The sequence below is a fragment of the Lynx rufus genome, unplaced genomic scaffold, assembly GCF_022079265.1.
Source record: "Lynx rufus isolate CCGP_SWC_20201006 ecotype Redwood Valley unplaced genomic scaffold, mLynRuf1.p SCAF_2, whole genome shotgun sequence".
NCBI lineage: Eukaryota > Metazoa > Chordata > Mammalia > Carnivora > Felidae > Lynx > Lynx rufus.
In genome coordinates, this window is record NW_025814834.1 from 217376412 (window position 1) to 218492507 (window position 1116096).

Here is a 1116096-nt window from a genome sequence, read left to right on the forward strand (position 1 = left end):
ACAACGCGGCTCCTCTCAGGTGCTCCTGCTGTGGAAGGGCCCCTAAGCACCCGCGGCTGGTGGCAGAGCTGCAGGAACTTGGCAGGCTTCTGGACTTCGTGCAGCCTCCCTTCCAGCATCTGAAAAGCAGGGATGTTGCCCTAGCTCCGTCCCTCCCCCTGGACACTCCGGTACGTGTGCCCACAACATGCCGAGCCTGGGACACCTGCATGGACATCATCGTTATTATTCCACTGATAGAGGAAGCGCCCGGCCTCGTAGGCTTTCCTCCATTCTTTCTAGAGCTCATTCTAATCAGCCTCTCAACCCTCGATGCCCCCAAACCGCTCTTGCCAAAGACTCCGTGGGCCTCCTGGGCCCTCATCTCCTCTGCTCTCCTTTCCTGTCCATCCCCAAGTCCTTGGTGACCCACGCAGCCCTATGCCTTTGCACACCATCTGCTGACTTCAGGTTTAATCGATAGCCCAGGTCTTCTGCCTGATCTCGAGTGCCTCCAGCTCCTTCTTGACCTCTGCCTGGCAGGTCTCCAACCAACATGTCCAAACCACTCTCGACAATCCCCCTGCAAACCTGCTCTACCCACGGATATCCGCATTTTCTTACAGGTGATGGAGCCCTTCCAGGTTCTCAGGTCAGGAACGTTGGGCAATTCTCTTGAATGCCATTCTCTTGAGGCAATTCACCAGAAAATCCTAGTGGTTTGTCCTTCAAGATAGCTGCAGGGGTGCCTGGGTGGCTCAGTCAGTTGAGCATCCGACTCTTGATTTCAGCTCAGGTCATGAACTGTGAGATCGAGCCCCACATTGGGCTCTGCGCTGACAGTGTGGAGCCTGCTTGGGATCCTCTCTCTCTGCCCCTCCCCGCCCATGCTCACTCCCTTTCTTTCACTCTCTCAAAATAAATAAACTTCAAAAAACCCACAATAAGCGCAATATGCAGCCATTATCACCACCCCCAGTTCCAGCCTTTAGAGGGCGGTCTCTCCTCTTCTGCCTTGTCCACGCCCCACCCCTTGCAGTCTCCTCCCCACAAAGTGGCCAGAGTGAGCCTTTAAAAACACCATTCACATTCTGCCATGCCTGTGCTCCACACAGGCTTCCTAACCTACTCACTTTAAAACTCCAGGTCCCTAAAATAGCCATCAAGAACCTAGATCTGTCCCTCTACCGTCTCTCTGTCTGCAACCTGCACTGTCCTCCCCCTTGATCAACTCTCCTGGAGCCATGCTGACCCCCAGGGTGTTGCTGAAAGCAGGCAAGACCCAGTCCTACCCCAGGGGCTTGGCAGTTCTATCCCCTTTGCCTGGAATGCTTTTTTTCACAGAGAGCCACACAACACTCTCCTCCTTTCCTTCTATACTGATCTCCTACCTAAAAGAGCCTCTCCATCCCATCACCCTCCTAAGTCTAGTTCTTCATGGCATTTATCGCCACCTGATACCCAGATGTGAATGACACATTAAAAACCCTTGTTTAAACCCCTTCATTGCCTCTCCTCTTTGCCATTAAAGGACACAAATCCAAATTCCTTACCTTGGTGATATGATCTAGTCCCACATACCTCTCTGGTCTTAGCAAGCTGTGCCCAGCCTCTCGCAAACACACTGAGCGCATCCTCTGGGCTTTGGTTCAGGCTGTTTTCTCACCTGGTCCCCATTCACCTCTCCCGAGAAGCCCCCCGATTCTCCTGGGGGGCGAGGTGGGGCTACGATGCCCAAGAGTTATTGCCATCGTGCAGTTGACAAGGACGGCATTCACTGGCCATTTACACGAAATGGTTATCTGAGATATAAATTAATCTAAACTAAACCTATAACAAATACAGATTAAGTTTTTCATTAATCTACATTAACTCTATATCTGAGAGTCTATAACCTGTGATTTTACACTAATAGAAATAAGAGTGGACCCCTATGATGTCTGAGATGTCATCTGAATGTGAGCTGTGCTGGTTTCAGGGACCCGGGTCTGTCTCAGAAATGGTGTAGACACTGCATTTCTGAGACAGTGTCTGAGGAGCACAAACGCACTCCTGATAGGTCGTCCTGGATTATAACAATTAGTCCTCAGAAAGTCCTAAACAGGCTTGAGACACTGGGCAAAGTCACCCCTATCAACTTCTCCTTAGGGAGCCCTCCCAACTGAGGACTCTGCCCATATGACACAAGAGTAGAGACGACAGTTGTTTCAGAACAGACCAAAAAGAGATTTGTGACTTTTCTATTTAGCCAATGGATGCTGGTGCTCCATGGGCACGAGTCACCCCAAATACGTCATATTAACTCTTTGCTTCTTCAAGACACACAAAAAACGCCCCTCTGGTTTAAGAAGGTAATTTGCAACTAACGAAAGGGACCCCCACCTCTTAGGAAAGGTGGTCCTCATTCACACCTGTTCTGCCATAGACACGAAGCTGCTCTGCTTACCAAGGACCGTGAGGATTGAATGATGTGTCAGTACATTTCTGGGACAAGGTGACATTGTCATTGAGGGTCTGTTGAAGGAAAGAAGCTAATTTTCTTTTAAGCTTAAGCCTGTAGTAGTAACTTAATTAGGCCATGCTGTAAAATCATCACTAATAACTGTCAGAAGTGCCCCTGAGTCACCAGAGGATGACAAAGCTTGGCAGACAGCCTCTTCCATAGAGAGGAGCATCTAAAGTTCACCCCACCTCTCAGAAATGTCCTCAAGGGGCACCAACAGTCCCCCAATCTCAGCCTGCCTGCTTCCGGACCTCACGGCAGGACTTTCCTTCAGGAGTGCTTTACATATACACGTGTAATATATATATGTAGCACATAGGTATGCGATATATAATAAAATAAGGGCACCCGGGTGTATCAGTTGGTTAAGCATCCGACTTTGGCTCAGGTCATGATCTTGTGGTTTGTGAGTTCCAGCCCCGCGTGAGGCTCTATGCTGACAGCTCAGAGCCTGGAGCCTGCTTCGGATTCTGTGTCTCCCTCTCTCTCTGCCCCTCCCCTACTTGTGCTCTGTCTCTCAAAACTGAATGTTTAAAATATTTTTAAATAAAATAGCACTTAAAAACAACCCTTCACCTTACACAGTATTTTCAATTTCGCAGTATTACATACCAGTTCTTGTCCACGTACTCCCCTTTTATTACATGGTGTCAATCACCTTGTATCCTAATTCCTTAACGTTATTTTATTTTCCAAGTTTCTGTAATCTTTTAGTTATCATTTGAATGATTACTAAAATTATGTGTTGCTACGCTCTATGATCTTCTAACTTACACACTTATTTTGGGCATTTAGGTCAGAACCTGGTGCCTATAGGTTGAATTACAGCTCTTTGTGGGTGTATACTATTTGACAAAGAGTGGTCTTACAGTGCATTTTTTGTCATTCTTGTTTTTTATTTATTTTTTTTTAGAGAGAGAGAGCATGTGCGTGCACATGAGCAGGAAAGGGGCAGAGGGAGAGAGAGAATCTTAAGCAGATTCTATGCTCAGCTCGGAGCCCGGCTCGGGGCTCAATCCCAGGATCCTGGGATCATGACCTGAGCAGAAATCAAGAGCTGGATTGACTCTGACTGAGCTACTCAGGCTCCCCAATCATTCTTGGTTTCTAATTTGAATTAGTTGCCAAATCGTGGATAGCCCTTAAAATTCAGATTTCTAACATTGAGAGTTGGCAACTAGCAGCAGGAGTCTACCTCTAGAAAGAACATAAGCTCTCCACTTTGCCACAGTCCCCACCACTCCCTATCGCCTTCGCCAAGCCAGCCTCGCTCATTTACACGATCACTCCTTGATTTCTGTAGGCAGTGCAGTCTGCAACCTTTGATTTAATGCCTTTGCCTCCACAGACAAGGATGCAGATGACTGCAGGCAATGTTTTGCTTCTGTTGTTTTATTTCTGTAGGGTAGATTTCTGAAAGCAGGTTTATCGGGTGTAAGTATATTTTGGCTCCTGCCATACTGCATTCCATTTGGGATGTCCTCTCTCGCGCAATAGCTGCCCCAGGCACCCTCACGCGGGGCTGTTCAGCAAAAGCCCTGCTGCACTGGGCCAAACCCTCTCTCCTAGGAATTTGCAAATTGGATGTAAAGATAATGTGTCTGAGCTGATCTTTTTTTTTTTTTTTTTAATGTTTATTTATTTTTGAGAGAGTGTAAGTGGGAGAGGGGTAGAGAGAGGGGAACTGAGGATCCCAACAGGCTCTTTAATGACACCCCCTTTTGGGGCTTGAACTCATGAACTGTGAGATCATGGCCCGAGCTGAACCCGGAGGCTCAACAGACTGAGCCACCCAGGTGCCCCTGGGTTGATCTTAAACTGAAGAAAGGCATGTTTTGGGCAGTGGGCTTTATGTTTGGTCAAACACATGTGGAAAGGAAAAGAAACCAGTTCTGCAAAGAGAAAGAAGGAGATAAAATGGACAGAAAGATGTCAAAGCAAGGAAATGTAGAACCAGAGAGAGAGAGAGAGCAGAGAGAGAGACAGACAGACAGAGACAGAGAGACAGAGAGAAGGAAGAAGGGACTAAGTGTGAGTCAAGTCAGTAAAGGGCAGAGGTCAAGGGAGCAGGAATTCCTGTCACTCTAGGTCCTGGTGGGTTTCTGGTTCTGCTACTTACTGCACAGCCCCTTGTATTCTAGAAGCTATCCTGTGTCGTTCCAATACACTTGTTTTCTTAAGCTGGAGCTCAGTGGTTTCTGTGGGCGCCAACTTGGCCATCAGGTTCTTGGGAGCTGCTTTCTGTCTTCTCGGTCCACGGCTGTGTCCCCCACCTGGCAGTGCAGGCACATTGTAGGTGCTGAGATGTCTGAATACGTAGATGAATCTGTAGTAAGATGACCACCCTCCACTCTACCAGACCTGGGAGCGTGTGAAATTGCCCCAACTGTCCCTGTCCCTGTTGAGGCACTGATGACCCCCATGCTCCCCTACCTGGCCGGTGCTGGGCCTCTTCTGTTAGTGCCCCACCCCCTTCCCCAGGTGCTCCTCTGCGTCCGCTGGGAGGTCCTCCAAATGTATGGCTCCCTGATGCCGTCTGGGTCTCTGCTCAAATGTCCCCTTCCCGGAGGCCACCCGACTGTCCTGTCTGAACTAACATCCTCCCTGACTGCCTGTCTCACTGCATGGTCTCCCTGCTATGGCTTATTCTTTTTTTTTTTTTTTTAAGTTTTTATTTATTTTCAGAGAGACAGAGACAGCATGAGCTGGAAAGGGGCAGAGAGAGAGGGAGGGAGAGAGGGAGGGAGGGAGAGACAGAATCCCAAGCAGGCTCTACACTGCCAGCACAGAGCCCAATGTGGGGCTTGAACTCACGAACCGTGTGATCATGACCTGAACCGAAATCAAGAGTCAGACGCTTAACCAACTGAGCCACCCAGGTGCCACCACTATGCTTTACTCCTCATCATAGCAACAAAAAACTATCATGGCAAATATTCATTTTGTTGTCTGTTGCCTCCAGTTAGAAAGTTCACAAGAGTAGAAACTTACCATCCTTCCCCTGAAACAAGGCCTGACACTTTGGCGCCCCACACGTTGATTTCACAGGTATTTACTGAGTGCCTACCACGTACAAATAACGACCTAAAAAATGGAAGGCGCTTAGTGCAATGGGACAAATAGAGCAAGGCGGGAGACGGTTAAGGTTGTGGGCAGCTTTGTTGCAATTTTTAAGCAGCAGGGTCAGGGAGGGACTCACGTAGGAGGTAGCGTTCTAGCAAACACGTGAAGGAGGTGAGGAAGAGAACCAGGCACATGTCGGAACAAAGACCGTTTCAGGTCGGCAGCAGTCATTGCAAAGGTCCTGTGGCAGGAATGTGTTCAGGAAGCAGTAGAGTTTAGCTGTAGGGGAGAGTGGTATTGGAAGACGTGAAACATGAACCCGGAGCCAAGGGAGATTTCAAACGCAGTCACCCTTATTCAGGTATCATTTACATACAATCAGATGCACCCATGTTAAGTATATAGTCTGAGTTTTGGTCAATGTATATATTACTATGTAACTGTTGCCTTGGTCAAGATACAGAACGTTTTCATTACCCCAGTGGGTGCCCTAGTCTCTGCACAGTCAACCCTCCGCCTCCCACTGGAGTGTGCTGCAAGTTCTAGAACTTCATTTACGTGGAATCATGCCGCACGTGCTCTCCGAGGTCTGGCTTAGTTTGCTCAGCATAAAATTTTTGTCATTTTATCATCACGTCGTGTTTATCAGCACTTCCCTTGTGTTGTTAAGCAGAATCCTCCTCATAGGATTCAGCACGGTTTATTCGTCCATGCGTCTGTGGATGGACACTGCGTTGTTTGCAGTTTTCTGCTATCATGAACAAAGCTGCTGTGAGTGTTTGCATACAAGCGTTCCTCGGGTCTATGTATTCATTTCACTTGAGCATCTGTGGACCTAGCATAGTCTAGCGGCGGGCTTTCTGGGTTGCACACGTTAATGTATGTTTAACTTTACAAGAAAGTTACAAACAGGGAGGTTGTGCCGTTTTTTTTTTTTTAAGTTTATTTATTTTGAGAGGGAGAGAGCGAGCACTAGCAGGGGAGGAACAGAAAGAGAGAGAGAGAGAGAGAGAGAGAGAGAGAGAGAGAAAGAGAAATAATCCCACGCAAGTTCCACACTTCCAGTGCAGAGCCCAGCACGGGGCTGGAACTCACAAGCTGGGAGATCGTGACCTGAGCCAAAATCAAGAGCCGGATGGATGCTCAACTGACTGAACCACCCAAGCCTGCCGGTTGTGCTGTTTTGTTTCCCCACGGGCCCTGCGCCTTCGCCAACACCTGGGATTGTCGGTCTTCTCGGCTGCAGCTGCTGCGGTGGGTGCATGGTAGCCCCTCACTGTGATCTTCATTTGCATTTCTCTGATGGAATCAATGCTGGGCATTTCCTCATGTCCTTATACACCTTCTTATACTACTTACAGCTGTGGAGTACGTGTTCACTCCTTTACTTGGGTTATTGGCTTATTGAGTTGCAATTCTTTACACACATTTTGTATCTACAGAGAAGTCTTGCATCAGGGACCCGTTTTGTGACTATTTTCTTGTAGCAGTGGCTGGTCGTTTCATTTTCTTACCAGCATCTGGCAAAGAGCAGATGTTTCTAATCCCGGTGCAGTCGGATCTATCCATTTCTTGCTTATGCGGTTGGTGTCTCGGCTAAGAAATGTCTGTCTACCCCAAGGTTGTGGAGGGGCTCATAGGTTGTTTTTTGTTTTTGTTTTTTTTTTTCCCCCTACTCATTCTGTAGTTTTAGCTTTTATTTCAGGTCCATCGAGGGTTTTGAGCAAGGACCTGACATGATCACACTTGTGTGTCAGAGGCACCCCTGTGCTGTGTGGATGCCGGTGGGGCAGAGTGGGAGTGCAAGGCAACAGTCAGACGCGGGGAATATTGATCAGAGAGGGTTTCAGGTTTGTGCTCTATCCCTCCTTGATGGATAATATTGTAATTTAAGGCTGCTTTGGGCCCAAATGTTTGCTGTGCATTTTAACTTATCTTCACTAAAGTAAAGAACTGATTTTAAGTTTCAATCTGGACATTGTCATTCTTTGGGCATGGAAGCCCCCAACACAACAAGACAGTTCATCTATCCTTCTTGAGAGGGAGGTTACAAAAAGGGAGAGCAACATACTCCAGGTCACGCCTGCATCATGCCTGCTGGGACTCACCAACCCATGTCTTCACCTTGGCCACTTCAACCCCGGTGCTACCCTTCCTTGAATTTATGATTTATTGCTCTCAGTTACTCTTTTGGCCAGATTTATAAACCTAACTGTTCTGTCTTTATATAATGCCTACTTTGTACACTAGGCAATGACAGCAAATTTATTGTCTATGAGTTGTTAACCTTGAAAAATTACATCAATGCAAAGTGATTGCCTTTTAGCCTCCATAGCCAATAAATTTAATTTTTTGGAGGGGGGGTGATATGAGTCATAGGATCATATATATAATCGCCGATCACAGAATGAGGAGCAAGTTGAAAGTTCTGAGCAACAGAAGCCAAGAAGGAAGACTTCTGTCTCTTGCCAAGCATGCACAAGCTGGTTTCTTGTCTGCTTTTCATAGGATGCTTACAACCTCTCTTCTCTCTGCCCGTCCCTGACTCCAGGGAAGAGGCTCTGAAGCTCTCAGGTAAGATGGATTTGTCCCCTTTATGTTAGTCTTGGAAGAGTCTTTGAGGGTCTCATATGCAAAGTTGGAGATAAGGACGGGAATTCTTTCTTGAAGGAGTCTTGCTAAATTAAGTCTTAGCTATGGATAGAATACTAGAGGATCCTTATGGCACATTGTAGGTTTTTTACTTTCTTTCTAAAACATAGGGGTCGAAAGGGTGGCTTTGCTTAATTCATGTCACTTCTGTAACCCGAAAATGTTGTTTTGGTTGTTTTTTTTTCCAATTTTAAAAACTGTACTACATTGAAAACATCATTACTCTTAGTTTCTATTTTAAACGAACTGGTTGGATGTAGAATTTGGTTGTTCCAATTGTAGATGAAAACTATTTTATATTAAGTTAAAAAGTAATCACCTGACATGTGTTATATGAAGCAAAAATATTTATTAAAAAATACAAAAATGACAATCTAGAGCTCGGGATGACACCGATTTCCAGGTACAAGTATCTTGTCTTTTGATTTATGTTCCATTCAGATCGAGTGTAAGTCGAATTTTTTAAAAAAATCAGTCAAGCAGATACTTATTTTGCTATTTCCTCTTAATTTAGTTTCAGAAATGAAAAGGCTGATGCTTGGTTATTAGTTGCCACTAAAACTTTAACTGGATTTTATCTTGCCTTTCATTTGGGGTACTTTTAGACTTAAAATTTTAAGTGAAGAGGAAAACCCTTCTGGACCATTGATTTTATAATTTCTTGTCTCTAAGGTTTCTCCCAAGAGGCTTTTTGACAATCAGCAAAAGCCTTGTTGGTCAGTCATCTGTGTCCATGATTTGGCGCAGCCCATGACCTCCTGTCAGTCACATCGATGGTCAAAAACAGGCATTGAGAGGCACCTGGGAGGCTTAGTTGGTTGAGGGTCTGACTCTTGATTTCGGCTCAGGTCTTGATCTCAGGGTCGTGGGATCAGGCCCCGTGTTGGGCTCAGTGCTGAGTGTGGAGCCTGCCTAGAGATTCTCTCTCTCCTTCCGTCCCTCTGCCCTGCTCACGTTCTAAAAAAAATAAATAAAAATAAAAATAAAAAACAGGCGTTGACTTTACTGAATCTCTGCTATTTAAAAAGAACAGTGGAAAGCAAGCACAGGATGAAATCACGATTGACTATTCAGAGAGTTCTGTCCCCTTCAAAAATGTACTATGTATTAAGATTTTTTAAAATCATACATTTAAAAAATGTATTATGATTTTTTAAAAACAAGTTTAACATTTATTTTTGAGAGACAGAGAGAGACACAGTATGGGGAGGGGCAGGGACAGAGAGGGAAACACAGTATCTGACAGAGGCTCCAGGCTCTGAGCTGTCCGCACAGAGCCCGATGCGGGGCTCGAACCCATGAAATGTGAGATCATGACCTGAGTCAAAGTCAGACGCTTAACCGACTGAGCCATCCAGGAGCCCCTATTCTGATTTTTTAAAATGTAGATCAGTGTAGCATCGTATTCAAATTCTAAACAGGTGGCAGCCTGCCTTCAAGTTCTTGCCTAAACTCTTCTGATGTATTTGTTTTGACATAAATGAGCCTTCCTTACACACACAGCTACACGTGGTCAAATTTTATAGATTTTCATGAATAATCTTCAGAAATGCTGTGAATGTGCTCAGATGCCATCATAATGGTTTCAGTGCATTGTCTTCCAGTCAAGGTTGTAGCTGAGCATCTGGAAGTGGCCAGCAGGCGGGTATTCCAGGACTCCTGGAGCCTCTGATCTCAGAGTGCGGCTGCCGGCCAAGAGAGCCTTCCGGGAGCCAAGTGCCCGCTTAGTACACCTCCCACCTTCCACGCTCATTCCACATGCCGTGCACGCACATTCCTACACATCTTATACACACATACCGCACCTCTTACATGCCATTAAACTGACCACATTTCACATTAAAAATGTTATTACTATCCAAGTATTTAAAGAGTATTTTAAGGTTCTTTCTTCTTATTATATTCAATAATAATAATAATTCAATAATTGCGGCAATAGGCAGTAGATAAATAGGAACAAAAAAGAACTACTTTTTCAAGTGGAAACTCTTTTTTAACAAATTCTTCAAATTAAAAAAATTTTTCTTAATGTTTATTTACTTTTAAGATAGAGCACAAGTGGGGGGTGGGGGCAGAGAGGGAGACACAAAATCCAAAGCAGGCTCCAGGCTCTGAGCTGTCAGCACAATGCCCAACGCAGGGCTTGATCCCATGAACTGCAAGATCATGACCTGAGCCCAAGTCGGACGCTTAACCAACTGAGCCACCCTGGCACCCCGGTGGAAATGTTAACTGGTCCTGTGGCTCAGCTCCACTCTCCTACTCAAGGCAGCCGAGCGGCTTGGCAAAGTCACACAAGGCAGAAGAGAGTCGGAATTAGATCCACTCCTCTTGATTGTCTGGCCTGCCAGCTTGCGAATCGGATCACATCATTTCCACCTCTTTGTTAAAACACCACTGACAAATCACGAACTTAGCATTTGGGGAATTTCTAGTGTTCTCTCTCTGTCCTCGAGCCCCCAAAAGACAACAGGAAACAGAAATAATTGATGAACCAAGCTACTAACCTCTTCTATTACTCTGTGTAGCACCTGATGGAGACGCAAGATCGACCTTGGATGAACTGGAAAGAGTGTACCTCCTGCAAATGCTGGAGATGTTAGGGGCAGAGAGAGGCGACAGTCTTAGGAAAGCAGGTAAAATAATTCATGCGTGTACAGGCTGTCTGATTTTATTGCCACTGAATTACTCCCTATTCTCATCCACTATGTGAGGTAAAAACCTGTTTTGGAATAGAAAGGTGTTCTATAAAACATGCTAATAAACTGCCCAACACTCTCTTCTGGTGTAAAGACTCCTCTGCAATTTGGTGTTTTCTCTTTCTCACCAACTCCTTGCAAGCATCATGCTCTCCTTGGTACCTCAGCATATCTACATTTTTTTTCTGTACACATTTATTTTGGAGAGGAAGGAGGGTGTTATCCATTCCCAATAAGTGCAGTTTTATTTTTAATTTTTTTAATGTTTATTTATTTTTGAGACAGAGCATGAGCAGGGGAGGGGCAGAGAGAGAGGGAGACACAGAATCTGAAACAGGCTCCAGGCTCTGAGCTGTCAGCACAGAGCCCAACGTGGGGCTCGAACTCACAGACTGTGACATCATGACCTGAGCCGAAGTCGGATGCTTAACTGACTGAGCCACCCAGGTGCCCCTATTTATTTTGTTAAAAATGTTTATTTATTTTGAGAGAGAGAGAGAGAGAGAGAGAACGCATGTGCACACAAGGGAGGGACAGAGCGAAGGGGAGGACAAGAGAATCCTAACCAGACTCCGTGCTGTCGGCGCAGAGCCAATGTGGGGCCCAATAAGTGCAAATTTAAATTCTGGGTTCCTACTTGTTAAAATCTTATGCAAATTACTTAATCTTCTGGTACCTCAGTTTCATCAGCAGTAAACAAGATTCATACAAATATCCACCTCATGGGGTTCTTGTGAAGTCAATGAGAAAATGCAAGTGGCTCACCACAATCACACGCAGTTATCGACAAAATGTTAGCTCTTACTAGTTTCTCCGACTGTATTCCACTAAACAATGACACCAAGGCTCAAAACATTTTGGAAACAAAATGGAGACTTTAATAGACACTGTTTAATAGAAGTTCATTCATGTAAAATGTTTTGAGTGGACTACTGGGGAGAACACAGTGCCCTCTGTGAACTCCATCAGAGACAAGGACAAGGATACTTGCCCAGCAGCCTTCAGGTAAATATTGCTGCAGAGTGAAAACAGGGAGATCAGAAACTAGGCACGACTCAGTAATACTCTATTTTGTGTGTTTTATTTTTTTTTTTAATTTTTTTTTTCAACGTTTATTTATTTTTGGGACAGAGAGAGACAGAGCATGAACGGGGGAGGGGCAGAGAGAGAGGGAGACACAGAATCGGAAACAGGCTCCAGGCTCTGAGCCATCAGCCCAGAGCCCGACGCGGGGCTCGAACTCAGGGACTGCGAGATCGTGACCTGGCTGAAGTCGGACGCTTAGCCGACTGCGCCACCCAGGCGCCCCTATTTTGTGTGTTTTAAATAAAACAAGCATAAAATAGAAACCACAGATTTGATGATGAATGGCTTTCAAATACTGTTTTCCAGGTCTCGGTACTGGCACTGCTAACCCGCAAGGAGGTATGAGACAGGTAAGTGACCATATTTATGAGAGCTGGGTGAGGCATTTTACACCTTGACTTTAGAGGATCCTACATTCTTGAACTGGGTAGTGTTCGGGGTAGAAATCATGCCTTCAAGTAACTGGCCAATCAATGTTATCTTGGAGCATGTTTTTCTAAATTTTGATGTGTATAAAATGTGCCTACCAGACCTTATCCAGTGCTCAACTTTAACCAAGCTCTCCCCAAACATTTGACCAGAGACCATTTTTGTTGTTGTTGTTGTTGTTTTGTTTTGTTTTTTGGCTTAGTGCCCAGTAACATCCTTATAAAAATACACTGGAAACACTCGATCCTGGAGATGGTGTTCACCACCCGAGGTCCCAACAGGGATGAACCCCCCCAGAAGGGGCTGGTGTAGCTTCTGCATGTGACTAACTAAAAGTTGTCATTCAGATGTTTATGACTGGAAGGACTATGATTAAAGACTCTAAAACCACAAAGGTAATTAGGAGGATTTGCTCATGAAATTCTACAATAAAAACAAACCGAAGGGTCCATGCTTAAATAGGTAAATCTCAGGGGCAATACAAGCCCTATTTTACACAGAAGATGGTAACTGTACAGAACATGTTACTGACATTATTTAAACAGAAAGAGGTCAGTGAGGGCTTAGGAAGCTTCATGGCCATCAGAGGGCTACACAGACTTGGTGGACCCCTGGCTGGGCACAGGGAGACCTTCCAGAGCCATACTCTGGGTTCATACTGCAATTACAACGGCAAACAATTTCAAAGGTCCTATGTCTTAACTACAGTTCCTTTTTCTTGCAGCGGTCTTAATTCATTGATAACCTATGTTTTTTGTTTGTTTTTGTGTATTGTTTTAGTTTCAAGCTTTCTTTGGACAAGATCCTAACATTTTCCTGAGTCAGCTTTTGGCCAGAATCAGGAAACAATATAAGAAACGTGGATCTCCCTCTGAATGCTTCTGGAAATACTGTGTCTGAAGTAAAACGAACATCTATTAGTCAACTCAAAAACAACCACCTTAGAAAGTTAAAAATAAAAATGTATGACTTGAAAACAGCATAGAAAAAAACTAAGCAAACTATACCCCGTTCATTACTATTTGGAAAAATAAATCCTCTATGTTTTGCAAATATCATGGGTGGTCATTTTATTTATAAACAGGCCCTGAACATTTATAATTTTTCTTTCCATCGATTTATTTTTTATTTTTTTATTTTATTTTTTTTTTTTTTAATTTTTTTTTCAACGTTTTTATTTATTTTTGGGACAGAGAGAGACAGAGCATGAACGGGGGAGGGGCAGAGAGAGAAGGAGACACAGAATCGGAAACAGGCTCCAGGCTCTGAGCCATCAGCCCAGAGCCTGACGCGGGGCTCGAACTCACGGACCGCGAGATCGTGACCTGGCTGAAGTTGGACGCTTAACCGACTGTGCCACCCAGGCGCCCCCCATCGATTTATTTTTTAAAAATATTTATTCATTTTTGAGAAAGAGAGTGTGCATGAATAGTGGAGGGGCAGAGAAAGAAGGAGAGAGAGAAAGCAGGCTCCACACTGTCAGCCCAGAGTCCAACATGGGGCTCAATCCCACAAACTGTGAGATCATAACTGGAGTCGAAATCAAGAGTTAGACGCTTAACCAACTAAGCCACCCCAGCACCCCTTCGTGAATTTATAAAGAACTCTCTGAAAATTGAAAAGTAAAGCTAATAAAATTAACAGAAGCAAATACTAAGCAGAAAAGTCCCAAAAATGCAATTTAGTTGAAACAGTTAAACTACAACTCACTTAAACATTACCTTTCCTGTGTGTCCCCTCAACCCTTAAAAATGACATTTGGTATCATCACTTAAAAAAAATCAGCATCTTGTTGTGGAAAAGTCTCTACAGTGAAGGATGTGTAGATGCGGGCTGGGAGCGGTCTGAATTCTCCTCAGTTTCTGATGGGGTAGGTTCACGTGCTCAAATCCCCTGTCCCTGAGCTTTAAACTCTTAACAGAGACACATGCTTGCTCTCGGTTCCTGTGAGCTGCAGATGTGCAGCTCGCTGACTCGGGGATCGTCTCCTATACAGGGAAGAAGGCTGAGGAGGGTTTAGGATCACAGAATGGAAGGAAGAGCCCATTTGTTAATTTTTAAAACCCGCTAATGTGTGTGTGCCCACACCAACTTACACTCTGTGAATGCGTGTGTACAAAGGTTTATTGACACAGTGCAAAAAAATGTCTCCAGTTCTGCATGTACAGTTTATGTTTTTCCTTAAAAAAAGATACCTGATTGAAATATTAATAACCATTAAAAACAAGTAAATTCACACAATTAATTGTAAGTTCACTTGAAACAAAATTTCAATTTGGATTAAATTTACCTTGTGAGTTATAACGAAGTTTTTACTTAATTGCAAAATGACTCCATTCCCACAGCATTGTGTTTTTCAAAAATCTTGACCTCATATCCAAGAAAATAATCACCTTCTGGGTAACATTTATGTAAACATCGAAGCCTACAGTATAGACGTGTATTACCAATTTCTGTAGTCATTCATACAAAAAGTTAATAAACCCGAACAATGAAGTATAAAGGTTGGCAGAGCCCCCCTGGGGGGCAGCAGTGTCACTGCTGAGCGTCCCCTCTCCCCTCCAGCAGTGCGAGCATCGCGGTGCAATCTCTGAATACGCCAACTAGTCTACTTGTCAACATATGAAAATTATAAACACAGCGCTACTACAGATCTGCCTACAACAAGCACCGGTTTCATATCAAATCTGGCATAATATTTGTGCTGTAAGATGTGTACGAAGGTAAAGAAATCAGCAAACTCAGGTAAAACGAACATCCAGACAAAGGCGCTTCCATTATTAGAGAACGCAAGGTTTCAAACGGGCTGCATGAAGCAGAGTGGCCCCTGAGAGCCACACGTCAGTTTTGATTTGTACAAATTAAAACTTTTATCCCTACAGAAGGTCGCAATGACTACACTGATGGACAGTATCCAGGCTGGTTAGTTTTTCTAAAGTTGATTTTTCACCAAGGGTAAAAATGCCACACAACTTGACCAAGATGACGAGGACTTCAGAAATCACTGAATGATCAGGATGGAGTAGAAAATGACAGTTCCATATTTGCATGGAACTGCTTAGCATTTGAAAATGGTTCTGACACCTTAAGATGGACTCACCCTCCAGAAAACTCTACTTTAGAAAGGACACGTGAGCTACAGGAATTGAGAATCAGGGCTCCGCAGTCCTCATGGATGAAGAGGTCGAGTCTCCTAATTATTATCAGTTATATGTACTTTACAAAAGGTATCAAACTTGGAGGGAGGAAGAGAGTTTGCTTGAAACAAAACAACAAAACACGAAAGATCAGTCAGTCTGTTATATAGAAGATAGAAGGTCCTGCTCCTTTGCTTCTATTCCTTTCTGATCTGTGTGGGTGTGAACCGCATGAGTCCCCCCAAGTCTGGGCAGGAATCACGGATTTCTCTCAAGAACAGGGAGCTGACTTAGCAAGTAAACAACCCACTCACTTCTTCACAAACACAATCAGGGCCGGAGTAGGAAGCACTGATCCATGGCCACGCTGCACCCCCGTGAGGACCACGGAGCTCCCGCGAACCGCAGCTGTCACGGGGAAGCCACCACGGCACTTACAGACCTCTGGCAAAGACGGACAGACCTCTTGTGTGTAAATTGGTTGGAAAGAAAGAGTTAAGTGTTAGTTTTGGTGAGACAACGTTCAAACACATAGGCATAAAGGAAGAGTATTATTTCTTACGTGACTTCTGAAACTCTTTACAATCGTTATTTTAAAAACCAGAACCTTAAAAAGGAGAATGCCACTGGTTGAGTGAAGAGCTCTTTCTGTTTTGTTTTTTTTTTTAATTTTTTTTTTTTACGTTTATTTATTTTTGAAAGAGAGAGAGACAGAGCATGAACGGGGGAGGGGCAGAGAGAGAGGGAGACACAGAATCAGAAGCAGGCTCCAGGCTCTGAGCCATCAGCCCAGAGCCCAACGCGGGGCTCGAACTCACGGACCGCAAGATCGTGACCGGAGCTGAAGTCGGACGCTCAACCGACTGAGCCACCCAGGCGCCCCAGAACTCTTTCTGTTTTAATGTTACAGATGCAAAAGCTAACTTAACTCCAAGGAATAAGCTCATTGTAAGTAGACTGGTTTTTAAGATAAGACTTTGGGAATTTCAGTGGAAGGTGGAAAATTAAAAGGAAAGGCATCTATAGGAATAAAGCTCAGAATCCAAACCTAAAAGCCAGCTATTCCCAGTGTACCGATGGGCGATATTTTCTAACACTGGTAAATACTGAAGTGACTTGGCGTCGTGAGGAAGCAGAACGTCTCCTCTTAATCTCGGGGGGAAGCACCAAGTTGTGCACAGGCCGCATGAAAGTACGCAACTTATGGAAACCATTCCGAACAGTATATGGCCTGCAGGTGGGACGTCCTACGTCCTCCCACAGGAAAATGATCCACGTAACAACAGAACGAAATAAACGAGCTAACATTCGGGGCTACTTCTAGCCATACTTCTAACTACCATCCATTTTGGGTGACACCCAAAGTCAAGTTTCGCTGTGCACACACCTCTCTAGAGGCCATCCAACCTGCTCAGAGGACGGCCAACCAGAAAGAGAAGCTGACTGACAGCTTTAATACACCAGGAACACAGGAATGAAAGACGGTATATACAATGTCTGTTTCAGAAAAATGATGCCTGTTAAAAAGTCCAGAAGGGAAAACCTTCACATTCACTGATAGCTTCATGGCCATGTAGGAGTCAGGGGTTAAAGAGACACACCAAGAGGTCTGCTTGTCCGGCAGGTGCCATCTCTGTGGCCACTCAACTGCCGTTTGCTGCTGGAGCTTGACCACAGGACTCTGCGGCGTCACCAAGGGAATCTTTGCTTTCGCAGGTGACACAGCCCTCCAAGAGAGAACAAGAGCAGGCAAGAGGACATGATGTCGTCTGGAAAGTCTAACAATCAGTAAAATGCTGGCCAAGCACCCTACATCTCATTCCCCAATTTATTCAATTCATGCCTAAGAATCGTCTGTATTACAGGTCGTTCCTTATTATTAAAAGGTAAATGACAATTGTTTACCTACTTTTGCTTATTTTGAAGCTCATTCGTATACTCTACTCAAAAGCACACAAATAGTATTTTAGTTTTTAAAGTTTATTTGAGAGAGAGAGAGAGAGAGCGCATGCACACATGAGCAGGGGAGGGGCAGAGAGAAAGAGAAAGAGAAAGAGGTTGAGAGAGAGAGAGAGAGAGAGAGAGAGAGAGAGAGAAAGTCTCAAGCAGGCTTCCACACTGTCAGCGCAGAGCTCAACACGGGGCTCGAACCCACAAATTGTCTTACGAACAAAGACACGTGGAGTGCCCAGCTCAGCTCCTGCTGTTGGCACTACTGTATCTAACCTTTCTTACTTTGTGGGCACTCATTCCTTTCTTTAAAAACGGGCGGGGGGGGGAGGTTCCGGCACTTGTTTACTTCAGAAGCCCTAATACCACAGTGTTTTGAGTGCTTAGCTTTCTCCTCTTATCATAGTTTTTAAATTAAGTTTTTCTGATGTTTATTTATTTTGAGAGAGAGAGAAAGAGAGAAAATGAATGAGTGGGGGAAGGGCAGAGAGAGAGAGAGAGACAGAGAAAATCCCAAGTAGGATCCACGCTATTAGTGCAGAGCCCTTTAAAAAAAATTTTTTTTTTTATCTTACCGTAATTTTTAACTTCACACATTATCATCTCCTGCATCTCAACACTTGTGGGAATACAGAGCTCATTACAACTGTCACAATCATTCCACGGAGCCACCATCAGGACCACGAGCAAGTCAAAACTCCACTGTCTAGGCCGCTCACATATGATCTCACTGAGAAGATCTCACAACAACAAAAGAGCACCTGGGGCTCACGGAAATTCCTGCCAGCTATGAATACTACCTCTGGTGTGAATCTTACAAATTGAGTTTTAGCTCTGTTCAAACACACCTGCATATGTGAAGTGCATGTCCCTTGGTCCTCTCCTCCCTTGCCAATCATGTATCAAAGCAGAACATTCCAACTGGTAAAAACACTTGCAGTCAAAGAGACCTGTATTCAAAATCAGAGGGACTGTCCAGCCATATATAAAGTGTCCAACATCTGTATACATGACTGTGTTGTTTGTCGGTAAAGCAGGGATAGTAAAGCTACTGCAAAAGTAGCTGTGAGGGTTGTAATTTTTGGTGGGATCGTGCAATAAGTATTAAGTGCCTCGAGCACTACCTGGCACATCCAGGAATGACAGCTGTTGTCACTGTGCTTACCTGGATGTCTATCTCGAGGGACAGCCTGACTCTGAATCCAAGAGTGCACCTTGGCCAGCTCCTCCCTCTGCGTGCATGAAAACTGGGGTTGCTGCGGCCGCATGCCCACCAGCCTCTCCAGGTCCCCTTTCAGCACGGTCTCTTTCACCATGTGGACAGACAAGCGACCTCAGTCCTGAATAAGGCACAGGGTTCTCGTGTGATCCATGAACAGCTCTGTTCGGGTCTGTGATACACTTTCTATCTCTTGCTAATATACAACGTGCCCATTAAACAAAGAACTGAATCAGCTCTTTGTCAAGCTGGTGAAGCGAGAGCTCTTTCTCTCTTTCTTTCTCTCTTTCTCTCTTTTCTCTCTTTTTCTCTTTTATCTCTCTTTTTTTCTCTCTTTTTCTCTCTTTCTCTCTTTCTGTACCAGCACCTGAATGGGGCAGATGCAAGACACAGCTTTCCCTCAGCTCCTCTCTTCTCTCAGAATGCGAAAAATTCAGCGTCTAAAGAGAAAAGTTCTTGTCTGTGTGTGCCATCTGGGGAAGCGATGCTGTCTTTGTTTTCTGGTCTCATGATGCACACGTTGGTGCGGTCTGGATCTGAGTGTGCACGGCATTGCCACTACAGCCACTGTTCCGGGATCATTCATCATTTAACTTCAAATGAATGAATGTGAAAATACATTTCTGTAGGAACATCTATAAAAACAGAAGTTAAAAATCACTTGGTATTAAACAATACACTTAAAAAACCATAAAAGTTTCTTTAAAAAACCCCATTTAAAAGGGGGGTCCTTGAGGGCACCTGGGGGGCTCAGTCGGTTAAGCGTCCGACTGTTGGCTCTGGTTCAGGTCATAATCTCACAGATCGTGAGACTGAGTTCCTGTAAGCGCAGAGCCTGCTTGGGATTCTCTGTGCCCCTCTGTCTGCCCCTCCCCTGCTCATGTTCTGTCTCTCTCTCTCTCTCTAAATAAAACTTTAAATAAAAGTGGGTCTTTTAAAGTGCTTTCTTACCTCTCAGGTACCTGATATGTCATTAGAATGCACTCAGGTGTCTGTTTTATCATTCTCCACATGGACTCTTTAGCAAAATCGGGAAATGTTTCTTTCTTCTGTACATCCTGAGACTGCTGTCCCTCTGAGGTGATTTCAGAAGAATAATCACCACTAGTGGAGTATATACTGTGGTCACTGCTTCCTATCAAAGACCAACAACAATTACAGATTAGGAGACACTGTTAGGGGCAGATTTGCCAAACTCATTCTTCCCACTGTGGCAACCAGCGGACAGTCTTCGCCCTCACCCAGCAGTGGTCCCAGGTGACCCCCTTGGTTCCTCCGCCTTCCCTAGATGTCCCTCTCACTCCTCCTGAGCTGTCCACGCTCAAGGCCACACCTCACTCCTTCTCATCACCTGGAAATGCTCCAGGTCAGCTCCTAAATCACTAACATCTCAGCTTTGCTTGCTCGTCTGCTTGTTCAAGTGCGCCAACTACAAAGTGCCCCGGCCCTTCAGCCCACAGTCCATCATTCAGTCACACTCTTTATAACACCTGAGATTTCTTTTTCCCTCTCATTTTTCACACTATCAAAATGTCAATTCTCATAAAGCCAACAGTCAGTTCTGTTCTTATGTAAACCCAAGTAACCAAAGATAGGGATAAAGTCATTTATCATTGGGTACACCGATCCATTATCACCAAAAGGATCTTACAAAGCTGGGTAATCCTGCTACAGTCTCTGGCCAGCCCATCCTGGCAATGACTGTTCTCCATGTCTCTGTTCCCTGACTCTCACCTATTGAAAATGTCATTACTGACACTAAACACAAGCTTACTCATATCTGCACTCTCTCCTCACCTCCTCCTGCTACAACAGAGAGGTATCCACCCATCCCAAGGCCCATTCCTTTATGGCTGCTATGGAGCCTTGCAAATCATTCCTTTCCTAACTCGCATCGACTCTTCTAGATCCTTCTCGTCAACTTTGAAACAAAAACCCAGAAGACCCCCCAAAAAACAAAAACAAAGCAAACAAAAGTACCTCTCTAATTTTTTAAAGAGTAAGTACATGGGCAAAGATGGTGGAGAAGTGGGAGGACCGGGATTTTCCTCATCCCTCAAACACAACTGTATTGAGGTCAGAGCACTTGGAACACCCAGGAAATCGAGCTGCAGAGTGGCAGAAGGATCTCCACAGTTGGAGGGGGACAGTTTGGCAGGACTGAGGTGTGTGTATGTGAATTGGGGGAGGCAAAACGGCATAGGCACAGAGGGGAGGGAACCCCTTCTGTGCAGAGACAAAAGGGAGAGAAAGAGGAGTTGTAAAAGTCGGCCTCAAGTTACCACAAGAGGAAAAAGTCTCTGGATCATGGAATGGGGAACGAGAAATACGGAGAGTGCCAATTTCTGTTTTGCAAACAGCCTTAGGCGCTGAAACTCGGAGGTTTGGAAGTATGTGACTTTCTCTGGAGCAAAGCTGGAGCAAAGCTGGGAGCCATGGACCATGCTCCCAGGAGGTAGGAAGCCGGCCGAGTGCAGAGTGTGGTGTAGCGATCTCAGGGGCGCACTGGGAGAGAACAGTCCCCTTCCTGGAATACTTGGAGAAAAGGGATTATTGCCTCCCCAAGGACAAAAGACCCCGAAGGTACCAGCCAAAGGCCTTTTATCAACAGGGCGGAGTGGCGCTATTCCAGAACAGGGTCTGGGCAGCGCAGGATCCTTGAAGACATTAGAGAGCCTAGAAGGCACGGGAGACTGTGGAGCAGGACAAGCCTGCCGCCCACGCTACTCTGTGAGGGCCGCTTGAATAGCATGGTTTGAGACACCTGGTCCGGGGAGCAGAGACTGGGGTGTTGCCATTTTTTTCTCCATCATCAACAGGGTGGGGGTTCAGGAAGCAGCACAGTGGCCCCCAGTAGAAGTGGGACCTGCTTACACCAAACCCCACCCCTCCATGACTGGTAACTGCTTATCTACAGGAGTGGGACTGACACTGAGCAAACCAGACGGCCCCTCCCCCAAACCAGCACAGCCGCTGGTCCCAGGCACCAACAGGCAACTTTTTTTTCTTTTCTTTTTTTTTCTTTCTACCCTCTTCTTTTTTTCTTTTGGAATTGGGCTCATAGTTTCTGATTTGTATATATATGTGTGTGTGTGTGTGTGTGTATATATATTTATGTTTGATTAGGCATTTTCATTCTATTCTTTTTATACCTTTTCTGTTTCTTCTTCTTTATCTTCCTTCCTCTTTCTCTGGATTTAGCCTTATAGTTTTTGATTCTCTGGTCTTCTCTTCTTTCATTTTTCTCTTTTATGGGACCAGGCTTCCCCACCCCCCTTTCCTTTTTTTTCCCCCAGGGTCACTTCAGTAAACAAATCAAAGCACACCTGGTTGAAGGTCCAAACACTCCACCACTACGAGCAAGAAGGAGCTCTGCAGAGGGCTGACCAGTGGGACACAGCGGCCAAAACACAAGAACAGCATGCACACAGCAGACACCAGAAATACTTCCTGAAGTGCCAGGCTCTGGACAGTGCATGACCCCTTTTTACTATAGTAGCTCTTGCAGATGCAGGACCTATAACAAGCTTTTAAAACACGCAAAAGACAGAAACTTAGCCAAAATGACAAAACGGAGGAATTATCCCCAAAAGAAAGTTCAGGAAGAAATCACAGCCAGATTAATTGCTCACAACAGGTACAAACAGTATGTCTGAAGAAGAATTTAGAGTAACAGTCATAAGACTAATGGCTGGGCTTGAGAAAAGCACATAAGACACCAGAGAATCTCTTGCTGCAGAGATCAAAGACCTAAGAACTAGTCACAATGAATTAAAAAATGCTATAACTCAGATACAAAATAAACCAGATACAGTGACAGCAAGGATGGAAGAAGCAGAGAAGAGAATAGCTGAAATAGAAGATAAAATTATGATTATGTAAAATGATGAAGTGGAAAAAAAGAGGGAAAGGAAATTACTAGACCACGAGGGAAGAACGAGAGACCTAAGTGATTCAATGAAACAAAATATCCGTACCATAGGAGTTCCAGGAGAAGAAGACAGAAAGGGGCAGAGGACTTACTTGAACAAATTATAGCTGAGAACTTCCCTAATCTGGGGAAAGAAACAGGCATCCAAGTCCAAGAGGCACAGAGATCTCCCTTCTAAATCAACAAAAACAGGTCAACACCATCACGTATTATAGCAAAACCGGCAAAATACAAAGATAAAGATAGAGTTTTGAAAGCAGCTAGGGACAAAAGGTCCTTAACCTACAAGGGTAGACACATAAGGTTAGTAGCAGACCTGAAACTTGGCAGGCCAGAAGGGAGTGGCAGGAAATATTCAATGTGATGAATAGGAAAAATACGCAGCCAAGAATACTTTATCCAGTAATGCTGTCATTCAGAATAGGAGAGATAAAGACTTTCCCAGACAAACAAAAACTAAAGGAGTCTGTAACCACTAAACCAGCCCTGCAAGAGATCCTAAGTGGGATTCTGTGAGTGGAAAGCAGCAAAAACTACAAAGGACCAGAGACATCACAACAAACATGAAATCTACAGATAACACAATGACACATTTTAAATTCGTATCGGGGCGCCTGGGTGGTGCAGTCGGTTAAGCGTCCGACTTCAGCCAGGTCACGTTCTCGCGGTCTGTGAGTTCGAGCCCCGCGTCGGGCTCTGGGCTGATGGCTCAGAGCCTGGAGCCTGTTTCCGATTCTGTGTCTCCCTCTCTCTCTGCCCCTCCCCCGTTCATGCTCTATCTCTCTCTGTCCCAAAAATAAAAATAAACGTTGAAAAAAAATTAAAAAAAAAAAATAAAATAAAATAAATTCGTATCTTTCAATAATCACTCTGAATATAAATGGGCTAAATGCCCCAATCAAAAGACATAGGGTATCAGAATGGATAAAAAAACAAGATCCATCTATATGCTGCCTACAAGAGACTCATTTTAGACCAGATGCTACCTGCAGACTGTAAGTGAGGGGATGGAGAACCATCTATCATGCTAATGGACATCAAAAGAAAGCTGGAGTAGCCACACTTATATATAAGACAAATTAGATTTTAAAACAAATACTGAAACAAGAGATGAAGAAGGGCATTATATCATAATTAAGGGGTCTATCCATCAAGAAGAGCCAACACTTATAAATACTGATGCCCCCAACATGAAAGCACCCAAATATATAAATCAATTCATCACAAACATAAGCAAACTTATTGATAATTATACCATAACTGTAGTAGTCTTTAATAAAATACTCCACTTACAGCATGGACAGATCATCCAAGGAGAAAATCAATAAGGAAACAACAGTTCGGAATGACACTCTGGACCAGATGGACTTAACAGATATACTCAGAACATTTCATCCTAAAGCAGCAGAATACACATTCTTCTCGGGTGCACATGGAACATTCTCCAAAACAGATCACATTTTGGGTCACAAAACAGTACTCAACAGGTACAAAAAGACTGATATACCATGCATATTTTCACATCACAACACTATGAAACTTGAAACCAACTCCAAGAAAAAATGTGGAAAGCCCCCAAATACATGGAGGTTAAAGAACATCCTACGAAAGAATGAATGGGTTAACCAGGAAATTAAAGAAAAAATTTAAAAATATATGGAAGCAAATGAAAATGAAAGCACGACAGTCCAAACCCTTTGGGATGCAGCAAAGGCAGTCCTAAGAGGAAAATACATTGCAATTCAGGGCTATCTCAAGAAGCGAGAAAGTTCCCAAATACACAACCATACCTTACACATAAAGGAGCTGGAAAAGCAGCAGCAAATAAAGCCCAAAGCCAGCAGAAGGGAAATAATAAAGATGAGAACAGAAATAAACAATATAGAATTAAAAAAAAAAACAACAACCCAGAACAGATCAATGAAATTAAGAGCTGGTTTTTTGAAAGAATAAACAAATTAATAACCCCCTAGCCAGACTTCCCAAAAAGAGGACCCAAATAGATAAAATAAAAAACCAAAGAGGAGAGATCATAACTAACACCACAAAAATACAAACAATTATAAGAGAATATACTATGAGAAATAATATGCCAACAAACTGGACAATCTGAAAGAAATGGACAAATTCCTAGACACTCACAGACTACCAAAACTCAAATGGAAGAAACAGAAAATTTGAACAGACTCACAACCAGCAAAAAAATTGAATGGGTTATCAAAAATCTCCCAAAAAAATAAGAGTCCTGGGCCAATGGCTTCCCAGGGGAATTCTACCAGACATTTAAAGCAACGTTAATACCTATTCTTCTCAAACAGTTCCAAAAAATAGAAATGGAAGGAAAGCTTCCAAATTCATTCTATGAAGCCAGCATTACCTTGATTCAAAACCAGACAAAGAACCCACTAAGAAGGAGAATTACCGGCCAATATCCCTAATGAACACAGATGCCAAAATTCTCAACAAACCACAAGCAAATTGAATTCAACAGTACCTTAAAAGAATTACCCATCACGATCAAGTGGGATTCATTCCTTGGCTGCAGGGCTGGTTCAATATTCACAAATCAATCAACATTATATACCACATTAGTAGAAGGAAGGATAAGGACCATATGATCCTGTCAATAGATGCAGAAAAAGCATTTGACAAAATACAGCATCTTTTGATAAAAACCCTCAAGAAAGTTGGGACAGATGGAACATGCCTTAACACCATAAAAGCCATATATGAAAGGCCCACAGCTAATATCATCCTCAATGGGGAAAAACCGAGAGCTCTCCCACTATGATCAGAATGCCACAGGACGTCCATTCTCACCACTGTTATTCAACATAGTGCTTGAAGTCCTAGCCTCAGCAATCAGACAACAAAATGAAATAAAAGGCATCCAAATTGGCAAAGAAGTCAAACTTTCACTCTTTGCAGATTACATGATACTCTACATGGAAAACCGGAAAGACTCCACCAAAAAAACTGCTAAAGCAGATACATGAATTCAGCAAAGTTGCAGGATATAAAATCAATGTACAGAAGTCAGTTGCATTTCTATACACCAATGATGAAGCAACAGAAAAAGATATCAAGGAATCGATCCCACTTAAAATGGCACCAAAACCCACAAAATACCTAGGAATAAACCCAACCAAAGAGGTAAAAGATGTCTACACTGAAAACTATAGAAAGCTTATGGAAGAAATTGAAGAAGACACAAAGAAATGGAAAAATATTCCATGTTCATGGATTAGAAAAACAAATATTTTTACAAGGTTGATACTACCCAAATCAATCTACACATCCAATGCAATCCCTATCTAAATAACACCAGCACTCTTCACAGAGCTAGAACAAACAATCCTAAAATTTGTATGGAACCACAAAAGATCCCCAATAGCCAAAGTAATGTTGAAGAAGAAAACCAAAGCTGGAGGCATCACAATCCCAGACTTCAACCTGTATTACAAGCTGTAATCATCAAGACAGTATGGTACTGGCACAAAAACAGACACACAGATCAATGGAAAGAATAGAAAACCCAGAAATGGACCCACAAATATATGGCCGACTAATCTTTGACAAAGCAGGAAAGAGTATCCAATGGAAAAAATACAGTCTCTTTAGCAAATGGTGCTGAGAGAACTGGACAGCAACATCCAGAATGAACCTGGACCACTTTCTAATACCATTCACAAAAATAAATTCAAAATGGATAAAAGATCTAAATGTGAGACAGGAAACCATCAAAATCTTACAGAGGAAAACACAAAGCAACCTCTTTGACCTCGGCTACAACAACTTATTAGTAGACATGTCTCCAGGGCAAGGGAAGTGAAAGCAAAAAATGAACTATTAGGACTTCATCAAGATAAAAGCTTCTGCACAGCAAAAGAAACAACAAAACTAAAAGGCAACCGACAGAATGGCAGAAGATATTTGCAAATGACATACCGGATAAAGGGCTAGTATCCAAAATCAATAAGGAACTTACCAAACTAACATCGAAAAAGCAAGTAACGCAGTGAAGAAATGGGCAGAAGACATGAATAGACACTTTCCATAGAAGACAACCAGGTGGCAAACAGATACATGAAAAGATGCTCAATGTCACTCATCATCAGGGAAATACAAATCAAGACCACAACGAAATACTACCTCACACCGGTCAGAATGGCTAAAATTAACAACTCAGGAAACAATAGATGTTGGTGAGGATGTGGAGGAAAGGGAACACTTTTGCACTGTCGGTGGGAATGCAAACTAGTGCAGCCACTCTGGAAAACAGTTTGGAGGTTCCTCAAAAAATTAAAAATAGAACTACCCTACGACCCAGAAATTGCACTACTAGGAATTTATCCGAAGGATACAGGAGTGCTGATTTGAAGGGGCATATGTACCCTGATGTTTACAGTAGCACTATCAACAATAGCCAAATTATGAAAAGAGCCCAAATGTCCACTGACTGATGAATGGATAAAGAAGATGTGGTATATATACAATGGAACGCTACTCGGTGATGAAAAAGAACGAAATCTTGCCATTTGCAACAACGTGGATGAAACTAGAGTGTGTTATGCTAAGCGAAATAAGTCATACAGAGAAAGACAGATATCATATGATTTCACTCATATATAGAATTTGAGAAACTCAACTGATGAACACAGGGGAAGGGAAGGGAAAATAAGATAAAACAGGGAGGTAAACCATAAGAGACTCTTAAATACAGAGAACAAACTGAGGGTTGCTGGAGGGGAGGTGGTGGGGGGATGGGCTAAATGGGTGCTAGGCATTAAGGAGGGCACTTGTTGGGATGAGCACTGGGTGTCATATGTAAGAGATGAATCACTGGGTTCTGCTCCTGAAGCCAAGATTACGCTATATGTTAACTAACTTGAATATTAAAAAAAAAAAAAAGTTAAACAATGAATGTTAGTCATGTTACTTCTCACTGTCTTGTCTATAGTCAAAATTATGATCTATAATTTCATTTTGTCACCCAAACTCCATATATTTTTCTAAGTGTTATCAGCACATATTAATAAATAATTTTGATGAGGGAAAAAAAGTACTTAGGAATAAACTTAACCGAAGGGATAAAAGACCTATATTCCGAAAACTGTAGGACACTGATGAAAAAAACTGAAGATACAAACAAATAGAAAGATATTTAGTGCTCATGAATGGGAAGAATTAATCATTAAAATGTCCATACTACCCAATGCAATCTAAAGATTCAATGTAATACCTAGCAAAATACCAAAAGTATTTTTCACAGGAGTGGAACAAATAATCCTAAAATCTGTATGAACTACAAAAGACTCTGAATACCCAAAGCAAATTGGAAAATGAAGAACAAAGCTGGAGGTATCATAATCCCAGATTTTAATATATACTACAAGGCTACAGTAATCCAAATGGTATGGTACTGGTACAAAAACCAACACATAGATCAATGGAACAGAACAGAGTCCAGAAAGAAACCCATGCTCGTATAGTCAATTAATCTATGATGAAGAATGTAAAAGGAGGAAAAGACAGGATCCTCAATAAATGGGATTAGAAAAATTGGACAGCAACATGCAAAAGGATGAAAAACTGGACCACTTTCTGATGCCACTAAAATAAACTCAAAATGGATTAAAGACCTAAATTTGAGATGTGAATTCATAAAACTTCTAGAAGAAAAGGTAGTCATCTTTTTTGACATTGGCCTTAACAACATATTTAAGGATATGTCCACTCAAGCAAGAGAAACAAAAGCAAAAACAAACTACTGGGACTACACCAAAATAAAAAGTTTGTGTACAATAATGGAAGCCATCAAAAAAAGAAAAGGCAGGGGTGCCTGGATGACTCAATCGGTTAAGTGTCCAACTTGATTTCGGCGCAGGTCATGATCCTGCAGTTTGTGAGATGGAGCCCTATGTCAGGCTTTACACTGACAGTGCGGAGCCCGCTTGGGATTCTCTCTCTTTCAAAAATAAACATTAAAAAAAATAAAAGACAAATTACTGAACGTGAGAAAATATTTGCAAAGGATGTATCTGATAAAGGGCTAGTACACAAAATACATACAGAACTCATACAACTCAACACCAAAAAAACCAATCTGATGAAAAAAATGGGCAGAGCACCTGAACAGACATTTTTCCACGGAAGACACAGAGATGACCAACAGACACATGAGAAGATGCTCAACATCACTCATCATCAGGGAAATTAAAATCAAAACCACAATGAGATACCACCTAACACCTGTCAGAATGGCTAAAATCAATGACACAAGAAACAACAGGTATTGGCGAGGATGTGGAGAAAAGGGAATCCTTGTGCACTGTTGGTGGAAACGTAAACTAGTGCAACCACTGTGAAAAAAAATATGCACCTCCCTAAAAAAAATTAAAAATAAAATTCCATGTGATCCAATAATTCTACTACTGGATATTTATACAAAGAAAACAAAAATACAAATACGAAAAGATATATGCATCCCTATGGTTACAGCACAATTATTTACAATAGCCAAAACATGGAAGTAACCTGTGTCCATAAATAGACGGATGGATGGATAAAGAAAATGTGGTATGTATATATACATATACAGATATATATACACACATATATATATATTTACATATATACGTATATATGTGCGTGTATACACACACACACACACACACACACACACACACACACTGGAATATTACTCAGCCATAAAAAGGAATGAAATCTCGCCATTTGTGATAGCATGGCTGGAGTTAGAGTGCATGCTAAGTGAAACAGTGAAAGACAAACACCGTATGATTTCACACATATGTGGAATTTAAGAAACAAAACAAATGAACAAAGGGGAGAAAAAAGAGAGAAAGACAAACCAAGAAACAGACCCTTAACTCTAGAGAACTAATGGTTACCAGAGGGGAGGAGGATAGGAGGATAGGGGAAATAGGGGGTGGGGATTAAAGAGTACACTTATAATGAGTACTGAACGATGTACAGAATTGCTGAATCACCGTATTGTACAGGAAACAAATATAAAACTGTCTGTTAACTACACTAGAATTAAGATAAAAAACCTAAAAAAAAGATGTGATACACACACACACACACACACAGACACACACCGGACTACTACTCAGTCTTAAAAAAGAATGAGACCTTGTCATTTGCAACAACATGGATAAACCTAGAGGGTATTTTGTTAAGTGAAATACGTCAGACAGAAAAAGACAAATACCATATGATTTTGCTTACAAGGAGAATCTAAAAAACAAAAGAACAAACGAACCAGAAACAGACTCATAAATATGAAGAACATGCTGATGGTTGGTTGCCAGAGGGGAGGGGATGGGTTTAGGCAAAATGGGTGAAGGGCTTAAGAGGTACAAACTTCCAGGTATAGACAAATAAGTTAATGGAGATGAAAAGCACCACACAGGGAATACAATCAATAATACTGTCATAACATACGGTGAGAGATGGTAACTACACTTCATGGTGAGCAGCACATAATGTATAATTGCTGAATCACTATGTTGTACACTGGAAACTAATATAACATTGTATATCAATAATACTTTAATAATAAAAATAAATAAATAAAGCTAATCATTCATTTACCGCATGACCTAGCAATTTCATTCCTATGTATTTACCAAAGAGAAATGAAAACACATGTGTACAAAGACTCACACTCAATGTTCATAGCAGCATTATTCATAATGCAACTGAATAACCATCAACTGGTGAACGGATGTCCGCACAATTTAATTGTACTTGGTAACGGGAAGGAACACCAGTAAGGATCAATCTCAGCAGCACTGGCTTACCTGAAAGAATCCCTACACAAAAGACTGTATAGTGGATGATTCAATTCACATAAAATGATAAAAAATCAGAACTACAGTGACAGAGAACAGATCAGCGGTTGCCAGGAGCTGGAATATCAGGGCAGAGACTGACTATAAAGGGTCACAGAAGAACTTTTCCAGGCGATGGAAATGCTCTGTACGGTCACTGTGGTGCCGGTTACACAAATGCATACATTTGTCAGAACCGGTGAATTCTATCGTATGTAAACGCACCCCAATAAACCTTATAAACAAAGACAAATTACTCCCGCACCAGGGCCCAAACCAGATGGCCCATTACACAGTGATCTCCTGGCAACAGAGTGTGGGGAATTCATCATTTTGCTCCACTACCCGATGCTGCAGAACCTGTACTGGAAGGAGACTCCTCGTGAAGTAATGCCGTGTAACTGTTCTTATTCCCGCTGTTGCCTATGACACGCTGCAGAAGGGAAGGCCACAAGAAGAGATTTTTAACATCTCAGGCATCATACTACAAAATAACTGGCAGATCTTGAAGTTCGCACGTTAAACAGAATGAAGCACATACATAACTGGCAAGCAAACAGTTCAGCCTGTCCCCAACACTGGTCGAAGTCCCTTTGCACGGAACATTACACATATGGCTGGGTTTGCACCTGCTGCACGGGAGGCGCCATACGGTCGTACACTTTAATTCTGCTGTTTTGTCATCCTGGATGTCCCGACCGTTTTGTCAGTTCTTAGCGCTATTCCCAAAACGAGTATTACAGCGAATGAAACAAAGTTGCAGCTACCCTGAGCTTATATGGCATGGGAAGAAGGACTACGTAAATATTACTTCACTTAATCCTCAGAATAAGCTATCAAGGTTCCGTCTCTTCGTTTCTCAAGTCAGGAACAAAGGCAAAGGAAGGCTGACTGACTTGGTTCAGCAAACCGGCTGATCAAGTGACAGAGGGTCTGACTCCGCGTCTTATTCCACAGCCCGGCTCTGCTCACTAGGATACACTGCCTTGCATGAGATTCTAGCAAGTGCACTAATATCAGGCTTTCAAAGTTGAGCATATTTTCTCTATCTGGATCATTATATTTTGAGCATTTGTCCAACAATGGTATCATATCTTGAAGGGAAGACCAAAGAAAATTGTAAATATTGACACTTGATTCCTACACCTAAGTATAGGAACATCAGATTCCAAAGTTTAGCCAGATAAATATATCTGAGAACGGTTTTTTAGGTAAAGAGATAAAAAAGTTAAGGGAAAATGACCCACACAGTTTTTGGTTTTGAAAACGATGTGTGTAAGTATCCAACTAGAAACTGCCTACTCTAGTGATAAGTCAATGACAAACAGCGGCCCCTCCCTTCTCCATACACACCTCACCTTGGTCCCTCAACCACGCCTGCAAGGGCACACTCACTCAGTTCAGGTCTTGTCAGTATGGTTTACTCCCAACTTACCAGAACACAACCCCAGTTGTAAAGAAGAAAATACATTTTGTAGGCAATGACTATGTCAAATTAAATGACTGGATATCACATTTTAAAGGCGGGGGAGGGGCGCCTGGGTGGCTCAGTCGGTTGAGCATCTGACGTCAGCTCACATCATGATCTCACGGTTCATGGGTTAAAGCCCCGCATCGGGCTCTGTCTGACAGCTCGGAGCCTGGAGCCTGCTTTGGATTCTGTGTACCCACCTCTCCGCCCCTCTCTCACTCATGCTCTGTCTCGCTCTGTCTCTCAAAAATAAACAGATGTTAAAAAAAAAAAATTTAAAGGTGGGGAGCCCGGTTCACATAGAAAATGTGAAAGACAGCACTTTGGGAAATACTACCAAGTATCTAAGGAACCAGGACTCAGCAGGCTCTTTAGTTCTTGCTTGTTACATGGAGTCAGGGGGATACAGTGCAAATCATAGCGCACAGTCTCAGCCACAGCTATGATGCTGATTACCTGCTCGGCCTTCAGTGTCGGCCCCGGTGCGAGTGCCTTAATTTTAATAAGAGGACGCACATTTATGTTCTCACTCACATGCTAGAAGTTAGTGTCACTTACATCCTCGGCTTCTGGGCAAATACCCCTTCTCATCTGATCTGAAGATTCGCGGGATCTGAGCGTGTCTTCCTGCAGTAAGTTGAGCCACAGTGGTGAGCTGCTCCTCGAGGTAGTGAGTGCGTGCTCTTCACGCGGCGTCTCCCATTTCCCCTCAGCTCGCCTTCGGCTGAGGACCGATCACGGGGGTTCCAGGCTGGCAGCCACTGCTGATGCTGAGGGTGGAATTTTGGAAGAGTCTGGTGCTCCCAAGAACGGATATGGAGGGAAGGATGGTGACAAAAGGGGACAGACAGGGGGTTCGTGCAGGAAAATGGTCATCAAAGTATCTAAGTGGGGGGGGGGCAGGAAAAGACTGCAAGCAGTTGGGCAAACGTGGCTCAGACAGACATTCGAACGGAGCCACTGCTGCCACGTGGCCTCCTCCCCCACGGGGCAGGGCCGGGACGGGGGAAGGAGCCGGGAACGACAGGCCGGAGGCCCACGGAGAGGAGGCGGGGGAGGGGCCCCAGGGCTGTGTGTCCTGGACGTCCCCTCGCAAGTGGGGACGGAAGGCGTCCTTAGTGCCACTGCTGCCCGGCAGCTGTGGCAGCTTCTTCCCCCTGTGCTTCCCCTTCTTGCCGCCGGCCGCGCTGCTCTGCTTGGAAGCGGAGCCTCCTGAAAGGATGAAGGGGGGGCATATTATGGAGACTAGAACCAAAAAAGAGAAGAACGCCATTCATTCACAGGTAATTGTAAGCAGATGAAGAAGACACGACACCTGCCAACAGGAACCGCGTCCACTACCACGGCTACTAAAAAGAGGAGCAAGAGCCCAGATAAAAGCCGCTGCCAGAAAATAAACCTACTTCAGAATCTCTCAATCACTTTCTTATCAAATCAGCTTCTCAGATCCAGCATCTAAGAAATCGTTATCCCAGACAACAAACTGTCGGCAGGAATTTAGTTCAGCATCTCTCCCATCTGTTTCTTAAAAACAACCCTCCAATTCTTCACTTCCTCTCTCCCAGTACTCACACATATTTATGGAATTGATAAACGAGGCACGGTTTTTAAAACGTAACTACCTTGAACGTACAAATGTTTAGGTTTGCTTCTGCTTTCTTGCGGAAGACAGGCTCTGTAGGGCAATGACAGGATCTTTTCTCGGAATTTATCAATATAATTCTGTTCCTCCTTCTGTGCGTGGGCTGACAGCACGGCTTTTGTGAGCCCTACATGTTGAAATTCTTCTGAGGTCCGCGGACCTGGGTGTGAGCACAGGGTCCAGGGCTCACACGCTGGGACAGCATCCTCTGCCAGAGTCACTTCTGCTGAGGTGGAAGGGGACAGATTTAATTTTAATTGCTATCAATCATTTGCATTTATTTTCACTTATCTAATTGCTTTTCAATAAATTTTTACAACCATTACTACAATAGCTGGAATATAAGAAACTTCATTAACCTAGCAAATAAGTTGTTTTATTTTTTTCTACCTTTCTTTAAACTCTTTGTACACTCACATATACATTTTGCAGAGTTGTAACACTCAATGTGCATATACACATTTACTAATGTCTTCTTATTGTAAGTATTTTATCTTCTTAAATTCTTCAAATATGTTTTATCTTTGAATTAATTTTAAAAATCTGTAGTATATTCATGTGGTTCAAAAATCAAGAAGCATTAAACAGGAAGTTAGTAAATGCTCCCCATTCCTGTCTACTATGTATCTAGTTCTCATTTATTTCCCCCACAGAAACTCCATTTCTTTTATTTCCTTCTATATTAGTCCAGATTCTTCATGCACCTATAAATAAGCATGAATACAGATTCATATTCCCCACCCCAATTTTTACTCAAAAGGCATATAATATGTACACTCTCTACAGTTTTTTTCACTTAACAACATCCCCTCCCCACTTTTTTTTTTTTTTTGAGAGAAAGAGAGAATGTGTACACACAGGGGAAAGGCAGAGGCAGAGGGAGAGAAAGAATCCCAAGCAGGCTCCGTGCCTAGCACAGAGCCCGATGCACGGCTTGAAATCATGACCGTGAGATCATGGCCTGAGCTGAAATCAAGAGTCGGACACTTAACTGACTGAGCCACCCAGGCGCCCCAGGAGCATCCCTTTTACCAGCACGAAGACAGCCATTGTACATTGTCTACATATCACAGTCTTCCATTTTACGTGTATACCACGACTTATTATAGTAAACACCTGTAGACAGACTTGGAGTTGTCTTTTTAGATTTAAAATTGATAGTACTGGGGCACCTGGCTGGCTCAGGCAGAGGAGCATGTGACTCTTGATCTTGGAGTTATGAGTTTGAGCCCCACGAGCACTGGAAGAGGTAACCACATGGGTAAATAGTTGAAGAGATAACCAGTACCTACACGTGAGCAACAGCAGCGTGGGGTGGGATTTATAACATATGTGGAAGTAAGACATATGCCAACAGACAAAGGCCAGAAGGGGGAAGCAGAAGTACACTATTCTTGGATTTTTATGCTATACCTGAAGTGATACAGTATTTCCAGAAGGTAGACAGTGAACAATTGAACATGTATACCCTAAGTCCCTAAGCAGCCATGAAAGTAAAGCTCACTCCGAACATAAACATACCTGGGTTAAAAGCAAAAAGGCAGAAAAGATAGAACATGCTAATACTGATTTAAAAAAATGCTACAGTGAATATATTAATATGAGACAGAGTGTATTTTAGAGTCAAGACTATACAAGGGATAAAGAAGGTCATTTCACAATGAAAAAAGGGCCAATTCAGAAGAAGGCTAAACATTTATGCACAAAATAAAAAGTTCTTTCAAAACACGTGAAGCAAAAACCAGTTTTACCACAAGGAGAAATGGACAAATGCATAATTACAGTCAGAGATTTCAGGACTCCTTGCGAAGCAGAACAAATACTGAGAGGACTAGTTAGGACAGACAAGACCTGAACAACAGTATCAACCAACCTGACCTGGTTTCCACTGAGAAAATATTCAACCAACAGCAGCAGAATAAACCTTCTTTCCCAGTGCACAAAGAACAGCCATCAAGGTAGAACACATCACAGACCATAAAACAAGCCTCAACAAATACAGAAGAATTTGAGTTTCGTATTTTCTTGGACCACAAGGGGATTAAATTAAAAATCAGTAACAGAAAGAACTGTGGAAAGCCCCCAAATATGTGGTACTGAAGTAATATATGATAGCAAATATAGATACATGATGACATAAGTGATTTCAAAGGAGATGGTTAGGGGATAGTAGTCGGTATTTGAACACAACGAAAATGACATAATACAGCCAAATGTGTGTAACGCAGCTAGAGGTAAAAAAGAAAATTTGTATTAAAATCCATTAGGAGGGGCACCTGGGTGGCTCAGCTGGTTAAGCATCCGACTCTTGGTTTTGGCTCAGGTCATGGTCTCACGATTCATGAGTTTGGGCTCCAACATCAGGTTCTGCTCTGATAGTGTGGAGCCTACTTGAGATTCTCTCTCTCTCTCCCTCTCTCTCTGCCCCTCCCCTCCTCGTTCTCTTTCTCAAGATAAATAAACTTTAAAAAAACTTTTTTTAATCAATTAGGAAAGAAATATGTCCAAAATCAATTCAGCTTCCACGTTGAGAGACTGGAAAGAGAAGAGCAAGATAAAACGAAAGTGGAAGAAAGGAAACAGTAAAAATCAGAGGAGAAATCAGTGACATAGAAAATATGAAAACAATGAACCAAGCCAGTGCAACTGTAAGCTGGTGCTTTGAGAAGGCCAATCTAATCGATCAACTCCAGCCAGACTGATCAGAGAAAAAGGAGAAGACATGAAGGTGACAACCTCCGAAATGACAGATGGAACATCATTAGAGATCTTACTGGTGTCAAAAGAAGAATAAGAGAACATTATGCACATGTTTATTCCAATATATTTGACAATGTAGACAAAACAGACCAAGTCTTTGAAAGGCAGGCAATAACAAAGTTCACTCAACAAGTAGAAAACCTGAACAGCCCTGAATCTGTAGTTAAAAATTTTGCCAAGAAAACTCTAACCCCAGATGGCTTCACTCATTTCTAACTGAATTAGCTCTAGCCAGAGAGCATAGTATGTACAACATTATTTTAACTTTGAGACGTAGTACAGCCCAACATATTTTATACCTCAATGAATGCATGGTGTAGGCTTGAAAAGAACTCGTATTGTGCACATACTGGGTGCTATGTTCTCTGAATGTAAATGACAGCATTGCTCAGATCATCTACTGCTTTACTCGTTTTTTTTTTTAACTAGATGTTTTATTAACTGCACAGAAGCAGTGTTACATTCTTCAATGGTTATGGAAAGTCTATTTTTTTCTAACTCTTTCCATTTTTGCTTCCTACCTTGGGAACTCTGCTATTAGCGAATATACATAATGTATTATGATTGTTGTGTCTCCCTGGTGAACTGCTCACCACTATGAACCATCTCTAGGAAGACTCTGTCTTCAACTCTAGTTTATCACCACTGGCACGCCAGTCCTCCTGTGCTCGTCATCTACATTGGGCCTCTTTTCTCATTCATTTATCCTCAATCCCTTGGTGGATTATATTTAAACTGTACTTTCCAGCCAGTATATAGCTGGGTCTTGATTTTTTTTTTAATCTGTTCTGACAATTTCTGCCTTTTAAGTGGAGGGGATACAGTTAGATTTAGAGCTATTATTATGGGTTTGACATGTTCCCTCTGGTGATGGTGGTTGTTGCTCTATTCCTCCTTTCTGCCCTTCTTTTGGATCATTTGTGTGTTTCTTAAAATTACACTGTAACTTATCTCCTGGCTTTATTTCACAGGCCATCTTGACCCTGTTATGGATTAAAAAGTATGTTAACGGCAATGGTTTCTGGAGACTGCTTATTAATGTCTGATTCCCTTCTCTGCCACTCATTTGCTACATAACTTTGCCCAAGTCACTCAACTCCTTTGTGCCTTAACTGTTGTGTATACGAAATGGAGGCCATAGCTTGCAGGGAAATGCATTTGGAGTCATGGTCCTCAGACCCGATCGTTTAATAATTAGAGTCAGGGTGTAAACTGCACGAATCAGGCTTTTCAGAGAGCAAAAGACATACAGATACTTTACAGAGACCGTGCTTCTGTTTCTTCTCCTTGGAAGAAAGATGTGGTCCCACAGATGCTGAGATTGGTTTAAGATCAGAACAATTATCAATAAATTCCCTTCAGTGAGAGCTTACAGGCTTTACTATCAATCTTTCAAAATGGTAATACACACCAGATTATAAAAAGTATAGTGGCACGACCACAAAATCTTTCCCCATTGGATGAGACCCCACCTTGTATGGGCTGAGTCACCGGCAGCTATTATGTCCACACTGGAATCCAAAGTATTAAGAAAAGGTATACTAAAAAATTGTGCGGCTGCTCTTTCCCGGGGGACTGGCTCAGCTCCAATAAAACTCTATTTTCAGTTCATTAGAAACATAATCTAAGCTCCAACGGTTGTGTCTCTGGTCTCTTCCCACCGACCCCCAGCCCGCCTGTCAATACTGTACTCTCCGTCCCCAAGGGTCAGTGTGTCAAGATTAGATGAGTTAATTCCTGTGAAAGACTAAGGACAGATGGCTGCACACCGTAAGAGCTCAACACGTTTCCTGAGGGGCCCCTGAAGACCAGCAACAAGAAGTCAGATAACCCAAAAACCTGATTTAACACCTCTGTCACCACTACTTCATCCACCAAATTGTTGTAAGGACAAAGTCAAAGGGCAGGAGACAGTAAAAAGGAACAAAAAGTAGACATCAGAAGAATTTGCCAAGTCATTATGTTGTTAAAAGGAAGAGATATTTTTTTCCTTTGTTTTCTTAAAAACCCTTTTTAACACCCCACAGGCCCTCAGGGGTTTCCCACCTGCCCCGCCCCCCACTGAGAACGTGGGGCACACTCATATGCACACATGCACACCTCGCCCGATGGCCGCTGGGTAGCCCCCTTCCAATGTCCACAAGAACTGTGGCATGGCGTGGCATCCAGCCTGGGGGGTGGGCAGTGGAGTCTGAAGGAGAAGGGACAGGCATCCCCAGCTCCTCACAGGCGCCCAAAAGGAAGAGAGTTTTGAACACACTCTCCTCATTGTTATCAGGCCAATATAAAAATCTGGATGTGTATACGGTCCATCTGGTCACGGCCAATGTCAGTCTGACAAGGACACCTTCTCTCAAGGGCAACAACAAAGTGACCTAAGGCAGCCTCATAAACAACCTCATTAGTGATAGTTAACACTTGCTGAGGACTTACTACTATGTCACTGGGTTCTGTTAGTTCTAAGTGCCTTCCACGTGTCAGCTGATGTGATCAACAAATGACAATGATTTAGAAATACAGTCCAAACTATGTAACCGATACAAAGGTGGTATTTCCAAAACTACAGACTGATTTAAAGGACGACGTTGGGGCGCCTGGGTGGCGAAGTCGGTTACGTGTCCGACTTCAGCCAGGTCACGATCTCGCGGTCCAGGAGTTCGAGCCCCGCGTCAGGCTCTGGGCTGACGGCTCAGAGCCTGGAGCCTGTTTCCGATTCTGTGTCTCCCTCTCTCTCTGCCCCTCCCCCGTTCATGCTCTGTCTCTCTCTGTCCCAAAAATAAATAAACGTTGAAAAAAAAAAAATAAAGAAAGGACGACGTAATTATAATCCAGAAGTCATTCTTAAGTAACTGGTATTAATGACGTGTTTTCTCACGACCCCGAATTTCATAGGAGTGTTCTTTAGAGCAGGAGGTAAAGGTGGCACCTGACTCTGGCGGCGGGGCGTGGACAACGGTGCTGCCGTAGCTACACTGGCTCGTGCCAGAGCCCAGGCTCAGCGCCGCCGGGGACAGGCTCCGGGGGGCGCGTCCTGTAGCGTCTGCAGACCCCCTGGCAGTAGACATCTCCAAGTGAGCTGTGGCTGGGGTCTGAGGCGCAGCTGGGGGCATGAGAGAAACCGACAGTGAAAAGAAAAATCCTCAAAGGAAATTTATGTTAAAGACCAAGTTTGCAGGTGTTTATAACTGGCCATTAAGGAGCAATAGGAAACCAGGATTGTTGGTGATTCACGAAATAAGTAGAGACCAAACCTTGAAGGAAAACCAGAAAGGGATGGCTCTGTACCCATCCTCTGGCTGGCTAGGAGGGCACTCGCGTTACCGTGCAAGGTCTGGGCATCATTTGCCTTGTGGTTCTGTCTGTCTTCCGAGGATGAAGAGGACGCGCTCTTCCTTTTCAAAGCCGGAACGTCGCAGCTCCTCCTGTATCTGTATCTGCAACAACGTAACTAGGTCACGTGTGCTTCCCTGGCCCCTAATTTTGCCACTTCCCACATTTCTGCTCTTCTCACGGCACTTTTGTGTGGGTATGCCCTACACTTTCCTTTGATGAGGTCTTCCCTGACTGTCCCAGCCTGAATCACTGGAGTGTCACATCTCTTTTACTGTGGCCTGGAATTGATCTCCAAACCTTGGCTCATTTAATTTTTATCATCAAGGTCTTGTCTTCTCAACTGTGCCATGGCTCCCTCAAAGAAGGGACCAATCTTCCTGTTTGGCATCCCTTGAAATGTTCAATTTATTATAAACTGTAGGTAGGTACTCCATAAATACTTACTGACTTATAGTGAACAATCAAGACAATAGATATTAAGTACGATGGAAGGTGTGTGCTTACAGAGACAACGTATGCTTTTGGAAAAACTGGCATGTTCTCAAAACTTGTGTCTCACACCTGATAACACTGTCAATGCAGTTTATTTGCTGATAAGATGGGCTCTGCTGGTCTTTTCTCCAATCTTCACTAGACTCCACATGCATGCTATCGTCTTTCAACGACTGGAAGGCAGAAGAGACCTTCTGCTCATCTGAAACGGAAAGGATGTGTAATTAAAAATATTATATACCTATGAACTTACCCCACAAAATTAGATCAGGTCCTTTAGCATGTGTACATTCAGTAGAACATTCTGTAGCTATTAAAAACAAGGTCAGGGGCGCCTGAGTGGCGCAGTCGGTTAAGCGTCCGACTTCAGCCAGGTCACGATCTCGCGGTCCGCGAGTTCGAGCCCCGCGTCGGGCTCTGGGCTGATGGCTCAGAGCCTGGAGCCTGTTTCCGATTCTGTGTCTCCCTCTCTCTCTGCCCCTCCCCCGTTCATGCTCTGTCTCTCTCTGTCCCAAAAATAAATAAACGTTGAAAATTAAAAAAAAAAAAACAAAAACAAGGTCAGATCTAAAAAAAAAAATGCACTGATACAGAAAGGCATCCACACAAAATGATCACATTTGTCTTTTGTTTTTTACAAAAAAGGGGTGAAACAAATGTTTCAGCAAAGACTATCGAGGAATAAGACTATTAGATAAAAGGCTGATGGAGACTCTACAATACTGAGCTGACACTACCTGCCAACTGGTTGATCCTGGCCTCACCGGGACGGGGGCAACCAGACACAACGTGAAGTGTAAGGGGCTGCCAGGCAGATGCTGTGTCCAACAGAACTTCCTGCAATGACAGAACTGTTCCTCATCTGTACTGTCCAATATGGTAGCCACTAACACCTCATGCGACAATTAAGCACTTGAAATGCGGCCACAGCAACTGAGGAACTAAATTTTAAGTTTTATTTATTTGTAAAGAATTTGAATTTAGATTGCCAATGTGGCTAGTAGCTGCCGTACTGGATAGCAGAGGTACACAGGGAAGACACACGGCCTCAGGCTGGAGCACTGAAGAACTTCAACCTTGTGTAGAGAGCAATGAGCTAATAATGGAGATGGAGAAGAGCATGGAGACAGGTAAGAGAGAGCCCGCCAAATATGGCGTCACAGAGACCCAGAAGGTAAACTGGTTCAAGGAACGAGTAACTATGTTCAGTACTGCTGAGGGGCTGGGTTAGCCACGGTTGTTGTTGTTATTAATGAAGGTCATCTGAGCTGCGTTGGAAGAGACCACTCAATTTCTAGAGGGAATAACTGAAAGATGACTCGTTAACTTTCATTTATGAACCTTTATACTTTTAATTCTTTAATAATTTTAAACTCGAAGAGGGCTACAAAAAAGTAGAGTTCCCAAATACCCTCTACCCAGCACCCACTAATGTAACATGTTGCAGAACTGTAACAGGATGAACAAAACTAAGGAATTCACAGTGGCACACTGCCAATCAACCACAGCCTATTTGGATTTCACCTGCTGTGCCATGAACTGTCATTTTCTGCTCCAGGATCCAACCTGAGATTCACAGTGATATCAAGTGTCAATGTCTCAGTCTCTCCTGGTCTCTCCTGATCTGCCCCTTGATGTGAGTTTCCCTGATGTTCTCTATGATGAGGCTGAGGTTATGCATCTTGGGGAGGGTTCCTGCAAAGGTGCTGTGCCCTTCCCCGTGCCCCACACCACAGGGGTACATGACCTTGACATATTTTGTTGTGGGTGTTGTCAGCCTTCATCACTGGTTAAGCTGCTGACTGCCAGAGTTCTCCCTGGAAAAGTCCTTGAATGGACTTACTGCCACCAAACTGCACATTTAAAAATGGTTAAGGGGCACCTGGGTGGCTCAGGTGGTTAAGCTTCCAACTCTTGATTTTGGTTCAGGTCATGATCTCATGGTTCATGAGTTTGAGCCCCACATCGGGCTCTGTGCTGATGGCGCAGAGCCTGCTTGGGATTCTCTCTCTCTCCATCGCTGCCCCTTACCTGCTCTCTCTTTCTCTCTCCCCCTCAAATCACTTAAAAAATAAATAAATAAAAATGTTAAAAAATTTTTTTTAACATTTTTATTTATTTTTGAGAGACAGAGGGAGCCCGTGAGCAGGAGAGGGGCAGAGAGAGAGGGAGACACAGAATCCAAAGCAGGCTCCAAGCTCTAAGCTGTCAGCACAGAGCCCGATGCGGGGCTCAAACCCACGAACTGTGAGATCACAACCTGAGCTGAAGTCGGATGCTTAACCGACTGAGCCACCCAGGACCCCGCCCAAAAATTTTAAAATGGTGAAAAAATATATACATACATGTGTATATGTGTATACATGTACACACATATATATATACCACAATTAAAAAATATTTCAATTAATTTCAGCTTTCACTGGAGGATATTCCCCACAGCAGTTATTACTGTGAATGTTTTTTCCCCTTTCAGATTTATTGAGATATAGCTGACATACAGCAATGTGTAAGTTTAAGGTGTACAGCATAATGACCACTGATAGCAATTTCCTATTTCTACAAGGACTTCCTTGTAAATCCTTTCAATGGGGAAAACCAGTAAATATAATTCATGTATGCTAACCCTTGTCTATCCATCTGTCCATGCATCCATTAAATAGAAAGGCACGAGTTCATGCTGACACCTTCAACTGCAACCCAGCACCAAGAGTCAATTCTAACATTCCCTCTTTGCTGATCTGTAAGTTCCTTCTCTCATAGTGAGGAATCTATTGTTATCTATAACATACACACCTGTTTGTTCAACCTACCCTACATCTAAATTACCTTTGGAATTGCTAAGCCATACTCGGATAAGAAACAAGTTTATCAACTTGATTACAGTGTTCATGTCCATTTGCATTTTGTATTTAGTCCTTGGGTATCCAGTTAACACACTGATTTCCAAAGTTACTTAGCTCCTTTCTTCCTTACACCCTCAGTATTTTAATGCCATTTATTTGTGATGCAGTTAGATTCATTTGTCACAGGCTTCCTATCACTTTGGGTTTCCTCTACATTCTGGGTGGGATGAGGTATGCAGATCCATGACTTTTAGCAAATGCACACAAAGTTGTGTTTCTACCACCAGAGTAACAAACAGAATGTTTCCATCACTCAGAAATTTCCCTTCAGCTGTCCCTTTGTGGTCAATGCAGAAAGAATGCTTTTCTAGAATGGAATTGTAGAATATGTAACCTTTTGATTTTGACTTCTTCCACTTGGTAAAATGCATTTTAGATCCATAAATGTTGCTGTAGGAATCAAGTCCCTTCCCTTTTACTGCTGAGCAATACTCCATTGTGTGGATGGACCGGTTTAACCATTTACCTAAATGGTGAATGACATCTTATGTTGTTTCCAATTTTTGATGAGCGTGAATGAAGTGTGATAAACACATAGACAAGTTTACGTGTGAACTCGAGTTTTTCTTTTGTTTGAGTAAATAAGAATGGAATTGTTGGGTCATATAGCAAAAGAGAGAATGTTTAGTTTGTAAGAAACTGCCAAACTTCTCAAAAGTGCTGTACAATTTGACATTACCTTCAGCACTGAGAGCTCCAGTGCTCACAGTTCTTGCCACAACTCGGTATAGTCAGTACTTTGTCTTTTACTTTTTAGTCATTCTAATTGGTGTGTGATGGTATCTCATGTGGTTTTCATTTCCTTATGACTGAGATTGAGCATGGTTTCCTATGCTATTTGCCATCTGGGTGTACTTCACTGCGGAAGTGTCAGATCTCTTGACCACTAAAAAAAAAGTTTATTTATTTTGAGAGAGAGTGAGAGTGTGCGTGCCATGTGCACAGGTGAAGGACAGAGAGAGAGGGAGAGAGAATCCCAAGCAGGCTCTGTGCCATCAGTGCAGAGCCCAACACAGGGTTCAATCTCACGAACCATGAAATCATGACCTGAGCCGAAATCAAGAGTCAGAGGCTCAACCAACTGAGCCACCCAGGCACCCACTGACCATTTTCTGATTGGATTGTTTATCTTCCTATTGTCGAATTTTGACAGTTTTTTATGTGTTGTGGATAGGAATTTTTTTATTGTACCTATAATTTGCAAATATTGTCTTTTCATTGTCTTACTAATGTCCTTCAAGGAGAAGTTTTTAATTTTGATACAGCCTGTCTCATCCATTTTTTCTTTCATGGGTCATGCTTTTGATATTGTATCTAAAACCTCTTTGCCAAACCCAAGATCACAAAGATTTTCTCCTAAGATTTCTTCTAGAAGTTTATAGTTTTAAGTTTTACATTTAGGTCTATAATCAAGTTTGAATTAGCTTTTGTATAGCATGTGAGCTATGTGTTGAGGTTCAGTTTTTTAATACATGTGGATGTCTAATCATTCAGTACCATCTGTTGGAAAGACTATCCTTTGTCCACTGACTTGACCTTGCACCTCTGTCAAAAACTGCATTTGTGTAAGTCTGTTTTGTCTCTAATCTGTCCCACTGATCTTTTCACCAATATCACACTGTCTTAATTAGTAAGTTTTTTTTAAATTTTTTTTTTAACATTTATTCATTTTTGAGACAGAGAGACACAGAGCATGAACGGGGGAAGGTCAGAGAGAGAGGGAGACACAGAATCTGAAACAGGCTCCAGGGTCTGAGCTCTCAGCACAGAGCCCGACGTGGGGCTCGAACTCACAGACCGCGAGATCATGACCTGAGCCGAAGTCGGACGCCCAACCGACTGAGCCACCCAGGGACTCCTTAATTAGTAAGTTTTGAAATCACGTAGAGTAAGTCCTCCAACATTGCTTTTCTTTTTCAAAATTGTTTCAGCTATTTTAGTTTATTTTTTCATATAAGTTTGGGGATCCTCTTGATGATATCTATAAAAAAAAATCCTGCTGAGAGTTTAATTGGAATTACATTGAATGTACAGACCAACCTGGAGAGAACTGACATCTTAACAATATTGAGTATTCTAAATCATGAATTTGACATATCTTTTCATTCACCTAGTACTTTTAAGTTTTTCTTTCATCAATGTTTTACAGTTTTCTGTATATGGATTATTTCATATCTTCTGTTAGATTTTGTATTTAAGTATTTCAGTTTTGCATAGTTTTTAAAAATTTGTTTCCAATTTAACTGATCTTCCACATGGACTGTGTATCTTGTAACCTTGCTAAAATCAGTAGTTTTTTTTTTTTTTGTAGATCCTTTAGAATTTTTCTATGTAGATAGTCATGTCATCTGTGAATGGAAAGTGTTTTATTTCTTCCTTTCCAATCTGTATGTCTTTTATTTCTTTCTCTTGCCTACTACATTGGACAGGACTTCCAGTCTAATATTAAGACATGGTAAGTGGATACTCTTGGCTTGTTCTCTAGGTTAGGGTAAAAGCATTCTCTTCCCATCAAGCATAACATTAGCTGTAGGTGTTTGTAGATGCCTTTTTGTCAGGTTAATGAAATTCTTTTTCTATTTCTCATTTTTGAATATTTATCATATGTAGATGTTGAATTTTGTCACATGCTTTTTCTCCATTTACTAAAATAATCTGATGGTTTGTCTTTTTTATTGTTAACATGAAGAATTAAAGTGCTTGACTTTCACATATTGAACCAACCTTGCATTCCTAGAATAAGTCATATTTGATTGTGATGTATTTGCCTTTTTTATACTTTGCTGAGTTTGATTTGATGATTTTGCAAATATGTTAATGAGGGATCCTGGTCTATAATCTTCTTTTCTTGAATTGTCTTTATCTTGTTTCAGTATTACGGTACTAATGGGCTCATAAAATGAGTTTGGGAGTTTCCTTTCCAAACTTCCTTCTTCTATTTTTTTTCTGTCTTCAATTTTGTGACAAAAAGATTATGTAGAGACTGGAATTATTATTTCCTTGAATGTTTGACAGAACTCTCCAGTGAAAGCATCTGGGCCTAGTTTTCTTTTTGTAAGGTTTTCGATTTCAAATTCAGTACCTGTAGTAGACAGAAATCTATTCTAGTTACCTATTACTTTTACACTGAGTTCTTTTTTTTTTTTTAATGTTTATTTATTTTTGAGAGAGAGCCAGAGAGCATGAGTCAGGGAGGGAGGAGAGAGACACACACAGAATCCAAAGCAGGCTCCAGGCTCTGAGCTGTCTGCACAGAGCAGATGCGGAGCTCAAACCCATGAACCGTGAGATCATGACTTGAGCTGAAGTCGAATGCTTAACCAACTGAGCCACCGAGGTGCCCCATTTTCACTGAGTTCTGATAGCTTGTTTCTTTCAAATAACAGACCAAAGTTGGGGGGATACAGTTGTTTGTAGTCACTTTAACATCTGTGTGATCTTTCATTCCCAATATTGGCCATTTCTGTCTTCTTTTCTGATTAAGTATGGCCAAAAGATTGTTAATTTTATTTTTATCAGCTTTTGATTTCATTTTCTCTTATTTCTATTTTCAATTCCATCGATACCTGGTTTTAAAGATTTCCTTCTTTCTGCCTACCTTGGATTTAATTTGCTCTTCTTGCTCTCGTTTCTTAGGAGAAAGCTTAGATTACTGATGGAGACCTTTCTTCTTTTTCTTATACAATCAATGCTATATCAATTTCCCTTTAAGCACTGCTTTAGCTTCATTCCACAATTTTTTTTGTTGTCTTTTCAATTCATTCCTTTCAAAATGATTTTACTTCCCTTTAAGACCTTGACCTGTAGGTTACTCAGATATGTGTTCTCTAATTTTCAAACATTTGGGAATTTTCTAGACAAACCTTTCAGTTACTGATTTCTAGTTTAATCAAGTCAGAGAATATACTTGGTATGATTTATATATTTTTTAAATTGTTAAGGTTTGTATTATGGCCTAGAATAAGGTCTATCTTGATGAATGGTCCATGTGCCCTTCAGAAAAATAAGTATGTTGTTGTTGGTTGGAATGTTCCATACATGTTCAAGCCAATCTTGTTGATGGTGTTGTTCAGATCTTCTATACTTTTGCTAAATTTCTGTCCACTTGTTTTATCAATTAGAGAGAGGTTTGTTACAGTCTCTACCACTGAGGATTTGTTTATTTCTCAAAGTTTTTATCAGTTTTTGCTTCGTGTATTTTGAAGCTCTGATGTTAGGTGCATAACCTTTTAGGACTGTTACATGCTCTCAGAGAATCAACCACTTTGTTGTCATGCAATATCCCTCTGAAACCCTCCCTGATAAAGTTCATGATCCTAAAGTCTACATTAGTTGATATTAATACAGCTTTCCGGCTTTCTTTTTATTCCTGTTAGCATGTGAAGCTTTTGTAACCTTTTGCTCGTAACCTATATTTTTATTTGCAAAATGAGTTCTTGTAGATACTACGCAGATGCCTCTTGTTTTTTCACCCACTGACAATGTCAGTCTTCTAGCTGGTATATTGAGACCATTCACATTTCATGTGATTATGGATATAGCTGAATTAAAGTGTACCACTTTGCTAGCTGTTTTCCACTTGTTCCATCTGGGTTTTTGTTTCTTTTCTGCCTCGTTTTGCTTTAAATGTTTTAAGTTCCACTTTATCTCGTCAAATGACATTTATTGCTTCTTTAGAAACTAGTTCTGATAGCTGTTCTAAATTTCACAACATACATCTTTTACAAATCAGTTTCTACCTCCAAATAATATATTGCTTCTGATGTAAGGCCTCCACAGCAGCACATTTCCAGTGCCTCCCCCAATCCTTTGCAGTATTTTAACATAGACCACAAAAGCAGAAGAGTATTTTTGCGTTAGTTGGTTACCTTCCAGGGCAATTAAAAATATGTAAGAAATAAAACTTCTTCATTAACTCCATTTCCAGTGCTTGTCATTTCTTTGTGTAGATCCAAGTTTTATGTCCGGTACCATATTCCTTCCCCCTTTAGAAATTCCCTTAGCGTTTCTTATAGACTAGATCTGCTGGCAATACACTCCCCGCCTAGTTTTTGTTTAAGAAATCTTTCAATTTCCTTCATTTCTGAAAGATACTTTCCACCACGTAGGGAATTCTGCACTAACAATTTTTTTGTCTTAAGACATTTTGTTTTCTAGTGTCCCCAGCATCTAAAAAAAATGCCTATTGTAATTCTTATCCTTGTTTTTCTGTATGTAGTCTATGTTCCTCTGGCTACCTTCAAGATATCCTCTTTGCTTTTGTTTCTGGCAATTGGAATATGGTATTTCCAAGTACGTGGTGTATTTTTTTCCCAAGTATGTGGTGTTTTTATCTTGTGATTGGTTTTTATTTGGTTATTTTTTATATCTATGCTACTTGGTGTTCTTCTTATCTGTGGAAAATTCTTGGTCGTTATTTCCAGTATTTCTTCTGGGATTCCATTACTCTTATGTTAGATCATTTGATAGTGCCTCAAGGTTCTTAGAGGCTCTATTCTACATGTTTCTTTCTCTTTGTGTTTCAGTTGACATAACCTGTATGTATCGATCTTCAAGTTTATGAATTCCTTTTGTGGGTGTGTTGAGTGCCCATCCAAGACATATTTACAACTCTAGTATTTCTTTTTGATCCTTTATTTTATGTCCCATCTCTATGCTATGATACCCATGTGGTTTTGCATGCTGCTCACTGTCCCATAGATTTTAATGTATTAAATTCCCTGTCGGGTAGTTCCAACATCTGTGTCATATCCGTCTCTTGTTCAGATGGCTGCTTTATCTCTTGGGAGTTTTTTTCCTTGCCTTTTCATATGTTGAAAACTGAGTATCTTGTGTAGGACAGTGGAGACTAGCATGCCTTTCCTTCTGCTGGGTCTGTGTTCGAGTTAACCTAATTTGTTGGCCAGGCCTAAGGTCTGCCGTTGCTATGGGTCCATTCAACGTCGTTATAGCTTTCCAATTCCTCTAGTGACATTTTGTACTTATGTGGTGGCTGGTGCGCAAGAGAGCTTTGGGTTTTTTCCTATATCTGCTCCACTTGCAGCCTGTGGTCTTCCCCTGGTACTATGCCTTGGAGGCCTGTCTCTTGCGAGTTACCAGTTCCAACAGCTAGTGCATCAGTATCCAGGGCTTGATCTCACTTCTCCCTGCAAGCACATTTCTCCCTTAGATTTTAGGCCTGTTGGTTGCCACGTAGCCTCAGTACTCTGACATGTTCAAGAAAGCTCATGAATTTGCTGCCACATGGCTTTTTTCCTTCTTAGTTTGGAATGATGCTCTTTCCATCTCTCCCTGAGCAGAAACCAAAGCACGCTCACCCTGAATGAGTTCAGTTCATCGATCAATATCTCTCCCTCAAGCACTACCACCCCAGAACCGGAACATTTTCCCCAATTTCTCTAGTTGCTTCTAGCAACTGGCATCAGTATATAAAGCTGATGAAAGGGCTTTATATCTTTGCTAGTCCTTGGCTTTCCATATTAACTTTTGAAAATTTCCCATCTTCCTCTATTTCAAAGCCTAATCTGCCCTCATAAGAAAAATAAAAATATAAACTTAAAACCTTATCTTCTTGTTGGCTCTGGCACCCTGTACATAAGCTATGTACACAATGACTACTTACTATTTTCCTTTTGACTGGACTTATTTCTACTCAATTTCTAATATTTAAATTATAAGATTATCTTGAAGCTGCATACTTGTTTCTTTTAAGTTGTAATAAAGATTTTTTACTAGCTCTTTAAACTTGTAGGTCTTGAGATGTTAATAAAATCAAGATGCCCAAGTAACATTAGTTCTCCGAAGCTCTATCAAATGGCAGATCTTCCCTCTCACCCAAAAGACACGTCCTATGTGTGTTAGAGTCAGATACAGCATATAGCTAAGTAGTAGGATAACGTCAGTTTCTAGAATAGCATCATAAATGCACAGAATTAGCTACAACTTGAATACAGCCTTTAAACCATGATAGTGATGGCACTTCCAGGCCAATGGTGGGTGATACAAAACTGAACAAAGCAGAAGGTAAGAAAGGATTTCCACTCTGACAAGAAATATAGAGGTCAGGACAAAAAACTGTGGCCCTAACATGAGGTCCTAGGCCTAAGCAGCAGTGAGCAGCACAAAGTGGACCACTTTCTTTAAATAAAGAAAAAATGTACAAATTTTAGCCATCAAATCTCCCTAAAGAAGTCCCAATGCTATGACATGGGATAATAACATACAGCAAGTCAGATACTTAAGGTAGGAAATCTGATGGTTTCAAGGGACAAAAAAAGTTGTTTCTGTCTCGTGCCTTTACAGCTACAGCAAAAGAAACAAGCAGAGTGCTAAACCTCCTACCAAGGCAACAAGAAAAACCCACGGACTGGGCATGCTGTATCGGGAGGGCAGCCTCAGGGCTCCCTGTGATACCACCTGAAAGAGCAGTGGTTGGATGTTTTTGTTGTGTAAATCATGGCAAGTACTGAACGATATAGCTATGATTATTTTTTATTCTTACTGACTTTAGAGAAGAAATTTCACCCCTACTGCGTAAATACCCACATCTGACAAGGATAGAGACCATTAATAATATTCTGGTGACCAAACCTATGACGACTTCCAAAGTTATATTAACATTCAGGAAGACAAGTGAAGGGAAAGCTAACTAAACTAAAAAAGTTAATAAAACTTGGTCTCTACGTTATATCACAGATCCTTCCTCTGCTATGTAATGCCGGTAGGTTAACTTTTCTAAACAATGTCAATCATCATGATTGATCCAATTCCTTAGGAACATTTCTTACCTCATAAACATGTATTTAAAAAAAAATCCCCAATTTTACATTCAGTTGAGGTCATAAATATTCTTCATTTGTTCTAAATGACAGAATTATTATGTTAATGTACTTTCTAAAATCTGAAACATACTCTAAAATTAACTCTTTGGGGGCATCAGGGTGGCTCAGTCTGTTAAGGTGGGACTTCAGCTCAGGTCATGATCTCACAGTTCGTGAGTTGGAGCCCTGCTTCCGGCTCTGTGCTGACAGCTCAGATCCCAAAGCTTGCTTCCCAGATTCTTGGTCTCCCTTTCTCTGCCCCTCCTCCACTTGCGCTGTTTCTCTCTCCCCCCATCAAAAAAAAATTTTTTTTAATTTTAATTAACTTTTTTGATTTATAGATACCTTATTCGGAAGAATCTATGAATCTGCTGGTGTTACCAAAAACATTAATTCTTTAGTGGAAATACACGGAAATACACTCTAATACCATTTAGCTTCCCGAGCAGTATTTGCTGCTGCCATTATCATTATTGCTCTCGTCACCCGGGCAAGGAAAGGTGAAAGGTGACAGCACCGGCCTGTGGCTTTCTGCTCACACGCCCACGTCACCCCAGGAGAGGGCAGAGCCGTGGGAGGAGGTCTGGGCGCTGCCCCGCTGACTCACCGCCAAGCCGTCCTGTGCGCATCGCTGTCACTTGCTTATCTGGTGACTTGGCCATTGACTTAATGTAGAGCTGCTGACCGAGATTCTTAATTTTGTTTAGACTGGCGGAGACCTGCTGCAAAGTCAGCTGAGGGAAAAGAATGAGAGAAGGTGCTTCAGAAATTATAAACATGTACATTAAAAGATACACGAACAAAACACACGTAACTTCCAGTTCTCTGAGGACATGGCGGCTGAGAACACAGTGACCACGTTAACTCACTTTCCTCCCCGAGCCTCGGCACGTCCAGTACAAATGAGACTTTACACACGTCTATTCGCAAAACGGTAATCTTAAGAAATCGTACAATAAACCCAAATATCACCTTCCAAAGCTGGTATTTTCTTTTAACAGCCATTGTTTCAAACCAAAATGGGGTAAGCAGGGCGTCTGCGATCGAGTAAGGTCCAGAATCTCTAACAGGAAGTCACAGGCGCTGAGGTGCAGGAGCGGCGCGCACGCGGGTCGGAGGACGCAGAGGGTGGAGGGCGCGCCTGCGCAGACGCGACGTGGCTCACGTACCAGCTCCCCGTGCGTGTGCGCGGCGCGGGGCCCGCCGGCCTCACTAGACGACGCGTTCCTGACGCGCTGCTCCCGCGAGGCGCTGCCGCCCGGGCTCCCGTAGCTGCCGGAGGCGCTCGTGTGAACCGGCTGAAGGGAAAAGGGGGCCGGGTGTCAGCGTTACGGGGTGCGGGGCCGCCAGGAGACAGGCACAGCGGCTGGCACCCGAGAGTGTGTCTGAGATCACCGAACGCGAAGGTGAACGCTTCCGAAATCCTACGTGCGGTGTGTGAAGCTCCATGCTTCCGGCCCGAGGCTGACAAAGAAGACATTCCTCTCTCGTTCGGTAATTCTCAAGGGCAAAGTCTAGTTCTCTAGCCCGGTGGACATTTCTAGAACAACAGGTCTTTACAAAGCCACATGGTTATAAGAGAGGTCACAAAATAGGACAGTGAACTCTAGTAGTTCTTTATGCTGAGTTTTGAACAGATGGAACAAATTAAATACCATACTTTTTTTCCATGAACTTCCTTCACGAACCCTAGAGACTTTACAAAAGACGGTTTGGAAGCTACGGGGCGCACGGTTTTCTGTGTGATACCATCAGTAAACGCTTCACAAGCTTATTAGTTGGGTCTCCAGTAGAAATCATTTTTGGCATCTGCTTTCAAGAAGTAATTTTTGCCACGTTTGTTTTGGAGTAACCAGAGATGCTGAGACCTGCCATCCCTCTGCCCCCATCCTTTACAATTAGAATTATTGTTTAAAAAAATACGGCAGATCCCAGAAGTTGAGCACATGGCTAGTGTTGGAAATACAAGAAGGATGTTCCCATTTAGAAATAGCTTCCTTGTCTTACCTGCCTACTATGACTCGATTTGCTTAGAATGGGATCTTAAAAGAATGTTCTGTGCGTTTCAGTCAGGAACAAGATTAATAAAACTGAATTTAAAAAACAACCAGGAAAACAAAAACTCCTGGAACGCAGACAGTAAAGATTTTTCTCTCCTTGCGGTGTACCTTTGTGAAGTGACTTCACTATGAGCAAATGTTAAAATAAAACACGACTATGGAAATTTTGTGTTTGCTTTTTAAAATCTCACTTTACCTGTAAGAGAAGTTTGTGAATTTGTTCTTGCAATTCTGTTACATCTTTGTCATTATGGTTCGTCTTTTTTATTCAGGTCGCAAAAACATCCTCATTCAGCGGACTCCTATAAGGTGCCAAGTGAAAGATGGAGTCAAGCAATTCAAAATGAATTTACAATAAAGTCTAAGGTGATTTTTTTTTAATTTTTAAAATTAAGAAAAAATTTTTAACGTTTTCAGGGGCAGAGAGAGAGGGAGACAGAATGGAAGCAGGCTCCAGGCTCCGAGCTGTCAGCACAGAGCCCGATGTGGGGCTCGAACCCATGAACCGTGAGATCATGACCTGAGCAGAAGCTGGATAGTCAACCAACTAAGCTACCCAGGCACCCCATGTCTAAGGTGACCTTTAAACAGAATGTTCAAATAATAAATCTGTACTTACACAAAGCAACTCTCTGACTTCAAACAGAAAATATAAAGCTAAAATTCCATTTATGGAGGCAGAGAAAATACTAAGAAACAAATGAGACATTAAGAGGCTTCTCTGGCTTGTCTAGAGCTCTAATCTTTCTTTCCACAATTGTGTCAGCACTGAATTTGTAGAAACCTAAAATCAGTGACGAGTAACCTCTCTTACCTACCAAAGTATCTTCACCAGCTACTAGTTTCAAAATTCAACATTAACTGAATAACCTATGCTAGGAATTTTAAGACCCTAGGTCTGCCAAACAACATTTAATGTTTAACGTACCCAAGCACTTCAGTTATGTTATAAAGGTGGTTCTGCCACCCACCTATTGGTGAAAACGTGGCTGTCATGGTACCCTTAGTCTTGTTTATACTAGAGCCTTTTAAAACTACTACCTTAACACAGCCAGGGACAGAAATGCCAGCAGAAATCATCGCGAAGAAGGGAAGGAACTGACTTCTATGCAGGAACTGACTTCTATGTATCTTTTATAACACACAGCAAGAATAACATTTTCTAAGCCCTTCTGACGCACCAGGCACCGTTCCAGATGCTCTAGCAAGTATTACGTCCTTCACCAGAGTTGAAAACTTGCCCGAGGTCACCTAGCTGGTGAAGTCTAAGCAGGTATTCACAAAGGGACCAGAGCTTGGGCTCCATAGTGCACATTTGCTACGGTGGCGTACTGCCTCTTGGTACCTGAGTAACTAAGGTACCACTGATACGATCTACTGAGTCAGGCATGTATCTCCTGAGTCCTCCAAACCCTACAAAGCAGGAATCATCATGACGCCAGAGAGGTCTGGACCCTTGCCGAGTCACCTGACGCAGAAGCAGTAGTCAGGGTTCCAGTCGGCATGCCTGACTCCAAAGTCAACGCGTTCCTTTTTCCATTCTGCCATAGCCACTGTTTCTCGCAACTTAAACACACAGCCCAATTCCCTAAAAACTGAGACGCTGTCCCAAAGACAGAAGTAATTATCCACAAACCACAGGATGTCGGCAGCGTCAGTCAGGAAGAGCTCTGCCTCCGGAGACCACCTCCCTCTTTGTCCAGACCCCCCCCCGCCCCGGCAACGTTGACTCCCTCGGTGCACAGACCGTGGATGGTGCCAACCAATGCCTATCAGCACAGCATCACGCATGTGGTACGTAAATGGCAAACCGTACTGGAACGCACAGCCTGGCGCACTGTATGTGACACTCCATTGGTCTGTTGCCTGTGCCTCCCACTGCCACACGAGCACTGTGGGGTGAGGCTCTCTGGTCGATTTTGTTCACCTCTCCAGTGCCTCCAACAGTGCCTGGCACGTACAAGCAGGAATATGTCAGTGAAGGGGCAGGCTGGTTGAATAAAGTACATCTGATTTGTGATCAACGCATCCGTCCACTATGAGCTTGAATACCTTCCAAAAATGTTTGGGTTTTATTTTTCAAGTGAAATTCCAAAATGGAAATAGGGCAGACTGCTTTGTATTATGAGATTTACGTATTCCTGTTGGTGAAACTTCCTACAAAGGGAAGTTGTATGTTCAATCACTAATCATATAACTCAAGACGATTAATGTGGAGGCTGCAGAGACAGGGCCTTTGTGGGCAGTGGCAAATGCCGGGCAGCACCAGGGACGGAAGGAAGGTGCACGAGGAGTCAGGGAGAAAACCTGGTTCTCGTCTGTACTTTGCAACTTCCTCCCCTCAGTGACCTCTGCCAGGGTTACTCTTTTGCCGAACACGGATTTTAAGTGTAGAATGAGAGGAAACAGCACATAACCTGCCTGCCCACAGACAGTTAGGGTCCCTGCTAACTATCTACTTCCTGCTTCAACTGCCACACTCTCCAAAGCTCTGCTCACAGGTGACCGTGCCACCTCCATATCCTGGCTCTCCTGCTACGCTAGGGGCCCTGTGATGGTAGAGGGGACGTCTGTCTGGTTTACCATCTCGTTCTCAGGGTCTAGCATGATGTCTGACACAGCCAGGGATCCCTAAGCACTTGTTAAAATCATTTTATAAACACTATGGACAATTACCTTACAATTATATTACAAGATTAATACGAGACTCTGAATACTTCCCTTACATAATTCTGAAAACTGAGATGCAGACACAGGTATAATTTTTTTTTTAATCTGCAGACATGGGGAGCACTTGGGTATCAGTTAATGATAAAAAAACTGAAAGGACACTTGGGGCATCTGGGACGTGGCTCTGGCACTGACAGGGAGGGTACGCAGACCAGTAGACAGACAGATGTCTCATGAAAGCAATCATACCTGCCCTGGGGTATCTCACAGTCATACTAAACAACCACCTGCTTATTTTCATTTCCCCACAGGTTTTCCTACCGGAAAAAAAATGTCCTTTCTGACCAACGTGAATAACACTTACTGGGCAGTCATATTTCTTATCCTAATTATTACACTAGCTCCCTAGCACAAATTTGGTCTCATGAGTTAGGGCGGCATGGAGCCCACTTCTCTGCTTAGGGTTCCAGATCTGCTCCGCTGAGGGCCAAACCCAGACATACACCGATGCAGGAGGACCTTGGGACCTCTTCCTGCCACGGCTAGGTGCCCTCTATTACAGTATGAAGACATGCCAAAGTAAGTCTTACCGGCAGACCTACTGCTCCCAGTTTTGCGCTCATGTGCACAAAGCTGTACAACAAAACACAGAAGACAGAATTAATTTCTCAATCTCAGCAGGATCCTGAAGAGTTAAGTATAATTTCCATGCTTCAAAAACAAAGACTTCACAGTCTTTGTGAAGAGCCTACGGCCCAGCTGAGAAACTCGCAGGTCAGTTTTAAATTTTAAACCAAAAAGTCAAGAGGCTCGGAGTATTTTAGGGGACAGGAATGGCGGGCCAGGTTGTTTCAGGTCCATTTCACAAGGTCCTGTCACACGGACGAGCGGCAGCCATCAAAGAGGCTTGAGTCAGCCATGCTGGGCAGGAAAATAAAAACTAAAAAGCATCGAATTTTTAAAAAAATAAAGATTTGAGGGGCGCCAGGGTGGCTCAGTGGGTTAAGCGTCTGACTCTTGATTTAGGCTCAAGTCATGATCTCGCGGTTCGTGAGTTCAAGCCCCACATCAGGCTCTGTGCTGACAGTGCAGAGTCTGCTTGGGATCCTCTGTCTCCCTCTCTCTCTCTGCCCCTCCCACACACACACTCTCTCTCTTAAAACAAATAAACTTAAAAAAAAAAAAGATTTGATAAAATGGACACAAATAAGTGGAATTTGACAGCAGAAGCTGATACAAAAAGTTTTACACACTCAGTAAAGAGAACTTTAAAATTCAGAAGAGGAAAAAAAAAAAAACCCTTATCTCCCCATTACCTTACACATAGCCAAAATCTGTATTTTAATGTATTACCTTTCTTCTTCTTTTTCCTGTTTTACAATGTTTGTGTGTCTTTTGAACATGTTATGACCATATGGCATCAGCAATTTTGTATGCTGCTTTTTAAGTCTAATCTATTATCAATTTCTCATGTTATATAATCTTTGCAAAAATTTGTATTGACCAATAATACAACATGTCAAATATTCCAGAACTTTCTTAATGATGGGCATATAAGCTGCTCTAAGTCTGTCATTATGATTGAACAATGGTGCAAAAGATGTCTTTTCTTTGTAAAGCTTTTCTGTATTTAGGCATGTTCCCTTAGACTGTTCCCATAAGGGAATCATGAGGTCAAAGTGGTAGAAATCTTTTAAGGCTCTTGACGCGTACTGCCACACTGTATTCCAAAAGCACTTTAAAAACATTCTGTGCTTTATTCGGTTTACGTGTCAATTGATTCAAAGGGTGTCAGTGGGTGGAAGAATATTATTTGGTAAAAAAAAGTCCTTCTATAAAACACCAGCACTGATGGACTTACGTTCAAACTTTATGCCGACCGATGATGAAAGAAACCTTCTGGCTCCACTGGTTCACGAAGCTGGACCAGCTGGAGTCCAATATGACGTAATCTCCATTTTGGGTACGGAATCGAATGGGTGAGTGTTCAAAGGGAGGGTGGCCTGCATACTTCAAGACTAAATAAGAGAATACGATGAGATTAGAATTTATTTAATGCAGGTATTTATTGCAAATGGCTGTTCCCAGGCATTTAGTAAGGTTTTCAGAAATGTCCAAATAGAGAAGAAACTGTTTTGGGAGCTTCAACACACTGCTTACCTGTTGAAGGGTGAGCTGTAGTGATTAGACCTTAAGAGAAGCTCTAACATGAAATGAAATGGAGAGTCGGAGCAGATGAGCGGTTGCTCCTGTAAAGAAGCAGGCCCTCACCTTTTTGGTGTATGGCAACCATGAGAGAATGGTCTTCGGGGTGCACGTACGCCAAGATGGATGTCCCCAGCAGATCCTGAGGTAGGTAACCCAGCAGAGACACCGCTCTGGAGACACACACAGCACGGGCAGCATGTTACACACAGCAAGCAATTTTCATACTTTATACACTTTTAAAAATACTTTTTTACTTAATTCTAAATACGAAAGAAAAAACAGGTACGCGGAAGATGTCATTACCGCATTTATAAGAGCAAACCACCCGAGTGCCCACATTGGGGAAATGGTTACACAATCTAAGAAATGCTGGTCATCGGACAGAGTGCATCAAAATCACCCGCGGAACTTGCTACAAGACGATTCACAGGCTCACCACAGGCTAAGTCAGGGCTGCTGGGGTAAGACCAGGAATCCGCATTTTTAGCAAGTTCCTCGGGGGTCTCTGATGCCCCCTTACTTAAAAAAAGCTTACAAAGATCACACCATAATGCAGAAAAATGTTTATGATGTCAAATGAATGGGGGGGCTACAAATTTACACAGCATGGTTAAGACTGTACATAAGCAATGTCGCCTAGAAGGTGATGACAGACAGACAACCGGCACGCAGAAACGTGGGCGGGATGCAGGTTCATGGGAAAACTGTGAATTCAAAGTCTTCAGGATGACTTAGGAAGACCCGACCCCATAAATGTTTTCTGTGTGTACAAATGCACAAATACTTTCTCATGCAATAAATGTAAACCGTTAAATATCTCCAGCTAAATGTTCTTACTTTCTATAGATGACATTATATGGAGTATTTCACTGTTATTGTTTAGTTTCAGGCTGTCTACTATTAAATAAGCCTATTTTCAGATGTTAAGATTTTTTAAAAATCAAAATGAATAACTATCATAACCGTGCCAGCTTTTCTGACTCTTTTGCTCTACACTTACGTGTGCCGTGGTGCACCGATCCCCAGATTTTCACATTTCATGAATAAGTAAAATTTAAAAATAAATGTGGGGGAAAACAGAGGGTACTCATCAGGGGATAACAATGTTTCTTTTTCCAAATCAATTTATTTAAAAAACAATAATAAGGAACAACTACTATCTACTATCACTCTTCTTTAAGACTCTTTTAATACCAAAAAAGTAGAAAGGACGTAAGTTCAAAATAAGTAATAATGTTTTAAATTAAATAAACTTACCTTTACCAAAAAAAAAACAAAAAAAACCAAAACCTGTTCTTATTTTTCCTTTGTTTCCCCCCTCACTTCAGACTAATAAACATTTCATCAAAGCCTGGTTGGGGAAGCCCTTGTCTGGTAGAAATCACTTTGGCACAGGAAGTAGGAGGCCAGAGTTTTGGTCCCATTTCAAACACATCACATACTATGTGGCCAGGTTCATTGTCCTCTTGTGTGAAATAGAACAATAATTAAGTCCTGACTTACCTAAAGCAGACTATTGTGAAATCAAACATAAATCTGAAATCAAATTTAAATCTGAGAAGTAGAATATGCAAACTACTTATATTAAAAATAAACTGCAAACTAACAGAAATCAAATGGGCAAATGGATAGATGTCTGTTACATAATGTAGAAGTATGTAAACATAATGTAAACGTTCTCACATTTTTCTCTATTTTCCGAAACAAATGTCTTTCAGGCTTAAAGAGGTACTTACCTTTCGTCTATTTCAAGAAAAACACACCCTGGGGTGTGTGTTGTGGTAAAAATTCTTTTATCCATCAGGATTCGAGGAGCTATGAAAAACAGAAAGACTCACCTAAAGGCAAATATCTAATTAGTCATTTACTTAACTAATCACTTACGTTAAAAAGGAAACAATATCTCTATAGAAATGATAGAAATGTCACTTAGGGTGCCTGGCTTTCAAGTAGCCAAAGCTATGGTTAAATTATAATTTTCATTAACTCCATTTTAATTAAGTCAAAATGCAATGCCTAATAAAGTTAATTTCATTTTCTTTCTTTCTTTTTTTAAGGCTTCCCACCCAGTGCAGAGCCCAATGCAGGGCTCAAACTCACGACCCTGAGATCAAAACCTGAGCTGAGATCAAGAATCAGAAGCTTAACTGACTGAGCCACTCAGGTGCCCCTAAAGTTAATTTAATTTTTTATTTTTTTTTAATGTTTATTCATTTTTGAGAGACAGAGCATGAGTGGGGGAGGGGCAGAGAGCGAGGGAGACACAGAATCCGAAGCAGGCTCCAGGCTCTGAGCTGTCAGCCCAGAGCCCGACGCGGGGCTTAAACGCACAAACCGTGAGATCAGGATCTGAGCCCAAGTTGAATGCTCAACTGACTGAGCCACCCAGGCGCCCTCCTAAAGTTAATTCCAAGTAATTTGTGTACAAGAAAAGCTTACTCACCACAAAGAATCCAACAGTCAAAGCAAGGGGAAATTAAAGGTCAGGACTAGAAAGCGTGGCTGTATTTGGTGGTTGTGTGTGTAACTGAGCACCCTGGATTCGGTGTCGGCGTGATTCGGAGATTTCAAATCTGTGTGATATAATTGGTGTGGCCAATTCTGCTGTAATTCATTTTGCAAGTGGAGTGATTTGAAATCACGCACAATTTCATTTGCAAGACACGAGAGGTGAACGGAGTCACCCACGAATACACAAACACACGCACACCCCTCAAACAGCTATGGCTACCTCTGTGCGCTGCGTGTTACGAGCCATGCCCGTCCACGTCTGACTTCAGACAACATTCCTTCCACCCCCCTCCTTCCACAGTAACTCAGGAGCCGCGGCAGGTGCCAACACCCACAGCCACAAGCCACCGCAGGGCTTTTTCAAGGTGAGGTGCCGTATTTACTGCAGCGACTGTGTATTTCTTAACCATTTAATGTGTAAAACCGTTACTGTTTTTATTAGATTCGTGTCTTATTGTTAATGTGCAGTTTAGTGTTTTGAGTGTTGTGCCCCTAAAACCCATTTTTCCCATAAGCCCTGTGGTTTTGTGCGTGTGTGTTTGGGGTTTATTTTGCACAGGACAGTAATTTTTTTTTTTTTAATTTTTTTTTTTCCAACGTTTATTTATTTTTTTTGGGACAGAGAGAGACACACAGCATGAACGGGGGAGGGGCAGAGAGAGAGGGAGACACAGAATCGGAAACAGGCTCCAGGCTCTGAGCCATCAGCCCAGAGCCTGACGCGGGGCTCGAACTCACGGACCGCGAGATCGTGACCTGGCTGAAGTCGGATGCTCAACCTACTGCGCCACCCAGGCGCCCCTTCACAGGACAGTAATTTTTAAGGAAGCAGATGTCAGGTTACAGCAGAACGGACTGTAATTGCAAATAATAAATGTAAGCTACTTCCGTACTAATGCATGAATTTAGAAATGTAGTTCTGCCATCAGAAGATATAAACTATAGTTTTTACTCAAGGGATTTCAAAACACTTAAAAAACACAAATTCGTTTTTGTGATGTTTCTGTGCCACACTTTCTATGCTATTTCACACAGGGCAGAAGCAAAGGCCATAGGACAGTCCCCAGTACAGAAAGGGTCAGAGGATCACATATCTGTGGCCAAGTCTGTGCTTAGACCCTTGGGCCGTGCTGCTGCCTTGAAGGAGACAAGCACGCAAGAAGTCAAGGGTAGTAAATACACATCAGGGAAGATCTGCTATATGCTACAGATGCCCACAGAGTTCGGGGCCAAGCTGAAGCCTTGAGAGCTCTTTTCTCTTGTCAGTAAACAGGCTTTCACGTGTTCCCACCTGATGTGCTGACAGGTTAGGTCTGATCTAAAAGCAGACACTCCGGACTCACCTTCATAACCAGAGCGAACTTTCTCCACCAGGGTGAGACAGCACGACTCAGGTTCCCGCTGGGTAGAGACATGTACGCGCATCAAATGGGGAATAATCCAGAATGGGTAGTAACGCTTCTCTTGCTCTCTGACTTCGCCTCCACTGAAAAGAATAAAAATGATGAGTGCCTGTCCTCATGCATTCAATTAGCCCAACGTGAAACCAGGCAGGAGAAATGTCTTATTGGTAATTTCTGAGACAGACAGATCAAGTCTAAAATGTTTAAACGTGTTTATTTGAAAGAGAAGAGAAACATTAGTTTATATTTTCAATACCCAAAGGCAATTATACTTATTCATTATTCAGAGATAAAGAGGTCTTATGGAAAGCTGCCCGCCTGGGTGGCTCAGTGGGTTAAGCATCTGACTTTTGGTTTTAGCTCAGGTCATGATCTCGTGGTTTGTTGAGTTTGAGCCCCACATCAGGTTCTGCGCTGACAGTGTGGCACCTCTGTCTCTCTCTTCTCTCTCTGCCCCTCCCCAGCTCTCTTTCTCTCAAAATAAAATAAACTTATAAAAAAAAAAAGAGGCTTTATGGAGAACCAGCTTAGTGAGTTAAAACTGGAACCAGCCATCCTGCGACTTTCCTTCTGACCGCCAAACCCTAACTTCCCAATGTGACTTCCCGCTTCTTCCAAGAGGGACAGGTGTAACTACCTATCTTACCTCATGTGTCTAAACCAAGTACCACATGACAGAAAACGGGGCTCCTTGTGATCGTGCCCCCAAAGCCAGTTCTTCACCGTCCCTTCCTCTATCTCTCAGGAGACTCAGTCTTACTGCTTCAGCCACACCTGATGGGCGCAGGGCCCTGTGTGCGGTTGAACACTCCTTACGTGCCTGCCTGAGCCGGAAAGCAGGGCTGCAACCTGCTGGCCAAGCCCCAACCCCCGCTGCGGGGCACCTCCCTGGGTCGGGGCGGCTCGACTCCAACACTGTCACCCTGTTTCACAGCTCCAGCTGCCCAGAGGACATTTCTCCTTGGATACGACGGTCCCCTTACTGTCCACGTGCCCACAACTGAATTCATACTCCCTTGTTTCTACCAGTCACATCCCCTCTCCCACCGTCGTTTACATAGGTGTCAAACAGTCTGTAGTGGCCTAGAAGCTCCACGTCCGTCCGTGGCCACGTGCACACGCACTCCCACCCCCACCTTGCTCATTCGCCTCTCTGCAGACTCCGGCACCTCCACCAGTGCCCCCACTCTCCACCACGAACCCGCTTCCGCCACTGAGAAGAGGGTGGCCTTCCCCGGACCCTGAGCCATGAGCTAAGCCTGTGTCTCCCGCTCCCTCCGACTTCTGTGGGTGCATCTCCCAGGCCCACCCCGCCATGGGGTTTGCGATGCCCTGTGTGCGCAGGCGACCCGAGTCCCTGTCTCTAGCCCGGAATTCTCCCGCAACTCCAGACTCACGGACCCACGCCTGCTCAACACCATGGGTAGATTCCCAACAGGTAAGGCGAACCTAACTTGTACTCTTGCCCTCTGCTCCAGGAAGCTGCCTTCCTAGTCTCCTTTGCCCCTGCACACGGTGACTGGAGCCAAAGACTCTTGCGCCACCTCGACTCAGCCTCTATTTCACACCCCAACCTCGTCCGTGGATAAACTCCAGTAACTCTCCCATACAAATCTATCCATGATATCCAAGACACTTCCGCATCCCCTCCCCCCGTGCACCTGCTGCCTGTCGCGCCCACGCCATCCCCACCACAGCGCCCAACGCGGTCCTTTTTTAACACCAATTAGTAACAATTACCATCCTTCTGGAAGATGAAACTGAGAATACCTAGAAGCCATGATAAGCTTAGCAACCTCCCCGCCCCCCACCATGCAGAGTTGATCTCCGGATGGTGATGCCACTTCCCAGCACGAGGAGTGAAGGATCCTTGGAGAAACAACTGACTCCGTGTCTGAGGCAGGAAATGTCTGGGAAGAGGCTGGGTGGGACATCATCCCTGAAGCCAAGGAGGCTGTCACCGACCACAGGGGCGCCCTCACACGGCCCCAGAGCTAACCCGAAGGGGCTCCGGCTGGCCACAGACGGGACAATTTGAGCACCACAGACATTAATGGGAACCTTATCTTTTAGATCCCATTCTGAGATGCCAATGGAGGAAATGATGCACGACCTGAGATTCTGCTACAGAATCATGGGGAGGGCGGGCTGAGGAGCAGGTGGTGGCAGAGATGACAGACCACTGGCCGTGGGTTAAAGTTATCGAGGCGAATGGTAAGTGCGTACCAGTCCACTGTCCTTTCTCCTCTACTTCCCTTTATTTTGCAAATTCCAAAACTAAAGTTTTCAAATAAATGATAGACCTGAACAAAACGTTTCCTTCAGAAGTCAAAGCTCCCTGTTTCTTCCTGTCCTTCCTGTTCACCCCCTCCTGTGCTCCAGCAGCATTAGCTTCCTTGTCACTCCGCCCACAGGCCAAGCATGCTCCACCCCAGGGCCTTTGCACTTATCTGGAACACTCTTCTCTCAGAGAGGTGTGGCTCACTCTCTCACCTCCTTCAGGCTCTGGCTCCAATCAGGCTTCTTGTTAGAGAAGGTTCCTTGACCCCCCTGAGAACACTAGTAATCTCTGCACTGCCCAGAATTCCCTTACTCTCTTGCACTGTTCTACACGGAACTTACCGCCAACTGACACATACACAGGCACCTGTTCATTATTGGTCCCCCTACACACAGAATGTAAGGTCCATGAGGGCAAGAACTTTGTACCTGTAGCCTCGCCTGGCTCAGAGAAGGCACACGGGTATGTTTACTAACAAAACAAACACAAACAGCACTTACTACGTGGTAAGCACTGTTCTAAGCTCTTCATAAGAACTCCTGTAAAGGACTGAATGAACCAACACAGCCCTCCCGCCTGCACACCTTCCCCAGGGTATCGCTCCCCCAAGCACCGGAATACCATTAGCTCAAGTTCCCCCAACCCCACGGAGCGGCCGACTAATCCATTACAAGGCGTGTTCTCTTTAGTTTTCCACACGTCTGGAGCATTTAGGAACTTTAGTACTAATACTGGGAATCATAACATTTTGAAACACGTTTTCTTTTTATTGACAAAGTAACAGGAACAAATTATAGTAAAAGTCACCAATGACTCCTACCAGAAATCAACTACTATTAAAATTTTGGTCTGTTTTCTTCTGGTTCACTATGTCTGGACCTTTTAAATCCTTCCCTTGAACAGATCTATCTTACTTCCTTTAAAGTTATTGAAAATTTCAAAAATTCGGGGCGCTGACTGGCTCAGTCGGTAGAGCATGTGACTCCCGATCCCAGGGTTGTGAGTTCAAGCCCCACATGAGGCACAGAAATTTCAAAAATTAATTTTAAATGTGACCAAAGGACAAAAAGCAAAAAAAAAAAAAAAAAAAAAAAAAAACAAAACCAAAAAACAAAAGAACCTAAAACAATGGCCATTTGACAGTTAACTTACCATCCAGTGGTTGAGAGAGAGAGAGTGAGAGAGAGAGAGAGAGAGAGAGAGACAATGCCCCTCCCTGCATTACTGGCTAACAAGAATCTCTTTGCCCTTTTTCCTGATTGCATTTTTATGTAGGTAGGCATTTTGTGAATGTATGTCTCTTCCCAATCAAAATACAAACTTCTTGGGGTGCCTGGATAGCTCAGCTGGTTAAGCATCTGACTCTTGATTTTGGCTCCGGTCATGATCTCAGGGTTGTGAGATCGAGCCCCGTGTTGAGTTCTGTGCTCGGCATGGAGCCTGCTGCGTTAGGATTCTCTCTCTCCCTCTCCTCCACTTGCTCTCTCTCTCTCACACTAAAAAAATAAACAATATACAAACTTCTGATGGCAAGATCGGAGTCCTAGATGAATCCGGAAGAATCTAAAAAGTACCAAATAAAATCAGAACATAGCCCACCATTCCCGGCCCCCACAAGCCCCAAGACTTACCGGATCCTGCAGAAAAAGGATTTCACCAGAGCGAACTCGTACTGAGATGCTGCGGGAAATAAAGACAAAGTGTTACTCACCCCCTCCCAGAGCAACAGGGTAGAGCAGCCCCTCCTCGGTGAGACAAACTTGAACTATCCCCAGACAATAAACAATTCTTTCAAAGGAGATACTCTTGGGGCTCCTGGTGGCTCGGTTGATTGAGTGTCCGACTTCGGCTGAGGTTGTGATTTCAGAGTTTGTGAGTTCGAGCCCCGCATCCGGCTCACTGCTCTCAGTGCAGAGCCTGCTTTGGATCCTCTGTCCCCCTCTCCCTCTGCCCCTCCCATGTTCACGCACGCTCTTTCCCTCTCTCAAAAATAAATAAACATTATAAAAAAAAACAAAGGAGGAGATACTCTTGAGATGTAGTCACATCCAGGATCTTCCAGGGGCTTTCCTATTCTAGCAGTGGCTCTCAGACTGAGGGCACTGGACTGAGGTCTGTCCCTTACTGCTTCCCGTGGTGCATCCTCTATCGCTGAAACTGCCCGTGCTCATCTCTCCGATATCACTGCAATAATCCGGTGACACATTTACTTTGGTGATAAAACTCTATTTCACTGTAATAGTCTGGACACACCTCACGGATTGTCGACGTCGACAACTTACAGCAATTAGGTGTATGACACATACATGTCTTTCACTTGTTTCTTGCCTGGAATAAAGTCCCCAAAGTCGGGGCCCTGGGCCAAGTGGTACGATCATCTGCCTCTCACTGTGTACTGTCCCACTGATCTACACAAGTTGGTCCAGTGTCTCTAAGGGCATTTTCTCACAATCCTCACGCCTGCCAATGATCACACCAATTTTATTGCTCTCTGCATGAATTTTATTGGTTTGTGAAGTGGTAGTGCAGCAGCGTCTAAGTTTGCCTCGATCGAGGGGCTGAACCTTCTCCCCGGTGTTTGCTGACTACGTCTCCTCTGCTTACAGCTCCTTGAATTTATCTTTTGGACATTCGCTCACTGGGGTGAAAAGTCCTTACTCAGAGGAACAGAGGAAATGCTTAAAACCAAGATGTTTTAAAAAGATACACTGAAGGAGCACACACAGTGAGAGCTCTAAAGAACCAAAATACTGGGACTCCTGGGTGGCTCTGTCGGTTGAGCATTCGACTCTTGATTTAGGCTCAGGTTGTGATCCCGGGGTCACGGGTTCGAGCCCTGCGCTGGGCTCCGTGCTGAGTGTAGAGCCTGCTTAGGATTCTCTCTCTTTCCCTCTTCCTCTTCTCCCCTTGTGCTCCTTCTCTCTTCTCTAAAAAAGAGAGGGAGAGGAAACCAAAATACTGAAAATGGTCCAGATCTTTGCACTTCCGAGCAGAAGAATATAGGAAGAGTCAGAAAATGGGCTTTTGAATGATCAATGAAAATGTACTTGATTAAAAATACACACACACACACACACACACACACAAACTCCTTTTAAAAAGGCACAGATGAGGGGCGCCTGGGTGGCGCAGTCGGTTAAGCGTCTGACTTCAGCCAGGTCACGATCTCGCGGTCCGTGAGTTCGAGCCCCGCATCGGGCTGTGGGCTGATGGCTCGGAGCCGGAGCCTGTTTCCGATTCTGTGTCTCCCTCTCTCTCTGCCCCTCCCCCGTTCATGCTCTGTCTCTCTCTGTCTCAAAAATAAATAAAAAACGTTGAAAAAAAAATTAAAAAAAATAAATAAAAAGGCACAGATGAGGGGCGCCTGGGTGGCTCAGTCAAGCGTCCGACTTCAGCTCAGGTCATGATCTTACACTCTGTGCGTTCAAGCCCCGTGTCGGGCTCTGTGCTGACAGCTCGGAGCCTGGAGCCTGCTTCGGATTCTGTGACTCCTCTCTCTGCCCCTCTGCCTCTCACTCTGTCTCTCTTTCAAAAATAAATAAACATTAAAAAAAATTAAAAAATAAAAAAATAAAAAGGCACGGATGATCAAAGTATTAGAATTCAGAAAACTATGAAAGTTCCAGTCCCGGAATTCTGAAACCAGAACACTGTTCTCACAGCACATCTGTGAGAAAGAACGAGAGCGGGGGCTGACCGGGTAGGCTTACTGAATTAATTCCTCTGAGACATGTTAACGGTCCTACCACAGAAACTACCTCAGCAAAGGCTCGGGTGAATTAATGGAGAAATTACAGCAAGATAAGCATGTTTCAAAAGTATCCTCAATTTTTTTGAGATGATTTCTATGAACAGGACTCATTCCTTAATGCCACTTTCGAATGCCCATTTTTGTGTGATTACAGATCTCATTTTATTTTTAATGTTTTATTTATTTGACAGAGATGGAGTGCAAGCGGGTGGGGGGGCAGGGGGGGTGGATAGAGAGGGAGAGAGAGAGAGAGAGAGAGAGAGAGAGAGAGAGAGAATCCCAAGCAGACTCCACACTGTCAGCCTGGAGCCTGATGTGGGGGCTCAATCTTACGACCATGACCTGGACCAAAATCAGGAGTTGGGACACTTGACTGAGCCACCTAGGCACACCCCCAGAACTCCTGTTTTAAAGTTACATGGGGCGCCTGGGTGGCTCAGTCGGTTAAGCGTCCGACTTCAGCTCAGGTCACGATCTCACGGTCCGTGAGTTCGAGCCACGCGTCGGGCTCTGGGTTGATGGCTCAGAGCCTGGAGCCTGCTTCTGATTCTGTGTCTCCCTCTCTCTCTGCCCCTCCCTGGTTCATGCTCTGTCTCTGTCTCAAAAATAAATAAACGTTAAAAAAAATTTTTTTTAAATAAATAAATAAATAAAGTTACAGCCACAGGGACTCGGCAGTCAGGAGGGGCAGTGGTTCAGAGCACGGACTCTGGATTCACACCGCCAAGGAGAAACGTGGCCCCATGCTTACTGGCAGGGTGACCTCAGGTGAGTCACTTAGCTCTGTGCCTCAGTGACCATAGTGGCCAAGAAGGGGAACAGCTCCCGGCGTCAGGGGATAGAACTGACCACAGGCCACAGCTGCTGTCCCCGGGGTCCTGTATCCAATGTCCGCTCCCAGCCAGCACCTGCACACAGAGCGAGACCGAGGCAGGACCAGTCCACGGAGACGCACGGCTCCTCCGGCGTGTGCCTGTGGCCTGGACTTGCCTTTGACTGCCTGGCCAAGCCTCCTCCTCCCCAGTCCTTGTTCCCGCTCTTTCCATGGGTGTCAGAGGAGCGCTGTGGGCTGAGGGCAGCGCTCCCCTCCTCCCACGCCCTCCCCCAGCGAGTCTCTTACACAGCTGACCCTGCCCTGACGTTTGCTTTCCAGCAGACCCAAACTAACACAGTTAGCTTACCTGTCAATGAGGACAATGACCGTGTCTACACCTCATAAGGTTTTTGTGGAGATTAGTTAACCCACTGAAACATGAAGAAGAGTCCCTTTCCATAGATGGTAGCAATGAGGATGATCCCCTCATGCTGGGGAACATTCCAAATACCTGCTGCCTTCCCCACCATGGGCGAGCTCGTGTCTCCCGGCAGCCCTGTGTCAGTTAACAGGCTGCCAGGAAACTAGCATTTCACGGGGAGAAGCTAGCCGGCCACCACAGTTCACGAAGGGACAGGACTCAATTTAAAGCTCAGACCTCTAATTCTTTGCTTAAAATTCTTTACACACGGGAAATACTGGAACTCTACCAGAGGGCAGATTTGTTTGCACTACGTATATGGAACACCAGGCACCTGAACGTAACTGCATTCTCTAGGGGTCACGTAGGACACAGAGCTCCACTGTAGGATCTCAGGTAGTAGATGTGAGCCCGTTATCACTTCCACACCTCGGCTGTCACAGTGAATTCTTGCTCTTGGAAGCGTGCGCTGAAGGGACAGCGGTCAGAGCCTTCTGTGAGGGCCGCGCGACAAACCAAAGTGGGTATGTGCTCAGAGGCCAGGCCAAAAGCGGACGACGGCTGAGTTGATAGCTTCCTCTGTCCCCTTAACGTTCCAGGAGATCAGAGGGGACAGGAGGCGGCAACACAGGCCCAGCCCAGAAATGGCTCAAGAAGGGTTGGAATCGCTTGGGCGTATGAGGCAAAGCACCGTGTGGCTAGTCACTGAGATGGGCACCGTCTCTCCATGGAGGAAGCCAACTTTTAGATCCAAAAGACGATTTCAGGGCATATTTACGTTTTCACACGGAGGGGAAATATCACAGCAGCAAGTATTATGCAAAGATAACATGGCTGAAAAGAACAGAGACTGGAGAGGCCAGTTGGAGGAGCGGCATCGGGTAAGCGGGAGGACTGGCACACAGTGCCCTACACCTGCTCTGTTCACAGCTGTGTGTCAACACCCTGCATCCTCCAGGCCCACAGTGTTTGTTGAATACATGTTCGCGGAGTGGGTGAATGACCACTAAAAGCAGAGAAACAAAGGTGGACAATTAAAGGTTGAAAATACGTGTTCACGAAAGAGGAACAGAAATGAAGTCCACATTTTCGAGTGACAGGAAATGAGGAAGACAGGTGTGCATCCTGAAGCTTATACAAACTGTACACAAAAGATGGGGCAAAGGTCTGTCACTGGAAAAAGGAGCCTGTAAGTGCAAGACTGTTCTCCACTAGACCACGTATGCACTAAAAAATCGGAATGGGCACAGAGTCCTAGATTTGCAAGATGAGAACGTTCTGGACGTGTGTTTCACAACCATGCCAACGTACCTAATGCTATGAAACTGCACACTTAAAAATGGTAAGATGATAAATTTTGCTATTTTTTTTTACCATGATAAATCAGATTTAAATAAAAAAAAATGGAGAAAAAGGCTTGGAATCAAGAGGAAAAAGTTGATCTATATACCACGCTCTTTGAGATACACTAACAAAGGATATGAAATAAGTAATAACGGGTGGCTGTAAAAAGAAGTAACGACTTATTTTAAAAAGCACACAGGACTGAATGCCACAGAGGAAACTGTGAACAGCCATCCCAGGTTCAGGCAAATAAGCATTTCAGAAGGAAAACAAAGCAATGAGATTTGTGAACTTTTAGGGGGAAGCAAAACTAGAATGGGAGCCGACCATGAGAAGTTTATCTCCAAACAAAGCAAAGAAATAATGAAGTCAATTTAAGAGAAAAAAACATTTAATTTTATTAACTTAGAGGGAACAGAGTCTTCATAACAATTAACCTGCTATTGAGTTACGCAGGCTATCACACCATGTGTATGATATATAACCTACGTAGTTAATCAACTTGACTAAATGACAGCGTATTGATTGGAACTTTTTGTCATGAGAAGCATTTAAAGTGCTGTTTTCGTCACATTGGCTTTTTATTTACTTTTTAATTTTTTTTTAAGTTTTACTTATGTTTAGTAATCCCTATGCTTAACGTGGGCCTTGAACTCACGACCCTGAGATTAAGAGTTGTGTGCTCCTCTGACAGAGTCAGCCAGGCACTCCACATTCTGACTTTTTAAAATAAAGAGGTAAGAAAAACCATACAGTTTGCAGATTCAAAATAATGTGTCAATTTTGGTCCTATCTCTCAAAGAATGAAACTGATCTTTACGAGGCAAGATAAATATCTGAGCATCGGTCCCGTTACCTCTTTGGGTCCAGCTGTTCCAGAAGGGAAGCTGAGCGTGGACAGTGTGTGCACAGAACACCCTCACATCTTGAGGGGCGAGCAGTTCAACAAAGTGCGAGGACTCCAAGAAATCCTTCTTACAGTTCAGGATCGAAGTGGCCTGTTCAGAAACGTGCACTAACCTTCCAGACAGAAACGAAAACACCGCCACAAAGGTATCCTATAAAAAACATTGGAGATGAATGCCAACACTGAGATCCTTACAGCAATATTCCCTGAAAGCTAAACTTCTAGACTTCTAACGTGATCCAAAGCTTAAAACACGCACACATGTCCCACAATGGCCGTGTAATTCTCCAATATACAGCTTAGCCATCACCGTAGAACCTGCATTTTACCTCCTGAAGGTCTGATTTCTATACCAAAGGATACACCAGCTCCTCCTATATCTACTAAGCGTGCATGTGGCGCGTCTGCTTCTGACTCCTTCTCGTTTGCAAACCAGGGGGACTGTCCTCTCTTCACCAACGGAGAACTCTAGGCTTTAGGACCAGGCTCGAGATTCCCCTCCCTCGAGACACCGTCAGTAGAGAAGAATAACTTCTCTGATTTGTCCCATCGGACAACTGGAACGTTTATAACGGGCCACGGTTTGTGTCTGCAATTCTAGCACCGGCATGCCTTCCTGTCTGGCTTTATTTTGGAGATCTTAAAGGGGAAATGTTTTCTTAAACTTTTCAGTGTGTCTCACATCTCGGCCACACCCGCAGCACTACCATAAACACCTCGGTCAGTGAAACAAAAGCTACTGTGGTTTTAGCACAGCTCATGTTCTGACAGGACAAAATCGTTACGTTACAATCGCGCTGAAGTCTAAACATGACTTGAATTAAAAATTAAGTAATCTCCATTGCGTCAGTAAAGGATGCGGTTGAATTACTCAGTCAACATGAAGAGATTCAAAACAGATACACTAAATGTCTCTTCCAAACGTTACCCAAAAAATGACAGCATCTCAACTGACCTGTTCTATAAAATCCAGCTGTTACAACTTAACGTAGTAGGTATTGGAACTAAGAATGTTATAAATACAAATTAACAATTCGGGGCTTAGAATAAAATGAGGGCAACCGCTCTGCAGTTTATTTTTTTCCTCTTAATTCCAGAAAACTCAGGGAAGCTCAGGATGTTGGGGCACCTGAGAACCAAAGCACAGAGAACCACCGCTCGCGTGCTGCCTCCTGGTTTTAGGTCCATGCTCTGGCGAGGGCCGTATACTACACAACACCTCCATGGTAATCTGCTTTCTAGCCTCAAATTGTGGTTTCTGCAACTCCAAATTATTAGGTTTAAAAATCTACATCTAGATAAAGTCGTTAGGAAAAATCACCCTGGTTGATACGGCAAAACTTGAGAATCCTTACTGTGTTTTTGGAAGCGTGTTCTGAAGCAACCGTGCTCAGTTCCTCAAGACTGTACGTGGTCACATCTGCTCGAGGTGCTCCATCTGGACGGAGAATCTGGAAGAACTCACTGTTTGCTAAGAAACACAAGAAAATAAAGAGGCAGTCCAGTGCCAACAGTATCTTCAGGAAGGAAGTTTCACTACCGTTCAAGTTGGCTCGTTTTTCAGGATGAGGACACCTCAGCGTGTTTTCCTCAAAACCACAGCATCATCTGCACCTAAAATACTGACAGTTGTACAAACCTAAGCCTTGGAGTTTCAGGATTTTTTGATGTTCCACATTGCGAGGAGCAGGACCCATTGAAGGTACTAAAACCAAAAATTTCGAACACATACATGTGACATGTTTATGGCAGAAACATTACTTCAGTACTCAAGAACTGTGTGTCCTACACAAAGTCGCAGAGATTTATGCTAATGAAAATGTGTACTTTATGAAATCCCTGCAAACGAAAAGTCAGATAAAAAGGAAAAGGTGTTTGTGATTGTTCATTTTTAATTTGGTAGATTCCTGATATATCATGAAGGCACCGGAACAGTATGTGGATGACAGCGAATGGCGAATTGCATTTTCTCAAATGTATTTTTTCCCCAATAACTTTAGAAGACAATGATTTTTTTTTTAATGTTTCACAGAAACTAGTTTTAACTTTTATTTATTATTGAGAGACAGAGACAGAGCATGAGCATGGGAGGGGCAGAAAGGGGAGGAGACACAGAATCTGAAGCAGGCTCCAGGCTCCGAGCTATCAGCACAGACAGAGCCTGATGCGGGGCTCAAACCCACAAACCGCGAGAGCATGATCTGAGCCGAAGTCAGATGCTGGACCGACTGAGCCACCCAGACACCCCAGAAGACAATGATTCTTTAAAAAGTGAGTCTTCAGGGGCGCCTGGGTGGCTCAGTCAGTTCAGCGTCCGACTTCGGCTCAAGTCATGGTTTCACGGTTTGAGGGTTCGAGCCCCACATCAGGCTCTGTGCTGACAGCTCGGAGGCTGGAGCTGGCTTCCGATTCTGTGTGTCTCCCTCTCTGCCCCTCCCCTGCTCATGCTCTGTCTCTCTCATTCTCTCAAAAATAAATTAACATTAAAAAACATCTTTTTTAAAGTGAATCTTTAAAATGTGCCCAAGTGTACTCTCCTGCAGCAAATCACAAAATATGGCACGGGCACTAAACAGCAGTTCCTAAACCATTACACAAAAAAGGTTCCTTCTCCTGATGTTCCTAATTTGCACACCTACCACGCTACTAGAATCAGTGTAGACTTCCTCCTCACCCATCCAGCACCATAAAAAGCTCAAAACGTTTCAGGGACTAGAACCACACTGACAACTCTTCCTGCTCGGCTGAGGTTTACGAGCAAAATGATGTACTTGCACCACTGGACTTTCCCTCCGGCTCGTTTTACCTTGCACACTGTGTACACAACGAAGGGCATAGTTGAGGGCGTCTAGAGTGCTCGGCTTATTGGGTCTCTCTGATGGGAAATATTTTTTCGTTTCTTGGACAACCATTATAAGCTCTTTGGAAACTCTGCTTCGATCTTGCCGTTCACTGGAAGATTAAAAAACAAAACTCAACTCACGCTTTGGATGACAAGAACAGCCAAGGTTAGTCCACTGCAGGGCATGCGAGGTGCCCAGCAACTTTCTAAGTGCTCACCACGGATCAACTCATTTAGCTCATGGGTCTGTTTCTGGTTTGACAGGTGTGGGATCCCAGCCCAAGAAACAAGGGGTGGTCATCAAACATTCTCTGTTCTTTCTCATTCCCACTTGAGCCCCCACTCCAGCTAAATCCTTAACCACTCCTTCCGTACGTGTGGTTCTCTTCGGGAATTCTTCAGTTTCCCAACGTATTTCATCCGGAGTCGTCCAGTATCCCCCTAAACCTTCTCCTAGACTCACAAACAAAGGAATACAAGGGTTTCAGCCCTCCTTCCCCGAGGAACAACGACGCAAGAATCACGGTGTGTCACCTGTTGCTGCTCTTCGCGCGTGGGCTCTGCAGGTGGTACTTCTGGCTCCACATCTCCTCGTGTCCTTTCCCCAGGGCCTCAGGGTCGCAGGCCCGTGGTCCTTCAAGTTCCGGAGGCCCGGGCTCCCTGGAGTCCAGAGACTTATGGCTGGACCCTTCCAGATCTTCACAGGGGTCCATCTTTTGCGGGGCAGCCCTCAGTCCGTTGCCTGCCGCTCACTCTGCGGGCAGCGGCAGACCTGGATTCCCCATCTCGGCGCGTGCGGTCGCCGCAGGGAAAGCTCCAAGTCACCGGGAGCCGGCGGCCACCGACCCCCCCGCTCACCTGGAGGAAGTCTTCTCTGCGGGGTCTCCATGCAGTCTCCGACGGCCCCGCTCCAGGAGGCAGCCTGGGGGCGACACAGGGCACGAGTGTCTAGGGAAACGGGCGGCCTGCTGCGGGAGCCGGACTGCGAGCCGGCCCCTCGGCGCCGACGGCTCCGCAGAAACCGGACCCGGGCAGGGAAACTTCCCGCGCAAAGTTGCGGACCCCCAGGTTCCCGGCCCGGCACCGCCCGGCCGCCGGCCCAACGGCACAGGGCGGCCTCGGGGGAGACCTCCCGGCCCCGGCAGAGCACTCACCTGCTGCCGCAGCCACTGCCGCCACCGCTCCCCGGCGCGGGGCCGGGCCGCGAACCGTCCCGAGGCCCGCCGCGTGCCGGGTGGCCGCCGGCGCCGCGCCCCCTGCGCGCCACGTGACGAGGCCCCGCCCCCCAGCCGCGCGATTGGCCGCCGCGGCCAGCTGTGCGGGCCTCCATTGGCCCGGGGGCGGGGCCTCGGCCGGGGCGCCCCGGTTACATAACCCGAAGCGAGTGGGCGGGGAAAAGGCGCCGACGCCCTTTACGTAACGCCGGTGTTCGGGTGGTGGGCGGTGCGCGGCCAATCCGGAAGGCGGGCGCGTAGGCAGCGGGGGAGGGGCCCTCAGAGGGTGGAGCCCGGGCCGGGAGAGTCGAGCGCTCCGCCCCTTTCACAGCACCGGGGCGGGGAGGTGGGGTGGGAGGGAAAGAACAGCGGGGCGGCTGGAGCCAGCGCGGCAGGGATAGGGCGCTCGAGCCGCCAATCACGAGAGGGCGGGACCCGGGCGGGGTGGGCCGGCCTCCACGTGAGGGGCGGGTGTTCAGGCAGGCGGTCGGGCGCGCAGGTGGCCGAGGCGGCGCGCTCCCGGGTCGGGGACAGTCCTGGGGGACGGGGCGGGACGGGGCGGGCCCCACCCCACCCCCGGGCCCCACCCCCACCCTCACCCCCACCCCCACCCGGGCGCGGGTAGAAGGCTCTCGTCGTCCGAGCCTTTTTCGCGCCTTCTCGGGTTCCCTTATTTGCGTTTTGCTCAGCCTTCCTGCTTTCTCGCCCTTCAGCTCTTGAGGCTTGGAGGACCCGGGCGGTAAAGCAGCCCTCCGGAAGATCAAAGCCGTTTTTCAGAAACGGAATTTTGACGACGGACTTCACACGTTGCCCCGGTCTTCTTTAGGTGACAGGTTGATTTGGCAACTGGGGGAGGACAAGTATATGTAAAAAACACTGTCAGAAAAGGAAGGTGCAGAGAAACCCTTTTTACAAATACCAGTCTGATGGTTTTTTTAGAATGTGTGTTAACTCAGCCCAAGGGCAGAGCTCCGCCCCTCTCCAGTGCCTGGCACATCAAAAATCTTCAGTGTTTATTGGATGAATGAAAGGAATTGTATAGAAACGGGGGCGGGGAGTGAAGTGTGGCAATTGTTTATATCATGTATTGGATAATCCACCTCATTTTCCCAGATGATGGCAGATCTCACTGTCCTCTTGTGTTTTTGTCAAACTGCTTTCGAAAGCACATTTATTGAGTGGATTATTTAGGCGGGGATGATTCCGGTCCCTGAGAACGCCTGGTGGCACAAGTCCCTGCCATTCAGGGTGCCTACATTTTATGAAGGCGTAAAACAGGAGCAAGTCCATGGAGGTCAGAAAGTGGAAAGTACTGTGTAGAACAGGAAACAAGCTAAGGGATGAAGTATGGCTGGGACAGGGATGGAGGGTGAAGGAGGCAAGAGACACATTATCCTGGTGACTAGGGAAGCCTCTCTGCGAAGGTGAACTGAAACCTGAGTTTGTGTATGGGGGAGGGGAGGGAGCAGAATGCACCTGCTGAAGCCCTGACAGCAGGCCTGCTGTTAAGGAACAGAAAGGCAATGTAGTTTGCCTGGAGAATAGACGGAGGAGGAGTGGTGTGAGGGGAGGTCAGCAAGTTAGGAAGAGCCGGATTATAGTTCGGGAACACAACTTGGATTTTCTTCTAATGGTAGTGGGAAGGGGAGGATTTTAAGCAAAACAGTGATCTGTATCAACCAGAATGCCACACAGGAAGCAGGTAACAGGAAGCTGTTAATTACGAGAAGCGGCTGAGGACGGCTCAGACTAGGGTGGCACCAGGAGGGATGGTGACAGGAGCCATTGGACGTGGGGTGCGTTTAGGGCACGGAAACTTGCCAAGGAGTTGAATGTATGTTGTGAGAAGAGAGCGTGATCCAGGGTGACTCCTGGGTCTTTGGTTTAAGCAGTGCTGTGTTTTCGTGGGTCATCAAATTAGATGGACAAGTCTGGGGATGGCAAGTTTTGATGAAGGGAGAATGGAGACCCGTTTCCCACATGTTATGTCTGAGATGTACATGACACAGGCAGGTGGGATTGTCAGATGGACGAGTGGATCTCCCAGCCTGGAACTTAAGGGAAAAGCGAGGATGGAGATTTGGGAGAGGCAAGAGCCCTATGGTGTTTACAGTCATGTGGGAAATGGTGTTGACATTAGAGTGCAGACAGAAAGAAAAGGGCCAATGGCCAAGACCGGGGGCACATGGAGATTCAGAGGCCGAGCAGAACACCAAGTGAAGGGACATCTGGGTGGCTCAGTCGGTTGAGCGTCTGGCTCCTGACTCTTGATTTCGGCTCAGGTCACGATCTCATGGTTTGTGAGTTGGAGCCCCGTATCAGGCTCTGCGCTGACAGTGCAAAGCCTGCTTGGGATTCTCTCTGTGTGTCTCTCTCTCGAAAATAAACAAAGTTAGGGGCGCCTGGGTGGCGCAGTCGGTTAGGCGTCCGACTTCAGCCAGGTCACGATCTCGCGGTCCACGAGTTCGAGCCCCGCGTCTGGCTCTGGGCTGATGGCTCAGAGCCTGGAGCCTGTTTCCGACTCTGTGTCCCCTCTCTCTCTCTGCCCCTCCCCCGTTCATGCTCTGTCTCTCTCTGTCCCAAAAATGAATAAACGTTGAAAAAAAAAATTAAAAAAAAAAAAAGAAAATAAACAAAGTTAAAAAAAAAAAGAGAGAGAGAGAGAGAGCCAAGCGAAGAACAAGGAGCCATAGATGGGGTTGGAAGAAAAGCAGAAGAATGTTGGGTCGCGGAGACTAGATAAACTATTTCAGGGAGAGAGCTATCAACTGTATCAAATGCTCGTGACTCAGTAAGACAAGGGCTGAGGATTTCCTGTTGTGTTTCACCAAGTCGGTGACCTTGGTTAAAGATGTCTCAGTAGTGTTGGCTGGAGGAAAAGGACAGCGTGAGGCAGTGACAACAGGGAGCCGTGGGGAGGGATTTTGCTGTGTGGGGCTATAGACAAGTGTTGTTCGGAGGGAGGGATGTGGGGGTCACGATTAGGGGCTGACGGGGCTATTCGGTTAGGAGCGAGAAGGGAAGAAGCGGGAGAAAGCTGCAGACAACAGGGAGTTGCTGGAGGGGAGGCTTCCTTTAGGCTCGGAATCCACAAGCAGGCACCTGCGTTAACGGGATTGTCCATGGTCTTGAGGGCATAAAGACAAGTAGATTCTGGGGCGCCTGGGTGGCTCAGTCAGTTAAGCGTCCGACTTTGGCTCAGGTCATGATCTCGCGGTCCGTGAGTTCGAGCCCCGCGTCGGGCTCTGTGCTGACAGCTCAGAGCCTGGAGCCTGTTTCCGATTCTGTGTGTCCCTCTCTCTGACCCTCCCCCATTCATGCTCTGTCTCTCTCTGTCTCAAAAATAAATAAACTTTAAAAAAATTAAAAAAAAAAAAGACAAGTAGATTTTGAAATGCACTTAGCTTGCTATTTAAAGGATGAGAACAAACTGAGGGTTGAGGGAGGGTGGTGGAGAGGGGAAAGTGGGCGATGGGCACTGAGGAGGGCACCTGTTGGGATGAGCACTGGGTATTGTGTGGAAACCAATTTGTCAATAAATTATATTTTAAAAAAAGGATGAGAAAAAAATCAGTTATTTTCCAATAACTATGCCATAATTGGTTTATCTAGTGCATTGTAGTTTAGCAGATTGAATTTTCTGCTTGCCTGAAAAGCAGCTCAGTTGCAAATAAGGAGGCTATTTTTTCATTTTTAATTTTTTTTTAAAGTAATCTCTACACCCATTGTGGGGCTTGACTTCACAACCCCGAGATCAAGTCACACGCTCCACCGAATGAGCCAGCCAGGCGCCCCAAGGATGCTATTTTTAAATGCACAAAAACAGTTTGGTTAATTTTAAAGCAACAATCCTCACTCAAAACCAATTAAAAAAAAAATCACCATACTTTAAGAAACATTTTGTTAGTGATGCAAATACCGACTTTATCATGTAGGATTCATCACTCATTAGAAAATAGTTATGAGACAAGAGGAGTTTGCTCCATTCTTTGAAATCAATTGCCACCAGGAAGGCGAATGTTCATAAACAGGTTGCATTTATCCTTCCGGCGACACGTGTTCTCTGCCCCCTCTGAGGTTAGGCATGGTCATGTGACCTGCTCCGGCCAGTAAAATGTGAGCAGAGCTGTCAGCCCCACTTCCAGACAGAGCCTTGGAGAGCCAGTGCGCAATCCCTGATGTTCCCTTCCTGCCACAGCGATACACAGTGAACCAGAAACGAATGTTTACAGGAAGCCCCTCCCCGAGCCACTGATGATAGGGGCTTCCTGCTGCCTGGCATTGGATGTGTACCCTGAGTGAGGAAAGAACTCTAAGCCGTTGAAATTTTTATCTGTAGTGTTTGTTATACAGCACACCTGCAGCACATTCTGAGTGACCTGTGTGGTGATCGAAAATATCAGCAAGTCCAGGGGCACCTGGGTGGCTCAGTCAGTTGAGCGCCTGACTTCGGCTCACGTCATGATCTCCCAGTTCGTGAGTTCGAGGCCCCGCGTTGGGCTTTAAGCTGTCAGCACGGAGCTTGCTTGGGATCCTCTGTCCCCCATTCTCTCTGCTCTTCCCCTGCTCACGCTCTCTCTCTCAAATATATGGACTTGTCTAGTGTGGACCCTGGAAGGACGGTGGTGCCATTCTCTGGAACAGACACTGTTAATGGCAAGAAGAGAGGCGTGAGGCAGGGGAATGCTTGATTCTGTCTGGTCCACCTTGAGTTTGAGAGGCCTGTGTGTACCAGGCCAGGAATCATCAGGACACTAATGGATAAGAGATGTGGGAATAGGTAAGATTGCCCAGGGAGAGAGGTAGGATGGAGAGAGAAGTTGGCTGAGGGGTATCCAGCTGGCTAAGGAATCCTGACATTAAGGGAGGGGTAGAGAAGGGCCCATTGATGGTAGGTTTTCCTTCAAAATCTTGAAAATGGCACCCAAATTCATACAGATTTCATCATATAAAGGTCCTGAGCAAACAGCACAATTCTATTGTTAGTGCTTTCCTGGGACATAATAGTAGGTCAGACAAGAAAAGCAGTGACCATCTATCCAAGGCATTGGGAAGAAGTCAATGTCTTCTCTCTCAATAGGACTTCATCGGAAACTGGCATTTTATTGTAAACATAAGCAAAGGCTACTTCCACCCATTTTATATTGTTCCCTAGGGATTGTAGATTAAGAGTGAAAGTGTTTTCAAGGGGAAGGATATGCAGAGTCAAAACGAGCCGTGTGTTTGGAGAAGCCTGTCACCCATCTGTGTACTAGCTACCCCTGTGCCCTATAGGTGGCTATCTATCCTCCCATATACACGGCCAGCCTGGATATCACTATTTTTTTTTAAGTTTATTTATTTATTTTTGAAAGAGAGAGAGCATGCATGCAGGAAGGATAGAGAGAGTGGGAGAGACAGAATCCCAAGCAGGCTCTGAGCTGCCAGTGTGGAGGCTGACTCGGGGCTCAAACTCACGAACCGTGAGATCGTGACCTGAGCTGAAATCAAGAGTCAGATGCTTAACCGACCGAGCCACCCAGGTGCCCTGCACATCACTCTTTAAAGATGACAGATTTAAGAAACTCTAAAGCCGGATCCTGACCATTTCGGTAACCGTGGAAAAGTCAGTTCCTCACTCACGTCCTATACTGCTCACGAGGGGAGGGGTTCGCTTCTGTGCACTAGGGGACGGGGAAGGGCTGGGGACCAGGAGGTGAGAGGTGGGGGCGGCAGCAAGGAACGCCGCTGGGAAGACCTGGACCAGGGCGCAGCTATCTTACAAGCACACAGGTACCAGACTCAAGTTTATAAACGGTTTATTCAGCTCATAATAGTGGGCAAGTTCCCAGCCAAATGCACAGATACAAGCGAGGCGCCCCTGGGTTAATGCAGGAGCTGGCGGGTTACATGGGACTGGGCATCAGGCAAGGAGGGAGCACCAAGGTTTCAGAGTCAGACACGGCCAGGGACCCTGAGCCGAGGGCGAGCCAATGTCCCGACGCTGACCGCTGCTTCCTTCTCCCAGCCGGGGTGTCCTCAACACTGCATCACTTCAGTGATGTCAGGGGAACAGATCTTAAAGAAACGGAGCCCGTGTTCCTGCACACCTCAACTGTTGTTGCTTTGTAAGTCACACGCTAGCACGTGAACAGGAATTTTAGAATCCTCCGTAACAGCGGGCCAGAGTGTTGATCCCTCTGTATTTCTCCCTCAGCGCCTCCTTGCCTGTTGTCATTCCTACCTAAATTCCCATCCTTAAGCCACACACCCTGATGACGAGAGTCTCACATACACAAGGCTCTCAGATGACAACGCTATTTCCAAAGCAGCATCTTGTGCAGTCTATGACATCGAAAAAAGAAAGTGTCTCTGGTTAGCTATTCTCTGTGAGAAGAGTCATCCACCCTTGACCGATGCCTCACTGAAAGCATAATTTAGAAGACAGATTTAGGAAGTGGAATAGGGATAAAAACAGGAAACAAACTCCAAAAAGCCATCGTCTATGGGGACGGGGCCACCTAATGACCAGTTCACAGATGGGTCTCACTCGAAGGCTATAAAGTTGCTGCTCACGTAATTATTAGAAACCTACTGGAGTCCAGAGCCGACAATCTGCAAACCTCTGGGTAGACAGAGATCGGCGTCTGGGTAGGAGATGGTTGGAGTCTAGCTTAGACCTTCTCTAACCCCTGGGAGAAATGCTCAATCAGGGTGGGGGCGTGGGGTGCAGGCGGGAGCTGCACCACAAACAGCATCTCAAAGGCAAGAAAGGCCTGATAGGATGTAGAAGGTTCACTGTAATGTTATCATTTTAATTCTGAAAGGCACCTTGAGTTCCATTTGTCACTTTTCTGAATTTATCTGTCGGGAACCGACTTGAGGACGCTGTACTGGCATTTAACTTTTTGGCAAAATAGAAACTTTGGTCATGGCCTCAGCTCCGTAAAAATGTTTTCGAGAGGCGATTATTTCTGATGAAAATAACATTTTTAGCAAGTGATACAAAACAGTAACAGGAAAGTAAACATCTTCGTATCTACGGTAAGAGCAAAAACTCTTGGTCAGAATCTTATTTTTAAATACAGCGCAAGGGTCAGTAGTGCTTATAAACAGTACAGAGTTCTCTTACAGGGGATCAGAAAAATAGCAAAGTAAGGCACAACCTGTTACGGTTACAGATTTGTGTTAGGCAGTAGTGTTCTTTCTGGAAGGCACAAACTGGAATTCTGATTACCTAAAGGTTTAAAATGTGGTTCTGAAGATGCCGTGTGACAGGGGGAGCCTCTGGGAACGAATCCCCTTAACTGAAATTAATGGCAATTAATCACACAGCGGGACTTCCAGGTTACGACACTCTGGAACTCAAGTCCGCTTCCTCAGCCACGCGGCAGTCTGAAGGCGCCGGGCCAAGTGTGGGCCGGGTGGCCGCACTTCAAGTTTGGAGTGCTTACGATAACAAAGGCACGTTTCCCAGAAATTAAACTTGACAGTAACAAACAGAAAATATTCACTTTAGACAGAACAGTAGGCGAGCTCGAGAGTATAGCAGGTTCTAAGTCAAACGTCTTGAAGAGGTTTCTCGAACAGCAGGCCGGAGCTTCACTGTTTCTTCACGGGGACACGTTCCACACTAACAAGCAGGGGAGACGGAAAAAGAGCAGAGGAAACAGCAGTTTAGTGTTTCGGGGCGAACCCAGAACTGACCCTGCATGTCGCGGTCTAAACGCAAAAATCAATCTGGCCGATTTCGCACTGGGGGCTCCTCCACAACTGTGCCGAGGGCCCGAGGCCACTGTGAAAAGAAAGGAGGGGAGGGATTGCTTTTGCAAATGGTTCCCACGGATGGGGCTAAAAACCCCGACGGCTTGTTCCGGGATGAGATACAACAGTAGCAACAGCAATGCCAGTTAGTAATACTTCTGTGGGCGCGTGGGTGCGTCTACGGATTTATTTACTTACACAGCTGGCACCACTAAACGCCAGACGCCATGCTATTCGCTTGTTACGGATCAGCCAGTTGTGTCCTCGTAACAGACATATGGGGTAGGTACTGTGATCGTCCCCACTCTACAAATGAGGAGACGGCGGTTCAGAGACGTTCAGCGATTTGTCTAAGGCCGCACAGCTGATGGTGGTGGAGCCATGGCGGGGAACAGGCAGTCATGCTTTTCATCAGCAGACCACACCGTTTCTTGTAAAAGGAGGGATCAGACGAAAAGGTGCTCGGTGAGGGCCCCTCGGGGGGCTCAGGCGGCCGAGCGTTCGACTTCAGCTCAGGTCACCATCTCAGCTCGCTGCTGTCAGCGCGGGACCCGCTTGGGATCCTGTCCCCTCTCTCTCGGTCCCTCCCCTGCTCATGCGTGCGCGTGCGCGCTCTCTCTCAAAAATAAAAAAAAATTAAAAAAAGAAAATGTACTCAGAGGTACAGGATACCACTGACCTACAGGGTGGGTCAGTGACAATGAATGCATTTTCCCTAACTTCAAAGGATCAATGTTTATATAAAAAATCTTGGACTTTGACGAAACAACACTCAAGTATTTAAAACGTTTACTGAAGAAAACGAAAATCTCTGGAGTAAACTACCAGCTCTGAGGGAACTTTTACTCTGAGTTCTTGTACGTGAGGTCAGCAGTGAACATACAGAGAAGACCCGAACGAGGAGTTGAGGCCAGAGAACTCACCTATGATGATGATGATGATGACGACCACGACGACAATCCCTATCGCCCACATCTGTGAAACAGACCATTTCACATTTCAAACACAGAGGTCAACGTGCTCACTGAGGAGCATCGCATTCTAGTCACTGGCAGAGGAATTAAGGTGCACTACAATTTGAAATAATTCACAATTTTTGAAGCCTAAACTTCCTGTTCTCACTCGGGGCATGAAGGTATTTATTTATCTGCTTTTTGTAAGACGGTCAGATGGCCTGCGGTCCCCAGAAAGGCATCTATTTTGTGCACACAAGTTCTTCACGTAAGGAAGGGCTGCTAACTTGTCCTGCGTGTCCGGAAGCGTCGCTTTTGTCCCAGGAAGGGGGCGGGGTCCACCCGGGCCCTGGTAGCTGCAGAACATCTGCTCTGGGCTAGGCTCCTTGCAGGGCTGCTCTCCGCGCTCCTGCGGGGCACACTGGCTCGCCAGCTGCCCTTTCTCGTCACGCTGGAGCCATGCACTCAACCACATGACAAGTGACCACCGACCCCAGCCCTCTCTGGCCAGTCTGTGTTCAGGGCGATGCGGGGGTGGGGGGTTGAAAGCGGCTTCTGTTTATGATTGGTTTTGGACATTCCTGTTCTGTGTGCTTCTTAAGGTCAGCCACAGAACCTGAAGAATTCCTAGCTGAGGGGCTAGGGAAAGGGCAGGCAGTCAGTGCCTTAGACTCAGAGTCAATCCAAATTTCCACGTACGGGACGTCCAACTCACCTCCAACATTCACAGAAGTCCCATACTTGGGGCCTTAGTTGCCCCTCTGAGACTGCAGAGGGTGACTTAATGCAAAAACCAGTGAAAAGAAAGTTACCTTGCAATTCTTCCACCAGTATTTTCTCTTCAGCTTGGCGGCACTTGTTTCAAATTGGGAAGCTCCAGCCTGCAGTGCGTCTGCACGATCATCTAATTCCGAGAGCTTCTGATCTCTTTCCAACACCTTATCCACGTTGACTCTCATGATGTCCACCACCTGAACGAACGTGATCACACCGAGTTACACACAGAGGAAGGGAAGAACAAACACAAGGCTCAGTGAAGTAAACAGCACGTTTTCTTTCAGGTCAGCACTTTATTACTTTGGGCCAAACTTCCATTTATAAATGGGAGGGGGGCGGTGCTCACTCTTTCATGACAAAAACACTCAGCAAACTAGGAATAGAAGGGAACTTCCCTAACAAGAGAAAGGGCATTTATGGAAAAACCCACAACGAATATCCATGCTTAACGTGAAAGTGAAAGACAGAGTCTGTCCCTAAGATCGAAACACGATAAGGATGCCCACTTCCACTAATGCTGTTCAACACTGTACTGGAAGTTCTGGCCAGAGTAATTAGGCAAGAAAAGGAAAAAAAGACATCCAAATTGGAAAGAAATAAATAAAATCTGTATTTGCAGACGACTCCACATACAGAAAATCCCAAAGCGTCCACACACTGCTAGAGTTAATAAACACATTCGGTAAGTGTTCAGGTTACAAGATCAACACCCAGAAATCAGAATGTGTCCATATACTAGAAAGAAAAAGGAAATTAAAAAAAATAATTCCATAAACAACAGCATCCAAAAGAATAAAATACCTAGGGGATAAATCAAACCGAGGAGGCAAAAGATCTGCACAATGAAAACTATGACGCTGCTGAAAGAAATTAAAGACCTAATTATAAGGGAAGACATTCCGTGTTCGTAGACGGGAACATTTAATATTGTTAAGATGGCAAGATGCCTCAAAGCAATGTACAGGCATACAGATTCAACACAATCTGTATGAAAATTCCACTGTCCTTCTCCCCCCTACAACCTCCTCCCAGAAATGGAAAAGCCGATCCTTAAATTTTGATGGAATTGCAAGGGACCGAAATAGCTGAAAACAATACTGAAAAAGAAAATGTCGGAGGACTCCGACTTCCCAATTTCAAAACCTTACAACAAAGTTACAGTAATCAAAGTGTGTGCCTCTGGCAAAAAGACAGACATGCACACCAATGGGACAGAACTGAGAATCCAGAAATCAACCCAAACATCTACAGCTGACTGATTTTTGACAAGGCTGTCAAGAGCATTCAGTGAGGAAAAGGACAGTCTCTTCAGCAAATGGTACTAGGACAATGGGACAGCCACAGGCAAAACAATGAGGTTGGACCCCTATACCTCACCCTATATGTAAAAATTAACTCAAAATGGATGAATGACCTACATATGAGAGCTAAAAACTATAAAACTTTTAGAAGAAAACCTAAGAGCAAATCGTCATAACTTTATTATTTTTTAAAAATGTTTATTTATTTTTGAGAGAGAGAGACAGAGACAAAGAGTGGAGGGGTGGGGGCAGACAGAGAAGGAGATACACCTGAAGGAGGCTCCAGGCTCTGAGCTGTCAGCAGAGCCCGATGCGGGGCTCGAACTCACAGACCGCGAGATCATGACCTGAGACGAAGTCAGACGCTCAACCGACTGAGCCACCCAGGCGCCCCCGTCATAACCTTAGATTTAGCTATAGATTTTACACCCAGTCAAGAACGACAACAAAAATAAATAAATTGAACTTAATAAAAATTAAAACCTTTTATGTATCAAAAGACATTATCAAGGCTGTGAAAAGACAATCTACAGAATGGAAAAAAATATTTGCGAATCATTTAACCCTAAAATGATTTTTAACCTAAAGAGGGTATAATATCCAGAATATATGAAGAGCGCTTACCACCCAGCAACAAAACGAGAAACTACCCAATCAAAAAACAGGCCAATAGACTTGAATAGACATTTCTACAAAGAATGTGTACAAATGGCCAACGAGCACATAAAAAGATATTCAACATCATTGGTCATTAAGGAAATGAAAACCAAAATCACAATGCAATACTTCCATATTCACTAACTAGCACAGCTACACTCCAAGAAAACAGAAAACAACAAGTGTTGGTGAGGATGTGGAGAAGCAGGAACCCCTGGACGTCACTGTTGAGAATGCAAAATGGTACAGCCACTGTGGAAAGTTTGGTAGTTCCTCAAAAAGCTAAATACAGGGGCGCCTGGGTGGCTCAGTCAGTAAAGTGTCCGACTTCGGCTCAGGTCATGATCTCGTGGTCCGTGAGTTCAAGCCCCGCGTCGGGCTCTGTGCTGACAGCTCAGAGCCTGGAGCCTGTTTCAGATTCTGTGTCTCCCTCTCTCTGACCCTCCCCCGTTCATGCTCTGTCTCTCTCTGTCTCAAAAATAAATAAACGTTAAAACAAATTTTTTTTAAAAAAAGCTAAATACAGAATTGCCACATAAATACTAGTCTGAATCTCACACAGTCTTCCATTGTGGGTCTGCAAACGCAGAGCAGAACAAAAGACGCTCTGAGGGTCCTCTGACTTGAGAAGCCCACAAATACAGATTTGTCGGGCTAGAGCAGGTTGCTAGCACCTGCCTTCTGTACACGAATGGGTGACAACCAGAACTGAATTTGAGGCTTGCTCAAGCTTGGGGACGAGTTAGTCAGGCTACCGAAAGAAGCATTTTGATGAAAAATCTGCTAAGAGGGATTGGTCTTGGCTTGAACAATCTAAAACTCTATTACCCTATTTTATAAAGTAGTTCTTTTTTTTCCTTTTTTTTTTTTTTTTAATTGCAGCAAAATATATCTTTAAGGTGGTTCCTGGAGGAATGTTCTCAGGAGGAGTGTTTGTGGTTTAGATATGTGGTTCAGTCACAGGGAAACCAGCATGACATCTGGAGACTAACTTCTCAGAAGCTTAGCTCAGAGCTTTCAGAATAGGAGGGGACAACATTTTTGTTACATTTATGAAACGGTCGAAGTTTCCTTTCCATTCATGCTTTTCTGATACTTTTTCTAAACAGAATTATTTCCAGTGTTCCCATGCTGGTTTAAAAGTCACTGTGGGCAACATTTTAGAACAATACCTCATCCACTTGATTTTGTGTCTGCTGAAGTCTTCGGTTACTGCCAGAGGCAGCACTCGAACCTGCAGGTGCACCTGTAGACCTGAAATGTGTAAAGGCACAAGCGTGAGTAAATTATTATTCCAAATATTACATCGTTGTACGTATGAAGACATTACTCCAAGACCCTCACTGGCAGAACTAAAGCACAAAGAGAAATCCTTCCTACAGTAATAAACAAAGGTTTCAATGACATATCTTCTGATTCCCCTATAAACTTCAAGATTCATCCATATATTAAAAGTGACCGGGGTCTAAAGTGCAGGTTTAATAAGATCTACTCTGCATCACTGAAGCACCTGATCTTAAGATCAGGGATCCTACAATAGGGAAACTCAACCTTCCAATTTTTTTTTTTTTTTATAATTGTTTAAAGGCACACATCCACTTAAATGCAGCCAGTACTCGTCTGCTCTCTCACTGTGGTAAGAATGGTTTTCAAAGTTATAAACAGTTACAGAATGCCACTTTTCCAGTACAGAGAAATGTATTTACACAAACAGGGTCAGGAACAGCGAGGTGCAGGTAGGAGGGGTGGTGCGAGTGGGAAAGATGAAGTGAAATGATGCTTCCTCTCTTAAAAGGTACTCCTCTCTTAAAATCCTTGCTGAATGCCTTACTTCTCCCCAGCCAGATCTTTCTTGACCACTGTGGCTTTGAAGTTCCTCATTGCTTCCGTTATTAGGTTGGTCACACTTTGATTTCTCTCTCTCTCTCTCACACACACACACACGCACACACACACGGTTGACCCTTGAACAAGGTGGGGGTAAGGGACGCCGACCTCTTCTGCCCCCTCCACAGTTGAAAATCTGCATGCAACTTTTGACTCCTCCAAACGTTTAACTACTAACAGCCTGCTGTTGACCAGGGGCCTTACCAAAAACATAAACGGTTGATTAATACATATTTTGTTTGTTAGGTGTCTCATATACTGTATTCTTATAATAAAGTCAGCTAGAGAAAAAATGTTAAGAAACTCATAAGAGAAAATACATTTACAGCCCGTACTGTATTTATCAGAGAAAAATCTACCCGTAAGTGGACCTGTGTAGTTCAAACCCATGTTGTTCAAAGGTGATCAGTAATGTCTTGCTCTCCTAATAGATCACGGACTCCTGTGCCTTAGAGGTCTCGTCCCTGTGTCCAAGACAGCACCTGGCACATGTCTCGCATACAAGAGCTACTGATGCATCCATTGATTCAAGTTATTTATACCTACCAGGTGTCAAAGACCAGGGATGCAGTAGATGACGTGCCTGCCCTTACAGTTTATTTATTTATCGTTTCGTCTGATAGATAATCGCAAAGGGCCATGTACTGGTACATTTTCTCCAAGAGTTTTCTCATTTAATTCTCACGACTCTTTGAGGGAGGTACTACCTACTATTAACCCCATTTTACAGATGCATAAAGCGGGGTTACGAAAGTCAACGCAGCTGGCTGCGGTGGAGTCTGTCTTTAGACCAGGTTCCACAGAATTCTATGGATCTAGATCTTCACCACTGTAATTTACTGGCCCAGCAGCCTCAGCCAGGTACACTCCTGTGGCGATCCTCAGTTCCTACAAGGAACCCAGGGAAAGCACCCATTCCTTGCTCCTCTGTAGGTGAGCAATGTACAGGTTGGAGGGGGACAGAGGGTCCTCGTGACTCTTGACGGTTTTCTCTCAATGTTACCACGGTAAACTCCACGTTTTCAAGGGCCACTACAACAAGACAGCTTCTGCTTAAACAGAGAAGGTCCACAGGTCTGCCCCTGAGTCCATTCTGATCATAGGTGCCTCTAGACAGGGCCGAGGTCTCTTCCCTTGCAACTTCCGGAGCCCAGCCCAGCACCAGGCAGCGAGCAGGCGCTCCAGGTGTAAGGCAGTGGCCACCGATCCCCTCTGGGACCTCGGGCCGGGGGGTGAGGCAAGAGGAGAAGGGGTGGGGTTGCGGTAGGGGCGGGGGTGGGGGCGTTTCCTAGCTCCGGGAAGCCCCTGGCTTCCCCACCCCGCCCTGTCCCTTCCGCGATCGCCCGACGGCCGCGAGGCTGTCGGCCCGCCTGCAGCCAGCACCCCAGGGGCCGCCGCCCACCCCTAGGCCTCGGGAGCTTCCGCGCGAGCTCACGCCCGAGCGGCGGCCGGCGGGAACCGTGCCGGGGGAGGGTCCCAGCCGCGGGCCGCCGCCCTCCGGGACCCGAGGCCGCCCCGCGTCCCGCCGCGTCACTCACATTTTGGCGGCGGCGGGCGACGGTCGGCAGAGCGGCGCAGCGGGACGGGAGGCCGGGGAGCCGGGCGGGGCGGAGGCGCGGGGCCGATGACGTCACCGGCCGCGGCCGCGAAGGGGCGCGCCGGAAGGGGGCGGGGCGTCACGGGGGCGGGGCCACCCGAAAGGGCTGGGCGGCCGGCGCGCGGTGACCGCGCGGCGTGATGCGCTGGGCTCTGTCGCGCTGCAAGCTCTCTGCCCGCCGCCAACCTTGTGACGCCGCAGGACGCTGAAAGGGACTGTGTAGGTGAATAAGAGCCGTGGCGTGGTACGTTATTTTGGGCCCGGGTACGTTATTCTTCGGCCTTGACAGTCCTGCGTGACGTCTCACGTTAACCCAGTGGTCCTGGAGACACCACGCTTCCCCCCGAAGATTTGTTAACATGAGACAGGGAGTCCGTTTGGGGTATTTATCATGAGCGTTGATTGGGTTAGACTCCTTTCTCCGTGTTCATTTGTGACTCAAATATTTGTCACCGCACAGACCATGACGGGAGCCTGGGCATCAGGCACTGTTTAGTGTCTACGTTTCTGCATTCCCCGGGCCCTGGCAGAGAAGGTCCTCAGCTTTTGATAGGCTGCAGGTGGAGAGTTACTCTGCAATGAACTTAAAGCGGTTATTGAAAATATTCCTACCAACGTAGACGACGCCTCCCTTAAACAAACAAAAGTCTGAAAAACACTGCCAGGTCGCCTGGAGATCAGATGAGAAAGGAAAAATAAAACACTGAAATACTGAACTGTCTTTTCTGTCAGTGTAATAATTTGAAAAGGGAAATGCTAGTGTGTATTAGGATAAAGAAGAGTGTGTCCCAGAGGAGGTGCGATTTGAGTTGGGTAAGTAGCTAAGAAGAGAATTCCCAGGCAAGGGATGAACAAACATGAACAAAGACAACGTGGAAATGGAAATGGTTTGCACAGGTTTGCACCGACCAACCAGAAGGGGCAGGTTGGGTCACAGGTGAAATAAGACAATAAAAGAGGATAAACAAGAAAGGAAAATGTTTAAATGCAGTTGGCTCTAGAAACCACCGGGGCCTGGGGGAGCTGGGAGATAACCCTGCAGACGTGGTCTGGCAGGGGCACCGCAATGGACTCCGTGGGAGAGGGACTACCAGGGAGACGAGGTGACACTCTGCACTGAAAGGGAAGGAGAGGATGACAGAATTCTCAGAAAAGAAGACAGATAGTAGTAGGCAGTTGGAAAATGCCTTTTGAAAACCGCAGAGGATTTTGGCTGCAGAGGTGAATTTAAATTGGTGTCTTTATGTTTCAGGTAACCGGTATGCCAGTTGAGAGGCACCTGAGAAAACAGTTGGAAAGCAAGGGTTCTAGGGACGGTGGCTTACAGTGAAATTTTTCTTTCAGGGACACCTGGGTGGCTCAGTCGGTTAAACGTCCTACTCGAGTTCAGCTCAGGTCAGGATCTCATGGCTCGGGAGTTCGAGCCCCACATCGGGCTCTATGCTGACAGTGCGGAGCCTGCTTGGGATTCTTTGTCTCCCTCTCTCTGCCCTTACCCCACTCGTGCTCTCCCTCTCTAAATAAATAAATAAATAAATAAATATTAATTTTTGTTTTCTTTTTCACGGACATGTCCCAAACTATGTAATAGTCGATGCCACAACACTGTCTCTGGATCTAAGGACACACGTGAAACGTATGGTTTGAAACATCCTGGGTCACCCTGGATCTCAATAGCAGGTAAAGTTAAAGCAAAGCACACACATAGTATGGGGAAATTTTCTTCATTTTTAATTTACAGCAGAAAGAATATAAAGCATTCAGAAAACATTTTCCATATTTTAAGGGCAATTCAAAACATTTTGCATGGTTTCCAGCAGCTGAGTTCTTCAACAGATCCATTGATTCAATGATGCTTTACATGCACAATTACAAAAATAAAACTTACAAAAAAGAAGACATCTAGACTAGTTTTACATGCAAGTCTCAGGGACCCCCCATTGGGCGCCAACTACTGTGTGGAACTGCCATAAGCGACCCGTGCAGCCAGAGAGGGGTTCGAGTTATTGTCTTTATTTCGTTCACACAGTACAGCTGATTTCAAATGGGTAACGAGAATAGCAATTAAATCTTCAGGAGACAGAATAAGATTAGCTATTAATTTTATAATGAAATCCTACTCCTGGCACTTGGGAATTCAGATTATCCAAGAAAGCTGCGCTTACCTATCATCTTAGAGTCAAAATTAAGATTCACAACCAAGAAAAAGCGGTCAGAAATGCTTCGTTTCAGTGGAAGTGCATTTGTACCTCACCCAGGATTCACAGTTGTACTGGTAGGCTACACTGGTAGGCTTTGAACCTACTTCCTATCCCCTCCAGAAGAACCCTCCTAATTCTATGTAAGTCCTTATCTTCCAGAAGTTTCTAACTTACTCAGCTAATAATGTAGCATGGGAGACATTAAAAAAAATAAATAAATGAATACATAAATGTGAGGATTAAAGCAAATCCACTGAGGTCATTACTCTTGTCAAAAGATCACTTATTTGTACCATAAGAAATGGAAGAAACCGATCTCAATTCAGTACTAACATACGATATTCTGAAAGAGCCGGCTTTCACCTTCTGTTCCCATTTATGAATACAATTGTGTTTGTAAATTACTCAGTGTCCTCCTGTAGATCAAATCGTGTAAAATAATAGGTATCTGGGGGTTGGGGGGGGGGCGTGTGTGCAACAGCTGCAACATAACCCACACATTTAAAAACAAAATGGAGCCAGGCCAGTTTACAAATGTACAGGTGGCTACTAGTTGTGGGGCTGAAACTGTTGTCAAAGCTGATCACAAGCGGTAAGACATATACTTTACAGTAATCCGAGGTTGGCAGTGAAAGGAAGTAATTAAAAAACAAGTACAATTATAGAAAAGGCACCAAGAGCACTGACCCCAGTTTTTACCACAATCTGTTTGTATCTATCTTCCTTCTAGAGACGCCAGTTTAAAAGCTTATTTGTGAATATTTTTAGGCTTCACAACAAGCCTTGAGTTTTAACGTACAGTTGGCAGCCAGAACCAAGAAGAAGAAGAAAACAAACAAAACTAGTTAATCTCAGCTTTACACCAACTGATCCTGAAACTTAACCTGGGAGTTTTAAACTGGCATCAGCAAATGCGAACTTTATTCTCTCGATTTAACGTTAGTAGTTTAATTTTTAAAAGCATCAGATTTCTTTGGCTCCTCATTATGTAGAAAGAGTAATAGACCATGACAACCTTGCAAGACCAGTTTGCCTCTTTTAAATTTTTAGTCATTTTTTTGTGCAATTTTTGTTACATTTTCTGATTTCCAGCAGGAGATATGAAAACGTGAGACATTTTTCAACCTTTCATACTATTTCTTTTGTCAGGTTTTGATCGTTCTAAGTGTTCTTTGTTGGAGTGAGTGGATGGTGTTAAGCTATATACGGATTCATCTTATGATTATCTGTTTAGCGAAAGTAACTTAATTTTCTTAAGCAATATTAGCATTCACATTACTTGGCACCATTGGCAAAAGAATTTTAAATTAAATAAAATAAACTCCTGGTAGCCAAAATTAAATGTAAACATATCCTTTTTTTTTTTTTAAGTAATGTTACTCTGCCTTTTATCCTAAGTCTAAATACAGTAGCTCTTTTTTTTTTCCAGTTTAGTCATGCTTTAGCAAAATGTTCTTCTAAAGAACATTTAAAATAAAGTACTCTTATAGTGAAATAAAGTTTTTTTTTGTTTCATTTTACAGACCATAGCCACTAATGCTTTGCTTTTGTTCATTTCTTTTTTCTTGATTTCATGCACATATCTCTTTGTTTTAATATATACAATATATACAAACAATACATCCACATTTTTCTCGCTCATTCAGACAAAACTATACAAATAATTTTATCTCGCCATGTTATCGACCTTTGTGAATAAAATATTTAGCAATTAATATAATCCCTTTCAAATATTTTCTCGCTTTCCGTTTCTACCTTCTATATATACACAGAAACTGCTCAGTTTGGATGAGATTATAGCCAAAAATATGGAATTTACTGGCCAGAACGCAGCACCACACTGATCTTTTAGGTGGCAAATGTCCAGGCAAGGTTTATGATTCCTTAGAATGACTACAGTTTCCAAGGTTACTAAGAAAAGCTACATGCTGTACCAATTCTCTAAGTAAATCTCATTGCACATGAAAGTAAGGCCCACAAATGAAAGTGCTGAGCATGACAAAAGGGACGAGATGGTCACTACACTCGCAGGTTCCTGGGAGGTGGTGGGGACAAGAAAATAAAGTTAAACTCTGTGAGCTGTTTCTCATTAATTCCCATGCATTCCCCGTTTACCACACACCCGCCCCTCTGCAAATTTCCACAAGACATTAAAAACCTGCAGATTTTAAAAGTTGCATTAAGTGTGCTGTAGAGATTGAAACAAACACGAATTCAAAGAAAATAAAACCAGTGAAGGAAATGCGAACACACGGACCCAATGAAGATTTGTATGGTCTAAGCCCTCCACTGAGAGTCAATCCCAAAGATTCAGCTTCTTGGAAGTAACTGACAGGTGCAGGAGCAGCATTCTCTTTTGTTGCTAGCGCATCCCCACCTTTGCTTATCTATATTTTTGGTATAAATATTTGTACAGTTCCACACGATGTTTGAATACAGCCCTATATGAGAAGGAAACCGGCTGCTTCCTAAGGAAAGGAAGCCTCTTTCGATTCCTCGTGGTGTCTTGTTTTTCCCATGATCCAACAGAAGATTGAGTTCCAAGATGTCTTGCTGATCAAATTAAAAGTTGTCCATGAAAGTGCAAATGCAATGACCAACACATTCCTGTTAAAATCCTGCAGCTGATCTCCCCAAAACTGCAGAGGGATTGTGTGCGTGTGTGTGCGTGTGTGCGTGCGTGTGTGTGTCGTAGTTTTGCATGTCTCTGCTAAAAACAGAAATGAAAACAGTCTGAAAAGCAATGTCACATTGCTAAGGGATGCTGCTGTATGTCTTCAAGTTCCTTGGCCTTTCTCAACTCTTTCACTCTGGAAGAGAAACAGAACAGAACACCAGGTGATAGCTGTTTAGTGAAACTGTGGCCAAACGGAGGGAAGGGCATTACCGATCCCTCTGAAGCAAAAACAAAAAAACAAAAAAACAAAAACAAAAACAAAAAACCCCAAAAAACAAAACAAAAAACAACAACAACAAAAAACCAAGACAAAAACCCTTTGGAGGACTGATGGCAAAAGAAACTCCTGCTAAACTGCTGGGGGAGATATTCAAGGAGGAAGACACAGCCCTTCCTGAAACTGCTCAGTATCAAGTGCTCTCAACACAAAGCAAAACCGAAGTCGGCTGCATTCAGTCCCGTGTGACAGGAACGTGCTCAATCTTAGAAAGGGTTGGCTCTTCACATAGCTTTCTTCGAAGCCTGTTGGGACCATCAGTGACGCCCTGCAATTAATTCCACATGAGGCAAGTTAGGGAAACTGCACACGCCTCTACTTAGCTTCGGATACACCCAGGGACTGAACTGCTTTGCTCACAGACTCCAGATTGTTGGATATCTTGAAGCCGCCCTTGCACCTGCACAGCCGGGCTACTGCGCTCACGTATCGTGGAGTCTTTCTGATTTTCGTTAATTCCTTACCTTCCTCCCATTCCACACTGTAACTTTAAAAGATGCTCAGGTCACTTCCCCCAGTGCTCCCAGATGGACAGCAACAGCTCCCAGACGCATACCAGTAAGGTACTCTGTTCTATTTATCAAACGTGTTGCAGTCAACAAATTTCAATGAAATGGTTATCAACAGTCATGGAAAGTCCGCATCGGATTGTTTGTTTGCCGTGGGGTTTGAATACGACCCCCCGATGTGGATGGGGTGCCGGGGAGCAGGTTGTAAGTTGGAAGGTTATTTGTTTTATTGAAAAAGAATTCAGATCTTGCCTTAAGAGCAAAAAGATTCAACGCCAAGTGTGACTTCAGGGTCTACCAGTAAAGTCAGCATGTGCTGTATATGGCACCCAGTTTGCAGCTCTACGTACCACATCATGACCTGTGTTTCCCAAAAATGGGGGCGGGAGAAGGAGTTTAGCCGAACAGAAGCGGCCGTTTCTCAGGAGCAGTATGCCCTACGTCTCAGCAGCACGACAAGGAAAAGTCTGATTGGCTTTTTCTCACATGGGCCTCTATCTACAGAGGGAATTCCCAAACGCACTTTTCTGATTCTCTAAGAATAAAGCGTCTCCTATTAAGTGATACCAGTGTGTTTATGTTCTATTTTAAAACGAATGCCAGTTTACTTTCTAAATAGATTCTTGTTAACACTCAGGGGGAAGAAAACATTTTGAAAACCAGTAGCGAGTTACTGCTGTATCACACAGGCCAGGATTCAGTGGCCTGCACGCACGCTCTTACAGCAATTTAAGAAAACAGGATATTTACCACCTCCAAGCAGAATCATTTCTGAATATTCTGCCAAGTTGATGCAATCTCTTCAGAGAGAAGTTGCTCTCTCTCAGAAGAAAAAGCTTTATTACCATCATCATTAATACTAAAAAGAATTACCATGTTCGGAAACCTGCTGATTTGTCTGATATATTTACTAACTATGCCAGGTCCAGCTTGATCAAACGGTCTCTTCAGAACGGTTAACTTTCTTTCTTAACAGGCACATTTAGAACGCATTGCTGTGTTCCTAACTGGATCTCGGTATCAGTTTTCAATTTTATAATGAAATATACCATGGATTATTAAATTTTAGGGTAATTTGGATCATATCACAGTACAGAATTGTGCATCATCATAGGTCCCTAATTTTGGACATGCATACTTGATAAAGAAATGGCTTTTTAAAAATTGAAACATGCCGTATCGTGTGTTCAATTTTTAAACATGCAGTATCTATACTAACAGCCCTTTGGCTGGAAAAATGCCAGGCATGCACTGATGCCCCCTTTGCTCCGGGCATGCAAAGTGTCTGTACTTGTGCAGACCTAGTGGCTGAGTCACCGCAAAGTGTGCGTGCTGCTTCACATGCGACATCTTGTTTCTGCACTAGTACAGAACTCATTCACAAATATGCAACAGTGACTCCATCACTGATGAGCTTTCTAGAATCTGAAGAATTCCGAACTCAAAATCTGACAGCATAAACACAGATATCCATCCACAGTTCTTCTAGAGTGAAGAGGAATGCTATAAAAATATCACGTTCATCACTGAGAGAAAAAGGAGGGTGAACTATAAACCAGAAACGTTTTCTACAGTCTCATACCGAAGAAGCTGTAATCAGCTGGTCATGGGGCCTGTACCTTAAACGTTTTTCTTTTCATTATAACGGTCACGCTTGTTTTTGTAGGATTTTTTTTTTTTTTTTTGCAATTTCTCTTGAAATTAATGAAAGAGTCTACTAAATTCCCATAAGGTTTTAAGGTCACCATGTAAATGCTCTGCTATGAAGTGGCGGTAGCCTCGCGCGGCTCTGGGTGAAGGAGAGATACACGTCCATACACACAGAGGTGACGATGATCATCTGTACTGGAAAAATGAGACGCCCCAATCTCAAGATACGTCTTCTAGGCTTGCATCGCTTCTGAGCTACAGTGGAGAGCTTAGTTCTTAGTTCCGTGATGAAGGTTTTACAGAACGTTAACATTATAAATGATACCAGAATGGCTTCAACGGCATAGGCTTTTTTTTTTTTTTTTTTTTACAGAAAGTTGCTCAAGGAGGATTTAGGGAAAGAGGAAGAGAGGCCTTCTGTTTCAACAGCTGTACAGGCTACTTAGTATTTGTTACCTTGTTTAGGCCTCCAGACACTTCACCATCATCTCCAGTTTGTAAATGCAGAACCTGAGATTTACATCAATGAAGCGACCTGCCCCAAACAATACAGGTAACAAGCGGGGATTTAGGCCCAGGCCTGTCTGCCTTTCACCTCTCCACCCTGCTGCCTCCGATATACCTCAGGACAACAGAACAAAAAAACAATTAAAAAAACAATTATTGGGGGCGCCTGGGTGGCTCAGTCGGTTAAGCGTCCGACTCGGTTTTGGCTCAGGTCATGATCTCAAGGTTCGGTTCATGGGATCGAGCTTCTTGCCGGGTTCCATGCCGACAGTGTAGAGCCTGCTTGGGATTCTCTCTCTGTCTCTCTGTCTCTCTCTCTCTCTTTCCTCCTCCTCCCCTGCTGGTGCTCTCTCTCAAAATAAATAAATCAACAAAAAAAACAACAAATACTGTATTGGTTTCTCCAAAGGCCTCTGGAAACATCTCCATGGTGTGAGACGAGTGTATTGTTGAAACCTGGTAACAATTAACAACTGTATTTCTAACAACTGTATTTCCTCAGCTCTGAGACGCTGTCCCTTATAAGACCTTGTGTTGCTTTCGTTACAGTGTTCTGCAGAAAATTTCCTCCGTATAAAATGTACCAACTTTATAAAATAGATCTGAGAAGTGAAAGAATCAAGGAAGTGGAAGATTTTTAGCCTCCTCCAATTTCCAACTGGCAGAATGTGTGGATGTTAATTAACCTCTCAAAGTTGAGATGAAATTGAGAGACTTTCACAATCTGCCCTACTGAAGCCGTAAATCGAGTTCTAAGTCACTTGAGGGCAGATTATTAGGATGGGCTAGGGGTACCTAATTTTCTTTTTGTTTTACGCCAAACGTCAATTGGACAAAAAGTAACGTTTGAATGTTATACTGCCTCTAGAGAAACGCAAAACAATTCACTGTATCACCAAAGTAGCTTTCGAGCATTTGACACTAGAATTTTTGTTAGCCAATTCTAAAAAACCAGACGTTTCAGATCAGAGTTTCAACAGTTACAGAAATTTGTTGTTGCCTTGTCTTAGGACATGAACAGCCACTAACAGGCACATGTCAACACACATCTAGCACGAGAGGGGTCACAATGAAAGTTTAGTCGTTATTACCTCTGGGTTTTTCTCCTTGCTTATTTGTATTTCCAAAATGTGCTACAAGGAGTGTACTTCTTTCATAATAATATTTCTGCTCATCATTCTCCAGGTTGAAAAAAAAGTTTATGTTTTCCTATCCATCCGTTATGACTACATCCCACCATCCGTTATGGCTAGCAATATTGTATTCGCATGACACAAAAAAACCAAGTGAAAACTTCAGTGGAGAAAGAAAGAAACTGATTCTATAGTCCAAAACCAACATCAACTGTTTGAACTGGTGTCACTGGCATTACCTGTGTTTTAAGCCTATTTTTTCGGCACACGAACTTGGTAAATGTGGGCCGGGTTTGTTTGAAGTTGGAATTACGTTGGAAAATCCAGTGGTGGTATTTGCGGAACTTAGAATACAGACAGGCGTTCCATCAACTCTTGTTGCGTTGTACGTGCTGTCCCAACTCAGCTACTGGTTACTGAGGCTTTGGTTCTCTAAAGGGATTACACCTGCTGGATTCATTCAGGGCCAAGAAACAGCCTAACCTGAGGATGTCCTGGTCACCTAAAAACAAACCCCGTATACAGTGTGTATGCTTGCTTCTGAATTCCACTGCACAGAAGACAGGCAAAGCAGTCTTCCTTGGGGCTCTGAAGACCATTGACCCGGGGCAGAAACCACAGTTTCTGTGGCTACGAGGCTGTCGCGGCCGCAAGGAGAGCCGCCGGGAGCACGTTTCCGAGCTGCGCGCGTCAGTCCAGTCGGTACCTCGGGAAAGGGCCCTCCAGGGACTGGCTGGGAGGGGAGGCAATCAGGGCAGCACGACTTTCCCCTGCAGCCATTCTGCTATGAAAATGGAAGACAACCCCGGGATTTGCCCAAGCGTTCTAGGCTGAAGATAATCCCCACTTTGGGGTATTGCTGCGGTCTCAACGACAACAACAACAAAAAAAAAAAAAAAAAAAAAAAAAAAAAGAAAAAAAAAAAGAAAGAAAGAAGGAAAGAAAAAAAGAAACGAGGAAACATAAAAACGAATGTTGCATTCTAATGTACTGAAGTGATGTAGGAAAGCAACAGCACTGAAAGCCAGCAGAAGCCCACACAGGGTTTATTTCCATCAGACGTCCAATGAGAATTCACGAATAAATGAGGTAGGCCTGCTTCCGAAACTTGTAGCAAACAATGGCTCCATGGGTAAAGCATAAGGCAAAGCCGCTTCATTACATCTACTTGGTAACGCTCAGCCAGAGAAATGTTTCATGAGTCAGTGGATTTCAGCAGATATATTCTTGCAATGCTGGACGTCAAAAATATACAGGGCAGCCAGATGCGGCTTTCTGATTAGTTACCTGTTGCTCTGAGAGCTGCAATAGCTTGTGGGGAATTTAGGAAAAGAGAGATCTTGCCATTTTCCAGAAATCTCATTTGGATTGCAAAACAAAAAAGACAGAGAGGCCCAATAAGAATGACACAGAGCATGTTGTCTGCAATTTAACACACACCACTGTGTGCCAAAAATATTCATTTCCTAAAAGAGGCAAGTAAGACAAAATTACTTTGGATATTTGAATTACAGCCATGATGACACATCCCACACATTCATTTCCTACTCCTCACCAAGTGTATCAGGCCACCTGGGAATTACACCTCGTGTCAAATTTAACTAAAGTGTGATGGCACCGTTGTTGACCTAGAGCACCGTCCACTCTTCTCAATCAAGCAACATACTTTCGGGCATCGTTAGAGAACTGTCCCTCGGATTAAAGTATATACAACAGAACACAAAGTATGAACGGAACCCGCAGAACTTGACAACGACCCCCTGAAGGTGTCTCACAGGACTGCTGTCCAGAGTCAGTGCTGAAATCGCTACTTACCAAGAAAACTGGCAGCATCTGGTAAAGTTCAGTGTTTAGAAACCCAGTTGTCAGTCAGAGAGAAAATCTGTTGCTTAAACATTTGTCACCAGAAAGAGTTACCTCTTCTTTCCCCCCCAGTTAGGGTTCTTTTATGCCAGGAGGATAGCTTCACCCACCTTTACTGAACACGGGGACTAGGCCAACAACTTCCAAAAATAGGTTATTTGAAAACCAGAATTCCCACTGTTTCTGATAATACCTGTAGTGACTGTTACAGGTCATAATGCCCCGTCACAGAAATAACATCTCAGGGGAAAAAAGGATTTGTCCAGGAATCACTCTTCAGAGAATAGTCTCTCCAATCTATGAGAACGCTTCCTGATACCCACAAAACCCCAAATATCTTGAAGAGGGAAATGGAAAAACCATTTTCTAACTGGAGAAAGAGGCATTGTCCTCTTTAGTCTCAATACCCGGAGGATGAATCTGTCACGTAATTCAGTTGTTATTTCTTTACGTATGAGGTATCTTGGGTTTCTGCTAGGACACTACGTTACATCCTGGTCCATTTAATCGGAACCCAGCCGGAGAGTCATGTTTTCAGTACGTGCCCTTCAAAAACCTCTTCAACCTCAGCAATCCTCACTGTTTGGAAAGTAGTATAACACCTAAGTTAACTCAGAGAAATAATTAAGATTGCCGATTTAAATATCTCTCTGTGCACGACAAAAGCTTTCTCCTAAAAGGGCAGTAGTTGTGCCCAAGACAAATCAAATCCCTAGGAGAAGCTGGAGGATTTGGAAACTCCACGTTAAGAGCCTGGATGAATTAGGGGCTAAGCCTGGAGGGAAGGCTGCATGAAGACACGAGGACTCTCGGCCGAGAGCACCGGGGGGCTTTTTCTTAGCCAACCCCAAGTGAAGACTGGCGTACTGTGCCTTAATTCCGATGACTGACCTCGTCTGCCTTTCTCCATACCCTTCCGCTTCACCCATCGAGGACGTGCGGCTGAATGGTGTTTGACAAACTGCGCCACAAAACTGAGTTCCTTAAGTTATCAAATATCATCTTTTGATGCAGAAAGCTTAAATGTCTTAAGTATGGTATGTACATTAATAAAAAAAAAAGTATGCTAAGTCGTTTGACACAAATTCCACCAGTAAGAACTCTCCTCAGAGAATGCCCTCCCTCCCCACGAGTCATTTCAGCTTGGGGACTGTTGGAGGAAGTGCCACTGTGACTGACGTCTCTGCTCTGGTCTCTTGACCGAACCAAGAGGGGGTGAGATCTTACCGGTAACTAGACGAAGCCACAGATAAGCTAGCCCTCCATCCACACAGGGAGAGAGACAGGACCATACTAGAAGGAATCTGAGCTTCTCAGCTGCTCTCTCTCCAAGTCCCTGAAGCCCGGGAGGCCCAGGGGTGTCAGGAAATTCCAACTTTCCGTGCCCGAGGAGGAGTTTTAGGAGCCTGTGATGATGGATGCAGCAGGTGCTAAAGAAGTTATGGTAGGGACTCTCACATGGAAAAGCACCTTTGGAAAATGTTCTCTTAAAAACGATCACTGACGTACCAGAAGCTAGCAAGCTTCCGAAGTGCGTAGGCAACCACTTTTACTAAATGTTGGCTCCTCGCAGGGATCGTGTTAATTGCACGTCACATGCAAGATACTACAACTGTTTTGTTAAACTGAGTCTTGGGGCCTGCATTTGCTCTTTTGCAGGTTTTTTTTTTTTTTAAGTGGAAACAAATATTGTTTATGTATGCAGAGAGTGAAAGGGAATGGAAAGAGAAAGAAGTGGAGATTTTTGTCCCCTTTTTTGAATGTCAAACACAGACATCTCTGAGCCAGTTCCACCACATGGGACAACTGTGAACAACTGCTTAATTCTCAAGAGGACTAGCTACTAAATGTACAGACCAGCGGAACTGCTTTATTCTGTTTTACATACGTTTTCTTTCAGTGACCACCCATGGTTTTAACCACGTGAGACTTTAAATCTTATACAGGGGCTGGGTCTTATTTTAGGAAGAACTCATAAAAACTCAATTCTCCTATCATCGTAAGTCAGCAAACTGCAGTCCAGGGGCCACATCTAGCCCAATGAATATCTGTGTAAATAAAGTTTTATTGGAACACAGCCATAACCATTCATTTACATATCACCTACTGTTGTTCGCAGGCTGCAATGGCAGAGCTGAATGGGTGTGACAGACACTGTGTGGCCCACAAAGCCTAAGATATTTACTTTCTTTGGAAAGCCTTTTAAGAAGAAGTTAGACGATCTCTGACTTAAAATACAATGAATAAATACCAGCATCGACATAAAGGCACTTAGATGAAAAATACTAGCTTCAGAAACATTAGAAGTTTCAGAATTTTTGAATTACAATCTCTTCTCAGAAATCTTACAAATGACTCAAGTCGGGGTTAAGAAGGGAGGGTGTCGAATGGAGTGGAGTTGACGGGTGGGGGCTCCCCTGCTCCCCTGTTACTTGCTTAAGGGCATCTTAAGTCCGGACAAAAGGTGTCAAATTAATCTACATTCGGATCTGCTTTGGGTGAATTCTATCCCTGTCTTTTAAATCAATTTCCTGACACTAAATCCTTTCCTCTACCTTCACGCATGTGGCAGTCGCCTCTGGCAGAGACTTCTGCCCCTTGTGTATACCTACAAACCAGCATCATAGTCTAAAACCTCAAGGACACCAACAGTGTCCATCGGCTACCCTACCTCTTCATCATCATTTCTTTAAAATACAAATTCTATTGGAATGTCCACTCTTAACTGCTATATAGAATATGCAGATTTAACACACCTTCCACCCCACCGTCTTTATTCAGCATTGCCATTAAATTCTGGAAGTCGGGTTTGCTCGCTCTTTAATAATGAATGCGCTGCATTGGTTCTGAAAGGGCAGCTTCATGTGCTGACTTACCTCATGGCACCAGGGAAAAGGAGATTTACAAAACGAAACTACAGGAACAGGGTGATGGGGGAAATAGTAACTCTAAACAAGAAATCGATTCGTTAAAAAAAAAAAAAAAAAAAGCCAGTATCACCTGGGGAGCTTTTTTGCTTTAGAAATTTGGACACAGCGGTAGTTGAGAGAATTGCATTGTGGCCAATGATCTGAGTCACAAATAGCCACCTGCTTGACGTTTTCTTCCAGTGCAGCCTTGTTCCAACTCCACCGAGTTCTAAGCATGCCCTGTGGCGGCTTCAGAAGGGCCTCCCTTTCGCTTACTCATGCATTTGTACATCTGCTGTATGTGACTGTGTTTCATGTTGTATAAAGTAGCAGTGTTAGTAATTAGGGTTAGTTTTCATTTTGTCTTATTTCATTCAAAATGGATGTGAAACTTACTGGCATACCTAGGCTGCAGCCCCATGCAAGCAAGCAAAAAGCAAAATATTGAAAATGGAAGATAAAGGTAAACACTGGCTAGCAGGCAGCTAAACTCACCCTTTTGTACAGCCTATGGTCCACCAGGGGGCTTTAGACAGTAAAACAACACCAAAGAGCTATTAGCACGTGAGGGTCACAACAGAAACCTTATACACAGCTTTATTTCAACAACAAAAAAAGAGTAAAAAGTGGTTCCCCCCCCCTTTTTTTTTTTTTGGAAAGAAAGAAAAGGAGAGTGGTGATGGGGTATGTGAAATGAGCAGGTAGAAAATTCACCAATTCATCGTGAGGTCTAAAAATGTTGGCGTCACATGACTTGGCAAAATTCTTAAGAGACAGGACCCTTATTGATTCCTGAAGCCATTACCTACCTACCTTTTCTGAGAGGGTGTTATATGAAGTTTTCTATTTTAATACTTCGCAGGGACAAGACACATGACAGTTTCTCTTAAAATAAGACTCAATACCCCAGCGTGGAAAGAGGGTTACGTTCATCCGAGGGAAAACATGAGCTTTCAGTTCTACCGATTTTCAGGATACAGGGATGGGAAGAGAATACAGTCGGTATGCAAAAGTTATTAAAATTTGCCTGCTCATTTTTTTCTAACGTCTAAACCATTATGGGGCAAGTCAGGAAAAGAGCCACTAGGAGTCTTTATTTTATCCCAAAGAATGAATAGGAATTCCAAGTCCATAATCCGATGTTCTCCTCACAACAAACCTTCTTGCCACCCTCAGGAGGTTATTACTTGTTAAAACACGAACTTAAGAAAGGTGAAATCCTCATGAAATTCTTCTCAACTAGCTTATAAAGAGAGAGTTTTGAAAACAAGAATGAGAGTGTTCCTTTGTTCAGCTTACTCTGGGAGCCGGCCTTTTAGGCACGGATGTTTTGCCTAACTGTCTTCATAACCTCTCAACTCCCCCAACGCAGACGTAGGGCATGGCTTTGGACGAGAAAAACAAAGAAGGAGCATGGGACTTGATGTGAGTTTGCTCATAATGACCAAGGTCGCATTACCCGCACGTATTTTCAAAGTTTGAGGTGAAGACTAGGAGAAACAAGGAAAATTCAACTTCCAAACATTCTGGCTCCAAAGAAGAGCCCCGTAAAGCTAATTTCCTTGAAAAGAAAATCTGTTGTGAGAGTGTTAACCACAGTCTCAGCTGGGAGACAAACTGGGAGACAAACTGGAGGGGAGAAAGGAAGGAGGGAGTGCGAGCACAGGTGAGCACGTCCAGAAAAGGGCGGAGGGAAGTCCCTGATCATGTCGACCGAACAAAGAGAATCTCACGTTGCCAAAGGTACGGCCCGGGGGGAGAGAAGAGAGACCGACCTCAGCAGGGATTCTAGAACTAACGTAATTATGTCACAGGCGCTTCATGTTTTGATACGCATTTCCTAACAAGACTTCCCATTTGAGTATCGATACGGGTATCTCATTGGCCAGCTGGTCACGGGGAAGGAGACCCCAGTTGCTGCAGGGTAGAGGGCAGATGGGCTGCGGAGGTCTAGTAAGTGTGCACCAGCCTCTTTCCAATAGCATCGCAGCTAGAGAATGCCAAATACAGCCTAAAGGATGTTCTCTTTAAAATTTTTATTACGATGAACGTGCGGCTCTGAGCACACTTCCTCTCAACATGCTAGAAAAGAATTCTTTTGTTAGCAGAAGGAAAAGTGCAGATGGCCGTTGACCCCTATCAAGTCTCCAAGTCACAAACATTCTTGAAGTTGGCAAGTTTTAGGAGTAAGAAAAACTGAAGTGAAAGGAACCGTCTGAGGAATCGAACTGAACCTAGACGCTTGGGGTTTTGGTGCAGTGAAAGAAGAAGAGGCAAGAAGACACTAGAGAGCTAGTTTCTGGCTGGAGATCACAGCTCCCGATGCACAGGGAAGCAACAAAACCACACAGGGTCACCGAAACGCAGCCCCGAAGGCCACCGTCACAGATGTCAGCCCAGAACCCTAACCTCATCAGGAAAACAAAACAATCTCCCCGGCTGTCCCCAAATCTAAGGAAAGAGCCTGCTGTCCACAAAGGAACCTCAGATTTGAAGGAACAAAGAGGAACGCCTCTAGCTGGCCTGGTGGGAAGCTGCCCTTGTCTCCTGGGGCCCGTTTTCTCCCGATGGAAAACGCACGTCTCCGCGCAGATGGCTTCCCTCGGCTGCACACGTCCAGCAGGGGGCGCCCGCGACGTGGCAGAAAGTCTCCTTGGGAAACCCTGCCCGGAGTCGGTGGTTTTCTACCTCTTCCCTGAGAACAGGAACTCTGTTCGTTCTCTGGACACAAGCTGGCACAGGAGGGGCTCGGAGTGGAAAGCACGCTGCAGGGTGGCGTGCAAGTAAGAGGTTGAAGAGAAAACAGGCAGCAACAGCCAGTCCCACTAGGCTGTCCTCACACCCAAACTGAGACAGGAGACCCGGCAGGAATCTCTGCTGCTCAACATTACAACGTGCCGTGAGGCAGTTCCCGGTGCTCCCAGTGCAGCAACTCGGTCCCTAGTTAGAGATCGGCTCTCCTACTGCAACTTGGGACGTTTGCTCTGATGAATTTCAGGGAACTGGCTTTACGCAGGAGTTCATGAGTGGTTAGGAGGGTCAGGGTCGTTTCATCGCTCTCGATGAGTAAACCGTCTAGATGAGGCTTAATGTTACCTGTGGCGGCAGCGGCGTAGAAACCTCATTATTTTTCGAGCAGCTTGGTCCTGCTTTTTGGTTAGCAAACTGCTCCTGAAAAAGCCGGAACATCACTGTCACGGGAAGGGTACCGCCACGCTTAAGGCGCAAAAGCTGAAAACGGGTGAGCGGGGACAGAGGACGTGGCGAACCCGACCGCACCCGCAGTACGGCCTTCGGCACACGGGGTGTGGGCGTCGCCGGCAGAGAAGGGGGGAGGCCACGGATGGCGCTCCGGCCGGCCGCAAAGGGTGGGGGTGGGGGGGGCGGGGAGCAGGGCCGAGATGGAAAATACGGTGACAGCGGGCTGTTCTTTCACGAGTCTTCATGAGCTCATTTTGCGGAAGAAGACCTTCCGGCACTAGACAGGCTTAGTTTAGAGGCTGGTTTGCCCGAGTCTGCTACTCTTCTGGGCTGTTGGGTTCTGAACTTCCATCGGCAGATTTTACTGTGCTCCGTCTTCATTACTCTAAGACGGACTATAGCTCACCTCTAGCTAGCCTCCCCAGGTCTCCCCTACAGCGACGCCACACTTTGGGTGGGGGGCGCCCCTCTCCTGAGTAGGAAACTTCGGTCCTGCCAAATTCTCACCCAAGCATCACGATAACTGGGTGGGGGTGGGGGTGGGGGCGGGGTGGAGAGAGGGGCTAAAGAGATATAAAGGTCGGTGAACGGCTCCGGTATCGCTACATAGAGTCACAGCATCTAGAATGGCCCCTAAAGAAAGTCACTGCAACGCGCGCGTTCGGCCCCGACGTCCAGGCAGGGCCGTTCTTTGGGCGACGCCGGAAGCTTCTCTTCCCCAGACAGCTTCGCCTCCACGAAATCTCAACCCACCTGAGTTTCTGTTGTACAATTACAGCTGTTCGGCGAGCCTGCCGTCTTTTGCCACATTTCTTATAACTCCGGTAATACTTCTGGATCAGCACAGCGGCACGCCGGCTCTGCTGAAACTTTTTTTGTTCGTAGTAACTTCGGAATTTACTCTGGATTAGGATGGCAGCCTGTGTCATCTTTTTATAAAGTGCATACTGCAGGGAGACAAGAATAAGCAGAAGAGTAACAGTAGCCACCAGGCCTATGTGTCCTTTGGGTGTGCTGGGGAAGGGAGAGCAGGAAAAGGCTTTGACCCTTTATTATGACTATTAGTATTACTATTATTGTTGTTATTATTGTTGTTGTTGTTGTTGTTGTTATTACTATTCTCTGGTTTGGGTTCAATTATGAAGGACGCAAACTAGGAACCTCTTCACCTACCTTTCCCAAATGCAAAATATTAGTTTAAGGGTTGCCTTCAGACAACGTATTGCTTCAAATGTGCTTTTCCCCCCCAGTATCAAATATTTTGCCCTACTTTACTTGGAAACACATTTGATAGCAATACACTTAGACATTTAGGAATAATGAGAACACATTTAGAAGGTATAATTTACATGCTTAAGATTAATATTTACTGTCCCATTTTAAAAGAACCTTTTTTACGCATCCCAATCACCACCATACACACGCCCACTTGGAGCGGTCAGCCTCCGATTCCTGACTATCGTTCCATACGACACATGTCTGAGTTGCAAGGTCCCAAATACAAGGCTTATCATGAAACGCTGACACCTTTAAGACATTTAACCTGCAAGAGATTAACACTCATAGGACCGACACAGGGGTAATGCCATGGAACCTGGAAAAGTGTCACGGAACCAGGGACTTCCCCAGAAGCCAGGAGCGGTGACCCTCCGCCCAGCCGGCTGCAGAACTACACACAGGAGAAGGAGTTCTCTTCCATTTCGGTCTCTAGGCACTAAAAACCCAGAGCTCTCCATACTTCAAAAATGCGATGTTCGAGCTTCTAATGAGACATAGAAGAGGAGGGCTCTGGGGTCAAGAAGTCACAAGGAAGCGCTTTGCTTACAAGAAGGCAACTTACCATCCTGGGGGAAAATACTCCTGAGAAAAATCCCTGTGCCTGAGGACATCCCTGCCTGTATGAGCTGGACTGAGGGCAGGGAACGGACTGACCTCTCAAGAATGTTCAAGACACAGGACCCTTGTGCAAGAATCCTCTCAGGTCTTGTCTGACCCGCCTTCCGTTTTCATTTGCCCCAAAATCTCCTAAGACAAGAACGCTGCAGTGCTCCTGTGGCTTTCGTCCACTCGGCCTGTGCATACCGCACATGCAGAAATTACTGGAACCCAGGGAAGCACGCTGGGCAGCAGGGTGGTGCATTTCGGGGCTCGCGGGGCTCACGGTAATTGGCTCGGATGGATTCTCTAGACGGACATGGCCAAGAAAGTGTCCAGTGACTGTTAATGCCAAAACCCACTGCAACGGAATAGCCACATGGTCCCCAGAGATGCACCGTACTTCGGCGGCCTGGCAAGGGGAGTATGCCTATTTCAAGACCCTGCCGTCTTAATGGCCCCTTCTTATCGCTGGTGATGGGTGTGGCGTTTGTGACTCTGGTGAAATGGTTTGTGAGAGGGACTTGGGTGTCATTACCTTCAAGGCTATCCATGTCAGCTTGGGGAGAAACAGAAAATACAAGATTAATGTTAGACTGCTGAATAGAATGAAATTAAAAACCAGAACCAATAAAACTCCCAACCGGAAAAAAAAAAAAAAGAAAAAAGAAAAAGGCAATCTGGCTATCTTAATGCCTTCTGTCTTCCAAAATATTTGTCTTCTACTTGCCAGTATTTCAAAAAATATTGCCTTCTGTCTTCCTGGTTGTAGACAATACTTCTTTGGGAGGGTTTTTTGTTTGTTTGGTTTGGTTTTTGTTTTGTTTTTAACTTATTTTTGAAAAAGAGAGGGCGTGAGCAGGGGAGGGGCAGAGAGAGAGGAAGACACAGAATCCGAAGCGGGCTCCAGGCTCCGAGCTGTCAGCACAGAGCCCGACGCAGGGCTCGAGCCCACGAACCGTGAGATCGTGACCTGAGCCGAAGTCGGATGCTCAACCGACTGAGCCACCCAGGCGCCCCTGGGACGGCGTTTTAAAAAACAAAAACAGAACTCATGTTTTGGAATAAACGCCTGTTTTAATCACAGACCTGACACGTGGATTCTGTGTGGCATCTGTTCTAATGTGAGCGTGGCTCCCTGCTGCAGAGCTCCAGGGACTGTGGTGTCAGCGTTTGCACAATAAACCTTCATTTTCTGGGATCATGAACTCAATTGGCTATAAGTCGAGGACTCCTCCCAGCCCACCCCCTTTCACTAATCCTAGAGAAACTCAAGAAAATGGCAACCCATATCAGAAATCAAAGTGAACCCTGGATCGGAGCAAGAGAACATAGTACCACACTTCCACTTCTCAGCATTCACTATTCCTTACGTAAGCATTTAAAACCTCCGTATGGCCTAGTCTCATAGAAGGTTCTAGAATCTCCTGACAGGCCTGAACTTTATCCTCTGGACCAGTCAAAACTGAATTAGGCAAGTTTGTATGGTTTCCAACCACCCAGGTGGTTAGGGAAGTCTGATGTTTACTTCGTTTCTCTGAGCCTCAGCTTGTTTGTTGAGAAACAGAAATAAAGTTATTTACTTCCAATCATTGTAGAGAGCACACGTGATGGGATGATGTGCCCAAAAGATCTCGTATATCCTAGGGGCCCCATACACATTAGTTAGTTCCCTTTCCCAAGGGATGGCAGTTAGATAAGCTTACAGGTTGTTCTGGAAACAGCAACCCTGTGTAAAGAACACTTAGAAATTCTTCCTGCACGTCTTAACTGAGGAATGCGAAAGCAGTTTAAAGATGTTCTGAGCTTCTTCAGAATTTTACAAGTCTTCGTGTGAAAACGGATGGGAGGAAGTGGAAAAGCAAAGTGGCTGGACAGTATATAATTTATGCAACTCAAGGTCAGAGATAACTGCCACCGTTCACCTTCTCTGACCACCACATCAAACTCCCTAGTGGAGTTAATGGCTACGGAGGCTGTAGGCAAAATTACTAGAACACAGATCCTCCCCTCAGACGCAGATAACTTCCTTTGTGCCAGATCAACGTCTCAGCTGGGTGACCATACCGGAAGGCCAACCATCTGAACAAAAATTACCCTGTGGGATAAGTTTAACTGCAAATGTTTTCTTGGGGTAGTTTTTTCCTTCCCCCTCTGGAATATTGTCCTTTGTTTTTTGTTTTGTTTTGTTTTTTTGGTCAACGTAATTCAAAGTTGGTCTTTGAAGCGGGCACTGGACATAGTACTCTCAGGCCAAACCACATGCTAACATCCTCAGGGGCCTGTTGTTTGGACAAGGTGCACTTCCTACTGTGACCCAGAGCCGTGGTTTACCTGTTTGTATTTCCTGTAACAACGCTGAATGACGGCAGCAGCCACTTCTTGCTGTTCTCGCAAGGGTCGGCCCTTAAGGGTAAAGTGAAGCAAAACCACGATTTAGCGTAAGAAGTTTCAACTTTTTTAAGACTTACACAGAACTGTTACTCACACATAACTTCCTCCGAGACCCCAGGTTTACCAAAATACAGCGATAATCAGTTATAAGCAGAAATCAGGAAAAAAAATGAATTTACAGAATAGATCCCCCCTTCCTGCTTCTAAATAGAACTGTAATAGTTGGATGTTAGGAGGCCTAGAAGTCTTCATTTGCCAGGCATTTCACGAGTCAGGTATTGCACTATTTGTCCTTACGCGCTCTGTCAGATCTCCACCGTCGTTCCTAACCTGACCCCGGCTGCTCTGCTGTGGGATCAATGATGATTGGCTTTTAACACCTATTCAGGGTGCTCAAAGGCTCCTTTGAGAATATGGAAGGCCACGGACCCTGTCCCACCAAAAATGCACGCACACAAGCTTCACCACAAAATTTTAGGAGTTCACGGGCCACCTACGGTCAGTCCCAGGCCTCCATCCAGTTAGAAATCCCTGCTTTGGGTCACAGATTCCTTGCGGTGGAGGTGTCAACTTACTCAATGTTAACTAAAGGATAAATATCCATTATCGCTGCCAAGAATAAACTGAGATGCTGACATCGCACTACTGATCGGTTTTATTTCACTGAGGCTTCTGAAAATTACTAATAATTTCCTGTGGGGGCGCCTGGGTGGCGCAGTCGGTTAAGCGTCCGACTTCAGCCAGGTCACGATCTCACGGTCTGTGAGTTCGAGCCCCGCGTCGGGCTCTGGCCGGATGGCTCGGAGCCTGGAGCCTGTTTCCCATTCTGTGTCTCCCTCTCTCTCTGCCCCTCCCCCGTTCATGCTCTGTCTCTCTCTGTCCCAAAAATAAATAAAAATGTTAAAAAAAAAAAAAATAATTTCCTGTGACATAATAAGTCCAAATAACGATTCTATAGAATATACAGTGGGAGAACAAAATGGCATCAGGTTTTAGTTTGGATGATTCTGACTTGCGTCTATTCTCCCCCATCTTACGAAACGTCACGACATCAGAGCTCTCTTCTACTCTACCTTGTATTTCCGGAAAGCGGTCTGGACGAGCCTGGCGGCTTCATAGAGTTCTCTCTGCTCGTGATCAGACAGAGTCAGCTGAGCAAATTCGTTCTCCACCTTCTCACTGGTAGACGCGCTCAGGAATTCAGACCAATCTGCTGCTGAGGGAAGGCTGGGTTTCTCGAAAGCTATTTCACCGACTGGGGAGCCGACGGGGCTCAAGCTGGTATTAGAAGAAGGGGTCAGAGGCTCGTTATATGCACTTCTGAAACAAGAGGAGACACAAGGGAGAGAGACTGGTGACTGATCTGCACGACCCATTACATACTGGGTAAAGAGACAAGAGCCACTGCGCACCAGCAAGAATATGCCTTCCTTCAGTGCAGTGAGTTGCTAAACAACCTCTGTACTGGTAACTGTCCTTCAGTGAGTGAGTTCCTACTGAGTACCTGCTACGAGTTTAGCACGATGCTAAATACTAAGCCCACTAAAGACATTTTCCTGCCCTTGACGAAACTTCAATTGAACTGGGGGGAGAGAAACATCGTGGGACACGATCTGACACGCACGAGGGGAGAGAAGTCATGGAAGAGGTGGGGAAGAGGGACCTGAAAGTTTCCTTCCTTCCATCGGGAGGTCTCGTATCACACAGCATTCATCAGACTGAATGAGCCTCCCGTGCCCTTCTCTGAGCCCGCGAGTTCACGCTGGTCAGTGGCCCACGGACTTCCACGGACCTGATCTGGGCAGCGCTTGGCAGACGATCGACATCGGCCAGGTAACTGGCCAGCCAGCTCATGGTACTGCTGATGGTGGCAGTGTCTGTTCTTTCCAAAGCCGAGGGCTCCGTGGGCACAAAACTCTCCTGCTTGATTCGATCAGGCGTGGCTTCGATGATGTGCTCTGCCAAGGTCATCATGTTCACCTGGAAGCCGGAAGTCACAGAAACACTCATGTTAAAAGGGAACCGCAGATGTTATCCAGCCCCCCCGCCCCGACCCTGCCCACCCACGGGAAGAGAAACGAAGGGAGGGCGGCCCTCCACCTCCATCCGCTGGACCCCGGTATCACTGTAAGGTTTTACACAACTCACCCGAGTGTGCGGACGCCTGATTCTCTCCAAATCATAGTCTGGCCTGAAACCTTTAGTCAAATCTTAGGGGACTTCTGCCTTGTGCCTACTCTCGGCTCGCGTCTAGGATCAACCACTTAATGGAACTGTCCCTGGGTACGTGTTATCTGGTGACTCTATGGGTAACCTAAGGGATGCCCCCCCGCCCCCCCCACCTCCCAGCAAGGCATTGCCTAGAGACCCCCAGTCCTCTAGAGGGCAGCGCCGAGCCAACCCGAGGGGACAGTTCATGGTTGACCTAAGCCAGTTAGATGATCCTCTTCTTGATTTCCCACCTTCCTGTGAACGGAAGGGAGGACACGGGACCCGCTTCTGGACAACGAGCCTCTCCAGACATCTGCTGCGGGGTTTGGGGCAAAGCTTCTGCTTTCCTGATGAACAGTATCAACGCCCTGGGCGTCCCCTCCTCTTCCTGCCTTGACTACAGACAAGCTCCAGCACCCACGTCGTAACCGTGAAACAACACGCGCCAGGGGGAATTTCGCCAAAAAGGACAGAGCGCTCAGGGGAAAATCTCGGTCCCTGATGGCGTCACCGAGCAAATGAACCTGTGCATTTCTTGTCATGTGAGAAGAATAAATCATTAGGCTGCTGATACTCGCACCCCAAATACATTCCTAATAGATACAATTAGGCCTCCTCAGTGAGAGTCTGCGCTGCCACGTATCTGATCAGACTCGGAGATATGGCCTTGTTTTTAAAAATTTCCTTGCATGTCTCTTGAAAATGGAAATTGAAGACAGCCGTTTAAGGTTTTAAGCGATTTTAAGGTGTTCTCCAGGGACCCATACAAAGGTGATAAAATGCTTATCTGACAACCTGAATGAACCTCAAAATCAGTACGCTAAGTGCAAGAAGCCACACACAGAAGCCTGCATATTTTATGATGCCATTGACATGAGATTTCCAGAAAAAGCAAAGCTCTGGGGATAGAAATCAGATCAGTGGTTGCTTGGGGCTGGGAGGGGAGCAGAGGTGACCGCCAATGGGCACGGCAAACTTTCTGGGTGTGACGGAGGTACTCTACATGGGGCCGGATTCGCCACACGGGGCACTTGGAGGGGGCGGATTTTATGGGATGTTGAGTTAAAGACATGTGGGTAATTTCCCAAGTTTTCAATAAACAAGAATAATTCTTGTGATAGGAATAAAAATGAAAAACTATCACTGCCTTTCCTTTCCTTCCATGTTGGCCTTTCATTTGTGACTTGAGCAGCAGAAGTCCTACCTTGATTCGTTTTCCATGAAAGTATTCGAGTATTTTATTACGAGCAAAGTGGAATTTCTGGAGACTGAAAGTTATAACTTTACATGTAGTCACCGCCCCCAACAATCCTTCATTTTATAAACACATATCAGTGTAAGAACATCTTAGCATCACCACGACTGCCACGCTCTGGGATGCCACATGACACGTTTTTTTTTTTTTTTTTTTTATCGTGAGGGCTGCAAAAAGCAAGGAAACTTAAATAACTTTAAGCAAAATAATAACGTTCTAAGCAGCGGGACCCAAAAAGTCATGTCATCCAATTCCACATTTCTTGTACTGTGGTCAAAGATAGCCTTTAAATGTGCAGCTTTGGGTTTTTGCTCAAATTCTCGCTGTGGTCTAGCGTATGAGCCATTTTCACAAATGTGTCCGGGATATGTAAAAAGAACAATTATATATATATATGTATATGTTTGCTATGTTTATTAATTACATACATCTGCATAATTACATGCAAGCATATCCTGCATGAAATCTATCATATATATTAAATCTATATATGAAAGCCAGCTTTCTAATTGTGTAGTTCCGTGTTTTTACATCATTTCTCTATCTACTTAATCTGACACATTCTGAGGCAAAGGTCAGTGGCACCTTATGATTACGGCTAGGCTTCCACATTTCTTTGTATTTATTGGTTTTTGCTTTAACATCTAGAAGCTGTGTGCTTAGTTACACAGCAGTCCACTACCATCAGGGTTTTATCTTCTCCAACAAAAGGTACCTCCATACTCTGGACCTTGAATTGTGCTTTGTGTCTTTTTTCCTTTTATACTCATTTGTCTTTTATATCTTTGTCAGTGGCTTCTGGGCTTTATGGCTTTGTTTTCATGATCTTCCGGTGTGATTTCATTGTAGTTCTGTCTTTTACAAACAGCATACAGTAGAGTATATTCTGCCGCCTTCTTCTTTTTTTTTTAACCCAAACTGAGAATCTTTTAATAGAATTGTCAGTTGGCAAAGTGAGGAATGAATCGCATTTGAAAATACTACTGTAATTTTATGTTTTCTGCTTATTTCTGTTGTTGCAGTTTTTCCTGAACTTTTCCCCAAGTGGGTCACAATTTCCTTTTTTCCCCCTTCAATAACTTAGAAATTCTGTCACTTGTTTTTATGCAGTCTAGTAAGCTGACGTTCCTAACAAGCGTATTTCAGCCTCCACTTACCTATCAATAACACGAGTGGAACGAAATCTGTGATCCTCCCTAAACAAGACAGCTGCTACAACACCCTTCACCCCACCTCTCTGGTGTTGTTAAAATAATCAGAGTATTAGTTATAGGTTAGTTTTAAAATATGACTCCTCCTCTATGTAAAGAATCCCTTCTTAACAAGTACCTTGTACACACAGTCACGTTATCGCTAAGTACTCAGACGGATCAGTTTTAACTGGGTTTATTTTTCAGTCCTCCGTGAACTCCGCCTTGCCACTTCTTGAATTACTTCATTCTTTTTCAATGGCATTTTTTCATTTGGTCGGAATACTTCTTGAGGCTGTTGCTTTTTCGTAGATACATGCTCTTGATTTAGCAGAATATTATTCTCTCAAGACTCAGTGAAAATGTAAAGTAGAATTTCTCGGGTTATTTTGTATTTCCTGCATCAATTCTGCTTTAGCAAAGGCCAGCTGCCACAAGGAGCTCTGGTACCCAAAGGCTATTAAACTTAAGTTCATTAAAATGATGTGAAATCAGAAATCCAGTTCCTGAGTCACACCAGCTACATTTTCAGCACTAGATACCAAACCGGCCAGGGGCTACCGTAACGGGGCATACAGACACAGAACGTTTCAGTACCGCAGAAAGTTCCAGTGAACAGCACTGTTCTAGATGCTCAACACGGTTGAGCTGCCAATTTTCACTGTCTGCTGATTTATTATTATGTTTACATTTATGTTTATAAATACTATCCTAGACTGCTTAGTACTGATACGCGGTATAGCCAAAGCCAGCAGCTGGTTGTGTAAATAAAGTTTTATTGGCACATAGCCACACTGACTCTTATTTATTTATTTAAAGTTTATTTATTTACTTTGAGGGGGTGGAGGAAAGGGGGCAGAACCAGAGGGAGAGAGCGAGAGAATCCCAAGCAGGCTCTGCACCGTCAGCACAGAGCCCAAGGCGGGCCTAGAACTCAGGAGCCGTGAGATCGTGACCTGAGCAGAAGAGTCGGACGCTCAACTGACTGAGCCACCCAGGTGCCCAACACTCTGATATTATCTAAGGCTGCCTTTGTGCTCTAAAAGCAGATTAAATAGTCACGACAGTCTAGAGGGTCCACGAAGCCTAGAATATTTACCATTTGGCCCCTTACGGGAAAACTCTGCCAACCCCTTACCTAAAAAATTCTTTGATTTCTCAGGCAGCCTCCCACGCCTGCAGGGGTCAGCAGGTTGGTGGTGGAACCCCCGGCCCACCCATGAGAACGGGAACACACGGGCTCTTCACTGTGCTCACAGCGGGACAGAGGGGAGCTGCTCAGCAGCCGGACGTCTCCCCAGGAACGCTGGCCAGGACGGGGGACCTCCAGGCCCCTCCCTCCTGTGGCATTTCAACAGGCCTGGTGCCCTATTGAATTTCTCGTGGGGGTTTTTCCCTGTGACATTTGTTTCGGGTTCTAGAGGAACTTGGAAAGAGAGGGAAGCCAAACTCCCACTCAGGCTGCTCATTTGGTCCTCCCCTAAAATACAGAAGCAATACTTTATTTAGGGGCATTAGCTTGCTTAATAGCTTAACCTCAAGTTTATTTCACTAAATATTCTCTTAATCTATTGCAAGCTTAATGCCCCAAGAGGATTCTGGAGGTGTTGGGTTTTTTTTTGTTTGTTTGTTTGTTTATTTTTGAGGGGGCGGTGGGCAGAGAGAGAGGGAAACAGAGGATCCGAAGCGGGCTCTGTGCTGATGGCAGAGAGCCCGACGTGGGGCTTGAACTCACGAACCGTGAGATCACGACAGGAGCCGAAGTCGGGCGCTTAACCGACTGAGCCGCCCAGGCGCCCCAGGGATCCTGGCGTTTCTAGGCTTATCACAAGGACGGCCAATTATCGGCTCTCGGGCTATTTTGCTGCACCTCACGCCACATATGCTTTTACCACAGCCAGATGACAACTGTGCTCATGTCACTTAGGTCATTTAAAAATCCTATCCACAGGCCTCCTGTTCTAGACGTTCCTGGGCTGTGACTCTATTAAACCGGTACTTAAATAGGAAACCAGTCTCCCCGGATGCAGAGGGAAGCGGAAGATGACCGGAGGGCCCCGGGTGAGCTCTGAGGAACCGGTGGGAGGAGGGGAGGGCTCTGCTGAGAGCCAGGTCCCTGGCGTTCAGGCCCCATTTACGACGTTGGATCCTCTGAATGAAAACGTGGCCCGAGCAGAGGAGACACCCCAACACTCTCACGAGTCAGAACACGCTTCCAAACGTCTGCTGGTGAGCAAATCACACGACCTGTGGGAACCGGCTGTAAAGACGTGGGGGGCGCTCTGACGGCCACCCCGGCCTCTGCGGGCTTACCTGGTCCGTGCTTACCTGGATGTCATCCATGGGCTGTGTGCACTCCTCGCTCTCTGCACTATCACGGTAGGGCCCCATGTCTGTATTCACCACCTCTCTGTTAGCCATCATCAGGACACTCATTGGTTCCCGTGGACGCACCTGTGAAGGTGCGGCATCCTTTCCTACACTGGTCCCCTTCGGATTTCCAGTCACCTGTACTGTAGACACACCAATGTAAAGATCTTTGGGACTCCACTTTACTACGGGCTGAGGTCCAGAGGCTTGGAGTCGTGCAGTCTCTGGAACGGGAGGGGAGGTTTCCCGGACGCGGTCCCTCACTCCTTCACTGGGGCTGATTGTCTCAGGGACACACTGCTTAGAACTAGGGCTCTGCTTCCTGATATTTGGCTGTTCCAGACTCAGTGCAGTGGAGAGCAGTTTCTGCTGCCTTGCCTGGAAGGACTCAGGGTTCAATTTATGCTTTTTGGGAGCTGGATAATCTTTGTGGCTCTCACTGCTGTAGTAATTAGAGGGTTCAGAACGAGGTCTTCTCAGCTCTGAAAAGTACAGTAGAAAGGACAGTCAGGACAGGCGATAAAGTTAGGAACCCTAAAGAATTAACACTTTCTCTATTGCCTGAGAGACACAAAGTGCAAAGCGGGAACTCAAGATGCGTCCCTAACATTTAAATATTCCCCAGCAGCATATACTGTATTCAGTCAGTCCTCCAAAATCTGTGTTTCTTTCTTAAATGGACACAGATTTTTTTTTCTACTTTCTGCATTTATTTCTGGGAGGGGTAGGGGGGAAGCAGTAGGCATTCTTACAGCTAAAAGAAAAATCGGAAACATAAAAAAAAAAAACAACCAAAAAACCCCAAAAACCAAACCCTTAAACGTATGTGAATATCCTGTGGACTTTTCTGAGGGTTGCTGCACGAAAGCAAATGGGAAATGTGCCAAGTTCCGAGATGTAATCATTTTGCATTTTTACCTGGATTGGTACTTGCAATGACGGTGACTCCTTTGGGTACTTCCGGTGAGTGGATGGCTTCACTGTGCCACTGGGTCATCCAGCTATCTGTATTGGGCTCTTCGCTCGGAGGACAGTGGATTCTGGGGTTCTGTCCAAGCTGAGCCTGCTCATCTCTCTGCAAGTGCTCCAGACACTCTGCTAATTTCACATGACCCCTCGACCTGGCGATCCCCAAAGGCAGCCTTCCTAGAGAGTCCGGAATGGAGATGGCCCGACGGTCCCACTTGTACAGCACGACAGCAGCCTCTAAGTGCCCGAGAGCACACGCCCACATCTAAAACAAGGAAAACAGCAAGCTTTCTCAGTACAAGTTAAAAAAACATCCTCCGCTTTTGCTATTCCCGCCAATGGACAAGTTGGTCCTTGCTGACGATCTCCGTGGGGCCATAAGACCTTACCACATCCCCATGCCAGTTTAGAAAAACGGCTCAGGGATTAAATGAACCCATGCCTTACCAGAGGAGTACAGGAGAAGTGGTCCACATTCAAGGGGTCAACTTCCAGCTCCAAATCGATGCTATCTGCGTGCTTTGTGCTGTAAGGGATGGCACCAGAAATTACCGCACAATTAATCAACGTCCAAGAAATACGAGAATGTTATCAAACCCACAAAGATGAAACCAAAGTGGGCATCCAACATCCCTGATGTGAAGAAGATAGAGTCCCTAATTTCACAGGGCGGTTCGGATTATGAGCCCTGAGGAAAGCAGAGAGTGCAACGTCTCGCTCGCCATTCCTTGGGCAGAAGTTCGTGTAAGATTCCCTTGGGAACTGTCCTCCGAGAAAGCCCTTTGCTCATAGGCTGTCAAGCTCACTGAATGGCCAGATTCCTCTCCACCAGTGGAATCGCCCAAGAGGAAGGTGCGAGCTGACGGGCAAGGGTGCCCACCAGCCGTCCGCACCCCGGCCTTACCGCCATTTGATGAGGGTCTGGATGAGGGTGGCGTAGCCCTGGGCAGCAGCCAGGTGCAAGAGGGTCATTCCCCGGAAAGTCTTTGAGTGGATCAAGTGCTTGGACTTGGCCCAGCAGGCGCGGCTCATCATCTTCTCACACACGACAACCACACGGCTCTCGAAGCAGCTGCCCAGCGTCCCGGGGCCAGAGGCACACTAGGAGGAGGAAGTGTGTGTTACCACCGCGGACCCAGGGCCCTCCGCCAAGTCAACCTTTTCATGTAGGAGAAACAAAATGCTTTACGATTAGCCGCTCAGAACAGGAAACACAGAACTGTGCACAAAGGGGCATCGCGAAACAGACTAGAATGCACGAGGTTCAGCTCGGCGGCACGCATCCATGCGTGTGGCACGGGGTGACCTTCCGTAATGCTGAGAACACTGGAGTCCACTACAGCTGACACGCGGATTATGAACATCACGCTGATCCGTTTCGGGGAAAGCATACACCGCTAAAGAAGTGCCACTAGCCTCCAGCGGAAGTACATGTTGTGGACTGTAGACTACTAGGAGAGAAAAGCAGGGTGGCTGTCCCAATTCTTGCATCTGGGGACACACCCAGACCTCTGCCTCCCTGCTCCTCCCAAAGGAGAATTAAGTCACTTAGATGGGGATCTTTTCTCCCCCCCCCCCCCGCAAAGAAGCACTTTAAAAAGTCTAGTGACGATCCCATCCTTTGGGGAAAGCTTTAGGGATCTTCAAATCTAAGTGATATTAATAACGATAGAGGCACACGGGGAAGAGAAATTCACTAATTTTAACTATGGCTTTCTTCTCTCGATTCAGTTGTAAGGCAAGAAACATAAAATCGAATGTAGTAACCTCAACAGTTATCTGAGTCTCTGTGACAGCAGTTCTATGTTTAACATCCTCCCCAAATAAAGGATACTTCTAGCCTGATTCTTATTTCTGGTATTATTTAAAAAGTCTTTTTTTCCAGCAATAAAGTCCACAAAATTCAATTACTATGGAAGTACTATTGTTCCTTCTTTCAAGTCTGGAAAAACACCTTGCTAAAATAAAAAGGTGGGTGACCGATACAATGTCATCCTCGCTAGAACTGTCAAAACATCTTAAAGGTGGGTGATCCCAACGTGCGGAAGGACGACCTTGACTTGAGAAGGACAGGCAAGAGCTGCTCCCGACGCATCAGACAGACACATTCATGAGCACGTGAAAGTTACGGGTTAGTGAGCAGGGAGGGAAATTTTTTTGCATTCACAAAAAGAGCTGCATTTTTATCACGAAAGGTGGACCCAGATATGTATCGAGGCCACCTTAAATTGACAGAAGAGTCTTCAATAGCAGTTAACATGGGATCAGGTTGTAGTAGGCCAGTTACCGAATGGTTGAGCTGTAAAATGACAGTATATTCCATTCCCTTGATGCAAACTCTGTCTGGTGACAGAAGGTTTTCGTGGGAATCCCTGATTTGAGCCATGAGATACAACAAACAACGATTACTTCTTTTCTAAAATGTAGGAGTCTAGGTGAAAAAGAAGCCTGTTGTGGCCTTAATAATATTTTACTGTGCACCAAGTCTTCCCTTGGACTTCTGAAGGCAGGTAAGAAATAAGAACATTCGGGGAAGAAGGGGTTGTTTAGTTTTGGGGTGTGGTCCATAAAATGCTTCGGTTTCAAAATATTAAAATTTGGTATTAAAACATTATTAACACTTGATATTTACAAGGAACATAAAACTCAAACGTTTCACTTAAAAATGTAATTGTTCACAGGAAATCATCATTAATCTTGAAGAAAGAGGGGAAAGTGCTCGGGGTTTGCAGGGAATAATAACTCAGTGGGAGAGAGAGAGAGGGGAATGCTATCCATCCTTTGAAAATTTGTCTCTAGGGTCTCCTGAAAAATAATTTCTGCCCAGGCCATTTCTCAAAATGAGACCTGTAAATAAAACTTATGTAAAGCCTTCAAGACTAATGGGACTCTAAAAAAATATTTAGTGACGTCCCTGCATTTGGCCAATTCTTCCTGGAATTTATGAGAAAGCAGATGTGAAACAGGATAGCAGGGCTAATGTTGTCCGACACCAAGTAATTCCAGAAACAGCTTCTCTGGGAGCTTCTGATATTGATCTTCTTGACTTTATAAAAGGCTTTATGAATGGCCGAGTTGGATCATGCTTTATATTTATATTTAAAATAGATATGGAATCCACAATACAAAATAGAGTCCAACTGAACTCTGAGTCGCCACTGGGCCTGTTTTCTAAGTGGATGTCCTTGAGCCACACCGCCAGGCAGCGGCACTGAATTCTGGGATCGGCAGCAATGATTTAATAAGGCTCAGGGAGGTCAACAACCGAGAAGCCCCACCGTTCAAGGCTTCTGTAATTACACAGATTTCAAAATTCAGGGGCACGGGATTATAAAGCACTCCCCGGGACTAATCCAGGAATGACACCAGCACCAGACAAGGCACTTGTGATCAATAAAGCACAGAGTGAAAGGTGATGGTCAGTGCACGCCCGTACCTGAGCCTGGCTTCCTCCGTTCCCGCTCCCGTTTCCCCCTCCGCTGCTGCCTCCTCCGCTCCCCTGTTTGTGCTGCTGGGACCCCGTCATCTCCGCCATCCTCCTCTCCATCTGCTCCAGACGTTCTAGGATGGACATCCTGAACTGGTTATCTAGGGCAGAACAGGTGATAGTGAGGTCGTGTTCCAGAAGAGCAGTTAACACGTGGCCTCGTCAAGCTGCAGGACCGGCATCCGAAACACCATCATCAGCCTAACCAAACCACACAGGTCCGTCCAGGCCAGATTTCTCCAACCTGGCAGTGAATCTCACACCTCACCCAAGACCTGTGGCATCTACGGTAGCCCAAAGCTCTCAGCTAAAGGAACAGAAAATCCCTTTTTTGTCAAAGTCCTGGTTTCCGGTTCCTGGCACCCCATCTCTTTGCCAAATTCCCCAACGGAAGCCTTGGAGAGATCTGATAGGGAGGCCCCTAGAACAAATAAATGAAATGAATACGATTTAAATCAGTGGAAGAGAGGGAGATGTGTGTGTATAAAAGATACATGTACGTAAAAATATATGCTTTTTAGAGTAGTATCTGTTTTACCCAAATTAAAAAAAAAAAAAAGATTTCATCTGTTGATCACTTGCTGGCTGAGACCCTTACACATGTCCTTTAACACGTGACAGTTTTCAGAGCCCAGCACAACTAGGTGCTTCACCCCTAAGAAAAACATCAGGCCGTCACCGTCGGAGCTAGGACTGTAACTCAGAGAGGCCTGTGATTCTGTACCACAGTACTGAGAGTCGAATCTCTCTCTCCCTCCCCATTCACGCATTTATACCCACCTGTGTGCACACACGCAGACACACGATTTGGGCTGCATGCAAACACGCGAGAAGGAGCTAAGACCATTATGAAAGTCATTAGCACCGAAATTTATTCAACAAATTTTAAATAATGCTGTGCCAGATAGTAGTAAACCGGTCAGAAAAAGGCCTCTTCCTGCTCTAGCAGGGGAAGCAAACAGGATAACGTGAAGAGGAACCATAGGGCGGGACTACAATTTATATGAGTCGGGAAAGGGGACACTTGAGTTTCACCAGAATAGAAGGAGCCAGGTCCGCAAGAATTGGAGTGAGTTACCAGCAAATGCAAAGGCCCCGAGGCAGGGCATTCAAGGAACCGAAGCCAGTGGCTGGACCACCACAGAGAGGAGAGCAGAAGGTGAAGTCAAAGAGGGGGGCCAGGACCAGACAGTATGTACTCAAGAACCCTGACAGAGGAAGTGTACAACTTTGAGCAAGACCTTAAGTGCCTCAGTTTCCTCACCTCTCAACTGGGGATGGTGACTGTACTTACCTGAAGGCTTGTCGTGAGGATGAAATGAATATTTGCCAATGCTCAGAACATGTAAGTTCCAGATACATGTGTTAGCCATCATCATCATCATCTTCGGGCAAATGAATTCTCTAGGAATTGACTGAGCATCTGTGACAACCTATTTGTCCCCCAAATTGTTAAAGGCATAACCGTTTTCCAAAATACAACCATCCGAATCGTGAAAAGGAAGAATCCAGAAGTGTTCGGTCAGCGTGCCTGGCCGTCCTCACTATACAACCCGACGCCAGTGAATGATGCTTACTGATCCTACAAGAAATAAAACAGCGGGCGGGCTAACACTTACAGAGTGCCAGCCTCCGTTTCCATCACTCTACAACTATTAACCCATTTACTCTCCACAGTAATCGTGAGGTCGGTACTGTTCTTACCCTCTTTTCACAGAGGGGAAAACTGAGGCGGCGGGGAGGGGGGTCTCCGGCTCAGGGGCCTGGAGCTTAACCGCTGTATGACGCGAGTATGAGACCTTGTGGGAAGAGAAGATACACAGGAGTCAGGTTCACCCCTGGGAAGAGAACATTTTCTTGCAGTAACAAGGCAGTAAATACGTGTTTCACAGGAAAATTTCCAGGACCGGGTGTCAACCTGGTTCCACTTTACTAAACCACAAAGCTAGAAGGGGAAGACCGCTTTTCAAAAAATCGTGACATTATTTTTTAATAAAGCTATTTCCAGGAACAACACTAAAGGAAAAATCCTTCCCCTTTAAAAGTGACAGACGTCTTTGTGCCAAGTGTGCACACACACACACACACACACGATCCACAAACACCCAGGCCCCTGCTGCTGAGCATCTCGGTGGCCCAGTCACCAACAGGCAGGGACCCCAAGTGGGCACGGCATGCGCTTGCACAGTCGTTGCCATCCTGTGACCCTAACGGAAGACACGAGATGCCTTCGGGGTGGGACTGAGTCCTAACAGCCTGCCCTCTCCGTTAGAAGAGGGACACTTTGCAGAATGAGGGACTCTCTTATTTGGAGCCCTTCCAAATGAAGGGGATGAGGCATCTTCCCCTTCAATTAGCTGGACTCCAAGGAGAACAGCGCATTTTCCTTGGGGAGCTCGCATCAACTCTCCCTGCACGTTCCCCGCCGTGCCGTCCATTCAACCACCTGCAGATCCTTCGGCGTCCCGCCGAAACGGGGGAAGCATCTACAGCCGCCTCCCGACAGTTTCTTCTGCAAGCCCACATAACTTGCACCTGTTAAAGGCGTGTTCAGAATCCACTTCACTTGTTTCGAGCACTTGTTTGGAGCATGGTGGCCAACAACAACGTGCCATGTCACGCAGAGGGGCAGAAGGGCACAGGGAGCAGCGCCCAGCTGTGGGCCGCCCTGGCGGGGTGCTCGCCCGGCCACCTGGCCCCATGGAGGCGGCTCTGTTGTGGTGGCCGCAGTGAGGTCAGCCTCTCATGCCTGCCCGTCTCCTGCCCAGCACGGAGCCTGCAGAGACAGACCCTCCCTGAGGTCACGGAACACAGACCATGGCGTCTCCAGATCAAAACACTAATAGTCACCGTGACTCTGTGACCGCCACCAAGGTTCCCGTGTGCTTTTGTCCTGGGCTGCGTTCAGCGCCATCCCCGTGCAGTTAGCTTGTTCACGTTATTAAGCTGCTCCAAGAAGCACTTGGTGAAGATACTCAGAAGCAATTATTTGCCTCTTAACAAAATTATATCATACATAATGGCATCTCTGAGCCTCTCAACTCCAAAGGGGGAAGGTAGTGATAATTAATAATAAGAAACAGCCTCGAATGGAAATGACTGATTGAGCCGGCAGCCCGCAGAGCACAGACGTGATTGTACTGTGTTGACCGAGACTCAGAAGAGACCTTCTGATCACACTTCCTTTCCTCTGAGCAGGGCCAGCGCCCAGCTCCATCCACAGAGCTTACCCGGTGGATGAAGTGATGGCCTTCGCGGGTCCATTACTGGCAAGTCAAAAGCAACGACTTTGTGCTTGCTTTGGTGTCACAGTTTTGGGGTGGTGTGGAAACCGTATTGTAAGATACTTGGCAAATGCAGAGCTATACGTATGGCCTGGAGTGTATATTATGATTGATCACAGCAGAAGGGGAATAGAATTCCTTAGAGGCCAAACAAAAAAAAAAGTTCTGATTATGTTAGAGTAAAAAAGTAGATTTGGGATTCACTTACACGCACGAACATTTACTGAGCACCTACCACGTACCAAGCACTGGGGGTGACGTGAACATTAGTGAACACATCCCTGCCCTCGTTTGTTGGCTAACGAGTAATTTCCGCAATCTGAATAGACTGGATTTTTAAACGAATGTGTGGGAGGGAGGGGTGAGAAGAGAGAAAACAAAAAATGTGTAGCTCTAGCGGGCTGATGAAGCCGGCCTCAGCTCTCTCCCATGAAGTTTCGAACAAAGCCAGCAGTGACTCAGCTTTGAGGGATTCCAAGCCCCTCGTCCTTGGGACAGTTTGAGCGAAGCGACCCCACTAGTCCTCTGTGAGCCCAAGGCTGCGGGGACAGCACGCCAAGAGCACCTGTTTCCCGAGCACCGTGGACTCTGGGGGTCCCGGTGAGGAAAGCCGGCTGTTCCGCGAGCTCCCGCCTGGTCGGCCCCCCGGCTGAGTTCTTGTCTAGAAGTGTCAGGGCTCTGTCTGCCTCGCCCAAAGAACAAGCTGCTGCTTACACAGAAGGCTCTCCCACTCTTCCCCCTACCCCTTGGAGACGTGTGGACAAGTCACGTTACAACCCGTGGCTCTGAAGACTGGGGCAAGGCGAGGTCCGCACAGCAGCTCCCTCCTCCCCGGGGGGAGAAGCTCCGGGTGGCGCGGGCGTCCCCTCCGTGGGGGAGGGCGTGTGCGCTGCCCACGGTGCTCGTCCCTCGCTGCGGATGCCGCCCCACAGGAGGCTTCCGCCCATCCAGCGGTTCCCACACCCGAGGTGCCATCAGAATCCCCAGGAGGGCTTCTTCAAACAGAAGGGTGGGCCCTGTTCCCAGAGTCTGTTTTACTTCGAAGGCCGGGCTGTGCGTCTAGCATGTTCCCAGGTGACGCTGAGGCTTCTGGTCCAGGGCCACCCTCGGGAGCCGCCGCTCTGAGCCCCCACCTCCTTCCTCGAGAACGAGCCCTCCGTGCACCCGCGTGCCCGGCCACACGAGACATTAGCTCCTGCGAACGACGCCAGGCCTGGCCACACGAGCTGTGTCGGCAACCCCGGGCCGCACGCTCCCTTCTCACGCGCACAGCCGAGTCCGACCCGGCTGAACTTGAAAACTATTCAAAATCTGCCCACCTGCGCCGCTCTCTGCAACGAATCAGACACCACTTTGTCGCGCCTGTCGAATCTTACCTCCTCGCTGCTTTCTTCTTCTCCCGGCTGACAAGCTGGGGTGTCTTCCCACGGGTCTGCCTCTGCGCCCTGCGGGTCTCTAAAGCGGCCTGTTTACCTGCACGGTTTCGGGGAACGAGGACTCTGCGGCGCCACGCGGGTCCTTCCCACGACATTCAAGACACACGCACACGCATGCCTGCACTCCAGACAGGAAGTAAAGAGTTCCGATGGCTGTGCAGCGACAGTCTGGCTCGTGATTCATTCAGCCTCTTCACGAGCCCGTCCCGCACCCCTTTTAGCAGAAGCGGCATTTTTAGACCGGGCAGCTGTGACAGGCTGCAAGGAACACGGGACAGAGCCGAGAGCTGCAGGGTTAGTCCTGTGGCCGCGTGACTTTCAAATAATGACCACTCTGCACCTCAATTTTCTCTCGTGGAAAGAGGAGATATCACCATCCCTTTGTTCCTCGTGGGGATGGGATAAACTACTATAGGACATTTTTTAAAGTGGTAAGGCTTTCTTTACCCAGTTATACCAACGGGACCCCCCCTTTTTTTTAAAGGCATCTTAAAGATTAAAAAAAATTTTTTTTTTAACGTTTATTTATTTTTGAGACAGAGAGAGACAGAGCATGAACGGGGGAGGGGCAGAGAGAGAGGGAGACACAGAATCGGAAGCAGGCTCCAGGCTCGGAGCAGTCAGCACAGAGCCTGACGCGGGGCTCGAACTCACATACCGCGAGATCGTGACCTGAGCCGAAGTCGGACGCTTAACCGACTGAGCCGCCCAGGCGCCCCAAGATTTTTAAGTAACCTCCACACCCAACGTGGGACTTGAAATCACACCCCCAAGATCAAGAGTTGCCTGCTCCACTGGCCAAGCCTGCCGGGAGCCCCTAAAAAATGCATTTTTGAAAATTTTGGCTACTTTCAGATTCACAGACGAGTTGCAGTCGTAGGCCTCCCATAAACCCTTTGTCTGGTTTCCCTTAACACCGACATCTCACGGATCCACAGCGCACCCGTCAAAACTCAGACGCTCGCTGGTACGTCACGACTAACTCAGCTACAGACTCGAAACAGACTCGCCGCGACAGTTAACGTCCCTTTTCAGCTCTGGGATCCAGCTGCAGGCGCCACGCCACCTCTGGCTGTTCCACGCCCTTCCTCTCCTCGGGTGTGGCGATCTTCTCCACGGCCCTTATTTTCACAGCGTCCGTGGTTTTGAGGAACACCGGACACGTGCTTTGTAGGTGTCCCTCTTTTCAGGTAGTCTGATGTGTTTTCTACTGATCGGACGGGAGTCATGAGTTTTCAGGAAGAATATCACAGAGGCAAGGGCTCATCATATGACACGGGTAGTGTCTGACGTCCTGCTGATGCGGACCCTGATCTTTGGGGAAGGTAGGGTCTGCCAGGTTTGCTCTGATAAAGTCACAATTCTTCTGTTTCCATACTCTCTCGTTTGGAAGTACGTCAGTGAGTCCAGCCCACACTCAAGGAAAAGGGAATAAAGCTCTACCTTGTGGATGTGGGCGTATCCACATACATTATTTGGAGTGCTCCTATAAGGAAGATCTGTCTTTCTGAGTTTGTTTGTATCCATATAAGCCATTTATTTATATCCACAAACACTTTACACTTTGGTCACAATCCAATACTAGGTTAGCTTATTGCTCAAACTGTCCCGGCTTTGGCCGCTGGGAGATCTTTCAGGCTGGCTTCTGTGTCCCTCTGACACACCCCCAGCCTCTTCCCTTCTTTCTCGAGCACTTCCTTACTTTCTGGCATTATGAGATGCCCGGACTCCTCTTTTATTGTCCCTGTCCCAGCCCTAGAATCAGCAATCTCTCTAAGGAGCCCTGGTTTCTTTTATTGGAGGATGGCATTTAGAGGCCAAGGTCTGGCTGCTGGGTGTGCTCGCTGCTCCTGGGGCGTCTCACCGCTGCTAGGCCCTCCCAGCGGAAAGAGCAAGGAAACACACGTAAGTACAACCCACGTATGCATACACATCTACAATTGTTCTGAATCTATCTATCATACGCTGGAATAAAATAAATGTGAGTCCATACGGACATCCCTACCTCTAACGGAGCACTGCGGTGCCCATTCTAGCCTTCTGGGGGGTACTTTAAACGTAGGTAAGATAACTAGGGGTTACTTAGATATAATAAACCCGTGTATTAAATACTGAAATCTTTACGGATGTATTAAACTACAAAAAAGAAACCTGTAGGCCTGATTTCTGCAACTCAAAAATACAGGTTCAGAACCTATCACAGTAGTTTATTCAATGACTGCTGTTATACTGCAGTTCTTAGAGCTTCCCAACAATATTACAAAACATACAGAAAAAATACTCATAATCCCAGAACAGCTCTGAGTATTACAAAGGTCAAGATGAAGGAACATTTCCAGCCAGTCACTGGCCCGAGGGTCACTGAATGGTTTGCTGAGGCTTCATATCCCCTTTTCCTATGCTGGGTTCACCGTGTCCCAGCCTCCCCTTAGGGGCAGTTAAGCAATGTGTCACACGGCACAGCAGCAGTCACGGGTCATCTTTTCATCTTTCTTTGACAGGGATTCCCAATCCTCAAAGGGACCCGTTTTAAAATGTCCCAAATTAATATTTCCCTAAGAATGAAACGTTCCGAAACAATACCGAAATTTTAAAGACAGAGAAACTTTGATGAAGTCAGACTTCCCACAGTGTGTTCTAAGTTTAGAAAGTTTGGCACTTGCTTCTGTAAAAGTGGAGGATCCCAAGTATTTGAGGATCTGATGTAAGAAAGTGTCTACTTCAGGAAAGCAGCTACTGGCCAGACTTCCCAGGCTCTTAGCACTCAGCTGTACCTACTGTTTCCTCTAGATGACCTCTCTGTAAGTCTTGGAAGCTAACAAATTTTCTGGGCCGCATTGAGCAATACGCCCTAGGGCAAGTTTCTGACATGATGTCGATAATCTAGTTTTAAAAACTTAAATCCCGCCCCTTCGGCCTACAGAATAAGATTGGAGATCTTTGGTATGGCAAAGAATACTCTTTACCGACTGTCTCGGGTTACTTTTGAGGGACTCTCTCATCACTCACTCTTCTTCAGTCCACCGTGAGTTTGATGTACCTTTGGACCTTTGGGCATGCCGACTTCTTCCCGTGTCCACCTGGTGAGTTGTCTGTTCTTCAGAGTGTGGCTTACACATCACTTCAGTATTATTACTGAATATCCACAGTGGGCCGTTGCACATGTATTGTTTCTAGTCCTCAAAAAAAAAAAAATGAAAGAAATCTTTTCCTCTTCATTCTACAGACGAAGAAGCTGAAGCTCGGCCATGTGTTGCTTGCCCAAGGTCATGTTGCTTGTAAGTATCAGGGCAGGGATTTGAACATAGGCAGGACTCCAGATCCATGCTCTTTCCACTGTGCCCGGTGAACCTTCCTCTCTTGCCCTGGGTCCTAATGGTACTTAGCAAACGAATGCCGAGTTGTTTTCCTGTATGGGCCATTTCTACCAGAGGGAGCTTTCTGAAAGCAGGGAGCTTGCTTGGGTCCCTGGCACCAGATATAGAGTGGGTGCTCCGTCAGTGGAAAAGAACTGTTATTTTCTAACGCAAGCTTCTTCTGGAAGCTGACTTACTGACGACGTCATCCAAACTCTGGGGCAAGGGCTCTGAGCCACCTGTGTCAGCCCCAGCGGACTCCAGGTGGCTGTGGACCCATCAGTAGTCTACCACTTGGTCCGGTGGACAGACTGGTCAGAATGGTCACAACCCAACGGAACCGACTTGAAGGCACGCGAGAAAGTTCTAGGAGTCTCCTTGGCTGGCTGCCGCTCCCTTTCGGCGCAGGTGAGGAAGTGACGTCACTGCAGCGTGTTGGTGCGAGACTCTGGCAGAAGAGCTGAGACACAGCTGACTTCTTTACAGACACAAACTGGGATTTCATAGCAACGTCACTCGTTATCCACTGAGCTTCACGTTAAAAATACAGACCCTCCCCCCCCTTCTTTCATATGTGCCTACCTTCCCCTGGCCAAATGGGATCTCGGGGACACAAAGGGCTGGGCGTGCATCTTGTGGAAGGAGTGCCTGTAGTTTGTTACAAAAGCGCTTCCCAAGTTTGTCAGGTTGGGTTGTTGTATAAACAGGACATTTTTAGCGTCTTAAAAAAAAAAAAAAAACACTTTCTAGAACAGCCTCGTGAGGTATGCGTGGACCCGAACACCTGAAAATCAGCTAACAAATAATACCTGCAAACGCGAGAACCTGTTGCCACAACTGCTCGATCGGAGTCACCCAGGGCCTTGTTGTCAGAGTACAAGAGAAAGTTTTGCCTTGGCAGGTAAATGAATGAAGGAGCAATCATCAAATACCACCTGCTATTTTAAAACGCGTTATTTGTAGCTCAAGTGCACATGTGCCCTCCTGTTGCTATTTGGATTGGGAACGAGAGACTGTCTCTCATTCCATTTGCAGCTCTTGGCCACGCTGGCAGGAGAAGCTCATGAAGCAAAAGGAGGTATGACTTGAACTATTTCTGTAGGGACTGCTGCTTAGGAAGTCTCCTAAATTTTTCAGGAAGCTCGGAAAGGCAGGGAAAATGAAGTCACTTAATTCCTTCCCAGAATAAATGGGGCCACCAGAGCACATTAAGCTGTCCTCTCCAGCAAGCCATTTAAGATGTCCAAGTGCAGAGGGAAGGGTAAGGGCCGGACAGAGATAAGGCACAGGCTGTACCACTCTGATTTTCCAAAGCAATGGCTAAATTTAGCCTTAGGGGAAAAAAAACACCACCCTGCGTACTCCACTTTTTAAAAACTCCCCAACTCTATATGCCAAGACAAAGGGAAATTAGCAATTCTTCTTAGACTTTCTTCATTTGCACTGACTTTGGATTCGTCGTTCCTCTCCACGGTCTGTGTTTCACGCTATTCAGTCGTGGAAGCACCAAAGAAAATGGTTTAGGATGCTGCTAAAACAACAGCGATTAGGAAACGGAATGTTACAAGGGGGGCATAGCAAACCCATCATGATTTCTCCCTTGAACTCTTTCGATGCCAGAGCTTGAGGCGCAGGAGGGCAGAGATGTCAAACCTATTCTCCAAGGACGCTAAGGCTGAGCGGAATCCCCTAGGAGCTCAGCTATATCACAACACGCGGGAAGCACGCAAGAGCACCCCAAATCATGCAGGAGCCGACTGTGTGGTCAGTAAAGCAGCAAATCTAGCTAGAGTCCGAGCCGACTGTGTGGTCAGTAAAGCAGCAAATCTAGCTAGAGTCCGACGTAGTAAAATTGTAGCTGATCGGTGCCAGAGCAAAGGAAATCAGGACCTCTGACACAGATTCTATACCTACCTTCACAGCCTCCGAAAGAGAAGAACATTTTAGGCTTGCGGACTTCAAAAAGCCACAAATTTGGAGGACACCGCCTCAACAGTTTCAGCACACAGTGGAAAGAAGAAATCTCGCAAGCACAGACGGAGATGTTCTAAAGCAGTAAGAGGAGAGTGGATGGAGACCTGGGGAGCATATCACCACTAAGACTAAGGAGGTTTTTAAAGAAAAAGTGCCGTAATGAGACTCGGGGACAAGCGACAATGTCCCTCACCTGGACGTGAAAAAGGTGCGACAGTGGAATGGCATTTAAGTGCATACGGGAAAATGGGAAATGACAACCCTAACACCTAAGGGCTGACAGCGCAGAAAATGCACAGGAAGCGTCAGGAGGCAAGATTACTTTAATTAGCCACCAGCAGGTTGATCTGTGGTGCTCGGCTTTAGCGACAAAAACTCCCCAACACCTAAAATCCTTTGGGAAGAGCTACGGAACAGCAGAGTCGTTTGCAAAGGTCTACTCGCCAAGGCTCCACTATGGCACTGGTCTGCTACGGTTCTGCAGAGGTAACAGCGAACAAGAAAACTCAAGACGTTGTGGCGGCCGCCGGGGACACAAAAACCAGTAAGGTGTGAGCCTCTACCTCCAGAAGCTCAGTCGGATAGAAAAGGAGAAATCGTGTGAGCTCTATGAAGCTACACTCGTTCTGTTCACTGCGATACTCCCGAGGCCTAGCGGGATGGCCGGCACACAGGAGGTTCTCAACGTGGATTTACCGAATAAGTGACTTAATTTCATCTGTTAGAAATATGGAAAGTGAGTTTTAAGAAGGACAAGGCGAAGGGCAGCATGCAAAACAAAATATGTTTCCATTAGTCATTTCTATGATGCACTTTTCTCCAGCCAAGTTATTGAAAGTGCTCCTTTCCCTTCTCACGGGGCTACCTTTTACCTAATCAATCCCATCAAATGTATCAGGGACCAGGCAATCGAAAACAGGCAAAATATCTAATTGAGACCGGTATACAGCAGTAACTCTTACATTTGGCGGTTTTCACCTCAGAAGTAGCATCCCAGAACGAGGTCAGGTGGAGACACTGTTGGCGGCGGGGGTGGGATGCAGGGCGGGGGAGGGGGGGAGAAGGGAGAAAGGAGGGGAATTGAAAACTCCATAAAAAAGAAAACTTTGGGGGGCACACCTGGCTGGCTCAGTTGGTAGAGCATGTAACTCTTGATCTTGGGATCATGAGTTCGAGCCCCACACTGGGGGTGTAGAGATGACTTAAAAAAAATTAAAATCCTAAAAAAAAAAAAAAAAGAAAAAGAAAAGAAAAATTTTGCTAGTAAGATGTGCTACCTGGTACCTAGAGAAAAGAAGAAACAATCCTGGCTGTTTCTAGCTAATACTACTAATCATAATAGATGTTATTTGCCCTGAGTTCCTGGTGGTTTTCAATATCTGAAAAGCCATGAATTTGGGATTCTAGCTGGAAGAGTCCTTCTCTGTTTCCAACTCCTCCATACATTATTTAGACGTCTGCTGCTGGCGATGCTTTGCGCTCAGAACTGCAGGAATGCCATCTGCACAGACGTTCCCAACTGTCTTGCCTACTCGTGAGAGTTCAAGCCCAAGATGTTCCAAACATACGTATTTTTTTTGTAAACACTGGATTCCCCATAGAGACTTCAGTTCTAGAAGTTGAAAGTTTATTAACTCCGATAACACTTTTTCATAATGCCGTGAGATTTTGTAAAAATCTGGAACAAATACAGGTGAAGACATCCTTTCCAGATTACTAGACGGAAATGTATATATTTTAAAGGAAGTGTATTTATTTTATGCATATGTTTTAAGTATGTATGTATTTTAAAATTTAAAGGAAATGTATATATTTTAAAGGAAATAGCTGTATTACTTTAAAATCCTGGACACATTACAAAGTAGGTCTTGATAGACAAAATGATTTAAGAATACTGTTTTGCAATTTATCATAGGCCTGACAATAGAGAATAAAACATTTAAAAAAATTCAAGTTACAATATTTCAAACATCTTATTCAGAAATAAAAGTATTTCTCTGAGGGAGGAAACCTAAGGGTTGGAAAAATTTTAACCAGTAAGCTCCTCTTTGGAAGCGTCACGATCCCTGCAGGGTCGTCTGGCTACACGTCACACGAGGATGTGCCACCGTCTGCTCTCCCGTGTCTGTATTATGTCACTCACTCGTGACGTTTTGAGTTTGGGAGGTGGTGACCTGTGCGCTACACCTCCTGTTAACACTCTACCCCTGGACCAGAGGAACCTTCAAATTTCTGCAAATTCCCAATCAGTGAGGCCTAAATGAATGTATTATTGAGGCCAGTATCCAAACACCCCTTGGATTAGGTGGGAAGGCTAACGAGGTATGGTGCTTTCCACGAAATGGGGATGCAACATGATTTCACAGAGCTGAGGGGGTTGCCTTGCCCGACTGTCCTCACGGAAGCCCCAAAGCAGGCTTCTTCAATCACCCCACTCGGAGCATAGTTGGTCGAAAGATTCAGGGAGCAGTTAAATAATGGAAGAGAGGTTAATAACCAACCCGAAGGACAGCAGGTGCTAAACGTGGGGAGCATCCCTCACAAACCCCTAACACATCCCTACAATCTCCTGGTCTCCCCTCTTCCTTATTTTCCCCATCTCCCTTCCGTCTCAGTCCATCCTCCTCAACGTCTTTATTTCCTCCCCTGTTCTCCCCTAACTGCTATCAATCCTGGATCCGGGTATGCCTGTTTGAGGTGGCTGACAAAAATACTTACGATTAAGAACAGATTAAGACCAAGGTTCACAAAAAGTAAAACTCACACAAAGCTATTGTACAGAAAACACATATGAGATTCTCCAAAATGCTTAATTGTGAGCCCCAAATTTGGCTGAATGCGGCAAATGAAACAAGACAGGAGGCAGTTTCGAGATCCCCGTCAGTCGTTTTGGATAGCAGGTCATGGGACAGACTTCAACATCCTTGTAATAAAGTCAACTGGGTTTGACAGGATTGTTTATTGCCATTTAGTATTAACAGACACCGAAACACTATTTCACAGAAGCACTTCTGCAAAGATCCAATGTGGTCTGACTGCACAGCTCTCTGATGATTTAAGTCAAGGGGAAATTCCATCAACTATTCCGTGCATGTCTCTTACTTACTGCTCACTCTTCCCTGAACAGTATTTTATGATCCCGATTTTTACATCTAAAAGTAGGTGAGTTGATGGTTTTCAATTTCCTGAAGGAAAAGCTTTCTGCATTTATTTGCTTTTTAGTAGTTTATCATTAAGGAGCTCTAAACGGATTTCTCTTCTACAGGTCAGTGGCTCTTAACTTAAAAAACAAAACAAAACAAAAAACCTTTTTACTCTAATGAAATAATACGTCGTCTCGTTTGGGAATAATCCGGAGTGTAACGATAAGGCTGTGCTCTGCAAAAGTAATTTCTTTCCACAATTCCCGTTGGAAAGGGAGTAGCTGCCAGTGTTTAAACCTACTCGACAATAAGCCTAATAATCGACTAGTCAGCCGCCTGCTTACCAGTCGACACCCTCGGCGTCCCTGAGCCACCTCTGAGTGCCCACCGTGCCTGCTGAGTAACGTCCCTAGGCTGACATGAAATGTACAGAAGCTGGACCTCCCTTGTTAGAAAAGAACCCGAAACAATGGTTCCTACCCTTCTTGTTCACGGGCTCTCAGTGATGAAAGCTACAAACCCTTTCCTAGAAAAGTACACATGCACAAAAGTGTACATTCAGTATCAGGGGACTCCCAGACCCACGGGGCGGGGGCGTGGGTTCCAGGCTCAGGACGGTGCTGGGGAGATGGTCCACTGAAGCGTTTCCCAAACTGCGTGCTGTGGAACGTTTTCCACGAGAGGTCACTCAGGAGACCACAGCGACAAAATGCCGTGTCGGGATGTTTTGGGATTCCTAGGTTCAACACAACTAAATACATGTGCATTTCGTTAATGTAGGACTTTTTCTGAACCCTAACATGCTTACAGGAGCTAGAAATTGCTGGCGGAGAGCCAGTAGGCATGCTTCCTAAACGTATCTGAACCTTCCGGCATGGGGCGAGGAGAGCTTGTTATAAGCATTTCCTGTAACTCATGTTCCCACAGAAGAGGTTAGGGACTGACACTAGTCCTAAAGAGCACCCCGATACAGTCGGTCCCTGGTGAGGAAGTCCCTGGACCACACTCTTCATCTTCCTTCTTCACTCACCAGGCAGGGCACAGGCGCCACGCCAACCGGCCACGGACCTGGATAAAGTTATGTGGGTCAAGGGTGAGCGTCATCCAGGAACTGGTCTGATGGTTCCTCTGACGGTTCGTTCTGTCACACACAACCACCTCCCCAACCCACACCGTCCGTCCCTCCCGCTGTTCCAGCCTTCAAGATACCTCAGAAGGGCTTCTCTCAACTCTCTCTTCTCTTTGTGCCATTTGAGAGTAAAAATAAGATTTCAATTACAATTGATAATAAGAATAACGTTAGGGTTATGTTATCAAGAAACTTACATTTCTTTCTTCCAAAAAGTTGGAGACCTAGTCTTTGTAATTTCAGAGGACCACTCTGAGTCCTACCCTATGAATTAAGAATCTTCATTGGGGCGCCTGGGTGGCTGAGTCAGCTGGGCGGCCGACTTCGGCTCAGGTCATGATCTCGCAGTCTGTGGGTTCGAGCCCTGCATCGGGCTCTGTGCTGGCAGCTCGGAGCCTGGAGCCTGCTTCGGATTCTGTGTCTCCCTCCCTCTCACTCCTTCCCTGCTTGCTCTCTGTCTCTTTCTCAAATAATAAATATTTTTAAAAAATTAAGAATCTTCACCAAAGGGGAGCCTGGGTGGCTCAGTCGGTTAAGCATCGATTCTTGATTTCGGCTCAGGTCATGATCTCACGGTTTGTGAGTTCAAGCCCTATGTCAGGCTCTGTGCTGACAGAGTGGAGCCTGCTTGGGATTCCCTCTCTCCCTCTCTCTCTGCCCCCTCCCTGTTCACACGCTCTCTCAAAACACGTACATAAACTTGAAAAATTAAGAAAAAAAACTTCGCAAAAAAGTTCTATTTACTGAAGTTATTTTACATGTATATTTGAGTGACATCATTTAATATGAAAATATCAAGTTCACTCATCTATTTTGGAACATGTAAGTGTAGGCTATATATTATGTAGATTATACAGTTCAGTGTTTTACAGTATATAATGTGATACATACATGCATGTGTATTATTTTAATATTTTTCTCCTATAAATGCTGAGTATCTATCATGGGTTCAAAAGGTTTCCCTTCTCAGGCAAGCCTGGGAATATACTTACCATTTGTTGTACTGTTTATCCGGGAAATATTATTCAATTGACTTGTAAGTTTTTTTTTTTAATTTTTTTTTTCAACGTTTTTATTTATTTTTGGGACAGAGAGAGACAGAGCATGAACGGGAGAGGGGCAGAGAGAGAGGGAGACACAGAATCGGAAACAGGCTCCAGGCTCCGAGCCATCAGCCCAGAGCCTGACGCGGGGCTCGAACTCACAGACCGTGAGATCGTGACCTGGCTGAAGTCGGACGCTTAACCGACTGCGCCACCCAGGCGCCCCTGACTTGTAAGTTTTTAGAACACCATCAGTTTCAGGCTGGGCACTTCCTATTTTTTTACACTATTAGATAAAACATCTTTTACACACATACACACACACGCGTGCGCGCGCGCACACACACACACACACACACACACACACACGCCAGGGGATGGATTCTGGCTGGAGTAGAATGAATGGTTTCTTTCATTAGAAAAAACAAAAGGATATTTAAATGAATTCTTTGTGGATTAATGCACACCACAGTGTATAGTATATTAAGGACTTGAATCACATTTTCTGAAAATGGTCCTAGGAACTGTTAGTCAGCACCTAATAAAAGGTGAGGGTTCTGGTGTCTTCTCCTTTAAGAGGAGACCATGAGGATAAAATCACGGACTCCACCTGATGACGAGTTTCTGTGGTTTCAGGATGAATGGGGCTTTCTTTAGGAACGTGACCATCAAGGCTGAACATCAGAAAGCACGGCTTCCTCCCAGATGCCTGGCTAGCCTCCCTTGTTTCTCCTTTGGGAGATGCTCCTGTCCTCTGCAGAGTTCAGGTGGTGCTGACCCCAACGCTTGTTCCCAGGGAGGGAGAGTCAGGCCTTGCTAACGAGAGTACGGCCTCCTCTTATTCCGGTGATTGGACACATGAGTCCAGCTGAGCCGAGAACAGAACATTTCCTGGAACAACTGACAGAGATGCGCTGTTTTCCCGGATACATTTGCTAAATTGGCAAAATATAAACCTGGAGCTTTGAGGAGTCCATCCCGCTACGCTGTGGCAATGAGAGTCAAATCAACATAGAAGAGAGTAGAGTCAACAGAGGGGGAGATGGGTCCCTGATGATATCACTTGAGCATCTGGAACCAGTTGTACCTGAAGATAACTCCAAAACCAGATCTCATAAAAGTCAATCAATTCCCTTTTATACTTTAGCCCGTCTGAGCTGGAGTTCTGTTACTTGCAGCTAACAGAGGACTGTAAGGTGACTCTACTAACTGAAATGTGGATCCTTTCACTAAATGAATACTGGGAAAGTCTGCTCCCATTTACAAACAAAAAATAGTCCAATATTAATCACCTGGACCTCAGTAGTGCAAAAGTATCATTGGAATCTCTCTGTAAAACATGGGGAAAGTTGTGATGGAAATAAGCTGTCATGCTTATTTGAAACATTTTGATTACCTGAAGAAATCAGAAAAAGACAATTCTGCACTCCAGTCTCGCTGGAGACCATCTGCCGTTGAATTCTGTACCCACGGCGGTTATCTGCGCTCGTGCAGCCCTAGGTTACTGCCAAATCAACTGTTGTAACAGACACATCCCGTGGAAGAGAATCGCTGTAGAACACTAAGATTTAGAGAGAACTCAGGAATTCTCTGGTCCAGGGGCTTTCAGCAGTTTTTGACTGTGTCCCAGAGAAAGAATCAGAACCCAGTACACACACACACACACACACACACACACACACACACACACCCATACACGCATGTGTGCATGTGCCCCTGAAACAAAAACTTCCCAAATCCCATACCAGGTACTCTGATTTTAAAAAGTGAGGATGCTGACCACTACATTGATTTCCTGAATCACTCCTCATACGTTTAGAAAACAGGTAAGGCCCTGATGCAGAGATCCAAGGTGACTTCCCTGAGATTTCTCACTTACTGAGTGGTAGAGCTGGAAAAAACAAAACAAAACAAAACACCCTGGTACTCATCCTACTGTATTATATTAAAGCAAACAGCTGTAACCGGTACCCATTCCTAGATGGCAAGCTTCTGGCCAATCGTAAGAAAGCCGGAAAGATGATGCAGGTGTCAGACCTAGCTATTCTACACGGGTACAGGCCAGGACTCTCCAAGACCCCTTACATGAAAACCCCAATCCCCTAGGGACTCTGAACGGCTCTGCACGGGAGATCCCGTGGCACCTGTGTCCAAATGACTAGTAGCAGACAAGACTAAACTGGTGCGAGAAGCAGGGTGACAGTCAGGTTTGCTCTCGGCCTGAGGAAACACACCCTCATCACATCCCCCCTGCCGTATCCAATAAGTCACACTACACGTGTCAGCTTGTCAGCGGGCAGTGGTTACGAAACTCCAGCTCCCAGGCTTCGTTATGCTAGGTGGAGCAGGGAAGGGAAGAGTTGACGTGCCTCCCTGCCCCCACAAGGAGGCGATAATCTGGGCTGGGAGGTGAGGGAAAAGGCGTCTGATGAGATAAGACTTGAGTTAGGCTCAGAGAATTTAGAATATTTAGTTGTTGTCAGGGCACACGGGAAGGCTGGCTAAGAGAGTGGGACCAGATTCGGAGGCTGGTCAATGGCAGGCAGAAGAAAGGGGACAGATATGGAGAGGCCAGTTAGTCCTGGCAGCTGATGAATGTTAATTTAATGTATTTGGAAGAACTTAGGTTATTTCCCATTACTTTCAATATTACAAAAATGTTACAGAAGTTTAGCATCACTAGCTTAACTCCTATGAACATTTACTCTGATTAAATTCCTTCCATACTTTACCTTCTTCAAAGTAACGATAATGGTATAATTTGCTTAACAGTTGACATACAACTGGTACTTTAAAAAAATGTGTTCACTGATCGATCTTCCTATATGTCATACGTCTAAAGCTATGTTCTACGTTCGGGGCTTGACAAGACAATGTAAAATTAAGCCATTTATAGGAACCATGGTATTTTCAAAAGTAAAACGTGTTAGCACACGAAAGGCGCTTTCCTGAAATAAAGCATCAAGGAAAATCATATAGGCATTGTTAACGCACTCACTCCCAATGGTTTAAAAAAAAAAAAAAGGGCAAAGTCACTATTTACAAAGTATGGTGCCATGGTTATAACAAGCCTCTGTGCTACACTGCTTGGGGCGGGGGGGGGGGGGGGGGAGCGTAACTATTTCCTGACGGTAAAGGCATCTCCTTGCCTGCCTGCTGTGCATTAACCCCTGCCCAGACAGTGTCAGAGAAAAGCAAAGGAAGATCGTCATTTGACTTTGACTTCAGGGCAATCCACGCAGGATGGGGACAAGACCGTCCGTGATGGTCTTCACGATCATGAGCTATCTCCAATCTTCATGCTATTAGGTGCTGACGCCCACAGCAGGCTCCCCGGCACTTGTTAAATGTGACTAAGAGGGACACGCGGCCTTCAATGTCATTCAGTGCATCCCGTCTGGGCTTCTCCCGTCACCACAGAAAAGTCTTGGTGGGCTGTCAGATCTTACATGGAATTTAAGAAAACCCATGGCAGGTGTGAGAAAGACAAAGTGAGCCCTACATCATGTCTGTGCTTGCCAGAAAGCCCAGAATGCACTTTACGGCCTGCCTCCAGAAAGTACATGAGATTTGATGCGATGAATGTTACTAACCTCATTAGAACCCCCATTTCACATTTCGCTTTCCTGAAGCCTCGCTTTCTTTTTGCCTCATCCTTCTTTATTTCATCCATTTTTATCTTGCTTCACTGTGTAATATAGACAGCCATACCTTGGAGGTATTGTGGGTCTGGTTCTAGACCATCACAATAAAGTGAATATCGCCATCAAACGAGTCAGATAAACTCACTGCACATAGAAGTTATTTTCACACTATAGTCTATTAAGTGTGCAATAGCATTACGTCTAAAAAAACTACACACCTTAATTAAAAATCGCTGCTAAAAAATGGTAACCATCAGTTAAGCGTTCAGCCAGTCATAATCACTGATCACAGGCCACCATTAACAAATAGAATAATGATAAAAAAAAAAGTTTTAATTGCAGGAATTACCAAAACGTGACAGAGACATGAAGGGACCAAATGCTGTCGGGAAAATGGTGCTGACGACTCCCTCCTTCCTGAGCAGGGTGGCCGCAAACCTTCACTTTGTAAAACGTGCCTGATCAGTGACGTGTAACACAGAGCAGCACAACAGAGCGAGGTATGCCTGCGTCTCTGTAAGCTCCCTTAAATCACTTAAAAGAAAAAAAAAAAACAAACAGGTGAGGTTTACACAAACTGCATCACATGTTGGCAAAGCGATATATAACTGAAATAAGTTCCCAAATCGTCGGCTTATATACCGCGACAGGATACCGTGGTTGGTATTTAACAATGAAAACTTGGCACCACTAAGAGAGTCTTTTTGAAAAGATCGATGGTATACAAATATTAAGCCACTGGAAGCCAGAGAAAGCAATGCTCTTTAAATGTGAGAAGACATGACAGATACACAATGAACAGTTGGAAGAGGGGCGGGAAATAAGAATAAAGGACTTCCAGAAACCACCGCACCAGCTAGAGCACTGTGCCAAGTTTAACAAAATGGTCTTTACTGACCTTTCTGGGTGATTCCTAAAATTGTGTTTTAAATAAATGTACTAACCGTTCTGCCTTAAACGTTTAAAAACGGCGGCCTACAAGCACATTTCTGCAGCTTCAGAAGTTCCCAACAGCAATGATTAAGACAGCAGCAAAATTATGATGGTGCCCAGAGTTAACTCTAGATCCCCCAAAGGCACATTCCCTGCACTGCCAGATGAGGGCTTTCAGAGAGCACCCGAACCCTAGCCATCACTATGGGCTTCACATCTTTCACTGGGGTGGAGGGCAGGAGGAGGTGCTCAACGTCAACGGATTCTTTAACATCACTATCTGACACGAAGTAAAAAAAATCCTCAGTTCCACCTGCTCTCTATGCCTATGCTCTCTAAAACAGTCCAACATGAATACACTGCAGAAGCGACAGCTGCTAATATGGACAAGATGGCCCAGCAGAGTCCTAGAGAAAACAACCATGTATCTATGCGTGTGCCTGGCAGAAACAGAAAAGTTGATTTAAACAACTCTTTAAATAGTACACTGTTGTTATTCACCACTGCATTAAATACTGTGTTTCCACTTTGATTGTTTGCAAGGGAATTAGTAATTAATCAGGATGACCGGACAGAGGCCCCTTAGATATTCACACCAGTGCTCCTTCCCTTTTTCACTCCTCGGCTAAATTTATTTGGGAAACCCATATCCTGTAAATGAGTGTTATTTTCTGGAACATTAAACATTATTACTCCCTAAATCTATACAAGGAAAAGAATACACATAAGCTTATTTGCTATTGTCTAATGTTGGTGTTAAAATAATATTTTCCCATAAACACACACCATGAAAAATGCTACCGCTTAATGTATTTCTATCACGTTCCCAGGCAGTAGTTTCTCCATACAACACAGTTTCTCTAGGAAAACTCTGTAAAATTCCTTCATGCAGAAAGAAAAAAGAACTCCTTTACACACAGCGAGCCACCCGACCACATATGACAAAATTTGGGGGGGAGCACAATTTTAAAACTTCAGGGTTTGGCTTCACTGGTGAAAGAAACAGAATGCACACGACCAAACAAATACGTGAGGCTCTTCTGTGATATTTAAGAGCACTTCTCACGTTCACTGAATCTGCTTTGCTAATTAGACACTTCAGGTTAATCAGCAGAAATCATACCAGGCAATAGTGGACAAAATATAAAATAGACTAAAATTGTCATCATTCCCTGGTGAACGAGTTGATTTCAGAAGACGCTTTGCAAGAGCACTGCAGTTTCGGAAATTTGTTTTGATGCCTACAGAGACCTATGGAGATTGGAAAAGTCTCAACATTTGAATGCCATCACAGCCACCTCTTAAAGTTGTGCACTACCTAAATCAAACCACGGGAGATCCTCTAAGTGCAAGAAGGCCACACGGGGTCTGTATTCCAGCCCATCTGAGAGTGGCTGGTGGAAGCAAGGGTCACTGTGCCTCTCCTGTCCTGGTCTGCAGGTTAAGCCAAACTCGCGAGTTCTTCCAAACCTCTTAGTCTCTGAACTCAACCAACTTTCCCCGCCGGTTCTACGCACAGATTAATAAAACGTTCATTCACTCCATTGGCTTGCTTAGGAAAGGCAGCCTCCAACCGCCTAGTCCCGCAGAGGCGCCTGGGGCCGAGCTCGGTGCTGTCCCGGCCGCTTTCCCAGCGCCCCGCGGAGGGGGCACACGTCCCGACCCTTCTCTCCTCTCCCCGCGAAAGGGGCTCCTTTCCGATCTTCTCTTCCCACGGAGGGGACACCAGTCTTGGGCCCTCTCCCTTCCCACCCCCCCACCCCCCGCAGAAACGGAACCTATCCCGTCCCCTTTCCCCGTCTCTCTCCCTGCGGAGGGGGCACCTGCCCCAACTCTCCCCGCCGAGGGGTACCAGTGCCCCACAGTCCCCGCCAAGGAGCACCTGTTCTCCGCCTTCTCCCCGCGCCCCGCTGAGTGGGCACCTGTCTCCCCCTCCTCCCCGCCGAGGGGCAGAGCACCTGTCCCCGCTACTCGCAGGGGGGGCACCTGCCCTCCCCCGCCGCCAAGGGGCACCTGTCCCCCGCCCTCTCCCCGCCGAGGGGCACCTGTCTGCCCCCCCCAACTTCCCGCCGAGGGGCCCCTATCCCCCGCCCTCTCCCCGCGCCGGGCCGCGGGAGAGGGCTCTGGATCCGAAAAGCCCGCCGCCGAGCTGCGCCTCGCAGACAAAAACCAGTCGGCGGCCCCGTGGGCGCCCGCGCGGCTCGCGCCCCGCCGCCCCCGCCCTCCGCGGCCACTCCCCGCACGCGCGCCCCCAGACCGCCACTCACCCAAACACTCCACTCCCTCGCGCACACACGCGTGTCCTCACACCCGCTCCCGCCCTCGCTGCCTCGCATCGACACGCGCGCGCTCGGCCTCGCTCCTCACGTTCCCCCACACCCCCACGCGCCCCAGGAACACGCGTGATCTCACGCCCACTCCCCAACCCACCTCCTCACGGACACGCTCGCTCCCACGCCGGCCCCGCGCACTCACGCGTCCAAACACGCCCGGTCCCCTCGCGCTCTCCATCCCCACGAGCGCTTCCTCCCCACTCGCTCCGCAGACGCGCGTGTTCGCACACCCGCTCCATCAACACGCGCCGCTCACGCTCCGCCAAACACCCCCGCCCTCGCACCCGCGCCGTAAACACACGCGGGACCCACGCACACTCACGCGCCAAAACACTGCCCGCTCGCGTGAGCTCGCGCGCCCCTCGCGCTCCCTCCCCCTCCGCCGCCGCGCGTGTCCTCGCACCCGCTGCCCGCACACGCCCCGCGCCCCCTCACGCGAACACGCGCGCCCCCCACGCCCCGGCCGCCGCGCGCGCCCGCCCCCGGCCCCGCCCCCGCGCGCCCCCCGCCGCCCCGCGCGCCCCCGCCGGCCGCCGCCCTCGCCCCGCACGCGCCCGGCCGACTCTCCCCTCGGCCGCACGCACACTCACTCGGACTTGGAGAGCACGGCCACCGCTCGGTCGCGCTGGCGCCGAGCCGCCTCTGCGTTCCTCCTCCTCTCCCGCGCGGCCCCGCCCGGCCCGGCCCCGACAGCCTAGCCCGGCCCCGACCCGCTCAGCTCCACACGCCGCAGCTGGAACGACTCGGGCTCCGGGTACCGCTGTCTCCCCGCCACAGCCCGAGTGCGCCGCCCGGGCCAATGGCGGGGCGCGGCGGTGAGCTCACCGGCCGCGGCCCCGCCCTCCAGGCCGCGCGCGCCAATCGGAGGGCGCCACGTCACCCGGAGCCGGGCAGAGGCAGGTGTGGGGCGCGGAGCCGCTCGGCGCGGGGACTGCGCCGGAACTGCGCCGGAGCCGCGCGGCGCCGCGCTGGACGGCGGGCGGCCGGGCCCGGAGGGTGCGGGCGGAGCGCGGCCCCGCGGCCCCGGGCGCCCGCACTCGGGGCCCTGGCGGGCCACGGCCCCTCGCGACGCCGCCGCCTGCCCCGCGCCCTGAGTCGGGGAGGTCCGCCAGGGGGTGGGCCGCGGTCCCCTCGAAGGCAGGGACGGCCCCGAGCCCGACGGCCGCGCCCGCTCCCCCGGGCCCACGGCCCCGAGAGGCTTCCTCCGGGACCCGCGCGGCGGGGGCGATCGGGCCGCGCTTGCAAGGCCCGGCGGAGCCGCCGCGCGGCCGGCCCGCCGACTCCGGGCCGCGCGGCGCCGTCGGGTCCGCGCGCGGGACCCGCGCCCAGGGGCCCAGCTTACCCGGGCTCGGCTCCCGGCGCGGCCCCGGCGCGCCCTGCGGCGGCGGCGGCGGCGTCTGCAATGCAGCCGCGGGAGGAGCCGGCGCTGCGCTGAGCGGCGAGCGGGGGAGCGCGGAAGGATGGGCGGGAAGGAGGGGCGCGGGGCGCGGGGCGCGGCGAGCCCGCCCAGGCCGCGAGGGCGCGGGGCAAGTCCTCGGGCGGCAGTGCAGAGGTGCACGGGCGTCGGCCAGGGCGCGGCCGAGGATGTCTGCTAGGGACGGTGGATGGCGGGTCCCCTGGGAGTTCGGGAGCGTCCGGGACTCCCTTGCCGGCGGCGCAGGGCCCCACCTCCTTAGCTGGAGTTCCAGGGCCTCCGCCCACTCCTCGGGGTCTAACCCTGGTGTCCAAAAGTTCTGGCTGCGGCTTGGCTTTCTCACTTGGATACTTCTGCCTGACGACCTCTCGCCTCGCCTCCTGCCCCATGTCCGAGTCACACCTCTCCATCAAGGCTCACCGTCTCCTAGCAGCCTTCCTAGGCATCCCAAGTGGACACCACCACCCCTTCTCCTTTCCCTACATTCGTCGCCCTGCTGCTGCTATTCGAGTGCTGCCGCCCCCGCACCCACCTACGGTCTTGCACATAGAAAGCGCTTGACCCACGCAGACTTTCCGTGAGGCTATCTTCTCTTTTCATCCTCCATGTTGTCAATTATCTTTGAGATTGATTATTTCCCTTTCCTGACATCTGGGTTAAAAAGAATCTCAAAACGTGGGAACGGACTTTTTTCTTTTTTTTTAATCCTATCCAAACACGCGCGAAAACACCCACAATATTATGCATAGCCCTTAAGCTTCTACAATCAAAAATGCATAACTGGCTAGAGGCCAAGCCCAGGACGCTCCTGGTGAGTCTGGGTCCTATTCTGCGCCACGCTTCTGAGCCAGGGAAGCAAGCAGGTCGTGTGCAGCCTGACTCCTGGGGGCTGACCCTGTCTGCAGCAAGCCCCTCCCTGCCCTGGCAAAGTCACAACACCCGATGCTGCTCAGAATCCTGCTCCAACAAGCCTTTCGTGTGCCCGCCCTCACCTGCCTCCATTCACCCTGCTTTCACCGCACAGGACCCCTGCACTTCCTGACTCTGCTTCCCTACTCCCTTTATCTGCTAGGGGCACCCCTATGCATTCCTTAAGGCCTGGCTCCAGCCCCCTCATCCCCAGCATTGCTATCGCAGCGCTTCCTGGGTGGGATCTACTTGCTTCCAGGAGAGGCAACGTCAGGGCCAGTAGTCAAGGAAGAGGGCTCTGGAGACAAACCATCTGGGTTCAAAGTTAGACTCTCCCAACTGCTAGCTGTGTGCTCCACTTGTGGTCCCTTCGTATCTATGGGTGAGAGTTAAATGAGCCAGTCGATGTGCTTATGCCAGCGCCTGGTGTGTAAGGCACACTCAATACTATTTGGCTGCTACTAGAAGTCAGGTTATCTTAGGGTGGTGAGTAGTGAGTGACTGGAAAGGGGAGGGGAGGGCTTCTGGGCTTCTGATAACGTTCTATTCTTGACGTGGGCACTAGTTTTGGTTTGAAAACTGGATGAGCTGAGTTTCACATACTTAGGATAATGTGCACTTTTCCATATGTATATTATACATGAATAAGCTTATTTATTTTTGAGAGAGAGAGAGAGACGGAGAATACGAGCAGGGGAGGGGCAGAGAGAGGGAGAGAGACTCTCCGGCTGTCAGTACTGTCGGCAAGGAGCCCGACGCGGGGCTCCAGACCACGAGCCGTGAAATCATGACCTGAGCTGAAACCAAAAGTCCTCCACCTAACAGACTGAGCCACCCAGGCACCCCATATATTATACGTTAATAAGAAGTGCTTTAAAAAGCTGGTTGTTACTAGCTGAGACCGAGACAGTTCTAATCTCCTGGAGACCAGGAACAAAGTCTTAAGCTTATCCTGGCACCTTATGCAATGCCGGGCACACTGTAAGTAGTCAGGTGATAGTCGCTGAATTGCTCTGAATCGACTGTGAGCAAGAGAATAGGGAGGTGGGACCACGAGGGGCAATGCCTGCCCTTCAACTCTACACTGCCCGGTGACCCCAGGGTAATCAGGATCCAGGCTCAGGCACTTGGACCCTGCTAAAGAGAAGATGCCTCCAGTCTTCTCTGTCTTTCAGGCAGGGGTATTTTTTTCTTGGGTTTGTTTCCAAAAGGCAGAGGTTCGACCCTAGACATCCCAGTTGCCTGAGGAGGGGCCTCGGTGGAACCCATGACCCTTCACCCTTCCTCCAGGAGCCCCGAGTCCTGACTACCTGCCGTAGTCATCGATGCTTCAGCACATTGGCTGTGCCCTGGTGATACAGCTGGGGTCAGCAGCCTGGAGCTCTCCTTTCAGGAGAGCTCCCGAAGTGACATTTCTGCAGTAGCAAAGTCCCTTCCCTGTTCCTCTGCTGGGCCCATTACTCTCCTGGAAGATCTGTCACTCTGACTCCTCACAGCACTTCTGTCTCAGGATGGAGGCCACAAGAGCAAGTGCCCTCTTTGGACCCATTCGTGGAAAGTCAGACGGCGCTGGGTGGGGTATGCTTCTGAAACAAGTCCAGACCTCTGATAGCATGCTAGAACCAAGTACCCACAGGCTGTCTTCCCTTGTGGGTATTCATGTTCCTTTCTAGCAGGTTAGGAAATGACAGGGTAAGGCATGCGTGTGCTTAAGGCAAAATATTACACTACATTTTTATGGGGCTTTGAGTACATCTGGGTTGTCTTTGAAAATAGGGAAAAAGAAAACTTTTCTCAGTGATGTGGTCCCTTGGCAGAGACCAAATGCAATCATTGCCCCTTGAAGCAGGGATCTCAGCCCTAACCTCTGCGGAGGATCTCATGATGCACCAAGGGGGTGCATCCGGGTGCAGATGAGGAAGAAAGGAACTACAGTTTGTTGGATCCCTGTTATCAGCCTGCCATTATGCTGGCCACTCACATGCACTGCCATTTTTTCTCCTGCAAGTTGGCTATTGTATAGAGGTAAAAATAAAGGCCTTAAGAAGTCCAATAAGTTGCTTAAAGGCATACAGATGGTAAGCGGCAGATCAGGGTTTTAGGTTCTGAGCCTGTATTCATTTTGCTTCTCTCTGATAGTTCTCCACATCCCTAAAATCTCTTGCTGCCATTTAGGTACCATTTGTTTAAGAAGCAGCCTGAGAGATTTCTAAGAACCACCACATTCTTCTCCCCAGCCCTGGCAACTGTGAAAGCCTGTTTATGTAGAGATGTAGACTCTACCCAGCCAGGTCCCTGAGTATCTGTGATGACGAGACCTTGCCCTACCAACTGACATTGGACTTGGGCACAAGTGAGAAATAAAGCACTAAGATTGAGTAGTTTGTTAGTGCAGCATAACTGTGTCTCGACTATCTCATAAGACATAAAATCTGTTTCTAAATATAGCAGATGTATTTATTTCCAATAAAAAATAGCCAAATGGGAGTCTTCTCAAACTAGATGACAATTTAAAAATAAGTGTAAGACGCATATTCAGTGTATCTTTAAGGCACTAAGACATGATGGAGAAAGAAGAGTCTTTTCAACAAATAAGGCTAGGACAACTGGATATCCCCATGCAAAAGAATGAAGTTGGACCCCTACCTCACACCATATATAAACATTAACTCGAAATGGATCGAAGATCTAAATGTAAGAGCTAAAACTACAAAATGCATAGAAGAAAACATAGAGGTGAATCTTCATGTCCTTGGATTTGGCAATGGTTTCTTAGATCTGACATCAGAAGCAGAAGCAACCAAGGTGTGTGTGTGTGTGTGTGTGTGTGTGACACAAGGTGGGTGGTGACAGATAAATTGGGCTTCATCAGATTTAAAATTTCTGTGCTTCAAAGGACACCATCAAGAAAGTGAAAAATATAGTTCACTGAATGCAACTCGTGTATGTCATAAGGGACTTGTATCTAGAGCATAAAAAGAATAATTACAAATATATATTTTTTAATAGCCTACTTTTGTGGTGCCTGGGTGGCTCAGTTAAGCATCCAACTTTGGCTCAGTTCATGATCTTGCGGTTTGTGGGTTTAAGCCCCGCGTTGGGCTTTCTGCTGTCAGTGCAGAGCCCGCCTTGGATCCTCCGTCTCCTTCTCCCTCTGCCTCTGCTCCTCTCATGCTCTCTCAAAAATAAATAAATGTTAAAAGAATAATAAAAAAAACAGCCTACTTTTTAAGAAGTGGGCAAAGGATCTGAATAGATAGTTCTCCCAAGAAGATAAACAAATAGCCAATAGCATATGAAAGGACGCTCAACATCATTAGGCATTGGGCAAATGAAAATCAAAACCCCAGTGAAACACTACCTCACACCCACTGGGACGGATGTAATAAGCAGGATGGATAATAACAAGTGCTGGTGAAGATGTGAATGAAGCACTTGAAACCCTCATCCCCTGTTGACGGGCATGGAACATACAGCTGCTTTAGTAAACAGTCTGGCAATTCTTCAAAAGGTTAATCATAGAGTTACTACATGACCCCACAGTTCCAGTCCTAGGTATGTCCATGAGAAATGAAAGCATGTCTGTACACATGGACATTCATTTGGCAATAAGAACAGAATGGAGCACTGACACATGTTATACCATGGATGGATCTTGAAGACATGCTAAATGAAAGAAGCCAGCCCCGAAAGACCACATATTATATGATTCCATTTATATGAAACGTCCAGAATAGGCAAAATGATAGAGATTGGAAGGAGATGAAGAGTTGCCTTGAGCTTGGTGGAGAGAATGGGGCATGACTGCTAATGGGTATGGGCTTTCTTTTTTGGAGGAATGAACATGTTCAAAAATTAGACTGTAGTGATGTCTGCACAACGCTGTGAGTCTACTAAGACACTTTTGAATTGTACACTTCAAATAGATGAATTGTATGGTGTGTTAATCATAGTTGTAAAACACCCGCAATAAGAGGAGAAAAAGAATGAAATATAGAAAAGGATCAGTGGATTCGCTTTGGAAAAGAAGTTAACAGATACGAAGGGGAAGACCAAGGTCAGGGGGCCTGATGGCCTATCCTCAGAGACAGTCCGTCCACCCTTGCTCACCAAGCCTTCTGTGTCCAGCCCAGTGTGGGACACGTGTAGGTAGGGAATCCACACAGAGAGGCCCTGCCAGGTGACTGCTCAGTGAGGAGACAAGACAGACAAAGGGGAGGCACTGAATCAGTGATGGTGACATCCAGGAGCAAAAGGAGGTCCGAAGAGGGACCGTTTCTAATTGTGCTTCTGAAGGGCTGTAAAAGAGCCAGGGCTGAGTCTGTCAAATTCTTGCCTGCTGTGGTTGCCTCCTTACCAGCTCAGGATCCTGGAGAGAATAGTGTCCTGAACTTGGGGCTCCCTTTGAAGAACTCCCTGGTGTGTTGGGGTTCTCCATCACAATGGTTGGCTGATTCAGGGGTGAAGGTAAGCTTTGCAGAGAGCCTCAAACATCTCCAGCTGAACTATAAGTGTCCTTGTCAGGGCCCCTGAGCCTTCCATATGAGGGAAATGCTGAGGGTAGGGGGAAGGGCTCAGGCCTGGGGTCAGCAGCCTGGGCTCTGGTTCCACCTGCACCACTAACTTCTTGTGTGGCAAACTCTTTTCTCTTCCTGTGCCTTGATTTCCTGTTTTGCAAAATGAGGTCAAAGACCATGTAGATGTGGTGCTGGTGTATGCCCAGCTTGACCTGACCCCACACAGCAATCTCCCGTGCTCCAGCTGGAGGGATTCTGGATTTGAAACCACCAGTCCTATGAATGCGGCTGCACGCATGAGCCCAGGCAACCCACAGCATCATGAGAACTAATTCACGCCGGTTGTTTTCAGCCACTAAGCTTTGGGGTGGTTTGCTATGCAGTAGTAGATAACTGTAGGGGACGTGGGGAGAAAAGGTGTTTTCTGCTAGGGTAAACCATGCTACCACGATTTAAATCAGCCTGGGAAGTCTGTCAGATCTAATCCGGAAAGTGGAGGAGACGCATTAACCATCAGCCTGAGAACTTGGGGATTTCTCTTAAAGGACATAATCCAGAAAGAGAATCCAAAGAATCTGGGTGAAAACACCAGCTCCTTCTCCCTAGAGGCTTATACAGGCCCATCTGTTCCCTCCCTTCCCCCCTGTATACTATACGCATGCCAGATAATGAAATACATGGCTAGTCTCTCCGTGAGGGTGGGGCACAGCAGAGACATGCTTTGCTCTAAGGGGCACAGAGTGTCAAAAAGGTGGATAATCCAACATGCATTCAGGAAGTGGGAGTGTGTGGTGATAAAGCACTCAACATGCTTTAGTGTCTGACAGCCCAGAGTCTGAATCCCTAGCTGTGTGCCATCGGAGAAGTCACCTGACCCCTCTGAGATTCAGGTTCCTCTTCAGTACAGTGGGGATAGGAACACCTCCTGAAAGCACGGAGAGGATGAAATTGGATAATTAATGGAAAGTGGGTAACCTGGAGCCTGGTGGGCACCCAAGGAGAGCTCGGGGACTAGGACTGTCTTCGTGATACATTGTAGGATCTTTTGAAATGGTGGGTTCTTTCCCACTGTGATTTACTCCCTCTGCTGTTAAAATGAGCTTGCCTTCCTAAGCACACGGTAGCTGGGTGAGGGAGCTGGCCTGGATGCCTTAGGCATGGCCAGTAGTCACACACAGAGGGAGAAGAGACATTCTCGCCCAGTCCTATTTCATAGTCATTCAGGAGGAACTAAGACAAGATGATCCAGACCCCTCAGCACATGCCAGCGTAGCTGGAGTGTCCTTCCCAGGCCATCCTGAGTATGCACCTCCTCTCGCTTCAGCAGAGTCCCATCTGTTCTAGGTCTCTGGGCAACATGGTCCTTATGGAAAAGCGGCACAGCGCTGTGAGTCTGAAGGGTGATGGGAGCCCAGTGAGCAGATGCCACCCGGGGGGTGGAGAGGCTTACTCTTCCTCTTGGGGCGGAAGCTGCCATCGTCACCATCACCATCATCGTCATAGTCATCATCATGGTCTTCGTGGTCACAGTCATTGTCGTTGTCATCATCGACATCATCATCAACATCATCATGATCATCATTGTTATTATTGTCACCATCATCATTGTCATGGTCATCATCGTCATCGTCTTCATCATCCTCTTCATCATCTTCGTCATCGTTATCGTCTTCATCAGTGTCACCGTCATCGTCTTCATCATCATCATCGTCTTCGTCATCATCGTCATCATTGTCACCGTCATCGTCTTCATCATCGTCGTCGTCTTCATCATCGTCATCGTCTTCATCATCATCATTGTCGTCGTCATCATCAGGATGACAGTCACTGACCCCAACTGCACTCCTTACCCACATTCATTCTTCCCATGTTTATACCAAGCCTGGGAAGTAGGTGCTACTATTATCACAGCTTACACAGGAGGAAACTGAGGCACAGCAGGGTTATATAAACTGCCCCAGACTGTGCACTAGTGAGGAGCAGAGCCCCCTGAAATCCCACACTCTGGAGCTGGAGCTCTTAGCTGCTTCTCTGTTGGGCCTCACAGGGAGCCAGAGGGACAGCAATAGGGACAGGTACAACCAGGTGGAACAAGGAGGCAAGGACAGGGAGTGACGGCCCCTCCTTGATCAAAAGACAGCCTTGGGCGCTTGGCTGACAGAGCTGCTGCACCCCCAACCCCCGAGCACCCTTCCTGAAGCCATGCCAGTCAACTCAACGGCCACCTTTTGGTGCTGGTGGTGGGGTGGGATGCTCAGAGAGGCAGGGTCACATCTGAGCTGTGAGCCCTCTAAGCTGGGCCAGTCAGGCCAGCCTGGGCCTGGGCTTTATTTGAACCAGAAGCCTAAAACCCCTAGAAGGCAGAGCTTCCAAGCAGTGAGTGCTTCGTTCAGGAGTCAGAAGGGCCTGGGCACGCCTATTTGCCAGCTCTGACACCTTGGAAAGGGTCTGTTCTCTAGGCCTCAGTGTGCTCATCTATAAAATGGGGATGAGGGGCGCCTGGGTGGCGCAGTCGGTTAAGCGTCCGACTTCAGCCAGGTCACGATCTCGCGGTCCGGGAGTTCGAGCCCCGCGTCAGGCTCTGGGCTGATGGCTCGGAGCCTGGAGCCTGTTTCCGATTCTGTGTCTCCCTCTCTCTCTGCCCCTCCCCCGTTCATGCCCTGTCTCTCTCTGTCCCAAAAATAAATAAAAACGTTGAAAAAAAATTAAAAAAAAAAAAATAAATAAATAAAATAAAATAAAATGGGGATGATAATAGTGGGTCACAGGGTCATCGTAAGGACTCAGTGAGATATTTGTGAAGCTCATAGCCTGGTGCCCAAAAGGTGTTGTCATTTTGTCTTAGCTAAACAATAGAGCAAGGTAACCAGTCCATGCTCTGGCCAACATAGAAAACTCCAGCATGAGCCCTGGGGTCTGAGTCACTGGCCCCCTGTGAGGTCTCAGAGGGTGGGTCTGGGGCCTTAGAAGAGCCCTCATGGCAGTGATGAAATCCCCTTCAGGCAGAACTTCCCATTTTGGAGAATAACTCTGTAAGGGGCTGAATCGTGTCACCCTCAAATTCACTTGTTGACGCCCTGACCCCCGATGCCTCAGAACGTGACTGCATTTGGAGACAGAGCCTTTAAAGAGGTGGTTAAGTTAAGATGAGGCTGTTAGGGTAGGCTCTCATCTAATCCATCCGGAGTCCTTTCCTTAACAGGGGAAATTAGGATACAGAAAGATACCAGGGATGCAAACATGTACAGGAAAGAGCCTGTGAGGACGCAGCCAGAAGGCGGCCATCCGCAAGCCAAGGAGAGAGCCCTCAGCAGAGACCAAACCCGCCGACAGCCTGAGCTCAGACTTCCAGCCTCCAGAACTGTGAGAAAATACATTTCTGTGCTTTAAGCCGCCCAGTCTGTGGTATTATGTTATGGCTGCCTGAGCTGATACAAGCTCTCTCTTCTCGCACAGTCCTCCGCCCCTCCCTGTATCTCTTTGCCTGCCTGAGGGCTTACAGACCCTCATGTGCAGAGTTCGTGGTCCCCTTCAAGGCCGCTCTTGCCAAATCGGGGCCCAAGCCCCCAGGATCCTTGTGGAGAGGAGCTCAGGAAGCTCGGGTCCTCAGAGTCTGAGACAGCTCCACAGGTGCCCCCCTGGGCTGCTGCCGCTGGCCTCTCCTCGAGGCAGGAGAACTAGAGACCCTCCGGGAGAGGCTTCCGGGTACCCACCGTCCAGTGGCGTCATGTGTGTGAAAGGCACTGTTTCCCCTAAAGCTACACTCAGAATGCACTTATTAAAACTGCCACAGTGTGCTTTCTCCCGAAGTCAACACTGTGCTTTTTGAACGTGGAAATCTGATTAAAGAGAAAAGAATATTCTCTTACAGGCAGCAATTGAGTCAGAAGACCCATACAGTGTATTTATGGTGAAAACCACTTTGACATCGGCATCCTGACGGTTGCTGCCTACCCAAACCCGAAGCTCATGCACCAGTGAAGACAAGAGCTAGAAAGTTCTCCTTTTAAGGAAGCAACTAGTTACTGCCTGGGAATACTAATTACTGAGGTCAGGATGGCACAGGTGATGCTGTCGCGTCACGTCGTGTTCTGAGTTACCAAAAGAAGAAAAAAGGCAGTCAAAAGGGAAGGCACGATTAGAGGCAAGTGCGTTTTAAATCTGGTGCATCTCAGGGAAGTGGAACTGACACATTGACTCGGGGAGAGTTTTAGATCCCTTAGGTGTTAAAGCGAGAGAAACAAAAACAAAAAGGTGACCGGGGACAAGCACAGAGGCGTACCCCCACGCACACATGTGTACCCCCACCCCTAGCCCATCTCTCTTTGACACCCCGGGTCACGTTTCTGCTGTGGCTCCTCGTGGTGCGGCCACCACCCCACACAGTCCGGCCGCTCACCAGCTCCTTCAGGATCAGCAAGTTGGGTCAGTCCCTCGCTTGGCCCTGCTACCCACGGGCCTGAGGAGCACCGTCTACCCGTTTCCGAAGAGAAATGCCCTGAATGCCTGCAGCCCCACTCAGTGATCGTCCTGGCTTTAACTCACTTTTAAGTAATGTAGGAAATGTACAACGTGCACCCACTCACTTTCTTACTGGGTGTCAAACACAGGAATGTCAGGGGGAGGAATGATGTCTTTAGGTGCAGTCAGGCCCTGGAGTCAGACTTCCTGCCGCACATCTGCTTTCTGCTCACAGCTTGTTCTCTCCTGCTGCTTTTCAAGGGAGGAGCCCAAAGACTCGTGATGAATGCGTTAGCCATTTCCACGTTCCAGAGAACAGGGGGCTTCGAATGCATGGGGCCCAGCCTCATGGGGCTGTGCTTGCAATGGTTCTGGGTTGGCCCCATAGCGCCTCCGTGCGGGACCTCCCGTGTTGGGACTACTTGAGGGAGCTCCACGGGCATTTACTGCTCCCCAATGACCCAGGCCAGGCCTTCCCGTGTCATAATCACTGAGCTTATAAAATTAGAGCATCGATGCATTTCTTATGCCCCAAGAATCACACTGAATTGTTAATATCCTAGCGGGTGGCCGAAGGCTGAACCTGTGTCTTCCCTTTCTCTCAGAGGTGTATTACTGAACAGGAATGCTCTTGCCTAGGTCCCCACCCTGGCTCTGGAGTCCCCATCTGCACCCACGGGTCCCCATGTGCAAGGTCAGATCTATTCCCATCAGTGTTGGCAGAAGGAAAAGGAGCAGTGTGGGAAGAGGGGTGCTGGTTCTGTGGCTCCCAGGTCCCATCAAGGCAGCGGTGGGGGGGGGGGAGGGGAGGTCAGGCGGCTCCAAATGGAGCTGCTCATAACCCTGCAGCAACAAATGGAGCCATCTGGAGAACACTTGAGCGAGAAGAGAACACGGCTAGGGCCGGGCTGCCGTCTGCAGGATGGAAATGGGCTGCGGGTTCATTTACAGAGCAGCACAGGTTGTGGCACAAGTGAGTAATTTAAAGAGGTAACTGAAATAATATGTTAGAATAATAAGCTTAGCCATCAGAGGCTCCTAGAATTTCTCACTTAATCCACAAGTAGGTGGACTGATCTGCGATCTACTTACTTCCGCATCTTCTGCCCAGGCAACCTGGAACCTTGGGCAACCCTCTCTGCAGAAGACAAAGTCTCCACCCAAACCATTTTGTCCTAATAAAATGCGTTCTTCAGTCCCAAAGGATGGCTGAGGACTCCCCAGGATCTGTGTGGGGGCACCGCTTTACAAACAACAGCAGCAGAAACTACCGAAAACACACTGGACGCTCACCGTTTCCTCTCTCAGCAAAGACACAAAGAAACTGGGGGGAGGCGCAGGGGAGGCAGGGGAGGGCAGGTGGGAACAGAGGAGGAGGAGGTGTTGTTCTGCTCAGTAACATAATCTAACCTTGGTCAAAAAGAAGTCTGGCCTTCATCCTCGCCTTTGAAAGGTGGTCTGTAAGCCCTTGGGATGTTATGCCTCGTGGGAGTGTCTTTGTCATTGGATAGACTAAAAATATGCTTTAAGGCGAGTGTGGGTCATGGGACGTTTGTAGGGTGGGGTTGGCCACACTGAACACTAAAGGGACCAACGGTGTGATTTAGGATGGAGGCTTGTGGTCACACAGTATCAGCCAACTCTAGAGAGGCAGGGGACAGGTCAGCTGGGTGGGCAACTGCTCATGTCCACGTGATGGAGCCCGAATAAAAGCTCTGGGCACCAACGCTCCAGTGAGCATCCCTGGTTGGTGATACTCCAGGAGTACGGTCACACATTGATGCCGGGCGAGTAGCACTGTCCACAAGTCTACAGGGAGAGGACAACAGAAGCCGGTTGTTTGGTGGCCTCCTCGTCTCTGTCCTTTGCATTTCTTCTCTTGGCTGGTTTTAACACGTATCCTTTTTTTCTTTTTTTTAAGTGGGCTCCGTGCTGGTGTGGACCCATGACCCCGAGATCAAGACCTGAGCTGAGATCAAGAGTCAGATGCTTAACATGCTGAGCCACCCAGGAGCCCCATTCATCTGTATCCTTTTGACGTAATAAGCTGTAGCTGAGTATAACGGCTTTTGTGGGTTCTGTGAATCCTTTCAGTGCAGTAGCGAACCTGAGCATGGACTTGGGAACCCCCGAACTTGCAGTTAGCATCAGAGCTGAGGGTGGTCTTGTATGGATTGTGCGCCCTCTGACCTCATGGTTGGTTAATGCTCTCCCATTCTTTCTGCGTATGAAGAAGACTGCTGCAGACAAATATTACGGTTTTCATACAGGATCAGCCTCTGTCAAACACATTCCCTTCCTGATGGGGGCACAGAGGGATACCCCTGGCTCTGTCGTATGCTCCCATAACACTCAGAACCTGCCTCTATGGAGCACTCATCACACCGACTGTGTTCTCTGGTTTGCCTTGTCTTGGGCCATGAGCCCCCAGAGGCAGGCGCATGCACAATTGACTTGTAAAACCCTGCGTCCAGCAGAGTGCCTCTCAGGAGGCGATGGCGCCTGGTCAGTCCTGTACCCCCTCCCCAGCCCGGCTCTGACATCAGGGAGGACATCAGGGACGCTACAGCCTAGAGCTGAGGTTAATCAGCAGTGAGGATGATGCCCACAAAACACCACTGGCTGTCCATCTGTCCATGTATCTGCTCATCCAACCATGCACCCGTCCATCTGTCCGTTCCTTCGAAGAAACATTTATTGAGCACCTACTGTGTTCCCAGCCTCTTGGGGCATGATGATAATTAAGACAAAAAGCCCTTGGCTATTCTCACCTTTGTCAATGTCATCCAAACCCCTTGGCCCACCTCCATGCAGACATGTCACAGACTCCTCTCTCCTGCCCATCTGCTTCTTTGAGCTCTGGAGCCAACATCCACTCACTCGCGATTGATTTTTCACACGATGTCCCAAAGGCCCTTCAAACTCAGCCCAACTTGTGACTGGTCCTCACCAGGCTAAATGACACAGAGTCCTCATATCCAAGCCACCTGCAGTTCATACTGATGCCACCTCCCGAATGTCTCTTGACTGTATCCCTTCTCTCCAGAACCACCAAGTCCAGCATGGTCTCCAGACTGGAGGAGTAACTAGTCTACCCTCACCAGCTCTGACCTTCCTTCCATCGTACTCCAAACAGCAGCCAAGAGCCCTTCTTGAAATGCACACCTGCTCATGTCACTGCCTCTCAAACCCTCAGTGCCTGCCCTCTCCTTGGGGATAAAGTAAGCTCTCCTCAGCCTGGCCCACACAGCCCTGTACTTGAGTACCTCGCTGGCCTTTCTGGCCTGATCCTTGCTTCCCTTTCCACCTCATCAGCCTTCACATGCTCCCTTACACCACCTCACTGCACAGCTCTCTATACATGCTGTCCCCTCTGCCTGGAATATTCTTGCCTCCCCTCTTCGTGGAGTTAACCTCTCCTTCTTCCAATCTCAACTCAAGGCTCGTTTCTTGGAGCAGAAATCCCTCCCAGACCTCATGAGGAGGTGTCCCCCACCCCTCTTACAAGTTCCCCAAGCTCTTGTTTGTGGGAAGGCATGGTGGTCGGGTCTGATTTTTCCTGCACTCGATGGTAAGCTGAGTGAGCGCAGGAACCTCATCTGGTTTTGTCCAGTTGTTTGGATTCCAGCACTCGGCCCAGTGCCTGGCGCCGAACAGTTAGTGAATAAATGATTCCAAAGAGTGGCCAATGGAGGAATTTGTAAGTGCGACGGGAAGGTGAAGTAAAAAGGCGTCCGGCATGGGGGGGGGTAAAGGGACGGGGTGCGGAATTGGCTTTTATAGCAGAAGGGGGTTAGAATAGAAGTTTTCGATAGAGCGGGCATTCTCCACGCTGACCGCAGGGAAAGACCCGCGAGATCAGACAGAGAGCACGCGGGAAGATCCAGAGGCGGGAAATAGCACACCATGTGTGTGGAAATCTGAGCGCTGCAGTAGAGCCGTGCAGGGGTGAAGCCTGACGCAGGGGAGAGGGAGGGCTGATGAGCTGAGAAGCCAGGCTGGGGTCAGCCCACAAAGGGTTTGTGTCCCGCGCTGGAGAGTGAGTTTATCCAGACCTTCCCAAGGAGCAGATGACCACACCCTCCCAACAGGCGCCCCCCGCCCCCAGCCCCGTGCCTGTCTCCCTAACAGATCTCACTACACGGGGTTATGTTTGCCGGTTTTCTTGTCTGTCTCCCAGGGGCCAGCACCTCGCACGGTGCCAGGCGCACAGCGGGTCCCTTCTGAATGTAATGGTGGCACGTGGCATGGATGGGAAGGGAAAGAAGTGGAGGGCTGCTGGGAGGCCCTGCCCTACGTATGGGACGGGAAAAACCTAAGATAGGAGAGTGATAGATCCAGGGGGAGGAAGCCCTGTGGGTTTGAAGGTCCTAAGTTGTCAACGGCTTGGCTGGCGGGGGAGAGGATTGTGGGAAGGGAGGAGCAGGGACAAGGGATACTTCTAGCTCTGGACGCCAGGTCAGAAGCAGCAGGACTGGAGTAGGAAGAGACCCAGAGGAAGGCTGTCGCTGTAGGGAAGTCAAGAGCGGGTGGGTGGAGTCAGATCACCTGTGGGTGATTCTCTCTGCATCACTGGCCTGCTGCTGTGTCTGTGTCTCCGAGGCTGCGCGCAAGTTCGGTGAGTAACATGTAAGCCCCTCCTGGGCAGGCCTGGCAGGTGGTGGCCACTCAGATGTCACTGCTGTAACCCCTGGGTGGGCAGCTCTGTGCCGAAAGGCAGGTTTTGCAGAAAGAGCCGGCTCTCCCAGGTGTGTCCGGACCAATGGATGCAGCTTAATGTCATTGAAGTGACACAAGTTGTCACCAGCTCTTCTAAACACGGGTGCTGCTGAATGGGGCGGCAGGGGTGGGGGCGAGTTCTCTGCTCCCATCTCCAGCGCATCTCGGACTTGGGCGGGAGAAAGGACACTTGGGGGACCCCCCTCGCGTGCTGATGTCAGAAGCAGTCCCTCAGCAGGAGGGGCTTGGAGCAGACGGTGGGTGCAGGGGGCTAGTCCCTCTCTCTTGTCGGTGCGAATCATGGGAAAGAGCACCAGCCCGTTCAGCCGGGACACCTGAGCAAACACCGACCAAGGCAAAGATACCGCAATCCGCCACGCCACCCATGGCTTCGGGCCAGCTCATTTCCCCTCCGACCTCGCGTCCTGGCTCCCAGAGCCTGGGTGGGTCTGGCTGTGCAGGGTCTGGTCCTGCTTCAGCAAGGGTTTGGGGCAAATCACAGCTCTTCTCTGGGCCCAGATTCCTTCCAGAAAGACGAGCAGGTTGGACCACATGGTTGGCCGGGCTTCCTTCAGGTTCTAACTCCCGAAGATTCTAAGTTTGTTTCTCCGCTCTGCCACTGATTTTTAAAACGTCTCCTGTGATTCTTATTAAGGATAGAACATCAGACACATCCTTGCCTGTCACTTTTTGTTCTCAAACAAAGGACTTCGGGTTCACAAGTGTGGAGCGTCAGCAGGTTACTGCAGGGGAGGAAGCTGGTCTTCGGCCTGTCAGACTGTTCTCAATGGCTTGTTGTCACAGGCGGGGGACAAGGTCGGCCGGGCTGCTCAGACGGATCAGAAGTGTGTGTATTTTTAGGAGCTTTTCAAAGGAGAGGCCTTGCTCTCAGCCCCAGCCAGAGGCTGTTTTGCCTTCTCAGTCTTGTGCGGGGGACTGGAGTGGAGGGAGGTGTCTCCCCTCACCCTGCTCTGGGACCTGCAGGACTCAGTTCCTCCAGGAGGCCACAGCAGCTCCTGTGCTGCCCTTGCCCTCTTTCTCCTTGCCGATGACGCTCTGAGTGTCAAAGTCTTAGGATCACTGCTCCCCACTGCTGGCTAAATAGATCCACATCTTCGTTCTTTTCCAGGGAGATGGATTCTGGAAGCCAGTTGCTAGGAAAGGCCGAGGAAGCCGCAAAATGCTGCCTTGACCATCTGTATCCCCAGGCTTGCCGGTCTCTTTGGGGTCCCAGGTTTGCCAAGGGGGCTTTCTTTGAGGCTACGGCTTCTGGAGCACAGCTGACCCACACTCTAATGATGTGGTAGGATAATGGGAGCCCAATACAATCAACTGAGGAGCTGGGGGTACAGTTGCCCGAGCGGGCCTGCCAGGCAGTCTTTGGAATCTAGAGGATTCCTGCATTCTGGCAACAACCAGGGGTCAGGGCTGAGAAACCCACTTCCACGCGCCTTTTGATGGTAAGTCACAGTTCGTGCATTGAGGCTTGCCCCCAGCCCCTGCATCCCAATGGGGAACAAGCGGGAGAGAGTTTGTCCCAGGGACTCAGAGCGGGTTCAGGATGTCTCCCTGGGCCCAGGGTCAGTGAAGCTGAGTTCCTGAGGGCCCGTAGGCCTGTGGGTGGAGGTGTGGGAGCTGTGGGAGGTATGGAAAGCGCAAGATCTCCTAGGCCAGGTAGGAGTCTGAGAGGCTCCTGGGCCTTCCTCTTTTGCCCTGGACTGGGGAAGGCCATGGCTCTGAGCTCAGAGACAGGTTTGACAGCATCTTATCCAGAACTTTCAGCCCCTTGTCTGGGTTCTTTAAACTCACGCTGTTCCCCCTCGCCTGAGGGTCTTCGTACCTGAGGCTTCCTCTGCCCGGAATGCTCTGCCCCACCTTTCACCTGGCAGGTGACACGGCGGCCCGTGTCCTTTTCCTTGAGAGGATCACCTCCTCTCAACTTCTTCCTGACTCCCTGGCTGCTTCCTCCCAGCCTCTTTGCCAGCTCCTTTCTGTTTGACATCCGGATGTCTGGGGGAGCCTATGGTGGACCCTGCGCCCCCCCCTCCCTTATCTACACTTTTTCATGGAACAGTGGCATTTAGACCCATGACTTTCAATTCCATCTATGAGCCCATGATGCCTAAATGTTACCTCCGTTCTGGGTCTCTCCTTGGCCTGCAGACTTTCAAGTGCACACTGGGCAACTCTAACAAGGCAGTAACAAGTCATAACGTGACCGAGGCCAAACTCTCACTCCCCATCTCCCACACCTGCTGCTTCTTCTTCAAACCCTTCCATCTCCGGGAACGATGCACGGTACCCCGGTTGTTCAAGCCCCAAGCCTGGGGACGACCCGTCATTCTCTCTCATCCTCACGTTCAAATCATCCGCAGAAGCCTTGACTCTACTCCAAACCCCAACCTGTGTCTCCTGGGCTGCATCGTTACCAGCCCTGTCTGGGCCCCCATCATCTCTTGACTGCACTGATGCAAGTGTCAGGTGGTGTCCTTGCAAGTGGAGACACGGTCCAGTCTCCACGCGGCAGCTGGGAGCGTCTCAAAACATAGACCCGAGGGCGTCGACTCACCTGCATAAAACCCTCCCGTGGCCCCCACTGTCCTCAGGATAAAACTCCAGCTCTCTGCCTTGGCTGACGGGCTGCACGTGGCCTGGCCCCTCCTGACCTCCCTGGACCCATCTCGTTCCCTTGCACCTTCCCTTACTCTGCTCAACCACAGAAATCTCCTCGGCTCCCCCGACACGCCAGGCTCGTTTGTTCTTTCTCTGAGGATCTTGTTCTTGATATTCCCTCAGTGTGGAAGGTTCTTCCCCTGCGCTTACTGTGGCTGGCTCCTTTCCTGTCACACTGTCTTCCCATAGAGGCCTCCTCTGACCCCCCAGCCTACAGTAGCCACCCTGGCACCCTCTACCAGGCCACCCCTTTTAAGTGCCCTGATGTGTCCCTTTGTGATCTGTTCGTTGTCTTTCTCTCCCACTGGAATATAAACTCCACGAGCCTAGAGCAGTATCTGGTGCCCAGCAGATGAAGAACCAACGGTCCTGGGGGAAGGAGGCAAGAGGAGAGGCGGGAAGACTGCTTTCCACGTGTGAGGTCATGCTGGGCCGCATGAAGGTGGCGGACAGGGGATGTGGGGAAGCGAGAGAAACCAGGGGGAGAAAAGCACTAGGTTTTTGGTGATGGGGTGCGGGGAGGGGTGAGTGGGAGGTCTCGGGGTGACTCCTGGCTTCCTGTGGTTGGACTGCCCACTAGGATGGGGATGTTATAGGAGACGGAGGTGCGGGTGGGGCAACAAAAGAACAGTAGTGAGTAACTTTTGCGACGTGTTGACTTTGCCCAAGAGAAATCTGAGCAGAGCTGTCCAGGGGTGGGGGTGGGGCAGTTAATGGATGGTTCTGGATCTGAGAAGGGGCACAAAGGAGGAGACACTGCACCTTTACCTTTATATACCATAAAGGGCGCCCTGGGTAAGGACAAACCCTCAGGGAGAAGAGAGTGGCCCAGGAAAGAGCACCCCATCGTCTGCTCACTGTCATTCAACTTGTGGGCCCTTGGCAACTCTGACCCCATTGACTGCCCCACCCCTCCTGTGAAGCCCTCTAGACTCTAGGCTCTAAGACTCCATCCTCTCCTGGTTCCGCCAGCTCCCCTGACTGCTCCTTCTCAGTCTCTATCATGGGCTCCTTCTGGAACCTTCTGTTAAGGTCCGTGTAGCCTGCTTTATCCTGGGGCACTCTCTTCTCCCTCTGTCTCAGAATATGACCTTATTTGGAAATAAAGTCTTTGTAATTCGTTAATTAAAGAGATAAGCAGTTATAACGAATTTATACTGGATGAGCGGGCCCTAATCCAATGAATAGCACCCTTCTAAGAAGAGAAAATGGGGACACAGAGATACACACAGAGACAAAGTGCCACGTGACAACGGAGGCAGAGATTGGAGTCACGTTACCACTAGCCAAGGAACGTCAAGGGTTGTCAGCAGCCACTAGAAGTTAAAAGAGGCAAAAAGGATGCTCCTCTATTGCTTTCAAAGAACGGCCCTGCTGACACTTTGATTTTGAACTTCCCGCCTCTAGAACTGCAAGAGAATACATTTCTGTTTTTTAAAGAAAGTTTTTGAATATCCATTTATTTTTGAGAGAGAGAGACAAAGACAGAGAGGGAGACACAGAATCGGAAGCAGGCTCCAGGCTCTGAGCCGTCAGCACAGAGCCCGACGTGGGGCTCGAATTCACGAAACCCAAGATCATGACCTGAGCTGAAGTCAGACGCCTAACCGACTGAGCCACCCAGACATGCCAAGAATACATTTCTGTTCTAAGCCTCTGCGTCTACGTCATTTGTTACGTTGGGCCAAGGAAACTAATGCAATGGTCAAGGACGACCGGGTTGATACTGACCACTGGACGGCCTGGGAAGCTGATGCTTCAAAAACACCCATGTCTGCCCAAGCCCTGGAGCCTCCCCACCCCCACCATGGATTTAACTTTGTTTCCTACCCCAACAGCCAGGATGAACTTGCCGAGGCTGCCTCCTTGGCCTCGGCAGAGGCTGGGCTCCTCAGAGCCATTTCTCTGCAGGGCCCCATTTGTCACTGCCGCACGGAGGTGGTGAGGCCCAGCTCCAAGGTGACCCATTCCCTGCCACACAGAGGAGCTCTACACTCATCTATATGGTGACACGGTGTGGCCCCAGCTGCTAACGCCAGGAGATCACTTCTCCAGGAGGCATCTGAGGACCAGGCCCCTTGGCCCCTGAATAAGGAGGGCTAAGGACCGACACCCATCCCCAGTCTGTAATGACACGGACCCCGCAAAGACCGATTATGGGAAGGGCCCTCATGCTTTGATGCAAGGCACTGGCTGGGCAGGCTGCAGCTCAGAGAAGGGGGTATCCCTGCCACTCAGCTTCAAGTCCCAAGTAGAAGACTGGGTCAAACCAGCTTTGTCTACAGTCACCTTGTCTCTGGAGTGGAGCCTGGGGCACACGAAGCAGGTTAGCTCCGGCAAAGAAGCACCAGAGAACCATGAGCTAACCCATGCCAGAGGAATGCCGGAGTCTCCTGGTAGCACCCACTGTTACTTGTGGGGGGGGACCCCTATGTCCGAGCTCCTCAAGCTTCTCCTCCCAGGTCCTCCCAGAGGCAGGTGCGGGTGGGCCCTCGGGCGCTGGCTATGGATGGAATTCAGGGCAGCTCTCCCAGCTTAAGACAATTCACTCTCGCTCTATGTCATAGCTTAAAAACGCACGTGAGTTTTGTATCCTACTCCATAAAATTTTTAGTAAAACTTACTTTTAGTAAAACTGTGACATTTTCAATTATTTACACCCAAATTACTTATTTAAATAATGGTTTGGCTCTGGGCATGTTCTCTCATGTGGACAGTTCAGCGTCACACAATAGGCACAGGAGAGGGTGACTGGGAGGTGGGCTGTGAGTCTCCAGGAGGGAGGGAGTGGGGCCAGGAGCAGCTGACACCCTGGAGTATCACTAGGGGAGGGAAAAAAACATCCAGAGGCTTGGGGGGGGGCAGTCTCACAGCTGGAATGGCCGGCCTGTTGCCACTGGGCTACCCACCCCCCCCCGCCCGTGGTCTCTAGGTCAGTGTATGGCCTCTGGCTCCTGGTGGGGGAGGCTGCCTTTAGAAACCGGCTCTCAGGGGAAAGGCTGGCAGGACCACGGCCACAGGCAGCCTAGAGGTGGGAGGCGGGGCTTGGGACCACCCCAGCCACGAGTCTTCTGTTAGCATAGAGGGTTTGGTCAGAGCAGAAAGCCAAACCCCGAGATCAAATCTCACTTTTCCTTCTCTCCACCTCCTCAGTAGGGAGGACCTCTCCCTACTGCTCTCAGTCGTCCCAGACATCTGACCCGAGGCAGGCTGCCCTGGGGGTCGGCCTCCTGGATGGCCCCCTGGGCCCTGGGGAGTGTCCACCTTGCCCCGAGTCTTCCTATGCAGGAAGATGATAAAGACAGCTGTAGCCCCTGCTCCCCACCCTGCTGGAGAGGACAGGGTCCCTCTCCTGCCCCCGAGGGTCAGCGGGAGGCCTGCCCAGATGGCCAGCTGATGAGCCCCAAAAAGCTGCATCCGGGCCTCCCCCCAATCCTCTTGCCCGGGCAGAGGCTCAACTGCCTGAGGAGCAACTGAAAATAGAGTCTACGTATAAGCGGCTTAGTGGGCTTCCAAGAAGGGGGCTGCTGGGGTTGCCGTGGGGCCGGAGGGACCGCGGGGGCTTCTCGACCTGGCCTTGGGGAGGAAGAACAGGGCAAGAGAAAGAACAGGGCACCCAGAAGTTCTCATTTCCTCTTCCAGGGACAGGAGTCACTTAGAGGTGTCCCAGTGCCCTTGGTTAGATGTGAGCCCCACCCCCCCCCCCCCCCCAGCTCCAGAGCCGCAGTGTCAAGTGGCCTGGGTTTATTCTCTTCGCAAACACAGGCACAGGCCAGACCATCTAAACGGACTGCACATCCTCCCCGTGCACGGCAGAGCCCTGGCTGTGTGTATCTCCAGGACCCGCAGCGGGCAGGAGAGACATTTCCCAGAGCCCCTCCCAAAATATCTCCAGGGTATTCTCACTGCCTCACTGTCTCTAGCCTGGAAGAGATGCCATTGTCTTCCCAAATACACAGCTAGCGGCTTGCCCCAGACCATTCTGGGGTCTCCTGGCAAACGGCCTGGGGTCAGGCATGGGGAAACCTGTTCTGGATTTGCACCTTTGGCGTGAAATGGTGAAAATGGTAGCTCCCAGAGTAGCCTGGCCGGAGGCAGCCACGGTGTCATTCATCCCCTCAGCGCTCGCTGCGCCCCGCCCCAAGATACTCCTTTTCATCCCTCTCGGCTTAGCGGATGCCTGCTCAGATTTGATGTCTTAGGTCTGGGAAGACTTCCTGACCACTGGGCTGGATTAAACTCTTGATGTGTCCGGTGGGCACTCATTTACTCACACATGAATTTATAGCACAATTACATACTGCGGCCTGCAATCTGCCAGCCCGCGCTAGGCAGTGCGGGTCCAGGCAGACCCGGCTGGGGGGGTGGGTAAGGGAGGAGAACCCCCTAGATCTGGGGGAGGAGCTGCAGCTCCTGGGACCCACGTGATGCGCTTCCTAAAGTCTGCCCCGAGCCAGCTAAGTGGCGGCGACAGCGCGCACCCCCCCCCCCGCCCTTCTCCCTCCTTCCGCGATCTCCGCGTCGGGTGAGGGCTGCGCTCAGCTGGGATTTTGGGGACTAGGTGCCCAAGCACCTCGTCGGAGACGATCGCCCCCGACCCGGGCCGGGCGGCTCAGACAAAGGCTGCGCCACCGCCGCCGCCCGCGCGTGCGGGTTCGCTGCGCTCCACGCTCGGGCCCCCACGCGGCCTTTCGTCTGGCAAAACAAATCCATTTTAAAAATGAAATGAAGGCACAAATCCTCTTCCCAAACATTTCTCCCCCACTGGGATGGGGGAGGGGGCAAAGCGCGCCCCCACGATCGGGAGCAGGGCGACGGGTGCGGGGAAAACAACCGCGCGCGGGCGCAGCCGCCGGGCTCCCCGCACCTCGCGGGTCCCGCAGGGCTGGGGAGAGGCGCGGGGCCTTGCCGCAGTCCCGGCGGGCGCGAGGGGAGGCGAGGGCGGCCGGCCGGCGAAGCGCCCCTGCATTGCGGAGGGCCGGCGGGGCGGGCGGGCGGACAGGCGTGCGCGCGTGTGCGTGCGTGCGCGCGTGTGTGTGCACGCGCGCCGCCCGGCCGCCGCGCCCCAGTTTGCTCGGCGCTGCGGTCCTTCGCCCCCTCCCCTTTGCACCGCCTCTCCTCCCCCTCGCCGCCGCGGCGCGCGCGTCCCCACCTCCCAGCAGCTCCCGGGGCAAATCTGCCCGGTAACCGCGGGGGCGGGAGGGGAGGGGCGCGGAGGGGAAGGCTTCCGCCAGCCTGGCCCCTGCAGCATCTTCCCCCACACCAAGTTCTCTGCCAGGCCGCGGGGTCGGCCAGAGGCCCCGCAGACCGCTACCCTCGGGGCTGTCCCAGCTGTCCCCTTTGCACTGGGCAGATTAAGCCCTCGCGCTGCGGCTGCGGTTCTGCTCCCCCCTCCCCCCCAACCTCCCCGCACGGTTATTATTTATCAGGCTGGCGAAATGCTGGGAAATTTTTCCTTCCGTGGATAAGGCACTTGTACTCGCTTAGGGAAGGGGTCTTACGGTTCCTCTGCGGTGGCCACCCCTCCCTTCCTATTACTTGAAAGGACACCTGGTCGAGACCAAAGGGAGAGGGATTCCTGAGGTCTTGCGGGGGCCCTGATCTGTTCTCTGGGCCGGGGTGGGCCTGCCACGTCCTTCCCCCAACTCCTGTCATCTCTCCAGGGCCTGAAGGATGCTTAGCTCAACTGGAGGCCTGTGGAGGTCAGAGCTCCAGGTCCCCTCTGGAGGGGGCTGCTGGGGAGCAGGTGTCCAGCTTGGTAGCAGGCTCATCGCCCAAGGGACCTGGTGTGGCGGAGGGCTCAGAAGTGTGTCTGTAATGAGATAAAGATGATTCTCCTTGCCCATGGTCTGCCTCGCAGCCTCCCTGCTACAGCTTGCTCTCTGGCTTCCGGGGGGCTGGCTGATGTTTCCTGCGGTCCGAGGTACCGCCTGGCTGAGACTTGGCTCTCTGAAGGGCTCCAGCTCCCAGGCAGGTCCTGTGCTGGTCCCAGTATCCTTCGGCCTGTCCTGGCGAGGTGACCTGGTCACTCAGGGAGAGCCAGTACTCTGCAGACTGGCCTGTTCCATTTCCCATTTGTTCTGCAAGGCTGAAACCGGATTTCCTGAACGGGAGCCCCTGGTCACCCTGCCCTTCTCTGTTACATCCTGCAGGACATCGTCACAGCTCTGGCTGGCTCCAGTCTTGCCCAGGGTGGCTGCCAAGGCCAGCCCGGTGCTCCCACACGGCTACTGCCAGGGTGCAGATGCCTGCTGACCCAAGGCCACCTCTGGGAACAGCTCAGAGGGTTCGGCGGCCAGGGTGGCCACCAGGCACCCTGTCATTGCTGGAGCCGGGCTGGGATGAGGCTGATATTTGCACACTGGGTTCAGGAAAGCTGCCCAGGGCACGTGCCCAAGCCCAGAAATCCCCCGGCAGCCAGCAGCAAGGGGAAGTCTGGGAGGTGAGAAGGCCAAGGGCTGCTGTGCACAGGAGAGAGGTGCTTACAGAGGGCCCAGGATCAGCTTGGGCAAGGCCCACACCGCAGGCTGATGGAGGTCTTTGGCCAGCACCCCACGGACAGGTCCTTCCGCCAGCCGCCCTGATACTGATGCGTGTGCAGCCATTCCTCCCACTCCGTCTGGGGGCAGAGAGCAGACTGCCGGTTCGGCTCCCCACGCCACTTCCGGGGCTTCTGCTGGGCATGCCCAGGCTGGGAAGGGCAGCCTCTGACCTTAGCACCCCCCACCTGTCTTTGGCAGCTCTTCTCTGCAGAGGCTCTGGTACCAACACTCACTCATGTTCAAGGCCGGTGGCTCTCAGAGAGCCGTGCTTGGACAGCAGGTCCTGTCTCCTCCATTTGAGCCTTTTGGGGCTCTCTGGCCCTCCACCCTCAGCCATGAGGATGATCCTGGGCTTGTTTCAGATGCTCTACAGGGCACAGGCTAAAGTAAAAACAGCCTAGAAGCAGGGGGTGACAGGTGTTTGAGGGCTTTCCATGAGGTTTGGTTTGTTACCCATAAAAAGCAAAAGCACTTAATACACAGCACCCTCTCCCGCCCCCTCCCCCGCCCCCGCCCCCGCAAAGCCGTCCTGTCCAGGCCTTAGATCATGAAAGGAGCCAAGCCAGAGCTCCCTCCACCCAGCTTCCCACATTGCTTTCATCTCTTAGAGGCTCGGGGCTTGGTGACGGCCTCTGGGGGCTCTCTCTTCAAGGACATCCTAGAAATTGGCTTGGCGGGGGGCAGTGGCAGAGGATGGACAGACCCCGCTGCTCGAGGTCTGTCCAGAGAGGAACCTCTTAGCAACTCGGGGGCTTGTCTGGCCACTCAGATCCCCTGGCAGGAGTGACAGCCGAAGGCCCAAACTCACAAACTTCATTCTGTGCCAGGGGAGAGATCAAGGTTAAGGGCAGGGACTCAGTGGGTCCTTCCGTGGTGGAGACTTTCACTCCAAGCAAAAGTAAGGGAATCCAAATGTTTCCTTCTTTTTCACACCCTGTGCACAGGGTCCCCAAGTGCCCCTCTTCCTCACACCTGGCAAGGTGACCCGAGCGCTGTTCTTACCGTCCAATGACAGCCAGTCATGCTGGGAGGAAGGGAGCGTGGGCAGGGCCCGGGCTTTGTACTCAAACACCACTGAGTTGGAGATGATCTGGTTGTTGAAGGCAACTTGTAGGGTCACAAGACCAGTGTCATGGGCTGAAAGCAAAAGAAAGAGAGGTCAGGGCGAGGGGCGGGGATGGGCGCCCTTCAACTTGACGTACCACACAAGAACCTGGAGTGCCCCCTCCCCACTCCCCTTCACGGGGTAACCCCAGCCTCCGCCTGCTCATTCCTCAAGGCCTAGATGTAGTGCTTCTTCTTCCGGGAACCTTCTCTAGACCCCAGACTCAGCCAGGAGCCCCGCGATCACTCCTGCACCCGGCGAGGGCAGGTACCGGGAACTCAGTGCAGATTTGCTGAGTGAATGGATGAATGGTCCCCAACCCCGTCCCATGGCTGCCTGACTTCTCCCCCATCTCATCCATCCTAGATGGGATCCTGGGAAAGCATTTGCTTTGGAGTCTTTGTGTTTTTATTTCCCCCTTTCATCTTATTCTACAAGCTTGTCCTGAGGCACTTATCATGGCCTTCCAAGTATTTTCAGAACTTCCTCTGCCTCCCTGATGAGAGCAGGAGGTTCATCTGTGCCTGTGACTTTTGGGCCCACGGGTGCCAAGCTGGGAGTGCCAGCCTGAAGCCTGCACCTCCCCTCCAATGCCTAGACAGTGGCCTCTGGGAAGACAGGCCCCTGTGGGGCTCATTCACTGCCCTGTCCCCAACACAGGGCTCAATGTATTTATTGGATGTATAACGACTGGGACATTTGTACCGTCAGCAAGAAGAGAGCCCACCCCCGGCAGAAACCTGCTTCATGTCTGGGGTTAAGGCTTTGTGTGGCTCTTGTTGAAATATGGGGGGCTGTGGCCCACCGAGATGGCCCCGGGGGTCACAGTAGGTATGCAGTCTGCTCTACCCCACCAGGTCTCGTCCCCCGGTAGACATCAGGGTTGTGTGCTCCCTGCCCTGCTTTTTTGGAACACCAGATACCAGTGCCCAGGGCCTCCCCGGGACAGATTTCCAGGGAGGACGCACATAGGGATCGTGTTACTGTTTGGGCTCTTGGCTTTCAGAAGCTTACAGACTCGAGAAAGCTGTCCAAGTCAGCTGCTCCCCAGGGCAGAGTAAATGCAGACCTTACTTCCCAGGGGAAAAGCAAGTCATTGACCTGTGGCCTCTGTTCATCCCAGGTTTGTATTATGCCACTGTCCCCAGAGCGAGGGTCTTCAGGAAGTCACTGCCCAAGGGTGACAAGTGGGTTTTTCCCCTCTGCTTACACCCTGGGGTGGTCTCTCAGCTCCAGACTACAAGCTGAGCCAACTGGCTCCATGGAGGGTGGGGGTTCCAGGGGACCTCCTGTGGTGTCTCTCTGGACAAGGGGTTCCCAGCCAAGTCCAGAACCTCCTGAGGCCTTGATAGTGTCCCCAGGCCGACTTCCAAGTTCATGGTCACTCATCTTCCCTAGAGATTTGCCTGGTTTACCAACAGGAAGAAAGGACAGCACACACCCCATCTGAGCCCGCTCAGCTCTGCGCTCGGTAGCAAGCCACCTGGCCTCGGCTGGCGCTGGGGAGCCCAAGGCTGCTCTGTGACACGTGTTCTGGGCCGAGGGTGCCCCTCTTGTCCAGCACCTCCCAGCACTTGTACAGCCTGAAGTGATGCTGGAATGTGGCTGATTGAAAGCATCCCATCCTTCCCCAGAGAGACAGACAGAGAGGACCTTGCATAGTCTCCTGGGTCCCAGACCAGCAGCGTGGTGCACACAGGGACACTTCCTTGGCCTTCTCCCTCCCCCTCCTTGAGTCCATCGGCGAGTCCCGGTCCCTCCACTTCTCTGTCTCCACTGCCACCACTGTGGTCCAAGCTGCCATCATCTCTCGCCTAGACTCCTGCATTAGCCACCTGCTGAGGGCAAGCACAGTATACTGGAGACCTACCTGTTTCCTGCTGGGATGGGGTTGGGGGGCCACATTCCAGAGCTCCCACGTGAAACTGACGGGAATATGTTGCCCAGGGAGCTCTCCTCCTTAAGTCAGGAAAGATCACCCCTCTGCCCGCTTCCTCCGGTTTCCCTGTTTCTGTTCTTCCTTCCTACAATCTGTTCTCCCACACCCAGAATCATCTTTGAAAGACATAATTTAGATCACTTCGCTTCCCTCCTTAAAACTAATGGCTTCCTATTGCAAATAAAACCAAATCAAACTCCTTCCCATGACTCAGAAGGACGGACCATGGTTGGTCCCTGCCATCTTCTCCAACCCTGCCGTGTTCAATTCTCCCACCCCCACCCATATCCCCCCCAACTTGCCCCGCTATTTCTTTGCCTCCTTGTTTCTTTCTGTCTCCGGCAGTAAAATGTAAGCTCCGTGAGAGTGGGGCACAGGTCTGTCCTGATCACGTCTTCATGCCCGGGGCCAAGGTCAGTACCTGGCATGCATGGGGTGGCCACTCAACCGTCTGTTGAATGAATTGCTTCAAATCTCAGTGCCCTTGCCCACCTCATTTTGAATTTCACCCTTTGCCTTTGGTGACTGCCCAGGAACCCGGGCAAGTCTTCTGGTTGGTGGCTACTGCTGTCTCCTCCTGAGCCCAAGGTGGGGGGGGGGGAGGAGCTTTCCTGAAGTCCCCTTCACCACCCCTTCACCCTGGGCTCAGTGCCCTGACTTGGTTGTCTCTCTCCTGCTCTTGGAGCACGACTGCCATCTTGTAGGAGACAGACTCCGTGCTGTGTGTCATCTGTGGCCAGTGACAGTGGGGGACCGTGCTCCTGGCCAGGGTCCAGTCTCCTCGTCGGGTGTCAGGCTGGTGACTAGTGGCCACATGCACTCCCTGTGTCCCTTCTTCCCATGTCATTCCCAGCTCCTGAGGTAATGCTTGGCTTGTGCTCACAGGCCTCTGGGCCCTTGTTTTGGGCGAGGCCAGCTTGGCTCTGCCTTTAGGTGTCCCTTCTTCCAGATCAGCTCATTTCCCTGCTCCCTTGAAGACGCAGGGAAGAGGTCTCCGAGCAGCCAGTATCACCCCCCAGGGCAGTGGCTTGTTTGTGTGACTGACTCCTCCCTGGACTGATTGTCCCTTGGGGACGGAGTTGGGCCAAGGGGCTGAGTCTTGAGTTTTGCTCCATTCTAGATGTGTACCAGCGCCTGGTGAACGATTCGGTGCGTGAAGGAATGCATGCGTACATCCAGCACCGTCTTACAGGTGACGGGTTTTAATTTGGGCCTTAAAGCAGACATGTCCAAAGGGGACCCTCTCTTTGCGGTCAGCTGCAGAACAAGTCGGTGCTCTAGCAGCGAGGCCTTGGCTCCCAGTCTCTGCCTGAACCTGTGGCTTCTCACCCCTGGGTCCAAGATGTGCTATGTTAGAGGATCCTGAACCACTGGGAGACACGGTGGCTGCCAGCTTTCGGGACCCAGGAATGCTCAGGGACCAGGACAGCCGCCTGCTGAGAGATGGAACAGAGTGGATCCCCTCTTCCCCTCGAAGCAGAAAGAGCTAAGGCTTCGCTAGTGGAGCCCCTTCACGAATTGAGCCTGCGAACCAAGTGCTTTATGGACCGTCCTTCAACTCTGCTCTTACCCATCTGGCAGCTGGTTTTTCAGATGTAGAAGCCGAGGCCCAGAGAGGTCAAGGACTGAGAGCTAAAGTCACCAAGTGGTAACTGGCTGATCCGGGATGTGCTGTGGTGTGACGGATCCAGCACCCGGGATTCGCCAGGTCGTGGCCTGGGACAGTAGCCAGAGGGCGTGCAAAGGCCAGCCTTTTCCGTGGAGGGGTCAGATAACCTAGGACAGGCAAGGTCTGGGTACTCAGCCAGGCAAGAGCCAGGTACAGGAAGTGGCTTCTATTTAGAGGCCGGGCAAGTCCTGTTCCAGCAGCACGTGGTAAGTGGACAGTGTAATAACACGCTGCCCTGTCCCCCTACCCACCCCCACCCCGGGGTAGAGGTTGGGGGGGGGGTGGGGAGTGATGGCTGCATTAGCCGTGCGGCACTGAGCTGTGATAGGCTGACCCAGTCTGGGCTGGCATCCTGATGGCCGTGCTCCAGAACAAGCGAGGCTGCTGGGAGCAAAGGGGGCTGAATGGGTCCCCTGGAGCAGGGCCAACAGGGGGAGGCCAACTTGGGCAGCATCCCTGACTCCCTGGGATATTTGTGGTGAAGGCGGTGCTGGGTTCAGGGAGTGGGGTAGGGGAGGGCCGAGCATGTGAACCCAGTCCTGGAGCATTCTGGCCTGGCTGGCTGCACAGGGAATGGAGAGAGAGAAGAAAGAATGTTCCATGTGGACTCAGAAGCTCCAGGCTGGGGGGATGGTGTGGGGGGAGACAGACAGCTGGGGTGGCCCAAGGCCCCTGTCCTCACTTCTCTCTCTAACCTTGGGCCTCCACAGGGAGCACTCTGTCCTTCTGTAGATCCCTTGGCTTCAGATAACATGGTCTCTCTCTCCATTCACTGCCTGGGCAACCTGGACAGGCCATCCCCGAGCTCATGTCAGCCAACGGGTCTTCCCAGAACCAGCACAGAGGTCAGAAAACAGGAGCTCTAGAAACGGATTCCTTCACAAATACTGATCTCCTTCTTGTGACATGTCAGACACTTGTAGGCCCTGGGGCCACAAGGTGACCAGGAAAGACACAGACCCTGACAAATGGAGCTGGCGGGCCAGCGGGGAGACAGCAATGGCCAGAGGTCAAGAAGTTGACCAGACAGGGACGTCAAGCCCAGTAGATGACGATGAAGCCCTGAGTGAGGACGGAGAAGGTCAGAGCCACAGGGAGGGCAGAGGCGCTCCTGCCCCTGAAACCGGAAGAAAATTCTGTGCCTGCACCTTTTTCCGGGGGCAGGGCAGATGGCTTCACTTTCTCAAGGGAGTCCGTGCAGATTATTATCAGTTTGACAGGTCCTCCCCTGCTGCCCGCCAGGCCTTCTCCATCCCTCTCTGATCTGCTCAGTGCCCTGCGAGACTGGCCGTGTGGACCACACAGCTTGGGCTCTCTCATTCTTGTGGCTTCTGGTTGGCGGGAGCTGCGAGAGGCACGGGCCAGAGGAGAGAGAGCTGCCTGGCTGCTCTGACCTCGGGTGTGGCCCCCGTCAGGCCCCTCCACCTGCCCGGCTCTTACCACCAGCTCCTGGAAACTTTCAGGCTGAGGGTGGCTCTGGTCTCCTGCTGTGCCCAGTCCTGGGTGTGTCAACCCAGTCATTGGTTGTCCCAACAACCCCCATCATGTTCATGAACTTCAAAATCCCAGCTGAGCAGGCTTCATACCCCTTTGATCCTCAACCGATGACATTAGACTAGCGGATCCGGGACCCCTTCATCACGGCAGAGGAAAGCGAGGCCCAGAGTAGTGACGTGACTTGTCCAGCGTCGCTCCCAGGCTGCCCCTGCACCCGGCACTCGGGGCGGGGCGGGGGGGCCCACCCCCTCGGTAGGGGCACCGCCTCCTCACCTGGGCAGTAGCAGCGTAGGACCCCGGGCTGAATCAAGGACGCAGGCACTGAGATCTGGTCAAACAGGCAGCTGTAGTTATTGCTGGCTTCTTGCCATGGGCCTGTGATGAGAACCTTCACTCCTCCCTGAGGGAACAGAGAGGAGCAGAAAGGAACGTCAGCCGGAGGAAGGGACGGGGACGGGACGGGACGCAGGCCTTCCAGGCTGCACTGCTCCTGGGGGCAGAGGGTGGTCTGCGCCCCTGCCCCACGTGTTTGGTGAACATGCAGATTCTGGATTCCGGCATGCCCGGCTTTTGGGAACCACTGTGTCAGGATGGCAGCGGGAGGAGGAAGCCTCTCGGGGCGGGGGCGGAGGGGACCCCCGGATGCTCCTTGCCTTCCTCAGCTGGCATCCAGCATGGGGGCCAGCAGTTCTGACCCCTGACCCTCTCCCATGTGACTTTCTGTTCTGGGCAGAAGGGAGCACAGAGTTTTTCAAACATTTTCAGTGTGGGATGCATCTGAGAAGTGGCCAGGCAGGCCGGGAGCCCCGGAGGGCAGCAGAGGGGAGGGCTTTTTCTGTCATTTACTTGTGGACAGGTTTCTGGAGCCCCGAGTTTCGAAACCAGGCCTGAGCATGTTAGTGTCACCCCAGGGACAGGGAGTTCTGGTGGGGAAACAAGGAAATCTCAGGATCCCCAGGGATGGGGCGGTGGGGCAGGGATGGGAGGTCGGGGACATGAATGAGAATGGCTGCAGAGATAGAAAAATGGGGGAGGAGGGCTCAGAGTTGGAGGAGCTCAGAGACTGTCCTGAGCCAGAGAGGGGCTTAGCGCTGGAGGCTGGGGATGCTGGCCTCTCTGGCTCTCCCTGGGCGGGCCGCCCCAGGCTTTGGCCACTTTTCCCAGCAGGGGGCCGGGAACGTGGCAGGACAGGGTTGAGAGCGCCACCTGGTGTCCAGGCTGCAGAAGACCGAGCAGCATACCTACTTGAGACTGGCAGTGGAGGGGCTGCTGGGTGCAGGCCTGAGGCCCCCATTTCCCCCACCTCTCCAGGTCAAAGAGGCCAGATCCCAGCTCTCCCACTTCTGGCCCCTGCCAATGAGACACTCTGCCACGCAGTCACCAATTCTTGCGTGGACTCTCCTGGGCACTGGCCCATCCCTGCCCCGGAGGGACCCCCAGCATCAACACAAGGCTTCCCCGTGGGCTACCCACAATGCTCCTGGAACCCAGACCTGGCCCAGGGCTGGCCTTGGGCATCAGCAGCAGGAGGGGGTGTTTCCAGGGATGAGGTGAGGGTGTCTCTCCCTCAGCCCAGCACGGAAGGGGCTGTCCTGGATGGGCAGGCATTCCACCTGTGCTCTGGGATGGGCTGGGATGGTTTTGGAGAAGTCACATTAATGCTGGGCCACCAAAGGCTGGGGGCAGTGGAGATAGCTCAGGCCCGGAGCCCAAAAGCAGGAGGCCTGCCCCTGCCCCTCAGTAGCTGTGTGTCCTCAGCCAAGTGGCCCAACCTCTCTGGTGGCCCTTCTGGCCTTAACATTCCCCGGTTCTGATATATGGCTCCATAGGGAGATCTGGAGCTGTCAGGTGGCATTCTCGGGCTCACGGGCTGGGGGCTGGGTGCCGGCTGGGAGGTGTGCCACACGGCACAGGCAGAACCGCGGGCCAGCCCAGGGCAGGATCCTCCTTGGATCCTAGGAAGCGGAAGAGCAGTGGCTTCAAAAAGCCACAGACAGTTACCATGTGAGAAAAAAGGGAAAAAAAAAATAACCCCAATCAATAGCTCCTGGCGTGAAGCTAGGGCCGCTGTGAGGAACAAAGAACTGTCGAAATTACTGGAGAACATCGGGACCTTCTCCATGGAAACCGCTGTAGGATGGGCTCTGCGTCCATCAGTTCAGGGGGTGGTTCCCATGGCAACGCTCGCCTGGCTGCGCTTGATCTGCCGTGACGCAGGCACCTGACGGCTCTAATTGCAGCTTCCTCTGCTGGTGCAGCCAATGGAGGAACGTGACGCAGAGGGCTTGGGGGAGGGGCGGGCAGCAAATGCCATCTGAGGTCTCTGTGCCCTGGGAGTCCTGAGATAAAGGACCCAGACTTCAGATGCACCCAGGGCAGATCCTGGGGCCGAGGGGCACCTCCAGTCTGTGTGTGTGTGTGTGTGTGTGTGTGTGTGTGTGTGTGTGTGTGTTGGTGACCAGCTGTGGCTGCAGGGGAAGAGGTGGATCTGGGAGGTGGGAGGGAGGAGCACTCCCGGAAGAGACGGCAAGGTGGCCTGGCCTTAGCCTTCCTGCAGAGTGGATTTTAGAGCTGGGCCAGGGTGCCCAGAGGCTGGTGAGCTCAAGCTCACACAGCCTAGGAAGCGCGCCCGAGCCGACAGCCACTGGGGCCTCTGCAGAGGCCTCGCCGTGCGGCCACTGGGTTCCAAAGGGACCAGCTGGGGGGCATCTGTGCATTTTCCAAATCAAATTGAATTTGAGTTGCTTTTGTTTCCTGGAAGCCTCGAGGGCTTCTGGAAAACCAGGGCTGGACGCTCCTTCTCGGAGGTGACCGGACCCACATTCTTTCCCGCTCCCGTGCTGCCCTCGCGTGGCAGGCTGCTGAACTGATTTTCCCTGAGGTACAATGTGGGCACCTGCCGGTACTGGGGTGCAGAACAGGGGACCAGGTCTGCTAATAGCCCCTCACTAGTGCCCCCAGGTCCATGGAGGCCGGACTGCGGGCCTGCACACATGCTGGGGGCCGGCGTGCACAGGTCGAGGCTGGGCAAAGAGGGTTCCTCTCCCCTCCCGACAGGTCCCTGTAGGACTCGGGCTCCAGGCAGCCTTTCAGGGTCCTGAGGGCCAAACCTCCCAGGCCTAAGACTGACCTGCAGGGCCTCCAGGCTACCCCTCTCGGCCGTTTGCAGAAGAGGAAACTGAGGCCCAGGCAGCCAGGTCGCCCAGCTGACCCCTTGTGACATCCCCTCCCTGTCCCCCGAGTCGCTTTCTTAAGCCCTGTGGGGGGCAGGCTGCTGGGCAGAGCTGATCTGTCACCCGGGGTGGGGGTGACACATGGTGCCACTGAGCTCAGCATCGCTGACAGGGTCAAACTGAGCCAAACCAAGAGGAGGCCTGGTCAGAATCTTCCGGATTCTCCTTCTTGGGGGAGGGGCAAATGGAGGTGGACGGAAGAGGCAGGTGCTGCCTGAGTCTTTTACTCGGTCCTTAACAACAACCCAGTGAGGTAAGAGCCGCCATGGCCCGGTTTAGAGACAAGAAAGGCAGCCACCTTGCCCAAGGCCACTGGCTAGCAAGCGTGGGGCACATGCCATCTGGACCCGGACCCAGGAACCCCTTAGTCTGGTCCTGACTCAGGCATCACCCCGGGGAGCCCCTCAAGCACGTGAGTCTGTAACGTGCACAGGTTCTGGCCAGCGTCCCTGCACCGCTCAAACCTGGAGAACCTTCTGTGGCATCTGCATTCCTGCCTTGACGCCCCCATGAGAGTCACAGTCTTTCAGGAGCGCCCTTCTCTCGGTGTAGTGGACAGCAGCCCCTGACCCTGGTGCCCAGGGGATGTGGCAGTGGGACCAAGGAGCTGTGGGCAGCCACCTTCCTGGGAGAAAGTGCCAACCTGGGCCCCGTGGTGACTGGGCTGCTCCCCAAGCACCTGTCAGGCGGGCTGGGAGGAGTCAGGGAGTGTGCCCCAGTGTGCAACAGGGCATTCGGGAAAGCTCAGGCCACTCTCTGTCCCCTTCCTATGCCATTCTATCTCAGAGAGAAAGCCAAGGTTTCTTCCTTAAACACTGTGCCACTGTGGCAGACCTGGGTTTTCTGGGGGGGGGGCGGGTTTCCGGCGGTCCTGGGCTTTGGAGCAGTGATGCTCAATGTCAGAGGTCAGCCTGAAGGAACTGAGGTGGGGGGGGGGGCAGTAGGCTGGGGCTGGGAGGGGGAGGCCACAGGTGGTGGGAGGTCCCGGGTCACGTAACATGCCTTTGATGTCGTAGAGGCCCGATTTACCCGAGAACGTTTCACGGCTGGCTTTACGGGACTATACCCTTCTCCTCAATTTGATGGGGATTTGTTTATGTTTTGTTTTGTTTAGCGAAGCAAATCGGGAGTAATGGACATGGATGATCTATGGTGGTGCTTTCTGAATTTGCTTTGTTTTGTTTTTGCAGCCCTAGGACGTTTTTTCAAAACAGGCATAAAGCAAAGCAAAGCTGTCCGTGGAATCCTAATCCGCAAGCCAGGTTCACAGCAGACTCTCATTCTGGCGGGAGCGGGAGGGCCACCTGGCCCCCAGGAGACCCTTGGCCTTCAAGTGGAGTCTGAGAGCCGGTGCTGGACAAAGGCCACGGGGACAGAGGAAGGGGACAGCTTTGTATGGTCCACAGCTTCCTCCAAAGGGCAGCCGCATGCAAATGAGCCTCCCTGAGCCGAGCGAGGGCGCCGGTGGGCGGGTGGGGGAGGCCACGGGCGGCCCCAGCTTACCTCTGGGTAAGACCACTCCGGGGAGTAGTCGGTCACCATGAACACCCGTCCGCTGTGCTGCAGCATCCCCAGGGTGCCCTGCGCTGGGGTGGTGGAGACCACCTCAGCCACGTGCATGTAGGCCATGGTGCCAGCCCCGCCCTCGGCACTGGTCAGCTGCAGGCTCCCCTGCTGGGGGCTACAGCAGGGCATGCACATCTCCGCCTGGGCGAAGGGGGCGCGGGCCCCGTCTTCCGACTGGGAGAGCGCCGCGCCGTCCCCCGACACCAGCTGGTGCCCATAGATGGTGCCGCCGCCCCCCTCCACGGAGATGAAGTCGTTGATCAGGTCGGAGAACTGGCCGCTGAAGGAGATGTCAAAGTGGTCCAGGCTGAGCTCCATGCTGGAGGCGTTGGCGAGGCCCGGCTGCGCCACCGGGTAGAGTCCCTGCACCACGCCGCCCGGGAGCATGGGGACCCCGCCGGCGCTGCGGATCACCCCGGTGGTCTCGGGCTGCAGGTAGTGTTCGGAGCTACAGGCCTGCAGCTCCCCAGACTTGATGAGGCCCTCGCCCCCTTCGGCCACCTGCGAGGTCTCCATGGTGACCTCCCCTTCCGCAGCCATGGCCTGGAAGTTGGCCTGGAACTGCATGAGGTGGAGGGAGGAAGCAGACTCTATCCGTGTCTCCACGTGGCCGCTGCAGGAGCTGGTTTGTGACGAGGCCTCCGTTTTCACCGTGGGCATCACAAAAGTGCCCCCGGACTCGCTCAGGCTGCTGTGGGCGTTCTGCTCGATGGGGAGGGGCTTGCTGGCGTCCTGCAGGAAGAAGCTCGGGGAAGGGGTCTGGTGGACGTGGGGGCTGCGGCCCGTCTGGCTGAAGCCGGACGCGTAGTCCTTGTTGGAGTCTATTGCACTGAAATCCATCTGCTCCAGGGTGGTGCTGGGACTCAGGCCGCCGCCCGACGGCAGGAGGCTGGAGCCGGCGCTCAGGGTGAGGGAGCTGGAGGCCGCGGCTGCCGCCGAGGAGGAGTACGCTTCTTTGGCCATCTGCTGCTCGAAGGACGTGTCCTCGGTCTTAATCTCCTTGGCGAGGACGGTGGTGAAGCTGAAGCCCCTCTCCACTGGTGGCGAGTGCCGCACGTTGGTGCTGACCATCTCCGCTTTCAGGCCTCCGCCCCCGTACGTCTGGCCCTGCTTTGGGTTATTGAGGAAGCAGTCAGGGTCGAAGTTCATGGTGGTTTCTGGGATCTTCCGGCCACCGTCGAGGGTGGTGGAGAGGACCAGCTCTTCGGACACGTTGGTGGGCAGCATCGACAGGCTTTCCGAGCCGCCCGTGGTGGGGAAGGCGAACTTGTGGCCGTCGGAGCTCACGGCCAGGACGAGGCCCTGAGAGGCGTCGGGCGAGAGGAGGTGGTGGTTGGGGCCGGTGGTGGGGGACATGGTGTACACGGCCTCGTTGGTGACCTCGGACATGAACACCGTGGCGCTCTGGGACAAGCTCCCCATCACGGAGGCCACGGCCATGCTGGACACGCCCGTGACCGCAGGGCTGTCCACCATGTCCGGGTCGCTGTTGAGCCCACTGCTGATGGACACGGGGGAGCTCTGGGTGGTGTCGGGGACCTCCACCTGGTTGGTGGACGAGACCTCCGTGCTGTTTTGGTGCAGCAGCACGGGCTTGGCCACCTTGCCGTTCCTCTTCTCGCGGCTCGGGCCCTTGCTGTGGCTGTGCTCGTGCTTGCCCTCGGACACGTCATTGTGCTGCACCTCCGAGTGGCTCCCGTACCCCCCTGTCCGCGGCTCTACCTTCGGCGAGATGATCCGGTGTTTGGCACTGTTGCACTTGTGGTGAGCGCTGCTGCCCGCTCCTGCGGAACGAGAGGCACACGACACACGCATGCGCGCGCACACGCACACACACGTCCACGCACGCACGTGCAAACAGAGAGTCAGAGCCGGGGCCCCCCGTCGATCGTGCCCCTGAGCGGCCGGGGGCCCAGGCAGGCCACTGACCCCTGGGGCTGGCGCGTCACCCACGCGCAGGGTCGCGGGGTCTCGCACGCGCCCTATGGAACCGCCCTCCAGATGGGGGGGGCGGGGCGGGGGGGCAGGGCTTTTTCCTTGATGCGCTTTTCCAATGCTAGTGATAGCGCCTCAGGACATAGGCGGTTGGGAAGGACAAGGGGGAGAGTCTGTCATCCTCCAGGAAAACCCTTGCCGCCTTCAGAGACAGACACCATTTACCGAAACAGCTCTTGCCGGCCAGGGTGGGCGGTTCAGCCCAGAACGGAGGCCGCGTCCCTCTCCCCTGCCCCAAACCGGGCATGCCTGTTCAGGCTGCGCAGTGTTTCTTTGCAGAGAGCAAATGCACTCTCTCTGCATTCGCTCTCGGGCCCCAGGACCAAAGAGGGTTCTAGCCTTTGCTCCAGAGGCAGAAAGGTATCTGCCCCCCTGCCCCATTTGGCCAGCCTGGGTTGTGTCCTCAGCTCTTCGTGGGTCAAAATCCCTCTAAGACCCAAGCAAAGGCAATGCCTTAACCCCTCCCCCCCACCCCAGCTCAGTGGCAGAGAGGGAGAAGCTCTAGGCCGAGGGTCTCTGGACTCTGGCCAGTCTCCCCAGGGCTCTGCACGCAGTGGCCAGGTCGGCTCTTCTCTCTTCTCTCCCCTCTGCCATTATTTTCATTCCAGCTGGTAAGGGTCACCTCGCTTTTGATAAAAGGGTGACTTCTCCCCTGCGCCTATTACAGCCTCACCACCATTATTCCTAAGTGCGCAAAGACTTCTCAGGGAAGTGACATGACCCTCTAATGGAAATATCTAATTAAGGCAGAGAAGGAAATGGAGAATGCACATTCCTAAGAGCAAATATCATTATCAGAAAAACAGGCACATTAGGACAGGGAGTGCGGGACGCTTTATATCCTTGGAGGGGACAGAGGTTAAGGAAAGAGGTTCAGCTCGAGTGGTCCCATTGACTCAGGGCTGACCTCCCGGAAAAGCCCGTCTCAGCCCTGTGCCCGGGCCCCTGGGCTTCCTGACGACGATACCCAAGATGGTGGGGCCCGGAGGGTACCTGCTGTGTGTCCATGAGGCCTGGAGCCCCAAAGCCTTGCACTCCCCAACTCTGCTGCCCCCATTCCTAGAGGGACCTGCCTCTCTGGAAACTGCTCTCTCCTGCCCCAAGTGGGCAGGACGAGGGTGAGTCAGTCCTGGGTGCCGTCCTGCGCTGTCCCCTGGCTCCGGGCTGACCCTGCCCCACCCACTGGACATCCAGGCCACCCCTGAGGAGGAGAGCCTCACCCTCTGCCTGCAGAGCCCCCCCGCCCAGCTGCCCCCCCCGCCCCTGGGAGCCCCGCTCACCCAAGCTGCCGGTGCAGAGGCAGTTGTGGGTCCGAGGCTGCGGCTTGGTCTGGTGACTGTCGAGAATCTGCTGCACCAGCTGCTCCACGGAGAAGCCTGAGCTGCTGTTTCCGTTGCTGCAGGTCCACTTGATGCCGTGGACTGTGGACAGAGAGGGGCAGGGGGGCGGTCAGAGGTCACGGGGTGCAGGGGCAGGGCCTGGGAGGGGTGGGACCTGGGCCCTCCCAGAGCATAGCCCCCTCTCTGCTGGGAGGCTGGCTCTAGGGGTGAAGTGATACACATGGGGGGGGGAGGAGGGAGGACGGAGGAGGGAGGGCCAGGCTGTCCCATGAGACCCCTACTCCCACTGGGAGCTCTGTGCTCTTCCTCTGCCTCCCCTCCTCCCTTCCCTACGGTGCACCCTGGGGAGCGGACGACCTAGAGATTTGCTTCTGTTTTCCCGAAGTCCAAGTGCACCAAAGCGTTTCTTCAAGGGAGGGAGGGCTGGGCCTCTGAGGGCCCTCCCCCACCCCCAGCTGCAGGTAGTGGAGATTTGCGGAGGATATGGAGGCTATGTGCTGGGCTGGATACCCCCCCCCCCGGAGGGGTGCTTCTGATTCTTCTCACAGGACTTCTCGGCCTCAGGGCTGCAGGCCAGGCTGTGGGGGCACAGGGGGCAGGACTGAAGGGCCCCCATGACCCGGACAGTGGATGCCCACCGACGACCAGCCACCTGGATGGCCAGCCCTGGAACTCTGTTGTGCCTGCCATCGGGGTGGGTCCACAGAATGACTGAGGGTAGAGCCCACCCTGAGCACGCCTGCCTGGCAGGATAGGGGCTGACAGTCTAAAATAAACTGACTTGCCAGCTGGGCCTGCGGACTGATGGATTTCACACCCACTGCTCCGTGGTCTCAGCGGGAGCAGACCCGGCCGAGAGGTGGTGTGTCGGGTACAGGGCACAGCCCGGCTCTCTCTGGTGGCTGCTGGTGGGCCAGGTTCCAGAGGCAGGGAATCCATAGCCCTGGGGTTGGAGCCAGTGCCCAGGGCTCTCAGAGGGACCCGGCTCGCTGTGAAATGGGGCGAGTGGGAGCGGGTGGTCCGGGAAGAGGAGCAGGGCAGGGTCGTGCTAGGCAGAGGCCAGTGGCTTTGCCAACGCAAAGACAACTTCCTTTCTCCCCTGGCGGAGCTCCTCTCACACGGAGTCCAGGGGAAGAACGGTCACAATGCCCAGTGTCTGCCCTGGCTCTGTGAGGCTCCAGGAGGCAGAGGGTCTACACAGAGAGTAGGAGCTGGGTCAGATTCAGATCCGGATTTGGGTCCAGGTTGCAGTCTTGCTGTGTGAATTGGGGCAAGTCTCTAAACCTCTCTGATCCTCAGTTTCCTCACCTGTGAAATGGGAATAGGCTAGCGTGTGCCTCATGGGGCGGCCAGGAGGAAAGTGCATCCACCTGCCCGGTACTGTTGTGCTGACCGTTAATGGCGACGATAATGCCGGCCTCGTTCCACGGCCTGGCTGATGCCCGTGGGAACTGGGCTTGGGGGAGGAAGCTGCTTGCTGTGACAGCCGCCGGTGGCTCTGCCTTGGAACACCCTGCAGAGAGCTCCATGGCTGCCGTTCCTTGTCGGCACCTGTATGTGGGGCTCCAGTCGTTTTTCAGAGAAAACCCCTCGTGTGTGGGTTCTGACGTGCTGGGAATCCCGCCAGGTGCTGCTTTCCTTGTCCGTGCACCTGCCCCAGGTATTTGGTTCTGATGAGGCCCGTGGCCCTGCTCCCAGAGGGCCCTGGATTCTGGTGGGTCATCACGAGGGGATGGGGGCTTGCTGAGTGGCTTCTGTCCCTGAGTCAGCTGAGCTGCCTGGAGTTGCGGTCCTGGGTGCCTGTTCAGAGTGCTGCGTGATGGGCATGTGCAGCCGGGGGCAGTGCTGGGGTTTCCGGCCTACTTTTCGCTGACTTGGGATCCCTTGGGGAGCTCTTCGGCAGCCCCAGGAGGTCTGTGATCCTGCTGGCTCAGGCCCCAGCTTGTCCCCCGGCAGCCGAAAGGGAAGGCCCAGGCCAGGGCTTTGCAGACCTCATTACAGCTGTGGGACCCTTTTCTCAAATAAACCTCTGCCTGGAAATCCAATATGGAAGACAGACAACAGCAGAAGGAGCCTGGTCAAGGCAGGAGTGAGGGCCAGGGTCCACTGGCCTGGCCTCGTGCCCGGGGCCTCTTGGCTGAGGATCTTTTCTAGACTCCTCATTTTATAGAGAGGAAAGCAGAGGCTGGGGTGGGGGGTGGGCAGAGCATGTCCCGACCCCTGCCCCAGCCCAGAGATTATGACATCCTTGGTCTGGGGTGGTGCCAGGCTTTTTTTTTTTTAATTAGAAAATTTTTTTTAACATTTTAAAATTTATTTTTGAGAGAGAGAGAGAGACAGAGAGACAGAGTGCAAGCAGGGGAGGGGCAGAGGAAGGGAGACACAGCATCCGAAGCAAGCTCCAGGCTCCGAGCTGTCAGCATAGAGCCCGACGCAGAACTCGAACCCACGGACCTTGAGGTCATGATCTGAGCCAAAGTTGGACCCTTAACTAATTGAGCCACCCAGGTGCCCTGCCAGGTTTTTGTTTTGTTTTGTTTTGTTTTTTTAAAGCTCCCAGGAGTTCCTCACGGGCAGTCAGGGTGGTGAACACACAGCTCTGTCCTCAGCCTGAATTTTTACCTGCAAGTCTGGGAGAGAGCAGAAGACCTTCCAGAAACAGCATGGCCTCTCCTACCTCTGGGAAGGACTCAGAGCAGATGCTCACTGCAAAGGCAGACCAAGGTGTTCTCAGGAAAAACCCCACCTGGGTCTGAGCTTGGCTCTCTGGAGAGAGGAACTGTAGGGCATCCTACAGGCAGCCCAGTTGTGGGTCTGGGGGTGGGGGGTGGGGTGGGCTGTTTTGTCCCTCGAGTGAGTGAGCCCCGCTCTGCGCTGACAGCGGCCGGCTTGTCCCAGGCTTCCTCTCCAGCCCTGCCATGCGGGCGCACTTACAGCGTTCTTTCTGCCTCTTGCTCTCCTCCTTCTGTTGTTAAGGTTATAAAATGAAAACCCAGTGAAGGGTGACAGATTGCAAGCGGAGAATTTCTGGATGCTTAATGCAAATTGCCTACTGTCTTGGCACATTCAATATGCAGATTGCGTCCCTCCCCCTCCAGTGGGGGCTGGGAGAGAAGCCCCCTCCTCGGAGCTGGTGAGTTGTTAGTACTGAATATCAAATACTATCAAGGCGGCTTTTAACATGTCATATGCTCTGCTTCCCGACACGTAATGAATCAGTGGGAAAGGAGATTTCTATGGGAAAAGAGCGTTTTATGGAGGGAAGGTTAATGAACACGTGCGCTGGCCTTCTGTCTCCAGCCCTTCCCTCTTTGCAAAAGCAGCAAAATGGAAACTGCATTAAAAATACACTTGATTAAATGTAAGGTCATGACCTGGGGGGGTGGGGAGGGAGGCGGGCAGGGGAGAAAAGGGAATTCCCAGCAAAATAACCTCCTGGTGGCTCTGGGTCACGTTTGTCCCCTCTGTTTGCTAAGTCTTGGTGGAGGGCACCGGGCTCCCAGTTCCCCAGCCATCAGCCCCCCATCCATCTGCGGCCACCTCAAGTGGGAGGAGTGCAGCTTGTACAGAATCCCAGGGAGGGGGGTCTCCCATGCACAACCCTGGGGGGTGGCCCCTGGAAGGCTGGGCAGGGGAGGGTACCCCTGGGGGAGAAGGCAGGTATGACTGGGCCAAGCCTGGAGTGGCCAGGAGGGCCCCACTTTCCACTGGAAACTGGGGTATTCGGGGTACTCCTGTGCCACCCCCCTCCCCCCGCAGGGGTCCCGCTGCTGCCCTGGGACCAGCCATGGCTCTGGCCGGGCTGCCCGCAGCATATCCTGCACGAAGACTGGCCTGCAGAACAGGGGCCGGGGTGGCTGTCACAGGAACCCCCAGCCCACTCTGGTGCCGACCTGGCCTGTATTCAACACTTACCCTAATTACCACCCATGGCTAGGCAGCTACAATCCCACTAATATGAATAATCAAAATGAAATCAATGACAGCAGCATGTGGCCATGCTTTGGAGAGTATCTTCTGATGAACAATTTACCCAAGAGGCGGCCAACCACTGGGAAGAGAGTCATTGGGATCTAGGAGAGGGGGCTGGGGACGGGGAGGGGGCTCACGGCTACGTGGTGCTGGCGGCTAGCCATGGCCTCGTGGGTTACGGTTGCTCCGGTCCAGCCTTGGGGGTGGGGGGTGGGGCGGAGCTTTGGCGAGGCAGGCTAGGCCTGTCACGCCCTGTAAGGACAGAATCGCGTGCCCCCAAATTCTTAAGTTGAAGCCCTAACCACAATCCGACTGTGTTTGGAGATAGGGCCTTTCAGGAGGTCACTGAGGTGAAATGAGGTCATAAGGGTGGGGACCTGAACTGATAGGACTCATGTCCTTGTAAGAAGAAGAGAGACGCCAGGAATGTGTGTGCACACCGCGGAGGCCATGTGAGGGCACGGTGAGGGACAGCCGTCTGCAAGCCAGGAAGAGAGGCCTCACCACAAATCAACCCCACTGACACCTTGATCTTGGACTTTAGCTTCCAAACTGCGAGGAAATTAATTTCCATGGCCCAAATTCCCCAGTCTGTGGTGTTCTGTTGTGGAAGCCCCAAGAGCTTACTGGCGGGAGCCTTAGAAGCCCCAGGAGAGACCCAATCCTGCCTTGTGCACACTGCACACTTAGTGTGTGTATATGTGTGTGCACGCTCAAGAGGCCCTGAGATCAGGGACTTTCCAGAACCCGGCACTGCGCTAGGCTCTTTATATGTTGACTACGTTGCAAAAGGACACGAGTAACAATATTATCCGTCCCCTCCGGGGCATTAATGTGGACAGGGCATTGGGCAGCGGGTCTCAGGCTGTGGTCCCAGAAGCAGTCTGACCACCTGGGATCCTGTTAGAAATGCTCATCCCCAGGCCCTACCCAGACCTATCGAATAAGAAATTCTGCTGATGGGACTTAGGTCTGGGTCTTAACGAGCCCCCCAGGGATTCGACGGTGGCTCAAGTTTGAGACCCACTGGTCTAGAGGTTATGTCTCTAATCCCTCAACAATCCTTTGAGGCAGAATTCTCGTCCCATTTCATTAACATGAAGACCAAGACAGGAAAGTCACATGACTTGTCCAAGGTCACACAGCAGATAAGTGGGGGTGGGGAGCGGCTGCAGTGTCTAGCTCTTCCCATTAAGCCACCTGCCTCCCAGGGCCTCCCGAGCCCGCAACCCTCTGGGGACCAAAGAACGGCAGGAAGGTTAATTAGTGGCTGGAGGAGAGAGAGCTACTCCTTAGGAAACTGAACTTCCCTTCCAGTCACAGCTGGACTCATTTCTGAGGGACAGGGTGTCCAATTCCCCAGGTGGTGACCATGCAGGAGACCCTGGGACCTGTGGCTGGGCCAGGTGTGGTCCCCCAGCCCGCTGCCCACCCTGACCGTGGAGGGGGCCAGGTGGGCACCCGGGCAGGGCCATCAACCCGGGGCAGGAAGTGGGAGGTGGGACTTGCCATGGACCTGCTCTTGGAATGGATGTCAGCAAGAGAGGGAGGGGGTCCTGTGTGAGGAGCCCATCCCTGCATCTACACCTGGGCTGCCAGGGTCCCCAGAAGCTTGCTTGGCCTGGGTTCTCTTGGCACACTGGGGTGCGCTTAGGGGACGTTTCTACAAAAGACAGGAATTCAAAGAAACACTCCTCCCGGAGAATGAGGTATTTGTGAGGACAGTGATTGGGTCTGAGACAGAGGTTCCTCACCTGGATTTCCAGTCACTGGGGGTGGGGTGGGAGGGGACTCACTGACCGGGGGTCCCGGGGGTACCTGCAGAAACCACAAACGTCCATTCCTGACATGGCTACCCTAAGCAGCCGTGAAACTTCGGGAAGGGCAGAGCGAACCACTGAGCTCAATGTCCCAGCTAGCTGTATAGAAAGACGAGCCTGTGGGGACAGGCTGGGACATGCTGGCCTGGGGACAGGGGCTCCAGCTGCTTTCCTTACATACGTGTGGCCTTGGGAGGATCTTTGATTTCTCATGGCCTCAGTTTCCTCACGTGTAAGAGGTATGCTTTACCTGACTGCCCGTCGCTGTCCCCAAGGGACTTCAGAGACAGATATGTGAGACCCACACCCAGGATTCTGATTCGACGGTGTCATTAGAAGCTCTGAGGCGGGCCAGGGCCGAGGGCTCTGAGACCTCCTTTCTGCTCTGAAACATCAAGCCTGGAACACTTCGGAGAAGAGCTGGACAGAGTCAGAAACGAGAACGTGGAAAGCCCCGCCCCCCCTTCCCCCCTTAATCCCATAGTGACTCCGGGAGCTGGTGAGAGCTAGCCGCCTGTCCCTGTTTGCTCTGTGGGGCAGAAACTTCTACAGGGGTGACAGGGCACTCTGGCTGGAGCTTGGGTCACTACAGCAACTCCACAGACAGTGCCTGCTGGAGCCAACATTTGGCCTTCTCTGCACGGGAGGAGATTTCTTGGTGTATGGCATACAGGTGACAAATGGAATGTTGGTGACAAAGATAACCACACCTGCCCCCCCCTCACCAAACAGAGGCCTGGTGGTGGTGTTGGGGGGGCTTGTTCCTTCCTCCTTCCCCATCAGCCTGGGCTCATCCCCTACTCCTGCCCAGGTACTCAACACTCAGTAAAGACCCATAAATAGGGTGGCCATTTAGCCTGCTGTCCAGACCCGTCACCTTGGAGGCTTGACGGGGTGCTGGGATCATCTGGCTGCACAATGGTATAAACCGGCCTGTTCCCAGGCAACCCTGGACGTATGGTCACCATACTTAGGAACCACGTGATCGAGGCCGGGGCGGGAGGGAGCTGGCCACGGCCACGTGCCTCTTGCGTGAATGAGCCCGTTTGGATTCCTGCGAGTTGTTGACACTAAGGCTGTTTCCATGGCAACAAGGTCAATGGGAACTAGCAGGCTCTGAGAGTTTCGTCTTGACTGTGTTCTTATTGACGGGAATAAAGGCCCTCCTTCTGATTCCCGGGTTCAACTGGATAAAATCTTCATTAGATTTGACGTCTCATGTCCAGACACACACATGCTGTTCCCTTGCCCCATTTCACCCTCAACTGTCTTCTCCTACTGGGCCTGAGGACATTTCCAGAATCTCACTGGGAGGAGTGCAGGGGCTGCGCAGGGGCAGGACGGCGTGCACACGCAGGGACGCAAGTGCTGAGTCCCCAGGGAGCTTGTAATTCCTGGTTCTGGAAGTCTGGGGACGTGGGGCTTCAAGACCCCTCCCCTTTCATCTTCTATGGCGGGGGGCACCTTGTTCCGACCGTAGACATGCCGTGGAGAAGGGCAGGGGGCCTGAGAACGTACCGCTTCTTCTGGGTGGGAGGGACCGGGAGCCGGTCTGAGCTGTCCAGGCCACATAGGGACGGGCTCCTGAGCCCTTAGCCTCCCGGGTGACCTCTGATCTCCTGGGGTCCCCCCGTGTCCCAAAAAGCAGCCCGGGCCGAGTGTTTCCTTGCTAAGCGGGTCCAGGAGGTGGCATTGAGGAGCTGGCGGGAGGCTCTCAGACTCCCGATTTGCTAAGTGCCATTGTTGCCGAGGCAGGGAAGTCTGCGCCCCGCTAAGAGGTGAACGTGCCCGCTGCCCTGGTTGTGTAGCGATGTCGAAGCCCAGCTGGCCAGGAGAGAAGCTCCAACTGTTGTCCCACATCCAGGGAGCCAAGTGGGCTCTGGAACCTTCTCTCCCCCCGTTCAGGGGTAACAGCAGACCATCTCCCAAGGCCCCGCTCAGTGGCAGAGATGGTAGGAGTGACCGCCCCCGCGGCGCCTCCTCCAGGCCACTGGCGGCGGGGGCGGGGACCACGTGGGATTCCAGACAGCTTCCGTCTCGAGGCTTTCGAGACTCTGGGCTTGTAGGAATCCTGGAATCACATGCCTCCTCCTCACGTCCGGAGGTGGTACCTGCTCGCAGGACGGCAGGTGCCGCTAAAAGGGTAGCTGCCTCTTGGCTCCTGACTGGGTGGACCAGAACCTTCGAGATTCAAAGAGAAGCTGAAAATCTGGAGATTTTAATATTGGCAGTGAATTCTAAGTTTCACAAAACCAGCCCCCGGCCCTGAGCAAGGCTCTGTCAGCGCAGGGTGGCAGCCAGGCGCGGGATGTGGGTGGGGCTGCCGTGTCCTCAACACGGGCACAGGATACACTCCATCCGCGCTCACGGAATTAGGGGCTGGTGAGGACAGAGCCAGGATTCTGCAGCAGCAGGGGGTGTGAGGCGCCCAAGCAGCCAGGGAGAGACAGGAAATCAAAAGAAGTATTTCTCTTTCAGTTTTCCTACTTGGGGGCCAGATCAGCTAAACACAATTTAGCCTGAGGGAGAGAGGCACATTTGCAAAACAAGCCCGGATCCTCTGAGCAGAGCAAGGAAGGGAAGCAAACCCAAACCCGCTTGCCTTTGATGCCCCCTGTCTGCTCTCCTCTGCCTCGGGGTGGGAGGTGCCAGGAAGGCGCGCTGGCAGGAGCTGGGGACATAAGGGGACCCGCTCTGCCCACTCCCCGTGCCAGTGGCTGCTAACCAAAGGGATAGCAAAATGGGCAGGAAAATCTTTTCCAGGCCTTTCTGTACTGTCTTCACCTCCCCCAGTGACTCCAAATCCTGTGGACACAGGCAGGGAGCAGGGCAGAACCTTCCAGATCTCACAGTTCCATCCACCGATGAGTGTCCCTGCTCTTAGGGACAGAACTGCCGTCCTAGGCCCTGGGCCTGCCATGGGGACACAGATGTGCTTCCATTCATGGCATCCCCACGTGTCTCATGAGTTCAAGTCCACGGACGTCTGGCAAGACCCCATTATGTACCTGGCTCCAACATGAAATTCAACCCAAGGAAACTTCTAGGGTAGCATATCTCAACCAAGAGTCTATGGGAAGACTCCACAGGACTACTTATACACCCAATCCTTTGTGCAAGTTCAAGACAGGCACTGTCTCCAGCGCCCGCTTCCCTCCCACAAGGACTGGAGAACCAACTAATGCTCAAAGAGGGTCTGACCCTGATCTCCACGACAAGGATCCTCGGTGGGCCTCTCGCTGGAGCCTGCTTTAGGATCTCTCAAAAAGCATGAGAATCTTATCCAGACCTGTGGAGTCAGAAAGTCCGAGGGGCTGGGGTGGGGGGTAGGACAGGAGCCTGCCTTTGATCAATCTGCCCAGGTAGTCTCGATGTTGACCACTGCTCCCGGCACCGAGCCAACATCTCTGCTCAGGCTTTGCGGGCCTTGGAGCATCGTGTGGGGAGCCATGGGAGAGTGGGGAGCCATGGGAGAGTGGGGAGCCAGGGAGCTCTGGCTCCCCTGAGCCCCAGCGGCGGTCAGCCTGGCCGTGCCCAAGCTCATTCCGGACTCCTGGTCCCTCGCTCCTATCCTGAGAGCGTAACTTTAGAGCAGGGACAAAAGTGCTTCCAAGTGAACATTTCTCACCAGAAAGAAATCCTCCAACCCTTTCTTGCAACAGACCCCCCTTCCCCTGGCTGTTCCCCTGCCCCCCTCCCATCTCGGTGCCCCTGCCTGCAGCTACCTGGGGGCAGCACCTATGTGACTTACTTTGCTAACTGACTCAACACCCACAGACTCTGGCCAAGACTCGGGGGATGCTTCCCTTGTCAGGGAGAAGCTTCCAGTCCTTTGGTCTTGCTCCAGCTGGTGATGTCTCATCAGGATAGACTGAGTCAGAGAGGAAAGGCAGTCGATGTGCTTCTCCCTGGGGCCCCTTCTGCTCGCTCCAGCCTCATCCAGAGCCCAGCGCTCCTGGATCCCGGAGCAGGCCCCAGATGGCCTCCCGTCACATCCCAGACACGGGGTCCAGAGGCAGGGCGGCACAGTGCCCCCACGTCCCCAGGCGCCTGACACCTGCTGCGCGAGGGGAGGGGGGTGGGTGGGTCTGGCTACTGCAGAGGACTCACGTCTCTGAGCCGCTCTGCTACCATGGGCCACCAGGTGGCGCTAATCGACCAGGAAAGGGGATCCGTGCAGGGCCAGGAAAGGAAAGCCTTTGTTGATTTTACTTCTTGATATTCTATAATCACCAGGATTACAATCTAAGCAAAAAAGCAAAACAAATAAACACCGCCCCTCTTACTGGATCTTTGGTCTTTGTCTGGAAAATTATGAGAAAACAACAGATGCACTGATTCTAGAACCAAGGCTTGGGTGTTGAAACAGCAGAGCCACTCGGACAGGTGGGGAAAGGGGTGGTGGGGGGGGGTCTGGACATTGAGGGTTCTGTCGGCTTCAAGTGGGGGTGGGGGTGAGGAGTCCCTGGGAGAGGTGGGTGCCTGCTGATGAGCCCACTGTCCTCCAGCCTCTCTTCCGGATCAGCTACTCCTCAGTGGTATGGGGTTCCCTGTCTCCAGCCACTCTTGCCTTCGCTGGGTCCTGGGGACTTGCCGCACACGTCGTGTGGGTGCAGGCCCTGGGGCTATGCAGGCTCCCCAGCTAGCCCTCCTCTTGCCCACCCAGAGGTCTTGGGACCCTGGGAAGGCAGTCCGAGTAGAGCCAGACCCAGAGGTGGCTGGTGGAGCCGCCTGGTGATCCCTGAGGCCATGGAGGTCTGCGGGAAGGCCCGAGCCTTGCTTGGTGATGCAGGGCCACCTGGCCGGCCAGGGTGCTCGCCTGAACGGGACAGCTGGGGCACGATCCCTCTTAGGGTAGGGCTGTGAGTGTGGCTTAAAACTCATGCCCTCATCCCTCACTCTGGATGGCATAACCTCATCTACTGCTAGCTGGGAAGTGGCCGGCGGGCCTGTCCCCTCCCAGGCTGCCAAGGAGTGGGACCAGGCAGAGAGCCACCGATGCTCCGAGGAGAGGATCCCTCCAAGGGCCCCATCTGACTCCCTGCAGCTCAAGTGGAGCCGAGAGTGGAAGGTCCAGGGCACAGCGGTTCAGAACCACTGTGGTTCTGGGCGGCCAAGGATCACCGAGCAGGCTCCCCACTGGGTTGGCGGGACTGTGGCACAGAGTGCCCGTTCTTCTCCACTCCAAGTTGATCCGGGAGGACAGACTTCCACCTGCCCGGCCCTTTGCTCACACTGTGGCAGATTGCCGGTCCCAAGCTGGTGCTCCCTCAGACCAGCTGCACTGGAACAGACCCCAGAATTTCCAGGAGGAGGCATGCTGGGCTTTAGGTCATGTTCACTAGACTTCTATAAACGCCAACCCTCAGACGGGACCCGAGGCAATCACTCCCAGGCCTTGACCTAAGATGAGCGATTCTCGGTTGAGGCCCTGCAGGGACACCTCAGGCTGAGCTCAGCTCCACTCAGCTCCGAATGACTCACACGCAGAACCCTGTTCCCCAAAGTATGTTGGGATGGTAGCGCTTAGCAAGAGACTACACTTCCCAGACTCCTTTGCAACCAAGGGTAACCGTATGACCGAATTCTGACCCATGACATATGAGTGGGAGTATTGTGTGCAACCTCTGGGCCCTGTTCTTGAAAGGAAGAAGCTTGCCCTCGACTTTGTCTTCTCTGCTTCCCACTGGTCGGGACGCAGTTGCAATGGCAGGAGCTGGAGCAGCCATCTTGGACCATGAAAAAGAGGGCAACACCTGGTTGGCAGAGCAACCGGCCATAGGGAGCCCAGGCGGCTGATCCCCAACGCTGCATCGTTGCCATACCTACCTTGAACTGCTATGTGCACGTGAAATAGCCTTCTCTTTTGTTTACGCCACCGTTCTTTTGGTCTTTGTCATGGCGGCACCCATATTCTACTTGCCACAGGAGGGATTGCAAACGATGGGAAACATACTGGGAATTCCTATCGGGTACCTTAATTTTCGCCCCCACCCCTGTCTTCTTCTTCTTCTTTTTTTTTCCTTTTTCTTTAATTCTGTAAGAGGCATCCCTCATCTGGCAGATGGATGGGAAAAGCCCCCATGAGACCAAACGGCACAATTGCGAGAATCCAGGTAGGGTTCCCAGCATCAGTCTGGCTTAGAGGCCAGCATTTGTGAGGTTCCCGGGGTCCGGGAACAATGAGCCCCCCGTCTCGCAACAGGTGGGGCGAAGGCTGCGGATCAGAGTTTCCCTTCAGCACCGAGAAGCACAACATTTTGATTAAACCACTGACAGTTCTGCCGCAGGGCAGAGAAATTTGGAAACATCAGGAAATCAAACTGTGAAGTCTTTGAAGGAATGTGATTTATGTGAAAATGTGATGAAGCTAATGTGTTTGGCTCCAGCGTCGGGTGGCACGCCTGATTTTGGAGCCGAATCTGATGCCTTCTTGGCTCCCCACGCACCACTGCTCCCCCCGAACGCCGTGCCCTACGTGTGTTCCAAGACTCATCGCGTGCAAGGCTTCGGCTGGAGCCTGACTTCCAGGGCTGTGTTTCCAGGCCGTGTGCATCTGTAACCACAGCCACGCACACACACGCACGCTTGGTAATTGCGCGCGGCTCTGCTCCCCGCCCCCAGACACACCAGCGAGCCAAGTGTTATTAGATTTATGGGGAGTTTGTTGTAGTTGTACATAATTTTCTCGATGCACTGCAGACTTCCAAGCAGGCATCCATGGTTCCCTCCAGTTAAGCATCAGAGGCTGACTCGGGTCTGCTTCGCACCCCCTGGAGTTCATGGAGCTTAATCCCTTTGCCCCTAGGGACGTGGTGTTCCTGTCTGACACGGGCAGGCTCCTGTATGGGGGGTGTTGCCGGGCAGGTCGAGGCAATGAGGAGAGAAAAAGGGAGCAGATGGAATAGGAGAAGGGGGACAGTGGCAGTGGGGTGGCTTCCAGGAGAAGGACCGTCTGCGTGTGCTAAGAGGCATTTGGGAGAACCCAGGCCAGAGGTTCTGACTGTGCTGGCCACCTTGAATGGCATCTGTTTCCCCGGGAATGTGCCCTTGGCTGCCCTCTGGCTAAGGTGGTCTCCGGAACCTCCCGGGAACCGGTAGGAAACAGTGGCCCCAGCCTGCAGAGGCCCGGGAGCTGAGCTGGGCCCGGCGGAGCGGGCTGGGTACTGTGGATCTTGGTGCAGAGACTCTGGATTTTTTCTCCCACTTTATAGAAGGGACTGGGGTGCGGAGGGTGACGGGCCTGAGGTCCCATAGTGAAGCCGTCACAGAACCAGGACGTGTCCACCTCCCGGTTCCCCGGCTAGGACCGCACTGCCCTGCCCAGGTGGCACTGGTGCCCACTGTTACCGGAGCCTTTGCTCAGGCCCCGCTGATTCTCTGTCAAAGAGGAGGCGTGAATGGGCCCTGGGAGAGGAAACCCAATGTCAAGTACAAACACATGTAGACATCGCCTCAGTATTGAATTGGAAGGGGTGGACAGGCCGGTCTGAGGCGAGGACCCCTGGTGCCGTTACCCTGACTCCCCGGACCCCCAGGCTGGCCTTGGAGGGCATCTGGGAACAGCTCTGGCTCCCCAGGCCTGGACACTGGGGGGCTTCTGTCCATTGCTCAGGTCCCTGTGGGGAGTGGCCCAAAGCTGGGCCCAGACGCTTTCCACTCTACCATCCCACAAATATTTACAGGGGGCCTTTCACGTGCCCGGTGCTGTGCAGGGCCCCGAGGGATGGTGAGAACAGGAACGATTCCTGGGGATTAGCTGCTGCGTCCTTCAAGTTTCTGGGTGTTGTGCAGAATACTGAAGGGGCTAGAGCGGCCCCTTCTGGTTAAGCGTGGGAGGCTGACTTCAGTCTGATGTCTTCTGGGAGGTCCCGAGGAAGCTGGGTGGTGGGGGTGGGGAGTGAGGCCGGGCCAGTAGTGGGGGGCAGGGCCTGCGGAAGAGGCGACGTGTATGCTGACTGCATGTGGATAAGGTGGGGTGAGCAGAGGAAGGTGGGGAGAGCCCCCCACCCTGGGGACACCGGGAGGTTTAAACAAGACGGGTGTGTTACACCTGCGGTTCCGGAGGGTTCCATGGGATGCAGCCTGAGCCCTGGAAGCCCCTGGGCCTCCTAGTTCTAGATTCCTGGCAGCAGGGAGCAGGGCCTGGGCGGCTGGGCCGTCGGCTTGTTGGGGGTCTCCCTTCCCTTTACCTCCTGTCTCCGGCCCACTTTGAGAATGGGGGGTGACCCTCCAATCTGAGCGCTGAGGGACTCTCAGGGTTAGCTGGTCACTGCGGACGCTATCGTGCCTCGGCTCGGATACTCCTAGTGATGGGACACTCACGGCCCCCCAGCAAAGGACACCTCAGTTGCTCTCTGTCCATCAGCTTCTTCCCTGCAGCCCCCCTTCCAAGGGTAGCACAGTTTCTGAGGGACCCGGTGACCCCTTCTCTGAGGTCCCATATGATGACACATCTTTGCGTTGAGCCTCAGAGGTTGGTGTCCCAGAGCCCTGGGCCCTGTGCTCTGGACGGGCCTTCACGGGTCTGGCAGACCTGTGTCTGTGCTTCCTGAGTCCAGGCGGCAGGAGAGGCCAGCGAGAGCCCCCAGCGGCTGCCCATGGAAACGAGACAGCAGCCACTGCCCAGCTCTCCAGACTCACTTGGTGTTCCGCATTCAGTGATCTGCACCTGACAGATGCTTCAGAGAACATCACTTTGCTGACAAAATGAAACCCAGCTAATTCCGGTCATCTGCATGCCATCGAGTCTGGGAGCTGGGGCCGGAGCCTCGCCGTGTCCAGGAGCAGATGCGCTGGGGGCTGGAGGCAGGCCAGCTCTGGCCAGCCCCTCCTCTGTCTGTCCCCGGACAGCCACTGCTCCCCCGTCTGTGGCCCAGGAGGCCGCAGTGCAGGGCTCTCGTGGCCCTGTTCCTTGCTTACGGGGCCTTGTGCCTCTGAACCTCGCTTTTGTCATCTGCAACGTGGGGCTGACCTTCTGTGCCCTGGCCACCGTGTAGGGGGCTTAGAGGATCAAGGGAGAGTAGGGTGGGGGTGACGCTTATGAAAAGCTACATTCGCTGTCGCCCGAGCAGGACGGCCCCCGGGGACCTCTGCCCCACCTGCTGGGTGCTGGCCTGGCCTCCAGCGCAGGGCCCTGGGCCAGATGGGCCACAGCTACTCACACATGGGTTTCAGCTGCCCAATGAGCTCCTCTTTCGTCCATTTCGCCCACTCCTTCTTGTCGGTGTTGATGGAGCAGAGGATGGGGCCACACGGCTTCCCGCAGTCCTCGATGGCTGGGACGTTCAGATAGTGCACCAGGACGATGTCGGGGTTCTGCGGGGAGAGCACAGAGACTGGCAGCATGAAGGAGGCATGGAGCCCATCCAAGGGTGCCCCCCAGCAGGTGCAGACAGGCTGAGCGTCCCGACACCAGGCTTTCTCAACCTGGGCACTGCTGACATTTGGAACCGGATCATTCTCTGGGGTGGGGCTGTCCTATGCACTGGCTTCCACCCACTGGATGCTTTTAAACCCTGCCCCCTCTCCAGTTGTGACAACTACAAGTGCCTCCAGACATGACCCATTGCCCCCTGAGGGACAAAATCACCCCCAACCGAGAACCACATGGGCTGATTTGTGTGTAACCAAGGACCACACACAAGGCCACACATATCTCTCGTCTGACATCTGGGACTTTATGCCAACAGCTGCCCAGGAGCACTGACCCCTGTTCTGTGCTTTACACGCATCTCCTCATCACAGTGTGCTGGACGTCCACCCCAGCAGGCATCATTACCCCCTTCCTCCCCGGGGGAAACAGAGCTCCCAGACGCCCCTGTGCCCTTCAGCCTGTGGGCTTCTCCCTGGACGAGAAGCCCCCTCAGCACATTACTTCTGGGCACCAGGAGAGCCTCTGGAAACTCCTCCTGCGAAGCCTTAAGAACAGAAAGAACTCTGCGTGTGAAGGGCTCACTTCGTCCCCAGATGGTTCTATGGAAATGGGTCAGCCTCTTCCCATGAGAGTCTATTCAAAACGCCCTCGGTCCCTTTCTGCCCACCACCGGCTCTGATAGTGACACACTGAGGAGACTTGGTGGGGACAGCAACTTCTCTGCAAAGAGCATGTGCCTTCCATGGCTTTCTGTGGCCTTCCAGAAGGCAAGGCCATTTATTTGGGCACATCAGGCCTGACAGGTTTGTTGAAAAGAAGCGAAAAGAAAAGAAAAGAAAGAAAAGAAAAGAAAAGAGAAGAAAAGAAAAGAACAACCCAATCATATCACTTGGTAATGCATCTGGATAAATCCAGAAACTCCTTCTACCCCAATCAGAAAGTATCGCTTAAACTGTAAGGAAATCTATGACAATATATTAAGATGCCCCAGGGAACCAGGGAAAAAGCCACGTGGAAGGTTCCATCCCATGCTTTTCCCCAGACCTGTCTCCTCTGCTCTTTTCCGAGGGACACCCGACCACAAGTCCTGGGACCCCAGGCACGGAGGAGGCTGGGTCTGTGGCTGCCTTTTTGGATATGGTCAGAGAGAGTAATAAATGTGTGACTCAATCAATGCATTCATAAATAAAGACCCAAGACTGCACCATGACCAGGGCAACAGAATAGACTGGCATAATTTAAAAAGATTTTCAATAAGGGTTGAAACATAGAGTTTTTTTCTTGCCAACGCTCAGTTAACCAGGAAATTAAATCAACACGAACAGGAGCCTTCTCGTTAATGGCAGCTTTTCTGGATTGCGGTCATCATGCTCCTTAATAATAATGATAATCCCTGACATCGGCACGGCACTTTATTCTTTTCAGAGCACTTTCCAGCCATTATCTCATTTGGTGCCCGTGCTAGCCGGGGAGGCTGGCCCGCCGGGCTGGGCTGGGCAAGGCTGGGCAGGGCGCCCTCCGTCTACAATGAGCAGACTGGAGCAAAGTTGTGACTTGCCCAAAGCCCTGTGCTTGGCGAGGGACAGAGCCCGGGCTGGAAGCCAGGGCTCTGACTCCAAAATCAGGTCCTGCCGAGACATCTGGTGGCCTCTTTTTTGCCTGGGCTAAGTGCTTTCCCATTTCATATTTCACTTTCTGCTTGCCATACGCCCACGAGGTGGGTGGGTTGGGTAGATGTGTTATGCTTATCACCGGAATGGGGTAGCCAAGGAGAAATGGGGTGATACACTCAAGTCCCTGCCCTGTGTTCTTCCTATCGACACACTGGCTCCCCACGGTCGTGTCTGGACGAGGGGCTGCTGCCTGAGCCTGTGCCTGGCCAGGTGGCAGCTCCCGCCACTGAGCAAAAGGGGAAGGATCAAAAGTCTGCAGGGGTCGGCGGGCCACCCGGGGCCTCCTCTGATCCCAGCCCTGGAACAGGAGCTGGTCCCCGCGGGAGGGAGCCAGGATGTCAGCCACCTGCGAGATGAAAGGGCCGCGGCTTCCCGCCCCACAGCCCCGCCGAGCTCGGCCCGGGTGCCTGGGGGAGGCTGTGGCGGGGGCAAGGCGGCGGGAGGGCAGGCAGGCAGGGGCTTGGGGAACAAAGGGCGGCTCTCTCCCTGCATCCAAAGCCCCAGCTTGGGTGCTAGACTGCCTGGGACTCTCCACTTTCAGGAATCTCTGTCTCTTCTTCAGGCCCCAGCTGCCTTTCTGCAAAACCAGCTTCCATCTGTTCTCTGAGGACAGGCACGAGGATCACCTCCTCCTCCAGGAAGCACCCCCTGATACCTTGCCCTCTGTACCTCTACAGATAGAGGTTTGTGCCTTCATGGTCTGTGTGCCCCTGCCCCCTCCTTCATCTCCCCAACCGCACAGATAATATCCGGCAATGACTGGTGTTCATTTATCATTTGTAGAATTGAATCAGGCTGTCTTGGGACAGTCTTCCCAGACTTGTGTCCCATCGACATCTGGCTCCAGTTTTCTGGGTCTACAAAGGGCAGAGAAGTCTTTCCCAAAATGCATTCCGAGGAGGCTAAGAGGCAAGACTGGTCCTTCCCTGTTCCTGGGTCTGAGGCCTCTTTGAGAATTACAAAAAAGAAAAATTGTTTTCCCCAAAGTTTATTTTTGAGAGAGAGAGAGAGGCAGAGCGCTGGCAGGGGAGGGGCAGGGAGAGAAGGAGATACAGAATATGAAGCGGGCTTCAGACTCCGAGCTGTCAGCACAGAGCCCGACGCGCGGCTCAAACCCATGAACCGTGAGATCATGACCTGAGCCGAAGTCGGACTCTCGGCCGACTGAGCCCCCAGGCGCCCCGACCTCTTTGAGAATTTGATGAAGGCTGTGGACATTCCACTTCCAGCTTCAGACACTGCCCAAGGCACATCAGCCCTGCATCTCAGGGGTTCGCAGATCCAGTGGTCCTTGCACCCCACATCTGTAACTACCGGCTTAGGGATTCTAGATCCACCATGGCTCCCGTTGGACCAAGGAATATGCCCAATGTGTAGGTCCCCTTCCTGGGAGCCTTTGCTCTGGGCCTGTGCTTCTCAGTGGCCCTGATACAGCTGGGGAGAAAGTACCAGCCCCTGAAGGTTCAAGGCGTCTGGGTTTGGGAGTAGGGGACGGGAAGCAGGCAGCATTACCGTCTGTGTCTTCAGCACAGATTCTATCCTAGGGCCTGGGGTTCCTGCTGCTGAATCTGCTGCCCTGAATTCTAAGTGACGACTTCCTGGCGTGGGCTGGTTTTAAGACAGAGAGTGATTGAAGTATTTTTGGAAATTTGGGGCACACATCGCTTCTTGGCAACATTGCGATTTTATTCATTAGTTGTACATTTTATTGGGCGGTTTTGGCAGAAAAATATATTAGCCATAGAGTCCCAATGCATCAGCTTCATGGAGTGCTCATAACAGTGTCACATCCTGGCCGAGAGCGGCTCGCTGGCCACGCAGGGTAGGCTGGAGAAGCGCTCGGCCATGCCCGGCTCGGGGTGGGGGGCCCACCGAGGACACACCCTGGCTCTGGGACCCCCCCCCCTCCCCGCAGGACTCTGGGTTCTGGACCGACGTGGAGCCAGCCTTCCTTCGTCTTACTGGGCTGCATGCATGTTTCCTTGGGGTTTACCACCCAGGTCAGGTCGTGTGGGTCGGGGGTCCTGTCCAGAGGCTCCTCCCTGGGCTACAGAACTCCCATGAGGGTGCTTGAGGCCGGTCCCCCCCAGAGAGAGCATGACCCTGAAGATGACTTCCCTTCCCAAATGTCAGAGGCCTGGGGAAGGCAGCCCTATGGGTGTGGTCTGTGGCTGTGGAGGGGAAAGCTGAGGATAAGAGTCTCAGAGAAGTTCCAGAAGCTTTCGGAAAGCGCAGTGGGCTAGGTGAGCCCATCCCTTCCTGGGGATGCCTCGAGCTCCTCACCTGCACGTGGAAACAGTGCCCCTGCCCTGCCCCCACAGGGGCCTCGGAGAGGTTTGAAGTCCCATTTGGACGGACGGAAGTCCTGCCCTGCTAGCTACCAAGGGCCGCCGGAGCAGACCCCGCACCGAACCAAACTGTGACATCTCCCGGCAGAGTTGACCAGAGTGCCGCTGCAGGCATCTGTCCACTTAAAACGCACGTCTCCTCTGTGGCAGCCCCCTCTGTCCTCATTTTCCTCTTGGTGCCTGGGGACTCCCCCTCCTCCACGGGCCTTGTCCCCTCCCTTCTTAGTGACCTCTTCCTGCTTCACGGCCCCACAAGCGTCGTATTGCGAGGATTCTGGATTTCTCTCCCCAGCCCCGCCTCTCTGCTTGGTTCCGGGCCCACCTGTCCGACTGCCCTGTCGGGGCTTCCAAAACACCCCCGGCTCACGTGGCAGAGCCCCACGTCCACCGACCACACCTGGCCCACTCGGGCCCTGCCCTCCCGCAGTGGTGCAGGTGGAAACCCCGGGGGATCATTCTTTCTCCTTACCTCCTCCCCCCTCCACAGCTGGCGGGTCAGTGAGCTCTGTCACTTCTCCCACCCACCCTGCTCCCCCGGCCACGTGGGCCCTCCCAGGCCTCCTCACTCCCCCTCTGGCCTCCCTCCCCACCCGCTCTCTGACGCCAGCGGCCGTGCTCCTGTAATCCAGGCAGCTCCCTGGCCCAGTGAAGGAAGCCCATGTCCCTGACATGGTTACAGCATGAGTCCCGGCCGCACACTCCCCAGATGGCCTGTTCTCGCCCCAGCTCTTCTCCCTCCGGTCCGTGCCTCACGTCCTGGAAGTCTCAACGCCACCTCCTCGCGGACACCTTACTCTGCGACCCCATCAAACGAGTGCCCCACCCCCACTGTCTCGGCACGCCTCACCACTTCCACTTCTTGCTCAGTGCCCACCCCCATGTCTCATCTCTGAGCAACGATGGCTTGGCCTGATGGGTGAGCTCTGCTGGCCGGGCTCCCTCGTTCGTGGCTGGCATGAACGAGCCCGGAGTGGGGCTGGCAATCAGCAGGTGCTCTGGCACTACCTGCCGTGTGCGGAGGGTGCGGGGCAGCTGAACTGCCCCCGGGGCTCAGAGGGCAGCTGTCTCTTCCTTGGTGACTCAGCATTTGGGACCTACCCAGGAGACCCCCATGCGTGCCTTCCTGAGGGACACACAGATGGAGGGGGAGGAGGGGGAGGAGGAGGAGGAGGAGGAGTTTGGGGATGAGGAGGAGGAGGAGTCCGCCCTCTTGGAAGTGGGATGGCAGCACCTGAGGGGGCCCAGGAGCCCTTGGCCTCTGGACCCAGTGCCACTCCTGTTTTTATCTGAACGTGTTCTGGAAAGGGAAAGCTTTGCCAAAGTCACACAGGTTTCTTTACTGCAGGACTTGTCAGAGTCTTTACGGCACCCTGAGTAGAAGAGCCTCATAGGTGTTGCAGTAAACAGGCTTTCCAAGCTCATTTGAGCATCGGCCTGGGCCCCTCTCGGGATCCTAGTGCTCTCAGGAACGCAGCTGGGGAGCCACTGATAGAGTTCAAACCCAGAGGAAATGACTGTCAGCAGCTACTGAAGACAGTCCCCCAGCCCCCAGTTGCTTGAGTCTCCGGGGCACTGGGGCTTCAGATGGCCAAGAACTGCCCCCTTCCCCCTGGGTGCCATCCCTGGCCTGGCCCTAGGCCCATCTGGTATTTGAACTGCTTTCACCTGACCACCGAGTTACTGACGAATCCCTGCCCCGATTTGGCACCCTGTGTGTGTGGCTCTCCCCACGCCCAGTCACCATGGCCAAAGTTCTTCTCTCAACCCGGGGTGGGGCCTCCTTTTGGAAAGACTGGGGCAGAAGGGGGGCCAGGGTGGGAGATTGTGTGTCCCCTTCAAACGTGGGCTCGATCCCTCCTGACCTGGGTCACTGGGCCACTGGCGTCCTGGGGGGAGAGGCAGGCGGGGGAGATGCTGGACGGGCAGTGGGGAGAAAGCATGACCGCCCGTTTAATCTCCTTAATGCCTGGTGATGGGATTTGAGAGAGGGAGACCGCTTTGGACAAGAAAGCGTCCCCGCTCCCCCTGTGCGGGTGGCCGCTATTCAGCAGGGTGCCAGCAGTGACCCTTGTGACCCAGATTAATCTGCAGCAGCCCCTGCGGCAACTACAGCTTTCTGGACCCTCATTCCCCGGGGCGAGCAGGTGGAGGTGGGCCATGCCGCATTGATGACACCCACAGGCTTCCCTAGTGGAGACTCTGCCAGGGAGAAGCCGACTTCCCCGCCGTGGAGGACTGGACCTCAGGCCAGGGCTGGAGGCAGGAGGGAGAGGCAGAGGAGGGGAGGAAGAGGGAAAGAGAAAAACAGACCAGGAGGCACAGCAGACACGTGGGAGGCCCAAGCTGGTGGCAGCCACGGGTGGGTGGGTGGTGCAGCGACTGGGGCGGGGTGCCAAACTTTCTCCCAGTCCTCAGAGAGCTCCCACACCCACCACGGCTGCGTGGCTTCTGGCTTCTGAGAGGTACAAGGTAGGGTACAGGGATGGGTGTCCAGCATGGGCCAGCACTTGACCTGGCTCAGCCTCTGTGTCTCCCCTTTAGGATGGGGGAGGAGTGTGACCGGACTTGACCTTGTTGGTCAAGAGAGGTGAGGCCCTAAGGAGCTCAGGATGGGCCTGACCCACAGCCAGTGTTCACATGCAAGGACACCGACATGGCCGATTTGAAGGGGGCGGGTGGTGAGGGGGTTCGGTAATCTGCTCCGGGCTCAGGATGGAGGTGGGGTCCCGTCTGCAGGGGGAAGCCGGGCTGCCTCTGCTGCACACGGAGCCCCCCGTTTGTATGACAGGCCCTGGAGTGGGCTGAAGGGGCAGCGATGAGCTTTCCGCCAGAGGCCCACCTCGGGGCCCCACGCTGCCCAGAGCCAGAGCCCCAGGGGCGTCTCCTGTCCTCCTCTCGGCCACCGCTGGACTCTATCCACTGTCGGGTGCCAGGAGGCACGCCCCCCCCCAGCTCCCGCCCGGGCTCCTCCACCTCCATGGGAAGGGGGAGGCCCGGAGCCAGCACCCCCTTCTGTGGAGTAAGCAGGACAGCAGCGCAAGAAGTGGTTAAAAATGCAAAAAGCTGTTGGTTTTGATAAGGAAAAATGCAGCCGCAACATCTGTTTGACTCTTGTTTGCAGCTTCATCAACGCTAAGTGGTCGATAAATCAGAGTGGCATGGCATTCCGTTTCTTCTGTGGCTCAGTCATTAATCTCGTGCCAGTTCTCATGAAAAATGAAGGAGAGAGGCTGTGTGATAGTGAAAATGTGTACATTACCCAGAAAGTCATAATAGCATGTAATAGTGCCACACACCTCCCCACTTGCCGCTGGTGCTCGGGGGGTGGACCCGCGCGCTGCCAGCCCCGGGGCGGGGGCAGAGAGTAAATCAGCACCGTGCGCGCCACAAGCCCATTCTAGGGCTGCGTCTGTCCTGTTAGCACCGTTTAGGCGGGTCCGGAGAGCCCCACGAGTCTGCTCTTAGGAGGCAGAGCCTTCCCTGTACCTGGGTGCTTAGTGAACGAGGGTAGATGCCCATAAAACAGGAGTGCAAAGCCGGCAGAAAGAAGGGCAGGATTTATCAGGGAATGAATAAATGATGACGCCAGGCAGCTCAGGGCTGGGGGTGTCACCACACCGCAAGGCAGAGAAAAATCCTCTCTCGCCCGTGCTCCGGCGGCCCTGGGCAGCCTGGCACCTGTCCTCTGCTCTGGATAAAGCCGAGTCCCCATCAGAAGGGAGGCCAGTCATGGGGCCCTGGGCGGGCTCCCGTCCTACCCTCTCCGTTCCCCGCTGAGGGCTGCCAGCATGCGGGGTGAGGGCCATGCCGTCTGGAAGACGTGCACTAAGTGTGCTCCCCAAGAAAGGGCCAGGGTGGGCGGGCCCTGGCTGCCCGGGTCTCCTGCCGGCTGCTCCCTCCCTTCCGGTTCTCTCCTCCCTGCTGCAGAGAACCCTCGTGTGCAGAACTGCTACACTTTACATCATCTCTGCTCCTCGGGAGGCGGGAACGTGCCCGTACCCCCAAGCACACACCGCCCAGTGGGCACCTCTGTTTGTAAACATGGCTTTCGGAGCGTCAGCTGTGTGTGGGACCCCACCTTCACGCCCCACGGTTGGGTTGATCCTTCAACAACCCACGGGTGCAGCCCTGAGTCCTACGCCTCCTCTCAGCCTGGCCCCTGGGCTCCAAGGGGACTGGCCAGAGGCGGGGTGTGTGTGTGTGTGTGTGTGTGTGTGTGTGTGTGTGGGGAGGGCTGTGCATACAGCCTCAGTGCCCCGGGCGGGAGCTGCCCACTTATTGTCCACGACAGAGCACACACGTGTCCAGGGAGCCTGACTGGGTCATGCAGGGCGCCGGGAGCTGGTGGGAACAGGGGTGAGGCTGGAAGTCCTAGCTCCTGAGCTGGTCTGTGAGCTCCTCAGGGCAGGGCCAAGGCAGCAGAGTCCCTGTCTGCACATCAAGAGCCTCCGCAGCACACGCACTGTATTCAGGCAGAGGTGAGAGGTGGGGCAGGGGGACGGTAAGGAGCTGAGCACTTGGTGACTGGGGGAAGACGCAGGTCCCCAAAGTTGGGGGTGGCTGAAGACACAAAAACAGAGAAAGGTGGGGGCGTAGGAACAGAAAGAGGGGCCTTGGTGCCCAGGAACAGGTGAAACCAACTGTCGGCTGCACTTCCGGAGGGGCCAGGCCCCGCATCAGCGCTGCGTCGGCGGGGGAGGGGGGGGTGGTGGACACAGCCGAGCTCTCTGCTTCCTTGCTAGGGCTCGGCAGGGCGGGGGGACCTGGGGTGATGCCCAGCGAGGAGGGCCCACGTGGGGCCTCCGATCCTGCTCCAAGTGGGGGCAGAGGCCGGCGGCCCTGGGGGAGCCCCGCGCCCCTTCAGCTAGGCTGCCCTCATTAAGCCAGCGCGCGCACCGGGGGGAGTCTGCGGCCGCAGCCCTTCCCTGCTTCGGAGGGAGGCTGGGAGACTTAATTAGTTAATGTGGGTAAAGTGATCTGAAGATGAAAAACCCTGGGTAATTGCTGAGTGCTGCTGCTGCTGCTGTTGTTATTACACAATTACCAGAATTTTCCAGTCGTGGGAATAGACTTAAACAATTTCCACCTGGTGCACAGTTCCTGGAACCGCGCTGGCTGAGGGGCCGGCCTGTGCTGCCCCCTTCAGTCTGCAGGTGACGTAGAGGAAACACACCGTGGGTGGGAACTCGGGCCTGGCACGGTCCTGGCCACATCCTGAACACCTGGGGGACTCGGACAGGGAGACGACTTCCCATTCTCCCCGGGGGCAGATCAAGATGTGTGTGTGTGTGTGTGTGTGTGTGTGTGTGTGTGTGCTTCGAGAGGCGCCAGGGATGCCACCTGCCCTGACTTTCCGGAAGCTTCTGAGAAGGTTCGCCCCACAGGCCCCTTAGAAGGTCCAGCCATCCTGGCTGGCTGCTGCCGTGGAGAACATTCTATTGTGCAGCAAGACCTGGCTGCTGACTGTACCCGTGCGGTGGGGTGTGTGGGCAGGTTTCTGGACGCGTAGAAGCCACGAGATTCACACTAGCTCGGGGCCCGGCCTTGCCTTATTTAAAGTCGTTACAAATGACTTGAGGGAAGGAGCGCTCAACAAAATCTCATCGGCAGATGACACTAAGCTTTTATGGGTGACCGAGTGCCCACAAAGTACCCCAAGTTTGTGATCGGTCCTGAGAGGATCTTGCGAGGTTGTATCAGTGGGTGCAGAGTGACAGATGGAGCCCACTGTGGGTGAAGTGCAAAGCCATGAGCTCGGGAAGAGTAAAACAAATCGGCCGTGGCGGCTGGCGGGCCCGAGTGCCCTCGGCAAACCCAGGGAGACCCCTGGGGCTCGCGGACGCCAATGTCCAAAGTCATTGCTGGGACAAAATGACCAAGCCTGGTGAGCTGGACGCACCGCGGAGCAGGAGCAGGGACAGCAAAGGCTCTTCATGATCTGGAACAGTGGGTGCAGGGGCGAGGGAGGAAGAGCAGTGGCCACAGGAAAACAAAGGTGAGGATTTTTCTGGCCAGAAAGACGAGAGCCAAGAGGAAATGCGGTTTCAATCTTTTAGGTCAGAAAGGGGAGAAGGTAAATGTGTGGATTGTGTGTTTTTTTTCACCAGATCCCCAAATGCTAAGAATAAGGGTTCCCCCTGGAGCTCAGGAAGGTAATTTTAGCACAAACTCCGCACAGCGGGCAGTTAACGGATGAGACTCATTATCCCAAGGGGGACACGGGCTGAAAAGTAGAAATAGATTTTTTTTAAACGGGCGATATTAGCTCCTGGGTGGGTTATGGCCGGAGACCCGAACGTTGGGGGTCATCTCTCTGGGACCCAGACCCAGGGGGCACCCACCAGGTGTGTCCGGGGCTGAGCGTGTCAGTGGAGTGCTCAATGTGCCGGTCAGTTCACACTTGCCAGGGATGCAGGCAGCTGTCACACTGCCGTTGGCAAGGCCCGAGCTTGAATGAGATCGCTGGTTTTTCTCTTGCTCTCACCTTGAACTCCTTTTTGATTTATTGAAAGTCACAGCGAGAATCCCTCTAGCCGGCCCTGAGGTAAGATGCCTGGGACCTTTTGCTGGGACACAGAACTCTAGGGCAGGGGTCCTGCTCGGGGTTTGTGGCCCTGGTTCCATGGGGCCCGCAGGGGAAGCAGGGGGGCTGGTGGCATGGATGCCTGGTGCTCAGGTCTCGAGGGCTGCCGTCCCCACCCCTCACACTTCTCCCCTCCCAGAAGCCGTATCCACGGGCCACACAGCTTCCTGCTCACTGGAGCCACACGATCCCCTTCTCACCAGCCTCTGGCTGAGACTTGGCCATGAGCTCCTGGAAGACTTGGAAGCCAAACCCGCTGCCCTCCCCTCTCTGTCCCTTCCTCTCCAAGGACACGTGCCTCAGTCTTGCTCCCAGCGCTGGTGTGTCCGCTCGGAACCATGCCCCATTAGGCAGTGAGTCAACCCCATCAGATGACAATGGCACCAAACAATCATCCAGGCATGTGACGTGCTCTGGAGCCTTTCCTGTCCATCTGCTCTCCACAATGGCTCTGGAGGACGCTGGGCATGTGACACCATCCCCACTGGCCACATGAGCCCCTTCTGAGGTGCCACATGATCTGATCAGAGCTACACGGCTAATGGGAGGCAGAGCCGAATAGAACTCTACTGCCTTGGTGTTCTTGCGATAAAAGTATCCAAATGTTCTTTAGGGAACAAACCACCTCGCTCTCAGTCCAGGGATGGAACATGTGACGGGGGCTGGCCAGCTGGAGCCCTGCACTCTCTGGGTCATGAGGACTGTCCAGGAGTCCCAACAAGAGGCGATCAAGCTGATCCCTGGACTTGGCTGGAGCCTCTAGGGGGCAGGGCTGTTCTTTCCTGCTGGACCCGAGCCTGGGATAATGAAGCCTCGCGCTCCTGGAAGCCATCGCTTGCTGCCAGCGCGTGGAGGCCAAGAAGAAAGCTGATGTGGAGGCAGAGCTGAGGGAAGGAGGCACCAAACCTCCATGTTATTGATTGGGCTCCTTGATCAAGTCATGCCTGAAGCCAGCACACCTCAAGACTTTTCAGTAACTCAAACCCCCAAATTTTCTTTCATCCTGAAGCCAGTTCAAACTGAATTTTCCATTGCATCAACCAAGAACCTTAACTCCTAGACAGATACGCCTTCCTTTTGCTAAGCCACGCCTCTCTGCATTATACAGTTCAGACTGTCCTCTGGTTACTATAGCAACAGCCATCACTATGATTGCCAAGAGCTACCATTTATTCAGCACTATGTATGTTCAGGCGCCGGGTGCTAAGTGCTTCAAAACTTAGCCTTAACTCACTTGATCCTCCCCACAACCCCCCGAGGCAAGGACTAGTTGTCACCATCTCTACACACAAGGAACATGAACTGAAAATAATTAGGTTTCCCGCCAAAGCGCCGCCTTGAACCCAGGTCCATCTGATGCTGAAGGCGATGGTGAGGCAGGGCGACCCAGAGGTGTGCTCTGATCGTGCCTGCCTGGGTTTAAGTCTGGGCTCAGCTACTTCCTAGCTGTGGACCTTGGGCAAGCCCATCTCTGTGCCTCAGTTTTCTCACCCATAAAAGGGGGGAAGGCGGTAATGCACCCGCCCCATGAGGTTGCTGCACAGAGTGAAAGAGATAAGGCATTTGAATAACAGCTGGCTGGTCCAAACTGCCAGGTATGGTCATGATGACCTCTTAAGCCAGCATGACTTGGTCTCTCGGTATGGCTACAGACAAACTTTCCCCAAGATCTCACAGAACTTGCAGGGGGAGCAGGACCAAATGGACTCTGACGTTTCTTATTTGGGAGGTGTAATCCTCTAAGATAGGAGCCCATCGAGGCAAAGTTAGGAAATTCTTCTCAGACCCTGAGGAGGCATCAGTAAGCTCCAGGGGGCACTCAAGCCTCTGGAGGGGTTTTGATGAGCTAAACCCGGGTCATTCTTGTCCAGTCATGACTATCTTCCAAGTGCTGGAAGAAAATAAATCTACATTTCTCAAAAAACATCCTGTGATTTAAGTGCCCGTGAATTCAAAGAGATACCCACCCCACCCACATCCTGTCACACGGTCGGAATCTATGGGATTCTCCTTGGCCACGGGGGTCATCTCTAGACCTCAGCCGGATAAAACCCATGCCAGATGACCTCAGGTCTTTCAAACTCTTCTCTGATAATTATTGCTCAACTCTTCATCTGGATGCTTTATACACTTTCGTTTGTGCACGAAAGATCCTTAAGGGCCTCCTGGACTCTTCTGTGTATTTCTCTTGGAACAGAGATGCTTGAGGTGGGAAGAAACTTAGGGGTTGTCCAGGCCAACTTATCCATCGCCTTCCACTTCCAGGTGGGAACACTGAACCAAGAGAGGCTGTGACTTCTAATGTCACCCAGCGGACAGGGAGAGAGCGAGGTCAGGGAGCCAAACCCAACTTCCCACCCCCTGCTGGCTTCCTAGTCTTGCCCCCTCCTGGGGTTCAGAACCACCCCAAAGCAGTGATTACATTTCCCTTGCTTTGCAGGGAGAAGCTGCCGAAGGGCAGAGCTGGGTGACGTTCACCCGGTGTGGCATTCACCGTGAGGCCGGCTTCCAGGCCAATGCTCTACGTTGCAACCTTGACTGTGAATAGGCTCCCAAGATCCCCAGTGGGCCGGACGGGGGGCGCTGTGCTTCGCTCTCAGAGATCATGTTTTCCGTTCAGCCTCTTCCTGGTGGGGCAGGTGTTCTGAGCAGGGAAGTCTGGGTGGCTGGAGCCTGGGCCACCCTCCCTCTGCTCTGGGGGAGCATCTGGGGAGCCCCGCGACTCAATCCTGTGAAAGACATAAACCCCGAGGCTCTCCCCTGACTGACAAACGGGCCGACGGTGGAGGCGGCGGAGGATGAATTGTGCCCGGCCCACGAAGCATCTATAGGATTTTTATGCTCTGGCAACTGTAACGGTGAGATTCTAGCAATTGTTTTAGAGGGAATCATGATTAAATTGGGCTGTATGTTTTTTTAATGTGTTCCCCAGTTCCTCTTTAATACCTTGGTAGGACAAGATAAAGCGTAATCACTGAAGTAATTGTGGCACTCAACAGTTTATGTCTTGAAAGAGTGACTGGGGGTTAACAAAGCCACTGCAGGGCGAGGTTTGGATTAGAAATTACAGTTTTTCTTTTTGTTATTTTCTTTTTAAATCCCTCTTTATCTTCCTCCTTTCTCCAGTGGCTCCTGGAGCCAGCTGATAACCTGTAAGCCTCCTCGGGTAATAAGGGAACCGGCCGTACTAATGACACAGGCAAATCCGGGGGCCGCCTCCTCTGCAGAGCTGCTGCGGCAGGCCCACCCCTTCCCCAGAGCCCGTGCCCTTGCAGGCAGTGCCGACTTGTCCCCAAAACCGGCGCTTGACATCCTGAATACCAACACCGGTCAAGGCCTGGTCTCTGCCGCTTCGTACTGAACCACGGCCTGGAGCTGAGCGCCGGGCGCGTGCAAATGGCAGAGGAGGGTGAGCTCACCGACCCTGATGCCTCCTGGAAAGGTGCCCCTCTCCTGGCAGATGCCAAAGGCCCCAGTGGGGGTGCGTGGGGGTGCTGTGGCCGCCAGGAACGGATGACCCCACTCCTCTTCGGGTGGTGTGACAGAGAGACGGGGCCTCCTCCAGGGCCCCCCCCCGCCCCGGGGCGGAATCTCCAAGCTTCATGCTTGGACAGCAAGACCCACACCTGCCAGTGGGGGCAGAACTGAGCCACAGGCCTGGGAAATTCCAGAGGGCTCGTGTGGCCGCGGCTCTCGTGGCACTCAAATCTAAGGCATGGCTAGTGCCACAGAGCGGAAGGAGGGTCGAAACGTGGCATCCGTGAGGCTTTCTCTCTGTCCTCGAGGCCACTGCCCCAGTCTGGTCCCCACCGTCTCACACATGCAACCTGGCATCGGCCTTCTGACGGGTCCCATCTGACTCTCAGGCCCATACTCCCAGGTCCCAGCACCCAATGCGCCACCTGCTGCCGACCTTCCACAAGTCCTCACTTCCCATGAATGCAACCTGCTCCTGATACCAAAGTCTTCCACGATGGGCCAGATCCCTGCCGACGACACCTCCACGTACCCTCCTCACATCCCTGGGCAGCCTCCTGAACTCCCTTGCACCACTTGGCTGGTCCTGTCTTCTTTCACTGATCTTTGGGCTCAGGTCTACATTCCTCCTTTAGACCCCAGGCTTCCCGACAGCAGAGTCTACATCAGAAGGAAATTCATTCCCCGGTAGGCGGCCAACAAGTACTGGTCGAATCAACGGCTGGTTGACCACATCTGCTTTTGGGGTGGTGGTGAAGTGGGACACCCAGCCTGGACTGGTCGCTGGGGGCTGGGCTATGCCTTCGGAGGAAAGCGAGCTTGTCGGCCAGTTGGTGGCTCATGTAACCTCCATCTGCCCGGCACCCTCTCCTTTCCTCTCTCCTGCCATCGCCAAGGTAGAATGAATGAAGTTGCATGGGCCTTTCTGGGTGCTTCTGCATCTGAGCTGATTGGACTTTCCGTGCGCGTGAGCTTGTGCGCACGCACATGCACACACACACACACACACACACCCCTCAGCTGTGAGGCTCGAAGCTCTCTCTCTCCTTGTTTGTTTTCAGGTCCCACCACGGCTGCCTTCAAACTGAGAAGACAGACGCTGGGCCGAGGGCCTTGGCACCAGCCCAGGGTAACTGGGACGCCCATGTTTGCAAAGAAAGCATTTGTGAAGTGTGAAGAAATCAGAACAGCGCCGTTCAAAAACTGTGTTTAAATTTCGCTCAAAATGTTCTATTTTGTGTAAGGGGCAGAGTCCCTTCAGAAAGACACTTGCTGGCATTTGCGAACCACTGTTGCCATGGAGCTGTTAAGAGAAGTTAGCTACCCAGGGTCGGCAATTAATTCTAGTGGCTGCTGGTAAAATGAGCAGGTAGCTCCTTTTGGACAAAGCCGATGGGAACGGGGACGCTGAAAGGTAAAAGTTGAAAAAATACCTCTTCTGATTGAGGGTTTTAGACACACGGGAGCAAGGTGACTTTCTTAGCTCTATCCTTATGCTTCCCTCGCTGTCTAGGAGAAAGGCTGGATGTGCTCAAGGCTTTCTTTTCTCTTAGTTGACCTGAGAGAGGGGTGTGGGGGGGTCCCAGCTCACCTGCTGGCTGTTCCTCGGTAAAATGCCCAGCCTCTTGGAGGAACAGTTTCCCCTCTACAACGTGGGGATAACTGTAGTACTCACTTCACAGGGTGCTCATTCATTCACTCACTCACTCATTCATTCACCAGCTATCTACCCATAGCCATGACGTGCCAGGGACTGGTCTGGGTTCAGAGTCCACAGTGAGCAAGACGAAGTTGTTCTCAAAGAGCACAGAAAAGACAAATGGGGCATATTTGCAGCAAGTAAAAGGTGATTTTGGAAGGGCTAGGTGTTATGAGCATAGAGAGATAGGTGACAGGTGACCGAGGGTGGGGTGAGAGGGAGTTTAGCCAGGGAAGCCGGGGAAAATCCCTGAGGAGGGGACCTTCGGGTGAGTCTGAAGTAAGAATCCAGGCCGGGGAAGATCTGGGGGAAGGAAGGGTTCAGGCACAGGCAGATGTGAAGGAAGCGCTTAGGGCAGCCTTGGGCCCCCCAGGGAACTTTCCGGAAAAAAGCTATGAGCTGAAGGAATGGAGGTTCCGCCTGAGAGAATACCGGGGCTGATGAGGGCCAACTTCCATGGCAGGGGTTCTGCATCCATCTGTTGGTCCAGCATCAGCCCAGTGCCTGGCCCAGAGCCGGGCTGGGTCAGTATCTGATAAACACGCAAAACGGCCCAGGAATGCGTCCGTGTTAAACGAACCTCCGCCTTGAACCCAAGACTCAATCTCTCCGTGGAAGGAAACCCGCCCTTCCTTTGTAAGACGAGATCACTGGGGAAGGCTCTACTGGCAGCCAAGATACAGCACAAGATGAAATACACAGTTTTACCCATCCGTGAGAAAGTTAGCAAAGTTTAACTTGTTTAAGGTTTGTTCTGAAAAAACAATCTGTTTTGTTGGCCATTTGTTGAACGAAGGCATGAAAGATGGGTTATAATTACGTCAGCTGTGTTCAGTAGCGGGTACTAACTTTGGAACTAAAAGGAGACAGAAAAAGTGCACCAATCTGTCATCGTGCCTGCAGCCAGATGATGGAAGAACTTGGACGTGGAATCGCACCTTGGCTCAGGCCCCACCTGGGCCGCTTCAAAGGCTGCGTGATCTTGGCCAAGGTACTTAACCCCTCTTGGCCTCTTATCCCCTCACCTCTAAAACGAGGGTCATCACGCCCACCTGACAGGGCTACTGTGGGGGTCAAGTGAGAAAACAGCAACGGGCCCCCAATGCAGTTCCCGGCAAGTAGGCACGCAGCCATTGGTTAGTGAACTCACAAACAAATCCAAATCTCTGTGCCCTCTGCCCTTCATGCCTCCAGGGTCATGAACGGAAACAGGTCAGTTCTTGCCTTTGGAGGCAAGTAACTCCCGATTTGACTGTTGTTTCTCCAAAACCAAAAGTTTGACTTCAATGTCAAGGTCACCCCTAAGAAGTTGCCTCGCTTTGTTTGCAGCAGTCTCTCAAGAGGCGTAGGGGAGCCAAGATGTGGTGGACCTGAGCCTGTGCCTGGAATTTTGCAACAAGCCAAGGCCAGGTGAAAAATCAATGTGACCTTCCCGGAAGCGACGGTCCCACAGGCCAGGCTGTGTTGCAGGGCTCCCCTGCCCTGCTCAGGATTGCACAGACTTTTCCATCCCTGACCCAGTAAACTTCCAGAAGGGCCAGCATAGCACTCAGCAACCCCCCATCCCACTCTCCTTGCTACTTAAATACGCCCCAGATGATGGAGAGCGTTGAGCTGCCACTGCCGGGCGGAGGCACCTGACAGGAAATTAATTTCTTAGCTTCTTATTAACTTTGCGCGGAGTATCTCTATTGAGCAACGCCGCCAGGACAGGCTTGACCAGGGCTCCCAGCAATTTTAATATTGGAGATTGGCAGCAAAGCATGACGCACAGCCTCTCTTGCCACCTTCTCATGCTGGTCCCCGGCTTAGCAAATGTCTCAGGAGGGAACAGAAAATCTCGGCATCTGAGACCATGGCCCCCAGTGACAATTCTGCTGGTGCTGGCAGGTGGCAGTGACAAGACATTCCTGCTGTGTTCTGATGCCATGAAATGGAGGGGTCCTGGGGCTCTCCTGCACCTGTCATGGTGGGCTCTGCCCTCAGACCTGCGGCCCCTCTCCTTGTGGCCACCTCCCTCTGGCTGCCCCCATGAGAGGCCCGCTTTCCTCCAGCCGGTCCTTGCCCTGCTCCCTCCATTCTCCAGCCTCCAGTCAGGGCTCTGTTGCCTCCCCTGGGCTTCTGCCTCTCTCCACTCCTGGCCCTGTTCCTTCCATCGCGAGATGAAACTTTGACAGGCCCCATTTCTGACTCTGTGACCTTCTTTGGTTCTTTCCCTCTCCCCCTCACTCCAACTGCTCCAGCCCCGTTCATCTTGCCCCTGTCCTTGGAGCCGCCTCCTCTGACCTTCTCACCTGCTCATCTCTCCTTCCCACCTTCTCTCGTCAGGGGACCCTTTGGCTTAGTCAGAACAGTCAGGTTCAATTTCTCCAGCAAAACCTTTGAATCTCTCTGACCAGCTCTCGAATGTCTTTGTACCCTAGTGAAGAACCGGCTGATCTCGGCACCAGCCAAGGTTTGCCTCGAGGACCTTGGCTTCTAAATCCTCTCCTCTCTACTCAGTCCCAGACATTCCCTCCCACCTGTCTCTCCTTTTCCTCCCTCCTTCCAGCCCATGTTTGTGGAGTACCTACTATGTGAGTGCTGGCATGGAGACAGGGACAGATATACAGGAGTCTGCTCCCTAAATGCTTACAGTCTCCTGGGAGCACACATGTGGAACATGGCAGAGTGAAATATTTATTCTTCCACAAAGACAGAGGAAGGTTCTGTGGGAGAAGGGAAGAAGAGGCAATGCCTGGTCCTGTGTTTTCCAGCTTCCAGTCACATCTAGTTGGGAAGCCATCCTCCTCTCTCCCCTCCCCCCTGGGAGCAAAGCACCATGGGAATATCCTGGATTCAAGCCAAGCTTAAACAAAGCTTCTCAACCTCACAACTGCAAACATTTGGGGTTGGGTATTTCTTTGTTATGGAGGCTGCCCTGTGCATTGTGGAATATTTAGAAGCATCCGTGGTCTCTAATATTAAATGCCAGTAGCATCTTAGAATGATGACAACCAAAAATGTCTCTAGACATTGTCAAATGTCCCCTGGGAAGCCAAATATGGCTCAGTTGAGAACCACTGGGCTACACAATGACCCCAGGTTCCACTTACTCTCCAGGTACCATGCTGTTCAACTTTTGAGATTTCAAAAGGGATGAGGAGAGTAAGACTGTTCTTGGAGGGAGCTTAAAGGTGCCGAGGCTAGCTCTGGTCGATTCTGGGGTTCATTTTATCATTACTTCGGTTTCTTACATATACATTCCTTTGGGTTCACCGTTTACTGAGAATGTTACATAGCTTTATGGTGGATGTTGTTGGATTTTCTACTAGCATTTGATCCCCATCATAATCCCTCCCCCCACCCCCATGCAGCCAGGAGCTTGGGTGGGGATGGGTGGGTAAGGCGGGCCCCGACTGGCCAAGTGTTCTCCCATCCCCTTCTATGAGGATTACTCAAGAATGAATCTATGATCCAGTTCTGGCTAATGAGGCAAGAGAAGTGTGAGCTTCCACAAGAGGGTTTCCCATTGGTAAGACCTTCATCTTCCTCCTAACATGGTTTGTGTGGGTGTGACCTTGGACTTGCTGCTGCCATCTTACTCTCAGCAAGAACATGAAGCCACTGTTGAAGATGGCTGAGCAAAGAGTTGGAAAGAACCTAGGTCCTTGGTGACATGGCCAAGCCTCTGAACTCTCTAGCCTCAGCCTGCGCTCCCTTCAACTTTCCTCATAGTTCCCTGGGACAGGAATATCTGGCCATGGAATCATTTGTTAAAGATGGAAAAGGTTTTTGTGGGGGAGAGAAGCTAGATTGTGACTTTCCTCCTAAAAAACCAGATCTCTTGGTCCACCTCTTCATGCTCTCTCCTGTTGGCCAAGCTGTGAGGTCTGCTGTGTTGAGGGGAGGCTGCATAGCTTCAGTGTCTCCCTCCACCCCAGCCTCCCTAAAATCTGCAGCCAAGATATGCATCAGTTTGAGATGCAAATTTCCTAACTACATTTGAATAAGTCCCTTATTTCCCTTCCTGATGTCTAATCCAAGATCAGGTGAAGAGAGGGGGGGAGAGAGAGAGAGAGGAAAAAAAAGCCCTTTCTGGAAGAAACGGATGGCTCTAAATTGAAACCCAAATAACATAACAGCTTTCAAACTGGCATTTGCAATTGGGCTGAGCGAACCTAATTCAATATCAAAGGAACAGGGAAGTATTTTAATTATCTCGTTCTCATAATGGAAGAAGAAACTGGTTCTGTGGGAGGTAAACACCCTGAGCCACAAGGTTTCCCTGTAAATTACAACGCTCAACTTGAGTTGACAAGGAGAGGAGACGCTCCTTCCTGTTTGATGGCGTTCCCTGACGTGTGGCCTTTTACTATAGTCATAAAAGGGCAGTAAATTAGGAAGGCGCTGTAAAATGTCATCAAAACCGACTGGGATCAACCACAAGAAGCCAAATTTCTAGCCAAAAGCCTTGAAAATGAGGGAGACATAAACAGCATTAAGCCAGTTCCAGGGGTGGAGGCTCCCTGGCCAGGGGAGAAAGCAGGATATTGCTTCTAAAGGTGCAGAGCAGCAATTCTGGAGCCACACACAAAGCAAGATGGCAGGAGGCTGCAGAATGGGGAGGGCTGCCCCCCTCCTAGAAAGTGTTCCTCTCCTGTGGGGATGTGCTCAGGCTTGGTACTGACTTAAGAGGCAACTTGGGCAGAGACGCACTCTTTCCATTTACCACTCAGTGAACACTTTCTTGAGTTCCTATGTGCCAGGCACTGGAGGTATGGCGATGGGAGAGCAAGTCCCCGTCCACGGCATCCCAGTGGGACAGACAGGCGATGTGTTAACCATACAGTCTGATGGAATCAAGGTCAGCCGAGATGACAATAAGGAATGATAGTGGTGATGGCCACAATGGAGTAATACCTGGGCTGCTAGGGGAGCACCACATCTCAGAAGCAGACTTAAGTCCATCTGAGCAATTTGGGAGCACCTACTCTGTGCTTGCAGCAGGGCTGAGTTCCTGCCCAGTCAATGGTAAATGAAAGCTAGTGTTTATCTGTGCTAGATGGTCCCTGGCTGCAGGCTTTATGTGACTTCCTGCATTGAATCTTCCCAAGAATCTTATCAGGCACTATTATTAGGATTAATTCCACTTTAGAGCTGAGGAAATGGGCTCCGAGCAGTGAGAGAACCTGTTTCTGGTCACAGTTTCCTGTTAGAGTTTCCTGCACTAGAACGCTGAGCAATCTCATTTCATTCTGACTAGCCTGGCTCCAACACTGGCTGTATGAACGGTTGAGATTCTTGGTTCTTTATTTGTTGGATTGTTTCACCATTGAAAAAATTGACATATGAGAACAAATTTCTTTGAGGAAATAAATCCTCGTCCTGGGGAAATAGTACCTTAGACATTAATTGTGTGTGTGTGTGTGTGTGTGTGTGTGTGTGTATGTGTGCGTGTGTATGCTGACCAACATCTTCAAGGTGAATTCTCCAAGTGGGACATTCACCATTCCTGCCTGTGTCTTTCTGGGTATCTGGGTGTCTGATTAGCAGAGCAAGAGGCCACTCCAAGATCTGAGTACCAATCAGCTTGGAGCCCATATTTGCTCTGCTGATATGCTGGCCTGACAACCTGAGGGTAGAGGACTCAGGTCCTGCTGGGAATTTCCCCAAGGTCCCAAAGTCTTCCAATCCTCCCCTTGGTCCTAGGCAGGATTGACATGAGTCACTTCAGGCAGACGAATGTTCACAGTTTCAAAAGTCTGTACGGGGAGGAGGGGGTGGTTGATAAGCCCCTGAAGTTTTCCTCATGTCTCGCCTGATTGCTGCTATGTTTTTGTGCTCTGGTACCTTCTCCCCCACTGGAGGTGGGGAGAGGCCCAGCAGGCATGTTCTCCTGATATTTAAAGACAGAACCGAGTGACTCCCAGCCAAGGGTGGACCTTCCATGACCCAGGTATCTCAGTCACCTGGATGCAGGCCAAAGAGCCCCAGTAGTCTGTTGGCTGGAGACGAAGCTCAAGGCCACAACAGCAGCCCATAGCTGAGACCAGAGGAGGCCCTGGCCTCATGCCCAGCTCCTTCTCTTGACTCCTAGCAGCCACACTTCCCCTGTGGGAAGGGCTATTTATAAAACAGAAGGAGCAGTTTTGGCCATACTTCACCCCAAGAGCTCAACCCTCCATGTCTGAGAGAGAAAATTCCACTGCAGGGGACACCTGTGGGATGGCAAGACTTATTCAGGCGACAGATTTATAATAAACAGCCTTATTTTATAGAGCCCCAAATATTTGCACAAAAATGAGCCCTTCATATAACTTGTGCCATTTATCTCCCCGCTGTCACCTGGTATATCTCTCTATTTTATTACTTTATTTTCCAGTTCCTCTCGCTTCTGTGCTCACCTCTCTCTTCTCATTTCCACTGCAGCTGTCACTCTGGTGGGCCCAGTCTCCCCTCCCTTTCATGCTTTTCCTTCTGCCTTCTAGTGCCCCACCCCCACTAGCTAAGGGGCTTGGTCTCCCCAGGGTCCTCCTCCTTTCTTCTAGGATTCTAGGGAGCAACAGGAATGTGCCAGTGGGGAAGGACCCCTCAACCAAACACCCTCCAGTCACTTCCCAGGGCCTGGCTCTCTTTTTCAGCACCCCGGACAGCACCCGGCATTGTCCCCTTGACAGGCTTGGGCTGGGCTGACTTCTATGGAGCCGCCTTAGCTGCCTCCGTGCCTCATCTCTTAGCATTTCAACACTACAAAGTAAACCCCAAGTGGTTTCTGACCTTCTGCAACCCCAAGACACAGGCTCCATTACAGACTGGCAAGTGCATGAAGAAAGAAGCCATTTTAATTTCAAAGTTCTGCTGACATTCGAGGGCTCTCCAGGTTTATATAAACAGAACACCCCGCTTGAAATATCACTTTGAATTCTGTTTGTGCAGTCGCGCCTCTAATGTGCTCCTGTTTTGGTTTCCCTCGGCGATGGGAGTCTTTGTGTTTTAATATTCAGAGGCACAAGGAAGCAGGAAAATTATAGCTGGGGACTCCCGGGCTTGGTTCTTCATCATCCAAGTTAAATTTGGCTGAATTGAGGGAAAACATCCTTTTAAAAGGGTGGTAAATGGGAATAATAATCTCTTACATTTACAAAACACTGGGTATTTTCAAAGCCCGCTCACATTCATTATCTTGTTAGATTTTCACAGCAATCCTGCACAGAATGTTCCACAAATAGCTATTGTAGGTGCTGGATATGAATGGCGAGGCTGAGGAAGCCTGCTTGACCCATGGAGAAACTGAGGCTGAGGGTGTGTAAGTGACTGGCCCAAGGTCACTCCAAGGTGGCAGAGCTGTGCAAGGTGGGCCAAGGCCGGGAGGTAGCCACTCCAGCCACGTTTTCTAGCAGGCTGCGTCCTGACTTGTGCCCCTTCCATGTCTGCCAGCAACCACCAGAGGGTTTCTGTACATGGAGGTGCCACTTGAACTCCTCACTGGGGCTTCTGCCTGTTTAGGGGAATTGCAACCCAAAGCAAAGGGAGAAAATCCTTAAAATTAGCAAGTCTTCATCTATGGAACATTTACTTTGTGCCAAGAAGTGTGCTAGATCCCTGATGTGCACTGTTTCGTCTGACCTTCTTAACAACTCTGAGAATGGTTTTAGTTCCCTTTTATAGCTAAGAAAACTGATGTTCACAAGATTATAGCTAGTCAGTGTTAAGGCAATATCCACACTTGGGCAGCCTGCTCCAAAGCCTGAGCTCCCCCATCGCCACGCCACGCACTTCCTGTTTCTCTTTGAGGGCAGTTTTTAGCATCAGTCGTGGTGGGGGGACTTGGGTGGCTTAGGCAGCCTGCTTTGCCCTTCCTGTGACCGGCCAGGCTCTTTCCCTCCCTTGGGCAGCTCCTGGAGTGGGACCAGGTCCTGAGGCTGCCCCCCTGCCTGGCATGATGCCCTTCAGGATGGGAAGTCACCGTGCTGTACCCCACACATGGCCCAGTCATTGACGCAACATGCTGTTGCATGAATGGATGCATAAATGAATGGATGAGGAAGAGTCCTGACTCTGCAGGTGTGCAGAGGGGGGCAATGCAGCAGAAGGACAGCAGCGGCCCTGAAATGTAACACCTGCCCTGGCTCACCCCCCTTGCAGCATCCCTTCTGCAGTGCTGACAGCCCCTGATGGCCAAGGTGAAGCTCAGGCAGCTGGGCCCAGAGCTTCCAGGGTTCAAGGTGAGTGAGGGCAGTGGAAAACTCGGGGGGAAGGTGGCACGGGGGTCCGTCAGATAAGCCTGATTTTACGTGCACAGTCTAGCTGGGGCCGGGCAAACTGACGGCGGGTTGTTCCAGGCTCTGTCTCTGGGGGTGGTGTCATTTATAGGTTCTTGAAATTTGTTACTGTTGATAACAGTGACGAGCCATAAATATCTCCAAGTGAGGAATGTTAATAACACAGGAGGCATTTTTTAAATGGTGGCTTTGGGGAGCCTTCAGCGTGTCAGTGCCAATGGGGCTGCTGTTGTCGCTGTCATATATCTGGGAAGTTATTCTGGGAAGGTCGCCCGGTGACTCGATTGTCATTATGTACAAAATATTTCAATTTTCCAGAATGGAGTCGGTTCTGGCGTCAATGAATCTTCATCTTCTCTCCGTTTTATGTCTCCCTGTTTGTCTCTGGGGTCTGGTTTTGTGTGAGCAGAAGATGGACGTAAATAGGGGGCTCAGGCTGGAACGGGACATTCCACGTCAGAGCTACAAAGGCAGAGAGGGATGTGGGATGAGCCCTCATGGAGGGAAGGGGGATAGATGGGCCACTCAGGACCAGAGAGGCACCCCTTCACACACCTTTGACCCCAATTCATCTGCTCAGACTGTTCCCTGGATGCAGTTTGCAGCTTTGGGCCCCAGGCTTTTGCTCACACAGCCATTTCTCCTGCTAAAGTCCCCTCTCTGCCTGTCCACCCCTCAGAGCCCAGCCTGCCACCGCCACCCATCACTCTGCTCTGACCCAGAGCCAGTGAGGTGGGTGTGATTCATCTGGCACTTAATCACGTGCTTTCCCCTGCCACCGCTCTCCCATCCCCACTTGGCAACGGGGCTTAAATCTTGTTCTATTTAGCTTGTCCCCAATTTGTCACCACCTCCTCGTGGGCAAGGACCATATCATATTTGCTTCTGCAGTTCCCCAAAAGGCTGGCCGCTGCTGTTCCTTTTCCCCCATGCATCCTCTCCCGTCCTTCCAGCAGGGCAAACCACTGCCTGTTCCCCACGCCTCAGCAACGGCTGACCGCCTCCCAGGAACCACCCTGGCCAGGCTGGGGCCCCTCCCATGTGCTCTGGGACCAGCCTGGGCCGAACATCGTTGCACCCACTTCTCAGGACCCTCCTCCCTCCTTGTCCGCTCGTCCTGGCACAGCATGGGGCGCACAGTGGGTCCTGAAGAAATGAGCAGATGCATGGTAGCACTTGGCGGGGGATCTGCTGGGACTTGGGGCTTGGCTCTGCCTCACACTTCTAAGGTGAAAATGACTATGTGGCCAGACCCCCATTTCGTGTCCAGCCCCGGGTTGCCCATGGATCGGACATAACTGCCCAATGCGCATGCTCCCTCTTAATAAATGCCTTATTAACTTGCAAAGGGCAGGCACGTCCTCCACGGGCCCCTGCAGGGCAGCTCCAGCCCTTTGAGCACTGGCCGTGCTTCGAGTCTGGCCTCCGCACAGTCCACGGTCTCCCAAAATGTCAGAATGGCTCTGCCTGGCAGGCATCCCTCCATACGCCCCCGGCGAGCTCTGAGCAGGTGGGGCTATCACGGTCACAGGCCCAGGCAGGGCCCAGGCAAGGCACAGGGTCGCGAGGACCAGTGGCCATACCAGGGCAGGCCACAGGGGCGAGGCAGGGGCGGGGGGAAGCCTGAGGCAACAGCAGTCCTCGCCCTGCCCCTGAACACCAGTGCAGCTGGGAAAGGGCATCTGGCAAGTGGGGACGGGAGGAGCCTTCAGCCACATGCAGCTCTTGTCAGACTCTCATTAGTGAATTGGGCTCTGCTGCGGCCAGGCCACTCCGGGGCCTTCTGTCTTGTTCCAATGTGGGGCACAGCTGGCCTCATGCTCTATTATAGCACCGTCCCCGGGCTGAAGGCCCTGGGCTGGGGAACCTTCCTCTTCTCCTGGAGACTCGGGTCAGCAGTGAGACTATGCACCTTTCTGGCAGTCTGCTCGTAGGCATTGACGCTGCAGGCTTTCCCAGCCGGGACTGAATCTTGCTTCTGAGGAGGGGCAGAGATCAGCTCTGGTTCATGCAGGGTCTAGGTGTGGCTCCAGTACCTTCCTTCCTCCAGGTCAGAGTGATGCATGGGCTCTTTGCGGGAGGGGTCACTCTCCATCGCTTCGAATGACAGAAAACAGACCACTTGGAGTGTCGGAGATATAACTCTCTGGTCTGCTGCCTTCGTTCTACAGGAGAAACTAGGGCTGGGTGGAAGGTCATGGCTAATTGTACCAAATCGATCTTGTTCACCGCTGGGTCCCCAGTACTCAATATACATCTATAAATTCCCTTCATTTGACCAATATTTATTAACCATAAATTTGGTGTGTGGCACTGTGTGTACATGAGTAGGACGTGGAGGGAGTGGTGATCGAGGCGGACCCTGCTCTTCCCACAGAGAGCTGACTGTGGGGAAGGGAAGATGGGCCGAGTGGGGAAGGAACAGAACCCAGATACGTCCTCTCCTCCCTTGGAGTCACTGTGCTGAACTAGCTATGTGGGTATTCAAGAAGTGCTCATGCCTGTCTGTTGCTGCTGTTTGTGTATGTGTGCGTGCGTGCATGTGCATGTGCCTCCGTGTGTGTGCATGTGCGTGCATCTGTGAGCGTGTGCCTCTGTGTGCGCATGTGTGTATGTGTGCATGTGCACATATGTGTGCATGTACATGTGCATGTGCCTCTGTGTGCATATGCACATGTGTGTGCCTGTGTGCACATGCACACATATGTGCATGCCCACGTGTGTATGTGTGCATGTGCCTCTGTGTATGTCCATGTGCATGCATGTATATGTGCGTGTGCATGTGTGTACGTGTGCATGTGCCTCTGTGTGTGCATATGCACGTGTGTGTATTTGCCTGTGTGCATGTGCACATGTGTATGTGTACAGTGCACATGTGTGTGATGTGCCTCTGTGTGTGTGCATGTGCCTCTGTGTGTGCATGTGCATGTGTGTATGTGCCTGTGTATGTATGCATGTGCACACGTGTGTGCATATGCTTCTGTGTATGTGCATGCCCACATGTGTATGTGTGCATGTGCCCCTGTGTGTGCACGTGCATGTGCACGTGTATGTGTGCATGTGAGCATGTCTGTGTGTGCGTATACAATCCCTTGCTGGACTGTGCACTCTGGGAAGGTGGGGCTGGGTCAGTGTCCCTGAGGTTCCCCATCCCAGTGTTTTGTTAAGAAATGCCCCCCAAGAAAAAAAAATTAAAAAAAAAAAAAAGAAAGGGGCGCCTGGGTGGCTCAGTCAGTTAAGCGTCCGACTTCGGCTCAGGTCACGATCTCGCGGTCCGTGAGTTCGAGCCCCGCATCGGGCTCTGGGCTGATGGCTCAGAGCCTGGAGCCTGCTTCCGATTCTGTGTCTCCCTCTCTTTCTGCCCCTCCCCTGTTCATGCTCTGTCTCTGTCTCAAAAATAAATAAAAACGTTAAGAAAAAAATTAAAAAAAAAAAAAAAAGAAATGCCCCCCAAGAACCTGCTTGCCAGGCAGAGGGCACTCGGCTCCTTCCTGCAGCTCACTCTCAGAACTGTAGAGAGCCGTGCTGTGCTCCGGGTGAGGAGGCTTGGGGGCACCGAGCTCAACCCTCTCGTTTTACAGATGGGAAGATGACAAAGGAAAGGCTGGGGGAGGCAAGGCCGAAGTAGTGAATAATCACAGTTACCGTGGTTTTGACTGTTCCCACACGCTGGGAACAGCACCCAGGAGCTCACTCCTGTTCCCTGCTGCCCTGTGGGAGAGACAGCCCTCCCCTGGCTTCACAGGCAGGAATGGGAAGCTTGGAGAAGCCAAGTGACCTGCTCAAGGTCACATGGCCTATCCGTGGTAGCTATCCAGCTGGGCCTTGAGCTCTGACATTCTCAGCAGGGTTATGGGGCCACCAGGTGACCATGGGGACCCACCCCGTGCTCTGCTCCTAGAACCCTACTCCTCTCCCCATTTGCACGTGGCCTTCTGCAGGGCTGGGCTGGGGCTGGGGGAAAGGAGGTTTGAGGGTGGGCCGGGGACCCCTGGGGATCCTGTGGGGGCTGGAGGCCAGGGTCAGGGCTCCCTTCCTGCTGCTGCCAGGCTCTCACTCAGAGGGGCTTTGATTTGCTGTTAACACCCAAAGTTGAGCGGAGTCTCATGAATCATTCATGAAGGTACTCCAACTAGATCATTATTTTGAGTGTTGGGTGTCAGGGAAACAGTGTCTGACGGGTAAACATGATGTCTGATGGCACCACAGCCGATGGGGTGACCCAGCAGCCGGGCACCTGCCAAGCTGCTGGGAATTTTTAAACATTAGAAAAAAAAAAAAACCAACCCAGGCTCAGGGAGAGCAGCAGACTCATCGCAAACCCTCATCGGGCGGCGGGGCCGGGAGGCGGGGAAGCAGGACAGTTCTCTGGCAGGAAGTGACTCAGCATTGCCCCCAGCCCCGCACGGGCCCACGCTGCACCGTGAACCTCCTCTCAGCCAAAGAGCTCCTGCCCTTGTTTTCTCATAGAATTTCCCAAAAGATCGGCCTTCTGGAAAAGGCCACGGAGGCCTCCAGCTCCTGTCTGTCCACCCTGGACCATGCCTCCCTCCCGCTCCCCTGGCTGGACCTGTGGCTGGCCAAGGCCCCGGGCCCCCCACACGCCTGGCCATGTCGCAGCCGCTTTCTAGCCGATGACAGGTTGTCAATAGCCTCACTACCTGCATTATTTAAGCAGAACAAGGTGAACCTCGGCTGCACCCTTGAGTGCAGATCAAACTGACGGCCAGAGTGGAAGCTACAAGCAATTAGATTTTCTAAAGAGAAAGGGAGGCTGAGGGGATGGACACAGGCCAAAGGGGATGTGCTGCTGGGGGTGGGGTGCTGGCCCTCTTCCCTGCCACCAGCCTCTCATGGAGCCCTGCTGCCCATCCCTGAAGGGACGAGTCCTCATTCGTGGGTCCCACTAGGTCTTCTCCCACTGATTCTTATTAACGAGGTGATAGAGACACATGCCTGCCCCCAGAAGAGGGACCTCCAGACACTAAGACTTGCCTTGGTCCTGGGTCCGTTTCCCCCATCCCTGCGGGGACCTTTCCAGCAGCTCCCCCCTGTCTCCCATACCCCTGTCTATCAGAGGCCAGCCTGCATGGTCACCACATGCTTTCTGTTCTCTCTGCAGATCACTTTCAACCAGACCTGCTGGGGCAAGCTCCAGTGCAGTGTCTGAGGCATGGGAGGGTCTGCAGCCAGGAGACAGTGCCCAGCCATGGGCCAGCAGCAGCAAAGGCAGAGTACAGGGCCACCACAGAGGCCAAGGCCTGACCCAGAGAAATTAGGTCCCTGACCCAGCTGAGGGCATGGGCTCAAGAGGACTCACACAGCTCAGAGCTGGAAAGACCCTCTGAGGTCATCCAGCCCTGTCTCCCACTGGCACAAGAACACCTTCTACTATACTGACCAGTCCCTCCTCTTAAACAGTTCCAAGGATGGGAGCTTGCTCCCTCCCCAACCCTCTATGCCACCAAAAGCAATTTGAGTCTTTCTTTCTTAACCTGAAGCCAAATCTGCTACCCTAAAGAATCTGCTATGATTTTATCTTCTGGATCCATAGAAAACAGGACTCTACTCTTCAGGACTGTGATAGTCCTTCAAAGATGTGAAGACAGATTCATGCCATCCATCCATCCATCCATCCACCCACCCATTCACTCATCCATCTGCCCATCCATCCATCCATCCATCCTTCCATCCACCCACCCATCTGCCCATCCATCCATCCATCCATCCTTCCATCCTTCCATCCTTCTATCCTTCCTTCCTTCTACCCACCCATTCACTCATCCATCCATCCATCCATCCATCCTTCCTTCCTTCCATCCATCCATTCACTCATCCATCCATCCATCCATCCACTCAACTATCCATTCACAACCAGCTACTAATCTACCCATCTTCCGTCCATCTAGTCACCGATTCATCTAACCATCTACCCATCCACCCTTCTATTTAACATGTACTGAGGACCTGTTAAATACTGACACCACTCTGGGTATTGAGAGAGACAGTTTCTGGCCTCCTGGAGCTTATTCTCCTGGTGCTGAGGCAGACATGTAACCAGAATCACACTATGACATGAGTGCTAGATGAGAGCAATGAAACTAGCATGGAAGATGTCTGTAGCCCAGCATGCCCACTTTCCTCCTCTGATAATCCTGAGGACTCCAGAGCCCTCCTCATCCTTATCAACCTTCTCTAGATGACTCCCAGCCTAGACACCATCCTGTTCAAGCTCAGTGCCTACAACTGTGCTGGGAGCTGTCTGCTCTAGACTCTGTGTGAACAGACTAGGCCTGAGCCTGTGGGTGGTCCTTCAGTGCAGAGGGTCTGTCAGGGCAGTCTCTCCTGGAACTGGGGGTGGGAATGTCTTCCCACGTTTCATCCCCTGGAGAGGAGGAAATGTTTGTGCCATTAACCTGAAACACTCTTCCAAGCTCCTTCATAGATCATTGTCTGGTCGCTTTTCGATGCACCAAAGAACATTTCAAATGAGTCCCTGGCGGGCTCAGTTGGGAAGTTCTTTTGGCCACTTAAAATTTCAGCCTCTGAATGTAAGGCACGCTAGTGGTAATTGTTCAAGAAAATCAAATGAAAGCAGATACAGCAAGTTTCTAGTTATTTATCAGCCATAGATATAGGCCACTTTTCATCATGCTGAGCCTCCAGAAAAGATAAAAGAGAATTGATCTGAGTCTCTATTGTGGAAGTGCCGTGTTTTGCTGGCATCCAAGTTCGGTCTTAAAGGAGCCATTTCCTGGCCTGGATTGTGTTCTGGAAGGCAGCTGTTGGGTCTCAGGCTCTTCCCCCAACACTCCTCTGGAGAGGTTGTGGTTGCCTGGCATCCTTTTTCTGCTTCCTAAGGGTCTCACAGAGGAACTGGTCAGCCTCAGCCTGGTTGCAGGGGCCTGGGGCTCTGGACCTGAGTGAGATCTTAATTTAGAACCACCACTCGGGGGCCTGTCCCATTGCCAACTGGCTTCTCTCCTCCCAAACCAACCAGGGCAACCTCCTTATTCTCTGCCAAGGGACCTTGCCTGGGCCACATGATTCAGAGGGCACTGGCCTTCTGGTGTGGAACCTGTCCTTTGCTGAAGCCCTCCCACAAGCTACCTCCCAAAAGTGTGAGGTCAGGGGTGGGAGAGATGCAGACCAGGCAGGGGTAGGGCCACCACGTCCAAGGGACCAATGGTGTTGGCAGAGGATGGCCGAGGGCATTGGTTGTTCCTCCCTGTGATGGTGAATCTCATGTGTCAACTTGACCAGGTTAATCTCATGTGTACCCAGATATGAGGACAAAGACCAGTCTAGATGTGGCTGTGAAGGTATTTTTTTAAGATAAAGTTAACATTTAAGTCAGTAGATTTTGGGTAAACAGAGTACCCTGCATAATGTTAATGGGCCTCATCCAACCAGTTGAAGGTCTTAAGAGGAAAACCCAGGTTACCCAAGGAAAGGAAGAAGAAATTCTGCCTAGAGACTGACTTTGGACTCAGGACTGCAACATCAACTCTTCCCTGATCTCCAGGCTGCTAGTCTGCCCTGTAGAATTTGGACTTGCCAGCTCCACAATTGTGAGCCAATTCCTTAAAATCAATCTCTGTGTGTGTGTCTCTCTCTCTTTGGATGTATGTACACACACACACACACACACACACACTCCTATTGGTAATGTTTCTCTGGAACCCCCCCCCCCCCCCACCTAGGAAGCTCATGCTCTACTCCATCAACCCCATCAGATTCTCAGAGGCTGCCCAGCTCAGGCCAGTCTAGCTCTTCCTTCCTGTGCAGGTCTTGGGGCCAGAGTTAACAATCGATCAACCAGTCCACGATAAGAGAAAATCACAGTGCTTCCTGCTCCTTATTGAGCATTTGTTCTATGCCAAACATTAACCTGCATCTGTACCCCAACCCTGGGAGGTAAGTACTATCATCACTCCCATCTGGAAGCAGAGGAAATGGATGGTCAGAGAGGTCCAGCATCTTGCCCAAGGTCAAGTGCAGCCAGTAGTTGGTGGAGCCCAGACTCGAATCTAGCTTCGTCTAAGGCCCTTGCCCGTGAGATGGGTTCTGGTCCTGGTATTTATTGGGGAGCCCGGGGAGCATTACTTTGGCTCATGTCGGGAGTTCTGAGTGCCATCACCTTGTCACTCTCTCCCACAGATGGAGACATGGGTGGGGGCGGGCAGCGGGGAAATGAAATCTAAAAAGCTATGTCATCCTGAATGATTCTTTAGCAGCTGGCTGCCCCTCGCTGCTCCAAGAAAGGCAATAAAGCCAGGAGAGCCTATAAAAGCAAGTGGTGTGGGGCTTGACAGATCTGGCTGTCCCTGGCAGGTGACGGCCAATTCAACCACAGAGTAAAATAGAAGTTGCAGTCAAGTGGCCAGGAAGAGAGTGACCCTGAGAAACCTGGCCTCACTGCTCATCTGAAGAATGGGCCCTTGTAGGTCTGTGCGGGAGCGGGCCCCAGCCATGGCCCCAGGGGAGGATAGGCCATGGCATATAGCTACAGGTGGACACGAATCTTATGGATGAGAGGTGGGTGCGTGTGGTCAGCTCATGACACACGTGTGGGTATGTATGACCAGGCATGGGGCTTGGGGAGAGGTGAGGAAAATTCTGGGCTGAGGACCCAAGAGCCCTGATGAGGTTTGTTCTAAGACAGCAGGCCACCAGCCTTCGTGGACCCAGAGAGCCCTCCTGCTTCCCCGCCCAGGTGGCTCCTAAATGCTGTCAGCCCACCTGCACAGACCACTGAGCTCTGTCCCCTTCACCCCACCTCCAGGCCTCCAGGTCTTGTCACTTCTTCAGTGGCCCACAGTGGCCCACAAGGATACAGGGAGGTGCTGGGAGAGTTCAGGTGAAACTGCTGGGCTGGGGACCTGGGAAGACAGGGAGAACACCACCAGAGGGCAGCCAGGCCTTCAGCCACGGTTCACCAGGACACCAATCTCCTCTTTTTCTCTGCAAACGACACCTTTTTGGGGCAGTTTGCCTCTCTGGAAGGCCGACTGGAGGCTGGCCAGGGCCAGGGAGGGGTGTCTGTGAGGAGAAGACCCTGCCAGGGGAGTTCAGGAGCCTGGGTTCTGCAGAACTGTGAGTGGGGAAGTTCCTCCTCTCGGTGTCAGATTCCTCATCTGCGGAGAGACGGGTGATGGCTTCCCCCAGATTCTTTGGACATGGGATGGCACATTTTGGGGGGCAGGAGAGCTAGGGGCAGGGTGCCTCAAACTTTGCTGAGTGTCAGAATCACCCTGGAAGCACCATGAACCCCCAATAACTTGGGGAGCTCTCGCACTTACTGGGCACTCCGGGGGGGGGGCTGATGGGGAGAATCACTGTAGCCAGGCTCTTGCGGTGGCTCCAACCCAGGCTGCACCCCCTCCCACCGACCTGGGGAGGCGCCAGGTGCCTGTGGTGCCCAGCAGGTGGGGAAGCTCCAAGGAGATGACCAGCCGAGCTTTCAGCGTGCAGCCCATTAGGGCCTCGCCTGGTGCCCCTGAGCCCTGACATCTTGGGCAAGCTTCCTTCATTGCCTCACCTCTAAAACAAGGCCAAACCTCCTCAGCTTATTAGCCAGTTTGGGCCTCGGCCTCCCCACTTCTAAAATGGGAGAATTCATCTCACCGGTCTCCCCTCACAACACTGTTGTGAAGAATTAGTGATAAAGGCACAGGCTGGGCCTGCCTCTGCCAGGGTGGCTGGGGAAGTGTCCGGGCTCAGAGACAGTGAGAACCAGCCTCCAGATTCAGTAGAACCGGGGGAGGAAACAGCTTCCCACCTCTTTTGTTTAAAGAAGAGCCAAATTAAAGCGCTAAGTTTATACATTAGCTTTGCTGCAGACAGGAGAATTTAAATAGCTTTCTGAAAGGTATTTTTAAAAACTGCGTTTCAATGCTCCATTGAAAGGTTCTCTGCCATGCCTTGGAGTTTCTGCGGCTGCCAAAAATACTATGAAAATTATGAACATGTAGTCTACATTGGCTCCGAAAGGGTTTGCCAACTTGCCTCCAATCATCTAAAAACGGATCACATTGGATCTGAAACACAGGCGCTCATTTTGCCCAGTGAGATGATCTAGAACCTCATGGAAGGGCGTCTTTGTTTGCAGACCTGCCTTGGCCCCCATGGGCTCCTTCCTGAAAGACTCTCTTCTTAGAGGATGGGACCCACCCAGGACAGTTCTCTCCCGGCACCCTCTGCTCTGCCCCCTCCCATGACCTGTAAGTGTTGGGTGTCTCTGGGCTCGACCTCCAGCCTCCCACTCTGGTTCCTAATTCCTGACTAGGGTCATGACTTCTCCACCCAGTTCCAAACTAACGGCACCTGCTGCCGATTGGCACGTGCTTTGGACTGAATGTCTGTCTCCCCCAGAATCCACGTGGGGAAGCTCTGACCCCAGTGTGATGGTATTAGGAGGTGGGGCCTTTGGGAGGTAATTAGGGTTCGATGAGGTCATGAGGGTGGGGCCTCCACGATGGGATTGGTGTCCTTCTATGAACATGATGAAACCAGAGGTCTCTCTCTCTCTGCCGTGTGAAGACACAAGCAGGGGACAGCTTTCTATGAACCGGGATGCAGGGCCTCACCAGACACCAGATCTGCCAGCACCTTGATCAGGGACGTCCAGCCTCCAGAGCTGTGAGAAACATATGTCCCTTGTTCAAGTCCCCCGGTCTGTGGTACCTTGTGATGGCAGCCCCGGCTGACCAAGACAACAAACCTATTGGGGCGTCCATAGGCACCTTGATCGCAAAATGGTCAGAGAAGCATAGTGCTCCCAGAGGGGTCTTCTCTTCTGAGTACATGGCACGGCCACCCATACAGGTTTTCCAGCTCTGAATCCATCCATCACCCTGCTTCCTGTCTGTGCCTCGACCTCACATCCGAACCATTAGCCAGTGTTGTCAGCCTCACCTCAAGGTGGATCCCAGACCTCTGTCCTTCTCTCCCTCCTCACCCTTCCGCTTTGGTTTATGCCACCTTCCCCTCATGGGGCCCCCGCCAGAGCCTTCTGGCTGGTCTGGAAGCTCGCCTCTTTACAAACATCCATTTTGCCTTTAGCAACCACAGGAAGCTCTTAAAACGCATCAATCAGATCATGTCAGTGCCCTGCCTAAAATGCCCCAAACCTGCCCCTGCCCCTGTCCTGAGTGAGATCCACACTCTACCCTTTGTCCAGGGCCTGGAGGTCGTCCTGGCCACTGTGGCAGCCCTCCTGTTCCGTCCTCCTCACTACCGCCCATGCTTTCTGTCTTTCTCTGTCTTCTCAGCCTTAGTGCCTTTGCACTGGCAGGTCCCTCTGCCCGGAACATTCTTCTGTATTACTCTGTCAGAGCTCAAGTGTCCCTTCCTTGCTGACTCCAGATCAGTAAGACCCTAGACCTTCTACACATTCAACATTCTCTTGTTCATTTGCTCGCTGTCTCTTCCTCCCATAGGACCCCCCGCCCCCTCTGTGGGAGCGGGGACCCCAGGACTCCGAGTACCTGGGCCCAACGCACACCCTTGAATAAATATATCCTGATCAATGAAAAAATAGAAAGTAGGAAGGGTCCCAGGCTATCCCCCACCTGCCTGCAGTGGACCAGGCAGTGAGCGGCTGGTCACCGCCTGGTCCACCTAGTGGGATCCTGACAGGACCTGCCTGGCGGCTCGCTCATGATAGTGGGCCTGGCTGAGGAGTCGCTGGCCCTACAGGGAGAGTGGCATTAAGCATCGTGACAAGGCACGGATGGATTTTAGAACACAGGCATCTGAAGTCCAGGTTCCTTAACTTCCAAGCATTGGTCTGGCCCTCGGCAGGGCAATCCCTACCTCACGGCCTTGTTTCTCTGGTGGGCGGAGCCTCTTCCTGCCCACATGCTTCACAAATAGCTGCAGCTGTCATTCTTACTGCTCCCATTGACAAGAGCCCAGGCAGGGGCTTGGGGGTCGGGAAGAAGTCATGGAGAATCCTCATTTTCCAAGGACAAGGCCATAGGAGATCCATGCTGGCCTCTAGGGATCTGGGCACAGACAAGCATGCTTCTTTTTTTTTTTTAATTTTTTTTTTTTTACATTTATTTATCTTTGAGAGATGAAGTGAGACAGCGTGTGAGTGGGGTAGGGGCAGAGAGAGAAGGAGACACAGAGTCCAAAGCAGGCTCCAGGCTCCGAGCTGTTGGCACAGAGCCTGATGTGGGGCTTGAACCCACCAACTGTGAGATCATGACCTGAGACAAAGTCGGATGCTCAGATATCTGACTGAGCCACGCAGGCGCCCCTGAGCGTCCTTCTGACCTGATCCAAAGCCCCCAGAGGCAGTCTGCACGGCGATGCCTGGACACCCACCACCTCGTCCTGCACTGGCGGGCAGCTCAAAGGACCGCCAGGCCTTCCACATAACCCTGTGCCCTTGAGTCCCTGCTCTGGACATCCCTTTCATTCCAGGGGGGACACAACCCACATCACATGCCTGGAGTGGTCACAGCGCAATCACACATATTCCCATTAGAAGCAGGGCCCTCTGCTGCAAGGTGCTGGTGAATACAGACGCTGAGCCCGGGGGCTGTGCTGGCCGGGGGTTATGCAAGAGAGGTCAACTCAGGAGACCACAGCTGCAGCTACGGCTGGGGCGGACTGAAGGCAGAGAAGAAGGAGACGTGGCTGGAGGGGCAGGTGGAAACACCACAGTGCAGGGCGTATCTTGGGCAGACTGGGAATTTGGATTTATCTCTGAGAGCAGGCGTCACTGAAGGGACTCTAGTGGTGGGGTCGGGGGGCCCTTGGATGTCGTGGTGGGGACTGGGTTTCCCACCTGTTATCAGGAGCTCTTTCTTGCCGTTTGACTTGCTTAAACAGTGAAGAACTGATTAGAAGTTTTAATTGTTTCTGGAAACTTTAAGGCCTTGGAGCGGTGTGAAAGGCCTACTTTCAATGTTTTACAATAATGGTCTGTTAACAAATTCCAGACTTAATTTATCCAAGAACTTGTTAAAATTCCCTCTGTGCAGCCACCAAAGGAATGTGCTTTTGAAGTCATTTACTTACCAATAAATTACAATGGTCTGAAATCATTAGCAGCAAAGTAAATTGTTTTAATTGATCTGAACTTCCTTACGACCCAGGGACTCCGTTTCTGCGCAAGTGCACTTTCTAAAAGTCTAAAATAACAAATTAATCTCTCTTGAATCCTGTCATCTTTGGAGCAGCCCTTTCTCTCGGGGGCCAGGCAGGGGACAGAATCCATGGTGAGCACAAGGTTTGCTGCATGGCCCCAGAAGAGCCCGGAAACATTGCATTTTGGGGGGGGGGGTCCTGGTTCCAGGTTACTCTCTCCGTTACGGGGAAGGGGAAGCCTCAGAGAACCAACCTACGTGAATAGTGTTCTTTTTCTTGTCCCGCCTTGTGGTCACATGCCTTACGATGATTTTTCCAGCTCCTCATATGTACGTTTTCCTGTATCTCCAGTACGTATGACAAGAAAAAAGAAAAATAAAACTATGTAAAAAGCTTAGAGAGTCTGCGTCTCGTGACCTTGATTCTCAGACTGCTTCCTGAGGGAGCCCCAGAATGTGTGCTAAGTGGTCTGGATAGAGGCAGCCCTCCTCCCTGATGCCTCCAGAACCTGACACCCAATGTGACATTGGGTCATGCCCTGGGGGGTGGGCAGAAGTGCTGGTCACTTTGAAAGCAGGACCATCAAGTAACTGGAGCCGTGCTTGGGACTCCTTTGGGTCCCCTCCAAAATTAGTCCTGACTGGTAGAGGGGGAGAGAGTGTGGGGGCTGTTGGGGGAGCTGTGGGAGGACACCTCCTCATGAAGCCCTCATGAGCCACCTCCAAGATGTGAGTGTCGAGGCCAGACTGCCCCAAATCATGGGCCTGCGTGCAGAGAAGCCAGAGTAGGGGGGCTCCTGCAGGGTCCTGGCCACCCTTGACCTTAGTTCTCGAGAACCAGACTTCTCTGGCAATACTGAGGGTGGGAGGTGGGAGCCCCAGCATCCATCCAAGTGGCCTCAGCTTGTGCCTAAACCCCTGCTCTGCCCCTGTGGAATGTGCTGCTCTGGGTGCCTGGAACTTTCCTTCTCAGCTCAGCACTCCCACGTGAGTGGCCCAAGGCAGCCCCGGCCTGGCACCCAGCAAGGCTGTGTGACCCTGGGACGTGTGCAAATCCTGCCAGCAGCGTTTTAGTTTTCAGGGCGGTGATGGTGGCTTCTGTTCCAGTGACCCCCCCCACCCCCCACCCCTTGCTCACACCCCTGGGAGGTGGATGGTCTGCAAGGGGCCACTAGGGACCTCAGGGTTCAGGGTGGAGACGTCCAGGACCAGCGTCTAACTCAGGGCTTGGCCTACAAGTTCCTGTTTCCAGAGCGCGCTCAGCGTGATCGTGCCAAGCCCGAGGTGTGCACAGGGCTGGCAAATCCCATTTGCACACAGCCGGGCTTATGCAGCCAGCAACCGGGGAGGCTGATCAAACAAGACGAGGCCGGGGCTGAAGCCACACAGCCAGGAGGGCAGCTGGGGTTTGAGACTATCACAATAGTTTGTCTTGCCACATTGATGGAGGGGCCTCGGGAGGTAACTTAAATTTACAAGCAGGGAGCCATTTACATCTCAACAAAAGCCCCTCTTATTATCCCTGGAATAAAAGAAGGCAGGCAAGGGCTTTGGGGGGTCCGTCCCAAGGCCTTGCTCTGCCGTCCCATTGTCAACACCACCAGAGCAAGGTTTCTTTCCTGGAATTTTGAGCAAAGCCTCCAAGGACTCTCCCTGCAGAAGCTGTGTGGCAGAGGCCCTGGGGTGAGGGGAGGGGGTAGGGAGTGGGCGGGAAGGGCTTGGGAGCTGGGTGCAGAGACCCATCACCAGCCAGGAGTCAGCGGCCTGCACGTGGCCTGCACAAGGACACACAAACAGCTGTCACCGCTGTCACCGCTGTCACAGACAGCTCTCCACCGTCAACGCCTCAAGCCCGGACTCTGCACTCACCAAGGGGCTCTGCCTTCTCATAGGCCACACGTCCCAAAGTCAACCTCTGTTCCTCAGTTGGGAAGGAGACATAAATACCCTAGGAGGTTGGCTTGAGAACACCTGTGCCTGAAAGCCTGAACGAATGTGGGGGGAGGAACGCAGGGAGCCCGGCCTGGAGGGCAGAGGGGTGCAGAGCCCCCAGGAAGAGGGCCCGGCCCTCCCCTGTGTGGGCACCCTCTCTCTGCCACACCTGAGGGCTTCACCTCTGCAGGCACACACGTGCTCTGCCCAGTGCCCGGCTGAGTGAGCGACCCGGTGACGCGAGGACGGGCAGAATTAACGCAGAAGACAGCCTTGCCAGGAGGGAGGGAGGTGACCCCAACACCCTTAACCCAAAAAGAGGCGCCCGAAGGCAATCTCCTGGAGGAGGCAGGAGGGAGATGCCACCCCCTCCCCCCACCAAACCCAATCTCAGGGAGGAAACAAATGTTAATGGCAAACACTTAAAATGGAAAGGGAGTCTATTTCTCCTTAACTGTCTCTGGCTGCACAAAATTCTGAGAAGCGATTGAAGGTAAATTGCTTGGTTTTCAATTTTAAGCTGCACTTCCCCAAGCACGATCAGTCTTCCCTGATAGTGGCAGAAAATAATAAGCGTCTGATGCGGACTTGCCCTGGTGCCCAATAACATGTTGGGATCGCATCCCCATTTCATTATGGGAAGACAGAGAGCGCCTTAAGCAAGTTTATTGATATGATAAATGGTCCCGACACTTCCCTTTGGGTGAATCTCCTGCCCGGAGGCTGTTGGCCTGGCTCTGGGGGCTGGGGTGGGGGGCACCCAGTGGCCCATCTGAGCCCTGGGTTCAGGCCCTGGGTTACCTCGCAGGGAACGAACTACAGGGTCGTTTTGGCCAGGGTGTGCTCAGATCTCCCCGTCTGTGCTGCGTGGGGTTTGAGAGTCCACGGCCTGGGTCTCCCGGGGCCTGGGTTCAAACGCCTGCCCCACCCCTCGCTCTCCTAGGCGATCGTGGACACGCCAGGTAGTGAAGGTGGTCGTGAGGGTTACATAAAACGACCCTGCAGAGCCGTTAGTGTGGCTGAAGCACTCAATCCCCGGAAAGCCATGAAGACTACAGAGGCTTCAGCTCCCCCTGGCCCCGGGGAACCATCTCCCCCTTCCAGTCCTCAGCCCAGACCTTCTGTGCAGAGAGCTGCGTGCTCCAGACGGCGGAGGCCCCTGCCCCCGAGCCTGGCAGGGCCTGAGTCCCACCGCAGGCTGGTGGCAGCTATGTGTGTTAGGGGTTGGCAGGACTGGGATGGGGGCTGCCCTCCCTGCCCGGCCTCCTGGCCTGTGGCTGATTTGGGGCTGGTCCTAGGAATAGGGTTTCTCCTGGCTGGGAGGACAAGAAGGTCTCTTGCCAGCAGACCCCTGAATGGGCTGAGGCTGTGCCTTTCCACTGGGCCCCAGCCTCAAGGGGCCTCCCAATACCCGGGGGACCCAGGGTAGTGACCCGTAGCCCAGTGCCTACTCAGCACGGCGGAGGCTGCCACAGCTACTTGAACACATGCACGTGTGCATGAATGAATGAATGAATGAATGAATGAATCGAGAGACAGGCATGAACAGAGGATTGAGGGTCTGTCCCCCCAGAAGCTGCAGGTGCCTGGGACAAGGGAGGAGCCTAGAGGTGCTGGTGCCTATTAAGTTCCCTGGTGGCCCTTCCCTTCCAGGACAACCTCTGAGCCTCACTCCCATCACTGCTCCCTCTGGGGGCTTCTCTGCCCCCTGGGACCCTTCCCTGGGGAGGGGGCGCCTCCAGGTCCCGGCCTGCCTGGCAACGGGACCCTGGCCCCAGCACGCTGAAGCTGGAGAGGTTTGCGCGGAAGCCAAGCGCCTGGGGAGCCAGGTGTCTCGAACCTGTCTGAGGTTCTCATCTCTAAACACTTAATGTGAAGATAAATGGATCCGAAAGGAGCATTTCCCCCTCAACCATGTAAACACGGAGCGGCAGACGAGTAAGTAACATTAGGCCTGACACGGGGAAGCTGTGAGGTATTACTCACCCTGATAAGTTTAATGTATAATTTAGAAACATATCATCAAAATGGGAAAAAAGGGAAGAACCTCTTAAATAACTCTGAAAGATATTCAGCTCTGAGATCACAGGCGGTTAGAGCTCAGGGTGTTCGGCAAAGCCCCCTGCAGACGCACACTCCCGTGTAGTAATCGGATTCAGATGCATCCTCGGGGGGGGGGGCGCTCCAGGGAGGAGAGGCTCACCCGTGCCAGAAGGGGGACCCGGAGGGGCCTCCTCCTGACCAGAGCCCGCCCGGGGCCTCTGCAGGAGGCAGGCTAGGTGCTGGACAGGCTTGGCCTGTGCCGGCTGCAGGCTCTGAACCCCCCTCCCGGCCCCGCCCCGGGCTCCTCTCCCCTGGTCCTGCTGCGGAAGCCTCTTCTTTCTCACCTGGATCTGGGGGGCTGGGAGGAGGGAGGCGTGCAGGCAGAGTGGCCCGGGGACAGCTCCCCTCTCCCGGGAGCTGGTGGTGGCTGCGTGGGGCTCTTCGCGGAGCCGGGTGTGTGGGTAGCGACACAAGGTGAACTACAATGGGGGTATTATCTCAGGGACATCACAGGTCCCTACCTGAAATATCTGGGCCACCTCCTGGAGCGATGCGTCCCCCTCCCCCAACGGCAGGATGGGAGGAAACCCCAGCCTGCATCAGTCTTGTTCTTCTCCACCCACCAGGGAGCCCGGGCGGCAGAATACTTATTCCTGGCTCAGCCACCTGCTGGCCACAGCACTGAGCCCCTCTGAGCGGGTGCGGCCTTCTCTGTAACGCTGGGGGCGCTGAGATCCCTCAGTGATGTGAGGATTGAGTGGGACGTTCCCCCAAGGAGACAGTGCCGGCCAGCGTGACCGGGAGGGGGCAGCCTTCTCTCCTTCTCGGGTGTTTCGGCCTGAGAAGCCCAGGGCAGAGCGGCGACGTGGGAGGCAGGCTTCGGGGCCAACAGGTACTGGCGAGGGGCCAGTTAGGGCCGGGGCTTGGGGCAGGGGTTCGGAGCCGCTGATCTGTCTGGGGCTTTCAGAAATACTCAGTCTGTGCCCGGGCCTCTCCTGGGTTCTCAGGTGGTGCTGGTAACGTTTGAAAGCTCCCAGGTGGCTTTAACATGGACCCAGGGTTTAGAACTGCAGCCTGGAGGCTACACAGGGCCCTGGGTGGCCCTCGGGGCTGCACGGGCTCTGTCTCGGGCCCAGGGGAGTCCAGATAAAGATCTTTTTCCAATAAAGGGGAGGACTTGGGTTTGAACCAAGGACACTTCGCTAATTTCTGGGGGCTCATCTTCAGAGTGTGTCCACCGTCATCACGTGCCCTACTGCAAGCCGCTGGAACCCATGACCTGGCCCTGAGGTGCAGCTGCAGGAAGGCACTGTCCACGCTGCTGGGGTCCGGGGTCTGAGGGAAGGACACAACACATGCCTATGGCAGAAGAGGGCCCAGGCTGGAGATAGGAGACCCTTCCTAAACTTCCCCTTTACTTTTGCAAACATCTTCTGTCCTCGTTCTGGCTCCTTCTCCCTGGTCCCCACTGCCTTTTCCTGGAACTCCTCTGACCACCTTGCCTTTTCTAAATGTCTTTAGGGATATCTGGTGTGAACTCTGTTCCCTGTCTCCGTGAGCTCTTCCGGGAGCTCTGTGCCTAGAGTACTGGGAGACACAGACGTTGAAGGCTCGGCCTGGCCCTCCAGGCCGTGGGGCCCGGCTGCAGAACCGGACACACGTATATCCCCAGATGGGACACATGGGCTGGGCTGGCTGTAAGGCTGAGCTGACAGGGTGGGCTAGTCGGGGGCTGACTTGAGCAAAGTCCCGGTGGGTTCGGGACTGATGAGCTGTGTCTGCTGGCCTGTCTCAGGTCCAGAGTATCGATCTGAAGCGTGCTCCCCACCCAGGATGCACGAGCTGGGGTGCTCCGGGTCCTGGCCATCCTGTTTGTCCCGTGAGGTCTGCTCCCATCCTCCTGCAGCCCATCATCCACCCTGCAGCCTGCATGGCCCCACATTCACTCTCTCCCAGGCTTCCCTCCTCACTTACAGCGAAACCCCGACTCCTTCCAAGGCAGCGAGCTGAGCTCGCTCTGTGGTCACCCCTGCAGCCTCGCTGCCCACTCGTCTCCTCCCTGCTCATCCACTGGGGGTGCGCTGGCCTCCTGGCTGGTCCTCAGACCGTCCAAGCTCCCCAACACGTGAGAGCCTCTCTGCTGGGAGCGCGTTTCCCCCGGACGCACTCACGGTCCATTTCCTCAAGCCTCTGCTCAAATGTCACCTCCACAGAGTCTCTTCTCGGCTGCTCTATCTAAAGCCCTGCGTTACCCTTTCCCTTGCTTCTCCTTTGTTTTTGTTATAGCATTTATCACGATCTGAAATTATATTACAGGCCCACAATCCAATTCCAAAATCCATAAAGCTCTGAAAACCAAAAGCTTGTTCATAACTCATTTGGTGGCAAAACGTGATCCGAACTGACGTGAGGCTATTTATAGTCTTGGTTCATCCCTCTTAGTGTGAATATTCATACATTTTGCTGCAGAAATATTAATGCGTTTGATTACGGGGTGTTACTCCACACCCCGCTGGGGACATTACATAATATACGGTCTGTGCACCGTATTACGTTTCGAAAATGCAAAGTCTGAATGCCAAGACCAGGTTCCTAAACCTCAGCACTGCTGGCTGTGGGGGCTTGGTAATTCTTCGCTCCAGAGGATGGTCCTGTACACTGGAGGGTTCTGGGCAGCAACGCTGGCCTCTACCCTCTGCGTGCCAGTAGCTGTCCCTCCAGCTGTGACAAACAGAAATCTCTCTGGACATTGCCGAACTGCCCCAGTTGAGGACTGTCGGCTGCAGTATGTCTGGCCTTAGGGCTTTCGGGTGAGGGGTGGACCCCTGTCCTATGTGCTTACTTTCATGGGATGTGAATACCATGGGGACAGAAATTAGATTCGTTCTGTGCTCTGAAGTATTCCCAGTACCTAGAGGGGTGTCTGTTGCAGGGTTGGCACTTAATAAATAATTGTCGCATAAAGGAAGAAAGGATTCTATGGTCCTTCTGGGGTCCATCTCACGGGTTTATCAGAATGCCTTTCAGATGTGCACCCCCACCCCCACCCCCCAGCAGGTGCAGTGGACAACCCACCTTCCACCCTGGCTCGTCACCAGGGGTGCAGTAGTACCCCTAAGGGCTGGGCCCCCCGGGGGGTGCCCAGCTCCTGCACTTGACCCCACCGCCCCTGAGAAGTCTGGACATTGCTGGCCTCAAGCCATTGATCTCTAGAGTGGGGACAATGACCCTTGCCCACATCTTGAGAGACAGTGCCTTTAAAGAGCTATATACCCATTTACTGTACAGAGTCGACTTCCCTTTATCTTCTTGTGTACCTGGAACAGGTTTGGGCTATGCAAAGGCCTTGTGGATCAGGCCTTGCTGACTTGTGAGGAGCCAGAGCCTGCAGGTCACCAGTGTGATCACGGACAGGTTGAGGAGGGAGTGAGGGTCAGGGATAGGGGTCCTTGGCAAGCTGTGGTCTCTGGGTTTTGTCCCGATAAAAAGTGCTCAGGTGCGAAAGGTTACTGAGTCCTACCGGCATCTCTGTCCAGTGATAGTTCAGCCTCTGCTGACTTACCCCCGGTGATGGGGAGCTCATCCCCTCCTGGGGCACCCAGACCAATGCTCCCTGCCCACAACAATGTTTCTGGCGTTCTCAGGCTCCCTCATTTCACATCCATATGGGGCCACCGATATTTTTGCTTTTCCCAGGAGGGTCCCAGTTTTAGTCTCTGCATTAACAGGACTCCTTTCACTCTCCAGGGGAGGTTACCTTTCTTTCATCTGAGGCTTCTATTTAGCCCCCACACTCCCCCCACAATACGGAGTTGATCCCTGTTCCCCCAGGGCCTTGGGTGGGTGTGGGAGGAGACCCACTTCAGAAGAGACCAGACCTCTTGCTAAAGACAAAGCCCAGCCACTCTCCACCAAGTAGGTGCTCGATCCTTGGCCTCACCTTCAGATTCCTTCTTAGCTGATTTCCACTGGAAGGTTCTGGAGAGTGTGAGCTCAAAGCCTGGGTGGGGCTTTTTAACATCCAGCAGATGGGGGCCCACAAGCAGATGATACTGGGTGCATAGGGGTGGGTGGGGGTAAAGGTGGCTCTGTCTGGGACATAGATGAGGAGTCCATGACAGAGGCCATGGTTGTCCCCAGTGTCCATTTCCTACTTCCTCTCAGTGCACAGCCTCCTGGACTCAAATGACTTTTCCCAGCTTCCTGTGCAGCTAGGCATGATCACGTGACTAAGCTCTAGCCGAGGGGGTGTAAGTGAAAGGGGTGTGTGCAAGTCCCAGGAAGTATTCTTCCTGACGGCTGGGATACAGACACGGTGGCTGGAGTTAGAGCAGCCTTGTTGGACCAGAAGCCTCTGGAATGGAGAGCAGAGCAACAAGATAGAAGGAGCCTGGGTCGCTTGGAAATTGTGGCTACCATACGAGACCTTGACTGACTCTTGTTTAAAGAGAAATGAACCTTTAGCATCTGAGCCTCTGTTAGCCTACATTTTCTGCCACTCAGCAGCTGAATGGAACCCAACAAATCCAGAGCCTGAACAGAACTTTCTGCTGGAGATAATCAATCGCCCAAGGGTGCCAGGCAGGAGGCTGGTGAAGGTCAGGGAGGTGAGGCCCTTAGGGGCTCCAGGGGGAGGGGAATTAAGAACTCACACCAGTTCAAACTCTGCATTATCGGAAGGACAGAGAGCCCACGGCAAACAGACGGGAGCGTGGTCGGTCCTTTATGGGACTGGCCACTTCCTAGCAGAGTTCTCTGCTTTCCCCAGTGCAGACCCCTACTTTTGGGGACCAGAGCCAGCTCCACCCTGTTGCTGAGAGTCACAGAAGCAACAAATGTAGCCTTCGGCCCTCCGGGAGAGAGCATCCCCAGAAAGCCAGCCGTAACACAAAGTCCAAGACTGGCAGGAAGCTCGCTGGACCGTTCTACGTGCCAAACTGCCGTCCTGGGCTCTGTGGCTTTGCCCAGGCCCGGCAACACTGTGAGAAGCTCAGGGGGGCAGGGGGCGGGGATTCCTGTCCTCTTGCGGCAGATGAGGAAACCGAGGCACGGCTTAAAGGAGCTGCTCCAAACCCCAGTACTGAGTTGGGAATCAGGCCTGAGACAAAAGCAGCAAGAGGATGCCGATATGCTCCTAGTGGCGGAGCCGCGACGGAGGCAGAGGCCCACAGACGGGGCGTGGCCCGCGGGGGGCTCGTCCAGAGGAGGCCCTGGCTGCTCTCAGACTGTCCCCTCTCCCCGGGGGCTGGCAGAGGGCGAGTGGCCCTTTCCGCGTCTCTCCCGGGCACCCGCCTCGGGTCGGCCCTGCCTCCTGTTTTCTGGCGCCTGGCCCAGCCATTGTTCCTGTACTTTCTCCAAATTAAAAACCCATTGCTGCCCCTTCCTAGGTAAAAAGAGTTAATTTTCAATTCGAGTGTGTGGGAGGGTGTCCCCGGGGAACGGAGTAATGAAGCTGCTAGTGCTAGTTGCAAAACAAATAGATAAATCAATGTTTCAATTTTCTCCATGTGAGAGAAAGGGCTGCGTTGCTTAGCAATTCAAAGAACATTACTGCAGGCTCTTGGAGGCAGCCATAAAGGCTACAAAAGTTGCCGCGGTTTGAGCCATATTAGAATGACAACCCAACTTACATTCTCCCGGCCCAACAACCGGAGCCAAGGAAGGAGGGCTGTTTCCAGGAGAAATCCCTGCAGACCCATCACCTTGCCTCACGGCACCCAGCAAGGTGGGAGCGGGAGCCCCCTTGGACAGACAGGCAGGGCAGTGCTGAGTCCCCACATCGGCACCGATGACGCTCAGGGGAGGCCCCTGTGACCTTCTTGGGCTGCCTGATGCCCTTATAGAAAAAGCGGGTGCCTGCTTTCCATGGGCCTAGAAACCCCAGCCCCGCCCTGCCCTGCCAGGGTGCCCGCACCCTCAGTCCCGCGTATGGAAACACAGTGAACCGCTTCAGGCCCCTGACTTCTGCTCTCACACCTCCCATGTCTCCCTAGCACCCTGGGCACTGAGGCATCGAGAATTACATTCTGTATCACTGCATTTTATAAGCGTCGCACATCCCCTTTCCTCAATAACCTTTTGAGGTAGTTTCTATTATTATCCCCATTTTATGGATGAGGAGACTGAGGCCTGGCAAGGATTTGTGGCTTTCCAAGGTCACATGGTCAGAACATGGTATTTTAGGGTCTCTGTGTAGAAGTCTTGCCGGAAGCACAGGGTTGGGGTGGATCTTGGTTGGGGAGGGGTTGTCCAGACTGTCCCAAGGCAAAGAACCAAATCCCACATTTACCTCCAACCGGCAGCCTAACTGAGGGAGACGAAGCGTGTGAGGGGTTCTGTGCCTGGTCCAGAGTCAGTCCTCAGGCCGAGGTGCTGGGGATATTTGACCCGTAGGCGTGGTAGCCTTTGGCGTCACCAAGAATAAGTGATATCATGGATCTCTGACAAGACCACCCTAGAGCTGGCGTGAGCCTGTGTCCTGCCCTGCCTGGACAAAGTGCCTGTAAGGAAGGCACTTTGGAGGCTGTTGGGTCCATGATGAATGAGGCCCAAAGCAGGGTCAAGACACAAATCCCAGCTCCCTCGCCTGGCACTCCGGGGCCCCCCACCTCCGCCCTGCCGCCTCCTTCCCCCGAACCCTTCCTCTCCTTGTTCCCACTTTTGGTCACGCTGTCTGCTCCCCGCATATCTCCGCACCCGGGGATTTCTGCAGTCCAAGGGGAGCCCGTGTGATTCCCAAAGGTGTCCCTCGCCGGCCACCTGTGTGACCCACACGGGGTCCGCACTTGTCAGCGGTGGCTCCATGTGTGGGTGTCCCCCTGGCCCCTGTGTCTCTGTGGCCCCCATGGTGTCTGCTGCCTCTGTGACCTCACCATGGCCCCCCTCGCCTGGAGTTCAGCCCCTGCGAGCCCCTTTGCTGCCTTGCCGCACCTCCTTTCCCCAGACTCCCCCACCTCCACAAGGCTCCCTGTCTGGAAGGCTCTTCCCTCTTCTCCACTCGCCCCCCGTAAAGCTCCCAAAGCCCAGATGTCGCCTCCAGGTGACACCACTCGGGCAGCCCATCCGGTCGGAACAGACATCCTTCTTCCAGAAACTTCTGCTGCCTGAGCTTGCACCCCTGTCTCCTCTCTTGGATTTCCAGCCCCACCCCCATCCCACTCCCCAGGGCAGGGACAGACTCTTCTGGCCCAGGAAGCCCCAGTTCCCGGCCAGTGCCTGGCTCAGAGGTCAGCCTGCGAGCTAGCCGGGCACGGGGAGAGGTGGCCAAGCAGCCCAGAATCTATGGTGTCGCCGCCTCTCACAGTAAATGGCACTGCCTGGGTGCCACGTCCCAGGCCCCAACAACTGCACCAAGGCCAGTGATGACAAAGAAGTCTGTATTTTTCCAGGGCTCTGTCCAGAACTTGTTCAAAAAAAGGGCTCTGGAGTCAAACCGACCAAAGTGGGGATCTTTCTCTGCTGCCTCTGAGTGCCGGGAGCTTGGAAGATTCCTGAGACTCCACCCTGGCTTTCCTGGTATACAATGGCAGGAAATAATTGCACCTCCTCCAGGGCTGTTGAGAGGCTGTGCCAGCGCACTCTGTGAAGTCCAGGCCCCATTGACCCCACCGCCTGAAGACTTTTGTGTTGGGGTGGCCTGGCTCCGCTTTCTTTCTGGAAGCTGTTAGGGTTTCTCCAGGCCAGGTGAGGGATTATCAGCCATGTACCGGTCGGGTCTGAGGGTCCGCATTCAGGGCCGGCTGCCCTTTCCCTGTCCTGTGCCAGCTCAGGTGCCCCCAGAATAGGTCCAGTTACCCCTGGGCAAGGGCCTTCACGATTCCCACCTCAGCCACCGCGGTCCCCTCCCTCCCTTTTCCTGCCATGCTTCGTTGAGCTGAGGCTCTGTGCTCACCGTAGTCAGAAGCTTGGGCAAAACCTGCTGGCTGCACTCCTGGGGGGCAGGGTGGGTGGTGGAAAAGCCCCTACCACGGGGGCCCTCCTTCGTGGGGGCATGGCCATCTGTTGCCATGGAAACGGGAGCAACTGGTGTCCACGCGTCTGCGTGCTGGGCACCTTGTCAGCGATGGATGAGGGCGGGTGGGCCGGCCTTTCCCCAGCAGTGGCTGGGAGACCCAGGTTGCGGGGCGAGGAGCCTTCCTGACACAGCTCACTGGGAGAGCTTGGGGCTGGGGACACGGGGCGGGACAGGCACACTCAGTTCAGTCCTTGGTGCTCCCGGGGTCCTTGGAGGACCCAGGGCCTTAGCTTTCTCCTTGTGAGAAAGAGCTCTGCAGCAGGTCACGTTCCCTCGTCCCCAGAGCCGGGCGTGTCGGGTGTGATGGGACCTTCCACTCCTGTACCCATCTTCCCTAAACTGTGTCAAGACAGATGTTACCAGATGTGTGTCAGAAAAGAAGAAACAAAGATCCACTGTCAGATGAGTGTGGGGAGCATGTCTCTTACCCCACTTGGGGATTCTCAGTGTGATGTTAACAGATTTCTGGGAAAACCTGACAAACTTGGTTCTAGCCAATGTTTCCCAAAGTTACCTGATCAGGGAGCCCTGTCTGTATGGAACAGCAAATAAGAGTGACCTTGCAGTACAGCTTTGGAAATGATGCTCTAGCCCAGGGGCTGGCAAACGGTAGCCCAGAGGCCAAATCCAGCCCAGCACCTGCTTTGGTATATAAAGTTTTATCGCAACACAGCCAGCCCATTCATTCCCGCTTGTACGGTTTGCAGCAGCTTTCCTGATACAAAGCAGAGCAGGGTAGTGGTGATAGAGATCGTGAAGCAGAAGAGACTGACTGTTTCACCTTTTAAGAAGTTTGCTGACCTTTGCTTTAGACCAAGGCCTTAGGAGACCGTTTTAAAGAAATGCAGGCTGTGTGGGTATAAAGACTATCAATCCACTTTTATACCGCCAGAAGCATTTCCAGCGAGGAAGGAAATCTGATGCTAAAAACAATGCATCTTGTATTCCCAAGCTTGTGTCTGGGCTCAGGTGTCCAGTGGGCCGATAGAATGGCCAGAGCCGGCGAAATCCCTGCCTTGTCACAGCCAGGCATTAGGGGGCGCCCTGGCTTGTGTTGGTGACAAGGAGCTGTGGTGCCAAGGCCCTGTTTCCCTCTGGGTGAGGCAGGCTGGTGAAGCATAAGCCCCAGCTGGGAGAGGCTGGGGTTTCTCCTCCAAGCTCGTTAATCTTAAAATAAATAATAAACACCACCGGGGGTGGGGGACTTCTGAGCCCTTGGACACGCCACGCTCTCCGCACCAGATGTGCTTCTGGAGCACCTGGGGAGGCCACGGTCCTAGACGGCGGGAGGTGACAGGGCTCTGAGGACCATCCCCACCAGGCCTCTAATCTCCCAGTAGAGGGCACCGGGTGCTGGCCTCGTTGAGTCTTCACGTTGGTCAGTGCCGGGACTGGTACATTCTTACTACCCTTACATTTGGCCCCACTCTCTGCTTTCAGGGCTCTGAGTCAGACCCTTGTCAGCATGTGCCCAATATTCGCAGCTGACGGTCCCTCATCCTCCCACCTCCCTGCTCTGGTGGTCTCTATACACCCCTGCTAGACTAATCTCTAAAATATGACTTTTAGTGTCACGCCCCTTCTCAGGGATTGTCGCTGGCTCTCCAGGGCTGCTTCTCTAAACCGCTCTCCATAAATAACACGGCCCCATTCTGCACATTAAGGTGCTTCATATTGCCCCGTCCCCCAGTGCGGAGCCTCCCTGCAGTCAGGCCCATCTACCTGCTCCACCGCCGCCTTGATCACTCTCCTCTGTCACCTCCCTCCCTGACGCACCCGGGGAGGCAGGAACCAGCAGGGCCCTTAGCAACCGTGGAGAATGGTCATGACAATTATGCGGTAAGTACGCTCGTCTTCCCCTGCCTATGCCTGTGCCAGACATTGCTAGTTGATCACAGCACTCTTTCTGCCTGAGCCAGAACTCAGACTCTCTTGGACAAATGTTATTAAAAGTGATATTAAAACCCGATTTGCCGTTGTTTCGCTGGGGTGCAAACTGAGGCCTGGGGAGGGGAAGTGACTGGCCCAAGATCACATGGCCACTTGAGGCAGAGCCAGGCTTAGATCTCTCTTTTCCCTCCTCCTGGCCCAGTGCTCTGCACACCACAGGCCGTCTGCAAACTCTGGATCTATGTTCTGTCAATAGGATCCTGCCTCAAACAAGTGGGAGGGACTTAGCCCTGTAAGGAGTCCGTGCTCGTGGGATGAGGCCCAACCCACCTACTTGTCTGCTTGGTGGGTATGATTCTAATGCACTAAAAATAAGGAGGCATCTCTGTGGAGGGGCTCACTGGGGCAGCATGGGATGGAGGAGTGAAGTGCAGACAGAACCACAGCCCGGCTACTGAGTCAGGCTTACATCCCACCTTGGGCTTGAAGCCCAGCTCCCGGGGTCGTAAGGCTTAGCAACGAATACTCAAAAGATGTCAGCTGACATTTATTAAGCGCCCACCACCGGCCAGGAACAGAGAGCCGAACCCTCCACGTGAGGTATTTCATGTGCTTCCCCCTGCCCTCTGAGGCGATAGTATGAACCCATTTTACAGACGAGACCGCAGAGGCACAGAATTTGATGGGTCAGAGAATACGTGCATGGAGAAGCAGGGAATGTGCATGAAGCAGCAGCAGCCCAGAGAGCAAACATGTGAGTGCTGCTGAGATCAGTACTAAGAGTTGGGTCTGTTCTTAGGTCCTTCCCAGGGGCCCCTAAGCACTGGCCTCAGAGTAAGCCAAGAGCTGGGGATCTGGAGACAGAAATGACGCTGGCAGCTGGACACCAAGTTGACTGTACTTGGCAAAGCAGAGCTGGGGAAGCTGGAAACCATGCCCCATCTCTGCCAGTCTCATCCCTGGCCCCTTTCTGCTGAGCCCTGAAATCCAGCAACCTTTCCCAGGAAGGTGGAGAGGGTCGAGGCAGGGGGGTGGCTGGGGTGAGGGCCAGAGCTGGCCAGGGAGCCTCCGTCGCATGGACAGGGAGCTGAGTAAACAGCCCTCCCTCTCTGGAAAATGACCCTGCTGATCCCAGAGTTAAAAATAGAGGCGTTATCGATCGGGGGCCGTGTCCAGCGCGACTTATCAGAGCTTCATTGGCAAAATGACTGGCTTGAGTCAGCCCCTCAGGTAATTTATTTTTCCACTCAGCTGGCCGGGGAGCATCCCCGGCACATCCAGGGCTGTGCAAATGAGGCCTGCGTGTCCCCAACACTGTGGCTCACTCACCAGGTGCCTGAACCCTGGGAGTGGGTGGGGGCTGCCGTTCTGTCCTGTTCAGATACCGCACCGGGTCCCCTGGTAATTACTAACTCTGGGAAAAGCCTGCTTTGAAGGCCTGTTTCATAGGTTTACGAGACCAGCTCGCAGGCCCCACCCCAAGGCTCAGAGCTCAGCATGCGACATTGTGTCCCCTCCCGTCATTACCTAGGTGGCCCTGCTCCTGGTGTTGGGTGGGCACCTGCCTGTGTGCCCTGAGTCCTCTCTGGGTCCTGACAGTGGTCAGACCCGGCCTCTGGCCCCGGGTGGGCTCCCAGGCCGTGGGGATAGGGGTGAAGACCACACCAGTGGCTCATCTCCTGAGGACACTGGGCACAACCCGGGTTCCCGTGTTCGTGCAGCACCTCCCTGGCAGGTGCAGAAAATCCAAGCCGAGTTCCTTCAGCTTTCGTCTTCCCTTGGGGCCCTCACCGACAGCGATGCAGATGGTGTGTGGGGTTGAACAGCGTCCCCACAAAATTCACGTCTACCCGGAACCTCAGAATGTGACCTCATTTGGGAGTAGGGTCTTTGCTGATGTAATTAGTTAAGGTGAAGTCATACTCGATTAGGGTGAGGCTTAGATCCAGTGGCCGGTGTCCTCAGAAGAGCAGAGACAGACAAGGAGAAGGCCTTTTGAAGACAGAGGCAAGGCGTAGAGGTGCAGTGAGAAGCCAGGGGGCGCCAGGGATTGCCAGAGCCACCGGAAGACGGAGCGGGGCTGGGAAGCATTCTCTCTCAGAGCCTCCAGAAGGAAACCACCTGCCAATACCTTGACTCCACACCTCTGGCCTCCTCCCCTGGGAGGCAATACGTTTCTGCTGTTTTCAATCCCCACCCTCTGCCCCATCCGTGGTACTTTGTTATGGCAGCTGGGGGTCAAAGTCCCCCTCCTGGAAACTCCCCAAAGCCCATGCCAGGATGGCAGGGAAGCCATCATGGCCCTGGAGCAAAGGCAGAACCGCCCCCCGCCCCGGCCCCGTCCCAAGCTGCAGCTGATGAGACGCTTTACTCTCAAAGCCTCGGTTTCCCTGACCCTAAAATGGGAACAATAATCTGTTCTCCTGGAGGGCCTTGCCTGTCCCAGTGAAAGTGCTTGGTCAAGTCTGCTGTGCAGCCCAACTTGAAGGGCACTGGCAGTGGGAAGGGGGGGTGGGGGGGTGGGCCCAAACTCTGAGGGGTCAGCGGGGTGCCCGGCCGACTTTCCTGTTCAGTTTCCATCTGCCTGCAGGGCACCAACCCCCGTTCCTACACGCTACTCCACTAGGCTCTTCTCTGATGCCAGGACTTGAGGCCTGGCCCAGGGAGGGACCCTCAGAAACAGAAACACGAATACGCCTTAAAATGAAGACGTTGCTTCCTAGCAGAACATGGGCCAGGAGTCAGGCAGTGATGAGTTCAGGCACCAGCTGCCTTGTTCGCCGGAAGAGCTGGGGCTGGGAGGGAGGCATCTGCACAGATAGCTGGAGCACAGACTTGCTTTCTCATCAGACTGAGCCCTTGGCCCCCCATGGCCCTTGATTTTGTCTTTCCTTTCCCTTCTGTCTTTGGTAAACTCCCTTCCCTTTGGAGATGGTGGAAGGGGTGAGGCGGGGAGATGGTGGAGGGGGTGAGCCACAGGCCTGGCTCTGGGAGGGACACTGCACGTCTTCCATCTCACTGAGTTCTCACGACACGCCGTGAGCTGGACGTTTGTGTCCCCCACCTCCCCCGACTCCAGAGCCGGAAGAAATACATATCTGTGGCTGAAGTCCCCCAGTCGATGGTATTTGGTTACGGCACCCCGAGCGGATTAAGGCACACCACTAGTGAGGCCAGGAAGACCACCCCTGTTCTGCAGGTGAGGCAACTGAGGCTCAGACAGGTAAAGGGGTCTCCTGACCTCACCCACCCACTTCATGGGGGAGCTGGGTTGAATCCTCCCTTGGGACTCCCAGGCTCTCTCCACTCTGTGGACCCCGACAACGTTATTTTCTCTCTCAGACTGGGAGGGGTGGAAAGCAGCGGCATGGCCCATCAAACCTGCCAGGGCCTGGGCCTGGGGAAGTGGGCTTCCCGGGCAGGGGCTGTGCTGACCCAGCAGACGCCACCCGTACTTGGCCTTGGTGAATAGGGCAGAGCCAGGCTCAGAGCACAGACCTGATCAGCCGATCATCAAGGTGCCTCCCTACTCCCACTCTCAGGACAAAGCTTAATGGTGCTAAACAAATCTCCTTAATTAAACACTAATATCAGAACGGTGTCCAGGTCCCTGGCGGAGGTCACGTGCAGCCAAACTCCCACCCTGCCGTTGACGGCTGATGTCTCAGGCTAGCCCTGGACACTTGGCACAGATGGGCAAGAGTGAGCCCCCAGCTTTCCCCACCCCCACCCCCGTGCTTCCTCTCTCCACCTCCACATTCCCTAAATACTAAGCTCTCCCAGATCTCTGCAAAAGGGCCCTAACTGATACCACAGTGCAAATGATCCACAGTAGAAAGTGGGAGTCCTGTCAAGGAGGGTTATATCTCATCTAAAACCACAGCCAGAAGCTGGGGCAAAGAAGCTCTCCTGGATGAATTTCAGAACTGGGTCAGAGGAAGGAGGTAGAGTGAGGGGCACTGGGTCCTGCAGAGAGCCTCAGAATCCACACCGTGCTCACCTGGAGAGCTCTGTTCTTCCATCAGAGTTCTCAGTGGGATTAAACAACGTGGCTCTGGTGTCTCCCAGGATGCCCAATTATCAAAGTAAAAGTCATTTTTAATCAATATATTGCCTTTAATCAAAGTAGAGCAACGGACACATGATTTTAGAAACTTTTCCACTGAGTTAAAAGGATGAAGCAGGGTAGTTAGCTGAGTGGCAAGCTCATCCTGGGAGTGTTTCCTGACTGAGGGGACCTGGGCATTATGGCTCCGGGGTCTGGGATCTGGGGCACGTTGTCTGCACCTAGATGGTGCCATGATGACGATGGTGATGGTGATGGTGATGATGGTGGCAGTGCGAATCATCAACATTTACTGACCACTTTAGATCTGTCAGGCGATATTTGAAGAAGGTTTCATATATTAACTCACTTCATCCTTGCAACAACCCTATTAGGAAGCTAATAGTATTATCTCCAATTTAGTTGAGAGGTTAGGCACCATACCCGAGGCCACCTAGGTAACGGTGGCAGAGTTCAGCTGTGATCCTAGACACTTTGTGTGGGACCGGATTGCTCCTTTTCACCTTTCGGTGGATGACGATGGAGGCCAGGGTAAATGCATACACAGTCTCGAGGCTCACAGACCCAGATGCCCATGGTAATCCCCCAAGTAGCTGGTGAGAATACAGACTCCAGAGCTCCTGCCAGTCTCTCTGCACTGGAACCTGGGGATGTGCATTCTTCAGAAGCTCCTTAGGTGATTCCGATGCAGCCAACCCAGGACCTTGGTGGGGAAGCACCAGTGCCAACGACTGCCAGGAAGTCATGTTCGCACGGAGGACTGGGAGCCTATTGGTCTATCTCCAAGGCATACCTCCCGTCCATCCATGCTTTCCCCTCTCGCCAGTCACCATCTGTGTTGACCCTATCCTTTTGTCCCGCTGCAGTAGCTTTGCCGGGAGCTCCTGAATCCTAGGATCTGGTCCCCTGTCACAGCCTCTGCCTGCCACTCAGTAGCCAGAGTGAGTTTCTGAACCTGCACGTCTGGTTAAGTAATCCTTCTGTAGGTGACCTCTACCCCCAGCCTCTTGCTGTCCACAAGCCTGCAGGCTCCCCATCACTGGCCCTGCCCACCCTCCATCCACACCACAGCCACTTTCCATGTGGCTGTGACTGTCTGGTTTCTGGAAAGCCGTCAGCCTTCCTGACCTCACAGTGTGGCCCTGATGCTTCCAGTGTGAATGCCCTTCCCCAGTTGACACTGGCTCGTTCCTTCTCCATCAGGCCACCTGAAATGTCACAAGGGGCCTTCCTGGACCACCCTATTGCGAGCAAGCTCCTGTCCCCTAACTTATTCTTTCCCCTCGTGGTCCCCATCACACATGGCCACTAGGCTGGCCTCATTTACCTATAAGCAGCTCTGTGCTCAATGCGTCCTCCATCACAGGTGCTGGGACATGCAGGGAGCCACACGGAGCCCGTTTGCATGGGTCTGCTATCACTTGCTTGTTTTTGGTCTTTCCCACTCATGTAAGGCTCATGAAGACACGGCCACTTTTGTATCTGCAGCGGAAGCCTTGTGTGGCCTCAGAGGGGCCCTGGGGAAGTCTGTCTGGGGAATGACAGAGCATATGAAGCCCTCCCTGTACCAACTGTGCAGATTTGAGGCTTGGACTGGTCTCACCCGTCCCTGTTCCCACCCAGAACAGGGCCTCCTGGACATGGAAGGGCAGGTGAGCATTAACAACCCTTCCCTCCTGTCTGCGAGGGACCGAGGCTGAGAGGGAAGAGACCAAGTGTGACTCGGTCCAAGAGGAGGCAGGTCTCTGGCCCCGTGGAAGGCTCCATGGCCTGGCTGGGCTGAGGTCTGGGTGGCACATCTGTTCCAACCAGGTGTGCAGAGCCGTGGCCATGGGATCTTGGAGCTGTGCCTGCCTGTTTGTTGCTGAGGCCCTGGTCTCAGCTACAGGGAGGCAGGGAGGCAAGAAGGGGGCAGACGGGAAATTTGGCAGGAGCTGGGCCAGCGTTTCTTTGCTATATTGTGCCATGCCTGGAACTTGGTGGGTGCTTAACAAATGTTTACTGTTGACAAAACCAACCTTGTTTATACCAGGCCTGTCTCTAAAGACCAGTTTACATACTTAGAGAGAAACTTAATTATCTCTTGCAGTATCCTCTGGAGGTAGGGTGGACTCCTTGTGGTTTATAAATGGAGGGGAAGGCCCAGAGAGGGGCAGAGAGTGCCCACGGTCACACAGGGGCCCAGACCAGCTTGGCCCAGAGCCCCTGTCTCCAGTCTTGAGGGAATGCAGAAAGCCTCCATCTTTCTTTAAAAGTGGCCTCAAGGGCAAAACAGCCCACAGAAAACACCCAGGAATTCTTTTACTGGAGGAGCTTCACAGAATGGCTAAGGTCCCGGCAGCCTCCGGGGCCGCTGGGGTCTCTGCCAGGTGCATCCAAACAGTGACAGAGGGAGAAGGTGGGTCCCAGGCTCTGCCGGCCTGCCCTGTCCCTGGCAGGATGGCATTTCTGTGCCCAGCTGGGCATCCGCTGGGGCAGATCCGGCTCCTGATGTGGATGCCCAGCCCAGCCCTCTGCTCTGGCCTCTTGACTCTGTAAGGTGGTCTGGGGGCCAGGTTGTCTAAGACAGGGCCCCCTTGTGCGTCCCCAGACCTGCACCCTGGCCCAGGGCCTCACTCTGGGTTCTGTGGGGGAACCAAGACAAATAACAAGATGTCCCCACCTTTTGCCCCAGGGTCTCCCTATAAGTGAAGGGTCAGGGGCGGGCCCAGGAAGCACAGGGTCACCTGACTGGAGCAGCGGCTGCTTCCTGCTTCGGGGACTCACGCTACCTGGGGGCCTTGGCTCCCTGTCTTCCTGCTGGTGCCCACCAGCCCCTCCTTCCCCTGCTTCCTTTCCTCTCCTCCCTTCCCTCTGCCTCCCCCCTCTCTGCCACTTCTGATCATCACTCTATCTCCAGCTCGGCTCCTTTCTCTCTCTCCCCCACCTCTGTGTTTCGTTCACACCGGTTTTCTTTGTGCACTGTTCCCCTTCACCCCCCCCACCCCCTGCAGACCCGCCAAGATTTGTCCTTGAGCTCTTCTCCCCACATGAGACATGGGGGGCGGAGGGTCGGGAGGGCATTCTGGCCTGGGGAGACCACACGCACACGTGCATGCACGCATACCCACGACTCGCGAATCTGTTCCACCTTGTACTTGGTGCACCGGCCATCCTGGGAAACGGAAGGCGAGGGGGGATGCTCTCGCGCAGAGCCTGCCGTAAGCCCAGCCTGGGGCGGCTGTCCCGCCACGGCCTCCGCTGTCCTCGCACATCAGCGGCCATAGTCCTCGCAGGGTGCCATCTCCGGGACGGGCCCATTAGAGCTGAGCCAGCCTCTCCTTCCAGGGAGGGCCTTTGCCTCAGAGGCAGGCCCGCCCCATAGGGAGTGACAAGGGCTAGTCCCCCCCCCCCCCCCCGGCCTCAAGCAGCGGTTCCTCGCCAGGAAGGCCCGGGATGACCCAAGGGCAGGCTGGGGTGCCCATGGGGCAGTGGGTCCTGGCCACCCTGACAAGCTGCGGGATCCAGCCGCCCCACAGGCCCATCAGACAGAACGGCATTTCTGTAGGGCAGGATTAACTTAGGTTTGGTTCTCCTCATCTGAATTCTCAGAATGGAAAATTATGTAGCCCACCTCCTCCATCTGAAAGCCCAGCCTCCACCCTCAGACACTGCCGACCTGTCCTCCACCTTACTTTACGGGCTCTCACTATTATCGGGCACTTTCTGCCCACTTCTCTGCTTCCTCAAGCATCTTTCTCTAGGACGTCAGCTCTGTGGGGCAGGGTCTGCTTTGCTCTAACTGCCGGCACACAGTAGGCACAAAATAACTGTTTGTCGAGCGAGTGAATGAGGCCTCTTCTTGCTCAGCAAGTCCCTGAATCTCCCAAGGTCTTGGTTTCCCTGACGGGCATAATAAAAATAGATTTGGTCCCAGGATGCTGTGGTCACTCCAAATGTATGAGCATCGCGGCCAGCCCTTCAACTTGGACCTTGTGAACCACGTGTGGCTCACTATCTGCCGTCCAGTCTCAGGATGGCGTTTTGACCCAAACCCAAACCAAGGGCTTCCGATACCCTGACCCACTTTGCTGAAGACAAAACTCGCTACGGGCACAGGAGCAAAGCTCCTCCCCACGTGGGGGGACTGAGCGTGGGCCTGGACATGACACTGTAGCTGGGTCTGGGTGGGGGCGGGGGGCCCAAGGAGAGTCAGGTCGGCCACCGTGCAGGCCTCAGTCTTGCCTGTCCCCTGAAACAGCCACCTGTAAATGCAGCCTGGTTCCAAGACGTAGCCTCTGACCCCTGTGCCTTGGTAGAGAGTTGGGCCGGGCTGAGAACGGGTTCACTGGGCAGCGGGGCCCTGCAAGAGACCCTCACGTGGACTTAGGAGCTGCTGGTTTGGCTGGGTCGAGGGTCCATGCTGATTCTGGCCACCGTCCAGGAGGGAATGGGGACGGTGGCCTGGGGTGACGATGTCCTTGGAGAGGTGATCGGGACACACCAGTTTGGGGCTGAGGTCACACTGGAGTGTGGGGGTGGGACAGGATGTTTTCAGGGGCCTCAGCAGGACAGTCGAGAGAGGTCTTTCTGGAAGGCAGGGAGGGGGCACCGAAAACGTTTCTGTAGTGGGCCTGGTAACCCCAGACCTTATCAGGATTTAAAGCCCAGCTGATGCAACTATAAATGGGATCAGTTTCTTTATTTCTCTTTTTGTTGCTTCGTTATTGGTGTATAACAATGCAACTGATTTCTGCACATTAATTTTGTATCTTGCAACTTTGCTGAATTCTTGCGTTAGTTCTAGGAGACTTTTGGTGGAGTTTGTTGGGTGATCCCATTCACAATTGCACCAAGAATCATAAAATACCTAGGAATAAACCTAACCAAAGATGTAAAAGATCTGTATGCTGAAAACTATAGACAGCTTATGAAGGAAATGGAAGAAGATACAAAGAAATGGAAAAACATTCCATGTTCATGGATTGGAAGAATAAATATTGTTAAAATGTCAATACTACCCAAAGCAATCTACACATTCAATGCAATCCCAATCAAAATCGCACCAGCGTTCTTCTTGAAGCCAGAACAAGCAATCCTAAAATTTGTATGGAACCACAAAAGACCCCGAATAGCCAAAGTAATACTGAAGAAGAAAATCAAAGCAGGAGGCATCACAATCCCAGACTTTAGCCTCTACTACAAAGTTGTAATCATCAAGACAGTATGGTCTTGGCACAAAAACAGACACAGACCAATGGAATAGGTTAGAGACTCCAGAATTAGACCCACAAATGTATGGCCAACTAATCTTTGACAAAGCAGGCAAGAATATCCAATGGAAAGAAGACAGTCTCTTCAGCAAATGGTGCTGGGAGAACTGGACAGCAACATGCAAAAGAATGAAACTAGACCACTTTCTTACACCATTCACAAAAATAAACTCAAAATGGATGAAGGACCTGAATGTGAGACAGGAAACCATCAAAACCCTGGAGGAGAAAGCAGGAAAAAAACTCTCTGACCTCAGCCTCAGAAATTTCTTATTTAACACATCCCCAAAGGCAAGGGAATTAAAAGCAAAAATGAACTATTGGGACCTCATCAAGATAAAAAGCTTCTGCACTGCAAAGGAAACAATCAACAAAACTAAAAGGCAGCCGATGGAATGGGAAAAGATATTTGCAAATGACATATCGGATGAAGGGTTAGTATCCAAAATCTATAAAGAACTCACCGAACTCCACACCCGAAAAACAAATAATCCAGTGAAGAAATGGGCAGAAGACATGAATAGACACTTTTCCAAAGAAGACATCCAGATGGCCAACAGGCACATGAAAAGATGCTCAACGTCACTCCTCATCAGGGAAATAAAAATCAAAACCACACTGAGATACCACCTCACGCCAGTCAGAGTGGCTAAAAGGAACAAATCAGGAGACGATAGATGTTGGAGAGGATGTGGAGAAACGGGAACCCTCTTGCACTGTTGGTGGGAATGCAAACTGGTGCAGCCGCTCTGGAAAACAGTGTGGAGTTTCCTCAAAAAATTAAAAATAGATCTACCCTATGACCCAGCAATAGCACTGCTAGGAATTTACCCAAAGGATACAGGAGTGTTGATGCATAGGGGCACTTGTACCCCAATGTTTATAGCAGCACTCTCAACAATAGCCAAATTATGGAAAGAGCCTAAACGTCCATCAACTGATGAATGGATAAAGAAGTTGTGGTTTATCTATACAATGGAATACTACTTGGCAATGAGAAAGAATGACATCTGGCCTTTTGTAGCAACATGGTTGGAACTGGAGAGTGTTATGCTAAGTGAAATAAGTCCTACAGAGAAAGATACCATATGTTTTCACTCCTATGTGGATCCTGAGAAACTTCACAGAAGACCATGGGGGAGGGGAAGGGGGAAAAAAAGTTACAGAGAGGGAAGGAGGCAAACCATAAGAGACTCTTAAATACTGAGAACAAACTGAGGGTTGATGGGGGGTGGGGGGGAGGGGAGAGTGGATGATGAATATTGAGGAGGGCACCTGTTGGGATGAGCGCTGGGTGTTGTATGGAACCCAATTTGATAATAAATTATATATATATAGAATAAAGCCCAGCTGAGTGGGTGGCCCCTGAGACCTGGCTAAATCTGGAGCATAGGTGTGCCGGGGCTTAAAGGGCCGGCCGTGGCCTCCCTTGGACGTGGTCACAGGGAGCAGAAAACAGGGCCGGGCGGCCAACTGGCCGGCTTTGCGAGGGTTAACACGAGATGCAGGAAACCAGACCTTCTACAGGAGCCAGCCTGAGTTGGGTGAACCATCAGAGCAACATACTGCAACAACTCAGGCGTCTTTTCAAACGGCAGTGGGTGACATCTCCGAAAAAGAGGAGATAACATCTCTGGGAAGTGCAGGTAGCGTGACAGCAGAGTTACGACAACCTGTCAGGGGGTCCAGGCAGCTGTGAGGGGGCGCGGGAGGGGCTCCCCGCACAGCGGTTCGGCCAACTGGGAAGGACGCAGAGGGGGAGCAGAAGTTCCAGCGCCGGAGCAAACAAAGCTTAAATTACCCGAAGTGCCTGGCCTTCCCCGTCTGCGGCTCCAAGCCGCTGACATCAAACTGAGTTATGCCTCTAAACTCTGCAGGAAAATGCTGAATTAAACAGCTTAGTGCCTTTACATATTCAAGCCGAGGCAAACACCATAAAATATGCTGAGTAACAGTTGTCTAACGCACATTCCTGAAAGTTTATTTCTGTGGTTACAGTAGCAGGTTCTGGAGGGGCCAAAGCCCTGGGTGTGTGGGGACAGCTGCGGCCCGGCCTCTCGGCACAAACAGGGGCCGGCAGGGGGGCCTCGGGCACCCACTCCTCGGGCACGAGAGCTTCATCTGAGTCCCATCTCTGAGCCACCATCCGGGACGCAGGCTTGGATGGGGGAAAATCTGAATAACCCTCCCCTAGCGCTCTCTCCAGAGACTTGGCCTGCCCTTCTGAGCCAGGACACAGCCCCAGGCAGACCACAGAAGCGATGGAACCTCAGAAGCTGGGTGGCTGGTGACCCATGCTTGTGACGGCCGCACTGATGCCGGCTTCCCTTGTCAGGCCAGGGCGCGAGCAGGGCTTAGGCTCAGTCTCCCCGATCCACAAGCCATTTCTGCCTCTGGGAACTAGGGAGGAGTCATTCTAGGACTGCGGCCTCGGGGTCCTGGGAAGGGGGTGGGTGGTCTCTGATGGGCAGCGGCATATGAGGGGTCCCATGCAGGCAGCCAGCTCTGCCTTCCAGTGCTCTGTGCGGGGGAGGGAGCCCCCCCCCCCCCACTGTCTCCTCTCCTCTCCACAATCCCTCCCTCCCCGGGCCTGGGGTGACCTCTCAGGGAAGGTTCTGCTCATCTTGCAAGATGCAGTGGGTTCCTGCAGGCGGTGTGTGCCCCGTGGGGTCTGGGAGCCGTAAGAGGAGCGCCCCCCCCTCCCCCCCGCCAACGCCTGTCCCTCTGTTCGCCCATCACCTCCACGGCCTCTGGAGCCTCCTCTAGGAGGGCTGACCCCAGCCCCAGTGGCTGCGTAGATGGCCGAGGGGCCTGAGGAGGGCAACCTTCAGGTGCTGCTGGGGGTGGTGGGGAGGGGAGCCCTTTGCCCGCCCACCTGTCCCCCTCAGCCGGCACCTGGCTGCGCCTGGGATGTGCACAAAGAAGAGGAACCTTAGCAGGTAGGAAATGCCTTGCTCGGCCCCGAGAGCGGAGGGTAGGGATTTTCGGTGCACACCCTGTCCTTCACGGCTTGCATTGGCCATAGTTGCTACTCCTGACCTGGGGCCTCTTGGGTGGCTGTAGTGAGGTCAGCACCCCACCTCTCCTTCCGGCAACCTCCGGCCCTGCCCGCCCCCACCCAGCCCGGGCCCCAGGCTCCGGCCGCTCTCTGCCGAGGGACCTGCCGGGCCGGCCGGCCGGAGCAACCCCAGCGGTTCCATTAGCGAGCTGATGGTGGGTGACACTGTCTTAAACCAGCTGAAATGCATATCCGCTTGGTGACCTTAAAACTAATCATCGGATCACGCTCTGGCTCACGCCGCTCGACCAGCCGGCCCCATCCGACCTTAATGGCTGCTCTTGGGAGTCCGGCCTCTCTTGTAGCCCAGATGGCAGGGTCTCCTTGGGGCCTGATGGAGACACGGCCAACTCCGTCTCGCGCACCGGCTCATTCACAGAAGAGGGGGCTGAAAGTCAGAGGGGACAAGGATACCTCGTGTCCTGGACCCTGGCTCCCTGCCACACCACGTGGGTGAGCCGCAGGTCACTGTAAGTCTCTGCCGGGCCTCTCACCCCTGTGGGCTCAGCGCTGGGGGCCCGGGCTGCAGGGTGTCTGCACACGTGTCCCCAGTGCCCCTCTGTCAGGGGACGTGAAGGGACATAAGGGGCAGTGGGGGTGCAAGGGCATGGTGGCAGGTCCCCATGCAGGGACCCAGGCCCTGCTCCCTACCCTCTCCCTGGGGCTCAGGGACCAGGGTGTGAACGATAGCCCCACAGAAGGCAGAAGAGAGAAAGTACCCGGTGCAGCTGGACGTCAGGTCCCATTGCGATCCACTGTCAGCCTGGGCCTCGGCTCCCACAGTCACGGATGATTTCGGAGGGAATGTGCATTTATTTTACAAAAAATCCTCCGAATGACAGAAAAACTGCATTTTCCTATGAAGAGCAGAGAACTAAGCTCTCATCCAAGAACCCAGACATGTTCTGAAACTCACTGGAGTCTGACCTGTGCTTCCTTCTGGAACTCTCTTCCGAGTCTCTGTGTCCTCCCAAAGGCTGGATGTTCAGCCTAGACCCATGTGCAGGTGCTCGTGCTTCAGGGAGGGTGCCAAGCTCATGGGGCTCTGCCCCTGGACCCCCAGGGGGCCGGGGGCGCCCCCCACACCTCCCGTGTGCCAGAGACGGCTCAGGAACCCTCCAACGCAGAGCCCCCGCCTGCTGGACCGGCCTGTGGCTTTAACAGGCCCTCTGCTCAGCTCTAGGCTCTGCTCAGAAGATAGGAATGCCGCACGCAGCCAGGCTCCCTGCTCCCTGATCCTTTAATCTGAGACTATTAAAACTTCATTCCACTCCTATTGGTAAACCATCAATCACCGTCACCAAGCAGCCTCTGGCTTTGGCAGCCCAGCGGCGGAGGGTAGCAGGGAGGGCAGGGGGCCAGGGCTACAAGCCCCCTCCCCAGGGCAGAGCCCTGGGCTCCTGGTGGCTGGTATGACCTTGAGAAGGACAGAGCTGCTGGGGGACAGATGGAAGGCAGAAAGCCCTTGTCTGGGGGCGGAGGATGGCCCACGGCTCCCGAGAGCCACCTCTCAGGGCCCGTGTCAGCAGGGTGACGGCAATGCTCGTGTCCGGCCTCGCAGGCGAAAGTGCCATCAACGTCAGCTACCGCCTCTTTTCTGAGCTGCACACATCGGAGTAAACGCCAGCCTTTGTCTCTGAGCCACCTCTCGCTTCCTTCCTGGCCCAGACCCTCAGGCCCTGGTCCCTCTCCCCAAAGTGACCCTGGCCTCAGCCAGGAGGGACGGAGGTTCTGGGGCCCAGCCCCCAAGGTTAACTTGTGAAAAGGCAGCACCAGCCCGGTGCTGGCAGGATTATGGGTCTTTTTCTTAATTAAAAAAATCCAATTAAATTAAGATATCAGAACTGAATAACACTCGAGTCATTAGCGCGACTTTTATCTTAATGACTACAGCTGCCGAAATCCTTCTCTAATTCGGGTGGCCTCCTGCCACAGCCGTAGGATGGGGCCTCTCTGGAGAGGGGGCCGAATGGCCTGCAGACACAGGGCGGGCGGGGGGCTAACCCGGGAGCCCCTGCTTTCCCCTGCCCTCCAGCCTCCACACAGGAGCTGAGCCCCGCGTGTCCTGGAGCTGGGGCGCCCCTTCCCCTTCCATCTCGGGGACCATAGTCATTGCCTGTCAGCCCTGCTGGCTGTGAGGCAACTTTGGAAGGGACAACGGTGGGTACCTAAATGTGTTTACATAATTTTCCACCGAGGGAAAGAGTTCCCTCCTCTCTGCTCCGGGCCAGGGGTGCGGAGGCCTAGACCCTGCAGGCTCTCCTGCTCTGGGTGGACAGAGGGGGCTTGAGTGCTCCCTCCTGGGCCCCCAGGGCCTCCATGTGGAGAGCCCTGTACAGAGGGGCTCCTGCCGGTCCCCCTCTTCAACCCCTGGGGCTTTGATCCCACTCTTCCTGCCGAGGCCAGTCGGAAGTGCCAGCCGTTCCCGGAACAGAGGCTGCAGGCCTGGGCCGAGGCAGAGGGAGAGGCAGGTTGGTGGGGGTGGGGGTGGGGGTGGGGGGAGCGGGGCTCTGGGAAGCAGGAGATAAGAGGCAGCTGTGGGCCTGGAGATCTGAGTCTCGGGAGGGCGGCCGGGGGAGCCAAGCATGCAGGAGTCCCGGTTATCACTTAGCCTCAGGACTCCCCAGAAAGACAGGCAGAGAGTATCTGAGGCCTGGAGGCCCCCAGTGACGCGGTGACTCCAGGGGAGAAACACTCACAGAGCAGCTCTTCAGGCTCATGCACCCCCTCCTCCCAGCCGCCCACCCCTGCGCCCCGGGCAGCTCTCCTGGCCTGTTCCCCCTCCAGATGCTCACAGAGGAGGCCCTCCCGGAGCCGGCAGTGCCTTGCTATGGCTTCCGCCCACAAGAACGTGAGGAGCTGTGGCTGCAAGCGCCCTGAGGGCAGGGACAGCATCTGTCTCATTCACCCCTCCTCCTGTGTCTAGGCCAGAAGCCGGCACGCAGGTGCTCGAGAAATACGTGGCGACCGAATAACTGATCGGAAGGAGCCATGGTGAGAAATGGGCCTTCCCACTTGGCTCCTACCATCTTGACCCTGAATGTGTATCACTGCACTGGGGATTTGTTAAAAAAAAAAAAATTATTTTAGACAGACAGAGAGGGAGAGAGAGAGAATCTCAAGCAGGCTCCACACTCAGAGCCTGACGCGGGGCTCCATCCCACAACCCTGGGATCATGACCTGAGCCAAAATCGAGTCAGATGCTCAACCTACTGAGCCACCCAGGCACCTAGGGATTTTTAAAAGCAATGGCAACTCTATCTTTCATTTGCTTTTCTAAAAAGACTTATGAAGAAAGAGGCTATGGATCATTCTGGACCCTAGAACATCACAGCTGGGGACGATGCCTGGTTCAATCTTCACTGTCTGCCAGGGGGGCGGTGGGGGTGGGTGGGGCTGGTTCTGCTGCTTGGCAGGGCCCCAGACCCCCAGCGAAGGCCTTTATGTGCTATTACCTGCCCGTTTGGGGCATGGCGGGATCTGATGGGGCTTAGGTCAAGGCCATTTGCTCCCCCAGGTCCTGGGGGCGCATTCAGAAGACAGGACAGGAAAAAAAGAAAATCCCCAAATTCATGTCCACTCAGAACCTCAGAACATGAACTGACTTGGTTATAGGGTCTTCGCGGATCTAATCAGCAAATTAAGATGAGGCGATACCGGACTAGGGTGGGCCCTGAGACACACAGGGAAAAGGCCTGATGAGGGAGGCAGAGACGTGTCTACAAAGCAAGGACCTCCTACAGCCACCAGGAGCTGGAAGAAGGAAGGAAGGACCTTCCCTAGAGCCTTCAGAGGGAGCGTGGCCACTGCTGGGGCCTCGAGCTCGAACTTGCAGCCCCCAGAACTGTGAGGAGATGTTTCCATTGTTTTAAGCCTCCTAGTTTGTGGAACTTCACTACAGCAGCCTAAGGTCACTAATATACTTGCTACCAACATTTGGCAGGGAAAAAGCCAGTCCGTCAGATCCTGCCATCCCCACCTGCCGATGCTGGTTTTTCCATTGCCCAAAACAGAATACAGGAGCCTAGCAGGTGGGTTCAGGGCACCGCCTGGTCTCCCCGGGGGGATGGGCCTTGATTGTCCCCCAAAAGGATAACTCCTGGGGGTGAGAGCAGTGAGGGGGCACATAGAAAGGTCAGGGGCTTTGAAGTACCAGCAGCCTCACCTGGAACCCAGACTCTATCCCTTTCTAACCACATGACCTGGAAACCATTAAATCTTCCAGGACTCAACTGCTCATCTGAAGAATGGGGAGAAGCAGGAAACCCTATCTCTTAGGGTTGACAACAGGTTTAGAAAGCCCTTTTGCACGTATCTGCTGTGAGCCGTGCCCTGTGATAGATGCTGGGGGGTGCTCTGGGGGTGCACAGTCTGGTGAGGACCTGGGATGTAGGCCCACCCCAAGGCACAGGGAGCCTGGGTCTCTAAGCATCATTGTGCAGGGATCAGAAGGCCGAGCAGGTGTGAGCAGGCTGGCGGGTGGGGGCGAGGCCCGGGCCGATGGAGCATTTGTCCAGGGAGCACGTGCATGCGCACATCCCCACGGAGCACACTGGAGACCCTGTGAGAGGCTGGGCTGTTTGGGGAGTGGGGAGGGGGTGCATGGCCGGAGACGAGGCTAGAGAGCAGGAAGAGTTACGATGGTCTTTAACCTTAGAACAAAGGGAAGGTTCTTAATCAGCAAGGGGGTATGTGCACGTGTATGTGTGTGTGTGCCCGAAATGCTTGGGTTAGTGTTTCTTCCGTTGTTGGTTATTGTGCAGAGAAGTTTGGAAGGGTCAGATCTTGGCGAGGGCCCAGGTGAAGGTGTTCCTGTCAGGCCTGTTTACTTTCTGTGTTTCTGATGCTCTGACATCGGGGGCCTTGCCGACCCTGGAGAGACCATTCCTCCCAGGGTCAGCCAATCCTACAGGTGGCAGATGACTAACTTGGGGCCCATGTGTCATATGAAACCAGCCAGTGGAGAGCCCACACCCCCAGCACCTCCTCTATCAGCTCTCACACTCTGGGCCCCCATTCCCCTGTCCTAGTTAGGGCCAGCGACCTTGCCAGCTGCCAGATATGGTCCAGCACCAGATACAGACAACAAAGGAGCCTCTATGCCCCAGAACCCACTGACAATTTTCAAATCAGCCAATTCCTACCCTGCCTCGCCTGTTCTTCCCACAAAAACCACACTAAAGACTGGCCCACATTCCCCTCACTCCCTCTGCGTCCTGACCCACCCCGGTACATCCTCCCTCGGCCCCCGCGTGTCCTGACCCCCTTGGGAACTGTGGGTAACAAACTCTTTTCAATGGCAAGCGTCTCCACATGCCTCACCACACCCGAATATCAATAAAATCTACATTGGAAAACAGAAGGGTCATGGCAGCTTGGATTGGGGCTGGCAGGGCGCTGCCGAAAGCGGCTCGATTGGAGCTTAAGGGGGGGGTGGCGGCGGTAGATGGACCGACCTGGTGGTGAGCTGGTGCAGAGAGTGAAAGGGGAATGGCAGACTTCGGGGGTTCAGGCCAGGTTTGGGGGGACATGTCCGGGGGCTTGGCCAACATGTCGGGGGGGGGGGAAATGGCAGCGTCCGCCTGCAGGGGGTCACAGCTGGGTGGTGGTCTGAGAGACTGCGCTGGCCCCCCGGGGAAGGAGGAGGGACAGAGAGGCCCGGAGAGGCTCTGGTCCCAGCTGCCCTCCAGGGTCCTGCCCACGTGCACTCCCCGAAAAGCGTCACTGCTTTAAAAATGGAAACAAACGCTTCCTTGCTTTTTGTGGTGCTTTCTGTCAGTCGAAGCTGTCAGTTTTCTGCGGTTCTAAATAAGGGAGAGCTTTGCGGGGCCCATAAATAGATTTCCAAAGCTGCGGTCCCATCCCGCTCTCGGAGCAGCCCCGCCCCGCTGCAGGGCTCTCGGGGCGCGGCCGGGGCTCGGCCCCCTTCGCCGGAGGGCGACCCGGCTGCACGTGCTTGGGAATATCTGGAGGTTCACAGTTTACTGTGGGGTGCCAGCTTTCGCACATCATTACCCAATGTTGACAGAGGCATCTGAGGACTCTGCGAGCCTTGTTCTCGCCTCCATTAGCAGATTGCTTGAACAAAAAAATCTGAAAAATTCAGCTCTCAGATGTGAGTCCCCACCATCTGCCTTGGGAAATCAGCTGGGTTCTGTTTCTGTCCCAAAAGAGGTGTGGCTCCTGTTCTTGGGGTGGGAGCGAGACAAGGAAAGGGGTCCTGGGAGCTGGGGTGAGTCCAGAGGTCATGGAAGCTGAAGTCCCAGGGAAGGAGGAGGACACACACACACACACTCTCTCTCTCTCTCTCTCTCTCTCTCTCTCTCTCTCTCTCTCCCCCACCCCCCACTGCCCCCAGCCCCAAGTGGTGGTGAAAGGGGGCTGCCAGGGAGACTTGGGAGGGACAGCTCCAGTGAGGCTGGAGGCGGGAGACAGAGCAAGGGGCCAGAGACCAGAGGGCTGGTGACAGTGACAGGAGGGCGTGGGAGCAGGGAAAGCCAATGGCTTCCATCTCATTCCCATCTTCTAGCAACCGCCGCAGGGCCAGGTTGAGAGGGATTCTGAGACTGCACTCAGGCTGAGCGGGGAAACAGTGCTGGGATCCATTAGTAATGTCTGCCCAGGGCACGGGAGGGGAAGGCGACGGCCGGCAGATTTGTTGTCTCTGGCTTTAAGGCAAGTGGTTCAGAATGGGGACAGGAGGCAGTGGTGCTGCCTTCCAGCATGTCCTTTTAGGTGGCCCATGGAATGTGGGGCTCAAGTGGCAGAAGCTACCCGAAGGAAATGCTGGGCTCGCTGGAAGCTCACTGGGGCAGACCTGTCTGCCTTACAGCTAGAGCAGCGCTGGCGAATTGCAGGTCTCTGCAGACATCCACCAATGACCGACTGAGTGCCACAGGGCAGAGCCCGAGGGGACAGACCACATCTGGGGGGTTCCTAAGCTCCAGGCCAGCATGGGGGACACGGTCCTGTCAGAGCGAAGGGCACCCAGGAAGGCCTCCTGGCCCTTCCTTTTTGTTGAGTGTTTTTGGGGTACCACCACCCAGGGCACGCATCCTCGAAGCTCACGTCCCTCTCTCTCCTTGCAGACTCCCGAAACAGAGGACACGTCCCAGGGATTCAGAGCACAGAACTGGTCACCGTGTGCCAGACTGGAGGACCCGAGGACACGCTCCCCAGTCCCAGAGCTCGGCAGGCACAGGCCTACTTCTGTCCTTTGTCACTTCTGCCCCCACTGCTGAGGCGCTGGCTCAGACCTACTCCCACTCACTGCAGAAAGGGCCTTCCCTTCTCCTCGGAACTCACACCAAGCTCCTTATTGCAGAATCTCTTTCTCTCCAGGGTCCTGGCACTTTCCCTGGATTCTCCTGGGAGCTGCCTTTCCTTTTCCTGAGGCTTAAACCAGGGAAGAAGTTTCTCCCAGCTTCTGGGCTTCCAAGAAGCTCCTGGAGAGCCAGCCCTGAGCCAGGCTTTTTGCAGGGATGGGGGACACGAAGGGGCTCAGAGGGCAGCGGACAGAGCCGGGGCATAGAGCTTTGGCTCTCTCCCACCCTCACCCTTCTGTGGACCAGCTGCAAGGCCCTGCTGGTGCGAGAGCCCCTGGGTGGTCAGCGCTGGGCACAGCGGCACTCAGGATGGACTCCCGTGTGCTGGCCCTGCTCCTGAGCAGCTCGCCGCTCTGATAAGGGCTAGACTGGCCGGTCCCCCCCAGCCCACGTGGCCCCTCTGTCCTATGATGGCCCAGAGGCCCTGGCGCCCTCTGCATTCACTGGACCGCCACCTCCTGGCTCCTCTTTGGCTGTCTGGTTCCACGTTGGAGGCCTATCATGGGGGCCTCGCCAGTCCTTCCTCGGTCACCCCACTCCCGTTTTGTGCATTGCATCATTGGGGAGCCAACAGCCTTTTCCAGAACCCAGAGACTTTGAACAGAAGCAGGAGGGCCAGACCTGACCTGCTCTGTTTAAATGAGAAACCCACTGGACTGTGTGGATGATAACCCAGGGCGGATGGGACTCAGAGGACTGGGCCAGGGGGGTGGCCGGCTATTGAACCTCCTCCCGTGGCCCCTCCTGCAGGCCAATGCTCGGCTGCGGCCCTGTCCCAGGTGTCCAGTGCACATAGGATGGTCATCCAACACCGCTTCCCTCCTGGGGTCTGGCCAGGGCTTGTGTGGCCACTGTTCCAAGTACACAACACTAGTAACTGAACTTCAGAGGATCGAGATATGGAGCTGCCGTTTGCCTGGCCCTTTGCCCGGTGCTCTGCATGTTTGGCCAAACTTCGAAGAAGGTTGAGTGAGGTCAGGGGTCAGGAGTCCAGAGATGTTGTCTCAGGTGGCAAAAGCATCATTCCCTCGGCTCCGAAGCTAGGCTGGAGGCCCCAGGGCCCCGTGATAGCCTTGGGAAGGCTCCGTGCTAAGAGTCAGGGCCGTGCTTCTGGCCATCAGCCCTGCTCTGTGGAAGGGCATGCGCTGGGGTCAGGGTTTAAATCTAAGCTGCATCATCTCCTGGCTGGGTGACCCCTGGCTAGTCTTCGAACCTCTCTGAGCTATTCCTACCCCACGCATGGAAGACGGTCCTACTTCCAGGATTGGGATGAGGACTGCCAGGGTCTACACCGGAGTCCCAGGCCTGTGTGACTCTCCTTCCTCAGGGTTTTTCCCGAGCTCGGTTCCATGCATGGGCTGCCGGGCCTACCCAGAAGCCTAAGAGGTGGTCCCACCCCCTGAGAAGAGACCAGCTGGCTGCAGTCAGCCGGTCTGGGAGCTGGGCTGGAAGCAGGGCCTGTGCTGGGGATGTGGCCGAGGCTGTGAGGGAGGAGGCCCTGGGACGCTGTTCGGGCTGCTGTAACTCCCCCTCAGGAGGGTCAGGAGGCTTCCAGAGCTTGAGGCCTCCAAGTAGGGGAGGGGCCACTGGGAGCCTGGGCTGAGGGCCCACCCAACAGTTACGGGGAAGGTGCTGGGCACTGCTTCAGCACGTCCTGTGGTGAGCGGAGGGCTACTCAGGGCCTGGGCGCCTGTCCCTCCCCCACCAACACACGTGCACGTGCACATGGGTACACACCCACACATGCACACATGCACACCCCACACATACCACATAGGCAGACACATGCACATACTCACATACACACACACACCACACACAAACACAACACATGCACACGTACACACTCACACACACGGGTGCACATGCCCTGCAGCCTCTGTCCCAGCTTGGCTTCAGAATGTGATGACCACCTTTTCCCCTTCCGCCTTTTCCCCTTCTGTCGGGGTGGGGGTATCCGGCGAGGGAGGCAGGACGGCCTGGGTAGAGAGAAGGGGAGGGAACCCAGACGTGTCTCTCTGTGAGAGGGTGAAAGTCACATCTGGCCTTGCCAGGTCAGTCTGCTCTTGTCCAGAATGTTCAGTGAAACACCCAGGCACAGACAGGGCTTGCACCTGTTCCAATCAGTAATTTGACAAGAACCCACTAAATGAACTGACAGTGCTCCGCCCTGTGGGCTCCTTTAGCGGGAAGATGTTTTCCTTCCTTCAGACTCTGTGAAGGAAGCCAAAGAAGATTCGTCACAGGGAGGGGAGCAGAAAGGGTCCGGTTCCTTCTGGGTGAGACAAGAGCTCCACCTGCAGTTGATGGGCCTGGGAAGGAAGGGTCCGGATGAGAGAGGGTAGAAGATACAGCAACCTGGCAGGGTCACCTTCGCTCTTAACAAGCCTTGTTAGGGACCTTCTCAGTCTACACAAGAGGGGCAGAGAGCTGGAAAGAAACCAGTGAGGGCGCCATAGTGTGACCTATAGAGTTTAAGTGTGACCCTGACAAAGAAGGTCAAAGATCACAAGAGCAGAGTCAGAACTGTGCTTTCCTAGTACATCCAATACATAGGAATGACCGGACGACCTGGCTGATGCCTGCTGCCCAGTGTCATTATCAATTTTTATTAACTGCGATTATTATTACTTCTCTCTCAAAATCATATGATGACCTGATCAATATCATCAATGACATCACTCTTTCCCCTGAGCCTACAAACTTCCCTGGAAGCTTCAGAATCCTTCTTACAACAGCATTAAGGGCATATCGATGGGAGAGGAGAGTGTCCATGTTGGGGAGGAGATGGTGGCAGAGATGTGAGACTGGTTGTATTCAGGGAGATGGACCAAATGTGCAAGCATATTTAAGGATAATAGGAGACAGGTATCTTACTATTGGAGGAGATAGCTAAATATGTCAAAAGGGAGAAAGTAAGAATGAATTCCCTGGTGGTATACTGGAATTGCTATGCCAGAGTAAACTAATAGTTTTCAAACTATCTACCTCCCTATGTAGAAATACAGATGTAAATGTGTGCATATATTCACATGATAACATATATTCCCCGGCACTATCCACTTAGAGGGCTTGGGAGCAGTGACATCCCAATAACAATGAGCACACTTAGACCCAGATCGTGGCTTCTAAATACCATCTCCCACTAGAAGGAACCAGCCTTCTTTGGAGAGATGCTGATTCCAGGAGATATCAAGATGTGCCTGAAACGTCTTGTTCAGAACGCAAGGAAGTGCTCAGAGGATGCCATCCTTATGTGAAATGACACCAAAGCCAGCCTGACTGGGCATCCACCAACCATCGAAATAAATAATGATAGAACCCATGGAATAATGAAATTATGAGTCTATGAAATTGTAGATAAATAAACGAATAAACTAAAAGTTTGAAGAGGAATAGTGTATCTATGGTAGGCTTGATGTACCTCCCCACAAAATACTTATTAATTACAAAGGGGAAAAAAGTAGCTTTGCAGTGGGGAAGCCTTGCAGAAACCACTTTACTCAAGTGATCTGAGTGAGCACGAGGACTAGGCAAACAGAAATCCTGGACCACCTGACAGATCGCAGTATCCCTTCCGGGAGATTCCTGCCAAAGACGCACAACCTGAATCTACTCACGAGGAAACATCAGACAAACCCAGACTGAGAGTCGGTCTACAAAGAACTGGTCTGTATTCTCCCATAGTGGCAAGATCATGGAAGTCAGGGACAGAAGGAAGGACTGCTCCGGACTGCAGGACATGACCACTAATGTGCTAAGACCTGTGATGCTGACATCGTCGGGACAACTGGTAAGATTACTGAGGATTAGGCAGTAGTGTGATATATGTTCATTTCTGATTTTGAGAGCTTTGCTATGGTTATGTAGGAGAATGTTCTTATTTGGGCAGGGGAGGAACATACACAGGAGTGTTCTCAGGTGACGGGGCATCCGGTTGACAACCTTCAACTAGCTCAGAAAAAAATTCTTTGAACGGTCCTTTCAACTTTTTAGTCGGTTTGTGATGGTTTCGAGACAATTTAAGAAAGGACAAGTAGAAATCTCGAAGAGCACAAACAAAATACCGCATGGGCAACTTACGGTTCAAATAAAAAGCAAGATACAACGAGACACAAACGACCACAGTGACATGTACATTTTGGTGTTTGAAGGGTAAATGTCGGCTCTATGGAAAGTTCTGATGCAGCAGTTGTCAGTCTCGGGTAAAGCTGGGCCCACGAGGAGATCGCACACTGACCTTTGGCTTTCACTGAAACGAAAGGCGAGACTGCACAAAGGCCCTGGATGGTTAGAGATGGCCCTGACTCCTCGACCTCAGCGGGAAACAATGTTCCATAACCAGGATTGGCTCCATCATTTGTGGAGCCCGGTGCAAAATGAAAACGTGGGGTCCCTTGCTGAAAAATTGTTAAGAATTTCAAAGATGTGACAGCAGAGCATTCAACAAACCAAGTGTGGGGCACACGTCCCAACTGGCTCTTTCAGGAACATTCACCACTGGCTGTTGCATTAAGAGCTTGACCTTTTGTAAAACTCAGGCATGAGATGAAAGATATAAATTTCTTATTTATATTATATTTCTTATTTATATTATGTTTCTTATTTATATATAAAATTCTTATAAATAAGAATGTGCATCAGAGTATTATTTATAACGCTCAACACTGGAAGCATCATGAATGTCCAGCCAAAGACAATGACTAACAGATTACAGTATGTCCGTAAGATGGAATATTACGCAACCATTAAAAACATTGTTTTAAGGGGGCGCCTGGGTGACTCAGTTGGTTAAGCGTCCAACTTCGGCTCGGGTCGTGATCTCGCGGTTCGTGGGTTCAAGCCCCGCGGCGGGCTCTGTGCTGACAGCTCAGAGCCTGGAGCCTGCTTCGGATTTTGTGTCTCCCACTCTCTCTCTGCCCCTCCCCCACTGGTACCCTGTCTCTCTCTCTCAAAAATAAATGAGCATTAAAAAAATTAGAAAAAAGAAAACAATGTTTTAAGGAATATTGCATGACGGGAAGATCCTGTTGATATAATCACAAATGGGAAAGTATAAAATGTGAAACTGCACATATATCATATTACAAATTTTATAACAATTGATATATGTGAGTATATACAGACTATACATATAAAGTATATAAAGACTGACAAGAATGCTACCGACATGTGGACAAAGGTTATCTCTAGGTGACGGGATTATAGGTGATGTTTATTATCTTTTTAATACCTTTCCATATCTTATAAATGTTCTACCAGGAGCCTATCTAATTTTTATAATTAGAAAAATATTTGTAAATATTTAAAAATAATTTATTCATTTGTTATAGCGAGCCTGTTTGCTTTTGTAATTAAAAAAACTTAATAAAGAGTAAAGTTTAAAACAAGGCCATTCATTCCCATCCAACCGGTATTAATGGAATGCGAACTCTGTCCCGGCGTGATGCTTGGTTCTGGAAGAACGCAGAGGAAGCGTTTAGAAGGACAGACGATATCTGACTCCATGGGATTATCATCTCACTGGTGAGGCAAAATGCACTCTGAGGCTTTCCACGGACCTCTGCCCGGGGTCCAGGGAGATCCCAGAGTGGAGAGGAGCCCTGGCAGGCAGGCGTAGGTGCTGGCACACTGAGCCTGGAGGGGCGAGCCTGCGGTCACCGGCGGGCTAGGGGACAAGGAGCCCATGGGACTCCTGTGTGCTTCAAGAGTACACGCTGGGGAAGTTATTTGTTAGGCATATCGCCCTTTAATAAGCTATAACTTAAAAAGCAATGGCAGGCTCTAGGTAATCAATACCACATTGTAATAATTTCAAGCACACAGATTTATATTCTGTGCACCTTGGACAGTAATTACTTTATTCTTTTAATACACTTGCGCACGCTGCTTTATTTTCACCTAAACCAATTTGCTTTATTGACCAAAGCAAGTCCTGTGCCCATAATACCAACCTTTCTCCCATCCTCTAACTCAGCGAATCCAGTCCACATCAATAATCATGACAAAGGTGGTGATTCTTTCCCCTGAGCCCGACGGCACCGATGATGAGATCTATCTGGGGGGTATCAGTTTCCCTTCTCCCTTCGGGGAGCTGGGGAGGGGGAGGCAGGGGGTCGGGAAGCAGGTTCCGAACAGAGCTGCACAGGGAAGAGGCAAGAAAGGGAGGGAGGGAGGAGGCAAGTGACGGGACAAGCAGAAGGAGGGAAGAAGGGGGGAGGAAGAAGAGCAGGAAATCTGGGCCGCAAACAACTAGGGCAGCAAAGGCAGGTCACCTTGTCCTGCGCGGCACAGCCCCTGCATCTTTGCTGGTGAGCAGCGGAGTGCGGGAGGGCCCGGCACCTGCAGGTCTCCGGGTCAATGCTGCAGGGCGGTTGGGAGCAACTCAATGGGGCATGCCATTAGCCGAAGACCAGTGACCTAGTCCCTCCTCCGGGCGGCGAAGCAACTTTGTGCAACTCATCAACTAATTCATTAAACTTCAGAGAGGTAGGTCAAAGCCTCTATGATTTAGTCAATTAATCAAGGACCAGAGTTTCACTTGGTGTTTGGATCTTAGCAATAGTTTTCTTGACCTTTCTTTGACTGTGTAACTATCCCTCAGAAGCCTTTAACTTCCTGCATTTTTTTTTCATCTTCAGCTGGCCTGCGAGTTCCCACCTGCACACTAGGAAGGCCCCGCAATTAGACCCGAGTGTCTAGGTTGGCGTGTGTGAGAAACAGAGGCGGGAGGGAATGGCCTAATGCAGCTGTCTTGCAAAGATGAAGCCACATCGTACTGCCCGCACCAATTATACGTGTCCCTGAGAATAGAAATCATCTGAACACATGGCCAGAGAGCAGAGCAGATGTCTGGGAAGCAGGACCGCTACCTTCCAGCCCTGCTCCTCCAAGCTGGCGCCACTGTTTTGGGTGGGTGGGTGGGGGGTTAGCATACAAGAACTCTCGGCTAAGAACTCATAGAGTTAGTGGCAAGACTCAGAGTTAGTCACCCTTCTGGTAAAATCTTGTTCCAGAAATGAACCTACCCTAAGCCCCGCTTATACTCCAGTTCCAATGCCAGGCCCTGGCCTGAGCCTCCAGGCCTGGAGTTCCTATGTGTTCTCTCTCCATCCATCCCATCCATCCTTCCTTCCATCCATCCACCCATCCATCCATCCACTCACCCATCCATCCGATTCACAATTATTCACTGAATCCCAACTATGTACCAGCCTATGTCCTAGGCACTGGGGACATAATCCTGGACCAGGCACATGAACAACCCAGTGAGCCAGATCATGTCAACGGAATCGAAGCACACAGAGGAGCATGCAGTGTTTGTTGGGCATGTACAGGATTCAGAGGCAGCCCCAAGGAGGGCATGATTGGAAGGTCATGCTTCCCAGAGAAGGCAACATCCTCGCTGGCTTCCACAGGAGGCACAGAAGATTGCTGGGCAAGGATGCACCTTGCGGAGGGGGCTGCTTGGCCCCCTTCCTGGAACCTTGGCTCTCTCTTGCCTTCCAGGCCCTTCTCAGGTCGCTGGGGCAGGGAACTTCCACACTGGGGCTACCGGTCTCTGGTCCCTGCTCTCCCATGCCTGCTCTCACTGTGCCTTGCCAGAATTTCCATGAGAACTCGGAGGGCCCGCTCTGCCATGAAGACACACGCATGAGTGAAGTAGGCCAACTACGTGCAAGAACAACGGCATCAGAAGCAGAATAATTTCAACACCATTCCACTTTGCACGTTAATTACAGGCTGTGTAGGCTGCGTGGTGCACAACCAGGGGGCGCCATTCCCCCAAGTTTCGACGTGACTGTGTCCCCTGGATGGTGCAGTGCAAAGGCCCCAAGAGGAATATTCTTCTCTCCCACAAAGAAATATGCCATACACATTTCTCTTGAAATGCAAGGACAGTTTGTTCTATCTTTCATTTCCCACTTTTGAAAGAAACCTGGGTAGAGGGAAATATTTCTCTAAGGAAAACCACAGGGCGGGTGCCCTGAGAAATGGCAGCTGCTTGTCGGCCCAGGTGTGGGGGGCTGGGAAGGGGACAGCGTGGAGGGTGTGGCCTGTCCCCATCCTGTCTCTCAGGCTGCTCAGCCCTTAGGGAATCTGGGCCAACAAGGCTAGGTCTTCTGGGGGGTTCAAGAAAAGTCAGAAAGTTTTTGTGTGAAATCCCCAGATTTGCAAATGCTGGCTCAAACCTTTATAAAACATCGGGTAAGCCAAACAGTGGGAGGCCTGAGGGCTCCAGGTTTGCAACCCCGGCCCTGGAGGATACAGGCTTATGCATGAGCAGTGAGGAGGCTGGCAGGGTATAAAGCAGGCTGGGGACCCAGGGTTCAGACCCTTCTAAGTGGGACTTGCTAAGAAGTGTGGCTTTTCAGGGCTTCAGTCGGTACATCTTCGGGAGGCTCAAAAGACTGGCGGACTGGGAACCCCGTCGTCCCCAGCGTCAGAGTAGAACCCTCACCTGCCAGCTCCGTGATGTGTGGTGTGAGCACAGCCTGGCACACACCCATCCCTGGGGGACCCTCTGGGCTCTCGCACTACCTTTTCGAGAGACCGCTCCTCTCCATCATCATGAGGGGCAGACTCCGAGCATTGGGGTCTGAGGTTTACACAACCTGGGAGGCCTTTGTTAGGACAGAGAGCACATGATGCAGGCGAGAGAGAGAGTCCGTACGGTGGTGCTGGACGTGGCTTGTACCTACTCACGAGAGCCAATTATACGTACTTCTTCCTAACTGCACTCAGAGACATGAGGTTGCTGGCTTGAAATGGGCCATGGTGGGAGTATTTACTCCATGAAAACCAGCCAGTGGTACAAGGCAGGCCTCCCCCCACAGCGAGCCATAGTGGTCAACATTTGCCAGCCCACCAAGTCCAAATGAGGGGCTTAAGGCTGGTACGCATGATGGTAAATCTGCCCCTGACCATAGATATTTATTAGGCAGGAATCCACTGAAGGATGAAGGGGGGAAAAAAAAACACCAGGGCGATGCTATCAAAAAAAGAGGAAGATTTTTTTCCCCCCTACAATAGAAGAAAATAGGAAAAGATCCTTCTGAGAAGAAAAGGTTTTCCCTTCTCTGTTTGAGCTGGGGGGGGGGGGGTGGGGGCGGGAGACAGAGTGAGAGAGAAAAGTCCTTCTTTGATTCCCAAAAGGCTCCATGGAACCCGGAGTTTCCCTTTGAAAAGCGCATGGTTTGGGGGCATTTGCTGAATAAAATCATCCCAAATTAAAATCTCATTTCTTTCAAGGGGCTGGAGAGTGTGTCTATTTGTCTGGGACTAAAGGAGTGAAATTCATCTTCAGGGAAGAGATTCATCTGCTGGGACAGGCTGAGAAGCTCCTGGGGAAAGCGTTGCTGGGGCTCCCCGTGTCCCGATGGCTTTCAGCGGAGCGGGGCGGGGGGGGGGGGGGCACCGCCCGGGAAGCTGGGCCGGGTGCCAGCGCACCCGGATGTGTCCCTGGGCTTGGCGACAGCCTCCCGGGCTCAGCCCTGACCCATTCGGGATGGCGGAAGCCGAGCTTGGGACGGAGAGCAGAAATGCCACCCTGGCGCACGCAGGCGCCTTTAGGAAAAGGGCTGTCGGGATTTCTGTCCTTAGCCAGGGCTGTGCTGTGCGCCGCCGGGGCGGGGCCTCTCTGTGCTCGCCGGGGCCCCTCGGAAGCCGGGCTCCACGTGTCTGCTGGCTACTCTCTGAGGTGGTGGGAGCCCAGGGGTTTAGGGCTCAAAGCATCCTTCAGGGGAGGGTGGACGGCGCTCTGCTCACCGCTGGCGCTGGGGCTCAGCTGGTTGGGACCTGCTACCCAACAGGCAAAGGGTCACGGGAAGAGCGTGCTCTTCAAAGACAGCCCTGACGTCCCATCCACTTAATCACGCTTCGCCCCATAAACCGTGGGGCAACGCGTCCCTCCTGGTCAGGCCATATGCCTCGGCTCTGCGGTGGCTGCGTTTGTTGGCGGAGGGGGAAGGGGGGAGGGGGGAGGGGAGGAGGCGTGCAGCCTGCCGCTGCTGCGGAATGTCACCCCTGCGTGTTCCCGGGCCCCAGCTACGCCACCGCGAGCGGCTGGACCAGGAGCTGGCGCCCACGCTGTGAGGCCGCAGGGAGGGAGGCTGGGGCTGAGGGCCACCGGCTGGATGCCAAGGAGCAGGGGGCAGTGTGTCCAAGAGGGACCGGGAGGGACTCAACAGAGGAGGGGGGAGGAGAGCATTGAGGAGCTGAGACCTAGGAGTGAGCGAGGCTCTGACCTGAGCTCAGGGCCCTTTAGGGGTTAGGCTTTCAAGCTGTGGGTTGACGGGCAGCCCCTGGGGGACTAGTCTAGGCCTTGAGCAGACCTGCTATTTAGAAAGAGCATTCAGCCGATGCCCAGAAATCTGTGCCCCTGTGAGCATGTGCCCGGAGATCCAGACACGAACCTGCCCTCGTGTCCCACAGAGACAGCCCTTTAAATGCTTGGCCGCAGAAGAGCGAGGCTGGAGGGGCCAGGAGCTACATCCCAGCACTGGCCCTGCCCCTAACAACCCTGCCCTCCGGGAAGGCTGGGATCCCCCTCCCAAGGACTGCCCAGCTCCAGTAAAACCAGATCCTAATTCTGTGACCTCCAGCTGCCTCTCTCAGGACACCCGATGGCCTCTGACAGAGTGTGAGCTATAGAGCCCGGGAGCCAGGGCCGGAGCAGAGGCCAGGAGCCAGCCAGCTGTGTGTGTGTGTGTGGGGGGGGGGGGTCAGAGTGCACGCAGGGGCCTTGACGCCTCCTCTTGTCCTTGGATCCTGCCGCAAAGCCCCTCCTCACTGTCCACCCCCGAAGTGCTGAGTCAGGTGCAGTTGTTTTTTAATGAAAATGCAGTGCAATTTATTTTGCATGAGAATCTCCAACTATCTGCCCCCTGGGAGCCAGACAGCGGTGGGGAGGGAGCCATGGGGTTTTATGAGCCCTGTCACTTAATACACAGAGTCGTTGGGGGCTGGAATCTGAGCTCTGGGGCCGCCAGGGATGTTCAGCCCACCTCTCCCTTAGTCAGCGTTCAGTTTAAAGCCAGGCGGAGGTTGTTATAGGCCAAGTCTATAAATAAAGGATTTACAATTAAGGTTATTAGCATCAGGTGTAACCTACACTCGGGAACCTTGCCCCGCATGCACAGAAATGAGCGTCAAGCGCTCTTTGTTCTGATTAAAAAAACTGGCGCCCAGAGCACAGGAGAACCGCCTTGCCGAGACCTGGCATTTCCACACCTGCCAGTGACTGGGTTCTCTCGTGGGGTAGCGCCTCTTTGCATGATGCTCCTGGGTCTCAAAGAACCAGTGGCTGGCTGGCTGGGGCGTCACCTCCTGGGCTCCGGGGCTGTGGCCAGAGGGAGGTGGCTGTTTGTCTAACCTGCAGGGTCGGCTTCCCCAGGCACTGAGTTTGTTCACATCAGGAATACATCCCGAGGACTTCTTCAACTTGCACATGGTGAGTCCTCTCCAGTCCTGTACCTTGGAGGCTTTGCTCACCTCTACTGGGTGACTGAGCCATCCCCGACTCAAAAGTCAGCTGCTGTTGCAAAGCAGCAAGCTTCTGTGGAGACAAGACTGGCCTGTGAGAACCAGGGGCACCCTTCCTGTGACCCCAGCCCTCAGAGGGACCCCTCAGCAGGCGTCATCTTACAAGGCGCTGGGGTGCCTTGTGCCAGCCAACCAGAGCCCAGTGTACCACACTCATTAGTTAATTGATGCATTAAAATTCACGGAGCGCCCCCTTTGGCCCCAGCCCCAGTCGCTGGCATGGACTGGCGGCTTTGGTTGTGTCAAAGGCCTGTGGGTAGTTGGCCCTTAGAGGGGGCGGGGGGCTGGCCTGTAGCTCCAGCAGCCACCTCCACTTCCTTCCCTTTCTCTCTCTCTCTCTCTCTGTCTCTCTCCTCCTTGCTTTTCTTTCTTTATCTCTTCCGAAACGAAGGCAGAGTAGTCTGTAACGGGCAAAGTCAGGCCTGCTTTATATGTCCCTGAGGCAACCCCCAGGATGAGCCATAAATAATGCTTTCTGCTGACCTCTCTCCAAAGCTGAGGGCTGCTGGAGCCCCAGATAGGCCTCCCAGGCCCTGGCTCAGCCACCTGTGGCATTCTGGGGTCTGGGAGGGGGGTGGGGGGAGGAAGGGAGGGAGGGAGGAAGGGAGGAGGCCCCGCTGGGGCTGTGGCCACTGGGCCGCCCAGAAAGAAGATGGCGGGCGTGGGTGGTGGGGGCGGGGCGGGCAGCACCCCACAGGGTCTTGCCTCAGGTCTGTTCAGTGCTTGGGAGGCTGGTGACTGGAACTTGTTTAAGGGGAAATGGATTTTGCATGAAACGTGACAAAAATTTATTTGGACAAATAACACACCATTTTAAGCTGCTGCTCTTGCTTGCCGGCCTCCCCCTCTTGGGTGGGTAGCGAGCTCTCCTGGTGTGGGCAGAGAGGCACTGGGGTGTCAGGGAAGATTTAATTCCTCCCTCTCTAGAATGAATGTTGGAGTAGGATGTCGGTGCAAACCAAAAATAGCCCCGCGGCCCCCAGCCTCGGCCTCCAGCCAGCAGGGCTTTGCCCAATATTATGATGACTCTCACGTAAAGGAAAGACTAATGGGTTTCTTCCTTGAGGCAATTAAAAAGTGATTTGTCACACACCAAGATGTATGGCTTTGTATTGGCAGATATGAGGCCGTGGAGGGCGGGGTGAGGCGGGGGACGGTCAGTGGGGCGGGGTCCTCAGGGCCTCTGTGTGGCTGAGGGGTCCAGGGGGCTCCTGGGGCTCCAGCCAAGGGAGGGCAGGGAGGGGGTGAGAGGGGCGGGGGCACCAGGTCAGCACGAAGCTGGAGGCCCAGTGCAGTTAGGCTCCCCTAGGCTTGGCCACCAGGCCTCTGGAAAGGCCCTCCCGCTTCAGGGGAGTGTGGTGTGGACGTTCCCTAACGCCTCAGACAGCTGGTAAGGTCCAGGGACCCTCTGTCCCCGTCTGTTCACACACACCCCAACCTGGCCTCACCGACTGGGACAGGGCTGGACTCAGGGGTTCCTGCCACCTGTGCATGCCTTTTGGGGGCCCTGGCTCCCCTTCTGCTCTCCTTCCTTGAGCAGGAAGCTATAGGGGATGAGAGAGGCCTCTAGCCCCCCTCGAGGTCCTTGGCTCACTCACAGCCTAGGAGGGAGTCTCCGGACTCAGGCGTGTGAGGGCAGTGCAGGTGCATGAAGGGTACCCCCACCCGCCTACTGCTGCCCCACACCTGGGCACAACAGCTCTGTCAGGAATAAAGCCAGGTGGGCATCACTACCTGCCTTATTTTTTTGTTTCAACCAAGGGGTTCAGAGGGGAGAACGGGGGCTGGTTATCCCCAGCCTCCCATGGGAGTTCCCTCCTGTCCTAAAGAGCCGCCCGTCCTGGCCCCGTAGGATTCCTGGGGTCTGAGTCAGCTTTACCCTGTTCCCTCCATGCTGCAGGCTACTTTTTCTTTCCGTCATTCTGTCCTTTCTTCTCCAACATGTATCACACGTCTGTTCATTCCTCACTCACTCTCCAGGTGTCGATGGCGCCCACTATCCCCAGTCCGTGCTAGGCTAGCTGGGCAGCTGGGGAGGGGAGGGGGAGGTGCTGCCTTCCAGAACCCCAGCAAGAAGGTGAAGTTACCGAGCCTCATGCGAGTTGGCAGTTTTTGGCACTGGCTGAGCCGTGCCAACTGAGCAATGGTCTGAGAAAGACGCTGAGAAGGTGGGCCGGAATGGGGTGTCTCGGGCAGTCTCGTTGGGGGGCGACACGAGTGTGCAAGCAGGCCTCCCCACTGAGATTCTGGAGCGGCACGAAAAGGAGGGAGCCGCCCTTGCTGGCCCCTCGGGACGCTGCCTAGGGCTGAAGGCTCCCCACCAGCCAGCTCCCCAGAGCCTCAGAGGGGCCCCCCCTCAGAGCTTCCATTTCTGGTGGGCACCTGACCCCTCTTCCTCTGCTCCCTTCATGCCCCTTCTTCCTTTCCAGTGCTCCCATGTCTCCACTGACATCAGACACCAAAGACACTAGCGTCATTAGAAGCCACAGAAGTGCCAGGAGTTTGGGGGCATTTTGTAGGTGGACCACAAAAACCTTTGCGTCCACTCTGAAGTCAGCGTCCTGCTCAAAGTTTCTGTGGCTCCAGATAGACGCTCAGCTCACAGGGTGACCCACCCGTCAGAGTCCCCTGAATCTTGGGGCCCCGCTGCCTGCAGGAACAGCACGGAAGTCCTTGCTTGTCCTGGGGTGCTGTTCTAAGAAATCCTTTGCTCTGAGGCAGCTCAGCCTCAAAACTGTCAGGAGCAAAGAGGCAGACAAGCCCTGATCAGTCTGCGTCCTGGGGCCAGGCCAGAGGGAGCCCCTCTTCTCCCTTCCCCCTAGCTCAGGGGACCTGGGCACACCTCTCCCGGGCCTGCTTCTGGTCTGGAGCTCTGGCGGGCCAGGGTTCACCTCCTGCTAGACCTGTGGTTCCTCTCCTGGGGCCCCCGGAACCTCAAACCTCTGTGTGGACTTGCGGCATAATACCAATGGCCATTCTGTGGCTGCACTAGGTGTATCTTACATGCATTAGCTCATTTAGTCTTTCCAGAGACCCTATGAGGTGAGTGCTATGATTTCTCACCCCATTTTATAGATAATTTATAGATAACTTGATGCTACTATGCATCAGAACTACCACTCTGCTGGGTACTTTGACCAGGACCTCCTTTCCTTCCTTCCTTCCGTCCTTCCTTCCTTCCTTCTTTCCTTCTGTCCTTCCTTCCTTCCATCCTTCCTTCTTTCCTTCCTTCCTTCCTTCCTTCCTTCCTTCCTTCCTTCCTTCCTTCCCTCCTTCCTTCCGTCCTTCCTTCCTTCCATCCTTCTGTCCTTCCATCCTTCCTTTCTTCCTTCCACCCACCCATCCATCCACCCACCCACTCACCCATCCTTCCTTCCTTCCTTCCTTCCTTCCTTCCTTCCTTCCTTCTTTCCTTCTTTCCTTCCTTCTGTCCTTCTTTCCTTCCTTCCTTCTGTCCTTCCTTCCTTCCATCCTTCTGTCCTTCCATCCTTCCACCCACCCATCCATCCACCCACCCACTCACCCTTCCTTCCTTCCTTCCTTCCTTCCACTCACCCATCCTTTCATCTCAGCATTTATTGAACGTGTTAAGAATTCAGACTCTGCTGGAGATACTTTAGGGAATAATAATAATAATAAAAAAAATCCATGTCCTGGGGCACCTCGATGGGTGCCCCATCGATGGTTCAGTCATTCAAGTAGCTGACTCTTGATTTTGGGCTCTATGCTAACTAACAATGTGGAGCCTGCTTGGGATTCTGTTTCCCTCTCTCTCTGCCCCTCCCCTGCTCGTGATCTCTCTCTCAAAAATAAACATTTTAAAAAAAATCCATGTCGTGTTCTCATGGATACACAGCTTACATGTGGGAGGAAATAGTAATGCACATTTAATCAGTCCCTACCGTGCGCCTGATACTCAGCTTCGAAGTGGCAGACACTAGACTCAGACGCAAGTTTAAATTCTGGTTTTCCCACCTACTAGCCGTGTGGCGTTGGGCAAGTTTCTTAATTTCTCCAACTCCACATCCTCATCTGCCTAATGGCACCCACACAGGGAATCCATCTGGAACGCACCTCCGAGTGCTGCTGGGAGGGGACTTAGGTTGGTACCATTTGTGAGACTGCAGAGCTCCCTGGAGGGGGCTTGGTTTCCATAAATCACGGAAACAAACGCATGTCCCTGGCTGCTAGGGACCAACCAGAGCGCCCCTCCGCACCGAATCAATAGACTTAATATTTAATAATAATCCGCTGAAAGGCACTTCGGTCAGCTCAATCCATCAGTGCCACGCTAATAACAAATTACTTCTTAAATTATTAGCCCCGGTTCCTTTCATGAAGCTATGGTTCAGTGTGGAACAGGGAGGGAGAGGGATGAGCTGAGCCCCGAGAGGCCAGGGCATCGGCATGCCCAGGCTGTGCATGGGCAGAGCAGGGCAAGCCAGGACCGTTCCATGGGCAGTGGCCGCAGGCAGGAGGGTTCACCCTGGCGGATGCCCTCTGTGCTTCAGACTTCACGCCCAGCCCGTTCTGGACACATTCCCAGCACGTGGCCCCAGGACAGCTCACTTCCGGGGTCCATCCTAACCAAGGCTGCCATTTATTGAACGTCTACCGCATGCTGGGCATTATGCTTTGCCGTTCCATTAAAAAAACCCAACAGCGTCTTTATGAAGGGACTGTTTTCCCCAATTTACAGATACAGAAATTGAGGTAGCTTATGCAAGGCTAACAGGTCATATCTAGAGATCTGGGGCTTACATCCAGGCCAGTAGGACCCATAAGTGAACATCTGTTTACACAGAGGAAGTATCTCAGAGCAGTGAGCAGCACGGACTCCAGGCCTGACTGCACCGTTCAAATCCCAGCCTTTTTACGTACTCGCCGTGTGACCTCAGGTGAGTTATTAAAGCACTCTGTGCCCCAAGTCCCTCATCTGTAAAACGGGAGCGGCAATAATGGCATCTGCCTCGAAGGGTGCTATGTGGACTAGGTTGACAGTGTCTAAACAAGGTTGGCATGAGGTCAAGGTGAGCCATTACAGTCCTGCCCAGAGTCCCATCTGTCTGCACACTTTCTCTACCTTATCACTCCACATCTCCACACGGGGGGGGGGGGTGGCTGTTGGGCCCCAGCTCACGTAGAAGGAGGAAGAGGGATCCAGATGGAGCCCACCTCACACTGGGAGGCAGGTGTAGGCACATCCAAAGTCATGGTGACCTGGGGCAAACCTGTCTCTGCCTGTCTCTGCCCCAGTGCCTCCCCAGCATGGGGCAATACCCACCGGCCCACCGATTCATGCTGCCCCTGGTCCTCTGCACCCCAAGAATTACCCGGGATCCCTGTAACGTGTTCCACTTCGACCTAGAAGGGGTATGGCACCACCCCTTCCAGGACCTCTGTGAGGGCACAGGCCATGCCCCATACAGGCACTTGATGGCAAGATGTCAAATACAAATCTGACTCAGAGGAGAGTGACCTGAGCTCTTGGAAAGGAGGCTAGCTCGCTGGGGCCATAAAGGAGATCCCTAGTTATACTTTTCTTTACAAGGAAACAACTTTTACAAAGATATAACTGCGTTTATCTTTGAGCGTCAGGCTTTGAAGCTAGTTTAAAATTAGTCCTGTCTGGTTTAAAAAAAAATTTTTTTTTTTAATGTTTATTTAGTTTTGAAAGACAGAGACAGAGACAGCACAAGCAGGGGAGGGGCAGAGAGAGGGAGACACAGAATTGGAAGCAGGTTCCAGGCTGTCAGCACAGAGCCCGACGCGGGGCTCGAACTCACAAGCTGAGATCATAACCTGAGCCGAACTTGGACGCTTAACAAAGTGAGTCCCCCCAGGCACCCCCAGTCCTGTCTGTCTATCTGTAGTTGCTAAAATTTCATCAAGGAACAAGGATTTCCAGTGTCATTAAAAAAAAAAAAAAAAAAAAGATAATCAAGGGACTGAAACTGAACCCCCCCAGGCCATTTTCCTTGAGGGCTAAGTCTCGAGTCCTGACTTGGTTTTTTTTCCCCCTCCTGTTGCTGAAAAAGGAAGAGGGAGCAGGTGGAAATGCTAATGACCCAGATAGTCTCCAGCAGGAAATCCCGGGAGGGCTGGTCTTCCAGCTCTCCTGCCTGGCCAGGATCTGCAGCTGGGAGGTTTGGGCGCTGCCCATAGCCGTTAAGTTCCACACCTTCCATGGTGAGGCCTAGGGAGGGCGTGGAGAGACTCAGGTCAGGTTTTCCTGGAGCAGGTGGGGAGTCCTTGGCTCCAGGAAGGTGAGCAGACTTGCTTTCTGCCCTGCAGTGGGCAGGGTGCACAGTCCCCGGGGAAGCTCCGTGGTGGTGTTGCTGAAGGAGGGTGCAGGTGTGGGCTGTTTGTCCAGGGTGTGGGATGCATGGGCCCGTGCGGCAGGGGGCAGGGGATGTGGGCACCCTTCCCTCCAGGGCCCCTGCTGTCTGTGCCCTGCAAAGCTTCCCCATCCTGTGCGAGCCATATCTACAGTACTGGTGTTGCTGTTTGCCCTAATCTCTGGCCATTTTCAGAAAGAGAGGGGTTTGGAGGAGAGGGATCTGCGTGGGACAGTCAAGCAGATTGGGGCCAAGCTTCATGCCCCTTAACTGATTGGGGCATGAAGCTCAGGGCTGGACAGTCAGAGCTCTGGTTCTGGGTGCAGCACCTTCTAGTGACTTCCAAAAGGAAGTGCCTGGGCTGTCCCAGATCAGAGTTTTGGCCTTTTTTCATACCCCAAAAGAGGGCCTCACCACAAAATGGTGTTATTTTTCCCTGCTACCTCCTTTCACCTTCTCTGTCCAGAACACCTCTTCAAGGTCAGGCCCCAGGCTCTGTGCCATGCCCTTGGCTCTGGTCCCAGCAGGCTGTAAAGCTCTCCTATTCTAGGAGTGAGTTCAGGTGTCTCAGTGTTCCAGTGAACTAACTCAGGAAGCTTCTCTGTGTTTTGAGGCCAGATGTTGACCCAGGGTCACCCATCTTCCTGCTTGAGGAAGAGTCTCGTGCACCGACAGGGGATGATGGCTCATGGCTTGAGAGCATGACTCCATTCAGATCCTGACCCCTCCCTAACAGGCAAGTTAGGCCAATGACGTTCTGAGCCTCAGTTTCCCCCTCTGAAAACAGTCACATCTCCTTCAGGGGGACATCGTGAGACTCACAAAGATCATCATCTGCCAGGCTGACGCGGGGGCCGGGGCCGGTGATGTGGAGTCGGCAGGCCTGGGACATTGCTCCTAGCAGGGGTGACAGCCAGCTGGCCGGAGGCAGGAGAAGGCAGGCCTGCCAGAGCCTGATGACAGCCCCGGGGGTGGGCAGACATTCCTGGCACTCGAAGCCCCTTTTTGAAAGGCTGGTTTCTGGGAAACACAGGCCCCAGCAGCTGAGCAAGGAGGAAAGTGGTTTGATGCCCAGTGATGCAAACAGGGTTGATTATCCAGAGCTCCTGGAGGTGGCCAGGCTCGGCAGGGGCTAGGGTCCAGCTCCATCATGCGGCTGGAGCTCGAGGATGGGACGGACATGCCCCCCGCCCCCGTTTCAGCTGGGCCTTCTGGGCAGCCCTGGCCCGGCCCTGGGAGGCCCTGAAGATGGCCAGATGGCTTACTTCCAGAACCAGGCTGGAAGTCTCCAAGCGAGGGGCAGATCCTATCCTGCCTTGCCGGGAGGTACGGGGGTCCTCGCTGCTGCGAATCGTGCCCGGACAGCCAGCCCAGGTGGAAACTGCCTCCCCACCCCCCCCCGACCCCACACCCCAGTGGTTACTTGCCGGCTTGTCCCACCTCATCTTATCTCGTCTGGTACACTTCCTCTTAGAAGTCACTAGAAGAAGGCGTCTTTCCCCGGAGCCAGGCTGCTGAGGCTCCAGCTGTAGCTTTATGCCCCAATCAATTAAAGGGAGAAGGCTCTTTATTTCAGAGCACCCTCCCCTCCCTGCCTCAACTAGCTGGGGCTCCCAGAGCACCCGGCCCGGGAGCTGGAGGTGTCAGGGAGGTGACCACGTGGAAGGTGGGGTAGAGTGATGGACCGTATAATGCTCCCGCTCCAGAAGTCCCCGTCCTAATCTCTCGTATCTCTGACTGTGACCTCACATGGTAAAAGAGACATCACAGATGTGGTTAAGGACCTTGAGATGGGGAGGTTATTCTGGATTATCCTGGGGGCTCAATGGAACCACAGGGGTCCCTGTAAGAGGGAGGCCGGAGGGTCAGAGTTGGAGAAGGTGATTTGGCAGTGAGGCCGGAATGATGTCAGGCCCCAAGACAAGGAATGAAAGCAGTTTCTAGAAGCTGGAAAGGCGAGGGAACAGATTCTTCCCTAGAGCCTCCAGAAGGACTGAGGCCCTGCTCACACCTTGATTTTAGCTTGCAGAGACCCGTTTTGGACGTCTGACCTCCAGAGCTGCAAGATAATAAATCTGTGTTGTTCTAAGCCACACAACTTGTGGTGATGTGTTAGAGCAGCCGCGGGAAGCTCACGCAGGCTGTTTCCCGATAGGCATCGCCTCGTCGGAGCCGAGGGACCTAGCGGCATTAGCCACTTTGACCCTGGGCTGTTCCGATGGCGGTATTGGCCACTACCAATGAGCCAGTGACTTTGTCACAGCAACGCTGGTGGCATCGGAGGCTAACACCCCATCTCGGGTGACCCAGGGATGGAGCTGGGACAGGGAAGGCGGCTCACAGTGTGTCAGAATATCATCCTCACGCTCATTACTGTTGGCTAAACACGCCTACTGTGTGCCAGGCCCTCTGCTGGGCCCCATCGTGTGCAGAATCTCATGTCACTGAGAGAGGGCCACTGGGTGGCTCAGTCGGTTAAGCCTCGGACTCCCGATTTCGGCTCAGGTCATGATCACACAGTTTGTGGGATCCAGCCCCGCACTGGGATTCGCACTGACAGCTCAGAACCTGCTTAGGATTCTCTCTCTTTCCCTCTCTCTCTGCACACCCCCTCCCTCCCCCCCCCCACACTCGTGCTCTCACTCTCTCTCTCTAAATAAATAAACACTGAAAAAAAAGAATCTCATGTCACCTCTCTATGACCTTGGGAAGCAGATGTTGTTCACCCCATTGAACAGAGGAGGAAGCCCAGGCTGAGGGAGGTTCGTGTATGGACAGCTCGTGAGTGGACACGGCGGAAGTGGGCGGGGGGCTCCTGAGCAGGACGGGCTCAGGGCACATGGCGGGGGTCAGCTCTGGTCATGCCAGCGTGGGGTGCGGGTGGCCGGCCCCGGGCTCCTCCCACTGCTCCCTTTCCCCGTGTTTCTCCTGTCCTGTTTGTATTTCTTCCGCATGCAGTGAAGACATCCCCTCTCTGGAGAGCCTTCCGGTGGGTTTTCTGTCTTTAGTTTACAATTTTGATATTTTGTCTATCGTGGATTTTTTGCATTCATTTTGATTTTTAGAACTATTGAATTTTGTGCCCAAGGGGAGCGCCTCCCTCTCTCACCATTGTCCTGGCCTTGCCGGGCCTCCCAAGTCTGGGTTGGGGGGCTCCCACAGGCGCTGGGCGTGTGGGGCTGTGGGACTGTCCCGCCAGCCTCCCCTTTCAGACTGTGAGCTGCCGTCATCCCCACCTCTGCCCACCTGGCCTGGGCAGCAATTGGCTTATGGTTAGTGGGTGCTCAGTAAATGCTCAGGGAGGGAGGGCCAGGCTCTGGGCTGCCCTAACCTTGGCCATGGCCTGAGGCAGAGGAGGGGCAGTGTGGAGAGCAGGGAAGGGCGATTTCTCAGATATTCAAATGAGAACGTAATAGCCAGGTATCTCTTGATACTTGATATCTTCCTGGCTGGGACTGTTCAAGGGGAAATGAGCCTCCTTCTGCTCCCAGGAGCCAGCATGATAATGCTAAAAACCATAAACTCAGCTACTCTCCAATTCAGCCAGACTCTGCCTGAGGCCACACTGATAATAACATTATTATTATTATTGAAGAGATTTGCATATAGAGAAATTGTTCCCTTGATTAAAAAAAAAAAAAAAACAACCAACAGCATCAATTGTACATCATCCACTGACTATGGGGAGTAAGGCAGCCCATGTCTCTGCAGAAGTTTCCAGTGTCAGCAGCTGGGAGGGCACCAGAAGGCTGGTCTGTCTTCGGCCTGCTGGGGTCTGGAGGCTCTGGTTGTGCAGGAGTGGGTGGCAAAGCGGGGGGGGGGGCGGAGGGGCAATGGCCAGCTGCTGCTCCCAGTCAGGGGCAGGGCAGCTGGGGAGTCAGGCTTCGCGGGGCTGCTTGGGTTATGTGCTTCCCGGAAAAAGAAAATGGCAGAGGGAAACCAGTGGAGCCACAGCCTTGGCCAACCCCAGGGGAGAGTGTTAGGAGCCAAGTGGAGGAAATGGACGTCATGTATTAGACTGAGTTTCTCAAGGGCCCAGTATGCACCCCTTCATTCCTGTACCCCAGGGTCTGGGGTCTGGGGGGTCGGGGCTTGCTGAATGAATGAGGGGTGAGGAGATGAAGTGAGTGGGTGGCCCCCCTCTGGCTGGGAACACGGCACCGGAAGAGGGGCCTTGGCAGAGGAGACAGGAACAGATGGGGTAAAACATAGGATTTAGAGTCAAAAGCTGAGCGAGAGCCCTGGACCCTCACCTGCCACTGTGAGCCCCTGAAGTGGAAGGAGAGACCGGCTGGGAGGTACAGCACGTGCTTGGTACAGACTGGGGGTTCCCAAGGTTTCCGATTTGAAGGACAGCAGAGTTTAACAAGCGGAGGAACGCTCTTGGTGAACTGGGAATACAAGGAAATGATCTCAGCTTGGTAAAATGCATCTACAGAGAGCCCACAGCCTGCATGATATTTAATGGTTAGACTGAACGCTTTGCCCCTAGATTATGAACAATCCTGAAGAGGAACTTCCCTAACATAGTACAGGAGATTCTATGGCAATAAGGCCAGAAAGAGAAATAAAAGGCATATAGATTGGCCAGAAGGAAATAAAATGGTCTCTGTTTGCAGATGACATGAGTGTCTGTAAAGAAAATATAATTCCTATATAGGAATCTTTAAAATCTACCAAAGGAAAAAAAAAAGCTCCTAGAACTAATAAGTGAGTGCACTAAAGTCATGGGATACAAGATCAATGCAGAAAAAGCAATCACATTTCTACAAACTAATAATGAACCTGTGGAAACCGAAATTAAAAACACAATACCATTTACAATAGCTCCAAGAAAAATTCTTAAGCATGTGTTTCACAAAACATGTACAAGATCAGATGTTGAAAATTACAAAACGCTGAGAAACAAAATCAAAGATCTAAGGAATGAAGACGCACACCTTGCTCACAGGTTGGAAGACTCACCATCGTGAACATGCCTATTCTCTCAAAATTTATCTATAGGTTTAATACAATCCCTACTAAAATTGTAGCAATATTTTAGTGTTGTTTATTTGTTTTGAGAGAGCGAGCGCACACAGGGGAGGGGCAGAGAGAGAGGGAGAGGGAGAATCCCAAGCAGGCTCCTTGCTGTTGGCACAGAGCCCAGTGCAGGGCTCGATCCCATGAACTGTGAGATCATGACCCGAGCGGAAATCAGGAGTTGGATGCTGAACTGACTGAGCCACCCAGTGCCCTGCAATATTTTTATTGTCATAGACAAATGTATTCTATGATTTATATGGAAAGGCATGGGTCCTAGAATAGCTAACACAATCTTGACAAAGAATAAAGTAGGAGGAATCACTCTACCTGATACTGAGGGTCAACTATATATATGTAGACACACCCACACCCACACATATATACTATACATATACTATAAATACACTTAAAAAATCAAGACAGTATAATGTTGAAGGAAGGATAGACACGCAGGTCAATAGAACATAACACAGAACCCAGAAAAAGCCCCATGCAAATATATGTAATTGTTCTTTGACAATGGCATAAAAGCGATCAAACAGAGGAAGGATAATCTTTCCAACACATGATGCTGGAGCAGTCGGACATCCCATAGGCCACAACAAACAAACAAAAACCTTGAATGAAGTCTCACACTTTATACAGACATTCACCAATAGTGGAACATGGGCTTCACCGTAAAATGTACAACTATAAAACTTTTAGAAAAAAACACACACACATACACAAGAGAAAATATTTGGGATTGACAGCTAGGCAAACAGTTCTTCAAGTTGATACTAAAAGCATGGCTCAAAAAAGGAAAAATGAATGAAGCGGACCTCCTCTAAATTAAAAACTTTTATTCTGCAAAAGCCTACTTGAAGAGGCTTGAAAAGCCTACTTGAAAAGACACTCCGGGCTGGGAGACGGTATTTGCAAACCACACGTCCCACATGGGAGTACTATCCGGAACGTGTAAAGACACTCTCAAAATTCAGCAGTAAAAGCCATCGAGTAATCTAGATAGAAAACAGGCAAAAGACGTGAGTCGACATTTCACTGACGATGATATACAGACGGCAAGTACGCCCATAAAAAGATGTGCACCATCATTAGTTCCAAAGAAATGTAAATTAAAACTGTAATGAGACATTACTACATACCCATCCGAGTGGCTCACATAAAAAGTATCGACAACATCGAAAGCTGGTGAGGAAGTGGAGACAGAGGATCTCTCGGACGCTGCCGGTGGAAACTCGCAAGAGTCAACAGCCCCTCTGGAAAAGTTTGGCAGTTGCTTGTGAAGCTGACCACGAGTTACCACGTGGACCAGCAATCACACTCTTGGGCATTCATCCCAAAGAAATACTTACATTCACATAAACACCTGCACGTGATGTTCACAGCAACACTTGTATGTAGCCCCAAGCTGGAAACACCCAGATGCCCTTCAGTGGTGCATGGTTGAGCAAGCCGTGTTTGTTACCTGGGTACCAGAGAATGCTACTCGGCAATGAACAGGAGTGAACTGTTGCTATTACCACAACGTGGATGAATTTCCAGTCAATATCCTGATTGTGGTGGTAGGTCTACTAATGTACACACGTGATGAAATTGTACAGAACTATATACATGCGCGCGCGCACACACACGCATGCAAATAAGAAAAAGTAAAACTGCAGAAAACTAAGATTGGTGGATTGTAACAATGTCACTATTCTCCCATGGTACTGTACCAGCACTTTGCAAAATGTTACCATCGGAGGAAACTAGGTAAAGGGTATGAGACCTCTCTGTGTCATTTCTTGACAAACGCATATGAATCTATAATCATCTTTGTAAAAATTTTAAAGATGGGGGAACCCACAGGGATGTTGCCAGATAAGTCCTTAAAAAACAATCACCTCTTTTACTGTCACCATCCTAAGAGAAAGGACGTTTTAAGCATAAAAAAAAAAGCAGGAAGGCCACAGCCTCAGAATAAAAGATAGTCCTTTCCGAATGAACATTTAGCTTATGAGAAGCTCGCCACATTTTTCGTATTTGTCTCATTCTTATGGACCGATAAGAACTTCATCCTAAGCTACAAAATACTGAAGACTAGCATTGGGGAACCACTGATACTAAGTATCGGCTCGTCAGATACTATTTGGAAGGTGGTGCGAGTGTGTGCGCCCACCTGCGGCAGCGCGGTCTTGCCACGGTCTGCAGAAAGATGCAGAAGGTTATGTGGCTCTTTGGGTTCCCAGCCTGGGAGCCCGGATGGCAGGGGTGGAGTGCTGCCCAGCATGGTGCCCGGTGACATGCCCTGTAGTCCTCTTGAGTGCTGGCCCCAGCAAGGCCGGCAGGCAGGACACCTGTCCCCATGTGCTTCTCTCTAGCTGCGGGGAGCGGGATCCCTTCCAGCTGGCCCTTCCCTGTCACGTCTGCCCTGTGACACCAGTGACTGATGACTCCTGAGACTGGAACCCGTGCTGTGCCCGGCTTGCCCCACCTCCCTGCCAGGAAGCTTGCACTCAGCACTTCCCAGTGCCTGGCCACTGACTGACTAACTTTCAGCTCTAGGTTATCCCCTTTGGCCAGGAATCAGATGACGCCCAGCCAGCTCCAGGAACTATGTTAGCAGAGCTTTATAGAGGAGGGTCCCTGGTGAAGGCCACCGTCAGCCTGTGTCTGCTGGAGGTATGCTGACAGACTCCAGCCCACCCTGAATACAGGGCATGCCTTCACCGGGACTTTCCTTGAGGGGACTGTTGTGTGGCCAAGGCCCCGCACTCACTGTCCTCAGGTGGATTGATGGACAGGCACGATGACGGTGAATGGGACCGAGGTGTCCTCGGCCAGCAAGGTGCCTGCTGCCCAGGTTCCCAAACAAAGCAGCCATCTTGCAGGGGTGACCGCACTTTGGCTCAGAAGCTAGAGCTGAGCGCATTTCCTAAGCACAGTGCTCCTTCATCCGGGCAAGTGGCCCCCTGTGAATTCACCCCTCCACCCCTCAGCATCCACTACGTCCCAGGCACCGGAAGGGAATCCCTCAGAGTGGCGAACAGCACTGGGTTGGAATCCCAGATCCACACTGGATTCCTGGCTGTGAATTGAGGAAGTCACTCAACCTCTCAGGGCCTTGTTTCCTTATCTGTGAAATCAAGATGCCAACAGCACTGCCTCCTAGGGTCTTGAAAATGACATGATTTCATTGGGTCAAAGAGGTTAACAGGATGTAGGAGACCGTAAGCCCTTAAAGAAGGTTAAACACAATGAACGCAACCTGCATTCAATGCTAAGACACCGAGGACAAAGACCACCTTCCTGGCCCTGAATAAACTTATAGTTCATTAACACCCAATGATTGCATAGGATGGGGATTTCTGAACCCAGTAGGGATAGCTATAGGAAGGGCTGATTCTGGCCACTCCCTGCAGAGGCTCTGATCCCATATGACCTTAGTGGGCCCGGGGCTCAGTCTTTTTAATGAGTCCCCAAGTGCTTCTGATACAGTGGTGCGTGGACCCCACAGGAGCCCGGGGGGAGCAGGTTCAGGGTGCCTGCCCACAGTGGGCTGTGTTTTGGTTTTGAGGTGTTTCTTGACAAAGGAGGAATGGGAAAAGGAGAAGGAGCAAAGTCCATTGCTCCTAGAGACAGAGCCGGGTGCTGGAGTCCACGAAGGGCAGAGGGAGCTCTGTGTGTGGGGTGTGTTTTATCCTCCCGAACAAGGGCCTTTGAAGACTTCTGGATGGGGGATGAGATTACCACCCATGGTGCTGTGGCCCACGGAGTAGCAAATGACAGCTGATGTCCCCAAGATGAGCAAAGATGGTGCCAAAGTCAAGGGCGGAGGTGAAAAAGCTGGGGAGGGCCTGGCCCTGCAGGTAGAGAGGCAGGGACAGACTGGGGAAAGGTTTGGGATAGAACTGACAGATCTGAGGTGTCCGTGGTGGGGTGAGAGAGGGGGCCGACGGGGAGCAAGGTGGGACCAGAGGGCTGGCCAAGGTCTGTGGGTGCCCTAGCGAATGTCTGCAGATACGTAGTTCTGCAGCCCAGGGGTGGCTCGAGGCTGGAGACAAAGGCCCGGGCATCAGGGGTCCAGGTTCCGGAAGCGGTAGAGCAGGCTCAGACTGATGCATGGGGGCAGGGTGGGGGGGGGGACGGGGAAGATCCTGGCTGAGGAATGTGGGAGGGGGACTCACGAAGCAGGCAGAAACCCTGTCTCTGGCTCCAAGGATTCTGGAAGGGGAGGTTCTGGGCTGCCACCTACACACGAGGGCTCCAGGTGTGGAGAGATTTCTCTGCCAAGAAGCCCCGGGCGGTGGCTGTGCAGGAGAGCCACCTGTGGAGCGCCATGAGCAGGGGCTGCCCTCCCTGAGGATGGCTCCCACCCCTCCCGCCTCTCCTGCCCCCTGCCCACCTGCCAACGTCACCAGATGACAGGTGAGGAACCCCTGCAGACGCCTCACCAGCACGGAGCTCCACCCTGGCACCAGAATCCCTCTGCCATCTCCCCTTGTAAATGAGCTTTTGATGATTTGAGAAGACTTCTAATTAGAGCATCTGTTTATTATCTTAGCTTCAACTGCATATTAACATTTCTTCTTCGGTCTTTCCCTTCTTCTGCAACAGGCTGTCTGCAGTGGTGGGTGGGAGGAAAGCCGAGAGATCTCCTCGGGGACCTCCTTCCTCTCTGGGGTGGGGGGGGCACTTCATTCCTGGCACCGGGCCAGGGCCCCTCCCCCCAGCACCTGGGCATCCCCACGCACACAGGCTGGCAGGCATGCGGGCATCACGGGCTGTTATGTTGGAGTACTTAATCGGGGTATTCAACCTCAGAAGGGAGATTAGTATTCACCAGGCTCCCTGTGCCCATGGAGGTCCTCTCCATTTCCGGAAGAGTCAACTAAAGGGAGCTGTCAGGCAGGCCGTCCTCACTAAGCTCCGTCAGCCTGGCCCCTTCTGCAGAATCAGCTCTCGCTGGGCGAAGGCCCGTCTCCCTGAGGGCGGGTGAGAGGGACCCGGCTCCCTACCCACCAGGATGCCCGACCTCATGCTCCATTTATTGGGCTGACTTCTACGGGGTGGGCCAGGGGTGCCTCTCTCATAGGCAGCTGCCCTGAGGGGACTTTACCTACGTGGATCTCTCCGTCCTTGTACCTCATCACCGACACTGGGGCGGTCATTTGGGCTACTAATCCAGGCTGACACGGGCGAAGTTCAGGCCCAGAATAGAGAGGCCCATGGAAAAGAGGGACGAAGCATTTGAGGCAGGGGGATGACTCAGCCTCTAGGCGGTCCAGCCACACCTCTGGAGGGGGCTCCTGGAGGCCTGGGGTGGGGGGGGGGTCTTACTGCCAGCTTCATTTTGCCACGTATTTTTTTTTTCAAATTGCATAAGAGTCTACACCCGGCCCTGGGAATTGCTGATGGTCCCCCATGGCTGACACGATCTTTCTAAGTATCGCCTGACTCCCTGTGGCCGCCCGATGCCTTCTCCTGCCCCCAGAGAAGCTTCTCTGCACCCCAGCCCTCTGCTCTGGGCCAGACATCGAGAGTATCTCGAAGGGGCTCAACCACAGAATGGCCCCGGTGTCAGACCAGAGCCACGGGGGCACTCAGAGCGGGGTGCAGGAAGGTCTTCCAGGCCACCTTGGGGGACCACAACCTTCCACGGCCGATGTCTTTTCATAGGATCTTGGCTCAAGCCTCTGCTTGGACTCTCCTATCCATTTCATGATGGGTCTCATCAATACAAAGCGGGACTCAGGAGCGAATGGATACCGTATCCCTCTCTGACTGGGGGCGGGATAGATCTGGCAGATGGGAACATGCACCGGTCCCCCTAGGCACCTCTGACCTTGCAAGCTTAAGGGCAAACCCCAGACATCACCTGTTCTCCCTACCAGCCCAAACTTAGCCAAGCCCGCCTTATTCTTCCCTTCAGATAATTCGATTCGAAGAGGTAATATACACTTCGGTGTTTTGTAAACCGAGAGTCGGTGCATTAAGGACTGCAGAATAGAAGCTAATCTTCAGCAGCACCTAGTAAGCACCAGGCCCTGTGCTGGGTCCTTCACCACAACTCAGAAGAACAGTACTATTGTACCCATTCTACAGGTGGGAGAACAGCTTCGGGGAAATGAAAACACTTGGTCAGGTCATAGGAAGACAGGAACTCAAAGCTTTTCCTACCATCTAGAAGTACCAGTGGGACCCATTGATTTTACCTCTAGCAATCCGTCCCGAGGGTACAGCCAGACCAACAGAGAAAGCATTCTCGTAGGAGCCCTGGTAGTTAAATTTGAAAAATTACAAATGATTGCATATAATGAAATGGCCCACTACCAGAGACCCGTTAAAGAAATCATGGCGTATTTGTGGATTGGTATATAACATGGCCACTAAAAAGTTTCATGCAGATCTGTATCCATTATTAGCCTGACAAGATGCTCACGAGATGTTGTTTAGTGGGGGGACAGAGCAGATGACAAGACAGCACGATATAATACGTGTATATTTCTTGTAAAAGTCCACACGGTTATGTGCCTGAAAAGAGCTTGCAAGTTCATGTGCGAAAAATATTATGCGTTATGATACCACCATCCCACATGGTGGGATTTCATATGATTTCTATTAGTTTTTTACTTTAACTTTGTTGGATTTTTTTTTTAATTTTTTTTTTCAACGTTTATTTATTTTTGGGACAGAGAGAGACAGAGCATGAACGGGGGAGGGGCAGAGAGAGAGGGAGACACAGAGTCGGAAACAGGCTCCAGGCTCTGAGCCATCAGCCCAGAGCCCGACGCGGGGCTCGAACTCACGGACCGCGAGATCGTGACCTGGCTGAAGTCGGACGCTCAACCGACTGCGCCACCCAGGCGCCCCTAACTTTGTTGGATTTTTAAAAAGTAATTAATTTACTTTTTCTTTTAGAGAGAGAGAGCGCGCATGTGTGGGGGGTGTTGTGCAAAGGGAGAGAGAGAATCTTAAGCAGTTCCATGCTCAGTATGGAGCCTGACATGGGGCTCGATCCCACAACCCTGGGATCACGACCTGAGCCAAAATCAAAAGTCAAAGACTCGGGGCACCTGGGTGGCTCAGCCGGTTAAGTGGCCGGCTTCGGCTCAGGTCATGATCTCAGGGCCGTGAGTTTGAGCCCCGCGTCGGGCTCTGTGCTGACAGCTCAGAGCCTGGAGCCTGTTTCAGATTCTGTGTCTCCCTCTCTCTGACCCTCCCCTGTTCATGCTCTGTCTCTCCCTGTCTCAAAAATAAATAAAATGTTAAAAAATTAAAAAAAAAAAAAGTCAGAGACTCAACTGACTGAGCCACCCAGGCGGCCCTCCCATTGTTGGGTTTTAAAGCACGGGCACAGATAATTTTCGTAATTAAAAGCTAATAGTAGAGCCGTGTCCCCGCTACCGAGAAGAGACCACTGAGTGTCCCGCACAGGGACGCCCTTCAGCGGCAGAGAGGGCCTCTTTTAATTTGTCTGAAACACACAACATCTCCTTCAAGTGGGCCCCATTCTCTGGACCGTGGAGGATGGCAGCAGGTCTGTGACCGACTGAGGACCGACGGGTCCTCTGCTGCCCCTGGGGGTGAGACAGCCTTGGTCCCTTTCCCTCTCCCTGGATCCCCTTCTGTCTCAGGGTGACGGCAGGAGGAACACAGGCTCTGGAAACATGTGAGCAGGAAGGAGCATTGGGGAGCCATCTGGTTTACCCTTTCTCCCCATTCCAGCAGCTTCCACTGTCAGCCCGACCGTCAGAAGGATCCAGCTCTGGAGAGGCTGCGCTGCAGACCGGAGGAAGCTTCTCCAAGGCCCGAAGAGGTGTATGCGGGCTCTGGATGCCGCCCAGGGCACCACTGGCCACCACTGGCTGCCCTCACGGCCCCTACCGCCTCCCCGCCCCCAATTCCAGGGTGACGCTAACAGGAGGTTTCAGGACAGCAGAACAATTTAAATCCTATTACAGTATAAAAATTAATAACATTAAAATGTCATGATCATCCCACACTAATTAAGCATCTAATGAATAATTAGCTGTGGACACATCTGACATTTTTGGTCATTAATTTGAGCAAGTGTTTTAAGATCCAAACAAAACCCCTCTGTGGGGACGACGGCAACTCTGTGTTAAGTGGCAGACACACTCCCCGTGTACCGGGAGGCAGAGCGAGGGGGTTTTCCAGGCCTCTAGAGGCAGGGGCTCCCATGGGGAGGCTGAGCCCCTGGGTCTGAGCCTCCGGGCCTCGCCATCTCTCCACGTGGGCTGTTCCCGAGACAGTGAGCTGGGGCCTGTGCTCCTCCGACCTGCTGCTCTCTGGGCCCGTTAAGTCTCAAGGAATAGAGCCTGGGGTCACTTAGCAGACCTGCAGATCCCGGGCAAAAGTGAAGCGAGGCCTGTCTGAGGTTCCCACGAGGGGCAGCTGGGCAGGGGGCGAAGGAGGAGTCACTTGGCAGTTCCTTGTCACCCACTCGTGCCTCTCACTTCAGAATGAGCTGGCTGAGGGGCGGGGCGTGCCTGGGTGGCTCAAGTCGGTTAAGTGTCTGACTCTTGGTTTTGGCTCAGGTCACGTCATGATCTCACGGTTCGTGAGATCAAGTCCCGCATCGGGCTCTGTGAGAGCAGCATGGAGCCTTCTTGGGATTCTCTCTCCCTCTCTCTCTGCCCCTCCCCGACTTGTGCACTCTCTCAAGATAAAGAAAAAAGAAAAAAAAGATGAGTTGGTTGGGGTGGAACTGGGCACACAGAAGTCACCCTTGCTAAGGGGCAGTATGACCTGCCGGCAAGGGCCCTGGAGCGCAGAGCCCCGTCGGAGCCCTGGAGATGGGTGCCCGGTTCTGTGCTCTGTGCTCACATATGTAACCCAGGAGGACACGGCGGCACAGAGAGGTTAAGTGTCTCGCCCAAAGTCACGCAGCAGGAAAGCAGCAGTGCCCAGCTGAAGCTTGGGCCTCCTGGTGTCACAGTCTGTGCTTTAGATGCTGCTCCTTCTCATGGCCTGCTTTCTCTAATGTCGTAAGGAATCCCTCCTCACAAGAGCAAGGAACCGCAGAGCTAGATACAAAACACCCGTGAGTGATGCCATAGGAGACGCGGTCTCTGGCGCAGGGACCCCGAGAGGACCCGTCTGGGCTCTCCAAGTCAAGCAGAAAGCAACAGACGTCATGTCTTTTGGCGTTTCCTCCAAGATTGTCTTGGATCTCAGTCATGCACCTCAACTGGTGAACCCCAGAGTCCCGCGTGGAACAGCTCCAGAAGCCCCAGGACTCGGCCCCAGACCCTGTTGGATCTGCACGTGGGTGCCCCTGTGGGACAACGGCTGCCTTCTACCTAGTGTCCCTTTGCAGCCCCGTCTCTGGTGACAGCTCTTTGCCCCCTGGGGGCTGCACCATGCAGCTTGTGCACCAGGGCTCTGCCCACTTGTGCTCCCCAAACCCTTGTTTCTAAGCAAAGGGCCCTTTTTTACCCCCATCCTCTTTTCCCCTTTGCCCTGCCCCACAATCCGTCTGTCCTTCAAAGTCTTTCCAGCGGCCACCCTCCAGCCTTTTCCTAGACCCTAGGGCTCTCTCTGATGCACCCTCAAATTCTCCGGGGTGCAAGGCACACGGCAGGTGTTCAGTGCCGAACGAAACAACAGGAGAATAGCGGCCTCTACCCGGTGCACGTCCTTTCCAGAGCCGCCCGCCTGCCTGTGGTGCTCCTTCCGGGGGCTGGGGGCTGGGGGCTGGCTTGAAGAGTGAGCGTCCAGTCCAAGGAGATTCCCAAGCCCCCTCCCTTGCCCAGGGAGCTGGGAAGAGGGCCCCCAGGCCTGGGGAGGGGAGCCAGATGTGACTCATTTGGATGTGCCCCACCCCCCAAACCATACGTCAAAGTCACCAGCATTTCAGGATGGGACTCACTTGGTAGCTCAGGCTGCTGTAACAACATACCGCAGGCTGGGGGCCTAAGGAGCAGACGTGCATTTCTCACAGTTCTGGAAGCTGGGTGTCCGAGATGGGGGCTGGCAAAATCGGGTTCCTGGTGAGGACCCCACACGGTGGAGAGAGATCTTGTGGCTCTTCCTCTTCTTCTAAGGGCACTAATCCCATCATGGGGGCCCACCCTCCTGACATCATCGAACCCTAATTACCCCCCCCTGCCGGCGGCCCCACCTCCAAATACCATCACATTAGGGCTTCAATATAGGAATTTGGGGGAGACCCCATCATTCAATCCATGGCATGACTTTATTAGGAAATAGGGTCACTGCAGAGGTCACCGATTGAGTGAAGATGAAGTCATACTAGACTAGGATGGGCCCCTGACCCGATGTGTCTTCATAAAAGGAGAAATCTGGGCACGGATGCACACAAGGAGAAGGCCAGGGAAGATGGGGACGGAGGTCGAGGTGATCTTTCACAAGCCGAGGGACACCAGAGATGGTCAGCGAAGCACCAGAAGCTGGGGAGACGCCCGGAGCAGTCTCTCCCTCACAGCCCGCAGGTGGAACCAGCCCCACGGTCACCTCCATCTTGGTGGCCAGCTTCCAGCACTGTGAGGGCACAACTCCCCATTGCTCCGGCCGACCAGTCTGTGGTTCTGTGACAGCAGGCCCAGGGAGCTAATACACACGACTACGGGCTTCTGCACCTTGCGTCCTAGCGGCACCCCTGGCCCTCACAGCCTCCATCGTGGCTGGCAAGACCCCGACACGCAGCTGGAAGCTTCTCCATCTCTAACCCCACGTCTGGCTGGCCAGTGGGCCCCACGGCTCCGCCTCGGAATCCGTCTGGAATCTGGCCCCTTCTCTCTACCCCACAGCTCCACCTCAGACCCGTCATTTTCTCACGCTTGGGTCATTGAAAGTGCCCCTGACCTGGCCTCCTGCGTCCACATCCTTGTCCCCCAGTCTCCCTCTGATGAAGAGACCAGTGGGTGGTGTTAGAGTGTAAGTCACTCAAAGCCCACAGTAGTCCCATCTCTCTCAGCAATGGGGCTCACGGGGCTGCCACCATCTTCCCTTCTAGAACCTTCCTCCCACCCTGGGGTGCTGCTCACTGCCATGAAGAGGCCAGGCACCCTTGAGGCCTTGGCACAGTCTGTTCCCTTTTCCTGCGTGCTCTTCCCGTGTCCGCTGGCCCCTCCCTCCTGGCCTCCCAGGCTTTGTTCACGTGGAGAAGCCTCCCCTGAGTGGCTCGTTGTCATGTTGCGATGGGGAGATTGCACTTTTGTTCAGCAAAAATCCCCCTCTCCCCTCTCCACTTCCCCCTCCACTGCTGCCGTCCCCGCCGTGGGACTTGTTCTGGCCAGCGCAGCAGGGGCAGACGTGACTCCCCAGTAAGCCACCACTTGGGCCAGGGCCCAGAGGAAGGGCCACAGAACATGCCCCTCAGCCCGGGCGGAGCCACCACAGCCACTCTGATCGAAGTGAGGAATGAGCATCTGTTCCTGCCAGCCCCCGAGACTCCCGGGATGTTTGTCACACAGTAGCACTTCAGCAAAGCTGACTGACTCTCTGTCCTTGCCACCCACAGGACCTCACAACGTGCCTTCTTTCCGGACACCCCTCATCGCTTCCTTATTCCACGTTGCTGTTTCTTTCCCACAGCACTGGCTATCTACATAATTTAATTCACTTATCATGTCTATTGTTTTGTGTCCTCTCCCTTGCTTGGAGGTTAAGCCCAGGAGGGCAGGGCCCTTGGTCTGCTGTGGTCTCCAGCACATTCCAGATGCCCCAGGACAGCAATCACAGGCAACAGGTGCTCAGTGAGCATTTTTGAGTGAATGAATGAATGAATGAAAAGCGTGCTTATGGGTTGACAGCTGGCATTCCACCAAGGAAAGACCTTGGCTCTTTGCAGGCAGGAGTCTCTGCGTAGCAGCTGGGCCCAGAGCTGGGCAACCCTGGGATGTGGTTCTGCTTACCCAGGCAAGCCTGTGACTCCCAAGTCTGGGCCAGAAATCCCAGAGCCTCAGAAGAAATTGGAGAAAACAAGAGGGGCTCCCTGCAGCCTGGGCTCTGTCCCTGTGGCTCTGGGGAGAAGGTTTAGAAGGGGCTCCCTCTGTGAAGCTGTGCTCTGGGACTGGGACAGCCGCCGGGCTCCTAGTCTCAGTATACGTCCCAGGTGCCCAGGGCCCCAGTGACAAGAAGGGGCCTGGCCAGGTTCTGGGGATAGAGGCTTGTGGAAACATCATCAGACTTTCGGGGTCTGACTCCAGGGCTGGGCCTTTCCCTGACACCAGCCTGGGACTTGGCCTGAGGACTGTTGACTGTTTGGGCAGCCCCATACCCAGCCAATCAATTCCTGGGGTGGGGAGCAGGCGCTGGCATTCTTTCACAAGCTCCCTGGGCCTAAGAACTGCCGGTCTTTATTCCTCCGCTCTCCAAAACGGGCGACCCGATCACCAGCGCTTTATTGAAAACGGGAGCGTCACATCAAGCCCTAAGGTACGGAGCGTGGAGACGCTTCCTAGTGTGGAAATTGGTCGGAAAGGTTATGTATCAGGTCTCTGGGTCAGTGGGCTTGCAGAAAGGGAAGCCAATGGCCCCAGAGGGGCAGAGCGACCTAAGAAGGACAGTCAGAGACTGTAAGAGAGACTCACCGGCAGACACACGTTTTTCCCCATCGGTGGCCCTCCTGCCCTCAGGACTGGACTTGCTAGCTTGTGACATTCCTTTCTGTGAGGCTGTTTGGATGGAGCTCACAGCCTGTGGGCCAGCAGGAGGGAGGCCCCGTCTTCACATCCCTTCATGCTGCGGGTGGGGTGCGGGTGTGGAGCCCTCCCACCCCAGCCTTTGTTCTGTGGCCCACCTGCTGGATGTCCCTGCTGGGGACCTGGGAGGGACTCAGGCAGCGGCATCAGCCTCCGGCCTCTGTGCATTTTTATGGCCAAGTTGTAAACCTCTGAGAAATGGGGTTTATAATAGAAACTCTGACACCACCTAAAATATATCAGCACTACTGGGTGCTCCCAGGATACGGCCCTAATTTATAAACCACTCTGGGATCCTGGGCCATTTTGAAACTTACAGACAATAATCCAGAAACAGAGTAAACCAGGAGGAGAAAAAATGGTACAAGTGTCCGCAGACTATAAAGTCAGTTGAGGCCAGCGGTTCAGAAATCAAATCGCTGTCACAATGTTTGGTCTCTACCCTGAATCCTGGTGCCCCCCCCACCCCCACCCCGAGTGACACCCAGCCCCGGAGGAGGCGTGTGGCCCTGTCCTCTGGCCGGATGCCACTCTGTTTGTCTCCCGGCCGAGTTTTAGCGTGAGGCCTGGATAGAGCGGAACGGGGGGAAGAAAGTGCCCCCCATTTGGTTTGATGGAACAGACGTGTGTGTAAGAAGGTTCCAACGCACTCCCATGTAAACTGAAATAGTGCCACGGGGAGTAAACTGCTTGCTCACCAGAGGCACGAGTTTATCACTAAATGGTTGTGGGGTCACCCGTTCAGCTGGGCTCAGCAGCCCCTGGACAAGCCTCACTCGCAGGCCTCTCCCCTCTGTCCTGCCTGGGAGGGCCCCGCAGCAGGGCATCCAGGAGCCCGTGATGTGGCCGAGTAAAGGACAGTCCTGCTTGCTCCCCGCCCCCCCCCATCCCAGCCAGCACTTGGCTCCTGTCTCAGGCCAAGGCCGTCTATCCACATGTTTTCCAGGACTCTGCTGATCCTTTGGAAGGGCCCTCGCTTTCTTACTCATTGGCTGAGCGCGGTGCAGAGATCAGGATAGAGACAGGGGCCCTGGGGATCACCTGGGGCAGCCTCCTCCCTTCCTCAAGGGCTGGGGATGGATGTTCTCTGACATTCCTACTCCCTCGGGTCCTGGGACTCTCCCTCCCAACCTCCCAACCTTCCTTCCTTCCTTCCTCATTCATTAATTCCATTCGGCAAGCATCTGCCACGAGCTGGGCTCAGTGCTGGCTGCCGGGGACACGCGGATGACTCAGGGAGTGTAGGTTTTGTGGGGAGTCATGCTTGTGGATGAACAGAGGCATTGAAGCAGCATTTCCCACCCATGTTAAGCCCCTTTGGCCTATTCTTCTTAAATGCCACGTGCAATTTTGAAGTCACCGTAACGACGAACAGCAAGTCAAAGTCACGGACACCTTGAGGACGTTTTTTCAGACCACAGCAGCCCCCATCCCCGCTTCCAGAGGACTCACAGAGAAGGAGGGCCCTCTCCCCGCTGCTGGCACCCACCAGGGTCTACCACGGCCAGGACAGGGGTCCGCGGGGGTCCAGGGGGCCACTCGGTCAACAAACTCTTGCCAAATGGCCGCTGGGTGCCATCGGGTGACCTGCAGGGAGATCACGAGGCCCCTTCCCAGGGTGAGGCTTGTTTGGAGGCCGGTGCAGGCGGCAGGCGTGTCTGCCCTCCCAGAGCTTGGATCCCATTTGTGGGGTGCACTCTGGCCTGGTGTGGGGGTGGCGGCCCGGGGGAGGCCTTTGGGGCCCCGGGCGCAGAACTCCGTGCCCGCTCGGTGCCAGCCTTCCAAGCAGCCCACCACCCCCACCTCCCTCCCTCCCGCATGCCTGTCTCTCACGGCTCCTCAGAAAATGCAATTTGAGTCAAGCCACTTTCAATTACTGCGATGCGGTGTTCTGAGCCCGCGAGGTAATAAAGCGCCTGTTTTCCCTCGTGGGAATGTTTGGGGTTTTCCAGGTGCCAAAGGAGAGAGAAAAAGGAAGTAGAGCTAAGTGCTGCTTAGAGGAGCCACTGGCTTCCCCAGACCCAGAGCTGGGCCCTCGGGCACTGTGCAGGAGCTGCTCAGGAGAGCAGGGGCCTGAGGGCTTGGGGGCGCGTGTGAGCGTGTGCACGGGCATGTGGAAGGCAATGGGTGTGTGGATGTGAGTGCGAAGGCAACTAAAACGGGCGCGTGTAAGTGTGAGACTGTGTGTGCACACACAAGAGCGAGTGTGAAAGGCAATGCGTGCAGGTGTGGGAGTAGCACGTGACCGCGGGGGTGGGCGTGCGCGTGTCTGTGCGCGTGTGCGTGCGTAGGGTGAGCCGGTGTGAGTGTGTGTCTCGGGGACCCCAGTGGGGAGCCGGGCACTCAGGGCAGGCTGACGCTGGCTCAGGACCCTACTCACCAGGGACTCGGCCCCCACCCCCACCCTCCCTCAAAGCCCTGGGAGTATTGTCTTTGGTTTCGGGAACGTTCATTCCATTCCTGCCCCAGATCCTGACCATGAAGGCCAGGGAGGCCACAGGCGTCTAATGGAGTTTTCTCTTCTGTGGTTTTCCTCCTTCCCCCCTCCCCCGACATGACCCGACCTGGCCCTGCCCGCCCGCCCCTCCTCTACTCTGGAGCATGGAGGCTAGGCAAGCGGCTGGCAGATCCTGTCACCTGAGAATCCTCACCGGGTGGGGAGGGTCAGAGGGGGTCATGCAGGGGAAGTGCCCACAGGGCCTGGTGTGCCTGGCAGGGCCTCAGCCAGCACTCACTGCTGCCCTTCACATGCCCGTCACCACCTTACACGTACCCTGCCTCCTGCCGACCCAGGGGACCCTGAGCACCATGGCAGAGGGACTGGGACGTGCCTCCGGTCTATTTGGACCCCCAGGAATGGACGTAGGCAGGGGCCTGGTGGACGGAACTGGCCCCAGGCTGGGAAGGGCAGGGAGCAGCTTGGCAAGCTGTGGGATCCCCCCTCTGTGGCCCCAAGGACATTCCCAGGTTGTCTTGCCAACACTTCTGGGAGCCCGAGGGTCTGGAGGCTGGAGTTAGTTAGCAGAGAGACCAGGTAAATTTCGGAAGGAAACTGCACGCAGGGGCCTGTGGGGCCCGTACTGTCTGACGGAGGCTGAGCGGTCCGATCTGGGTCCCCTTCCTCCCTGACCCAGGTCTGCCCGGCTCATCTCGTTACCTGGACGCCAGAGGGAAGCCAGAGCCCCGTGCAGCAGTGAAGGTGGAGGTCAAGCCCGGGTAACAGGGGGCGGGAGGGCTGGAAGCGGTGCACCCCTGCACTTGGGTGTCCAGGAGCTACACCTGGGGGTTCCTCGGGCCAGAGAAGCTGTGGCCACAGGATCCTACTTCAGCTGAGGCCTCCTGGGCAGCAGAGCCCTGCGGACCCCGGGAAGCGGACCCCCTCACTCCACCCGCGCTGGTGTCCCCGTGCGTGGGGCCCCGACAGCAGTGCATGTTGCTACCCGAAGTCTGGGTGGGGACACGGGCTCCTTCCTCCGGGTTCAGGTTAAACGGTCATGACTGACGTGGGCAGTGGGGACAGTCCTCTTCTGCCCAGGAGACCCCCTCTGGCTGTGCCTGGAAATCCTCAAGCCCTCTGGGGTCAGGCAGCTCCCTCCCATGTCACCGTCACGTCACCTGGTGTTTTCCTTCATAGGCCCCCGGGCTCCGGCCTCCTCTCAGCCCTTCCTGCCACAGCTAACACGACTGCCCCCTGCACGGCTCTGCGCCCCAGATACAAAGAGGAGCAGACGGAGGCGGCTTTGGGGATGGAGCCTGAAAAGGCCTGGATGTGTCACATCTGCAGGGCACGAGGACGAAGGTGTTGCCGGGGTGATTCAAACTGCAGACGGGAGGGCGAGCCTCCCCCGCCTTCTGATGGCTGCATGCCTAAGTGACCGGGAGCCACATGGGACCCTGGGAGAGAGGGGAAACCACCACGAGAAGAAAAGCTGGCATGGCTCCCCAGAACCAGAAGGAAAGCCAGGGACGGCCTATGGATTTGGGTTCTGCTTACCACCCAGTATGGCTTAAAAACAGGTCTCCGAGCTAAGTCTTGGCAAATGTGGTCCCCCGGGATGTGCACAGATGTGTAGATGGGCTAAGGGGAGTCAAGTTCTTTGCCGGGAGCTGCCCTATAAATGCCGGATCTGAGATTAGACCCTACTTCTGGGTCCTTGCCACGAGCTGCCCCCAGGGTCCGCCCTCTGGGAGCCGTGGGTGAGGGCGGCGGCCGGGGCTGGGCCAAGGGCACACGAAGGCCAACCCTCCTGGCCGCTACCTGGGCTGGTTGTATTCTCCAGGACGCGACGCTGGGCACTGCAGGGGAATCACTCTGCACCGAGGCCTGAGAGCCACTTTGCAAGCACACTCTCTGGCTTGCTATTTCCCCGTCTCCAGCTACATTTTCTGCAGCAGAGGCCCAGGCAGGAAGGCCCTCCGCGCCGTGGGCGTTTGCTCTGGTCCCTGCAGTGGCTGCTGAGCCTGGGGGCACTTTTCCAGTGACCCGGCCCCGTTTCGCCTGGACGAAGGTGTACGGGGTTGTGGCTGGAGTTTTCTAGAGGGTGACCAGCAGGCTCCCCCATCTCTGAGGGCCCACGGTGCGACCGACCTCTCTCCAACGCCACCTGGCACTCGCTGGCCTCACCCTCTGTGCCAGGCCCTGGGCTAAGAGCCGAGAATACAGAGGTGGGTCGAACCCCATGTCGCCCTCAGCAAGCTTGGCTTCCAGCACACATTTCCCACGGGACACCCGGGCAGGGACCACACGCACCTGTCTTCAGCCCTTTAGCCTTCAGCTGAGCCATGAGAAGTGTCAGAAGACAATAAATGAACAGTTACTACACTCCCCCAACTATTCGCAGCAATTCATTTCTATTCCTTAACCGACTTGAGGCTCCCATCTGCATCAGGCCCCCAGCGAGTGTCCAAGGCCCTCATCTCCTGGTGAGCAATTCCCTGAGCTCCCAGAGCCCTGGAGGCTTAGCTCCTTCTCCGAGAGGCTCCCCACTCTCCAACCTGAGGAAGCAAGGCACTGGGGGCATGTCCTGCTCCAAGGGCCCCCATCTAAAGAGGCCATTTGCAGGCCGTAGCGGGGCTCTTGCCTAAGCCAGGGACCAAACAAACACTTGGAATTCGTAAGGAGATTCTGCTGAGCTGCCGGAGCCCATCAAATTTTTATTGAATGCATTTCCTCTGGAGAACTTGTGTACTAAATCCTGCCCAGGCTGTATTAGAGGAATAAAAATTCCATGCACAGACTTGACTGCAAATGTTCCTTCCCAGGGCAGAGGACACACTTTCTCAAAGGCCACTTCTCTGCACAGAGGCGGGCTTGGGCTTGTCCTTGGCTGGGGGCCAGAGGGAAGCCAAGAGCTAGGGCTCTAGGGGGCCAGGCTTTTTCCTTCCATCTGGCAATGGGGAGGATGGAGACTGCTGTGTGAATCCTAGCAGCCTCCCTCTGAGGCTTCTATTGACCTTGGACTTGTCCTAGTAACCTGCAGTCTCTGCAGTGTGGCTCCCCGTGTCCTCACTCAGAGCTGAAACCCACCGGGCCGCCTCGCTGGCAGTCTCCTCCCCAGGGGCTTGGGATCGCTTGGCTTCCTCCCAGCCCCCTCTGCAGCCTCCAGAGGCACAGGCTGGCTGCCAGCATAGGAGGCCCTGAGCTGGAGGCCCGAGGGGCTCGGGGAAGATTCTGCAGGACACGGGGACCCCCACGGAGCTACGGGCAGCTGAGGCATTTGGGTCCTACTGGGTGTTCACCCATCACATAATCGCCAAACTCGTACTCAGGGCCGAAACAGATGGAAAGGCAAGAAGAGGTACAAAAGCAGAGCCCACAGCAGAGAGCTTCCCAGACAAGACCATGACACCAGCGAAGGCGGAGTCTCAGATAGAAATTCCACGTTCAGTGTAAGTATACCCCCAATAATGAGCGGAGCATATTTCCCTTCTGGGCTCTGACTTTGCGTGGTTGGATCCCCCCCCAGAGAGATAAGCCCCTTGAGATAAGGCGCAGTGAGAAAACGCACGTGATGATGTTCACGAAATAGAAGTGTGAATGGCAGGCCCGCACGAGGTGGGAGGTGACGGCTCCAGCATCATACCAGCAACGTGCCGGGGTGAACCCGCAGAAGGTTATCGGTGGGCACGGCACCGTGGACGGTCGTGGAGGGACAGGGCTGTCCTTCTCACTCTGAGGGATGGGCTATGACCGTCTGAGCTTCCCCGATGAGTGAGGGGCAGAGTAATGGTTCAGAATCGGGGCGGACGGGGCTGGGCTCTTGTCCCTGGGCGCACTGTCGACAAGCAGCGGGGTGGTGGCCCCCAGCCCCAGACGTCGCTCAACGACAGGACAGCGCCCATGGCCAGCATCAGGGCTGATGGGGTGGGGAGTGCAGCCTGAAGGGGCTCCATCCTCCAGGGGGCAGGGGCCCTAGCAGCTACTGCGGCCAGATAAGCCCTACGGGGAGCCCTTCAGGTGAGTTGCCTCGGGCAAGCCTGCCGCACTCTTCTTTATGAATATCTTAGGCAACGCATTTACTGTTCAGTGCAATGAAGGAGAGTGGCCTTGGTGGGCTTGGCTATGTGTCCTGGCCCTAGATGCCCCGGGGGTGGTGCCCAGTATGACTTCTCTCCTCAGGCCGTACCCAGGAAGAGACTGTTTCTGCAGATCCCCAGCATGGAGAGTCCTGGACTGCATCCACATCGAGGGCACCAACCTGGCCATGTAGGCGACCAGCAGCCTTGGGAGGTGGGGCCGGGGTCAGCAAGCTCGTGGGAAAGCTGGACCACAGGCTCTGGGAGGCCGAAGGATGGATGGCATGACCACCGCCCCGCCTCCCGCCCCCAGCATCTTCCTCTAAAGGAGACGACAGGTTGGGGAGAGGATGCCACTCTCTCTCTCCACCTTTATTTTCGGAGCCACCTACTTTTTTTTTTTTAGTGTTTATTTCTTTATTTTGACGGAGAGCGAGATAGAGCGAGTAGGGGAGGGGCGGAGAGAGAGAATCCCAAGCAGGTCTGTGCTTAGCGTGGAGCCTGACGCGGGGCTCGATCCCACGAACCGTGAGATCATGACCTGAACTGTAACCAAGAGTCGGACGCGTAATCGACCGAGCCAGCCAGGCGCCCCGAGCCACTGTTTTTTAATTACGGCTGATACTAGACGAATGAGACGCTGGTGGCCGGTCTCCAGGGAAATGTCGCGGCGGCTGTGACACTCAGCCGGGTGGCCATCACTGCGGTATCAAGTGGGTGTTGCATCACTGCGCCCACGTCCGCCCTGTCTGCTGCAGGGAGACCGGACACGTGTGTCAACACACGTGGAACCAAATGCAGCAGCCGGTGCAGGCTGTGCTGGGCTCACGGTCCCAGTTGACGTACGCCACACCTTCCTTCCGTGCACTCTTTGGGGCTGACACACTCACACCCGTGCCCTCACACTCAGAGCTCCTGTCTGCAGGCTGCTCCACACCCAGAAAGTCACGCACACAAGCTCTCGTGTCCCGCATACGGCCCTGTTCTACAGGGAGCCCGATACCGGCTCACACACACCTCTTCCTCTCTCCGGTGGACCTTTCCATACGTGGGGCTGCTTTTCAAGTACAAAGACGCCCCAGACTATTCAGGCAAGCTGTCTGAGGCCGACCTTGAACAAAGACGAGGACCACGCGTTTGCTGTGAGTCGTCCCCGCGGGTCCGGATGGCCAGCTCTGCTCGGGCCACGCCCCGCTGGCTCCTGGGGAGTCTCAGAGAGCTGGCCCCGGCCCACAAGAGAGGGAGGAAGTCGCTCCTCGTTTGGAGGGAGAGGAAAAGAGCTTTCATCTACCTGAGATTAAATTATAGCCAGGAGGCACCTCTGAACAGGACCAAACTAGATAACTGAAAACATGCAGCCCTACTGTAAATTCCCAGGATTTGCAGTCTTTCCTGGACTGCTTTATCCTTGAGAAGCTCTGGGAGTAATTCTGTTTGAAAGAGATCTAGGGGCTCCGTGTGAAAGGGTATGGGCTTCTGGTTAACAGAACGCTTGTTAGCAGAAACCCCCCAGCGCAGATCCTCGAGTCTTTACTCCCCGCCTGGCCAGGGGCCCCTGGAGACCAGAGAGGATCCTTCTCTGCCTGGAAGGAGCCAACGATCCACCCCTGCCCTGCCGCCAGACCTTGCCGGCCCTCGGAGTGACAGGCCACGTGTCCAGGGCCCTACAGCCTTGGACTCAAGCCCTGCTCTGCTCAAGCAGGGTGGATACTGGCTGGTGGTCAGGGCAAATCACTTCTAGGAATGGAAAACGGGGTCCCAAACACCAAAGATCTTAGAAGGGACTCTGACATCACAGGGAATTTGTTGCTCCTCCCTGCCCCCACACCCTGAACTTGACCCTCCCCTCAAAGAACCCAGAGCACAGCTGCAGGAGTCAAATGAATCCTAATCATAAAGACCAACGAGCGAGAGAGCCAGAGGTGAAAACTTGCTAACTGACAGTCTGTGGGCGCACTTCTGTCCCCCGTCTCTCACCAGGAGGCTTGCCGTCTGGGTGGAAATAATGATTTGATTTTTTATCATTGATGAGCTCATGTCTCTCACTCTTCCGCAGCAACCAAAGAAGAATCTGGGAAGTTTAGAAGACTTTGAAGGATGGGGGCTTTCCTTTTTGGGGAGACAGCACGGAGCTCAACAGAAGCTGGGGTTCCTTCTCTCTTGTCAAGAAGCAAGAGTGGGATTGGCCCAAGTCACCTACCAACCTCGGCCCCCAACCCCCCTCCAAGAACATACAAAGCAGGGCAGGCTCAACGCCCTCTGTCCCAGGACGAAGCAAGCTGGCCAGTCAAGGCTGCCAGGCTCTGGGATCCTCACCGCTGTCCTTCTAGCTGAGTCCCCCACCTCTCATCTGGGACTGGGGCCTCTTGACCCTTGACCTCACCCCTCCCCCAGCCCAGCAGCTTTGCTCGACCCCTCTCATGGCTTCAACTTCCCACAGACTGCCTGTTCCCCCTGCACACCCCTGCTCAGTGACTGGCCTTTCTGGAGGATGCCCACAGCTCAGGAGATTGAATTCATTCATATTTCCAGGTGCTATACATTCAGATGAAGTTCTTCTTCGGATCTCCTGCCCAGAAAAGGATAAATATTTCTGATCTATAGCAAATGTGTTTTCCTTTAGCTAACATCTTGGCAGGCAAGTACACTAATCTCCCAGGAAAATCTAGGGCCTGAATAGCAAGCAGGTTTTTTTTTTTTTTCCCTGAGTAAATAGAAATTCTGAGTTGCTTTTTTAATGCTGCCTTTTTTTTTTTTTAAACAGCAGATCTGGAGAAAAATCACAGTCCATTAAATCTGCATCTCTTGAAAGAAAAACCCAGAAGGCCACCTCCCCATCAAAGGCAAAATGAACAGAGTTTGGAAGTGTGTTTAAAATGCACCAAGGGAGCAGCGGCCGTCCTAAATTACCCCACTCAGCCTCAGGATGCTAGAGGCTGCCAGGACCCCTATGAGACAGAGAAGGAGAGGCCGGTAGGTGCTGTGCAAAGCCACAGGGGCGAAGCCACATGTCTCCACTGGCCCACCTGCCACGGCCGTGGCCTCAGCAGCAACCCTGCCCCCATTCAGGTGCCACGTGACGCCAAAGCCGAGCAAAGAGCACACACAGCAAGACCGCAGACTCCCCACAACATCCTCACATCACATTCCTACATTTTACGGGCTCCTTCTGTAGCCAGACTTAGATCAGGAAGTGGCCAAGAGGATAAACTCTTCCCCAGCCATTCCTTGGAGAATGGAGGCTACGCTTTCCAGTAATAAAACAAAGGTCAGAGAATGACTTCGAACAATAGATCCGCTGTCGTGTGCCAGGCGCTGGGCAACACCGAGGAGCAGGTGTTTTCCTCCCCATTTTACTGCCGTGGAAAATTCTTTCCATCCCATTTCCTGCCTCCCGAGCTGCCTTAGGCTTCTGTGAGCCAGAGGCAGGCGGGCAGACTGCACTTGGTCATGTGCACACCTGAGCAGAGAATCCTGGGACTTCAGAAGCCACACTACCCACTTAAGCCCTGCCCAGCCCAGCCCAGGGCAGAGCGGGTCTACTGGAACATCTCCTTCCCTTTACCCAAGCTCATGGCGAAGTCAGCTTATCTGTGCCTATGCTCCAGCTGTACCCAATCCAGTGATACACAGGAAATACCCCTACCCAAGAAGACTTGCTTAGCACCTTTCAATGGGGGTGACCCACCATGTTCTCTTTGGGGAGGGAGCCCCATAGCCAAATGGGAGAGTGCTCCATCCAGACAGAGCCCTCCACTCAATCCCTGGAACCAGCTAGTGGCCATGAGCCTCTAGCTCGCAGGCTCAAACCAAGCTGGGGGGAAGTCCCACAGCAACAATGTAGGAAAGAGACTTCAGCGGAAGACACGGATTCAACCACAGCATCGGTCTCTGTTTTGTCGGAACACCGAGGGCTCTCCAGAAGGAAGCCCATTAAGTTTGCATTTTCCATCATGGAGCAAGTAAACAAACCCGAGGAAGAGCTGCCCATCACTGAGCTGGCTTCCCGACAGGAAATGGTATGAGTGACTTCGTTTTTAAACATTATTATCCTCTTGAAAGCAAAAGATAAAGGACGCCTCGGAGCAGCCAAATTGCTTTGGCTCAAAAATCATTTTAAATACCATTTCCTTTAACAAGCCTACTGCCTGGGCAACGGATCAACACTATTCATTTTAACCTTCGTCAGTGGGAAAAAAAAAAAAAAACACATCTCTGAAGTGTTTGTAATTATTTAGCTCTCTCGCTTTCTCCACACCCAGATACGTTAACTAATGACCAAAACAACGCACATGCAGGTCCTATTTCAAACAGTGGAATGGAACGTTCAGTAGAGCACACGCCAGGGGCCGTTTTCTCCCCGCGTCCACTCCAAGCCCAAACATGGGAGATCGAGGCCTATTTTCGGCAGTTCCCAGCAAGGGCTGGAGACGTCCTTCACCTCTATTGCTTTGTGTCTGTGAAAGTCCCGAGCTCGCTTGGGAGCTCACCTTTGCCCTTAAGATGAACCGGCACTGGGAGACCCTCCTCGAAATGTCTTTATGAACAGGAAAGATGGCGGACAGAGTCAGTCTGCCTCTTCCTGGGGCCGGTCAAGTGCAGAGCGGTGCAGGCAAAGGCGGGGGTGGCCAGGGCAATCTCTCAGGGTGCCGTGCAGACAGAAGCGCTGTATGTAAAAGAAATGCTTGGAGGATTTCAGATGTGTAGGTGGGACATGTGTTACAGTCTCCTTTTTTGTTTCGGAAAGAAAAAAAAAAGGAGTTTTCATTAGGTTATTTGCAAACAAACAAAAAACCCCAAAATAAATGACTTGCCAGAAGGGAAGCCTGGGTTGGTTGAATGAGGCTGAATGGATGGGTTCTTGCTCGGTCAGGTCAGAGGCACGTGTGCAGAGGGAACAAAGTGTCTTTGCTACTAAAACCAAGAAGGCCTGACTTGCTCTCGGGTCACGGCGCTGCCCAGAGGGCTCAGGGTCTCCCCGGGGTGAGCGTCTCACCCAGGGAGGGCGGCTTGTCCAGCCTGCAGTGTCCAAGGAGGCCACCTCCACGTCTGAGGACCCGGCTCGGGAAGCGGGTACTTGGTGCTCAGGACTAGATCGGCAGCACCTAAGGGCAGTGGCTTCCTGTACGACCCCAGCAGGAAATGGATCCACTTTGGCACGGAACCTTCGGTCCTGGTGTCACTGGGGGCTAACTGATGTGCTTCCTGGAGGACCACCCGAGACAGTGACTGCCCACTCTTAGCACGCACAAAACCAAGCCCCGAAAACTGCCCCAAGAGTGGATATGAGGCGAGGAAATGCGGTGAGGGAAGCGTGGCCTCAGATCTTCTATGAGGACAGTGTGTTTCGGGGTCTGGGGGGAAGAGCGATGTGCTTCCGGCACACTCTGACATTTCCCAGAAAGCCCGGGGCACCTCTAGATGCGAACAGTCACCTGGGGCGGGCGTCACCTTCAGATGCACAGCGGGGCTGGCCTGTGAGGCTTGGCACCCGCCGGTGTGGACTTTTCACGGGGACCCGCGTGCCCTCCTGTACCCACTGACAGTCCCCCCGTGTGCTGAGCAGCCGGGAGCAAGCTGATGACGCCAGTGCCTGACGTCCCTCCCACTCAGGGGATCAGGCTTGGGCTGTGTGCGGGGATGGGTCCCCACCTCTTCTAGGTCACCGGATGTCAGCTGAGGGGCACAGGCTTGGGAGCCGCCCTGCCCGGCAGGGGCTCCAGCCCCGTGGGATGTGCACGGCTGGACTGGCAGGGCGGGGGGTCGCCCTCTGCCACAATAGCCTTCGGAAGCCGTGTGCTGATTCAGAGTCTCTCTACACGACAGTCTACATGCGTAAAATGGAAAACTCCAGGGCAATTGTTTCTGCAAAGCGCTCCGTTCTGGGCCCCCATGAGTGTGTGTGCTGTAAGCACCCCCCAGGGCAGGGCCACCACCTGCCTGGTCCCTCTCCGCATCCCCAGCACCTGGCCCAGGGCCTGACCCCTTGTATTTGCACCAATGCTGATGCCAAAGGTGGGGTTCTCTAGCACATTTCACACAGGATCTCAGAGCCCCCGGGGCGCCTCACCACCATGCGAGGGACTGGCCTGTGCATCCTCTAGCTGCAGCTTTGTGCTGGAGAGCTGCCTCAAACCAGTCCCACCAGGCCCACCGGCTCTTTCCTTCCCTACAAAGCCCCCATGAAAGACCTGTGAGTCTATCTGAATCCTTCTGGAAAGCGCTGTATAACATGCCATCTGAAGAGCTGAACAGAACAAACAGGAGCATGCCTTGGGGACAGCAGGGTGTCACCACCCACCCCCAGGCCGGCCCCATCACTGAGGGGGCCTAGCCAATAGGCTTCTCCTGTGTGCATGGGAGCCCATGGGCTGTTCCTGCAAGGACAGAGACGGCAGATTTGGCAGCTTGGGGAGGTGGGGGCAGAACTTGGCACAGAAGAGGAAGAGGAGGGAGGCAGGCCTTCAGACTTCAGAACTGAGGGGGTGTCAGGCTTACGCTGCTTTTAATGTTTATTTATTTTTGAAGGAGAGAGAGACAGAGTGTGAGCAGGGAGGGGAAGACAGAGACAAGGAGCAGGCTCCTTGAATCTGAAGATTCTGAATCTGAAGCAGGCTCCAGGCTCTGAGCTGTCAGCACAGAGCCCGACGTGGGGCTCGAACTCACGAAATGTGAGATCATGACCTGAGCCCAAGTGGACGCTCAACCGACTGAGCCACCCAGGTGCCCCAGGCTTACACTGCTTTGGATCCATATCTTTTTTTCTCAGGTGAGGAAACTGAGGCCCAGAGAAGGGGAGAGGCTTCCCCAAGGTCAGGCAGACAGAGGAAAAAGGAACCCAACATTCACTATTCACTGTGTGCCGAGCTCTACGGGAGCGAGTTCATGAATTCTAAGGTCCCTGCGTCACGCATTTGTAGACAGTGAAGCCAAAGATCCAAGAGATTAAGAAACATGCCCAAAGCCACATGGCTTGGGTGACAAAGGAAGGAGGTCGATGGTGGAAAACGGTCAGGAAGCAGCCGGTGGTCCAAACTGCACACTGCCGCACCCTCCCTTCCCGGCCCCCAGGAGATGGACAGCAGCTCCTTCACTCGATCCCCCAGCCCGCACACAGTGGGGAGGCCAGCACCGTGTGCACCCCCCGGGGCCCGCGCGGAACACATCTACAGCGTGGGCGGCCAGAACGCAGGCAGGCGCACGGTGAGCTGACTGCAGGAACGCAAGATAACAGGTACTCCCGATGAACGAGCGAATGAACAGACGAATGAATGAGCGAGGACAGAAGACCACCAGCACGGAGCCTCAGGAAAGCTGGAGCTCGTTCTGGCCCTTCTGCTGGCGTGACTTTATTCCTCAAGCCCAGAGCTTTGAATACAGGGAATCCCCACACCCACTAAGAGGTCTCCAGGGTCCACCTGGGCCTGATTTCCAGCAACGGTCAGACAGGAGAGCTGGTCACGTGCGTGATCAACTCTCCAGGACCAAGCCTTCCCGGGGTCCCTTTAGTCACCTGGACACATTCCTTCTGAGGCTGGGTGAGTGTCACGGAGGGGACAGCAGTATCATATGGCCACCGGGGAGGCCCCCACCCCGGGCTGTAAACGTGGCGGTTGAGAGCCACTACTCAGGGGAAACTAGCCCTGACGTGCACACGGGAGCTCTCGGGTTTGCGGACTGGGAACTCGTGTTCGACTGGGAACCATTTTCTGGTTTCTGTAAAGGCCTCGGCAGGAGCAGGTTGGGAGCCGTTCGTGGCAGGATGGAGAGGAGGAGGCTGCCTAGGAAAACAAAGGCAATCAGGGAGGCCCAGGCCAGGCCGAGGGCAGAGTCCTGGCAGCCTTTCCGTTTCCCTGCTTCTTCTGGAGAGGAGGCCGAGGACTTCACAGGACGCTGGGGAGCAAACAGGACCCGGCAAAGGTGGCTGGCCTTCAGGATGGGGCGCTGCACGGGGAAGCAGGCACGCGGCCCAGGCTCTGCCCGGCCGTGGAGGAGAGGCTGTGCGCTCCCGGCGGGCCCAGCCCCTCGGGGCTCCATCGTCCACCACAGAAGGGCATCCCTGTGCTCCGGGGGCCGCAGGAGGAGAGGGGTTTTCTTGCGTCTTCCCGGTCGCCTCTCACCACCTCTGCAAAGCTTGTGACTCCTGCCGGAGATTTCCACGGGTGCTCCTGGGGGCGAGCAAGCCGGAGGCTTCCCTGCAGGCCCCACACCTCCCGTTGACCTCGTCCTTCGTGCCAGCCACGGAGCCCGAGAGCTGAGTGGGGACCTCGGCGCTCTCAGATGGGACCAGCTTCCTCTCTGGGGCTGCCCGGCCCCCAGTCCCCCGTGAATGTTGTCTGCTCTAGATACTCAAACCTTCCGCTTGACTTTGCGGAGCCGGGCCTGATTTTGAGCCTTCAGAAGCGTGTTTTCCGCCCTAGGAGGGATTGTGTCTTGCTGGTGGTCAGAGTACCGAAGCAGCAGCCCGTTCGCTCTGTCCGGTTCGCTCGTGTTCACGGCCGGCCTCCTCCCCGCAGCAGGCGGTGGGTTGTCGGTCGGTCGGGACCAAAAACCCGGGCGTGGGTGGTGTGGAACCGGGGAGAGCCGGCGGAGGGGGGGCGGGGATGGAGCCGGGCTTTCGGGAACCACTTAGCGGCAGCTCTCCCTTCAGAACCGGCAACCTCTCCACTCGTGTTGGCCTTTCTTGCTAGTTTCTGAGAAACGCGCAGCCTAGGTGTTGATAAATAATGCATGCAAATCTCAGAGAGGAGGCACTCGTTCCGTGGGGTGTTTTCGTCTCTGAGGCGGGACTTCCCTGGGCCTCTTCCCCTCCCCTCATCTCCGTGGAGATGAGACGCAGTGTCCTGTGGCTGGGGCCTTCTGCAGGGGTGTCAGGCTCCGCTGGGGGGCAGGGTGTGTCTGTATGTGTCTGTGTTTGTGTCTCTGTATGTGCATGTGTCTGTACCTGTATGTGACTGTCTGTATATGTGCGTGTCTGTCTATGTGTCCATATATGCATGTGTGTCTGTGTGTGTGTCTGTATACGTCTGTGTGTGTGTGTGTGTGATGAAATGGGCAGAAGGAAAAGGCTGAGTGGACAAGGCCAAGGTGCAGGCCCTGGTTCAAACCTCGCCTCACGTCCCTTTGGTCCTGGAGGCTTGAGGAAGGAAGCGTAGGGTGATGTAGGTTCTTTGGAGGGTGAAGAGCTGGACCAGGTCCCCCCTCGGCCTCTGCAGGCCCCCCGCCCCATCCTGCCAGGTCACAGCCAGCACGTGGGCCCCGCCTGCTGGGAGCGGCTGACCTCCAGATCTGACTGTGGGAAGCCCCTGGTCACCTGAGTGGGCCCCCGGGCTGAACAATGAGTATCGAGAGTCAGATGGTGGATGGGGGAGTCCCAGAGAAAAGGGAAAACTCTCTTTTCATAGGCTGTCGGGGTCTTCTTTCCCTGGGGGAGGTGTGGGAGGTAACGGGAAGTGATCACAGCTCGAGGAAATGGCTTTGAGACCCCTGAGCCGGGTCTGGGTGTGGAATGGGACGTGCAGGCCACTGCGAAGATTCTGGCTGAGACGGAGCAGAGAGCAGGGACGGGCGGCACGCAGGAGGCCAGCGTCAGGACCAGGGACAGGCCAGGGCCTGGGCCCCTCCTCTGGGGCGTAGCTAGGAGCGCCCCAGAGCTCCTTACTCACGGGGTGGAGACCCACTCTGGGCCGGGCCCTGTGCCTGGAAGATCCCGTCCTCATGCGTCCTCCGGGCCACTCGAGCTCCAGTATCTGAATTCGGTTTCTTCTCCTGAGTTTTCTTGAATCATCCTGTTAGGGATGCTTGTGAGCACAGGCTGGCCCTCAGTGCACGTCCCAGACAGGACTGGGACGAAGGTGAGACCACGGGCACTCACCTCGGGTGGCAATGGAAAGGGGCACCCAGACTCTCCGCCAACAAGACAAACGCTATTGTAATGCCAACTTTGAAAAAAAGCCACAATTAAGGCAAAAACCCATGATGAACCAAATATCAGAATTTTAAAGAAAGACAAGAGCGGTATCACCGATTTCTCCTTTTGCCTGAAGGCTCTGCTGTGGCTTGGCGTGGCCTGGAGCTGACGAACAGCCAATAATCGCTGAGGAGCCTCGGGGCACACGCACACGCTACAGGAAGTGAGGAACACCGGAGGTACAGTGGCTGTGGGTCGCGATACAGCCTTTTCTACGAGCTCCCGTTTATTGAGCACTTACTAGGTGCCACACAATGTGCTGAGTGTCTCCCAAGTCTTAGGGTCTTTGTTCCTCTCAACAATGCCCTGAGGGAGAGGTTAAGTTACTCCCCAAGGGCGTGAGGACAGAGCTGGGATCCACAGCCCCAGCTTGGGTGTGCTGGGAAGGCGGGCCTGGAAGGCCCAGCTCCCCCCTCAGGTGAGACCAGTGATAGGATTTTCAGAGGCAGGACCTTGCCTTGGGAAGGTGCTGCCCTGGGCGGGGGGGAGACGGCGGGGAGGACTGGGTTCATTTGGCATGACCCTGAAAAGTCTGGGGGTGCTGAGCTCATCAGCTGCTGTAGGACAGCTGGGTGACAGACTCATAAAGGGGACAGAGACCGCCTTGGAGGTCAGGTCTCAGATGCCCAAAGCAGGCCCCAGTTGGTCTTAGAAAGCTCCATGGTGGCAGCTTACTCCCTGCAGGAGCCTCAGTCTTGGGCAAGGAGTGGAAAGGCCCAGACAAGTCCTGCAACTTCAGCTACCATGTCTGTGCTCCGCCGAAACTATAAAGCAGGGGTGCGCGGGAGCCGGCTTGTCCTGGCTCGTGAGGGCTGCTGGTTAACTATTCGGGAATGCGGCAGAGCCAACCGACGTCAAATCAGCCTCTTGAAACCAGCTAAGGTGGGAATTATTTACACCACGGAAACTGGCGGCCGCTACCCACCAGGTGGTTTGGCTTTTCCTAGATGCTAAGCATTTACCAGCACGCCGCCCTGTCGCAGACAACGTCTTCACACCTACAAAAGCCTGGCCACGTCTCAAGCGGCCACAGCAGCGGACGGGCGATGGCGTGGCCCTTCCACAAAGAGGCAATCGGCACCCCGGCAGCGGCTAAATTCCAGCGATGTTTCTGGGGCTGAACACACGCTCTGTCTCTGGCGGCAGAGTCGTCTTTGATCTAATTAAGCCCGACCCGGGCCGATGTGAGCCTGCACTCTGATCGCACACCAAGGCTGTGCTGAGCTGCGCGCTGGGAGGCCGGGGAGGCTCCACCGCCCACGGGTTCCACCGCCAAGGGGGTCCCGCAAGGCCGCCTGGCCGTCAGGAAGAAGGATTCAAGCCAGCTCTTCCTGTAACTCAGGGACCCCAGGAAAGCCACTCAACTCCCTGGGTGACAGCTTCCCTGTGCAAACAGGGGGTTGGGCCAGGGTCCCTTCGGGCTCTGTTGCCAATGAAGCTGAATCTGCCCAATGAAGCAGGGCTGGGGCTGGGGCTGGTCGGGGTGGGGGGGGGATCCCGGACTCAGCAGGCGGACTCCTTTGGACCTCTCTCAACCCAGAGCCTCGGAGGGTCCCAGCAACGAGGAGCCTGCCAGTGACACGGACCAGAGACAGCAGAACCTGGCCAGCCCCACAGCCCCCGGGGACCCTCCCTCGACGGCAGCTCTCTGCCCGAACAACTGAACCTTATAGGCTTAGGGGTCTGAAGAGGAGCCGTGCCATTCGTGGGCCCGGCTCGCCCATCTCCTCCCCAGCTGCTCCCGGGAAGCAGAGAACAGCCGTGCGTCAGGGAGCATCACGGCGGCTGTCAGCACGGTGATGCCTGCCAGGAGGGCTGGCGGAGACAGGCCTCCTTCCCCCTCTCCCCTGGGGCAGTGGAGCTGACTGCTCGACACCCTGGAGGGAGGGGTGTGACGGAGACACGGGTGACACACAGGCTGCAGTTGCCTGACGCGTGCCCACAGGGGTGGCGCTTTTGGTGAGAGGTCAGCAGTGCAGAAGGGCACGGGTCAGGAGAGGGTGGGGCCGTGGGGTGGCCTTGAGCTCAGGGAACAGGTGGGTGAGAACTTGGGGCAGAATTTCTAAACGCTAGCTTGTTGGAGGCAACAGAAAGAGCCTGTTCGAGTCTGGGTAGCCCTGGGGACTTTGCTGGGGTCAGCGGGGCCAGGCGTGTCCTCCGGTAGGCATGCACCCAGGCCTGGCCAGCCTCTTCGGCTGTGACTGTCAGAAGCAGAGGCTTGGCCGAGGCACAGCAGGAGACTCTGGGGACGGCTGGGGGCTGGGGGCTGGGGGGAAGGACCCATGACCGGGGCTCTGCAGGGCCCAGCTGGGAGTGGGTGGTGCTGTTGGGGTCTGAGTGGTTCTACTGATCTGGGTTCTAATCCTGTTTCCCTTTTTTTTTTTTTTTAAATTTTTTAATGTTTATTTATTTTTGAGACAGAGAGAGACAGAGCATGAGCGGAGGAGGGGGAGAGAGCGAGAGGGAGACACAGAATCCGAAGCAGGCTCCAGGCTCTGAGCTGTCAGCACAGAGCCCGACGTGGGGCTCGAACTCATGAGCCATGAGATCATGACCTGAGCTGAAGTCGGATGCTTAACAGACTGAGCCACCCAGGCGCCCCTAGTCTGGGTTCTAATTTCTAAAGCAGCTTGTCACCCTGGGCTAATGGACCCATACCCGGGGCTCAGTTTCCTCAGTCATAAAGTGGTGCAGTGCTGTCGCAAGCATTCAAGGAGATTTTAAAGTGTTTTGCATCGGGTCTGACCCAGGCACGCGCTCAGGGAATTGTGTCATGACAATCGTTATCATGACTGCCGTGCTGTCACAAACCCAGGGCTGGGCCCCACAGGCCCTGGTCCTGGGTCCTTCCCACCTGGGACCATCCCCAGAGTCTCCTGCACAGCCTGGGCCTAGCCTCTGCTTCTGGCTCCCCCAGCTGAGGACGCTGGCAGAACCCGGGCTCATGCTCACCGTGGGATGTTCCCGGCCCTTTCCAGGCCTCCCTGGGGCAGAGGCTCTCTGCCTCTCTGCCTCCTGGGACTGTGGGCCGGTTTGAGCGAGCCTGGTGACCCTTTCCTGAGTGAAGGGCCTCTCCAGGTCCTCTTGACGGGGCAGAGGGATGGGCCCTGAGGCCGGCACCCACGATGCCTGGTGCTCACCCACACGACCTGGCCCAGGACTGGGGACGTGGGGGCAGCATGGACAGGGGAGCTGGCGATGGCCCTGGTACACTGAGGCCAGGGTCCGCGAGTGACTGGGCTTTATTGTCTCTTCCGCTCGGTCACACTGCAGAAAGGGCTGGGGTCTGGGATTTCAGCCCCCAACTGAATACTCACTACATACGAGGTGCCAGACCACACCGAGTGGAGCCTAGCTCTTGCATCAGAGTGACTGTGTGCGATGGCCGCCTGTAGCTGCCATGGGCACGGTTCTGTCTCCTGTCTCAGAGCGATGAGGCCCCGTCAGGCTGTCAGGTGGGCCCCCCAAGGCCAGTGAGGGCTCCATCCGTGCCCAAAGTTGCCCCCGGGTGACTGCAGGTGCCCATTTATAGTGTAGATCTCCCCACGTGACAGGGGGACGTGGGCTCCCGGAGCACCTGTGTCCTGCTACCTGTCCTTGGATTTGAACCTGGGCTGGGGACTTTGCACAGGAGCTTCCTGAGCCCCCTCCCCTTCCAGCAGAGAAACGGGAGAGCGGAGAGAAAGAGAGCAAGCTGAGACCCACGGGGCCCCACATCTTTGGAACTGACAGCGTCTTTCTGAGAACTTTGTCTCCAAATTAAGAAATCTTTTAGCAGGTCGGGATCACCAAACCTTTCTACTCTGGATTTCCTTCTCAATCCTCCAAGCTAACCTCACGGAGAAGTCTCAAGCCTCACGTCCCCATCGAGCCTCACGTCCCCAGAATCACCTCTCCTGGGTGAGTCAGGGGCTCACATCCTCTCCCCATATCATGGCCAGTTGAATTGCATCTCTGAGGAGCAAACGTGCTCCCTCTTCGGCGGGGAGGACGGAGGAAGGCGGGAAGGGAGGAGGGGCGGCCGTTGAAGAGCGAGTCCATCCCGCTGTCTTTACCCAGTGCTGATGCCTGTTCCTGCGGGGCGCAGCTGGGCCCCAGCACGGCTGCGGGAGAGCGGGGGAGCATCCCCAGGAAGCCTGCCTTCTGGCTGGGGATCCCACACCCTTCACACCCACCCAACAGACACAGACCCACGTGCCAGGCACGGTTCTAGATGCCGAAGAGTTAGCGACAGACACAATTCGGCGTCCCTGCTCTTACGGCGCTCGCTTCCGAAGGATGGGGCCGGGGGGTGGGGGGGCGGGGGCGGAGGAGACACAAGAAAGGACTAACGCTGGGGTTGTAGCAACGTGCGTGAATGACCAGAGATTTTGCGGGGTGAAAGAAACCTCGCCTAAGAGGACGTGCGGTAGGAGTCCATTTATATGAAGTTCTCGAGCAGGAAAGACGAGTCCCTGGGAGACGGTCGTCGGGACAGTGGTGACCCTAGCCCACGTTGTGGGAGCCGGCTGGGAAGGCACATGGGGGGAGTTCCTGGGGTGACGGTAACATTCTAAAGCTTGCTGCGGGCTTGGGTTCTGTTCACGCATCGATCACAACTCCTCAACTAGGACTTCGACATTTGTGCATTCAGTTGTTTCGTTGTGTGTGAATTTTACCTCAAAAATAAGAGGAGAACTGTAGGTACACTGAACTCGGGCGAATGATAACGATACCTGTGCTGACATGCTTGTGTTACCGTTGTCTGCAGCTTAGTTTGAAATGCATGGAAAATGCATCAGATGGATGGAAGGACTTGAACTGATAAAACAACATAACATGTTAACGGTAGAATCTGGGTGGTAGGTCTAGGGTGCTTGTAAAATTCCCTCAACTTTTCTGTATATCTTAATATTTCATGATATGATGCTGGTGATGGGAACAGAGCGGTTTGCCAGAGAGCCAGGGAAAGTTAGATGATGTGTCAGGAGGACCCCACTCGGGAGCTGACGGTTGAGCGGAGACCTGAATCTTAGAGTCAACTGTGGAAGCCCAGGGTGGCCTCCAGGCAGCAGGAAGAGCAGGTGCAAAGGTCCTGGGGCCAGCAAGCTTGGCTCAGGTGAGGGGCAGGAAGAAGTCGGCAAGGCCGGAGAGCGCTGTGGGAGAGGAGGGTAAAGGTCAGGGGTGCAGGCCCTCGGTGGCCTGGTAAGGGTTTGGCCGTTACTTTAAGTGCCATGCGGCTTACTAAGCTGGTTGAAAGCATGAGCCTTGGTGAGGTTTGGGATGGGAGTGGCCCTTTGTGTTCCTTTGTGGAGAATGGACCACAAGTGCAGGAGTGATTCACACTGGTGCAGAATAAAGTTGTGGCTCTAACTCGGTAGCAGCAGCAGAGAGGGAGGCGGGGATACAGCTGAGACATATTTTTGACGGGAGGAGGGCAGCGGGGAAAAGTGGGGTCGAGAACGGTGGGCTCGAGTCCCGGGGAGCAGCGCTGCGGCAGGAAGGTGAGCGCAAGAGATCAGATTCCGCTTTGGCTGCGGGAAGGCTGAGATGCCGATTCCGCATTTGGGCGGGATGCCGAGCGGACGGCTGGATGTGAAAGTCCGGTGCTTCGCGGTGAGGCCAGGGTGCAGGTGCGAGTGTGGGCGTCTTCAGCCTGGAGCTGGCGTGTGAGGCCGTGAGAGTGGGTGAGAAGACTCAGGCAGGCAGTGTGGATGGATCGGGGGCCTGCTAACATCGAGGGGTGGAAGCGGAGGGGAGGAGTCTGCGGAGAACAGGCAGGGGGGGAGACGGCCAGGGAGGGCCTCTGCGGCAGGAGGGGGGAACATTCCGGAAGGAGTGAGCGGCCAACGTGGTAGTTGCCGTTGGGGGGGTCAGGAAAGAGGATGCGGCGACACGACCTTTGGATTTCACGTTTCGGAGGCCGTGGGTGAGCCCCAGCTGGCCTCGGTGTGGCACGTGGCACGGGCGGGAGGAAGAGCAGGAGGGGCAGGGCGAGGGGAGAGCGGGCGGGGCGCGTATCTGAGGACTCCCGCAGCATCTTGTGCCAGCAGTCGACGGGGATGACCCAATGGGGCAGACAGGGGCGAGGGAGAAGCAAGGGGGCAAGGCCGCAGGACGAGCAAAGAAAGACACAGACGGGACTGCTGAGGACAAGGACTGCGTGAGGCCAGCCGGTGCCAGAGACTTCCACAGGGGCCGCCCTGCCACGCTGTGCCCCTCGCTTCGGGCCCGACGAGGACCTGCGTTAGGCAGGAGCAGGCGCACGGCCGTCATCCCCCGGTAGCCACGTGGCCGGGAAGGTACGGTCCGCGCTAATACTCCCCGTCACCAGGGAGGACTCTGGAACAGGGGAGCGGAAAGCCCCCAGGATGGCCTGCCCAGTGTGGGAGTGGCGGTGGGGATGGCGAGAAGTCTCCTTCGGGCTTCCCAGAGCCCTTTACAGGGAGGAGAGCAGGAGAGCCGGGAAGGGAGGAGTGAGGAGCAGGGAGGCGTGTGTTCGCCTGTGCACCCCCCTGAGCCTGGAGTGTGTACTGTCTTGTGTGGGAATTGCTCTCTCCTGAGGGCCACTGCACTCTTAACGGTGATAAAAGCAGCCACGATGGCCTGTCGTGGACCAGAGTGTGTCCCATGCCGGGGCTGGCCAGCTTCGCCAGCTGGGGTCCCGCCTGGGGCCCCGAGCGAGCCCCTGACCTTCACACATGGAGCTCGTCACCGAAGACTTGCCCATCGACTCTATCAAATGACGTCTGCGTTTCACTCTTGGCCCTTTGAGTCTTCTTCAGAAGCAAGATGGAAAAGTGTTGCCTTCAGGCAAACTTTTGTCTTTCGCTTTGGAAACCCCCTTTTCCCCTTTGCTCCAGAGGAGATTAGGATATTGAGGACAGAGTGTCCACTGAAGATTACATGAGAAGGCTAATTAAACAGAGGCCCCGCATTAGAAGCCATCTAGAGGGGAAATTAAGCAGCTTTTGCCTCCTTCCCGTCTTTGAAGGATGTTCTGTGGAAGGGGAGCAGGGATTGTTTGGCTCGATAAATAAAGATAGTAACCAAACTGTATCGTCCATTGTTCTGCCTTTCTATTAAAAGCAATTGCTTAGCCAAGCTGACAACACACACCGCGGAGGCATAAACCCTCTGCAGACGGAAGGATTAAGAGACTGACAAGTCCTGGATAATAAGGCTAATTAATAATTTCCATCTCCAAGGAGCGGCAGCCTCCTTCCTGCTCTGCCTTCCAGTCTGGTCCATGCAGTTCAGCCCTCTGAGGGCGGAAGGACACAGGAGGCTTTGCAGGACAGGCCAGGGTAGGCGCTGGCCGGTCGCAGCAGGGCAGGGGGCCGAGGGGACACGGCGGCGGGGGGAGCGAGCAGCCTACCGGTGGCTGGGATGTGAAAGTTCCATCTCACGAAGCGAGGGCCACGCTTCAGGTGAATTAGCAAACGGGGCCCGTTGCCACACAGGCACGTGGGAGGGACAGCATTTTGCCACATGAAAGGTGGTCCGGACGAGACCCTCTCAGAGGCCCCCTCCCCGACGACAGCCACACACACAATCCCGTAGAGCAGGAGCTGCCGCACGTTGTCATGGGAGGTGATGAACAGAGCCACCATGGCCAAGCAGGACACGAACACCTTTGTGGGCCTTAGCTCAGTTCTTCCTCCCAGTGACCTCGTGAGAGACGTCCCGCGTGCCTATTTCGCAGAGGAAGGGATGAGATTCAAAGAGGGTCATTCACTTGGCCAGAGTCCGTGGCTCGGAAAGTGCGGAGCCGAATTTAAACCGTGGGCCCGGGGAGGGGGTCTCCCCACTCAGCTCAACACCCTCCTCGTCCACAAGGTGGGGGCAGAGGGTCCCGCCTCCCCCGAGGACTCCGACTGCCCTGGCCGCTGAAATTGGCAAGGTGAAGGTCCAGCAGCGGAGACCCGATTACAGGTTGCTCCCCGCTGCCCCCAGAGAAGGAGATCAGGATGAGGGAATCTTCTGGAAAATACCCAGTGACTTTCCTCAGAGGGAATAATGGCTGCGTTGGGGGGATGGCTGTATTTTTCTGGAGGCTTTAGGTGCGTGCAGCAGGGGCCTCGGCATCATAAATTGCAATCAAGCAAAGATGTCTAAGAAGGAAATAATACCGGGGCTGCTGTGCAGCCTGGCAAAGATCCTGAAATCTTAATGGAATTGAGCAATTTTTTGCATAGCACCGTAAATTCCTAGTGTCTACCTTATCTTCGCATCATGTTATTCAAGGCACATTAATGGAGGACGAAGTGGAAGCTGCTGGTCGGGACAGAACCGGCACGAGGAGGCGGCTCGGGAGTGATCCCTCTGATCCCGCGGTTCAGCCTTAGCTGCCTTCTCTGCACCTGCTCCTTCCCCGGCTCGCTGGTCTCTGCTGTGCTCCCGCAGAGGAAACGCCCGCCCGCCCACCCGGGTAGCTTGTAAGACGGGGCTTTGTTCTATTACCCTGACCCGCAGCCTCTCCCCCCCACCCCCTGGGCGCCCGGGAGGCCGCTGCCCTCTCCTCTCCTCCCCTACGCCACCCCTGCTTCGTGCGGCTCCCTCCACTCACTTCTCCTTCAGCGCCGACACCTTCCGCAGCCCTGTCCTATTCCCCACAGACCTGGTGCTTCTTTCCAGACTCTGTTGGCCGCTGCAATGAGCTACCAACAGGGCCATTTGCCGGGAGCTCCTCTTTCCTGACGGGCCTCCCTGAAGCATGTTCCCCGGGTGCCCCAGCCGCATTTCTACCTGGGGGTGACAAAGTACCGGCCTCACGGGCACGCACGGGGCTTCGTAGCACCTGGGGCACGGGAGCCCACAACCTACGATGGCTACTGTTACTCTTACCGATACCGATGACGATAACCACCTTTGACAGCCTGGAGGAGACCCCACGGCGGCATCGAACCTTTAACCTCTGGTGGGCAGGCCCCGTCTCTCCTGCTCTCCTCTCCCGGCCCCAAGCCCACATGGGGGGGGGGGAGCCTCCCACACACTCCCTCCAAGTCACTTGACTGACACCAGGGCCTGGGACACTTGTCCTGAGGGCTCCCCAGACTGTGGGTGCCTGGTCTGTGAGACTGAAGTCGGTGGAGCTCGGACCCCACGTGGCCTTGTTGGTCCTTCCTGTCTCTGTGCTCCGTGGCCCACGCCTGCCACATGTCAGAAAGGGCAGGGAAGAACATCCTACTGCCTTCCATCCTGAGCTCGCCTCCTCCTCCAGGAAGCTCCCCCTGACCACCCAGCCCACTCTATGGCCCCTTCTCTGGATTTATCTCATCGACTGGCTTCAGGTGCACCCACTAGGCCAGCAAGGTGCCCTGGGCGTGGAAATTCAGGGTTGGAAAAGTGACTGTGATGCCGTGGGGTCCTTCACCTGTCTCTTCACACGGGAGCCCTCTCCGAACACTTGGGGCCCAGCTGTTCTTGTCCCCGTGTTGCTCCTGGCCTCAGGAGCCTGGACTCATCCCTGTCTGCTCGGTCTCTGGGGCCCCCTTATTCCCCTGGACCTTCGGTTTCTTTGTCTGTGAAAATCAGGGAGAATTCACCCAGCCCTGGCTCCCTGCAAGGACAGCTGTGAGAGCCAAAGACACTGGTCCCCGCCAAGTGCTGGGGGCCACCTGGCACTGGGGCTGTGGCATCTGTGAGCCACGTGCACTGTCAGAGGTCCCTCTGCCCCACTCCGCCCGTACCTGGTACCTGGCCCGTCCTCCACTCCCTGTGGCTGAGGGTGGGACACCAGGGCTGGGCTGAGCTCCTGGCTTTCACGGCCTAGTGCCCGTGGGATGTGCCCAGAGGGTCCGGCTTCCCTGAGGCACCCTCGGCTCCCCGCCAACCCAGGCCTGGGGGAACAGGGATCCTGAGGCACCAACTCATTTCTCTTCCTTGAAGCATGTGGGTCAAAATGTCCCTTTTGGGGGACGCCTGCGTGGCTCAGTTGGTTATAAGCATCTGACCCTTGACTTGGGCTCAAGTCATAATCTCAGTTTGTGGGTTCAAGCCCCATGTCAGGCTCTGTGCTGACATCACGAAGCTGCTTGGGATTCTCTCTCTCTCTCTCTCTCTCTCTCTCTCTGCTCCTCCCCACCCCCCCCCTTCTCTCAAAATAAATAAACTTTAAAAAATGCCCCCTTTGGGAGAGAGTCAGCCTGATGACAATGCCTCCTGTTGCTCTAAGCCCCATCAAAGCCTCCTTTCACGGCAAGCCCCATGACATCTCCGTCTGAGTAATGCAGGACACTGTTCAAGGGCCCACATACAGAGCAGGCTCCTCAACGCTTTATTTCCCAGCCGCTTCTATTTCACCCCAGTGAAACATAAAAACGGTTACTGAGCAAGAAGCCTGGAGTATTTTTTATGAAGCTATAATATCTTCCACTTAAAAAAGATGAAAGAGAGAGGAGGTGGAAAGAGGGAAGGAAGGAAGGAAGGAAGGAAGGAAGGAAGGAAGGAAGGGAGAGGGGAAGGAAGGAAAAAGGAAGGAGGGAGGGAAAGAAGGAAAGAGGGAAGGAGAAAAGGAAGGAAGAGGGAGGGAAGAAAGGGAGGAAAGAGGGGAGGAAGGGAGGGAGGAAAGGAGGAAGGAGGGAAAGAGGGAAGGAAAGGGGGAAGGAAGGGAGGGAGGGAACGATGGAAGGGAGGGAGGGAGGAAGGAAGGGAGGAAGGAAAAAGGAAGGAGGGAAGGAAAGAAGGAAAGGGGAGGAGAGAAGGAAGGAAGAGGGAGGGAAGAAAGGGAGGAAAGAGGGAAGGAAAGGGGGAAGGGAGGGAGGGAGAGAGGGAGGGAGGAAGGAAGGAAGGAAAAAGGAAGGAGGGAGGGAAAGAAGGAAAGAAGGAAGGAGAGAAGGAAGGAGGGAAGACAGGGAGGAAAGGGAAGGAAGGAAAGAGGGAAGGAAAGGGGGGAGGGAGGGAGGGAGGGAGGGAGGCCTGGCAGTGGTGGACTGTCTCCTGCCTCTTGGGATCTGGGGGGATCCGGCTCACTCCGAGTAGAGATGTCCCCACCACTAGGACGAGCCTGAGGACGGAGGGGTGAGTGTGGAGGTGCTCCTGTAGCCACGCTGGGGCTTCTGGTCCCTTCTGTGACCTAGCTCACCTACAGGGCGACCCTGAGGGCTGGAGGCATGGTCCCAGGTGGGTCCTTGCTTCCAGAAAGAGTGAGTGGATGTCAGGTAGGGGGGCACTTGGGTCGCAAATTGCAAAAGAAGTGATCATTTCAAGTCTCTTGTGGGGGGAGGGCGGGGAGGGTGTCTATAGTGAAGACAGTGCCACCGCTGTGTCCCGCTGCAGAGGAGGGTGGCGTGAAGGAGGAGAGACGCTCTGGCCAGCCTGTCCTGACCAGCTCACACGTTGAGGGGCCGCCCCAGCCCCCTGCAGCCTTGCGGTGCAGGAAAAAGGGGCGATGCGGCCCGGGGGCTCACCGGAGCTTTCTCAGGGGCAGCGGGAGACGAGCTTGCGGGTCCAACCTGATGCTCGCGGCAGTGAGCGCTTGCCGTGTGCCAGGAGCACATCTGCCGTTTGTGCACGCACTATGTCGCGTTTAGATTCATTCCCAAAGGCAGCCCTGTGCAGTGACCCTATTATTGTCACCATTTACTGATGAAGACACCGAGGCTCCGAGAAATTCGGTAAACTGCCCAGAGGCGAACCGCTAAAAGGTGCTCCCCTGGGTGACCCAACCTTACTATTTTAAGGGGTTGAAATAAACACCATCCCAGAGGGCCCGCGGTGCTCACTCACCCACTCTGGGCCAAGTGGGTGCCCCAAAGGGCAGCCTTCTGGGCGATATGCCGGGAACAAGCGGTCCACGAGCCCGCAGGATGCCTCCACCTGACCCAACCGTGCCCGACTTTGCCACTTCAGGGTAGCGGTGAGCTCCGAGGACCCTTCCTGGAGAGCCAGAGGCAGCCCCCAGGGGTGCCACAGTCTGAGTGCCGGGTGAGGAGGCCTGTCCCCCCCCCCCCCCACGGCCTGCTCCCTCCCTGGCTGGCGGGGGAGGCCTGGGACTCTGTACAGCCCCCTCCCTCCCCCCCCCCCCCCGCTTGCTCTGAGTAAAGAGGCCCCGGAGGAAGGAGGCCGGGCTCCCTCAGGACACACTGGGGTCGAGGCCTGTGTCTGGTGTAGAAGCTGAAATGGAGTTGTTCACTGGGATGTCCCCAGAATGTGAGCACAGGTGCCTCTCTGGGGCCCCGTCTGCAAGGCTGCAGAGCCCTGGGTCAGCGTGGGGACGCTGGCTGCTGGCTCCCCCTCTCCTCGGCGGCTCCTCCTGGCAGGAGAGACACTCTCTTGAGGATGTGACGCCAGCTGTGAGCCCACAACCCGACGGAGGGATGTAAGGCTTCAGCTCCACCCCAGGCCTTACCAACCGGGTGGGCAAACATGGTTCCCAGGAGCACTTGCGAGGGGAGACTGGAGCTCTGCCCAAGCAAAGACGGGGGTCTCCCTCCTTTCCTACAAGGCAGGGAGACGTGTGGTTGAGGCCTCCCTCTGCTCCTGGGCTGGGGGCTTTAGTCGGGCCGGGGCAGCCTAGAACTAGCCCCCGACGCCCTGCCCTCCTCTGGGCTGGCTCTGTGAAGGTCTCTTTGCCGTGGTACTTGGTGCAGAAAACACCCTACTTCTGGGGGGGGGGGCGGGACCAGCTGAGCTCAGGGGCAGGCAGGAAGGAGAGAGTGTGGGGTGAAAGGCCCGGAGTGCCCCCTCTGTGCCCTAAGATCTGGGACCAGGTAGCCCCTCCCTATAAGAGCAGGTGACACTGGTGCCTCCGGGAGGCAGATGGGGCCGCAAGGGGTGCCCTCCACTGGCCGGGTGACCACGGGCCTCCTGAGAGCCTGGCCTTCTCTTGGGGGACACGGGGCCCGTGGTGAGGGTCCGGGGCACCGTGTGGCCAAGACTCACTGCCCGTGGTGCCTGGCTGTATGGTCACAGCTTCCGATGCTCAGGGTTGCCAGGGAAGGGCTAGAACCTGCCTCCTCCGTGGAGCCCAAACACCTGCCATCCTCCGGCCGTCAGGAGCCCCCAGCCCCGGGAACCCCCAAAGCCGCGGGGTCCCCGTGTCTGCTCGGCAGCGCTTGCGAGCCCACGGGCCTCTGTGGGTCGGGAAGGAGCTCCTGGCTGTCTCCGCCCCAGCAGCCTAACAGCCCCCCGCATGGCGGTGGCAGACACACAGGGACACACCCCCCCGCTTCGCTCGAGCACAGAAAACATTCATTAAGCATTTTAGAGGACAAGGGCACAAAGAAAAACACTCATTAGAAGCAGAAATAGTTTCCAAATGAGCCATACAGAAGCTGCTGGAAAGTCTGGCCTGAAATGGGGGCCTGTTCTCTTTGGGCTTATTGGGAGAAGGGCCCCACAGGATGGAATGTGGGGGCCCGGGACGGGGATGCAGAGGGCAGCAGGGAGGCCCTGAGCCTGAGCACCAGAAAATCCCAAGCAGCAGAGGCCGTGGCCGCAGGACGGAGGGTGAGGCCCCTGGGGTCTGGCTCACCCGTGGAGCATCCCAGCGGCAGGACTGGCCACACCCCCTCCCGCCCCCGGCAAGGCTCAGGGCCAAGGTGGCTGCAGTGACAACCACGCTCGGGCCCTGGGAGGCAGAGGCAAGGGTGCCATCGCTGACTGGCTGGGTGACCCTGGGTCTGGCCCTGTCCCCTCTGGGCTCCAGCGTCTATCTAGGAAATGCAGCAGCTGAGTTCTGTGGAGCCTAAGGGCCCTGCCAGCTGTGACACGTGGAGGCCCCGACGTACAGATGATGTGACGGAGGAGTACGTGTGCCAGCCGGTGGTGGTGGCTTCTCAAGTCCCAGGACAGATCCCCCGAAGGCCCTGACCCAGCTGGGCAGATGGCTTCATGGGGTGCACACCGGTCATGACAATGCCCTTATGCACTTGGGGCTTCAGTCCCCTCCACTCCCGGGAAAGGCTCTGGTTCCTCACTTATCTCGCTGCTCACATCCTAATAAAACATTTAGTAGCAACAGACAGGGGGCAGGGTCGCTCCCTCCCCTGAAAATCAGGTCACTAGGGGACTTTTAAGTGCTGTGTCAGTTCCGGTCCCCCTCCTCTCCCTGATCCTCTGCTTCTGGAAGGGGTGCTGACCTCCTCCCCCAGGTCTGACACCCTCTCTCCCTCCCTGTTCTGGGGCGGCAGGCCCTCTGAGCAGAGCTGAGGACTTCAGGGCAGGCCGGCCCCTCCCTGTCCGGCTGAGGCTCTGTGCTGGGAGAGACAGAGGGGCGCAGCTCCCCCCCACCTCAGGGACCTTACAGTCTGGGCGCTTGGGAAAATCAGGCCTGTGCGGGCAGAGGTTCCTGCTGTGCTAAGTGGCCTTGGGGCAAGTGGCATCAGTTTGGGACCCCAGTGGCCACCACGGCCGGCCACGCTCTGCAGTGGGTGGGGGCGGTGGGGCCACTGCTGGAATGAACTCTCCTGTATCCAGAAGCCCTCCTTTCCTCCCTGCCCCTTGCCTTTCAGCAAGGCTCCCCTTGTCCCCCAGCCCCTGGCACCTCTCTGCTGTAAGGGGCGTGGCCAACAGCCACTGCGGACTTCCAGGGACCACCAGGCTGGCTTCCCCGGGGAGCCGGTGGTGACTGGTGGCCGTGGGAGCTTCCTCCTTCCTCGGCTCTTGCCTCGGTCACCACCCTGACACCTTCTCTCCCACCCAATCCTTTTTCCTGATAATTGGTGTCAGAGACAGACCTGGGCCAATTTCCATCTGGGCCGGTGTCTCATGGCTTCTTTCCTATTTAATATCAGAGAAATTAAGCCTGGCCACACCGTCATTATCCTGGTGTTGTAATTAGCACCGGAACAAATTGCCCTGAGCGGTGCCGGCTGCCGCGGTGGCTCTCGGGCTCGTGCGGGACGTGCACCGCACTAATTGCTTTGGCCTTGGCTCCTTAACCTGCCCCTGCCCAGCACACACTGGGGAGCGGGAACCCCTGCCCCTGCATGCGTCCCCCCCTGTCACCTGCTCACGGAAAAAACGGTGATGCTCCAGGATGCAGTGGATAGCGGGTGGAGGGAAGACTGTGGGGCTGGGAGGAGAAGATAAAGGGGCCCAGATCTGCCCTTAAGAAACCAGTTCCTGTGACACTGGACCTTGGGGGGGGGGGATGGGCTCCCCCGCCAGCTAGAAGTGACCATCCCAGGCAGACACGAATCACTCCACGTATGTTTCCGGCCCACCGTGGCCAGGACAGAAGCTGGGGGGTGGGGAGGGCTGGGACAGCGGAGCCCTCCCACTTCTCGCCTGGAACAAGGCAGGAGGAGCCAAATCTGAGCGAGCAGAATCCAGTCTGGGGGGCCGATAAGCTCCCCCCTCCCCCCCCTCCCCCCCCCCCGCCGTGGCTGCCCGATGGTGTCTGAGTCTAGGAAAGTAAACTTAGTGGAATCAAAGAGCCGCAAGCACGTGATGGGACAAGAGGAGACGGGCGATGGCGTGGGTGCAGGAGCGCCTGGCTGGCAGGAAGCCGACTTCCGGGGCGCTGCTCCAACAGGCCAGTGGTCAGGCCTGGAATCGGGACAGCGTGCTCAAGAGGCGTTTGGATGGGGCATGAAACTGAAAAGGAAAAAAGCCAAAACAGGCCCCGGGGCCTTCAGAGGCCAGAGTTCACAGGGCCACGGGCTGCTCAAGGTGAAAATACTTCTCAGCAGCCAGAGCGTGACCCTGGGGCACAAGGACACGGCCCCCGCTGTACCAGATCCCTGCTCTCGAGGTGGGGGTCCCACACTCCGCTCCTCCGCCAGGCGGAAAAGAGGACCTTTTGCGTTAACAAGACGAGAAGTATCATCCCATGACCACGCTGGAGGCCCCTTTCACAAGGAAGCAGGGCCGAGCAGTTAGAAACCCCCGCTGCCACCAGCCCAGCCTCCCAGGGAGAGGAACCCGAAAAATGACAACAGGGCAAGATGTCAGGGAAGCCGTGTCTTTGCAAATCAGCACATCCTTGGACAGTCTCAGGCGTCATCTGCTAATGAACTTGCTGAACCGCAGACAATTATTTCTGGAACTGAGGGAGAAGGGCAAGGAGGCAGGGGCTGGGCAGAGCCGACAGACCGAGAGCCTTGTCCAGGCAGAGCCTCGGCGTCCACACCAAGATGGCTCTGGGCCCCGCAGATGCTTTCCAGGCCACCTTCCCTGGGACCAGTGGCCCCTCTGCGCTCTGGCACGTGAGGCCTCAGCTCTCTGAACACACACCATGGTGTCAGGGGCTTGCTTTCTAATCTGCCAGACCCCTCCTGACCGTACTCCTCAAGCCAGGGAGCTCCTCCAGCCGCCGGGGCCAGGGGCGGGCTCACTTGAACTGCTGTGGGTGCAGATGGTTAGAACCACAGTGGGAAAGGTCAGAGGCAGCAATGCCTGGGCCCACAGAGAGCGGCTGCCGATCGGGGACAAGCTTTGCAAAGGACCAGGTCGAGCCTCGCTGATGGGTCCCTCGGACCCTCCCACTCACACGGCGGCACTCTCTGCCGGGCTCTCTGACCGCCACTGACCACCAACAGGCAAGAGGCTGGGCGGCCGCGGCCCCGAGCCAGGCCCGACTCCGTGAGGCTGTGCACGGGCACCATGGACACAGAGCTGGGAGCCAGGTCACGCTTGTGGAGCGAGGGTGGCCGGGGGGCTCCTCCGCCCCTTTCTCCGTCCCCCTGCATGGCAGACATCACAGATCGATTCCTGGGCTCCTTCCCGCTGAGCCGTGGGCCCCCGCTCTCCCAACAACCCTTCCGATCAATCCGGCTGCCGCTGGCATGCCTCTGAGAGCCGATTTTCCACGAGTGCCAACGACTGACTAACCCACAAGAGAATGTGAACGCACAGCTTTCGGCCAACGGGCATTCTGCAGTCGGGCAGACGCTCAGCCTTCTCTCCGTCCTCATCAAGAGGAAACCGAGCCACCCTGGAAGCACCCGGTGGGGCTTTACTCTCATGGGGCGGAAGGACGGCCCCCCCCACCCCCCACCCCAGGCCTCTCCCCTTCCTGGCATCGCACAGCACACCAGGCCGGCCACACACCTGGCCTCAGCACCACGCGCCAACGCCCCTAGGAGCTCTGGCCGGGGCACCCCCGCCCGAAGCCGCCGCACGCCGGACCCCACGCCCACGCAGCTCCCTCCACAGACCTTCCGCAGCACCCGAGACGGAAGAAGAATCCAGTCCCAGCCACCTACCTGAAGGAGCCAGTAGCACCTCCGGTGGAAGGTGGGGATGATGGAGGAATGGACATAGCAGCCGTACAAGCACTAGGGAGAGAGGAAAAACGAGAATTCAGTTGGAAAGAGGGAAGGAAGGGAGAGAGAGAGACGGCGCAACAGAGAAGGAGCGAGAAAGGGCCGCGGACGCCACCGGCACCCTGGGAGGCCGAGGGCCGGTGCCCGTGCGCCTGGCTCCGGGGCCGGGACCGAGGTCCGGGTCGGAATCTAAGAAGCACAGTGGGCAAGGCAGCAGGCAAACCCGGGCGGACAGCTGGGTGCTTTCCCTTTTAGGGGCCGTGGAGGCACGTGAGAACCCAGAAGACGTGGGGATGCGGGAATGCACATTCGTGTGCATTTTACCCATAATTGTAGGGGCTGGGGGTTACCCTAAAGTTCATTCACAGAGCCTAGGTTAAGACCCCTTGGTGTACGGGGAGGGGCTGAACATGTGTGGGATTGATTCAGACACACACACACACACACACACACACACACACACACACTCCAGACCTTTCCTGGTCAAGGGTATCACACCAGGTGAGCGGGGCAGCCCTGGATGGCAGGACCTCTGAGGCTGGGGGTGGCACTTTGTAGGACTGACCTCCAGAAACTGAGAGGCCCCTCGTGCATACCCCACTTGCTGGCTTCTATTTAGTCTGTTCAATCACATATGTGTTTGTTCTAAGGTGAAGCCTGCATCTTTCGCAGACGGATTTGGTTTGGGGGGCGGACAGTGAGGAGGGACGCTAGGACCCGGAGACAGGGGACAGTCACGGCCAGCAGTGGGGACGGGCTTGCAGGCGGAGGGGGAGAGCGGGGCTTGGTGAGGAGGACAGTCCTCTAGGGTCCTCTCAGAACCCAATTATGCGAGTCTTGGGGTGGCCAGGGTTTTGCCTTCAAACCAGGACTCTCTCCTTCCCTCTCCTGCCGTGTTTCCCTGGCTTCCCAAACACCTGCTCCACAATTGGTGGGGCAGAAAGAGAAGGCAGGGCACCAGAGCCTTGCAGGCCGGGGATGGGCAAGGTCTTCCCTGGGCCCCTCGTTGCTCATCCGAGCCACGGCCATTGCCACCCCCCGCCCCCCACTGCCCCTCACACCACACTGCAGTGACAACTGGCCAGCAGCTCTCTCTGCATTTAAAGCTTATACCAGAAATTTTTTAATATGCCCCCAAAAGACCAAGTGCGATTCGGTTCTACCAGGAATCCATTTGAGCCCTGTCTGATTAGCAGAGTTGAAAGAGAAATCAGTTTGGACTACGGGACTCTGGCTGTAAGAAAATCAGATTTCCAATATGTTAGAACTTTTACAGATTGCTGTCAGCTGGGACCAAACCCTGTATAAACCAACCAAACAAAGCGGAAATTAATTTAAACGATTCCCTTGCAATTCTTGCCCACGAAACGTATTTATTATTAAGAAGGCAATATACTTTCCTGACTCTTCTGTTTTTTAATACGCCGTGTTTCTTTTTTTACTGTTATTTTTGATAACTCACTCCTTCTTGCCGAGAGAGGCGCCTGTTTGGACATTTCCTGTGAGCTCTCGTTTGCCACGAACGAGCAGCCCACCCTGCGACTTTTATCAGTTCTTTTCCTTTGGAGTTTGCATATTCTCGTGGGGAGTTTCATTACTTTGGCTCACGTAATGAGCCAAATGGAGAGAGACATAAATTGTTGAGAGAAGAACTCTCTCCTGTCTCTTTGAAATAAAAGGCCACGCATCCGCTTTTTCTCACTGTTCATTCCTCTTGAGGGTTTGCAGACTTCCCCCCTTCACCTGTCTCCTTCTCCTTCCACTGCTTTCTCTCGAACTTGAAAAGAATGTGGTTGATTTGCACCTCCATTCCCCGCCCCCCCTCAAGTTCACTGCTGATCTGTGTGGGCCGGGCTGCAGCATCTTTGAACTACACACGAGGACTCCCTGGGACTCCAACACCTACTGTGTGTCCCTTCTGAGAGTCCACAGGAAGTAGAAAGCACGCCCCCCCCTCCCCTGGGCCTCCCTAGCACCTGTGGGCAACCTCACCTGCCCAGAAGTGTCCAGAACCATCCAATGAGCAGGATGGTGTTAAAAAGAAAAATCGCCGTTTCTACATCAAGGCTCATGCATTTTAATCAGAGGAACCCTCAGGGCCTCACTCAGAACCTAGTTACTCTATTTTTAGATATTACTCTAACCACCCTGGTGATCTGATGTCTCTGGTCTCCACAGATGAGAGGCATCATCGATGAAGGCTGGAGAGAGGGACAGCGGACCCCTGACGAGAGCGAACCATGTCAAGTAGCATCGAGGGAGGAAGGGAAGCCCCCTCTAGAACCCCAAGGACTCAAGGAGCCCAAGGGCATGCCCCCTTCCCCGTGTTGCCTTGCCCAGCACGCTGGGTCCCTCCCATGGCTCACTGCCCATCTGTACTCCCGGGACTGGAAGCTCCAGGGTGAGGCAGGGAGCCTCAGACCCTCTGAATGACGGTGGCCAACAAGTGTCCCACCGGTCTCCACAGCCCAGTACAGGGTACAGGACCTGAAGGCAATAAATGGTTCATTTTTGCTTGTGGTATTCCAAAGGCTCGGGACTTTAAACTACATACTAGAAAACCATCCTGGAAAATGGCTCCACATTGAATGCTTAAAGCGTTCAGCTTCAGTTTCAGGGAAATCTGACTCATGTTGAGTAGCTGGTTTACTGTCCCTGTGGGGGAAGAGGCTTCCCAGAATCCACCCTTGGTGAGCTGGAGTCAGCAAAGAGGGGCTTCTGGAGAGACGGGTCCCGCTTGGGGTACGAGACCTGCTAGGAGGGTCCTTGTCCTTCTAGGCTGTGATGTGGGCACCTTCCTCCTCCTGTCTCCTGGGTGGCTGTGAGGGTCAAGAGCTGATGCCCAGAACAGTCCCAGAGGACAGTGGGAGAGGGCATTGGAGGGACTGCGCGGCTGAGGGAAGAGTGGGGGGAGGGGCGGATCATCATCCCAGCAGCAGGAAAAGCAGGTGGGGACAGGAGGTGAGGCAGAGGCTGGCTTGAGGAACCATAGGACCCTGGATGCAAGGCCAAGCATGACGAGGGTCCAGGTGGGGGAGACGAAGTAGGTCAGGTGACAACAAGCCATGGGGGCCACAGCCAGGAGCTTGACTCTGCCCTCGGATGTCATGACCAGGTCTGCCTTTTGGAAGCTCGCCGCGGCACAGCGTGGCCAGGGAAGACAGCCGAGGGAGGTGAGGGCACTGGGGCCAGCCCTGTGAGTCGGGAGCCGCCCTGGCACTGGATGGCGGCGGCCGTGCAGGTGTGGAGAAGTGGCCACGCTCGCCAGGTGCGAGGACGACGCCCGTGCACCTGTTCAGACAAGCGTGGGGGGACAAGGGGTCCCAGGCACCGGGACAGAAAACCCTGGGGGTGCAGCGGCCTGCTGGGGGAGAGGCTGGTTTCAGATTCCTACCTGGCGAGTTCAAGGAGTTTGGAAGGCAAGCCAGTAGAGACACAGAATGCACAGAATGGTGCTCAGTCTGGGCTGGAAACCGCAATCTGGGCACAGGGACGGCGCGGGAAGGAAACAGAGATGCCCGGGAGCGAGTGTCCCCTCAGGCTGGCTTTTGCAACACGCAGCCCAGCCTGCAGGCGGATGGAGCAGGGGAGGCGTGAACCTGACGAGGCTCAGCATGTGACCGGCCTGCCTCGCCACGCGCTCCACGCCCCGGTCCTCTCCCCTTCCGTTCACAGGGCACCCCCAGCCAGCCCACAGCCCCGGTGCCACCCCCTCCTCCCGGGTGCCTTTGTCGCCACGTCATCACCTGGCAGCTCTTGGCCCACTTCTAGCCCACATGACAACTGGGGATTAACTGCACGTCATCGGACGAGGCAGTGTATCAAGTCCATTCTTTCACTAATCAAAAAAGCAATCAAGTCTGTCGGTGGCGATCTGTGTTTTACAAACTCCTGGTGCTTTTTGATCAGGCTTGGGGCTCCCCTGGGGGCTCCGTGGGTTGAGTTTTTCGTCTAGGAGCCATCATGCGGTTGGGGGAAGAGTCGTCTTCCAGAGCTGGTGGACGCAGCTGTGGGCGTGTGCACGTAAGCGTGAGGTGCACGTGCACACGCGTGTGGGGGTGTGTGGGGGAAAGCGTGCCGTGAGTCCCTGGTTGATGTGTGTGTACACAGAAGGAAAAAGAGAAAGCAACTAGCTATTTATAGGAAATTCGGGAGAACCTCACCCCTAGCTGGAAGCAACTTTCAAAATCGTTATATTTGCGGAATTAAGGCCTGACTGCTTCCTGTGAACATGACAGCTGAGCAGGGAAGGAGTTTTTCTTAAATACTCAAAATTGCTTATGTGACACTATGGGGCTTTTCTCCCCCTTCTTAAATAAAAAGGAAAGATAAATTTACAGGGAAACCAATAGTAAACGGGAGCTGCCTTCAAGTCAAGATAAACTCTTCCTACAAAGAGAGGGCACCTTGGCTGCAAATCTCCTCCAGTGGATTTCTCCCCACAGACCCAGCCGCCGGGGGAGAGAGGTCCCCCACCTGCCAGACCGTCTGCCAAGGCTCAACACCCGATGGCTTCAGTGGATGAAAGAGGGGGACATCTCTGTGTGATGAGCCAAGTTTACTGGTTGTGATATTGGGACATCACCAGGTGCCTCTCCCTTCTGTCCAGCCCTCGATGGCTTCTGTGACCGGCTGATTCTCCACCTCTCTCTCCACCTCTCCCTCCCTACCTCCCTCGTCTCTTTCCCCCTCTTCCTCCCTTCCTCCCTCCTTCCCTGCCTCTGTGTCCCTTCCCCACTTTCCTTCCCTTCCCTGCCCCCCACCAAAAGCCCAGCCCTCTGTTTTCCCCTTTCAGCTAGGGCTACAGAACACGGCCGGCTCACTGTCCCCAGGCAGGCCTTGTGGCTCCTGTTTCTACAATTCCCCTCGCGGGGTCCCACTGCCAGCGCAAACCCCACTCAGCCCGAGTCCATCCAGGGCCTCCGTCTCCCAGGAAGCCCTTCCTGACCTGGCCAGTGGAAGCGGTCCCCGGAAAGGGCCTCCCAGGGTCAAGGGCAGCCACGAGGGTGTGGATTCTGCCTCAGGCATGCTATTCACCACCACCATCATGTAGGCTTCGCACATCTGCACTCCTGCCTCCTGTCTCACAGGGGCTGGCACTTTCTGTAAAGGGCCAGAGAGTAAATATTCTCAGCCTGTGGGTCAGACGGTCACTGTTACAACTGCTCAACCCTGACTTTATAGGGCAGAAGTAGCTTTGGACCATAGGTAAACAAATGGGTGTGGCCGTGTCCCAACAAAACCTCATTCGTGGATTTTGTCGCTTGAATTGGGCAGAATTTCACGTGTCATGAACATTCTTCTTCTATTGATTTTTTTCCCCCCAACCAACCATTAAAAAATGTAAACACCATCCGAGCTCAGCTTGTGCAAAACTAGGTGGTGGGCCACATCCAGCCTGTGGGCATAGTTTGCCCACAGTCCTGGCTAATCGAGTGTCTCCCCTGTGCTTGGTGCCACAGGTGACCCAGGAGATGGGGAAGAGACCGGGGTCCTCTCCGTTATCCCGGAAGAGGATGCCCTCTCTGCAGATGTGGGAGCTGCGGCTCAGAGAGAGTAGTGTCTAACCCAAGGTCACAGGGACGCGTTAAAGCTGGAATCCGAGCTCTGGGAATTCACCCCCAGCTTATGGGCACAAGTCTCATCAGATTGGCAAGAACGCGAATTGTATTGTCCTTTGTAAAATTCCCCACGGTGCTTTCCACAGAGCAGGTGCTCAGGAAACTGTGCTTGACTTCCACGTGATGTGAGTATCTAAGCAGGCCAAAGCGGGAGCAGCGCAGGCCTAAACGCGTGGGAGCGACAGTTTGCTCATTTAACAAATGCGCGTGACACAGGACAGTATCGAACAGATCACAGCCTCCATCCTGTCCATGGAAGCTTTCACAGGGCTCTGACGTCTTTCCAACTGGACCTAATTCCGGGTGTTTGTTTCCTGGGCCTGTGTACGTTGCACGTCACCCTCGATGCCTCTCGCGAGATTCGCCAACACTCAAGCCCGGTACTTGGACCAGAGGGCTTCTTGGCATGCAGTAGGTACTCAGTGAACACATGGCTTCCTCTACCGGTCAAGCACCTTATTTATTAACTGAGCAGCATTCAGTGATGTAAGGCACAGAAAGCTGAAAGTAGCCAGTGTGCTATTGGGGATGTATAGGTGCTTTGGCCCTTTCCTTTAGAGGAACAAAACACCTCTACGGCCTCGGCTGCCAGCGAAATCGCTTCTCTGGAGCAAACATTTCATTCTGTTTCCTGGGGCCACCTCCCACAACCTGCAAAGCCAAGGTTTGCTGTTGACCTTCATCTCTGGGAAAGCGTGAGCCCGGCCTCTTACTCCACGGATTGCTGGAAGGTGCATTGCCCGGGCCTCTCCAGAGTGGCGGTTTCCAACATGGCAGCTACCAGCCACGTGTGGCTGTTCAAATTCAAATTTAGTAGAATGAAATCAAATCGAAACTTGGTTCCCCAGTCTACTAGCCTCACTTCCAGCGTTCAACAGCTGGTAGTTGGTGGCTCCTGGGTTTGATGGGATGGAACATTCCATCATCACAGAAAGCTCCAATTGGACACTGTGGCTCTAGACGACGAGAGTGGACACCCAGGGTAGAGATGTTTGGCTGAGACTCTTGGAGCCTAAAACCCCAATAGCTGGGATTTGGGGGAACCAGGGTTTGGGGCAAGACAGAACACGGAGGTTGGACTTTTGGACGTTGGCTCCACTCTGGGAAGCTGGTATGCCTGCAGGTTGGTAAGTGTCATTCCACATCTTGAATCAGTCAGCCAGTGTCTCCCAGAGCCCCCTGTGCTGTGACAGAAAGCCCGCTCCCTGCCTCTCCCCACGCCCAAAGCCTTCTCCAATGCAGGGACGATACCTGCTGTGTCCTCAGACTAGGGTGTTTATGGCACACTCCGCTTAGGACCCTGAGAGCTGGGTTAGGCCTCTGGCGGCGGCCCCTGTGCTCCCCCTGTGGCCCGGCCTCCCATCGGGAAAGTGACCGTCCGCACAGCGGCAATCAGAGTGAAAGCAGATTTTTAGGGGCCTAGTTTCTCTCACACACTTGAATCTGATGTTTACATGACAAAGATGAATAGTTTAAAAAATGCGTTCTGGTATAAAGGAGACAGAAGACAAAGAGATAATAGAAGGGAAGGGAGAATCCACCCAGAAGATAACAATTTAATCCTGCCCTGAAGTGATGAAGGGGTAAGGGGCCACTTGTTCAGAAGATCCTGGGCAGGGGCAGGTGAGAGGCACTTCCCCTAGTGGATGGAGTGACAGCCACCCCCTCTGAAAAAGGGCACCTGGGCCGGGCTGGGCCCTGACTCTGTTGTAAACAAGTTCTCACTGTTGTCGACTCCGTGCCTGTCCCTAGCCCCAGTCCTCTGTGATCCCCCAGTCTCCCCTGTGGGAGAAAGAGACAAGCAAACCAACAAAACCAGATCGAAACAGGGCTGATGCTAAGTGCAAGGTGCCCCAGGACAGGGTGTGATGGATTCCGGGGGGAGGGAAGAGTATGCCATGCTGAAGAGGAAGTGACAGTTGTGATGAGGAGCAGCGGGCCAGGGGACAACAGGTGGAAAAGACCAGGTCAGGTGGACGAGAGAAGTTTCTAGGCAGAAGGATGGGCGTGGGCAAGGATGTCGCCTTCTTCCCAGCTTTCCCATCTGAATCCTCTGCAAGGGACCACAGAGGATTGGTCCTGATGTTGGGTGGCCGAGTCTGTGAACCCACAGACCGTTCTGCTGAACCCCCATGAGACCAGTGATGAGCGGTCGGCGGACGGCCTTGCATGGAAGCAAAGGCCCTGTGGTTCTTATGGCTCTGCCCTGCGGCACTGGTCCAGACCCTGCTTGTTGAAACAGGTTTCCTGGAAGGACTGGGGGGCTCTGGGGATTTGAGGAACAAGTGCAGGTGCAGAATCAGAACTTTGGATCTGATCCTCCCAACTTTCCCTCCCAGCCGCTGTCTCCGCCTCTCGTTGCCGTATGTCTTCCTGGTGCTTTCTTCTCTCCCATGGAGCCCCATCCTTCCAGGGTGACCCCAGAGGCACCAAAGTGTCTCGCCTGCCTGAGCTGTGAGCCGGCCCTGGGACTCCTGGGGGGGCAGGAAGACACCTGGGCAGACAGAGCTGCAGGGCTTGCGGAAGGGGGTAAACACGGTTCCTTTGCTGCCAAAGCTTTGACACCCTGGGAGAAGCAGGTGCTCTCCAAGGAGCAAGTGAAGGGAAAACCCACAAGCACCTTCCAGATCTCCCCAGACCAGCAGCTGCTGCCGCATGGTACACAGCCTGATGCTCCCTGGGGCCCCCCGGAAGCCGGAGCACATCCCCAGAGGCACTAGAAGGTCTCGTGTAGGGGCACTGGTGGGGTGACGTGGACTTTCTCTTGTCTCTAGCTCTATGTTGCCCCGCACAGAGACATCCTGGGGAAGGCTGAGGCTGGACAGGCTAGCAGTTTGTCCAAGGCCACCTGGGCTAGGAAGAGGCAGAGGGGAACTCAGACCCACCCCGTCTGACCCTGCCCAGCGGGCCAGCCCCTGGCAGCATCACTCAGGCGTCCAGGCCAGTGGCTGAGGGTCAGGCTTTCTGCAGGGACTGCCTGCGGCAAAGACAAAGGGGTGAAGTCCCAGGCTGCTCCCAGGACCGTCCTCACTGAAGGATTTGGTTCGTATTAATCTAAGATTAGACCAAATGATTCAATTCGCATGCTGCCTGCAAAAGCACTGGGCCTCAGAACTTGTTAAATAGTGAATTGCTTTAAAATTAGTTTGAGCTAAATGGATTGCAGTCTGATCTGGCCTCTGGGTTGGGTGACAGGAGAGATCTGGAATATTAGATCATCATTGACCGGGTCTCCATCCTGGCCTGTCTCCTAAGACAATCAGCAAAGGCATCTCCCAGCGCAGCCCAGGCTTGCCACAGTGGGGGACTGAGGCTAGAGGGCAAGGGGGCTGGCCTGGGCCTGTATTTTCTTGGGGGGGGGGCCTCTCTGGGCTGGGGTGGGCAGGCTCCCAAAGATTCATTCTCCAGAACCTCAAGGAACTCGCCCTCCCTGAGACTGGCTACCTCCAGGCCTGGCATCCTGGTGGCCTGCTTTTCCAGGACATTAAAATAACTGGTCTTTCTGCCAATTAATCGAGTGTCTCCCCTGTGCTTGGTGCCACAGGTGACCCAGGAGATGGGGAAGAGACCGGGGTCCTCTCCGTTATCCCGGCAGAGGGTGGTATGATGCCCTCTCTGCAGATGTGGGAGCTGGGGCTCAGAGAGAGTAGTGTCTAACCCAAGGTCACAGGGACGTGTTAAAGCTGGAATCTGAGCGCTGGGAATTCACCCCCAGCTTATGGGCAGAAGTTGTGGTGCACACACCAAAGGGACACTGGGGACCAGGTGGCCTAGCTTGGCTGTGGAGGTCAGGTCCCCAGAGCCGGAGGAATTGAGGGGCAGAGAGAAACGGATGGGGCAGCAAACTATGGAAGGCTGGCAGCTCTCTGCCCCGTCCCCACAGACCAGCGGTGTGCAAGGGACAGAGCCAGAATGGGGCAGAGCCCGGCAGGCCTAGGACCCATGTGCACCCCACCCCACTGCCCTGCAGACAGTCCTGTGCACCCCCAGACCCTGGGGACCGGCATCGGCAGGAGCTTGGGGGAGGGGGTGCGCAGGGGTAGCGGCACCTTGGGCAAGCAGAGAGAGCCAAAGAGACTCTCCAGGAGGGGTTTCTGGTGTCCCTGGGAGGCCTTCAGTGCCTCTGGGTCTGGATGAGGAGGGGGGAGAAGCGCTAAGAGGTGCTATGGGTGGGTCAAGAGAGGGGGCCTCATGCTGGAGGCTCCCCAACATCTCCATAGAAAATTCTAGACCATCTTTATAGCACATGGGCCCTTTAGGTCTCTGGAAAAAGGACCCGAAGGGGAACTAAAGGGCAGAGATCAGGGGACAGCATGAGCAACGAGATGCCTCTCACCGCCAGCCTTTTCCAGGGACCAGGGAGGTGACGTCCTGCCCCAGGGCCACTGTAGAACATCAGGCCCCGCCAGGTATGGCCTCGCGCTGGCCCCCCTGTGCCCCTCCCCCCGCCTCTGCTCACCTGCCCCCCCCCCCCCCCGCCAAGGGACAGCGTCCCCAGGACAGCACATCCGAGCAGAGCTGCCTCAGCCTAACCGTGACATGAGTGAGGACAGCAATAAAGATTAAATGAATTTCTAGATAAAAAGGCATAAAAATCATGTTTAAAGATATAAATAAAATTCCTGGAGCTTCAGTTTTATTGTTTTTGGGGGGTTCCAGGATTAATAAATTAGTGGGTATAAAATGGAGTAATAGCTAAAAATTGATAATGAGGTAAATTTAGATTTAGGGAAGGAGGGGACCCGAGCCCTGGCTCTCCCGCAGAGCAGGCGGGGCAGGAGTGGGGGCCTCGGGCTCAACTCTGCAGGCATCCTGGTTGGCCTGAGGGCCCTGTTCTGGGCTCCTGCCAGGGGTCCAGTCCAGGCACCTGGTGGCCCATACCTGCCCGCCTTCCCACCCTTGCCACCCTCAGCCAGGCGGGTGTGGGCTCCTGCCCACCCCCCACGCTTGCCAAACAGCTGCAGAAGCCAGGCCTCCGGGGGCATTTCCACATCTCGGAAATCCCTTGGGGCACTTGGTCCCCCAGGGCCCTCGGAGGGGGTCCATCCCACCCTGCCCCTCCTCTCCGGGTGTGCTGGGCAGGGAAACTATCCTCTCTCCTTCTGTCTCTCCCTCCCTCCGTCTCTCTATCTCTGTCCCTCTATGTACATACCCACGTCCCCTGACTCAGCTCTCTCCCCACACTCGCATTCTTGTTCTTTGAGCCTACTGCAACATATCTGGGCTGTTTCTATCTCAAATACTTCCTAAAAGTACCGGGCACAAATAATAAACAAGTAAAGTGAAATTTCCTTTCTCTCTTCAAAGTGTATTGCTGAGACCTGTTTCTTGGTGCCCTGCCAAGGGGCTGGAACTGATCTAGAAAGTGGCTTCTGCCGGTCATGGCCTCCCCTCCTCCCCTCCTCCCCTCCTCCCCTCCTCCCCTCCTTCCACCAACAGCCGCTCAGCCCTCTGCTGTGTACCAGACAGCCCTGTCCTGTGGACTCTGAGGGGGAAAGTGGACTCCCACGAGTAGCTCTTGCTCTGGTGCTCCCCTTGCCAGGTGGCCTGTTGAGGCTGACACGCCTTAGCAACGCTTTGCACATTTTAGCCACAGTGACTGCTAGTGGGGAACATGGAGTCTCTATAGGAGGCCAGCGGCCGTGTCTTTTGGCGCTGAGGGTTTTCAGTGTATGTGTATGTTCCAGGTAGCTGGCCCTTGTCTTCACTCATGACCCATCCCTTGGTCCCTGTTCCCAGAAGGTGCAGGGGCTTGGGAGATGTGCAAACAGTGGCACTCGGGCTCCTAAAGTCCCCAGAGGCCATTGTAGGCGGCACCGAAGGCAGGGGGCTGCCCAGAAAGGAGCCCCTGCTCTGATGCCTGCCCCCAGCTCTCAGCGCCGCCCCTCCCGGGCACCTGTGACACCACCCAGGTGCCCACGGGGCTCTGCAAGGCACACACACAGCTTCGTGCAGCAAGGGAGTCCGGGAAAGGAATTCTCGCTTCAAACAGGCAACGGGGTTTTGTGTATTAAGAAGGTGGAGGGAAATGCCAGGACCCGAGTCTGTGGCCGTGTTAATGTGAGGCTGGGCTCCCTGCCAAGACATTAAGTGGAATCGAATTCCTGAAACCAGCTTTAATCAGCAGATTTTTAAGGTTAGAATTACTCTCTCCTCTCGAAGCCTTGCCAAGGTTAATTTGGGCCTGAGCATGCAGAATTAATGGGCTGGACAGAGGGAATCGGCCTTTTCCTGATTTTTTCTCAAGTTCACAAAAACATCACCACAAAGAGAGAGGGCGGCAGGGAAGAGCCCTCCGGTGAAGGGAGCGTCCCCGGCGGCAGGCGATCGATCTGGGGGCCTGTGTCAGAAACACACCCAAACGGGATCACGCCGCTGGCCGGCTCCGGCCACAGAGAGATGCCGGTGGGTGGCAAGTCTGGCTGTCTTGGGAACCTCAGGAAGTACTGAGCTGCACCCCTTCCCCTAGAAACAAATGTGCTGGAAACACGTGGGGACGTCCCACCCTCACCAGGCCCTGCTCTCGGTGCCTCCAAGTGCCTGAGCACATCGGACGCCCCCGTGAGCCTGCTGACACTTAGGGACATGAACCGAAGTCACTCAGGGCCCTGAGCTTCGATGTCTTACGTCTTCATCTGTAGAATGGAAATAGTGATGATAGTAACAGGAGTGAGGCTTGAACAGTAATGGCCACCCAAGGAGGCACCAGGGGTTTGCAGGAGGAAGGGCTGGCACTCGGAGGTCTCCATGACCTTGAACGAGAGGCCTCCCTTCCTTTGAATATAGGGCGTGAGGGATGCTGGCCCCGTGGGAGAGCAGGGGGAGGCGAGAATGTCCCCAAGGAGCCAGGCCCTCAGACAGAGCGTTTGTGTCCAGGCCCGGGCACCTCTGGAAGAGAACTGAGTTGGGGGGCAGAGCCCCTCCCTGCCCTTCCTGATCTGCCCCTGCGGCCAGCATGTGGGCACTGGAGCCAGGCCTGAGCTGGAAACTCACGGGCACTTTAAAGCACTAAGGACTAGGAAGGTCATGTATGCGGGGGAGCTTGGTCTCCTTGAACCTCAATGTCCTTATTAGCAGAGGGCGGGGAGCTGATGCCCTAGACCTTGCAGGTTTGTTAGATCGAAGGAAGATGAAACGCCCACATGTTTTCTATGACCAGAGCACAGGCGGTCTTCCATTAACACGTGCTTCCTCAGTTTCCCCAGATACACCCTGCTCCCAGCGTAGGAAGATGGTGCTCCCCACCCTCCAGTGAGGACACCCCTTCTCTACCATGGATCCCGTCCCCAGGGCTGGGGTGCGAGCTCTCTGCCCCACTCCCTCTCCTGCTCCCCAACACATGCAGTGCCCCCTCCAACCTCCCTCCCCTGAATGGTGGGGGCCTCTGCTTCCTCAGAGCCTGGAAGCCTATTCAAAAATCTCTTTTGAACCTTTGGAGAAGCTGTTGGCCCATCCCTCCGAAAGTTAAACACAGAATTACCATATGACCTAGCAACTCCCAAAGAATGAAAAACAGCCCCTCAAAGCGGCTCGCACACCCGCACGCGCTCAGCTCTTCACAAAAGACAGAAGCGGCCCACACGGCCGTCAACGGCCGGATGGGTAAACAGAATGAGCCACAGCCACACAATGGGACATTGTTGGGCCAGAAGAAGGAATGAGACACGACACACACTCCAACGTGTGTGAACCTTGAAAACACTCCACGGAGTGAAAGAAGCCGGACCCGAAAGGCCACGTATTGTGTGATTCCTGTATATGAAGTGTCCAGAGTAAGCAAGTGCACAGAGTCAGAAAGCAGATTTACTCGGGGCGGGGGCGCGGGGGGGGGGGGGAAGGGAGGAGCTGTGTAGTAGAACAGGGTTTCTTTTGTGGGGGACGGAAAGGTTTTGGAAGGAGATAAAGTGATGGTTGCACAACCTTGTGAATGTTCCAGAAACCGCTGAATTGCTTGCTTTAAAAGGGTTAATTTTATGTTATGTGAACTTCACCTCAACTAAAAACAAAACAAAACTGTGGCCCAGGCACAAACCAGGGACAGGGGTCCCGCTGCCCCCTGTCCCTGGAGAAGCTACCTCAGCTCCACGAACTCGAAAGGACCCAGGAGACAGACGCCCATCTACAAGCCCACCTATTCAGCTGAGGTACGCCTGCTGAGCACCTATCATGCGGTAGGCCCTTTCAAGATGCTGGCACTTTGATAGGGAACAGACAAAGCTGACCCTGGCCTCGGGGGCTCACATCTCAGGGCAGGGCTGACCCACCCTCCTTGCCGGGCTTCCCGCCTAGTGCACCTGCTGTCTAAATCTCAGCCCTTAAGGAGGAGCTGCCCTGACTCTTGGCAACCCCGCTCCGTGCACTTTTCTGAGGGTCTTATCTTCTCAGTGAGCCTGTCCACTCCCCATGGGCATGGGCTTGACCCTTTCCCTCTGCTGACATCCCCCCCTCAACCCCAGGTCTGCACAAGGCCCAGCCCAGAGGAGGTACTTGGGAATGGCATGGTGTTGGGACCCAGCAGAAGAAGGCGGGATTGCCAAGGGCAGCGGGCCGAAGGGCCATCTGAGTGAGCTGGCAATGACTTGTGCTGTTAGAGCTTCGTGGGCAGATGCTCTGCCCACACTCAATGGTCTACCCCGGGCCTTGCAAGGAGCCTACACTGAGGAGGAAGAAAGGAAAGAGGGCCTCCCTCCCCATTGAAAAGCTTCTCAAGGAGGTTTGGACCCATGTTCCTCTGTGTCTCCCCTGGCACTGAACGTTCTGGAAAAGCTAGTTGGGCCAAAGGAGGAAAGTTAGCACAGGAGAGACGGAGCCTGAGTTTCCAGTTTACTGGGCTCTGTATCCCCAGAGCAGGCAGGAAGGGAGGCCCTGTGCAGGGCGGGGACCAGAGCCTGAGCCGCTCACTGCCATCTAGGCAACTGTAGCCGCTCTGCATTCTGAGATCTGAAGTTCTGGAAACCCACTTTCCAAAACCCACCCCCATAGGTCCTGAGACGTGCCATCTGCAAAGGAGATCATAACACAAATGGCTCTCAACTGGCGAAGGGGCTGGTTCCACACTAACAGGGCCAGGTTGGGGGGGGGGGCAGGTGGGGGAGGCAGGTTGGGGGGGACGAGGTGGGGGGCGGTCTCCCCGGACCAGGAGCTTGGGCACAGTGACAGTGCAGGGCGCAGTCTCGGGGCTCAGCAAGGTGTACTTAAGTCAAGCAGCGGACCCTACGTGCATTAAAGCAGTGCCCTGCCTGGGCCTCTGTAATTACACCCGCTTCTCCCCCGCGAGCACGTTCCCCAGCCTCCCTGGGGAAATAACAGATTGTCCTGCAGCCGCCGGGAGATGCGCCTCCCCGGGGGTGGAGGCGGTGGGCTGGATTCTTAATGCCAAGAGGCAGGCACCCTCCACTTAGCTGCTTTCTCGGGCCCCGGCGGAAGGGCCCTCACCCTCAGCCCCGCATTCTCTCCGCCTCGCGGTAGATCCGCAGGTTCTGGAAAGAGAGAATGCAGCATTGTGAAGCGTGTAATGACACGCCGGCTGCATGTGGTACAAATCTCCTGGATGTATAAAAGGGGAAAGAAACAGGTTTTCTGTCGCCTGCAACTATTCGGCAGCCTTAAAACACGAGTCGTCGGAATCCAATACGCTGCTAACCTGCAAGACGCGGTATCGGATCTTGCAGGCGGCGCGGCGAAGTGGCAGCTCACGGCCCCGGGCGGCTGTGGAAAACTCGGTCCCACCCGTCTCGGGGTCTGCGTCTGTGCCGCTTACGAGGCCAGCGCGCCGCGGTTCCATCCCTCCCCCCCTTGCACCTGCTCACCAGAGGTGGGCCGCGGCCTTGAGGGCCCTGCTTTGCCCCTGGCCGCGGCTGCTAACAGAGACCTCCTGTGTGACGCCACACGTCCCGTGTTCTGCAGGAAGCTCGGCTACCTGGGTCACCTCCCCGGGCTTTTCCGTGCGTCTGGCCAAAGTTGTCTACGGACGTGGGGCCGCACCCTGGCTGCTTGGCACGCATCCTCCCTCTGTCCTCAGGACCTCACCCTTTGTCCCACCTCCCCACACGGGACACTGAGCCGTCAGGGTAATGTGATGGCAGGGTCAGAACTCGAACCCGGACCCACTGTTCCGTTGAGCCAAGGCTTTCTCGCTGGGATGCTGCTTTGAGAAGAGAGAAGAGCCAGCATTTACGTTGGCCTGTCTTCTAGGAGAAGACGCTGAGGCCGTGGCCATGAAGGTGGGCTCAGGACCTCAGACTGGGGGGGTGGGGGGAGGGGGTGGCCACGCCTGTCCTCGGGGGCCTCATCTCAGGAAAATGCCAGGGGGTCCCTGCGTCCTACCCCGGGGACAGCTGCGGGTTAGGAAACCCCGGACCCACCCTGCAGAGGGGTCCAGGCCGGTGTCCCACTGCAGCTCTGTGGCCCGTCCAGGGCATGCCCCATACTCCCGGGGTCGGCCTCTGCTGTCTTCATTAAAGATGTGTCAGCCGGCCACCTTTCCTACTCAGCAGTGGCTCCTAGCCGCTCTGAGCCTCTGGCTCACTCTCCCTGCCACCTCTCACCCCAAAGTGCCCAGACAGGCCATGTTGGGATCACTACTCACAGGAGATTACTGATCATTGTGGGAAATGTTCCACTTCTCCACCTTGGAACGCCCTTCTATCTTTGTGTGCAAAACAGCCTGAGCCTCTGCGGCAGACCAAATGGGGTGGGGAGGTGCCCGTCCAACGGGACAGCAGACTCTCTCCTGGCACACAGTCCTCCCTCCAAGAACATTCCAGATGCACTGAAGCGTGGGGTTTCACACCCTCCTGTCTGCCAACCCAGGGAGCTAGCGCTGACAGTCAGTCATCGGAACTCTGCCCAGGAGAGCCCTCGCCCCCATGCCCATGCCGGCTGCTGGTGGGGGGAGCCCCTCAACACTTGTGGCCTCCTCCCCACCCCGGGACCTGCCCAGGGAAGGAGGATGGAGGTGGGGGAGGCTGTGGCACCGGACTTTCTGCTCTGCCAACACCCAGGACTGGCGCGAGGGGGGCAAGGGGAGCTGGTGGCAGAGGTGGGGGTCTGCTCACCTACCGGCGACAGTGATCCGGGCAATCGGTGGGCTGGTCACCTCATTGCCCCTCGAGTGTGGGAAGGCAGCCGAGGGGGCCCGGAGGGGGCAGGGCTGGGAAGGGGCTACAGGAGGCCGGGGAGCCTGGGTGCAGAAGGAGGCCCAGGGTGGGCCTCGAGGGAGGAGGCTGTCTTGCGGCTGGATGCGGGAGGGGCTCTGTGGCGATGAGGTTGGGGCCCCAGTGGGGGAGGTCCGGAATGGGGCAGCAGATGGATGGAGGCCACCAGCTCTGAGGCCTTCGGGGAAGGTGCCACGTGGGAACCGCGAGCTGGCCCCGTGGCCGCTCGTGGCCGGGGCTCAGCAGTCCCCAGCCGCCGCACCCACGCCCGTGCGAAACTGGTCCCGTACTACGCCTGGCTTGACTTCCCCTCCCTCCAGCCAGCACCCGGCAGGTATTTACTGCCTTTCCTGAGAGCGGAGTTCTCAACAGGGGGTGGTTTTGCACCCAGAGGACACTGCGCGGCGTCGGGGGCCATGTCACACGGGCGTGGCCGCTGCAGTGGAGGCTGGGCGGTGCACCTGCAGTGCCAGAAATGGTGATCCAGTCAACAACACTGAGGTGGGGGAGTGCTGCTATGTAGGGCCTCTGCCGACTGAACCCCTACACCTGGGAGGCTGCAGTGGGGGGCCCTCTACCGGTGCTGCCCGCAGACGGCTGGTTATACTGGTCTTCGGTAGACCAGATGCCCACACAAGGAAGGGCAGAGCCATGTGCACGGTCTGGGGTGGGGGGGACCCTGGAGAAACACCCCTCACCCGGCCCTAGGTGGGAGGCAGCCCTGGAGGGGAGCCCCGCCAGCGGGCTCAGGTCTCAGCGGCACCTCCGCAGCCCTGAGGCTCTCCTCCGTCCTGCCCTCCCGGCCTCCCCACCCCGAGCGGGATTCCCCGCGCCCGTGGGAACCCAGCCGCAGACAGATTCTCACCCTCTCTGAGCCTGTCAGGCTGTGCAGCTTTTGTGATCAAATATTGTTATATTTACCTAAGGATCGGTTAGGAAGCAATTTTTGAGATGATGAATATTTAATGCAATATTTAAATATTTAATAGGAACTTTTTCAAACCTGACTTAATAATCCATGTCGTAGGGAGAGGGAAATGGGGGTTGTGTTTTAACATTTTCACTTCCTCTAGTACTCTCCGTGTTTGCTGGACTTTTTTTTTTTTTTTAATTTTTAATTTTTTTTTTTTCACAGCAGAGTTTTAATTATACTCAATATTCCGGAGAGAAATTCTTTTCTCATTAAAACTTAACTCTTGCCGACAGCAAGGTGAGCGGGTGGGTGGGAGACGCATCGAGTTGGAAACTGTTTGGAGCTGAAAGGGATCATCTGCACACCAGCCCCAGTCCCTCATTTTCTAGGAAATGGAAATGAAGAAAGTCAGGTCGCTCCTAGGTGGGGCCGGGCGTCGGCAGCCCAGGTCCATCCATGACACCATCTGGACTCCTGAATGCCCAAGTCAAGGTCCAGCCTCCACCCAGTGGGACTCACATCAGGTGACACTTCCAAGCCTGGGTCCTGTCACCTCCAGCCATTACTAATTGCAGCAAATTGAGATTTTCACCACTTAGGAGGTGACCACAGATCTTCTCAGAAGAAAAATTCCAACCAAGTGCCAAGACGCTACTAACGTGAGGGTAGATATGATGAATGTGGAGCCCCCGATGGAGGTCAAGTCCTTGTCCTGTCCCCGGATTCCTCCGGCATCAGGTAGCCTGGGCCTTCCAATTCTGAGGTCAACAGAGTCCTTCCAGCTTGTGAGGGGTCTTGAGACAACCCCCGGGGGAGACTCGCCCGGGTCCAGGATCACCCCGGGAAGGCACTTCTGCTGTGGCTGGGCGCTCACACCTTGCAGGACCCCCAGCCCCGCTTCCCAGCTCCTTGCGGGCCACTCTGCTGACCATCCGTTTAGACTCTGCTCAAACCACGGCTCCGGTGGGCTCGCCGCTCTTTCCGACTCTGCCACCACCTCCTTTCTGTGAGGTTTTCTGCAATCTCTCCTCCTCCCCCTTCCCAGCACTCCGGATCTCCCACACGGGAGACCCCCGCCTCTCCCCTCTGCTCCTCAGTCCTTCCTTGGTCTCATCCGTCGACACCTCCCTCCGTGCCCCATCTGTTCAGGCCACCTACATCTGAGCGAATTCTGAGTCTCCCTCCCAACCTGCCTGGACACACCTCCTCCTGGAAGCCATCGAGGTAATCACTCCTTCCTTGGTGCTACAGAGGTGGCTGGAGGATGCTTTCATTGGAGCACATTTCACGAAGCATCAGAGGCTGCTTCTAGCCCGCCCCCCCTGCCAGCCTGCAAACCGTATGTGGGGTGGGTTCCTGTCACACTCACTTCTGTATTCTCAGCACCTGGCGTCGTTTCTGGCAGACAGTAGGCGCTCGTTTGTTTGTGGAATGAATCCCTGAGCGTGCCACACACTTTCAGACCTCTCTCTGTCTTTCATCTGCCGTGCTTTGTTTTTGAAGTGTTGGGGAAAGCCCCGTTTCCAGGCTCCGTGAACTTGCATTTGTCCCTCAGGGTGCCGTGCGAACACTCACTGCTCCTCTGATCCAGGCTCTGACTCTCCCCGGCAGCGCTGGGTGGTCCTTCCTCTGCTTCCCAGCCCCCTCCCTCCCCCGGTGGGCACACCTCAATGGCAGAAACGGGGCCCTCCGTAGCTTGCCTGCCCCCGCCAGCCTGGTGCCCGGGGAGGAGGGAAGCAGCACGTAGGCGTGGGCTGCACAAAGGGAGTCCGTCACGGAAGATGGACGGGAGCCCACCCTGCCGTCGCCCCCTTGTATTCTGAGACCCGTTAAGGCCTGTGCCAGCCCTAAGTTATACTGTAGAAGCCACTGTGGCAGGAGAGGCCCAGGCTGAGCTGACAGACGTCTACGCACCTCACGGTGCCAGGCACACAGTGGGTCTTCAAAAGCTACTTGAGATGCTCTTGGGTTCCGGGGCAAAGGTTATCCTTGGCAGGGGTGCTTGCACACGGCCCCGAGGCCACACTCCAGAGGCGGGACATGAGAGATGAAGGGCTGACATCTTTAAGACGGTAACTCTTTTAATAAGGAGTCTTTAATTATTTAGTGAAACAGTGGAAGGGGCCAATTCAGCCAGGAGTGATAGTTTTCATCTCACTGAGCACCAGAGGGTTTCCTACAAGCGAGGGAGTTCTGCTTCTCCCGTCTCCCCACCCCTTCAAACTCTCGCGGATTCTTCCCAGGGGCCCCAGGGAGGGCTCACAGGGCTTGCTGGTTGATCGCAGTGCGTGAGCCCAGCAGCCTGAGAATGACCTTTCCGGGTCCTTGTGTCGGGGCAGAGGAGCAGGTGAGGCCGGGGCCCCTGGGGCCTGAGGAGCCAGGGCCCCTGCAGAGGCTGCCTGGAGACTCTGACCGGGAGGTCAGGAGGCAAAAACAGACAGAAAAGGGTGCCGGGAGTGTCCGCCCCTCTGCCTCGAACCCCCATTTGCACTTCTTCTCCCACCTCCTACATCTCTGACGAATCCCAGCCCTGGCATCCGCCCATCCTAGAAAGTCCCCTTCCCCTGTCCTGGGCTTCCCTCTGTGGGACCCTAACCTCAGTGCATGGCGGTTATCTCTTCACTGGCCCACCTCCCCTGTCCTACTCAATGTTCCTGGAAGGCAAGAACGGGTTCCCAGTGCCTCAGCAGGGCCATACCCCAAGCAGGAGCTCAGTAAATGTCATTGTGCTGACGTGGTCCGGGCCCCGATACCCAGAAGATGCTGATGTGCATGTCAGGGCTGGGCGGTTCTCTACCCTGCCTGCTCTCCCTGGCACGGCCACCACCGTCTCTGTGATGCTTCCAAGGCCACCCCGACTCAGCATCTGTGAACTCCACGCGCATATGCTGATGCGGCAGGCCCCCACACGTTCTGATGATGCGCTGGGGACCAGAGCCGCTGTGGTCCTTGCGTCCTGGTGCCGACTGATGGCGTGAGCTGGGCCATAGGCGTCAGGCACATATGAGGGGTGGGTCAAATCTGAGACTGGGTCACCAACAAGAGGCCTCAACGCTCGGGGTGGGAGCGCTGTCCCTGGGGCTTTGACCTCTTGGGAAAGCCACATACTTGAGCTGGGAACTGAAGTTCCATTAGCATCAGTGTGGCCATGAGTCAGGGACAGTGTCCCCGGGGGGCAGGAACCACACGTGGGTAGACCAGGGGACGTGTGTGTCCACGAGGTCGACCGAGAACGCGGCACCTGGGGAGTCCAGGGTGGTGGCTGGCCGCTCCCTTCTGCACCTTGGTGGGGAGACCCCGCCGCCTCCCCCAAGCCCCTCACAAAGCCTCCACCTGGGGTTACTGATGCTAAAACCCAAATCCTCAACACGGCCCGAAGCTCTGGGTACTGGTTGCCCGTGTCCAGCCTTACCCGCGGCTGCCGCCCTCCTGGCTTGCTGTGCGTCTGCCCCCCCTGGGCCCTGGACGGCGCCCCTCTGGGCCTGCCCCTTCCTGTTGCCAGGGCCCCCTCTCACACTCTTCTCTCCCCGTGGAGCGGTTCTGTGGCCTCTCTCCACGCCCCACCTCTTCACACCGCAGCCCTAGGCCCTGCTCAGAGCTCAGCCCTGTTGCTCCTTCCTCAAGGTGGTCGCCGTGCCCCGAGAGAGGTCAGGCTCCCCCGTTACTACCCGCCCTCCCCGACCCTGCGCTCCTCCGTGGCCCTCGCCGCCACCGGAATGGAGCCGTGAAGCGGGGCCGGTGTGTCATATCTGTTCTCTGCAGGAACGCCAGCCCTAAGAGGGGCGGGGACCATGTCCATCCTTTTCCTTGTACATCTCTAAATGGCGGCACGGTACGGGCATCCAGTCGGCGCTCAATCAATATTTGTGGTATGCGTAAACAGTGCCTCACAGACACCGCCTCATCTAATCCTAACGACGCCCTGAGGAGGGTACATGTCACCTGCATCTCACCAGCGGGGGACAGAGGCTCAAGAGAGAGTAAGAACCTCAGCCGAGTGACGCGGCGACTGAGCCGTGGAGGCGGGATTTGAACCCGGCCTGGTCTGACTCCAAAACCCATGTTCTCAACTGGCGTGCAAGGCTGTGGGGTCCGCTCCGGGCCGAGCCGCGTCCCTCCAGCAGCCCTGTCACCGCGTCCCTGAACACGGTCTGGCCATTGGTATGCAAACCTGCACCCTCCCCTCCCCGGCCGCCCGCTCATCTATGCATATTTCTTTATTAAAATGGGGATACTTTAATCTCGGTCTAATTTTGTCTTTAGGGAAGCTCTGTCCCCGGGCTGCCTGCAGCTCGAGCCCTCGGGAAGCAGGCGCCTGCTTGTGATTCAGGCCGTCGCCTCCATCTGTCAACACGTTCGTCTCCTGTATCTGCCATCTCTTATTTATAATCCCGCTCAGATTAATGAATGACAGTACTTCTCATCACAGGAAATTTGATTAATCAATTTAAGTGCTTAATCACCACAGCCTTGTTGAGCGCTGAGCATAAGGGATCTCGCTTTGATGTAGATGAATTCCAGAAAGAAATGAGAGGGGAAACCAAGCAGTCAGCACTACTCCCCGGAAACGCGAGGGATGAGGGCCGTGCTGGGAAAGTCCTGGGGGGTCCCCGGAAGCCGGCGGCGGGGGCTCTTGAGAGAGGGCTGCTGGCTGGCGCAGTCACGGAGCGGTCCTCTGAAACTTCCGGAATCAAGGCCTCCTGGCCCCGGTTCTGCACAGAGGCCAGGGCTACCCCGAAGGGAGCAGGCGGGCTCAGGCGGAGCCCGCCTTGGCCCAGGAGCAGGGAGAAGCAGGGGTGACCGGCCGCCGCGCCTCAGCCAGGGGGGTCCCGCCAGCCACACCGCAGCACCCCAGGGACTTAATGCCTGATTCCCGAACCAGGCAAGCAAAGGCTCGGAGCCGTTTGCCGCTGGCTGCCCAGCTCAGCCCCATCTGGAGGCCTCGCTTCAGGTGCTGACTCCTGTCCCTTCCTCTCAGCCAGTCCCAACTCTGTCATCTTTTGAGGCTCAGCTCGGGACCCTGTCTTCCAGAGAGCCGACACTAACTACGTCTTTCCTTTCCCAAGCTCCTACGGCCCCTGCCCGCAGCCCGCCCCACACCAGCGGCCATTGCACTATGGCCTGTGTTTTCCCCTCACTCCCTTCCTCCTCCAGAGAGGGGCTCTTGGGGCAGGTGGCGGGGGACCGGGGCCGCCCTGACACTGTTCTCGCCCAGCCCAGCACGGGGCAGGGCACGCAGCAGGCACTTAGTGTAACACCAGCAGCTTTTACACGCGAGCCATCGAGACACGGGCGCTCACTGGCAGTCTTCCAGTAGGGGTCAAGGATACGTGCCCTTGGAGGAGCAGATCAAGGCGAGCGTATCGGCCCCGACACCGTTTCTATCCAGGGAACGCAGGGAGAAGCTACTGTTTTGAATTAAGAAAAGCGGAAACGGAACACCCAGCAGCGGAACACCCTGACTGGTAGAGAGAGCCGGGAGCTCCCCGAAGAAGGCACCAGCAAGAGCAGAAGGGGGCCCACTGGTCACCTGCATCCAAAGGGGGCCTGAGTTAAAAATGAGCATTTACAATCTGGCACCAGCAGGGCCTGTAAAACCACGACGGAATCAGTGCTCCAAAGCCACCAGGAGGACAAAGATGGGGGGATGAAGCTAGTGTTCCCTGAATGTTTAACGAGCATCTACTATGTTTAACTCCACATTTATTTTAACCCCACATAAAAAACCCACAACCACCGCCATCTCGTGGCCAAGGACACCAAGGTGCAGAGAGCTGATGGCAGACGGGGGAGAGGGAGGGAGGAGCCCTGAGTCAGGTGGGCGTGGCCTCCCTGCATCTCCTCTGGTTCATGAGCTCTGGACTCGAGGGGGGCCAGGCGCTCCCCAGCCCGCAGGCTGCGGGGGTCCGGGGACCAGCAGCTTCATCTGCTTCTCTCTTGAAGGCGAGCAAATATCTACCACGGACAGGTTAAAAAAAAAAATGCGTCTCATGCTGTTTGTGATCGCTGCTATACAGAGGAAGGCTAATTTTGGAAACAGATTATTAAAAAATATATCCACTCTGAGCGGCACAATCAATCAGGCCCTCCAGATGCAGATGCGCCCCGCGCTCTGGGCTCTCCTGGCAACATGCCGGCTCCTTCCCGGGTCGCAGTCCAGCCCTGCCCAGGCCTCCTTTCCCCTGGGGCTGTCGTGGCTCTGCCCCCTGGAGACTTGTGCCTTGGCCTCTCCAGGCGCCCCTGAGGACTGGGAGGCTGCTTCCCGTTTGCTTACTCATCGGGAGCGGCTGCAAAGTCAGAATTGCAGCCACGTTGGCTCCCTGCTCCCCACTCCTTAGAGCACTCAGGGCTGCGCGTGCCTCGGGCCTTGAACTGGAAACCTCTCCCCGCCAGGTGGTGGGCACAGAGAGCCTGAGTGCCGTGTGAGGGGTCCGGAGCCCCTGTTTCCTTCGGTGCAATGGGAACAATGACGTCTATGCCATGGGCTGAGGCACCGGGTACGTGGGGCAGGTGTGATGTCTGGGGCAGGTGTCTGTGGGGTCTGCCCGTTTTCCCAGGAGCAGCCTCCCTCCTGTGCCACCGAGACGGGCCCACTGGGCCTCCCTCCACACAGCCTCACGGAATTCCAGAGGTTTCCCACGAAGGGAACTCAGGCCTCCTTGTTTCGCAAATGGGGAAGCCAAGGCCAAAGGGCCAAGCAGCTTTGCCCATGTGTATCACAGAGTGCGCGTGGGCCAGGTGCTCCACGCCCTGTGGCCTGAAAGCCCCGGCCCCCAGGGTTCCCTCCTGTCAGGGTGGCACTCAGCCCTCTCCCTTCCTCTCCCACCCACACCTGCACCCCCGGGGGCCTCCCCTCTCTAGACGTCCAGGAATGGGCTCTGGAGTCGGGAGGCTCTGCGGGACGGCTGGCCAAGCTCTGCAGATCCCAGCACCAAGGCCTCCTCGCCAGCACCCGATAGACTGAACAGCCCCGGTGAGGCAGAGGGGCTTCTCAGACACTTGTCACCTGCAGGCCCTGAGCTAAGTGTCCCCGTCCGGCCCTTATGGAAACCGAGGCGGCTGTGCGGCTCACAGATCAGAAAGCTGAGGCGGAGGACAGGCCGTCAGTTGTCTCGCATCAGACCCTGGTCTGTCATACTCGGCCAGGCCTTCCTGCCTCCAAAGTCCATGTTCCTTCCGCCCGCCAGGACATCTGCAGCCCTCTCCATTCTAAAGTCCATCTGATTCAGGGTGGCATCATGTGCCAGGACGGAGCCCTCTCCCCCGCCTCTGCCTGTCTCTGGCCCCTTTGCAGGTGGGGCTGTGGTTGCAGCTGAAGCGCCCAGTGAGAAGACAGGTCCTGTGTGAGGGGGCCCTGGCCGCCTCCCCTGCCCCCCCCCCACCCCCGGGACCCAGGGGCCAGGCTTCAGTCCTTGGAGTGAGGTTGGGGACTCATAACTGAGCCCGTGCCCTGGGGGGGAGCCTTCTGCCTCCGCAAAGATGGTTGCCAAGAGTGACTGAGACAATCTCCCTGTCACATCCCTCCCAGCTCCTTATTCCCTGGCCACCTGGCTTATTCATTGCTTCCGCTTCTTTCCAGAAGGTTCTGAAAGACTGCACATAAAGCTCTAGCAGGGCTTTCCCTGGAACAAAGTCTTTCTCCACCGAGATTCCATCATGCAAACATGCCCCTTGGAAAGTGCCTCACTGCCATGAAGTGTCCAGCTGCCCCTTACACAAGGCCAGAGGCCTCTGGCCCGGACCCTGCCCGCCTGCCTGGGGTGATGAGCCACGAGGGCCATGACCCACGAGAGCTGGCACCTGTTCCCCCAGTCCTCATCCTCCCTTCTGCCTCTGGCCTTTGAATCTATCGGTCCGAAACCTGTGACTTTTCCCATGGTTCTTTAAATCTTCATTCAGATTTCAGCTCAAACACCGGTATCTCAGCAAGTCCCTCTGTTCTTTTGTTATCTTCTCTCATGTTACCATTTTATTTCATGCCTAGTAGCTCTTATGCCCACTTGGGATGATTTTTTTATATTTGTTGACTTTTTCTTTTTTTGGTCTAACTCCACCTAGAAAGTAAGGCCCAGGTGGCAGAATCTTGCCCATTTTTCTCCCTATTATACCCCAAGTCTAAGGACAGTTCCCCCAAGGAGCAGGTGCCAGTAAATGCTTGTTGAATGAACGAATGAATGAATAAATCCTGCTGGCCCCAGACTTACCTACAGGGGCCCTCTGGGGATGCAGAGAGCCCTGTCAGGGCCCTCCAGCCAGCCCACAGCCATAGTCCTCTCTTGAGATGCAGAGACTGAGGTCTCTTAGGGAAAGGGAAAATTAGACACAGACGCACACAGGGAGAATACCGTGTGAAGACAAAGGCAGGGGTTGGGGTGGTGCACCTGTAAGCCAAGGAACGCCAACGACCGCCAGCAAAATACCAGAAGCTGGGGCGAAGCAACAACAGATTCTCCCTCACGGCCTCAGGAGGAACCAGGCCTGCCAACACCTTGATCTTGGACTTCCAGCCTCCAGAGCTGGGAGAGGTCCCTTGAGAACGGTGGTTGAAGCCCCCAGTCCACGGTGCTCTGTCAGGCGGCCTGAGCGAATGCATCCTTACGGGGATGCCATGATATCCAGAGGCTGCAGGCCAAGGAGGGGCCGGGCCAGTGGCTGACCTGCCAGAGATGGGCCTCAGACCGGGGGCCTGTGAGGGGGTGGACTGGGGTGTGGACGGGCCTCTGCTGGGAAGCCCCCTCTGCCTACAACTGCCTGCTTCCCTTTTCTCTTCTTGACTCCACCTGCCAAGCCTTCCACCTGTGCCCAGACAGGCTGAGACTGGGGATTGGACAGATGGTTCTAGAATGACATCTGTCCTATCACTTCCCTGACAGGGACCAGGTTTGCACACATCCTTCCCCTGTGCCTGGCACGGAGGCCTCCAGCCTCTCTAGGTCCCCCGTGGGACAGCAGGTTCCTCAGCTGCCTGCCACATTCCACACCCCACCCCCACTGTCTGCCCACAGGGACCCCAGCCCCAAAGCTTTCGAGGGTCTAAAGTCGGGGCTTGCAAGTTCATAAGAATCAACTGCCCTGGAGTCAACTCTGATACTGCAGGCCTGTGGGCAGAAAGGACAGGTTCCAGGAATCCCATCAACTGCCTGGCCGTCCAGGGTGGGAAGCAGGAGATAAAGGGCCAGGCCTGGCCAGGAAGGCCCTGTGATCTGCAGGCGAGGGAGGCCAGGAGCATGCCAGCCTGTGGCTTGACAAGAAGTGTCTGCAGCCCAACCCTTTGCTGGGCCCGTGAGACACAACTTCAGAACTCATCAAAGGCACTGAGGAATCCTGGGGGATTCCTCCCGGTGGGCCCCGGGGTGGGGGGGGGCGCCTCACCAATGCACACAGGAAACCAGTCTCCAGGCCAGCGTGCCATCTGGTCCTGAGGACAGCAGTGCGGGGAGACTTGCCGGCTTCAAGCGCTCTCCTGCTGGGGCATCGTCTCCCCCTGCCTGGCTCCTCTCTTGCCTTCCCTGCTCAGAGAGCCCCCTGGCAGCCCCAGGCCTCAGGGACAAGGGGAGGGCACATCTCCAATCAGTATTCACGCCAGACTGAGGGCTGAGCTGCTGGGAAGCTGAGAATCTACTCAATAAATATTGGGCGAAGAAGGCCAGGGCTTCCCTCTCCTGCTTGCAAATCCGCAGGTCTCCTGTGGTGGGGGGCGGTGGGGTGCTTCCCAGCTCCCTCTCCTGCTCCCTGGGAGCCTCTGCTGGCTGAAGAAGAAGCTTCTGCTGGGTGCAGCATGGCGGGGACCCCGGGTTGAATGCTGTTAGCCCTGTTCCTTCCAGGCCCCATCGGAAGCCAAGAGTGAAGGAGGAGGGGTGCTATCCCCCTGGGAGACGTCATCTGGGAGGGTCTCCTGCCCGGACCACCCCCACGCCACACAGGTCAGCCTTCGCACCAGTGTGACGGTGCACCCCCAGGGCACAGGGTGCACTCTGTGGCCTCCACACTCTGCCAGGCAGGGCATGCTGCAGGCCTAGGGTCTATTGTTGGCTGCTTTCCCTGGGCACAAGGACTGCCTTCCTGGAAAACGGTAAGGTTCTGCTTTAAAATATGAATGGCAGCAGGGCCAGGATCCCGTATGAAACACACTGTGGTCCCAAATAGGGACCATGTCTTAGCATTATAGAATCTTGGCCTCGGCTAGCCCCTGCCAGTGGGGTCCTGGGGCCTGCTGTCTGCACAAGGCTGAGCTTATGGGGCAGGCAAGCTGATGTCAGACTCATTTCAGAACACTTGGTACCCAAGGAAGGTCCTAGAACATATTGGGAATCTGGGGATATTTGCCGAATGAATGAATGAATGAATGAATGGTTCATTCCTCCCAACTCTGCCCCTGGCTGAGGTGGAGAAGGCCGATGTCCCTGCCGTGCGTCTGGGCTTAGCCCTGCTCCTGTGGCTTCTGCACTCCCACAGACCTTGAAGGGGACAAGGTCATGGCTGGCACAGGGAGCTGATCCCTTGAGAAAGAGCAGAACGCACTGTAGGTGCTCAGAGCTGTGGAGGACGGGCCTCCTCTTTTCTGAGAGCGAGCTCGGAAAGGAAAGGAGAGAGAGAGAGCTGAGGGCAAGGGCACCCGGGGACCCTAAAGGGAAGAGATCACACGAGGCGTGGAGCTCAAGGCTGGCCCACAGCTGCCCCGCTTCCCTTCCACCAGGGCCCGTGTTCCCTGCAGGAGGAGGGCTGAGCCCACACCCCTATCTTTGGGGCTGAGAGCAGGGCCGCCGCTGTCCTGGGACCAGCATGTCTCCCTTCCTTCACAACCGAGTGTTGACATGGACACAGTCAAGACAGAACTTTTCTGTGCCCACAGGGGCCCCTACTGCTGCCCTTTCAGGCCACACCTCCCTGCCTCCTGCCCTACCCCCTTCCTACCTACTGGAAACCACTCATTTGTTCTCCATTTCTATAATTGTGTCATTTCAACAGTGTTATGGAAATGGAATCGTAGAGCATGCAGCCCTTGGAGCTGGCCTTTTGCACTCAGCGACTTCCTCTGTAGATGCTGGTGTTTGTCCCTTTTCCCCCCCCCATCAGTGAGTTACCTACCACTGGCCCCTGCTTGCCACTGGCTGTGCTGGGACTGCCCTTCCCTGCGAAGGAGGCACCTGGAGGGACCCTACATCAGGAAGCTGCTGCGTGGTCCTTTCGGAGACCTCACAGGTGCAGGGGTGGACCTGGGCTCTCGAGTAGGCAACTGCACAGGCCGAGTAGCTTTCAGAAAGCCCTGGATGCAAATGTCCCCTCTGAAGAGCCTCCAGGAAAAGGGAATGAGGTGTCACAGAGCCCACCCAGGAGGAAAGAGGATCTGGCCCCGGTTGCTGGGAGGGAGGCTTAGACAGAGGTGGATGGTGGAGGTGGGCAGAACAGCCTTTCCTCCACCCCCCCCCCCCGCTTCCTTTTGTGATAGCCACCACCAGCCTGTTAGGGCCTGAGGCTGGCCCATGGCCCAGAAGCCAGGAGGCAGGCAGCCTGTGGTCTAAGGGACCATGGGGCCTGGGGGCCAGCACATGGCCCAACCACTGGAGAAAGGTTCCTGTTTCCTTTTAGGGGGCTATTGGGTCTGGAGACCCTCCTGGGCCTGGCCCCCGTTTGGGTCACCAGACTCACTGCTACCTGTCTCCCGGTGGGGCTCGGCCCAGGCATTTCCAGCTGAGAGAGAAGTAAACAAGGCCATAAATACTTCCCTCCTGGTGAAGCTGGAAGACAGAGAGGCCCTGGACAGAGATAACAGGAGGTGCAGGGCCACAAGGGGGACAGCAAATTTTGCTCGACTGTGTGGAACTCAGACAACAGAAGTCGGCTACTAACGGGAAGGAGCCAGCTGCCTTTTCCAGGACCGTGTTTGGTGGGGGCTATCACTGTGCCCAAGGCCTAGCCCTGTTCTTGGCCCGGCATCCTTGCCCAGATGGAGGCAGAATGATGCCACCAGGTCCCGCCATCCTAGCCCAGCCACGGACCCTGCCAGGAGGCCTCCTCCCCCAGGTGAGAGCCTTTGCTCGTCCTCCGCATTACACACAGAACACCCCCAGACCTGGACCCTAATTTGCAGTCGGGTCCAAATCGTGGCTTCCACACTTGCTGGCTGTGTGACCTTGGGGAGGTCACTCTCCCTCTCTGGACCTACGTCTCCTCTGTTCAACGGGGATGTTATGCCTAGTCCACAAGGTAGACATGAGGCTAAAGACAGATAACCTAGCCCATGCTCAACAAACGATGGTTCTGGTGGCCCCAGCTCTGTCTGGAGTCCTCTCAGCGCACCCACTGCTCAGCCTCGCTCTAGGCTGCTTTATAAGGACTGTTCCGTCACTTCCCCCACGTTTAGGCCCTGTTCTCCAGAACTGACTGCAGGCTTCACGAAGACCCGGGCTACCTTTGCCCGGTTGAGGGCTCAGGTGTTCCCCTAGCACCAAAATCCACAGATTGCCTGAGTGCCTGCTACACGCTGGGCGCCCTCCACCATCTCGCCATTGGAGGGAGGTGGGCAACCAGCATACACACAGAGTGGCTGCCCTCTGGAGTCCCAGAGTCTGGGGGGTGAACCGCATCTGAGGCTGCATGTGAGGAGAGCCCCCGGACAGAAGGGCTCTGGGGAGTCATCATGGGGGGTCGGGGAGGAGAGGGTGTCTCCAGGAGCTCAGGTGTCAGAAAAGACTTTACAGAGCTGGGTCTCAAAGATCAGGAGGGACGGGCGCAGTCTGAACGAGAGGGATGGGCATTCTGGGCACGGGGGAGCCCCGAACAAGGGTGCAGGGGCAGGAATTCACCCAAGGGGTCCCAGTCTGCAGATGGGCTGGGGCCACTCGAGAGATACGGAGGCAGGCTGAAGTAAAGCCTTCACCCCAACGTGGCTGTCTGTCCAGCTGTCCAAGTAACTCTTCCTCCATCTACCCAGCGGGCTGCCCAGCGTGGCACTGAGTCCACTTCAGGGACAGGCGGGATCGAGGCCCACCAGGTGTCTGAGACTGAAGGTACAGTAGGAGGTTTGCTCTAGGTGGAAACTGGAAATCTGCATGCCCAAGTGACTATCCTCCGGGGCAGGCCGTGACGGCCACCTGGAGGTAGCCAGGCTCAGTCAGAGGCCATGGTCAAGGGCTCCCCGTGTCCCTACTCCAGACCAAGCTTCCCAGCCGGGCTCCTAAGGTGCCTGGCTGCTGATCGGTCCCGAAGGAGACGTCTCTGAGTTCTCAGAAATGGCCCAGGGGAAGGAGACCTCGGGTGCAGGGAGGTGTATTCTCACGAGGCTGAGACGGTACCTCTGAGTCGGCAGAAAGCTGCTCTCCCTGAGTCCCCGTAAAGTGTCCTGAGCTCCCACTAACTCATTGATCCACGTGTTTTCCCAGGCCTGAAGATTTCTTAACTGTCATCACAAGGTTAGGAGAACTGTGAGTTGGAAAACCATGCAGCATATTAAAGTCAGGCTGAAATATTGCCACAATACAGAGAAATATTTTATATTTATTCTCTTTTAGAAATTGTTATAAAGGGAATATAATGAGAATGTTGCAAACAAGTGGAATATTTTCTTCTAACCTGACAATAAAAATATGTCAAAGGGATGCATGAAACTCTAATAGGAAACAGCTCATGGGCCCGGGAAGAGCAGGGATTTAGCAAAGGCTTGACTTGGTGCCTTTACTAGCCCACAGGACAGAAAGAGAGGCCTCGAAAGCAGCCTTTCCTGTGGGTAAACACACAGAGGAGGGGAGGGGTGAGGGCAGGGCGGTCTGCGTGCCTGATCGGGGCCTGGCATGTCACGTATCAGACAGGTTTACAAAGCCCTGAAGGCCATGGAGGTTCGCTGAGCCCCAAACCAGCAGAAACATCACCACCATCCCCAGCGTCATCTTCATTACGCCCGTCACCGCTGTCTCCATGCCCGTCGTTTCCATTATTCCCATTATCACCTTCCCCATCCCCACCCTCCTCCTCCTCATCTTCAGCCCCATCCTCGTCATTATCATCTTCACCACCACTGTCATCGTCACCGTCATCATCTGTCATTGTCGCCACCTCCGCCATCCCTGTCGTCACCATTGACATCAACACAATCATCACCATCATCATCATCATCACTATCACCGTCACCACCATCATCACCGTCACCACCATCATCACCACGCCAACAGTTTCCATTTGTTGAGCACTTACAATGTGCCATGCACTACGTTATGGGATTTGCATAAATTGCTACATTTCAACCTCACGATAGTCATGTGAACTACTCTTGTTTTTTAAATTTTTTTAACGTTTATTTACTTTTGGCACAGAGAGAGAGACAGAGCATGAGCGGGGGAGAGGCAGAGCGAGAGGGAGACACAGAATCGGAAGCAGGATCCAGGCTCCGCGCTGTCAGCACGGAGCCCGACGCGGGGCTCGAACTCACAGGCCGCGAGATCATGACCTGAGCCGAAGTCGGACGCTCAACCTACGGAGCCACCCAGGCGCCCCTCGTGTGAGCTACTCTTAAATTTACCACATATGGACACTGATGTTCAAAGAGATTTAGAGCTCACTCAAGGACACACCCTGTGTGGAGCTTAAAATGGAACCCGGATCCTTCTGGCTCTAAGTTCTGACAACACTTGTCTCAAATGGAAATGTTTTCATGAAACCTGAAAGCACTCCAAATAATCTAAGGATGGCGAGGAATCTTCTTTGAGCTGAGTGTATATAAACTCAGGGCAGAGATGACTTATGCCATCACCGTTACCTGACCAGAGGAAAGTCCACTTGATAAACACCCACTCAGTCTCTGCAGTGTGCCAGGCACTGGGGCTAGCCAAAGGAATCAGGTGTAGAGACAACCAGCATCTAAATCCAGTATGCAAAGGCCATGCAACACAAGACACGGGATGAAGGGGATCCTTCTAATTTGGCGTAGAGGTGGAGAGGGAGGCAGTGTTTATGAAAAAGGAGGCACTTGAACTTGACTTTGAAGGACAGATACAATTTCCCCAGGTGGATATGCGCCAGGAAGAAGTCATCTCAGTGGAGAAGGCAGTGTGGGAAAGTAGAGGAATAGCCAAGAGTTCCGGATGACTTCAGAATAGGATTCTCAGGAGGATGTGTGGGGAGGTCCTGGTGGCTCCACAGCAGAGCCCTGACCTGTGCTACATGGTAGGGGTGCGAGGGGGAGGGGCTGGGGACCTGACTCTTTCAAGGAATGTAAAAACAACCAAGGCAACTAAGCAGGGCAAGGTGATGAGGGTCCCAGTCCTTGAATTGTGACAGGCCCTTGGCAAAGTCCTAGAGGCAGCTAACTATGCCTCAAACGGGCTTCTGTCTCCTCCCCTCTTCCTGAACTCCACCTTAAAGCACCCATTAACATGTCCTCCCTAATCCACCCTGGACACTGCTCCAGGCGCTGGGGTTGAAGGGTGAAGAAGCCATTCAAGGTCTGCTCTCTAGCGATCCACCTTGCCACGTACAGACCACCTGACCAAGGCCCTGCTCCAGTCCATCCTTCCCAGCAGCACGGATGTCGCCACAACTGCCCAGGGTCTGACAGGTGCCTAGTGGCCTCACTGTCCTCACCTTTTCCCCAGACAGCACACCTGTGTGCTAGACGTAACCTTTTACAGACGTCATGTTTTCCATAGACACCAACTCCAATGTTGACTTGTTTCAGGTCCATGCGAGTTGGAAGGGGAGGCCGTGCTGAGTGAGCGGGGGGTGGGCTATGACAAGTCACGGCGCCCTCCCTCCCTCTGCCTTGGGTCCTTTCTCTAGCTCCTAGCTCATCTCTGTAGCACCCGAGGAGAGTAGCCTTCAAAGAAAGGAGGAGTGGCAAGACCCTGGAGAACACACTGGAACCCAGAGCTAGTTCTACCTCTGGGCTGATCCTGGAGCATGCCGGGGAGGACCACCGGCCAGCAGTACCCAGCTCCCTCCCAGAGGAACTTCTGGGATTAGAACCCTTCTCGAGGCCGAGGGATGTGTGCAGAGGGCTGAGGGGCCATCCTGGGGAAGTCTTTCTCAAATTGACATTCAATTTCCCATCGCTAAAAATATATCTGAAGCCAAGCCACTCAGGATTATAAAAGAGACCAGAGATTGAACATTAAATACACATGCACTCAATGCAGGGAAGGGTTTGACCTTCAAAACTTCCTTTCGATGAATTCCCAAATAAAATACTATTTATACAGCTTAAAGCAAATTATTGTGTAGGCCAGTACTAAATCTTCACATGCTGATTTAGACTCTGCAGACCTTCCTGGAGGTTGGCCAAGCCACTGGCAAGCATGCCAATCGGCCAGTGCTTGAGAAGGCCTTTCTAGATCCACTGCTGTAGAAATACCGAGGGGGAATCGCCCACAGTCAACCTATAAATATTGCATCATTGGTGTTCCCCACACCCAAACAGCTGAGCATTAATCCCTTCAGACTGATGACTCGGTGTGCTGGAATTCAGAATGCAGACAGGAACGGAGTTTTTCTGACATTCACGGGCCACTCAGGAAGCAGTCAAAAGGTTGACGTTGTCTCGGTATGAATTTTTTACCAAAGATGGCCCAGCTCATTTTCAGGACAGCAATAAGCAGCCCTTCTTGACTCGGACACCTCCTGTCCCCCACCTGCCGGCATCCTCACTGTTGCCCGGGGACGGGGACACCACCTCTTCAAACCTCTGAGTCGCTGCTCTGGACACTCATCCGGGACAGCTTAAGAGGGACGACGCCCGGGGATGTTGAGTAAGGAAAATGTGATTCTAAAGGCCATCATCGCTAAGGAAAAAGGCCTTAGTGGTGCCCTGACAAAGTACCAAAAACACAGGCCAGATTTAAGGACCAAATTTAATCTCACCCTGTCTCCCAGGAGGACAACTGTGCAGGTCTTTCTAACTCTGGCTTTGCAACTTTTACGATGGCCCTTATTTATAAGTCACAGGCAGGGAATATGCTGAATGGAAGCACAAAATGATCCAATTCAGAACCCGCACTTCCCCACCCCTCAGGCTCCTCCTCCCCGAATGTGGCCAGCGAAGGAGTTTTCTCTACCCATTTTTCCAGCCCTGCTCTTTTTTTGCAGAGTTGTCTCCAGCCCCCAATTACAGAAGCTCTGAGCCATGCTGATTAATTATGGATTTGCCAAACCTTGAGGCTTTCACTAAAGTTAATCTTTTAAATGATCTCCATGCAGATCGGGCCTTCCTGGCCCCATCCAGGACCCTCTGCTTTATCTAACAAATAGTATCAATCGAATCGATGCAGTTATTTAGCAGATAATGGGCTGCAAGCTGGAAACCCCAGGTCGGCAGTTCTTGGGGGAGATGGCTTTTGCCGGCCTTCTATTAGCATCAAGACGGGAGTCGACGCTGCCCCCAGCCTACCTGCCCCTTCCTGGCCCCAGCCCCCGCCAAAGGCAGGTACCCAGGGAAACTGAGGAATGGAGAGATGCTACGGAGGATGCCGGAGCTCCGTGCTGGGTGCCTGGCTATGTAGCTAAAATGCAAGGCCTGTAGGAGGTGCCCTTTACCTCATTCAGCTTAAAAATTTTTTTTTCTTAAGGTTTATTCATTTTTCAGAGACAGAAAGACAGAGCATGAGTGGGGGAGGGGCAGAGAGAGAGGGAGACCCAGAATCCGAAGCAGGTTCCAGGCTCTGAGCTGTCAGCACAGAGTCCAATGCGGGGCTTGAACTCACAAACCTCGAGATCATGACCTGAGCCGAAGTCGGACGCTCAACCGACTGAGCCATCCGGGCGCCCCAGTTTTTAGATGTCACGCTAGAAAGGTAACCCCCTCATGAGTGCTTGCGGTGGGTGTGGATGCTGGGGCCGGGGGAAGGTGGGAGGCACCGCACAGATGCTGAGAGCCCCCTGACCTTGCCATGTTTTCCCAGGCCCAGAGCTCACCCGTTCTTGAGGTTAGGAAGGGCTTAATAGTCACTGTGGCCTCCTCCCGGGCATCAGGCCCGGCCAGAATAGGCACTCAGTAAATAAATGGCATATTCAATGAACGGAAGCCTGAACTGTGGCCACCAACAGCTGCCTGGGGCAGAGATGGGGAGGCTGGAGCCGCACTGTGTGCCTCTCACTCTGCGGCGAGGCCCGAGTCCAGAGTGCAAGGGGGGACCCGGAGGCCAGGTGGGCCCTCGTGTCCTCACCTGGGACGTGGGCCAGTTACATGAGCCCTGCCTGCTGCTTGTGCTCCCAGCTGAGCGAAGTGTGCAGGGCCCTGCCCCACGGGAGGTCCCCGGCCCCCCGGGGGGGGGGTTCCCAAGCCTAGAGGAGAGTGTGGGGGGACCTGCCCTCTTGTGCTTTCAAGCCTCAGCTGTTTCAACGCCCCGACACAGCGCCCCCACTCCCGCAGCCCCACTCCGCTAAGAGTGTGGAGGTGAGGAGGGCGGGGTGCTCAGCCCAAAAAGTCACCGCCTGGTGCTGGGGGGGGACAGTGAGTGTTACCAAACACGGTGCTCCCTGAAGCCTTGAGGAGGAGGTGGTTTGGGGCAAAATCTTGAAGGATGAATAAAAAAGTTCGCCTGGTGGATAAAGACGAAAAGTGTTCAGAGTCCCTTCCCTTCCTACCCCTGTGACTCTCTCCTCCCATACCCGACTCTATTTTTTTCTCCAGAGCACTGCCTCTCCCTGATGTGTTAGAGCGATTTGCCCAATGAATAAATGAATGAATTTGAAGAAGCCCCCACAAAATTCTGGAAGCATACAACACCTGGCTTCATAAAGCCTTCACCCCTATTATCACAACTGACTCAAATAATAGCCCTTAGAGGCCGGCAAGGAGGGCAGCAGCCCATTTCATTGATAAGGAAACTAAGGCAGGCAGAGTAAACGGTTTGACCACCACGGAATTCATGGTCATCGGCAAACACAGGGAAGAAAGTGCAATGGGCAGTGTCCTATTGTCTAAGAACCACAGAAACGGGCTGAGGGGATCCCCCAGGGTGTTCATGGCCGGGGTGCTCCGCGAGGGGGTGTGTGGCTTGCTCCCACTCCTGTAGCCACACTTCCAGGTGGTTTTCAGCAAAGTGAGCCCAGCCAGGAGAGGGTGCAGCGGGCGCTGTCGGTGCCCGGCTTCTGAACTGCTCGGGTCAGGCCCCGGCTGGGGCTGAGACTCCGGGACGCTGCCTCCCTCGTGCTGTATCTTCATTAGCCTTATTGGTAGTAATCGGCTTCCCATCGAGATGGAGAGCGAAAATATTTTCAAGGCACTTAAACATGCACTTCCATTAATCTGTGTTCTGGAAATGAGTCTTGGAGGGCAACCTGCGAAAAGTGCTTATTGCCCTTCGGGCACCGTCCATGGAAGGCTTGCAGAGGGGCGCCCATGCCTGCCCGCCGGCCCCCGAGAACCAGAGGGAACGTCTGTCTTCAGCTTGGTGCTTTGGGCTGAGGCAGGCCCCGGGCCCGGCCCGGCTGTGGTCTTACCCTCTCCAGCCCCCACTTTCCTTATCCGTAAAAGAGGGACGTTAAAACACTTGTTTTTCTCACTCTTATATTTTTAGTCCATCGTCTAAAAGGTGCATCTTCTCTGTGGTGCCCTGTGCCCTGCCGGGCTGCTGGGACAGCGGCACGGCCCGGGGGCAGAGGAGGTCGGCTGGCTGGTCCTCCTTCCGTCCCAGCTCAGAGGCCATTATGGACTAAACGCCTGCATCCCTCCAGAATTCCTGTATTTCAGAGGTGGGGAGTTGTTGTGTTAGGAGAACCCACGTTGGCACCAGAAAGAACCGCACGAAGCTGTCGGCAAATTCCGAAGTCGCTATTTCAGCAGCTACTATTAGACTCAACTGCACGCGACAGAAGATTCCCCAAGTGAGAGTTCATTTGAGCTGCTGCCGTGATGTCTGCATCCCCGAGAGCTGGAAGGAGGGACTGGAGGGGCCCCTTCTCCCCGCCCCCCAGCTTTATTGCTGAAGTATAATTAGTGGGCACAATTTGGTGACGTTGGACACTTTGTACATCTCCTTTTACCATCACCACAGTCAAGGTGACAAACATTTCCAGCAGTATTTAAAAAATTCAAAGCAAAAAATTTGTATGTCGAAGCTCTAAGCCTCAATGCATGGTGCTTGGAGGCGTGGCCTTCAGGAGAGAGTTAGGTTTAGAAGAGGTCACGAGGTGGGGTCCCCAGGTTGGGGTCAGTGCCCTGACAGAAGAGACCCTGGAGAGCATGCGCATTCTCTCTCCCTGTCTCTCAGTCTCTCTGTCTCCCTCTCCCTATCTCTCCCTCTCCCTCTCCCTCTTTCAATCTCCCTCTCTCTCTCCCCTCTCAATCTCTCTCTCAACCACCTCTCTCTATATCTCTCTCTCCCTATCTCTCTCAACCTCCCTCTCTCTCTCTGTCTCTCTGTCTCTCTCCCTGCCCCCTGTGCCGCAACGTGAGGACCCAGTGAGAAGGCAGATGTCTGCGAGGAGAGCCCTCACCGGAACCCCTGCCGGCACCCTGATCTTGGACTTCCAGTCTCCAGAACTATGAGAAAATAAGTGCGTGTTAAGCCGCCCAGTTGGTGGCATCTGTCGTGCAGCCTGAGCAGAGACAGAGGCCCAGATGCAATGTTTCCTCTAGGGCAGCAGTCCTGAGACCCTCTTGCCTGTCACCACCAGGAGCAAAGATCGGGCGCTCTTTGGAACCCCTGACCCTCCCTTGACCCTCTCTTCCTGTGTGGCTCTCTGTCCCCCTTGAACCCCAATTATGTGCCCGCCTATCTGTGGCTGCCCTTTGGAACTGAGTGTGTTGAAGGCGGGGCCCCCACCTGCGTGTAGGACCCACGGCTGTCTGCCCCGCCCCGTACTTCACTCCCCCGCCAGCTGGCACCTGGATTTTGGCAACTTTGTGCCGCCGTGGCTTGTGACACACAATATGCGTCTCCCCTAGGCTGACTGCACATATCTGGGGGCCTTGAGGAGGGTGCCGGGAACGCTCTGGAGACCCGGGCGCCCGTCCGCTGACGTAGTCGTCCCTCACTGAGGGAGCGCCGTGACTCGCCATCTCTAAGCGCGGAGGTGGGATGGTAAACAAAGTCACAGGAGGAGGCGTCTTGTGCTGAGCGAGGCCTGTTCGGTCATGAGCGTAGGGCCCACTGTGCCAGGTGACCATGGCCGCCCAGCCCTGCGAGGGCAGCCTCCTGCCTCGTCGGTCCTCACCTTCCCATCCTCCACCCCAAGACGCCACTTCCTGGTGCCACCAGCACAGTGACAACAAAAGGCTCCGGCGCCTGGGGCCCTGCCGTGTTCCATCACCGCAGACCAGGGGGTGCTATTATCTCCAGTTCATGATGGGGAAACCGAGGCCCAGAGACACCAAGTCACTTGCCCAGTGACCCTACCTGTGAGGCACAGCCCTAGCGCTCCTGCTCAGCCACTCTGCCGCACGCCCTCTGCCGCAACACACTCAGCCAACACGCACACGACATCTGGGCACCCGGCCCCGATCCCAAGGGAGAGATACTGAGAGTCCCTTGGACGAAGGCCAGAAAGCAGGGACGAACAAGAACAAGCTGGTTTTCGCAGGTGAGGGCACAAGGCAGTTGCGACTTGGTCCCCGGGGAGGCACATTTGAACGCGTGTCCTGACTTCCCCTGCGAAGTGCTCCCGGGGGCCCTGGAGAACTTTTGGCCCAGGCCAGGGGGATGCTTGGACCTGTGGCCAGGACGGCCGCCCTCGGGAGCTGACTGCCCGTCTGGCCGGGTGCTCTTCTCAGAGGCCCTGCAGATAGATTTGTACTTGAATGTTCTGACCGCTTCGCCACCGACTCGGAGGCTCAAAGAATACGCTGATCTGGCTCAGGGCACTGCTAATATTTGATCTGTGAGGTCATGTGCATGGGTTTCCAGGAGACTGAGCATGGAGAGGAGACTTGTTGACAGAGCAAACGCGGCGTCCATGGAGAAGCAGGCCGGGCTGGGGGCTCTGGGGTCCATGCAAGCCAGGCACAAGTGCGGGGGAAGCCCTCCCTGGCCCATGTCCTCGCTCGTTGGCTCGCGAGACGTTGTTTCCTAAGTGCCAGGTGCCGCTGTAGCCCTGGGGTTACAGTGACAAACGTATCTACGCCCCACGAAGCTCCGATCTTGTGGACAGGCAGACACAGACAAACGACTAGACTGGGTATTCCAGAGACGCGTAAGATGGGCAAGGGGGTGGGACGTGCCGGGTGGCTGGGCCGCAACGGTCGCTCATTTGGTGCAGAAGCAGGGAAAGCCTCTCCGCCGGGGACGTCCGAGCAGACACAGGAAGGAAGGGAAAGGGGAAGAACGGGACGGGTGTTCCAGGTAGACAGGGCGGCCAGTGTGAAGGCCCTAAGGGCGGGTGTGCCGGGAGAGGTCATGGAGAAGACGGTGGAGTCCCCCACCGTGGGGAGGGCCCTTGTCCTGAGCTGCCATCTGGTGACTTCTGAGCAGAGAAGTGACATGAGCTAATGGCTGCCGGGTCACAAATAGGCGAGGGGCGCCAGAGCCGGGAGGGTAGTCCAGAGAAACATGGCAGCACGGTGACCCAGAGTGACACAGGTCACATGGCAGAGGGAAGGGTGAAGCCCCGTGAAACAGGGCCGGCAGGTGCACTGAGGGCCTGGAGGTGATGGGAGGGGTCAGGGCCGATGCCCACATTTCTGGCCCAGTGACCGAATGGCTAGAGTCCCCATTTCCCGACTCTACTCTGTAGGCTGTGAGGGAGAGAACATAATAGGTGGGGGGGGGGGGGCAGGGCGGAGGCCGGGACTCAGTGTTCGCCCTGTGAGCCAGATTCGTAAACGTCCAGTGGGGAGACTGAGCACCCACGTAGGTTTCTGAGTCTAGATTTCAGGGGTGAAGTCCAGGCCCTCAGTGTGGGCTTGGGGGTCCCCAGCTTACATATGATGTTTAGAACCACAAAACAGAGTGAGCTCACCGAGGAAGCGTGCATAGACAGAGAGGAGGTCCAGGAAGGGAGCCTCGGGGACTCGAATATTTACAAGGCAGGAATAGTTTGGTGAAACAAGTCAAGGAGACTGGGAAGGGGCGGCCAGCAAGGCAGGAGGACAGACAAGAGATCGTGGAGTCTCAGGAACCAGATGAAGGAGGCGTTTGAAGCGTGAGGACCGTGCGAGCTGGGTGGAGGCCTGCAGACAGTGAGAGATCAGAAGGAGTCGGAGCTCTGAGTTCGGAGATACAGAGGCCGCCGGTGACCCACAGATGGGAGCCGCTGCAGGGCTTCGAGCGGAGCCGTGACCCCATCTGACCCGTCGGAAGATCAGTCTGGCTGCGGGCTGAGAACTGATGTGAGGTGCAAGGGTGGGGGCGCCTGTACCAGCTGGGGGGCTGCCGCGGGGGTCCAAGAAAGGAAAATGGCGGCTCAGAGCCAGGCACCGATGGAAGTGAGAAGCCGACAGGACCTACTGACTTGGGGGGCAGAGGGGAGCACAAGGGGGGGGGCGCCAGGGATGGCTCCAAGGTGCTTGGGCTGGTTCCCGGAATGATGGGCTGCCACCGAGTGAGCTGGGAAGGCGAAGGCTGAGCAGGTTGGTTTGGGGAGGGGGAAGTCAGGACGTACAACGTGCGAGACATTTATTACACAGCCAAGGGCAGACGTGAGGCGAACAGCTGGATGACCGTATGTGACATGTGGGAGACAGGTCCGAGTGGGGCATAAAAGTCTGGGAGGCAGAGAGACGGCATTCTGGGTCGTGGGGCAGAAGACAAGCAGGAAGTAAGTGTCAACGGAGCAGGAAGAAGACCAGGGGAACACACGGTTCAGACTGGGGAGGGGGGATCTTGAGAAAGAGCAGCCCGCGGGGTGGGGGGAAGGTCAGGAAGATGGTGTCCTGAAGACCACGTCTCAACAGAGGGTCAAGAGAAGTCCGTGGGCCAAGGCTCCCAGGACTGGCCGAGGAACCACAAAAGGGACGAGGGGGTTGGGGGTTGGGACAGGAGGAAGGGCCTAGGTCTTGCATGGCAAAAAGCTGGCTTGACTCTGTGCCAATTGTTCACTCATTCAACGACACTCGTTGAGTCCCCAAATGGGCCAAGACGCTCTTAACTAATCAAAGACCAGTGAGATCAGCTACTGTCAAGGATGGCCTCAGCCTTCCGAATCACCATCCAAAGAAAGGTCCCCTTCCAGGTGGTGTTGCTTCAGGTCTTTAATTTAATCTGATTCTAATTCTTTAAAGGTCAGTGATTCCCACAGAGTCGGTGAGCTGCCTGGGTTGGCCAGGGCACGGACGACAACACAGTGGAGACGTGTCGCCCAAGGAACGGAGCTCGAGTGGACCTCCTGAGTGCAGAACAGATGGGGTCAGGGCTGAGAAGGCCCAGACCCATCCCTGCACCAATTCTCAGACCCACTCAAGCCCCTGTGTCATGGAGGAAACCCACATTTGTGTGCCAGAGCAATGAGGGCCAGGGTGGCTTTGAAGTGGCTGAAACTGCTGTCCCAGGACCCAACACAGCCCCTCCCCAACACTGATTGGTCACAAGGAGCAAGGTGTGGACAGCTGTGTTCCAAACCAGCTGGGCCCTCGTCCTGAGGAAGAGGACGAGCTTTGCCTCCTGGGGAACTAGGCTTGCAGTGGTGGGAATATGACAATCTGCTTGATTTTCCCGAAAGTCACCAAGACACACACACGCACGCACGCACACGCCAACCCTCCGTACCCACTGCGATCTGAAACTCCTGCGGGGCCCTAGAGAAATCCTCGTTTGAACCAAGCGTGTGACACAGCCAGCAAGTATCTCTCAGCAGATCACTTTGTCTGGGTCTGGAACACCCCAGGTTTGACACGGCATCTATTTTCTGACACGTTGTGTAGCCTGCAATCTGAGGGCTGGGTGTCCCAGCCCTGCCGTGTGGGCAGTGGGGATGTCCTCAAGTGGTCCCCATGGCAGGATGCTCAGGTGGTCAGTCAATTCCTCAACCTGAGCCAAAGCAAGCACGTTCAGAAGCCCGTGGTCCCTGATTAAACATATTTGCTAGGACTTCCTCGTCCTCCGTGGGTGACGTTGTTGTTGCCACTGTTGTTGTTTTCCTAGGGAGTTACGGTTTTGAGGGTTAGCAGATCTCTGAAGATGTTGTGGAGTCAGGGTCCGTGGCTTAGTCTGCTCTAACACCAAGCCATCTGCCTGACTCTGAGTGTCACTTTGCAGCCTCCGTGGGCTCCTGACCATCCAGAGGCTGGAGCCAGGGGGCTGTGGTGGTAGAGACCCTCACTGAGCCGCTGTCGGTGACCACATCTGCTGCAGCCCTGTTCAGCCACACGGGCAAGAGGTTTTCCAGGGGCCGCATCTGGGGACCTCAGCTCTTCCTTCTCCACGCTGTCTCTGCTGCCTTGGTCCGGTCTGTATGGAACGAAACCCCAGTCCTGGCCTTATCCAGTCCTGCCAGGCAGAGGAAGTTTACTGTGTTTCCTGTTTCCTGAAAATCATCAACGGTAACGGATGCTTTCTGCTCTCCTTCGAGGACAGAGCAGAGAGATGCTGAGCTCCAGCCAGATCTTCCGCGTCCTCCGCCCTTTGCTGACGCACAAAGCTTCTAGTCACCGTCCCTTCAAAGCTCCTTGTCCCAAGGCAGCGGCTGAGCCCACAATCACAGGGCAGGGGCTCCTTCCTGCTTGGTGGCTCACCTGACCCCTCATTCATGGCCAGGGCCAGGCCTGGGTCCTTGGACTGACGGGGAAATTTCTCTGAGCTCAAAACGCTGTGTGCAGATTTCTCTGACACTAAAAGAGCTTGGGTGTCACTCCCCCTTCCCGAGGCACCCTGGAGAGAAAGAGGGGTGGGGGAACTTGGGTGTTTCCCCTCTTAAAACAAAAACAGCTTATTTTCATTTGAAAGCTAAATGAGGTATTTGTCTCTGGTCCTGGTCAAAAGGCTTAACTTCCAACCTCATGCACTAGCACATGAACTTGGGTGCTGAGGTGGCCTCCCTGAGCCTGTTTCTTCCCAAGGAGACGGCCATCACCCTCCCTAGTGGGCTTGCTGGGAGGGGTCGGTGTCCTTGTGCAGAAGTGCCAAGCACAGTGCCTGGCATGAGGCACGGTCACCAGGTGTCAGCCCTTAGCGTTGCTATGGCCGGGGAGGCGCCTGGACCTCAGCAGGTGAGGCCCTCTTGCTCCTTTCTTTCACTCAAGGGCAGCCTGGCTGGGTCCTCTACCAGCCTGTGGGGCGAAGGGACTAGTGGTTGGTGGCCGCGAGGCTGGGGCTGGCAGCCTTTCCCAGAGAAGCACAGCGAGGCCAGGCATCTCCAGATGTCTCGGATCGATGGCAGGCCCCAGACAGAAGGAAGCCTCCAGACAACAAGCTGCCGTGTCTTTCCCTCCGAGCTCTCCGTGGTCCCCTCTGTCATCTGTCTCTCCGCCAGGGGATGCTCAGCGCGTGCAGAGCCGAACCCAGGCTGCGGCCCATCAGTAGACGGGCCCGTCTTCCTTCCGGGTAGCAGATCCGCTGCTCCAGGCGGCTCATCGCTGCGAGGGCCAGCTCACTGGGCTCAGGCCGCCGTCATAATGCCTTGGAGCAAAGGCCACGGGCAAGTCCTTAAAGGAGTTCCTAATTACTCTCTGCTGAGAGCCAGGGAAATAGCCAGACGGATGATCCCAGGGCAGGCTCTGGCCCGCGTTGCCTCCGTGGGCTGGGAGGAGCAAGGAGGCAGCTGGACTCCAGGCACTGGGGCTAGGAGCTGCGGCAGAGGCGCTGCTGGGGAGGGGCGGGCAGCTCCGGGCCTCAGTTTCCCCATCTGCCAGCCCCCAGAGGCAGACTAGACGGTCACTAAGTGCTCCCGGCTCTGACACGGGGCAGTCATAGAGGGCTGGGAGCCAGGAAGGCCGCCGGTCCCCTAGGACGCTCTTCAGACATTAACGCCCAGAAGGCTGTGGCTGCACATACGCGCCCGGGTCCGTCACTGAAGGGGAAAGCTGACCGTGGGGCTGTCTCACGGGGGAGATGCCAGCTGGGTGCTGCCTAGGCAGCTTCCTCCTCCTCTACCCCCGTGTGCCCTCCTGTGAGGCTCCCATGCGGGGCCCTGGGGTGCACACAGCATGAGGACTGCCGATGTGGGCAGCGGCCAGGGCAAGAGAGAACTAAAGCAGGATGGTGGGCGGCTGGCTACGGCCTGGTTTAATGGGACCCGAGATGGGCCAGAGGAGAGTGTGAGCTGTACCCCTCACTCAGCTGGCCTCCTGGACAGGGCAGCACCCCTCGGAGCAGGCTGTGGGGTGGTCTCTATGAGGAGCTGCCCCACAGCCTGGGCACCAGGCCTGCTGACCTTCGTTAAGGGCCAGGGGCTTTGGCCGGCTCCTTGCGGGCGTCACTGTGTCAGGAAGTCCAGGGTTCTCTACAGATGAAGGTAAGTCCTTCCTTGCGAGGTACGACCATCTGTCCCGAATGCAGGGGTGACCCAAGGCAAAAATGGGACTTTGATCAAGACGGTCTTGGCTCCCTCCCTTTCCCTGGCCCCAGTGTCCTGTCCAGATACGCACCTGGGCCTCAGCCCGCGTATCAGACCCCCATGGCCAAGCCCAGCTCTGACAGCATCCGTTCACCTCTCCCCAGGTTACTACTTGGCAGCCCAAAGCCCCCCGAGTCAGCCTCTCCAGCAACCCTACCCGCTGACAGGTGTTCATAAGGTAATTAGGTAGGGGCGAGTATTGAAAACCCATGCATGGGACTGTGCAGAAGTGTCACCAAAACCCACTTTAGCAGGTTTGCTCAGCCAACCATATAGTAGCCGTCTCGCCAAGTGCAAAGGCTTGCCCAGCTGGGCTGGGGGCACTGGGTTTAAAGTGTTACTGAAGCCGGGCTAGTCGGGGGCAGATATGGAGCTGACAAGGGCCCCCCTCTGATTTAATCCAGCCCAAACTTCCCCATCTCGGTGGGGCGCACCTGCCAAGGGAGCAGTTTCTGCACAAGTAAGAACTAAAATGGATAGAAACTCAGCGAGGTTTCCTGAAAAGCCCACATAACTACGTCCAGTGCTTGGGCAGTAGGGCTGCCGGGGGCACGAGGGCACGGTCCCTTCAGGGCAGAGCCGCCACTGCCCCAGGCACAGGAGGCCAGGATGTGTCCCCTGTGTGTGCGTGCCTCTGCATGCGTGTGACCGTGTGCACGTGCACGTGAGCACTAAGATGGAGGGAAAAGGCCAAGCCAAGGGCACTTCTGGCAAGTCAAGGACGTCCTCCCGGCGCCCATTGTAGAAAGAGCCTTTTCAAAACTCTCCCCGTTCCTGGCTGCGTGTCTGACTTTGAGAATCGCCCTGCATCATGGCACCTGGCCTCATGTACCGTCTTTCAGGAACCCTCACTGCCAGTTAGCAGACTGCCTCCTCCTTCCTTGCCTGAGTCTGGGGCTTGGGGCCTCTAACGCTCAGGTGCTGCAGATGCTGGTCCATGCTCCCTGGGTCACCTTACCCCTCTCCCCGCCACACCCAGGGGCTCTGTGTGGACCCCTCCTGGGGTTCCCCTTCCGTTCTCCTGGTCCAAAGGAACCTGGAGATTGGACGGGATTTATTTCTCACGGGAAGAACAGACCCCACCAAGCCTGTGCAGCTGCAGAAGCCCCAGTTCCGCACTCAGGCAGGACCCTCCGTCCTTACAGGGGAGCACCTGCCCGACGGCTCTCCTAACCACCCACCGCAGGTCTGGACCAGGAGTGGAACGAGAGAGATCACCGTCAAGGGCAAAACCTCCCAAGAGCAACAACAGGGCGGCCATGTGCGAATGGAGCTCCCTCTGGCCCCCCACAGTGGGGCGGGCTGTCCCAGTCAGCACCGCTTCTCATTCAAGAATGAGCCACACGCGTTAGGCTCCACGGCCCTCCCCGGGCTACTAGGTATCGTCCTACTGTTCACGGAAGCCACGCATGCAGAGTGTGGTGTTGTCCCCATTTATAGATCAGGAAACTGAGGCTCCACAAAAATCACTCACATGTGCAGCATCAAAGCTTATTGTAAGTGAGGCACCAGGCTTTGAGACCCGTCCGTGGGCCCCAAGTCTGGGACCCTTCCAGGGACACCCGAGTCCACCGTCGGGTCAGGAGGTGGTGCCAGCTGACGTAGAAGCTTCCTGGAGGGCACATTGTACTGACCTGCGGCGGGTGAGTGAGAAGGAGGACCCCAGAACTCCTTCTCCCCTGGAGACCAGCCCCCAGGAGCAACCATCACCTCTCACGATAGGTGTAAAGTTTCACGTGGCCCCCACATTCGTGACATTTTCACCTCCGCTCAACTGTAAAATTAACGGTGAACTTATTGTTATACTAAAAAGACCTTTATTTTATGCTGATCATTAACTAGGGAGGCTTCATACTCCAGTTTGGTTATAGAGAGACCTGAAATTGCTTATATCAATCTCCTTGTTCTGCAGGGGCTGACTTTTTCAAAATGTGTTTTAAATTGTTTTTCAGTCAAAGGAAGGGAGGCCTGCTCTCTCTTGTGGGAGGGGTCTGGCAGCTGAGGGCTCCCTACGTGTCTCTGAACCTACCTTTTGGCAGCCCCCCCCCCCTTAATAAGACTCCTGGGAGAGCCCGTGGGGAGCCAGGGCCCAGGGGGTGACATCGAGCCTGCAGCTCAAGCTAAGGTTGGGATCCCTGAGAGTCCTGGGGCACAGAGGTCTCCACTGACCAGACCACACTGAGAACACGGGTCTCCGACCCAGGAGCCTATGTTTTTCATCAGCCTCGTGCTTGGCAACAGGCTAACCTCACAGGTCAGCGGTGCAGAAGGGCAGCCTCCACCTTAGGGCACCCACCATTTTCCCAGGGAAACCAGAGAGTGATCAACACCAGGGCATATCAAGAGCCGGTCTCTAAATACAGGTGGAAACTGTTCAAAGTACAGTGGGAGCCATTGCAGGGGAGTTGGGAGAGGCACATGTAGAAGAGTGAGACCCACATGGGAAAACCGAGGGTGGAAGGGATTTCTGGGAGTAGGGAACCGCACGAGGGTGGGCTCGGAAATGGGGCCAGGGATGCCGTAGGTAGGACAAGAGCACTGGGGGCATTGGGGATGGGGTCATAACTGCAACATCAGATAAGGTAGACTTGGGGTCAATAAGCAAAGCAATGAGTCCAAAAGGACACTTTATGATGCTAAAGTGTGCAGGAAACTGTCAGGGACCGGATAACTAACAGCAGCCTTCATAAAGCAGAAGTTAAAAGAGGATGGATGGAAAAATAGAAGCGGGCCAACGATCGGCGCTTTTCATTCCCTTTCTCTGTCCCAGATAAAGTGGACAGAATTACGGAAGGATGCAGAAGACCTAACCGAGATAAGTCGTCATCATTGAGTAGAGAAATGACAAATGCCTAATTACCCTCTGCCCCAGCGAGCTCACTGCTGGAATTTATCCCGCAGACACACTTTCACAGGCACTAAATGACGACACAGAATTATCTCCCACGAGAATGGACATCAGAGCAAAATACTGGAAACCATAATAAATTACGGTACGACTACCCAGCGGAATATCACGCCTATTAGAAGGAATGAAAGGGAAAAGAAGCACAAGGAAATTCTTGAGATACCATGGTAAACACTTTCTGGGACACATCCCTGAATGACAAGGGCAAAAGTTCATAATCATGAGTAAAGAAGTAGATAAGAAGTATGAAAAGTGGGGAAAGTGTGAACGTGTACGGGCATTTGAACCAACACTGGAAAAATGCAAAAGAACTTAATGTGAGTATACCTCTTAAAAATTTCACCTTGTTCTTTGAACCGTGTTCAAAGAACATATTAGTGTGTTAGGCAGAATCGTGGCCTGTGACTATGTGGTCTTTCCCAGCAAAGAGGTTTTGCAGACGTGATTAGGCCACATGCCTTGAGGTGGGAAGGTTGTTCTGGACAGTCCGGGCGGGCCCAATGTAAGCACATGCATCTCTAGAAGCAGAAGCCCTTCCCTGACCGTGGTCAGAGGGAGATATGACGGTAGAAGGAAGGTCAGAGATGCCACATTGCTGGCTTTGAAGATGGGAGACGGGCCACAAGCCAAGGAACACAGGCGCCTCTAGAAGCTGGGGAACGTAAGGCAGTGGATTCTCCCCTAGAGCCTGCAGAGGGGACGCGACCCTACCCACACCTCGATTTCAGCGCAGTGAGACCCATGTCAGATGTCTGTAAGGTAACAAATGTGTGTTGTATTAAGCCACTAGGTTTTGGGTAATCTGTTAGGGCAGCAGTAAGAAACTAATACGATTACTAATTTTAAAAAATTGCACTGAAAACATCAGGAAGACATTTTTTGGCTAGTCCCACTGGTCTGACTTGGGACATCACTGACGGTGAGAGGTCCTGGGGTCAAAGTTGACCAGGTACCCAGCTTGCTGGCATGCCCTAGCCTCACCATCCAGGTCAAGAGCAAGGAATCTGGATACCCTAGCTAAGAGCTCCCCTGGGTGGAGACTGGTCCTCAGAAACAATCTTGTCCTATTAACAGCTCTCAAACCCCAAGGCCACTTGGCACGTGGGGCCAGAGTTAATCCAGAAGTGAGTTTGTGGACCGCAGTTATAAATGGCACTTCATTCAGCCATACAGCTTTTGAAAGGCTGCCTGGAGGGCCTGCTGACAGCTAGGGACAATACCGAGTGACTCACAGTCTGGCCCAGCCTGGAAGGTGCCCATGGGGTGGTCCTTCCCAGACCCTCTTTAGAAACGCCAGTATGGCTCACGGAACTGCAGTGGGAGGGGCCGCTGAATGTGGCCAGCTCTCTGGGGAGGTTGGGAGCCCAGTGGGCGTGGCTGGAGGGAGCCCTGGTGAAAGCAGCGTCTAGAGTCGGGTCTGGGCTGCTCAGGTCTGTGGATGGAGCAGGGCGGCCACGGCCCAGGCGAAGGGGTCAGTGGTGGAATGGCCCAGGGCTGAGGAGGGACCCAGAGGGCCCGGGCCATCATGAATGGGGAAGGAAGAGCGTCGTGGATGTGGGTGCGACGTTTCAGTTACCGTGAGAGCTGAGGCACAGCCCGGGCAGCAGCCCTGGTGGAAGCCCCTGGACGGTGCGGACCCCTGGCCCTGCTGTCGCCACAAGGCCACGTGTGACCACAGGCAGTCACCGGCCCCCAGAGGCCTTTCTCTCTGATAGCATAAAGGGCTGGCCAGATGACGTGAGGACGGGAGCTCTGGGGTCACGGCCCAGAGGACAAATCCCGCCTTGCGACCTTGAGGACAGCAGGTAACCTTTTGAGCTTCAGTGTTTTCATCTGTGCAATGCAGATGCACCAGCCACCAGCAGGTTTGGGAGGACGAATGAGATCAGAGATCCCACACAACACAATGCACAGCCAGTAAACAGGACCCCACAGTGGGTCAGCGCTGAGAAGCCAGAGACCTTGGGGAAGTCACCCCACCTCTGTACGGTGGAATAACGCCAGTGTCTGCCCCAGGGGGTGTGGGGAGGATTCAGTGAGGAGCACCCCAGGCACCCCACAAAGAGGCTGGACACGGTGACTCTTGATAGCCCCTTCCGTGGACAACCAAGGAGGTCCCACTGACCGCCCCAGTCTGCAGTGCCGACCCGCAGTCACGTGGCTGGTGGGTGGCCTTGGCCACCGAGGGGACGGGCACCGACAGACCTCGCCCACCTGCCTGTAGCTCGGCCAAAGCTCCACGCCGCTCCCGTGCCCGGGCTGGAGCTCTACCCTTCCCTCCTCCCCTCCCCCTCCCCCAACACCTGACCAGCTCCTACGCGTCACTGATGGCCTGGTGCCCCCTCCTCCAGAAAGCCACCTGGGAGCTTCCTCTCTCTGCTCCCTACATACACCTGGAGAGATCTCTGTCATTCGACTTACCCACACTGACTGCTTCCCTCATGAGGCCGTGCGCTTGTTGAGGGTCAACGCTCTTTCCCACCCATCAGTATGCCAGATACCTAGCCTGCTACATAAACGTGGTCATTCATTCATTCATTCATTCACTCATTCATCATATATTCTGCGAGCACTGACTCGGGACCGGCACTGTTCTGTGAATGAAAGAATAATGAATGGGTGGCAGTGGGCCTGTTGCGTCCCCACGGTGGACGAGGACACTTCCAGCCGGCAGGGTCCGGGCGAGAGTGCTGTCTGAGTGGGGGCCACGCCTGAGGCTGATGTGCTGAGCTCCGGACTTCCCTTCCGCACCTCCCCCAGTTTCTGCTGGCCACCTCCTCCTGCCAGGGTCCCTGCTAGCTTTGCTTGCTGGTGCTTGCTGCCAACCCAACGGAAGTGTCCCCCAAGGCGACTGCAAAGCACGACAAGAAGAGAGGAAGAAGCTGGAACCCCCGAGAGAGGCCGGGCATCGCTCAGTATCACTGAGCCCCCACCGTGACTGGGGCAGCGATGGGCCACAGAAATGAATTTGATGCCCACGGCATGGGGCATGGGTCGGAAAACCAACCCCAGGGAGGACAAGGTACCATCGGTCACTGCCTTGGGGGTAACGGCAGGTGCACAGCAATGGCGTGCTACAGCAGAGGGCGAGGATGGGAGCCTCACCTGGGTCTCCCCGAGGGGTGGGAGGAAAAGGTGAGAGGAGAAGGTGCTCTCGGGTCAGGGGTGGGCTCACGCAAGGGAAGCCCCCCGGGTCTGCTGAGCCAGCGCGAGAAAGTGGTGGGCGGCAGCTGAGACCTGCGGAGCGCGAGCACCTGTCTCCTGAGTCATCCATCCTCCCACGTCCACTTTCCCCGAGATGCCAATGAGAACCCCTGGATTGGAAAAAAAAAAAGACTGGAGCTCAACCATGTCAAACTACTCATGTCAGAGCGCTGAGGCCCTTGCTGCCCCCGTTGCCCATCTTTAACATTCCTGGGAGCCACGGAGGAGAGGTGGCTCAATCCTTGTGTTAGAGAGAAAATCTACAGCCAGAGGCTGGCGACTCAGAGTCAGGTGCTGGGGCCATAACCCGGTAACCCAGTTCCAAGACCCTGCTCCTGGTGCCAGAGAGACAGCCCGGGGGCAGGGCGGGACAGGGGGTGCTGGATGTGGAGCGCGAAAGACCCGGAACTCCACTCAATACACAAGAGAAATCAATCGTATCTCTCCGTAACTGCAGTGCACAATGGGAAATGGAAAAAAAAAAAGTGTCATTTGTGATAGCAGCAAAAAACTACAAAAAATGTTAGGAATAAATCTAACAAAATACGTGTAAGATCTGTATGCTAGAAACTATAAAACACTGATGAAAGAAATCAAGGAAGACCTAAATACAGGCATGTGCCACGTCGATGAGCTCAGGAGTGGTAAGCTGTTAATTCTCCCGAACTGAGCTATAGATTCAATGCAATTCCAATCAAAATCCCGGCGGGATTTTTATTTTGGAGAAATCAACAAACTAATTCTAAAATTGATATGGAAGGGAGCCTGGGGGGCTCAGTCCGTTAAGCCTCTGACTTTTGATGTCGGCTTAGGTCACGGTCTCATGGTTCGCAGGATCAAGCCCCACATCTGGCTGCTTGGGATTCTTTTTCTGTCTCTCACACACACAATAAGTAAATAAACTTAAAAAAAAAATTGAGAAGGAAGGGCAAAGAAGTAGAATTGCCCAAACAATTTTGAAAGAGAAAGACAAAGTTGGAAGACTTGCACTAACAGATTTTGAGACTTAGCACCAAACTGAAGCAATCGAGACAGCATGGAGCTGGCAAAGGAGGGGATGTCAATAAAACAGAGTCCAGAAATGGAACCATATGTACATGGCCAATCGATATTCAACAAGAGAGCAACGGCAAATCAACGGGGAAAGGATAGTCGTTCCAATAAACGGTGCCGGAAAAATTGGACATCCACATGTAAAAAAAAAGAGCTTCGATCCATGCCTCATGCCACATACAAATATTCACACAAAACAGGTCACAGGCATAAATGTAAAATCTAAATCTAGAAAAAGCATAGCAAGTCTTTGTGATCTTGAGTCAGGCAAAGACTGCTTAGAGACAACGTCAAAAGCATGTTCGTGAAAGAACAAATGAGAAATCCGATTTCATCAAAATCAGAACATCTGTTCTCTGAAAGAGGCTATTAAGGGAATAAAACGAGAGGCTACACATTTGGAGAAAATATTTGGAAGTCACAGGTATGATCAAGGGCTTGTAGCTAGAATATATAAAGAACTCTCAAAACTCAACAATAGGAAATAACAAGAAAACAAACAGCCAATGGAAAAGGGGCAATACCAATTTGAACAGACATTCCCCCGAAGCAGATATACAGATGGTATATAAGCACATAAAAAAGATGCTCAACAGCCTTAGTCAGTAGGGAAATGCAAATGAAAAATGCCATGAACGCTGCTGAACACCTATTAGGATGACCTAACAGTGACGATATCAAACGCTGGCAATGATGTGGAGCAATCGGAACTCCCGCACGTTGTCGATGGAAGTGGAAAATGGCGCCGTCTCTTCGGAAACCGCTTTGGCTGTTTCTTACAAACAAATTTACCAGGTAACCCAGCAATTTCGCTCCTAGGAACTTCTTCCAGAGAAATAAAAACTCACACGTACACAAAAACCTGCACGTGAATGTTTATAGTCCTTCACTCGTGGCAGCCCCAAACTGGTAACGGCCCAGATGTCCTCCAGCAGGTGGATGGTTATACAAGCTGCACTATATCTCCACAGCAGAATACTATTCACCGATACAAAGGAAGGCATGTTCGCTGTATGGGACAATGTGGGTGAACCTCGCTATCACTGTGCTCAGTGAAAGAAGGCAGACTCAAAAGGTTCCATACCGTATGACCCACTTCTATGACATTCGGGAAAGGGCAAAGCTATAAGGACTGGAAGCAGATCAGGGTTGCCAGGGATTGGGGTGTGGGGAGGACCTGACGACAAAGGAATACAGGGAAATGTTTTGAGCTGATGGAAATGTTCTTTAGCTTTTTTTAAGCCCTAGTTAACATCTGTCACCGTACAGAGTTACAAAAAAAACCTTTTTTTTTTCCTGTGATGAGGACATTTAGGATCTACTCTCCTAGCAACTTTCACATATGCAATAGAGTATTATTAAGTACAGTCACCATGGTGCACATGACACCCCCATGACTCATTTATTTTATAACTGAAAGATTGTACCTTTTGACCCCCAAAATGTTCTGTATCTTGAGTCTGGTGGTGATCACATGACTCCATGCTTTTGCCAAGGCTCTCAGAACCAGACGCACAAGGGGGCGTTTTACTGTGTGTTAATTGCACCTCGAGTAGTGCTGGAGACCAAGAAGCTACTAGCCATGTGACCTGGGGCAGGTGACTCAAGTCTCTCTGAGTCTCTCTGAGCAGCAGTTCCTTGATCTGTACAAAGGGGATAACAAAAACTGTACAGACTACAGAGAATCAGCTGAAGGCATGCCTCTGGGCTCTACGTAAAGGGTCACACGAGGCACCCAGATATTTGGACACAGGAAACTGTCCCAGTACCAGGGTCCCGGCTGGACACGCCACCCAGCCCCTTTGACAGAGAGGTGACCTCCTTCCCAGGAGTGAGTGCAAAAATGACCAGCTCGAGAGACACGTCGGGCAGCGTGGAGATGGCTGCCCCAAGCCCAGGCAGACGCTCTCAGAGGTGGCGTGTTGACGTCAGGGGCATATCCCTTGTTCCTCCTGTGGAATGGAGTGCTTACCATAGGGGCCAGGAGCTTCTCATACATGGGGTGTCTGTATTAAGTGTATTTTGTTATCTTTGGTATTTTTGATGCCCTGGCATCTGAGGTCTTGCTGACCTGCCCTGGGAGCCTCTGCCCCCTCCTCTAGCTAGCTAGTTCCTAGAGATGGCGAACGACTCACCGGAGAGCATCCCTTTCGTACGCAAACCAACCAATCCAGAGCCCGCACACAGAAGCACTACTCCATCTCTCTTATACCCCAGGAAGCAATACTCCCCTGGCCCTAATCATCCCAGGGCCCGGCACTAGACAGCATAAACAGCATGGAACAGTCCCTACCCCCCAGAGTCCAATGAAATTATTGAAACTGCCCAGTCCTAAGCCCATTTACCCTGCCTTGCCCACTCCTCTGACGGAAACCACAATAAAGGCTCTTGCCCACATTTTCGTCTGGATCTCTCTACCTCCTGCATGACTCCTGCTTCCTTCCCCATGTGGCCCTGCGTGGCATCCTGATTCTAGGGATCCACACGCATAAGCTTCTCTATGACAGTCATTGGCAGGTCTGGTGACTTACCATACCCGGTTGAAAGAGGTCCTGGGTACATTTTATGTTTTTATTTTATTTTTTAAAGTTTATTTATTTTTGAGAGAGAACGAGGAGACAGAGAACACGAATCGGGGAGGGGTAGAGAGAGAGGAGACAGAGAATCCCAAGCAGGCTCCACGCTGGCAGTGCAGAGCCTGACGCAGGGCTTGAACTCACGAACCGCGCGATCATGACCTGAGCCGAAGTCAAGAATCAGACACTTGAGTGACTGAGCCACCCAGGCGCCCTGAAAGAAAGGTCCTGGGCACATTTTAATATGGTGTCTGCATGGAGACTCTTATCATCCCCACTTTATGCAGGTGAAACAGGCCCAGAGAGGAGAAATCAGATGCAGGCTCCCAGGGCTAGTAAGTCACGGGGACATTCTTGGAGCAGCGGTCTGTCTGCCTCCCAAAGCTGGTATTGGTGCTTGCAGCCGGCCCCATGGACAGATGTGGGGTGTCACACAGGCAATGGCCCCCACCACCCAGGTCCAGGTGGAGCTCCGGGGAAGGCTCGCCTAGAGCACGGAGCTAGGGTGCCCCCCTGGAATGAGCCCCAGCACAGAAGGTCCCTGCATCGTGCTGGATGCTTGGAGAAAGCAGGCACCTGGATTAGCCTATGTCACCCTCCTGCCCTACCCAGTGAACCCTGACTTTAGACGTGGGAGTCCAGTAGCTCCCAGAGGCTCAGACCTCAGCTGGGTTTCTCCGGGGTTCTCAGGGTGCCAGGACAGGAGTGGAGCGGGTCAGCCCTCAACCTGCTCGGGCTCCTGGCTGTGCTCAGCCTCCTCTCCTGCACCCAGATCTGCACCGCAGGAACCAATGGGTAGAGGTTAGTCACTGATTCAGGACCGCAGGCTGGGCAGCAGGTAAGTTTACAGAAGTTCCTGCGCAGGGGCGCCTGTGGGACTCCGTCAGTTAAGGGTCCATTCAACTCTTGATTTCAGCTCAGGTCATGATCCCAGGGTCATGGGATCAAGCCCCACATCAGGCTCCATGCTGAGCATGGGGCCTGCTTAGGCTTCTCTCTCCCTCTCCCTCTGCCCCTCCCCTGCTCGTGCACCCTCTCTCTCTCTCTCTCTCTCAAAATAAATGAATAAACTTAAAATAAAAAGTTACACTGCAGATGCTAAACTAGTGGCTAGTGATAAAAGTGCCCATGTGCTAACTTAGTTCCTGGACTTGGAGAGCAAGCCTCCCTGCAGCCCTTAGACCCCCAACTGCAGCCTCGACTGAGCCCGTCCCGACCACCCCCACCGCCATCCGGGCTGACTCTGTCTTCGCCAATGCTTCAGAGGCCCACGAGGTTCCCCCGCCTGTGTCTCCCCCTCCCCCGGCCTCACCTGCCCCCCTGGAGACTCCATCCTTTCCCACCTAGAGCAGCACGAGGGGCTCTTGTCCCAGAGACAGGGCTTTCCCACCCCGGCTCTCACACCCCCAGCGCTAAGATCAACTACCCACCCCCAGTCCGCTCACCAGCATCACACTGGAGGCTCATTTGGCCTCGTGGCTGCCAGGATCTTTTTAAGGAGCGGGTCAAGGCAAATGAGCAGAGAAGCTGGGCCTGCTGGGCCAGAGGCCCTTTGATGGAACCTGCCTTCCTGCTCAGCCTGGGACAGGGCGGGTCTGGAGGCCCCTCCTTTCAGCTTGTATCCGGGTCTGCTGAGGGAACCCGCTGGGCATGTGTGAGAGGTCTGGCGCTCAAAGAGCCCTGGCAGGGGCTGCAGGAGCGAGCAGTGGCAGAGCCCAGGACCAGTGAACAGTCCCAGTGGGACGCGCTAGAAAGGATAGAGCTGGGAGCCACAGGCCAAGGGGAGAGGGCGTGGGGCTGGGGGCCAGCACATCTCAGAGAAGACCAGAGAAACTTCCTGCCAGGTACAGCCGAGGACCAAGGGCGAGCAGCCACTCGGAGCCCTTCCCCTCCTTCGGTCCTTCCTGCCTTCCTCTCTCCTTCCCCTCCTTTCGCTTCACACCTCCTTAGCCCTGCCAGGCCCTGTGCATGATCCTGGGGATACAGTAGGAGACAGTCGGGGCCCTGCCCTGGTGGCGCCCATCTAGCAGGGAGACAGGCCCAGGCAGAAAGAGCGGCCGGCACAGGCAGAGGGCCACCCCGACCCAGGGAGAGGCGGCCAAAGCCCTGCTCTGGTTGGAGGGTGGTGCTGAGGCCCGAGGCCCCCAGCCTGGGTCTCACATCTGGGCCGACTAAAGCACAGGGCTCTGTGGGTTGGCAATGGCAGCTACAGGCTCACCTGACTCCCAGCCTCGGAAGGGAAAGATGTTCCCAGGAGGCACATCCTCAGTGGGAGCGGCTCCCCCAGCGCTGGGCAGGGAGAGGCAGGGAGAGGCAGGCTGTTGGCCCAAACCCCTTGATTCAGAAGCCCACGGCCCGAGAACAGTGTCCCCAGCCACGGCCGGGCTCCAAGGCCGGGCCGCCTCCCCTTCCGCCTTCTGACGGCAGCCCTCCGGCTGCCCCCTCCAGGAAGAGAGGGTGTTAAGCACTCCCCATGTGATTGCAGGGAGGCTCAAAATTAGCGAGGAAGGCGACTTGGAGGTGTGCACCTAGCCACGCCTTCCGGGCGCATCCGACAGCACCCGACGGCTGGTGGTCAGAAGGCAGCTCGGACCAACGCAAGGGGACACTCCCTTTGACTGGCTCCCCAGGGACAGGATGTCTCTGCCTCCTCTCCCTGCAGCAGCCTAGTGACGGGGCCAGTGGGCGGAGGCGGCAGAGGCATGTACTGGCTCTGCCCTCGGTCGTGGCCATGGTGGTGGGGGCGACAGGACCAACAGGAGAGCCAGTGCCCACGGAAGTGCCCACGGAAGAGCCCACGGAAGCGCCCCCTGATGCTGAGTGTTTTCCAAGCAGCCCTGTGAGAGCAGCACTACGGCCCCATTTCCGGTGAGTTAATGATCCTTAGAATGGCAGTTTGCCCGAGGCTGGGGTTGAACCCCGAGTCAGCAGGTCACAGACTGACAGGCTCCTCTCCCGAGCCCAGGGGGTTGGAGGAGGCAGCACCAGGCGAGGGGACAGGGGACGCCTGGGGAGTGGTTCCAACAACAGAAAGGGCTCTCTGTGCATCATCTGCACCAAAAAAAAAAAAAAAGAAAAAAAAAAAAGAAAAAAAAAGAAAAGCCAAGAGAGGGGAAGGGAGGAGAAAAGCAATAAAAGCAAAGATCAATTGTGTTGAAGACAATGTGGCAGGAAGACAGATCTTGCTGGAAATTCCTTCTGACTGGACTCTGCCAGGATCAGAGTATTTTTCATTCCAAGATTAAGCAAAATTCTTTTCCATCATAACCTCCTACCCATCTGTGTCCAATCTCCCGCTATCATTTTTATACCATGCACAATTTAAAATCTATTTTGCAGCTTTCTCTCTACATGCATTAGTTGAGGATGCCACCTCTAGCTTTAAGACGAGCAGAGATGCACGTGAGGCCTCAGGCTCGCAGGGAAGGAGGAAGCCCCCGGGCTGGGCCAGAGGAGTGGGGACCCTGACTGCCGCAAAGGTGGCTGCAGCCGCGGGGCTCAGAGACCCCGTGGCCTGACTCGGGCAGAAACAGAGCAGCTGGGAGAAGAGAATGGAGCTTAGTAGGGGGTGGGCCTGGGGATGCGGAGGGCAAGCAGAAATTCGGATTGTGGGGCCTCCCGATGCGGGGACTGTGTGGACGCCGATGTCGCTGTGACTGCAGGAGGGAGAGAAGCTGGACGTTTGGCAGTGCTGGTGGGGCTGGTGGCAGGGAGGCTCTGGCCTGAGCAAGTTCGATGAGCGAGGCCAAAGGCACGCACGGGGGAGGCGTGGGTGCGGGGAGGGGAGGCTGCACTCGTAAGAAGGGATGAGGTCCACCCAGGGTAGAAAGCTGGCACTCTGGGAAGCAAGGAGGCCGAGGGCGGGATTCTGGGGGGTTGTGACCTGCAGCAGAAGCCAGCTAAGGAGCCTGGGAACCAAAAGTTTAGTAAGATCAGAGGGGCCTGAGACATAGCATCACAGAAACCATGGCAACGAGAGCAGGTGGCATCACCGGGCATCACAGGAAAGAGACACCAGCAGGACTGAGAAGCCAGCAGACCTGGCATCGGGGCTTTCTCAGAGCCCTTTCGGTGGCCCGTGTGAGTGTCCGAGCGGCAGGAAGGGGCCACAGGAGTGAGCACGGTGTTTTCCACGAATTATCTCGACCCCTGAACGCTGTGCCGCAGGGAACGTGGCTGTTCCCTTCCCGTGAGGCAGGGGTGAGGTCAGCTAGCATTAAGCTACTTACTGCAGGTTGCATGGGTGTCCTGTGTCAAAGAGCGTGTTCCTGTCAGGCAGAAGGGGAGGAGGGGGTGTCACTGAGCAGGAGGGGGCCTCTCGGGTCTTCAGGAGAGGCGAGGCGGCTGGGAACTGGATGCAGCCATCGGAGAGGAGGAGAGGCTCCGGGAGCAGAGCTGAGGATCCGGCCACAGCTGGAAACCACACATCGGGGCTGTGGGACCCTCGGCACTATTGGAATGGCCACTGCCTCGTCATCGGGGGTGACTCAGAGCCTGCAGCCTCCCAGGAGGCAGGGCTCGCACTGGGGCCTTCAGACACCGGGTCCCTCTCCGTGCTGAGCAGCTCAGCTGCATGACGGCCATGATTGGTGAGGCTGAGGGCATCAGTGGGACACACGCACAGGACACCTGTGGGTGTGATCCAGCACCAACCACCTCTCCCGGGACCAAGCGAGCAGCCGGTGTCCAGGGGCTGCCCGGTCCTGACAGTCTCGTAATAGCCTTCTGGGTGGCCTGCCTCACACCCAGGCGCCCGGGGTCCCATGGGGCCTCAAGTTGGAAATTAAGGCTGCAGCCTCCAAGGGAAGAGTCAGGCAGGGGTACTGTTAAGTATGGCCCCCACTGGGAAGGAAGCCCCCCCCCCCCAACACAAAGGCAGCTTGGCCTCAGGTCTGCTCAAGTCTTCAGAATGGCCTTGAGAAGGGGGCATCCCCCCACTAAGCAGTAGGGGGCGCTAGACCTCCCTGCGGCAAACAGCTCTAAGGGACGCTGCAGTCTGGGGAGGGAGGTGGGTGTCTGGGGCCGGGGGGTGCCTCCCGGAACCGGAGAACAAGCCAACTGAACTGGAGGACAAGCCGACGTGCGGTCCCTACCAGAACAGTCACCGCCCCGCCCCTGCTGATTAACAAGCACACCCAGTGACAGGCTGAAGTGATTTACAGACTTTTACGGTCTGTGATTTAGCACACCTAGACTTGACCATCTCTATCCTAATTAAATTAACAAAAAATTAAGAGCGACAAAATGGCAAAGATTTACTGATTTATCTAACGTGTGCCCTTGCTGCTTAGATGGGCACAAACTCCCTTTAACTCTGAGTGAAATAAAAGGAAATATCGGGCATTGGAGCTACTCCTTTGCCCAAAATTTAGCAGTGGATTCAGAGGAGGCTCTCGGAGGCCAGAACGTCCATGTGTGGGTCATCACATACGGTGCTGGTGTCTGCGGGGGCTGGGCGGCACCGTAGGGGGGTGGGGAACTGGCCCCGGGCATGTGGGATTAGCCCCAGGGGAGGTTCGTGGCCCTCGAGGGCCCCGGGCCACTTCCAAAGCCCCGTGAGAAGCAATGAGTGCAAACTGCGTTGCAGGTGGCATTTCCAGCCGGCCGAACGGAGCTGTGGCCTCCGTTCTATCTATTGTCCCGAGTGCCCACACCCTGCGTCGAAGCCTCCCCATGGAGCTTTCCTGAAAGGGAAGCTACTGCCTCCCCCACGACTCCTCTGCCTTCCCAGAGTGGCCTCGAGTGGGAGTGGGGGGCAGCTCTGGAGAGAGTGCCGTGCCTTCCTCTGCCCCGCAGGCTCTGCTGCACTCGTGCTGCCCGGCGGCCGGCTCTGGGCCTGCGCGACCCCTGCTCTGGAGGCAGAGGCTCTCCGCGCTCCTCTCTGCACACCCAGAACCAGGGGAGTGGCCGGCACAGCGCGGGGACTTACCGATCCCCTGCAGTGGCCAGCATCACCAACGTCCTCCTCCTCCTCCTCCTGATGACCAGCCTCCTCATCATTCAAGTCGCCGTCCTCTTCCTCTTCATCACTGTCCTCCCCACCATCACTGTCATCGTCATCACCATCCTCCTCATTATCAATGTCATCATCTTCATCATCACCACTATCCTCCCCTCCTCCTCCTCCTCCACGCCATCGGCAGCAGCATCACTAACACCCCCGTCCCCCTGAGCCAGCGTTTACATAGGGCTCGCCCTGTGCCATAGGTTGTTCTAAGTGCTTGGGATGTAATAACTTGCTCCCAACAACCCCATGAAGTAGGCCTACGATCATTTACCCTCATTTCACAGATTAGGAGACTGAGGCACATAGAGGTTAGTTACTAGGCTAGTAAGAGACACAGCCAGGATTTTAACCGGTTTGAATCGATCTCCAGAGTCCATGTTCTAGATCACGATACCACACTGTGTTTGTTGAATGCGCACACGGGTGAATGTTCAGTGACCGTCAAGGAGCCCCAGGGAATAAAGGAGGCTTTTCCCCACTATTTACATTAGGCAACAATACCCATCTTGGCCCTCCGCCTTCGTTTACTGTGGCAAAGATCTCGGTTGGTCGATGAATTGGGGTTGGGACCCACACTCTCCGGGCACCACGCTGTTTCTGCCGTGCCATTTATAAGTAAGCATGTCCTTGGTTTGGGATGATATGATCATCTCGTTTCTGACCCGCACAGAACCCTGAGCTCCACAAAGCACAGACGTGGTCTGTTCGTTCATCACAATATTCCCAGTGCTTAGCACAGTAGCTGGCATGGAGAAGCTGCTTAGGAAATAGCTACCGGTTGTGCAAATAAATGAACTAACAGCAGAAAGGGACGCAGTTCCCCTCCGATTTCTTAGACGCCACCATTACATAACATATATAATGTATATTCCTATCTGAGCCATTTATGTATATATTTATTTATATTTATGTGTATAAATTCCTATGCCTGTGTGTCCTGTCTGTTTACCCATAGGTGTGTGTGTGTGTGTGTGTGTGTGTGTGTGCACGCGCCCGTGTGTGTTTTAGCTAATAAACCGCTGCAACAAAGTGGCATGCCCTTAATGCTTTATGTCAAATGTCTCCTGTTATTTTTCCCACGTGCAGAAAGGTGCATAAATGTATGCAGAAATGAAAAGAGCACTGGATTTGACATCTTGAGCGATGGGTCTGAGTTCTTGGACCGGCCTCACTACCGTGGGGGTGAGAACACCTACACACTGGGATAATACGGAATGCGCATGTGGCAAAGTGTAAAGACGTGTTGTGTAACCTACACGGTGTAAAACAAATGATCTAGTTTATCAGTTCCCCACAGGAACTTTCCAATTCCCCTAGCGATGGAGCCTGGCCTCAGACTGAGGAACCAAGGGTTGTGCCTGTCCTGGGGAGTGTTGGTAACTCTCACTGTCTTCCAGGCCCCGCTGTTTTCCAGGCACTACACTACACATTGTAGAGTGACTGTCTCGTGTAGTCTCTACAACAGTCCTGTCGAGTACCTGGTTTTATAGATTTTACAGAAAAAGACACGATATTCTGAAGGCAGATCCTAATTCAGCTGAGGCAAACAAGTAGCTTATACCTAGGTGTCCATGGCAGAGATAGCTTCTGAACCCCTTAACCCAATCTCTTCTTCTTTGAGTACTAGTTGGGTATGTGGCCACCCAAAAGAAAGACTATGTTTCCCAGCATCTTCTGCAGTTAGATGTGGCTATAGCTGATGTGGCCAATGGGATATGGGATATGGGATATAGGCAGAAATGTTGTCCGCCCCTCCCCCCTTCTTCTTGCTAGAATGCAGGCACTATGGTTTGAGCGCAAGCAGCCATCTTGTGCCATGAGGTAGAAGCTATAAATTGAGAATAGTGATCCTGCGTGATGGCAAGCTGGGACTCTGATCAGCCGCCAGCTGCCATGCTGGCTCTGGATCCCCTAAGCAATCTTTTCTACGGCAGAGAAATCAAACTATCCTATTTAAGCCCCTGCTGTTTTGGGGTTTTGGTCACTTGCATTCTATTCGAACTGATACAGTCTATCTATCTCCAGAGCACACTTTCTTAACCGCTTTCTTCAGAAAGCAGCTTATCTTCATCAACCTTCCAAGACCTTAGGACATTACGATAGAGCCCTTGGCACGGTGCCTGGTCCAGATGAATGCTCAATAAATGCTAACTAGCCACTGTTTTCATCGCTCTGTGGCTACTGCCACTGCTATTTGCAAACATGTGCCACCCTGACAGCTTTGCTTAGAATTCAAAATGACCTGATCAACTAGGTGGGCGGGCAGGGCTGTTTTCATAAAGCCCAGAGTGCCCACCCCTGCCTGGCAGGAAGGGAGGACTGTTATTTCGTCTCCAGAAAGAGTCTTCAAACTATTTGCACCAATCACCTATTTATGCCAGAGTCTGACGTCGGCATGATGGAATGATGCTACAAAGAGGGAGACATTTTTCAGCTCAGCAGCCCCAGCAGAAGAGTGGCCAGAAGCGGTGAGATCTGATCTAACCAGACAACCGTTTTGAGGACACCCAAGGAGAGGGACACTCCAGGCTGATGGACAGTTGCTTTCTGAGCCTTGCAGGAAAACTAACCCGACGGGTCTCTTGGGAAATCCTTTTGCAAGAGCCATATTTGCATATAAATAATAGACATGTCGAAACATATGATGTCTGGATTTTGGTATTCATCCTAAGAGTTGAATGCACAATTGGTAATAATTTCCTCAAATTCTAGAGAAGCTCTTGCAGACTGTCCTGAGCACTGGCATTGGGCAATTAATTAAATTGCCATCACATTTCCCAAAGTGGTGACTGCTGATTACGAATTGCCTTTCCCACCCCGTCACTGTGGCAGTCCTATTTCAGCCTGGCCTCACCGAGTCTGTGCTAGAGAATGCAGGCGCACAGGTGCGGACGGGCTTTGTCCCGCCCCCGAAGGTGTAGGGCTTGAAAAATGAAAACACAAGGAAACGTTTCCTTAGGAAGACGGAGGTGTGGAGAGGCAGTTGGGCAGACCGAAAGATCAAAGTGAGGAGTCAGATGCAGAGAAAGAAGTTCAATCCCCTTTCAATCCTGCCTGCTGCTTCCAGGCGGCCACTGCCCTTGCCTTCTGGAGAATTCTGCCAGTGGAAGAGCACAGAAGCGTCCCGGAATGCCCTGAAGAGACCCCAACCAGAAGACCCACAGAGATGGTGCTTTGTTTTATGTTTCCTGGGCACCCACACCAGCAGCCTTTTCTGTCACCAGCAGCCTTTTCTGACATCGGTGTTTGTTCCTGGCTCCCCGGATTTAAATTACACCACCAAGGACGAGACATCCCAAAGGAAACGAATCCCTGCAGATAACGGTCCCTCACAACAGATTTCAAATCGTAATAAAAATATAACTTGAATGTGAAAGGTGAATTTCAACGAAGGGTTCCATCACGCATTTTGCTCCAGACCACAATAAAAAAAAACCAAAACCAAAACAAAAACCCACAAAACTTACTTCACTCTGCCAAGAGCAAGTCTCCGGTGACACCTCTTTGAAAACCAACTATTTTTGAAAGCCAAGTTAGAAAAACACATGTGCTCTAGGGTATAAAGAAAGCGGCATTGTGTATAAAATGTAATAATACCGAGAGGTAGATCTTAGTATACTGACATTATAAAAACCGGGTAGCAATGGGAAATAATATTTTTACAAAGGTGGCAAACATAAATGCCAAACCTGCAGGCAAATTTATAAACCCTGTCATGAGATGTGGCACGTCACCTTCAGGGTGCTAAAGAGAGCCGGGCGAGGGGGGCGCCCGTGGTGCCCCCCCAGGCATGCAGGCCTCTCTCGGGGCGCCTCTGCAGGTCTGAGAGCAGGGGCTGCGTGGGCACACGGGGTGCCGGCGGGGAGCCTGTGTGAGACACGAGCTCAGGAAAAGCGAGAATAAAGTTGTGCCAGGAAACCAGGCCTTGGCCCTGCGGGTCCCCCTCTGAACACCTACGGAGCCCACAAGCCTTCCCGTGCAGTTTAAATGCTGACTCAGGCTCTGATCTTTTTAAATCGAGATACAATTCATGTCACCTAAAACCCACCGTTTTAAAGGGTACAGTTCCGTGGCATCAGCACACCGTCACCACTAGGCACGTCCGTCCGTCGCCCCAAGAGGAAACCCCGAGCCTAGGTATGAAGAGGTTGGTCCCCGTGTCCCCTTCCCGCCAGCCCCTGGCAGCCTCCGGTCTGCATTCTGTCTCCGGGGATTTGTCTGTTCCGGATATTTCGTGGATACGGGATCACGCAGCATGACCTTAGTGCCCGGCCTCTTTCACTCAGGCTCTTGAGGCTCATCTCCGCTGTAGCGCACGTCAGTAGCTCGTTTCCTTTTACGAATGAGTAACGTTCCGCTCTCTGGATACACCACTTCTGTTTATCCATTCTTCAGTGGAGGGACATTTGACTGGCTTCCTCCTTTTGGCTGTTCTAATTATGTAACGTGGCTTTGCTCTCTTCCTCTGAATTGGGCTCTTCCTGCAGGGCAAAGGGGGTTAGTCCCACCTGAGCTGGCCACGCTTCATCTGCAGAATGAATAAATGAACAGGAGGCACGAACGTGGATGCCTCCCCGCATTTGTTCCCCCCCCCAACCCCATTACGTCACACTCGCAGAAGTGGAGGGAATTTACTGTACCACCAACTTCCAGCACGGACTCAGCTGTGTTTAAGCCAAAGGTTGGCAAACCTTTTCCGCAAAAGCTCAGACAGCACATGTGTTTTGGCTTTGTAGGCAGTAAAGTCTGTCTGTTTGCCTTCTTGATCCTGCAGTCGTGCACGATACGTAAACACATGGGTAAGGCCGTGTTTCGATAAAACTTTATTTACAAAAGCAGAAGCAGGCTGGGTTTGGTCCATAGGCCAGGGTTTGTCCACCCTTAGTCAAAACTACCTGCATCCTCCCAGCCACGGTGTTTAGTTCCACGTGGTCAGATGACCCACACTGAGCCAATCAGAGCGCGGCCCACGGCGTTTTGCTCAATGGTCGGGAAATGAGAGGTTCTCTCTTCTTTTGGCAAGCGGACTCTGTGTCTGTAAGGTCTGAAACACCTACGCTCATTTTGTTAACACGAGGGAAGCCAGCTGAGGATAAGAAAGCCCCAAGGAGGAGGGAAGCATGAAAAGCATCACAGAGCGAGGGCCAGAATCTTGATCAGGCCATGCCTGAAGTCCCTCTTTATCTGGGGTTTCACTGCCTAACCTATGTATTGCCCTTACACATTTATTACTTGTCTGTCTCCCCATCACGAGGGTTGTGTTAACTGCCGTATTCCTAATGCCTAGCACTTGTTAGGTGCTTAAAAATTTGCCAAAGGAATGAACTCTTGAGTTTTTCAGCTCTCTCCTGGGGTAGCGGGTACAGAAAGGACAGATGAAGGAGACAGAACAGCTCAGGCTCCCTTGTGAACCCGCCAGCCTGGTGCTCTCCATGTGCTGGGATTGGGGTTGGGGGCTTGCTGGAAGTGCTGCTCTGTCACAGCAGTCCTCTTCAGAATGGCCGTGCGGCGGGGGCCAGCACCCCCAGATCGATCCAGATCTGTGATCCAGTCTGCGATCTCATTCACGAGAGCCTTCCGACATGGGCTCGGGGCAAAGCAGCCCTGGGGGGGGGGCGGGCAGCACCCGTCTGAGAGGTGGTTTTGCACACGTGGGCAGGGGAAGGGACAAATGGTAACTGGTGTTGGGCACACAGGGTATCGGCCCCCGCGTCCAGGACAAAACCAGTCCCAGGTCGAGGCTGCCGGGGGTGTTTACAGTCAGGGGGACCTGGAGTCGAGCCCTACTCCCACGGTCCCCCAGGTACCTGCCCTGGGGCTACAACTTTGTCCTCCTCTGGCCTGGACTACAAAACAGGTATACTAACTCCTACGTTGTAGGAGGGCAGCGGCATCTAGGAGGAAGGGCCCCGCGAGCTCCCTGCTGCAGAAGGACCGGGTCACTCGGGCATGCTGCCTGCCCCTATTGGGCACTGTTTTTGTGGACTAGTCCCAGGTTCTGGGCCAGGGTCACCCAGACAACAGCGCAGCTTGGCTCATGCTCAGGTATGGCGGTAGTGCGTCGTCCTCCCGAGTCCCCTGGACCGAGCTGGCTTCCTTCTCCACGTCCAGCACTGAAAGCAATGCACGGTTTCCACTTAGCTGCTCCCCAAGCAGGCGGGCAGCTGTCGACACCAGACAAGCACAGGACCAGCCAGAGCGGAGCCTCTCGCTGCCCACTTACGCCCAGACCCGGCCAGGTGGCGGAGGCCGCAAAAATATGTACGTTCATAATCAAATAAATTAATAAAGAGTTGCGTTCTTACTATGCATACTTCTGCAATCTGACGCATTTCTAGACTGAGGTGGCCGGGATGCTGGAAGTAAACAAGACCCGAGGGACACCTTGGGTGACCTTGAAATATCTACTCGACCTCCTCATTAGCGCTCTCAAAGCTGAGGACTCACACGGGCTGCTAGTCCAAGGCCGGCAAGGGGGTGAGGCAGCCGGGAGGCCCCTTGGTAGGGCTGCTCCCCACAGGGAGGGCCCACATGGGATGGCAGAAGGTGGTTCCTGTCTTTGCTGGCACTCCCCTGTCTTTGCCCACAAAGGGGCACGTGGAGCCGACTCCATAAAGCTTTTATATTTGCCTTAATCAAGGGACAGGCCGTTACGGTGGGAAACACCTGATTCTCAAATTCACACACAAACCTGATTTCGTGTCTCTGGCCTGGACCGGGTCCCCAGTGTTTAGGAGGGTGACACAAAGCCAGGCCCGCAGAGGGGAAAGACCCTGCCCACCGCCGCCCAGGGGGAAGATGTGGCATGGGGCTCAACACCTCGCCTGTCCCCGCGGGCCCGCTTCCTTCCTTCGCCAACATGCCGATTACGTGCGTCTGCCTCAGACCCCCAGCAGGAACGGGCAAGTCAGAGTCAGGCTGCCCCAGCAGCAAGTACTCTTGGAAACAGGATTTTGCTTCCTCCTCTGGGCAAGGTGGCCCGAGTGTCCGGCTGAGGTCCACATGGTGTGGTCGATGGCGGGGGGAGGCCGCGGGGCTGCCCGGGACCAGGCTGAGTGACCCCTTCGTAGTCTATTGGAGACTGAGGATCATGGCCATGCCAGCACTGGTGTCTCCTCTAAATGGGCCCCAAGGTGTCCTTTCTCACAGAAGGTCATCTTGGCTTTCTCAGTGCCCAGTGAAAAGGACTCAGGCCACAGACTCCTTAGTTGTCTGCTTCCAGAACCTTCCACTAATACACAGTTCTGCCAAGCATTGTTCCATCTCTAGCCCACTGGCTGGGCTACAGCTACCTGCCAGGTACTTCAAAAAATTTTTTTTAATGTTTGTTTATTTTTGAGAGGGAGAGAGACAGAGCGTGAGCAGGGGAGGGGCGCAGAGCCAGGGAGACCTGGAATCCAAAGCAGGCTCCAGGCTCAGAGCTGTCAGCACAGAGCCCGACTCGGGGCTCAAACCCACGAACCGTGAGATCATGACCTGAGCTGAAGTCGGATGCTTAACCGACTGAGCCACCCAGGTGCCCCGACCTGCCAGCTATTTTAGCATGAACAGTGGCCGAGTGCCTGGGGCCAGAGCCCTCCCCTTCCCTCCTAGGACCCTCGATCGCCCTGGCGTCTGGTGAGCATGGGAACCCACCACCCCCTCCCCTGCCATCCAGCTACTTCTAAAGCTGGCCTGCCAGTAATTGGCGTGGTGTTCTAGAGCTATTCTGCGTCCCAGGGATTGCCGAGAGACTCCTCGGAACTTCTTCCCCTCCACCCAAGCGACGCTGAGATACAGCAAATTGCATCATCTGTGTTCAGGAGAAGTGGCTCTTCAGGACTGTTTTGTCGTCGTCCGTGTCCGCGGCCCCCCAACTTCTCTCTCCACACCTTCACCCCTGCTGAGCAGCCAGCTTTCTCCCTGCGGGTCCTAGCATTGCAACCGTCCCCTTTGTGTGCAGTATGAATGTTCCTCCATTTCCGGTTTGAGGCCATTACTCTGATCTCCCCTCTCAGCAGTCCGTGACTTTTCTAACACGGAGAAGACAACGCACAGGCAAATGCACACGTATTCACAACTTTGCGTGTCCCTGGGTTGTGGGATTGCATCAAGGCTCTAGGAGACGTTCGTTCGTCTCTGCGGAGGAAGGAGAGGTTCGGGCAGGGCGCTCGCCCGCTGTCTGTGCTGAGATGGGCGGTTTTCCATCAGGGACCCGGCTGCTTCCTAGCAATTTGTCAATGACACGCGCTAACTCTGGGCTTCTTCCAGAGGCTGCCGTGGCCGGCGCGGGCCTGGAGGCGGGCGCTGGGGACTTCTCCCTCCACAGTGTCACCGGTCAGGACCCCTTCCAGCTCCTCTTGACTTTGCTCAGCTCAGAGCAGCCGGCTGTCCCCGTTCATCCCATCCGTGGGAGCGTTCTTTATTACCCAAGGAAATTGAGGATGTCCAATAGTGAGGGAGGAATAAATCATTGTTCTCAGTTAAATGGAGTAGTGCAGATCTGCTGAAAATGCTGCCTTTTATCAACAGTGCAAATAATGAAGATTCCATGCGCTGAGGACAATGAAATGAGCCACTGCACTATTGATGGGGTATTTGTACAACTCTGTGAGTTATGTTTCAAAACCAGGCTCTATTAAAGATGCAGAACCTTTTCCAGAAGCAAAAAGACTAATATTGCTCTCCAAATAATTTATAAGTTTCCCCACAAGGCAAAAAAGCAAAGTTGTCTGGAAGCAGGTGATCGTTTTTTGGGGTTTCCTGCCATCTCTTGGCTCCTCTGTTCTCCTGGGCTCTGGTGGGATCTGGATGCAACACTCTCCTCCCTGTACAGGGGCGGGTTACAGCCCAGGGGAGGGGCGGTGGCTGGAGGCTGAGCGTTCCTACCTGCCCGCCTGTGTGCAGCCTCCATGCCTGGGCCTCACTGCAGCCAGCAGCAGTCAACTCAGGGTCATGGAGTAGTGAGGGGAACGGACACCCCCAGATCATCAAATCTGGCACTTGGGCAAATGTCTTCCTTATGCTGCAGGCCTCCCCAACCCCAGCGGTTTTGTACCCCCGGGGCCATTCAGCAAGGCCCGGAGAGATGTTCTCGGTGGTCATAGTTTGGGGTGGGCGAGTTGCCACTGGGTAGAGGTACTCTGGTGCGTGCATCCAGGGATGCTCCCAAGGAGCCCATGATGCGCAGGACAGCCCCACAGCACAGGACGATCCGGTCCAAAACGCTAGGGCCAAGGTTGAGAAAGGCTGGATTAGCGCGTCCCTCTTGCTTTTCCCCTGCCGGCTAAGCGTGGCCTGCAAGAAGCCGGCAAGGGCCTGAGGAGTGTCCGCCTGGGTCCCTGGGCTGGTTACGAAACTCTGGAGCCTTAACAGCAGACAGAAGAACCACCACGCAGCCCGGGGCCATTTCAGCAGGGCCCGTACGGCAGGGTGAGGGCACGGCCTCTGAGAAGCCTTGGAGGGTAGGGGCGGAGAAGACGGGCTCTGGGCAGCATCTCTGGGCACAGATTCCGGCCCTGCTGCTGATCGGCTCTGTGACCTGAAGCTGCGTGTTTAATCTCCCTGAGCTTCATTCCCACACGGTGGGGGGGATCCGCACGCATCTGCCGCAGAGGGCTGCTGGTGGGCCCCGAATTGGCTTACGTGCAAGCACTTACAACAGCGCTCAATAACCGTAGGCTGTTATAATTATTAACACTGACGATGATGCCGTTGACTGAGAGACACAGAGACGTGCTCGTGTTTAAGGCTAAGTAAGAAAATGAGGCACCAAATCGTGGGTCTGTTACATCTCTAACTCCTCAGGAATGAGCCTGTGACAGACCCCGACCAGGAAAGATAGGCACCTGCTGTTACTAGATGGTGGGCTAGGAGGCAGGGTCCTGGATATTTGCTGTCTTTTGAAGAAGAAATCACATGCTAATAACATAAAAAAAAAAAAAAGTACGTAAACACACCAGCAGGAATGTTCATAAAAAGTCATCAACATTTTTAGAGTGAGAACGAGTGTTTGGTCTCATCCAGATTTTTTTGCCTGCGATCAAGCAGGTCCTGCTGCCCAGGAAGGAGTCTGCAGTGGCCTCACCAGGATGGCACTGGGAGGCAGCACCAGGGGTGGAGCAGGGGAGAGGCCAGCCCAGGGCATCAATTGGCCCTGGCAGTGGTTAGAGATGCAGGGAGACTGGGAGGGACTTAAGAGAGGACGGTGGCGCCCCCCCACCCCAGGCTTGGCCCTGGCGGACCCGGGCCCTTCTTGATCCCATGGGAACAAACCACACCACCACCAGCAGGCATTCTGGGGACAGACGAGAGCAGGGCCCCCCCCCCCTCCCGCCCCAACGAAGGAGACAGGGACTTCCCCAGATTGGCAGCTGAGGTCTGGTCAAAGATGTGGAAAGGACCAGGTGGACTCCAGGGTGTTCTTGCCAGTCTCGACCACTAGCTAGTTGTGTGATCGAAGAAGACACAAAAGCTTCCCACCCCTCGGATGTCACCAGGTGCCAGGAGCCACCCCACCCCCCCCACCCCCGCCCTCACTCCAGACGTGACAGCCAAAAATGTCTCCGACATCGCCAGATGTCCCTAGGGGCAAAATCACTCCCCTGGGGGGAACCGCTGAGTCAGAGGATGTCCAGGGTTTCTTCAGCCCCCAGATTTGAAGACCATGGAAACAGATTCCTATTTCAGATGCGAACAGATTTCTGCAGGTAACAGCTTTACTGACAACAGAGGCAGGGCCTATTCCTGGAGATTTCCCCGGGTCCTTTTAGAGCGGGTTTGGTGAGGGTGACCAGGAGACGTGACAAGATGGGGTGGTGAAACACACAGAGCACCCAGAGCAAGGAAAACCGAGCCGGGGTGTGGACCACACGCGTTGAAGATCCACGCGGGAATCGGAATAAATTTTTGATGAAACGTGAGAATGGAAAATTGGCATAATTTCTCGACTGATACATTAATTTATGTGGCATGTGATTTTAAACATATATGAGCAAACACATTAATACACAGCAAGCCCAACGACGTGGGGTGTGAAAGCCCCTCCCCGGCATCGCTTTTGCTTCTCGCTCGGCAATAGGTTAATCCCCGCCCAGTAACACGTGTCAATAAATAACAGTCTGCGGGACATGAAATGTTAAAAGCGTTTCCAGTAATGTGTGTCTTCCCTCGAATCCGACCTGGATCATAATGGATTATTTTACTCCATTTCTGGGTACGCGTGTTTCTTACGTATATTTTAAAACCCTCGGGTTCAAATGTACCTTATTACATTTTAAAGTCTTTGGATTGTAGCAGAAAAATGTTCTGCGCTATAAAACATGGAGCATAGTTGAGGTTTGATGGGTTTGCTTCTATTTTCTACCCCACAAAACGCTTTCTAAATGCCATTAAAATTTAGCATACACCATAATAACCAAGCTGCCTTTGTTCCATGTTTAAGTCAATTGGCTTCTGAGTTTTATTTCTTTCATATACATCAAATCAAATAAAGTTGTTGCCGCAGCCAGAGGTGAGGATCATGATGTGGTTCCTGTGTGGACCAATCCCTGCTGCCCCCCACCCCCAGCCGAGGACTAGGTGGGGGCTGTCGCTGCTGGGAGCCCCGAGGGAGAGGGGTGACGACATATGAGTGAGGAGAACTTGCGGGTGGTGTCAGAGTCAGGGTGGTCTTGGGCTGTCCCCCTACTTCTCACACGTGGGTGTTGGGGTGCAGTGGAAAGAGCACCAATCAGGAGTCCCAAGTTCGAGCTCTGTCTTTCTGACCCTCGCTAGCCAGGCAGCCTTACATGTGGTGCGGGTCAGCTGCACTTAGACACCATCCTGGCTTCACCCAGCATGACAAATGGGGGTCTTCCCTCTGCTCCTGGGCCCCAGGCTGCTAACCAAGGACACCACCCAACGTCCTCTAGGTCCCCGTGATGGGGCGGAGGAGGGGCAGGAAGCAGCTCGCCCAACCCGGGACTGGTGGAGCCCCTTTGGGCACCTGTAGTCTTGAGCAACGTGTCAGCTTTGACTGAACCTCCAAAACAGAGGCAAGTTGAGAGGAGGCAGAGGGGTGGCGTGTCCGGGTGCAGCGTGACTGCTGTGGTGTGATGGGAAACCAAGAAAAAGGAGTGGTTGTGGCATGGGCTCGACAGTGTGACAGCTCAGGCCAAACCGAGGCCTGTGTTTCACCAGCTGGGCCCCTCTGAGCCAGAAGTCGTCTTACTTCACGTTCAACCAATCGCTCAACAGAAGTGCACGGAGCGCCTGTGTGGGCTGGGTGCGGTGTCGGGCGCCAAGGTGAAGGCTTCACGTGACAAATGCTGCCCCGGGGTAGGTGGCGCGAGAGCACACAGCAGGAGGCCCCGTCCTCGTGGGAGCTGGGGGGCTGCCAGGCTTTGCCAGCTGTCACCTCACGTTGCCGTCCACAGAACGGGCTTGGAAGGCTGCTTCACGGGCCGGTGGTCTGGACCCAAGGTGACAGTGAGTGCGGAGGGCTGGGTCGGAGCGCTCAGTGAATGGGGTCCACTTTGGTGCTGGCGCCCGAGGCCCTAGACTTGGTCCGCCTATTCTCCCCGCACTGGCCGGGGATCGGGGAGACAGCAGCAGAGCACAGCACGAGACGGGCCTCCCAGCATCCCCCCGAAGTGCCATCTCGGCACCTGCCCACTGCCATGCGGCCTGAGGAGCCCGTGCCAGCGGCCAGGTTGGCCTCACCAAAGGACGGTGCGGCTGCCCTAATGTGCTACGACGGGAAGGAAGTACAAATAAACATAATAAATCTGGCCGAATGGTCATTCTGATGTAGGGTCTGAAGCGGGTCTGGGACGGGGGCAGTCGGGTCCCTTTATGTCAAGGGAGCCTAGAGCAAGCTCTTCCGTTTTACCGGGGGCTCTGTTCTTTACAGCAAATTGGACCTTTCGCTCTGAAAGAAATAATTACTCTCCGAGGAGAAGAGCGCTGGCCATGAATGCTGATATGACACGCAATGTCACCTTGCCAGTCAGGAGAGTGCCAGCTCCTCGGCTTGGGTCCCGTCCAACTCCCCGATTCTTTCTCATAATGGAGGTCACCTCTCTATAGAATTTGTTGATGATCTCCAAAATGACAAGTAAGAAAGCTCCTGTCAGCAGGATTTTTTTTCAGAGGGAAGAATGGCCCAGAGATGAAGCAGGCAGCGTGGGGGGTGAGGAGAAGGGAAGGGACCCAGACATGAGGACAGAGGTCAGGTTCTGCATAGCCAGAAGCGAGATGACTGTGGGGCTCCGTGGAAAACTAGCTTCTGGAACCAGTGACCCAGACGGATGGGTCATATCAGAAATAGGGTGCCGCCCCTAGTCCGATGCAGGGAGGGAGGCTGCGAGGGCACGCGGGCAGCCGGGCTGGTGGGCCTCAGTCAGCACAAGAGGCCGGTGCCTCTGCCTCTGCCTCTCGTGGTCTGAGCGCGTTCGCTGCAATGCTCGGATGCCAACCTGCCCGGGAAATAAGTGTCCACGGCCACACCCCCGAGGACGAGGGGTGGGGGTGGGGGTGGGGGTGGGGGGCGGGAGCGTCGCCTTAGCCCTCTGCAGGGAGACAGCATTGACTTCCCCGCCGCAGCTCATCTGCGGAGCAGGGAAATCTTGGCCCTGGTGGCTGTAAATAATTCCATCTGCCGAGAGTCCAGAAAAGAATTCCAGCCGCATGTGCATCCGAGCAGTGCCTACGTGGGGGCCACGGGGCTATTCTGAGCTTTCCAGCAGCCCCTGAAGGGGAGAGGGAGGCTTTCCCACCAGGCTCGGACGAGCCACGGACAGGCATTTCCTTCCCCCACCCGTAACCCTCCAGGCCGACTTGGCCACGAGGTCTCTACCACAGGCTGCATCCCTAGGATTTGTACCCGCTGGGAAGCACACCTCCAGGTCTGGACCGGGGGATCAGGGGAGCCAGCCAAGAACAAAAGGAGACAACAGAGCATAGCAGGTATGCTGGAATTTACCAAGCTGGATGTGTTTGGCCTGGGAGACCCACGTGTGCCAGAAACATCGCCTCTGCCCCAAAGAGGTCCTAAGGCCACCCCTCGGAAGAATCCCTCCCCAAACCCACTCTGCTTCCTGGGTGCTGATGCTGATTCTGCAAGAAAGAAGATGAGCATTTTCCAAGGCTCCCCCTTGCCCTAGGGCCTGACTTCCCTCGAGGGGGCTGAGCCAGCTGCCCTGGGTTCATCAGTCATCGGAAAGGCCAAATACCAGAGTCTACGGCTAGCTTTCCCAGAATTGTCTTCCTGGCAAATCACTCCAGAGCTGGCTCAAACCAGTGACAAGGGGTTGGGGTGGGGGGGGGGGCTGCCATTTGGGCCAGAACTGCAATGAGAATCTTATGCCCAATTGCCGGACAGGATTACAGTCTTGCGAAGCCAGCAAGGCAGAGGGAGAACAGGGCACCGTCGTCACCAGGCAGGGGCATCAGCAGCAGGCCTGGCATCCCAGCCCCTGTAGAGCTTCCCCTGCCCACCCAACCCAGACGAGGCCGTACCCAGGCATCAGGCCCTGGGAGAGAAGCTTCTCTGCACATTTAGACTTCTAGAAGCATAAAAAAAAAAAAGAAAGGCCTGAAATTATTTTTTAAATATGAACGGGAGGTTTTAATCAGAACAGGAGAGAGGAATTCCTTTCAAGTAATAGCCTCGTAATAGCACTTCCGAAAGTAATGAGATTTCAGTATTCAACAATAAAATGTGATCTATTCAGGATTCGAAGAAATAAAACTCTAGAGATAATTTTTAGGGTGATTTTCAGATGCCTGAATTGGTGTTACAGGTTCAGGCCATTAAACTCCCCCACAGGAGGGGGCAGCCAAGTGCTCGAAGCCAAGCCTCCTGAGAGTGGGGAAGGTGGCGTCCACCAAGGGCCTCCTTCCCTGAGGTCTCTGGGGACCACGGCCCCCTCCCCTGGGCCAGCCCTTGTGGGGCTCTGCCTCAAAGCCAGTGTGGGCTAGCTGGATGTCACCACTGCCCCCTCAGCTTGGAGCCCTGGAGAAGGTCACCCTCTGGCACAACTCAGTCCTGCATCCTCTACGCCCAGACCAGAGGTGGTCCAAATAGACACCCCCACCACCAGCGCCCCGCGCCCGCCTGATCAGAGAAATCACTGTTTGGTAGGAGGCTCATTCGCTCATTCATACATTCCGCAGATCCCTACAGAGCCTCTGCTTGGTGCCAGGGACTCTGGCAGATGTTGGAAGTGATGTTTCCACTGGGCAATCCAAGAACCACAGATGGGTGAGCTCATCTCTGCAGCCTGGGTGCACAAGCCAGCAGGAGGCCCTTCTCCCACAGCCCACAGAATGTCCTACTCACGTCTCAGGTCTCACCTTCAATATCCCATGCTCAGGGAACCCCTCCGTCACGCCCTTTCCCCAATGTGTGCTGTCAGACCAGCCTCCGCTCCTCTTAACAGCACACACCAGAGCTATGATGCTCACCGTTTGCTCCCGGTTTAATAGTTATCTTCCAGGAGAGCAGGAGGGCAGCACCCCCCCCCCGTCTGGCTTCCACTCTCCGAGGTTGCCGGGATGCCACATAGGAGGCAACTACATCGAGTCGGCACTTGAAAACCATTCACGAACGAGTGAAATAAATCTATAGCCATCTCGTCACGGAGCCAGAGTTCAAGATTCAGGTGGAAAATCAGTTAGACCCACGTACGACCTTGGGAAAGGCCCTCAGCTGTTTTGAACTACAGCTCCACTCTAAGCTGATGGGGCTGCACTACATGAACATTTTGGATTTTTCTGGCTTTAAACTTCAGTGACTTTACAGTTCTGCAACTCTCCCCTGGGCTCTATCCCCAGGTGTCCTGGTCCTTGTGATGTTCTGGCTTGTTGTGCCTTTGAGAAAGGCTAGCAAGGCATAAGAGATTGAGCAGAGCACCTGTTCACGGAAGCTCATTCGAGAGACACTCACCTCTGGCTGGCTGACTGTGGGGCCACCATACTCCACACAGAGAGCCCCTGTTGGGGTCAGTGGGACTTTGTCCCCACCTTGAGTAGGCAGACACGAGACTGCCTCCCTCTCACACTAGTTGGCCCCAAATAGACCTGCTGTCACAGAGCCTGAACTGCGTTCTGGTCCCAGGGACAAGGCAACTGTCCAGTGTTGCATCACCCACCCTGTGGGAATACCATTCACCAGCAGGAACCGAACCACCTAACCTACAAACTGCCATACCCTGAAAGCCAGAAGATAGCGTGAAAGAAAGGAAGGATTAAGTGAAGTTCGGCTGACAGATGATGTTCTACAAAAGGTCACCCCCCAGATCATTCCTCCATTCATTACTTACTAACAACCTCCCGGACATGAGCATTACATCAAATGTCCGGCACAGGAGAATGATGAAGTAATATTTTATAGCCACAGACCTCTTAAAGGTGTTAACAAAAAGCTTACAAAGTGATTTCAATGTGTTACAAAATAATTTATTAAGAATTCATTGCAGCTGAACATTAAAAAAGATATTAATCACCAAGTGAAACGGACATAAGAAATGTAAGGAAAACAGCCCAGCCCAAGTCCACGAGGAGAACGATGAGTGAGCCACATCCCTGTTGATTTAGCCCTTGGGTCAGACAACGTGTGGCACGCCACACACATCCCACAAGTTTCCAACTTGGCATATGTCTGCACTAAAAGATTTCCTAAAAACGCTCCACCTTCTTTTTTAAAATTAATTTATTTAAATTCAAGTTAGTTAACATACAGTGTAGTTAGTGTCAGGAGTAGAACCCAGTGACTCGTTAATTACATACAACACCCAGTGCTCATCCCAACAGGTGCCCTCCTTAATGCCCATCGCCCATTTAGCCCCTCCCCCCTCCCCCCCTCCAGCAACCCTCAGTTTGTTCTCTGTATTTAAGAGTCTCTAATGGTTTGCCTCCCTCTCTGTTTTTATCTTATTTTTCCTATGTTCATCTGTTGTGTTTCTTCAATTCTACAGAGGAGTGAAATCATGTGATATTTGTTTTTCTCCCACTGACTTATTTAGCTTAGCATAATATACTCTGGCTCCCTCCATGTTGTTGCAAGCGGCAAGATTTCATTCTTTTTGATTGCCGAGTAATACTCCATTGTATATGTATATACTATATCTTTATTCATCATTTGATGGAAATTTGGGCTCTTTCTATAATTGGGCTGTTGTTGATAGCACTGCTATAAATATTGGGGTGTATGTGCCCCTTCAAATCAGCATTTTTTATATTCTTCGGATAAAATCATAGTAGGGCAATTGCTGGGTCATAGGGTAGCTCTATTTTTAATTTTTTGAGGAACCTCCATACCGTTTTCCAGAGCGGCTGCACCAGTTTGCATTCCCACCAGCAGTGAAAGAGGGCTCCCCTTTCTCCACATCCTCACCAACATCTGTTGTTTCCTGAGTTGTTAATTTTAGCCATTCTGACAGGTGTGAGGTGGTATCTCATCGTGGTTTTGATTTGTACTTCCCTGATGATGAGTGATGCTGAGCATCTTTTCACGTGTCTGTTGGCCATCTGGATGTCTTCTTTGGAAAAATGTCTATTCATGTCGTCTGTCCATTTCTTCACTGGATTATTTGTCTTTTGGGTGTTGAGTTTGTTAAGTTCTTTACAGAGTTTGGATACTAACCCTTTATCCAATATGTCATTTGCAAATATCTTCTCCCATTCCGTCTTTTAGTTGCCTTTTAGTTTTGTTGATTGTTTCCTTCACTGTGCGGAAGCTTTTTATCTTGATGAGGTCCCAGTAGTTCATTTTTGCTTTTGTTTCCCCGGCCTCCAGAGACATGTCTAGTAAGAAATTGCTGCAGCCAAGGCCAAAGAGGTTGCTGCCCGTGTTCTCCTCTAGGAGAGCCTTCCTCGTCTAGGTAGGCTGGCAAAAACAGTCACGTTCCTCGTGTCATGTTCCACCAACCACCTGCCCCAAGTACCCATGCCCACCAACTCCACTCATGCCCACCAACCATCAGAGGAAGGCTAATGAGACAGAGTGAGTGGAAGCTACAACATTATGTGACTGGGGCATGAAGCAGATAGGGGACAGGTATATGACCCTGTGAGGAAACTGGGCCATTTGGAAATAGATGTGACTATTTGCAAAGGGCCACGGAGCCCTGCCCAAATATGGAGAAAAGTTTTGTGGTTGATCTTCTGAGACAGGTGGATCATGGCCTATGTGTTTCAGGAATATTAAACTCCTAGTTAGTGGATACTGGGGACTCTTCCTCAAAGAACAGCCAAGGTACAAGGGAGCCCCAGGGCATTGGGAATCAGGTCAGAACCACAGAAAGCAAGGAAAGGGAATGGAGTATCAGAGACGGAGGAGAGGGGTGGGATGACTCCTACCAGGGGAATTTGCACCCCAGGTTCTTTTAACTAGTAGCAAGTTCTCTCTTGCATAAGAAATTGATCGTGATGTATAAAAGTTTAATGTACCCCCAACCTTCCAGGTTAATATTTATTGCATGAAATGAGATTCACCTTGACTTTTTAAAGAGGCGCGCCGTGGAAAAGTCACTTGGGTGACTGGGTACATAGGACCTGTATGTTCCAGTTCCTTCTGTGAAGTAAACAGTGAGAATCACAGAAGTCCTTGAAGGAAGAGAACACCATTCCTCAGGGGTCTCGGGTCCTGCAGCCTTCCATCTCGGACTGGCCAGTTCTGGTTCACCCATCAGGCATCAGCCAAAAGGCACTTCGTCACAGAAGCTTTTCCTCCCCTGGGGAGGCAACCGCCACCCCACCCCCTGGAGGTTCTCTGCTTTGTTCTAGTCCCGCGGAGCTGGAGTCCACATCTATCCTGTTCACCTTTGTATCCCGAGCACTGGGGACAGGCCTGGCCCAAGCTAGGAGCTCAGAGGAGTTTTGTTGAACAAACGAATGAGTGAATGTTCAGAGAGGCCTATGCGACCACCCCTTCTGTTCAACCCAATGGTGGTGGCAATTTCTTACCACGGGGGGGCCACGAATTTTAACAAACACAGTGTCCCTCCTTTTTCCTGATAAAGGCAACCCCTTGGCCCAGTGGTAGGCAGCAGCCAAGGGGTCAAACTGAGCTCCTATTGCTAAATCTCCCCATTAGCTATAACCCCTCCCGAGAAGGAAACCTCCAGGGTGATGCGCTAACACCCACAGCCCCGTTTTCCAGGGTAAGTCCCATTAACAATGGCTGGGCACCAGCCGCCAGGGAACTTCAGCCGAGCACAGACAGATTTATGTGCTGCAGAAAACGACCCTATTAAGTTCAGCAGTAAACTCCCTTCAACCAAGCCGTGGTGTGCCCTGACTGCCAAGTGGCTGTGGACAGATCTGGCGGAGAGAAGGTGGCTGGCGTGGCAGGAGGGGGTGGCCTCTTGGCTTTCGCTCACACGTCCTCCCTCGCTGCAGATCTCTGAACCTGCGCCGGCCAGCACTGCCTGACCACGTCGCCAGGCCCGGGGAGGACGAGGCTAAGGGGGAATGGGAGGGAGAGAAGGAAGCCCCTCCAGGCCCATTCGCTCAGGGTCGGGGGAGGGAAACATGCACAAAATCTGTGAGCATCTGCCGTGCCCCCGGCTGAGTGGGTGCACAAAGATGTTTTATCTGTTATGTCGGCTGGCCCCCAGGTCAGCCCTGCAAGGGGGTTGTTATCCCCAATTTACAAACAAGAAACAGCTTTGGAGGAGTTATGTCACCTGACGGAGGTCACAGGCTGGTAAACAGTAGACCTGAGGCTTGAAGTGTGGTTTACACGAGCCTGTCTCCTTCACCCCACATATTCCACTGACTGAGCACAGGGGGCCTGTTGGGCTCATCCTTAGTGGAATCACCTTCTGAGCCTGCGTCTTCGGTGAATTCCAGCCTCCGTGTCAACAGGGTGCATTTTCTCTTTTTCGGCTGTTACGGATTCGATTATATCCCCTCCCAAATTCTTATGTTAGATCCCTAACCCCCAGCTTCTTGGAATCTCGCCTAATTGGAGACAGGGTCTTTACAGAAGTAATCAAGGTAAGATGAGGTCATTAGGATGGGCCTGAATCCCGTATGACTGGTGTCCTTATAAAAATGGGAAATTTGGACACAGACATGCCCGCTGGGACAATGCCGTGTGAAGAGGAAGGCAGAGATCAGGACGATGCTTCTATGAGCCAAAATGCCAGGAAACTACCAGAAGCTGAGGCAAAGCCTGGGACAGAGTCTCCCTCATGGCCTTAGAAGGACCCAGTCCTGCCAACACCTTGATCTTGGACTTGTAGCCTCCCGAGCTGGGAGAGGGTAAATGTGTGGGGTCTAAGCCCCTCCATCTGTGCTGCTTTGTCACAGCACCCCTGGCCAGCTGAGACACCTGCTCTGAGAAAACCCACCCACACCCCACCTCTGAAAGTGGGTGTTTTCTCTTCCCTGCTTGTCACGCACACACCCTGCTCTCTTCCCTTCCGGGGCTTACGTTCCAAGAACAGGCCACGTCCCCTGAAGCCCTAAAGAAAATACTACCTTTGGGCATGGCCCACTGGTCCATCTGCAACATGCCTTGCCTCTGCAAATGACAACGGTCAAGAACGTTTCTTGCCACAGAAGAGAGCTGGAAGCCGACTGCAGAAGGAGAGCAGGAGAGGGAAGGAGTGAATGGACTTGACCAAGGCTGCAAGGAGGGGGGAGCCGCGTGCAGACGGATGAAGACGGTTCTGAGACTCAGTCTTCAAGGCTGGGCTGCCTGCGTCCGGCTCATCCTGGTTGGCTGGGTCCCCATGAGGAAGACCGAGGGGGCACCAGAAACGCAGGGCTCTCCAGTCTCTTCCAGAACGCAGTTCGGTGAGGCCAGCAACTACCTCCTCCTCCTGGGAATGGGGCTATGTAGCTGCCGGCAACTCCCCAAAGCCTGGCACTCACCGTGGTCCCTACTGTGTGTGCCTTCCATGCCCCCGCACACGGCACAGGGATGAGGCAAGGCTGGCCACCTCCCGACCCCAGAGTCTCACCAGAAAGGGATCGCCTGGCCCCACCACCGGGAACGGGGCTGTAGAGGTGGAGTAGGAGCAGAGAAGCCCAGAAACACCACCCCTCTGGCATACAAGTGAGCATGCCCACCCGGGCTCCGAGGGCAGGGCATGCCTCCCAGAACATTCCAGGCAGGTCCCCGCTCCCCTCTGTGCCTTTCAGGTTGCTGAAGGGTGAGATCTCACGGCCAAAGCCGCCAGGCTACAGGTCCCCGGGGCTCACAGCAACTCTATCCCCTTCCCAGCTGTTAACTCCAGCCAGAGACACGCTCTCGCCACGGGGCTGGAGAGACACAGCCAGGGTGACCCGCGTGCCCGTAACCAGCACATTCCGCGGCAAGGCCTCGTGTGGTCTGGCGACGGAAGTATTTCCCCTGACCATGTGCCGACCATGCCGCAGGAGGGTGGCCAGCTATGCCAACAGGAAGGAGAATGTATTTCTATCCAGCGCCTAGGATCTCTCTCTCTGCAAGCTCACAGAGGTAGCCAAGCCTGAAGAGGCGAGTCTGAGCGCGGCGAAGAAGAAGCAGACGAGGGAAAGTGGGGAAGGGTGGCTCTGGGTGCGGAGGGACCACCGGGTACCCTGGGGGGAAATAAAACTCTGCACCGTAAGCAGCCCCATCACAGCCTGCCATAAGTGATGGCCACCTGAGCGTGACTACATCAATAAAAAACACAAACAGTGTAAAAAGTCATCAAGCAGAGATGAGTTTATTACTAATTATGAGAGGCTTGACATGCTCCAACTCCTCGTAAAATAAATGGAGTCCATTTTTAATATCTGCTTCCATGACTTCTAGATAATAGGCAAATTTACTTCAAGGTCACATCTCATTTATCAAGTCAAAGTTTTTAGCTACAGATTCAGAAAAGCAACCGGAGATCCTACCTCCTCCGCCAGAGAACAGAAACACCAGGACGAGGGCTGTCTTGTTCCCCGTGACCACCGACCAGAGCCCGGTCGGTGTTACCGACACCTTTAGTGGCAAACAGAGGGTTGCAGAGAAGCCTGGAAAGAGGGATGTTTTCTGTGTCCATCAGCCCCCCAAAGATCTGGGCTTGGACCTTCACTCTGAAGACGAGCCCCCAAACTCCTTCATCACCCCCAGCACGCAAACAGCCTCAGCACAGCCCAGAAAATAGTGGATCCTGTTTGCGGTCATCCAAAGAGGCACCAAGATGAGAACAGCATTCCAGGGAAGATGATGGATGATCTCCCAGCTGGTGTCAGGGTGGGGACGGGAGCCTGAGGGGCAGGCACCCAGCTTAGACACTGAATGAAAACCTACCCAGGGATTTCTCCAAATAAAAGGGAGCATGTCCATAGAAAGGTCCAGAAGCATAACTCCCAAGACCCTGGGAGGTGACACGTGAATTTCAAGTAAGAGCCACTCTTGAGGGGAGGGAGGGAAGGTGAGGTGTCCTGTGGCCAGAAAAAGGCTCTCTGCACGGCTTCACCAGTATCCCTGTCTCCTGGCCGGGACGTCCTGCCCAATCTACTGTCATCCAAAACGAAGTGTAACTCTCGGTTTGACCACCAAGAGCGGTCACAAATGGAGGTGGTGCACAGAGGCCTCATGAAGCTACTTCTGAACAATAACATTTCTATTTACTGAGCAAGCAATGGCACCAGATGTTTTCCACTCAGTCTTCTTGCTGAGTCCAGCAGGCAAGAATTCTGACACTTGCTCCCATTTGTGGGCTGTGGGAGCCCAGGGGTGGAGGGGTTTGGTCATCGGCCCAAGGTCACCCAGCCCAGCCAATAGGCTGCAGAGTTGGTACTCAAGTTCGCATCTCCTTGGCTCGAACCTGTGCTTAACCCCTGCCAGCGAGGGAGCAGGGGGCGAGAAGGGGAGAGGAAGGGAGACACAGATCAGAGGGAGAGTCAAAGAAGGGAAAGGAGAAAGAAGGAAGGAAAGAGCAATTAAAAAGAGAAGAAGGAAAAGAAAGAAACAGAAGACCCAGGTCGGTGGTGTGGCCGATAACTATGGCCACAGAGGCGGGCAGGTGTCCCAGCCACGCTTCCTGCCGGAAGGAGCCGGAAGGACAAGAAGTGTGAGTGGAGGACAGACAGGAGGCAACAGGAGACGCCGAAGAAGAATGGTGGCCTCAAACTAAAAACGACTTTGTTAAAAATCCAACAGCAGAGCTAAGGAATAAATAAAATTTCAATTCCCTTCCTTGGAGCGCCAACTGCTCTCAGGTTGATTACATGAAACTGGTAACCTGGCCACATTGAGACGCAGTGACTGTGCAAAGGACCGGTCGTGTTTTCTGAGCCCAGAGATGGGTCCCCGCACTGGGGCAGGCCCAGGCCGTGGTGCAGCACGTGAGCCTGAGTCACCCTGGGACCCTCGTGCCCTCCATCCACCAGGCACGCCGGACCCCCCCAGCCCCGGAGAAGCCCCCACACTCTCTCTGACCCAACTGAACGCTATTCAAGGCACCTCCTCGGACCTCAGTTCCCTGGGCAGAGGTGGCCCAAGGGCCTGCCCCCAGAGACACAGACATCACCTCTGAAGCAGAGTTGCTGAGCTGGGGCCCGCGGCTCCAGTCACGAAGACCGGCCGCTCGTGCCACCACAAGCACTACCATGAGCACGATGGTCGGAGTTAGGACCATCCAGCACTTCCCGCGTGTGGAGGACCCCTGTGCTAAATGCTGTGCATGTGTCTCATTCTGCCTCTCAGAAGCACAGACTGACGCTATTCATAAAAACAGTGAAAACAAACAAACCAACCAAAACAGCTCCTCCGGCTTTCCTGAGGCCTCAGGATAAGGGGTGAAAGCTTCAGGACGGTGGAGATGGCCCTTAGACCCCCTCATCTGGGCCTCACCACCACCCTCTCACGTGTGTGAAACCAAAGGACTGAACATCCCCCGGGTGGGAATCATTATCCCCCCTTTACAAACAAGGGAACTGGGGCCCAGAGAGGTTAAGTGACTTGCCCGAGGTCACCGAGCAGCGAGGGGCAATGCCAAGCCTGAGCATCTAGGCAACTGAGTTCCTCTCTCTCGTGCTGCTCCCCTCCACCAGACCACCCCCTCCTTCTCACCAGGAGCCCTGGATGGCCCCTCATGAACCAAAGGGACAAAGCTTGGGAAAGGAGGTGGGGTCTCGGGCTCCTGGGAGCTGCTGCCCCCTGCAGCATTCGGGGTGGAAAGAAAGGGAGGCAGGAGAATCCACAGATGTGTTCTCTCCTCCGTGACCCTGGACAACATCACGGGACTTTCATTTTATCTCCAAATGCCCCACGAGCCAAGAAACCCGCCAAAGCACACAGGGTCTGTGTACAGCCACATCCTTCACCCGGGCCCGGAAGATGCCAGAACAGATGGACTCCAGGGAGGCTGCATCAACCGTCAGCTGGCTGGAGGCCGAGGTGGGGATGTTGGCGGGCATTGCCATCACAAAGATGGAGACGGGCAGAGCGTGGAAGACCACGGCAGCGGGTGATGTGAACTTGGGGCCCGTCCTACCCCAGGAGGCAGGCACTGCTTCAACCCCGTCACGGAGGAGGAGACTAAGGCTCAGAGAGGTTAACTTGTCCTTGATCTTGTGAGCGAAAGGGCGGGATCTGAACCTGGGGCTATATGACTCCCAAGGCCCTGTTCCTAGCCAATGTTTTGCCATTTCCCCATAAAAGCAGCCACCAGGGACGGGGCAGCCTGGGGACCTGCAGGGCTGAGCCCTGGCATGCTGGAGGGACCCCTGTGGACAGGCAGCCTGCCTGGTGGCCCAGAGGTTTGGGGCTCGCCCTCACTTTGGGGCTTTGAGGAGGAGATGGTAGAAGGTGTTCATGCACATTTGCAGGCTCCCTCAAACCATCTGTAGGTTTCACACGTATCTTGAGGAGGAAGAGGCCCTGAGGCTCTAGGAGAACTTGCTTCCAGAAGCGGGTCTCACTCGAGATCAACTCAGCATGGAGCCAAAATGACACCAGAAAATTCCACAGTGGGTGCGCAGGTGTGGTGCGCTATAGTGCCTGGCCCCGAAGGGCACATGGGCCCTGGCCCACAGAGCTCCACGGAGGCCCCAGGAACTGCCTGGAAGGTGCATCCACTTCTTCTAGGCATGACTCTTAGTCATGCAGGAAACCCAACTAAAAGGAAGAAGCCTGCTGGAGTCAGGCACCCTCGGACCTTCACATCCATCGCTTCCAAACGGGGCCAACCATCCCTCCCACAGCAGCCCTGACATGGAACCTCCATTATTTCGCGGTCTCTGCTTGAGCTCTCTCCGGCCTTCTGGACGGTGAGGGAACCTTTCTGTCCTGGGCCCTGCACAGTGAGGCCACCTCAGATCCTCCCGGAGTGGGGGGAAGGACGGAGACATTCATACCTCACCCTGGATGAGTGCAGCCAATTGCACAAAATCCGGAGTAAGAGTGTTCCAGGCAGAGGGAAAGGCCCTGGGGGGCGGCTAAGCGTGTCAACCCTGAGGACCAGCAAGGCTGGGGCCAAGGGAGCAAGAGGCAGCCTGGTGGGAGATGAGCCTGAAGTGCAGGGCTGACCGGCGAAGGGAGGAAGGTCACGGGAAGGGGTCTGGATTTCATTCTAGCCACATGAGCCACCGGAGCATTTTGAGAGGGAAGCGTCATGAGCTGATCTCTCGGAGTAGAGAATGGATGGCAGAAGACACGGCAGCCACGGTGGGAAGAAGGGGGTGGCTGGGGACCGAGTTTTCAGGGAAGAGGAGGGAAGGTCGAAATCCAGGATGCCTCCTTGGTTTTTGGAGAAAATGGATGGGCGGATGGATGGGGGAAGGTCCAGAAGAAATGAGTTTGGTGGAAATTTCGAAAGAGTTCTGTTTGGTTGGATTAAGTCTGAGGGGCCTGATAGATGCCCAGGAGGAAACGCACCGGGTGTTGGAGCCTGGGGTTCAGGAGAGGTCAGAGCTGGAGAAGTAAACTGGGGGGTAGCAGCACACAGGTGACATTGGGTGCAAATTGGGCCAGACACAGTGCTAGCAACGGTGAACGGGTAACAAACCGTAGCTTCAAAAGGACTAAGGTCATATCATGACCCAGGCTGACCCCTAGTTCATGGCCACTGAGTTTCCTGTGCCCATTCCTTTCCCCAGGTGGGCAAGGTGGTGGCCCTGAGTGTCTCAACGGTGCCTAGAACCTACTGAGGCTCCACAAACACCTGTGGCCAGCTTGACATACTGTGCTAACCCGGGGTGGGGGGTGGGGCAGGGTCGCCCTGGACGCCCCTCTCTCTTCCTCGGACAGGCCGGCTGGCTCAGAGGGGAAAGAGACCTTTACACCAGCTTCCTGGCTTTCTCTCTCAAGATCGGGGCCTTGCCGCAGGTCGTGGTTCCACCAGAAAGGAAGTACAGTCCCCCGAGGATCCATGAGTGAGGCGTTTGGAAAAGTGTCCCCCCACCCCTGAGCTGGACTTCAGGGCAAGCCCACGCTGAGACCCCATACCGCGTCCCTCCAACCAGAAGGTCTACCTGCCCGCAAAGGGCCTGCCCAGGAGCAATCCTGCTGGACCAAGGCCAAGAGCCCCTGAAGATATGTGTCATCATGCCTGATTTAAAAATTCCTTTCATGGGAAGGGGACCACTGGCCAATGACCAAGGAATCTTCTCGGAGAGGGAGTCAGCAAGGACGGCTTCTGAAACAAACACCACCTCCCTGGAGCTGGGAATGGCCATCGCCTTGGCTACTCTGCCCCCGGTAATGTCCCAACAGAGGTCAGCATCCAGGGGGGTGTGCAGGCAGAGGTCAAGCACACTTGGTGATGTTCACAGTGCACCTGGTTCTGCAAGCCCACAGCCTGAGGAATCATTTCAATGGTCCTTTATAGGAGGTGTCAGGACACGTACATGGTCAAGCCTCCTAGGTGACAAAAGGGATGTCCCCTTCCCCTGGAAGGAACTAGTAAGCCAGGTGGGTAGTGACCACAGAAAAAACATCAATGCAGTGACCACATGAAACCCTTTCCTCTCCTCCCTCCGCGGTGATCCCTCTGCCTCCTGCCTCTTCTGACTTTCTCCATCCTTCTCTTTCCCCTTCCCCGCTTTTCTTCTTCCCCTCCCCTCCTCTTCTCTTCCTTCTCTGCTCCATCCTTCCTCCTTTCCCCTCTCCTGGCACCCAGCAACCCCTCGGAAGCCGAACCAGCTCACTAATTTCATCAGCGTCGCAGACTTCTGTCTTGGCTGCCCCGGACCTGACACTTTCCTGATGGTTTCAATTTTCTGTTCTTCGCTTCCCTGTTTTATAGCAGTAGTATTAAAAGCGGGAGCACGTCACTTTGTTCTCTTTTGTATAAAAACTTCCCTCTCGCTTGCGTGCGCTCTCAGCTCACTGCCTTCCCCTTGGTCGGAGGCTCATGATTTGGTAGTAATAACGCTCTGTTTATACTTGCCATAAATGTCAAGCCCAAATAATATACCGCAATCGAGTCTTATCCCGCAACTCTGGGATTTACGCACAGCTCCAAATGCAGAGTTACAAGACTTCCCAAATGACTACTGCCCCTTCAAAGCCCCCTGGCAGACCCACCCTGAGCGGGCAGGTGGGCAGAAGGGCGTGACGCGCTGACCGGATGGATCGCTCCCCCAGTCAGTTTCCAGCCCCACGACCCGATCAGCCTGCGTGCCCTGGGAGGTGGGTTCAGGGCACAGCCACGGGGCATCCCCATCCACCGCAGACTAAGCAGAGGCCACCCGGGCTGTCTCTGCAGGAGGAAACTTTCCTGGATGGCAGGACTCGCTCCCTCTCTGCTGAGGGACCTCTGAGTTCGAAGGTGCTACGGCCCTTTTGAACAGAGCAGCCTCGTCCACGCAGCCTGCACTTCAGCTGGGTCGGGAGCCTGGAGGCACGTCTGGCCTTCGTTCTGCTAGAAGTTCCTACCTGGCTGTTTCCAGCTCCCCGAGCGCCTGGCGCGGCGCTAAGATTAGAAGGCAGAACGCTTCACCAGCTCTGCACATTCCCCAAATGAAAGCAATCCTTCAGACATCAGGACGGTGCCCGGGAAAAGCACCGGGCCACTTGGACTCTCTCCCTGAGAAAATGCTCCCTTTGGCAGGTGGCCCCATCTGCGTCGAGTCCCGGAGGACACGCTGCCCGGCCCCCCAGTCCCTGGGGGTCCTAGGACGGTCCGCGGGGCTGCGGGGGCCCTTCCCACACGGGCCCGGAGGACCCAGCCGGGTGTCTTTACACGGCAGCAGCTCCCACCTCCGCCCAAGGGAGAGAACGGGCTCTGGCAGAACCTGGTGGGACAGAGACGCGATTCCAACAAGTTCTCTGCCTTGTGCAACGCTCGCGTGGGCTGTGCTTACACCCACGCCCACACGTTCGCACGCGTGCACACACATCAATGGGATTTCCTTTGTAGGGCCCCACCCCCACCCCCAATTCCATATCAGTGGTTTGCTACGAAGGCTGGCATCCTGGGAAATGGATTTTTAGCCCCGTATAAAGAGGAGAAAGGACATTTTCCGACAGCTGGGGCTGCCCAGCGCGGGAACAGGCTGCAGCGAACAGTAACGAGCAGCAATCACAGGAGGTTTTCAGACAAAGGCCGGACGCCAGCGTCCTATTGGTGACGTCACAGAGCCGATTAGAGTACACTTTTCCCACCTTAGATCTTTCCTGGCACAAGGGAGGGTACCACGAATCAAATAAAAGGCGAGATTCCAGGTCTCTCCCAGGTCAGCGATCGCGTGACTGCGTTCATAGGGACTCAGAGAAGCGCGGGGGCTCAGGGTCTGGGGAACGGGCGGTCGGGGGACTGTGTGCAAAGCAGCACCAGCATTTAACACCCAGCACAGGCACCCTCTCTGGGCTCCAGGCCGAGTGTGCAACGCACAGCTCCTGGCGCTGAGTTGCACGCCGTGTGGGGAGACAGGTAGGGGGAGGGAGGGTGCTAGGGCAGCGGGCAGTGGGGGCTCAGGGAGCACGTGGGAGAGAACACCCATCCTCCCCAGAAGGCTGCACTGGGGCCTTGCCAAGGGTCACGGGACCAGCCGAAGGGGAGGGCAAGCTTCTGAAGGATTTGCTTGGAAAGGTGTCCCCCACCCCCGAGGCAGACTCCAGGGCAAGCCCACACTGAAATGCCACACCGCTTCCCTCTGAGCCGAAGCATCATACAGAGGGGTTGTACAGAAGGGTCAACGCATACAGACACTGGCATCCAAAGGTCCTGCCCAGGAGCGGGCCTGCCGGACCACGGCTGAGAGGCCCAGAAGGCACACAGCTCACCGTTGCCGACTTGAAAGTGGAGGTGAATGTGCCTCTCGTTCCAGTGCTACTCTGGGATCCACCGTGCTCCCCAAAAGATGCGGAATTTGTAGCCCCCGGTACCTGTGATCGTGACCTTACTTAGAAACAGAGTCTGCAGATGATCTAGTTAAGATCAGATCATTAGGCCGTATTCCAATACGATCGATGTCCTTATAAAAAGGGGAAATCCAGACACAGAGGAAGACACATACAGAAAAAAGATGATGTGAAGACACAGACAGAAGCCCATCTACTAGCCCAGAAGAGCCCGTGGCCACCGGGAGCTGAGAGAAGCCTAGGACAGATTCACCCCTGCAGCCTCCAGAGGAACCGTCCTAATGACCTTGATTTCAGACTCTGGCCTGCACAACGGTGAGACGAGAGAGTCCCATCATTTAAGCCACCGAGTTTGTGGTGCTTTGTTATGGCAGCCACAGGAAACTAAAGCAAGAGCCAACAGACAAACAAGCAAAGGCAGAGAGAGAGAGAGAGAGAGAGAGAGAGAGAGAGAGACAAACCAAGAACCAGACTCTTAACTATGGAGAACAAACACCACCCAGAAGAAGAGGGACCATGTGATGTCCTGCCTAAATAAAATACTTTTGAGATGAACGGGGGCGTGATCAGCCATTAGGTGGGGGTCTGCAGACTCCGCTGGAGAGTTCAGAGCCCCCAGAACAAAGCAGCTCACAGACAGTCACACTTGCTCAGCAAAGGCTGCCACCAGGCCCTTGGGAACTTGGTGTGTGCGATGGGCTGAATTGTGTTCTCCCAAATTCCTCTGTTGAAGTCGTAAAGCCCAGTGCCACATGGCGTGACTGGATTTGGAGACAGAGTGTTTAAACGTTTATTTATTTTTGAGACAGAGAGAGACACAGCATGAACGGGGGAGGGTCAGAGAGAGAGGTAGACACAGAATCTGAAGCAGGTTCCAGGCTCTGAGCTGTCAGCACAGAGCCCGACGTGGGGCTTGAACTCACGGACCGCGAAATCATGACCTGAGCCAAAGTCGGCCGCTTAACCGACTGAGCCACCCAGGCGCCCCTGGAGACAGTGTTTAAAGGGGTGATTGGGGTAAAACGAGGTCCTGTGGGTGAGTCCTGACCCAATAGGGCTGGTGTGCTTTTAGAAGAGGAGATCAGGACACAAGCACACACAGAGGGACGACTGTGTGAAGGCACTGGGAGAGGACGGCCATCTGCAATGCCAGGGACAGAGATCCCAGAAGGCCCCACCCCCCACCTGACACACACACCTTGATCTCAGACATCCGGCTTCCAGAACGGTGGGAAAACCCATCTCCGCTGTTTAAGCCCCACGGTCTGTGGTGCTGTGCCCTGGCAGCCGGAGCAGGCTGCTACAGCCACTCTCAGCGGCTGTTCCGAGGGCACACGCCAATGTCGCATGGGTCCTGGGATGGGAAGGGACGGAGGAGACAGGCAGGACGGTGAGTTTTCCTTAGATCCCCAGGAAGGCTGGAGGTGAATGTCAGGAATGATGGGCTCATAAGGCAGTAATTAACAGTCGCAGGAATCTCCTCTCGTCGGATGCTTTGGGATACTGTGCCAGCCTCCATTTTGCTGACTTTGGAGAAAGAAATGGTGATAAATAAATGTAAAGCACGCTGGTGATGGTGTGAAATGATGCTTCATCTAATTATCACTATTCCGTGGTGTCATTAACATACACTCGAGGAGAATGGTAATGACTTTTACGTTTATATCGGTGCGGATTCGCCGTCTTAAGCCCACAGCACAGGGACACGATAGTCCCCGGGACGGCGTCTCTTGCAGACAACGGTAGGACTGGAGGTAAGAAGAATGACTCACTGCCACCCAGCTGCACGTGGCACCGAGACGGCACAGGGGGCTCCGGGAAAGCCCAAAGAGGACCCGAGAGGCAGGAAATGAGTGGGCGACTGATGGGTGCCCCAGGGATGTCGCTGGAGAGTCTGTCCTCAATCACGGACACCCCTTCCTGCCCTCGGGGAATGCGGCTCCACCTTTCTTGGATGCTTAGAGGACCATGGAATCCTGGAAATCACGGTTCTGAATCTAAGGAATGAACGACACCCTGGCTGGTGCTAGAACATTCCCTGTGCTTGCTTTTTTCAGGTTCCTGTTACCTACTTCTCTCTCCCTCGGATGGGAGTAAAACTGAAAATGTGTCAGGTAACAGACGGTTTGACAGTCCCACCTTGCGGATCCCAGTACCCCGGGGGTTCTCCTGCACGAACGTGCGGCCACTCTGCACCCTGTGGGCATCCCGCCCTCTACCCCTTCTGAGGGCAGCCCGCGGTGGCCTTGCTCGGGACCCCAGCCCCTCCTGCCGCTGGCCCGAGAGTGGGAACATGGGCTGGGACACATAGCCAGCAGGCCGGCCTGGCCCGTGCCCTGTGCTGATGTGAAAGACAGGCACACCCAGCAGGATTTCCTCCCTCAGGGTCAGACTGGGAAAAGGCACAAGAGGAAGCAATTAGGAGGAGAAACTGGGGCAGAGAAGTTGCTCAGCCTGAGGCCAGGACACGCGAGGAGCAGGAAGCGGGAGCCAGGAGAAGTACTGGGAGGGAACGCAGAGGCTGGTGGCAGTGAGAGGACAGAGAAGCGGGCCTGCCCCGTGGACGCAGGGACCCTGAGAGGCCGCCCCTGCCAATGCTGCCCCCGTCCCGCTGTCTGGCTGCGAGATCCTCCTAAGGTGGCCGTGTCCTAACTCTCAGACTCTGTGGCTGTGACCTTGCTTGGGACGAGGGTCTCTGCAGACGTAGGCAGGGACTGAGATGACAGGCTGGATTAGGATGGCTCCTCAACACAAGGAGCATGTCCTTATAAGGGACAGAAAAGGACACTTAGAGACACAGAGAAGTCAGGGGAAGACGGAGGCAGAGACCGGGTGACATCAGGTCACCAGATGTTGCTGGCAGGTGCGAAGAGAGAGGCCAGAAGACAGGCAGGGAACAGATTCTCCTCAGAGCTTCTGGAAGGAACCAACCCCTCCCGCACCCTGATTGCGGACTTCCGGCCCCTTAAACTGAGAGAGAAAAAATTTCTGTTGTTTTAAATCACCCAGTTTGTGGTAATTTTCTGGAGAAATGAATACAAGCGGTCTGAGCACGTTGTGGCTCCTCGTAACAAAAAGGACGCTTTTTTTAAAACATAAGTTTCTGGCCAACACCCAGAGGGTGGGTGTGACAGCAGAGACCGGGGCGACCGGGCCCCAGATCTGCCTGCGTGCTATGCCCCCTGCGGTCTTGCCCTCAGTGCGGCTCAGCTCCCGCCTTAGAAAATGGGGGATGAGCCTTGAAGCCCCTTCCTGGCAGAACAGTCCAGCCCTCACCGTAGATTTCTACGGAAAAGGCTGAATGGGGACAGGCCAATGCTGCAGGGGACAAAAATTCCCAGCTATTTTTTAGCACCAATTGCCACTCTCCTCTTGGAGGAGCGTCACTCAGACTCAGCAGGGGGATGAAGTGACTATTTCCTGCTAGAAGTAGCTCCGAATCTCCTCACCCAGATCGCTCCAAGTTGGAGAGGGGTGCGTGCGGCCACTCAGGGGCTGTCCCCGTGCGGCTGATCTGCACAGGCCAGGTCACCCCGCGGAGGTGGAGGGCGAACACGCCCGCGCCACCTGCCCCATCCACTCTGTGCTTCCGTGAGTGACAGCTCGGGAGTGGAACCAGGACGCCGCTCCCAGCGGCACCCAGGAAAACCCCCGGGTCCCTAAGAGGCGTGGGTCTGGGCGTCCTCAGAGGGAAGTCGGAGCTCTGAGAGAGCCGCCACCCACCGGCAGGGAGTGGGCAGGAGGAGCTGTCTCCCCGGAGTGAGCCCGCCTCCATCTCACAGGCCCCCGCCTCACTGGCCACTGTCTTCCTCCACCATCCCATTCAAAAAAGATTTCAGGGTTGGGGCCCCTGGGTGGCTCACTCACTGGTTAAGCATCTGGCTCTTGATCTCGGCTCAGGTCACGGTCTCACGGTTCGTGAGTCTGAACCCCGAGTCGGGCTCTGTGCTGACAGTGTAGAGCCTGCTTGGGATTCTCCCCCTCCCTCTTTTTGCCCCTCCCCACCTTTCAGAATAAATAAATAAATAAATACCAAAAAAAGAAAAAAAGAAAAGAAGAAGAAGGAGGAGAAGAAGAAGAAAAGCTTTGAGCTGCTAACATGTCAAGCCCACTTTTGGGCTTTTCTTGCTCTGGTTCCATGTCCTCAGCGGGATGCAGGACAGCATCAGCAAACACCAGCTTCTGGCAAAGATCTGGAGACTGGCGGCAAGAGGAGGGCCCGGGAGACCGTCCAGGCCATGGACGGCCCCCTCCATTCTAAAGGGAAGTAACTTGCAGATCAGAGAGGGAGAATGGCCTAAGGTCACACAGCAAGGAGAGGTGGACCTGGGACCAGAATCCAGGGCTTCAGTGCTCTTTTCTCAATTCCCGGCTCCCAGGGAAACAGTTCTGATGCTTGGAGAAGACAGACTGACTCACCACAGAGGCTTTCAATCCCTAAGACCGCTAAACTCTCTAAAAGCCAGCCCCACATTCGCCGTGGCTGACCACGAGGGGAAGACTCCAGCAGGGAACCTCCTGCACGCCCGACAAGCCTGCTCAGGACCCCGCAGTCCTAATGATTCTCTCTCCCCCGACTTTCCACACACGCAGTGGGCTTGTCTGCATGTGCTTGGGCGCAGAAGACAGGGGCGTCCGTTACAACGGCACAGCCAGAGCGCCTGCTGCCAATGCTTGAAGGTCAGCATACAGATGGCGGCGGCCAGGAATTAACTGTCAACGTCCAAACTTCAAAAGTACAAGGAAAATTGTGGCGAACGTCTTTCTGACTTTGAGATAGGAAAGGATTTCTTTCTTAAGGAAGATTAAAAAGTGTTAACTAGAAAATAAAATATTGGTAAATGTGCCTGTATCAAAAGCCAGGACTTCTGTTTATCAAAAGATACCTTAACGAAACCAAAAAGCTACAAACCGGAAAACAAAAGGTATTTGCGACACGTAAGGAAACAGAATTCATATCAAGAAAATATAATTAATGCTCATAATAAAAAGGGGCAACTGAATAGAAAAAAAGAGAAGAAGATTTGAAAAGGAAAGAGGAGAAACACATGGCCAATAATTGCATGAGGAGATGACCCACTTTGCTCACGATCAGGGAAATGCAGATAAGGTCATGGCCAGGTCCCATCTTATAACCACTCAACTGACACCAACTAAGAATCTGACAAGGTCTGCAGAGGGTGGAGACCCTGGGAATCACTTGTGCATTGCTAGGGGGGCTGTGGATGATACAGTCACTTTCCGAAAACAACCTGGGTTAATTTGCAAAGATGAGTATCCCAGCTGACCCAGTGCCTTGCTCCCCCAATACAACATGGTGGGATTCCCATCAGAGACTCTGGGGCTGACCATAAGCAGCACCTGGGGAAAACCTTTGCCGGGAGACGGCAAGGTGAGAAGCCCATGAGGAGAGGTCCTGGACTCCAGGGAGACAGAGGTGCAGGCCAGCCCCAACCACTCAAGCCACCCCCTCTGACCCCTGCGAGCAGCATGCACAGCGTGGCTGTGTGGGACAGTGGGGTGGTTTGTGCCTCAGCAGTAGAGAGGGGTCCCCCAGCCCAGAACTCCTGTCCAAGCATACCAGGAGACACACAGACACATACATGGCCACTCTGGGCAGTGCTGAACTAGAACAACTAATGCCCATGGGCAGGGGAAGAGTGAAGCGAATTGAGGCAGAGACTCCAGGTAGAACATTATACAGCTACGAAAATGTATGAGCCATAGCTATGCACCAACATAAGCGGGTCTTGGGTGACACCAAGTTCAAAAACGGGCAAAACTAAAAAAAATACGAACAGGCAAAGCTATCGCACATGTTATGAAGGGATACACATAGTGATAAGACTAAAACAACAGGTAAGGAAAGAGAAGCACAATTCAGGAACATGATTATCTGTGGGAGATGGAGAGGTGGGGGAGAGACGGTGTGTCCCCCACCGAGCACAAAAGCAGACGCATCCGTTGTCATAGCGGTTAAACAAATGCTCTAAAGTAAACAATAACAATGTCGTGAAATAAGATAATAACCCAGTTACTCGAATTCACTTCTGCTTTAAAAGCAAATCCTCCACTAAGACAGACAACCAAGGCTCCAGTCCTACATGACCACAGGGGGATGGCCAAGATGGCCCAGGCAGGGATCTAGCCTTGGGTGACAGAGCATAAGTTACCAATCACCCCCAGGTGCCATGCACCCCAATCCAGGAAGGCTGGCTCACTGGAAACTCACCACCGCGAAAGGCAGCCCTTCGGCATGCACCCCGGAGCCACCTGGAGTCACCGAGCCTTGTGTTTTATTTCACAATTGTGTGCCTACACTTAACGTGGAAAGATATTACTTATAAAAGATGATTCCTGAAAGGAAAGTTTGGGGTTTTATGATACCTCTGGGCTAGATTGGGCGATCATTGAAGAAATAAGGTTGTACCCTTTTCATTTCCTATCCACAGGACAGTATTTTAGCGGCGCGCGGGGTCAGGGAGAAGGAACTGAGGACCCGAGCCGTGTGAGGTGCGGCCGTGGAGCCGGTGCCCACAGAGCGTGGAGGGCACTCGCTCCGGACCCTCACCCGAGAGAGGGGACCGGCGTCTGACAGATGGTCCCAGCGAATGTGGGAGATGCCTCTTGAAAGACAGGCACGGGCTTGTGGAAACAGCCAGGGAGGTGGACGGTCTGCCCACTGGCCAAGCAGGGCTAGGAGTGCTCGGGCCCGGGACGGCTCTGTCTTCAAGTGACCTGAGTGTCTAGTCCCTCCAGTGACCTGCTGGGTGAGTCGGACAGCGTCTTCCGTCCTCTCCAGGTCCTTCTTCCCCGATATCCTCCTATTTCCAACACAGAGGCTGAATTAGCTGCTTCCTAATGTGGCTCCAGCCCTATGTTGTGGGATTCTAAGTGTTGTGGGTGTGTAAGAAATGAGGAACATTCTTCCAGGGTCACCAGGAGCACCCGGGCCATGAGCGTGGTGAGTCATTTCTTCCCATCCCGGCCCTCAGAGCTCTCGAGCCCCACCTCTTCCCCGTGGCCCAAGCCTCACTCCTCCAAGCACACACTGAGCAGGTTACAAGGCAGGGCCATGCAGGTCACAGTTCTGCAGGGACAGAACTCTAATTCTGTTGTCCTGACACTGGGATGACTCACCAGGGCGAGTCCAGAGCCTGCAGGGGGGTAGCTGGCTGGGTCGGTGCTGGGAAGGTAGACTGCCCCCCACCCCAAGAAGCCCAGAGGACCCCCCGGCTTTGCATCCACCTCGCTGCCTCTGGACAGGTCACGGGGCCTAGAGGTCCTCTGAGGTCACCCGGCTGCAGCACCCTGCTCCCCACACCAGGCCGTGTGAGGCCTGTGGCCACTTCAGAGAGGCCCCCAATGTGGCTCCAATAGCACCTGGGAGCAGACTTGGAGCCCAGGGCCATTTTCCTGAGGGAGGAACTGCCGTATGCCTCAGTTTCCTCATTTTAAAACAGAGCTGCCCATGGCACCTTGCTCACAGGGTTAGGGTGAAGAAGAAACGAGGACTGTGCGTGAAACAGCTCCTGGGACAGCGCAAACACGCCATCACGGATGTGCTTCCGGCAATATCTACAACGGTTGTACCTGTTACCCTCTCTCCAGCATGGTGGGCGCTGGGGTTGCCAGAAGCAGAGGACACGGGGGCTGGCCTGCCCTGCTCGCCCTCACAACCCCCAGGAGGCCAGCCCAGTGCTCCTTCCCAAATTCCCCCTTTAATTCTGCTTCCCGCCCGGGGTGTAGACACCACATCTCATTTATCCCACGGGGACGAGACAGTCACGAATCTGAGTTCTGTGGAGAGAAAGCACTGGACCCTGGCCAGCCTGCCGAGCCCAGCCTGTCTGTAGATAACGCACACACAGATGATGTTTACAGCAGAACAATCACGCAGACATTAGGCTGGTGGCAGCCGCGGGAAAGCCAGGCTGGCAAATGCCAGCCGGGGCCGCTTTCAGCGTCCTTTGTGGGGAGCCAGCGCCACACTGGGCGACAGCTCAATTCAGAGGGAGAAATGGACTCCCCTGACAAGAGAGCTCGGCCTATTCTTTGTTCCCAAAAACAATCTCCAGCCTACTTTGTTTGCTCCTAGATAACAAAGAGAAAGGGAATATTTTCATTTCACTGGACACGACGACAGCTGCTCCCCACCTCCTAGAGGGTGTCCCATTCTGCTCAGCAGACATTTGCTGGTCACCTGTTTCCATGGGTGAGAGGACAGAGGTGACTTTGCTTCTCTTCCTCATGACCACCCCCCCCAACTGCCAGACACTCCTCGGCACAGTCTGTGTGTCCTTGGGAACTAGCTCTCCTTCCCACTCCAAGTCTCAGGGCAGCCGAGGACCCGCAGAGCCGAAAGGCAGGCCTCTGCATGATCCAGAGCTCAGGGTGCAGGCTGGCCCAGAGCCCTGGAGCAAAAGTTTGACCTCAGAGATCCTTTGGGGTCAAAGAGCTGGTGTCCTGAGAAAGTGTGACAGGCTACAGACAAGAGTGAGTCTTGGCTTGGCCTGAGAAGGAAGGGCTTCCAGGGTGATAAGGGCTCTGGCCAACCCCCCAGGCTACTGCCTGCCATATCTTTATGATGGCATTCACTTGACTGGTTTACAGACTATGCAAGTTTGTTTATGTAGTGAGCTCCTTGAGAGCAGAAACTGTGTCCTGTTCCCCATGGAAGCCCTGTGGCCTAATTCATGGCCTGGTGCAAAGTAGGATCTGAGGACATGTTTGTGAATGAAGCGCTGCATGGATATGATGGATGGATGGATGGATGGATGGATGGATGGAAGGAAGAATGTATGTATGTATGTATGTATGTATGTATGTATATATGTAGAGGGAGGAGTGAATGGGTGGATGGATAGACAGAAGGAATAATGTAGATATGTATGTGTGTGTGTGTGTGTGTGTCTGTGTGTGTGTGTATGGTTAGATGGATGGAGGCAGAGATGGATGGATGGATGGATGGATGGATATAGATAGATGAGTGGATGGATGGATGGATGGATGGATGGATAGGTGGGTGGATGGATGGATATATGAGTGGATGGATGCATGGATGGATGAATGGATACAGATAGATGAGTGGATGGATGGATGGATAGATGGGTGGGTAGATCAGTAGATAGATGGATGGATGGATGGATGGATGGATGGATGGATGGATATATGCATGGGTGGGTAGATGAGTGGATGGAAGCATGGATGGATGGATGGATGGATGAGTGAATGGATGAGTGGATGGATGGGTGGATAGATGAGTGGGTGGATGGATGGATGGATGGATGGATGGAAGAATGCATGTATGTATGTATGTATGTATGTATGTATGTATATATGTTGAGGGAGGAGTGAATGGGTGGATGGATAGACAGAAGGAATAATGTAGATATGTATATATGTGTGTGTGTGTGTGTATGGTTAGATGGATGGAAGCAGAGATGGATGGATGGATGGATGGATGGATGGATATAGATAGATGAGTGGATGGATGGATGGATAGATGGGTGGGTAGATCAGTGGATGGATGGATGGATGGATGGATGGATGGATGGATGGATATATGCATGGGTGGGTAGATGAGTGGATGGAAGCATGGATGGATGGATGGATGAGTGAATGGATGAGTGGATGGATGGGTGGATAGATGAGTGGATGGATGGATGGATGGATGGATGGATGGATGGATGGATATATGCATGGGTGGGTAGATGAGTGGATGGAAGCATGGATGGATGGATGGATGGATGGATGGATGGATGGATGGATGGATGAGTGAATGGATGAGTGGATGGATGGGTGGATAGATGAGTGGATGGATGGATGGATGGATGGATGGATGGATGGATGGATAGATGGATGGATGGATAGATGGTTGGGTGGGTGGGTAGATGAGTGGATGGATGGATGGATGGACGGACAGATAGAAGGAAGAATGTATGCAGATACAGGCAGAGAGACCAATGAAAGGATGACACCTCATGAGTGGCCCATGGGAGGAAGCAACTATCCAGAGAGGACAGTTTCCTGGGCCTCTCCACAGAGACGTGTCTGTGTGTTGGACAGGGCTCCTGCTTCATCTTGTTGCTCTGGGGGAATGCAGCTGGGTGAAACACCTCACATACCTTTTCCTGGACACAAATGGAAGAGAGAGACAGAGAACACCAGGCCTCCCTCCAATCTCATCTTCTTCAGGAAGTCCTTCCAGAGAAGAGGAAATGACAGCCAGAGCCAGAGCTGGCAAACGATGCTCCCTGGGCCAGATCCAGCCTGCTGCCTGTTTCTGTAAAGCTTTATTGGAACACAGCCATATCCACTTGTTTACGCATCTATGGCTGCTTTTGTGCTATCGCAGCAAAGTTGAGGCGTTGCGACAGAGACCATATGGTCCGCAGAGTCTGTAGTATTTACTGACTGGCCCCTTACAAGTCTGCTGACTCCCAGGACGGGGTATTGGAGCCTTATCGTTGGCTGTGAGACCCTCGGTGAGACCCTGAACATCTGCTTCTGTCTTCTGGGGAAAAAAAGAGAATAAGGACGCCTAGAAGAGGGGAGAGTTACCTGGGGAGTAAGCAAGTGGTCTGAGAAGGGGAAAAGCAGGCCGAACCCCAAAGGACACGCAGAGCAGGACAGGATCTGGAGGCAGGCAGGCCCGTGATTGCCACATAGACCTGCCACTCTGGGCAAGTCACTAGGCCTCCTTCAGACCCCTCTGAAAAATGATGACAGAAGTTCCCACCAGATGTCACCTTTTCAGCGAGGTCTTCCCTGACCTCTATATCTGAAATGATCTGCCCTCACCTGGCTCTACCTTTCTTTTTTAAAAAAATAGCTTTACTGAGATACAGTTCATATGCCATACAATTCACCCACTTAAAGCATACAATTCAGAGCTTTGTAGTTTATTCATATACTTGTGCAATCATCAGCACAAGAAATTTTAGAACACTTTAAAACTATTTTTTAAATTGAGGGAAATTACACCTAACCTCAAATGTACCATCTTGCCCATTTTTAAGTATTCAGCTCAGTGGCATTAAGTACATTCCCACTGTTTTCTTTTTTTTTTTCAACACTTATTTATTTTTGAGAGACAGACAGAGAGAGAGAGCGTGAGTGGGGAATGGTCAGAGAGAGAGAGGGAGACACAGAATCCAAAGCAGGCTCCAGGCTCTGAGCTGTCAGCACACAGCCCAACGCGGGGCTCAAACTCACAAACCGTAAGATCATGACCTGAGCCAAAGTTGGATGCCTAACCACCTGAGCCACCAGCCTCCCTGTCATTCCCACTGTTTCTAATTATTGCAACATGGATCTGTCTGTTTCTCATGCTTCATTTTGTTTCTCGTGGCCTTATGTCCACCTGAAAATACATCATTGCTTATGTTTTATTATTTATTAGATGTCTTTCCCTTGTAAGCTCCATGAGGGCAGGACTCAGTCTTGTTCACTGCTTGTCCCCAACACTTGAAAGAACATTAGGGACACAGCAGGTGCTCAATAAATATTCAAATCAATGACTGAGTGCTGGTCAATCTGCTGAGTCCATTACTGTGTACAGGGCATCCTTTCTGTAAAGACTCAGGGATGTTCCAGGAGCAGAGTCCGTATCCACATAAAGGCGGCCAGTTCCAAACCAACCAGAATTGCACCAATGCCTTTGTGCGGCATCCCTGGCCCCTGTGAGCGTCCTTCACCCCTCATCACCTGGCACAAATCTATAAGCAGAGTGGTCATTTGCATACACTTGTTTCCACAGCAGGTGGTGTGCCCTTGTAATTGCTCCTGGTCCTTCCTTGTGGGACCTAACAGAGGGCTGGGGGCTGGGTGGGCAGCCAGGCAGGAGGGTGAGTGGCAGAATCAAGAGCAGAACCTCCAAAATTCTGGAGGAAGAGTGGCACTGCCATCCTTGTATTGGTGAGGATTCTCCAGAGAAACAGAACCACATACAGGGAGAGAGAGCTTTCTTTTAAGGAATTGCCTCACTTGATTATGGAGGCTGGCAATTCAGGTGAAAGTTGCAGCCTTGCATCTGAATTCCACAGGGCAGCAGGACAGAAACTCTGGCAGGCAGAATTCCTTCTTCTTCGGGGAAACCTCCATCTTTTTCTCTGAAGGCCTTCAGCTGACTGGACGAGGCCCACCCACATGATGGAGGCTAACCTACTTCACTCAAAGTCTACAAAATGCCTTCACAGCAACCAGTGTTTGACCAAAAATTGGGCACCACAGCCCAGTCAAGTTGACATATAAAATTCACCATCACAATTCCCAACTACACATGTCCTTCCCTACTTTTCAAGTCCTTTTCACCCCCTTCCAAAGGAAGAGGGCAAAGGGCCAGACAGAGCAGACACCTGGTAAGGGCTGTAGAGAGGACATAGGCCCCCAGTGCCCACCCTGTCATGAGGCAACAGACACTGATCAACTAGCTGCAGGCCAGGCCTCCCAGAACAGCTGGGTGACTGTGGACTCACCAGCTTTGTGCTCAGTGATCTGCCTCCATCTGCATAAGACGCTCCCCAGAGAGGTCAAATCCTTAGTCATTCATTGGTTGTTGCCTCTGTGGCCTCAGGAGCATAAGCCAAACAGAAAACTGGCTTCTGAGCCCTGTTACCAACATCGTCTTTCTTCCTGGATGGAAGCTATCACTTGGAGCAAGATGTGAATAGAGGCCTCAGGTTCTTTGGGGCACACATGGGGACTCAGGAGGTTGGGAAGAGAGAAGGATCTGCCTTAGGCCCGGGGCTGGCTCTGGGAGCTTCGTGAACCAGGCCCGGCACCAAGCCTTAGAAGGGATATTCTCAGCCATCCTGCATTCCTTAGGATGTGAAGCATAGAAATGTGATAAACCGGGGCGCCTGGGTGGCTCAGTCAGTTAAGTATCCGACTTCAGCTCAGGTCATGATCTCACAGTCTGTGAGTTTGAGCCCTGTGTCAGGCTCTGTGCTGACAGCTCCGAGCCTGAAGCCTGCTTCGGATTCTGTATCTCCCTCTCTCTCTGCCCCTCCCCTGCTCATGTTCTGTCTCTCTCTGTCTCAAAAATAAATAAAAACATTTAAAAAAAGAAATGTGATAAACCAAGGCCACGTATGTGGTATGTCGCCCTAGCCTCGTCGACCTTACTCTCTCTGCCTTTCATTTTTCAACAAGAGCTTTCTGAACCTCTTTGACATTCCCAAGTAGTTTAATAGACAAGCCTGTGCCTGAGAGTCAGTTAGCTTTTCTTGGGTCCACGTGCCCCTCCTAACAAGGCTGGCTTCCCAAGCCAGGTGCCCAACTGTGGGCTGTGTGAATGGCCTCAACCTCCAGCCCAGACAACCACATGTGCACTCTTCCATACCCACCCCTGGGCTGCAAGCCAGCAAGGCAACTCAACTCAACTCAACTCAACTCAACTCAACGCAGTTTCATTGGAGGCCAACTGGCCCCCACACCTTCCCCAGTCCCCGATTTGATGGCCATTCCAAGTATTCCAGTCCAGAACCCAGTCCAGGGAGGTAATAGCCATGCAGATGGTGGGAGTGGCCACTCCAGATGACCAGTCTGGGCTTTTGTTGTGTGTCCCTGTGGGCTAATGAACGGGAAAAAAATTGTAGGTGCTCACCAAAGGGCTACTTCTTGGGCAAGACAGCCCAGTTGTTGGGGTTGGGGAGCCAGTGGTTACATTTTAATTAGCTGATAAATATAATTATGCCTTTGAAGCCCCCAGTCTGCCTTACAGGCTCTCTTCTCTGCCACCCACAGGTTATTTAATCACACTTTACTTATTACATAAACTGGAGTCTGTGTCTGAACCACCAAGGTTGCAGAGGTCTTGTTTTCGACACTATCTATGAACACATCTGCTTCTGCTGACTGGCAACATTCCTGCCCTGGGCTCAATCTGGCACGCTCAGCCAGGAGGGCAGGCACGTGGGTGCTCTTTGCCTGTCCTGAATCCAAATCCTGGCCTCCGTGTGAAGGCCTGACCTTGGTTTTCTCCCCAGAGTGAGATGGATATGACTCTCAGGTGCAAGATCATCTTTTCTTTTTATCCCAAGCACCAGGAAGCCTCTAGCTGGAGCCCCAGCTCAAGGGCATCAGGCTGGGAAGCTGCCGATGATCGGAGCTGAGAGCGTTTGGCTGTTCGGATGGGCGTCTCGGGGACTGAAGGTGTCCCAAGGAACCGACAGGTGGCTGCTGGGTAAACTGTAATTTAACCTATATGTTTACTCTGATAAATGTGCCGATAGGAGCATGCTGCCTATAAATTTCAGTCCTCCGGGAAAGAGTCTCTTCGTTCCCACGATATCGATTCCCGAATACCGCATTCCTCAACCCTTGGCTTTGCAGGGCAAACCAGGACCACTAAGAGTCTGAGACCTAACTCACTTACAACGTAATAGGAACTTTCATGGAAAAATCAAAGCATAGCCCGAGAAGGGTGGCCACTGGGTCCGACCTGCCCAGGCCTCCATGTTGGTCTCTGGTGTTGTGGGCACCTGACGAGCCTTCTCCTCCATGGCGTTTGTGTACAGGCAAACCAAGGCAGGCGCCTCTCGGAGCCTGGATTCGGTTTTTAGAAAAAAATTGGTCCGTCCTAAAGGGAACGGCATGGGCTTCGGCAAGCAGATCCATCAGTCTAAACTGTCTGCGGAGTGCAAAACCCGAGCTTCCTCCTAAGTCACACTATGACATGTTCTACTTAGGAACTGAGCGCTCCTGCACTCCAGATGCCAGGTGATAAGAATTACTGATGCATTGCTTTCAAAGCAGTTGGTTTTATGGCTTGGCAAGGCTGGCTTTGAGATTCTGCTGGGCTTCATTTGCATACCGAATGACAGTGGAGGAAAAGACACCGGAAGGCCTCAGACACGGTTAGCCTCTCCTATGTCTGCTGCCAGTTATAGGTCATTTTAAACTAACATCTGGTGAGTGTACTTTTAAACCATATCTGTAGCTTTAATTAGGGATCTCCCGGGAATGTCAGGGGAGGAAAGAGAGAGACATTCCCCAGAGGAAGATTATTAAGACATTGGCAGTTCCACTGAATCAAAGTCCCGGAAGCTGTCCTGGCCCAATTTTATTGTACTGTAGGATCCACGGTGATAAGGGAGCTCTTTGCATAAGAGGGTCTTAACATCAGCTATATGCTGGCATAAGCAGAAATTTGTTTCCACGCTCTGAAGAACCTACTGCCTTCAGAAAGTAGCTTTTGTGCATCAAGACCCCTAGTGGGGTTCCCCTTACACAGCCACAGAAACCAAATCTGTCCCTGAAATCCCCCCAAGGACTTGAGGTCACCTCAGGCCTCCTTTGCCAAGAGCATCTGCGACAAGGAACCAGTCAATGGCTTCTCTGCCCTGCCAGGGAGGTTGATTTTTTTTCCCCTCCTTCTCTTTTCCGGCAAGGACAATTCTTGAATGGTACCTCTCTTAAATAAAACAGATTTTACTTTCCACATAGGTCAATGAGATTTAATATTCTCCTTACACATGTTCATTTCTTTCAGTGATGTTTGAGATCTAAAGCACTATTTTAAAATTCTACAAACTCTCAGGGATAGATATTTTAAACCCACATAAAAATAGCCTTTCCTCTCCTTGCTGCTTGCCCGGCTAAATTGCACGCTTAGCCTACATCAGACTGTAGCCCACTGACGAAGAGAGAAGCCAGCGGTCTAAAGGGAGGCAGCCCCACCATTTGGCTGCTTCTGTCCCTACCTCCTCCCCTGATAAATGTAAAAGCAATAAAGAAATTCCTCCATTTCACTGGAATGCCCATTAAAATGTAAACACAGAGAGAGGATTTTGAGTAGGCTACAAAAATGCTTTATTCAAGGGACTGCGAAAGGCAAACCAAATCTAAAGTTGACTTTTAAACCTAGTACATAGCATGTAAATATGCCTGGCTCCCTGTTTCTAAGGGGTTTGTGGAGAATCTACGTATTTACTGGAAAATCTGCAACGTGGTGTCGGGGGGCCCACCCTGCAGAGATGCAGGCGCGGCCTTTCCCTTTGTGAGCCGTCTGAATCAGACACAAAGATCCTGATGCCCATGGCTGTGCGCGGCAGGAGCCCCAGGACGTTTCTCACTGACAAGATATGGGACCTCTGCCCGGAAATCTCCCGATGAAAAGGGAGTTTCAGAGCAGAAAGAATGGCGTGTTCTATCCGCACCCATTCAGGATGCTTTTTTCCAGGTGTGACCTTGGATGAAGGTGCCCCGATTTGGTTGCTCTCCCTCGGCTGGGGGTCCAGTGTTGGATCAGAGGGCCGTCCACAGGTCTCTTCCTCCGGCTCAAGAGTGACAGGTAGATCCCACCGGTGCCAATTCCCATGACTCGGTAGTAACTGCCAAGAGTCCAGCCTCGCGGGGGGAAGCCCATCACCGCCAGGGTCAAAATCTGGCATGCGTCTGCCAGCCCTGTCTGAAAACCACGAGGGGGGGGCATCTTCAAGTTTCTTACAGGTTCAAGTTCAGCTCCTCCATGCCAGCTAGTAACCCCACTGCTAGAGCAAGGGGGACCCTGCTGCCAGAGTCCCTCAAAGCGGTGCGGGAAGAAGCGGTTGAGAAATGAGAGGGAACAGAGAGTCAAGGTCAGCATGCTGGCCCCGGTCCCTCCTGCCCTCCAGAAGCTCACAGTCCCTGAAGGGGCTGGCCAAAGAGTCTGTCGGAAACTTACAAAGCACAGCGCTCCCCATTCATCATGGGAGGCTAAGTCCACGTTTTGTGCAACCAACGGGGCCACAAGCCAACTAATAGGTATTGTGTGCGTGAATCTGTGGATTTGCGCATATTTATATAATCTGTGAGTGTATTCTTTATTTTTACTGCCTGCTTTGCTCAGACTGCAGACAGCACAAAGATCATCAGCCGCCTCCTAAATTATAGATTGGCTCACCAAGTACACTGTGTCACTCATTAGCCACATCATCTCGCAGCTACGCACAACAATAAATTAAGTAACACAATCGCTGCAGGGAAATTAGGTGAATAATTCTCACATTAAACTAAAAAGTTTGGGATGCCTTTGGTTTCTTCCAGGCGGCTCCTAGGACAATGCAGTACCATGAATAGACAACAGACAGGACTCTAAATTCCAAGGGTACAATTCTTCAGAGCAAGTTAGGTGTGGTTTACATTAAAAATAGAACAGGCTCCTGCAAACAGACTTGTATTTATATAGAATGTTGCGACAACTGTCATTTTACATTAGTCAGAGAAATCCCATAGGACCGGTGTAAGTATTAAATGTGGCAATTTTTTTTGTTTACCGACAAAACATAATAAAAAGAACACAGCCTCCTGGATGACATCCTGGATGATGTTTTTTCCTCTTTCCCTGAAGTCATTCATAAAATAAACATGTGTTCTCAGTCCTTGGAAGGCTTCTTTATGAGAGTCTCCTGACAGTGAACGAGGGATGACAGAGCGGGGCCCCCCACTCCAAGACCCCAACCCAGCAGCCCCCGTTCCAGGCCCTCACGCTGCACTGCCATTTGCTCCCCGAACAGCAACCGCAGAACACAATTCCAGAGTCTTTCTTGAACCGTGTAATCAGGACGGAGTTACAGCATTTCAGGAGGGACATTTCCAATGTGGGGAAAGCCAATCTTTCTGCACAAATGAGTCAGGGAGAGGCCTGTAAGTCGCGAATCCCAAAGAGCTTGCAACGTGCTCCTTGCTGCCAAGCTATGGAGGTCACAGAGAGTTCCGCAAAACTGCCCGAACAAGAGAAGACTGGGGACAGGTAAGCTGTTCAGATAAAGCTGGCAGCCATCGATGGCCGACCTTCTCCTTGTCCCAATTTACTGCCGATAAGACAGCCAAAGGGGCAGAAGACCCAGAGAGACTGCCGACCACAGCGTGAGGTGGCCTCTGGTCGTGCCGGGCTTGTGGTGTGGACCAGAGCTCCCTCTGGTTAGCTCTCCAGGGTGTGCCTTGGGCTGAGGTTCTCCAAGTGTGGTCTGAGCACCCACCCTGCCCTCGTAATGACCCTAAGACATGATTTGCCTCTGGGGGATAGCGGTGTTTTCCAGAGGCTCCGTGACGTGATGATGACAGCTCGTGGAATGTGCAATGCTTGTGTATTTTAGGTTTCAAAAGTCCTTCAGTTTTTTTTAATTAAGTTTTAATTTAATTCCAGTATAGTTAACATACAGTGTTGTATTCGTTTCAGGTGCACAGGGAGTGATTCAACACTCCCACACATCGCCTGGTCCTCATCAAGACAAGTGCCCTCCAAAATTCCTTCAGTTTTAACTCAAATACGTTGACTATCAAGAGATGTGACCCCACAACCTAAAGCGCCTTGAGATCCTCATTGAATTTTAAGAGTGTCGAGAAGTCCCAAGACCTGTGCCCATGTGCTCACGCTTCCCCGGAACCCCACGTGGGGGACCTCACTGAGTTTTAACTTTAGCCTGATGAGCCAAACACAACCCTACCTCCAAAATCCCTGTGACAAGCTCAGCCGGCCCCCGGGGGGTGTTCGTGGGCACCAGAGGCGCCGCCCCCCACCGTCTTCCCCCAGCATCAGGCAGAGGGATGAACGCAGCTCCTGTGCAACCAGCCTTGTCTGTACAGCCAGCACATCCAAGAGGGAACAAGGGCAGGGGAGCCTCTTGGCATTTACTCTTTCCTCTTACAGCTCAACAGCCAATTGGTACCAGTAAGTGTGATTGGATCATATTTATATTTATATTTACATTTACATTTATATTTATATTTATATTTACATTTACATTTACATTTGTATTTACATTTACATTTGTATTTATATTTTCTACTGCATACCCACTGTCCTGGGTTAAGGTGTTCCCCTAGAATTCAGGCACATCAGACTGGGTATGCAGTGAAAGGCCTATCTAATGGGGCCAAACGCCCAGATCCTGCTGGGGTCACCCGTGGCTCATGCAGGCACTGCGGGTTTCACTTCTGGTCCCAGCTCACTTCTGGGCCTGAAGGATCCTCAGAAGAGCTCACGCTGTCTCCCAGCCACGGTGGAGGGGCTAAGCGACTGAGGGAGCATGGGGCAGGGAAGGGACCCACCTCTCTGCACCTCGAGGCCCCTCCTCCTGGAGTGGTCGTGACACGGAGCCTGAGGCTCTTCTGATGACCGCCTGCCACGTGGCTGTGCCTGACCATTTGCTGTCTTGGATCCTCAGTCCCTTCTCTGTCAAACAGAGATAATAGATCTCCCTCTCTGAGGAGCTCCGAGAAGAGGAGATTTGAGCAGAGTCTCAGCCTCGTGCCTGGGAAACAGTCGGTGCTCAGTTCGTGTGAATTCTCCCTTCCCTCCGGCAGAAATGGCCCAACACTGAACCTCACGACCACCAGTCCTGTCTCCGTGTCTGCTGCCTGCCTAGACGCCAGCAGAGAAAGCGTGGGGAGGGAGGGAGGGAGGACTCCCCGCCACCGGCCTGAAAGCCATTTGTGACCATCGTTCCCTCTGAGCACGGGTCTGGAGGAGGCGCCGGGAGAGAGACTTTTTATTGCATATCCTTCTGTACTGCATGTATTTGTACCAGCTGTATGAGCGTTTTCATAATAATAAAAGAGGGAAAACCTGTCTTCCTATTGGGATAATCATCATTAAGTGGGAATATGTTTCATTGTCTATTAAAGTGACATTTCTGCAACACTGGGCATTATATAACCTCAGTAGCAGTGAATTTGGGCTCACACATAGAAGCACAGTGCATCGCTTCTGTTGTCAAAGGAAGGGACTCTTTCCCCGTCCCATTACCACCACAAACATACAGGGTATTTGTTGGAAAATACTTTTTCTGGATGCTTCGGCTTTAGGTAGGGATGGACCCCCAAAGCCCCTCCAGCTCTCAGGTCTGCAATTCCAGAGAGAATAGACACAGGACCAAATCAAAGGAGTTTCCCAAGTCAGAAAATGAAAGTCTGGGGAACCAAACGTGTTGGTCAAAGGCAGGACGACTGGGCATCAGGAAGTGGCAACATTTTACAAAGGTAATCTAAGCATTGCTTGGCTCTAAGTTTCGTTTAAAATTCTGCAATCTCTTTCCATTAATGAAAAAGGTCTCACATGAAGGGAAAAAATGATTAATTATGAATTCAACTGCAATGTCCTAATTATTAAAAATATTAAATTTAATTATTTAGAAAATATTTAGTCACAGCTTATGTTCATCTAGGGAAGGAGATTTTAAGACCCCAACATAATTAGAAATTACATTACATTATTAATTTAGCACTCCGGGTTTTGTTGTGAGTTTTTTTTTTTTCTTTTTTCTTTTTTTTCAAAACGTTACTTTAACTTCTTTGATTTGATGTCCCTGCAGCCCAGAGTGTAGGGAAGATCATCACATTGCTAGGGGTCGTAAGGGCACAGGCAGGAAGGATGGGGACACGGTAAGTGGTGTCACTGCCTTTCGATGTTATTGCTGGTGCCACTCCGGGAGCATGAGGTTTTAAGAAAAGAAAACCACCGAACACAACAAGAAACAACCCTCTGCAAGCGAGAACCCAGCGCGGACAAAATCAAGTTAAAAATCCAAACTGCAAAGCCTCAGACACAGGGATGATCAGAAGCAGAATACAAAACTATCTTTGTTTAGTCCGCTCACAGAAAGAGACGGGGGGGGGGGGGGAATAAATATAAGCACGAGGAGGGAAGGAGAGAAACTCAAAACTGACGAGGCAGATCTGAAGAAAAAGGGAAACGGAACGTCTCGAAACAAAAAACACAATAATCAACATTTACAAGTCAATGTAAAGGAAATATCAGACAGTCACAGAGAGAAGTGGCGAACTGAAACATAAATGAGAAGATGTCACAAAGATACCGGGAAAGGGGATACAGAGGCAGAGGTGTGGGGAGGGGACCGTGACTCTGGGTCTGAGTTCAGGAGGGAGAAGGGGAAGGAGGCAGCAGGGGCCCAGCTCGCCCCAGGACGTTTGCACACTCAGAAGGACCGCAGAAAGGGAGGGCCTCAGCAGCAGTGGCAGAAGAGGAGAAACTACAGTTACCCCGACGGCTGATCTCTCAACCGCAACAGTAAGTCCCAGGAGACACGGGCCCAATATTTTCAAGTGCTGAGAGAGAATAGCTGTCAACGTAAAATCGTGCATCCAGCAAAAAAAGCCTTTCAAGGAGGAGGATGAAATGAAGACATTTTCGGCAGCAAAACAAACACCAAACCAAACCCGAGTCGGTTCACTCCCGGCAAGACTCTATTAAGGAGGCTCCTCGAGGACGGGCTTCAGGCCGAGGGGTAACGAGCCCAGAAGGAAGGGCCCAGAGGTGCCACGGAGAGGGGAGGAAGGCTCCTTCGCTCCTCACCTCCTCAAGGAGGCCTTGGCCTTCCCCGACGAGCCTCAGGGCGGATCCTGGGGTTCTTCTTTCACACCTCCCCACCCCCGCCCTGTCCCTCACTGAACTGGGTTCCTGGGTTTGCCGTAACAAAGCACCACACAGTGGGACGACTTATGCCAACAGACAGGTATCCTCTCTCGACTCCGGGGGCCGGACGGCTGAGCTGAGGTGCTGGCGGGCCCGGGTTCTCTGTGAAGGCTCCTGGGAAGGGTCCTTCCTGGTTCTTCCCCGTGCCCGGTGTTTGCTGGGAAAGCCTGGCTCCCTGGCCTGACGGCATCTCTCCAATCTTCCCTCTCATCACCCCACACCCTTCTTTGCATGTGTGTCCATCCTTCCTCTTCTTAGAAAGGACACCAGTCATATTGGCTCCAGGGCCCATCTTACTTCACCACGACCTCATCTTAACTCGACGACATCGGACAAGGCCTTATTTCCATATTAGGTCATGTTCACAGGTACTAGGGGTTAGGACTTGAACACTTCACAACTAGAAATACCACCTCTGTGCTGATGACATACACATTTAAAACTCCAGCATGGACTTGCCCCCCCCCCCCAGCCCCCAAAAAGGCAGTCCTCTGTAGACTTAATTAGAGCGGAAGTTTCTGGGCCTGTCTTGTATCTGCTTTTGATATACTTTTGCATTTTCTTCTTAAAGAAGGCCCTTAAAATTGTATAAGCTTCAGGCCAACAACAAATGCCTGGATTTTGCCTTTGAAACCCCAGACTTGGGTATCCAACTGCCTAGCTGAATTTCAAGATGTCTCGAGTTCAGTATGTATAAAATGAAACTCCCATTCTTGCCCCCACACCTGCCCCTGCTCCTCCTATAGCTTACCCATCTCAGTGGATGGGTATTCCATCTTCTAACTGCTCAGGACGAAACCCTCTGAGACATACCTGACTCCCCTCACACGTGATCCTTGAAGAAACCTATTTATGCCATCTGCAGATTGAACCCAGTATTGGACCCCTTCTTGCCATCTCCCTGGCTACACCCTGGCCCTGGTCACTGCCGTCTCTTGCCTGGATTATTACACTCACCTCCTAAGTGCCCCCGCTCCCATGCAGTGGAGTGAATGTTTGTACCCTCCGTTCATATGTTGGGGATCCTCACCCCTGATCTGATGGTAGTCAGAGATGGGGCCTCTGGGGGATGATTAGGTCATAACAGCCAAGCCCTCACAAACGGGACAAGTGTCCTTACAAGGGGGCCTCAGAGAGCCCCCTCACCATTCCCACCATGTGAGGATACGTTAAAAAGTCAGCAGTCTGCAACCTGCAAGAATGACCGTGGTCTCACCAGACCATGATGATAATACTGATCACGGACTTCCAGCCGCCACAGCTGAGAGGAATTTAAAATTTAGAATCCATCCCATCTATGGTCCTTTGCTATAGCAGCCCAAACTAACACACCCTGTTCCCATCCTTCTTTCTCCCCGCACAGTCTGTGGTCAACATAGCGGCAAATATAAGGCAGACCCCACTGTCAGTAGGCTCAGACCCGTCCAGTGGCTCCGCACTCAGGGTAGAAGCCAAAGCCCCTGCCCTGCACAGCCCACAAGGCCTGCTGGGACCTGGCCCTCCACCTCTCTCTCTGCTCTGCTTTCCTCACTCACTCTGCCCAGCTCCAGTGGTCTCCCTGCTGACAATGAACATGCCACGGGTGCTCCCACCTCACCACTTCCGTGTTCCTCCTCCGGTGGGCACGTCTCCCTCCCTCGGCCCTGCAGCCTTCACTCAGATCTCTCGGCCTCCCAGAGGCCAACGCTGACCACCCCAACCCTAGACACCTGTGCTTTGCCCTTCTCTCTCCCGTGTCCTGTTCTTCCATTTTCCCAGGGTAGTTATTCCTTTCTAACCTCTCACATAATTAAATCACATGGATTATGTTCCCGGTTTACAACCTGCCATCCCTCCGGCTGGAATGCAAAGCCCACAGGGTGGGAACCTTCCTCTGCTCCAGCCACTGTGTATCCCAAGTGCCTAGAACAGTGCCTGGCACACAGTGTTCAATACGCATCTGTCAAAGCAAAGAATGAAAATGTTAGCTGTGTAAATGATAATGATAATAATGTCTATCTAGCAGGGTATAAAATAATCGAGATATGCTCACCACCTTCACAGCAAGAATATATCAGGTGGATGAGGAGGGTGTGGGTAGGGGTTGGTCATGGCCAAGTTCCTTGCATTTCTTGTGTTGTCTGAGAGGATGGTCAAACTCTTGATTACCTTCAGACTCAGGTAGGTCAAATAGCTCTGTGAAATTTGTAAGGTAACCATTACAGAAATAGAGGATATGACTTCCAAACCATGAAAAATTTTTAAGGATGGAAAAGGGAAAAACACAAAGCTCAATCAATTGAAAACACGGCAAAAAGAATAAAAAGAAGCGTGCGCGCGCGCACACACACACACACACACACACACACACACACAAACCCCCAGAACAAATGGAATGTACTAGATGGTAAATATGAGTTCAAACTGATCAATAATTACAGCCAATATAAATAGACTCAATTTTCAAGTTAAAAGAAGAGACTGCCAGCCTGGATTAAAAATAAAATCTTGCGAAATGCTATTTAAACCTGGCATAGCTAAAACATAAGGGAGTGAACTGTTCAAAGTAAAAAGACAGAAAGATATCCACCAAATACTAATCAACAAAATGGATAAAATAGACTTTAAGGCCAAAATCATTACTAGCAATAAAGAGAATCACTACATATTGATGAAGGATTCAATTCAAGGGGATATACACCAATTCCTGAGAAGAGGAATGTGGAGCAAAGCTCTGAAGGGGATGGGGAGCAAACCATGTGGATCTCTGGAGGAAGAGCTTTCCAGGTAGAATATCACAGGAATCTTCACCCTCCCCATGTATCTGGGGACTTTAAAATACTCCAAACAAGCCATGAGTCTTACGGAAGAAATAAAAGTGAAAATTATAAAATACACTGAACTAAATGCCAGCAGACAGGTTACTTACTAATCAAAACATGTGGGTACACCTAAAATAGCACTTGGAGGAAAAAGTCCAGATACATTAAGGGTTATTTTCTTAAAAAGGAAGAATGGGTGAAAATAATGTATTAAGTAATAGGAGAGAAAAGAGTGAACACAAAGGGAAAAAAATCAACACAAAGAAAGCAGAAAGAAGAAAACACTACAAAGCAGAGCCAGGATTTATGATGTGGAAATGAATATACAATAGAGGGGATCGATGAAATCAAAAGGTGATTCTTTGACAAACCTCTGGCAATTGTCAAGAGGAAAAGAGGGAAAGTACATTTAAACAATATTAGGAACTAAACAGGCACACCAGAGAATGCCGCAAACACCTTTATGCCAGCGAGTTTGAAAACTGGGGTGAAATGGATGAATTGGCTAGAAAAATGCAAATAACTGAGTGTGACTCAGAAAGAAACACAAAGTGGCTGTACCATGTGACATGTCCCCCAGCAGGGTCAAAGCGTTCTAGTCGGGACCAAGGGATTGCATGGCTATTGCCACAGGTGCTCCGCAATAGAGGTGGGCAGACAAGTGCCTGTAGGCAGCCACTTGTTTTTGTAAATAAAGTTTTATTGGCACACAGCCATGCCCATTCATTTATGGCTGCTTTCACAAAAGTGGAATTGAGTAGCTGCAGCAGAGACCCACTGTGTGGCCCAGAAGCCTAAAATATTTAATGAATATTTTTTACTAAAAAATTTACTAGAGGCCTAAAATTTACTAAAATTTTTAAGAAAAAATTTGCTGACCCCTGATTTAGAGGAAGACAACGAAAAGCTGAGGGCAAGTAATAGGCAACTGAAAGCTAAGTATGAAGGCCAGACAGTCTTCTGGCTGCAGGGCAGATCAAGCTTAGGATCTAATAAGTAAGTAACTGAACCACAGAGCCGATTAGATGCCCAGCCAACGCGTGTTTGTTATGCCAGGGTCAGGGGCCAAGCCGAGAAAATTGGGAATTCTGACACATGGGAAGGAGGCATCTGGAGAAATGCCCCCAAAGATTTTGACTCTCCAAGACAACTCGGAATCTCCCAAGCCTGTAGGAGTGCCCACCCTTCCCTAGGTAGAGCCAGTGCCCCCATGTTGCTGGAAAAACAATGCAAATCCCACAACTCAGGATATGTTCCCTACTACTGGGCCTACGACTAGGGTTAGGACTGGCATAAGCCAAGGGGAATAAGGAAGGACAGGGATTATACCGCAAATTTACTCCAAGTCCTGGCCAAGAAGTACTGGAGGGAAGGAGGAAAGACATGGTGGGTGGATTCTGATGAGGGTGCTTGCTCAAAGAGGCCTGACCATAAAGTTGAATAATGAAGAGCATGCAGACCTAGGGGCTCTCTTCTGAGATCTAACACACTGGCAAAGACCCTCAGAGATGGTGTAAACTCTCTACTGGAGTGGCTTCTAAAAATATGCAAAAAGAAAGAAAAGTCTAAACGCCAGGAATGCCCCGGTCAATGGCAGAGGAAGGAATAAAAGGGCCCAGGAAGCAGGCATACTAGAATGGACCCACCACCTGTGGCCAGAACATATGCTGATGAGGCTGCTCCATGGGAAGGACCAGAGGACACACTGTCCTCTAAGGTCGTAAGGAATGTGCCAGTGAAGGGTGTCCAGCATCACTACAAAGTTCAGTAGTGGCCATGTCTCCTTTGCAGACCAGGACTGGAGCGCTGAAAGAAGGACAGGCTGATAGAGAATTTGGCGTGCTGACAGCAATGGGGTGATAGGATGTCAAAGCAGTAGAGGTGGCAACAACCAACCACCAGAAGCCAGGGGTCACAATTATTGAAGATCAGAGGAACAGCCGAAGATGTGCAGAGCGTTACAGAGAAGGTCACTAAAACACAGAGCAAGAAAGATGGGAGGCTGGCAAGGCTATTCAACAGAAGAACTCAGTGATGGATGCCTGGGGAGCTGAAGGCAGGGCAATTACCCCTATAAAAAGTCATAATCCCTTACCCAGTCTGTAGATCTAAGCTAGTTTTTATACCTGGAACCCCCTAGAAGAAGAGATGGCCAGGTATCCAAGAAAACAGACTCTGCCATTCCACAGCAAGAATATACACTGGGATGATCCTCCTCAGTCCTTCCTCCTGCCATTTTTAAGGTTATCTGTGCACCCACTGTGTATAATCAGAAGTTTGAGGACTGTTGCTGGAAACAGAGTCTGAGTTAATGTCGAGACTCAGAGGCCCCAAGTGTCATTATGTTCCCCCCTCATTAGACTCCTGCTCAAAGTCCACCCAAAGTGGGTCTGCTGGGTCTGTGATCTATCTGATGGTCGTTTCCCCCATCCTCAAATGTGTAATCAGGATTAACCTACTTGGAAGTTGGTGTAGCCCCACAGTGGGCTCTTGGTCTATGAGGTACAATGGGGGGAGGCCAAGTGGAAGTCTCTGAAACTATCTCCCTCCTCGTGCTAACTAAGACAGCAAACTAAGAGCAGTATTACATCCTAGGGGGATGGCGGAGACAAGTATCATCCTTAAGGATCTAAAGGAAGCAGGGGTGGTTGTCTCCTTTATGTCGTTACTTTTTTTTAAATATATTTTTAATGTTTATTCTTGAGAGAGAGAGAGAGAGAGAGAGAGAGAGAGAGACAAATACAGAGCATGAGCAGGGGAGGGGCAGAGGGAGAGGGAGACACAGAATCTGAAGCAGGCTCCAGACCCTGAGCCCGACGCAGGGCTCAAACTCAAGAACCACAAGATCATGACCTGAACCGAAGTTGAACACTTAGCTGACTGAACCACCCAGGCACCCCACCTTTATATCGTTACTTAATTCAGTAGCGTACCTCCTGCAGAAACCAGATGGATCCTGAACTATGACCATAGGCTACTGCAAACTCAACTGAGTGGCAGCCCCAGCTGATCCACAGCTATCATTTCAGATGCCTTTCCTAGAACAGATTATTGTGGCCTCAGAGACATGGCATAGGGTGACTGAATTTGTGACTGTGTTCTTTTCTATCTCAATCAGAAAAGACCAGAAAAGGTTTTCATTCACATGGAATAGATAACAGTATTCATTTACAACAAACAAAATCTCTCAGCAAACTGGGGAACTTCCTTAATCTGATAAAGAATGTATTTCAAAACTTTATAGCAAATATTATAATTAAAGATGAATTATTGAAAAATTTCCCTCTGATATCAGCAAGACAAGGATGTCTGCAATCACCATTTCTCTTTGATATTAAACTGGAGGTCCTAGCCAGCATAATAAGGCAGGGGAAAAAAAATCAAAGGTATAAAGATCAGAAAGGAAGGGATAAAACGTTTATTATTTGCAGATGACATGATTATGTACACATATGAAAGAATGCAAAAGATTCTACATTTTAGCTATTAGATTGAATGAAAGAGTTTAGCCGGATATAAATAAAGTCAATATACAAAAATGAATTGCATTTGTCTGTGTCAGCAGCCACAGAATCACACAAAACAAAATTCTGAAAGATAAGATTCAGGGCAGCATCAAAAATATCACCTGCCTGACAAAAGATACCCAAAACTTTGCAGTTTGTTTTAATCTCATTTAAGACAAGGATCTGATTTTGCTCACTGGTGAATGTCCCCAGCACTTGGAACATGCCTAAGACACAATGGGTGCTCGATAATTATGCGCTGAATGAATATGTGTATGTGACGCCCATTATATTTTCCCTCTTTACTGTCTAATAGATCTTCATGTCACTTCCTTGGATAAACCTTCCCTCAACCTGCACCACATTAGGTTGTCATGTGTTTGTAACTTCTCTTTCCAAGTGCCCCCCACAATGGTACTTAAGTAATGAACTGTTAACTACTCAACATCGGCCTTCCCCACTGGAGTGTAGATCCCAAGAGTACAGGAAATGTACTGGGTACAAGGAGCCCCCCACCATATTCTTTGACTGACTAATTTAATGAATCAAACTTGTCTGAGATTCAATAGCGCCCTTGAGTCTCTTCAGCCCCCATTTCCACCCATCCAACAACACACATGACTTTGTGTTGTCTCATCTCTCCCAGTTTTCCTCCCAGTCTTCACCAGTCACCATTCATTCACTCACTCACTCAGCCAATGTATTCCGGGACACCTGCCTATGCCAGGTGCTTGCTGGGACCCAGGGATGCAGCAGTAAGGCACTCTGCACCCAAGGGCTGGTCTTCATCGGTAGCAGGCGGGGTCACAGCAGAACAGCAGGGAAGAGAAGGGTTCTCCCTTTTTACACTTCATGTAACCCCCAAAATAGCTGAGGAAAAACATTCCTCCTCTCCTATTTGTCACGTCCAATAATCCTCTCCCACGGAATTCCAATTTGGTAGCTCTCTCGGGTGAGCAGTCATCGAAGGAAACCCCATTAATACAGTCAGAGCTCACACTAGCTGTGATTCATTTAATACCAAAATGGAGGAGAGAAATCAATAATACTTAGCTCTGGTCACATTACATTTTTCTTTAACCAAAGTAAGTGTCTCTCATAAATATCCCCCTAAAATTGTCATGAAACTCACTGCCCTCCTCCCAATACGTTTGCTCAGTGTTGCGTTTCATTCAGGGTATACCAATGACCCCCCATGGGAGGCTCCTGGCCAGGATGTCACTGAAAAAGTTCACATCCCCCAGTGAAGCCTCTACCAACCCACTCAGTGTGAGGAAGGTGTTGTGCTTCCCTGAATCACTGCCATGTAATTTCTGCCTTGTTGGGAGGAACATGGCCTGTTCTTTGAACAGCGGTATGTTCCAAGCCAGGGAAGGGGCCCCTTGGCACTTCCCGGGAGCACTGGGCTCTGACATTGCCGTGCACATGCTTCCTTTCCCTTTCAAGCATGCGAGCTCCACACACCTGCCCATCTGCCAGAGCTTCCTCCCACCCTATGCCAGGCAGGTGGTGCAGCAGCCAGCAGGGCCTCCTGAAGAAAAGGCCTCCATGAGGAAAAGCATTTGCCTCTACCCAGGGCTTTAAAACAGATCTGTCCAAGGTTGGGCAGAAACAGAGAAAAACCAATAAAACTTAGCTCTGGTCACAAGACATTCTTCTTTAACCTATGTTCAGGGTCTCTCATAAATATTCCCTGAAAGAGTTGTGAACCTGCTGCCCTCTGCCTCATGGTTAAGTTGTGCAATGGTGTGCTCCATTCGGGATATACTGGTTGACCACCCAGGAGAGGTTCCCAGCTAACTTGTCATCGAGCAAGAGAGCAGGCTCAGATGTGACACCTGCCACATGGATGCCATTCACCTCCACTGCTTTCAGCCCTTTGAGGTCTCCTCCACCTCCTGGGTTTGAAATCACAATTAAGAGACACCGGCAAACTGCTCTTTCAACTCACTTAAAGGCCCCTTTGACTGGGCGGTCTACCAGAGGCAATGTGAGCAAAGCTGTGGACAGGTTCAGTGTGTGCCAGGCACTGTCCTAAGTGGCGTACCTGTTTTCATGTATATGACCCTCACGCTGATACTCACGTCATTCCCGTGTGCAGATGTGGACAGGTTCCTACAGAGAGGGTAACTAACCTCTGAAAGGTCACACAGATCCATCAGAGATCATGCATCCTTCCAAGCTGACCTAGGCAGCTCCAAGGTTCTGGGCTCCAGGCTGAGGCAGGGTGAGCAGGGTAAACAGACGCTCTGAGCTCAGCTTCCTTGGGCCAAGCACCACCTCAGGAGCCCACCTGGACCTCCTTTCCACTCCTGCATGCCTGTTCCTATCCCTTCCCAATCTGAGGCCTCCCTGCCCCTGTGCCCCCAGCAAGGGGCTGCTTCCCTTCCCACAGGCTCGGTCCCAGGTGGAAGGAGAAGAAGGACCACGCTCCCCATGGAAGGTGCAGGTTCTCCCAGGACCGGGGTCCACATATCTGTCATGTGTTTCTCTTCCACCCCTTGTACTCCCAGCGACAGGACAGAATCTGCGGGGCTTGGAGCCCCATGCTGCAGCCAAATGAACAAACGACTCTTTCCCTTCTCCCAGCTTTCACATACTACTGCTCCCTCAGTTGTTTTGGGACAATCCCTTCCGCCCCAAGTCTCATCTCAAAAGCCACCGCCTCTGAGAATTTCCCCAATTCCCCGAGGGGGCCTGAGAGCGGCTTCTCCCCTGCCCTCCAGGTGCGCAAACCCTTATCCATTGCGGTTCTTGCTATAGGCATGTGTGCACCTCTTCTGGAAATGGGAGCTTCCTGCCTTGTTGGGAGGAACATGGCCTGTTCTTTGAACAGCCAGAAGGCCACGTCTTTCATTTCTGCATCCTTCAGCCAAACAAGCAAATGTCTGCTATATAAAGATCTGCGACTAAATGAATGAACAGAGTTGTTACTGATACATGAGGTAATAGTAAAGCCATTCAGTAAGTGCTCTATAAATGGTATAAGCAACATTAATAGATACCATTTATGAAGCACTTATTGTGTGTCGGACATTATGCTAAAAACTTCACATGTGTTATATCATTTAATCCCTAAAGTGTGTGTACTGGGTTGAACAGCATCTCCCCCAAATTTACGTCCACCCTGAACTTCTAATGTGACCTTATTTGGAAATAGGGTACGTGTAGATGTAATTAGTTGAGGTCTCGTCAGTGCAGGGTGGGCCTAGAGTCCAATGACCAGTGTCATTAGAAGGCCATGTGAGGACACAGAGGAGGAGACAATGTAATGAGAGAAATACACAGGGAAAAGCCAAAGGCAGAGAGTAGAGTGATGTGTCTATAAGCCAACCTGGAAAAGGCAAGAAAGGGTCCTGAACTAGAACCTTCAAAGAGCATGGTCCTGTTGAACCTTGATTTGGACTTCTGGCCTCCGGAACTGCAAGAGAATAAGTTTCTGTTGTTTTAAAACCCTCAGTTCATGGTAATTTGTTATGGCAGTCCTCGGAAATAAATACTACATCCTAAGGGGTAGAATGCCCACATCTGGCAGGGAAGGCATTCAAAGTTCAGAAAGGTTTTCCCTAGTTTTCCAAGTTTGCCCAGCTAGTAAGTGACAAACCAGGGTCAAAGCCAGATCTGGCCGCTCCCCAAGAACCACTCTGAACTGTTGAACTTATCTACACTGGCAGGAAGAAGTGAAAAGGCAACCGTCCTCCTCCTTGGTTTGTACGTCTCAAGTGCTTTACACAGAAAAGAAAAACAGACCCAAATTCTGCCTCCCCAACACACGGGCCCAGGCCAAACCCTACACTTCATACACAGAGAAATGTCTTGAACTGACAACAGTGATAATGTGTCTGCGGCTCCAAGCCCTGAATGTCCCCCTCTTGGGAAGCTCAGAGTCCTAAGGTGTGTGGGTAGACATCCGACATGAACCTCAGCCCCAGCGCTGCTCTGAAAGTCAACAGCTGACAATTGCTTTCCAGGAGAAGGAGCAATGAAATTGAACCTTCGAGCATGTTCTCATTCACTCTCTGGGCTTGCTGACACCCATCAGTGACCTGCAGGTCCAAAACCCCTTCAACATCCTCACCCCTGGCCTCTCTTTCTCTGAATCTAATCATACATCTTGTGGATGTCTCAGGGTTGTGTCTGCCCTTCAGCCAGAGAGTTTCAGGATGATTAAAACTTGGGGATTCTCTCTGAGACTTGGAAGGAGGGCAGGTTCCCTGGGGGTCAGAGGCTGTTACTATTAGATCTCAGATGTACAGCAAAGTACTTTAGGCTTTCTGCCTGAAGCTCAGCCACATAAATATAGAATTGGGGGCAGGGGACTTATATTCCAGAGGCAGAAATCTATAACTGTCAGAAACATGAAAGATTCATCAATGGCACATGGAATCAGTTGCCTAAATTGTGAAATCTAAGTCACAATTCCATTTGTTATATGATGATGTAACAGTACAGCTCTCTTCCTCTGCTTTCCTTTTCTCCCCCTATCACAGCCTACTAACACATTCATTTGAGAATTATTGGGATCCAATACTTAAAAGACACTGAGGTTCCATAATTAAAAGAAGCAACAAAGCCTCATCTGGAGATAGTGGTTGAGGACCACGGACAGCACCACAGACACACTTCTGCTGGGCACAGACCAGCTCCCCAGGACTCCATCCCTGTCTGGCAGAGGGAGCTACAGTTTTTGACCCAGGCAGGGTTGTGTACAAACAGCCCCAGAGACTGCTGTCCTCTCCAGAACTGGCACACAAGGAGCTGCTGTTGGGAAAACCTTCTGTTGAAGGATACACCTCCTGGTAGTGGAACAGCTGCCACACCTGGGGGAAGGAAGATTCATGGGGCTCCCAGCTAAAGAATAGCACCAAGGGATACAAGTAGCTGGAAGGCTGACTTCAGGTCTCTGTAAGAACTTGCCAGGAACTGAGCTGTTCAGCCCTTGAGTGGATCTTCTCAGTGGAATGGGCTTCCACTCACTGCAAACAACCACCTCTTGGGAAAAATGGGGTGGGCTGCTCGGCTTGCCCTGAGTGGGAGTTCAGATTCCTGACATCAAAAATGCCTTCATAACATGGAACTCTTTTTTTTTTATATTTTTTATGATTTTATTTTATTTTTGAAAGAGAGACAGAGTGTGAGAGGAAGAGTGGCAGAGAGAGAGAGGGAGACACAGAATCTGAAGCAGGCTCCAGGCTCTGAGTCATCAGCACAGAGCCCGACACGGGGCTCGAACTCACGAACCGCAAGATCATAACCTGAGCCAAAGTCAGACGCTTAATTGACTGAGCCCCCCGGGAGCTCCCAAAACATGGAATTCTTTAATTAAGTGGCCCTGTAGTGCCTCTGACAGCTCCTTCTGCCCTCACATGACCCTCTGCCCTGCTTTCTAACTGCCTACCCAAAGATGATGAATGGCTACAATGAACTGGCTCACCCTCCTAGCCTGTCCTCCTGCTTTTTCATATATTGTCTCCCACACACCCTTCTTCCCTAGTATATATCAAGTTAAATTTGTAAACACAATTTTAAGGACATCTAAGATTCCTGAAGGCAATCTGACAGTATGTATCAAAAATTGAAACGTATTTTGATAATATGTATCAAAATAAACCTACCCAAGCTCTGGTTGTAATACAGTAGAGTAAATATGATGTCACTCACTCCTATTCTCGGAAATCACTCCCAAACACTCAAGAGAACAAGACAAATACAAACTCTAGGCTTGATAGCCAGAAAAATCTCTCTACTCTTATACAACAGTGTCTGAAGAATGCAGTAAGATCTAACCAGGGTATGGGAAGATGCTCAAAGAGGATGTCTACACCTGAATATCAGGCAAAGCCTGCAGAGCATAGCTCATTACAGCAAAGAGCATATGTCCTGAGGCACAAAACCTACTAGTTTGTATTTGGAAATGGAAACAGGATTCATAGACAGATAGCACGGAACTGTCAGGACTCACAGGCTGGTCCAGAAAACTGAATGTGGGAGACTAGAACAAGAAAAATTTCAACTTTCATGGAAAAGATACATAAATGTTGGAATTACCTGACCAAGACTTAAAATCAATTATTATAAAAATATTCCAGGGGCACCTGGGGGGCTCAGTTGGTTAAGCATCCAACTTCAGCTCAGGTCACAAACTCACAGTTTATGAGTTCTAGCCCTGTGTCGGGCTCTATGCCGACAGCTCAGAGCCAGGAGCTTGCTTTGGATTCTGTGTCTCCCTCTCTCTTTATTTATCTCTCTATCTCAAAAATAAATAAAGGTTAGGGGCACCTGGGTGGCTCACTTGGTTAAGCATCCAACTTTGGCTCAGGTCATGATCTTGCAGTTCATGAGTTCGAGCCCTGCATCGGGCTCTGTGCTGACAGCTCAGAGCCTGGAGCCTGCTTTGGCTTCTGTGTGTGTGTGTCTCTCCCTCTGCCACTCCCTCCCTTACACTCTGTCATTCTCTCCCTCAAAATAAATAAATGTTAAAAAATTTTTTTAAATAATAATTTAAAAATAAATAAAGATTAAAAATTTTTTTAAATAAAAAGATATTCCAAGAAGTAAAGGTAAAACACTCTTTCAAAGTGTAAACATAAAGAGTCTCAGAAAATAAATACAGAATATAAAGAAGAACCAAGACATGACAAACCTAAATGCGTATGCACCTAACAAAAAAGCTTCAGAATACATGAAGCAAAACTCAAAAGAAATGAAGGGAAAAACACAAAAACCCACAACTCCATTAGAGGCTTTAATACTTTTCTCTCAGTAATAAAAGAATAAGTAGACATAAAATCAGCAAGGACATTCATCAAAACTGAATTACACCGTGAACCAACCAAATCTAATTGATATTTATAGAACATTCCACTCACCAACAGCAGAATGCACTCTTTTTAAGTGTTCATGAAACATTCACAACAAAGATCTTATAATTTGTCATAAAACAAATCTTAAAATGTAAAAGAACTGAAATAATATGAAGTATGTTCCCTGATGACAATGGACTTCAACCAGAAGTCAATAACAGAAAGATAATGGAAACATCTGCAAATACTTGGGAATTAAAAAGACAACTCTTTTAAATAACCTATAGGTGAATAAGAAAGTCTCAAGAAGGCTCATAATATAATATAAAATACATTAAACTACATAAACAATTAAAATATAGCATATTAAAACTTGTAGGATGCAGCTAAAGCAGTACTTAAAATTAAATTCATAGCATTAAATGCTTATAGTAGGAAAAAAAGAGAAAGGTCTCAAATCAGTAATGTAAGCCTCTACCTTAAGAAACCAGCAAAATGAGAGCAAATTAAGCCCAAAGTAGGCCAAAAGAAAAAGATAATAAATATAACCATGAAAACAAGAGAGAAACTAAATGAAAGCAAAAGCTGGTTAACTGAAAAATAAATAAAAGAAAGGTCAATGATTAACAAAGAAAAAAGAAAAAAGACACAGGAATGAGAGAAGAGTTATCACTACAGACCCTACAGACATGAAAAAAGTAATAAAGGAAACAACTAGCAACTCTGCATACATAAATTCAATAAGTTGGATGAAATGACCCAATTTCTTGAAAATTACAAACTACCAAAATTAACTCAAAAAGAAATAGGTAACCTGAATAGTTCTATAACCATCAAATAAATTGAACTTGTAATTTAAAACCTTCTGAAAAAATAATTCTGTAGGCCTAGATGGTTTCACTGGCAAATTCTACCAAATGTTAAAACAAAACAAAACAAAACAAAACAAAACAAAACAAAACAAACAAAAACAAACCAAAAAACAAAAACCTGATTCTTCACAATCTTTTCTAGAAAGCAGAAGAGAAAAGAACATTCTTCTGGATTCATTTTATGAGACCAGCATTACTTTGATACCAAAACCAGACAAAGATAGTATAACAAAAGAAAACTACAGATCAGTTTTCCTCTGGAATATGGATGCAAAAACCCTCAACAGAATATTATGAAATGAAATTCAGCAATATATAAGTCGAGTAATATACTATGACCCAATGGATGTTATTCTGGGAATGTAAAGCTGGTTCAATATCCATGAATCAATGTAATCCACCATATTAACAGTTTAAAGAAGCAAATCCATATGGTTATATCAATTGATGAAGAAAGAACATTTGAAAAAATTCTTCATCCATTCATAAAAAAAGTCTCAGCCAAATAGGAATAGAAGGAAACTTCCTCTCCAAATGAAGGGCACTTGTAAACAAACAAACAAACAAACCCACAACTAACATTATCCTTAATGTTGACAGACTGAAAGCTTTCCCTCTAAGACTGGTTTAGGTCAAGGACTCTCACAACTCTCAAAACTCCTATTCAGCATTATATGGAAGTCTTAGCCAATGCAATAAGACAAGAAAAAGAAATAAAAGTCATGTAAATTGGAAAAGAAGAAGTAAAATGGTCACTGTTTTCAGACATGATCGTCTATGTAGAAATTTCCAAGAAATCTACCCCCAAAATTAACACTCTTAGATCTCAGGTGAGCTTAGCAAGGTTACAAGTACAAGGTCAACACACACAAAAAATCAGTTGTATTCCTATATGCTAGCAATGAACCATTAGAAGCAAACAAACAAACAAGTTTAAATACCATTTACAATAGATCCCAAAATTTGAAATACTTAGGACTAAATCTGAGCATTTTTTTACGGGATCTGTGTACTGAAAACTACAAAATACTGGTGAAAGAAATCAAAGCAGACCTAAATAAATGGGGATATCTTTCACAGTCATGGATTAGAAGACTCAGCATAGTAAAGTTTTCTCCAAAGTGATATATAGATTTAATGCAATATCAGTCAATATCTAGCAGGAATTTTTGTAGGTATAGACAAGCTGATTCATAAATTCATATCAAAAGGCAAAGGAACTAAGATAGCCAAAATGATTCTGAAAAAGAAAACAAGTTGGAGAAATTTCATTATATAATTCAAAGACTTATTATAAACCATGTAATCAAGACACTGTAGTATTAGTGAAGTGATAGACATATAGATCAATGGACAGGATGTAAAGTCCAAAAATAGACCCTCAATGATTCAACAAAGGTGCAAAGGCAATTTAAAAAAGAAAGGATCATGTTTTTTTTCAACAAGTGGTGGTGTAACAATTGGGCATCCATATACACAAAAGGAAAAAGAAAAGAATCTTGACCTAAACCTTGAAAATAGATCATATATCTAAATGCAATTTAAAATATCATACAAGTTTTAGAAAGAAGTGGGAAAAGAATCATGACCTGGGGCTAAGAAGATTTCCTTGACATAACTCCAAAAGCAAGATCCTTTTTAAAAATTAATAAATTGGGGGCGCCTGGGTGGCTCAGTCATTGGAGCATCCAACTTTGGCTCAGGTCATGATCTCACAGCTCATTGAGTTTGAGTCCTGTGTCAGGCTCTGTGCTGACAGCTCAGAGCCTGGAGCCTTCTTTGGATTCTGTCTCCATCTCTTTCTGCCCCCTCCCTGCTCTCATACTCTCTCTCTCTCTCTCTCAAATATAAATAAACATTACAAATTGATAAATTGGACTGCCTCAAAATTTTAAGGATTTTCATTCTGTGAAAGGCACCCTTAAGATAATGAGAAGCCAAGCTATAGACTGGGAAAAAATATTGGCAAATCGCATTTACAACTCAATAGTAAAAAAAAAATTTTAATGGAAAGAAAACCCTAGACACTTCACTTAAAGAGGATATAGGAATGGAAACTAAGCACATGAAAAGTTGTTAAACATCACTGTCCATTAAAGAAATGCAAATTAAAACCACAATGAAATGCCAGTCTACATCTATCAGAATAGTTCATTAAAAACATCAAAAATAAAGTAAAAAAAATAAGATTAATTAAATATTTACCATATGACACAATAATCCCACTCCTGAGTATTTACCATGGAGAAATAAAAACTCATGTTCACACCAAAACCTATACACAAATGTTTGTAGCAGCTCTATTCATAATCACCAAAAATGAGTTTATTCAGTGAACGAGTAGGTGAATGGTAGTATATCCACACAGTGGAATACTACTGAGCATAACAACTTGGATGAATCACAGAGGCATTCAGCTGAATGAAAGAAGCCAGTCTCAAAGGTTGCACACTGTATGATTCCATTTATAAGACACTGTGGAAAGAACAAAACCATGGGGATGGAGATCAGATCAGTGGCTGCCAGTTTCAGGGTGGGGTAAGAGTGTGACTACAATAAAAATACCAGCCAGGGCTTACTTTTAGGTCTGGGCACTTGTTCTAAAGTTCATTCGAAAAATGAACAAGCAAGAGTAGCTAAGAACATTCTGGAAAAGAGGAGTAATAAAAGGAGACTCATTCCACGTGTACAGAAATGTATTCTCTATAAATACAATAACAAAGAGAGTGTGGCAATAGAGTGTGAGCAGACAAATCATGGAAACAGTATAGAATGGCCAAAAATAGATCAAAATACAATTGGGAATTTAGTATACAATAGAGAAGGTGCATGACAATCAATAGATTAAAAAAAAAAAGACAGATTAATTCAATAAATAGTTTGGAGGCATTTGAATAGCTATCTGGGGGAGGGGGAAAGTATACACTGACTTTAATAAATTCCAGATCAGTCAAAGATTTAAATTAAGAACAGAATGAAACCATTCAAGTACTAGGATAAGGTGAGTTTTTGTATAGTTTTGGAGGAAGAAAAGGCTTCTTTCACTATGCCACACGTGTTGGAAACCGTAAAAGAAACAACTGTTAAATTGCACTACTTAAAACTTTTTTTGAACACATAGAAAAAAAATTTTAATCAAAAAACTTAGGAATTATTTATGATATATATTATGGAAGAAAGGCCAATTTCTGTAATACATAAAAAGCTTCTCCTAGCCAATAAGAAAAATACCAATAATCTAATACACAATTTTACAAATATGTGAATACGCAGTTCATAACAAAAAATGCTCAACTTCTTAACAGTATGATAAGTGCAAAGTCCAACCACAAGATAACTGTTCACACATGTAAGAGCCACACAAAACAGTATGATAACTTGATGTTTTGGCAAGGATGTGAGGAAACAGATATATAATGTTGGTTGGAATGTAATTTAATTCAGCATCTACCATTAACAGAGTGTCGATTCCATTAACTTTGGTACATTCATTCTGTTGAATACCAACTCCCAACTCAAGCCCTTTCACTTGCTATCATAACAGGAAAGCTTCTCCCCCAGATTTCCCCGGGGCTCCCTGACCCTTCAGTTCTTGGCCCTCACGTCCCTTCCTCAATGGAGTCTTCTCCGACCTCCCAGTTTACAATTGTACCTGCTTCCCATGCCTTTTCTCTGTTTTATTTTTCTTAAATGATGCCCACTGCCATGTATTTTTTCATTATTAACTGCCCATCTCCCCTCTCTACAAGGTGTGTCAACAAGGGCGCCTGTGTCTTTGACACCTAGAAAAATGCTGGACACAGAGTAGCTGCTCAGTGGTACTTCTTACTAAGAATGAGGCAGCACTACATGTACTAACAGAAGCCGATATACACGTCATAGTGTTAAGTTTAAAAAGCAAGGTGCAATACATGTGTGAAGTATCCTGCATTTGCACAAAGGTAAAGAAAAGAAGTGTCCACCTCTAGAAGGATCAATGAGAAAACGGTAATATGGTGGCCTCTGGGGACAAGGGGTGGAGGAGGAGAAATGGGAGGTAGACTTACTTTTTACTGTATATCTTTTTCCACCTTTTGAATTATTTATCATGTATTATTCCCTCAAAGTTTGCATAGAGTTTAAAAATGCATAATTTTAAAAATACGAAAGCCCTTTAATCCACAATGCCAATCTAGAAATTTATCATAAGGCAATAAGCAGACAAGCATACAAAACCATGTTCAAGGATATTTCTAGAAGTATGGATAGGAAAACAGTCTAGAAACAACCTATTTAACAATAGAGTAGGTCCCCGCAACGGACTACCGTGCAGGTCATAAAAGGTATTTGTTTGTATTGATTTTTAAAAATTTGTATTGATTTAAATAAAGCTCAGAGTAGAGTGCTGGTTAAAAACGATACTTTTGGGGGAGCCTGGGTTGCTCAGTCAGTTGATTGGCTCTTGGTTTCCATTCTGGTCATGCTTTTGTGGTTCATGTGTTCAAGCCCCACGTTGGGCTCTGCGCTGGCAGCATGGATCCCGCTTGGGATTCTCTCTCTCCCTTTCTCTCTGCACCCCCCTCTCTCTCTCTCTTTCAAAATAAATAAACTTTAAAAAATCTCTTTAAAAAATAAAATGAAAACAGAATAAAAATTATACTTTTGTATGTGTGTGCAAAAATGTGTGTGTGTTTGCACTGGATTTAGGGGAGAGTTTTACTGTTTGCATTTTTACAACAGATTGCTTTTGATATCAAAACAAAGATAATAAATACACTTCCGTGTTGGAGAACATACAATGCCTCATTCAAACCTTGCAATGCTGAAGGCCATGCTCTTTAACAAGGAAGAAAGTGCCCTTGCCATGATCTCAGCCACTAATTTTGGGCATAAGATAGCAAGAAATCAAGTAATAATAAAGGTGGTTATAATATTAACATTTGCTTAATTTGCACCAGGAACTGCTCTAAATAAATGCTTTTATGCGCAGTAACCTGTATAATGCCCCTAACAACACAAGAGGGAAACAGGGATATGTTCCACTCACAGGAGGAAACTGAGCCACGGACTTTGTTCAAAGTCATCCCAGTCTCCCAAGTCACCTGGGTAACCAGCCCTCTCTCTGGACCTCATTCACCCAGGACTGTCATTACTTGGTAATCTGTCCATCTCCCCGACAGATGATGCAGGTTTTCAAAGACCAATTCAAATGTGGATCTTGAGTCTGGCACAGTTCTGAAACACGGCAGACGCTACCGAACCTGTTTACCAAACCCACATTAACGTCAAACAAAGGAAAAGGCACCAAGCAGAGAAGCCCAACACCTGAGAGGTCTTCTCCACGGGGGCTCCCCTGGGGAGGAACGACCCTCCAGAGGGCCTCCCAGGGGGAGAAGCCCACTTTGGGCTCTACCCAGGGAACAGGTGATCACCCAACCCCTCGCAACTTGTGGCGTGTGCACACAGAATTACAGATCTCGAAACTGCAGATGTTATAGGTACACGTTACATGGCTCTCAGTACTGCATATTTATAATTTAGCGGTGTGTAAAAATTTATAAAGGCACCACTAGTGGTTGGTTAATGACAGTTACCGTGGCAGCCCGTATTTAGTATATTTTTCATGTCATAGGAACCTGGCCTGGAACGGAATGGCGCATGCATAAAGCAGGCGACACAAGAGGAGGAATGGGCCAGGGGCTTGGTGACTAGACTCACAAAGACTGTCCCCTCTGTTGTTTCTGAGAGCTGAGCTGCTCCAAAAAGGAGACGTGTGGGCATCTCTCAATGAGCCAGACACACTGAAGCCCACTGCCAGCCAGGCTTCAAAGAGAAAAGCTTTCTGACGGAGAATAATTAAGGCGAGAGACCCCCAAGAGGAAGCGGTTGATGCTATTGCTGTATTGACAAATGCATATTTTATCTTGGAAAAAGAAATCCCCTGCCTTTCCAAAAGTGAGTCCTAAAATAGCTGCCTTTCAAAGACCAGCGTCCTAATCAAGTTTTTATTCATCAGCGGCTGCAGATGAGCCAGAGCGGGTCCTGGAAGTTTACCCCCGAAGCCACGGCTCTGGTCTCACAACTCATCAATTCCGTGCGCTGGATGACAAGGGGCCGGGCCCAGGGGCCGGAATGCCTGCAGCCTGTTATGCAGCTAGAACAGCTCAGCTGCGGGTGGGGCTGGGAAGGCCGGGGCCTCGGTGCTGCGGGAGGTGGAGCTGGCTGGGCGCCATGGTGCTGGCTGCCCTTGCAAAAGGGACGGGAGAGAATGGTGGCCTTGCAGCAGGCATCCCAGGAGTACCCGTTGTCCCCGCCCCACTCGCCAAGGACGACAAGCGAGCTTGTCCCATCCCGGCCACACTGTGAGCAAGAGACGTGCGGACTTGCGGGCAGATGTCATGAAATCTATCCACAGGCAAAGCTCTGCCAGGCTCCATTCAGGTCACCCAAGGGTCAGGCAGAGCCCAAAGTGCCACCTACAGGCTTAGAAGGATTCTCCCCAGACCTCATCTGGCCAACACCCTACGGTTACCAACAAGGGCTGAGAAACCATAAGACCCCCTTGTGTTCCCCAAATGCAAAGTCAAGGAATTTGATAAACAGAGTCATCTATTTTCACTTAGTGCAACAATTAAAGCAGATCCATATTTTCCAACCATCGCCCTGAACAAGTCAAACCACACTACAAATCAAAAAAGAATAATTAAAACCTACACTTCTCGCAATACCACAGAGTAAAGCAATTACACGACGCTTCTAATGAGCAATTTATGTAATTTAAAAAGTCAGACCCATAATATGCAAAGAACACTTCAAATGAATTACGGCCTGGTGACGTGGTGCACTTTGATCCTGGTGACTGGCCCTTGCCCACCGTGACTTCTCTGTCACCCTCTCCTCATATTTCTGGGCTCCTGGATAATAGCCATGGAAGATTTTCCGCATAAGCTCAGGCAGCGACTCGTATTTAGAAAGTGCATTTAATACCGACTTGCATAAAGCATGTTGGTAATTGCCGCAAACATCCAATGTGCGCGCTGTATCTCATCTATGATACGCAATTTGGAAGCTGTATTCTAGTAAGAGAACTTTATAACTTGCTGTCATGATAAATACAAGTTTATGGCATAATGGAATTAATATTTACTTTGAGTGCAACACAGACTATTCAAATAAAGTTGCTCTGGAATCACTTTAAACCAGGAGAGCCTGAAAATGTCACCGACCGACATCGGGATTTGAATTCGCTTCCCCTATTGCCCACCAATTACTTACAATCTTTCCATTTTCTGGTTCGATCGATTTCTATACAATTTTCTAAACAATTACTGTAGTTAAAAACACTGGTGTTAGATGGGACGTAACTAAATGTGGAAGGTGTCTGGTGAGCTGGCTGCTTGAACAGGGATGGGGCAGGAGGGGAAGAAGAGAAGAGGAGGCGTAAGGTGACTCTGTGCCAGGGTCTGAGGGAGATGCTGGAGGGCTGAAGGCGGCCTTGGAAGAAAGAAAATGATGTTTTCTGGGTGAGCCCCTCTAATGCAGCTGTTTTCAGAAGGGCATTTGTGACTCATTGGACATTCAATCTGTTGCTTTAATGTGAAGGAAATTTTTTTTTTTTAAGAATGTTATCTCAAATCCGAATTACGCAGTGGTGGCTGGATTCTAAAATAAATATGCAGCAAGCAATTCTCTTCTTTTATTCTAATTAAAATTTATTTACGGTGCAGGGCTCAGTTATTCCGGATCTTAAGTGAATCAGAACAATGGTCAGGTTTACCATGAGGCTAACAGCGTTTAGGCGTTAGGACCCCTTGTGTTGTGTGGACCCCTTCTAAGATGCGGACCTAATATTGTGTTCGTTATTTTGTGTTGTTTATTCCTATACAGGGGTCCCCCACAGTATCGGCTTCAGCCCATAAAGTTGGGATCTGCCCCTGATCAGAAATAAACTTAGATTTCAAAGCAAAACAAAACAAACCCAGAAGAGGAGCTGGAAATCCTGCCCCACCGTGGGGCAGTGACCTCTTGAGGTCCCAGGCCTCTCTAGGGACGTGGCCCTGGGGCCGCTGCTGCCTGAAGGTGACTGGAGAGGAGACGGGGACGGAGGACTTTATCTGAAGGTTCCAGGAGAATGAGACACAATGGCCAGCTCAGGGCGAGGTCGGAAGCTCTCTGAGTCATGCGGCAGCAGGAGGCAAATTGCCCAGACTGGAAACAAGTGGGAGAATTCCAGAGAAACTGTGGATTTGTGGGTGGGCCAGACACCCCCCACCGCCCCTCTTACCCCTCCCCCCCCACCGCCCCCAGCCCTGTCGAGTCACACGCAGGGTGCTCACGAGGGGAGAGATTGCTGACGACGCTGTTGCAGAAACAAAACTGAAGCTCTTGACCAGGAAGCAAAATGATTTTAATAATATTTCTAGATGCACGAAGTGCCTTTAATATAAAGAGATCAAGTCACTGCTTCATATGCTTGAACCTTGAAGAACAGTTGTACTACTCGTCTTCCCGATGACCAATCTGCAACACAGAAGGCGCCAGGCCAGGTCTCTGCACCTCCTGCTTATATTTTAAATCAGAATTTTCAGATATTCTGAAGAGGAGGAACCAGGCCCAGAAAGGGGAAGGCACTTGCTAAAGGTCACACAGCAAGTCAGTGGAGAGGCAAGGTGCAAACTCAAGACATCCGACCCTATTATATTAGCCCCATTCATTAAAGCCCGTGACCTCCTTGCATCCAGAAACCCTGAGCCTGATTAGCAATGCAGGAGAGGGCAAGGGAGGCCAAAAGGCCGATTGCTTACGAGTGCTCAGTCCTGAACATTTTGGTGGCCACCATCTCTCGGAAATGGTTCTTCAGTGCATTTCCAAAGCCTTGGGTTGGGAATTTAGAGGCTCCAGAACCTAGCACAATGCCTGGCATATCTTAGGTGCTTAATAAAATTTGCTGCATAAACAATTTAGTAAATACGTTATAGAGTGAATTAGATAAATACACAAATAATCCCCGAGACAGAAGTGAAACAATAGACTTTGGTAACCCAGGGCAATTAAGGCATAAAACTATAGAATTTCCCCTCTAGCACGTGACAGGAGTTCCAAGCCTGCAGATGGGGGAATGTACCTATGTGAACAGACTCCCAGGAGAGAGGGCCAGATACATCAGGTCAGAGAGAGCTCAGGGCCCCATTTCAATTCACCGTCAGAGAAAAGATAATCACTGTCCCTTCAAGCAGAAAATACATTCCTGGGGACCCCAGGGGTTGGGCAGAACCTGTCAGTGGCTTTTCTAGAGCAGAAAAGAATCTTTGATGGAAGGAAGAAGGGAGTTGTCCCACACCCGGATACCCTGAGGGGACCATGCATCTCTGGGGAAGGTTGAAGAGGAATTCAGCCCCCACTGCTACCCCCCGGCCCCCCTGCCATGTTTCCCGTAGTCCTTGGCCCTGCACCCGTCCCCCAGGAAGCCCACCCCAATACTCAGTCCTATGGCTCTCTGTCCAAGAATGTCCTATTGAGCATTCCCAGGGAACCCTTCCCTGGGAGTTCCCTACAGACACCAGCCCTACAAGCGTAACTGCAGTCTTTGCAATGGTCTTTGTTCATTTCAGATGACAGATTGTTTCACTTGATTTTATTTCATCCAAAAGAACTGTTCCATATCACATAAAACATGAAACTGTCACCAATAAGGGTGATGGTCTGGTGCTGGGAATAGAAAGAAACTATAAACTTTCTATCGGAGTCTTGGCTTCCAACCACAAAGAAGGGACTAGCCCTGGCCCTGCCCTCCTGCTACAAACAGCCATAAAACTAGACAAAAATATCTGAGGCTACTCTTTTTGGGCACTGGACAACAGGCAGTTCAGGGCTGTGATCCTGTGGAAAAAAACCCCACAGGATGAGCCCTATGTCTGCCTGGCTTTCTGGACCATTGGACAGGAAGGTGGGGTCCAAGCTGGACACGGCTGCCTCCCTGGCTGGAGAAGGCAAAAACCAGAGAACAGCCAGAATGTGCAGGTCTGGATTCCTGAGAGAAGGGAGATGTGCAGAAGGCAGGCCTCAGAACTCTGCTTGGGGGTTCCCTGGAAGTACTGGGTTAAAAGGCAAGACTCCATGGCTGCTGTGGTGGGGACAGCTACTCAGAGACACTGGAGGTCATGCAGGGCTGGGGGACCTCTGAGATCTGGCCCGGCCAGAGGGGAGAAGCCTTGCTGAGTGCCTGGTGCATTCATTTAAGACTCTAGAGAGTCCAGGTGTTAAGAGTAATAACCACGCCCTTGAGTAAGGACCAACACCTACCTCAAAGGGCAAAACCAAAACAGATGAGCCCAAACAAAGATTAAAACCAAGTCTGACCAGACCAAGAGAAGCTGCCAGCAATTTAACTCCCTGTCAGAACAAAACACAACACTCTTTTCTGGTGTTTGAAAATAAAATAATCCAGACCCATCTTCCCTAATATCTAAATATACCATGTTCATGGATTAAATGTGGTCTAGAGATTTAACAATCATAATGAAAAGGAGCTTTTCCCACAAGGAAGAGAAGCTGTCTTTACCAAATTAGGGTCTTTCTGAACATACAGTTTTGCAGCATTCCCATCCCACCCCCCCCCAATAACGCTCTCCGGGCATCTGGCACAGCTCCCAACTCCCTCCCTCTTCAAGTCCCTCCCCACTGGGCTTCCAGGTCACCACACTTTGCTGGCTTTCCTGCTGCCACATGGGTCCCTTTGTCTCCACCTCCTTTGCTGGCTCTCCCTTTCCTGCCAGACTGCTAAACGTTTCAGGTACCACGGAGTCTCCATCCTCGGCCGTTTTCTCTCCTCTTCTCTCTCCCCGGGTAGTGACCCAGGGCCAATGCGTACAAAAGTCTGTATCTCTGACCTGACCACTCCCTTGATCTCTGGACTCCTATACTCGGTAGCCTCCTCGACATCCATACCGCCATCACATTACCATGGTCAAAATATCACTCTCGATGCTCTCCCCCACACCCACTCCTTCCTGTAACTCTCTGAGCCAGCTAATGGCACCACCCTTCATCCGGCTTCTTAGGCCCCATCTTTGGAATCATCTTTCGTGTCTTTCTTCTCCCCTTATCCTCACTTCCAACTCGTCGAGAAGTCCTACCAACATGGATCCCAAGTCAGCTCATATCTCACCACGTCTACTGCAGCAAAAGCAGCTGAGACACCATCTTCTCTCGTTGGAAGACAAAAAGAGCAGTGGTGTCGTGTGGCAGGTGGGACAGCAGGTGCTAGCTCTGCCACTTGCCAGCTGCATAATCTTGGGCTCATCTCCCATCTGTAAAGTGGGGTTCCTAATAGCACCCACATCACTCAGAAGACTAGCACAAACGGCTGTGTGAGTCGAGAGCCCCGGCAGGCTGCCTCTCTTCTCTCTGATGAAGCCAACGGCTGTGCTGTGAGGTACCTGGAGAGGCCCACGTGGCAAGGCTCCTCCACATGGGGGAGCTTGGGAGAGGGTCTTGGTCCGGTCAGACCTTGAGACGTCCACAGTCCTGGCTGTCACTCGACTGGTCTTGTGACACGGTCTGAGCTGGAGGGCCCAGCTAAGCTCTGCCCAGGTCCCCAGCCCACACAAATGGCTAGATAATAAAGGTGTGTTCCCGTAAGGTGCCACGTTTGGGGGTAATTTGTTACACAGAGATAGGGAACTAATCCACCCTGTCTTCTTTGTGGCACTCATCACCTCCCGGGTTGTATCTGTCCCTTGTCAGTCTCCCCTGCTGCCAGGTAAGCTACGCGAGGGCATGGATATTATCTGTCTGATTCATTTCTGAGTCCCCAGGAATTAGAGCTGTTCCACAGAAAGCACTCAATAAATATTTGTTGAATAGATGAATAAATATCACATAGTGGGCCTTCTCCCGCGTGGCTGTGTGATGCTGAAATGATGAGCACCTGGAAGTAATTTGGGACGGACTTCTTAATCTACACTCCCAGACTCACTGTATCATCAACCACTCAATCAGCCAACGGCTATTCCCCGGGTCCCCACCACGTGCCCAGAACTCTGCTAGGAGCCTCTGTGCAGACGGAGAGGAAACACACAGCACTCCCGCCCCTCCAGGAGTTACAGTCCAGTCGAAGGGAGGACTCAGCTCTCAGAGGCCAGTCAAGCGCTGTAGTTCCCCTTCCGGGGCGCTGCCTGAAAGACCACACTGCTTGGGCGCACAGAGAGGTGCGGCGGGAATGGGTCCCGACAACGCTGAGCACAGACACGCTGGCACTACCCCGGTCAGGGCGCACTTGCTGCCCGGACCTGGTATCTGAACACCTGACACCTGACTGTGAGCCGGCGCCCCTGACCACCCGGTGACGACTGGCCAGGCAGCAAGAAGGAGGCGGTGCTCCTTCCACAGCGCAGCAGGGTCTGCGGGCAGGGAAGTCCACGCCAGAATGACCTTGGAGACGAGATCCAGTGTGGCAGGAAGCTGTGGGGAAGACCTGCGACCAAGGGCCATGGCCTCACAGCCCAGCAGGGGAAGGACTCTGGCAAGAGTCGCTGCCCGGTGATGGTGCCCTGGGCAGGGCTGGTCCTCACCTGCAGGTTCAGAGGCCTCGTGTGATTGCAGGGTCTGAGACTGACCGTCTTCCTTTCAACCAAGTTCATAAAGCACAAGGATAAAATGAAAATGCCTACTTATTAGCGTCTGGCAGGAAATCCCTGTGCCAGGGACCAGAAAGTTGTGTGAGTTAGAGCATTGTCTCTGGGAAGCCCCAAGAGAATAGGTGAGTGGTTTCCATGTTCAAGGCTGTGGGCAACGTGGCCAAGGCAGCCCTTTCTCCTCGAGGCTGGCCTCACCAGAGACCAGGTATGAGCTGGCTGCTGGTTGAGGCTGCCTGTCCCCTGAATGCTGCTTCTCCGAGACTCTTCCTTGTCCCACGGACACCGTCCATCAGGTACAGTCCAGTCCTGGGGATCTCAGAGCCACTGTCTTTTTAAGGTGGCTGCATGTCTCTGCAGTTGCATAATTACTGTTTAGAGCTGTTGAGTTTCCCATGTTGCCTGCTCTTGGAAGAAGCTCAGGGTAGCCCCAGATACTGACCCTCAGCAAGCGGTGAACAGTATAATCCTTAGAAGGGTCAGACCTGGCTGAAGAGAACAGCCCCATCCGCGAAGCCTCGAGGGAGCCTCCTGTTACCTGGAGCTGGCCTCCACCTGCCTCTCCCTGCCTCTCCCTGCCTCCGCCTGAGCACTGTAGGCATTTGTACGTCTGGGAGAGCTTGTTCTGGGGTGACCTTCTCTGGCACCTCCTCCCACGGGCACCCAGGATTACCCGATGGCCTCTGCACAGAAACGAGGAAAGCCTGGATTACTCTGGACCTGGGGCTCAGCTGTGTTCCCCCTGGGGAAATGCCTACCCACGATATCTGTGTAAGCTTTCACAGGTGGAAAGTGGGAGAGTGCTGGCATAGAGCAGAAAAAAAAAAAAAAAAAGAATTACAAGAGCCAAATACTCCGACAGGCTCCAGAGAGGCCCCATGGGGTGCTTCTGAGTTTTTGGAGGGAGGTAGGGGGCACGGCAGAGCTCGGGACCCTGGGCAGCCATCGGGTGGCAGCAGTATTACAAGAAGCGGGGAAGACGCTCCCAGTCCTCATCCACAAGGGAACCTGCGTCCCCTGAGGCATTAAGCCGGGGTAATTCACGTCTAGACTCCCCCATGGAGAGTCCTAAGTGGGACGCAGTCCATTTCAGCCGCCCCGCTTCAACCACATTGAAACAGGAGCATTTTCATCGTAGCAGATGAAACCAGACCGCCGCATTCCGAAAGCAGGGGTGATAAATACGTTTCCCGGTGGATGGCAAGAAAGCAAATGACAAACCAACCAAAACAGGAAGGTGCGCACATGGATCACAGAACAATCTGGGCCTTCACCCCACAACACTCTGTATGCTCTATAAATCGGCTCATCGTGACTCTTCTGTCTTGGCTGACAAACGACCACATGGGCTCTGCTCGCACCGAGTGCCAGAGAAACGCCAGCCCCGGAATGGCCTCCAGGTGCAGGAGGGAATGATTCTCTGCGGCCGGCCGCCTGCCAGCACACGTCATCCCCGGCACCGCAGGCCTCCGGCTGCGGCTTCTGAAGATGGGGGTCTCTCATCGCCGGGACGAGTTGTGCATGAGCCCTCCATCCTTTGCCAGCCCCCACAGCTTCCCCAGCCCAGTCTCTTCCCTGTCTGCTGGAAAGCAGTAAACGGGTGGGATGCAGCAGAAAAACGACATGGAAATTATCGGGGCTTTACAAGTCCCGGCAGCCCAGTAGGGAGTTGGACAGCCTGCCAAGCGCTTGCTGCTTCTGAGCGTGGTTCTTCCCCCGGCTCCCCAGGAGAACGGGGGAGGACTGGCTTTCCAAGAGATCCCTCCCGATGTCTGTCTGTTGGGAGACGGGAGGTGGGACGGGGGTGGGGGGGCAGTGCTCTGCAGGAATTCCGTTGCCTATTTCCTAAAGACGAACCCAAGGCTGCAGAAAACAACTTGGCTTGGAATTAGGAGTTTCCTCTCGAAGGGAGCTGGGGACATGAAGGGCAACGACATCAACTCGCTCCGGCAAAGTGGCTGAGTTTGCTCAGATGCGTCCATGGGTGCAGTGTAGCACACAAACACGCGCCAGGTCGCGGGAGCCCCTAGCAGGAGGGGCAGAGACCGCAGCCCTCGAGTGTTTTAAAGGGCTGGGGAGAGGTTTCTTCAGAAGGAATTCAATCGGGGAACACTTCAGAAATGTACGCCAGAGCTGAGTTTGAGCTTCTCTCTCCAGAGGACGGGAGAGGGGGTTGCAGCAGAAAACAGCAGTACCAGTATGTATCCTGTTTCAGAGGATAATTAAGTCCTCAGGATGAACGGCAAGGCTGGGGTGGCAGAGGCTGGGGATGGGGGGGGGCGTTAACGCAGCCCCCAGCCTCTCCAGAGTGTTCAAACAATTCCCACAAAGATCCACGAGAGATACACACACATTCGCCAGAGCTGAAATAAATACAAGGTGGCTTCCAGAAAACACAGAATATTGGCTCGGCTGCTAAGTAAGTTCTTTCAAAGAACTTTTTTTTTTTTCCTTTTCAAACTGCCAGGATGTAAGAGTAGTTCGGAATTGATCCCCAGAGAAGGCTCTGTCCAACAAGCCTCCCCCCAGCTCACATCCTGGGAAGCCCCAGAGCAAGCCACCAGTCAGCAATTCGATGTCCATGTATTTTGTTTTTGAAATATTTCATTTCTGACCACCGCTCCTTAGATCTCCAATTTGATTTGGTTTCTGTAAATGGATTTCTCTTAGTGTAGGTGGAAGGTATATTTAATTTTGAATTTCGGCAGACCAAAATATTCAATACAAACGCCACAGTGTGTTTGCACCATACATCCTCCCCACGACGCACGCGCCAGCTTTGAGACGGGCACGTGTGCCCTTGGATGGCGTTCTCTGATGTTTCCATCTACAGGGCCCAGTCAAAACAGTGGGGGAGGCTGGCGTCTGGCTCTCTTCCCTGCACCGCTTTCTGCTTCCAGACAGTTGTTGGGGAGAAGAACGCACCTCGAGAGTTCCAACTAAGAGGCCAAATTTGGGTGACGAGCAAAAATGTCTGAAGGTAATGCCGCATGGGGAATGGAGCCAGGCTGGCCGTCCCGTCCACGCTGGTCACGCCTGCTTGGGTGATGCACAAAGCCCAGTGTGTGCCAGAGCTGTCCAGGCAGCTGAAGTAGCTCCAGTGAGCGTCCCTCCAGCAGCGGCTAACTCATTGCTAGGAAATGCCCAGAGCCCGGAAGACAAGCAGACCATTTGCTAGGAGTGGTAGGGAGGGTGCCCTCAGAGGAACAGTCGGCCCGCTGGGAACTGGCCTTCACACGCACCTCCTCTCAACAACTCCCAGGGGTCTTGCATCATTGAGTCCATTTTAGATGAGGAAACTGAGGTTCAGAGAGGTCCACTGTTGTTGCGTCACGACTCCACGGCAGAACGAGGCCACACTGGCTCCACAGCCCAGGTGCTCCCTACCAGCACAGCACTCTCCCTGTCGGGCACGGGTCTGCTGAATCCCTGCTCCAGCACGAGGGATGGTCCTGCCCCAGTGCACCTGTCCCTACACTTCTCAGCCTGCTCTCATCTCCACCTCCGCCAGCCCTGGGCCACTGTCACTGCTTCTCAAGTGATGACCCACACGGGGCTAGACCCTGCATTCAGCACCCCATTCCCCGGCACATGACCCCCTTGGGTTCCCGCAGACTCAGAAGAACATGAAGGCGGACGTGGGGACCTGTATCGTGCATTCAGCACCCATGAGCCGGGGGCTGGTTCCCACCCTGCTTTTGAGAGCTGGGCGATCCTGGAGGAGTCACTCCACGTGTGAGTCTGCTTCCTTATCTCCTAAATCAAGGGAGATTCCAGAACAGGGAAGTCAAAAGGAACCTCAAAGAACATGTCGGCAAAAAAGCACCCAACTGAAAGCGGTTGGGGGCTTTCCAGTGACTGGGAGCATCATTCCGCTCTCTTCCGTCAGACAGGGGCAGGCGGGAGACGCCGCACTCGTTCTCCGAAATGATACCGATGGTGACGACAACAGCAATGATGATGACAGGGACAATAATATAATGGATGAGAAGGGTTTCTGTTGACACAAGAAGGCTGAAGACAGCCTTCTTTAATGTGGAGAAAATATGTAAGATTTATTTCAATACAAGCTGGAAGATTAAAGCAGCAAGTACATGGGTGCAAAATGGCCAGACGCAGCTGGGGGGTGTGGCACACTCTCCCAGACATCACACTCCCCTCCCACCCCCAAAATCAGAAGGGAGGCAAAGAGCACCCCACCTACGGCTCTTTCCTGGTCTAAAACTGAAGCGGGTGAACTGTTCTAGTGAGATGGCAGGCAACCAGTAAAAGGAGAAACCATGTTTTTTTAATCACCTAAATCCGGAGAGACTGCGGATAATGCAGGAGAAAGCCTCCAAGCCAAGGGAAAGCACTTTCCAAGGCGGAAACTTTGAGTTCTCTGCCATCCACCCCCTCACCTCTGCCAGGCCATGTCCACCACCTTCCCTCTTATGATGACTCTGCTGAAAATGCCGCACATTTCACGGCAATTGTACATCTCCCGCTACTTTTGAATGCATCTCTATGTTCCACACTGTATCAGCTTCCCGGAGATCCTGTACAAATTACTACACCCACATGTCCTAAAACAACAGAAATTTATCCCCTCTGTCCCAGAGGCCAGAAGTCCAAAGTCAAGGTGTTGGCAGGGCCATGCTCCCTCTGAAGGCTCCGGGGAGGATGCTTCTTTGCCTCTCCTGCTTCGGTGCTGCCGAATTCCTTGGCGGTCCTTGGCTCCTGGCCGCATCTCCCAGTCTCCGTCTCTGTGTCACATGGTCTTCTCCTCTGAGTATCTGTGTCCAAGCTTCCCTCTTATAAGGAAAACCATCACTGGATGAGGCTCACCCTATTCGAGTATGACCTCGTCTTGACTTGATTAATTACATCTGTAAAGTCCTGTTTCCAAATAAGATCACATCCTGGGATTCTGAGTGGACATAACTTTTGGGGGACACTATTTAACCCAATATGCTCCTGATAACTAAGAAGGCGAGAAGTACAGGGAGAAGAGCACCCTCGTTTTGTAGGTGAGGAACCTGAACCCTTGTTCCTCTTTGTCACCTGTCTCAGAGGAAAGAATGTTCCTTCCTCTCCAAGGTCAGCTCTTCGCCTCTTGCCTTCCTCTGTCCTCTGGGACTGGATCTCAAAACCAACACTCTTCCTTGACTCTCCTTCACTCGTGCCCCTCCTGCTCATTTTCCCTCACCCAGATACACGGGGAAGACTGCCAACCTCAGCCCGACTTTGACTGTACTGCCCATCTGTCCTGTTCACACCAAACATCTCACAAGAGCAGCCTGTACTAACTCACCGCCTTCACCACTTCCCACTCTCACTCAGTCCTTGGCATCCTGGCTTCTGCCCATCATTTGTTGTGCTTTCCAAGGGCACCAGTGACGCCTTGGTTACTGTTCTCTTCCAATGTCTTCCCCTTCTTGCTTTTGCCGAACACAGTGCGTCAACTCCTCCTTCTCAACCCTTGATGGGTTGGGCCTTCCTGCATTCAGAACCTTGCCCTTCCTCTGGGTCTTTATCCACATTCTTCTGGTCCTGCCCCTTCCCTTCCACACCCATGACTCCAGACTCTCTGTTGACTTGATGACCCACATGATAATGACTCTATTTAGTGCTTGCTAAGTTTCTGTTAGGCTATGGACAAGGCCGAGATGCATATCTGACATTGATCCCCAAACTTAAAACCTAGTAGGGAAGACACTTGAATATGTACAAAGTAAAATAGAGGTAAGGTGCTCTGGGGGTTTAGGGCAAAAAGCAATCCCTTTCTGTCAGGAAAGCACTCTAAATGTTAAGCTCTTCGTGTGGGCTTGAACTGTGTTGAGTGTTCCTGTAAGAGTATAGGCTTTAGAGTCCCACATTCCTATTCCTGAATCCTGGTTCCACCACTTACCAAGGTAAGTCAGGTATTCTCTGTATTTTAGGTTCCACACATATAAATGGGGTACAAAGTCTTGGCGGGTCTCTGGAAAATTAAGCGAGATAATATACACACCGTAGAGACTAGCCAGTGTTCATCTTCCTCCCAGGCAAAGAGAGACTACATTTCCGGGCCTTCCTTACACTTAGATTGATCACGTAACAGAGTTCTTGCCAAAAAAGTGAGGGTAAAAGTGATGTATACTGCTCCCAGCCCAGGCCTGGCTCCTAAAGCACCTTCTCTCTCTTTTCTGTCCTCAGAGCTGTGAGGTAGAGACTCTACGACGGTAGAGCCATAAAATGGAAGGAGCTGGGATGCCTGGGTCACTGCCCAGAGAGCTACTCTGGAGAGGTATCTGACCCTGCCAGGGTTATAACGTGAGAAGTAAACTGTATCCTATTAAGCCCTTGGGATTGTAGGGTTTATTTGTTACCAGGGCTTGGCCTAGCCTATCCTGACCAATATACCATATAAAAATACTAGCTATGATCGTGATAAAGAAGGTGGAGGCCCTTGGTCAGAGTAGCCCAGAGTCCTAAAAGCAGTCTGTACAGACAAGTTAACAATCTCATGAGACTAGACATCCTCTGATGACAGCAGTGGCTGTGTCCGCACCATCACAATGAGATAAGACCCAATGTGAGTTCTGAAACAAACGAATGGTGATGATTGTGTTCAGCCTTACTCACAATTCATGCACTCAGCGGACACAGGTACCTTTAGCAGGATGCCGGGCCCACTCCTTCTCACTGGTTGCTCACCACACTCAAGCTGCTCCTGACGGCCCAAAGCCCCCCTGTAGCAGCTCCCTCCCTCCACCCCCAAGCCCGTTCTCCCTGCCAAATGTTTCGTGATAAAAATAACTTTGCTTCCCATCCTTCTCTGATCTCCCCCCAAAAATCTCAGGCAGGCTGATCACAGCTAGAAAGAATCAGGTCGAGTTAATTTATACTGATTTGGGTGTCTCATGGCGATAGTCACAGCAATTTCTGACACTTATAGTAATAGGGGCAGGAGTAGTAACAATGAGTGAAACCAGCCACACCACCTGGAGTCCTTGGAGCTCCTGTGTCCTCATTTTCAGAGGGGAAGACTGAGGCTGAGAAAGGTGAATTCACGTGCCTGAGGGCTCTCTGCTTGCCAGTGTGGAGCGGGGATTTTCACTCAGGCCTATTCTCTTTGCACTCAGCCTCCAGAGCTCCCCCAATACTTGTCGCCGGTCATACAGGAATATCCGAGGTCATGTAAGACCCTTCACCACGTGAGCCTGACATACTTTGATATTTGAGAGCCAGCACTCTAGCCTGGTCGTTCCCAAAGTCTCCACCCCACGTACAAAAACGTCGGCTACCAAAAGGCCGACTGATGTGGCGGTCACTTCTATTACCCATCAGTGCTTCTCGGGGCACTGGCAGTGTTAACCACTCTGCATGGATGTAATTCCAGCCAAAGAGAAGAGACTGGACACGACGGCCACAGACACACCTTATCGTGGAAGATCTCTGGGTTCTTGAAATGTTACAAAGAGCAGAAGCCCCCGTGACTATCTTCAGTGATCAAGCCTGAGATCCCAGATGTGGAATCACTGCCCTCGCCCTTTTAAAAGCATGTGGCACGCTGCAGCACGTTTGTCCCCACACCCAGACTGTTACCCCTGCCTGATGCTGGGATCTACCTGATTCGCTCCTCCTCACCCTTTGGGGCTCCAAACAACACCAATCTCCCTGTGAGGCCTTCCCTGCCCCTGTCCCAGGCCCCCCCACCCACCCACCCAGTTAGCACTCAGGCTGTGGGCACCCTGAGGGCAGAGACCATGTGGCATAGCTCCTGGTACGCGGTGGGCTCCCTCAGCACAATGGTGGAAGCATCAGAAAGGGCCGCTTTGGAGAACACGTGCTGGAGAAAGAAGCAGGTCTCCTTCCTGGCCTTTCCACTGTGAGAAGAGGACACACGTGGCCCGTGAATTTATAAACGATTTAGAAATGTCCATGGCCACCCGCATCACGAGTCTCCTGCTGGCCCCAGCGTTCCATCGTAGGGATCTCAGCCATTAGGGCAGCTTGGAACAAGTGAGGCCTAATTACAGTCACTGCCAGGTGCTCGTCACCAAGTTTCAGATGGGGCTGCCTGGTCCTTCCGGGGACCCTGCCTTCTCCCGAAAAGGAGCACGTGTGAATCTCTGATTTTAAAGTGGGGGGGGGGGTGAGGAGGGCGCAGGTCCGGGAGTTGGTCACCTGAGCCATGGTTTCCCTGTACATGGCGTTTAGGTGAGACAGTCCCGTTGCACCGACATCCTTGAAATAGCTCAGCTGTTCATAAGCCGTCGTATGTGTGGCCTGTCTTTCAGAAAGAGAAAAGAAGCCTTTGGTGTCTATTTGGAAGAACTGCCTTCAGAGGGTCAAGGCACTGGTGACTCCCGTCTCAGGGCTGCAGAGAGTCATGGACGATCCTCGAGTCAGAAGTCAGTGACACCAGAGGCCAGGTACTCCCAGAGGTGACACGGTGGGCGGGGGCAGCCTGCACGTCACAGAGCTACCCGGACACGTGTCAGAATGATCCAGCACGGGACGCGGTGTGAGGCACGACCTCGGCTGGAAAGCTGTTCCAACACTTTCCCTCTGGGATGTATGTAATTCCCTGACGAGGTTCCGTCTGCCTTCTCTCAAATTAAGAGAAAGCAAACAACAGGAAATTAGTTCCCGTTGATGCTCAAGATCCATTTTCTCACCAGCGGCTGTGCCTACGGGGGCAGGGGTAATGGGGAAGTGAGCTGTTGTCTGCTGGGCACACCCATGGCTCTCTCCAGCTCAGGTTGGACGGCTGCTCTCTCTGGGGCCACCTGGCCAGATGGAGCCCTGGGATGGCGGGTCACCACCAGAGGCCACTGGAACACTCTGGGAGAGACTCATGGGAGCAACAGGCTCCCAAGAGGGCTGCTTGAGTTGCATCTTCCCCCACACAGGGCACTAGATTGCTGAGAGCTCTAGTCCACAACGCCATCCCACCTCAGACACATTCTCTGGATTCTCTAGGCAGGGGTACCCCAAATCAGAGAGACATGGTCTGGTCAGTGAGTCCAGGAAGCAGCAGTTAAGCTAAGACCTGAGGATACGTTAATTAGGAGAAGAGGAGAGGGAAGTGTTCTGGGCAGTACGGCGTGTGCAAAGGCCCTGTGGTGAGTGGGCACGAAGAACTGAAGGCGGGAGCTGTGTGGGGTGCAGGGCCGGAAGAAGCATACGGCACAGGAGGAGGCTGGCAACACAAAACAGCCACTAACATTAACCAAGGGCTTATTCCGTGGTCAGCACGTCCATGTTAGCTCACAACTTTCTTACTACAGTCCTTCTTTACAGACAACAACAGCAGAATAATAATAACAGCAGATACTGAAATAGCCTTTCTCCGTGCCAGGGCTCAACTAGGAACACCGTGACTGGCTCACCGAGTCCTTACAGAAGATGAGAAAATGAGCATGGGACAATGTACGTAAAACACAAAAGGCCCACAGGCAGCAGGAGGGAGGACGGAGAGGCAACCTGGGCAGTCTAGACCCAAAGTCTGTTTCCAACCAGGAGTTCCAAATCTCCTCCTGAGAGCAAAGGAGGGTTATCACGGTGGAGAGAGCCTCAGCGGCGGCACAGAGAATGCACAGGGGGTCAGAGCCCACCCGGAAGGACCACTTGGAAGGATAACGCTAAGTCCACCTGGTGGTATCTTGGGCCAGTGCGATGGCTGAAGGGATGGCAAGAAAGGGATGGGTTTATAAGCTTCAGGAGGTAAAGGGATTCGAGTTAATTTGGAGAAGGGACTGGCAGAGAGGAGTATGTGGAGAATCACTCCTCCTTTTGGCTTGGAGGGCTGGCTGGATGGTGTTTCCCTTCACTAAAACAGAGACACATGAAGACAAAGGTCAAGAGTATGGTTTAGACATGCTGGGTCTGACGGAAGAGGCCAAAGGGGGGCTGCTCACTGTCCTGGCTCAAGCTCAGAGAAGAGGTCTGGGGGGCAGGGGAAGCAGAGAAGTTCCAGCCACCTGTGGGCGGGCGCTCATGGAGCCGTCAGACATGGAGGAGAAAGTGGGGAGTGGGGAGGGAATGTGTCCGTCCACACTCGAGGGAGCGCCACAGCCCCGAGCGATATGTATCCGTTCCAAGTCGGGACCACAAGGGATGGGCGAGGACAGGAGACCCTGCTCATGACATACCGTTCAGCGGAGAAGCTGCAGGAGAAGCACACGTGGCCTGTCATGCAGGTGGGATGACAGTGTATGTGTCTCGTGTGGTGGCTGGGGGCGGGGCGCACACAGAACCCCTGCCAGTGGTGACATCAGGGGAGAGGCTTAGAGATGATTTATTTTTGCCTTTGTTCTTCTTTACGCTCTTCTATATAATCATTTATTCAACAAATATTTACAGAGCACCGTGATTTATTTAACGAGTTCCTTATGGTTGGAGAGTTAGGTTCTTCCAATTCCCACACTTATCGATGCTGCTGTAATGAGCGTCGTTGTGCATAAATCTTGTGGACACTTGTCATATTTTTCTCCTGCTCAAAACTTCACTCGTTCCCTGCGGCCCGAGGCAACCAAACCAAATCTCTCTGCACCCCTGTGATATCTAAATGCCAAGCCGATCTTCCTTTCCTGCATGTCCTTCTTTACTCGGCCTTCAAGCAAGCTGCTTTCAAGCCCCAGACCAAAGCCTGAATGACGAAGGAGCAGTGACGGAGAGGCACCAAGCCTGGATTTCTGGGCCAAGAAGGCCAAGAAAGAAGAGTTTTATGGAGGCCGACATGAGCCGTTATCAAATGCTACCAAGGATTCCCAAGACGCGGGATGAACACCCTCTAGTTGAGTGGAGTGAAGGACGCTGTGCACCTGCTGCCCCAGAGGATTTGCTCGTGCGGACCTGGGGCCAGTGTCAGAGAGGCAAGAGCCACAGAGACTGAGATGGATGTTTACAGGGACAGACATGGCCACACTCGAGCACAAGGGCAAGAGCCTATGGTATGTGTGGAGCAGACCGGCCTCCAAGCCCCCGAAAGCCAGAGAAGTACTGGGCCAGGAGACACAGGGGTGGGGACCGCAGCATGCTTAGGCCATCACCAGCTGGAGTCTCTCTCCAGTGGACTGGCTGTTTCCATCTCGCTCTGTGAGTCAGAGAAGCCACAGGAAGTGAGCCTCCTTAAAACTCCTTACCTGTAACCATGGGGCCATCGTCGGCCTCGATTGCAAAATAAAGGGCTGACGTGGATGGCTGAACTGGGCATTTCTCAGGATGACACAGAGCTCTGGCCCCGCAGGGACAAAGGCTCCTACCGTGGAGACATGCTGATTCCGGGCACAGTTGACAAGAATGAGGGACCGGTTCTCACCAATGCTACAAAGTAGGAACTTGGGTTTCGACTCCACACACACACACACACACACACACACACACACACACACACACACACGTATTTCTCACTCCTTCCATAAACAACAACAACAACAAAAGCCCCACATGGATTTGGAAGGTTTTGCAATGAGAATTTAAGAACCACTTAACACCCCCGTGAAATTCAAGCTGGTAAATTGAATGGACAGTGATATTAAAATATTTCATTAGATGTTTTTATGCCAAATTAAGTTGCTGCAATTATATTGATATTCACAGCCTGCATTAATCTAAAACTATTTTAAATCTTTTTCTAACTTAGCATGATTAATTCTTTCCTTTAAGAACATACTCGTTTTCAAGTTTTTGATTGCTTTTCTGCTTTGCTTCTTTGACGGCTCCTTGCTGGAATGTTTAATTCGCAAGGGATTCATACTCAACGGGATGGAATCCAATTTTTCAGGACATTTACCCACCTGGCAACAAGGTTTTACTCTTGTTTCTACAACAATTATTTTCTCCACGTGGCAGACCAGGCCTTTGACAATTAGCCATAAAGCATTTCAATTTATGAAATATCTATGTACAAACTTCAAGCCTGGAAGGCCATTTTTAAAAGAGACTCCTGAATTAGTTTGCAGGATTAATATTCCGCCTAGTTATAAATACAAAAAGTTACGAGTCTGTGTTTTCGAAAGTGAATGAGCGTCTTCAATAGAATTTCTGCCGCCAGTAGGGGGGCTGGAAGCAGAGGGGTCCTGAACTTAGGAGGGGGACTGGCTGAAAGGCTCAGGAGAAAGGGGGCATCCCCTGTGTTTGCCAGAAAGTTTATCAACAGAAACATTAATTCTGTTTGTAAAGAATTTGGCTCGTTAAGTCAAGACAAATGTGTCACGTTTTGGATTCTTGTTGACGAAATACTTGTTTTAGCTTCTCAGTTCTCTCCTAATTTGGCTTTAATAATAATAATAATAAAAGAAAAGTGTACAATTCCTTTCTCCAAGATGCCCCACGCAGTTGTAGTATCAATTACTCAGACAATTTCAATCCACCCAGACGCTAATGTCATTAGTCCATGGAGAACCTTGGGAAATAATTTACATAGAAACTGCCTTTAGATGCTAAATGAAAAATGTGCAGCCATAGTCAATGGAATTTGAATTACAATCCCACCACATGCAGGTTGGTTTTATTCATGCTATTTATTAACCAGGAAGAAGGTGACGCAGTCGGTTACAAAGCAGCTACCTGAACAGTTACCGCAGAGCTGGGCCACTCGGCAACTAGAATGCTGCCTCCCCGAGAAGAGCCCGCCCTTGATCGCTCTCCTGGACGCCCACGAGCAGCAAGAACCTGCCCTTCGTGGGCTGCCACCAAGCATCCACAAGGAGGCTGTCTCCACAGGAGGCCCTTTTGAGAGTCACGGACTTTCACCCTTGGCGGGAGGGTTTTACCACGTAAGCGGGGCGCTTGGGACCCATTCCATGCTCCCTCACGTGAGCCAAGGTGAAGCTATCTAGATGACTCCTTCAGTGTTCTTTGCTGGTGACCACAATTCAGAAAACCAGAGGCCTTCTGATGACGGGCCAGCCAGGCGGGTGGAGGAGATTTGAGTGAGGCCAGGCACCTGGGTGGGCAAGAGACACACGGATATGCATCAGGCTGGGAAGACCATGGTTGCTGGTTTTCGTGGGGGTTTTTTTGTTTGTTTTTGTTTTTTGTGTTGTTTTGAGGCCAGGTATTTCTGACATTTACAGGAATAAAGGTGTCTAAGGAGGGCTGAGTGGCCTTTACAGATGCTGCAAGGTTTCTATGGCAACCAAGGGCTCCTTCCCGGACGCAGTGCTCTTTCTCCCCCTGGGCCTGCCTGCTCTCCCTTCCTACCTGGAGGACTCTGGGATAAGGATCCCGTTGGGCACATCCTTCCTCTCTGGTCCGGGGGACCCCCGCCCCCCGCCCCGCAGTGGTAACTGAGCTTGCCTTTCGTTCCAGAGATCAGACGCACTGAGGGCGGCTCTCAGAGTCCTGTTCCTGCCTCAGCCTTGGCATTTTAGCATGCAGACTGTACAACATCCCCAAGCCCCAGTCCCAAAGTCCTGCACTGTGGGCTTTGGAAGTACGGAAGACAGATGCCGGCGGAGAAAGCCGGCCCACAGCGCGGCGAAGTGTGGTGGTGGAGGCCAGGAGGCTATCTGCAGAAACCTGACCGTTTTGTTTATGGTGTTCCGACAGTGCTCAGAGCCGCTCAGAGCAGATGCTCCTCGTACCGAGCTGCTTGACATTCTGCCGGGAAGGTAGCTGCAGCTCTGGAAAGATGACCTGTGTGACATATGACAGCTTTCGGGGCCGCCAGTCCCCTGGCTCCACTGCTCCAAGACCCGAGCCATCTGTAGCCTCTCACTTCTGAAGCCTGAGGCCCAGAATGGTAAAACAGAAAAGGGAGAAGAAACTAATCAAAACAGAAAAAGAAGAAGGAGAAAGAAAAAAAAAAAAGAGAGAGAGAGAGCAGCTGGACCTCCTGCTGAGAACAGAGGAAAGAGAAGTCCCTCCTGTTTGAACCTGCTCCCCGCCCCTGTCAGCCCTCCATTATAACCACCTACGCGATGTTTTTAAAACAGTAAAAGGACACCACTCCCCTGGTTGTAACCTTCCAGTGGCTCCCACTGATCCAATACTAAACTCTAAACGTCTTGACACAGCTCGGGAGACTCTGCGAGGCTCGGTTCCCACTCTCCTCCCTGCTGCTCCTTCAGACGCTGAGCTCCGTGTACGCTAACGGGCCTTATGCCTTTTCTCTAGCACACCACCCTCCGTCATGCCTCAGGGCCTTTGCACAGGCTCCAACTCTGCTGGAATGCTTCTCCTCAGTGCATCGATGTGCTCTTCAGCCCCACTCACTAACAATGTATGGGGAACATACTTCTTCAGAGCTGCCTTCCTGGATCTTCAGAGTAGATCAGATGCGTCTTCCGGAAGCTCTTAGAAAGCCCCTCGCTTTTCCTTCATGGCACTGATCATAGTGCCTTTCACACAATTAGGTGATGAAATTATGTCTCCTCTATCTGGCTGGAAGCTCCATGGGGGCCCAGACCTTGTCCACTATATTCTCTCCTGGCCCTTGGAAGGTGCTCAGTAAATATTTCTGGAATGGATGAACTCCAAAGCCAAAGCTATTAGGAAAAGAAAGACAAGTTCAAGTCCAAAATCCATGAGTGGAGTTCAAGTCTGAGCTTGAGTGGCACTGCGGCTCACTAGCTGAGGGCCCCTGCCATTGTTCAACCTCACCAAGCCTCGGTTTCTCACCTGTGAAACATCCAGAGTTGTGGATTTAAGACAAGGTATGGAAAGCCCTCAGCATCATCCATGATAGCTCCCATTATTTTCATCGTTGTTATCACATGGCTGAATGGCGGGTTGGAAAGCTCACCGCAGAGGTGGAGTCCACACCGAAGCGACATGGATGGGATGGACTCTTTCCTTCCTCTCTAAGCTACAAGAAGCCAGCACGCACACACCTGTAATGATGTGCTACAAAGGGTGTTTGCAAAACAAAAGGTTCTCCCATCTGTCGATAATTACTAACTCCGTTAATAATAGCAGGCACGGGATGTGTGCCCTCCCTGTGCCAAGCCCGGGGAGGCAGGCCCGTTTGTTTAAGAGGCAGGGCCTGGAGGTCACTGCCACTGTATTCCTAAGTTAACGCGATCTTGCCAAAGGACCATCTAGCTATATGCATCAAATGTTTAGGCGGATATACCCTTTGACCTAGCATTACATTCCATTTCTAGGAATATACCCAAGAAAACAACTGGAAACGTGTGAAAAGCCTGGCTCATAGTAAGTCCCCAAATATTTGTGGAAGGAATCCCGAATAACACAAGGACACAGTGTGATTCCTAATGGCAAACAGTAGTAATGTTCTCAGTGTCCAATGGCAGTGAACAGGTTAAATAAACGGTACCACACAGAGCTGTTAAAAATGATGTAAATCACTTAATGTGGAATCAAGTGGAAAAAAGCAAGTGCAAAATAGTGTGTATACTATAATCCCCCATTTTGGTAAAAGCATGTGTGTGAAAAACATTCAGAAGGGTGTATGTACATCTTGGGCAGTTTTATCAATGGGATTTAGGGTGAATCTAATTTCTTACCCGCTTTTCTAAACTGCCTGACTCTTTTTAATTTTTACAGTGGGTATATATTCATTTTGAAACTGTACAAAAGAAGAAGGTGTTTTATTTTGAGAAGGAGGAGACAGAAGAAAAAAGTGACATATTCTCTCTGCCTTTGAGGGGCTTCTTAGGACGTCAGTCTGTGAGGCAGTGCAGGAAGGAGTCTGTATTGTTTATATATTTTTTATTTTCTGCATATTATGATGTTCTGACATGTACTTTCAGACTACTTTATTGAGGTGTGATTGACATGTAAAAAGCTGTACATATTTAATAAACACAACTCAATGAGCTTGGAGATAAACGTATACCCATGAAACCATCACCACCATCAAAGCCATACACATATCCTTCACCTCTCAAGGCTTCCTCCCGCCCCCAGTATTAGTACTATTTATGTCATCAACATCATCATGATCATTATGTGTGTGTAGTAAGAACACAACATAAAATCTACCCTCTTAGCAAATTTTAAATCTACAATACAGTATTGTTGGCTCTAAGCACGATGCTTTATTGTAAATCTCCAGAATTTACTTATCTTGCATTACTGAAACTCAAAAACCTTTCTGACTAGGGAGAGACTGCCCTCTGGGGCTAGCCAATTTACAGAGATAGCAAAGGGCTCAGCCAGGAGCTTGCCTTTGATATGCAAACTAACCCAGAGATTTACCTCTGCCTGGCCCTTAATCCTAGGAGGCAATATTCCTCTGCCTTAATCATCCCAGGGCCCGGGGCCAGGCACTAGGGACTATCCAACTACCCAATCCTAAACTGTTTATCCTGTCCAGTCCTGCTTTCCTATGCAGATTCCAATAAAGGCCATGGCCTAGGTATCTCTCCTCCCCTCATTAGGGCCTCTTCTGTCACGTGACCACACGGGTTTCTCCTCTTGTGACCCTGTGTGGTGTGTCACATCCCCCATTCCTAGGACCTCTGAGTATGATCAACTCTCTCTTCCTGAGCCTCTCCTGTGTCCCTTCTTGCGGACGCCCCAGACTGACCATTACATAAAAGAATACAAAACACCATCTCTCTGTCTCCGTCTCTCTCTCCCTCTCTTTCTCTCTCTCACACACAAACACACACACTATCATTGCCAGGGAAGATTAAGTTAGTTCTCCAGTTTGTCTCCAAGGAAAGTCCAGAAACTGAGACCTGAAATCTGCCTGTCTGAGACATCAATCTACCCAATGATACCAATCCCACACTGTCTTGCTTACCGTAGCTTTAGATTAAGTATTAAAATCAAGTAGTGCAACTTTTAAGCTTTATTTTTATGAATTCTTTTAGCTATGTGAGGTCTATTTTGTGTTTTATATAAATTTTAGAATCAGCTTAACAATTTCTTAAAAAAAAAAAAAAAAGCCTGATGGGATTTTGATTGGGATTCCATTAGGGCTGTAGACCAATTTGGAGGAAATTGCCATATGAACAACACTGAATCCTCTAATTCATGCATAAACCATATCTCTCCATTTACTTAAGTATTCTTTAATTTCTCACTGAAATGTTTTATACATTTCAGTTTCCACATACTTTGCTAATTTTAGCTTAAAATATTTCAAGTTTTTTATGCTATCCTAACTTGTGCATTTCTTTAACTTCAATTTGTTTTCCAATTGTCCATGGCTAATATATGGAAAGACACTTGTTTTTCATATACTGATCTTGTTCCCTGTGGACTTCTTAAATTTATTATTTCCTGTAGTTTTTTCCCATAAATTCCTTATAATTTTATATACATATATGTAAAATATATGTATGTTGTCAGCAAATAAAAAAAGTTTTACTTCTTTCTTTCCCATCTGCATGCCTTTTCTTTCTTTTTCTTGCCTTATTGTCCTGTCTCAGACCTCCAGAATAGAAGTGGTAAGAGAGGACATATTGGCCATTTTCCAATCTTAAGGGGAAGTATAATAATATACTATCAAGTATGATATCAGGTGTAGGCTTTTTATAGATGCCGTTTATCAGACTGAGGAAATTCCCTTCTATTCCTACCTTGCCGAGAGTTTTTTTTTTTTTTAAATCATGAGTGAATATTGAATTATATCTAATACTTTTTCTGTATCTGTTGAGAGAATTACATGATTATATGGTTAATATCCTTTGCTATTTTGGTATGGTGAATTACACGGATTGATTTTCAAATGTTAAACCAACCTTGCATACCAGCAATTAACCCCACTAATCACGGTATATTGTCCTTTTTACATAGAGCTGTGTTCAATTTGCTAAAATGTTCTACATTGTACATTTATGCTCATGACAGATAATGGTCTGCAGTTTTCTTTCCTTGTAATGTCATTGTCTAGTTATGGTATCATAAAATGAACTGAAAAGTGTTCCAATCTCTTATCTTTTCTGAAAATGTTTGGTAAGATTAGCATTATATTTCACTTAAACATTTGATTGAATACAGTTTGAAGGAGTTTTCTCCATGGGAAGATTTTTAATTACAAGTTCAATTTCTTTTAACAAATACAGAGCCCTTCAGATTTTCCATTTCTTTTTGTGTCAATTTTAATACTTTTTGTCTTTCAAGAAATTTGTCCATTTCATCTAAGTTGCCAAATTTATCACTATAAAGTTGTTCATGATATTCCTTGGTTTTACCTTTAATGTGTGTAGCATCTGGAGTAATGAATCCTTTTTCATTCATGATATTAATAACTTGTGTTCTCTCTCATTTGTTTCTTGATCAGTCTAGCTATAGGTTATCATTTTATTGATCTTTGCAAAGAGCCAGTTTTTGTTTTATTTGTCTATTTACAAATTGTCTTATTTTCTGGTTCATTGATTTCCCTTTAATCTTTACTATTACCTTTTTTCTACTTTGGTTTTTATTGGCTCTTCATTTTCTAGCTTCTTAATGTGAAAGCTTAGACCATCTTGTAAACCTTTGTTAATTATTCGTTTCAAATGTAAATACCAGATAAGCATTTAATATAAGACTTAAAAGAATAAATGTCCTTCTAAGATTTGCTTTAGGTGCATAACACAAATTTTATAAGTTGTGTTTTAATTTTTATTCATTTCAAAAATATCTTTTAGTTTCCTTCATGATTTTTTCTTTTTATCCCTAGAGATGTGTTGTTTAATTTCCAAATATTTGGACATTCTTCAGATATATATCTTACATCCGAAATTCTAAATTAATTCAGTGACTGCCAGAGAAATAGTAATCCTTTTAAATTTAATGAGACTTGTTTTATAGCATAGCACCTAGCCTAGTAAATGTTCTATGTGCAGTTGTAAAAAATGTATTTTCCTCTATTTTGTTTCAAAAATGTCAATTAGATAAGTTGGTTGATAGCATTATTCAAGGTTTGAAGTCCTTACTGAATTCCTGTCTATTTTATTCATTACTGAGAAAGGAATGTTGACATGTCCCACTGTAATTGTGAATTTCTCTGCTCCTCCTTTCAGTTCTGTCACTTGGCCTGTATTTTGAAGTCATGTAATTAGGTGTGCACACATTTAGGACAATTTTGTCTTCTTGATGGACTGACCCTTTTATCATTGTGAAACATCTATATTTTTATTAGCAGTCCTTGTCCTGAAGTCTACTTTGCTTGATAAATAGTCACTTTAGCTTTCTCATAGTTTGCACACTGTATCTTAGTTTGTACACTATAGCTTAGATATAGACATACAGATATGGTTTGCACACTATATCTTTTATCCATCTTTTCACTTCAGACTTATCTGTGTCATTATTATTAAATTGTATTTCTTGTAGAGAGCATATAGTTGGGTGTTGCTTTTTTGTCCCCTCTGATAATCTCCAGCTTTTAGGTGGAATGTTTAAGCCATTTATAGTTGATGTAATAATGTATATAGTTGGGTTTATCTCTACCAGCTAGCTATTTGTTTTCTACTTGTCCTGTTTCATTTTCCTTTTTTCCTGGCTTCATTTTTTTTCAGGATTCCACTTTATCTCCACAATTGGCTTGCTGGCTATTTCTCTTAGCTTTCAGTGGTTGCTCTGGGATTTTCAATGTGTGTCTTTAATCACAGTATTGTAACTTCAAATAATTATAGCACTTCATCAGTACTGTAAGAACCTTTCAACAATGCATTTCCATTTCCCACTGCTTTCCTTTGTATTATCATTGTCATGCATTTTGCCTCTATATACTATTATTTTTGCTTTAGACAATCATCTTGTTTTTAACATTTTATTGATATGTAATTTACACACCATAAAGTTCCCACATTTAAGGTGTCGCTCAACAGTTTTAGTATATTTACAGTCTTGTGTGATCATCATCATAATATTATTTCAGAACATTTTCATCATCCCAGAAAGAAACCTTATACCCATTAGCTGTCACTCCCCATCTCTAGCCAACACACATGCCTTTAGCCCTAGGCAACTACTAATCTACTCTCTGTCTCTATAGATTGCCCTATTCTGAGCATTTCATATAAACAGTATCATGTAATATGTGGTCTTTGGTACTGGCCTCTTTCATTAAGAATAATATTTAGTGGTTCATCCATGTTGTATCATGTATTGGTACCTCATTTATTTTTACCAGTAATATTTCATTGCATGGATATACCACATTCTGTTTATTCATTCATCAATTGATTGACATTTAGTTGTTTCCATTTATTGTCTATTATGAATAATGCTGCTATGAACATTTGTATACAAGTTTTTCCATAAACATATGTTTTCCTTTCTTTTGGGTATATACCTAGGAGTGGAATTGCTAGGTCATATGGTAATCCTATGTTCAACATTTAAGGAGCTGACAAACTGTTTTCCACAGCAGCAGCACCATTTACAGCCCCATCAGCAATGTATGAGGGTTCTAATTTTTCCACATCCTTGTCAACATTTGTTATTATCTGTCTTTTCTATTATATTTATCCTAGTAGGTGTGAACTGGTATCTCATCATGGCTTTGATTTCCCTGATGATTAATGATCTTGTTGAACATCTTTTCATGGACCTATTGGATAGTCATATATATTTTTTGGAGAAAATTTCTATTCAAATTCTTTGCCCATTTTAAATGAGTTATTTTTCTTTTCATTATTAAGTTGTAAGAACTCTTCACATATTCTAGATACAAGTCAGCTTTATAATTTGCAAAAATTTTTCTCCTATATTGTTGGATACCTTTTGACTTCTTAGTAGAACCTTTTGAAACACAAAAGCTTTTAATTTCAATGAAGTCCAATCTATCAATCCTCTCTTTAATCACCTATGCTTTTGTTATTATAACTAAGAAATCACTTTCCAACCTAAAATTACTATAATTTATTCCTATGTTTTTTTCTAAGACTTTGATATTTTTAGCTCTTACATTTAGGTCTATGTTATACTTTGAGTTAGTTTTTGTGTATAATACAAGGATGGAGCCCATATTCCTCCTTTTGCTGTGTATATCCAGTTGTCCCATAACCATTTACTAAAAAGACTGTTCTATCTTGATTAAATAGTCTTGGCCCCTTGTTGAAAATCAATTGATCAAAACTGTTAAGGTTTATTTCTGGACTCTCAATTTTTATAATTTTTTTTTTTAGTTTTATTTTTAGGAGAGAGAGAGAGAGAGACAAAGCACAAGCAGGGGAGGGGCAGAGAGAGAGGGAAACATATCTGAAGCAGGCTCCAGGCTCTGAGCTGTCAGCACAGAGCCCAACACAGGGCTTGAACTCACCAACTGTGAGATCATGACCTGAGCTGAAGTTGGACACCTGACCAACTGAGCCACCCAGGTGCCCCTGGACTCTCAGTTTTATTTCATTGATCTATATTCCATCCTTATGCCATAACCACACTTGATTACTGTAGCTTTATCATAAGGTTTTTTTTAATTTTTTTAAAAATTTGTATTTATTTTGAGAGAGAGAGAGAGAGTCAGAGCACAAGCAGGGGAGGGGCAGAGAGAGAGAGGGAGACAAAGAAACCAAAGCAGGCTCCAGGCTCTGAGCTGTCAGCACAGAGCTGTCAGCACATGGAGCTCGAACTCACGAGCCATGAGATCATGACCTGAGCCAAAGCTGGACACTCAACCGACTGAGCCACCCAGGCGCCCCATATAATAAGTGTTTAAATTGAGAATTTTGAGTCCTCCAACTTTGTTCTTCTCTCTCAGCATTGTTTTGACTACTCTGGGTCCCTTGCAATTCTGTTTAGGTTCAGTTTATCAATTTCTGAAAAAAAAAAAAAAACACTTAGCTGAGGTTTTGTTAGGGATTGCATTGATTCTGTACATCAGTTTGGGAATTGTTGCCACCTTAATAGTAAGTTTTCTGATGCATCAGCATGGAATGTCTTTCCATTTATTTATGTATTCTTTAATTTCATTTAAAATGGTTTGTACTATTCAATTTACAAGTCTTGTACCTCTCTTAAAATATTTATTTCGAAGGGGCGCCTGAATGGCTCAGTCGGTTAAGTGTCTGACTTCGGCTCAGGTTATGATCTTGTGTTTGTGGGTTCGAGCCCTGTGTCGGTCTCTGTGCTGACAGCTCAGAGCCTGGAGCCTGCTTCAAATTCTGTGTCTCTCTCTCCCTGCCCCTCCCCCATTGGCACTCTGTCTCTATCTCTCAAAAATAAATAAACATTAAAAAAAATTTTTTTTAATTTTTTCCTAAGTATTTTATTCTTTTGATGCTATTATAAACTGGAATTGTTTTCTTAATTTGATTTTTTCCTAATTTGATTTTCAAATTATTTATTGCTAGTGTATAGAGATAAAATTGGTATTTGGAAGTGTTCTCTCCTCTTCTATATTCTGGAATATCTTGTGAATGACTTGTGTTAACTATTCTTTAAATGTTTGGTAGTGTTCACTAGCGAATCTATCTGACCCTTGGCTTTTCTTTGTCGAAGATATTTTTTAAATTTTTTTAATGTTTATTTCTTCTTGAGAGAGAGCGAGATAGAGCATGAGCTGGGGAGGGGTAGAGAGAGAGGGAGACACAGAATCCGAAGCAGGCTCTAGGCTCCGAGCTGTCAGCACACAGCCCAATATGGGCTTAAACTCACAAACCATGAGATCATGACCTCAGCCAAAGCTGGATGCTTAACTGACTGAGCCCCCCAGGAGCCCCTTTGTCAGAAGATCTTTAAATTAATATCTCTACTTGTTTTAGGGTCTATTCAGATTCTCAATTTCTTCTTGAGTCAATTTCAGTAATTATATCTTTCCAGGAATTTGCCCATTTAATTGAAATTATCTAATTTGTTGGCATATAGGTGTTCATAGTATTCTTTTATAATAGTTTTTATTTCTATAAATTCAGTAGTGATGTCCCCTCCATTCCTGATTTTAGTCCCTTGGGTCTTCTATCAATCTGTATATCATCTACCCACCTATCTATCTTTATCTATCTATCTATCATCTATCTTTGTCAGTCTAGCTACAGGTACAACAATTTTGTTGATCATTTGAAAGAACCAATTTTGGTATTATCAATTTTTTCCATTAGTTTTCTATTCTGTTTCATTTAAGTGGATTGTTTAAGTTATTTCCTTCCTTCTACACACTCCAAGTGCCATTTGCTTTTCTTTAATTTTCTGAGCTGGAAGGTTAGGTTATTGTTTTGCATCTTCCTTCTTTTTTTGTTGTAGGCATTAAGAGTTATAAGTTTATAAGTTTTGGTCAATTATCGGAGCCTCCAGGCTCCGAGCTGTCAGCACAGAGCCCAACGAGGGGCTCGAACTCACAGACCGCGAGATCATGACCTGAGCTGAAGTCGGACGCTCACCTGACTGAGCCACCCAAGCATTGCTCACCTTCATGTTTTGAAGAATATGTTCCTTTAATAAAGAATTCTAGGTTGGGCTTCATTGTCTTCTAGCTTTCAGTGTTAATGATGAGAAATCAGTAGTAATTCTTATCTTTGTGATTTGTCTTTTTTTTTTCCTGTGTCTAATTAAAAGATTACTTCCTTGTTGCTGGTTTTCAGCAATTTGATTATGATAATTCTTTGTGTTCTTGTCTATGTATTTATCCTGCCCCATGTTTACATTCACTGAGTGTTTTAGAGCTATGATTTTATAGTTTTCATCAGATTTGGAATAATCTTGACCATTACTTCTTCAGTATTTTTCTGCTGCTCCTATCCTCACCTGACCGTGGTCTGGGCCTCCAATTATATGTATGTCAAATTATTTGATATTGTTTCAAGTTTACTGAGTCTCTATTATTCTTCTGTTATTTTTTTCATCTTTCCTTCTCTGGGTGCTTTATTTTGGGCTGTTTCTATTGCTATATCTTCAAGTTTATTGACTTGTTTTTCTTTTTTTTTTTTTTTTTTTTTAATTTTTTTTTAAAAAAAAAATTTTTTTTCAACGTTTATTTATTTTTGGGACAGAGAGAGAGAGACAGAGCATGAACGGGGGAGGGCCAGAGAGAGAGGGAGACACAGAATGGGAAACAGGCTCCAGGCTCTGAGCCATCAGCCCAGAGCCCGACGCGGGGCTCGAACTCACGGACCGCGAGATCGTGACCTGGCTGAAGTCGGACGCTTAACCGACTGCGCCACCCAGGCGCCCCTATTGACTTGTTTTTCTAGTGCCTAACCCACTATTATGCCCATTGTGATAGTTAGCCTCCAAGATGGCCCCAATGGCCTTGACCTCCTATTATTCATACCCTTGTGTCATCTCTACTTCTTTTTTTCATGGGCACATTGGTGACTTGCTTCTAATCAATAGGGTACATTAAAGATGTTGGGGTATCACACCTATGATTAGGTTCCAAGAGATTGTGACTTCTGCTTTTCTAGCAAACTCTTTATTGTCTTTTTGGCTTATATACTTTGACGAACTAAGCTGCCATGTTGGAGAGGTCCATATGGTAAGAAACTGAAGGCAGCCTCTGGCTAAAAGCCAGGTAGGAACTTGAAGCCCTCAGCCCAACATCTTTCAAGGAGCTGAATTCCTGCAGCAACTAAGAAAGCTTAGAAGTAGATTCTCTTCAAGTGAGCTTTCAGATGAGCCATCAGTCCTGGCTGACATGTTGATTGAACCAGCCTCGTGATAGACCCTGAAACAGAGGATCCAGCTAAACCACATATGGATTCCCAACTCTCAGAAGTTGTGAGCTAATAAATAAATGTTGTTTAGAGCTCTAAATTTGTGGTAATTTTGTACATATCAGTCGATGACTAATATACTCTTCTGGTAAAATCTTCGCTTTAGATATCATATTTTGAAATTCTAAGTTTTATTTGGTTATTTTTTTTATAATCCTCTCCTTGCACTGTTCATCTTTTCCTTTAAATCACTGAAGATTTTATAATAGCTGTTTTAAAGTCTTTGTCTTCTAATTTTATATCTACTTTATCTGGGGCTCCATTTTTACCAACTGATTTTTATCCTGGATATAGGTCACATTTTCTTCTCCGCTTTTTTTTTTTTTTACATGAATCATTATTTTTTATTGAATACAGGGTACTGTGCATGATACAGTGTTGAGTGTAGACTTTTGCTGTCTTACTTTAAAGAATGTTGCATTTTGTTATATCAGGCATTTGCATTACTTTCAGATTAGCTTGCTCATTGTGAGGTTTGTTTTTGTGCTTTGCTAGGGTGAGTCTAGATTAGTCTTTACTCCAGGGAGAGTTTAGTCCTATTCTTTTTAAAAATTTTTTTAAAAATATTTATTTATTTTTGAGAGAGAGACAAACAGAATGCAAGCAGGGGAGGGGCAGAGAGAGAGGGAGACACAGAATCCAAAGCAGGCTCAAGGCTCTCAGCAGGTAGCACAGAGCCCGATGCGGAGCTTGAACTCATGAACCATGAGATCATGATCTGAGCCGAAGTGGGATGCCTAAACGACTGAGCCACCCAGGCGCTCTGAGTTTAGTCCTATTCTTAAGGTATGGCCCTTCTGAGGTCTCTAATAAATACCCTCGGAGTCCAGTAATATCTCTTCACACAACTTAGCTTCCAAACTTGCACATCTCCAAGTTGTGTGTGAGTTCTGAGAATTTTTAGTTACAGCCCTCAGTGGTTGTTTTCCTTGACCAACCTCATGGAGCTTCACCTTATACACACTCAGCTTAGTATTTAGCCAAAGACTCAAGGAGACCTACTATGCAGATTTCTGGATCTCTTCCTCTGTTTATGTCCCTTCTATCCAGTATCCTTCCCTATAAATTCCAATTGCCTTGGCCATCCCAAACTCTGATCTAGATCTCCTCAGCTCAGCTAGACTGCCATGTTCTCTTTGCTTACCCGTCTCCATGCTACTGGAATGAAGTCTCCAGCCTGAAAGCCAGAACTCATCTTGTTGTTTACTCTTCTCAGATATCAGATTCCTGCACTGCCTGTTGCCCAACAACTAACAACAGTCATTTCACATATTTTTTTCCAGAGTTCTAGTAGGTTTTGGTAGAATGCTAAGTTTGCTACCAATTACTTTGTCATTGCTATGAGAGGTCTCTGGGTATTTTTAGAGATGTACAAGAGGGAATGGGATTAGCACTTCGCTCTGTCCTTGGGTTCTTAAGATTTTTGCAGATACTCAACTGGCTTACTCATGGCAGTGGAGGGTGGCTGGGGGATGGTAGGAAGGTGCATCAGAAATGCTCCTCACCAGCCGTGTCATAACCCCCAAAACCCAAGATCATTAGCGGTACTCATGACAACCAATCCCTTTGCCTTCACAGCAAATAATTTGTCAGTATAACAAAAACCTACCAGAAAGCCCCTCAGTCTACCATGGATTTATTCTGTGGGTTGTACTAGATCCCTTTGTGCAAAGTGAGGTAATCATAATTTCTGAATGAAGACCCTTGATCTAATGGGAGGCCTACATATTTGGACTTGGAAGGGTCCCAGGGGACCCTGTGTGCCTCAGGCATCTGACATACTATTACACAGAAACCTCTGGCTACAAGGACCATCCTTGTCCCCTCATAAAGGCACAATCCCCAGGGGATCTCCAACCTAGCCAATACACAGAATTAATCACCTGGGGAGCTCTTTAAAAAAAATTACAGATGCCCACGTCCTACCCCAGAATACACTTTAGAACCCCAGCAGCTCACAGTGATTCTGATGCACTGCCAAAGATCTCTGTCTTCTCATAATTTATGAGGCCAAAGAACTCACAAACATCAAGGTTGAAGACTTCACATGCCAGTGCCTTATAAGCCACCCAGAACCAGCCTCAGGGGACATGAAAGTTACCTGATCCAAAAGGAGAAGACACTGAACTCTCTCTGAATCATAGAAAAAAAAAAAAAAAAACCTTGAAGAACGTTCTGGCTAGCTTCTCTCCCCCGGCCATTCCACTTCACAGATGAGGAAGCCAACACCCCAAGGGATTAAGTGACATGCCCAGTAACGATCGGCCCAGGGCCAAGTTACTCATCCAGAACATTCTCCACCATCCCTAAGACCCTTCCTAAAATCCCTTAGAAGAGAATCCAAAATCCTTACCCCATCTGTGCCCCCACATGACCTGGCTCCAGGCCCTACCAGCCACACCTCCCACAACCCTGTCCTTGTCCCTGCTTCCCAGGCCCATTCCATCAGCAGAAACCAAGATCCTTGCTGCCTGAAAGACTCACTCTGTCCTGTTTACTGAGAATGGCCTATCCCAGATCCTCATCCTTGGAGTCTCAGGTAGAATGTTTCTGCCTCGTTCAGGCTCTCCTAGAGCACCAAAGCCCAATGTCTGGCTATTGTTCTCGGTCTGGGCATGTGCCTTGCTCATCACCCTCAGCACTTCTCTCAAAGGTCCTCAGGCACTTGCTGCTTATCCCTGTCTGTCCCCATCCCACTCAGTGGAGAGTTTCAAGAGAGCAGACAATGGATCTGCTTTGTGCATCACTGTATCTCTAATGCCTAGCAAAGTGCCTGGCATGCAGTGAGCTCATCATAATGTTTCTTGGATGGATGGATGGATGGATGGATGGATGGACGGATGGATGGGAGAAGTAAAGAAATGACTAATCGACAACTAAAGAGTGACAGAAATCACTGTCTCTAACGTGCCAAGTGCCATGAGGGCAAAGAGCTCCACCTGGACCCAGCAGAACTGACGAGTAAAGGCCGTGTTCCCTTCCGGGGTGCACCCCAGGGAGTTTGGGGTCTCAGGCTATGCTCTCCCAGACAGAAGACCTGCTGGCATTAGCTTCCATTTTGAACACATTGATATCAAAAGCCCAGATACCCTGGCACGTGGCAGAGCACAGGTTTCCCTACAAAAGGAATCATGTCCACCATTCCCTGCTCTAATAAGCACACCTCAGCTCTGCAGACCTGCCACGGGGCAGCGCTTTTCTCGTGCCATTCAAATGGGTACATGATGAAGGAGCATTTAGGATTCACCAGTTTCCACTCTGAAATAACCCGGGAGTTGGGTCTCACCATTCATAGGCAGACTTTAATATTCAAGCTGGAAGCACCAGCCAAGCGCTATTGAGGGATAAGAGCTCCATTTTCTCATACCATGTTATTCTCCTACGGGCCCTTCAAATCTCCAACCACAGCATCAGACAGGACCTGCCCTTGCAAGTGCACTGCATCGTAAGTTTCCGATTACGAGTCAGATCCTCATGCCGGGCCAGTAGAGGAATTAGAATCAGAGTCTAAATTATGGGCACGCTTAAAAGTAATCCAGGCCTTCAGCCTCTTGGTTAGCATGGTACAGTCCCAGTGCTGTTCAGTGTAAGCATAACACGAAGCCACATTTTAAAATTCCTAGCAGCGACAGTAAAGAAGGAAAAAGAAACAGGTGAGACTGATTTTAATGATCTATTTTATTTAGCGAATGTATTTAAAATATCTCAACATGTAATCAGTACAAATATTAACGGGTTATTTAACAGGGCTTCTCTTTCCTAGTAGGGCTGTGAAATGTGGTGTGTATTTTATACTTCTGGCACCTCGCAAATCAGAGTGGGTGCAATGCGGGTCTCCATAATGACACGTGGCTCGCGGCCGCTGTCTTTGGACAGCATGGGACCAGTCGGTCTGCTTACAGGTGGTGCGTCAGGACGAGACAACACAGCACCTAACCCGAGCTGCCTGCGGACTTGCATGGAAGACGGAAGGGAGGGAAAACCAGTTTCCTGGTCCCCGCAGCCTCTTCCCCACCCTGCGCACGATGGCGCCCACCTCGGGCAGCAGGGAAAGCCGGCAGGGGAAGCCGCCATGGCAGCTCAGAGCTCCGGGTGCTTGGATTCCTTCACTTGTATTTATTTGGCTTTTTATAAACAAAAGTCAGACTTAATGCATTCCATTCATCATGAGGAAAGGGCAGTAATCCTAAGGGGATCTGTCAAACAGACGCTCTTTCTGTAAATAAATAAAAAGGTGACTGCAGGAAAGGAAAATTACACTGAAGTGAAATCTGGGGTTTTTTCCATTTTCGGAACATAAGCCAAAATATTGCTAAGGCTTTTTATAAACAAAGATAATGAGTTGTATAATTTATGTAAATTAACTAATGCTGCTGCATTTTCTAGAAGTAACATAAACTGCATTATTTATTTGACGTGCCTTTTGGAGTAAAAAATAATTGTAATTGGGCATTATACCTAACAGGTTTCTCCCATGGTTTTCTTATTAGTATTTGTGGTTTTGAACGGAAAACACAGGACGTCTGAGAGCACCACAGGTGTGGCTTGCCTTCTGCATGTAGGAAAACGAGGATGATGTTTTCAACCAGACCAGCGTCAGACCCCTGACCACAACCTCGGCTCCAGAAAGAAAGGGCACATGCCAGGCACCACGGGCATGGCTTGGTCAGCAGGTGTTGGTTCTTTTTGGCTGGTAAGGGGTACTAGTTAGTTGACACAGCCCCGGGGGATCCAGCTGATGTCATTGCCACTCGCTAGTGGTTTCCCCTGTTCACTCTTCAGGGCGTGCATCAAAGTGACTGCACTACTCAAAGCAGCGTCGGCAGCTCCCGGCCACTCGCTCTGAAGGCAGCAGCTCAGGCTCCACTCAGACCCCCTGAATCAGCATCCCCAGGGGGCTTTGCACGCACAGTAAAGTTTGAGAAATGCTCCATCCTCTGGATGGTGAAGACCCGGTCCCTTCCAAGACCCTCCTGCGGGAGACAGAGCCGCACACGAGAGGGCACGGGGCTGGGTCCCGGCTCACAGCGTCAACCCACATTTCCTCTCACATCTAGCACGTATTCAGACAAGCAATACGCAATCACACACTGCAATTCTTAATATTATCATATTAGGAGCATTAAAAATGCAAGAAAGGATAATTAAGCAGAATAAATTAAATAAGGATCTTGAAATACACAGCCTTGGAAATAGTTTCATTGCCTAAATGCTTGCAAACATCTGTGAGCTGCTATCACACTTGCTATCCTCTCCTGATATTCAAAGCACAAGATACGGTCAAATACCAAATGTAAATAGCCCCGATTCCTAACCTTGTTTGTGCAGCAAAAGATGGCCCTGAGGCAGAGAAAGGAACTCTATCGAAGGTCCATTGATCTCTGGGAGGAGTACCTTGTTTGGGAACAGAGGTCGCCGCTGGAGGAACCAGCCTCGCTCATTCAATACCAGGGGTGAGGAAAAACAAAACAAAAGTATCTCCGACCGAAAAGGAACGCAGGGTAATTCACTGAATTTATTTCATCTCATCTCCCTTAATCATGTAAAAACAAAACCCAAAAATGTTCTACATTCTGGTTTGTGTCCAACACAATGTACAAACTAATTGAGTGTAAAAAGCGTTGCTCTGCATTATATCAGTTAAAGTGAGTGTAACAATTGCTCTTTCTACCCCCGAGCTCTGTTTCATTTCCGTTTTTGTTATAATTCAGTCCATTCACAATATGTCATTGCAAACACTATTTGCAAAAGAAAGTATAAAAAACAGATTCTTTATTTCTTAGTGCATTTATTTTCATTTCCCCTCTCAAGCTCTCCACATTTATACCGTGCTTCCATCTGGAGGGCTTAAAAAAGTTATAGACGAAGTTACTATACATAATGAGGCGCACACTCATCTGGTATTTAGCCCGGGAATTTTATTGCCAGGTGTTGTGAAACGAAAAAAAAAAAAAAATACGGGCAAAATACTGTGCTGCATCTCGTTTCCAAACATTTCATATCATGTCTGAGAGTGTTCATTAATTGGGAAAGGAAGCTGCTTCCATGAGGCTTACTTAGCTGCCTCCCAGGAAAAGGCAAGCGAGGGGGCTCCGCACACAGGAGGGGGCTGTCCCCAGTCGCGGCAGGTGTCCGAGTACACACGCCTTGCACGGCTCCGCTCCAGGGTCCCGGGACCCGGCCTGCCATCAGGCACTCGAAACCCTGATGGGCCAGCTCTCCACACACTCGTTCAGGCGTCCCACAAACAGAAACTGAGTCCCTCCCGTGTTCAGTGCTGGTGAGACAGAAGCGGACCAAGCAAACAAGAAAACGGGAGCGTGTCCAAACCCACTGCCTGTTCTGGGGGCTCTGAGAGCTGGCCGTCAAGGGACAATGAATTCCATGAGAGCACAACAACCAAACACAACCCTGTACCGGCCGAGGGAGCCGCTCTTATGCCCACCTGTATGTGGGGACTGCAGTGTAGACTCTAACAACTACCTCAGAGCCACGAAAGAACGAAAGCTCAGGAGCGAGCTCACTTCCTCCTGGACTTCCCTGTCCTGACAAGAGCCAAGCAGGTTCCACTTGTGAGGAATAACTGTGAACAGTTCCGTGTGCATTCTTCGGGGAAACGGAACCTAAAATGGCACGATGCTGACAAGTAGGTCTAATTCCACGTTCGCAACCAAATGAGGGATTCAAGTACAATATCGGTGTCGGGGCATCACACCACGGAAAGACTGAGCGTGCGACTGGGCTGCTCCACGCGTGGGTGAGTAAGGAACCTGGGCAGAAACAGGACGTCTTGGGGTTCCCCAACCTAGCTTCCCACAGACTCCTACAGTAAAGACTACAGCATTTAGCCACCCGTCCAATGTTTTGGAAAGAGGAAGAAGTCAGGGAATATTTTGCAACTCAAGCTACCAGACAACCCTGATACCTTCAAAGTGTCACCATGAGGCACGCAGATTTGTCATTCTCATTAGATGTCCCCCAGGAGCTCTGCCTGCCCTCTGTCCCGAGGTGACAGGACAGCCACACCTGCTAAGTTTCCCGGGCTCCGTGTCCCCTGAGAATGGGCACAGCTCCAGGGTGTTCCCATCCGCTGTCCTTGGTACAGACGCAACTCACCAGACAGGTTTTGCCGCATGAATGGGTTCAGGGCAGCAGCCTAGATCCTACATGGGCTGACCACACTTCCATCAGACTTCTGAGATGTCCCAGTCACTCGTCATCTCCTCCAAGACTTCAACAAATCTTTCAGGACGTTTCAAACAAAAGGGACACTCTCCTGGTCTCTGCCAGCATCTCAGTTGCTGAAATGCATCGACCTCAGCAGAGCTTTGTAAGAGCATGAAAAACTAGAAATCGGAGGATGAAGACACAGACTGAAGGACTCTGGACACTAGACAGTAACCGAGGAATAGGAGCTGGTCAGCCATGAGTACAGGATATTAGGAGCCAAAGGGAGGGGGAAAACCACAGCCACTTGCTCAGAATTTATGTTTCCATAAGTGAAACATTAGGATTCTCGTATGGAGAAGAAATTATTGATACGTGTGCTCCCTTAAGGAGGGCTTCTCGAGAGGCCCATTCCAGATTTAATAATAGTCCACATTCTTCCCCCGAAATGGCAAACGCAGTCCTTGATTTCCTTATCACTGCCGCAGATACATGAATCATTAAGCTGCAAACCAGCAGAGGTTCAGTTTATCACACGCCACCTAGAATATTTAATAAAATAAATTCTAAATAATCAATTCGTGAAGAGTCAACATCTCTTACACTTTTGTAATAAATGTCTACCTCTCGCATCCATCATAAAACTGTACATAAATTGTGGCAGCAAAGATGAAAGAGAAAGTGCCCAGGTTTCTCGTGCTGTCATGTAAATACTTAAACACGGACGAATAACATCTGTACCCTCCCTACGGCCTCTATTCTAGGGGGACGTTGTCACATCAAACGCGGCCAGGCTACTTTCAAAGCACTTCAGGCCCGAAGATGCGTGGGGTTCAGCCTTTCCCTCCTGCCATGAAAGCCTGATCCTTTGACCCACCCGGTCACACCAAGGTCATATTCCTTTGGCTCTGCTGTCCCTGAACAGATCCCTGGAGCTCAGAGTGCATCCTGGGGACCTGCCCTGCCCTCTCCACAGCACTATGGAGCAATGTCCTCGGCTTGTGGGAGAAACGGGACCCAACTGCCCTTGTAAGGACGTCTCCTAGCTTCTTCAGACTGAGAACAAATAAACCCATGCCACATGGACATGTTACCACTACAAAGAAAGAGAAAGAAGACATCCTAACTCCACCGGAACAGCGTTGTGATGAACAACACTGTCTGATGTGACAGTGTGTCATGAACAGAAGTGTTAATTCCTGGGGCACCTGGGTGGCTCAGTCAGTTGAGCGTCCAACTCTAGATTTTGGCTCAGGTCATGATCCTGAGGGTCAGGGGAGCAAACCCTGCATAGAGCCCAGTGCTGAGCATGGAGCCTGCTTAAGAATCTCTCTCTCTCCCTCTGCCCTTCTCCCCTGCTCATGCTACCTTTCTCTCTCTCTAAAATAAAAAAAAAGAAAATTTTAAGTGTTGATTCCTTACAGAATTATAAGCCTAGCCTGAACACTGTCAGGCTGCAAACGTAAGTCTAAAAACATGGCAGTGCTCACGTGTGAGAGGCAAGTCCCTAATCATCCCCCATCAATCTCTCACTAGTTCCCATTGCACCCTGATCCTTCTAGAACCTGCTGCCATAATCGAGAACAGGAGTCGACCAGTCCAAATCCGGCCCTCAGTCTATTTTTGTAAATAAAGTTTTACTGGAACACAGTCACATCCATTCTTTAACTATTGTCTACGGTTGCTTTCATACAGCAGCAGTGTGACAAGACCATCTGGCCAGCAAAATTGAAACTATTTACTGTCTGACCCTTCGTGGAAGTCCATCACCTTATCCATTCACTCAAAAAATGTTTATTGGGCACCAAATATGCACCAGGTACCATGCCAAGTGCTGGGCTCGGCAGGGGACGAAAATGCCCTGCTGGGTGGAGACAAACAAAGCAGGAACAGGGCTCGTCCACCCAGGGAAGAGGGCGAGGGAGCCGCTCAGTCAGCGCCGCTGGCGAGCTCCACTGTCGGAGAAAAACCCGCTCTTCTCTCTCCTTCATGGCCAAGGGCAGAATAAAGAGTGGTAGGCTCAAACCGTCTGATCAGAGATTTCACCTACAAGTTTTCAAAAGGTGCTGGGAGTCAAATAATAAATTACCCGACCAACTTGTGAAATTTTCCTTTGGATATTTTTCTTAACATAAGATTAAAAAACACAACACCCACGAGCCTACGGCCGAGTGACCAAGGGAAGAAAAGAGAAGGCGAGGGTCAATCCCTTCCAGTGCCTACGATACTTTTAGTATCTTCCTAAAAGGCGGATCTTGATTCAGGAGATCGGGTTGGGTTCTGAGAGTGTGCCGTCCTCGTGAGCTCCCAGGTGAGGTGGACCGGGCTGACCAGCGGGCCACACTGCAGGTAGCAAGTGGCAACATGGCTGTGTATGTGCCCGCGTGGCCCCCGGGTTTTGCATGAGTGAGATACGAGCGTACAGGCAAGTCCTGAAGAGCAGAAAGCATTACAAGGTGTTGGAATTCAGATGCGCAAAGAGGAAACGGAAGGTCATTCCATCTGTCCTGGAGGAAAACAAGAGCCAGAAAGGTGCTGTCAGGAAATCACCAGCTTTCCATCTATGGTGTGGGTTTGCATCCAGGAAGGGCAAGCAGAGGGCAGCTTAGCAGCCAGAACCCCAACGCGTGTGCAGAAGAAACAAGGAGACCAGAGCCAGCCCACCGCCAAAGCGGTCTCTGCCCTAGTGCTGTGGGAAGAGCTGTTCCCTTCTTGCCTTTATGCACCGACGCCTTCCTCTGCCATTCCTACTGGGTGCGCAGAAGCCCTCCGTCACGCCTCTGTCTTCCCCGTGATTTTTGCTGGTCTGTGGGAAACAGACACAGAAACTTGGGCCTCATTAGTTTGCAAATCATACGCCTTCCCTGTGTCAGTGACTAACCCGTGTCAACTACAGGGGTCAGGCGTGACTGTCCTAGGATGGGCTGGAGATTCGTGCCCTCTGAGCACGGAGAGCACCACACGGAGAGAGGCCACAGCTGCAGATGACAGGAGTAAATTTCCCCAGCAATGTCAGGGCATTGAAAGATGTGGAGAAGATCAATAATTTACTATTCGGTCAAGTGAAGGCCAGAGATATTCTTTACCCAACCCAAGCAGCTGTATCTGGTCATTTACCGAGGTGGGTGGAATATATATCACGTTCTTAAAAGGCATCCCCAGCTTCTGGATGAGGCCGTAAATTATGCTTACAAAAATCAAGGTTATGTGTCCTGAGTAACATCTAACTTTGTGCCTGCTGTATGTTGGGGCCCAAATAGAAAGGCCCTGGGGTGAATTTTGACAGTGGTGTTCAAGAGTTTCCATTGTAATTGAATATGCTAAAATTCCCATTCATGTCCTTGTGGGCTAATCTGCAATCATGTTAAGGGACTGTTATGATAATAATTAAGTACAAGTTCAGCATACCAAGTTGATGTCTTGCTGCTCTACCTTCGACAGGGAGTTTCTAGCTCAATAAGGCTCAAATCAAGTTTAAAAAAGGAAATCGCAAAATATTTTACAGACTGTAATCTACCAGAGACGTGAGGAAGGCAGAAACTACAAACCCATTTCCTTCAACATCTTCCTGGCACCTCTTCACCACTGCCAGGGTCCTGCTTCCTTGGGGGAGCAGCCTCGAAGGGCAAGGCCTGGGCTGCCAGCGGTCCAAGTGGCCCCCAGAGTCTTTTTTCAGAGAGAATAAGAGGGTCCCCGGGCCCGGCGGCCCTTGGGTTTGCTGTCACACTGCCAGGAGTGCCGTCTCTTCTCAGCGGTGGCCAGCGTCCTTCCTGGTTTTTATGGTTCCTGCATCGATTATGTGTCTGGAGATAAACCAACTCACTTCCTCAAGTCCTCAACGAGACCAATACCCAAGCAGCCAAATCTCTGTCTGCAAAGACTCCAAGGAAACTGCTCCGATGGTCAGAGGGTGGCCAGATAAAATACGGGATACCCAGCCCAATATGCGTTTCAGACAAGCAGCAAATAAGACCTCAGCATAAGTATGTCCCAGATAATTACATGGGCCATACTTGTACTGAAAAGTTATGTATTGCTTATCTGACATTCAAATTTCACAGGACATTATGTGCACGTGTGTGTGTGTGTGTGTGTGTGTGTGTGTGTGTACCTACATGGGAGTGCACTAAATCTGGCAACCCTGCATAGGGAGAGTGAACACACGGACCCCGCGTGCCAAAGTCAACGTGTCCTGGAAGCTTGAGAGCTGTAGCTTCGGGATGGATAGAAACTGGCAATTCATAGCGGGATGGATAAACACAACTTGTTGTCTCTCAATTAAGGCTGACATGGGGATAGAAAAAGCTCCTACAGGATGTGGGTGAAATGAGAGCCAAGGAGTGACAACAGGCCCTGTAGGTATTCAGAGTGTTGGAGGACGAACTCGCACCCACTGAAGTAGATGGCAAAAGGCCCCCACGTCTTCTTCCTGAAGTCCCTGGGGACCCGAGGGCACCAGGTTCCTGGGCTTGGGGAACAGTCAGGGAGGGGCTCTTGCTCTTTTGACTCTCTGGGGTTATAAAGAAGGGAGGCCCAGTGATTGGAAGGGGACCACCACTTGTACCGAAAGACCTTCCTCATCCCCCCCATCTCACTTGAGACTCGTGCGTGGGTGCCCCGTGCTGCATCTTGAAGCCCGTGCTCCTAGACCTCCCTGGTCTAAGCACACATCTCCGGAGTATCGGGTGTTCTGAAAGCCGATGTGGTATGGCGATGAGGAAACTGGGGATTTGCAATCAGGCAGACCCGGGATAGTGTGTTGACTCTGTTACAGACCAGCTGGGCATCCTTAGATATATTTCTTAATCTTCTAAAAATTAAGTACATCTTCTGCAAGAATGAGGAAAATGGCATGGCCTGCTAAATGGGAATGTTGCCAAGTCATTGGACAAGATGGCACCCATAAAGCGATGGGGACAGGAACAGGTATTCAGTAGGTGTTCGATGAATGATGCCATAGTTGTCATTGCTGTTGTTAACTGCCTTTGGTCAGGGAAGGCAGAGCCTTAAGAAAAGGAAGCAAAACTGCCACCGTGGCCAGGCCTCCATGAGCTCAGCAGAAGGTGAACAGAGGCTATTGCCATTTCAAAGCGTAGCTAGTTTAATGTTATTTATTAGTTAAAATTTAATTATACGAGTTGGGTAGGGACATGTCACCAGGGATGCTAAGTAATTAGAAATTAAAGAAAGACTATGGATTTGAGTTCCTGAATTGATTCTACCAAAACACATCCAGGTAACAGGAAATTGAGTTTTAACGTGCAAGCATGCCAGCAGAACGCTGCACAAAAACTCAGATGATTAAAAGTCAGAAGAGAGCTCGGGGAGATCCTCCAAGGTGCCGCCGGACAGGCTGGCTCGCTCCACTGGAGGCATCATGAGACCAGGACACCTCAACCACCAGTGCCAGACACAAGAGAGGGGGGTGGCGGGTTTGGAAATCGAAGAGCCGAGGGCGAGTCCCCGTGGGGATAAACACACCCGACTCACACGACTGAACCACAGGGTTGGGTGGGGCTCAGATGAGGGGACACCCATGAAAGGAGCTGCTCGTGCAGCATATCCACCACTCATGGCATGAGCCTCTGCGTGGCCGGTGCAGACCCTGTCCTCGGAGGGGAAACAAGCCCATGCCAACCCTCCAAAGCCTCTGTGGTTACCGGTTACCACACCTCACTGAAATGACCTGGTACGTGTTTCTGGAAGTTTCTCAAGTACGATGCTGCGTCCTACCTGCCTCTCCCTATCCTGCCCTTAATAGGCCATCGAGTGCCTGGATACCAGATACAGACCTTCTCGCATCTAGAAGATACCGGATACTTAATACGTGTTTATCGAACCGGACAGGGCTAGTGGAAAGTCAGAGAGAACACTTCCTGAAGGAAGGTACAGAAATTAAAGGGAGGGAATGACTACTGCCGACTGGGGGAGGCCAGGGAAGACGCTCCTGGAAGTTTCCGAAGTTACAAGGCTACCACGACCTCAAAGTCGACGTGGGAGAACGTGGGTTCTGAGCCAGGAACGCCGCACCGTAGAGACTGGAAGGTGCATGGCGAGTCTGGGGGGGAGCGGAGTGAGGCAGCACGTCCACGCACCAGAGCCACACGATCATCCACGAAAAGCAAGAAGCATTGATTCTATTCAAGAACACAAGGCGGCAACACACCGACTCGCCTGGCCCCCTGAGAGCTTCAGCTGCTCGGCCGTTTCATGAGCCAGCTGACCTCCTCCTTGTCTCTGCGCTGCTGCTTTCCAAACTTGATCTGGGCTCCATACATGTTTGCGGCTGGCTATTTTAAATATACTCCATCGGCTGCAAGCGAGATATCTATTTATCTTAAGGCTGCCAGCAGGGCTGGAACGATGTGGCATCGCCATGAGGCAGCCCGTTATCTCATGCCCTGTTAATTCCTAACACGGTAACTACAATATCATTCCTACTTCTGAAAGAGGTGCTTTTTTTTTTCTTTTTAATATGTGGCCTAAGTGTCCAAATAAAGAACATCACTTCTAATGAGGCTGAGTCCAAAAACATAACCTTGTTACCGCCTCTGCTGTGCTCACAATAGGTTTCCGGCTTCCAGGCAGTTCGTCGGGAAGTCAAAGCAACTCTTCCTTCTTGGACACGGTACAAACGTGTCAGCAAAACTAAACTTTCTGTTCGCTGCCGAAAATTCCAATCAGAGGGAATGACTGACATTTCTGCCAGGCAGATGGTCCAGGCCGGGGGTTCCTGTCCACCACAGCACCGGCTCAGTGGGGAGGGATGCCTTTGTCCATGCTACCCACAGTTGAGCCAACGGCCTCTGTGCAGTGCCACCCACTGGTTCCAAAGGCAGGACGTCTGTGGCGAGGCGTGCCTCGTGATCAGAGCAGAGAAGGCCTGGTCTCCGGGAGGCAAACATCTGGTCTGCACAGGGCTGGAGAGATTCTGACATGTCGCAATTCTGGCCACCTGTTGCTTTAAATCACATTAGCTATTTTTCAACAGACCCTGTCACTGCCCCTTGCTATGTCCCACCCCAACCTGTTACTATCTAGCTCCTACCAGTGCCTTGTGCCCCATGTTTATGTCTCCTCTTTACGACCAAGTCTGCCTCAGGTGCCCTTCCTGTAGGTTCCACGCAAGGACTCCCAGCACACTCCTGGTGACCTGGTGTTAGAGTAGCACACTTGACTTTGTGTCCTGCCGTGAGATAGGGAATGTTCATGTTCACGTCACTGTGTCTTCAGTACCTGTCACAATGGGGGAAAAAGCACCGGACAGCTGGCTGACAGATGGACGGTCTGTGCTGACTTGATCTGAAAAAAACACAAATCCCCCCAGGAATGCCCAGGAGCAACTGATGTCCGGGCAAGCACTTTTGCCACAGAAGCAGGGGAACCTTGGCTCAAGTCCTACCTCCACACTGATTTGTGGCAGGATGCGACGAGGGAGCAACTCTGTCTGAGGCTCAATTTTTTCATCTATGATATGGGGATAATAATACGTACTTTAGACAGATGTTTCGATGGGGGTTGAATGGGATAGTGTAGCTGGTGTGTATGGAGGAGATTCATAAGCCAGCGGCCATTGCTATACTAAGTGTGTGTGGCTCCTGTCTGTTCCTGTGGAACCCTAGCAGCTAAGGAGTCGGGGGGTAGACAGCCAAGCGCTGGCCTGGGTTCTGTACCCGGCACTCTCAGGAGAGAGGTGTGAACACCAGGCAGAAGACAGCACCATAAGCTTCTGGGACCAGACGACAGCTCTGGGATCTTGAAAAGTACATGTACTCTTCCAGCTCGGCCCAAAGACTCCACCCACCTCACCTAACCCGGGGTGTGGCAATACTGGAGGCAGGGGACAGGTCAGATCTCCCCCTCTGCTCTCAGGGAGTCTCCTACCCCCACAGCTCCCCCCCTCATCAAGGCTGCAGATAAGCAGGCACGAATGTCCCTGGGGTGCAGAGCCAACCTCAGGCCTGCTAAGATTTCATCTCCTGAAACGCTGACATCACATCACAACCACCTTCTTTTTCCTCCTTGCCAACCTTTGTCGTCCCTGGAAACCTTATCGAGCTGGCTTCTCCGTGGCTTACAGACAAGACAACTAATCGTGGACTTAACAGCTCGTCAGCTTCAAAAGCGGCTGCCCCCATCCTGTGCCTGGCTGAGAAAATCAATGTGCTTTTGAGTTGCCGTGTGTTCCTAGGGCCCCAGCCTCCGAGAACAAAAGAAGCCGGACTGCTGAGCGGTTCCGTGGACAGGGCTGGCAGTTTTCCTGGCCTGAGGGAAGGCTTATAGCAAGTTGATATGTTAAACGGTAGATCCAAATATCTTTATCATGCCCTTGAACTGAGGAAACCAGCTGAGGTGGTAGAAAATCACAGCTCCAAGATCCGTGAGATGCAAAGCTTCATGTGTGTCTGCATGGCAATTCCCTGGCTGGAAAGGACCACCTGCCCGCTGTCCCCGCATGACCTCTGGGCTTCCTGGCCATTGGTCCAGACCAGGGCAAATGCAGGAAATGTGCAGTGAGGTGAGGGCAGCCCTTGCCAAAGAGGTCTTTCTCTGGGGATGTTTGAAAACCATGCCCTGTGGTAGACAATCCATCACGAAGGACACCTGCTCGCATGAGAATGTGCTCATCCCCACAAACAATTAAGACAGACTCCGTTCAGACTGAACAGGGCACCGTCTTTCATCCATCCGTGTACAGGGGGGCACAGAAGAGATGGGAATTCTCAGTGCTGCTGGGCATGTAATTGGCACAGCCACTTGGGAGCAATTTCACAGTGTCCAGTAAAATGAAAGACACTAAGGCCTCACACCCACCAATTCCGGCAGGCCTGGGCTGCACACGTGTACAAGCAGACCTGTATGAACATGCCTCCTGAAAGCACTGTGATGCTGAAAAGCCGGACAGAGTCTAAAAAGGCACTGACTAGGGCGTGGCTCGAATGCTCCTGCAGTGGAAAACTATAGAGCAGTTAAAAGGGATGAGGGGTGAGTGTCAACAGAGACGGAGCTCAGACCACCACGCTAAGTGAAAAGGGGGAGTCCAGATAGACTATGTAAGTAACGCACACAGTCCTACCCAACTTCAAGAGCTTGGCTGATCGCCCACCTCACTAGGAAGCCTCTCTGGTCATCCCAGTCCATTTGGGATCCTCTGGACACTTGTCCTAAAGGCTCAGGCTTCTGTTCTTCTCAGCCGCCAGTGACTTTCAGGTTTGTCCGCCTCTTTAATTTGATCATGAGACTCTGAGGCAGAAAACATGGCTTCTGTTTTCCCTGTGGACACTACAGGGTCCTGCACAGAGTAGGGCTGCAGTCAGTGCTCAGTGACTGACTCAATGGGACAACTCTGTGAGCTGAGTGGAAGAGGCCACCACACCACGTGCCTGCCTGGAGTGGCTTCACTCTCCAAGAGCCGGAGAGCACACAGCTCATGTTGCTGACCAAGGGTCTCTAAGCCCGTCTCCCATCCCCACTCCCCACCGCCACTGATGCTCGGCAAGTTTCGGAGACCCTTCGCTGTCTGGCACGTTCCCTGCCCTTGCGTTCCGAGGGTCCCGATCTCCCCCATACAGGTGTCTGCACCTGAGACTGCAAGCATGAGCCACAAAGAACTCCAAACACAAATATGGTCTACAAATAACCACCAATCATTCTGATTCCATCCAGCGACAATTCTAATTTATAACATGGGAAGAAAATGAGCACTGTGGATTTTTGTTTTGTTTTGTTTTGTTTTGTTTTGTTTTGTTTTGCCCCAGGCTTTTGAGCTGCTGCTGAGGAAGAATTCCACCCCACTGCTACTTACAACCCAAAGTTCCTGATTTACGTGTTATTGAAGACGAACTGTGCCAGAGAGCTGCAGGCCCAGGGGCCATCTGCTGCAGCGCTGGTGTGAGTTCCCACAGACCCTGGTAGTCCTGGAAAGAGTCCTGTGCGGGTCGCAACCACGCTTCTCGCTTTCTGCCCACCCGGCCCAGCCCCCGTGCCCTCAGGCCCCTTGAGGGCTGATCTGCTGGCCCCATCACCAATCGGTCCTAGACCGGGGTCCATAGGAGTGCATTCAGGGCGATCCACATTTTAATGTCTCGTGAGTTGATTAAGCCACACTGTGCAAACACTGAACACAGGAGAACATAGGAAAAGTGGGATTTCTCGTATTGGGGCTTTTCTTTGCTCATCATCATAAAGCATTGTTATTGGGTGTTTAAAAAAAACAACCACAAAAACATAAAACAGAAGTTATCTCTCTCTGTGGGGTAATATAATAAAAGCCACCGGATGCTATTTTTAACAGCCATAAAAGCACATGATTAATACTGAAAAAGTCATAATGATAAAGTGTGTCACGCAGAATGTCGGCCTGGAGTGTGAGCCGTTGAACTCAAGAGGGCTTATCGTCCAGGTGATCAATCCTGGCATGCTAGGGGACCCAACACACCAGTGGACTCCAGGATCTCTCTCTTTGACCCGCACGAATTGCCAGGTGGATCACAAGCCACCTTCTCGGCTCCTGACCCAAGACAGCACCATCCTCGCGGGGAAGATCTTTTACAAGGATCAAGCAATGCAACGAAGTGTGTGCTCGCTAACTAGCAGCCACGAATGTACCACGATTCATACCCTCTCCCTCTACCGCTGTGACACACAGCTTAGGCCTTCCAACAATGAAAGGACCCCAGGAGAAAGTCTCCATGGCCACCCGAGAGTCGGAGCCTGCGGTCTCAGAACAATAGCAAAACCACCACGCTGCACCTTGCCTTCCCCCAGGATCCAAACCGAAGTGTGCACAGATCCCAAGATGTGCCCTGCAGCGCCCACCTCCACCCCAGCCACAAGAACCCCAGCTGTTCATCTTTAACACCTCCGAGCTCTCTGAGGTTGAAATGCCCAGAAGGAAATGGAAGAGGCTGCCAGCAGAGGGAGTAAAGCCAGGCTCTGGTTGGAGATCACCAGATCCCAAGGGACCCACTCAGCAAAGGCAGGTCCAGGCCACCTGGACGGGGAGACACTTCACGCGGCTCCTTCTTCCCTCACACCTGCACACTCTCAATGCACCTGCAGCCTTCTCCGTGATAGATACAACACAGGGTTCTGCAGGAACCTTGCAAATCCCAGTCTATGCACCAAGGACTCCCAAGAAACAGGACTGCTTTAGTTAAATCTGGCTTTACGGAAAACTTGAATGGAGGCCATTGGGTAAGAAGGAAGAAAAAAAAACAAAACAGCAAACGGGGGGGCTTGGCAAACAGAAATGCTTTTGACAGAGGTGACTGGCAGCAAATTACTCCAAAGCGATCCCGTGTCATTGCAGCCCAGAAACAACATTTGTGGAACAAGAGAGCCTTTCTGCCCTTTACCTCCACTCCCTGGACCTTGAGTTTCATGTGGTCCTCTCTGGTCGTTTTCCCGTCTTTCCTCTTTTTCCAGCAATACCCATCCTTCCTGTATTTCACCTTCTTCCTGTTGTAGAGGATCATTGAGCCATTCTGTGGTCTGGAAACAACAAATGGTTAAGTTACCAAGAGAACCAAGCAGAAGAAAAATTTATGAAGAAAGATATCGTGGACCAGGAAAAGTCTCTACAGAAAAGCAATATTCCACATTTGCCGGAACATAATTTTTCACCTTTTATTGCAGCTCCCTGGATTAACCATGTTTTATGGCCAGCCAAAATTTGCTTGTGGATTTGGTACCTAATGAATTAAATGTGTCAATGATAGGCTTAAAAAACATCCCCTTAGTAATATCCACCATCTAATCAAGATATACGACGTGGGGGCCTGAGCTCCGTGCTGAAAAGTAGAAAAACAGCAAGAGAAAGCAAAAAGAGCCGGGGGTGTCGTGGCAGACTGCAATATCTTATCTCTTGTAGAAAGATTTTCTACACATCTTTTAATCCATCACCCAGCATTAGGAAATAAATAAGTTTAACGCAGACGCTAGATGACTATGTTAAGAACAGACCAATGGAAGAACTAGTCGCCCAGGCCAAACGCTCTTGATTCATTGCGCGCGTTTAGATCACTGCAAGATTCAGAGGAACATCTATAGCGCTTCTTCTCAAGCCAGCTAAGTACCTGATTCTTTCACATTTGGGCTTCGGCTGTCAGAAGGCTCAGCCCTGTCAGGTAAATTTGTCTATTTGGTCCACGACCACCGTACCTTAGGAAAATCGTTGGCTTCCCGCTCGCTAAACGCTGAGAGGGGATGGCCACTCTTGTGCCATTCCAAAAGAACAAACAGAAAAGAAGCGTGAATCGTCCTAAAAGAAGTCACGCACCAACCAAAGAGAGCAGAGGATGTTCACGCGCACCTCCGCAGCTACAGAGGGCACACACTTTGGTTTGGAAACGCCAAGGAGAGAAACAACTAAATTCCTCTGGCAGCATGTGCTGTGGCAAGCCGCTTCCAGAGTGAAGCAGCAGCAGGTGTGGGCAGATTCAACCTTCAAGGAAGACCGAGGCTCCCCCCGAAAGCAAAGACTACGTCACTCGCTCCCCATGGCCATGCTACCCCCGGCTGAGACCTCAGCACAGGAAGGTCACAAATGAGTCTATGTGTCCGGCAGACCAGCACAGGCACATCTCACTCCTAGCCTTGGCGTGAGAGCTCCTTACACATACAAGGCAAAGGAGGTGGTTTCTTCCAATGCAAGTGGGCGTCTGTGTCTTTGCGACAGTGGTTCCTTGTGGCCTGGGGCAGGAGCCTGTATCCCAGTCTTTCCTTCCTCCTCCCCCAACAAGGGGCCATTTCACAGTCAGGCACAGAACACTGGCTAGTGACGTCTTACTACATTGTCTGGGGCAGGGGGTGGGAGTCACGCCAGGGTGACAGAGGCTAACTGTAGTTCCCACCCAGACGGGCTGTGTCATTCAGCAGCGAGCTGACTGAACAGCAATTCTATTGGAAATTATAGACTTTCAACAGCGACTCCCAACACTTCATTGTTTGCCGATCATGGTGCAATTGGTTTATGTCAGTGCTGGTTTCCTCCCTGAGTGTGGCCGACTAAAACAATTGGGAAATAGCTTCACAGGCTTGTCACAATGCTGTCACCTGACCGTTTGTCTCGCACTTACGAGTCTGCACTGAAAACCTTACAGTATTCATCCATTTCTAGATAGCAGGGAGGCTGGAATATGGGGCCACCTGGGCCTGCCTCTCTCCACTCCGGCCCTGCTCATGGTACCCAAACCATTGGAAGGGCCCCAAAGTCCAACTACTATGCTCAGGGCCAGTGCCTTGGGAATAAGCGAAGGAACACATCTGATCAAATAGACGGTTCTGCATTTGTCCCACCCCCTCTACGCAGGAATGAAGACATCCACGGGAGCGTGCAAGGAACCCCATCTGCTGAGGAAGACACAACATTAATCCAGTCCAGCTTCTCGTGAGCCAAGACAGCTACATGCAGAGCTGCTCCACAGCCCCACTCTTTCTAGACATGATCGGCAAACCTCAGCAGAGCGTTCAGGCCAACTGTCCTCAGATCGTGACTGGTACGACCCAAAGAGAGTGAACTTCCCAGAATACTGTCACGTCCACAGTCAGAACCACAACTGTTCCCACCTTAGGAAACCCATTTTCCCCCGGTGACCTGCCCTTTGCATTCTGAGAACGTGAGAATGGCCCTGTCATCCGACATTTTGAGCTGGACATAATCCCGCAGGGAGCCCAAGTGGCCAACTTAAATGGCCTTAATAAATGGAGTCGTCATTTTAACTTGCAATAATGAGCAACCTAATGGTGTTTAATCCAGCATTCTGATTGTATTAGAACTTGCTTCTGCTCTGTGTGATGGGGGTAGGTCCCTCCCTCCATAGTTCTCGGGTCCTAAGAATGGCAAAGAGAAAAACAGACCGCAGAGGGGCCCCACAACGTGAAGAAAATGAGGCTGAGCTGCCAACCCAGAATATAATCAAGAACAAGTCGCAGCTGGTGGGAAGGGGTCCAGGGAAGGAGGGTGGGGTGGACTAGGCCCCACAAGAGGGGTCCAGCCAGGGGAGGGCTTTACTACATCTCACGGCAGCATAAAGGCAGCACCCCCCTGAGAAGAGCAGGGAAATGGAAATGGAGCTGAGGACAGACGGCAGTGGCAACAGAGAGTCAGGTAAGAGGGATGGAAGTCCTTCCACTTAACGATCCCACCAAGTCCCAGTCAGTGTCTGGTGTGGGAGGAGCAGGTCACGTGTGTGTCTGCACCTGTGTCTACACCTGTGTCTCTGTCTGTAGGTCTACACCTGTACCTGCGTCTATGTCTGTCTGCATCTCTATCTACATCTGCAACCACACGTGTGTATCAATGTTGACATCGGCACCTACGTCGACATCCGTAGCTACACCTGTATCTGTGCCTTTATCCAGGCTATTTGCATTCTCACCACAACATGATGAGGTAAGATCATCACTCCCAACAGATGAGAAAACCAAGCCCCTTGTAGCCACAGAGTGTCTGAGCAGAATTCACTCAGACTCAGGGTGACTCCAGTATCTCCCCCAAGTCTACTGGTTTAGCATAGATTGCGGGTGGGGCCAGTCCTGGTTTGCTCCCCTGACTGGGTGATTTAACACCCTGAAAGCACGCCTCACCCAGGGGGTGGGGATTTGGTGGATGAAGTCCTGGCCCCCTCACTCCACAACTGGGATATCTCTGAGGCAATCCCAGGCCTCCTTACCCCACACTCAGGATGACTCTGGGTGTTCTATATGATCTTCTAGCGCCTAACTGCCAGTTGCCCAGATGGAGACCTGCTGGACAAGAGCCCTCTATTTGTTGTGGGATTTTTTTAATTTTTAAAAAATGTATTTATTTATTTTGAGAGAGAGAGTGACCAAGCAGGAGAGGGGCAGAGAGGGGGCAGAGAGAATCCCAAGCAGGCTCATGCTGTCAGCATACAGCCTGACGTGGGGCTCGAACTCATGAACAGTGAGATCCTGACCTGATCTGAAACCAAGAGTCTGAAGCTTAACCAACTGAGCCACCCAGACACACCCATGAGCCCTTTATTTGTATTCCTCCCCTTCCTCTCTCACCTTCATGCCCCCTACTGGAGCTTCCCAGGACTGCCTCTCAAATAAGCTGTACCGGAGTCTATCTATCTCAGGGTCCCCTGGGGGAACCCGACTGAAGCTGACCATCTAAGAGATCCTCAGGGAAACAATCCGAGACCTCCAAGGCAGCAGCCAGAGAAATATCAAGAAAAAACCGTGAGCATTAGGGATGCTTCTAGAGGGAGGCTTCTAGCCAAATAACCTTTTTATCTGAGACACGAATGGCTGGCAAAACCAGTAACACTCATGCAATATGGTGAAAAGATCATTGGATCAATGGAAAAGCTACTGAAAATTACAAAAGTAAACCAGCAGGTATAAAGTTAAGATACATAATCAATAGTTTGTGTGTGTGTGTGCAGTCTGTGTGTGTGTGTGATATACACACACACACACACACACACACACACACTGCACACACACACACACACACAAATGAGACAGAAGGAATGATGGGTGACTTCTTCATATATATACTGTATGTCTTACATCATACAGTAAATGCTATCAAGAAAAAAGAAAACTAAATACTTAGGCATAAATTTAATAAGACATTCCCAAAACACAAGGAGAAAAACTATAAAAATCTAAAGGACAAAATAGGTTTCAGCAAATGCAAAAACATAACATGTTCTTGATTAGGAAAAGCAAAAATCATAAAAATGTCAGTCTTCCAAAAATTAATCTATAAACAAAATGTAATGACAACAAGAATCCCATTAGGGTTTTTTTTTTCTGGATCTAGAGAATCTTATTACAAAATTTATGAGGAAGGAAAAAACACCAGTGATAGCCAGAAAAACTTTAATAAAGAGAACCAAAGTGTAGAGGCTAGCCCTATAGGTTATTAACACATTCTATAAAACCTCTATGTTTAAAGAAGTATGGAATTGACATGTGAATACAAGGGAACAGAAGAGAAAATCCAGAAATATTCCCACTTCCACATACAAATTAATATACTTTATAATTTTTTTAATGTTTATTTATTATTGAGAGACAGAGAGACACAGAGCATGAGCAGGGGAGGGGCAGAGAGAGAGGGAGACACAGAATCCGAAGCAGGCTCCAGGCTCCAAGCTGTCAGCACAGAGCCCGACGTGGGGTTCGAACACAAAACCGCGAGATCATGACCTGAGTCGAAGTCAGACACTTAACCAACTGAGCCACCCAGGCACCCCGCAAATTAATATGCTCTAAAGGAGACATCATAAATCAGTGGAGGAAGGGGACTGACTTTTTAATAAGTGATACTGGCATATGGAAAAAGATAAAATTGGATCTATTCCCCACACTGTAGAGCAGAATGAATTCCAAATGGACCTGAGATTTAAATGTTGTAAATAAAATCACACACTACTATAGGAGAAAACATAGGTGAATTTCTCTATAACCTGAAAGTGGAGAAAACTTCCTAAGCATGATTAAAAATGCAGCAACAACAGGTGAAAGACAGGTACAACAGAGAACATAAACATAAAACTGGCAGCATGTTCTCCAACGTGGCAGCACCATTTTGCTTTCTGACTAGAAATGAATGAGAGTTCCAACATCACATCCTTTCCAGCATTTGGCATTGTCTCATCTCTTGGATTACGGCCATCCTACTGGGTGTGTGGCAGCGTTTTAATTTGCATCTCCCTAATGATTAATGATATTGAGCATCTTTTCATGTCCTCATTAGCCATTCATATAAGTTCTTTGGTGAAATGTCTATTTGAATCTTTTGCCCATTTTTAATTGAGTTGTGTTCTTCTTTTTGAGTTGTAAGAGCTATTTCGATAAAATCTGGATAGAAGTCTTTTATCAGATAATGGATTTGCAAATGTTTTCTCTTGGCCCATGGCTTTCCTTTTCTTTATGGGTTTCTTTTAAAGAGCAAAAGGTTTTAATTTTGGTAAAGTCCCAATTTATCAATTTTTTTCTTTTATGAGTCATGCTTTCAGTATCATATCTAGGATTATTTTTCACCTAACCTGAGGTCACAGAAATCTTTTCTTGTGTTTTCTTCTGAGCTTCACAGTCTTAGCTTTCACATTTAAGTCTACGGTGCATTTTAAATTAGCTTTTGTGTATGGTGTGAGGTAAGGGCCTAAGTTGATTTTTGGCACATGGATATCCAATTGTCCCAGCACTATTTTTGTTTGTTTTTGTTGTTGCTTTAAAAAAAGGCTATCCTTTTCCCCATTGAAGTATGCTTGCATGTTTGATTAAAATAAATTGACCATAAACATAAGACTTTATTTCTGGACTTCATATTTTTCTCTGTTTTCTGTCCTTATGCCAATACTATACTGTCTTGATTGCTACAGCTCTGTAGTAAATTCTGAAGTCAGGAACTATATGTCTTCCAACCTTGCCCTTATTTTCCAAAACTGTCTTGGCTATTCGAGGTCCTTTGTATTCCTATAAAAACTTCTAAGGTAAGTTTGACAATTTCTGCAATACCAACAACAAGAACAACAATAAAAATGCCTGCTGGGATTTTGATAGATGTTGCAGTGAGTCTAAAAATATATTTGGAAAGAACTGCCATCTTAACAATATCAAGTCTTCTAATCACTTCCAATCACAGAACATGGAGTGCTTCTCCGTTTATATAAATCTTTAATTTCTCTCAGTAAGACTTCATAGTACAGGTTTCACACTTTATAAATTAAATTATCTAAGTCCTTTATCCTTTTTGATGCTACTGTAAATGGAACTGTTTAATGTTTTTGTTTGTTTAAATATGGAATGCTTCACGAATTTGTGTGTCATCCTTGCATAGGGGCCATGCTGATCTTCTCTGTATCATTCCAATTTTAGTATATGTGCTGCCAAAGTGAGCACTGGAATTGTTTACTTTAAATTTCATTTTTAGATTGCTCATTTACACATTTCCACTTACATATAGATACACAGTTGATTTTTGTACGCTGATCCTGTATTCTGTGACCTTGATAAATTCGTGTATTAGTTCTAGTAAAATTTTTTTGCAGATTATTTAGGATCTTTTACATTTATAATCAAGTCACCTATGAATAGAGTTTTGCTTCCTCCTTTCCATTCTAGATGCGTTTTCTTTTTCTTCCCTTATTGCACTGGCTAGAACCTCCAGTACAATGTTGAATAGAAATGGTGAGAATAAACAACCCTGTCTTGCTCCTCATCTTAGGAGGAAAACAACCAGTTTCACCATGAAGTATGATGTGAGCTGTGTCAAAGATTTTAAATCATATAAAAAGGACATGGGGGGTGGGGGCAGGGGGCCTGGGTGGCTCAGTCAGTTAAGTGTTGGACTCTTGATCTCAGCTCAGGTCTTGATCTCACAGTTGTGAGTTCAAGCCCCCTGTTGGGCTCCACACTAGGTGTGAAGCCTACTTAAAAAAAAAAAAAAAAAAAAAAGACTTGGGAATCAACTTGAAGAAGCTCCTACTGACCAAAAATGGGCCAATTTAAGCATCAATAAGAATAGCAACTGCTTTGAGTTAAAAAACGTTAAATATGTTTAAATCCATGAGTTCATAATGAACCTAAAGCACACAAACAAAAAACTAATTGATCATTGTTAGAGGAGGCTCCTGACCTAATACATTATTTTGAAAACTGAAGAAGTATAAGGAGGAAGAATCAGGCATTTATCTTACCTTTCCTGTATAAACTGTTCCTTTGAGTTAGCAAATTGCAAAAGAGAGGACTTTCTCTATAAAAGTATTCCCGCCAATAAATGAAGAAGTGAGAGAATTAAAACATTACCATTTTGCAACCTCTAATAATTAATGAATCATCAATTAATGACTGACATCACAAAAGAGAAACAACCAGATAGAATGTATCCCTGATAGAAGAATACTTTGTGGTAGGGGAAAAAAAAGTTTTTTAAAAAGGAATTTAAAATTATTCAGACCTCCTGATCTACCACTTTATAAGGTCCACGGAGGACAGAAGAACATGGTAAAGGGAACCATGGGGATGCTGTCAGCAAAATCCAGACTGTGGGAAACCACAGGGCAGATAGATGACCTGGATTCTTCAATGAATTCAGTGAAAAAGAGAGTAAGAGAATGCTAGAGTAGGAATATATAGATTAAAAGAGACAAAAAAACAAAAAAAAATTACAGCGTTTGTGAAACAACTGGAACAGTGATTGGATGTTTAACAATATCTAGAATTATTAATTTTTTTTTTAATTTTTTTTTCAACGTTTATTTATTTTTGGGACAGAGAGAGACAGAGCATGAACGGGGGAGGGGCAGAGAGAGAGGGAGACACAGAATCGGAAACAGGCTCCAGGCTCTGAGCCATCAGCCCAGAGCCTGACGCGGGGCTCGAACTCACGGACCGCGAGATCGTGACCTGGCTGAAGTCGGACGCTTAACCGACTGCGCCACCCAGGCGCCCCTAGAATTATTAATTTTTAAGTGAAATTGTAGTGCAGGAGTATGTTTTTAAAAAGAGACCTTATATTTTAGAGATATATACTAAAACATTTACTGATGAAATTGTATAGTGTCTACAATATGCTTCATGACAATGTGTGTGGTGGGAGGAGGAAACGTGAATGAAACAAGACTGGCCATGTGTTGACTACAGTTGAAAGTGGATGATAAGTATATAGGAGTTTATTACACTAGCCTGTCTATATTTGTAGATGTTTGAAATTTTCCATAATAGGAAGTTAAAAAAAAAAAAGATGATCATGGGATTTGAAGTGAGCTCTAGGTTACATCTTAAAGCTTGGCTCAACTCCTTATGAGCTGTGTGACCTTGAACAAATTACTTGATCCCTCTGTTGTAGCAGACATAATGTATGAGAGGTGCCCAGCATGCCACCCACCACGTAATATGTGTTCTTCATGACTAATAACGATAAGAAATGTGGCCCCTTTTTGTAGGGGCCTCTGCCAGGGACAATGATGGAGGGATTTAGGGTGTAATGAAATGGCACGTTGTAGGGTGCAGCTGGAAAATTCACCCAGGGGAGAGGCTGTCTGTCTGTAAGCACTGAGGCACACACCTCATCTGCCACTTTAAGGCAAAATACATTTTTCAAATTAGGTACATTGAAGACAATCAGTAAATGAAGATCAGAGGGGGGATATGTTCTTGAGAGGTTTCGTGTGTGGATATTAAAGAGGAATTTATGGAGCCACAGGGGGCTGCAGCCAACGCTAGGTTAATCCTACAAAAGGAATGGTCTAGATACTCTTTCCAGTGCTTGAGTCTAACTTTAGAAATCAGTGTCCCCTAAACAGCTCAGGTCCATGGCCCTTCCTCCTAGAACCCTCCCTTCCCCACTAACAGATCACTTCCAGGACCTTGACAGCCACCTGAAATTCCATGCAGACAACTGAGAACCAGCCCGCTACCCCAGCATCCATGGGCTTCCTCAGGTCTCTCGTCAGCCCCTTTCTGGCCTGGCCTAGTGGCAGCTGACTTTGTGCTGTCAGCTCTGTTCTGGCTGACTGTCTACTGTCCCACTGAAGTCATACAATATGTCCCTGTGGCTTCCCTTGGAGAAGAGAATGGATGATGTCCTCATTCCCAGTAAGACTCCATAAGCAGTGTCTGGATGGCTTCTAAACAGTGAGCATCTCCAGAGAGTCCCTTTTTGCAGCTAGAACCCAAACCTGGGTAGGTTCCCCCTTTCTCCTCCCCTTCTATTCATTGCCCTTGGTCCCAACCCTCACACCAGGAGGCACAGAGAAGGGCCCAGGTGAAGGGAAATGCAATTCCTGCAGTTCCAATGGCCTCCAAACCTGACCCCAAATGTGAAACGGGCTCCTGTGACAAGGCACAACATGTAGTGTCCTAGAGCAGGAATGCTGTTCCCAAGGCCAGTGTGGAATCTCCGTTCCAGTGGGCAGTTAAGAAAAGAGAAACACCACTCTTCACTGCCGCTTACACACGCGTACCCACAACTTTCCTTCTGATCTTTCCAACACAGAATGACCTGATTGAAATGCACCATTAGAAGTGTGTGGCCTAGGGGCCCCTGGGTGGCTCAGTCAGTTGAGTATCCAACGTCGGCTCGGGTCATGATCCCACGGTTCATGGGTTCGAGCCCCACGTTGGGCTCTGTGCTGACAGCTCAGAGCCTGGAGCCTGTTTTGGATTCTGTGTCTCCCTCTCTCTCTGTCCCTTCCCCACTCGCGCTCTGTCTCCCTCTGTCTCAAAAATAAATAAACGTTTTAAAAAATTATTAAAAAAAAAAAAAAAAGAAGTGCATGGCCTAGTTCAAAATGCCCATAATAAGCATGACAACAACTGCTATGACAAGAGTGGCCACCTCTCTGGCATTTTTGAATGTCAGATGCAGGCAAAGCCCTTCCCTCCCACTTCTCATTTTAATCCCACAACAACTATAGTAGGTGAATACTGTTGTCGTCATCTTACAAATGAGAAGTACACAGAGAAGGGAATTAACTTTCCCAAGGTCACACAGCTGGTAAGGACAGAACCAGTGAACCAGCCCACTGTCCCCCCTTCCTGGCATTTTGCTACAAATCCCTGGCACATGCCCCAGTGTACCCTCTCTCCTTCTCTAGCAGCAACCCAGGGCACTTTCAGAGCCCACGTTTCCTCTCACAGCAGAACATTTCATATAAAGGGAGGATCATTTGAGCCTGATTTAAAATGTTCCTTTAGCCCTTCCTTTTGTTGCAAGGAGAGGAAAGGAATCTGGAAAAGGAATGTCTCCCCTGCTTATCTCCCTTGCACACAGACCCAGCGAGAGTGGTAATTGATGGCTGGAGCACAGCAAGGTTGATAGGATGCCAAACGGAACCCCAAGAAGCCACGGCGACAGCCCAAATCTCATGGACAGGAGCTGCTTTATTAACTTTCAATCTGGTGTTTTCTTCTGACTTGTTTATAGGGTCTGCACGATTTGGGGGACAAGGAGCAGGAAAGCTGGTGGGGAGCACCCCGTGTCCTCCCCTCCTCCGTACCCCCCCCCCAAGCCTGGCCACTGCAAGCCATTTATGGAATGATAGGGAAGAAAGGGCTGTCAGGCCCGGCCCAGGCTGCTATCTGCCAGATATGAAAACCAATTGCTTTTCATAATAAATTCCAGCTGGAGCCATAGAAATAATAGGGACCGGGAGAAGGTAACACCAATTTGCTTTATTTGATTAGCTCCTTCTTGGGCGGTCCAACCCCAGCTTCTTTTCATTAAAATAAGGGCAAATTGAAAAATCGTAAAAGAGGCTTTCTTATCAAGAAACAAACGATTGGGTAGATTCGTGTGCCCAGAAGCCCCCGTCCGCCACGGGGCGTCAGTGCCAGCACCTGCTGGTGCTGTTCTACAGGAGCAGACCCCCAGGGCCTCCGTTTGAGGGTGCTTCTCCGGAATAAAGGTGGAAACAGCACCAGCACTGCCCAGCAGTGAGTACTGGGTGCCACCCGTCTCCGGCAGGCCCCCCTAAACCCGAGGACGGGCCAGGCCAGGGCAACCTCGGGGGATGGGCACCGGACTGTCATGTCCACAGGCCAGGACACCTCTGTGGGGGTCTGAAAGCAGGGTGAGGGACAGCTCAGGCTGCCAGAACTCGGAGGCAGAAGCCAATTCACTAAATGCAGCCTCCTAACCATAGGTTTGTTCGTATCAGCTGAGGCTGGCGGTCACCGAGAAGATACAGCCCATATGACCAGGAATCACTACCCAGAAAGTCTGCAGGGACTCATTAATGGCTCCCTTCCTAGAGCTCCCAGGGCACTCGGCTTGAAATTCCATTATGACATTCAGTGATTTATTCAATTAATATTTATTGAGCAGCTATTACGGGCCAAGCATTGGTGCAAGGCGCCGTAGGTGCTGTTGTGAACAGAAGCGTCCAAAGCGCTGCCTGTGTAAGGCCTGCTGTCTGGTCGGGGAGGTAGAAGGAGTCACTTGGGGGCTTCAGAAGACCACGCTCCAGTGGGGGGGACAGGAGGCAACATGGGAGCATGTCCTATAACAGCTGGCTATGATGTGGGACGGGCCAGCCCGGAGACCTCTCTTCCCAGAAGCGTAAGCGAAGGCCGGGGCTCAGCCAGGAAGGCTCCCAGGAAAGAAAGCAACAGCAGCAAGGTCAGTGGCCCGAGAAGCATACTGGCAGGCAGAGAGTAGGTGGGGGTGCAGGCAGGGGGTGAGGCCCAAGAGCCTGGCAGACCTGGGTCTAGGGAGCATGGATTTTGCTCTAAGTGGGAATGAAAGACACAAATGAAGCACATAGTAGGATGGCATCAATGGCAATGAAGAAATGAGGAGCCTGGACGGTCACACAAGCATGGCACGAGGCATGAGACAACATAAAGTAACTCCATCAACGCAGCCGCAGCAAACAGCGAAGAAACAGCACAGGGCCCACGTAGGGAGGCTTCGTCTAGGTTGGGGCAGTTGGCGGGGAGGTGCCCCAAACCCCACCCCCCACCCCCTCTGAGAATTCTGAACTTCACCTTCGCAGGGACGGGAAGCGACGAAAGGGCTCTGAGCAGAGAAGCAGGGTGGTCACTTGGCCTTGGTGTGCCAGGCTCACCCAGACCGCCTCTACCTTCTCTACCTGCCACAGCGACATGTAAAGAGTGAACGCTCTGTAAATGCTCCATCAAACGAGTGAGTTAATCAAGGAACTCAGTGGCTAGAACAAAGGAAGTCTTCTCCTTTGTCTTGAAAACACACAGAAAGCACCACTTACATTTCAAGTGTTGGGTCAGTGACGAAGCAGAAGATAAAGGGAAGACAGAACATACGGAGTCACCTTTCTTTGGGTTCAGCACTGCTGGAAAGAAAGAGAACCTTCCATCCCTGCTACCCGGTGCAGCCCAGGTTACGGGAGCCTGAGCCCAGTGAAGCAAAAAGACTATCGCTCAAAAGCCACCGGCATCTGGGTCATGTTTGACCCCACTGACATCTCATTTGGCTAAAATCCGTGCCCCTAAATAGAGCCTGGCACTTCTACAGACCCTCACTTGTCACATTCCAACACCGATATTTTATTAATAATCCAATGTAAATCTGAGAGAAAATTAATGTGTCACCTCCTAGCAGGAAGGACTAAACATCTCAATGTGACGGTCTGTTAGAGTTGTCATTTATCATTAGCATGCAATTCAAGGCAAGCGTCCCACATTCTGGTGGGAGCGTTCGAGACAATGAATCTCTGGGAATTAGCTTCTGGTCCAATTATTCCTGTTTTTCCCCCCACCTACCTAGGAGATAAATTCTGTCTCGGTGGGAGGAAAAAAAAAAAGAAGAAAAGCAGGAGGAGGGAGTTTGCTCTTCTCCTTCCTGGGTGAAATCAATTTTTCTCAAGGAGACAAGGCAATATTCATTTTGTGAGAAGGGAATAAGGCTGTACGCTAAAGGCCAATAAATGGAGCCGTTCTGATGAAAACTTCCTCAAATCAAATGTAGGGGAACCTCTTAATGGGCTTTGTTCTTCTTTTCCATAATCCATAACTATTAAGAGAAAGATGGGCAGACAGAAGATCCGCCAAGGGGGAGCTGTGTAAACGCCAGGCAGGGCCACCTTCCAGGGGACATCCAGAGAGGTCACTGTAAACCCTGGTCTCTCCTGCTCTCCACACGCTTCCTGGGGCTCCCTCCTGCCAGGCACTGCTGTCAGCTCTCAGGATCCACTGACAGGCATGTCCTGGTCCTCAGGGAGCTTATAGTCTAGCAAGGGAATCCATCAATAAACAAACTAATAACAGACAAGTGTTCTACAGAAAAGAACCCAAGATAGAAATGCTGTGCATTAAAATAGAATTGTTTTGTCTAGTAACTTTTTTTTTTTTTTCAATCTTTGGTGGAAAACGTAAAAATGCTCTCTAGAGTAAATCATGTTTCTGGCTCCAAAGCAAACAGAATGGCCGGGGTGAAGGCTGGTTTCTCCCGCCAGTGGGAGCCGGGCAGGAATAACCGGGGAGCCCAGGGCCAGCCCTGCCCAGGCTAACCGCACCATCCAGCACGGGTGCGACCAGGGACCGGGGTCCCAGGCGCCCTGGCTCAGACGCCACAAATAGAACTGAGGAGACCATCCCTACAGGTGCAGGTCAACTTTGGCCGGCAGGCGGGGGCCAAGGGAAACCGCACTGAGACCCAGAGGACTTCAACGGGCCCTGCTCTGTCTGCGGGGCCAACCACCACGGGGGAGTTGTCTCCTCACGGTGCCGGCCCGAGCACACCTTCTGCCAGCACCGTGTATGTCACCCACTGTGACCCCTGGCAGGCTGAGCTGCCCCTGCTCCCGGAGCCTCTGTGAGGGTGGGGGTCCTGCTGGTCTGTTTGAGCTACAGAAGCAGCTACAGAAGCAGCTGGTCTGTTTGAGCTACAGAAGCAGCTCCTACCCACACAACCCTGTCGGGTAGCTGCCATTAGCTTCCCATTTTGCAGAGGAAGAGACCACATCTGAGAGGTGACAAAAGCCTCCAGGTCACAGAGCTGCCAGCTGAAGACCCTAGCCAGCCCCTGGTCTGTCAGATTCGGAGGGGAGCCACCACTGCCTCCCCGACCCATCTCATCATTCAGCAGTCACACCCCTGACCCTGACCGAAAACTGCACACTGCCCTTGCGTCAGCTGAATGCGTGATGACCACCGGGGGCCCATGAGGCCTGAGACCCTCCCCACCCAGCCGGCTGGCCCCCTGTCTTCCTCTCTCCTGCCTGCCCTCCCTCTCCAGACCCAGCCCAGACAGCTTTTGCTACCTCCCGACTTCAAACCCACCCTCACAGGGTGGAGATGTGGCCTGCTCAGATCCCCCAGAGGGCCTGAGCTGAGGCTGCCTGACCCGCCCAGAGGGGGCGCCCTTGGAGGCTCTCACTCGACAGCAGACTCTAGGGCACCCTGAGTTGGAGCCCCTCCCTGCCACATGACCAAATCTGCCTCTTCATTTTGAGTGCAGGTGCCTAGGGACACAGGGCTGGCTCCTATTCGGCCTGCCTCATGACAGGCACTAAAAGGTCCCTCCTGTCCCGTTGCTGAAGCCCCACCAGAAGTAGGCATGGAGTCAAGTCATTCTAAGCTCAGAGAGGAAACTTCGAGAAGGAGAGACGCTGTCTGCCCATGGGACAGGCCTTCATGGCCATAGCCCTGGGCTCTTAAAGAAGTCACGGGCACCAGCTCTCTGTGCCCAACTGACGTGGAGCCCAGGGGCTGCGGGTGCCTCCCAAAATCATCTCAGCTGCCCTTCACCTGGGCTGAGAAATGATGACTTTCTCCCCAGTCTCTGCAGCTCAGGCTCCCAGGCGGAGAAGCCTGGGTGATAACCTCCACCCAAGGCCAGGACCTGTGGCTGCCACCTCCATTCCGACACAAACGATGATTTTCTCCCACACAGAAGACCACAGACCCCAGTAAGCGCTGCTGGGATTAATAACAGAATCAGGGAAATGACCTTTGGTGCAGATGGAGGGGTGATGAGGCAGAGAGATTCAGGGGGATGTTCCAGATGGCAGGAGACAGGCAGTGAAGGCGCTTTTCCATGAGCAACCGCCAGCCCGGGGAGGGCTGCGGGGAAGCGGGGTGGGCCCAGAGGAGCTGTCAGTGGGGACACAGGGATGCTAAGCATCCCCGAGTGTCTGGGGCCAGAGTAGAACCTGCTAGGTTCCCTCAAAGATATCTTCCTCCCCGCCACCCCGCATCCCTGCCCCTAACCCTCTTTCCTGCTTCCCGGAAGCGCCCTTTAATTGGCCAGGGCTCCTCCAGGTGGTCTCCCAAGGCTCTGCAACCAAAGCCCAAAAGTTCATGAATCATGAAACTGCTACCTCCAAACCAGAGTTCTGGGGGCACCAGAGTACCAGGTGATGCTTTCCCCAGGTTGGAGGGAGGGCACCCTCCTTCTGGGCACCCAGCTCCAGAATCTTCCATAGGCTCACACCTCGGGCGCCTTCCCGCCTGGCTGCACAGGTCCAGTCCCTGAAATTGAAGGGCCCCTGGGCATTATCTACTGGGGCCTCAGAGGGTCATTCTTTGGGCCCCAACCAGCTCAAAGGCCCCATGAGAAATACTTGGATGAAAGCAAGGCCAAATACCAGTGTCCCCATCTTTATCAGCACTTAGTGGTGGCCTGTTTTCTTCCTCTCACCTACCTCTATTTCCAATTCGTCTACAGTAAACGTATACTGTTTTACAGTAAGACAGAAAAGGAAACTCTTGTCATTGAAAAGTTTAATTTGGGGGGAGGCTTAAGCTGTTCCCTGCCACCTTTGCATAGGCTCTGCACCTCTCTAGGTCCACACTCCTGCCCCTTTCCCTCCTCTCCCCTTCTTCACCCACCCACTGGACCCCCCCGTGGCCCCTGCTCCTCACCCTGCCCCAACCTCTGGCACTTAAGGGTTTCGTGCTCCTAGTCTTGCCCTCTTGGGCCCTTGAGAATGGAGGCCGTGTGTCACCAACCTCTGTGGACTTCCGTAAAACCCCACTCTGTGAGCATTGGGCTTCCGCAGGTGACTGAGGCATAAACAGGGAGATGATGTGCTATCACTGATCACCACCCCCAAGTCCCCCCCCACTGCTCTCACCTCCTGCCTCTACATGCCCTCCCTTTTCTGCTCCAGACCTCAGAGCTGCCCACCCTTGGACAGAACCTCATTAGCCCCGCCTGCTCCAGGGTGGCCTTCCCCACGCACAGGGACACAAGTCCCATTAGTGCAGTGTGAATTAGCCTGGCAACCAGAGCCTTCCACCAGCTGGGCTCAGCCTGCTTTGCTGCCCTTTTCCACACATAGCCTTACGCACCAGGGACTCAGCCCCAGTGGGTCATCTGCACGACGTGTATCCTTGGGCCTCTGTGTCACTGTGCAGGGTATCACCTTAGCCCTTTCTTCTCTCCTGGCCAAAGCCAAAATCCTGTTGAGTTCCTCAAGGCCTACCTCAAATGATACCATTACCACCTCCCTCCATGAAATTAAATATCACCTGCTCTACCCTTCCATAGCACAACACCGGTCCCTCAATCTAGACCCTCCCTGCAGCGATTCCTGTTTGGTTCCAGTTAGTTCCACAGGTCTGCTTCCCCAGAAGACTGGAAACCCTTGGAAAGGAGCCATATCCCTTTATTTGATGTCTCCTATAGACCCAGTAGGGGGTCTTAACTATGGTGGGTCTCCCAAAATATCTCCATAGGTAGGTCCAGGGTTCCTACCTAGGACCGGGAGCAGAGGTGATCTATAAAGAGCTCCTCAAACGCCAGCAGGAGCCAACAGGTACTGAGCAGGAAGTAAGGGTTTGGCACCGTGCTGGAGACTTACATGTGTGAGCCCATCTGATGCGCAGTAATCCTGTGCAGCAGGTCATGTGGTCATTCCTTTTCAGAAGGGGCCACCGAGGTTCAGAGAGGCTAGACAATTTGCCCAAGCCCCACACAGCAGTTATGGGTGACACCAGCATTCTGTGTGGGCGGGTCTCACTCCAGGCACATGTTTTGACCCCTGTCCTATGCTGCCCCCTCCCCGCCATCAGGAGATGGTTACAATGTGCACAGAGACTCAGAATGCCACCAAAACCAGCAGAGTGATCGGAAAGGGTCTATTTAGTCTACCTTGGACCCGACCAGAAGTAGCTCTCTGAGCAGTCTAAACACCCCTCAGTGCTAAATGCTGCAAGTCAGACATGCACGCTCCCCAGATGGAAATGCACCATCCCGTCTTCCTTCACATTGCAGGGCTGCGTTATCAGGGGGATTCGTCTCTGACTTTCATTAATTATAACGTGGATTGTGCTGAAGGTGTTTTGGTCAATAGAGACCTCTTTGCCTCCTCTCTCCAGAGCTCGTAAATCTGGCCCTATGGTCTAACGGCCATCATGTTCCCCTAATCATGTTACTGCAATATTAATAAGGCTGTTTAATGCAACTGGTTCCTTCTAAATTGTCACATAAAAATTTGGTAAATGTCAGACACATCATTTAATAGAAAACGATGTTTCACTGCCAGGGGAGCTAGGTGGCTGAGAGCATGAGGTAAAAAGCCCAGCGATGACCTTAAGGCAGAACTCTATCTTGGGGCTCCTACCTTGGGCCCTTCTTCCCCGGCAGCCCGCGGTGGCCCTCGGCCCACTGTGTGCGGACACTGAGCAAGGACTCCTGGGGAGGGGGCAAGGGTCAGATTAGACACAAACAGTGGCTCCTGTCCTCACGCAGCATACAGTCTTGTTGAAGCAAGAGAGAACCCCTAAGTTTTCTCGGCCACCTCATGGTGCCCCTTGTCACAGGCGATTATAATTCCCAATTTAGGAAGCTGAGAAAGTTCCCAGGGACGCTGGTCCCACATTTGAGCAACCTCACATATGAAAGGGGTGGATTCCCAAAAGCCCATCAGGAGGTGAGGGGCAAGGCAACACTCAAAAATGGGGGTGGGGGGGGCTCGTCTGCTACCATCTAGCAGGGAACAGAGCATTCCTCTGGGAGAGTGGACCTCAGACTTCTCCACTGGAGAGGACTCAAGAGCCCACTGTAAATCTGAGCATCTGACTGTGACCTTTTCCAGAGACCCAGACAGAGAAGTGAACCCCAGAAATGGGGCTGAATATCCTGAGAATCCTCTGAATTTCCCTGGGTAGTTATCAGCCACCCGTCATGTCACACGGGTGCCAACCTCGCCACTCCTCTGCATGACCCAACTTCCTGAGTTGTTCCAAGCTCCAGAAATCCAGAGCCTTAGAAAATGAATTCCCACTCCTGGTCAGAGAAGTTCTTGGGAAATTGCTGGTGGGGGAGGGGAGAGGATAGTGGGAGAGCAGGGGCTTTGAGGAGGAATCAGAGACTTGGCTGTTGGTGGGCACTGCACCAGTCTGAGGTGCCCCACCTGCCTGGCACCCTTGGGCTCCTTCCTGACACTTCTAGACTCTCCTCCAACCTCCCTGTGGGCTGTGGCAGGTCAAGGCACTTCTAGCCATTCCACTGGCTACAGGCTGATGGCAATGCACGTGGTATAAACCAGGACTCATCGCAGCAGCAGCCCGTGTAGACAGGCAGCAAATGAGCCTGCAATGTGGCAGGCAGGGTGCCATCCATCTGTACAGATGACACGGAGTAGCAGGTAGGCCTTGGGCAGCAGGGCTAGCAGGGGACATGTGTCTACCAAACACTCCCACACAAGAGCCCCAAGGGAGCCTCATCCAGTGCCTCACTGGCCCTGGAGCCTTGCCCCAGACAATCTCCTGACAGTGGGGGAGAGGACCCTTCCCTCCATGCCTCCAACCTGCTGATGGGGCTTTAGCAGCCCACCCGAGCGGCAGAAGAGGAGGGCAGTAGACCTTGAGAGTTTTGTGCTTCTGTCCAGAATGATGATGATGTCTAAAGATAAACCAGTATACAACAGATTTCCTGAAAAAATCAATTTTAGCAAGTGGGAAATCGCTTTAAAAAGCATTTCTATCATGGACTTCACTGGGAGTGTGAACACACTGGATTCTCCAGCTGCTGGTTTCCCTTCTTCCCCCCCAGGTAGAAGCTGAGCCACCCCCCGGTGGTGGCCCTGGGATGGGAGCCTGCAGACTGATGCAAATTTAGGCCATCCCTCGGAAAACTCATCAAGGGCCTCGGCCACGGGCTTGCAGCCTGACCTTGAGCAGCTATTACATTTCCAACCAAACCCACAGTCTCTCCTGCTGGAAAATGAGGCCGGCAAGACCTATGGCCCCACCTGGCAGGGAGCCGGCTTCTCTCCCACTCGGGGAGCAGCGAGACTGTCTGAGCTCTCTGGCTTTATGGAAAGGTGCAGCACAAGTCAAGGTACCGCAGAAACACTTATGATTCACAGTAGGGATTGTAATTATGACTAGTCTGCACTCAGCTTCCTGAGCATCAGGTATTCGGGAATCTTGCTGAAGCCAGGACATCACTCGGTTGACCACCTCATCGTCTACCCTCTACTCATCGCATGGAAGATGGGATGGTGCCTTCATTAAGTTTCTCATATATCCAAACGAAGAATTTAGGTCTAATAAATACATGAAAATACATCTAATAAAATAAAATTTGAGATTAAAAGGAAGCTTGCTTACATATTCATGAATCAGATGAAAACTCAGATGAGCCCTTCTTAAGCTTCTTATTTGCAGGGAGTCACAGATTTAACCTGTGCTGGGAGCATTTCTTAGCAAATAAAGCTGGCAAAGGCACACTCACCCATGTATCCATTGAACAAGAATTTATTAACCATTATTTTGTACGACTATTTATTTCGCATTTTCATCCCTCTTTGTAACCCCAGTACCTCATATAAATAACATGCACTCAACCTATTGACGCAACTGCTTTTCTAAGGTCCAACCTTAGGACAACCCCTGTCTCCAAGTTGCTGATGTATGGTCAAGGAGAGTCACTTGCTCCATGAAGCCTTCCTGACCCTGCTGGGCTCTGTATGGTGATCCTTCTATGCATTTCCCAAGCAGCCTTTACTCTTCCTGCCTAGTACCCAGCCCCACCACATGCACACACACGTGCACACACATATTCATACGTGCACAGACACCTATTTCACGTCCCTATCCTCTGCTGGACTTAAGCTTAGTGAAAGCGGAGGCTAATCCACTTCACTCCCTACAGTCTGGCATCTACATAGAAGAAACGGCATGTGGATGGGTGGGTGGGTGGGTGGATGGGTGGATGGGTGGATGAAGGGGTAGCTGGATGGATGGCTGTGTGGGTAGAAGGAAAAATGGATGGATGGATGGATGGATGGGATAATGGATAGATAGGTGGGTGGGTGGATGGGTGGATGAATGGGTAGCTGGATGGATGGCTATGTGGGTAGAAGAAGAGATGGATGGATGGATGGATGGGGGAGGATAATGGATAGATGGGTGGGTAGGTGGGTACACAGATAAGTAGTTGGGTGGGTGGGAGGATGGATGGATTCATACATGAATGGGTAGGTGGGGGAAGGTTGGGTGGGTAGAAGGAAGAGTGGATGGATGGATGGATGGATGGATGGGGTAGGTAGATAAGTGTATGAATGGGTGGATGGATAGATAAATGAATGGATGGATGGGTGGATGGGTAGGTGGGTAGAAGGAAGAGTGGGTGGAAGGATGGATGGATGGATGGATGGATGGATGGATGGATGGATGGATAAGTGAATGGGTGGATGGGTGGATGAGTGGAAGGATGAGTAGATGGATAGTTGTATGGATGAATGGGTGGATGGGTAGATAGATGGGTGGATGGATGAATAGGTAAGAAAAAACAATAGAAAAGCCTAAGCTGTGGCCCATGATAAAAAGTACCGAGTGGGCAACCGGCAAGGGCAGGGAGGAGTGAGGGTGTTGGTCAGTAAGGGAAGAAGATCTAGAAGGAAATGGCTCTTGGATCTTAAGGAAAAGAAAAGATTTGGCACGGGAAGTGAGTCGATATTTTCTGATCCCTTCTTCTGTGCCATGCCATGTACTGGACACCTCATAAGCATCAGAATGCCTCCTCACACCACGTTGGAGGAAGGTATTTTTCCCCCATGCAGAAGGAAACTGGGCTCAGCAGGACACTGAGCTGCAGGACCCTGGGCACTGCAGAGCCAGCACATGGTGGAGCCAGGATCAGAGACCATGTAGCTAGCCTAACATAAGCTCCCTCCATGATGCAAGAAGGCTAAGGGGCATTTCCTGGTCTATTGTGAGACTGTGCTATGAAGAGTTATCTGTAAGGTTTCTCTGCAGAGGGCACAGAGATGGCGGCCAGGCCCCTCACAGCAAACAGCAAAGAGTCGAGGCTCTCCAGGGAGGGCCCAGGATGCATGACCCCCTCCCTTTCCACAAAAGCCCGAGCTCCTTCTCCCTCCAGGCACAGTCCCTGTTTCACAGAGGGAGTAGAATGGGCTAGGGAGGCAATATGACTTCTCTAAATGATATTATGTAGTTGCCAGAGTCTCAGGCAACAGGGAGGGAGAAAGGGGACAAGAGTGAGAGGAAGAGAGGGCAGTGCAGAGGGTCAGGTGTTCCAAACGGGTCAGATCTCTGCTCCCTGCAAGCCGCACGTGAGACAGGATATGGAGGCCCTCACAGCCAGCATCACCCGAGGAGCTGGCCCGGCCACGCACCATGGCTCCTAGGGTCCCAGCGCCTGTCTGACATAACACTCAAGGGACTTTCTGAGAAGCATCGTCTATTTAGCTGATGGCCCCGAAGTATTCCATTTAGCTGGAAATCATGCTTGGTCCATTTCCCAGATCTAACCGCCATTATAAGAGCCCCGCACATTGCGCCTGGCAACAAACCAGTTTAGTAACCCAGTGGAGTGAGTCAGACTCCTGCGACCCCCGTCTGAGGGGCCGACGGGTCAGACAACTTCTAAAAGGTAAAGTCCCTGCTGTCTCCCAGGCCAGGATTGTGGAAAGCCTATGTTGTGTGTGTGTGTGTGTGTGTGTGTGTGTGCACCTGTTGTGTGCATGTGTGTGCCTTGGAGAGGGGGGCAGGGGCTACCAGATGATACAAAGCCATAACCATCCTTCCCGGCCATGGTGTAAACCTCACCAATCCCTTTACCTTATGTAACCCTCCCACAGGGCCAAGAATCATTATCCCCAAACTGCTTGTGAGAAAACCAAAGTCTAGTGAGGTTCATGTTATCCTAACCCCTTAGGTAAGAGCAGCAGAGCCGAATTCGAACCCAGGTCTGTCTACACGCAAGTCCATGCTCTTGACCATGACACTGGTGTTGCCCCCCCCAACGGCCCCGAGTGGTGGTGCACAGCACGTCCACGGCCCTGGCGGCTCCACCATATGGAAGCGTAGAGTCCACAGCCGAAGAGACTCGCAATTTTTTCAGTTAGCAAAACTGAACAGGTTTGATTATGGTTGAGCTTCCTCCTTGCAAAGCTAGCAAGACTTGATCCCCCAAAGTGACGCCAGTCACACTCCTGTCACAGCTCCTGAAGGCAAGGGCTCTGAGCCCGTCTTGGATTCTCAGTATCTAGCACAGGGCTGGGCACAAGGCAGGGGAATGTGATGGTTGGTCAATGTGTGAGCAAGTGAGCGAGCGAGCGAGTGAATGAGCGAGTGAGCGAGCGAGCGAGTGAACAAACAATAAGAACCATGAATGACAGTTCCGTCTAAAGATTTTTTTAAAAGTAAGGCTCTGGGAGAAATAGCCACAGCGTCACCGTGCTGTACCACCTACCGCTTCTCAGAGAGCACAGACCTTCCTCAGCTGCCTCCGACGTTCCACACGATGGATTCTGAGGAAGGCGTACCATCAAGTAACTGTACCATCACCACATGCTGCGCCATGAGGGCTCCCGGGGCCCCCCGCCTCTGGCTCTCCCACCCGGCCAGGGCTCACTGTGGTGCCAACTGGCAAGACATGAGAGAGGAGGGCTGGTCCGGTCGGAGGACTGGGGAAGCTGAGTCAGAGGCCTTAAGGACAGAAACAACTCCTCCTCAGAGACCTGCCCCATCACACGGCCTCCTAGTCTTGACTGGTTCCCCCGTCTCCTGGGTGTTTGGGGGTGGAACGGGGGTGTCAGGCCTGAGGGGTGGAAGGGCCCATGTGGACACTGGAACACAAATTCGTTACCCGACCCAGCGTCTGGTGGCAGGAGTCACAGGTCCCTCCTCAGGGAGAACTCCTTCTTTCCCGTCCAACTCAGCTTCACATCGCCTCCCATTTTGAAAAGGCTGCTCGGGCTCAAGGGGTGTGCTTTCAGAGAGGCTGCTTGAGGTACCGGTGCCTCCTGGGGAGGGGTCCGCATGGAGCTGAGGTGGCCCCCTCTTCTGGAACCCAGCAAGAAGAAGAGGAGAGATGGGGTAGCATCCTGAGCCCTCAAAGGACCAAACCTATCAGTGGTCTCCGAGGAGGCAGAAACTGTTCCCAGCGATCTCGGTGCTCCTGGGAGCATTCGCTGTGCCAGGAAGAAGGGTACTGATCCAAAGAGACAACGGGCAGGCCGGGACCCACCCACATGCCCATGGGAGGGTGAGACGGTGACCCGGCCTGCAGCGCAGCGAAGCTCCCTTCGGAAGTGGGTTTGTGAATGGAGCCTTTCAGCACACCCCAGCTCTCTCCACCACTCCTCTGGGGCCCAGGAATAGGGCCCCCTACCAACCTTCCCTCTCCTGTGAGCAGGCCTGGGTTTTTCTACTATAGTAACTCAGAAATGGCCTATTTTCAGAACAAAGATAACTCAATTTGCTCCTTCCAGAAACATGCTAAGTCCCCCCTTCCCCCAGCCATGCAGAGCAAAATCACACTCTGCTTTGGGGCCTTGCACAAAACCCCTGTAAGAACACGGTGGGACGGTGAGCAGTCTCTCCTTGATAGAGACCTGCACACATGTGCACATCACAGCCACTGGCTCACGCCCACCTCCAGCAACAGAATGGCAATGCCCCCTTCGATGCATCATGCCAGCAGTAAAAGTCCCCCTGAGTCCGACCCCTGGCCCAGAAACCCCTAGCTCCCCGATACTCACCCGCAGTATCTGTGAGAACAGGCTGGCTCAACAGATGGGGTGACACTTAGCGGGGAGATGCTTAACCTTCTTAAGAGAGCATACTTCTTCAAGCATGTCTTCAGGATTCATTTGTGTACCATTAACATGAAAATACTATGTTAATAACGGGCTTGGGCTACCATTGCACTCAGAATTGAGTTAACTGCACAATCTCTTAAATGCTACATTGGGGTCTTCCCGGCAGCCAAGGTAATGACGGCCACAGAAATCCCAATCTCCCAACACCCACTCCAAAAATGACACAGGTCAACAAGAAGAAGCAATAAAACCACACACAACCCCCAGGTAGAGAAGGCTTAGGACTTAGGAGTAAACTAAAGTCACCCGAGGAGAGAGGAGGTGCACCCCAAGTGCGAAAAGGCTGAGGAAGGGTGCAGAGAGACCAAAACATTGACCAGAGGCCAGGGGCTTAGCGGTGGGCACCGGCCCCCAGAGGCCACTCGGGAAGGGAAGGAGACGGCGAGAAACGGGGTGGGCACCACTCCGGAAGCCGCAGGGAAGGGGGGACAGCAAGAGGTGGACACTTGGGGATCCGCGAAGCAAAAATAGTAATAAAATAAATCTCAGGGCACACGCCTCTGCCCACCTGCCGCTGCCGCAAAAGCCAACCTTTCAAGGGGCTGTGCTCTGCTGCACTGACAGAAGAGGGGGCTGTTGAACCAGAAATCACATCAACGGCTCGCAAGGCAGCCAGCCAGCCAGCCGGTGGACCGCAGAGGTGAGAACAGCCTCATCCATATAAAGGCGCCTGCTACAGGAAGGAAAATAAAAACGAGAACATCCAAATACTTCAGCCAATGAAAATTCCTCCAAAAACACAAGCACAAAGCACTGAAACTGAAACAGAGCACTGCAAATGTAATCAAAGACCCCAAAGAAGCATTTGAGAAACTATCCTCACAGCCTGCAAACCAAGAGACCAGGTAAGTTATGAGGACAAGAGACTTAGACCCTCAGTGGACTTTGCAAAAGCAGCTTTGGAAGGGCAGGGCACTGATGGAGCCGTATTTCCACGAAAGTCAAAGAAACAAAGGTGTGAACTGAAAGGTGTAGATCCAGCAAAGCAAAACCTTCAAAAATCAGAGCTATAGGGAAAGAGTCTTAAACATGTAAGAATTGAGGGAGGAATGTACCCATGAGCCATTCTTAAGGAATCTACTGAGAAGTCACTTCAGCTACTGAGGAGAGGAGTGGGGTACTCTTTTTGGCAAAGGGACATATGGGAAACATTTAACATATTCGGTAACAGATCTAAGTTATGTGGCAGTAAGGGAAAAGAATAACGGAGATGTTACATGTTAGGTCAAAGTGAAAATACTGCCACTACGAAATGGTAGACGGCAAGAGGAGGCCAGGATAAGCTCCGTGCTGGCTGTGGAGGACACTGGACATAATGATGGCTGTACAAGGAGCTCAAAGGATCCATCTGCAACTGACAAACCAAACAGTACAAGTCTCCAGGGGACCGAGGGAATTGTTAAAAGGCAGTGAGGACAAAGGTAACCATTCAAACGAAAAAGAAAACTTCTTATGTGGTCTATATATACAACGGAATAGTACTTGGCGATGAGAAAGAATCAAATCCCGCCATTTGCAACAATGTGGATGGAACTGGAGGGTATTATGCTGAGTGAAATAAATCAGGCAGAGAAAGACAGATACCATATGTTTTCACTCTTTTGTGGATCTTGAGAAACTTAAGACCATGGGGGAAGGGAAGGGGAAAAAATAGTTACAAACAAAGAGGGAGGGAGGCAAACCACAAGAGACTCTTAAATACAGAGAATAAACTAAGGGTGGGTGGGGGGGTGTCAGGGGAGAGGGGAAAGTGGATGATGGGCATTGAGGAGGGCACCATGTTGGGATGAGCACTGGGTGTTGTATGGAAGCCAATTTGACAATAAATCACATTCATAATAAAAAAAAAAGAAAACGAAAATTAAATATCAAAATAAATTAAATAAATGATCAAAGAAAATGTCATCATTACAATCAATAGGACATAATACATAGTACTTATTATATAAAATACTATGAAAATGTTAAGACCAAGTATAACAATCATATAAATATTGGACCTATAAATAACTGTGAGCGGGCTTAAATCGCCTATGAAAAGAAACTGACTTTCTATTGGCTTAAAAAAACAAGATCCAACTATATGTTGGACACTTGAGGCACACTTTTTAAAAGGGATTCAGGAAGGCTAAAAATAAAGAGATAAGCAAAGCTATATGAGGCAGATGGAAATAATAACAAAATAAGTATTACAATCTTGATATCGGACAAAGTAGAGTAAGTGGACTTCGAGGAAAGAGCTTTGTGACAGACACTTCCTAATGCTAAAAAAACGGGAAAAAACCCACATTGCACAATAAAAATAAATAGTAATGAATGTCAATGCACCAAGCAAAACTACAACTACAATTTGAAGTAGAAATTGTAGAAAATGATAGAAATCCAGATGGAAACACACTAACACAGGACACCATAACATACCACTTTCAGCACAAAAGAGACCAGTTAGACAAAAAGTAAGTAAGAACACACACAGTGTCCTAAACACCATAATCAATGAGACAGGCCATACAGAGAGATTTACATATCTGACATGGGAGAATGTGCTTAAATATACATAGAATATTCACAAAAATTGATCATGTATTAGGTGACAATTAATCAATGTTTCATAAAGTAGAAAGATGACAAAGAATAGTTTCTGATCATGGTATGATAAAGCTAGAAATTAATTTTCAAAACCTAAAACTAAAATAACAGAAATTCCAAATATATATATGTGATTAAAACACAACATATCAGAGTACATGGGACATATTCAAAGCAGTGTTTATGGGACATATTTAAAACACTGATTAGGTAAAAATATTCATAGCCTTCAACACTTATTTCAGTAAAAATGGAGGAATTAAAAAGTCTTAATGCCAAACTCAAAAACCTAGAAGAAGAACAACAACAAAAGCACAAGGAAGGAAAAAGTAAGTTACATGTAGAAAATAATGAGGTAGGGACCCCTGGGTGGCTCAGTCGGTTAAACGTCCGACTCTTGATCTCAGCTCAGGTCATGATCTCCGGGTCTGTAGGTTCCAGCCCCACATCGGGCTCTATGCTGACAGCTCAGAACCTGGGGCCTGCTTCAGATTCTGGGTATCCCTCTCTCTCTCTCTGCCCCTCCCCTGCTTGCTCTCTCTCTCTCTCTCAAAAATAAATGAACATTAAAAAATTAGGGAAAAAAAGAAATTAATGAGGTAGATTAAACCAATAAAGTCAAAATTCTGGATTTTTTTCCCCCAAAAAATCAACAAAATAGGGTAACTAGTAACTAAACTTAACCAAAGAATGAGAAAGCACAAATATGCAAAATAAGAGTGACAAAGGGGCAGGAAGTATCAGGACAGAAGAAGACTCATCCAGCTTCAGTTATCAAAACTGTCTGCTGTTAGCAGAGGAAGAGAAGCACATGATCAGTGGAAAGGAATAGAGAATCCAGAAATAGACCCACACAAATATGCCAAACTGATTTATGACAAATGTGTAAAATTAAGTCAGTGGAAGAAAGCAGACTAGCCTTGAACAACTGGTGTTAGAGTAATTGGACATCCATAGGTGGAAGGAAGGAAGGAAGGAAGGAAGGAAGGAAGGAAGGAAGGAAGGAGGGAAGAAGGGAAAGGAGGGAGGGAGGGAGGGAGGATAGGAGAGAGGGAAAGAGGGAGTGAGGGAGAGAAGGAGGGAGGACTTTGCTCAACCTAACTTCATTCTACACCTATAAAAATTAACTCAAAATAAATGATGGACTTTGCATAGCGAAAACTTGGGGATCTAAGGCTAGGCAAAGAATTCTTAAAATTAATACCAAAAGCACAATCCATAAAAGGAAAAAATGACTAAGTGGACGTCATCAAAATTAAAAATCTTTGTTCAAAGACGCTGCTAAGAGGGCAAAAAGACAAGATACAGATCAGGGGGAAATCTTGCAAACCACATGTCAGACAAGGGACTAGTATCTAAAATATACAAAGAACCCTCAAAACTCAACAGTAAAAAAAATAATAATAAAATAATTCAGTTAGCAAATGGACAAAGGTAGAAACATGCTTCACCAAAGAGCATATTCAATGGCAAACAAACACATGAAAAGATGTTCTGCCTCATTAGCCATTACAGAAATACACGTTAAAATCCCAAGGAGATTATCAGTACACATCTATCAGGGTGGTAAAGATAAAAATAAGTGACAACACCAAATGCTGACAAGGATATGGAGAAATGGGATCACTTGTCCATTTCTTTTGGGAAGGCTAAGTCCAGCTACTCTGAAAAACACTTTGGCAGATTCTTTGAAAGCTAAACATCTAACTACCATACCACCCAGAAGCTGGACTCCTGGGCCTTTATCCCAGAGGAACAGAAACTTACGGTCATACAAAAATCTGTACACAAATGTTTATTGCAACTTTATACGTAATAGCCAAAAACCTGGAAACACGCGGATGTCCTTTGATTGGTAAATGGCTAAACAAACGTGGTCCAGCCACCCCACGGACCACTCGGCAATACGGAGGAAGGAAAGACGGATACACACAACAACTACAGGACTCCCCAGAGAATTATTTTCTGAGAAAACAGCCAATTCCCAAAGTCTACTTATTGTGTGATTCCATTTAGGTAACATTCTTGAAATGATAATATTATAGGCATGGAGAAGAGATGAGAGTGGTTGAAAGAATTAAAGAGGGGTAGGAATGAGATGGAAATAGGTGTGGCTAAAAGGGGCAACAGCCAGGACCCCCGCATCCTGGGTGGTGATGGAAACGTTCTGCCTTGACTGTATCAGTGTCAATATCCTGCTCCTAATAATGTACTATAGTTTTCAAGATGTTACTATTAGGGAAACTGTTTAAAGGGTACATGGATGTGGATCTCTCAATTATTTCTTACAATTGTATGTGAATCAACAAGTATCTCAAAATAAAAGATTTAATTTTTAAAAAGTAACACTTTCCTTTTGTGTAAGAAAAAGGGAGAAAATAAGAAAATATACCTGTACTTGCTTATTGTGGCAAAAGAAACACAGGACAGATAAAGAGAAAACAGACTGGTTACCTACCTGATGGGAGGCATGGAGACAGTGACATTTCTCTGGGGTTGGCTCTTTTGCATGGTTTTACCTTTTGCTACATGCTAGTGTTTTACCTACTAAAAGAAAATCAACAAGGATGGAGAAGATCCCTAAAATCAAACACAAACGAAACACAAACCCAAAATTATACACGCCAAAGTAAATATAAACCCAGAAGTAGGGAGAGGGAGACTAATCCAAGACTCTTGAACATAGTATTTCAACCACATGCCCTCAAACTAAAGACAAAAAAGTGCTATGCACAAATTGAACCCTATTTAGATTTGTTTTCTTCCATGGTATAGGTTAATTCTTATTTAACTACCTTATATATCATTTTAGGATTCATAAAATGAATAAATATATTCAGAAAAATTTCTCCCACATTGGAGAAGGAAGTTCCATATTTGGAAAGATGAATGAATCCAATACCCAATGGTGTTGGACTGGAATTGGAATCATTATGAACGTGTGGTTTTACATACATACACACACACACAAACACATATGAAACAGATGTAGACATATATGTGTTTGTGTATTTATAACTGTATACTCACACATGTTTCTTATCTTTTTCTATTAAGAGAGGGAGCACCTGGAAGCAATGACACATGCGCGAATAAAAGTATCAATACCAATGAATGCACCTGGAATTCAAAAACTGTTCTCTGCTAAAAGGAGCCAGGGATCCTTGAAGAGAGAGCTAATCCCAGGGCTTATGCAAGAAGAGTATAAGGCAACCTTGAAGGAACATTTTGTTGTGCCAGAAAATAAGGAAGGGTTAAAAAGAAAAAAAAAAAGAGGGACAAATGAATGGCCAATATAATCAACAGCATGGATGAATCTGAAAAGTCACTATGGTGAGAATTATCCTCACACAAGAGAATATGTACCATACATGCTCCATTTATATAAAACTCTAGAATGGAATCTAATCTATGTTGCTAGAACAGTGGTAGCTCCTGAGGAAGACGGGCTCAAGGAATGACTGGAAAGATACTTGAAAAACCTTCTTGGGAGGTGACGGCAGTATTCTATGTCTTGATAGGGGTTTAAGTCTCTTAGGTGAACGTATTGATCAAAATTCATCAAGTGGTCCGCTTAATATTTTTACATTGCACTGTATGTAAGTAGTACCTAAAAAATGAACTATAAACAAATTTGGAACTCTAGACAATATCACATCTGCCAAAAGGCTTAAGAATGAAGGGTAGTGATGGCTACAACTACTTTGAAATGCAATGTAAAAAGGAGGATTGCTGGATGGATAATGGTTAGATATATAATAAAGCAAGCACAGTAAAATGTTAATTAAAGAATGCAGGTGATAAGTACATGGGTGTTCACCCAAAAAAAAAAAATCTTTTAACTTTCTGTGTGTCTGAAATTTTTCATAATAAAATGTAAAACATATGATGAGAATGTGTCACAAGGACACAGCAGCCAAATTGAAGAGGCTCCCAGTGACCAAATCTGTGACAATTTAACCATCAAAATAACTAGATTATAAACTATTGGGCAAATATATTACCCACTGAATGTAACCTGGTCAATGTAACTCGTTGACTAAAATGGGAATACATGAGTACGTTATGGCTATAAATAAATAAATGAGTAAGTAAATAAATGTAAGAAAGCAAAAGCTCTTGAATACAGTAGAAAGTGCTGAGCAATAAATAAATTTAGGAAAAAATACCATCTGGCAAAGATTATAATAATAATTGATCCAGACAAGCATCATCAGTGGATGCTAAAACAAGTAGGTAAAAGTTCCATGAGTAATAAGATATTTACATATACATAAAATATCTCCTCACAAACACTAATTAATTACAAAGGAAAAAACAGTAACTTCACACCAGAGAAATGTAGCAGATAGCACCTTAACCCAGGATCAGAGTTAACAGCTCCAGGAATGGGATAGCTAGTACCATGTACCTTTTTTTTTTTTATTAAAAAAAATTTTTTTTTAACGTTTATTTATTTTTGAGACAGAGAGAGACAGAGCATGAACGGGGGAGGGGCAGAGAGAGAGGGAGACACAGAATCGGAAGCAGGCTCCAGGCTCCGAGCCATCAGCCCAGAGCCCGACGCGGGGCTCGAACTCACGGGCCGCGAGATCGTGACCTGAGCTGAAGTCGGACGTTTAACCGACCGAGCCACCCAGGCGCCCCACCATGTACCTTTTAATATGATGCACTGAGAAGGGCCCAACATCCCATCTCTGGTCTTCCTGCCAAAAACGCATGGCCTGAATCTAGTGAAGAAACATCAGACAGACCCAAGTCGAAAGACACTGTTCAAAATAACTACCTGGCCTGTGTTCTTCAAAAAATGTCAGAGTCATGAAAGACAAAGAAGGACGGAGGGACTGTTCCAGATTGTTGGAGATTAAAGACACGGGAATAAATATGAGATTTTAGATGGGATCTTAGACCAGATGATGGTGATGGTGATGATGATGGTGGTGGTGGTGGTGGTGGTGATTACATTTCGCTCTAAAGGACACTACTGGAACATAGCTGGTTGCAGGAATGAAATCTAGACTGGATAATCGTATCCTATCAGTGCTGTTTTCCTGATTGTGATCACAGTACTGAGTTATGCAGGAGAATGTCCTAGTTCTTAGGAAATGTGCAGTAAAGTGTTTAGGACTAATGGGGCATCTTGTCTGAAGGTTGCTTTCAAGTGGTTCAGAAAAAAATGTACACGCACACCCGTAGAGAATGATAAAGCAAAAATGATAAAAATGTCAACAGTTGGGGAATCTGGGTGCAGGGCATAGATTTCTTTGCACTATTCTGACAACTTTTCTGAAACTTTGAGATTATTTCAAAATGAAAAGTTTTTAAATATAAACTAAAAAGAAGATGCTATATAACAGAGGTTGCTCTGGTTCTGACTGGTCTCTCCTGGTCCAACATGAAGAAATGAAGCCACCTCTTCAGAAATTTCTAAAGACTGAGCTGCTATGGTCATTTGACACTCATTGAAGAGACACAACGTTCAAGGTACAAACCAGAAGCCACCCAACCAAGGTGACCTGCAGAGTAGACAGGCAACGCTCTTGGGTTGAGGAGCGAGGTCGTTTTATACATTGTTCTGGCCGCTTCCAACAGACTGTGGCTGACGGAGCCCTGAGTTCTTTCAAAGACAGTGCCAAGGAACAGGCTTGACAGCTGCCTCCCCCTCCCGGTTCTGGAACCACCATCAAAGATGCAATTAATAATCCAAGGGCAAGACTCCTCTGTCTCACACAGCCTCGGATACCAATCAGCCCCAAAGTGTTAATAGATCAACAGTTATCTCTAATACCAAATACAATTTGCATTTAAGATGACATCTGCAATATTTTAAAAGCCAAAGTCTAAAACAACAAACTTGGCGTTTTTTCTGAGTAGCAATTAACACAGTGACTAATCCTATCAAGGAGACGGTAATTGGCATGGAGATATCCTTCTCACACCAGCAGCAGGTTGAAAACCTTAATCCTAACCTCTTTTTAACAGCACACACTCTAGAGCATCTCTGCTCATCAAGGAAACTAATGCAATTATTAAGGACAAGGGTAATTACCCTACAGCTTGAACAACAACAAAAAATAAAAGTGTTCAAACAGCAGTCACACAGGAGAAGGATGGGAGGCTTGACTCATGGAAGAAGGCTATTTCTGTACCATGGCCATACCAGGGCTAGGCTATGGTACCTCCGTGGCCCTGCTCAGGGCAGATGGTCAACCGCAGCCCCACGCCAGCCACTTCTGCCCAGCACTGGCCACTCCAGGACACAGCTTCCTATACAGAGCTCCCAAGTGCTAATCGAATTGAGTAAGTGTTCCCAAGGAGATGACCCATGAAACATCTAACACGTATCATCAGGCTGGTCTCTTCCATATCTCCCACTATGCTCATTCTGAGCACACTCAGGTTATTCTCCCTAAGTACGATGCCGTTCCCCAGAATCTGTGTAGTTTACCCATTCTTTAGGGCTTCAAGTTTTAGGAAGCAGTCCTAAACCACCCCAGCCCTCAGTGAACACTGAGTACTATAAGCCCCTCTCGTCCAAACGACGACAGCAAAACACAGAGGGGCACGTGTTCACCATTACTTCATGTGGGCTGGCTCTATTTGCACCCTCAAAGAACCACACGGTTTCACAAGTCATGCCCCTGACCTAGGCACCGGGCTAGACAAACAGAAAAGTTCTGGCAACAACCCCACAAGCTCTCAGATGCTCACACACCCACTGCTCTGTGGGGTAAGGAGGCGGGGGTCGGGGGGGGTTCTTTGCACCTATGGGTATTTCAGCCGACGGGATAATTATAGAACTTTTAGTGAAACCCACAGTATGTGTTTAACAAATCAATGAATGAATAAGTGAAATGAAAGAATAAAGCCAACTAGGATGAACTGGGCCAGTGTGCTTGATAGCCTTAGCAAGTGGGCCTCGTAAGGCTGTGGACGAGATGTCCACACAGACCGGCTGGCTTCCCCCTCCAGCACTGCTTGGCATGAACTGTCTACACCTGCAGTGCCGCCCAGCTGCCTCAAGGGTGCGCTGTGGGCCATGGCAGGACCAGGCAAGAGTGAAAGACGCTTCCAACTCTGAAGGGACATGTAACCCTTACGTAAAGTGGATGAGGTGGCACTCTGTTGAGCATGGAAACTTCTTACCCATATGGTATGACCAAAGCTTAGTCACACACCCGGTTCTGGCTGGCAGCAGAATGAGGGAATTGCTAATTAAGGAAACACCTGAACCTGGGTATGTAGGCACTCAGCTTTGAGAAGTCCGGGAGAGGTAGCAGGGCCCAGACACCAAGAGGAAAGCAAGAGTGCCACTCTCAGGCCGAAAAGACTGGAGCAGGGCTCCAACCCTGGGGGCACCAGGGGCTCAGCATAAACAACAGCATGGGGAGAAGCACAGAGCCAGTGGTCTGGTCACAAGAAACAAAGGCGAGGCAGCTGGTGCTAGGTCACAACTGGACCGGCCACCGCATCTCACGACAGAGGATCCTGAAATGTGCCCGCTTAGGAAGAAGGTTGATTCTGCTGGACAGGAAGTAGGTGGAATTCAGATGGAAGTTCCACTAGGTGACCCGGCCTCTAAGGTGAAATTTAAGTTGTCCATGATTGTACAGGTTAGAAAGACAGGGGAGGTGTCTTTGGTGTTGTATGCATTTTTACTAGGATGAATTTAGCCTGTTTAAAGCACAAAGAAATTCAATGACAGCCTTTCCTACTGAATTTGTAATATGATGCGAAGAAAGAAATATGCCCTTTTCTTTTTACATTCATTGTATGCAAACCTTTCTGTCTGCATTAGCAACCTGGCCCATAATATCCTCAGGGTGTCTCGTTGGTGTTATCTATGGTATCTTCTAAGGTAAACATGTCTTCTCTTCCAATTAGGTTGTAAGCCCCCTAAAGGTGGGAAGTGGGCCCAATTCATCACTAAATCCTGTACAGAGCCTAGCAAAGGGCCAGATTCAGGCTGTTACTCAGCCGGTTGTTGATAATCTTATAGCACTAATAAATACAATGAACTCAGCAAAGAAATTCCACTCGGAGGCCTGACCTGAGGCTGTCCTCATCTAATGAATTGTACATTTAATTTTATAGAAGTCCTTTCCCTCAAAGGTATGAAAGAGTCATCATAGCTCCCAATTCTTATCGAGCTAAACACTTCTCAGTGAGAGGAGGGCACTGAGAGAAGGAGGTATTAGGGCTGCAACCCACACAGTCTGTGTCCTTGCGGGAGGGATCATCTGGGTCAGAATTTAGAACCAAGAGCTTAAGAACAGTCATTAAAAACCATATTTCTCTGCCATTTGCTACCCATCAGATTGGCCAAATTTAAGGATTGACCATGGCTAATGCTGGCAAAACCATGAAGCAACAAACTCACACACTAGAGATGAGAGTGAGAAGTGATAGAACAACTTTGGAAAACCACTCGGCAATTCTGACAAATAGGAAACATTCTAAACGTCCATCCAACATATAAATATTTATCCATGGTATATTCACACAATGGAACAGAATACAGCAGTGAAAATAAATAAGCTAGAATGACAGGCATCCACACAGATAAATCTCAAAAAAAGAAATATGCTGGGGAAAACCCCCACATCTATAACCCAAATCAAAAAAAGGATTCAATAAAGTAGTAGAATATGAAATCGACATTCAGAAATCAATAGCAGAGGGAAAATCCTATTCAAAATGGCAACAAGATAAAATATGCAGGAATAAACTTAGCAAGGGATATACAAAACTGCTATAAGGAAACTTTTTAAACTAACACAAAACACAAAAGCCTTCTTGAACAAATGGGAAGATGCAAGTTTTTCTCGGATAGGGCAATTTGATATTATAAAGACATCAGTTCTCCCTAAGTTAATTTATAAGTTTAATGATATTAATGGAGCTAGACAAATTGATATTAAAGTTCATATGAAAAAAATAAACCTTTGAGAATAGCCAGGAAAACACTGAGAAAGAAAAGCCTGAAGGGGAAGTAAACCCTACCAGACATTAAAAATACTACGAAGTATCCACAATTAAAACAATGTAGCACTGGTGTGCAGAACAGACATAGAAATGAAGTAGATGAGGAAGTTCAGATACAGATGCAGCTATATTTGGAAATTTTGTATATTTTAAAGATGGCCTCTGGGGTGCCTGGGTGGCTCAGTCTGTTGAGCGTCCAACTTCGGCTCAGGTAACGACCTCAGAGTTCGTGGGTTCGAGCCCTGTGTCGGGCTCTGTGCTGACAGCTCAGAGCCTGGAGCCTGCTTCAGATTCAGTCTCTCCCTCTCTCTCTGCCCCTCCCCCACTTGCAGGCTGCCTCTCTAAATAAATAAATAAATAAATAAATAAACAAACATTACAAAAAAAATAAAGATGGCCTCTAAAATCACTGAAGGAAAAAAGATTTTTTAATAAGTGTTGCTGGGACAACTGGCTAACAATTTGGAAAAAGATAAAATTATATCCCCATCTCACATCAAACATAAGAAAAAGTTCCAAATGTATCAAAGATGTAAATATAGAAAATGAAGCCACAGAATTATTAGAAGAAAATGTGGGTAAATTCCTTTATGAGCCGAGTATAGGGAGATATTTTATTACTATGATTCAAAAATACAGACGTAATAAAAGACTGATAAATCTGACTACATAAAATAAAACATTTTGCACACGAGACACACTTTAGATTCAAAGATACAAATAGGCTGGAAATAAAATTATGGGCAAAATGTATCATGCAAACAACCACAAGAAAGTTGGAGTGACTATGTGAATATCAGACAAAATAGACTTTAAACAAAGATAAAGAAGAACATTTCATGATGATGAAGGTCTCAATGCATCAAGAAATATAACAATTACAAGCACAGATGCTCCAAAGAAACACTGACAGGTGAAGGTAGAAATAGACAATTCTTTCACAATATTTAAAGACTTCAATATCCTACTTCCAATAATGCATAGAATGAGTAGGTAGACTATCAACAAGTAAATGGAAGACCTGGAAAACTATAAGCCTGTTTACCTACCAGACATCTTTAGAACACTCCACCCAACAATAGACTGTACATTCCTCTCAAGGGCACAGGCACATTCTCTAACACAGACCACATGCTAGGCTATAAAACAAACCCCAGTACACATAAAAGGATAGAAATGATACAAAGCATGTTCTCTAATTACATTGAAATGAAATTAGAAATCATCAATAGCACAAAAAACTTGGGGGAAACTCATAACTATGTGTAAATTATACAAGGCACTCCTAAATAACCAATTGGCTAAATAATTTCAATGGTACATCAGAAAATACATTGAGAGGGGCGCCTGGGTGGCGCAGTCGGTTAAGCGTCCGACTTCAGCCAGGTCACGATCTCGCGGTCCAGGAGTTCGAGCCCCGCGTCAGGCTCTGGGCTGATGGCTCGGAGCCTGGAGCCTGTTTCCGATTCTGTGTCTCCCTCTCTCTCTGCCCCTCCCCCGTTCATGCTCTGTCTCTCTCTGTCCCAAAAATAAATAAACGTTGAAAAAAAAAATTAAGTAATACACTTAATTTAAAAAAAAAAAAAAGAAAATACATTGAGATAAATGAAAATGGAAACACAAGATACTAAAACATGGGAAGCAGCAAGAGCAGTGCTTAGAGAGAAAAATATAAAAGAAAAAAATCTCAAGTCAAAAACCTAACCTTCCACCTTAAGATTGGTGGGGGGGGGGGGGGAAGAAGAGTGGGTCACCTGGGTGGCTCAGTTGGTTAAGCATCCGACTTCGGCTGGGGTCATGATCTCACAGCTCGTGGTCTCTGTGCTTACAGCTGGTCTCTGGGCTGACAGCTCAGAGCCTGGAGCCCGCTTCAGATTCTGTGTCTCCCTCTCTCTCTGTCCTCCTCTGCTTGCTCTCTCACTCTCTCTCTCAAAAATAAATAAACATTAATTTAAAAAAAAAGGGCAGAGTAAACCCTAAAACAAGAAGAAGGAAGGAAGGAATAAACGTTACAGTGGAACCTAATAGAGAACTGAAAAACACAGAGAAAATCAATAAAACAAAAAGCAGGCTCTTTGAAAAGAACAACAAAATTGACAAATCTTTAGCTACATTGACCAAGAAGAAAAGAGAAGATTCAAATTACTAGAGCTAGAAATGAAAGAGAGGACATTGCTCTGACCCTATAGAAAGGAAAAGGATTAGGAAGGAATCCTATAAGCAACTGTAAACCAACAAATTAGATAACTTATATAAGATAAGGAAATTTCTAGAAAGCCAGGAACTACTAAAACAGACACAAGAAGAAATGGACAATCTGAATATACCTGTAACAAGTAAAGAGACTGAATTAGTAATCAAAAAATTACCCACAACGAAAATCCCAGACTGAGTTGGCTTCACCACTGAATTCTACGAGACATTTAAAGAATAATTAATCCTTTACAATTCTTTCCTCACAAACCCTTCCAAAAACTGTAAGAGGAGAGAGAACACCGTTCAATTCATTTTATAAAACCAGTATTACCCTGATACCAAAACCAGACCAGGACATAACAAGAAAAGCAACTACTCGCCAATAACTTCTAGGAATATGCATGCAAATATCTTCAGCAAAATAGGGGTGCCTGGGTGGCTCAGTCAGTTAAGCATCTGACTTCGACTCGGGTCATGATACCACAGCTAGGGAGTTCGAGCCCCACATTGGGCTCTGTGCTGACAGCTTAGAGCCTGGAGCCTGCTTCGGTTTCTCTCTTCCTCTCTCTCTCTGAAATAAGTATTAAAAAGTTTTTTTTAATCTTCAGCAAAATACTAGCAAACTGAATCCACCAACATAACAGTAGTCCTCCCTTATCTGTGGTCTGCTTTCCATGGTTTCAGCTACCCGTGGCCAACCACTGTATGGAAGCAGATGTTCTTTCTCCTGACATGTCGTCAGAAGGTCAAAAGCAGCCAAAACTACCTTACAATGCCCACATCATTCACCTCATTTCGTCTTCATTTCATCACATAGGCATTTTATCATCTCCCATCATCACCAGAAAGATGAATACAGCACAATAAGGTATTTGAGAGGGAAAGGCCATACTCACATAACTTATAGTACAGTAGATTGTTGTATTTTTAGTACATATACATATACACACACACATATATATAGTATATATAGTACAATTGATTATTTTCCTATTAGTTATTGTTGTTAATCTTTCACCATGCCTAATTGATAAAGTAAACTTATAATAGGTATGTGCATATGGAAAAACATAGTATATATAGGATTCAACACTATTCATGGTTTCAGGTATCCAGTGGGGTCTTGGAACAAATTCCCCATAGATAAGTGAGGATTACTACATTAAAAGAATTGTACATTATGACCAAGTGAGATTTATAACAGGAATTAAGATTTGTTCAGCATCTGAAAAGCAACAAAGTAATACATCATATAAATAGATCAAAAAACAAAATCACATGATCATCTCAAAAGACACAGAACAAACTTTTGATAAAATCCAACACCCTTTCATGATAAAAAAAAAAAAAAACAAACAAACTCAACAAATTAGAAGGGAATTTCCTTAACCTGATAAAGAGCATCTACAGAAGATCCACATTATCATAATTAATGGTGAAAGACTAGACGTTTCCCCTAAGATCAAGAACAAATAAGGATGTCACCTCTCACCACTTCCATTCAACATTTGCACTGGAAGTTCTAGACAGGGAAGCTAGCTAGGCAAGAAACAGAAACATAAGACATCCAGATTGGAAAGGAAGAAATAAAAATATCTCCGTTCACAGATGAGATGATCTTGTATATAAAAAATCCTAAGGAATCCGCTAAGAAAACCTATTAGAACTAATGAACAAGTCCAACAAAGTTGCAGGATACAAGGTCAATAAACAAAATCAATTGTATTTGTATACACTTGGCAATGAACAATCTGAAAATAAAATTTAAAAAGCAATTCCATTCCCTAAGCCATCAAAAAGAATAAAAACTTAGACATAAATTTAACAAGAGAAGTACAAAACTACGCTGTGAAACCTACAAAACACTGTTGGAAGAAACAGTAAGAAACAGACCTAAATTAATGGAAAAAAATCAATGTTCATGGGTTCAAAGTCTTAACGTTAAGAGCAATACTCCCCAAACTGAATCTATAGATTCAACACAAGAATTCTACCTGACTTCTTTGTAGATATTGACAACTTGATTCTAAAATTCATATGGAATTTACAAGAGACACAGAATAGACCAAAATAATCCTTTAAAAAGAACAAAGTAGGAGGACCCACACCTCCCATATTCAAAATTCACTACAGAGCAATGGCAATCAAGACAGTGTGGTACTGGAATAAAGACAGACATATTGCTCAAGAGAATAGAATTGAGAGTCAGAAAGAAACCCATACATCTACTGTCAGTTGATGTTCAAAAAAAGCGCCAGGACCATTCAATCAGGAAAGAAAAGTGTTTTCAACAAATGGTGCTGGGACAACTGGACAGCTACATACAAAGGGATGAAAATGGACCCTTACCTCATACCACACACACACACACACACACACACACACACACTAACCCAAAATTGGTGAATCAGAGCACTAAACATAAGTGCTAAAACTATAAAATTCTTAGAATAAAACACAGAAGTACATCTTCATGACCTAGAAATCCACAAAGCATGTGGATAGGACACCAAAAGCATGAGCAACAAAAGAAAAAATAGATAAATTGGACCTAATCAAAATTTAACATTTTTGTGCTTCAAAGGACACCATCAAAAAAGTGAAGAGACAACCCACAGAATGGGAGGAAATATTTGCAAACGACATATCTGGTAAGGGACTTGTGTGTAGAATACGTAAAGAACTCTTACAACCTAATAATAAAAAGCCAAGCAAATGGAAGACATTCAAACATACACATTAGTCATCAGGAATATGTACATCAAAACTACAGTGAGATACCACTTCCTATCCACTGTGATGTCTAGAATCAAAAAGTCAGATGGCAACAAGTGTTGACAGAGGAACTGGAACCTTCATCCACTGCTGGTGGGAAGGTAAAAAGTTGCTGCCCCTTTGGGAAATGGGCTGTTTCTGGCAGTTTCTCAAATGATTAGAGTGACCATATGACCCAGGACTTCCACTACTAGGTATACACCCAAAAGAAATGAAAACTATGTCTACACAAAAAAATGGTACACAAATGTTTATAGCATCTTTATTTGTAATAACCTTATAACATAATAACCACAAATAGAAACAACCCAAACGTCCATCAACAGACAAATGGGTAAACAAAATGTGTGGTGGAATACTGTCTGGTCATCAAAAGGAATGAAGCACTGAGTTGAATGAACAACTTGAATGAACACTGAAAACACTAGAATGTGTGAAAGAAGCCAGGCATGAAAGTCCGTGTATTATGTGATTTCGTTCACATGAGAGTCCAGAAGAAAGAAATCTGTAGACCGTGAAAGTGGATCCATGGGTTGCATGGGGCCAAGGAGGCAGGGACAGGAGAGAAGGAGACAACGGATTTATAGCTAAAGGATATGCGGATTCTTTGAGGTGATCAATATGCTTAAAATAAATGGTGGCACATATGTGTGACCATACTAAAAGCTATTGAAGTATACACTTGAAATGGGTAAATTGTATAGTATGTGAGTTATATCATAATAAATCTGTTTTTACTTATTTTTATTTTTTTAATGTTTATTTATTTTTGAGAGCCAGAGAAAAAGAGGGAGAGAGAGAGAGGATCCGAAGCAGGCTCTGCACACAGCACAGAGCCCGACACAGGGCTCAAACTCAGGAACCATGGGACCATGACCTGAGCCAATGTCAAGAGCTGGATGCTTAACCAACTGAGCCACCCAGGCATCTCAATAAAGCTGTTTTTAGACATCTAAAAATTTTTTTCAATTTGTTGAGAAACAAGATTTTCACACAGTCCCCAAGGGCCACCTCATGAAACACTCATCAATTACAAAAAGGAAAATAGCTTACGCTCCTGTAAAAGAAACCAGGCAGAGCCCACCTGAACCATATGATCAGGTAACACCACTGGCAATGAGACAGACGGGCATCGTGTGGCTCCCATAAGATGCCTGGAGGAGGCCATAGCATCACTTCTGTCATGCTTCGGACAAAACCGTGCATCTTAGTCTAACGATGAGGAAACATCAGACAAACCAGAACTGAAGGGGCAGCAGCAAACTACCAGGCCTGTCCTTTGAAAACCTGCCACATGCAAGAACGAAAGAAAACAGACTGAGGAGCTGCTCCCGGTGAGAACAGACGGAAGAGTCAGGACAATGACACGGAGCCCTCCCGCGTCAGGTCCCAGGCCAAACCCAAAACCCATTTGGTTTGCTTCCGCCATAAAGAACATCAGTGGCACAACCGCTGAAATTTCTATAGCGTCTGAGGGCCAGATGACAGCACAGAATCAATGCTAATTTCCTCATTTTGATACTTTTGCTCCCATAAAAGAACACCCCTGGTCCTAGGACACATGCCCTCAAGTATTTAGAGGTAAAGGAGCATCTCCAACTTACCTCAGGTGTTCCAGGAGAAAAGTAAAATGTTACCTATATACACAATTTCAGATCTGTGTGTGTGTGTGTGTGTGTGTGTGTGTGTGCGCGCGCGTGCGCGCGCGCACGCGTGTGGGAGGGTTGGGTCTGCGTGCATTTCCAGAGAGGGGAAGTGATTACGCATATGTACTAAAATGTTAACAACTGTGGAATCTGGAGAATGATACACAAGTGACATTTATATTATTTTTTGCAACTTTTCAACCTCATTTCAAGTACAAAAATTTAATTTGGAAAGTGTTTGCAGTACATGCAGCGATTTATATAAAGTTTCAAAACGTGGAAGGAAGTTACTCATTAAGAACACATGCATGCAGAGCAGGAATACAGAAACATTCACGACAGTGGCTCTAAGAAAGAGCGCGGTGTACAGAATAGCTGTGTTTTGCTTCTCAAGCTAACGGTGGGGTGGGACCATGCAGTTATTATTTATATTTTTGTATAGCTAAAATATTGAATACTAGTTTTTTTATTAAAAACACTCCACTCCTCTCCCTTCACCCATCCAGCACTCCCGGCCTCCAGCAACGCGGGGCCTCGTAGCACAGCCGGTTCCCTCTTGCCCCCAGATGTATTGCAATAGCACCGAGAAATTCTTACTGCACACAGGGGAGGGATTCCCTGGAGAAAGAGACCCGGGACAGAGAGCCTCACACACACATCATTTGCCGCAGCAGAAAGGAAGACGGCTTACCAGACGGCAAGCAGCTGGAAACTTTTGCACAGGACAGGGGAGGGGAAGCCTCTGCACCAGGAATGGGGGTGTTTGGAGCCGCAGGGGCAGATGGCTTCCTGGCCTCAGGGAGGAGCCTGGCAGGTGCACCAAGGTCTGGGGAGCGGTCTGGGGTCCCACTGCTGACTGCAGAAGCAGGCATTCCCAAAGATACCGAGCCGGCAGGGCGCTGTCCTCCCTAATACCACACCACGCCCGGACTGTGGTGGTAAAGGAAGTGGCATCCGCCTGAATCACAAATGGCCCTCTGGACCGGGAGCACGCTGCTGACCTCCATTGGCTTCCCCGACAGTCGGGCTGGAGGAGGCCTGTATGGGCAGGAAGGCCAGCACCGGCAGAGGAGGGAGTGCCAGCTGGAACCCAAGCCCCACAGCAGGGCTGGGGACAGGTCTCCACCTGCCCTCTGAGCAACATGTCAAGTGCAGAGCCAGCCAACAAGATGGAGAGGGCACCTACCACAAGCCATGCAGTCCTCCAGGCTCTCAGAGAGAAGTGGGGGAAACAGATAGCAGCCTCTGTCCTCCCTGGAGGACCTCAGAGCAAAGATGAGGAACGAGAAATAGGTAGGAAGTCAGTGGGTAAGGGGAAAGGCGGTTCCAGACCATGACCCCAAGCAGAAGCCGGCCTTCTGCCTCTTGCTGGGTCCCAGAAGCAGTGGCCGGCACGGCCAATAGCATGAATGACGTTGAGACCGCTGGGTCACTGGGGTCCTGGTCGGCTGTGAGTTTGCTCAAGGCTACGTGAGGAGTGCTAGAGGCTTCAGAGCAAAGTGACAGGTTTCCGAAGACTTGTCAAGTGTTTGCAGCCACCACAGTCCGAGGGGGGCCGCCAGGGTGCATGCTGGGTCAGCACCTGACCTCGCAAATGGGCTTCTCATTTGCCTCTCATCGTGTTGCTTCCTGTAAGAAGTCAGGGTTGGGACTGGGGGTGCAGGGGTGAGGTACCTAGGGCGCAAACTGTCAGGAGGTGCTCCTCTGGGGGTCCTGGAACACAGGGTCAGCACCTGAGGGTCTCGGCCCTGCTAAGAGCACTGAGCAGGGCCCATGGGGGGAGAGCCACACGCTTGAACACATCTGCCTTTCATGCAAGACAAGAGCCTGGATTCTTGGGTCTGGGGGGCACCTTGATACTCTAGAACTTACTGAGAAGCTAGGCCTTGGCCTGCTATTCTTTGGAACGCTTTCTGTATCCTGAAAAGGGGCATGGCCAGGAGTCAAAGACCTCTCCTGCAGTCAGTCTTCTGGCTAAGTGACCTTAAGCAAGATTTCCAACCTCTGGAAGTCTGTCTCCTCATCTATGAAAATGGAGTAAAAATACTCTGGTTGTTGACAGAAGTCAAAGAGATTTAAAAAAAAAAATTGTTTAAGCACATACAGGGCCTGCTACAGAGGGGCGGTTATCACAAGCGTTCTCTGCCCCTTCCTACTTTCTTCTCCCCCAAGGACATCCCACGCTCTAGTTCCTAAAAACACCAGCTACCTCTCAAGTCTCAAGGAGCTGGGAGCCCATGGTATCTTGGGAAATGATGCTAAATCTTGGCGTGAAAATGCCCACACCCAGTGGAATCAGACATCTCCAGAATGCAGCCTGCACCACTGGGAAGCCTCTACCTGTCTTTGGGACCCCGAAAATTCCTTCCTGCACACAGTTCTGGATGCAGCTAACCCCTATCCCAGACAGTGGACCCCGACTTGCCTCGGCCACATCTAGCCAGCGCTTCTGGACTCCACATCTCACATCTTTTCCGAGACCGTGTTTGCGCCCACCAGCCTCGGTCAACCTCGTGTCCCCGTGTTTTGGCAAGGGTCCACGAGCGGCTTCCGGTTCTCAGATGGTTTCCCTGGTTAACTTTCCCATGAATTTCATACTTCTGGAGTTCAAGAACCACGTACATATTCTATTTTTTCTGCATTGTCCAAGGCTCATGGCACAGTGCCAGACTACCAGTATGTGAATAATAGGCACTTATGGACTTGAAGGTAATAAAATAGATATTCGTTTAAATTTTTTAATTAGAAAAAACGACTAGAATTTGACAATGAAAGTTCTGCCTCATGGACCAAACTCGAACTTCTTCTAGAAACACTTTTTTCATGGACTTTGCAGGGAACCAAGCAATTAATGCCTTTTCATTACAATTTAGGACTGAAACTGGAATATTAAAATTGCCATTCAGTGGAATGTGCATGAAATGCTGAGAATCTCCTGGTGAATAATTCCTGGTTATAATGACACGCTATAGACTTAAATCTTACTCCCAGACGTGAAAAAAAGACAGTTAAATCAACTTTGTCCATTTAAATATCATTTCGAGATATCTAGAACCCATCTCTTTATTGCTCAACAACCCCTGGCAATTTCTTTTGCCCTCATTTATTTCTGGTTCCAAAGGGAATCCTGTCTGATTTATTGGAAATTAGTTCTTACAGCTAGTAAATGCTTTAAACTGTTTTCGTATAAATCACTCCAAAATCTGCTAGCGCACTGAAGCCTGGTCCGAGTGCTTTCCTCCGGCGGCACTTAGCATCAGCCTGCCCGCTCTCCCGGGGACGGGGACAGGCACGTCCTCCTCTCCTCCGCCCCCAGGAAAACCCCACGGAGGAGGCAGATGGGTGTGTAAAGAAACTTAGGTTTTCTACACACACACACACACACACACACACACACACACTCCATCAGACGCTCCTTCACCTTCGTCTGCAGACACTGATTGGCTACATTTCAGCAGGTTGACAAGCCAGCTTCCTCACGGGATCAGAGTTGGCTGTGGAAGAGGTACAGCGTGTGGACGAGTGTGAGCACGCTGTGTGCAATGGAGGCTGCGTGCTCGGCCCCACCTGTGCCAGCCAGGGCAGGTTAGACTGTGCTGGAAGAATGATGAGGGCTTATCTCCTGCTCACACCACACAGCCGTTCTGGCTCAGTTCCGGGCTCGGTCGCACGCAGTCCTCACCCAGGGAACTAAGCTGGTGGAGGCTCATCCCTGCATCTTCAAATTGGTGCTTTGAAGTGACACATGTCATTTCTACTCACATGTCACCGGCCAAAGAAGTGACATGGTCACCCCGACATCAAAAGCCCGGAGGAAGGGGAAGCCCATCATATATGCCCGGAAGGTGGACAGCTTCTGGTTGATGGTGACCATGCTACCCGACGCTTCCCTCGTGTGGGCTAGATGCGACCATCGCTGGTGTGTGTGTGTGTGTGTGTGTGTGTGTGTGTGTGTGCGCGCTCATATGTGTGCACATGGGCGCATGGGCGCATGGGCGCGTGTGTGTTCACCATAAAACCAGGAACGTTCTGCCTGGCCAGCAGGCATCTTTCTACTCTGAAGAATCTGACACTTTGCCACACTGTAGCCCTTGAGATGCCTAACACACTCTTTATCAGAATCAATCTTAAAAACAAATGGTTGTTATTTAGGTAACTACTAGGAATAGAAAGAGAGCTCTTCAAATTGACAAAGAAGAAGGAGTGAGGGAGGGGTGGAGGTCTTGGAGGCGTGAGTGGAAAATAAAAATCCTAGGATCCTAAGACTCTTCACAAAAGAGAAAAGCCAAACCCTCCTCATAGCGCGGAGACGCTTTTCACAAGAGCTCGGGGTGTGGGGGCGCACTGCTCAGACCCCCAGTTCTCCTTATGGGGCTCCAGGTAGATGAAACACAGTGAGTTATCCTCCTTGCCCTCTCCCCTTCCGGTTTTGCACGAAAAAAGAGCTATTTTCAGAAGAAATCCTCCAAGTATTGCTGTAACACAGCAGGATGCAACGTTCACCACAATAACAAATGTATGTAAAAGATCATCGGTTAGAAATCATTTTTAAGTTGAGATAGCGTTCAAAGGCAAAGATGATCTATATGCTGAAAGACAGGGCCCATAGATCTTTTGGAGAAATGATAGGGTCTTATTTAATGATTTAAAGAACAGCACTATAAAAAAAATAATTCCATATATAAATATTTAAATATAGTTTATTATATTCAATACCTGTCCAAATATATCCTCTGCACAGATCTCTTCCAACTGCATTCAAAGCTAGACAACTCCAAGAATACTAGAAAGTATCAAAACACATCGGCGAGAAAACTTTGCCATGCGTTTAGAAGACAGGGCTGTTTTTTAAAACTGACGTGACCAGAAAAGCCGCTGTATTTTCACTGGATTTTGAAGCGAGAAGGCAACTGCAGAAGGAGAGAGCTTAGTAAAAATACTGTTTTATTCTTTTTCATGTCATACTTCTAAAGACCGCATTTCAGGAGTTAACAATACTTCATATTGTTAGGTTCAAGTCTGTATTTAAAACGCAGCCTCCACATTTGAGGCGCACATACGCGTATGTAAATGTACACGATGCTTCCGTTCATGCGCATCTGTCTACCTATCGATGAGATTTGGTGCTGAGGGCATGAGAGAGTTTCAGTAAAATATAGGTTACCACTATGCTCTGTTGCCGTCTTCAAGGGCCCTGTCAGTTCAGCATCAGAGATTGTGGAAATCGCTAATGGAAATCTGACAGCTGGTGACAACTTCAAGCCAGGAGCCTCTTCTAGAAAATCTGTCTGAAAACCTGCGGGAGTACCCAGAGAAAATGATTTTCCAGGCCCCGCACTCCTCTGCTGCTGCATGCTTGCAGAATTCCGGGCTCCGATTCTATCAAGTGGCACCGCGTTCAGAAGAGCCTCCGCCTCGGCTCTCCGCGCTTGGCCCAAGCTCCTGCCTCACTCTCCCCCGGACGGGCACCCACGGGTGGAATTCATGTCTCCAGCGTCTGTGCCCTTCACCTCTCCTCCCAGACCGTCCCCTCCTGCGGCAGCTGGAGTCCCACGCATCTTATCTACCATTATCAGAAACGTCAACGGTTTCCAAGAAACAGCTGCAATTGGGCTGCAGTAACCTACTTAAGTACCATAAATTCCAGAAGGCGCTTGGCTTTCATGGGCGATGTGTGACTTGAAAAATGACACACTCTTGAGAGAGCAAACGACCGTTTTTAAAGGACCAGCGGGAGATGCCGGACTCCGGGGTCTGGCGCCTCGAGCGGAGCCCTGCCCAGGTGTGGCCTGAACCCAAGCTCTGTCTGCGTGACGAAATCGGGTGGCTCGCACGGAGCTCTCAGAGCGTGACTCAGGACCTCACTCTCTTGCTCGCCCAATGCAGATCGCGCTCACATTCCCAGCTCTTGCTCCTGCGGGGAAGTCCACACTTACTACCTATCCACCGCCGGGTTCAGACCCTAGGCCCGCCAGAGACCCAGGGTGCAACTTCTGGCGCGTCACATAACCCCACTGAGTCTCGCTTCTTCCCTGTAGAAGAGGAGTCGTGGGCCTCAGCTGGAAGGTGGGGAAGGGGCCACGATGCTCAGAGAGCCACCCGCACCACGCCTCGCAGGGAGCAGGCACTCAGGACCAGGTCTTTACTAGAGACACCACCGGTCCAGGGAAGGGCGCTCACCTCAAGGGTGAGCATCAGTCACACCCACCGACGTTCCATCTGAGCGGCCCGTGGCCTCGGGTGCCAGCTCTAACTCAAGAATCCCCAAATGCGTGATATCCCAGGCACTCCATCCTATAATGACTATATTTCCCCCATCAGGCTGTCTGGTTTCAGCCCCTTCTCAAACTGGGATTTGCCCCAAAGGACTCGCATGTGCCTCGAGAAAACATAAAACCTTCTGGAGGTTGCAGCCACCAACGGTGAATAAAGTGATGCCTTCTTAGCTGAAGGCCAAGTGCCAAAGCCCTGGGCCAGGTTAGACACCACACAGCACGAAGTGAGCTCCCAGGTTGGTGAAAGCCTAGCCCCAAGGTGGCAAAAAATGCAGACGACGGAGCTAGCCGCTAACACTAGTCCAACATCGGTGCGTGTCTTACGTATCTGGTCCTGAACACAGACGACAGTAAATGCATACTGACGTGTGATTATTCAAATTAATGAGCCTCAGATCTTTCTAACAGTTCCTAATAAAAAATGGCACGAATACCCCACCAGCTCTTGAAACATGCTGAGGGGACCGGACAACACGGGCATCGGCCCATTTCACAGGTGGGGATGTCGAGTCACAGAGAAGCAGGAACACACATCCAGGGTGACAGAGCACATTCCCAGGGTTCTCAGGAAGTGAGCCCAGCTCCTTGATGCCCAGCTTTTCTGTGCCATCCTCACCACAGGAAGAGAATGTTCCTGGAGACATTATGCAGGGGCTAATGTTTCACCGGGAAGCATATTCCTGGGGGGTGCAGACTAGCGGTGCAGAAACCGTCAATGACAAAGTGTTTCTCGCCATCCTTTGCATTTCTTATTGCCACTTCTGTCCCCATCCCTCATGCCTTGCAGCTGTACCAGATGTGGAGAAAATTACATGTTCCCTGAAACTTAATGACCAAATTTAAAGCAATTTTAAACTAATCAGGGTTCTGTTAAGCTGATTTTATTAATTTAACAGTTTTAAGAGTTTAACAAAATGATGCACTTGGAAATCTTTGTTGTGGAAGCTGCTCATTTAGGTGCAGAAGGCATGATGCCACCCAAGAAATCCTCCTTCAAAGAAAAGGATGATTTTTAAAATAGCAAAATAATGCTTCTCAAAAATGCACAATTATTGATAACACGGTGCACGGTGGGATGCTATACCCGCCACTTAGGCTATAGGAACAGTTTATACAAGGTGGTTATGCAGAGGTAAACTAATGAGACACTTCTATCCAGAATTAGAGACTTCACTGGTAATGAGAGACAGACAGAGACAGAGAGAGAGAGACAGAGAGGGTGGCAGTGGGAAAGGGGCAGAAGAAGAAAGAGAGAGGGAGAGAGAGAGAGAGAGAGAGAGAGAGAGAAAGAGAGAGAGAGAGAGAGAGAGAGAGAGAGAGAGAGAATCATGCTCAGTGTGGAGCCCGACTCGAGGCTCGATCCCCTAACTGTGGGATCATGACCTGAGCTGAAATCAAGAGTTGGATGCTCAACCGACTGAGCCACCCAGGCGCTCCATTCACTAGTAACTTACAATAACCTGTCAACTATCTACTCACAGTTAGGTATGAGTGGCCCTACCTAGTATTCTTCTTATTTAAAATAGAAACACAGAACCTTTTGTTTCTGATGGAGGCTGCTGACAAGTTGCTGATACCCTTTTTACATACCAAACTTAAAATGATCAAGGGCTCTTAAGAACAGAGCTGTGTTTGAATGAAGCCAAAGCAAAAACAAAAACAAACAAACAAAACAAAACAAACAAAAAATGGACCCAAATGGTTCTTGACTCTTACAAGGACAATATGTGGCATCTCCTTACTTTAAAAAATAAGTCAGAAGTTAAAATCCAGACTTTTAAAAATCACCTGTGTACCTATCTAGAGAAAATTGTCTTGCCATCAAAGAATTAGGTGCCACTCACTACCTATGCAACTTTAGGGAAGTGATTTCACCTCTTTGAGCTTCTATGCACATGTGGAAAACATGGACAACCTTCATCCTAGGACTCAGTGAGGATAAACGAGTGAGTGCATCTAACTGCACAGAACGGAACCTGGCTCAGTAAGCACGTGAATAACATTGACCTTCACCGTTATGTGGACCTAAATATATGCAGTACCATGATTGACGGTTTGTGCTTCATGAATTGCACCTCAGGGTCACTGTATTTGTTTTTTTTTTTCCCCTTTCTTCCTAATTTTAAATTACAAAAGTGATACATTCTTATAAAAAAAAAAAGAAAAGAAAGCAAGATACTCAAACAATTGGAAGTAGGACAAGTAACGTCTGAAATCTGAAATCCTCCCCCCCAACTTCAGTCTAATTCCCAGAGGTAATAATCATGGTCAACAACCTCATACATATCTCCCCAGAACTTTCTAAGTGTGTGCATATAAAAGGCATATATATATTCCTATTACCTGTCACTTATGGATACAAATATAAGAATAATTTATACTACATACAATGCATCTTACACACATATACACAATCATACACACTTCCACACAGAGCCACTCACACGTGTCTTTTTTCGTATGTTATCCTCTGGCTTGCTTTTTTCCCTTAACAATACATCATAGACCTCATTCTATGTCAGACTCGCAGATACAACTCATTCTTTTTCATTGCTGCATAGGTGTTCATGATTTGCTTGTGGCATATATTAACCTTTCCTTTACTAATGGGCATTTACGGTTTCTCCAGCATTTCCTCGCTAAGACGCATACCGCAAAGACTACTCTTTCACGTACACACTTGAGCACAAGACAACCACAATGAGCGATGGTAGGGAGGATGATGGTCCTGAGAGGACGAGAGTCAGGGACAGAAGGTGGACATCTGCTTTGCATATTATTTGGTAATAAAAATATAAAGTTTAAGGTGTACTGGCTCGATACCACTTTACACCCACTAGGTTGGCTATCACTATTAAAACAGGAACATAACAAGTGGAAAACTTGGAACCCCTGGGCACCGTTGGTGGGAAAGCAAAATGGTGCACCTGTTGTGGAAAAGAGTACGGTGGTTCCTCCAAAAAGTAAGTGTAGAATTATCATACGATCTAGGAATTCCACTTCTGGGCGTATACCTCCCCCCCAAAACTAAAAGCAGGCACTTGAAGAAGTATTTGCACACCCATGTGCACAGCAGCATTATTCAAAATAGCCAAAAGGTAGAAACAACCCAGATTTCCATAGACAGATGAATGGGTTAACAAAACGGGCTATGTGCATACAATGGAGTATCAACCTTTAAAAAGGAAGGAAATTCTGGCACGTGCTACAACATGGACGAAACTTGGAGACATTATGCTAAGTGAAATAAGCCAGACGCAAAATGACAAATGCTGTGTGATCTTGCTTATGAGAGGCACATAGAGTAGCCAAAGTCATAGAGACAAGAAGAGTAGGAGGGTGAGTGCCAGGAGCTGGGGCAGGGGAATGACCCAGCAGCATTTAATGGGGACAGAGTTTCATCTGGGGAAGATGAGGCCATTCTGTAGATAAATGTTGGTGACGGTTGCACAGTAATGTGAATGTACTTAATGCCACTGAATTGTACATGCGAAAATGGTTAAGACGGCAACGTTTTGGTATGCAGATTTTACCACAATGTTTTAAAGCTGTAACAGTTTATTTTAGGTGTGGTCCAAACATCCCTGCATCAAAACGGTCGCTTCAAAAAAATAGCTCCCAAAGAACTGTGAAAAGAGCTGCACTGAATGGCATGTGCCTGGATAAGATCTGGAAGACCCCTGCCTCTGAGCGCATCACATTAATGGATTGTAGGAGGGAAGGAGCAGGTAAACAAACCATCCACGACAATAAAAATGGCAAAAACACTGCTGATACAAAGGAGTGTGGGCTTTCCTGAAATCCAGAGGGCAGGTGAACCAATGTTCCTCTTATTCTCTGTAATTTTCTATATGTTTAAAATATCTTATGACAACAATAATAAATACATTTTTTAAACTGGAAAGTGCCAGGAAACCCTATTTAGGAAATCTAGGTGCCCAGGTTCCCAGATGTTTCAATTTTATGATCCAGTTTTTTAAAATGTAATGCAGATACAAATCGAGGGCTGACAACTTTTTATTTTGCCGAGTAAGGACGCTAAAACAATTGCCATCTGCTTTCAGTATTATTCACAAAAGAAGGCATATTTTATGTTAAAAAAAAATGAGCTTGAACATAAAAGACTGTCCTTCCCAAGAAAGGGAAGTTGGCAACCATTCCCAATATCATTGGTCACACACCATGTTGCCATAATTTCCTGCATTTTGCCATTGACCAGTGTGAACTTCTCCAGAGGCCGGCAACTGTCAGGTTCCTAGATTTGGGACCCCCACCCTAGCCCACGTTCCTCACCTGAAAACCCAGAGTCATCTCCAAAGTCAGCTCCAATGCCCCAAGCGCTCCTCCCTCCCTGCACTCCTCCTACCCGGTGCTCCAGCCTCTCTCCCAAAGTGTCCCAAGCAGAGCTCTACCCACTGTCCTACATTCTTCTCTCCCAGGGGAGCACCTCCATTCCTCCTCCCAGATCCACTAGAATAAACTCCCCAGGAAGACTCGTGAATACCCCTACAAGGGAGATACCTGAATACCCCCACCAGGGAGGCGACTGAATACCTCCAGCAGGGAGACGCCTGAATACCCCCACCAGGGAGATGCCTGAATACCCCCACCAGGGAGACGACTGAATACCTCCAGCAGGGAGACGCCTGAATACCCCCACCAGGGAGATGCCTGAATACCCCCACCAGGGAGACGTCTGAATACCCCCACCAGGGAGATTCTCAATACCCCCACCAGGAAGACTCCTGAATACACCCATTAGGGAGACTTGCAATATACTCACCAAGGAGTCTCTAAATATACCCACCAGGGAGACTTCTGAGTATACCCACCAAGGAAACTCTGAATACGCCCACCAGGAATAATCCCAAATTATACCCAACAGGGAGACTCTCAATATGGCCACCAGGAAATATGTACCAAGTTGTGTGTGTTTCTCCACTGTGTTCTTTTGTGTATTTCTTTCTCTCAAACTGCAGTGTTCATTCCCCCCCAGGAGCTGGCTTCTTGCAAGGAATGGTGCCTGCTACCTCATTTTCAATGATTGATGTTTATAGTGAATAAATTAAATAATGAATGACTTAGCCTTATTCTAAAGTAGGTCTATCAGGAAGATAGCTCCCCCAAAATGATGGCTTAAGTAGGTACTACCAACTTGTAGTCACACGGTGGGTGGGTATCAGAGGTGAGCCGTGGGTATTGAGCCATAAGTGAGGCTGTTATCCGCCATCTGCCAGTGACAAAGGTCAGCCTCTGAGCAGCACTGCCATCGTGATAGTAAGAGCTAACATGTCCTTGGTGATTCTGTGTCTGAGGCCCAGCAGTAAGCACTTACATGTATTATCTCATTTAATTCTCCATCACTAGCAGGGAAGGCATATTTCGAACACCTTTTTATTGATGTTTACTTTGAAACATTTTAAGACCTACAGAAAATTTGCAAAAATAGAACATCCATGTTTATCCTTTACCCAGATACCCAAAATGTTAACATATACCTCATCTGCTTTCCCTCTCTCTCTCGCTCTCACTCTTTGTAGACACACACACACACACACACACACACACACACAATTTCTGAACTGTGGGAGAGTAAGATGAAGCCACAATGCCCCTTTACCTCTAAATAATTTATTGTGTATTTCCTAGAAATCAGAACATCAACATTGGCACAAAACTATTATCTCATCTACAGGCCTTCAAATGTCAACTGTCCTCTATGTCCTGTAGAGCAAAAGAAAAGAACAAAACTTCATCTGGTTCAGGATCCAGTCCAGTATCACACTAACATCTACTTTTATCTCTGTTAGTCCTTCTTTAATCTGTATCAGTTCCTCTGGGTTTTTTCTTTTGTGACCTTGACATTTTAGAGTACTGTCCAATTATTCTGCAGAAGTCCTTCGATTTCAGTCTGCCTGCTATTTCCTCATAAGATCCAGGTTGTACCTTTTTGGCAGAAAGACCACAGAAATGATGCTGTGTCCTCCTCAGTGCATGATATCCAGAGGACATCCACAGGATGGCTACTGTCCCATTATTAGTGACGTTAACTTTGATCACTTGACTAAGGTAGGGTCTGCTGTATTTCTCCACTGTAAAATTAGAATTTTCCCTTTGAAATTAATGAGAATTTTGTGGATACGTTGGGACTTCATAAATTCCTTCTACACTAGCAATTTACAATAAAGAAATACTTTTCTTTCTTCTCCACTTCTTTACTTGTATGTATTTGATGATAATTTGCTCATTTGTCCCAGATTTGACCCCTGAGAGTCTGGCTCATATGTCTTTTACCACATCTCCATCGTTCTTTGAGCACTTTCTTACTTTCTGGTCCAGACTGTTCAGGCTCATCGTGTACTATCTGCCCCAGCACTGGAATTAACCATATTTCCAAAGATTTCTGGCATCTTTTAGTAGAGAAGTTATTTAGAAAACCAGATCAGGGGGCTAGATTTGCTACTGAGGTGTCACTGCTTTTAGGGGTTCTCAGCAGACAGCTACATCATTACATCCATCTATATTGTTAGGTAGCTCTGTCTATGTATGTACATGTTCATATGGACCCCTCCTATTCCGGTCCAACACCACAGGACTAATGTAGCCATCCGCCATTCTATGTGAGTAACCTCCTTCACTGACTTGGAGAAAAGTGCCTCCCATTACTCCCAATACATTTACATAGTTCCTATATCTTAAATATAAATAATTTCAGAATTACTAATCCACATGACCTTAAGAAACAAACCTCCCAATTAGAGTAACAATATACTTATTTACATTTATTTTTTGTTATTAGCCTCAGGGCGTTTGGTCAAAATACTGAATCCAAAAGTCACTTGGGGAGTTTCCTCACCTTCAGTATGGTTTATTATCCATGTGAAATATTGACATGTTTATCAATGTCACAAGTAGATAAAATATATCTCTGAGAATCTCATCTCTCCTCCCTTCTGTCCCTCTGCCATCCACCTATCATTACAACCCCGGGCCAACCACCTGCCTAGGTAATCAATCTCATCAGATTCTTGTTCACCCTTCCTAGAATTATTTTTTGCCAAAGCACATGGATATGTATATATTTTCTTGTTTGACTTTCATTACCCAGTAGTAGCATATGCAGAGTGTTCTTTTAGTGGCTTTGTTTAGGTATATTTTTTATACCATAAAATTCACTCGCTGTAGTTGTACAGTCTGGTGAGTTTTAACAAAAGTATATAGTGTGCAACTATCACCACCATCCAGTTTCATAACACTCTATCACCCCCCCCCACAAGTACTCTTGTGTTCATCTGCATTCAATCCCTGCTCCCACCCCTCATAAAGACACTCTTCCTCACTTGGTTTCATCACTTACCACTATATCCTGGAAGTCCCCCAAGTCAGTTGACAGATACCTTCCTCTTTCCTTTGACAAGTGCATAGTCTCCATTGTATGTACGTACCAATGATTATTCAACCACTCCTTCATGTTTGGACATCAGACTGCTGCCAGTATCTTGCAATTACAAATAATTCTGGAATGAATAATCTTATGCATGAGTATTTTCATTCTTTTGAGGTATATCTTCAGGGTTAACTCTTAGAAGTAGGATGTCTGCGGAGCACTTGGGTGGCTCAGTCGATTGAGCGTGCGACTTGGGCTCAAGTCATGATCTCATAGTTTGTTAGTTCGAGGCCCATGTCGGGCTCTGTGCTGACAGCTCAGAGCCTGGAGCCTGCTTCTGATTCTGTGTCTCCCTCTCCTTCTGCCCCTCCCCCACTTACGCTCTGTCTCTCGCGCTCTCTCTCTCTCAAAAATAAATAAACATTAAAAATAATAATAATTTAAAAGAAGAAGTAGGATGTCTGGGTCAAGATGTAAATGCATGGGTAGTGGTGTAAATACTGCCAAATTCCCCTTCGACGGGGCTGTACCCATTTTCATCCCCACAGCAATACATGTGAGGGCTCGTTCCCCCACAGCTTTGCCAACAGATGTGTGGTTGAGTTTTTTCTCGTTTGCCAAATTGACGGGTGAAAAATGGTTTCTCGGAGTCCGTTTAATTTGTATTTCTCTAATTATAAGTGAAGTTGAACATCTTGTCATATGTTTCAAGGCCACCTGCATTCTTTTATGTGAATTATCTTTTTCCAATTTCTTAAAATTCAATTTAAACTAGAACAACAACAAAACGCACAGAAACTCAGTTCGCCCATTTCCCCACCGCCCACGCCCGCCTCTGACAACCACGAATCAGCTCTCTGTATCTACGAGTTATCTTTTCACATCTCCTGCCCATTTTTCTCTCACGTCCGTTCCCCTTTCCCCAGTTGTAACAGCTCTTTCTATAGTCAAGATATTAACCCTATACAATCTGATGTATGTTGTAAATGTTTTCTCGCACTTGGTCATTTACATTTTGACTGTGCTGATGGTGGTCTGATTTGGGGGTTGGGGCATGTCAAAAGCATTCAGGTTTACATAATCAGATGTTTCAATCTCTTCTAGTAAATCTAGAAGTTGAGCCGTAGTCAGAAAGCCTTTCCCTACCAACCCGTGTTATTGGGAAATTTGCTCAGGTTTTCCTGCAGTACTTTCACAATTTCATTTTTTATATTTGGATCTCAGATCCCATTTGGAGTTTGTTCTTGTGTACAGTGTGAGACAGACATCTAATCTTCTCTTTTTCCAAGGAGCTAGCCAGTAGTCCCAGCACAATGCACTGAACTTTGTCTGCTCCCATGATGTGAGTTGCCACCTTTACCAATACTAAATTGCTCTGTGTTGTGGGCTCTACTTCTGGACTCGGCTTTCAGTTCTACCACTGTTTCACCTGCTCGCACAACAGTACCACACTAGTTTAATTATAGAGGCTTTATAGTTCATTTTAATGTGTGGCAGAGCGATTCCCCCTAGTAGCTTTTATTTTTCAAGATTTTCATGGGTATTGCATGTTTGCTTTTTCATATGAACTGGAGCATCAACTGTCTAGCTCTATAAAAAAAGCTTATTGGTGTTTTCACTGGGATTGGGTCAAGTCATAAATTAACTTTGAAAAAACTGGCTTTTTTACGATGTGAAGTCATCGCACCCAAGTCCACAGGATGCCTTTCTGTTTGCTCAAAGCTACTTTTGTGTCTTTCCAAAGTGTTTTAAAGTGTTCCTGATGGAGGCTTTGCCCCTTCTTGCTAAGTTTATTTCTAAGTATTTTGTCCTCTCTGTTGCTATTGTGTCTTCTAACTGCTTCTTATTTACGTATAAGAAAGCTATTGATTTCTATATGTCAACTTTTCATCCTGCTACCTGAGTGATTTTATCATTTGATTTACTTTGACTACTGACTCTCTAGAGGGCTTTCCCAGTATATTATCATATTATGTGCAAGCTAAAATAATTTTGATTCTTCCTTTCCAAAACCCATGCCTCTAATTGGTCCCTCTTATCCAATTTCTAATACCTACAGTACAACTGTGTGATAGCAGTGGAGATAATGGGCATCCTTGCCTTGATACTGATCTTTGTGGAAATGCTTCTAGTGTTTCCCCATCAAATAAGATGCCAACTATCGAATTCAGGTCTATAAAATATTTTACCCTGTTAAGAAGTATCCATCTATCCTTGTTTTCTTAAGTGATACATAAGGCAAAGGGTGTTGAATGCTATAAAAGGTTTTTCAGCATCTATGGAGATAATCATATGATTTTTTCCCCTTATGCGTATTATTATATCAATAGATTTCCTCATGTTGAACCAACCTTGCATTCCTGAAAATAAAATACCATTTGTTCATGGTGTATCGATTTCTTAATGTTGTACGGGGTTCAGTTTATGAATACTTTGTCTAGCACTTTTGCTTCTATATTCATAAGTGATACTGTTCTGTAATTTCATGTTTTTTACTTGCTTTTGAAAAATTTAAGTATCAATGTTATACTTGCTTTCAAAAAAAAACCCCTAGAATGTATGCCTTTATTTTCAATATTCTGAAACAATTCAAAAAGAATGGAGAATATCTAGTTTTTGGAAGTTTGGTAGAATTCCCCTATGAGACCATATAGGTCTGGTATTTTTATGGTGGAGTAGTTCTTGAGTGATCCTCTCTGGATATTTTATGAAAATTGGTTTAGTTAAGCTTCATGGAACAGAAAGAGCTAATTTTTACTTTACCTAGGTTTCCATATTTATTTTTATAGAGGTCTGCAAAAGTCTCATAATGGACTCAGTTGCTTCTACTTCAATGCTATGCCCCCCTTTTCGTTTCTTATTTTGTACATTTGTGCCTTCTCCCCATTTTTTATTGTTGGCAACTGTTTTGTCCACTTTGTGCATATTTCCAACTATATTTTTGAGTTATTAATTACCTCTACTATTTCTCTGTTCTGTGCTTTATTATTTTCTTTCTTGTGCTTTCTTTTTCTTTACTTTGTGATTCTTTTCCTAGATTTTGAACTGAGAATTCAGTTCATTTCTCTTTTTTATTGATTAAAAAAGTGTTTGGGGATATGACTTTTCATCTGATCTAAGCGTATCCTATAAATTCTGCTAGGTAGTCTGTTCATTATCATTATTTCTTTTTTATTTTCAATGTATTATTTTCCCACTTGCTTGTTCAATAGAAAGTTTTTAAAACTTCCAGATGAAAGGGCCTTTAGGTTTTGCTTTTTGTTAATGTCCAGTTTTAGTGCATTGTGATCAAAGTATTGTGATATTCTACTTTATAGGATGCACTGAAGTTTTCTTTGCAACCTAATATATGACACATTGTTTGCAGATGTTCCATATGCACTTAAGAAAAAAGTATAGTCTATATCACGATAGCATAAACTCACACACATATATACACACCTCCATAAGATCTGCTTCATTAATTATGTTGTTTTTGTTCACTTGATCTGTACTGTGCTGAGTGTGGTTATGTTAAAATCTCCCATTATTAGCATGTTTCTATCTAAGTATCCTTGTTTCTTTGTACTTTCTGCTTTATAGTGATGGTTTCTATGTTACTTCGTGCATATTCACAACCGTTATGTCTCTATTTTGAATTGTTATGAGCCCCCTTTTTCCTGGATGGGTGAATTAAGCACCTGCGATGCACAAGGTAATATCCATACTGTCATTTTTTCTTCCACATACCTGGGAGCAGTGGCCACAGAGGGACACAGAAATGCCTGGCCTTGGTCATGAAGATACCCTGAGGCTACAGCACAGGTGTTCCTCACTTAGGGCACCTTCCTTTACTCTTTCCTCAACTGTTCTAGAAAGAACTCAAGGTTGGTCGTCTAGTCACACCTGTCCACTCAGCCAGCACGTTGGAGAGCACTTCCACAGCCAAAGCCAAGCAACCTACTGGGGCTGAAAATGGATGCTTGCAGTCCAATTGTGTTTTTAAAAGATTACTACAACACGAACCAAAGAAACCTCCAAGGTTAGGATTCTTGACACAGCACCATGACCCGTGGAGCTGAACTGTGGCAAGACTTCTTATGAGGAAACCGAGAGGAGCTTCCTCCTGCGTGCTCCAAAATAACTGCGGGGAGCCCCCTGCACCCTGGCTCCTCTGCAGGACCCTTTCCCTTGGCCTCTTTAAGGAACACCCTCCCTGCCCACTCAGGGAGCCATCTCTCTTTGTAGAAGTGGCAAAGCAGAGAGGTACCCTCTTTGAGCACAGAAAGCATTCTGGCACCAAAGCCAGCAGCCCTTGGCTAAGAGTCAAGTCAGGATGTAAATGCAAAGAGAGCCAGCGACTTCATTGATTAGCCGAGTACCAGACAGCCCCAAGTGAACCTGGGGTTAATCAGCAGGCTAGGGGAGGAGGTGTGGCTTAGTTCAATGCCATTAACACATGCTCCCTCCTTGCCCCAGCACACAGTCAGAAATGTTATGTAGAATTTTCCAGCCTAATTACAACTGCTGAGCTTTCATTTGGTAGGCAATTAATAGTCACTAGAATAGAAATCAGGGCAGAGACACAAACAGGGGATACCTGTCCACAACCTTTCGAAAGAGCCTTTTACAAATGTTAGTGGAGATACAGCCTACCCAGGGGCACGGGTGGAGAGAAGGATCTTTCCTGTCCACCCACACTCTGTACCAGCTCAGTAAGCCTGGGCACAGAGAGGAGCAAAGCCACTGGAGAGAGAACAGACTCTCGTTTTTTGAAGTGTTCAAGACTCCTCAGGTGGGACCTCACGAGAAGAAAAGGGAGTCAGTGTGGGGGAGGAGCCTCAGTGTAGGGGAGGAGTTTCTGTGGGGGGAGGAGCTTTCATATGTGGGAGGGGCCTCTGTGTGTGAGAGAGCTTCAGTGTGCAGGAGGAGCTTCTGTGGGGAGGGAGTCTCTGTGTGGGAGGAGCTTCTATGTGTGGGAGGAGCTTCTGTCGGGTCGGGGGGGTCTCTGTGTGCGGGTAGAGCCTAGCCTATTGCCTTGCCTGTCCGAGGTGTCCATTGTGCAGATGCTCACCACTGTTTTCCCCCTCTTCTTCCTGGGCTGCCAAACAGTACTTCCCACCCCTTTGCAGTTGTGCACTCACCGGACTGACCTCTGGCCGACAGAACATGCTGTTAAGTGATGGATGCCACTTCTAGGCCTCGTCGGTAACAATTTCTCCCTGGTGGATTGTCCACCTTCATTTGCCCTCCTGCAATGAGGTTGAGCTCGGCCCCGAACTTAATGGCACCATAAGGGGGAAGGAGCCTCAGTGACTGCAGTGACTGCAGCCCCCACGCCAACAACTGCATTGGAATAGGACAGAGGTCAGCACACCACGGCCTGCAAGCCAGATCCGGCCCACCACCTGTTTCATAAACAATGTTTTACTGGAACACAGCATTTGTCCATGTACTGTCGATGGCCGCTTTCACGCTACAAAGGCAGAGAACTTACGGCCCACACAGCTGAACATATTTACTACCTGGCCCCTTACAGAAAAACTGTATTAGCCTCTGGACTAAGGAACAAACAATACAGGTTTTGTTACATGAAGGCCCTGAGATTTGAGGGTTGCTACCACAGGTAACCTACCTGGATTTACTTACTCACACAAGTTCCCTTTACAAAAAGTCTTGGACAGAGCGGAAACCACTCGAACCAGTTACATATGCAATAGCCCACCCAAGAGGGGTTGTGGTGATAGTCCAGTCACCATGATGGTAGAAATGGACTGAGTGACCAGGTCTGAGTTCCTAACACCATTTTGCAGTGAAAGGAACCAGGGCCCCACCGAGAAATGACTGATTCTAGGGCGGGGGCAGCAAGGACACAAGAGGAGCTGGGGCCTCCCGGAAGTAAGAAGCACTAAGTAAGAAAGTGCTAAGAAAATTCCTCAGTGACGTGGATACGTCAGCGTGGCCCCAGGAGACAGCTGGAAGGTGGCCCGGGGACGGAACAACGTGAGCAACAAAATAAGTGGCAATGAATGCCACGTACCCAAAGCGTAACACGGAAATCTGTAAGTTCACATGGATACAAATAAGAGACTGAGTGGATAAACAAATAAATACATAAATAAGGAGACAAATCTCCCATGCAGAAGAATTCCAAATAATTTATGTCAATACTCCTGCCTGAAGGGGTAGGGCCTCCAATCCTTCAGAAGAAAGGACCCAGGGCCTTAAGTCCAGGCTGCAGAGTGACTCCCCTGCCGCCAAGAGGAGAGTATGGAGGGGGCAGGTGACAAAGAGGAACTTACGGCACAGACACCTGGCAAACACCACCTCAGCCAGGTGACCGAGGTCACATCAACAGTGGTGAGTCACATTGATAGCAGGCACCCTTGCTATGATGTGGTGAGAAGGGCACCGTACCTGTGGTTCCTCCCCAAACCGGTCCACCTAGTAACCAGGAGAAAAATAGCCGGCAAATCCCAACTGAGGGATGTTTCACAAGATCCCTGACTAGTCCTCCTCAAAACAGTCCAGGTCATCAAAACCAAGGAAACTCTGAGAAACTGTCACAGCTAAGAGCCTAAGGAGACAAGACGAGTGAATGCAACGTGGTGTCCTGAATGGGACCTTAGGACGGGAAAGGACATTTTTACTAAGGAAATCTGGATGAAGTATGAACTTGAGCTAATGATAATGTGTCAGTATCAGTCCATCAGTTATAACAAATTCACCATTCTGTTGTAGGATGTTAACAACAGGGGAAACAGAGTGGTATTCGGTGACTCACTGTATGAGCCCAACAGCTTTTCCATAAACCTGAAACTGATCTAAAAAACAAAGTTTATGTTTAAAAAGTTTCACTATGTCTTCAATCGTCATCAGACACACACTCAATATGTAACATGCACATTTCACTCAATCCTCAGCAGCACTAAGGTGAATATTTTTATAAAATGAGTTAGAAAGTGGTCCCTCTGTTTCTATCTTTTGACAAAGAGTGTAACGAATTGGTATAATTTCTTCCTTAAATGTTTGGTAGAATTCACCAGTGGACCCATATGGGCCTGGTGTTTTCTGTTTGGGAAGGTTATTAATTTTTTATTCAATTTCTTTAATAGCAATAGGCCTATTCAGAGTGCCTATTTCTTCTTGTGTGAGTCTTATCAGATTGCGTCATTCAAGGATTTGGTTCATTTCATCTAGATTATCAAATTTGTGGTCATAAAGCTGCTCCTAATATTCCTTTATTATCCTTTTAATTCCATGGGATCAGCAGTGATGTTCCCTCTTTCTTTTCTGGTATTAGTAATTGGTATCTTCTTTCTTTCTTAGCCTAGCTAAGGTTTATCAATTTTATTGATCTTCTCAAAGAACCATTTATTTCTTTGATTGTCTCTGTGGATTTCCTGTTTTCAATTTCAGGTGGGGATTTTTATGATCTTCACCTGAGAGGTGAGGAAACTGAGTTCAGGGTACCTCACGGGAGACTCGAAGTGACCTGACTGTTGGTATGGTTCACACTTATTTTTTCACAGACTCTTTTTTTAAACTTATTTTTGAGAGAGAGAGAGAGAGAGAGAGAGAGAGAGACAGCATGAGTGCATGAGTACGGGAGAAGGGCAGAGGGAGAGAGAACCCCAAGCAGGCGCCACGCTCAATGTGAAACCCGATGTGGGGCTCAAAACCACAAACCATGAGATCATGACCTGAGCCAAAATCAAGAGTTGGACACTCAACCAACTGAGCCACTCAGGTGCCCCCAGTTCACATTTTTATCACCATACTATGCTACTTCTTGGTTCATCCGTCCTCCCAAATCTTTCTATTAAATATGTATGCCAGGATCTAGTGCCCAGAGCAGACACCCAGAGACAGGTTGTGGATAGTCAGCCTCAGGATCAGCTTGTCCCCACTCCTGACCCAGGCCGATGAGGCAAAAGGGCAAACAAGCTATCAACTCAAGTAGCTGGAACAGGGGCACCTGGGTGGCTTAGTCAGGTAACCGTCCAACTCTTGGTTTCAGCTCAGGCCATGATCCCATGGTTTGTGGGTTCGAGCCCCGCATCGGGCTCACTGCTGCCAGCACAGAGCCTGCTTCAGATTCTCTGTCTCTCTGTCTGTCTGTCTGTCTGTCTCTCTCTCTCTCTCTCTCTGCTTCTCCCCTGCTCGCTCTCTCCCTCTCCTCTCTCTCTCTCTCTCTCTCTCTAACATAAATAAAGAACATTAAAAAAAAAAGTAGCTGGAACAGGCACCCACAGTGGCTGGACTCCAAGGGCACTTGGGCTCCCACATGTGCACCCTGACCCGAGGCCCAAGGACACCTCTACATGACCATGCAGGCTCTCCGAGGCACTCTAGAGCAAGCATCTCCTGAAGCCACCTTGGCTCATCCAGAACACGAAAGCACCAGTCCCTCTAAAGAGGCCCCTCACATAGACTCCAAGCAAGGGGCAGGAGTTAGCAGCACCCCCCTGGGGTTTTGCAGCTCCCAAGGTCCTCTAGGTGACCCCAGGGGCATTCTTCTGTTACCACAGAACTCCAAATGCCCCTGGGTTTGGGTTTTTCTTCCCTTTGGTTCTGCCCCCACACCTGTCCCCTGCTGTGGCAGACAACGCCCGTGCCAGGCACATCTCACTCCAACCAACAGACTCTTAACTGCGGAGAACAAGCTGATGGTTCCCAGAGGAGAAGGCGGCAGGAGGGATGGGTCAAAGAGGGGATGGGGGTTCAGGAGGGCACTTGTGATGAGCACCAGGTGATGTACGGAAGCATTGAATCACTACATTGTACACCTGAAACTAATACAGTAAAACCTTGGTTTGCGAGCGTAATTCATTCCAGAAACATGCTTGTAATCCAAAGCATTTGTTTATCAACGCGAATTTCAAGAACCACTGGTTCGGTTGTGATCATGTGACATTCAGCGTCACGTACGACTTGTATTGCAAGACATCGCTCGTTTATCAAGTTAAAATTAATGAGAAATGTTGGCTCATCTTGCCGAACACTTGCAGAACAAGTTACTCGCGATCCAAAGTTTTACTGTATAACACCACATGTTAACTATACTAGGCTTAAGATGAAATTTTTAAAAAAGAGAATCCTTGCTGCAATAATCTCATCTAATAAAATGCAGCAGGGGTGGCTGACATTATAAAAGGATTCCATAATTTTCCATAATCCCCACCCTACCCCTGTGTCCAGAGAGAGGGAATCTGAAGTTGGAACAGACAAAGGAGGGTGTGCACACCTAAGGTCTGGTGGCAGGAGCTATGGCCCCAGGAGGGAGGGTCGAGGTCCCCTCAGGCCAAGGGCAGCTCTTCAGGGAGTGGCCCTCTGGGTCCATCCCAGGGTTTGCCCATAGATCATTAATCCCACAAGGAAGGGAGCAGAGAAACTAATACCAAAGTGTTGGGGAAGGACTGACAAGACCAATAAAAAGGAAAGTAATATATTTAGGAATCATAGTGTTTGTCGGTGAGAAAAAGCTTTCCCTGACGCCCAGCTTTCTGAAACCACGACGGCATTTAAGTACAGCTTGCCAGTCCAGAGCATGTAAATGGGGGACCCCGTTTGCTCCCGTCAGCTGGCTACGCTGGCTACAATGGCTTCCAGCTGCACTGGAGGACCCTAGTCGGTTTGCAAACAGGGTTTGCACTAAGGCGGCATCCCATCAACCGTGGCGTAACTCAGAGCCTGACTCAGGACACGGGTGGCTGCGTGACACATCACAGCGGCTTCCAGCTTTGGGCTCAGCAGAGAGTTGCTTCTGCAAAGGAAACCTCACCAGACAGAAGAGGGGCTCTCTGAGTGACACTGAGGCAGGTACAGGGTCACCCCTCCACCCCTCCCTTGCCCGGAGCGACACCAGCAGCGCTTGGGTCCTGCCACGGAGCCCACTGAAATCCATGGATTTAGCGGCAAGGATACGTCTGGGCAAAGCCCCGTTTCTCCACGTAGCAGCATGAGCTTGAGAAACGCATTTTACCTTGGCAGGCCTCGGTGTTTTCATATTTAAGATAGTCATATCCCTGACACAGTGCCTCCAAATATACATCCATCGCAAGCATTTATTAAGCACCCACTACGTGATGGGCTCCCAAAATACTAAGTTGAATACAACTCAGACAAGTAAATGTCACCACATGCAGGACGAGACGCCCGTAGGAACCCAGAACGGCAGGGCACCAAGGGGCAGCAGGGGCCAGTGAAGGGAGATCTAGGACAGCGGAGGAGGGCTCTGCAGTGTGCACATGCACGCGCACGCGCGCGCACACACACACACACACACATGCACACAGCCCAGACCTGGATCCTAGCCCTGCGACTTCAGCCTCCACCTGGACCAGACAGCGGTGCCTCCCCCCAGGTCTGTGCTGAGGACAAAGGGAAACTGAGCCTGGGAGCGGGTGCCCCCGGGGCAGGGTTCTCCAGCCTGGCAGCCAGGCTCTGCTGCAGCCTCGTGGGCCTGAGAGAAGAGCAGGCAACCCCCCAGGGTACCCCATTCACTCCGCCTTCTAAAGGAAAGCACATTTTGGAAAGGCTGGGATTCCGCATTTTAATTCTGATTACGGCTTAATACGACACATAGACCATTTGGCGTGGTGCCTTTCTGCTGAATGTATGAACATTTTAATGGAATTGGATTATCACGCACATGTGTGGCCAACTGTTCAAACAAGACGCTCTCTCTGGCTTTCTTGGAGAGCCAAGCAGCGGGGGGAGAACAGAAAACAGAGGACTGGTGATTCCGGTACAGGACATTTATGCCCCGAGAAAAACACTGCCATTGTTTTCCTGACATGCAGCTAATGTCCCCATCACACATTCTGTGGCACTAAAACCACTCCCAGCATCACAGCCAGATGTCAACGACCCTATTGTTGGTCTTCCCGGGGTGTCCACAGGGATAACAGGGAACACCTGGACCCGTGACAGGTGCCAACATGTAGGCATGTGCTTCGTCACCCAGGCCAGAGTGTGGGTCTCCTTCCCGCTCTCTCCTGCCTCCCTGTGACACACACACGCATGCACACATGCACGCCAGGAAGCGTCAGCATCATTGATGGAGTTGTTCCAAATTACTGTACAGTTACAATGTGTGAAATTCTTTCTGATTTTCTGGAGAGAGCCGGAGAGCCACAGACGCGAGGCTGTTTGCATGTCCCCCGTGGCTCCCTCCGTGCGCCGATCCCCCCGGGGGCCAGAGGAAAGCATCCCCAGCACCACATTGGTCGCTCCCGGGCTCCGCACTCCCAGCCACTCATGCCCTCCCACGGCTCCCCGCACACAGGGAGACGCTCCGCTGAAAAAGCCACAGAGAACCAGCCTCCTTCCGCTTGGCCCCCGCAGGGGCAGCCAGAATCATCCGAACCGGGGTCCCGGGTCTGCTCCCCATTTCCCCAGTTCTCTTGGTGTCCTCTCAGGAGTGGTGGCCCAAGCGTCAGGCCAGGTGCCCCTCACGCTCCCGGTCTGGGAGGTGGCAGTGTGCCGTCAGCACCGGCTCGTGGCTTTCCCTCTGGAAACTTCCAGTCACATGCAGGGCTCTCCAGGTTACCTCCTCCCTCACCCAGGGCGCTTGTAAACGGGGACTTTTTGAAAAAGGGTCTTGTGTGTTTTTATGTACCCAGGATTTATGGAAATAATTAAGAAATTTGATTATAATTCCACTGTAGCTGTTTTCTTGAAGAACAAACCCTTCTTGTGGACATTTCCCCACACTGACTGATGCACTTGAGCTTTTTTTTTTTTTTTAAGGCATAAATTTTCCTTGTTGATAGTGACTTTGTACAGCGGTTGCAGCTGGGGCTGTTTCTACTGAGTTTCTAATCCAAGAAGTTCTGCAGAAGAAGAATAATAGTGCTACCATTTTCACTACTCGGTACAGAACAGCTCCTTCAGGGGACCGAGGGCCTGGACAGACTCCTTCCCATGAATCCTCAGTAGCAGGAGATGGGGAGCCAGGAAAAAAAGCAGAGTGGCTCTCCTGTCAACTGACTAGAGGGTCTGATGGTCACAATCACAAGGAAAGGGACCTAGGGACAAACAGAGCGCCCAGATGCACCCTGGAGAGTGGGAGTGAGGAAACTTCAGTGACCAAGGTGACTCACAGTAAGGCTGGGTCCCTCTGGGTCCTGCTGGGTTCTGCTGGGCCCTCCTGGGTTTTGCAGAAAGGAAAGTCTACTCTTACCTTCCTCCCTACCAAAGGAAGGATCACATAAAGAAGTCCAGAGACAAATACATTTTAAAATTTATTCTCTGCTGTCTTGCATGGGCATGAAGATGAAAGGGGCCTGACATTAATGGAGAACCTATTGCCAGGCAATTTTTATCTTATTTAATCTGCACAACTCCACGATGTAGGGATTTCAATTCTTCAGTTTTGGCGAATGCGCCTAGGGTCACAGGTCTGGGAAGGGGAGTAACTGGGATTCAGACGCGGACCCTCAGGAGGACACCGGGCAGGAAAGTATTGTTTCTGCCACCTGTAAGGACAGCAGAAGCTGAAGGGAATGAAGGGGCAGCGTCCTGAAGCTGGTGATTCTGAGTCTTGCCCCTGAGTCCTCTCCCGCACAGGCTGTCACCAGCCGCACTTTGGCACAGGATGGATGGACAGAGCTGGCCCATCCTCCCCCAGGCACTGGGGAAGGAATCTAATTTTAGCTCACAGAGCCTGAAATTGCTAGTGTAGAAGAAGATCATTAAACACTTGGCTGTTCCCAACCTAGGGGATCACAGCCGGAGAGTCTGCAAAGACCCATGATGTAAGGGGTCGGCATGATTGCACCACCGTCCCTCACACCTCACTGCCCAGGGCCCCAGGGATGTCAGCCACTCATGGGTGCTGTCCCAGGGAACAAATGTCCTTCCTGCTGCTGAGTACAAGTGTCCGGCCACCGCCCAGGGAAGGCCTGGAGAGAATGAAGCCACGGGCTGACAAAGGCGTGGCAGCCTGGTGAGACAGTTGTTTAGAGACCAAGGAGAAATCCCAAAGCTGGTTCCCCCTCACCTGAAGCACACACACAGAAATCCAGGCTCTGGTGTGCTGATTAACTCCCCCAGTACTCTGGCCTCCCATGCTGAGCTCTGGGATAATTCAGAGTTCAGCGGCTTCCTCCTTCTACAGACCCGTCATGCTGCCTGCTGACATGCCCCATACCCTTGTCCCACCAAAAGCTCGTCTGGATTAAGATGCAACAGAGAAATCCACCTCCGTTGGCTTCAACCTGAACCTCTCCCATGACAGTGAAAAACAAAACGTTGGGTGAGCAGGCAGAGTGAGAGAAAAGGAAAAAATACCAATCCAAATACCCGTCAACGGGATGGACAGGTAAATAAAAGGTAGCACATCCATACAATGGAATATTAGTCAGCAGAATGATATTCTGCCACATGGTACAACCTGGATGATTTGAAACATTATGCCAAGTAGAAGAAGACAGACCTAAAGTCACACATTCTGTGATTCCATTTCCACGAAATGTCCAAAGTAGGCAAATCTGTGGAGACAGAAATCAGATGAGGGTCTCCAGGGCCTGGGGAGAGAGGGAATGGGAAGTGACTGGTTCATGGGCCTGGGGTTTTTACTTTGGAGTGATGAAAATGGTTAGAACTAGACAGACATGGTTGTACAACATTGTGAATGTGATCAATTATACTTAATTGTATTTAAAATGGTTAATTTTGGGGCGCCTGGGTGGCGCAGTCGGTTAAGCGTCCGGCTTCAGCCAGGTCACGATCTCGCGGTCCGTGAGTTCGAGCCCCGCGTCGGGCTCTGGGCTGATGGCTCAGAGCCTGGAGCCTGTTTCCGATTCTGTGTCTCCCCCTCTCTCTCTCTGCCCCTCCCCCGTTCATGCTCTGTCTCGCTCTGTCCCAAAAAAATAAATAAAAATAAATAAATAAATAAATAAATAAATAAATAAATAAATAAAATGGTTAATTTTATGTTATGTGAATTTCACCCCAATTAAAAATTTTAAGGGATGCATTTGACTGGAGGAGGAGGGAATCATTCAGAGGAAAGAGATCCTAAGGGTGGAAATTATTTCAGTACAATCAATACCTGTTGCCCACTTATTCACTGTCAGCCCTGTGTCTAACATAGGTGACCATGGAGGACATGGGAGTGGAAGCGAGCCTAACAGACCATAGCTTGGGAGATACAAAGTTCGCCCTGGATCAAAGGGTGGAGAAAAGGGATGGTGACAGGCATTCTGGGCAGAGGGAACAGCACAAGTGAAGGCACAGAGTCATGAATGCATGTGGCCATGTTTCTAAATTAGCACGATTGAACGTATTTGTAACAGCTCACTGCTGCTGAAAATGATGGATGTGCTTCCAACCTTCCTCGAACTGGTCACTGGACAAATGGAATGAGGAACAAGCTGTATTTTCCTCTGGTTCCAGGAGAACGAGTTGAAAACAAATTTATCGAGAAGTGAGGTAGTCGATAAAAGAAGGCTTTGACAGAAAGACAAGGAGAAACTGACAAATCCACCATTATAAATATAAGTTTTTAAGCACAGTTTTCTTAGTTATTTGCAGATCAAATAAAAACAAAAATCATAAGGAGAGAGAAAATTTGAAGGACACAATTAACAAGCTTGACCCAAAGACATATTTGGAACATTGCACCCATTGAAGAGAAAATACATATTGCATGTTCCACATTCACTGGAACCAATACTGGGTCTCAAAAATTTCAAAAGGACTAGCATCATATAGATCATGTTCTCCAAATAACAATTAATTTTAGTAGACGCTGAAAATTCAATTAGAAATCAGTAACAAAAAGATGCCAGAAATATCCCTATAAGTTTGGAAATTAGTAAACCAGCTCTAAACAACTCAAAAAGTAAGACATAATAAAAGTTATAAAATATTTACAACTGAATGATAAATAAAATACTACATATTAAGATGTACAGGGCATGGCTAAAACATAGTTAGAGGGGAATCTATGCATTCAAATGCTCATATAGAAGAGACGGAAGGCTCAAAGTTAATGAGCCAACCTAACACTGGAAAGTAGAATACATTCAAAGAATGTAGAAAGGAGTAAATAAATATAAAAGAAAAATTAATAAGGTAGGAAACATATATGAAAAAGACATGAACAGCAAAGTGAAAAGTTGGTTCTTTGAAAAGAACAACCCCATTAACAAAATCCTGATGGATAAGGACCGTGGGATCAGGAGAAAAGAACAGAACCAGGAAGTTTCAAAGATCAAAACATTATTGAGAGGCTATATGGTGCTCTCCTGATGATAAATTGGAAACTTACATGAAATGGACAAACTACAAGACCAAAAAAAAAGTATCAAAACGGCCTCAAGAAGATATAAATGTGAGTATTCTTGTAAACACACGCAAACTTCAAGCAGTAGAGGAAAACACCAGGCCCCAATGGCTGTAGCATTTAACCCATTCCATTAAATATTCAGGTAACAAATAATTTCAATCTTACACATCCAACTTTGGCTTGTGAGTTTGAGCCCCGCATCGGGCTCTGTGCTACCAGCATGGAGCCTGCTTGGAATTCTCTCTCTCCTCTCTCTCTCTACCCTCCCCTACTCACACTCATGTCTCTCTCTCTCTCTCTCTCTCAAAAATAAATAACACATTAAAAAAAAATTTTAAGAAATGTAGAGGCCGATATCACCATGGCATAAATGTAAAACTTCTAAATGAAACCTTAAAAAGCCAAATCCAGCAATGTATAAAAATGATAATACGTCATGAGCACGTTGGATTTATTCTAGGATTACAGAATTAGCTTACATTATAAGATAAATAAGTACAGCTCATCATACTAACAGATTATAGGAAAGAATTATATAATTGTTCTTAATAGCTGCATTAAAAGCAGCCAATAATATTTAACATCTACCTGTGATCAAAACTCTTTGTACACTAGGACTAGAAGAAAACTTACTTGACCTAATAGTTTTGCAGTATTATTTACAATAGCCAAACTATGGAAGCAGCCCAAGTGTCCACTGATAGATGAATGGACATAGAAGATGTGGTGTGTATATACAATGGGCATTTGCAACAACATGGATGGATCTGGAGGGTATTATGCTAAGTGAAATAGGTGTCAGAGAAAGACAAATACCATATGATTTCACTCATACGTGGAATTTAAGAAACAAAACAAATGAACAAAGGAAAAGAGAGAGAGAGAGACAAAAAATAGACTTTTAAATACCGAGAACCAACTGATGGTAACCAGAGGAGCGGAGGTGGGGGGGTGGGAATGAGTGAAATAGGTGATGAGAGTTATTTAAATACTGATGAGCACTGAGTGAGTAATGTATAGAACTGTTGAATCACTATATTGTACACCTGAAACTAATATAACACTGTATTTGAATTATATTGGAATTGGAAAAAAAAAACTTAATAAAAAAATAAATAAAATAAAAGGTGAATTACAGCAAACATCACTATTAACCATGAAACAGTAGCAGAATTTCCTTTCGTGTCAGACAGGAAGCAGGAGTGTTCCTACCATTACCATTTCCACTCAACACTGTTCTAGAAGTCCTCATCCGCACAGTGATGCAAGGACAAGAAATAGAAGCTGTAAGGTTTGGAAAGTAAAAAAGAACGCTCAACATTCAAATGATGTTACATAGAATCCAAAAGAATGTTATAGACAAGGTATTAAGTTAATAAAAGATTTTACCAGAGTGGCTGGATATGAGGTCAACAAACCAAAAAAATCACTTTTCTACAACAACAAACAGAAAATATAATTTAAAAGATTCCATTTATAATTGCAATTAAAAAATATATAAAGTTCTTAAGAATAAACTGATGCATAAAACGTAAAACGTTATAGAAATATATTAAAGAAGGTCTACTACGTATGTGGAGAGAGGTACACCACGTCCAAAGATAAAAGGCTCAATGAAAAGGTCAATTCTTACCAAACTGATAAGTAAGATTCACTGTGATTCCAATCCAAATCTCCACAGGAATTTGATGATCTAGAGAAGACTGTCTTCCAGAATGCTCATGGGATAGCAAAGGCTAAGAATAGGCAAGACACATCCGAGGGACCCACAGAACATGGGGTTGGGGGGTGGGGACAACCTCCACTTACCAAGACTCACTGTGAAGTTATAGTGAACTTCCACAATTAAGACAGTGAGGGGGCACCTGGGTGGCTCAGTCGGTTGAGCGTCCGACTTCGGCTCAGGTCATGATCTCACAGTTTGTGAGTTCGAGTCCCATGTCGGGCTCTGTGCTGACAGCTTGGAGCCTGGAGCCTGCTTCAGATTCTGTGTCTCCCTCTCTCTCTCTGCCCCTCCCCTGCTCATGCTCTGTCTCTCTGTCTCTCAATAATAAATAAACGTTAAAAAAAAAAAAAAGACAGTGAGTACTGGGACAGGAATAACTGGCCACCACAGTGGAACTCAGAGCCTAGAAACACAACCACCCACATAAGGACTACTTGGTGTAAGAAAGAAGTCATATGCAGGACCTCAGTATGGGCAGATCCTGGCATAGGGTGAACTGCTCAGTAAATGGTATGGGAACAACTGATTTCCAACACAGAAAAAAATAAGAACTTTCCTATGCAAAGTGAATTCCAGATGGATTAAAACTGAAACACGAAAGCCAAAAACATAAAACTTTTAGAAGATAATACTTATGATTTGGGATGGGGAAAGATTTATTAAACAAGAATAAAAAGGCATGAACCATAAAAAATAAGATCGATAGGGGCACCTGAGTGGCTCAGTCAGTTAAGCATCATACTCTTGATTTCAGCTCAGGCCATGATCTCACAGTTCGTGAGCTCGAGCCCCACGTCAGGCACCGTGCTGTCAGCACAGAACCCGCTTGGGATCCTCTCTCTTTCCCTCTCTCTGCCAAACATCAGATAACACAAATGAAGCTTAGCCTCACTGTTAGCAAGCACATAATGGGATACTTCATGGTCTTCAAGGTGGTAAAACTGTTAAAGTCTGGACTGGGAATGTGGAGAAATGGGAACTTTCACATACTGGTCGCTGGGAGCCTAAGTCAGTGCAGTCACTTTGGAGAGAAATATGACAGTATCTGGTGAGGCTGGGGATGTATATACTCCACCAGCAAGCCGTCCCACTTTTAGGAATATGAGAATATCTAAATAAACACACACACACACACACACACACACACGCGCATGCACCTTAGAGAAACACAAGCACATACATGCCAACGCAATGAAACTCTATACAGCAGCTAAAATAAGTGAACTAGAATCCTATATGTATATGTATGACATAAATATATATATATACATAAATATATGATATAATGATAGATATGTATATCAGTACGGATAAAACTGAAGACAATGTTTGTAAGAGGATATCAGATGGTCTCATTTATATAAAGTTTTAAATCTACAAAACAACGCTATGTATTATTAATGAGGATGTAAATATGTGATAAAAGTATAAAAGAAATGTGCACGAGAATAAAACACACCATGCCTGAGGCAGGAGGGAGGGAAGTAGGCTCAGGATGTGGATGTTATGCTTTATGTCTTCTCAAAAATAGCAGACGAACGGGGGCAAAGGTCAAGATTTGCTAAAGCTGGGTGCTACATAAACAGGTGTAATTGCATTATTTCTCTCTATTTGCCCGTAGGTATCACATTACGAAGCAGCTGATAGCCCATTTCGAACAGAGATCTCCAACCACTAGTTTACGTATTGGCAACTTTTGTCCATTCTCGGGTGATTTTGTCATCTTAACCAATTTTAACTGATTTGACAGAATTTCATTTCACTTTCTCTTCTAAAAATAGATTTTTTCCTTTCAGTCAGTGCTGTGTACGTGATTACATCATACTTTCAGTGGTTTCAACTGTCTCATATTTAAGCAGCTCTTCCAACACTTTTTCAAAAAGTGACAGTTCCAAAAGGGATGGAGGGACAACCACTGTCTCCCGGAAAGGACAGCATCGCTATTGATGTTTCTGCCACTGGATTGTCCAAGAGGGCACAAATACTTGTCTGTCTCATCTCTCCTGGCATTTCAGTAATCGCAGGCGTTGCCGGGCCCTTCGCCCTAAGTATGCTCACACCCAGTCAGAGGAAAGCTCTTCTCTTAGCTCAATTAATTATCCTTTTAAAGGGGGAATAAACCTCACTGGTGGAGATGCTGGAAAGACAAGCAAGGAGTCATTTTAATTTTCAAGCAATCTGTCCATTTCCATTTCTCGCTGGCTTCCCAAGGTGCAAATGGGATGAGTTCAGCACTTCCTGTGGGGTCTGACCTCAAGCCCATCCCAGCACATGGCAGTGCGGAGCCAGCCCTGGGCACGGGAGCCGGGACTCCGGCTGCTACCTGGTGCAGCCTCCATAGCTTCGGAATTAATAAAGCGCCAGGCAGAGTGAGGGATGCCAGCTCAAACGCGGGCCACGCTGGCAGCCGGCCGCCTGCCCATCAAACCCCTAGCACTTCTCTAGAATCCTCAGATTAAACAAATATTTGGCAAAGCACCGCTGGCAAAAATGATAATGAATCCAACTCGATTCCCACCACAAACTGGCAAACTCCTTCAACAACCCAATCCAATCTGTCTGCCTCAACTTCCAAATAGCTAGTAATGGGGCCAGCTAGGGCCTGTGGGATCCTTGTAGCTCTAAGTCAGTATCTTATGCCTTGTTATTTGCCAAAAAAAAAAATCCACGACGGGATGTAGGGCAGACTTGACTTCAACACGAGGGGCAGAATGTGGAGGAACCCCAGAGATGGGGACAGGAAAGCCTCCAATGTCCCAGGCCCGCCTCCGGGCCCTCAGCCGGCCGCTGTGCCCGCACTATAGCCGCACGATAGGAAGAGTCTCCACCAGTCTCTCAGTCCGTCAAGAAATATTCCTGCGCACCTACTAGGTGCTAAGCCCTGTGCCAGAAACCGGAGAAACAGCAGGGAACAGTGAAGACTGTAAAACAGAGCGCACAGTCCAAAGGGGGCACAGTTACGCCAAAGACGCTGATCTGTTTTCAGGTCCGGCCCCAGATGAAACTGTGGGTGCTCTCCGAGGGTGTTCCCTTAGACCTCCCCAGATGCCACTCTTTCACACTCCAAGTACCACAGAGCCTAATGGGGAAGCTGCCCATTAGGGAATGAGAGTGCCCTTCTCATTCCCTATTGCCAGCCCCCAAATATTTTTCCTGCTTCCTCCTTCAAACCACAGTTCCTTTAAAGCTGATGCCACCACCTTCTGCCACCTGGCCTTTCCTTCTCATCTCTGCCATCACAGACCTCCTGGTCGTCCCTCGTGTTGCTCTGTGACACCCGATCGTTCTCTTCCTCTCCAATCTGGCCTCTGCCATCATTCCAGGTGACCTCAACATATACATGATGACCTACCCCTCCCCCTGGCCCCTCAGCTCCTCAACATCCTCCCCTCACCCCCAATTCTGGCCACCTGCTCCTCCACTCTGAAATTGCCATTGCACACGTCCCTTCTCTGACCAGGAGCACCTCCTAACCCTCCAGTTCTCCCGGACAAGGGCTGACACCCAATCGTTCTCAGGTTAAAGATGACTTCCAGTCACCCTGCTTTGTCATTCTCCATTGCTCCCTCCCAGCCTCACCGTTGTCCTCACCTGGGTTGTGGGGCCTGTGGTCACATCCCCTCCTAGACACCCTGATCATCTGGCCCCTTTCCTTGCACTGGACTGGAAAAAGAAGCAGAGGAGGAAGAAGGAGAAGAGGAAGAAGAAGAAAGTGAGGAGGAGAGGAAGGAAGGAAGGAAGGAAGGAAGGAAGGAAGGAAGGAAGGAAAGGAAAGGAAAGGAAAGGAAAGGAAAGGAAAGGAAAGGAAAAGAAGGAAGAGGAAGGAAGGAGGGAGGGAAGGAAAGAGAGGGAAGGCAGGAGGGAAGGAGGGAGGAGGGAGAGAGGGGAGGAAGGACAGAAGGAAGGAAAGAAGGAAGGAGGGAGGGGGGAGAGAGGGAAGGAAGGAGGGAAAGGGGAGGAGCAGAGGAAAGAAGGAAGAAGGAAGGAAGGGAAAGAGGGAGGAGAGGAGGGAGGGGAGGAAGAAGAGAAGGAGGAAGGAGGGAGGGAGGGAAGGAAACAACTATCGAACTCCACTCTGGGAATGGCCCAGCCAACTGAGCTGACAAGTCTCAGGTGAAATTCATGAACACACACCATCCTTCCCTTCCCTGAAAGCCCACTCAGCCACACTCAGAGGGCTGTCACCCGTCCCCACCCCTCAAACAGCCAGCATCTCTCCTGTCCCCCACTGCCCAGATGATGACTTTCTTTATACTCCTCTGAGAAAACAGGAATGCTCAGTCATGAACTAAGCCCACTCTCCCTCCACAATCTGTTGTCCTGCCTAAGCACCACCTGTCCTCCCTCCCTTCCTTCCTGCCCAGCACTCCCACCAAGGGCCACTTTCTTCCTGGGCTTGGTCTAGCCCCTCTTGCCCACAAGGACTTTTCTCCTCCGATAATCCTCTCTCCTCCAAATTGTCAGAGTCTAGTCAAAACTGACTGGAGAGGTTTCACAGTCGCAACTCACCGCCCCCCTTTCTCTCCTTCATGCCCTCAGGCCACCTCAACAGACCCTCCACACCACCCAAATTACATGGGCCACACATAATGGTCACTTCTCAGCCTTCAAACAACCGTGACTTCCAAGAGCATGCGATACCCCCCTTCTGCTTCATGAAACCTTCCATGGTCTCCTGAGGCTTCTCCTCATTCACTGGAGGTCATTTTCAGGTTCCTGCAGTGGAATCTTCTCTGCTTAACCCCTAAATGCTGGAATACTCTGCTGCTCAATCCTAGACCCACTTCTCTGCCTTCACTCCCTCTGCAGGTTAAGTAACATCCTCAGACTTTAAATATATCTCTAAGCTGATGGTCCCAAATGTCACTCTCCAGCCCTAACCTGGGTGCTCCTGTATCCATACCTTCTCCCTGCCTCTTCTGGGAAAGCCCAGCAGGCGTTTGAAACTTAATTTATGCTCAGGAGGGCACCTGGCTTACATCCCAGTCCCCCTGACCTCGCCAGGTGGCACACACCCCCACCCTCCTACCTTGGAAAGCCCTCCTGACCCACCCCGCCCTCCCTGCACACATCGCCCCAGGGGCCCTCCCGGCAACACCTCCAAGATGCACCCTGACCTGTCCACCTGCCTGCATCTCCAGCACAAAACCCCACAGCAGAGGACCAGCTCTTCCCCCTCGGAGTCCTGCAGCCACCTCCCGACAGGGCTTTCTGCGGCTACTCTTTTCCCCTAACCCATTCTCCACGGCGGGACAGAACTGAACATTTTAAACCTTTCAGACTAAATCCCTGGTGTGGAAAGAAAATGGTGCAGCCGCTCTAGAAAACAGTCCGACAGTTCCTCAAAAGACTGGATGCAGACTTGCCACACGAACCAGCAATTTCACTCCTACGTATGTGCCTAAGAGAATGGGAAACATATGTCCGTGGAAAAGCCCGTACATGAACTGAACGTTCACAGAAGCCAAAAGTGGAAACAACCCAAACGTCCATCAGCTGACAATGGACCAGCACGGTGTGGTCTATCCATATGGTGGAATATTATTTGGCCATAAAAGGTATGAAATGCTGATACCTGCTACAACGTTAGTAACCTTGAAAACACTATGCTAAGAACAAGAGGCCAGTCGCGAGAGACTACAGGCTGTATCGTTTAATTTATATAAAATGCCCAGAAAAGGTCTATACAGAGAGACAGTACATCCCTGACTGTCTTGGGCTGGAGGGGTTGGGGGCAAATGGAGAGGGACTGCTCATGGGTACAGGGTTTCTTTTTAGGGTAATGAACACTGATCATGGTTCTAAAATTGACTGTAGTGGTAGCTGTACCACTCTGTGAGCCACTAAAAATCGTTGACTTGTGCACTTCAAGTGGGTGGATTATATTGCATGCGAATTGTCTCAATATGGTTGTTACTTTCTTTAAAAACTGTACCAGGTTGTATCACTCCCTTGGTTAAAACCTTCCAATGGCTTCGACTGCACTAAACATAAAATCCAAGCTCCTTCTTGTGACCTACAAGAGACGAGTGGTCTTCCCCCAGTGAGTCACGGGGGCCTGATACCTTCCCGCTCTCCCCGGGGCTCGCTCTGCCCCAGAAACCCCGGTCAACAGATAGAGAAGCCCCCTCTTGGGGCCTCCTGACTTGTTTCTTCTGCCTGCTGTCCTTCCCCCTGACCTTCGCATGACTGCTTTCTTCAACTCCTTCAGGTAAAATCCCAAATGTCACCAGGAGCAGATCCTTTGATGTTTCTGACCTTGTATTGCATTACCTGTTCTACCTTCTTCAATGCCATTATCACCGCTGGAACCTACCATATTGATCACGTATTCACTTACTGTCTTTCCCCCCAAGAGAGGTCAGCTCTGTGAGGGCCTCTCTTCCTTGGGACTGCATCCTCAGCACCTGGATGGAGTAAGCACTCAATGAGTATTGTTGCATGAATGAAGGCAAGAGATCAGAGGAGGCTTCCTAGGGGAAGTGGCAGCTTAGCTGAGCACTGGAGGATGGGGGAGGCATCCAAGTGGACAGGGAGAGAAGGAGTGTCTCAGGAAGAAAGAACAAGATGGAAAGTCTGCTGGGAAAGAGTGCATGGCAGTTCGAGGACCTGAACGACAGAAGGGATGGTGGGAGAAGGGGCTGGATGGCAGCCTGGGACCAGACTAGGCACTGCCTTGTGGATCTTGTTAAGGAGTGGCAGGGAGGTCCTATGATGTTTTAAGTAGGGGTTGCCATCACCAAAATTGAGGTTCAGGAAGTTCTTCTGGTTGGGGTAGAGAGAATGGATTGAAGGAGGACAAGAGAAGGAACAGGGAGAAAAAGAATAAGGCTCCCTACCTCCAGGAGGGAGATGGTGGACGCCCGAACCAGGAGGAGTGCAGCAAGGACAGAGACAAAGCTCTCACCCCAGGCATCAGCAGGTGGAGCTGACACCAGTGGTGACCGATGGATGTGGGAGCTGAGAAACAAGAACTCAAGGGTGGCACCATACCCTGTGACAGAACTCGGGTGGGTGTACCTCCCCAGGCAGGGGAACGAGCATGGGGCATCCAGGCAGAAGTGTCCATGGTCCCACAGACTGACCAGTGTTCTGACAGCCAGGAGAGCTACGGGGCTGTGCATGAGGACTTGGCTGTCATCACTGGAATCAAAGCCACAAACGCAGATGAAATTCCCCAAGTAAAGTTTTTTGAATAAGGAAAACAGAGAGTGTGGCCAAGTCTTGAGGGCCACCAACCTTTAAGGGATAGGCAGGCATAAGATAAGATTAAGAGAGAAGGCAGTGAGAGTTAGAAGGGAAGCCAGAGGGCGTCTATCTGAAGAAATAAATGTGGTTCAGAGAGGTATCCCAAGATATGAGGACTGAGAAACCAGGAAGCCATTGGTAGGAACACTTTCAGGGACTACAGGATAGACACAGCCAATGGGAAATGACTTCAAGACAACCTGGGTGAGGGGCAGAAGCGGAGGGTGAGATTATATATAAATTTTATAGGCAATATAGAAAGGAGGCATAATGGGTAGAGTTAAGTCAGCAAAATAAAACTAATAACTCACATTTACTCAATTTGTGCCATGTGCCAGGCACCATCCTGAGCACTATAGGGACACTGACCTTTTTCATCTTTAGGAAACAACACCATGAAGGAGGCACAGGGAGGCGAGGCCATCCCCACATTTATCCAGAAGAAGACATCCAGACGGCCAACAGACACATGAAAAGATGCTCAACATCATTGATTATCAGGGAAACACAAATCAAACCCATGATGAGGTACAACCTCACACCTGTCAGAGTGACTAAAATTAACAACTCAGGAAACAACAGATGTTGGTGAGGATGCGGACAAAGGGGAACCCTCGTGCACTGTTGGTGGGGATGCAAACTGGTTCAGCTGCTCTGGAGATCAGTATGGAGCTTCCTCAAAAAGTCAAAAATAGAATGACCCTACCACCCAGCAATTGCACCCCTAGGTATTTGTCCAAAGATTATAAAAATACTAATTCGTGTCTTCTGTTTTGGTTGGAGAAGTAGGAAGTGAGATCACCTACTGAGAGTGAGGAGGAAAGGTCATTGGATTTGAGGTCTGACTTACCAGAGTTTGAATCCCAGCTATATCGGTTTCTAGATTTTTCCACTAACATTTAAAAATAAGCATACTGCAATCCCTCTCAAAATAACACCAGCATTCTTCACAGAGCTAGAACAAACAATTCTAAACTTTGTATGGAACCAGAAAAGACCTCAGATAGCCAAAGTAATGTTGAAAAAGAAAAACAAATTTGGAGGCATCACAATCCTGGATTTCAAGCTGTATTACAAAACTGTAATCATCAAGACAGTATGGTACTGAAACAAAAACAGACACATAGATCAATGGAACAGAATAGAGAACCCAGAAATGGATCCACAAACATATGGCCAACTAATCTTTGACAAAGCAGGAAAAGAATAGCCAATGGTAAAAAGACAACCTCTTCAGCAAATGGTGTTGGGAAAACCGGACAGCGACATGCAGAAGAATGAACCTGGACCACTTTCTTCCACCATCCATAAAATAAACTCCAAATGGATGAAAGACCTAAATATAAGACAAGAAGCCATCAAAATCCTAGAGGAGAGAGCAGGCAACAACCTCTTTGACCTCAGCCACAGCAACTTCTTACTTGACACGTCTCCAGAGGCAAGGGAAACAAAAGCAAAAATGAACTACTGGGACCTCATCAAGATAAAAAGCTTCTGCACAGCAAAGGAAACAATCAGCAAAACTAAAAGGCAACCGATGGAATGGGAGAAGGTATTTGTATATGACCTATCAGATAAAGGGTTAGTACGCAAAATCTAAAAAGAACTTATCAAACTTAACACCCATAGAACAAATAATCCAGTGAAGAAACAGGCAAAAGACATGAATAGACACTTTTCCAAAGAAGACATCCAGACGGCCAACAGACACATGATAAGATGCTCAACATTACTCATCATCAGGGAAATACAAATGAAACCACAATGAGATACCACCTCACACCTGTCAGAATGACTAAAATTAACAACTCCAGAAACAATAGATGTTGCCAAGGATGAAGAGAAATGGGAACCCTCTTGCACTGTTGGTGGGAATGCAAACTGGTGCAGTCACTCTGTAAAACAGTATGGAGGTTTCTCAAAAAATCAAAAATAGAACTACCCTACGACCCAGCAATTGCACTACTAGGTATTTACCCAAAGGATACAGGAGTGCTTATTCAAAGGACACAGGCACCCCAATGTTTATAGAAACACTATCAACAATAGCCAAAATATGGAAAGAGCCCAAATTTCCATCAACTGATGAATGAATAAAGAAGATGTGGTGTGTGTATACATGTATATATACATATGTGTGTATATATATACATATATACACAATGGAAAACTACTTGGCAATCAAAAGAAGTGAAATCTCGCCATTTGCAACAACGTGAATAGAACTGGAGTGTATTATGCTAAGCAAAATAAGTCAGTCAGATAAAGACAAATATCATATGATTTCAGTCATATGTGGAATTTAAGAAACAAAACAGATGAACATAGGGGAAGGGAAGCAAAAATAAGATAAAAACAGAGAGGGAGGCAAATAATAAGAGACTCTTAAATACAGAGACCAAACTGAGGGTTGGTGGAGGGGAGGGGGGGGGGATGGGCTAAATGGGCAAGGGGTATTAAAGAGGACACTTGTTGGGATGAGCACTGGGTGTTATAAGTAAATGATGAATCACTGGTTTCTATTCCTGAAATCATTATTACACTATATGTTAACTAAACATAGGAATTCAAATATAGGATTCAAACACAGGATTCAAATTTTTAAAAACTAATAAGCATACTGAATATACCCATCACTTTGAATTTTTGCAACCAAATAAAGTCAAAATTTGAAAGCCACTTTCTAAAATTGTGGAAACATCACCTTGTACCCCATGTGGGATTCCTGCTATATAGTCATAAAACACTTCCTTCCCCTGAACTCCCGCTCACCCTGGAAGTGAATGCAGCCCTTCTTGGACCCAAACTATTTAAAACCAATTTAAAACTGAACTCACCTGCCTCTAAGATTTCACTATTTCCTTAAAAAAAAAAAAAAAAAAACTTTTTTCAGAGCCTTACAAATTTTTTTTTTAATTTTTTTTTCAACGTTTATTTATTTTTGGGACAGAGAGAGACAGAGCATGAACGGGGGAGGGGCAGAGAGAGAGAGGGGACACAGAATCGGAAACAAGCTCCAGGCTCTGAGCCATCAGCCCAGAGCCCGACGCGGGGCTCGAACTCCCGGACCGCGAGATTGTGACCTGGCTGAAGTCGGACGCTCAACCGACTGCGCCACCCAGGCGCCCCAGAGCCTTACAAATTTTTTTTTAAATTTTGTTATGTAATCCTTAACACATAAAAGGATATGTTATGTATGTGTAAATTACAAAGCTTAAGTAAAAGACCCATTAACCCACCCCCACCTCACCCCCAACTTAAAAACTAGAACATTCCACACAAAGCCATGGTGGCCCTTTCCTTCAGCCCATTCTCAAAAGCCCAACCAGAAAGGCAACCACTATCCCGATGTTTGTGCTTAAAACTCCCTTCATTTTTTATCTGATTTAACCAGATATGTATGAATCCATGAAAAATACTTTGCTTAGTTTCCTTCTGCCATTTTCGTATGAAAACTGTCATACAGAAAAGCTGAAAGAATTTCACAAAGAAAACCCTCTTTCTCACCACTTGTCTCCTACAATGAACATTTTCCTATAGTTTTTCCACCTTCTAACTATGTCCATCAGGCCATCCTTCTATGCATACCCCAATCTATTTTATTTTCTGATGCATTTCAAAGTAAACTACAGACATTACTCTCCTTCTTCAGGTATGCCGTTAACTAGAGTTCAATATTTGTTTGCAGGTGTTCTTTGTGTTTTTGTTTTAGGGAACATTTACAGAGTAAAATAAATGCACAGATCGCCATTGCATCACAGGATGAATTTTGACAAATGCACATATCTTTGTAACCCAAACATCTGTCAAGGTATAGGACACTATTACAACCCAAGAAAGTTCTCTCATGTCCCTTCCCAGTAAAACTGCAGACACCATCACACACAACAGAGGCAACCACTACTGTGAATTTTTTTTCACCATAGGTTAGTTTTGCCCAATCTACACCTTCATGTAAATGACACATAAATACACACTCTTTTGTGTCTGTCTTCTTTCACTCAGCATGATGTTTTTGAGATTCATCCATGATGTGCTATATATCAGTAACTTGTCCTTTTTTATTGCCAAGTATCATTCCACTGTGTGAATACACCTGTCTTTATCCATTCACGTGTTGGTAGACACCTGAGTTGCTTTCTGTTTTGAGTTATTATGAACAAAACTGCCAAGCACATTCTTATGCAAGTGTTTTTGTGAACATATATCTTCATTTCTTTTGGTAAATATCCAAGAGAGGAGTTGCTGAGTTATAGGGTAGACATGTATTTCGTTTAGCTAGTAAGAACATGCCAATTTTCTTCTAGAGTTGGCCATTCCACTTTGTATACCCACCAACAATGTATGACCCTTCCTATTATTCCCCAAACTCGCCAAGTTTTGATAACTTCATTTTTCTTTAAGGCTAACCAGGTGGTTGGTGCATTGTATACCTGTGGTTTTCATTTGCATTCCCTGGACTATAAATTTCTGACAGTTATACTTACCTTTCATCTCACTGAGAAAGGGACTTTTCTACCTCTAACTTGCTTAAAGTTTTTATCATTAATTTGTGTTAATTTTTATCAAATACTTTTTTGCTGTGTAGGAATTCTTTCTGACTCATGGTTCTCTCAAAAACGAAGGAGATGATTGAGAATTTTTGCTTTAAACGCCTCTCTCCTCTCTCATGGTTCCTGCAGGTTCATAAGCCAATGGCAATAGTAAGAGAAACTAGTGAATGGCAGTCATGGTCTCACCAAGAAAGAATAATGCAAACAATAGAGGCAGTGCTGTCTTCACGGCGTTGAAAATATGACTTGGTCCAGATGATCTGAAGATTGTGAATGTTCTCCTTGCCATGAAAGTAGACACTGGCCATAAAACCACCCAAAGGGCAGCAGTTATGTTTGGTGCAGATACTTTGGGATCGCCTTGGTCTTGGGACGAGAAAGCCCAATCGGGCTCGGCTAAGCTGTGGGCAACTTGTGAAAAACAGCTTACGCTATTTTGTATTCACTGTGGGGCCTGGTTCAGCCTCTCACAAACAAGGCCGGTGCCTTGTGCTATCTGTGGTTCAGCTACTGCTCAGTGTGGGTCAAAGGATGCTCAGGCTAAAGGGAATTCGGCTCAGCTGTCACCTTCTTATGGACAAGCCCTTGCTGGCCCCAAGCCAGCTGGGCACCTTTCTCTCCATCCCCACATACATATTTCTTCCTTCCCACAATATCTTACAAAGGACCAGTGATGCATCTGCCTCCTCCTCTCGACCGTGAGCTCCTTAAAGACAGAGACAATCTCTTATTCATCTTTGCATCTCCATTTTGGCAAAGAGCTAGGCCTACAAGAGGTGCTTAATACCTGTGGAACTGAATGAATGGAGAAATGAATGGAAACTGGACCAGGGAGACGTGCAGCCTGGAGCTGGGCAGCGCCAGGCTGTGGAACCGCAACACCCACCAACAGGAGTTCCAGGTGGGGGGTTACTCCTGGCTTTGGTCTGTTCATCTTCTGACTCCGGGAAAGGGTGCCCCTAAACTACATAAGTGGATTTGGATGCCCGCAGTCCCTGCATTTTGCACTGCTCTCTCCTACAGGAGGTTTAAAGGACTTCCCATGAGCCCAACCTCACTCCACATAAAGACGACGCACGTCTGTGTGGCGGGAAAGCAAGGGCTCACTCGCTCGCGAATGCGATCTCCAGCGCCCTTGCTAATCTTCTAGCCCAACACCTCCAGGCACATCTGGGACATGTGATGCCCCCAGGAGGGATCTGTTGTGCTCAGGGCCATATAGGAAGCCAGTGGTGGGGCCATTACAGAAGCTCAGGCCCAGTGGCTCCCAGTTCCATGTCACATGTCACAACACCACTTTCTTGGGTGCTTCATGTAACTCCAGCCTTCTGTGGCACATGCATTGTCAATCATGAAATGCACCTCAGACCCAGAATCCTTCCCTCTCACACGGGCGGACCTCAAACCAAGAGAAGAGGAAGATGGTCATAGAGTCATAGAGCCCAAGACCAAGAAGTAGCAGTGCCCTTGTGCAAGAGGCCGGCTGGGGATAGAGGCTGGGGGGCTTCACTCCCTCCCACCCATCAAATGCATCACATGGAATGTCTACCAGAAGGGAGAGAAGACAGGAGCGCTGGTCCATCATCACCTCTGCCCCCCCCCCTCCTGGCCCAAGACTTTCTCCTTGCACACTGCTTCCCTCCTTTAGGTCACGTGATTTCCTCCAAGGGTCACCCAGGATGGAGTGAGAGACAGAGCCTCACTCCCTGATAGGGATGGCGTCCAATCACTCCTCTCTCTCTCGCTCAAATATCGCTTGTGAAGGAGAAGCTCAAGCTGGACAGAAGGTGTGTGCCTTTCAAACAGTGGCCTAACATGCTTCTAATCCCATTTTTCATTTTATTCCTTCAACCAGGCGAGAAAGGTTCCCGGCTCCTGGTGCAAATGCCCAGTTTTACTCTGCAACCAAGTTTCCTAAGAGCAGGGACTTTGTCTTTTTCATGAATACAAAATATTTCCATTAAAGCTCTACTTTTTTTTTCTTTTTCTTTTTTTTTTTTTTTTTTTGCATTCCAAACACCGCAAGAGACACAAGTGGGTTCGAGACATTCATTATGCATCTCTCGCGGTGCCTCCCGCGGCAGAAGTCTGATAAACTACCGCGATCCAATATCACCTATCCTGCCTAACTCGCTTCAAGTGTCTATGAAATGACCTCGGGGTTCTTGCAGTTTCTGCTGCTGATGCAGTATGCAGATTTTACAAACAAGATTTAGGTTCACAGCTGGTTTTCAGAACAGCTTAGAGTCAAAGATTCAAAATACAGAATGCGGCGAATGGGTTCTTATCAAAATGTCAAAATCGATTTGGCCAGAAAACCTTGGCCTGCAACATCTGTGAGAGGCTGGGGGTGAGCACCACTCCCTCTGGCTCGCACAGAAATTAATCAGGGCAAACGAAACATGACAAAGCAGCATGAGGCTTCAGTTCCTCCCAACCCACCCAGCCTGTCTCCTGAGCGGGAGCTGGTCTCGGGCTTTGCAGCCAGACGGGACCCGAGAGACCTCCAGGTAGGCAGAGGCACTGCTGACCTCGAAGAAGAGAGAAGACCTGCCCAGGCGCAGAGCACCCCGCCCCGCCTCCCTGCCCGGGGCTCAGAAACTCAGAGCAGGGACCCACATCACCGCCCTCGTCAACTGTCCCCTCTCTCGGCACCACTCAGGCGTGGCCTCGACATGGAAAGATGGAGAAAAGTGTCAACACCAAAAGCAAAATTCCAAACGGAAGCCTCTGGACCCATCCTCCCGGTGGGTAGCACCACCTGTCAAAAATGAAAGCTGGAGCGGGACCCTGAGTTTGGGGGCTTCAACGTGACTGTTGGCCAGGGGCTGGAAGCCACACTTCCCCTGCGTACTCCCCTGGAGGGCTGAGTCTAGAAGATGCTTTACATGGAAGGAAGGGCTCTGAGCCACTCGAAGGAGGAAGGGGGAGATGCACATTTGTGTTGCTGCAAAGAGCCCAGACCAAGGGCTCCAAGGCCTCACCGGAAGATTCTGGCCGCTTTGATGGCATAATGGACATCATCTCCTGCACAGCGTAGGCTCGTGTGGAGGTCAGAGCTAATTACTGATTCTAATTTTTTTTCACTTCAGACAGAATCATAACACTATTAAGATCTAATACATTTATGACTGTGATTCTCAACCGGGCAGTATTAAAACTTGTGAAAGTGACTTTGCAAATTACCAAACAGTCACCAAGCTAATGAAGCAGGACTTTTAAAGTGACTGAGAAATAATTCCTATATTATAAAGACAGCAATCTGTGCAGGGAGATTTGGTTTTAAAAAAACACATTATAACGTATAATGGAAAATGTTAATCTGTAGTGAATCCAATCAGAGCCAGTTGAAGAGAAAAAACATAAGGGAAAATACAAATGAAGTGTGTGCTCCTGAGCCCATGTGAAGAAGCCTTTCCAGAAAGGAGGTTCCCTTTCTCCAGTGGTCACCCGCACAGCACCAGCGACCCACGACGTTCCGGGCTGGGAGACTCTCCCCAAAGCCAGAGGAGGAAGGGGGGAAAGTCCACTAAGAAAGCACTGGAGTCCCCATCTGCCCTGATCCATGACAAAAGCCCTTGAAATCGGCTGCAACTCCATAGCTCTCTCTGTTTTGCGGTTTAGATGCTCTGGTAAGACAGAGGAGCTCACGTCTTAGAGGACAGTAATATCCAGAGATCTGGGTTCAAACAACAGAGAGCAGGGATGTGGCCGGAGCCCAGAGGGGGCATCACCAGGGGGATCCCCACACACCCAAGGTCCAGACAGCCCTGTCAGGCAGTAAGAGCTGCTCGCCACCCACTGGAAAGAGAGGAACAGAAAGAGAACAGGTGGGCCCAGGCCTGTACCCGTGCTAACGATGAATGATGAGGCTGGGGTGCTCCCTTGTGGGAGAAGCTCTCTCAATAATGGAAACACGTTAGAAGGGGCCACATCAAAGCACGGTGCAGAAGAAAGCCAAGGAGACTGACGTGGCAGCCAATGCTGGCCAAAAGGGAGAGAGGAGGCCTGTGTTTCTCGTTAGCATCTGACAGCAAGAACCGTGTGTTACTTAGTGAACCAAATCCTCCTTTATGCTGGAGCGTTTTTCTCATTCTTGGCCCAATGGTTTCAACGGTTGCTCCCCACAACAGATTTCAAATCCTATTATACAGTAAACATCTGTGGCATTAATTTTCACCCTATAAACAAATGCAGGCAGCTGAGGCAGATCATTTGATGAGTCAATCAATATATGAACAGCACACAATGCCTGCTTGCTTTGCTCGGGCGAAACGAAAGAGCCCTTTCCAAGCCTGTCTGCAGCACCAGATAGCAGCGACGATATCGGAAAGAAAACAAACTTCCCCCTTGCACATCCCACCAAGACCCAAGCCAGGCCGTTTCCCTCGGAGCATCCAGAAGGAATGACCCCGACCCCAGCATCTGGGCTCCACATCCGACACTTTTGCACATGCCAATATTCAGTGCCCCAAATGCTAGGAATCTGGATCTTTGCACTGTGTAGGGCAGTGTTTCTCCCCTCCCCCCCCCCCCGCAGGGGATAGTGGGCAATGTCTGGGACACTTTTGGGGGTCCCAGCTAGGCATGAGGGTGGGTGCTACTGGCATCTAGCGGGAAGGGACCAAGGATGCTGCTAGATACCTGCAGGGCACAGGGCAGCCCCCACCGCAAAGACTTATCCACCCAGGACATCCATGGCACCAAGGTCGAGGAGCTCAGGTGCAGGGTTTTCATGCCCTCGAGGAACACATCTCCGCTGCCTGCTCTGACGCGGTCCCCTACAATGGAGGAAGCAGGGATGTTCGTTCCTTCGTTATGCGCTATGGCTACATGACTTCCCCTCTGCCATCCTCCACTTGGATAAGCCTCTCTGTTCCTGCCCAGTGAACCGCTTCCAGCCAGTCCCCATGGGCGCCGTGTCCACCTGTCTGTCTGGGCCAACCTGCAAAGCCAGCCAGGGCCTCCCAGGCAAGACTGCGGTCAGCCGTGAAGGAGGCGGGAGGCAGGCTGCTTCCGGGGTCTGGGGGAGGCCCCAGCGCTCAGCCTACATCTGCCTTCCTCCTCTCGGACCTTGGACAGCGCTCGGAGTTCACGGTCGCCCCCTCCCCCGCCTGACAGCATCAAAGGAGGACTTCTCTGGAGAGGCTGCCGCACTGCTGGGTAAGAACCGCCCGGCTGCCAGAGTCTGGCACCACCGTCTCCTGGTTCAAGTGAATGTCTCGAGTCTCGGTTTCCCCGTTTGACTCATGGGCGATCCCTCTCCCAACAACGAAATGAATGATACGGAAGCTCACCTGGCATCACAAGCCCTGGAGAACAGCCAAGGAATGAAGGATCTACCATTATCCGGTGAACTGTTGTCAAGATTTCTAGCCCCAGAAGGGCTGCCTGCTATCCGTCTCCGTCTCCCTGCCTCCTCTCACATGGGCACCGTCAGCACCTCTGGCCTGGCTGTGACCTGCTGGCCACCTGCCCAGGCACAAGTTATTCTGGGAATTAGCCTGGATGCGTCCCTTCCCCCCAAAGCTCAGGAACAGCCATCCCTTGAGAACTAAGCACCCACTGGGTCTGAGACCAGCTGGGAAATCTAGCCTGGGGTTCAGACCCAAACAAGAAATAACCCATGTTACTGACACTCTGCCTTCATGGACATTAACTCATTTGATATTCCAAACAGACCTAGGAGATAGCTGTTATGATCCCAGGCCCAGAGAGGTTAAGCAGCTGGCCCTAGACCACACAGAGGTGAAGTGACCAAACTATCACCCTGGGCTGAAGTATTTCTACAGCTAAGGGCTGCAGAGGGGAAAGCATTTCTCCTGCTACATTTCATCGCAATAGGGAGGCGGAGAATGAACAGATTCACTCGGTGGGAGGTGTCCGGCCCTGACCATGTTGCCCCAGGAGCCTGTTTTCAGGGTCAGACGCTTCTAGGTTCCAGCTTGTTGGCCACTGTCCTCTCTGCCAGGGAGCCCGTCTGCTGCTCAGAAACAAAGGCCAATGTGTTCAGACGCAAACACTCCCTCCCCCAGGAGGCCCTGCCCCTTCCAAGCCCAGACCAGAGGCACCAGGGACTCCAGTTTCCTGTAGGGAAAGCTGACCCTCTCAGCCCAACTGTGGCTTGGCTGGGGACCAGCAAGGAAGGACCCATGCATCACCTTGCCCCACCCCAAGTCCCCAGAGGAGCCCCTGCCCCATCCCAATCTCTGGTCAGCTGGCAGGGCTGGTGACATGTGGAGGTACCAGGCCATCAGGAGAAGTGCTTAAAAGCACCGGCCACTTCCGTCCCTCCTGTTCCTCAGAGATGTGCACACAGGGCACACATGTCCTCTGACATCTGTGGACAAGGCAACAAACAATTCTGTGTCCCTGTCTGTGCTTGGCCCTGAGCAGACACTGGGACCTGGGCACAGCAAGCCAGGCTCTGACCTTGGGGACCCACAGTCAAGCTGGGCAATGAAGCAAGTGACCAGATGTCCCAACAGTGGGCTGGACAAGAGAGAAGTACGGCCATGTCTACAGGTCTGTGCTATGTAGGGACCACCTCAGGGACAGCCACACTCAGAGGCCTAGGGGTAGGAGCTAGAACCTGGTGACCAGGTGACATGCTGGACTTCTGGGTGTCCCAGGACTGAACAGGTGGGCTGGCTGCACACCCGGAAGGTGGCAGAGCTGGGATCAGACCCACTCCAGCCTCTGACAGGCCAGGATGCCTGGTAGTGAGTGCAGATGCCAGGCCTACAGGGGGTGAGCGGAAGAGGCAGGGAACGTGCCTCATCAAAGAAGACACGCAGATGGCAAGTAAGCATATCAGAAAACGCTCCATGTCACGTGTCATCAGGAAAATGCAAATTAAAACAACAACGAGACAGCACTACGCACCTATTAGAACGGCCGAAACCCAGAACACCGACAACGGCAAACACTGGGACGATGCAGAACAGCCGGAACCCTCACTCATGGCTGGTGGGATGCGCCATGGTGCGGCCACTGTGGGAGACAGGTGGTTTCTTTCAGGCCTAAACATGCTCTTACCATACGACCCGGCAATCACACTCCTTGGTATTTACTCCGAGGAGTTGAAACCCTGGGTCCGCACAAAAACTGGCACATGGATGTTGATGGCAGCTTCATTCATAATCTCCCAACTTGGAAGCAACCAAGATGTGCTTCGGCAGGTGACAGATAAACGGTGGTCCATCCAGACAATGGAATATGATCCAGGGCCAAACAAGAAATGAGCCACCAAGCCATGAAAAGACATGGAAGAAACTCATATATGCTCACTACTAAGTGAAAAGAGCCACTCTGAAAAGGCCACATAGTGTATAGGATTCCAACCGTGTGACATTCTGGAAAAAGCACAACTATGGAGACAGTAAAAGGATCAGTGGTTGCCAGGAGTTTGGGGGAGGGGGAGAGGAATGAATGGGCCAAGCACAGAGGAACTTCCGGGCAGTGCAAATACTCTGCATGACACGACAGTGATGGGTCCCTGCCAATTGTACATTTGCCCAAAGCCACAGGAGGTCCAACACCAAGTGTGGCCCCCGTGTCAACACAAGTTCATCAGCTGTAAGGAAAGTCCCATTCTGGTGGGGATGTTGGTAAGCCAGGAGGCTGTGTATGGTGGGCGGCGGAATATGGAAACTCCCTGTACCTTCCCTCACTTTTACTGTGAACCTAAAACTGCTTTAAAGAAGTAAAGTTTTAATTTTTAAAAAGGAAGGAAGGGGCGCCTGGGTGGCGCAGTCGGTTAAGCGTCCGACTTCAACCAGGTCACGATCTCGCGGTCCGGGAGTTCGAGCCCCGCGTCGGGCTCTGGGCTGATGGCTCAGAGCCTGGAGCCTGTTTCCGATTCTGTGTCTCCCTCTCTCTCTGCCCCTCCCCCGTTCATGCTCTGTCTCTCTCTGTCCCAAAAATAAAAAAATTAAAAAAAATGAAAAAAAATAAAATAAAATAAAATATAAAGGAAGGAAAAGAAGTAGGACTGACATCTGGAGAAAAAGAAGCCCCCTGGGTCCCTGCTGGGGTTGCGGAGGGGATGCCCACCCTTCCCCCAGCACCTGACACCTCAGCCACCCCTCCTTCTAGCAGTCCAGGGGGGATCCGGCCCCACGACGCAGGACAGGTCTCTGAACCCAGGGACAGATGCCCGGGGCCCTGCTTGGGGCTCGCTCCAGGAGGAACCTTCAGAATGCTGTGGGCGCCCAGCCTGGAGGGAAAGGAAGGCCATGGAGGCCAGCAACCTGCCAGGCAGCGTCCACACGGCTCCTCACCAAACCAGTGAAACGGATATTCCCGGACGAGACTCCTGGCGGGAAGAATTACCGCCCTTCTTAACTGAAAGATAACCCTCCCACTCGTCCTTATCTGTCCACGCCTTTTGCACGTGAGCCTTCCCCTGCCACGGCTGTGAAAGTGAACATCTAACATTCCCAGGCCCCGGGCGATCCGCGCAGCCACGAGGGAGGCGGGCCCGTGGGCTGCTTCTGGAATAACCTGCCGGCCAGTTCTCCTGGGGGTGGAGAAGGGGCTGCCCTCACTGAGCAGCAGGGTCTTTAGAAACATCTCACGTAAAGAAAAGGAGCCGATTCAGGCACATGGCGCCGTGCCACGCGCACACTATGAGCTCGGGAAATGGAAGCGACACCCCTGCACGCATCAGTCCAGGGGTAGGTACTGTCTCCGCTGCGTGACAGAGGCTGGCAGTCAGGATAATCAGGCAACTGGCACAGGCCATACAGCTCCGAAGCAGCAGAGGGGAATTTGAACCCAGGACCGTGCTAATCCAGAGCTCTTTCCTCCACCACAAAGCACCATACCACACTCCAGTTTCCCCTAACAGCCGCGTCTCCTTCTGCTTAATCAGACACGTCACACACCCAGCCAGGAAGCCACCGTCAGATGGCTGGCCGCATGCAGGTGTAGGGCTTGCAGGTGCCCCAGTGACTGAGATCCCTGACCCCTTGGGGGTCACAAACTCGTGGATCACTACCACCCCATCCTGGCGGCCCAGCCTCCGGCTCCGGCCTCCTCCCCACGCTCAGCGGACACTGAGCCGGTCCTTTCCTGTCACCCTGCCTTCCCTGGGGAGCCCCTCGCTTGGGCCTGGCCCCGCCCTGTGTCCATCACCCTCCTTGCGACCTCGCCAGCTTCACCAGCACTCCCTTCTCCAGCTGCGCTGCCTGTCTGAGTCACAGGGAAAACCTGCTCCTCCCGTATTGAGAACCCAATTTTCCCTGCGCTATTAAACAAATTTCTTCAAAGACAGAACCTCACATTGAATGAAACCTTTTTTTGAAGTTTTTAGTGGTTTCCATAAACACAGTGGAGGAAAAAGCTGGCGGCCCACTAAAATTCTTACTTAAGGCAAGATGGAGGACCTAGAGCCCCACATAAGCCACGGAGGAGCAGAGAAAGGGGCGCTCCCTGCCCGGAGCCCAGGAAGGGAAAGGCAGGGGGCCCAGGGCTGGTCCAGGGCTGGCCCCAGCGGGGAGGACGCATCCTTGCCTCTGGGGGCGAACGTGGATTCTTAGGAGATTTGGCAAGAAGGGCCCTGACAAAGGGCTGTCTTTGAAACTCAGCCCCTGGAAGGTCTCAGCCGTGTCATGGACCCCCCTCTCTCCTCCCATCACTTGCCCCCGAGAGCCCAGGGATGTGACAAAAAGGACACGGCTCTGGCAGAAAGAGAATCCATCCAGGTTCAAGTCTAGCCGCACAGCTGTAACCAGGGGCCCAGCCGTCCCACGTCTCGCTCTACATTTGTGAAATGGGACAAATAAGCGAGGGGTCACCTCGTGGTTTGTCATGAGGTACAAGTGACCAACTTCTAGCTGACAACTTCCAGTTGTTCAAATGACAGGGGACATTCATGGTTGCTCTGCTTTGAGTAAGAAAGTACTATTTGGAGGAGACACGTTTGCTACGGCCTCAGTCGATACTAGTTTGGGATGCTCACAGAGGTCATCAGATGGAACTGGTAGAAACTGGAAAAGGTAACAAACAAATGCGTCACAGTTTTAGGAATTACTCTGAGTGATGTGACTTCACAATTACAAGCTCTAACGTCTGTACAAACGAGCCTTGTGAACAGCTCTTGCAACAAGATTGAGTCCTTACAATACGGAGACCACAGCAACCACAAGGCAAATGTAAGAATCCCGCCTCATGTTGTATCTATCAGGCCTCACGGCCTGGCGCTGTGGACTAAACTGTGTCCCCCCCCTAAATTCACATGTCAAAGTCTCCAAGCCCCCAGCGTGACTGTGTTTGGAGGTAGGGCTTTTAGGGGGTAAGTAAGGTTAAGGGAGGTCATCAGGGTAGGGTCCTAACCCAATGGGGCTGTGGCCTCACAAGATCTCTCTCCCAAGGACGTTGCAAGAAGGCAGCCATCTATAAGCCAGGAAGAGAGGCACCTGACCCTGCCAGCATCCTGATCTTGGACTTCCAGCCCCCAGATCTGTGAGGGAATAAGTGTCTGTGGTTGGCAATGCCCAGGCCGAGGTACGTTGTGATGGCCTTGAGCTGACACAGACAGGCGGGATAACGTGTCCAGGATAGCACCGTGCCTAGATTCAAAACATGGGGTGCCTCAAACAGCAGAAGCGTGTCCTATCTGCCGTGTAGATGAGAAGGCTCACATTCAGGGAGATCAGGCAACATGCACATGCAGATTGTGAATAAAAACCATTTCGCACAACTGAAGAACGGAAATGCCACGTTTCCACAAAGAACTTAGTTCATATATGTATAATTTTCTACATATTCACACAACTAAATTAGTGGAAGTAACGTACGTCAACATCTGAGTTGCTTTATCTAAATCTCTAAGAGTCAGTATTTCAGGGTGACCAAAAACACCCTTTTGTCCTATCTTTGGGAAAGGGGGTGTCTGCCTCGCAGCTGCGGCTACCCCTCTTCGGGCCTGTGAAGTCATTGCTCTGTGGGGACTTCTCGGGAGAGGGTGACGACACTGGGCGAGTTGACACCCAGGGCATCTTGCTTCCTTTAGGAAAAGAGTCTCACCGTTGCCTGGCGATGGGGGCTGTGGCCGTGGAAGGGAGCTGACAGGTGGCCGCAGGAAAGGGTCCCCCCAAGGAGCCAAGAGGAAATCCCACACCAACGAAATAATCAGACCAGAAAAGCCAGTTCCGTCCAGAGAAGCAGTCGGAGGAAGCCAACTGTTGACCCTCAGGAGCTGGATGAGGTGAGCGGAGCGTAATTGATTCTGCTTTCGCACATCTGAAGGGGCTCCGAACGATGCTAACTGCGGAATATCTGGCAGCATCTCAAGGAAGGTTTCTGCTTCTCGTGGAGACTAACACTCGAGGATGAGACTGATACTCAAACTATGTAATAACGATTAGAGTGGAGACCGACATCTCTTACTCAACAGTCCAAGGGCGTGGCTCTCAACAGCATCCCTCCCTGGAACGCATCTGGGTCACGGCCCCTATCACCTTGCCACTGACACCCCCTTCTGGGGGGCTGTGGGCCTCAGAGCCCACACCCAGGCCCTTCTCTGCAGGGAAGCTCCGAGGTTCCACGAGCTCTGGCCTGGCGCTCTTCCCCACAGCCCCTGGAGGGGCCAACACACTGTCAGATGAGCAGCCTTCTTTTCCGGCCACCTGAGAGAGAGGGATCTTCTTTTCCGGCCACCTGAGAGAGAGGGATCTAGACCCACACCTCCCATGTGGATCTTACACCAGGGAAACCAAGTCTGGTGCAGAAATGAAAACACCAAAATCAGAATCCACAATGTGTGGCCTGACGGGACCTTGAAAACAGCTGTCTGAGCCCTTTATTTTCCAGGGAAGGAACCTGAAGCCCAGGGAGGGGGTGTCACTTGCCTGTGATCAGAGAGCTGCAGGCCACGCTGGGCCAGGCCCTCTTCCTGTCACTATACCCTGAAGTCACCCACCTCCTCACAAGGGCAGCCGCACGACACCTCGGTCAAGACGGCAGCAAGCGTGAGAAGAGCTACAAGGCAGCCTGGTCACCACGTCCCATCCTGTCCATTGTCAGTCAAAGGGAGACACGAGCCTGTCACCAACGTCAGCTGGCCTTGGGTCGACTCTCTGCTCCAGCGGTGGCCGCCCCAGCCCCAAACTCAGCACCGTGCATGAGGCTGGCCCACAACACTGAGTCAGCGAGGCTCCCCACTGGACCTCACCAGCCTCCTCCTCCCCAGTCTCGGGTTCCTCATCTTCCAGGAAGCCTGGCTGCGTCTGGAAGCATCTGTGACAGTCTGGCCCAAGCTGTGGATGATGCCCCCACCACCTACCCCGGATTCATATGCATGTGGGCTGTTTCCCAGGCCAGCCAACTGAAAGTCCCAGGAGGAAGGGGAAGCTGGCTTCTCCTGTGCCCCCAGAGGAAGCCATTCCACACGGAGCGCTGAGCAGAATCCCTTTCTTCCAAGTCCGACCCCCTCTTAGCAAACCTCCCACAAACCCCCCATGCCTAGAGGGCTGCGGCGCCCAGACCGCTGCTCTCCGAGAGCATCCCAGCGCAAGGGAAGGAAGCACACATCTTGCAACAGGGTGTGGACGGTACAGATGCCCGGTAGGGGTGTGAGAAAGCAGAGAGGCCCCTGCAAACCAGAAGGTTCTTTAACATCCAAGGAGACCCTGTGTGGTCAGCCATTCTGCCTACAGTCTGGGAGGGCGGTCAGCAGGGCTAAGACAGCAAGGGCACCGGGGCAGCCACCCCAGCAATCAACAGGGGCTGCAAGGAACAGCCACCTCCTGAGGCTTAGCCGGGCCCTTGCTGACACAGAGCGAGCTGGGATGAAGGGAAGCAGCCAGGCTATCAGAGAGAACGGGGTGGAGGGTCCAGGAAACCATCTCCACCTCCGCTCACTGTGCATCTACGTGAGCGCCTTCTCGGCTAGGAGACCCCGTGCTCTGTCCTGATAACCTGGGATGTGAAACGAGATGACCCCTCTGTTACCAGCCCTGTCTGATGGCTGACAGCTCTCCCGGGCCATGCAAGGCATTGCTTGTTTCCTTTCTTTCTGCCTGTTGGTAGGTTCCAGAAGGATCCTTAAGAGGGCCTACCAGGATCTGATTATAATTAGAAGAATAAAATATTCATAATCTCAATAATAGCCAATATTTATTCAGGGCTTGCTGTGTACAAGGCTCTATCATAGGTGTGTTATAAGACTGATCTCATTTAAAAAGTAACACTGAGTGTATTTACAGCTGTTAATTAGCTACCACCAGAACCAGGTTTGGGGAGGATTCCGGCCCCCAGTCTGCCCTTCTGTGTCCTTTTCTCCCTGCAAAGGCCATTACCTACGTACCAATGTCCACCGTCTTTATGGTCTTCTGTGAAGGATCTGGGAGCTTTAGCCATATCATGGGGTCAATGGCTGATGACCAACCACTTGTCTGTAGGTGGTCTGTATTTTAACAGAGAATGAAACATCTATGTAATTAACATCTCTGAAATTAAAGGGATAACTTTTCGCAGAAAAAAAATCAGACATCAGAAAGTCACAGAAAGGCTTTTTTTTGGGGGGGTGGGGGGTGGGGGCGGAGCACGAGCAAAGGGTCCTATTAGGGACCCTGACAGGCCACTCTGAGGGTAGACGCCTTCTAAGGCTGTCCACACGTTGGCAAGCTCAGGACCTTCGGGAAGTTCTATTACTCTCTCCATTCATGGAACTGCTACCAGAGGTTGGAAGGCGTGATCAGCCAAAGGCCTCACAGCTGGACAACAGCAGGTACCTGAAGGCTACCCTCTGGCCCGGAGAGGGCCCGAGCCCAGCTCAAGAGCCACAAAATTAATATTTAATGGAAAAGTGATTTCCTGCAGAAACATCCCCAAAGGTTCACGGAACGCTCATGCCACTTCATCATCTGTTGCTATATTTTAAGAAAGAGGCAAGAAGGTAGCAGAGAGTGGGGGTGGTTCAACTTTAAGGTGCATTTTTAATTAAAAGAAAAAGATCAGAGCTGTGATGTGGCATCATAAAGCAGATAATTTTACAGCTGGATGGTCTCCCTCTGATGTACTTGAAAACCATTTTCAAGCGACATAAAGTTTAACATACCGGTACATCTGCCTACCCACTAGATTCTACATGGAATTTAAAATTTAATTATATTAAAGCTTTGTTACAGTGTGAATTGCAAGCATGCTAACCAAGTGGAACTTTAACAAAATCTCTGCAGATAGCTTTTTTTTTTTTCCTTTTAAACTCAGTTTTGTAGAACCCAGAGTTTGACAAACAGTTGATGATGCTGTCCAAAGTGTTTACTGCTCAGAGAACAAACCACTTGGGACCTAAGTGTTTATTCTCCTGGGTCTAACTCCTCAGCTCATCTTCTCTTTGCTAAGGCAGAAAGGTGGCCATGGAAATCAAGTAGCCAGGGAGCTGAGGCTGACACTGTTAGAGCCACGCTGGGAATTTTTTTCTTGGAGGCAGGGGTAGAGTTGGTTTTTCTGGGGAGCCTTTTCACTATTAGTTTTATGTGCACATCAAAGAACTACTTTCTCAGGGAAAAAAGTGGCCAGAGTAACCTAGAAATCGCAGGTGGGTTGTTCTCTGCAATCAGAGAGGCCATCCACTCTAACAGGAAGAAACAATTCCACGCAAACCTGGTTCTCCATCGGAGAGGTGCAAGGTTGGGCTGTGGCTCAGACAGCCCTGGTTCGAATCCTGCCTCTGTCACCAGGGAGCTGTGCATTCTTGAGCTGGTGCCTTCACCTTTCTGAGCCTATTCTACAAAATGGAAATAATAACGGTATCTAATTCATAGAGACTGTGGAAAATTAAAGATGACAATGTGCATAAAGTATTTAAGCGCAGTGCTCATACAGAGTAAGCATGCGATTAAGTGGTAAAAGTAATTTTTACCGTTATTGTTACTGCTGTATGTTTCTAAAAATGCTACACACACATGGCTGAGCATGCCAGCAGTCTCAGCCTGATGGACTAAAGTAAGGAAGCTCATGGCCCAGCCAGCAAACCTGCAAGGTTTGTGTTATGAAACGTTTCAAGGTGTATTTTAGTCAGGAAAAAAAAAAAATGGAAGAGAAGCTACTTTTTTCATTTTCCACTTCCCCACCCATTCATCCATCCAATGGTCTACTGAGCCTATAGCTACAGAAGATACAAAAATACAGAAAATACCCGCTGCCTGGTCCCCGGGGAACTTGTACTCTAATGACTCAGGGAAGTAAGTAGCCACGCTATAGGCAGAAGACCAATGGGGAAAAGTGCCAGGAAGGTCCTGAAGTGGGAAATGTCACACTCGATTCAGAGATTCCAGGCTTTCCAGGGAGGGACTTTTCAACAGTGATTTTTTTTTTTTAATATAGTTTATTGTCAAGTTAGCTAACATATAGTGTATACAGTGTGCTCTTGGTTTGGGGGGTAGATTCCCATGATTCATCACTTACGTACAACGCCCAGAGCTCATCCCAACAGGAGCCCTCCTCAATGCCCATCCCCCATTTTCCCTCCCCCCCCACACCCCCACCCACTCAACCCTCAGTTCGTTCTCTGTATTTAAGAGTCTCTTATGGTTTGCCTCCCTCCCTCCCTCTCTGTTTGTAACTATTTTTTTTCTCCTTCCCCTCCCCCACGGTCTTCTGTTAAGTTTCTCAAGTTCCACACATGAGTGAAAACATACGATATCTGTCTTGCTCTGACCGACTTATTTCATTTTGCATAATACCCTCCAGCTCCATCCACGTTGCTGCAGATGGCAGGATTTCATAAAGAAGATGTGGTTTATATATGCAATGGAATACTACCTGGCAATCAGAAAGAGTAAGCAGAGATCTTAACAAGTGGTTCATGCCCCCGGAGGGAGGGAAGGGGAAAAACAGAGCCCTGGGCGTCAGACAGTCACAGAAGGTCTAGAGGTATCAGCAAAGGAAAATATCTTTGGTACATTTTTAGGTGGGGAAAAAAAAAAAGCTATATGGTAAGGACAAGATACCGTCAAAAAAAAGTTTGTGTGTGTGTGTGCGTGTGATCCACACAGACACACGATGTACACAAAACTGTCGACAGAGGTGTGGAACTGGGGAAGGTGTTATGGGAAGAAACAGTAATGGGAGAAAACGTGGAAGGGATCCTCTTTCACTTTTTATTATGCATTTCTGTACAGTTTGAATCTTTAAAATTTGCATAAATTTTTTATAATCGTTATTAATGATAAAAATGCAGATTCAAATTTTGAGTGATTTTATTCCCTTTCAGTCACTGCATTTAATTTCCAAAATTTAAATTAATATTAAAGGAGGACGTGGAATTTTTGTTTATTAATCGAGGACACGGGTTGAAATTTATTCATTCTAGAAATGATCTACGGGGTCCCCACGGCAGCGTGGGCCCTTCTCGAGGCACCAGGAGGCAGAGCACTGAACAAGGAGTCAGAACGCCTGCCCCTGGATTCTCCGAGGGGCGGAGGGGGGTACCGCAAATCCAGAGCCAGGCGGTAGGCGGGGAAGGAAGAGGAGAGGAGGGACGAGGGTGCTATTTTAGGTAGCGTGGTCAAGGACAACTGCCCTGAGAAGGTGATGCTGGGGAGACACGTGGAGGAAGGGAGGGAGGGGGCTACCAGGACGTCTGGGGGGAAAGCATCCCGAGCCGGGAAGACAGCGAGCAGCAGCCCCGGGGCAGGGGCACGCGTGGGGCGTTTACGCAGCGAGGCCGCGGCAGAGAGGACACGAAGGAGAGGAGTTCACAGAGGCCGCGACAGCCGGGCCTGGGCGACCCTTGAGTAGCAGCGGCGCGGCGGGGGGCTTCAGAGCAGCAGCGGATGCCCTGGAAGCGGGCTCCGGTGGTAGTGCCGGAGGAAGGTGAGGGTGGTGTGGACGACAGGGAAAGGGGTCACGGCTCTGAAGAGGTCTTGGGCTCGGATCCAGAGCCAGCAGGACTGCTGATGGGTTAGATGAGGGAAAAGGAAGAGAAAGGGGTCCGGGGCGACTCGCACGCACCAGGCACGCTGGAGTTGCCGTTTCCGGAGGTGGGAAGTCTCAGGGTGTGAACATTTTAGGAGGCGACGAGTGGAGTCGGGGCCGGAATGAGAAATTTGGGGTCACCAGCACGAGGATGGCACGTAAAGCTGAGGGCCTGGAGGGGCTCGCCGGGGAGCGTTTGGGCAGGGAACGGGGAATATGGTAACTGAGCACTGGGCACCCCGGCATCAGGGGTTGGGGAGACACGGAGACGCTCAGGGGAGATGGGAAAGGAGCCGCAGGGGCACCCGGAGCCAGTGGTTTCTGGAGGAAGAGCTGAGCGGGTACATCCAGTGCCACTGAGAGGCCGGCAAGGTGAGGATGGCCGCTGGATGTGTCCTTTTCTTCAAATTTTTTTGTAACATTTGTTATTTTTGAGAGACAGGGAGAGAGCGTGAGTGGGGGAGGGGCAGAGAGAGAGAGAGAGAGAGAGACACAGAATCCGAAGTAGGTTCCAGGCTCCGAGGCATCAGCACAGAGCCCGATGCGGGGCTCGAACTCAAGAACCGTGACATCCTGACCTGAGCTGAAGTCGGATGCTCAATGGACTGAGTTCCCCAGGTGCCCCTGGATATGGGGTCCTTAACAAGGGGTTTTCGGGTGGAGCCAAGTAGACAAAAGCCGGGCTGAGCTTACAAGAAAGCAGAGGGGAGGAGCTGGAAGGAACGAATGAGAAGGCAGTGCAAGCCGTCTGCTGCAGGGGGAGCCCAGAGACAGTGGCTGCAAGGAGGCACTTGTTCTAACAAAAGATACTCTATGGGGCTCTAGGTTAAGCATTGGACTCTTCGTTTCAGCTCAGGTCATGATCTCATGGTCCGTGGGTTCGAGCCCCGCGTCGGGCTCTGCGCTGACAGTGCGGAGCCTTGCTTGGGATTCCCTCTCTCCCTCTCTCTCTGTCCCTCCCCCTTTAAATAAATAAATAAACTTTAAACAAAAAAGGGAAAATAGTTAAGAGACACTACAGACAGTTTTAGGGTGATAGGAATGATCTGACAGAGGAAAACACTCAGGTTGAACAACAGAGAGGGAACAAGTACAGGAACAGCGCCCTTGAGCAGGGGGAAGGAATGGGATCCAGCCCGCCCCGGAGGAGCACAGACGGGTTGTCGGAGGGGACCGGAGGGAGGCTGGACACAGACACAGGTGGATGGGCTGATGGGCACGTCTGATTCATTCTGTTCTCCAGGGAAGTAGGAGGAAAGACTGAAGAGAAAGCAGAGGTGCTGAGAGAGAGGGGAGGAAGCTGACACAGTCGGGCACAGGTACGAACAGAGTCACGTACAGAACCTCCGGGGAGCACTAAGGCCTGGGGAGGGACCGTAGATACAAAATGAAACCAGTTAGCCCTGGTGTGTGTTCTTCTCCAGCCACGCTGGGCTGCTTAGATACAAGCCTCCAGAAGGCACAAAGCTGGATTTACAAGGTGGGTATCAGGGAGGTGTGCGGGATGTGGCATAAGCAAGAAATTGTCTTCCGGTAAATCACGCCGCTGAGATGTTGAGGTTTGTTTGTAAGAGCAGAGAGCATTACTTACCATAGCTAATACTCCTGGGTTTTGAAAGGATCTCTACATGGATATTAAAATCACCAAGAATTATCATGCCTGTGGTGTTGGAAAGAGACAGTGAGCCATGTGCTTCAGAATCTCCAAGGAATGAGAGAGAGAGCAACTCAGGGGATCTGTACAGATTGCCAAGAAGGAAGGATATGGTATGGTAGGATCTTGGAAGCACGGAAGGAGAGTTTGCAAGGAAGACAGGATGACAGTGGTCTGGGAACGAAAGTGAGAAGCAGGGGAAACAAAATTATAAGTCAATCTACTCTCCCAAAATACTCTCAGAAAACTAAAATAGAAGGGAACTGCCTCAACCTGACGTTCATATACGTGATAATAAAAGACTGCATGATTTCCTGGCCAGTATGGAGAATGACACAGGGATTTCTGCTTCAATATTTATTTTCTAGCCATTGCAATAAGGCAAGAGAAAGAATTGAGGGCATACAGATTGGATTAAGAAAAAATAAAACTTGTTTTAACTCCCTGAAGACAATGATTGTTTAGGGAGAAAATACTATGGAATCAATTAAAAAATAGAACGAACAGAGCTAAAAGACAAGGCTAGTAAGTTTTCAGGATACAAGGGCAGTGCGCAAAAATCAGTTGTATGCCTATATACTAGCATCAACAACAGAAAGTTAAATTTTTTTAATTCCATTTACAATAGCATCAACAAATATTAAATACAGGGATAAATATGACCAAAATACGTGCAAAACCTGTACAGTGAAAACTATAAAACACTGCTCAAATAAAACATAAACAGAGAGATATGTTCACGGAAAGGAAAACGGGGTATTATTAAGTCGCTGATTCTCTCTAAATTTACGCATTCAGTGCAATTCTAATCAAAATCCTAGCAGGCTCTCTGTAGAATTTGATAAACTTATTCTAAAATGTACATGGAAATGAAAATTACTCAGAAAAGCCAGAATAACTTAGGAAATAAACAAAATTGGAATACTCATACCACCTGATTTGAAGATACATGTAGAGCTGTATTAATAAAGTATGGTATTGACACAAATACAGACATATGAAAAAAATGGAACAGAATAGAAAGTTTAGGAAAAGACCCTACATGGTCAACTGATTTTCAGCAAAGGGACCAACATAGTTCAAAGAGAAAAGGATGACCATTTCAACAAGTAGTGTTGAAACAATCAGGTGGCCACAGTGGGGAAAAAGAAAAGAACGTTTACCCTCATCTCACACCACATACGAAAGTACCTGGAAAAGATGATAGACCTAAATAAACATAAGATGTAAACTATAAAACTTCTAGAAGAAAACAGAGGAAAATCTTAATGATCTTGGATTTGACGAAGATTTCTTAAATATAACACAAAAGCAAGAGCCACAAAATGGTCAACAAATTTGACTTCATCTAAATTTAAAACTTCGTATCTTCAAATGATCCTGTGATGAAAATAAAAAGGCAAGTCACAGGCTAAGAGAAAAAGATTTGAAAAACGTATATCCAACAAATAACTTGTTATCTACAATATATAAAGAACTCCAGCAACACAATAATAGGAACATGATCTAATTGTAAATGGGCAAAACGTCTGAATATACACAGAAAGTGTCTGGGTGACAACTAGGCGCGTGAAAAGAGGATCAACATCATCATTAGGGATGCGACGACACAGCCAGTAGAAGAGATAAAAAGAAAAAAAAAGTTTAAGTAAATAAATAAGCTGACCATACCAAGGGTTGGCAAGGATGCAGACCAAGTGGAACTCACACACTGCTGGTGGGAATGTGAAATGATACAACTACTTTGGAAAACAGTTTGGTGGTTTCTTATGACATTAAACACATGTCTACTATGCCATCCAACCACCCCACTTCTAGGTATTTACCCAAAAGAAACAAAAGTGTATGTCCACACAAAAACCTGTGCATGAATGTTCATAGCAATTTTATTTGTAATAGCCAAAAGTTAGAAACAAACCTGCACAGCAACAGGTGAAGAGATAGGAAGAATATTGTGGTACATCTATAAAACGGGATACAGCTCAATAACTTTTTTATTAAGTTTTCATCTTAATTCCAGTATAGTTAACATACAGCGTTAATATATTAGCTTCAGGTGTGCAGCATAGAAACGATGATACTGCATGTTGATACATGCAACAACATGAATGAATACCAAAATAACGACTTTGTTGAGCATAAGGAGCCAGATCTAAAAAAGTACAATTTATATAAAGTTCTAGAAAATGTAAACTAATCTAGTGACACATATAAATGTTTGTCTGGAGATAGGAAAGGGACAGGAAAGACTGATTATAAAAGGGCACAAGGAAACCTTCTGAGTGGTGGATATTTTCATTATATGGACTGTGGTAATGTTCACACGGTATATACGTATGTCAAAACTTATCCAACTGTGTACTTGAAACATGTACAGTTTATTGTTCATCTATTACACTTCAGTGGAACTGTAAATGAACAAGCCTATTGATTAGGCACTATTATTATCCCCATTTTGCAGACACAGAAACTGAGGCACAAAGGTATTAAGAACATCACATGAAGCAGAAGCCTTACCCAGTTGGCATTCCAGCACAGACACCCTATCACATCAGGGACAGGACTTTCTTGGTCACAAATCTCTTCCCCACCCCAAAGGTGACTTTGCACAGTACTCTTCCAAAGCAACGAGCCCTAGAGATACCGTAGATCCAGAGGGAAAGGAGAGAAAACAGAAATCTGGCTTAACTGTTCTCAGTAACTTTCCCCAGAAAGACTCAAGGCCTGCCCTTGTCTGTACCAAGATCAGACAGAGAGAACCCAAGCTTTCTAGAAGCCAGACAGACCTAAATTCATGGCATGCTCTGTCATATACTGGCTGTGGGAGGCCAGGCAAGTGATCTTATCTTCTTTATCTTTATAAAATGGGACTGTGGAATGGGAAAAGTTATTTGCAAATGACATATCGGATAAAGGGCTAGTATCCAAAATCTATAAAGAACTCACCAAACTCCACACCTGAAAAACAAATAATCCAGTGAAGAAATGGGCAAAATACATGAATAGACACTTCTCCAAAGAAGACATCCAGATGGCCAACGGGCACATGAAAAGATGCTCAACGTCACTCCTCATCAGGGAAATACAAATCAAAACCACACTGAGATGCCACCTCACGCCGGTCAGAGTGGCTAAAAGGGACAAATCAGGAGACTATAGATGCTGGAGAGGATGTGGAGAAACGGGAACCCTCTTGCACTGTTGGTGGGAATGCACACTGGTGCAGCCGCTCTGGAAAACAGTGTGGAGGTTCCTCAAAAAATTAAAAATAGGTCTACCCTGTGACCCAGCAATAGCACTGCTAGGAATTTACCCAAGGGATCCAGGAGTGCTGATGCATAAGGCACTTGTACCCCAATGTTTATAGCAGCACTTTCACCAATAGCCAACTTATGGAAAGAGCCTAAATGTCCATCAACTGACGAATGGATAAAGAAGTTGTGGTTTATATACACAATGGAATACTACTTGGCAACGAGAAAGAATGAAATCTGGCCCTTTGTAGCAACGTGGATGGAACTGGAGAGTGTGATGCTAAGTGAAATAAGTCAGGCAGAGAAAGACAGATACCGTATGTTTTCACTCATATGTGGATCCTGAGAAACTTAACAGAAGACCATGGGGGAGGGGAAGGGAAAAAAAAGTTAGAGAGGGAGGGAGCCAAAGCATAAGAGACTCTTAAACACTGAGAATAAACTGAGGGTTGATGGGGAGTGGGAGGGAGGGGAAAGTGGGTGATGGGCATTGAGGAGGGCACCTGTTGGGATGAGCACTGGGTGTTGTATGGAAACCAATTTGACAATAAACTAAATAAATAAATAAATAAATAAATAAATAAATAAATAAATATAAAAATAAATAAAAATAAATAAAAATAAAATAAATAAAATGGGACTGAGCCTGGGCGGCTCAGTCAGTTAAGCCTCTGACTCTTGATTTCAGCCTAGGTCATGATCTCATGGTCGTGGGATTGAGCCCCCAAGGATTCTCTTTCCCTGCACCTCCCCTGGTCCCTCTCTCAAAATAAATAAATAAACTTTTAAAAATGGGGCTAATCTTTTCTATTCTGTAGGGTTGCTGTAGAATCAGAAATAGGGTAAAGTCCAAATTCTGTAATGTGGCTAAAAGGTCCACCATAACCTAGGATTTTATACCTCCGTCTCTGGGCCCGTGTCGCATTGTATCCTCCAGGGAACACCTGTATCCACACTAACCTGTGTCAGTTCCTACCTCAGGGCCTTTGCGCAAGCCCTCGAGTTTGCCCACGGTGCTTTCCAACACACCGTCTCACCCCTACTGTTCCTCAAGTTCTTTGCTAAATGTCACCTCTTCAGGAGGCCTTCCCTGACTCCCTCTGTTCAGGGATTCTAAGACCACTCCGAGTTTGTGGACTCAGGATCCAACATATTCGTAGCTAAGCTTCCTTTCAACAAAAAGATGCAAAGAAAAACCAGCAAAGGGAAAGGCGTGTGGGGGTGAAGTCTGGGGAAAACTAGGGACAAGCTTCCAAGGGTGCGCTCCCAGTGGAGCCCACACTCAGTTCCACACTCAGGACACACTTAGCTCCTCCAGCGGCAGGTTGTAACCACACATCAAAGCGTCGTCCTCCAGGGAAGCTCATCGCAGTCTCAGCACCCAGGCTTCATTGGAGGCCGGTCCTCTGCCTCACACACACATCAAAATCCCAGACCCAGGAAGGAAACCAGGTGCTCAGCATGAACCACACTGTTTGTACGAACGGTTCAGGCACAGTGAGCCACTCTTGCCATTTAAGGTAATGTTTATGCCCGAATAGAGAACTGTTTCCCAATCCACTTCCCAGACACCAGCCAAGAACCAACGCCGCAAGCAAGCCTGTCTGAGGGTGCCCAGCGGGCTCACTAGGCTAGCTCTTTCCTGCGCACCACCCCACACTAGGCTGAGTCTCTGTGCCTGTTTCCTTCACAGCCTCTCAAACTGATTGAGTCATGCGTAAACTATTTGTGTAAATAATGTGTCCAATGTTTTGAACATGGGGGGTGGGGGGCGGGGATCAGGGGCCATGAGCAAAGACAAAAGACAGGCCGGGAATTTTAAGACACCATGGCCAAAGTCACAACAAGAAGGGCGAGAGTGATTTCAAGGAATATGAGCAAAGCCCCTGGGCCCAGCGGTTGAAGACCCATCTCAGACCCCAAGGGAACAGATTCAAGCTCAATAAAAAAGAAAAACAGAATAACCCCAAACTCCCTCTGGCCTTTCCTTCACCCCCAGAGATGCAGACGCCTAGGAAAAGCTGAACAGTCTGAGAATTCCCCTGGGGTTCCCACATCTACTGGCTCCTACATTCCTGCATATGGGGCCCTCCAAGAGCACAGACTGCCCAGAGCCTTGAAAATAGCAACCCTACAGGGCAACAGAAGAGAGAGGTGGGGATTTCAAATATTCGTTGCAAAGTTATGCATTGGTTGGGTCTTTAGCTATTAGAAGAAACAAATTTTTTAAAGCATACCAAGTTCTAAGGATTACTCAATTATTTTAATATAGCCAGATACTGCATGATCAATATGAATCCTTGTATTTTTAATGCGAATCATTATTCAAAATATGTCACTGCCCAATCAATACAAAGTTAAATCCCATCAATATTTAAATTTCTCCAATTGACATCTTATCATTCTATCCGGGAAAGAGCTCAGCGGATCACAAAATCCATTATTTAATCTTTTAAGTTTGCAGAGTTCAGAATTAAACACCACTCTGTGTCATTAGCTGCCTGAACAGAGGCCCATAGCAGATCAACTTGGGGAGGGGGTCTGGAGGAGCGGGTGGGGAAACCTGTGCCGGGCTCCCAGGCTGAGTTGGCCTCAAGACCAGCTGGCCACAAGACAGGAAGGCATTTGTCCAGCGTCTGTGGATTGGCCGGGCTTTGGGAGGGAGGGAGGGGAGCAGGGTTGCCTGGAACTTCTCCCACGTGACCTGGCTCTGGGCTGAAGCTGAAATTCCTTAGCTTGGGTGACATATGAGGCCTTCCAGGGCCTGTTCTCTCAACCTCTACCCCCTCTAACCCTATCTTCTGGTCCTACTGAACCCCGTGCCCCCCAGTCACCTCAGGCTGGCTCTCGAGCCCCTATACCTTTCAATGCAACTTCCCACCTGAAATGCCCCTCACCCTCCTCCCCTTCCCACTAGCCTGGACAACTCCCTGCCCCTCCTTGGGATCTCAGCTTAGATGTCACCGGCTCTAGGAAGGCATCTGGGATGGGCAAGTGGCCACCATATGTGCCACCATGGGACTCTATGCTAACCTTGAATACAGTATCCATCTGGCTGACGCTCAATCACTCTGACCTTTCCTGTCACAGGGACAGATCCTGTCCATTCTGGGCATCTAGAACACAGAGAGAGGCTCAATCAGCATCAGATGGAAAAATGGATGGATGGATGGATGGATGGATGGATGGATGGATGGAAGCCAAGGAATGCCTGAGGGCACCAGTGGCCAGGAGAGGAGCAGGGAATGGATTCCTCTTAAAGCCTTGGAGGGAGCCAGACTTCTGGCCTCCAAACTGTGAGACAATGAATTCCCATCGTGTCAGCTGCTCAGTTGCGGTGCTTTGTCAACACTGCCCTATGAAACTAACACAGCCTCTAACCATCACACAGTGCCGGGGGTGGGGAACAGGCTAGGACTGAGCTGTATGGGACTTGCTGGGGTCTCAAGTTCCGCTCTGGGAAGAGCTGGCAGCCACACTGGGTCTTGACAAAAAAGTGCAATGGTCAGACTTGCACTTTTACAGAATCGCCCTGGCATCTTGGGGACAGTGGCTGGCATGGGGCGGGGGGGCGGGGAAGGGAGACCAGCTGGGACGAGGGTTGAGGCAGGAGTGATGGAGGGTGGAGAGGGCACTCCAAACGGTGCCAAGCTCTGGCTTCACAAAGGGGAAGGTGGTGGGGCTGAAGAAGGGGCAACCTGGGTGGTCTTCTTTTCAGCATCAAGCTCTAAACGATATTCTCAAACAAAAGCCTCTGAGAGAAGAAACCAAACCTTCTACCAGCCGTTCACTTTAGACATCCTCCTGAAACCTGTCTTGGACAGAAACAAGAAGGAACTTTCTACGCCCTTCATGGGGAAGGGAGGGACGTCTCCATAAGGAGAGCTAGGCGGAGAGGAAGAAAGAGAAAGGCCCTCCCTTCCACACCCCCGTGGCCACCCTGGAGACGAGAATGCTCTCCATAGCCTTTCCTGAAATGGTCTCCCACAGCTTCCTGCTCTGCCAGCTGGCATTCCCACAGGTCCTTCCCTGGACCCATCCTGAGGAGCGAGGTAAGTGCCTGACAAGCTAGAGGACAAGCCTTGTCCCCAAGGAGAAGGCGGACATCATGCAGGATACCAAGGACAAATGCAGCACCTCCTAGATGGAGCCTCTCACGCCATCAAATCTCCCCAAGACTCAGGGACACAGAGTGACTCCCAAAGAGTGAGCTGACATCCACCCCGCCCTCCACTGTGGATTGTTCGCCAAGTTTGAGGACCAACAACCAGATACAGGAAGTCTGCCTGAGAAGGGCTTCCAGAATGAACACACCAGCCCTCCCATCTCCACTGGGAAACCCACCCCATCTGGCTGACGCTCAATCACTCTGACCTTTCCTGTCACAGGGACAGATCCTGTCCATTCTGGGCATCTAGAACACAGAGAGAGGCTCAATCAGCATCAGATGGAAAAATGGATGGATGGATGGATGGATGGATGGATGGAAGCCAAGGAATGCCTGAGGGCACCAGTGGCCAGGAGAGAAGCAGGGAATGGATTCCTCTTAAAGCCTTGGAGGGAGCCAGACTTCTGGCCTCCAAACTGTGAGACAATGAATTCCCATCGTGTCAGCTGCTCAGCTGCGGTGCTTTGTCAACACTGACCCACCCCAGCCAGCAGAGTGGAAGAGAAGGATTGTGTCTTGTTCTTCAATCCTGTGGCCCCTGCAGGACCGACTGGACCTAACAATCCAGTAACCCAGCAGAGTACTTTGGGAGACTCCAAAATCATCCAGCAATAAGGACATACCCACCAGTGCCAGTGAATCATCAGAAAGAAGTGAATTAATGGTCGATTATCCTGGCCCTCATGCACATTTTCTCCCATGAAATATGCTCGTGACTCTAAGAGTTTTCGAATTCATTCAACACTGACCGTTTCTGTGGGGAAAAGGTTGATCTCTAGTAACTGGAATATTCCATTAATGGGAACATCTAATTTCTAACATTGCTGGAACTTTATTTCACCCACCTTATTCACCAACTGCGTGTGGGAAATCATTGCTTATTTTTCATGTCCCTCTACAGTATCTGCCAGGATGTCCTACTGAGTCCCCAGTGGGTCTCTTTACAAACGTAGCTCAGCCTGCTCTTTTCCGCTTAAACTCAGGCCTGGGCCAGCCCCAGGAACAAAGCCAGAGTGACTCAGTGGCACAGAAATGCACACAGACCTTTGCTTCCGCTGCACCCGATTCTCCGGGCACTGTGATGGATGTGGCTTCTCTTGAAGGATTTTTCCCTCCAATTGTGGACACGAGGTCCTTAGGAGCCGTCTGGAACTTGACACTTCTGGCAGAACCGCCAGCTTTCCTCAGCTGCCAAAAGCAAGAGGGTGTCTGCAAAACAACCCATGCCCTTGACATCTCTCCTGGAAGCAGATTCACTTTCTTTGAAAGATAATTTTATGAAATGTGCGATATTGCATCTCATACATTAATCAAAAGCGTGGCTCTGAGATTTTAATTCTGTTCCTGCTAGAAAACAATGGAAACCGTATCACCTGAGAGCAGACAGTTCAATTAAATCTCTGGACCCAGATGGGGCATCTCCAAACTATCTCCAGTCGGGTCTTCTCCACTCCACAAAGCGGGTGGCAGGGCCTGGGCACGGTTCTAGACTCTGTGGTGGACAGACTCTCCAATGTCCCCAGTTACCCCTGCCTCGGGGGGGGGGTCACCCTCGTGTGACCCCCTCCCCTTGAGTGTGAGGAGGTGTGCTTCGCCTCTAACTCCTAACACAGCAAAGGTGATGGTTCACTCACCTAAAGCCGTAGCCCCTGTCTTGCCAGAAGAGTCTTTCTTTCCTAACCGTCACGCTCTGACAAAGCCAGCAGCCCTCCCAGAGTGGCCCAGTGTCAAGGAACTGAGGGCGTCTGCCCACAAGCCTGTGAGGAATTGAATCCTGACAACGACGGCACGAGCTTGGAAGCACACCGGCCCCAGCTGAGCCACCATATGAGACTGTGGCCCCACAAGAGACCCCAGCGCAGAGGACTCAGCTAAGCAGTGCCTTTCTCCAGTTGCTCACAGAAACTAGCGTGTGCTTTGGTGAGCCGCGACGTGTGTGGTCATGCGTGACGCAGCAGCAGATAACTAACACGGAGTCAGACAGATCTGGGTTCTGATTCCTGGTCTGCCATTTACTATCTGTGATCTCAGATAAGTACATTACTCTCTGTCACCAAGCCTCAGTTTTTCACCTGTAAAATGGTAATGAAAATCATACCTATCTCAACGGGTGACGATAAAGATGAAATGAGACAAAGCATAAAAAGGGGTTAGCATTCTTTAAGTCACCTATTCTCAATGAGGGTTCCCTGAAGGGTCAAGCCTTGGTGCCCACAGGCACCTGCAGAGCATAAGAAATTTACTTCCCCCCTGTGCATCAGAATGGTACTAACTAGTACAGTCCTTGAAAGAATTGAGAAAAAGCTGCACACATCATTTTCTGTATGGCTCAAGCCTCTCATGGAACCCCGGGTAAGAAAGGCTGCCAGGACCCAGTGAACAGCAGCTTTATCTTTCATTACTGTTGTGTATGACATCGGATGCCCTCATTCTCCAAAGGTGGAGCTTCACAATGTCAGCTCTGGCAATCAAGGGGCCTCTCCGGAGCCCCCTTCTTCCTGCTGCAGAAACCACTGTCTACCGTAGCCACCGATTAGTCCAGAAGACAGACCTCAGGGTGATGTAATGACAGCAACATTTCTTGCCAATAGCAAGCATGTTCTCCTATGTTTTGCGCTCAGGGGTTCACCATGTTAACTTTCCAGGACCCAAACATGGCAGGACATAAATAATGGTGCCTCCGTCAATTGCCATGCTTTTCCAAGGATTAGGTCTGGAAAGGAGAGCAGGAGTGGAGAGGTCAGAGCTCTGGTGGTTTGTCTCTCATATTTAATGCTGTGGGTCTGTACATGTTTGTCTCTGAACGGCACCTCCAATACCCACCGCACTGGTCTTCCTCGGGGTCCCAGCTTGGGGTCCCACACAACAGCTGGACCTAAAGGTGGGGTTTGGGAAGTGCCATGGCAGCTCCTGACTGATTAGGGGGTGGGGGGACATAGAGAAAACAGAAAGCACTTAACCCTTTAATGTCTGAAATTTGAACTGACATCAGGGATCCTTTAAGAGCTCTGTCAGGTAAGGTGATCTCCTGCACTCCAGACCCCAGGCTGTGTGTGAACTGCATGGGTATCTGGGAAATACAGAAGTTACTGGCTTAGCAAATTATTTCTCATTCCACACAAAGATAAACTCTGTTCATTACACATGCCACTCTCTGCTCTTCAGCATAAAAATCAGCTTCTGAAGTCAGCTCATCTAACAAATACAGCTTGTTATACAAATGGGCCTGTATTCAGCAAGCCTGAATAGCAGGTTCTCCCTCACGTTAGCTCTTCAGTCAAGGTCTCCCGCCGCCTCCGTCCCTGACATACAGATGGTTCTGGTGCGACCAAACCAAAGCCCCCACTTCTGATGTTTAGTGCACGTTTGCAAAAGCAAATAAAGGGCCATTTACCTAACACACAGCAACATGCATTTTTTCCCACAAGGAAAAATGTCAAACAATGTGTGAATACACAGGCATCAACATTTCTGATTCCAAAAACCAGCTTTTGATTAGAATCAAAAGCGTCAGAGCCCTAAGTGGGATGTCAAGAATTTGAGGTCTAATTCTGACTCTATCCTGTTCCTGAACTAGGAAGCCCTAGGACCTTCCAGGTGACTGGAGGCAGAGTTGAAAGATTCCGAAAATGGGTTCCAAGCAATCAGAGATGGATGTATCCATCAGTGGAGACACTTGCTGGCACAGGAAGATTTGAGTGATGCCCCAGGGCCTGACTCACCTATGTGAGTCAGCCGGCCATCCAGGCCCGAAAGTACATCAAGCTTTTTTAAGCCAACGCCTTGGCCGAAAATGCTGTTAAATTAATCAGCCAACTGCCTACTAGGACCCTCAGGGGCTGGGACACAGAACAGAGGAGTTTTGTCAGAAGAGTAAAGAGGCAGGAAAGCACGAAGGGCCATCTGAGGAGGGCGGGCCCAGTAGGGGTGATGGAAAACAGAACAGCGGCACAAAGAGCCTAGAGGAGACTCCACCATGAAGAAGGGGGCAACCGGGGGTCATAAACACGAGGGGGGGGGCTGGTGACCGAGTGAAGATGATAAGGGCTGAGATATGCTGATTTTTAGGCACAGTGAAAGCTCCCTTGATTGGCCTGATGCCTAAAGCCCATCGCCTGCCCAGGACTGAAGGGCAGTGGACGGTGTGTGAAGTCATTTTGTGCCCACTCAGGAGAGCCAGTCGCTACCTTTCAGGGGGCTCTGATCTAGCAGGTGAAACCACCTGCACACTGAGACCAGCATGGTGGGAGTGTTTACGCCAATGGAAATCGGCAGATGTCACAAGGTAGCAACCCCCCCACCCCACGCCGCCCCCAATCGCGGATCATCTGTCGGCTCGTTTCCCACAGGAAGGAACTATGCTCTGGGGTGCCATGCATTTCCTGACCCATCAGTTGACCCTGCATGTGTACCGAGAGTCAGCGACGTTTATTTCCAAGCCCGTTCGTGCTGACTATACTTTTCATCACGTGCAGAATAACGAAACACGAGAATAAAAAGAAAGATGGTTTTTTCTGTGAAAAGTAAGTCAACTTAGAAAGATTCAGTAGAAGTAAGTTGTTTGAAGAATCTGCCAAGTTAGAGGGGACCGATTCAGCTATAAGATGTTGGTGGGGTGGTCAGAAAACTCTAGAAGGATTTTGTACCCAGACTGCTTCACATGTGTCCTTCAGTCTCCCCTCCACTCTGAAGAAATCTAAACTGGAAATCGCAGGTGATCTGTCAAAGATGATTGAACTCACCCACAAACAGCAGGCTCCTCACTAGGGAAAGCCAAAAACACCTTGACCCCAAGTCAAAAGATTGGTAAGTCAATACCTCCCTTTAAGTAATTTTTATGAATTAGCTGATTAATGACTCAACCCAGCTGGGTCAGGAGCCAAGCCCTGGAAGTCACTCGCCAGAGACGATGGTTGAAGATGTGGGAGCAGAAGACAAGGAACAAAATACAGAGGGAAGGGGCAGCAAATGTGATGGGAAAGAGTGCTCTGAGAGGAGGGTCTACAGAGGTTAACTGCACATGAAACTTGCCTGCGCCATGGCACTCCCAGATGGCTGTCCACACAATATTTTGAGCGTGTCCGCAAGGACGTGTTTGGCTGAAATTAACATTTGAAACAGCAGCCTGAGTAAAACACATTGCTCTCCCCAGCTCACCGACTGCGGGTCTTGGAACTTGTCAGCCTCCATAGTTACATGAGCCAATTCCTTATAATAAATCTCTTTACACACACACACACACACACACACACACACACACACCCTACTGGTTCTGTCTCTGGAGAGCCCTGACTGATACAGACAACAACTGGCACTGAGCAGAGGAGCCTTCTGTGACCACCCCCTCTGGGACTCTCCCCACCCACCTCCCGCTCACCTCCATCACCACACTGTCCTGCCCCTCAGTCACTGTGGTCTGGGGGTGTGCCACCCCCGCTAGATCTGAGATCCGAGGGTTGATAAGAGCCTTATTCATAGCACTTGGCATGCGTTAGATGCTCCCCAGAATTAACTAGAGAGGATTTTGACAGACGGTCAATCAGTCCATGGGGTCAAATACTGCGTAAGTCAAGGCGAATGAGGACGGAGGAAAGGTCCCTGCACTGGGCATGTTGGTTGGTTACGGCCACGGTGAGAGAGGCTGTAAGGAGCAAGAACCAGCAGCGAAGAGCGGAAGCAGTGTCGTGGACTGGGCAAAAGACAGGCCCATCTGGCCTCAAGGCAAAGGGCTCCTCTGTTTATGTCACCATTTCACCCTCTCAGCTAGCGTGAGCAAAAGTACTGAGAAGTAGAAACTCCTACATCTACGTGACTTCACTTCTGCCAGGCATCTGGATGCAAGAAGCACTCACTTCTTTCTATTACATTTTTGTAGCATAAAATATATTGCTAAAGAGAGAGAATATCATTAAAGGTTAATTATGAGAAACTTAAAGGTTATTTTTGCATATCTCACCTCTTGGACAAAAGCTGCTTCCTCATTACCATGTTAGAATATGAATTAATCTGGAGAGCATTTAAAATGCCACAGACGCCCTAACTTTATTACGACGCGAAACACCACGAACACACACGTGCTGCCGTGCTCTCCGGGCTGGACGTCTGCCTGCAACCCTCCTCCTCTCTCCGTCCTCCTGATGCTCTGACCTGAAGCCGTCCCTGCCCCGGATCCTCTCTTCTCCAGACCCAGGGGTTCGGGTCAGGACTGCTCTTCGTCCGGCTCCTCTCTCCCCCAGGCAGCCCCAGCTTGTTAAAGGGGCCACGGGGGAGCGTTTGAGCACGAGGCCCCCCAGGAACCCCCAGCTGGAGCCCACTCGCGGGTGCTCAGCCCACAGCCAGCGCCATCCCCCTGGCACCCCGAGCCATCAAGTCCCAGGGCCTCCCGTGGCTCCTGCCCCCATCCGTGGCTTCTGACAGAAAAGGATGGCTCCGGCCTTAATAAAGTTAGACTGAGGCTCACTGAATAATTTATTTGCACACATTGCATTTCAGAAAGTTGCGGCTTCTCTTGCTGACGCTACACCTTCCTGGGTGAGCTGGGAGTCCGGTGGAAAAAGCAGGAGGGACCAAGTCAGTGCACCAACCAAGGGGCCCATGAGGCGTGCGACAGAACTAAATGCAAAGGTGGCCATTGTTGAGATGATCGACAGGTACCTTGAGAGAGACAAAGAAAAGGCCAGTCCATCAGTGCCCCGAGGGACACACGGCCCCAGATCCTAAAAGTAAGACAAGGTCTGAAAGAAGCCAGATTCGAGAGCCAGACAAAGGGAACCAGCAACCGGCAGTTCTGCGCGGTAGACGCACCCGCTCTGAGTCATACAGACACCCCCAAGCAACCCCGCACAGCCGTCCCCATTCAGGGTCCAGGCTGCCGTTAACAAGATACAAACCTCCCAGCAGAGAGGTGCCCACACACTCAGACTACAGACAGAGAGCTGTGATGATGGCAGCAATGGCCCCATCTCCGGATCGCCTTTCGTATTATCTCATTCAGCCTTTGCAATAACCCTGCAGATGGGTCTTCATAAATAAACCCATTTTACAGGACAAACAACTGGGCTCAGAGAGCTGAAGCAGCTTGTCCACCGGTCATTAGCTATCGCGTGTCCAACACCGTTCTCTAGCTCACAGATGGGAAAGTTAAAATGGGCCCCAGCTCTGTCTCCCAAGCCCCCACTCTTGAAATCACACTAGCCTGCCTACTCAGGGGAGCTCTTCGAGGCTTTCTTCACAATAGAAATTTCCTGCAAGCCAGGAACAATAGAGTCAGGGCAACGTAGGTGTGGGAGGCAGAACACTGTTCCTCAAAGACGACCATGTCCCCATCCCAGAAACCTGTCAGTGCATGGGGCTATGTGGCAAGGGGGAGTTAAGGTTGCAGGTGGAACCTGACCTTGGTCTGCTGACCTTGATGGGGGTGAGTTGCCTGGATCATCTGGGTGGACCGTACGCAATCACAGGGATCCTTAAAACTGGAAGAGGGAGGCAGAGAGGAGAGCAGAGACAGGGTCGGAGCGCTGCCACAAGGCTGGCTCTTAAGATGGAGGAAAGGGCCGCTGGCAGATACCCACAGATGCCTCCAGCAGCCGGGGCAAGCGGGGAAACAGGCTCCCCTCGGGGCGGCCTCCAGAAGGAGCACAGCCTTGCTGACACCTGGGTTTTAGCCCAGGGAGACCGTGTTGCACATCTGACCTACAGAACTGTGGGATGATGAATGTGTTGTTTTAAGCCACAAGATCGTGGTGGTTTGTTCTGGAGGCGATAGGTCACTACTACAGAAGGGATGTGCGTGGGGACAGCGATCACCCAAGAGTCCCTAGGTTGGGAGGGGCCCAGAGTCGCTGCATGCTGGCGCGGAAGGAAGACCACCCCAGTGGGAGCACAGAGAGGCCCAAGGATCATCAGCACTGTCCCTCTGGGATCAGAGGACAAACCAACCTCCTTGAAAAGGCGGGGATCCGGCCCTTCTAAGAACACCCATTCATCTGCTACAAGTGAGCAGCAGCTGTCTGTAAAAACGGCACTGGTCTCCAGGTTGCTAATTAAATATTACAACAAGAGGACCCACATGCCCCTGCAGAAGGGCTGAATAATTCATAGCGGGCTGATTTGAATGGTGCAGAAGGCACGGATCTGAACTGGGTCAGGCTGGCCCGGCCTCTGCTCAAGCAATGCCGCCATTAGGTCATTTTAAAACAAAAGGGATGAGCTGTTGAAAGGATTAATTATTGGCTTCTCGGCTCTCCTGAAGCACAGTGCCTAAAAATCATTGCAAATCGATGTCTATTAAACTGCCTCTGAACATTCCAGCCCTTCAGGAAAAGAAACTTTAAAATAAGGGGGGGGGGGGCTGAAAATTCTAATGGGTTGGGATAAAGGGTTACATGGCCCAGAAAATGTGCTCTGCTCCTTGTTAACAGAATGCCCCAGCAGCTGCCCGAAGCAACGAATGGGTGGTAGCAAGATCTCAGAGGGAAATTAAGCCAACACCTGGAGCCCAGGAGCATGTTCCAGGAAGGAACAGAATGAATCACTTGGAAGTCAGATAAATTGAATGGAGAAACACCGCAGGCCACCTCGAGCTCATTTCCAGAATGACCTGTGCTCCCTTTCCAGGCTGCCATAGGCATGAGAGTCACTGAGGCCAGATCTGCCCCCACGAGCAGCCACAGACGCCCACCACACCAATGAAAAGGCTGGGCCCAGCCAACCCCACACTGGGTCTCAGACCCCAAGGCACCTCAGCTGGTGTCCTCTCCACATCCCTTACCTGGAGTCCGGGTGTCAGATGAGAAGGGAGGACCGGGCAGCAGAGGGGCCGGGCCTCCCATTGTTCCCAAACACTAAGCAGTCAGCATCCTCACTCTGGCTAATGGGAGGAAAGCCCACTTCCCTGCTTAAAATACTGCGACATCTTGACGGGCGGTCTGCAGTGCCATTACCACAGAGTATCCTTTTTGTATCACTGGGTGATGGCAATGGACGTCACCATCACTAGTAGTGGCCTGCCGAAACGAGGGTCATGGTAAGAAGGCTTCTGAGGCTAACTCTAGCTCTCAAGAATATGGAGTCATGATTAGTAACGCCCGCCCTGCTCCTTCAAACAGCTGAATCAGATTCAAGGATGGATCACACATATTAGCCATCCCTGAACCCAATTCAGCCATTTTAAGAAGAAGGAAACTGGGTCCCAGAGAGGCGAAAGCACTTTTCCCAAGGTCACGCAGAAATTGAGTGTTAAGGTCATGATTAGCTCCCTAGTCACACTACGCCTTTCTTATTGGTCTCCATGTGATACGTGATTGTGGTAGGCAGCGTCTCAGTTAGTCCCTGGTGATCCCTGCCTCCTGGAATTCATTCCCTTGTGTGATGCCTTCCCCCAAGTGAAATGGACCTAGTAGCTCACTTCTAAGAAGCAGAGTTCAACATAAGTGATGGGATGTCATTTATGAGATCAGATTCCAAAGAGACTCTGGCTTTGGTCTTGCTCACCCGCTCTACTTGATGAAGCACACTGCCATTTTGGAAAGGCCCATGTCGCAAGGGACCAGGTGGCTTTGGCTGACAGCCAAGGAGGAGCTGAGCCTTTGGCCCAAAGCCAATGAAAAACCAAATCCTCCAAAAACTATATGCCTGAGCTTGGAAGTGAATCCTGCCACACTCGAGTCTTCAGATGAGTCTGCAGCCCCCACTGACACCCCGGCTGCAGCCCTGTGAGAGGCCCTGAGGCAGAGGCATACAGCTAAGCTGTCCTGCATTGCTGACCCACAGAAATGATAAATATTTATTATTTTCAGCCACCAAGTTTGAGGTAATTTGTTACACAGCAATAGGTAACTACCTTAGTGCTCAATAAACACCTTTTGCACAGATAATCAATGAGTTTGGGGCTCTGAGTTTGGCCTCCTGTGTAACTCTGACTCTCCTGGCAACCACCTCCCATTTAAAATGCCCTTCTCTGTTGAATGTTGTGACATGAACTCCAGTAATACTCTCTCCTCTCAGAAACTTGTCTATCCCAAGGATCGTTATTGGTAGTTGAGAAGGACAGGAGTCTTCAGGCAATCATTCCGTGCATGCACAAAAACAGAAGCAGGGAACAACTTGCCTGTGCGTGTACAGAGCCCAGGGCCATATGGGACTGTGTTGTGAATAGATTCCTGGCAAGGTAATCATACTAAAGACACCAACACTGTGTCCTACATGCTTCACTCAGTTACTCCCCACAACAGTAGGTACTGTCATAATTCCCATCATACGGATGAGAAAACCGAGGCATGGGGGTAGGTGACCTGCCGCTAATAAGCGGCAGAACTGGGATCCAGATCCAGTCTGCCTCATGACCACCACGCGCTTCAGCATGCCTTCTCCTCACTGATGTCGGGGTTTCTCAACCTCAGCACTGCTGACGTGGAGGCTACATGATTCTCTGCTGGCAGGCGCTGCCCTGCACACTACAGGATGTCCACCAGCGTCAGCAGCCTCTACCAGGAGATGCCAGTAGCAAGTCTCCTCCCGTTGTGCCCACCGATATGTAACATATTTACGCCTCCAGGTATTGTCAAAACTCCCAGGGGGGAGGGGAATAGGAACGCCAAAACCATCCCCAGTTGATAAGAACGGCTCTCAAGTATATGAAGAAGCCGGTGGGATCCCGGTGGCCCACCAGGGTCACCTTGCAAATGGTTCAGCTCACAGTCCTGTGGGTTGTGCGGGAGCGGAGGGAAAAAACAGAGGCTTCTGACTTAGATGGGTGTGAATCCCAGCTTGGGAAGGCCTTCTAACCTCCCGGTGCCCACACAGACGCTCCATCAAGGGGGCGTGGCTGTGTCCTCCAGAGCAACTCCTCAGTTTTGTGGGCAGCGTCACCTCCATACTCGGCCTCCACCAAGCTTCCCACAGACTGAACACAAATGAAGACATCCCAGTAGCATCCCTTCCCTCCATGAAGCTATTCTTCCAGGGCTTTCCTTCCATCGGAGTGCGTTCCATGGCCTCTAGAGCCTTCCAATCACTTATGCCAAAGCCACCAATTAATCTGCTCTCTCCGTGGTTTCAGGATGAGCAAAGTCCAAGTGCTGTCCTCCTGTCCGCCATCAGGGTGCACCATCCCCCCCCCCGACACACACCAAAGTTCACGGTTTTCTGCTTGAAATTCACCCTTACAAATGTTGCTGTGCTGTTTTTCCCAATTAAATCAATTGAATCCAATTGATCTTGGCCCCATTTTGCATTCCTCCTACAGTTCTGTGGGTGCATGAGCGCATGCGTGCGCGCACACACGTACACGAGGCTCTCCTGTGTGTGCCGTCTGGGAATTACTCTCCAGTTATCTCAGATATGCATGACTTATCTCTCCAATTGGATTAGAGGCCATGTTTTCCACTGCCTTTGTAACCACACAGTGCCCAGTACAAACCTATGCACACAGCGGGCACTCAATAAAGGCTTGTTGATGAATGCTAGACATTGTAGAATTGCATTTCAACAACCCCTGCCCTGCTCCACCTGCCATCCAACATCCCTGATGAGACAGGCTGCCCCTGGCGGTTTCCACACCATCTCCCTGAGGCAGGACTTCAACCCGCACGTTAGTGATAGGATCTTACCCACCAAGTTAACAAGACCACTATCCCGAACCAGAAAGAACCCTGGAGCCTCCCAGAGCCACAACCAGAAAGTCGAGATATTAAGCCATCTGCCTGTTGGAAGCCACTTTCCAAGCCAATTAGGGATAATTTTTAGGAGAGCAGGTTCATGAGATGTAACATCAAATGCTCTCCTCTGAAATGAAGGCTTACTGTAGGATCAACTTCTTCAGAGCAAACAAGTTTTGCTGGAAAATTATAATGAACACTTGGTGATGCAGAGAAAACTGTTCCATCGGGTTAAAAATACTCCCAAGTGCTCCACTACTCAGGGTGGTTAAAAAAATTACTTTACAGTACTAAGGTGCTGAGGTTGAAAAAAAGCACTCAAATCTGAGTCAGAAGGACCTGGGCCATGGTCTCCACATCTGCGCCTTTACGCCGAGTGACCCCGGGCGGGTACCACAATCACTAAGACTCTGTTTCCTCAACCTTGAGCAGAGGGGAGGTGACAAGGCAAAAGAGAGAAGGACTTGTGCTCTCTCTTTCCCACTCCCTCCTTCCCTTTCTCTCTGTTTTTCTGTCCCTCTCTCCCTCGCTCTGTCCATCTGTACCCTGCAGGCACTCCCCACTTTGCAGGGCTGTCGCAAGGCTTGAGGTCCCCAATTTGAAGTTATGAGAGCCTATGAGGTACTGAGAAGCCTTCAGTGCTGGTCTGTGAATCGATGCTCGAAGCAGTTTCATGCGTGGGCCCAAACCAGGTCTACAAGAAATCAGATCTCTAGAAAACACAAATAAAAACTGAAGCTGCAGTCAACCGTTGGTTGAGAGCATCAATAGATAAGAAGTCACAGCACAGACCTCTGAAGACTCCACGGGAAAACCCAGTTCTCCTAAAATCGACTTCGAGATGCATGCATTTACCAGTCATTTACCAGAATGTACACCCTTCATCACATTTGGTTTGGGCTCATATTAAACTGTGCTGTAGTTCCTGAACAAACAACAAACAGCTCACAGCAACAGCCAGATGCTGCCTGGAAGGGACCTCAGATCTGCTCTCTCTGCACCCACACTTCACTGCGCTCCTCTCTGTGCCCATCAGAAACTGGTAATGCTGTAGGAGAAATCCCCAGCGGACCCGCGGAATGTTCCTAAACTAATGGCAATGTTACTTCTGTGAATTCAGACACTTATCCAGGTGATGAAGCCCTAACTTTCTGGCAGGGGGTAAACTCACTAAGCAATGACCTTAACTTAGTAAATTAATTCCAAAGCACAATTGTTTTCAATCTTTGTTTGAAATCAGCCTTCGTTAATCTAGATTTAATGGCATATGAAATGGAAATTCCCTTAATAAAATAAGTTATGAATATTTATCATCCCATTTTACCTGAAAATTGAATAATTCATCAATTAACTTTACTATTAATTATTTAATGCAAAATTAATAAACTGCAAAACTCTGACGTTCCCTTGCAGACCCTGTGGCACTGGAGAAATGGGGGAACTGTGGATGATTCCAGACATAAGCTAATAGGATAGAGGAGTTAAGGCTGCAAGTTTTCTGCAATGAGCAGAACCAAACCACTTACACATAAAGTTGAAGGGTGGATCTTCTTCTCAGCTTGGAATTCTCTACCACAACCAAAAAAGAGCTCCAAGTTTGGCTGTGCTCCCTCTGTCATCCGTCACTATCATGTTGTCATCAATATTTTTCTAACGTGAAGCTATCACACCCAGCAAAGCCCCTGGAGCCCATGGCCTCCCCTGGAGCCTCAGTCAGGACCCCAATCTGAAGAGGAGGGAGGAAGGTAAGGAGGAACGCAGAAGGCAGGGGGACCGAGGGACAAGGGGGTTTGTGACAGCAGCCGGTGCTGAGCTACAGACATTGTAAGGGAAGCAAAGCTTTGGGCTCTGAGCTACTGAGCCCCCAATTCACTCAGAGCAGCTGAGGGTCCTTCTGACTCTCTAAACTCGTCAGACCAGATCATACTGCTCTTTCCAAGTGGATATGGCTAACAGGATCTGGCACCTTCCGATAGACGGTCTTTCCATCACTAAAATGGGTTCCTTCAGAGGCAAGTGAGAGCTGCCGGGTTTCTCTGCACTTCCTTTCTTGTCTTTCCCGTTCATTCTCCACTTCCAGGGCAACCAGGGTGAGGCTGTTAATGGTATCTGCTCATTTACCTTCCCTGCTCAAAACCCTCCCCCAAGAGTTCCCGCAGGGTCCCGCATTATCCCCAAATCTTTGCCTGGTCTCCACAGCCCTCCCCAACCTCAGCCCCACCTGCCCCTCCAGCACCACCACTGGGCTCTCCGCTCTCCCCACCCTCACTACCTCTGGGGCAAGGACTTTCTGTCCAGGCTCACACTCCCATAACACCACCCCCAACATGCACACACACTCACTCACACACATGCACATGGACACTCACACATATGCATGCGCTCACACACATGCACACTCATGGGCACTCCTGCACGCTCACTCACATGCACAGATGCTCACACACATGTGCTCACACACATGCATACAGATACTCATATGGACACATGCACCCACACATGTGCACACACTGACACACGTGCACTCACATGCGTACATGCACACACACACGCACGCACACACACACACACACACACACACACACACACTCATCCGTCCGGTCTCTGCCCAAAGTTTGGCCTTTCCGGAAGGCAGCCCCCCCATCACCTCTCCACCCCCCAGTAGGGGGACAGCCTTCACCACACTCGTCCCTCGTAGCTCCTCCAAACTGCCACAATTTCACATTATCTGTCTTATCCACTGCCACATCCCCAGAGCCCAGCCCAGTGCCCGGCACACCGAGGGCGATCCAAAAGTATTCACTGAATAAACACACGAACAAAAGCAAGCAGACCGACAATGATATGGGGTGGCAACGTAGTGTGGTGTGGTGTGGTTCAGGAGCAAAAGGGCTCACTCGTAGCTCCACGGGAGACCATGTGTCTTCCGGTGGAGCCCCTTCAAGCCCCAGATCGGGGGGCAGCACCCCCCAAAGTTGGTGGACGGGACTGATTACAGTGAGCCGGTGACAAGGGGGCAGGGCGGCCACGGGTCTGCCTGTGGAGAAATACATGGAAATGCACATTTCCAGGCGGGCTGGGCTGCGCTCCTGGACAGAAGCGGACGTGCCTCATTTGGTTTCTCTCCTACGTCACTGCACATAGTATTGTTTTTTCCCTAATTTCACTGCCTTTCTCCACAACGTTCCCCTTAAACCTGGCAGTGGTCTGATTTCCCTCCACCCTAGCCAGGCGCCACGTGCCCTTTTACACACACACCCATCCTCACGGATCTGCCACAGGCAAAACGTTTCCTGTGCCTGAAGGATTCCCACCAACACCTACTCCCAAATTCCTGCAGACCTCGTTAGGCTGCTGATGGGAATCACAACATGGCCTGGAAGCGGTGAGGGCCGCCCCCTTGGCTCAGTCAGGACCCCCGCCCCCACCTCTTGTCCACTGCCCCCACCCTGGGCCTGAGTCCCTTTCACACCCGGTGTCCCCTGAAACTGAGCAGCTCAATCAATGGTAAGTTCCCTACCAGGCGAGGTCAGGACAGCCACCACAGAAAAATTTATTTCTTCTTTTAGGAGAAATTTTATTTATTTCGTCCCATCTTATTAAATCATCGAATGAAAAGAAGGAAATTTTCCCCAGAAATACTGTTCTTACAAAAGAGAACAATGAGAAGGACAGGGTGCGTGTGTGTCTGTACACGTACCTGCGTGTAGGTGGGGGTTGTGTATTTGTATATGTTGCACGCATAAGTACGTGTGTGTGTTTCTGTAGGTGTGCACGTGTAAACGTGTGTCTGTACATACACATGTCTGTGTGTGTCTGTGTATATGTATGTCCACAGATGTGTATATTGTGTGTACGTGCGTGTGTACCTGCACCTGTGAATGTGCATACGTGTGCGTGTGCCTACAGGTGTGCGTGTGTGTACCATGTCTGTGCGTGTACACGTGTGCATGCCTGTAAGCACACACATCACAAAAAGCAAAAGCTCACATGGAACGTGGGACGTTCAGTAGAGCTGGAGAACCAGGGAAACTTTTCTTCCTTTGTTTTTGGTTATTTTCAATTTTTTTTAAGCCCATAATAAAGGACTGTGGGGAATCTAAGAACAGCAAAGACAGTAATAGCTCCTAACCAGACTGAGAACAGTGGAAGGATCTCCAGCCCAGAATACCCGGCTAATTCGGGAATTACTCATCGTGCAAAAGACCATGAATTGCAAAGAATGGCCTCTCCCGAGAACATACCTTCCCACCTTGCAGTGCCGCTAGGCGCGCGGGCAGCTCCCTTTCCCTGCAGCCAGCAACGATTTATTAGATCAGAATTGATCTGGAGGAAATACCACAGACACCAGCCCGGGCCCATTACAGAAATACCAGACAGTCCTCATTTTCCAAATCCAGGAAGGGAATGAAGACAGTGAGAAAGAACTGGCGGGAGCAGGAACGAAACAAGATCGCAGGGACTGGGCACTGGCACGGAGCGGAGATGCCATCGGTGTGCGTGAGCACAATGCCAGCAAGACTGAAACCGTCATCGCTGCCCGGCCGTCCTGCCTAGACACGCCGGCAGGAGCCTCCTGGCAGTCCCCACAGGTGGCCCGGCACCTCAGCTTGCACCGCGGGGGCCCTGATGACAGCACCTGCCATGTAAGACTTCTGCACAAGCCAAGGAAGACACCTTCATAACCATGTAGAGGTAGAAGGCACTGAGACACACGGCCAGGTGACATGCACGGCATACCAGAAGGCCCCCCAGCAGTCCCTGAAGCCCTCGAAACTCTGCCCAGGGAGAGGCCATGCCACACCCCTTGTGCCCAGGAAAGGCTCTAAACCAAGGGTGGTATGTTGAAGAAGGTGAGGAGGTGAATCTTGGAGGTGTGGTGTCAGCACGCCTTTGGGGTGCAACCTCGCACACAAGGGGTGTGTGCATCTTGGCAATGGGATTTCCTGGGCCCTGAGCAGGTTGTGCGTTTAGAAACCTCAAAACTGCATTGCAAGGCTTTTCTGCCTGTAAACGAGATAAAGAGAAAAACAGCACGTAAGACAGCGTGAGCGAGAGCAGCAGAAATGGGGCCAGTAGATATGCAGGGCCAACCGGCGGGGAAGGCAAACAGGGGCAGACCCGCAAGGACAGGGTGACAGGAGCAGAGATGGGAGTGAACAGAGATGTCAACGCGTTCCAGCAGAGTAGAAGCCACGTGCCCCAGAGGGACCCTGGGAACAAGTCCACTTGTCTGCAGAGCCCAGAAAGACTGGTACATTGTAAGAATTAGGTGCCAGACATGACAGAGGTTTGAAATGAGGTGGGAGGCAAGGAGAGGTCTGTGCAGGGAGCAGTCAGCCCCTCTCAGGACCCGCCGTCTACCCCGAGTGACCAGGCAACCACCTGGCCTCTGCCCCTAGTGGAGACACATTTATTCTCTGGAGAAAGAGACCCTGAAAGACTCCACACTTGAAGGCTGCAGAGGAAAGGCAGGAAACAAGATGTAAGCCAGGAGAATTAACTAATTAACAGTGACATTCCAAGCCCCTTCCCTGCCTGGTTCCCGGATCACTGGCAGCCAAGCCAGCTCAGACCACCAGGCAGCATCCGGGAGAACCCGGCTGTTACCTCCAGACGTCGGCATCCAGAGATGCTGAGTCTCAGAATCCCACAGCCCAAGCAAGCCCTTCCTCCAGGTAAGGAAAACAAGAGCGTCAGAGAGAGAACTAAATCCTCGTTGAGCATACGAGGAAGTCAAAAGATAACCATCGAAACCTGACAAGGCAAGAAACAGCAGAATAACACATCAAGAAGTCCAGAGGTAAATTTCAGAACTGAAAGAATCTCAAGTGGTCACTCCGGGGACGCAGGATTGAGCTGCAGGGCAGAGGTCTGCTGTTCCTTCGCACAAGCCCTTCAGGACCGTTTGACTTCTTAAACTATGCGCACGGGTATTTTTGATAAAAATAAAACTAGGGAAAGAAAGTGGAGGCGGGAACCAGGAGCTGGCAGCTGCACGGCCCAGGGAGACGGGGAGACATAAACGTCCACTCCCTCTCTCGGCTCCTCCAGGAGGAGGCCCAGGACTTGCTCCCCTGGTTCCTGAAGTGAGGAGAGACTTGATGCAAGCCGGCTTGGCTGCTGGTGCCATTTCAACAAGCTGCTAAGCACAGATGAGGACACACGCCCCCCCCCCCCCCACCGCCCGGCCCCAGAGAGGGCAGCGCTGGAAAGCTCCCAGGGGAGGGCACGGGGACACACACGGCGGGTCCAGAGAGGTGGCGTTGGCTGGCCCTCCTGCACCGTCTCCTCTGCCGTCTGTGATCCTTGATAATGAACTGGAATCTGGGGCAGACCCGCCTCGACACGGAGGCTAGGGATTTCCCCACCACCGTCGAGACACCAGACACTTTGTCGGGATCCAGGTCACGGCTAATTCCCTGCCTCGTTGGGAAAGGTGTCAGCGCTACAGGACCCTGAGGCAGATGCCTTCCGGGGAAGGTCCATGGGCGATGCGGCCGCTCACCAGTCCTCAGCCAGCAGACGCCACACCTGCGAACCCGCTCACACTACACTTGCTCTTTGGTTAATGATGGGAGTTTGCACTTCGTCAAGGATTTGCTCAATACGTTAGGCAAATACTGCGATGGATGTAACATGACACATCATTATGTTAATTTGATAGCAGGTCCCCAATTCAGCAGAATGCAAAGGTCACCACATCGAAATGACTGCTGACCCGGTTTATTTTTTTCTTTGCAGCTGCAGAGAACAGTCCTTGAAATGATGCAGGTAGAAGGGCCGCCCTCTCAGACTCCATCCTCCAGTGGAACTCCCTACACACACACACACACACACACACACACACACACACACACACACAGCCAATCCCTGACCCCCGCTCTGCCCAACTGGGCACAGAAAGAGCTATAGAAGTAGCCGTGAGAATCTTTTGTTTGATCGTTGTCAAATACAAGTAACACAAAGTTTACCGTTTTTACCACTTTTAAGGGTGCGGTGCAGTAGCATTAAGTACGCTCGCCGTGTCGTGCAGCCATCACCACCGTCGTCTCCAGACTTGTTCATCCTCCCAAACTGAAACTCTGTCCCCCTGAAACACGAAGTCCCCACCCCCCGGCCCCCAGCCCCCGGTGGGGGCTTCTCTCTGTGTCTGAGTCTGACTCCCCGGGGGACCCCGCAGCGTGGACCCCACCGTATTGTCCTCCTATGACTGGCGCTTTCCAGCGAGCAGGTGTCCTCAAGCGTCAGCCACGTTGCCGCATCTGTCAGAACTGCATTTTGGTTCTGGGAATCTTTTAATGACCTGAACTGGATCGCCGTGTGATTTTTGCAATCCCATTCTGGTCTCTCAAGCAGCCTCCCCAGGAACAGGGGCTGTCCCAGCGAGCAGAGGCCCTGCCTGTGGCCAACAGGTCACCCCCATGTGCCACTTACAGGCACCAGCCTGCGACCTGATCAGGTGGGCTTTCCGGGGGGACCCTGTGCCCACACGGGCCTCCGCTCTACCGGCCTGTGCCGGTGCAAACCGGCTGCTCTGCCCCGAGTCTGCATACCGCTCTGCACCCCACCGAAGCTCCTGGGTACACCAGCCATTCAGAGACAAAAGACACAGCCTGACCCGAGGGCAGGGGAGCCCACATCTCACTGGAGAGGCGAGACTTACATACTGGGGACAGTTAAACGGTCCAACAGTCAACGATACAGTGAATGTGGGCCGCAGAGGCTGATGGCAAAGAGGGCTCACCACAGGCTGGTGTGTTTGGGGAGGGCTCCTGGAAAAAGGTAACACACGAAGGACAGGCAGACTGGGCGGGATATGGAGGGTTCGAGAACTGAAGGCAAAAGTAGGAGGACACGGAAGATGTGTTTGGAGAGCAGGAAGCAGCCCCCTAACAGTAGTAGGTTCTTCGAGGTGGGAGTCAAAGGGAAATACTGAGGAAGAAGGGCTGAGGTATAAGAACGACCTTAAATGGGACACTGGAGAGGGACTCACCTCAGAGGAAGTCTCTGAGGCGTTTGAGGGGCACAGTGATGCAACAAAGGTGACTGTAGGGCAGCTGGTGCAGAGAAAGGGGTCCAGCCAGAGAGGGAAGAGCAGTGAGGGTGGCTCCCTAATCCAAGCGTGACACCGGGGGTGAGGTGAGGGCTGAACGTGGGCGAATGAGGACGCGGATTACAGTCTGGGACCCTGGCAGAGTCACTGGCTAATTCCATCCGGGGAACAAGAGCCCTGGGAGGTAGGACGCGGTGAGAAAGAACAGAGCCCCGAGGACCTGGTGTCCCCCTCCTGCCCAGCCTTCACCAGGAGCACTAGAAGCACCGGACAGGCAGGGTCCAGAGAGAACAGAGAGGGAGGGTGGGGGTGACTCACTTGGAGTCACTTGGGTGCTCTCGAAACTCAGGTCTCGCTTTTCTTCCCCTTTCCTTCCAGACGCCCTCCGTACTTGGCTGTTTTACTGCTTATTGACCAAGAGGCATTTAGTGCTCATTATAGGAAAATTCTATTACTAGACCTTTAGTGCCTCAGTGTTAGGTGCTATCTATATAAATCTAATTAATTAATTAGGTAATTAATAGCATCTTCCAGCCTCCTTCTAACCGGGTACACAGGATTCCTGGGAGGGAATTCTTCCAATTCCATCTTGAGATCTGCATGTCCCCGACTTCCAGGGAAGGTGCATGCTTCCCGGGGGAAAAGCAATAAATTCTTGGGATTGCTAAATTTTGCAGCCTGCCTCCCTGTGCCCTGCTCGACTCTGCATTCTGCACTATGCGGGGGGGGGAGGGGAGAGGAGTCAAAATCCGACTCAGGAGGGCAATACAGAAACACACCTGGCTGAACCACCTTAGCCACACTCGCCAACAAAAGAAGGCTCTGCCCCGGTGCCCGGTTCTCCCAGGTGGCTCAGGATTCTTGGAGATGGGAGGTGGGAGGATGCAGCACAGCTATTTACTGGGCCTTCTTCAAACCCCACACCCACACGGCGGTACTGCAGAGAAGCCAAGATCACGAGCTTTGCAGTACGATAACCCTGGGCTCAAGTTCCAGGTCTAACATTTGCTGTGCCATCTTGGGCAGCTCACGTACCCTCTCTGCATCTCGCTGCCTGGCGGAGCTGCGAAAGGATTTAAAAGCACAGCACTAGGTCAATTAGCTGGTCCTGGGGAGACACAGAAGACAAAAATAGAACAGAGAACACCCAGATCTCTCCCTTCACACGCTCAGATGCGTCTTCTGCCTCTCTCGTTCACGCCACAAATGTTCGCTGAGCTCCTGCCGTGTGTCTGGCGCTGTTCCAGGCCCTGGGGCTACCCCATGAACACACCAGCACATCGCGGTATTTTCATTTTGGGCGAGAGGAGGTCAGTTCGTGGATAAATGAATTAAACAAATAACTAGGTGAGACACATCGTGTGTCAGATGGTGGTAAGTGCTCTAGAGAGACATAAAACAAGAAGAAAGGAAAGGAGGTCTGGCTGAATGGGAGGGGTGTGATTTTAAATAGTGTGTTCAGGGGAGACCTCACAGAGAAAGTGACACCAAATCAAGGCCAGAAGGAGGAGCTGGAAGAACATTCTAGACCGAGGGAGGAGGCTCTTAACTCCAAGACTCCGAATTCACCTCGTGGGGTGGGGAGTGCGGCGTTCCCCGGGGCCTCCAAATGGTATTATTATAGTGCTGAGCACACAGCAAGTGCCAAATAAAGACGTCCTGAAGGGTGATTTTTCAAACTGCCATTTCCAGAAGGTCCCAGTTGCTGATAATACAATATGGGCTGTTTAAACATGCAATGCTCAACCCTGTCGTCGTGCCGCTGCCACCCCCGAGGCCCCCAACCCTGGGAGCCTCCTTGTAGCACACCTCATTACGAAACAGGTGAGCGGGGCTCCTGGGACCTTCTCTGTAATTAGGGCAGGATCGAAGCAAGGGCTATATTTATAACCCCCAGCCGTCGGCAAGCCACAGAGACAGGGAGCGGGTCCCCGTGCAGCTCCTATACCAACATCTATATGTGAACTGATTACAACAATTAATTTAATAGGGATTCCTCCACACAAACAATGTATCATTTTATTAGGAAACTCTATAAATGTCAGTGGTGCAATTCATTTTTATTAATTTTCTAAAATGAAATTAGCAGTGGCGGCCGCGGTGGCAAACAGAAGTTGCATTGCCTTCTCATTCAGCGGAGTATTGGTGTCATTAATTCCTCAGTACCAGGAGGCCGGTTTGTATGAACTCAGCAGTTAACTGCACCAATTAATTTCAATACTGGAGATGGGAGGGGGGGGATCCAAACTCAACTCAACAACTAATTTAGGAAAGTCCTCGAACAACCACAGCAACTCTTCCTCCTCCTGGGACGAGAAGCTTTCAAGTGTAAACACGGAGTGGAGATTATAATACTAATAGGAAACGTTCTGTCTGCACCCTCTGCCTTTAGGAAATAAATTCATCTTTCCAAAGCCCGGAGAAATGCTGGCAGATGTCTCCTGAAGTTGTGGCCTCCAGCAGGCCCGGGGAGCGCCCCTCGCAGACAAGAGGGACAGTGATGTCCCTGTGCATCGACACTGAGGCTCACGGCAGGCGGGATCACAAACATGAGCCCATGAGATCCTCGTGATGGCCCAGTGATGACAGGACCACCATCGACTCCATTTCGCACGTGAAGAAGGAAAGTGGAGCTTTTAATGAGGGGCTAAAATGACTTTCTAAAAGTCACCAAGTGACTGAGTGACAGGGCCAGGACTCAAAGCCAAATTTGTCAATATCTGAAACCCACATTCCCTCCCTGCTGCACGCACGCCCCGTGTGCCTGGGGATGGGAAGTCTCCTGGCTCTATTTATACTCCAGAAAGTCAAGTGAGTCAGGCACGACCGTGAGTGACAGTCACTTCTCAACTGAAACCCAAACTCCGAAGGCTGAAGCACGAGGCAAACTCCCTGCTTGAAATGTTCTACTGATCTGCCGTCACAGGGTGTTCTGAAGCACAGCACGTGTCTGCGGATCTGAAATCAGATGTCTGGCCCGGGACGCGTTCCAGAGGATCTCACTCTCTGGCTAAAGAGAAGCTCTTTCTTTCCTTCCACTTACGTTCAAGGAGGGTTTCGCTGAGGGATGAAGGGCGCGCAGGGAAGCTGCAGGCTGCTTGAGATGAGGGCACTGTCTGGGGTCAGGAAACGGTGCAGAGACAGAAACCGGACAGGCTTCCTTCCCCCCCAAAGAAACTAGGGCAGTGCTTCTCAAAGTGGGGCCCCAGACTGGCTGCATCCCATCACCTGGCAGCCTGTTACAAGTAACGGGTCCCCAGGCCCCACACCAGGGCTATGGAATCAGAAACTCTGGGGATTGGGTCCTAGCGCATGGATTTTAGCAAGCTCTCCGGCTGATTCCGGTGCCCTCTCAAGTTTGGGAATGTCTGCCCAAAAGATGCCCCCAGAAGAGAGGATAGATGAGCGTTCCCAGCTTTCCACAGCTGGGGACACGGCTACGCTCACCAAACAGTAGACTGTGCCCCGTTCAGTCTCCTCTCTGCCCCCACCCACGCTCCATGCAAGGATGTCCTCCCTGGCCCTGTTCTTATTGGGCTTGGCCATGGGAATGGCCTTGGCTCAGGGATCCGTGACGTATGATACCACACCCAACAGAGATCGTCAGTCTGCCCGCATGGATTGCCTTAGGCTTTCAAGGCTCTGCCACACCCCATGACCATACGTCCCAGACTGCGGATGCTTCCTCAGCCCGGGGCCTGGAACAGAAGGACACATGGAGCCGTCCTAAACCCAACCAAAGCCACAGCCAACCCACAGACCCATAAGCAGGAAAAAAAAAAAAAAAAAAAAAAAAACAGTCTATTGTTCCAAGTCACTAAGTTTGGAGATTATTTCTCAGATAGCATGATCCCAGCAAAAGCTGACTGATGCAAACCATTTAATTTTATAGCAAAGGAAATCACAGCCCCGGAAAGCTGAGCAGTTGAGGACATCCTGCAGGGGGATTCAGGCTGAAAGGTGAGAAAAAAAAAAATCAGAGCCAACTTCTAGCCCCACCTGTGGAGACACGAATCTCAGAACTAACCTCTCCCCTCTGCATCCTCTGACCTCCTCCGAAATGGACATTTTTGTCCTCATCTAAATGATGCTAAGCGGTAAAACCTAATCCCAATAAAGTAATAGCTTAAAGTACCTTCTAGAATGAGTAAACGTTCTAGAGGATAAGACCCTCTTTCCTCCACGGCTCAGAAGCAAGAATATCAAGGAACCGGCCGAGGGGACAGAGGACACACCTCTGCCCCTTTCCCTGGTCTGTTAACTTTCCTGCAGAATCTGGTGCTTCTGCCCAAAGTGAAACAGACTGAGCCTTCTGCCTCTTCAGCCGAACCCAGAGCCCAGCCACCGTGTGAGCCACACTCTGGCTAACACTCATCACTCTGACAAACGCCCGGCCCCGTCACCGCTGATGGAACAGGGGTGGCAGCTGGTGGCCACATATTCCCAAAGCTCTACACTGTAACGTACCAAAAAGAAAAACTGAGAGAGCAGGAAAGTAGAGCCTGCCTTTTAAACAGACCCGGCGCCCCAACTTCACTGTTCTCCACAAAGCAGTTATCACCTGTGCTGCAGAACACAGAGCAGCTGAGTCTCCACCAATTCCCCGTCCCCAAGTGGCGAGGAAGTTCGGCGTCTGTGGCAGTCGGTAGGTTCAAGCACATTTACTACGCAACACACTGCAAACCTAGTCATTGCTTCTGATCTGGGAGGTCTTCTTACCACCGCCAAGAATAGCTCGACTCTCAGTTTGTAAGACACGTTGAGATGAGAGTGGACAGTTAAGGTAGTTTCCCTTTTAGAGAGCGAGTTTCTAGAGAACACTGGTGGCAGGTGGGCACTTTCCCAAAATAAACTTCCCCTGATGTTCCCGCCTGCCGAGGCCTTCAAAGCCGCCGGCTGGGGGGACACGGCGTTCAGCCATCAGGTTAAAAGTTCCAACTCTGTCTGACGGCAGCCGTGCTTTTAGCGGATTGCGTCCACTGCCACGATCTTAGGTCAATTAACGAGACCTCGGTGTCACAAGCTACCAAAGGCAACGGGGTATGTTCAACTTGTCCATGAACTGACTGGCCAAACCAGGTAATCAATGAAAATCAATCCACTCACTGTACATAGTCAAAAAACTGCAAGATCTGGGACGTTACCTTGTCTTAGGGGATGTGGTTAGCCATTCTTCGTGTTTCTCAAATGTTATTAAATAAGCTGCAATTTCCTGCAACAGAAGAATAAAAAAATAATAACAACAATTAGCTCACATCCGCTCCTGAGAGGTAAGAAAGTTCTTGTTGCTTCCCAGCTGCTGCCTCCCTGGTGAGGCTGCCCCCCCCCACCATCTCTGCTGGAAAACACTTGACTCGGATGGTGCTTCTATTTTGATTTCGTTAAGCCCTTTCCATTCAACCTGCTATACAATAATAATCAAAGCACTGGGTTTCAAAAGATGAGTCGGTGACAAGGACAAAGATATTTCTCTGTGGGAGCGAAACATCAGACACCATTTCAGATACTGAATGTCATTAATTTGAAGGAGGGACAAACACATGCCCAACAACAGGTCTGCACTCATACAAGGTCATCATTGGAAAGTTTCGTCTGCCTCCTTCCCAAGCCGTACTAATCTTTCATCATTGTCACGAGAGACGTCAGGTTCTCTCAGCTTGATTCCCACCCCCACCCCCAGCCCCGAGCCAAATCACACAAAGATTAAAAAGAAAAGATAAAGCCATATGCCAGAGAAAGAGAGAGAGAGGTTAACCTTTCCCTCTACTGATAACTTAATCTATTGAGCGGCGCTTCAGAGAGAAGAGCTATGTCAGCAGAGTTTAAGGCAAAGATGGAGAAAATGTGGGCACCTAAAGGTAAATTAAATATTTATAAACACAACAACATCACTGCAGATAGAATTACTGATTTATTAATAATTTCCATAAAAAGCCAGTGGGTGACATCAACATAAGTCATTGCTCTGGCTCTGGGGCATGATATGGCCCATTACTTCCAGCTCCAAACAGATCTGCTAACATGAAATTGGCAGGGATTGGAAGTTAAATTAAGGCTGGACTAGTACACATTTCCCTTGATCTTGGTGATGAGACAGCACGGAGCTGCGGCCCTCGACAATGAAAACATGCAGAGAGGGAGACTTCATCTCGAATTTCTCTGCAGCCAGGGTTCCCAGAGGGCTCGTGATGATGCAACAGCCCAGCCAGCCAGAGGCTCGCACCCTTCCTCTGTAGTTAGCCTCCTCTGGGCCTGGATATAATGGGGCTGACACCTGTGACCAGAGATGCTAAACCCACCCTTGAAGAAAAAGAAAAGACTCAACAAAACTGTTAGCAGGGCAGGTTAAAGTAGAAAACGCCACCCACGGCATGCGGTTTGAAGGCCACAGACTCAGGTGGAGATCAGGGTCTCATAGATCATGGACATCAGCCACTACCACCAGGTGGCCAGTGACTGGTAACCCAGAGTCCACACCACCTCGCTCTGGAACACTGGACCTTTCACGAAGCACCTGGGAAGTGGAAACCCATGGACAAAAGAGAGCTGCCTCATTGCCCGTGTTCCTGTCATTGAGGGCAGCTAAAGACGCTGACCAACCAGCACGTGCTTCTCTCTCATCTCTGAGCCTGCTCTGTTCCATGCTCCATTTCCTCTCCTTAGAAAACACCTATGAGGCCTCACCAGAGCAAACACCACTCCCTTTGGCCCTCCTAACTATTCATGGCAGGGTCGGTTGCCCATCCCGTGCTCTCCCATGGCACCACACCATCCTCCATTACATATGATTTATCGCTTGGCATCCTAATTACTTGTTTACTTGAATAGCATCCCCCACTGGATCATGAGCTCCTCAAGGGCAAGGAATATGTCATCACTGATGTATCCCCAGGACCTAACAGTGTCCTGACAAACGTTTATTAGGCAGATGGATGGACGGGTGGGGAGATGGGAGGGAAGGAAGAAGGAGGGGGGGCATGATGGAAATAAACGTGCATGTAGAAGTGAGGACGTGTGTCTGTGTGCACAACCTCTGAGTGTGTTGTGTGTCTGTATGGGTTTATTACTAGGTGAAGCGATAGCTTAAAAACAGCAAAACGCAGCAGTTCCTAAGTGAACCTTTACCTGGCTTTAATTAGCTGCAAGCCACAGGAGGAAGGTGTGCTGTAGTTAAGCTACGGAAGCACACAGACCTGGCTTTGGGTGCTGGCTCTGACACTTGTTAGCTGTCTGATGTTGAGAACGTTGCTTACCCTGTAGAAGCAGTTTTCTATGAAACTGAGGTAATACCACCTCATGCAGCAACAATTCTTAATACACTGACTAGCATATAGCAATGCCCCAGAACCACAGCTACCATTAGTATCATCATAAGATCGACATGATGTGAGCTGCCCACCTAGAGGCCCCTGATGAGGTAGCAGGTACCAAAATGGTCCAGCTTGGAAGCTGCCAGCACTGCTGGACTTACCTTCATCGATGTACACCCTCCATCCTTCTCCACCCCCTATGCCCGCAGGAATGATAGCATCACAGGGACTGTTGAGCGTTAGTTGGAGCTGACCCCTCCATTTATCTACGGGTGTCCACTTGGTTTCACAAAACACGGAGAGCAGACAGTGGCCGGAGTCAATGAATGGATAAATTGAACCGCTTATGAGCATCAGCCCAACTACCTGAATTTCAGACAACTTGGCATCCAGAAAACTAGCCTGTGCCAACTGGAATACCCCTGGGATCCACGCCCCTACCCAGGATCATGCTGAGAGCTAAGTGCCCCCTACTGGCCCAGAAGGGATGGGGGCACGGTGCATCCCAACCACCTATAGACTTACCACACTATTCCACAGACACAGACACCCAAAGAAGACCTTCGTGAACATCTCTTGGCCAACACTCACCCCAATCCGGCAGAGCTGCCCCTACTGCTACTGTCCTTCAAAGAAATAAACTCCTTGGGCCACTTATTGCCTTCAACATTTACTCTACAAATATTTATTTACTGAGCATCTGTTGTGCACCAGTCAGTGAACAAGACCACTCTGAACCCTGCTCTTTAAAAAATATTTATTTATTTATTTATTTATTTATTTATTTATTTATTTTGAAAGAGAGAGAGAGAGCGCAAGTTGAGGAGGGGCAGAGAGAGAGGGAGAGAGAGAATCCCAAGTAGGCTCTGCAGTATCAGCAGCACAGAACCCAACTTGGGGCTTGATCCTATGAACCAGGAGATCACGACCTGAGCCAAAATCAACAGTCGGACGCTTAACTGACGGAGCCAGCCAGGAGCCCCCTGAAGCCTACTCTTGAAGAACTCATGGTCAGGTAGATGACAGAGATAAGTCAACATGATGGGGCAGCATCAGCACCATTACAGAGTCACCTGTCCAGTTAAGTCTGTAGCCAGACCCAGCGGGGGCTCCGTGTAGACCATCTCAGGTCTACTGAGCTGCTGTGCAAGCAAGCCAAGCCATAGGAAGTCACAGTGATTTATGAACTACCTTTGAGCACAGGCCACTGCTTCCTCCACCCCCAAGACAACAGTACCCCCCACACAGAGCCCCTTGGTGGAGCATTCGTCCCACTTAAGGTTAGCCTTTCTAAGCAAAGGAAACTGAATGCCTAGACCCAGGTACTTGCCTCTGTGGTGCTCAAGTGGCCAGGCACTGGAGCTGAACTCAGCCACCAACGAATGTCACCGTGTTGCTGTCTGGCTTCCAGCTGGACTGGGCGTGTCTGAGTCACCTGTCTACTCCTAGTCCCATGCTGCCTAGTGGCACAGCCCATTTCCCTGGCCCAGGTCTTGGTCCACCTCATCACCAAATGGGAAGACCATGGGGGCAGACTCACTGTCCCAAAGCTAAGAACATCTTGGGGAAATGGATGTGCATATGCCAAAGAAGTGCACAGAATAGTAGGTGCTAAAGAGTGTAGAGCAAAGAAAGAACCATCAAAATTCAGAGTAAGGAAAGTCAGCTCAGCCAGGGCAGGGGATGGTTTGGGGGGGAAACAGAGGCTTCTCGTCAGCAGCATCGTTACTATCATCACAATGGCTAACGTTAGTAGAATGATGTCTGAGGCCAGGTACTGCTCTAGGACTTTGTGGGGGAGAACCTCACTTAACCTTCATAACAAACCATGAAGCAGGAACCATACCCATTTTATAGGTCAGAAAACTGAGGCACCGAGCAGTTAAGTGGTTTGCCCGAGGTCACATGGCTAGTCTCTGTGGAACGAGAACCCAAACCAATGTGGAATGGTTCCAGAGCCTACAGTCTCCACTGCTGTGCTGAATTTCTTACGATGTGCTCAGGAAAAAAGGAAGCCTGCATGTGGAAAGTCACATTTTCTCCGACATGGTTTACAGCCTCCTGCTCCCCAATGACCTGAAGGCACTTCACAGCCCCACCACCCTTCGGAGGACCAGGGGAAGCCAGGCTGAACATCCATCAGTGGGATTCTCTCCTTCCAGCACGATCAGGTTCATTTCCACCCAAAAACCCTTGTATGATTCATGGGACCATCTATACTTCATTGACAGTGAGAATCCCTTATATTCAGACACTATTGACTTAAAATATCTTACAATGCAGAGAAAGCCAACAGGCAAGAAGAGAGACATTCGAAGCTGAGGAAAGAGGTTTAAAAAAAAAAAGATCTTCAGCCCAACTATCTGGCCTTTCCCTCTTTCCCCAAAGCTCCATCAACCTAGGCAAGTGGAAACAGATACGGTCTACCTCATTTTTACAGAGCAGGAAACTAAGGCACAGAGAAGGGAAGCGACTTCCCCAAGGTCAACGTCTGTGGCTGAGCCAAGCTGGGAACCAGGGCTCCTCACTCACGGTGCGTGCATGGTCTCGTTGGCTCTCAAACTCAAATCTGGCCCAGGAAATTCACGGAGCACTCACCCAGAAGAGAGCTTGCCCCAGAGAAGTGAAAACAGGAGCTCAAACGAAATTGTATACGTGAATGTTCAAAGCAGCATTATGCACGATCACCAAAAGGTGGGAGCACCCCAACGTCCATCACAATATGGATGGATAAACAAAATGTGAGACGTCCACACCGCAGAAGGCTGTTCAGTCATAAAAAGGAATAAAGGTCTGATACACGGATGAACCTGGAAAACTTGCCGAGGGAAAGAAGCCAGGGGCAAAGGCCACATACTGTAGGATTCCATTGGTATTAAATGTTCAGGACAGACAGATCCATAGGATTGGCAGCTGCCAGGGGCTGGACGAAGAGAAGAATGAGGGGTGACTGCTGCCGGGTATGCAGTTTCCTTTTGCGGGGACAAAGTCGCCCAGAACTAAATGGTGGTGAAGGTTACCCCAAACTGTGAATGTACTAAGTGCCACTAGGGACTAAAAAAAAAAAAAGAACAAGGGGTGCCTGGTGGCTCAGTCGGTCCGACATCGGCCCAGGTCATGATCTCGAGGTTTGTGAATTCGAGCCCTGTGTCGGGCTCTGCTGACCACTCAGAGCTTGGAAGCTGTTTCGGGTTCTGTGACTCCCTCTTGCTCTCTGCCTCTCCCCCACTCATGTTCTCTCTCTCTCTCTCTCTCTCTCTCTCTCTCTCTCTCTCTCTCTCAAAAATAAACATTAAAAAAATTGAAAAAAAGAAAAGATCAAGAAGAAGGGGCAGACATCCAGCGAGGTGTGGCACTGGAATGCAGAAGGTGCCAGCACCACTGCGGTGAACTTGCACCCACAGGCTTTCTCCAGCCTCCTGGCTCCCTTGGTGTCACCTTCTTCTTGGAGCCTCGGTGCTGCAGCATCGCTGAGAAGAATGAGCCAGCTGTCAAGATGAGGGAGCTCACTGCAGGCTCCAAAGCAAAGACTGTCCAGCTTGCAGGTTTTAAGTGTTCACTTTGTCCTTTGGACGTTCAAACAAAAGCTGCCGCCAAGGTGTGGCGTCCGTGTGTGGCAGGGGCTCGGGGAACAGGCTGCCATTGAGTCCCACGGGCCCCTGCGTCTGCCCGGCACTGGGTCCCGTCCCTGCAGACCAGGAAGGTGGGCGGGCCCCTCCCGTAAGCACTGACCCAGCCCCTTCCAGGGGGGCAGCGAGGGCGGGGCCCAGGAGTGGCAGAGCCCCGCACTTGGCGACGCTGCCTCATCCCCGCCGTGGGGTCGTGAATCTCCACCACCGAAGGCATGCTGACCACTCACCGTCCGATCACCAGGCAAGGCCAGGCCTGCCCGCCCCCCGGGGCTGATGGGGTCTGACGGAGGACCGCAAAGCCCCTCTCGGTGGCCAGCAGGCTGCGGTCACCCACAGCGGCTTCCCTGAGACTGTCTCTTCTGGCCCTTCCCACCTCAGCCCCCGTGCCACCTGCCTGACCCTGTTCACAGCCCACCTCCTCCAGGGAGTCCTCCCTGCTGCTTCACTCCAATGAACTCCAGCTTCCGTGACCTTCTCAGTAATGGCTCACCACTCCTGGCCTCCCAACACACAGTCCCTGCTGCTGCTCGCATGTCTGCCCCTGGTGGTTCTCTCTTCCCGGCTTTGCAGCATCTGGGGAGGGTCTGAGTCTCAGCTCCGACCACACCTTAGGGTCCCAAACAATTCTGTATCCAGAGCCAACTGCAGACCTGGCGGCGGTGGGATGAAAGAACGCCCAGTCTCTTCTAAAGGACGCAGACAGAAAGAGCCCACGTCAGAGCCGTGGAGGTTGTGGAGGTGAAGGGACAAAGGCACAGGTGCCACGGAGGCTCGGGGGCCCTGTGTGCAGAGGCGCTACAGAAACGTTCCGCTCAGCGCAGAGCACCACAGCCCGAGAGGCAGCCCCCGGCCAGGCCGCCAGCACCCCAACAGCCCTGTCCGCTGGAAACAGAACGCGAGCCACAAAGGCGAGCGAGCCACGGGCGCGACTTCAAAATTCCCAGAGGCTACGTTTTCAAAAAAGCAGAAACAAACGGGAGAAATTAATTTTAATCATATATTTTGTCAACACGTTGTCCATTTTAACCCAGGAGCTCCAAATGATTATGATCTCGCCAATTTCGAGAAAGTAGTCACGAGCTACTTGGCACTCTTTCTCATACTGAGTTCTCAAGCTCTGGTGTGCGTTTTCCACCACGGCCCAGCTCAGTTTGGAGCGACCATCTTTCAAGCGCTCGACGGCCACGTGCGGCTGCCACACTGGACATGCTGCCCCCGGATACGGATATCAGAGGAATCTGCAAAAAACAATATGCCTCCTAAAGCCAGACCTGGAATCCGGGCGTGAATGCGGAGGCAGCCACAGCAAACACTTCCCCTCAAGCAGGGCTCGGCCCCACAGGCCCACCCCAGAGGTGAGGAGCCGCGTCCTGCCTCTGGCGTGCGGGGAAGCCGCATCTGCTGGGGAGACGACGCGGGATTCTCTGAGAGGCTGAATTCACTCCTTCTCTCGGCCCAAGCTGGCTGTTACTTCCATTCCCTCTCCAGAAGGAGCCTCCTGCTGCAGAGACCCCACAGAACCATCTAGCCCAGAGGAACCAGCCTCCCCTTCAACAATGTCGTGTGAAGCTGCCCTCAGATCTCCCGGGGACAGTCCGCCCTCGATCTGTCTTCAAGACTCGGGTACAGTGTCTGGGAGAGAGTAGGGTCAGTCTCAAGGGGCCTTCGGTGCCTCTTGGGACAAATTGAATAGACAAAAACAACAAACTGTATCGAGATGTGGGTTTTTTTATACTCCCGAATCCAAGCAATAAAAATATCTGTGGTCTACATAATCTCAGATATTTTGCACACCAAAAAAAATGAATCTTCAACCAAGGGATAATTTTTAAAGTTTGTTTTTTATGAGAGTTCTGCACAAGGGTTTTATCTGTAAGGGACCAAAGCTGGGGGGGGTGGGGGAGGGGAAGCCAGGACTCTCCTAGCAGCTGGCCCCAGCATCTGCTGGAGCCACAAAATGCAATTATATTACTCCCAAACGAGAAGTAAAAATATCTTGTTTCCAATACTCTTGGTTTTAAGACTCATACTTAATGTCCTCTGGGTATTTCAATGGTGCCAGATCTCTGTGTTATGTACTTTATTAGGGATGTGTGAATGTCATATTAATGACTTCTAACCAACATGTTTACAGTGGAGGCACATTTTCCCAGAACCCACTGCGCACTGCACTTCACAAAAAATAATTGGCCTTAATTTAAATAAATAACCATTCTGTAACCCCCTCCTAGGGGCATCTCTCACCTGCAGGGCACCCCTGGCATAAAGCTGGTGGGTCTCCTTCTCCATGACAAATATTCTGACCCTGGGTCCAACAGTGCAATGCCCTTTCTCCATACATCCCTGTCCCCATCCACTGATGTACTTCCCAAGCACCCAGCTGGCCAAGCCAACTCCCTCTACAGGATGCTCTGGGTCCCTACCCACAAATCAAAAATACCACCCTGAATCATGCTTTGAAAATGACCAGCTCTTATAAACAACTAGCATATAGAATAATGGTATATATATATATATATATTTTATGTATGAGTGGTAGCATAGCCCTACACTGACACTTTATGAGAAAGGTGGTGATTAAGATCTCAGGGATCCAAAGACATCTGGAGGACTTTCCACAAAATGGTAAGTAGCAATTCAGGATAAATTCCTAACATCCCAGACTTCTGCAATAAAGCCCGGACCAGTTGGCTGCCTTATTTTGATGTGGTAAAGCACGGTTATGGCCATCAAAGTGCCAATGCAAGAGGCACCTGGGTGACTCAGTCAGTTAAGTGTCCGACTTCAGCTTAGGTCATGATCTCACAGTCCATGGGTTTGAGCCCCGCATTGGGCTCTATGCTGACAGCTCGGAGCTTGGAGCCTGCTTCAGATTCTGTGTCTCCCTCCCTGCCCCTCTCTCTCTCTCTCTCTCTCTCTCTCTCAAAAAATGAGTAAACATTTTTAAAAAGTGCCAATCTGAGCAGAGACAATGAGCCATCATAAAAATATTCAGAGAAAGATTCGGTGCAGAAGCAATCCACCGAGTGTTTGATTAGTTTCATTGTCCACTCATTGGTTCAACCATTTGGTGAGTCATTGAGCACCTACTATACACCAGGCACCATGCAAGGCCCTAATGATACAGACGTAGGAGTAATGATCCTGAGAAATACAGCTGGGAAGACAGGCGGGGCTGCAGGATCCAGGGCTACTGTGTGCCCACGAGACAGACGGTGAGGCCACACGAGCAGCACAGATCATGTGTCCATGCTGAGAAGAGAAATGGAGGTTTCGCCAAGGAGCTAACATGTAAACTGGGTCTTGAAGAATGAGTAGGGGGCTGCCAGGCGGACATGGTAAAGGCGTGAGGGAAAGGAAACCACAAGTGCGAGAGCAGGGAGCTGGGAGAAGCACACGTGTTTGGGGAACTTGGATTAACGGGAAGTAGGGAGAATCTGCAGGGCGCAGGGAGTGACAGAAGCCAAAGCTGGAAGGGTAAGGAGGCACCAGACCAGGCGGGAACGAAGATGACCAGTGAACGGAGTTTGCTCCACGAGAGCCAGGGGAGCCGTCGAGAGCCTTCGTGTGCAGGGGAGGCACAAGGAGAGCACTCGGACGGTGCAGTGGCAGAGAGGACAGGCTGGGACCCTGAACTACAATGCGGGAGTGGAAAAGTGGAGCGAAGTTGAATGTTTTCAGAAGTGAAGTAAGTGGGCTTGAAAGCCAATTGGCTGGAGCAAACAAGCCAGGGCGGGCGTCTCCAAAGGACAGGAAGCCCCGAGAGAAGCGCCGGGGTGGATGCCCACGGAATTTGTTCCCGTGCGGTATGTTTGCCGACACTCCAGGATGGGGAGGTGGCCGTTGCCAGCTTCTCTTGAAAAATAAGACCTGGCTGCTCCGGGCCACGTTCCTGCAGCATCGCTGGTCGGAGCTGAGGAGCGGCTGCCCCTCTGGAAGGGCGAGAGCTCTCAGACGGCCGCCTTCTCCACCTGGCTGGCTCTCTCCGCTCACAACATCTGCTCGGACCTTGCGGGCACATGACTTTGGGCCTCCTGCTCGGAGGTTTCTGGCATCGAAAATGGAGTGGATTGTGAGACATAAATCATCTAGGTTATCCAGAAAGAAATACATTTCGAGCGATAGATTTTAGGAGAGAGATAGGCTGGCTAGAGCAGTCATTGCCCCTCAATACAATATTTGCTGATTAATCTGGACCCGAGATTGCCCCACCTTCTATTTCAATATTGTGCCAGTTGTCAATTGATTATCCTTTGGCTCCAACTGCACCCTTATTTGTCCTGCTTTATGACACTGACAATGGGCCCTGTAAACATTTCTCCTGGGCCAGCCTAGCGAAATGTTCAGCTTCGTCAATAGAGAGCATGAAGTCACCGTGCAAGATGACGGTGGCAAGATGTCTCCCTTCCGGTCTCTGCCCTCTATCACTATGATTGTCAGCATCACTATTATTCACAGCAGGAGCCCAGGAGCCACGCGCAGGAGCCCCAGCGACACCCCACGGCGCCTTCCCTCGCTGGCAGCCTGCCGCTCTGGTCCTCCCAAAGCCCTCAAGCAACACCGAGCCACCTCTGCAGACCAGCTACAGCCTACACCGTTAGCAGCCAGCATGTTCCTGCGTCGGCCGGGTGCTCTGAAGAGGTCTGAATTTCAGCCTATGGGGTGGAAGGAACTCTTCTAGTCCTTAGATTTTTTATGGTCTACTCTTCCTCAACGCACAGGTAGTTGTCCCAGAAGCACCTGGCACTTCCACAATCCTCAGAATTGTCTTTATCCCTGTTGGTAGTCAACGACCCTTTCCTAGTTAACAATTCTTTCTATTAAATGTCCCCTGCTCGAATAACTAATGTGGTTTCTATGTCCTGACTGGACCCTGACTGACAAAAGAATCACCCACCTCCCTGAGGATACTGATAACCTCACTGCTGTGTCATCACAGAAGACATACTAAAAAGCATAGGGAAATGAAAAGACACCTAAAGGAGAAGAAGCATGTGTTGGGGGAAATATTCAAGTCCCGGTGAGAACTCTGTACCTAGTCTCCCAGACTCCAGCCACACGGTAGTTTGAAAGGCAATGGAATGATGTGTGCCCTTAAGTTGTGAAAATAGCTCATCCGCCTTTTGCGGAAGATAAGAGTTTCTTGCAGACTGGGAAAAAGTCGCTCTCCACCTCCCTCTGACTTTGTGATTTGGGTCAAGTGACTTGACATTTCCTCACCTGAACTATGGGACAACACAACCGCATTTCATGGTGTAATATATGCAGACTCTAAGTACACAGTAGATCACTGGTCTAAAATGTCTTTAATTGGCTCCACTGAGGTATAATTTACATACAGTAAAATGCAACTTATTTATTCATTCATTCATTCATTTTGGTAGAAATTCCTTCTGATGTTTTTCTACGGCAATATATTTTTTTAATTGAAGTTTAGTTGACATACAATGTCATATTAATTTCAGGTATGGAGTATAGCGATTCGACATTTATATACATTATGCAGTGCTCACCATGATAAGTTTATATAGTTACCACCTACCATCTAAAGTTATTACAATATTATTGATTATACTCCCTATGTTGTAACGTTTCATCCCTGTGACTTATTTATTTCATAACTGGAAGTCCTTACTTCTTAATCCCGTTCATCCACTTTGCCCATCCTCCCCACACCTCTCCCCTCTGGCAACCACGAGTTTATTCTCTGGATTTGAGTATGTATCTGTTTGTTTGTTTGTTTGTTCATTGGTTTCGTTTCTTAGATTCCATATACAATCTCTTTGGTACTTTGGTACTTGCCACTCATTTCTTAGATTCCATATACAATCTTAGATTCCATATACAATCTCTTTGGTAAATTTCTCTTTGTATATGTACACATATACAAGTGTAATCATATGGTATTTGTCTTTCTCTGACTTATTTCACTTAGTATAGTAACCTCTAGGTCCATCCATGTGGTTGTAAATGGTGGTATTTCATTCTTTTTATGGCTGAGTAATATTCCACTATATATATTCACCATCTCTTCCTTATCCTTTCATCTATGGATGGACATATCCTGGCTATTGGATTGTTTCCATATCCTGGCTATTATAAATAGTACTGTGATAAACGTAGGGGTGCATATATCTTTTCTTATCAGTCTTTCTGTTTTCCTCAGGTCAATACCCAAAAGTGGAATGACTGGGTAATAGGGTACTTCTGTTTTTAACTTTTTGAGGAAGTTCCATAGCATTTTCCACAGCGGCTGCACCAATTTTCATTCCCACCAATGGTGCGTGAGGATCCTCTCTTGTCCACATCCTCACCAACATTCGTTATTTCTTTTCTTCTTGATATTAGCCATTCTGACCGGTGTGAGGTAACATCTCGATTCAGTTTTGATTTGCATTTCCCTGATGATGAGTGATGTTGAGCATCTTTTCGTGTGACTGTTGGTCATGGGTATGTTTTCTTTGAAAAAAAATGTCTATTTGGGTGACCTCCATCCATTTCATGATCAGACCGTTTCAATTCATTTTAAATGTATGGTTCAATAAATGCTAACAAATATATTATGTATCTCCCACCACATTTAAGATAGAAAATGTTTCCGGCACCATGAAATTTCTTTCATACCCCTTTTCAGTCCATCTCCATCATACCTCCAGCCTCAAAGCAACCATTGATCTGCCTTCTGTCATTAGAGATTAGTTTTGCCTGCTCTAGAATTCTATGTAAATGAAATCATACGGTATGTATTCTTTTTGTGTCTGGCTTCCTTCATTTGAGATAATGTTTCTGAGATTGATTCCTGTTGTGCGTATCAGTAGTAATCCATTCCTTTTTATTGCAAAATATTATTCCTCTGTATAGATTTGTCATAATTTGCCTATTCATTCAAATGTTGATGGACATTTGTGTTGTACCCATTTGTGAGCTGTTATGAATAAAAATTCATAAGGAATTAACATTCGTTTGCAAGTCTTTGTGTGGGCATGTGTCTCCATTTCTCTTTGGTAAAAACTTAGGGCATGGAATTGCTTGGTCATATGGTAAGTATGAAACTGCCAAACTGGTTCCCGAAGGGGTTGCTCTATTTTATATTTCCATCAGGAATGTGTGCAAATTAAAGCTGCTGCACCTCTGTGTCAACACTTGGCACCTTCCATGTTTCCAGTTTTAGCCACTGGAGAGCATATATGGCTATCTCAGTGCAGTTTCAACTTGCTTTTGCCCAATAAATAATGATATGTAACATTTTTTTTTCATGTGCTTATTGACCCTGTGTATATTTTCTTTTGGAAAGTCTGTTTTAATTTTCGCCCAATTTTTAATAGCGTTGTGTGCCTTTTTATTGCTGAATTATAATGGTTCATTTTGTATTTTGGATAGGAGTCCTTCATAATAAGGTTTGTACACTATGAGTGTTTTCTTCCCATCTCTGGTCTACTTTTTCATTTCAAAGAGCAGAAGTTTTTAACTTGGGTAGTTCAATTTATCATTTTTTTCTTTTCTTGCTCACTTTAAGAAATCTGCATCTACTCCAACTTGCCTGCTTTCTTTTGGGAATGTTTAGACTGTATTTAGTGTAATTATCAATGTGGTTGGGGCTAAATTTACAGCCATGCTATGTGCTTCCTGTTTGTTCCATTTGTTCTTTGTTCCTTTTTCCTCTTTTTTTTTTTTTTTTTGCCTTCTGTTGGATTAACTGATTTTTTTTTTTTTTTTAGTATTCCATTTTATCTCCATATTGTCTTATTAGGTTTGCCTGTGTTTCATTTGTGGTTGCTCTATGATTTACGTTATGCATCTTTAACTTAACAGAATCTACCTTCAAATAACACTAGATATACTCATGTAAATTGCAAACCTAAACAGTGTACTTCCACTTTGCCCCTTCTTTCATTCTTGGTATTGTCCGCTGTCATAAACTTTACTTCCAGATACGTTCTAGACCCCCAATGCAGTGATTTAAACAATTGATTACCTTTTAAAGAAAATAATAGTGAAGAAAAATATCTTATATTTACCTACACGGTTTACCATTTTTAGCACTCCATGTTGTTTTGTATAGCTCCAAGTGCTCACCTGCTGTCATCCTTCCTCACATGACCTTCTTTTAACATTTCTTACAGGTCTGCAAGCAATGAATTCTCTGATGTGCGTGTGTCTGTGTGTATTTGTCTGAGTCTGTGTGTGTGTGCATCCGTGTGTGTGTGTGTGTGTGTGTGTGTGTGTGTGTGTCTACTGGAAAGCATCTTTAGTTCACTTTCTTTTTTTAAGGATAATTTCACTGAATATAGCATTCCAGGTTGACAGGTCTTTTTCTCTTTCAGCACATAAGAGATTTTACTCCACTGTCTTCTGGTTTGCATGGTTTCTGATGAGAAATCTGCATAAATTCTTATTTTTGTCTACTGTAATGGGTCTTCCCCCAGCCTCTGGTTGACTTTAAGATTTCCTCTTTATCACTGATTTGAAGCAATTTGATTACAGTGTGCCTTGCTGCGGTTTTCTTTGTATTTATCTTGTTTGGGGTGTGTTGAGCTTCTTGGATCACTGGGTTTATAATTTTCATCAAATTTGGAAAACTGTCAGCCGTTACATCTTTAAATAAAGAGTGTTAGGCTTTGCTCTGACAGGCATTTGAGTTACTTGTACATCAACCTGATCCTCTGAAGACTTACTCTTAATCTTAGGTGGGTCTACAGTACCTCTTACTCTAGAAATGTCTTAGCCCCACTATTATTTTTTTCCCTTCTGTACTACATGTCCCATTTGCTCAATTTGGCTGGTCAGAATTTAAACACCTCCCAGTCCTGTGTGAGCTCTGGGAATTTTTCATCTTATAGCCTTAGGTGCTATTAGCTCAACCTTGTGGAATTCCAACAGTTCAATATCCAGTAGAAACTTCCAGAAGACCCATGCAGATTTCTGAAGCACTTTCTCCATAAGGTTTTTCTCCTCTGTGACATTCTACCTTCTGATATCTGGCTATCTCAATCTCCCCAAACTCTGATATGTGTCTCCTCAACTCAGCAAGATACATATACCCTGCTTGGGATAACCTCCCTCAAATCACATTTGAAATGCCTCCAAGCAGAAATACCAAGCGGTTGTAGGACTAATAATATCTTCTTGGGAACCAAAGTCCTACCCTGACTATTGCATAACATCTGAAAATATGATTCCATATATTTTGTCCAGTTTTATATTGTTTATGGCAAGAGGACAAGTCTGCTCCCAATTACTCCATCATGGACAGCAGCAAAAGTCTTGCCACGAATTTTTAGATTTTTAGATTTTCACTTTATTCTTTGAGATAGCAGCAATCTTTGAATAAAGGACATAGACAGGGTTCAAACTTCAAGGGTACCATTGTTGCCTCAGAGAGACATTACCCTAAAGGCTATGGGGACCCGGGATTTCTCCAATATCAAAAAGTGGGAGGGAAAGATAATGTCCAGGAACAACTGAATCCTGATTCTGTTTTAACAGCACCCACCCTACACTTCTACCCTTGGATGAAGATATAGACTTGCTGATCTGACAGATTCAGTTCAAGAATCAGAAGAGCCTAAAAGAGCACAGATTGTTGTTATAAGTCCTTCCAGAATAGTGATATAAACCTGAATATAAAACAGAAGCAGTGTTGCAAGAATTTGGCTTCTTTTTCAACCTTGGCAGGATTCTATCTGCACAGAAAGTGTCACTGACAGCCACACACTGCCAACTCCCATTAAGAACTAGGGACAAGGGACAAGCTATGTAAAAATATCCTGCATCTGCTGGTCTCTGTGTAGCCACCTCTCTTTAAGATAAATTCTGAATCCCTAGCTATGAAAATCAGGAATTTATATCAGGGTATGTGTATGTGCATGCATGCGTGTGTGTGTGTGTTCTCTTCCTACCAATAAATAACCCTACTCACAGCACTAAAATATCTACCTCTGCTCCAACATTAACCAATAGAGCCCTTTGGAAATGGGTCTTAAATCATTCAAAAGAGTCAGAAAAGGATGTGAAGGTAGCAGACAATGGTTCCAGTGCCTATAGGGACAGAGTAGAGGTGAGCATTTTGACTTGCTCTTGGCCCTTTCTGCCTCCAAGCAAAGCAGAGCCACTTAACTCTGAACCACTAAATTTCCTTGCAGAACAAACACTAACACTCATCCTAACCCCTCCCCCACCCCAAATCCAATAAAACTAATAAAAACAGAAGCAAGCCATCTTAAAATTAACACATCCAAGATACAAGCAGAAACCATTGATCAAAACCTCCTATCTTCCCTCACAGCCGACAGTTCCAGAGCAGCCCTAACACCCCATAATGGAATCCCATTATCTACAAAGGAAACTCGTTCCAGAAGAGAGCCACAAACAAAGAGAGAATCAAAGGAGGCAGGCAAAGGGGGAGACTCCAGTGCTCGCCTCTGCTCCCATAGGAGGGGTATGACACTCAAGCTGAGAGAGCCATTAGAACTGCAGCAAGGAGAAGGCACTTGCCATAAGTTACAGAACTGAGAAGGAAATTAAGGAAGAGTCCAGTGGGGAAGGAAGGCTTGAGAGCCTTCTTCTTTCCATCTGTGCAAAAGCAAAACAAGCTCATTTCATGTAGGAAGCAAATTGAGTCAACAAATATCTGTCCTTAAACTCCAGAATCGCCTGAATTTGGAAAATACAGGGATTTCAGCTAAAGGAGGGAGCAAGTAAGATTAATTAGCAAATGCCTCAAATCCTTAATTCACACTTCAAACAAACAAGTTAATTGTGTAGCTAACAGAGTGTGACTTGATTATAGGCCACTGGTGGCCATTAATAGATGAAAGGTGTTTGGATTTCAATAGTGTTTGGATTTCATAACCCGCCTTCATAAAAGAAGTTAAGCTTAGTCACCACCTCCATTTGCTAACACCTGTGATCATGAATCCCACATGGCAAACAAGCACCCCAGCTTTGAGCTTTTGGAATTGAAGAGTAAACAGGAGGAGAATTCATGAATTTTCTAGAGGTAATTGTTCTACTCTGCTTTGAAGAGCAGTTGAGTCTGGTCTCGGAAGACGTTAATACATGCATGAACATAGCCTCCCTGGCTGACACTCAACCCAAAAGGCCCACTGCTACGCTGCTTCAGCAGGAATCCCTTTGGGAAAGCAGAGCAGGACCAGGCTCCGACCTGCAGATATTACCAATCAATCATGCAGACTTTATTCCCAAAGGCACTAGCATAGGTCCACATAAGGCCTTAATTAAAACTACAAATGGAAGTGGAATCCAAAAACTGACCATTGACAAGTCTGGATCAGGCTTCCCTTTGACCAAGTGGGCCCTACCTTCAGAACCTCAGATTGCTTTAGAAGGAAAAAAGAGATCTTCCCCTTCTCTTGTTTCTTGATAATATCAAGCAGTAAGACGAACGATAAGGAGTCCAAAAGCATCATATTGTGTCATTTGAAGAGCAGTATGAGCCGTAGGGCAGAAAACACGGTCAATCAAATATATCTTTCTGAGGAGCTTGTGATGTGATGATGCACATAATGTCAAAGTTTTATTAAAAGGGAGCTTACTTTTCAAAGGGTCATAATATGGCAATATCAGGAAAAGGACTGAAATCGCCGTTTTTTGTGGTCACATGAAAAGGAAAAGGATTCCAGTAAAGGGAGGCCTTCACTGTCCAACGTGATAATGGTCTACAAAGTCATTCCCAGTGGGTCTGAAGCCAGATGCACCCCCAAGGGATTAGCCTTGATGCAATATTTTAATCTTCATTTGTTGAGCTCCATTAATTCCTTGGAAATCTGGGTCAGTCATTATGGGGGGTAGAAGCCATGGAGAAGACCTAGGCCCTCTCTTCAAAAAGCTTATGATCTTGGGGCACCTGGGTGCCTTAGTCAGTTAAGTGTCTTACTTCAGTTCAGGTCATGATCTCGTGGTTCGTGGGTTCGAGTCCCACGTCAGGCTCTGTGCTGACAGCTCAGAGCCTGGAGCCTGCTTTGTGGATTCATGGATTCTGTGTTTCCCTCTCTCTCTGCCCCTCCCCTGCTCGTTCGTTCTCTCTCTCTCTCTCTCTCTCAAAAATAAATAAAACATTAAAAAAACAAACAAACAAACAAAGCTTATGATCTTGAAAGTCTAGAAACCTACACAGAAAGTGGCGTGGGACTCTGAGACCACTAAGATCCAAAGTGGGCTATGGGAAGTCCAGAAAGAGGCAAGTCAGCACAAGCTGGAGGAGTCAGAATAAAAAACCAAGATGGGATGGCAGGGAAAGGAGAGCAAAGGGCTGCTGTCCTTGGTTCTGAACCAACCTTGTGTTTCAGGACAGCAATGTCTTATTGCATGTCATAAAACATTAACCCATTAGTGAGTTCTAGATCAATCTACGGTCAGAACAAATATTTCTTTGGAATGGAATGGAATGGAATGGAATGGAATGGAATGGAATGGAATGGAATGGAATGGAATGGAATGGAATGAAGTAGAGTAGAATGGAGTGAAGTAGAGTGGAATGGAATGGAATGGATGGAATGGAATGGAGTGAAGTAGAGTGGAATGGATGGAATGGAGTGAAATGGAATGGAATGGAGTAAAGTGGAGTGGAGTGAAGTAGAATAGAATCCTATGGAGTACAGCAGAATGGAATGGATGGAGTGGAGTAGAGGGGAATGGAATGAAAAATATCAGAGTACACCACAGGTAGCTTTGTTCCTTAAAACTTCTGTTCAGACATTTCATCACAAATGAATGTGTGTGTGTGTGTGTGTGTGTGTGTGTGTGTGTGTGTGTGTTCTGGGTCATGACATGAAATGTATTTCTGGATGTCAAGGACAAACTTGGGAAATCACTGCTCTAGGGTACAGTTGTTTCTTTCCATTCTTGAACATGAAGCTCCTGTCCCCAGGAATTCTGATGGAAGCTGCAACTAAGAAGCAGTGTTAGAAAAGAACACAGGATGCAAATCAAGAGAAAGAAAGAAATAGAAGACCACAAGTACTAAGAGATTTGAAGGGAAAGGAAGGGGAAAGACTTGTGATGTTTTCACACGAGTTACCCAAATTGCTGGGATTGCTGAAGTAGAAGGCATGTCTCCCACCTCTACACTTCAGGGGTTTCAAAAAGAAGGCAGCTGCATGGCGAACACAGCAACACTGGCTGTTTCACTGTCAGCTCCCTCATCTGTGGCCCTTACACTCAACAAAAGGCTTTAGCTCAGCACTAAAGGCTTTACTGTAAACTGGGAACAATGGCTGTACCTGTGTCAGAAGGTGGCGATGAGGATTGAATGAGTTAATTTATGCCAAATACTTAAAACCAAGCCTGGAATCCAATATAAGGGTTAACTATTATTATCACTTACTTTGATATATGTTTAAGGTTGTAAACTCAAAGATTTCATACTACACAGCCATTAAAAACATGCATGAGAATTTAATACCTAAAATACAATATTGAGGAGAAAAACCAAGGAACAAAGCTATGTAACGGTATACAATTTCAGATGTGTTTTACACATTAAGCACTATAACAATCTCAATTATGTTTTAAAAGAGTTCATAAAAATATTGGAAGAAAAATTACTAAAATGTTAACAGCGGTTGGATTTGGGTGTAAGGTCTTAGATAAAATTCTCTTTTGTACATTTCCTTCAACTTTCCATTTTTTTCTACAATTAGTATGTGTTTTTTATAATCAGAAAAGAAAAACCTATACTTCAGAGACTCTAGCTCCGAGTCCAAATGGCTTTCATCTTAAAATGTGCCATTCTGCAAAGCAGGCGATAAAACAGAATATAGGAGTGAGCAAAGCAACACGTTCCATTTCACGCAGGTAAGCCAACCACTTCGCAAGACTAAGGTGCTCCTGACTTTATGATCTTCCTGTGACACTTCACAACTGCTGAAAATGGGGAATTTACCTGAACTTTTGATTTCCGCCCAACCCCAAGAGGGCAAAGTAACAGAGATTATCTGAAACAATCTCGGATGCAGACACACCAGCTAGAGTCCCCCTGCCCACACCTCAGCCACGGAGGCCTGGTAATGGCACTTGCAAACATCCAGGAGCCCTACCACGTGCCAAGCACTGGGAGTCCAACAACACCTCCTTTAATCTTTCCCAACAGCTCTATGATGCAGGTATTACAATTGTCCCTTCTTACAGACAAGGAAGCTGAAATTTTTAAAAAGCAGCATTACCGTTTCATCCTATGCTTCCCTTCAGGGCAGACTCTCTTTAAAGCGTGTCCAGACTAGCTGCTTCCCACTTCTCTCCTCTCACCCTTTCTTAGGCCCGCTCCCATCACGGCTTCTGCCCACCATTCTACCAAGACAGCACTCATCATCAATGGCTTCCACCCTGCCCAAGCCAGTGGTAATTCTGAGCCTTCTCACTTGCCCAATCAGCTCCTTCCTTGTGGAAACACTCTCTTCACTCAGTCTCTCAGACCACATCTCTCTCTCTCTCTCTTGGTCTTTCTTCTGCTTCTCTGGCTCTTAGTCTCAATATTGTTCACCCGTTCCTCCTCATCCTGCCCTCTAAACGCTGAAATGCTCCACAGTTCAGTCCCTGGACCTCTCATCCATCTCCCCCCTCCCCCTGCCCCTGTCACCTGATGGTGATGTCACTCAGCTCCAAACATCATTTCCACATTGACTATCTATCCCAAAATTTATACTTTCAGTCTGGACTTCTACCCTGAACTCCAGACTCATATATCCAGCTGCCTATTAAATAACTCCACCTGAATACCTGTTAGGTGTATTAAACTTCACATGCCTCACACGTGAACTCTTGAACGCCCCTCCCCACCCACACAAAAACTTCCTTCTCTCATAGTTTCCCCATCTCTTCCAGCAGCTCCAGAAAAAACACCTGAGAGCCCTCCTTGTCACTTCTGCTCACAAATCCACGTGCAAATGTTCATTCTACTGTCAAAACATGTCCAAAAACCAACACTTCTCTCACCTTCCTTGGTTCCAGCTGCCAGCACCTCCCACCGGAGGACAACAATAGCCTCTTAGCTGGTCTCTTGGTTTATACCAATGAAGGGCTTCCTTTAAGATGGCTCCCACTTCACTCAGAGACAAAGCCAAGGTCCTGACATCAGTCAACCAGCCCTGCATGATCTGGCCCCACTCCCTCTCTGATCTATTCCCTACCACTCTGCTGCAGCCATGCTGCTCCCTCACTACTTCCTGGACAGATCAGCATGCTCCTGCCCCAGGGCCTTTGCATTTGCATTTCCCTGAACCTAGAGGAGACCCTTCTCTCAGAATTCCACTGGGTTCATTTCCTCATTTCCTCTGGGTCTCAACCCAAATGTCCCCTCATCAGTAAGGCCTTCCCTAATCACTATATAAAATAGCAACATCCCATTATGCACTCCTTGTCCTCCTCACCCATGTGACTTCTTCCCATGGTATATATTCCCAACTGATCTTCTGCAATATACCATGCATGCTACTATACTGTCTTTTTCATTGTCCCTCTCTGATACTTAATACCACCCCCACTCAAATGCAGAGATTTTCTCCATTTTGATCACAGCTCCTAGAACACGCTTGACCCAGATTCAATAAATATTTATTGAATGAACAAGCAAACAAACAAATAAGCCTGTTCAAAGCCATCTGGCTAATAAATTCTGGTGGCAGGTTTCAGACCTTGACCTTGTGTCTCCAGAGCCCACACACATCCCATCTACATTCTCCCGCCCCTGGTTGCCAAGACATGTTGCCTGACAACCTTGCAAAGTCAGAAACATCCAACCAGGATGCAGCCAGGGAGAAAGTCGGTGTGAGCCCCCATGTGGCTAATAGGACCAAATACTTGAAATAAGAGATTTGTACTAGAAAATTTAGGACACGTGATCATGACATTCATACCGTGCAACGTGTAATGCAGTGTGGATGAGTTCAGTGTTGACAGAGTGGTCAGGGAGCTGATCCCCGGGTAGACCAGACTGCATACAAAGCCCCGGCAAGTATGTAACAAGGATTTACCCTCGACCTCGAGAAAGCTCAGAAGGTGCAAGGCAGATGGGCCAGCACAAGTCCATCTTTACCACCAGAGAAACAGCCCAAAACCCTGATCCTACCAACAGATCCACAAGCCTCAGTTTCATCCCCCAGAGACTGCATTGACCGTCACCTCCAACCTCACTGCTCATTTAATGACGACCCCAGGCAGGATGATACGTATAGGGTATTTGCACCACATTACGTCCCAAATCCTTTGCTTTAATTGGTCCTAGGCACTTCCACTTTTAGAGCTTCTGTCACTTATTGGGCTTAAAAAGTCAATCTCTGCATAATCCAATAGGAGCCCAGAGAATAGATAAGATAATGAGACCAATCTACAGCATTTGTGTTTAATGGTTACATATTAATTGGCTTTTTTTTAAGTGTGTAAATCGGTCCATTTTCAGTCTTTGTAATATGCTCGTTCTCATTAATGGAGGAGGAAGACTCATCAACAGCTCTACACTACACATCACCTTGTAAAACTATAGTCCGTTTATTTTTAAAAAATAAAATAGATTCATCACGATTTGAAATACAGAAAGTCATTAAAATAATAATTAAAAACACGACTACAAGCACAATAAAAGTTCCATGATAATAAACCACATTTTAATGTATACTAATTCTCCTAATGATTTACTCTCTACATCTTACAGGGTCAAATCAATGTCTGTACCAAAAAAAAAAAAAATTTAATTAAATTCTATTCACTGTAACTTTCAAGTGAGTCTATTGTTTGCTTTGTTTCCTATCAGACCATTTGTCAGTTGTTCTAGCCCAAGATTACAAATAGGAGGGACACGGCCCCATCAAGGTCAGCAGAGACACATCCAAATCCTACCCAATCCACCTTCGCCAACTCCTGTTCATCTGTCATTGGTGACCTTGCCTGAAGAGGGGAAAGGAAGGGGGGCACCATCCCACCCCACACTCCTGCACAAGCCATGGGCCTGTGGGCTCTGACTGACGTGCCCTCCCTTCTCGTGCTCAGCCAGCCCAGGTGCCTCTGTGTGGGAGCACGAGTCACTCTGGCCAGAGCCTGGAGCTCGGACTGTCCCTCTCTAAACCTCCTCTTGTCCAGAAACACACACACCAGGCAGTCCTCCCCTTCTGAGGTGCGTCTCACCTGGGTGCTCAGAGCCAAAGAAAGCACATCTGCTCCCCATTCTCTTGCACCAAAGCAAGTTACTTACCAAGTCTTTACCGTGCCTGAGTGATTTTTCTGGAATTAAAACACACACAGACACAGACGATTTCTGTGTTTGGGGTACAAAATGGCATGAGGGTGGAGGCGACGGGGGGAAGACACTTCTCCTTGTCCCCCTCCTGCCACCAACAGAGAGTGCCACTGCCCAGTGATGGATGCACTGGGGCCAGCGTAGAGACAGGGGTCTGGGTCCAGGCCTGGGTCTGTGCTGACCACTGCTTTTGTGGCCACCCCTGGCGCTCACTAGGTGTGATCTGAACATCAGAGATAAAGCCAGGTTCTCAAAAGGCATCTGCTGTGCAAAGCCCAAGGAGAGGGAAATGAAGGACCCCAGAGGCTCCCTCTAGAGCAACAGGGAGCCAGCAGTGACCGGACTCACACCCATGTCTCAAGTGAGGGAAACCACGTCACTGAATGAAGATTATTTACTTCAGAACCCAACATGGTTTAAAGAGGAAGCTGAAATAAGGCCAGGAGTGGCTACTTAATATCCGTGCTCTTTCACGAAAGTCTAGAAAATCTGGCGCAACACACACATCTCCCTTCCAGAAGCTTCCTGGCCGTGACATCAGAGAGCCCGCGGAGCCTTCGTGAGAATCCCCCCGTGTGAGCCGCACTGATTCTGCTCTTCCTTTTTGTTGACACAGGAAGCAGTGCGCCTGCAGCCCCTGAAGCTGTCACACCCCGGAGCTGGAGGTTCCAGACGCTTCCAGGCGCTTCCAGGCCCCACCTGCAGCACAGCCCTCTTCCTCCAGACAGCAAAAGGCACATCCTCCCAGGGAGCCGCGCTCCGGCCCCAAGGAGCAAGAGCGTCACAAGAGGATGAACGAGCAAGACCGGGGGAGGCCGGGAAGCGGCAGAGGCTCTCATTAAGCAAGACGGCCTCACGCTGGCGCGAGGCTTTATAAGTCTCAGCTGCACGATGCTTTTTAAAATATAGGTGCAATTTGGGCCTGTGGTTAATACTGTTTAATTTTATTTTGTACCGTGTGATATCTTCCCAAGCTGGGCCCAGAGTAAGTCTGGAGTCTCACTCAGCTCCAGACGTGGCTGGCCTGGCAAATCCACCTGGTCCGGCAGCCACGCGCGAGTGCCCGGCCGCCGGCCCCTTTCCCCGCGTCCCCAGCAACACTGCTGGCCAGGCTCTCCTTGGCTGCTCCCCCCGGCCACCGGTGCACGATCCATCCTCCTGGCTGGCCCGTGAGCCGGTTCATTTGTTTGCGCCTTCGACAACTATTTATTGCCTCCTTACTCTGTGCCAGGCAGTCTGCATCCAATTTTTGGTTGGGAAAATATGGTCCCTGCGATCCCCGTGGAAGGAAGTGAGGCTCCAAAAAAGAAAACCGCAGATTCTGATGCCGGCCCCACGGCTCCCAAGCTAGGTGACCCTGGGCAGCCCCTGAACATCGCAGAGTCTCCTTCCTGTCCTCAGAGGGTCTCCGTGAGGCCGAGGGGAGACGAAGCGTGGAGGCCCTCTGCACGGCGCGTGGCACAGAGCAGGCGCTTGGCAAACGACGACCACTCCTTCGGGGCTCATGTTGACAGCCTTCCCCAGGTGCCTTTGGGTCAAGGGAACACTCATAAAATAAAGACGTTACATGAAATGGGAAGATACCCATAGGACGCTGGGGGCCTAGCAGGGCCCCGGGAGGACATGGGGGTCTGAAACCCACCTTTCCTGCTTCACAGCTGTACAGGGGCCAGGCCCACACCTCCAGGGGTTCTCTGGCAAGAAAACGATGAGGGACAACACAGAGGGTCTGTCCTCCCTTGCCGTGAGTTATCTCCATGAAAACAGGGCGATAATTCCACTCAGCCAAAACACCCCACACATGCTAGGTATGTAAAAAGAAGAAGACAGTCACGCCCAGCATGCTACGAAATAAGAGACTCCATCTCGGGGCAGTGCCTGGGGCGGCCAGGAGGGTCCCCTGTGGTGGAGAGGAGCTGGGGAGCCACCCTGGGCCGATGTTCCGTACCCATGAATTTCTCTGAATCCCAATAAAGTGCCTTTTACTTTATTTGTCCAGATTATTTATAAATGGATTTTCCAATAAAAAACAGAGCTGAGGACGCATGATGGATTTTCGCCGGCACGTCCCTCGAGGCCCTTTCATCCCCACTGCCACCAGCCTGGCCCAGTCGTACCTGCCTTGATCAGCCCATCCTCCCCTCAGGCCACTGATCAGCTTTCCGTCATTTCTCAGAAGCCCACGGGCACTCACTAAATTTAAAGTCCTGTCGTCAAACCTCCAACTCAACCCTATAAGCACTTACTGATAACCTACTCCGTGCAGAACACTAGGCGAGGCGGGTGCTATGCCGGAGAGAGCAAATAAATGGAAGACAGAAGCAGAGATTTCCCCGAGCATCTGGCAGTTTAGGGAAGAAAGTGCTTGTGCGCAAAACTGAGTACCACACAGGGAACCTTGGAAAGGGTTACAACGCGGCTGACGTTGACAGTGTGTGGAGAGAGGAGTGAAGGGTCTGAATCAACAAGGATACTTCTGGCTGCAAGATTACAGAAAATCGAACCTAAGCCTTAAACAAGAAGGAAAATGTATTATCTCACATCCCAAGAGGTTAGAGGGACAGGTGACATCAACGACATCGTCAGGACCCGGTGTTTGTTCTTTTGGCTCGGACACCCTGACCTCGGGGTCACAGCAGCTCTCTCCAATCCTCACATCCCCAACACCCAGAAGAGAGAATTTTTTTTTTTGATGTTTGTTCATTAATTTTTGAGAGAGAGGGAGAGAAAGGGAGGGGCAAAGAGAGAGGGAGAGAGAAAATCCCAACAGATTCTGTGCTGTCAGCATAGAGTCTGATGTGGGGCTAGAACTCACAAACTGTAACATCATGACCAGAGCCAAAACCAAGAGTCAGACACTCAACCAACTGAGACACCCAGGTGCCCCAGAAGAGAGAACTCTCACTCCCCCCTGAAAGAGTCGGAAATTTCTGCAGGCACTCCTATACACCCCACTGGCAATGACTAAGTCACACGATGCCCCTAACCCAACCACTTGGCCTGATGAGTTAGACTGACCCAGTTTTACTCCCGACCTGGCCTCTCCGGAAGAATCTGGCCACGGACATCTGTTGGCAAGAAAGAAGAGGGGGCTGCTGGTGAGCAAACAATCAAAAGTGGCCCCTCCTGGTGAAATTGACGTTTGGCATTAAGCGGCTAAAATATATGCACACATAAGCAGGGGACTTGGTCCACGTTGTTCTTCCCGTTTCCTTTGTGAGTTGCACAGGGCCCGGCATGCAGCAGACACTCAAATATTTGATAAAGGAATGAAAGAATGCTGGAAGTAATCGAGGTACTGTCTGGAAATAGAATAGAGAACACTCAAACCCCCAGTCAGGTCTCAGGGAATCAAGGCAGCAAATACGATCACGAAGGTAAAGGACACTGATGTGTCCCCCTAAACTGTGAACCCATGTCACTTCCCAGATGACAATTTAGTCCAGCAAGGAGATAAAACTTGCTTTCTCTTAATTTCACCAATTATTCAGGCGCACCCCAGTCCCAGATGTTCACCCGGAGACCTCGCCGGGCTAACGTGGCCATTTGGGAAGGTGACTGCCATGTGGCCCCAGATGTCGTCAGCATCAAGATTTCCAAAGAACGCAACCGTTTATTCAAGTGGACAAACGGACCTTTAACTCGTTTGCTCTTTTTTTTTTTAAAAACTAGGACTTCAGGGTCAACTTCCTGCACATGAAGTCTGAAGCTAATTCTACCCCAACCAACCAGACGGTGGGAAGCATTTGTAGAGGTTACTGGAGCCGTGTACCAAAAGTACGCATGTTTACCTTGAAAGCAGTAAGGTCAGGTCTACAGGCAACTGAGTCAAAGTGTTGCTGAGAGACCAGAAAAGTCTGTCCCAACTATTTCCAGTAACATGCCCTGTTTTTCAATAAAAAGTGAGTGTGCGCACACAGACGGATCTGCCTTCCACGTTCAGGAGCATGCGGGGAGGCTCACAGAAGCCCTCCCAAGACAAGACGCGGGGGGTGGAGCCAAGGACAACGCTGATGAAGAGGGACCAGCTGGGAAGAAGGATGCATTTGGGGCGCAGCAAAAGGCCAGAGAGAGAGAGAGGACCCCAGGCTGGACAGGAAGCCAGCAGTTACAACCCGAACCAGAGTGAAGTCAAGGTCAGTGGCCTCGGCCTCTCCCACAAACGCCAGCCTGTCCTGTGACGGGCGCCACAGGCTTCCTTTCTTCCTCCAAGACACGTGACGCCGAGTCGCTCCAGCCAGGGCAGACACCCTCGACGAGGTCAAGCAAATCCTACGTTCCTCTCTACTTCTTACTCAGTCTCAGTACTGCCACACTTTCCAGTGTAGCAGGGGGTGGCCACATAAACATGCCTGACTGAGGCCACCTGCTCTCTGAAAGGAGGAAAAGCCATCGCCAGGTTGGAAGAGAAGAGATTTTCCTGCTTGGTCCCTTCCACATTCAGACTTAGGACTTCCACGTGACCACCAGCCCACTGTCTCTCCTGGATCCCTCCCAATGAGCTGATGCCCTCCCTCTTGTTGCCGCGGGGAAGCACCGTGCCCGAAGCACGTCGGGCCCCCAAGTCTGCCCCGCACCTCATCTCCTCTCACATTCTCAAGTTTTCTTCCTTCTGCACCATCCATCAATCCAAATTCCCCTCCCCTCCTCCCTCCGACCCTCTTGGCTGGTTTATTCCACTCCCACTGCTTCTGTCTCCTCCGTATTACCACGAAACTTGTCCACGGTCAACCTGCAGCCCACCAAACCCAGTGCGGCCTCTTTCCCATGTCAGCTTCCCAGTGGCCTTGCACGGAGCTGACCCAAGTTCCCATGCCCGCCGGCCCTTCCCCTCACCCCTGCTGTCCCCATCTCCTCCCATCTCCCGACCCGGGGGATGAGCCCTGCAGGACACTGCCTGCCCTCCTCGCTCCCATGCCCACGCCCTCCCGGGGCAGCCTCGCCGGGCTCATGGCTGGGAACGCCAGCTACTTGTTGATGGAGAAGCTTACTTTCTGAGCTCTGGATTCCTGTATCCAACTGCCTCCTTGGACGTATAATAAACATCTCACTTTTCACACGTCGAAAATAGTTTTGCCTCACTTTGTTTTGCCTCCTTAAACCTGTTTCTCCTCTGCTTCACCCTCTTGACGCACTGCACTGCTCATCGCCTGGTTACTCAAGTTGAAAACCCACAAATTCTTTGGTTCTCGCTCTAAGGGGTGTCTCAGAGCTGTGCCCTGCCCCTCATGGCCACTGCCAGGCCCCTCTGGTCTCATCTGCTCAACACCTGCTTGCCCCTGAGCACATCCTGCCACGTCTCAGCGATCCCCGCTACTCCCCCCCTTCCCACCCCGCCCCTGGTGGCACCGCCTTCCCCTCTGGGATCTCAGGGTTCCAGAAGCCAGCCCTCCCTAGGCCCCGGACCACAAAGAGCCCTTTCCCATCCCAGCTCCGCAGGGACTGGTCCCCACGGCATCCTCCCCAGACCGCTACTCCCTTCCCCAGCACTTCTCACCAAGGACAGGGTCTTAACTCTCTCTATTCACTGATGGCTATGGGCTGAATTGCATCCCCAACAAGTTCATGTTGAAGTCCCAGCTCCCCCTGTGACGGTGTTTGGGAAGTGACGAGGGTCAGGTGAGCTCTTGAGGCGTCTCCCTCATGATGGGATCCGTGGCTTGATAAGAGCTCTCCCTGCCGTGGGAGGACACAGTGGGAAGGCAGGCAGGCCAGCACACAGGCTCTCGTCAAACCCCAAACTGGCCGGCACCTTGAACCTGGGCTTCCCGGCCTTGAGAACTGGGAGAAATACACGTCTCGTCTAAGCTGCCTGTTTCATGGTATTTGTTACAGCAGCCGAGCTAATTGATGCGCGGGTTTACTTTCCTCCCTCCGTCACTACAATACCAACCGCAAGAGGCAGAAAATGTCTCCGGCGGATCCACCATTGTGTTTGCTGCCCCTCGGTAGCAGGAGGCCGGACACACCACGGGAGCCCAAAAGCTTTGACTGCTGCACTGGCTCCCAGTTTGCGTCTACAACTTGCTGTCCTTTATGAGAAGAAAACGTCTACTGCTTTAAATCCAAACGCAAATGCAAATTAGAGCCAGGATGCATTTCAGATCCAAAATAGCTTCAAAGCCACAAAAAGGGAGGAGGGGGTCATGCAGCGATGTTTCTTCAGAGGAAGTCTTTCACTGCAAGAGTGGGAAGGTTCTGTCTGCCCCTGCCTCCGGTCTGCCGTGCGCTAAACCAGCGTCTTCTAAGGTACGCGCCCCAGAACATTCTCTCCACAGATGTTCTCCCAAAATAACGGGAGAGCGATGGGGATGGGGCGGGGGTGCGGGCAGGTGGAAAGGTGCTTGTGGTCAAGCAAGTTAGTGAAATGCTCCAGATAATACCCCCCTGGGGAGGCTGTGCCTCAGCACATGGACGTGTCTGAGAGGCCTTGCTGTACAGATATCCTTTTAACTTTCTTTCTGCCGGCACTTCCAGACCAGATCTGTTGAGGTTTGAATCATGTCCCCCCAAAGATATGCTCAGGTCCTGCCCTGGTACCTGTGAATATGAGCATATTTGGAAACAGGGTCTTTGCAGATGTAATCAAGTTAAGGCAAGGTCGTAATGGGGTGGGGTGGGCCCTCCAGACGGGACAGCTGTCCCAACACGTCCGGCCATGTAAAGACAGATGCACGGGGAGGAGGCCGCGGAGGCAGACCGGAGGGACGCAGCTGCAGGGAGGGAACGCTAAGCATCGGCCGCCTTCCCCGAGAGTGAGGAGGAGGAAGAAGCAAGTCTCCATGTGCTGGCCCTGCGGGCACCTTGCTTGTGGACCCCGGCCTCTGGAAGTGTGAGGGAACGAATGTCTGTTGCTTTAAGCTGCCCAGCTTATGGGATTGGTTAGAGCAGCCATGAGAAACTCACACACCTGCCAGCCTCAGGGCACAGGTGCCGGGCTTTCCAGAGCCTGCCCTTCACACCTGGGCCCACACGCCTCCCACCACACAGCCTGGGCATGAGCCTCCTCCTGCGGCCTTCCCTGGTCCTTTCCACACACCCTCACTTGACTCTCAACCATGGCATCTCCCCTGTCCCTGGATGTGCAGACCTTATCAGTGCATCTGATAGACGGTTCCGTGTCATGCACTCCACGATTTAGTCCTGCCTCTTCTCTTCCTTTCCTCACTTTTTGCACCAAAAGTGTTTAACTGACTGACTGTATTATGCGTTTCTTTGTCATTTACCTTAGATATATAATCTGTTACACAACTATTTATTGAACATTAGCTAGGTGTCAGGAACCTAAATCCCTTCTGGAACAAGGTGGAATATTAAAATATATCCATTTTAAAAATGCAACGGGCAGCTGGGTGGCTCAGTCGGTTAAGCGTCAACTTCAGCTCAGGTCATGATCTCACGACTCGTGGGTTCGAGCCCCGCGTCGGGCTCTGACGCTGACAGCTCAGAACCTGGAACCTGCTTCAAATTCTGTGTCTCCCTCTCTCTGCACCCCCCCCAAAATAAGTAAACATAAAGAAAAACAAAAAAACTTCTGAAAACATAATGGGACCATATAAATCGTCACAATAAACCCTTTCCTCACTCATCCTCATGGCCCCTGGTGCTGTGGCATGACATTCAAACCCCTGTGTTATCTGGATGGGGCTCTTCTTTCCAGGTCCTTCTCCCAGCGCTATCCTCTACCCAACTATCACCCCCTGCCCCGGCGCTGCACCCACCCCATCCCCACACTCCAGACCGGTGCTTCTGTCTCTGCCCCGCCCCTGCTCAGTCAGCACCGCGCAAAGCCCGCCATGCCACTTACTGCCTCAGAGTCTTTGCACAGCCTATGTCACCTACTTAGAATGGCCTTCCTCCTGCCCTCCCCAACCTATTTTTTCCACTTCTACTCAAGATCTGACCTAGCCTTCACCTCCTCCAAAACACTTTTCCCAGCACCTAGCACTCCACTCAACCCCTCCTATCCACGTCTCCTCCACAGGGTGACATTCAAAATATTTACCAAATGGTCTGGAACAGACACCACTACTCAGAACGGACACCGGCCAGGGCAGCAGGGGCCCTCAGGGAGCTCGAGTGGCACCTTCTTTATCGATAGTTACAAAATTGTTTCGGTAGGTTCCTAGCCTGTGAGCCAAAAGTACATTCTGGGCCGTGTGGGAGGCACCTTGAGAATATGTGAGTGTTTACACGTCTGCCCTGCTCAGGACAGGACTGGATTTTACCCAGTTTTACAGCCTTGGCACCTGACATCATACCTGGCACAAAGGAGTCACTCAATTAATATTTGCTGAACTGAACCAAACTCTTCCAGGCAAAGACAAAATGGAAAGACTGGGGATTTTCCCAGACTGTCACATCGCCTCGGTGAGCCAAATAAAACCTGTTCCTGGACAGTCTGTTTGCTCAGATGGCGAGTCTGTCAGATTTCACAGCCTCAGCGACCTCATGAAGCTCTGACCTGAAAATAAATTGAGAGGGAATAAAAAAAGAAGAAGGAAGAACAAGAGAAAATGATCTGCTCCTTGTGAGGCCGCTCTTTTGGCAAGCATACTCCAGTCAGTTCCAAGAAACAAAAGGAAATCTTCCTTATGTCAGAAAAACCGACATAAATCTCCAACAATTCTGCTTTTCTGGCAACACTTTGCGTGCTCCTGGGAAATTGGAACCCAATTCTTGAACAATTTCAATGCAGAAGGCTTGTCTTGTATTATACAAGAGGCCACAAAACTTTCCACAGTCTGGAGCAAATGTATGCTGTTTTGGATGGAACATAAAATCGAGGGGCGTGAGGGCTTGGGGCCGTAACCACCTCCAGCGTGCCCATGGCCTGCAGCCCGCTGGTTTCCCCTGGCGTCTGGAGACACGCGCACCCCAGGTAGAAAGGTGGGCACCCCAGGTAGAAAGGTGGGCACCCCAGGTAGAAAGGTGGGCGCCCCAAGGAGACCCCGCCAATGTGAAGCAGAAGGCCCCTGTCCTCCCAAAACTCATGTGTTGAAGTCTTGACCCCCAGAACCTCAGCGTGTAACTGCGTTTGGAGATGGGGCCTTCAAACAGGTGGTTAAGGTAAAACAAGGTCATATCCGTGGGCCCTAATCCAACTGGGCCGGTGTCCTCAGGCGAGAGAGACACCAGGGGTGTGTGTGGGGAGGAAAGACCACGTGACGACCCAGCAAGTAGCGGCCATCTGCGAGCCAAGGAGAGAGGCCTCAGGAGAGACCCAACCTGCCCCCACCTGACCTTAGCTTTCCAGGCTCCGGGTCTATCAGAAAATAAACTTCTGTGGGTTAAGCCGCACAGTCTGGGGTACTTTGCTATGGCTGTCCAAGCAGACGAGCACAGCCCCCTAGAAAGGGAATCCACAATCTTAAGGTTCCCGGCTCACAAATTTTCCACTGAAAATGCGCGGGCACCACAGACTATGCCCATGGGAGGTATGCGAACAGTCCGGGGGGCCCTGGAGCCTGGGCTGGGGGCAGCTGCAGGCTGAGGGCCCGTGACTCAGATTCAAACCCTGGTTCTTCAGCATATTTGCTGTCACCTGGGCCTCGGGCGGCTGGTCTAAAAGGGGTAATAATAGCATCTGCTTCTTAGTGTCTTTGAGAGATTTAGATCCAATCGCATTTTGAAAGCACTAAGCATAAGTGCCCAGAACAACGGAAAGCTCAATAAAGTCCTCTCATTATATTCTGTTTTCAGTCCTCCTCAACACACACGACTCCACTCGGATCGCATCGGGCATAAGGACCGGGAAGAAGTTCCCCTGAGAATAAAACAGGAAGAAACGAGCTGCCATTTGAGGAAGAGTGAACACAGGGCGCCAGGGTGCCAACCAACCCAGAAGATTTCTTAAATTCTTCCGGGTCTGCCAACATCGCCCCTTCCACCCCACCACCTACTTGATGGCATCTTAAACAGAACCACACTCGAGTCTCTGGGGTCAGTAAGGAAGCAAGGAGCTCACCGGGGCCCCTCCCAAGTCTGTCTAGAGAGAGCCACCTCCAGGGGTGGGACAGGTGAGACAGAGAGGATGCTGGGGGCACCCGGGGAGGTCCAGGCGCTGACGACGAGAGCACAGGAACCGAGCGGCGATGCTGGACGCCCAGGGAGGCCCGGGGGGACCCAGGCGTGTAACTCCCCGGCCTGTGAACTCATGCCCTGAGTCTAGAAGAACACAGCTTACAGAGCCTCCAGACATGGCCTGGAGCACCCAACAGGAAAGAGGTGGAGAGCACGTGCCATTCTCTACAACAGCTTTAGCCATTAGAAACTGTCTGATTTATCGGAAATACTTCTTAGCCTTCCAGGGAGCCACGATGACATCTGAATTACACTAGGTTAAGGAAAAGAGGGGATTTTCATAAGCCCTAGCCTCTACATTCAGACCCTTAGAACTTGGGTGATTCTATCTGTCCAGACGTCACATCTGAAAAGGAGAGCCCAGCTCCAGGGGTCCCGTCACCGGCAGCACCCCAACAACCACAGATGCACCTGTCACCTCTCTACTCGCTCAACATCGCTCACTCCTCCTCCGTTTATTCATTTACTCCACAAACCTCTGCCGGGCATCACCACTAGCAGAAGGACCGCATGATCCCGTGATCTCCAAGCTCGCTCCAGGCAGTAGGGCCATCTCTGTGGCGATGAAGTTTAGCTTCTGCCCGCCCAGAAGCAAGCCTTCCGGGTGGGGGGCTGTCCAGGCAGGCCAGGGGCCCACGCCTGGGTGTCTTCCTCCCCTTTTCCCGGCAAAAGATCAGGCCTGGGACAGAAACGAGAAAACCCCGGCCACCCCTGGCCAAGGAGCACAGGCTGAGTGTGAAGTAAATCAGCAAGGCCAGAAACTCTCTCTCCCAGCCGCAGAGACAAGAGGGCAGGGGGCTGCAGATCGGGGTCGGGGGACATCTCTTCTGGGCCACTCCAGAGGGATCACAACACGGGGCAATCCCAGAGGAAGCGGCCCAGGCAGGCAGAGCTGGGTGACTGCAGGGCTGTTTCCACCCGGTGTGAGGGGAAGGGGTGGGGGACACTCCCCTGCAGGGACACCCCACAGGGAATATCAGCCAAGCTCGTGGAATCATACCCTGGACGATGCCGACCTCAGCAGGGGGTCACCTCCAAGAAAGCCTGATCTTGCTGGAAGTGTCCCCTCCCTGCCTCTGGAGTGGAGAGCCGCCCTTGTTCCTCCCACTTCTGCCACGACCAAACGGCCTGCCCTCGCTGGGCTTCCGGGCTCCGGGGTCCAGTGAAGGCATATCTTCCCGCAGGAAACCCTCCACCTAGTCCCGGCTCTGAGAGGTCACTGGGTCTGCTCCAGCTCAGAGGGGAAGGCTTTATGGTCAGAGTAGAGGCCTCAATGCAGGACTAATGACAAGTGTGACTATACCAGAGTCGGGGGACCCACTACACTAAACCCTCATCTGTATTTCAGTCGGGATGTTACCAAAACAATCTGCCAAGACGGCTTCAAGAAAAGCCTCATGCAAGTGTCAACAAAACCACAGCCCTGCCCTTGACCCGGACGGGATTTCACCCTCCCGGGTCAGATTAGTCCAGTGGCAGCTGGACACCTTCCCAAGCACCTAAGGCGGCCCCTGGACTCCTGGCCCCGTTTCCTGGAGGAGGGGAGACGTGGCCTAAGCAGAGCACAGCCTGACTGCAGCCAGAGCCATCCCGCCAACCCGAGATCTGCCGAGCCTGCCGCATAGAGGTATCGTAAAATCCACTTGAAATCTGTGTTTAAATACCTGTCAAGTTGGCCTTTCTAAACACTTTGTTCTGGCAGAGATATAAGCTCTTTCAAAGATCGATCCCCAGGACCACTCCTGCTAAAGCGGCCAGTGTGTGAGAGGGTTTACACGCAGTGCAGGATGCTAGGGAACTGGGGCAGGGAGCCCCGGGCACACGTTTCCATTTCCCAGCCGAGAAACTCAAGGGCGAAAATGGGGATTGCCTTCGTCTTCCCAACAGGCGAACTTCCAGAAGGACCTTGAATTGCAAAGAGCAGAAGAGGGCCAGGAGCCCAGAGCGCAGAGCCTGTCTCCGGCCTGGTGGGCAAAAGCAGAGACACTGAGACTCCCACCACCCCCCGGCCGTGGAACCTCCGAGAAGGGCAGGATTTGCTCTCCTGGTCCTATAGCTTTGGGAGGGAAGGACACACACCTGCCGGGGTCCACTCCCCTAAAGATCACAGGGCTCCGGTTCCCCAGGCCTCTCCTGGCACCGCAGGCCCTCCTCCAAGCCCCTCCCCTGCTCCCACCTCCTTTCCAGCACCTGTCAGGTGCTCCTCGGAGATCTGCCTCCCCGTCCACAGACTCTGAGCTCCTCCCTCAGCAAAGAGGCCACACCACCCCACAGCTTCATCCCCAGCACCGATGAAGGGCCTGCATTTGAAAGGCGTTCAGTAAACGTGGGCTCAGTCCGGCCGCCCATGAGAGCTTACGTCTGGTGTTCTGCAGTATTTCGTGTGTGTGGCTGGCTGTTTTCACAGAGTACTTTTTTTATTTCAAAAATTAAAAAAGCTGGAAAAGACATTCCTGCACAACGCCTTTCAGATAATCATACACAGCTCAAGCAAATAGGTCAGATCACACTCCCCTCCCCCCCCCTGGCGGCAGTACGTTCTAATTGCAGGTTCAGTTACTCGAGCGGTTAAAAATAAATTACCGAAACCATAAAGGTAGATATTCAAAAGCACCTCCGTAACATCAAAAGAGGTCACCAAACCCTGCATGACTGTGAAATGCCATTTCCTGGCTGTCCCCAGGTGAAGAATGATCCTGAAGATATGTGACCCAAAGGCCCCTGAGCTGACACCCCTGGGCAGCCTCTGGGCCCCAGGGACCAGCTCTGCATCTTTGTGTGTTAATACTCACCTCAGACGCTCACCGAAGCTTTGTAGGAGGTGCAGAACCCACGTGGGATCATGCAGACATTGGCCGGAGGGACAGGAACCATGGGGGCAAAGGAAAACGGTCCCCCTTATACGGAGTGAGGAGGAGGGACATGACCGGAGTTGGAGCGCTCCCCAGGAAGGCACCTCAGACCAGAAGTTGATCCCCACTGGGGTTGTTGAGCCCCGACATCCTTCCAATCAGGACTGATGGCAGAGACCAAAGCACACAGCCTCTGAGTGCCTGAGCGGGTCCAGGCAGGCGAAGCCCAGGGTGGAACAGACTAAGCGAGCGGCCTGGGGTCTGCCAATGGGGGACACTGGCCTCCCCCGTGAAGCCGCCGCAGCCCCTGGACAAAGAGGGAGCCATCCGGATACAGGTGTCACGGGGCGGTGGGCCACCACGCAGCAGGCGTCCACGTGGGGTGGCTGCCACCTCCCACGGCATCCGAAACAAGGGCGCGATGAATGTGTGCTGTGCAGGCAGGTAGTGATAGATACCAACAGTCCCTAATGTGTGTGTGGTGTGTTGGAGTTCAGAGCCCCTTCTCGATTGTTCTCTCATCTGTGTCTCATTTCATCCCCGAGGAAGGGGGTGCTCAGGGACACTGAGTCCCGCCGGAGCCACTAAAAGGCAGAGCAGAACCATCCCAGGGCTTTGAGGTTTCTAACGCCGTTGTAAGGGGAAGTGTCTGGTTCTCAAGTCTAGGGCTTTGCCTGAAGTAAGAAGAGCTACCAGGTAATGTAGTCACACATTCCCATCCACTCTCACACCACGCAACAGGCTAGGTGCTGTCACTACTCCATTCGACAGATGAGAACACGGAGGCCAGAGAGGCTGCCTTTTCCCGCCTCACAGAACTAGGAACCGGTAGTGTAGGGACTGCAGTCTACGTTGGCCTGACCTGGGGCCCACGCAGGGGCTGGGCCTGGGCCTGGGGTGGGCTCTCCAAGAGGCCTGGCACCACCCCTCCCTCCCCCCACCGCAGGTCCACTTCAGCCTGTCTTCAAGTGGAGAGAAGCCGCCACGTGGCCCCATTGGTTGCTTCTGACGAATCAGGGGAAAGGAAGAAGTAGAAGACGAATGTGCACGTGACGTCATCTGGCCCCGAGATCGCCCACCGGTCTTGCCAATGGACCTCAAACTCAGAGAAACCCGGGGAGGAGCACTCTTTGCCGTAGGAACCAAGAGATGCAGGTCAGTGGCCTCCCCTCCCGCCCTTCTGCCCGGCGGGGTGGACAGGACTCATGTGGGCACCATCCATGAATCGGCAGGAGAGCCCCCGGCTCACCGCATAAGCTTGGGGTGAGAAGAGCAGGAAAGGAAGCAGGTCGTGCACCAGCAGTCACTCACTCAGTGGGGAGGGTGGACAGCTGGCGACACAGCAAGCACAGGGACCCCCCAGGGACTCCACACAGCCAAGGCGGTGGGAACACATGGCCAGCAGGGAAGACATCTCCAAGGCCAGGGAGGACAGAGGCTAGCAGGGCCCACAGGAGGGGACTGTGCCAGATGCTGCATTGCTGAGAGCCATCCCATCAGGAGCCAGGAGTATTCATTCATTCATTCATTCATTCATTCCACAAATATGCACTGAGCACCAACCACCTGTCAGGCCCTATTGTAGGTGCTGGGGATACAGCAAAACAGATAGAAATCCCTCTCTGCGGGAGTGAGAGGGAGCTATACAGAGATACTTGTTGGGGGGGAGACCATTGCAGGCAAGAACAGCCCGTGCAAAGGCCCCGCGGTGAGAAGTGGCAAAGAGGCCTGCATCTCTGAGGTGGAGTGAGCAAGGTGGAGAGGGGAGCGGTGAGCTCAGAGGGACATGTGTGGGAAGGTCCCATCAGGCCTTGGTTGTAGTAGACTCCGGGCCATCTCGAGTGAGAAGGGGACCACGGGAAGGCTGTGAGCAAGGATGTGTTCTAACAAGATCCCTCGCACAGCTGTGTTGAGAACATACTAGAGGAAAGCAGGGGTCAAGCAGGCGGACGCACAACAGAAAGGCTGGTGGGAGGCTGCTGACACGTGCTCTCGTGTGTAAACACAAGGAGGAGGCAGAATTGGAGGCGGTGAGTATAGAACTTGTCCCTCGGAAGGTTTGATGTAAAGGGGACAGCACAAATGGAGTCAGAGCTGGAGGCGGAAACGAGTCTAGAGGGTGTTTTTTAATGACGGGAGCATATGTGGGTGCTGATGGCAAAGAACCAGGGAAGGGGGAAGCAAGGAAAAGAAAGGCAGGAGAGGACACGGCCATGTGGGAGGGAGGAAGGACGAGGGCAGAACAACAGGATGGAGTTCAGTGAAGGTGTCCTCAGAGAAAAGCATGACCAGCCCATCCTTCCAACTGCCCCAGCAAATCACTCTGTGCCGTCCCCATCCAGTCCCTCGGCCTGTCACCTCATCAGACATGCTTGGCCAAGGTCCGGGCCTCCTTACACCTAATCCCCTCCTACTCTGGGCCCACCCTACCCCTCTGTCCCTAACTGCCCCCCACACCCCCACCACCTCAGTTCTGGGAGTGGGAGCAGCTGGGTGGGTAGTGTTCCCCACCCAGGAATGCCTCCCTTCCTGGTGAGGGGGCAGGCAGGAGGGAGGGAGGCTGGAGGAGAGGGGAGGGGAGGAGAGGAGAGGAGGAGGGAGGGGAGGGGGGAGCAGGAGTGGGAAGAGGAAGGGAGGGGAGGGGAGGGGGAGCAGGAGTGGGAAGGGCAAGGGAGGGGAGGAAGGGGGGAGGGGAGCACGTAGGAGGTGGCCACAGCATGAATGCACTTGAGGTTGGTGGTGAGGAACTAAAGGCCCTGAGGTTCCCTTAGGGGCAGAGGAGTGGGACAGGCTGAGGGACCAGATGGAGGGGCATCTGAGCAGAGTCGGGAGGAGTGTGAGGCCATGACAGGGGTGACCAGGACCCGTGGGTGGGGAGAGCTGGCGTGGCAGAGCACGGTGGGGGCGAGGAGAACGGGCGTGCGGAACATGGCGGTCATGATGGTGGCGGTCAGGGATGCTAGATGCCCGCGCCGGGAGTGAGTCAGGGAGGAGGAGGAGCAGCCCTGGGGAGGGAGGACATCATCACCGGTAGACGTGAAAACACCACACGACGACGGGAGAGGCCTGGCACTGCCGAGTGGGGGGTAGAGTGACCCCGGATGACCCCCAGGCGTGCTGGGGAACAGGACCATCTGAGGACGGAGTGGGGGAGGGGCAGTGATGTGGAAGAGGCATGGAGGACGGAGGTGCAGCTGCTGCAGGACGAGAGAGAGCTAGAGGCCCCCACAGGGAGGAAGGGGGCGCCAGCAGTGGGGAGCTCGCAAGTTCCCGAGAGCGCAGCAGAAAGTTCCAGGAGGTGCGGGAGTGGGGACATGCGGTCAGAAAAGGGGGTGCACCGAGCTGTGTGGGGATCAGAGTCTGGGGACAGAGGGCAATTTGGGAGCTCCAAGGGGCCACCTATTAGAATGAACAGGGACCCAAAGGGAGCAGCCTCTGTTTCAGGAATGTTCTGAGTCCGTCCTGGCAAGGCGAGTCTTCCTCAGAAAGGACATTCCCTCAAAGAGCAAACACCAACTGAGTCCCCAAGCTCATCACCAACCACCTTGAACCCCCAGGCTGGGCACCTGAAGTGAGCCTGCAGCTTGGAGTGACCCGGGGCAGGAGGGCCAAACCCCAGCTCTGCCCTTCAGCCCCACACAGACAGGATTGAGCAGAAGGACCGGTTTGGAAGCGTCCCCTGAGACAGGAGGGACGGTGGGCGATCTCCCTTCTCTCTGGGGCTGGAGGTTCACCGGGTCACCTTCGAGCCTGCATCAGTGCCATCACCAAGAGCACCTGGCCTACTCCCCGCCAGCCCACGGCGTTCGGAACGAACGGGGAGTCGCCCTTCTGAGTTCTGAGATTTTCCGCTCATAGGCAACCAGGGAAAACTTTTGGAGCCAAGGTGCAGTATCGGCCTCCCACCCAACCGTCCCATCCCCACGCTGGATGCTGGCATTGTTCTCCGTGTCTCTGGGCACCTCGTGCCAGCACCTCACCAACCAAAACAGAAAGAGTTGACTCGAGGGCCGGTCCCTTGAGCACAGGGAACCAAATCATGCCCCCCAAATCATGGGCAGCATGGCCACTATGCCTTTGAGTTGAAGACAAACTCTGTGGGGTTGTGCTTCCAAATCAGGATCCAGGGGACAGAGTCCTGTCCTATCTCCCCTGTAAGATGAGACAGGGAGGCTCTGGTCCTACCCCATTCCTCCACCGCCAGGGAGCCAGAGTCCCACACGGCCCGTCCTGTTCCTTCTATGATCTCACGGTTGTCCCTCCACGTTCCCCTCTCCCATTCACCCAGCTCCAGCCTCCCAATCCCTGCTGCCCTTCCGAAGCTGCCAGGCACGACCCCCTCGGGGACACTGCACCTGCTACTCCGTCAGTCCCCAGATGTCTGCCCGGCTCACTCCCTCCCTTCCTGGGACTCCCCCCAAACAGTATGTAGCCTTCCCGGCTGCCCTTCTCCTATGCTCTGTACCCCCGACCCCTTCACCTCCTCTCAGGGCACAGGCCACCCTCTGAGACATCCCCAAGCTCACCTACTCATCCTGTCGACTGCCTGAACCCCTCCTCGTGCTAGAATATAAACTCCAGGAAGGCAAAGGTCTGTGACTGTTTTAACGGCTGTGTCCCAGCACCCAGGACAGCACCTGGCCCACACTAAGTGCTTAATAAACATTCATGAGATGAGTAAACACTTTGAAAAGCCAATCGCATCTTATTGGCTGTTAATTGTTTCTTTGAAAACCAGGGACACGAAATAAAGATGGAGTGTAAGGGTGACTGTGGGATGCGTCATCACACTGCCCAGAACCGGAGACCCGTGTGGAGGTGCTGGGGGGCGCCCAGCAGAGGGCCGGGCCTTCCTAAATCAGCCTCCTCAGCATCAGGTTCATGGCACACTGGCCCTTCTGACCAGACAGCCTTCCTCTGGACTGTTGACGTTGAGCCCGTCTGGATCTTCAGCTTAAAACCAACACTCAGGGCACGTGTGACCGCCCTCCCCCCACCCCCCCCACACACTCCAAATGTGCTGTGCTTGCTAGTCGGGGGGATGGCTGATTTGGGGTGTCAAATTAGCCAACTGACATTCGAGGACAGTCTCCTCGCGTACGATGTCAGGGAGCCGCTGGTTAAAATGAAGCCACGCGTTGCACGTTCCTGAGTCAGCTCGGGTCTAGGGAGATTTGGCCTCTCCGTAACTTTAATTTTAAGCTAATTCCTAAAGCTGGAGGAGATTTGCAACACAGGCTGATGGATCATCGCAAAGTCTCAAAAGTCCTGTGAACACTTTCAAATGCGTTTGGGGAAGGCCTTATCGCAAAGCTCAGCTTCAACTGGCCAAACCCCCTAGGAAGACACAGGCCCGTTCGAGGACGGCAAGTGCACGCACCCACGGGACATATGCCCGTGTGTGAGGCAAGCCAGCGTCCCAGCGACAAGCGAACCGGCCGCCTTGTGACTCGGGAGCAGCTGAGAGGGCAAGAGGAAGGCAAGAACTTGCCGGGGGGCCACTCAGAGAGCCCGGGGGGTGGGGGTGGGGGGCGGGAATCACTGCTTTCCTCACAGAGCTCGAAGCCTGTGAGAACCCACCGGTGGCCTGGAAAGAGCCCCTCCACGCAGGAGCAGGGCTCACCACGCCCTGGCCACGAGGCTGCACCGAAGCACACAGAAGACTCTCCCCTCCCCCGAGAAGACCCATTCCTGCAAGTCTTAGTTTACTAATTCCATCAAATATTAAACTTTTAATTGTATTTTGTTTTTCAAATGACTCCCGCTGTGACTATCTAGTTAGCGCTGGCCTCACTCGCGTAATTACCTGGACTTTCCAAGTGCAGTGTTATTTTACCTTGGAGTGACTCTCTCTCTTCCCTTTTCCCCACACTCAAAAATTTCTCCTTGTCATGATAATTAATAGGCTCCGCTCCTACAGTGATCGTATTACTATCTTAATAAAGCACAGCTCTGCGTGCCATCCAGCCAAAGTCTTTATCCTCACTAGGCCGGGAAGACTCCCTCCCTCCCCAAAAACCCTCTCTGTCCCCGGACCCGGACAAGCTGTACCGCCGTGACCGGCCACTTCCCCACTCTCAGGGTGACGTAGCCCGGGATTCCCCAACTTGCTAGCCAGGGACGAACTGGACGGCAGGGGTGAGGGAGAGCCTAAAACCTCTGTCACCGAAATCCACCAAAAGTCACCCAGGAGTGCAAATTCCAGGGTGTATACGGCATCTACCCAGGTCACAAGAGCTCAGTTCCCGGAGGGGACACCCCTCAAACATGCCTCCTGCCCAGCGGGCTGCCACCTCCCTGCCATCCCCACACAGACCGTGCTTCCCTCTCTAAGCCTGGTCACCTCTGAGAGAGGGGCAGTGGTGAGAGGCTCGGGGCACAGGAGAGGTGAGCCTGCAACGTCCCAAGGCAGGCAACCGTGCTGGGGACACAGGGTCACTGAGCCCCGGGACACCTGGCAAGAGAAGAGAATGGAGGCAGATGCTGGAGGGGAGGAGACAGGGGTGGAGCGCGGAGAATGAGAGAGGGGAAAGAAAGGAAGAGAGAAGAGGAGGGACACGCAGAGGAGATGGGCATCTGCTCTCCAGAGCCAGGGGCGCCACCCTGCAGGTGTTCTGAGTTCCCCACGGGCAGTTCCCTTTCCTCCTCGTGCCCCTGGAAAGTGCTGGGTCCTGACCAGAGAGCGGGCTTGAGTGTAACCTTTACCTTCTCACTGAAGGGAGAAAATGGATCGTCTCGAACGTTTAGTCAGGCCGTGCCAAGTTACCCTGCAGTGATGATCAACCTTAAAATTTCAGTGGCTTGAAACACAGGATCTGCTTCTCGCTCACATCACACATCCAAAGCACAGTGGGGGGAGGGCGGCGGGGGCAGGGGTGCTCTGTGCCTTGTGGCCACTCAGGGACCCAGGCAGACAGAGGTGCCACCTTACGTGGACTTCCTTACGTGAACTTGTTGCCAAGTAGGGGGAAGGGGACGTAGCAAACCACATACTAGCTCTTAAAGCTTCTGCCCAGAAGAGACACAAGCCACTTCTGCTCATCCGGCACCCGCCAAAACCAGGCCACCCGTAACTTCAAAGGGGAGAGGGACATGCACTCCCACCCCGGGCCAGGGGCTGTGATGGGCAACGTCCCATGGTGGTTGTGCGTTTGCTTTTTCAGACGCTCCATATGCCAACCCCGGGGGAGAAAAGCATCGCTATGTGCATTCTTCACAGATGAGGAGACCAAGGCTCCAAGACGTTATTTACCAAGGTGACACAGGTCTACTAAGTGAAAAGAGCAGTGTTCCAAAACCAGTCCTGTTTGAGTCCGAGATGCACAGCCCTGCCCCATCCCACACTCCTTCTCAAAGGGAATCAGTCACTCTCTCCTGTCTCCCAGTGTCTCTCCCACTTGACCATGAGCTCTTCAAGGAGAAAACAGTGCGTCTCCATCTGGCCAGCAGAGAGGTAGGCACTCAAGAATGTCTGCAGAATGAGGACAACAGTTCCGTGCCAGGGACACGTGAGCAAAGCCATACGGCTCCAGGACTCTGTGGCCCTTCCCCGTGATCTCCTGGAGCCCCACCAGCTCCCACGCTGAGAACCACGCGAGGCCAGTTCCCGTGTGGTGGTCACTGACCTTGTAAGTGATGCCTCGTGCACCTGGGAGGCCACCTGGGAGTTCTCAGGGGACTTGGGTGGGGGCGGGGGCAGGGGGGCTCTCCTGGCCTGGCCTCCTGTCGCTACAGGACATGCCCAGACCCTACCAAGCCAGCCAGAAAAATCTGGGAGGCTGTAAACAATGCCCCCAAGATTTTATCAGTGTGGGCTTTTCCACATTGGCTGCTGGCTTATTAAATAAAGTAAATTAGGTTTCAATTATTTGCTTACACACAAGGCAGGAAAAATGAAATTTTCAATTTAAAAGTAATACTGCTATTTACATGCAGAAGCATATCTGAAATTGGACTTTCTGTGTACTTCTGCCAAGAGAGGTCAGAGGTCAGAGATCCTCACCGAGGGGTCTCCTCCCCACCAAGGCGCCCCACTGGAAGAACCCAGGCCTTTCAGAGAAGCTGGGTTCTGAGCACCTGGAAAGGCAGTTTAGGAAGGAACAGAAGCATCTAAGCCATTCGTTTAATCTTGTCTTTTCTCTTATTCAGGTTTAAAAGCAGCATATCACTGCCACACGCCCTGATTAACACTGTCTTCTGTATGGAAAAGTCTCAGTCAGGCATATTTGAGGCCTCTGGATGTACATGTTCTGATGGAAAGAGATTACTAGTAGCAGGTAGGGCCGTGGTAACCCCCAGCCCTTATCAGCCACACAATCCAAGAGCAGATCTTAGAGGACATCTTGAAAGAGGAGACTCCTGGAATCCACTCACGTCGTTTTATTCAGCTCCACGGGCACCGTGTGCTCGAAAAGCCAATTTCATACCTCGGATTGAAAGAACCAGGACTCAGTAATAACAGTCACATTCTAGTTCCCTTTCCAGAAACCCTCTTCCCTCAAGGGCATCTGGAGTAAGCATGGAGTGGTTCTAATGGAATAAAAACAGTCTTTCAGATGTAGATATACATTTAAAAGTTTAACGAGTTCTAGGCTGGCCTGGGGGGGGTAGGGGGAGGTAACGTGATGACTAGTCAGACATAGGAAAGGGATTTCATGCAAGATGGAGACCAGCTGTTTCTGTTTCAGCAGAGGGCAGCAGGAGCGGGAAAGACGTTTCCAACTACAGCAGACGGGAGTCAGACAGGCAGGTGTGGCTGGTGACAGCCGCGGACCTTCCCAGGAGAGGCTGGCCACTGTCCCCGGAGGTAACGTGTCCGAGTGGGTGGAGAGCACAGGCTTCGCTGTTCAGCCACCTTCCAGCTGGGTGACCTCAGACAAGTTATCTTTTAAACGCTCTGAACTTCTGTTTTGCATCTACAGAATGGGGATGGCATTAGTACTGGCTTCTTGGGGTTTTAGGAGGATTAAAGAGATAAGCATATAAAACATTTGCTCGGCGTCTGGCACAGAGTTAAAAACAGGATAGACTCATCTGTGCAGAGTTTTGGGGCATGAGCTATACTTTGCAAGGTCTCCTCATGCAGGAGTTATCACCAATTGAAGAGATTTATTCACTGGGCTTACAAAGAGGGCTGCTTCCAGAAAGCTCCAGAACCTGTGTAGGCAGTCCTCATATGTATGCTTTGGGGGCTTTTACTTTGCTTTGCTTTGCCTTTTTATTCATTTTGAGAGGGGGTGGGGGGGGCAGAGAGAGAGGGACAGACAGAGAACCCCAAGCAGGCTCTGCCATCAGTGCAGAGCCCAATTGGGGGCTCCAACTCGCCAACCGCGAGATGGTGACCTGAGCAGAGCTGACATCCACGAACCATGAGACCACGACCTGAGCTGAAACCAAGAGTCGGACACTTAACCAACTGGGCCACCCGGGTGCCCCTGAGGCTTTTGTTGTTAAGTCCAAATGGCAGGATGACACAGGGACAGGAGATATGGCTGGCAGACAGGAAGAGGAAAGAAGATGCAGGGGACAGGAGGGGAGGGCGAGGGGGGGAAGAGACGAGGAGCAACTGGGAGGAAAGACGCACCAGGCGGGATGTAAGAGGACGACACCCAGGGTCAAGCGCCCTCCCCAAAGCGAGCAAAGGGCTGATGCGTTAGAAGGTCACCCAGGGAGCCGAGGGAGGGCCAAGAACTGCCTGCCTCCAGCTCTCTCGGGCTCTAAATGGCACGTCTTCTAGGCCGGCGAGCGCCCTCCTCTCTCAGAACCCGCTGCAGCACCTGTGCACGGGAGGCCCATCACCACTGGCTAATCACGCCTGTGCCGTTCCAGCTTCAGATCTCTCTGGGCCGGCTGAAGCCCACGACGCTCGTGCCACCCGTCACACCAGAAGGCACACGCTGCAACAGCAGGGTCCCCCAACAGCACTGCTCTGTCTCTCTGGGTCTCCCCGCCTTCCTGGCCAGGCAGGGTAAGGCCCTGTGGCCAGTCCGTGGGCTTGGGATCACAGGCCCAGCAGCTGCAGCCCCACAGTCCGTGCTGCCAGCTTGCAGGCTCTGCAGCCCTAGTGATTTTCCGTGGGGGTGTGTGTGTGTGTGCGCGTGTGTGTGTGCGTGTGGCACCTCCGCAGAGACATCCAGGGGAAATTACTGCTGAAGGCGGATGGCAGCAGCATGTCCTGTAGATCACTGCTCCTGACCTCCTCCACTGGCAGCCCAAACGGCCCTCCAGAGGACCCAGGTAATGCATTCACCTTCCCCAAGACCCATATATCCTCCAAATGTTCCCAGTGAGGAATGTGAGCACCTGCATCCAAAACCGCCCTCCCCCCGTGCTGCCTCGCTACTTGCAGGGATCCAACGCATCTCTAATTTCACTGTGTTCGGGCAACTCGGGCATTCGGAGCTGGAAAAGCAATGAGTGCAGGAGAAACCTCACAAAGCCTGCAGCCAGAGGACCCAAGTGTCTGCCAAATGCGGGCCCCCCAACCTCCCACCGAAAGCTCTGAGGTTCTCCTGCCAGCCGCCCACCAGACACGAAACACCTACCCTGGAACGCACACTCAGACCCTGCCGCCAACAAAGGCAGGCGATTCTGACTTTCGCCCGACAACATCAACATCTAGAGAGGATGGCCAGAGAGGGCAGGGAGGGGAGAACCACGACCCCCCGGCAAACCGTTGAAGCCGCGCTTTGGGGTGTAGACGCTCCCACGGGTGGTCCCCCGCCCCGACAAGAGTGTTATTATGGCTGACGTTTTTCAAGCACTAGCTGTGAGCCGAGCGCTGAGTTTTCTGCATCGTCTCTTTTTGATGCCAAACAAGCCTAGGAGGAAGTGCTGTTCCTGACTCCAGGTTACAGAGGGGGAAGCACACGCACAGGTGCACGCACGCGCACTCCTCAGGGAGCCTAACCCCAAGACTGCGGCAAGAAATGGACTCGGAGGATGAAGCTCAGGACGTGTGGTGGATGGGGCGGGAGGAGAGCCGAGCACGCCCCAAGCAGCCGCCTGCCCTGGTCCTGCCAGGCTTCGCAGGGGGGCGGACCAGGTGAGAAGAAAGCAGGGCTGTAGGTCCACACCCCAGAGCACACTGCACGCCCGGGCCAGTTAGAAAACTGGGGGGATTTTGTTTGGTTTGGTCTCATTTTCTTTTTTTGAGCCAACTACTAACTTAAGACTCTCTAAAACACCTGCTTTCCACCTTATTACAGTGACCTCTGGTGGCCAAGAATGGGGCATTGCAGGCCCAAATTAGAATTCAATTGCTTAATTTCAAGTAACAAACGCCTTGAGGTGCTTTCAGAGCTTCCAAGAAGAGCGGGAGAAAGAGGAGTGAGGGTTGAGAGCTGCCGCCAGCCCCGCCGAAGATGTGAGCTGTCACCTGAGTCTAACCCAGCACAAATGCGAGAGGCGCCTGAGCTCCAGCCCGGGCGCGGCTCAGCCTCTGTTCCCCTCCCCCACAGCAGGTGGCATCTCAACGCCAGGCTTAGAGGGCACAGGCTCAGGAAGGATTTTTGGAAAAGTTGCAACCCTGCCAGGGGACCTGCTAGCAGGTCCACAGGGAGGGAGGGTTTCTAGAAGGCTTGTGACCTCAGTGCCACCAGCCAGCCCTGCTCCGGCTGCTCTGGGCCTCTTACCAGCAGACAGAGACTGGGGACTGGGTCCGGGAGGAAGGGAAACAGTGCTCTCTTTCCCCACCAGAGTCACCGGCCAAAAGAAGGTCTACCAGGAAAAAGATGGGGAACTGGGCTTCTGCCAAGGGGCCAAGGTAGCCCAGGTGAGGGGTGAGATGAGGCAGGTGGAATCTTCCATCGGAACCAAAGCTGAGTAGGGCGCCCTGTGGGTGGAGTATGGTGGGTATGTGGAATACAGACAGCCCTGCCCCTGGCTAGAGAGCAGGGAACCTTAGCCCAAGCCAAGAGTCTCTTATTAACCACCCATAACCACCCCAGACAGACGCTTTGCAATCCTAAAAACTCTTCAGAGAAGAGGACCAAACGACCTCCAAGTCATCCAATCTAGTAGCCTCTAGAAGCTTCCAGGTCAGAGCATCCAAAAGTTCACCTTGCCATATGTTGTTTCAACCTCCTGGTCCATCCATGGCGTGTAGGTTTCAGCCAAATCTCCAAACACAAATCAACAGATTCTCCCAAGTTCCCTGCATGCATCAGTTTGGACAGGCTGGGCCTCTGTTCGGAACACGAAAACAGACTGGTCTGCTATCCTGGTATTCTCTGGAACTCAAAAGGGATGTAGGATATCAATATTATCTCAATTTTCCTCTATCTGCAAGAAGACGTCAGCAAACCTTTCTGCCAAGGATTGTACAAGGATCATTAAAAGGAAAATGTCCATGGTAATCGGGCCTTTATGCATATTTCTTCACTCCAATATTCTATAACATAATAATGCTTCACATTTCTACAGAACTGTCTTTTCAGCATGTTTTCGCATTATGCTTAATTTCGTAAGAGTTTCTCAGCCCCGCATAACGACACAGTTCAATGCAAAATCAGATATAAATCTAGCTTAAGAGACTCTCAACAGGAATTTCATTTAAAACTGTAAATGTTAAAAGATCCTGGCTCTGATTTATGTTATGTTGTGTGTGTGTTGCAAAGAGAGAGCTCAACCGGCCCTCCTAAACAATAGATGGGCACGGACTGGTAGCCCCCACACCCCGGGGCCTCCACAAGTCTAACCAGACAGTCTCTACTCATCCAGAAAGGAAGCAGAGAAGAAGGCAGACAGGCCGGCCTGTGGTCAGAGAGCTAACTCCCAATCCAGCCAGGGTGTGTGCATAAAATGAGCAGAGTATCTGAGATGCTATTGCCCGTGCTGGCTCAGAGGCAACCTCTTTTCTTTTTTTTTTTTTTTCATGTTTATTTATTTTTGAGAGAGAGACAGAGACAGAGCATGAGTGGGGGAGAGGCAGAGAGAGAGAGGGAGACACAGAATCCGAAGCAGGCTCCAGGCTCCGAGCTGTCAGCACAGAGCCCGACGCGGGGCTCGAACTCACGGACCGTGAGATCATGACCTGAGCCGAAGTTGGCGCGTAACCGACTGAGCCACCCAGGCGTCAGGGGCAACTTCTTAAGTAAGGAATACTTTTTTCAGCTTCCTCTCATCTCCTCCAAACCCTGGGGCGCCACATTAGGGACCTCCATGTCCCTGCTCCCACTTGTCCCTGTCTTTATAAAACACGGAGAGAGATGGAAGGGAGAGGCAGAAAGTCACAGGGTCCAGATTTTAATCTGCGCTCTACCTGGCTGTGTTCCCGACCCAACAGGGCAAACCCCGATACCTATTCACAAACACATCTGCGAGATGGGCAAAGCGGACTGCTGAAGACCAGTGTGAGACATACCAGGCTGACGTCTTCCGCAGCTGTAAACTGTGAATTCGTGATGGAATTAACGAATCTGGAGGAGGGAGTCACATCCATTGTCTAAGCACATTGAAGACAATTTTAAATGCGGATTATTTACATACCGGGCTCTAATGAGTCTAAAGCAACGATTACAGTCCGTCATGTAAAACCATATCCAGTCAATTTTATGGCAGCCTATCACACACACGCCGTGTTTAGACAACTTATAATACACAAATTATTTACATCGTGAAAACATCTCTGTGGCCCTGGCATTATGCTATCAACAAGAGACAATACAGCAGCAGTAGATTAAATTGAAATATGCTGGCTGCTTCTGAAACTTTAAACTCTATTCCAAAATGCTAAAAGCCAAAAAAAATTCACAGTTAGCATTTTGGAACCCACCGTGTCTAAAATTTCACTTAAAAGGTAGAGCTATTGTGAGTTGCAACCCAAAAAAAGAGTAAGTCACCACTTTGCAATTGTAAAATCCATTTATTTAAAGAAGATTGAAGTATCCAAACCCTCTGATAGCACTTAACATATTGAAAAACATGCAGTGCAAAGCTCTAAAAATTCCTGAATTCCTCCATAAAAAAAAAAAAAATGTTTTTGCCACTTCTAATGGACGCCACCCAAATCCAAGCAGGATCTTTAGGATACACGCCCCCAGAAAAAAAGCGATTGAAATGACTTGACTATGTATGTATCTTTCCAGGAAAGTAAATTATATATAGGTCTGCATTCACACCCCCCACTCCCCTATGGTTCCCCATTTTTCCTCCCACACTCCACAGCCCACAGACATGAAGAGAAAATTATCAAGTGGGTTTAAGCACTTGGATACCTAATTGCAACAAATCTAACTAAGAGCCTCATCTTTCTGCCTTTTAGAACTTTGGTTTCAGACTTTAAAGCGAGTCCCATTAGCCAAGGTGACACATGCCAATTAGCTTCATGCCTTTCACAGAAGAAAACGCCCCTTGAGATAAATCACCCCACATACCCACACATCTTCCACAAATCTCCATTTGTGTTTCAATATTCCATTAAAATCAGGCTCTTACATGACAGTGCAGATGTTTACAGAAGTGCGACGAGTTTTGATTCGGGGTCCTCATACGAAGGTACCAGAAAGGACCCCAGACTTCATTAAGGACAACACAAGTGTCTGCAATGAGGAAAGTCTCCCCTTTTTGTTCCTTGTGTTGCAGGAAATGCGGGGGTTGCCTGAGTATGTTGTACCTTTACAAGAGAAGCTTTCTATAACTATGTTTGATGAGGAGGATGATGATGGGGAGGGGGGGGAGCAGAGGAGGAAGGAGGAGGAGGAGGAGGAGGAACCACAATGCCATGCTCCAGCGCTATGTGAAATGGTAGAGTTCAAACTCTGTAAGTCAGAGTACGCGGCTCAGTAATGCTGCTGCTAACAGATGACCAGCAAAAGTGCTTTGCTAAGTCCAAAAGTGCTTTGCTAAGTCCACGTAGACCCACATATAGAAACATCTTTGTTGACTGCATAAACGCGTTCATATACTACCTGCATCGTTACAAAACTAATTTTTCAAAAGAACTGTAAACAAATAACGGACTCTAATCAATACATGCATGCTGAAGTATTTGGAGGGCAGTGTCCTGATGTCTGCAACTTTCTCTGAATCGAAATGTCAAGCAGGCTGGCTGACTGGGGGAGTGGATACGTGATGGACCAAGCAGGATACAACGTTTGCGGTGGAAGCTAGCTGGTAAGGATATGGCTTTCACTGCAAAGTTCTTTCAACTTTATTGGATGTTTAAGATTTTCACACTGAAGCGGCAAAAAGAAATTTAATTTAATAAGATGGCCTCAATCTCTTTCCACGCAAATACCTTCAAATCTCTTTATCCCTTTTAACAGCTACATGAGAATCCACGTTATGGCTAACCGATCCCTCACTGATGGACACTTAGGTTACCTGACACTGCTGTAGAGAACGTCCATGTAAATATGTCTCTGAATGCTCATGACAGCTTTTCCATAGGATAGATTCCTAAACGTGGACTTGCTGTGTCAGAGAGAACACACGTTTTCACTTCTGCCGTGTGACAACGAGAGCTAACACCTCTGCAGATTTCTCTGCAGACACCCTTGTGAGCACTTGCCATGCCCCGTCTCTCCAACTCCCGACGACCTAATTAAGTAGGTACTTAATCACCAATTATGTAGCCTCACTTTACAGTTGAGGAAACTGAGGCACAGAGAGATTAAATGACTTGCCCAAGGACCTACAGCCAGAAAGTGGCAGTCTGATTCCAGAGCCGGTACTTTTCACCACCATGCTTACAGGTGATAGCCAAAAAGATCAAACCAATATATATCCCCACCAACGGTGTTTGAGAGCCACTGTGTTGTTGTTTTCAAATTCATCTAAAACGTAAAGAAAACGCTGTCCATATTTCCAGATACATGAAGACAGATGCGAAGACCCAGCACGCAGAGAAAGCAGCACAATGGCTTCGGCAGGGAATGAATGCCTCGTTAATTAGCGCAGCGGCACCGGGGAAGGTGTAACGATCCACCTTCACGCAGAGCCTCCACGCGGGGTTCTCTCCGCGCCAATGTAACCGCCTCTCTGCAGCACAGACCCTCTCCGGCTTCTGCAGAAACGCTGGCAGGTAAACACACCTCCAAAACTCTCAAACTTGTATTTTTAAACTCTATAAATCCTCAACCCGTCTTCCCAGATGCATTAACGTAATCTCAAGGATACTGCCTCCGTTTTTCTTTATCAGACAGCCGCAAGTGGAAGAAAGTACACGAGTATGTATATCATCTCTTTCCATCATCGACTCAATTAACTCAAATAAATCTTTAGACAACGCTTGCTGTGTCGGTGGGATATTACTGTCAACAACCTCCAAAGTTTCTTTTGTTTTGTCACCGAAAACACTACAAATGATCCCATCACAAAATTGATCGAGGCTTCTAGAGCAGGCAGCAGCAGTACCAGCCCCAAACTTCCAAGGCCTCATCACCAAGCAAAGCACAGCTGTGATGCAGTCAGCTTCAAAGACAAGAAAGCTGCAGCCACTGGAAAGAGCCCTCTGCAAATAGCAGGGCACCAGCCCGGCTGAATCTCCCAACGCAACCAAACAGTAATAATACCCAATAACACTGCCGCATTATTGTTGCTATAGCAACAAACACAATGTAATTGATCGAGCTGGTTCACTTAGTAGAAACATAACAAACTACAAAAAAAAAAAAAAATGTGTGTGGGGTGGGGGGAGGGGGTTGGAAGAAGAAGAGCCTAAGGGGAAATAGAAACAGAAGAACTTCACGTGAAGTGCCAATGCCCTCAGCCATCTGTAGACGGGGCAAAGCATAGACCTGGAACCCAGAAGACCTTGGATTCCCACCGTGACTTCACAACAGACCAATTGCGTGACCTTGGGTGAGTTGCATATTTCAGAATGCCACTGGTCTCAGCTGCAGAATTAGGACGATAATCCCATTTCATAGGTGATAGTGAAGCTGAACGTGACGCTCGGTCGGGTCCTGCAGCCCCTGGTGAATGACAGCTGCTGGCACCAAGATAACCCCATGGTGACTTTGCCAGCTAGCGCTCACCGGGCCTTGTTCCCACGGAACAAGATGTGTTGACACATCTCCTCTTTGTGTGTTTCTCCATGAGGAGGATGACGATGATGGCTGAAGAATTTCAAACTTTCCCCAAACTAGAGAATATCACAAAAACCTCCCTGCCAACCAACCACGCTTTCAAGTTTTCCTGCCCTGCTGATGTCCTCTGTCTGACATCAGATATATTTCTTAGCAATGAAAACTAAGAATTAGAGATATAACTAGGGTTCCGGCCACCTAGCGCATCTCGCTCTCCTCCCTCCAAGAGGCAGCCATGAGTTTCCACTTCGTTTTTATTTCCTATAAACCATATGTAGGTATCCCTGAACACATTACATTTTAAGTTTATATAAATGGTATCACATAGGACATCTCTTTCTGCAATCTGTCTTCTTTTCCTACTCAGTTGTTTTGATCTTTATACACATAGATACATATAGATTCAGTTTATTCATGCTAATTGCTACATAGTTTTCATGATGTAAATATACTACAATCCATTTATCCATTCTACCGCCCATGACCACTTAACTGTTTTCAAATTTGTATTAGTGTCAACAAGGCTACAAAGAACATTCTTGTACGTATATCTCCATACACAGGTACAAGACTGTCTGCAGAGGTAACAGTTCTCCAAGTACGGTCTGTGGACCCTTGGGACACCCCCAAGACCCTTCTAGGGGACTGTGAGGTCAAATACTAAGAACTTTACTTGCCTTTTTTCACTGTGTTGACATCTGCAAAAGTAATGGGTGAAACTGTTGGGGCCTCAGTACAGATAAAGGCAGTAGCAACGAACTATACCAGCAGTCCTATTCCTCATCAGCGTGTACTTGCTGAAACACACCCCAGCTTTACTTAAGGATTCCTTAATGAAACAGTAAAAAATGATGGGCTTTCTTTTTTCTTTTTTTATTGAAGTATAATTAACATACAGTGTTATATTAGTTTCAGGTGTACAACATAATAATTCGACACTTCTATACATTACTCAGTGCTCACCACGATAAGTATCTGTCACCAACTAATGTTATTACCATCTTATTGACTATATTCCCTATGCTGGGCTTTCCATGTCTGTGATTTATTTATTTTGTAACTAGAAGTTTGTACCTCTCAATTCCCTTTATCTATCTCACTCATTCCCCCTACCCACCTCCCCTCTGGTAACCGCCAGTTTATTTTCTGTATTTGAAAATCTCGTTTTTTGTATGCCTCTTTTTTCTTTGCTTGTTCATTTGTTTTGTTTGTTAAATTCCACATGAGTGGAATATGGTATATGTATGATATTTATCTTTCTCTGTCTGTCTTACTTCACTTAGCCTAATACCCTCTAGATCCATCCATATTGTTGTCCATAACAAGATCTCACTCTTTTTTATTGCTGAGTAGTATTCCATCATATATATATGATATATATATATCTCATATATATATCTCATATATATATCTCATATATATATCTCATATATATATATATATATGTATATATGTATATGAAATATCTTCTTTATTCATCTACTGATGAGCACTTGGGTTACTTCCAAAATCACTTGGGTTACTTCCAAAACCTCGGTCTTTGGTTTTATGTCTTTTAAGTATTCTGTGTGACAAAATGGAAGTATACCTAAAGCATTTCTGCTGCCAACTACAGTATGTAAGATGACTGTCTTGGAGAAAAGATATGTGTGATTGTTGAGCTAAACTAGCTACTTGTCCCATGGAACTCCATTTTTACTTGAAGGAATGACTGACAAACCACGGTTATTCAAACTTGCGTATTTGGCAAGACTTCTTCTGGCCAAGATGGAATAGCAGGGGTTGGCTATACCCTCCTGCGGGGACAAAGCTGGGCAACATATAGGAGACACCAGTTTTCTAGACATTGGACATCAGGCAATGAAGGACAACGATCCCTGAGAGAAGGGAAGTAAGCAAACGGAGACCCATGGCTGCTCACGCTGCTTACTAGAAAGTCGACAGGCCATAGCACGTGAAGGGGACCCAGGCAGAGCCCGGCAACTTCCCTGAGTTGGAGAGAAGGACTAGGAATCCAAGGAGGCCAAGGCAGGAGAAGATCACGGGACAGAGTACCAGAGGAAGCCACACAGAGAACTCCAGAATTATACAGAGGCTCGCCACCCCTCCCCCAAGTATTCAGATAAATATAGATCAGTGCATACATGTGAGGAAACTATCTGAGGTCATGTAATGAAGCACCCAAAAGAATTATAACAGTTGCCATCATCCACACTTGGGCCTAGATAAAGGCCTATTCGCACCAACAAGAGTGAAAAACATAATATCTAGGGCACGGAGTAGAGTCTTTAGTAGAATTTTACCTCAGGCATGGGGAAAAATTAGCCCTAGACTCAAGGCTGTTGTGGATCACCTAACAAAGTTCCCAGGCAAAGCTCAAGAATATTTATAGAAATGAAAATGTATGCACTACCCAACAAGGTGAAATTCATATGTCTGGGAGCAAACAGAAATTTTCCAACCATGTAAAGAAGCAAGAAAACATTACTCATAATGAAAAGAAAAATCAACCACAACAAAACCAAAAATTATACAATGAAAAAATTAGATTAGATTGAACACATTAGGGAGAGGCATGGAGATTTTAAACAGACCCAAGTAAAACTTCTAAGGAAGAAAACTACAGTGAAAACCTAAGATGCAATATGAGATGAAAAATGCACTGGACAGGATTCACAGAAAATTAGACATCTCCAAAGAAGTTATTAGTGAACTTAAAGATGTGACAATAAAAATTATCCAAAATGAGAGAGAGAAGAAAAAATGAACAGAGCATCAGTGACAACTCCAAGCAGTTTAATACGCATAAGGTTCACAAAGGAGAAGGGACAGAAGGAATTTTGAAAAAAAAATGGCCAAAAATATCGATATTTACTAAAAATTATAAATCCACAGACCCAAGAAGCTTGATGAGCCCAAGCACATGCGCACACCAAAGAAGAAAACTACACCAAGGCACATTATAATCAACTTGCTTAAAACTAGTGACAAAGATAAAATCTTAAAAACAGCCACAGAAAAAGGACACATTGTACACGGAGAAACAAAGACGTGGGGACCTGCAGATCTTTCACCAGAAACAAGGCAAATGAGCCAGAAGGCATAGAGCACCCACAGTAAAGTTCTGAAAGGAAAAACTATCAACCTAGAATTCTTCCCCCAATGAAAATGTCGTTCAAAAATAAAGACTTTTGGGGCACCTGGGTGGCGCAGTCGGTTAAGCGTCCGACTTCAGCCAGGTCACGATCTCGCGGTCCGGGAGTTCGAGCCCCGCGTCAGGCTCTGGGCTGATGGCTCAGAGCCTGGAGCCTATTTCCGATTCTGTGTCTCCCTCTCTCTCTGCCCCTCCCCCGTTCATGCTCTGTCTCTCTCTGTCCCAAAAATAAACGTTGAAAAAAAAATTTTTTTTTTAAAAATAAAAAATAAAGACTTTTTTCAGAGCTATAAAAGCTGAATGAACCCACGACCGGCAGACATGCACAAACATGAAATGTTGAGGGCAGTCATTCAGGCAGAAGGAAAATGATACCAGACAGAAACCCATATCTACAGAAGGAAATGAGAACACCAGAAACAGTAAATATGTGGATAAATATAAATGCCTTTATATTGCTTAAATCTCTTTAAAAGACAATCAACTATTTAAAGCAAAAATAATAACAATGAATTTGGAGGTTTATAAGATATTTAAAGAAAATGTATGAGAAGAATGGGAAAAGGATTGAAGGGAGAAATGGAACTACACTATCATATGCTCCTTACACTATATATGCCATGCTTAGTGCACTGTGGTAAGTGAAAGATGTGTACTAAGAACACTAAAACAACCACCAAAATAACAAAGAGTTATAGCTAACAAGCCAACAAAGCAAATGAGATGCAATAATGAAAAAACACTCTCAGTTAATTCAACAGAAGGTAGGAAAAAAAGAAAAGGGAAACAAACAGCAGATGGAAAAAATAGAAATCAAGTGGAAACCCAAACATAGTGATAATCACATTAAATATAAATAGTATAAATACTTCCAATAAAAGACAGAGATTTTAAGATTGGGGTCTCAAAGCAAGATTAACTATGTACTGTCTACAAGGTGCCCAGTTTAAACATAAAGATGAAAAGTAGACTAAAAACAAATGAATGGAAGGAGCCATACCACGCCAACACTAATCAAAAGAAATCTGGTTTGACTATCGCACAAAGTATTTCAGAACAACAACAGCAAAAAATACCACCAGGGGTATAAAGGCTCATTTCACAATAATAAATGCATCATTTAATCAAAAGGACATTATAGTCATAAATGTTTAGGCACCTTTTCATGGGTCTGAGGGGCATCTATCTGCCTTCTTTGGAAAAATGTCTATTCGGGTCCTTAACCCATTTTTTAATTGAGTTGTTTCGGTTTTGTTTTTTTTGGTGTTGTTGTATAAGTTCTTTATATATTTTGGATATTAACCCCGATGAGACAGATCATTTGCAAATATCTTCTAACATTGTGTGTCAACTATACTCAAATAAAAATTTTTAAATAAATAAAATTAAAACATCCAGTAGCCAATAAATAAATAAATAAATAAATAAGTAAATAAATAAATAAATAAATAAATAAATAAATAAATAAATAAATAAAGTTTAGGCACCAAACAAGAGAGATTTAACACATATCTATGAAGCAAAAACTAATAGAAATGAAAGGAGAAATGGACAAATCCACAATTTTAGTTGGGGATTTCTATACTCCTCCCTTAGTTGGGAAAACAAGTAGACATAAAAACAGTAAGTATGTAGAAGACTTGCACAACACTATCAACCAGCCTGACTCAGTTCACATTTGTGGAACATCCCCACTAACAACAGCAGGATGCACATTGCTTTCAAGCGCACACGGAACATACCAGGATAGATCATATTCTGAGCCATGCAACAGGTCTCGATAAATTCAAAAGTATTTAAGGAATTAAGTCCTACAAGTATGTTCTCTGACCATATTGGGAAAAAATTAGAAATTAACAACAAACAAGCATTTGACATACTTTTTTAAATGAACATAGTAAGACTCACTTCTACTCACTATATATGCTGCCAAAGACAAAACTGGAATTTTCAAGAACCACTGTGAACTTGACAGCTTGCAAAACAAAGACTTTGCTAATGACCCCCATCAGTAATGATATCAACAAAGGTAAACTTTTGTGTACTGTATAATGAATTACGCCAACTTCTGGAAGATCTGCATAGCTCAGTGAACCAATATTTTCAAAATGACCACTGTAATTTTACAAAACCATGCCTGGGTCGATCTTTTCAAAGACCCATGTTAAAAGATAGCCCACCTCTGCCTGGGTGGCTCAGCTGGTTAAGCGTCCGACTTCAGTTCAGGTCATGATCTACAGTTTGTGAGTTCCAGCCCAGCATTGGGTTCTGTGCTGACAGCTCAGAGCCTGGAGCCTGCTTCCGGTTCTGTGCGTGTGTGTGTGTGTGTGTGTGTGTGTGTGTCTCTCTCTCTCTGCCCCTCCCCCATTCGTTCACACTCTCTCTCTCTCTCAAAAAAATAAATAAACATTTTTAAAAAATTAAAAGATAGCCCCCCTCAGAAAAAGTATAGGCCAATGGATTTTAATGTAGCAGAGTACAAAAATCATTCAGTGATAGAGTTTCAGATTCCACTCTGCAATTAACATCTAAAAAGTACCACTTGTCAAGTTTTGGTATAGTATCAAAGAAGAATATTCACAATTCTCTGAAAAGGCAGTTAAAAAACTTCTTCCTCTTTTAAATTACGTATCTATATAAGGCTAAATCTCATCATACATTTCAAATGTAACAGATTGAACGCAGAAAAAGATATAAGAATTCAATAGTCTTTCATGAAGCTGGAATAAATTTGCAAAACTATAAAATAATGTTATTCCTCTCACTAAATTTTGTTGGTGTTGGAAAATATAGTTACTTTTCATTAAATAACATGCTATTTATGTGAACGTGAAATGAGTTTATTATTGTTGTTTTAATGAATACAGATTTTAATAACTTGTTTTTCTTTCTAATGCATTAAATATTATAGATTTCATCCATGAACAAAAGATAACTTTGGAGGTCCTCAATAATATTTTAAGAGTGTGAAGAGCTCCTAAAACAAAAAGTTCAAGAGCCATTGCTCTAGAGAAGTTGATTGCTCAGTCGTGGGCTATGAAAAAAAAGATGTTTCTAAATGTTTGCAAAATCACTAGGAGAGTCTAAGCTAAGCCACAGACTGTTCAACACAGACAACTAATAGAGCTCTTGATTTTAGAGTAACAGTAATGATGATCAAAGTAGCAACGAAGGCTCCCGTGTATTAAGTCCTACTGCATGCGGGCTGTTGCCTCAAAATGAAATTCTTGGTACACAACAGCCTTGGAAAATGAATACCCTTCACATGTGATGGACACAGGGACTGAGGTTTCAGGGGGTTAAATTAGTTGCTCTAGAAGATGGAGTCAGGTTTTTATCTAGATCTGATTCCAAACCAATAACACCTCCCACATTCAAATTTCTCTGAAAACGGCCATGATCTGCTGTCCTTTTCCTCTGTTCTACTGTCCTTCTCCACACTTGCCTAAGAACACGGCTCATAGCATTCATGTATTGTCTCTTCCTGCCCCATTAGATTGTGAGGTTTAGGCCTGTCCTCCCATACCCCAAAATCTAGAGCAGACCTTGGGACATCATGGCAGACGGCCAGTAAGTATTTGCCGAATGGGTGAAAGAATGAATGACCGTGGTAATAACCCACCCTGTAATCCACGGTGCTTAGTGCTCCGGTTACCCTGACATTGTTGTCACCCTCATCAATTTTTACATAAAAGAGTTCTATGGGGCTTGAGGTGTGCATACAGTGGATAAGGGCAGGGATGTGCCCCCTGCCCCCTGCCATTTTATGCAAGGAGAGATCAAGCTCCAGATAGCTGTTTCCTCCAAGTCTTGAGGCTCCAGGAGAAGTCCCCTGGCTTTGAGCTAGTGTTCAGTCCCCAGATCTTAGGACAGAGGGCTTTTTTTAAGTTTTGGGGAAACGTGGGTGGAGTGTGGGTTGTCAGCCGGACCTAGGAGGGGGAGAGTTTGGGGGCTAGGCATTCAGTCTTTAATTTGTTCGGGGTTCTTTAAAGCTATTAAAACTCCTACCTTCAGGGCTTTGAGGGCCAAGCCAGAAGGAACATGAGCGCACGTTTCTTCACCCCCAACAGCCCAAACACTCACTCAGCACACAAAAGTTAGCGCGCGATGCCCTGGACGCAAAAGGGGAAGAAGACCATGGACCTCCAAGCCGGGGGCGGGGGGATGGGTGGGGACACAAAGCAAGGAATGTCTGTACCTGAGTGCCTCTTGGAGCCCCGTGGGGATGTCCACGGACAAGTGCTCCAGACTGTCCGGAGCCAGGCATGACGGCCAAGGGTTAGGATGACCACAGAAACGCTGGAAGGAAGGACGGCCCAAAGAGTGGGACTCAGATTCCTGGACAGGAGCCGGAATGAAGAGGGGTGGGACGTGGCTGGAGGGGACAGTTGTGTCTCAGACAGCGTCTCAGGTTGGAAGAGCAAAGGGCTCAGTGTGGTTGGCGGCTCTCACTGGCTCATGCCGCGATTTCCGGCCGAAGATTCGCTGTGACCACCAGCCCCACCACCCGGACCCCCCATCTCCACCTCGCCGTGGGCACCAATCCTGGCAATTCCAGAAGGAAGACCCCGCAATGCCTGACAGCCGTGTCCCTGGCTGCTGGCCCACATTACACACTTCTCTCCAGCTTCGTTTCTGCCATAAACCTGGACCCAGAAAAGTGTCAGGAAGAGAAAGGCTAAAGAGTATCTCTGGTCGACGGGAAATGTACATCCAGGCCTTACCACCAAAGGGAACAAATGAAAAGCCACAGAGTCACCACATCTGCCACCAAAAACACCAGGCTGACTGAGTGCACTGAAAACATGGGCCCATGCGAGCACCGAGATTTAAAGCACAGACAAGAAAATGTAACCTGGCATATATGGATCTGCAGGCCACTGAAATATATGACAAAGGCTCAACTCGTCCCCTCCCCCAGGTCCAGTGGGGCTCCCTGGGGTGGTGCTTTCAGTCTTCAGCCTTAATTGCTGGTGTTTAAATGCAGCACGAGTATTGCCATTGATTCTCAAAGCAGCCTCTTAATGCTGATATTCACGATGTTATCATGACTCCCAGCAGCTAGTGAGTGAGGTGTGTGTGTCCACATACAAACAGGAGAGGTGGGGGGTTTTGTTTGATTTTTACTTTATCCCCAAGCGCTGGGAAAGAAAATGCTGCAGCATTGCCCTTGGGCTGTTTTCCCCCCACCCCCTTTTCTAGGCTTCAGAAGTTGGAAACTTCCTAAAGCACCAACCTTCACCAGCCGCAGCTCAAAGGAATCCCAAGACCAAGGATCCACCCCAAACTCAGTTCTGCCAGCTCTCAGAGAAAGCCACCGGCACAGGGATAAGACCTATCGAGGTGGCCGGGAAAGGTCTGTGGCAGAGAAGGTGGACCCCGAGCAAACCTTAATGGCTGGGTCACAAGTTGGAGAGATGCCCTCCTCCCCCGTTATTGGAAACCACCCGTGAAGGTCCCTAAAACCTTTCAAAACTAATTAACTGGTTCTCGCTTATACCCGAACTCTGGCAAGAGGAGCCTCAGGGCAGCAAGAAACCTGGAACTGCTGTCCCCGCTCCATCCAGTTTCCTGTCCCCCAAGATCCATTCCCCGGAATCACGCATTGGTGGTGCCACACACGCCTGCCTAAACACGAGAGTAGCACGAATATGCCCCCACCAACCAAGTGCTTGCTGTGACGGCATGTCTCCCTTCCGGGCCTTCGCCCCCGTGGTCCCCCCCTCACCCGTCCCCGGTCAAATCCCACTTACTCCTTCCTTTGGCTCCAATGCTACTTCTCCAGGAAGCCTTCCCAAAGCCAGTCCCCCTCTGCCACCCCCGAGTTTCACAGCGGGTCAGCAGTGGTCATCTGGGCCTTGATCAGATCCCTATCAGTTCACCAGTCTGCTCCACTGAAATCATCTGTCTGGGTGTCTGCTCTTCCCACTCCCCTGGGAGCACCTTGAAGGCAGAGGCAATGTCTTAATTCTTTACGTGTTCCCCCAGCACCTAGCCCAGAGCCCCGCACAATTCCTGACAAACGCAGCTGTGCCCCTCCTCCTCGAACACCCCCACCCCACCGCGGCCAGAGGGGCTGACGAGGTGACCCCAGAAGCAGGCGGCTATACCGCAAACTGCACATTAGCACAACACCCCGTGGTCCCTCGGTTTAAGAGACCCCCGCTATTCGCCTGGGCCAGCTAAAGGTTGGAACGTCAGCACAACAGCACGGCCAGGACCCCCGGGCCTCGGGAGCCAGCTCTCGGGTCCTGCGGCATCGACTCCCACAGGGGAAAGTCATTGCATTCAGATCAGCTGCCGCGGCAATAGGTCAGGCTTCCAGAAGCCTCCCCCAAACGCTGATTAATGGCCAGGAGCGGCTCTCGCGCATCTCATTACGCACAGAGCTGCAATGAAACCATCTTTGCTTTACAGTTTTGTGCAGGACATAAAAGTGGGAAATATCCCGGCCTTCAGAGGGAACAGGCTATGAATATTGAAGCAGACCCGGGTTATTAATCCAACGCCATTAGTCTTAGGGAGTCACCCTAGCACTGACCCCCTAGAAGGAAATTTCTCTTGCTGTCCATTTCTCATTGCAAATTATCCATGCAGCCACCATACCTACCACCTGTGAGTTATTTGATATTTTGGAGAGGAAAGTAAACAATATAAAAAATCAGCAGAACTTAGGGGATCTATAAATTCTTTGCAAGTTATTTTCAGAGTGAGGAAAGCTGATTCATATGGCACTTTACTTCCCAAGATTAATTCAGTTTGCTTTTTTTTCCTTTATTAATAGGAGGTAAGCACCCTGGAATGATCACATTTTCGTTCTCGGCAGCACCTGTCAAGGGGATCCCAGGCCCACAGCCCATATTTGAAGGTTTCTCCCCGAAAGGTATTCACGGGGCAGACACCACACCAGCAACACATCAGGAAAACAATACCTCACAGAGCACCAGGCGCAGACACACGAGGACCCTTCTGCTTCCAAAGGCCAGCATTGCTAGTGAAGACTGACTGAAGCACGTTTTTCCCTGTAATTTCCCTAGTAAGACACACTAAAATGTAGAAAGCAGCCCCTGTCCTCCGGTTTCCCCGTTTTATATTTATCCAAATTAGTGAGATTTTACTGTGGCTGTTTTCCTGGGGGGGGGGGGGGTTGAAATGCCTCCTTAACCTCTGGTGTTCACTCGTCCCACCATGATCTGTCCACATGTGAATCTGTGCTTTTATTTATTACACTGGGGACCCCGTGTTCATTTTCAATAGGAGGGTTTGTGTCTTTCTTTATTCCTCCAGCTATATTTCTCCCAAGCACACCTCCCTCTCATTCTGTCTTCTCCTTCTGAGACCCCATTAGATACAAGCTGGACCTTGTCATCCACAGCCACTATCTGAACCTTCCTGAGCCAGCGTCTGGATGACCTCCTCAGGATGTGACAATATGCTTTGCTCTCTCTTTAGCCATGTGTCTATCTGTTCGCCCTGCCTATCAGGAATTGGTTTCTTTGGGGGAGGGCTTTTTTTTTTCAGTCTAGATATTTTTATTTCTAGAACATCTAATTGATTCTTTTTTGAAAATTGCCCTGTTATCTCATATTCAAGTTCTTGTGGATTTTATTTCTTACTCCATCTCTTCAAACATTTTAAACATATGTGGTCTAACATCCTTCTCGGACTGCTCTGTGATCTGTGGTTCCTGACGCATGACTTTTCCTTTCATGGCATCTGTGGATTATCTCTTGTGGTGGCAGATTTTCTTCTTTGCCTTACAACCCTTGTCTAAGAGCTTATCTACACTGGGAGCTCACCATTCTTCCTTCCATGGGAGTCTCATGCCTGCCCTATGCTGAGGAATAATCCCCACAGGGCAGTTTTACATTCACACCTGACAAAGCCCAAGGGTCTCACTAGGTCCGGACCAAACGTTATGTTAGGTTCTCAGCTCAGCGTTTCTGCCCTGCACGGACAGTGCACGATTTGTTCTCACATCTATATACACTGTAGGCTTGGTATCCCTCTATCTCGCAGGAGACTCTGGTAATACCTGTAGCTTGGGGGTGGGGGCACACTATGCCCCTGGGCCTATGGGCAGAATCTTTCCAGTTTTCACTGACAGAAAGGACGGCCCCTTCTTGCTCCCAGTTTCATGCAGGAGGTGGAGCCCCATCTTCCTGGGACCTGTGAGAACCCCGAAAACTCAGCTCCAAGCCCAAATCTCCTCTTCATCGCTGGCACCCACAAACTGCCCCATCTCTCCTTGGAATTAGGCTGTTGTGCTATAATGGTATCTAACCCAACCTTTATCTGAGAACAGAGTTGGAGGGGCGAGTCCCACAGAGGCAGTCTGTCTTGACTGTAAGTCACCTGCATCCCCCCCACCCTGAGGGACTAGACTCTTGCCTAATATTCACCAAGAACATGCCAAACCATAGACCCTAGCTAGCCCTCCTTCAAATGCCTCAGGCATGTGGCCAGTAAGTATCATCCAATCCGACAGAGAGAATGGCAAAAAAAAAAAAAAAAAAAAAAAAATGCCACCCAGCATTTGGGGCCAACTTACATTCCTAGGACTTCAGAAGCTGCCAAGACAATTTTGCCTGGATGTTCCAAAAACCTGGAAACCAAGATCTGACCAGATCTGACTTTTTTAAAGAGAGGCTGTTTTGTGTCACCCTAGACCGATTAGGGAGGTGAAATCAAGATAAGAGGCCCACTCCCCTTGTTCCACAACCAGCCACACAGTGGGGCTCCCCAGTGCTTGTCAGGGCCATTCTAGGCCCTCTCTGTAGGCCTCTCCCAACAGCCAGCCAGTCAGTGGACGGAAAGGATAATAAGGAGTCTGCCCCCTAGCACAGATGGCACGTTGATAGGAATGGGGACGTGGCAGGGAGAGGCAAACAGGTGATACCTGAGAGCAAGAGAAGGGGACCATCTTCTCTTTAAACTCAAACCAAATCTCAAGAGTAGGTGACATCAGATCAAGGGTTAGTGTCCAAAATCTATAAAGAAGTTATCAAACTCAACACCCAAAAAACCAATAATCCAGTGAAGAAATGGGCATAAGACATGAATAGACACTTCTCCAAAGAAGACATCCAGATGGCCAACCAACACATGAAAAGATGCTCAACGTCACTCCTCATCAGGGAAACACAAATCAAAACCACAATGAGATACCACCTCACACCTGTCAGAATGGCTCACATTAACAACTCAGGCAACGACAGATGTTGGCGAGGGTGTGGAGAAAGGGGAACCCTCTTTCACTGCTGGTGGGAATGCAAACTGGTGCAGCCAGTTTGGAAAATGGTATGGAAGTTCCTCAAAAATTAAAAATAGAACTACCCTACGACTCAGCAATTGCACCGCTAGGTATTTACCCAAAGGATACAAAAATGCTGATTCGAAGGGGCACATGCACCCCAATGTTTATAGCAACACTATCAGCAATAGCCAAAGTATGGAAAGAGCCCAAATGTCCATCGACTGATGAATGGATAAAGAAGATGTGGTGTGTATATATATATGTATATATATATTATATATACACACACACACACACACACACACACACACACACACACACACACAATGGAATACTATTCAGCGATGAAAAAGAATGAAACCTTGCCATTTGCAACCATGTGGATGGAACTGGAGGGTATTATGCTAAGCGAAATTAGTCAGAGAAAGACAAATATATGACTTCACTCATATGAGGACTTTAAGAAACACAACACATGAACCTAGGGGAAGGGAAGGAAAAATTAGATAAAAACAGAGAGGGAGGCAAACCATAAGAGACTCTTAAATACAGAGAATGAACTGAGGGTTGCTGGTGGGGTGTTGGGGGGGGAGGGGCTAGACGGGTGATGGGCATTAAGGAGGGCACTGGTTGGGATGAGCACTGGGTGTCATAGGTAAGGATGAATCACTCCTGAAACTAACTACACTGTATGTTAACTAACCTGAATTTAAATAATTTTAAAAAATCTCAAGGGTAGGTGCCAGGCAATTTCCAACACCCTCTGGTAATTGTTCTAAGTTGCACTTTTGTCCCATCCCATGACTGGTGGTGAAGGAGAGGTCACACTCTGGAGACCTGGCGTGATGCAGGCCCTTGCGATTGACCTTGTGGCCCCGGGCGGGTCACTTCACTTCCCCTGAGTCTCTGGGGACAAACACAAGAGCTATTTCTCAGCCTTGTCACGCAGAATTAAACCATTTGCCAAACACAGCAGTTGTTGATGCTGCTAATAATGATGTTAGAGCACCCAAACCGCAGAAATAAATTGCCCCAGGCTGGGTTTTAGCTTCCTTCTAGTTTACAGGGAAACAGAATACAGGCTTTTCTAAAAGCCAAATATTCAAAAACATACCCTCACTGCCCTCCCACTGCAAATGAGTGAGGTTTTCAAAAACAGCTTTACTGACGTAGAACTGACATACAGTAAACTGTATACACGACTGATCAGTTCTGACGCACGTCTACACCTGTGGAACCGTCACCAAATCGAGACAGAGAACATATCCGTCATCCCCAAAAGGTCCCTCGTGTCCCTGCTCACTCTGTCCCACGGGTAGGGTTGGATTACAACACAAAAATCTAATAAGAAAGGAGCAGAAAGAGAAATGGAAAGGAAGGGGGAGAGAGCACACACACACAGGGAAAGCAAGAGAGCAGGAGAGCAGGTGTTTGATGGCCACGTTATGGCCTGGAGAGACAGAGGGAAAAACTGAGAAAAAGCGTGTGTGTGTGCAAGGAACAGAGACAAGAGAGGAGCTGAGGACAGGAGTGCACATCTGTCCACTTCCTCTCTGGGAGCCGGGGGAGGCACCCACTGCCCCCAGTGGCTCAAGATGCCCCACTCAGGTGCGGGGCTGCAGCTCAGCGGGGACCCCGCGCCGTCGCGCCCCATCGCGTGGCCCCATTTTTCATTGTCAAGGCCCTGCTACAGCACAATTCATCACGGCCACGTTCGGAAACTACCCCCGTAAACACGGAGTGATTCCACCTGGCAAGGGCTTGATTGCCGACACCGTCTGGTCTGCGTCGGCCAAGACGGCTGGCATCTGGGCGGTCCGTGGGCTTGCTCTTGAGCCCTAGGCACAGGGAAGGGGTAAGAGCGGACGGTGGCCAGGCCCCGGGCGTCCCACGCCTCCTCAGGATGCAACACCCATGGCCTGAGCCCAGAATCCAAGAAGCTGGTGCAGGGACAGGGGAGGGCTGGGCACAAAGGAGGAGATCCACCCAACTCTGTGTGACAGCCTGTGAAAGCAAGCTCCAAGCTCAGGCCCCGACTGCCCGCTGCTTGGGTCGGCCCCACCTGTCGACGGCACCGCGTCTGGCCCTGACCGTCATGCTGCCTCAGGACACCCCTCAAGACCAAGCCCCAGCACTGCAACAGATGCAGGGCGCACACCCCAGTGCCCTTAGAGGGCCCTAACCCCTAAGCCTTGGGCACCGGTGATAGAAAATTTTTTCTTCATCTACTTAGTTTTTGCCCGTACACATTTTGGAATATACTCCCAGCCCTAACAGGCTCCAACTCGCTCTCCTTCAGAACTCAGAACAGAACTGCCTCCTCTGAAAGACGGAAAGTCATTCAGCAGCTGATCCTGCCGTCACGGCTCTCCTCAAATAGCTGGCAGCCAGTCACGCCAACCCCCAAAGAGTCCCCTGAACGAGAAGCCATCAACGCCCACCACTCTGGGGTTTGGGCCTAATTTGTTTCTGGAATCACAAGCCCCATGCTTGGGAAAGCGGAGGAAAGGGAGCCGTTGATTTTCAGACTGCTGCAAAACAGTGGAGTTAGGGAGGGTCCCGGGGAGCAGAGCCAGCAGAGAAGGGGCTGGCCGCAGGGGCAAGGACACATCAGTGGGTTTCTCCAAGACAGAGCTTGGTTTCAGGGCCGAAGGCAAAGGGTCCACAGTCTTCTGCACCCTCGTGTTCTATCTCGATGGAAATTTTTACTGAGCTTACATAGTAGCAGAACAAGCTGACTCTGGCTTACCGTCTACCATGTACGGGGCTGATGTCTCGTACCCCGAGGGCCCTCCGGCATCCCTGACCGTGAGACACTATCCCCTCTGGGGAGCTGAGGGGGCTTCTGGTGCGGATCCAGAGTTCTTCCAAGAGGGGCTCCCCTCTAAACTTCACTCCTCAGTTTGGGGCTTTGTCCCCCACCCTGCCCCGCCTGGCTGCCCTGGCCCACTCTCCCCTCACACACAGGGTACCTTGTACAATTTACACACAAAGCCTAATCCCACCCCCAGGCCGAATTCACTCCTTTGGAAGGCCTTGCTAGCCAACAAGCAGGCCGTTGTTCAGAGGGAACCGTTCCCAAATGTCACCAGCTGGCTTTACAGAAACTGTCCAAGTTGACAGCAAAGGCTTGGACCAGAAAGACCCTTCAGGAGGTTTGTCCAACCTGTCTCTGTCTCGAGGCAGGCTGACTCCTGAGAACCCAACTGGGCCCTGGCTCAGGAGCAGGACTGCGCTGAAGTCACATGAGACGTCAGCGGCTCTGAAGCGTTACCGGACCGCTCCCGGACCAGGCCCACCTCACGGCCAGGGCACCAGAGGCATGCCAGCATCCGCTCAGCCCGCCACAGCCTTCATGCCAGGGCGGCGGCCCACAGAGCCAGAATTGGAACAGACGCTCTGGTCCCAGGAGGGACAGTCTTTCCGCGTCCCCAGTGCCCTCTCTTCTGGGTCCCCAGACTGCCTCTCTGATGCTGAGCACAGACAACAGAGCCAGAGCACGGGGTCAAGACAGAGAGCTGGCTTCTCTCAGGGTAAAATGATGCCAGAAGAGACTAGAAGCTTTAAGAACTGGGCAGGAAAAGGATGGGCATTAAAAACAAGAAACGGCTCCAAAAATGGTATTGACCCCAAGGACAGGAAATAAATCTTCCCTCGCATGTGCATGCTCTGTGATGACCACGGTTCTGGGGCTGGAAGGGGGGTGGGGTCTACTGTTTGTTATTGAGACCATATGTTAGCTATTGAGAAGATATCTATAAAACCAGCATTTTCCGCAGAGAGTTTCCTTTTGCTAGTCTCGTATAATTGGCAGTATAAATTTGGGTGGGGAGGGGAGGGTTAGAAGGATAGAGAACGTTTGTAAAATTGCCATGGAGTTTTCCAGATGGGGAAAAGAGAGTCCCACATGAATCTCATCCCTACCTGTTCTTTCTGGGATAAAGATAATGGTAAAATGCTGTCCCTCCTCAGGGCAAGCCCACTGGGGACAGAAAAACGCCTGTACTCTCCATGCCACAAGCACTGTTAACCAGAGGCAGGTCCACGCCTCTCTTGTTGGCTTCGGATGGGTCTTATTCGTTGCCTCCATGATGTCGTTTGTGCTAACCCCACTTGAGGCCTTAAAAAAGTTTGCTCAATGGAGGCGCTTTCTGATCTAGGAGCAGGGAGTTGGCTGCGAACAGCCCAGCTCCACCCACCACCTGTGTGAGCTGACAGGGCCTCGGGGGGCAGGAGGACCAGAGAGTGATGAATGCGGGGCTTCAGGAACCATTGAGGGCACAGCAACAAAGAGGGGCTATTGTAGGAATCCTCAACAGAGGGTGGTCCCGAGACTGCCTCAGCGATCAAGGCCGGAAGGAGCAAGCCCAGTGGTTCCCAGGAGGGACCTCGCTGCATCCACTTCTGCACCAGATCCCTTCTGGAGGAAAGCAATTCCTCCCTCAGCCCTTCTGCTGGGGGGCAAAGTGAACAGTGCGCGGAGGGCGGGCAGGGGTGGCCCCGGGCGCCATCCACGCTAGCCCACGTTTCTGGGGCACTTGGACATTCATCTGTAGGACACCAGCCTGAATCTGGTGACCCCAGAAAAGGAGGCAGAAGAAAAAAGAATGACCCATAGAAATTAGACGGGGTCACGACAACACAGACCTACTGTTTCCTGCCCTCTCTTCATTTAAAGAACAAACACGAAGACATCAGACAGTGTTTTCAAATCTTGCAAACATTAAAACTCTCAAGTTCAAAGTGACACATGGGGGCACCTAATAAATACTTGCTAGGGGAGCCTATGCACTTTAATAAGCAGGGAACTTCTATTTTACAGTAAACGAAAGCCCCCTTGCTTGTGTTGGTATATCCACAGAAACGTGGGCACCGAGATCACCCGGTCACAAAGTCACATTGTTGAAGAGCTGAAACATGTGTTTCAGCTTCATCATTTAGCAGATGTGTTCAGAATGAAGAAACTAAAGACCAGAGGTGGGGGCAACCTCCGTGAGGTCACAGAGCTGGGAATGGCAGGGTGAGACCATAGCGCATCATCCCCGTTTCTGGGCTGAGCCCACTTCATTCCGTTGCTGTGCCTGCCTGCCCCGGGGAGGGTCAGAGGGCCAACCACGGGGTCTCAGGCCTGTTCGGGACCTTCCGAGAGTATAGCATTTTCCCTCAACGTGTGAACTGCTAAGGGATGCGCGGGGACCCTGGTCACAGCCTAGGGGGTATGTATCGAGGAGAGATAGGAAAGTGGGTGCACAGCTAGGAGGAAATCCCGGTCACCGGTTACCCTGATTTCTTTTCCCCCATCTCCCTACTAACAGGAAGCAGGGGGGATCAATTGCTTTAATTCAGGAACCTGACGGTTATGTTTAGTAGAGATTTATTTAGGACAGAGGAAATGCCAAAGTTCTGTAGATCAATTTCACATTCATGTCACTCCCTGCAGCTCATTCCACCACTGGACGGCCGAATGCCTACTGTTTGCATCACGCTCGGAAGGTTATAAAAACAAACCAGGCACTGACCCTGCCATCCTGCTCCAGTGACATAGGACAAAAGAAGGTAAAGTTCACCGAGACAGGACGCAAAGAAAGCGCTGTGGGAATGGATCCATACCAGCAACAGAAGGAACCAGCTACCGATGTGCGCAACTTGGATGAGTGTCAGAGGCACTAGGCAGAGTGAAGAAGCCAGGCTCAAGGAACATTCTCGAGAAGGACAGATCACAGTGTCGGAGAGCAGCTCAGTGACTGTGTGGGTCAGGCGAGAGCAGGAAGGGGCCCAAGGGGCAACACCAGGGAGTATTTTGGGTGATGGAGCTGTTCTGTACCTAATGTATCTGCTAAAGTTCATAGAAATGCATACCCCCCAAAAAACCCCCAAATTTTACAGTATGAACGTTTAAAAAACTAAAATGTTTTGTGTTGTCTGGGTGGCTCAGTCGGTTGCACATCTATTTCAGCTCAGGTCACGATCTCACGGTTTCTGAGATCGAGCCCGGCGTCGGGCTCCACTAAGCATGGAGACTGCTGGAGATTCTCTCTCTCCCTGCCCCTTTCCCCTACTCACTCTCTCTCAAATAAAAAATAAAAATAATATAAAAATGTTTTAAATTGAAAACAAGGAACACCGTGTGCATCAGACAAGAGGCTGCAGGTCCCTGGGAGGACATCTCATCAGACCCTGAAGGCTGCCAGGATTGGGGAGGGGGCGGGGGGGGGGGGGGCCAGTGGAACCTTTCAGGCAGAGAACCAGCCAGGCAAAGGTGCCGGGTGGGGCTGTGTCGCAGACCAATGGGAAGGGGCTGGTTCTGCGGGCGGTGAGGAATGTGGCGGGAGGGACAGGGGAGATGCAGTGAGAAACCCAGCCAGTGCCTGGAGTCTGACCACCTCCACTCCGTCCAGAGAAACAGTTATCGTGCCGTGAGGACAACGCATTCACGGGGATAGGAGATGAGAGCCTCTTTGCGGGCTTGCACATTCCAAGGTGCCGGTCCACCTAGCAAAACCCAGTGCGGCACTAGGAATGGAAACTTCCAAATTCCTGGCGTCTGTGCTGAGACAGAATTCTATCCTATAACTTTTACAGTGTCTTCACTTGGAATAACAGGATCAGAGGCGGTCAGAGATGGGAACAAAATGTACATTTAGTGTGCGGTTGCTCGGTCAGGGAGCCTTCAAGAATCTGAGGGAAAGCTCCATCCATATGCTTTCTCCGGAAGACAAAGAGACCTAATCATGCAAATGACTGTCAGACATCCCTAAACTCCCTGACACCCACCCTGGGCACACCGGGCCCTCAGACTGTCCACAAGTGCCAAGTGAAGATCCTCAGACACGACCACGAAGGCCCGGGCTTCCCCAGGTCGTGAGTCTCACACAGAATGTGTGACCTCCAGCCCACCCAACCTGGCCCGGTCCCACCTATTCGAAGGATCCTGGAAACGGCATCAAACAGAACATGGTTCCTTTTGAGAACTGAGTCAAATGTTGTGTGACTAGAAGTAATTCAAGGCCGGGGGACAAGGAACAGAGCTCACACACTGTCTTGCTGCATTAAAATGGCAGCTGGGGGTGCCTGGGGGTTAAGCATCTGACTTCGGCTCAGGTCGTGATCTCGCCGTTCGTAAGTTCGAGCCCCGCATCGGGCTCTGTGCTGACACCTGGAGCCCACTTCGGATGCCGTGTCTCCCTCTCTCTACCCCTCCTCCGCTCACGCTCCGTCTCTCTCAAAAATAAATAAACATTAAACATAAATAAATAGATATAAGTAAAAGGGCAGCTGGGATATCTCTAGGTGCCATTGTCGGGGCTTTAGTTACCGCAGGGCGGGTCCCTACAGCCACCAGCTCTGTCACTGCGGGGCTAGCTGGTGCAGGGAGCAAAGATGAGCTCACATTTCTAGAGGGCGTTGGGATTCCCGGGAAAAGGAGCCTGTCTCCAGCTCGTTCACAGTTGACTCAATCTCCAACCCCCTCAGGCCTCCTGGGCTATTTATAGCCTCACACCCAAAACACAAACTGTTGTTTGCAGCTTTTCCCAGGCCCGGCCCCGGGCTCCACTTCAACTCAGATTTCCTTGTGCCACCTAAGAGCAGGTAGCAGCTGGGGTTTCAAGAACAAGGGCCGGAGGGGGCACCTCCCAACTTGCGCATCTGGGAGCCAAACCTGGGCCTGCCTCGCCGTGGGGACAGGGCCGAGGGTGCCAGCCCCGGGAGCCTTCTGAGGGCGCAGCTGCCCGGCAGGCCCTGTACCCTGGGCAGGGCGGCCCCACAGAACCTGCATGTTGGGCAGGCTCCCGGCTCCCACGCGGACGGGTCTATTTTAAGAGCTGTATTTTTAGGACAAGCAAATGCGCTGGGTTTCTATGTTCCAAGGTCACGGCCTCGACTCTGGCGGCAGCAGCCGTCCTGCCAGGCCTCCTGTGCCTGACTTTGGAGGTCGCTTTCAGCCGGCTGTTTGCGGTTTGGGCTTTAAATAAGAGGAGTCTCAGGGAGGAGGACAGCAGCATCAGGAGGTGGTTGGGGCCTGGAGGAGTAGAGGCAAAAGTTCTACCAGGTCTTAGAAGCCGAGAATTGCAAAGGCATCCTCTCCCTTCCCGCCAAGAACGTACAAAGAACTAACAAAATGTGAAAGGCCCTGTCCACACAGAGGAGGTGGCAAGTCGGGGAGCCCAGAGTCCAACTCTGAGCACCTGGGTTATCTGCAGCCAGGTGCGGAACACCTCTGGGCCACACCGCTCACCTGCACTCGAGGTGAGGATGGCCAGGCCTACCTCCCGGGGTCGTTGTGCACCAGTGGGATGAAGCGATGGAACTGTTTAGTCCCGGTGACTCACTCCAGGGCAGGCAGTTCTGTTATCATCTCAGGATGCCCTGAGGATCATCGGATGGTGGGGAAGACCCCGGGGGCTCCAGGAAGCCCTCCCCTTGGCCTCCTCCTCCACGCCACACCCGGGCTGGCGGAGCTGTCTGGGATGCGGCCCTAGCTGGGGTGCTCCCTTCATCATCGCCCTCAGCCAGGCCCTCCTGCCCACCATCCAACACCGTCTCTCCCTCGAGTCTCTCCCTGGCCCACTCCGTCCCCATGTTACCACCCCGAGAAGCCCCACTTGCTCAGAAGCCTTCCACATCTCTCCGTGCTCCCCAGGAGACAACACGGCTCCTTAGCCTCACAGGCAGACCAGGCTCATTCGAAACTTCCTCCAACTCAGCAACGATGAAACAAACAACTCCATTCAAAACTGGGCAAAGGACTTGAATCGTCATTTCCACAGTGTGATACAGATGGCCAGCAAGCACAGGAAAAGACGCTCAGCATCACTAGGCATTAGGGAAATGCAAATCAAGACCACGGTGAGACACCACTTCACATGCATTAGGGTGGTTATTATCAAAACAAACAAGCAAACAAAAAAACCCAGAAAATAACAAGTGTTGGTGAGGATGCGGAACAATGGGAACACTTGCACGTTGCCTGAAGGAACGTAAAATGGTGCAGCCACTCTGGAAAACAGTACAACTCTTCCCTGAGAAACTAAACAGAACTACCGTAGGACCCAGCAATCCTACTTCTGGGTATAAACCCAAGAGAACTGAAAGCAGGGACCCAAGCAGACGTCTGTAGGCAACGTTCAGAGAAGCATTATTCACAACAGACAAAAGGTGGAAAAACCCAAATGGTCCACGGACAGACGAATGTAAATGGATAAACAAAAAGCGACATATCCATACGATGAAATATTATTGGGCCTTAAAAAGGAAGGAAATTCTGACGCGAGCCACATTGTGGGTGAACCTTGAAGACATTGTGCTTAGTGAAACGGGCTAGACCAGACAAAAAAAAAAGGCGACTATTCTATGATTCCATTTATAAAGGTACCTAGAATAGACAAATTCATAGACACAGAAAGCAGAATAGCGATTACTGGGGCCTGGCAGTGGGGGGGCGGGGGGCTTGGCAAGTAGCGCTTAGTGTGGACAGAGTTTCAGTTTGGGGTAATAAAGTTCTGAGGAAGGATGGTGGTGACTGTACTTAATACCACCCACCTGTATACTTTAAAATGGTTAAAATGGGAGATCTAATGTTATGTACATTTTACCACAACTTTTTTTTACAAAAGGGGCGCCTGGGTGGCTCAGTCGGTTAAGGGTCCGACTCTTGATTTCGGCTCAGGTCATGATCTCAGGGTTCGTGAGACCGCGCTCCGCATCGGGCTCTGTGCTGACAGTGCGGAGCCTGCTTGGGATTCTCTGTCTCTCTCTCTGCCCCTCCTCCACGCGCTCTCTCTCCCCCTCTCTCTTTCAAAATAAATTTTAAAAATATTTTTTTTAACAATAGAACTTAAAGACAACCTGATTGAAGGCGGCATTTCTAGTCTCCCCCTCAAAACTGGGCCCTCCAGGAACCACCAAAACGTCAGCTGGATCCTAAACCACACTGTATATTATTTCCATGCCTGTGCTCAGATGCTCACAGCCCAGTAAATACATTCGAGTGTTCATCAAGCACCCGGTGCATGGAAGCCAGTGTTCTAGGTGCTGGGACACACTGACGAGAAAAGACAAGGATCCCCGTGCTCGTGGAACTTCCGTTCTAATGGGGAGGAAGAAAATAACGCGGGGTAAGTGAGCACCTGCCACCTGTGGTCTCTTAGTGACAGTGCCCAGTGATGGTGCCGAGAACGCGGGATGGGGATGGGAGGTGTGTGAGGGGAGGGGCTGGAACCCTCACTGGCGGCTCCCTGAAGAGGTGACAATGGGGAGGAACAATGGAGACCAGCTCACGTGGGAAGAGCATCGAGTCTCAGTCAGGTCCTGTCCTATGAGTTTTCCACGTGCCGTCTCATGGAACCGGACTGTATTTTCTCATCCTGCAGATAATGAAACACGGTCTCCTGTTAAGCCACTAAAGGAAAGTGGGAGCTGGCAATGCGAGAGTTGGGGAAGAGCATTTCCAGAAGCCAGAAAAGGAAGGGTGGCCGAAGCAAATAGCCACGCTGGGTGTGGGGGTGCCCCCATGCAGGAAGAGGGGGCTCGGCAGCCTCGGTGGAGCAGAGGGCGGGGAGGAGAGCAACAGGGCCGCAGGCCCAGAGAGGCAGCGGGCGGTTCCTGGAAGGGGGTGTCCTCTCCCTCTTGGTGCCGCGGGAGCCACAGAGGGTCTGAGCACGGAGTGGCCCTCATCTTGGCGGGAGCGCCCCGGCTGCAGGCGTGGGGAAAGCGTGAAGGCCAGGGCGGTGGCGCAGGGGCAGGTGCGTGAGGGCGCTGGGGAGGCGGGCACGTTAGAGGCAGCGGGATGCCCATGTTTCGAAGGGAGAGCGGACAGGGTGTGTGCACGGACGGGCTACGTGGAGACGGAAGTGCGGCGGCTCAAAGATCCTCGCGAGGCTTCCGGCCTGAGACGCTGGGAGGATGAAGGTGGCAGGAAAGCGGGTCAGAAGCTGGGGTCTGGGGAGAGGCAAGAGCAGCTGGCCGGCTTTGGGCCGCTGACCCGTGCAGGCATCAGAGGAGTGGCTGGAAAGGCGAGTCTGGGGCTCTGGAGGGAAGCCCGGGCCACGGGCCCCTAGGCAGGGGTTCCATTTAGAAGCGTGAGTGGCAAACAGGGAATCCACGGACAGAGCTGGGGCCATGAAACTCGGAGCAGGGGGCGAGCAGAGCCGGCAGCGGAAACCGCGAGAACAGTAGCGGAGGGAAGCCGGGGCCGGCGCGGCAGGGAGGGGGAGCCGGGCGCCCGGGTGGGGGAGGAGGTCAGGACTGACGGTGGGTGGCCGGTGCCGGGGTGACCGTCCGGTCGCACGGTGACGGTCTCGGCAGCTCTCCCGGCGGGTGGCCGGAGGGGTGGCTCTTACTTCTCCTTCACACCATTCTAAACTTCCCGAGTTTCTGGATACTACTTTTCACGTTTTTTATTGTGGCAAAATACGCACAACACAACCTACCATCTTCACCCTTTGAGTGGCATGAAGGACGTTCACAACGCTGTGCGACCATCGCCGCCACCCGTCTCCGGGACTTTCGCATCGTCCCCCAACGGAAACTCTGTCCCCGAGAAACACTAATGCCCTCTCCTTCCCCTGGGCAGCCCCCACAACATCCGTTCTACTTTCTGCCCTATGATTTTGACTCCTCTGCAACCCAGGCAGCTCTTGTCTTTCTGTGACTGGCTTATCTCACTTAGCATAACGTCCTCCAGGCTCGTCCGGGTTGGGATCTCCTTCCTTTTTAAGGTGGAATGATATTCCACTGTGTGGTTGGGCCATATTTGGCTTATCCGTTCATCCCAAGTGACTCCGGCGATTGTGAACAGCGCCGCTGCGAACACGCGTGTGCAAGTATCTCTTCAAGACGTTGCTTTCAGCTCTCTCGGGTATGAACCCAGGCGTGGAACTGAGGGATCATATGGTCATTCTATTTTTAATTTGTCGAGGAGCAGTCACACTGTTTTCCACAGCAGCTGTACCATTTTACATCCCCACCAACGGTGCACGAGGGCTCCGATTCCCCACACCGAGAGGGATATTTTTAAGGTGGAAGAAGTGATGGTGTGTCTGAATGCTGCCGGGAAGATCCGGGAAAGGGAGAGAAATAGACGCTTGGGGAGGCGGGGGACCGGGATCAGGAACAGCCGCGGAGGACAGAGCCAAGGCCTCCCGGTAACCGCAAAGAAGGTCGTTCACGGGCACAGGTGCAGGGGCTGGACCGTTTGGCAGAAGGAGCCTGAGAAGTTCTCTGTTACGATCTCTGCCTAGCAAGGTCGTCAGCCAAGGGAGGAGGGCAGGCGGCGCTGGGGGCTCGAGGAGGGAGAAGAGCGGACGGGGGACCACAGGGGCCGTGGGGCGGGGTCACAGAACCGTGGCCGTGGAGCCCCAGGCGCTGGCGGCTCCCTCTCCAGCCCCACGGCAGCTCCCCACAGCCGAGAGCTGACTTAACCGGGGTTGCAATTTCACCAAGGGAGTGCGATGAAGTGAGAATGGGGCCTGGGTCGGGAGAGGGACTGGTGACACTCAGTCCAGGAGGGAGGGAGCGAGGAAGGACGAGGACGCGAACAGGCCCCTGGGCATCAGTGGTCTGCAGTCCCAGGGCCACCAGGGAGCTCGGAGGTGTGTCGCTTCCGGTGAGGACAAAGTCACAGACAACGTGTATTAATGAGTGTCTCCACCTGCCAGCCGCCGAGGGACAGGACCTCAAAGAGCTTACATTCCAGTGGGGGACGTGGACCAGATAGGAAAGGAACAAAAAAAATAAAAGAGCTACGAATTGCAATAAATGTCATAAAGGACGGAAGCCAGCTCCGAGCTGGGGGAGGGGCTTCCGTAAAGAGCGTAGAGGTGCTGGGGCGGCTCAGTTAAGCGCCTGCCTGTAGATCTTGGCCCCGGTCTTGATCTCAGGGTCGTGAGTTCGAGTTCCGCATTGGGCTCCGTGCCGGCACAAAGCCTACTTAAAAAAAAAAAGTGAGTGCCCGGGTCACCTCCTGAGGAGGAGACCTGAGTGATGGGAAGGGACCAGGCACGTGCACGGTACTGAGAGAAGGCCCAGGTACCTGCAGAACAGAGAGCAATGGGAGTGGTCAGCGATGATGCTGGGAAGGCGGGAAGGGGTCTGCAGGCCATGAGGGGAGCTCCAGAAGCTTCTTCTACAGATAATGGCAGCATATGAAGAGTTCACGGCAAACTAACCAATCCAAACTGGAACATGTAATCCCAAGGCAACCACACCGTTAGTAAGACCAGCCGCCAAGTCTGTGGTGGCTTCCTTCTGAAGCGACGGGGCCAAGGCAGAAATCAGGAAGGAGCTCCCACGCACAACAGTGGTACCAAACCAGCAGGTGTCCAAACGGACAGCGGTTGGGATGTTTGGGGTTAGAATTTTTGCCCCAACAATCAGAATCGGACAACACCTACACCTGGACCCAGACGTCCACATGACGACCAAGCCCAGCCACTGACCATGTCACAGGTGCCCCTGAGCTCTGTCCACTGCTCACTCCACCCAGAGGGTTTGGCTGAAATGGAAGAGAAGCTGATTGGGAGGCCAAGTGCAAGACGCTGTTAGCAACAATTTTAACGACTCAGAAAGGTGTAGAAAGGAGGCTGGTGGGCATGGGGTCCGGGAACACCCACAGATCATCTGTGCCTTCCATGTGCTGTCTCGTGGACTCTTGGGCCCAGTATCACTTTCCATTTTAGAGACAACGAAACAGGGACTCACGCCACCCAGTAGCAAGCAGGCGAGACGAGATCTGAACTTGGGTCTTTCCCGCTCCAGGGTCCACTTGTCAAACAGCTAAGCTAACAAAATCAGGAGGCAGGCAGGCTGTTTCCAGAAAGGGTCTCCTGGCACCCTCAGGGCTCACCCAGCCTGGGAGTGTCCAGGGGGCTCCTGGAGGAGGTGGTGCCCGGGGCCCACATCTGCCAAGCAGAGTGGAGCTCAGGCAACCTGCAGGCAAGAGCTGACGGGCCTGAGCTCGGACGCAAGACCTGCGCACCAGGGAGCCAGAGGCGGGCCCTAATTCCCACACTCCCTGGTGGCCTCTGCAGCCAGATCCTCTCCATTACCTGCACCTCAGCTTTCCCAAGATCCTGAGAGCCTCCCAGGGGCAGGCCAGCGGTTCACGGTTATACCCGAGGATGTCTGCCCCGGGACAGACCCAGAGAAAGCAGAAGTCCCAGAGCTCACCCAGCACCTACACCTTCAGCCCTGGGTGAAAGGCAGACCCGTCAGTCAGAGGTGGCTCAGAGGGTCTGGGCCAACCAGCTGAGTGGTGGCCCCTGTCTTGGCCTCGAGGCAAGCGCGTGAGTGAGCTCAGCCCAGATCAGGGGTCCCGGCTCCGTGCAGCGCGGCGGGGGGCAGGTGTAGCTGACAGGCTCACCCCCAGCTTCCTGGAGGGGCGGGTCCAGAGCCTCAAGCACAGCGCGAAACTTGCTCCTTCCTGAGGCTGCGGCCGGCCACCTCCAGGGACAGGTGCCCGGCAGCAAAATGTGCCTGGCAGCCTGGACAATGCGGACGGTGTAGAAAACGAAACGCAGAGGCGGGAAGCAGTCAGTGAGCCCCTCAGCCAGGACACAGAAGCACAGAAAGGGACAGGCAGGGGCTTTCCTCAGGCCACGGGCTGGACCCCGGTCTTGGAACCAAATAGTCCCCAAGAGGACTTGGGTCCCAAGTTTCCTACCTGTCCATACAGGAGGGAAGCGGGCGAGGAAAGGCAGCCATCCTAACTGCTGCCCCTCGGACCCGAAGGAGACACCTCCCAGCCCGAACACTGAGGCTGAACGAGCCCAGGGGTCCCGGTACGAGCCTGCAGCACACTGAGAGGCAAACAGAGGTGCCCTCCCCAGCCCCTGGGGGCAGAGGGCTGGGGCCAGTGCTAACTCCAGGCCCTACGACTAGAGCTGTGCATCCAAACCCCAGGGGCAAGGCCCCCAAATCCGCTTCATCAAGCCACCTAGGTAACTCTGCTACAATCAGCTGGTACCACGGCAGGAAAGGCGGAGCTCACGGACCCCAGGGAAAGGGAAGGGTGGGTTCCGTTGACCAGTTTGTCACCTGCAAGCTTGCTTCTCTCATTTCCTTTCTCCCTCACCCTCTCCCTCCCTGCACGTGCACATGCACATGCCAAAGCTCTGGCCTGTCCCTGCAGACAGAGCAGCCTGCCCCAAAAAGGCCACAGAGCTTCCTTGCTCCTCATGGCCAGTCCCCCAGCCCCCCCCCCCCCACAGCTTCCTTCCCACCAGGCCCTGGGGACACCAACCTGGCTCTATCCCAGAGCTGTCTGGGTTCTGAGGGCTCAGGGGTGAGGAGGGGACACAGGAGAGTTCCCTCAGCCAGTCCTGGCCAAGCCCCCTCCCTTGGGCTGGGTGCAGAGCTGGGACAGAAGGGGATGGGGCAGGTGGAAGGAAGAAAAGGGGAAAAGAAGGGGAAAGAGCGAAGCCAGCCCAGAAAAAGGCAGGAGAAACTGAGCCGCCCAGAGAGTCCAGGGAGCTCTGAATTCCGCGGGAATGGCCCCTGTGACCCTGTCCTGGGGCAGAGAATTCCAAGGGCTGCCCCTCCTGTGCTGCACTCCACAGGCTACACCGTACCCAGCGATCTCCACGGCCCCACTGTGGATGGGGAGGCTGAGACCTGGTCAGGAATGTGACCTCAAGCAAGGTCACACAGCTCAAAAGCAACCTTCCGGCTCCCTCGATTCTCTGCCACCCGGGAGCTGCTGCCACTGGGGAAAAGGCAGAAACACAGGAAGGAGACATGCCCCTGGGCTCCCTTGCCAAGGACCAGTGGATGAGAGCCCCTGCTGACCCAACGGGGAGGGGCGGAAAGTGCCGGAGCCTCCCAAGGGCTCCTCACCCAGGAAGGCTGGCAGGAGGCCTAAAGCATCTGTTTCCCTTGGTTTTTGTCTCCAGCACTAAAAACATAACATTTATCCTTAGGTCACTTAAAGCATACAGATCAGGTTAAATATTTCATTCACTAAGTAGCTCAGATAGTTATGGATTCTACCATAAGAGAGCAGAAAGTTAATTCTACCTAATAATATGAAATAATCATCTTAAATGAATATTTTACAGTTTGCATTTATTAGCAATCTAATTCCTTTAGAGCCGCTTGTGAGGGGTCCCGGTGTCTTATGAAATTTAACAATCGAGATGAAGCCATCAACTTGCAAAAGTTCTACCAATCTGGCATAGACATGGGGTGAGAAGTGCTCCCCTGGTCCCAGGAAGAGTCCTCTGCAGAAGGTGCTGGAGGCCCAGCCAACCTGGGCTCACTAGCTGCCCAGACCCAACTCCTCCCTTCTCCAGGAAGCTTCTGGCAAAGCCAAACTCACGGCTGGCCTGTCCAGATTCTCCCAGATTCTCCCACCTGGTAGCCTGTTCATGTCGATGAGAACAAGAAACCAGCAAGCCACGCGGCTTTGATGCGGCACATGCCGTGTGCAAGGCGCCATGACTGCCTCTGTCCCCATCACACTCCTGTCACCATCAGGGCCCACTCACACCTCCGCTGACAGCCGCTGCCCAGAGTTCTCTGCCTTGTCTCATTAGCCACATACGGTTCCTCTGAGTCACTTACCCCACACTTGTACCCCCAGGTGTGGTTCTAGGAGCATCTCGCCAGAAGAAATCTGAGGCCCCAGACAGGAATTAAGGTTTCTTCAGACGTTGGCTCCCTTTCCACATCCCTCTCTGCCCGGCAGAGTGCCCCAGACAGCAGTGACCACAAGGTCAGCCCCCAACCACCCCTGCGCTCCGAATCCACTGCCAAGTTGGAGGCAAAGCTGCACACGTTCCCTGCACGGCTGTCCTGTCCTGCTCCCGAGTGAGGAAGCGTGCTCACCCCAGGCCCGCCTTCTGCTGCTCCAGGTGCCCTTCCGCACGCAGGACCACGTATACTGACCGTGCAGGATGCTGTTGGCCAGGTCTTACAAACGCTAGGTGTTCTGTAAGTTCCTTGAATCAACAAGCATGAAGTACTTATGCGCAAAGGCCTTGGAGGGTGGGGTGCACGTGAAATGAGCCGCTGGTCTCTCTCCCTTCACAGAGCTGGTTACCCTGTAAGGAGGGTCCGCAGATGATCTCAGAGAACTGTAGGCAGGTGAGATCAGTGCTCTAAGAGGCAGGATGCTGGGAGCCCCCAGGGGCCTTCCCGGAAGAGGCAGCACCTGTCGCCAGGCAGAGCCAGGCATCCCGGGGCAGCAGGAATTCGGGAAGCAGCAGGTGGCCTGAAGGAAGCTGTAAAGGGTGGGGCGGGAGGAGGTGGGTTGGAGCTAAATGCAGGAAGGTAAACTGAGACCAGATCTTTAGGACCGTGAAAGGAGTCCTAAGGAGTTTCAACTATTTCCTGTGGGAAGTGGGAATAGCCTTGGGAGGGTTGAGGCAAGGAAAGGAGCCAGGAGTGATGTTCCATCTCCCCGACTAGACAGGAAGCTGCGTCAGCTTGGCCACTGGCCACGGACCACTCAGTAGACTGGTGTCCCTAGCAGGGACCCCACGTCAGACCCTCACTTCTCGAGTCCTCTTCTGTTAGGCCTCAGATTGGATTAAGAGCGGAAGCACTCACATGTCTAAGCCTTTTAACTGCTGTCACTTGCCCTAAGTACGGGGGCCCGAGGCCAATGGGACAATGAGGCCCTTTCTCTAACCCATGTCCAAGTAAGATCCTATGCGATTAGCTCCTTGAAGGATTTAGCGAAAGAGTGGTCCTCATCTCAGAGTTGGTCTTTTCCTTCCAAACAAATACTTATGCACCCCAACAGCCACTTGCCGTCCTGCCCCTGACTACCAGGCTCTTGTAGCTAAATGTATAAAGCCTATTTTAATAATGTTATGAATATGAGGGTTTTTTTTTTTTAATTTTTTACTTCTATCTGGCAGCCTGGTCGGAAAAGTGAATTTTACTATAAGCCATCACAAATCCTTCCTGGAAGCAAACAGGGTGTAAACCAAAGTACGGATCTTTGACTTACAACGGGGTTACATCCTAATAAACCCATCATAAGTTGAAAATACTGTAAGTTGAGAATGCATTTAATACACCTAACTTCGCGAACACCAGGGCTCAGCCTCGCCTCCCACAACGGTGCTCCAAACACTTACATCAGCCTACAGTCGGGCAAGATCACCTACCACGAAGCCTATTTGATAATACAGAGTTGGCTCGCTCATGTAACTTACTGGACACACTACTGAAACTGACAAGCGGTGGTTGTCAGTGTATCGGCCGCTCACCCTCCAGACCGTGCAGCTGACTGGGAGCCCGCTGCTGCCACCCGGCAGCATGACGAGAGAGGATCGTAAGGCGTATCGCCAGCCCCGGAAAAGCTCAAGATTCAAACTTCCAAGTACAGTTTCTAGGGGATGCGTATCACTTTCACACCATCATAAAGTGGAACCACCAGAAGTCAGGGACCATCTGTAAATAGATAAGTCCTCCAACCAGGAAAAAGAAAACAACCTAAAAATTATACAGTGTCTCCAGTTTGACTTCACGAAGAGGTTAAATGAGAAATTACGGAATGTGCGTGCAGGTGACGAAGGAAAGAGAGGTCTTGTGACCCAGGTGGAGACCGAGTCCTGCCCTCGGCTGTGGAGGTGAGCCCGGACATGTCAGGTGCAGACCCTCTCTGTGACAGGTGATGGGCAGCTGCCCAGCACCAGTGGTGGCTCAAGGGACACCTCATCCAGCTTTGGAGAAGGTCACCACTCTCTCATCCCCCTCGACTACGTTCCCAAGTTTGCCTCAGGGTTGGGTGAGCTGCTGCATCATCATTTTCCTGGTATGTACTAAACTAATTTTCTATGCCTGGACCTCAGGATAATTCTGAAAGGAGTAAAGGGTTTTGTTGTTGAGTTCACCAGATAAACAATAAAAGTAATAAAGCCTGCCACCTTCCATTCAACAGAATTTCTAAAACCAATACTACACTCTGGTAAAATACCATCATTTATTTTCTTTCTCCTTTCTACTTTTCTGTAACTCTTGGACTTTTCTGTAATAAGCATATGTTAGCTTATAACCAGAAAAAGTAAACTCTGTTCTTAATGATCTCTTTGCTCACTAGATCTCACCATGCAAGGTTTTAAGAACAGAGTCAGGAGAATCAGAAGACCTCCCGCTGCCTGAGGCAAGACTAGATTTAAATCTGGGGAGTTTCCAAGCCCAAATACCGTGGCCTGGACTAAGAAACAGTCCCCAGTTCTTCTCCAAGTCTAGCTAAGCCCAGAACACAGCCCTGGCATGACCCCCACTCCCCATCCTTCCAAATGCTGCCGGCCAACCAGCCACTGTTCCCCCTCAGTCCCCCGGGTCCCCCTGAGCTCTTCCTGCAGCACACACCCTGCCCCCCTCTGTCCCGCACCATCCGCTGCTCACCGGGCTGCGCCCCTCCAGACCCCGTGCTCTGTTGCATGGATTCTGTGAATGGTTGTGTGCTTAACCCACCCGGTGGGCTAACAGGACCCTGTGTACATAGGACTCTTGGTAGCCCTCGCTGGAAACATCTTTCTCCCCTTTCTTTCCTGCATGATGCTGTCAGGCTTAGACTGCTCAGGCTGCTATAACAAAACACCATAGACTGAGTAGCTCAAACAAGAGAAACTGCTCACGGTTCTGGAGACTGGAAGATTCAAGCTCAAGGTTCGGCAGGTTTCAGGGTCTGGTGAAGCTCTCTTCCTGACTTGCAGACAGCTGCCCTCTCGCTGTGTCCTCACGTGGCAGAAGAGGAAACTCCACCCTCTTGCCCTTCTTAGAAGTCCTCCTCGTGAGGACTCCACCCTCAGGACCCCACCTAACCCTGGTCACCTCCCAAAGGCCCCACCCCGATATACTGGCAATTAGAGCTTCAACGCTGAATTGGGGGGACACCATTCAGTCCACATCAGGGTCTCCTCCTTCTGTTTTGAGGTCCCTGCCTGTAGGAAGCTTCCCTGGCCCCCGGAGACAGGGTTTGTGCCCTCCCCTCCATCCTGTCCCTCCTACACACCACTTTTTGTCATTATCTGTGTATCGACCAGGCTTTCCCTCACACCCAGCAGATACGATCCATGAAGGCAAAGACCAGAGACCCATTTGCCAATCAGTGTACCCCAGCACCTAGCACAGATGATCATAGCGTTCAGAAAATATTTGTTCAAAGGGAGAAGAAAGGAGAAAAAGAAAGAGAGGAAGAGTTTAACGAATTAACTCATGGATGGCTTGATTGGTCATTTTCCCAGATAACTGAACCTGGCCCCCCAGAGGCTCCAAAGAGACGCCACCCCTCTTCCTTTGGCCAGGAGCCTTCCAATGGGCACTTCGCATTGGTCAGGTTTTGACAAATGCGGTACCTGTAATAGAGTAATCTGGAAAACTGGCCTGAATATAAACCGGTCTGAATCTGACCCAGAAGCCTGGCTCTGAGGTTGCTACCTAACAATTTCTCAGGTAAGAAAAGGGAGACGTGGTAAAATGGTCACAACCGGTCCGTGTAGGTGAAGGGTGGACAGGTGACCACGACTCTTCTTGCAATTTCTATATAGGTTTAAACTTCTCGAAGTCAAAAACTGAGAAAACAGGCAAAGCTAAGTTACGGTGCTGGAAGTCAGGATACTGGTTGTCTTTGAGGATGGGACGGTGGAGGAATGGGCTTCTGGGGCGTTGGCGCGTTATATTCCTGAAACAGACGGCTTTCACACTCTCACTGACCTGCAATGTTTTGTTTAGGTCACTTTTTTGTAGATGCGCTTCATATCACAATAGAAAGACTTAAAAATTTTTTAAAAGCAGAGGGCACCTGTTGGGATGAGCACTGGATGTTGTATGGAAACCAATTTGACAATAAATTGTATTTAATAAAAAAAAAGTTTTTAAAGCAAACAACATTTCTTTTTTTTCTTAAGTCTATTTTTATTTATTTTGAGAGAGAGAGAGAGAGAGAGAGAGCAAGCGGGGGAGGAGCAGAGAGCAAGAGAGACAGAATCCCAAGCAGGCTCCACCCTGTCAGCACAGAGCCTGACGCAGGGCTCAAACTCATGAGCCGTGAGATCATGACCTGAGCCGAAATCAAGAGACGGACGCTTAACCAACTGAACCACTCAGGCGCCCCACAAATAACATCTCTGAAGGCTCATGAGCACATCCTAGCCGTAAGATGGGACCACCTGAGCTCTGTCCAGCTGACTGGCCAGGTCCGATTCCAGAAGTCCGTGCAAGGCGGCTGCCTCTCCTTCCCAGCCCAGTTTTGGATTCCCCACCCGAGCTCTCCAGCTGAGGTCCCGCTGCCTCATACAGAGTCCAAATACAATTGATGTCAGACCCCTCTTGTTGAAGAAAAGATCAGACTCGGCCTCTCTGCTCTTTGGCAATTATTCTCTTCAAATAGACAATTTTTCACCATTAACTGGATGACGGGGCTTTAGTTTATAAGGTGATCCATCTAGAAAATAATGTAGTGTCCACCATAATTCCCATTTCCTAAGCACGTTGGGCTATTTTTTATTTCAGGAAAAGCTAGGGAAATCATTCTCTGTAACCGGATGCGTTCTTGTGCTCTGATCATCTCAAAACAGCTTACCTTTTCAAGTGGGAGTATCCCTTAGAGAAGCATAGCACAGCCTGGCCCCTTTGGGGAGTTAATTTCCAAAATAAAAATAATAATGATGAATAATCTCTTGTTTGACAGGAAATGATGGGCTCTGACTCACCTCTCTCAACTGCTCTCAACTGCTATTACCTCCCAGGGCATAAACCAGGTTCTTTGGTAAAACTAGAGGTTCTCCATTATTCTCCTCAACCTGTGGCAACATGAGTTTGTTCTGACTGCTGTATGAAAATTATTACCCTTTCAAATGGAAATAATAACTTCTGAACAAAGTACCTGTGTGGCCTCATCTGACTGCCAACCTACCTGTATGAGTGGTTACTTAATACCAAAGAAACTTAGAAAACCCCCTCTATTTGGTTTTGCTGCCCCCAACCACAGTAATAAAGCCCCAAGGCACCTCTGCTCCAGGCACGCATGGACTAGATCTGGGAGTCCATCGACGTCTTCCCCAAGACACATGTCTAATTCCGCACGTTCTGTTACGGACCACCCCTTACCAGCTATCTAAGCCCCAGGGATTATTCCCAACCTGCTTTCCCCCCAGCCCCTGCTCGCACTCCGGCACCAAACATGCTTTTAGACCACATTGCTCTATGCTGACAGAGCAAAATCAAAGCATATGGACTCATTTTAGTACAAATCTTTGCAAAATACAAATAGAACAGCAAACATATACTGAAGCTAAATTCAGAAAATCTGGTGGTGGTGGTGATGGTAGGTATCACTGTTCTAGATATTTCTGCCCTTCTCTCCTTTAGTCAGACCAATGGTTTTTCAGCAGAGCACTCCCCCTGGCCACCCACCCAAGGAGCATTTGGCAATGTCTAGAAACATTTTTTGGTCGTCACAGCTGAAGGTGAGTGCTACTACCATCCAGTGGGTAGAGGCCTCCAGTGGTTTGCGACGGGCTTTGCCCTCAGTCCTATCATGTGCGACATTTCTATCAATGGCTTCACAAAGTCTTAGAAAGGTCCTAGGACATCCTGTGAATAACAACTTAGAGAAGGATGCTGATATTCTGGAGGGCTGAGCACAATTCAAACAGACTTCAATGGGTTTTCAATAGAATAAGCCAGCTACAGCACAATAACAGGGGGCCTTAGACATCTTTATGGTTTTTAAAGCACTTTCACACTGGGCTGTTTCATTGGATCGTGACCATTGGATCGCCAGTCCATAGTGTGGGCGGGTCCCCTGAGTCCCAGCCCAGCTCCTTTCTATGCCCTACCTTGCTGAGGGGTTGAGCCTGCACTTAGGTTCAAAGCCTCTCCTGGCTAGAGTCCAGAACCAGGGAGAGAGTCCGTTGGAAAAGGGGTTTAGTTAAGCAAACTTTAAAGGTATTAATTTGGCCTCACTCTTGCAAGGAAGGCAGCAGCACCATTACTCTGCTCTGATCAGCCGCCCCACTCGTGGTTTAGTGCTGGTCTGGCTACCGCATTTACAAGCAGTCGTGAAAACAAGATCTCCCTCAGTGGAGGACAATTAAGATGGAGAAGAGTATCGATGTCAAGCCCTATGAAGAAGATGGGAAGAACAGGGAACACTTGTGAGAGGCGCCCCAGGGTGCCCACCGTGACGGTCTTCAACGGCAGAAGAGGGACTGTCATGGACAAGAGGAATGCATGGTATTCGCTGTGGCTCTAGAGGACAGAAGCAAGAAGAACGTATATTCAGGGGGAATAATCTAAGCTCAACAGACACAAGAACTTCCTAAGTACGCATCCCGCTCAGAAATGGTAGGCAGGTCACCTTGCCCGGAGGTGAGCTCTCCAGCTCCAAATGTGTTCAAGCTCAGGTTGGAGCCCAGAGGAGGGGTCCAGAGTAGGGTTACTAACTATGTCATTTGTTCAGTCAGCAAATACGTACCGAGAACACCGTCCCAGGAGCTGGGGGAGCTAGCGGTGAACAAAAGACAAAATCCCGTACTTGTGGGGTTGAGAGTCCACGATTAGGGGACAGCGGGCAGTGCCGCAGAGACACGAGGCTTTCACAACTAAGGACTTCCAGCCAAATTTTTTGCCTGCACTATTCCTCCGATATTCAGGTCCTTAAAACTTAAAGAAACTGGGGCACCTGGGTGGCTCAGTTGGTTAAGCATCCAACTTAGGCGCAGGTCATGATCTCACAGTTCGTGTGTTCAAGCCCCGTGTCAGGCTCTGTGCTGACAGTTCAGAGCCTAAAGCCTGCTTCAGATTCTGTGTCTCCCTCTCTCTCTCTCTGCCCCTCCCCCACTTGCCCTCTGTCTCTCTCTCTCTCTCTCTCTCTCTCTCAAAATTAAATACACATTAAAAAAATTTTCTTAAAGAAACTACAAATGTGGGGTGCCCAGTGGCTCAGTCGGTTAAGCATCCAACTTCAACTCAGGTTACATTCTTGCAGTTCATGAGTTCCAGCCCTGCGTTAGGCTCTCGGCTGTCAACGCAGAGCCTGCTTCAGATCCTCTGTCCTCCTTTCTCTCCGCCCCTCCCCAGCTCACACTCTCTCTCTCTCAAAAATAAATTAACGTTAAAAAATGAAAAGAAACTACAAATATAACAACAAATAACTAAATATTTAAGTGTGCAGCTAAAAGAAAGTGGGGGCGTGGGGGTTTCTATGGGCATGGGATCTGGGTCCCTTAAATGGGTCATTAGTGAGTCAAATGTAAGATCATCTGAAATCAATGAGACCTGTCACTTCCAAAGTCCCTTCCTGCCCAAAGACACTGGAATTCTATAAAAACATGTCTGTGGCTTCCCACACACTCTCTTTCTGAAACAAGCCTCACCACTTTACAACACGAGCAGAGAACCAGGGTCTTTGGCAGCCCACGAGGCAACAGAAGGAGCAGGAATGGGGGAGGTTAACAGATAAGGGTGCGAAGGAAAAGAAACGAATTTGAAAGTAAACTCATGTAGTTAACAGGTCGGACACACCCAAGGTCACAGCCAAGAGAAGCCACATAACCCAGAACCTCAAGTCCTCATGGGCAGAGGCCCCAAGGGAAGGGCCTCCAGGCACCTGCCCAGCCCTCTGCTCTCTGGCAGGACTGAACCCCTTAGGCCCGGCCTGCTCTGGGTCCCTCCCCCACAAAACGTGCTCCTCAATTCATCGCTGTCCCTCCTCTGCAACTGCCCCCCAAGCACAGCCACTTGAAGCCAACATTCCTGCCCAGCAACTGTCAGAGCAAAGCACCTGCAGAGACAGGAAGCTCATAAGAGGGGAGCTGACACAGGTACTGGCTCTCCATGCTTTGGAGACGTCCCTGAGCAAGAGGCAGACACTGCGAAGTTCTTAGGAAAAGAGAGACGCAGAGCCCCACGCAGGGATCTGCAGGACTGGGCAGTGGGAGAGGAGCCAGCTCCAAAATAAGCAGGGCTGCAAGGGAACTTTCCAGTGGCCCGTGTCTCTACCCCATCTTGCCCTGGATGGTCCCTTCCCACCCCGTCACTAGAGTAAGAACCGCCAAAGAGCAGAAGCACCAGCCCCTCACCCAGTACCAGCTTTGATGGTAGGACCTGGAGAAGGTGGGAAGTCTGTGACAATGGGAACGGGCCACGGGGGGCCCCCAAGCACTCCACCCCATGGGCAAGGGGGTTGCAGCAAAGGCTAACAGCTCTCAGAAAAGAGCTGTCAGAGTCAGGCTGGCCAGTGGGGAAGCCAGGGGCACCTAAAATCAGGATATGATCAAGCCCAGACTAACATCCAAGTTGTCTACCCTGTAAGCACCCCTGCCCCTGCCCATTCTCCAAAACTCCCCAGGAAGAGCCCAAGTGTGGGTCTGGGTATGACCTTTCTCCCAAGTGTCAAAATAGCTGTGGCTCCCAGGGAAAAATAGCAAGACTTCTCAGGAGAGCAGCCACCCTGCTGAAGAAAGACAACAGACACCCTATATCTGTCCATAAAGCAGAATTAATAGATAAAACACAACAAGAATCCAAACTAAGCAAAAAAATATCTTCAAGGAGATAAGGGAAGATCATTGGGAATATAAAGTAGGAACAGGCAATTGTAAAGAAGAACCAACTGGAAACACTGGGTATGAAACACATAAAACTTTAGTTTAATGGGGACAGAGTTTCCTCTCGGGAAGATGAAAAAGGTCTGGAGGTGGAGGTTAGGAATGGCTGCACAGTAACCTGCAAGTATTTTGTGTCAATGAACTGTCCACTTTAGAGGGGTTAAAACAATAACTTTTATGTTAAGTATATTTTACCACCATAAAAACATACAGAAATAAATGAATTTAAATAATACCATGAATGTAAAGATCCTAGCACGGTTTCTGGAACAAAGAAGATGTCCAATAAAAGGGAGCTCTTACAAAGTAACGACAATATCAATAATAGGCGAAATAAGAATACAGCGTAATCATTGGTTCACTTAGCAAATGTTTATTGAACATCTACTACATGTCAGACACTGTGCTGGATGCTGGGGAAATACAAGAGCACAAAACAAACAGGAGGCACTACCTGCCTGGCCCTTACGTTCTGTGTCTCTGGGGAGACACAAAATTAGATAAAGAAATAAAATGCAGTTTCTAGTAAGTGGTGACAGGGGAAGAGGATGGGAGTGGACCCCAAAACAAGATGGTGAGGACACTGGGAAGGTGGGAAGGGGCCCTGGGAGTCCAGGCTCCTCATGTCGACTGACGACAAAGGGTGGAGAGTGGTGGCCAGGGCACAGGTGAGCTGGGGGTGGGGCCAAGAGTACTCAAAGCCCCACCCCTACCTCTGGACTCAAATGAGGGGCTGAAAGTGGTCAGAGTGTCAGGCTTGCCGTAATTTATTCCCAAAATAAAACATTCAACAAATAGCTAAAGAATCATTTTGTGAGCTGGAAGATCACATCAGGAAACTTCCCTGGAAAGCACCAAAAACAGATAAAAAAATGGGAAATATGGTTTTTTTATATAAAGACAGTTCTACATTTTTATTATTATTACTTGAGAGAGAGAGAGCAGGGGAGAGGGGCAGAGAGAGAGAATCCCAAGCAGGCTCTGAGCTGTCAGCACAGAGCCCGATGCAGGGCTCAATCCCATGACCCTGGGATCATGATCGGAGCCAAAATCAGGAGTCGGATGTTCAACCGACTGAGCCACCCAGGTGCCCCGGTAAATATTTTTTGAGTAGATAAGCGATAGGCAACATGGGGAGCAGAAGCAGACCTGCCAACATCCACATTGTAAAAGCCCCAGAAGAGCAGAGACATAAACGGAGGGGGGAAACTAACGAAGAACTAATAACCAAGAACCTCCCTGAATTAAAGAGAGACGTAAACACCTCACACTAGAAGCATGCGCAGAGTGCCAAAGGACAGATAAGAGAGAGAGAGGAATAGTAGCTGCTTCTGAAAGGAACAATAACTCAAGATGATATAATGATCGTGAGAAGATACACACCTAAGAATGTGGCCTCAAAAAAACTGCAGAGTAACAGCTACCAGAGCTACAAAGGGAAATAAATAAAGCAAGAGATTTGGTTGGCGACTTTAACACACCCCTCTCGGAAATTGATGGCCCAGACACACGAAAAGCAATATACAAAAATAAAGAGATTTATTAAAGTTGAACTAATAAATATACTCAGAACTCACCCAGCAGAGAATACACATCCTTCCTGAGCACACAAAAATCCTTCCCAAAAGTTAAACAGGCACTAGTCTGGAAAGAAAGATTCAGGAAGGGCCAAACAATCAATGTTATACATACTATGTTTGAGACCATAACATAATAAAAATTTTAAATATTAATAAAAGGATTGATTGCAAATCCAAACACCTGGGAAGTAAAAAAACATTCTGTTGCTCCTTGTTAAAGGAAAAATTGTAGGCGAAATTTAAAATACTTGGAACACTGAGTAAAATCACAATATGTCAAATTTTATGGGATACAAGAAATTCCACTTCCAGTAATGGTGGAGTAGCTCACGTTGGATCAACCCTCCACGTTTAAACTCTATATATTTTTAATCTGAAGACACCGGACAGAGACAAAAAGCAGGCAGAAAGTGGAGAAGTTTGGGCACCTGGAAGAAGATGATGCCACTGGGTGAATTTCTGAGCATTTCTGTTTTTTATAGCTTTTTGCTTGAGGCAGACCCCTGTCATAGAGCAGCTAATATTCAGAGAGAAGCTTGCAGTCTCATTGGTTGGAGAATCAGAGGACAGAGTGCAGGTGACCACAGTAGCTAGAAAATGAAAGAGGAAATCCCAAAAAGGAGAGAACTACAAAGCAAGCATTCCAAATTCTGTGTATAAATTCTGCCCAAATCTCCAGCGGACCCCTGAATTTCATGTGCACAGAGCTGATTCCCAGCAGCCCCACTAATGCTGCAAGACCTGGACAGAGATCTCTGCTGCCCAACACAGCAGAGACAGCTTGGAGTTTGAATTCAGCAAAGTGTACTAAACAAAGGCTCAATGTTGTTTAGAAAAACATAACATGGGGCGCCTGGGTGGTTCAGTCGGTTGGGCGTCTGCCTTCGGCTCAAGTCATGATCTTGTGGTTCGTGAGTTTGAGCCCCGCGTCAGGCTCTGTGCTGACAGCTCTGAGCCTGGAGCCTGCCTTGGATTCTATGTCTCCCTCTCTCTCTGTTCCTCCCCTGCTCGCACTCTGTCTCTCTCTCTCTCTCCAAAATAAATAAAGATTTAAAAATTTTTTAAAAAGAAAAGAAAAACATAACAGAATCCCAGTCCCTCCAACATATCATCCACAAGATCCAGAATACAATCCCAAATTACAAAATATATGAGCAGGAAAATGGGGCCCAGACTCAAGAGAAAAGGCAATCAGTGTGGACTAACTCTCAGATGACACAAATGTTGGATAAACAAAAAGCAAGTCTTTTTATTCTGATGCTCTGACATCTTGAGGCCTTGTGACACTGGAAGAAACTGTGCCCCCCCCCACACACACACACCTCATTCCTAGATGGAGACAACAGCTTCAACAAGGAGTGCACCTTTCATATTCAAGCCAACCAACCTGAAGCCCAAGCCCCAATCATCTCTTTTGTTGGGCTCTCACAAGCCTCTTACAAACAGACTGTGATCCCCATGCCCCAGTCACCCCAGGGCCAGCTACCAGACACCTGGGGACAGTCCCTACACCCTAGAGCCCACAGAAATTATCCAAACTAGCCAATCTTATCCCTGCTTACCCTGCCTTCCCTTGTCCTTCCCTGAAAAACCACAGTAAAGGCTCTTGTCCACATTTTCCCCTCATTCCTTCTGCCTCCAAAACAGCGCTGTGCCTCCCTGTTTGGCCCACTCTGACATGCTGTACCCCATGTTCTTGAGAACTATGAGTAACAAATTACATTTTCAATGGCTACCATTTTCCAACCTGTTGGTCTCACCATACCTGAATAATAGTAAGGCCTACATTTTAAGACACTGTTGAAATTAGAAGACAGAGATTTTAAAGGGGCTATTATAGCTGTGCTCAAGTGAGGAAAGGAAAATGCCTCTGTAATGAATAAACAGATGGGTCATCTCAGTAGAAAGGTAAAACCACAAAAAAAGAGCCAAATGAAATTTCTATAACTGAAAAACAAAATACCAAAATATATTCACTAAATTGGAGATAACAGAAGAAAGAGTTAGTGAACCTGAAGACTGGACAATTTCTGCTGATTTATCTCCCTAATTTTCAACTGGAGGTGATTTCATCCCCCCAAGGGACATTTAGAAATGTCTGCAGACACTTTGGATTGTCACAAATTGGAGGCTATGCCACTGGCATCTAGTGGTAGAGGTGAAGGATACTCTGCTAATGTCCTACATGCACAGGAAACCTTTCCCACAGGCAACAAATAACGATCTGGCCCCAAATGTCAATCATGCCGAGATTGATAATCCTGTTCTATCTGAAAAACAAAAATGGTTTCAAAAAGTGGGAAAATAATGCAAGGTCAAATATACATATAATTGGAGCCCCAGAAGAAGAGAATAAAAATAGGGCAGAAAAAATATTTGAAGGAATAACGGACAACATTTTCCCAAGTATGTTGAAAGGCATAGATTTTCGGATTCAAGAAGTTCAGCAAACACCAAACAAGATAAACAAAACACAGTCAAAAATACCTAGGCACGTCATGGTCCAAGTGAATAACACCAAAGATTAAGAGAAAATCCTGAAGACAGCCAGATACAAACAACACATTACATAAAGTAGATAAATAAATAAATGCTGAATAACTTCTTATTGAAACAATCAACCAGAAGAGAAAACGTCAACTTTCATGTGCTAAAAAGAAATACTGTCAACCAAGAATTCTATACACAATGAAAAGATCCACCAATACTGAAGGCAAATAAAGCCACATTGAGAAAAATAAAATACAGGGTGCCAGGGTGGCTCATCTGGGTTGGGCATCTGACTCTTGAGTTCGGCTCAGGTCATGATCCAGGGTCATAGGATCGAGCCCTGCATGGGACTCCATGCCGAGTGTGGGGCCTGCTTAAGATTCATTCTCTCTCTCTCTCTCTCTCTCTCTCTCTCTCTCTCTCCCTGCCTCCTCCCCCACTTGTGCTCTCTCTCACTCTAAAAACATAAAATAAAATATAAGAAAACTCACCAGCAGAAAAGTATTCCCTATGAAAAAAATTAAATTCTTCAGGCTGAAGGGAAGTGATATAAATGGGAACTCTGATTTCAGAAAGGAATGAAGATCCTCAGGAATGTGGATGACTATAAAAGATATCATTTTATTCTCTCATTTTCCAAAGTAACATGTGACTGCTTAAAGCAAAAAAAAAAAAAAAAGTATTATGGGGCTTGCAGCATACACAGACATAATACATATAACAAGTATAGCATGAAGAAGTGAAGGTACATAGCTGTAAGATTTTTATAATTCACATGAAGTGGTACAAATACTAACTATAAGTAGACTATAAAAAGTTCAAAATATGTATTATATTCCCTAGTGCAACCACCAAAAAATGCAAAACATGCAAAGAGCAAAGCTAAAAAGCCAATAGGGAAATTAAATTGAAATTCTTTTAAAATAGTTAATTAACCCAAAGAGCAATAAAAAAAAATGAAAAAACAGAAATCAAATATCAACATGGTAGACCTAAATCCAACCATATCCATAATTACATTAAATGTAAATAGAATAAAGACTCCAATTAAAAGCAGATGTTGTCAGAATAGTTTAAAAAACCAAGACCTAACTGTCTATAAAACAGTCGTATATGCTATCTACGTGAAGCATACTTCAAATATAAAGTCAAAGAAAGTAATACGTGAGAAAAGAAATATCATGCAAACTCTCAGCATAAAAAAGCTGAAGTGGGTATATAAAGTTGTCTTCAAGATAAAGAGTGTTACCAAAACTGGAACATTCCATAATGATAAGTGGGGTAATTAATCTGGGAGACATTACAATCGTAAATAGGAATATGCCGGGGAGCCCGGGGGGAACAGCCGGTTCAACGTCCAACTCTTGATTTTCGGCTCAGGTCATAATCCCAGGGTCATGAGATTGAGCCCTGAGTCAGTCTCTGCACTGAGCATGGGACCTATTTAAAATTCTCTCTCTCTCTCTCTCTCTCTCTCTCTCTCTCTTCCTCTGCCCCTCCCTGCTCACACTCTTTCTCTCTAAAAATAAAATAATAAATAAATAAATGAACAAATAAATAAATAAGAATATGCTCGATAACAGGACTTTAAAAATAAGAAGAAAACCTGAAAGAAAGGAAGAAAAGAAAGAAAGAAAGAAAGAAAGAAAGAAAGAAAGAAAGAAAGATATTACCTGAATTGGAGATTTTAACAATAGCGTCCAAAAACCATAAAATACCTAGGAACACGTTAACAAATGATGTGCAAAACCTCTGCGCTAAAAACTATAAAACATTGCTGAGGGAAAAATTAAAGACCTAAATGAAGAGATATTCCATATTTATAGATCGGAAGAGTCAATATTTTAAAGATGGCAATTGTCTCCAAATTGATCTATATCTTTAACACTCTTCCATTGAAAATACCTGCAGAATTTTTTTTGTAGAGATTGACAAGCTGATTGTACAGTTCAAGTGGGAGATGCAAAGAAAACAGAAGAGTCAAAGCTACTGTGAAGAACAATTCAGCTGGACGACTGCCTTTAAGATTCACTATAAAGCTACAGCAGTCAAGACAGTGAGGTGCTAACGTAGAGACAGATTAGACCCACTCTTACGGACTCAACCGATACTGGTTGGGCAAAGGTACCAAAACAATCCAATGAGGAAAGGAAAGTCTTTTCAACAGTGCTGACACAACCGGACAGCAATGTAGACATTCAGAAGTATTGTCTCCTGCCTTACACCATACACAAAATTAATTCAATACGGAAAGCAGACCATTTAAAAGCTAAAATTATAAAATAGCTGCCAAAAGGAAACGGGAGAGTATCTTCACAACAAGGTAGTAATAAGCAAAGGTTTTTTAGAGAGGACAGCAATAGCCATAAAAGTGTGAGGGGGGGGGGAGGGAAAGTGATAAATTAAACTTCAGCAAAATTTAAAACTTCTGCTCCCCAAAAGATGCCATTATAAAAATGAATAACCAGGCCACAAACTAGGAGAAGATATTTTCAAAACATATGGCTGAGAAAGGACTTGTATTCAGACTACACGAAGTACTTCTACAAGCCAATAATAAAAAGGAAACCCAAATTTTTTAATGGGAAAAAGACTGGAACAGACATTTCATCAAGGAAGATACATGAATGGCCAATAAGCACATGAAAAAAAACCATTAGTCATCAGGGAAATGTAAATTAAAACCACAGGGAGATTCACTACACGCCCACTAGGATGGCTAAAATTAGGAAGACTGACAATGTTAAATGTTGGTGAGTATGTGAAGCAGCTAGAATCATCATACATTGTTGGCAGAAATGTGAAATAGTGTGATCGCTTTAGGAAAAAAATCTGTCGGTTTCCCTTAAAAGACAAAAATAGCACCCAACAATTCTCTCCTAGGCATTTATTCCAGAGATATAAAAACACACTTCCCCAAAAAAGACTTGTACAAAATATTCACAGGAATTTTATTCATAACAGCCAAAAACTGGAAACACACCAGATGTCCATTAACAAATGCATAAACAAATTCTGGTACATTCATACAATAGAATACTACTCATCAATAGAAGGGGGGGGGAAACTACTGATACTTGCAACAACAGATGAATCTCAAAAACATGCCAACTGAAGGAAGCCTTGCCCAAAAGAGTACACATTATATATGGATTCATTTATGTGCAGTTCTAGAACCAGCAGAAATAATGTATGGTGAGAAAAATCCCAACAAGGGTGGTCGGTGGGAGGGGTGCACTGACGAGCAGGAGGCAAAAAGGAATCTTCTGGGGTGATTAAAATGTCTGTATCTTAGGGGTGCCTGGCTGGCTCAGTCAGTTAAGTGCCCAACTTCGGCTCGGGTCATATCTCACAGTTCATGGGTTCAAGTCCCACATCGGGCTCTGCGTTGACAGCTCAGAGCCTGGAGTCTGCTGGGGACTCTGTGTCCCCCTCTCTCTCTGGCCCTCCCCCTGCTTGTGCTCTGTCTCTCCCTCTCTCTCAAAAATAAATAAACATTAAAGAAAAAATGTTTAATAAAAAAATGTATCTTAATAGGAATTACACTTAATAGGAATTACATTAAGTGTACACATTTGTCAAAACTTATTACGTGGTACTCTTAAAATTATGCATTTCACTATATATAAATTTTCCCTTAAAAGTAAATAAACAGTTCGCAATATGCAGTCTGCACTATTTAAGGTAACACACTCTTCTCTGCAATTTGCCATGAAAGTCACCAAAACCTAAGATGGACCGATGAACACGCGAAGCACTCAAAATAAACGCACCAAGCATTTGTGCCAAACACTGATGGTGGCAGACCCATACCCCTTCTCCCTTTCTCCCTAAGCAGCACGGCTGGGTTTTTACCAGGGGCAAGGAAGTACTGGGTGAAAGATGGCCCCTTCCAGCGCTCGCTCCCTGCAGAGCGAGGTGGCCAAAGAGACGTCACCAGGAGCGGCCAGGTGGGCCTCCCGGCAAAGCCAGTTGGGAAGCTGGCACAGAGCTGGCCGGCCCTCCTCCGTTCACTTCCTGCCTGAATCCTGCAGCCCTACTGCGCTCTGACTCCCGCGCTCTGCTTCGCCCCTGCGTCGCTCTGTGCCCCTATGTTCTTCCAGACCAGGGCAGGCCACCAAACGATGACAAAATACATTTTTCAACGCTTCCACCTCCTGGCAAACACATGACGCGGCAGTCCAGAGTCAAAGGCAGATGGCTCTGCTTTCGGAGTAAACCCCGCAGCGGCACCCGCTCGCCACGCGGGGCCCCGGCCAGCGTGATGCTCTTTTTAAAGCCGGAGGGCACCCACCGAAATGAAGAGGTTTACTGCCTCACTTAGGAGCAGTAACAGTGCAGATACCTTGAACCGCGGGTTCTCATAAATCTTGTTTGGGGAGAAAACCTTTCAATTCCCAGTGGAAATATGCAAAACAGCCTCCACACTGTAAATCTTCCTTTTCAGTTCTAAGGAGATAAGCTGGACCTATTAACCTCCCGTGTTATTTTCAACTTCATTATTTGAGCTGACACGACAAGAGAGCAGTGACGGCTCTTTCTGGCAGAGTGCATGTAAATCGCTTTCTCAAAGGAAATTACTTCTCCGGCCTGAATGTTATTAATCTAAATTCTCCGTTAGTCAAATTGTTGCCCATAATAAATATGGAACAGGTTCTGATACTCATGGAGTGTGGCACTCCTGGTGGGTGCCACATCCGCTCCCAGCCCCCCCCTCCGGGCCCCCCCCCAGAAGAAGCCCCTCATCCTGCGTGGCTCCCCCTGCACCAAGCCCCTGCCGGCAGGAGGTGGGGGAGGGCTCACTGGAGGGCTGGTCCTTGGCTCCAACCCTCTGTCCCCCTGCCCCTCCCGGCTCAACTGGTGGCCTAGTGAAAGCTCCTGACGGCCTCCCACGCTGAGACAACATCTCTCAAGGAAAACTACCAGCACGAGGTTTGGGTCGCCCGCCTAGGATGGCCAGATCCTCTCAGCTCATTGCCTCAAAGACCAGATCTCCCGGATCGTACGGGCAGCCAGCCAGACCGTTCGGGGGCTGACGTGAGGGTTGTGGGTGAAACTTTTCACAATACCATTTGAGTCACATTTTGCTCCGCGCCACAGTCTTCGAAAATCATGCTATTTTCAGAATCTGGAGGTGGTGGTGGGGGGGGGGGGGGGGCATGGAATCGGCTAACTCGCATCGGCCCAGCCCTACTGCTGGCCAGGCCCCGGAGAACTCTTCACGCGAAGATACTCGTGTCCTACAAGGCCACCTTAAGGTTGGAGGATGCTGGCTGCCGTGAAGCATGCGTGGAGGAACACAAAAAGCTTTTCTCGGTTTCTACTGGGGTTTTTTCCAGGGTAATTACAAGAAGTTTAGGATCCATTTGGGGACTTGTAGTTCATTAAATGAATTTCCATCTGTGTCTCCACCACCTAAGAAGTATCGCTTGGTACAGTACTCGGGTTTTTATTGTATATAAGTCAGATTGTTAATTTGCAACACGCAGCACTGAAAGGATCATTTCAGTAGCGCCTGATTATGCAAAATGAGGCTGGGTTTTCATTAGGTTTGGCTCCTGTGCTCCTTAACACTTGATGGGGAGCCAGGATGCAGGATGGAGCCCTGTTCAGGGAAGGAAGCCCAGCACCGGCCTTCAGAGCACCCCGGCCCTTGTCCCAGCAGGGTCTCCGAGCCCCCACCACCCCGCCCAGGATGGCCGCTAGGAGCACCCTGACAGGAAAATGGAGCTTGTGAGCGATTAGCTTCCAGATTCCAAGCATGTCCTGGGCCTATTGATTTCAGTTAAGGGATAATGTTCCCAGAGAGGAGGGATGGGAGACAGAGCAGCCCCTGCTGATGGTGCAGCACTGGACTCAAGCAGGGCGGCTGAGCCCCACAGTTGCAGGGGGGAGATCAAAGCTCACAGAGGCCAGCTCCTGCTGCCCAGGGCGCTCGTCCAGGGACCTTGAGGCTGGGGTGGGTACCACGTGGCACAGGCTGAGAACGCAAGTGGGAAGGAAGGAGTGACGGGAAGAGGGGAACCTGGATTCCCGGCACCAAGGGCTAGGTGGGCCTTTTTCATAATGACCTAGAGGAATTGGTCCCGCGCACCCCGCACTGCGTCAGCGGCCATGAATATCTGCAGGTTGTCAAAGGAGAGAAAGGAAGAGTGAGGGCCTTTACAGGCAGATGGCCTTTTGTCCACAGCTTACTTGTTTGTTCTGATCGGACCTGTGTTCTTCCAGCTAAATCACCTGAGGCCAGGTCTCGAGACCTGCCTGAATGGTCTCTGGGTCCTCAATCTGGGATGCATCTTAGAATCATTTAGGGAGACTGAGCCCCTCCCCAGATCGTTTAAAATAAAGTCTCTGAGGATGGGCCCTGGCACCAGTAGTTTTCCAAAGTTCCCCTAGGTGAGGACGATGTGCAGACAGGGCCAAGAACGCCTGGGTCAGATCATCTTTGAAAAGTTCATCAAAACACTCACCCCAAGAGACACACAAAAGAACACCGGGAGCAAACTGACCCCAGGGCTCTCAGATGCCATTATGGGCCAAGTCAAATCACAAAATCGGCCCAAGAGCCAGTTTATAAATATTGGCACCAGAGACACCAAGAGCTCATGTCCCAAAAGAAAGCGGCAGGGGTACTTCCACCGGAAGTTGGGCTGAAAACTCACCCCCACTGCTCTGCCGGCGGGGAGCTGTTCTCTGTGCATGAAGTTGCATCCCTGGCATTCTTCCAACCTACCTGGTGCCAGGCAGGGGACCACCTTCCTGGGATCCCTGTACCTGCGGACCCTTCCAGGAAGCCTCCCGGTTCACGGGGTGACCACACACAGCCTTTCTCTGCATGCCCCAGCCCTCACCTCGGTTTGTGCGCATCTGCGGAGGGCTGTTGGTGAGCAACCCAAGAACACTGTCCCTTCCTCCATATTGTCTCTCTCAGATCAGGAGGCACTGTGGCGTCCAAGTCCTTTGTAAACATTCGGCCTCTCCCGGGGCAAGGCTGTGCACACGGGCAGCCTGTCCACCCTGACCGTGCCCAAAGGGTCCGCTTTCCTCTCTGGGACCCGCTCTGCCCAGTGAGCCCTCCTCAACTCCCTCCGTCACATCTCGGACTGCATGCTCCGCCTCGGCTGGGACAGAAGGCCACTTTACCCCCCTTGCTAAGAGGAGATCTAGACTCTCCCCACCGGCCGTTCCCTCATGCGGAGAGCACACCCCACCCCAGGGGGGTGACTCGAGAACCTGAGCAGCGCTGGTTTATTAAGAGGTGGTCCGCGGCAGGATGCCCGTTCCCCTCAGACCCTCCACCCTCGAGCAGCCACCTGCAGGTGCTGCCAGGGGATGCAGAGAAAGTCCCAGCAAGCCTGGACCCACGCCCAGCCTCTTCAAAGTCCGAAAGTGCAGAACCTGTGTTTCCAGAATGTTCTCCCATTCCTGAAGGAAACAGGTCAGCCCGGGAAGAGTTAATCCTCCAGTAGTCAGAGGTTAGAAGATGAAGCTCCTGCCCATACACAGAGGTGCAGAGAGCATCCGGAGCGTGATAAATCCGGGCGTGCAGAAGGCCTCTCTCCTCATTTGTTAGTCAGCGATGTGTGAAAATGTTAATGAAGGGAGTTATAATCTATGAGAATTTCACTATTAAAATGTAGTTCACGTCTGGAGGCTTCTGCTTACACGCAGCCCACTGTACATCAATCCTTCCCGTGCACTGCTAATAATAGACGTAATTGCCTCACTCTGTCTAGCCACCTTCACCCTGGCAATTCTAAGATTTGCTACAACTGTTATTGTAGAAATTATTTTCATGCTATTAACTTTGAGTTTTATTATATGTGTTCTTAAAGGAAAATAAATGCAGAGAGATTGTAAGTGTATATAGGGCCCCCGATGAAAGTATTTTTAAAAATATAACGTAATGACAAGAAGCACTGAAGTAGGGTGATATAATGGTCCCTTCCCTTATTGAAACCTAAATTAGACTCTGCATCGCAAAAGCGCATAAAGAGGTTTCCTTCTTTTCACGGAGAAAATTTCTAGTCTGAAATGGCAGCACGCTGCCTGTTGTAGAACTGGAGTGCGGGAGAAGAGCAGGACTCATCTGAAGAGCTCAGACGCTGGCTCCTTCCTGTTTCGTGGTGGGTGTCTGATGGACCCCAGGAGCATCTCACTTGGGAAAACCCATGACACTTGTACTGGGGGGCCACTACAGCTATGGCGACCATCCTCTCCCCAAAACCAGGAAGGCCTGGCAGAGCTGATCTCAGCTCTGCAGGTGAGCCCCACTCCCCTGTGCTCAGAGCTCCACATGGGCAAGTTTCCTGGGCTGGCAGCTGAGGGGAGAGCCTTATAATCAGTGCAGGATTCTAGGCCCAGGACCTAACACATAGGACCAGGTGCCGGTCAAATGGATGGAAGAGACCTTTAGCCAAAACTGGAAACAAGATGCACGGGATAGGCTACAAAAAACCAGAGTGTTAGGTACCACGATCCCTTCCTCTGGGAACTGACACCTACACATCACCAGGGTATGCCCAAGCAGTCCAAATGTGTGACCCTGGTCCTCCCAGGAGTAATGACTCCGGACTCTCTTCCCTAGGAACCTGGGATTGGATTGAAGGGCCTGCCAGTCACCTCTTCATGTGGCTGACCCGATAACATGTAAACTCAGGACTGAGGCCACCAGTGTTCCACCACACGACGGAGGACAGAACCAAGCCAGTCTGCCAAGAGAAAACAGTGCGATGGGCAGAGAGGCACAAGCTGGACAAAGAGTCTGGATGGCCTTCCCATTCCCTGCTCCAGTTGCTACCTGAGCTTGGTTTTCCCCATGAGACATTCCTATACCCTCACAATAATTTCCCTCGTTTCTCAAGCTGGCTTGAATTTTTCCATACTTGTGACAAAAGAGTCAGAATATAGTTGGCTAATATAGTGTGAGCCTAGGGACATTTTGAGATTCTTAGCTTAATTTTCATGGAATGCCCCAAAAGTAGTTCCCCCCACCCCACTACTCATCCAACTACTCGCCCATCTACCCATCCATCCACCTACCCATCCATCTATCTATCTATCCATCCATCCATCCATCCACCCATCCATCCATCCATCCACCCTTCCACCCATCTATTCGCCTATTCATCCATCCATCTACCCATCCATCTATCCATCCATCCATCCATCCACCCATCCATCCATCCATCCATCCTTCCACCCATCTATTCACCTATTCATCCATCCATCTACCCATCCATCTATCCATCCATCCATCCATCCATCCATCCACACTTCCACCCATCTATTCACCTATTCATCCATCCATCCACCCATCCATTCATTCATCCACCCATCCAACAGATCTATGTATTGACTGCCTACCATATGCCAGGCACTTGGCTATAGTACTGAACAAATTAGTTGTGGAACTTGTCTCCATGAAGCTTTGTAGAGAAAATAAATATGAAATAAAACAAAACACTAAAATAAATCTATAAAGACAAGTTGTGATAAATATTCCAAAGGAAAAGCATGAGTGTGATGACAGATAGTGACAGAGGTGCCTGGTAGGTTTGGAGTGTTGGGACTTAAGCTGAGACTTAGCAAGAGTTAGCAAGCAGGTGACGCAGGGAAAACAGAGGAAGTGTGTACCCGAGGGAGGCCTTGGAACTGAAAGGCAGCCGGCATAGCTGGAATGTGGTGGAGGGAAGGGTGGGACAAGGCTGAGGGGTTACACAGGCCCCAAAACCTAGCCCTTTATGATAACAATTATTGTTCTAAGAACACAGCATCAATGGGAAGAGTTTCTGGGAATGCAGGTTCCCCACACACACTCTGGGTTTCTTCCTGGAACTCACACTTGTACAACCTTCCTCGGGGACAGTAACATGGGATAAAGACAGCAAACAGGACCCACACCCAGTACATTCGGTAAGCCCTAGTGGCTGTTCCCAAACCCCAAGAACCATCTAGAAAAGTATAAACAGGGCAGCTCAGAGGCCCCCCAACCCAGAAAGGACTTCAAGGTCACATAGTCCAAAATCACTACCTCTACCCCATGCCCCCATCTCATGGGAGTGTGACAGGAAACCTGAAAGCAGGATCGGTCATCTCCAATGGCCTGCTTCCCACCAAGCCCCGAGTCAGAAGGCAAATCTGTGCAGGAGAGGGAGGCAGAGCACCACTGAGGCAGGGGCCGCCCCTGTCTCTCCCCACCCCAGGCACTCCCAGGGCTAGCACATGCCCCAGGGCCACTGCCCAGAGAGTTGAAGGAGGTCCCTTGGGTGAAGGTGAGTGGCCAGAGGTCTCCTCAAGGACCTAGAGCCTGGGGCCACTCTCTGCCACCTTCCTGGGGACAAGGAGCTGGTGCCAGGGTGGTGTTGGTGGCAATTCTGAGCAGGGACCCTGGGTCATGGGAGCTCGGGACACTAAGGGAGCAAAAGAAGGGGCTCTTGAGTGTCAAGTGCAGGCAGGAAATACTTGCTTCAAGCGCTGTGCCTCCCACCCGCGTGGGGACTCTGATGCAGACACCCACTCTGCCTCTCCTCCCGCCCTCCACAGTGTGGACAAACGCAGAGCCACCTCTCCGAGACCTGTGGCCCGCACAGAACAGGAAACATCCTGGAAACAGCCCCTCAGCTCTGCCCAGAAGACTGCTCCCCCTGCCCCACAAGGCTCCTGGAGGTCTCGGCGGGAGCCATTCCCAGGGGCTCCCGGGTGCTGGGGGGCCCTGGGGGTGGCTTACAGTCTGACTGGTGGAGAGGCAGCGTGTGCTGGTGGGAGAAAAGCGCCAGGCTGAGAGTTGAGACACGGGCTTCTAGCAACTGTGTAACCATCAAAAAGGCTTCAGTGTTCAGAAACATAGAAAAGTGTTTCTTATGTAACATGAAGTGAGAAAAGTAAAGTACTAAATTGTACAGAGGAAGAATCCAGCTATGTGAAAATACACAGGCAAAAGTCTAGAATTTGGTTCCATGTGGAATCTAAAAAAAACAAACAACCAGCCAACCAAGCTCACAGAGACAGAGAGCAGACTGGTTGGTTCCTGACAGGGGCGGGGGGGGGGGGGGCGGCGGGGGGGGCAAAATGGGTGGAGGGGGTCGCGGGGCACAAACTTCCAGCTATGAAATAAATGTCACAGGGATGTCATGTACAGTATGGTGACTCCAGTTAATGATATCGTAGTGCATATTTGAAAGTTGCTAAGAGATCTTTTTAAAATTTTTTTAAATGTTTATTTATTTTTGAAAGACAGAGACAGACAGAGATGGACAGAGACAGACAGAGCATGAGTGGGCAGGGGCAGAGAGAGAGGGAGACACAGAATCCGAAGCAGGCTCCAGGCTCTGAGCTGTCAGCTCAGAGCCCGGCGCAGGGCTCAGACTCACGAGCTGTGAGATCATGACCTGAGCCAAAGTCACTTAACCGACTGAGCCACCCAGGCACCCCAAGAGATCTTATTTTTTAAAGCTCGTTTATTGATTGATTGATTGATTGATTGATTGATTGATTTAAGGAGAGAGAGAGAGAAAGGCAGGGAGAGAGGAAGAGAGAGAAAATCCCAAGCAGTCTCCGCATTGTCAACGCAGAGCCCGACGCGGGGCTCACACCCACAAACAACGAGATCATGATCTGAGCCCAAGTCAAGAGTTAAACACTTAAGCGACTGAGCCACCCAGGTGCCCTGAAAGTTGCTAAGAGATCTTAAAAGTCCTCATCACAAGAAAAAAAGCTTTGCAACTCTGTCTAGTGACAAATGTTAACCAGACTTAACTGTGGTGATCATTTTGCAGTACATGCAAGTATCGAATCATTATGTTGTACACCTGAAGCTAATATAATGTTACATATCAATTCTATCTTAATAAAATAAACTTCTTTTAAGTCTACAAATCAGTAAAATTGGGAGCAATCGCCATCTCCTTCTACGGGTCCTATTTTGAACCTTTCAACTTCTTCTCGAGGAGCAGGCATTGCTAGGAGACGTGGCCCTGTCTTTTCTTGGAAATTTCTCAAATCCAAAAGACTTAGGAAATCCCAAGGGTTTTTCTTAAATTTGGCACCATGTAGTGGCAAGACTTAACCTGAGCTGACACAGCTTCTAGTCCTTATTCACCCCACTTAGTGTGAACATTCGTATGTTGTGCTGCAGAACTATCCATGTGTTTGTTTGAAAGGTGCTGTCCCAAAGCCACTGAGGTGGCACCCCATATGCACGGTATTATTCACCCGGAACCCAAAGGATCCTGATTTCTGCAAACGAGTGACTTGAAGGGTTTCGCATAGAGGAGCGGAAATTCGGAACACACAGCCAGTGACAGCAGAGGAAGCCCAAGATTCCAGGCTGAGGGTCTTAGGGGAGTCACATCACTCTGGGGCCTCTGTTTCTAGATGTGCTCCATGAAGTAGGAAGCCCCGAGCCCTCTCCTGGGTCGGCCTTTCTACACACCCCCGATTTCTGGTGCCACTGCAACGAGTTCCAAAAGGGGACCCCTCTCTTCAGCCTATGGCGACTGCCCATCAGCGGAGAGGAGAGCGGCCGCCCTGCATCCCACCCTGAACTTGCAGGCACCTGATGGGCAAGCCCTCAGCACCACTGCAGGTGAGCCAAGGGACTGCCCTTCTCCAGCGAGTGCTCCTGGCAGAAAGACAGCAGAAGGGGTTCAAAAGCTGCCTCTCCAAGGGGCTCCCATCAAGGGTGTTCCTCTGGAAGAAAAGCCCAAGGGAGTAAAGTCCCAGGAGTGGGATTTTGAGGACTTGAGTGACTGGGGGGGGGGGGGAGGGCTGCTCCTTTATGGCCCACAATTCAAAGCACTACAACACCCCCTTCTTCACAGGCACTTAGAGGACCCTTCCCACAGCTGTGCTGTGCCAGGAGCGCACAGTGGGTGTGTGAGCAGGACAGAGAAAGTGTCCCACACCCCAGGGGTCCTCTCCCCCAAATTATACCACCACCACCACAGCTTTGTGATTTTTAATTTTCTTCTAATTTTAGGATTGGAGCAGCGTTCTAAGAACCCCTCTAAGTGTTTTAGGAAGATGGTAATGGTCCTACACTAAAATAATTCAACCAACACTATAATTTTAGTGCCACCATCAAAATGAAATAATGGCTGTTTACTATGTTACACCTTTCAAATGACCTTCATTTGAATACAAATTGTGGCTTGAAATTCTAAAAGCTGCTCTTGTTCCAGAAGGCTGCAAAATGCAGGAACTCCATGAGGGCTCCTCTTCCTGAGCCTCCTCCCCAGGACCCGCAGTTTAAATGGATCTCTTTCTCTGGAGCTGTTGGAAACCCATTTAGCGCCTCTACGCAGAATTGAATGGCCCTGCCCTCTAGAAGCAGGCTGGGAGCTGGGGAGGTGGCCTGGAGCATTTTGGGGGCTCGGGGGTGGGGGGAGACAGGGAGTTTTCCAGAAACCTCCTCAGAGGAGACAGATGCTGCCCTACCACGTTGTGAGTCCATCACACTCTAGCTCTTTTCTTGCTTGTCCCCACCCTGCCTACCGCACACCCTCCTCCAGTCGCTCCGGACCACCGGGTCCCGGGCCTCGCTCCACGCTTTCAGACACCCACCCCACCAGCTGGGAGAGGGAACGTGTGTCCCAGGTCAACTCCTGCTAGTGCACTGAATACACCAGTTCAACGAGCGGCTCCAGAAAGACGGAGCCACGGAGAGACACGGGCAGACATGCGTGTGTAAGTGTGTCCGTGCTCTGCTTGTCAGGGACACTCCTGGGGTCAGGGGTGTGTCCTACGTGACTTTGTATCCCAAACAGCCAGTCTCCATTAGTGTTTGTTGACCTGAAATCTCATTTCTAGAAGTAAGTCGAGTGCTACGATACGTCTGTCCAGTCTAAAACATGTTGTAATTGTTACTTCCTTCTGTTTCCGCCCAGATGAAAACTTTTTCAGATGTGTGATTGAGGGTAAACTCTTATTTTTTCTAAATGTTAGTAAAGTAGCAATAAGAATAAAACCTGTCTGTGGGTTGTCGTAAAGAGTAACATAAAAAAGTCAGCCCAGTGCTTGGCGCATAGAATAGGCTGTACTCCTCTGTCATGTTGATACCTGCCTGCCTGGCTTGTTCTCCGATGTTCTCTGCGGGTTGCTGATGCCAACCTAGGGCCAGACCCGCACTACCTTTCTCCCATCCGGTGCCCCTGTCCTGCTACTTGCCTGCTTGGATCTGGATATTCCATTCTTTCTTCTCTGCCTGTATACAGCTCATCCATCCATCCCGCGGGGAGAGCTTGGCTCCTGATTCGCACATGTGCTACCTGTGCCAAAGGACCTGACTTTCAGGCACATCTGTCCTCTCAAAGGTCTTTTCCTTAAAAGAGGAGGCTTTGTCTCTCAGGTCCTCCCACAGCCCTCCAGCTAACTGAACCCTACACCATGCCACCTGCAAAAGGTGGGGTGTAAGTAGAGACTCACCTCTCCCTTTCTCATCCAACACCACACAGTTCATGCCCCAGGCCCCAGCATCCCAGCCAAAAATGCACATCTCCCTCCTAGGTCCCTTCCACACATGCTTCTCTTTCTCGTTCCCTGGTCCTGACTGTCCTCACCTCCTACCAAGAAACCCAAGAAAAGCTCCGTGCTCATCTGTGCCTCCAGACACCCCCGTATCATCTGATTCTGCTGTCCGACTGAGCTTCTCAAAACTCCCATTTGATTAGGTCAAACTCCTGCTCCAATAGCTTCAGTTTAGACATCCCGGAGCCTAACGCGAGCTGCGTTCCAGATGCTCCAGTCCGTATCCACGTCAGGGAGTGTCATTCAGCAAGAGTTAGGAAACCCTGATGCACGCTACAACATGGACCAACCTTGGAAACATTGTGCTAAGTGGAAGAAGCCAGGCACGAAAGGTCACATGTTGTAGGATTCCACTTACGTGAAATGTTCCATATTGCCAGGGGCTGCGGGAAAATGGGGGGCTTTGGAATGACAGGTGAGGTGTGTAGGTTTCTTCTTGGGGGATGAATATGTTCTAAGGTTGAAGGTAGTGAAGACTGCACAACTCTGTGACTACATTGAAAACCACTGAGTTGTACCCCCTAAACGGGTGAACTACATCGTGTATGAATTCTATCTCAATAAAGCTGTTTTTACGCTCAATCAGGACCCCTCCCTTCTCACCCACCATACTGCCCACCAACCTGAGCCAGTGTTTGTCACTCCCTTCAGCCTAACTACGAATACCCACCCTCAAGGTCCAGCTCCTCAAATTCCTACAGCATTCATTCATTCGTGCAACTATCCAACAAACGACTTTGCACTACCGGGCATCCGGGAGCAAACAAGATACAGTCCCTGCTCCCGAGGCCCCCGCAGTCTAATGAAAAACAAACAAACAGAAAAGCAAGCAAAAGGACGATCACAGTGTAGTGATGCAAACCATACCACTCTCTTGCTCCTTAATTTTCTTACTAAATTCTTCGGGTGTTAGCCTTGCTCCTCTTGAGAAGACCCCAAGCCCCCCAAGGGCAGGGACAATGTTCTGTACTTCTCCAAAGGTCACACGATGGGTGGTGGGTGCAGTGAGTGCTGGAGTTGGCTTGGGAAGACCCGGGACCACTTCCGGCTCCATTGACCGTGTGACGCTTCACCTCGGTCCCACAGTGTCCCCTGGAAAACAGTGATGGCGCCTCCTTCACAAGGAGAGCCGTGTGCAGCAGGCTGATTTATTGAGAATTTAATATCAGGATAATCTGCTGAAAAATCAACTTGTATCTTGTAGACTCCTCAGAAGTGAAAGAAAGGTATTTTCCCCTTCTCCCAAGAAGATGGTAAGCCTTTTATTTATTCCAACACATACTCGGTATTTGTTGGATGGATGGATGATTTTTTTTTAATTATTACTTACCCCCACAGGGAAGTTAATAACTCTCTTATGTTTCAGGGCTGGGAGAAGTTGGCTGGAGAAGTTGCCCTGAAGGAATATCCCGGGACAGAGAGCTTTGTATTTCTAAAGTCTCTAAGCTGACTCCTGAGATGGGAGAGAGCTGGAGGCTGTTCAGGGCAGGCCTGGCCCCGGGGACATTGGCTCTTCCGTGGTCTGAAGAGGACACAGGTGGAGGGTCTCAGGGTGCAGGGACCTGAGCTTGATGGGACACAGCAACTCTGAGGTAGCAGGACTTCAGACGGAGGGGAGATATCTGTGAAGACCAGACACCTAAACAAGGCTCGTGTCTTGGCCAAGTGTGGGGCCACCCAACGCCCAGGGGCCTCTGCTGGCCTTGGCAGACCTAGGCAAGCCATGGCAGCCAGGCACAGGGGGCTCTTCTGGACTCTCATACCACCCCAGAGTGGGGAGCCCTGAGAACTCCAGATTTGGGACCAACTTCTGATAGAATGTTCAAGAAAAAAGGCTGGGAACAGAAGAGAGTGGATACCCTATTATCAATGAATGAGCAAGATTCTTGCTACTCTCAACAGAGCTATTGGAACAAAAGGTAAGGCGCTCACTAATGACTTGCTGATTAATGACATTGAACTCTTAGAAGATTAAGACGATCCTGAGGACAGACTATGGCTGGGAGCCCTGTAGGCAGGGGTCCCAGGGACACATCATTTCAGTTGCCAGGGTTTAGGCAGATGGCTATGGATCTCCGTGAAAGCAGCTTTTCCAGAACCATATAGGTTGTGGACAGCAAAATGTGGGGCTCTAAACTCACGAGAGATTGACACAGAAAAATATTCCAATCTGATGTGGCTCCACAATCAGCCCCAGTCCTGCTTCAGACAAATCTGCAAAACACAGCACTTCTTTGCCAAACTTCAGCCTTCTGTGGCCAGTTCCAAAGTGCCAAGAAACCACAGTTCTGATGCCTAGAGTATTCTCCAAGACATCCAGCCACGTGAAAGGAGTCCAGCTTCCTCAAAGTCTTCCCGCTGGGAGCCGCCTGCCTTCCAGAGCCCCAGCAAGACGTCTGCTGGCACGGAGTGCAGACAGGAGGACATCAGACAAGTTTCCCCTTTCCATCTCCCCAGCCACCGACCAACTCCCAGCTCCCAGAAAGCCTTCGCTCTGGGACAAAACCCAACAGGGCGACTATTTCCATCATGCTCTCAGCTTGTTTTAAAAAAAATTACTTGCCTACAACTGCTGGCCGCTGTGCTGTGTACCACCCCATTTAGGGTTTATTTTACGTTAAATCTCCAAGCCAGAGACCCTCCAGTTGGTCTGCATAAAGCAGAATTATTGGTCCAAGGGTTTTTAAAAATAGATGCAACTCAGACCCCAAGAAACTGAAGGGATATTATGGGAATACACAACTGTATTGTTTTGTTACCATATGAAAAATTGGATTCTTGGCTCCTGTGTTCCCCTCCTGTTACCCGACCCCTCTTCTCCTGGTCCCCCACCTGAGATGCTTGCGGCTCCTGGCATGAAGAACAATATATATTACAGACGAGCTCCCCATCAGAAGGGCCCAAACCAAGCCGCAGGGTCCTGAGTCGCTCTGTGTACTATGCTGGGGACCCCATTAGCTCCAGCTTCTTTCTTCGGACCAGAATGCCATTTCTAGGCCAGGTTTTAATAATGCGAACCCCACAAAAAGCAACCACAGCTGGGGGCGCCTGGGTGGCGCAGTCGGTTAAGCGTCCGACTTCAGCCAGGTCACGATCTCGCGGTCCGTGAGTTCGAGCCCCGCGTCAGGCTCTGGGCTGATGGCTCGGAGCCTGGAGCCTGTTTCCGATTCTGTGTCTCCCTCTCTCTCTGCCCCTCCCCTGTTCATGCTCTGTCTCTCTCTGTCCCAAAAATAAATAAACGTTGAAAAAAAAAAAATTAAAAAGCAACCACAGCTGCAAGCTGGATTTGGGGACCACCGGATTTCAAGCGAGACCTGGGGAGTTCATTTCGGCTCTGAGCTTTGGAAAAGGGGAAGTTCCTTCCCCAGCCAGATGTCCCAGGTGTGGCAGGCAGAATGTCCCGCTCAGGTTTCCCACCGGCCACAAGAGAAGTAAAAGGAAGTGAATCCTCATTCACTCCAACGGCCACAGGAACAGCCGTCACTCGTAAGTGACTGCCACGGTCCGGACGTGACTGAGTGTTTGAGAACACAACGCTGTAAGCTAGGTGTGGTCCGGCAGGGGAGGAGACCAGACAGGCTAAGAAATGTGCCCAATGTCAAGATTGTGTGAGGATACAGAGATTGAAGTCTAGCCTGCCCGCTTCTGCCCTCCAATTTCAGCCCCTGTGACAGTCTGAATGTTTGTGTCCCCCCAAAATTCACATGTTGAAATCCTAACCCCTGGTGTGACTGTATTGCAGGGGGGGCGGGGGAGCTTTGGGAGTGATTAGGTCATGAGGGCAGTGCCCTCATGAACAGGATGAGTGCCCTTATAAAGGGACCCCAGAGAGCAACTTCCCAGCTTTTAGAATAGTGAGAAATAAACATCTGTTGTTTACAAGCCACTCAGTCAACGGTACTTTGTTATAGTAACCCAAATGCGCGAAGGCGGGCCCTTTAATCAAAATTTCGCTGGCCAATCGCCAGCCCGTGAGACAACTGGGCAGGACTCCCCTCTTCCCCCTGACAGCATTTGCCTCAGAATATCAGCTCGATGAAGGCAGGGCCACCTGGTTAGCCACCCTGATTCCAACAAGAGCAGTCAGGCACACAGCGGGCACCCAGAGGAATCAGATGGGATGAATAAAGGCTCGTTGCAGACGCTGGCACAAGAAAGTGCTTACTAACCATGGATCCTTGCTCCAAACGCAGGACAAGTAAAAACTCAAACCCTTGTCGAACGTCAAATCAATATTAATTTACTCAAGGGCATGAGTAAATGTCTTAAACAAGGCTTTTTTATCCTTATTAAAGACAAATGACCACGTGTGTCACTAAGAGTGCACGTAGGATTTTCTTTCAAGTTGCTTATTATTCTTCCCTGCAATCTATGGAAACCTACACTCTTTAGACATTCTAGAAATCAGAGCACTGGAGCGGTCACCTCCTTCTCTGCACAGGACCCCACCTTAGCAAACGTCCTCCCCACAGATGGTCCTTGTCGAGAGGTACGGAGGAGGCGCAGGAGATATCCAGCGAAATGCTCCTCCTGGAGCCCTCACTGTGCACCTCCTGGAGCCCTCACTGCGTCCCTCCTGAAGCCCTCACTGCATCTCTCCTGGACCCTCACTGCGTCCCTCCTGAAGCCCTCACTGTGCCCCTCCTGGAGCCTTCACTGTGCATCTCCTGGAGTCCTCACCATGTTCCTCCAGGAGCCCTGACCCGGCTCCTCCTGGAGCCCGCACTGTGCTATTCCTGGAGCCCCCCACTGTGCCCCTCCTGGAGCCTTCACTGCGCCCCTCCTGGAGACCTCACTGTGCCCTTCCTGGAGCCCTCACTGCACACCTCCTGGAGCCCTCACTGTGCACCTCCTGTAGCCCTCACTCTGCTCCTCCTGGAGCCCTCACTCTGCTCCTCCTGGAGCCCTCACTGAGTCCCTCCTGAAGCCCTCACTGTGCCCCTCCTGGAGCCTTCACTGTACTCCTCATGGAGCCCTCACTATGTTCCTCGTGATGTCCTCACTGCACACATCCTGGAGCCCTCACTGTGCCCCTCCTGGAGCCCTCACTGTGCCCCTCCTGGAGCCTTCACTGTGCATCTCCTGGAGTCCTCACCATGTTCCTCCCGGAGCCCTGACCCGGCTCCTCCTGGAGCCCTCACCCCGCTCCTCATGGAGCCCTCACCCTGCTCTTCCTGGAGCCCTCACTGTGCCCCTCCTGGAGCCCGCACTGTGCTATTCCTGGAGCCCCCCACTGTGCCCCTCCTGGAGCCTTCACTGCGCCCCTCCTGGAGACCTCACTGTGCCCTTCCTGGAGCCCTCACTGCACACCTCCTGGAGCCCTCACTGTGCACCTCCTGTAGCCCTCACTCTGCTCCTCCTGGAGCCCTCACTGCACACCTCCTGGAGCCCTCACTGTGCTCCTCCTGGAGCCCTCACTGAGTCCCTCCTGAAGCCCTCACTGCGTCCCTCCTGAAGCCCTCACTGCATCCCTCCTGGAGCCCTCACTGAGTCCCTCCTGAAGCCCTCACTGTGCCCCTCCTGGAGCCTTCACTGTGCATCTCCTGGAGTCCTCACCATGTTCCTCCTGGAGCTCTGACCCGGCTCCTCCTGGAGCCCTCACCCCGCTCCTCATGGAGCCCTCACCCTGCTCTTCCTGGAGCCCTCACTGTGCCCCTCCTGGAGCCTTCACTGTGCCCCTCCTGGAGACCTCACTGTGCCCTTCCTGGAGCCCTCACTGCACACCTCCTGGTGCCCTCACTGTGCTCCTCCTGTAGCCCTCACTCTGCTCCTCCTGGAGCCCTCACTGTGCCCCTCCTGGAGCCCTCACTGTGCTCCTCCTGGAGCTCTCACTATGTTCTTCCTAAGGCCCTCACTGTGCTCCTCCTGGAACCCTCACTGCACACCTCCTGGTGCCCTCACTGTGCACCTCCTAAGGCCCTCACTGCGCTCCTCTGGAAGCCCTCACTATATTCCTCCTGGAACCCTCACTGTGTCCCTCCTGGAGCCCTCACTGGGCTCCTCCTGCTTTTCTCCCTCTTCACAAGGCCAGGAATGGGGCAGCATCAGAGCTGTCTCTGCAGAGCCCTGCCCTTCTGCACCTGTCGCCAGGAGGACCCGCCTCTTGCCCTCAGCCTATCCTGGACATATAGAAGTGTCCCCTGGAAAGAGCAGCCAGCAGCTCCACCAGGAAGCTGGGGGCAGCAGGTGGCAAGTCGGCACTAATGGCAGAGCATGCTGAGTCACGCCTGGGTGGCAGCGATGGTGCCATCAGGACACCCTGGAGCCCGCGCGGACAAGCCCACCTGCTTCTCCAAGGCAGCCCTGTCCTGTCCTCTCCTTTCTTCCTCTCTTCTTCAGAGAGCAGGAGATCAGTGCCCCTCATTCACCTCATAATGACAGAGAATGGTCATGGGTGTTTTTATCCTGGCCACAAACACCATTAGCCCGCACCAAATCAGCTCTAATGCAGCAAAGATGTAAAAGTCATCAAACACCTTTTTAAAAAATTTTTTTTCAACGTTTATTTATTCTTGGGACAGAGAGAGAGACGGAGCATGAACGGGGGAGGGTCAGAGAGAGAGGGAGACACAGAATCGGAAACAGTCTCCAGGCTCTGAGCCATCAGCCCAGAGCCTGACGCAGGGCTCGAACGCACGGACCGCGAGATCGTGACCTGGCTGAAGTCGGACGCTTCACCGACTGCGCCACCCAGGCGCCCCTCAAACACCTTTTTAAGAACAGGCCTGCCTGTGGATCTCTTCCTCAGTTACAGATCTACCCAGAAGGTGCTCCTGCCGCCGTGCAGCGTAGCAGACAACAGCGTAAAATCTGTAGTAAGAGTGGAAGGAAGAGAACCGCCACCCACCCACCGCCGACACGCGTACAAACTCTTCGGGATGTTACGATTTCAAGTTTTGTGTTTTCTATTTACTTGCAATCCTAATTAAAGTTGCAGCAGAAAGATACGAAGTGGATGTGGATACGATCGCACATTCTGCTATTTGATTACCTTTTCACAAGCACGATGCCACAAAGGAGGAATCGCAACACTCCGGCAAAAGAGGCGTTGCTATAAATCCTCCCACCCCAGACACCCACACGGAATTACAGAGTCAGGAGGATGAGGAAAGACAGAGGACCCATTACATGCTTTTCTTCTTCGGGAACTTCATGTGCCCGCTCTATTAATGACTTTCAAGGTTTTCTCCGTTTCTGCTTTATGTTCGGTGACAGTCCTAGAACAGGCGAGTCAGCCCCCGGATGACGGGCAGCTGGACTGCCCTAGAAAGCAAAGGGGCTTTGTGGCCCTCACGAGGACAGCAGGGAGGGCTGTGGAGGCCCCCACAGCCTCGTCACTGACGCCCGGTTCCCTGCCCAGCCTTGCCCCATTCCACTCCCTGGGATATGGCTCGACCTCACTCCGCCCAATGCGTATGGAGGGCGTGCGTGGTAGGTCAGGCAGAAAAGCAGGGTATGGAACCCCACGTATGTTAGGATCCTACATATGTCGGGGCCCCCGGGTGCTTCAGTCAGTTAAGCGTCCGACTCTTGATCTCAGCTCAGGTCATGATCTCACAGCGCATGGGTTCAAGGTCCTCATGGGGCTCTGAGCTGACAGTGCGCAGCCTGCTTGGGATTCTCTCTCTCCTTCTCCCCCCCCCTCTCTCTCTCTCTCTCTCTGCCCCTCCCCTGCTTCAGCACATGTGCGCTCTCTCTCTCTCTCTCTCTGTCTCTCAAAATAAATAAATAAACTTTCAGAAAAGGATTACAAACATATTAAATATTTGTGTATGTTTGAAAAAAGGCACAGAGGACGTAGAGTGAAATGAAGATGGTGGCTGTCTGAGCACGGCAGAATAATGGGACTATTTTTCTGTTCATGTTCCTAAATTTCTGGAAGATTATTATATATCACTAGAACACAAATAAATAAATTCATAACTTAATTTAAAATGATCTTAGGGGCACCTGAGTGGCTCATCAGTTAAGCATCCGACTGTTGATCTCAGTTCAAGTCATGATCTCATGGTTCATGAGTTCAAGCCCCACATTGGGCTCTGTGCTGACAGCTTGGACCCTGCTTGGAATTCTCTCTCTGTCTCTCTCTCTCAAAATAAATGAAAAAACTTTTAAAAATAATAACAATAATCTTCCAGAGATGCAGCACAAACCAGTGGTCACCTGGGGTTGGAGACGAGAGGGAGCGCAGTGACAGAGCAGGGTGGTGGGAGGGCTTTGTGTTGGGGAGCCAGGTCCAGATCCTGACTGCAGTGGGGGTCACACGGATCCATACACGCGCCACAAAGTGACCACATACCCACACGGTACCACCGTTGTGACCTGGCGGTACAGCTGGCTGACATCAGCCCCGGGGGCAGCTGGGCCAAAGGCACACGGGGCCTCTCTGTGCCATCTTGAAAACTTCCTGTGATTTTATAATGATTTCAAAATAGAAAGTTTAAAATAGCTCTAACTATGGTCCACATCTAATGCGGAAAAATGCAGATGAAGCCGAAACCGTGGGCCTAGGGTGGTTTTTAAGGCCAATAAACACCCGTCCCACCTTTGCCTCATAAACAGGAAGACCAAAAGAGCGCACACTCTCCTGCTGCGTCGGCCCCCGAAGAAACGCAGAAGGCAAGTGGCCGTGTGATGGCTGAGCACGCTGAGGCGGAACGGGCGCCCAGAGCTAGAACAAGCCCATCTGTCCGCAGTCGGCCCTCCAAAGCTTGTCCCAGGTGGGGGCCGCTTCTGCCCAGCACATCACGTGGCCCCCCAGCACAGTCACAAAGCAGGTGTGATTACCCTTGTTTTCAGGTGAGGAGCCCAGCCAGGTGGTGGGGGGAGTCACGACACAGCACCCGGAATCCAGAACTCTGCCTGCCAGGCCCGACGCACCCCCCACCGGGCCACCTCACCTCTGCAGCGCCGAGCCCGAGGTCACATGCGTCTGGCTGCTGCCTCCAAAGACCACACACACCACCTGCTTCCTGCCCAGACTCCAAGTTCCGGCCCGTAACCTGCATCCTGTCCATAAGCTGCCTAATTTAGCGTGGCGCAGGTTAATGGGAACGGTGCACTTGGCAGCGGATGAAGCCACTAGCTTAGCCCTCGCTGTGAATGCTCAGGGTGGTCAAGCAAGGACCCCTGTCCCCACCCCCACGTATCTCAGCTCCCATTCTTGTCCCCTTTGACCCACTCACCGACACACAGCCAGGAGCTTCTCTAAGGCAAGAGGGCGGCCCTCCGCAGTGGCTCCTCTCTCATTCGGGATAAATCCTTTATGTATCCCCCCCACCAACCTGGGCAGATGGACAAGGTCCTTGAAGGCTGACCTTGGCTTGCCTCTATAGCCCACCTTCCCACACCTCTCTGCCACCTGCTCCATCCTGCGGCCACACTCACACCCTGCATTCTCTCCTCGAAGCCACTTCACATTCTGTTCCCTCTGCCTCGCACACTCTTCCCTGTACCCCACTCTCCATCTCTACTCTCTATCCACCACCTCCCCTTGCCAGGGTGTCTCCACAACTCATCCTCAGGTCTCGACTTAGCCCTTCACATGAGGCTTTTCCCTGACCCACCAGGACTAGATTGAATATCCTAAACAGGTGCTGTAGTCACCCCCTATGCTTCTAATCCACACGTCGATCGTATTCCTATCACTGCCTCCTTGCCTGTCTCTCTACCCCAGCAGACCATCAGCTGCAGGACGGCAAGGACCATCTGCACTGCCCAGCACATCATCTGGCATGAAGTAGGCATGCAGTAAATACTTGTCAAATTAATGAATTTCAGACAAAGGAGCTGACATGACTTCCCAAGGCCACGTTCACCAGTGGGGAGCTGGGATGGGAACCAAAGCAGTGGCTTTGATCTTTCCAACCTAGCCAAGGATGTCTCGGAGAAGGGCAAGGGCAGTCCCTCAGCTGATCTTGTCCCAGCACAGACGGAAGCAGGGTGTAAGCCAGGACACTCTCAGGAGACTTTGGGATCCGGGGGAACACGTCCAGGGCCAGGCTGAAAGCAGTTTGCTCAGCACACAAAGCAGGCAATGGGCCGCTCCTAAAGGTGCCATCTGGGGCAGGGTGAGCCAAGGGAATTCTTGGACTCCATGATTCAGGCGATGGGGGTGGTCTCAGCAGTGAAGACAGAAAGCTGCCCAATGCTTCAGGCTCAGTTTGGCAATTCGTCGATGTTCTTCGAGTTAATGCATTATTATGAGTTTGCATATTTATAATGTGCCCTCTAGTTATTAACGGTGATATAATGCCAACTGAGAAAACCAAGAGACCTCAGAAATATTTACATAGCAGCATAATTAAGACTCAGAGCTGAGTCACGGAGGGATCCTACTGACTTTCTGGGAGAGGAAAAAATAGGACGTTCTGTCTTTACACCCTGCCCAAAGACCCCACCCCTTACACGCTGCGTCTCTGTAAGATTAGTGGGGGGAGACACCCCACTAACTCTGGGCCAGCAGAAGCCCACTGTGCCTCCCCTGGAATCACCCTCTGCCATCAGCAGAAGACAGACCATCTCTGAAGTGCATAATCGCTGCCTCTTCTTAGCAGACTCAGCCTAGACCTTCAAATTGATGGTTACCCAGTGCGGCATGGCTAGACTCTGTGGAGAGGAGGCAGGAACACATAATCATTCCACGCCCCCAATCCAGGCTGCTCCAGAGCCCTCGCCACACTGACGTTCCTCAGAAAATCCTCCGAGAGGCCGAGGGTCCCCTTGGATACAGAAAGAAGACCAGCAAAGTGCCCCCGGGACCCAACATCAATTCCGGTCAGAGGCAACCGACCTCGCGCTGAGTGAGCCCCTCAACAGGCCAGAAGGCAAAGGATCACCTCTGTCTTTTCAACAGGACCTGCCACCCAGGGTCTCCTCACAACCTCCACTTCTTCCTCCATCTAGAACTCCATTTTCCATCAGGAAAACTCAAGAGTTTGTTCCAATAGAGATCCAAAAGAGATTTTAAACGTGGGGGAAATCTACGAATGAAAACCAACAAAATGTGCTCCACCCATACAGTGGAATATTACTTGGCCATAAGAAGGAATGACAGATGCACGGCCATGCTACAGTGTGGATGCACCTTGAGAACATGATGCCGAGTGACAGAAACGAGACACAAAGGCCATGCGTATGACTCCATAGATATGAAATGTCCAGAGTAGGCAAATCCATAGAGACAGAAGGTGGGTTAGCAGTCTTTTAGGGCTGGAAGGGGTCAGGGGTTTGGGGTGATGGCCAAGGAATGAAGGGTTTCTTTTGGGGATGATGAAAACCTTCCACAATTAACTGTGGTGATGGCAGCACAATTTTGTGAATACACTAAAAACCATTGGGTTGTGCTTTTTTAAAAATTTTTTTTAAGTTTATTAATTTTTGAGAGATAGAGACAGAGTGTGAGCAGGGGAGGGGCAGAGAGAGAGGGAGACACAGAACTCAAGCAGGGTCCAGGCCCTGAGCTGTCAACACAGAGCCCCACGTGGGGCTCAAATCCACAAACTGTGAAATCATGACCTGAGCCGAAGTCGGAGGCTCAACCAACTGAACCACCCAGGTGCTCCTTGAGTTGTGCATTTTAAAGGAGTGAATCGTATGGTATGTGAATTAAATCTCAATTAAAAAAAAAAAAAAAAAAAAAGCATTTGGGAGAAATTCCTGTTTCTCCTGGAATGGGGCCTGAATCTTGGAATGGCAGTGTCCCCCAGGTCAGCTTCCAACAGGCGCCTAGGCAGAGGGTGACCCCGCAGAGCCTCTCTGGGGCCTGCCCCACTCCCCGCCCCGACCCTCCCCAACTCCAAAAGTTCTAGCTTGCTCTTGACACGGGAAGCTGCCGCGACAAGTCCCAGGAAGATCCCAAGACGGAAAATCTACATTCCACAGGACACAACAAGCAGTAACTAATGCCAGACACGCGGCATCGAGCTTGCAATAAATGTCATCCTGTTTGGCTTCTGAAAGGGTCTCTGATATGCAGTTAATGCCGCATTCAGGCTCCATCCAGCCTCCATCACGGGCGATATGCAAATGCGGCTTTTGTCACAACCGGCACTAACTCTAATAACTCCCAAAGTGAAAATGTTCCCATAAAAACCACCATAAAAAGTCCCTTATTTTACTGCCAGCTAAGTTTTCTTTACTTGTTGTCAGGACTTTCTCCTCACTGTTGATTAGCTAACAGGCGGCACGTCATTTTTTTTCCTTTAGAGAAACCAGGGCACACAATCGCCAACCTGTCCCCTCCCTCCATCTGGAGCGCGCCTTGCTTCAGCTGCCTCCGCTGCCCAGCCCCCTCTGAGCTAAAGGGGCTTATAAACCACATTTACCTTCCCCAACGGGCGGCTGAAATGCATTACCTTTGGTCTGCTGGTTGCACTCCCTGCTCAAGTGGGAATATAAAAATCAGCCTTATTTATAACAACAGAACACCTCTGTTCTCCGGGTTAGACGTGGCTCCGTGCCATACACACGCACACACACACACACACACACACACACTCTCATGCAAGGACATATGAACACACACACACACACAAGTACACAGGGGCACGCACGCAAGGGCACTCGAACACACGTAGGCATGCATGCACACAGACACACACACACACACACCACACACACATCACGCTGCTTTTCCCAAAGCACCAAATGTCACATTCATCCCACAGGAAAGGGCACAGCCAGGCCCTCCCAGCTAGACCCTGCCTTTCTGTGCCTTGGTGGTGAAGGAAGCCTGCCTCTCTTCCAGCCCAGCACCGTGCACCCAGGTCAGAGAGGAGTGGGCAGGTCTCCAAAACTCTCCCTGTGTGAGAACACAAATAAATCTCCACCTGCCACTCTGAGATCCTTGGAAGAGGCCTCAAACCTCTCCAATAGGAGACAACTCCTTCCCCCAGCTGACCCGGCCTCCCCTCCCAGAGCCCTGACACAAGATGACATGATGGAAGGCCATCCCCTGCTTTCAGCCACAAAGGCCTGCAGTCCTACAATGGACTTATCTCTGCAGAAGCCTTCTAATCCTCCTTCCAGAGAATTCCTGGTGGCATCCCACAAGCAAGACACACTGGCTGCTTCCACCAAGGGGTCCCTTGGAGAGAAGAATCCAGCCACCCCTCCATGCACTGCACAGGGACTAAAGCAAAACGGTGTCTTACAAATATGTAGAAAGGAGTGGGCGAATCAGTCACCTTCCTATTTATGACCCTTTGCCAATGGGAGCAGCAAGATGAGAAAATGCAGCCTCCTTAGTGTAAACTGCCTTTGTGGACCCACGAGCGGCCACTGCCAAGAGTACAGGGATGCCAACAGGGGAGGAAAAGCGGTCAGGACCACCACGTTTTCTGCCCAAGCAACACAGACCTGAAGTCTCTGATGAAACGTGGGTACAGTGATGCTCCAGGCTCCGCGACGTGCGGGAGGAACACACCGCACAGGCAGATGCAGTGCCCCCGCCCGGGGAATCGGGACATCGCGCCCTACCCGGGGCAGTCTCCCGCACCCCGCCTTTGCAAGCATCGCCCCGTCCCCCAGGCGACCCTCTCTCCCTACTAAAGCCATCAGGGGCCCAGATCGCGGTGGGCACGTTTCCGCTCGCTCGATTCCCCCACCCCCACCCGGGACTGGTGACCGTCAGGGTACAAGTCGCTGCGTCCCATCCCCAAAGGGCCCGCCAGCGCCCCGCGGCCCCTACACCCGGCCGGGGTCCGCGGCCCCCCGCCCAACCCGGTCGGGGGCTCCTCAACCCCGCGGGCAGGTGGAGCCCAGTACAGCGCCCCCTTGCCCCATTCTTCTCCTCCTGGCAGCTCTGATTCCTTTACTGGGGGTTTTAAAGGTCATGTTCTCCGTCAGCGGAAACATTCTACATGACACTTCTGAGGCAGAGGCTTCTGTCAGAGGCATTTAATCCGAGAACAGGCACCCTCTGAAGAAAAGGGTTTATAGGTCACCGCTCAGGCTGCCTTATAAATCACGCCGCCTCCTGCGGGCGTGATGGGGGCGCCGGCGGAGGGGAGGGGGCGGGAGGAGCGGCGCCGGAGAGAGGGAGGGGCCCGGCAGGGTGGGGAGGGCAGGACCCCACGGAAGGGGCGGGGCAAAGAGGGAGGGAGGGAGGGGCCGGGCCCGGACGGACCCGGCAGAAGGGGAGGAGAAGCGCGGACCGCACGGGGGGGGGGGGGGGGGGGCAGGCGCCCCTGTACCGGCTCCTGGGCCTGGGACCTAAGACGCTCACATCCAGGCCCACCTACCAGCCAGGGAGAGCTGACCTTGGCCGAGCGAAGTGAGGCGGCCTCAGAAGAGGGTTTGGGGAGGGGCTGGCAGGCAGACAATGGGGGAGAAGGTGGCACCCGTCTGTGTCCCAGCAGAGACCCTGTGTGCCCTGTTCCCACTGTGCTGTGTGCCCAACACCGAGCAGACAAACGCCTGTGTGAGCGTATTTGTGTATTGAATACATAAGAGTGCCTGGGAGAGGCGTGGAGGCCATCAGACCAGGAGACGCTGATGCTCCGTATAGCGGACGCTCAGTATAGCAGACACCGCAGAGAAACACCCCGGAGCCCAGGGCAGGCCGGTGGAGGTGCCTCAGTGGGACAATGGAGAGGGCCAACTGAGGCTGAGGGCTTGGATCTGACAAAACAAAACAAAACAAAAAAAAGGCAAGATGGTTCCCATCCTGGAAGACGCTGGACTGGCTGTTGGGGAGCCATGCCCAGCCACCTGCTCTCCCACCCCCCGCCAAGTAAGAAGGGCCCCCACCCTGCCTTGTACCAGGGCAACAACCCGCAATGACCTTGAGAAAGGTCCTCTCTGCCTGCCCCTCTCTCCGGGGACACCCAGCCAGCCCCCACGTCCCTGTTCTAGAGTCTGGTGCCATCCCAGTGAGAGGGACAGTCTTAACCCCAGTTCATGCCTGTGTCCAAACCTCCAAGCTGGGCTGGCCTGTGGTACTCCTGTCCCTTGGAGGCCCAGGATGAATGGGCTTGGATCAATTCAATCAATCCCCTCAAAATGTTAAAAACCTGAGAAAGGTCACTGCCAGTGAATATTCCTTTCAGGAAGAATCATCCTGCTCACCCCACCCCCAACTCCAGAAATAGGTCTCAAGGACACATGCCTGTGAGCCTGGAGCCCTCGTGCTCCTCAGCCGCCATGACCATAGGGAGTGGGCACCGTGGGGGGGAGGAAGGGTAGGTGGCCAGGCGACCGAAAGTGCCTGAAGAGCAGCGACTCCCAGCAAGCAAACGGGCAGCTTCTGGCAAAGTCTGGAAGACCTTCTTGCCCACCAGCACCCACCCTCAGTCACAGTCTCAGCAGCCCCCCCCCCCGGTTTTGTGTGGGTCTTCGCCCTGTTCACTGCACAGTCAGGATGGCAATGGATCACGGGGCCAAGGAACCTGGGGTGGGGGTGGGGTGACAGGATGGGTAGGCGCACCGGCAAGCCCGCCCTTCGGCTCCTGCTGCCTGGGTCCCCGCTCCCCAAAGCTCTTCCGGCCAGTGGGTCCACAGTACAATCCACTTTTGCTTAATGTAGCTAGAGTTGGGTTCTGGGGCTTACAACGAAGGAAACTTCACTGCATCACAGCCCAAACACTTTTTCCAAACCTTCCTAAACTCAGACAAGTTAAAAAAAAAAAAAGTGAAAAGAGAATTAATGCCAGAGATTCCCCTAGTAAGAATCACTACTCACAATCAGAATGGACTTATCTGTAAGGCTGCGTTCAGCAGCTGTGTCCACCCTTGACTACCCGGGATTTAAAATCCGGGCTCTACCACTTGCTAGCTGCATGAGATGGAGAAATTACAAAACTTCTCTGGGCCTCAGTTTCCTCACCTGTAAAATGGAGGCAATAACAGATCTCAGAGGGCCGTCACGGAGACTAAGAAAGTTCATCTAGGTATGTGAAGGGCTCCAGGGAAGACCTCCATGTCATAAGTGCTCTGTAAGTATCTGCTGAATTAAATCAAACGCAATCCCCTAACAGTCCGTCATTTACTCATTCATCATTTATCGAGCACCCACTGCATGCACCCGTTGCCCCAGGTGCAAGGACACGAAGGCAGAGAGAGGCAGGGAACCTGCCCTCGAGAAGTCCCTGTCAGCTGGGGAGAGAGACCCATAAACACATAAATCCGAGTCCGATGTGATAAGACTATTCTGGAGGTATCAACACAGTGCTGTGGGAACACAGAGGAGGGGTGATTAATTTTGCTTCAGGGGCTGGGGGAGTCTTTGCAGAGGAGGTGACATTTGAGCTGGACTTTGAAAGACGAGCTCTCCACAGAACTAAATCTGGACCGGGTGCCAAGAGAGTCGGCCTCGGAAATCAATCCAGCCACCGGGGGAAGGGCAGTCGGCCACAGGCTCCCTGCCCCCAGGACAAGGACAGACAGGGCCTCGGCTCCCCCAGGCTGTGAGAGCCCAGACTCTCCGTGGATGCGGGGCCAGGCCTCTGTGTATAAACTGCCGTCTTTTCCCACGTCCAGGTGTCCGCTCACCTCCAGGGAAGAGCTCTGTCCAGGCGAACTCCCCCAGTCGCCACGTCTTGAATGCAACTTGCATTTCCTTCCTCCGAGAACGAAATTAATCACGATTGCTTTTAAATCACAACCTACTTTTGTAGCATGCGTTACAGGTTTCAAGAGAGAAGGAACACAGAGTATCTGTCAAGGCCACAGCTTCATCCCAGCTCCGCCACAAACTACCTGGTGACCTGGGGCTGGTTATTTTAATTTCTCAGGCCTCAGTTGCCACATCCATAAAATGGAACGACAGAGTTGCTGTGGGGATGAAATGACCCAGAGACGTGAGGTTTTCACCACAGCATCTAGGCGACAGTGGGCCCAATGGAGAGGATTACTAAGATAATGCACAACCCGCACTTCATACCTGGTATGCGAGACGCTCTCAGTAAGCATTAGCTTCTTTTATGACCTATGCTCCCTTTCCTGGCACCTGACTTTTCTGCGCCTTGTCTCCCAGACCAGACTGTGACCTGCTGGAAGTCTAGGGCACATCTCACTGGTACGTACTGCCAAGAGTCTGGCTCTCAGAGCCCTGGGGGGCCCGACAGGTGAGCAGCAGTGCCCGATGGCCCCCCCTTCCCCCCCCACTGCCTGCAGACCCCGTCACAACGTCCCCACGTCCTGTGGGGACCCCCCACCCGCCCCACACACTCGTCTCTCCTCAGCGTTACTTCAAATGCCTGTTTGAAGGGGATTCTGGTCACCCTTTTCTCCCAGAACACACTGTGTACAAATCTGTAATTTCCCCTGGATATCTATATAATTTTTTCCAGCACAAACCGAACCGAGGATGAACATGTTTTCAGGACTCTCTGCAGAATTGCTGATGTTATTTTCCCATTGTTGGCAGCAAGGACTCCACCAAAATACTCAAGGTCAAGAGACCAGCATGGTCCTAGGCAATCTGTACCTCTTAAAACAGTGACAAATATGTTATTTAATTTTAATGAGCTTTTTTGCATCTCAAATCTAATTACAGCATTATCAAGTACTGCTTTGAACTGCAGGTGGCTTCTCATTACGTGTGCAAAGCCTGCCACGAGCATTTTTCGTGAATACTAATAACTGCTTAATTTTACTATCTGCTTAAAAAAAATAAAAACTCCCAGCAACTTATAAGGCATCTGTGGAGGGTGAGCCACACAGCAACACGGCTTAATTAAAAAAAATAAATACTGTATGTGGCCACCCTCGAGGATGACAGCTCAGGAAGAGGCAGAGGCGCGGTGGACTGGGGCTGGGAGGGGACACACTCCGTGCACTTCTTGGAGGCTCTGTTTTATTGCAGGCTTATTGCATCACATTCAAATTTCCCAATTTGCTTGCAGTTCAGAGAGAACGGTTCCGTCAACAGATTTTCTGGGTGACGGACTTCAGTAATAGGCCTGGAGCTGGAGGTCCCTGAGGACGCGCTCCAGAAATCCGTTGTGCGGACAGGTCCGGGGAGATGCCTGCAAATCATCACGAAAAAGCTGTCGAAGAGGGACTCCAGCTGCCTCCTATCCAGGCCGCAGTGGCAAAGGGTGGAGGCGGCCGGTTGGTCCGGGCTATGGGCGAAAGGCTTTGCAGTCCCCAAATGGAGAACGTTATCGCGCCCCCTGCCTAAGGGTCTGTGCGATGTCTGGGTTTTGCGTGTTGTTCATTTACTTTGAAAATTGTTAGCACTGAACTTCGCCTTTTAAGGCTAGCTTCCTGATTTGCACCTCCTCTGGGGAGGTGGTCTAGGAGGGACAGGTTAGCGCTGACAACCCCCATCTGTGATTTGCGTTCGGGAAGATTCCAACAGTCTGCTCCCGGGTTCTGTTCCCACAAGTCCACACTGTCTCTGATCTGGAGTTCCTAGAAACCACAAGCCCCATCATCGGGGTAGGGCTTGTCACCTGCCCGGACAGGCCGTGCTATCGATCCAGCCAGGCCTCCTTCTCTTTCTCGCTTCCTGTAGGACCAGCTCAACAATCCCTCCTCAAGTCTGAGCCCCGCCTGTGCCTCGCTCAGAGGTGACGAAGGTCAGGCCTGCCCACCACCCTGCTCCTCACCTGCCTCTGGTCAGGCAAGTAGCGTCCCCCTGAAGATCTGAAGATGCCCACGTCCCAATCCTCAGAACCTGCGAATGTGTCATGTCACGTGGCAAAAGGGAAGCGAGACTACAGATGCAGCGAAGGTTGCTGATCAGCTGATCCTGAGACGGGAAGACTACCCGGATGTGCCCAGTGTCATCCACACAAGTCCTCAAGAATGGAAGAGGAAGAAGGCAGAAGAGTGGGTCAGAGAGCCGTGACGTGACGTGAGAAGGACTCCACCCGCCATTGCTGGCCTTGAACATGGAGAAGGGCCCGCAGGCAAGGAATCCACGCCCTTCCTAGAAGCCGCCCTGCCCACACCTTGATGTTAGCCCACTGAGACCGGTGTCAGACTTCTGACTTGGGAGCTGTAAGATAATACATCCGTGTTGTTTTAAGCCGCAAGTCTGTGGTCATCTGTTTTGGCAGCAACAGGCAGGAAGTACAGTGCTGAGTGCCGGTCTGCAGACGGGCATCAGGGCCCCCCGGAGAAAGCGTCACCCCGTCAGGCTGCCAACAGCGGGGCAGGTGGCAAACACATTTAACAACCTACCTACCAGTCTCTGTCCTTCTTCTGGGACTTCTGGTACACTTCTGGTTTTCTTCCAGAGAGCGAGCTGGAAGCAAGCCTCCGTCAACTCCACCCAGCCACGTGTGGCTTCGAGGCTTCCCAGGCCCGCATCCACCGCGTCCTGCCTCGGATTTCGTCTTTGCGTGCGTTGAGCTGAAGAGTGGCAGACCGTGCTGGCCCGCCCTGGAGGACGGCAGAAGGACCCCTGGGCCCCTCCAAGGCCACCCTCACTGGACGCTACTTACTAATGACTTAATCCCCACCCCACCCCTGGCGCACTGCCTCCGCCTGGACTCATAGAAGGCCACGCCTCGGGCAGGACAGGATCCCTGACGTCAGCCTGTCACACGGATGCTCTGCCGTCAGGTCCCCGACGACAGAGGGAGTTAATGGGCCAACACTGGGCCCTTCGTTTTTATAAGAGAACAAGTGGTTCATGACAAAGAACAAAGTTTCCTTCTTTACGAGGCCATCCTGGGTGCTCCCTCTCCAAGCCCATTACAGCCTAGTTATCTCGCGCACAGCACTGCCACACAGGTACCGTTGCCACCGACAAGTTCATTTAGGAGAATTTATGGCCTGATTGTGCAGCTGTTGCCTTCTGAGTCAGTTTTAAGAGATTGTTACACAAGCAGTGTCATAATTTAGTCATGTTTTCATCTCACAACTGTACTGTAATTACTGCTGTTAACAGCGAACGGTAAACAGAGCAGGAGGAGGGCCAGCCAAAGGGAGCGCTAAAACACTGTGGACCGGGCAAGGCAGAGGGAGGAACGTCACCTGGGACCCCAGAGAGCCCACGCTGACCCGGCAGGCCCTCAGGTTGACCGCGGTGTGCACCTGAGTGAGCACCTGGCAGAGGTGAGGGGTGGAGTCCCGCCTGCCTCCCAAATTCCTGCCAGGTCTGGGGCGCTGGCAGGCCTGCGAGAGCCAGAACTCGGCAAGACCCAGGATGGTTCTGGACTTGGGGGGTGGGGAGCTCCAGGTAGAGTGCCTGGAACAGAGTGGGTGCTCAAGCCACAACGCGCTGTGGGTCCCCAAATGAGACCCCGCTGCAGCACCTTCTCAAACAGAAAATACCAGAAGATGCTGCTGCACGGGGCGGGGGGGGGAAACGACAGAAGCAGCACTGAACCTTCCTTCCTCTGATGCGTGGCTTCCCTCCTGGCTGTTGCCCGCAAGATTATTTGCACAGAAAGACCCCCCCGGAGCAAACCTCTCGGAGTGCTCTGGTCTTCTCCCACTGGCCACCGAGGTGAGAGCCCACAGTCCTGGCAGCCAAGCTCCGCCCAGCCCAAACCACTTCTGCCACACAAGCAGCCAAACAGGAAGCCTCAGGCCCCGATCAGAGCATGGAAGGGCTCAGTGAAGCACGATCCCGACGTGGAACAAGGGTTGGAGGCACACACGTGGTCCAGGCAGGGCCCTTGGAGAAGCCAGTTCCCACTGCATGACCACAGTGACAAGAATGTAATCCTGAAGGCCACCCCCACAGCAGCAGCAGCCCCGGGAGCTCTGACTCTCCCCAGGGTCTAGAGAAACTAAGTGGCTCATCTGGGGCCACAAGGCCAGGCCCCCACCCACATCTAGCTGACCCCGAAGCCCTGGCCCCATCCCGTGTGCCATCTGGACCTGGCCCGGGGCTGCCAATGAGCAACAGCTTCTCTCCCCACCCCCGTGTCTGACTCTGAACCAGGGCAGCCCCCCCTAACATGTGAAGGCACAGGTGCCTTTGGACCCCAGGTCAGAGGAGGCATGGAGATGACAGAAGAGGTGGAAAGATGCGCAGTACCTGGTGCCTGGTGTCATCTACCCCCTGGGGAGGTCCCGTGGGCACTGTCCACCCTGCCCCCCCCACCCCAGCTCACTCAAAGCCACTGGCCATGATTAGTGGGAGCTGATTAGGGAAAGGTCGGATGCTCTGCAGAATCCGGTGGCTAACGAGGCTGGAAGACTCATTTCCAGATTGCCGGAGCCGCAGAGAAAAATTGAAGGTCTGGAGACAACAATCAATAAACACAAAGCCCTTGTAGCGGAGGAAAATAAAGACCATGAAGTGAAGAGGCATCGAAACAGCGACCAGGAAAGCAGGTGCAGACGGAGAAAGGGCAGGGTCGGAGCCCAGGAGCCTGCTCCCTGAAGCCCACCCCAGCCAGGAACCACCCTGCTCCAGGCAAAGAGACAGAAGGTGGCACAGTCCCAGCCCCATGTGCTCAGAAACAGGTGCCCGCTGGTGCTGTTCCAACTCCCAGCTGCCTGGGGGCCCCGCTGGACTTTGAAAGAGGCTCATGTTCCTTAGGGGCTCGGCTGCCGAGCTCAGAGCCTGTCACCTGTGTGGCATTGGACGAGTGACATAATGTCTCTGTTTCTCACAGACTCATTGGTAGAGTACCCACCGCCGGGCTGCTGCTCTGTATCAGATACAGGCCGGGCACACAGCGGCCCTGCCATGAACAGAACTCCCGTTCCTATTCTGCAAAGCAAAACTCAGACCTCAGAATCCAACAACATACCTGTCACAAAATACTCACTGGGGGGTTCGAGAGGTGATGTGGGGGATCCACTTTGGGTAACGAAATGTTGGCACAGGTAAGACAGAGCTGTGGTTTATGAGAATACATAGAGAGTCAGGGGTCTGAGGACAAATAACACTGGGGCTCCCCCCACCCACATCCCACCTTGGACATGAGTGGGAGACCCCTTCTCCCCTGCACTGGGCACCAAGTAAATGCCCTCCAACCCCACGACCATCTGGGGCCCGGAACCAAGCCGGTACTCATCTACCCACATGGCACCCAGCACCTCTACAGACAGACATCACCCCTTTCCGGCCTATGCGCTGGTCAGCCGTCAAATTGACATTCAAAAAGCTGCAACATGAGACTGGCTCTCCCTGGCTAGCTGACTTTCCACGAAATGATGAGAAAATAGACAAGTACGATAAATACAGTGTGTGTGGCTGACTCTGCAGGTCAGGGTTCAAGCCGCATCGGCGTCATTCCCCAGGAGAGGGCCTGGGCCTCCCACCCCAAGGCCCCAACCGCCGAGGTCAGTGAGGGCAAGCCTCGGCCCTGAAATCCAGAACATCCTCAGAACCGGAGGACCGGAGCTTCTCCCTCAGAAGCCAGCCCGTATCTTCACGGACTTTCACATCAGCGCTGGGTTTTTATGCCAGTATAATGCTCAGCCATTTTATGTGGGATTATGCACTGTGTGTACCAAAAAGCTCATAAAAAAAAAAGAAAGAAAAAAATTGAATGAACATTGTTTTTAAAAGGCCCTTAAAAGGCTATAAAGTGCAGTGACTTTCATACCCTTGGGTTTTTTCCATCTTGTATTAGAGAGTTCCTCAATCAAAGCAGACTCTGGGCATAAGGAGGTGACAAGGAGGTAAGAAAAGTGGATTCCAAGGTCAGGGAGATGGGAAATTCCAGAGCAAGCTGGCTCCCTGTGGGCACCGTTGGGCACAGGCTTAGGTCCTGAGCCTGTCCCCCATGAGGCAGTGGGCCCTGAGCCAGGAAGGACTTGTCGCTGGGAGGGATCTGGTTCTCCAGGCATGTGGTCTGTGAAGCCACAGCCTCCGGGTGTGATGGTGACGGTACCCCTGCCAGGGCAGAGAGTGGCTTGCCTGAGGAAGAGGCTGCTGTGCAGGGCCAGGGACTGAGGACACGTGACATGGACCGCTGAGGTCTTGACCAAATTCCCAAGGCTGGACCCCGGCCCCTCCACATTCTCCGGGTCTCTGCACAGCCCCTAAGGGCCAGCCACAAGCATGGCAAAGGGAGACCGTTCTTGACAGTTTCTAGAATCCTTCTCCCTCTCAGACAGGCGCAACTCCAAATAGGGAACGTATGCTGAATTCCTAGAAGCTAGAACAGCGATGTAGAGAGAAAACAATGGGGCGGCCGCAGGATGGGCTATTAGGCAAACATTAAAAGTCGTGTTTGCAAAGAACATTTAATGACTAGGGGACAAGCTCGCAATAGGTTGTTCAATTAAAAAGTAAGCTACCAAAAATGTGACCCCAGTTTTATGAGATGAAATAAATGCACGTCTAGACAGGAGGGGGCTAGAGGGAAACACCCTAAGGTCAACAGTTGTGGCCTCTGGGAGGGGAGATCTGGGGGTGACCCCCATTTTCCTCCAAATTCTTTTCTGTATTTTCTAAATTCTCTGCCATGAATAATTATTTTTCTAATAGGGCTTGATTATGGTAAAATAAATATTTAAATGATATTCCTTCCCAAAGAAAACTCACCATTTTATCCCATTTGATGCCAGAGACACCTAAACAGCCCCATGTTACGTTTTCCTTTTCTTTTTCTTTTTTTAAGTAGGCTTCACTCCCAGCGTGGAGCCCGGTGCTGGGCTTGAACTCATGACCCTGAGATTAAGACCTGAGCTGAGCTCAGGAGTCAGACATTTAACTGAGTGAGCCACTCCACTCCGATGCCCCAGGTTTTCCTTTTCTGTACAGCTGTCCCCACAGACAGAAGGCACCAGAGGGTGCGCACAGCAGTGGGGGTCCGCTGGAAAGAGGCTGGACAGGTGGTTCAGGAGAGCAGCAGAGTGCTACAGGGGAAGGGGGGTGGCGGGGAGAAGCCAGCCCGGACACGGGCAATGACATCGCTCCACCGCCACTGGCACTCCGCGGTTTGCAAGACACCCCCACCCTGGACCCTCCCAGGCTCACAACAGGGGAAGAGGCGGTTCCCAGGACGGGGCTAGACTCTCTGCCGGGGCCACAGTATGGAAGGACGGGCCCAGGAAGGCCCAGTGAGGGCTCTGGAGGAGATTAAGGTCCCCCAAGTGCCTACACCAGGCTGGGGCTTTGCAGAGATTGTCTCTTTCGGTCTTCCTAACAGTCCCGTGAGGTAAAGATGCCTCTTATGACACCCATTTCACAGGCCAGAAAACTGATATTCGTTCCTTCAACTGGAATCCACTGCATCCAGTGTGTGCCAGGTCTATATCGGGGATTGCTGTGCATATCACACTGAATCCTCACAATCCCCCTCCAAGGTAGGGAATAGGTCCCAGAATGTAGAGATGAGAAAGCCAAGGCTCAGAGAGGTTAAGTGACTGACCTAAAGGCACACAGTTAGTAAGATGCAAAGTTAACATTCAGTAATGGATGGATGGACTGACAGACGGATGGGCCCATCTGACCCAGGTCCAGGCCCTGCAGCCTCCGCTACAGGCAGCTGTCACACTCCTGTTTACATTCTGACTCCCAAGCCCGTCGCCTGTTTGGCCCCACAGAAACATGGGAACAAACACACCTCCCTCCTCTGGGGCCTTGTCCTTGGGCCCTATCAGGACTCCTGACCCCAAACCAGCCAGAAAAAGTGTCTGCAACTCCCAGCCCACAGCCATAAGGCAAAACAAGATGAAGATGGCTCTGTAGCCTCTTCCTTCTGCTCCAGGATAAAGGCCAGGTCCCTGTTTGTAGGCCCTCCCCCGGCAGAGGCACTGCAGAGCCTGCAGGAGTCAGCACGGGCTTTGGGGGCACGGCTAGACGCCCCTGCTTGCTGGACAACCCCACGGCAGGAAACCCCTCCCTCCACCTTGAAGAGCTCTGACTCCACCTTCCCCTCCTCCACTGTGACCCCTGCTGGGACCCACTCTCCCCCCTAGCAGCATGTGGCAGGACTGCCCCTCTGTTCTACCCTGGTGGGGGAGGGGGGGCAGCACAGGCCCTGGGACTGGTTCTGTGTGGCCAGTGAGCTTCGAGGTAGCACATCACTTCTGGCCGAAACATTTAATACCCAGGTTAAGACCCCAAGGCTCTTGCTTTCCCTCCCGCATAGTGACCAACATGCTTGAGAGAGGGAATGCTCCATCAGCCGGCACCCCCTGAGTGGCCCCGATGAGCCCAGCCCCTGCCCACCTGCAGCGAGCCGGAGGCAAAAGTGCCAAGTCACCTGCTGCTGTTTCAAGTCACTGAGACTTGGGGGCCGCTGTCCCCACAGTCTATTCCAATATGCAGTTTGGAGAAAGCCTGGCTCGAGAGGCACTGGGTTCCTTTTTCACTGTTCAAAGTCCCAAAGCTCTCAGCCTCGGAATCCAAGGAAATACCCCACTACCTGTAACTTAAATATGTAATACATAAGACCCCATCAAGATAGGAGGCTGCCAAGATGTCACAGGAGCTCCGACTTCAGCCAGGTCACGATCTCGCGGTCCGTGAGTTCGAGCCCCGCGTCGGGCTCTGGGCTGATGGCTCAGAGCCTGGAGCCTGTTTCCCATTCTGTGTCTCCCTCTCTCTCTGCCCCTTCCCCGTTCATGCTCTGTCTCTCTCTGTCCCAAAAATAAATAAAAAACGTTGAAAAAAAAAATTTTTTTTAAAAAAGATGTCACAGGAGCTGACAGCCTCCACGGGCCCCAGAATCCTCTTAGCAATTAGGCTTATATGCAAAGGGAGTCTGGTAGTCTGGGAGCGAAGGTCATCCCCTTCCTTACTTCCTCCTCCCTAGGCTCCCACAGCCTACGCTGTCCCTCCACCCCTGCGCAGATGAGGCCCCGGCTCAGCATTCAAGAGGCAATGGCCCGTGGCTAAGCTGAGAGCCAGCCGGCAGAAAGGTCCACGGACTCATCCATTTTTTGGCTTTGTGGGGCCTGGAGTCAGGCACACATGGGTTCCGGTCCGGCTCTGCCACGTTTCTGCCGTGTGGTCTCAGCAGAGGAACTGTGCCCGTCAAGCGGAAAAGGGTCGCACCAGCCTTTCGGAGGCTGGTGGTGAGAACCAGATGCCTGATGTACATGCGATCGGCACGCGTCGCTGCCCTTCCCTCTGTGTGGCCTCGGGGATAATTCCAAAATTCAGTGCCCTCTTTTGAAAAATGAGCTTGGACTAAGTGAGCTCTAAAATGAGAAAATCGTGGATGGAAAATACTAAATCATGTGCTAGAGGTCATACAGAGAGCAGGCTGTCAGGGCTCGGACTCCAACATCCAGGCTCTGCCCGCCCCGATCTAGGGCTGCAGACAGCAGGGTCTGCAGGGGGGGCTGGATAGGCCGCCAGCGGCACCTCACTGCGCTACAGCCCTTACCGGCTTCGGCAACTCTGTCCCTGCCTTCAGGGAGTTCTATGATCTGGGAGCAAAAGGTTGCCTCTTGGAATAAAGTGGGAAAGGGAAGTCACGAAGAGGCAGCCTCCTCTCCCCAGAACTCCCACCCACAGCACCATCCACGAGGTCTCTACAGAGGGGACCACCCTCCATACACCTGTCCCCATGGTAGCTGGCACTGCCCCGAGCATCCACAAGGGATCACCCGCGACGCCAGCAGAAGAGGCTGTGGTGCCACATGGGACCCGGCCCCAGCCCTGCCTGCCGGAACCGTTGGGACCCCAACGGGTCACAGATCCCCACCGCACCCCGACCCGCCCCCTGCAGGAAACACCCAGGTGCGGGGCTGAAACGGGAAGGACTTAACCCATTTCGGTTAATCATCAGTTCTAAAGATAAAGTCGGGGAGTGGATTAGTCACAGGGACTGGATTAGTCAGACTTCTCTCAGAAAAGGCCGGAGTTTGTGTGAACAGGTCTCTGCTTTTCCCTGCAAGATTATCCAGCCTGTCTTGACGGCAGCTAGGCCAAAGGGGGGAGGGGAGACGAGGTGCCACAGCAAGGGGCCGCGTCTCCAGAAGTGATGAAACCTGGCAAGGCTGGCCTTCTGGGGATCCTGCTTTTTCCGTGTTTGTTTCCCTTTAATGAATTTCCTTAATCATTTCAGGTCTTCTGGTGCAGAAACAGCAGGTACAATTTCCGGGGTCAAACGCCTGGGTTTGAGGGGAGATCCTGCTATTTATGAGAGGCGTGCGCGGAGCCACTTAGCCCCTGTAACCATCAATTTTCTGAGCAATAGCAAGTAGTGATATTGAGCGAGGATTAAATAGAACATTGTATGTAAAGCGTTCAGCATAGTGTCTGGCACATGGAAGATGTTCAATCCACAGGACATCCCACCCCACCCCTACCATACCAACATTTCCCAGGGCCCAGGCAAGTCGCCCGAGCTTTCTGAGTACCAGGTCTCATCAGTAAAACGGGAACACTAGGACTCATCCCTGCTATCCACCAGGGCTGCTAGAAACTGAAGTGAGATACTAGAAGAGGAAGCCTTCAGGAGAATGTATAAATATTACAGTTTCCATTTTGCTGTCTGGCCTATACCGGTACCTGTGGGGAGTACCCAGCACACAGAGAGGAGCTTAGTGAGGGAAGCTTGTTATTGAATCATCTGAATGTCATCAGCCAGGTTGGCCCTGGTCTGTCTCCAAGTGGCCACCATATACAGGGATGACACAACTGGATGAGAAAGGACTCTAACAAGTGAACTATAGGGAGCAATTCTGGGCCAGTCCCACAGCTCTATCACTTGTCAGCTGTGTAACCTCTATTTTCTTAATCTCTCTAAAGCCTCAGTTTGCCTATCTGTCAAATAGGAATAAGCGTTATCATTACTATACTGGAGTGATGTGAGCATTAATTAATATTCATTTATTCCTTCCATTCAATGTTTTACTTGAGGTTCTAGCCAGGGAAATTAGGCTAGAAAATAAAATAAAAGATATCCAGATTGGAAAGTGAGAAGTAAAACTATCTCTATTTGCAGATGAGATGCTCTTAGATATAGGAAATCCTAAGGAATCAACATACAGGAAAAAAAAAAAAACTATTAGAACTAATAAACAAGTTCAGCAAGGTTGCAGGATACAAGATCAACATACAAAAGTCAATTGCATTTCTATACACTTGCAATGAACAAGTCCAAAAATGAAATTAAAAACACAGTTCCATTTGTGATAGCATCAAAAAGGATAAAATACTTACGAACAAATTCAACAAAAGTAGTACAAAATGTATACTCTGAAAACTACAGAACACTGTTGAAAGGCATTAAAGATATAAATAAACAGACATCCATGCTCATGGTGCAGAAGACTCAACAGTGTTAAGATGACAATATTCCCCCAAACTGATCTACAAATTCAACACAATTTGTATCAAAATACCAAGTGGCTTCTTTGCAGAAATTAACAACCTGATTCTAAAATTCATATGGAAATAGAGGAATTCAGAATAGCCAAGACAATCTTGAAAAAGAAGAACGAAGTTGGAAGTATCATACTTTCCAATTTGGAAATTTACTACAAAGCTATAGTAAGCACGACAGTGTGGTACTGGCGGAAAGACAGATCGATAGATCAATGGAATAGAACAGAGAGTGCAGAAACAAACCCTCCCATTTATGGTCAATTGACTTTCAACACGGGTGCCAAGATCATTCAATGGGGAAAGAATAGTCTTTTCAACAAATAGTGCTAGGGCAACCAGATATCCACAAAAGAATGAAGTTGGACTCCTACCTCACACCATATACAAAAATAACTCAAAATGGATCAAAGGCCTAAATGTAATACAAGACAAATAAGTTAATTTAAAATTTAAAATTTTAATGAAAATTTAAAATTAAAAATGAGCAAAGGAGGGGCACTTGGGTGGCTCACTCGGTTAAGTGTCCAACTCTTGAGTTGAGCTCGGGTCATGATCTCATGGTTTGTGAGTTCTAGCCCCATGCTGGGCTCCACGCTAACAGCACAGAGCCTGTTTAGGATCCCCTCTCTCCCTCTCTCTCTGCCCCTCCCCCATTCATGCTCGTGTTCTCTCTCTTTCTCTGTCTCTCAAAATAAATGGATTTTTTAAAAATGAGCAAAGGATCTGAATAGACAGTTCTTTAAAAAAAAGGTAATCGAATGTAAGACATACAAATATGCAAATGGAAGATGTTCAAAATCATTAGTCATCAGAGAAATGTAAATCAAAACCGCACACCCAACAGGATGACTATAATCACAAAGAAAGATAACATTGGTGAGGATGTAGAGAAACTGGAATTCTCTTACACAGCTGGCAGGAACGTAAAGCAATCTGGCACCTCCTCAAATGGTTAAACATAGAGTTGCCCATGACCCAGCAATTCCACCCCTAGCTATATACCCAAGAGAAATGAAAACATATGTCCACACAAACCAAGATTGTGCATGAATGCTCACAGCAGCATTATTCATAATAGTCAAAAAGTGGAAACAACCCAAACGTCCACAACTGATGAATGATAAACAAAATATGATATATCCAGCAACAGGAAGGAATGAAGCATTGAAACAGGCTACAATACAACAAGGATGAGCCTTGAAAACAGTATGCTAAGGGAAAGAAGCCCGTCACAGAAGACCATACGTTACATGACTCCATTTCTGTGACACGTCCAGGATAGCATAATCTATACAGATAGAACATGGGGCCAGGGAGATTGGGGAGCGACAGCTAAAGGGTTTCTTTGGAGGTTTCTTTTGGATGGAAGTGTCCAAACACCGGCAGTGCTGGTGGTTACACCACTGTGTGACTATGCTAAACCTACTGAACCATGACTAATGAGTGAGCCATGTGCTATATGAATTATATCACGATAAAGCTGTTTCCAAAAAAGGAAGCATGCATTCATTCGACAAGTATTTATTGAGTACCTATGATGTCCGAAGCACTGTTCTAGGTGCTCAGGAAACATCAGCGAACAAAACAGAAAAGATCCCTCTCCCCTGAGAGTAGGAGACAGAAAATTAACATAATAAAGTAAATCATGTGGTACGGTAGAAGGTGATAAATGCTATTTTATGTGGGCCAGGAGGATCTGAAGTGCAGAGGAGGGGTGTATGACACAACATGAAGCAGGGTGATCAGGGCGCGTGTGTCATTGGAACAAAGACTTGAGGGAGATGCCCGAGGAAGCCAAGAAGCTCTCAGGGAAGAGTGCCCCAGGCAGAGGGCACAGAGAGAACAGCCCGTGCCTGGGCCACAAGGCAGGAGTGAGCCCGTGTGTTTCAGGAAGAAAGGAGAGCTCATTGTGGCTGCAGGCCACCGTGGACTGAGGATGGGGTAAGAGAGGCAGGCCAGATGGGTCCTCACGTGCCCTCATATATGGGGCATGGGCTCCTCAGCAAGAATTAGAAGGCCACAGTTGAGCAGAGGACTGTCACAGTCTGACTTGTTTTGTTGTGTTTTTTTTTTTTAAGTTTATTTATTTTGAAAGAGACAGAGATAGTATGAGCAGAAGCGGGGCCAAGAGAGGGAGACGGAGAATCCCAGGCAGGCTCCGCCCTGCCAGTGCAGAGCCGGACACAGGGCTCAAACTCACGACACCGTGAGATCCTGGCCTGAGCTGAAACCAAGAGTCCAAAGCTTAACCAACTGAGCCACCCAGGCGCCCCAATGGTCTGACGTGTCTTAAAAGAATCACTCCATATCTGTACACCCGTGTTCACAGAACATTATTCACAACAGCCAAGTGGTGGAAACAACCCAAGCGTCCGTTGATAGAGAAGCCAGATGTGGCAGATCCATGCAATGGGCTGTGACCTTGGCCTTAAAGGGGAGGAAGTTCTGACACCTGCTACAAATGGATGAACAGTGAGGACACCATTACGCTCAGGGATATAAACCAGTCACAAGAAGACAAATACCGAAAGATCCTACTTACATGACGAACAGAGAGGAGTCAAATTCAGAGGCGGAAAGTGGAACAGTGGGTGTGGAGGCTGGGGGAGGGGAGGGGACTTAGTGTTCCACGGCGGCAGCCCCCCGGTTTTGCAAGACGGAAAGTTCTGAAGACGGATGGCGGGGGTGGCCGCAGAACAAGGCGAAAGTACTCAACGCCACCGAGCTGCACACTTAAAGTGGTTACTTTTACATGACACGTATTTTTCCACAATTAAACACAACGTTAACAAAAGAGTCACTCTGGCTGCCGGGCTGAGTCTGAAGAGGTGCCCTCCGCGGGTAGGTGTCACCTGCGTTCGATGTCCCCTGGCCTCTTCCCCTCCACCTTGGGAGCAGCCACGTTTCAGTGTGTGGCGGCCCAGAGGGAGTCAGCGGGAGAGAAGGGGGCCAGAGCTGAGCCCCGAGGCCCCCAGAGGAGACCAGGGAGTGGCCGCCAGCAAGGCGAGATGAAACCTGCTGGCCAGGCAGGGCCGCTGCTACTCCGGCGGGGAGGGAGGAATCAGCTGTGTCAAGTGCTCTGGCGGGTCAAGTGACACGAGGACGAGCCACTGCATCGGCCACGGACAGGTCGCCGTGACCTTGACAAGGACTAACACCTGCAGAGTGGTCAGCACATTGCCCAGCACACGGAGGGCCTCCGCGGAAATTACCGGAAGGTGGGAGGGCTGGGCCCCCTGCATTAACGTTCTCGGTCTGCCGCGGGGCGCATCTCGGGCCCGGCCGGCGCGGAGCAGGCCGCTTACGTGCTTCCTGGCAGCGTCCCTGGTGGAGTCTGGCCGTCGGCGTGACTCTGAGGCAGGACGGGCCCGAGACCACCCAGTTGTCGTCCACCTACCAGCACACGCAGCACCTGCCCCCTGCGGCCCCACGCCAGGTGGGCAGGCTGGCATCACTGGGAAAGGGGCAGCCGTTGGGCCTCTGGGGACGGTACAGCCTACAGACTGCACTCTGCCTTCTGAGCTCACTCCCTTCTCTGCTGGTTGCACAAAGAGCCCCTGGTTTTAACTCTGAGGTTTATCCACCAGCCAAATGAGGAGGAATATTTTATAAAATTGTAATACTGCATGAAATTGCTAAGTACATATATAAGGCTAATGTCACTGTAATATTAAAATACTAAATTCATTTATATACTTTTTATTTAAATTGCAGGGGCAACTTGCCAGAATTGATTAAAAATTCTGAACAGGGTGTATTGTATGGGCCAATTATGAAACAGGGTGTAAGCACTGTGAGCAGCACTGTAATATGCAGAAGACCATTTGTAAAATGAGATTTCTTTAAAACACACACACACACACACACACACACACATACACAGGTGAACAGAGAATCAGAGCACAGAGGCAGACTTTCGTGCAGCCATGGATTCACACGCTGAACCGCGTGGATAAGGCCCCCAGGAGGGCAGCACGGCCCCATCTGCACCCTGTGGCCGTGAGGCTGGCTTCTGCCCTCGCTCATTCACATGCCTCCCGCCGCTTCAGGCTCTCTAGTGGCATGAATTTACCATGATGGAGCCTCCCTGCTCTCCGTCCGGAGTCTTGGGAGAGAGCCCTGGCCACGTACAGAATGGCCACGCCTGGCTTCTGGCCCATCCCGGGCATCTCCTGGCTGGGCAAGGTTACAGAGCCATGTGGCCCACCAGGATTGCCTCCACCCGTCAGGGGGTCACCCACAGACCACTCTGAGCCTCCGATCACCACTCTCAGACTGGGCTCAGTCAGCCTGCAGGCCTGCCCGCAAGTGCCGAGCCACTAACGCCCTAGGAGTGACTCTCAGCCTAGGAGAGACATGAGCTGGTGGACCAATGCCCTGGCTTTGTCATCCCCCCACTGGAGCTGCTCTGTGCTGTACTCCCACCATCTCTGAGCTCAATGATACCTGCTTACCTTCCAAAAAGCACCAAATCTGTGCCTCAGGGTCAGCTTCGAGGGGAGCCACATGAAGGCACCAAGTCCCTGTACTCTCTCCAGGTATGGAATAGACACCAGCATCTGATCCCTGAGGGACGGGGGTCAGGGAAGAGCTGCTGGAGAGCTGGGCACGAGTACAATCCGGGAGGGCCTAGGGGCTGGCAGGCATCTTTCTCGTGGGGACACCACCGTCTCCCAAAGGCGTCCTGTGGCTTCACACACATCAGCGCCCAGTGTCCACGGACACCAACGTATGCCGGCTTGGGAGGGGCTCCTGGGAGCCCCAATACAGTTGTGAGACACCCCCTGGAAGGATGCACCCAGAGAGGCAGCAGGGGACGGATGCAGGAGAAGGCTCTGGAATTCTCCCCGCCCTGCACTCACTGGCCCAGTAGGCCCCACAGCAGGAGAGTGAGACAAACCACTCCCACTTGTCAGGATGTCCCACAGATGCCCCTGGCAGGCAGGAGTGATGACGGTGACTGACGAGGGAGACAAAACCGATAGTGACACTTGCAGAGTGGACACCTGCTGTGGCCTTCTCTGTCCTCCCTGCCATGATCCACAGCCCACTGCCAAACCCCTGATTTCCACTGCCTCTGGAGACCTTGGATTGTTACTCGTTCTGGACCCTTGGCTCCCCAGAAAGCCCATCCCTTCTTTATACTCAGCAACCACAGCCCCTAGGCCAGCACAGGCCCCGAACAGGCCTCCGTCCCACCTTCCGGTTGGAATGTCGAAGGCCCCACACAGACGTAGGTGAAGCCACCGGGATGGTTGGCACTGGCCACATGGCCGATGTGGGGCTGCTCCCTGCCCTTGAGGAGCTCACGGTTCAGGGGAGGAGACACTTACTCCTCCATCCACCCACACACTCAACAAACATTCGTTGCACGCCTGCTGCACGCTGCACACTGTTCGTCAGAGACCCTGGGAGGAGCAGGTAAGCTTCGTGATCCCCTGGAGCCCACGTGCGAGTGAGAGACAAGTACGAAGAAAAACCCTCGGAGAGTACGTGAGGGCCAAGGTTTGAAAACGAAACCTGGTGAAGTGATCCAGAGTGAGCGGGATTACCCTGCTTTGGGCAGGTAGGAAGGCTTCCCTGAGGGGAGGCCTGAGCAGCCATTACAGTGTGTCCAGTGACAGAGAATCAGAGTCGTGGACAGCAGAGGGCCAGGCGGGAGGGCCTTCCCGCGGGGGCGGGGGCGGGGGGCTGGGAGGGGGCAGGCACTGCCCCAGGAGGGGGGTAGCTCCACATTCCCTGCGGGGGGTGGCACTGGGTCCTGAGCCCAGCCTGCGGGCGGCGCTGTTGGCTCCGACACCCACACATACATCACCATGGTGATTCCCTTCCATCGGGAAACAATCGTGTTTATTTTCTCTTCTACATTCTGGACTAAGGCCATATGATAATTACAAAACGCACAGCCCATAATGTGTTCTAAACTGTCTGTGCACACTCTGTGGCTTTGGAATAATACGTAAAATGCTTAATAAAAATTAATGCGGAAAGAGAGTCATCAGCCTCACTTGGAAATAAAATCGGTATTAATTTCTTTGCCCATAGTTTCCCTGATAAGCTAGTGGTGACGTGGCTCATCACCTCGACCTTTGATATGACCCACGTGGGAGACACCTGCTCCTCTGGCAGTGACCTCAAGTCCTGATGGCCCCCGGGTCTGGTAATGACACGCGTGCACACGGCGGCCGGCCACCACAGCTCCCTGGCATGCAGCAGACTCTGTTTGTTACTGTTTGCTGAAAGCTCTGCACTGAGAGACTCAGAGCAGGCAGGCCCAGGGGTCGCGGGGAGCCAGGGGAAGCCCCGAGATCCTGCCGTGAGTATGGGGCGGTGGCGGCAGAGCGGGGAGTGGGTGTGGCTGCATGCAACCCCGGCCAGCCGGCACCACAGTCAGGCATCAAAGCTAGGGCCCCAGTGGGCCGCTGGGTGCCAGAGGAGGGCACAAAAGACCAGAAATACAAAGGTCAGGACCACACTGCTTGTGAGGGGTGGCGGGGGACCTCTCAGGAGACCTGGGAGGATGGCATGGCTGAGTGTCTGTGCCCAAGGCCTGCCAGCGAAGCCTACGAGGCCCCGTCCCCATCCTACCCCAGTGGCACTGGCCCCAGTGCTGCCAGGACGGAGCAGAGGCCACACGTCCCCGGAGGCACCCCGCAGCCAGCTGCAACTCTGCCCTGGTCCCGCGGCCGGGACCCCGCAGCAAATCGTCTGGGACCCCTCGAAGCTCTCGGTCATCTCAGGGGCCCTGGTCCCCGATGCTGAGACGGTGTCAGCCACTTGAGAAGAGGAATCCCTGAGTACTAGTCTTCAAACTCGAGACTGCTGACATCCTCAAACTGTTTCCTGGGTAAGAACAGAGTTGGCTTTCTCGCTCCTTCCTTTACCCCTACAAAATTAAATGTATGTGTACACGTATTAGGTGTGACTGAGAGAGCGAGCTCCAGGGCCCAGCTCCGCCACTCACTGAACTCGGGTCTCCTCATCTGCAAAACAGACAGAATAATATCTACCCGGGCGTGGGGAGGGCGGGTCAGGGGGTGGTTAAAGGAGAGGATGACTTCAGCGGACTCAGCCAAGGGCCCGGTGTGATGACGAATGTGGCGATGCCATGGCGGAGACACTGGTGGCCGTGATGGAGGCAGACCCCTCTCTCTGGGTTGCAGGCAACACCTTGCAGCGAGCTCTGCTCACCGCCCCAACCCGTAAGCCAGAGCTCTCCTTCCTCCCCCAAGCCCCAGGTCCTGCAGCCTCAGCAGATGCGATCGTGCATCCTTATTCATCAAAGGGAAGGTCAGAGGAAATGAGCCCCTCCCCGTGCCAGCTCACATTCACAGAAACCTCATCCCCTCGGCCCCATCCACAGGCATCCGCCTCCGGCCACCGGCAGCACCCGGCACCTTCAGAAACACTCAGCATCATCGCTCCCTGGATCCCAACTGCTAAGCCGGTTATTGTATTTTACTTGCAGTGGAAATTCCATCACTTTGTACTAAATCCCACCGTATACAAAACATCGAGTGGCTTCTACTGATAAGAAGAGATACAGCAGGAAAATTGCCACATTAGATACTGCCTATTATCTGGGCTATTTTTGTTGAAAACTGCATCATCTTAGGCGCGAGCTAACGGCACAGACTCCTAGCGGCCAGGGCAGACTCCCCACGGCCTTCACTCCACGAAATCCAATGCACTCTGCCGAGTCAGAGCGCCGCTGCTCTGTCCAGGGTTTTGCTTTCCGGAAGGTTTTAATGCAAGACAACTAGGAGGGCAGTTTTGTGGGGTCATCCTCCAGGCTGACGGTCATCACCCCGAGCGGCCAGAAGGCCCAGAGCCCCAGGTCACAAAAACACAGCGGCTTCCACACCAGGCCTCCTACCCGCTGAGGCCCCGAGCCCGCCCTCTAGGGTCTGCGGGGTCCCCACCTGGTGACAGAGAAGGCCCAGCGAGGGGCTATCTAGGGCCCTTCCCCTCTGAGATGCAACCAACGGTGATTTCCACGGCCACGGCAGAAACGTGAGCGTCCACCGTCAGGTGGCATTTCACAATCCAGGAAGGAAAATTATTCATTTCAGCTCAGAAAGGCCACGGAAAAGTTTACTTCTTGCAAATGTTTTCTTTACAAAAGCCAAATCCCAAAGCTAATATGATGTGGGGCGGATTAGACAATTAAAGCAGGCACGCGGAATACAAATCTGCATTTGTTCAGCTGGGTCTAGAGGAGATCGCCATTCCCTTCCTCCCACAAGTCAATTTACTCAGGGAGAGCAGCCTTCGCTCCAGATAAGCACATTGACTTTAAAATAAAGTGTGTGCCAACAGCTGCAGCCCCGCGACTGGAGCAGGCAGAGATGTGGCATGGAATGATAATTAAATATATTTTCATCATCCGTCATTTTTTTGCTGCAGGTGCCAGGGTAATAAATCTGGACTCGCCTCTTTTGTCAGCTGGCAGTGAACACATTTGAACGTGAAATCTCCCGGGAGGAATTAAGAGTCACTTGGCCTTGTAAAGGAGAAAGGGTTTTACTTCCAAACTGCCAAGTGGGGAGCTCACAGCTGATTGGTTTCATAATACTTTATTATTTGACAATATATATGCCTCGGGTTGTATTTCAGAATACCACACCTACGGGATAACCAGTGCTCCAGGAGATTTGTCATCAAATTCTAGAATAAAAACTTATTTGGGGAGATTTTCACCACTATTTCTTTTTATGAATCCCAAATTTAATGTATTATTGACTAGGTATATTCCCATATTTTAAAAACTTTTCCTCCGTTCTTTAAATTCCTCAATAGCCTTCTCCCCTCACCCCACCCCACCCCTGTAACCCACTGAAGGGAAATCTGGAGTCTTTGTTGCCTATCGTCTGAGTTAAGTGCTTTCAATTGGCCTAAGGAGTTTGGTTGACTTTTTATTTTGACAATTTAACAGCCCCTTCTCCCCAGGGGTGGCCTCCAGTGAGCGGTCCTCAGAAAAGCCCACTGAAAAGACACATCAGAGTTTCTTCAGAGCCTTTCCTTCCTCTCCGACAACATATCTCTTGCAAAATACCTTCACTGAAAAGCAGGTCTGGGCGAAGCCAGGGCACCTGCCGTGGGGCCTCAGACGGCTCCCGCCAGCCACAAAGCACCCCTGGAAGGAGGTGAGGGACTCCACGGCACACATTAACGGTCAGGAGCACACACAGACACATGACCAGCCCAGGCAGGGCCACAAGTAGCCAAGTCTTCTTCTCTTTCCTTCTCCAAGGAATGTTCTGGAAAGGAAAGCGTTGCCCAGTGCCCACTATCAGGGTCACCTGAGGCTCCACACAGGGTCAACATGCGTTCACACCTATAGAACCTCAAGCCCTAAGGCCAAAGGCAGATGACTCGGGTAGAATAAAGAAAAAGAGCTCCACTCACACTTTCCTGAAGGAAGGGCAGCCTCCTTGCCAAGCCTTGACCCAGGATCATGAGCAATGGAAACTTCCACAAGCATGTTTGAATTTGTCAGCTCTGCCTTCCTCAGCAGGGACCTGGGCTCAGCCAAAAAAAACAAAAAACAAACAAAAAAAACCCACCCAAATCCCAACACCCTAAGGTCAATGCAAAGGGCCTCCAATTATAAATACAAATATCCTCTCCTTTTACTGACTACGAGCGCCTTCTCATCCAGTCACCCGTTCGACCCCGCAGCTGCCTGGTGTGGGGTGCTGCCAGGTGACAACTCCAGAACAGAGGACCCACAGAGAACACAATCTGAGGCTGGATCCCAATCTCAATCCCAGCAGGCTTTGTTTCAGAAATCGGAGAGCCAATTCTAAAACCCATATGGGAACGCCAAGGACCCAGAATATCCAAAACAATCTGAAAGAGAAGAATGAAGTCGGAGAGCTGATTCTGCTTTGATTCAAAGGGTTTCGAGACTTGTTATAAAGCTATAGTAGTCAAGACAGCACGGTGCTGGTGTAGAGATAGACAACCGGAACCACAAAACAGAACAGAGTCCAGAAACAGACCCTCATGTATACGGACAAATGATTTTTATGAAGCAGCAAAAGGCAATTCAGTGAAGAAAGGGGGAGGCTTTTCAACAAATAGTGCTGGAATGACTAGCCATCTACAGGCAACAAAAATTAAAGTGGGCCTTACCTCCTACCTCACACCATATACAAAAAATGGGGTAAAGACCCAAGTGTAAAGCCTGTAACACTTTGGAAGAAAACATAAGGGAAAATACTTACGGCCCTCTATTAGGCAAAGACATGACACCAAAAGTACCATCTTTCAAAACAAAAGTATATACAAATTGCACTTCATCAAAATTCACTCCAGGTCTTCAAAAGGTAGTGCTAAGAGAAGGAGCAGAGAAGCCACAGGCTGGAAGAAAATCTTTGTGAAACATTTGTCTGCTAAAGGACTACCCGGAACATATATAAAGCACTCTCAAAACTCAATAATCAGAACACAAATAACCCAATTTTTTTTTTGAAATGGACAAAGAGTTTGAACAGACATTTCACCAGGATGATACAAAGGAGGCCAGTAAGTATATGGAGGTCATTAGTTATTAGGGAAATGTACATTGAAACCACAACCAGGTGCAACCTCATACCTAGTAGAATGGCTAAAATTAAAATGAATGACCACGCAAAAGGCCGGGGAGAGCGCAGAGGACCTGGAACTCTCAGACCCTGATGGCGGGAATGTAAAATGGGGCAACCACTTTGAAAAGCAGGTTAGCAGCTTTCATAGGATCTGGCCATTCCACTCCTAGGTATTCACTCAAGAGAAAAGAAAGCATATGTCCTTACAAAGATCTGTACACAAATGTTCATAGCAGCTTTTTAACAGTCAAAATCTGGAAACAACCCAAAAGTCCATCAACAGGTGAATGGACGAATTTTGTCATATCCACACAGTGGAACACTACTCAGCAATAAAAAGAAATGAACTGACACACGCAACACGGATGAGTCACAAAATAATCGTGCAGAGCGAAAGAAGGCAGACCAAAAAAAGAGTACAGACTGTACGATTCCAATTATGTAAAACTCCAGAAAATGCAAACTAACGCTAGTGACAGAAAGCAGAACAGCGGCTGCCTGGGGGCGGGAGGCAGGGCGGGCCCAGAGGGAGGGATTACGAAGGAGCTCGAAGACACTTCTAGAGTCGGGGCCGGACACGCTGACTCTCTTGAATTAGCGATAGTGATGCCAAAACCCACCAAGTTGAACATCCTCAATATGTACAGTGTAGCCTATGTCAATTACGGCTCAATGACACTGCTTGTAGACAGAGACTGGCATGTGAACGGTGCCCCCGCGGCTGTGCAAGGAGGCCCAGGATGTGCAGGTGCCACGAGCCCAGGAGAGAAAAGAAAACACATCCACAGAAGGAACAGTGATTTGCCCTTGACTAGTGAAAGAGCTTGCATTAGAATTCAAAACATCCTGTCTCATTCGTTCATTCGTTCATTCGTTCATTCGTTCACTCACTCATTCAGTAAACGGGTGTCCCGAGCCCTGAGGACACACAGAGAGATAGGGTTACTCTCCTGAAGGAAATTAGGATGGGAACACTGGCTGTTCTCTATCGTAGCCATAAGCTAGACCCGTGCAGGTGTGCGAGGTGAGCACACAGCCAGGCTCCCAGCTGACTGAGCTGACTGAGCAAATTACACGAGTGCTCTGTGCCTCGGTTTCCTCACCTGTAACAGAAGGATAATAGTATCATCCACTTCAAGGAGTTGTTATGACTTAACAAAATTACATCTTCTTAGATTCTTAGAAGGCTGCCTGGCACATTGTAAGCACTCAGTCAGCGTGAGCCACATTTCATGCTAGAATTATCTCTACTTGTATCACTACACTATCTGTAGAGACATACACCAAGATATAAAGAGGTCTCCGGGGGCTGAGATAAATGACTCGGACTCTATCTGCTTTTCTCTATTTCCTTACTTTTCCTCACTGCTCCTGTATTCCCTCTAAAACTGAAAGTTTTGAGTAAATACAAATACACAAATGAACAAGTAAGCTGGAAAGCCGTATTTACTGGGGCACGCTTTAATGGCAAGCTCCCCGTGGGTTCTGAGCCCCCACCCTCTCCCCTTCCTCAGGCCTCCTAGAAGCCCTTCCCACACACATGCAAGAGCCCAGATCAGAACCTTCACCTGCAGCAGTCGGAGGTGGGACTACAGGCTTCTCTTCATCCCCATTTCTTGCAGCCTTTTACTCTGACCAGACTGAGGGCATCTACGCCCGGGGAAAGGGCTGCTATGTGGAACGGAGAATCAAAGAATCAAAGCCACGACTTCTGGGTTTCAGAAGCCAAGGTCTAGACATATGCATAAGAGGGGCAGGGTACCCGCCCCCCCCCCACTGCGGGGATCTCTTCCTGCCCAAAGCCAAGCTGGAGGGACAGTGAGGGCTGGACATGTGGGGCACAGATCCCACCTCCTCCCCGCCCTGGTGAGGGGTGAAGCAAGAATCTCACAGAGGCCCACGCTCCCTGCAGGGGCCTCTTCCCTCAAGGGGAGCTGACAGCATTCACCCTGCGCCCCAAAGAACAGAGATGGCTGCTGGAGGCACAGGGCAGGCAAGGGTTCCTCACCCACCCAAAAGGGGTGCAGAAGAAGCTGAAAAGGACCTGGCCCTAAAGAGGCCTTGCATGGGGTCAGAGGCACAGCAGCGATCCGTGTGGGGTGCCAGCCAGGGACCCGAGGCAACTGAGGACCCTGTGGCCTGCATGCCCTCCTCTCATACCAACAGACCCAGTAATGGATTAAGGGAAGCTTTAAATTGACTTAGAACCCCCAGAACTAAGTGAGATTATGTTCCTGTGGCCTGGTGGAATGAAGGATTGAAATAGCAATTAAATTCAGTTAGAGAGGGTGGGGGGAGGGAGAGGGAGAGGGAGAAAGCTCTGTGTCACGGACCCCTGGACTGTGGCCTGAGGTCAGTCCCTGCTACACACTTGTACGTGGTCACCGCCAGTTCCTCCTTCCGCGTACTGAATCAGTGCACACACAGCGAGGAACACAGCCCACCAGGCCCCAGCTACAAGAAGGAGGGAGACCTGCACCTTGTCCTGGGGAGCTCGCCCCCCACCCAGGAGACAGGTGTGCAGACAGAGGAGGACAACGTCACAGGATATCTGGAGCGAGAGAAAGTGAGGCCTGTCCCACAAAGCTTCTGGAGAGAGCATCTGGGCAGAATCTGGAAGTCTCCAGGGGTCGACGAGGGCATTTGAGGCAAGCGCAAAGTCAGCTTAAGTCTAAAAGTGGTTTCACCCAGCAGGGAGTTTACAACTTGGTGAAGGAGATACACATGCCATGAGAGCTAGATGAAAGGGGCGTGGGGGTGGTCGCTGAGGTCCACAAGGGGTGGACGTGGCATCCCCCAGGTGCTCACTGATGGACTTCCATCTTTCATGAGGGTTTTCATTCCATCCTCCACGAGATGAGAAAAAGGACAATGCAGCACACTGTCAATAAAAGCTAAATTTACTCCAGTTAAATAACTGTCCGTTATTGTGAGACTATATATCCTTCCAACTTTTCTTTCAGGAAATGTTAATGATACACACTAGACATTTTCTAGGTCCTCCTTGGCAAAATTAAAAGTGGGTGATCCTGTAAGTCCCTCCCATTAAAAAAAAACAAATACACGGCTATGTGAAAACATTCACTCAGCAAGATGTGCCTGCTCGGTGCCCCTGATGGGCCAGGCCCGAGAGGTGGTGTGGACAAAACAACAGTGAACAATACAGACACAGGTGCCGACAGAGCCTATGCCTGCATAGAGCTCGTGTTCAAAAGGCTGGTAGGAGTAAACAGTTGGCCTGGGGGTCTTCTTGAGACAAGGTCCTCACGGACGGCCTTTTTGAAAAGTGACGTGTGAAATGAGACCTGGAAGATAAGCTGGGGCCAGCCATGGGAATGGCAAAAGACAGAGGGTCCCAGGTAGGGGTGGGGAGAGGAGGGGGGGGTGGCAAGTGCAAAGGTCCTGGGGTAAGATCTTAGACCAGACAGACAGAGGGCCAGTGAGGAAGAGACAGCGCAGTGGCACGCGGCTGGAACCGCAGGTAAAGGCCTGTCTGGGAACAAGACAGCCAGAGGCATCTTCCCAGGGCAGACAGAGGTAATGAACTCTTCCCTCAGGAGGGTTCAGAGGGGAGCAAAGGTAGAAAAGAAGGCTGTGTGAGGACCAGAAGAGAAGAAACAAAGGCCTTCGGGTGAAGCACCTGTTTAACACAACATGGCCCTGCCCACCTGGGTTTATAATCGGTCTGTACCTAAGACACAGGTGCCTGCTGAATAACCTCTGGTTCCCGGTCTGATACTTGTATAGTGGGCACAGCAACTTAAAAACCTTTTCAGACTCCCTGTTTGTAAATCTAGCAGTTTGGGGGGCTCCCTGCCCACTGAAGCAACAGATTTCAGTATTTCAGGCCGAGACCATGTACCCACCAAAACTAGTGTCGGCTCTGAATGGCAAGGGTAGTTTTTGTTAGTATCAGCACCATGGCCACAGACTGGAAAGCATTTTGTTGAGAGGGAGGGTTTTCTGAATTCATATCCTGGAGGATGCAGATCATCAGGTCCTTCCATGAGCTTGGAGAAGATGCCTTTCCATACCCCCCTACCCCCCACAGCTGCTGCCCAAGGCAGGAGAACAGGAGCAGAGGGAGCAAGAGTGTGGGACCCACCCCTGCCTGTCCTGAGGGGTGGGGGGCGGGGGGGGGAGGCAGAGGAAGAAGGTGGGACGTGACATCCTCAGCCTCTCTCCACACCACCCCCAGAGAGGTATGTAGGACTCTGAGAGCCTGAGGGCTAATGATCTGAAGAAAGTCACAGGTTCTAGAAATGTGGTTCCCAAAGTGTGCACCGAGGCACCCTGGGGAGCCTCAGTAAACTCCCAGAAGGCCAACAGGATATCTCCAGGTACTGGGCAATACTAAGTATCTGGCAGAAACTGTTGGAACTATAGCTTGGGGTGGTTTCCACTTCCCCCACAGATCACCCTACATCCCTTTTGAGCAAGTGATTTCATTGCAGACCTGGGTTTCCAGTGCTTGCAGAGACAACAGCCTGGTGGGAATGCAAACTGGGGCAGCCACTCTGGAAAACAGTATGGAGGTTCCTCAAAAAATTAAAAATAGAGCTACCCTACGACCCAGCAATTGCTCTGCTAGGTATTTATCCAAAGGATACAGAAATGCTGATTGGAAGGGGCACATGCACCCCAATGTTTATAGCAATGCTATCACCAATAGCCAAAGTATGGAAAGAGCCCAGATGTCCACTGACTGATGAAAGGATAAAGAAATTGTGGTTTATACACAATGGATATAATGGACTACTTGGCGATCAAGAAGAATGAAACCTTGCCATTTGCAACCATGTGGATGGAACTGGAGGGTATTATGCTAAGCGAAATAAGTCAGAGAAAGACAAATATATGATTTCACTCATATGTGGAATTTAAGAAACACAACACATGAACATAGGGGAAGGGAAGGAAAAATACAATAAAAACAGAGAGGGAGGCAAACCATAAGAGAATCTTAAATACAGAGAACAAACTGAGGGTTGCTGGAGGGGAGGTGGTGGGGGGATGGGCTAAATGGGTGATGGGCATTAAGGAGGGCACTTGTTGGGATGAGCACTGGGTGTCATATGTAAGAGGTAAATCACTGGGTCCTGCTCCTGAAGCCAAGACTATCCTATATGTTAACTAGCATGAATTTAAAAAAAAAAAAAAAGAGGCAAGTGCCTCACAAAATCCGTATAGAACAAGGGTGGTGGCACCCAGTCCAATTTGAGGATTTGAAGTTGTCCAGCACCCGATGGGCACGTACTCCATTAGTAACTAATATGGTTATTTAAGAATGAAATAAAAAAATTATGAGTACTATATTTTCAAGCAGCTATTAAGTTGTTAAGGACACAAATATTTATTACGGTTTTTGGATCTAACTACTTAATAAGCAGAACTGTGAGCTATTTCTTGCGGCCCAGGGAAACACTGAGGCACTTGGGGGGCCAAGAACCAAGAAAGTTTGGGAACTTCTGCTCCGGGGAGTGGGGGGAGTGACTTGGCCCAACACAGAGCAGGTGGATGGACAATAATGTTCGGTAGTCATTGCCACCGAACACATCAGGTGTTGTACTAAGTGACTGGCTGGCTGCAGAAGTGCAGACCACGGCCTGCCACAGAATGAGTGGTCAGTCAGAGGCGACTGTCATCACAATTATATTCTTATGACTTTTATTGTCAACATGACATCTGTTGGAGGCGGGGCACAGAGGGGAAGGAAGGTCCCCACGGCTATACAGCTGGTGAGGGGAGCAATGTCCACAGCCTGCCCCTTCCCCCACGCACCGTCCCCGAGGGGACAGATCGGCTAAGGGCAGCTGAATGCCTTGTTGAGAGGATGCAGAAAGGCTGAGGCCTCTGATGGTCAGGATGGAAAGGCCCCTTTGGAGAAGATTAAGACCTATGAGGAGTCCTCCTCCAAAGTCAGTGCTCCTGGGGCTCAACAGTGCAGCTCCCTGCAGAAGGGACCTTCGCCCTCAGCTCCTACCAGGTACCAAGGACACACCGCTCCCCATACCCCAGGATACAGAGGGAGCCTCTGAGAGACACTCAGAAAGAATGAACGTGGACCCAACACAGCCAGGCAGAGACAGTAACGCAAGGGGCTGCGGCAAGCCATTTGAGTAAACTCACCAGAGTGAACCCCAAATCCAGGACCCTACCCTCCTCTCTCACAAGGTAGCTCAGGCCACTTAGAAAGAACTACCTGTTCTCTGCACAGAGGCACATGTGAGTGACCATGTGACCCCATGACATACCGGGCAAGGCATCAGAGGTGAAGGATGAGGGAGAAAGGGAGCGGTGGGCTGAGCCAGCAGGACCTGCCTCGGAGCAGCCCAGTGGCCCCGTTCCACAGAGGAACGCAAGAAGCAGGTTCCGAAATGGCTTCCCCAAGTCCTCAGGCTTCGGGAGCCCACCCTGCCCTCCGGCTGTGGCCACCAAGGGCCCAGCATGGCCTGGGTCTGATATTTGCAGTGCCGTGCAGGGCCCCCACCACACCCAAGCACGCTAGACTGTGTTACATGAAGAAAACACCCAGAGAAGTTGGACTAAGAGGCAAACCCAGGCTGCCAGAGTTCATCAGAATCACTATTTGCAAGATTTCTATCTGCCCTGCTCGAATCATTTCAGTTCCGAAGGGCTAGACTCCCCGGTATAGTAATAGAAAGGGTATTCATAGGCGCTCTGGCTTCCAATAAGATGTAAAAACTTAGCTCACATTTTTTAAAGTTTATAAATAGCCTCGGAAAAGAAGCTGGAACGCGCTTCTTAGTAAATACAGCCGACCTATTTTCCTCATTCTTCACCAGGAATAAAGCGCCTGTTACCACGGAAAGTACAGAAGAGCCTAAATATATATCCCCTTCTCACAGGCACCCACATCAGAAAAACAGAGTCGACACCCAGGTGCTGAAGGAGGGAGAAGCCAGCCCGGGAGGGGCGGTCCCCAGCTACCTTCCCACACTTCAGAGGGCCAGGGTGGCAGGCAGGTGACCGCCGTCGAGCCCGTGTCCCAGCTCTGGAGGGGGACAGGCCCCGACTCCAGGCTCTCTAGCTAAGTGTCACTTAGCTCTCCCCGACCCACTCCCCTCCCCAGCAGCTGGCTTTTTCACACATCTCCCCAGCTCGCCAGCTGGAAGCAAAGCTCCCTCTGGGCCCACTACTCACACCCAATCCCCAGAACGGGGCCTGGCACATGATAAATCAACATTGATCAGATGCACAGGTTTGTGCCTGTGTGGCCAGGCCTGACTTAGCCTGTGTTCGAAGCACTGTTACCGATTACAGGTGGGCAGGTCACCCCTTCATTTGAGAGGCTGCAGGCCAGTCTGTCTGGTCACAATGGAGGGAGTCCCTGTTTCTGATGAATTCTATACTTTAGGGAACTCATTTTCCCCCTTCCTTTTGGCAGCAGCTGTGGCATAAAACAATTACCCACCAAACCCGGCAGATCTGGCCAACTCAGAGAAGGAACAGTCCTTCTGGGCAGTCCTATGGGGAAGGGAAGAGTGGCTGTCCACTGCTCTGTCCCTAGGACAGAGAAGAGTGCCTGGCACATGACAGGTGCTCCATCACTATCCACGAATGGGCACCCGCAGCAGAGCCAATGGTGGGTGTCTGGCCAGGGAGTCCTGGGGGTCTGTAGCCGACCCACTGCTCCAGAAGAATGTTCTCAGAGGGGCTGTGGGCAGGGCACAAATGCAAAGCCTCCCTGCTCGATTTTCCCAAAGAACCACAGGAAATACAGAGAAGGGCCAGCTCTGGAGGCCCCGCAGGGATGGGGCTTGTCACCCTGCGGGAACCAGAAGTTTCCCTCAGACATTTCAAAGCATCAAAGTCTCCAGGGTTCTGCCACACAGGGAGGGAGGCATGTGGGGCAGACACAGCCAGTGGGGCGGAGGTGAGGGACACTCAAGGAGGCTTCACACAGAAGCTGGGCGGCCAGAGAGGAGAGAAGGTAGCTGGCAGCAGGGAAGCCTGGACCACCATGGGGGCAGGATGCTGGGCCAGACCCACGGGGAGGCCCCTGGTTTCCGGTCACCAGGAAGCCAATGACTGGCATGTGCTCCCACTCTTCTTCCGGCCCCAGCTGACCCTACACACACCCCAGGGGGCCAGCTCATCACCACAGGAAGCAACCGTGTAGTCGCCCACTTCTGGCATACGAGACCCTTCCCAGGCTGGTTGAAACCTATTTCCCTGCCCCATTTCACACCTTCGACCTTGAACAGTCCGGGCCTTGTAACAGAGACCAGTGAGGGCTCCCAGCGCCATGCTGAGGACCGGGCCATGGGCCCTCCCACGGGGGCATGTGGCTGGTGGGGATGGCCTGTTATCCCTCCTCCCCTTCTCAGGACCCTTACATTAAACCTCCTGAAATAGGGGGAAACTCCAGAGCACCTCTGAGTGAGCCAGCTAGCCCACTAGCCACACCAAGCAGAGCCCCTCCTGCACTCTGGTGCTGATGGGGTGACGCAGGGACATTCCCAATCTGACCATGGACTGTACTTGCCCCGCCTGGGCACACCACTGGACCCCCACATACTAGTCCAGTGTTTTGCCCACAGCAGGTGCTCAACCAGCGCTGAAGCCTGCCTTCTTAGAGTGAGTGCGTGCTTGGGGTCACGCCTGATTCCTGAAGTCTCCTTTACCGGTTATTTCTCTAGATTGACTTTAATTCATCATCTTGGGTATGATCATAAAAGAGTTTAATTGATACTCATTTGATGGCATCTACCTTACCTATGGAATTTATTACTCCAGGGAAGGACAAGCAGGGACCAGCAGGCAGAGCTCGCTCACCCATCACCAGAGAGCCACCTGCTTTATCCTCCACCTGACTTGTTCCGGAAACACGTTAAGAAGGGGAGGGGGTCTCCCAAGATCCCAGGGCCCCAGATTAAAACCCAGCTTTCCAGGGAGATGGGGAGCCATGCACTGCTTTCAAAACATGTCTGCAAAGCCGTTGGATCCCTCCCATCAGGAGTGTAAGTCCCCTCTGCTTGAAATAATGGCTCTTGCAAGGGTCCACCTAGTTCTCTCAGGACACGTACCTCCGGTGCCCACGTGTGATCTGGTTGTCTAGAAGTTGCCATGGAGACCATGGTTGGGGAGGGGAGCCCAAGGAGCCCCCACCGGTGTGCCTAGCAATTTGCATCTTCCCAGACCCGGGATGAGGCGCCTGGCTGCCCTCTGACTGCAACAACACTATGGCACGAGACCCCAAACGAGAGCCACCTGGTGACGCCCAGCCAGCCTGCACAACCGGCGGAAGTGATACCAAGAGATGGTTCTGCCTCATCTGTGATCTGGTATGAAACCAGACTGCTGGGGGGCGCCTGGGTGGCGCAGTCGGTTGAGCGTCCAACTTCAGCCAGGTCACGATCTCATGGTCCGTGAGTTTGAGCCCCGCGTCAGGCTCTGGGCTGATGGCTCAGAGCCTGGAGCCTGTTTCCGATTCTGTGTCTCCCTCTCTCTCTGCCCCTCCCCCGTTCATGCTCTGTTTCTCTCTGTCCCAAAAATAAATAAACGTTGAAAAAAAAAAAAATTAAAAAAAAAAAAAAAAAGAAACCAGACTGCTGGGACAATACACAGACCTCGCTGGCTGTGGGGCCTTACTCGTCGGAAGTGAGGGAACTGGGGACCAGGAACCGATTTTTGTCAGCCTTTAAAAGAAAGAGAGAAAAAAGAAGAAAAAACCAAGAACAAGTACAGTGGAACAAATTCTTCCTAAAGGTAAAAATTCATCCCATCCGAAGAAATATTCTTTATCCTGAAATCACATCCTTCTTCTGTTAGTGGTGTTAAAATATTCTTCCTTCTACGAAATGAAGATCGAGTCGCTGGTGATTGGCTTTTCATGGCCTCACTGGTCGAATTATAGGTTTTTAAAATATGAACCAGTCTGGGACGGCCAACGTCAGGGAACCCACCTGGCTAGCCGGCCTCAGATCACTTCCGCATCTGATAGGCCGTGATTTATGAAATTCCCTACAGGGAAGAGGGAGCTACCTCTTCTCACACCAGACACACTCTACAAAGCCCTGCCAGGGCTTATCAGCTCAGACACCTGGCTCTGCTTTCACCCAGCTCGTGGGTCATGTGACAGGTCCTTCACAGGCTGCCGCAAACCAGTCCCCCGAAGGCACCAGCCTCCGGCCGGCCTGCCCCGGCTTCCACTTCCGGCACCCACTCCTCCTGCTGGGCCCCACCAGGCCCCGGGGCCACCGAGCAGGTGGAGAGCTTGAGGCTCGGGCAGAAACAACCCCTCCAGACCCCAGCACGGAGCGCCTGGCTTCATGAGCCGAGTGCCTCTTCCAGCAGCATCTGGCCCGTCCGAGGCAGGGCAGCTCGCCACAGAAACACAACAAACCTCCGGAAAAAGGTGTCAGCAGATCTGCACTTTCCAAAAACGGAGTGTTTTCAGGTCACGGAACAGAAAGACGCCAGCCAAAAAATGCTGTGGACTTCATTTCTAAAATGGTGAAGCGGCCTGAAATGTTTCGTTCATTGGCTTCTGGCTCGCGGGGTCTCACCTGGCCTCCCTGCGGCCTGCGGTCTTCTGGAGCCACCACAGCTCCGAGGCGAGGCTGGGCCACGGTCTCGGCCTTGTCTCCTCTGCAGCAAGCGGTCCGAGGCCACGGAGGAGGAGGGTGCAGATCTCTGCAGCTCAGGGAAACCTCGTGGGGTAACACGGTGGGGTCCCTGAACCTGAGCCTATCTGGCTTCCCCCACTGTCCGCCAAAGGGCACCCAAGAGCCCGGCCCCCGCCCTCCGCCCAGCCCGTGTGGGCACAGGGGTGTGTGCAATGCCCCTGGGCCTCCCGGCAGAGGCTGCGGGGCACGGCCGGTGAGCGCTGATCGTTTCCCGATGCCAGATAAATACCGTTGTGAAGCCACAGTATTTCTTGAGCACAAACAGTACAGTAAAGCCCAGACATTTCTATGCAATTGGGAGACATTTATCCTGTGACAACATTCTATTCCAATGACTTTTCTATTACCGCCGATGATTAATGATGTAAATTCTGTCACTTGGGATGATGGATGCAGGGCAGCTGAGGGGCCTTTGCATAGATTACCCAAACCCGGCCTTCCCATTGGCTCCCAGGACAAATGTGGTCTGAGCTTCAGTCAGGCATAAATGTAAAGTTCTCTTAGATTAAAAAAATATTATTCTTCCGCAGTACTCTCCAGTAGCAGCTCGGGATTGGGTGAAAGCTTTCTCCTTCTTCAACGTGTTTTTGCTCTTCAGCGTCAGGGCTGCTGAGAATAATCACCTAACTTAGCAAACAGAAGCCAAGAAGGCCTTCGGCACTGGGAGTCACGGCAGGAAAGTTAGAGCCAAGAGAGCAAGGCCCAAGGCCTCGGCACGTGGGGCCCCACGTAGCCCAGGTCCCAGGCAGACAGAGGCTTCCCTCCTTCTGTGCCTTGCGTGCTAGTCCAGTGACTTGGACCGCCTTCCCCAGCCGCCCATGGTCTCCACCCGCTAGGAACCGCCACCGTTCAACACCACAAAGGGGTGCAAATGTCTCCTTGATGAAGACCTCCCTGATCCTACTTTGTGGCCCTGCCTCTGAACTGCCTTTAAGTGCTGTGCCTTCTGGGGCTCTGCAAGGCTGTCTTCCCTCTCGCTCCATTTCCCCCTTGGGGTTTCCATCCATCTCCAGGGCTTCAGCCGCTGAGGACTCCCAAACCCGTGTTCTCCAGACCCATCTGAGTTTCACGCTCTTAGACTCCACTGTTCACGGGTGTCTCCTGGGGCCTCCGAATGCAGTCTTCCATACTCCCTTGGGCCCCACACGGCCCAATCTGGTCTCCCCTGGCCCAGCCGGCCAGCACAGAAGCCCTGGAGCCACCACTGACTCCTCTCTGGCCTCATCCACCATTTCCAATCGATGACCAGCTCCCACAGATTCCTTTCCTTAACAACCTCCGGACCTGTCACTCCAGCTCTACTGCCCCATTTCGGCCCAACGGTCACCTGATCACAGCAAGTTCACAGTCTCTAAACAGCTCTCCACGCGTCCAGCCTGGCCTTCCCCTCCGAGAACTCTTGTCAGCCGCCCCTGGGCCCTCCAGGGCTTTCCTAGGCGTGTCACGTAAACGCTCCTCCACAGCTGACCGGGCTCCGCACCACCGGGCACCTACAGACAGCCACAGCCCCGTCCCGGGCAGACGTCGCCCTCGCTCCCCAAGCCGCACACTTGCCGGCCTTCCTGCAGTTGTTGGACATGCCGTGCTCCCTGGACACAGCTTCACGGGGCAGCTCCCCCTGCCTCGAACAATCTTCCCTCTCTCAGCCCCCTTCAGCTGGCTAACCTGTCCCCCAAGTGTCAGCCTAAATATCACTCGCTCAGAGAAACTTCCCTGATGCACCCAACCCGAACCACACCTGTGGTTCTCTGCTGTGGGCTCTGGGAGCAGTCTGTGACTCTGCCCTCCTACGTCTTGACACACCTCTCCCTTCCCCCCAGGGTGAGCTCAGGGTCCACGCCGGCCTCGGTCCCCACGGCGGCCCCGGCACCTCCCACGGCGTCGGCATAGAGTAAGATTCTGTCACACAGCTTCTCGGCGGCTGCACCGAGCAGAGAACGTATCTGCCCACTGGGCTTCTTCCCATCCCTCCTGAGAATACAACCTCCCCGACTTTATCTCTGCACCCCTGGGGAGGCTGCCATGGTCTCGCGCAGAGCAAGACCTGTTCAGAACAGGTTTATGGAGAAACTAGGAGAGAAGAAAGGAAACAGCCTCATAAAAGCACAGGGAACCCAGAAAACCAGTGGCCTCGTTCATAAGGCAAAGGCTTAAAAGTTTAAAGAAGGAGAGAGAATTGATGTGAAGTGTGCAGCCAACATGCAGGCCTGTAAATCAAGCCATTGTGAAAGGCAGGGTGAGAGCTGCCCGGCTTCCCTGCAGACGCTCCGAAGCAGCTGTAATTCAGGGGCAGGGCGGGCCTTACAGGAACTCGGCGCTGCTCGCAGATCTGGATTCCTGGCACTCCTAACTCAATTTGGCCACCTCTCTTAGCGTCCTTGCTTGGAAAATGGATGGGCTCTTTGCTCTGTGAGGTCTGGGGAAGGCCCAGGCTCTGTGCTGACAGCTGGGGGAACCGGATGCGGTCCAGCCAGGAGGATTCCCCCCGGGGCAGGGAGAAGCGCGGAGGAAGAACACAGACATTGTGTGCCCTGGCTCCCCTCCTGACCTCTCCGAGGCATCTGGATCTGGGGAGAGGAGGTGTTCACGGGGCGTGCCCTGGAGACCCTGGGGCTCCACTGCCCACGTCCAGCGTGAAGGACCCACACCCGAAGAGTCGGAACGCACAGACCAGAGACCAGTCCGGTGCCAGCGTCTGGAGCCAGCCCGATGGTGGGATCAGACCTTCGGTTGTAGGGCAGAGGGTCTGGGAGTAGCCAGGGGCCATCCCTGCCTCCAGACCCCAGGCTTGGTCAGCAGCAGGGCTGGATGCTCCCTTTCTTAGCGACCGTGAACATCACTGAGTCCATCTTCCTTCTCAAACCCGTGGCTCCAACCATGCCAGGTCGCCATGGCCGCTGAAGCTGGTGGCCAGAGGCCAGCTGCTGCTTGTCTCGTGATTCACCATGTGGACCTCCTGGGCGCCTCCTCCTGACCCTGACCCTGGCCCTGCTCCACCCTGCAGACCCTCCTCCAGCAAGCCTCTCCTTTTAGACCACTTCTCTGACCCCTCCCTTTCTTTGCAGGCTGCACTGGTCTCTCCCATCTGGAAAATTAAGGTTTATTTGGCTCTACCAAAACTCTTCCCACTGGGTTGTTCTTCTCCACCTCTCTGTGAAACTTCTCAAACGGGAGCCCCAGTCAGGAGGCCGGGTGGGGAAGGAGTTCAAGGCCAAGTCCCCACGAGGACTGGACAGGCCGAATGATGAAACACAGAAATTCAGAGATCTTATAAAATTGCTGTATTTCTTGGCTGAGCGAATGCACATACCCCATTGCAAAAATTATTTTCCAAGTTTGATTTTAAGGTTCCTGGAGTGGAAGGAGTGAAACATCTAATTTTTGAAATCTTCATAAATATATGCATTTTCTTTCTTTTTTTTTTTTTTTTTTTTTTTTTACAAAACTACTTAAATGAATCCACTTTTGCCTGACAAAGTAGAGAAATCCAAAGCTCTGGGATTTTAAAAGCTTCCATTAAAGCAGCTTTTCTTTTTTCAAAAAATAATGAATTGAAAACGAAATCAGAAGGCTTAATTAAGCCCCAGGCCAATGAGAGGCCGCCAGGATGAAGCCCCTGACAAGCCCAGAAAGTGGGAGCAAGGCCGTGTCTCCTGCTTCTCTTATTTCTGAAGCAGGGCCAGCCAAAGGCATGCTTCTGCATCGTACAGAATTAGAATTCCACTGTGTTTTTTTCAGCAGTACAGTATGTCTTCATTGGTGCTACAGCAGGCTCGTAAATTAAGATAAAAAGCTGGTGAGATGGAGACAAGAATGTGTTCCTGGGGAGAGGAGAGAGGGCGGAACCGTGCCCCAGACTTTGTGGCCGCTGACACCATGGGCTCCCCATTTCCTCAGACCTGATGAGCTAAAAGCCCCAACTCTTCCAGCCGAGTCTAAGCTGGCTGCATCTCAAAGAGGGCAAGGTCTGTGACCCAACGGCACCCGTGTGCCAGCGCCCCCCACGGGCCTGTCTGGGACCAGAACCTGAGAAAGGGCAGACAGTGGCCAGACAGCCTGCCCACCGCTCAGGGGCCACAATAGCCATGGGCAGCCACCAGCTGGGGCGTTGTGTAGCTCTGTGTGCGACTTCACCTTCACTCGCGCGCATACCCACTCATCCACGAGCTTTCATGCAGCACCTGCATATATCAGGCGCTGTCTTAACATCAGAGAGAAGGTCAGTGAGAAGGTCAGACGTGGACCCTTTGTGCAACCTACATTCAACTGGGGGAGGCAGTTCTGAACCCCTCAGAAATGTTATTATGCTTAGCACCCCAAAGCAGTATGAGACCATGTGAGCAGAGACCCTCGCCCTCCTACAGCCTCTCTGCCTCCTTCTCAGAATGCTGACGAGCCCCATGCCTCGGGCAAAATGGACTATTCATGTGCCTCCGTATCCATCCTTGCCTGCTCCCATGCCCACATTTGCGCTGCCTCTCCCACCAGGGAGGCCCTCATCCCTCTCTCTCAAGCAGCCCACTCCGCCTTTGGAGCCCGGCTCCACACCAGCTCCTTTGTGAGCTCCCCCTAGTCCTCTCCCCACCACCTCTCTCCTCTGCTGGCCCGGGCACTGAGTGCACAGCCTGGCCCGGCACAGAAATGCTCAGCCACGCACAAACACTCAGGAAGAGAAGAGTGCAAACTTCAGTGCAAAAAAACCCAGCTGATTGCCAGAAAGCTTCCAGGAAGAAGCCCATCTGCGTCTCGGGTGAAGGAAGCTGAGGTCGGGGGAGGGAGGGAAGCGAGGTACACGGAGCAGGGGTCAGGGCCTGGCCAAGAGCTCTCGGGGGCCGGGCAGGATGACTCCCGTGCTATGACAGTGCTCTTCTGGGGAGGGCACCCCAATGCAGCTGGAGGGATGGGCAACCATAGAAGCAGGACTCCACAGGCCCCTCAGCAGAGCACTGAACAACCTGACGGAGCCGGTGACCAGCATGTGGAAGTCACAGGAGTACGGGTGTGAGAGGGGAGCTCGCAGCCACACGGGGTGGCTAATTCGACCCTCCCGGCACCCAGGCCGGGGGCAGGGTAGGTGGGGGAGCGGGGCCAAGCAATGGCAGCCGCGGCAAAGATGACGGCACAGATCTAGAGCACGACGGGAGAAACTAGTCCCTGAAACTAGTCCTTTTCCTCAGTGCGCTTTGTCCTCAGGAGTGTTCACATACATGAGAGGAAGGACCGCACCTGGGTCCCTTCATAGAGGGCATCTGAAGGTGACTCACTCAAGGCCACAGCACCGATGGCCACCCGGGGAGGTCGGGTCTGTGGCTGGGGACAGGAGGTGGCTCTGAGCCCAGGCATCGGCACTCATGGCACTTGGGCTGGGTTCAGATCCCGCCTCTGTGATTTACCAGGGCCGTGCCACAGACAGACCACACAACCCCACTGAACCCAAACTTCCTCCCCTGCAAAGTGGGAACAGAAACACCTCCCCAGCTGCCCAACTGGGTAGTTGGGAGGATTCTGTGACACACGCGTGATGACCAGCAGTGGGCCCGGTTCAGTCCAGAGCAGCTAGGACAGAGTATCCCCCGTGAACTGGGGTCGAGTCTTCTATTGAAAAGGAGGCAGGGGGCACCTGGGTGGCTCAGTCGGTTAAGAGACTCTTGATCTCAGCTCAGGTCATGATCCCTCGGCTCCTGAGTTCAAGCCCCACGTTGGGCTCTGCACTCCCAAGCAGAATCCCATTCTCTGTCTCTCTGCCCCTCTCCCACTCTCACTCTCTCAAAATAAACAAATAAACGAAAAGAAAAGAAAAGAAAAGAAAAGAAAAGAAAAGAAAAGAAAAGAAAAGAAAAGAAAGAAAGGAAAGGAAAGGAAAGAAAAGAAAAAAAAGAAAAGAAAGGAAAGGAAAGGAGGCAGAGGTGGGATATATGGAAGGTGAAAGAAGGGGTCAGCCTGGGTGGGGGGAGACAAGCCCCGGGTAGAACCACCAGAAGAACCCTCCCCAGGTATATTCCCCCGCACTCCCCGCCCCCGAGCCCCCACGCCATGCAGAGGGAGACAGCCTCAGCACAGCCACTCATCGAAGGTACATTATAAGTTTCTCTCCTATGACAGCAGAAATACCAAGGTTATTCTGAAAAGTACTAAGAAATGTTAATTCCCGGGGGCTCTTTATGTAAAGATAACTAAAGTCAAGAGGCCAGAGTGGCCCCCAGGAGACAGGAAGAGAGACACGCTTTAATATTTCATTAGTGTCCCATTAGCAAGACAACACACGTTTTCACACTTGGTGACTTCTTGGGAATCATGTCTCATTCAGAAACAAACGGGGACACAACTGCTGCTTACCCTGCCGGCCTGCTAAGTATCCTGAGGCAGCCAGTCAGAAAGGACTTGACCTTCAGGGCTATGGCCACCTGACACAATGAACTCAAGAGTGCAAGACTTCTGGGTGCCTCCTATGAAACCTGCTAATCTGGGATCGAGAGCCAACCTGTTGAGCTGAAGGAGGCAAAACCCTCCTTACTCTTCTTAAGCAAGGCTCATACGGCTCGGCTCTCCAGGCCTGGCACAGTACAGCCCCCCACCAACCCGGGCATTCTGAAATCTGGGCCATCGGCGGTGGGGGGCAGGAAATGAGGAAGACGGGGGATGGGATGTCCTTAGCTATCACTGTGCAAATCGTTGCCTCATTCATTTGCTCAACAAATATGTACCAGGCTCCCAGTGTGTGCCAGGAACGAGCCCGACGCCCGGCTCAGGGCAGGGAGCATGCAGACCTCAAACAAGGAAGGGGAGGGAAATAATGAAGCTGTGAATTTATGTTCACGACAGACCCAAGAGGCAGGGCCACTGTGCCCACTTTCCAGACGAAAACACTCAGGGAAGTTAACTGCCTTCAGCAGCTCAGGACCACGGACTCACCTGCCTCTCCAGGCTGCTGGAGGCAGGCACGGCAAAGGGAGGGGCCTGGCCGCCCCTGTGGTACCTGGAGACAACAGGGCACCTGTGAAGACACCGAGCAGAGGGCCTTTGTTCTCTGGCTTCTAGACTTGTTACTCATGTCTCCTTCTCCGGATGGACAAGACTTGCCAACGGGCAGGATGACTGGCATGAAAAGTCAAAGGAAATGACAACAGGCAGTGTCCTCTCCAGCTCAAATGGGGCACCTTCATACAAAGTGGCCTCCTGGGCTCCTCAACTCCCTCCTAGGACCGCCTCACAGAGCTGGACCGCAGGTCCTGGTCCTGAGCAGGAGTCATCATCCACATCCAGGGAGCAGAGGGCATCTGGCCTCCAGGGACACCCTCCCCAATTCCCTCTAATTTGGTCTATTAATTTAAAGCACAGGAAGCTGGCCAGGAGTGGTAGGCACAGGGGATGTCTGCGAGGATGTAATTAATGCAGCTGCTCCAAACGGAAGGTAACGCCTTGTCTCCTCATTAGCAGATGTACAGCAATTTAGCATGACATCCTGGAGGACAGCAATGGGGACACACAGCTCCCTTCAGGTCCGTGCCTCGCCCGCCACTTCAATTTCCTCACTGTTGGGCAATTACAAAGTGCTCCCAGCAGAAGGTTCTGAGCGGCCAGAAGCCAGCGCTGGAAAGGCCGGCAGCCCAGGGGCCAGGCCCAGAGCACCTCAGATTCGGCAACCACAGTTTCCCACACAGAGACCTAGCAGGTGACAGGAGAACCCACCTCCCTCTTTTAAGTATCTCCTCATTCGACATTCAGCAGGGGTTCCTGACCCTGTTTGCTGCGCTCTGTAAACACAGAAGGCACAAGATGGGCTGTGAGGACGTGATGACCTTCCCAAATCGTGACATGTCGGAGGCACACAAGGCATGCAGAGAGCTGTTTTCAACAGCTCAAGCACACATCAAGTCATATTAGCATTTTCCCTTCAAAAAAACAAGCCCAGCATTGTAAAAAAAAAAAAAAAAAAAAAACTTGCTTTTTCTTGCAAACCTCGCATGTTGCAGAAACATTTCGTAGAGAGGGTTAACCCTGCAGAGTGATGCTCTGGCCTGGCTCAAGAGAGACACACACAGGTTTTGGGCCACCCAGGCGATGACCCATGCAGAAGCTGGAAGGCAGCCAGGGGGGGAAAGTTGCCATCCTGGAGTTCTGAGATCGCAGCTCTTCTTTCCTACCCAGAGGTCACCTCTGGAAAGCCTTGGCAGCTTTGGAACCATCTGGGTTGTAAACTTACTTATGACCCCACATAGGGAAGATAAACAAAGTGACCCCTTCAGCCACTACACAACCACCTGGGCCCTCCAACAGGTAACACAAGCCACGTGTGCAGCAAGGGCCTGTGGACCCCACAATCTCATCAATGTGCAGGTAAGGCCAAAGGCCAAAATGGGACCGCTGCAGAATCCACCATGGCGCACTGAGAGAGGCCATGGGTTGGGGGTTGGTCTAGGCCGCTGGCACGAGAAAGGTGCTAGGTTAGTGCCATCCTCTCAAGAGCTGAGCCTGAAAATAGGACCTGGAAAGTTCACTGAGGGGTGGTTTTCACAAGTCTTTTTGTGCACACGGATTAAGCTTACCTGCTCATACTCAGATCACTCCAGCCTCACCAGCTTTTTAGACTAGAACCTTCTCCACCCCACGGGCTCTCTCCCTCTCCCACACATGTACGCCTCTGCCACATAGAGCCCAACCCCTTAGACATGTCAACCAGCCCCAGGGTCTGCTCTGGGGCTCACTTCAGGGTGGGGACCCCATTCACGTGACAACCCGCCCCCCACACACCCCACCGCTGGAGATCCCTTGAGACCCAGCGGTCCGGAGATGGGCCTTTTTCTGGCTACGAATTTCCAGATGATGCCTATTCCCAACCCACCCTAAGGGGCCAGGAGCATTTCCTTGTGTGTTGTTTTTTGGGGAGTGCCCCGGAATGAAACAACTATGATTTTGCTTAGAAAGAACAGCTCTAGGGTTTTTTTCCAAACGCAGCCAGAACAGGAGGCGAAACTGACCTTTCACGTGTTTTTTTGAATTAATTCAGAAATACTCTATCCAAATACAGAATATTAGGTGACTTTACTTCGTGTGCCCTTTCCTCTAAATTATTAAAGTCCCAAGAATTCTCCAGTCTGCATCTAACATTTCAGATGACCAAAGCAGACAAATAAATTGAGTTTTCTCCTAAGGCAAGGCAATCTTTGTTTTCCTGAAGAGTAAAAAAGAATGTGGTGAGTCAGCCTGCTTAATCCTACCTGCCTCCATTGAAAAAATGGGAAAAGGATTATGATCTAAAATGACCAGGATGCTTGTGGTTATGATTGTACTTTACCATGTTATTTTTTGATTCAACGCCTTTTAATTAAATTTAAATTGATTGAGCAGTTTCAGTAATGATTTCTCAATGCTCATGTGCGATTCTGAAAATGACGGAATCTGGCTAAATTACTATCGCACACTTACCTGTCAATAACGACTCCTGTGAAAAACTGCACACTCGGGTACCGGGCGAAGACTGTCCCACTGAGCAGTGCGGGGGCGGGGGGGGGGGGCTTGCAAAGCAAGGGACACCTTGGCACACAGGCCCCAGCCAGCTGTGCAGTTTGCTCTCACGATACCGGACCCCCAGCGCCTCATAAACAGGATTTTGGCAACGTTGAATCAGTGTATTTTTTTAAATTTTAGGTCCACCTTCTGATTCTCCACCCCAAGAAAATAAAATGACTGAGGACTATGGTTCACAATTATGAACCCCATGCCAAATCTGGAGCAGGGGGACAGGGCCACTGTCCTGAGAGGCCTGGATTTACGGAGGAGAATCAGGAGGTGAGCCAGTTGCCAAATTGCTGACACAGAAACCTTTTCTTGGGAAAAACACACTAAACTTTTACTTTAAATATGCTTCTTGAATATTCTAGCTTAGCATCTGCAATGAGCAGTGAACAGCGTCTCCTGTGCCAGGAAACAGATAAGCTGTGGGTAGAAGGCCTGGCTGGGGAGTGCAAGACAGAGGCCTGGCCATTGGTCTGCACGCCAACCAGGGCAGCGGGGCATCGTCGGCGGGCACGGGTGCCCACTCTGCACCGGGCTTGGAGGGCCAGGGGCCACAGTAATGGAGACGGCAAAAGCCCCTCCTTCCTGCCACAGGGGAGACAGAGGGTACACGGCGGCAGCAGCAGGGAGAGTGAGGGTGCTCGTCAGAGAGGGTGGGGGCAGAAGCCACGCGAACGGTGCATCTGAGCACAGCTGAGGGGAGAAACGGGTGAGAACAGTCTGGGGTTCCAGGGAGAAGGAACACGAAGTACACAGGTACGGGGTACGGGGGAGCTGTGAGCCAGACCGCCTGAGGCCTAGAGGTTACCGGCGGTCTCTGGACTTTACTGGAAGCGTGACGGGGTCTGAGCAGAGGGGCTGGCCGCTCAGCCGGTCCCCAGGAGAGCTCTGACAAGCCAGGACCCACGTGCCCAGCTCCCTCTGCCCAGACAAAAGGACGGCTCCAGCCCCTGGGGTGGCCACCCACACCGCCCTGTTGGGCTGGCCTCACAGACCCTTCGGTGTCTCACCAGGAAGGGACTGTCAAACCCAGGGACAGTGCAAGCTCGCTGTACAGCAGGAGGCATGAGCCCTGGGAGGTGCCCTGGCGTGAGGGTCCTGGCGCGGCTCTTTGGAAGGAAGCCAGGACCCCCTCAGTTCCCTTCTGCGGCCCCGCCTTGCTCAGGAAGAGCTCCTTAACCACGCTGCCCAGATGGACTCTTGTCCTTTGAAATCTCCGCACCCCTCCCGGAAACATGGGGATGTGGGAAGGTACGAGGGGGCCGCCGAGCCTGCAGGGCCAGCCCGTCGTGTGCCCTGACAGCAAGAGTCCCTGCAGGCCAGGGACCACGTCCCTGTATCTGTCCCAGAGCCCAGATGTCTGGCGACTCAGCAAATAGTGACTGTTGACGATGCTGCTCGAGCTCCAGGACACCCTAGAACTCTTACTGTCTCACCAATTCAAGGACACAGTGGAAACCACACACCGGATTTTTAAAAAGCAAACAAACTGAAAAGCAATTAGAACAGACAAATCACAAATATTTAAATATCGAGGCCCGAAACTGAAGTCTATCTTGACCCTGGATCTCCATTTCCTCTTCAGACCCAAGGGACCCTGCTGGACAACAGCGAGGCCGTGTCACAGGCACAGACGGCACCAGCAACTGCCTCCCAGGTGGGTCCTCAGCTGCCCGCAGCGGCTCAGGCAGCAAGGTTTTCAACTTCGCTAAAAAGAGTATTTTGATTTGCGGAAGAAACTTGCACTGGCCCCAGGCAAATAACAACTGCAGGAGAGTATTTCATACAGCACCTTCCTCTCTCACTCCCTTTAGGGAAAAGGACTGCTGCACTCAAAAGTGAGGGGGAGGGAAAATTAAATAAAAAATATATTTAAATAACAGCCACAGAGCAGCGATGGGATGCATGGATTTCTGAGCCAACTTCCCAAAACTCGTGCTGCTGTGATTTGCCTTTGAAGCAATCTCACTTTGCCTTCTGTTGCTTAAACAGTAATTATTAAAGGCATCAATTAAAGATGCCCAACTCTGCCGTCCCCATGGCCGCCGTCCCTGGCACGCCTCCCGCCCCGCCTGCGGCACCTGCCGCCACCCTTTTTTTCTGTGTCAGTGGGGTAGAACCCGTCCAGAATAAAGCCTCTGCTCTGGGTCCACATGCCACTTGATTTAAGGTCAGCAGAGGGATCGCCGCCCACCCACAGCCCTGCTGGGAGTGAGGAGGCTGGACCAGCCTTTTTGCATCTACAATCAGCACCAGCAGCCCAGACACAGCGCGCGTATCCGGCACGGCAGACACGGTCCTCCACTAGGCGCCTGGCAGCTCCGTCTCCTGTAGAAAGACCCTAGGCCGTAGGCTTCTCCCCCCCTTCCTCCCACCCCTCCCCAGGAACAGGAGAGCCCTGGGAGAGCCAGATCACCAGAACCATTTGGACAGGACATGGAAGAGGAAATCCCTCTTCTTGGCACAGCACTGGACAGCTTCCAGATCACAGAGTGGTCCCTCCTGGCTGGTCTGAAGAAACCGTGGGCCATTTCGGCCCACACTCCCAAGCAGGGAACGGGCTCCTGTGGCCAGAGCGTCGGCATTCAGCCCCGCCTCCCCTGGGGCACCTGGAGGAGCAGGGAGAGGGTGTGGGCGCACAGGTCCAGGGCAGGGATAGAAAGGCTGTCTGGCACCAGAGCACACACGTGAGAGATCCAGGTAGGATCCCCAAAATGTGGAGAGACAGACACATTCACAAACTAAGAAAGAAATATGCGAGGCGCCACACAAACCCAGAAGAGGGAACGAGTCATTCTGCTGAGGTACGGGGACAATACAGAGAGGAGGGATAATTTAACTTATGGATGTTCCCACTACCCCGGTGCAGGAAGGACGTCATCCTAAGGAGCTGAGGCTTTATCCTGAAGGATAGCAGTAACTGCCTTCGGATGAAGGCACAAGTGGTTCGCAGGGAAAGGGAGATCAAGGCAGGGAGACCCAGGAATAGTCCAGGGGTTATGAGGGCCACGACCTCGTGGGGCAGTAGTTGGTTGGGAGAGACAGAAAAGACAGACAGAACCTGCCATTCAGATTCCAGGGAGCACCAGCGGGCATCGAGGAAGATGCCAGAGCCATGAGCCTGAGCCAGTGGTCTCAGGGGACACCCCAAAACAAAGGATCAGTAGGGGTAAAATGATAGATCTGGCTTGGGATGCAGTGACTTTGAAGTGTTCGGTATGCGACATGAAACTCAAGAGAGGGGTAGGGCCTGACGACCCAGATGTGGTGCCTGCCATGGGTGTAGAAGTGGACATCTAAGCCATCGGAACACAACACAGGCCAGAGTTCTTTTATGGAGGAAAAGAGGGCCAAGGACACAAATCTGCGGCACTGAAATCTCAAAAGATGGCCAGGAGGACAGCAAGGGCTAGGCAGCAAAGCAGGAGAGAAATGTGTCCGCAGCCAAGGGAGAGAAAGGCTTCTTTTTTTCCAAGAAGAAAAACAAAGTCAACTTCAACGAATGTTGATCCTAGGAAGGATGAGGATGGAAACCTGGCCACAGGAGTTAGTAATAAGCATCCTCCGTGAACCCCAACATGAGAGTCTACTGAACGGGATGGGGGTGGGGGTGCCCAACTTCTGTGGTTGACAAGAGGTGGGAGGGGAAACGCAGAAAGAGTTGCAGGAAAGGCTTGAGAGAAACTTTATACAAAATGTGAGTAACGGCACATTTATGAGCAGAGAGGAGAACACAGAAGGGATATTCAGATACTTCTGACCCGGAAGAAGAGCACAAGCCACAGGTCATCTTGGAATTATCAACAGACTGGAGATGGCAGAAACCATGCCCACAGACGACACTGCCCACGGAGAGTGGAACAAGAGAACAAAGACCAAAGCAAGAGCCCCGATGTCTGAAGTGAGCTAGAGCTCTTTTCCAACACCTAGTTCCACACATCCAGCTCAGCCCACGGGGCTGTGATTCCAGCCACATTAGCTTCCAGATGGGGCTCCTTATGAGGAAGGCATGTGGGAAGTCTTCAAGTTCTCCTCCACACTAAGGGCCGATAAATGGTGAGCTGGTAAATAAAAGCAGACCCTGCAGGACACAGAGCCAAAAAACATGGGGTTACTTACCTGTCTCTTTGACATTCTGAAGCTCTGAGCCTGTCAAACCATGCAGTCGGAAGCTGAACCTTTCCCCCCACACCAGCGGGATACCGCATCGTGTCAATAACACGGACCACATAGAAACGTGTGCTATGCAAAATGCACGCAATGACGACCAAACGGAAACAGTAGTGTAAAAAAAAAGGATTCAATAACATGTCATAAAACAGAGTTTAGAGAATTTTATTCAGTAGAATTAACATCCAATAAAATGTACGGATCTGAATCTGTTTAACGTCTTAACGATTACATGTGCCCACACAATCACACCCTACGTTGGGGGTTAGGGTTCTTCCGTCACCCTACAAAGTTTCCTTGCTTGCTTTCCAGTTCCCTCCCCCACGCTGTGCGCTCAAGAACCACTGTCCATCACCACAGATTGGTTTCATAAAGTACGTACTTCTTTTGTTCTCGAGATCCAACCATACGGTTGTTATCAGCACTTCACTCTTTTTACTGTTCAGGAGTACTCCGCCGTGATAACAATGTGTTCATCCGTTTTTCAGAAGACGGGCACTGGGGCTCTTTCCAGTTTGGGGCTTTATGTAAACATTCTTGTACAAGTCCTTTTGTGAACATATCCGGAAGCACCCTCTTATCCACGGGAGATTCAAGATCCCCGGTGGATGCCTGAAACCATGGACAGTACTGAACCTGACATACACTATGTTTTTTCCTATAAATACATACCTGTGATAAAGTGTGTACATCAGGCACAGTAAGAGACTGACAACAACAACTAAGAAAATAGAACGATTATAACAATATACTGTAATAAAAGTTAGGGGACTGTGGTCTCCCTCTCACTGTACTCCCCCTTCTTCCTGGGATGATGGGAGATGAAGGAGGTGAATGGCGTGGGCAGGGGACAACGTGTTAGGCTACTACTGACCCTCTGATGTAAGCGTCAGATGACGAGGGTCATCTGTTCCCAGTAACTGAAACTGCAGAAAGCAATCCTCGAGTAAGGGAGGATTACTGCATTTTCATTTCTCTAAGGTAAAAATACTCAAAGGGCGGAACTGCCGGTTCACAACACAGATGTTCAATTTCATACTAAATGCCACACGGGTGTCCAAAGAAGCTGTGCCGTGTCATGCACCCACCAGCAACGTACGACGTGGCACCTAATGGTGTGAATTTGTGCCTCCCTTCCGAGGGCGGGGGTGTTGAGCACCTCTCCACATGTTAACCGGCCATTCATAGACCTTCTCTCGTGAAGGACCCGTTCTAAGTGTCCCGGTCTATATATTCTGACAAACATGTACAGTTGTGCAACCACGACCACGTCATCGAGACACAGGAAAGTTCCCTTTGCCCGTCCGTAGTCAACTCAGCCCCACTTCCAACCCCAGCAACCACTGAACTGTTCTCTTTCCACGTACTTGTACCTCTTCCAGAATGTCCTATAAACGGCATCAGGCGGTATGCAGCCTTCTGAGTCGCTTTCTTTTCACTAAGCATTAGGCAAGCGGGATTCATCCACCCTGTATCAGTTTGCTTCTTCCCGCTGCTGAGCAGTGCTCCGAGCTCACGGAGCACTGTGACCGTGGAGCGACGCTGGGTTTCCCACTCTGGGATGTCATGAATAAAGCCACTGCTCACACACAAGGCTGTGTATGGACATAGCCTCTCAGTCTCTTAGGTAAATGCCTCCAAGTGAAACTTCTGGGTCAGACTGGAAGTACGGATTGAAGACTTCTAAGTGCAGATTTAGAGAAAACTACCAAATTTCTTTCCAAAATGTCTGCATCATTCTGCACTCCCACCGGCAAGGCAGGAGGGCTGGAATTACCAAGGTTTTTGTTGTTTGGAAAACATTCTAATAGGCGTAGACTAGTATCTCACCGCAGCTTTTACCTTCATTTCCCTGGTAGCTGTGACCCCAAATGTATTTCACATGCTCAGCTGCCATCTGTGTATCTTAACGTGTCTACTCAAATCTCTTGCAGGTTTTTAGGTTGGCCATTTTAAGGACTCACGGTACTGAGTTTTAAATGTTCTTCATACATTCAGGATGCGAGTTCTTTATTAGACATATGCCGTGCATACACATCCTCCCCGTCTGTGGCCTGCAGTATCATTCTCTTATCAGTGTCTTTGGAAGAACTGAACTTTTGTGTGTTTTTTATATTTTTTTTAATGTTTATTTATATTTGAGGGAGAGAGAGTGCACATGAGGAGGGGAGGGGCAGACAGAGAGGGAGAAACAGAATCTGAAGCAGGCTCCAGGCTGTCAGCACAGAGTCCGACGCAGGGCTCAAACTCACCAGCTGAGAGATCATGACCTGAGCCAAAGTTGGACGCTCAACTGACTGAGCCACCCAGGCGCCCCAGAAGAACAGAACATTTAAAATTTTGATGAAGTACGAAAATATGTTTTCTCTCATAGATTGTGCTTTTAGTATGTAAGTAATCTCTGCTTATTCCAGGATCACAAAAACTTTCTCCTGTGTTTTCTTCTAGAAGTTTTATAAATGTGTTAGACTCTAAACTTAGATCTATCATCCATTTTGAGTGAATTTTTGTACATGGGACCAGGTACGGGTCAAGGTTCATGTTGTTTACATAGATGTCCAGTTGGTTCCGATTGCCATTTGTTTAAAAGACCATCCTTTGGGGGCGCCTGGGTGGCACAGTCGGTTAAGCGTCCGACTTCAGCCAGGTCACGATCTCGCGGTCCGTGAGTTCGAGCCCCGCGTCGGGCTCTGGGCTGATGGCTCGGAGCCTGGAGCCTGTTTCCGATTCTGTGTCTCCCTCTCTCTCTGCCCCTTCCCCGTTCATGCTCTGTCTCTCTCTGTCCCAAAAAAATAAATAAAAACCGTTGAAAAAAAAAAATTAAAAAAAAAAAAGACCATCCTTTCTCCAATGAATTGCCTTGTGCCCTTGTCAAAAATCAACTGCCCCTGTACGTGTGGGTCTATTTCTGGCCTCTCTCTTCTGCCCCATGCTCTGTGTGTCTATCTCTTTGCAATACCCCACGGATTGATTCTTGTAGCTTTATAAGAAGCTTTTCTGACTTTCAAGAACACCGGACAATGAAATCTTGTAGTATTTTTCTTTAACACCGATTTGGCTTATTCTAGGTCCTCTGCATTTCCACGTAAACCTTACAATCACCTTGTCTACATTTTGACTATGATGGCACCGAATCCCTACTTCAGCTTAGGGAAAACAGGCAGGCATCTGAACAATATCGAGTCTTTCAAGCCACAGGACGGCCTCCATCCGCTCAGGGCATCTCTCGCTTCCCTCAGCCCCATGTGCCCGCTTTCAGGGCAGAAGTCGGACACGCATTCTTGGTGTTTTGTACTGGGTGTTTCTAAAGCTACTGCCGATGATACTAATTTTTTAATGTCACCTTTTGCTCCTATACAGAAATACAGTTGACTCTGTATCTTGTATCTTGTTGAATTCACATATTCTTATAGGTGGATCTTTTTCATAATCATACTGTTTACAAATGAAAGTTAACTTCTGGAGTTAGGTTAACCTGACTGAGACTCTAGAAGATAGGTACCTTTCAATGATTAGAAAGTGCCCAAACTTTCGGGGGGGTCGGGGGGAACCTGCAAGAAATTCCCTTTAACTGCACAAGTTCAGAGGACAGCATTTTTACCTCATACCCTCTTACAAGGGGTGACGGAGTCCCCATCAGGGGACCACAGTGGCGGTGACAGACACAGCTCCCCTCCCCACACACCTCCTCCTGCGCGGCGCCAGGGCTGACGGCTCGCCCGAAGGAGCCAGTGGGCCAGGGAGGGAAGTGGCCTTCCCGTGCGTCTCCGCCCTCTGTCATCCGGAGAGTCCCCGCAGCCCGCTGCCAGTACGCTCTCTCCCGGCCTGGTAAGCAGACTTGGGGTTCCACCTGTGACTTTTCAAAGGGTACTCGATTCCGTCTTTGAAAGAGCTCCGGGAAGTGGGGCTGCAAATAGCATTTTTCCCAGCGCACAAGAGGCACACGAAAAGGTCTCAATTGCAGGACACCGACAGTCTGACAATACCAAACACGAAACAGGGCCTGCAATGCAACACCCAAAGCCCCTGGTTTAACGGGGAGGCAGCACCAAGTTCTCCAAGTTCATGGCTCAATTACTGAAGTACACAGAAACAAGGAACAGATCACCTGATGAAAGTCTTGACAGGGGCTTGCGTTTAAAATGTACTTCTGGGAGCGCCTGAGTGGCTCGGTCGGTTAAGCATCTGACTTTGGCTCAGGTCATGATCTCGCGGTCCGTGAGTTCGAGCCCCGCGTCGGGCTCTGTGCTGACAGCTCAGAGCCTGGAGCCTGTTTCAGATTCTGTGTCTCCCTCTCTCTCTCTCTGACCGCCCCCCCCCCCGTTCATGCTCTGTCTCTCTCCGTCTCAAAAATAAATAAACGTTAAAAAAAAATTTTTTTTAATAAAAAATTAAAAAATAAAATGTACTTCTGCCACCATCTGATTTTTCTCCGTCCCGTAACTTTCTGTAATTTGACTAAGGTCCGCAGGCACATCTGTGGGATCGACTGCTAGGATCAGTTTGAAGCTTGTTCCTGCCTCCATCACAAAAGCCAAGTAATAATTTTCACACTACTGTTTCCGGCCAGTGGTTTCCAACACGACTTCTTTATTAGGAGGTGGTGAAACCACATATGAGTGTGCGTTTGTGTGTGTGTGTGTGTGTGTGTGTGTTATATATATAATTTTTTAACAGAGAAATAACTCCAGAGCACTCTGCTGCCATTCTATCAAATGCAAGGCAAGTGATTGCTGAGTTCCCAATTATGTTCAACCTTAAATCACACTGTTTGGTCTGGTTGTATATCCAGCCCTACAGGGAGTTGTGCGAAGGCATATATTTGGCAAGCTTTCAAGCCACAGCTACAAAACATGTGCTGAAGAAAATGATTCAAAATATTAAGAAAGCAGTCATTTATTTTCGAAAGCCTGTTCACGTGAGACAATAAGCTGCTTCCCAGAATAGGCTCCATCCATCAGGAAAACACTAGAACCCAGCACAGGCTGGCTGGAGTCTGCCTCTCAGCCATCATATTGCTGTGATTATTATTCATCATCCGGGGTGCATTGCAGACGGATATGCACGCTGGGCACCCTTCCGTGGTGACATCAAACGCTCCCCGACCCTGGAGAAGCACCCACAGTGCCGATGACCTCTCGGGCCCTATAGGACTACCCGGTTGGCCCTACATATCCAGGTGAGGGCAAACTGTGGGCACCTAGGCACAGGAAGGGGATGGAAGGCAGCAGAACCTTGGTGCCCGGTCCAGGTCAACCGCTTCTCCGTTATAAAGAGACAGTTCAAACAAACCAGGGGATCCATCTCAACCAGGTGCCTGTTTGGAGGTCCGCTATGTGACGAGAGGCTTAGAAGTCCTTCTGGGAATCAAGCCGGCTGAGCCAGCTAAGCTTGGCCAGCTGAAGCAAAAAAGGAGATTCCACTTGAGAAGAGAGTGAGGAAAATCCCTTTCCAGTGTCTTTCCCACACTCTTCCCTGGAGACTGTGGGTACCATCCTGAGGGGCTGGCTCGCAAGCCCAGTGCCACCCAAGGGGGGACCACTCCCAACTCCCAGCGCCTTCTCTCACCATCTACAAGCTTTAACTTGTCTGCTAAAGGACATAATGTATAAGCCTCTCCTGCCATCACTACAACCCAAAGAATGGGCAAAAACGTGAATCTTATAAAGTATACATAGTAATTAGTTTTCTCTAAGTCAGGACACAATGAAATTTAACAAATATTTAAGTTTCTCAACCAACTCGAAACACTGGATGAGTCCAACACCATCAGACAAGGAATTTAAAACTGCGCTTCAGCGGGTGAACCACTGGAATCTCAACTTTCCCAGGGCAACAACTGGATCTGTGGGGCTCTTCAGGCACCACTAGCGATGGTCTGCAATGCAGAGGGAAGTTATGGACAGCCGGTTGGCCAGAAGTTTCTGCAAATACCTTGGCCGTGAAAGAAAGACCAGAAAAAGAAAACCAAGCAGTTTGTGGGCAGGAAACCCTTCTTGCTTTCTTAAGGCTGGGAAAGGAGACGGGAGCGATAGTAAATGGGTGCTTTTCCCTTGCTGACACGCGGTGCCAGTAATGCCCTTCCAGAGGGGCAACCTCGCTTCCCGGGGCTGGACCGGGGCACCCTGTTTCATTCCCAAACAATTAAATAACGACCACCATCTCAACCGAGTGGGTGTCACGCACACTGTCATGTGGCTGCACACACAGATTTCTAATAATCCACGTGGGAAAGTCATCACTCTTCAAATACTTACCAGCAACACTGGCCACTAGCAGCCAGAGATGTATGGGAGTATGTTTAGAATATTCAGCTGACTAAGCCAGCACCTTAACTTCAAAAGCAATCGACCAAAAGGGCCCAATCAGAAAAGTGATACAATTCAGGGGTACGCGGTAGCCTCTCACAGGGTCTGTTCTGGAGGAAAATGGCTCCCAGTAAAGACAGGCTTATGAGTTCCAGTAACTAGGAAACCAATGACTGGTACCTTCTCCCACGCATGCGCTGGTCCACCAGCTCGGCAGCATGGGTTGTGCCGTGGTTGCCCTGCTGTGGTTGCCCATGTCTTACGTACGGGACCCTCCGTAAACAGGTCCAAACCTCTTTTCCAGCCCTGTCTTGCCACCTCCGTTTCACACATGTCACTCTTGAGCGGGCCAGGCCCTTTCTGGACTCTGCCTGGCCTCATTCTGTTTGTTCCCTCTAGCTCAAGCCTGTTCTCTAGCCAGGCAGGCGGGGGACCAGGCCGTCAAGGCACCTTGCATGGGTGGCACTACGCTCCAGTCACGCACGAGAAGAAGGGATTCACTTAGTTCCAATCTAACGAGCTGATGCTCAATCAGAAGCAATGTAAAAGCTCCAGCTCAAGCGCTCTGTCCCTCGGTCTCCGTTGTAAGAAGGTCCATTTCACGATAAAATCACTGAGAAGTTAGTGTTTTTACTACAACAATCCAACACTGTAATAACGTCCCGGTAAAGACAGCGGCAAGAATGGAAAGTTGCACAGGGGAGCGTTTGCTAAGCAGACAGGTCTCCCGAGGTCTACAACCCAGTCCCCAGCTGGCATATCTGAGACCAAAGGAAATACTTTGACAGACGGCTTCAGTGGCAGATGATGTCTGAGATGCCAAGAGTTGGAAATGAGATTCTTTTCTTCTCTAAGAAAGCTGAACACGCAAGGTTCAATGAACTACTTCTCTCATCAACTTCCCAGGTATCCGTAGCCTCCCTACATTTTCCTCCTAAAAATCTGAGGTACAACCAAGAGGAAAACCAAGGAAGCTAAAAGCTACTCACCAAAGTCTAGACTTCTGCAAACACTGGTGCCTTAGGAGATCTGTCCCTAACCCCAGAAAGAATGTTGAACGTAGAAAGTGCTCATAAGAAAGATGCCACAGCAGCAATCACAGAAAATGAGGTCTGGTTCTCAAGCGGGTGTGGGGGAATTCAAATTCTGTCTCTGGCAAAGTCCGGCAGTGCTGTGCCCCTCCCCAGGCCAGGAGGAAAACCATTACTGCTGGGCTCCCACTGAACCAAGGACACTGGGGACACTGACTTTCCATCTCACTCAGGGAGCCATGCGAGTGAGGGCTCTGAACGTCTTGGGACACGGGCTGATTCTGTTTAAATACAGCCATTCTCTGAATCTCCCAAATGTCAACTTCCGATGCCAAAGTGCGCAGTTTAGAGAGGTGTTTCCCAAACAGCTCCCAAAACCACCCGGGGACAAGGACGTCAGGACTGGCCTTCTAGGTGGCCCAGTCCCACCAGTGTGTGGCCTTCTCCTTGGACAGGAGAGCTCTCCAGGGCTCCTCTCCTGCAATCAGTGACAATCTGTACACTCACGGGCACTTGTAGCTGCTGAGAATACAGCTGGAGAGACGGACAAGGTCCCTGCCCTAAAAGAGCTCACATCCCAGTAGGGCGGGGAGGAGACCAGGAAAAGGGAAAGGAAGAAACAGAAAATTTCAGACTGTAATACAGGCTATGAAAAAAATAAATAACCAGGTGACAGAGCTACTAGGGGTTGGCTGTCTGGGAAGGACCTCCCCGAGGAGACGACGTCTGAGGTTAAGACCTGAGTGGCATGGAGAAGCCAGCACACAAACGTGGGGTAGGAGGGGACAGCACTCCACGTAGAGGAAACTGCTCACGCAAAGAAGCACGCCTGGTGTGTTCCAGCTACGGGCAGGGTCGATGTGTCCAGAAGGAAAAGCAAACGGTAGGGACCGAGCACGGCAGGGACCAGAACACATGGCGCTCCATGTGGGTACTCCAAATGGGTAGAGGGTCACCGTAGGGTTTTTAAGCAAGCTAGTGAGCTCACCCCAGTTATCTCTTTACTAGATCACCCTGGCCCCTGCACAGGGAGCAAGACTGGCGACAGGAGTCCAAACAGGAAGGGGTGACGGATGTGCGGGCAAAGAAAACGAGGGCAGCCTGGACTCTGGAGGTACCTGTAGAGATGACTACAGCAGGATCCACCTTAGAAGGAGGAAAGAACTTACAGGTGGATTCCACGTCTGGCAGAGAAAAAAGGGCAGAATCAAGGACACGCCTGAGCTTCCGGCTTGATGTACTGCTCAACTCGTACGAGGCATCACTGGTCTTTATTCTCACAAATATCCTTCCACGCTCTTTTCACCAACACTGAACTTCGACCTCCCCAGACACCTTTATACAGTGGACAGAGAACACTGTACCTTCTCTAAAACTGGGAAGCCGATTTAGAGACGAATACTTACAACCCTGCTTCCGACTGCAAGGTCTGTTAAGTTCGGCCGAAGGGACAGCTGACGAGCGTCTATAAGCAGCCGCGTGAGCTACCTGCCTCCTCCCGTGACATCACCCTCCCTACTGAAAGGTTTCATTTTCCTGGCTTTGCAAAGGCCCTCCCTCCATCTGAAGCAGCTGCTCACAGAGCATTTCAGCTTCCTTTTACCAGGCTTTTTTAAACAGATACTTTTTCTACCCGGAGTTTGTCACCATTTAAAATGTTGTGCTAGTTAGCAGTAATTATGTAAATGCAAGCAGCCATTTCTATTTTTAAAAGGGAACCCCATTTAGCATTCTTACATCCTGAAATGTTTAAAATAGCTAGTCCAGTGATGTTTTCACTTTATTCAAACTGTTTGTGTGGATTTAAATACAGGTTCAGCCGAAACCAAAGCAAGTCAAACATTTACTTTCTATTAAACATCTAAATCAGAAGATTAAAAACCTATTTCACATTTAACAGAAAGAAGCCGTCAAATCAGCAGAGCAACAGCGGCTTCCCCGCATTTACTGCCAAGCTGGGCTGATGTCTGAGAGGTAATCAATTTAGGAAGGGAGGGAGGGATTTCTTTAAACTCTTCAAAAAGGGAAAAATACATTTAAGCAAATCTTTTAATTATAGTGTCTTCCTAAGAACCTGCAAAGCCTTTATTCTTTCCAAACTTAATGCTTTGTAAAGGCAACTCTTGCCCCTTAATTCCACATGAAATATTCAGTATAGCATAATTAAATTTTATTCCATGCTATTTTTATTGGGCTCACAGAAATAGAGGGTGGCATCATCTCTGAAACAAACTTCCCGGCAACTTCGCATTCACTGCGATCGGGTGGTTCTGAAAATTGAACTTAAGATACAAAACCTACTCCAAATGGCAGTTTCAGCCCCAGACAGATGGGTGGGTATTAAAAAGATGGGCTCATTCGTATGTCGCAACCACAGCCTTCGAATAAACAACTGCCCCAGTTCTCCACTTCCTTCCCTGAGTTTAGCACGAGGTGCCTCTGGGCACGGATCTTAACTTTCAACATGCAAAGACAGGAGCCTGTCTGATTTTTCACTGTAAATCTATCTGGTGGGGAAAGAAAAGAGAACGGAGAGAGACAAGGAAAGAAGTGCCCTATGGCTGAAAGAAACTTATAATCTGAATAAATATTTGGATGACGGGATGGTTTGTGGGGGGCGGGCTTAATGTTTTTGGTCATTATTGTAAATGATACAACCAAAGTCTCACTCTTCTTTCTAGTCAATGTCAGAAAACCACGAGTGAACACAAAACGTCCCCTTCTCAGACTGGCGGCCCAGGTTACAGACCCACCACTCACAGAGAAGGACGAGTGGTAAGCATCTCGGGCGACCCACAGCCAAGTCCATCAGCAGGGGAAAGCCCTGCAGCCCCCAGTCTAACCTTCTCAGGATCCGGTCCCACGGCACTCCCCCTGATGGGACATGGCCTGGTGTGACAGTCCACTCCCCCACGACGTGCCCACAAAGCTAAAACTTCATCTTAAATTCTGCTAACGTATCAGCAGGGACGACGACCTCAGATCGAGGATCACCCAACCTCTCTGTCCAGCCGGACAGCCCCATCTGTTTTACTACTCCCTCAAAAGCGCCAAGTTCAAGAGGACAACCAAAACAACAGCAAAGATTTCTCCCACGTGACATCTGGAACTGCTGTAAGGGAGCACCACAACCACTCAAAGATGGTTCTTTAATGAGACTCTTAGAACTTGAAAAGATTAAAATATATCTTAATTCACAAGAATTAACCTGACTTTGGCTTTGTAGTTTGGTCTAGGTTATTGATTAAAACGACAACAACACAAAAGAAAAACTACCCACCAAAGTCACCAAAGTGGTGAGACTTAACTGCCCAGGAGTGACTGCCACTACAGCCACCAGCACCCGGGTTCCTCTAAACTCATGGCGTCAGAGAGGTTAAACGAGGTGCTGTTAGAAATAGAGGCCTAACCAAAACCCAAATGACAACAAAATTAAATTTTATACCACAGAAACAGAAATTAGAATTTATATAAAAGTATCTACTCCCACCATATCTGCCAAATTTTCTTCTTAGGAGACTCATTTCTATTTTCTGATTAGATCTAAATGTTTAAATAATAGGTACTGTTGGCTTTTCAAGAACCTGGTCCATTGACTACTGCTTCAAACTATATTGTCTTGTTGCTCAAATATCTCCATGGCTCTTGTAAAAACAAAAACGTCCCATGTGTCTTGAATGCCAAGATTACCTCCAGCAAGATAAGCAGCCCCAAGATCACAAACAGGACGCCACCTCGGGGGGGATACAGGTACACCAGAGCCTGAGGATGCTCGCTCTCTGCACAGACAGGGACTGCCCCTGAAGGCACGGGATGGGGAGATTCTGTTAAATCAAGACTAACAATGCTGATCTGATCACATCCAGGAAGGATCTGGGTTGAAGCAAAATATGAAAATTGTCAATTAGGCATCAGAAAAAGCGTTGTGCATGTTAGAAACACAAATAGGCTAACTGGGGTAGAATTCAGCCAACATAAAGGAGGGGAAAAAAGCATTTCCAAAGCCACATTACTGCTAAGTGCTGGGGGAGGGTCTGGGCGAGAGGGGTTCAGCAGCCTGCAGAAAGGCTCTAATGCACTCGGGTTCTCACTCTTCCTAGGTGGCCTCCATCAGGTCCCGCCCTGGCCTCCCTGATTTTACCCAGTTTCATGAAAAGGGAGTGACAAAGCCCTCCCTGCCTATCTCTCGGGGTGGTTAAGAAACTAAATGAGACGTGTCTGTGAAATCATTTTCTTAAACTGTAAAGACAGATATGACGTGAGCGGCTACTAGTTTTCATATGCTAAATATAGGCTGTGTCTATACTAAAACCAGCCGGTGGGCTTTTAATTAGAAAGTCTAGTCAGTTCTTTATTTCTAAATGTAAGAAAAGTTGTTGGAATTTGGGAGTTTTCTGGGAAATGGACATGCTTCTACCTTGACGTAAACTGTGACGGTGGGAGACGTGGCTCAGAGTGTCAACGCGTCTCGGTGACATACCGACACCAACCGCCTGCCTCTTCTCCCCTGTGGGTGCACAGCTCGTTAAACAGGGAACTATTTAGGTGTTAAGATCCTGGAAAATCAAAGACCACTCTAGTGTCCAGTGGCCACAGACAGGGACCAAAGTAAAAAAAGAAGGATGATCTAGAAGCAAAGGCCACATCTACAGTGGAATTCGGGGACTCGAGGCAAACATCTCAGCCTTAGCCACGTGCTAAATTGGCACTTAAAGCCAAATGTGATCAAAGTTCACAGGGATCATATATGAAAAGTTATCAGGAAAACTCAAGAGCGTCAAAGCGAGGCTTGCAGGAGAAACCAGATACAGGGAACACGCGACCTCTGTACCACCTCTGCAACTTAGCTGATACTCTAAAATTACTCCAAGATTAAAAGTTTATCTTTTAAATTATCTTTTCCATTAAAAGGGAGGGAAGGAGCTTGCTTTGGGGGAAGAGAAAGAAAGGAACATGTTACGTGATTGCAACCTGCACAAAGTTTAAGACTTTCTCACAGAGAAACTCGTTTCCACGCCACAACTATCTCCTGACAGTAGGTTCGAAGCAGCAGCAGCAGCACTATTTCACGGCTAAAGAAACTCCTAAAAGATGGAGCCACTGTCCCAGGGTCCCACAGCTTTTCAGAGGTGGAGGTGGGATGCTATACCTGGTCTGCCTGACCCCAACGCCCGACGAGGAACCCAGTGTGGCCGAAGGACCCAGGTGGGAAAGGCGGGGCTGCCCTCTAGGGAGGATTAAAATGGACGAGGAGGGCCCACTGACTTCTAACCCACCGGCCAGGTTCGTCTCGAGGGTACCAGTGAGTCAGCCAAAGGCCAGCAATCCACCAAGTGACACGGTCCCCTCTCCAAAAGGCAAATTAAGAGATGCATCCCCCTCGGAGAATCTCAACGTTGGTAAACCTCACAGTGAGTTCGCCTGAAAGTCCTCTCACCCAGAAATGCATCATAACCTAGGCTGCTAAAGACGACTCCCTGTAAGCTTAGCTGTTCCCAGTCAACTCCCGGGCCACGCCTTACCAGAGGAGGCCACTGCCAAGCACCCGACACGTGAACAGTAAGTGACAGACAGGCACAAACCAACCACCATGGGCCTTTTCAAAACCCACTCAGAAAAGAACCAGTTACATGGCACCTGGGGGGTTCCGTCAGTTAAGCATCCGACTCCTGATTTCAGCTCTGGTCATCCTCTCACGGTTCGTGAGTTCGAGCCCCATGTCGGGCTGTGTGCTGGGCCTGGAACCCGCTTAAAATTCTCTCTCTCCCCCTGCCTCTCTCCCGCTTGCCCGCACATGCTCTCTCTCTCTCTCTCTCTCTCTCTCTCTCTCACATATATAACTCTCACATATATATCGCTCTCTCATAAATAACTGAAAATAAAAAAGAAAACAAGCAGTTACGAGGCGGCCCCTCCTCAAGAGCTATCTGAAGGCTCATGGGTCATCCCTCTCAGCCTGATGTCCTCTGCGTGCCACCAGAGGGCACTAACTCATGGAATCACTCTTGAAACACTTAGGTCACATTTTAAACTGCAGGAATGTTGAATGAAAGCTGGATTTCAAAGCAATGAAGGGCTGGGTATGTAATTTGGACAGTGGCTTTGAGCATTTGTCGGTCATAAATCTCCATTTAATTCCATAAAACTTAGGGGTACACACACAGCAACAGGGTGTGCTAAAAAAAATAAGTCAACCAAATCTTCAGATTTATGAAAATAATGTATTTCAAAATAAAACTGAGAGTTACACACTTGCTCCTGCTTCTCTCGGCTCTGGGGCTGTCGTGTGGGTCACCCATCCCAGTGGCTTACGCACGTCGCGCCCAAGAGCCCCAAGAAAAACACCTCTGGGTCCACTTGCTTTTAAAGCTACTCTGGACGGAGTTAAAGTGGACATTCACCACATTAAATTACAGCAGTTTATTATGCATGATTAAAATATGATTTAGTCCTTTTTACTAAAATCCTTCTAAGAAATAAAGAGCACACATTTGCTTGGGCTCACTGTGCCCTGGGCTGCTATTCTGAGCACATTATACTTATTTCATACTTACAACATTCCTTTGAGAGGCTGCAAAATTCTATTTTCGTAAAAAGTTCAACCTTGCATTTCTTGAACGCAATCAAGAATTTTTCTTTACATTTGTATCCTCCACTGATGATTTATTTGCCCACAAAACTATAAATGCAGATTTGTGAGTTCTGCCTCATTAACCACCTTCTGCAATTATTTCTTCACCCCAGAATTCACACTTCTCATACTTCCATGGGGAGGATGACATTACATAATCAAAATAGTTCAGCGGGAAGTTTAATGAAAATGCATTATGCCCTGAAAGGTTTTTTTGTTTTGCTTTGTGGTACATAAAAATCTGCTCTTGGCTTTTCACACTTTATTTAAAAGGAAGTGAAACATATTTACTGATTCGATCAGAAACGTTGGTTGCTTCTCTAGGTGAAACAGAATTCCAGCTCAACCGGGTTTTTGGTTTTCCTGGTTTTAGTGGATTCTTTCAGCGTCCAAGGAATAACTGAAGTTCCCAATGAGATGAAGAAAAGTTGACAAATGCAATGCATCACCCCGAGAAGTTTTGGTTCTTTACACAATTCGTTACAAGTTAGTGCCCCCGTAAACTCGTGACACATGGCCTACGTCACATCCGTTTCAGATTTTGTTTTTGACCTTTGTGTTAAAACCAAAACCAACAATCCTCCTCCAAGGTTTCAAGAATATGTGGGTATTCTGGACTGTGCCAGCACACAAGGAACAAAGACAGAGCAGCTGCGACGTCTAGGTATTCTGGAACAAAAGCACTTTTGTTAGTACCATCTGAATAACTGCCTCCAAGCTCCCTCTATGCCTTCGTTCCTGCCTCTCCGGTCTAGGAAATATTTTGGTTTCTCTTATTTACTTGATGCCAAAATCTACAATTTTAAATTATTAAACATTAAGAAAAGTTACATATGTCCACTCTCTACCTATTTATTATTTCTCATTGCTTCTTTCTAGACTCTCACTAGACATCTTGATATTAAAATAAAGGAGAGCTTGTTTTATTGCTTTACCGTGATTCACAGGACCTGAGTTTTTACAAACTGGAGGTCTGTGGCAACCCTGTGCCGAGCATGCCCGTCAGCATGCCTGTCGGCACCAACACCATTTGCTCACTTCAGGCCTCTGGGTCACATCTGGGTCATTCTCACCGTATTTCCAACTTTTTCCTTAGTATATTTTCATAGTGATCTGTGGTCAGCGATCTTTGATGTTACGATTGTCATTACTTTGGGACGCCAGGAACCACATCCACGTAAGACGGCAAACTGAACTGATAAATGTCGCGCGTGTCCTGACTGCTCCACTGACCGGCCGCTGCCCCGTCTCTCTCCCTCTCCTCAGGCTTCCCTGGCCCCGGAGACCTGACAGGATTGAAATGAGGCCAATTAATAACCCTACGATGGCCTCTAAGTGTGCAAGTGACAGGAAGAGTCCTACACCCCTCACTTTAAATCAAAAGCCAGAAACGACCAAGCTCAGTAAGGAAAGCACATTGGAAACCGAGACAGGTCGAAAGCCAGGCCGCTTGTGCCAAACAGCCAAGTGGTGAGTTCAAAGGAGAGTTCTCGAAGGAAATTAAAAGTGCTTCTCCAGTGAACACAGGACTGGTAAGAGAGCCAGACAGCCTTCTTGCCGACATGGAGAAAGTCTGAGTGGTCTGGATAGAAGATCAAACCAGCCTCGACATTCCCTTAAGCCAAGCCTAATCGGGAGCAAGCCCAACTCTCTTCAATTCTTGAAGGCTGAGAGACGCCAGGAAGCCTCAGAAGCAGAGTCTGAGGCCGGCAGAGATTAGTTCGTGAAGTTTAAGGAAAGCCGTCTCCGTGACGTGAAAACACAACGTGAAGCCACAGGAGCGGATGTAGAATTCACGAAGGCGGCCACACGCAACAGCGGCTGTCGTCAAGGGCTTTCATAGCTAGAGAGGAGAAGTCAATGCCTGGCTTCAAAGCTTCAAAGGACAGGCTGACTCCCTTGTTAAGGGCTAACGCAGCCAGTGATTTTAAGCTGAAGCCAATGCTCATTTACCATTGTGAAAATTCCAGGGCCCCGAAGAACTCTGCTGAATTTACTCTGCCTGTGCCCTATAAATGGAACAACAAAGCCTGGGTGACAGCACATCTGTTTACAACATGGTTTGCTGAATATTTTAAGCTCCCTGTTGAGAACTACTGCTCGGGAAAAAAGATCCCTTTGTAAGTAGTACTGTTCGTTGACAATGCACATGGTCACCCAAGAGCTCTGATGGGATGACGGGACTAATGTTGTTTCCGTGCCTGCTAACACCACATCCATCCTGCAGCCCATCCTGAGTAATTTTGACTTTCAAGACTTGTAATTTAAGAAATACATTTCATAAGGCCATCACTGCCATAAGCGGTGATTCCTCTGATGGATCTGGGCAAAGTAAACTGAAAATCTCCGGAAAGGATTTACCTTTCTAGAGGTCATTAAAAAGCATTCATGATTCCTTGGAACAAGAAATCAAAATATCGACATGAGCAAGAGTCTGGAAGAAGCGTATTCCCACCCTCATGGATGACTGTGAGGCATTCAAGACTCCAGTACAGGAAGTCACTGCAGATGTGGTGGAAACAGCAGGAGAACTGGAATTGGAAGTGGAGCCTGAAGATGGGACTGAATAGCTGCCATCTCAGGATACAACCTGAACAGATGCGGAGTTGCTTCTTAGAGACGAGCCTCTTGAAATGGAATCTGCTCCTGGTGAAGACTGTTGAAATGACAACAAAGGATCTAGAACATTCCATAAACTTAGTCGACAAAGCAGTGGCAGAGTTTGAGGGGACTGACTCTATTTGTGAAAAAGGCTCTACTGTGGGTAAAATGCTATCAAACAGCATCACATGCTAGAGAAAATCAGTCATGAAAGAAAGAGTTAATCAACGCAGCAAACTTCACCATTTTCTTAAGAAATTGCCACAGCCACCCCAACCTTCAGTCAGCAGCCATGACATCGAGGCAAGACCCTCCAGGACCAGCAAAGGGATTATGATTTGCTACAAGTTCAAATGATGGTTAGCATTTTTCAGCAGGATTCTTTAATTAAGACACGTACATTTTTTTTTTAGACACAAGGCTATTATGCATTTAGGAGACCACAGTATAAACTTAACTTTTATGTGCACCAGAAACAGAAACATTCATTGGACCCGCTTTGTTGTGATACTCATTTTATTGCAATGATCTGGAACCGGAACTGCAAGATCTCTGAGGTGTGACTGTATTCCAGAGATGTGGCTCACGTCTCTCCTACATCTCTATCCTCTACGTCTTCATCAGGAGGCATGGATACCGGAACAGAGAATGAATGTGTAATTCCTAATTCTAAAGTCCTGATTCTCTCTGGCATCTCATAAACATGCTGTGCCACTCACTGCAATCACAACAAATTTTTTATATTTACCAAGTTTCGCTGTTTATCATTTTTAAAAGTTATATGTAAAAGACAAATTAAAAGGAAACATTCAGAAAGGATGCAATGCCAGTTGATCCATTCATTCACTCAGCAGCATTTATTTAGACTGTACACGGTGCCAGGCCCTGGAAACACAAGGATGAACAGGATGGAGGTCCTGCCCTCGTGGAGCTTCCATTCTCGTAGGAGACAAGACAGTGACCAACACGTAACTGTATCATTGCTCTGGAGGTGAGTGCTCTTATAAAAAGAGAAGCTTGTGAAGGGGATCGAGAGTGGCATCTGGGCATGAGGATGATCACGGAGACCTCTGTGACCAGGGGGCATGTGGATACAGACCCGCTCTCCCAAAGCTAGGTCAGACCGTGGATCTCCTTCATAATGACTGCGGATGAAGCAGGAGCGGGGCACTTTAACCTATTTCATTTTCAGTAACATTCAGTTCAAGTTAATTTTGGGTTTTAAGTGCAATCACTTCACTAACGGAATTCTCCTGGAGCCAGACATGGGGCTGCGGGATGGCAAGATCCCCCTAAGAGTTCTGCCAGCCCTCAGTCCAATGTGCCAGCCCTCCCGGCTCCAGCTCTGTGGGTCCCTCCTCTTGCAGCGCCCATGAACAAGTGTGTGGCGAGAGCCTGAAATAAATAAGTGTAAAATGGGTCAAGACCATCGCTTCTATTTCTGTTTTTAACTGAAGAAAATGTGCCCCATTTCCAGAGGCAGAGAGAGAAGAAGACATCTGAATAAAGACAAACTACAGTATACACTAAACACACACGTGTGTGTACATGTAGAAATGTACCCCACACACACAGCTGAATTGGGACAAACTACAATACATAAAATGTATGTGTATGTAACACATATAAATGCACCACACACATCTGAATAAAGCCAAACTACATGATACATTCAACACCCGCGTGTATGTGGACACATATAAATGTACCACATACATACACACACAAGTGACTCACTTCCCTACGGTAACTCAAAAGTGGGTCTTTTACAATCAGCCTTTATACAATCCTCACAACATAACTTTTATCGGTTGTAGGATGTATCTTTAAGAGGCCACAGGAGTTTTTTAAAGGATCAAATTAAAAATTAACAGTTCAAAATGATCAAGGTTGAGATTCAATTAACACTAATTTTAGAAGAATTTTTTTACTGACTATGCATATTCAGTAAACTACTCAAGTTTTTGTTTTCTTTTTTTCTAACATAGCATCCCCAAGGAGTCATTATGTACAATCAGCTCTCTAATTCAGATTAGCGTGTCTAAGTACACATTGACGCAACAGAACACAATGCTTCGAGAGGCTCCCCTGCTAGACACCATCCGGTGAAGCACAGGCCCGAGAAGGTGGACCCCTCGGATTTCATCCCCAGCACCAACACTCGTTACTTTCAAACAGCGTCATGTGCTACAGGAATGCCGTATTTCGAAGCGATACTGAATGAGGAGTAGAACCAACATTTCCTTAATTATGGAAGATCCTAATAAGCTACAGGTGACTTCCACAGTGGCCCTGAAACCACCAAACGCATACTGACGCCGAAGGAAGCCCCAGGAGGTCTGTTCTTTCTGATCTCACTCCCCTCCCCTTGCTTAGGTGCTACTGGAGGGGAAGAACCATAAAGTGAGTGATTTGGGGTAAAACACTGAACACCATGCTAATGAGTCTTTGAGGGCAAGGTGTGAGTGAGCCCGTGGCAGGGGAAGGGTTGTGATGCTGCGTTGTTTTTCTACTTTGGGGATGATTTCCAAACCAAACCTCTCATCGACTGAGTAGAAGCGTAACTAGTGAATTCCCATGGAGCCAGGTACTTATGAAAGAGCCAACATACTCAAGCATGTGTCCAGTGCAGAGAGGCAGGTCGGCTTCACGGGCCAAGAGGATGGTGCTAGAAAGGACACATCATGGAAAAAAAGAGCTGTGAGCTTCTTACAAGGAAAGTCCTCACATTTATGATCTACTTCCCTAGTTGTTACTCAGTTAAATAATCAATTAAGACACCAGAACAACAAACTGAAGATTTTGAGGCAATCAAATGCAAATTACGGGGGCGCCTGGGTGGCTCAGTCGGTTAAGCATCTGACTTCGGCTCAGGTCATGATCTCCCGGTCCGTGAGTTCGAGCCCCGCGTTGGGCTGTGTGCTGACAGCTCAGAGCCTGGAGCCTGCTTCAGATTCTGTGTCTCCCTCTCTCTCTGACCCTCCCCGTTCATGCTCTGTCTCTGTCTCAAAAATAAATAAACATTTAAAAAAAAAATTTAAAAAAAAAAATGCAAACTACGTTCTTTAACATGAATCAGGACTGTCTCTGTGGAATCAGACCGCAGCTTCTGACTTCATTGCCCTGTGCACATGTGCTTTCTGCTACCTAAATCTTCAGACCTATATAAACCAACACAGTATATTTATTCCCCTCCCCCAAAAACAATGATTAAGTTTACCATTTTGGCTTGGAGGTACATTACCTCACTGTCCCCTCCCCTTTCATCCACCCATATTCCTTTACTCAGCCACATGCACAGGCTGGGCTGGGCTCTGGGGAAAGAGAAAACAGGTGAGGCCTCACACCTGCCCCGAGGAGCTCACAGTTTAGGGGATTCAAAACACCAATAAAGAGACAAGTTACAATATGCTGTGACAAGGGTCCTCAGACAGACATGGAAAGAAGGGCTCATTAAAAGGGAGCCAGCAGGACAGGCCATGCAGAAAGGGTGTATGGAGAAGTGACATCCAGGCTGGCCTCCAGAAAGACCCTGTCTGCCAGGCACAAAACCAGGAAGGGAGGAGCAGAGAAGGAGGACGGTGGCAGGGAGCCGGCGAGGCAGGTTGTATTCGCCCATGAATACCTCCCTCCACCTACCGCGACATGCAGAAATGGGTGTCTGCAGTTCGTGAATACTTTATTAGTAAAGGCAAATCCAAATGACAACACAGAGAAGCCTACAGAGAGCTGGCATGCATGGGAGTTCTATGCACCCTGAGGCCAAGGGAGGCCAAGGGAGGCCAAGGGAGGCCAAGGGAGACCAAGGGAGGCCAAGGGAGGCCAAGTGCTTGCCCACTGAAGGCCAAGCATCTGCTTTCGTTAGGGTTATGCTGGCCACACTGGCTCAAGTTTCAGTGTCAGCAGTGAACTTCTGAAGGAATAAAGTACAAGTTTAAATGTTATGCTTTGGGTTTTTTTTGAGGCAAGAATTACAAGAGCATGCTAGTGACCCAGATCTAAGTAAGAAACAATGAACAAATGTCAAAATGCTCAGTTTCCTAGTCTCCTAGACACACTGACCTTCACTTTCCAAGAAACCAACATTGCGTGTGGACTGAATTAAGTAATCACACTAACAATGCTTTTTAAAAGCTAACGCTTCGGTTCTCTTATATAACATGTGTTATCATTTACACGTGGCATCATAAAATCGCTCTTCTTTTGTTGAAATTCCAGGCCATTCGTCATAAAGATTTACACGTGAAGGAGTGACTTTATAGGCAAAACACCATTTAGTGGAGAGCAAAACCTCCAAACAAATTGCAATAAAGCCATCAATGTTCTTTAAATTTCTTGCTTAACTTCCAGTTCTTGATATTCACCCACTTTCCCATTAGATGGAAACATTTTAATTAGAATAAAGAGAGTTTAAGAAAACTTACATAAGAAGCTTTCATTATCACTAAATTGTGTTTACTGAGTTTTCTCTTACATGAATACAATGGCGCCAGAAGGACATTATTTTTAAGAGGGTGCACAGTTAGTGACCAAGTGGACTCTAGGACACTCTTATGGGATTACTAAAGTCTGGATGTTAACTAACTACAGCCCACATTCTCCTGACATTAGTTCACACGAAATGAACAAGCAATTACTCCTTCAAAACAGAAGCCATCCAAGAACAAGAAATTGACAAATACATGGCTCCAGACTCTTCCTGAATATGGGGACTGCTAGGATTTTTGTTGTTGCTATTGTTAATCTTAACAGAAGAGGAAACAAACAAAAGGATCCGAAGTCATTGAGGCCCAGACTGAGGGAGTCTGCGCACCTCTTTCCCTGGGGGTCGTTGTGGGTATGGAAAGCAGCAAGAGCACGTGAGCGCAGGAGGCATTCCTGTTCACCCTTTCAAACTAGTTTGATTTTCCTGGGCTACAAGGCTAAAAAAAAAAAAAAAAAAAAAAAAACAGCTTCTGACCTCATCATCACTTTTTACTAATCTTTAAAGACACACTGTGGATCAAAGCCAAATATACGAACTTATCTGCAGAAGTTATTCTGTGCATACAGGTAAGACAAAGAGCGTGCACGGGGACCAGACATGTAAAAATCTACTGCGTGGTAAAAAGCTGACCGTGCCCACCCTTTCAAAAGCATCGGGTGAGGACAGGCAGGGCTTGTATGCTGCTCCCTGCACCACATGGGACCGCCTCGAAGCTACTAAATGCTGGCTTCTGTAGGAATTCAAATACATTTAGGATGAAGTATAAAAGAGCCGAATTTGAGGTAGTCGAGGTTTATGCCAAAATAAAGATCGAAATCTAAAAGATAGGACAAAATAAAGATAAAATTCCAAAGGATACTTTTTTCCTGGGGGCAAAAAAACGACTATAATGAGTTGCCCACATGGAGTTAACATTTTCATTAGCGACTCAACGGAAAGCCTTCTGGATGAAAATAAAAACCAAGTGAAAAGCTGCCATTTTGGGAAGAACTTGTCAAAATTATGGTTTTGTATTCTGATATTTTACTGTGACTCAGGAATCTTGATTCCAAGGAGGTACCACCTGGATTTGAAATGAGGCAAGAACGATCCCTCAGAACCTCACAGATGCTTTGAGAAGCAGGGCAGGATCAGGGTCAGGAAATGCTCCTTGGTGGGGGAAGGTTAGAGCCGCGGCCACTGAGGTACAGATTCTACTAACAGCCACAGCACCCCCCTTCTGCCTCTCCAACCTCTGTTACTCTCATCAGGAGTCATAAGCAGTTTCAGATCCATGTAGACAATCCTTCCTAAACACTGGTCTGTTCCTTGACCCATTCCTGTCTAATAACCTTGAACCGTACTTCCCCAAGGTCATCCCCAACCTGTTCGAGATGGTGGCCGTGAGCCAGGTGTGGAGACCGAGCACTTGAAATTGTGTCGGGTCTGAATGAAGAGGTGCTGGAAGTATAAAATCCACATCGGATTTCAAAGACTCAGTACAAAATAAATGTAAAATATCTCAGTAAGTTTTATATTCATTAAATATAAATAAAAAATAATATAAATATATATCACTGAAATTAATTTCATTTGTTTCTTTTTACTTTTTTCAAATATGGCTTCTAAAACATTAACAATTACACACGTGGCTCACATTATACTTCTCTTGGACTGCACTGCCCTAGGCCTTGATGTCAACCCAAACTGTACCCCTTCCATACCAAATGAAAGCATTCCTCTAGTTGACTATCTCTACTCCAACCATTCCTGATCCTACTCCTTGAATCCCACTGACACCATGGCCTCCTGCTGCCCTCATTTCCCTCTTGCTTCCCTTTTGCTACCCGCCTAGCTTAGAGCATGGGGTCCACCATCACCCCAGCGCTCAGCTCCCTTGCCCCTTCCCCACCAGGATACTCCCCCGGCAAAATCCCAACCCTGGGCTCAATCCTCCTCTCTGCCCTCTCACAGCCTGCATCTAGGCAGCAGAAAGCAGAACTCTTTGAAGGCACCAGCTCTGCTTCCTGTCCTTCCCGTTTTCACTCGAGCCAGCTAGAATCGGGCTTTTGTCTCCCCACTTCACTCCACCAGCTCTTATCAAAGTCACCGATGACCTCCATGCCGCTAGAGCCACGGTCAATTCTCAGTCTGCATCTGACCTGACCTTTAGCAGCATCTGACATCGATGATCACTCTGCTTTGAAACACATTCTTCCAGGAGACCCCACTCTCCTGGTTTTCCTTCTCTGGTTGTTCCTTTCCATTCTTCTTTGCTTCCTTCTCTTTCCTCCTAACACCCCAGCGCTCCGTGTTTGAACGCCTCTCCCTACCCATACCCCCTTCAGGATTTCACATGTCCCAGAGCTGTAAGAACCTTCTATATGCTGCAAAGACTGCAAAGTCTGGCTTGAGCCTAGGCCTCTCCTCCTCTAGATTACAACTCCTCTATGTGACTCCCTAGTCAACACCTCCACTTGGCATCCTGGAATTAACACGTCCAAAACACAACTCTTGCTTTCTCCTCACCCTTTCTCCCCAACCTGCAGCTCCCACGGGCTTCCCAATCTCAGCAAAGAGAAACTGCATTCTTCCAGCTGCTCAGTGCAAAAACATTGGCATCAACCCCGACTCCTCATATTTGCACACAACCTGTCAGCTCTTCCTCTGAAACACATCCAGCATCTGACCGCTTCTCAACACCCTCGTCCAGGCCACCCTCAGCCCTGGACGGTCTCACTGGTCTCCTTACTTCCATTCCTACCACCCTAAACCAGGGAGCTGCAAACTTTTTCTTAAAGGGCCAGATAGTAAATATTTTAGGCTTTGTGGGCCAGATGGTCTCTGTCGCAACCACTCAGCTTGGCTGTTGCAGCTCAAAAGCAGACTCAGACAATATGCAAACGAATGAGCGTGGCTCGATTCCAATAAAACTAGAACTCAAATGGACACTGAAATTTGAATTACACAGAATGCTCATGTATCACAAATTATTATTATTCACCTTATTTTTTTCAACCATTTAGAAATGTAAAAAGCATCTTAGTTTTGCGGGCTGCACAAAACAGGTGGCTGGCTGGATTTGGCCTGCGGGTGGCCATTTGCCAACCCCCGCCCTAGACTGTTCTCTGCGCTACATTCAGAGTGATCCTTTACATCAGGTCGTCTCCCTGCTCCAAAATTCTCAGATGCCTTCCTTTCTCATTCACTAAAATCAAAAGACTTTACCATGACCTGTCAGGCCCTGCGGGATCCAGCTCCTGGCTACCTCGTCTTCCTCTGCTCCAACCCTCACTCAGTGTGACCACACTGGCTTCCTCACTATTCTCCTGGCTTCTCTCCTGCTCCTGCCAAACTCACATCCACCTTCAGGCCTTTGCTTCTGCTGTTTGGAACAGTCTTACTCCAGATACTACCTGGATCACTGTGTCACTTCCTTCAAATCACCGTACAAGAAAGACACCTGCTCAAGTCACACTTGCTAAATAGCACACACATGTACCCACCCGGGCCGACATCCAGGAACCCTCTAAATGGTTTACTTTGCTTCCCAGCTCCTCATCACACTTACTGTCATCAACGTTTCCATGGTTTATGTAGAAATAAACACAACAGGCCGTTTTTTAAAAGAGAAAGTCACAGGGTGTGTAAGAGCATGAAACCAGCAGGCAGGTTACCTGGGGGGAAAGACCCACAGCACCACGTCCTGCTACGTGACACTGGGTGTATAGTCACCACTCTGTACCTCGGTTTCCTCCCCTGCAAAACGAGGATAACAAGAGCACCCACTTCCTCGGTGTTCTGAGGAGTAAATAGCTAATAAATGTAATAACAGGTACATATAATCAATCAATTACTGGCACTTGTTTTTTTTAATTTGCCATTTTAACCATTTAAAATTTTTTCATGTTTATTTTGAAAGAGAGGGGGAGAGAGAGAGCGAGGAGGGGAGGGGCAGAGAGACAGGGAGAGAGAGAATCCCAAGTAGGCTCCACACTGTCAGTGCAGAGCCCAACACGGGTTCAATCCCACAAACCATGAGATCATGAACTGAGCTGAAGTCAAAGAGTCAGACCCTTAACTGACTGAGTCATCCAAGTGTCCCATTGCTTGTTTTTTTGTTTACTTATTGGTTGTGACAGCTCCCTCCAACCAGAAAATAAGCTTTTTGAGGTGAATGGCCTTCTTTGTTTACTGGTTATTCCTGGTTATTCCTGGTAACGAGGACGACATCTGCTACCGGACATTCAATACAATATATACTCAGCAAATGAGCGTTTGAGTTTAAGTCATTTGAGGGTAGACAACACTCTACCCCCTGCTCCAGCCATACACTGACACCAGGGAGAGCAAAAGCTCTCTTCAAACCCAGCACAGAATGAAATGGATAATCTCCTACTCCGGGCGGGTATGTTTGAGGAGGTGGGGAAACAACAACTGAGACCCCGAAGGAAGGCACCCCTGCCGACCTCGGGGTAGCAACACGTCACCTCCCGGGAAGCCTCCTACACGCTGTGCTGCATACGCCTGGGTTACATGCTCACATCTCCAGCCAAATGAGACAATAAACAGATTTCACAGCCGGTCAGGTTCAAATTCTGCATATGAAATGGCACCTTACTACCTAGGAGCACAGTTCTATATATATATATATAGGTCCCAAGAAAATTCCTGGACACAAGCATCAAAGACCATTTATTCAAAGCTTACATTTAACTGGCTTCATTTTTTCTTTAATGTGTATTTATTTACTTTGGAGAGAGAGACCGTGCGAGCGCACAAGTAGGGGAGGGACAGAGAGAGAGAGAGAGGGAGAGTCAGAGAGAGAGAGAGAGAGAGAGAGAGAGAGAGAGAGGGAATCCGAAGCAGGCTCCAGGCTCTGAGCTGTCAGCACAGAGCCCGACGTGGGGCTCAAACTCACGAACCTCGAGATCATGACCTGAGCTGAAGTCGGACGCTTAACCGACTGAGCCACCTAGGCGCCCCCAACTGGCTTTTTCTAGAAACAAAGACTATCTTGCCAAATAGCGTAAGTCTTCCCCAAGCAAAAAGATGGTGAAAACATCTCTACCTGTCAGACACATGCGCTACTCACAGCCTGCATCACAGGTCCGTGGATTTGGCACTTCTGCTAGAATTACTGAGTTCTGATTTACAGATGGTATGAAGATGAGTTAAAAAGTACTCCTGGGGGCGCCTGGGTGGCGCAGTCAGTTAAGCGTCCGACTTCAGCCAGGTCACGATCTCGCGGTCTGTGAGTTCGAGCCCCGCGTCGGGCTCTGGGCTGATGGCTCAGAGCCTGGAGCCTGTTTCCGGTTCTGTGTCTCCCTCTCTCTCTGTCCCTCCCCCGTTCATGCTCTGTCTCTCTCTGTCCCAAAAATAAATAAACGTTGAAAAAAAAAAAATTTAAAAAAAAATTAAAAAAAAAAAAAAAAAAAAGTACTCCTGGGTTGGGGCGCCTGGGTGGCTGAGTTGGTGTCAGCTCAGGTCATGATCTCACAGTTTGTGGGTTTGAGCCCCACGTTGGGCTCTATGCTGGTAGCATGGAGCCTGCTTGGGATCCTTTCTCTCTTTCCCTCTCTTTCTGCCCTTCCCTATGCTTGCTCGCTCTCTCTCCCTCTCTCTCCCTCCCTCAAAATAAGTAAATAAAATGTTAAAAAATAAATAAATAAAGTAGTTCTGGTTTCTACTCTTTTGTGACATGGTCTTTGATATGAAGATATCTATACATCCTGGTATGACACGAATTTTTTCAGGTGAGAGCCCTACTTCCTTTCAAAGAAATAGGGGTTGGAGTGACTGGGTGGTTCACCAGGTTAAGCCTCCGACTCTTGATTTCAGTTCAGGCCATGATCTCATGGTTCGTGACGTCAAGTCCCCGTCAGGCTCTACACTGAGCACAGAGCCTGCTTAGGTTTCTCTCTTTCCCTCTCTCTCTCTCTGCCCCTCCCCTGCTCGTGCACGCTCTCGCTCTCTCTGTAAATGAATAAACATTAAAAAAATAATAAGTAAAAGAAACAGGGACAAGGTCACCTATAGTTAAGCAAAGTAGAAACAACTCTCCTAACCCTCAAAACTACCATGTTTCACCGCGAGATGGAAAGCGAACATCTTCAGCAGTGGTTCTACCAGACAAACATGAGGGAGACGTAGGCGGTAAAAACACACCTTTATCGGCTGGCATATAATTCAGCTGCAGAACCCTACGGGCAGTGCAGCAATGCCAGACGAGCATTATGGGCGAACGATACGAGGAAGGGCAAGAAACCGGGGGCTAACAAGAGGATGCATCCCAAGAGGTCAAGGTGAACTGGCATGGACCTCCCAAAGCCTCTTCTCTGCACTGCTCGGGCCTCCTACTGACAGTGGCCCGACCTGAACAAACGAATGGGGCTCCCTGGGCAGAGGTTTTTCTAAGTGATAAGACCCGAGGTAAGTTTTTTTCGGTTATCCCGGTGGCTGTCGTGCTTTTTAAATTCTGCACTTGGCCATTAAGGTCACTGTGACATAAACAACACAGAGGGCCTGCACGAGCCAGGCAGGCAAACGTCCCGTATCCCAATGCTGCACTGCTATACGGTGGCAAAACCCGAAAGCTCAGGATGATAGCACTCTAATTTAATACTGTATTTAGCTGACGATCCTACATAACCCTTTGTCAGCTTTTGTGATCTAGCGCAAAACCACATGCCTTGTGATATACCAGCTGGGCTGTGGTAATGCCCTTGACTGGAGGCTTAAAAGCTTTGGTAGGGACAGAACTTTGATGTATTGTATTTCCATTTCAAACTGCAACGATCATCCCTGGATTTGGCATCACACAGAGTTCTGCCGAGATTAGATTATGGCTGGTTAATAAGAGTACCCCTCCCCTCCGGTGCCGTCCACGAGTGATGCGGGTCTCTGCTTTGCTTGTTTGCAAGATCGAAAAGCCAGGACTGCCTGGTTTACAGGATGCAGGCATAAGAACCATCTGCCTGGTCTGGTGTTTCTTTAATTAAAACTTTAATTACAGATATATCTCTGCACAGATACGTGCAGTCTATCAGCTCCTGCTCTTAATTACCTGCGCTAATGAGAACAGAAGGAGTGAGTGTTTGCTGAGCGTCTACTATGCGCGAGCCCCCCGGCCGGACGCTGTGGCATCACACGAGCAGGAAGTGCCGGGTCAAACGGCCCAGCCCAGAGTTCCAGCCCTCCCCGCCCGTCCTCTTGCCACCATAACGAGAGAAGTGAAACACTCAGGATTCTCCTTGGAAAAGTGAAGGGCGAAGAGGGGTCAAGTATTTAAAAGGATCAGCGCAGATGAGAGCAAAAGCACTGGACAATCGAACCCGACTCACCGCAGTCCTGAGGCGGGCGGATGTGCTATGTGTCCTCACGCCGTGTACTGGTGACCCAGGGGAAAGATTCATGAGGAGAGTGGCAAGTCTGGTCTAAATCCTATGGTTCCGAAGCATGTCACACGGAGCCTCGGTAACCGTGGCCCGTTTCGCAGGGAAACCAGAAGCAAAGACGAGAACTAACAGGAGAGGTTTCCCGTGACTTCCTGACGGTGCAGCCGCACCGCCACCGCCTCTCTTTCGCTAGCCCCTCTCTGGCTACGGCCGACGGCCACTGAGGAATGGCAGGAACATCTCATCCTTGTCCCAAGCGTTCCCTGGCCTCCTCGATGCCTGAAGAAGGGCTAATCTCCATCAGAACGGCTCCTCAGCGGCCGGATGGGGGCCACAAGGAGGCCCGCTGCTTGCCCTCAGAGCGCTCCGCCTGTGGAATCCGCTCATGTCCAGCTCTGGAAACTATGCAGCAAATACACTAAAAGCCTGATATCGGTGCCTCGACAACGGTCAAGTCCATCCTAGTATCCCACACTCTGTCCTACTCAGTGAATCACAAACAAAAGCTGACCGTGTTCAGGCTAATGAAGGGTAGTGCCTACTCCTCAGAAAGATCGATGTGAAGACAAATTAAGGAATGTCGATGTGAACACCTACTTGGTGCTACGCCCCCTGGACGACTGCCAGTGCTTTGCCGTCTGACGACAGAAACGCCCAGAGGCATGTGGACGATGGATGGAGGAAAAAAAAAAGAGGAAGGACAGGAGGAGGAGGAGTTGGGAGCCAGAGGAAAGGAGGGGAAAATAAAGATACAAAATGGGAGAAAAAAGGAGAAGTGAGAGAGGAAGAAGGCAGAGCCCCCTAACTGCATTCAGTTCTGTGATTAACTTCAAACCTGGTTTTGGGGATGGTCAGACGCCCACTTCCAGAGAACTACAGTCTGTGGAGTGGACGGCTGGGACTTTTCCCACAGAAAGGGTGCTGATTACAGATGGCTGAATTACTAAATTGGCCCACAAAGGCCCATTTAACTTACAAAATAGCTAACTATAGAATAGCACTGGGCCATGTTCTGGAAGCATGGGTCTATACGTGCACAAATTATTTACATTATTTTCTGTCTATAACATAAACTCCCTAGATTGCTGAACCCAGCAATCAATGGCTCTCAGCTAGAAAGGCCAGATCAGAGGCTGGGACACGGCCAGGGCTCCATACTTTATAAAGCTAACAAGTGATACTGGATGTGCAGCCAAGATGGAATGGAAGCCACTGCTGGGGAGCCCCTGTGAGGACCACACATATGATGGAGCCTTCCCGGCAATGGTGGAGGCAGGTCACCGGAGACCTTACTAAGTCAGGGCTGCTGATGGCTGAGGGACAGTAATGCACACAGCTGAGTCCCCTGTGACCAAACAGCAGAACTATTTCTGGTCAGGGTGCAGCCACGTTTGCCAGGAAACCCAAGGAAGCAGGTGCCAGGAGAAGGACAGCACCTGGATTTAAGTCCCTGTTCTGTGATTTCCAAGGAGTATGACCCGTGAAGGCGGATCCAACCGCCTGACCATCAGTGTTCTCTGGTGCAAACCATCACCCACCTCAGAAAAATGTAGATGATTAAAATGCATGGAAATGACCCGAAAGTACATGTGACACTCCCCCCCCGCCCCCAAACAGTGACTGCCTCCACTTTTTCGACTTAGAAGGAAGCACTGAAGCCTCATATGGTTTTCTGACTCCTTGGGAGCCCACCGGACAGCTTGTCGAAGCTAAAGGAGAAGGAACCCGTGCCAAACTAAGTGAAAGATGAGGGGTCTCTTTTCTTGTATCTCCACAGCCAAAAACCGCTAACTCAAAGGGACCTATCAACAAAGGATTAAGTGCTCTGAATCATCTAAACTTTTCTTCCTAAAGGTCAGGGGCCCAGAGGTACCTTTATGCACCTGAACCGGCACCTGCTTTAGAGGCGCCTCATAACCGTAAGCGTCCCGTCCCGGCTCCCCTCCCTGGGAGCACGTCCAGCTCTCTCAGTCAGAAGACTAACGGGGAAGCTCTCTGAAGCTTCGCTTCCTGCAAGGTGTGTGCTCCCCTCAGAATTCCGTGTCACTGAAACCCCATCCTGCCTGGGGTTCTCCTGGCGTGCAGAATCTGGCCTGGACGCCACAGCCACTGCCACCCTGCCTGCCACCCCTGCTCTAAGTACTGTGCAGACATCGACTCCCCAGAGATGCATCACGACCCTCTGAGTAGGTAGCTATTCCTACCATCTCCATTTCAAAGAGGAGGAAACTGAGGCACAGACAGGTCAAACCACCCTAAGGGACCCAGGTGGGAAGTGGCACTGGACCCAAGGCAACCTGGCCCCAGAGCCCGTGCTCCCGGCCACTCAGTACAGAATCCACTCCACCCGCCTCTCAGCATGACGATGGCTGCGGCCAATAGGACAGCCACAGGATGAAGCTTAAGTTCAAAGCACCTTCCTCCCGGATTCCCAGTGCGGCCAGCATACAGTGGTTCATTTATCCTGCCAACCACCCTAAAAAGCAAGTAGGAGACATAACAACATCTACATTTCACATAAAAGGAAACTGAAGTAGAATCCACATAATGTTTCAGAAACTCCTACACCGTTAAGCCGAACAACTGATTTCACTGTTTTTAATAACATCACATCAAAGTCTTTGAAGTCTTTCTACTCCAGTTCTTTAGTTTTGTAGAACTACCTTAAAAGACAAGAACGGCACATCCAGATACCCTGCTAGTCAAAAGCAGGTTTTTCTGACTTCCAGACTAGAGTCTTCTCTAATCATGCTTTAAAAAACCACATCCGTGCGGCTTACAACTTACTAGAATTCCTAAATACTACACAAAAAAGCGCTTATTAAAAATAAATCATAAATATGTCCATACACTAGCTCTCTTTGAAAAATGAAGTTATCTTAAAATGCACTTAGCAGAAAACTTTAAAGAAAATCTAACTGACCTAATTGCAAAACAAAATATCACAATAAAGCATTTCTCTTGGGCACCTATGTATGCCTCTCCAGCTCCTACTGGACTTATGAATAAACTATCTGTCTCTAGGAGACATGGCAGCCTACGGGGAAGATGTCAAGAGGCCCTGATTCTGTCAACAGGGAGCATGTGACCCTCTGGGGACCAGCAGCCCGCTCCCCACAGGGGCTGGGTGGCTGTGAGGGCCACACGGCCCCTTTCAGCCCTGAGAGTCTCCGTGGGGTAAACTCCAGCCGGGCACAACTCCTGCGGTGCGGGAAGGATGTCACATCAGAGGAACGAGTAATGGGTAGGATCTGGAAAACATTCCTACACAACTTTGAAAGCATTCTCATTTAGAAACAACAACAACACCTTAAAATGCAAGGCGACAAATAAGTTGCTCACAACTATTGGGACATTCATTCCATGCACTTCCTGGCTTTGTAATCACAAGATTTATATTTCTCAGCTCTGGTATTTTGTAATTCTGTGAAAAGACAGCCAAGGTCACAGGCAGTTTTACAGGTATGTAAGTATAACAGACAAAAACAAGCCAGTAAGCCTGAAGAAGTGTTCATGAGAGTTCCAATCTCCAATGAACAGCTCACTACAACTAATTTTAATTTGTGGTTCTAATGAATGACATAAACTTTTATAGGTATCAACAAAGCTCAGAGAGGACTTAAATCCATTTCAGTGCTCATTTAGCAGCTTCAGCTGTGTGCAATTAAAGCATCAGCATTAAATGTTAGAGAATAAAATAATGAGACACTTAAAAAATAATCTGTGCTTCAGCAGGCCAGGCTAAGAAATTTCACATGATTTTTTTTTTTTTTAAGGAACATGATTTCTTAGGAATATCCTGCCAGTTCAAAGAATTAACTCAAGTTTGACTTTTATTTTTAGACTTTGGTTTGTTTTGCTTCTGAGTAAGAATTTTCTGAAAAACAGAATACAGTTAAAAATGTCTGAACAACAGTCACCAAATAGCATATGTCATAAAGCAATCAGGTATACAGACCACTGCAGCTGACCACCCAGGCTTCAGCAGAGACAAAAGGACATTTCTGATCATGTTAAAAATGTTGTTTGTTCTCAACTTACGCCTCAAATAATGACATAAGTATTAAAGGAGGGGAAAGGTACATTTTGGGAAAAAGACGACTTTCTTATCTTCTAGCCCATACATGGAACTAAGGGGCTCAATTTTCTGACCCAATAATACTTGAGAACATAAAATGTAATCTGAGGTTGTAGAATGTGGCAACTAAGACTAGTAAATTCAAGTCGCCACTATTTCTGAAAGACAGAGGAGGTAATCTGCAAAGGGTGGGGTATGTGCTGATGGGGAAGGGGTGTATGTGGAACGAGGAGGTGGTGGCTGGTTGCTGCGTATGTGAGTTATGTGTGATCACCAAGTTAACTTAGCTATTGCAAAACACAAATAGAAAAGGAGATAATATTGTACGGGGAGAGGCACTCACTAAACTTAAATTTTAGAAGGATGAAAACACAGATTACACTTTATTTTAAAAACTGAAATGAATTTTAATACAGAAAATGAAGACAGCATTTTGCAAATTTATCGCTCAAAGGGGTATCTCTATTTGAGGAAATCAGCGTGTTACACTTTGAGAGATGAAATGTTACAGCTTGTACACCAAAATTAAAAAATGAAATTAAATTAAAAAATGAAATGGTTACCAAGGTAATGCAGGTCAGGGGATCAAAGGTGAAGGGTCACACATTATTAAAAAGAAATCCAAAAGGACGGCTGCATCATGATCTCTGCAAAACAAAGGAGCTCTAGTAAGTAAAACTAGTATCTCTGAGAATTTAAAATCAAGTTCTTGAAAAGAAGACTCCCCTGTAATTGAACACAAGTCATTCCTGATTCCGTGTAGAGCCATTTTTATGTAGGCACAAAACCAAATTTCAATTACCTGTTACCAACAAAATTTTTGCAGACATTTAACCGTATAACATTAAAACCCAAAACATCTCCGATCATAAGTGACTGTGAAGTACTGACATTTCCACTGGACCCCAGACCCTGTTTTCTGGAAATTACAGTGTTTGATAAGTTGCCAATAGATCAGAAATCTAATTTGGTCACAGTGTGGTGAGGTTTTTTCCTCTCCTCAAGGAATGAGTTCCAAAATTGAGTTTTTGCAAATTTGTTTCATTTGAAGTAGCTGCATAAAATTTCCATTATTGGAACATTTAGTGTAACAATGTTCTAGAAGATAGCAATAAAGTGATACATGATGAAATAAACTGTGCAACTCCATCTATTAAGATCTGTTCTCACATTCAACTTTCACTGCACCGAGGGGAGAAAACACATTTCAGGCAAAATAACTTGCTAGTTCTAATGGATTTACACAGAATTAGTAGAAGCTGGACAAGAGAAGTATCTGACAATGAAAAAAAAGTACCTGACAAGTTAGGCTTCAATTTTTTGTTATTATTTACTCATCTTCCTCATTAACAGATTAGAACCATCGGCTTTAAAAAGGACAGGAAGAGCTAAGGTTCTGTTTTGCAACACGCGGCTACCACCTGAGTCACCACAAACCTACTTTGCGGCAACAGCAAGCATGACAATTAACACTTACAGCAAGTAATTCCCATACTCCTGTCACTACTGAAGGAAGTGAACACAACCATGATCGAGATCGTCTGCTCTCTAACAGGGAACACTCCCTGATTTCAGGACCCACAGTCCACAGCACCTCCTGGACAGCAGGCTCTGGCAGACGGTGCAAACAGTGGCTCCAGGGTAAGTGACAGGCTCCGTGGGGAGCCACAAAGGACCTGATGTCAGCACCGCCCTTCTTCCAGGCCCCTAGTTGCATTGCACCCCACGGTATCTGACATTCTGAGTTTACCTTGTTCAAATCAAATTCCAAAGACACTTACATATTAAAATACAGACAACTGCCCGAAAGGATTTTATCAAAAGGAACGGCATATGCTTTCTGATAGCTGAGAGCAATCAATAACTAAACAAACTCCATAAACATCAGATTTCGGTTCCCCCGATTAGATTCTGTTACAAAGGACGTGCAGAGAGCTGCATGCACCAGATACCAGTGTGTTAGTGCCTTAAGGCCACGATTCTAAAAACACGATTTTTTTAAGTTCCATAGCTACTGAAAAGTAAACTAGCATTTCATTTCTCTGGAATGCTCATCTCATGGAAAGTCTGTCACATATGTATTTGCTGCTGGGAGGCATGCAGGCGACTGGGAGCCCTGCAGCAGGAATCGATAGCCTATCAAACACAGGCGTGTGTTGTTCTAGGGGCTGGTGCTCAGGTTTGCGGGAGAAGGCTAGAAGCCATTGGTGTGTCACGTTTGTTTTACTAGAAGATCTATTAAAATGACAAAAATAAGTGGGGAGCCTGGGTGGCTCAGTCAGTTAAGCTTCCAACTGGGGCTCAGGTCAGGTCATGATCTCGCAGTTCAGGCGTTCAACTCCAGCCCTGGGTAGGACTCTGCGCTGACACCTCGAAGCGTGCTCAGGAGTCTCTCTTTCTCTCTCTCTGCCCCTCCCTTGCTCTCTCTCGCTCTCTCTCTCTCTCTCTAAAAATAAATAAATAAAAAATAAATAAATAAAGTGGGGCACCTGGGTAGCTCAGTCGGTTGAGTGTCCGACTTCGGCTCAGGTCACGATCTCGCGGTCCATGAGCTCGAGCCCCGCGTCAGGCTCTGTGCTGACAGCTCAGAGCCTGGAGCCTGTTTCAGATGCTGTGTCTCCCTCTCTCTCTGACCCTCCCCCATTCATGCTTTGTCTCTCTCTGTCTCAAAAATAAAAATAAACGTTAAAAAAATACTTTAAATAAATAAAGTGACAAAGGGTGCATCTACTCTGATCAAGTATCTGCATCTACCCCTTCATCACCAAGACACGTGCATTTATTAACTAATTTCCTCTTAAAACTAGAGGATGGAGTCCTTATAGAGACTTTTTCTAAAGTCTTCTAAATCACTTCTAAAATTCACCAACTCACAAAAATATGTTAGCCCAAATTTTCTACCAGTTTAAGCCCTGCCAAAGCTGCAGACACACCAACCCATTCCAACATGACAGACGCCCAGGAGCAAGGAACTGCTCTCGCTACAACCAAGCACTTTCCCACAGATATGATCACAGCCTAAGTAACAAACACAAACACAACTCTCCCCAGCTAAATACTTGCAAGCTCTGACAAACAAGCGCCTCTGAGTAAGTTTGTGCCAATAAATAAAATTCTGGGTGATTCAAGAAATCTATGAAGGACTTGAGCTAATGTTTTTCAAATGATTTTAATTGGGGTGGAGGAGAATAAAGGCCACCAGGAGTCAGCACATCCCTAGTACCCAAGGGTCCTGGAACATACTTTCATGTGTAAAAGGAGGGCTCAGGGGCAGGGCACACATTGTCACCAGAGCCCCTTTGCTGAGGCAGGCACTTGGAACACACAGACATTTTCCCACAGAAACAATCTGGCAATTGTCTACTTGACCTGAAATCTGGTGAAGCGACAGGTTGGCTCAGAATTCCAGAAGCTATGGGGCCTGAGTAGCTTTTTATTTTTTGTTCAAAGGACTGGCCCAAGCCGAAACCTGATGGATAGAAAGATTTTCCCAGCCCTCTTCCTGGACCCCAGACAGAGTGGCTCAGGAACCAATTACCATCCTCAGATCTCCTCCAGGAACCCCCTTTTCTTCCCTGAGGCCGTTTACTGGCTGACAACAAACGGACTGAATTTATACAAACCGGTGCATGCAAAGACTAAGGGGGCTTCTTCAACCCAAAACAAATGTCTCGTTGGTAGAATTGGCATTTTTCCACCAAGGGGCACACACAGGGCTCATCTACTGCAAGACAGTTCCCTTCCAAAATGATTACCAGTAACTGAATTCAACAACAAATGCTCAAAAATCCTACTACCTCCTAAAACTTGAGGGGTATAACTAACATGTACGCTATTCTCAATCTAAACTGGAAAACTTGGGGGGCCTGGGTGCTCAGTCAGTTAAACGGACAACTTTAGCTCAGGTCATGATATCATGGCTCGTGAGTTCGAGGCCCACATCAGGCTCTGTGCTGACAGCTCGGAGCCTGGAGCCTGCTTCAGACTCTGTGTCTCCTTCTCTATCTGCCCCTTCCCTGCTAGTGTTGTCTCTCTCACTCTCAAAAATAAATAAATATTAAAAAAAAAAAAAGACATCCATAAACTGGAAAACTATGCTGCCATAGTGCAGAGTAATAACATCAAAAAAAAATAAACAACCAAGCTTCATTTTCATAAGACCATCAGGTCATCAGAGTTCTGGTGAAGAATACTTTTTGCAGGGAAACCCTCACCCATATTAATTAAGCTCTCAATGTCTGGACCACTTTTTAGAGGGGCATGTTTTCCAACATACTTTGTATTCTAGTTCATTTTTACTTATTTACTTATTTTTGCCAAGGACCAGCCAGCATTTATAGGCACAGAGAATTGGCTCGTTTCTCAACTAAATAAACACAGGACAAAGAACATCATTTCTAATGAGGTTAATTAAATCATAACACAAATGCTGCCATTTTCATTCACCTCAAGCATATTACTTACAAAATAAAACACATGGAAGAACCAAAAAGAAATGAAAAATAAAGAGCCGAGAAAACGCAGAGTCAGGACGCTAGGAGACAGCTGGCAACAAATGACAGTACAGCCCTATCTTACTACTTCTTTACAAAATGTCTAGTAACTCAACAGTACAATGCTTTCTACAACAGAAACTAACCTCAGCAAGTATGTTCAGAGATGAAAAAGAGAAATGGCCAGCCAAAAGTTTACAGTGTGAGCCAAAACAAAAACAAAAAACAAATCTTTACCTATAAATACAAGGAAATAAATCACCAACATGTCATTCAATAAAACAGACTGAAATAAAATGCACTTGAGCTAAGTATATCCTTCAGTTAAGTGGGGATTATATTCCTATTGCCTTTCCATGATAGGGTTTGTTAGAAATACCATCTACTGAGAAACTAAGAGAACAAAAAGCATTTGGTCTTCTGTGCCCTTCCGACAACAGTCACCATCTCTACCATTTCTTCAACTTCTCCGGAAATACAGCTCTGCCAAGCTTCTCAAAGATAGTCTGTTCAAAGAGATTTGTGTGGGGGCGCCTGGGTGGCTCAGTCGGTTGAGCGTCTGACTTCAGCCAGGTCACGATCTCGCGGTCCGTGAGTTCAAGCCCCGCGTCGGGCTCTGGGCTGATGGCTCAGAGCCTGGAGCCTGCTTCCATTCTGTGTCTCCCCCTCTCTCTGCCCCTCCCCCGTTCATGCTCTGTCTCTGTCTCAAAAATAAATAAAACGTTAAAAAAAAAAAAAAAGAGAGATTTGTGTGTCTTTTTCTCCAAACTTTCTATCAGTGACAGAGCAACCAATACCTACGATCATCACCTTACTTCCACTAGTCCTCGGAAAGAAAATAAAAGCCAAAACTACAGGTTAAATACTTTCTACCTATGATTTTACCCTCAACAATGTCATTCCCACCCACCTCCCCCCCAACAGCTTCAAAGGTTTCAGGAAAGAATGAAGAGCGTGGGAGGAAGGGACAGCAAAGAGCCCCCAGGAACTCTTCAGAGTGATGAATATGTTCATTACGGTGGAGCAGGGCCGTGCGGTGTGGGCACGTGCACACCCTTCACTGCACACTTAAGTCCGTGCCATTTATTACATGCCAATTAAACCTCGAAAAAGCTACTTAAGAATGAGGGGGCATGCAAGACAGAGACTCTGCCCACCCCTACACCCTTTGAGCCACATGGCCGTGCTGTGGCCCCCATGCAGAGAAGGCTGAGAGCCAAGGGGGAGTGTGGGGGAACCACTTATTGCTGAGCCGCTGGACCCCAACTCTAGAACCACATTTTCTAAATGGAAAATCAGAGAACTCTGACCGTTTCTCCGAAATGATGCAATCAGCTTTAGACATACTCCTAGCTTTGCAAATGACATGTAAATTCACCGAATATTCTCACATTTTTTTTCTTCAGATTTGAAATTTATGTCAACTTGCTGTAGCCAACACCCATTCCTTTCTGGTACTATCCCACTAGGGAAAAAGAGCAACACAACCTATGCCAAATTCCCCCAAATACAAATTTATAAGAAATAAAACAAAAGGGAAACAGGCTGGTCCACTGCGTACCTTACTTGTATCTTACTTGTTCCTCAGTTTACTGATCGCGCACGCCCGCGCTCCCTTTAACTGCTCCATGGCTTCCTGCACGATAATCAGGATCATTAAGACTCCGACCTTTGCCTTCTCCTCTTTTCACTGATGCTCAGACTTCAAACTCAGTAAGTCTTATTTATTTAAACCAAGTCACTTGTAAAAATGGTTTCCCAAGTCCTGTCACAGGGAGATTACAACCCAGTGCATCAAACAAGGAACTACACAGACTGCAGTTTTGGTAAAAGCACCAGGAGAGTCGGACCAGAACAGTCACAATCATCGCCGTAAGAAACAGGGCCCAGGGGGGCGCCTGGGTGGCGCAGTCGGTTAAGCGTCCGACTTCAACCAGGTCACGATCTCGCGGTCCGTGAGTTCGAGCCCCGCGTCGGGCTCTGGGCTGATGGCTCAGAGCCTGGAGCCTGTTTCCGATTCTGTGTCTCCCTCTCTCTCTGCCCCTCCCCCGTTCATGCTCTGTCTCTCTCTGTCTCAAAAATAAATAAACGTTGAAAAAAAAAATTAAAAAAAAAAAAAAAAAAAAAAGAAACAGGGCCCAGGTAGGTCCAACCACCCCCTCCAGCCCCACACATGACCTGCCTCCTACAGGCAGGTGTCAGTCACCATGTCAGAGCTGCCAAAGTGGACGGTTAAGGAACAAATTCCAGCTGATGACAGCTTTAAGGCAGTCCTCCCTCCCAAAACTATTAACATTTTTAAAATGCCAACTGATCCCTAAAAAGTCTTTAAAACCCAAAAGAATGAAGAAGCTACACTGAAAGGTCGGTGGCTTCACAAGACACAGCGAAGTCAGTCCTTCCCGGGCTCTGAAACCAGGTCACGTGGTTCTAGCTTCCAGTAAGAGTTCTACCACTTAATACTTCCATGACCTTGGACAAATTATTTAAATTTTCACTGAGTCTCACTCTCTTCATTGACAACATGAAGATAATGACACCCCCACTTCATAGGGTTACTGTGAGAATGACAGTAAGTAATATAAACTGCTTAGCATAGTGCTTAGGACCTACAAAGCAATCAACATTAGCTGTGTGATTGCAACGATTATGATCCTGATCATCTTATATCCTTTTTCTTATCTCATTCTTTCCAAGGTTTACAACGCTGTTCCCATTTCTGCATGCGGAAAAGGTTAAGTTCAAGATATAGACCTTAAAAAGGTAGAGCTGGAATTCAAACTACAATCTGTCCAGATCTGCCCTACTCCATGACTTAGCACCAGAGGGTATGGAAGGTTCCCACTGGCCCTACCCCGTCCAGGGCTTCGCACATGTTAGGAAAGGCAATAAATGAATAGGTAGGTCCTTCAGGTGAATACATGCTTCCAGATCCACTGCTGTACCCATCACAGGACCTTACAAAATGCAAAAGGATACAGGTAGGGGGGCACCTGGGTGGCTCAGTTGGTTAAGCATCCAACTTCAGATCAGGTCATATTTCATGGCCGGTAGGTTCGAGCCCCGCATTGGGCTCTGTGTTGACAGCTCAGAGCCTGGAGCCAGCATCAGATTCTGGTCTCTCTCTGCCCCTCCCCAGCTCATGCACTGTCTCTCTGTCTCTGGTCTCTCTCTCAAATAAAAATAAACGTTAAAAAATATTAAAGGATACAGATAGGATTTACAGCAGTGGAATGATAGCATTAAATTCAAAGGCTTATTTGCATATTTGCATGTTTGAAAAAAGGAAGATAAACCTGTTTTCCACTCTGCAGTTCTACCCACTATTGTAAATAAATGACAGATCTTGGGGTGCCTGGGTGGCTCAGTCGGTTAAGCATACAACTTTGGATCGGCTCATGATCTCACAGTTCGTGGGCTTGAGCCCCATGTCTGGCTCTGGGCCGGACAGCTTGGAGCCTGGAGCCTACTTCGGATTCTGTGTCTCCCTGTTTCTCTCTGCCCCTCCCCCGCTCACACTCTGTCTCTCTCTGTCAAAAATAAACAGTAAAAAAAAAATTTTTTAGGGGCTTCTGGGTGGCTCAGTTGGTTGAGCGTCTGAGTTCGGCTCAGGTCATGATCTCACGATTCGTGAGTTCGAGCCCCACATCGCACTCTGTGCTGACAGCTCAAAGCCTGGAGCCTGCTTCAGATTCTGTGTGCCCCTCTCTCTCCAGCCCACCCCTGCTTGTGCTCTGTCTTTCAAAAATGAATAAACATAAATTTTTTTTTTAATTTTAATAAAAGACAGATCCATTTATTCAACAAATACTTACTGAGTACCTAACTCTGGGGCGGGCTCAGTACAAGAGGTGCCAGGGGCACACAGTGAAGGGCAGAGAGGCCTCAGCCTGCGAGTGAGGACTCCCACACACAGGGCACCATGCAGAGTGAAGGAGTGCAAGGCCATGTGCAGATCCCTGCAGGGGTGTCCCTGCAGCTCTCAAGGGGGCCTGCAAGTTTCCCCTAAGGAAATAACATACAGCAGAGATGCGAAGGACAAGGTGGAGAGTGACCATCTTTTAAGCAGCGGAAGTGACATGTAAAAGGCAGCAGAGCAGGAAACAGCTGACAGTGCAGAAGGAGGGACTCAGGGAAAAGAAACAGGGGACGGAACAGGAATCAAGGGGAGAGGGGCTTGGCCGGAGGCTGGAGGGTGACAGATCGCACAGGCCTCACAGACCATGTTGAGTAGTTGGGATGACATCTCCAGTACAACAGGAAATCAACTAGAGGACTGAGAAAAGGGGTACTGTAACCCTGCTGCATGTTTAAAAGACCACTCTGGTGTCTGGGTGGAGACTGGGTCGGGAGGAGGCAAGGGTACAAGTAGGGACAGGAGCCAGGAGATCCCTCAAAGCAGTCTGGGCCCAGGTGATGGTGGCTTAGACGGCAGTGGTGGCTGTAAAAAGTGATTTGGACAGAAAGGAAATTTATCTGCAAACAGAACCAGTAGGTATGGATTCAGTGTGGAGTAAAAGGAGGAAGAGGAGGCAAAATGGCCTCTGAGGGGGAAAAATAGTAACGCACAGAGGAGAAACCTGATCAACACCACCTCAGCTAGGTGATCAAGGTTAACACCGTCAGTGATGAGTCATGTTGACAGCAGGCACCCCTTGATAGGACGTTGACAAGGATGGCAGTGTACCTCTGGGGTCTGCCTTCCCCAAACCCATAACCCCAGCCTAGTGGTGAGGAAAAGAGCAGACAAACCCAACTGAAGGACATACAAAATATGTGATCTGTCAAGGACAACAAAAACAAGGAAAGTCTGAGAAGCTGTCACAGTCCAGAGGAGCCTACGGAGACCTGACTGAATGTAATGTGGCATCCTGGATGGAGTCCTGGGACAGAAACGGACTTTAGGGGAAAACCAAGGTAATCTGGGTAATGGGTGGAGTTTAGTTTATAATAATGCATCAGTACAGATTGGATGGGACCAGTGTACCAAAGTAACGTTAAGAGAGAAACTGAGCAGGGGGTACACAGAAACCCTCTGAAATATTCTTGCAACTTTTCTGCACATCTAAACCTACTGTGAGACTGTAGAAGTTTATTTTAAAACTGCCCCCCTGCCCCAGGTCTGACTGGAGCCCTTTATTGAGACAGGAGAGACAGAGAGGAAGACAATCAATTCTTTTTCAGACACACGAAGCAGAAGCTCGTCAGACCCTCCAGCAGAGACATCAGGTAGGCAGCTCTGGCGTGGAGCTGGGCAGAGAGCGCTGGGCTCAAAAACAAACAGGAGGGGCGCCTGGGTGGCGCAGTCGGTTAAGCGTCCGACTTCAGCCAGGTCACGATCTCGCGGTCCGTGAGTTCGAGCCCCGCGTCGGGCTCTGGGCTGATGGCTCAGAGCCTGGAGCCTGTTTCCGATTCTGTGTCTCCCTCTCTCTCTGCCCCTCCTCCGTTCATGCTCTGTCTCTCTCTGTCCCAAAAATAAATAAACGTTGAAAAAAAATTTTTTAAAAAAAACAAACAGGAGCCTGGATGGGCCCGAATCTGTGGAATGGACGGGCGGGGGCAGGCAGGGAGGTGTCACTGAGATAAAGAATGGAAATCAAGATGTAAAGGCCCTCAGATTCCCAGAAATAATCCACACTTAACAGTCACACAGGAAAGGTCTACTTTCAAGCCCCGAGGAAATTCCACCTTCAGATGCTGAGTAGAGATCAAGAACAAAAACCAGCACGTGGGAGGAAAGCCAGGAGCAGACACCATCCCAGAGGCCAAGGGAAAAGGCGTGTTCAACTTGCTTGACTACATCTGAGAAACCTAATCGGATAAGCCCAAAAAATGAAGTTTCAGCAGAATAATGGAAGCTAAAATCAGACTGGAGTATTTGAATCAGAGGCAAAAGTGGGGGGAAAGACAACTCTTCTAAGAAGTCTGGCTCTCAGATCTGCACACCCTGTTCACAGCAATATAATCACAACACCCAACAGTGGAGGCAAGCCAGGTGTCCATCAGCGGATGGATGGAGAAATTAGGTGCAGTGTGTACGTAACAGAGTATCACTCAGCCTATAAAAAGGAAGGACATTCTGACACCTGCTACAACATGGATGAACCTTGAGAACGTTACACTAAGTGAAACAAGCCAAACACAAAAAGACAAACATTGCATCATTCCACTTCTATGAAGAACTTAGTAGTCAAATTCACAGAGACAGAGAGGGGAACAGAGGTTTGCCAGAGGCTGGGGGGCAGGAGAGAATGGGAGTTACTGTTTAATGGGAACAGAGGGGGGCGCCTGGGTGGCTCAGTCGGTTAAGCTTCCGACTTCAGCTCAGGTCATGATCTCACGGTTCGTGAGTTCGAGCCCCGCGTCGGGCTCTGTGCTGACAGCTCAGAGCCTGGAGTCTGCTTCGGATTCTGTGTCTCCCTCTCTCTCTGCCCCTCCCGTGCTCACGCTGTCTGTCTCAAAAATAAATGAAACATTAAAAAAAATTTTTTTTAATGGGAACAGAGTTTCAGTTCCACAAGAGGAAAGAGTTCAGGAGCTAGATGCTGGGGACAGGTACACAACAATGTGAATATAGGTAATGCCAAAGAACTGTATACTTAAAAATGGAGCTAAGATGATACATTTTATGTTCTATATATCTACCATGATTAAAATGTTTTAAAAACAAGTCTGGCTCCCAGAATGGTGAATCCATATGAAGCTATGATGACCTATGATGAAAACTACTTAACTCTGGAACATCTTAACCTAGATCAGCACTCCCTCATGACATGCCACCCATGATACACGGGTAACAGGCACTGAGCCCTTCAGGCTCTGCAAGGGGCCCAGGCCACCCAGAGCCCTGCCCGGTGGGCTGTGACCTCAAGAGAACTCACCCACTAACCCAGCATACCCTGGAAATACTATTATTTTTGGATGTGTTCCCAGATGGGAGGAAAGCTGGGAATCAACAGCTAGAGAAATGAAGGTTAGCCATCATTTCAATTCTACTCTCAGGGGCAAGAAAAGTTGCTTTAATTCATTTTCTTCATCAACCCACAACATTTGCTGCCAAAAGCAAAAAGAGATTGTGACCTCAGCTTACAGAAACTGGTGTTCAGATCATTCAGAGAAGCCAATGAAGTCACACTCCAGTTTCTGAAAGATCTCCGAGAACAGATACGAGTAATAATATTCATGATACATCAGACCGATCAAAACTAAGTAAGTGTGTAAGGAAAGAAGAGCACACAGTGTGGGTCTGATGAAGACACAATAAAGAGATCAATGAACAGGGGGCATCAAGATAAAGAACCATGTGCTTGTGGAAACTTAGCACAAGGTAATCAGGCAACATTTCGATCAGTATGAAAGGCTCAGGGATTCAATAATAAGCATGCATGGGGGGGATGAAATTAGCAATCTACCTCAACCTATCTACCCATTTACAGAATACGTTTATTTGTATTAAACATCTAAGGATAAAAGCACAAAACAAGGAAGAAAATCTAGGGAAAACACTACGTAACTGAGGTGGGGAGACTGTCCCAGGCACACTATCAAGGCCAGAAAGAGTCATGAGTGCATGACATAGGACTGCCAGGGGATGTATAACGAGTTCAGAAAAGTAAGACTGAAATACAGGTGACTAGCCACGGAAAAATGATACACACACTTGTTTACAGAAAAACGAAGAAATCAGAAAGAAAAAGATGAAGAAAAGGGCAGAAGAATGATCAGACAAGTCAAAAAAGTAATACAAGTAGCCAAAACATGCCAAATCTTAGGAACATACAAAGAAATGCAAATTAACAGACACGTAATTTTTCACCTGAGAAAAGAATTTTAAAACCAAGTGTTGGTTAGGGTTTGAAGAAATGGACACTCATACTCAACTACTGAGAATACAAATTGGTACAGCCTTTCTAGAGGGCACATGACAAATGTTTACACTCTCGGATGAATAACTCTACTGGCAGGCCTCTCTCCTATGGAAATAACTGGAGAAGTGTGCAAAAATATGAGAACAAGAATGTTAAGTGCATCATTGATTACATGAGCCAAATGCTGGGACAATCCATAAGGGATTGCTTTAAATTTTTACGAAACATCCCTGGCTATGGCTCTGGCGTGGGAAATGAGCACAACAGAGAATGGCATGGGCAAAAGAATGGTCAGGCAAGAGGCATGCGTGATTCCTCCTGTGTGTGTGTGGGAGAAGGGGGATGTATGTTCTCACGTATACATATGCACGTAAACACACACACACATATGTATGCATATTCATTACACACTCATACGTGATTTACATATGCACCTTTAACGTTCAGGGAAGGATATAAATCAAATTGTTGACAATGGTTATCTCCTGAGGTGTAAATTTTAAGAAAAAGTTTCAATTTTTAATCTCTACACTCCTTTGTTGTTAGCATGCTTCCAATGATCATTGATTATCTTTGTAATTAAATATACGTTTGTATACATTTATAATAGAAATCTAATAAAGTGATTTCATTGGGAGGGGTAGATTACCTATGGCAAAAAGGATGTAGGCGATTTAGTGTGCTCCCTGTTCCTCATTCACAGTCCTCTGAATATAAGCCAGCTTCCAGCTATGACCGAATGGTCTTAAAACATCTGTATCAAATTCTTTTCAACAAAGGAATGCCCTACACTCATCAGTCAGAAGTTACATCTTCTTGAGCTAGGACATTATATATGGCATTGGAATCTTCAAATAAAAAGCCTAAGACTTGACAAATAAAGGGCAATCTTCATGCATACCTAAATGAGAAGAAGGAGTTATGGTCTGTCAATACGATTTCAAGCAAACAAAAGATCACCACAAGGCGAAACTTAGCAAAGGCTACATGAAACACTCACTGAAGGATGAGTCCAGTTAACTGATCGGAAGAATAACGGCAAGGAGTGTAACTTTAAACTCAATACATAAGCGCTGCAGTTGAACTCTAGCTAAACTGGTTTAACTGGTATAAAACTGCCACCGCACACGTGCACACACACACACACACACACACACACCGCCAGCACCACCACTTTAAGGGAGCAAGACAAGTTGTAAAAGAATTTCAATATATAAATCAATATATACTACCAATTTGATTTTTAAATTACTAGAAACAGCCACCTTTCACCTGGGTAATACCCCGGATGATGAGGAGATATGTAAATTATTATTAATATAACTGAGAAACATACAGTGGACAAAACTAATGTCATGAAACAAAGTTAACTCAAAGAATGCAAAATATAATTAAGCCCTCTAAAAATATAGTTAAATCCACGGGGCGCCTGGGTGGCGCAGTCGGTTAAGCGTCCGACTTCAGCCAGGTCACGATCTCACGGTCCGTGAGTTCGAGCCCCGCGTCGGGCTCTGGGCTGATGGCTCGGAGCCTGGAGCCTGTTTCCGATTCTGTGTCTCCCTCTCTCTCTGCCCCTCCCCCGTTCATGCTCTGTCTCTCTCTGTCCCAAAAATAAATAAACGTTGAAAAAAAAAAAAAATTTAAAAAAAATTAAAAAAATAAAAATAAAAATAAAAATATAGTTAAATCCTCTAAAAGCAAATATAATTTACAGGAGTCCTCCCTTATCTGCGAGGAACACCCTCGGTGGATGCCTGGAACCACAGAGAGAACTGAGCCCTCTACAGACTGTGTTTTTTCCTATGTATATGTTCTCTGATAATGCTTAATATATACGTTAAGAGATTAATAACTAATAATAAAATTGAACTGTAACAATATACTGCAATAAAAGTTACGTGAATGTGGCCTTCCTCTCAAAATATCTTACTGTACTGTACTCACCCTTCTTGCTGTGATGATGTAAGATGACAAAATGCCTACACCATGACATAAAGTGAGAGGAACGACATAGGCACCATGACAGAGCGTTTGGCTACTACTCACCTCTGACAATGTCAGGAGGAGGATCATCTGCTACCAGACCACATCTGATTGTGTGTTAGGTGATACCGCAAACAGCAAACCACAGTTAAGGGGTGACTGCTGTAATCTGAATTGGGGGTATCAGCAATTATACCCCTACAATATGCAGACCCTCCCTACAATGTATCATCATCCATGACTAATCTCGTCTTGGCCCCTCAATGTGAGATAATAGAAAATGTATATTAGTCTCTGGTCCCATGCATGTCACAAAGCTCCCAAACCCTTATAATTTTCCTAAATGGTAAGATTATCTTTTGTTCTGATATTTAGTATTCAACCCTATCTGTGACACAGGGCTCCTAAAATCCTTGTCTATTCCTAAACGACAAGAGCACTTGAAGCATCTTTTGTTCTTATGAGGCAACTTCACATTGCCTCCTGGATGGTTCCTGAAAGGTGCTGGTCACCAGAAAAACCAAGCCACGATCAGAAGCTTGGAATTTTCAGCCCCACCCCACCCTCCAGAGAGGGAACAGGGGCTGGAAATGGAGTTAACAACTGATAACGAGGAAGCCTCCACAAATCCCCAACAGTATGGGGTTCAGGGAGCTTCCAGGCTGGCAGATACATCCATACATGGCAGGTGACCTACCCCACCTCCACAGGGACAGAAGCTCTGGACCCTCCCAGACCTTGCCCTATGTATCTCTTCATCTGGCTATTCACCTGTATCCTTTATCGTGTCCTTTAATAGGGGAACCTGGGGGGCTCAGTCGATTGAGCATCCGACTTCGGCTCAGGTCATGAACTTGTGGTTCATGAGTCTGAGCCCCCTGTCGGGCTCTGTGCTGACAGCTCAGAGCCTGGAGCCTCCTTCGGATTCTGCGTCTCCCTCTCTCTCTGCCCCTCCCCTGCTCACACTCTGTTTCTCTCTCAAAAATAAATAAAGGTTAAAAAAAAAAAAAACTTATCATGTCCTTTAATAAACTGATAGACATAAGTTTTCCTTTCTACAAGAACTCTCCTGAGTTCTGTGAGCCGCTCTAGCAAATTAATCAAACCCGAGGAGGGTGTCATGGGAACCTCAGATCTGTGGCCCATCAGAAGTACAGGTGAGAACCTGGACTTGCCACTGGCATCAGATGAGATGGGAGTGGTCTCGTGGGGCTGAGCCTTTAACCGGAGGTATCTGATGCTATCTCCAGGTACACAGCTTCAGAATGGAGTTCAACTTGTAGGACACCCAGCTGGTGCTGCAGAGAACCCCTCTGACATCCAGTGTCAGAAGCGCTAGGAGCATGGCCGGGGTGTGAGCATTTTAGGGGGACACAGGAGGACTGAGTTTTTCCGCAACTCCTTCCTTCCGATCCCCAGGATCCTGTCTCCTTCATCGTTCACACATTTACTGAGCACCTACTATGCGCCGCGCACCACTCCAACCTCTAGGGGTACAGCAGTGAATAAAACAAAAATCTCTACCCTGGTGTATCCTGCATTCCAGTGACATCCAATCCATCAATGCTGCCCGTACCACTTAAAACTACATCCCACCGCCCACCCTACCTCAGCTCCTATATCTCCCTGTTAATAGGTTCTATTTGTTTTCCTTTTTACAATTCATTTAACACCTTACTTTGTTTACGTTCAGTCTTCTCCATTAGAATGTAAGCCCCCTGAAGACAGATTTCTTTTTTGGTTTTATGTGTATTCCAAGAGTGGAGAATACTGCCTGACGTAAGACATTCCAATATTTGTTTACCTGACTGCCTTCTCTCTATGGTCTCTCCCTCCCAACACAAATCACTTGTCCCCCCCTCTCCCAACCTCTGTAAAACAAAACACAAGGTTCCCGGCTCTACACCCGACCCCCACCTTCCACTTTACAGCCAAGCTTCAAGTTACAGCAATTACAGAACTGCAGTATGCTGTGGTCTGCACTCCACCTGGGGGCCTGGGGGCTCGAACTTCCCCAGCCACTCCCCTGCCTCCCTGCCCACTTCTTCACACACCCCAGGGCTCTTCTGCCCTCAGTCCAGAACCTCCTCTCTGATCACTGACCTCATCAAGCTAACTCTTCCTCATTCTCCTGTCTCAAGTCATGAAAAGAACAAAATATCACTTCGTAAGAAAGTCTTCCCGGCTTCCAATCTAAATTAGACCCTCCTCTCCTATGGCAGCCTGCACTTTCCCTTCATTACCCCTTTATTGGACTTTGTAAATATGTGCATATTCTTATGACTATTTGCTTAAATGGCTGTTTCCCTTTGAAGGCAAAGGGTGTCTTTATCACCACTGTATACACCCATCCCCAGGGACTGGAGCAGTGCCTGATTCAGGAGGAGCTCCTGCCTGACAGAATGGTGGGCTATCCTACTAGGCTTCAGTGTCTATTTTGTCCACTCAACTATCTGGTAACACGCACATTTCTATGTCTGGCATGGAGAGAATGGTTAACAACATGTATTAAATAAATGCTGAACGCATACAAAGAAGGGGAGACACCATAATCTTATTTGCCAAGGGAAAAAAAAAACACCGGCATCATCTTGACATCTTGATCTATACAGCCTTCCAGATGTTTTCACTTAAGCACTGCAACACGGATGGCTTCTCCAACATCCAGTTCCTGCAGCACGTGCAGTTCCCAGCACCCAGCCAGCAGCTTCTCTGGCCTCCAGACAATGTGGCACACAGAGGCCAGCAACGCCTGGCGGCCAGCAGCTTCCCCCGGCACCGCCACCTTGGGGGAATTTGCAGCAGGGTACCCCCAGTAAGACAGCTCCCCACAAAAAAGCTTTCCTAGGATGTACTAGAGAGCCACTTCGGCCAAGTCCCAGAGGATAGATTCCTACCAAGCTCCACCAGCACGAGGCCAAAAGCCACTTCAGCCACCTCTCGGCCTTGCGGTAAGCCACAGCGTGCCCTCAGGACAAGGTCCTAGCGTGCCCTCAGGACAAGGTCCGGGTCTCATTCCTGGGGGCCAGGGGCCTTTCCCCTGGGAGCTCGCTCTCTCAGCCCTAGAGGCAGCAGCAGCTCTGCGTCTCTGCTACTCTTAGCTTCTTTCAAGTTCTCTTTACTTCTTGCCAGCCCATCTCTGGTTACTTCAATTCCCTGTTACAGTTAAAAATTCTTCATAGTAAACTTTTTCTTTCAACTTACTGTTTGACTTCTCTTTCCTGACTGGATCCAGACTGATATGGATTTGGAATTAATTTGTATGTTTGTACGGTAGGGCGTCACATTTCTTTTCTTTCCCACATGAATATCTAGATTACCATCTATTCAAAAGACTGTCCTTTCTCTACTATTCAGGAGTGCCTCCTGTGCAATAAATCAAATTTCCAGATCAAGCGGATCTGTATCTGAACTCGTTTGGTCATTTGATCTACCTGTCTACACAACATTCTTTTCATTACCATAGCTTGATAATCAGTCCCACTATTCAGGACAGTAAGTCTGCTCAGGGTGTTCTTCAAAATTATTCTGGCGATTCCTTGCTGTTTACATTTCCATGTATACTTTAACATCAGTTTGTCAAGTTCCACCAAAAAAAAAAAAAAAACTGCTGGCATTTTCAATGGTATCATATTAAATGCATAGATGAGGGCACCTGGGCGATTCAGCTGGATAAGTGTCTGACTCTGTATCAGCTCAGGTCAGGATCCCAAGGTCATGGAATTGAGCCCCCCTGTCAGGCTCCACACAGAGCATGGAGCCTGCTTAGGATTCTCTCTCTCCCTCTGCCGCCCCCCCTCTAAAAAATAATAAATAAAATTAAAAAAAAATTTTAATGCATAGATGAATTTGAGAAGAATCAACATCTTACAATAGTGAGTCTTCTAATCCATGAACATGGTATATCTCTATTTAGATCTTTAACTTTTCTCAGTATTTGTTTTCTGTATAGATACCTCATGTTTCTACAGATTAATTCTGAAAAGTTTGATGTTATTTCAAGTGATATTTTTATTACATTTTGTTAGTTGTTGGTATATAAAATTGAGACTGTGTCCAGCATTACCTTAAATCTTGCAACCTTACTTATTAATCATAATTAACTTATAAGGAAATATTCTGGATTTTCTTCGTACACAATTATGTCATCTACAAAATCAGTTTTATTCTTTACTTTCAGACACTTGTGCTTTTTATTTTTCTGGTCTTATTAAACTAAGTAGGACTTCTAGTAAAATAATGATTAAAAATGGTAACAGTAAAAGTAACTTAATTTCTTCCCCAGCTCAGAAAGAAAATTTCCAACATTTCACTATTAAACATGATGTTTGCTACATAATCTCTATCAAATTAAGGACTGTTACGATTTAGTCATGATGTGTTGTAGGATTTCATTTTAAATGGATGCTCAATTTTATCAAAAGCAATTTTTGTATCTATTGACATTATCACATTATTTTTCTGCTTTACTTCATTAACTTGGTGATTTATAATGATTTTTCAAACAGGAAGCCTATCTTTATAAGTCTGAGTTCAACCTTTTGAAATCTGTCAAGAATTACTTTGGGGATCAGCAATTTTGATAAATGTTCCATGACTGTATAAAAAATACATACAGTTTCTAGATATTGGATGCAGTGTCCTATTTATTTCATATTTCATTTTATTCATTTTTAATATTTATTATTTCAGATTACTTGTTCTCTGTCCCACCGGGTCTAATCTACTGGTAAACCCAGTAAGATCAATTAACTCAAGTTTTTAATTGTGTAATTGAGATATTTTATACCCTGATTCTTTATCAGTTAATAAAATGCATTAAAATTTCCCAATGTGATTTTGGATTTGTCTATTCTTTGTTAATTTTGTCAATTTTTGCCTTGCGTATGTTGAGACTTTATTTTCAGGTACATACAGATGCAGATCTGTTGAGCTGACTATTTTATCATTATGAAATGTCTCTCCTTCTCCCTAGCAATGCTTCTCTGCCCGAAGTTCTACTTTATGAATCTAATCAAGCTTCCTTTCAGATAGTGTCTACCTGTCTGCATCCTTGTAAGCAGCATGAAGTTATGCTCCACTTTATTTTTTAAACTGCTCTGTCAATTTTTGTATTTTAAATGAAAACTTTAGTTCATTTTTCTTTCATATAATTACTAATATCACAGGTTTAAATTTACCTTCTTACTGTTTGCTCCCTGTCTGTCCCAAATGTTCTATGTTTCTTCTTCTGTCTTCCTGCCTCCTTTCGGATTAACCAAGTTTTACTTGATGACAACTCCTCCTCCTATTTCCCCTCTGTCAGTCTGGTAGGTATATATTCTCTTACTATTCTTTTAACGAATATCTAGAGATTACAACATGCATCCTTGATTTATCAGTCTAAAGTAAATTAATATTTTTGCCACTTCCTGGACGATGCACAACCACAGGCTGCTAACTCTATTTACATCCCCACAACTTATATGCCATTACTATATATATTTAATTCTATGTATATCATAAACCATGCAAGACACTACTGCTGTCCTATACATCGATTCATTTGCATCCACCCTTGCTTTGTTCTTCACTTTGCCTGCACCTTAAAGCTCTCATGCAGGATCATTTTCTTTCTGCCTAAAGAAAAATCTTTACTATTACTTCCTCCAGTGCACGTCTGGTGGGATCACTTCTTTCCATTTTTTGTTGATATAAAAAAGATGGTATTTTGTCTTCACTTTTAAAAGTTTTTTTGCTGGGTATAGAATTCTAGGCCAGCAGTTCACCTCCTTGTTTGTATTTCTAAAATATTCCGTCGTCTTTGAGTTCTGCTTCTTTTGAGAAATTAGCTGTCAGTCTTACTGCTCTTTTGAATGTAATGTGTGATTTTTCTTTGGCTACTTTTAAGATTTTCTTGTTATCTCTGGTTTTCAGCAATCTTATGTTTCAGCGAGATTTTATCTGAATTTATCTATCTAGCTTAGGGTCTACGGTATTTCTTGAATTTGTGATCCGATGCTTTTGTCTGTTATAGACAACTCTCGGCCATTCTCTCTCCAAATACTGCTTCTGTACCATTCCTCCTTCCTCTCTTACTGGATTTCAAATACGTGCTCATTCAACATTTTCACTGACTCACATCATACATACATTCTCTGATGTATTTCCTATCCATCTTTCTCCGTATTTCTCATCGTTCTGAATATTTCTTTTCAATTTATTGCTACTACTAATCTACTGTTAAGTCCATCAATTAACCTCTGAATTTCAATTCAGTTATAATCCTTCAATCTAGAATTTACATCTGGTTCTATCTTTTTTTTTTTCCTTTTTTTAAAATTTCCTGTTCCCTGATTCTTCATCTTGTCTTTGATTTCTATTTATTTTTATTTTTTTAATGTTTATTTATTTTTGACAGAGACAGAGCATGAGTGGGAGAGGGGCAGAGAGAAAGGGAGACACAGAATCTGAAACAGGCTCCAGACTCCGAGCTGTCAGCACAGAGCACGACTCGGGGCTCGAACTCACAGACAGCGAGATCACGACCTGAGCCCAAGTAGGAAGCTCAACCAACAGAGCTACCCAGGCGCCCCTTGTCTTTCATTTCTTTAAACATATTATGTATATCACCCTTTTCTAAAATGTCATTATCTGGAACCCTGTGGCTCCTCTTCCACAGTCTGTTGTTTCTCTTGGTTTCAGCCAAAGTGTCAAAATCTCATCTATCGGATGAGTGCCAGTTGTAAATAAATGCAGATATCATTTGAGGTTCTGGGTAACGTTATCTTCTTCCAGAAAGGATTTACATTTATTTCTATCAAGATCACCTTGATCCAGTCAAAAACTAAGAGGATTTGAAGTTAAACTTCAGCACTTCTGAGAGACTGCTATTCCTAGCATGCAGGCCTTTGAGACCTCGGCTCACAGCCTAAGAAGTTTTCCAGCTTCCCTCCTCCCTGATCTGTATCAAAGTATCATTTTTGTCCTCCACCCTCCAATCCCTTGAGTCCATCAAAATTTCTGTTCAGTTTTTCAGCTTCTTGTTTGCCTGCCTCTTCTTGAATTAGCAAGTTCCTCTAGGGCAGGAATAGATTCAAATCTGGTCGCATATCTATTAGCTGCCCTCCTCCCACAGATCTTGGCCTCACAAATAAATCTTCACCATCTTCTAGCTCCCCATTACCTTCGTAAGTTGTGTCCAGCTTTTCTACTTGGAAGAAAGAGGGTCAAACCACTTAATCTACCATTTCTCCACTCCCATATTTTCTATCTTTGGGAGTTTATACCTCTTGTGATTCTCTTCTATCATTTTATCAAACTTTTGGAAGGAAGTAGAGATAAATCTACTTCAATGACTAACTGCTTAACCAGTTATCTCCGGTTACTCATTTTATTAATAGATCTTCTATATATTAAGGATATTAAACCACTGTCAAATATGTGGCAAATACTTCTCCCAGTTTGCCATTTATATTTTAATTTTACGGTATTTTTAGCACACAGAAATGGTGAATTTATATGCAGTCCAATTTATAGCCTTTTCCTAATTTTGGTGTCATTAAGAACACTGAACACTGTGTAAATATGGACCCATATTTTCTTCTAGTATTTTTGTTTTATCTTTTTAATGTTTATTTATTTTGAGAGATGAGAGAGACAGAGCATGCAGGAGGAGGAGCAGAGAGAAAGGAGAGAGAGAATCCCAAGCAGGCTCCGTGCTGTCAGCACGGAGTCCAACAGGGGGCTAGTATTTTTATTATCTCTATTTTCTACATCTAATTTTTAGAGTCATTTTGTATCAGGTATAAGGGACAGACCTAACCTTATCTATCTTTTAATTGGTAAGCCAATTGTCCAAATTCCATTTACATAAATAACCCTCCATTTCCTCCTCTAAATGATACCTCAATCACACAAAAATTAAAAAATATTTTCTTAATATTTATAGGAGTTTTCTTTGCAGTGTGGTACTGCTGATCCCTCCTGCTCATTCTCCTTGCTACGCTGTCCTCCCTTGCTTTCTGTGATCCTCCCAATTCCCTTCCTCTCCAGCTATTCCTTCTGAGTCTCCTTCATAAGCTCAATTTCCTTCCTATTCCCCTCATTCTCTTACTTTCCAGACAGAATGAGGGAAAATGGTTCATTTCTCAAACCTCCCCCTTTCCTGATTCTCCCTACTCTCCTTGGGACGTGTCACCTATAACATCAGTTTCTTCAAGCTCTCTCCCGAGCACCCAGATCTATACACAACTGCCTTCTAGGATCTCTATCTAGATGTCCCACAGATGCTCTAAGCACAACTCTACAATATTAAGTTCAATGTCTTGAAACTTGCTCTTCTCTCCATATTCCATTATCTACAGTACCACTATCATTCAAACTACGGTCTTAGTCACTTCTCCTCTGCTTCGCCATCACATCTCAGAGATCACGACAAATCCTACTGATTCTAGGTCAGTTCCTTCTCTACTGCCATTGCCTAGAAACAGGTCTTCATTATCCCCGGTATGGATTCCTCCCCAGATTTCCAGCTTCCCTCCAAACCATTCTCTAAACTGTCCAAGGAGTGGCTGTATAAAATGAAAACCTGATCATTTTACTTTTCTGATTAAAATCTCTCAGTTGATCCCTACTACTTACGAGATAAAAACGTAAACCCAGCGTCACACGAGGCTTTCTGTGAGCTGGATGCCACTAGTCTCTCTAACCTTACCGCCTCCCATCACTCTCCTCAAACCCTGTGCCAGCCATTCCTGATCACCCACGTCACTCCTGCTTTCACTCCTTTACACAAGTAGTTCCTTCTGCCTGGAAAGTTTTCTTGCTGATTCTCGTTGCCTAGCAAACTCCTAATCATCTTCAAAACTTCATCTGCACTTTTTATACAACGGCCACCATTTATTTGCCTCAAATTTACCTTGTACATACATACTTCATAATTTCATTATATGCTTTATTGCACCATACTGCAATTACTTTTTATCTATGTCTTTCTACATGACTGTGACCACCTTTCCCTTCCTTCCAAATGGCTAGACTTATCTCAGAGTTTGGGGCACACAACTGGCACTCAAAATGATCGCTGAACAAATAGATTAACAGACAAAATGCTCAACTAACTAGCTTAGAGAAATTACCAAAAGTGTTGCTGCTGTTGTTGTTGTTGTTTTTTTTTTTTTTTCAACGTTTATTTATTTTTGGGACAGAGAGAGACAGAGCATGAACGGGGGAGGGGCAGAGAGAGAAGGAGACACAGAATCGGAAACAGGCTCCAGGCTCTGAGCCATCAGCCCAGAGCCCGACGCGGGGCTCGAACTCACGGACCGCGAGATCGTGACCTGGCTGAAGTCGGACGCTTAACCGACTGCGCCACCCAGGCGCCCCTGTTGTTGTTTTTTAAGTAGGCTCCACACCCAGAGCAGAGCCCAACACAGGACTTAAACTCATGACCCTGAGATCAAGACCTACGCAGAGATCACGAGTCAGATGCCAACCAACTGAGCCACCCAGGCCCCCCACCAAAAATGTTATTTCTTTAATGGAAAACTATAGAGTGACACTTGATTCAAAATATAACCCTAAGAGTCTCATTATTTAACAAATGTATCTCTGAAGTTTCGCAAATAGTCCAGAGGCACTATAAGTAACAGTAACAAGGTCCTATATTAGAAATTTAGGGGCACCTGAGTGGCTTCGTCGGGCCGACTCTTGGATTTCAGGTCAGGTCATAATCTCACGGTTTGTGAGTTTAAGTCCCACAGGGCGCTGCGCACTGACAGCAAGGAGCCTGCTTCAGATTCTCTCCCCTCTCTCTGTCCCTCCTGCTGTTCACACACGCAAAATCTCTGTCTCTCAAAATAAATAAACTTTAAAAGAAAAAGAAGAAGAAGAAAGAAATTTAACCCACGTAGAAATAATGGTTAAGGGACTTCTGTTAGTTAAGGAGTTAAAATGGGTCATTCAAAAAACTGGCTATGTATGCCTTACACCAAAAGAACATAAAGCTAAAAGTGTACATAAGTACAGCAGAAAATTATCTGGCCTTTACAAAGGAGGGTACAAGATACTCTTTGTTTCTGAACTTCTGTAAAAACCTTCACACCCATTTCCTCACTCTGGTACAACTACAGCCCCAGGCAGGAAAGCTGCAGAGCTTTCTTTATTTGGGCAATTGCTTCCTCATTACAAAGAGGATAAAAAGAACCATAACAAACATTCAAATAAAAAAATGGCTCCATGTAAAATGAAGAGTAGATAAAGTAAGTTTTAGATGATGAGAATGTTTTGATTTCTCATTATCAGAACAGATTTGTTACGAATACTCACTTTAAGTACAAAGAAATATTAGTTGAAATTTTAAAATCAAACATATGCAGTAAAAAGTGATAGAAATATCCCATTAGCCTATTTTCAAAACTTACTCATGGATGTTTCAGGAGCCCTGGAGGCCTCGATGCCCACCCCTGCATCCCTGGGAATAACGCCTCACAGTTACATGGACGCGGACGACTACCCTCAGACTTCCAGATCCCAAGCCGGGACATTTAAATCATCCACCTTAACATCTTCTAATCATTAAAAAGCTAGAAATCAAAGACTAGAGCACACTGAGCCCCCACAACTTGATAAACCGCAGACTCCCCACCTACTGCACTTGGCTGTGAATTTCCGTCTCCTGTGTGTGTGTGTTGCCACACGTACCCACGGAAGACTGAGCACTCGTGAAGCAAACACTTGTGGAGGCCCCACCCGTAGCAAGAAAGAATTCCTAATCTCCAAAATCTCCTTTCTCTCCCAAAGGTAACTACTACCCTGATTTTTGGCCTCATTATTCCCTTGCTTTTCTTTGGGATTTTCAACCTATTGCAGTCTTTGTTTAAATATCAGCTTTACAGAGATATCATTCATTCACATACGATAAAGAGTATTTTAGGATATTCACAAGGCTGTGCAAACATCGCTGTGGCCGTTTTTACCTCTATGGATTTGGTCAAGCTGGACTTTCCCAGGATCCCTCTCTGAGTCCGCCTGAGATTTAAAAGGTGGAAGCGAGGGGCGCCTGGGTGGCTCAGTCGGTTGGGTGTCCGACTTCTGCTCAGGTCACAATCTCGCGGTTTGTGAGTTCGAGCCCCGCGTCGGGCTCTGGGCTGATGGCTTAGAGCCTGGAGCCTGCTTCCGATTCTGTGTCTCCCTCTCTCTCTGCCCCTCCCCCGTTCATGCTCTGTGTCTCTCTGTCACAAAAATAAAAATAAACGTTAAAAAAAAAAAAATTTTAAAAGGTGGAAGCGGAACAGCCTCAGCTCTCAGAAAGTGGGGGCAGACAGAAACGGGGGCCAGAGGATTCCAGCTTGTCTACTTGCTTCCTCTTGGGACACTAGCTTTGTTCCCCCAATGGCTAGCCCTGATGACCAAGAAAAGACACTCTGCCTCCTGAACTTCCCGGCCCCCCCTCCGGCTCCACCTACCCCTACATGCCAGGCAGCAGCTGGCCAGAGGTGACAGCATTTCCTGCCTGGCTTCCCAGCACCCTGCAGGCTGCCCCTGACCCCCAAACCAGAGATTCAGGAGGGGCTTCTCGATGCTTCTCTAACCTAATTCTCCCTCTGGGCTCTTCCTGCTCTAGCTTCTCCCACAGGTGCATACAGTCTATTCTTCCAACAAATAAATCCCTTCTTCCGTAACACTCGTGGTGCTTCTGCTGCCCTGACTGGCGCCCAGAGTTACGTGTCTTCCTTGACACTGGCTGAGCACTGGCTCTTTTCAAACTTCACACAAATAGAATCAAACATTACATTTCGAGATTCCTCCCTGCCACCGCATGGAGCTGTATTTTGCTCATTTCTCATTGTTCTTTAATAACCTATTTTATACTATATGCCATTTCAACAAACTTTTTATCGAAATATTATATACAAACAAAAAAACACAAATCACAAGTATATTCGTATGTGTCCGTGTACACGTATCACATCCATAATCAAAAACAGAACATTACTGGCTCCCCTACTCTCCAAAGGTACCTACTTCTGACATCCAACCTGTAAGTTCATTTTCCTGCTTCTGAAATGTTTTGAACTTGTATCCAGAAGCATACAATATATACAATATAATTTGAGAGTCTGGTTTCCTTCATACCACACTTTGCGAGTTATCCACTGCCTGAATATAGAATAAGCTCATTCATTTTCATTGCTGCACAATTTTACATTATATGAATATAACACAATTAATTTTTCCATTCTGTTGTTGGTGAGCATTTGGGCTATTTCTGGTTTTGGGGAATCTGGAATCACACTCCTGAGAACGTTCTTGTACGTATCTTTGGTATACATACGCGCGTTTCGGCTGGGAATATGCATAAGCAGGAGAGCTGCCGAGACACGTGGCGTGCATGTCTTGCACTCTGATAGGTAATTCTAGTTTTCCAACACTAACGTAGATGCCCTTCAGCAGTGTACGAAAGTTCCCACTGCTCTGTTCCCTCCCAGCACCTGATGCTGTTTTTAACTTAGTCATTTGGGCGTATGATGGCACGGTGCCACGGATTTAGTTACTTTTTCCCCAATGACTGTTGAGGACCTATGTATGCTGACCATCTGTGAAGTGCCTGTTCAAGTCTCTGGCCCATTTTCTATTGGGTTTGTCAGTCTTTTCCTCAAAATATTCTGATTACAGGCCTCTGTTGGCCAACCCTAGTCTATGGCCTGACTTTTCATGTACTTGATGGTGTCTTTTGATAAACAGTTCTTCCAATGTAATCCAACATTTCAACCTTTTATTTTACATAAAGTGCTTTTTGTATTTTATTTAGTATTTATTTCCTTTAAATACAAGCAACTGAACTAATGTTTTATAACGTATTATGTTATTAGCTGTTGTATCTGTTAGCTCCTGGGATCCTCCAAACCATTCTTAAAAAGTAAGTAGGATCACAGGGAACCCGGGTGGCTGAGTCGGTCGAGCGCCCGACTTCAGCTCAGGTCACGATCTCACAGTCTGTGGGTTCGAGCCCCACGTCGGGCTCTGTGCCGACAGCTCGGAGCCTGGAGCCTGCTTCGGATTCCGGGTCTCCCTCTCTCTCTGCCCCTCCCCCGTTCGCACTGTGTCTCTGTCTCTCAAAAATGAATAAACGTTAAAAAAAAAAAAAACCTGGAAAAAAAAAAGTAAGTAGGATCATCCTGGAGGCACAGGGTGCTGGAGGTGCACTCAACAGGAGAACAGGAGGCTGCCAGATCCAGCCACCTCGTACAACCTTAGCATCGTATAATAAACAACTTGTACCAAGAGCGCTCTTCAAACCGTACCTAATCCTCATACATAGCACACACACATACACACACACACATAACATTCGGCCACACACAGGGAACACATGTTACACACGCATACATCACACCTATTAACATTTACCCACATACATAGCACATATATGTAAATATTCATCCACATACACAGAATATATACACACAGACCTATAAAATTTACCCACATAAATAGAACACAGGCATGTACACATACATATAACATTTACCTACATACATAGACATAAACACTGACCCATACACATATATGTAACAATACCCATGTGCACAGAACACACATACACATACATAACATACATGTAACAGTTATTCACACACACATAACGTTTCCAGTCCACATTCCAAAAACTAAAGAAGTCAACCTGGCTGAAGACTAAATTGTATTTCCAATGCAATCTCATGAAAGAAAGAGAAGATACAGGGCTAAACCAATAACACCAGCATCAATTCACAGAAAATCACAAGTAGATAATTTAGTGGTAAAGAGGAATAATGCAAAAAAAAAAAAAAAATCAAACAGTAAGAAAACTGAAAATTAATGAGTGGGTTTGAAGGAAAACAACTATTTTGGTAAAAGAAAGCCAAGTGAGATTAATCTTCACTACATATTAGTAAAGTATTTTGAAAGCCATACGAATTTGTTGTCATGGTGCACTTATGTCAGTGTCAGAGACGAACAGTACAGTGAAGGAAATGTGGAAATACACAGTGCAGATGGCTGTACTTACTCTCACACCAGTAAGACTGCCCGCAATGGAACAATTACGAGAGACCATCAGTAGGTAGTACCTACCCTGAGAACTCCCTACATAAGGTTTGAACTAACCTCTTGGATCTTTTTTCCAGATCTTTCCCTGACGAAGCCAACAACATCAGTCTTCTGACAACCGAAGTTTCTCAAAAACTGATCATCTTATAAAATATGGTGTCTTTCCAAACTGGCTGGGTGGGCACTTTATCTGGAAGGCTCACTGTCACAGTGCTCTGGGATTAGATGGAAAATGGAACACTGAAGAGCCTTTCGGTATAGACAGAGAACAGTAGCTAACTGATGGAGACGGGCTATGGGAAGAAAAGTAGAAAGAATAATTTGTTACAAGCAAATGCTTCATCACATTAGGCTAAAATATTCAGAAAAGAAAAAGGATAAAGAAGGCGACAGGAAAAACAGAAACAGATCACCTCTGTCCAAACAGACACCAGACTCCGAATGTTATCCACTGCTTGAGTCTTAGTCCAAATTCGGGAGTGTCAGCTGGTCCCAATGATCTGTGTTCTAATAATGTAATTGCACATTTCATAAAGTCCACTTGACTATTACAAATGTTCCCCTCCAGATTTCCTTCTGCTTACTTTTAACCACAGTGTGTTTAATTACAACGAAGGCTTCTTCTGAAAGCAGTCAACAGTACAGTTGAGGTGGTGATTCTCAACCGTGGCTGCACTTAGACTCTCCCAGGGAGCTTTTAAAAATCCCCAGCCTGGGGCTCATCCCAGAGACCTCTATTTAATTGGATGGGGGGGGAGGGGAGGGGGGGACCCAGGCCCTGATATATTTAAAAAGCTGTCCAGATGACTCTAATATTCAGCCAGGGGTGAGAACCACCAACATAAAGAATGAGCACTGGGAGAAAGAGCAGGGACCGGTTTGTCTGAGCTTCTCCATGAGGGCATTTTTACCATTTTGTACAGAATCAGAGAAGACCCACATATACACTCACCATGACACCCAAAAAGCGCTCCCCCCTATTTCTAAATACCCTTTAAAGTGTCAGTACCAGCCCCACGTGAGGGCCACTGGCCCAGAAAATGAACGCTAACTTGGGTCCACCCCTCTGGGCATCAGTTTCCTGAGCCACGGGTCTGGTCAGACACGCTCTAACTTGCTTCCGACACCCTGGGCTCCCAGGCCTCACTGTGGCAGCTGCCTGTAGAGGCTAGAAGCCCGAGCAGGCAGAGTGCAGTCCTGCCCCCCAGCTTCACCCAAACCATCTCTACTTTCGTCTATTTTCTACATTTAGGTTCCCCACAAGTTTATGTTTGAAAAAAATGGTTCAGCTGTTATAAAGACATTTTTTAGGTTTGAAAACTGCCAGACCTTCCTGTTCCAAAGTACTAGTATTCAACTGAGAAACACAGGGCACACAGGAGCTGAGTCTACATTTGCAAAGAGGTAGACGCAGCTCTGACACGTCATGGGTGGCATGGCGCACCGTGACCACGGGGCATTCTGTCTGAGAGGCAGTCCTCTGGAGAGAGGCATGTGGAAATTTTGTTTCTTCTTTCAAGGATATGTGCCTGGGTTGGAGGGTGACATGGGAGCGGGGTGACCAGCGAGCTCTAGGATGGCTCCTGCCATCCTGGCCTCCAGTGTAAACTTCTTCCCTTTGAGTGTGGGCAGGAGGACCCGCCTGGGGACCCGAGAGTTGCTTCTAAGCAACAGAACACAACCACATGATGGGATGCAGCTGATCACACGTGTGATAACATCAGTTAAGACTACAGCATCAGGACTGTCTCTCCCTTGCCGCCTTTGAGCCAAAGAGCCATGTTAGGAAGGCACAAGTAACGAGGAGCTGACAGCTGTCTTTAGCTGCTAACCAGCAAAAAACTGAGGCCCGCAGTCCAACAGCTCACCAGGAACTGAATGCTGCCAACAATCCCATTAGCCAGGAAGAGGATCCTTCCACAATCAAGCCCTCAGATGAGAATCCTGACCAAAACCCTGAATGCAGCCTCAGGAGACCTTAGAGCAGAGGCCCCGGCTAGGCCTTGCCTGGACACTGGACCCACAAAAACTACGAGACAGGAACTGTATGGTGTTTAAAGGCACTACGCGTATGGTAACATGGTCACACACAGTGTGAAACAAAGGACAGAAACAGCACACTCCGTGGTCCTGCACTGAGAAGAGCAAGGCACAACCGAAGAGCTGGAAGAACATGGCTGAAGCTCAACCAAAGCGGGGATGCGGGCCTGAGATGAGGCTGGAGAGAGGGGGCAGCGAGGCTGAGCAGGGAGCAGGGAGCAGGTCGGCCATCTTAACGTGTTTCAATTTCTATCCAGAACACAGTGGAAAGCCCCTGCAGAGTGTAAAGCTAGGAAAAACATGATTTGATTCGCATTTTCTATTTTAAGAGGGGAACTCTGACTGCTGTGGGGAGAATGAACCGGAGGAGATTCAAAACAGAGGCAAGGGAGGCACACGGGAGGCTCCTGTGGGGTCCAGGAAAGCAGCGGTGATGGCAGCACTGGTAAAATGGAAAGGTCACAGTGAAGACGGAACTGGGCTCATGAGGTGGGATGAGAGAACTACATCCTCATTTCCCTAAACTCCAAGTGAAATGCAGTATTGTGTCTAACTGTGAGTAGAGCAGCAAACCTCAGCAACACAGGCTGCACCTGTGACTTGTAAATCGCAGATGGTTTTCATCCCAATCACCCATGTCATGATCCAAAGTAGCACTTGTGTTTATCATTTCTTCAAATTTATGGTAGTTACCGACCCACCACTAGATCTTGTTATTTAAGAACATTTAAGAAGTACATATGTTGTCCTGCCACAAATCACATCTGTGATATATTAAGACTTTGATAACTATTTCAGTACATTGGTTTCCTTTGTAATCCCAGAAATGGTTTGCTTTAAAAACATCATTCTGAGGGGCGCCTGGGTGGCTCAGTCAGTTAAGTGTCCAACTTCAGCTCAGGTCGTGATCTCATGGTTTGTGAGTTCGAGTCCCACGTCAGGCTCACTGCTGTCAGCATGGAGCCCACTTCGGATCCTCTGTCCCTCCCCCACTCGCTCACACGCATGCACTCTCTCTCTCTCTCTCTCTCTCAGATATAAACATTTAAAAAAATAAAAATAAAACATCGTTCTGAGAAAGTATCCACTGGCTTCTTTGCTACAAAAAAAACCCCAAGAAACCCCTGGGCGGGGGGTGAGTCGGTAAGGCCTGGTGATCTCAGGGGGTGAGAGCGAGTAAAAATAAAGACTACTACAGGGGCAGCAGATTTGGGGAAAGATCCAGAGTTCGGCTCTGGACAAGTTGCCTGAGGTGCCTATAAGCATCTGAGTAGGTGTCCGAGGAAAAGTCGGGGCCTATAACTTGGGACATACATGGTATCTTGAGCTGCATCGCTAGATGAGAATACTCATCGCTAGATGAGACAGTGCAGCGTGTGAACAGAGACTGCAGGGCAGAGTCTGGGGGAAGCTGACCCTTGACAGGCTGGATGAGAAGAAAGAGGTGCCTGGGGGCTGAGAGGCAGTGGCCCTAGAGGAAAGTGCACCCCAGAAGACGCTCGATCGCGAGCACAGAGAAGCGTCTGGGGAAGGAAGGGCACCGATGTTGAAAGCTGTTAAGAGGCTGCAGAGCGTCTGCCGGGTTTGGCGACTTGTATGATATTGGAAAAGACGGGCAGTTTCACTGGAGCAGCGGTGGAGGGTGTAGGCAGGAACTGAAGAGTAACTGGAAAGTCAGAATGTAGAGGAAATAAGCGGATCGCTTGCTCGAGAAATTTTAACGTGGAGGATTTAAAAACGGGGCTGTTGATGGAAAGGGAAGCTGGGTTTTGTGGACATTAATCTGGACGATCTGGTAAAATGGAGGGACCAAGGATGCAGGAGAATGCAGGACGACTGCTGGACTCAAGCCCTTTGCAGGAGAGAGGGGTTGGCATCCAGACCTCCTGTGACCAGACTGGCCTCTGACAGAGGGAAGGAAGACACAGTTTAATGGTGGAAAGATCCGGAGAAGCAGCTCAGCAGCTGAGAGGCGGGGGTGTTGGTCTAGTGAGAAACACGCAGAAAGTATGAAGTGGTCATGAAGCCGGAACAGGCTGGGCTGGTGGAGAATCCTAGAAAACTGTGGGTGGTGAGAAGTGCTCACTTGGTAATCAGAATTAACAGAGACAGAAGTCTGATTCTTTATCCTGTTTTTCTCTGGCAACACTGAGCTGCTTGGGTGTGGGCACACACAAGTCAGGAGATAGGTAGGGTTCACTGGGAACAGGGATTTGTCCAGTTGGGTGTGACAGCAGGAGAGAAGGGCAGGAAAGTTAAGGTCATCTGTAGGAGAGTGACTATGGACTATGGAGTATGGAGTTTGAGCTGGATGGGAAAACAAGAAGGGAAAAGAGGACGCATGCAGATGAGGTGCAGGGAAGGCCCCTCCGAGGAGGGCGTGTGTGAGCGGCACGAAGGTCACACGCTAGGGAAGTGAGGGGAACTGTGGGCAGCTGTGGGTGAGGAGAGGAGCTCTGCCAACAGCAGGAAATGCTGGCCCGCTGGCAAGTGACCACGGACGGTCCACCAGCTGGCTGGCAAGTGACCTCCGAGGGCCCCAGAAGAGTGGAGCACATAAACTCAGTGCCTTGCCTCCTGGAAATGACAGCTTTGGATGCACCTGTCAGTTATGAGATGGGTCCTCTAGAATGCAAGCTCCACAAGGCAGGGATCCGTTCGGTTCATGCCTATTGTGCCCAGAGCCTAGCATTCCATAAATACCGCTGTGTAAGACTGTTATTAAAACGCAATGAAGTGAAGGAAAAACCGAGGCAGGAAAGGGCTGAGCTCTGTGCTGTATGCAGGACGCACTCTCCACCGTGGCACCGAGTTGTGGCCAGACCACAGCAGGTCCCCGGGGAATAAAAGGCGGATGTTCTACCTGGACTTCAGAGATCTGGCCAACCACCGACAGGATGACGACAGCATCTGACAAGGTGGTGGGTGGGGACCCTGTAGTGGCTGCTGACAAAAGTTCTGTCCACGGACCTGGGGGCATCCAGATGAGTCATCAGTACCCTCTGCTTTATTGTAAATAACAGTGTTCATTCTTTCTCTGGGTATCTCCAACTCTATAAACTGTTTCTTGGTCTTGCTCTAGGTTCCTGGCTCAGGGAACCCATTCCAGCTGACAGTAGACTCGGTCCCTTCCTTAGAGGTCTTCCCTGAATCTCTGCACCGAAGACGGCCCCCACTTCACTCTCCTGGCGCTGGGATCTGTGCTTGCCTTGTAAAATGAACAATTCCCTTTCCTTCGCAGCAAAACTCCCACCAAGAGTCACTAACACTTGCAGCCCCCACATCCTCACCCATTTGCCCTGAGTCCTCCCATTCCATCGGGCCTCGGTGCCCACCACGCTGCTGAAACCACTCATCAGGGTTACTAAGAGCCTCCAGGGGCCCAAACCCAATGGTGACTTCATTCTCATTTTACTCAACTTCTCAGTGGCCTCTGATTATACCCTCTGCAGTAGGAAGATTAGTGGTCCAGCAAAGATAGCCACATCCTAATCCCCAGAACCTGGAAATATGTTGTGTTAACATGGCAAAGTTGCAGGTGGAATTAAGAATTAAGACTGCTAATCAGCTGAGCTTAAAAACCGGGAGATTATCCTGAATTATCCGATGGAACCAATGTAATCATAAGAGTCCCTAAAACTGGAAGCAGGACGCAGGGGAGGTCAGGGTAAGAGAGAGGCGCGTGGCGACGGAAGCAGGGTCAGAGACATGCTAGGTTGATGGCTCTGAAGACGGGAGGAAGGGGCCACAGCCAAGGAATGTGAGCGGCCTCTACAAAGTAGATCAGGCCAGGAAACAGATTCTCCTCTAGCACCTACAGAACGGAGCGCAACCCTGTCTCCGCCTAGATCTTAGCCCAGTGAGCCCAGCGGCGAACGTCTGACCCACAGAACTCTAAGATAATAAAGCTGGGCTGTTTTAAGCTGCCAAGTTTGTGGTAATTTGTTACAGCAGCAAAAAGGAAACTGCTACACCCTCCTTGAAACCCATTCTTCCCGGGGCTTCCACCGCACACTTGGGTGGTTTACCACGACTCCGCCGGCTCTGCTGCCTCCCGCGCCACTCAGGGCTTATCTCGTCCCTTCTCCTAAATATCGTTTGCCCCCAGGGGGATCTCATCTAGTCTAATGGCTCTCCAATTTGTATCTCCAGACAGGACTCCTCTCTCTCACTCCCAGACAGCTGCCACTTGAGGGTCTGACAGCCATCGCAGAATCAATACGTCCAGCCCTACCCTCCCTTCGCCTCCGTCTCCTTTGTCTCTGTTACGAACACCAGCAAGGAGGTCGTGGCTGAGGCCACACACTGGCGATCGTTCTCGACTTCTCCTTTCTCCTACCTCCTATGTCCAGTCCGAGTCCTAACACCTCCACCTCCAAAACGCATCCCACTTTTCAACCTCTCCTCTTCCCAAGATCGCCAGTTATTACGACAGCCTCCTCACTGGTCTCTCTGCTTCCCCTGTTGGCCACAGAGCAGCCAGAGAAAGACTTTGAAAATAAAAAAAAAATCCATATTATGTCACTCACTTCCTGAGAGCTTATCCTCCAGTGACTTACTGTTACTCTTAAAATAAAATTCCAAGTCTTTCTGCCTACCAGACACTGAGAGCTAGCCCCTGCCTACCCTATCTCACCTTCCAGAGGCTCACTCTGCTCCAGCCAGGAGGTCTTTTTTATTGTTCCTCAAACCAAATGCATTTCTACCTCCCGGCCTTGCTGCTCCCTCTGTCTAAAACATTCTTCTCCTAGATCCTCAAGCAGCAAGCCCTCTTTTATCATTCGGGTCTCGGTTCAAAGGTCACTTCCTAACAAAGCCAAACTGCCACTGGGGAGCCTGGGTGGCTCAGTCGGCTCAGGTCACGATCTCACGGTTCGTGAGTTCAAGCCCCACATCATGCTCTGTGCTGACAGTGCAAGCCTGCTTGGGATTCTATCTCTCCCTCTCTTTCTGCCTCTCCCCACCCCCCAAAATTAAATAAACTTTAAAAAATTAAAAAAAAAAAAAGGGGGAAAGTCAAACCACCCAAGTAAAGTACTCATACCTCAGTATCCTGCTGTATTTTCTTCTAGGCACTCTCTGAAATTCTTGTCTACTTGTCTACTTGGGTATTGTCGTTCCTTCTAAACTCCATGAGAACACAAACTTATCTGTCTGTTATCCTCATCATCTTCAACCAGTGCATGGCACACATGAGGCCCTCAAAAACATTGCTAAGCATAAATGAGAGCATAAAATGCAATGGAATACTACTATGCAGTCAGTAAATATGATGCTGTGGATCACTGTCAAAGTCCTAAGATACACACAGCATAGCAAGAAAAAGCCAGATTACAAAACTACATACATAGTATATCTATTCTGAGTTAATATAATATACAGCTACATCAGCACAGAAAAATGTCTGAGGAGACATCTATCAAAAAGTCAACTGTTTCTTTTCTTTTTTTTTTTTTATATTTATTTATTGGGAAAGTGCACGCAGGGGAGGGGCAGAGAGAGGAGGACAGAGGATCTGAAGCAGGCTGTGCGTTGACAGGCTGACAGCAGTGAGCCTGACGTGGGGCTCGAGCTCACGGACCACGAGATCATGACCGAAGTTGGACGCTCAACCGACCGAGCCATCCAGGTGCCCCAAAAAATCAACTGTTTCTTCCGGATGGTAGACTTTGGGGAGATTTGCCCACCTTTCTACCTGTGCCGCGTGCTGTGGGAACTGACGGCAGGGAGGTGGTGGTGAGTGGGTTGTCCCTCTCTCCAGTTTCATTTTCCATAAGGCAAGAGCTACTCCACAAAGCAGAGACTTGGCTTCCCACCTCAACCCTGCTGCCACCCTGGACAGGAGTGACTTATCTCACTGCTGAGTTTGAGATAAAGAACTGAGTGTGCCTGCCTGGCTCCTTCCTTCCACGGGTTTGGGAACTGGAGCTCGCACACAGGCAGCACACTTTCTGCTCTTCTCTTCCATGTCAGAATTTTTTCAGGGGTAACTCCCATGGATGTGTTTGTCACTACCAATCACCAATACCAGCCCAGGCTGGATAGTTCAGAGACAAAGTATAAACCGTGTCAGTTGGTCACTGAACACCCACGATGTGCCAGGCGCTGTTTTAAACTCTTTGGATCCAGTAAACAGGGCAGAGGAAGACTCCCATCCGCCTAGACCTGATAGTCTAGCAGGGGCAGCCGGACAACACACAATAAGAAGTAAATTATACAGTCTATGAGGCGATGTCACATGCTAATTCTAGAACACTTAGGTCTCATACCATCTTCATTCGCCAAACAAAAAATACATAATCACCCCACAGCAGGTTCTCTGAATTGCTTGAGAAATTGATTGTTAAAAATTACTGGAAAATGCATAAATACAAAAATTGTGATTAATAATGACTAAAGCATCTAACAAAACTAATTCTTAAAACAATTAGAGTTAGGGAGTCGAAATGTTGTTCAACAGCACAAAAATAAAGTAAAATTCTAGCATTCTAGCATTCACATTAACAACTGTCTTCTGATGCCAGGAAAGGGGTGCTGTCGCTACATGGTTTAAACACAGGAAAAATGGGAAATGACTCTACTCTGACCTCAATTTTATAGATCCTGCTTAATTTCAAGCTTTTTTAATGTATCCTTTCTCAGAAATGGGAAGCAAATGGCACTGTCCCTTTCAAATCTTTCTTAACGTTTAAAAAGGTAAATATATTTAAGTGTTTTTTCCCCTGCTCTTTCTGAGAAAGCAGCTTTTGAAGCCCTTTCTAAATAAGAACGCAGCTTCCAACAGGATAGCTTTCTTCTTGGCCAGCTTCTCTGAATTCGTCCTGTCCGGGACCAGGAACGTGAAGAGGGTGTGGCCTCTCTCACTCTGTCCTTAACCTTCTGTTGGGACTTTCCCCCTTTCCTGAAGTGCTACCCACCCTTTCTTTAAAAGGGAACTACTTCACAAGTGAGTTACACACAGAATAATGGTCCCTCTTTTTCCAAAGGCTTTTGGTCACTGAAGACCCACTATGTGCCACTGTTTTAAGTTCTATGGATCCATCAGTAAACAGGACAGGTGTCTGCTCTGCAGATGTTAGGCCTTTTGAAAAACCCTAGAACTAATAAGCAATTATACAAAGTCTATCACCTTCCTATATACCAGTAATGAACAAGTGGAATTTGAATTTTAAAATACAGTATTAGCACCTCCTCCCCCCAAAAGTGAAATAACTATGCATAAATCCAACAAAATACGTACTAGGTCTGTATGAAAAAAACTATAAAACTCTGATGAATAAAATCAAATAATTATGTAAATAAACGGAGACATAGTCCATATACACAGATAGGGAGACTTATTTTGAAGATGTCCATATGTCCATTCTTTTAAACTTGATCTACAGATCCAATGTAATCCCAATCTAAATCCCAGCAACAAAATGATTCTAAAGTTTATACAGACAGGCAAAAGACCCAGAATAGCCAAGTCAATACTGAAGGACAAGATCAAAGTCAGAGGTGGGTGGTGCCTGGGTGGCTCCAACGGTTAAGTGTCCAGATTCTTGATTTTAGCTCAGGTCATGATCTCGTGAGATCAAGCCCCACACTGGGCTCTGCACTAAGAGCAAGGAGCCTGCTTAGGATTCTCCCTCTCCCTCTCTCTGCCTCTCACCCGCTCATCCTGTCTCTCTCAAAATAAACAAACTTAAAAAAACACACAAAAAACAGTGTGGTATTGCCAAAATAGACAAATCAATGTAAACAGAGAACCCAGAAATAGACCCACATGAATACAGTCAACTAGTCAACTCATCTTTGACAAAAGAGCAAAAGCAATACAATGGAGCAAAGACAGTCTTTTCAACAAATGGTGTTGGCTCGTAGGTGGAATTTAAGGAACAAAACAGATGAACATAGGGGAAGAGAAGGAAAAATAAAGTAAGATAAAAAAGAGAGGGAGGCAGACCAAAGAGGCTATTACAGAGACAAACTGAGGGTCAATGGAGGAAAAGAGTGGGGGGGGGGGGGGGTAGAGGTGGGCTACATGGGTGATGGATGGGCATTAGGAGAGCACTTACTGGGATGAGCACTGGGTGTCATATGTAAGAGATGAATCATTAATTCTACTCCTGAAACCAATACTACACTATGTTAACTAACACAAATTTAAATTAAAAATAAAAGATAAATAATTTTTTAAAAAAGGCAAATGGTGTTGGAACTGGACATCCACATGCAAAAAAAAAGAATCTAGATGATACATCCTTCACAAAAAATCAAGTAAAATGATTCCAGACCTAAATGTGAAATGCAAAACTATAAAACCCCTAGAAAATAACACAGGAGAAAACCTTGATGCCATTGGGCATAATGTTACTACACCAAAGGCACGATCCACCAGGACCCATGAAAGAAGTAACTGTTAAGCTGGACTTAAAAAAAAATTGAAATCTCTGTCCTGTGAAAGACGAAGTCAAGAGAACGACTGGAAGAAAATATTTGCAAAAGCACATGTCATAAAGGATAACTCTCCGAAATATACAGAGAATTCATAACACTCAACAGTAAGAAAGCAAACAACCTGATTAAAAAATGGGCTAAAGATTTTAACAGACCAAAGAAGAGATATAGATGGCAAACAAGCATATGAAAAGATGCTCCATGTATCAGTCATCAGGGAAATGCAAATTAAAACAAGGAGATACCCTTACACACCTATTAGAACAGCCGAAATCCAGAACACCAACACCAGCAAATGCCAGAAAGACAAGGAACAACAGGAGCTCTCAGTGTTGCTGGGAATGCCAACAGGACAGGCACTTTGGAAGACAGTTTGACAGTCTCTCATAAAACTAATCATACTCTTACCATAGGACCCAGCCACCACACTCCAAGGAGTTGAAAACTTATGTCCACACAAAACCCTGCGGATGTTTATACCAGCTTTATTCATAATTGCCAAAACTTAGAAGCAACTAAGATGGCCTTTAGTACATCAACAGACAAACCATGGTCCATCCAGACAGTGGAATATTAGTCATCACTAAAAAGAAAAGAGCTACCAAGCCATGAAATGACATTTTCACACCAAGAGTGCACCATAATGGGAACGAGGGACTCTGGGTGATGATGGTATGTCAGTTGTAAGAGAGGTACCACTCTGGTGGGGGGCACTGGTAGTTGGGGAGGCTATTCATGTTTGCGGGCAGGGGTTGTTGTATGAGAAAACTCCCTGTGTCTTCCTCTCAATCTGCTATGAACCTGAAACTGCTCTAAAAAAATTTAAACCTTAATTTAAAAACATTTTTTTTTCATAACAGAAAAGGTAGAATGGGTGGCCTGGGTTCAAGGGCTCCTGTTGCAGCATCTCTGGTGGCCATGCCCTCCATCATAAGCTCCCTCTGACTTCAAGCACAAGAGGCTCTACTTTCTAGACCATGTCAAGCTACCTCTCAGCTTCCTGTTTTCTTGGACATGGAACCTTCTCTTTTTTTCCCCAGAAACTCCTCGGGAATCCAAAAAGAACGAACTCAAGGTTGAGAACTCAGAATTCCACCTAGATGTGCGCACGCACCCCTGCTCAGTCCTGCCCAACTCCCCAGAGCCACAGCCCCTTCCCCTCTCCTCCTTTCTCCCCAGGTATAAACAACAGGTTGGTTGAGTTTCACATTTATTTCAACTCTACACCCTTCACCAGACCAGAGAACACACAAGCACCAAAGCATATGAGAAAGCCTCAAGAAATCCACACATCCTGCCCATAATACTCTCCCCTACAGAGAAAACACTCTCCCAAACACAAATGTATCTTCATCACATCCACCCCAGCCCATCTGTGGTTTCTCAGCCATCTAGAAAGGATTTCTTTGTGTGTTTTTTCTTTTTCCTTTTTTTCCAGCTTTCTAAAAGCATTTAAATTGGAAAACTTGGGTTATATTTTAGGAACTTCTCTTAAAATCTTCAACAGAACTTCATAATCACCAAGAATACAGAATTTATCATTAGAAACATTTGGTAGGTAGTATTAAAAAGACTGGAAGGTGGACAGACAGGTAGGGAAGTAGGTGTTATGAGGTTCAGCTTTAGGGATCTGCTGTTTTCAGCTATTTGGGCCAAATGGAGATGGGAAAGAAAGAGAGTGGAGATGATCCTTCAAGCTACCTCTTCAGAACAAGGTCACAAAAATTAGAATATGCCTCCACATAACTCCTACTGCCACCCGTACTTTTTTTTTTTTTTTTTTTTTTTGAGAGAGAGTGCAAGTGGGGAAGGGGCAGAGAGAGAGTGGGGGAGACAGAGAATCCCAAGTAGGCTCCATACCACCAACACAGAGCCCGGTACAGGGCTCGAACCCACGAACCATGAGGTCATGACCTGAGCCAAAGTTAGATGCTTAACCGAAAGTCAGATGCTTAACCGACGGACCCCCTCAGGCCCCCCTGACCACCTGTACTTTAAAAGGGCTTCCTATATAACAAGATATTAACAGATGCTTTAGATAAATACCAAAACACAAACTGCATTCTCTTACTTCTAGGTACAAGAGAAAAAGATTCTAGAAAGCTCAATTGTATCCCATGAAGCCAAAGTACACCAAAATATACCTGAGAGGTGTAAGGGCAGCAGAGCTGGGACTCAAGTCAAGTGAAATTAATCAGAATACACTTCTAGGGGGCTGAGATTCTTCATCTAGGTTAAGTTTCTACCCAGAACTTGTTAGAAATGCACATTCTTAAGCCCCACCCCGAACCTACTGGAGCAGAAACTGGGGGTGGAGCCAAGCAATCTGTGTTTTTAACAAGCCCCCCAGGTGATTCTGATGCCAGCTCAGCTTGAATACAACGGAGCTAAAAAGAATGCCCACCTCTCCATGTATCCTTCCCTTTTCCATCTCAGCTGGTTTTCCAGCAGGACTCAGCTTCCCTTATGGGAAGTGATCACCACCAAAGTCTCCACCGTTACTACATAGCGCAGGGCAGTTTATCCCCATGAGACCCACTGCTCGGAGTGCACAGAGTATACAGAGTTTCAATGCAACTGAAAACTCTACTCAAGCCCTCTTCTTCCCTCAGAAAAACATGGGCCCAACTGGATCCTCACTGGTACTTGAACATTTTAAAAATCTCAGGAAACAGCTGTGTGTTAAGACCTGTGCAAAAGGACAATCTATTCAAATTTCAACTCCAGTGCCAGACAGGTATCAAAGCTTGGGAGGAGATACCAAAGAAGAACCTTGAGGGTGCTGACTCCACTAAGTCCAGGGAGACGGAAAACCCCTAAGCTGTTGGGGTGATGAATATGTTACAGAATTACATGGTGGTGACGGTTGCACAACTGTGTATATACTATACTAAAAACCTCTGAACCAGGGCGCCTGGGTGGCTCAGTCAGTTAAGTGTCCGGCTCTTGATTTCGCCTCCGGTCATGATCTCAGGGTTTGTGAGATGGAGCCCCGTGTTGGTCTCTGTGCTGACAGCGCAGAACCTGCTTGGCATTCTCTCTCTCTCCCTCTCTCTGCCCCTCCCCAGCTTGCGTGCATGCACGTGTGTGCGTAAGTGCACATTCTCCCTCTCAAAATAAATAAAAACATTTTAAAAAATAAATTAAAAAAGTAAAAGTCACTGAACCATATGTTTTAAAAATAAAGGATGATTAACAGTAAAAAATAAATAAACACATACCCCAGCTGGACCCAAGCCTGCCTTGAACGTCCTCCACTCCCAAACAACTCTGAAAGCAACAGTGATTGAGCCTCCAAAACTGGAGAACTGGGCTTGCAACATATCCTAGAAGGTGACTTAGCACGTTCGTGAAGACTGAATAGAGGCCAAGCAGGTGGCTCACCCAGCACGCAGCTGACAGGTGGCAGAGTCAAGACTAGACTAGATAGAACCAGTTCCTGTCAGTTCTGTACCCTTTCCAGGTATCAGTGGTCCCTGAGTTCACTACGAAAGTTTTCATTTCACATCTTAATTTAATATAACCTGAAAAAAATAAAACCTAAAAACCAATTTTTCTGGGGCGCCTGGGTGGCTCAGTCGGTCCAACTTCGGCTCAGGTCATGATCTCACGGTTTGTGAGTTCAAGCCCCACATCGGGCTCTGTGCTGACAGCTCAGAGCCTGGAGCCTGCTTCCGATTCTGTGTCTCGCTCTCTCTCTGCCCCTCCCCTGCTCACACTTTGTCTCTCTCTGTCTCAAAAATAAATTAAGAAACATTAAAAAAAAAAATCTTGGGGCGCCTGGGTGGCTCAGTCAGTTAAGCATCCGACTTCGGCTCAGGTCATGATCTTGCGGTTTGTGAGTTCAAGTCCCGCGTCGGGCTCTGTGCTGACAGCTCAGAGCCTGGAGCCTGCTTCAGATTCTGTGTTTCTCTGCCCCTCCCCTGCTCATGCTCTGTCTCTCTCTGTCTCAAAAATAAATAAAACATTTAAAAAAAAAAAATCTTTCTACCACACAGATCCACTGCTCAAGTTCGTGGTCTATGATTACAACTGCCTGGGTAGCCATTTAAGATGTTCTCAGGCTAATGAGAAAAAGCAGAAGTGAACTTCAGACTAAATCATGTATTTGTACCAAGGCCTAACAAGAGACTTCTAGAAATGCTTACTGAGCAAAAATCAGTTTCTAAATAGTTCAACGGAGAGAGGGATGGGGTCACTGCAGGGCACATGATAGTGCCATGTGCCAAATTCAAAAGACCCTGCCTGAGAACACTCACTCTTACATTCATGTTGCAAGAGACTTTGTGTGTGTGTGTGTGTACATATGTATATATGTATATATATATATATATATACATATATATATACGTATATATGTATATACGTATATATATATACACATACGTATATATATGAGTTTTATATCTGCATAAGAACTCCAAGAGTTCACAAATTTATACTGAGTTTTTTGCGTTTTTACCCATTTCATTCATTCAACAAATATTTATTGTACAGACTATGAGCCAAGTATTCTCCTAAATGCTACATTTTGAAATAATATTATATAATAAAAATCATTTGGATGAAAACTAAGGTAGGTCTGCAGGAATTTCCTTCCTTTAAAAAAAACTTCTTTAACATCTTATCCAAATATCATAAACATTACTCTAACTCTCTGCATGGAAGAGCTGCTTCTCCTGCCGTTCCTCAGAGCCAAACCCGCCTGCTTTGACCTCTCCTCACCTGTCGTGCCCCACAGATGTGGAAGGACATCTGCCCCCAGCATTTCAGTACATCCAATCTCCCTCTGCTACTCCCAATGCTAAACTGATACAGGCTGACTGATTTGCACACTCATTTGGATTCTGGTATCCATTCATCTCACCTCATACTACTAAGTTAAACAGAGGAATTATAGTTAGCCCAACTGCTACAAAATTGTCACATTTAATTTGACATCTGATGCCATACGTTGTATTCAAAATTCAATGGCTTCCCTCTTAAAACTTCACTCTCTGTCATGGTCACATCTGCACTTGCCTATCTGCATATTAACCAGGAGGGCCCTGCCTGGCCTCAGAGAATAACCTGAGAACATCTGAACTGTTCTCACAGCCAAAAGCTACACAAAACAAAGGCCAAGCTCAGGTTAACTAGCCTTCTGAGTCATCGATGAATACCTCACTCACTTTCCTAAGGCTAATGCTTTTCCTTTGAGCTCCCATCATGGAAGTCTGAAGGGTGCTCAATGATCCCCCCCCCAAAATGTGGATCTATATTTCAAAAAGACAACATATATATTCACTAGGAAAACCAATCATTGCAAAAATTACAGCCCTAAATGTATGACTCTATAAGGTATACAAAAGAAAAATTAAAATACAAAAAACACTCAAGAATATATGCGAACACAAAAAAAATGAGCAAAGGAATTTTGAAAAGGTGGCTTCTAATTAAAATTAAACAACTGAAATGAAGTAGAAGATCATAAACCTCAGTCTTAAAGCCTATTTTCCTGACCTGAATATAAAAAATTGAAGGAAACAAAAAATACTCAGGACTTAAAAGTGTCATTCTCTCCCTATAAAGGGACCCTCAGGTTCCTTGGCCTGAGTTAGAATGCACCAGTCTGTAGCTATAGGCTCTCTACCGACATTTTAGAATTAAAGAAGACACATTTTATATGAAGATCTCTGAAGCTACCACCAACTTAAAAACCTTCGATGCAACTTTAAGATCAGTACAAACTAGAACTCCACTTTGCTTACTCTAGAGAAACTCTGCATTAGAGGAAAAACAAAAGAAAGAGCATTAATAGTTCAAAAATAGTAGCAAGCAAAAGCGGTTTGAACATTTAAGGAGAACATTCTCATTATAAAAGGTTTGTTGGTGTGGCATTAGTTTGGCTTTGGAAAAATGCCATCTGAAATCCAGACCCAGCGACAGGCCGGGGGGGGGGGGGGGATGCAGTAGGTATATTTTAAGTCAAACAGCTAATTAATGACTAAACAAAAGAAATTTCAGTCTGGACAACATACACAGAGTACTAATATGTGTAATTACGAATAGTCATTTGTGCAATCAGAAAGTTACATTAGCATAATTATTTCTGGCTCTGGGCCTTAAAAATATTAACTTAAAATGTAGAAACCTTATAATAGCGCACCTAATGAAGATGTGAATACCAAAACTGATTATGAAATAAGAGCTGGTTCTTTAACAAATTTGCTCTGTTTAAATGCATTCCTTCTCTCCTGCCCTGGATATAAAAATCAAACCTAACCCTCAAGTTACACACAGATTCAAAATTTCTACTGCTAATATTTTTTTCCATTATCCGGAGCCTACATATTAATATTCATTAAGACTCAAAACTACTTCCCTAGGAAAGGGGTGCTATTTAAAAAAAAAAAAAAAAAAACTTCATACAAACACACATTGAGTTTATATATAATACTTAAGGATGTGAATAAAGAAAGAAGCCAAACAATTTTAGAAAACAAGAAGATTAGAAGTCACTAAACAGCTCGCAAGATCTTGAGAAAGTCTATTTGAAATTATTCTTTGGGACCGAACTGTAGACAGAACAGGCTCCGAAAGCAGGCTGCAAGGTTAAATTCCCAAGTCCACCACTCTTGGGCACATTACTTAACATCTCTGTGGCTCAAATCTCCTCATCGATACCGTAAGGATAATCACATAACCTGCCTCACAGGATGAATTCAAGGAGTAAATGCGATTATTCACATCAAGGACCCACCAGTGCCTCGCACACGATAGATGCTGGCTCAATGCTGGTTGCCATAATTACTGCCACCATCATCATCATCCCTCCTCTGTCACCTGCAAGAACCTGAGCAAAGGGTGTGTGTGGCTGAGAAAGCACAGTCCAAAACTGATTTGTTTTTAGACACATTTGTTTTGCAATTGCAAGTAACATTCAAGAAGGGCAGGAGCTTTTACCTATTCCAATGCAGTAAGAAAGGTTAAAGTAGCTTAGTTGGACCTCCCTACCTTCTGGTAGTCTTCCTTTTTAGTGACTTTCACTTCACAAATATTTGCACATGAACCCACAAGATGAATCCTATGTTAACTCTTTTTACTCCAAAAGTAAATTACAGAATGGATTTGCCAAGTACACTAATGTGGTTAAGAGTTATGGGTCTTTGATTAAAAGCCAAGACAACACACAACAGAATGAACATTCCTACAAATTAGTAAACAATATACAAGAAATTAAGCTCGAAGAGAGATGGGCCCTTGCAAGTGTGCTATCTTGATCAAATTAGTCAACCACTTTTTACCAACATACCCTCAACAGTAAAAGGAAATACTGCATTATCTTGTAATGTTATTATACGGCTTAGAAATAATTACACACGGTGCCAGCCACCAGCAAGGAACACAGGCTCGATAAATGGCAACATCTGAATGGGCACAACCTTACTCTCCCTCTCGCAACAAATACGCGGCACACAGTACAGAAGTTGGGTTTGCTCAAATAATCACCAATATTGCAACACCGACGTGAGTAAAGGAATCTCTCAAAAGTACGGAGGAGTCCCATCATGCCCAGGACGTGCACTGCACACACCCAGCAGAGAGCAAGCGCGGGCGACAGAGACACCTGGTACAGGCAACTCCGGCCGCCAGGCTGCCGTGCATACGGGCCGCACAGGGACCTGGAAAACAGGGATCGGCTGTGCTCTCCGCCACTCTCCCTCCCTCCAGCCTCTCCCAGTGGGGGCGCTTCATCCCAGGCAAGGGGGATCTAAAGCAGTTTTTGTACAATACCACTCCTAAATACAAGCTTCTTCACTGAGTCCTCCACCAAAACACAGCAACCTATTCCAACCCCAGAGGGAAACGGGCCCCTGCTAATGGCAGGATGGCTACACTTTATGAGCGACTCGAGAGGCCCCACGGGCAATTCTGACTAAGCGTGCCTCTGCCGTACACAGGGCCTACAGCCCCAATGAGAGTCAAGTCCACAAAGTACACCTCCATCGGGTCCAGTGTCAGCGTGCAGGCTGGCAGGCTGAAGAGTATAGGGAAATGCCAGTACCCAGCTAGATCAAAGGAGGCGTTTTAACACAAGTACTGACTGTTTTGTTCCTATCAGCCAAGCCAGTTAAAAAAAAAAAAAAAAAAAAAGGCAGGTTACCATCCCCACATAACACTGCAGAATTAAGGACTCCTAAGACTTCAGCTGTCACTCCAAGATTCCCCTATTTTTCCCAAAGCCAAAAATAAACAAGAAAGAAAGCCGATGTCCTCTGCATTGAAATGAAATATGGGCCAACCTTTAAAGTCCGTTCTCTCGTAAGAGTGTTTGTCGGTGTTGAGCTGACACAGAACTGAGAGAACAATGGGTCACGAGGGAAGAGGGTGCGCGCCTCGACCCCTGTGGGCTGAGCCACCCCTGCTGCCTCCAGCCACCCTTGGGACCACGCTTTGTTCACTGGTGTTTTCAGCAGCAGTGACAGCGTGCGTGAACCATCCGCGGGTCTCAGAGCCCCCAGGTGTACGTTTCGCCAGAGAGGGGACCATGGTCTCCCCGCTAGACGGCGGACTTTCACAACACTGTGGTCTCCGAGGAGCAATGGGGGCCAGCGTCCTAGAAGGAAATACAGAAGAGCTCTGTATTTTCCTTTTAAGCTCATCATCGACAAAAATTGTTTGTTATGTATTTTATAACGGATCTGAAGTAAGAGTCGAGTGGAATGTGTCAACCACCGGAGGTAAATAAACATGAAAGTGAAGGCCTGTGCACAGATCCAGTCTACCAAGTGGGCTTCGGCTACCGTGACTCCAGCTTCAGAAGACCCTTAAGACCACGAATTTTAATTAAGCACTTGCTGGTTCTGGTTTCAAATATAATTTCAAAACGTAATTAAAAATAAATTGCCAATTTCACGTAAAACGTAATATGGAAGAAATACATACCAATTACATGTTTTATTTCATTTCTAAATAAACTGGAGATAATGTATAATGGTATGGTAGCAGATCCATGTTGCAGGGAGAACTAAGAAACATATTGAGGTTTTAAATAATTCATGACCTAGCTATGACCTACTGAACAGTTCCCAAATCATACTATTTTGTTTAGAGAGTAATGATCTATGATTAAGACTAATTTTCAGCATATTTACTTCGTTTTCACGTTTACAATAGTTAATCAATGACTGATTAAAACAACAGGCCTCTAAACTGGCTAATGTTTGTCAAGGTAACAGTGTTCTGTCTAAGGGGGAAATATAATTTATGCAAATAATCAAAATATACGTACCTCAAAAGAAATTTAAAATCAGTGGAGACAAGGAAACAAAGCTATGAGGGTCTAGCGAGTATTTAAATCTGTACACTGGAGTAAGTAGAGAGACTCTCACCCACAGAACCTCTTAAAACTCAAAATAAAAGCACTCTGGGTCAAGAAGTTAGAGCAAAATAATCTTGCAAAAGAAGGTAAACAGGCAGCACTATTTGTCTTATGTCTTTTAACAAAACCGAGAGCCCAATACAGAGGGTGCGTATTTAACTTAACTTGGAAGTGAACGCCGAACCAGCAACACAAACTGACTTAGAGCAAGGTTGGAAAACGAGTAATCACAGCCATCTGAATCAAAGGAATACAATTCCCAAACTGAGGGACACATACCCAGCTCTCATCCAGTAACAATGAATGGGTATTACCCTACCTAAATTGAAATACTCGGATTTCAAAATAAGAAAGATGACAAAGGGATCCATGCCTAATATCAAGACTCCCAGACAAGATTCACCAAAAAAAGAAACCTCATCCGAGAAGATCCTTTCATTCATTCTCCTTTACCAGATCTTCTAATTGGATGCCAAATATACAATCTACCATACGGCCTCCGTTCTCAATAAGAATTCCTATCATTAAGGTAAACCCATTAATTCTCCATGCAAACCCTTCATCACAGAGGACTGGGAGCTGTTTTGCTAATAAGAAACCTGCCCTTCCCACAGAAACTTCACATTGTCAAGACACTGCATGTTCTATGGAACACTGGGGCTGTATCTTTATTAATTCATGACGACATAAGAACTGAGATGCAAGCAGAGTTAACCACCAAATGCAAAAGCCGCCAAAATGCAAGAAAACACAAATACAGTAGCTCGTGCTACCTTACTTAGTAAGTCAGCGTGCACGTTAGATTTTTCAACACAAGCCAAGCAGATTAGAGACCGTTCAAGAAACATGTTGGTTTCTGTTAAACCCAGATAAAATATTCTTCTCATTTACAACTTCCTAGTTCAGTATTTTGATTTTAAAGCTAATAAAAAGTAGTACTATGCAAAATGACCTAACAATTTTGCCCTTAATATAATTATACCCCTAAAAATAGAAATTTATCTACCTCATTAGTGTTCCAACGGTGCCTCTCTTTGGGTAAACTTGAACATTTCGGCAGACATTCAAGCAGCTTTTTCGGTAAAAAGATTTTTACATGACTACTATTGCTGTTCCCATGATCATCTATAAAGAAGAAAACAATAGATTCAGAGAAAATAATAGAGAAAATCTCCTTTTAAGTATACTGGCAAGGTCAGAAATGGCAGCTTAGTTTGGTCACTGTGAGACCAAGAGCACCATCCCTCTTGGTTAGCAACGCTCATTTACACACTGATCAGATAGGTGGCAGCAGGAATCTGGTCAAGAGGCTCTAACGTAAGATCGAGCTTTTGCTCCGTGACAAGCGAAGAACAGGGAATATCCCAGCAGCTGCCCATAACCAGAACATTACTTTTAAAGGTTCTCCCACCAGGTTTCCATGAAGTACATCCAAACTGCAAAAGGAGTTAACCTCACAAAACCCTGAAAACTTCTACTAACCAGTTGAAAAAGTTTTAAGTGTTTTAGGGAAGAGGAATTAGAATAAAATATGACTATTTTATTCATAAACTAATACTACTTCATCCCCTTGAATACAAATGAGACTTATCCTTTCAAAAGCAAATTACAAATCTTATCAATATAAAGACTCTAAGCTACAGTTAGCTACCTAGGTAAATACAGAGGCTGGTCCTTCTAGCCTAAATCTAAAAACATACCATCTTAATTAACTTGATTTACATATACATATCTATTTAATTAATGTCTTTCATCAAAAAGTAACTCTTCTAAATCAGTGATAGAAAAGTTCATTACTTTCAGACAAGACGGTATGTCTGACTATCTGATAATCAGTCTCCCAGATACTTTATAGAAGAGATCATTTCCTTTATGTATTATTTCATTCATTCATTCATTCACAGATCATTTCTTGTTTCATTCCCGTAACAAAAGTCTCTTCGCCTGGCTCAAAATTTCTTGCCCATTCTGGCACGTTTAGGTCAAAGTTTCAAACTACCCAGTCTGGTTTCTGTTTTTTGTTTTTTGTTTTTTTTAATGCAAAATGGAAGCCCCAATATCCAAAGAGTGCAATGCATAACCAGGTACTAGGAGCAATACATTAAAATACTAAAGACTGAATTTGCTCCAGAAAGTCATAGTTAAAATAACTTATTCTGATACTAAAAGGTATAAACTGAACTCCAAATCAAGAGTCCAGAATTCTGACCCAGTTCTGCTACTTTCTAATTGTGTGACCTTGGGTAAGTTACTTAATATCATCGGTTTTCTAAATCAAGGAGAATTAAGTAATCTCCAATTCTCCTCCAGGCATAAATCCCTAGGAAATTTACTGTCATTCAATAAATTTAAATGCCTTACAACTAAAAAACTTTATATAGGCATACAGGAACTAGTTAATAATATTAAAAGTGAAATACAACAATATATTTTTCCAGTCATTTCCTGTAATTCTGTTTAGCATAGCCTATTTTTTGAACACGTCAAAACCATAAAAAAATAAAAAACTTTCCACCGTCACAATAAAATCCTCTCCAAACATTTTTCATCTGATTAAGACATTTCTTCTCAAGGAAAAGATCTTAACAGAAAAATATTGGGCACAGAAAGAATTTGAAAAAATTTACTACATCACATGGAAATATTTTAAAGGGAGGAACTTAAGAGAATTTTAGCGTACTAAATCTTTTTTGGTCCATGAACTACACAACCAATTGAATTATAATGCCCAATCCTCTATTTCTATAAGCAGTATAAAAGCTTGAAAAACTTAAAAGCTGACGGCTTTTAAGAATCCAAAATTTTAAGAGCAAAATAAAATTAAACTTTAAAAAAATCTTGCTATGAAATCAGAAAACGAAGTGTTCGACTGAGGGAATGTTCATAGAAAGTTCTGTATTAATTACCCACTATAAACCAGTGTAATGCTATGTGCTTATGCATGCTCCCTGCACTTCATCCTCCCGAGGGAGGCACCATGGGCCATAAAACTTTAAAGCACAGAATACCAAATCACATGAGCCTTCACCTCCCTTCTCTCTTCCCCTAAAGTGGTTTTATTCTCGTTTTCTAAAAAAATCTCCCATGATGTGTACAATTCTGAAAGCAGAAGTGAAATTCTAAAATCTATACTCAATTCAAATAGTCCCCATTTATCGGATGCCTTTTATGCAAACAGTACTACCCTCAGTGCTCAATCAGCAGGCTTACTCTGAACTGTACGGGACTAGTCGTATCTCTGAGAAAACTATTATTTAAAGGATAATTCTGAACAATAATGAACATAGTATTAAACCCCGGCTTCTATTTTTATGTTTGTGATCACAACCTGAGGTTAATTATCTATTCTTTTAAGCCTCCTTGAGGGACCCAGCTGTCCTGTGGCTATAAAACATATGAGTGTGTGTGTGTGTGTGTGTGTGCACACTCCTACCTATGTGTATACACATGCATGTACACACAGACAGGTGTGTGCTGCTGCCTGCGTGTACATGTGTGTCTGTCCACACATGTAGGTATACACACGTGTGTGTGCAGACACGTGGGATGAGAGAAAAGAGATACTCTTCTCAACAGCACAACTAACTGCCACAGAAAACGCTTCTGTCTTCCACTCTGATACCAAATCAGGCAGCGGTGAATCGGCCCAAAGGCTTTTAAAGAGGAAAAGGAGAATGGCTGTGTAAGCACGGTCTCAATCACGATTCCAAATATAGCATTTTATGGGGATGTGCAGCCATGGGTTCAAAAGGAAGAGGAGTATGACAGGCCAATGGGTTCCCCTTAATCAGTTTTTAAACTGTGCTATTTCCAGAATTTTAGGTTCCTGCCGAATATAAATTGGATGTTTTTTAGAAACACAACAATGGGTAAATTTTCCCACTGTGCATTATGAAGATGGCAATTTTAATACTGGGTAAAGAATATTAGGAACTCAAATAGGCAGAATCTTGAAACTCATATTTTCAAATTTCGTTTTTTCTGGTTATAGTGTGATGAAGAGTAACTGCTTTTACAGGAAAAGAACTGCTCACGTGGCTAAACTGTATAACTGTGTTTTTCAATTAAAAGCGGCTTTTTAGTGTGTTTGGAATGCCTATGCAGGATACAATAATTAGATAAATACATGTGCCAGTTTTCAAATCTCCACGTCAGTACTAAGACTGTAACAGAATCTTGAGTTAACGGTAAAAGTAAGGTTTACACCGGTTTCAGCTCCATCTCAGCATTTAATCCAAATCGTTAAACTTTGACACTGCAAAATGGAAGTGTCAACCAAATACGGTACAACATTTCATTATCATTATCTGGCAAAATATGCGTGTATGATATATGACTTCGCAAAATAATTTTCTAACCTACTTCACAATAAAAATAACTAGTGAAGCTCTTGAAATTGACAGATGATGTGCCTGGCTGACAGCTATAATTCTAGAGAATGAACCATCTTTTCCAGACAACCTTCAAATATTTTCCAAACAATAATTTTAGAGGCACAGTATAATTTAACTAAAACTCTCTAAAATGTGCGAAAATGCTCATTCGCTTAATTAGGCAAAAAGTGGAATTCTTGTTTTCATGTTTTATTTCTAAAAGCTGAAAGTCACATCACCAAATCCTTTCCAAAGATATGTATTTGAACTCTCTCCTTGGAACACATTTTGGCTTCTGCAAGGGAAATTATAACTACATTAACTCTAACCTGGAAATGATAACATCCATTTTATTTTGATTCATAATTAATAAAAATTAAATAATTTTGGTGAATAATTATGAACACAGTTATTCAATCAAGTTGATTATGATTAATCTCTCAACCTCTAGACCAAACTGTTCAAAATTAGTTGGTATAACAGTGAACCCAATTCCTAAATCTTATTGGGAATATATTTGATCAACAACTTGGAGTGGTAAAATTAAAAGGAAGCTCTACAATGTTTCTGTTCTGCTCTAATTATTATGTGCTTAGATTTAATTAGTAGGAAAGGAACTGATTCCAGAAAACATAAGCACATATTGTTATATTCAAGTCAGCACAGCGCTCACAGTAGCAAATACCACCGTTAGTAACCTAAGACCTTCAAATCATTACTCATCCAAAATAAATATTAATTAAGCACCAATGTGCTTAATTATGTGCCAAGCATCGGTATGATATCTCTCTAAAAGAAATTCTCCAAAATGAACTGAACTCAGTTGTAATTATCCGAAAGACTTTCTAAAGTTGAAAAAAAACAATAAAGTTTTGTTTTGTTTTGAAGAAAACATACCTAATGTTGCTATTTAACAACCCCATTCCTCTTCTTCAAGTGTGTGATCATCACATCTTACCCTTTCTTTTTTTAGGCGGCCCAGATTTACCCTCTCCCTGTCAATCACACTACCAAAATCTCTGGTCCAGGTTTAGGTCAACTCCTAACTCGGGTTCAATAAACTTCTCACTATTCAGCTGCATTTACATTTTCCATTTAAAAATATGCGAACGGAGGCCGATAAAGTGGGAGCACAGGAGGTTTGCAATCGACTGCTTCAATTTGGGTTTTGGGGCATTCTCTCCTGCTTCATTCCATTCCATTCCATTTCATTTCATTTCAATTTGAGCTACATGTGATCAAATAAACTTATTTTCTACTATTTATTCAGAAGTAAACATTTGTGGGACTCTACGTCAGAAAGAATTTTACATTGTGTTCTCTCATTTAATTTCCACAATGACCCACCAGGGCATAATTACTCCCATTTTCCAGATGAAGAACCCGAGGTTCAGATTAGCTTGCCCAGGAGCCGCAGCTAGTAAGTGACTCAGTGTGGCTTTTCCCACAGTAGCACGCGGCTACTCGAAGTCACGGGAAATGGACACTAGAATTCTAAAACTGTTGTATTAGTATCTAACATTTGCAGAGTGTTTTGAATTTCCCATGTGATTAAACCCTTTGCCTTTTTGAACCCCCACAGAAACTTTACGAAGGGAGTACTGTTTTGCTACCCCCAGAAGGATTAAGTAACTCATCTAAGATCACACAGCAAGTTAAAGGCAGAACCCAGGTCTCCTGAGGCCTGGTCACAGGCTATTTCCACTGCACTACGAGGATGGAATCACTCTCACTGCCAAGCCCACCCCTTCCTGTAAGTCAAAAGCTTTTCGAATCCTACCTTCTAGAGGTGGCACGGTGTTGAGAACACAGTAGGTGCTAGTTCCGCAGAATACACTTTGGGAAACGCTCTAAGGAAACAGAAAATAAAATGTAAAACTAATCTTTGAAAAAGATATATACTGGCTCTTCTGTGATATTCCTGCCAAAGATGCAAAACCTGAATCTAATCATGAGGAAACATCAAACAAATCCAAATTGAGGAACATTCCACAAAATGACTGGCCTGTAATCTTCAAGAGCGTCAAGGTCATGAGAGTCAGAAAGGACTGAGAACTGTTCTGTAGCAAAGGGGTCTGAGGAGACAACACAGTATGGACCAGGGTTCGGACTGGACCTTTCTCTACAAAGGTCACTGCAGGGTCACCTGGCACAGCTGCAGGAGCATCTGAGGATCAGAGGGTAGAAATGTCCCAGTGTTAATTTCCTGATTTTGATCACTACATAGTGGTTACAGAGGAGAATGCGCTCATTTGCAGAAAATACAGAAGCAAGTATTTGAGGATGATGAAACGCATCAGCAACTTATTCTCACACAGTTCAGGGGGAAAAGAGCTCTTTTGCACTACACCTGCAATTTTTCTGTAGGCTTAAGAGTGTTTCAAAATTTAAATTACACGTGTGTAAAAAAAGATACAGGCTGGTGAGCACACACTATGTGTATAATTTTTTTAATAGGGACCATATGTGCTGCACAGACAGGAAACGTTTGCTAAGAAGAACCAATGCCATATTCATTTTGCAGTTACAATGTGAACCATCTCCCAACAGTGAGCCCGACCCCCAACTCATTTGGAAGGACCTAAGGAGTCCAACTGACAGTGTGGCAGGTGCAGTGAGTCAGGAGGAAGTTGGAAGACCACGTCTCTGCTCTCAGGCTGCTTCATGTAGATAAAATTACAGTTTTCATGTAAGGAAAACTATGTAACAGTAACTTTTTAAAAAGGAAAAAATTTCTGTGAGTCTTGCCAGTCAATTATTTCGGTCCTAAAAATATCCTTCTTCGGTTACAGTATTAAATAAGTTTTTAGATTATTCATCCTGCATTATAAACCACATATTTATATACTTAGAAAACCAAGGACAGTTTATAAGTTCAGCAACCACCCTTAACATCTTATATTTAAAATGTGGGGGCGCCTGGGTGGCGCAGTCGGTTAAGCGTCCGACTTCAGCCAGGTCACGATCTCGCGGTCCGTGAGTTCGAGCCCCGCGTCGGGCTCTGGGCTGATGGCTCAGAGCCTGGAGCCTGTTTCCGATTCTGTGTCTCCCTCTCTCTCTGCCCCTCCCCCGTTCATGCTCTGTCTCTCTCTGTCCCAAAAATAAATAAACGTTGAAAAAAAAAAAAAAATTTAAAAAAAAATAAATAAATAAAATAAAATGTGAAAAGCTCAGTTCTCTCACTTGCCAGCTACCCTTGGGAAAGTAAACTAACGTCTGCATGACCTCATCACAAAGGGCAGTGACGGAGCCTCTCACCTCTCTCGCAGGGTTGCCCGGGAAATTTACATGGGGTGATGCGTACAAAAGTGTTTTAAATTCAAAACTACGACACAAATATGAAGCGCTATTGTTTCTGTGTTTATTAAGAATAATCTGTAACAGGGGCGCCTGGGTGGCGCAGTTGGTTAAGCGTCCGACTTCAGCCAGGTCACGATCTCGCGGTCCGTGAGTTCGAGCCCCGCGTCAGGCTCTGGGCTGATGGCTCGGAGCCTGGAGCCTGTTTCCGATTCTGTGTCTCCCTCTCTCTCTGCCCCTCCCCCGTTCATGCTCTGTCTCTCTCTGTCCCAAAAATAAATAAACATTGAAAAAAAAATTAAAAAAAAAAAAAAGAATAATCTGTAACAATGTTAACACTTTCTAAGAACTGACCAGTTGCCTCAATTGTGGGGGGGGGGGGGCAAAGAGAGCGTTGAAATCTGACTAAACTCGACCTCTGTGAATTTTCAATTTCTCTCCTTATACCAACGATCAAATGGTTCACCAGAGATGAGGTCTTTCTCCACAGTGTGACTGCTAGCAAACAGAATAACCATCAGCTCCCTACTTTACTGTTTCTAGAAAATTCTCGATCCAGGACTTTTACCGTCCCTTCCTCTGTTTGATTTAATCAACAATGGTACCTACTGATTAGCAACCTGTGGTAACACAGGGATTCTCCCCATACACTATCGACTAAGCTCAGAATTCACGCATCCTTTGGAAAAACCAACATTCATCTCTTCCCGTGACTGTGACTGTGGAATTACGGGGCATTATAAGGAGTGGCTGATGTAAAAGCCAGCAGCAGTCTGACTTCGAGTAACACCTGCAAGAGCCACCAGCCACAGCCTTCTAACCACATAACGCAACCTCTCATCTTAATGTTTCAGAATGGAAACTTGAAATTTTATGATGTTAAAAAGAATGCCTTACATTCAAAGCTTAACATTTTCTGGCTTCCTGTTACCAAAAACAGATAGTATAAGTTTACACTTAACAAGACACCTTAACAACGGTCTGAGTGTCAAAAGATCCAAAAATTACTAATGTACAGTGGGATGCACTAATGAATGGCTTCATAAAAAAGGGCTTTTACATGCACCTAACTTCAAAGTTCGACAATAGGTAAATGAGCAGTAAAATGTACCAAATAACTAATAAGAAAAATTAAACACTAAAAAAGGAAAAAGTAACAGAAATACCACGAACAGTCAACCATGATTTCTCTTCAGCACTGGCATAATGAAGTCTTAATAGTTAACCAGAAAAGAAACTCCTTCACAAACACTGAGAGTGAAATCAAGTCATTCTATCCTCAAAAACGCTGGGTGCTCAAGGGAAAGAAGCTAAATCACAAGAAAACTTCCATGAGAAATGGCTACCTGACACTGAAGACCCACAGGCCAGACTCCAGGCGAGGCACTTTCATTCCACGGACCCTTACAAGGATTTCTAAAGCCTGTTCACAGCACAAAGCCAGAGGTGGCTCTGGGAGGAAGGAGCACCGGTCTGAGGGTCTGACTGTATCCCAGTCCCACAAACTGCTGAGGTCCAAAGCAAACGGCTGGCCTCTCTGTCCCCAGGACAATGCTCTAAGTGCAAAACCACAAGTTCAAGGGCAGACAGATCTGGGTCCAAGTCCGCCCTCAGCTGCCCGTCTCCATGCTGCCCTTCCTGGCTGACTCCAGCTCAACCGTCAAGAAGCCTTCCAATGACCGAGTTAGGCAGCCTTGCCGGTGCCATCCGAGCAGCCCGCGTTTCCCTCTCTGTAACTCCTTCTACTTGTTCTACAATTATTAAAGGAGCACCTAATGTGTACCAGACATTGTCCTAGGAGCTGGGACCTAGCAGTGAACAAGACAGACAAAGACAAAGGTCCTACCCTTATGGGGTACCAGCCCGTGGGGGAAGGGGGGAGGGGGGAGGGGGGGGGTAGTGTGGTAAATGTCATGGATATAAAATGGATGGTGTGCTACAGTGAGAAATCAGGTAGGGAAAACACCATTTCTGAACGTGCATCCACACGTGGAGTACAAGGCCTCCTTGACTGAAGCATCAGGAAAGCTGGCTTCTCTCAACAACCAGATGAGCGGCTCTTAGCATGACTGCATGTCGGTAGTCCAGGGAGAGTTTCTGAATGCTGATACACAGGCTGTAACCCCGACCAGGTTACGTTGGAACATGTAGGGCTGGGACCTAGGCATCAGTATTTTCTGAAGGTTCCCAAGTGATCCCAAGATGTATGCAAGGATGGGAACCACTGAGATAAACCAGCAATGTGACTCTGGGCAACTCGCTACTTTAATCAGCTTCCTCAGGAGCAAAAAGGGGGTTGACCTTCAACAGAGCATCTCCAACTCTCATGTGCACGCAGGTCACCTGAGGGCCTTGTTAAAATGCAGGTTCTGATTCACAGGTCTGAGTGTGGCCCTGTGACACTGTGCTTCTAAGAGGCCCCCAGGCAATGCCCATGCCGTGATTCAGGGCCATACCTTGAGTATCAGGAAGCAGATGGTCTAAAAGATCAGGAATTGGCTTGAAAAGATCCTTCCAGTCCTAACGTTCCTCCAGAATTCTATGAATTCCCAACAGACTAAAAAAGCATGCCTGTCTGTTAACACAAACTATAATAAAAAACCATTCCAGTAAATCCAAGCAAGACAATTAAAAGAAACTACAGGGATAGTGTCCGGCATCTCCAGGAGTACCCAAGAGGGGAGACACAGAAGCTCTATAAAATGTATTCCCTGACTTCAGAAAGTACTCTATCAAGTTGCAGATGATACTAAAAAAAATGTAATGAAAAAATAATACATGATTTATTAAGGGCTAAAATGAGCAGATGGTGGCAGTACAGAAACTCAGTAACTCTCTGTGTACCAAGCACAAGGTCTTTGGAGGCATGGGCTCCCTTGAGAGAACCTAGGTCAGGGTGTGACACATACTTTTTGGATGCTGGAATAAATTAAGCAAAATGCTACATAAGAAGTGATTACAGGCTTTTGAACAGAGAAGTTGCATGATGAAAACTGTATTTAAAGTTCTTTGAAATAAGGACTCAGAATATTTAAGTCTCCATAGAGTCCCTTTAAAGCCAGCTGAGGCCCCACACAGCTCATTAAATCAAAGGAGAGAGGCCACACTGAACGCAATAAACCACTTGCATCAATTAGAAACGATACATTAAAAAACTTTTGCCACATATTTTAGCACGACTCACATCGATTCTGCAAATTAGCTGGTCATTTCACATAACATGACATACAAGTGATGGAAATGAAAGCGGAGTCCGAAGTTCTCAGCACCTTTGCTCAACTCACCAGTGTTGCCTAGCGTTCCAGGCAGTACGCCTGGATCAGTTAGGGAGGCTACTCAGAGCAAACTGTACCATGGCTCAAATACTATAAATATTTACTTCTTGCTGGTGTAAAGTCCAAAACGGGTGTTCCTGATCAGTAGAGGGCTCCCCTACCAGCAGCGGCTCTGGCACCCGGGCTCCTTCCATCCCGTGGCAGGCGCCCTCCCAGGTCACTGGGCTCTTCTGCCTCAGCCAGCAAAGAGGGCAAGCGCCCGGATAACCATGCCTGGAGGGTGTTACGGGCCAGGCCTGGAAGTGGCACACTTCCCTGCTCTCGTTCCATTGGCTAGACTTTGGCCACAAAGCCACGCCTAATTGCAAGAGAGGCTGGGAAATGTGGTCTGGCTACCTGCCCAGGAAGAGGAGATGGATTTCTTGATCAGCTACCAGTCCCTTGAACAATGCCATTTGTGTGTGTGTGTTTTTAATTACAGAAGAATCACTCCTTTCAGAAATGTCTTCTGTTAACCTACAACTCCACCTTCAATCCCTAAGGCTATCCAGCATCTAAAACCAATCTAGTAGCTTTTCTTCTCTGACAAATATTTTTCTAACATACTCAAAATAAGATGATCTCAAGGGCATCCTTAAAGGGATGTCAGGCTCCTTCGTCCCGGTATCTCCAGTACTTAATACTTAATGTCTAACACACAACAGAAGCGCAAATGTTTGTTGAATTCCCAGATGAATGACATTCCCAGGAGCTTGTGGAAAAGAAAAGAGAGTGGCCCCATGTCTTATGACGGTGTAGGTGGGATTTACCGTAGCCATCGGCCTTTTTAAGACCCTCTCTCCCTCCCCTAATGCTGCCCTGAGTAGCCACCCATCCTCTGGTCCCATGACGAGCAAGCAGTAAGACAAAAGCTACTTTAGACCAACTCAGAAGAACTAAGGGGTAGAAATACTCAACAGCGTTCACAAGACACCAAGAGGCCCAATGCTAACATTTCTGGCGAGAGCACAGGTCTGCTGAACAAAAAGGAACACGAGGTCTGGCGAAGGCATGCTCTGGAGACGCTCTGTAAAATCGGGCTGATGATCTCTGAGAGTGTACCCCTAAACACAAGTAACTTTATCCTTTTTCTTTCTGAACCACAAAAGGTTAGTGGAGAAAAAAATTAGGCGGTACAGTACAAAAATATTTTGTGCTCACATATTACCTCTTTTCAAGAAGTTTAAAATATACCATAGGCACTACTATAATAACCTTCCCAACATTCCTATGGGACAGAGACAAAATTAAAGTATGTACTCAAGTTAAAAGGAAAACCGGCTGATAGGTGGTTGACTCCCTACTACCAAGGCAGGCTCAATAAAAAAGTGAAGTGGTAACCTCCAAGGTAATTGGGGCACAAACCATTTTAGGCTCTCAAATTGAGTTCAACACCCAGAATTGAGTTCAAAAGCAAACAACTAGCTAAAACAGACCACAAAACAGCTGAAGTCCTAAGAAGCTTACAGAGGAACAATATATCAAGCCTGATTTATGACCTGAGAAATCACATTAATTGATTCGCTATTACCAGAGATTCATGTAAAGCGTATTTAAAGTGATTTCAGAATGAAAAAAAAATTATTCTTTCTAGATATGAATCACAGTATCATTAGAATTTTCATAAATTTAATTTGGCTAGGAAGCCAGTATACTCAATATTCTGAAAATAATCAAAGAGCGCTTATTAAATGTCCACATTTGCACAAATAGATTCTAGCAGAACACATCCGGAAAGAAACTGTATGAAATTTAAAATTACATTGTTTTACTTGCACTTATTACTAGCACTAATGATAACAATGGTTTTTAACTCTTCAAAGACAGAGCACTATAAAATATCAACAAAATCAGCCCGATAAACTAGGCATTCTATTTGGGTTTTTTTATTTTTTCAATGTTTGTTTATTTTTGAGAGAGGAAGAGAGACAAAAACACGAGTGGGGAGGGGCAAAGAGAGCAGGAGGCACAGAATCCGATGCAGGCTCCAGGCTCTTTGCTGACACAGGGAGCCCGATGCAGGGCTCTAACTCACGAACCATGAGATCATGACCTGAGCCGAAGTCGGACGCTTACCCAACCGAGCCACCCAGGCGCCCCTAGGCATTCTATTTGATACTATGCACACGTAACAAGCACTTTCATACCTAAAATCCTATTTTGGTCCCAGCAGATAGCAGAGCAGACACGACGCCTGTTCTAGAAAGGGAGACACCACAGCACAGGTAGACGCTTGACAAGGCCATTGGCCAAAAAGGAGCAGAGCAAGACCCAGGAGCAGGTCTTCCCACACACGCCCACGCGGTCTCCCGAAGAGCTCAAAGGCTCTCTCCCCGATGATGGCAGAACACTGCTCCACGAAGACACAGCGCGGAAGTTCAGACAGAGCAAGGAGACAAGGCAGTCTGACGGAAAAGCCAAAGGAAGTGTGGACACTGAGGGAGATCCAGGAATATCGAGTACCTGGGCTGGGAGCTCAGCATCCTGAAGGAAAAGGCTAACAAGGATATCGCAAGGCTACCACACAGGCCTAGACGTTGATCTGGTGGGAAGATTTTCTGGGCTTCTCAAACATTTTCTGGTCCGTGAACTACAGACCACCCATCACCTGTCACTACTTGCTACTGCCCAAGGACTAAAACCTCATCAAAACTAAAGGGGAGAATGACACTGTGTCTCGTAACACAGCAATGAGGCATAGGCCAAGAAAATGGCAGCCGCACTCCCCCGGATGGAACCAGGCTACGTGGGAACCTCACCTAATCCACACACAGCCAGAGCCAGGAAGGAAGCCAAGACATGCTCCGAGGCCAAAACAGATTTTTTACAAAGTCCACGCATAAAAGCTCCCATACTTCACTGTGAGGAGGACTCTCTGATCCGTATTCCTAAGCTTGATTACTATTAAACTACTCACAGTTCTAATAAGCTTAATTATCAGGTTGCCAAGCCCATGGAAGATCAGAAACAAATCAGAAGGAGAAAGGATAGCTAGCAATTGACAGGTCGGGAGAAGCAAGAGTGACAAGGGACAGCAAGAACAGATTTTTTTTTTTTTTTTACACACAATAAAAACTGGATACAAGGGCTTGAAAGGTACAGCAGTTTGGGGTCATTCATCATAAAAGCAAACACTACTCAAAAGGCCCTAAAAATAGCACCGTATTAAATAAAGCCCAGTTCAGTAACTTAGGTACAACATAATAAACCCACATTAACAAGTAAAATGTACATCAAAGTCCACATTTTCTACTGAACGTGGGGGCAAGGGAGAGGACACACAATTTAATACCTTTGTTTGCACACCAGTTTACATTCAAAAAAATACCTGCACAGCAATTACCTCATTTGGTCCTCACCAACATCCTAAGGCAAACAAGACAGATATATCCACTGACCAAAAATTTGCTGGTACATAATTCAATTTTAGCAAGGCAGAAGGGTTTGTCAATGGCAATCATAATACAGTCTGTTAACTGGTTTAACAGGAATGAGCACTTCAAGAGGCACCTGCCCACCTTGTCAGGGGACGAAGAAAGAGGCCAGGGAAGGTTGCCTGAGAAATGTCACCAACGCGACTAGATCTGAACCCTCACCTGGAACTTCACCTCCAAAACTTCCCTCTTTAAAAGTTCCCATTCTGTCATTTGCATCCTACAGGGTCTCTTTCTGAAGAACAGTCCTATGCCTTCCACTGCCATCGTCCCTCTCTTCTGTGAAGACAAACTCTATGAGCGGATGCTCCATGACCCCATCTCTTGATGTTAACCCTTAAGACACCCTTGTGTAACTCCTCCCCGTGGGTGTGCGCCGGACCTAGTGACCTGCTCCCGCCCTACAGGACATGGCACAGGTCACAGGATGTCACTTCCATCATCAGGTGATACAGTCGTGCCTTCTGTCTTGCTCACAGACTCTCTCCCTTGCTGGCTGTGACGACGCGGGCTGCCGTGCTGGAGAGGCCCGTGAGGCTGGGAACTGAGGCCCTCAGTCCAACCACCCACAGAGAAGTGAATCCTTCGAACTGCGTGAGCTTGGAAGAGTATCCTTCCCCAGTCGAGCCTTCAAATGAGACCCCGACCCTGGCCAAACACCTTGGCTGTAGGCTTGTGAGGCCCTGAAGCAGAGGACCTAGCAAAGCCCTAACTAAACTCCTGACCCACAGGATCAGATAATAACAGTATCCTGTTCTAAGCCACTAAGTACATGGTAACTGTTACAGCAGCAACCGATAACAAGCACACCCACAGTCCATCAGGTCCCAGTGACCTCTCTTCTCAGCAGAGACTTCAATCATCATGCCGCTACCGTGTTCACCAGCACTCTGCACTTATCACCACAGTCCTTGAAGGAATTATCTGCCCTCCTACCACCTCTTTTTCATTCTCTCAACTCACTACCAAACTGACAAAATCAACAGCTTCTTCTCAGTCTTCATTCTGCCCAAACTCTCTGCAGCATCACAACTGATAACCTCCTTGCAACCCTCTGCATTTACATTCTTCTTATTCTACTACCCCTGACCATTCTTTCTCAGTGTCCACTGGTCCTCTGCTCTCTGGTGACACATTTCCATCCTCATGCCCCTTCTCTTCTCCCATGACAATTTTACTCACTACTAGGTCTTCCAATTCTTTTGAGCTGATTCATTCATTCAACCAACTGGCACTGTTCTGGGCAGAGATATTAGCAATAAATGAGACAAACAAGGTCCCTACTTTCATGAAGCTTGCATGCTCTACCAGAGGCCCTGCAAACGTATCTCTGTTTACCCCTCCAGGTCTACTCACTACCCTGCTCCCACCCTGCCCTGTGCCAACGAGGCTACTCTCTAAGGACTCCCATCACCACAGCCCACTTGCCCTCTGAAAGTGACCAATGAAAAAGAAAAAAACACAGGGACAAGAATGACTCCCCTAATTTCTGACCCATATTTGGAATGCCATATTGTACAGGTATTAAGTCTAAAAGACAACCGACACATTTGCATCCAGTCTCCAAAACACATCCTCCTGGACTGCCTATCCCGGTTAGCAGCCTTCCCTAACCTCAGCTGTGGAGGTTCAAAAGCTAGGAGTCATCTTCAACTATGCTCATCCTTCAAGGCCCACGACACTGTGTCTCTCTCACACACACAGACTCAGTCACGCTCACTCCTTTATCCAATCCACTTCTACACACATTCTTGCCAGAAGCTTTTTCCTCCCTACTCCAGTCCCTCATCTTCGTTCATTCACTCATTCAACCAACAAACATTACCAAGCCCATCCTAAGCGCCAGGTACTCAAGTCTCTGACTCTAGATTGTACACCTAATGGAGGGAGAAAAAGAAATAAACAAGCAACTCCCATACAAACTTAAATATGCCTAAACGTGGAAAACCATAAAGTGCTGTGGGTGCACACAGGAAGGGCATACATTCCAGTCTGAAAAGAGGGGCAAGGTCAACAAGGCTTCTTGGACAAGTCTCATTTAGAGTGAAGCCCAGAGGACAAGGAGCGTCAGTAAAGCAGAGCACACGTAAGGGGATGTATGCATGTGTTCTAGAGGGAGGTGCACCTTCTAAGCGGAGGCAGTGGCAAGGTACAAGCCCTAAAACCAAGAGAAAGCATGGTGCTCCTGCCAATCGGAATCTAGAAAAATTCAACACGGCTGGAGAATGGAGAAGAAGCTGGAGACGTAAGCAGGTGGCCCTTCTTAGCACCTTCAAGGAGAAGTGACTTTATCCAGTCAATCCCACTCCTATGCTAAGGAAAAATAATAAGGCTCCAAATGCCTCTGTCCCAGAGCAGACAAAATAAAATCCAGACTCCTCGGTCTTGACTTTCCGAGCCCCTGCAACCTGACCCCTACCTACTTCTCCAGGCTCAACTACCCACATGCGCCCAGAATTCCAGCCACCTTGTACTCTCCTGGCTCTGTGCCCTTCTTTGTTACATTCCCTCTGCTTGGAATTTCTCCTCCAACTACCATGTTTGCAAACCAGTGATGCCAGGTCAAATTCTACCTCCTTTAAGAAGTCTTCTCAGGTCCCCCCAGTGCCTGCTGAAAGCATTTTCTACGACCTGCCTTGAATGAGTCACATCCGTATCTGCTGCTCTGTAGACTGGAAGCTTCTGGGGTGTGTATGAACTGAAGTGAATCCCAATTCCAAAGACTAGGAAAAATGTTCAGGAAAATATTCAGTTTACCAGTACTGCATTCCTAAGTAACCAACCATGGGAGATCATGAAAAAGTAATTACTTTTGAATTCTATAAATACAATCAATCAAAAGCCTAGATTTACGTTTTCATAGAAATACCTCTAAGTAAAAATGTTATGCACTGCTTCATAAGATTAAAAGACATTAAGTAAATAAGCTCAGAAAAGTTACTTGTGCAAAGTCACAGGGCACTTAAGGGGCAGAGTAAAGATCAGAGCCATGTGAAGTCGTCACTTCACATCCTTTTTCTCAGAAGCTTTAAAAAGCCAGACTATAACCAGAGCATCCCCGCACATCTCACTAACCAGCTCATCCGATTACCTGAAACATTTTCCTCACTCTTCTCTCAATTAATTCCCACTTTGCTTCAGAGCTCAGCTCAAGAGGCCTCCCCCAGCCCCACAGGGTCAGTCAATCCCTTCATCATGCACTCGCCTTCACGACACAGAACCCTGCGTGGCACGTGGCACTTTTACTGTCAGTTTCCCAGTCAGCTCCATGAGGACAGGGGCAGTGTCTGTCCTTCTCTGTGCCTGGCACTTTATTATTACTTGTCACGTAAATGACCCGACTTTAGGGTATTAACAATAACTGATAGTCACAGGGCCCCCACAGGAATACAAGACCCTAAACTCTCTTCTGACACATCTGACAATAACAATTACATGAATTTTAACATCACAATTTCATAGTAACGCATTCTCTTTGACAATTAAATATTCATACGTGGAATCTGTTAATTCTTTATTAATCAGAACCAGTGTTAAGCAGAATACCACATGTTTTGCAAACAAGCATGGTACCAGCAAACTTTCACGTCAGAAGAACACACACCACAAACCAAACTACAGGATATACGAATAGCTATTTGCTCTCTTGGAACCTGGGAAGTCCAATTCCAGCCTAAAAGTGAATTACAGTGTTTCAACCAAAGCAGCCTACTATATTAATAAATTAAAACAACAATATTCCTTTTAAGGTAAGATGCTTGGCTTCTTGAGTTACCAGTCGTTCCCAAAGCAAACAGCAGATCCGGATTCATAAAAAGGATTTAACCTCCCCAAGTTGATCCACAGATTTAACATAATCCCTATTGATATCAAAACTGCCTTTTTTGTAGAAACTGACAAGCCAATCCTAATATTCATATGGAAATTCAAGGGACTCAGAACAGCCAGAACCATTTTGAAAGAGAAGAACAGGGTTGGGAGAGAGACACTGCCCAATTTCAAAACATAACTGCAGAGTTAACTATAACTTAACCAGTAATCAAGACAGTGTGGTATTGGCGTAAGGGGAGACATACACATCAATGGATCAGAATTGAGACTCCAAAATTAAACCCACACACTCATGGCAAATTGATTTTTGACAAGGATCTCAAGAAACTTAAAATGGAGAAAGTATGCTCTTTTCGACAAATGGGGCTGGGACAACTGGATATCCACATACAAAAGAATGAAGTTGGCAGCCTACATATGTCACAAAATTACAAAAATTAACTCAAAATGAATCAGAGACCTACATGTAAGAGCTCAGACTACAAACCTCTTTTAAGAAAACACAGGTATACAGGGCGCCTGGGTGGCTCAGTTGGTTGAGCATCCGACTTCGGCTCAGGTCATGATTTTGCAGTCCATGAGGTCGAGCCCCATGTCGGGCCCCGTGCTGACAGCTCGGAGCCTGGAGCCTGCTTCTGATTCTGTGTCTCCCTCTCTCTCTGCCCCTCCCCTGCTCACGCTCTGTCTCTCTCACTCTCAAAAATGAATAAATGTTAAAAAAGAAATTTTTAAGAAAACATAGATATAAATCTTCATGACCTTGGATTAGGCAGTAGTTTCTTGCTTATGACAGCAGAAGCACAAGCAACAAAAAACAGATAAATTGAACTTGAAACTTAAAGCTTTTGTGCTTCAAAGGCCACTATCAAGAAAATGAAAAAACAATCCACAGAATGGGAGAAAACATCTGCACATCGCACATCTGATAAAGGACTGATATCCAGTATATACAAAGAACAGCTACAACCCAACAGCCAAACAACAAACAACTTAAAAATGGACAGAGGACTTCAACAGACATTTCTCCAAAGCAGACACACAAGTGGCCACTAAGCACAGGAAAAGATGATAGGCATCACCAGTCATTAGGGAAATGCAAATCAAAACCACGGTAAGATACGACTCCACATCCACAAGAATGGCTATAATCAAAAAGACAGATAATAACAAGGATTAGCAACGATGTGAAGAAATTAGAACCTTCAAACATTGCTGGCGGCAATGTAATATGATGCAGCCACTTTGGAAAACAGTCTGGCAGTTCCTGAAAAAGTTAAACACAGAGTTACCACATGACCCTGTAATTCCACTCCTGGGTATATACCCAAGAAAACTGAAAACATGCCCACACAAAAACCTGTACACAAATGTTCATAGCGAAATTATTCACAATAGCCAAAAAGTAGAAATAACTCAAATGCCCATCAATTGATGCATAAACAAAATGTAGCGTATCTATATAGTATAGTATTATTCCCCATAAAAGGACTAAAGTTCTGATACATACTACAACACAGATGAACCTTGAAACCATTTTGCTTAGGGAAAGAAGCCTGTCACAAAAGGCCACCCATCGTAGGATTCCATTTCTAAGAAATGTCCAGAAAAGGCAAATACATAAAGTAGATTACTGATGGCCTAGAGCTGGGAGGAGGGAGGAACACAGAGTGGCTACTAACGGGTAGGGGTTTCTTTTGGGAGTGAGGAAGACATTCTGGAATTAGACAGTAGTGAGAGTTGCACAACTGTGTGAATATAATAAAAACCACTGAATTGTATATTTTAAAAGCTGAATTTTATGGTATATGAATTACATCTCAATAAAGCTGTTACTACAAAAGAAATGTATCTAATGTATCTAATCGCTTTAACTCCTAAAAACCACTTTGATGGTTGGTTGTGTTTCTTTAAAATGTTATATTCTTTACTCTCTTATTAAGCAGAACACACTAAATGTTGCTTTTCTCCATATGCTCGAGGGTCACCACTACAAAACATCAATCACTAAAGTGCTGTGTATTCAGAAAATTCATTGTGCAGACGATTAGCCCTTTACACAGTACCCCCAATCTACTGGCCTTTCATCTACCTCCACCTGCCTACCCTGTAAAATCAAGAAAAACCAGAGTAGAGGCAAGAAGGACATACCAAGGAAAAGCCAAACAAGCGTGCCTACCCGTGGCCACATGCACTTCAACAGAGGTTATTTGCTGTTTTCTTCACCGCACACCACCTCTTCTTACTTAGGATGCGTGTTTCCAACTTACCAAGTTCCACAGCAACAAGAAAATTAAGGAAACCCACCCAAGTATCCTAACTGTGGAAAACCTCAGATGCCAATGGCATCCCCAAACTGCCTTATTCTACCTGAGAACCACACACGGCAAACACTGCAGAGACCATCTCGTTCCAGCGTGTCCTGCCTGCATCACCAACGCTCAGAGCACAAGCCCTGGGGCAGTCACTCATTCACGCTGCTGACTTACTCTGTGCACACCTAGGCTGGCCGGCCAAGGACACCTGGCCTCCTACCTGTAGCTACAGTGAACACTTCCTCTGCAGTTTACTCCCTAGAGCAACCGAACATAAGTCCACTGTGGAGTCAATCCTTCTCTCGCACTATCGGAGGCAGAGTATAAGATGCCAAGACCCCACGCTACCGAACCCTTCTCACACGATTCCCTCTGCCCCCTCTGAACGGTCAGCAGGTCCATGGACCGTAACCAACCCTCCTTCGCTGTCGACTAGACCAGGATGAACACCTGGCCGAGAGCAGTCAGTCCAATTGTCTGGAGTATTCTAAATACGAGCCTTCGGGGCCAGAGCCATTCAATGGCGAGCACCGGGACCAGAGCGAGGATATACAGGAGCCACGCCGGGGGCCGTGGCAGGCTACGGTGGAACGAGGAAGCCACACAGCAGTAAAGAAATCTCATCTGCAAGGAGAAACACAGGTAACAGCAGAGCTGGGACATGTGGTGTCACAGAAGAGACTCCGGCTCAGCCCAAGGCGTCTCTAGAGGAAAAGTCTACTACCTCAGAGTCTCCAGGTGCGGTTCCCAGACCGTCTAGCTGCACTTCAGTGTGTCCTGGGAGGCTGGAGAGTGCTTCTAGCTCTTCTTATACATAAACCACCGTCACCGAACCAACCTGAATGGCTTGTGTCCCTTGCCATCAAAACCGCTCTAACTAAGGGGCGCCTGGGTGGCTCAGTCGGTCGAGCGTCCGACTTCGGCTCAGGTTATGATCTCGCAGTCCGTGAGTTCGAGCCCCGCATCGGGCTCTGAGCTGACAGCTCAGAGCCTGGAGCCTGCTTCTGATTCTGTGTCTCCCTCTCTCTGACCCTCCCCCACTCATGCTGTCTCTCTCGCGTGCTGTCAAAAATAAACAAACATTAAAAAAAATTTTTTTTTACTTTTAAAAACTGCTCTAACTAAAGTAGGGCCTGTTACTCTCCCCGACCTCAAGTGTCATAGCATCTACTTTCTTATAGAAATAAACCTCAGGGCCTGACTACCATCATTTATTTATGGTGCATGTTTGCGTGCGAGAGATTTTGACACACTATTTAAGGCACAATCTCTCACCTTGGGGTAATAAAAATATTGTCAAATATTTATTAAGACCTTATAGCTACTCTTTCCATTAGGTTTTGAATCCATCTGGAGTGTGTGGTAAAATATACAGAACACAGAATTTACCAAATAACTCTGAGTATACGATATGGGGCATTAAGCACATTCATTGTTGTACGACGTCATCACTCACCATTGTTTGTTTCTATTTTGGGGGTTTTTTTTTAATGTTTTTTATTTATTTTTGAGAGAGAGAGAGAGAGAGGAAGCACAAGAGGGGAGGAGCAGAAGGGCAGACGGAGGATCTGAAGTGGGCTCTGCACTGACAACAGAGCCCACCACGGGGACAAAGTCAGCCATTCAACCGACTGAGCCACCCAGGCACCCCTGTCTGGGTGTTTTCAAGTTTATTTTGAGAGAGAAAGCGTGCACATGCACACGCAGAGGGGAGGAGCACAGGGCAAGGGAGACAGAGAATCCCAATCACTGTCAGCACGGAGCCCAACATGGGGCTCGACCTCACCAACCAGGAGATCAAAACCTGAGCCGAAATCAAGAGTCACACTCTTAACCGGCGGAGCCACCCAAGCGTCCCGCTATTGTTTATTTTGAAAAGCATCCTGAAAATCAGGAATTTTCCATTCTTATTAACCAGGTGATTTCTGTTTATGCTCCTTCATCAAATGCTAAGGGCAAAGAACCTCACTGAGGTGGTACTGAGCAGGCTGGTGAGGCAGGTAGCCGAGAACATCCAACAGCTTGGAGCAGCCCCAGAGCAGCTAAATTCATCCTCGGTTCCTCTAGACGTGGCCACAGAGGCTAGAGACTAAAAATACCTGGACAGGATAGATAACAGCTGTCAAGGATACTCAGCCAGTTAGAAAGGTTGCCACTATCACCAGATTTGCATCAGAAGACACCTGGACAGGCAGCAATGGGTCACATGTAGAATAATCAGATTCAGTGGAGAAAGACTGATGTGCCTTGCCTCCCAGGATGCCTGGAATAAATCTCTGGACCTTGAATCTGGCCAAGCAATCTATGGTCAATTTCTGGAGGACCCCTAGGAAGAAAAACAAGTACTTCAAAAATGCTGGGTGCCCACGCACCACCTTCGGCTCATGATTAGCTTTCTCTTTAAGCACAATGGCATCTATCGATAAAATTAAATCAGGAAGAAACCTCCATCAGAAACTTCTATCAAAGCAAATGACCCGACCAGCACATTTCTGAACAGCAGAGACAGAAAGGATAGGGCAAAGAATGTTGACAAGAAGACCAGAAACTTGAACGTTCCCCTCAGTACCTTTGAATATGAAAAAAAGTTTAAAATACAAATTACATTCAAGGCCTCTCCAAATGCCGTATCTGTAGCATATGGGGGAGCATGCCCAAGAGAAGATCCTACGTGATCAGTTAGTGAAACTAACTCCCCAATCCACGAGGTTTTTTGTTTAATGTTTATTTATTTTGTGAGAGAGAGATAGAGTATAAGTGGGCGGAGAAGCAAAGAGAGAAGGAGACAGAATCCCAAGCAGGCTCTGTGCTGTCAGTGCAGAGCCCAACGTGGGGCTCGATCTCATGAACTGTGAGATCATAACCCGAGCCGAAATCAAGAGTCAGACACTTAACTGACTGAGCCACCCAGGCACCCCAAACCCATGAGTTTCTTAATAGGAAGAGTCCTATTTACTGAACTACTAGCTATCTATACACACTCACAAACGTTGTATCAACCAACTCCAGAAAACACAACTAAATGAATATAAGTAAGACTACCTTAAACACAAAAAGTCTGAGGTTAGCAGCCACATCTTCATCTGTACTCATACGATATGTCAGTCTATTTCTCCACCACTGGGAGCTCTCCTCCACATCAGAATAAAGAGCTGAAATGTGGCATAGGGAACATCTCTGTGCTGCGCATCTTTAACAACTTTAATAATGTTTTACATCTTTTAAAGTAAATACTCATGACAGGTGTTAGACCTAAAAAATTAAGTTCTCTTCATACACCCGGAAGAAGGACATCAGTAACTATAGTTCAAACTCCTCCTGCACAGCTTGAGCCAAAAATACTAATTCTTGACCTGGAGCAAGTACCTCAAAAAGAAGAGACGAAGTTACACAGAAGAGCTGCAAACCAGCAAAGGAGCCATAAAACATATTCCATACATTCAATTTCACTTTCTGTCCATCCTAAGTGAGGATGCGAAGGAACTTCAGAGGTCATCACTAGGACAACCCTTTACCCAACACATGAATCATCTCAAAATTATCACCAACTAACTCAGTACACGAGACCCAAAGTCGAGGGAAAGCAGGACGGGAAGTGGGCCAGAACCAAGAGTGATGAAGAAGAATCTGGTAAGAAGAGAAGGCTGCAGAGGCCCAGGGAAGAGGCTTCTAGCACGTGGCATACAGACATGGCAGCAAGGACGGCAGCAAATACACCGCTAGCTGGAGTCCTTGGGTCCTACCTGCCAGGTTCCTGGCTCTAAGAGAGAGGAGCAGGAGCAGGGGGTCACAGTGGGCTTGTGCTAAAAGCCACGTAGGAAACCTAAGCCTTTGAGACCAGAGGACGAATATTACACTGTTTGGGTCAGATGACAAAACCACAGCAAGTCTTCCCAATGTTTTGCAATCCGAGATCGAAAGCCGTAACTCTTCATAAATCTGAAGTGGAACACAGTTCTGAAAGTGAGCAAATGTTCACAGAGACCCTCCACCACTAAATATTCCTTTCTTCGGTAGTATTTACAATTAGGTTCCTTCCTAGAAGTTACGTTTAAACAATTTTAAAACGACCTAGTTCTTAGAGAAAATAACAAACATCACTTAAGTCATCTTCCAACGCTTATTCACATCTACTTGCTCTTATTTTTGTTCACAGAGCACCCAGTTGGAGGGCAAAGCGAAGCGAGAGACCACACGCTTCTCTGGGGAACGAGAGGAACGCGAAGCTCTCGTTTCACTCAGGACGGGAGGAGACGGTCTCTTCGAGTTGCCAGGAGGTTTAAAAAGTCATCTCAGGAGCAACACTGGCTATCAATCAAAATGGCTGCAGTTCGAATCGTCTACTCTCACCATAAATTGTAGCTGCGCTAAAATGATTTCTAAATATAACACACTTTATCTCTAAATGTTTCTTGGCAATTAAATATCTAGAAAGTCAACACACCCCCGAGAAAGCAGAGAAAATGAACTTTTTTAAAGCTCACCATTCATCAACTACAGGAGGCTTGAAAGATGCCACACGCCGGAGGCTCAGCCTCAAACTCGGCCCTGCAGAGGAAAACTCCAAATAAGATTTCTTCCAGAACTGCTCTCACGCAGTACTAAATTACAAGCAGTGACCTCCCTGCAGTGACCTCCCTGCAGGAGAAACGGGTGTTCAGGGCTACAGAGAGGACCCTGGAGGGGGCTGCGCCATCCAGCTGAGGGGCGGGGGACAGAAAACCTGCTCAGACACGGGTAGCAGCAAGTGGGGGGGCAGCACGCTCCTTACAGGACAGTTAACTACCACCTACTGAAAACAGAAGTCTCAAGCAACAGTTATTGAAAATATTTCAAGGCCAACACAATGCCCCGCCCCCCCAAAAAAGAAAGAAATCCAAATGCATTCCAAAAGCAATTTGTGTGGAACATAACCTAATATCCAGGCCTCACCTCTCCAAATTTACAGGAGCTCCTCCACTTTAGTCAAACTGCAACCAAAATGCGACTTTATGACAAAGGAACTGCAGCAGAGGGCTCTGAACTTCACGGAGGAGCAAAGCCGTGGCGTCGATATGCGTGCAACACCGCTCAGTCCGCAAAATCATGAAGTAATCAAACGGACTGTTTTTAGGTTTCAATCTGTTTCACCAGAAACCCTGTCCAAACGACACTGATGCAAATCAGCATGAGCAACTACAGCTCTATCGAAACAACCCCAGCATCTTATCTTTTGTTTTACCTTTTATCGCTGATTTATGGGCTGACTAATGGTAAACTGATTTGTGCCTGTGCCAGAAGTCAGTTCAGGAATACAGAAGGAGAAAAGAGAGTTAGAAGAGCAAATTCATGAATGAAAGTGCTGACGTCATAGTTCAGCTCCCGGCAGAGCTCAGGGTAGTCTGTGAAGAAACAGTGTACCTTTTGGGATGGTAAATCGCCAGCCATTTAGTAAAGGAGATAAAACAGAAAAGGCCCTGGCTCAGAACCGGGAGGGTGGAAAAAAAAAAAGAGAGAAAGAGAAGAGGCTGGATTAACCTTTTCCTTAGACCAAAAATGAAAAATACACGATGCGTATGCCACCAACAAGCGTAACTCCTAAACCATGGAACTGTTTCATGGTACCGTTAAAAGTGGTATTTTTTAAAGATACAGTTAGTGCATCTCTAAATAAGTAGAATATAGTCCTATTCCCACCTTCAATCTTCCTCCTACCACATGCCATCACGTTCAAAAAAAGAGCGCATAATACAGTTTTAGTTCTTCCTGAAAACTACCTGGCACTGCCACACATTCCCCACCTAATTTTAAGCAATTCTGAATACAATGGGGTGGGACTCAATGACCTCAGGCAAGCTACTGGAGTTTTTATGCGCAAGGGGAAAAAAATGCTTTTATCTAATGATGTAATATAAACTAATAAAAAAAGAGATTATAAAAATTTGATTTACTTAGAACTATTGAAAGCGGCTGGTGGTGTGGACTGTTCACATTTTTCATCTCTTGCCAGGGCTGAAAATACAACCCGCGATACAAACTTCTGTAAAGTTTAGACACAATTTCCTAAAATCCTTTCACGAAGGACACTTAAGGAACTGGTTCCTAGATGCTCAATGCTTCCCAGGAAATTTAAGATTATTGCATCCTTAGAAAATCAGCGACCCCCAGAATCCCTGGTAACCTTGCTCTAGAGCCCAACACTACAAGGACATCGTCTCTTCTTTACCATTCATACGGCTTAAATAGCCATTCACCCAAAATGGGATTTTTTTTTTAATTTAAGCAATAAACAATTTTGCCAATAAACATTTTAAAAAGAAGATCTTATTAAGTTAAAATGCAAACATACCGGTTTTATCTGTAAATCTAAAACGTTCAAAGAGATCATCTCACATTTCCACCACAAATATCTTTGATAGAACATCACTACCCCCTTGTGGATTTGCAATAAAAAATCCTTATCTTTTATGTTCACTTTTTAAATATTTCATTCTGAACTTCCATTAAAGTTTACATTTTCTTCACTAAGAAGGGTTATTTTATTCCAATTACTTTTCAAAAAGAGAAGAAACACTTAACATTTTAAAATAATCAATCCCATAGGCTTCTTTATCTTCCAAGCATCTCCATGTTGGGGAGTGTCCTTTAGACAATAGCTATGTGAGCCAATTTCAACGTGGTAACCCCACCAGCATTCCATTCTTCCTCAGAATATCTGACTTTACACTCCCAATCACCACTTTAGATTAGCTTCAATAATAAATGGCTATTTTCTTCACTGTTGCATCTTTTTTCTACTTGATAATTTCACACTTCATACCAATCTCTTTTTATGGCTTCCAAATGGTTCGATATCCAAGTGCCCCAGAAAACCAATGGGGCACGTACACGTACATCCTCAGAAATAACTTTTCAGACGAGGATTAAAAACCAAATCTAAATTTCAAAAATATTAATTCTTGATCGTATTACTATACCTTCAGAAATGCGTCCTGGCAATCTCAATCAAGCCCAATGAAGGAAAACAGATAACACCTGTTTTTCAAAACTAGAAAGAAAGGCTTTTTCTCTTTGTTTTTAGTTGCAGGACTACCTCTGGTTGTATCTGCGTATAATTCTAATAAAACACACAGATACATCTTGTTAAATGCATACTGTAAAGAAGATTAAATAAACTTAAACATCTGGTTTATCACGTGTTACAGACACCAGATTTAGCTTAAAGTATATAAATCACCTCCACAATAACGTACAGGCTACAGAGAGAAAGTCTGAGTCCTGACTAGTCGCACTGCCATTACCGGGAGCTGACTCCCCGTTTTCTCGCAGATGCTGAACATGAAAGTAGGAACACGGTAACTTACTATTCTTATGAGAAGCAAACCCCAGTTTTCACTCCAATGGTTAGATAGAAATGAAGGAGGAAAAACAACCCACTTTGCAAGTGTTTTTAAGAAACTCAATACACAATCTTACCTTGTGGTAACCTAGAAGGAAAAACGAAAAGACACGATGCGGGGTCCGCTAGATGACCGAATGCTATGTGTTCCAAAGGTTTTTCACATGTCCACCCCAGTGAATACTGTACACATAAAAAGTATCAATTAAGCAACACGTGCGAACTGGTGACTGAACTGCAGAATAGGGACAGTCAGAGCCCGCCTTCACGGTTCGCTTTTGGGGTTTTGTTGTAATTGCTGTTTGGGGACTTTTTTTTCTTTTCAGAGAAGGTAGAGGGAGATACTCCAGATGACATTAGAAGTAAAATTAGTGGTGAGAGTAATGCTACTCAATTAGTCTCCAAGCAGTAAGAAGTTTAAAACCATTAAGAACTCAGATCGAAACATCTCTTTCAAAGTATGTTACTCTGTCCCCTGGTAACTACAAGACCACACTGCACACAGCAGTGTGAGGAACACAGCCCCACTCCTGCGCATCCTCCCCCCAGCCTTTCTGCGAAGTCTCAGGCAGGGATACATTATGTGACTTGAAAGGCTTGGCTAAATCGGAAAAAAAAAATAAAATAAAATGTGACTGCACTTTTCCAAAAAGGGGGAAAGGACTCGTGTATAAGAGAACATGCAACTCTACTGGAGCAAAATACTGGGGTGAATGTAGAAGAACTATTCAAAAAATACCTCCGGTCATTCCATCTTATGACGCGAACATCAGTTGAAAGTAAACAAACAATCGTCTAAAAAAAAAAATTTTTTTTTTTAAGTGGAAAGTAATGTGGCTGACACTTGGCTTCTCTTTGCAGTGGGGTACATAATATTTCTTTTTTAGTCCAGGGTAATGAGCTAAAAAATGCTCAGGAAGCATTACCAATCTTTACACAAGGAGGCCCATGACCTTCTACAAGCAATGGCGCTCAAAGCAGAAAGATGCAATGCAACCTGAGAAATACACAGCCAGCATACTGATGGGGGGAAAAAAACACCACCTTTTACTTCGTCCCACCATATGAAAAATCAGGGACTGGTGTCCATTCTCAATAGATACAGAGAAACACTCTCCTTACCAATACGGGACAAATATCACGGAATGGAAGACGAGCACGCGTTTGACAGAATGGCAACGCATCTTAATCACAGGAGAAGGGCACTACATCCGAGGACGGCACAAAATACGGGGATTGGATAGTGTCTGGTCAACCTGTATCCTGAACCTGATCTGGGGTGCAAAAAAGAAAAAGGAAAAAGAAAAGAAGAAGAAAGAGAATGACAGATGACACACTATGCCCTGGAAAAGAGAGTGAATGACCATGCGGCCCTATTCGTGTTATGTGGCCAAAGAAGCAGAGCACAAGAACACTTCCTACCCTCACCCCTTAACACACCAAGGACCATAGCTAGCAGGACAGTAACATGAGAAGACCGCACCTCCTTGTGAACAAGGTCCCAAACGTGGTATACTTGTTGGCTCTGCCCAAAGAATTTTACCATTACCAAGCCAGAGAGACAGAAGGAAGCTGGCTAAATGCAGCAAAAACAAACTTCCAAAATCCTACGTGAGGAGTCCCAGACGCCAGAAGGACACAGTGTTTCACCCGGGCTCGGTCTCCACTTACAAATACTACTATCACCCCAGCCTTGTGGCCTGACGCCCGTTTTATCCCTCTGTCCCTCGGGAGACAGAAGGGATACTGCTTCTCGCTACAGGATGAGAGGAATGGTGGGCGCCCCCCTTAACTAAAAACCGAAAGGCTACAAATACAGTAGATCTGCAAATACCTCTTTATGACAATGACAAGGGCAATAAGGAAACTTCTTCACGTGGGAAGGAAAGGGAGGTAGGCCTTAGGTCATCTAGAACATCAAAAACTGGCATGATAAGTGATTCTAGAAGATACGGAACACTTTAGAAAATGATCTGTTATAATGGAAACACACATCACCTGTCACCTCAAAAATTCTTCAGTCACATATTCACGTGAATAAAGGACACTGCCAAACCACACACAACAACCCTAAACAAGAGTTCTTAAGAGTGAAATACCAGCAGAACTGGTTTCTACAGACATTGTAATGGGGAAATCTGATTTAATATAGAATGGAAAAAAAAGTGCATGTCAGGTTACTTCTTTATTATTACTGTCATCATTCTGTATACCAAACCTACATCCAAAAACAATCAGAGACTATTATTTACCCAAAAGGGGCACCTGGGTGGCTCAGTCGGTTTAGGCATCACACTTCAGCTCAGGTCATGATCTCACAGCTTGTAGGTTCGAGCCCCGCGTCCAGCTCTGTACTGACAGCTCAGAACCTGGAGCCTGCTTCGGATTCTGTGTCTCCCTCTCTCTCTGCCCCTCCCCCACTCACGCTCTGTCTGTCTCTGTCTCTCTCTCTCTCTCTCTCTCTCAAAAATAAACAAACATTAAAAAAAAAATTTTTTTTAAGACAAGACACATGGGGCGCCTGGGTGGCGCAGTCGGTTAAGCGTCCGACTTCAGCCAGGTCACGATCTCGCGGTCCGTGAGTTCGAGCCCCGCGTCGGGCTCTGGGCTGATGGCTCAGAGCCTGGAGCCTGTTTCCGATTCTGTGTCTCCCTCTCTCTCTGCCCCTCCCCCGTTCATGCTCTGTCTCTCTCTGTCCCAAAAATAAATAAAAACGTTGAAGGAAAAAAAAAAAATTAAAAAAAAATAAAAAGACACAAATAAAAGTACTATTCAAAAAAGTATAAAATATTCAAAGTCACGAAACAAACAAGAGTAGTGGTAATTTATACCAGGTATCTAGCCTAAGAATGGTCACCACGATTGAGCATTAAATTTACATAGAACACGTTCTGGCAGCAAAAGTGTAACAGCATCTCATACAGTTCTTACCATCTGAGGACATGAAAGATACCAGTCAGTCATAAGAGGAAATTAGTTTTCTGCCCCTTCTTTCTACAAAGGATGCATTTGATTTTCTGTACTATACAAGACCCAGTATGTTCTATAGTATACCTGGTAGGCTGCTGTTCAAGCGTTAAACAAGCATTCCCACCAACCATGTATCTAAGTGACCTAAAAGTTACGCCTACCCATTTAAAAAGAAGACTGACCTTACTTTTTTCTACACATACCCTGCACACAGTCTGAGGGAAAGCTGCCCTCCACCCTCTCCCACACCCCCACTCCTACAGGGGGTGGGTAAGAGTTCTGGGGGATAGTACACTATTCAGAGTATATTTTTGTAAGACTACAATCCAAACAATGAAAACCCAGAAAAGAATTCCTTGAAAGAATATAGAAAAAGATAAACACAAGACTCATTGAAATGTCATTCATACTAAAAGGTCTCAAGCACAGTCACATAACCCACAGATCCCTGAAGCTCAGTGAATGTCTCCAGAATGCACGCACTCAGTGATGGGAACATGGATGCAAAAACAACTCCTCTGCAAAGGACAAATTCAAAGGTCCCACAAAGGAGGCAACAGACACAACCACGAGGGGAAAGAAAGAGAGCAGGAGAATCACCTTTTGTTGCTTTTTCCATAAGGAAATCAGGAAGAAGTACAACTGCACACGACGAGTATTTCCCGGAACCTAGGGAACCTAGGGAAATGGGAAATGAAGAATGGCCCAAAGCAATGAAGGAAGAGTTAAAAAAAAAAAAAAAAAGTTAACCTACAAAATGGGCTCCCTCAAAATCAGAAAAAAAGTCTAATCCCACCAGGCACATGGGCGAGACCCAGCATAAACAGAGAATTAAAATAACACCACCTGACACTAAAGAATTGGCTATTTTAGAGAAAAAGCCTAAAACTAACAAGATGGAAAAACACAGGTAAGCAGGACGTATGAATACATCTCCAGGAACACACAAGAGCAACCCTACTCTTTTGGAAAGGAAAACCCGAACCAATCTGACCTTGAGCAGAGGATGCTATACACGCATCCGCACTCCAAATCCACTGAATGAGGAGATGGAGAAACCCAACATTTAACAGCAAGGTAAGTCTTCAGGAAGACAAGGGAAGAGATGTCCCATGAATCACCCAACCTTGTCCGAAGAGCTGGGGTGGCAGGGCTGAGGGGGAGGCCAGAGGGATGTTCTAACAAGAAGATGTGAGAAAGAAAAGTCCTTCAGGGAACCCATCTAGCCTGACTAGCTGCAAGAGAACACTGTCCACTGGCAGAGTAAGGGAAAAGTGGACTTCCCATCATCTAAGGGGACGAGCGACACAGAGCACAACTGCATTTGAACTCAAAGAGCCCAACTTTACACGCTAACCTCAAGTGTGCTCCTCCAACCCTTACCATTTTCCTTCCACTGCCCACAGTACGGAGCACCCCGATTAGCAGGAGACCTGGGAAGGCAGTCGGTGGTAGGCAGGACAGGAAGGGATCCACCACTGGAAGTGAGATGGGAACGCTCACTCTCCTGGGCACACCCCAACATCTACAGCAGGCACTCAACTCTCGCTTTCCAAGGCTCGTTAATACCACACCCTAAAAATACACAATTCCATCAAGCTGAGTATAAATACAGACAGAATGACAACAGCATGAGAACTTTTTTAAAAAACTGGAAATGGAGGTAAAAAGTGCTACTCTGGGGCAGCGGGTATTGTGCCCACCGGGTAACTCCATGTGAGCTGAAGGGCAAAGTCTCGAAGTCAAAGCCTAGCGCTGGCCCAATCTTCCAGATCACCCTGCCTCCTTCCTCAGTAACCCGGGCAGGGAGAGTGTCCTTGCGAGAAAAACGCTTAAAGGTCCAAATGCTCAGAGTCTGACAGAGCTTGTTGGGGAGGATCAGGCTCCACACTAAGCCTGTCAAAAAGTGAGACTTTGCTGCTGAGTGACAGCAGCCAGCAGCCATTCCCAGCTCAGGGAGGGAAGGGACTGGGGGCCCCAGAGGCGGCTCCACCATCGCCCTGCCCCAGAGCCAAATGGGCAGACTGTGATACTCAGGACAAACATGGACAACAGTCCCTCCCACCCGATGATGAAGTGTCACGGGCCTTCCCAAAGGTACCTTTTCCTAATGTGCACAACCTCTCTCAATTATTTAAATGGCCAAAATAAAACAGCGACATATTTACGGCTGCTCATTCCTAGTTCTGTCACAGAAACACATATTCTCACCCCCTCCTCTCAATGCCCCAAATACACGAAATCTCTTTCCCCTACACAGCAGTGAAGAGATCAAGATGAGAACCTTTCACCCTACGAAGAATCAGGCAGAGGATACTACCCCTAAATTCAGAATGCCTAAGTTTTTGGTGTGCATCAGCAAGCACTCTACACTTCATGCACTCGGAGACTTGGTGAACGCTCAGGATGCCACTCTGCTTACTCCATACAGTACAAATGACAGACGAAAGAGTGGTAAGAACTGGCCATTCATCAGTGAGTTTTCTGATTCCTCTAAGGTTAGAGAGTTACCGACAACAGTAACGTATGTCCCTATCTGTACACATCAAGGTCCCCACCTACACGCAGAACGCACAGCTAGCCATCTAACCCTTCCAACTTACCGCGTACACGTAGCAGATGTGACTTTGTCTGAATGCATACCTACACGTGTGTACGTATAAACAAATGCATGGCATCATGTTTTTCGCCAAAAGAGAACCAGAGCAGTAAAAAAATAGAAAGCATCCAAATTTCCCCTTCACCTGAAAGCTACAATATCAAAAGAAAAAAAAAAAAAAATGTTCAGATCCCATGAGAGACAACACGAGGCCAAAGGAAGGTTCTAGTACAACAAGAAGCACACTAGCAACCCCTTCCCGAATGGCACGTGGGCGACATGAGTGTCTACACTCCCTTTTCTAGATGGAAAGGCATATGGCTTCTTCTTACCCAGCCAACATGAATACAATTTAAGAAAAATCAGAAAAAGTCAAGGTAACAGGCTCACTAAATATGGCTGACGGGCAAACCGAAGCCGCAAGGATATGGGCTCTCCTAAAAAAGAAATGGGAAGTTTATTTCCAGGGAAGGTTCAAAAACTCTTGAACGTAGAATGCACAAAGTCAGGTTCTTACTGCACAGAAGACAGTAATGGGACCGCCAAAAAACAAGGGCACGTGACCATGTTGCGGGTGGGGTGGTGTCAACTGGTGAGCGCTGCCCCCGCCTAGGAGGCAAGAGTAGGCCGGAAGCAAAAAGAGACCTGGTTCTGCTCAGACACAGAGGAGTAATCACCGTGACCCCTTCTTACTCAGGTACCAGGCACAATGGAAGCCCTGCCCTACATCTGATCCCGGGCCCCCACCAACACCCACACAAGAAACTCTGAGGAGAGAGAACACGCTAGGGGAGACAGCCAAATGGGGAAAGGAGCTCTGGAACGTCCAGTTTCTCCCCTAAGAAAAAGAGGGCAACTCAAAGGGTATTCAGGAAATGAGCTCACCCTAACCCAGGAAAGTGAGCAGAGAGTATGCATAATCTGTAAGAAGTATCTGCTTTCCTATTTAGAAATGACTTCAGAGCTGCACAGGCCCCCACTACCCACTGGGTGAGGAGGGAAGAAGAACATGGGGAGCCCGAGTCCCCTTGTCCTGGCAAAAGGGTCACTAGACGGTGTGCAGAGGCCCCAAAAGCTTCCAGAGAAGATGAGAGGTTGAGACAGACCCCTCTGCCAAAGAAGGATGAGGGTCACAGAAGGTAAAGGGCAAGGAGTATGGAGATCCTCACTTGCCATAGAAACGGAGACCCCACCCTCCTGGCTGCGAGGGGTGCAAGGGCAGGAGTAGGATGGGAACGACTGCTAGGGGCGGGGATGCTGCGCAGGCCCCCTTCCCAGGAAGGGAAGGGGGAGGGGTCACACGAGGCCCTACGGCCCGGGGACGCTCAGCAGGAGGGGGTCCCCCTGGCGGGGAGAAGCACGGGGACCCCCGCCGGCTCTGGGAGGCGCCCACGGGGCTCGAGGGTGATGCTGGACGGAGTCCGCCTGGCCCTGCCGCCCGAGAGCCAGGGGCGGCGGGGCTGAGCGCCGACCGTGCCCCCGACAGGGACCGGCCCGGGGCAGCGGGGCGCGGGGCCGGAGGGGGCCCGAGGCGGATAAACTTTCCGCCCCGCGGCCCCCACCGGGCCCGGCGCGGGGGGCGGGGGGCCGCGCCGCGGGCCCGGGAGCGGCGGGGATGCCCGGTCCGGGTGGGGGAGGCGCCGGCCCTCCCTCCGCCGGCTCCTCCTCCTCGCTGGGCCCGGCCCCCGCCCGCCGGCCCCCCGCCCCTCCGGCCCCAGCCCGCCCCCGGGTGGGGGTGTGCGGCGCCGCGCTCCGCCGCCCGGCGAGTCACCTCAGGACCCGGCCGCGCTCCGCCCCCCCACCCGCCGCCCCCTCCCCGGCCCGGGGCGCCCGCCCGCCCGCCGCCGCCGCGCCCCCGCGCTCCCGCCCGGCGCCGCCGATGCCCGGGATGTCCGGCGGGGCCGGGTCCCGCCGCCCGCCGCGCCGCCCCCGGCCCCTCACGCGCCGGCTCTTACCTTCCGGCTTGTTTTCGGCAGCCATTTCCCCTCCGCGCGCCACATCCTCCTCCTCCTCGCGACCGGGACCCCGAGCGCGCGCCTCGTACCGCCGCCGCCGCCGGCCCAGCCACCCCGCCGCCGCCGCGCACCCGCCCTGGCCCCGCCCCGCGGCCCACGCACTGCGCCCGTTGGGCCGCGCGGCTGCCACTCATAGTGCCCGCCACCAATCGCCCCGCACCAGGGGTCTCACTACTCTCCGGGAGGAGCGTCCTATCCGCCCGGCCCATTGGCTGGTCACCACCCAACGGAATGAAAGGATTGGTCAAGAATCAACGCCCCCTCCCCACCCACTCCCAGGAAAGCCCGCCTTCCGGACCTAAACAAAGCTTCCCAGTGGTCAGAGTCGGAAAGAACTGCCCAGTCAGGACCCGGCCGACACCGAATATTTCCTCGAGGCCGAGACGGGGCGCTTTGATTGGGCGTTACTACAGTGTTTCCCAGGCCGTCCAGACCAATCAAAGGGGGTTCCCGGAACTCGGGAGCGGCGAAGGGAAGCCCCGCCCCCGAGCGTGACCGTCAGGAGGAAGGCGCTCTCTCATTGGCGCGCTGGGGCTTTTCCCGCGTGCTCCCGGGGCTGAAGGACGTTCCCGGGGAAGCCGCTGCCGGCGCGTGGGGTCCCGGTGGCAGTGGAGGACGCGGCGGGATCTCCGGAATCCCGCGGCCTGCCGCTGCCGGGGGACACCGCGGCCCGGGACCCCGGGGCCGGGGTCGGCCGGGCGCCGCGCTCCGGAGCCCGGTCGGCCCGGGAGCCCGGGCGTCGCTGCCGGCCGTGGGGGTGGGGCGCGCCTCCCGCCAAACCCCGCCCCTTCCCCTCCCCCCCCCGGCGCTCCGCCCCTCCCCCCCCCCCCACGCCCGGGCGCCCGCGCAGCCGCGGCCCCTCGCGCGGGTGCCCGGTCCGCCCGTGCCCGCCGGTGCCCGCCTTCCGTTCCCCACCCCCGGTGCGCTCCGTTGTCCCCCTTTCTGGCGGCTTAAAATACTGAAACTTTATTTTGGTCACGTTGGCCATGTGACCCACAGAGCCGATGACTCATAACTGCCTGTCCCAGGATGAGGCCGCCGAAGGAAACCTTGGAGGAGCGCTACGCCGCGGCGCGCCCGCCCGGAGGGCGAGGCAGGCCAAGTTTCCTTCGGTCCTGGGTGTAGGGTCGTGGTTCTTCGCAGCGAATGTTCCAGCGCCCGCGCTGCGTGCGGGGTGGGAGGCCAGCCTGGAAACAGGTCAGGAGCACCCCGCGGGGGACACGCGCGCCGCCGCGGCCGCTCCGGAGGGCTGTGCGCACGCGGGGGACCGGCGCCACCGGGGGTGGCGGGGTCCGGAGTGCCCCCTCCCAGGGAAATCGGCACTGGCGCACGTGGGCAGGTGATACCGGAAACAAAGAAAGGGCTGAGCCCTCCAAGTTTAAGAGAAAAAGGAAGAAAAGTTGAATGGAAAGCAGAGCTCCAACCCCTCTGTGTGGATCTTGCGTGGCTTGCAGTGGGAACATTTCATTCCTCAGATGTTAGGTTTTTTTCCCCTTCCTACCGTTGAAGACGACTAGCAGAATCAGCGAAAGGTCCTCGTTCGAGAATTTTGACGTTCGGATTTGACTGCCAAAGTGAATTCTGTGCCAAGCCTAACATGCGTTCTTGTGGTGTTCACAAGTAAAAATTTAAGTTTGCCAGGAATAAAGATGTCCCAAAAGAATGCTTTGTATTAGACACTCGTTCTTCAACAAACCTTAATTTTATGAACCTCAAAAAAAATGCAAAAATTTAACAACTAGGGTGCAATATTTTATCGATCAGCATTCTTAATAGTACCTATGTTGACAATTTGAGTAGTGAAACGTCCTTAAAAGTGCTGGTGGCATTGAAAATTAGTATAACCCTTTTGAAAAGCAATTTTACTGTACGTATTAAAAGCCATAAAAAACGTCTGCATCTGTTGACCCAGTAATCTTACTTCTGGGAATCTATTCTAAGGAAATAACACTAAATGCCAAAAAAGCTATATGTGTGAAGGTACTTTTCATAGGATCACTGTATTTATTACAACAAAAACTTGGAAGCATCCTAAACATGCTAATAATGTTGGGTATTTAGTAAGTACATTGTTTTATATCCACACAATGGAGCATTATGGTAGTCATAGACCTCAGAATAGCTTACCCATTGCTAGGTGAGGGGGAAACTGTTCATTTATCATATGTGTTTCTAGTTAAAAAAAAAAACTGGATTTTGTTAAAGGTTAATACAAAATACACTAAAGAAATAACATTCAGGTGATGAGGAATGGGGTTGTTTTTTAATTGTCTCTGTTATCTATAACATGGTCCTAACTATACAGCTTTTATAATTGAAACATGTATTGAAATTAAAACAGGATTTTATCCAGTGCTTAATGGAGGCCAGACACTGTTAGGTTCTGAGGATGTAAAGGTGAATAAAGTTGAGCGTCTCCCTCCACAGGTCTCGCAGCCTAGCAGGGGCTAACAAACACAAACAACAGGTCACAAGTCAAGCTGCAGTGGGGACGACACGGGGGTCATGAATGTCACCGGAACTTGAAATAAGCAAGGCTGTCATAGCAGAAAGCACCTGTGGGGAAGCTTCTTAGACTCGGGCAGAAATGGCAGTTTTCAAAGTGCAACCTGGAAACCTGGGGAAGTGAGGGGATCCTCGGGACTCTTTCTGTGGGTCAACAAGGTCAAAACATACGTCAGTCTCTTACGCATGTACGGTGGAGTTTTCCAGAAGTCACATAATACATGACGTCAAAACAGACTGAGAGCAGAAGCAGCTAGGAGAATCTAGTTGTCTCTTATTAAGTGACATATTAAAGAGATTTGCAGAACCATAAAACAATGCTGCTCTTATCACTAACTTTTTCATTTTGGAAAACTTAGTTACTAAAAAATATGTATGTTAACATGTAATCGTTTTTTTTTAATGAGCTCATAAATTTTTTTTAAATTGCTGTAGAGTATATACGTGATAAATAAACGTATCACAAACAAAAAGCTCTTTGGCGTCCTTAATAATTTTTCAGAGTGTAAAGAGATCCGAGATCAATGGGTTTGAGAACGGCTGGCCCAGAGGATGAGATGTTGGGGGTAGGCTGTGGCTGGTTGGCTGTGCTGTTGTCTAGGTGAGTTCAGGCTGCTGTAACAAGGGACCAGGAACAGTGGCTTGTGACAACTGAAATTGATTTCCCACAGATAAGAGGTCTGAGATCAGGGTGCCTCCTCCCACTGTGGAAACCAGAGAGGGGAAGCAAGTCCCCTCATGACTCTTAAAAGGGCACTAATGCCATCATGGGGCCCCACCTTCATAGCTTCATCCAATCCTCATCATCTCCCCATAGCCCCACATCTTAATACCATCACATGACTGGCAGGCTCCAACATACAAACTGGGGGGTGGGGAGGGACAAAAATATTCAGTCCATAAGAGCTGGTGTTTGTCTTTGCTTGAGAGGTTACCAAGAGGTGGGCATTTCCAGTCCGGGAAGCCATTTAGAAAGTGGCTAAATGAGCCCATTTATAAAGGAGAGGAGTCGGGAGAAATGCTGGACACCCTACCTTATGAATCCTTGCCCATTTTGGCCCCAATGTTCTTCAAGGAAAGAATTCTACTGTCCAGGAACAGATGAACATAGGTAAATAAGGGGAATATTAAATGATCGCTTTCTCATCTCAAAAATCATTCTAAAAGAGTGTTCTTTCCTGGTCAGCATAATTACAGTGATTGTGTATCATGACAGGTGATGAAGATAAGAGTGCCAGGACTTGAACATAGTATTGGAAGTCCTAGCCTCAGGAATCAGACGACAAAAAGAAATAAAAGACATCCAAATTGGCAAGCAGGAAGTCAAACTTTCACTCTTTGCAGACAACATGATACTCTATATGGAAAACCCAAAAGAGTCCACCGAAAAGTTGCTAGAACAGATCCATAAATTCATCAAAGTCTCAGGATATAAAATCAATGCACAGAAATTGGTTGCATTTCTATACACCAATAATGAAGCAGCAAAAAGAGAAATCAAGGAATCGATCCCATTTACAATTGCACCAAAAACCATAAAATACCTAGGAATAAACCCAACCAAAGAGGAGGAAAATCTAGACACTGAAAACTATAGAAAGCTTATGAAAGAAATTGAAGAAGACACTAAAAAATGGAAAAATATTCCATGCTCATGGATAGGAAGAACAAATATTGTCAAAATGTCAACACACCCAAAGCAATCTACATATTCAATGCAATCCCTATCAAAGTAACACCAGGAGTCTTCATAGAGCCACAACAAACAATCCTAAAACTTGTATGGAACCAGGAAAGACCCCAAATAGCCAAAGAAATCTTGAAAAAGAAAACCAAAGCTGGAGGCATCACAATTCCAGACTTCAGGGTGTATTACAAAGTTGTAATCATCAAGACAGTATGGTGCTGGCACAAAAACAGACTCTTACATCAGTGGAATTGAATAGAGAACCCAGAAATGGACCCACAAACATATGGCCAACTAATCTTTAACAAAGCAGGAGAAGAATAGCCAATGAAATAAAGACAGTCTCCTCAGCAAATGGTGTTGGGAAACCTGGACAGAGACATGCAGAAGATTGAAACTGGACCACTTTCTTACACCATGCATAAAAATAAACTCAAAATGGATGAAACACCTAAATGTAAGACAGGAAGCCATCAAAATCCTAGAGGAGAAAGCAGGCAAAAACCTCTTTGACCTCGGCCACAGCAACTTCGTACTCAACACATCTCCAGAGGCAAGGGAAACAAAAGCAAAAATGAACTACTGGGACCTCATCAAAATTAAAAGCTTCCACACGGTGAAGGAAACAATCAGCAAAACTAAAAGGCAACCAACAGAATGGGAGAAGATATTTTCAAAGGACATATCAGATAAAGGATTAGTATCCAAAATCTATAAAGAACTTATCAAACTCAACACCCAAAAAATCATACAGTGAAGAAATGGGCAAAAGACATGAATAGCCTCTTTTCCGAAGAAGACATTCAAATGGCTAACGGACACATGAAAAGATGCTCAATATCACTCATCATCACAGAAAGACAAATCAAAACCACAATGAGATACCACCTCACACCAGTCAGAATCGCTAAAATTAACAACTAAGGCAAAAACAGATGTTGGCGAGGATGTGGAGAAAGAGGATCTCTTTTGCACCGCTGGTGGGAATGCAAACTGGTGCAGCCACTCTGAAAAACAATATGGAGGGGGGCGCCTGGGTGGCTCAGTCGGTTGGGCCTCCAACTTCAACTCAGGTCACGATCTCGTGGTCTGTGAGTTCGAGCCCTGCGTCGGGCTCTGGGCTGATGGCTCAGAGCCTGGAGCCTGCTTCTAATTCTGTGTCTCCCTCTCTCTTTGCCCCTCCCCCGTTCATGCTCTGTCTCTCTCTGTCTCAAAAATAAATAAACATTGGGGCGCCTGGGTGGCGCAGTCGGTTAAGCGTCCGACTTCAGCCAGGTCACGATCTCTCGGTCCGTGAGTTCGAGCCCCGCGTCGGGCTCTGGGCGGATGGCTCGGAGCCTGGAGCCTGTTTCCGATTCTGTGTCTCCCTCTCTCTCTGCCCCTCCCCCGTTCATGCTCTGTCTCTCTCTGTCCCAAAAATAAATAAAAATGTTGAAAAAAAAATTTAAAAAAAAAAAAGAAAAAAAATAAATAAACATTAAAAAAAATTAAAAAAAAAAAACAATATGGAGGTTCCTCAAAAAATTAAAAATAGAACTACCCTACGACCCAGCAATTGCACTACTGTTATTTATCTAAAGGATACAGGTGTGCTGTTTTGAAGGGTCACATGCACCCCAATGTTTATAGCAGCATTATCAACAATAGGCAAAGTATGGAAAGAGCCCAAATGTCCATTGACAGATGAATGGGTAAAGCAGTTATGGTATGTATGTATATATGTGTGTGTGTATACACACACACACACACACACACACACACACACACACACACAATGGAGTATTACTCAGCAATCAAAAAGAATGAAATCTTGCCATTTGCAACAATGTGGATAAAACTAAAATGTACTATGCTAAGCGAAATTAGTCAAAGACAAATACATGACTTCACTCATATGTGGAATGTAAGATACAAAACAGATGAACATAAGGGAAGGGAAGCAAAAAATATAAAACCAGGGAAGGGGACAAACCATAAAAGACAAATATAGTGAACAAACTGAGGCCTGCTGGAGGGGTTGTGGGAGGGAGGATGGGCTAAATGGGCAAGGAGCATTAGGGAAGACACTTCTTGGGATGAACACTGGGTGTTCTATGTAGGGAATGAATCACTGGATTCTACTCCTGAAATTATTATTGCACTATATCTAACTAACTTGGGTGTAAATTCAAAAGAAATAATAATAAATAATTTAAAAAAAAAAAAAAGAGTGGCAGGACTTGCTTCCTTAAACTGGAAGTTACTGGATTTGACACAGGAAAGCATATACTGAACCCACTTCAGAGGCTTAAAGACTCCTGCTCACTCTTTCCCAACCCAGGACAAGGAAGAGTTGAGTCATTCTACCCATGACTCCTTAGCTTTGGAAGGGCTACATTGTTCAAAGTAATACTGTCCTAAAGTTCTACTTCCAAAAAAGTTTCTCCCCTTGCTTTCTCTTTAATTATTTTTTTTTATTTCGAGATCACTACAGCTTTGCAAGCAGTTGTAAGAAAAAATACAAGAGATCCCGTACCCCCTTGGCTTTTTAAGACAAAACATAATTAAAACTTGTGAGCTTTAGCAGAACAAACCTTTTTCCCTAGATATCCCATTTTTCCAATCCTGCAAACCCCCATCTTTCCTCCTTTCTACAACCTGCCTGCCTCCACGCACAGAATGTCAGCCGTTGTCATCTGGAAAAGTCTGCTCTCGGTGAGCAAAGTACAGGCTTGTCAGTCCACACATAATGAGCTCTTTAGGCCTAGTAGGGCTAAATTTCAGCTCATTTGAAATGTAATTTGAACATAAAAGTCCTGCTCTGTGGACAAAGATTCTGTTGAAATTTTGAACATTTTCTTTTTATTTCCTTTACTAAAGTACAGCCAAGTCAGCAGGGACCAGATGTCTAAGGCTAAGGACCAACCACACCACTTCTGGTGGGTTTGTTTTCCTTTTAGTATTAGAACCCAGAATAGAACATTATCCTTGTGATAGTGGTTCCAAGAGATGTTATCTAAACGACAGCTTTAATTGCAAAACCTTCCCACAACTAACTAGAATTTAAATAAAAGTTGGCGGGGGTGGGGGGGACCTTTCCACATCACCCAGCTATTGCATAAAACAGGCCTGAGTGCACCCGCTCTCCACGGACCCTCCTTGGACTTAACAGCTAAGTGCCTTTGACAGGATGTCTGTCATTGTCATGCCCTACTTAAAAAATCAATCCAGTTTTTTCTGGACTTTCCCTTTAAAACTAGAGTCTTGGGGCACCTGTCTGGCTCAGTCGGTGGAGCATGTGACTCGATCTTGCAGCTGTACGTTCGAGCCCCACGTTGGGTGTAGACATTACTTAAGGGGCGCCTGGGTGGTGCAGTCGGTTAAGCGTCCAACTTCAGCCAGGTCACGATCTCGCGGTCCGTGAGTTCGAGCCCCGAGTCAGGCTCTGGGCTGATGGCTCAGAGCCTGGAGCCTGTTTCCGATTCTGTGTCTCCCTCTCTCTCTGCCCCTCCCCCGTTCATGCTCTGTCTCTCTCTGTCCCCCAAAAAATAAATAAACGTTGAAAAAAAATTTAAAAATAAAATCTTTTAGGGGTGCCTGGGTGGTTCAGTCGGTTAAGTATCTGACTTCGGCTCAGGTCATGATCTCACGGTTCATGAATTTGAGCCCCGAGTCAGGCTCGGTGCTGACAGCTGGAGCCTGCTTCGGATTCTGTGTCTCCCTCTCTCTCTGCCCCTTCCCCCCCCTCAAAAATAAACATTAAAAAAAATTTTAAGTAAAAAATAAAATCTTCTAAATTCATTCATTCATTCATTCATTCATTAAAACTAAAGTCTCTTCCCTCCTTCTTGAGCTTTCTGGTATTACAGCCTAATCCATTGTTATTGAATTTGAACTCAGGATCAAAGAAATGGCTACTTTTTTTTAAAGAGGGAAATGGTTAAAGAGACAGGCTTTGCTGGTTCAGAAGGGTACATACGCAAAGAACTTAACGACTTCAGAAGCTAACAGACTTAGGAGACCAGGAAGCTACCTCTGCTTTCTGGAACCCAGCGAGATACCAGTGGGGCCCCCAGACTCTCTGTAGAGCAAGAACTTGTGGGCAGCAGTCTAATTGGAGGGAGGGGCGAAAGTACTTAGTATCTGACCTGCAACCCCCACTTACACATTCATTGTCTATTTGTATGGTTCCAGGAGGCAAATAGAGACGGTAGGGCTGCTCATCACCCTCTGGCCACCACTGAAGGCTGGTGAGAGTATCTGGAAGGTTCCTAGGTTTTGTTTGTTTTCTTATTTGCCTCAACATTTTCCATTGTAATTTATTTTGCCTTTCAGTCTTCCAAGGAAACTTTAATTAGTTGTTGAAAATAAAGTGACCTGTCAAAACACCTGAAGGAGAAAGCTGCTGATTACCTATCAGTACTGTTGTCTCTGATGGATACTGAGGCACACCCAAGAAAAATCAGCCTGCTGCCATCTACCAGAGCCCATAAGCACAGCATGGACTCACAGGCATTTAACTGTCATGAACTTCTCCATTTTTCAAATGAAGTCAGCAGTTTCTTTTTCTTTAAGTATTAAGCTGTGGGATATTATGCAGCCATTAAAAAGATGGGGGTAGCAGTGTATGGGTGGCTCAGTCGGTTGGACGTCCCACTCTTGATTTTATATCAGATCATGATCCCAGTTTCATGGGATCGAGCCCCGTGGGGGACGCCATGCTGAGCGTGGAGCCTGCTTGGAATTCTCTCTGTCTCTCTTCTCTGTCTCCTTCTGCCCCTCTCCCCAACTTGTGCTCATGCTCTAAATAAATAAATAAATAAATAAATAAAGGGTACTGCCATGTAAGTTTCTCCAGTTTAGCTGTTGAATTGGAACAAAGCAAGACACAGGGCATGATGTATACTGCTCTCATACTACACAATCATAACATCTATTGTACGTAGAATATTGCACATATTCTAGCATGTACAGAAAACATTTCTGGAAGGATAACAAGAAACCTAAATACTACCTAAATTTTCCTTTGAGAGTAAAACAGAAAAAAGAAATATGGCTTACTCTTCATTTGATATGGTTTAAGTCTTTATTACCATGTGCATCTACCCAACAAATATTTATTGGGTGCCTACGATATACCAGCTACTGATTCTAGGTGTGGGGATACAGCAGTGAACAAAACAGACAAAATCCCTGCCTTCATGGAGCTGGCACCGAGGGAGGAAAGACAGATGATAAGCAAATACATAATCAAAGGTTAGAGAATGATAGATGCTTACAGAAAAATGAAGTAGGACAAGAGGGTGCTGTTTTAGATAGGGCGATGTCCCTGAAGAAAGTAAGAGTGAGCCATGCAGTTACCAAGTAGAAGAACATCCCAGGCAGAAGAAACCGAAGGTGCAAAAGCCCTGTGGCAAATGCACGCCTAGTGTGTCACAGAGACTGCAATGAGGCCATTCGGGAAGAGTGCAGGACTTGAATCCAAAGAGGAATCTGAGGCCAGATCCCACAGGACTTTGAATCCATGGTAAAAGGTTTGGACTTTATTCCGAGGGTCCTAGAAAGTCTATGGAGGGTACGGAGCTGGGAGTATACTTCAGTGGTGTTTTTTAAAAAATCACTCTGGGGCACCTGGGTGGCTCAGTCGGTTGGGCGTCCTGACTTCAGCTCAGGTCGTGATCTCCCGTGGGTTCAAGTCCTGCATTGGGCTCTGTGCTCACAGCTTGGAGCCTGGAGCCTGTTTCGGATTCTGTGTCTCCCTCACTCTCTGCCCCTCCCCCGCTCGTGCTCTGTCTCTCAAAAATAAACATTTTTTTTTATTAAATAACTAAATCACTCTGACATGAGGTGGAGAATAGGCTCTAAGGGGGTAAGAGAGGAAGCAGAGACACTCAGCAGGCGATTATTACAGTCAGGATCTGATGGTGGCTCAAACAAGGTGTATTAGTTTCCTGTGGCTGCTGTAACAAATTACCTTAGTGATTTAGAACAACAGAAATTTATTCTTTTACAATTCTGGAGGCCAAAAGTCCAAAATCTGTTACATTGGGCCAAATTTAAGGTGTTGGCAGGGCTGTGCTCCCTCTGAAGGCTCCAGGGAAAATCCATCCCTTGCCTCTTCCAGCTTCTAACTGGCTGATGGCCACATCACTCCAATCTTCAAGGCCAGCATCTTCAAAACTCTCTCTGCCTCATCTCCACATTGTTCTTGTGTGTGTGTGTGTGTGTGTGTGTGTGTGTGTGTGTGAGAGAGAGAGACAGACAGACAAACAGAATCTCCCTTTGCCTCTCTCTTAAAAGGACAGTTATAATGGCATTTAGAGACCACCCAGATAATCCAGGACCATCTCACTCATCTTAAGATCCTTTTTGTAAAGTTTGTTTGTTTATTTGTTTATTTTGAGAGACAGAGAGAACATGAAAAGGAGGGAGAGAGAGAAGAGAGGGAAGGAATCCCAAGCAGGCTCCATGCTGTTAGAACAGAGCCAAATGCAGGGCTTGAACTCCCGAACCATGAGATCATAACCTGAACCAAAATCAAGAGTGGGTCACTTAACCAACTGGGCCACCCAGGCGCCCCATCCATCTCAAGATCCTTAACCATGTTGGCAAAGACCCTTTTTCGAAATAAGGTAACATTTACAGGTTCCAGGGATTATGACCTGATATCTTTGGAGGCCATTGTTCAGTGCAAGGGTTAGCAAAAAAACATTTTTTTTTTTCAATAAAGGACCAGATAGTAAATATTTAAGCTTTGCAAACCCTGTAATCTCTGTCATAACTACTCAACTGTTACACCTGCTGTGGCAGTGCAAAAGCAACCATGGACAATATCTAAACAAATGGCCATGGCTATGTTCCAAATGAACTTTATTTACAAAAACAGGAGGCAGGTCATAGACCAAGATGGGGGACTTAAGAGAGAGGTGGATTTGGACTATGTATTGAAGGTAGAGATATTGCTTGGGTTTTGCTAAAGCATAGGATGTGAAGGATAAAGGAAAGAAGTGCTTTGGGCCAAGGTTTGGCTCCTAGGATATTGGCCTCAGCAATTGAGTTGGTAAGTGTTGCCACTTAAAGATTGGGGAGAAGCAAGTTTAGGAGAGGCATCCAGAATTCCATTTAGGACATGTTAATTCTGAAATGCATATCAGATATCCAGGTAGAGACATCAAGAAGGCGACTAGATATATGCATGTGAGGCACAGAGAGGTTGTGGCTGGAGATACAAATCGGGGAGCAATCAGCACCCAATGGCATCTAAGACCATGGGACTGATGAAGGTTTCCTAGGGCATTGGGAGTATAATTTACTCTCTTACTCATCATTTTCAAAAAGCTTATAAAAATCATGACTCTCTGGGCGCCTGGGCGGCTCAGTCACTTAAGCATTCAACTCTTGATTTCAGCTCAGGTCATGATTTCACGGTTCGTGAGATCGAGCCCCACATCAGGCTCTGAGCTGACAATGCTGAGCCTGCTTGGGATACTCTGTCTCCCTCTCTCTCTGGCTTCCCCAGTTCTCTCTCTCTCTCTCTCTCTCTCTCTCTCAAAATAAATAAGCTTTAAAAAAAATTATGACCCTCACACAAAGATACAGTGAGTGCGTGTCGAGAATTGTCTCTAGCTCCTTAGGTCATGGGGGAACCAGTAAGATACTGACACCAGTTGGAAGAAGAATTTGAAGAAGAGAGGTATATTTATAGGCAAGCAGGAATGCGTGGTCCAAGATGCAAAAGTGGTTCATATCCTATGGCGCAATGAAGTGTCATATTTTCCTGAGGGCAGAACTCAGTTGTGTCTACGGGTAAGAATCTTCTGTATTCTTCACAGATTTCTGCTCCTACCAGGTCCACAGAAAAGCAGTTAAATGTGTTCACTCCAGGGGTGCCTGGGTGGCTCAGTCAGTTAAGTATCTGACTCTTGATCTCAGCTTCAGGTCATGATCTCACGGTTCGTGGAATAGAACCCCACACTGGGCTCTGTGCTGATGGTGGGGAGCCTGCTTGGGACTCTCTCTCTCTCTCTCTCTCTCTGCCCCTCTCCCCCTCTCAAAATAAACATTTTTTTATGAAGGTGCTCACTCCGGTAGAATCACACCCTCCCCAGAGGGTCCCCCAGGCAATGCCCAATGCTTTGCTAAAATGACAATCTTGCTCATTTCCAAATCTTGGACAACCTTTCCTGTTCCTGTGATTCCACATTTATTGAGCACCTACTAAGTGACAGGCACCATTCAGTGCAATGAAAGTACATCACTGAACAGAAAACACATATTTCTGCTTTCCTGATGCTCACCTTCTAGGGAAGGCAACAAACATAATAAAGAAAATCTATAGTATGTGAGAAGTCCATAAATGGTACAGAAAAAAAAAAGTGGAGCAGGTCAGAGGGGATCAGGAGGACCAGAGTTGGGGAGATGTAGTTTGAAATAGAAATGGTCAGGTCAAAGGCCAATTAGCTCAGCAGGTTAGATCAGGGTGCTGACAGAAAGCGTCAGGGTAAATATCATCGTGAACTTGACCTTGGCAGGACGAGTGGGGAGTCTGCCTGGCTCAGTCGGTGGGGCATGGGACTCTTGATCTCAGGGTTATGGGTTTGAGCCCCATGCTGGGTGTAGAGATTACATACATACATACATAAATTTTTAAAAATTGACATTCGGGGGCAGCTGGATGGCTCAGTCGCTTTAGTGTCCGACTTCCACTCGGGTCATGATCTCACACTCCATGAGTTTGAGCCCCCGCATCGGGCTCTGTGCTGACAGCTCGGAGCCTAGAGCCTGCTTCGGATTCTGTGTCTCCCTCTCTCTCTGCCACTCCCCTGCTCTCTCTCTCTCTTTCTGTCTCTCTCAAAAATAAATAAACATTAACAAAATTTTTTTAATTGACATTTGGGCAAAGAGTTGAAAGAGCTGAGGTAGTTAACCTCATGGATATCAGGGAGAAGTTTGCTTAAAAGACAAAAAGCATTTGGAATTTTTTTAAATTTTTTTAACATTTATTCATTTTTGAAAGACAGAGACAGAGCATGAGCAGGGAAGGGGCAGAGAGAGGAAGACACCGAATCCAAAGCAGGCTCCAGTCTCTGAGCTGTCAGCACAGAGCCCGACGCGGGGCTCCAACCCGTGAACCGTGAGAGATCACGACCTGAGCCGAAGTCGGACGCTCAACCGACTGAGCCACCCAGGAGCCCCATATTTGGAATTTTTAAAAAAGAAGGTTAATTTTGTTTTTAATTAGTGAAGGAAAAAAATGTAAGCAGTCAAATTTGAGTCATAGATTGAGCCAAAACAGTTTGTTTCCCTGCCGGCGACGCCTTCTTTCCGATTCTAAGCAGACTGTGATGCCGTGGGTACAAGATAAATGCTAAATCAGAAGGATGATTCTAACAGTCCTGATCTCTTCGCCCTTTTCAGAGTGAAAATTGGCTCTTCTTTCTCATTGGAGAGGAGTCCCATCTGCCTTGCTCTCCCACCCACAAAGAATTTGACTGCATGTGTGACAAATACTTAGAGGAAAAATTAAACTTTTAGTAGTAAATAGCAATTCAAACATAGGTTTCTCGAAAGAGAATTTGCTGGTTAATGGAAGCACTGCTCTGGAGTAGACCCGGAACTCCTGATGTGGTTTCTAAAACTCTGCGATAGTAAACGTAGAAAAATGAAGTTTTGTTTCTCTGTTCTCTGTTGGTGTTGGGGGTGGGGGGCGGTGCTGGGATTATTTCCATTTTAATTCAAACTGTAAAGCAGAGCCTCAAGACCTGGGCAAAGCTTTCTCACAGCACAATTTTCTTCTGTGACAAAAGATTTCTTTCTTTTTCATCTTGTCAAACATAATCACTCACAGATAAAGTCAATTTGCTCTTTTTGCCTTCGTGTTGGGCTATTTCCTTTTGCCAGCTGACTAACGTTTTCTAGGGCAGGTTGGAATTAATCATTCAGCACCCTGAGATTTTTCAGGCCAGCCGGGGCTGAGGATTCGAAACAATAAAATCCACAGTTCGCCCTCTGACAAAGGGCCTCACGCTTGGCAAGGAGTGGACCACAAACCACCTTAGAAGACAACAGTTTGGGGGCGTCTGGGGGGCTCAGTCAGTTGAGCGTCTGACTTCGGCTCGGGTCACGATCTCACAGCTTGTGAGTTCGAGCCCCGCATCGGGCTCTGTGCTGACAGCTCAAAGACTGGAGCCTGCTTTGGATTTGGTGTCTTCTTCTCTCTGCCCCTCCCCCACTTGCACTCTGTCTCTCAAAAATAAAAATAAACATAAGAAAATTTTTTAAAAAAAGAAAAAAAGGGGCGCCTGGGTGGCTCAGTCGTTTGGGCATCTGACTTCAGCTCAGGTCATGAGCCGGTTCGTGAGTTCGGGCTCCACGTCGGGCTCTGTGCTAACAACTCAGAGCCTGGAGCCTCGGATTCTGTGTCTCCCTCTCTCTCTGCCCCACCCCTACTTGTGCTCCAACTCTCTCAAAAATAAATAAACGTTAAAAAAAGTTTTGTTTGTTTGTTTTTTTTTTCAACGTTTATTCATTTTTGGGACAGAGAGAGACAGAGCATGAACGGGGGAGGGGCAGAGAGAGAGGGAGACACAGAATCGGAAACAGGCTCCAGGCTCTGAGCCATCAGCCCAGAGCCCGACGCGGGGCTCGAACTCACGGACCGCGAGATCGTGACCTGGCTGAAGTCGGACGCCTAACCGACTGCGCCACCCAGGCGCCCCTGTTTGTTTTTTTAAAGAGAAAAACGGTTGGGAAAATTTCACCTAATAAATAGCCCAGTCCTGATTCTCCGGATCTGGAAAATGTGCTCATTTGTCACCCTAACTAGAAGTCATTTGGTGCTAATTATTCTAGAACTGGTGGCCGTTCTCCACTTCCCCAAGGGGCCTCCCCCTCAAGTGCAAGCACACTTCATTGTTTTATCTGTGACAAACCCCAAGCCTGCCTTGTGGGGTTTCAACCCGGAGGCTCTGAGCCCTGAATGCTGGTTCTCCATTCACCGTCTTCGAGTGACCTGAAACGCCATGATCTTGCCACCAGGCTGGAGCCTTCGCAGGCCCCTCCCGCAGAGCCAACCTCCTCCTGCCTGTGCTCAAAAACCCGGGCCACTTGCCCTTCTCACGTCTGGAGCTTCAAGCCCAAGAGGCAGAATGCGGTGCCCAGCGCATAGGAACAGCAGGCCGAGAGCAGCCAGGCTTTTAGGCCAGCCGGCCAGGGTGCTAGGATAAATGTCAAGGGATATTTGCTGCAAAGAGGCTCCAGAAATAATGTAAAATTGTCCTGTCCTTTTAAAAATGGAAAATGCCTTGGCAGGGTGATATATTATTTGCCTGGCTGCATTTTCTCTCTGTCTCCGTCAAGGCTTGGAAAGGACTGGCACTTCTGCCTTTTGAAGCGGAGCTCAGTGTAACTGGACCACATCTAATGCCTGTACGATGCAAATGAAGATTGAAAGTGTTGTTTCCTTTGATGTGTGTGACTAAATGCTCAAAGGGGATATTTTCTTTTCGATCCTCCAGTGGATAGAGCCTCTTTAAAAATACCTGTTGGCTCCCTTTCCCCACTGGCGATTGCCGTAATTCCTGCATTGGAGACGGAGGTTGGGTACAGTCATGATGAATGTCTTTCTCTGAGAAGAATCCCCTGCTCGTGTTTGCAATGATTGTTAAAGCCCGGGAGGGAATTAAGAAGCGTGAAAGGCACGTTAATGATGGGTGTCTGCAATGAGCCACTCAGGCTTTCCTGGAAAAGTCCAGAGAGCGCATTTTAAGAGCGAAGTTGGGGAGGTGGATGAGTCACGGCCGGGCTTTGCGGTGACGCCAGCTCTTTCTGGCGCCCAGTGGCACAAAGGGCCCGGGAAGCTGGTGGGACCCCCGTTGGCGAGAGAGGCTGACCCACAGGTTGGCCGTCCCGTCTTACCCCTCGTCTCCTCCGCCAGCAGCCGAAACGATCCTCACCGGTGCCGGGGGAATCCTAGCTCTTCTCTGAATCTGGGTGGTTTCTGGAGACACACAAACACACGCAAGGAAATTAATAGCTCTGAGCGTTGTCAGAGCTCCCAGCCTCCAAACTGGCTGAGCTGGGCGCTTTGAACCACTTTCGAAATGAGAAGAAGCCGAACCGTGATCCCACCTCAGCTACTTTGTCCTCCACACCCACGTTCAGCAAGGCAATCTACAAGAGACACTTCCATGGGAAAGCAAACACAAACAAACAAACATTTGGATCAATCTGGGACATTTCCTTTACTTTTCATGTCACCTCCTTCCCCCTGTTCCCTGGTACATGTTTATAGTGTCTCACCCGGGGAGGAAGCTGGAACGTGGATTGTTCTGGAGATGGGAGACTAGTGGGGAGGTCCAGGATAACAGGGGCTCGTCACATCCCGTTGCTCAGGGACCTGAGCAATAAATAATGAATGAAGAATGAGTGAATGAATGAATGAATGAATAGCCCAGCCCTATCCAGAGGAACCACATTGTTTCGGGGGTAGGCAATTCACATAGAGAGGCAGGAAGGGTAGCCCTTGAGTGGATGCTGTGCTAATCTGCTCCAGCAGCCATAACCCTGTGCCATCGACAGGGTGGGGCTTACATCACAGAAAGTTACTTTCTCACAATTCTGGAGGCTGGATGTCACAGAGCAGGGGTCGGCAGGTTTCGTGCCTCCTGAAGCCTCTGTCTCTGGTTTGTAGACGGCTATCTCCTCCAGTGTACCCTTGCAAGACCTTCCCTCTGCACACAAGCATTCTTGGTGTCTCTGTGAGTCCCGATTTCCACTTCTTAGAAGGAAGCCGGTCCTACTCAATTAGGACCCGCCCTATTGAACTCATTTTAATAGAACCACCCTTTACAAGGTCCTGTCTCCAAATATAGTCACATTCTGAGGCACCAAGGGTTAGGGCTTCAAGGTACCAATCTTTTTTTTTATTTACTTACTTTTTAAAATGTCTATTGAGGGGCGCCTGGGTGGCGCAGTCGGTTAAAGCGTCCGACTTCAGCCAGGTCACGATCTCGCGGTCCGTGAGTTCGAGCCCCGCGTCGGGCTCTGGGCTGATGGCTCAGAGCCTGGAGCCTGTTTCCGATTCTGTGTCTCCCTCTCTCTCTGCCCCTCCCCCGTTCATGCTCTGTCTCTCTCTGTCCCAAAAATAAATTAAAAAAACGTTGAAAAAAAAAATTTAAAAAAAAAAAATAAATAAATAAATAAATAAATAAAATGTCTATTGAGGGGCGCCTGGGTGGCGCAGTCGGTTAAGCGTCCGACTTCAGCCAGGTCACGATCTCGCGGTCCGTGAGTTCGAGCCCTGCATCGGGCTCTGGGCTGATGGCTCGGAGCCTGGAGCCTGTTTCCGATGCTGTGTCTCCCTCTCTCTCTGCCCCTCCCCCGTTCATGCTCTGTCTCTCTCTGTCCCAAAGAAATAAATAAAAACCGTTGAAAAAAAAAATTAAAAAAAAAATGTCTATTGATATTTGAGAGAGAGAGAGAGAGAGAGAGCACAGCAGGGAGTGGACAGAGAGAGGGTGCAGGGATCTGAAACGGGCTCTGTGCTGACAGCAAAAACCCTGATATGGGGCTTGAACTCACGAACCGTAAGACCATGACCTGAGCCGCAGTTGGACACTTCACGGACTGAGTCACCCAGGCGCCCCCAACACGTTGGTGCTTCTTAACGCAAAAGAGCACTGGTCTCCTTTCCTGCCCTGTTAGCTGGGGCTACATACTCCAGGCTTTTCATCCAAAACATGTTATGCAAGTATCCCTTCAGTGTAAACCCTGATGTACTTTTGTCTTTTAAGATCCTGGTTTCCTTCCTCTCTTCTTTCGTCCGTGTCCTGAGAGGCAGCATGATATGTCAGCAGGTGCCCGTGGCCTCCTGGCTCTGCCCATGCAGGCTGTTGCCTGGCAGGTGTCTCGATCGTCCCTGCCCTGCCTGCCTCACAGTATCACTGTGATGATCTCACAATGTCATGTTTATGTGTCCAACCGGCTACATGTGCCTGCCGAGGTGTAGAAATCTCAGAATAAACAAGTCCATCTTTCTAGAGCATCTGTTTTAAAATATGATCGTTATATTAAAATAAGCACAGATGCATTAGGAAGCAGAACAAAAAAATTGGCATGAAACGCAAATAAAACTGAAGATTTCAAATAAAATGGGTCCTTGCTGCTGCCTATGTGTTTCTGTCGTCCCGGGTACTAGGGTGGGGCGGGGGGAGTTGGAGCAGTGCTAGTATGCCATGAAGATGTATGAGGCCGCTCTCCAGGTACTGATAGGGAACAATTGCCAAGATATATTACAAAGTGAAAAAATCCAGGTGCAGAACAAGGTGTTACCATTTGTTTAAAAAAAAGCAGGGGGCGTGTGGGTATTTATAAATGCTCGTGAATGCCAAGCACACTTTGGAGTCATACAAGGAAACCCGTAACGGGGTTACCTCAGAGATAAAGACCTGGGGGACTGGGAGACAGGGATGGGAAGGAGACCTCTCACCATGAACCTTCCTGTATGACCCGATTTTTCAAAACATATATGGAGTACCTGTTTTTAAAACGCATTGTTTTTAAAAGCCACAGTTCCTATTTTAAAATTAATGCATTATCGTTATTCAGATGATAGTCATCAGAGTTACGTGGAGTATATGAGTATATGAACTATATGAGTTACATGAATATGTGGCTATATGAACCATATGAGTTATATAGAGTATTTGGGTACGTGAATATATAGAGTAACGAATACATGGAGTTTGCGAATATTCAGGGTGAGACACCTTGGATGCAGCCCTGGGCAATGCTAACATTGATGAAGTGATTGGATTGGAGACTGAGCAAGAAAGAAAGAAAGAAAGAAAGAAAGAAACAACCATAAAAGCAGAAAAGAGAAGGAGGAATCGAAGAAGGCCACAGAGAAGCCAAGTCAGAACCAATTCACACCCACTAGGATGACTACCATCGAAAGAAAAATAAAATACAACAGAGTAACAAGTGTCAGGATGGGATGGAGGAATCGGAACCCTGGGCGCTGCTGCTAGGGGGCTTGGAGGATGGCTCTTGCTGGGGAAACAGTGTGGCGATTCCTGAAACAATTAAGTATAGAATGACCCTATGACCCAGCGCTTCTACACTCAGGCCTACACCCTGAAGACCTCAAAGCAGAGACTCACACGCATTCGTACACACACGTTTGTAGAAACATCATTCACAATAGCGAGAGGTGAAAGCAACCCAAATGTCCATCCCTGGATGAACGGATAACCAAACTGTGGTATTCGCGCAACGGGATGTCATTCAGCTCTAAAAAGGAATGAAGTTCTGACCTTGCTGCCGCACGAACGCATCTTGAAGACGATATGCGACGTCTCAAATAAGCCAGTCACGCAGGAACAAATAGTGTACGATTCCACTTCCGTGAGGCCCCTGGAGTAGTCAAGTTCGCGGAGACAGAAAGTGGAACAGAGGTTGTGTAATACAAGGCGGGGGGGTGAGCCTGGGGCATTAGTGTTTCACGAGGGCAGTTCCAGCTGGGAAACGTGAGAAAGAAAGTTCTGGAGGTGGACGGTGGGACGGCTGCTCAGCAATGAGGATGTACTTGATGTCCCCTGAACTGCTGGTTAACGTGGCAGATTTCACGTCACGTGTGTTTTGCCACCGCAACAAAAGCATCCAGTTACAGGATGGGTGTGAGTCCAGCCTGGCAGTTACCAGGGATTTCGATGAGCGCGGCGTCTGGGAAGGCAAAAGGGCAGAAGCCAAATGAGAGAGCATAGGACAGGAAGACTCTGACAGGGCGCCCATAGAAGGTGGCAGAAAGGCGGGGTGGCGGCTAAGGAGTGGGGAGCGCATTCTCAGCCCTCCCTGGACTTTTCTGCTCCCTTGGCCAGGCCTGGGCTCCAGGATCACTGCTGGGGCCGAGGTAGGAGGGGGAGGCTGTCCGTGCCCACTCCGAGGGACCCTCTGGCCTCTTCCAAGCCAGCCTGCTCCTCCCCTTCCCCTCCGTTGTGAACACTCTTCAGTTTTCTTACGGTTCAGGCTTTCAGAAACGAGGGCCAGCGTCTTGCAGCTCCCTCCACAATCTGCCAGTCCCAGAGCTTGTCGGAGGCAATGAAATGCACAGCCAGCTACCTACCTGAAGAAGGGGAAGGAAAAAGAGAAAAACAGAGAAGGAGAAAACCATCAGAAGACATCACCTAGTGCACATGTTTCCTGGGGTCTCAGAGCCCATCTGCGGCTCCGTACTGGCTGAGACCAACAAGGGGAATGCGCTTTCTAGCACCTCCCTTCCGCAGACTTATGTTCGATCCCCTCCTCCTCTCCCGTGCGGTCTTCCCAATGCTCCCATGCCACGGTCCACCTACCCTTACACTTGACATCAGAATTCACTCAACACATTGTTCATTAGCACCTGCCATGTTGCATCCCCTGAAGCAAGGCACGGAAGGGCCTTTCTGCTTGTGGATTTTAACATTCTTGCAGCGGGAGACGGATAACAAAGTTTAAAAGTTAAGTATATATGTGAGATAGTGTTAATGCTATAGGAAAAAAAAAAAAGTCCAGAAATAGGGAAAAGAGAGAGCACGAGTGAGGAATGGAATTTCAATTTCCAAAAGGGCAATCGGGGAAAGCAAGCCTCAGGGTGATATTTGAGCAAAAATCGAAGCAGGTGAGGAAGAGCCCTGTGGGTCTCTGGGGGAAGAGCATCCCAGGCAGGAGGGAGAGTCAGTGCAAAGGCCCTGAGGCAGGCATTTCCCTTGTGGATTGGAGGAAGGAAGAACAAGAGGGTAAACTGTTGCACTTGAGTGAGCACAGGAAAACAGTGGGAGATGTGCTCAGAGTTTAAAGACGTGAGCAAGCAGATCTGACGGTGTGGCTTTGCTACCAACATTAGGACTTTGGCCCCACTAGCTCCTTCCCAACACCATCCCAAAGGCTTCACCTAAGACATGTGAGCTTGGAGTTTCTCTACTATGTGGCAAAACTCGTAACCCAGAGTTTACTTCCCATCTATTCTGCCAGGTGGAGAATGAACCTGTTACAAATGTTAATAATTTAAGAAGATGTGACTGATTGGGTAGCCCGTTCCTTTTCTTAGAGAACCAGAATGCAGCCAAATCACAGCCCTGTCATTTCTTGGTTATCAGAGTCACCATTGATGTGGCATACGCGTCAGGAGAGTAAAAGATTGATTTCCACGTTTCTTTGTTAAACGTGGACGGTTCTGTAAAAACCTGCCTACCTTCAGAGTACTGAGAAGTCAGGGGTGTTAGCAGTGGGTGTGTCCCCGAGTGAGTAATGCACGCCCTTTTCTGGCAGGGCACACCTCTGGATCCGTGGTCCTCAAGGTGGGGGTCCCTGGATAAGCTGCGTCCATAATTTTCTGGGAAACTGGGAGAAATGCAGATCCTGGGGTACTATTCGAGACCCACAGAGTCAGAAAATCCTAGAAAAGAGGAGCCCCAGTGCTCTGTGTCTTAACAACCCCCCCCAGGTGATTTTTTTAATTTTTTTTTTTTAAGTTTATTTGAGAGAGAGAGCAGGAACACACGAGCAGGGGAGGGGCAGAGAGAGAGAGGAGACAGAGGATCCCAAGCAGGCTCTATGCTGTCAATGCAGAGCCCAATGTGAGGCTCGAACCCACAAACAGCAAAATCAAGACCTGAGCCGAATCCAAAAGGCGGACGCTTCACTGACTGAGCCACATAGGTGCCCCTTCCCCAGATGATTCTGAGGGGCGCTGAGCCTTGAGAAGCATTTTCCAGACGACCACACGCCCCCCCCCCTTTAATCCCTGCCTTCGGGAGGGGTAGACATTGGGAAGTCGGAATGAGAAGAGAGAGACTTTTCTTTATGCCTTTAGCTTCCGGGTTCCCTATCTGGAGTTTTCTTTATAGATGGTCTCTGCTTATTTAAGACGCGCACATGTAAGCATCCAGGCATTTTGTCATGGGCACTCAACCACACACACACACACACACACACACACACACACGCACACACACGCACACCTATGTGTCCAGTTGCTCTGGGAAGCCTAACACAACCAGATGACTTCTCCAATTCCTCCCTGTACGCGGGGCAATGTTGAAACCTTTTGCCAGTTACAAAGTTTCTCTGCAGAGGAAAACAGTGGTAAAAATGCCAAATGATGTTGTTTTTCAAACACTAGTCAAACATGAGGCTCACTTTTTCAATGTTTGCGTGATCAGGATAAAACCAACTGTTCTTTTGGCTAGCATCTTCTCATGTACCGCTCTTTCTAAATAGGGTATAGGGGAAACCCTGGTAAACCAGCCTACCTTGCAGTCTGCAACGCATAACAAATGGTCCTATTTCTTCGTTGTAATAAAAGTTTGAGTCCTTACAGCAATCTGGGAGACACCGCCAAGTTTACCAAAAAGAGGTTCAGAACCACGGCGGGGGTGGGGTGGGGTTCCTATCCCTTTTTACAGCCCCTCAGTCTGGTGGCCCATCCATCTAACCTGACTGTCTTACCATTCGCTGATACATTCTTGGGTTTTGAAGGAAAACAGCTATGCCAGGAATTTTATATGAGCAGTAGGTGCTGAGTCAGCGTTGATTTGGTGTATATTTTCCTACCAGCCTGATGAGACAAGTCACCGGATTATTTCCCACCTTCCGGAGCCAGAAGCCCTGCATGGGAAGGAGAGTCAGCCTGTCCCAGTGCACACGGAGAGTCTGTGTCAAAGGCAAGGGGAAAATTCCCTCGTTTTCCATGCCATTCCTCAGCGAATACTTTCTGTAGGTAAAAATAGTCCTGAGTTATGACCAGCTTTGGGAAGAGGTGGGGGGAGGCCTCTGCCAGAGCTCTTCCTCATCAAGGGACAAATTGAGGCTGGCCCCGGTTCTGGTTCCGCCCATACCAAGGGGCTATGTGGATGAGCCTCCCAGAGCCTAAAATGTTGATGCTCGGGGACAGTGTTGTCCCTCCCAGTATGCCCCCAGCAGCGAGCCAAACGGGCACCCAAAGCCAGACCCAGGAAGAGGGGGAAGCAAGAGAGACACCGGCCCTGCACCTGCACGACCCTGGCCTCGAGCACCTGCCCGCTTTGCACCCAGGCCTCCCCAAAGACACCATGAAATGCTACAGAGGATTATCTAACAAGACAGGCTGGAACCTCCACCAAGTGCAATTCTTCAAACCATCACATAGCAGTAAATGCGCAAGACTGGAAAGGAAATGGAGAGAAAATTCGAGGGAGTCTGCTTCCAAACTCCTCTTGGGCCATCAGGATTGGGTATCGACAGAAGTGCTTGGTTTCCCTTACTGTTCCCAGCACCACTTTGCAACTTGGGCGCATCCGAGAAAGGGGACCGGACCAATGGCCTGACTCAGCCAAAATGACACAGCGGCACTGGGCAAGTCACATGGCTTCTGTGAGCTTCGGTTTCCTCGTCCGAAAACGTGCATGGTGCCTACTGTGGCACACCGTGACCTGTCGTGAGTGTCAGAGAGTATCTGTACAAGGTCTTTGGAAAATGAAAGCTATTTCAGGGGCACCTGGACTGGCTCAGTTGGTAGAGCATGTGACTCTTGACCTCGGGATTGTGAGTTCGAGCCCCATGTTGGGCATAGAGATTACTCAAAAATAAACTCTATTTTATTTTTTTTTCAACGTTTATTTATTTTTGGGACAGAGAGAGACAGAGCATGAACAGGGAAGGGGCAGAGAGAGAGGGAGACACAGAATCGGAAACAGGCTCCAGGCTCTGAGCTATCAGCCCAGAGCCTGACTCGGGGCTCGAACTCACGGACCGCGAGATCGTGACCTGGCTGAAGTCGGACGCCTAACCGACTGCGCCACCCAGGCGCCCCTAAAAATAAACTCTATTTTAAAATGCAAGATATTTCTGGGGCGCCCGGGTGGCTCAGTCCATTGAGCATCCGACTCTGGCTCAGGTCATGATCTCGCGGTTCGTGGGTTCAAGCCCCGCGTCGGGCTCTGTGCTGACAGCTCAGAGCCTGGAGCCTGCTTCGGATTCTGTGTCTCCCTCTCCCTCTGCCCCTCTCCTGCTCACACTCTGTCTCTCTCTCTCTCTCTCTCTCTCATATCAATAAACATTTAAAATATTATAAAAAAATAAAATGCAAGATAGTTCATACAAATGGAAGGCACAACAGTTACCATCTGCTCTCTATCGCTTACAGATCTGCAGCGGGTGTCTGTCCAGCCAGTCATTTTCTTTCTTTATTTTTCTTTAAATTTGTTTATTTATTTATTTGTTTGTTTGTTTGTTTGTTTGTTTTGAGAGCGACAGAGACAGTACGAATGGGGGAGGGGCAGAGAGAGAGGGAGACAGAGAATTCCAAGCAGACTCCACGCTGTCAGTGAAGAGCCCTACACGGGGCTAGAACTCAAGCACGTGAGATCATGACCTGAGCCAAAACTAAGAGTCAGACGCTTAACTGACTGAGCCACCCAGGTGCCCCAAGACAGAGACATTTATTATGGGAATTGGCTCGTGTGATTATGGAAACTGAGAAGTCATATGGTCTGCCTTCCACAAGCTGGTGACTCAGGAAAGCCAGTGGTGTAATTCAGACTGAGTCCAAAGGCCTGAGAATGAGGGATCTGATGGTTTAAATCCCAGTGCGAGCAATGGAAAAGAAGAAATCAGCTGTCCCAACTGAAGCAGGCAGGCAGGAAGCAAAAAGGGGCGAAGGCCTCCTTGCCCTGCCTTTGATTCTATTCCAGCCTTCCAAGGATGATGGCACACACCCACACTGAGGAATGAACCTGTGTTCCTGAGTCCTCCCATTCAAATGCTCTTGTCACTTGGAAATACGCCTGCCCCCGCCCCAGACACCACCAGAAATAACGTATAATCTGGGCACACCCTGGCCCAGTCAAGTTGACACGTAAAATTAACTATCAAAGTCACCAAATGGTTTTACGACATAAGGATTCCAAGGAATATCACACTAAGCGCCGGGGAGAACAAAGGAGAGATCACCTCCATGGAGGACACCAGGGCCACCTTACAGGAGAGGGCTGACCAAGATGGGCCTTGAAGGCTGAATGGGCATCACCATCCCACAGCATCGTGATTGCTCTCAGAAAGGTTGCCTGTCTCTGTTGTCATTCATTGACCCCACAATATTTGTGTTTCTGTGCGAGCTCGGGCACTGTTCTTGGCCCTAAGGATACGGTGGGAAAGGACAGAGACCATGTCCTGCCCTTACAGAGAAGATGGACAACAAAAGAAAACACAAGGTGGTGTGCTATGTGACAGGTGCTCCGAAAGTCAACAAATCAGGGAAATGGGACAGGGAAGACCTCCCTGGGTGTGCAGGACAGCGGATGGACCGGAGCTGTGACTCTCTGGAAGAAATGCATATCAGGCACACGGAATAGTCTGTGCAATCGCCCTGAGGAGAGAATGAGCTTGGTCTGAGGAACTGATAGGAACACCAGACAGGGAAGGAAGGAGCCGGAACTGAAGGGTACTTGTTGGCCCCCCTGAGGAGGAGTTTGGATTTTATTCTATGTGTAGTAGAAGCTCTATTTGTAGGATTTTCAGCAGGGGAGATCATATGATCTAAACTTTTGCAAAGTCAAGATTTTGTTCCCAATAGTTTCCAACCATTTATTGAAGTGAATTGAATTTCATCCACTCTTCCAATATTAGCCATATGACCTTGACCAAATTCCTTCACCGTCGACTGTCCCACAGAATCTTCTTTACGCTTAGTAAGCTTGAGCCCAGCATGTGTTACATGAAACTCTGGGTTGCCTCCCTATAGTGGGGAGGCGGTGGATGACGGCTGGGGTGCCTTCCGTTTCCACGAGACCCGTGCTTGTGTCTGTGATGTCAAAGCACTGAAATGGCTGTGGGGTTACCCAAGCTTCCTCTGGTGCTCAGTTCCAACTGCATTATAACTGCTCATTTTCCTGCAGAATGACCCAGGCCCTCCCTCAACTCTGTGCCACAAAGGGAAAATTAACAGTAATATAGAAAGTTAAGAAGGTGAAAGAACATTATCACTCTTGTCAACAATAAAATCTGCTGCTGATATTCAGTTGTGAAGACAGGCACATCTATTATTTATAGAATACAGATGGTTAAATATTAAATACTTGAACCTAGGACAGTGTGAGGGTAAAGCCAGGAGTGTGAACTTGTCAAAATCGTAAAAATGGTAACTCTTCGCAAGGGTGGAGTGCACCTACATTTATTACCGCTTTTATTGCACTATAAATTAAGGGGGGAAACCTACGCTGTGTCAATTTCAAGTCCTAAGTGACCTGCATTATCTCTGGGATGGCCTCTGTTCAAATCTGCTTCACAAACAGCAACTGACCCACCTGCCTAGAACTTTGAACTGTTTTGGCCGGGAAGGTGGCAAAAGATAAGATTTGCCCCCTTGTTTACCACGTGAGGGATTGGCACGAGAGGAAAACATTTTACGAGTTGGCAATTTTTCTTATACTTGCACGTCTGATCTAATGGTTGCCCAAAGGTTTGTGTTGACGAAGGCAAAAGTACCTTGCAAAAATCTTGAAAGTCACATGTGGTCTCGAATATCTTAATTTCTATATGATTTTGATGCTATCCAGTTTACCTTAATTTGTTTCTGGCCTGAATTTTTCATGCAAGCTGAAAAACTTGATCACTGCCATTTGCTTTATAAATTTTTTTTTTCAACGTTTATTTATTTTTGGGACAGAGAGAGACAGAGCATGAACGGGGGAGGGGCAGAGAGAGAGGGAGACAATCGGAAACAGGCTCCAGGCTCTGAGCCATCAGCCCAGAGCCCGACGCGGGGCTCGAACTCACGGACCACGAGATCGTGACCTGGCTGAAGTCGGATGCTTAACCGACTGCGCCACCCAGGCGCCCCTGCCATTTGCTTTATAATATGAAGTGAGATACCATGAGGTCTGTCAGAATTGGAGTGTCCGCTCAGCCTACCCCTACAGCTCATAGGTGTAACCTTGATTTCTTGATGTACTGCTCACAATAAAATGATTTCTCCGTCTTCTTACAAAGAAGAGTTGCACATCCAATTTGTTTCTCCCTTTTAAAAAACGTGTTGAAGTTAGCCAAAAAATTTCCAGTGAAGCACCTGATTCAAATACAAATTCTGCCCAGTAAAGTAGGCAGTCCTATGTTTAATAAGTACTCAGCAAGGATTATGCATTAAATTATCTTCCTCAAAAACTTGCTGATAGACTTATCAATACCGGGCTTAATTTTAATGTTAAAGAAGTAAATTCTGAATCTTTCCATTTTAGGAGGAAAGGAAACCTATGACTTAATTGTATAACAATTTTAACCTTGATTATCCCTTTTTCTGATTGAACGCTATACAATGGTATTAAATTCAAAAATTAATCTAGCCTGCAGGATGGATAATTAGTCAAAAGCAGGGAAAAAGTCACAAGAAATTAACAATGAAATCAATTCCTTGATTTTGTGTCACGCCTCTTTCTCCTGGGCATTCTGAGGCAGATTTTCAATATGAGCTCATTTCCTTCTTCTAAATTCTGCTGAAGTCATATTCTAGAAAGATCTAGACTTTTCCTTTTAGAGACAGGAAAACCAAGTTAGAGCAAAGTTCCATGGTGACAGGATGAAAAATCAGAGGAAGAAATGATTCAGGAAGGGCTTAACTAGGAAGGAGGGAAGAGGCAGAGATCGGAGGAGCTGACATTACCTGGCAAAGAGAAGGAGGTCCAAATGGTTAGGGCTGGAGCAGAAAACTGCTTTCAAAAGCTGCTGGGAATCTAGCAAGCAACCATCCGGTTCGGAGCAGGAAAGCAGGGAGCTCCAGGAAGAAGATCTCTGGTGAAAATAAATGGAATAACTGAGAGCTTGAAAAGGAGTTGAGAGTAGGGTGAAGACAAGTCACACACTCGAAAGAAAGAAAGAGAGAAGGGCAGGCAATTAGACCTTCAGGGAAAAACAACAGAAAGTAAGAAAAAGAAGCAAGCAAGATGTGTCATAAATTTAAGTCGTCCATGGAATATAACATATGATTTTTTTAAATATTTGGGAAAATGGCAGAGTTTGCTCTTAGCATCAAACGTGCCCGGGGATGTCGTTTTAATGTAAAGCCATTCATTGGTTTTTAGCCTTTCCATTCAAACTGTAGACATAGCATCCAAGATTTGGTTGTGATGTCAGAATGCAAATATTACCAACTTTGATGTTGTGAAATGTAGTTAATAGTTGTAACAAGGAAGGAGGAAGGAAAGGGTGGGTATAAATATCCTTACCTGACAAAGTGAAGGATCAAACGAAATTATGGACAGTTGATACACGAGAAATCAAGACATAAGCCCATTATTTAAAGTTAGGAAAATTTTAGAAGATTTAATAATAATGTAAATGTCAAACATTAAGAGAAGAGGGAAAACTCAAGAAGGGACCCAAGAAGAAATAGAAAATATGAACAGACCTATAAGAGACTAAATTAGTAATCAAAAACTACCCCCCACCACCCCTATAAGCCAACCTACATGGCTTCACTGGTGAGTTACACCAAATGTTTAAACAAGAATGAATACCAATCCTTCACAAACTCTTCCCAAAAATAAAGCAAGAGGGAAACAGTTCCCAACCCATTCTGAGACAAGCATTCCCTGATACCAAAACTGGGTAAATGCATCACCCCCAAAATCACATACCAACATCCTTTTCGAAGATAAATGCAAAAATCCTCGACAAAATATTAACAAATAAAATCCAGCAACATATAAAAAGGATTATATGGGGGCGCCTGGGTGGCGCAGTCGGTTAAGCGTCCGACTTCAGCCAGGTCACGATCTCGCGGTGCGTGAGTTCGAGCCCCGCGTCAGGCTCTGGGCTGATGGCTCAGAGCCTGGAGCCTGTTTCCGATTCTGTGTCTCCCTCTCTCTCTGCCCCTCCCCCGTTCATGCTCTGTCTCTCTCTGTACCCAAAATAAATAAACGTTGAAAAAAAAAATTAAAAAAAAAAAAAAAGGATTATATGACCGTGTGGGATTTCTCCCAGAAATGCACTGTTGGTTTAACATATGAAAATCAACCAATGTCATACCATGTTAATAGAGTAAAGGACAGGGGTGCCTGGGTGGCTCGGTTGGTTGAACGTCCAACTTTGGCTCAGGTCATGACCTCATGGTTCCTGAGTTCGAGCCCTGCATTGGGCTCTGTGCTGACAGCTCAGAGCCTGGAGTCTGCTTCAGATCCTGTGTCTTCCTCTCTCTCTGCCCCTCCCCAGCTCATGCTCTGTCTCTCTCTGTCTCTCAAAAACAAATAAAACATTTCAAAAAATTTTTAATAAAAAAATAGAGTAAAGGACAAAACTACATAATCACTTCAATAGACACAGAAGAAGCAACTAACCAAATTCAATACTCCATCACATTACTAGCACTTAATAAACTAGGAAAAGAAGGAAACTTCCTCAACCTGATGAAGGTATCTATATAAAGCCCACAGTTAACAGCATACTTCATGATGAAAAACTGAACACTTCCCCTCTACAATCAGCATAAGACAAGGGTGGCTATTCTATCTTCTTCTTTTTCTTCTTCTTCTTCTTCTTCTTCTCTCTTTTTTTTTTTTTTTGGTTCATTTATTATTTTTTTTAATATGAAGTTTATTGTCAAATTGGTTTGGTTCATTTATTTTGAAAGAGAGAGAGCAAGTGAGGGAAGGGGCAGAGATAGAGGGAGAAAGAGAGAATCCCAAGCAGGCTCTGCACCATCAGCACAGAGCCCGATGCGGGGCTCGAACTCATGAACCATGAGATCATGACCTGAGCCAGAGTCGGACTCTTAACCGACCGAGCCACCCAGGCGCCCCAAGGATGACCATTCTCACCATTTCTATTCAATATGGAACCGAAAGTTCTATGCAGGGCAATTAGGCAAAAAAAAAAAAAAAAAAAAGCCTCTAGTTTGGGAAAACAGAAGTAAAACAATTCACAGATGTTATGCTCTTATATATAGGAAATTCTAAGGAATACACACATACACAGACACACACACACACACACACACACACACACACACTATCAGAACCAGAACCAGTAAACAAGATCAACAAGGCTGCAGGATACAAAATCAATATATAAAAATCAATTATATTTTCATACACTAACAACGAACAATCTGAAAATGAAATTAACAATTCCACTTACAACGACATCAAAAGCTGAAAGCCACAGAATATTATTGCAAGAAATTAAGGCAGTCTGAAAAAGATGGACTCCTTGTTTATGGACTAGAAGAATTAACCGTGAAAATGGCAACTCCCCAAACCGGCCCACAGATTCAACACAATCCCCCACAGACCTAAACGCAAGAGCTGAGACTATAAAAATCTTAGAAGAAAATGTAGGAGTACGTCTTCCTGACCTTGGATTAGGCAATTATTTGTCAGGTATGACACCAAAAATATGAACGATAACAACAAAAAATAGATGCATCGGTCACTGTGAAAATGTAAAATATTTGTGATTCAAAGGACACCATCAAGAAAGTGAAAAGACAACCCACAAAGTGGGGAAAAAAATATTTGCAAATCATATATCTGATAAGGATCTAGTTACTCAGAATACGTAAGGAATTCTGCCACCTCAACAATAAACAAGTAATCCAATTTAAAAAGACAAAAGACTTGCATAGACATTTCTTCAAAGAAGATCTATGAATGGCCAGTAAACTCATGAAAAGACGCTCAGAATCATTAGTAATTAGGGAAAATACAAGACAAAAACCACAGTCACAAACCACTTCACATCCACTAGAATGACCATGAGAAAAAAGACAGACAAAAATATCTTGTGTTGGTGAGGATGTGGAGAAATGAGCAGTTGCCAGGGGCTGGGGGGAGGGAAGAATGAGGGCTGACTGCTAATGGCTATGGGGGTTCTTCGCGGGGGACAAAATGTTCCGGCTTTAAACGTGGTTGCACAACTTTGTGAGCACGCTAAGAATCCACTCAACTGCGCACTTGAACAGGGTAAATTTTATGGTATGTGAATGCTAGCTCAAGAAAGCAGTTATAAACATAAAAGACAGAAGGGGGGAGCACCTGAGTGGCTCAGTCGGTTAAAAGCGTCCTGCTCTTGATTTTGGCTCAAGCCTTAATCTCTCGGTTCATGAGGTCGGGTCCCGTGTCGGGCTCTGTGCTGTCCGCTGCTTGGGATGTTGTCCCTCTCTCTCTGTGCCCCTCCCCTGTGTGCGTGTGTGTGTGTGTGTGTGTGTGTGCACGCCTGCTCATGTGCTCGCTCTCTCTCTCTCTCTCTCTCTCTCAAAATAAATAGATAAACTTAAAAAAAAAAAAAGAAGACAGCAAAGGGAAAATGATGAACTAAAGCCTTATCTTTCCAGTTAGGAGTCAAAAGGTAAGAGCCCCAAAATGATAAATCAAACAGTAGAGGTGTGACCCTAGCACGGCACAGGGAGCTCTGGAAGAATAAAAACAAGGAATGTAAAGTCACTTTTGGGAGAGGGCTGGGAAGTGTTGGAGAAGAAAGCTGCTTTGCCACGTTATCTCTTTTCTACTTATTTGTTGCTGTGTGCGTGTATGTGTGTGTGTGTGATTTTGACACAACAGAAAAAAATCTTAAAAATGCAAGCATTTTTTTTCAAAGCTCTTGGAGATCGAGGCCAGGGAAAGGGAAGCTTTGCAAGGTACTCACGGGACACGGAGGTGGAGCTTCTGGACCAAGCTTCTTCCAGGAACCGTCCTCGTGCTGAAATCTTGTCTCTGCTGCACACCTGCTGTTGCTCCTTGCGGCCTCCCGCTGCGGCCAGATGACCCTGTCTGGGCTCCAGCAAGGGTAATGACTGATACAGACTTTTCCCAACCAGCTGAGAGATCAGACAGTGACACCATCAAAGAAGGAACAGTGAAAAGAATTAACTGTAAAATTAATTAAATGTCATGCATCAGAATCGCAGCCAGATTGGAACAAGAACGTGGCTGTGGCTCAAGCAGCTAGCGCTCCACTTTTGCGTATCTCTTGAACAGCCCCCCAAGTGTGCCAGCAAATTGGGGGTTCACACTGTCACCGGTGGTCTCTATGGCTTTCATTCCAAGTCACTCTTCTTCTGGGTCAAACCTGTTGTTCAGCTACCACACAGCTCAGAGAGTTCTCCATTTGATCCCACACTCGGGGGCGGAAAAAAAAAAAAAAAAACATAACAGAGTGTAAGGTAATTTTGTCCCAGATCTTTCCCTCCGAGTCATGAACATAATAGATTTGACTTTTTACATCGCGTGCCCCCCTAAGAAGCATAAAAGAAAGGTTACACTGGCACGCAGCTAGAAAAGAGTTTAATTAATCCCAAAGTGTGCGCTTCATTTGGAAAGTGCATCACAAAGAATCCTGTGTTTACTGAACTAGATCCTTAGGGCCATTATCCCTCCACCAATGGTGAGATTTTTCTGAGGGAGCCTTGTCCCTTGTGGTCTGGAAGGTACTACCATTAAAGTAAGATCCACACAGGGAACCAGAATTGAAGATGCTGAGGATTCAGACACTTTCCCCTTGGCAGAGGTAATTGGCATCCTGGCATTTGTGGAAAGATCTGAGCCCTAATCCTGTAGACTTTGATGGGGCCAAGCCAGCTTTCCCCAGACCATTCCCACGAAGGAGCCCAAGGGTGGTCTGCGTCTGGCATCCTCCTCGTGTGCTATCCCTTTTCTAAACGCAGAGCTGCCCTGTCTTAGCAGACACGGGTGAGGGCTGATCAGAAACTATTTGCTTAGAGGCGCCTGGGTGGCTCAGTCGGTTGAGCGTCCGACTTCGGCTCAGGTCATGATCTCACAGTTCGTGCGTTCTGGCCCCACATCGGGCTCTATGCTGACCGCTTGCTCAGAGCCCCGGAGCCTGCCTCGGATTCTGTGTCTCCTTCTCTCTCTGCCCCTCCCCCGCTCACGCTTTGTCTCTCTGTTTCTCAAAAATAAACAAATGTAAAAAAAAAAAAAGAAAGAAAGAAAGAAAGAAACTACTTGCTTAAAACAAAAAATGGAGTTGTGCTTTCATTTAGCATTATCTTATTACATGAGTGATTCATTTAAAAGCTTAGGATGCTGGACGTGGATGAACCTTGAAAACATTTACTCCCTGGAAAGTGCCGGCCACAGGAGGATAAATACGGTGGGATCCACGCTGTGGGGTCCCTCGGGGAGTCAGACTCACAGACACAGAGAGAAGAAGGGCGGGCGCCAGAGGCTGGGGGACGGGGGCTGGGGGTTAGCGTTTCACGGGAACGGAGTTTCAGTTTGGGAGGGTGAGAAAGTTCCGGAGACGGACGGTGGTGATGACTGCACCACATTCTGAATGTACTTCATGCCAACCGCATACACTTAAAATGGTTAGAATGGTCATTTTTACGTTACATGTATTTACTACGATTTTCAAAAATACGTTAAGTTAGGGCTCATTCTAGCAAAAAAAAAAAAAAATAGCACAGCGTTGTGCTTTCTGCTAGGTGTTAGCTTCATGCTGATCTCAGAGGCAGCTTTAGAAGCCAGGGTGGGGGACCCTCCGTGGGCATCGGAGGGCAGACCCAAACTCTTCTGGAGACCCGGAGGGAAGAAATTTTTCCTGCTCATGAGTAATGACTGTGGTTTTCTGGCAAACATTAAGGAGGAAGGAACTAAAAATACTTATCGGACACCCTGCCAAAACTCCACAGCGCTCAGAACGTACCAGGCCAACATGTAGAAGAAGCACTTTCAGAGCGTGAGGGATAGGACTAGACACGAAGGTCAAAGTCATTTCACACCTTCCCCTCGCCTCTCGAGAGGCTGGGGCGCAGGAGGAGGGACCAGGCGCCCAGCGCCGCCCCAGCCAGCTGCCCGGAGCCGCTGCCCAGGAGAGAGGAGGTGCAGGACGAGTGCCCCCCCCACCTGGCATGCCGGCCGCAGTCCCCGCTCCCACCCAGCTGCAGGGTTCGCTGAGCCCTGCCAGGCGGTGCCTTTTCTGCTTGCCAACTCACAGAAGCTGAGACAGAAAGAGCAACACAGACGTTTCCCTGATGCTTCCTCCAAGCTGCTGGAGTCCAAGCCCCAGACACCTGCACAGGGAGTGGGTGGGAAGGAAATGAAGGTGTGTGAGGGGGTGGCCCAAAAGGGGTCTGGCCCTGGAGACCCGCGCTTCTCAAACTTCAGTCTGCCTGTGTTCAGCGGGGGGGAGCTGGTTAAAACGCAGCTCTGATTCAGCAGGTCTGAGCGGGGCCAGAGATCCTGACTTCTAACAAGTGCTCAGGTATGTGGCCGCTGCTGGATCAGGGACCGAGAATGAAACGAAAGGCCACCAGGCAGAGAGAGCAAACAGGGGCGGGGTTGGGGGGGGGTGAAGCTAATGGTGGCGGGCTACTCAGGTGTGGTGAACTCCTGCTTTGGAAGGTGAATGTTTTCTAAATCCTGACCTTGTCCGTGCAGGTCGGCATTGGAGCCGAAGGCCCATGATTTTGTATCCAGCACATGTGAGAATTTCCCTCAGCGTAGGCACTGCCCGGGACCCCTGTGGGTTTGGAGGGTGCAAGCACCCACTATCCACTAGGGGAAGTGTGTCACTGCAGAGAGGGTACACGCTGATCCGAATGGGAAAGTCGAGGAGTGTGACAGAGGGGTTCAAGCCCCAGATGTTCTACCTCAGCTGCGTGACCCTGGGCAAGCCATTCTGAGCCTCAGTTTCCTTATCTATAAAATGGGGTGAGAGAGGCGCCTGGGTGGCTCAGTCGGTTGAGCGTCCGACTTCGGCTCAGGTCACGATCTCACGGTTCGTGGGTTCGAGCCCCGCGTCCGGCTCTGTGCTGACAGCTCAGAGCCTGGAGCCTGCTTCAGATTCCGTGTCTCCCTCTCTCTCTGTTCATCCCCTGCTCTCACTCTGTCTCTCTCTCTCTCTCTCTCTCAAAAATAAAGACTAAAAATATTTTTTTAATAAAATAAAATAAGATGGGGTGAATAATGGTACCTTTCTGTGGTAGACAGCACAATGGCCCCCAAAGAAGTAGGTATCCTAATCCCCAGAACCTGAGACTGTGGGACCTTACATGGCTAAAGGGTGTTCCCAGCTGTGGTTAAAGACTGTGGCTTGGGGCGCCTGGGTGGCTCAGTCGGTTAAACATCCGACTCTTGATTTTGGCTCAGGTCACGATCTCACAGTTCATGGGTTCGAGTCCCACACTGGGCCCCATGCCGATGGTGTGGAGCCTGCTTTGGATTCTCTCTCTCTCTCTCTCTCTCTCTCTCTCTCTGTCTCTCTGCCTCTCCCTTGCTTGCTCACTCTCCCTCTCTCTCAAAATAAATAAACATTTTCAAAATAATAAATAAACCTTGACCTATGGAGAAGGTTCTGGATTATCCAGGTAGGTCCAAAGTCATCACCAGTCTTAAGAGGGAGACAGGAGGCTCAGTCAGACAAGAAGACACAGTGAGGACAGTAGAGGTCAGGGAGAGAGATTTGAAGGTGCTATGCTCCTGGCTCGGAGGGTGGAGACAGGACCCACAGGCTAAGGGATGCAGGCAGGCTCTAGAAGCTGAAAAGGGAAGGAAAAGGAAGAAAACGACTCTCCCACTCCCCACCCCCAGGGCCTCAGGAAGGAACAGAAGTCTGTACACACCTTGATTTTAACCCCACACAACCCGTTTCCTCCAGAACTGTAAGACAACAACCTGCTGTTGTTTTAGGCCACCAGACATGCAGTAATTTGTGACAGCAATCATAGGAAACAAATACGCTTTTCCACAGGAAGTTTGTAAAGATTCATGAAACTGCGTAAGCGGCTCCTAGCACGGTGCCAGGCACTCAGGCAGCTGCAGCTGTTGGTGGGGGTGGGGGACGCCCATGTTCCACCCTCAGCCTGGCCAGGAGCATGGAGGTCGTTACTAAGTGGTGACCCTGGACTTCCTGCTTCCAAGCACCTCCGATGCCTAGAGGTCAGACAAGCTTGGCGGAGAAGGATCCCCAAAGCGAAGGCTTTAGAATCACAGACGAAGCGCAAAGAGGACCTCAGTCCTGAGGGTTCCAGCCAGCATCACGCACTTTCCTTTCACCTAAGGATTAAAGCCCACTTTGTAAAAATCTCTATACCTCCACAATAATTTCACAAAGAAATGCCATTTTAGGGTGGCGAGGAAAGAGTATAAAATGGATGATGTGCAGCTTGAGTTTCAGGTTGATGCAAAATGGGGCAGACACAGAACTGAGCCTCCCAGGAAGGACTTGATGATGGAGACCGTGGCCGCAGCCCTTGAGATCGCACGCGGCTCCCGGCTTACCAAACCTGGACCCGGGCCAGGGTGTAATGGATCATAACTATGGAGTAAGTTATTCAAATTATGATCATTTCAGGAACCGTTTTTTTACGAGAAAATAAATTTTAAATAATAGCATTTTAAACTTTTTATGGTTACATTTGTCATGTGACCTGAGACAAGGTATATTTTTGCACTAAAATGGGGTGCATTAATTATCTCCAAAGTAACACTCACTCAGTAACAACATCAGCAGGATGAAAGGGCAGGCTGGGCCAGTCAGCCAATCCTCCTACCTGAGACACGTGAGCACACACACGTATGTGCACACACGGAAGGTGGGACAGGAGGGTTCGGCCTGTGGGTCCAACATAGGTCACTGAAGGGCAAGGGAAGATTGTACACAGGGCAGGTGACTTAATGCAGGCCCAGGAAAGCTAATGTGTGTGTGCGTGTGTGTGTGTGTGCATGTGCGTGTGCAATTGTGCACGTGTGCATGTGTGTATGTGTTTGCTTGTTTGTTTAGCAGCTAAACAATCGGTTCATCTTTGGCCATACGCTTCCCCAAACTTCTAGAAATGGAAAAGAAATTTCTATCAGCAATCATTGCCGACCTTTCTCTCCATGTTTCCATGGGAGCCCAGAGGGTCTGAGCCCACCCACCGCCCCTGCAGGTGATCGGGGGGCCTGGCAGCAGAGAGTAGGGTTGTCGAACAGGTTTCCTGGCAGGAAGACCGGTTGCTGGACCTAGGAGGTCCACACAGTCGCTGTTGTCCCTGGGAGGAAGGACAGGAGGCTCATACATAATAAAAAGAATGTTTTGTATAGTGCTTTCCAGTTTACAACTCCTTTTCCATTCATTGTATCACCTGCCCAGGACTGGCTAATATAATTTGTGGGGCTGGTACAGGCCCCATTTAAACATTTTTAGGAATTCTGGGGTGCCTGGGTGGCTCAGTCGGTTAAACGTCCGACTTCGGCTCAGGTCATGATCTTGCGGTTCGTGAGTTCGAGCCCCGCGTCGGGCTCTGTGCTGACAGATCAGAGCCTGGAGCCTGCTTCGGATGCTGTGTCTCCCTCTCTCTCTGCCCCTCCCCAGCTCATGCTCTGTCTCTGTCTCTCAAAAATGAGTAAACATTAAAAAAAAATTTTTTTTTTTAATTTTTAAGAGTTTGAAGATGGCAACCACAGAACATTAAGCCAAGCCCAGGACGCTCTGTGACTGCCCGGGTCAGCCGCCTGTGTAAGTAGCCCTGCTCCTGTGAAGATTTAGAATTTACCATTTGAGGCATAGGTACCACCCATTGTCTCCCATGCCCCCCTCCCCCTCATCCCCCTGCCGTGTGCTTCCAGCTGCAAAGTACAAACACCCAAAGCAAACTGGCTTAAGCAACAAGGTAATGGACGGGGTGCCATGACTGAGAGTCAAGAGAAAGCTTGGGCTTCAGGACGTCCCTAATGCACTGGCTGTGACTCAGTTTCCCTGCCTTGCTCTGGGTTCTGCCCTCTTGGGTAATGACATCATCCTCAGGTTGGAAGCAAGAATGGCTGCACATCAGGGCCCCCCTCCAACTGTGCACAACATGCCGTGCACCGACCCAACCTTGGATTCTTTGACCAAGAACTAGCAAGAAAGGGGGCTCTACAGCCCCCTCCCCATCCAGCTGAGCTCAGCCCCCAGACCACCTTGCTGCTGCGCTGGGTGTTGCAGAGACAAATCCACACGACCGCACCAGTGCCCTGCCCACATTCCTTGGTGAAAGCTGTCATGAGCTGCCATGTTCTCTAGCATATGACATTGACCTCGAGCCATATCTATTTGGGACACGGGTGCCCCAACCTGAGGACCAACAACCGATCGGTTATATATTGACCTGTATAGAAAGATGGATTAGAGGGGCGCCTGGGTGGCGCAGTCGGTGAAGCGTCCGACTTCAGCCAGGTCACAATCTCGCGGTCCGTGAGTTCGAGCCCCGCGTCGGGCTCTGGGCTGATGGCTCGGAGCCTGGAGCCTGTTTCCGATTCTGTGTCTCCCTCTCTCTCTGCCCCTCCCCCGTTCATGCTGTGTGTCTCTCTCTGTCCCAAAAAAAATAAATAAATGTTGGAAAAAAATTAAAAAAAAAAAAAAGAAAGATGGATTAGACCAGATTGTTGCGCTGGGCATTTGAAGGAAGAAACCATAGGACTCAGAGAGAAGGAGGACCAGTTAATGTTCAAAACTGAAGTTTAAACATTACAACACGAAAAGAAGTCAGGGAGGCCACAGAGGGTCTCGTGCTACCAAAATCATGAACAAGATCCGGGTCCAGCAGAAGCCATAGGGTAGAGATCTTGAGCAAAAGGCGAGAAGCAGGAGAGCGGGGGAACGGAGGCCCCGAGTAGCCTGGCGGAGCCCCAGAGTGAAGCCCACAGAGTCCTGCTTCCGAGGGCCTGAGGGCAGCCCAGCCTCTGGCGGCATTGCCCAGCCTCGCCAGCCCTCCTCGTTCTTCTCCTCTATTCGCTCAGTAGGTTTTTCTCACAACCAGAGGAGTCCTGCTTCAAACAAGGATCTTAGATTTAACTGCACTTTTCGGCTAAGAGGAGAGACATACAAGAAAAGAGCCCTTCATTCATTCAACACGCACCGAGAACTCCAAGCCGAGCACTCTGCCAGGCTTTGGGGACGCTATGGGCGGCCGGTCCTCTCAAGGACCTCAGTGTGGCCTTGGGGGAGGGGACAAGACAGGTGAGCAAGTGATTACCCTGTGGTGCGATGATAGGGAGAGGAAGGAAATGATTCAGAGTCCCCAGACTCCTCCTTCTCTGAGGGAAGTGTCCCCAAAGCTTAAACCACGTTCGAAATGGATGCTCTGAGCCAGCGTGAGATGGAAATATTGAGTAAAAAACAAGCATATGGCAAATTTCTCCGGTTCCCCTCCCCACTGTTTCCCCTGGATCTGTAATCCTTCCACTTCCATGAAAAAGAATTAAAAACAAATAACCAAGGTTTATCCAGAGAGCTTTGCACAGATTAGTCCTTGCAGTGGGTAAAGCCCGCAAAAGTACGGCTTGCAGATACTGAGAACGCTGATAACCAAAACCATATCCATGGTAACTGATCAGAAACATAGGAAATCTATGACATAGGAATCTCTGATGAGACAGAGTAATCAGATGGATGATAGTGACTTATGAATCTAGTTACGGAATTTTATGAGAAAAAGAAGAGGAGGGAGAAGGAAGGGGGTTCGCTTCTCAACACAACATCCATCTACGTCAGAATAAATAACCTCACCTTGGTTCCAAGGGACTCGCCTTTCTCTCTGAAAACATCCAGGGATATTGCGTGCGTATTGGCAGGTTGGTGCCGGCTGGGGATGGGGCATGAGGAAGAACTTGCCTATTTTTGTGGGGAAGATTGAGCCACACTTTCCTGATTCACTTATCCTACAGGCATTCAATAAACCCGCTGCACATTCACGGACTGATATTTGATATTGAAAGGCTGGTTTAAGAAAGCCTTAGGTCCCGTGGGTGAAAAATCTTGCGGTCAGAACTCTGAAGCAAAGAGGTCCAAGGAAATTTGCTCCAAACTTTGGAGGGGGACATTAGCTTAATTCTCTGAGGGACAGAATTACAGACTTTCCCCTTCCTTGCCTCATCGAGACCTCCTTAACATAACAGGATGTGCTGTTAAAATCTGAAAGAAATCGCACCGCATAAATCATAAAGACTGAAGTTTAATTTTTAGATTACAAGAGAGAAAAGCAAGCCTGAGAAGACCGCCCTAAGGTCAGCCGAAGGGGACGGGAATTGATTTCTCATGAAGTCATGGTTCAACAAACCCCTGGCCAGATGTGACCTGGCAAATGTCCACATCTGTATCAGAGAATCCAAAGTGCCATCCTTTCGTACTTAGAAAATAGATTAATAACAAGGCAAGTCACGATCACATTAACAACACGACAGCTGCCGGTCTGATGAATTGGAATGGGCAGAAGTATATGGAACTTACATTTTCGGAGTCAATGAGTTTTGATAATTGAGTTTATCCCTTGTGATGAGTACAGTTCTAGGAAATCTAGATAAAAGTGTTATGGGCTCTGTTTGCCTAAGTATTTCCTGAACAAGGACCGTTAGCTCTGTATCACTTTTTTGGACATTTTGTTGTCATTACATCCAGAATAAGATGTTCAGTGGCGTTCTCCAGCACCGTTTGCACCCCACAGAACCCCCTTTATTTTTTAAAGTAATCTATGGAAATATCTGGAAATCACCCAGAAGAAAGGCGGCTCTCTGCTTGGTGAATGGCTAGGAGGGGCTGACCCTTTTCACCCCTGCCCCCGCTGTTACACACAGTAGCCCCTGGGGGGATCCTGGGGAGCACAGTTTGAAAACCACTGCACAATCCACAATGGAGCTCCACGATTCTTTCGTAGTTAATGGACTATCACTGAAGCTTCAGGAGGATTTGGGCTTGGGTTGGCCTTGGTTTGGGTCTGCATGGGCTGGCCCAGGAGAAAGCTGTCTGGGAAGAGAATGCACTGAGGGCCAGGGGCAGGAATGGGAGGGAATCTGGGGCGGAAGGAGCCTGGGAGTCACCCAGAGAGGGTGCCTGGGATGATACAATAGGAAGGAAGAAGACAGATTGGGAATTTGGGAGGAGACAAGGTTCTAAAGGGTCTTGAATACCAAGCTAAGCAATCTGGCCTTTGTCCTGTGTCACTAGGCTCTGTGACTAGTTCCCTAAGGCTCCCATAGCAAAGATCCACAGACTGGGGGGCTTAAACGACAGGAATTTATTTCCTCACAGTTCTGGAAGCTGGAAGTCTGAGAGCAAAGTGTTGGCAGGCTGATTTCTTCTGAGGCCTCTCTGCTTGGTTTATGGATGGCCACCTTCTCCCTCATGCGGTCAGCCCTCTGTGTGTGTATCCTCTCTTCTTAGAAGGATAACAGCCACGCTGGGTCAGGGCCCACCCTAATGATCTCATTATTTGACTTCATCACCTCTTCAAAGTCCCCCATCTCCAAATACAGTCACATTCTGAGGTGCTGGGGGTTAGGGGTTCAACGTATGAATTTGGGGGAACACATTTCAGCCCATAACATTGAGATTTATAATGTAAAGCACACACACACACTCTCTCTCTTTTATTTTTAATTTTTTAATGTTTGTTTATTTTTGAGAGAGAGACAGACAGACAGACAGAGCATGAGTGGGGGAGGGGCGGAGACAGAGAGGGAGGCACAGAATCTGAAACAGGCTCCAGGCTCTGAGCCCCCGTGGCTGAGCTGCACCCCAGCACAGGTACAAGGAGAGGTGGCTGTCATCTGGTGCCCGCGGGAGGATGCATTCCAGAGCACCACAGGAGTTCAGGCAAGAGAGGAAGAACAGTGTAGAGGGCAGAAAGTGTGGCGGGCATTTGTGCGGGACTTGACCCTGGAAGGGTGGGCAGGGCTGGGCTAGGCCAATGAGGGGAGGGTCTGCGTTAATAAAGAGGCGAAGGCAGAGCCACAGGACAGGCTCTGCAGCTGCCTGTACAGTTCGCAGACCTCCATGTGTGAGGTCTGGACATAGCCACACTCATTAGCTTAGGAAGCCACTGCTTCTCAGAGCACGATATTTAAACAGGAAGGACTTTGCCCTGACATCTGCACTGATCCTGAAGACATGCCCGGAGGTGATGCCGAGAGCCCCCATCCTCAGGAAGAACATTTCCTTCCTTCAGCGATTGGGTTTTGGGTTTTGTTTTGGTTTTTTGGGGTTTTTTTTGTTTTTTTTTTTTTGCATTTTTATCCTGTTGCAACACACTAGGCAAGCTCTCATTGCCTCCAAAGCCCTCCCAGGCACTCACACCAGCCCCCGGTTGGAGGATAAAGGAGGGGCACCCCTTCTAAGCAAGTCACAGGGAACCTGACATCCACCATCACGTGTGTTGCAATGGCACTGATTTTAAAGGAATTTTTAGACGGGCTCAAATAACAATCTGGAAAAGCCAGACTCCAGAGAACAATGAGAAAATGCAAAGAAGCCAAATATAAAAATCCTGGCACATGCAAAAGAAAAGAAAAAAAAAATCAATTCACTTCCCCAGATTACAACTGGAAATTCCCAGAGGAACAGGTAGATTTTTTTTTTTTTTTTTTTTTTGGGAAGAGGAAAAGAGATTATATTTTATGGGAAGAGATACAATAACCATTCTCTTCCCATAAAGCAAGTGATGGAAGATTGTCTCTGCTCCATAGATGCACACTGCACATTCTCGGGATAATACCAACAGGAAATCAATAGGATCTTTTATATGTGAAAAGACATTATCTCTCACAAAAACTTGCCACTCACTGTTAATCTTGGTCCTGAGACAATAAGTAGCCTTTGAATCGAGATCTCTGTTTATTTTTAAGTTATCCTTATTATTTATTTGTTTAGAAATAATCACATTCAAAGCTTCACCCTTCATTAGGGCCAGAGGGCCTTCAGATAACGCTTCATGACAAGTGTCTCCACCGTGGGCCAGACGCTCTCCAGAAACCTCCCTCCCGGCCGCATCCACTCCGGGTGAACGGCCATATCGTTAGCCACCAAAAGCTTTATCAGGGCATAATTTGGCAGCTGTGACGAGCTCGACGGGATTTATGGGATCTCCTGGTTTTTTGCCTCCATTGATCTGAAATGGAACCAAAGTTAATATTAGCAAAAAGCACTTTGTGCTAGGGTAATTTTCCCATGAAAGGCTTTGGCGACTGGTGGCTTTGAACATCTATCATCCAAGTGCTCTTGGCCAACTCTAGGTCATGAGTTTCATAATACCCAAAAGACTAAATATCCTTGTCTCTCCTCCCGTATGAGAATCTAACCACCATCCTGGTGAACTCTCTCATTTTTCCAAGACACTAATTTAATTGTCACAGGGTATAAACCCCATTAGTATCAGGTTCGGATTTAGCACTGGCTCTGACCTTGTGTTAGCTTCCTGGGGCTGCCCTAACAAAGTGCCAAAAACTAGGTGGCTTAAAGCAACAGAAATTTCTTCTCTCACAGTCAGCAGGCCTGAGCTCTACCTGAGGACCTTGGTGGGGGGGGGGGGCGGGGGGGGGAGGGAGGATCCTTCTCTGTAGCTTCCAGCTTCAATGGCAGACAGATGTCCTTGGTGACCCTAGGCTTGTAGCTACAGGGCTCCAGTCACACGGCCACCCCTCCCTCTGTCTTCATGTGGTCTTTCCTGGCTGTATGTCTGTGTCCAGGTTTCCCTTTTCCATAAGGACGCCAGTCACATTGGATTAGGACCCACCCTAATGACCTCATCTCAACTTGATGACCTCTTGCCAAGTCATCTTGGTGACCTCAACTTAAAGACCCTATTGCCAAGTAAGGTCACATTGTGAAGTATTAGGGATTGGGACTTCCACGTATCTTTTCTGGAGGGCACAACTCAGCCTAAAACAGCCCTCAAGGAATTCATCTCTTATTACACACAGACTAGATAACTTGTCATACGATTGGGTTGAATTAGGGGTTCTTGACCTCTGCACAAGTAACATCGTGTTCGGATAATTCGTTGTCCTGTGTATTGCAGGATATTCAGCAAAATCCCTGGCCTCTACCAACTAGAGGTACAGGTAGCCACCTCCTGCCCCTTTTGATGACCAAAAGTGTCTCCTGACCCGGCCGAAGTCCCCTGAGGGGGCAACGTCGCCCTGACAGGACCAATGACTTCAATGAAATGTAAACCAAGCTTATGAAGGTGCTTCATGCAGACTGAACCCTAAAGAGCTGAGGGTAGTTCTGTGTCAATCAAAGAAGAGTCCGTAAAAGAGATGGGTCCTGAGGAGTCCCCTAAACGTCTGCATTCCTTCATTAATGTAACACACATTTACTGGGCACGGTGAGAAAAGCAGAGGACGAAAGAGATTTTGAAACCCCTGCCTTAAACATCATATATTTTAGCGGGGAGGCTGAAAATAAACAAGATGAATAAAACATATAATATGTTTAGATATTGATGAAAGGGGATGAGCGCAAGACGAAAGCGAGCAAGGAGGACAGGAAGCGTTGGCAGGAGAGGTGCTGGAATTTTCGACAGGGTGGCCTGGGAAGGGCTCACTGAGATATGGGTACACACCTAACAAGTTGGGGCTGGGGGCTGAGCCGCAAAGATTTGGAGCAAAGACCTTGCAGGCAGGGACATTCCTGGGATGTGTGAGGAACAGGAAGAGGCTTGTGCAACAGGACAGATAAGGCGGGGCTTCCGGGTCCTAGCAAACACATGCTGGCGCTCCTGGTGACACGAAAAATCAGCGGACACGTGTGTGGAGGGATGACCCCTGGCCCAGCATGGTGGGTGACAGGGCCTGTGGTGAGGTTCTGAGCGCATATCTGAAGGCACAGCTGAGCTTTAGTGGTGGGCCGGAGGTGGCCTGGAAGAGAAAAAAGGGGTCTTTGGCTCCCGCCAATGGAAAAACCGAGGTGGCATTAAGGGGGACGAGAAGTCTGCATAAGGAGGTATGAAGGAAATATGAGGAGGTATGAAGGTATGAAGGAAATATCAGAAGCAAGATCAGGAATTACTGGAATGAGAAGACTCGGGTGTTTTACGTGACAAAATTTACCATTTTGACCACCTTTAACGCTACGGCTCTGGGGCACCTGATACGTGTGTTGTGCCTCCATCACCACCATCCATGTCGAGAATGTTTACATCTTCCCCACAGGTACGCTGGACTCCTTAAACACCCCCACTGCCCCCCAGCTCCTGGCAATCACCAGCCTTACTCTGTCTCTGTGAGTTGACTGCTCTAGGAACCTCACGTAAGTGGACTCTCACAGTGTTTGTTCTTTTGCGACCGGCTGACTTCACTCAGCATCACGGATGAACTTCAAGGTGCATCCACATTATAGCGTGTCGGAATCCCCTTCTTGTTTAAGGCCGAACAATATTCCATTGTGTGTATGGACCACGCTCGTCCGTGGACGGACACTTGGCCTTCTTCCACCTTTCCGCCATCGTGAATAACGCTACTCTGAACACGGGCGTACAAATGTCTGTTCGAGTCCCTGCTTTCGGTTCTTTGGGATAGATACCTGGGAGTAGAATGCCTCAATTATATGATAATTCTGTCTACATTTTTTAAGAACTGCCCTATCATTTTCCACAGCAGCTGCACCATTTTACATTCCCATTAGCAGTGTGCAGGAGTCCTTGCCAACACTTGCTGCTTTCTCTTTGTTTGTTTTTTAATAGCCCTACTAAATGGGCTTGAAGTGGTATCATATTGTGATCAGAAGGTTAGTTTTGCCTGTGTTAAGTTTGAAATGCCTATTAGACATCCAAGTAGATACATCAAATTGGATATATGGATCTGGATGTGAGGGGAGAGGTTGGGGTGGCTAGACAGATTTGGGGGTCAGAATCTGTGGGTGGTACTTAAAGCCATGAGCCTGGCTGGGAAAGAAAAAATTATCTGGGTCTGCACTGTCCGGAATAGTAACCACTAGCCAGATGCGGCCATTTAAATGTATATTAATTAAAATTAAGTAAAACTTAAAGTTGACTTACTTAGTTACATCAGCTGCATTTCAAGTACTCGACAGCTACATTTGACTAGTGGCTATTATATTGGACAGTACGGATGTAGAGCATTTCCATCATTGCAATTCCACTGGACAGCACCGGTATGGGGACTCTGTAACATTTTTTTAAAAAGGGGGTGGGGGGGGCGCCTGGGTGGCTCAGTCGGTTAAGCGTCCCACTTCGGCTCAGGTCATGATCTCGCAGTCTGTGAGCTCGAGCCCCGCATCGGGCTCTGTGCCGACAGCTCAGAGCCTGGAGCCTGCTTCGGATTCTGTGTCTCCCTCTCTCTCTGCTCCTCCCCTGCTCTCTCTCTCTCTCTCTCAAAAACAAATAAACATTAAAAATAAATAAATAAAAGAAAAAAGAGGTCCAAGCACTGAGTCACAGGGCACTTCAACACTGAGATCTTTAGTGGAGTGGGGTACAGCTTGGCCTAAAGGTAGGGTTACCTGATGGCCCTCTTTTCCAGGGACAGTCCAGATTGTGCCTGTGGGTCTGAGATGATTAACAGCAGCTCCTTAAATTCTGAAACGCACTCCACTTTGACAATATGGTCACCCTACCTACCCCCCACTCCACGCTTACTTACTCTGCAGTAAGAATTACCAGGTGGCGTCTCCTGTAAAGCAGGGGTGCGGAACTTCAGTGATCCACACAGTCCTTACCTGGGCTCCTCCACCAGTTACCGGGAGCCAGTTAGAGGGCTGGGGATGGTCTGCTTCTCCCCGTGAGTAACCCGCAGAGGAAAAGTCTGTGCCCATCGGAGGCCACGCCTCTGGTACTGACAGGAAGCGGGTGTCAACTCACAGCCCCTGTCCTCAGGGTCATGAGGGCAAGCACAGAGCTTTGGGTCCACTTTCCCCTTCTGTTTGCTGGTTCTGATACGCTAAACCAAAGATGAGTTTAGATTGGCAAAGTTTGGGCTGTGAGATCTCCTGCTAGAATTTCCATCTCACCTGCAGCCTACCCTGTGGGGACCATCTGGTTATTTACAGCAAATCTCACCTTACTCGTTACCATTTACATGCACATGCAAAACTAAGGGAGAGCCTGAAGAGCTAGGAATGTGAGGATCCGAGGCGCTCCCACGTCAGTCACTCCATGTTTCCTTAGCCAGGTGGGCTGGAAAAGGAGAGAAAACCAGGAAGTCATGGGCACACATTCCAAAATCCCCCGTGACATCTTCAGAAGGAATGAAACCCCATGGCTGGCAAAAACAATAGCCCCTGTTCAGTTCTGAAGTTTAGATGCGCGTTGGCACCGTTCTAGCTCAACCTTTCGTTTCCATGGAAACCATTCATGATGCCACACACACGGAAATGGGGATTCTGACCAGAGCGAGACAGGAGTAGCAGCCCTGAAAACTAGCTTTCCAGTAAGCCTGTGGCAGAGGGAAGGACAGGAAAAGCCGTGGAGCCGTACTAGAGGGAGAGCAGCACTCTCGGGGTCCCCAGGATGAGCACTGGTAGCCCGAGTAGAGCCCACCGACCCCAGAGTTGGCTCTGATGACCTGGCCGGCTACATGTCCCAGCCCGAATCTGCTTTACTTTTTTCCTCTTCTTTTCTAATGCAAAAAGCGTGTTCTACAGTGGGTGGGAAAGGGCTCTTTGCTGTAACTCAAGCATAGGAAGGTGTGGGACGGAGGGAGCAGAAATCACCCATGGTATCAGTTTCCTGTGGCTACGGTCACAAAGTACCACAAACTGGGGGGGGTTCAAGACTTGAAATTTATTCTCTCACAGTTCTGGAGGCCGAAGTCTGAAATCCGGATATGAGTAGAGCCATGCTCCCTCTGAAGACTCTAGGGGAGAACCCTTCCTACCTCTTGCAGCCTCTGGGGGCTCCTGGCGTCCCTTGGCTTGCAGACACGTGGTTCCAGCCTCTGCCTCCGTCTTCACGTGGAGGCACGTGTCTGTGTCTCAAATCTCCCTCTACGTTTTCTCGTAAGAACACCTGCCTTTGGATTTAGGGCTCACCCCAAATCCAGGATGATCTCATTTCGAGATCCTTAATGACATGTGCAAAGACCCTTTTTCCAAGTAAGGTCACATTCACAGGAATGAAGACGTGGACGTACCTTTCTGGGGGCCTCTGTGCCACCCAGCAACACCCACTGTGCCCGGGGAGATGCAATGATTCACATTCTCGGCCCCGAATTGGCGACCCTGTGGGTCTTGAGGCTTTAGCCAATTTCAGAGGAATGCCATGACCAGTTCCTATCATTCTGAGACCCGGGCCCGGCGGGGAAGCTGCGTCGTTGCCATGGTGATCCCACACCTTGAAACTTTTGTCCTTTTGCATTGTTCGCAAGGAACTAATTACTGAAGCTTCGTTGGAAGCACAGGAATGTGAGAGGTGGAGTGTTTCTGCAGGAAAGTCATTGCTCAGAGTGGAGACCTTCCTCTCCCCTCATCAGACAAGCAGAATCTGTGACATTCTTTGGATTTTTCCCAGACGACCGTTGTACTAGGCTCAGTCACAACGTTGAACATAATCAGGCACATCGTAATCGGATGCATCTGGGAGTGAGGAGAACAGCCCAGTGGGAAGGGGAAATAAATGCTCCTCCTCACTCTCACCACGTCCCACCCCGCCAGTGCAAAAGAGATTCTGAAAACGTCCGACCCCCCAGAAATGCGGGTGGTCACAGGGACGGGAAGGGAAAAGCCTCTGCATGAACATGATTCATACAACTCTGCCAGGCACGGAGCAGAAGGGCCAGGCAGCGGGTGAAAGCCCGCTTCTCCGGGGAACTGCACCAATTTGGAGAAGTTGTTGTTTACCCTTCCTGCGGTTTTCGCGCAGGCGAGCTTGTAAAAATGAAGATTTGGGGGGATTCGTCAGAGTTTCAGCCCGGATAGAATTTTGGCAAAAGGTCCTGTGGGTAATTTCCTTTCTCATGAACTCTTTCAATGCATCCGTCCCCTTCTGGATTCAGCATCCTGCCGGGGGGAGCGTGCTGGGGCTTGAACACATGGCCCCAGTGAGCCCTGGAGAGCCTACCAGATAGGAGATAGGAGAATGCGGAGGAAAACCCCCTCCTTCTTAATGGTGTTTCACAGCAGAGGCAATTCTCGCTCCTATAACACCACACTCCAGACCAAGATCAGCGTACTAGTGAGGAGTCAGGAGTAAGAAAGCAAAGTCGAGGTGGTCTGGCAACTTTACGTTATCTTTACGGAAGGAGGTTATGCATTTTTGAGAGCACAGAACAACTAAATACATTGTCCACAAAAATAGAAAAACAGCCCCGCCTCTGGACAAGCGAGGGCTGCAGCTGCCATTTTCCTGAAACGTCTCCCCCTCCGTTCCAAACCTTCAAGAACAATTTTCTTTGCCCACTTGTGCCGATCGGGACCACAGGTCTGCCCTCTGCTGGTTAAGGGACATTCGAGCAGCGTTCCGACTGGGAAGGGGATGATGTTGGGTCCCTTAGCCACCTGCCTGGCCAGGGGATGCAAGGTGTCCTCACTCGCAGACACTTCATGTTGGAGTCAGAGCTGTTAAGTGGGCAAGAGAACATTCCCCGCCCTCGCGGGTCCCTGATAACATCTTCACACACCACGTGTCCGAGGGAAGGAGAAGACAAAACTGACGTCACCACACGTACGGCTCAAGGTCCTCTGAAACATCATTATACAAATCAGTCTAAAAGCGAAATAACGATTGAACGTAAAGGCAGTCCTAAAAGGAGACAGACCTGCGTCTGAATCCGTTTTGAGGTTTACGAGCTCTGAGGGCTGGGACGAGAACCTGCCTGAGCCCAGCTGCCTCCTCTGTCAGTGAAGCTATCAGTAATTACATTGGAAAATTAAATGAGAGGAATCCGTTAGCACAGTGTCTGGCACATGGCAAATATTCTATAAATGGTAGTTTAAATATTTTCCTTTTTCAATCCATTTAATTCTAGAAGCTGGAAAATCTTTCTCCTGCGCGCGGAAAGTAGGAGAAGCCGATGTCAGAGAAGAGGGGTTCGTGACCTTGTGGTTCATGACCAGTGTCCTCACCTCTAACCCAGAGTTCTTGACTAGGGTGATTTTGTCCCCTAAGGGACTTCTGGCAATATCTGGAGACATTTTTGGTGGTTGTGGCTGGGGAGGGGTACTACCGGCATCGAGGGGGTAGAGGTCAGGGTAGTGCTAAGCTCCTTACAGCGCACAGGACAGCCCCATAATTACCCAGCACCAAATGCTGATAGCACTGAGGTTGGACACCCTGCTCTGACCTTTCTAGAAGCGTCTTGAGTTGTATTTTTTTTAATTTTTTTTAACGTTTTTTTTTTTTTTTCTGAGGGGGGGGCACGTGAGCAGGAGAGGGGCAGAGAGAGAGGGAGACAGAATCCGAAGCAGGCTCCAGGCTCTGAGCTGTCAGCACAGAGCCCGACGCGGGCTCGAACTCACAAACCGTGAGATCATGACCTGAGCCAAAGTCGGACACTCAACCGACTGAGCCACCCGGGGGGCCCCTGAGTTCTAGAACTTTCAATCTCTGGCAGGCAACATTTCTGCTAACTGCTTGGCTTTCCTGACAACAGTGGAATCAAGAATCAAGGATAAAATCTTCTGGATTTAAAAGCCACCCAAAGTCAAGAGATCAAGACTCCCAATATATTTTTTAAAAATTTTTAATTGTAATAAAATACACATAACATAAAATTTACCACCTAAACCATTTTTTGTCATTTATTTGTTTATTTTGAGAGAGAGCGAGAGCAGGGGAGGGGAAGACAGAGAGAAGGAGAGAGAGAATCTCAAGCAGGCTCTGTGACGGTGCGGAGCCCTAGGGGGGGCTCGAACTCATGAACCATGAGATCGTGACCTGAGCTGAAATCAAGAGTCAGATGCTCAACTGACCAAACCACCCAGGTGCCCCCACCTAAAGCATTTTTAAGTGTACCGATCAATAGAGTAAGTACATTTACGTTGTTGTGTGACCAATCTCCAGAGCGCTTTCCATCTTGCAAAACTGAAACTCTATAACTCTACACCCATTAAACGACTCCTCATCTCCCCTCCCTACAAGGACTCCTGCTATCTCTGTAAGATAAAATACTCATGTGTGTTTTTTTTAATGACCTACAGCAGCCATCCATGCACTGTAAGAGGATCTAGCCTAAGCAGACACAAATCCCAAGAATGCCAGAGACAACTTGGAAAGTGCCTTCTTCCTTGGTATCATTGAGCTGCTGATCTATCTACTTCTGGAACCCCCTGGCTGCTTGCTAGATAATAACTTCTGTTTCAGGGAGAAAACATGTAAAAACAAATTAAAATAACCAGCCAACCAACAAAATACCCATAGGTTTTTCTTCGAAGTTGGCACTTAATTTAAAAGAAGACATCTCTTTGGGGCACCTGGGTGGTTCAGTCAGTTGAGTGTCCAACTCTTGATTTCGGCTCAGGTCATGATCCCAGGGTCTTGAGATTGAGCCCCACGTTGGGCTCTGTGCTGAGCATGGAACCTGCTTGAGTTTCTCTCTTTCTCTCTCCCTCTGCCCCTCTCCCCCACTTGTGCTCTCTCTCTCAAAAAAGCAAATAAGTTTAAAAAGAAGACATTTCTTCAAACCCGGCGTGACTCTATGGTCAAAGCGGGTCCCCTCTGTGACAAAGCCACCTCCACCTGTCTCTCCTTGGGGTTCCCAAGAAACAACGGGTAAGGGAGCTGGGCAGCTTATCACACTACAGAACCACGTATTTCCTGAGATCAGGGATGTTTGTGAAGAAGGCTGACCGACCCCAATGCAGAAAGGCTTAGAGCTTCCCTTGGCTCTCTGCTAGGCTCCTGGGGTCCCTGGCACCTCAGCCTGAGCTCTGTCGCCCTGCCTATCAGTGGATGAAAACATCTCTCTGCTTCCCCACTTCCATCATCTTTTGCTTTGAGCTCTCTTTCCTCTTGGTTTCAGTGCACGTTAAATACACGCATGTACGTTAAGCTCTTATTACATGCAGACACACAACGCTGTTGGAAATAAAATACAAACTATTTCAAGCACTTGCCTCCAGAGCTTACAGTCTAACAGAGGAAATAAACGTGTAAATGATGGAAATTTGTCAGTGGAATATAAGTGGTACGAATGGACATTACGTTGTACAAAAGGACTGAGATTAAACCTGATGAGACACAGATAGGAGGTTGTCTTTGCTCCCTCCAGAAATCCCAATGAAAGGATAACAAAGGAACTGAGTATAAATACACATGGACACAATGCATGTAAGAGACAACGTTGGACAAAAGATGCGACAAAAATTTGGAAGACGGAAAATGGAGGGGCCCTTTGTAACAAACTTGGGTTACAGCTTTCTCCACTTGGCTAAATGCTTGTGAGGTCAGGGAAGACAACTGAAAAGTGGGCTGGTTTGTGCTACAGGATCCAGGAGCGATTCAGGAATTGGAGGCTGGACATGCGTGTTGCTAGTCTATGTGCAGATAGTTTAGAACCCCAAATCTTTCCCCAATCTAGCCAGTCAGGCAACTACAGCCCCACCTGCACCCTGTAGGGGGCTTATTATCTGCTGAGGCTCGACAGGAAAGGCCCTGGAGTCTAGACAACAAAGCAAAGCTAGATAGCAGATATTGTAATGAAATGCTATTCCCGTCCCCTTTCCTACAGAGCTTTTACCTACCCCAGGCAGAGGGAAAAGTAGGACTCCTCCCTGGGAAAACCAATACACCCAAGAGAAAAGACCTACAGATCTGACATGTGGGGGACCTTACCTGACAACTCTCTAAGAGCCCCCCTGAAGAGTAGTCTTGAACATGTACACGGGGCTCCCATGAATAGACAGCCAAGGATCACCGGAGTTTTGAGAAAAGTCCCTTCCACCCACCCACACATACACACAAAGGCCAAAACAAACAGGGGGAAAAATAACTAGGAGGAAATACAAAAAGTGAAAAGGTAGAATAAAACTTAAATACGTTCTCAGAAATACAAGAGAACAAGTTGCATATACAAACCTATTTTAAAGATAAAATAATCAAAGAACAAGAAAGAGCTCTGGAAAATTTAAAAAATTTTTTTAATGTTTACTTATTTTTGAGAGCAAGAGACAGAGACACACACAGAGTGTGAGCGGGGGAGGGGCAGAGAGAGAAGGAGACACAGAATCTGAAATAGGCTCCAGGCTCTGAGCTGTCAGCACAGAGCTTGACACAGGGCTCAAACGCATGAACCACGAGATCATGACCTGAGCCAAAGTCAGACGCTTAACTGACTGAGCCACCCAGGTGCCCCTGGAAATTTTTAAAAAATATATTATGACAAGTATTTTTCAAAAATCAATAGAAGAACTGATAGATATAGTTGCATCTCCAACAAAGACTAACAGAACAAAAGGATGGAAATAAAAGCATGTGGGAATCAGTCCAAGAGGTCTGGCATCACAATAAACATAGCTCCAATAAGAATAAACCAAAAAAACCAATTAAGTGGAATTAAGTTATCAGTCTAAGATATTTCTCCAGATATATCAGATATATCCAGATATATCAGTCTAAGATATTTCTGACTGAGTGACTCGGTCAGTTAAGTGTCCAACTCTTGATTTCAGTTCAGGTCATGATCTCACTGTTCGTGAGTTCAAGCCCCATGTTGGGTTCTGTGCTGAGTGTGGAGCCTGCTTTAGATTCTCTCTCTCCCTCTGCCCCTCCCCCCTCTCAAAACAAACAAACAAACAAACAAATATATTTCTCCAATGGACAGAAATGAACCCACTGAATGCATAGCACAATCCATTTTAGAAGATCTATACAAGGTACATCATCATGTAATTTCAGAAAACCAGGAATAAAAACAATGTTTCCAAAGAAAGAAGAAAAAAAAAAAAAAAACAGTTACAAAGCCATAGGAACTAGAACAGGGTCCATCTTATTGCCAGCAACATTGGGAAACTGAGGTTGTAAACCAATGCCTTCAAAATTATGAGGAAAAATCTTTAGAACCTAGACTTTTGTACCCAGTCAAACTATCCACCTAGCAAACTCACTATCAAATATAAAGGTAGGATAAGGGTATCCAAGTTCTCAAAAACCTGGAAAGATTTACTCCATTAAAAACAAGGAAGGGTGCCCGGGTGGCTGAGTCGGTTAAACGTCCGACCTCGGCTCAGGTCATGATCTCATCATTCATGGGTTCGAGCCCTGCATCAGGCTTGTGCAGACAGCACAGAACCTGGAGCCTGCTTTGGATTCTGTGTGTGTGCCTCTCTGTACCTTCCCCTGCTCATGCTCTGTCTCTCTCTTTCAAAAATAAACATTAAAAAAAAGGGGGGAATGAAACAAACAAATAGGAAATAGGGCATTCAGGAACAGGGGTGCCAACAGTGAAGACAGGGAATGGGTCATCCTACAGTGACAGTCTAGGGAAGATGCAAGATGACAGCTGTGGGACAGGCTGTAGGTTCCATATATAAAATTCTAGAAAATGCAGACTAATCTACAATGATAAGTAGCGGATTGGCAGTTCATCATCTTATTTACTGTAATGGATTCACAGGCACATACATGTGTCAAACTCATAAAATTTTTCACTTTAAACATGCGCGTTTTATTGCACGTCAACTATACTCCAATAAAGTAGCAAAAAAATTTTTTTAGGAAAATGAGAGAAGTATAGAGAAGTAGAAGACTGGTCATGGAGGACTACCCACAAAGAAGCCATAGAGACAAAAAGAAGGAAGATACAAAAGAGAATAAAAAGCATACAGAATACACTGAGAGGGTCTAACACGCTTAATTGAGATCCCCAAAGAAACAAGAGAATCATGTCACGGCAGTAATCCCAGACATCTAAAGGAAGTGAAACCGTATTGGGAACAATGTGCTGGAAAACAAAAGAACTGTCAAACTAGATTCCTCTACCCTGAGCGGAAAAAAAAAATCCCTTAATATTAATAAAGACAGATAAAGATCTTTTCAGATAAACAACAGTTGAGAGCATTGTTCAACAGCAGACCCCATACTCAAAAAAATTCCACACGGTGTTTGTTTAAGCTGTAGGTCAATGACCCTTCATGGAAGCTCAGAGATGCAAGAAAGGTTCAGAACCAAGTTCAAGAATGGTTCAGAGATTTATTTATTTTTTTTTCTTTTTTTTTTTTTTTTTAATTTTTTTTTTTTCAACGTTTATTTATTTTTGGGACAGAGAGAGACAGAGCATGAACGGGGGAGGGGCAGAGAGAGAGGGAGACACAGAGTCGGAAACAGGCTCCAGGCTCTGAGCCATCAGCCCAGAGCCCGACGCGGGGCTCGAACTCACGGACCGCGAGATCGTGACCTGGCTGAAGTCGGACGCCTAACCGACTGCGCCACCCAGGCGCCCCTGGTTCAGAGATTTAAAAAAAAATTTTTTCTGGCTAGAACCAAAGCTCCATGAAGAAAGTCAGGAGCTATAAGGCTGAAAGATGGGTGAACCTAGATCACACGGGTCCTGAATACCAGCAGGAGGAAGTAAGGACGATGGATACAGAGCAACATGGAGGTCGAGAGAGAGAGAGAAAGCGGAGCAGTGGAGGATGGAGAGCTTATAATGAAAAAGAAGGCAACGCCGTTAATGCTGCCTGGGGTCCAGGCCAATGGCGAGGAAACAGATGCCATTGGCTCTGGGGCTCAAGAAGTCACTGGAAACTTTGAGGAGGGAATTCCAGTGAAGGATGGGAATGAGGGTCTGATGGCAAGAAGGGGAAGAGTGAGCGGAAAGGAAGCAGAGGCAGCAGGTACCTCCTCTACGTGGAGGTCTAAGAAAGACTTAGGTCTACTTCTCCGAAGTAGAACTTTTTGTTACTCCCTCCAAACCCTGCCGCTTCCCTAGCTTCCTCGGGAGCACAGATGGCCTCACCCCCTGGCACCGCAAACCAAAATGGAGGAGTAACTAACCACCGATTCCGCTCTTCCACCCCCACCCCCTCCAGACCCAACCTATCGTCACTTCCTGTTGACCCCAGTGCAACCAGTGGTCCATGCTTGCCAGCCCCGTGCAGCCCCGTCTGTCTTAGTGCAAGCCCACCTCCCTCTCTTTCCAGAACACTGTGATAGCCTCTAACAGGGGAGGAGGGGAGGGGCTGCTTCCATTCTTGCTCCCTCTAGCCTCATCCCCCTGGAATAATCCTTCGGAGGGGGGATGGAAATAGGACCATGTCACCTCCCTGCTTAAAATCCTTCCATGCTCCCCATCGTGGTTGGAATAAAATTTGAATTCTTGAACACTGCCCTCCATGAGCCCTAACCGAGCTTCTCTAACACCTTTTCCTACCGCTTCCTCCCCACCCCCACCCCCACCCGCCCCCACCTGATATGCTTCATGCTCACTGAACGATCAGTCTTATGCTTCACCCTCCCTGTTCCTGAAGCACATCAAACTTCTTCCTGTCTCTGAGCCTTTGCACCAGAACGTTCTTCCCCGAGGTCTTGCAAGCTGGATCCTTCCCGTCATTCAGTTCAAAATTACCTCCTCAGATAGACCTTTCATAACCAACCAACTTAACGTGAACTCCCCCCACCTGCGATGTCCCACCGTTACATCAGTGTGTTTTATTTTCCATACAGCACTCAGCATCTGAAATTATCTTATTAAGTAACTGGTTTATTGTCTCCACTTCCCCGCCCGGTCCCCTTGGAGGGTTAATTCCACTAAAACAGAAAACATGTCCTTCTTGTGAATTGCTGAACCGCCAGTGCCCTTTCCTGGATGTTGCCTTCCAACTTAAAGATAAGCTGAGGAGACACTGTGGGGGAATTCACAGAGGCTTAATAAGAGGTGAATGCAATAGGTTTACCAAGTAACACTGGGGGCTCGTTGAAGTCAGATAGCATCAACTGTGTGTTTTCCAAGACTTTCCCCAGCTACTCCCGACAGCCCGGGAGAAGCGCAAAAAGGTAGAGAACCAACCGGAGAATGGATGTGGTGGACAGAGCCAAAGGTCAAAGGATTTTTGATATCGCTGAATGACCAAGAAAGCAGCTCGGAAAGGACCCCAGCTGAGTGCTGATGGATTAGGATGGATTAACACACAGGGACCAGGGACCTAAAGTTGCAAACGGCAGGGAAACCGGTACCCTCGGCACAATGGATGGATCACCTTGCAGGTGAAATGCTGAGTTCCAAAGGCAGGAGCTCTGAATCGGAGACTGGGGAGATGCACACTTCGTCGGGATGGTGAGGTCTAAACCTGGTGAGGCGTGACCCCACCTCCCCACCCCCTGTCCGTCCCTGCACTGCTGCCAGACCCTCCCCCCCACCCCAGGCTGCCTCTGGGGTGTGGGACTGTCTCAGTTCTTGCAGGAGTGGCCCTTCCTCTGGCTGACTCAACCCTTCTGCAATTGTCATCTTGGCTAAAGATGTAAATGACACGTCCCTGAAATGCTAAGGGGGGAGATACCATCAAGAAAATTTAATCCTTGAGTGCCTGCAGACTTTCCCTTCTTTTCTTTAGCTAAGGAATATTTTCCCCCTAACTCCTCTTAACAGGGTTATCAGAGTTCAGGAGGAAAAGAGAGAACAGGCTATGAATGGCAAACAGGCACTGAGTCCCAATCTGGACTCAGTGACAAGAGAATAATAAAAAAGATTAGAGGTAATTTTTCCTCCTGAATTATAGAGAAAGGGTGTGGACCCAGACCAGCTGTGCAGGGTTGGGTCAGGCTGCTAACCTCATCTCTCAGGAGTCCTACTCAGGAAAAGGGGGAAGGAGTGAAGGGGTTCCAGTTGGGGGATGCCGCGAGTAGGAAGTAAAGTTACAGGGCTCCCAGTCCAAATGAATTTCAGACACACAATGGTTTTTTTTAGTATATGCATATGCCCCATGCAATATTAGTATACTTATCCTAACAATTATTCACTGCATATCTGAAATTCAAATCTAACTGAGTCCTGTATTTAGTGCTAGAAAGGAGGGCCCCAGCACTAGATAGAGCCATTAAACAGAGGAAGCTTCCCGATAGGCAGTCCTGGGAAGGCCACATGTTCCGGGTCATTCTGAATACGAATGGTGGTAAAGTTTAGGGGCGCCTGGGTGGCTCAGTCGGTTAAGCATCCGACTTCGGCTCAGGTCATGATCTCACGGTCTGTGAGTTCGAGCCCTGCGTTGGGCTCTGTGCTGACAGCTCAGAGCCTGGAGCCTGCTTCAGATTCTGTGTCTCCCTCTCTGTCTCTCTGCCCCTCCCCTGCTCATGCTCTGTCTCTGTCTCAAAAATAAATAAAAAACATTTAAAAAAAATTAAAAATAAAAAACAAATGGTGGTGAAGGTCAAGGTTTTTATCTTTTCTATTTAAAGCTAAGAGAATTTGGGGCGCCTGGGTGGCTCAGTCAGTCAAGCATCCAACTTCGGCTTAGGTCATGATCTCGCAGTCTGTGAGTTCGAGCCCCGCGTCGGGCTCTGTGCTGACAGCTCAGAGCCTGGAGCCTGCCTCAGATTCCGTGTCTCCCTGTCTCTGCCCCTTCCCCACTCATTCTCTGTCTCTCTCTGTCTCTCAAAAATGAATAAATGTTAAAAAAAATGTTTTTTTAAACATAGCTAAGAGAATTCAAAAATGATTATATATACATATATAATACATAGACATGTATATATAAATATATTACATAAGTATACCAGGCTGGGCTTTGCAGCTAAATTACAAACTGGTTTGTGGCTTTACCCAATAAAGAGAAAACAAAAATGCAAGGCAGTGGGGCATCTGGGTGGCTCAGGCAAGTGCCTGACTCTTTAAAAAAAAAACCCGATGGGGCACCTGGGTGGCTCGGTCGGTTAAGTGTCCGACTTCAGCTCAGGTCATGCTCTCGCCGTCCGTGAGTTCGAGCCCCGCATTGGATCTGTGCTGACAGCTTCAGAGCCTGGAGCCTGCTTTGGATTCTGTGTCTCCTCCTCTCTCTGCCTCTCCCCTGCTCATGCTCTGTCTCTCTCTGTCTCTCAGTAATAAATAAATGTTAAAAAAATTTAAAAACAAAAACAAAAAAACATGAGGTCGTGACCTGAGCCAAAACCAAGAGTCAGACACTTCACGGACTCAGCCACCCAGGTGCACCTCAAATGCCTCACTCTTGATTTCAGCTCAGGCCATCATCTCACAGTTCGAGTTTGAGCCTTGCATCAGCACTCTCAGCATGGAGCCCACTCGGGATTCTCTCTCTCTCTGCTCCTCCCCCACTTGCTCTCTCTGTCTCTGTCTCATATATAAATAAATAAAGTTAAAAAATGCAAGGCAATGAGTTAATGTGGCTGAGTTTCATCCGTCGCTCTGGCACGAGTAACGGTTGAATGGGTGTGGTAACTTATCAATTTGTACTGTTCCTGGTTTCCATTATTTTGCCCATCAGAGATTAGGGTTTTTGGAGGGAGAAACAAAACAGCCAACCTCCGAAATAAATTTACTCTCAGGCCTGTGGTGTATCTAAGTTATTTTCCATTTGTCACAACCACTTTCCAAGTAACCATACTACAAAGCATCATGGGCCCGAGAGAGGACAAACACAGAGCATCCCTGAGTCACTATTTATTTTGTTCGGGTGATGATAAAAACCAGGTCATCCTCAATCATAGAAACGCAGACCTGAACGTTCTGAAACATATGTTAGGTTCTGTTTATATAATTCCTAGAGGCGGTGTTTTCCAAAGCAGAAGAAGGATAGCAAGGAATTTCTCTACCCAACTGAGCATTATGGCCCAATTAACGTCTACAAACCTAAGGAAAAAAGGAATGTCTCAACATTGTAGTTTTTTCCCCCCAGCCTCTCTGTAAGAAATTCTTAAAGACCAGCAAATGTCAGCAAGCAGCTTAGCCCTAATCACTGTTCGGCAAAGGAGAAAAAAGAAAGACCGTACAAAATTGCTGTGATAGCTTGCGGAACGTGAGGGTCTGCGGAAGCTATTGCGGAGAAGCCTCACACAGCTAGAGAAACAGCTCTTCCTTTGCAACCCCGGGCAGAGGTCGGCTCCAGACTGACTCAATAAACCTGCCTCAGCACACCTATGTGTCTCAATGCCAAAAGATCCTGAGAGGGGTGGGCAACTTGGAAGGGACCACACACAGGCCCAGATGGTGAACATCTGGCCAAAAATTAGAAAGAGAAAGAAATCAACCTCTCAAATCCACAGACAGGTGTTTGGGGCTTCCCAGGGGACCTGCTTAGGAAGGGCAACAGGGATGGTTCTAAACTGATCCTTAGTTAAGGAACAACACACATTCCTGAGAAATAATGAGGAATGGATACAGGTCAGCATGAACCAAACAGGTGGCAAGAGTATGGGAGCTCTGCTGTCCACCTTCTCTTGATAATTGCATCCTTTCGAAGACATTTAAATTATTTAGATGATTGTAACCGAGACGTCTTTAATAATGCACCAAACAGCAGGCACCAGGTTGAAATCAATTAGACTCCACCGCTAAATTATAAGGTAGAAATTTACAAGAGGACGGCTCTGGGATAGGGACTGAAGGTATATATGCCTGCCAGAGACAATTATGTTAGGAACCAAATGGGTATTGCCTCGTCAGTTAAGAAGCAGAAAAAATGGTCAGGTGCTCCTAAATATAGGGCAATAATAAAAAACGATAATGAGGAGGCTGGTCCTCTGGGCAGGGTTCTGGACGGCCGCGAGAAAAGACAAAGAACAACGGAGGCAGGAGCCAATCCCGTTCTGGGGGTTTCCTGTGCAAAGACGAGCCAGCAAGTGGGGCCTCGAGGAGTCTCGGGCCGGGGTGGCCTCACGGGGGTGGCCTCGGTGGGGCTGTTTGGGACAGGATGCTCGCCGCACTGGTAGCCGGCGGGAGGAGGGGGTGGTGAGACAAGGGAGAGGTCGTGGGGCACACAGGGAGTCCCCAGGTGTGACCGCAACGTCCCGGTCCGGTCCCCGCTGAGCCGGGCTGGCTTCAGGATCGCGAGCAGCACGTGGCTGGCCCCCGGCGCCGCGTCCCGCCCTCAGCCGCGCGGGGGCGCAGGGCGCAGGCGCGCTGCCGCAGCGCGCGGGCGGCGGCGACGCCACTCCGGTCCGCCAGGGGCCGCTGTGGCGCAGGCGGGCTGGCCCGCGCTGCTGGGGCCGCGGCTCGCCGGTCCCTCTTGGGCACGGCCTTGCCGGTTTGGCGGGGTGAAAGGTTGCGAAGATGGCGACGGCCTTGAGCGAGGAGGAGCTGGACAATGAAGACTATTACTCGTTGCTGAACGTGCGCAGGGAGGTGAGGCCTGCGGCGGGACGCCGTCTGGGCGGAGGCCGCGCCCGGTGGCTCGGGAGGGCCGGGCTGGCGGCCACCGCTCCGTCCCCGCCACGGGCGGCCGGGACCCGGCGGGGGAGGCCGCGTGACCCCGTCCGACATGCGCGACCGGCCGCCGACCGGGCGGTCCCCACTGCCCCGACCCTTGCACTGGGGGTGTCCCGCCGGCCTCTGCCCCTGCTCTCGGCGGCCGGGGCGCCGCGTCCTGGCAAGGCCAGAGGCCCCGGTACCCGCAGGAGGAAGAAGGCTCCCCGAGGTGGAGGCTCTTGGAGTGGGGTTCCCGGCCCTCCAGGACCCGGTGCCTCGTCCGGCTCACAAACTCACCTTGGCTGAGGGGCTAGGTCATCGCCCCCGGCCGGCAGAATGGGAAACTGAGTCTCAGGCACCAAGGTCAAAGCCACCAGCAAACCTTCCCACGGGGGTCTGTCCGGTTCCCGAGTATCCATGGGGACGTCCGGCTTCTGAAGTGAATTCAGGCCCCGAGGCACGTGGCTTGTGTCCTCCTGTCCCCTGAGCTGCTGTCCCCAGAATTGAAGGAAGAGCCTCCCGTACCTACAGCCTCAGTTCGGAGGCCTCAGTTTAGGAAGAAGCCGTAAAGCCAGGAAAAGCAGGCGGTGCCCCAAGCACGGCCTCAGCACGCGCGCCGCTTTCCACACGCCGAGTGTTTGCACCCTGTTTCCTCACCCAGTAAGAGATAGGGTCTCACGCTGTGCCTGGCACGTAGTAGGGGCCCAGGAAGTTTCATTTCTTGTTGACCAGCCCCGTTGACATCAGCGTGCAGGGCAGGAAGGCTTCCAAGGTCAGGTCATAAGGTGGATCTTTTATCTCTAAGCTGCCGGGTTCGGTCTTCCCAGCCCTGCTAGAGAACCGTTAATTCCCTCTCATTTTTCCCAGCGATCGTAATTAGCCAAGTTTGACAAAGTTCTAGACAAAACCAGTCAAATGTGTGTCGTGCGTAAATGTTGGTGTGCATCGTGTCTGTCGGTAATAGCCAACATTTTTTGAGTACTGCTTTTGTGCAGAGCCCCGTGCGAGTGAACACTTTATGTTACATTATCTTGTTCATTTCTCACCCCAGCCCCTAAGGGAAATGTTATGATAATCCTTGACTTACAGCTCAGAAAACTGAGGCAGAGAGAGGTTAAGTGACTTGCCCAGAGTCACATCAGTAGAAAGCGCGAAAGCCTGAATTCATCCCTGGGAAGTCCGGGCGGAGCTTCCGCTCTGCTGTCATAACTAGTCAGACTACAGAGCTGCTAGTTCTGGTACTGTGAGCTTGGGCACCCACATAAAAATCCCCCAAATGTGTTAGCCACCATGCATTATGAACAATGAACTGTCTGGGGGGAAGTGCAAGTCATGTTATCATCTGCCATAGGCACCTGGAGGTTCTCATAAGTCATAAACAGTAAAGCTTGGGGTGAATCACTTCTTTGGCCTTGGGTTTCTTTCCCTTTGAATGAAGCTGTTTGGCTAGTTACTAAGTTTTCTCCAGTTCTTAGAAGCAAAGCAGTATATGAAACCAGCTTTTCTGAAACCAGCCTTTCTTACCACTGGTTTATAGTCGGCCTTATCAGTAATTGAGCAACAATGTATCCCATTTTCCAGGCTTACTGAATCTTAGGCAGCTGCAGTTGATCAAAAAGATCTAGAATAATAGACTTGGCCAGAGTCTTTGGTGAGCATTTGTCAGAGGTATACCTTAAAAATGCTGGGGTCTTAGGACTTGTCATTGTTATTGGACTGATGAGTGGGAGCCAAATATTTATCTCTTAAAAAAAAAAAAAAGTCTTACCTCTCCCAATGAGTTGAGGCACTTTTCATATTTATGGCTGTAGGTGAAATTCCTGTGAAACATGTTCTCTTGCTAGAGTCACTTTGTGTTCCCTGTGTCCACAAGCTCTATATAAAATGTTACCAAGTGTGTGCAGATTTTATCTCTGAAGATTCTACTGGAAGAGAAGCTCTGAAGGTGATCTCTGGACTTGATATTTACTAGGATTTGTTTTGTGAAATCAGAAATCAACCTGAAGTTGAAATAGCATGATTTCGTTGGAGAGTTAGAGGAAAATAGAAGTAATCTGAACTCTTACATGTGTGGTTGGAAGGAGACAATAACACCTGTTTATTTGCTGTTAGTTCTGCAGCTTGACGCCATTTAAATATACCTGTAGGAGGCAAGGTCCTCTTCCCACCAGTTATTCAGAGTACCTTCCAGAGAGTACCTTCAACACTCTGTGTTCAGGAAGTTCAGAGACTTTTCCCTAGAAACCTCAAATGGAAGCAACCTGACCCAAAACCGGGGAATTCTATTTAAAATTTGAAAAATTACAAGCCTGATACATAGTTAAAATTGGAGTAATACAGAAATGTCAGAAACCAGCTTACAAATCTCTTTTTCCAGGTTTTAAACTTCAAAATATCCACTTGTATTGTATTTCAGAGAGTGAAGCAGGCAGCTAGACAGGACCAGATTCTTCTCTAAACAAGACTTCTGTGATCTTTTATTTTTTTAATTTTTTTTTGTAACGTTTTATTTTTATTTTTGAGACAGAGAGAGACAGAGCATGAGCAGGGGAGGGTCAGAGAGAGAGGGAGACACAGAATCCGAAACAGGCTCCAGGCTCTGAGCTGTCAGCCCAGAGCCTGATGCGGGGCTCGAACTCACGGACCGCGAGATCATGACCTGAGACAAAGTCGGACGCCCAACCGACTGAGCCACCCAGGCGCCCCAAGACTTCTGTGATCTTTAATGATTCCCTTTTCTCCAGTGTTCTGGATTTCCTGTTTGCAGAGTAGAGCCATTATCACACTGAGGAGGGAGTAATTTATCATTAACCCGGCACTCTGAAACCAGATTGGCATCTTTGGTTTAGTGTAGTCAAATGTGTCATCATGTGCCTAAAATCTAACTGATCTGAGGTTTCTGGGATGACGTTCCAGGACTTAATTTGGAGAAAGAATTCCTGACCAATCAGTGAACTTTTCTTGATCTTTATACATTTTATAGACATTTTAACTGACACATTCTACACTGAATTTATGCCTTTTTTTTAAGCTGAATTTATTTCTAAGTAAATGACTGAAATTCCTGCTTTATCAATGTGGCATTACCATTAAAAGAAGCTCTGTCATTTTTACGCATGCCTTTCAGCAGTGTTCCTAACCCATTTTAAGATCTTTGATCCCAATCAGTTTAGCTTTCAAGGGGCTAATCTCCTTCTCAAGTTTTAAACACTTTTTTTTTTAATTTTTTTTTTTCAACGTTTATTTATTTTTTGGGACAGAGAGAGACAGAGCATGAACGGGGAGGGTCAGAGAGAGAGGGAGACACAGAATCGGAAACAGGCTCCAGGCTCTGAGCCATCAGCCCAGAGCCTGACGCGGGGCTCGAACTCACGGACCGCGAGATCGTGACCTGGCTGAAGTCGGACGCTTAACCGACTGCGCCACCCAGGCGCCCCAAGTTTTAAACACTTTTTAAAAAGACAGTTAAGGAAAAAAATAAACTTAGGTGAAAAGGTTTTTTTTCCTTGCTAATCCACCCATGGAGGTCAGTCTTCTACACTAGCCTTGAAACTAGAATTGCAAAACTGTCACCTACCAATAAAAAGTTTCCCCGGAGTCCCTGCACTTTTTTTTCGTTCCCTAGTTTAGAGCATGCCGTTCCTTCCAAAGTTTTTGGTTGTCTGGGTTTCTCTGGCTGGAGATGAGAGTCACAGAGTGGGGCTAAACATTCAACTTTGGACTGCAGGTGGGAAGAAAGGGCTAGAGCAGGAGAGGAAGGTTTACTGGCCACTGTCCGGATTGACCTAGAGGGATGTCACGCAACCCAACAGGATGGCTTGGCTGGCCGTCTAGAAAGTGGAGTGTGGTGGTGTGGGCTCAGCCAGGCGCACACTCCAGTCCCCGAAGCAGGGAGGTGTTGTTTACTCATCCATTGCTTATCTAACTTTGTGATGAGCAGCTAATTTAGTCTTAAGGAGGGATATCAAGATAGGTCTGAGAAGGTTGTTCCTATGTTCAAAGTTACCATATTTTGTAATTGTGACTCTGCTTAAAACATGTGCATTCAGGAAGTAGTGTTAAGCCTTGGTTGTCCAAAAACCTGTCTTATCCACATGATCACATCCCTAAGGTCACCTGTAAGAGGCTGAGGAGGAAGGTCATTAGAAACTGGAGTCTCAGCCCACATTGCCCCTGGGTGACAAGTCATTTAACCTCTTTTTTTTTTTTTTTTTAACAAGTCATTTAATCTCTTAAAGTGTCCCATTTACTCATGTGCTATAGTACTTCAGAGTTATTGAGAGAGTAGAAAGAGGCAACACTGTGGCTTTGCAGCCAGAATGTCCTGTGTTCGAATCCCCATTTTACTATTGGCAGGAGCGGGTTCCTGCCTCTGGGCCAATAGTTTAGTCTTCCTGCTTCCCATTTTCTTTGATGTTGAAATGTAGGTGACAGGCAATAATTTATTAGGAACTTACTGTGAGCCAGCCTGCTGTATACTGGAGCTTGGCAAGGTAATGAGGATATGCATACAGTGCCTTTGTACAGGTGGATGTTCATTTAATATTTATTGTTATTTCTTGAATTTTGATAAAGCATGAGGTTTTGCTTATTTTAAAAGGACATACGTGGGGCGCCTGGGTGGCTCGGTCGGTTGGGCGTCCGACTTCAGCTCAGGTCACGATCTCGCGGTATGTGAGTTCGAGCCCCACATCGGGCTCTGTGCTGACAGCTCAGAGCCTGGAGCCTGTTTCGGATTCTGTGTCTCCCTCTCTCTCTGACCCTCCCCCGTTCATGCTCTGTCTCTCTCTGTCTCAAAAATAAATAAACGTTAAAAAAAAAATTTTTTTTTTTAAAAAGGACATGCGTGAACATAGAAAAGCTTCGATACGCTTCATCCTGGCTAAGTTTGCTATTCGTCTGTTATATTGATAAAATAAAAAACACAGTGCCAGGATTTGTGCTAAGTGTTAGGTTATGAATTCCCAAAGTTTTCTTTTCTCTTTCTGTTCAAAATACTGAGTTTCTTCTCTTCAAAAGACAGTTATCCTCTGAACTCTGCTTCCTGCGAAGACATGAGTTTGAGTGGGGAGGGGTTCCCAGAAGGTGGAGCCAAGTGTGGGAGTAGGGTGAAAGGGATAATCCAGAAAGACAGTGAGTATCTGTGGTAAAGGCGCAGAGGGACCCAAAAATATAACTGTCGTGAGCTGTCGGCCTTTAAGGACCCAGGCAGGAAGGGGAGGACCTCCCTGATCAGAAGACAGAGCACTGGGGTCAGGAGAGTTCCCAGCTAGAGTTCAGAGAGGCTTCTGGGTGCAGAGGGAGCTCTTAGGATACCCAGTTGGTTCCAGTGTCATAATATGATTAGCAAACACCATGAGGTTAAATTTTAAAACGTGTTTTCTTTAATGAACCACAGGCTAGTTATTACCTTTCTGCTTCAGGCATTTCAAACAATTGCTTCTTGAAATTTTAATGCTTAGTTCTGCATTATCTACCAAAATACCTCTCTTTTTTTTCTTTGCTAAAGAGAATTCAATTGAAAGCTTTTATATTTGCTGTGAGTTCAGTAGTAAAACAGTGGGTAAGAGAATACAGGACAAGGGAGCAACATGTTTTCGCGTTTCCCTTGGCTGTGGAATTTTAGTGTTTAACTTCTATTAAACTTTGACTTTTATTTTATTTATACCCTACCTTGTTCGAGAAAGGATTTAAGACAACTAACAGGAATGAATAAATAAAAGGGCATAAGAGTTTAAAAGGGGGCCCCACTGGGAGAAAGACCGTCGGGAACACTGCCGCTTTATCATCAGAGTTATCAAGGTCCCTTTTTCCCTTGAAGGAGCTCGGAGCTTGGAGCCTCCTCCCAAGTTCATAGCCTGACGGCCGGCTCCCGTTTGGCTCTTGTACCGTTAGAACCATATCTGCATGCGACGAGTGCACAGTGTTCCCTCCCTCGTTTGGAGGAGCCAGAACATTCTTCAGTGGTAAAATGCCAGCAGACATCAACCACAAGAAGTCTGCGTGAGTGGGCAGGATTTACCAGATGGACACGGAGAGAGCAAGTAGAAGGTCAGGCTTTTAGGGAAAAATAAGCCAAGCTCTTGATGCAAAGACAGGATCCGAACCATCACTTCTGACCCAGAAAGGAACTGGAGCTCATTTTTCTAAGACGCTGGCCTTTATTTCCTGTTGTGTCTCAAGGGCACCAAAACCGCATATGGACATGACCAGGAAGAGAAATGAGCACCAAATTGTACAGCGGTCAGAAAAGTCTCCCCTCAGCCCTTGGAATGACCTCTGGTCAGGAATCAACCCTAACTTTCTGCTCCGCTGGCTCCTTTGTCCTCACATTCCGTTGTCTGTAGAGGTGGGCTTGGAGGAAAGCCCCTCCCCCCGCCCCCGCCCCATGAACCTTGAAGGTGACCAGGGGCTTGCTTTTTCTTTGTTAGTATGTAGACTTCTGTCATTACTGATCGCCTATTCTGTTTTTGAATTTATATTGCCATCTTGGGGGGAATGAGTTGTGTAGATTTTGTAAGTGTTTTCCTTCTGTGTAAGACAACTTAGGTCTTGGAGTTACTTGATCAACCCCGTTTAACTTTTCTGACTTATTCGTGATTCTGTTGTCTCTCTATGAAGCCCACCTTCCCGAAGCAGCACCTAAGATGGGTGTAGGAGGTTGACGCTTCAAAATCCCATGACATGGACTGTATCCACCTGCCCCCTGTGCTCTACAAAGCTGTGGCCATGTTCAGGGGTTCAAGAGAAGGACAGTTGAGGCCACTGAGCCCAGCACCTTCCATGGAAAGCCCCTGTGCACATTTGTCGGTGATGATTTGAAAAGGCAGAGATGGTGGTGGAGCTTCGAAAGATGAAGTCCTTGAACTCAGATTTGAGTTTGACTTTGTAGCAGCCTTATCTGAGGCAAGCCGGTTAGCCTCTCTGAGCCTCTCTCTTCACCCATAAACTCCAGACAATAATTTCACTGTCCTAGGGCTTTGGGGGAAATTAAGCAAGAATGCATGTAAGCGCTCAGAATAGTAATGGGCATGTTATTATGTAAAGTAAATGTCAGTATGTTGTTATTAGTATCGTGAGCATAAAAGTTAACAAGGAATGTGCTTATTGATTTGTCAGAGTTCCTCACACAGTTTGGATGAGCCCGCTGTGTGATGGATGTTTTGTAAATACCTGTTCCCTCTCTGCCGCTCTTCACTCTCATGAACCACAGTGTGGTCCCGGCCAGGGTGCACGGGCACTTACTCTCTAGCCAGCTTTTGGGTCAGGGGTCCGAGGTCAGGGAAACTCCTTCTCCACCTCAGATCACACTTTTAGATCTTTCTGATCCTCACTGTGTTTACCTCCTTTTAAATGGAGGTCCCAGTACCAATCTCAGGGTGTTCTGTGAGTATTTTTTTTTATGTTTATTTATTTTTGAGAGAGAGAGAGAGAGACTGCGAATGAGGGAGGGGCAGAGAGTGGGGGACAGAGGATCTGAAGTGGGGTCTGTACTGACAGCAGCAAGTCCAATCGATGCGGGGCTCGAGCTCTCAAACGGTGAGATCATGACCTGAGCCAAAGCCGGACACCCAATCGACTGAGTCACCCAGGCGCCCCAAGGTGTTCTGTGAGTATTAAAGCACCAAATGAGGAAATACCAGTGGGAGTGTTTTGTGCAAGTGTGTGTGTGCACCACGTGTGTGCCTGTGTGCCACCTTGAAGTCCCCTTTGGCTTTGGCTCCTCTGATGCTCCCTTTGTCCCTCCTTTCTTACCTTGCCAGGTGCTCATTCTCCGTCCTGAGAATTCCCCCAGGTTTGGGCCTCGTGAGCCTGGCTCTTTTTAAAATCTCTTGCTTCTCCTGCATCTCTGTGTGCCTTCTGGGCTGTACGTGGTGGTCAGATTCACCTTCCCCCCCAGCCCGATGCTTCCAATTTCTCCCCAACCCATGCATCTGAGCCAGAACTCCTGGAGTGCTTTTTGGTCTGTTTCTCCTTACGGTATTGAGCCCCTTTTAATTGTCCCACAAACGCATTCAGCTCATAAAGCCTCCCCTTGACCCCCTGCCAACTCTGATCCTTCATTTCCACTCTGACTTCTGGGCTCCCAACCAACCCTCTAACCTCAACCCTGTGGTTCTGCTGCACTTTTCCTTAGGTCTCTCTGATTTTGATTTTTGTCAGTTCTAGTCAGACTGTACCAAATTGATATCAACAAACAGTACCAATCGCATTATTTCCCTGCCCAGAAACCTCTCATGACCTCCCATTGTTTATCGGGTCAGGGTCAAACTCTCAGCTCCGTTTTAAAGCACCTTATAAATTAGATGTTTTATGTTTTTTTGCCTACCGTATGGTGATGTTCTGCTTTTCTCCACTGCAAAGTAAGCGTCATGTGGTTTGGGACCACAGCTGTCTGATTCCCCGTTATATCCCTTTGGACAGTGTGGGTATATGATAAGTACCTACCAATGTTTACTGAATGAACGAGCAAGTGGATGGATGTCCAAGTTCATTTCCTGCCAGCCTCCTGCTTATACTGCTTAGCTCTTGTCAGTTTGGTCAGTGTTCTGTCTCTGTCCCCAACACTGGCCTGTTCGTCAGGATGTTCTTTTCCTCTGAAATGCCCCAGCCCGTCCTAGATACCACAGCAAATCACAGTCCACCTTTTTGCATTCCCATTTGGGTCCCTCCACCTCCATGAAGTTTTCTTCGCATTCTCACTGCCCCGAACTTACTTCCCCCCCCGCTAATGTTAGCATTTCTGTCTTGTATCGTTTAGTTAAATCCACCCATGTGGGGTTTTTTTAGGGGAAGCGCACATCCACACGCACACCTAGTTTGTAAACTCCTTAATATATTTCTGTTGTACCTCCTGTGGTACTTAGGACAGGGCTGACACTCGATCAGTGGACTGACTCGAAGAGGTCAGTATTTACTAACATCGTATTCACATGTCTAGACGCGTTTTACTTTGTGGAAAACCTGTGTCGAAGATCACATTGCGGTTTTGGCAACAAACCGCTCTAGAGGAATTTTTTGGAAGGAGTTTATCAGTTATCAGCTTGGCATTTCTAAATTTTCACTTATAAAAACTGCTCAAAGTCAGATGCAGGAGGAAGAGAGCAAATTGAAATGCAGGCCTTGGAGCTCGCTCCCTGCGGAGACTGGGTACCAGGCCAGAGACTGGGTACCAGGCCGGGAGAGGAACGAGGGCTTGTCCTGCTGGGCTGGTGCTTTTTCACCTGGGAGACACCCTGTTCCTCTTCTGTTTATTGCAGGGGGAACCGGTTACTTCTTTCTCATCTCTTGCACTGGCATCAGTGATGATATTGGTAAAAGTAAATACGTTTCAGGTGGATTCGATTGTAGTTTCTTTTGTCAGAGCTCAGTTTTCAGGATGGACAACACGGGTTTAGTCTCGCTTGAGATCCTGTTCTGCTTGAGACGCTCTTGTAAAGGTGGGTCAGGCGGAATGAGTCTGCACCACGCCTGAGATTGAGGGTGAGTCCGCGTGCACCGTTGGAGTCTTGCTGTTTGCGGATGAACCCCAGCTTATTTCCAGACCCTCCAAATGAAAATGTGGAAGGCTGTGTTGAGCGGGGCAGATGACAGTAGAAGATGGCAGGACTGTGTGTGAACGTGGTTTTATTGTGTGGAGTTTCGGACTACGTAGTGGGAACCTTTGCAAAATGAAGTAGGACATTTTTCCAAGTCCGGTGTAGTGCTTTGGTGAGGACATGACTTGGTCTCCTCAGTGACACCGAGTGATCTGGAGCAGCCCTCCTCCATGAAGCAGCTCTTACTCAGCACAAAGAACCCAGACTCTCTTGGTGTCACTTAGCTCTGAAATCTGCTTTTTCCTTTAAGTTGTATGAGCACCAAGTATCATAAAAAAATTACAGGTTTTATTAGCTGATACAGTTGATTTCAATCAGATTGTCATGGAACATATGGACAATAATGAATCTTCAATTGTGGTAATTAGGCAAACTTCCCAAAATCCAGTAGAACATAGTTTGTGGAGACTTCCTTCTGGAAATACAGCAACATAGATGCAGCCTGGAGGTTTGGGCTGGAAAGTATAGGCTTCAGCAGCTAAAGACCTAGTGGCTTTCCTTTTCCTAAAATGAACGTGGTGAGGTGTCAGTTGCCGCTTACGTGCTTCAAAGTATTGAATTAAATATCGTCATTGCGTTAGTTTTAAGTGCTGCACACCGTTTATTGGTTCTTTGCTTGCCGGCCAGGACTACGTTTCCTGGTCCCCTAGTGGTTGAGCAAGGCCCTGTGACTAGTTCTAGCCAATGATATGAGTGGAAGTGATGTGGGTCCTGCTCAGGCTGAGGGGTTTAAATGCTGGTGTGAGAGCCAGAGAGTCTCTGTCTCTTGCCCTTCCCTCTACCTTAGAGACTGGCAGTGGTTCAGGGGCACCAAAGTGGCTCAGTCGGTTAAGCATCTGACTCTTGGTTTCAGCTCAGGTCGTGATCTCGTTGTTCATGGGTCTGAGCCCTGCGTTGGCATTCTCTCTCTCTCCCTCTCTGCCCCTCCTGCACATGAGTGCGCGCGCTCTCTCTCTCCCTCTCTCTCTCTCTCTCAGAATAAATAAATAAACTTAAAAAAGAAGAAATTAAAGCTCAATTAATAAAATATAAAAGGAGACATAAAGTGTACTAGTATTTCAGTAAGGCACAGGAAGACTGAAGGATTTCAAAATAGCTGTGTATTGAAAAATAATGAAATTACAGAGATACAGACATCACAGCAGATAAAATGAAAAATATCTAGTAACTACACAGTGAAATAACTGAGAGCCAGTTGAATGAATCTCTGAAATCTCTTATATTTGTGCTGTAAAACTACCACCTTAGAAATTACTAGCAAACACAATACACAAGTACACATTTTGTTAACCATCAAAACAGTGATGTCATCACATTTCATTTGGCCTTAAGTAAATTCCACTGTACGCATGACACGGTGAGAAAAAGGCAAGCGGTGGCTTAGTTTTATTGAAACTAGTTTTCAGACCCCCAGGGGGCCCTACGCCACACCCCGACAACTGCTGCCCTCCCCGATCATGACCGATACGGTCTCCGTTCAGACATCCGGGTGTTCCTCACCCATTTCCACTTACTTCGTTAAATGAAAATAGAAAACAGAAGCAGAGTGGCAGTATGCTCTTTGAGTGTGTGCATCACATTGATTCCAGAGATGGTCTTCCCTAGACTTTGGGTAGGTGGAGGTAGTGGTAGCTTCTTCGGTGGCTTCATTATTCAACGGAAGCAAATAGGATGAAACTGGAGTCCGAGACTTTTCTGAGGATGATGCCACAGCAGAGATCAGAAGAGAGACAATGTATAGGTTTGGTTTTGTAAAAGTGGAGAACTTCTGTGTTTGCTAAAGACAAAAAAACCAAAACCTAAAAAAAAAACAACCCATAACACAATTTAAAAACTCAAAAGGAGTATACAGTATATTTATTTGACCAACAATTCATCTATTTCCAATGTATATAAAGAACTCTTGGAAGTTAAGCAAAAAAAAAAAAAAAAAAAGGGATAAATGCCCCAATAGGAACACAAAACAAAGCAAACAAATAGGTTATTTCATAAAAGAAGAAATCTAAAATGCAAATAAATACATGGAAAAATATCCACCCTCAATAGTAAACAAACGTGCAATTTTTTTAATGTTTATTTTTGAGAGAGAGAGCAAGTGGGGGAGGGGCAGAGAGAACGGGAGACAGAGGATCTGAAGCAGGCTCTGTGCTGCCAGCAGAGAGCCCAACACAGGACTCGAACTCCTGAACCACGAGACCATGACCTGAGCCGAAGTTGGATGCTTAACTGACTGAGCCACCCAGGTCCCCCCCCTTTTTTAATGTAAACAAACATGTAATTTAAAACAGGGTACCCGTTTTTGTCTGCCAGATGGACAAAGATTGTTTCCTTTCTTATGGTAACATTCAGTGCTGATATGCTGGTCTGCTGGCCCCCCCAGCCAGAAGACGTGACGTTTATTCCCTGGAGAAATTGAACCAGGAAAGCTTCAGAGCCTAGACCTAGACGCAGTGGAGGGCGAGAGTGGCACCCTTACAAAAGCAGGGAATACATGAGCGATTGTATCCCGCGTGGTGAGACTTACAGCTTTTCCCATTTGTTCTCTGTGCTCTTTCCTGAAAAAACTAACCTATCAAAAAGAAAACACTGCCAAGTGAAACTTCCCTTCCCGGTCCTCTCCCAGCCATTCCACAGAGAGGCTCATCAGATGACAAGGCCTATTCACATAGGGCTTCCAAATACTTTCTTAGTATCTTACCGTCACGTATACATTGATATTAAGGAACCATCAAATATTTGAAGGAATGCTCCAGTCTGAAATTCTAAGATCATGCAGACAGAGAAGAGAATGAAAGAAGCAGTGCAGCGAGTTTGAAAACTAGATGGTCTTCAGAGAGATAAGATACTACGTGTAAGAAATAAGAACGAGGTGATACTTTTAAAAGAAATGTATACAAATGAAGAAACTCTCAGAACTTAAAAATAAGATAGAAGTTAAAACTCTATAGAGGGCTGGAAGATGAGGAAATCTCCTTGAAAGTAAAATTTAAAACTTAGAAGACCAACTCTCAGGCAGTAAAAAGGGGAAGACAGTATTAAACAATTATTATCAGAAAGATTCTCAGAACCAAAAAGTATGAGACTCTAGATGGAAAGGGCCAATGAAGTAACTAGCACCGTGGGTGGAAGAGAAAAGACCTGTGCTGAGGGTAATCATAGGTTAAAGAGAGCATCCTAAAAGTTTCCAAATAGATCACAAAGTATTGGAAATTGGAATGACATTAACCTATCTCGGCAGTGGTACTGTAAACTAGAAGACAAATGAAACAATACAGTAAGAGTTCTGAGGGAAAAAATATTTCTGGGCAAGAATTCTATCCTCAGCTAACTACTTATCAAATATAAAGGCAGAATATAAGAACATTTTGGGGTGCCTGGCTGGTTCAGTCAGTAGAGTGTGCAGCTCTTGATCTCAAGGCTCTGAGTTCAAGCCACATGATGGGTGTAGCTTACTTAAAAATTTTTTTTTTAATTTTTTAATGTTTATTTATTATTGAGAGACAGAGAGACACAGAGTGTGAGCAGGGGAGGGGTAGAGAGAGGAGGAGACGCAGAATCTGAAGTAGGCTCCAGGCTCTGAGCCATCAGCACAGAGCCCAACGTGGGGCTCAAATTCACGGACTGTGAGATCATAACCTGAGCCAAAGTCGGTTGCCTAACCAACTGAGCCACCCAGGCGCCCCTCCAAAAAATTTTTTTTGAGATCTGCAAAGTCTAAAATATTTTTCCTCCTAGCCAACCTTTGTAAAGGAAACTACTGGAGGTTGAGCTTTACTAAAATAAAGAAGAAAACCAGGAAGGAGAAAGGGTGTAGGATACAGAACAGAAGAGACTGACTCAAGAAGATACCCTGGAGGATGGTGACAGGAAATCCTAGGATGAAGTTTGTCTAGCAGGCCTAACATTGAACACAATGCAGAGATCTCTGGGAGGGATACCTCTTAGGAAAAAAGAAAAACTTGGACTTGGTAAACTATTTTGTATTTTTGTAGTGAAAAGAGTATTACAAGTCTCTACTTATAAGTGCTTTACTATGAGGAGTTGGAGAAGAATCTGTGATAGATACCTAGAAAGCTAAAGCAAATGGAAAAAAGTTAGGCAGTTACTAACTACAGGAAAAATTAAAAGTAGTTCAGGAAAAGAAATAACAATCATAGTATCTGGTTCATTCAGCTTTGAGCTATATTTTCATAGTCATAATAAAAATTAAATTAAGTTTCAGGGTACCTGGGTGGCTCAGTGAGTTCAATGTCTTGATTTTGGCTCAGGTCATTATCTCATGGTTGTGAGGCCTAGCCCCAGGTCAGGCTCCTCGCTGGGTGTGGAGCCTGCTTGAGATTCCCTCTCTCTCTCTCTCTCTCTCTCTCTCTCTCTCTCCCTCTCCCTCTCCCTCTCCCTCTCCCTCTCTCCCTCCCCCACTTACATGCCTGTGCACTCTCTCTCAAAATTAAAAAAAATTGAAATGATGTGGAAAATACTTAAAGACCAATAAAAGTCACAAAAACAAAACCTCATAAAGACCTTTAAACAGAAAAAAAAAGACAAAATTATAAAAAAACATTTTGTCTATAATTTTTTTCTTTTATTTTTAAAAGTTTATTTATTTCAAGAGAGAGAGTGCATGTGAGCAGGGGAGGGGCAAAAAGAGAGGGAGTGAGAGGATCCCAAGCAGATTCTGCACTGTCAGCGCAAACACAACGCAGGACTCAGACTTAGGAACCGTGATCATGACCTGAACTGAAACCAGGAGCTGGACACTTAACTGACTGAGCCACCCAGGTGCCCCTATTTTTATTTTTATTTTTATTTTTATTTATTTATTTATTTATTCATTTATTTATTTATTTATTAACGTTTATTTATTTTTGAGACAGAGAGAGACAGAGCATGAACAGGGGAGGGGCAGAGAGAGAGGGAGACACAGAATCTGAAACAGGCTCCAGGCTCCGAGCTATCAGCACAGAGCCCGACGCGGGGCTCGAACTCATGGACCGTGAGATCATGACCTGAGCCGAAGTCGGACGCTTAACCGACCAAGCCACCCAGGTGCCCCATATTTTTATTTTTATTTTTATTTTTATTTTTATTTTTATTTTTATTTTTATTTTTATTTTTTTAGGTTGTTTTTTGTTTTTTGTTTTTTTTAAGTAAGCTGTATGTGGAGCTCAAACTCAGCCCCTAGATCAGGAGTCACACTTACCACCAGCTGAGCCAGCCTGGTGCTATGTACTTTTCATTTTATCCATGATGAGTATGTATACTTTTCTAATAAGAATAAACGTTTTTTAAAGGTAATTCAACTGGGGAAAACCTAGCACTTGACTCATTTCTTTAGTCTATTTTGACCAGAAGAATTGATGGCCATTTTTATCTCTATGCTGATGACAAAGCTTTTGTTCATATTTTTGAAATTGGTGTTTATTTTGTTTCATATCTTCACCCAGACTTAATATTCTCAGTCTTTGTCATTTTAGATATTCTCAAGGTTGTGTAGTGATACCTACTTTTGTTTGTAATTTGCACTTCCGTAATGACTAATAATATTGAATGTCTTTTCATGTACTTTTTAGCCATTACTGTATCACCTTTGGTTGAAGTTTCTGTTTAAATCTTTTACTCATTATTTTACTGGGTTTTCTTCTTTAGTTGTAAGAGCTCTTTGTATATTCTGGATACGAGTCTATTGAATACATCTTTTACAAATATTTTTCTTTTATTGTTCTGACAGGAAATCTTTAACTCAAGGTTACAAAAATGATCTCCTATGTTTTCTTTTTAGAAGTTTTATGGTTTTAGCTTTCACATTTAGGTTTGTTTTTTTTTTTTTTCATTTTTGAGGTTTTTTTTTTTTTTCAATTGTTTAAACTGTAAAATACAAATAACATAAAATTTTACCATCTTACCCGTTTTTAAGTATACAGTTCAGTGGTGGTAAGTGCATACATATTGTTGTGTAACCATTACCACCACCTATCTTTTAAAGTCTTTTCATCTTGCAAAACTGAAATTCTACCCATTACACAGTAACTCTCTACTCCCCCTCCCCTGCTCCCCGGCAAGTATTGTTCAACTTTCCTGTGATTTTTGACTACTCTAGGTACCTTATCTAACTAGAATCACATTGTATTTATCATTTTGTGACTGGCTTATTTCACTTAGCATGATGTTTTCAAGGTTCACCCTGGTGTAGCATATGTCAACATTCCCTACCTTTTTAAGGCTTAGTATTCCATTGTATGTTTTTACCACATTTTGTTGCTGAGCAATCCTCTGTTGATGGACACTTGGGCCGCTTCCATATTTTAGCTATTGTGAATAATTATTGCTGTGAACCGGGTTTACAAACAATCTGTTTGAGACCCTGCTTCCGGTTCTTTTGGGTATATGCCCAGAAGTGGAATTGCTGGATTATATGATAAATCTATTTTTAGTTTTTTGAGGAACTGCCATACTGTTTTCCACAAGAGCTATACCACTTTACATTCCCCCCAACAGTGTACATGGATTCCAATTTCTTCACGTCCTTGCTAACACTTGTTATTGTCAGTTTGGTTTATAATAGCATCCTAATGGGTGTGAAGTGATAGATAGCTCATTGTGGCCTTGATTTGCATTTCCCTAATGATTAGTGATATCAAGCATCCTTTCATGTGCTTATTGGCTACTCTTGTATCTTCTTTGGGGAAATGTCTATTCAAGTCCTTTGTCAAGTTTTGAATTAGGTTGGTTATTTTTGGTGAGTTTTAGGGGTTCCTCATATATTCTGGATATTAATCCTTTATTAAAGATATGATTTGCAAATATTTTCTCTCATTCTTTGGTGGTTTTTTCATTTTCTTGATAGTATCCCTTGATTTACAAAAGTTCTTGAGTTCGGTTTGTCTATTTTTTCCTTTATTGCCTGTGCCTTTGATGTTGTATCCAGGAAATCTTTGCCACGTCCAATTTAATGAAGCTTTTGCCCTATGTGTTCTTCTAAGAGTTTTACACTCATAGCTCTTATGTTTAGAGCACCCATCTATTTTTAGTGGGTAAACTAATAAATGAATCCAGCAAAGTTGCAGGATGTGAAGTCAACATACAAAATCAGTTGCATCAACTTTTATATTATGGTGTGAAATAAGGGTCTTACTTCATTCTTTTACATATGAACATCCAGTTTCCCCAAGCACCATTTGTTGGAAGAGCTGTCTTTTTCCTATTGAGTAGTCTTGACACCTTGTCAAAAATTATTTGACGTATACGTGAATTTGTATTTCTGGGTCCTGTGTCCTATTCTGTTGGTCCGTATGCCTGTCTTTATGCTAGTGCCACACTGTTCTGATTACTGTAGCTCTGTAGTAAGCTTTGAAATAAAGAAATATGCATCCTCCAACTTTGTTCTTTTTCTGGATTGTTTTGGCTCTTTGGGAGCCTTTGAGATTCCATGTGACTTCTAGGGTGGATTTTTCTATTTCTGCAAAAACTGTCTTTGGGATTTTGATAGGGATTGCCTTGAATCTTTTAGTTGCTTTGGGTAGTATTGACATCTTAATAATACTGAGTCTTCCAGTGCGTTGATATGGAATGTCTTTCCATTTTTTTATGTCTTCTTTAATTCTCTCAGCAGTGTTTCATAGTTTTCGTTATAAAAATCCTTTGCCTCCTTAGTTCCGTTAACTGGTTTTTTTTATGCTATCGTAAATGGACTGTTTTTCTTCATTTCCTTTTCAGAATGCTTATTTTTAGTGTCTAGAAATGCAGCTAATTTGTGTGTGTTGACTTTGTATCCTCCAGCTTTGTTGAATTCATTTATTAATTCCAACAGTTTTTGTGTGTGTGGAATCTTTAGTTTTCTTCATACAAGATCATACAATCTGGGAAAAGAGATTATTTTACTCCTTCTTTCCAGTTTTGATACCATTTATTTCTTTTTCTTACCTAATTGCTCTAGCTTGGACTTCCAGGACTATAGAATAGAAGTGGCCAAAGCAGACATCCTTGCCTTGGTCCTGATCTTAGAGGAAGTTGTTTCAGTCTTTCACCATTGAGTGATGTTCACCGTAGGTCTGTCTTCAGTTGTAAGAGCTCTTTATGCCTTTTATTATGCTGAGGTAGTTTCCTTCTGTTCCTAGTTTGTTGAGTGTGTTTATACTCAAGGGTGTTGAATTTTGTCACATGCTCTTTCCTCATCAATTGAGATGATCGTGTGGGGTGCTTTGTTTTTCTTTAATTCTCTTAGTGTAGTATATTATTATATTGATTGATTTTTGTTGAACTATCCTTCCTTGCATTTCAGAAATAAATTATACTTGGTCATGATGTGTAATAATCCTTTTAGAATGTGAAATTTTTATTTGCTAGTGTTTTGTTTAGAATTTTTGCATTGGTATTCATAAGGTGTATTGGTCTCTAGTTTTCTCTTGGTGTCTTTGTCCAGATTTGGTATGAGTTTGGAAGTGTTCCCTCCTTGATGTTTTGGGAAAGTTGGAGAAGGATTGATATTAGTTCTTCTTTAAATTTCTGATAGAATTCACCAATGAAGCAGGTAGGTCCAGGGCTTTTTTTCCTTTGTCAAGAAGTCTTTGATTAGTAATTGAATTTCCTTACGAATTATAGGTCTATTCAGATTTTGTTTCTTCATGATTTAATCTTGGTAGGTTTTGAATTTCCAGAAGTTTGTCCATTTTATCTAGATTTTCCAGCTTGTTGGTGGACAATTAAGTGTTCATAGTATTCCTTTATAATCCTTTTGTTTCTATAGAATCAGTCATGTTATCCCTACTTTAATTTCTGAATTTAATAATTTGAATTTTCTCTCCTTTTTTCCTTAGGCAGTCTAGCTAGAGATTTGTCAGTTTTGTTGATTTTTTTGTTTGTTTTTTGTGTGTTTTGTGTGTGTGTGTGTGTGTTTTGTTTTTTTGTTTGTTTTTTGAGAACCAACTTTTGGTTTCATTCATTCTATTGCTTTTGTATTGTCTATTTTATTCATCTCTGCTCTGGTCTTTATTATTTCCTTCTGCTAGCCAGCTTTGAGTTTAGTGTGTTCTTTTTCTAGTTTCTTAGTTATATATTAGGTCATTGATTTGTGATCTTTCCTGTTTGTTTGTTTGTTTGTTTGTTTTGTTTTTTAAATGTTTCTTTATTTTTGAGAGAGAGAGTGCAAGCAGGGGAGGGGTAGAGAGAGAGAGAGAGAGAGAGAGACAAGAGGATTGGAAGCAGACTCCAGGCCCTGAGATGTCAGCACAGAGCCCGATGTGGGGCTTGAACTCACGAATTGTGAGATCATGACCTGAGCAGAAGTCAGACACTCCGCAGAGTGAGCCACCCAGGCTCCCCTTTCCCGTTTTTTAATGCAAACATTTATGGTTGTAAATTTCCCCCTCAGCACTGCTTTCACTGCATCCTAGAAGTTTCAGTATATTTTGTTTCTTTTCATTCATCTGTTTTCTAATTTCCCTTGTGGTTTCTTCTTGGTTATTTAAGAATGTGTTGTTTAATTTCCACAAATGTGTGAATTTTCCAGTTTTCTTTCTGTTACTGATTTCTAACTCCATCCCATTGTAGTTGGAGAAGATACTTAGGTTACCTCTTTTAAAATCTATTGAGACTTCATTGGTGGCTTAATATATATCTTCTTGCTGTATTGAACCTTTTGTTGATACCCCAATCCCATCACCTTGCTAAGAGCCTTTAGTAGCTTTTATGCAGGTTCTTTATGATTTCCTACATACATGGCATCCCATCTGCACACATCCCAAAGTGTGTTCTGGTGTCACGAGTAGAATGTTCTATATATGTCTGTTAGATCTACTTGGTTTACTGTGTTGTCCCGGTCCTGTTTCTTTATTTCTGCCTGGTTATTCTCTACATTATTGAAGCAAGATAGTGCAATTTCCAACCATTATTGTAGGACTGTCTATTTCTCCTTTCAATTCTGTCAGTTTTTGCTTCATATATTTTGACGGTCTGTTATTAGGTAACAAATAGTTATAATTGTTAATATGTTCTTTCTATATTGGACCTCCTATGAATATATATTGTCCTTCTTTGTTTCTTGCAACCTTTTTTGATTTAGTGTCTATTTTGTCTGATATTAGTGGAGCCACCCTACTCTCTCTGTTACTATTTGCAGGGAATCTTTTTCCATCCCTTTACTTTTCACATATTAGTGTCTTTGGTTCTAAAGCTAGTCTCCTATAGACAGCAAATAGTTGGGTCGTGGTTTGTTTGTTTTTTTAATTCATCCTGCTAATCTCTTTTGATTGGAGAATTCAACCTGTTGAGTTTAAAGTAATTATTGATAAGGCGGGCCTTATTTCTGCTGTTTTGCTATTTCCTTTCTATGCCCTGTATCTTTTTTTGTCCTTTAATTTCCAAATTAGGGTCTTTTGTGTTTAGCCATTTTTTAATAGTGAAACGTTTTAATTCCTTCCTCATTTTTCACATGTATTCTGTTTTCCTTGTGGTTTAGTGTGTTAAACTACGTTTAACTTCCTAATACTCTAATTTGAATTTATACCAGCTTAACTTCTGTAACATACAAAAACTCTTTCCCATGCCTTGCAGTGATCGAGGTCATAGAATTACATCATTTTCTGTTGCATCTCCAAAAAATAACCTGATAATTGTTTTCCATAATGCATTAGCCTCTTACATGATGTAGAAACAAAATGTGAAGTTACAAGCCAAAGTTACAAAGGACTAGCTTTTAGTCTGACAGGCTTTTTTAATGTGTTAGTCACTTAAATTATTAAGAAAACAAAATGTGGAGTTAGGATCTGTTTTTGCGGTTAACACTAGCTTTTATACTTGCACTTGTCTTTAACCTTTACTGAGACCTATATTTCCTCATATGGCTTTGAGTTGCAGTCTTTCATTTCACTCCCCAGGACTCCCTGGAGCTCGCTTGCAGGGCAGGTTTAGTGGTAATGAACTCCCTTGGCTTCTGTGTATCCGTTTTTGTTTATCCGGAGGTCTTTGCGTGACCTCTTGTCTGATGCAAGATAAGGGTCCAGGTTCTCCTTTCTGTATGTGGATGTCCCCCTCTTTCAGCATCATGTATTAGAGACTATCTTTTCCCCCTTGAACCTTCTTGACCTCCTTGTCAGAGATCACGTGGCCATATGTATGTAGGGGTCGGTTTGTGGACTCACTACCGTGCCGTTGACTTTTACATTGGTTCTTTCCCCTGTACCACACTGTCTCGATTCCCATAGCCTTGTACGAAATCTTAAAATCCGGCCACATAAGTCCGCCAGTTGTTTTTCAGCTATTCTGGCTGATAAAACAACTAGGAAAGTAACATACCTTTTTGTTGCATAGCCTTTGTTTTTCCACATGAATTTTAGAATTGGCTTGTCTGTTTCTACAGAAAAAGGCCTGGTGGGGTTTTGGGTTGCGTGGTATCTGTAGCATGCTTTGGGAGAATGTGGCATCTTAATAATGTTGACTCTTCCGATGCACGAAAATGATTTATCCCTCCATCGTTTTCACTGTCAGAGTTGTGTTGTGGCTGCCCATGGACACGTCCTGCACGCACTCGTCCCGTCCATCCCTAAGCAGTTCGTGTTTGTGATGGTACTCTAAGTGCATTGTCTTTTTAAATTTTAGTTTTTAGTAATGTAGGAAAAAATTGATATTTGCATATTGACCCCATATCCTGTGACCTCACTGATGTCACTTAGCAGCCTTTTTGTAGGTGCTTTATGATTTCCCACATAGGTGATATCTGCAAATGCAGAAAGTTTAACCTTCTCCCTTGTAATCTGTATGCCTTTTAGTTTTGTGCCTTACCGCAGGAATTTCATTTTTGTCTTGTATAGCATCGATGAATCCAACCATTTCAACAGACCACTAAACTCTACAGTCAGGTCACAAAGGACCTTTCCACTGTGAATGTTACGATCACTAAGGCTGGATTTATAATAAATTTACTTTAATTAGAAATATAACCAGATGATTGACATGCTGGAACTTTTCAGACTTAAGGCACAGTACATCTCCTTACTTTATATAGGATTTTAGAAACAAGTGTGCAACTGTAGGTTTCATTTTTAATGATAGCAGATTTTGAAATGATACCAGTATTTTTATGATAAAGAGTTTATCATTTGTGAAATATTGAACCAGTGACCTTAGCTATTCAGATATGATGAAAGGCCCAATCTAACCTTTTATTGAACATGATATTTATTAAAAATGAAACTCCTCGTTTCTATTACTTAATCAATAACACATTAAGCCATTTATTAATATGATTACAGAAGGTCTTGCAGATTAGATATTCTGCCCCCTTGTCATCTAGTTTAACAACCAGGAAACATCAGTCTAAGCTAGAGTCAGCCAGATCTGTCTAATCATGCGCCTGTAACTTTTATGAGATACTGGAAAGAACACTTACAATTTGCAGAAAGAAAATAATCTGTAGTTGCTGTCTTGGAAGGAACAAGCCCCTTTTACATCATTACATAAGTAAACCTACCTGGAGAAGATCTATTTTATTTAGTTAACCATTACTTATTTGCTTAAAACAGTGAGGTTTGGTACAGGTGGCATATTGGTAAATGTGGCAAGAAATGCGTCGCATGCTTGATGTCGGCCAGGAAAGAAGCCTGTGGTAGGAGAAAGAAGAAAGAGCTGCAGAGTCGGGACTGTTGAGGCACATCTCTGCTATGGGGTCTCATGGTTCTTATTGAAACGGAGTGCCCATCTAGCAAAGGGCACGTGTCCTAAGTGAATTTTCAGAAACGAACTGCTTCCTGGATGAGCACTCCTGTTACCCTGTGCCAGTACCCCGTGTCCTGTTCCGGTCTCAGTGTGCGTGATGCCACGGGAATGTCGAGCTTCACTTGTGACAGGACAGCCAAGGACCCGGACCCCTTCGGAATACACAGCATTGTTGAGTGCTCTACAGGTCCCACTTCATTTACTCCTCACAGTAACTTTGAGGAGGGAGGTCCCGCAGTCCGCGGTTTCAAGTTGAGAAAACGAGGAAAAGGTTTTACAAGAGCCACCCTTTGTAAGCAAGCACCGTAGGGTCTGCTCTCCCCTCGTTGTCTCCCCATCCCTGAGACTTTGCAGATGAACGAGCTAAGGGTCCGAAAGCTCATTTGCCCCCAGCCCGTGTTCTTCACCACTAACCTCGGAGGCCGGTGGAGAGAAGGAAGGAAGGCAGCCGGCTACAAGTTGTTCAACAGTGTAACGCTCAGGGGCTGCCCCAAAGGGAGGGCGGAAGACTGGTGCTGGAACAGGGCAGACATCTGCCTGGCAAGGGGCTGCTCGGTCAGCCAAGTCTTTGACCCCCTTCCAAGAAGCTGCTGATGTAAAACTGTGTGCAAATGAGGCTCTGTCCAAACAAGCAGCAATGGTCTGTGTCTGGTTTAAAGGACAGGCGGAGTGTCTCGGGTATAGGTGTTTCTTTTCCGGATAACAGATCATGTGAAGTCAGAGCTAGTAGGGCTTGTAGAGGTCAGCCAGCCAGCCACCTCCCCGCCCAGACAAAGAAGCCGAGGGCCCGGAGGTGAAGGCATCGTCCTGATGGCACCGACGGGCACCAGGCCTCCCCACGGCGTCTCCTCTCGGGCACGTGTGACTGACATCTTACCAGTCACATGGAGTGTCTTTCTTTTGGAGTTCTTCAGAACTCCTTGTTTAAAACCTCTAGGGAACCTGCCCAACGTTGCTGGTTTTCTAACATCTGAAGAACTTAGTTTTGCATAAAGTGTTTAAATTTTGTGCCTGGAGCATCTGGGTGGCTCAGTCGGTTAAGCATCTGACTCTTGATTTCTGCTCAAGTCACGATCTCATGGTTCGTGACAGCGCAGAGCCTGCTTGGGATCCTCTCTCTCCCTCTCTCTCTCCCTCTCTCTCTCTTCCCCTTCCCCGCTTCATGCTCTTTCTCTAAATAAACTTAAAAAAATAAAAATAAATTTCATTCCGAAAAGTTATTACTAAAGTACAGTAAAGTTTTTCCTTTTTTCCTTAGTGAAAAAAACTCATTAGTCCTGGAACTGGAAGGTAATGAAAAGTTGTGGAAATTATAGAAAAATGTGGTCAAACGTTTTCCCTTGTTACCTTGATCCCTTGATCAGTCCCTGTACTGGTTCTCCTTGGGGACACGTGTTCTGAGGCCTGTTCCTAGTGCACTGTCAGCCCTGGCATTCTCACCGGGGACCTGGTCCCGTTCTCTGCCCGCATGGCTGGTTTTTTGGTCCCTCTGGTGTGTCATCGGCAACCCAGAAGTGGGCTTCTATTGTCAAAATGGTGAGAGGGTTGCCTCCCAAAAACAAAATGTTCTTTACTTGACCGGTCATCTGGATAGAGCTGCCTGTTCAGCATCACCTCGAATAGACCTAAACGGTCCCGGAGGCTGATATGAAATCACACAGAATGTTTCCCCAAAATAGACCCAAGGGGCTGGCCAGGTTGGTGGCTCGGTGTTCCTAGGGCCTCTGAGGGAGTTTGTGTCTGAGGACATCTTGGTGGCTGTGCGGCAGGCAAAGCAGAGTGTGGGTTTTATCCTCCCTGCCCCCCCCCCCCACCTTCTGTGCGGCTAAAATACACTCAGTCCATTGTACTTACTTGGTATCATCTGTTCTTCCCATGGTGCATGTTTTCCCTCAAACTGAGGACATGTGAGGACTGGGGAGCTGAATGCTTGGGGGGAGGTCTTCTGGGTTTGTGGGGGAGGGCTTTTGTTTCTATAGGATAGCAACGCATTTTTGCCCACTTTCTGTGCTCCCTTTTAGAATCAGAGATTGAATCGGAGGCTTGTGTTGGTTTTACAATTTTATTTGTGGTTTTTATGGGTAAATCTTCATCAAGGTTCCTTTGTCAGAAAACTGGATAAATGCATGGCCTTTCTGTCTGATGGTAGATAGCTTTTTTCCTGTCTGAACCAGTTTTCTGTTGAGAGTGCCTCCGCGTGATGTATTTCAAATAACTTGGGTTAGAAAGTAAGCGGGTCTCTGTGACGTTTTTAGTTTCAGCTCAGAGCACATTGAGCCAGTATAGAGACGCATCTGATAGCAGCATTTCCCAGCAAAACACAATTGCTGTTGATGTACATAATTGATCACTTTATTAACTGTGGAAAAAAGAAGCCTTATTGAAGCCATAAAGCATAACTTCATTATGTCCAGAATGTAGAAAGCAAACACATTGGAGAGTGGCTGACAGGTTCCCGTTTCAAGGCTGATTCTGATCACGATAATATTCAAGCAGCATTGATTGTTCTCTAACTGGATTTTTCTCTCCGTAGGCCTCCTCGGAAGAGCTGAAAGCTGCCTACCGGCGGCTGTGCATGCTTTACCATCCCGACAAGCACCGGGACCCGGAGCTCAAGTCCCAGGCGGAGCGGCTGTTTAACCTTGTGCACCAGGCTTATGAAGGTCAGCGGAGGGCCAGGCCTCGCGCACATGCCCTGAAAAGCAGCTGCTCGATTTTTAAGAGGCTTGATTTGTAGAGGACAGAAAGAGAGTCCTTAGAGGTGCATGAGAGAGGAGGTTAGGTTAGTGCTTTTTTACTGACAGGTCCTTTGAAAGAGTGGTAGTTTGCCCTGGAATCAATGTGTCCGGTCAGTGGGACATGAGAGTGTGAGCAGAGCAGACGGGGGCCGGGCTGCAGGGAGCACTCAGGCTCTAAATCGCTCGCTGGCTTTCTTCTAAAGGGAGCTCTTCCAGGTAAAAGGCTGATCGCTTCAGACAGGCCCTCTTTGTTCTCTTTTTTTATGAGAACATTCACAAGAATGTTTTTTTTACTTGAACATCATTTTATTGGCTCCGGAGCATTTGGTTAAGGAAAAGTTCTAACAAAAGGAAGAAAATGATGTTAGGAAGGCCAACAGGAAGTAGAATCAAGTAATTCAGGTTTTTATACTTACATCTTAGGTACTTCAGAAGGAAAATTTTGTGATGTAGCTGTGTATAAAATATTGAAGTCGGGGCGCCTGGGTGGTTCAGCCAGTTAAGTGTCCAACTTCAGCTCAGGTTCATGAGTTCGAGCTCTGCATCGGGCTCTGTACTGACAGCTCCGAGCCTGGAGCCTACTTCCGATTCTGTGTCTCCCTCTCTCTCTCTGCCCCTCCCCTGCTTGCGCTCTCTCTCTCTATATATATAATCAAAAATAAACATTAAAAATTTTTTTTAAATGTTAAAGTAACTGATGGGTTCAGTTTCTGTTGGAGATGGTGGAAAAGCTCTAGCAACATAACAGTGATGGTTACACGACACTGCATGCACCTAATGCCGCTGAAGTATACACTGAAAAGTGGCTGAAATCAATTTTATGTTATGCGTATTCTGCCACAGATTTATAAATAAAAATTTAAAAATATTAATGCACTCTTAGAATATATGCCAAGTAAAATAAGTTATTCATTCCGGAACAGATTGGTGATTTGCTCCTTAGTTAAACAGACCAAAAATTAGATAATGTGTTTCTTTATGAAATAAAGACTTCTCGTTGTTGGGTGCCTGGGTGGCTCAGTCGGTTAAGCATCCGTCTTAGTCTCAGATCATGATCTCATGGTTCGTAGGTTTAAGTCCCGCATTGGGCTCTGTGCTAACAGCTCAGAGCCTGGAGCCTGCTTCAGATCGTGTGTCTCCCTCTCTTTCTCTGCCCCTCTGCCACTTGTGCTCTGTCTCTTTATCTCCCTCTCTCCCTCCTTCCCTCTCTCTCAAAAATAAACATTAAAAAAAATTTTAAGCAATTTTTTTAACTTTTGGGTTTTTTTAATTTATTTTTGAGAGACAGAGCGTGAGTGGGGGAGGAGCAGAGAGAGAGGGAGACACAGAACCCAAAGCAGGCTCCAGGCTCTTGAGCTGTCAGCACAGAGCTCAATGCGGGGTCGGAACCCATGAACCATGAGATCTTGACCTGAGCCGGAGTTGGACGCTTAACCAACTGAGCCACCCAGGCGCCCCAACATTAAAAAAAAATTTTTTTTAATCTATTTTAAAGACTTTTTGTTACAGACATAAAAGCATATGCCATATTTCACTTTATGGTTTTATCAAAAAATTGGATTTTACTGATGAGGAAAACTCGGGCTGCAGTGCACGATCCACGTCTGTGGTCAGCATTGGGTCTTTAGCAGATTTAACTCCTGCTCAGAAGCCTGTTCCTTTTATCGTATCCTGTTGTCTGAATGGCTGTGTGGATTTTACCGTTGTCTAAATTACCCCCGTAGCCAGCTTGTGTTGTCCTGGAGATTCAGGGAAGAGTTAACAGAAAACCCGAACGGTTCTTGAGGAAGTGCTGTGGCAGCAGAGCCGCCCCCATGCTCAGCCTCATGGGGAGACCAAGCGAAAGCCGTGAACAGATAAGTCCCTACGAAATCCTACAGATTAGCCCAAGAAGTCTGCCTCCCACGTCTTCCAGTGGTCAGCACTTCTTTCTTCCCCGTTGGATTTGCGTATGGATGCAATCATTTACATCGTTTTTTTAATTAGGCCTAAAAATACATGGGAAGTCTCAAGGGAGAGAAGTTTCGAAGGTCTCGCACAGAAACTGGCAGAGGAGGTGAGGAAGGGAGCGACCACTGGCTTTCCTGACACTTGCATTCCGTTTGGATGTCCTTCCAGTAGCTCTGTCCCTCGCTGAAAAATCTTTTTCTGATGTACTTATTTAGGTGATGTGGCAGCCACCGTGGTGACAGGTGTTTGGGTCTTAAAATGATTTACAAAAAAGCAGAAGGGTATTAAATATATATATAGTAAATATATATAAAGCTTATTCAGACAGGCTCTGATTGTAGAAAAATCTGATTTTACAATCAGAGCCTGTCTGAATAAGCTTTAGAAACTGGAATTAACTCTTTCTTTCTTTTTGTTTGTTTGCTTATTGTATTTTTTTTTTTTTTGCTTATTTCTTTATTTAAATCCAAGTTAGTTAACATATAGTGCAGTAATGGTTTCAGGAGTAGAACCCAGTGATTCATCACTTACCTGTGACACCCAGTGTTCATCCCAACAAGTGCCCTTCTTAATGCCCGTCCCCCCACCCACCTCCCCTCCAGCAACCCTCGGTTTGTTCTCTGTCTTTGAGAGTTTCATAAGATTTGCTTCCCTCTCTGTTTTTATCTTATTTTTCCTTCCCTTCCTCTGTGTTCATCTGTTTCGTTTCTTCAGCTCCTGAAATTAACTCTTTCATCCTCAGCTACTGTATAGACTGTGGCAGAAACTTAACCAAATTTGTTAAAAAATAACTGTTCTCGAGTGGCCCGAGAGTGCAGCTTCCTACCAGGTGCACCTCACAATGAAGAATTGCTCGGACACAAAAAATCCGACATTTCTCATTTGTGTCCCACCTTTAAGCACATCCTGGACCAGATCAGATAGGCAGTTAGGGGAAAGATGCACAGGGGTGAAGAGTGTCTCTCGGTGAGATTGTGCTTGGACAGGGAGGAAGGGGAAGAGGTGGATTTACCTGACAATGTTTCCAGCTCTGAAAGGTGAATTCCGTGCTTTGTAAACGTATGATTTTTAATTTGCAGTGCTCAGCGACCCCCAGACCAGGGCCATCTATGACATCTATGGGAAGAGAGGCCTGGAGATGGAAGGATGGGAGGTAAGAGAACCTGTGCATCTGGCATCCCAGGAAAGTCTTTAAACATCTGCAGAGCACCAACCCCCTGATCCCACAGCCTGGGACCACGTGCTTGAGAATACTGGAAGCCGCCAGAGTCCCTTCCTGGCTTCATATTTCGGTGTAAGAGATGACTTCTAGGCTTGGCTATGCCTCTGCATACCTCCGTGTGCTCAAGCAGGTCAGCCATCCAGCTTGTCCTGTTTCCTAACCTGTCAGGTAAAAAGCCAGGGGCGTAGGCTGTACCAGTATTTTCTAACCCCCGGGAGGGAACAGGCTGGTTGGGGGTCTGATGGAAGACAGTTTCCGTAGGTGTGCGGTTCTGTCTCCACACGCATTTCCTGCCACCCTCCACCCTTCTGTGCCGCTCCCTCCGCCCCAGGTTACGAGTGACTGCATTTGGGACGTGTTTGTGTTGGTAATGTGCTGTACGTGTGAGCAAATGGAAACACAGAAAAGTTGACAACTACTGGATTGAATTGCCCAGGAGGAAAAATGTTCCCCTGGCAGCCATGCTGTGTAAAAACAGTTACTCACATTCACACAAGCTTCTGTTCTCCCTTTGCTCTGTCGCTGACTAGTCACAGAGCCTCGAGCAGGTCCATGTTACGAGTGCGGGGAGGGGGAGGGGCGGCACGAGGATCAGATGGGAAGATAGGGGAAGATGAATACGAAAACCAGGGGGAAAACCCTTAAGTTGCTGTAAGAACATATAGGTGTTAGTACTTAATTTCATTAAAGAAACTTGGGTTTTGACGCCCCAGAAATTGTAGGAGGCTGTTAATGTTAAATTGGCCATTGTTGATTTCTTTCTCATCACTGTATAAATCACCCCTGATGTTCTTTTGGTATTGAATCTCAAGCCTGTAAGCCTGTCTCCTCTAACTAGCATTAAAACCTTCTACAGACCGTGGGATAAAGAGTACAAGAGAAGCGAGACAGCTTCTGGTTCCCTTTCCACTGCTGCTTAATATTGGTGGCTTGTGGGCCATGTTCCACCCGTGGCCATGTTTTGGTTGCCCACACAACAAGTTGTAGTCGCTATCATTTAAAACTCGGGACGTTTTGCATAAAAGTCCGGATGTCTGTCTTCTCTTGGAAAAATCAGAAAATCTGGTAGCAGTGTATCTGACTTCCCCTGCGAGGAACAGCAGTCCACCAGATCTCCTGAGCCTCTGCCCTGTGGGCAAGGCTGTGCCGTCGGCCCTCCCGACACTTAGCACCTCCCGTGGTCTTACATCGGGCCTGCCCTTCATCCGCGTGTCCTGCCTGGCTCCAGCAGGCAGTCGATTTCTGGCCTTTGGTTTGATGGAAATAGCAGTGCTTCAGGTCACATTAGCTCATCGTAGCAAAGCGTTAGGTCTAATAGCTAAGCATTTTTTCATCCTAAAAGGAAAATAGAATCTTGTTGTATTTACTGACTTTCTCCTCACCTTGTGTCCACCACGTTCAAGCTCCCTTGTTTTTTGAAGACGTGGGTCGGTTATAGTGTTTCGTGGTAGCAGTCAGCGCCGCAGAAAGGCTGCAGACTTCTCTTACATGCCCCTCCCTTCAGAGTCAGGGTTGTTCATTCCCAGCAGCATCATCCCAACTAATGGAGCGGTGGGGTAACATCTTCCTGGCAAAATATTGTGTGGTTTCCTATCACCAAACCAAATTATCTCCCTATTAGCAACAAAGCAAAACCGCATGCACAGTAGTGATTATACAAGTATGTAGGCAGTCATGGATGGTGAATGGGTAAGTTTTTATATGCATATATTTTAGTAAGCTACTTTAAGAAAATCAAGTTCTCATCGATCAGAATTGGCTTTTTTTGCATTGATTCTAAGCCTTCACTGAATATAAAAATGACTTCAAGGAAGAACACCTGAAGATCCCCTCCCAGATGTGCACTAAGAGATGTATCCGTGTCTAACACATGAGGGGAAAATTGAGCCCCTCATTCAGGCTGTGAATGAAGAGTCTCAGTGAACTCTGGAGCGCTCTGTGGGGCTGGCATCGCCACTCCTAAGAGGAGACCCCTCCCGCTGCTGGCTGGTTCACACGAGGACTCTCCTGCATCAGTCAGAGCTGCTTCCCCAGGGAGGAAGCTGAGTTCCCTTCATGCTGTTGCTGGTGTTATTTTCTAATTGCTGATGGTATCCATTTGCCCCACATCTGTCAGTCTGAACAGATGGGGTAGTCGCCAAAGGGTGCTGTCAGAATCCTAGCGCCTTCAGTCCAGAGATGTAAGAGCCCACCCCAGGCGTAGTGGCCACTCCCTGTCCAGCAGAGGGGTCACCCCCTTCTTTTGGTGGCCGCTGGGGAGCAAATGGGAGCTTGTTCAGGCTGCACTAAGTATCCTACATTCAGTCATTAGGTAAGTTTTCATTCCTTGTTTTTGTCTTTTTCTTAATGTTTATTTACTATTGAGAGACAGAGACAGAGCATGAGCATGGGAGGGGCAGAGAGAGGAGGAGACACAGAATCCGAAGCAGCCCGAGGCGGGGCTCGAACTCACAAACCACGGATCATGACCTGAGCCGAAGTCGGACACTCAACTGACTGAGTCACCCAGGCGCCCCCCCTTGTTTTTGTCTTTTAACCTTCAAGAGGCTTTGTCATTCTCTGGCAGGATTCCATGGGAACGAGATGCAGAGGTTCAGGCACACCCACATGCAAAGCCAGCCCTTTCAGTTTTCCAGGTTGGTTAGCGGGTTTGTGTGGATACCCACATTGGAAATGAGATTGGCTTCAGAGTGGCAAGGCTCACCCTGAGCTGGGAACGCTTGGTGGTGCTCAGTCTGCTAACAGCTCGCCAGCGGAATGGAGAGCACCTGCCTCAGTAGCCCTGGCAAGACAGTACATCGTGTCCTTTGGCCCAGACTGTTCACTGTCTACTTTTGTCTGCAGCCCCTTACTTTGTCCTTATTTCACTGCTTCCACTCTCTTAGACGTCAGTCTTACCTTGTCTAAGAAGGTAACCTGCATTACCAAGAGCTACAGTGTGGCCAAGATCATGAAAACAAAGGCTTGAAAGCTCTGACAGACTAAGGAGACAGGATGACTGAATGCAGTCCCAGAGCCTAGACCGGATCCCCGAACAGACAAGGGATGCGAGTGGAAAAACTGGTAAAATCCAGAAAGTCTGAGTTCAGTTCACGGTAGCACACCAAGGTTGGTTTTGAGATTTGGCAGCCGTCCCGTGGTTACGTAAGGTGTGAACATCGGGAGAAGCTGGGCGAAGGGTGTACAGGAACTTTCTGTACTATCTTTGTCGTTTTTCTAAAGTTCTAAGTAATCTTCTAGAATTATTCCAAAACAAAAGTCAGGTAGCTAGAATCAGAATTTTCAGACCAGACGGTACCTCGGGAATCCTGTAGTTTATAGCAGGGATCTGAAGTGAGAGATCAGGGGACCCCCGCTGAGGCCACCAGGAGGTCAGAGGCAGTGTGGGACAGCCTGCTTTTCGCCAGGCTGCCTTGCTTTTCAGGGTCCCTGTCCCCTCTCCCACAAGGGAAGTCAGTCTTCCTGGCTAACGCAGGGACAGAACTAGTTGGTGAATGAATGGATGGTTAAGGCGAACAGTCCAGGTGTGTGGATTCACGGGCTGCACGTGATACGCTCTGTCATCGAGAACGTCTGGTATTTACCAGCTGTAGTGCCATTCGGGAAGGTGTGCTCCTGGGTGCACAGGAGGGCACATGTCTGAGGGTGACCAAGATGGAAGACGGCAACCTGCCCCTAGCCTGGTCTTCCTCCGTCCCCACCAGAGTGCACGCCGTGTGAAGGAGAGCATAAAGGCCGGGGGCCTTGGAAGCTGGAGCGAGATGCCCTGCCCGGCCCCTCACTGCTCGGGAGGTGCCAGCCGTCCTGACTTTGCAGTTAGCTCTGATTATGCGCCAGCTCTTTGCCAAAACTCCTGTAAAATTGACTAGAAATGGGATGACTTAACCCCTGTGGAGCATCTGCCTCTTCAGTTCACCAGGGAGTGTGGGAGAGGGAAAGGGATTTGTACCTATTGATCCAGCCGGTAGAGGTGAGGCAGCTGTCGAGTTTTTGAAAACAAATCTTGTTCTGCTCTGGCCTCTGTGGAGCCTGACACTTTCTGGTCTTAATTCCTGGAATCTTACGAATCTATTTTAAAAATACCAATATAGGGGCGCCCGGGTGGCGCAGTCGGTTAAGCATCCAACTCTCGGTTCCGGCTCAGGTCACGATCTCTCCACCGGTTTCGTGAGTTGAAGCCCTGCATTGGGCTCCGTGCTGACAGCGCAGAACCTGCTTGGGATTCTTTCTCCCTCGCTCTCTGCCCCTCCCCCACTCGCACTCTCTCTAAATAAATAAATAAACTTAAACAAAAAAACAGTATAGAGGCACATACACCACATACACGGAGTCGGTGTCGCTGGGTAAGTCTGGCTGGTCAGACTCGTGCTCAGTCTGCACTCTCAACACCAGCGTCCCGTTGGGCAGACTACTCGGCGTGAAGCCTTTTCGTCCAAGTAGAACAGCCCGGTTGCTCCGGGACCCGTGGAGGGGGCTCTTCCGCTTCCCATCCAGACCCCCTTGGCCGTGGTAATGCGTCACGTAGGTCGCCACTGGTAGGTTCCATAGTCACAGGCCCACCAAATCTGGGTCCCAAGGTCACAAAGAATTCCTAAAATATTTTAAATCCTTTTTTCCTGATCCATCTTGACCTTCACGGTTAAATGGAATAGTTGATTACTTACATTTCCCTGAAGCTCTCTTGTCTTTATTTTCTGTGATGAAGGGAGAGGCTGACAGGACGCAGCGGGGGGGGGGGGGGGGGGGGGGGGGATGGAAACTGAAGCACTGAGCCTCACTTCCGCTCTGTCCAGGGCAGGGACTTCGGGTGGGTGGGTGCCTCACGCCCTCAGCTTTGGAGAAGTAGGTGAGTCAGTTAAATACGACCGAGGGTGTTGTTGTGAGGTAACGAAGCAGTCACTGGCGTGCCATTTAGGACTTTCATTTGTTCTTGGATGGTTTTTAAGTGTTCTATTTTATTTTTGAAGTTTATTCATTTGAGAGAGAGCAAGTGCACACATGACTGGGGCGGGGGCAGAGAGAGAGAGAGAATCCCAAGCAGGCTCCGCACTGTCAGCACAGAGCCCGACTCGGGGCTTGATCTCATGAACTGTGAGATCATGACCTGAGCCGAAATCAAGAGTCAGACGCTTAACCAGCTGAGCCACTCGGGCGCCCCGTGTTTTTAGGAATTATTGACTACATCTGGTTATTAGAGGCGGAAATGCTGTTTTCCTTATTTTTTCCTCTTTACTTCCTGAAAGCATAGTAAACACATTTCTCAGTATGCTTTTGGCTAAGCCAGTTTTTGTATTTATTTTTCTATATTGCTGAATGATAAAATAAAGGGACACAGAACCTAGAACGTGACCCGGTTTATGTGAGAATGCACACACACATACATGTATGTACAGAGGGTGTCCAGGAAGATGCATTAAAAACTAGATGTCGGGGGCACCTGGGTGGCGCAGTCGGTTAAGCGTCCGACTTCAGCCAGGTCACGATCTCGCGGTCCGTGAGTTCGAGCCCCGCGTCAGGCTCTGGGCTGATGGCTCGGAGCCTGGAGCCTGTTTCCGATTCTGTGTCTCCCTCTCTCTCTGCCCCTCCCCAATTCATGCTCTGTCTCTCTCTGTCCCAAAAATAAATAAAAACGTTGAAAAAAAAAAAAAAAAAAAACTAGATGTCAGCCTGGGAGAAGGAGGATGGTGGAGAAGAGGGAGTGAGCTATAGGCCAATTGTACTTTTTTCCTTTATATCCTTCTGTACTATTTTGATTTTTTGCTGTAAGCATGTATTTTTTTAAACAATTTTTTAAACTTGTGATTTCCAGGATTGCTTCTTCTCACATCACCTCCCTTTTTAGCTGTTCTGTGAGCAGCCTCTCGAGGCGCCTCTGTGTTTCTCCCACTGATACAAGGAATGTGCTCTCTGGGTTTGTCCCCCACCCATCTCATGACTTTGTCGGCCTGCCCCCACTCTCGGTGTTTCTCGCAGGCCATGGCATCCTGGACCCCTAGAAATCATGTGGTGCAGTTCCCTCTTTCAGAGATGTGGGGCCTGAGGCCCACGGTGGCCTTTTCCTGCCTCTTTGAAATCTCCATTTTGTGATGAGCTAAGAAAAGCCAAAACGGAACGCCTTATTTTCTCATAGACTTGTCATTGTGCATCCCTGAGTAGTATTGTGGCCTGCCTTTTGGTACCTGAGTACTGTTTTATGCTAAGGCCCATCTGGCATCATACATTCTCAGGGTCATATCATATTGAAGGGGGAAGAGTCCCACGGTATAAAAACGCCCAGGCCTGATGGCCGAAGCTCAGAAGGCATCTCCAGCGATGGCTCCAGCACCCTGGGGAGAGATGACAGGGCAGTTGTGAGCACCTTCGTCCTCTGCTTTCATCTTCAACATTTATTACTGGGCTGGGACTCATTAGGAAATTTAGACCACGAGACTTAAGGCGACGTATTCTCTGTAAGATTCCTGCAGCGTCAGAGAGAAGTTTACCGAAACGAAGGAAACCACGCTTACGTCTCTCTGGAGAGCTGAGGGGAAGCATCGCCTTGGGGATGATCGGAGGGCAGAGCTGAGCGGATACGACCGTGAGCCTGAGCTCACCAGGGCCTGGGTCCATGGGAGAAAGGCTTGTCGGGGTGTCATTGCTGCTCTCGGAATCCCAGAGCGAGGAACAGCCGGACCTGGGCCACGCGAATGTGCCGCGTTAGCGATGTCCACTCTTGGTGTATGTTTTCCTCGCTTTCTGGGTCCTTAACTGCCTCTTCCTCCTGACTGTGCCTGCAGGTTGTGGAGAGGAGGAGAACGCCAGCTGAAATCAGGGAAGAGTTTGAGCGGCTGCAGAGAGAGAGGGAGGACAGGAGGCTGCAGCAGCGCACCAACCCCAAGGTAAGCCGGGCCCGCGGCGGTGAGGATGGCGTAGGCCTCACTGCCAGGCGGCAGGCCTGAGGTCAGTGGTGAGAGCGGACCGAATTGGTGGAACAAAATTGTGCGTATTTTATCTCAGAGCAGCCTCTTTCGGGAGAGCAGCTCCTGGTGGCTTTCGGCTCAGGACCTGGAGAAAAGTGTCTTGAACCCTTGAACCGTGTGCAGGGAAGACCAAACCCATCCCGAGCTGAGGGGACTTCCCAGGCGGCAGCACAGGAAAGGTCCCTGAGGCCCTTTCCTGCAGTCGTGCCGCCCAAGCCCTTGGTGGGTGACAGTCAAGGAACACTGTCAGCAGCCACCTGACCCTGCTCCAAAGCAGCAGGACTCCCTGCAGCACTGGGGGTGTGGGATGTTTCCAAACTGCCTTACGCAGGGCCCCGGCTCTGATCTGCCTGGACACCGGTGCCCTGGACACCAGTCACCAGGCTGTTCTGGCAACGAGGTGACCCCCTTTAACAGCATCAAGTCCCCAAGGGAGTTTGAGTCCCGTGACCTAGTGATGGGCCCGAGTCTGAGAGCTACTTTTCGGTCCTGTGGATGATACCTTCTCCTCTGATCTGTTAGAGAAGCAGATTGTCCAGAGCGCACGCGCCAGCCCTGTGGCAAATGGGGTGTCTCCGTCAACTTGAGGTGCCGGTTGTGTGAATGTCTAGTCGAATGTGGCCCCGGTGTCCTGTTCGGCTGCACTTGACAAGGGCCCTCAGCAGCCGGACTCCCTCAGTGTGGCCCGATGGCCTGGCAGGCAGCCTGAGATCTCCTAAAGAGAAAGAACAGAGGCTGGCTTACAGCCCGGGCATTGTGATAATATGAACTTCTGATCAAGTACATTCTAGAAAGGGGAATTTTTTTTCAAGACTCCTACAGCGTTTAGAGGACCGTATCTTCAGAACACTCCCATCTATTTGAAGCCTGCATTTCAAAGTATATTTATAAATGCCGACACCTCTCCTTCCTGCCCAGCCTCCCTGCAGCAGATGATGGCGTCAGTGGTGCGGGGCCGTCTTACGGTCGTAGGAGAGCGGAGAATCGAAACGCTGGCTGAACCGACTCGGGGCGGGTGACACGGTGGGGAGCACCAAAGGTCTCCGCGGCGCCCTGAGCCGTGCTCGGGGGTTCCCTTCGCGGAGCCAGTGCTCAGGGCCACGCGCCGCGGGAGGTCTGGTTTGAAAGTCGGTGTCGGCAGATGGAGTGAGGGTTGAGGAGACGGGGTGGGGCCTGGCGGGAGCAAGCTGTTGCTGTGGAATCTTTGCCGTTCTGGCTGGAGTTATGCTGCATTCCGAGCAATGAAGGGGAAAGAGAACGTCACAGTAGCCTGAGCCTCCGTGTCCTGCGATAAAATTGGCCATCTGGGTGCGCGCAGTGATTGCTTATTGGGATTCTGTGGAAACGTGTCTCCGGGCCATGTTTCCGTGGAATGAGAGAGCACAGCTGTGACCATTTCACACAAGCGTGCGAGTTATTGTAAAATTCCTAATACTTTGCTACTTCCATAAACTGCTTCCAAATAAATAAGACATTTTCTAACCAGAAATAGTGAGTGATAACCAGATGTTTGGCCATGCAGCATTTTGAGGAGAGCTTTTATTCCATTTCTGAGGGTTTCGCTTTTCATGATGAGTGGAAAGGTTTGGGATGTTCTCATCCTAAGAAAGGGGAGATCTCCTCTCTTAAGGCCACAGGGGAAGGACACTGCCGATGTCCATCGGGCTCAGCACCGACCTGTTGTCACAGGGGACTGGCAGGCGAGCACATTTGTGGCACTGCTGTCTGAGACTTGGATGGGCATTTCTCTCCGTTGTTACCAGTAAGAGTTTGTTGGGCGGGGATCTGCCGGTGGGATGTATGTATGAGAACGGGCAAAGAGGTCAGGTGGGAAAAAATGGTAGATGGGAAATATTCCGACACGGTGATGTGGGACCCGAAGCAAAGCGCGTGACCTGTGTTTAGTTTTCTCATCTGTAAAACGAAGCCGCCTGACCTTCCTGACTACCGTGCCAAGTTGGGAAATGATTGAAACAATAGGAAGTAGGTGTTAATTTATTGGAAACAGACAAACGTGCTGGGTCAATGCAAAGTGGTACTCATTAGGTACCATTGAGGTTAAGAACTTTTGTTTTTGTGTCTCCTCCAGCACTGCATGGGAAATATTTGGTTTGGTCAGGTAGTTCTGGGCCCATTTGGGTTTGGATGGGGTCTGGCAGTTGGGATTTCAAAGTGGCCCTCTGACAACACCGTCAGCCTTCTCCCGTGGCCTTGGCCTTCTGGTGTCTCAGTGTGGCCAGCTACCTGTGAGTCTTGGTTTGTGTGAAATGAGCTTTGGAAAGCACAGTGGTACTTAGAAACGATGAGCGGAATCCCCAGTTCCCGCGTGGGAGCCACCGATGGCACGCGTGCACACACACACTCACACATGCCCAGACGCCAGAGGCAGCACGATAGCGCTTTCCACCTGGAGTCCGGAGCCCTGCACTGGGATTCTGATTCCACTCTCTTGTTCTGAGCCCGGGGTCAGGTCACTTCTCCAGTCTTCGCTCTGTTTCCTCTTGGGTGAAATGAAAGGTTTGCCACAAAGCCCACTGCTTGGGGTCAAGAGACTCCAAAGTCCTTAGTTTAATTGCCCCTGTTTTCTGTCTTTGCTGCGTGAGAGTAGAGTCGTGTTCCCTGCTGGAAAACGCGAGGCTTGGGTTGCTGGTGTCCTGGGATCTCCCAGGCCCTCACATTGAGCAGGCGTAGGGGGTAGTTTGCGGCCGGACAGACGATGAGGCTCCTCCACACCGAGTGCGCCGTGCGTGACTGGACTCTGACTGGACCGCCATGGCCACCCTCCCTCCCTCTTCAAGATCTTGGTTTTATTTGCTTAATCCATCGACGCGTCTTGACTTTCAGAGACTTAAGATGATGCAGTAGGGTTGTTCTGTGCCATGTTCACTTCATACTGATTATTTTCATTCCTTTCTTTGTCAATGCCCATAAACCTGTCTCTCTGACGGCAGCCACTCTGGGAGTCTAACGATGACAGGTCTCAGGCAGCGCAGTCGGGACTTTGTTACTGCCTCCTAATGAACTTGTTCCCATCCCGTGTGAAGCACACTGTTAAGTCAAAGACTGTTGGGGGGCTGTCACTGCCTGCCTCTGGGGGTATGGACTGCTTGCTTTCTGACCCCTTTACATAACAGTTTCTGGAGATCGGCACATTATTTCCTGGACCTTCCATTCTCCTTTCGCTGTACAGAGCTTAACGTAAACTGCCTGGCAAGACCTCCTTTCTGATTTTAGAAAGGCCAGCTTATTGGTTTGGTTCCTGTAATAGCTTAAAAATAGAATCCAGCTGTATCAGGAAACATTTAAAAAATGTATCAAGGAAGACCTATAACAGTAAAAATATTTTTAAATCCCAGAGTGTTTTCATAAAGACACAGGATTACATTACTCAATTATTTTTAAAGGGTTTTTGAAAAGCCGTGTTTCACTTGCCATGGCTAATGATTATAGGCATCCGAATGAGCCTGTGGCTATGACTTCAGTCTGTTCGGTGGAAATGACTCTGATGTCATAAACTGACTCGGCTTCGCTGACAGGAAAGTCGTACAGAAGAAAAGCTGTTCGAGCCCATATGTTGGTTGCGCTCAATGTCAGGAAGGGGCGACATAATGTGTGCAGAAATGGGCAGCTGTCGAGAGTGAAGAAATTGGGAAGTTGGCACGGAAGAGGGGACCGAGTCCGAGAAGGCTGTTGGATAAAGCAGAGCTTTTGCAGAAGAGAAGGGCCGGCTGCTGTCCCCATCCTGGTGGCGTAACCACTTAGAAACAAGGCGTCAGAATTAGAGACTTCGGTTTATGCAGGGAGGGCGGCCCAGGGGGGTGGCGTCCTTGGAAACTCTGGTAAGTTTGAGATTGATCCTCCAACATGAGAGAACATGGGTTCTGACTTTGATCCCAGAATGAATCTGCAGAGACCATCTCACAAGAGCCACCATGGGCTCGTCAGCTATAAAACAGGCAAACTGCACAGTGCCTCTTAAAGCAATTGCCTCTTTGGGTGGAATTTTCAGTTAGTAATTGAGAATGCATTTGACAGAAATTTCTCACATTATCCTTATGGCCAGATAAAATACAAACATGAAAATAATTCAGAATGAAACATTCCTGGCTGAATGAACACCTGATTCTACTCAAAGAGGGTTGATTAATGCATCATCCCCAGCCTGGTGAGAAGCTTCTCCTCATGGGAGAAAGGCTGTAACTTGTCATGCTCAGAATTTCTGTGAACGATGTCAGTGAAGATGTGTTTGTCATATTCACAGGTGACCCAAGGCCGAAGGACAAAACCAAGATTCTAAAAGATCCCAGTGAACTAGAATGGCAAGGTTAGACGTGCTAGCTAAGAGAAGGGGAGACGGGGAAATGGTGGTCTTTATTTGACTCAGTGCTAACAACAGTTTAGAGTATTTTGCAGGTTGGGAATGAGTACGATGAAGAGGATTCATTTATACACAAAGCAGTTTAAATTGGGTGCCTGTAAGGAGCCAGATCCCGTGCCAGATGTGGACGTGCGGCAGAGAATAACAGACAAGACCCTGCCCTCTTGGGTACTAGCCGAGAGAGACAATAAACACAATACATGAAGCATATAATACGTTAGAACGTGACCGTGCTATGGCGGGAAGCTAGGTTAAGGTCCGGGGGGAGGAAAGCAATTTGAAATAGGGTGGTCAGGCCTTGCTGAGAGGATAACATTGGAACAAAGATGAGACAAGTTATCCGTGTGGATATCGGGGAAGAGCCTTCTGGATGGAGGGAGCAGCCAGTGCAGAGGGATACTGGATCCGGTATGTTCGAGTAGAGGCAAAGAGACCAGTGTGTCTGCAACAGTGATGGTGGAAATTATTAGCAGCTGAGGGCCAAGAGGCACATCTCCATTTCCCTGTCGAAAAGCAGCAACTGGCCTTAATTTGTGACAGTTCGAGAGAACAGAACCGACGGCACGGAGATGATTTTGGCTCGGTCTAAGGAGCAGTGAACGAGGTGGGCTGCTGGGGGCTGAAGGAAACCGCACTTTCATCCACCATCTCGTCCCGAACACAGAGCAGCAGGGACCTGCATCTTCCAAGTGGGGGGAAGGGGGGCAGTTATATAATTAAGATAAAAATAAGTTTTCCCGGCTGTTCACAGAGCCAGTGTGGGAGTGGGTGCCAGGCCGGCGGGTGGTGCTCCGTCCCGGCTGGAGCGCTCTGATGACCTCTGGCGGTCTCCAGGCCCTGCCTGGGAGTCGTGGTGTCCCTTGGTTATGTTAGCTCCTCCTGAAGAGGAGGCCTCTGAGACTCCGCGGCACAAGAAGTCGACGGATTTTTAAATATGCATATAAGACCTTTCTAAGATTTTAATCATTTTTAAGTAGATGCTAGTTTTGCAGTCTAAGGTGTGGGGAAATTTTTTGCAGGTTTTTGTGGTCAGAGTAATACGCGTAAGTAGTTTACGCAGTCGGGTACCAGGCTTACTGCAGAAACGAGCAGCCGCCCCTCCCAGCACCCGTCTTTCCCACCTGACTCCTGCCCCCACCCCACCTGACCCAGGAGGGACGTGCCTCTCCTGCCCCCTGAGCTCTTGATTCAGACGTTTCTTCTGTATTCCTGAGTTGCACGTTTACACTGTTCTGTTTTTCCGGTCCCGTCCCCCCCCCCCCCCCCCCCCCCCCCCCGTCAGTAAAGACAAGGATGCAGTTCCCCAGCGTCCTTGTCCACCTGGCACGGTTATAATCGCCCTTGGGGTTAAGTGAAGGTTCACCAAATAAATGCTCAGCTGAGCCAGGCGGGCGTACCACGACTACCAGACCTTTCTCGAAAGGCCTTTTCCTCACGGTGTTAGTAACTCTCTCTCTCCCTAGGTTCCTTTGACGAGCTTCCTATAAATCTGTCGCTACTTCGTTTCCAGACTGTTGGATTCAACCTTCCCCCTTCCATCACACTCCTTAGATACTCTCACCCATCCTGGTGGCACCCCCCGCCCCCAGGATCCCCGCTTCATCCTCCCTGCTCCCATTCCAGTCTGGACCCTGCTTTCCAGGCCTGCGTACAGCTGGGGCCCCAGGACTTTCCTCACCAGCTTCCTAGGAATGCCTTTTCGTTCAGTCAACATCCTGAGCTGCACCAAACAGAACCTCCCTGTCCTCGAGGAGCTCGGAGGCCCAACCCTTTCCTGGGTTGGCTTTCCGCCTCCCTGTCTTCCTGATTGATCCTTTTTTGGGCATCCTCCAGTAGCTCATTATAAAAGATGCCTGGAAGGCAAATTTCTTTGTCCTTTTTTTTCTGCTCTAAGTCTTTTAAAAGAAAAAATAACGTAAGGACTACGCATATATACACATACAAAGGATTACGTGTAATGTGTAAACCGTAACAGGAGTGAGGAACATGTAGGACCCCACCGCCTGACCCCAGGACAAGAGTACTGCCCACACCTTGCATCCGCTTCCATGGCCCCCGCCTGCCCCACCCCCCTGCCAGAAGGAAACACAATCCAAATGGCCATCCTTGTGTTGCTTTTTAAATTTTGCAATAAATTGTGTGTATGCTTGGGGCGGCCTGGATGGCTCAGTCGGTTAAGTGTCCGGCTTCGGCCCAGGTCATTGATCTCAAGGTTCGAGCCCCACACTGGGCTCTCTCCTGACTTTGCAGAGCCTGCTTGGGATCCTCTGTCTTCCTGTCTCTCTGCCTCTCCCCCCGCTCGTGCGCGCTCTCTCTCTCTCTCCTAAAAATAAATAAATAAGCATTTAAAAAAAAGGGGGATGTAGGCTTAAGTAATACACTGTTTGGGTCTTATTTTTCAGCTTTATAAAAATGCTACCATGCTATCAGTAGTCCTCTGGGACTTGTTTTCTACCCACACCTCATACTCTTTTGGAGTCTGTGTGTTTCTCGTGAGGCTGTGGCTCGTTCATTGTCGTTGCTGTAAACCAGCTCAACCACCCTCGTTTCCGGGGTTTTGCTGTTAAAGAACATTCCGCGTGTTCTCGTGCTTGTTTCCTCGTGCACACACGTGCAGGGGTGTCCACGAACACCTAGATATAAAATTGATGTTCAGCTCTTAAGAGATGTCACCACCTTGCTTTCCAGACTCTGCATACCTCAGAAAGTCTTGGTTGTATCTTTATCCTCAGCTAAGTATAAAGCGTGTGTGTGCATACGTTGGACAGTATACGTGTGTCGAGACACGTGTTATGAAGTGAGTCTAACTTACTATTTAGTTACAGCTTCATATTTAACGTGAATATTCCTGCTCTATTTTTTAACATCCACGAAGTTTCCTCTTCTCAGATGTGTTGTTTTTCTAATTCATGGGAAGGTGCAAAGTGGGGCTCTGGTGCTTTGAGCTGTGGAGACAGATGCCCTGCGTTCGCATCCCATCTCAGACACTTCACCTCTTTGTTCCTCGGCGTGTTCATCTGTGAAGTGGAGACAGTGGCAGTGTCGTCAGTGAAAAGCTGAAGCGGAACACGTGTTGAACACTTGGGAGAGTCCCTGACACATAGCGTTCACAACGCTGTTTTTTATGATTAACGCAACATCTCTTATTTTTCTAAGGATATTCCTTACAGGTTGTTTGCCATTTTCTTTGGCGTTTGTATTCTCTGCTTCTTTCTCCTTCTTTCTGATCTTTACTTGGTTTCCGACTTCCGTGTTGGAGATTTCCCTCGAACGTGTGGTCATAATCTCCGGCTGTCTGCTCCCGAGGAGGGAGGCAGAAAAGCCCGGGCTTGGCAGGGTTTGTCACTCGCAGCCTTAACTCCCTCCATCCTCGACGGAGCTTAGTGTTGAAAGGCCTCTTCTACTCAGCGGGTGGTTGCTCTCTGGAGAGGAAACCCCCAGTCTCTGGCCTAGCTGCGGTAGGGGCGTGGGGGGAGCGGGCTGGGAGATGACCCTGTTTCCAGGGCCTGCCCCACCCCTCCCGCCAGACCTGGCATGCCTTCCCTTGATGTCTTCAAAGATCAGGCCTCTGTCACTTGTCCCCTTAGTAAGCAGGCAACTCCTGGGGTGCCTGGTCCCTCCGGTGCCTCAACCAGCAGAGGCCTGGTTTCAGCTTCCTCTGCTCAGTGACCATCTCCATCCTTTTCCAGTTTCTAAGGCTTGGTTAGCACCTCTTCTCTATCACCTCTGTTATTCCTTGAGCCTCACTTTGGGAGGGAGGAGGGTTTCAAGACAACAATACTATTGGTTTAACCAAAAATCCACATTGGTTATTGGACGTAATTGTACCAGAAGCCTTTTGTTGGTCCGTCATCATCGAGATAGAAGAACAAAAGAAAAAAGGAAAAAAAAGAAGATAGCCACAACTCTGTCAACCACAGCTTCTTCGTTTGAAAGTCTGTCGGGAAGAGGGGCGCCTGGGTGGCTCAATTGGATAGGTATCTGACTTCAGCTCAGGTCGTGATCTCGGGATTCGTGAGTTCCAGCCCCGCATCGGGCTCTGCACTGACAGCTCGGAGCCCAGAGCCTGTTTCAGATTCTGCGTCTCCCTCTCTCCGCCCCTCTCCTGCTCACTCTCCGTCTTTCTCTCTCTCAAAAATAAACAAACACTAAAAAAACTGTTTTTTAACTGCAGATTCTCAGAGGAGCTGCACAGGAGTCTGTCAGGCTGCTCCCGGGGACTCTGCATCTAAACTAGCAGGCTCCCAGGGAGGTCAGATGGCGGCTGACTTGGAGCTGCTGCAGTAGTCTGCAGGCGTGAGGGCAAAAAGCCATCTTGCTTACAGTGCTTATTTTTATTTCATGGTTGAAGAAAACAGGGTTGACTTAAGAATGGTTCCTTTGGTGGTCCAGTGTGGTTGTAGTTTAGAGGTTGGAATAGATGCTTAAAAGGTGATCTCTTCCTCCTATGTTTACCTCCCTGAACCTTTGAATCTTAAGAGTTGGTGATTTTTATTAAGTAGTTCAAAACCTGAGAAACTAGTAAGTCAGATTCATTTGCTAAGTCGTGTTATATTCTTACTACCGTGGCCTGATTGAAGATGGTTTGAAACCACGGGGACTGTCCTCCCTGGAGCCCAGTCGCTTCTGGTCTGGGCAGCGGAAACTGCCCTACTCGACAGACTGATTCTTCCATCTCCGGAACAGATCACAGAGGTCTTAGTTGGGCATCTGTAGCTGCTGCCTGTCCCACTGACAGTGTTTCATCGGTATCATGAATGCATGTAAAGGACTTTATAACTATCATCGTGTTGTCTTTTTATACTCTGATGGCAGAATTGAGTACCCTAACACAAGGCTCAGCCAACCGTGGCCCACTGTCTAGGTTTCTTCAGCCCGTGAGCTAAGAATGGTTTTTATTACATCTTTAATGGTTTTTAAAAAATCACAAGAGGGGCATCTGGATGGCTCAGTTGGTTGAGCATCTGGCTCTTAATCTCAGCTCAGGTCTTGATCTCCAGGTCATGGGTTCAGGCCCCTCACTGGACTCCATGCTGGGCATTTAGCCTACTTTAAAAAAAAAGAAAAAAGGAAGAAGAAGAATTTGTGACACATAAAAATGATATGACACTTGGGGTGCCTGGGTGGCTCAGTCGGTTAAGCGTCCAACTTCGGCTAAGTTAATGGTCGCACAGTCCATAGGTTCAAGCCCTGAGTCGGGCTCTGTGCTGACAGCTCAGAGCCTGGAGCCTGCTTTGGATTCTGTGTCCTTTTCTCTGTGCCCCGCCCCCTGCTCGAGCTTGCTCTCGCTCTCTCTCTTGCTCTCTCTCTGTCAAAAATAAAAATGAAACTTGAATTTCAGTATTCTGAAATAAAGTTTTATTGGAATACAGCAAAGCTCATTCATTTAAGTATGGCCTGTGGCTTTTTTGTGCTTTCAGTAACAGCACAGACTGAGTGGGTTCAGCCATAACCGTCTACAAAACCTAAAATGTGATCTAGCCCTTGACAGAAAAAGTTCGATGACCCTGCTCTAGAAAACTAAAGTGAAGTGTGCAAGTATTTTCCTTTGTAAACTCTTTTTATTTGAAAAATGTGATTTAATTACAATTTAATAATAAAAGGACACAAACCTCCATACATTGGATGAAAAGTTGTTGGGAAAGCGCTGGCTCATTAATTTACCCGGCATTAGATCTATTTTATCTTTCTCTTTTCCTTGATCTTTTTGATCTTCTGTCAGAATTCAGATCTTTCACCCCTCAAAGTTGTGACTTCTCATATAAAAGCATATTGTCTTGAAAGTTCCTGAAAGTGAGTTGGTAAGTTGCCACCAAATACCTCGTTAGCACACGGAGAAGAAAGCTATCGGTTCTGGTACTGTGACCAGCCCATTTTCAAAAGGTTATCGCCTTGAAATGGGAGAACAGCAGAGGGCAGACATCCAAACCACTCTTGAAAATATTAAGAGACATGTCCTTGTGCACCCAGAATGATGTGATCACTCATGCTCTGGGACAGTCTGTTTCATCGGGTGTGGCTGGCTCTTGAGCCTAACATCCCGTACAGTGGCTCTCTTGACCTTTCTGGGTGAGTCCTTTTCCATAGACTCGGACCAAAGCCTGTTGAGTCTCAGAAGTCACCGCTCAGGCGCGTGGGTGGTGGCTCTGTCGGTTAAACGTCTGACTTCAGCCCAGGTCATGCTCTCACAATTGGTGGGTTCACACCCCACTTTGGGGTCTGTGCTGGCAGCTCGGAGTCTGGAGCCTGCTTCGGATTCTGTGTCTCCCTCTGTCTCTGTCTCTCTGCCCCTACCCCACTCGCACTCTGTCTGTCTGTCTCTCTCGATCTCTCTCTGTCTCTAAAATAAACATTAAAAATTTTTAAATTAAAAGGAAAGAAACAACAAAATAGTTGAAAAACTGATGACTTGAGCAATATTTTTGGCTTTTAAGGGCTCTTCTACCCTTTGGTACACAGGCTGATTGTCAGTGTGAAGTTAACACAAAGATGTATCATTCTAAAATTTTTCTTTGGGAAAGGAAAGAAAACCATACTTAACATTCTGGAAGTTTTCACCCAATGCAATTAGACAGATAATAAAGGAGATGTAAATATTGAAAGGGCTGTAGTTTTTTGTGTAGGATATGATTGCCTGTCCTTAGAGAACCAACTGAAACCTGCCGAGACCAACAAGTTGAATGAGGCGGCCCGTCAGGAAACCCCCAGAGATAAGACCGTGGTTGCCACCGTTCCTGCCGCACGGATCACCAAAGGGGCTCGCTCCCCTGACCGCTCTCCCTGCCTCTTTCCTCGCCTCAGCACAGCAGCCCGATTGAGCCTGCAAAACTAGGGTGGGACCAAGCCATCCTGCCTGAGGCGCTCCAGTGGCTTATATCATTCATTATGAGCCAGCATCCTGACAGTGGCCCGGATAGGGTGACCGTCATTCCCCATCCAAACCCCAGGACATTTTTGAGAGAGAAAAAGAGGTACTTAAAATAATTAAAATTTTACAGCTTTTTGAAATGTTTATTGATCAACACTGATTTTATTATATTGGAGAAACTATGAAATGGTTTATTTAAAACCTATTTTCAAAAATAAAATATTTCCTGTAAAAAAACACATACCTGTGTATATTAAAGCAGATTTTAAAAATTATATTGATTATGTGAACATGAAAAGTGGCAGAAGCGGGGGCGCCTGGCTGGCTCAGCTGGTAGAGCATGCGACTCTTGATTTCAGGATCGTGAGTTCAAGCCCCACGTTGGATGTCGAGCCTACTTAAAAAAATAAATAAAAGTAGCAGAAGCAGAATCATTTTTGGCACACATTCACATACGTAAATCAGTTGTGTTTGTCTCTGATAGTCTGCATTCTGGTTATGTATCAGTGCATAACCAATCACACCAAAACTTAGTGGCTCGCGTGAACAATTGGGTTTTCTCTCCTGGTCCTGTGGTTGACCATGGTTCTCCCTGGGGGGTCTCCTCATATGGGTGAAGTCCAGTGGCAGCTGGGTCACATTGAAGATGACGTTTGCACTCTTGTGCCTCCCAGGTGGCTCTCCTTCTTCTCCCCCTAACCCCAGCTGGCTTGGGCTTCCTCACGGCATAGCAGTCTCAGGGGACATAGATTGTCCTGTGTTCGTGAGCTTCCCCAGAAAGCACCTCCAAAGGCCTGAAAGAAGCTTCGAGTCTTCCTGTGACCTAGCTCTGAAGGCGACACCTTCACACCCACTGCACTCTGTTGGACAAAAGCAAGTCCCAGTCCTGTGCAGAATCAAGGAGAGGGCTCTGTGCAAGAGTCACATGCCAGCAGGCAGGACCCACTGGGAGGCCTTCTTTGGATTCTTACTCCCTCACTGTGGCACCACTATTTTTCCAAAGAATGTACCTTTAGTGGTTTTTTTTCCTTTCATGACATTGCCTACCATCTTCTACACTTGTATTTAGTAAATTTGAAATTTTTAACATACTTGATTCTTCTCTGTATACTATAGTATTCTTAATTGAGAAGAAAATAGTCTAAATTCTAAATTTCTACCTTGTGGAGCATATATTTTGGCCCAAGTATTTTCATAGATATTGTCTTTTTGCCTCCATTTGGAATATTTTTCTTTGACACATTTTTTTTTTTTATAAACTGTCTTTATTTATGATCTTTTGACTGCTTCATCAAATTTACATGCCAGCCACAAAGCTGCAGGCAAGGCCTTTTCGTTCCGTTCCAGGATAGAAGATAAATTTAACTAATTAAAGATGACAGCTCCACCCAACGATTCTTACCAAAAATTGAGATATTCCAAAATACCATTATGGAATTTCTAAATGAAAAAAACTGTTGGGGCTCTCTTATGCTGTTTGTCCTTCCTCAGGAGCTCAATTTCAGAGTTACGTGCTTTATTTCCAGTGATTGCAATTTCTTAAATATTTTAAAAGCTACAGGGTTTATTGTGCCATTTTAAAAAGGAGTCCTTTAAAGACTCAGACATTCCTAATATTCAATTTTTAATGCACTGGCACACCACATTTTTTTGTGTTCAGAATCAGCTTCACACAAAAAAATTGCTGGTACTCTGCATACACAAAAATATTTGTACATTTTGACAACTTTAGCTTTTTTTCCATAGGTAGACTATCACAGCTTTTTTTTTGTCTGTTTTATTTTATTTTTTAAGTTAGTTTATGTATTTTGAGAGAGAAGAGGGAGAGCACGAGCAGCGGAGGACAGAATGAGAGACAGAGAGAATATCCCAAGCAGGCTCCCTGCTGTCAGCTCAGAGCCCAACGCGGGGCTCGAACTCCCCAACCTCAAGATCCTGATCTGAGCTGAAATCAAGAGTCAGAGGCCTAACCGACTGAGCTACCCAGGTTTTGACACGGTTATGCGTCTGTGTGCATTGTAACTAATCCCAAGACTGTTTCTACTCCATAGGTCTCTTGATTCAATAAGATACTTGTACTGTAACGCTGTACTTTACCAAAACTGGTATTTGAGTGTCACCACAAAAACAAAATTTTACATTCATTGTGGAACATTCTGACTGGAGTTTACAGTAACATTTTCTCACAGAGTTCCCCAATTCCCACACCGAGGATGAGGGCAGCACACAACCAGCAAATCTTGGACACCGACAGGGCGTCCGAGAATCCAACTCCATTCTGACACCGTCTACCTGGAGGCGGCATCAGATTGCACGGGTTAGGGGTTCAGTCCTCCAACACTGCTCCCACCCCCCACTTCAGATGCCAGTCCCGAGCCCAAGGCCTATGACTGAGGGCTGCAGATTCCAACACCCGCCCCCTTGGGTTCTTTTAATTCTCTAGAGGGGCTTGCAGAACTCCGGAAAACACTTCAGTTTACAAATCAGCAGCCAGAGCGGGGTCTGGGGAATGGGTACGGGGGCTTCTGTGCCTTCTCCAGACACCCTACTCTCCCTGTGCCTCCGCTGTGTTCACCAACCTGAAGCTCTCAGAACCCAGTCCTTTTGGATTTTTATGGAGGCCTCATTGCATAGTCAGACTGACCTAAGTCATTGGCCATTGGCTGATTCAGCCTCTGGCTTGCCCCCCCCTCCCTCCCCCCTCCCCCCCTCCCCCCTCCCCCCCCCCTCTCCGCCCTTGGGTGGAGACCACAAGTCGCCTTCATTAACATAACAGAAGACACTTTTATCGTCCTCATCACCAGAAATTTCTAGGGTTTCTGGAGCTGTGAGCCTGGAACCTTGTGGATGAAGACCAATAATACATTTAGTCATTCAGATGACCAAATATACATTTCTTATAATTCACAGCATTGTACATTTATAATTCTAATCAAACAATTATTAACATTAACTGATTTTCTATTTGAAGCATCTGGTTAACACTCACATAAAAGTGGCATCATTAGCAGCTGCGAGGTTCTTTTGCTACTAGAACGAACACACATACAGCTATGGCTTTATCTTTCATGTGTGCATTACAAACCTTAGAATGGAAAAATAGTGAAATTAACAGAGGAACTACCATTTGATCTGTAAATCCCTTCTGCTGCTACCCTTCTCTTCCGGGCATGGTCTTTAAAGAACAATGAACTAACTATTAAAGGAGACACTGGAGTTTAGACTTAATTTTCATGTGGTCTGAGTTAGCACTATGGATGGATGGTCGATGTTGAAAAACATTTCATACAAGTTACAAATTCATCGACTTACTGAGAAAATGGAAACTGAGTGCTTGTTTTTGTTGTTAAATATACACTATGTTTAATTTTATTGCTGCCTGAAGAATTTGTCAAAAAAGAATTATCCCCCCCAAAAACAACAAAACCCCTGCGTATTTACCGAATCAGGAGTTGCCCAGTTTTAAGTGACTTATGAACTAGGAATGGTTTTTATATTTTTTATGATCAAAAAAAATCAAAAGAAAAAGTTATATTTTGAGACATGAAAAATGTATGAAATTCAGATTTCAAGGTGAATGAAGAGAGTTTTACTGGAACCGGAGCACAGCCGGGGTCAGCTGGGTGTGGGCTGTTCTCCTCTACAACAGTGACCGTAGGATCCACAACACCTAAAATAGTCACCGTGGCCCTTCACTCAAAGTATGCCACCGCCTGATTATACCATTCAGTAGGAGGAAAACACTGGCGAGAGTATTCAGACTGCCATCTGATGTAAATATGCAGGGGTTTTGTTATTTTGCGGGAGGTGATACTTTCTTTTTTGATAAATTCTCCACGTAGCAGGACCGCAGGACTGGCCGCCTGTCTCCGCCCGTGTTCACATGCACCTGCCGCTGTCCAGGCACACGGCTGACCGCAGCTTCACGCATGTCCCGGGCCAAGGCACAAGCCACCTGCCTGTCTCTCTTACGGCTCAACACCCACACTGAGACGGGGAGCGCACCGTGCACCCCACACGCCCCTAGAGGGGACTGTGGCAGATGTCAGGAGTGGAGAGTGAAGGCCTGTCCACCAAACCCAGTCTGGCTTCTTAGTTTAAGTCAACCGCTGACGAGGAGAATACTAGTGATGGTGATGGTAGTACGTTACGTAAACGTGAAAATCTGGGATAACTGCCAAACCAGCAAAGCTGCAGGATTCGGCTGGTCGTCTCCTGGATCTCCCCGCTCCCTCCCCGTGATGTCCACGGATCAGCCACAGGCAGCAACCCCAGCTCCTCCCAAGCCTTGTGCTGTTGGTGCTCCAGCGTCGTCCTCCCTCGTTCCCCTCTCCCGCCTTTGTTCGCATGTCCCCTTCTCAGGGACAGAAACACATGCTCCCACGCTACTTCGGGGGCGGTAGGTGTTCTGGGTCGTGATTGTGGAGGTGGTTTTGCGAGTCTATATGTCTGTCAGAACTCACTGAGCTACGCACTTTGGGCGGGTGCAGTTTATGTTATTATACGTAAATGAAACCTCGGGGCGGGGGGGGGGGGCGCCTGGGTGGCTCAGACGGTTGAGCACCTGCCTTTGGCTCCGGTCGTGGTCGTGATCTCACGGTTTATGAGTTCGAGCCCTGTATTGGGCTCTGTGCTGATGGTGCAGAGCCTGCTTGGGATTGTGTGTCTGTCTCTGTCTTTGTGTCTCTCTCCCTCTCTCTCTCTCTCTCTCTGCTCCTACCCCGCTTGCACCCTCTGTCTCAAAATAAATAAACATTTTTTTAAAGAAAACCTCAAAACAGTTTTTTTTTTTTTAATGGGCTGCAGGGAACTGAATAAAAACGTGTGCGTGGTCAGATATTTATATGTGGGATTAAGAAATATGCCCATTTGAAAAATCTTACGACAATAAAATAATAAACATTGATTTTCTGAGTGTGGAGCATTTTATATCAGTCAGCAAATTTTAGCTTCACATTACTTGAGAGAATATGGTGTTCCACTTCTCATAACTTAATTCTCAGATTAATTTTAGAAAGTGAAGGGCACCTGGGTGGTTCAGTGGTTAAGCATCTGGCTCTTGATTCCATCTCAGGTCATGATCCCAGGGGTCGTGGGATGGAGCCTCGCATGAGGCTCTACACTGATCACGGAGCCTGCTTGGGATTCTCTTTCTCTTTCTCTCCCTTCCTCTGCCCCTCCCCTGTTCACTCTCTCTAGCTCTGGAAGAACAAAACCTGATTTAGAAGGTGGGAAGAGTTTTTCAATCTCCCGTTTGTCCACAATTGATTTTGTGTGCACTTTTTTTTTTTTTTTTTTTTTTAGTTTATTTATTTTGAGAGAGAACATCCCAAGCAGGCTGTCAGCACAGAGCCCAACATGGGACCCAAACTCACAAACCGTGAGATCATGACCTGAGCCGAAACCAAGAGTCGGACGCTTAAGTGACTGAGCCCCACAGGCACCCCATCTCTGAAGTTATTTTTAAGTTTTAAAGAGTTTTGAGGTAGTTGTATGATTTAAGAGTGTCTAGACTCAAACATGAACATGTTTGGTCCACGTGGCTTGTGTCTAGGTTTCTGCATCCATGGGTTAAATCTAGAGATGATCTAAAATTAGAGCCATGAAGTGGGTCCTGTTTTGGGCTCTAAAAATCAAATTGCGTAGACTGTTTTCCTTTCCCTGACCCTTGTCTTTGGCGCGTCATTCACCTGCAGACGCGACTGGTTTTCTGACCCTCGCAGTCGGTGGAGCTGTGCTGCTGGTTGGTGTGAACTGTGACATTCATGCTCTGCGGGCCTCCTGGCGGAGTCCTGCCCACACTCAGTGAACCGCCGGGTGCCAAAGCGTAGATTGTCTTTCGTTCCACAAATACCACCCCTGCTGCTGACTGCTTGTTTTTCTGCCCCAGGGGACCATCAGTGTTGGCATCGATGCCACTGACCTTTTTGATCGCTACGAGGAAGAGTACGAAGATGTGTCCGGAAGTGGCTTTCCGCAGATTGAAATTAACAAGATGCACATATCCCAGTCCATTGAGGTAAAGCCCAGACTCCCCCCACTCCCAACCCGCCCCCCAGTGCAGTGAGGCTCGGGTTAACGAGGCACAACGTACTGCGCAGCTGTGGTTTTTCTCATCTTTATTTATGAAAGGATGTAATTAGCCACTTAAAAAAAGAGAGAGAGAGAGAGTTCCAGGCACAACCTTGTTTGTTACTGCTTTGCTGACGTGTTAGCAACATGAGTGCCAGGGGACGCTTAGCTTCCAAGGTCGTAGGGCTCCCCCAGCAGAAATGCGAGCAGTCTAAAAGAAGTAGCGGCCAAGTTCAGGATGATTCGGGGCGAGAAAACAGACCTCCATGGGTGATTCCAAGAACCAGTTTTAGTTTTAACGCACACTCTATTGTGTGCAGAAAACGCAATATTCAGCTAAACCCAGGGTCACTAAAATGTCATCTTTCTACCCACGATTTGGATGTGGCACTGGTGGGCCAGTCTGCTGAGGGTAACAGTAGGTCTCTCTGCCCCCTCAACTCCTATGTTTACCCTCAAGTGCATCACATGAAGTCCTAACTCTGGGAAACCGGCCCCTCTGGTGGAGCTTCCAGGGTTAGTACAGCCCTGGATTCAGTCCTTTCCATGGTGCCGGTGGCGAGCAAGACCTGGAGAGGTGCAGACATCCCACGATGGGAGGAGAGACACATGAGGCAGTCACTGTGCAGTCTGATGCCATCGGTACACCGGGAACCAGGATGTAGCCCTGTCTTTCCCTGGTTTTGTTTCTAATTTGCCCATTAACACTTTTGTAAAACATTACCTCGGTGGCCACGTGCAGTTCAGATGGCAAAGTGGGAGAGAAGTGAACCAGCTGAGGTCATACCGTGCATCCCTGTACACTTGAGCTGTAGGTCACTTGCACCTTTGGCCGGGCAGATACAGCGTATTCATTAGGCTGCTGTCCTTGTGCTTCCTAGTGCTTTGATTCATTCGTTACCAGCAAATCTCACTTCCTAGGCACCCTTGACAGCTACAGACACAGCCATCCTCTCCGGAAGCCTCTCAACCCAGAATGGAAATGGAGGGGGTTCCATTAACTTTGCACTTAGACGAGTCACTTCCGCAAAGGGATGGGGAGAGGTAAGAATGTCGACTGGCGGGATCGTGTTGTCCACTGCAAAGTCTTATTTCTGAACATGTATACTCTAAATGCCAACCCTCAAAAAGACCTGGGTTGGTTTCATCATTGTATAAAGGGTGGCTGTCAAACTTGCATGAGTTGACTGTCCCCAAGAGAGAAGTCTGTCTCGTGCCTGAGAAGGAATCCTCTGTCTGCTGGACAGCTCACAGGTAGGACAGAGCAGCAAGGTCTCCCTTGAGATGCCACCTTACAGAAATCCAGCCTCGAGAAACTCAGCATCTCTGTTCCCTTCTGGCGGAAACCTGTAGGCTCTTCCCGCCCCCTGCCCAGTTCAGAAGGCAGGTGCTGTGCCCGAGCTCTGCTCCACTGATTGGCGGTCATTTAACAGCCAGCTTTGCTGAGCCCATTGAACTGCGCCAAGTGAACACTGAAGAGTGGCCTTGAAAGTCACCCAGACAAGTAAATGAGGCAGCCAGAATCGGCTGGACCTCCAGGGCTGAGCGAGGGACCACTGATGACTTGGCTCCAGACGCCTGGGGGCTCTCTCCAGTCACCCAGGAGACCCTCAGGCAGTGAAGCAGAGCAGACCGGGAACGCAAGGGTGGGGGGGCTCCCCCGCATCCGACCGCCGTGGGCAGCTGTGCAGATGGCAGTGAGGGCCACAGGGAGCCAGTCTCCCCTCGTGACCAGCAGAGGCCTGCAGCGTTTTCATTAGAGGGGCTCCTTTCTGAAACGTGCCTCCTTCGGATCTGTGGAAACAGTCCTCCATCTGGCAAAGGTGAGGAAGAGATGTTAAGAGTCTTCCAGCTCCTACTCTTAGAGCCCTGGCAAGGGCCGATGGCAGTGAATGAAAAGGAATTATAACCAGAGGTCCTTACCTGAGACCTGGGTTGCTGCTGTGAGAGAAAACACTAACACCTTCTCTTTTTCTCTTTTGAACAGTTAGAATTTGGAGCAGGGGATCTGCAGGGACCTTTATTTGGTCTGAAGCTGTTCCGTAATCTCACGCCAAGATGGTAAATATAAAGAGAGAAATCCTCTTTGTTGGTCCTTGTGGATTAGGAGACTAGAACCTGTGTGTTCTTTTTGCCAAGGTCATCCGGACTTCGCTTTTCTGTCACACAAAGTCACCGGGGGGCAGACCCTGTGGCCCTGGCGTGGGGCCAAGGCAGGGTACCTGTTGCAGAGAGCTCTGGGTTGGCCGGCGCGGGGAGGGGTCGTCTGCTGCTCGTCCCCATCCGGGCCAGGCTAACACTCCATGCTCCGAGGTTTCCTCCTCTGTGGGGATGAGGCCCCTGCCTACGCACCGGGGGCACTGAGGACCGGGAGAGAGAGACTGGAGGGAAGGCATATTCATGGGGAAGTTGGTCAGTGGCCTGAAATATTTATGAACTTGTGGGGATCGTTTCTTTGTCCTGAGAACGTTTCAAGTTCTGAAAAGGGTCTTTATTAAACAGTGAGAGGGCGTCTGGGTGGCTCAGTTGGTTATGCATCAGACTCTTGATTTCAGCTCCGGTCTTAATCTCAGGGTTGTAAGATCAAGCCCCTCATTGGGCTCTGCGCTGAGTGTGCTTGAGATTCTCTCTCCCTGTCTCTGTCTCTCTCACTCTGTCTCACTGTCTCAGAACAAAACACTGAGCACTTGTGAGACTGCCTGGCAGTCAGTGAGATGTGCAGATGCTGGCACTTTAAGGCCCACTCGTAGAACTGTACATCACTCCCCTTCTAGAACCACAGAGATGTCCTTATTTCCCACCTGTGTGAGCTCAGATAAAAGAATTGGGTGGAAGGTGAAATAAAACCTCTTTCTTCTGGAGGAGAAAACAGTTAAAGGAGCCCTGAGATAGGGGCGCCTGGATGGCTCAGTCAGTTAAGCATCCGACTTCCACTCAAGTCATGATTTAACGGTTCGTGAGTTTGAGCCCCACATCGGGCTCTGTGCTAACAGCTCAGAGCCTGGATCCTGCTTCGGATTCTGTGTCTCCCTCTCTGTCTGCCCCTCCCCCGCTCACTCTGTCTTTCTTTGTCAAAAATTAAACATTAAAAAAAATTTTTTTTAAAGGAGCCCTGAGATAGATAGTCTGTGTTTGCAAAGCAGGGTTTTCACTTGCAGTCGGGTGTCTGTCTGCACACCCACCAGGTTCTTCAGGGGAAGACCCGTCCTAAGCTTGTCTGCATAATTCTGTCACCCCTGATGCCAGCCCAGAGCACAGATTCCTGCCCCCACCCTTCACACCAGTCAGGTCCTCTGAGAGGCCTAGGAATCTGTACTTTTATCAAGCACCCAGGTCATCAGACGCACTTAGGAGACACTTCACTGAGGGAAATCTGTTGGCCATCTCATTCTGGTTGAGCCTCAGAGTGAGTGGTCGCCAGGGAGGGGGGCTAGGGCTGGCTGGTTACCAGCCGTTACAGGTTTGGAAACTAAATTTCATCATAGTGCCCAGTAGTTTATGAGACTTGAGAATGCAAATGTGTAGACAGGGATACCAGGGCGTTGATGCAGTGTCTGCCCTTGAGGGTGCCCTGATCCTAGGGTCGGGCTATTTGCAGTCCAGACTAGTGATCAGAAGGTTGGTTTGGGGTGTAGAATCAGCCCCAAAAAGGCAGACGGCCTGTGGAGTGTTTTCCGTCTCCCAGTGCCTGCCTCCCTGCCTGCCTGCCTGGCCGATCTCTGTCTCGAATTGGTCTCTCTGTGTAGGACGTGCTGGATAAAAATACTAAATCGTATTACTTTAATTAAACAGGAATCTCAGTCTTTACAGTTTGATTCTTCTATTTTTTTTTTAATTTTTTTTAAACATTTATTTATTTTTGAGAGAGAAACAGAGCATGAGCCGGGTAGGGGCAGAGAGAGAGGGAGACACAGACCAGGCTCCAGGCCTCGAGCTAGCAGCACAGAGCCCGACGTGGGGTTCGAACTCACGAACCATGAGATCGTGATCTGAGCCGAAGTTGGACGCTTAACCGACTGAGCCACCCAGGCGCCCCTACAGTTTGATTCTTTTAAATGTCACTGTTTTAGGCTTTAGCCTGTCTCCTCCCTGTTTGCCTCCCCTGACCCCGCTGTGGCTGAAGCAGAATAACACAGCTGTCACCTGGTGTGACTTGAGAGAAGCCAGGGAAAGTTTGGATTAGGGGCCCTGTAGAGAGGAGGAGTAGGTTCTTAATTCATTTGGGCATGAGCGCTTACTGAAAGTTTGCAAGAACACTGTGATCACAGCTGTCACGTTTGTTATTACTTAATGCAACAGTGACACCTTGCAAGCTTAGGAAAGAGACTTTGGCAATCTGGTAGATACTGGGCTGTTTACTGAGTCGAACGGCTGTTTGCTCACCTTTTAATGCTTTGGGTAAAGTGTGAATTCCTTTGTTTTTGAAATGAAATACCTTTTTTTAACCAGAAGATGGGGCTGACTCCTTTGGAAACCAACTTCCGAGGCCTTTCAGGGCAAGTCGTTTACTGTACTGGCTTCTCATGTGCACGGCCATGGGTGGACACAGGAGTCACATGGGCAGTCTTGGAAAAAATACGCTGATGCCTGGTCCCCCACCCCAAAACTCTGACCTCATTGGTCTGGGGTGGTCTCTGGGTAAGGGGTCCTCTAACTTTGCTGCACATTAGAATCACTTGGCAAGCTTTAAAAACACTCCAGGCCTGTAAATCAGCTCCCTGGGGCATGGGAGCTGACCATCAGTACTTTTTAGATTGGCCAGGTGATTCCAGTGTGTAGCCAGCTGTGGGACCTGCCCGCCCACCCCGGCCTCCGCTTCCCCTGCTCCCGCCCTGACATGATTCTCAGTTGCAGTCAGATTAGACCCACTGGTTTTCAGAACGCGGACATTCAGGGGACTCTTTGGCTGTAGTTACAGTCAGCATAGGATGGGGCGGGCAGTACACATCAGCAGGGAGGGTTACTAGGAAGATTACAGCAAGGCGTCTTCTCGCTCTCTCTCTCTCAAGGACAGGCTCAGTGTCCTGCTTTTCTCTGGGCCACTGGCTCGGGGATTCATGGACGGGAGGGTGAGCAGGGTCTTAGCCTGGCAGAGAGGAAGGGACCAAGAACGGCTGAGAACGAGGTGTGTCATCCAGGACCCTTTCGATCTGTGTGTCCCCCCAGCTTTGTGACGACAAACTGTGCTCTGCAGTTCTCCTCCCGTGGGATCCGGCCTGGCCTTACCACCGTCCTGGCCCGGAACCTGGACAAGAACACTGTGGGCTACCTGCAGTGGCGGTGGGGTATCCAGTCGGCCATGAACACTAGCATCGTCCGGGACACCAAAACCAGCCACTTCACGGTGGCCCTGCAGGTGAGGACAGAGCCGCCCCCTCGTGTGTCCCTTACGTCCCTCACGTCCCTCACCCGGATCTGAGCACCCGTGGGGGCCCTGGGGGGCAAGTTCTGTTCACACGCACTCAGTGTCGAAATGCTGTTGTTCTCAGGCTCCCAGGGTAACTGTGTTCCAGTTACCCTAAAGCAAAATGCCCTTTTCACACCTTCTAGTAGGAGAAGCCCACAGAATCAGGGTGAGAAAGAGCACAGGTTGGGAAGCGACCCCCCAGAGCAGCAGAGTTATGCACTCAGATGCCACTGTGGTGGGCAGGAGCACAGGGTATGAGAGGACCCGCCCCCCCTCAGCCCTCACCACCTGCTGCCATGTAAGAATGCAGGCTCCTTGTCGCAGAAGGTTTTCTTTCCGTGAGAAGTCAGGAAGCTGGGTTTTTAAGTGAACTCTCCCAGCTTTTAAATATCGGCCTCTAATAAATCACACTCAGACCGCGGCCCCTGCCTGAGAGGCTGCCCGGGAAGGGAGCTCCGCGGCCGGTGTGCGCACAATACCCACCTTCCCGCAGAGTCGCGGCCGCTAGCCCTGCCTTCTCTCCCTGTGTCTTCCCAGCTGGGAATTCCTCACTCCTTTGCACTGATCAGCTATCAGCACAAATTCCAGGATGATGATCAGACTCGAGTGAAAGGATCCCTGAAGTAAGTCCTGGCCCAGGCCTGCTGCGCGTGGTACGGGGGCTTCCAGATGGCGGGCCGGACATGACCATCCCGCGGTCCCCGCCCTGAGGAACTTGAGTCTCGTGGAAGAACTGCGCCCCTGGGTGTCACTAGTGATCCCCTCCGGGTGGGGGTGGGGAAGGCGAGAGGGAAGGACAGGAGGGGGTGGGGTGGCCTCGAGGGGCCCGACTTGCTCAGGCCGCATGCTCCCTGCAGGGCCGGCTTCTTCGGGACGGTGGTGGAGTACGGAGCGGAGAGGAAAATCTCCAGGCACAGCGTCCTGGGCGCGGCTGTCAGCGTGGGAGTCCCTCAGGGCGTGTCTCTCAAAGTCAAGTAAGTTGAACTGGATCTTTCTGGCCCAGGCTTATCTGGCAACTTGTAACTCACCTGGGCTTCACCCACCTTAAGGATGAAAGAGACTTTGCTTTGTGGTTATGTTCTTAAAGAGACGGTTGCTTCTGTCTCGGGCGGGTAAGCAAACGTCAGGGAGTCGCTCAGGGTCTGAGTCTGTGGTCAGGGACCTTCCACGTGCTCCGTGGCCCGCCTGCATCTCTCCCTCCCCGGAGGCCCCCGTGCTGGCCCCACCCGCCCACTCATCGACAGGTCACACGTGTGACGCGTACAGGGTCGCCATCAGCGGATGCGGCAGCCGCATCTCCCTCGGTACCAGAGCACTGCCGCCTGCCCACACCCTTCACCGCTGCTCCGGTGGCGCTCCTTCCAGCCTCTCCCTGCCGCCTCGGTTACCTGACCGGCTGGCTGCTGCTAAATGGCAGCATCAGGGCGGGACCCCAGGCCCGTCTGTGCAGACTCCCTCCGCAGGTGGCCGCATACCTTCCTGCACTGACAGCTCACGTTTGCAGCCCCAGCCTGGCCCTCCCCCACACCTGCAGCCCCTATATCCCAGATCACTGCTCGCATCCCTCGGACATCCTGTCTCGCCTCTCGATGCTTCCAAAGCTGCTCTGCCCAGAGCCTCCTTGTGCCGGTCGTGAGAGCCCCAGCCTTCGAGGTGTTCTGTGCGAAACCTTGGAGTTGGCCTTGGCCGCTCTTTTTCCCCACACTCCAAAGTTAATGTATCTCAAAACCCACCTGGGCCGTCCTCGGGAAGCATCTCCTGAGTGGGGCCGTTCCTCGCATGCTCTCTGCTCCCACTGTCTCGTGTCTGAGTTATTGCTCTGTCCTCCTGGCCCACGTCCTTCACCCCCTGGTGACCCTGCTCTCCACACGGGCAGAGCATGTAGGTCAGTGTCTGTCACTCACTGCTCAAACCGTCAGTGATTCCCTCAATCCCTGGCCAAAGCTAGAGTCCTTCAGGACTCTCTGTGATCAGGCCCTCACTTCCTGCTGACCCCTCCTCTCCCATATACCCCTTCTCCACTCCAGCCGCCCTGGCCCCCGCGCCGCTCCAGAGAACAGCAAGCCCACTCCTGCAACCAGACTGTGAGTTGCTCTTCCTTGGTCCCCAGATGCCAGCACGGCTGGATCCTTTGATTCCCTCGGGGCTCTGCCCAGAGGTCACCTGGGCAAAACCATCCCTCATCACCCTGTAAGAGCTGTACCCCTCACTTTGCCCCAGGCAGACCTTTTCCGTTTAACCCTGTCTGTCCCCCACTGCACCACCTCCCTCTGATCAGCCGTCCACCTCGCCGGCCCTCATCAGGAGCTCTTTAACTTTGTTGTATTCTGTACGGTACTCCTAGAGCCTAGAACACAGCCTGGCACTCGAGAGAAACTCTGCAAGAGAGAGAGAGACAGACAGGAAGCAGATCATACCTCATCACGGTGTGGGAGAGGAGAGCCACAGCGGGCCACCAGTATCAGAGCCGCGTTGGGCCTCTCTCCTCTCAGTGATCTGAGGCCCCCTGAGACTTAATAAAGAGCACACAGAGAGCTGACAGAATTTTATTCTCAAATTGGGACCACTGACGAGACAGTTCTCTGATTCCATTTCTGTTTTTAAACACGTGTCCCATGCAGGTATTACATGACACAATCTGCATTCTCATCCCAAGAGTGCCGCTCTGCCTCTCGGAAAGAAACATTTTCATTTCGTTTCAGCTGAGTTCCCCGTGTCAGCAGGCTGAAATGTCCAGACTGTATTGTTGTATAAACCAAAGTTTTCCAGAAGGCCCTGGAGTTCAGCAATAACATGTGATCTGACTTTGCTAACTCTTCTCTTATGTTCTGTTTATTTGGTGAATGACAATAATTTTTGAATGTTAAACCAACCTTACATTCCTGAGGAAAATTCTTGATATCATAATGATATCATAATGATCACGATATAATACTTTTTATATATTGCTTGATTTGGTTTACTAATCTCTTACTAAGGGTTTTTCTATGGTTTTTTTTGTAAGTTTTTTTTAATGTTTATTTATTTTTGAGACAAAGAGTGTGAGCCGGGGAGGGGGGGGAGTGGGGGGGTGGGCAGAGAGAGAGGGAGACACAGAATCCGAAGCAGGCTCCAGGCTCTGAGCTGTCAGCCCAGAGCCCGACGTGGGGCTCGAACCCACAAATCGCAAGATCGTGACCTGAGCCACCCAGGCACCCCTGTATCTATGTTAAGGGACACTGATGATAATTTTCTTTTTCTGTTATGTGTTTCTCAGGTTTTAGGATGAGTTATGGCAGCCTGATAAAATGAAGTGTTCCTTCACTTTACTTAGGAAGTGTCACACTTCACTTAGGAAGTGTTCCTTCTTCCTCCGTTTTCCGGGAGGGCTTGTGTAAGAATGATTTATTCCTTAGGTTTCCTAGAATTCACTAGTGGAATGAGCAGAGACTGAAGGTTCTTTGTAGGGAGGTTTCTGAGAATGGATTCAGTACCTTTAATAAATCCGGGGCTTTTCCAGTTTTCTCTTTCATCTCATGTCAGCTTTGTCACTGTGTTTTTCAGAATTTGTCAGTGAATTCAGCCGGTGAATTTCTTAGCATGAAGTTGCTCATAATATGCCCTTATCCTTTTAATGTCTGTAGTTCTCCGTAGATGAGCCTTCATTCCTCACGTTGGTAAATTGTGTTCTTTCTACCTTTTTTGTAACCAGTCTGGCCGGGGCACTTCACTTTCAAAGAACCAGCTTTGGCTTTGTTAATATTCTCTATTGTTTATCTGTTTTCTATTTCTTTATTCTTTATTCTTTTTTCTACGTATTTTGGTTTCACATTGCTGCTTTTTCCAGCTTTTTAAAGCCCAGCCTTACGTTACTAATTTGACATCTTCCTTCTTTTCTAATATAAACTTTTGAGGCTTCACACACTGCTTTGCTCCATGCCACAAATTTGGATATGCTGTATCGTTATCATTCAGTTCAAACTGTTTTCTAATTTTACTTTTAGAAATGTATTGCTTAATTTCTAAATATTTGGGTTTTTCTGTATGTCCGATTAGTGATTTCAGTTCAATCTTATTTTGGTCAGAGAATGTTCTGGTCAGAGAATATTCTGTATGGTTCCAGTCATTTTAAATACATGGAGACTTGTTTCATGCCCCACCATGTAATTGACCTTGGTGATCATGTGCACTCGAAGAGAACGTGTATTCTGCTGTAGTTGGATGCAGCATTCTTTAAATACCCGTGGGTCAGGGGGGTTGACAACATTCTCCAGAAATCAGAAGTTCTAGGACTTCACGGATTTGGGCAGATTTCTATCAGGTGCTAAGAAAGTGTTAAAATGTCCTGCTATGAGTGTGGAATCCTCGGTTTCTTCCCCAGTTTTGGCTTTGTGTATTTTATCTCGAGCAGCACTCTTTGGAACCACCATCACAGTCAAGACCTAGAACATTTCCATCGTGTCCAGAAATTGCCTCTTGGTCTTTGTGTGGTCTCCCAGGCCCTGGCAACCACTGCTCTGTTTCCACTCCCTATATTTTCGCCTTTTTCAAAATGTCATATGATTGGATTCATACAGTGTGAAGCTTTTTGTGCTTCTTCCGTGAGTATAGTACTTTTGACATTGTCCTGTTTGTTTTTTTAATGAATCTCTCTCTCTTTTTTTTAATGTTTATTTACTTTTTTTTCTTTATTTTTATTTTTTTATAATTTTTTTTTTAACGTTTATTTATTTTTGGGACAGAGAGAGACAGAGCATGAATAGGGGAGGGGCAGAGAGAGAGGGAGACACAGAATCGGAAGCAGGCTCCAGGCTCTGAGCCATCAGCCCAGAGCCCAACGCGGGGCTCGAACTCATGGACCGCGAGATCATGACCTGAGCTGAAGTCGGATGCTTAACCGACTGAGCCACCCAGGCGCCCCAAATGTTTATTTACTTTTTGAGAGAGAGAGAGAAAGAGAGCAAGCCAGTGAGGGGCAGAGAGAAAGAGAGAAATCCCAAACAGGGTCTGTCCCGTCAGCTTGGAGCCCAGTGCGGGGCTCGAACTCAAGAACCGTGAGATCGTGACCTGAGCCAAAACCAAGAGTCAGACATTTAACTAGCTGAGCCACCCAGGCGCCCCTGCCCTTACTGTTGCATACGTCAGTAGTGTGTCCTTTATTTTTATCGCTGTTTGGAATGACATTGTTGATGTACCACAGTTTATCTGCTTATCAGTTTAAAGATACTTCATTTGGGGGTGCCTGGGTTCCTCAGTCGGTTACGCATCCAACTTCAGCTCAGGTCATGATCTCATAGTTCGTGAGTTCGAGCCCTGCGTGGGGCTCCGTGCTAACACCTGGAGCCTGGAGCCTGCTTCAGATTCAAGGTCTCCCTCTCTCTCTGCCCCTCCCCCGCTCATACCCTCAGTCTCTCTCAAATATTAACAAACATTAAAAAAAGGGTTTTTTTTAATAAACATATTTCATTTGTTTCCAATTTTTACAAACTGCAAATAAAGCCAGCGGACCTTCAGATGCAGGTTTTGTGTGAACAGAAGGTTCCATCTCTCTTGGGTGAACACCTCGGAGCACACCCACTGAGCCGAAAGTAGGTGTGTGTTCCACTTGGTGAGAAAGTAGCCAGCTACTTTCCAGGTGGTGGCTTCGTGTTACTTCCCCAGCAGTGGCCTGCCATGAGAGTGAGAGAGTGAGAAAGAGAAAGAGAGAGAGAGCGCACTCCGGCCGCTCCGCACCCTCGCCGCCTGGGCCGCTCGCCTTGCGAGCACTCGCTGCTGCAGCAGGTGTATGAGTGTCTGCCTGACGCCCACGACGCTGGGCATCTCCAGGTGCTTGTTTGCCATCCGTCCTTTTTTTTTTTTTCTTTTTCTTTTAAGCAAAATCTTCATTCAGATCTTTTGTCTGTTTTCGGGTTGTTTGGTCTCTTTTTTTTTTTTTCGTTTTTTTTTTTTGCCTGTTCTTCGTCAATTCTGGAGTTGCGTTTCTTCCGAAGGATGTTGTCCCTTAACAGATTTGTTCTTTCAGTGCTCTGAAGATGTTATTCTACTGGTTTCTGGCCTCCATTCTTTCTGATGACACATCAGTGGTCATCTGAATCATTATCCCCCTGCATGTGATGTCTTTTTTTTTTTTTTTCTGGCTATTCACCTTTCTGTTCTGTTTTTTGGTTGTTTGTTTTTCACTTCTGTTCCTCAACAGTCCACACCTAAAATGTACCTACATGTGTTTTTGCTATATTTATGCTGCTTGCGGTTTGCTAAACCTCTTGCATCTGTAAATTTATTCCTACATGAAATTTGGAACTTTTAGGCCATTAATTCTTCAAATATTTATTCCTGCCCCACTCTCTTTCTGGGACCCTAATTACTTAAACTCTAAACCTCTTGAGGCTCTGCCCATTAGTCTTCAGTATTTTTTTTTCTCTTTGTTCTTTGTATTGGATAATTTCTGTTGATCTGTCTACAAGTTCACAGATGTCTGTCCTCTCCAGTCTGCTGTTCAGGCCATGCACTGAATATTGTCTTTGAGCATAAAGAAGATGCTCTCTAAAATCCTTATCCAGGGGCACCTGGGGGGCTTAGTCGGTTAAGCATCCAACTTCGGCTCAGGTCGTGATCTCATGGTTCGTGAGTTTGAGCCCCACGTCGGGTTCTGTGCTGACAGCTCAGACCCCAGAGCCTGCTTCGGATTCCATGTCTCCCTCTCACTCTCTGCCCCTCCCCTGCTTGCCTACTGCCTCTCCCTCAAAAATAAACAACGTTTTAAAACAATAAAATACTTATCTGCTAGTTCCAGCATGTGGGTCGTCTGGGTTTGGTCTCAGTTCATTATCTCTTTCTCTTGTGTATCTAGATGTGTAGAGTGGTTTATATTATTGTGGGTAGGGCCGCCTGGGTGGCTCAGTCAGTTAAGCGGCCAACTTCAGCTCAGGTCATGATCTCACGGTTTGTGGGTTCAAGCCCCGCGTTGGGCCCTGTGCTGACAGCTCAGAGCCTGGAGCCTGATTCAGATTCTGTGTCTCCCTCTCTCTCTGCCCCTCCCCAACTCACGCTCCGTCTGTCCCTGTCTCTGTCTCTTAAAAATAAATTAAAAATAAATAAATAAAATTTAAAAAATTAATTAAAACATTAAAAACAAATACAAATATATTGTGGGTATTGTGAACAGTACATGGTAGAGACTCTGTAGTCTGTTATGATTCCCAGAGAAGCGTTAATTTTTCCTTTTTAAGGTAATTAATTTGGCTGAAGTCAGACTGCCAAACTGGGACTCACCTGTGTGGCAGCAGCTAGGCCAGCACAATTATTTCACTGTCAGCTAAGGCCATGGATAGACCAGGGACCGCTGGGGGTTTGTGCCACATATATACCAAGAATTTGGGGTTCCCCATCTCTGATTCCCCTTGTTGGAGGGCCCCTCTTCCCATCTGCTGTGGTTGCCTCCAAACTCTGAGCGCTGGGTCTGCAATCTCCTAGAACCGCAGAGTTCTTTCCAATGTTACCTGGCCACCGGTAGCCCGCCGAGACCTGTCCTCAGGCTAAAAGCTGTTAACGAAAACCGGGAAATTTCCCAGTGCTCTTCCTCGCTCTAGACTTTCAGGGTCCTGTGTCCCCACCGCTCTGCCCAGAGATCTTGTTAGTGGCCGGAGTTCGCAGGGGTTCCCTGTGGGGTGACTGCTCCCAGAGGCGCTACTTGACCGTTACTGGACGCGGAAGCTCTGGAACTTGCCACCTTTGGAAATCTTCACACGCTTCTGTCACTTCGATAAATTGAGGGCTGAGATGACCCCGCCTCCAGGACCCCTGGAGGTGCGCGCTCCCGTCTTCTCAGGCCACCTTCACTCTGGTCATGTGGTTGTCGTTGCTTTGCCCTTGAGGTTAGCAGATAGTGTGACCTTTCTTCCGTCACAGACTGCAAATCCAGCAACTGCGCTTTGGAATCGAGAGCAGAAGGTGTGTCGCTCACGAAGCCAGTGGGCTCCGGGTTCCTCATAACTGGCGGTGTTCAGTGCGTCTCTTTCCGTGACTGCGGTCTCCGTAACCCTGCCCTGGAAACATGACTCCTCCTGGGCGTTCTGTTTTGTTTTTGTTTTCAGGTTAAACAGGGCCAGTCAGACTTACTTCTTCCCTATTCATTTGACGGACCAGCTCCTTCCCAGCGCCGTGTTCTATGCCACCGTGGGGCCACTCGTGGTCTACTTCGCTCTTCACCGCCTGGTCATCAAGCCGTACCTCAGGGCTCAAAAAGAGAAGTGAGTTCAGAGCATGTCACGGGCACGTCCGTAGACAGCTCTGTGCTTCGGTTTTCCTTCCTTTTAGATGGAGATGATGATACTAGAACCTACTCAGAGGGTTGTTAGGAAAATTCCATTAACTAATCCGTGTAAAGGCCCAGCATGGTGTCCGGTCCGTAGTAAGTGCTCAGTGCAGGCTCTTCTCACGGCGGTACTGCTGCCGCGGGCCCATCGCTCCTCCTTCCTACTTCCAGGAAGGGAAACTGGTTTACAAAATTGTGCAGACTGTGCACCACCAGCACAGGAGACAGAGCCACCGGTCCCCATCTTTTCGTGGCACTGAGTTCAGGAGGAGTGGGTTTGCGTTCTTACATATAGGCGCTCATTGACCAGAGTCTCTGAAGTTACAGAAACGTTTATTTGTTTTGCAGTTGCTTGTAGATAACCCACTGGAACATTACACCCAGTCTGAGAGGTGGTGTAGACTCGTAACTTACACCAGTCTGAGGTAGTAAGTCATTGAGCTTAGAGATTCTCCTCTGTGGGGCCCCTCTTAGCGTTTGAATCACTGGAGTTCGGGGCCCTCATTCCCCAGGAGGTTCCTCGAGCAAAGATCGTGTGGGGTCCAGTCTTCTGAGGGGACGGGTGTATGCTACCCCGAGTCCCTGTGCTTTGCTGCAAGAAAGTATATTTTGTATCCAAAGCAGTAAGTATTGTCCCGCCCAGAGCGTTACGTAGCAGTCCAGAAGGCGGCATCCCCCGTGGCCCTCGCCTCTCTGGCCGCTCACTGTGCTGAGATTCTTGTCGGGTGGTGGCCTCTTCGCACAGCAGTGGGCTTCCCGGGCGCTCCGGTGCGGAGGGCGGGCAGAGCCGTCCAGGGACGAAAGAAGGGGAAGCTGCAGAGGCCTAAAATGAACAGACTTGCCTGAGACTGTCTTGGAAATATTTTCTAAGGCTCCGGAACGAGGCGTGCAGGAAGATCTCCGACTGTTCGCTGGGCGCCGGGCCAGCCAGGGGCTCTCCTGCCTCCCTCCACGCTAACATGTGCCTTGTGTTTTTCTCACTTGAGGGAGTTGGAAAAGCAAAGGGAAAGCACAGCCACTGACATTCTCCAGAAGAAACAAGAGGCGGAAGCTGCCGTAAGTGCCGTAGAGACACGAGCCGGAAGTCCTCCTGCTCCAGGGGCCTCCGGATGTCGCCGCGCTGCCGCACAGAGCAGACCGCGCTGCGGGCCCCGCTCCCTTTGCCGGCCCGCACGCCTGGGACCCGGGCTCCGGGATCACCTCACGCTCTGCGTGTGGGCCTCCAGGGCCAACGGCTTCACTGGTCATTTTAGTCTCTGTATTGCTTATGGGACGCACTGCCGGGAACTTCAGTCCCTGTCCTACAGATTAGATGCACTTACCCTCAAAAGGCATAACAAGGTTTTCTAAGAACTGGAAGGTACTGTCTTCCTTTTCTTCCCTGTACGTGAATTGTTTCTATGTGACCTCACAGAGACTCCCAACCTAAGTGTAGGGGTACCGTCGGGTTCTCCGAGAGCAGAGGAGGGGCTGAAGCGCAGCCAGGCCCGGGACTATAGCTCTGCACAGGGACACAGGGCCCGGGGAGGGCCCTGACGGTGGCCATCCTTGTTCTTTGCAGGTCCGGTTGATGCAAGAATCTGTCCGAAGAATAATTGAGGCGGAGGAGTCCAGAATGGGTGAGAAGGCGTGGCCTCTCTCGGGGCAGGGTGGGCGCCGGGGGTCCCGAAGGAGCACCGTGTTCTCACGGTCCGGCTGTGCAAGGGGTGCCCGGGCCGAGACCTGCCTCTGCTCAGACTGAGCCCGTCCCCAGGGCTCATCATCGTCAACGCCTGGTACGGCAAATTCGTCAACGACAAGAGCAAGAAGAGTGAGAAGGTGAAGGTGATCGACGTGACTGTGCCCCTCCAGTGCCTGGTGAAGGACTCGAAGCTCATCCTCACGGAGGCCTCCAAGGTACAGCACACGCCCACGGGGTTCGGTCAGGAAGGGCCTTTGGGGAGGGGGCACAGCCTGGCGCCTCGGAGCGGCCGTTCCATCGCAGCGGAATCCCTCGTGCTGCTGGCACTTGCTGTGCGGGGTGCGGCCCACGCCCAGGTTCTGTTTACACTGGAGCTAATTCCTTCGTTCGTTCATGCAGCAAGTGTCTATTAGTGTTTATGGAGCACCTACCATGTGGCAGGTAGAGAGTGAACAAAATCTGCGTCCTGCCTTCATGCCTACGTTCTGCGTGCCTCTTGCCTTTTTCCAGAAGGAGCATGAGCTCTCCTGTGGCACGTTTGACACTCACCCTGGAGCCCGGGGCGGGGACAGTAAAGGCAAATTAAAATGCAATTAGCTCCGGCCAGACGGGAGAGCTAGCGTGGGACAGGGGGTCTGTGTTGAGAGAGAAGTCTAGGCCCACGTAGGCTGCTTTCTGACATTCTCAGGCACCAAAGTTTGCCTCTTGCGTGGGCGGCTCCCGAGGGAAAGTCCAGGCCCGTCCACACTGCGCCTTCAGGTGGCAGCGGACAGCCGCGGTGCTGGGTTTTAAATGACCACCTCGAGTCAACTCGAGTGAGACTGTGTCTGTTACAGGCCGGGCTGCCCGGGTTCTATGACCCGTGTGTAGGTGAGGAGAAGAACCTCAAAGTGCTTTACCAGTTCCGCGGCGTCCTGCACCAGGTCATGGCGCCAGACGGCGAGGCGCTTAGGATACCAAAGCAGTGTGAGTAGCTGCGCCTTGGCCGGCGCGGGCCAGGGAGAGGCCCTCAGCCACTGATGGGGATCGGGACATCGAGGTGGATGACAGCCACCTTCCCTCTGTTATCCGCCTGGGAGCGATGACTTGTCAGAGCCCGGGACGCGCTGCCCGGCGGAGGGGTGGCGGCCCTTCCCCGGGGGGGGTCCGAGTGAGCCCGTGGCCTGGAAGCTGCAGCCTGGGTGGCCGGGTAGGAAGCAAACCTGGCTGCTCCTGTGCTCCGGAACCGGTTGATTGTCGAGCGCCTTGCACGCTGCTCAGCCGGAGGCCAGGCGGCCTCTGGGCAGCGGATGGCAGAGCCCCCAGTGGAAGGAGGGCGTGGGGACAGTTGCCTTTTGATACATTCAGTTTGTCTCTTACAGCTCACAGGATTGATACAGACGGATAAACTGCTTGAGAAACCAGATTTCCAAGAGGCTGCAAAAAATCTTTTCCCGGGAGTCTACAAATTCGGAAGCAGGGAAAAAACCCAGACATCAGATGTGTTTATTTTATATTACTCCTATAGAAGGTGGTACCGTATCAATTATGTGGAGGGACACACAGACACCCCGCTTTCATGGGTGCTGTAGGTAGGACTCGGGCAGCCCCACCTGGACCAGAGCCGCAGCGTGGCCTGTGGCCGTTTTCCCAAGGATCATGTCCCCGGAGGGAAGGGCCCTCGGCCCCCACCCCAGCCCATCCCCAGGTTCCTGAGCCCGAGGGCTGGCTGCAGCCACCCAGTAGCTCTCAGTCTGTCTTGAGGTATTTATGAAATGTCCTGCCTCACACATAGGACTGTGAACTACTTTTCCTAAAATCCACAGAGCATGGAAAACAAAATGGAAAAGAAGGAAGGTGTTCTCATGAGTCTCACGAGGAGAGGCCTCCAGAACAAGTGAGCGTCTGTCCGGTCAACTACCCCCAAACCACTTTTTCCTGCTGAAATATTATTCAGTGAATCTGGAGAGGATTGTGTGGGTTTATAAATCTGCTTTTTATCTCAGAACGAATGGTTTTGGAAATTAGTGTCTTTTTTCCCCCCTCCCAGAACTTCTCGAATCATTCCACTGGCAGGTGGCTTGGGACAGAGCGGTATAACCCCCGGCCCCAGGGTCCATCCCTGTCACAGGTCACTTCTTCCCAGGAGCCACCCGTGTCCTTGTGGAGAGAGGCAGGTGCGAGCTAAGCCATCCCTCTCAGCCTGCCCCCCCTCCCCGCCCCCCACGGCTCAGCCTGACCTGCCTTTGCCCCCCACACTGGAGCACCGGAGCGGGGAGGAGAGGGGGAGCCCGGGCGGAGACCCTGGCCCAGGTACGTGCCAAATCCCAAGCGCAGGGAGAGCCAGGCGGGCCTCGCTTGCTCTCTCACTCACGGCCAGCAGGTGGCGCTGCTGCTCCCACACCTCCTCACGGGGGTCCGGTGTCCGCCCCCCTGGGTCCTCTTCCCTCACTCGGTTCGCTCTGTGGATGCAGAATACTTAGGAGCTCCTGAACAGCCCGGAGTGTTGACCAAGAGTCACCGCTGAGCAAAGAGGCCCCCCTGGACGGTGGTGGCCGTGACAGCCCCCTGCAGCTGTCGCTGAAGTCAGGCTTCACTCCCCAGCGCCGGTACCGGAGTAATCGCTAACACCCCTCTCCTCCAGTTTTCAAAAACAGTTCAGGTTGTCCAATTCTGTAATATTTATCTCTCTTTCAAAAAGTTTTCCTCTGAGCTGCTGCTCTGAATGTAAATCGTGCAATAAGCGTGGTGTGAAACATCGGACTTTGGGGCGCGGCCGTGCGCTCCCTCCGCGGCAGGTGGCTCGTCAGGGCACCGATTCTCGCAATTTTGTTTGAAACGGACTGTACGGAAGGCGCTCTCTTATCGTAATAAATCTTTCCTGAAAACGGGATAGTGTTTTAATGCATCTTGTGTGTTCATTTTCAGGGATGGGCAAAATAAAGTAAGTGCCCCCCCCCCCAAGGCCTCATTCCATCCTTTATTCTTTGTTATTTAAACCACATTTTTAACAGTTCTTTTTTATTTTGAAAGAGCCAGGGAGGGGCAGAGAGCAAGAGGGAAAATCCCACAAACCGTGAGATCATGACCTGAGCCAAAATCAAGAGTTGGATGCTTAACCTGCTGAGCCACCCAGGTACCCCTTTAACTACTTTTTTAACCGTGAGGCCGAACTTGAAGCCATGATTCAGTTTTACACATTAGACATTTGCCCAAGAAACGGGAGTCAGGACATCACTTAGGATCGTTTTCCCGTTTGTTGTTTTTGTTTGGTTTTGTTTTTATTAAAGTCACCTTTTTTCATAGCCAAAGGTGGTCATGCCCTGCCCTTCCTGCGCTTCAACAGGAAACACGAAGTCAGTCTTCTCAGCAGCCACAAAGGACGGGAGGAGAGAGGGCCTCCAGCTAGCGCCTCCAGGTCTCTTCCCACCGCTCTGAACCCAGAGCCCTCCTGTGAAACCTTCCTTAAGCCACAATGGCATAAAGCGAAGAGGCAATTACTGTTCGTTTGTATGGAAACGTTCTGAGCATTCCCAAGTCCAAAAAAACCATCCCAGGTTTTTCAGATACTTTAGGCCACATCTTACTAACGGACGCATAAAATCGAGCTGAAGCACAGAGGCTCGCAGACAGCTGGACGCTCGGCGGCTCGAAGCCGAGCTTCGCTCCCGGGGAAGGGGCCCGGCAGTGCCCGGTGCAGAACCAACACCGGTTGCTAGTTCTGCTTTTCGCCTTTTCTCGCGAGAGTGGAAATCCTCCTCCGACCTCTTTAGGTTAGCGAAAGCAGGTACTGATGCAGGTCGACTGTGAAAGCAAATGGTGTAACCCAGGCTCTCGAGAAACAGAACTCCTACACTGGTTTTCAAGTAAAGAAGGAAAACCGGTGGCGTAGGAAGACGCTTTATTATGTCTTTCGCTCAGACTGGGCCGGGGAAGGGGGGAAGGAGGCACGCCTGATCTCGGAGGCGGGTCCCAGCCACTCGGAGCCGCCGTCCTCCAGGTGACCCAGGGCCTGGGCCCAGCTGCCCCGCCAGGAAGTGCACTTCCTCCCCAGCGGGGGCGCCCCGTGCAGTGGCTCTGAAGACCCCCGCCCAAGCTTTTGTCGAAAGGGAGCACCGAGCTCCTCTTGATCACGGTCCCGCCCTGTCCTGGGGCTGATGCCACTAAACTTCCCCTGAGGTGGCCCGGGCTCCTCACCAGGGCTTGACCCGGCACGCCTCACTGTCCCTTTGCCTGTCAGCGGCAGGACTGAAAGGTCCGCGGCCAGCGCCCCAGAGCCACCGTCCCACCCCCCAGAGAGGCTCCGACAGGAAAGCCTGGCCGTGCGGCTCAGCTCTGCTGCTCTGGCGGCGGCCTGGCCTGGAGTCCCGGCTGGCCCGCTCTGTGGGCGCGGAGGCGGCTGGACATCCTCTGTATCACCAGCCTCTGAGCCTTCAAGCGTTTTCGGAGCTTCTCGTTTTCCTTCAGAGTCAGGAAGAGTTTTTTTTTTAGGGCATCTAAGTCCAAAAGGGCGTAGCTGTGATCGGACGGCTGTGCGGGGCTGGCCGGCTGACCAGGCGCCCGGCTTCCCTGCGGTCTCTGCGGCGAGACCTGAGGACACAGCGCGTGAAGGCGAGGCGGGGCCCAGGGCCGAGAGCCGGGGTCGGGGCCGTGGCCGTGGCGGGCAGGGACACGGCCCGGCCCGGCCCTCGATGCCACAGCACCCCTGACGTCCCCACCTGCCCGTTCTACTCGGAGGGTCCGAGAGCGGGGCCACGGGCTGTGGGGCTCCCACTTGGGCACCAGATTGCTTCGTTCTGTTTGAAGGGAGCCCCCACCCCCGTGCGGAGCCCGAGCGACCACACGCTGCCTTCGTACCCGGGCCCCGCATCTTACCTGTTCTACGGGGCCGCCGGCGTGCGGGGGCAGCGCTTCGAGGGCGGCGTCCGTCTTCCTCCCCAGGCCACACTCCGCGGGCCCCGCCTCGGAGACCACCTAGGGACAGCAGGGCGGAAGCGGGCAGCACACCCGGGATCCCCTCACGCCGTCCCGGGGGATGGCCGCGGCCAGGGGACCGGTGCAAACAGTTAACAGCCAGCCTGCCCCTCGGGGCCTGGACTCGGACCCTCGGAAATCGGGCCCGAGCCACGCAGACATGCTCGCCATGCTCGCAGTGAGACAGGAAGGAGGCCTGGGAGGCTCCGCCTCCCCTTTTCTAGGAAAACCTGGAATCCTCAACCCTGGCTTCTGCGGAGCGCGTGACAGACCCCTGCAGGCCAGCCCGGGGGCAGGTGCTGCCGCGCAGTGTCCCCGTCGAGGCCGGGGTCCTGACTTGGGGGTGCCAGCGCGGACTCACCTCCTCCTTCTCCGGGTCCGCATCTGCACCCCCACCGGCCAGGTCCGTGTTCTCCCTCACCAGCTGCAAGAGACAGAGCAGTGGACACAGGCCCCGGACTCTGCTCCTGGGAGGCCGAGGAGACCCCGAGAACCCCACCGGGTGCCCGGCCGCGTGCATCTGTCCCCACTGCTCAGCCCTGAGTGTTCAAACGATGCTCTGAACCCGGCCCAGCTGTCATCACCACCTCTGTCTCTCTCTCTCTCTCTCTCTCCCCGAATCTTAGGTCAGAGGCCCATGGACAGGCCCCGTGAAGCCACAGACCGAATTCCTACGTGTCACCCCAGGGCCTGACATGCTAGGCGCGTGGTAGTAGGTGACTCACATTTGGCTCATTGAGTGGCAGCCACGTAGGAGACAACATCCGACTCAGGGCCTGCGGCCAGTCCCGGGGCGTCCACGGAGCCGAGCCACCGGCCACGGGGCCAGAACCAGCTGCCCACGCTAGCTTCCGGCCCCGGGCACGGACAGCACCCAGGGGCAGGCTCACAGACGTCCCCCGAGCTTTAAACTGTAATGTCACTTCAGGGGCAGACCTTTTACCACAAACGCGTGCGAAGCTGTCAAACTCCCATCAGCGACACGCACTGACGGAGAAGGTGACTGATCAGAGGGCACAAAGTTTGGGTCAAGCAAAATGACATTCTGGACTCTGCTGCACAAACATCGTGCCGTGGTTAACAGTACTCTGTTGTACATTCAAAAGTTTGTCCAAGGGGCGCCTGGGTGGCCCAGTCGGTTAAGTGTCCGACTACAGCTCAGGTCGTGATCTCATGCTTCGTGGGTTCGAGCCCCACATCGGGCTCTGTGCTGACACCTCGGAGCCTGGCACCTACTTTGGATTCTATGTCTCCCTCTCTCTCTGCACCTCCCCCTGCTTGTGCTCTCTCTCTGTCTCAAAATTAAATAAACGTTAAAAAAAAAATTTTTTTTTTACGTCTGTCAAGAGAGTAGATCACACGTTAAGTGTTCTTACCAGTCAAAATTGAATATATATCAAACAAAAATAAACGGCCTTCCATGCTGAAATAACAAAAAAAACAGACACGCATGGAGAACCTACTTTGTGGGGCACCTGGGTGGCCCAGTCGGTTAAGTGTCTGCCTCTTCGTTTTGGCTCAGGTCATGACCTCGGGGTTCGTGAGTTCAAGCCCCGCATCAGCTCCGTGATGAGCCCGGGGCCTGCTTGAGATTCCCTCCCCACCCCCACCCCCAGCTCATGCCAGCTCGCGCTCTCGCTCTCAAAATAAATTTGAAACAAAGAGAGAAAGAGAGAGAGAGAGAGAAAGAAAGAGAGAGGAAGGAAGGAAGGAAGGAAGGAAGGAAGGAAGGAAGGAAGGAAAGGAAGGAAGGAAAGGGAAGGAAGGGGAAGGAAGGAAAGGGAGGAAGGAAGGAAGGAAGGAAGGAAGGAAGGAAGGAAGGAAGGACCAACCTAGTCTGTTCAGGCCACAGTCTTGGTGAAACAAATCCCTGCCCTCAGCCGAGTGCGGCAGCTGGTGGTGGTGCCCGAGGGAGCCGGCCCACAGGGAAGGAAGGCCAGTGGGGGGCAACAGACACGGCGGCCCGGAGGTCCCTCCAGGGCACGTGAGGGCAGAGGCCCCGACGCGGGGCTTGCCGGGCACACGGCCGCACACGGGCTCACGCGTCCTCACCCCGTAACTCCCTTCCCTCTCGCTCCCAGGAGCGGCCGCTGCACGCATAGCGGTCGGGTGGGTCGGCCTCGGCTCTGCTCCGCCACGACCCTGCCTTCCCGGTTCACACAGGTGCCCGCTGTGCGGCCCACACTCCGGGACTCGGACACCTCTGGGATTTACGAAGTTCAGTATAATCCCCCTCGTGGCCGCGACGTCCCAAGGTCCTCAAGCTCTCTCCTGAGCCGAACCTGCACGTCCCGCGCCACCAGGCACGGCCCTTCGGTGTCTCGCCGGGAAATCAAACTCCGGGTGCACAGGGCCCGCCTCACCCGGGAGCCCCACCCTCCAGGGGCTCGGCAAGTGCTGCCCTACCCCCGCCCCACCTCCTGGGTCTGCAGAGTCCACGTGCTCTCGCGACCACCTGCACCTTCCTGCGACACCACAGGCCCCGGCCGGAGGGAGCCTGCCACTGCCGCATCCCCACTCGCCTCCCCCAACAAGCCACGGTCTATCCAGGCCCGGCACCATCCGGCCCCTGCCACCCCCCACCGGCCCGAGCTGATGCTGTTCGCGAGCGTGCCCCCCAGTCCCTCTCTCTCTACGTCTCCGCCCACACAGCCCCTGACCCCCTCCGCCACTGCATCTGCGGCCACCGTCGGTGCCCTGGCCAGAGCTCTCAGCCGGCACGGCGGGGGGGGGGGGGGGGGGGGCCTGAGCGGCAGCAGCACTGCCCCCGGGGCCTTGACCACAGCTCTCAGGCCCCGGCTGGCCACTCGGAAGGAAAGGACTAGGTCGAGGGGCACCTGCGTGGCTCAGTCGGTTCAGCATCTGACTCTTGATTCTGACTGAGGGCATGATCTCACGGTTCATGAGTTCGAGCCCCGCATCGGTCTCTGTGCTGAACAGAGCCCGGCTGGGATTCTCTCTCTCCCTCTCACTCTCTGCCCCTCGCCCCGCCCCAAAATCAACTTAAAAAAAAAACAACAAAAGGGTGAGGTCTGAATGTAACACAGCGGCCACCAGCCCTGGGAAGGTCCTCACCGTGCAGCCTCAAGCCCAGCACATGTGAAACGCATCGAGGACCAAGCTTTTTGGCACACCCACCAGTCAGCTGCTTCAACAGCTTCTGGTCGCAAATATATACATATATATATTTGTTTTTAAGTTTTTATTTATTTTTGAGAGAGAGAAAGCAAGAGCGGGGGAGGGGCAGAGAGAGAGGGAGAGAGAGAATCCCAGGCAGGCTCCACGCTCACTGCAGAGCCCGATGTGGGGGCTCAAACCCACAGGTCATGAGATCACGACCTGAGCCGAAGGCGGACGCCTGACCAACTCGGCCACCCAGGCGCCCCGAGCGTGATCCATTTTTGAAGGGGCTCCAAACTGCAAATTACCTAAAGCAAAGGTCACGGCCAGTGGGGCCCCTGGGCTCTGAACCCCGGAGGCCTGACAGCACTGTGCTCGCTCGTTCTCAGCCTCCACCTTTGCTGTCCCTACAAACGCCCCCACCCCGCGTGCTGGGCGGTCCCCCGTGTGCTCACCTGCGCGGCGTCCTGAAAGGCAAACACCGTGGGCACGGCATTCTGCTTCAGGTTTTTGCGGTTTCCAAAGGCGCTGAAGCACTCAGGTCGGAAGTGCTCGGAGCAGATGACCGTGTGCTGCTTGGGCTTGAAGTTGCCCCGGCCAATGTTCAGCACCCATTCCTTCAGCAGCTCCGGGCGGCTGAACGGGAACCTAGGAGGCAAAGGAGGGAGACAGGAAGGAACTTGCAAAGCTGATGGGGGCCCTGTAGACTTCTGAACTCTGAAAAATCCCACGAGGTATTTTAGCAGACAGCTTGGAAAATCCCGTAACCTCACTCTGTTAAACCACATCCAATTTCTGGAGGCTTCTGTCAGGGCCGGTTATGGCATCATTAGTAGGAAACCTGGGGCCATGAACGTGGCCAGAAAACCTTCTGACGGTATACTTGCAGGGTGAGCCCATGCGAGCTCCCTCAGGAGCCTGCCACGTGCGGCCCTGCCCCGGGCACTGGGAGGGAGGAATGAATACGACAGTCCCACCCTCATAGAGCCAACCTTCGAGAATGGGAAAACCAAACAGACCTGGACTGTGTAGGAATAAAGAGTAGGAAGTGGTCAGGAAGGCTTCCTAAGACGTGAGGTGATGCTGTTCGTGAGCGTGCCCCAGTCCCTCTCTCTCTAAGTCTCTGCCCACACAGCCCCTGACCCCCTCCGCCGCTGCACCTGCGGCCACCGTCGGTGCCCTGGCCAGAGCTCTCAGCCGGCGCGGAGGGGGCCCTGAGCGGCAGCGGCACAGCCCCCGGGGCCTTGACCACAGCTCTCAGGCCCCGGCTGGCCACTCGGAAGGAAAGGACTAGGTCGAGGGGCACCTGCGTGGCTCAGTCGGTTCAGCATCTGACTCTTGATTCTGGCTGAGGGCATGATCTCACGGTTCATGAGTTCGAGCCCCGCATCGGTCTCTGTGCTGAACAGAGCCCGGCTGGGATTCTCTCTCTCCCTCTCACTCTCTGCCCCTCACTCCGCCTCAACATCGACTTAAAAAAAAAGGATAAGGTCTGAATGTAACACAGTGGCCACCCAGCCCTGGGAAGGTCCTCACCGTGCGGCCTTTGAGCAGAAGCAGAAGGAAGCAGGAGCGCGAGCCCGTGGATATCTGAGGGAAGGGCTAAGAGCAAAGGCACCGGGGCGGGGCTGTGGTCAGAGGCAGGCTTGGCTGGCAGGTGGGCAGTTGGTGGGAGGGGGGTGGGGGCTGTGGGCAGAGGGTGATGGCAGAGGGAGGGCACCTGGTGACCGGGACCAGGATGTCAGCAGAGGGGTGACAGGCAGGCAGAGCTGGGATGTATTTTGAAAGCTGTGTGGCAAGGTTTGCCTGTGGGCCATAAAATAAGGAGAAGGAAGGAGTTTCATGGATTAAGATGGGAGAGGGAGGTACTGTAGAGGAGGAGGGGGCAGGTTTGGGGGACCAGAATTTTGGTTCTCTATGTTAACTGTTAAACGTGAGGCACCTCTTACATGTCCCCGCAGGAGTGGTGGGGGACACGTGTCAGAAGATGTATGTCAATGTGGGGGCCATCCCCATGTAAAGGGTGGTAAAGCCATAAGCCTGGGAGAGATCGGAGCCCTGGGGAGTAAGAGGGAATGGGGAGGGTACAAGACCACGGCCCTCAGCCCGAAGGGCTCCAAGGCTAGTGTCGGAAATGAGGAGGACCCAGCAAAGGAGTCTGAGAAGGGACACTGTGACAGAGGAAGAGGTCATGGGGTGCCCTAGAAGCCAAGTGGGAGAGTGTCACGGGGGTCTGCGGTCAGCTGGGCCAAATGCTGCAGATGAGGATGGCCGCCACAAGGGCTACTGGGGACCTGGCAGGGCACTTTTGTGGGAGTGGCCGCGGCAAGAGCCTGAATGAGTTGGAGAGAGAATCGGAGCAAGTCCACTCCAGGCGTAAGCCCGGCTAAAAGGAACAGATACGGGCACGGGGAAGACCTGTCCCGGCAACGTCTACGGTGACGTGCTTGAAATGGCCAAAAACCGGAGGCACCCAAATGCCCTTCATTGTAGAACAGGTCAATTCTGGTATATTCGTTCAGCGGAGCGCTGCTCCAGACGGAGAGGAAGGCACCGCGCTCCGTGCGGGCGGCTCACAGCCAGCGGCGAGCAGAGCAGGAGACACAAGAAAAGCACAGTGGAGTCCACGTGTGAAGTTCAAAACAGCCCAAAGCGCCCCACGCTGACAGATGGCAGGATATGGGTCACCCCTGGGGATGAGAGGGAAGGAGGGGAGGGAGGGGGTGCGGCTGGGGGTTCCCTAGGGGCTGGTGAGATTATGAATCACAGCAGTGACGCCACGTTCACTTCGTGGAAAGGGCCGGACTGCGGACGATTTGTGCGCTTTTCTGTAGGTCTTACGCTTCAATAAAAAGATTTACTTTGAAAAGGAAAATGATAATAGGAAAGGAAGTGGGGGCAGAGTGTGCCCAGCTGGCCCCGGGGTCGTGCTCGAAAGGCAGCACAAACACGGGCAGTGGCTGGAACCTGAGCTCTCTTGGGCAGAGAGCCGGTACCCCACCAGGCCCGACATGCTGCGAGCGCGGCGACAGACCCCACTCCCCCGACACCCTGGAGCGTTCTCACTCCTGCACGCCACCCTCCCTTCACGACAGGAGGTCTGGCCAGGGCTAAGAAGGGGCCAGCTCAAGGCAAACCCGATGGCCGTCACCATCACTCATTCATTTGGAAATGCATTCAGCCAGTACACACTGAGCACCTAAGCTCCAGGATGCCCCCGCGAACAAGACCAAGTCCCGGGGACGACAGGCACCAGAACTGCGGAGGGTGCTAGGGGCTGCGGGGCGCGGCCTGGGGAGGGGCGGCCCACACCGGACCCCTCTGCTCGAGACCTTCCCGATGCGCCCTCAGCAGGTTGCTCAGCCTCTCCGACAGTCTCCCCACGCGCCGAGGCCGGCTAAGGCGGCACAGGGCCGCCGGTGACCCCGCCGGTCCCCGGGCCGCCGGCCCCTCTGCGAAGGGCCCCGCTACACGCCCTCGGGCCTCTCCGGCTGCCGGGCAGAGGCTCCGGCGTCCCCGCCCAGCGCGCCAGGCCTTGGGCTCCGGCGGGGGGTCGCGGCCGGTCGGACGGGCGAGGGGTGTCGGCGGCCGGGCCCCCGCGCCCCACGGCGCCCCCGCCCCTCACCGGTGGAAGGTGAGCTGCTTCCTGCGGCTGCTGTAGCGGTTGCAGCACTGCCGGGCCGCGCACGACTTCGGCATCTCCAAACACCAGACCCAGGTGCCCCTAACAAAGATGGCGGCGTCGGGCCTGCGGGGCGGAGCCAGAGAGCGGGGCGGGGCCTGCGGGGCGAAGCCTGGCCTGCGGGCGGGGCGGGGCGGGGCGGGGCCAGGGGGCAGTGAGGGGACCGTGGCGAGGCGGGGCCTGCAGGGCACTGCCGGGCCCGCGGACGAGAGCTGGGCTGTGGACGGGGTGGAGCCAGGGAGCGGGGCGGGACCGCCGGGAGGCGGAGGCGGGCCTGCCTCTGTTCGGCTCCTGGGCCCGCCTCGCGAGCTCTCTCTGCCGCCCGCCTCGCTAGAGTCAGGTGGGCTCCGGGGTGCCCCGTCAAGGGGGTGAGCCCGGACCCAGCTCAGGCCCGACACCCCAAAAGCGCCGCGGGTCCAAGTTCCACCCATTCGCGAAAAAGCCCGTGGTCCTCACCTCCTTGCTTTGAAGAATCAAGACACACCCACCAAACAGCCTTGGACACCTGGAAACCAGAGAAGGGCTCGCGGCCCAAGCTGGCCAGCATTTCTAAGGTTTTAACAGGTGTTAATAACGTAGATTTGGGCTGCTCAAAGTCACTGGAGGTACTAGTTGACCACCAGTTGGGTCTCAGGTTAGAGGTAGGCAGACACAGCGGACAGAAGGAGCAGGCTATGGGGACCCAGAGGGTAAAGGGGCAGGACGAGCACCCCTGGGAGACTGCAAACCCACTTGCAGAACCTCACGGGAGGCTGCAGTTTTTACAAAGCAGGTAGCCACTCACGGGGATTCAGGCTGATGCACACAGTGTGATGAAACGGTGAAAGCTATTCATACTGCGGTTTGTTTCTGGAGAATTTACTAGAGAGGTATATGAAGCGTTGTGGGCACTTTTCATCCTGCCAAACCAAACTCAGGCTTCACCTCCCCAGGTCTCTGTGTGATCACCGTTGGGGGGGGGGCGGGGGTCAGCCACAGCTACGCCCTTCAGCACAGAAAACAAACACCTGAAGCTAGTCAGGAACCTCAAAGTAGCAATATATTTATTTACAAAATATACAGTTTCACAGAAACAGCTTCGCTTTATACACATAAACTTTATAATTACACAGAACCATGTAAACGATGTTAAGTGTCTGGCCTGGCCAATGCCAATGCGAGGGGCCTACTTTTGGGGTGACATCTTTCCCTCCCCTCCCTTTATCAGCCACCAACCAGGAGCCCCTAGATGGGCCATGCCTAATTTGCATAAAGCTGATTGCAGCTGCCCAGCTCAACCTAACACAAAAACCAAGGTGTCTTGACTTCCTAGACACCACCCACAGGGATAGATCGATCTGTTAAAAGAACAAAAAGGAAACGAAGGAAACAGATCAAAATGAGTATTAAGTACCTTCCAGAGGCGTCACCAGGCATTGAACCTTCTAAAAGCAATACAGCAATCGCCCAGGCTGGTAGTCCCACTGTAAAATCACACATATTCTTAAATGCACTTTTAAAACTTTGTGGAGTTTTCAAAAAAGAAAAAAAAACACTTTGGAACTTTGGCTATTCTCATGGTGAAGACACTGGACAGGCAATGTCATGGGGCAGATCTTTGGCAAATTCCTCTCCGACTTTTCCTGGACGTTTGCCCTCATCAGCGCCAGACAGTTGTCTGGGGAGAAGGTTGGTTCTAAGCCCGCTTCTCACTATTTTTCTCTACAGCAGAACTTCCCCCTTGGGGATCTTCACAATAAACTAGGTTTCAGAAACTATTTCTATTTCTGTGTTAATATGCGTAACAGAATACAAAACAAAACAAAAGGCAGTTGGCTGGTGAAGCATGAAAGATACTAGCACAGAAAATGGACTCTGATTAACCAATTCGAGTTCAACCTCCCCCCACTGTGCCTAAGGGAGAGAATACAAATAAGAGTCCCCGTCCGTGGTGGCCCCACACAAGGGTGCCACATGGAGACAACCCCCCCCCAGAGAGACTGGGGGGGGTCCACCCCCACTGTAAATGTAAGTATGACCCACCAAGTTGGGCATCCTTCCCTTTTCATGCTTCACAAGAAACAATGTGTATGAAAACACACCCATCCATTTACAAAAAAAAACATTTTTGAGAAGAGTGTTTGAACTGCTCAAGAGCACTGTCAACTTCGGAGAAAGCGGAAGCCTTCCTCTCCCTCCAGGCCCCAGAGCCACCCGTGTCCCCTACCCTTGAGCAGAGCCCTGTGGAGCTGCAGGCGCAAACTCCCTGGCTTCTCCAGAGCTGGCCTGCACAGGAGTCTCCCCAGTCCAGGGTCCTGATTCAGATCTAAGGAAGTCTGCACCGTCCAATAGTATATTCCTGGAGACCAATGTTACCCTATCACTCACACACCAATTCAAACCAAAAAAAAAAAAAAAAAAAGGCTTCAAATCCTAACCTTGCCCCGTGAAACCAGCGGGCCAGCCTGTGTGAGAGCATACTGAGAATCAACCACAGGAGAGGCCTCCCCTCAGGTTTTCCTTACCTCATTATGTAGAGGAACACCATTCCCCAGTGACTGCCTAACCTTCCTGCTGCTACTGGAGTAAGGTGAGGGAAAGAGGAGGACCGGATCCAAGGGCCCTCTCGCTGGAGAACAGCTTGCCGGGCACCCCAGGACCTCATCCACCAACTGAAAAGGGCACCCAGGCAGAAAACTGCCAATACTTTTGGCTATATCGTGCAAAAAGACAGGTTTTTTACATCGTGCAAAACAGGAAACTGAGTTATGAACACGGGCCACCTCAACCCCCCCAACCAACCCCTTTTCCACCGAGAAGCGGCCACATACTGTCCCTTTTAACAAACAGAAGGAAACCTAGGGATTGTTAGCTGGCCCCCGCCCCAGGGCTCCTCCCAGAGCAAGACCAGAGGACTCTAGCTGGCAGCCAGCAGTGGGGGTGGGGGTGGGGGGGGGTGAGGGGGGGACAGCAGCAACCACAGCAGGGAGAGAGGGCAGACCACGAAGGTTGGGGCAGCTTGATGGTTGCTGTACAGACACTTATGGTCAAAGACTTACACTCGAGAGAAAGCTTACACGTATGGCTGTTCACTAACAGGCCCGGGAAACCGAACATCTCCTCTCCCGAGACAGCGGAAGCGGGTAACAGCTCGCACCCGTTCCCAGCGGAGGGAGCTTGTTAACAAAATGACAGCAAGGGTTCACCACTACCACGTACCCTCCTTTTCAGCTGAACCAAACCCACTGTACTTGAGTGTTGAGTCCACCTCCACTGCAGAGAACACGGCTCTGGCAGCAGCTTTGGCCAACGAGGATTTTATTCAGTCACTGGCTATATACAGGGTGTACCTTGGACAGCCTGTCCTTTTGCTTAGGCACCTGAATGGCAGGGGTCTGCCCGCACCAGAGCTGAGAGTTCTGTGCTCAACTAAGAGACGGGCCAAAAAGCCCATCGTCCCTTCCGATTCCTCGCCCACGGTCTCCTCGCGCACCGACAGTCAGTCCAGAAACAGTTTCCGTGAGCCCATCCGAGAGCGGTTGGAGCGGCGGATGTCGAACTTGGAGTCCCGGCACTTCTGGCAGACAAACACTTCCGGAACATTGGATTTCCGGATTTTCGCACAGGACAGGTGAATCCAGGTGTGGCACTCGTTACACTCAATCATAGGGCGGCCGGCGAACGGTTTCATGCAGAAGCAGGTGACGAGGTCCCAGGAGTCGTCATCTGAAAAGGGGAGACACACGTAAGGGGAGGGGAAGAACCTTCCTGCGACCCCTCCCCATCCCACCCGCTCCTCCAGTGGGTCCAGGCAGCTGAGCTGCAGTAAAGCCTGATCCTCACCAAATGCACGGACTTCAACTTGCACTAAGGGCAGGGCTATCAGACCGGCAGGGCCCTCGGAAGTGCTCCCCTCTCCGAAAGCAGAGCAAATGCGTGAACGAAGCCACTGAAGTGTGTGGCACCAGGAATTAACCACGAGAGGTGGACTTAGAAGCTAGATTATTTTTGTATTTGGAGGCCTGTCCTGGAATCTCAGCTGTCTCCAGCCGCAATCACCCCCTCCCCCACCACTTCCTAAACATCTCAGTGTCCACCTTCTTCTCCCTTCCTCCCTAGAGATGGCGGGGCACACTCTGCTGTCCCACTGCCAGGAAGGGACCGTTCCAAAACTCCTGCCTACATCCCCTGCTCTTCGGACCACCAGCCACTCGCGTGGCACTCCTCCGGGGACCACTCACCCGAATCCACCATTATGTCCTCATCATTGCCGGTGCTGTCCTCGTCCCGGAACACCACCTGCTTTCCCTGCCGGACAATAGTCCGTTTGCCTTCAGTCTTTATTTCTTTGACCTGATCAGGTGACACTGTGACACAAGATCCACTGGAAGGAGTGTCAGAGTCCCAGCCCGAGCAGGGGTCGCCGGGAGCCTGGGGGATATCCTGCAGGGCGGGACTTGTGGGGGTCTCTACATATGGGTCAGCGGCTTCCAGCTTCAGCAAGCTCCCCATGTACCCCTCCTTCACAGGCACATCACTGTCCCTCCGCTTCCTCTTCTTCTTCTTCTTCAGCTTGTCCGTTTTCTTTCTGTCCAGCAAGAAGTTACTGGGCTTGGCTCGCTGCAGGAGGCTCGGCTGCAGGTGGCCAAAGCAGCGGTCAGAGACCGGCAAGGGTACCGCGGACGCCATGTCGGTGAAACCAGCGTCCCAGCCATCACTGTCGATGGTACCAGCGGTGCTGTTGGCAGGGCTGGGGCTGCTCCTCAAAGGGAGCTCCTGAAAGGACAGAAGCACAGGCGTGGGGTCCGAGTGTTTCGGCCGGTCCCCGGCAACAAGAGCCAGCCACAGGCAGAGTGTCGCAGCCAGGTCAGGCCTACAGACCAGGGCTATCAGAACCGTGACCTTCTCGGCTCTCACAGGCAGTACTCTTTAGGAATGGTGTCATGAGCACTCTACCGTGACCTTCCAGATAGAATGTTAACCCCCGAGGAGGAAAACCTTCTCTTGCTGAACCCTCAGCCCCTGGACCAGAGCCAGGAACTCATTCGATGCCCAGTAAGTATCTAGAAAAGTGCCAAGGACACCCTCTCAAACCCCCTTATCTTTCCCAGATTGTGACATCTCCTGTCTGTTTGTCCTCCCAAGGGGTGTATTTTTCTTTTAATTAAGTGAATTTAAATTAGTTTTGGGAGTTTGCTGACACTCTTCTTCAAAACTGGAGACATCCCCCCAAATACTGCAAAATCAAAGTAGGTGTAGACCGGGCCTAACCGTCCGGCTGAACCCCAGGCTCTGCCACTGTAATTAGCCTGGAACCCAGGGCGAGGAGTGCCCCAGCGTCTTCGTCTTTAAAATAGGGATAAATAACAGCACCTGTCTCATAGATCATAAAGACCAAGAACGCCGCCCGGCCACTGTAGGCACTGCATCTGCACCGGACATTCAGAGCGGGCGGACAGGAGACATGTTATTTGCAAGCAAACGGTTAAAGTTTATTAAATCATTTCTAGACAAGCCTATGTTTTCTATCCGAGTTTTAGAAACCACCTCCCAGACAGGTCTAAGTTTCCTAGAAAGATTTCTACCTGACAGCCGTCTGAAGTCCCCCCACCCCACCCGTTCCAGACCCCCACCCTGCCACTGGCTTCACTGCCAGCAAGAAGGGTGGCCCCGAAGATTACCTCCTTCGGATAAGGAATGTAGCCAGCATAGGCCAAGACAAAGGTGCAGAATTTGTTGAAATCCTCCACAGTCCTGCGCCTCTTGTAACTGGGGGAGCACTCCTGTTAGCAGGCGAGAAAACGGGGTGTGTTTGAAAGTAGGCACTTGGAGATGGAACCACAGAAACAAAACTAAGCCAGCTGGAGATGTTCTCGTCAACCACTTGAAAATACACGGCTAGATTTACAAACACTCCAGAAACAAGATAAGGTAGGTTTGGGTCCGAGAAACAGCACTGTACTCAGGAGGCTGAAAGAAGGGTATTGTGGTGTTTTGCCAAGGGCAAACACTGGGGCACTGGTGGGCAGATAACAACATGCACATTTCTTGTGCTCCTGTGGCATTTTCCAACATTATCACTGTCTGCAGGCCTATCAGGAGCTCTAATAACTGTGTTTTTGCTACAGATTTTCCATTTTGAAAATAAACTCCAGCTGCAGCTGTAATCCAAGTATTTTTAAGTGATTTCAAAGTCAACTACTTCTTACCCTTCAGAACTCAACTCAGGTCTGACCCCTCCCCAGCCAGGGAGGAACTCCTCCTCCTCCTGGGCGCTCTCCTCCAGGAGAGGCCACTTCCGCTCGGCCCTCCGCTGCTGCAACACCCAGCGTCCAGGGGGCCAGCACCCAAATGCTCCCCGACTCAGAAATTAAACCAGGAACGTTGTTGCTAGGCTTAACTTGCAGGGAGAAGAAATACTGGATGAAATACTAGAGGATTTTGGCTTGTGTGTCCTGTCTCCATTCAATCTAGAAACGTCCTTAACAAGAAGGGGTTTTCTCCCGAAAAAGAGCAGCTCGGGGAGAAAGAACCTTTATTTGCTAAAAAGCAAAACAACTCTCCTTAATTTTGGTTTATTCGGCTAGCTTATTTACCGAGATTTCCTTCAGGCATTTTAGCACCCATCCCAACCCCATCCTTACGTGCTCAGCTCCCATTTCCAGAACCCAGGGACCCCCTACCCTGCTAGGGTGAAAGCGGGACAGGAAGCTGGGGGGTGGGTTCCTGGACCCAGCCCAGGCCCTCCCCAGGACGGAGGGCCCAGAAAGCGGCGCGGCACCGGCGCGCCGCCCGCAGGTTTCCTTCCGAAGGCTCCGCTTATTTTTTCAACTTGGTTCTAGCAGACCCCCTCCTCCCCCCCCCGCCCCCTCCCCTCCCCCCCCCCCCCGCCGCCGGGACCCGAGGGGCGCGCAGGTCTGCGGAGCACCGGCCTCAGAGAGGTACCCGGCATTTCCTGCGGCGCAGAGACCCTGCCCCCATCCCCGGGAAGCACTGACCGCCCGCGCTCCGGCCACGGTGGGAGGGCCGCGGCCCTCGGCCCTCAAACTCTCGGGGCGAACTTTTATTTCGGCGGGGAACGCGCAAAAGTGGGTCAGGGGCCTGGACGCGGAGCGCAAGGCGGCGGCGCCCTCGGGCCCGGGGCGGAGGGACCCGCGCCGCCCCCACCGCGCCCGCCCGCCTCGCCGCCCCGCCGCCTTTAGGAAAAGCAGATGGCGGTGCGGCCCCCTCCCCGCCCTCCGCGGAAGCCGCCCCCCGCCGACACTCGGCCCCGGAAGGTGCGGGGCCCATCCCGCGGGGGAGGGGGCGCGGGAGGCCGGGCAGGATTCGGGGTCCGGGGCTGGTGGGCCCCGCGAACCCCCAAGGCGGCAGCGCGGCGAGCCAACGCGCCCGCCGCCGCCTCCCCCACCCGCTCGAGCCGGGACCCGCACCCGAGCCCGGCGGACCTCGGGAGCGAGAGGGGACCGAGGCGGGGGCGCCGGAGGGGCCGCCCGGGAGAACCGAGGGCCGATCCCCGGAAGGAGGGGGAGCCGGGGCGGGGCGAGAGAGCCCGCGGCCGGGGGGCGGGGGCCCCGGAGGGGGAGGAGAGCGCGCGGAGGGTGGGGGGCTCGATTCGGGTGTTTGCGGGGGTGGGGACCCGGCAGGAGTAGGCCCCCGGAGCCGGAGGGGGCGGGGGCCGCGCGGGAGTCAGGGGGCGGGGCGCGGACTACCGGGCCCTGGGGATTAAGGGAGCAGGCGGGGGCGCGCGGAGCGGAGTCCCGGTCCGAGGGGGACCACGAGCCCCTCCGGGAGGGGGGGGAGGGGGCTCGTCCGAGAAGCGGGAACGCGAGGCGGCGGCTGGGACCGAGTCCCCGGGGGCGGGGAAGGAGTAAGCCAAGCCGGCGGGGAGGGGCCGGGGGCGCAGACAGGTCCCGGAGCTACGCGAGACCGGGGAGGGGTGGGCGCGGCGACCCGAGGGAAGCGGGCGCCGGGAAGACGCGGACGCCCGCGGGAGGGACGCCGAGGCGAGGGCCGGCTGGGAGGACCGGGCGCGGGCCCGAGTGGGGGGCGGGGTTGAGCGCCCAAGGGGGCGACGAGGGAAGGCCGGGGGAGGGGAGGGCGGCGCTGGGCCGGCGGGGGTCCGGCTGCGGGGAGCGCCAGGACTGGAGTGGGGGTGGTCAGGGGCGATCCGGACGCAGCCCTCACTCACCTCCGGGTGGAAGGCGGCGGCGCAAGAGTCGGAGTCCATGTTCAGGGTGGGGGGCGGCGGCTACGGGAGTGCAGGGGCCGGGGTGCGGGCGCCGGGCCGCGGAGCCGCTCAGGGCTGGGGGCTCCGGCGGCAGCGCAGAACGAGGGCGGACCCGGGAGGGGTCGCCCCGGCTGGAGGTGATGAGGGGTTCGGCGTGTTGCGTCCCGGGCTCTGTGCTCCCGGGCCGGCGGCTCCACGGCCGAGCAGAGTTGGCGATGCAGCTCCTGCGGCCGGCGCGGCGGGAGAGGCGGGAGAGTCGCTGCGGGGGGCGGTGGCGGCGGCGAGCGGGAACCCGACCCGCTCCCCGACCTGACGCCCAGTTCGGCTCGTGTCTCGGGAGGGAGGGCGGGAGAGCCGCGAGGGCTGTCGGGAGATGTAGTCTGTGGGCGACGGGAAGCCAAAGGCGCGGGGGCGGGCGCGGGGCGTTGTGGGAGTAGTGGTCCCAGCTCCGCCTCTAAGGCGCACAAAGGCCTCCTCGCGGACTACAAGCCCCATAGAGCTCCGCGGCGACTGCCCGGTTTCTGGGGGCGGTGTCTCCGGGACCTGAGGCTGCCGGAGCGGGGGAGGTGCGGAGGCTTGCTTCGGCTCGGCGGTGGGGGAGGGGCGGTGCGAGCGGTAGCGCCGCGGTCTCCGCGGGGGCGGGGGTCGCCTCGGCGGGTGGGGGCGGGGCTGACGGCTTTGGACCAGGAGGGCGGGGGCGGCGACTGGCGTCTCCTTTTGGACTTGGGGTTCGGGCCCCTTTGTGGGACCGTGGTCCCCGCGGCCCGGGCGGGACTGGGGGCGGCGGGGGCGACGGGCGCTGACGTCGCGGCCGCCCCTGGGCTCGGGTCGGCGGTGCGAACTTGTTTTCGCGGTGGGGGTATTCTGGCCCACTCCTCCTGTCCCACGGGTTCTGGGGCGGCGGGACCGAGGACCTCCTGGTATCTGTAGGATCCACTTTGGGGTGCCGAGTTACTGCGTTTTTAGAAACTGTGCTAGCATCATCGATGTTTTGGAAGATGTTAGCCTTAAATTAGATTTTTTTTTTTTTCTTTTTTCCTCTCTGCCTCATCTTGGGACTGCCCCTGCTTTCTTACTTTAATGGCATTATCTTCTGAGTATATTCTCACAGGATTACAACAGTGGGTGAGGGAGAAACCTAGTAAAGATGTTTGGTATTGACATTGATTTTATTGATATTTAATTGAGAAGTTTGCGGTGTTTAAACGCTGGACCGCTGAGTATTTTACAACTTTATATGTTGAAGGTTGATTGACTCTGAACACTTAGTTGAAAATTAACCGCTCTGATAAAATTACCAGAGGAGGCCTGATCGTTCTTGAACATTTTTGATAAGCATTTAAAAGAAAAAAGTCTATAGATGATTCAATAACATGTTTGGTAGCTTCGAAGACAAAGGAACTGTGTTAAAGAGGAGTGACATAAAATTTTTAATTTGAATCACAAAAACGACTCCTTGACTCACTAAATCGAAAAAGATGATTGGAAGAATCTCTTGGAGGTTATTTCTGAGGGAGTGAATGCTATGTTGGTTGACTATCACTATTGAGATTGTTAAAATAATTCCGAAGGAAACTAGTAGTTAAAGGACCGGGGTTTGTCTTAGAAATGCTTTTCTGAACCACAGTTTCCTAAATTCTGACATTTTTATCACAGTTCCTTTCTCAAAAAATGATAGTTTACTATTTTTGCTGTTATTTTTTAATGTAATTTCAGCAATGTCTTCCCGGATTGGAGAGAGCCACAGCGGCGATAACAAAATGAGGTGATCTAGGAAGTTAGATTAAAAACAGACGTTGAACTTGGCCTGTGGAAACATCATCAACAGCTTCTTACCCAGTTGTCACATTCAGGTGATTTAGCAGGATTTAGAATGTTAACTGATCACTATGGCCAGAGCAAATGTCCTGAGGTTAGCCAGTGTGGCCCAGGGTCAGATTACGAGCAGCAACCTGTTTTGCCTGAATAAGAAAAGACCGGGGCTCCTGGGGGGCTCAGTCTGACTCTTGATTTCCTCTCGGGTCACCATCTCACCATTTTTAGTTGGAGCCCTGCATGGGGCTCTGCACTGACAGCATGGAGCCTGCCTGGGATTCTCTGTCTCCCTTGCTTTCTGCCCCTCCCCACTCTCTCTCTCTCTCAAATATAAATAAACACCTAAAAAAATTTTTAAAAGGCCGGGAAGGGATATTATTCTTTTGTTGGTTTAAAAGTGTAAATGCCAAAAAGAGTATTAATTGGAGGTGAAGTCCAAGTAAACGAAAAGGGAATTTTTTTAACTGCTAATTATTCCCATAGTAAATTCATAGAGTAAATGTTAATTAAATCCTCCTCCTATTAAGAAATTGAAGTGAAGAACTTGTTGGTAATAATAATGGACTTGATGACAAAAGCCTAGAATTCAGGGATCTATATTGAATGGAATCACTCAGACATATTAAGGAAAGAAAATTCCAAACCTGAATTGTGTCATGTAACAGGGATCATTCTTGCTCAGAATAGGTGTTCGATAGATACTTCTTGAATAACTTATTAACAAACAGTAGTTCTTGGTACACAGATATGACCAGTACTTCCTGATGTCTGCTTGTTTCCCCACCTGCCACTCCCAAAAACTTCCTGGAGGACCTTCTTGGTCTCCTTCCTTTGATTCCTCTTAGAAGTTTAGCCCTCTGGAGGAGGTTTAGACATGAATATTTACCTTCCCTTCCCTAGACTCAAGGAAGGATTATAATACCAATAATTGACCCAAAGTCAGTAGCATAATATGTACTTGTATTATCTCATCAATACACAGATTATGTGTATTTAGTACAGAAAGGCAGAAAATATAGGCAAGCACAAACACTGAAGTAATGTAGTTGGTTTGTCTAGTTTATTTCTCAGGTGTCCTGGTACTATTCCTGGGCTCCAGGGGGCAAATTTGGAATTCAAGGATTAATGCAAGAGCATTAGCCACAGTAGCCAGATACTTGGAGGCTGTGATTCCTTGTTTTCTGCCTTTAGGGGAAAAAAAATTATTATTATACCTGCTGATTATTACAGTTATTTGGAAAAGAGGAAGAAAAAAGCCAACGTTAGCACAGGTTGTGACAAGTTTTAAAATACTAAGAATACCATAGTTTCCCAGTAAGTAACTTGAGAATGTAGTTATTTTAATTGGGTTACCAAATATAGCTTCACCTTTCTAAATCTCACGGCTATACCACATTCATTTAGGGAACATTCTGGAAAGCTTTCTGCCTACCATTATAACTCAGTACCTGAGTGTGGGTATGAACATAACCAGAGGTTTCTTTCTCCCAAAATGACTTTTTGGTGGTTCAGCTTTAATAGAATATTCTTAGGAATTCGTGTGGATCTTTCCCATCCCGTTTTCTGATTTTTCTGACTTCCATCTCCAAGAGACCAAAAAAAAAAAGTAAAACTTCCTCAAAATCATCTTGTTTTTAACTTTTAGTACCTTGACCACTGTATGAATATATACATGTGAATAATCTTAAGTCATTAATAAATAATTTTTATACCATGTATTGTCACCTCTTTATATAGCGAGGGAAATAACTTATAAACAAATAAGTCAAATGAACTTCTCATACAAGGATTCATAGCTAACACTGTTGTGGATATTGTTCATAAGTTTTTGCCTACAGGGGCACCTGGGTGGCTCAGTTGGCTAAGCCTCTGACTTCAGCTCAGGTCATGATCTCAGGTTTCGTGAGTTTGAGCCCCGTGTGGGTCTCTGTGCTGACAGCTCAGAGCCTGGAGCCTGCTTCAGATTCTGTGTCTCCCTCTCTCTCTTACCCCTCCCAAACTCATAGGCATCCGCTCTCTTTCTCTCTCTCTCTCAAAAATAAACATTAAAAAACTAATAATAAAAATAAACGTTTTTACCTACTGTATCTCATTTACTTATAATAACGTACTTAATAAATAGAGAATATTATAGCGTTCCTTAAAGGAAAGTTTAGTAAGTTCATTACAAATCACACTTGAGATGGTTCAGAATCAGTAAAGAATTGGGTGTACAATAGGAGAAAAGGCATACTCTCTTTTTAATGGTATAAATGTGTAAGTATGTGCTTCTAAATGTTCTCGAAGGAAAAAAAAACCCCAGGATAACCGGCTTTTATAAAATGATCTCCATGACCTCTTGTCCTGTCTGCCTAAAATTAGAATTTAAATATCAAAATTGCATAGTTTAAATTTTTAGAAATGAAATGGTACCATTATTTGTTAAATCACATTACTTTCTCAGACAAAGACCATTTTCATGATATTGGAAGAGGTAAATTTTAAAAACTTTCATGGTTGAAATTTAATTTTTTTTTCCTGTGTCCCCTGCCTCAGCAGCCTCCCCCCAGAAGTTTAATCTTTAAATACAAACATTTCTCCCCAAACTATGGGTTGTTGACTAGAGTTAACACCTTTCTCACTGAACACTAGTGTTTCTACCGGGCCCAGATGTGGAATGACATTGGAAGAATTTGCTGGCTCGATCATATATTGTCATAGTTAAGTGAATGAATTTCTCACTTTCCCATCTTGAACTTTTTTTTTTTATTATTAATTTCGAGAGAGGGGCCCCTGGGTGGCTCAGTCGGTTAAGCATCTGACTTTGGCTCAGGTCATGGTCTCCCAGTTTGAATTCGAGCCCCACGTCGGGCTCTGTGCTGACAGCTCAGAGCCTGGAGCCTGCTTCGGATTCTGTGTCTTCTCTTTCTGCACCTCCCATGCTCATGCTCTGTCTCTCAATAATAAATAAACATTGGGCGCCTGGGTGGCTCAGTCGGCTAAGTATCCGACTTCAGCTCAGGTCACGATCTCGCAGTTTGTGGGTTCGAGCCCCACGTCGGGCTCTGTGCTGACAGCTCAGAGCCTGGAGCCTGTTTCAGATTCTGTGTCTCCCTCTCTCTCTGACCCTCCCCCATTCATGCTCTATCTCTCTCTGTCTCAAAAATAAATAAACGTTAAAAATAATAATAAATAAATAAACATTAAAAAAAATTAATTTCAAGAGAGCCAGCAGGGGAGAGGGGCAGAAAGAGATTGTTAAGCAGTTTCCACACTCAGCGTGGAGCCCAACACGGGGCTCCATCCCACAACCTTGGGATCGTGACCTGAGCCAAAACAAAGTCTATTAACCAACTGAACCACCCACGTGCCCTCCCCACCACCATCTTGAACTCTTATGGTTGATCAGATGAGTGAGAAAAGGAACTAGATAGCATGCCTGGGTTAGTGGGTGATTCAAATTTCCAAACACAGCTGATGGGTCTAAATCTGTTCCTTTATTTTCTAACCACATTCCTATGTTGCCTTAGATATGTACACATGGCTTCGAATGCTCCCCTTTTAGGTCCAGGATATTAATAATATACCTTTTTTTCTCAAGAACTGAATTCTTAATTGTATTTTCAACTATTATCTCACCAAACAGAGTATGTCTATCTAGTACAGAAAGAGGAAAAGACAGGCAAGCACAAACAATGAAACCTCGCCACCTCAGAATATGTTACCTTCACAATTGCTTTGTGGGCATATGAACACAGACAACAAATTGGGCCATACTACGGGTAATCGGATTTTTTGCTCGACACTGTAGCACGAATATCTTATTCCAATAAATATGTGCATCATTATTTCTTCAGGACTTCACAGTAAGGCTGATTTGTTTAAGTACACAAAACTGGACTCCGTCCTTCACCAGAGCAACATTATTTGATTTATGAAAGCTTTGCTTTCTGCAAGGTGGACAAGTTCTGACCCAGAGGGAGTGTAGTACTTTTCCCTACAAACATCCCACTTCCTGGCTACTCAGACTCTCTTGTCACAAAGCCTGTGCAAGTAAGCTATTGGCCGGGCTCCTGGGCCCAGGAATGCTGCCGCTGCCGTTAATAGCTGTGTGAACAGTCCATCTATGGGCAACACGCAGCCGCCTGGGTACCTGAATGTTTTTTTTCACTCAGGCCTGTGCTTCCCATGCTGAAATTTGGACCAGACACATTCTCATGGCAAGATGATGAGATTCAAAGCACAAGAGAAAGCCTGCAGTTCGCATTTCAGAGATGGAGGAAAAACAAGATGTCTTCTCCAAAGGTTGTGCCCACTCAGCTGGAACCAAGAAATGACAGCAACCCCCGGGTGCCTGGCCCGCCCTGGGACACACGTGGGCGCGTGGGTGAGGCGTTCACCAGGAATGTTTCTGCGAGGCCCACAGGGCATGGGTGGGGGCTACTAAATAACTAAAACCCAGGTTTCTTCTGAGAAGCAAAAGGACTGGAGTCTTCTCTAAAACCGAGCAAAGCGTCTGCTAAAGAAAAAACATGGCTTCCAAGGGAGGGAATTTTTTTCACCTAGTTACGTTGAAAGTGGAGTCCTGGTATTGTATTCACGGGAACCACAATAAGGAAGATTCCTTTCTTCACAGTCACCCCACAAGTGACTGTGACGTTCCTGAACGCCCACATCCCTGGTTTTTCAGGCAGTCCCCTGTCTGACCTTGAGCTAAAGGCAGTGTCCCCAGGCCCCTAGCGTCCCCTCTCCTGGAATGGGAAAAACTGCTGCTTTCGCCGGAATTATTTACATTATTTATATTATTATAATTTTCTGGTACTTGAGCCTTTTGTTCAACCTAATAGCACGTTCTTCTGCATTCTCACGGCGGTCTCCTACCCTCAAGTTTTCTGCCTTCCCCACGTCCACTTCCAGGAGAGGGGGCGAGGAGCCTGGGGGTCGAGCCCGCGCGGGCCTGCGCCCTCAGAAGGCAGCTCTGGAGCCTGAGTCTCTATGAATCGGCAACCAGAAGTGCGCCTTGTACGCTGACGAAAGTTAATGACCGAGTTAGTCAAGTTTGAAACTCCTGCAGGAACACAGTGGAGCAGATTCTTGGCGTCTGGCCCCGTGTCACTTACAAGTGCGCCAAGAAAAAACGTCACCTAAAAAGCTTATACTTGTTCAAGCCTTAGTCCTGAATTGTAAAGATCCTGTCTTTTGAGATCTGCCCGGCAATAAGGTTAACTAGCAACCCTCGGAACTAGTGGAATTCAAAACAAAATAAAAACAAAACAAGAAAAAGGTACTGTAGCGAGCCGCCCAGGGGTTCAGGGGCCGCCGACTGGGTTAGGGAAGTCTGGCGCGAAAGGGGTGGCTCGGGTTCCGGGCGCCGAGCTCGCCCCCGCCGGCTTCGGCCCCGCAGCCCGGCCCGGTGCGTCGTGGGCGGGCCCTGGAGGCCCCCGACCCCGGACGGAGAGGACACACGTCGCCCGGCGGGCCCGGCTCGGGCGGGGGGCCGCGGGAAGCCCCGTAAGGGCGCGGGCGGGCGGTAGTGACTCAGCCTCGGGCGCATGGGGCGGGCGGCGGCGTCGGGCTCGGAGGGGTTAAGTAGGCGGGGCCAGCGACAGCCCGCCCCTCCCGGCCCGCCCCCGAGGCCGCGGCGCCGGGCGGTACTTATAGCGGCGGCGCGGGACGCGCGGCGTTCCTCCCGCTGGCCCCGGCCGCGGCGCGCCCTAGTTACCCCAACGACGGCGCCATGGAGCGGCCGGCGCCCCTGGCCGTGCTGCCCTTCTCGGACCCCGCGCACGCGCTGAGCCTGCTGCGCGGCCTGAGCCAGCTCCGCGCCGAGCGCAAGTTCCTGGACGTGACGCTGGAGGCGGCGGGCGGGCGCGACTTCCCCGCGCACCGCGCCGTGCTGGCGGCCGCCAGCCCCTACTTCCGCGCCATGTTCGCCGGGCAGCTGCGCGAGAGCCGCGCCGAGCGGGTGCGACTGCACGGCGTGCCGCCCGACATGCTGCAGCTGCTGCTCGACTTCAGCTACACGGGCCGCGTGGCGGTGAGCGGCGACAACGCCGAGCCGCTGCTGCGGGCCGCCGACCTGCTGCAGTTCCCGGCCGTGAAGGAGGCGTGCGGCGCCTTCCTGCAGCAGCAGCTCGACCTGGCCAACTGCCTGGACATGCAGGACTTCGCCGAGGCCTTCAGTTGCGCGGGGCTGGCGAGCGCGGCGCAGCGCTTCATCCTGCGCCACGTGGGCGAGCTGGGCCCCGAGCAGCTGGAGCGCCTGCCGCTGGCGCGCTTGCTGCGCTACCTGCGCGACGACGGGCTGTGCGTGCCCAAGGAGGAGGCCGCCTACCAGCTGGCGCTGCGCTGGGTGCGCGCGGACCCGCCGCGCCGCGCCGCGCACTGGCCGCAGCTGCTGGAGGCGGTGCGCCTGCCCTTCGTGCGCCGCTTCTACCTGCTGGCGCACGTCGAGGCCGAGCCGCTGGTGGCGCGCTGCCCGCCCTGCCTGCGCCTGCTGCGCGAGGCGCGCGACTTCCAGGCGGCGCGCTACGACCGCCACGACCGCGGGCCCTGCCCCCGCATGCGCCCGCGCCCCTCCACGGGTCTCGCCGAGATCCTCGTGCTCGTGGGTGGCTGCGACCAGGACTGCGACGAGCTGGTCACCGTCGACTGCTACAACCCACAGACGGGCCAGTGGCGCTACCTGGCCGAATTCCCCGACCACCTGGGCGGGGGCTACAGCATCGTGGCGCTGGGCAACGACATCTACGTGACGGGTGAGGGGACCGGGGGCCGGCCGGGAGGGGACCGGGGGCCGGCCGGGAGGGCCCCGGGTGTTAGTCTCCTGCGGCCTTGGGAGAGTGCGTTTTCCGAACCTGGAATCCTAGAACCGCCCCACAGTGCGAGCGCCCCTTCCCTTCCCCCGCCCCTTCTTGGCCAGTGGGTACGCTTCAAGAGCTGGTGCTTTCGACCTGGAAGTCCGTTGTGTGAGCTGCGACAAGCAGCTCCTTGTGGTCTCTGCGTTCCCCGGTGTTTGGGGTGGGGGGGGTGGGAAGGGTAGGCAGCCTAGATGACAGATGAGCCCACTCCTTGCCCGGGAGGTGCCCCCACCCCCATTTGGTTAGAGGATACTGGGGCATTCACCCCGCACAATGGGCGCTTTCTTCTTCTCCCTAAGGAATCCAGGGACAGGCGGGGGACTGGCACTCGATGAGACACCCATTTCCCGTCCTGGGGATTTCCCCCACACAGCTGAGCCCCACAGGCCCCTTGACACGCTCATTTTGTCACCAGTGACAGGGTTCCCTCAAGCTTGCACCTAGGCTGGTCGCTGGGGGGGTCACATGGTGTTTAGGCTGCTCCCTAGTCAGCGACTGTAAACATGGTCACATGCTAAGAGGTTTTCTTCCAGTTACTTGGCTCAAACCCCAAAACACTGCCGAGTCATGCTGGGCGGGTCCCATCCTGCCCCGGTCCTGGGCATCTCCCACATTTTTCATTAAAGATAAATCCCAGTTCAGACATGGGGCTACCTCCTTCCCTGGGGTGAGGAGGGGCGGTCTCTGTGACAGCTATATAAGGAAAGAACCCGACTCGGCAAGCAGCCCTGGGCCCTGCGGAAGGCTGTTATCAGTCAGTGAACTGAGGCTGTGCCCCGCGTGGCACCTTAAGGAGAACGCCAGCTCTGAGCTCTGGTGTTCCCACTCCCCAGCCCCACACACACCACCAGTTGGCGAGTGGAGAAATCTTGGGTTAAGGACGTGCTCAGCTCTTGGCCTGCTGCTCTGTTCCAGCGTTTGCTGGAATATGCTGGACTTGGTCGCTTTCCAGTTTGGGGTTGGTTGGCCCTGTGTTTGGGAACTGTGTGCCCTCCCAACACATGAAAGTCTGGCCAGTGCACTCCCTCCCAGAACTGGTTAGACTCGCCCCAACTTTGCACACCCTTCCATAAACGTCTCAGCTGAGCAGCTAATCCTTTGGGGTTAGACAGGTGGCTGGGTCATTCCATACAGCTGCCTGGAGGGAATTTCACAGGGGCAGGAAAGCTGGTTTCAGCTGCCTTGGATGCAGTTATCCTTTAGGAGGAAGAAAGCAGGCGGAGTGCACTTTGTAAGAGCTTTGTGTTTTAAAAAGCTCCAGGCTGTGAGACAGGATGTCATGCCTGCTTTGCCCTGTGGCGCCAGCTCTGGGGAGGGGGGATGTGACCCCGCCCCTGGATTCTGGGGATCCCTTCAGGCTGTGGGAATTCTAATGTTCTGGGTTTAACTTATGATTACAGCCAGCACCCCGGGGGGCAGTGAGTGGTTGGCTCTTTTTTTGAAAGAAATGTAGAAAGAACTTGATTGATTTTTTTTTTTTTCCCCTGGACGAGGCACATGTCGGTAACTTGTGCCTAAATCAAGAACTGGATCCCCAGGATTCCCCCCGTAGCGTTTCTTTTCGTGCTGGGCTCTTGCTTGCAGTGTGAGGTAGATTTCCTATCGGGTTGTGCTGGCCCTGCCTTGTTTGCGGCTGCCCAGAAAAGCCAGAATTCCACAAACAAGGCCGTGTGGGCCCTGCCACATGCTTTGTGGCCCCCCAGAAGTTTTGGCTCTGAGACCCAGGCCCTGGTGCAGTTGGGGTGTTGGACAGTGTTTGTGGGGGTCCAGACCGCGATTGCTGTTTACTTAGAATTCTGGCTCCAGGGCCCTTGTTTGACCCTCACGGACTGGCGGTGTTCTTGTGGCAGGAAGCTCTTACACCCCTGGCGGCGGTTGGCACCTGCACTGCCTCAGGCCCCCCCCCCCCCCCCTGCCCCGGCATGGAGCCCCTCTAGCCAGGGCTTCGGTGAGAGAACCCATGTGTTGACGCTGAAACCCAGTGAGGCTACTTCCTGCCCTGGGAGGCTCCCTCTGGGAAGTTCATCGAGGCCCGCGTGGGTGCCTCACCCCCGAGTCCGCATGGGCTGACCTGTGCGATGCACGTCCCGGCAGGTGGGTCTGACGGCTCCCGGCTCTATGACTGCGTGTGGAGGTACAATTCCAGCGTGAACGAGTGGACGGAGGTGGCGCCCATGCTGAAGGCCCGTGAGTACCACAGCTCCTCCGTGCTCGACGGGCTGCTGTACGTGGTGGCCGCGGACAGCACGGAGCGCTACGACCATACCACCGACTCCTGGGAGGCCCTGCAGCCCATGACCTACCCCATGGACAACTGCTCCACCACCGCCTGCCGCGGCCGCCTCTACGCCATCGGCTCGCTGGCCGGCAAGGAGACCATGGTGATGCAGTGCTACCACCCGGACACGGACCTGTGGTCGCTGGTGGACTGTGGCCCGCTCCCACCCTGGTCCTTTGCCCCCAAGACGGTGACTCTGAACGGACTTATGTACTTCATCAGGTGAGTATCCTGAAGCCGAGGCCCCTCCACAGCCTTTCTTACCAGGCCCCGTGCTAAAGCGCATCATCACTGTGCTCCCATTTCACAGATGAGGAGGCAGGCCAAGCTGGCATCCGAGGCTAGGTCTTTCTCACCTGTTAGAACAGTTTCTGTGGGCTTCTAGGTTTTCTTGATCAAGGGATCCTGACTGATGGAGTTAGATCCTTGGATTACTGATTGAGTGGAGTTAGGGCCTTTTAGAGAGCTGAGACTCTAGAAGCTAAACCACGTGTTGCTTTGCCTGTCTTCCACCCTGAGGATCCCGCTGTATAGACCCTGGTGGTTCTCATGTGGCATTTATTAAGAAAGGAATCTGTCCTACATAAGGGGGGTTTTGCATCTTAAGAAGACTAGAGGAGGGGCATGTGGGTGGCTCAGGCGGTTGGGCGTCCGGCTCTTGGTTTTGGCTCAGGTCCCAATCAAGCCCCACATCGGGCTCTGTGCTGACAGCGTGGAGCCTGCTTGGGATTCTCTGTCTCCCTCTCTCTCTGCCCATCCCCTGATTGCACTCTCAAAATAAATAAACATTAAAAAAAAAAAAAAAGACTAGGGGAGGGCTTTTTGGAGACTTTGGGTCTTTGGGGAAGTATTGCTTTGTCAGAGGGACCCTTTGCTCACCCAGCAGTGTGTCTTCACCCTGCCGCCGGGTGCAAGAGCCGGGGGTGGGGGGATCAGCTCCACCCCCTCTATTTATTATTTTTAATGTTTACTTGTTTTTGAGAGAGAGTGTGTGAGCGGGGGGAGGGGCAGAGAGCGAGGGAGACACAGATTTGGAAGCAGGCTCCAGGCTCTGAGCTGTCAGCACAGAGCCCAACGTGGGGTTCGAACTCACAGACCGTGAGATCATAACCTGAGCTGAAGTTGGATGCTTAACCGACTAAGCCACCCAGGTGCCCCACCCTCTCTGTTTAAAAAAAATTTTTTTTTAACGTTTATTTATTCTTGGGACAGAGAGAGACAGAGCATGAACGGGGGAGGGGCAGAGAGAGAGGGAGACACAGAATCGGAAACAGGCTCCAGACTCCGAGCCATCAGCCCAGAGCCCGACGCGGGGCTCGAACTCACGGACCGCGAGATCGTGACCTGAGCCAAAGTCGGACTCTCAACCGACTGAGCCACCCAGGCGCCCCGCACCCTCTCTGTTTAAAGCAATACTTGGGCATTCAGCACATGTCTCTGCAGGTCCCATCTATGCCTTTCCTGCCTGAGCTGGCACAGGAAGGGCCCACGGCCCTGGGATCTAAGGATCCCACAGCCACTCCGGACCAGGGACCACTCCTAGCAGGGAGCCGGCCCTAAAGCTGTCTGGGGGGAATGATGAGGACAATAGTTAGCATGCATCACCCCGAGCTGGGTGTGGTCTGCCTCCTGGGCAGGAGTCCATCTCTATGATTGTCTGGCTCTTGAGACGGGCACCACTGTCATCCCTAATTCATAGACGGCAGCAGAGGCTTAGAGGGGTAAGGAATTTATGGGACGGCACGGGGTTTGAGTCCAGGATATCCAGCCCAGGGCCCAGTGCGGTGTTGCTATATCGTGGTCTCCCTGGGCCAGGCTGTGGCCTTGGGAGCATGGGGAAGACATGGAGTGGCCAGGGGGTCACCATGCATCTGTGGGTCTTGACTTGCCACAGCCAAATATCCCCTCCTGATGGGCCAGCAGGCGTTCAGGGAAGTAGGAGCTCCTGTCTGCTGTGCACAGCCTGTGTGTGTGTGTGTGTGTGTGTGTGTACATTCATGTGCACTTGTAGGTGTGTGTCCCAGTTCCTCCCTTCCTGGCCTAGAGCCTGTCTGAAGCTCTGGGATCAGGAGGGAAGAGTAAGAGCTGTACTGTGGTTTCCTCTGTCCCCTCTTAGGAGCCTCAGAGGACATATGCACTTGGCTTCTCAGCCCTTCTCTTGCGTCCTCAACTGCCCTGGCCTTTGTCTGCTCCCTCCACTCTGCTCCCCCAGACTAGAGGCTCCTTCCCAGGCTTTCTTGGTGAGCACATGCAGGGCAGAGGTAGCACATCGTTGTATGCCAGGAAACCTCTGGAGTGCTCAGAGAAAGCCCTGGAATCTCGGCCAGCTCCTGGTCCTGTTATAAAACATCATCTGACCCTTCGCCCAGCTAGCTCCCCCTCCCCCAAGTCAAGGTAGATGTCTTCAGAGAGGGGGTGGAGACAGCTATAAATACTTCTCTCAAGAGTGCCAGAACCTTGGCTTCAGCCCCTCGGAGTCCGTTCCAAGTTGAGCGCCTTTGAGAATGTCCTCCCCGCCCTGTGGTCCTAGAATAAGACGTGCGAAAAGGCCAGCCTGTCCACAGAAGGCCCCCTGTGCTTTCCTCATCCGTGTTGGCGTCTCTTGTCAGGTGCTAAGCCCCCGCAGCTGGAAGCATCAGGGTGCCCCCCACACCCTGTGTTAGCCTTTGTGTGGGTTCAGCTAAGCCATGGGAGGCTGGGGGTGGGGGGTGGGCTCAGCTCTGCCCTATCCCAGCCCCCAACCACGTGGAGACAGTGAAGGGTGGGGAAAGGCGTCCCGATTGACCTCCAGGGGGGTGGCGTGGGCAAGACCTGGGGTCTGGTTCAGATGCACTTTCACGTTTGTCCCAGAGTCACTCATTTCATGCCTAGTAAGCCTCGTGTCTAGTAAGCCCCGTCGCGCCCTGCTCGAATGCCACCTGTCAGGGCAGCTCCTGTCCACAAGCTGCTGTATTCAGGGGCACCCCACACTGGGTGGAGGCCTCAGCCTCTCAACCGCTGTGGCCCTGACAGTTTATACGTCTGTGCTGGGGGAGGGCAGCCCAACGGCCTCTGGCACTGTCATCCTCACATGGGCCATGAACTAAGATGGGTTTTTACACCTTGAAATTGTTGGAGGGGGGAAAAAAAAAACCAAAGCAGGAGCCACATTTTGTGGTATGAAAAGTTACACGAGATTCAAATTCTGTCCACAAATAAGGTCTTTTTGGAATGCAGCCAGCCCGTTTCCGAACATCGGTGGCTGCTTTTGCGCTACAACAGTCACGTTGGGGAGTAGGTACAGAGCAGGCTCTGGGGGCCTGAGATGTTCCCTGACTGGCCCTTCTGCTGACCCCGGACTCCTTACTCTCACTGCCATCTGGGGCTAGTGTCTGTGCTTTTCAAGGCTGTGCCTTTGAGCCTTTCCTTGCAGGGATCCAGAGCGTGTCAAACAAGGTGGAAAGACCCTGACCCCAAAGGGAGGGGCAGTGCTGGTGCCTTCTTTCCTATGACTGTGCCTATCCTGCTGGGCACCCAGGACACGGCAGAGAGCGGGAAGAGACTGGGGGGCTGACAGCGGTGGGGAGGGCCCAGGAATAGGGCGCGTCAGGGAGTGCAGGGGGGCAGGAGGGCTGGCCTGGACTGGTCAGCTGTGGAAGGCTGTTGTGAGGAGAAGACACACAAGTGCAGGTCGGAAGACGGAGAGGAGACTGGTGGGCAGGGATGTGGGAAGTTCAGATCTGGAGCCAGCCAGGGGGGCCGTGCTGGTGTAGAGCAGCGTGTGTAGGGGGGTGGGTAGGGTGGTTAAACCTGAAGGTGTTTGATCTTCAGGTTTGAGAAGTAAAGTCTGGTTCTGGCCTCAGAGCCCAGGCCGGATAGGTGTGCGGGCCTGTGGCCCCTACAAACCAGGGATGAGGGCTCACTGGCCTGTGGACTCCAAATGACATCAGAGACATTCCCAGAGGAGAGGGGCCTGTGTGGCCCTTCTCTCCAGCTCTTTACACACAAGGATGCTTCCTCCTGCCTCTGATACGTTTCCCCCCCTCCCATTCACAGGGATGATTCTGCGGAGGTGGACGTATATAATCCCACAAAGAACGAGTGGGACAAGATCCCATCTATGAATCAGGTAAATATGCGGCTGTGTCGGCATTGGTAGCACAGGCTGGTCCTGTTTTCTGGCCAGAGTATAGTCATGACGTGTTTGGGAGATGGTCCTGGTGGGCAGGGCCCGTGCTGAGCCCTTTCCTGGTGTTATTGCACTTAATAGAGGGCTGGGTTTTCCCTCGGTTTGTACTTCAGGGGCACTGAGACCTTAAATAAATCCCAGGGTTAGACAGTTTAGTGAGTTCATCCCTTCGGACCAGCATTCGATGAGTACCTGCTATGAGCCAGAGAGCATAGGGAGAAGAATATTCCCCAGAGGGACAGCAAATGCAAAGGCCCTGGGGCAGAGTGTGCCTGGTATGGTCGCAGAACAAACCTCACAGTCCAGGGTGGCTGGAGCAGAGTGAACAATGCGGAGGCAATGAAGTCAGACAGAAGGTCTTTGGGGATTGACCCTGGGGAATACAGTTATTTATTGAGTGCCTACTGTGTGCTCTGAACAAGACACTGCTACCACTATCTGATCAGGGTGTCTCCCCTCTGCTTGTCGAGAAGAGAGGTGCTGAGTCTGACCCTGTGATGGAGCTGGGAAGGCTCGGTGGCATTTGGCCACGTGAGCAATCTCCTTAGTCCTAGTAGTTGTATATCTCCTCAACATCTTTTTTCTTCCTTAAAGTTCCCAAACCTGCTCCCATGATACCTCTGCGTGGCAATTGTCACAACTTACAACATCCCAGTTTAACATTTGCACTTAGCAGATGGGACTTCTCTTCTCCCCGTGATGACCTACACGTTACAGCAAATTTGGGCAAGAGGAGAAAGTCCAGGGGTGTGGTTCAGAGCCCAGATGTGAGTCAGGTCCTGGCTCGGCCACCGTCAGCCACATGAGGCACTGCTTTCCCACCTGTACGATGGGAGGACAGCCGGGCCTGCCCCAGGGCTGGTGCTGCTCACGGGGAGAGTCGCTGCTTCAGCAGCCTCCCGGCCACCGTAGGAACCAGGCACGGCGTGTGGCGCGCACCCCCCCCCCCCCCCAGCCCTGGTTCTGGAGCCGGGGTGGAGGAGGGCATTGGCCTGGCCTGGGGAGCGTGCAGAGGGCCGCTCTCATTTCTCCAGGAAGTGGCGAGGGTCCCAGGCACCTTCTCCATGGAGAGAGGCCGTAGGGTTTCTGCGCTGGCCTGGCTGCCTGCCTCCACTTGCCTGTCTCCCTTGACCCGCAGGTGCACGTGGGGGGCAGCTTGGCCGTCCTTGGAGGGAAGCTCTACGTCTCGGGTGGTTACGACAATACGTTTGAACTCTCTGACGTGGTGGAGGCCTATGACCCAGAGACTCGGGCATGGAGCATAGTGGGACGGCTCCCGGAGCCCACCTTCTGGCACGGCAGCGTCAGCATCTTCCGCCAGTTCATGCCCCAGATGCCCTCTGGTGGGCGCGGCTTCGAGCTGGACAGTGGCAGCAGTGACATGGATGTGGCCCGACCCCGGCGGCCGCAGAACCCTGACGAGCTGCACTAGCCCTGGCTTGGCCCGGGGAGGGCCTCGGTGCAGGTAACACAGCATGTCCGGGGGCGGGGCAGTGAGCCCCTCCTTCGTGCACAAGGACGGGTTGGGTTCACCAGGTGGAGTTGGGCTCTTGGGTCGCCGAGTGAGCCTCAGGATGTGACCCCAGGAGAGCCTCTGCGCATTTAGAGCCGGACTCACAGCTGCTGGGAGCTGCCTCCCTGCCAGCACGGGGCTCTGGCTCTAGCAGGTGATCCCTCGTGCTGCCTCTGCCTATGCCTACTTGCTCCCATGTCAGAGAGGACGGCCTCTGGCCGGGGACAAGTCCTCCCACGAGAGTCTGAGAGTGGTCCAGGCCTGCTTTCCTAGGCCTGCGGGCTCTGCTGGCCTGGAGCATCGGGAATCTGGCAGACGATGGCTGCGGTGGGGTCCCCAACTCCACGTCCGGTGCTGGACATCCCAGGGGCCAGCTCCCTGGATGGAGGCGGTCTGCCTGCCTGGCTTCTCACACCTGCTGGGATGTCCCACCAAAACGTGCCTCACAGGCGCAGGGCAGTGTGACTGGACGGGAGTGTGGCCTTGAAGTGGGCCCCAAGGGACGTGCTGAGTAAATCCTGTCTCCAGTGAACCTGGGTCGAGGCAAATGCTGGGTGCTCCATCCGCCTACCCCACCAGCTGGTGTTGCCACCTGACTTGGAGGCCTCCAGGACCGTCGTCCCAGGTGGATGCACGAGAGGGCAAAAGCCTGCAGGTGCAAGGTCGTGGCTCCTCCCTGGGAGGCCCTAGGAGTTTCTCATTGAAGCCCAGCCAGGCCGATGGTTGCGGATGCCCTTCTCTCCCCTAGGAACAAAGAATCCTGCTGCTTCCAAAGGAAGCCCTGGACGGGGTGGCCCCCGTGATTGGCTGCAAGGTAAATGCAGTCTGGCCCTTCCTTAGAAGAAGGGTAGGGTGGCCAGGGATGCAGCCAGAAACAGAGTCTCTTACAGTGCCATTGCTGAAGGTCTCTGCAGGGCAGGGGGACAGCCACGCTCCTCCCAAGCCTGGGGCATCCCCGGGAGGGTGGCGGGAGGAGCTCCCAGGAAACTGCGGCTCAGGGGTCCCCGGTTCCCTGTTTTCTCTGGGGAGTGAGTGGTCTCCTCAAGGTCCCCAAGGATCCCTTGGCTGGATGTGTCTTTCTTCCAAAGAGGAGGATGCTTGCGTTTCCCTCACTAGAAAGCTGGAAAGCAAATGTTTGTTGAGTTGCCTTTCCCAGTGAACTGCCTTGGAGATGTGTTCTTAGCAGGAGAAGAAAAGTTCTAGCTGTCGCTTCACAAACAACACTTTTTTAAACACTTTCTTTGGCCAGATGGCAAGGGTTGTTCTGGGGGAGGAAGTCTTGAGGCCTAAAGAGCTGTTGGCTGGGGCCCCCACCTTCTCTGCCATATGCCGTCACTGTCTGGTTAGACCTGTTGCAGGAGCAGCTCCGGTCCACAGCCAGCCCTTCCCATCCCCTCAACTGTCACTCACCGGGTCACTCCCGCACACCCACTGCGCCAGGCGCTGCCAGACAGCCGGCCGGGTGGTGGTCCTGCCTGGGGCTCCCCCGCCAGGCGGGCCTGGCCGTGGGATCCCTTGGGCCCCGGGGGACTCCTTCATGCCCCAGGTCCCACCTTCGCCCCTCCTGGCGTGCGTGTTCCCCCTCGATCGGGACTTGCTGCCCCTGTCCCCCAGCGATGGTCTGACCTCACCTCCTTGGGGCTGGTGCTGCCTCCTCCTGGCTCTGGTGCCTTCCCAGCAGGCTCACTCCGCAGGGGTTTTCCATGCCCTTTGGTCTCTGTAGGTAGAGGGTGTCCTGCCACAGTGGCTTGTCTCCTGTCAGTGGCAGTGGGGAGGGCAGGGCAGCGCTGCACAGGACCGAGGGAGCCCTGATGTGCACCAGGCACGGAGCTCCGCACCAGCAGCTGTGGCCTGCCCGCTCAGTGTGGGGACAGGCCACGCAGATAGGTGTCACGATGCCTGCTGACAGGTCACCTGCAGCTACCACCACCCCCTCCAACCCCCCCCCCCCCCGGAGCAAGAGTGCAGGCCTTGATCTCGTGGGGAAGGCTTTGGCGCCCTTCCTGAGGGCCGCCTCCGTGGAGGGTCCCTTTGGCAGCCGGAGAAGGTGGGGTGAGGAGGTGCCAAGGCTGCTGGAGCTCTCCCCACCTCCCTCCAGTGGGGCTGGGCTCTGTCAGGGTCAAGGACTTCCCGTGGTCAGCGACTTCCAGGGAGAGGTATTGTGTAACGCTTTTTTGTCGGGACGGGGCGCTGCAAACACGTTTTTCTGACAAAACCAGCCTCTGTGGACCGTACAGCAGGCCTGGTCCGGGCTGAGGGCTAGCGACCGCTCTGGCCTTCACCTGGCCTTCCCTGCAGACACTCCCTTGTGGCAGGGGGCCCCGTGTCCTGGGTTCCTGCCCTTGGTTCTTCACCGTGACCAGCTGGCACACCACTGGCAGCTATTGGTTGGCTGGTTCAGTGTGCACCCGTGACGTCCTCCTCCACGCTCGCTCTCTAGAACTACGCGGGTCTCCTCCACCCGGACCCCATCCTCTGTCGGGAGCACCAGGGCGGGGAAGGGGAAGCAGCAGCCTCAGCAGCAGCGGGTTCCTGCAGACCGCAGCCGGGGGTCCACGGTCAGGGACGGCCCTTCGGCAGCACCTGCTCCCCTGCCCGGCCCTCCCCGCTTCCCCCGGCGGGGGCTCTCGCCTGGGGACACCCCCCCCGCCCCCACCTTAGGATTGTCTATACACTGACCAGGGTCAGAGATGGGCCAGCTGGAGGTGGGACTGTGTTTGGATATACGGAACTTTTTAGTCTACGAGACAGTTTAAGTTATGAAAATTCAGTGACTCATATTTAATGCTGATTTGCTATAAAGTATTCTATATTTATATGACTTCAGAGACTCTTATGTACTAAAGGACACGCCCCTTTCAGTGTCCCAGCTATCTAGTTCCAACCCCAGACGGTGGGGCAGATTTGCCTATTTATTTGTCCTATAGGCCTAGGTGTCCAGAATCCTATTGAGAGATTTTAGGATGCCTTCGATGTATACTTTTTGAAATAAAACTATTTCCTATACACTTGGTGTCCTGGTCTTCATCCTGCCGCTGCTGTCTTGGAGACTTCAGGCAGAGGCGAGGCGGGGCAGCGGAGGGCTGCCCCCGTGCCCACAGAGGAAGAGGACAGACCGGGGTGCCCAGGGCTTGTGCGAACGGTCTTGGAGCAAAGCTTCTGAGGCCCTTTCTTGTCTCCGATCGTTACAAGGTGGCAAGTAGTGGGAAGCGGAGGCTGAGCCCAGGGCATGAGGAGCGCGGGAGTCCTAGCCCCACGTGCTGCCCCACGGCCAGTTTGGCCTCCCTGCCTCCACCCCTTCACCCGGTCCCCTGCCTCGCTCCCCCCACCTCCTGAAGGTGGGCTCTCCGGTGGTGAGGAGACCCACGTCTGCAGGGGGTAAGCCTCGGACCTGGGGCGGGGAGTGGGCCCTTAAAGGAGGATCCTGGAAGAGGCCATGAAGTTCAGAAAGGTTCCTCGCGTATAGCCCAAGGCATAGGCCGGTTTCTTTGTGGGGCAGGGAGCATTTTGAGGCCATAGTTTATTTTTTAATAACCTCACTGAAATAGAGCTGAGGCAGTTCGTAGTCTGGGCATCGGCTGTTGTGCCTGAATATGGGCCTTATCTCTAAGCACCCCAGTGGTCGAGGAATACAAGGAAAGACGGTTAGATGGGTTCTGGGTGTAAAACAGATCGTTTCCTTCCTCAGACTCCAGGAGGAATTGGGCAGTGTGGAGCTCGTGTTTCAGGAGTCTTCCAGTGATAAGATTTAGGTGGTGCCCGACTTGAGCACTTGCTCGTGACTGTCACTGCCCCAATTCAGAGTTCGCTCTGTGCCGGGCACTAAGCAGAGCACCTCTGCTGCGTGTCAGGCGGTTGTAGAATGCGTGTGCAGAGCTGGACACCCATCAGCGGGTGGGGCCTATATCCCCTGCCCTTGAACCTGGGCAGTGAGGTTCCGGTGTCTGCCTGGACCAGCACCACGTGGCAAAGGGGACACTGTGACTGGAGGGCTAGGTCATAAGGCCTCACAGCTCTGGCTGGAACATGGGTCCTTGGCACACAGCCACCGTGCTGTGAGGAAGCCTGGGCGGCCCGTGGAGAGGGACCCAGGCCCACAGCCAGCACCGCCTTCCCAGGCACAGACACCCTCCCTCCCCCCAACCGCGCCCTCGCCAGCCTCCAGGGAAATCCTGGGGCGGCTTGCCATCTGGCGGGAGGTAACCGCGGGCCCTCTCACTGAATCCTTGTCTACAAAGCGGGTGCTATTACTAATTCCGTTGAAGGGGAGGACACGAAGGAGTCGCCTGCCTCGGGCAACAGGGCTGTCAGTGAAGAAGCTGAGGGGAAACGTGGGCGCCGGCACCCACACGCTTTTCCTGCAGGATGCGCACCCGGCCCTGCCGTCCCTGCAGAACCCGGGGACCAGCAAGGCCTCTTGTCATTCTAAACTTGGCCGTGCTGGCACTCCAGGCCACCTGCACCGGCAAAGCAAGTGAGGACCCTCCCGAGGGAAGGATCCTGTCGGCCGTCATCTGCCAGCCAGGGTCCAGAGCCTGCTGACCACGAGCCCTACCTCAGGCTCCCCGCTGGGATCCACAGCAGGCTGGCGGGGCGAGGTCATCGTCGAGGGCCCTGAATCCCATCCCCACTAGCTGGCAGCACCACAGCTGTGAAACAGCAACGCCATGGCTCCCAGTCCTAGAACCCTGA

The 1116096-nt window shown here is 49.9% G+C and overlaps 8 protein-coding genes and 1 non-coding gene across 17 annotated transcripts; 3 read left to right on the forward strand and 6 right to left on the reverse strand.

Annotated features, from left to right (window-relative positions):
- The first annotated feature begins 8019 nt into the window (after nt 1-8019).
- Nucleotides 8020-13443, forward strand: UTS2 (urotensin 2). Its single transcript, XM_047085094.1, has 4 exons — nt 8020-8119; nt 10726-10833; nt 12289-12332; nt 13192-13443. Exons 1-4 carry the CDS (start codon nt 8020-8022, stop codon nt 13309-13311), a joined length of 372 nt encoding a protein of 123 aa, XP_046941050.1. The 3' UTR covers nt 13312-13443.
- Nucleotides 13444-16401: 2958 nt separating this feature from the next.
- Nucleotides 16402-75353, reverse strand: PER3 (period circadian regulator 3). Its single transcript, XM_047082403.1, is given in 23 exon segments — nt 16402-17275; nt 18664-18679; nt 18681-18812; nt 19669-19889; nt 32534-32876; nt 32878-33187; nt 33598-33837; nt 39304-39477; nt 39699-39811; nt 40272-40404; nt 51536-51662; nt 52098-52226; nt 53185-53290; nt 57520-57676; nt 57930-58036; nt 59603-59681; nt 61721-61863; nt 65693-65741; nt 71248-71449; nt 72654-72769; nt 74105-74250; nt 74675-75062; nt 75295-75353. Coding segments are annotated over 22 exon segments (3306 nt in total). The 5' UTR covers nt 74854-75062; nt 75295-75353; the 3' UTR covers nt 16402-17191.
- A 5782-nt stretch (nt 75354-81135) lies between these two features.
- VAMP3 (vesicle associated membrane protein 3) lies at nt 81136-90280 on the reverse strand. 2 transcript variants are annotated; one of them, XM_047084138.1, is made up of 6 exons: nt 90211-90280; nt 87958-88039; nt 84863-85021; nt 84021-84072; nt 83296-83403; nt 81136-82966 (listed from the first exon to the last, which is right to left on the reverse strand). In XM_047084138.1, coding segments are annotated over exons 1-5 (360 nt in total). In that variant the 5' UTR covers nt 90213-90280; the 3' UTR covers nt 81136-82966; nt 83296-83338. The 2 variants fall into 2 exon arrangements, with proteins under 2 accessions (XP_046940094.1, XP_046940095.1); XM_047084139.1 differs by lacking the exon at nt 83296-83403 and having other exon boundaries at nt 90211-90273.
- A 3517-nt stretch (nt 90281-93797) lies between these two features.
- CAMTA1 (calmodulin binding transcription activator 1) lies at nt 93798-945824 on the reverse strand. Of its 3 annotated transcripts, XM_047083614.1 has the most exons (23): nt 945723-945824; nt 916413-916482; nt 911266-911384; nt 656824-656891; nt 521119-521254; nt 339894-339965; nt 199758-199911; nt 184742-184882; nt 181404-183250; nt 176941-177067; nt 171460-171594; nt 122897-123048; nt 120365-120561; nt 119908-119986; nt 119410-119725; nt 118450-118634; nt 113258-113445; nt 112539-112785; nt 111406-111477; nt 109610-109630; nt 107950-108143; nt 107092-107166; nt 93798-95280 (listed from the first exon to the last, which is right to left on the reverse strand). In XM_047083614.1, exons 1-23 carry the CDS (start codon nt 945765-945767, stop codon nt 95217-95219), a joined length of 4704 nt encoding a protein of 1567 aa, XP_046939570.1. In that variant the 5' UTR covers nt 945768-945824; the 3' UTR covers nt 93798-95216. The 3 variants fall into 3 exon arrangements, with proteins under 3 accessions (XP_046939570.1, XP_046939573.1, XP_046939572.1); XM_047083617.1 differs by lacking the exons at nt 109610-109630; nt 171460-171594; nt 176941-177067; ... (7 more) ...; nt 916413-916482; nt 945723-945824 and having other exon boundaries at nt 118450-118973; XM_047083616.1 differs by lacking the exons at nt 93798-95280; nt 107092-107166; nt 107950-108143; ... (15 more) ...; nt 521119-521254; nt 656824-656891 and adding an exon at nt 862379-862643.
- Nucleotides 527538-527644, reverse strand: LOC124516704 (U6 spliceosomal RNA). The gene has a single exon (XR_006963113.1). It is a non-coding gene; the product is annotated as a U6 spliceosomal RNA (small nuclear RNA).
- Nucleotides 945825-1006816: 60992 nt separating the features above from the next.
- Nucleotides 1006817-1077700, forward strand: DNAJC11 (DnaJ heat shock protein family (Hsp40) member C11). Its single transcript, XM_047083371.1, has 16 exons — nt 1006817-1006892; nt 1031796-1031925; nt 1035030-1035103; nt 1041949-1042050; nt 1059268-1059396; nt 1060371-1060493; nt 1061437-1061510; nt 1064616-1064805; nt 1065394-1065479; nt 1065714-1065830; nt 1072929-1073084; nt 1074136-1074205; nt 1074711-1074768; nt 1074903-1075045; nt 1075667-1075796; nt 1076192-1077700. Exons 1-16 carry the CDS (start codon nt 1006821-1006823, stop codon nt 1076215-1076217), a joined length of 1680 nt encoding a protein of 559 aa, XP_046939327.1. The 5' UTR covers nt 1006817-1006820; the 3' UTR covers nt 1076218-1077700.
- A 993-nt stretch (nt 1077701-1078693) lies between these two features.
- THAP3 (THAP domain containing 3) lies at nt 1078694-1086641 on the reverse strand. 6 transcript variants are annotated; one of them, XM_047083377.1, is made up of 5 exons: nt 1086529-1086641; nt 1083359-1083551; nt 1080145-1080207; nt 1079685-1079783; nt 1078694-1079399 (listed from the first exon to the last, which is right to left on the reverse strand). In XM_047083377.1, the coding sequence occupies exons 1-5, from the start codon at nt 1086600-1086602 to the stop codon at nt 1079139-1079141; spliced, it is 690 nt and encodes a 229-aa protein (XP_046939333.1). In that variant the 5' UTR covers nt 1086603-1086641; the 3' UTR covers nt 1078694-1079138. The 6 variants fall into 6 exon arrangements, with proteins under 6 accessions (XP_046939333.1, XP_046939331.1, XP_046939334.1 ...); XM_047083375.1 differs by having other exon boundaries at nt 1078694-1079783; XM_047083378.1 differs by lacking the exon at nt 1086529-1086641 and having other exon boundaries at nt 1078694-1079270; nt 1083359-1084276.
- Nucleotides 1086642-1087602: 961 nt separating this feature from the next.
- PHF13 (PHD finger protein 13) lies at nt 1087603-1095123 on the reverse strand. The gene is made up of 4 exons (XM_047085117.1): nt 1094753-1095123; nt 1092246-1092347; nt 1090806-1091340; nt 1087603-1090290 (listed from the first exon to the last, which is right to left on the reverse strand). The coding sequence occupies exons 1-4, from the start codon at nt 1094789-1094791 to the stop codon at nt 1090064-1090066; spliced, it is 903 nt and encodes a 300-aa protein (XP_046941073.1). The 5' UTR covers nt 1094792-1095123; the 3' UTR covers nt 1087603-1090063.
- Nucleotides 1095124-1102288: 7165 nt separating this feature from the next.
- Nucleotides 1102289-1114412, forward strand: KLHL21 (kelch like family member 21). Its single transcript, XM_047084785.1, has 4 exons — nt 1102289-1103343; nt 1105540-1105945; nt 1109759-1109831; nt 1111030-1114412. The coding sequence occupies exons 1-4, from the start codon at nt 1102323-1102325 to the stop codon at nt 1111321-1111323; spliced, it is 1794 nt and encodes a 597-aa protein (XP_046940741.1). The 5' UTR covers nt 1102289-1102322; the 3' UTR covers nt 1111324-1114412.
- Nucleotides 1114413-1116096: the final 1684 nt, after the last annotated feature.

Bases quoted from the DNA above. Each gene is read 5' to 3' on its own strand.
- UTS2 (XM_047085094.1), top strand. From the start codon at position 8,020: ATGCACAAGCTGGTTTCTTGTCTGCTTTTCATAGGATGCTTACAACCT. The intron at 10,834-12,288 runs GTAAAATAATTC...ACTGTTTTCCAG, and splicing joins CGACAGTCTTAGGAAAGCAG to GTCTCGGTACTGGCACTGCT. The intron at 12,333-13,191 runs GTAAGTGACCAT...GTATTGTTTTAG, and splicing joins CGCAAGGAGGTATGAGACAG to TTTCAAGCTTTCTTTGGACA.
- VAMP3 (XM_047084138.1), bottom strand. The intron at 85,022-87,957 runs GTATTGTTCTAA...ACGTTCGTTCAG, and splicing joins CACAAAATCAAGTGGATGAG to GTGGTGGACATCATGAGAGT. The intron at 84,073-84,862 runs GTAACTTTCTTT...TCTGTTTCACAG, and splicing joins ACTGGTGGAAGAATTGCAAG to ATGTGGGCGATAGGGATTGT.
- CAMTA1 (XM_047083614.1), bottom strand. From the start codon at position 945,767: ATGTGGCGCGCGGAGGGGAAATGGCTGCCGAAAACAAGCCGGAAG. The intron at 184,883-199,757 runs GTGAGTAGCTGT...CTCTGTCCACAG, and splicing joins TGGGCAGCTGAAACCCATGT to TCCACGGCATCAAGTGGACC. The intron at 109,631-111,405 runs GTAAACCACGGC...TTTCTCCCCAAG, and splicing joins GTTACAGGAAATACAAACAG to CTGACATGGATAGCCTTGAA.
- DNAJC11 (XM_047083371.1), top strand. From the start codon at position 1,006,821: ATGGCGACGGCCTTGAGCGAGGAGGAGCTGGACAATGAAGACTATTAC. The intron at 1,042,051-1,059,267 runs GTAAGCCGGGCC...TTTCTGCCCCAG, and splicing joins AGCAGCGCACCAACCCCAAG to GGGACCATCAGTGTTGGCAT. The intron at 1,075,797-1,076,191 runs GTGAGTAGCTGC...TGTCTCTTACAG, and splicing joins GCTTAGGATACCAAAGCAGT to CTCACAGGATTGATACAGAC.
- THAP3 (XM_047083372.1), bottom strand. From the start codon at position 1,083,691: ATGTGGTTTAACAGAGTGAGGTTACGGGATTTTCCAAGCTGTCTGCTA. The intron at 1,080,208-1,083,358 runs GTGAGCACACGG...TGTCTCTTGCAG, and splicing joins CCTTTCAGGACGCCGCGCAG to CTGGTGAGGGAGAACACGGA. The intron at 1,079,784-1,080,144 runs GTGAGTCCGCGC...TGCTGTCCCTAG, and splicing joins CGGACCCGGAGAAGGAGGAG to GTGGTCTCCGAGGCGGGGCC.
- PHF13 (XM_047085117.1), bottom strand. From the start codon at position 1,094,791: ATGGACTCCGACTCTTGCGCCGCCGCCTTCCACCCGGAG. The intron at 1,092,348-1,094,752 runs GTGAGTGAGGGC...GCCTGCTAACAG, and splicing joins CCGCCGCCTTCCACCCGGAG to GAGTGCTCCCCCAGTTACAA. The intron at 1,090,291-1,090,805 runs GTGAGTGGTCCC...TCCCCTTTTCAG, and splicing joins GGACATAATGGTGGATTCGG to ATGACGACTCCTGGGACCTC.
- KLHL21 (XM_047084785.1), top strand. From the start codon at position 1,102,323: ATGGAGCGGCCGGCGCCCCTGGCCGTGCTGCCCTTCTCGGACCCCGCG. The intron at 1,103,344-1,105,539 runs GTGAGGGGACCG...ACGTCCCGGCAG, and splicing joins CAACGACATCTACGTGACGG to GTGGGTCTGACGGCTCCCGG. The intron at 1,105,946-1,109,758 runs GTGAGTATCCTG...TCCCATTCACAG, and splicing joins GGACTTATGTACTTCATCAG to GGATGATTCTGCGGAGGTGG.